Source organism: Sus scrofa, chromosome 4 (assembly GCF_054392235.1).
Source record: "Sus scrofa isolate SSC_HxYL_T2T_F1_AM1 chromosome 4, Sscrofa_HxYL_maternal_Yorkshire_Landrace_v2.0, whole genome shotgun sequence".
Classification (NCBI taxonomy): Eukaryota; Metazoa; Chordata; class Mammalia; order Artiodactyla; family Suidae; genus Sus; species Sus scrofa.
In genome coordinates, this window is record NC_139386.1 from 21,054,104 (window position 1) to 22,006,892 (window position 952,789).

A 952,789-nucleotide genomic window follows, 5' to 3' on the forward strand; every position below is an offset into this window, starting at 1 on the left:
AGGAAGATAATGATTCTCAGCCAAACAATCAGGATGTTTCCTGGAGGACTAGGCTCAAAGAAAGTAGCCTCCAGTGCCAAGGCATCTGTAGGAGAGAGCTAGAGCTTCCCCAGCATGGCCCCCAGCACTTCCCCAGGAATGCTCTACAGCCCAGAACACAGGGTTGCCAATCATGCTAGTTTCCTCCTGAGAACACTGGCAATAGTCCCAATTGCATTTCATGCACAGAATGATGGGACAAGGGAGGAGATGGTTTCTATATACAAGGATCTTGCTTGATGTTAATGATTTATTCTTGAAAATTCCAGGAAAATTAGAACTTTCTATACCGTAGCATCTTTTAATTATTAGTGTGACCATTCTTGTGTAAAAAAAAGTTGTTGAACAATGGGACTAACCATTTTCTCATTTACTTGGCAGTGAGTTTAAAAATTTGTTTTCAGATAAGAAATAGCATGGTAGAGAGGGAAGAGTACGGCCATTGGTATGAAACAGGCATTGTTCATGCTCCAGTTGGGCCACCATGGTAGACATTGTTGATGCATATCTCACATACTTCTGCCTTCCTCCTTATGAGAGCAGAGCTTTTCTGGTACAGGAACACGCACGATTGGCTTAAGATCATCCTATCCTTCTTTGCCAATGACCGGTTGATCGATGGGAGCTGAACCCAACCTGGGCCATGGAGAAATAAGGGAAAGTCTGCTGGGGATTCTAAAAAAGTGTTTTTTCACTCATTCCTTCATTCCTTCATTCATTCATTTGCTTTTTAGAGCTGCACCCACATCATATGGAGGGTCCCAGGCTAGGGGTTGAATCAGAGCTACAGCTGCTGGCCTATATACCACAGCCACAGCAACTCAGGATACAAGCCTTGTCTGAGACCTACACCACAGCTTATGGCAACGCCAGATCCTTAACCCACAGAGGGAGGCCAGGGATCAAGCCTCATGGTTACAAGTCAGATTTGTTTCCACTGTACCACAATGGGAACCCCTAAAAAAGTTTTTTGTTCACTCTCCAAGGGACACTTTCTTTAAGTGATTTTTTTGACCCCTAAATGTGAAATAAGGAGCCCACCATCCCACAAATGTAAAAGGAGCTGTCTTTAGGATGACCCTGAAAACATGCATGTCTGAGAGAAGGAATCGGAATCTTTGAGCATGCTCTGGGGCTTCTAGATAGAGTAACCCGAAATTATATACCACTCTTGATCCTGCAGCTCTTTGAGCAAGTAAATTTCCTAATTGTTTACAGCTGCTTGAATCATTACTGCTGTTACTTGCCTGTGAAAGCAGCTTAATTGATACAGCCACTAACTAATTTAGGACCTGGGCAGATTGCTTAACCATTATAGTCTCAGTATTCACATACATGAAAGAAAAAAGAAGAACAAGAAAAGGAATGGAGAGTTGTAGAAAAGATGGCAACCAATGAGTTGAGTCTGGTGCTTGGAAGTCAACAAAGTTGATGCTCTCATGTTCCATTTCCACTGATGACCATAAATAGGTTCTTCCAAAGAGGTTGACAAATTTCTAGTTGGACAAGACTCAGTGACATAACAATACAATTGGCAACCTTTGTTTCAGAGATGAGAAGCAGCTGCTTCTTTTTATGTTCTCGATCCTAAATTTCCCTAATCCTGACTCCAGTGGATGCTAGACAAATTCTCCTGCCAGAGACCTTTTGTGTAAAGCATCTTTTGAGCTTCAAGAAGGATAGAGCTGGAAGCCCAGCTGGAAGCCCACTAAACTTCCAGACCTGCTTGTATGGCTATTTTATGCTGGCTGTCAATAAAAGTCTAATTTGGCTGGATGTGGGCTGAGATTAGCTTTCTTTAAAACCTGGGTGTTGGCTGCCAACTGCTCCATTTATCCTTGTATTCATTCAACAAATAATTGTTGAATACCTACTGAGTGCCAGACACTTTTCTAGGCCTTAGGGATTGTACTAGTTTGTTATGTCTACCATGACAAAATACCACAGGCTAGCTGGTTTAAACAAGAGTGGTTTCTTTTCTTACAGTCCTGGAGGCTGGAAGTTCAAGATCAAAGGCCTGGTTAGCAGGGCCGATTTCTTCTGAGGCCTCATGCCCATCTTCTGCTTTTATTTTTATGTGGTCTTTCCTCTGTGTGTGCACAAGTCTGTTTTCAAATTTACCCTTCATATAAGGACAATAATTACAGTGTTCCTTATATATAGTGTCCTTATGTTGTCCTGGATTAGACACACCCTAAAGATCTTCTTGACAATTTAATTTCCTCTTTAAAGACCTTCTCTCAAAACATGTTTACATTTTAAAATCCTGGGGCTTAGGGATTCAACATATGAATTTGGGAGTTCTCATTGTGGCTCAGCAGGTTAAGAACACGATATAGGGTCTGTGAGGATTCGAGTTCAATTTTTGGCCTCGCTCCGTGGATTAAGTACCTGGTGTTGCTGTAGGTCACAGATGCAGCTCAGATCTGGTGTGGCTGTAGCCGTGACATAGGCCTCAGCTGCAGCTCCAATGCAAACCCTAGCCTGGGAACGTCCATGTGCCACAGGACAAAAACAAACAAAAACAAACAAAAACTCCCATGAATTTTGGGGCAGGGGAACTCCACTGAGTCCATAGCAGAAATACAGCCAGGCACAAGGAACAAATCCTGAGAGGCAGCTCCTTTTGAATGTGAGCTGTTGCCCATGATGCTCTCTTGGTTTGTTTCCTGAGCCACCTCTTAGTGTAGTGATGGAGTGATGGGAGCAAACAGATCAATTTTAAGCAGCAAAGGAGTTCTGGAGGGGGTTCTGAATCCTTCCATTTCTTTGCAAGAAGCTCTGATCCTTTACAAATATATGCCATTACTCACTGACAGTACATCCTATTACTGTTTTTGCTGATTCTATGCAAAGTGATAAATTTAGCCTAACTCTTTCCGAGTTGTAGGTAAAATGCATTTAGAATTACAGAAGAAGAAATAGCAAGCTGTCTGCAAAAATGTACTCAGTGGCAGGAGGACTGTAATCCACGGAGATTGTGTTCAGCTCTAGCCATACTGCAGTTGTGAATAGCCTTCATTAAACATTTGTTCTATTACAGGCTCTGTGCTAAATGTGTTGTGTATGCTGCCTCCTTGTCCACAAAACAATGCTTTGATACCATCATTCTCACCATTCAGATGAGAAAATGGACAGTCAGAGAAGTGAAGTCACTTTGCCAAGGTTTAGGGCTCTGTACGGACTTAGAGCCTGTGCTATTAATTACCAAGCAGCACCGATAGGGAAAAGTGGCATCGATTTTGGTTTAGGGAGACATATAACGGGAAGTGATAGCTAGTGATGCTTTGGTGAACTTTCAATTATGTGACTCTAGAGCTGGAAGGGACTGACAGGACCATCGAGAACTTGCTCAAGGACATGACCTTGAATGAGTTGAAAAGTTGGAACAAGAATGCTGGGCTTCTGATTCTAGGAGGTCCCAATAATTCCTCACTTTCTGTATAATAAAAATAATAATGATGACAAAACTATAATGCTTTAATTTTAATTTTATTTATTTTTAGCAGGCAGATAACATTTTTAGAGCTTTTTTTAGTTCTCCAAATGTTTCCACTTATTTAAATCTGCAACTTAACAATGGGCTATAATTGGCCAAAGAGGCAAGGGCCTGGGCTCCTCCAGGTGAAGAGGAGTTTCACCTTGACGAACAGGAACTGTCTCAGCAGCCATGTTTCTTACCACAGTGGGTTGTTTTTAGCCTGGATCCCACTCATTAAGATTGACTAGAAGGAGCAGACTATAACTCTCTTGGTCAGCACCCTGAGGCAGAGAACACAGCTTTCAGAATCAGGACACAAAGGACTGGAGGTAAAGAGCAGAACTTCTGCATGCAGGAAATACAAAGGAGCCATTTCCAAGGTAAGGCAAGAAATCAATGTATCACTGTTTTTGTAGCAAGCAACAGACTGGCTAAAATCGGGAGGGGGTGGGGGAAGAAATGTCTTGTCTTGCTATAAATTACTTCATAGGATGTAAAAAAAGGGCTGGAGAAATCAGACTTAGCACAAAGAGGAACCAGGAAACTCTAGGTGGTCTCGAAAACTAAAATGAATGTTTTCTGTCGTGGCTTCATTTCATATGAGAATTAAAACTCCAGAAGAGACAGCTTAGATTATGTGCCTGCCCTTGACTGTGTGGGGTGGTTAATGACAGCACCTGAAGGGGGTGCCTCCAAGGACAGCTTCCCCTACCAAGGTGGAAGGGCAGGCCCCTGGGTTTCCCACTCTTCCCGCCAAGAACACAAAATGATCTCATGATCTCTTTTTACTCTTTAAAATTCTTGAGGACCTCAAAGAGCTTCAGTTTATATAGATACCTTAGTGGAGACTACAATGGATAAAAATTTTTAAATTTATTTATTCATTTAAATAGCACAACAATAAACCTGTTTTGCTTTAACGCAAATGGTGTATTTTTAAAATGAAAATAATTGTATTCTCTAAAACCAGAAACCTTAGTGGAAAGAGGAGTGTTGTTTTATATTATTGCAAATTTCTTTATAAATCTGTCTCAATAGAGGATAGCTAGATTCTCATACCCGCTTTTGCATTCACTTTGTTGTGATATGTTATTTTGGTTAAAGTGTATGAGGAAAAGGTAACCTCATACAGATAAAAAGTAGAGGAGTTTTAAAAAGCCACTCAGTTAATTATGGAAATTATTTGTTATTATTCCAAAACTCAACAAGTAGTAGTTTCTTAAAATCTGAAACTGTTAATAAACTTGCCATATCCAGAAACTTTAAAATCCATTAGTGTCTCTTGTACTTTGAATGGGTCTCTTAACCTCGCAAGATTTTTCTACTATCATATATTGGTCATTGGAAAATATTGATTTACTGAGTTAGTTATGCAGATTTTCCAAATGTTTATCATTGATGATGTACAAAATCATAGTGATCAATATCACCACCCATCTCATCACAAAAATATTTAAGCCCTGGGTCACTGTCTAGCTCATTGTGGCAGACACTAAGTTTTCTATTATTTTCTACTTTTCACATGAAACCTTAGGTTTAATTAGTAGCAAAAGATACTGTCAGTTAGTTGTCCTTGAAGTAATGGTCTCCTTTCATTCATTTTTGAGAAAGTGTCTGATATTCAGGTCTGAATAACCAGTTTGTCTGTCAGTCATTCTTTCAAGTCAAAATGAAATTGGGGTTGCGGGTGGGGTTGTGGTTAAAAAAAAAATGCTTAATCCAGTTCACTCAGAAGTCATTGCATAAGAACCATCATGCTTCTGCACGCAGCAGAAATGCTTTCTGAGGACTTTCATCTCATCACAAAAAATATTAAAATGACATGTGCCCAGGGGCCAAGGCTTAATAAATTAATAATTTGGGTTGCTTCATCAATGACATTTTAAAATGAAACTGGCTTTTCAAAGAATTGTATGTGGTGGTAAAGATAGTAATACAATGGCAATTAGACTCATTTGGTGGCACTGTCTGCATTTGTATAAAATAACAGTGTTTTGACTTAGTATTGCTTTTTGGGATCACTTTTTATTTGGAAATCATTTTAAACTTCAAAAAATACCAAAAAATAAAAATAATGCAAAGAACACCTACATATGTTTAATTTTGATGCACCATTTAAAATATGCTCCATTTGCTGTCTCCCCACACTCTTTTTTCCCCCCTCAAATCATTTGAGGATACAATTACATATATTGTCATCTTTTATTCATAAATATTTCTGTCTGCCTTTCTTAAGAAGAAGGATATACTCTTCAATAACCACAGTACTTTCATTAACTTTATAAACTGATATTGTTACAATATTTTTATTGCCCGTATTCTGGTTTTGTTGGTTGACCTATGAGGTCATAGTTACAGATAAGATCCAGTGTGAAGTCAGGTATTGCATTTAGTTCTCTCATCTCTTTAGCCTCTTTTTCTTTATTTATTATTTTTTTCTTTAGTCTTTTCTTACTTGCTTTTTGGTTGTACCTGTGGCACGCAGAAATTCCCTGGCTAGGGATTGAACCTGCATCATAGCAGTGTCAATGCTGAATCCTTAACTGATAGGCCACCAAGGGAACTCCTAGCCTCTTTTAATTTGGAATCTATTTCCATAAACTTTTTCTTTTTTAAGACACTGACAGTTTTGAGAGTAAAGCTCACACCCCCCTGTGCCTCCATGGGGGTGGGGGGAGGAAGGAACCATCTTTATTTTGTGTTTGTCCATGTTTCATTGTGATTAGACTCCGGTTATGCATTCGAGGCCAGAATTCTGCATAGGTGTCCTCAGGAGCCAGGTCTTGGGGCCCACCGTATCCATATGTCTCTCATTGACACTGCTAATTGTGATCACCAGTCAGGGCATGCTCTGTGTTCTCCACTGTATAATTACATGCTTTCATTTTCCCCTTTACCGCAATAAGTAATCTGTGGGGAGACACTTTAACACCATGCAAATATCCTACTTCTTGTCCATGGATGAGATTTAGCATCCATGGATGATTCTTGCTCATTCTAACCTTTCTTATGGTGGTTATTAATGGTGATGTTCCAGTTCCAGCACTGCCTTCACGTTTTCCATTGACCTTGGCCTTCTACTCTAAGTGAGAGCCTGCTCTTCTCTCACATATATGTATGTACATATATGTGTCCATCCTATCTACCCATTCATCTGTATTGAGCTACCTTTTATTGGTATAAACCCATGAATTCTTATTTCTTCAGTTATTTACAACACATGCCTATACTTAACTGTTTAGGTGCTAAAGTGATCCCAGCTGTGGCCAGTGGGAGCCCTTTAAGTTTCCTCTCATCTCTTTGTGACATGTCCCCACCCCTTTTTCTTTCCTGAGCCTTTTCTTAATTTCTGGCACAAGTTCTCAGCTCACCTTGTACCTACCTTGTCCCCAGTCTGTGGCTCAGGTTTCTCCAAGGAGACCTGATTCCTTTTAAATCCCATTGCTTTTGGCACCATCAGTGCCAGTGGTGAGTAAAGTCTTCATGTTATTACAAAAATAGATTTGACCTCTTGGACTTCCTGACAGTGTCTCAGGGACTCCCAGAAGTCTGTGGAGACTTTGAGAACTATTACTGAAGATAAATTATGCTTAAATATATGGTAAGGTGTTCATAATGTATCTTGTATAATATGGGTTAAATTGGCTTCATTGGGGAACTAAAGATACTTAGCAGCCATGAAATCTTAGTTACTTGGCCTCCCTGGGCTTCATTTTCATCATCTGGAATTAGGGATAATATTACTTCCCAGGACTGCTGGGGATTAAATGCAATAACTCACCTAAATGCCGGATGCAGGGCCTAATATAGAGTGAATGTTTAATAAATGATGTCTTTAGGGGGCAGATAACTTGTCTCTTTAGTTCACACATGATCAGACTGAGGAATGGTACTCAGAGAGGCATGCAAGGAACTTATACTCAGAGCCAAACCTGTTTTAGTTGATGAGCCCCTTGACTGTGAGCAGATGCTATAATGGGGAGAGATTTGGTGATCTTGGGAGTAAGAGATACGTATGTTTTGGATGTGAGATAGAGGCCAGATGTGGCCAGAGGAATGTAGCTTTCCAGGATGGTAGACTGTAGTTTCCAGGATGGTCACAACAAGATTTCCCATCCCACATGCCCTTGTTAAGTGAAGTGCTCCTCTTTCATTGAGAAGTGAGGTCTGTACTCCCTCCCCTTGAAACGGGGCAGACCTATGGCTGTGGCAGAAGTGATGCTCTGAGACATAAAAATATCATAAAAAAAAAAAATCAGTGCAGCTTCCACTAGGGTTTCTTGGACTGCTGTCTCTTGGAACTAGCTCCATTCTGTGAGGACGCCCCAGCCACAGGGAGAGGCCATGTGTAGACCTGGCGGACAGTCTCAGGTGAGGTCTCCAAGGACAGCCCCAACCACCAGATGTGCAAGTGAGGAAGCCTTGCTGAGACCTTCAGTACCAGCCACTATGTGATGGCAGCCACATGGGAGACCCTGAGTGAGGACTGCCCAGCTCAGCCCAGTTAGACCTCAGAAGCAGGAGAGAGAAGAGAAAATGTTTTGTGGCTGTTGTTGTTGCAAGCTATTACAGTTGGGGGTGCTTGCTTACACAGTGAAAATAGCAGTGCTTCTACATAGGTGGCATACTAGGAACTGAGAATGGGTCATCTCTACGCCAAACGTGAGCAGTGAAGTAGGTCATCGGTGAGGCGTAGACACTGGTCCACACTGGGTGAATGCCCCAAGGAGAGGCCTGATGAAGAAAGACTCTTTACAGACTTATGCCTAATAACTGCTGCTGTTATGGAACCAAACTGTCAAGTATGGAGTATGTGGTTTCTGGCATTGACGGCACCCTGGTGAGGCAGCCATGGAAGTTCTCCCGTTCGTTCCTTCCTTCCTTTTCCTTTCTTCCTCCACCTCTTTACCTGGATCTCCTTCTCCTCTCCTAACTTGTCCTCACATTCTTCCTTTCTTCACCACCCAGAGCAGTTTAAAGAAAAAAGGAGCAAACCATGGATCTGAAGGTTAAGCTGGCCTAGGTTTAAACCTACTTGTTAATAACTGGACTTTGGGGCAAGTTCTGTTTTCTCTCCCAGCCCCACTTCCTTCATCTGTCACTTAAAATTAAGCATGACATGGAGGCATTGAGGTGGCTAGATGGCATTATTAAAACCTTTAGCACATTGCTGGCGTCATAGAAGAGCACAAGTCACACTCCATGCTGATCAGCTTCCCTTCCTTTAATCGCAACCAGAGTTTTCTCTTTTGCTTACTCCCAAGCTCCTTGGCCTCTTTCCCTAGATAATCCCATTTCACAGATGCTGTTTTGTTTCCACTCATGGTGTGTTCTGCCAATGCCCCCAGCAGACCTACACGTTCCAGATGCTGAGAGAAAAGCCCTTGATTTAGGCTGAATGCTGGGATGATATTCACAAAAATGCAGATGGCACATTAGGTACCTGTGGGAAGCTTGCGTCCTGGCTTGGAAACAGGCAAAAAACAAAATCTCTTGGCAACAATGGTAGAGGGTAAGCGGGAAGAAGCAGAGGCAAGTGGAGGTGGATGAATGCCGCCGTGTTGCTCTTCCGGAGCCGAAATTTGTAACCACAGCCCAGGTATAAGAGAAATTAGATGCCCCCAAGGAAGAGGGGGTGATTTATCTGAAGGATATGAGAAGGGGAGCTGGGATTCAGGGAGAGAATATATTGGAGAATAGAGCTGTACCCACAGGGTGTTTAATAACCCATCATTGTGTCAAATGGTTGCGCAGGTTAAATGGGCCTGATCCGGCGATGGAATGCACAAAGTCAATGGGAAGTTTGAGGGCAGATCAAATGCACCACTAGGAAAACTGTGAACTTTCCAGCCAAACACGGGCAAAGGCTGAGCCAAATGATGTGATAAGCCATAGTGTATATGTAGACATTTCTGAAGAACAAAAAATGGTGAAAAGGGAAATTGCATTTATAGAGACCATTGCAATAACCACACAGTAGGAAATAGGACTCCAGGTTAGAAAGCCAGAGCTGTTTTTCTTCAAGGATCCTCTCTAACAGATACTTGTATTTCCACACAAATCTTTTCCTTTCGGTACTGGTTTGAAACGCTGACCCAAGCTTTCACAGATTGATAGCACTAAAGAGATTTCTAGAGATCACCTGATCTCACCCTGTCATTTCTTGGTTAAGATTACTAAAGCTCAGAGAAGTCTAGTAAATTCCCCAAGAACACACAGCTAGTTTGGAGTCAGGCCAAGCCCTGACTCCCAGTCCAGAGCTCTTTTCCAGTCTTTCTTTTCTCCATATCTTCTCAAAAATTGCAGATTCTGCACTTTCTTTGGTCAACCATTACTTGTGAAAAATATTTATTAGACACCACCAGCCAATTCTACATCCATATTTTTGTTCTAAGTGAAGCCACTTCCCCCTTTAGGGAGATTCCTGAAGAGGAATACTCTTTAAGTACAGGATATCATTCCTGAAATGAGGAATACTATTTAAGTACAGGATATCATTCAGCGGAAACCAGTTCAAAGTTGTTCATGCATTGATTTGATAGATATTTATTAATCATCTACTGTGTACCAGTTACTGTGTTTATCATCACTGTTTCTGAAAGAGGAATACTCTTTAAGCACAGGATGTCATTCAGCGGAAACCAGTTCAAAGTTGTTCATGCATTGATTTGATAGATATTTATTAATCATCTACTGTGTACCAGTTACTGTGTTTATCATCACCGTTTCAGTTATGAGCAAAACAGACAATTACAGAGAACAGAAAGATTCAACCTATGCATATCCATTAGAAAAAGATCCAACATTCAGAGTCGACCACACATTTAATACCTTGTGGGAGAATAAAAGGAATATGAGTGCTGGGAGGTGGTTATTTTTGCTGTGAATTAGTCAGATCTTATAATGTCATATTTGGCTCATAAAAACTGTTGACGAATCAGAAAAACAGATTATTATAGCGATTTTTAAAAATGACTCTCATATTCTTATAAGGACAAAAATAAATGGGAGTGAGGTATTGAGATTAGAATTTAGAAACCTAAAGATGAGTTGAAACTAACTTGAATATGGGGAAATGTTAACTGGCCATGCTCTATCTTCACAGAGGACTTTGCCAAAGACAATGAGCTTAAGGAAGAGTGGGAGAGATTGTGGTTGGACATAAACATGTCTTAACATTCTAGGTGATACACCTAGATTTGGGGATCAAGGAAGAATCTGTCGAAGAGGGAAGGCTCCTTTTCTTCTTGGTCAGTTCTCTCCTTCTATGTTCTTGGTCAGAAATCTGTGCCGGTATTGTTTTCGTTCCTTTCCCCAAGGTTTAGGTAGATTCGTGAAATACTTGAGGCCCTCGTGCCCCCCAAGTTCCTGCTCTGCCCCCTTCCTGGGCCTGTCCATATGCCCCTAGTCCCATCAGACTTTCTGTAGTGACGGCTGGCCCTCCAGGTCACAGTGCCCTCGAGTCTGTGTGGCAGCCACCCCCCAACCGTGTTCCCCTGACACAGACATTCAAGATCTTTCTCCAGTTCTCATTATGGGCTTAGCAGAATCAGTCCGACCCCAGATCAATTGAATCGGAATCAGTTTCATACACTCCCTAGTGATTTCTATGCATATTAAAATTTGAGAAGCCTTGTTCTAGACCATTGAGTCAGATAGACTTGACTTCCAAGAATGGCTCTGCTATCATCTGACTCTATGATGTTGGCTAAGTCACCTGCTCTGAGATTCTTTTTTCTCATCTGTAAAATGGGTACAAGAGTTCTTGCTTCTTAGACTCTCAGAAAGGACCTTCCTGGCTACTTGACTTCACATGGATCCTTCCTATTATATTTACCTTAGTGTGTTAGATTTTTCCGTGACAGCAATGATTACGCCTTGAAATTACTAGTGAGTATACTGTTTAGAATGTAAGTTCCATGAAGGTAGGAACCATGACTACCTTTTGGTATTTGATATTCTTGGGATTTTGCACAGTACCTGGCACCTAAAGGGTGGCTCAATATTTAGTTGAGTATCTGAATATTATAATGGTCAAATTACATAATGCAAGAGAAACATTAGCTCAACATCTGACTTGGAGAAAAATAGTCACTAAAAGTAGCTATTAATAAAATTGACTGCCTAATTGGGGGGTCCAGCGTGAAGATAAATATGCAAGGCCGTTTTTTTAAAAATTAGTAAAAATGTCAAGATGGTGACAACAGAGCATTAAACCAAGGGACCTTTGTGATTATGCAAGTTGCATGCCCAGAAGCCAGCTCTGGGTATTGATAGTATTGCTATTATTGTGATTACTCCATGGGAGATGGTGTCACCCCCCAGGAATGATTGTCTCTCCTCCTTGTGGTGTGACATCAGGCCAAGAGCCCCACAGGCCTTATTGCATGTTGGGACTCAGGTCTTCCTCCTCTGTTTGTTCAGCTGAAGGGACCAAGAGCAAACTCGAAACTTGAGAACATACAAAATGGACCCTGTCAGATCAGCCAGGCCTAAAGTATTCCCCACGGCAAAAGGCTGACTTACACCTGGTTAGTAAATGTGGCATTCATGGAATCAGCAAAAGTTCTGCAAATGTGTGCTGAACAGAATTTTAAGCAGTTTTCCATAATGCACGTACACATAATGTATGGCTTTTAATTTACTTGATAATGTAAAAATACAGTCTGAGATGAGGAACGAGGCAGACAGAGTCACTCAATTCTAATGTAACAACTTTTCTTTATGAGAAACTGAAAATAAGGGCAGGGCTCAGAATATAAAACAGTCATGAGAAATTGAAGCTAGAAGCAGGGAGAGATGAATTCACTTGGAAACAACCAGCTTGGTTATTCCAGGATCACCAGAAAGCACAAGCCAGGGGTTTCCAGGGGTCCCAGGACTGCTGGGTTCAGAATGACATCCTTACTGGGTTTATCCTATCAGAGCCTTGGTCCCTTTTGCTGTTAAGCAGGAAAAATCACCCACTTCCTGCCTACAACAGATGTTGTAGGAAGAGAAGAATGTTGCTCTTGTGAAAATGCTTGGTTCAGCCTTATGGCTCACAAAAGCAAGGTGGTCTGCTCTGTAGAAAGAGCACTAGTCTGGAAGTCCCAAACTCCAGGTTCCAACACAAATTTTCCTATGTGTTAATTGCCCATCTTCAGGACTTTGGTGCCAAGAATCTAGACCTGGGTGAAAATTCCAAAGCTGTTACTATCTGGCTGTGTGAACTTGGTGGTGGTGGTGGTGGGGGTCCTGTGACCCTTTTTAAGCCTCAGTTTTCTCATCTGTAAAATGGAGTTGAACTAAATCCAAGGGTGTATTGAGCACACCTGAGACATGGAAAATCCTCAACTATTTCTTAGCCCCATTTGCTCCTCTGTTGACTGGGATATTAGAAAATGCCAAAGCTCTGTCCTGCCATATGACATGCACATGGGCTACAGTCAAGCTGGGGACACCTTATTGCCCCTCCAGCTCCTTGTCCTCTCTTCTACTGGCCCCATTTTCCCAGTAGATTCTGGTGCTGGTGCTGCAGAGTCTTTTTGTTCAGAGTTACTTGTCAACTATTCCTTCCACTGGTGTTAACTTGTAACTGTGGTGGGAGCCCTCTCCTAAGGCCTTGTGGTTGAATTGAAAGATTTCAAGGGAGTTCCTGCTGTGACTCAGCAGGTTGCAAACCTGACTAGTATCCATGGGAATGAGAGTTTGATCCCTGACCTTGCTCAGTGGGTTAAGGATCCAGTGTTGCCATGATCCATGGTGTAGGTCGCAGATGCAGCTCAGATCTGGTGTTGCTGTGGTTGTGGCATAGGCTGTCAGCTATAGTTCCAATTGAACCCCTGGCCTGGGAACATTCATATGCTGTGAATGTGGCCCTAACAAAAAAAAAGAAGAAGAATATTTTGAAATCAAAAGAGCTTTTCCAGAGGCAAAAGAGCAACAGGTGGGTAGAATTAAGATTCGGAGACATGAGCCCTCTTAGATGTACTTTCCAAACCTACAGCTCAGGCACCACACACTTCCAAGGTCCATTTGCTCCAAGGTCTTAACTATGTATTTGGTTAGAAGTGCAAGTATATCTTAATATTTCTGCTCACCCTTAATGACTGTGTGATTTTGATAATGACTTTAATTCTGCCATCTATTATTTTATTCTGCACCATTCTCAGCATTACACATAAGTCTGCTTAGTAGACACAAATCACAGTGGCTGCAGTTTGTGGTTTTTTCCAGCAGCTGTGTATGTGGTTCCCCAGCTTCCTCTAGTATAGACACTATCTCACTCTAGCCAGCCTTTTCGACCCTGGACCTAGGCTGACCCAATTGCCATAGCTTTCCTTTTCCTTAAGGTGAATGGCTCAAAAGGTGACTATGGGACTCAAGGCAGGCCAATTTTGTTCTGGCTCTAGATTTTTTCCAACAAGCTGTTATACTCAATGACAAATATGAGGCCAGAGTGGTCTGTAGCCCAGTTTCCCTGTTGGCACATAGCTATGAAACAAGACAGATGGATAGTCGTATAGAGCACTGATGATATTCCAGTGCATTCCTGGCCTTTCCAAGGTCATGTCACTTACAAACAGTAGCCCTCACTGTGCAATCTGATACAAATATCCATATGGATGAGCAAGGAGATGTCATTTTTCTCAAAAGTTACAGTAACAGGGGTGATGTTGCAGTGGGTAATAGAGTGCAGGGTGGTGATGAAAGTAGAGGCTGGTCGGTACAAATTACTTGTTCACGAATGTCGGTGGGGAGAGGAAAGAAAGAGGTGATAGATGTGATATTGTGATATGATAAGAAATGCATATTTGGTTTTTCTCCCCAGTTCCTGGTATGGAGCTTCTAAAACCTTTGGGATTTCTGAATGACAGAAGTGAGAAGAATGTCTTTTGTTATTCTCAATAAGTTTTAAAAAATATACCTGAGTTTATGCTAATGAGGTCACTCTTGGTAATGTCCTCAGTAGCTTCAGGTTGGGGGCTGGTTACCAGAGGAACCAACCATGTGATTAAAGGGTGGGAATGTTCAGTCCTAGCCTTTGACCTTTGGAGAAGAAAAAGGGGCTGGAGATTGAACTAATCACCAATAGTCAGTAGTTTAATATTTATGAAATGGAAATGCCATAAAAAATCTAAATAAAGGCATTCTCAGAGCTTCTGGGTTATCAAATGTATCCACATGCCAGGAGGGGTGTACACCCCAAACCCCATGGAAACAGAAATCCCTGGTCTTGAGATCCTTCTGGCCCATGTACCCCTTCATCTAGCTGTTTATTCATATATTTTATATTATCTTCTTTTTTTTTTTTTTTTAAGAAAAACAAATCATACTAGTAAGTAACGTGTCTCCATGAGATCTATGAGCTGTTCTAGCAAATAACTGAACTCAAGGTGGGCGTCATGGGAACCTCTGATTTATAGCCAGTCAGTCAGAAGTACAGGAGGCCTGGCCCTGTAATTGGCATCTGCAGTGAGGGCAGTCTTGTGGGACTGAGGCCCTTAACGTGTGGAGTCTAAGTCCAGGTACTCTCAGAATTGAATTGAATCATTGGACACCCAATTGGTGATCTGAGAATTTGTTGTTGTTGTGGAAAACAAATATATACATTTGCTATCAGATGTGTCCCGGTGTTGTAAAAATAGCAAATCTTAGTAGGAAAGCCAGCTTGAGAGAAGGCATGTTTTTCAGGCTAAAGGAGAATTTTAACTTCCTGAGTTATCTCCTTAAGACAGGGAGAGGATAGCCAGTGGAGCAAGGTCTCAGGAGAAATGCATGAGACAGCCCCAGAAGGGGCAGGAACATTGGTCAGTAAGGGAGACACTTCTCTTTTTGAGAGTTCAGTAGAAGAAGAGAAGGTGATAATAGAGACAAATTGAAAAATGGAGGGAAAATGTAGGAACTCATGCTAGAGCGGCCATGATTTTTAAAATATTTATTTAGTTAGTTATTTTGCTTTTTAGGGTCATATCTGCAGCATAAGGAAGTTCCCAGGCTAGGATGTGAATCAGAGCTACAGCTGCCGGCCTACACTACAGCCACTGCAATGCCAGGTCTGAGCCATGTCTGTGGCCTACAGCACAGCTCATGGCAATGATAGATTCTTAACCTACTGAGCAAGGCCAGGGATCGAACCTGCATCCTCTTGGATACTAGCTGGGTTCGTTACCACTGAGCCACAACAGGAACTCCAAGGTTTTCCTGCTGCAAGAGAAGATTTGGGAGATTAAATTGCTGTTTGGACAGAGATGGGTCCCTCTGGGGATGGGGCTATGCTTTCCATACCCTCTGTAACTACTGCCCACTGTTCAAGTGGCCAACTATAGTACTAGCCAAAGAAAAGAGAGGGTGGGGGCGGGAACAGACCTCAGGAAGGACAAGGCCCTTGGGGTTGATGTCTACATTATAACTGATGTGTTGGCATTGACTGTCATATCTCAACCTCCCTCTGTGTCAAGGGCATCTGTTGAGGCAGTGGGAGCTTGCTGTGCACATGGCCATGGAGAAAAGACAGGTTCTGTTAAGTATACGAACTTGACAGAGCAGAGGGAATCAATGGGCTGTTGTCCCATGTAATCTTTCTTTCATCTCCTAGTCAACTGCTGCTAAGACATTTCCCAAAGGGAAGTTTTCTGATGCCCTGAAAACCTCCACTGAGATTGTGGAGAGAGATTATCCTGCATTGTCTTGATGCTTTTTTTATTCTCTGGGCCCCAAGACTTGAGACTCACGTAAAGCCTTAAGGGAGTGTCACTTGGCTTAAGAATATTCTAGAGTATACTCAATTGTTTGCCAACAGCTTTCTGTTTTTACTTTGGCTTCATATATCTAGTTGAGAAAGTGGAAAATGTAGAGGGAAAGGCCCCTGGCCATAAAGTTAGGTGGACCCCGATTTGAATCTCATTGCTACCTCTCATTACCTTGTGTGACCTTTACAAAGTGATTTATTTTTCTTTTTTCTTTTTAGGATCACACCAGCAGCATATGGAAGTTCCCACGGTAGGGGTCGAATCAGAGTGGCAGCTGACGGCTAATGCCACAGCAACAGCCACAGCAGTGCTGGATCCAAGCCACATCTTGGACTACAAAATTCTTTAACCTCGTTCATATTTCATTCTTCATCTGTATAAAAGCATAATAAGAGTACCTGCCTAACCTGCTATGAATATTAAATGAGAAAACATATGCAAATTCTTAGATTACAGCCAGCACCCTGTAGGAATTCACATAGCTGAATTCAAAGATGGCTAGAGAGAGAATACAGAGCTCCATGTTCCTTCTTATATCATGATTTTTTGGTTTGTTTTTATTTTATTTTTAACCTACCACAAGATTGCAATGTACTTTGGGCATTTCTTTATACAATTAACTATGGAGGTCAATTTAAACTGCTCTCATTAGCTTCATTTGAATTGACTTGTTGAGAAGTAGGTCTCTCTGGTCAGTAAGTTTTATCATATGCTAAATCTAATCCATTGTTATTGACCACCTGGAGCAAGGTAATGAGGATTTTCAAGGTCAAATTGAAAGGAGTGTTGTGATTGATAAGTGATGTCTGACCAGGACATGGTTAGGAGTGTGACTTAACCTGTTCCTCATACTGCTGACTCTGTAGAGCCCCTGAGGTCATGGATCACAGAATCAAATCAGGGACCGAGGAATGTTACATAATGTACAGAATTGGCAATGCTCATGGAGAAGGTAGCTGCTAATTTCAAGAGGTTAGAGAAGTGGCTGTCATTAAACCCAAGGTCGCAGAACAGGGGATAACTATAATTCTGTTTTGTAGCCTTGTGCTTGGAGAATGATGGTGCACTGTGCATGTGTAAATCTGGAGCCTCTTGAATTGATAGGTTTAAGATTGTATCTGCACAATCTCAGGAAAACTTTATAAAGGTGAAAAAAAAACAATTATGACATCAATGAATTGACACCAATCTTTGATGATGTCAGGACTTGCCTGATTTCCTGCTTTCACCTCTGGTCCTCCCCACAGCTGGAACTACTTGAGTCCTACCTGCTGCTCACATGGTGTTACCCTAAGCCTAATACATCCTGATGTCATCAGAGGATTTTAAGAACTCTAGTGGGCTTCTGAATAACCTAGCACTGCCCACCCTGGCATCTAAGCCAGCTCTGGTCTGAGTCTGGTGTTGTTGCCTTGAGCCCGTGAGGGTTGGCATCCACCTTTCTGATCCTCTAAATGCAGCCCTATTATCACTGTTTGCCCCGATTTTTGAAATGTTTTTTTTTTTTTTTTTTTCTGAGGAATTCTACATATATCTATCAGGATGTCCTGTTACCTCTTTCTTTCACATGTCAAAATCTTTCTTTTTTTTTTTTTTTTTCTTTTTTTACTATGCCTGTGACAAGTGGAAGTTCCTGGGCCAGGGATTGAACCTGTGCCACAGCAGTAACCCAAGCCACTGAAGTGACAACACTGGATCCTTAACCCACTGCACCACAAGGGAACTCTTAAAATCTTTCTTATTGTACAGTCTGCATCTTACTAATGAGGCTTTTCACTTCTGCAGTGATGGTTAGGCAACGGAGACAATGTAGGCTTTGAAGTCGGGCAGACCTAGGTTCCAGATTCAACTCAGACTTTTCTGAAATATGGGGCATATGACAGGGGTGATATAACATGGCAGGGTATTACATCCTGGAGGAAATATACAAATATGTTGGCAGATCTAGCACATAGGAGTTGCTAACACATAAACAAGAAAATAATACAAAAGCTGTTATTTATTGAGCATGTACCTTGTGTGAGGCATTGAGCCAAGTACTCCCCAGAATAAAATTAATACTGTGGTTCACATTTCACAAAGAATCTGAGGATTGTAAGGTAGGTATGCTACCCAACATTACGCAGAGAATCAAGGGCAGAGCCTGGATTTAAGCCAGGATCTGCTTATCCAATCTAAAACCTGACCTCCTTTAATCACACCAAACTGTCAGTAAAGAGTATAAGGATCTTCCACCCATTTGGGTGAATGTTCTCCTGTTCTCTGAAGCTAGGTTTGTCCCAGGCATTTACTTTATGCCCCTCCGGACATAAATGATTACAATTTTCCTCTTCCCACTCCCCACAACCACCCACCCGCCCCTCCACCCAGCATGCCTCATTCCGTTCCCATGGAACATTTTATGGCTGACCATGTCATAAGATATGACATCCTCAAGTCTATTATGCCAAACACATTTAAGTTTTCAAATAGTGAACTGGTTTTAGATATAGCCCTGGGAGTCATTTTCAAATCTGGGCTTTCAACCAACAAAGTAATTTCCCTTTATTAATGGAAAAATAAACATCTCCTGTAAATAGTTTCTTCCTTCCATGGCCCTTATCCTCATATGTACAGGGCTGGGTGGGCATCCTTCATGCCTGAGGACACCATGTAAGACTAGGTGAGCAGATGGTGAACCAGAGCAACCTCATGGGTATATCTACTTGGCCCTGCCCTGTTGGCTTTTCTTCTTGCTCCCTCCATTCCTATTGAATGCTGTCTCTTCTCTTTAAAACTTAGGCTGGTGTCATGAGGGCATCTTCCTTTTGTAGGGTGGCTGTAGCAAGCAGAGAGAGGAATTATCAGCATGCTATTAAGATTTGGCCACTGCAGTAACAAATGACCAGGAGGGTGATCTGGCAGCAGAGAATAGAAAAAACTCATAATTTATTGATCCAAATATTATCCTAAGTACATTGTGTACATTATCTTATTTAATTACCCAATTATCCTGGAAAGGAGTCATTATTATTTCCATTTTTACAGCACTGTGACTCAGAAAATTAAATAACCTGTTTCAGACTAAACAGCTACTAAATAATGGTACAACCCAACACATTTTATTATAAAGACATACCTTTTGAACCCAAGGTTCAAATAGTGAACAATAAATGTAAACTCTCAAAACTGGTGTCAGAATTTCTCATTGATTCAATACCTATTATACCAGATGTATAATTAGAATCTACCCAAACTGATGTGAGTTTACAGCCAGAGCCTGAAATGGAGAGATGCTGTTCAGCTATTTGCATACAAATAGACTACAATTATTATGAAGGATTGTCCATTATGGAATTCAGTTTAGCTTGCATTTTAGCTAAAACCATCAAGTCAGCTAGGAAAGAGTTAGCTTCATCAATTACATTTTTAAAAATCCGGTTTTGTTTTTTAAGTTTTCTGAATTGATGCGCTCAAGGGGAAAAAAATACCTATGGGCTAAAATTGTGTAATCAACGTTATGGGAAATGAGACTGAAGTTTTTGAAAGTTTGGGTCTCTTTCTAAGGAATGTGCCAGAAATCTCAATGATCATTTGGATTTTGGCTATGATCCCAGTGTTGAATCAGTGGTTGACTATCAACCCGTGGACAAGCTTTCAGTGGTATGATCCCCATGGAGCATCAGAAGATTCCTAGATTTCAGACCCACCGCTCTGGCTCTTTCTCTTTTTCTTTCTGGTGGCCATGTAGTCATAGTGGCCGTTCTACCAGGAGCCACCATAAGAGATAACATCTGAGATTTAGAGTTAGAAAAAACCATGGATCTGAAACCCAGCTATGTCCTTACTTACCCATATAGCTGTAAACAATTTCTTTTATCTCTCTGCATTTTATAGCCTCATCTGAAAAATGAGAATTATTATGGCATATATCTCAAATGGGTGCTGTAAGAATTAAGTGTGATAAGAAGACAAAGTCCTCAGTATAGCTCATGGTGCATGGTAAATCATCCTGAGTAAAAATCTTTAGAATTGTTATTGGATTAACTTGTAATGCACGTAACCTAATAAATTCAGTGACGCCTGTGGTCTAGTCACAGAGCTGCATGTCACATCCAAGGAAAGATAGTCCTACACTAAAGGCGGTTAAAAGCAATTGAAATCTTCTATTTGCATTTCTTGGAGAAGATCAAAGAGAATCCCATTAGTAAGCCACTTTGACACTTTGTAACATCTCTTCGCCCCCCCCACCCCCGCAAGTCGCTTACATCCTATAGCTGCTCCAAAATCTCTTTCTTTAGAATTCCAACACCAAAAAGACTCTTCCTGGATAACTAGGCTCCAAAGATTTTTGATCTCTCATCTCCTTACCCCTCTTTCTATCACTTTATTATGTAGGTCAACTTTGCTTCTCTCTCAGTAAGCAAAAATCCTTTCTTAGTAGAATTGGGAAGAAGTGCAAACTGAGCAGGCAATATGGGATTATTTTTAAGGGCCTGGAGGTGGAGTGGGGGTGGCTGTGAGCATTCATGGTAATAGTTTTAGTTACATCACACAGACATAATCTCCAGAGCAAGGAACCTTCTGGCTTCTAAACTGGTTATCCTGTACCTGAAGCCCTACCTTGTGAGGAATGTTACATTTAACCATGTGGAGTGGGAGAGGGCTTTAAGAAAACCCTCCGTGTCAGCAAAAGATTGTTCCACATGAACTGGCAGAAGGAAAGTTCAGGGATACCATGGTAGCTGCCTTGAGATACTCAAAAGTGGCAAAATCAGAACTGATAGGATTGAGAAGAGTGGACTTAAAGCTCGGTTTAATGAGAATGTTCTTAGAGTCACAGGCTTTAGCAGACAGAACGAGCTTCCTAGGGAGGTGAGGAGTTATCCAGCACTGGGGATATTTAAGATAAAGCTGATGACTTGTAGGCCGACATATTTTAAATGGTGTAAAGCATCTGAGGAGGGTTGGATGAACCAGAGATGTCTCTTTCCATGCTGAGATTCCATAATTCTATTAATCAAAACAGAGTTCAGTATATATTTCCAACACTGACAACTTGTCCTCCTCATCCAAGGTTCATTCACTCACAGCATCTGAGAAGTAAATTCTTGGTGGTGGATTCTGTGCTCTAGCGCCTTCTCTGGTCTGATATATTCTTTACTTGGCTTTAGTAATGTAGTTCTCATTCTCACCCCAGTCCCTGTCTAACTCCTGTGAAATTGTTGGTGTAATTTCAAACATCATTGGTCTGTTCTAGCCAATCTGGAAGGTCCAAGGAAGCATGGGTCCAGTAGAGCAGTTTTATGGGAAGGGCCGTATAATGACCATATGTCTAGAACTTAAGAGCTCTGGGCTCTTGTCCAGGCTCTGACATTAATTCTGCAAGCCTCATTATATCTCCAAGTCTCCATTTCCTTACCTTTAAGGTGAAAAATAACTTCTTTCCAAAGTTCCCATTGTTCTTTCAACTCATGGTACTAAGGGGTTAAGTGCCCCTCTGGTAGGAAGTGAAATGACTTGAGAAACTTGTCAATGAACTGAAGCATGATTTGGAATCTTAGCCTTATACTCTTCAATATTTTTTATGCACCTACTCTATATCACATGATCTTATAAGGCACAGAGGCTATAGCAACTGACAAGGTAGGCAAAGTGCTGGCCCTCACAGAGCTTACGTTCTGGGAGCTATAGAATCTATAGACAGGTAAATAAGTAGGAAAGTTCATTGTGTAATATGAAGAAGATAAAGTGGGATATTATGTTTGAAACAGTCCAAATTTGTAATTCAAGAACAAAATTGACTGTAACTCAACAGTCCAAAATTGTAATTCAAGAACAGCCTGTTTGAGGAAGTCCATTTGAGCTGACTTTTGAATTTTGATAAGGGACAGCTCTATGAAGACATAGGAGAAAGTTAAAAATAAGAGCAAAAGCCTTTGGATTGTTTAAAGAGCAGAAGGAAGCTTGCTATGTCCAGATAATGATGATATGGAGGGGCAGAGATGCTAGAAAAAGTAGGGGCAGAGATGCTAGAAAAAGTAGGGGCAGAGATGCTAGAAAAAGATCACCAAGAAATATAAGAAAGGTTTATTTCATGTGGACTGGGCTAGTGCATTTCTTAGAGAACATCACAAAGAATCCCATTACTGACCACTTCGACACTTTGTAACTGGCTAAGATGGTCATAAATTCAGATGAAAGGCTAGGATTGGTCTGATCGTGAGCTGGGCTAGGCAGTAGCAGAAGTAAAGAGAAGAGGATGCATTCTGAAAACATCACAGTGAAGCCAGCATGACTTATGTTGGAGTAGATATGAGGTTGGTGGGTGAGGGCATGGGGTTAACTAGAAATCCAGAATTATGTTTTATTTTTCTCTCTGGGCACTTGAGAATGGATGTGTCATGGGAGAGGAACAGGTGTTAGTAAAAATAACAATGGCTATTATTTATTAGACATTTATTACATGATATCTGGAGGTAGTTTTGTCTGCTTTATGCCTCCAGCTCAATAAATCTGTTGAAAGACAATGTATGTTTGATACTATTTTAAGAATGTTGCCTAAATTATTTTATTTAATTCTTGGTAGGTACTGTTTCACACAGTGACTCAGGAAGATGAAGTATCTTGCCCAACGTAATATAGCGAATAAACTGTAAAACCAGGATTTAAACCCAAGTCAGTCTAATTCTGAAATATTGTGTTTTAATATCTACACATGTATTTCCTAGCATACTAGACACTATAAAGGGAGCTACTAGGTGGTTCTTAGGAGCTGAGTGGCCTCCTGCGAGGCCTCCTTGGATAACACCATTGCAGAAGCATGACTACAAAGAATGACTAATAAAAACTGAAGAAAGCTGGAAGTTAACTTGAAGATCTGAACTAAACAAAGCTACCATGCTGTGGATCCTCCTAACCACAACCATAGGAAGACTTTAGTGCTATTTCCAAAATCTGGTTGGGAATTCCCCAGTGTTAGAGGCATAGAATGAAGCCCAAACCACCAATAAAATTAATAATGAGAAATCTAGTCAAGGGTATCTGGCTTTTTTAACAGACAGAAATCACTTTTTTTCTTTATAGAAAGTTAGCTAAAAGTGTAGTTTCAACCGTCTAATGATATCAAAGAATGAAAACTTTTTCTTTCATGCACATAATTACCAAGATCTATGCACCCTGGATAATGTGTTCTGATTTTCTAATATTCTGCTACCAGTCACATCTTCAGAGATCAAAAGTGGTCTTTAAGAGGGAAACTTCCAGGCTGATTCCAGGAATAGAAATCAAGGTGAAGGAACATGTTTAACTCCTTAACCTTAATTCTAGGAAGATGTATTCCTTTTCCTCTTTTAAGAAGTCTGGAATAATGAAAAAATTGAAGACAAGAGAATGAAACCAAGTTCTATAGTGATAGGTTGGGTGTATTGCCAATTTTTCACTCTTTTATCATCATTCATTGACTGTCTTTCAAGGACTAATTAAAGTTGCTGAAGCTACCTCTCTTACGTCTTTGCCAATGCCTCCTTCTTCTGATGTATTTTTATTTCTGGAACATTCTTTGGCTGTACTCAGCTAATAAATTCCAACACTGTACAATCTCATGTTTGTCAGTGCTAGGCTGTGAGCTCTTTGAGAGTTGTTCATATCTCATTTATCTTCATATGTTCTATAAGATAGAATATGTAAGACCACAAGCAACAGGAAAAAAAACCTTCAACCTTAAAGAAATGGACTAGATTATGATTAACTGGAAATCCAGAGATAGAGAATAAAACTGAGTTAAAATACTGGTCCTGACACTTCTCCCCTATAGTTATTTTGGCCTTTGATTCTCTAGTTTCAAGCTGATGGCAAAATGTGAGCAGCAGTTACAAACTTCACATAAATCCATGGCCATAAGCAGAGGAAAAGGGAGATGTCTTCTTGTGATGGTTTCTTCAGACCAAGGAAGGGCTTTTCCAGAAGACCCCAGACAGCTTCTTAGTCTCAGGGGCCCTTTAGGAATAAATCACTGGCAGGATGAGTGAGTTTACCATGATTGGCTTAGATGAATCGACTCCCCTAACCATATGGATGTTATCTCATGGAGGACAGTAGGGAAGACCAGAGGAAGGTAAAGAAGAAGTTCACAGTGTCTGCTACCCGTGTCTGAAACCTAGTGTGGGACTTGGCACTAGAATAATGCTCAATGAGTCTTTTTCAAGTAAATAAGTACATTACTTGATCCATGATGATTAGCCCTTTTCAGAACTTCTGTATTTATAATCAGCACCATTTACTTGGCTTGGCACTTAATTTTATATATATATATATATATATATATATATATATATATATATATAATTATTTTTTTTCCCTGCTGGAGCAAGGAATAGTAACTTTATTCAAAAATCCAGCAGACCAAAAATGTGGTGGACTAGTATCCCAAAGAACTATCTTATCTAGTTAGAAGTTAAAGAAGCTAGTTAGAGTTAGAATTTAGGGCTGCTGCTTTTTTAAATTATAGTTGATTTATAGTGTTATGCCAATTTCTGCTATAGATGCAAAATATTACATTTAGAACAGATAAGCAATGAAGTCCTGTACAGGAAAATATATCTAATCTTTTGAGATGGAACATGATGGGAGATAGTATGAGAAAAGGAATGTGTGTGTGTGTGTATGTGTGTGTGTGTGTGTATGTATGTATGACTGGGTTGCTATGCTATACAGCAAAAATTGGCACAACACTGTAAATTAACTATACTTTCTATTGTTCTTTGATAGTGTCATATGTGTTAGTCTTATCTTAACAATCAGATATCAACTATCTAAAGGTAATGTCCATGGCAAATGAATGTTAGCTGATGAAATAAATTGTACTTTCTCAGTGTCCTCTCAAGTGTGGAGACCAGGAATGGATACATAAGACACATAGTGGTTTATTTGTATTTTGCTCTGTAGTGAGGAGCAAGGCACATGTTTCTTTAATAGGAAACCAGTTAGAAAGGAGAAAAACACCTTTTGTGTTTAACTTAACTAAAGCTCTATGGAGCTCAGTTTCAATAAGCTGGCGCCAACAAGAAGTTAATCAATGGATAAGGACATCCTAACCCTTCCTATAATGCCTTGATCTGCACTGGCCACAGTGGGTCTGCACAATGGAAGTGCACGCTCCCTTCTCTGTCTACCGGAGTGAACCTGGCATGGGTCATCAGATGTCAAGTACCTGGAAAGGAAGAGCACTGAGGGATGAGCTGCACCAGGTTGACCAAAGTGTCCACATGGTCATAGAAGTGACAGAAAAATGACTCACAATTGCTACCATTTATTAAGCAGTTATATGGTGTTGGCATTATTCTAATTGTTTTCATATAAACTATTTTATCTTCTCAACAATCCCAGGAGGTAGGTGCCATTATGAGCACAATTTACAGTTGAGAACATTAAGGTTTAGAGAATTAAAATAGCTTGCCCAGGGTCGTACTGTTAGTAAATGAGGATGGTGGGATTTGAATTCAGAAAGGCTGGCTTCAGAATCTGTGCTCTTACCCAGTACTGAAGGTCTCCAGTTCAAGGCTAAATAGAAGAATCAAAGAGATGCCTCTGGAGTACTGCTATGGCCCAGCAGGTTAAGAACTTGCCTAGGGTCCATGAGGATGTGTGTTCAATCCCTGGTCTCACTCAGCAGGTTAAGGATCTGGCATTGCCACAAGTCACAGCATAGGTTGCAAACACAGCTCAGATCCCATGTTGTGGTGACTGTGGTGTATGCCAACAGCTGAAGCTCTGTTTCTACCCCTAGCCTGGGAACTTCCATATGCTGCAGGGGCAGCCCTAAAAAGAAAAATCAACAAACAAGAAGCAAGGAGATGTCATTTGCAAGGAGAAAGTCTAGAAGTTTTAAAAACAAGGAAAAATAGCTCAGGAAATAGGAAATGAGATGAGTGAGAGCAAATGGATCAGGACTCAGTAGCAAATAATGCAAAACATTTAATGAAGGTCGTCTTCTATTGGAAGCCAAGTGTATATGATGTTGGGGGAAGCTGTCCTCATGGCTTAACATTGTTATCTATAGCTGGATGGTCTTTTCCCTCAAACAACTTATGATCTAGCTGAGAAGATAAAGATTACATATATAGGAAAAATATTAGTAAATTATATACCAATGTGCATATTCTAGGGCAACTGAATGTACATGCGGATTATACAGAGATGGCAGAAAAGGTGTTTTTCTCTGTTGTCATCATTCTGTATATTATATGGATTGGATTCACAGGCCAAAGCCTGGGCATTGTCTTCTCTGGAGTCAGAAGTTCCAGGCGCCAGGGGGACATATTTCTCTCTAGTCTAGGCTCTTACCTTTATGAGCAGTGATTTGAGAAGTCAGGAGCCCAGCAGTTTGGGCTTGCCTGGCTGAAGCATGTCTATCCGTGTCACCTCCTGGAAGGCTTCTCAGCCTGTTCGCTGTGTTACCTGACCCTGGCTGTTGCCTTTCTGTGAGAAGGCTTATTTCCTTTACTGTATTTGGCTAAGACAGCAGTACCGTGGGTGGCTTCAGTATTAAGCTTGGAACAGAGGAAGGACTGCAACACATGCCAAGAATTGGATTTTATTTTTAAAAGCTGCTTTTTACAGAATTGAATCGCTTGACCCTCCCTGGTTACAGCAGACCCACACATGGGAATTGGTGTGGGGTGACGTGGGTAGCCTTTAGTGACAGGTTTATAGTCCTTATAGGACTAATCTCAAGGTGTTAACACTTTCTTTGGGGAGCCCCCACAGTCTCTCCAACTCTTTCTTATGGCTCTTCTCCCTGTCCTCATTTCTAGCACTGTGTTTTAGCATCATGACAAGCTTTGTGACTGAGGTAGACTGCACTGCTTTGGGAAAGAGATGGTGTATTTTGTGGTTCCACCCTCCAGTGTCCTGCTCCTCTGTGGGACCACTGGGATAAAACAGGTCAAACATAAATCTGGGAAGTGGGGCTGATGGAGCAAATCAAGACCATCACAGCTTCCCCTGTGGAAAAGCATTCACTAATCCTCCCCTTTGGGTGGCTCTTGATCATCCAGCATGAGAGCATTTTTGGAGGATGTAGTGAGGGAAATGGGGCAGCATAGAAAACACCAGGGATGTCAGCATGGAAGTGGCCTCGAAGAATCGATGGCACCATTACCCTCCTAGCCCACTGATCCTCGGTCTTCATTTCTCAGCAGCAACGATGCCCTGATTTTCAGGAGAGGAGTACATTGGTGATTTCAAGGCTGATGGGTGGGAATTCCAGACCTCAAGAATGTAAAGGCAAAGATGACACATTGATTGGGAGAGGAAAGGCATATATGTTTTTTTCAACTGTAGTAGGGTGGTGGTGGGGGGTGGCAGTGGTTCTTGATGCAGCTCTGTGAAGACTACAGGCAAGATTAACATGCTAACGTAGGTGCAGTACCAGAGAAATGTGACACAGTGTTTTTGCTTGTGGGGTGGTCTATTTTCCCCTTCCTCAGCCTTGGCTCCTGGACCTGAAGTCGCCTCTTTCCAACAAGACTGGGGACCATCAAGCTACCTGCTTAGAAGGACTTTGGAAGCATTACAAAGCAATGTCTTTATCAGATACCCGCCAGGGCAAGCTTTGCTTGGGACTGCTGTCGAGTTTGCCGTGTCTTCCTTTGAAATGTGCTTTAAGAATTGATGTATTTGCCCGTAGTTCAGATGGTCCGTTGGGTTCTTGATCGGCTTTTCCGCACTCCAACTTACTACTACCCTCTTCTCTGCATCTGGAGATTTCTCCGGTTTGTTTGATCTTTCCCCCGGTAGGTGACTTTCCAGGGTGCGGGATCCCTTTCTCCTCTGCAGTTCCCTTTTGGGAGTGCCCATCCCGCTCGGATTCACCTTCTCTCACTCTCCTCTTTTCTCCCGTTCTGCCCGGTAATGTCACGAACTTCTTGCCGTTATTGGAGTTTAGGTTCCTCTGCCAGCGATTGGTTGCTGTTCTGTGCGAGTCATTTATTCTGTAGATGTGCTTTTTTTGTTGTGTTTGTGGGAGAGGGCAAGCGTGTCTCCCTATTTCTCCGCCATCTTGTCCTCTGCCATATGATATCACTTATAACTGGAATCTAATATCCAGCACAAATGAACATCTCCTCAGAAAAGAAAATCATGGACTTGGAGAAGAGACTTGTGGCTGCCTGATGGGAGGGGGAGGGAGTGGGAGGGATCGGGAGCTTGGGCTTATCAGACACAACTTAGAATAGATTTACAAGGAGATCCTGCTGAATAGCATTGAGAACTATGTCTAGATACTCATGTTGCAACAGAAGAAACGGTGGGGGAAATAATGTAATTGTAATGTATACATGTAAGGATAACCTGACCCCCTTGCTGTACAGTGGGAAAATAAAAAAAAAAAAAAAGAATTGATGTATTTGATTTTTGACTTTGCTTAACATTGGATATTAACTCAGTGCTCCATCTCATTAGCTATTAGTCTGTGCTCTGGAGACAGGGCTGGCGCTGCTTTCGAGAGAGGGTCTCATAGCAAGAACTGCATCCCAATGGTTTAAACATCAGTTTCGGACACCTGTCCTTACTCAGATGCCTGAAATGGAGAGAGGTATGAGGTGCAAGGACAGGCACCTTTGCTTCTTCCCTTGAAGGCTTAAATGTTTCAAAACTTTCAAGTGATTTCAAGAATTCTTTGAATCATTATAAAAAAGATCACAAAAAAGATAGAACCCAAGAGAATAACGAGCTCTGGGTCCAAAAATTGTAATTATCAATGAAAGGCAAAAGGGCACATGTATAGATTTGATTATTATTTACATATGTATATATTTATTGGTACCCACCCTCCAGCATGGAAAACATGAAAAGAAAGGAAGGTGAACCTATAAAATCCCAGAATTCACTGGAAGAAAAGCCCTGCTCTTTTTTCCTAAGACTGGACCCACAAGGGACACAGTGTGAGAGATGAGGCACACACTAAGCAGCAAGGTCAGACAAATGGGACCAAACATGTAGTAGGAAAACAGAAATCGTAGGCCTAAGTGCCGTAGATCAAAACAAGGTAAGAGGTCTCAGGATAAATGTAGCTTCAGAGTTGTCTGGCCTCCAGGAGATGCTCTTAGCACCTCTACTACCCCAAGCCTCAAATTTTACCCTCAAGACCTAAAGGACTAAGGTCAAAGTCACTTACTGTGCCTCGATGCTATGGGTTAGGACATCTTTTCTAACAAATGAAGGGGGATGATTCCCCAGGTCCCATATGGCAAAGAGTTTCTCTGGAGTCTTCTAGCAGCTCCTAGAATTTTCTTCCCTCTCTTTGTTTCTCAAGACACATGCAGCAAGAAGGCCTGAAACTGTTCAGTACCTGTTCAGTAATTTCCCTGCTCCAGGAATGCCCTGGAGTTGACCGCTAAACCAGCTGACAAGGACAAATGCTAACTCTCTGGCTTGTCTTACCTTTGATGTGACTTTCCATCGGTTTGCTTTACCTTTTCGTGGCTGTGCGTCCAGGGGGAGAAGAAGAGAGGATTGCCATTATCCTAGGCAGCCCTTCGCATATCTGGCTTTACTCACTGGGAGCTGGAGAAGGAGACTGATGTTGGAGCTAAGTTCTCATGTGATAAAATGTAAGTGTTGTACTGCTCTGTGCAAAACTTCTTGGGTTCTCTGTGGAGAGTGTTTGTAGGAGGGCAGGATTCAAGGATTTGGAATTCTGTATCTTGGCCAAACATAATTTTCTCAATGTCTTCCTGTCATGTCATGATTTATGGCCCACAGGAACTGAAGAGGCAGAACAAAGAATTTGGACACAAGGGCAGGATGCCAGCGACTAGGAGCAGCATAGAAATTAGGAACAATTGTTCGTTCATTCTCAATCATTCAAAAAATATATATGTTGGCACTGTATAAAATGGAGTTGCAAATTTACCTAAGATGGGATCACTTTTGTCAAAGAGCTCACTATTTAGCAGGATAAATATACTTGCAAGTGAATAATTATTATCAGTGGGAGAAGAGCTATATTGAAGAGGAGTATTAGTAGCAAGTTGCAACCATTAGGCAGAACTTCAAACTCTCTCCCTCCTAAAACCCCACCTCCATTCTCTACTCCTTCCTGTCTTTCCCTCTTTGTCTCTGTGTAGTTACATTTTTTAATATAATAAGTATATAACACATTTCAATGGATGTAGAAATTCTGCTGCTCAAAGATTTCCCAAAGCCACTGTAGGGGTGGTGGATAGTTAAGACCAGTCCTATCTTGGGCTGCATTTTCCTTTCGTCTCTTCTTCTTGGACTTTTTTTGTTCCTTCAGAGGCACTGGTAAGACATACAACCAAGTGGTAGGTGTGGTTCTAAGGGGTAAAGAAGAAAGGACTCTAAGGTACTTTAATGCCAACAAGGGCTCATGCTTGACATGTCCCATGATTTAGCCTAGCTCACCAAGAGCGAGTACTGGCATCTTGGGCCCAGGCCTCATCCAGTAATAACACTGCTTTTTCCTGGCCCTATTGCCTGTGAACATCAAGGAAGATGGCTATGACAGGCTAGGGGTGGGTGTTGCCCACCTACCAATCACCCATTGGTTATTCCAGCTCTCAAATGGAGCTGAGGTGGATGAGGTGTGACTGGAGATGAAGCAGGGATGAGGATCTCTGTGAAATACAGTGTGTTGAGGAGAATGAGTTTCTTTTCTTTTCTCTCTCTCTTTTTTTTGGGGGGGGGGGTTCTGTCTTTTCTAAGGCTGCTCCCATGGCATATGGAGGTTCCCAGGCTAGGGGTCAAATTGGAGCTGTAGCCGCCAGCCTATGCCGCAGCAATGTGGGATCTGAGCCGAGTCTGCCACCTACACCACAGCTCATGGCAATGACAGATCCTTAACCCACTGAGCAAGGCCGGGGACTGAACCCGCAACCTCATGGTTCCTAGTCGGGTTTGTTAACCACTGCACCATGACGGGAACTCCCAGAATGAGTTTCTTTTCTATTCTCTCCCAGAGGAGAGACATTACCTGGTGCTTAGTCTCTATGTACATCTCATAAAAGGTGGGTGCATTGCAATGTATACATGTAAGGATAACCTGACCCCCTTGCTGTACAGTGGGAAAATAAAAAAAAAAAAAAAAAAAGGTGGGTGGGATAGATGCTTGGGATGTTGGGGAGACTCTGGAAAGATTAGCAGAATCCCCTATCCCTGCTGGTTAAAAAAAAAAATGCAAGGCCCAATCCATGAGCATAAAGTCTCTGTTAAGCAATGAATAAACTCTAGAAATCTGCTGTACAACATTCTACCTGTAGTCAATAATATGTTTGTACACTTACACTTTGGTTAAGAGAAGAGGGCTTAAGATAAGTGCTCTTACCACAATAAAATAAAATTTGAAATAAATAAATGCAAAAGGGGTAAAAAAAGAAAAAGAAATGCAAGGCCCAGGCTATGAAGGTGGTCAGCAATGCCTTTCTAGTATAGAGGTAGCATGTCCTGGGCAGAAGAGATTGTGGTGGTAGAGGACTGCTTGGAAGCCTAATTTTACCACTTATCTTAGGCAAGTGACTTAACTTCTTCAAGATTCGGTTTCCTTATCTATTCTGTAGAGTTATTTCTTTTCTCTCAGAGCTGTTACATAGACAAAATGATATTCTGTTAATCTATACATATATACCCTTGTACAGTCCCTGGCACTTCGAAAGAGTTGAATAAATGGTGCTTTTGCTGTTATAATGAAAAGATAACCCTGTTGGGAACAGCGGAGCATGGGCCAGACTTCTCAAACTCTTAGCATCAAGCAAGAGGTGGGCTCTCTTCCTCTTGATGGTTCAGAAGGTGGATAGTGGAATGGAAAAGCAGAGTTCACATCTTTGCTGGGTGCTCTGCTCAAACTACTGTTTGGGTTATCTACATATGCATAACAACCTACCCCCAAACCATGACTTAATGTGTTGATTTATTCATTATTCTGCAATTGGGACAGGATTTAGGAAGATCAGCTCATCTCTGCTCCAGGCCGCATTGGCTAGGATGGCTCATCTGGAGAGGCTCAACCAGGGCTGGAAGAGCTTCTTCCAAGATGGTTAACTCAGCTAAGATGGCTAGTGAATTAATGCTGCTGTTGGTGGAGAGCCTGGCTGGCACTCCCAGGGAGGGCCTCCATTCTTTCCATGCGATTAGTTTGAGCTTGGTGGCCATGTTTTAAGAATGTACATCCCCAAAGTAAGCATTCCAAGAGGACAAGCTTCTCTTTACTCCAAGCTTGCTAATGTCCCTTTGGCCAAACCAATGGCATGGCCAAGCCCAGATCTGCGAAGGGGCCAAGAAAGCAGGAAGTGACACAAGTCATGGGTGCCACCATACATGGTTCATTAGTGGCCACCAAAGTGAGGTTTGCTAAAAAACCAAAAAGGTGAAATGTAAGAATTTACAACCAAAATTATGCGAGCTCAGAGCAGATTCTCTATCCACTATATTTTATTCTTCTTTATAATAGATTCTTATGAATTATTCTTTGGATCAATGCACACATGATTTTTTTCTAATTAAAAAATTTTTTTTTCACTGCACCTGTGGCATGTGGAAGTTCCCAGACAAGGGATCAAACCTTCACCACAGTAGTGACAATGCAGGATCCTTAACCCAATAAGCCACCAGGGGACTTTCCACATGATCCTCAAATAGCCCTGGAAAGTGCCAAGCACTTTTTGCTAATGTGCTGCCTCTCTCACCCTTCATTTTCCAACATATAAACATTTTAGATTAATGTACAAGCAGTCCAGGACTGGGTGGATCAGTGATTTAGGTCTAATATGTGCAGTTTTCATGCATCTGGGCTGGGCCATCTAAAAATGTCCTCAGATCTGCTCACCTCCCCCTGTTCATTCTGCATGAACAACTTTTTAAAAAATTTATATTGACAAGGAATGAATTCTCTGCAACCAGCAGCAGAACCATTGTATTTTACTGATAGGTGCACATTACCTGACTAAACGAATAAAGGGCTTTATTGGCAAGAGAAAAAATCCATTTAGTGATTGAGACAACTTGCTCTTTTATAGCTTGTAATATTAATTAGCTTCCCCCTTTCTCTCCCCTTTTAAAAAGAGCATGTTTTAATTGTTGTCTTTTCCATAGCCCTTGTTTTATGTCTGCAGTTTCCAAATTGATACAGGGCCTGCTAGCAAGATCTGAAACATAAGATTGCCTTCCTTTTGAGAAAGACAAATTTCAATTAATTATAAATGATTTCATTTCAAAACTTAGAAACCTACTGTGACTCCTGAACCTAATACTTATCTTCTCTAATTGCATGAAGGGGAATGCAGCAATAAATTTGGTTGAATGTGTAATTGGTACGCTTGTATTAAGGTTACTGTTTTAGCCTCTTTTGGCTTCCCAGGGATGCTCTGAAGTCTCTACTTCCGCCAAAAGCGTTTGAGTTCTTTGGCACCAAATGCCTGAGGAGTGGAAATGTGCAGACAGCAAGTGGGGTGCCCATAGATGGGCTGAAGGAAGGGAAGGATGGAGTAGATCTCCTTCAGGGGTTCTTCCAGATGTCTGTGTGTAGATGAAGTCGTGCTTGCAAATGTTCCATGTTGCTGATCTCTCCTGGAGCTAGAGGCAGGAAAAAACTGCAGCATTCCAGACCATCAGAATTGTGTTGTTTTTTTTTTCTCCTTTTTCCCTCCAGCCAAACCTACATCTTTGTCCTTAGATCTGCCTTAACACATGTTACTCCAAAGAATGGTATTCTTGATTAAGCCCTTACTATGTGCCTGAGACTAGTGTTGCTACTTGTTTCCATTATCTCCCAACTCTAGGAATTAGTCAATGTCATTATTTTTCTTTTACAGATGTGGTAATCAAGATGTAGAAAGGTTAAGTGATTTGTCTAGAGTCACACAGCTTGGTCCTGAGCTTAATTCTAAAGATCATTTTTTTTTCAATCATTACTTTTTTGCCTTTCATGAAAGTAAGAAGAAAGTTACCAGGACACATAATAACCTATAGGGGGGAAAAATCTAAAAAAGAATGGATAAACATATAACTGAATCACTTTGCTGTACATCTGAAATGAACACCACATTGTAAATCAACTATACTCCAATATAAAATAAAAATTACATTTAAAAAAGTTACCAGTACACATAAGGCTAATTTCCCATGTGTAGATAACTTCTCCAGGGCAAGACATGATTTGGAGGTAGTATAGCAAGATTTTGAGAGCATGGTTTTGGGATCAGCAGATGCCAGATTTGTCTTTGACTGTCTACCTGGCCTTGGGCAGGTTATTTCATTTCTCCAAGCCTCAGTTTTCTTGTGTACAAAATAACAATAATAATACCAGCCTCAGAGAGGAACATAGTGTAATGGTTAGGACTGTGATTTATTTGAAAAATAAAATGAAGTGAATTAATAATATATGCTTGGAGTTTCCACTGTGGTTTATCAGATTAAGGACCCAACATTGTACCTGTGAGGATGCAGGTTCAATCCCTAGCATTGATCAGTGGGTTAAGGATTAGGTGTTGTCACAAGCTGTGGCATAAGTCACAGAGGCAGCTCCAATCCAGTGTTGTTGTGACTGTGGCATAGGTTGCAGCTGCAGCTCCAATTTAACCCCTAGCCTGGCCGCATTCTACTACAAGGGTGAACTTTAAAAAGAAGTCAGTCATAACAGACCATCTATCATATGATCCACTTATACAAATGTCCAGAGGGGCAAATCTATAGAGACAGAAAGCAGATTAGTGGTTGCCTAGAGCTGAGAGGAATGGAAAAAATTGAGAAATTACAGCTCAAGGGTATGGGGTTTCTTTTAGGATGGTGAAAATACTCTAAAATTGATTGTGGTATTGGTTATACAACTTGGCGAATACACTAGTAACCATTGAACTGTACACTTTCTATGGGTGAATTGGATGGTATAGGAATTACATCTCAGTAAATATGTTATATATAAAAAAGAGTGGTCTGGGGGACAGAAGTCTTGTTGCTTCCTATCATACCTCACCAGTCAATACCCATGTGACAGTGGCCCCATCAAATAACTCTATCCCTCAGCATCCTCACTAGTAAGATTGGGTTAGAAGTATCTTCTCCATGGGGTTGTTGAGAGGATTTGATGCATAAAAGGACATAAAGAACATGGAACAGCTCCTGGCACCCATACACTCTTAATAAATGTCATAATTTCTATTATCATTATCTTATGCTTATTATTAATTGTGTCCAACATTTGAGCTATGAGAAATGTTTCGTAAGTGGCGGCCACTGTTAACAGCAACTTGGGTCTTCACCATTTAAGGGAATTATTTGAATTTTAGAAATTCTATGATGAGACTGCTTTTGGAAATCAAGCATAATGGAGCTAAAGAGTGCACTGCTCATCTGTAGAGAGGCCCTGAGTTTGGGCTCCTAGTCCTATTCTCTTGCCCCTGTGCCTTGATCACGTAACTTGGACAGAAACCCAGAGGTATTTGGAATCATCATCAGGAAGGTCCTGGGCGTAACTTCCTCCTGTCACCCTCTGAAGCTCTGTGCAGGGGGCACTGCCCACTCCCAGGCTGGGCAGGGGAGTCCTCTCCCTGCCCGTGAACCTCTCTCAGGAAAGAGGCTGAAGCCTGCCTCCCACCTTCTCAATATTTGAATTCCTCATCGCTGACTTGCACACACTTGCAATCTGTTCCTTTCTTCTGGCTTAGCTTCAGGAAAACGTGAAGCCAACATTTTGCCCAAGAATGATAATCGACTCCATTCAGGCTACGAATAGACATATCCCTTCTGTTTCCTTCAGATGAACTGTGCTCTGTTTTTTTCTTAAACGGTTAGTATTGTTTCTCAGATCCTATCAAGAGCAGACGGTGATAAAAACCCTAACTTAATGAAAACATAAACACTTAGAAATCCCAACTATTTAATACATGGAAGTCAAAATAAAATAAGGGGAGTGTCTTTAAATTCCGTAACATGAAGGTCATCCAGAACCTAGAGAGGTGACTCAGAGACAAAGAAGTTTGAGGAGGAGGAAGAAAGATGAGGACTGAATTTCTCTGCTGTGTTCATGCAACTTTTGGGAGACTTGAACATCTGAGCCAAGAGAGGAAATGTACATCCATAGCTACTTGAGAGCAGAAAGATGGAGAACCGCAGGAAGGCTATGCCTTTGGTGAGGCTCATCACTTATTTTGCTATTTGCCAGGGAGAGAAGTTGAGTGCTGCATGCATGATTGACAGAGCTGGGCCTTTTACTGGGCTGCATTTTTTTTTTTTTTTTTAAACGGGGCAAGTTCCTGTGAAAACCTTCGTTCCTCACATGGCAGCTATGAATCATCACGGGAGCCAGATCTGTCATGGAACGCCAAGAGCCTGATACAGGCTGATATGTTGCCTTGGCCAAGAAATCTGGGAAAGCGGCATTGTGATAAAGTTGCTTCTTATTTGACTGCCTTTCTTTTAAAATAGAAACTTCTGTTACTCACAGGAAGGTGCCAGAGGCTGTTTGCATCTCCTTTTTCTGTGCAAAAGTGCTTGATTTTTAAGCAGCCTATTTTTATCATCCTTTCCCACCATTACCAGCACTTTATAATGTTGTTTTGAAGACCTTGGAGTAATGTCTCCTGAACTTGAATGTTGTTGGTGGGCTATGAAGCTGAGGTTAAATGGATGGACCACGTGGTTTACTTGGCCTCTACTCTATTTGGAAACTTGAAAATAAGTCACAGACATAGGAAAATTAAAGTATGTTTTACTGAATGTAAAACAGTGGCTGGAACCATTTATACTGAAATTACCTTCATTTCAGACATGTATATTGAGTACCTACTAAGGACCAAGTGCTGCACTAAAGACTTGGGAAATTAAAAATTTGATGTGGTCTCTGTGTTCCACTGAGGAGCTAATGGGGTGGTTGTAAAGGAGACAGACAAGGAAGTAATGTGTATGAGTTACATTTGGGGTGCAAAGGAAAGGGGGTCAGTTCTTCCTATAGGGTGTCAGGAAAGTCTTCATGTTGGAGGTGATACTTTGATGCTTTAAAGAGAAATAAATGTTCATCTCATGCATAGGATTCTGGGGCATTTTTGCTCCAAAGACTAATCCCAAGAAAATTTAAAAATACAACAAGGATTCCCTAAAATAAACAAGGACAGTGCCTGACGTATCATTGGATTCCCTGACATAATAGATGGGAATCCAAGATAGACACTAGAGTTTGCACATGGCAACAAGGTGAGACCATGGCACTACTGACATTTTGGGCAGGATCATTTCTTTGTTACAGAGGGGCTCTCTGGTGTATTGTAGAATATTTAGCAGCAACCTTGGTCTCTACCCACAATATTATCAGTGGTACCCCACCTCCTCCACTTATGACAAGTCAAAATGTCTCCAGACATTGCTAAGTGTCCCCAGAGGAGCAAAATTACCCTCAACTGAGAAACACAGCTAGAAAGACAAGTGGAACAATTCTGGAGTTGAAGAATGATAAGAGTGGTTAGTAGAATTTTAGAAATACTAGACATTCGCAAGCGTACATGGGGCTGGTTGGGAGAGTTATTGATTATTATTATTATTATATGAGCAACTCCTCAGATTTACTCACCTGGAAATCTGCTAATCACCTGGAGAGCTATAGAGTATAAGAAGCAGCTTGATGACACCTTAACACCTGCAATTCAGAACATCCATCCAAATGACTTCCCATTTGGAGCTCTTAAATGAAATCCCCCTTGGTTTCCTCAGTCGATGGAGTCTTAATACATAGGGTAGGTCCCTCCCAACTGGCCACCAAACCAGCCTTGCATCGCCTTTCACATCAACTTCTCTGAAAGCCACCAGCCTTTCTTTGGAAGGTGACCCCAGAGTCTCATGAAATGGATTTCACTTTTTTCCTTTTTTTTTTTTTTTGTCTTTTCTAGGGCAGCACCCATAGCATATGGAGGTTCCCAGGCTAGGGGTCGAATCAGAGCCGTAGCCGCCAGCCTATGCCAGAGCCACAGTAATGCAGGATCCGAGCCACATCTGTGACCTATACCACAGCTCTGGCAATGCTGGATCCTTAACCCACTGAGCAAGGCCAGGGATTGAACCTGCAACCTCATAGTTCCTAGTCGGATTCGTTAACCACTGAGCCACGATGGGAACTCTGGAGTTCACTTTTAAGTCAGACCATGAGAAAACGTATTCACCAAAGGTGTCCAAATTCATCTGGCCATTTCTGCATCACTTGGTAAGATACAGAGAACAGTTCCATTTTATTAAAATGTTAAGGTCTATTCAAAGCATCAAGATGGAGGTCCTTTTTTAGTGTGAACTCGTTGTGGGTCATACAAATATGAGGGGCCTACCGTCCCTGTTATACAAAAGCTCCAGAGCAAAGATTATAATTCATGGCCATCTGAAACAAGTTAATTAACCTCTCTGTGTATGGTTTTTTCCCCTTTGTAAAATGAGGTAATATATATACTTGTGTTCTTAGAGTGTTGGTGAGAACTGAAAAGAAGTTATCCAAGTCAGACCCCTGCAGAGTTCCTGGCGTACAGTAAGCACTTTATATACGTTAACTGCAATTTATTGTCACTGATATTTAAATGCTACCATAATATGCCTGGAAGCGCTGTGACCACTGAGATGGCATTCATAATTGAGGATGGGCAGTGGGAGTCAGAGGAGGTTCTTGGTAACGGAGGGAGACGCAAGAGTTGTCCTGAAGGAGAAGGATTAGGAACATGGGCAGAGGGAGCCAGACAAGGAGGGGTTTTCAGCCTTGCTGTTCCCTCTGCTGTAACAACATCCCCAGATATTTAAAAGACTCACTGCCTTCCTCCAGTGGAATTTTGCTTCCTTCTCATTGAGTCTTTCCACTCATATCCTATGTAAGATTCAACTTCTCATTCTTTCATACCCTTTCTACTTTCTTACTTTATTTTTCTCCTTGCCACATGATACTATCTAAGACTTTGCTTATTGATTTTGTTTATTGTGTGTTAGAAAGTAGGCTCCTGGAGGACAGATTTTTTCTTAAGTTTGTTCACAGCTATTTAAGTACCATCTAGATTCTACAACCATGCCTGGCAAAGGGCTGGAGCTTAATAAATATTTGTTAAACAAATGAATTCCAGGCATGTGGGCAGAAGCATAAGGGTGAAAGAGAACATCTGTTTAGGGAAATGAAAGTAGTTGGATATGGCTTAAGCATAGGGTGTATGCTTTGAAGAAAGAAGACCTTAGTCAGGAGAAGTAGCCAAGGACTTGATCAGAGAAAGCCTTCTTTGATCTTGGCTTTAATCCAAGGAAGTATTAGAAGGTTTTAAGGGAGGGGTCACAGTTTCATTCTTTAAAGCTCACTCTAGTATCAGTATGAAGGACGCAAAGAAGTGGAAGCAGACTGGGACAAGAGGAGCAGTCATTTGACTCTTGTCTGTTAAGATGAAAATGGATGAGGGTCTGATCTGGACATATATGATACAGGTGAGGAGACATTCTTGAAATGAGGTTGGAGTGGGAAGGTGTGACAGTTAATTGGATGAGGAAGGTAAATGAAGAGTGAGGAATTCAAGATGATTTCAAAATTTTAGACTTGGGCATTGCCCAAGCAGGCATGTGCTCAAGGCTGAGTCCATCCGACACGCTCTTCTGAGATTTAAATCTGGAGTGAGGGATTCAAAGGCAGTGCACCTCTAGAATGTTTCAGGACCCCCTGTTGCTGAGCAGTACCCCGCAGAAGAGCAGAGGTAGCCGTCCTGATGTGATGTTCCTGATAATCTTTCTTTTGGCTTCTTTTTCCTCTGACTCTACCTGCGTCTTGGCTTAAATTAATCCCAGAAGCAGATGCTGAGCCTGGGATTTGAGTGCAAAGAATTTGTTAGGGAGATGATGCCTGAAAACACTGGTAGAGGAATGGGAAAATCCAACAGGGAAGGGAAAGAAGTCAAGAAAGAGAACATTAGCGGGCAGGTTACATTATGAACGTCTGGGGCTCAATTCTGCTAGGTCCCTTTGAGAGACTGAATAGAAACTGATTCTCAAAATATGGTTGTAGGACAAACAGCGTAGGCATCACCTGTGAACATGTTAGAAATGCAGGTTCTCAGGGTCCCCTTTTTCCCCCCACAGGCTCCACTTTGACCTTCCATATTAGCATCTCTGGGGATGGAGCCTGTTAAACTATTTTATTTATTTATTTTTTGTCTTTTTGCTATTTTTGGGGCTGCTCCCATGGCATATGGAGGTTCCCAGGCTAGGGGTCTAATCGGAGCTGTAGCTGCCAGCCTATGCCAGAGCCACAGCAACGCGGGACCCGATCCGCGTCTGCAAACTACACCACAGCTCACGGCAATGCCGGATCCTTAACCCACTGAGCAAGGGCAGGGACCGAACCCACAACCTCATGGTTCCTAGTCGGATTCGTTAACCACTGTGCCACGACGGGAATCCCACTGTTAAACTATTTTAGCAGATGCTATAGGTGACTCTTAATATATTAAACTTTAGAACTGCTGATAGAGAATATACCTTAAAGTTAGCTCCCATGGACAGCAAAAAGCTGGATGTATTTTTTCTACCAACTCCTGTTCCTTTGGGCCTTTAAAAATAAAAGGAAAGAATAAAGGGGAAATGGGTGGTTATACTGTAACCTTGAGCGAAGTGATTTTTTAATTCTGTGCCATGAAGTGCTTTCCACGATTATACCCAAATTTGGCTTCCGAGGCAACGTTTTCAAAGCACTGTGGGAAAATTTGAAATTGCTCTTATTCTGTTTTTTTTTTCCCCCTCACTGGAGCCCTACTTCACCAGCTGTCACATATTTCTTCTCACACTGAGACCTCTTTTTCCTTGTGCTTGACCTCTGGTGAGTTGGGCATCATTTATAAGAGTCATAGAAGAAAAGGAAGAGAAAAAAAGAGAATAGGAATAGGTACATATTAAAGCTGGCATACTTGAGACAAGGTGGATAACAAAGACCCTTGGCTCTTGACATGAAGTTTTAAATAACCTTGGTTAGATTTCTGAAAAGTTTCAGGAAACTTCATATCGACTCCGAGGTCTTTGAGATAAAGACACTGGTTGTTGCCTAAATACCAACCTCTAGACTGGTATGCCTTTTGGCATTTGTCTCTTCCTTTTGGGATGAACTTACTGAATTTCCATCAAGCTTTTGGGGAGTAGGATTTGGTAGCTATGTTCTAGCTCCTCACAGGAAGATTTCACTTGGTTAACAGGACTAGTGAGAATATTACACTACAGATTGCAGATGGCACTTGTGGGGGAGATAAACCTAATACCCAGGAGTAAATAACACATATCCAAGGGAGTATTTCTGTCTCTCTTTTTAAAAAAAATTTATTATAGTTGATCTATAATGTTCTCTGTGTGCATGTGTGTGTGTGTATATATATATATTCTTTTTCTCATATTATCTTCTATCATGTTCTATCACAAGTGATTGGATATTGTTCACTGTGCTTTAGAGCAGGACCTCATTGCTCATCCATTCTAAATGTAATCATTTGTATCTACTAACCCCAAGCTCCCAGTCCATCCCATTCCCTCCCCCTCCCCCTTGGCAACCACCAGTCTGTTCTCCATGTCTGTGAGTCTGTTTCTGTTCTGTAGATAGGTTCATCTGTGCCTATTTTAGATTCCACAAGTAAGTGATATCACATGGTATTTGTCTTTCTCTTTCTGACTTAGTATGAGAATCACTTAGTATGAGAATCTCTAGTTCCATCCATGTTGCTGCAAATAGCATTATTTTGTTCTTTTTATGACTGGATAGTGTTCCAGGTGTATATGTACCATATCTTCTTAATAACATGAACACAGGGGTGATGTATCTTTCTGAATGAAAGTTTTGTCTGGATACATACCCAGGAGTGGGATGGCTGGATCATATGGTAGTTCTATATTTAATTTTCTGAGGAACCTCCCTACTGTTTTCCATAATGGCTATACCAATTTATATTCCAAGGGAGTATATCTCTACTCTCACTTAACAAGGCTTCTTACATCCCAGATGAATTTTTTTTTTTTGGCCATGCCCCCAGCATGCAGAAGTTCCTAGGCCAGGGATTGAACCTGCGACATAGCAGTGACAATGCTGGGTCCTTAACCCACTAGGCCACCAGGGAACTCCTGCAGATGAATTGTGGATTCTGGAGTGAGGAGGGGATGGCAAGTGCTGATGTGGCCTGGAAAAGTCATGGGCCTCTGACTTTTCCCCACATCCTAATCCCATCATTCTAATGGAAGGAAAATCTGTCCATTATTCTTTGAGGACTCAAATCCAAGCTCTCCCCTGTGACAGTTAACAGTAGTTAACTCTGGTTATAACTAGATCTCACTCCTTCAATCTCTCCTCATCTTGATTTTCATTCTCCCTAGGGGATCTCCTCACTCACAGGTCATTAAACACCACCTATTTGCTGATAAATTGCAAATTTATACTTTCATCTCAGTCATTGTTTCCTTGGCTACGGATTAGGTTAGCCACCTGATGAGGGACAGCTCCCCGGGCTGGTTCCTAAAGCTCAGGGTACCTAGGAGGAGCCTCTGACCCTCCTCTAGAGTCCCATATACACTCCTTCTGCAGGGTTTCCCAGAGGACACTTTCCCTCTTCCTACTGGATAGGCTGAAATCGTTCTGTTCATGATGTTCTGCTCACTCAACTTTTCTTTCACAGACAGTATCAAAAGTGATAAATTACCCATATGATTATTTTGTATTAAAGTACAGTTGATGCGCAATGTTGTGCCGATTTCTGCCATACAGCAAGGTGACCCAGGTGTACATATATATACATATAATGACCATATATATGTATGCCATACATATAACTACCATATTTGTGTGTGTATACATATATGTGTGTGTATATATATCACATACACACATATATATGCATATATACATACATATATATATATACACACACACATTCTTTTTGTCATGTTATCTTCTCTCATGTTCTATGACAAGACACTGGCTATAGTTCCATGTGCTCTACAGTAGGGTCTCATTGCTAATTTATTTACTGTCTGTTGCTCAGACTAGGCTATGAGTTTACAAGGACAGAGAATATTTTGTTTACTGCCGAACTGCTAAAATGTTTTACAGAGCTAGACACTAAGCGAATACTTGAGTATCTGTTGAACGAATGGATGAATAATGTTGTCCATAGTTGAATTCAAGGGTGATTACAGGTGGCAAGATAATTAAGGTGTCCAGGAAGACTCAGGAAGGAGGACTGGCTTGGTGAGCCAATGTGAGAGGTTAGAGATGGAGAGGCTGAAAGCCTTCCTTCCTCTATTCTGTGTACTAAACTGTAGAGAAGAGATGCGAGGGTGACCAGACAAACAGGAGCAGAGTGTCTTCTTACTGAAGCTAAGCAGCAGTCAGTCATCTCCTGCAATTCAGGGCTCCTGGTAACCTTGTTAGAGAAGCTTACCTACCTAGAGTCTTGGGCCTGATTCACACACACGGCAACTGTTCCAAGATGGAGGTGGAGATGGAGAAGGAGAGGGGAGGAGAGAAGGAGAGAAGGAGAGAGGGAGAGAGAGACCCTATATGGTGGGGAGGTCCTTCCCACACTGAGACAAGAAGCAGAGAAGAAAGACTCTTTCGCCTGAGAGCCCAAATGTCCAAGGGAGCAAGAGGCACTTTGAGGAGCTTAATGAATGGCAACTAACTAGCCTGGCTACTCCCTCTTTTGGGCGAAGAGAGTGAAGTAGTAGTTGGTGAAATAAAGGGGCTAAGTGCTTGTTCACATATACCCACCTTATAGGAAGAAAACAGATGCTCTTCTTCTAGGGAGGAGTAGAAATAAGGTTTTTCCCCTTGAGGCCAGAAGGTTGACACACATTATCACACGCCTTGTTTGCCCCTGTGGATAGGATCCTAAGAAGATCCTCCTTTGAACCATGAATGAATGTGGTAATTTGCCATTGTACCTTGTATCTACATTATTTATATCCCTTATATTATTAGACAGTTATTATCTCTTTATGTGTCAATATCTCCCAATAGTCTTTGAGAATTTTGGAGGAAAGACCACACATTTTCACTTTTGTAACTTCTGGGTCTGGGTAGATTTGGGAGCATATTTTTAACCCAATAATGTTGGTGAAACAAATATGCACATGAAAGAAAAAGTGGACAGTATCTAAAGATGATGAGATACTTTTCATGATATTTCAGCCTTTAGGAGACTCCCTGTCTTTTCCGGTACTTGGGTAGCTCCCATATTGTTGTGGATCATGAAAGTTAGTCAATGATCATAGCAGTTCTGTACTTCTCCAGTTAATTCATGAAAATGTATCTTCATACTTTTTTCTCCCTAAATAATCCAGGGAGAGACTGTAGGAAGGCATGATTCTAGATATGTAGAGTCCCCATAGGTTTGTAGGACCATTCTAAGTTTACAGAAAAAAAAAAAAATGCTGGGGATTGTTTTATTTACAAATAATGAACCAAAGTGACTCACCTCATCCTGTGTGTCTGAATGACATTATTCTTTTTATTTTTTAACCCAAATTATGTGTGTGTGTGGGGGGGGGGGAGACACTTGGAAATTAGAATAACTAGTACCCTGCTTTTAATGAGGACCTAGAAATGATGAGATCATAGAACCAGCATGAACTTGATGCCACACAGCTCATTTAGTCCAAGAATTGCTATGCTACATAACAAGACAAGGGGCTTAGGCGCTCTCGCTCTCTCATTCTCTTTTGCTCGCTCTCTCTCTCTAATGGATTTCCATAAACACAAGGATGCATGGCACAACTGCTCATGTTTAAACTTGAACTATGCTTTTTTTTTTCTCTTTACTGAAGGATCAGTGAAATGTGTCGGTCCCCAAGATATGACCAAATAGTGTCAAAACCGGGATGAAAACGCAGATGTCTGCATAATACTTCTTAAAGCCACCAGAAGGCTATTAAGAGATTTGAGACCAAACACTGTAGTAATAAAGATTCTTCATAGGGGAAGCTTAGTTGTTATGAGAGTCACATCTATGTGTTTGGAAAATGGAGAATTTTTTCATGGAGAGCGAGGAGAGAAAAAAAGCATATTAAGGTGCTCAAAGAGGGAGTTCTCAGGAATTTTTTGGAAAAATTGTTTAAATTTTAGATTTTAAAAAGATATTTGATACTTTATAATTTTATTTATTAGATATTAGATATTTTCAGAAGGATTGGGAAGTCACAAGGACACTGAGTTCTATGAGCCAGATATCCGTACTTCTGGGTGTAGGGTGAGGGACAGAGATCTCTGGTGAGCCTAAAAGAAATCAAGGCTAGCTGGGCCTCTCTATGCAGTGGTGGCGACAATAGCCTTCAGCCCTCTTTTTATCCAAGGTGATTTATGTGAGATTGAGACGGTTTCATTGAAAAAGAGATTGATGCCTCCCTCCATGGAAAGGAAATGGATTGGGGGAAATGAAAAGAATGTCAGTGTCTGAACCAGACCCATAGATTCATATTGGTGCCCGGAGGTGGGGTGTAGAAAGGCTGCTCTGCCACAAGTTAGAGGACCCATTTCTGCCAGTAAGACTTGAGAAGGAAGTAGTCCTGTTTGGGGGGAATATGGGTTAATGATGTGATAGAGACTGTGGAAAAGAGATAGCTCCCCACTTCTTAAGGACACTGCTTTGGCACTATAGAGAATGCTTATGGATCACAAGGAGTTAATGCTTGGTGTGGACATCAGTGTGGACATGCCCCCAGACCACTTATGTATGTTAGAGAAAGAAGGAACGCCGTGGAGACCTGATATTCTTGGAACACTGTGACGAATGAATGCCCTACAGTGGAAACTCCATCACTTGAACAAGACTCTATGGACCAGGGTCCATAGTCAGCATGAACTCACACTTTCCTTCATGGAAACTCTTAGTGTGTCTCAGAACACTCCAGTGCTCTCAGGTTGAAAACCTCCCAATCAATACAATTGAAGATGGCCATTGCTGGGGACACCGAAGAGAAAACATTAGTCACCTAAGTTCAAGTGTCCTACACAGGTTAAGAGCACATCACAATATCAAGACCTCAGCTCTCTTCAATCCTGTTCCTCCTTCACCATCCTCTCCAAACGGGAGGATGTTGATGTGAGTATTAAAGTGGAGGGATTTTTAGTGGCCATGGTGTTGGACACACAATTTCTTTCTTCCTTGGGATTCTTTTCTTCCAATGTGCAATACTTCTGAGAGGGGTAAACTGTTTTGTTTTGTTTTGTCTTGTTTGCTCTTTTAGGGACACACTGCGGCATATGGAGTTTCCCAGGCTAGCGGTCAATTCAGAGCTACAGCTGCTGGCCTATGCCACAGCCACAGCAACTCGGGATCCGAGATGTGTCTATGACCTACACCGCAGCTCATGGCAAGCCAGATCCTTAAACCACTGAGCAAGGCTAGGGATCGAACCCACATCCTCATGGATCCTGGTCAGGTTCATTAATGGCTGAGCCATGAAGGGAACTCCAGGGTAAACTATTTAATCATTGATATGAGGACATAGGATGATATAAAAAATGAATTTAGGGGAATGGGGCAACTGATGAGGAAGAAAGAATGCAGGAAGAGAAAAGATAGATCACAAGTTTGGTTGACATTATGTGTTGGTGTAGGACAAGCTTTGCTCAAAATCATCCTCTGTTTTTAGTGTGTTACCCCCATCTTTGGTGTTCCCACCTAAAAATGCAATTTTGCCATTTCTCTCCTTGTATATTCAGAGTAAATGTATTCCTGTGAAACTTGAAACCAGTACACTGCAACGCAACGCAGATTTCTCAACATGATTAATTCTAGGTTTGCGCTGGCCACAATGCAGGATCTTTCACCCAAGCATGACAAGATGCTGTATACCCACTCTATAGTTTTCTCCTCTCTTTGTAACTAATGGAGAGAAACGGAGAGGGATGGCTGGTTGGCTACAAAACAGAGGCAGAGCCAGAAACAGAACCTCAAGTCCAACTTCTCTTTTTCATACTCTTTCTAAAATTATGGGACCGTTTCCTTCCTCCTCCTTCTTGTCCCATTGCCCTTCCCGCCTGTGACTGTTGTCCACACCAGTACTTTGACAGAAATGACTTTCCTGGAAGTCAACGGATAAAATTGTGAAAGCGAAGTCCTAAATGTTCAACAGTCCATGCTTTTGGAGTGTCAGACTAGGATATTTCTCATCATTTAGAGAGCTGTTTAGAACTCATTTCTGAAAGTGTTACTAAGAGGTTTTATACTCCTATCTAAGTCAGAGGCTATTGGACTATGTTTCCTTATGTTAAAACTTGATGTTATGCAAAAACCCACAACTCCAAGCCCACAGATGCTAAGAACAGACTGAAGCGGTGTTGCAGGGGTGGGGGTGGGGGGATGGAGTGGGCTAAATGGATGAAGGGGGTCAAATATACAAACTTCAGTTATAAAATAGAAGTCTTGTGAATAAAATGTATAGCACGTTAACTATAGCTAATAATACTGTATTGCATATTTGAAAGTTGCTAAACCAATAGACCTTAAAAATCAGAAAAAAAAATTGGTAACTATGTATGGTGGCAGAGATTAACTAGACTTATTGTGGTGATCATTTCACAATGTATATCAAATCATGTACATATAATGTTACATGCCAACTATACCTCAATAAAAATATGTTATTTATTAAAAAAAGTTATGACCTGTAAAAATGGGGGTAAAATTACATCCTTAGGATTTTTGGAGGACTAAATGGGATACTTTATATTAAATGCTCAGCTACTTTTTATTTTATGGCTGCAGACTAAAGGAAAAAATGTACCTTCAGTTTTAACACAATTCAAATAATTTCAGTTTCATAAATATTTCCTGTGTACTTATTTTGCCTTCTATTACCAGGAAGATGAGGTAATAATTGAACTCTATCAGCTTTTTGGCTCTAGCTATAACCAAATTTTGTGTCAGTGTGGGTGGTTATGTAACCCCTGTGGAGGAAAACAATATGCCAACAGTGGTATTGGCATCTTCTTTGTTGAACATTTCTTTTTTTATTTCTTTTTTTTTTGTTTTTGTTTTTGTCTTTTTGCCATTTCTTTGGCCACTCCTGCGGCATGTGGAGGTTCCCAGGCTAGGGGTCTAATCGGAGCTATAGCTGCCAGCCTACGCCAGAGCCACAGCAACGCAGGATCCGAGCCGCATCTGCAACCTACACCACAGCTCATGGCAATGCCGGATCGTTAACCCACTGAGCAAGGGCAGGGATCGAACCCGCAACCTCATGGTTCCTATTCGGATTCATTAACCACTTTGCCACGACGGGAACACCTGTTGAACATTTCTTTAACATAAAGCCTCGGAGCATGGATTCTAGAACTAAAACTGCCTTAGATTAAATCCTGCCTCTGAACCTTTCTGGTTGTGTGACCTTGGCAATTTTCTTAGTCTCTCAGTGTTGGAGTTTCTTCATAATAGTGCCCATTTCTTAGAGTTGTAGGGATTTACATGTTCAACTCATATAAGATATTTGAGTCATGCCTGGCTTGGTGTTAAGTGCTCATTTACTGTTAAGTCATCCTTATTTGCTGCAGTTTGACCAGTCAGGGTGTACTGTCATCTAGACTTGGCTGGCTCTTCATCACTGGAGGAAGCATCTTGGTGGGTCTCTGTGTTCTAGAGTCTAGTCCTCCATTTATACATACCGAACTCCCAGTTTTGTAATTGCACTGAAGCTTATAATTCTGAAGATTGATTTACTAATTTGCCACAAAAATATAACCACTGTGTACTATATCAGTTAAAAGTATGAACTATAGAGATGTGTTCTAGCTTAGCTTCGGCTCAGATATAGTTGCCTATTCTTGGGCAACTTATTCCATCCAATCTTCAGTTTCCTCTCCTGTAAGATCAGGATAAATATGCGTGCCACCTTCTGAGGAATGTGATGAGGATTCCATTTATGGAAAGCACTCAGTACCAGGGGTAGAATCCATGAAGACCTGTCAGTTCCTAGGTTCTCCTTTCTGAGTAAGAGGAAGACATTTCTCAGCTTTCCTTGCAGCTAGATGTGACCATGTGACTGAGTTCTGGCCATTGGGATGTGCACGAGTGATGTGCATCAGTTGCAGCCTGGCTCAGCAGACCTCAATGCTGAGCAAGCTCAGCAATCTTTGTTCCCTTTCTCTATCCATCAGTTGAATTCATAAGTCTCTGAAGACTCAGGGGACAACAGTGCCAATGATGGAAGAGGCTTCAGTTCCTGATTAAAAGTGTGGATTAGAGACTTCCTGTTCTTTCCAACCAAAACCCACACTAGACCACAAGTGAGGGAGAAATTTTTGAAAATGTATTGAGTTAAGCTGCTGCTATGTAGGGTTTTTGAAACAGCACTTCTAACCTCACCTGTGTAGCACAGTAGCTGACTGGTCAACATGATCAACGCATGTCAGCTAATAACAATCATCAGCAATCAGACCATGATGTTCATGGTCACAAATCTCCTATTTGTGGTTCCACAGGAGAAATTAAATAAGACTTTTGTACATTTCTCAAAATACTTATGAACAAAGGAATCAGAATAAAGGCATACAGTTGTTAGACCCCAAAGCAATTTCAAAACAACAGTGATATCGACACAGAGAACAAACAGTAATGCAAATCCCACTTGTTCCTCAATAGTGAACTTGCGTTAATTATCATGCTTCTACTTTCTGATCCAGTCAAGACAAGGCTCAGAGAACATTGATACATTTGTTCCCCTTGGACTAGCCTTTTAGAGATGGCATGCCCATTATCTACATGATTGCACATTGTTTCTTTAAACAGGATCCAACGCAGTTGATGTCTTGAAAGCTATGACCAAATTTTACCAAAAATGAATTTTTTCTTTGTTTACCTGATTCACCCTGATGAACCAAATCGATGCTATGTGTATGCAATCGGGAATATATTAGTACAACTTACGCTTCCTTGAGGTTATTCCATAGTCACTGTGATTGGAATTTTGAGCATTTCCCCAAACTTTTAAAGAACTGATCGGTTGACATTGACAGACAGCTTGGGTTATATTTGAGGGTTAGCTTTTAGTAGTTAATTTTCAGAGAATAACCTCGTTTTCTAAGTTCCTAAAGTCACCTGACTTTTGCCCATACTATTTTCTCACCGTTTTGATTTATACTTCCATTTCGTGCCCTTCAAATCTTTACTGAGGCCACTTGACATCATTGGACATTCTTTTATATCTCAGCATCCCCAGGTATTTGCCAGCTCCTGGGCTTATTTGGGGTTGGTGCTTTCAGAAGCTTGACTAACTCCATGTGGTAGCTGGCATGATGTTTTGGCCCAACACGGTGGAAACAATGGATTCCTAGAGAGTTACCATCTGGACTGCACCATCAAAGGAGTTAGAGCACTCTAAAAGGGAAAACATGATAAACTTATGCCCTCAAATTACTGTATTTCTGTGCCACTCAACAATTACATATTAAACACATACTAGATGCCAAGAAGTAAGAGTATAATTATGGGTATGTTGCAGTTTTGTGCTGGGAGAGCCCATAAGCTTGTAAGGGAGAAATAGTCGTATTCTTAGTACACAACTATTGTTTTCAATAGTTAACTGCTTTTGTTTGCTTAAGGAATGCCTGAGTAATGCACAACTTTTAATTTGTACCTTTTAACCAACCTTTTAACCAAGACATGATCCATATATAGTGAAGCACACAAATCTTAGGTATACAGCTCAATAATTTTTTATATACACACTCAGTTCAAGATGTAGAACCAGAAGTTTAGTTATGCCTTTTATTAGCTAATATACACCATCCAAAAGGATGCCTCTGACACTATAGATTAGGTTTGTGGTTTTGAATTTCAGAGAAATGGACTTATATGAACCTGTTTGTGTCTAGCTTTTATTGCCAATATTGTCTGTGACTGATGTTATTATTTTTTTTAATTTTTTTTTTTTTTTGTCTTTTTGCCTTTTTCTAAGGCTGCTCCCACGGCATATGGAGATTCCCAGGCTAGGGGTCTAATTGGAGCCCTAGTCACCAGCCTACACTAGAGCCACAGCAACGCAGGATCCGAGCCGTGTCTGCAACCTACACCACAGCTCATGGCAATGCTGGATCGTTAAAAGGGCAGGGACTGAACCCGCAACCTCATGGTTCCTAGTCGGATTCGTTAACCACTGCGGCAACGGGAACTCCAAGACTGATGTTATTGGGTGTGGCCATAGATTCATCCATCCTGCTCTTGGATGTTCTGAGTACTTCTAATTTGGGGACTTTATGATAGAACTACAGTGAATGTTCTCATATAGGCATTTGTTGCCTATACAACAAATAGCAATGAGTCATGTTGCCTCATAGGCTATCTAAGCACTCATTTTTGAAGGCTCTATACACAGGATGGGAATTTTGGTGTCATAAGGACACACATGTTTACTTTAGTAGATGGATACTGGTAAGTAGTTACCCATAGTGTCTCACTTTATGTCCCCTTTAGCAGTGTTTGAGAATTCCAAATGTTCTCTATCCTGACCAAAACTTGGTTTTGTTAGTACAAACAACAACTAGATGTAGATGTGATGGTTTCTTATGGTGTTCATTTTCATTCCCTCGATAAATAATACATTTGTTTATTGATACTGATATATTTTCTTGTGTGAACTGCTTTTTGAGGATTTTTCCTTTTAAAAAGTTGGATTATTTGTTTCTTTTATTATTTGTAAAATTTCTTTATACCTCTATGAGTATTTTGTAGGATATATGTATATGTATATATTTGTCCTTATAATTTCTGTAGGAACTGTAGTGATAGCTCTCTCTCTTTTCCCCTAATACTGTATTTTCTCTTTTTTTTCTCCTCAATCGGTATTTTTTTGGAGCATATCAATTTTGTTAATCTTTTAGAAAACAATTTTTTGCCTTTGTTGGTTTTCCTCCGTTGCCTGTTTTTTTATTTAATGAATGTCTATTTCTATTTAATTGATGTCTGCTTTTATTGTTATTACTTTTTTCTGCTTACATTGGATTTAAATTTTCTAATTTTTTTTAGCTTCTTGAAAATGAAATCTTAGTGCATTGGTTTTAAACTTTTATCTTTTTCTAATATATGCATTATTTTAGCTTTATACCACACATTTTGACATGTGGTATTCTCATTGCTGTTCAGTCCTAAGAATTTTTTTTTTTTTTTGTCTTTTTGTCTTTTGTTGTTGTTGTTGCTATTTCTTGCGCCGCTCCCGCGGCATATGGAGGTTCCCAGGCCAGGGGTTGAATTGGAGCTGTAGCCACCGGCCTACGCCAGAGCCACAGCAACGCGGGATCCGATCCGTGTCTGCAACCTACACCACAGCTCACGGCAACACCGGATCGTTAACCCACTGAGCAAGGGCAGGGACCGAACCCACAACCTCATGGTTCCTAGTCGGATTCGTTAACCACTGCGCCACGACGGGATCTCCCCAGTTCCTAAGAATTTTTAATTTTTCTTATGAGTTTTCTTTTACACTTGGATATGCTTACAAATTTGTTTATGTCTCCTTTTAGTTATGTCAACTTGGCTTTATGCATTTGGAGGTTGTGTTAATTGCATATAAATTTTAGAAAGCTAAGTCTTTCTGTTGAGTTGTCCCTTTTGCTATTATGAAATGCTCTTCTTTAACTCTTGCCTTTCAGTCTACTTGTTATTTATGTAACAACCTTAGCTTTCTTTTTATTAGTTTTGTATTGTATAGATTTAAATATTTTTTTACATTTTTGTAGACATATTTAAGTTCTGTCTCATATATAGCATGAGATTTTTGTTTAATCTAGTCTGAAAATATATGCCTTTTAATTTGATTTTAAAACCTATTTACATTTAATGTAATTGCTGATATAGGTTTTATGCTTATCATCTTATTTTTTATTATATCTGGTTTTTTTTTTCCTTGTTTCTTTTCTCATTTTCTTTTGGATTAATAAAGTATGCATTTTTACAGACTCCACAAGACATTACTATTGTTACTACTTTATTTTATTTATTTATTTTTTTTTAATTAGACTAGTAACTCCTTAAGCTTAATTTTTTTTTTTTTTTTTTTTTTTTTTTTTGTCTTTTGTCTTTTGTTGTTGTTGTTGCTATTTCTTGCGCCGCTCCCGCGGCATGTGGAGGTTCCCAGGCTAGGGGTCCAACCGGAGCTGTAGCCACCGGCCTACGCCAGAGCCACAGCAACGCGGGATCCGAGCCGCGTCTGCAACCTACACCACAGCTCACGGCAACGCCGGATCATTAACCCACTGAGCAAGGGCAGGGACCGAACCCGCAACCTCATGGTTCCTAGTCGGATTCGTTAACCACTGCGCCACGACGGGAACTCCCAATTGTTACTACTTTAAATAGCTGATATTTATTTTTATATTAATAGTTGTCACCAGAATTTTTCTGATAAAAGCTTGGGGTCTGAGTGGAGCCAAAATTGCTTTATTACTGTTTAAGGAAGGACTTTGCTTAATGCTGGATGAAGCGGGACATGAAGAAGAAAGAGAAGGAGAATGGAAGTGGAACAGGAGTAGGGTCAGCGGCAAATGTGTGGGCATTTACTGATTAGGTTCTATGATTCAGAAGGAAGGTCAGTCATGTGAGTAGAGTGTGGGTGAGGCAGGGACAGGTTGAGCAGGGGATGTACAGAGAGCAAGAGAAGAGTCATTTTGAGTGGCCTCACCATACACTTAGGAATTAGCAGCAATATTGAGGGGGCACTTATGAGGCCATGGAAATGGGAAGTTCAACACAATTTTGTCTAGCTCACGTGTGGTAGGGAGATAATAATTAAAATCTTTGATACATAGGAGTTTCCCTCATGGCTCAACAGAAATGATTCTGACTAGCAGCCATGAGGACGAAGGTTCGATCCCTGTCCTCCATCAGTCGGTTAAGGATCTGGCATTGCTGTGAGCTGTGGTGTAGGTTGCAGACACAGCTCGGATCCTGCGTTGCTATGGCTGTGGCAAAGGCTGGCAGCTGTAGCTCTGATTTGACCCCTAGTTTGGGAACCTCCATATACCTCGGGAGTGGCCCTAAAAAGACTAAAAAATAAAATAAAATAAATCTTTGATACATAAAGAATTGTGCCCCAAAGGAAGTTCCCTTGTCATGCAGTGGGTTAAGGATTCAGTGTTGCCACAGCTACAGCACAGGTCACAACTGCAGCACAGATTCAGTCCCTGGCCTGGGAACTTCGACATGCCAAGGGTGCAGACAAAAAAAAAAAAAAAAAATTTGGGCCATAAAAAGATATTCTAAAATGTGGAGGAAATAATTTAAAAATGATATGATGAAGACTATCCACTGGATGTGGGAAGGGAGCTGTTCTATAAACTATTTTCGTACTGTATAGAATGACTAAAATAAGTCTTAAAGAATCAGTAGATATTTTCCAGGTAGACAAAGTAGTGGTGAGTGAAGAATGTTTCAAGGAGAGAAAGCAGTATGTATTAAAGCATAGTGGTGTGAATCAGTATTCTTTAAAAATAAATTCATTGAATCAATCTTTACTGAGTTCCCACTAATCGTCAGACTCTAGACTAATCAAGGAACTGCAGGGGTTTAGGTTGGCTGGTATGCAGGCAGCAGAAAGGGGTAGAAGTTCAGAGCATAGGTTCTGGTGTCAGACAGACTTGAGTTCAAATCTCGGCTCCATTACTTCTGAGTTGTGCCAACCTGGGCTTGTTATTTAATCTCTTTGTCCCTTTGTTTCCCCATCTATCGATATTTGCTGTGAGTATTCATGAGAAACTATATGTAGAGCACTTTGCCCACTGCCTATATGTGACCAAATAGCCACCAGTACTTCTTCCATATTGTTAATTTAGTATAAATGAGCACAAAATATTTTATGGGTATACAAGATCCACTTTCTATAACCACTGACAGATCCTTTTACACATCATTATGGGGAAAGCAAGAAGCTTTTCCAAACTCCTTTCCTAGGACCAGGAGTAGGAATTCTTGATCTCGTTCCATTGGTTATGAAGAGTTTTCACAGAGCCAAAGTTTTACTTCTCTCCTGGGGGGTGGGGAGAGCGGCTGGGTGGATACATCTGCATCACAGCTTTTCTGGGTAAACTGGTCACTCCCTACTGATTTGTTATCATGCTAAAAGTGTCTCCTCCCTTCCTTTCTGGAGCTTTTGCAGCTGTTCCTGGAAGGAGACCCAGTTGAAAGGGGTTGTTATGGACCCGGAACAGCTGGGATCTTTAACGATCTGTCAGCAGCTCACAGCAAAGTTCCAAAACCCTGAGGTAATGATGAGGGTGGTGGAAGATGGAGGAGGAGCTGATTCTGCAAGAAGCTGAAAGCTTCTTTGAAATCCAGTGACACAGCTCTTGAGAGGCTCGCAGGCTGGAGAAGGACATAGAAGACTGATGAGAGGAGAGACTCTTCTCTAGGGATGACTTGAGGGCAAACAAGTGAGAACCTGTGGGAGAATTCCACTGTGGGCAATGGGGGGGAAATCCTGGGGCCAGGAAATTATAGGCTGGTAATTAGCTGGTCAGAGCAATCAATAGTCATGTTGATTGTCATTTGCTTGCAAATTGCACACCTGGTGTCCCTCAGAAAATCTTGGCCACAAGACTTAGATTGCTGATACTGAAGGTTATAAACTGTAATTACTCTCTGTCCCATCATCCATCACAGTATGATTCCCAGGACCCTTGGTCTCTGGATTCCAAAACAGGGTACAAGGGACTCAGCAAGTTAGTAGGGAGAAGCTGGAGGCTGAGTGGTGGGCTGCTGGCCCCATTTGTTCAGTTTTCAGCAAGGCTGAATAAGAAGAGATTCAGTTCCATGGAGTCTAGGCTCTGAGGGCTGTTGCTATTTTTAAATTGCTTCCATAACCAGGGATAACCACCCTGTGTTTTTCAGGCTTGTTTGTTTGTTTTCTTTGTTGCAGGGGACAAAAACCCAACTTGAATGAATACATGAGAAATTGTGTCAGTGGAAATTTGAGTCAAAAGGGGTTTTGTTTATTGGTAAATTCAGAGGATGACAAGCTCTGGACATGGCTCAATCCAGAGGCTCATGAAGTCTTCAGACTCAGTATTTCCTTATTGTCATCTCTCAGTGTTAACACTTTTCTGCATTACTCTTCATGTGAGAAGTTTCCCCCAGAAGGGGGCAGAGAAAGCCACTAGTGGCTCTAAGCCTTTATTCTACCAGCTTCCACAAACCCAGCATAAGGAGGGAACCCCTTTCCCAAAGGTTTCAGTGTAAAGGACTCTCATCTGCTAAGTTGTAATGTGTATATCTTGGAACCATTCTTGGTGCCTCTTATTAGCCACACCTGAGTCCCAGGTGTGTGAATGAATATGTGCTGGGGAGGTTAAAAGTATTGGATGTTCTCTAAGACCTAAACTAGGTTTCAAATCTGTACTACTCTTCCAATCATGAGACCCCATAACAGAGAATGGAAAGTCTGGTTCAATTCAATTCCTCAGACATTTACCAGGCACTTTCTATGTGCCAGGATCTGTGGGAGGCCCTGGGAAAACGAACATGAATGTAACATCAACTCTGCTGTCAGAGATCTCACAGTTTGGTGACTAAGACTACAAGAGTACGGATGAGTTCTGTAGTGGTGGGATGGACAGAATCCCATAAAAATACAAAGAAGGGAATATGTAACATGGATCCATGGCTGACTAGGTGCTGAGAAGACCCCTCTCAGAGAGTCTTCAAGATTTCAAGACTCAAAGTAAGGAGGATTTTGCTGGAAGTGTTAGAAGCAGGGGAAGCCTTCCAAGCAGAGGGACTGGTGTGTGCAAAGGTATAGAAGTGTGTCGTATGGTTAAACATGGACGAGACAGAACAGGGAAGGAAGGCTTGTTAGGTTGTGGCAAAAGCTTAGATGAAGTTATAAATTCCCAAATTTGGGAGGGGGGTGGGGTAGGCAGATTCTAGGATAACATCCAATGATCATTTCCCTTGTATAGTCTCCTCCTGAAGTGCAGGTAAAACCTGTGAATATGATGACCTACTATGCCATGACAAGGTTATATTACATGGCATGGTTTACCATAAGAGAGAGTCCTGGGGGCTAGGTCTAATAACATGAGCCTTTTAAGAGTAGAAATTTTCAGGAGTTCCTGATGTGGCATCGTGGCAGAGAGGAAACGAATCTGACTAGAACCATGAGGTTGCAGGTTCAATCCCCAACCTCACTCAGTGGGTTAAGGATCCGGTGTTGCTGTGAGCTGTGGTATAGGTCGCAGATGTGTCTCGGATCTGGCATTTCTGTGGCTGTGGTGTAGGCTGGCAGCTGTACTTCTGATTAGATTCCTAGCCTGGGACCCTCCATATGCTGCAGGTGCAGCCCTAAAAAGAAAACAAAAATGTAGAGTAGAAAGTTTTCTCCAGCTGGAAGCAAAAGAGGGAGCCAGAGACTTGAAGATGGATGTGGTCACATGGAAAAAACCCAAGGGTGGCCCCTAGCAGCAGAGCACAACCCCTATCTGAGAGTCAGCAAGAAAACAAGGACCGCAATCCTATAACCCCAGGGAATTAGAGTCTACTTAACAACCAGAAAAGAGCTCAAATGTGGAATCTTCCCCAAAGTTGTCAGAGAATAGCTCAGTCTGGCCAGCACCTTGATTTTGGCCTTTCAAGACCTTCTGCAGAAAGCTCACTTGAATCTGCTCAGTTTTCTGAAGTACAGAACTGTGAGTTAAAAAGTGGGTGGTGTTTTAAGCTGCTAAGTTTGTGGCAAGTTTTTCTGAATCAATAGAAAACTAATATAGATGAGAAAAATGAAGAGTTCCCCATGAGATTATACCTACTTGATTCTAAGACTACACAGAAGTGTAGGCTCCTTGGGGCTGGGATTGTGTCCTGTATTTACCAATGTGGAGTCAGCACCCATTACTCTACTTGGTACGCAAAGACAGAAAACAAGAATCAGTTGAATGAATGGATATGTTAAGAATCTATTCCAGCCACAATTAGGTGAAACCTTCATTTTGTGTGTCCTCCAGATGTTAGTGAGAAAGAGCCTCTGTGTGTGTGCAGTACTCCACCTACAAGCCTGAATTCCCAAGATGACCCAGCAGCAGCCAAATGCTCCTTTCCTCAGCCAGCTAATTATTTTGTAATACCAACTGTACATGCAGTGTTATGTACTAGCCTTTCTGCAGGTACAACCCAGAAGCTGAAAAATCAGCCTTCTATCTTCAGCAAGATCGCTAACTTCTTGAGTACAGATCATCAAATGGAATATAATGAGAGTGTGTTATGGGAAGAAAAGCAAGGGATTCATAATGAGAGGACCTGGGTTTAAGACCTGGCTCTGCCCCTTATTTGCCATGTGACCTTAAGCGGTCACATAATATTGTTTGAGCCTCAGTTTCCTCACCTTTTGGGGCACAGTGGTAACATTATCTCTCATTGCTGTTGTGACACTCATACAAAATGTTTGAGAAACGCAATTTGCAAACTATTTAGTTATAAGCCAATATTAGTAACAAAAAGAGATACTAGGAATATTAAAGATAAAACTAGAAGCTGCCCAAAAGAAAAGCAGAGGATGATAGTGACCCCAGGGAGAACTCAGGCAAGCCAAAGGACATCAGGAATTCTTGCACAGTCTTGGGTTGAGATTTCAAATAAGTCATAGGTGTCATTTGGTAGAAGGATACAAGGGCATGGAAAGGGGTGGGGTGGCTGTGGGGCAGAAGTATATCCAGAATTAATTTTTTGAACCATTCAATGTACAGCCTTAAAAGTCTTTTATCTTCCTGGGAACCAACCATGTTCAACAAGTGCTGGAAATCTGGCAAACAAAGAACACAGAGATCTTAATATTCTTGTATTAGTCAAGGATTCCATCTCCTCACCTTGCTTCTGAAGACTTTAGAGAATAACTCTAATCTCAATTTAAAAATAAAGTGCTTGATTAGCGTAATTACCAAGTGCTTTCTTCACAGGCTAATAGGGTCAGTCAATAAGTTTAAACAAAATTTCTTTCCTGCCAGAAAGGAATGCTTAGAAGCAGAGTCCTTTTGTATAGAATTTCCAGAGACTTACTCAATTGCCATAGACCCTAGGTTTGAGGTACTCAAGAGGCAAAGCAGCTTCCCAAGTCTTGGAATGCCTCCTCCCTTTCTGTTTGGTAAACTCCTAATCACACTTTGACAGTGCAGGGAGGGCCTGGGGCAAGGGGAGATACTGAAGCAATGTTTTAAGGTGACCGCAGGGTAATAACAGTGGCAAGCAGATGATCAGAGGAAATACAGAATTGTGTGCAAATCAGCTAAAAGCTTTGAGTAGACTAAATTGAGGGAGAGGTACCAGCTAAGGAAGGTGATGGACATCTGTTTTTATATCCTTTCCCTCTTCTTCTGATAATAGAACTCTTCTCTGGAGCCTGAGTGGGGCTAGCCCAGCTGGCTCTCTCCTCTAGCTACAGTGGTGGGCATGTGGGCCTAGATATGCCCAGTAAAGTATCCAAACCTTTTGGCCTAGTGACTCAAGAATGGACACATATCCCAGGCTGGACCAGTCAAAGCACCCCCTGATCCCGTTTTGACATAGATATCAGGGAACATGTCTTTTGTTAAGCCACAAGGGTTGCTAGGTTAGATCTTGGGCTACTGAGAAGCATCATGGAAGAGATACCACCCTCCTAAAATATGGAGGGTGGTGGGAGGGGGAAGGGGGGAGAGAGAGACTGCGTCCTGATGACTTACTTGAACCTCTGGGTCCAGTAGCATCTGAAGTCACTCATTTGACTTTTCTGTTAGAGACATTAAAATTCCTTTTTTGCATAAGTTAATCTGCCAAGCCTCTATTGCTTACAATTGAAAATGTTTTAACTTATATAAGTACTAAATCCAAAGATCAAAAATCTTCCTACTCGTCAATACCCATGTTAACCTTCATTAGTTTAGAGCCATCTAGGCATTAAGTACAAGGCATTATTCTAGATGTTAGCAGCTACGAAGTTTCATTTAACTATCCATCAATAAACATTACTGGGGTACATGCAAGTATCAGATGCTGTGGATGCAGAGGTTATTAGGACACATTCTTTTTTGGCTTTGAGGACATCACAATTTAGGAAGACATAAATAAATCACTAAAGTCCACAAGAGTTTTGAAAGTTCAGAGCACAGTGCTTCATGGTTAAAGATTGCTTTGAAAATCAGATAAGCATAATAAAAATATGATTAAAATGTCTTAACATGGTTCCTCCTGTTACTGAATTTGCTACTAAGGAGGAAAGACAGTCAACAAAGAAAAATGAAAACTCACATGCTAGAAAACAGTGTGGGATTGGAACCCAGTGGTGGGTGTTAATAGAGCCATAGCTATGGAGCTCAGAAAAGAGATCCTGGAGAATTACAACTCAAGGAGGACTTCATGGATAAGATTAGCCTTGCCAGGGGCTTTCAAGACTAGGTTGAATTCTGATTGGCTGCTCATGATGTAGCTGAGGACTTTTAAATCTATGGGTAGGTAAGTCAGTAAAAGGGTGTACAGGTGGCTTCAGTCAAGCAGATCAGCCTGTTTTGGTGGCAGCAATCCCTTTGGAAGAGAATGGAAATCCTAGGTGAGGATTTATCATTAACAAAGCCTAGCTGTTCAGAGATCTCCTAACACTTCTCTATTAGATCATCTGCAATGATGAAAACAAACAAACAAACAAACAAACAAACAAAAACAAACAAAAACACAAAAAAACCAAACCAAAGACCTAAAATATCTATGGTTAAAGCAAGAGAGATGTTTATTTCTCACTCAGATGACTAAACAGAGGCATCTGGGGACTGACATGGTTTCTCCAGGTTTCAAAGACTTAATTTGCTAACATCCTGCTGTCTGCTTTCTAGAGGGTAGTACCCCTGTCCACATGGTTCCAGATGCCTCACTACTACATTTGAATCTCATTCAGGAAGTGAGAAAGAAGAGAGAACATACTTCCTTGTCCTATAAAGGCAAGACCTAGAAGTACCTACATTCATCATTACTGCTCATATTCCATTGGCTAGGGCTTAGTCATGTGAGCACAACTAGTTGTAAGAGGGACTGGGAAAAATAGTTTTATTCTGAGCATCCATGTATTAAAATCTAGGAATTCTAGACTTGAGGGAAAGAGAAGCATAAATATTAGGACACAACCAGTTTCTGTTACATCCTCTTCTTCCAAGAGGTGGTTGGGGGTTAATGACTAAGAAACATAGGCCCTGTGCCTCTTAACAAGGACTGATCCATTTTTTTCCTTTTTCCCGCCCTACTCATTAGCTTCCTAATGAAACTGGGAAAATGAAAGAAGAGGGAGACTATTTGGTGAACATTGTTCCAGGAACTTTCTGCAGCAGTTTAATCTTTACATGAAATAGGCATAATTATCCCCACTTCAAAAATAATAATTTGAGATATGGAAACAAGATATAAAGATAGGGAACTCATCTTTAAAAAGACTTGTTAAAAAGAATTAGGCAGAATTTCTGCTGTGGAGCAGTGGGTCAATGATCTAATTTGTCTACGTGGAGGTGCAGTGAGTTAAGGATCTGGCATTGCTGTATCTGTGGCGTAGGGTGCAGCTCAGGCTCAGATTCAGTCCCTGGCCTGAGAACTTCCATATGCTGTGGGTGTGGCTGAAAAAGAGAGAGAGAAAAAAAGAACCAGACACTTTATATTCGTTAAATACACCAAGAATTTTATGTTTGTTAACTCATTAAATCCTCACAATTCGGTCAGATATATATTATTTTTTCCTTATGCATATGAGGAAACCAAAACTGGGCAGATAAGCTTGGAATTTCAATTTAGTTCTAACTCCTAAAGCCAAAATTTTTCCATTGTATAAACATGTAACTTCCCACCATTGTCAGCTACAACTTTTTCCATAGAATTCCTTTACTCACTTATGAATTAATCAATCCATCGCTGAACAAAAGTTTTTTTAAGGACCCAGGGTGTTACAGGCTCAGGTTTCTGACTTCTTATGGCTTATTCTAGGTGGGAAAATTGAATCCATTGAAACAAATACATATTGTATGCTTATTATGACTAAGACTGGTGTTATAAAGACAAATACAATGCTTGACATATAATAGTACTCCATAAGTATTGAATTAATTACAGACATAACCCTCAGGGACATCATGGTCTATTAGTTCAGATTCAGAACAACATAAATTTGGGAAAGGATGTGACTTGGCCCCAGCTGTGGACTGAAAGGCTGTCTCTGGATGTGCTGGGTATGAAGAGCTGTTGGAGTCAGGACGTCTTCTTACTGTCTCACATCCACACTCTCCTTCTCTGAGCTCTCTGTGAGTAGGATCTGCTCTGAAAACCAAGCATATGCAGAACCCAGGCAGGAAACAGACCCTGGACTTGGAGCCAGGGGCCAGAAGATGAGTTCATTCACTGGCCCATAACGGTTGCCCTTTTGTACTAAACAACCTGGTCATGATTTCAGGGTGGTTAAGGGCAAGTGGAGAAAGAGAGGGAAAAAAAGACAAGAACCCCTTAAGTACATCTGTATCAAATCATCCCTAGGTTTGGTAGTGAACGCAAGGCATTCTTGAGTCAGATGGGCCCAAGATGGGGGAAATGTTGCTGAATACATTCTGTTTATTACCCTTTGCATTTACCCCCACCTTCTATCTCCCTCCAAGTTACTTCTGAACCACATATATCAGACTTATCTATGCAAGAGCCAAGGGTAATGATGGCTTCCTCATGGAGATTTCTTAAAAGAGATATGAATTTTAATGTTTGGACAGATGCCCAGATTGGGGGGAAAAAAAAAGTATGGAAAGGAGACAACATTGAAATAGAATGTTTCTAGAATGGAAAATGAAGTGGGAGGGTGCAGGAATTCTCTTTATTCTAATCGCCTCTACGGGGCTGCAAAGTTTTTAGTGCAGTGATCACTCTTTCTATTCCTCTTTGATGGTTGGGCTGTTGACAGCTGGCAAGAGATCTCGGATTCTGAAAGAGGGAATATGGAGGGTCAGAACAATTCTTGTTGAACTTTGGGCTATCTGTTAACCCATCTCATAATACAATTGTGTTTTGAGTTGGGGAAACAGCTAAACATGATTTCTTTGGGGTATAAACTTTTAGTCACAATGTGGGTACACACATCCAGAATGGTATCAAGCTTGGAACATCTAAAGGGGGAGAGGAAAAAAAATAAAGTCGAGCAAGCCATGCAATAAATCCAAATATTACAATTCAAAATCAATTGTACCATTAACTGAGTCATCTCAAAAAATTAAACACTGATTTCTATGAAGCTACCACTAAGCATTTTTGGAATCTTTCTCATTTCTTTTTCTTCAAGAAAATACCTTTACAATTATGATCTATGCCTCTCAGTAAAGTAATTCTCATTGCTTTCTATCTCTTTGCATTAAAAATATATTCGCTTTTATTTTATTATTATTTTTTTTTAGGCTGCACCTATGGCATATGGAGGGTCCCAGGCTAGGTTCAAATCAGAGCCACAGCAATGCACAATCTGAGCTGCATCTGCGACCTATACCACAGCTCACGGCAACGCTGTATCCCAGCCCACTGAGCAAGGCCAGGGATTGAGCCTGTGTGCTCATGGATGCTAGTCAGATTCATTAACCACTGAGCCATGACAGGAACTCCCTATATTTGCTTTTTTTCAAAAAAAAAATTTGTTGTAGTTGATTTATAATGTTCTATCAATTTCTGCTGTACAGCAAAGTGACCCAGTCACACACATATATACATACATTATGTGTCACATTCTTTCTCTCACATTATCCTCCATCATGTTCCATCACAAGTGACTAGACATAGTTCCCTGTGCTGTACAGTAGGATCTCATTGCTTATCCACTCCAAATGCAATTGCACATTAGGAAAGAGGAGAAGGGAAATAGAAAAAAAGAAATGTAGTCGATGTCTTAGCATGAAAAAACTAGATTGCATTCTTTTAAATGACGGAGCAACCTATTTTTTTTTTTTTTGTAGGAAATATAGAAAACTAGGATAAATACAAAGAAGAATTTTCCTGTCATCTCAGCAACAATGTAAAACACTTGTAACACCTTTGATGATTTTTAATGCATACACATGGGGCAAGTTTGCTGACTCATTCTCACACCTGAGGTGGTGAGAATAAAAAGATAATTAATTTCCTCATTTCTCCCATTCTACCCCTTCCATTTCCATCCTCTTCTCTCACTCATATTTTTCCAAGGAGAAGGAAAATCACTCTTGACTTTGTCTCCCAAGGTTTAAGCTCATCTGTGTTTGGGTTTACGTGTGTCATGGGTGAGAGTGTGCATGTGTACGTGAATTGGGTCTGAGGGATGAAGATTGAGAGTTCATTTGGGTCTTGAGGGTCTTTGAAGAAATAATCAACCGAGGCTTTAGTTTGGAAGATTTGGCTTATCATGGACTTTTTTCTCTCTCTTTTTGCGGCTACAAGTGTGGCATATGGAAGTTCCCAGGCTAGTGATCAAATCAGAGCTACAGCTGCTGGCCTACCCCACAGCCACAGCAACACGGGATCTGAGCCACATCTGCAACCTACACCACAGCTCACGGCAATGTTGGATCCTTAACCCACTGAGCAGGTCCAGGCATCAAACCTGCGTCCTCATGGATACTAGTTGGGTTCCTCACTGCTGAGTCACAATAAGAACTCCTTGTCATGGAATTAAGGAAGAATTGTGCACCATGGGGAGAAGAGAGAAAAACTGGAGCTTAAATGCAAAGGGTGGAGTGGCCCTAGGAGAGAGCTGACATCTCCAGGGGAGATTGAAAGAGAATGGGGGTTGGAAGGTTCGTAGATATGTACTCCTCCTGCCCAGAACCAAGAGTGACAAAATCTCTGGTGATGTGTCCTTGAGGAGAGAACCCTGAACATCCCTGTTTTGAGATCAGTGGCAGAAGCTTCCTGTCTTCAAGCCTATGACAAGGCCAGGGCTATGAAGAGCACCTGTCTTGCCACCTCCAGAACAGTAGCCCTTGTCAGTATCAAGACGTCCTTTGAGGAATTATGGGAACAAAGGCACTGACTGTGGTCTAGAGATAGACATCTCCTCCATTTCTTGGTATTACATGACCCCTGGGTTAGTAGGAAGATGCAAAAGAAAGTCTGTAAATGTGTATGTCGGGGCAGGGGGAGGGGTTTGAACCAACAATCCCTGGCTTGGTTCTTCCTTTCAGCCAGGCACGGTGGGACGCTAAACCAGATTTCATCCAATTTAGAAATGTAAAGAAAAGTGGTAATTCTTGCACCTGTGTGGAAGGAGCAAATTCATACCTGTTATAGATGTGTTTTTCAAACACAGTAAGAATGTAATCACACTGTATAATGTATCAGGATTATTCCATGCTTTTAAATATTCCTTTGCAACATAATTTAAAATAGTTGCATAATAACTCACTGAGCCAAAGTATCATTGTCTACTTCCCTATAATTAGATTTTTAGGTGGTTTCTACTAGTCTTATAAAAATTTCTGAGATAAACAATACTACTGCTATTTATCTTTACTTACTTCCCTTTCATTAAGATAATTTCCCAAAGAATCCCCGAGTCAAAGATTTTACAGAATTCTAAATTTCTTGACCACTTGATACCTACTAATAAATTTTCCCACAGAGGGAGTATTTTATTTTTCAACTGTAGAATAGGAAATTGCACATTTCCTGGCACTCTGCTCAAGGCTGGGAGGTAACATTTTTAGAATGTTGGCAGTTGGGTTGGCGAAGAATGGTATTGCCATCTTTTTACACTCTTTTTTAGAATGAAAAGGCAATCTTTTCTGTTCATCACTCACCTTAGTTTCAGATTTTCGAGTAATTTATAGACCTGATCTTTCTCAGTAGATCAGCATTTGCCCTGCTGAGGACAGATCACAGGATGTGTTGTGTGCCTTCTGGTAAGATGGCTCCACATAGAAGCAAAGGAATTGGGGGTTGGAGGCCAGACAGGAGTGTCCCTGGCTTAGCTGCTACTTCCCCGCCACGATTCTCGATTACAGAAGTAGAAGTACATGTCTTAGGAGGCAGGTAGCCACTTTGTGACAACTACTTGCAAACTCTGTGCACCTGGATGGATTACTTCACCTCTCTGTCTCCATGTTCTCATCTGCTAGATGAAGAGATAATCATTTAGAGAAGAAAGACATATCTGCCTCACTGGGTTGCTGGAGAATGAAATGGGACAGTTCTTATGATGCTCTGAGCACAGTGATGGCACATAGTAAGATCTCAGGAAGTGTCAGCTGCTCTTCTAAATAGCCAAGTCTTTATTTTGGGATCCTATGTTGGTATTCACCTATCTGTGCTTCATTTATCTGTATTATGTATGAATAACTTGTTTTCCTTAATTAAAATTTAGTTTTTCAAGAGATGTACACTACAAAAATTAAGGAGTTTTTAAATTTACTTTTGCTTTTTATGGCTGTACCTGTGGCATGTGGAAGTTCCAAGGCTAGGGGTCAAATTGGAGGTGTAGCTGCCAGCCTATGCCATAGCCACAGCAATGCAGGATCTGAGCCTCAGCTATGCCCTGTGCCACAGCTCACGGCAATGCCTGATCCTTAATCTACTGAGCAGGGCCTGGGATCGAACCCGGATCCTCATGCATACTAGTTGGGTTTGTTGCCACTGCACCACAATGGGAAGTCAAGAAGTTTAAATTAGAGAAAAAGGAAGAGAAACGAAATCCAAAACTGTGATTCTCTTCCTTTTTTTTTTTTTCCTAGTCAATCTTTATTTGCAGGTGTTCATATAGCTATAATCATCATGTATGTGTAATTGTATACCCTAGTTTAGGTGTTTATGCTAATTTTATATTGACATTTGGTATTTATATTTGCTCTTTTTGGTATTTCTACATTGTTCCCTTCAGTGAATGTCCTGTGGATTTTGTGATGATTCCTTTATATAGAACATTTAGGAGTGTTTCTAATTTTTTGCTATCAGATATAGCATGATTGTAAACATTGTCTTTCATGTGGTATTTATATATTTTGACTTATTCCTTAGGGTTTGGGACCAGAAATTAATTGCAGAATTGTATTTACCAACTGATAATGCCATCAACAAGCTGAAAATACATTTTGCTGCACTCCAGGAAGCAAGGCTTTCTAGCTTTAGGTTATAAATATTATGCAAACTTGCAAAACGTAACCTCAGTGCCTTTCAATTTGCATTTCTCTCATGACTTAATGATAAATGGTTTTCTCTTTTACTTTCTAGAGCTAGTTGCTCTTTCTCTTTTGTGATTTTTTTTTAAGAACCATTATGATAGCTTCTTGAATTATCTTAAAACTAGTTCTCTCCCCACTTCAGAATGCTCTTACATTGTCACCAAAGTTTATTTAGTAGCAACTTTGTGTGCAGAACTGTCTGGGCATTTGGTGTGGGTATAATAATGGAGGAGAGCTGGATCAGACAATAATGTGCAGAGGAGTGACCGGGAGACAGGACTTGGCCAGGACAGGAGCTGTAATTCCAGAGGAGGACATAATGGGGCTGAACATCTACTTAGCTACTTATTGGCATTTGATTTATTCTTTTGTGAACTGCCCATTTCAGTCATTGGTCTATTTCTCTATTTTTTTTCTTAAATCTTTATGGATACTCATTGAGTATTTTGATTATGTTTTGAAATGTTTTGTTGTATGAAACAGACAAATCTATATACAGATTGGATTAGTTTTATGGGGCTGCCATAACAAAATACCACAGACTTAGTGCCTCAAATGACAGACATTTATTTTCTTACAGTTCTGAAGTCTCAAAGTCCAAGAATAGGGTATCTGCCTCATCAGGTTGCATTCTCTTTAGGCCTCTCCCCTTGGCTTGCAGATGGCTGCTATGATGTAATAGAAAATACATATATTGATCTCTGCTCCCAGTTGCTAGCATAGAGCTCCTAAAACCCTTGTAATTTCCTAAGTGGTAAGAGCAATATAGACATCTTTTATTCTAACATTTGGTCTTTGACCCTGGTTCCCGACATAGAGCTGCCAGGTCCCTTGGAATTTCCTGGTGCTGGGAGTGTCTTTGGTTCTAATGAGGTAACTCTTGGTGGTCTCCTGGATGGCTTAAAGTTGGGGGCTGGTGACCAGATACACCAAACCATGATTAGAAGCTTGGAAATATTAGCTCCATCCCCCTTCCTTCAGGAATGGGAAAGGGACTAGAGGTTGAGTTAATGATTGATTACGCCAATGTGATGAAGTCTCCATAGAAAATTCCCAAGGCAGGGGTTTGGAGATCTTCCAGATTGGTGAACACATCTGTATACAGGGAGGGAGATGCAGCCCAACTCCATGGGGGCGGAAGTCCCTGCACTCAGCACTCTTCCCAACATTGCCCTATATATCTCTTCATCTGGTTCTTCATCTTTAACCTTTATCATATTTTTTATTATACAATAAGCTGGTAACTCTGGGTGTTTCCCAGAGTTCTGTGCACTGTTTTAGCAAATAATTGAATCCACACAGGGGTCATGAGAACCTCCAGTTTGGAGCCAAGTCAGACCGAAGTTGGGGGTAGCCTGGAGACCTACTACTTGGGACATGAAGTGGGCCACAGTCTTGTGAGACTGAGCCCTTAACTTGTAGGGTCTGCTGTAGCTCAACTTAGTGTCAGAATTGAATGGAATTGTAGGACACCCGGCCAGTGCCAGAGAATTGGTTGGTGTGGGAAAAACCCCACACACATTTTGTGTCAGAAATATTGTGTGTGAGAAAAACGAGAGGCACAGGGAGTTTTCCCTAGACAGCTGCCCCCTCCCTGGGTTTTCATAACGTCATGAAATTTGCCCCTGGTGTCTGTGTGTCCAATTTCCTCTTCTTTTTTTCTGCTTGGGGCCACACCTGCAGTGTATGGATGTTCCCAGGCTAGGGGTCAAATTGGAGCTGTAGCTGCCAGCCTACACCACAGCCACAGCAATGCAGGATCTGAGCTGCATCTGTGACCTATATCACAGCTTACAGCAATGCTGGATCCTCAACCCACTAAGAGAGGTCAGGGATCAAACCCACATCCTCATGGACACTATGTTGGGTTCTTAGCCTGCTGAGCAACTGTGGGAACTCCCAGTTTCTTCTTCTTATAAGGACACCAGTCAGATTGGATTCGGGACCACCCTAACAACCTCATTTCAACTTAATTACCTCTTTTAAGTCCTTATCTCCAATTACAGTTACATTTTTAGATACTGGGGGATAGTACTTTAAAACATGAATTTTGGGGATGGAATGACACAATTCCGCCCATAACATACACACACACACACATATATATACACACATACACACATACATAAACATATATATGCATATGTACATAAATAAAAACATCTTTTAAAATTTATTCATGATGTCTTTCCACCTAATACTTATTTACGTTTATCTAGTTAAACCAGGTATCACAGTTGAGTTTCCTAGAGACAGAGGCTGAAAAGGCAATTTGTGGACAGGTGATTTATTAGAGAAATATTCTCAGGAGAAAACTGTAAGTGCAATGAGGGAATTAGGATGGGGAAGGGGGAAGCAGCAAGGATGGGCTTTGGGGCTAGGTCTCCCCTCAGCTTTAAGAGGATGAGAGAAGGAGCTCACAGCAACCTTGGCTTAAATTAACAATGACTTGTTCTCCAGGGAAGCTTTTGTAGCAATCCTGCAGAAGCTGGGCTCCCGCACTCACATGAGAGAAAAGGTCCCGGGGAACCTGGACCAGGTACCAACAGCATCTACAGGGTTAACCTTTTGCTTCATTCTGCCTGATGCTTGGCCCATAGGTGGGAAAGTGGTCTCCCACATTTGCTCCTATTTTCTCCTAATATCTTTTTTTGAAACATTTTTTTGGGGCTTTTTTTTTTTCCCCTCCTTTTCTAGGGCTGCTACCACAGCATGTGGAGGTTCCCAGGCTAGGGGTCGAATCGGAGCTGTAGCTGCCAGCCTACACCAGAGCCACAGCAACGCAGGATCCGAGCCGCGTCTGCGACCTACACCACAGCTCATGGCAACGCTGGATCCTTAACCCACCGAGCAAGGCCAGGGATTGAACCTGCAACCTCATGGTTCCTAGTTGGATTCGTTAACCACTGCGCCACGACGGGAACTCCTTTTCTTCTAATATTTTATGACTTAAAATTTTTACTTGAAATTTATTTTCCTATCTGATATGAGGCAAAAATATAATATGATCTTTTCCTCATGGCTAGCGCGTTTTCTCAACACCAGTCACTGGAATAGACCATGGGGGCATAGCGTTAGCCATTAGTAAATGGAAAATTGCTGCTTGGTGCCAATCTGGGCAGAGAAGTTGAGACCACAGGCTTTTTTGCTTCTTTATGATAATGCAGTATTTTATTTATTTTTATTTATTCTGCCTGATAATACCTACTATTTGAGAACATTTATAATATTTATAACTATTAAGAAGCTTACTCTAAGAGGAGTTCAACTTTTTTTACTTTTTATCAATCAGATAATCAAAATAACCATGGTCAAAATTACTATATCTGAAACTTATAATAAATGATGTTGGTTTACATACGATTCAAATTTCGGTATAAAGTTCTTTGGCCGCAAGAAAGAACATTTATGGAGTTCCCGTTGTGGCTCGGCAGGATAAGAACCTGACTTGTATCCATGAGGATGCTAGTTCAATCCCTGGCCTTTCTTGGTGGGTTAAGAATCTAGCATTGCCGCAAGCTGAGGTGTAGGTCAGACAAGGCTCAGATCTGGTGTTACTGCAGCTGTGGCATAGGCTGGCAGCTGCAACTCCGATTCCACCCCTGGCCCAGGAACTTCCATATGCCATGGGTGCGGCCCTAAAAAAAAATAATAAAAAGGAAGAAAGAATATTTATTTTACTCCATTAATAGGAATATCTCAGTGTTGGAAAGGTCTCTTTGTATTTCTTCTGCTATTGAGCACAGTTATCTGTGATTGAATGGAGTTCAGTGGAGAGGTACTCACTGTGTTTTTTCCAAGTAAGAGAATATAACCAATTAGTGTAATAATGAGGAGGTAGGCCAGAAGTACAACCACTCAATATTTTTGAGGCCAATGGGTTAAGTCTTAGGAACTCTAACTAGTTGTTCTACTAGTTATTGGTCTAAGACCAAGTGTCCATCCCAGTTCTGCTTCTAGAATGAGCAGGTAATAGAGAAGTGATAAAACTCAGCAGTCAGGAAGGGGGTTTACATCCGGCCTTGACATTCAGCTTTCCTACCATCATGCCAGAGAAGGTTTGTTGTTAGGGGGAGCGTCTGGTCCCTGACCTCCTGGAATTGAGACTCTGAGAAGATGGGAATTAAGCCTTTTTCTGTGGCCCCTGTGCCTATTACTGCTTCTCTACCTCATCAGGAGAACTGGGGGCTCCTTGTTTGAGTATTTCCACATGGACTTCCAGACTCTCTTCTTTCTGAAGATGTTCTTGCCCCAGTGGTGGTCCCTATGCATTTTCCTGCTTAAGGAAAGTGCTTCTGCCTTGGCTCATGTTGTATTTTCCTCCCCGGAGAATGCGGAAAAGACACATTCATCCTTCTTTCCTACAATGTCCAACACTTCTGGCAAGTGACCTTCCTTCCAATCTCAGCAAAACCCTGCTGTGTCCTTCGTTGACCTCTTCTTCCTTTTATGGTAGAAAAAGAGTTGTTCTATTATTTATCTTAACTTCTCATAAAATCTTCATTTCATTCTCTGCTTTACTTTTCTTATCATTTTGATGCATTCCCTTCACCTCCAGTAAACTTCCCCTTTCTCCCCAGGAAGGATACCTGATGTGTATATTTTTATAATTCCTGTGGCTTTTTCTTATCTCTGATAACTTCTTGTTAAATTAGCTCAGTCTGGCTGGGGGCACTCACACACATGATTTGCTTTAGCGCTACAATGACCTTGCTGCGAAGATCTCCGAGTATTGCTGATGGACTCTCTGGAAAATGCTGACTTCAGCTTAGTGTGTGACCTGCCAGGGTTGGGAGTGGGACACATCCCTGACTTCAGACCTGTAATTTGCTTGCTCATTTGAGCCTCTCAGCAGCTGATGTTACAGGGAATAAAGTCTCCTAGCTAAAGAAGGAAGTAGGATTAGTTTCCACAGTAAATTATAGCATGTAGGCATGATGTAGGAAAATGGTCAGAGAGGTTGGTGAGTTTCCAAATTGAGGCTTGGTTCCTTTGAATCAGCCTACAGATGACTTTGTCAAGGTCATAATCCATGGGCAGCACAGGGTCAATGATCTTTGAGTTTAGCCATCGGTGCTGAATACCAGCCAAGCATACACTGGGCAGTGGGCAACTTCCTGAAGCTGCTTTTGTGCAGGTCCACTAGTCTAGAAATGTTTGGAAGATGAGGTCAATACAACCTACTTGATCCAGTCTCTAACAATTTAGATCTGTTTTACTCATTCATTCATTCATTTAATTGTTATTCATTTATTCACCTCTCTGTAATAGGTCCAGGTTAACCCTGGACTGAAATTGTGAAGTGGGTAGTTAATTTTTCTTGTGTCTATCACCTCCTCTTTAGTTGAAGTGCTCCGCTTCTCCCCTCCATTCTCAGGTGCTAAGACCATCCTTCTATCATCGCATTGTTTCTCTTGACTCTTGATACGTCTCCCGAACACACCCCTCCATTGTTTTGTTCCCACAGAACCTTTATGAGTGACTCAATGGATGATCTGGTTAACCATTCACCTAAGGTGCTATAATATTCAGACTTAGCAGTGAGTTACCAATATGAGAATTTCTGACATCAGGGGAGCCGTTTGGAGAAGTTGTTTTAAAGGGTGCTGGTGTTGGATGCAGGTTGAGGGGTCAGTGGAGATAGGTGAGTGGCTGCCTACACTCAAAGAATAATTCTTTTTTTTTTTTTTAAAAAAAAAAACTTACTGAGGAGTTCCTGTCCTGATGCAGTGGAAATGAATCCGACTAGGAACCATGAGCTTGTGGGTTCCATCCCTGGCCTTGCTCAGTGGGTTGAGGATCCAGCGTTGCTGTGAGCTGTGGTGTAGATTGCAGACTCGGCTTGGATCCTGTGTTGATGTGGCTCTGGTGTAGGCTGGCAGCTACAGCTCCGACTGGACCCCTAGCCTGGGAACCTCCACATGCTGCGGATGCGGCCCTAAAAAATGATAAAAAGACAAAAAAAAAACTTACTGAAATACAGTTGATATACAATGTTGTGTTAATTTCTGCAGTACAGCAAAGTGATTCAGTTATACATAAACACATACCCACTTACATATAGGTTATTATAGGATACTGGGTCGATTTCCCTGTGCTATACAGAAGGTGCCCATTGACCATTCATTCCATATACAATAATGTGCATATGCCAATCTCAAACTCCCAGTTCATCCATCCCCCAACCCTTTTCATTTGGAAATTACTAAGTTTGTTTTTGAAGTCTGTGAGTCTGTTTTGTAAATAAATTCATTCGTATCATTTTTTCAGATTCCACATAAAAGTGATATTATATGCTATTGGTCTTTCTCTGCCTGACTGACTTCACTTAGTATGATAATCTCTAGGTCCATTCATGCTGCTGCAAATGGCATTATTTCATTCTTTTTTTTATGGCCAGATAATATTCCATTGTATATGTGTACCACATTTTCTTTATCAGTTCCTCTCTCAATGGACATTTAGGTCTTTTCCATGTCTCAACTATTGTAAATACTGCTGCAGTGAACATAGGGTGCATGTATCTTGAATTATGAATTTTCTCTGGATATATGCCCAGGAGTGGGGTTGCTGGATCATACGGTAGTTCTAGTTTTAGTTTTTTGAGGAACCTCCAAACCGTTTTCCATAGTGATTGCACCAGCTTACATTCGCACCAACAGTGTAGGAGGGTTCCCTTTTCTCCACACCCTTTCCAGCATTTATTGTTTGACTCTTTGGTGATGGCCATTCTGACCAGTGTGAGATGATAACGCACTGTAGTTTTGATGTGCATTTATCTAATAATTATCAATGTTGAGCATACTTTTTTTTTTTTGTCTTTTGTCTTTTTTGTTGTTGTTGTTGTTGTTATTGTTGCTATTTCTTGGGCCACTCCCGCGGCATATGGAGGTTCCCAGGCTAGGGGTCCAATCGGAGCTGTAGCCACCGGCCTACGCCAGAGCCACAGCAACGCGGGATCCGAGCCGCATCTGCAACCTACACCACAGCTCACGGCAACGCCGGATCGTTAACCCACTGAGCAAGGGCAGGGATCGAACCCACAACCTCATGGTTCCTAGTCGGATTCGTTAACCACTGTGCCACGACGGGAACTCCAGTTGAGCATATTTTCATAATGCTTTTTGGCCATCTGTATGTGTTCTTTGGAGAAGTGTCAATTTAGATCTGACCATTTTTTGATTGGGATGTTTGTTTATGGCTACACCCATAGCATGTGGAAGTTCCCTGGCCAGGGGCTGAACCTACACCACACTTGCAATCTGAGCAACTGCAGTGACAACACCCAATTCTTAATACCCTGTGCCAAGAGGGAACTCTGTTTTTTTTTTTTTTTTTAATATTGTGCTTTATGTGTTGTTTGTGTATTTTGGAGATGAATCCCAAATATCTATATATATATTAATTCCCCAAAACATATGTATATATATTCTATCCAACCCTATCTAACTTCTCTTTAAATTGAGGTATAATTGACTTACACTATTACCTTAGTTTCAGGTGTACAACATAGTAATTTGTTTGTTTGTTTGTTTTGCTTTTTAGGGCCACATGTGTGGTATATGAAGATTCCCAGGCTAGAGGTGGTCCAATTGGAACTACAGCTGCCGGCCTACGCCATAGCCCCAGCAACTCAGGATCGGAGCCAAGTCTTGCAACTTATACCACAGCTCCGGCAATGCCAGATCCTTAACCCACTGAGTAAGGCCAGGGATTGAACCTGCAACCTCACGGTTCCTATAGTTGGATTCATTTCCACTGTGCCAAGACAGGAACTCCATAATTTGCTGTTTTAATTAGTTACAAAAATAATCACCGCCATAACACTGGCAACCATCTGTCACTATACAAAGTTATTACAATATTATTGACTGTATTTTCTATGCTGTATGTTATATCTTGTGACTTATTCATTTTATAACAAGAAGTTTGTACCTAAATCTCTTTCATCTATCACTGCCATCTCCCCTGCCCCCTCCCTCTGGCAACTACTAGTTTATTCTTTGCATCTATGAGTCTGTTTCTGTTTTGCTGTATTTGTTCATTTCTTTTGTCTTTTAGATTCCACATATAAATGAAATCATATTGTATTTGTCTTTGTCTTATTTTATTTAGTATAATACTCTCTAGTTTCATACATATTGTTGCAAATGGCAAGATTGCACTCTTTCTTATGGCTAATATCCTATATATACATATATCATATCTTTATACATTTACCTATCAGTAGACACTTAGGTTGCTTCCATGTCTTGGCTATTTTAAATAAAGCTGTAATGAATACTGGAGTGCATATAACTTTTCAAACTAATGTTTTCATTTTATTCTGATAAATGTCCAGAATTGGAATTGCTAGATTGTATGGTAGTTCTATTTTTAATTTTTTGAGGAATCTTACATGATTTTTCATTATGACTGCACCAACTTACACTCCCACCAATAGTGTATGAAGGTTCCCTTCTCTCCACATTTTTACCAATGTTTATTATCTGTTTTGTTTTGGATAATAGTCATTCTGACAGGTATGAGATGATATTTCATTGTGGTTTTGAGTTGTATTTCCCTGATGATTAATGATGTTAAGTGTTTTTTCATGTACTTGTTGGCCATCTGTATGTCTTCTTTGGAAAATTGTCTATTCAGATCTCCTGCCCATTTTAAATCACATTGTTTTTTGATATTGAGTTGTATGAGTTGCTTGTATATTTTGGATATTAACTCTTTATGGAACATTATCTTTTGCAAATATCTCCTCCTATTCAGTAGAATAACCTTTTGTTTTATTGATGGTTTCCTTCACTGTGCAAAAGTTTTTTGTTTGATGTATTTCCATTTATTTTTGCTTTTGTTTCCCTTGCCTGAGGAGACAGATTCCTGAAAATACTGTTAAGACTGATGTCAAAAAGCATATTGCCTATGTTTTAATTTAGGATTTTCATGGTTCCAGGTCTTACATTTAAGTCTTTAACCCATCTTGAGTTTGAAAGTGGTCTAGTTTCATTCTTTTGTCTGTGAGTATCCAATTTTCCCAGAACTCATTACTGAAGAGAATGTCTTCTCCCCATATTTACTCTTGCCTCTTTGTCATAAAAGCGTGGGTTTATGTCTCTTCCATTTGATCTATGTGTCTCTTTTTGTGTCAGTACCACAATTTTTTTTTTTTTGTCTTTTTGTCTTTTTAGGGCCGCTCCCGCAGCATTTGGAGATTCCCAGGCTAGGGGTCGAATTGGAGCTGTAGCCACTGGCCTTTGCCACAGCCACAGCAAAGCCAGATCTGAGCTGCATCTGCAATATACACCATTGCTCATGGCAACACCAGATCCTCAACCCACTAAGCAAGGCCAGGGATTGAACCTGCGTCCTCATGTATTCCAGTTGGGTTCTTTAACCAATGAGCCACGATGGGAACTCCAGTACCATATGTTTTGATTACTATAATTTGTAGTGTGGTTTGAAATCAAGGAGTGTGATACCTCTAGCTTTGTTCTTCTTTCCCAAGACTGCTTTGGCTCTCTGGGGGCCTTTTGTGGTTCTACACATTTGAAATTATTTGTTCTAGTTCTGTGAAAAATATCACTGGTATTTTGATATGGATTGCACTGAATTTGTGGATTGCTTTGGATGATACAGACATTTCAGCAATACTAATTCTTCCAATCTAAGAGCACAATGTAGCTTTTCATTTATTTGTGTCATGTTTAATTTCTTTAATTAAGGTGTTATAGTTGTCAGAGTATAGGATTTTCATCTCCTTGGTTAAATTTATTCCTAGGTGTTTTATTCTTTTGGAGGCATTTGTAGATGGATTACTTTCTTAATTTTCTTTAGGATAGTTCATTATTTATGTATTGAAATGTAACAGATTTCTAAAAATTTTGTATCTTACAATTTTACTGATTTATTTGTTCGCATGGTTTTTTTTTGGTGGAGTCTTTGGAGTTTTCTACACGTAGTATCATGCTATCTGCAAGTAGTGATGATTTTACTTCTTCCTTTCAAATTTGGATAACTTATTTATTTTTTTTCAGTCTGATTGATGTGTTTAGCACTATGTTGATGAAAGTAGTAATAATGGGCATCTTTGTCTTGTTCCTTTTCTTAGAGGAAAATCTTTCAACTTAAAATCACTGAGTATGATGTTAGCTGTGGGTTTGTCCTGTATAGTTTCTATTATGTTTGAGCACATTCCCTCTACACCCCACTTACTGAGAGGTTTTTTTTTTTATCATAAATGGGTGTTGAATTTTGTCAAATGCTTTTTCTGTATCTGTTGAGATGATCATCTGATTTTTATCCTTCATTTTGTTAATGTGGTGTATCACACTTATTGATTTGCAGATACTGAACCATCCTTGCATTGCTGGAATACATCCCATTTGATAAAGGTGTACGATCTTTTTGGTGTATTGTTAAGTTCAGTTTGTAAATATTTTGTTGAATATTTTTGCATCTATGTTCACCAGGGATATTGGTCTGTAACTTCTCTTTTCTTTTCTTTTTTGCTTGCTTGCTTTCTTGCTTGCTTTCCTTCCTTCCTTCCTTCCAGTACCCTTGTCTGGTTTTGATAGCAGGGTAATGCTGGCTTCATAGAATTAGTTTGGAAGTGTTCCTTCCTCTTCAGCTGTTTTGGAATAACTTGAGAAGAATAGGTGTTAACTCTTCTTTAAAGTTTTGGTAGAATTCCTCTGTGAAGCTGCCTGTTCAAATTTTCTGTTTCTTCCTGATTCACTTTTGGAAGGTTGTATGTTTCTAGTAATTTATCCATTTCTTCTAGGTTGTCCAATTTGTTGGGGTATAAATATCAGAACTCCAAAGCAGTGTAGATTTAGTATTTCCTGTGAGGAATCTGGTAACCTATAAGGATGGGTTAGCCAGTTTGAAAAGTGTATGTAGAGGCACGAGTCTCCTTAGCCAGGAGTAAGATCTTGCAAATGCACTGGTGACAGAAAAAACAGCCTACTGATCACCAGGCATGCTTCTTTGTACAGATGGTTCCACTGTTGGTCATGTTTGTGTCCTTTATGAAGAGTTGCTGCTTGCTTTCTTTTTTTTGGAAACATTTAAACTCTTAAGGCTGCCTTGATCCATTTATTTGGTAATTTCTCAGCTGAGGATTTTGTTTTCACCTCCCTACCACTTTCATCTTTTCATCCTGTTCTTCAACCCTGTATTAAATGGCAGGCCCAGTTTTCTTCAAGGTCTTTTATCCTCTGACCTGGCTTCTAATGCTCTTGTGACTTTTCCTTTTGACCCACCCCATGGAGGTGGAATGAGAGGAGTATGTCAAAGAAGATGATACACTATAGTAAGCATTGGAAGTGCAATCCAAGCAGGAGACTGTTAGGCATTGGATTATGTTCCTCATAATTCATATGCTGAGGGACATAGTTCACATGTCCTAATTCTCAGTACTTCAGATTTGGATTATATTTGGATCATATTTACATTGTAGATGTAATTAGTTGAGGTCATTATGTGAATCCTAATCCAATATAACTGATGTCCTTATGCAAAAGGGAAATGTGGACACAGAGATAGCCGTTCCTCCCACCCCAACACACAGCTCCATGTAAAAATGAAGGCCGAGTTTGGGGTGATGCTTCTACAAGCCAAAGAACACCAAAGGTTGCCAGTAAACCACTGGAAATCTATGAGAGAGGCACAGAACAGATTCTCCCAAGTTAACTCTCACAAGGAACTGACACTTGATCTTATACGTCTAGCTTCCAGAACTTGGAGACTATAAATTTGTATTGTTTAAGCTATTCTTTTTTTTTTTTTTTTTTAACCACAGTTCTAGGGAACTAATTCTGGGACCCTGAATTAGTTGTCTTCTTACTTGTCTGTTTGTCCCTCATGCACTAGAGCAGCTTTCTCCAGAGTGTGTTGCTCGGAGATGGGAGCTTCCCTGGAGCTGCTTCAGGAGCCAGAGGAGGCCAAGCCAATGGGCCTACAGGCTCCCCTTTCAAAGAAACAGCCCTTCATTTTGTGTTTTTCTACTTAGGCCTCCATGTAAAGTTTCACTTGCAAAAATAATTCATCTGCCAAAAAATTAGAAACTCCTGTAGCTATTCCAACAGTGGGATCTCCTTTTCTCAACATTTTGGTGAAACTTTCAAAGTTTTTTGTGCTATGTGTTTTCTTAGTCTGTGCTGGACTGTGATAAATTCCCTCTCATGATCACTGTTTTCAAGGCTGAACAATGGACCTGCTTCTGGAAATGTGAAGTCAGGAAAGAGGAAGTCTCCAGGCACTGAAATAACAAGGTAATTTTTTCCTGATCCAAAGGCTGGGTTCTCACCCAGCCCTTCCCAGAGAGCAGTGCCTGTGAACAGCAAGGCTATGTAGGGGTGATTCCAGGTAGGAAGAGGAGAATGAGAATGGCATGATTTGTCTTGATGCCATGATGGTTTTCAAAAAGCAGTCTAAGCTGGCTTGGTTCCTGCCTAACCCCTCTGGTCCAGGGGCATGCTCACTACCTTTGCTATCACCTGTTGACACTGCACTCCTCTCTTCAAAAGAAAGGGCTCACTTGCTCCATCATGTGATAGATGCTTTAGGTCACCTCTGCTCTGGGCTGCTACAGACTTTGAAGTGTATGCTAACCTTCCTGCTGGCCTCGAAGAAATCCTGATTCTTCTCATTGTCCCATGGTCCAGCTATATCGCCATCACCCACTTGTGGAGTAGCTTATGAGGTCTTGATGTTCAAGGGTACTTTGGTAACTATACCTGTGAACACAGGCCATAAACAGCTGAGAAGTAGAGTAGTCTCAGTAATGAGATCAAAATTAGCTCTGTGCCATGCATAGTTATGAGTGCTCTTGCAGCAATTCTATTAGGTAGATATTATTATCCTTATCTAACAGGTGATAAAATTGAGGCTCAGAGATTAAATAAGTTGCCTAACGTTTCATGGTCAATAAATGGCAGATCAGGAATCCAACCCAGGTGGTCTGACCCCAGAGCCCTGCTCTGAGGCACAATGTTACCCCACCCTTAATGAATATTCACAGTAGAAGGTCTGAATTAGAGGCCCAGGATAATATATGTTTGGGTATGTTTCTAAGGTGTAAGAGAAAGCATTGAAAATAGTGGGGAAGATGCAGTTTAATAGTAATTCACAAATTAACAAGGATGTCGCCTGTTCTACAAAGAGCATAATAAGGACTACAGTTAAGTACTGAGCTGAATTACCTTTGTGAATTTTTTTTTTAACCAAACACAAATAGTGACAAATTATCATAGCTTCCCCTTGGGCCTTAGGCCAACTTAGAGGAAATATTAAAGTATTGAATGGGACCCTTTGTCTCAGTCACGGTAAGGTTGCTCTAAGTCACTCAAGGAGATAAATATCCAATGTGTTTTATTGTCATTTCCACATCTAATTTTCCCTAGGAAGGTAGGAGTCTTTGCAAAGAATTTCCTAGAAATGAATTCAAGCAAAGTATTCTTTCCTATACTTAGTGCATATAGATGTATGTATTTAAAACCACACTGATTGTATAGCCCTTTCTCTCCAGGTGGTAGGATTGAACTACTTAGCTGGAATGGTAGCCTTTGCTACTTGTGGCGTTAACTGTCCCAATCCTCCTTGGGGGGCAGGGGTTTCAGTGTGATTTCCACAGCATGGTCCAGGCTTGACCTATAGCTAAGAACCCAGGTCGCACTTGATGGATGGCCTCAGCTGCCTGGCTAATTGGCGTGCGGGTCCTTCCTGCCTCTCAGGCTCTAGCTTCATGGAATGCCATTCTTTGCCTGTCCTTGCATTGGTGGAAAGTACAATTTCTAGTTCCAGCAAGTGGGGCTCCAGGTCAACCCGGCAATGTGACCATGAAGTAATTGAAGCCTGAGTCCCTGTTGGGCTCTCACTGCCAGGCTGACTGGGAGGTTAAAAGATACAACTGCTAATAGGCACTGAAAGCAGTGAGGCCTCCCTGGAGGCATGAGGGGCTCACACAGGAGATCGATATGGCAGAAATAATCCTGCTTCTATCATTGTCCCTTTTTGCCAAGGCTAAATAATGGGAGGGATGTCCCCAGAGTACTCTATTAATATTACAGGGTGAATCGGAGGTGAGACCAGAGGAGGCAATGGCCCCTCTTCCCAAGTGCCTTCTGCTGTGGACTTTGGATTATAGGGTGATTGGCCAGTCTGTTCTTCTAGACAGCGCTTCTCTTTAAAAAAAATCCTACATGGAAATTCAATTTATGAGACAGAGAAGAGCAAATGTAGCAGACAACATTGATGCCTTGTTCTTTATTTCCTCTGCCCAGCTTGAGTTCACCAGCTGAACTGGGTAGTTTGTGTACATCCTTCTCTGCCCATGGGTTTTCTTCTGCAGCATCTATAGAGGTTCTTTTAGCTGGCCGACAGGGTGGAATTGAGGGGTTTGACACCCGAGGGACCACCCTCAACCAATGAGTTTGCAGACATGGTAGAACACTACTCTGGTTTTCTGTCACTCTGGGAAAAATATTTGAGGTGAGTTTAGAGGGTTTCCAACAAACTGTGCCCCTGGTGTCCTCAGAGATAAGCTACTTATGAATGTGGCTTTTTCTCCCTTCCCAGGCTCTCTATCCCCACCTTTGCCTCCTGGTGTCATCTTTCAATATACTTCTTGTGCCTTAATCCTTTTCTTAGTCTGCATCTGGTGGCACGAAATCAGGAGAGCACAGCTGCTCTGGTATAGAAAGGGTGAGGGGCCCAGAGCTATAATACTAGCTTTCTTCTTCCTCAAGCACTTAGACCCAGAAACTCCTAAGTTGCTCCAGGCATACTATCCAAGGGCTATCTGTTCCCTCTGCAAATGGAATATCCTCATGGCCGAAATGATACTCCCAAGTCCTGCTCTTCTCCTTGCTTTCCTTGCCTTTGGAAATAGTCCCACCATTCCTTTATTTCCCCAGAATCAGAAACCTTAGTCTGGTCTTACACTTCTTATGGTCCATCAATTAAACTGTCCTTGCAATTAGTGTATGTCCTCCCAATTCTACCATCTAAATAGTCCCTGAATACATCTCCTCCTAACTACCTCCACTACTATACTTCCTTCGTACCCCAAATGTTCTCGGTAGGGTAAATACCTGTTGTTCTCTCTAGTGTATGCTGTTGGTGCCATAGCCAGAGCTCCTTTACAGCTGTTCTGGGTGAGTGTAATGAATGCCACAGCAACCAGCTTATACCTGTGGACCTCTGCAAAGACATACCCTTGGCTTATACTCCACTTAATGCAGGGGTGCTAGGAGGTTAAGACCCTCTTACTCCCTAGGACCATCTGAAGACCAATGCAGAGTTCAATGATGCCTAGCACCTTGTGTCAAGGTGGGACCATTTTGTGGTCCAACTTGGATTCTAGCACGTTCTGTGGATCAGGTCAAGGATAGACTATCTTGGATCATATCTTTGCTATGTTTCTGTCCTTTCCTTATCCTTTTCTCATCAGTCTCTTATCTGTTTTTCCTGGAGAGTGGTCCCTTTGTAATGCACGTGACCAGAATACCTGTCTTAGGCTCTGCCTATAGGTAGCCCAACATAAAAAATCTTCCTGAACCAGCCCACAATGGCCATTTATAAAACACTCTCCATGGCAATTGAATGTTTGAGAAATGCTTTTAGGCAGTGTTATGCATTGTTTTCTTCAGACCTTCTTTGGAGTGAGTTTCTCACATTTCCTTTTTGCTGCCTTTGTCTTGAATTTTCTTCTTCTCTCCATCCACTTTGAATTGATAGGCCTGTGGAACCATAACATTTTGTTGCTAAACTGTGTTAAGAATTTTTGTATCTGTTTTCAGGATATTGATATTGGTCTGTAGTTTTCTTGAAATGCCCAGACAATAAAGCTGGTCTCATGAACTAAGTTGATAATCAATGTAAAAATTAGTTTAAATGCTTCCTTAAATATTTGGTAGAATTCACCAAAAAAGCTGTTTGGGCCTGGAGTTTTCCTTTCTTTTCTTTTTTGCGTCTTTCCTTTTTTTCCTCCCTCATAATCCATGGACAAGTTCTGCCTGCTCTCCATTCTATTCAACTCAGGTCTTTGGGTGTAGGATTTTCTTAGCCTCTGGACTCCAGGGTTAATTCTTCTCTCTCTCCCAAAGGGACCTTCTCTTTCCATTCTCACAGTGCTCCATACATGAGTTCCACTCAAATAACTGTGTTTGCCAGTGTTCTGTAAAGCAAATTATGCAAAGCATGTAGAATTTTCTGCTCTGGATTCCCAAGCCCCTCTCATGCTTCCTGTTCTGAACTTCCACATCTAGGCATGTAGATGACAAGGGTGTACTAATGCCACCTGTGCCTGCATTGTCCCCCCTCCCCAGCTCTAGGCACTATACCTGCAGCCACAGCTGACATGGATTGGAGATCCAGGCTAGGAAACCCAGGACTCCTATAGGCCATGCCTGGTGGAGAAACTCAGTAGAGAACAAACCATCCCTTCCCTCTTCAGTATCAGGAGATACTAAAATCAAATTCCTGGTTTGTGTTTCCTTCTTGGGTTTGGTGGACAAGGCATTGAGGTGGTGATGACTCTGCTCTGGCTGTTTGAAGACAATCTAGTATTTTCAGGAGAGGCAAGATACATTTGGGTACCTCTCCAGGTGCCAAGATGTGCCTGTATTTTGCTCTAGAATCTGACACAGCAGCACTGATATCTCCTGCCCAGAGTGAACCCATTCCTAGGATGTCTACACTGTTCATATCCATTCCCTTCTGAAGAAATAGCGTCTTCTCCCATAGCAGGATGGTTGAGGCCAAGGGTCATGCAATCGTCCAACCTTGGTCCAGTTCTCAAAGTCTTTATTGTTCAGTCTTGTGTGCCTATATAAATAAAAAGTACTTAGTTTAGGGCCAACCAAGATCATCATTGGTAAATTCTAGTCATTATTACTAGAGTTCTAGTCATTTTTTGTTGAGATGATGATGATTTTTAAACAGCATTCTGGTTTGAACCACTATACACCTGGCTTTGCTTTTCCTATCCTTTTTCCTTTCCAGCCTCATTCTGAATCCCAAAACACTGCAGGGCCTTCTTGAGCCATGTTATAATACTCTGGGACTTATGTTCCACATTTATAAACCGAGCATGTTAAAAATATATACATTTCAAAGTACCTTGCTGTGCTAGCATTCTATACTTCAAGATGGATTTGCATGTCCCTTATGTTTTTACCTATTTAAAAAGGAGGATTTTCCATTCATCCCTGGTGATGGAGAGTCCTCTTATTTCCTTGATTGATATAATAGAGTCTGCAGACACACTGCAAGTACATAAACATCAAACAAATATACATTTCTAATGAATTATTTACATTATATATAAGCATTAGTGCAAGTGGTTTTGTTGAAATGGAATTACAAGTCAAATTCAGTGCTAGATGAAGGGAGGGGAATTTTTCTTCATTTCCAGTTAGTTGGAGGAAAAGATTTCTGGGAAAAGCAGAAGTTTTTAAGGACTTTATTGCCAGGGCAGGGAGAAAGCCTGAAGGCATTTTGGCAAAGAAAAAAATCTTCCAGTCACAGGGTGCTGAACAAGAGAAAAATTAAGGGGGAGAAAGAAATGGTGAATTTGGTGAGCTCTGCATAGGCTCTGAGCAAAGCAAAAACCAGGCAACTCCCCTGCTGTAGGTCATGTTGTTCTTGCACTGAGGCCCAGGAGAATTATGTGCTTCATAAAGAAAGGGAATAGGAAATATTGTTCAAATAATAATAATAGTCATAAACATAAGTATAGCCAGTATTTACTGGGTGCTTACCATATGCTAGATTTTGGGCCAAGTGCATTATATGTAGAACCTTGTTTAATTATCCCAACATGCAGATGCAAAAGGTAATATGATTTCCCCTCCATCCACAAAGAGACAAGTTTTTTGCAAGCAATTTTCTGAAAGCCAGGCGACTATTTCAAATATTGGAGCTGGAATTCAAATTAAGATTTGTCTAACTCCAAAATACTATCCTGATTCTGATGTACTAACTTAAAGACTAAAATAAGTAAATAATGCACATATCTAGAACAAACTTACCCCTGAAGATATTAACTGAGTTCTCTGGTTGGGATGACTTCAGTTTATAACCTTGATATTTTCCCTCTCCTGGACATGAACTATTTAAGTGCTCAGGACATTCTAGGGCTTCAAGCCATTTTATCAGAAATGGACTATTTCCTTTCCTTGCTGAGAATTATAATTGGGGTAACTTCATCACTGGTGTTAGTCAAACCTTTTGAATTACATGAGCATAAAGAAATGTCAATGCGGCTTTCAGAAGAGGAAAGATAATCTTTTTTTAAAAAATGTATTCCCTCTCTTTTTCCCCTTCCCCTCTTCCTTCCTTCTTTTCTACTATGCCAATCTGAATAAAGTCTATCATTTGTCTTTCACATTCCAATATGTCTTATCTTATAGAAGAAATAACACCTGCAAATTCAAATTTTTACACTGAAATGCTATTAGAAGGGCAATTTTAAACAACTGAATCTGATATCATTTCTTGTGAAATCCTTATCAAGAATTGAGCCTTTTTTTAGGTGTCAGACATTGTGTTTAACATGTACATTTTTTCACTACGTCTTTTGGAAGTAAATACTAATATTTGCACCAGGCTAAGTGAAAGTATCCTTTCCAGTTTTAAAAAGAATAACCTGAGGTTGAGAGAGGATAAGTCACTTCCTCAAGGTCACACAGCTAGGAAATGGCGGAGGCAGGGTTGAACCCAAGCTGCCTGATTCCAAGGACTGTGTGCTTAATCATATCATATTGTATCTCACCAGAGGAAGAGCCAGGCCTGCCAGATCTACAGGAGACATGAATAATGGTCGCTGATGAGACATCTATCCATCTCTTTGTCCATTCTTTCATCCATGCATCCATCCATCCAGCCATGCATCCATCCATTACATTTCTATTATGTACAGACAAGGCACTGGCTTTCAAAAACAAGCAGGTAAACCAACAGCTTGGAATTTTATATCCCTTAATATTTGTTGATGCTTCTGAAAAAGAACTAGAGGAAGGATATGCTGGAAGAGAACAGTCAAGCACCTTGTTTCTCCAAATAATTAAAATAACATGTGGCTTAAATATCCACAAGATCAGGAGGCTGGGCAGGAGATTAAAGGTGGGATCAGAATGAGGTATCTCTTACACTCTTGGCATTTTCCTTTAATGGGGACAGAAAACCTGGTGTGAGTCACTCGTTCTGTTCCATTTTCTTCTTGCTGTAGCAGGTTCAGCAGATTTTTCCTTGCAAACCTTTGCTGTATGGATTCCTTCGACCTGGAGTGTACTCAACAACATTCCATACCTGCTCTGTGCCCAGCACTGAATAATACAGAGTCTCTTGTCTTTGGTAGAGCTCAATAAATGGTTGGTTTCTCCTGTTTCACCTTGTCCTGCTTTCCAAATGCTGGTCTGACAACTGGATTCATCAGAATCACCCAGGGAGATTTGTAGCTCTGTTTTTCTGTTTTCGAGAATCAATAGACCATAGTGGTCAAAAGCAAACTCTCAAAACTGACTGCCTGCATTCAAATCCCAGAAGGACCTGGGCTTAGTCAAGTTACTTAGCCTCTCTGGGTTTTGTTTTCTTTATCATGAAGGATGATAATAATAATTCCTAATTCATAGATAAGGATGTAGAGAGCTAATATTACACATATAACACTTAGAAGGAGTGTCTGCCAAGTAGTGTTATAGATTATTAGCCAGTATTATTATTATTAAAGTATAAATCATGAAACTCTGCTCAGATAGATTGAATGAGAATTTTTGGAGGTGGGGCCCAGGATACCTTTTTTTTTTTTTTTTTTTGGTTTTCTAGGTGATTCTATTTCTGGGTCTTATTTTAGACCCACCCATTGATGTAGCATGAAATATTCTTAAATGTGTGTCCAGTTCCTACTTCTCTTTATCTCTCTTTGTAATCAATGCCTTTACTCTATTACATCATATCAGAATCTTGTTTTTTTCTCCTGAACATCTTTTTCTTGTCTGGATTCTACTGAGTCTCTCTAAGATATGAGTTTATTAGGAACTACTACTCAGAAACTAGAAGCTGATTAAGTCTTTCCCCTGCATATGATCCATCTTCCCTGGTTATTATTGGCACAGTTTGGTTGCCCCTGTGAGATTATAAATCTTTTGGAATAGACCTACACCTGTGGGGCTGCACACAGTCAGAGCTCAATAACTATCAAGTTCAGTAATGATCCAGATATATAGTTCAAGCAGGTATTCTGATTATACATGCCACACTCATTTACAGGGTCTCCCTTCAACTGATAGGAGCACTTTTCTTGATATAAGCCATGATAAATAACTATTCTATTTTTATAAATCTTAAGAATATAAAACCAATGTGAAAAATTCACATAGTGAATAAAATATCACATAGTTTTGTTTACCTGTTTATTCATACATTTAGGACTTACTGTCTATGCAATGTTGACCATACAGTCTAAGTAAGACAAAAAAATCAGGAGAGTTCTGTGAAAAGCAAGTACATTGATTAAACATGCTTGCAGACTATGTCCCCAGTGACTCCAGGGTGAAAAACCATAACTTTAGAAGATACAAATTGGCTTCCAGATCAACTGCAATTGCCTCACCCCACTAGGGCCATGGAGCAGTAGTTCCTCTCCTATACCAACCACTGATTTTTAGAAGGGGTTGCCATGCTAATTTGTCCAAAGTATGGACACTAGACCCATGTTGGGTGTCTTAGTATGGGATGCTATAGTGAGGTAGCATGGATTGGCTGGCTTATAAACAGCAGACATTTACTTCTCACAGTTCTGGAGGGTAGAAGTCCAAGATCAGAGTGCCACTGTGACTAGGTTCCAGTGAAAGCCCTCGGTCAAGTTGCAGATGGCTGACTTCTTATACTATTATGTGGCAGAAAAAAAGGATGAGAGAGCATCTGGGGTACTTCCATAAGAGCGCTAATCCTGATCATGAGGGCTTCACCCTCATGACTTAATTTTCCCCCCAAAGCCCCACCTCCTAATACCATCGTCTAGGGGTTAGAATTTCAACACATGAATTTTGGGACACATGAACATTCAGCCTATTGCACTGGTCAAGTAGAGGATTTGCCTGGGAGTTCCTGAATTGAAACTGCAGATGAAGATCACATAAATCTGCTATGGCCACAAAGCAGAATAAATCCAGCAAGCAGAAAGATGCATTGATAAGAGATACTAAAAGGGGGGAATGGGATCATAGTGGCATTTCAAACCCTGATTTGAGTTCTTTCAGCCTTACTCCAACCCCACCCTCTCTGCAGCATAGTATGTAAGGTCACTGCTTTCTCTTTTTCATTTAATATACTATGAATTGGTTTCATTTGAATGTCATGAGCTTCTGACTTGGTAGAGTAGAATTAAATTTAGAGTTGAGGCTCTATAAAACTTATTCTTCTATTAATAGAGCTGTATCAGTATACATTTTTATAGTCTAAACAGTGTCATACCATTGGCTCACAGCAAAGTAAAGTTTAGCTAACATCCCCAGATATTTTTCAGATAAACTGCTGTCTAGTTCTGTCTCTGCCTCTCTGAAATGGGCATTTAATTCATTTGACTAAATGCAAGATTTTATGTTTATCTTTCTTAAATTCCATCTTGGTGATTATAATAGCCTGGTATTTTAACCTATGTTTGAACATCGATTTTTTTCACCTAAAATATCATCTCTCCCTTCTGAGTTTGTCATCTGAAAATTTGATAAATGTGTGTTTTACATCTTCAACATGTATAGAAGTTATACAAGTATCAAATGTTGAAAAAGTTGAGTGTTTTTGACCTTGCAGTTTACCTTCTGTAATACCTTCTCACAGAGGCATAAGTAAACATATTGAAAGCTGTCCCATGTAGAGTTGTTATAAAAAATAAAAGTGGAAATAACCACAATATCAGTAATTGATAAATAAATGTGGTATATATAATGAGCTACGTTACTACAACTAGAACGCTAAGTGTAAACACTGATTTTTCTTAAAACACATTGATGACAGAGACAATGTGCAAGGTAGTACGTGCAATACAATGTGATATTAAAACAAAATGTTATATGACAAAATGCTAAAAATGGTGAATTTTTGGCAGTGGGAACACGGGTGATTATTATTGCTATAGACTGAATATTTGTGTTCCCCCAAAGTTCATACATTAAATCCTAACCCCAGTGGGATGGTATTTTGAGATGGGGCCTTTGGGATGTGTTAGGTCATGAAGGCAGAGCCCTAAAGAATGGGACTGGTGCCCTTATAAGAGACCCCATCGTACTCTCGTGCTTCTTTCAGCCATGAGAAGTTCTAGCAAGAAATAGCCCTCAGGAAGTGGGCTCTCATGGGACACAGCATCTTTTCACACCTTGATCTAGGACTTTCCAATCTCCAGCATTATAAGAAATAAATTGTTGTTTAAGCCACCTAGTCTGTGGTATTTAGTTACAGGAGACCAGATGGACAAAGAAAATTATATTATACTTGTGATTTTATATATTTAAAAAAATTATAAAATATAGTCTTTGGTGCTCCAGTAGCAGCATTTGTCAACATGATTTACCTACTTAATAAATTTATTAAGGAGTTACGATAGTAGCGCAGTGGGTTAAAGATCCAGGGTTGCCATGCCGCTGTGGCATAGGTTGCAGTTACAGCTTGGATTTGATCCTTGGCCCAGGGAGATTCCATGTGCTGTAGGTGGGGCCAAAAAAAAAAGAAAAAAAAAAAAAAAGCAAATGAACTTGGTTTGACATGCCAAGTTCAGCAGAGACTGGCTAGTCTGTTCCCAATTTTCTTCTTGGGCATAGAGAAAAATTACATTTATCAATATCCTGTGCATTTGGGTCTGATCAATGCATGATTGCATTCTGGTTAGTGGTATGTAGAGCTGACCATCAAATTCTCTGCATAGTCCTGTAGGCTCTCACCTCTCTTCCATAGAGATAGTGAGGTTAAGGGACATTTGGAAGACAACCATCCAGAGCAGCTGCCCCACCTGCATCAAACTGATAATCCTCAGTTGTGTTAAGATGCTGAGAACCAGGGGGTTATATTTCAGTGGCTAGTGTTACTTATTCCTTAGATTCTACAAATCATTTATTCCTAGTGATTCTATCAGATTTATATATTGAGAGAGTAATATTAAAACATTAAAGGAAAATAAAAGAGATAACATTCTGTTATCCTAAATCAGCTTTTAACATTTCCCCCTTTTCTCTATCCATTATGATCTATAGACACAGTTAAAGAGAGTTGTAACTAACTTGTTACAAAATAACTTGGGATAATTATTCCCTAGGGACAAAATTTTTGAAGAAGTCTTTTTTCCTTCTTTTGAGAGTTATTTTAACATACATTCTTATACAGAAATGTTTAGTTTTTTCCAAAATAATTATTTCAATTTGCAATACCATCAGCAGTTTTCCTGTAGTATTACAAGTATTAGCTTTTAGCAATTTTGTTTTTTAAATGAAAATCCTTGTACCTTTCTGTATATTAAAAAGTAATACAATCTCCTTTGGGAACTGCAGACAATACAGAAAGTTTGAAGAAGAAAACAAAAATCATCCCTATTGCTGCTAACCAGTACCCTTGGATTATATTTTAGTGTGGAATCCACATTTATATGTGTGTGAACACACACACTCATGCACCACACCCACACACAAAAATAGTTATAAATCTTTTTATAACCTGCCTTAGCAATATCTTATGGACATTTTTTTATGCCAACAAATACAGATCCATGTTATCATTTTAAATATGAACTGTCCTTTTCAGAAGCCACTAGCCAATGTGACTATTAAATTAAATGAAGATTTATTAAAATTAAATTAAATAACATTAAAAATTCAGTTTCCTGTCACACTGCCACTTGTCAAACGTTCAACAACCACACATGGTTCATTGTACAACACAAATGCTGCACAAACTGTACAGCACTATTTTAAATTTATGAACGTTTGCATAGGTTTATTGAATAAATTTACTATTTTTAATATTAACTTACCCTCGTGTATTCTTTTTTAATGTAACTATTTCACAGCAAATCTTATATTTTAAGAGCATTTTTTGTTTCTTATAATTTGGTGATATTTATTTTTTTGATTTTTTTTCAGTTTCATTGACATATAAACTAAAACATTGTGTAAGTTTAAGGTAGACAGCAAAATGAGGACTTACATACATCATAAATGATTATCACAGTAAGTTTAGTGAACATCCATCATCTCATATAGATACAAAATTAAAGGCATAGAAAAAAATTTTTGTTTGTAATGGGAACTCTTAGGATTTACTCTCATAACAACTTTCATATTTAACATAATGCAGCATTTATCTTTCTCATGTTTTATATTATATCCCTAGTACTTGTTTATAACTGGAAGTTTGTACTTTTGACTACTTTGATCCAGTTTCCTTTCCCCCAACCCTCTTGCTTCTGGTAACCACAAATCTGATCTCTTTTTCTATGAATTTTTATTTTTTTTAATTAAAGTGTAGTTAATTTACAATGTTCCTTCAGTTTCTGTGTACAGCAAAGTGACCCATTCATATATATATGTACATTCTTTTTTGTACTATCTTCCATCATGTTCTAACCCTAGAGATTAGACGATAGTTCCCTGTGAGGTACAGTAGGATCCCATTGCTTATCCACTCCAAATGTAGTGTTTGCATCCTCTAACCTCAAACTCACCATTCATCCCACTCCTTCCCCCTTCCCCTTGGCAACTACAAGTCTGGTCTCCAAGTCTGTGATCTGTTTCTGTTTTGTAGATAGGATCATTTGTGCCATAGTTTAGATTCCACATATAAGTGATATCATATGGAATTTGTCTTTCTCTTTCTGACTTACTTCATTTAGTATAAGTATCTCTAGTTGCAGAATATATAAGCAACTTATACAACTCAACAGCAAAAAAGCCAATCAATCAATGGAAAAATGGGCAGAAGACCTGAATAGACTGTTCTCCAAGGAAGATATACAGATGGCCAGCAAACACATGAAAAAATGCTCAACATCACTGATCATAAGAGAAATGCAACTCAAAACAACTATGAGATACCACCTCACACCAGTCAAAATGGCCATCATTAATAAGTCCACAAAGAACAAATGTTGGAGGGGTTGTGGAGAAAAGGGAGCCCTCCTGCACTGTTGGTGGGAATGTAAACTGCTACAGCCACTATGGAGAACAGTTTGGAGATACCTTAGAAATCTATACATAGAACTTCCATATGACCCCGCAATCCCACTCTTGGGCACATATCCAGACAAAACTCTACTTAAAAGAGACACATGCACCCGCATGTTCATTGCAGCACTATTCACAATAGCCAGGACATGGAAACAACCCAAATGTCCATCGACAGATGATTGGATTCGGAAGATGTGGTATATACACAGTGGAATACTACTCAGCCATAAAAAAGAATGACATCATGCCATTTGCAGCAACATGGATGGAACTAGAGAATCTCATACTGAGTGAAATGAGCCAGAAAGACAAAGACAAATACCATATGATATCACTTATAACTGGAATCTAATATCCAGCACAAATGAACATCTCCTCAGAAAAGAAAATCATGGACTTGGAAAATAGACCTGTGGCTGCCTGATGGGAGAGTGAGGGAGTGGGAGGGATCAGGAGCTTGGGGTTATCAGACACAACTTAGAATAGATTTACAAGGAGATCCTGCTGAATAGCATTGAGAACTATGTCTAGATACTCATGTTGCAACAGAACAAAGGGTGGGGAAAAATGTATACATGTAAGGATAACTTGACCCCCTTGCTGTACAGTGGGAAAATAAAAAAAAAATGCACTGGAGAAAGAAAAAATATTTTAAAAAAAGAATCTCTAGTTGCATCCATGTTGCTGTAAATGACATTATTATGTCCTTTTTATGGCTGAGTAATATTCAACTGTATACATGTACTACATCTTCTTAATCCATCCATCTGTCAATGGACATTTAGATCATTTCCATGTCTTAGATATTGTGAATAGTCCTGCAGTGAACACAGGGATGCATGTATCTTTTTGAATGATAGTTTTGTCTGGATATATGCCCAGGAGTAGGATTGCTGGATCATATGGTAATCATATATTTAGTTTTCTGAGGTACCTCTGTACTGTTTTTCATAGTGGTTGTACCAGTTAACACCCCTACCAACAGTGAAGGAGGAGTCCATTTTCTCCACACCTTTTCCAGCATTTGTTATTTGTTGATGTGTTAATGATGGCCATTCTGACCAGTGCGAGGTGGTACCTCATTATAGTTTTGATTTGTATTTCTCTAATAATTAGTGACGTTAAGCATTTTTTCTTGTGCCTACTGGCTAACCACACGTCTTCATTGGAGAAATGTCTCCTTAGTTCTTCTGCCCATTTTTTGATTGGGTTGTTTGTTTTTTTGTTGTTGAGTTGTATGAGTTGTTTGTATACTTTGGAGATTAGGCCCTTTATGTTGCATCATTTGCAAAGATTTGCTCCCATTCTATGGATTTTTTCATTTTTCTTTTTGATGGTTTCCTTTTCTGTATGAAAGCTTTGAGTTTAATTAAGTCCCATTGGTTTATTTTTTTATTTTTATTGATCTTATTCTAGGAAATAAAACAAGGTATGTTGCTATGATTTGTTTAAAAAAAAAAGCATTCTGCCTATGTTTTCCTCTAGGAGTTTTATAGTACCTGGTCTTATATTTAGGTCTTTAATCCATTTTGTGCTTATTTTTGTGTATGGTATTAGAGAGTCTTCTAATTTCTTTACATGTAGCTGTCTGGTTTTCTGAAACACTGAAAATATTGTCTTTTTTCAACTGTATGTTTTTGCCTCCTTTGTGATAGATTAGTTGAACATAGGTGCTTGGGTTTATTTCTGGGCTTACTACCCTGTTTCATTGGTCTATATTTCTGTTTTTGTGCCAGTACCATACTGTTTTGATAACTGCAGCTTTGTGGTATAGCCTGAAATCAGGGCACCTGATTCCTTCATTTCTGTTTTTCTCTTTCAATATTGCTTTGGCTATTCGGGGTCCTTTGTGTTTCCATACAAATTTTAAAATATTTTAAATATTTAAATATTCTTTTAGTTCTGTGAAGAATGTCCTTGTTAATTTGATAGGGATTGCATTGAATCTGTAGATTGCCTTGGGTAGTATAATCATTTTGACAGTATTGATTCGTCCAATCCAGGGGCATATTATATCTCTCCATCTGTGCCATCTTTGATTTTTTTCATCAGTGTCATATAGTTTTGAGGGTATAGATCTTTTGTCTCTTTAGGCAGATTTACTCCTAGGCATTTTTTTTTTCTTTTTGATGTGATAATAATTTTCCCTAATTTTTCTTTCTAATCTTTCATTGTTAGTATATAGAAATGCAATTTTTCTGTGTATCAATTTTGTATCCTGCAACTTTGCAAAATTTATTAATAAGTTATAATAATTTTCTTGTAGTGTCTTTAGGATTTTCTAGGTGTAGTATCATGTCATCTGCACACAGTGATAGTTTTAGTTCTTCTTTTCCATTTTGGATCCCTTTTGTTTCTTTTTCTTCTCTGATTGCTGTGGCTAAGACTTCCAAAACTATGTTGAATAGTAGTGGCAAAAGTGAGCATCCTTGTCTTCTTCCTGATCTTAGTGGAAATGCTTTCAGTTTTTCACCATTGAGAATGATGTTAGCTGTGGGTTTGTTGTATATGGCTTTTATTATGTTGAGGTAGGTCTATGAGTTTGATTTTGAAGTACAATTGACCTACAATACTAGGTTAGTTCCTGTTAAACAACATAGCGATCTGGTATTTCTATACATTTCAAAATGACATTACAATAGGTCTAGTTATGATGTGTCACCATACATAGATATTATATATTTATTGACTGTATTTACCACACCATACATTTCATACCTGAGACTCATATTTTTTTGCAACTGGAAGTTTGTGCCTCTTAATCTCCCTCACCTATTTCTTTCTTCCCCAAACCCCTTCCCCTCAGGAAACCACCTATGCTCTGTATCTGAGAGTCTGTTTCTGTTATGTTTATTTATTTGTTTTGTTTTTTAGAGTCCACATGTAAGTGAAATCATACAGAGTTTCTTTTTCTCTGTCTGACTTATTTCACTTAGAGTAATACTCTCTAGGTCTATTCATGTTGTTGCAAATGGCAAGAGTTCATTCTTTTCTATGGCTGAGTAATATTCCATTGCATAATCTACCATATCTTTTTTATCCATTCTTCTGTCAATGGGCAATTGAGTAGCTTCTATATCTTGGCTATTGTGAATAATACTGTAGTGAATAAGGGTTTCATTTATCTTTTCAAATTAGTGTTTTTGTTTTCTTCAGATAAATACTCCAACAAAAGTCAAATTGTTGGATCATATGATAGTCCTGTTTTTAATTTTTTGAGGAATCTCAATACTGTTTTCCATAGTGGCTGCACCAATTTACATTCCCACCAATATTGCACAAGGATTCGTGTTTACCCACATCCTCCCCAACACTTGTGATTTGTTCTCTTTTGGGTAATAGCCATTATGACAGGTGGGATGTGATATCTTACTATGGTTCTGATTTGCATTTCTCCGATGATTTGCAATGTTGAGCATCTTTTCATGCACCTGTTGGCCATCTGTATGTCTTCATTGGGAAAACATTTATCTCTGTACGTTTATTGAACAAATCCTTTACTTCTGATATTAAGTTATCCCTAGTGTATTCTTTTCTCTATTCTAAACAATATTGCCAGGAACATTTTGGTAGCAATCTTTGGGCAAATCTGTGATTACTTTATGAATGTTGAGGTGAGGCCTAATGCCAGCAGTACTGGCACATGCCAGTTTCATCTCTGACCCAGCCCAGTCTACATTTATTTCCTTATTTTCTATCTTTGACTTTACTACCTCACTGTTAATCACATCTGGATTCTGTCTTAGTCCTTTCAAACTGCTATAACAAAATACCATAGACTGGGTGGTTTAAAAAAATGAGCATTTATGTCTCACAGTTTTGAAGATTGGGAAATCTAAAATCAAAGTACTAGCAGATTCTGTGCCTGGTCATGGTCTAACTTCCTGGATCATAAATGCGTATCTTCTTGCTGGAAACTGACATGGTAATATGGGGATAAAGGAGCTTTCTGGGGTCTTTTTTATGAGAACTAATCCCATTCATGAGGGCTGCACTCTCATGACCTAGTCACCTCCCAAAGACCCCACTTCCAAATACCATCACATTGGGGGTTAGGATTTAACATATCAAAATTGGGGATACATAGATAATCAGTCCATAGCAGATGCTTTATCTTATGTTCTAATTGTTGTTTATAGACCCATTTGACATTTAATGTCTCTAGTTATATAAAAAAAAAACAATTACTGTCTACTTTCTATTTTTTTTTCCAGAGGTAAATTTTCAAAAACATTTCCCTTATATACTTTTACTTCTTTTAAGTTGTAGGGGCTGAGTCATGCTACAGTAACAAAAACCTCAACTTCTTAGTGGCTTAGTACAGCAAGGCTTTATTCTTCACTCATGCTATATCACATGGGGCTCCAAGTTTATTTTATTTCCAGGGCACAAGGTGATGGAGTAGCCACCATGTGGAATGTTCCTGTGATAGAGGGAGAAAGAGCTTGGCTAATTCCCACATTAAATATTAAAGCTGCCTCTCTATATTTTTTAGGGCCACACCCAAGTTCCCAGGGGTTGAATTGGAGCTGCAGCCACCAGCCTACGCCATAGCCACAGCAATGTGGGATCTGAGCCCCATCTGTGATCTACATAGCAGCTCACAGCTATGCCAAAGCCTTAACCCAGTGAGCAAGGCCAGGGATTGAACCCACACCCTCATGGATACTAGTTGGATGCGTTTCCACTGCGCCATAATGGGAACTCCAGAAGTGGCACGTATTACTTCCACTTTATTTCAACAATCAATTCAAATCACATCTTCCCATCTAATTCTAAAGGAGATGGGAAGTATGTGTGCCTGGGAGAATAACCAGAAATACTTGGTGAAAAGCATTAATAATGCATTCAATATTTATTTCTCATTATTTGCATTTTTTTTTTGCAAAGACATAGTAAAATAGGGATGATGATGATAAAACCTAGGATATACCATGTAGCAAACATTTTGGTAAATATTTTACATACTTGTCTCAGCCATTAAAATCTTCATTTTCTTCATGATTATTATCCTCATTTTAGAAATGAAGCATAGAAAAAGCACATATCTTGTCCAAGATTGCATGGCTAGAAAATGGTAGAGATAGGAATCTGATTCTAGAACCTGTATGTTTAAATGCTTCCTGCCTCACTTTCTGTTGCTTTTGAGGTTCGTGGTGGTGGTTTTCTCCTTACTCATCTTTGAAAGGGGGAAGTTCTATCCAGACTTGCTGTCCCTCAGTAATTCACAGGTAAGCTTCTTTCTGTGGTTATTTGGGTGCTGCCTGGTTTCTCCCCATAGAAAGTAAGTAGAAGGCTGGATGGAACAATATCAGATGAGCAGGTAAGTCTTTATAATCCTAATAAAAGGGAGAAAGTCTTTAAGAGCCAAGGACGTTGAAAACCTGGGTATTTTGCCTAATTTGTTTCTGTTGAAACTACAGAAAAGTGGTGGCTATACCACTTTTTGCTACAGATAAGTGACAGAAGTGGTGGCTTCACTGTGCTGGGGAAGTATCTCATTCCTTGGGGAGAAATTTTCCAGTTACATATTGAGCCTCTGGTTTAGGGCAAAGGAACGCTGTTAGAAATAGTTCAGTTAAGAGAAAAACATTTAGGAGTTCCTGGTATGGCTCAGTGGTTAAGGAATCCGACTAGGAACCATGAGGTTGTGGGTTCAATCCCTGGCCTCACTCAGCAGGTTGAGGATCTGGTGTTGCCCAGAGCTGTGGTGTGGGTCACAGATTGCTCAGATCCCATATTGCTGTGGCTCTGGCGTAGGCCAGCAGCTACAGCTCCGATTGGACCCCTAGCCTGGGAACCTCCATAGGCCGTGGGTGCGGCCCTGGGAAAGACAGAAAGACAAGAAAAAATAAAATAAAATAAAAGAGAAAAACATTTGGCTTATGGTTCTTTTGCTTGATGTGGCTACAAATACATTCTCCCAAATGGCTGCCTTTCCTTGTTATTTATATTTGATTAATCCCCATCTATCTCACAGGATGCCTGTGCTTCTAGGCCTTACTCCATCACTCAGGAGAATGGTCCCCCCTCAAGCCTATATTTACCTGACTGGGGTCACTCTGAAGTTGCAAAATATGAGAAAAATGGCACATGTGAGGGGTGGCACAATGACCTCTCTTTCCTTTTCTGCCAGCAGAACGGTGACATGACCCCAGCTATAGAGAAATTGACTCCAGGTGTGGCTGTCTTCCATCCGCTTGTGACCTGCTCATGAGCTTTGTCACCATTCCCCTCCTTTCCTTCCGGCAACCGCCTTGGAGGAAAGGTGGTTATTGCTTTTCACAGTTGGTACTGAAGCTGGCAGGCCTTCCTCACTTTGTGGTTCAGACTTGGTTGGCACCATTCCCTGGTTCTCAGCAGGTGACTCTCTCTTCCTATCTGTGCCCCACACACCTCCCTCCTCCATGGTCATTTCGGTGATTTTCCTTGGGGGAGGGTGGAGACTGTTTATGTTGTCATCCTTCTTGTAAGTCTGTTTTCTATTTTTTTTCAAACTTAAAAAAAAAAAAACAACTTAGCAGATGTTACAAAGTTGCTTAAATTTGCATTTCTTGATTACGAGTTAGTTGGAACATTTTCCCAGAAATTTGTTTTCTATTTGTATGTTCTCTTGTGTAAATTTTGTTTATTTGAGACTTGATCATTTAGTTTTTGGAGTCCTGTGGGTAGTTTCTAAAAATATATGGTATGCATTCTGAGATCATTAAGGAATTGTTCCTTTCTATCATTTTTGATGGAAATATTTTCTTTTCAGTTGTGTTTCCTTTGCATTTTTTGTACATTTTATAATGTTTTATGATCTCCAGCATTGTTTTCTTTCCTAATCTGTTTACCTGTTTAGTGCTTGGCCCTTCTCCCTCAACTGTAGGCTCCTTAAGGGTTTGGACACTGTGTGGCCTACTAACCCCTGACTCCTTAGTGCTAGAATAGTGGTACCTGGCACAAAGTACTTGCCTAATAAATATCTATTGTATAAAAATATATTTGACTGCTTCAAAACTTTCAGAGTCACCATCTCTTCTTAATGGCGTAAACGTTTAATCTGTTTTTCTCAGATTATTTGGTTAAATGAAAATACTTAGTTTTTTTTTTTTTAGTTTTTCAGAACATATCTGTTTTTTTCCTACATACTATTTTCTAAACCCCATAGATTATGTTTTTTCTTCCCTTTTTTGGGGTAGTATTTTTAAATCATATATTAAATTATTGTGTTCCATGAATTAACTTTTTAAATTTTAAAATATTACCTTATGGGTTTCATTATTATTGCTTAAAATAAGTTTTAAAACAAATCGCATTCATTTCATCTTTTGTCATAGTTCATTTAAGAATATTCTTCAGTAATGATACTCATATTCTTTTGATTTAATTTTAGAATCTTTGGGGGATTATTACTGATGGCTCCTCATAATTGCTACCATCTTTTCTCAATGCTGAGAAGCTAGATATCTGTTAATTTAGTTGTGGATTGGCATCAATTTTATCTGTTTGTCATTTCTAGCATCTACTTTTTCCCACTTCTAAAACCCTACATATTTTCCTATCTCTGGCATACATAGGAGTTGCTAAAGGAAGTTGGAAGGAGGTTTAAGCTATATAAAAATGGCACCATCTAAGGGAGAGGCCAGTTGAACTGGATTCACTTAAAGGCCAAAGAGAGCTTTATTCCCTAGGTTTGCCCTAGGGATTACCAAGCCTAAGAAAATTCATACCAACAGAGTCACTCTGGAATCAGAGGCAGATCCACCACCAGAACAATTAGCATTGGTCCAATCAGTACATCTCCTTGCTATGATCCAAGTGCATTCATCAATCCAACACTTTTTCATTCAGCAGCTATAATGTGCCAGACACTGTGCCAGACACTGAGGCTATAGGAGACAAAAGAAACAGCTGTTCCCTCATATAGAAATCTTACAGGGATATTTATCTACTGAGGAGCATTGATAATATCCTGGATAAGAAGGGCTCTCTTAAAGGAAGTGCAGGATGTAATTCAAAACTATACAGGAGGTGTCAAGTCTAGATTAGGTGTGTTGGAGAAGTCTTTCCGGAAGGAAATGATTTCCAATCTAAAACCTGAAGGTGAAACAGTCCTTAGCTGGTTAAAAGTGAGATGGCATTGGGTTTGAATGGTGGTCCTGGATGAGGGAGCCAGAGAATATAAATGTCATAAACCATTCAGCTATACTGAATTGGGTCCTCTGTTCCATCATAAATAAGTTAAAACTGGGGTCTACTTAAAATCTATTGTTTCTATCCAGCTACATATTAGAATTATATTACCCTATAGACTAGATTACTCAAGAGTCCAGTAGCCAGGGCTGTTTTCTCTGGTTAGTGCTTGGCTAGGCACTGCCAATATTGGCCTTAATGATTTCCTTTTTTTGTTCTTTTTTGTAATTAATCGACTTTCCTCCTTTCTCCATCCCCGACACCAAGATTGACATAATCTCAAAGTTATGATAGTACATTCAAATAGGTCACCTCAAAGTTCTGTTAGCTTAGAAGCTATCCTGCCTCAATCAAGTGTCTCTACATAACTCTTTCTGACCAACAGTTATTTTGCAATCTAACTCTCAGAAGAAAATCTATTTTTCCATTGCTGGGAGTCATCTTACTGTGGCTTTCCACCTTCTTGTATTCCTAACTTAATGTTTGCTTTCTTTTCAGTAAACAGAAAATGCACAAATTTAATTTTGAATAAAAAAATCTTCTCTTAAAGGACCACTGTCCAGTGAGGGATGCTCCCACCACTGAAAAGATCCATTCATAATCAAATATTGTGATTATCTGTAAGAAAGCACATGAATATGATTCTAGCAGTTGAGAGGAAATTGATTCTGTTTTCTGAAGACCATTTAAACCACAGATTCTTACTTAAAACTAGAAAAGTCGTCAGAAGATAAATATAAGAGTTGATATAGTTCAATAGTACACAGCCTCTGAAATGAAGATACAAATGTCAAGAACAAAAGATTTTAAAGGCTATTGTTTCGAAGGAGGAAAATATACCTTTATGAGACTCCTGGTTCACTGATACTGCAGAAAAACCAGGTCATGCTGCACTTTAAAAACTCTTTGATGACCTTTCTGGCCTGTCAGAATTAGTAGAGAAAATTTTAATGATACTCAGATCTATTGACGTTTTATGTGCTGAACTTTCTGGAAGAAATGAGGGGACAACATGCTATTATAAGTTTCGGTTCTTCTCTCTTACTGTCATAACTTTTGATCACACCTATTTTTCTCTTTGCCCTTTTTTTGGTTTGAATGAAATGTTTTAGAAAATGAGAGATTTGGTTGATATTTTGAGAGCTTGTCATTTTTTTTTTAAGTCATCCTTTGGCTCTGTGTCATTTATGTCAATACGTGAGAGTAAATGACCAAGAAATTTCACTGGGTAATAATGTGGATTGTTCATACACAGGTATCTAGACCTCTTGCCATAACTTTTTTTAGAAGAAATCTTCCCTAAATGCCCCATTTTCAACCTTTGGGAAATGACTTGCTCCTTAAGAGTTATATGACTTTTGACCTCTCTGCTTGAGGGAGATGAAGAGTGACTTGTCAGTGGGAAACCACAAAATGATCCTTTGGTTATGAACGCACCCAGAGTTGACTGGCCAATGTTTGTGTAATAGATACACAGGGCCTTGAACAGTGTGGGTGTATTGAGAGGTATCTGGGAAATGTAATGTGCTTTAAATTACCAAGAAGTAATTTGATCTGAATAAGGCAACTCCAAAGAGAGCTCATTATGTTTCACCAAATGCAATTGCAAACTGTAATTGGATTTTTTTTTAAAGATGAACAGCAAACCCAGGGAAGTGGTGCATTTATCATTTTTGTCAATCCCTTTCTAGAACTTGAGCACTAGGGGCAATGGCACACAGTGTCAACCGCCCTCCGGAACAGAGAGTATTCTGTAACTCAGATAGGGTAGGCAGACTTTGCTCTTCTTCTGAACACAATAGCTGTTGGTGTGTTTTGAGCAGAGGAGGCATTGTTCAGTGGACATTTTTAGAAGGTTAATCTGAGAGTGGTATTTGGAGAAGTTTGAGGGTCTGAAAGGAAATTTGAGCAAGGTAGAATATGAGACTGTTGTATTAGCCCAAACTTGTAAGGTTGGAGGTCTGGACCTGGGAAGAGGTGGTGGGTTTGGCATGGAGGATGTGAGTATGAGGATGGATTCAATGCAACTGCACTAGAGCATTTAATAACTAGTGGCATATTGGAGATAGTGTGTCATGGAAATAACCCTGGTCTAAGCATCAGGAAGATCAAAGAGGTTTTCAGAGCAAGGCTGAAGCTTAGTTTTCTATTTTATGAAAAAGAATTGAACTACAGTGATCTCCAATTCCTTTCCAGGCCTAACATTTTAAAATAGGAAAATTTAAAGACATTACAACTTTGCCCTTCATCCCTGTCAGGAGGCTTAACATCAGGAAAGAGTAAGAGGTACAGTTGATGTTTGGTGTATCTCTGACTTCTCACTGGTACCCTGGCACCCCCATATAGATCCCTGGCCAACTGAAGCCCCCAGTTTTACAACCATATCAACGTTTCTGATCCCCTTCCAGAGTCACAACTCATCTGTCTTAGATGTACATGTGTTGGTGGGTGATTGTGTCCATAACCACGTGATCAGTCCAAGCTTGGTGTGGTTTCTGTGGTTACTGCAGCACTCTCATAAACTAATTTGTAGAAAGGGATAAATAGCCTATAATGGCTAAATCATTTTTTTCTTAGAGATGATAATATTTCATCTTTGCATGGTTGGGCCAATTTTCAGAACTATTCACATTTCACTTACACTTCTTAGATGCACCATGGGGCACATCAACATCGGAGGTGTCAATACATCTCCTTTACAGATGAGGAAACTGAGATGCAGGACAATTAAGTAGGCACAAATCTGCTCAGCTAATAAGTGGCAAAGACACTCTGAAATGCAGGCTTTCTCACTCCAAGTCCATTGCACTCTCCATTCTATTAGCATATTCATGGGAATTTAAAGTCCCTGGGCAAGAATATAGAAGAAGCATTTTGGGGCCAGAGGCATTTGAAACCATCCAATGATCACCATTTGGTCTGTTTTTCTACTTGCGACTATTGTCCCTGCAACCATCTCCTGTGGAATCATCCTGACAGCATTCTACCTAGTAATCCATAGCAATAATGATTCTAATCACACTTTCTCCCTGACCAGTCCAAGGAACGCTTAGTGTATTAATGTTCTTAATTAATCTTCATGACATCTTAGCAAATGAAGCAGATTGCAAGTAGGATGTCCCACTTGGCTGACTGGGAAGCTGAGGTAGGAAGCAAGGTTACAGGGCTGCCTCAAGGTGAGAATAAATCAGCAGAGTCTGTGAGCCAAGAATAGCCTTTTCACAGCGGAAGCTTAAAAGTCTATTGGGAAGGGGCTTGTGCTATTCTCCTTGGAAGATTACTGTTCAGGCACCAGAAAAAGAAAAAAAAGCCACTTTAAAGTCAAGCTTTTCTCTGCTTAGTTATTTTTCAGTGCCTCGGAATTCACTACTTCTCTTCCTTTGGGGTCCCCACCTTTTATGCAGCTCAGGTGGCATCTTCTTTCTGTCTTCTGGGAGCACATGCCTAATTGTCCTGCAGTTGGCCATCTCCTTTACCCCTGCAGTGTCACTTCCCTGATATCTCCTCTGAGACTGGTGTACTCCTGTTTCTAATGGTGCCTCAGGAATTTGCCCCATGGGCTCCCCTTTCCTTTATTCGGGAACCCGGAATGGGGTCTTGTTTCCACAGTTTACACTTCTCCATTGGGAGAACGTGTGTTTGTTTCCAATATTGCATTTCAATGTTTTATTTTCATCAGAGAGAAGATGGAGTGACTTCATCTTTCTGTGTTAAAAATGATGATTGTGTCCATAACCACGTGATCAGTCCAAGCTTGGTGTGGTTTCTGTGGTTACTGCAGCACTGGGGATGGGCCCAGGGTAGCAATGACTGATTGCCTTGTGGCAAAGCAAAGGAGGAGAGTGTTGTTTGTCTGTGGCAGGGAGTCCGGTTACACTGGGGGAAAGGGAATGGAATTCCTGTAGGCTGACAGGAAGACCATAGTTATCTGTGGGAAAAAGAGTGATTATGTTGCTCTGTTGGTGGAAAATGTGGTTGCCTTTAACCTTGAGCCCAACCAAAGAATCCTATTACGATTTACTTTGACACTGTATTCAAACCACGCCCCCCACAACAATTAACCATCTTTCAAATATCATCAGGATGTGAGTTATCAAAAATAATATTACTCTGATGGTAAAAGTCTCCTTAAAAGCCTAAGCCACTTAGCTCAGCAAAGATAAAAAGGCCAAAGCCCATGCCAAAAAATCACCAAAATATTTACTGTGTCTCTTTTCAAAATCATTGTCCATGACATTTTCTTAAAAGCATCATAAGATCCAGACATGTAATACAGGCATGGGAAACAGCCTAAGTAATCTTTTTTACAGTTTTTTTTTTTTTTTTTTTTTTTACAAAATATTTGCTCAATACTTACCTTCGGTGACTGGAGATAAATGAAATGGTAAAGGAGAAGATTAAAATGCTGGCAAAGTTCTAGCAGCTTCAAGGGCAGTGCTGGGAAAGAAATGCTATATGTGTTGCCACCTGCCATTCTCAAGTCCATGGCAGACATCACTAATGGATCACCTCACTCTTCCCTGCGGAGCCTGTTCTCAGTGCACAGTCTTCCTCACCATGTTGCTAAACATAGCCACAGTCAAATTTTAGGACTTGGTTCTCCTGTTGAAAACCTTTTACTTTCCCTGTTGTAGAGCAAACTGACTTACCCTGCTTTCCTCCAGCATGAAACCAAAGGTACAGAGAAACTTGTCATTGCATGATGGGTGGGGGGGATTGGTATTAATATAATTAGGGTATTTTCCAGGAGAGCTAGGTTGATCTGAAGTCTACAGCTATGATAGAATCATCTCCAAATTTAGGGCACACTTAAAAATGCTGCATCATTAATGAAAGAAATGCAATTTAAAGCATCAATGTTTTGCCTTTTGAGTTACAAGTTTGATCATACAGAGAGTTTGCGGGAGGATTGTGGAAATATGTAGTCTCATTCACCTTGGGAAGTGGAAGTGTAGATTGATACTCTAATTTGGAGGGCAATTTAGAAGTAATCTCAAAAATTAAACTCACATACCATTTGTCCCAGTAATTCCACATCTACTGATGTGTTGCAACAAATGGTTAAGAATATGTATTTAAAGGATATGTGTGATTTTGTAATACATTGATGGCAAAATAATGAAAAAATAAAATTAGAGTTTACAATCTCTATATCTTGGTAGAATTCTATGCAGGCTTTCTGAAGAATGGGGTAGGTACCAAATGGTACATGGCATTGTTTCTTTATTCAATTCCTTCTCTCCTTAGCTATGTTTCTTTTCCCCATTGTTTTCACGCTTGGTCATTTAACATGCCTTGCCTAAGGGATGTGCGTGACCATGATACTTGACACATTCTAAACCATGACTGCCTAGCTTGACTGGGACACTTTAGCCCCAGGGCTGAAATTACATGAGCATAATGCCTCATAGTGGCTACTTTATCAGTTTGTGTTCCAGAGTGAGAAACTGATTGGAGCAGAGCCAGATGAACCCAGCTAAGGCAATCCAAGCCCCCTAACCACGCCCAATCCACTACTCTTATATCATATAAGCAATAAATAAATATTTGTTCTAAGCCACAGGGCTTTTGAGGTTGTTATATAGCATTACTGCAGCAAAACCTGACTGATATATCTAACATAGACAAAATGTCAGGAAAACACTAAATGAAAAATGCTAATTATATAACAACATTATTAATATGATGGGCATTTAAAATATCTATCCACCCATCCATTTTTGCTTATGTATGTGTAGAAAATATCTGAAAAGATATATGGAGAAACTATCAGCTGTAGGCACCTCTAGAGTGTTTGGGGCAGCAGGGAAGAGAGATGTGGTATTTAATTCATATTTTTACTATATGAAAATTTCCCAAAATGTGTTTCTTTAATAATAAAAATATTAAGAAAAGTTTTCATTCTTAGTATTTGCTATTTCAGTTTTTTTTTTCTAATTTTCAGCATTGATTTCTTTATGATGCCACTATACTTTTAAAATACTAGGAGTTCGGTGGGGGGCGGAATCCACAAGAAGAAATGCTCTGATAAACGAAACACAAATGGTCAAATGTATTCACTCAACAGAGACTTAACTCATGATCTGACCTCAGAGATCAGTTCCCATACTGAGGAGGTCGGTGGAGATGACCGTGGGGGTAGGTGGCAATGATGAGTTGCTGCCTGGGTTTGTGTTGCTTTGTCACCGAAACAAAGGCAAATACCGAGAAGTTGGAAGGAGAATGGCACATGCTCTCTCTTGGTCTTTCTTTCGAGGGCAGAATTGGTGTTTTAAAAAGAAAAGCAAGAAATCATATTCATAGTGCATTTAACATTTTTTTTTTCTAATTTAAAAAATTATGAAAAAGGCTGATCCCAGACTAAACTGAGAAGAAATATTTCCCTGAATTCTATCCCAGGCCAAGAAAACCAGTCTTTGCTTTGGTCGTATTCCTTTGTGATTCATTTATGGGAAAAACAAAGATCTCTTTTTCCCAGGAGGCATTGTCCCACACTGTTTCCTCTCAGAATATCCCTCTCTCACCTTTACCTTTTGCCTCATTAATTCAGTTCAGTTTCACAGCTCAGCTGTCACCTCATTTAGACCCCTGCTGTTTCCCCCAGGACAGGAGTTGCCCTCCTGTGCATCCCACTATTACTGTGTCTATAAGGGTAGTGTGGAACTAGCACGTTTTGCTGTCAGCACCCATTTATTTGTCCTTCTCACCCATTAAGCACTTTAAGGTTAGGCACAGTGGCTTATTTATCATCATATCTCTAGTAACCCATCCTGTGCTTGGAGGGTATTAGGTGCTCAATAAACAGCTGTTGACTTGCTAAAAAGAAGAGTGCAGATTTGATAAGGTAATCTGTACCCTGATGCTAATGTCTAGCCCTTTAGGAATTTTTGCCTTTTAATAGAAAAGGGCTGGCAGGGCAGGGCACTGATTTTTTTTTTTCCAGAGGAGTCTTCTGATTCATAGGGTGAACGAGTGTCTGGATTTGGCCAGAACTGAGGAATCTCCCAGGATGTAGGACTTTCCTTGCTAACAGGGGGAAAGTCTTGGACAAATTGAGATGACTAGTCACTCTGCTTTTAGATCAGTCCCATAAAAATTACCACATCTTCTTATACACAGATCAAGGCAACCTGTGCCATCCTCTCCCTAGAATTTAGAAAGAATATCTTTAATATCTTATTGCTGATATTTCCATTTCTCCTATATCCTTCAGGGATCATTGCATCTTCATTTATAATTCAGGTGGTTTCTCAATAGACACAAAAAGATATTGATTAAAACCTTCTGCCCCATGGAGTTCCCATTGTGGCTCAGTGGTAATGAACCTGACTAGTATCCATGAGGATGCAGGCTTGATCCCTGAACTTACTCAGTGGGTTAAGGATCCAGCATTGCCATGAGTGGTGGTGTAGGTCGCAGATGCAGCTTGGGTCCTGTGTTGTTGTGGCTGTGGTATAGGCCAGCAGCTGCAGCTCCAATTCGACCCCTAGCCTGGGAACTTCCATATGCCACAGGTGTGGCCCTAAAAAATAAAATAAAATAAAACAAAAAACAAAAAAAATTTCCACCCCTTCTTGCTATGTCCATCAAAGATTGTCAGTCAACTCAAGGAATTTAATATGAGATTAAGTACTTAGAGGGTAGGGACCATGGCTGTTTTTATAGTGACAGGGATAGTAGTAAACCAGTGCTCCTTTCTTATCAGAGCCTTCTCCTGCCAATAGTGATGATGAGAGAGAAAAGAGTTGCAAGATTATTAGGCATACTTTGAGTTAGCACAAGTTATTCAGTCTGGCTAAGAGTCAAGACCCTTCTGCAAACATGTCTCAAATAATCCCCCAGGGAATGTTTGTATGCTGGAGCTAAACAGACAAGATCTTGTCTTTGTTGAGTCTGCAGGTTTCGACCAGAAGTCCAGTTGTTTTTGCCCCAAAAGAAAAAGGTTGGCTAAGGCAGCTGATGGGCACAGCTGTGAAATACAGGGATTTCCAAATCCAGACTCTGTCAAGAAATTAGCTCTCTGGCCAGCATCTGTGCTCCAGCTGTGATAAAGCACAAAGGGCTCCCCCAGAAGACCGCTGAGGCCAAACAAGATCCCTGCTCCTCATGGCACCTCTTTCTCCGGAACACTGAGGTTTCCTCTGGAAGCATCAGATTACACCAAGTCTGGTCTCCAAACTGTAGCTTGGCCAGCCTTTGACGTCTCCACAGTCCTTCTCTCTTAACTGTGCTTTACTGTGAAACTTGTGGTCTGGACCAGTTAGAGGCGTGGGTGACACGAAAGACAACACATTAATTCAAAAAGATCAGTGTCTTAAGCATCTACTTCGTCAGCATATATGAGTGAGCACCCACTCCCACTTGTTCTCTGTGGCATGGAACTGCACAGAATAAGCAGTTAGATCTATCACTTTCCTTACTTTCCACTGAGTGAGGATCTTAAGCATCTTTGGGACAAGCACCAAGAGGGTGTATTTCCAGGAAGAAGAACATTATGCAAAAGGGATGGACTCAGAACACTTTTTAAAAGAGAACACGTTTTCAGGATGATTATTAAAACTGGGATAATAAGATGTTAGAAGAAGCAGTATAAATATAAGGCAGTGAAATGAAGAGAGTAGCAGACAGAGGGAAGGCCATTAAGGGCTGACTGTGTAGCCCATCCCTTCCTTCTTTCCCTGCCCTCGTCTTAGGCTTGAGATCCTGACCTTAGAACGTTGATAAGCCTCTTATTCCCGGAATGTTTACAATGCCTTTACTTGCTTCTCACGTGGCTCTTAGGTGGAGGTGACCCCTTAGACCCCTTAGAGTGATAACTAACCATGAATGTTGCCATGTGAGGCAACATCTGTCCTCACAGCAAGAGAAAAAATATCTCCTGCTCTAGCTACTACTACTGAGTAACAAACCACCCCAGAACTTAGGGCATAAGACAACCTTTCTTTTTTCTCACAGACTCTGGGGCAGGAATTAGGACACGGCAAAGCAGGGGTGATTTGTCTCTGCTCCGTTATATCTGGTACCTCAGTTGGGAAGACCTGAAGACTGAGAGTAATGTGATAGATGGAAGCTGGAATCATCTGACGGCATCTTAACATATCTTTGGGGGTTGATGCTGGCTGTTGACAAAGACCTCAGCTGGGCTGTTGGCTGGAGCATTTACCCATAATCTCCTCTCCATGTGGTCTCTTGGCATGGACTAGTTTGGGTCTCCTTACTACATGGTGGCTGGTTTCCAAGATGAGAGTTCCAAGACAGCAGCAGTGCATGATATTTTTGATCTATCCTTGGAGATCACTCTGTCCTGCCACATTGATTGAGGCAATAACTAAGCTCTACTCAGGCTTATAGTGGAGGAGACATAGATGTCATCACTTGATGAAGGGGATTTTAAGGTCATATCTTAAAGTGAGCAGGTAGGATGGTAGGTATTGCAGTCATCATTAGAAAATATTACCTGCCACATCCTCCTAAGTTAAAAGTTTGAGAAAAGTGGTTAGAATTTAGGCAAGGTTGGGGGACTGGAAGTCATGATTTTTTTCTTTGAAAATTCTTGTGACTTCTGAATACACTCTGCTGATTAATCCTCCACATCTTCACCCTTGCAGTTCTTCCCGCCATGAATGCACTTTCCTGTCTTCTTTGTCAGATACACTTTAGTTTAATGTTCCAGGCATGATTCTATTGGTAACTCATTGGTAAAATCTTCTCTGGTGAACATAGATAGAATTAATCACTCATTTCTCTGTGCTCCAAACAATAACTAATGTGTAATGAGCACCTTTCTACATACCAGGCATAATTCCAAGTCATTTACATGGTTTAAATAATTTATTATTCCCAGCAAGCCTATACGGTAAAGAACATTATTGTTAACTTTAAAGATGAAGAAACCCGAGGCACAAAGGATTAAATAATGTGGCTAAGGGCATATAACTTAATAGTGGTGGAACTGAGTTCAGGCAGCATCTGGCAGTATGCCACACTTAGTGGGGCTATTGAGAAAAGACTTAAGAAAAATGTTTACAGGAGTTCCTGATGTGGCTCAGTGGGTTAAGAACCCAACTAGTATCCATGAGAATGCGAGTTTGATCCCTGGCCTTACTCAGTGGGTTAAGGGTCCAGGGTTGCTGTGAGCTGTGGTGTAGGCTAGCACAGGTGTAGCTCCTATTTGATTCCCTAGCCTTGGAACTTCCATATGCCATGGGTATGGCCAAAAAAAAAAAAGAAAGAAAAAAAAAAACAGAATAACATTTACAGAAAATATTTTCTAAGTAATTTTCACAAAGAGTGTAGATAGGAGATGGAACAAAAGTACTGAAACTTTGGTCAACTCAGTCCTTCCAGTGGACTTAGACACCACTTCCCCCTCATAGTGCCCCCTGAATCAAAAACCCAATTAAGAGCAGACATTGACCTACTTGCAGGAAAACATTTTCCAGTCATGTAAACCTACTTTTGAAAGAGGAGAATACAAGTAGCCTGAAAATGTAGCATTTTAAAATTGTTATTTTGTAACTATTTCTGTGAAGTCTGGGAAGGGTTAAGGATGAGGTTGTCTCTTTTCTCCTCATGGAAGAAAAGCAGAATCTTAAATAGCTCTGCTTCCCCAGCTTGGCAGTGTTCTGACTTCGAAGGATGCCTCTAATTGCTCAGAAGCACAACCTTCTCTCCTTGAGAATCCTGGCAAGTGATGTAGGCACTTTCTTTTTGCCTTGCCTCCTTCCCAGTCCTCCCCATTGTCCTTCCATCCCACACACCTCTGTGCGTTCACTAAGCATGAACGCAGGGTTGCCTGACCTCAGACTCCAGGCGCCCATTTTGGAAGAGTTTCTAAGTGAAAGAGCAAGCAGTATTCCAATGGCATCGGGCCATTCTTAATTTTTCTTGAGAGAAAATGACGTTAACTGTAGTATGATTGCAGAGATAATTAGCACCACGTATGCAAATACTTGATTTGTTTGGAGAGAGTTAGCACTCAAGATGCCAGGGAGGGAAAAGTCCCATCTTCTCAGATGCAGAGACTCCACCCACAAGTAATCCTGTACTTTTATTTCTTGGAGAGGATTTCCAAAGCCTGTGTTGTGCCATTTTTCTGCTGCCCATCCTGGAATCCCGCTTCTAGGTCTAAATGAGGTTATAGGAAGCCATGCATTGTTTCATTCTTTGGAAATCCAACACTCATTCTCTGTCAGGGTTTATGGTCCAATACCCAGGAGGCAGGCTAAAATGACTACCTGCATCCATGTTGGAAGAAGGCATCAAGGGGACATGCCAACTAGTTGACGCTGGAATTGGATGTGGGCAATCTGAGGTCCATCACCAGCTCCTCCAATCTTGGAATGTATGTTCTGCCCACAATTCCCACAGTGGGAGCTGTTCCAAGGATGTAGCCTTAAGAGAGTAAGGTGTCGTCACAACCATATGGATGGTATAGGTGACTGAACCCAGTTAAGATCTCTATATGAACTTCTAAGATTCTGGTGGGCAGGTGCAAGTGTAGACATTTATTCATTTGTGGTGCCCAGGACAAGCCTTGTCTATGAGTTCTCTCGCTTATTAAAACTGCCTCCTACCAATTTGGAGTGGCCTGCTTCTTTCTTCAGTTTCTCCTTGCTTCTTTCTTCAGTTTCTCCTTGCTTTTCATATTTAGGGGCCAATTTATGAACCAGCACTTCGTGGAACCAATTCACTCTCCTTCCCCTCAAGCCCAAGTTTCCCAATATGGTGCCTGCCTGAATCTTATGCTATTACCCTACAATTCATCTTTTTATAGCCCCAGTTTCTGTTATGTGCCTGTAATTAAACAGTGGAAGTTTGTAGAAATAATGCTTCTATGCACCTGTGAGGTTTTGAGAAAGGTTATGTAAGACTTCACAATTTACAGAATTTTCCTTAAGTATTCCCTGAGGGAACCGTTAGCCTTCAGAAGTGATCTTTAGAGACCAGCATTTCCTTCTTGTTGAGTTTTGGTCCAACAGGGATGTCTCCTTTATTTTTGTATGCTCTTTTTCTAGGGTCTTTGTGAATTTATTGATTGGAAATTTGATTTTGGTCTAAATATCATCAACTTCCTTATATTTTCTGTCTTAATTTTTTTCCCTATTTTTTGAACCTCAAGAAGAATTTCAGACATGCCATACTGGCTCTGCCCATGGCTACTTCATGCTCAACTCAATCTAAATATCTGGTTTTGGAGATGGGACACATGGCAAGAAATGTGAATTGCTGTACTCTGCCCCTCAGCCATCAAACATCCTTTGTTAACATTCTCATTTTACACTAAGTGAGCTATTGTTGCTACAAGTCAGTGGTTCCACTACAGAATTTGCAGCACAATAAACAAAGTATAAAATATAGGTAATGAGGACTGCCTCTAATTTCCCTTAATTGCACATTGAATTACAGCTAGCACGACCCTGACAACAATATTACTTCCTCAATACATAGCCTTGATGTACAGCAAATTTTTCTTGTATGACAGGTTTATTTCTCTGTGGAAGAACTGCTTAAGAGGTATTTCATTGTATGTTGCAAAGATGTAATTGGACTCTGGCTGGTTTAGTCACTTAATAGGTATGGTCATAATTATATGTCACTTTTTAGTATATGGGCTCCTCATTCCTTTCCAGGTTGATTGCTTTATCTAGGAGGCATCAAATGGCATCTCTCCAAAATAGTATCTGTGGGACCATGAGCTGCAGATTTATTTCTCTCTTTAAGTTCAGGGCTTGGTATGTCCAGAGAAGAATGGCAGCTTCATATCAAATAAGGCTCAAAAAAGAGAGGTAGTGAACTCTATGAATAAAATTAGTTTCTCTTAATATTTGAAGCATATTTTTCTTACATGGCAAAGAAAATCTGTAGAGGTATTGAGTACTTAGCAACTGACTTCTGGACACAAAAGGAATGATGTGCTTTGGGATTAAGTTCTCAGAAGAACACTTGTGGTGCCGGGCGATACTACTTACAGCATATCATTTCATCCAAAATTATTTTTTATTTAACTTTTGCATCTTCAATCTTAGTCCTAATGGCTAGTCCATTTTGAGTACTATTTTTCTTATCCTATTTTATGTGTCTCCATTCGCTTTGTTAACTGTATGTTGAACCAAAGCTGTCTGCAACATAACATTCAGAAATAACAACATAAGTACTAGGGTACTTAAGATGAATAGACTTGAGAGAAGGATGTCTCTATTTTAAAGATTTTTGGAGTATAGTTGGTTTACAAGGCTGTGATAATTTCTGCTTACAACAAAGTGATTCAGTTATACATATACACACATCCATTCTCTTCCAGATTCTTTTCCCACATAGATTATCACAGAATATTGGGCAGAGTTCTCTACGTTGTACTGTGTGTTGAGCCCAAGCTGATGATAACAATCAGAAATATCAACATAAGCACTGATGATGGGTAGATTAGAGAGAAGGAAAGATGTGGAAGTTTGGAAGGGATAGGTGATTCTGGGCATAGTGCAGTAGGACTCAATGAATAAATCTGCAGCGGTGATTCAATCTGAAGGGATGTTGAGTTGGGTGTTGGCAAAGTGGCATTATTTGAATAATGTGTAGTTATAGTAGCTTTGGTGGTGACAGTGACACGGCTGGCTGTGGTCATTAGTGGTGGCTGCTTCAGTGACCTTGTTGCTCCATATATATCCTCAGTGGCAGCAGCATTAGCAGCAGTGCCAGATAAAGGTAGCTTCCATGATGTCTTCAGTGGGTACCAATAGCATGATTGACAGTTTTAGCCTCAGGAGTGACTGATGACATCACCATAGCAGTTAAAGAAAGTGGGGAGGAAAAGAGCTGAAACACTATGGTCTCCAATTAAACTAGTGTTCCAAAGAGGATCCCCTCTGTGGATTATCAGTGGCTGAGAGTCAAGTATGGGGTGAAGAGGCTATTTTTCCAGGAGAATTGACAGGAATAAAGACATAGAGCACTAGGATATATCTTGTAAGACTGTTGTACTAAATACAGCAGCGAGGTGTAAAGTAGGTAAAACAATGCCTGGTGCATGTTATAAATTAGCTCATTAATATAATATGCTGATAATATTATTATTGCAGTTCCCTCTTGTTAAACACTTATTAAGTCCAGGGGTGAGACTAAGGTCTTTATTTGTATAATGTAAACAACATTTTTATGCCACAACTTTAGTTTTATGCTGTTAGAGACTTACACTTACACTTTTACCCCCAGCCCCCATTCCCATGATGAAGCTCTAACTTCCAATAAAACTCTATTGGAGACAGAACTTTTAAGGAGGTACTTGGATAAATGGGGTCATAAGGGCAGAGCCTTAATCTGATAGGGATGGTGTCTGTCCCTATAAGAATAGACACCAGTGTTCACTCTCTGCTCACATGGAGAAAAGCCTCTTTGAGGACACAGTGAGACAACACTGTCTGCAGTCCAGGAAGATGGGTCTCACCAGAAACTAACCCTGCTGGTACTTTGACCTTCAAGCCTCCGGAATTGTAAGAAAACCAATTTCTGTTGTTTAAGCCACTCAGCTGATGGTATTCTGCTATGGCAGCCCAAGCAGACTAACACATACACTAACGACAAACATAAAAACCAGCCGTTCTGCCAAATCCTTTATCTCCCATAATTCAATTTATTTTCTACGACTACCTCTTGCTCTCCTACCCTACTGATGGGAAGAACACTTTGTCTTGCCAATTATTGGTTCTTGACTTTGTGGTTTAAAGCAAACTGTTTGGTTAGTTACCTTTTTCTCTCTGCTTTTCCAAGATGGCACTTGGGAGCAGAGGGACACTTCTTTTCGAGGAGGCATGAGGTCCTTCTGGTTTTCTCCGGGGAAGGAACTTGTGCTGTGTCCATTGCTGAAGTGTCTGCAATGGAGTAACTTGTTTGCACATCACAGTTAGGGCCTCGTGGGTCCCCCCCATGGTGGGCATGGCCTCACCTTAGCAGTTCCTGGGGCTGTGGGCCCTTGGGGGCTTGGCTGTAACTCCTGTCCTATCCCTAGGACTCCTAGGAACTTCAGATCCTGCCCCCCCAGACCTTGGGAAGGGGAGGGGGATTGTGGATAGAGGGGGGCAGAATAGTCTCTCAAGCACTTCCAACTGGTGTTTTCCCAGGTCATTTCTACTGCAACATCTAGACACTATGTTAGTCTAGCTGCCTTACAGAGACAGGTCACCTGCAAAAGGGTGAGCCCTGGGAAGTGAAGGAATAAGCATGTTACTTTGTATCCTCTGACTACTATAAGCTTTTAGATCCCTTGCCCTGACATTGACCTCAGAGGAACAGGGGAATGAGTTCCCTTATTATCTGTCCTCCAAATTTTCTTCACTCATTTTCAGGTTCTATCTGCTCATTTTTCATTTCAACTCCAGTGAGAGAAATTGCCCTTCAGTCCAATCCTCTCCCCTCCATCCTTAAGTTTATGCTCAAACCCTGGGCTCCCGGCTTTCTAACTTTGGCTCTTGATTGATAAATCTCCACTTTTGGAGTTTAAAGAAAACACCTCATCAAAATCATAGAATCTACACATTAAAGGCACTTGTCTATAGCCTATTGTCCTATAGCAAACAACAACAAATCTATATTTTAAAACTCAAAGCCAAGCAGTGATTTATTTGATCTAGGATACTCTACCTTCCTCTTGAAATATTGAATGTCTCAAGGGTGACAGGAAAACAAGGAATAATTAAGGGTTTAAGGGAAAAGAGGATACATTAGGTAAATATGTTCAAAATACTCCCTGCTAAACTCTCTTGTTAGTAAATCCACACTCAACCGCCCTTCACAAAGTATCTTTACCTTTATCTTGGGTTGCCCCTCCCTTCAAAGAAAGTAGGAACTAAGGTCTGTCTGACTCTCTTTTGATCCCTCTTTCTTTTCCACAGAGTTTAATCAGTGATAGCTGACAAAGCTTTTAGAGGGAACAGATAAGCCTTGAAATGACCTTGAATCACTAGAGGGTACTAAGCAGATTTTTTTGCTTAAAATCTAGAAAAAGTGAAGGGTGCCACTCTAACTCCAGTCCTCATTACCACCCAGCCTGGTCTCAGGAAGCCGAAAGGCAGCACTGGCTAAACAGAGGTCACCAGAGAGTGAGAGCAGACACCATGTCATAACCTTCGGCTCACTTCTTTGTAACCAAGTTATGGGTTGTCTTTCCAGCCTGACTTTGGAATCTAGTTTCTTTCTCCTAAATAGTCTACCCCAAATCACTGAACTAATGATGTAGCTTGCAGCTGATAGCATTGCCCTTCCTTTGCTAAGAAAGATTTTGGTTCTCTCAAGGATTTCGATGTCAGATTTCTCCAAAGACGGTCAAACATCACATGAAAAGATGCTCAACACCACTGATTTTTAGAGATATGCGAATCAAAACCACAATGAATTATCACACCAGCCAGAATGGCCATCATCAAGAAGTTTTCAAACAGTAAATGCTGGAGAGGGTGTGGAGAAAAGGGAAACCTCCTACACTGTTTCTGGGAATGTGAATTGGCACAGTCACTATGGAGAACAGTATGGAGATTCTGTAAAAAACTAAATGTAGAACTACGATATGATCTAGCAGTCCCACTCCTGGGCATATATCTGGAGAAAATCACAATTCAAAGAGATACATGCACCCCAAAATTCACTGCAGCACTATTTATAATAACCAAGACATGGAAGCAAACTAAATGTTCATTAACAGAGGAATGGATAAAGATGTGACATATATACAATGGAATACTACTCGGGCATAAAAAAGGACAAAAGAATGCCATTTTTAGCAACATGTGTGGACCTATACTAAATAAGTCAAACAGAGAAAAGCAAATGTCATAAGGGATCACCAATGTATGGAATCTAATAAAAATGATACAAAAGAACTCATTCACAAAACAGACATAGACTCGAAGATTTCAAAACCAAACTTATGGTTACCAAAGAGAAAACACTGGGGGAAGGGATAAATTGGGAGGTTGAGATTGACATAAACATACTACTATGTATGAAATGGATGAGTAACAAGGACCTACTGTACAATACAGGAAAATCTACTCAATACTCTATAGTGACCTAAATAGGAAGATAATCCAAAAAGGAATGGATATACGTGTATGTATAACTGATTCATTTTACTATACACCTGAAACTAACACAACATTTTAAGTCAACTATACTCCAATAAAATTTAATTAAAAATATATGTGATTTAGATGAACTTTAACGTTGCTTCCCCTTTTCATCCTTTTCTTCTTTCTCTTGGTTATCTCTATACACTCTTCCTCAATTGGTAAAGAGAGCAGTGTAGGCTTTATAATTAGTCCGGAATCCCTCCTTCACTGACTGTGGAGAGATTGGGGAGATTGACATTCTCTCAGAGAAATCCCATTATTGGCAACATCCAGTGCTTAATATGGTAGAATAAGTGTGGAGTAGCAATGATCAAGGGATGGGCATGGGTGGGGAGCTACAGGTGGCCTCCCAGGCTCTTATGCATTCTACTATGGTGTGATTGTAGTTGAGAGTTCCTTAGACTCTCAGGGTGGCAACAAAACGGAAGAAAGGACTGGTGTGCAAGAAAATGTCTAGCACCAAGAAAAGGAAGCCGAAGAATGCAAGGGCATTTTGACAGAGGCACTTGCCGAGAGTGCCAGCAAGATACCACAAAGATCAGGCAGGACCAGCCCTATTTGAATGGATACCAAATCAGGATGCCCAGGGCTTGGTGGACCCAACTTTGCCAGAACAGAGGAGCAAGGAAAGAAGCCAGCTTGCCAATGGCCAAGCATAAGGGATACCTCAACTGCAAACCAGCAAGGGTTAGAAATTAGGACCTGGAGTTCCCGTCGTGGCGCAGTGGTTAACGAATCCAACTAGAAACCATGAGGTTGCAGGTTCGACCCCTGCCCTTGCTCAGTGGGTTAACGATCCGGCGTTGCCGTGAGTGTGGTGTAGGTTGCAGACGCGGCTCAGATCCCGCGTTGCTGTGGCTCTGGCATAGGCCGGCGGCTACAGCTCCGATTCGACCCCTAGCCTGGGAACCTTCATATGCCGCAGGAGCGGCCCAAAGAAATAGCAAAAAGACAAAAAAAAAAAAAAAAAAAAAAAAAAAAAGGAATAGCTTTAAAAAAAAAAAAGAAATTAGGACCTGATATAATACTCCTCTGCACAAACTTGTCCATCCTCAGAGAGGAGGTGAGGTGCATTAGGGGAAACCTTAGAAAAAATGAATTCCTATCCAAACAGTCTAAGATTTGAATGGGATAAAGACTGAAAGCTATACTTTAAATTGGCCCTGTAAAAACAGCTGAATAAGAATGGAGTGTGCTAAATTGTGACAAAATACGTATTTTGCTATAGGCAGACTAGCAGCTTACACATCAAGTTGGATTCACTTAAAGTTATTTTTTTCAAATCTGAGTTTTTATACTCACTCACTGTACTCATTTAATATTTTAATCAATCCTGTAAGGAATTTACTCTCAGAGAGATCAAATAACTTGCTCGGGGACATAGTTAGCAATTAGTAGAGCCAAGACTTTAACGTGTCTGGTATCAGAGTTTGTGTTTCTAACTATAGTACCTAAACCTTAGAGTTGTATGGTTATTTTTAGTCTCTGTATCTTTTTTAACTCATAGGAGAGTATGATCTGAAAAATAAGTTATAACTGTATACTGTTATAAATATCCTTAATTTGCCTTTGTCCTTTGTTCTTGTCCCCCCTGGCACTTCTTTAATTTCTCTGATTTTGTCCCTTTTATCAGTCCTCTATTTTTTTCCCCCTTTTATACCCCATGGGGTCCCCACGGTGGAGAAGGGGTTCCTCTCAGAGCCTTCTTTGCCTACAGCAAGCTGCGTGGCTCCCAGGATATAGGCCATATCACATGGAGCCTCCTGGCCTGGCATCTCCCCAGACCTCAGGCAGCAGGATATGAAGACAGCCCTGTCTTTGAATTTGGAAGCCTACAAATGAAGAGTTCATTGTGTTCATTGTCCGGGAGGATTGAGTTTCAGATGAATGGAATAATCATCTTCCAGAGAAGTAAATTTACTTGGCAGGTTTCCACTAAAATGGATTTTAAAAAATGTCATATGGAACTAAAACATTTAAGACATATGGTGCATTAACTAAATGTTTAAACATTTGCCTTTAGCTGCGTGAACATATCATTGATGAGATGATCTCAGTGAGCTATGTTGAACATCTTTGACTGAGTCACTGTCCAGTAGAGAGCTCTATTTCTTGAATCTATTTAATATAAACCATCCCCAGATGCTTACAACAGATACCAAATACGTGTTATAATTTCACTGCTGAATGCAAATGCACATAAAAATGAAAGATCCAAATGAGAAAGTCTGTCTGTAATCTCGGTCATTACCTTTCATTTGAAATAGGTTCTCTATGAGAAGGGTGCAAAGAAGAGTATCATTAGGCACAAAGCAATGAAAGTCACTGGAAAGCCATCATCCCTTTCTACGCTCTTCCAGAAAATCTCTTAATACTTTTCTGCAAGGTCAGCAAATATGCGGAAAATATGGGACTGCTCCCCCTCACCCCATGTCCAGAGCAGACATTGTTAATCAATTACAACACTTAGTTTTCCTGCTGAGCCTGCATTTGGCTTGAGACTTTTTCTCCAGCCAGCACTCCAGGCAACCACTGCCAATCGATCCAGGTTGGCACTGAAAAGGAAAACTATTTGCAATCTCCAGACACAGAACAATGATAGGGCAGTGGGGAGTTTCTGTATCTAATGTATCCTAGACCAATGGATACTGTTAGGATTTATTCCTTAAATTGAAAGAATGGCTTTGGGGGAGTTCCCATCATGGCTCAGTGGTAATGAAACCAACTAGTATCCATGAAGAGGTGGGTTTGATCCCTGACCTTGCTCAGTGGGTTAAGAATCTGGCATTGCCGTGAGCTGTGGTGTAGGTCACAGATGAGGCTCAGATCCTGTGCTGCTGCAGCTGCGGCTGTGGCTGGCTGTGGCTCTGATTCGACCCCTGGCCTGGAACTTCCACATACCATGGGTGCAGCCCTAAAGAGACCAAAAAAAAAAAAAAAAAAAAAAAAATGGCTTTGGGGCTCCTTGAGTTCTGGAATAATCCACTAGGACTTGGATTATCCTCTACTGAGTTGTGTGAGGGACCAGTTTTCTGTCTTCTAGGCAGGCTGATTCCACACATACCGCATACCACACATAACCTCAAGCCTTTCTTCCTTGATACTCTGAGTTTCAGATGCTCAAATGGAGAATTCTAAACCTATTTGAAATGGAATGAGTCAGAAACTACCAGGGACTTGAAAATAAGGTAATCACTTACATTCTGGATCCTGCAAAGAACTTACTAGAGGAAAGGTGTGCGTATGTCGATGGGGAGGTGGAACTTGTGTTTAAGATCTGACTTCATATGCACTCATATTTCCTTTGTAAGCCGTAAATAATAACAACTAAAGTTTATATACCAGACAAGATGTTAAGCATCAAAGGGCATGTATTTTCTTTTAGTTTTTATATCTTCTGAATAAATATCCCTGTTTTAAGGATGGTGAAACCAGAGCTTATGATTCTAGGGAATATCTAAGAACACACAGAAAGTATGTGCCTATGATGGACAGTCTTGATGGAAGTTGATGGCAAATTCTAAAAGATAATCAAAGACAGTTTAATGAAAGAACTATTTACAGAGGTTTAGGGTAGGATTAAGGGAACCAATAAAAAATAATTCCAAAGCCTCCAAAGATGGGGAATTCCAAAGTGATTGGAATCCTTTTACCACTCTAGACACAGGGTTACTGAAACAGCAAAAACTTGTCTGAGATTCCTGAATGTGAGCTCTTACCTTAAGGAGAGGAAGTCTTTTACTGCTCAAACCAATGATGTCTTGTCTGGCTGCAAGGGATGGGGGAGAGGAGAGAGCCTATGCCTCCCAATTGCCAGATCTAGCTGGAAACCAGAGGTGAAGGAAAGCAGAGCTCAGCACAAAGAAGAGGATGCATCTGAGGAGCAATGAGGATAATGAGCTAAATGGTAGACTGGTAGTTAAACCCAGTATTGCTCTGAGGCCATTCTCATAACTGCTACTTTACATTTTACCCCTTGCCTGGGGTTTAGGAGGCCTAGGTCTAGAAGTAGCAGCCGATGCTTGCTTTCACTTTGGAGAAGATAGGAAGAAAATTTAAATATCCTGATTTCTCCATGGTGGCATTGTTCTACACGGCTTCTGCGAGGCTATTTGTTATTATTTCTTCCTCTTCCTTTTTCCACTTTTGTCCACTTCTCCCTTTTTGTGCTTTAGTTTCTTGACCAGAGTGATGATACACGGTGCAAAGGAAGTTGATTTGTAATTTCTTTTTTTTTATGATTAAAATTTTTTTATTATAGTTGATTTTGTTCTGTCAGTTTTTAAATTATAGTTTGAATTCTCCTGTCAATTTCTGCTGTACAGAAAATTGACCCAGTTATACATATATGTACATTCTTTTTCTCACTTTATCCTCTATCATGTTCCATCACAAGTGATTGGATATAGTTCCATGTGCTATGCAGCAGGATCTCATTGCTTATCTATTCCAAATGCAATAGTTTGCATCTACCAACCCCAAACTCCCAGTTCATCCCACTCCCTCCTTTTCCACCTTGGCAACCACATGTCTGTTCTCCACACCCATGAGTTTGCTTCTTTACTATAGATAGGTTTATTTGTGCCATATATTATATTCCAGATATGTGATATTATATGGTATTTATCTTTCTCTTTCTGATTTACTTCACCTAGTATGAGAATCTCTAGTTCCATTCATGTTGCTGCAGATGACATTATTTTGTTCTTTTTCATGACTGAGTAGTATTCCATTGCGTATATGTACCACATCTTCTTAATCCACTCATCTGTCAGTGGACCTTTGGGTTGTTTCCATTTCTTGGCTATAGTGCTGCAATGAATATAGGGTTGCATGTAACTTTCTTTCCTTCTTCTTCTTTTTTTTTTTTTTTTTTTGCTTTTTTAGGGCCATACCTATGGCATATGGAAGTTTCTAGGCTCTAGGGGTCGAATTGGAGCTGTAGCTGCCAGCCTATGCCACAGCCACAGGAACGCAGGATCTGAGCCACGTCTGTGACTGATACCACAGCTCATGGCAATGCTGTATCCTGAACCCACTGAGCAAGGCCAGGTATTGAACCCTCATCCTCAAGGATACTAGTCAGATTCATTTCCACCATGCCAAAATGGGAACTCCACATGTATCTTTTTGAATGAAAGTTTTGTCCAGGTATATGCCCAGGAGTGGGATTGCTGGATCATATGGTAGTTCTATATTTAATTTTCTGAGGTACCTTCATACTGTTTTCCATAGTGGTTTTACCAATTTACATTCCTACCAGCAGTGTAAGAGGATTCCCTTTTCTCTACACCCTCTCCAGCATTTGTTATTTGTAGACATATTAACAATAGCCATTCTGAAACACATGACAAAATGCTCTGTATCACTATTAGAGAAATGCAAATCAAAACTACATAGAGATACCACCTCACACCAGTCAGAATGATTTGTAATTTCCAAAGCTTTACATAAAATATTTTAATTACAATGAGATGTGAGGTGGGTTATTTTTTTTTTTGAAATTTCCAGAAGAGGAAATTGAATTTTACTGATTTGAAAGCCAGTATTCTTGTTCTATTTGAAGTTTCCTGTAGCACATCAGCAGTAGCTGACACTCACAGTATGAAAAACAAAAGATGACCATTGAAAAAAGGATGTTAGCAATTTTAATAATTGTTAAATTTACCCAGGATTTGTCAAGGCATAGATAACCTAAACCATGAACTATAGAATTTCTGGGACCATCACTCATCCTACATCTGTCTCTGTCTCTCTCTTCCTCAGTCTTTCTCCTGCATTTCCCCCTTTATCCTGCTTCACTCCTCTTCCTACTTTTATTCCCCTCTTTCCCATGGCCTTTCCTCATGTTTCTTTTCCCTTTCTTTTTCTTTTACTTCTACGCCTATCCTTCCACTACAGTTGAGATACAGCTTAGTGGTTACTACTGAAAGCTCTGAATGCAAATTGTCTAGATCTGAATTCTACTTCCATCATTATTAGGCAGGTGACTTGTGTAAGTTATTTAATCTCTTTGACTCTCAGTTTCCTTAAATGTAACCTAGGATAATAAAAATCCTCATAGTGTTAATGGAAAGATAAGGACTTACTACCACAGTTATTATTTTTCTCTCTTCCTTTGTCCAACTTTCCCTTCTACCTTTCTCCTAAAGCTATGGTCTTCAGTGTCAAAATATTTGTTGACTTGTAAATGAATGACAAGGTGGAAGACTGGTGAATTCTATAACTCGGGTTCTAGAAGAAAAGTGCAATGAAGCAATAGGCAGCATTGGAAACATGGTAAGAATGCTTACAAATGAGAAGTTAGTTGTTCATGTGTATTTTGAAAATGTTTATTTTTATGGTTTAAGAGACGTCTTGAAGGCAGAGTCCCTGTTGCCTTTAGTTGAGAGATGGCAGCAGCCGCCTCCAGGAATAGCACGTATAACTGCAGAGACATCCTTTTGGATGGGAGCGGCGAAGACCCATGGTTGACAGAAGAGTTGCGTAATGGTTCGGTATTTAACTCTCCCTGGAATGGCTTCAAGAGGGAGCTATGTGCGGAGTGAACTTGTGGATAAATAACTCTGGCACACAGCTCTGCACCATCTGCAGACATTGCAGAAATGAGCAGGGGAAGCCAACGAACTGTGAGTGACAGAGATTAATCTTCAAAGTCACAAAGGCATGTAGTTCTCTTTGGAATTCAGGCAACACTGGAGAGCCTCACAGCCCCGGAACATTTCTTTGAGGCAATGAAGACATTTATCAGCCATAACTCTCAGGTGACTGCGTGTCCTAGAATCCTTGATACCGCCAAATCAAATGATTCCAGAAGAAAGACACTTCCTTTTAAACGTTGGAGAGGTAGGAAGATGATTATGCTCAATTCTTCACTTTAAATGACTCACCATGATGCCTTAGATGAAGCTGACCTACCACATCCAGAGAGCAGGGAAGAAATCAGAAGAGGTTGCCGTACCCCACAGGCTGCACTTCTTTCAGATGGCATACAGAGTCCCTGTTTGGGAATTATGCTTTTTGGAATATTTACTTATTGATCAATACACATGTTTTTATAAAACACATATTTATTTACAAAATAGTTCTGTTACAAAACATTTTCAAAAATAAAATTCTGTCTAAAAATAAAAGCACATATCCATTTACATCTAAACAAAATTTTAAAATCTTCCAAGTTCCTGTCGTGGCTCAGTGGTTAATGAATCTGACTAGGAACCATGAGGTTGAGGGTTCGAGCCCTGGCCTCACTCAGTGGGTTAAGGATCTGGTGTTGCCGTGAGCTGTGGTGTAGGTTGCAGATGCGGCTTGAATCTGGCATTGCTGTGGCTCTGACGTAGGCCGGTGGCTACAGCTCCAATTAGACTCCTAGTCTGGGAACCTCCATACGCCGTGGGTGTAGCACTAAAAAAACACAAAAAAAAAAACCGAAAAAAAATTAAAAATCTTCTACATTGATTATTATGCTGATTATATGAAACATTAAAAATGACAAACAGAATAACTAGGCTTTATATACTTCACACTCATTCATCAATTTCTTGGTATTCATTGTTTCTAATACCATTTTTCTGGTGTTCTCTAAGATGCATTTTTTCAACATGGCCTCATTTAAGATTTTTTTTTTTTTCATGAAATTGCCTGTGGTCTTATAAGTGTAGTTTATGGCTAATAAATTATTGGCATATTTAATCAACTCATCTGTGGACCATAATATTCTTAGTTGAGAAAATACTCTCTTTTCAGATACAGAAGTGCATGGTAAGCTAAGAGAAAATACTGCTAATGGAGTATATTCTGAATCCTGTTTTTAAAATAAAAATGTGTAAATATGTCAGCTAAAATATGTTCACATGTACTTTTTTGGCCTCCATTCAGAATATCTGTCTTTGAAAAATATTTCAATCAAAATTCTTCAATTAAATGGTCTTTATGTTTCTTTTGAACATTTCTCCAAACCCAGATGATGGAAAAATCATAGGCACTGTTACTTTCACTCCTTTACAGTACAGAATGTAAATTTATCCAATAAAAGTAAGAGTTCAATCAAGAGTCTTGCCACAAGTTGAAATGTTACAAACTGCATTGTAGAACTTCAAATTTAAATGTTATACGCAGCAAGAGGATTCATCCTTTTATTGTTCACTTCTTTGATATTTTAATGGTAAATTAAGTGATGTTTCATTAAACTATTACTTTCAGGAAAACCTGCACAAAGTAACTGTGAGCTTTGGAAATCGATGTTGATGATGCTTTTTCAGTAGATTAGCCCTTGACATTTTCACATGGTCACAAATATCATTACGGCTCCCAAGTCAGACGTCAAAAAGCAGCAAAACATTTTGGCCAAGTTGTGAGTTCATCAATTTTCTTAAGAAATTCAGTACTTAAATTTTTATTACACATGTGTTTCCTTACCCCTAGAATTCACAGCTATTAAAGAGTTATTTTAAAGTTCTTTAAAAGTTACCAAAAAATAACAGAAATTAAAAAGTGTACATTTAGAACACATAATAAATGATAAAACCACTGCAGTAGGAATTATTCTCTGCCCACTCTATAGAAGGAATCTCAGTCTCTATTTCTCCACATATTTATATAACCTAACCTACAGTTTCCCAAGTTTCCTCTTCCCTGTGCCCTGGTACTCAAGTGGCTTCATGTATCATGCAGATTGTAGCACCCGCCATGACACTATTTGCCCATGGCTCCATTGACTTGGAAGGGGCAGTGCTGTTGATCATTTCTGCCACCAACACCACCTAAAGCTGAAGAAGTTTGCTTCCTTGAAGCAACATTTGCTTCCCTAAATGTTCAAGATTACTCTATTTCCTCCCAAGGGAGGTATTATTACAATGCATCTAGAAAGGGTTAAGAGAAGAACGAAAGGTCACCTCTGGTTGTTTTTCAAATACAACCAAGTATTAAATTGAGAACTCTCTTTATGGCATGTGCATTTCACATATAAACTATATGAAGCCATGGCAGAAGCTAGAGGGAAAAGTGGAAGCCTAGAAAATTCAACCTGTTTGAATACAACTCTTAATAGTAATACTTCTATAAAAATGAAAAACTCTTGAGACCCATGTTAAAGCAGATGGAGGGCCAGGCTACTAGACAGAAAAAGAGAAGATATGAGGCAAACTTGGATATTTTCTTCCCCTACTTGGCAATTAAGGGCCCAATCTTCAGATCATTCTGGACCGACTTCTGGCTGAATCAATGAGTAGTTGCATGACTCTAGGCAGATAGCTATCCTCAATCCTCTCATCTGCAAAATGAGAGCAAAAATGCCTGCCTCACTGGGCTGTGATCAGGAGAAAAATGTATGGAAATTTCCCAGAGCAAGGGCCAGATCCATAAAACACCTGCTCACTACATGAGACAGAGCTCCAATTATTCTCACCATGCTCCTCTTACCAGTGAACCAATGACGTAGGGTGTACAAATGCCATGGGATGATTGCTACTCAGGCTGATTTTTTTCCCATGAAAAATGAAGCAGGATCAAAAAGAACTAGAGCAGAGAGAGAAGAAGGTTGTCAAGTGGTAGAACAGCACGGCAGTATTGGTAAGATGATTCAGATTTGTGTGGTTATCCCTTCAAAACAAGAGGACAACCACTATATATTAAGCACTTTGTCTAAGTTCAGCCCTGAACTTATAAAAAGGAGCAAATATTTACCCCTTTTTATAGTGGGGCTCTATCATTCTTACTGATGCTTTTACTAAAACTGCCATATGGTACAATTATTATTATCTCCTTCTTACAGCTGAGGATACTGAGGCTTCAAAGAGTTTGGAGAACAAGAGCTAACAGGGAATAATTAAATATCAAACTTTTGCTCCTCAGTCCATGCTTTTCATCTACATTACTTCTCAGAAGTTAAAAGTATCCATAGTTTACCCACATTTTGAGTGTCCAACAACACAATTCTGTTCAGCAACGCTAAGTAGGATTTTATGAAAAGATAGAGTTATCTTATCAAAAACTTGAAAAAGTGAGAAATCCTTAAGAGATGGCTCATCTCTAAATTTATCTAAATAGTTTTTAAAGCCTATTTGTAATTTTTATCTATTGGCAATAGCAAGTTCTATAATGTCTTCTCCAATAAGTATAAAACTAGCCTATGCTGTGGTAACAAGGAATCCCCAAATGTCAGACATTTAAGTTAGCAAAACATTATTTCTTGGTGATGTTACCTGTCTATTGCAAATCCTCAAGGCAGAACTTGGAAATCAGATTAAGATAGTCACTGTCGGTTATGAGCTAGAGGGAAGAGAGCTCTTGAGGATTTCACATGGTGTGTTCCAGCTCAGAACACAGCACATCCCCAGAAAATTCACTGGGCAGAACTAGCTACATGGCCCCAGCCAAGCACAAGGAAGCTAAGAAGTCCAATTCTGCCATGTGTTTGGGAAAGGATAAATGAAAATATTTGGCAAACAGCAATAATGATTGACATAAACTTACTACAAACATTGTAAATTCTTATTCTCTCCTAATTTTAGAAAATGTCCTATTTCAATCTTCAGGTAGTTCACGCTTCTCAATATATTCTATTGTTAGGTGAAGAAGTCCTTGTTCACATAGTTTAACAAAATTTCCACCTTGTTTCCAATGGAAGAACATCAGGTTGAAGAGTTACTTCTGTCCTTTTTAAAAAGTTCTTTTAAAAAAATGACATCAACTCCTAGCTAAGGGGGATTCCTTAAGGAAATGTGTCATTTTCTTGTCTAGAAGTCAATGAGCTCAAAGAAAAATAAGGGTAGGGTTGAATGGATGTGGAATAAAAGACCCAGTTAATGCCTAAAAGATGCCAAATTGGAAAGTGTTACTGTTCCTTGTCTCATCCATCACTGCAAATGGCTCAGCAGGAAAAAGACTATCTCAAGCTGGCAGTCTTGCCATAGAAATAGATCATTTCAATAAGGGTGGCAGAATTGCGGAGCTCAACATGGCCAGTGACATTCCATTCACTAGTTAAGAACCGAAAAAGGTAAGAACTGAGAGAATGAAAATTCAATCAAGTCCTAATCAAAGTAAAGTTCAATAAATCTGGGAAATATTCTTGTGTTGGATTTCTTCTGTGGTCCCTAAATATTAATCAGCTGTAAATTACTTTCAAGTAATTCAGCTTTTAAAAAAATGGATTGGCCTTTTCATAGAAATCTCTATTCAAAAGTAAAGATGGAATTTAATGTCCTTGGCTTAGTTGTACTTCATAGAAGTGAGCAATCTTTCTTGGCTGCATTCTTAGCACATAAAGAATGAGAGTGCAGGAGACATTTCAAGTGCATGAGGCTGGAGTCATGCAATGTAGAGATTAGGAACAAATTCAGCTTTCAGTTCAGTCAATGCCACACAGAAAATTCTTCGTTATATCTTTATTAAATTCCTATTTGGTAATCAAGAGGAAGTAGGATAATTTGATTCTAAAAACAGTTATTGAGCACCTACTAATATAACTAAAATTGCTTTGTATACTTCAATGAACTATACGAAAGGAGAAGTATTATTGTTGCTATGGCACCATACTTGAAATTGCACACAGGTTGTAGCTCAATGATGGTAGGCAACGAAGAGAAAGTGATAGATAGAGTCAAGTTTTATATTTTGCAGATTAAATGTAAGTCCAAAGTAAGTACTGGTTAAACATTAATGACTTAATTTGATGTCTACATCAAAGCACATTTTAAATTTTACAAAGAAAACATTTAACCCTAGTTTTATATCCATGTAATTCTAATTTCTAAAATACTTTGTCATATCAGCTAATTAGTTAAGAAGGTTCTTTATGTGATGTTAATTAAATCAGCATTCATTTGCAGCAACATGGATGAACCTAGAGATTATCATACCAAGGGAAGTCAGACAGAGAAAGATAAATATCAAATGGTATCACTTATACATGGAATCTAAAATATGATACAAATGAATTTATTCACAAAACAGAAATAGAATCACAGACATAAAAAACCAAACTACAGCTACCAAAGGTGAAAGAGGGTTGGGGAGGGATAAATTAGGAGTTTGAGATTAGTAGAAACAAAATCCTATATATAAAATAGAAAACAAGTTCCTACTGTGTAGCACAGGGAACTATATTCAATATCTTGTAATAACCTATAATGATAAAGAATATGAAAGAGACTATATATGTATATATATATATATACACACACATATATATAACTGAATCACTTTGCTAAACACCAGAAACTAACACAGCATTGTAAATCAACTACACTTCAATTAAAAAAAATATTGTTGGCATACTTAGATAGCATTCAAGACATAGACATATTTGTGTGTTGGTTAGCACTTCATAATTATTAGATGTTTTTAGAGCCTTATAGCAACATCGGATGCTCTTAAGAAGAATATTTTAATGAAAATTAAAAATTTTTACCTTATAAAATTTGATTTCCCCAACCATTATAATAACAATAGTACAACAGGGGTAAAAGAATATTAACAAAATTACAGTATTGGCTGAAAATATATATGATTTCAACTGGCTGATATATTAATATCTGACAAAATGTATTTTAAGAAAAAAGTATTACTGGAGATAAAGATGACCAACAACAAAAAATTGTTCAGTTTACCAAGATGTGATAATTCTAAACTTGTATACATCTAATATCCTCAAATATATGCAAAAAATTAATAGGACTACAAGAAGAAAGTGACAATTTCACTATCAAAGTCTGAAATTTTAACATTTTTCTCTCAGTTGACAAATAAAGCCCATAAAAAATCAGTAAGAATGTTGCAGACAATGAAATCTGATACAGATTTATAGAACATTGTATTCAGCAACTGCAGTGTATATAATATTTCAAATTAAACATAAAAGATTGATGAATTTTTCCATAGCCAAGCCACAAAATTAGTCTCAACAGATTTCAAAGGATGGACATTTGTGGAAAAGATTAGCTAGATCTTCACTATGCTTCCTCTTTCTGGGTCCACAGCTAAACTTCGTTTTACAGTATCCTTGCATCCAGATGGGAATATGGGATGTGTACTGGTCCAAGGAAAGTAGATGAAAATGATTACACTTTTTTCAGGCCTGATCCCTGAACTCATCTTGTGTGATGTCTACCCCCTCTCTCTCTTCACTCATCAGCCAGCTCAGTGCAGCAGGGGTCTAGTGAGGCTGGGGGAACAAAGATACTAGATGTTGCCTGGTTCCCTGAGTTGTTACTTGGAGGAGAGACACTCAGGAAATCCACTGACCACTAGCTAACTATATGTGAGAAACATGTGTGTGTGTGTGTGAAGCCACTGAGTTTTAATTTTTTTAATTTTAACGCTGCACCTGCAGCATATGGAAGTTCCCAAGCTAGGGGTCAAGTCATAGTTGCAGCTGCTGGCCTACACCACAGCCACAGACATACAGGATTGAGCCACATCGGTGATCTATGCCACAGCTTATCGCAATGCCAGATGCTTAACCCACTGAGTGAGGCCAGGGATTGAACACTCATCCTCACGGACACTATGTTGGGTTCTTAACCCACTGAGCAACAACAGGAACTCTCAAGCCATTCAGATTTTAAAGCTTCTCATCTATCAAGTAGCTGACTAAAACAGTCTTGTACAAACTGCCTTCTCTGTCAAAATTGCAATTAGGTTAAACATTTAGCATAAATAATAATGAGAAAAGAGTTATAAGCTCCGAAGTTGAAAAACACATTTTAAACAACCCAGATACAAGAATAAACAATGATGAAAATTAGCATGTACTCAAAACTATAAAATAATTAAAATACTGATTATCAAGATGTGTAGTAATAGCTTAAACAGTATTTATAGGAAGAATATCACCTTAAATATTAACATCAAAAATAATGAGAGCTCCAGAAATAAACCCATACAGCTATGGTCTATGACAAAGTTGGCAAGAATATACAATGGAGAAAAAAGAATCTCTTCAACAAGTGGTGCTAGAAAAAGCTGGACAGCAACATGTGAATCACTGAAATTAGAACACACCCTCACATCATACACAAAAATAAACTCAAAATGGTTTAAAGATCTAAATATAAAATATGACACCATAAAACTCCTAGAAGGGAACATAGACAAAATATTCACTGACATAAATTGTGCCAATGAGTTCTTAGATCAGTCTTCCAAGGCAAAAGGAATAAAAGCAAAAATATACAAATGTGACCTCATCAAATTTAAAAGCTTTTTGCACAGCAAAAGAAACCATCAACAACAAGAGGTTAACCTATGGAATGGGACAAAATATTTGCAAAAGATGTGGTCAATGAGGGTTAATATCCAAAATATACAAACAGCTCATACAACTCAATATCAAAACACAGCCCAATCAAAAAATGAGCAGAAGACCTAAATGGACATTGCTCCAGAGAAGACATACAGATGGTAGCGTTGCTAATTATTAGAGAAATGCAAATTAAAACTACAATGAAGTATCATCTCACATTGGTCAGAATGGCTATCATCAAAAAGTCTGCAAATAATAAATGCTGGAGACGGTATGAAGAAAAGGGAACCCTTCTTCACTAGTTGATGGGAATGTAAATTGATGTAGCCACTATGGGAAACAGCATGGAGGTTCCTTAAAATACTAAAAATAGAGCTACCATATGATCCAGCAGTCCCATTCCTGACATATGTTTGGAAAAGAGGAAAACTCTAATTCAAAATATACATGCACCTCAATGTTCATGGCAGCACTATTGACAATAGCCAAATCGTGGAAATAACCCAAGTGCCCATTCACAGATGATTGGCTTAAGAAGATGGGGTGTACATATACAATAGAATATTACCTAGCCATAAGAAGAAAGACATACTCCCACTTGCAGCAACATAGATGGATTTTGAGATTATTTTACTGAGTGAGGCAAGTCAGAAAAAGACAAACATACACTCATACATGGAATCTAAAACAATGGTACAAACAAACTTAGAGACAAAACAAAAACAGACTCATAAATTTCTAAAACAAATTTACCATTACCAAAGGGGAAACATTAGGCAGAGGGATAAATTAACAGATACAAATTACTATACTTAAAATACATAAGCAATAAGGATTTACTGTATGACACAGGGAACTATATTCAATATCTTGTAATAACCTGTAATGTAAAAGAATCTGAAAATATATCTGTAACTCTATCACCTTATTGTACACTTGACACTAACACAATATTCCAATAATTTTTCAATAATGTTCCTATGTTCCAATAAAATGTAAATTTAAATCAAATTGTTAAAATGCTCTGGAAAGGAAGAAAAATGAGAGCTCAAATATAATTAACTAGGTTTCTAACTTAAGAAATTAGAAAAATAATTGCAGAATAAAGATTGGAACAGAAATTAATAGAAAACAAACACATAACAGGATCAGAAAGGCAAAGGTTGATTTTTAAAGTAATTCATACACCACAAAGTTCACCATTTTAAAGTGTACAGTTCACTAAAGTTTTCTTTAATATAGTCATGAATATGTGCAAACATTATCACTAATTCCAGAACATTTTGAATAGCCCAGAAAGAAACCTTGTGCTATTGGCAATCACACCCCGCTTCCCCCTCCCCTCAAACCCTGGTAACCACTAATCTACTTTCTGTCTCTAGGAGTTTACCTGTTCTGAGCACTTCACATAAATGGAATCAACCTTTTGAGACTGTTTCTTTCACTTTGCATAATGTCTTCAAGCGTCATCTAGGTTGTAACAAGTATCAGTCCTTAATCATTTTTACCATCAAATAATATTCCATGTGTAGCTACATTACATTTTGTTTACTCATTTATCAGTTGATGGATATTTGGGTTGTTTCCACTTTTTGGCTGCTATGAATAATGGTTTTATGAGTATTCATAAACAAGTTTTCCTACAGACACGCTTATGCCTGTATTTATCCAAGGGTATATGGGAGTATAAAGGGTGTATATGTTTATACTTACATGTATACAATTATTTTGGTTATATACCTATGAGTAGACTTGCTGGGTTTTATGGTAATTCCACGTTTAACACTTTGAGGAACTGCTAAACTGTTTTTCAAAGCAGCTGTACTATTTTACACCCACCAGCAATGCCTGGGGGTGGGTTCCAATTTCTCTATATTCTCTGCAACACCTGTTACTTCTTGTCTCTTTGCTTATAGCCAGAGTGATTGTGAACTGCCATCCCGTGGTTTTGCATTTATCCAGTGAGTTGCTATGTTGAACATCCTTTCCTGTGCTTATTGGCCCATTTGTATATCTTTTTTGTATATCTTTTTATGAAAATACTGACTCAAATCTTTTGCTCATCTTTAAATGGAGTTGTTAATTTGTCTTTTTATTATTTAGTTGCAAGAGTGCTTTGTAAGATTCTGGAGAGAGACCTATAAGAGATATATGACTTAAAAATAATACCTACTATTCTGTCGGTTTCCTCTTTGCTTTATTGATAGTATCATTTGCAACATAAAATTAAAAAAAAATTTTTTTTTGTCTTTTTGCTATTTCTTTGGGCCGCTCCCGCGGCATATGGAGGTTCCCAGGCTAGGGGTTGAATCGGAGCTATAGCTGCCAGCCTACGCCAGAGCCACAGCAACTTGGGATCCGAGCCGCGTCTGCAACCTACACCACAGCTCACGGCAATGCCGGATCGTTAACCCACTGAGCAAGGGCAGGGACCAAACCCGCAACCCCATGGTTCCTAGTCAGATGCGTCAACCACTGCACCACGACGGGAACTCCAAAATTTTTAATTTTGATGAAGTCAAACTTACCTTTCCTTTTTTTGGGGGGGGTGGTGGATATGCACACTATTCAGTATGAGCCTGTATACCCAGCACTGCCTGGCAGGGCTCTGTCCCTCCTCGCAAAGCTGTAATTCTTGACCCCAACATGCTTAACCAAGATGTGGCATACAGACACAGGCCTGAGGCCATTTATGCAGCTACAGAAACCAGAAGAGGGAGTTCCTCTTGTAGCTCAGGGGGTTACCAATTCCACTAGTATTTGATCACTGGCCTCAGAGGGTTAAGGAACAAGCTTTCTGTGAACAGCAGTGTAGGTTGCAGATGCAGGTCAGATCTCAAGTTAGTGGACTGCACAGCTGCACCTCTGATTTGACCTCTAGCCTGGGGAACTTCCATATGCTGTGGGTACATCCCTAAGAAGGAGGAAAAAAAAAAAAAAAAAAAGAAGAGAGAAGCCAGAAGAAACTACCAGTCCCTTCCCCAGCAAAAGTGTGCTTTCAAATGGAAAGATACTGAGGGGGCGGGGGGGGGGGGGGGGAAAGAAGCCTGAAAGGAAAAATATCACAAAAGGGGAAACGAGTATCCCTAAAAACAAAATGTTGTATATATTTAAAATAAAGCATTGAGTTAAAATAATACATTTTGAAAACCTTAAGTAAAGGGGTACAAATTATAGGATGCTTTCATGTCATGGGCCATGGGGTCTCCCTGCTTGGCTTTGGGGGCCGCGTGGGGGAGTGGGCACACTGTTGGGCCTCTCTTGACTGAGCTCTTCAAACACGCTGTTAGGTGGCTGCCTGCCCACTCTAGCCTGGAGAGGGGTCGGGCCATCCCTCAGTCTGTCCTGGGTGTGCTCTGGGGGCGCTGGCCCAGGCTTTGCGTATCGCCTACAATGTCACCAGCCCCCTCCCCTGTGGTCTCCCCTAAAACTTGGCCAATGTGAGCGCTGGGGAGTGTGAGGAGGCCTGGTCCTGGCGGCTCCTCCCTGTAGGCCTGGTTGGAGGAGGGGGGTGGGGTTGGACGGGCTGCTCCTCCCCAAGCCTTAGGCCACGTAGCTGCCGCTGTATCGTGTCCTCATTGAAGCCCAGCCTTAGGAGGCCCTAAGTGGCCTGCTTGGCCATTCTGTGGTTGGGTGCACCGAGGCTTGGGAGCCAGCCAGTTAGGTCCTTGTGGCGGGCTGGTCCTCAGCAGCTGGTCTGGCTCTGGCGCCAGGGCAGGCTGATTTCGGTGGTAGTCTGGATCTCCATCACTGCCTCCTACACAGTCGTGTCCTGGACCAGCGGACTGACAAGCCAGAGACACGCTCATGGTGCATGGCTATCAGTAGGGAGAGCTTCAGGCCTACACACACACATGAAGGTCACGTCCTCCTGAAGGCATGGTACAGGGAAGGCGAGAAGGGCGAGGGCAGCTCTCTGTAGGTTAAGGTGAGCAAGTCCAGCTTGCTGCGCCCTCCTCCAATGTGGTCCGGAGACCGAAGGGCAGCTGAGTGACCCAAGAGTGCCGGAGGGACTTCCAGCGCTGCACCTGGCCAGGTGAGCAGCATCTTTGCAGCAGTTCCTCAGGGCCCTGCAGCGAGAGTTGAAAACAGTGTCTCTGGTCAGGTCGCCCAGGAGTGCCAGATTCCCGGAATTCAGGGACAGAGTTGGGCCCCTTTGTTCATATAGACACAGGATCCAGGTGATGGTTGAGGTTCTGCTTGAAGCGCTGCAAGGCAGACAGGAGCTCTGTGTAGTGTGGTTGCTGTCCCTTATTGCATCTGGGTGGGCGCTAGCCCTCTCAGTCAAGGCTACAGCCACCCCAGCCAAGGAATATTAAGGAAACCAGGAGGGGCCCTGATGCAGGAGTAAAAGGGATGGCTGGGACCTTTGACCCCTGAGGAACCACCCAGAGCGATGCCCAGGCCCTCTGATTCCTGTTGAAACCATCAAGATGAGGTGTGGGCAGCTCCTAAGCTTGAAGATACACCCAACCCTCATCCTCTCCAAGGTCTAATTTATTTAATTTTTATTTTGTTGCTTGTGCTTTTGGTGTTATATCTATCTAAGAACTGTTAGCTAATCCAAATCTCACAGATTTATACCTGTTTTTTTCCTAAGAGTTTTAGAGTTTATATGTAGGTATTTAATTCATTTTAGATTAATTTTTGTATATGGTGTGACATATTGGGCCAGTGTCATTCTTTTGTATGTGGAAATCCAGTTGTCTTAGGACCATTTGCTGAAGAGCTATTTTCCCTCATTGAATTCTCTTGGTACCTTTGTTGAAAATAAATTGACCATAAATGACTCTATTTGTCCATTCTATTCCATTGGTCAATTTGTCTATCCTTTTGCCAGTGCCCAGCAGTCTTGATTACTGCATCTTTGTATTAGTTTGTTTCGAGATTAGAAAGTGAGAGTCCTTTTAACTTTGTTCTTTTCAAGACTGTTTGGCTTTTTCTTTTCTTTTCTTTTCTTTTTCTTTTTTTTTTTTTTTTTTTTTTTGTCTTTTTGCCATTTCTTGGACCACTCCTGCAGCATATGGAGGTTCCCAGGCTAGGGGTCAAATGGAAGCTGCAGCTGCCAGCCTACGCCAGAGCCACAGCAACGCAGGATCTGAGCCGCGTCTGCAACCTACACCACAGCTCATGGCAACACCGGATCGTTAACCCACAGAGCAAGGGCAGGGATCGACCCTCATTGTTCCTAGTTGGATTTGTTAATCACTGCGCCACGACGGGAACTCCTGTTTTGCTTTTTCTGAGTCATTTTCATCTCTATGTGACTATTAGGGTAAATTTGTTAATTTCTGTAAATAAAGGTAGCTGGAATTTTGATAGAGACTCCACTGGATTGGTGGTAATTTGGGAAAAGTTGCCATCTTAAAATATTAAGTCTTTCGTGAACATAGATGTATTTCCACTTATTTAAGTTTTCCTTAAATTATTTCAATGATGTTTTGTAGTTTTTAGTGTAAAAGTCTTGTACTTATTTTGCTAAATTTATTTCTAAGAATATAATTATTTTGATGCTATTGTAAATGAACTTGTGTTTTTAATTTCATTTTGACTTGTTTATTGCTAGTGTAGAGAAATACAGTTGATTTTTGTATATTGGTCGTGTATCCTTCAATTGTGCTGAACTAATTCTATTGATTCTAATAGTTTTTTAGTGAATTCCATAGGATTTTCTGCATACAAGTTTTAGTTTTTTCTTTTTAAATGCAAGCCTTGAATTTTTTTTCTTGCCCAACTCTGTGGCGAGAACCTCTAGTATTGTATTAAATAGCCGTCCTAATTTTGTTCCTGTACTCAGAGTGAAAGCATTCAGTCTTTCACCTTCATTCTCTCATAAATATGGTATTAGCTGTGGGTGTTTCATAGATGCCCTTTATCATGTTGAGGAAGTTCCCTTCTATTGCCATTGAGTGTCATTATCCTAGATAATAATAATATTGGATTTTGTCAATTGCTTTTTCTACATGTATGGAGATGATTTTTTGGGGGGGAGGGTTTTATATTCTATTAATTTGGTGTATATATTAACTGATTTTTATATATTGAGCAAACTTTGCATTCCTGGGATAAATCCCACTTGGTTGTAATGTATAATCCTTTTTGTATGTTGCTGGATTGAATTTGCCACTATTTTGTTGATAATTTTTGTATCTATATTCATAAGGTGTATTGATCTATAGTTTTAAAATTGATTTTTTTTTTTGGTCTGGTTTTGGCATCAGGGTAATACTAGCCTCAGATAATGCACTATGAAATGTTGCTTCCTCCTATTTTTGGAAAAATTTGTGTGGGATTTTTATGAAGTCTTCTGTAACCATTTGGTAGCATTCACTAGGAAAATCATCTAGATCCTGGGTTTTTCTTTGTGGGGAATTTTTTGATTACTAATTCAATCTTTTACTTCTTTTAACTTTATTAAGCTTTCTTTTTCTTTTGAGTCAGTTTTGCTAGTTTGTGACTTTGTGTTGTCTAATTTGTTGGCACACAATTATTCACAGAAGTTACTTATAGTCCTTTAATTTTGTAAGATTTGTAGTAAGGTCCTGTCTTTCTGGATTTTAGTAGTTTTAGTCTTCTCTTTTTCCTTTGGTCAGTCTAGCAAAAATTTTGTCAGCTTTGTTGATCTTTTCAAAGATCTAACTTCTGTTTTATTGATTTTTCTCTATCTTTTCATTCTTTTTTTTTGGTCTTTTTGCTATTTCTTGGGCCGCTTCCGCGGCATATGGAGGTTCCCAGGCTAGGGGTCGAATCGGAGCTGTAGCCACCGGCCTACGCCAGAGCCACAGCAACGTGGGATCAGAGCCGTGTCTGCAACCTACACCACAGCTCACGGCAACGCCAGATCGTTAACCCACTGAGCAGGGGCAAGGACCGAACCTGCAACCTCATGGTTCCTAGTCGGATGCGTTAACCACTGCGCCACGATGGGAACTCCTCTATCTTTTCTTTCTTGATTTGATTTATTTCCACTCCATTCTATATTATTATTATTATCATCATTATTTTCCTTCTTTCTACTAACTTTGGGTTAGTTGGCTTTATTGTTTTATATTTTTAAGGTGGAAGGTTAGATTATTAATTTGAAGTATTTTTTTATATATAGGTATTTAGAGCTATAAATTCCACTTTAATCACTGCTTGATCTGCATCTCACAAATTTTAATGTTTTATTCTTTTATTAATCTCTAAATATTTGCTAATTTCCTTTGAGAATTTTTTTATTTCACCCATGAATTATTTAGTATTGTGTTGTTTATTTTCCACATATATGTGAATTTCCCAAGCTTGCTTCTATTATTTATTTTAAATTTTATTCCATTGTGGTCTAAGAACATGATATGTATGATTTTAGTCTTTTTAAATTTACTGAGACTTGTTTTATGGCCTATCCTGGAAGATGTTCCATGTGCAGTTGATAAGAATGCATTTTGCTGTTGCCTGGAGTGTTCTACAGATGTCTCTATGGCCACCCAGAATAGTGGTCACCTATGGAGGGGAGGAAGGAAAATATGATTGGGATGGGTTCACAGAGTACCAAGTGGGTTATAATTCTCGATATCTCAAATCTTTGGTGAGTAAATGAGCATCTTAAAATTTCTTTCTAATATATATATGTGTGTGTGTGTGTATATATATATTTATATCTCTCTTCAATACATGTATTTTATTGTAAAATATATTCAGCCAATCATGAGACTGTTTTGTGTCAGTCCTATGTTCTGCTTATAGAGAGTATGACTTGAGGCTCAGGATAGGGTGCAATCATTCTGGATTTTCAAGAGTATCAGCAAGAAAGATGAATATTTGCAATGAGCACAGAGTGGCTTTTGCAACTACTTTCTCACAGCTAAATGAGACGGTGTTTTAAAAAGTTAGAGACAAGAAGGGCATGTTAAAGGAGATACCCATTAGTGGATTCTAGTAGGATTAGAATCTGAGCAGACCTTCCTGTCCCCAGGAGGATTTGGTGTCAGAGAGCATATATAAAGCTATGTCACTGTAGAAGTCTCTCTGCAGGTGAAAAATAATAACCATTGCTTGGTGTTAGCACATTGTATTTAGATCAGCGACCCCACTTTCTAAGTGTCTACAGACAAGTGGCATGGACACATTATAGGATTAGAGAATGTTTTGAGGAGCAACCAAACATTACAATAGAGCCAAGAAATATTTGCAGTGTGGCCAAGAAAGTATAGACTTTATGTCTTGGGCAAGTCAAGAACCTGATGCTGAGATTATTGGTGTCATAAGGAAAGATTATTTTCTGAAATGACTTTTGCAGGGTCAAAATAATGGGGATAACATAGGACATTACATGAAAAGTTCAGAATAAATATCTAAATGGTCCAGAAACAGATTAATATCAGATGACTTTGCATTTCATTTCGAGGAGCAGTCTCCACTCAAATTCTTTTGACTGCAATGATCAAAGGAAAGATCCTTTGATAGGCCAAAAATAGTTTGACATAGTCACCGCTTAAGAAACACTAATGACTTTCACACTGGACATGCAAGTGTGAAAATAAAGGGTACATTTGGGCTTTAGCACAGAGCTGGACATTTTGCTTATAAATTGCATAGTCAGAAAAAAATTCTCTCTGAAAAAAATTGTGAATCAGGGAAAGAGTAGCTAAGACAGAGGCTGGTTCCTAATTACAGTGCCACAAATTAAACAAGAATCTTTATATTTATTGACTTGCCGAGGGCAAGTCTGTCAACTCTGTTGGAGGGCACATTTGGCAAAATTAATGCTAAATGACAGGAATTTTAAGTATGATATTGTATGAACATTTAAATGTGTATTTTTCCAGGTTTCTGGGGGAAAGCACAGAAAAATCACATGAGAACTTTTTATGTACTCAGAAGGACAGTAAGTTAATAAATAGTATGGCAAATCAGAGGAACAATGAAATATGTTTCCTGCCCTTAGGGATTTTATAATCTAGTTATGGAGACACCATCAAGGTGAAGTAATGAGATAAAACTACGTGTAGAGTCAGGGTACAATCCTCAGCAACCTCAGGCTCTGGGTCCTAATAAAGAAGCAGGCCTCTACTTGGCCACCCACGGAACTTCACTCATTCTTACTTGAATGGTTCTCCCTTTAGCTTATATGTAAAAATTGAAATGACTCCTAGCAGGGCTTTGTTATTGAACTTCCTAGAAATTATTTTTTATTTTATTTATTTATTTTTTATTTCTATTTTATTTCCCCAATACTTTTTTTTTTTTTTTTTTTTTTTTTTACTGTACAGCATGGATTCATCCCAGGTTCACAAGGATGGGTCAACATACACAGATCAATCAATGTCATACACCACATTAACAAAAGTCAAAAACCACATGATCATCTCAATAGACACAGAAAAAGCATTTGACAAAGTCCAACATCCATTCATGATAAAAACTCTTAGCAAAGTGGGTATAGAGGGAACATTCCTTAACATAATCAAAGCCATTTATGACACACCCACAGCAAATATAATACTCAATGGAGAAAAGCTGAAAGCCTTCCCACTACAATCTGGAATAAGACAAGGATGCCCACTGTCACCACTGTTATTCAACATAGTACTGGGAGTACTGGAAGTCCTAGCCACTGCAACCATACAAACAAAGGAAATAAAAAGTATCCAAATAGAAAGAGAAGAGGTAAAACTGTCACTGTATGATACTATACATAGAAAACCCTAAGGACTCAACCCAAAAACGACTTGAACTGATCAACAAATTCAGCAAAATAGCAGGATATAAGATTAACATTCAGAAATCAGTCGCATTTCTGTATACTAACAATGAAATATTAGCGCTTTCTACAAATTAAAACCAGGAATTTCAAGGAATGAAAATTGCTTGGAGCAAGAACGTTGAAAGTGATAAAAGGTCAACTAATAGTGAGAAAGGAAATAAATATAAAACCTTTCCTGTACATGACTTTGAAAGCAGAACCAGCTGAGAACATTTAGCCCAAGAGCAAGCAAAACTCTCCCTCTCAGGCTTCCCTCTGTCCATGATGCTGTCCAGTGCCATGGCTGATAGCCATGTGCTGACTTCATCATTAACAACATGTTAATAGCTTCTGTATGTATTTGATTAAGCTGGAAATCGTGTAATACGTTTGGGAACTCTTTCCAACAAAATTAGTTCAAACCCAACCTTTTGGCATGCAAAGGGAATAAGCCTCAGTTCTCAGGGCAGATCACAGTGGACCACCTCATTACCCAACTAACCTCAATAAATGAGGCATTACACTATATCATTGCATCTGCCACTGTATGGTGCAGAACATATTTCCTATATTATTATAAAATAAAAGTATAATATGTTTTTGCAATCTGACAACTTTCATAGTGGTTTCTTAGGTAGCAAATTAGCCAAATTTCAGGCACAATGATGGAAGGATCCTCTAGATCAAATGGCTTATTAAACAGAAAAACTCAAATGAAAATAAATGTATATTTCATATAGGTCTTCTGTTTTAATATGTGAATGTAGAGTTTTCCAGTGTTCTGGGATCGCACACAGCACAATAAAGTGTTGTGTCAATGAATACCTCTCCCCACACATAGTTGGTTTATAAAAGGAGAGCTGTGCATCTAGATTTTTGATCAGAAGGGAGTCTGAGGGGTATTTATCATGATGACAATGCTGATTTGGAGGGAAAAAAAGAAGATAGAGGGAACAGTAACCTAGGCTTCAACAACAGCAGATTTTTCTTTTATTGATTAACTCTTTATTTTGTGGGATTTCAACAGTGAAAGAGACCTGAGAAGCCATAAAATCAATCCCTCAAATTGAAGTTGAAAAAAGCAAATCATCCCTTGCACCCACTGTCTGGTGGTGATTAACATGGGGGCATCTCAGCTACTCTTCTACTGAGCAGTTCTCCCAGGGAATTGAATTTATTTTCATTTACTTATTGGATTCATCCTAAGCACTCAAGGTGCTTTTGAAGGATATGATGCAAATTGTTAGCATCATTTCACGTTTATTGAATTTTAGCATCCTGTGACTTAAAGCAGACTCTAGACTTAATGAGAAAAACATGACATTCCCACTTTATAGAGAGGGTAACCAAGGCAGTTGAGTAGGGAGAAGGACTTGCCCAGAGACAGAAAATACTGAGAGGACCTCAGTACCCAGATAAGTGTCCTTGGTAGATTGCTGTTTTCACTTGAATATAAACTGAATTTTCTGGGAAAATACATATAGGGAAGAAATTAAACTTACTGAGAAAAAAGATTTCATTTTTGAACTCTGGAATGGTAGTTGGTATGTTTAAGCTTAAACACTTGGAGGGGTGGCTGTTAAACCCCCTCAGCCATCATCCTGTTTGCATTTGTCAATAGGTCTCTGCCGATTGGTATCCACCATTCGCCAACAAGAGAAGAGAGGTTCAGGAAAGGGAAAGAGTAAATAGTAAAGGTTATCTTCTATACATGTATAAACTGATGGATATGGTAGATTTTTTTTTCAATATAGAAACTCAAAATCTGTGCCTAATTCTATTTCAGAAAATATTTTGGTTGTGTCAGAAGACCCAGAGCCAGTGGGTTTATTTACAATCTTCTTTTCTGTTGGAATGAATAAAAGGGAATCCTAGACCACAAGAGGATTTTAGCCTCCCAGTTGGAATGCTCCACACCCCTACCATAAACAGAGCTGACTCTGAGCTCTTTCTTTTCTCTTTCCATGGTCATGCCTGTCCACTGTTCTGTTCCAACCCAGACTCTGCTGTGATTTTGACATTGTGTCTCTGGTTGAAGCAGGCTACTTAGAGTCCTGAGCTGAGGTTTGTGTGTGTGGAGGGGTATGTGTCATTCTTTCTTTAGGCTTGGCCTTGCCAATAAGTCTATAAATAGATCACTAATCCTCTATGTGCTTTTCCCTGGGAAATTCCAACTTTGGCTGGAATTTTGTATTTTAGAATTTTCTGTCCATGGAATTAAGTCTATTTCACCTCCTGTTCTCTACCTCCAGTATCTTGTTTTATGCTTTTCCTTTATTTCACATACAGACATTTCTACTGAAGGAGAAAGGAAATGGGAGCAGGGAATGATGAATACTGGAGGTCTATTAATGTATTCAAACCAAAAATGATTATTTTGGATTCATGACTTCTGAAAATATATGTGATGTGCTGGTTCTTCAACATCAGGAACAAGATGAACAATGAGAAAGAGAAAATCTTTGTTGTTTTATTGATCTTCCTTAATTGTATTCTTCCATCACAGAAATAAGCTTGCACGATAGCGTCTGCTTGTACTTGTTGGGGAGATGGATGCTTCTGAATCCATATCTTTCCTGTTGCTTGTACCATTCCTCAGCTCTTGTCAAAGGCAGCCTCTTCTAATACAAAATCATGCAAAACATCTAAAGGTCTTTGGGATTCTAAGTGGATAAGGATTTGTTTCAGAACTGAAAGGACTTTTTTTTTTTTTTTTTTTCCTGACACCATCTGATCTTTTCAGGATAAAAATATGACAGGTCAATACTGTATTGCTCTCCTAGTGACAGCCCTGAAGGGAGTGACCCAGCTGAAAGATCCAGTGCCAAATTAAAGACAGGAGTAATAACAGTTACTTTGCTCCAGCTCAGGAGAATTGATAAACACACCACTCGTGATGATATATATTCCAAGAACGATTAATATCCTAACAGATTGACAAATATTTGCCCTGAAGCCATTTGGAGAAGAAAGTGGTGAATGTTTGGAGAATCAAGGAGACTTCTTGGAAGAGAAGATGTTAGAGACGGGTGTAAAAATTGTCTGTGAAGGAAATAGAGGTTGGGAGTTCCAAGTACAGAGATGGTCAAGGCAAGTCTGTCTGGGGAAAACAAGTGGTCTGACTGTGGGTACATGAGAGAGTGAGAGATGGGGCGAGGAAAGAAGAGCCTAATTGTGGAGGTCCGAAACATTTGTACTTGGACTGGTAAGCAATGCTTTTTAAGCATGAATGTTAATAGGTTTGAAATTTAATAAAATTGGAGTATAGACCAGAAAGACTGGAAGGGAAGGGAAGTAGAAGTAGCAATCAGGACAATTTTTAGTAGCCTACGTGAGAAATCTCAAGGATCTAAGCTAAAGGAAATGCCCAAATGTCATTGGCTGTGTCTTCGCAAAGCCGACACAGCTAGTGATTGAATAAACCATAAATCTCTTCAGAAATTTAATAAAAAAATCTCTGGAAACTCTCTAGAAAAGTACCACATTTGCACATACTTGTACAATGTTGGTTACAGTTTCAGGGTGCTTATAAATCCCTGGGAACCAGTGACCGTTTAGGAACTGATGGACTACCAGTTAGGCATCTTTGAGCCTGGCATTTGATTGGCATTTGAACAATGAATCAGTTGCCCAACAAAAATCGTTTACCACTTTGACATAATGTAGATTGGCATTTCACGCTTTTTTTATGACCTAGTACAGAGCCTGTGGTCAAACAATTTTGGCAACTACTGCATAGCCTATTATCCTCTGGGAGATGAATATTACATAGCGTCATGTTAAATGTCCTGCTGTAAAGAACACTGCCCTAACTCTGTTTACTCCAGCACTTCCAGCCATTAATCTGGTGGTTGTCAGAACCCATCCCTGCAATTTTCATCCAGAAACACCTGCTATATGGTTTCACAGTTTTTAGATATAAATGGAACTTGCTGCCAGGATGTAAAGTCCCTTTACATCTGCCTTCACCTCTCCCAACCCTCCTTCCTGTGAACCAGGAGATAGACATTCTGGTCTTTGCTAACTAGCTGTGTGATCTTGGAAAAATTACTTGTCTCAGAATTCATTTCTGGAAAAGAAGAGCATGAATATCTATGCCCTGTATCGGCGGTTCTCAAACCCAAGCATTCATCAGGGTCAACGTGAAGCCTTCTTAAAGCCCCACACATCTGTTTCTGAGTGTGAAGGCTGGGCTGAGGTCTGAGACTTTACATTACTGTGGAGTTCCCAGGTGGTGCCGATGCTAATGGTCCAGGGACCAAACTTGGAGAGCATCTACTCTAGCATGCTTGAGAGCCTATGAACTCTTAGACTCTTTCCCATGTAAGTCATCTCCTCTCCGGAGCTGGTGACTCACTGCCTCCCTGCTCCCATTTGGGGTCTGTGGTGCTGCAAAGTCCCCATGTGCTATTTTGTGTGATGGTTGTCATCGGTGTTTTTTGAGGAAGACTGTGTCATCATTCCTGTGGTTCTGGCCATTCTCCAGGCCCTGTCAAAGGCAGCCTGTCTAATACAAACAGAATCATACACAACATATAAATGCTTTTAAAAAATTAACCTGTGCATAGAGGGCGCTAATGAAATGCATCACTGTGTGGCTGACATTGTATAAAGCAGACTTTTTTGGATACCACACATTTGATGCATCAAGCCAACATGAGGTTAGCCTTGGTTGTGCAGAGGACCTATTTACATCACATTTCTGTTAGGGGAACACTGCTCTCTTTAAAGCATATGTTAATATAGGTGCTCCTTGAATGTGGAAAGGAAACCTTCTATTCAAAATGCATAGGAGCAGCTTCTGCAAAGCCACTGCTGGGACAAAATGATGACATTGATAAAATTTGACTTTGGGGTGCCTTCACTCACTGTTCAGTCATTTAATAAATATTTACCGATCGTTGGCATATAAGGTATTAAGCTAGATGCTTTGGGGGATACAAAAATAAATCAGATCAAATCCTTGCCAGCAATGGAATTTATAACCATACGGTGTAAGACATCAGATGTGTACTTTCATGAAGACAGTGAGCAGGGCTGCTGCTTTATCGACTGGGCTCAAATGACAGCAAATCTAATTACTAGTTATGTGACCTTGGACAGTTTATGTAACTCTTTAAGCCCCAGTTTCATTAAGGTGGATAGGTAAAATAATGCCCCAGAGGATCAGTTATGGCTCCATGGTAGAAACCCAAATAAAATGCTTTCTACCCTGCTCAGAATATATTATGTGCTCAATAAATATAGTAGTTTTTAGAACTATCATCATAAAAGTGGAATGATGAATATAACAGATAATTTTTGAATGCTTCCTATGTGCCGGATATTGAATTAAGAGTTTTCATGTTTTACTTCATTAGTCCTATACCAACTCTTAAGATACTGATACTATAGTTTTCTTCATTTAGTAGATGAGAAACAGAAGGCCAGGACCTTAAGGAATTCTCCTAAGTACTTCACCTTATGAGTACCTGAGCTGGTATTTAAACAACAGCATTCTGGTTCCAGAACTTGTGCACTTAACCACTTAACCACAGTGCTACTTAAGAAATGCTCCAAGAGGAATAAACAAGATATTTGAGGAAGTCAGAGGTAGGGGTGAAAACTCCTGTCTAGCAGGAACTGCTAAGATGATAAAGGCTTAAAATTTGAGCTGGGACTTGAAAGATAGGGGAGTTTTGGCTCTGCACATTCTCAGCTGCCCTTTTCTTATTCAACATATTTATTTATGCCATAAATATTTGTTCAGTGCTTACCTTGTGCCAGGCATCTTGGTAGGTGCTGAAGATGCAGTAGTAAGAAGGACACAGCATCACTGTCTCAGTGTTCGTGCCCTCATGGAACTTCTGGTCCAGAGGTGGAGGTGGCAATCCAAAAGCACTTAATGAGTAATTACAAAAAAGAAATTTAGAATGCTGTTTAATTCAGGAACTGTGAGGTGAGGGCTTCCTCCATCTCAGGCTAGGCTACATGCTATATAGGGGACCCAAAGTGAAGAAGATATGGATCTGTTCTACTCAATAGTTAGACTTCCCTGGGAAGTATCTTATGTTTTCTTTCTTTTTCTTTTTTCTTTTTTATCTTTTTAGGGCTGCACCCGTGGCAGATGGAGGTTGCCAGGCTAGGGGTCCAATTGGAGGTGTAGCCGCCAGCCTACACCACAGCCACAGCAACACCAGAACTGAGCCACGTCTGCAACCTACACCACAGCTCATGGCAATGCTGGATCCTTAACCCACTGAGCAAGGGCAGGGATGGAACCTGCGTTCTCATGGATGCTAGTCAGATTCGTTTCCACTGAGCCACAGTGGGAACTCCTATTTTATGTTTTCTTATTCATGTTTCTTATAGCTCCCTTCCTGCAGTTGAAATGTCTCTCATCTGAAATCCATTCATTCATAGTCATTTGCGACTCTTAATTTTTAAAAAACCGATGTGATTGGATAACACTTTAAAACTATTGACCCATTTCGCCTTTCCCTCCCCCCTTTTTAAATTTTTTTAAAATTTAATTTAATTTAATTTTTTTTTGTCTTTTTGCTATTTCTTTGGGCCGCTCCCTGCAGCATATGGAGGTTCCCAGGCTAGGGGTCCAATCGGAGCTGTAGCCACCAGCCTACGCCAGAGCCACAGCAACACGGGATCCGAGCCGCGTCTGCAACCTACACCACAGCTCACGGCAACGCCGGATCGTTAACCTACTGAGCAAGGGCAGGGACCGAACCCGCAACCTCATGGTTCCTAGTCTGATTTGTTAACCACTGCGCTACGACGGGAACTCCCCTTTTTTTATTTTTTAACACTCTCTTCTATCATATGCCTCCATTCATGAAGCTAAAGTTTTTGTTCCCCCGTGGCCTAAGGAAATGGATATCACAGGGCAGAAAATTGAAGGACAGGTTGGTCTTTCTGGTTCTAGTTTCTACAAGCCTATGCCATGAAAGGAAGGAATAAGACTCTTGGCATAACCCACTCCAGTTGGAAAAGGCTTCCTGGGCAGGGAATGCCTTTAGCAATGTTGGGAAATGACTGGGATTAAATATCTGCCACCTCAGCTGTGAATGAGGAATTGAAAAGAGATTCGGTTAAAATATAGAACAATAAAGGTGAATACTTCTTGCCTGATTGCATCGGTGAACGATATTGGAATCCATTTCACTGATTCATACTAAGAAGATTTACAATGCTTTCCAGATGATTTTGAATTTCAGCAGGGATTTTTAATATCAGATTCACCCATTCCACAAATATTTACTGAACATCTATCCACCATGTGCCAGGGAAGTTAGAGGCTAGAGGGTGAAGCAAGAATAGACACCGTTCTTCCTGAAAATCTTTACCTTCAAGGCAGAAAGTCATTAATCAACTAATTACACAAATGGATGTGAAATTACAAGGGTGGAAACTGCCACTGAGGAAAAATATACATGGACTGTAAAGCAGAGGGATCTGACCTCTTCTGGGGGGATTTGAGAAGTCTCTCTGAGAAGTGACATTTGAATTGAGACCTGAAAATGAACAGGAGCTAATTAGGTAAGGAGGAGAAGAGAGTGTCAGCATCCTTGGCTGACAGGATTCCAAACTCTTCATGTGGTGGCAGAGCCACTAGAAAAAAAAAACCTTAGTTGCAAGGAGGGGAGAGGGAGACTTCTGATTAGAAATGAGGGCAGCTACTGACATAAAGGGCTTCCCTGCATTTGCAGGCATATGTGCATGGGTGCTGCTTTTGTGCCGTTCCCATTATCTTTGTGAGCGTCACCTTGAGGCCTCAAAGCTCAAGATGTCAAAGGCTTAACTCCTCATCTTCCCCCAAATCTGCCCTGAGCATCAAGCATCCCATCTTGACAAACATTGGCTCTGTCTTTGTGTTTTGTATATGCCAGGACCCTCAGCATCATCCTTTCCTCATCCTTCTTCCTCATCACCTGATGTCCAATCAATCTCCAAGTTCCATCAATTCTGTCTCATTAATTTCTCCTGCAACTAAATCACTCCACTCCACTCCCACTGCCTTAGCTGGGGGTCAACACCCTTCCACTGCATCTCTGTGCAGACTGAACTCCTTTGCATTCTTTTAAGAAACAGCATCTTTCCTCAGTCCTGAATCCTCCTCCCCTCCTGTCTGTCCTCAACTAAGAAGCTTCTGTTCATTCCCCAGGATGCCTTTCTTTTGAGAATCCCTCCAGGGCCATTAGCCACAACAACTATGGAAATAAAGTTGACTTTTTCTCCTTTGTGTTCACTTTGAGTACCTTGTCATGCTCATCCCTGTTAATTACTTATTTATTCATCTGTCTAGACCTGGCTGCCTAATATGGTGGTTTTTAATGACCTGTGATATGAAACCCTTGAAATGTAGCTAGGATGAACTGAGATATACTGTATGTGTAAAATACCGTATTTCAAAGACATAGTACAAAAAAGGCAAACTAATAATTTTTTCACTCGTTAGTAAATATTCATATGAATTAAAATTTTTTTCTTGTGACTTCATTTTTAAATTGTGAAACAAAGCATATATTAAAAAATTTATGAAAACTTACATATTTGGTTTAATACACAAAACTGAAACAAACTGTGACCCCTACATCCCAAGCCAGGAAATAGGGTATTGTCAGTACTTCAGCTGCCTCCATATCCTTCCCTAGTTGCATCTTTCTTTGATCCACCCACTCTATTGTGGAAATCATTCTTTTGCTTTCTTTATAGTTTTATCACATGATAACCCTGTTAATGATGTATCAGTTGGCTTCTAATTGATTTTGAATTTTATATAAGTAGAATTGTGATATGTGTACATTCTTTTGCTCAGCATTGTTTTTGAGATTCATTCAGGTTGATGCTCAGAGTTGCTTATAATTTTTAATGCTGGTTGATAATATTTTGGATATATCAAGTCAAATAAATATATTATTAAGATGACAGTCATCTGATGCTTTTTACTTTTTAAAACATGCCTACTAGAAAATGTAAAAGTATATGTATGGGGTGTTCCTGTTGTGCCTCAGCGGAAATGAATCTGACTAGTATCCATTAGGATGCAGGTTTGATCCCTGGCCTTGCTCAGTGGGTTAAGGATCTGGTGTTGCCATGAGGTCACAGATGCAGCTTGGATCTGGCATTGCTGTGGCTGTGGTGTAGGCTGGCAACTCCAGGTCTGATTTGACCACTAGCCTGAAAACCTCCATGTGCTATGGGTGCGGCCATAAAAAGACAAAAAAAAAAAAAAAAGTATATATATGGCTCACATTTGTGCCTCACATCTTATTCCTATTGGATGGTACTGTTCTAGACTCAGCTAGAGCAGGGCTCAGCAAACTGTGGTCCATGGGCCAAATCTGGCCTGCCACCTCTTTTCGTAAATGAAGTTTCATTGGAACACAGCCAAGCTCATTATGTATTGTCAGTGGCTCTTTCCCACCACAACAGCAGAATTAAGCAGTCATGATAGAAACTATATGGCCCACAAGTCTAAAATATTTACTCTTGGCCCTTCTCAGGCCAAGAGTTTGCTGACTTCTGTCCTAGAAGGATGGTACTATTTTTTACTCATCATTGTATCTCAAATCATTGCCAATACCTGGCACTCAGTAAATGTCTGCTTAGTGAATAACTGTCTATCCAGTAGATGCTTGATTGTTGTTTGCTTTTTAGAGTATAGTTGATTTATACTGTTGTGTCAGTTTCTGCTATGCAGCATAGTGATCTAGTCATACATGCACATATACATTCTTTTTCTCATACTATCTTCCATCATGTTCTATCCCAAGTGACTGGCTATAGTTCCCTGTGATGTACAGTAGGATCTCATTGCTTATCCATTCTAAATGTAATGGTTTGCATCTACCAACCCAAACTCCCCGTCTGGTAGATGTTTGTTGAATGAACAAGCTTGAGAATTAACATTGGCAGGGTCATCCCTAAAATTAGTTTATGATGCACATCTGTGGTGATCATATGACTCAAACTAAAAGTTGAAATAAGACTTGATAAATAGTTATATAATTGTTATGTCATATATAATACTTAAAATCAAAACACCCTGTAAAAACCCAGAATATGTGGTCTGCACTTCCATCGTCATCAAATATCTTGATTTTGGAGTAGGCAGAGTTATTTTAATTATACCTGAAATGGGATGGAGTGTTGTGTAAGACAGAAAGAATTTTCTCATAGGTTGGATATTGGATTAAGGGTTTAGGCCATTACATCCTTTATTGTCCCATGTGACTAGTCACCCTGATAGAGAGCTGTGTGCTCTGTTGGTAGTGTAGAAGAAAATCTGAAAACCAAAGGGCAGAGTGATGATGGAGGCTAAAGACCAGCAGAGAAGAAACACCCAGGATGGCAATATTTTATTTTATTTTTTATTTTTTTGTCTCTTTGTCTCTTTAGGGCCATACCCACGGCATTTGGGGGTTCCCAGGCTAGGGGTCCAATCGGAGCTGTAGCTGCTGGCCTACGCCAGAGCCACAGCAATGTAGGATCTGAGCCTCGTCTGCAACCTACACCACAGCTCACAGCAGCACTGGATCCTTAACCCACTGATCGAGGCCAGAGATGGAGCCTACCTCTTCACGGATGCTAGTTGGGTTCATTAACCGCTGAGCCATGAGAGGAATGCTGTCCGGAAGGCAATATTTTAATTTTTTTGCAAGAGATCCTATCTTCCAGAAGGAATTCCTAGATGCAGCTTTCCTGTAGGTTCATCCTATACAAGCTCTCTACAGGCAGTTTTTGCCTGGAAGTGTAAAGCAGCAAATCACATGGAAATCCAAATCGGTTTGTGTACATAGGAATTAATTCTTACATCTTAAAAATGGGGCTGAGAATGAGTGTTGGAAGAGAATTAAGTACATCTTCACACTTTGATCCAAATATACTCCTGTCATTTATTCTCTGCTCACAAATCTGCAGCTGTTAGAAGATACAAAATCATTTTTCTTTCCTCTGTCAAATTGTTGATGAAAATGATTTTTACAAAATTGAAACATCCAGAGTTACCATAGATGAGAATCAAATTTCAGGTCTTGGTTATGCAACATTATCTCATCTCACACGAACCAGTCATTTTTTAAAAAATCATAACATTTCTCAGTGTTAAATTGAATCTTTTATTTTTTAGTAATTAAAGTTGTAAAAGCAACTTGATGTATTCATTGGAGTGGGTAGACAAGCCTCAGAGCTTTTCTGAAGGGAGGCAGAGGGTTTTCTTTCATTAGAGCGTATTTGGGAAGCAAACAAAAGAATGAGAGTGATATTCATTAGTAACATATGTGGTCAGTATAGAAAGAGAATATTCAATATTTGATCATTTTTACTTTAGCTGTTTCAGAGAAAGAGATTAAAAAGTTGATAAAATCAGAGTTAAATCTGTCCACCCACCCACTCATCCATCAATACACAACAGCTGCTTATTAAATTTATTAAGTTGCATTTATTTTTTGTTTATTTTATTTTTTGCTTTTGAGGGCCATACCTGTGGCGTGTGCAAATTCCCAGGGTAGGGGTCGAGTTGGAGCCACAGCTGTCAGCCTACACCACAGCCACAGCAACACAGGATCCAAGTCGTGTCTGCAAACTGTCCCACAGCTCACGGCAACACCAGATCCCTGATCCACTGAGCGAGGTAGGGATCCAACCTGCATCCTCATGGATACTAGTTGGATTCGTTTCTGCTGTGCCACAATGGGAATTCCCTTAAGTTGCACTTATTAAAGTACTATTTGTCCAGCTCTGTAGTAGGTATTATGGGAGACACAAGTGAAAGACAATTTTATGAGTCTAAGTAGATTCTTAGAATGCTACTTGTGAAGATGATGCTATAGTAATTCAACACAGTATTTTTGCCATAAAGAAATGATTATAAGGTGATTTGTGTAATGGAATTTTAGAGGAATATGAATGTGGGCCACAAAACCCTAGTTCTGAGTCCAGTAATTTTTCTCCTGATGCCAGTTGGTTAAGTCAGATGTATCTATAAAAAGTTAGAGAATAAATAATTGCAGGCCATCATGTAAGCAAATGTGGGGATCACTGGATGTGCCTGATCTATGGGGCTTTAAGATGATCCATCAGTGAGCAAGGTAAAATGAAGATTGAAAGATAGAGGTGGGTGTGGGGCTAGCCTAAAAGAAAATACAGAGCTAGAGATCATACTTGCTAGAAAGAAGATGTTCTAGGTGTGACAAACAAAAGAAACAAATGCAGGGGGAGAGGAACTCAGAAGAGGAGAAGGGAGTGAGAGACAGTTAGATTAGACAAGAATGAACAGAAATGATGGAGGTGACCTTGAGCAGAGCAGAGGCTGCTGTGGAGAAGCTGGTGGGATGAGGTTGGGTCAGTGCGGTGAAAGCTTTGATGTAAGAAGGTTGAGTGCCTGCTGGAAAAGTTTTTTCTATTAGTAAGAAGCTAAAGTGTAAGCCAGGTTTGGAGAAGATTTATTCACTGTATTCCCACTCTAGAGAAAGACATAGTATTCCTCAAGGACCCAATCAGAAACCTAAAAGGAAAGAGAAATCATTCTGGCAAATTAAATAAATATGGCAGTAAGTGTATCATGTTTTCTTTTCATATCTTTATATTGCACACCACTTCCTGATGTTTGATCAAAACTTACTAGTTTGGTGGGAAACTCTAAATGAGAAGATTTGAAAAACCCAGGGAAAACTAACAACATTAAGGATTTGCACGCATTCATTGTCAGAAATAGTCAATTTCTACTCCATTGGGTTTTGGAATTTTTAAAGGTTTTGATATACTGCTCAAATTATGGTTTATGTGGGATGAAATGCATCTTTAAACATTACACTGTCGCAATAATATCTACAAATCACTCAGAACACCATTACTGGCAGATAGTAAATATTTTATATCTTATTGAAAAATAATATTTTTCTTATGAAGTATTGGAATCATATTCCTTTTAGGCTCTTCCCAAGAGTCTCCCATGAGAGGCTTCAAAAAATAATCAGGCCTAAAGCTTCATCATACAAATTTGCCAGTGAATTTTCAGGTCAGGCATTTTGGGTTTGGATTTTCACTTCCATGGATTTGGCATACCAGATTCCGCTCTACATCATCACTGAATGTAGCCACTGCCTAGATGTGTGGAACTGGTCTGGAAAAGCAACCTATAGCTCTTCTTTTCCCCCTCATTTCCTATAATGTAAGTAGAACATTTATATCTACAAAAATAATGCTAACTTTCAGCTATTTATCCAACTCCTTTTGAGTCTGCAGAAGACGACCAGTCATTGTGATGAGGCTCTTTGAACTGCACTGCTGTTGCTGTCATTAGCTCCATAAATGACTTACCTTTCAGTGATGTGGGATGGTGGGGACAGAGGGAAAACATGGACATTCATTGCTGGTTGTTACTGAAAAGGTGAAGTTGGAGAAAATAAGCAGAGATGTAATTTACCCTTTATCTCCTGAAGACTTGGCTTGAGTAATTGGCTGCCTCAATATGTCCTTAAACATCGTTCCTTGTCCTTTTTCAAGGGCTGGATAATGTAATGAGGGAAACAGACATGAATAGACAGCTTGTGCAATGGAAGGCAAACTATAAAGTGGACTAAACAAAGCACCATACGTCTGTCAGATGTGCCCTCTTTTCCAAGTTGATAGAGAGGATTGACTACTCATTTTCATTTCACATGCACACTTTTCTAAAGATAAGCATATTTTTAGACCGTGACATGGGGTTACGATCATTCTCCTCATCTTCACGTATGGGCAGGACATCTGAATAGATGGCAAGAAGATGTTTCTGTGCTCATTCTTAGTGTAGCTAAGGGTGTGGGAAGGGGCATTCAAACTTTGTTGGTAGTAGGGTGTGTCAGAGGGTATTGGTCAACTCTCTGGAAGCAGTTTGGTAATATGCTCCATGAAGGTCTGAATTAGTACTCAACCCCATTGCCTAAAATCCAACTTGCATAAATGCCAAAATCTTTAAAATTCTGCATATGGTTTGATGCACAAATATAAGAATATATGTGAATCTATTACATGTGAATTCTATTATAAGAATATATGTGAATCATGTGAATCTACTATAAAGATTTAGTTGTAAGAATATACATTTATTTATATTGTTGTTTATCATATTAAGAGTTCAAAACAGCTCAGTTAAGTTTAACAGTATGAGGTTTAGTAAAAATTATATAACATCCCTACTATGGACAGTTATGTAATTTTTACTAAACACAGTCACAAATGATGATGTTGCCAAAAATATTTATATAGATGATACAGAAAAATGCATGAGACTGTTTTATAAGTAGGTCATAAAACAGTGCATAGGAGATTAATCCATTGTTCTAAGATGATAAAATAAAAAGTTTTTTAAAGATGTCAAAGAAAGGAGTTTACTACAGGCTGAGGTATTGCCTCAAATAACAACAAAAAACTTCAAAATTTTATTGGCTTAAAATAGCAACTATTTAGCCAATTGGCTTTGTGAATTAGCAGAGAAACTCTGCTTATCATAGCTGCTCAGGTTCCCAGAATGAAGCAAGCATCAGAATCAGTGCTGATCATGAGGCCATGTGGAAAAGAGCTCTGGAAGGTTTCCCACTAGGAAATAAAAGCTGTAACATGGAAGAAAAAGATGACACTTCTGCCCACAACCCATCGGCCAGATCGAGTCACAGGTCGCACACACCTGAAAAGGAGCAAGGAATTATAAACCTCTCATGTAATTGGGGATGAGAGAATTAGAAATACTTGGCAAGTAGCACTAAAGATACCACTTCTGGTATCAATTGTTCATCTCACTTGGTCTGTTCCTGAGGAGACAATCCAAAGGTCCTGTCTAGTCAAGATATCCAACTCCAGGCCTTTGATGTCTGGGTGGTGCCTGATGACCTAGATGTGGCTCCTTTTGATTTTCCAACCAACCGAAAGAACAGATTATCTCTTCCTCCCAACGCACAGTACAGAGTGGTAGACTAGGGACAGGGTGTCTGTAGCACTCCCATTTGGAAAGAGGAAATCACTGGTTGACATCAGTCCTAAGATCTAACTGCAGGTACCAGTGCCCTGGGGAAAAGGCAAGCTTCTTGATTAGGTTCTGACTAACTCTTGAGAAAGGGTTCTCCAATCCATATTCCATAGAGACCTAACACCTCCCCTTTAGGAGTCTTTTCTTTTTTCTCTCATTGGCCTTTGCTCCATCTGAAAAGTGCACTGTAGAATTTGTCCTCCTTCAGAGATGAGACGCTTAGACTGAAAATGCTTATGGAAATTCACGAGCTCAAGTGTTGTTAAGGTTGCTGTCTTTAGATTGCACAAAACTATTATACACTCCTAGTTTTTTTGGCTGGAAAACATTCCAAAAAAATTAATCAACTTCTTTTTATGGTTGATTCTGGTCAGTTCCCTGTGCCAATAGTCGTACACACAGTGCTTTATTGAGACATCCCTTTCTATGTTTCATCTTTACTATGTTGATTTATTCTTCCACAGAAGGCCATGTTTTAATCTTTCAGTCTTTCACCAACTGCTGATGAGAAACAGTTGCCTCTTCTAATCCTGCAAGTCTCCAAATTCTTTGGACCATCTCTGTTACGTTCTGTACTTGCTTACAAATCAAGTAATTGTAAGCACATTGTTTTTAATGCAGTACCTTTGCAAATGCAGCCAACAGTAGTAAACACCTAATATAAAAGTTCTGTTTCCCAGTTATTTCCTGTAAAGCTACAAGTTCTCAAAGAGTATTACCTGCCTTTGAAATTACCACAGGTGACAGTTTTGCAAAACAGATAAACTGTGAATAACTTGTTATCTGTCTAGCTGCAACCAAAGATTCTTTGCTACCTGCCACCTGACGGCTGACCCAGTGCCACAGACCTTAGGTTTCTGACATATTCCAATTCTAAGTACTTATTTAGTATTGACCAGAGTAAGAGAGATCTGGCCTTCCATTTTGTAGGTCCCTGAAATTTTATTGTCATCAAGTGATTTTGTCCAGTTTGAAGGAAATACACACTTAAACTCATAAGAGATTATGGATAAAAGTGCTGATTTGTTAATTTAAAATTGAAAGTCTGTTAAGTAGCTAAAATATCTGTGTTCTCTAACCAGAACATATTATTCCAAGTCAAGAGATTGCAGAAACCATTACTTTAATCTGAATGTATCCTGATTACTAAGTGTTAATGGGTTGCTTGATCATGAGTGGATGTCGTTGTGGAATATTCATCCAGTCTCTGTAGAGGCTTGACCTTGGTTATGTTACAGCAGAGCTCAGCTCTTAGTTGAGTGGAATGCTTTCGGACAGGACCCTCTTCTTGTAGCTTGCATTCTGGGAGGTAGAGACAGACAACAAATGGGGAACACAAAATAATACTTACCACATAATCCACGTGCATTTTAAATAATGAAACGGGGTGATGAGATGCTGTAGAACCTTGGGGGAGGGAATAGATGAAGCGATTTTAGCTAGAATCACCACTTGGAAGTCATTCCAAGGCAGTGGCATTAAAGCCAAGATTCAAATGAGGGGAAAAGGGTAAAGATAGAAGATCTGATGAAAGAAACCTCCTTGACGAAGGAAGAGCAGGTTCAAAAGGCCAGTGATTTGAATGAGCTCAATGTGTTGGAAGGATAGAAAGGGGGCCTGGGAATGAAGAGAATGGTGAGGAGAGAGGTGTGTGGTCATGTCTGAGAGACTGGCCAGAGATGTACCATGTACAGCTTCATTGGTCATGTTGAGGGAGTTGGTATTTTACTCTAGGTCCATTGGAACCACTGGAGACTTTTAACCAGTAGATCAATTTGATCTGTTTTTTTGCTTCAAGATCACTCTGGCTGACTGTATGGAAAGTCAACTCTTCCAGGAAAAGAGTGGAATCGCAGCCAAGATCTGAGATATTGGTCACCTGGATCAAGGCTATAGCAAAGGAGATGATGTAAAGTGATGGAATCCTGAAAATATTTTGGAGATAAAGAGTTGGCAAATTTGCAGGTGGCTTGAGAGACATGAGGAAAAGTAAGAAAATGAAGGCAGTTTCAAGTTTTTTGGCTCAAGAAACTTGGTGGTAGTGATGCCATTAACTGTGATAAGGAAGACATCTATGGGTAAATCAGAATTTTATTTTGGACATACTAAATTTAAGATGTCTATTAGACAGCCAAGGGGCGATGTCAAGTAGGATATATAAATCTAGAGCCCAGGGGAGTGTTAAGAGCTGGAGATAGAGATTTATGAGTCATAGTATAAAAAAAAAATCTTATTTTAAGCCATAGAGCAGGATGAGATCACCTAGAAAAGAAATTTGAAGAGTAAAGAATGTGGACAATGGAGTTAAGGGTTGGCAGAGGAAGAGGAATCAGAACTAGAAATTAAGAAGGAGCAAAGTTGGGGTTGGAAGAAAATCAGGAGTGGGCAGTGTTCTGAAACCTAAGCCGAGATAGATAGTCAAGTGCTGAAACTTGGTGAATGCCCTAAATCCAGCTTTCTGATTTGCATTTCCCCCAAACAGCTGCAATACCATGCCCCTCTCTCTAGCATTTGGTCCTACTGGAAAGGAGGCTAATTAAAGAATAGAACTTGTTTGTACTATCCCCTTTGGGCCAGTTAGATTAAGAGGTGGATGTAGTGGCATCTTGGTGAATCAGGAGGATCTTGGATCTCTGACTCATCTTTGACATTACTGGTGGTTACTGCTCACTAGCTGTGGGAATGTGGGAAGGTTACATAACCCCTCAGAACCTTGGCTTCCTCATTTGCTATCTGGGGATGGCAATACTCATATTAGTCTCGTTGTGGGAATTGATTAATATAATGTATACAAAGCACTAAACTCAGGGCCTGGGAAAAAGTAATTAGATCACAAATGCTACCTTCTGGAAACTTCTCTGGTGATAGAGTTCCTAGGACTTGATGCTTCCACTGCTATGCCCTGGGTTCGATCCCTGGTATGGGAACTGAGATTCCCATATCAAGCTGCTGCACATGGCAGCAAACAAAAACAAATACAAACACAAACACAAACAAAAAAACCCAAATGGTAGCTTTTTATTAATTTTTTCTGATAATGATTGGCTAATTATGGAAATGGGTCACTATCAGGTAATCCTGGGAAGGTGAGTTGGTTAATTTTTAGGACCATATTAGAGAGATAATGCCTGTATACTGTTGTTATAGGAATGGTGCCAATCACTCAATGTATAATTAATTATTTCCTCCCACTCCATCCCCCACTACTATGTACTCACCCTTTTGAGTCAGGATGTGTAAAACTCAGATAAATGATGTTTTAAGAGATGGCTCATTGCTGATAGAAATATACCCATGTGCTTCTCCATGAAGAATTATCCAGGCCTTGCAGTGTATCAGGATGCCAGTGAGCATAAAAATAGGAAGAGTGGCCTCTGAAGAGTCAAGAGAGGATCATGAACTTTGTTAAAATAAGCAGGTAAGTCCCCATCTTCAGGCAGCTCACAAGTCTGTCTTATCCTCTGAAGCACAAGAGAGTAGGTCAGAGATATAATTGAGCAAGTATCTCAGATTCATTTTCCAGAAAATGAGGCCATTAGCTCTAGCTGTTCTCTGAGAGGTTTTTGTTAAGCATAACAATTCTTCTGAAACTGTTACCATTCCCCTTATGGTCCCTCTGTGCCAGCCACTTTTGTCTGTGGAAGCATTTGGGTGGCAGTGGCTTCCCTGGAGTGGGATGGAGATACAGCAACTCCCTTCCTCCAAACTAACACTCCCAGTCTTTCAGGCCATCTCATCTCAAGTTTTTAAATAATCCATTCTATCTATCTGTCTATCTATCTATCTATCTATCTGACTGGATCACTATGCTGTGAAATTGATATAACACTATAAATCAAGTATATGCTAATAAATAATAATAAAATGAAAAAGAAATACCAACCTCCCAATCCCTCCCACTCCCTCCCCCTGGACAACCACAAGTCTCTTCTTCAAGTCCATGATTTTCTTTTCTGTGGAAAGTTTCATTTGTGCTGTATATTAGATACCAGATATGAGTATAACAATAAAAAAATTTAAAAAATAAAATATTTTCTAAAGATGAGTAAAATAAGATAATATAATGATAACAGTAGAAAGGAAACTTAATTATACAAGTCTGTGAGATATATCTAAGCTAATATTTGGAAATAGTCCATGGATATGAGGCATTTTGAAAATTTTACCTTTGTGGATCAATCTCAGACTGACCAACCTGGAATCTTCGTAGGTGTGGCCTAGGAAGCTGATTAAAAAAATTAAAAAAACAAATAGAATAATAATGTAAAAAAAAATAATACCTTTACCACACCCCTCTCTCAACACACATACCTATTTTTCAATTCAAAATAACCTGTTAAATTAATATTCCCTTTCTATATACTAACAATGAAATATCAGAAAAAGAAATCAGAGAAACCATACCATTTACTGTCACATCACAAAGAATAAAATATCTAGGAATAAACCTACCTAAAGAGACAAAAGATCTATACTCTCAAAACTATAAGATGCTGATGAAGGAATCGAAGATGACACAAACAGATGGAAAAATATACCATGCTCTTGGATTGGAAGACTCAATGTTGTCAAAATGGCTATACTACCCAAGGCAATCTACAGAGTCAATGCAGTCCCTATCAAATTACCAAGGACATTCTTCACAGGACTACACAGAATATTTTAAAGTTTATATGGAAGCACAAGAGACCCCAAATAGCCAAAGCAATATTGAAAAAGAAAATGAAAATGGAGGAATCAAGCTTCCTGACTTCAGAAAATACTGCAAAGCTACAGTTAGAAAAACAATATGGTACTGGCACAAAAACAGAAATATAGATCAATGGAACCAGGATAGAAAGCCTAGAAATAAACCCAAGCACCTATGGTCAACTAATCTATGACAAAGGAGGCAAGAACATACAGTGGAAGAAAGTCTCTTCAATAAATGGTGCTGGGGAAAATGGAAAGCTACATATGAAAGAATGAAAATAGAACACTCTATAGAAAAAATAAAAATCTTTAAAAAAACTCAAAAAGAAAAACAAAACAAATGACAGGGCATTGTAAATCAACTATAATAAAAAAATAAAATCTTAAAAAAAGAAATGAAAAACAAGCAAAAGAATACTCTTCAACACCATACACAAAAATAAACTCAGAATGAGTTAAAGACCTAAGTATAAGGCCAGATACTATAAAAATGCTAAAGGAAAACATAGGCAGAATGCTCTTTGACATAAATCACAGCAACATTTTGTTTGATCCACCTCCTAGAATAAAGACAATAAAGTCATGAATAAACCAATGGAAACTAATTAAACTCAAAAACTTGTATGATCATTATACAACTACAGGTGTGATAAATTCATTTGAGTAATAAAAAATAAATAAATTATAAAAAAAGCTTTTGCACGGCAAAGGAAACCATTAAAAAAATGAAAAGACAACCCACAGAGTGGGAGAAAATCTTTTCAAATAATTCAACAGGCAAACACCTAATATCCCAAATATACAGACAACTCATACAGCTCAACAATAGAAAAACAAAAAACCCAATTGAAAAATGGGCAGAAGACCTAAATAGACAATTCTCCAAAGAATGCATGCAAAATCATGGACTTGGAGAAGAGACTTGTGGCTGCCTGATGGGAGAGGGAGGGAGTGGGAGGGATTGGGAGCTTGGGCTTATCAGACACAACTTAGAATAGATTTACAAGGAGATCCTGCTGAATAGCATTGAGAACTATGTCTAGATACTCATGTTGCAACAGAAGAAAGGGTGGGGGAAAAAATGTAGTTGTAATGTATACATGTAAGGATAACCTGACCCCCTTGCTGTACAGTGGGAAAATAAAAAAAAAAAAAAGAAAGAAAAAAAAAAGAGAGAAAGAGAAATGAAAACAAAATAAAAAATAAAAAAAATTAAAAAAACAAAGAAGACATGCAGATGGCCAACAGGCGCATGAAAAAAATGCTCAACCTCACTAATTATTAGAGAATTGGAAATCAAAACTATAATAAGGTACCACCTCACACTGCTCAGAATGGCCATCATTAGCAAGTCAACAATTAAATGCTGGAGAGGGTGTGGAGAAAGGGTACCCTTCTTCACTGTTGGTGGGAATGTTACTTGGTACAACCACTATGGGAAACAGTATGGAGGTACCTCAGAAAACTAAATATAGAACTACCATATGACCCAGCAATCCCACTCCTGGGCATGTATACAGACAAAACTTTCATTGAAAAAGATATATGCACCCTTACATTCATTGCTGTGCTATGCACAATAGCCAAGATATGGAAAAAAACCTACATGTCCCTCGAGATAAATGGATTAAGATGTAATATAGAAATTAGAACATGTCCTAACACTATGCCCAAAAATAAACTCAAAATGGATTAAAGACCTAAATATAAGACCAGATACTATAAAACTCTCAAAGGAAAACATAGGCTGAACATTCTGACATAAAGCACAGCAAAATCTTCTCAGATCCACCTCCTAGAATAATGACAATAAAAAATAAATAAATTGACTTAGTTAAACTCAAAAATTTCTGCACAGCAAAGGAAACCCTAAACAAAAAGACAACACACAGAATAGGAGAAAATATTTGTAAAAGAAGCAACTGACAAGGAATTAATCTCTTAAATTTGTAAACATCTCCTGCAGCTCAATACAAAAAGCAAACAACCCCATTAAAAAATGGGCAGAAGATCAGAGTTCTCATTGTGGCACAGCGGAAACAAATCTGACTAGGAACCATGAGGTTGCAGGTTCAGTCCCTGGCCTCGCTCAGTGGGTTAAGGATCTGGCGTTGCCATGAGCTGTGGTGTAGGTTGCAGTTGTGGCTTAGATCTGGCATTGATGTGGCTCTGGCGTGGGCTGGCGGCAACAGCTCCGATTAGAACTCTAGCCTGGGAACTTCCATATGCTGTGGGTATGGCCCTAAAAGGACACAAGACAAAAAAAAAAAAAAAAAAATTTAGGCAGAAGATCTCAACAGACGATTCTCCAAAGAAGACATACAGATGGCCAAAAAAACACATGAAAAGATGTTCAACATCCCTCATTATTAGAGAAATGCAAATCAAAACCACTATGAGGTACCACCTTACACTAGCCAGAATGCCCGTCATCAAAAAGTCTACAAACCATAAACACTGGAGAGGATGTGGGGAAAAGGGAGCCCTACTACACTGTTGGTGGGATGTAAATTGGTGCAACCACTGTGGATAATAGTATGGATATTCCTCAGAAAACTAAAAATAGAATTACCAGTTGACCCAGAAATCCCACTCCTGGGCTTCTATCCATAGAAAACCATGACTTGAAAAGATATATGTATTCCAATGTTCATTGCAGCACTATAAACAATAGCTAAGACATGGAAACAACCTAAATGCCCACGAAGAGAGGAGTGGTTAAAGAGCATTGGTACATATACACAATGGAATATTATTCAGCCATTAAAAGGAAAGAAATAACAGCATTTGCAGCAACATGGATAGAACTTGAAATTATCATGCTAAGTGATGTTAGGCAGATAGTGAGACACTGACTCATATGTTATCACTTACAAGTGGAATCTAAAAAAAGGACACAATGAAATTCTTTGCAGAATAGATATTGACTCACAGACTTTGAAAAACTTATGGTTTCCAAATGAGATGGATTGGAAGGTGGGGGATGCACTGGGGTTTTGCAATGGAAATGCTATAAAATATGGTTGTCATGATCATTATAAAACTATGCAATAAAATTCATTGAGTAATAAAAAAAGAAAAAGATGTGGTACATATATGCAATGGAATACTACTCATCCATAAAAAAAGATGAATTAAGGTCATTTGCAGCAACATGGGTGGAAGTAGAGATTCTCATACTAAGTGAAGTAAGCCAGAAAATAAACACTATATGATATCACTTATTTGTGTAATCTAAAATATGGCACAGATTATCCTATTTACACAGAAGAAACAGTTCACAGCAAAGGAGAGCAAACTTGTGGTTCCCAGTGGGGAGGGGGTGAAGTGGGATGGAAGGGCATTTCGGGGTTTTTGGATGCAAACTCCTGTATTTGGAATGTATGGGCAATGGGGCCCTACTGTACAGCACAGGGAACTAGGTGTGATTGGGTCACTTTGCTGTAAAACAGAAATTGAGGAAACATTGTAATTCAACTATACTTTAATTAAAAAAAATAGAAGTAGAAAAAAATTAATGTTCCCTTGATGGGAGTAACACTTTGGCCTATTTTCAAAACTGTAGTAAACCAGCTCTAGAGCTGGACTATCTGGGTTTGAATCTTGATCCCATCATTTAAGATCTCTGTGATCTTGATGCAATTGATTAATTTCTCTAATCCTGTATCCTTGTCTACAAAATGAGACTGAGAATTGTTGCACAGCCTATTGTGTAGATGCGTAAATTAATCCATGTAAAGGACTTAAGCATTATTAATTTACTGAGTACTATTAAGTCTTTCATAAACGTTGATGGGCTATTTCATCTATGTTATGCAAGAACACCAGAGAAACTCCTCTGTTTCAAGAGGCTTCTTCCTGTTGTTATTTTCACTAGGGCTGTTTTACATATTGTTGGTGGTTTAAACATTTTATTCCACTCTTCTTTTATGCGCCAAAGAAAGAGATACCATGTTGAAAGCATCCAGGAAACTAGCTTTATGATAGAGTAGTGGGTAATGACACCTCCTCTAGCTCTATATTTATGAGAACGGCTAACCCATCAAACAAAATGTCAACGCAGAGCTGGAGTCATTTAACCGAGTATGTTTATCTTTAGGGTATTTTCAGTTGCATGTAATAGAAAACCATGACAGAAACTGGCTTAAATGATAAAAAAGTGTATCTCACCCCATAGCTCAGGGTCCAGAGGTCAGATAAACTCAGCTACATTCTGAATTTATCTGAGTGGAAACTCATCCACTGTTTCTACACCTATGCCATACCATCCTCAACGGCTTGTCCTTGCTTCTGCACTTGTCTCTCTCTGGTCACAAAATGCATAGTCGGGTCTCAGGCATCACCTGTAGATATGGCTCTGTCTAGAGGAATAAGGGCATTTTCCCACCTGTCTCTTTCTTATAGGATCCTACTGATGACTGTGAGAAATTGCTGGCATTTGCAACCCTTCTGAACCAGTCCTATGATTTCCACTCATACAATAGTTCCCTTGGATGGTCTCAAGAATTCAGCATAAATAGTTCAACAGCTTGCCAGTCTAGCGTCCTGGGGTCCTCTCTCCCCTTGGCTTTTACCTTTTCCACCTGGGCAGGTGCACATTTGAGAGTCTGTTACTTGCAGAACCTCATTCCTGGTTCCAGTTGTTTTTATTGCAAAACAACTCTGGCTGATTTAGGCAGGAGATAAATTTATTTAACATGTACTAAATGGCTCCAGAATGTTCTTGAATTTTATTTTGCTATAAAGGACATTATGGAGACACTGGGCAAATTTTGAATAAAGTCTGCAAATTATATAATAGTATCGTATCCTTATTCATCTGATGATTTTGAAAACTGGGCTATGTTTATCATATAAGAGAATTTCTTTTTATGAGATACACAGTGACATTTTAGGGAAAAGATATCACATCTCCAATTTACTATTAAACAGTTTGGAAAAAATTACAGGGAAGGATAAAGCAGTGTAGAATAATATTAACAAAAGGAAATTGGCTGAAAGGTATTCAGGAATTTTTTGAATTACTCTTGTGACTTTTGTGTATGTTTTCTTCTATCCAATTAAGAAATTATTTTTTAATGATGCAGAGAAGTACAAAGTGAGGTTGCACTACTGCATCAAGTCCAACAAATTGCTTTTATAAATTTCTAAAGAGAAGGAAGATATTTACTGAACAGCTCAAGAGTGGACTAGATTGCAAGAGATTTGGGCTGAAAGGCTTCAGAGCCAGAAACAGTGGCGCTCCATGGAGCTCAGCCTACGTGGACAGAACAGCCACCTCCATGACATGCTGCTGGATGTTTCAGTTTGCGTTGCTGCTATGGCTGGTGCTTGACAGTCTGCACCACCATCAGTACAGTTGCTTCTGCTGCTCCCAGATCATCTTTTTACCATGGTCAACACTGCCAGGGACTTGTCTCTAGGACCTCTGCATTTTTGGCTCACCACCAGAAGTTCAAAGACCAGGATGCAGAAATCAGATTGAGAGAGCCAAAGTCATGGGATTTCACCCAGACACAAGTCAGGCTTGTGAAAATGAGTATCAGGAATTTTCAGACTCTGGAGTGACACACAAGTCCTGTTTTGCCACAGAGGGAGGGATTCTCCAAGGAGGAATAGGTCTCAGACACTGCACAACCCACAAGAATGACACATGTCCATTGCAAGCTAGCATTTGGATCTCTCTTAGCTTGTCAAAATGCGTTCTCTTAGGGTATTGCTGTGTTGAATGCAGGAGCAAAATAAAACATATTTCTCTCAATATGGAAGGAAAAAAATATTTATAGGTGTGGGTCCTGATGCTCACATACACTCATAGTAGGTGTGAGTATGTTAATATGGAAGAAATTATCCTTGTGGAGATTTAACCAACTTCTGACATTATATGGAAAAGTTGAACCCTTTGTTTTCAGTTGGATTGATTTTATTCTCAATATTCTTTATTCTGGACATTGATTTTTTTTTTCATTCTCTCTCACATGTTTTAAAGATTTCCCCTCTTTGGTCTCCTTTTGCAAAAACAATTGGGTTAGTTTACATGAGGCTGCCATTTTTGCTTCAGAAGGTGTTCAATTCCTTTTTATCAACAAGAAAACCCAGTGCTCAGCTCTGGTCCAGTATCTAGTGCAAAACAGGGCCTCAATATACTTTTCTTAAACCTTGTTTTATTATGTAATATAAATGTAATTATATAATATATAATATTGAGGTCCTCACTTATGCCTAGTAGTGTGTTAAGTGCTATTTGTGTTAAGAGCATTAAGGAATTTTTTTACCGAAATAATGCCATTTGTAGCAACATGTATGCAACTAGAAATTGTCATACTAAGTGAAGTCAGAAAGAAAAGGACTTACTTTCAGTACCATATGATATCACTTATATGTGGAATCTAAAATATGGCACAAATGAACCTATCCATAAAAGAGAAACATAGTCACAGACATAGAAATCAGACTTGTGATTGCTAAGGGGGTGTGGGGAGGGAGTGGGATGGACTGGGAGTTTGGGGTTAGTAGGTGCAGACTGTTACATTTAGAAAGGATAAACAACAAGGCCCCTCTGTAGCACAGAGAACTGTATCCTGTCTCTTGGAATAGATCATGATGGAAGATAATATAAGAAAAGAATGTATATATATGTATGACTGGGTCAGTTTGCTATATAGCAGAAATTGGCACAATATTGTAAATCAACTATACTTTAACAAATCAAGTTAATGTAAAAAATATAATAAAAAGAATAATTTTTTGCTTCTCACATCTGATTGGTAAAGAAAAACTCATGCTTCAGTTAAGGTAAAAAAAAAAAACAGCAGTGTCATGTAATTCTTAAGAACGGCATATTTTATTTTTTGTAAACTTCTCCATAAAAATGATTAGAGGAAATCAGAAAGATATGAGAAATTGTACTCTGAGAGTATTTAGTGTCTGGTTGGAATTGTTATATTATTTGAGTGTCCGAAGTTTCTTCGAAGGAGTTGAGGGGATTTTTAGGTTTTATTCGGCAGTCAGATCTGGAGATGAATTTAATTGGCCTTCAGTAGTGCTGGCCTGTTTCTGAGAGAGAGAGATGACTGAGAGGGAGGGGCAGGGAGGAAGAAGAAGGCTTTACTTATACTCCTTGAGGGATGATTCAGGTGGACAGTCTGAATTACGGGACTCACTGGCAGCAAGTAAGTATTGCCTGAGTGGATTGCTGCAAAAATGCTTTAGCGGGGGAAAGCCACTCATCGATTACAGATAGTACCTGGCATAGCAGCATGAGAACCCTTGAGGGCTTTTGTCCAGGAAATTTGAAGAAACCTGTTCTCTCTGACCTCCTCTAACTACCTCTTCCTTCATAGGTGACCCTTCTTACTTCAAGACCTCAGCTGTTTATCACAGACCTGATGCTCCAAGCTGTATATCAATTATTAAACAATGCCCAGAGCAGGACGGTGACTTTAAATAGTCTCAGGGATGATAACATCCAACATTTGTCTTTGTTACCCACTGAGTGATTCTGTGGTCTCCAGTCACAAGTGAAAAGATCATACTTGAGATTTCTAGATACCAGAGTCACATTAGGGTTTAGCAGAAGTCCAGATTTTCCCAGAGTTTATTTGGCTGTGGTTGTTGCTTATTTGAGCAGAAGAAAGATGAAATGTCCCAACATGGTTAAACTTGATAGGCAGATGAACTCATCCAAGGGCACCAGGTTATAACTGTCCCTATGTGGGTTCATGTCATGACCCATGAAAACCTGGGTCCACGGATGGATAACTGGAAGGTGCAGGGAAAGACTTCAGGATATTCACGAGTCTACTCAAAAGTATAAGCAAAACTTTACTTGTATTTTCCTATTGCATATATTTGTCTGAGGATTGGGCATACTTTCTATTGGATTCACAAAGGGATCCAGGACCTGGAAACTTTTGGATGTATTGCTCCCCAGTGAATGGCAGAAATCTCTCTAAATCCATCATATCTCCAGCCGTAGGCAAAGCTCGGTGAAAGGGCAGAGCTCAGTCAGCTTCCTGGAGTGCCCTCTACAAGAAACACTAAGACATTACTGAATTAATTTGAAAAAATGTGGATTCATCTCACTGCCAGACATTGCCCTGGAGTGAAATTAAAAACTAAAACTTTAAAAAATGATCTTTTGAGCATTTTTGCAATGCATCCATGCAGCCATAGACACAGTTCTAGAGTTAAGTGATATTCATAATGCTAAGTATCCTGGAGACCTAAGTGGCTTTTTCGAGGAGTCATAGTTAAGAACTACAGCTGAGTAACCACAAATAATAAGAAATAATTTACTCATATATCTCATAAAAATGAAAGACTCTCCTTATCATATCTTATTTCTCATAGCTTCTGATTCCTTCATCCCACAGCTGTTCCTTCACAGGGCAACTCTCTAAATTCTCTATCCCAGTCCAGGCTACTAATTTTCTTCTCTGTGGCCTTCCCCCTTTAACCTTGCTCTTTATTGTGCAGATCAATTAAGTTGCTTTGGCTTAATGGTTCCTCCAGTCTTCTCTTTCTGGGCCTGCCCCTCTCCACCCAAATCGCAGATTTCACATCACGAATGTTCTAGTACCTGGGCTAGAAAGGACTCCCTTCGTGAGCAGGAGAGGTGGGGAAGGGGGGGAAACAGGAAACACGCACTCCTAAATCTTGTTCTGGTTCCACACGGCAGAGTGTTGATTACAACAAATGAAGTTCCCGTCGTGGCGCAGTGGTTAACGAATCCGACTAGGAACCATGAGGTTGTGTGTTCGATCCCTGCCCTTGCTCAGTGGGTTAAGGATCTGGCGTTGCCGTGAGCTGTGGTGTAGGTTGCAGACACGGCTCGGATCCCACGTTGCTGTGGCTCTGGTGTAGGCCGGCGGCTACAGCTCAGATTCGACCCCTAGCCTGGGAACCTCCATATGCTGTGGGAGCGGCCCAAGAAATAGCAAAAAAAAAAAAAAAAAAAAAAAAAAAGACAAAAAAAAAAAAAAGAAATGAGTGATGTTTCTCATTTCTTAACCTTAAAATCACTTAATATGCCTCCCAGGTAGTTTTCTGATTGGGAAAACCACAAAAGAAAAAATGTTGAATGTCTTCCAGAATTCTTTCTTTAGAAGTCTGCTTCAAATTGTGGAAGTGAATTTGTCAGTGAATCTGATTCTGGGTGTAGTTTTCATTAGCATAAAATTTGTTTCTTCTCTCTTTATTCAAAGTTGGTGGGCTCTTATGAATCTTTCCACCTGTGCCAGAGAGACACTGGTGAAATGGAGATGAAAAGGCTCATTCCAACTTTAAGGACTGGCTGCCTGATGGGACACACAGATAAAGGGATGATTGCAGTATGTGAAGATAAATGCACCAGTGGCGTTGTGTGTGTTGCTCAGTGGGAACCTATGGTGGGAAGCATCTACATTTATCTATAGGAGGTAACCCTTAAACTAACTCTTTCTTTTCTTTTCTTTCCTTTTTTTGTATTGAGCACATTACTGATTTTATTTAAAATTTTTTTTGTTAAAGTATAGTTGATTTACAATGTTCTTTCAATCTTTGCTATAGAGCAGAGTGAAACAGTCATATATATATATATATATATATATATATACATGCATTCTTTTTTTCATACTATCTTGCATCATGTTCTAACCCAAGAGATTGGGTATAGTTCTCTGTGCTGTACAGTTGGACCCCATTGCTTATCCATTCTAAATGTAATAGTTTGCAGGGATAGATGGGTAGTTTGGGGTTGGTAAACTAACTCTTGAAAAATCAATAAGCTTTAGGTGAAGGTGAGAGTATAATTGCAGAGGGTGTACAATGAACACCAAATGAAAGCATGAAAGAACAAAAAGGCCTGAAGAGATGGAGCTGGTAGAGAAAAATGAAACCAAGTTATGAATGAACAGATTCCTTTAGTCTACATAGTAAGGGATCTTGGTTTTGCTCATGGGGAATTCAGAACTGAGTCACATCTATAGCCCCCATGGCAGTGGTTCTCACTAGCATGGCGGCTGCCTGGGTAGGCTCAGTGATCAGGCTGACTGGCTTCTCTTCCTGCTGGTACTGTGCTTTGGACAGTGTACCTGGCTTCCCTGTTCCTCAGTTTTCTCATCTGTAAAATGAGGATGTCTCTTTCCCAAGGTTGCAGTGAAGATTTAATTCATCCATGTAAGACATTTAGAATTATACCTAGCATAGGTATCAGAGGGCAGAAAAACCCCATAAACTGTTTTATGCATTCCCTTTCAAACATCAATAAATTGACTGTTCTGCAGCATTCCACAGGTTGATCTAACAAGGTTGGCCTTGAGTAGATAGGTGAGTAAGATGCTTCTCTATATGTTGCGTATAGACAATAAGGTTAGCTGTTCTCTATTTCCCCTTGGGGAAATTCATGATGCCCCATGATTAAACATTACTAGGAGAGAGTATGACGAAAGTTGATAATTAAACCACTGTTAAGCACTAGTATCTGGATGTAATAAGTTATCAGAAATGGGAGCATAGCCTAGAGGGGCTGGGTCACAAATCTGGTAAGTTGAAGGCACAGAATGAAAAATAAAGGAATAGAAATTAATTTTTATCTGTATCAAATATGTGATTTAAACTTGGTTTGTAATATGAATACTGGAGTTCCCGTCATGGCTCAGTGGTTAACAAATCCGACTAGGAGCCATGAGGTTGTGGGTTCGATCCCTGGTCTTTCTCAATGGGTTAAGGATCTGGTGTTGCCGTGAGCTGTGGTGTAGGTCTCAGACGTGCCTTGGATCCCATGTTGCTGTGGCTCTGGCGTAGACCGCCAGTAACAGCTCTGATTAGACCCCTAGCCTGGGAACCTCCATATGCTGTGGGAGCGGCCCCAGAAAAGACAAAAAGACAAAAAAAATATATATGTATATAAATACTGTTTTTTGTTTGTAAAATACTTTAACATGTTATCTTATTGGGTAGTGAAAATTATCCCAAGAGATATGAGTAGAGCATCTTTTACTGTTAAGTATGCATCCAAAATAAGGAAACCAAGGCACAGATGAAGACAAGTGTGGCACCTTTAGTTCTCCTGCCCCTTCTCTATACATAGATCTGCAGTGTTTTTACTGAGAAGGGAAAAAAAAAGTCTAAAATCCACTTTGGAGAGTTGTATGACTTCTGGTGGGGCACTTGCTGTATTTATCAGGAAGTTGTAATCCCTGGTAGTATTCTTCTGCTTAAGGTGGGGAACTTGCTTAAGATGTAGGTATTATTCATGGTTATAGGATAGCCTGTTATAACAAGACCTTAGAGTTGCTATCTCATGTTTATAGACACATAGCAACAACAAGGGACAAAGAAATGGACTGGCAATTTATTCCATGAATATTTTTATATCCTATATTGTGTAGAGTCACCATGGAGTGACACAGGACCTTACAGACAAGTTGAAAAAGTATGAAACATACATATAAAATGTTAAATAAAAAGAAAATGAAGATGAAATAAAACAAGTGAAAATGTCTTTAGGTATCATGTTTTCTCTAGTTACTATCAAATAAATGGTAATGAGTGCCTGACAGAATATCTCATAAACTCCAGTCCTACTGAAAAATATACACTCTAAACTCATGAGCCTATGAATCTCTTATGACTCAGCAAGACCCTTATGGAATAGTCATGTGGAGAGAGAAGAGAAAATAGAGACCTCGATGGAGACACCAGAGCATAAGATCCATGAGTTTAGGGACAAAGCTTGAATTATTTGTCGACTCTCCAAGGCTTAGTATATCACATTAGTAGAAGCTCAAAAAATATTTGCTCATTTAATGAATGAAGGGATGCATGGATAAGTGCCAGAGACAATCATAGGACTGAAAGAGTATATTGCAGAGTATTCCAAGGTGGGTGCATTGTCTTTTAATATTTTTACACTTGGTATGTATCACATAATAAGTGTTCAATAAATGCAGAAAAAAGGGAGGAATGGAGTTAATATCATGGACTTGTAAGTCTAGAAGGAAATTTGTAAAGTCACTTGTCCTTCTCTTATGCCTCAAAAAAAAAAAAAAAAAAAAAAAAAAAGTCTCAGTATGGAGCAGAACCACCCAAACAAAAGAGCTTGATGACATTTAGAATTGTTAATAAGTCTAGTAGAAAGAAGCAAAGGTCCAGAGTTTTAGGAGTTCTGAATCAAAGTCCATTTGAATCCTGGCTTTGCCAGTTTCTCCTTCTGTGATCTTGTGCAAATTGTGGTACAAACTGGGCCTCAGTTTTATCATCTCTTCAAGGGGAATTATAGTGCTCCAGAATTTTTATAAAGATGAAATAAGATAGTGTATTGAAGTGTGTTCGGTAGCACAGTAAATGTTTATGTAAAGAAAAATTTCTCAAGTAGGCTGAACTGTTAAATGTTAATACATAGGCTAAGGAAAGATTTTTCTCTGGAATCTTTCAGAAGGAGAAATGCTAACTAAAATTACAAGTATCTTTCCTTACAATTTTATTTATGGGAAATCCTAGTTTTTTGGTTGGTGGCATATCTGAGGGTTTGCATACTAGGGAAGGTGCATAAAAAGTAATGTAAATGACAGTGTAAATGATCGGAGCAGAACCAACCAAATAAACAAAAGGCCTTGGTGACACATTGTGCCACAAAAATTCATCGATATTTAATTAAAAACTCCAGCAAATTAAAATTCAAGAGTGTCCAGAACATTAATTGAGGGTGTAAACTACTGGTTGGAGAACTTTGGCTGTCAACCCTAATGCCAAACTTTCTCTCCTGCTTTAGATTACTGGGAAGACTGAAAGAATGGATCCAACTGCTATAATAGATGCTTATGGTTCCAGCAGGAAGTGCAGATATTAGTGTCTATTTTGATGTGCTGTCCCTGTCTGACTTCCAGGATAGGGTATTTTGAGAGTCAGCAATGGAAGGAAATGAGAAGTCTGTCACAGTGAATGGCCCAGGAGTCTCTAGGGGTTGTGTCAAGGGTAACCTTCAATCCTGCAGGGGTTGCAGCTGTGCCAGGAGATATGTAAGTTTTACAAATATTGTATAAATGAAACCGGTCTTTTTAGTTTCTTATACTGTGCACAGTGCCAGCTCTGGGCTCAGAGACAAATCCACTGACAAGTGATTAATATCAGGCAGAACCACCCAAATCCAGAGACATGCATAATTTTGCCTCTGTCTCTTCTTGGTTGACAGTCACTTGGATAAGACATAGTCACTTGAATAGGACATGCCAGTGAGGTCAAGTGTGGCCATGGCAGAGGTTGAGTTCTGGTTTATCCTTGCCACAGTGCTGTCATATAAGTGATTCTGGAGGGATGGGGGAGGGTGTTTGTTTTATCAGACACTGTCTTTGTGTGCTTGGGGTGACAATTTTTCTCTTGAGCCTTTAATGCAATTTGGTCAAGTCATGCAAGGAAATATCCAGCCACCTTATCCCCAGGTCTCATTCAACCTTCTCTGACCTTAAGTAACTCCAGCACTTAATTAAATCAGAAACATGGGAACAGAAAAAATAGTACAACTAGTAAGGTCCATTATGATGAGTCAGTCACCTACCCACACCTTATTTTACAGATGAAAAAAATGAGGATTTAGGAAGGGATGTAATCATGTAACTGGCTTATGATCAGAACCCAAACTACAGCCTCAAACTCTTGACAACGAGGCCAAGGTGTTTCCTTGCATTCATAGCTTGAGAAACAGGATGCTCTGACAATGTGGAACTGGGTAGCAGAAAAGAAGGAAACTAGGAAAAAACCTATAAAGAGAAAGACCAAGCAAGAAATATTTGCAGACTGAATATAATTTAAAGAAATCAAAAGAATTTGATATGCATGTGAATAAAGTGAAAAATAAAGGAGTCTGTTAATATGTAAATGATATTAAAAGGAATGAGCACTGATGTTCCTCCAAGGAGATGAATGAATAAATGGACCAAAGATTTCTTTGTCTTGATATTTTTGGAAAATCTGGTACCTAACTAGGTCAGGTATGTAAAACAGAGGGACAATAGTGAAAATCTGTGCGATCTTCATGGGCTTGAATCCATGAGGGATCAGACACATGTGCTGTTATGGCGAGCACCTGAGCTGAATCCCAAGATTCAAGTCTGTCTGCTTAGGGCTTCTTTAATGTGAAGGGAAAAGACAATGGATCTGAAAAGATAATGGGAATTTCACTTTATGCTTATCAAGAATTGCTGAAGATTTGAGTTATGTGAGAATAGCTTTTTTTTAAAAAAAAAAAAAAAAAAAAAAGACCAAACTCATGGAGTTCCCGTCGTGGCCCAGTGGTTACTGAACCCAACTAGCATCCATGAAAACGTGGGTTCGATCCCTGGGCCTCGCTTGGTGGGTCAAGCATCTGGTGTTACCATGAGCTGTGGTGTAGGTCACAGACATGGCTCGGATCCAGCATTGCTGTGGCTTTGGGTAGGCCAGCAGCTATAGCTCCAATTGGACCCCTGGCCTGGGAACCTCCATATGCCACGGGTGTGGCCCTAAAAAGAAAGGGGGAAAAAAAAAAAGAGAGAGAGAGAGAGAATAGCTCTGAATTCCCTGGGACAGGCTGACTATTTGAAACATCTCAAGCCCTCTGGTTTTTCATGAAGCCTATTCAGTTAGCCAGCCAACTGGTCAACCATTCTGTTAATGGTCAATTCAGTCCAAATGGTTAACTTATGGGATAGAATGAATCTAGCCATCAGGTCTCCACATCTATAGATTCTGGGCAATGCCAACTTCCCTTGCTAGTACTCTGAGGTTATGATACTGTGATGTACTGACTCATGTGGTGCATCTGCAGAGTGACTTTTTTTAGATGAAATGGTAAAATTTGGCAGTAATCCGGTATTGAATAAAGAGGATTACTGAACTAGGCAGGCTTCAGACCAAACAAATCATGAAAAAATGTATTTTAGAATAGTGCCTAAGGTTGCAGGCCTAACACACAGGCTGACTGGTTTAAATCATGGCACCACCCTTTACTGGGTCTTTGAACAAGTTAATTAACCTTTTGCTGTGCCAAAAAAAAATAGGACTAATAATTCCCCTTTTCTAAGAATACCATAAAGATAAAATTAGGGAATACTTATGAAGCACCTAAAAGATGGTGTAGCACAAAATAAGTGCTCTATAAGTATTAATATTACAAATCAATTAATGCTGATGATTAATACTAGCTAATATTATTTAAATAGAGAAAGCCCTGTTGACGTAAGGACATGGTGGATGAATATGCTGTATACATTAAGCACATATGCAACAGTATAAAAAATAATATGAGATTATTAATTGTAATAGTAATTTTACTAGAGGCAGCATTTAGAGAAATGGTTGCAACACATCTTTTTCATTCTTTAATCTCCCTAGAACACCAGGTAACACTTAGCTGGAAACTTGATATCATCTAGCTTTTACCTTGAGGTTTGGGCAGAAAGCAGCTGACTCATTGGTTCAGTAGGCACAGCAATACAGCTACAAATATCGTTGGACCTCTACTGTAAACTCAGAGATGAAAGAAATATAGATAAAATATGGTTTCTGTCATCAGGGTCTGTATAGAATAATGAGGGAAAGAACACATACAGTGTTGGCTGTAATCCAAAGAATAAGAGCCATGCCGTTTTCTTAGGGAAACCTTACCTTTGGCTCTTTCGGTATACCGTCCTTTCTCTTTCTCCACATAGATTAGGAGCCCTTCCTGTACATCCTCAGACTCCATGGTCTTATCCTTGAGAGCCCTTATCATCATTGTAATTAAAAATATACAGTTTTGCAATTTTTAGTTTAATGCCTTGCCCATCCCACTTGACAATCGCTTCCTAAAACTCAAGACCGTGTCTTTCCTTCTTACTGCTAATTCTGTGATGCTTAGCACAATGTCAAGCGCAAAAGTACTTTATAACCATTTGTTTAGAGGATGAAAGAAGAGGGCCCTGCCTAGTAGGACTGGGGAAAAGTCCACAAAGGTCCTCAAACTGGGTCTGAGGGTCCAGAGAAGTTTAATGGAGGAAACGCAGATTTGAACCTTTAAAACCCACTACATGCTCCCAAATAGCTAAACTCCATGACTTGCTCCGACTGCATGGATCCTCGTTTACCAGAAATGCATAACTGCTTTGATGTTTTGGAGAAACAGTGACTAGGCAAGTTAAGCGGATGGCTCCAACAGGATCAGGCATCTGAGTTCAAGATCTGCTGCTGCCAGTTAGCAGCTCTGCACGTGTAACTGCATCATTTGAACCTCAGCTTCCACATCTATATATGAAGTAGCAGATTCATGCCCCCTGAGCTGTTGGAGCCAGTGAATGAGGGTGAAACCTTTTGTAAACTGCAAGCATATATGAGACCGGCTTATCAGTATACTTGGCCATAACTGTATTTGCAAAAGTAATAACAGCAATGACACAGCAGCTCATAACAACTACGTTTTGTCAAAGAAGGTCCCGTAGGAGCTCCGAACAAGTGGCAAGTTGATGTGTTTTACAAAGCCAGGTTCTCTGTTAAGCAGAACCGGCACATCAGCAGGACAAGAGCTTCTCTGCTTTCCCTCCCTCTGAATCTGGGCCAGGTCCTTTGCCTGAATTTCATGTACGGTAACAAAGGCATTGACATTAAACGTGTTGCCAGGAATCAACTACCTATTCAGAATAAGATATTACGGCACAGCAGTCCCCAAACAATATGTGTTTTTAAAAATATACTTAAAACTGTAAGTGCTTTGTGTGGCCGCTTTGTAAAACCACTAGAGCTGAAGTATTTGTATTTTAATGTTTATCCTCAAACTGGCCTGCTGTTTTCAAATTGCCCAGGAAACGAAATGTTGAAAATGGAAGGAAACCAGCACAAGCTACATTTAGAAATGCAGTGTTAGTGAAGCAAGCTGTGGGGTTCTGATACCTTAACAGCACCACAAAATGCTCGTAATTAAATAACTGTTTTTCTTAGCACAGCTATTCCTATTTTTCCCCCAGCCACTTATGTTAAAGCATTTAATGTTCATTCTTTCATTACCAACCAGAGACTCTTGCAAAGAGGTAGCTGGTCCCAGAAATTATTAAAAATGTTTTAATAATGGTGTCCTTTACAAAGGGGAAAAATGTATCAGAAAACAAAATCAGGCTCTGGATACTTCCTGTGGTTATTTTTATTGGCATTTGGCCCACAACAGTGATTTATATGGAGGAAAGTCATGCTATGGAGATACTACATGAACAACAGTCATAAAAGCAGTGACAAAATACACTCTGGTTATCAGTGTCCTGGATCCAGGGGCAGAACAGGAGGCTGCCAGTAGCTGAAAACAAGTTTGCTGGCAAATGGTAAGATGGAGCGATTAGGCTTCCAAATACAGATGGTCCCTAACTTAGGATTTTTCCACCTTATGATGGTGCAAAAGGGATACACATTCAGTACAAACCATGCTTCAAGTTTTGAATTTTGATATTTTCCTGGGCTAGAGGTTACAGCTTGATCCCTTTCTTGTGATGCTGGGCAGCATCACGGTCACAAGGATAACCAACCAATACACTGACCACCATTCAGTGTATTCAGTGTATTTTCACTTTGAGCACAGCATTTAATAAAGTGCATGAGATATACAACACTTTATTTCTAAGGAGGGGATTTTGCCCAACCGTAGGCTCATGTAAGTGTTCTGAGCACAGCTAAGGTCGGCGAGGCTCAGCAATGATGTTTGGTTGGTGAGGTGTATAAAATGCACTTTTGACTTAGGGTACTTTCACTTTGCCCTGGCTTACTCTGGATGTCACTCTCTCGTAAGTTGAGGGAGATCTGTAATTAAACAAGAGGAAGGAAGGGCATGGGACCAAAAGAACGCTAGGATTTGTAGTGTTCCTACCATGTACCAGCATAATTTATACAGTGTTTTGAAAGCCTCACACCACCTGTGAGATGAACGTGCAGCTGAGGCCGAGGTAGTATACGCAACCATCTCCTGGAGGCCAAGGTAGGAGGTGGCAGAGCTAGGTTTCTGTCTTATGTCCGTGTTACTCAAAGCCCCCTTTGTTCTCTAATATTCAGTGAACAATATTGAGAGAGCAAGTTAAACTATGAGGACTAGAATACAATGGGGAGCAGTTGTGGGGCTGGCAAAATCCAAGGGAGGGGAAGGTGCTGTACAATGGTTCTTCTCCAAGTTTGGTCCTGGGTCACCTGCCTCAGAATCACCTCAGAAATTTATTGAAAAGGAAAAAAAAAAATCCCAGGTCTTCCTACTTTAAACTATGGAATTAGAATCCTTAAGTGGGGAGCTCAAAGATATAAAGGTATTCATTTTCTCCCAAGAACCTAAAGTGATCTTCTGCACATTAGGAACTAACCATAACCAGCAGTGTGTCTTCACTGGTTCTCAGTGCTTACCTTAATGAGTGAATTCTCCAAGGAATGGCACAGTTGTTTAGTGAAACCCATTTTGAGAAATGCTGGTTTATACTTATACTATTACAAACTTCTCTCAGTTACCCACTGAGTGAATAGTAGAGTCCTGGAAATATGAGTTTGAGGTTGTTGTAAATTTCTATTCTGTGTATGACAGACATTTATAAGAGCTGTTTAGTATGTGTTCATGTTCCCATACCCAAATGGGAAATTTGTTTTCAGCTCATACTGTAATCAGGAAGTAATTTTTCCCATAAGAGTGATGTATTAGTTATCTATTGCTGTGTGAATAATTACAGAATTTTTTTTTCTGCTTTTTAGGGCCACCCATGTGGCATATGGAAGTTCCTTGGCTAAGGGTGGAATCAGAGCTACAGCTGCCAGCCTACACTACAGCCACAGCAATGCAAGATCCAAGCCGCATCTGTGACCAGTGCCATAGCCAGATCCTTAACCCACTGAGCGAGGCCAGGGATCGAATCTACATCCTCACGGATGCTAGTCAGGTTCATTACTGCTGAGCCACAACAGGAACTCCCAAATTATGGAACTTAATGGCTTAAAACAAAAAAAAACCAGATGGATATGAAAGACACTACACATAATGAAAGAATCCAACCAGAAAAGATCATGTATTATATGATTTAAATCATATAACATCTTTGAAAAAACAAAATTAAAGTGATGGAGAACATATTGGTGGTTGCCAGGAGTCAGGGATGGTATATGAGATGGGTATGACCATAAAGGGGGAGCATGCAGTATATCTTTGTGGTGATAGAGCAATTATGCATTGATTTCTGTGGTGGTTACACCACATGCACCATGTGTAAGATGGCATAGAATGGTACAGAGTATGGTACCTGGTTTTGTTTTTGGTTTTGATATTGTTCCATAGCCATGTAAGATGTAACCACTGAGGGAAACTGGGTGAAGTGTACGTGGATCCCCTCTGTACTTTTCCCGCAATTTCCTATGAATCTCTAATTACTTCAAAAAATAAAAAGTAAAAAAAAATTTTTTTAAATCCATAGGCATTCCCTGGTGGTGCAGCAGGTTAAGGATCTGGCATTGTCACTGCTGTGGCTTGGGCCACTGCTGTGGCACTGGTTCAATCCCTGGTCTGAGAACCTCTGTGTGCGAAGGGTGTGGCCAAAAAGAAAAGAAAAAGAAAGAAAAATAAACTCACAAACAATTATTATCTCCTAGCGTCTGCTGATCAGAAATAGTATGGTAGGTCTGGCTCAAGGTCTATTGTGAGTTTTCAGGGAAGCTGTGGGCTAGAGCTGAGGAGTCATCTGAAGTCTGGATTGAGGATCATCTGCTTCTAAGCTTACTCAGGTGGCTCCTGGCAGGTTTCAGTCCCTCATGGGTGTTGGACTGAGGACCCCAGCTTCTCATTGGCAGTGGGCTGGAATTCCCTGTCAGTTCCTCGGGCCTCTCGATGAATCAGCTCTCAACACGGCAGCTGGCTTTTCTTAAAGCCAGTGAGAGAGAGTGGGCAAGCACCCAGATGGTAGCCACAGTCTTTGTAGAATCTAAACTTTCTAGAATCTTAATGTGTATGCTCTTCATTAGAAGTGAGTCCAAAAGTCCAGCTGACACTCAGGGGAATGACCATGTTTCATAGGGACATGAACTTCTGGAAGTGGGGAATCATTGGGACCTAACTTAGAGCTTTTCTATCACAAGGACATTTTAAAATATCCTTTCGACAAGTATGAGGAAATGGTATATAGAAGACACACAGTGATCACGTTAGAGGAAGACTAGTACTGAGAAGCTACCCTGAGGTTAAGAGCGGAGGCGGTCAACCAGTTATTTTCAGTCTCTTTAAAGAAGCAAGCCTCCACAGTGATGGCAACGTCAGAGACTCTACTGGGAGGAACAGCAGTAAACTCATGCCCAAATTCATAAGCAAATGTCAAAGATTTCCTGCAAATAGTAGTACAGGCCCTGATATGAAGAGTAAATATTATGGATGTTTATTTCAAGATATGCCTGATTATGCCTTTGCAGGTTGGGGAGGCTAGAAGCAGGGTGAGGATGGCCAAAAAAGAAGGTATCCCCATGCTTAGTTTGCTGACACTGTGCTCATGGGGGCCGGTCCTGCAATAGAGGGCAGGCCAGCTGTGTTTTAATCAGGTAAGAAATATATAAAGCTTTACCGTCTCACAGGCAAGATCTTCTACTCCAGGGCCTACTGAGACATAAACCACTATTTGCTGTGGCCAGAGTTGAACTTGGGCAGAGAATTGGAGTAGGGCTGTCCTGCTACTGGTTGCCTAGATGGGCCCCCGGTAGTTATGTGCCGTACCCATGGGCTGCTGATAGAATATCTGGGCTGTCCCCCAAACTTGACCCTAGACTTTCACTTTCTCTACTCCATGGGGAAGGCTTGGTCTAACTCTTTATGTCCAAGATGCTATATTAACAATGTGACAGCCTCACTTAAATGTTAGCTAAACTAACTCATGAATATGGAGCATTGTGGAAGAGCCAGTGAATTTTCTCCAGAATTTTCTCTTGGGTTCCCAGAAGTATTAGATATACTATAGTGATCTTAGTGGAGCTCTGAAGTGTCTTCCCTTCAGTCTGTAGTTGCCGAACGCAGTGGTGGAAGAGACTTGCTGGCCAAGGGAGCAAGAATCACAGTGGTAATAAAGATAAATGTACGTTTGTGTGTGTGTCTGTGTGTGTGTGCACGTGACATGCATGCCCCATATCATCCATTGTCCACCATCCCAGGTGGTAAGAGTTGGGATATAACCAGACACTTAGTGGTGATAAACTCCCAGTTATGCCTGGAAACCCTGTAAGCACTGGCTTATCCCTCCACTCACATGAAACTCCCCTCCCCCTCATTCTTACACGTTACCCTCCAACCACACTACTCTGGTCTTAGTTCCTCAGACATGTCAAGCTTTTATAGCCTATAGACTTTTCCAAATGATGTTCTATTGTGTTTCCCTCACAGTCGTTATCACAACTTACGATGCTGTCAATTGAGTGCTTACTTTTTTCAGTGGCGGGGGGAGGGCGGGCACAGCGGTGTTTTTCTTTTGTCATAGGCTGTGGATTCTGTGATGGTAGGACCATGACCTCTTATTTATCGTTCTATTTTGGCACACATGTGAGATAGTCAATCAGTTGAATACACTCTTGAGAGTTTCACACACAATTTCCATTCTTTTAACATACAAAGGCTGAAGAGTCAGGACCAGATAGATACTTGACAACTGAGTTGTCTGTCCTAGTGTGTAGGCAGTGAGATGGACAGAAGGCATAAAAGTAAATTAGAGGGAGACAGAGGGGAAGCAGTGAAGGAGGAGGCTGGGTGTACCTTTTCAGGGTATTTCCTGAGCGCAATGCAAGGCATCAGCCTTAACGTCCCCTGAAGGCAGACGTGATTATGATGGGTGTATGTAAAGGCAGAAAAGAAGAAACGATGATTTAGCTCACTCTGACTGTTCTCAAGCAATAGAAACTTATGTTGCCTCAAACTGTGTTGAGCCAGAGGTGTTGAGAATAGCAGAGAGGTTTTCGGTGTGACAGCTTTGAGTTGTGTTTATCTCTCTGTTAACAACCTCGAAGATATTGCAGGTCCAGTTCCAGACCCCTGTAATAAAGCGGACATCACAATAAAGTGAGTCACATGAATGTTTTGATTTCCCAGTGCATATAAAAGTTGTTTGCACTCCACTGTAGTCTATGAACTTGCAATAGCAGTGTGTCTGAAAACAATGTACATTCCTTAATTTAAAAAGATACCTTCTTGCTAAAAAAGTACTAACCATCATTTGACCATGTAGGGTTGCCACAAATCTTCAATTTGTAAAAATCTCAATCTGTGTGGAGTACAATAAAGTGAAGTGTATTAAAATGAGGTATACCTGTAGTATGATCAGAGCATGTCCCCCCCCCCCCAAGTAATGTAATGCAGAAGCTTGAGAGTTTAAATAGCTAACCTGTGCTGTTTTGTTTCCAGAATGGTGAGTGTTAGAAATGCCTATTGCTGAGATCTGTTTGTTCCAGGAGGTGGTAGTGGATGCGGCTCAGCACTGCCATGGATAAAGACAGTTGTGTATTTTGGAGAAGGAAGGAAGAGTCAGCTTCCTCAGAGGCCCTTCCTGCAAGGGTCTGTTGGAATGTCTCTGGAGGCGAGCACGACACTTAAGTGGCAATTTCACACTGGCAAAGGCAGCTGGCACTCACCAGTGTCTGTCTTTGTTTCTCCCTTTCTTTCTGGCCACAGTATTAAATGACATTTCCCAGACCTTTCTTATTGACATGGGGCCACATGCCATGGTATGGGCAGAAGGAAGGGATGCTCTTTCCAGTACTGGCCCATAAACTCTTCTGTTCTCGGTCCTCTGCTTATGATGTGAATGAGAAACAAACTGTTACCGGGCTAAGCCATGGAGATTTGGGGATATTTGTGACAGCAGTTAGCCTTCCCTGACTAATACAGCCATTGTTCCACAAGACAGAATCTAAAATCAAATATTTTCCCCAAATAGCCGATGGTTCCAAGGTCATGCTTCATTGCCCTGAATACAGGAACACACTGCAGGAAGGCCCCTAGCTTGTATTTGCAAATAGAAAATGGTTTAAGGTGAGTGAAAAGAGTCAGTTCACAGTTGGCCAGGGGCATGTAAGCTGTGGTTTCATCCGTGTGTGTGTGTGTGTGTGTGTGTGTGTTTGTGTATGTGTATTTGTACTCGTGTGATGCCAGAGTATTAGTTTGATTAAAATGTAGGCATTTCATGGTATTTGATTACAGGCTGGCAGTTATAATATTTAGTATGAAAGACATTGTTCTCTTCAAACTGTCTTTCATTATTTCATACCCTTGTTTATATGAAAAATGCAAAGTTGTCTTAAATTGAAGATTGAGGGGTAGTGGGAATAGTGGTAATAGGCTCGCTTCTCATTTCAACGTAAAAGGACCAGTGCTAAGGTGGAGGGAAAGACAGGCATTAAGATAGCACTGGAGCGAAGACAGGTATGAAAAAAGCCCTGGAGGAAAGACTTAGCTCATCTTGCACAGGATGGAAGGGCAACTATGCAAAAAGTCTTAGCAGAGGATATTCATGGTGAGTGGTAATAAGAACTAGAGAAGTTCCCATTGTGGCTTAGCGGTAATGGACCCAACTGGTATCCTTGAGGCTGCAGGTTCAATCCCTGGCCTCACTTAGTGGGTCAGGGATCTGGCATTGCCATGAGCTGTGGTGTAAGTTGCAGATGAGGCTTGGATGTGGGATTGCTATGGCTGTGGCATAGGCCAGTGGCTACAGCTCCGATTTGACCCCTAGCCTGGGGACTTCCATATGCCATTGGTGTGGACCTAAAAAGAAAAAAAAGAAAAAAGAAAAAGGAACTAGAGGACTTTAGAGGTGAGTATCCTTGGGAGCCAAGTCTGAGATGAGGATTCTTGTGTGAGTTAATGAGGCTGTTCTCTTAAAGAAACCTGTAAGGAAGTGAGAGAAGCAAGATAAAGCAGAGGGAGAAGCTTAGCCAAGATATGGTTTCAGGAGAAGTCTAGTCCCACGGAGCGCTCTGGAGCATAAATGATACCACAGAGTTCTTTCACCTTGGGCCACCAATCAGTTTTTTACTGGGGACCATCACTCACGGTGAGGTGTGTAATGTCCCAGGCATTCCTGTGTGAGGTGGCACCCATTAACCAGCAACAGTTCTCCCGAGAAGGATGTAGTGAGAATTATCAATAGCCATCATTCACAGTTGCTGGGAGATGAGTGCACTACCCCCTGTGAAGGGGGTGTAAATGGGCCCCCATCATCTTTGCAGTCCACTGCTTGCTTTGTTCAGATCCATTTGATTCTCATGTTATGTTTACTCCACTCATGCAAAGCTCCTCCAGAGTCCTGACTGATCATAACTTACCGGACTGAGCATTAGTGAAGGTAGTATCCCAAGATCATAATGGGTACACATCATCGCTCCTCCACTGCCCTTTCTAGGTCCCCTCCGTCTCACCTAGCATCTTGCTGGTCAAGATGGTGCCTGGTAGGGTAAGCCCTTGGGTGTCCTAAGCCTCCGGTTCCCAGGCCTTTATGTAGCTATGGTTGCTGTCCTTGCCTATTTACAACTAAATCTGATCATAGTAGTACCAAGAGGCACACCCAGTTTGTCCTCTGAGTTATAAACATATTCTTACCTGCTCTCCTAATGTAGTTGCAACTCTGTCTCTTCAGGATAATCATGGTCTTCTCCCACTGTCCACAGAGCGAATGCTTTCTGTTTCTGTTGGTCTACTGTACAAGGTGTCCAAAGTGGGCAGGAGAAATAGTTTTAGGTTTATTGAGAATCTTAATGTTTCCCTGATGGAAAACATGCCCTGTCTGGGAACCAGGACCTCTATAATCACACAAACTAAAGTTATAGGGATGAGAAGCACAAGTTCCTAACTAGGTCCTTGAGAGTGATGGAGAATAGGACCGTCCATGCTGTCTTCCTTGGTTCCTGGACCCATGTGTGTCTACTGGTAGGACAAAGAGCATCATAGCTTTCTTCCCTTGCCCTGGGATTTAATACACACACACACACACACACACATATATATTTTTGTCTTTTTGCCTTTTCTAGGGCTGCTCCCGTGGCATATGGAGGTTCCCAGGCTAGGGGTCTAATTGGAGCTGTAGCCGCCAGCCTATGCCAGAGCCACAGCAACGTGGGATCTGAACCAGATCTGCGAGCTATATCACAGCTCACGGCAGCGCCGGGTTCTTAACCCACTGAGCAAGGGCAGGGATTGAACCCGCAACCTCATGGTTCCTAGTCGGATTCGTTAACCACTGCGCCACGACGGGAACTCCTGATATTGTTTTTGAACTACTATCTTGGCTAAGAGGTTTCTGCCAGCTGCTAAAAGTGTCCATTCTGATTATTCATTTGAGAACCAGGTAAATAGCACTACATGGTCCCATGTTTTCAGTGGACACACTGTGACGTTACCCTTTACCAAAAGTTCACTTTTTCTTTCAGTTCTCTGTGAAACCCTACATGATTTCGTGGGCCATGACAGTGCTTTGGGTCAGCAGGCATCAGGATCAACTTGAACCCAGCATTTAAGAACTCTCAAAAGATCTGGATATTTTCCTTTCCACAGTATATTGTTTGTTACTCAAGATCACGTTGGGGAAGGATTGCGTACACTTGCTGTGGTTCTAGAGAGTCCTTCTCCTTAATTGTTGGGGTCTAGCTTTGAGAACCAGCTCCACTCTGGAAACTGGGCAAAAGATCATGATTTTTCTTTGGGACAGCTGACCTAAGCTGTGTGCTGATCTGTCCCTGATTTATTTTGATTATTTTCATTAATCCATATTCTGGCTCATTGTTCATCTCTTTTGCTCTTAATAACACCTGTTCCTTTAGCCACATATGTAGATCCTGTGTTCCATGGCCTCCTGGCAGCAATTCCAGACTGCCTGACAATTAAAGCAATTATAATGCCCACCTTCCTTCTGCTGATTAAGTGCTGCCACCTGGCCTCTGTCATTCTGGCCTCTTATTGCTTGCTGTTGCTACCAGGGAGCCCAGTTCTCTAATGGCATGTCCCACTGTCAATCCTGATCTACAGAGGACAGTCACAAATGAGCTGTTCAGCAATGCTGATGTCCCCATCACTGGAGCCTTGGGAAATACAAGTTATTCTCTGGATCCTCTAGAGGAACACAGTCAGCTGATGGGTTCCTGTCAAATACGGCAGGTACTTTCTTGCCCGCTCACTTCTCAGAGCTTTTCGAACCTTTATACTTTGCTAGTGAACTTCTGACATCTTTTTGGAATTGAATATGCCATTACTTTTCCCAAGCTTCACAGAGCCAACTCTACACTGTGTCGGGAGCAGTGCTCAGGCTCTTCCCAAGATCTTAAGTCCTGGGTCATGAGAGGTGTTTCTCAACTGATGTTATCCCCACCCAACTATGTATTTCACCTCCTAGGACCACACCCTCAGGGCTCTCCCAGTCTTACTTTCAGTGTCAAGGTCTACCTTTTCCCCTATCAGCATCCTGACTCTGGTTTAGGACAGCTTGTCAAGGCTGTTATTCAGTCCTCTCTGCAGTTTTCCAATTCTTACCATCAGATTCTAGGCTCAATTTTCAGCACAGTGAGACCTCCAGCTATAGGAGTGGGGGGTCTTTTTAAAGACCATTGAAGAAGAGGCTTTCTGCTGTTTACATCTTGCTTTAAACAGATGATTCATCTACCTCAATCTGCATTTTCTCTCTTCATGATGCAGCTACTCAGTCCTACAGTCCTTAGGATGACTACTTCCTCAGTACCTCTACAATGCCAGGGATGTTTCACTGAGACCTGTGCATGCCCTTGTACCCACATCACAGTTCATTCCAGGTGAAAAAGGCTACTACACAGCTTCTCATGCCAGGAGATCTCAACAGTCCATCTACTTCTGAGAATGGGGATTTCATGACCATTCTGGGCTGAAAATGAGATTCTCATGCAATTTATTTATTAAGGAAGTGCTCTCAGAAGAAACCTACAAAAAAGCAAGGACCAAGACATAATAAGGGACAAAGCCAAGCAAAGATAGGGTTCAACCATAACCTCGTCTAACCCTGTTCCCACAGGGAGCTGCGGTGACAAATGACAATACAGCATCATACCACCTTGAGGCAAGAGGACCAGACTTCTGTATCCTTGAATCACTCTATCATTGGCTGCCTGCCACTCCCAGGGAGGCCTTATGTAACCTCTGAGATGTCTACAGATGAGGCAGCTCTTGTCAGCCGAGGACTATTTTCTAGAGAACAGTGCTGTCATATGCCCTTAGGGGCCAACACTTGCAAAAGCTGAAGGATAGGTGCACCAGCCTTGTAAAAGGATCCGGGCGAGGTGCCCATGAATCTATTGGAGTGAGAGAGGTCTCCTCAGGCTCAATGGTCAAGGAAGCTGCCATAAATATGGAGAGCCTCAAACTCTGTGTCTGAGAAGAGTATTATGATCATGATCCTTGTTGTGCTAGTTAGCTTGGTGATGCATTAATTCATTCATGCACTCACGCATTTATTCAGCAAGACCATAATGCATGCCTGTCATGTGGCAGACATTGCCCCTCTAGGCACTGAAGATACAGCAGTGAAATAGGAAGATTAGAAAGATGTGGTCCCTGACTTTAAGGGGCTTACCATCTACAGAGGGAAATAATTGCCCCACAATCTCAGTGGAGTTGTACTGTGTGTGCAGTAACCAATACCAGTCAAACTATATGCAAAAATGTTTTAACAATTTAGATGCGGTGGGCTCTGTCACCCAGCATCAACTCAGTGAATACATTCACTGAACTTATTAGGGGATTGGAGATGTGACATAGCTGTTTCTCAGTCACAACTTAGCCTAAACAACCTAACTGCTACATTGAATATTGTTCTATTGAAATTAATTTAAAAATTCTTTTCAGTTTAGTTTTTAAGGTTAGCACATTCCAACTACTGTTTCTAAAAAATGAGAACACAGACTGAATGGAGGGATCTCCATATTTCGAAGCTTTTGAGTACATCTCTCATCCATGTAGCTGGATGTAACATTTAAGCTGAATCTAGGTGTCTATAATCTAGTCTGCCAACATTTTCACAGGTGCTAGCCAGTCCCAGAACAATATTGCAATGATCTGCATTTCTCTTTCTCTCTATTTTTTTCTTTTCTTTTTACAGCTGCACCTGCAGCACATGGAAGTTCCCATGCTAAGGGTTGAATTGGAGCTACAGCTGCCAGCCTGCACCACAGCCACAGCATTGCGGGGTCCGAGCCATGTCTGTGACCCACGCCACAGCTCATGGCAACGCCAGATCCTTAACCCACTGAGTGGGGCCAGGGATCAAACCCACATTCTTATGGGTTTGGGTTTGTTACCACTGAGCCACAATAGGAACTCCCCATTTTTCTAAGTGCAGCCTATGTGAGCAATTTGAACCCTGAAGTGGGCAGACTTTGGGTCAGGGGGATGCCAGTTTTTTTAAAAGCCCACATACAAATAAGCCCTTTCAGTTTTGGTCAAGCCCAGACTGATTTGCTGATTCTGGGTCCTTGGACTCTGTTTGCACTGGAAGGAGAGAGCTCAGTCTTTATATTGATTGGGTAAAGGCGAGTTTGAGTCAGCTGATGGGCAGCGATGGCAGTATTGAGTTGTTGAGTTGTATTTGTGGCTTGCCTAGAAATGAATGCTTTTTATTGGATTATTGTGAGGATGTTAATAAAAGCAAGTCGTCATCGAAGTTATTGATGGCTTTGTGTTTGGAATCAGTAACTGGAGTACACAGGGCTAGTTGATTTGCTAGATTTAGCGATAATGTTGAACAAGAATTAATTGGAGAGATGCTTGTTAATAGATCATCATAATGCATTCTTTCCTTGTCTATTGGAGAAAATTTGAGCCCTTGAAAGGGAATTTAGAAAGATCAATATTCCATTTGAAGCATATTTTTACAAAAATATCTTTCAGGGTCAGAGAAACTATGGAGTTACATGACATCTACTGACGGTGGGGAGTATCACAATTCAGTTTGTGCTGAGAGGTGATCTCCCCCACCTATAAATATTTGTAACAAATATCTGCATGTGGAAATACTGTGGCTCTGACCTCCGAAGCTAGAAACTTTGTGCCAAAGTTCCCTACTCAGCTCTTACTCTTGCCAGGGATTGGATGGGAGGTTGTCGGGCCCAGGAGCTAGTTTTCGATTTAACTTCTTTCAGGTTGAAGGATGATGCCAGCAGCCTGCTTCAAGCCCTGCCAGAGAGCAGCCTGCAAGAGATTTGTGGGCTGGATTGTACACTGGAGCAAAACCCATCACTGTCTCTCTACCAGAAGGGTGCTGCTCACTTGCACAAGACAGAAATCTAGCATAATTCAGATAAAGCTCTGGACTCTATATCTAGGCAGAGAAAATTAGACTCCTAACCTATGAAAGGAATGAGGGTTCTTGCTGTATTCACTATCTTTTGTCACAGTAATGCTGCATAAACACAACTACAAACCTCAGTGGCATGTATTAATAAACATTTTGTTTTGCTCATGCATCTATGGGCTAGTGAGGTGGCATTGCTAATCTGGGTCAAGCTTGGCTGACTTCAGCTGGGCTCACTCTTGTGTATGTGGTCAGCTGGCAGGGTATCCAGAGCTAGGTGTCTGGGATAGCCTTGGCTTTGCTCCATGTGGCCTTTCATCATCCGGCAGACTAATCCTGGATTGTTTGCCAGGAGAGGCAAGGTCTAAGTGAGCAAAGGGAAGTACTCATAGCCTGTTGAGGCATAGGCTTGGAACTAGCAGGTCTTTGTCTTTTGTGTGTTCTCTTGGCTGAAGCATATCAAAAGGGCAACCCAGATTCAAGGGGATAGGAAGGACCTCAAACCACCTCAAAGGGCATGGAATCACAGAGGGATGGAGAATTAGAGCCATTTTTGCAATAAGCTTATACATAATTGTGCATAAAAGTTCCAAATGAAAGGATAATCGATTACTCAGTGGTCCATGATAAGCCAGACTTTTAAAAAAAATCAGAGCAGACTTTTATAAGAGGAATTAGTACTTCTGGGTCAGTCCTTCCTGAACTGAATTTCTGCAGTGGTCACCCTATGACACTAAGGCAGAGTTTGTCTTTTGTAACCTGTATACCTGTCTTTGGTCCATCCTTGAGTTATTTTCCACTTTTTGAATCTGCTCTTCAGCAGTGTTTAGGAAAGACACTTATAAATTATTTCCCACTGGGGTAAAAATGACTGCTCAAGGCAAAATGCATTGAATCTCACTGTGCCTTTACATGGAGTGAACCACAAGGAATGGAATGCCAGGTGTAGAGTGTCAGGCATGGACAGTAAGTTGCTGCTGGACAAAAATGACCTTTTCTTGGAATTAACCTGTGGATGATCAGGGCTCTGCTGCCTGAGATGGGTTCTGATGAAACCACACTGCTGAGTAGATGTATAGATTTTGACAATTTACTTGATCTCTCTGAACCACCTGTATCTTCATCAATAAAATAGGAATAATAATGTATACTTCAAGACAATGTAGAATTTGAGGAGGTAATGTCATGGACACTTTGCTGTTCCCGGCGAAACCCAGATTTATAGCAGAGTTCCTTCCTGCATCACCCCATTCCATGTGACCCTCTACCTTTGGCTCAGTGTGGAAGGTTGACTCTACAATTCTGGCTGCAGAATCACTGCCAGGATAAGAGAGCAGCTGATCTATTTTGGATATCTCCTTGTTGGCATATATTGTGTTTTTCAGTCATGGAGGATACGAATGTGTCTATGGTATGGTCCCTGCCAGAGAGAAATTTAGAATTTGGTGGGGCTGAGGAGTGAGGCTGAGAACTTGGGCCTCTGGCTAAAGAGTTCATTGTCCCACCTCTCTTCACTGACTTTTCTACAACCTTCACTAACCATCTGATTGTGGAGAACAAAATGTCTCACACTGCAAACTGGCTGAGTCCATTCACCAGTTCAGGAGCAGGCAAGGGCACAGCAATGGAAGAGATTTGTTAGGTAAACATGAGTTAATAGGGTAAAGCTCCTAAAAAGATGCCTTGTATACAATAGTCCATCAAACTGCCCATCCTCTCTTTCCTGTAGTGGCCTCTGCTAAGACTCAGGCACATCAACTTTAGTCTTGATTTAAACTAATTAAAAGTTTAAAAATGCCTATTCAAACAACTAAATAGTGGCAAATTCTTTGAAGGCAAAGACTTTTATTTTTCTTCTTTGTGTCTTTGGGGTCAGTTTCACACCCTTTTTTTAAAAGATGAATCATTCTAAAGGATAGCGTGAGAAAGCTCTTTTGTAGTGATGGAACAATTCCGTGTCTTGATGGTGGTGGTTGTTATACAATGTAAATGTGTGATAAAATTGCACAAAACTAGGAGTTCTCTTGTGGCTCAGCAGGTTAAGGATCTGACATAACAGCTGTGGCTTGGGTTGCTGCTGTGGCATGGCTTCAGTCCCTGGCCTGGGAACTTCCTCAGGTATGGCCCCCCAAAAAATTGCACAAAACTATACATACACACATATATACAAATGAAACCATGCAAAAGTTGTTGCAATTTGAATAAATTCCATAGATCATAGAATGTCAATGTCCTGGCTTTGATATTGTACCATATTTATGCAAAATACTATCCATGGAGGGAACTGGGTGAAGGGTTCAGCAGACTTCTTTGTACTATTTTTGAAACTTCCTGTGAGTCTATAATTAATTCAGAATAGAAAGTATATTTAAAAATGTATTAGGACTATCTGTCTGCTCTTATAGGAACTGCCATTACTTCTTCAGTAAGACTTAACCTACTGTTTGTGTATCTTTCCCTGTTGAAGTACAGAACTGTCTTGCTTACCATTGTGTCTCCAGGTCGAACCTGGCATTCAGCAAATAGCTTTCAAATTATTGAATGTGAACTTTAATGAATGAGTGAGTGAGTGAGTGAGTCTCCCTTTTTGCGGACTCTAAGGCTTGGCTGAGTTAATTTAGGCCAGTTAACTAAAATGTGTTAAGGCCCCTTGCCTAAGTTCCCACAGTTAGTGGTGGCTTGAGGGTTTCCTGACAGTCTTGCTCTGTACTGTCCAGGAAATGACTATAATAGGAAGGCAGGTCTGTTACATTATGTCTAATGACTGTGTATTAAACTGGAATGAGTGCCCATCCTGACTGTTCTCCATGGGACAACATTTATCTGAAATTAAAGTGAAGCAAATAAACCCTTACTCATGCTGCTGTTCTCTTCCTTCAGAATGGTCTGTGTTTATCCGTAGGAGCAGCAGGACTAAATGACCTGATACAGGGAAAACACTGCAGAAGCAAAGCTTGCCCTGAGGCTCCATCACCTGCCACTGCTCATGCAGGGTCATTTTAATAATATTTTCCACTTTGCTTTCCATCCACAAAACACTTTGTAGCCATTAACTAATTACTCTTCTCTGATCAGAGTCAATAGCTGTCCAGTACATTGCCTTTAAATATTTAACTGTGTTCAGAAAAGAACAACAGAATCCCCCGCCACTGGCAATCACATAACATCATCAAATGCCAGATAACACTTTGCAGTTCCCTCTTACTGGGGTTATGATGCTTTGGAAAGCAAAGCCCTGATAGCATAGGGGATGCTGTAGCAAGCAGAGAAAGATGACCCTATGATTATCCTACTCCCAGCTTAAAACTCTCAGTGGCTTCCATGTCTTTGCTATTGGAAATAGTGCTGCAATGAACAGTGGGGTACATGTGTCCATCAACAGAGAAATGGATAAAGTTGTGGTACTTTTATGCAATGGAATATTGCTCAGCCATAAAGAAACAAATTAATGCCATTTGCAGCAACATGGATGGACCTAGAGGTTATCATACTAAGTAAAATTAAACAGTGAAAGACAAATATCATATGATATCACCTATATGTGGAATTTTAAAAAAGGATACAAATGAACTTATTTGCAGAAAGGAAACAGATTCACAGACTTTGAAAAACTTATGGTTACCAAAGGGGACCAGTGGTGGTGGGAGAGATAGACTTGAGGTCTATGGATTAATTGCCCAGCGGGGACCTGCTATGTAACACAGAGACCTCTACCCAATAGTCTGTGATAATCTATGTGGGAAAAGAATCTGAAGAATGGCTATGTGTACATGTATAACTGAATCACTCTGTCATACAGCAGAAATTATCACAACATTGTAAATTGACTGTACTTCTATAAAACTTTAAAAAAATGAAAAAAACCACAAAACCCCTCTGAGTGGATTCCCCTGTTCTTAGAGTATAAATTTCTTGCCATGCTCTCAAGGTCCTAAGTTGTCTGGTCTTTGCCTCCAGCACCAGGTTTTTCCTGTGTCAGGAGCCCAGCTGGTTTCTACATTCTGATCCCATTGGTCTTTTCTGCCTTCCCACTCTCACCTGTCCCTTCCCATATCTGAGTCCTTTCCTTAGATGCTCTTGCGTCTTTTCCTTCTCTTCCTACCGCCTTCTCAGACCTCACATTCCCAACTGCAACGGTATATTTTTAGGAAAGACATTTCTGATCCATCCTGTGCTGGGCAAGCTTATCCTATTTTATACTTAAGAATACTTGAGGAGTTCCCGTCATGGCGCAGTGGTTAATGAATCCGACTAGGAACCATGAGGTTGCGGGTTCGATCCCTGCCCTTGCTCAGTGGGTTAAGGATCCTGCGTTGCCGTGAGCTGTGGTGTAGGTCGCAGACGCGGCTTGGATCCCGCGTTGCTGTGGCTCTGGCGTAGGCCGTTGGCTACAGCTCCTCCAATGCGACCCCTAGCCTGGGAACCTCCATATGCCGCGGGGAGCAGCCCAAGAAATGGCAAAAAGACAAAAAAAAAAAAAATGAATAGGACTCAATGGAAAAAAAATTAAAAAAAGAATACTTGATATGTCTTTTGTTGCCACTATCATAATAATATTTACACAAAATTAATTATATAGTTAGTTGTCAGTCATCTTCCTTCTCCTGTATACTGTCAGCTCCTTATAATTCTGTGAAACTAGTATGAACAATAAGTGTTTATTGGAAAATGGATTCATGAATGAACCCAGGAATTAATGGCATGGATTAAGAAAGAGGGTAGGAGAAGGTGGGTAATGACCTCCAAAGTAACATTTCCCTTACCTCTTAAGCTACTGAGTCAGCTACCTGCAGAGAAGTTAAAATTCTTTTCCATAAATAAACATGGTACATCCAGACAATGGAATATTACTCAACATTAAAAAGAAATGAGCTGTCAAAGGTGGGAGAAACTTAAATCTGTATTACCAGGTGAAAGAAGCCAATGTGAAAAGGCTCCATACTCTGTGATTCCAACTATGTGATGTGCTGGGGAAGACATAGCTGTGGAAACAGGAAAAAGAACAGTGGTGGCTAGGGGCTGGAGGAGGGGTGGGGTGAGTAGGCAGAGCACGGAGGATTTTCAGGGCAGTGAAAACACTCTGTATGACACCATCATGGTGGATCCATGTCATTATACATTTGCCCAAATCCATAGAGTGTATGACACCAAGAGTGAACTGTACACCATGGACTGTGGGTGATTATGATGCATGCATGCAGGTTCATTAGATGTCACGAATGTCCTACTCCCTGGGGGATGACAGTGGGGGAAGCTAAGCATCTATGAGAGCAGGGGATGGGAACTTGTCTTTTCTTTGTTTGTTTTTGTTTTTTAGGACCATACCCATGGCATGTGGAGGCTCCCAAGCTAGGTGTCTAATCAGAGCTACAGCTGCCAGCCTATACCACAGCCACAGCAACACAGGATCTGAGCCGCATCTGCAACCTACACCACAGCTCACGGCATCACCGGATCCTTAACCCACTGAGCAAGGCCAGTGATCAAACCCTCAACCTCACGGTTCCTAGTCAGATTCATTTCTGCTGCACCACGAAAGGAACTCCAGGAAATTGTCTCAAAAAATTGTCTTAATTAAAAAAAAAAAAAAAAGCTGACTGGTGTTTGCCCCTGAGGCTGGAGGCAGGGGAGGAGAACTAGGGACCCCCTGACTACATGTCGATGGGGAATGGGGTCTCCTTTGAGGATGTTGAAAACGTTCTGGAAATAGAGGTGATGGTTACACAACATTATGAATATACTAAATACCAGTAAATCATACAGTTTAAGTGGTTAATTTTACGTTTATGTTACATGAATTTTACCTCGATAAATAATAATAATAGTAATAATAATAATAATGACTCCCCAGAATCTTTCCCAACCAAAATGGCCCGTGCAAACAGTCATTGCCTTTCTATGCATTTTACCTGCCAATAATGGTATTGTATATATGGAGATGCAGTTAGCCTGAAATTTTAAAGGAGAGTTAAGAAAAGAAAAATGCAGACTATCATTATAAACAAATTCTCTGTGATTTCAGAGCTCCCGGCCTGCTTCTTAAAGAATGAGTTAAAAAGGCTGACCAGTGTTCTCACTCATTATTTTCTACTCAGTAAAATGGATAATCTTAGGTGTAGGAATATAGTTTTTTAACCTGAGTCTCAGAAGAGTTATTTTTATTTCAAATGGGAAAAATAGAAAACATATTAATTTTGATTTTTCTTGAATTGACACTCACGTAAAAAATATTGTTCACTAAGCTCTGTAGCCTTACACACGAGATTCTTCCTGGGGGCATTTGCTTTCTTTCCAACCTCACTTTGTGTCTTTGAAGTCTCACACTGAATTCCATCCCAGGGTCACTGTGTCCCTGGAGAACTTTTCTTTAAAAAATTTTTTTTTCTATGCATTTTACCTGCCTTCTCAAAACTCAAACATCCAGTTTTGCTCCCACCAAGGAGTTTTATGACAAGAGTAGTTTCCTTCTCACATTTTTGCCAGCTTTCATTTTTTTTTTTTTTTTTTTTTTTTTTGTCTTTTTTCCATTTCTTGGGCCGCTCCCTCGGCACATGGAGGTTCCGAGGCTAGGGGTCTAATCGGAGCTGTAGCCACCCGCCTACACCAGAGCCACAGCAATGCAGGATCCGAGCCGCGTCTGTAACCTACACCACAGCTCACGGCAACGCTGAATCGTTAACCCACTGAGTGAGGGCAGGGATCGAACCCACAACCTCATGATTCCTAGTCGGATTCGTTAACCACTGCGCCACGACGGGAACTCCAGCTTTCATTTCTCAATGCCCTATCCAAACTGGAAAAAATATAAATAGACGTGTGGACAGTAATATTAACATATATAGATATCTGTCAGCTCAGGCTGACATAAGAAAATACCGTAGATTGGGTGGCTTAAACAACAGACATTTATTTTCTCATGGTTCTGGGGGTGGGAAGTCCAAGTTCAGGGTACCAACGAGGTTGGGTTGTGGCGAGGGCTCTCATCCTGGCTTACTTCTTGCTGTGCCCTCACATGACTTTTCCTCAGTGCATGTATGGGTTTCTCTTCTTGTTTTTGCTTTTTAGGGCGGTACCCATAGCACATGGGAGTTCCTCGGTGAGGAATCAAATTTGAGCTGTAGCTGCCAGCCTACAGCACAACCATAGCAACTCAGGATCCGAGCCACATCTGCGACCTACACCACAGCTCACAGCAATGCCAGATCCTTAACCCACTGAGCAAGGCCAGGGATAGAACCCTCATCCTCAGGGATCCTAGTCTGGATTGTTAACCACTCAGCCATGAAGGGAATGCCCAGATTTGTCTTCTTGTAAGAAGACGGAGAGAAAGAGATTTCTCTCCCTTTTCTTATAAGGCCCCCAATTCCATTGGATTAGGACTCTTCCTTTATGCCAGTTCCTAACCTTTTTTACCTCCTAAAAGCCCCACCTCCAAAGCATGACCTTGGAGCTTGGGGCTTCAACATATGAATTTGAGCAGGGGACTCAATTCAACCCATACAATGGATAGGTATTTAAAGTTTCCCACCACATGCTCATTACATTCTTCATGTGCTTTTACTTCATTAGACATTTCCAAGCATTCACATACATGATCTCATCTGATTCATGATTGATGTTTCTGCATTTCAGATTTCAAAACACTGAGAACTAAGAGAGAAAGGTGACTTTTCAGAGCCCTATGGCTAAAAGATCAGGGAGACCCCAGTTGGCCTCTAGTCTGAGGCAGTTGGCCTCGTGGTAGACACGCTCATTACCCTGTTTCAGTGTCTTGAAATGGAAATTTCCAAAAGCGACTGAAAACCTACTCTCCACTAAAATTTTTTTCTTTGTGAATAATGGATTATATCCTGCAACTTAAATACTACTGAAGTTACAGAGTTCCCGACGTGGCTCCGGAGTTAACGAACTGGTTAACATCCATGAGGACGCGGGTTACCATCCAGAGGATGTTGGTTCAATCCTCGGCCTCACTCACTGAGTTAAGGATCCAGCGTTGCCATGAGCTGTGGTGTAGGTCACAGATGTGGCTTGGATCCCGTGTTGCTGTGGCTGTGGTATAGCCCAGTGGCTACAGCTCTGATTGGACCCCCTATCCTGGGAATCTCCATATGCTATGGGTGCAGCCCTAAAAAGACAAAAAGACAAATGTATATATTATATATATATATAAAATTCAAGTTACTAAATAGTTACATTAAGCATTATGATTGGCTGCAAGCTTAGGACCTCAGTGGAATCCCGGTTTGGGCGGCCAGTCCTTCCTTTCTCTGTCAGGGTCTCAGCCCAAGTTCTGTGACCTCTTGACCTTGAGTTGCATTTCTTCTCTTTTCTCTCCACATTGTATTACACAGTGCTCCCCTCCCCCCTGCCCCAGATCTACCCAGTACAGGATTTGCGCTCCTAATCTGTCCTGAAGACATTTCCTCTCCTTTGGTCTGTGCTGTTCCTTTCCTCTTCTGCATGGTCTTACCAGAGCTTTCCACCTCTCCAGCTGCTGCGTGCCCCAGGCATTATCTTACAGGACTGAGCTTGGTCTCCCTGCTTTGGATTCTACATTTGGCCTCCTCATTTTCTTCTGGTCCTCTTCGTGATGCTGGCTTTGATCCCTATGGCACAGCATTTATATTCCAACTTTCTCTGAGGTCCTCCTCGGCACAAAGGCCAGTCCCTTCAGTGTCCTGTTGTCCCCCAGGGATAAGGCTTTGCTGCCAGAATCCACCATGGATGACCAGATCCCTCTGGCGATGGAAGATTTCTGTTTGCTGTATCATTTTATCTTAGTGGGCTGGGCTTAGTCTTAGGGATGGAATGAAGTAACTTTCTGGAAAAGGCCCCTCAAGAAAACCTTACCAAAGCAAAGCAAAGACTATATCTGAGATGCTTATGAAAGTCCTTACATTAATTCCTTGTAAAAGATTCACAGGAATCGAAGGGCTAGGCAGGCCAGATGCATGAAACCTTCCATAATATGTAATTTTTCTTAGCCATTTCATATGGTTTATAAATGCATTTGGGACACAAAAAGTAATATACTAGTTTAATTGTTTGGTCGTTAGAGAATCATTTTTGTTTGAGAGATGAGTCAAATTTTATTTAATTTCTTTTTTTTTTTTTGGTCTTTTTAGGGCTGCACTCCCAGAATATGGAATTTCCTAGGGTAGGGGCCAAATTGGAGCTGTAGCTGCAGATCTAGGCCACAGCCATAGCAACGTGGAATCTAAGCCACATCTGCCCAGCTCACAGCAACACCAGATTCTTAACCCACTGAGTGAGATCAAGGATTAAACTTGCGTCCTCATGGATATTAGTTAGATTCATTACTGCTGAGCCGTGACAGGAACTCCCATTTCATTTGTTTCTTTTTTTACTCATTTAAATTTTTTTTATTTCTTTATATACATATATTTTTTCTACTGCACAGCATGGTGACCCAGTTACACATACATGTATATATTCTTTTTTCTCACATTACGTGTTCCATCATAAGTGACTAGACAGAGTTCTGGTGCTACACAGCAGGCTCTCATTGCTAATCCATCCTGAAGGCAACATTCTGCATCTGTTTACCCCAAGCTCCCAGTTCCTCCCACACCCTCCCCTTTCCCCCTTGGCAAACACAAATCTATTCTCTAAGTCCATGATTTTATTTTCTGTGGAAAGTTTCATTTGTGCCATATACTATATTCCAGATATAAGTGATATCATATGGTATTTGTCTTTCTATTTCTGACTTACTTCACTCAGTATGACAGTCTGTAGTTCCATCCATGTTACTACAAATGGCATTATTTTGTTCTTTTTTGTGGCTGAGTAGTATTCCATTGTGTATATATACCACATCTTCCTGATCCAATCATCTATCAGTGGACATTTGGGTTGATTCCATGTCTTGGCTATTGTGAATAGTGCTGCAATGAACATGCGGGTGCATGCGTCTTTTTTAAGGAAAGTTTTGTCCACATATATGCCCAAGAGTGGCATTGCTGGGTCATATGGTAGTTCTATGTATAGTTTTCTAAGGTACCTCCATACTGTTCTCCATAGTGGCTGTACCAGCTTACATTCCCACCAACACTGCAAGAAGGTTCCCTTTTCACCACATCCCCTCTAGCATTTGTTCTTTGTGGACTTATTAATGATGGCCATTCTGACTGGTGTGAGGTGGTATCTCATGGTAGTTTTGATTTGCATTTCTCTAATAATCAGTGATGTTGAGCATTGTTTCAAGTGCTTGTTTACCATCTGTATATCTTCCTTGTAGAAATATTACAAAAGGAATGCAGAAATACAATACCTTTTAAAATTGCACCTCAAAAAACCAAATACCTGGCAATACACCTGACCAAGGAGGTAAAGGACTACTTATATGCTGAGAACTATAAAACATTAATCAAGGAAATTAAAGAAGATGTAAAGAAATGGAAAGATATTCCATGCTCATGGGTTGGAAAGATTAATATTGTAAAAACGGCTGCACTACCCAAAGTGATCTACATTTTCAGTGCAAGCCCTACCAAATTCCCCATGACATTTTTTCACAGAACTAGAACAAACAATCCAAAAATGTATATGGAACCACAAAAGACCCAGAATTGCCAAAGCAATTCTGAAGAACAAAAACCAAGCAGGAGGCATCTCTCTTCCAGACTTCAGGCAATATTACAAAGCCACCATCATCAAAACAGTATGTTACTGGTACCAAAACAAACAGACAGACCAATGGAACAGAATAGAGAACCCAGAAATAAACCCAGACATCTTTGGTCAATTAATCTTTCACAAAGGATGCAAGAATATAAAATGGGAAAAAGACAGTCTTTTCAGCAAGTATTGCTGGGAAACCTGGACAGTTGCATGCAAATCAATGAAACTAGAACACACCCTCACACCATGCACCCAAATAGACTCAAAATGGCTGAAAGACTTAAATATAAGACAAGACACCATCAAGCTCCTGGAAGAGAACATAGGCAAAACATTCTCTGATATCAACCTTGCAAATGTTTTCTCAGGTCAGTCTTCCAAAGCAACGGAAATAAAAGCAAAAATAAACCAATGGGACTTAATCAAACTGACAAGTTTTGCACAGCAAGGGAGACCAAAAAGAAAACAAAAAGACAGCTTACAGAATGGGAGAAAATAGTTTCAAATGATGCAACTGACAGGGCCTAATCTCTAAAATATACAAACAACTTGTACAGTTCAACAGCAAAAAAAAACCCAACAATCCAATTGAAAGATGGGAAAAGGACCTGAATAACTATTTCATTTTTTTTACTGAAATATAAAAACCTTCACATATTTAGTATGTATTTTGATGAGTTTGGCCATATTCATATCCATGAGAATCACATATATTTTTGAAGATTGTACTTAGGGTAAGAGGGAGAAGCAGAGATGTAGGGAAAATAGTTGAAAAGAAAACCCCTCCTTTTGCCTCTTGGCTTAGAATTAGAGTTTCTCAGTTTTGAAGGAAGTATCCGATATCTTGACTTCACAGTATTTCAAATAGGAAAACGTATACTTTCTCCACTGAATTGTAATAAGGGCTAACAAAGTGTTGCATGTTATCATGTACCTGACTGTGTCTGCTGGGCTTAGCTTCTTAGGGATGTTTAAATTTTAGTTGGAAGACTGCTGTCACTCTAGCCCTAAGTTCAGATCCTCTTAAACAGCCTTGGGTAGTCAGCACGGCTTACCAGGACTAACTGCAGAAGCCTGGTGGGGTGCCGGCAGGCAGGGCCTGTCTGTGCAGCTTTGTGTTCTCACAGTTGGGGGAGGGGCTGGCTGGGCTGGCTCGATATGCTATTCTCATTTTGTCTTGTCATCTTCCTTGGGTGCAGCATCCTGCTGTATGATGCTGTGGTATGGGAAGCAGAACCCGAGGCTCAAGTTTCCAGTGTCATGACTGCCAAATGCATTATCCGTAAGATGTTAAATCAAGAGAAAGTGACTACGTGATTGGGAGAGGCTTCTCTTCGTCGGTCCTGAGACTGACACTAATCCAAAGGCAGATGTAGGCACCTATTTTAGATTTAATGCAAATGTGAATCACAGTCTGTCAGGCACTCTCTGATTGTGATTGACATATTTACTGTTGACAATACAAGGTGAACCCTGCAGTCCTCTTAGATATGTGGCCCTTTGCCTCAAGACAATGTTCAGGGTTAGAATAGAATGTGAGATTTTGTTCCAGATGCGCATCTGTCTGGGTATTTTTTTTAAACCCTCTTGAGAATTCTCCAGGCTTCTCTTGACTGACAGCTAGCACAGAAGTCTTGTCATCTAAACATGTAAATCTTCTGGCAAGTGGCACATGTGCTGTTTATAGATGGCGTTTAAGTTCTCAAGTGTGATGGCTCTTCATAGCTGTTGGTTCCTTGTACCATTACAATTTGTTGTAAGTTTGGGTTCTTCATTGGCCAATGGATACTCTCCAACCAGGGCTGATGAAAGGGCACCAATTAGAAGTCACTCCTGACTTCCTGAAAATCATAGTAACAAAGGATGTTTGGAGAAGTTTTTGCCTACTTTGGTGAGATCCAGTATTCTGGTTAATCTAGAAGTTTCTAACATTGCACGTTTCAAGACATGCAGTTTGTAGAGTGTTACATGGGCACAAAAAAAGAACTCGGTGGTCAAGTAAGTCTGGAACACATGAGGCTCATGATGCTTCATGCTTGGAGTTTTCCTGGTGGGTATTAAAAGTTCTTTTGTCCATATGCAGAATTTCTGGGTAAAGGGATAGGAATTTTGTGAAGATTTTTGATACCTATTACCAAGATTACCTTTCAGAAATTTTTTACCAGTTTACATTTCCATTGGCTGTGTATGGAAGTGACTTTCTTGGTGAACAGGATGTACCTTCATCTATTATCAAATGTTATTATTAACTCATTATGTGATTGTTAGTTCCTTAGAATAGGGAAGAACAAAGAGGCTCCCAGCATATACTAGAGGCTTCCTCCAGCGAACCGCCAGGTAACTGGGGGGTTCTCAGGTATCGATGGCTGTTTGGTGATGGCTTCTTGGTGATGGTAAACTGGATGGAGTAACCCAGTGTAGCATCGAAGATCTTCTGGAACTTCCAGGAAAGTGTTTTCCTGGTCAATTCCCACATACACACTTTAAATGGGTCTGCACATGACAGCTCAGCAGTAGCCTGATATTTACACGTGTGATCACCTAATCCTGCAAATCCAAGGAAGGTGCGCCCACCAGCTAGATATGTCTGATCCCATTATTAAGGTGAGCAGCCCATTTGTCAGTCATGACAGCCCTTCTCATAAAATAGAACTGAGGAAAGGATTTGTCCTATAGATTCTGGTATTACCTAGACTCTGTAATACCAAAACTAAGAAAAATAATAAGAATCAAGCGAACATTTATTGAGGTCATACCCTCTTCCAAGACCTGTCTTGCCACTTGAATGCATTATCCATCAGCTGAAGGGTCATTTTAAATCATAAAATCATGTCTGTAAGTTTCATGTCATCAAGAAACTTCTCAAAAGCTTTCTATATCACTCAGACTAATAGCTAGAGTCCTTATGAACTTCAAAGGCCCTGCCTGGTTCTCCCATGTAGCCTGCTACCTACCCTACTGTAACCTACATGAACTTATCCCTTACTCTGCTCCGGACACACACTGGACCTCCTCACCTTTCACCCAATACCTCAGGCGCAATTTTGCCTCAGGACCTTTGCATGTGCCCTCTCCCCTCAGCCTCGAATGTTTTGACAACCAATATCTCTAGCTAATGTACCCACTTTCTTCTCGTCTTTACTCAAAAATCACTTTCTCAATAAAGTCTTCTCTGGACAATTTACCAGATTGTTACTCACATCTTCCTTTCTTAACTGATTTTTTTTTTTTGGTAGAATTTAACATGACCTATATGCTTCATTTATTTGGTGCACTGTCTGTTTCCCCCATTAGAATGTAAGCCCCTGAAGGAAGGAATTGGTCTCTTATTGCCATGATGGTGACAGCACTTAGAAGAGTGTTTGTATATAGTAGGTGCTCAATAAATACTTGTGCATAATGAATAAACGCACCTAACTCACATCAGGCCTGCTGTGTGTGTGTGTGGGGGGGGGGAGCTATTGTTTCCTTCAGTTTTTTAGATGCAACAACTCAAGACTTTGAGAGGTTGTGCAGTCAACCCCGCAAGCAGTGGCATTGGGGTTTAAGCCCCTCTCCTCCATCTCCCACAGAGAGCTATGGGGAATTGAAATCTTCCATGGGTACTTAGTGAGGTTCAGCCTCCAGAGCCAAGAAGACCCCTCAAACCAACCCCAACCTAACTTTCAAAACATAGCATTATTTTCTGCCGACCCATTCTGACCTTTAGCCTACGGACCAGAAGGGACTCTGGTGATGCTGCTTCTCTGATTTTCTTACACTGTTCCCTCCCTCTCAGCTGATCCAGCCCTTTCCTTCTAAGATCTCGTCAATGCTACATCTCCATGATGCCCCCTGATGGCCATTCTCTTGTTCGTGACAGTGGCATGTCAGGCTTATCTTCCTGCAGTTCTTACGGCAGAAGCGGTGACTGGTTGACCCTGTCTTGTCCATAATGTTGTGTGGAGACTCTCAACCCCCAGGATCTGTTTACCAAATCCCCAGACACCTCTTGCCATGATGGAGTAACCAGTTCTGAGTGGGGAGTATTTCCAAACATGGACATCTTTATAATCCAGGAGAATAGAGTTTGATGCTGAACATGAAGCTACATGTAGGAAAGAGAAGGACTAAGTGGCTTGTTGGTTACATAAAAACTGCCAATCCGCTTAATGAGCACAGTTTAGAAAATCAATCAAACCAGGTACTTGGTCGTTTGACATTTGTAGACAAAACAACAAGTAGTAGATTGAATTTCCTCTGCTTTATATGGTGGTTTTTGCTGTAATATAAAACACCCTTAGACACTGAAGGTGCTCTACAGGCACAAATCTGTTGTTTCTTTATGAAATACATCATCACTTAACAGTTTAGGGAGAAGAATGAGAAACAGAGGAAAGGAGAACATTCTGAAGACAGATACACACCTAATGATATTTCACATACTAGTGAATAAGAATGCACCCTAAAGCCACGTGTCAAGCTTATTTTGCAGGTAGCAACAGACTTTGGTGTGTTAGATAAGAAGGAGGAACTGGGAGACTCCCCTTTTCTGGTGGCTCCCTTTGTAACCTTGGGCTTTTGACTCACAGAGGAAGCTTTGTGATCAAAACACCCAGATGAGGGCCCTAATAGCCACACCCACATGGGATAGGCATCTTCTAAAAATAAAAGATATCTAAACATTAAATAAATAATGAGATCATTTATGAAACAACCTTAACTTTTTAGCAACAAAAATACCGTAGGAAGCCAAATGTAGTTTTCCCCCCACCTCTTATGAGGTATTGCTTGGCATCACCAATTAATGTACTGATTAATTGACTGATTCAATAACCTGTCACTTTGTTCTCATCTACCTACTCCTGTATTATCCTCACCTCTCCTTTACACCTTTTTCTTGCCCTCCCACCTTTGGCCACCTGCATACTTTCTTACCCCTCAAAGCCCAAACCACAGACTGGTGGGAACAGAGGATAGAGACGGGGATGGTGGTTAAGCTGAAAGGTGGGGAGCAGAGTTAGGCCTCCCGAGAAGCCCACATAGAACCTGCCTAGAAGGAAGATGAAGTCAATGATAAGAATTTTTAAGAATTGCATTATTATCTGTGTTGCCAGTGCTAATTTTTAAAACTATATTTTCTAGTAAATCAAAATATGCATTTACAAAAATGTCTTAGCGAAGGTCTATAGACCGGGAAACCATGCCAGCCAGTCATTTTCAATCCTGACACACCTCTGAATAAAATCGAAGGTCTTAATTAAACCAATGTAGTCTTGCCTGAAGTACAAATACTGACGTACTGTTAGTACACTTTTAAATTGTTTTTCCTTAGCTCTGGGCATAAAGAAAACTTTAGCGTCTGTTTTTGAAAGCTGGATCCAAACCTGCATCTCCAGACCATTATCTTTGTGGACTCTTAATAAAGGTCCATGAAGAAAGATATCTATTGACAAAATTGATTTTTGAAATACCAGGTGAGACTCAGTTAAATAGGTCTTTTTTTTTTTCTACGAAACTTCTCTAAGCCCTAGCATACTCTGCCAGGCATTGTGAATCTTGGAGGCTCATGGAGGAAGAATATATAGCATGCAGTGTTTCTTCAAGTTATTGGCCCATGGAATCCCCACTCCTTTTGTTTATTTGTTTATTTTTCAAGGACATGTGTAAAATCAGTTCCTATGAAACACATTTTGGAGAATACTGGTGAGAAGTATAAATTAATGTGAATGATTTGTGTGTGAGAATTAAGAACCTTAAACACAGCTCTCATTTGGGGGAGGGAGCTATCCATGCATGAAAATCCCTGGTACCCAAAGTCTTTAGGAGGCAGATTTGAAATGTGAGTCCAGGGAAAGCCAGGTGAATGAAGGTCAGGAAATCCACCTGACCTTCCTCACAAGGCAAGAAAGGAGATGGGACATTGGGTTCAGTTTGTTAACTGAATCATAATTACCGTGATGTTCACTATTCCAAGTGTGGCGTCAAAAAGATTCGATGGTGAGGAAGAGAAGACTAATCTGTTTTTGCATTGTCGGGATAGAGTTAAAGCTTCTAATTCTCATCATTCTTGCAGAGATTAGCTACCACTCACTTTCTGTTGAAATTCCGTGTGATGACAGCTCTAGGACACACAGCTTCAGTGCCTACTTGAATACATTGCTATTGAGACAGATGCCATATGGGCATCATTTTTTTTGTCTCCAGTTGTCACTGGGCAGAGCTACTGGTCGGGGTGGCTGTTCCAAGAGGTTGTAGTGACAGTCCAGTAGGAATGGAAGATGAGCTCTGATCTGGAGCTCCCTGTGATTTCACACCTTTCCATTCCCTATAAGTAATTGAACTAATGACTTAAATGATCCTTTTGAAAATAGGTTCATTTATTGGCTTAATGGCTTAGGGTGCATTCTTTGCAAATTCAGCCCTGAGGGCCCAATCAGAAGATGAAATATGTCTGGCTTGGCCAATCGTAGGAATTGATTAAAGGAGGCCCTTGTTCGCTTCTCAGCACTCTGCAGAACAGGAATTAAAATGCAATAAGATGCTGTCTTTAGCTTTAGCCTTTCTACTGAGAAGTTTTCCTACCACTAGAGTAGAAGTGACTGAGGCCAGTCCTGGAGAACCTTGGTTTAAAAAATGAAACAAAAAATAATAAAGGTTTTCAAAAAGGTGTTCTTTTGAAACAGGCCTGTGTGTTTTAAAATTTGTCAATTTTGCAGGTATTGGAATGAAAATTGTGTGGTGCAAAGACTGGCCAGGTAAATTTGGGCAAGGCTACCTGAAGTCTTTCTATTGCTGTAAAAATCAATAGGAAGATGGGGTTACCTGGCAAGTATCATGGCCACAAGGACTCTGTGATGGAAGCTAAAGGGAGTGAGCTTCCCTCTTTTTGTGGCTCCTGCTTAGACCACAGAAAGCTGGAGCTTCACAACTCCAGCTAAAGCAGGGCCCTAAAGGCCTACCTGTCTCCTCTGCATCGTATCCCATTTCCCCTGGGATTGTGAACTCTGCTTAGCTTTTCAGTACAGTCTAATCCACCCTATTTGAGTGGACCCAAGCAGAAGACAGTACAAGTCAGGACTCTGGTTTTCAAGTTTAGGAACCCCTCTCAAACTGATTTTAAAAGAACTATACCAATAGAGAAAGCAATTGATTTCATTGTCACTTGCTACTAAAAATTACAAGAGTATGTTTCCTTCGGGCACAGCTGGATCTAGGTGCTACAATGGCTTCAACATTTTTTGGTGTCTCTTTTGTCCTCTGGTTTGGCTTTATTCCCAAAGAGGCTTTCCCTTCATGGGAGCAAAATGACCACCAGTAGCTCAAGACTTATATTCCAGTTTAGCAACCCCAATGGAAAGGAAATCTTTCTTCTTAAATCCCAAGATTTATTTAATTTAATTCACTTAATTTAACATCCCCAAACAGGTGGGCACACAGCCATGGGCAAGACAGGCGAAGCCTCTACTCTTGCTGGTTGACTTCTTGATGGTGTCACTTTGGTGGTGTGTGTATCTCTGAATCCGTTGCTTTGTTTGGGGGACTGGGATAGATTATCCAGCCAGGCTAAACCCAGATGACTCCTGCTGCCATCCAGCAAAGATGATATTGTGGAGAAGAGCTCTTGCTTGTTCTCAATATCTCGCTATCTAAATGACACTTTCTATTTCTCTTGTCATCAGAAGGCTGGAACTGCATAGGGCAACCTCCTTATCTATTCCGGCTTAGGAAATTATGGTAATGATAGTTGATGTCTGTTGAATGGCTTTGCATATATTAACACATGTAATCCTCACCACAATGCAGAGGTTACATACTCTTTAGGGTGTCCATTTAAGGATGGATAAAGGGCACAGAGAGGTAGGGAACATTGCCATAATGCTCAGGCTATAGGGAACTGTGAGGCTGGTGCTTATTGAAAATAACTGGCAGTTATGACTTCTTTCCTCCTATCTGATTCCCTTCCCATAGAAAGGGGAGAAGGTGACCTAGAGAGAGTTCAAGGGAAAAAGAGGGTCGTCCCTTTTAAGCAGCAACCCCATGAGGTGTATTTCACCTCATGTAATAGGTGTGTTTCCGAAATGTGTTTGAAAATCTCCCTTCTGCAAATCAATTCCTCTTTTTCCTTTACAACCTTTGATGAAACACCTGATGAGTAACCTCAATGCTTTCCCTTTAATGGAATTTTCTTCTATGGATGATGACTTGAAATAATTGGACACTGTTTGGAGCTTGGGAGTCTTTTTATGAGAGGGTGGGTTTTGTAACAATGGGTGCTTGTTAAAAATGGGTTCTCTCCTAATGAGCTATCTAGCTCACCCTGATTGATAAGTTGACTCCATCTTTTATGACTACTGTGCTTGTGTTCTTGCAGAATTTGCCACCCTCTAATTTACTCAAAAGGAATAGTATTGCTTGGTACCAGTTTTGTGGATTTTTAATATCTTTTTCCTCAGCCAGGAAACATACCAGTTTCTTCCTAGCCTATCTGTAAAGGTCACTTGTATTCTTGTGATGCTTTTACTAGAATGACCTTGAACCAAAGATTAATCAATGTAATGCTCTTCCCGACTAGGTTTCGTGAACCCAGGTGATAGCATTGTCTTGAAGTAGCCAATTACTGAGCCGCTCAACTAGTTAACAATAGAAAAATGAGGGGAAGTAGATTGTTACATGTCCACTGGCTCTGACTTACTCTTTGAAATATTGATTCTAACAACTGACTTTCAGATGTTATTGATACAGCAGACTATTTGGATGTTCAGTAAGCCCGTTGCCAAATGGAAAGTACTAACCCACATGAGTAATCACCATGTAAAAGACACATTAAAATAGTTTTTTCTTTCCTAAGACCTTAAGAAAAGGCAGGCAAAAGGTTTTCAAGAAGAAATTATGTTTGTCAACTGCTTAAGAAAATGAATGGCATATCAAAGAATTGATGTTTCTTGGGCTTTGGAAACAGAAGACAAAATGCCTTTGACCATCAGGTCATCAATAGCAGGGGCTGTTGTTTTCTGGGTAGTTAGAGTTCAAGATTTGTTATGTTTGACAGTCGTTTGTAGCTTCCTTCTGAGTCGAATAGATTTTCAAATTACAAACCACCAGGCAAGCATCAAACTGAATGTGAAAATCAATGACCCATCACAGTTACAAGCATGTAGATGGCCATGAGATGGTGAGTAGACCATTGCAAAGAAGGACATGCTTAAAGAAGAACAGGCAAGAACGGCTTTATTTTCCCACTTCTAACTCTATCTTCTGCTCCCACCACCCTGACCTGCCATTGAAATGTGTCAGTGAATTTCAGTCAGGTAATAATCTGTGACTAATCTATATGCAGCTTCTAAGCCACTTCCTCCACCTCAGTTTAGCAGAGGCTTCTGCCTTCAACAACTTCCCTGCCTTCCCAGAGATCCCTTCTGCCCTCCTCATTCACATAAAGGCTTCCCTTGTAGCCTCTCCTTACCAAGGAAGCTTCTTGTAGCCCTAAAGCTCTATTGCCAAGAAAACTGAATACTATTTTAAGATCTTCAACTAGGAGCCTCAGGCTGCACAATAAGAAAAGCCAAACTTTGTTACTATTTTTAACAAGGGCTATTGTTTCTGTTGTGGAACTAAACTAGGGTCTGCTAGCTGGTGTGGTCAAGCCAACCTCCTGACAGGGGGCTGTGGTGAACGAAAAAGCAACCTCAAGAGCAGCCTGGTACCATACAAATAGTATGGGACAGCTCAAACTCTGAGAGTTGCAGCAAAGCATTTTTAAAGGCCAGGTGAGGGAGCAGGGTTGCAGGGTGTGTGATCAGCTCATGCACAATTCTCCGATTGGTTCACGGGGCAGGTGGTGTCACGGGAGTTAAGGTTATCAATCCTTAGGCCCCAGGAGGCCTGGGGGCTACATGCCCATGATCATCAAATAGTTCATTTCTTCCATTTGGTAGTGGTTTTAGCATTTGTAAAACAACTCAGGAAATATGCATCAGATCCTACGATCTAGGTCCTTCAGAGAAGAGCTAAAGCAGAAGATATGGGGAAGGGGTATGTTCCGGGGAGGCTCCATAGGGTTCTGCTCTGTTACATTTCTGTGTACACTTTCTATTTGCAGGCACTGTGGTAGCATTGTAGAATCTTGTCTTACAGATTCTCTGGAAGTATCTGTGAAGCAGATGTCATTCCTCCCATTCTACAGATAAGGAGGCAGAGCTGCAGAGAGATTAAGTAACTTGTCCAAAGTGATTAAAGACCAGGTCTGTGCTCTCAACAACAGCACAAAAAGTAAATTAGAGTTGCACGATTTTCACATACAATCAGATGTCCCTTGATAGGAATTGGGAAATCCCTCTTTATGGGATCTCTTTTTAAAAGTTGTTTTTAAAGTAAGTTTTTATTTTTTTAATATTAGAATAGTTTTAAAGTTGCAAGGATAGGACATAGTTCCTATATACCCTGAGGCCAGTTTCCCTTGCTGTTAATATCTTATAGTAGCCTGAACCTTTCCACAGAATGATACACTTTTCATAACTACTGGACCAATACTGCTGCATTATGATTCACTAAATTTCCTTAATTTATTTGCAGTTCCTTAGTTTTTACCTAATATCCATTTGCTGTCTTGGGAACCCACTCGGGCTAACACAATTCCTTTAGTTATCATGTCTTTTTAGGACCTTCTAGACTTCGACTGTTTCTCAGACTTTTCTTATTTCCGATGACCTTAACGGTTTTGAGGAGATTTTTTGTAGACTATCTTTTAATATACGTTTATCTGATGATCTTCTCTGGGATCTCAAGCCTGTTACACAAATGCATGATAAGCTTAACCAGCAGAATTTTTTGGATTAGCTCTATATTATCAGAGTCTAGGCATGCGAATGAGGACAGGAATTCTCTGCTACTCCAGGGTCAGCTTTAAATGAGCCATTTAGGCAGAGGGTACATATGAACAGCAAGGACAACTATATTCTTTTGGGAAAGGATAGAAAGCCACATTTTGTAAGAAATACTTCACACCAGAAATTTCACATACACACCACACATACATAGACACCAGATATTTTTAAGAAAGTTAGAAATGTACAGAGTAGTAAGGAGAGGAAGCCATGGTTTCAGTTAATCATGAAATTGTCATTGCAAATTGCATGTTTGTGGCCAACCAAAACAGATGTCTGTATAACAGTTTGGAGCCATCCAATGCAAAAAGCAATTTATAGATAATCTGCTAAGCAGATAAAGTATCAAAATGTATTCATTGTCCATTAGACATACCATCCAGGCTGTATGTCTAATCGACCACTTAATTTCCAGGCCATCTCAGGAGCTGCTGAGCACGGTTTAAAATGGAGCCCTTGGTGCTGCACCTCAGAATGACCTGCTGTTTATAAACAAAGGAACAGATTCCTCTGCTTGTTTAAAGTACAGAGAGTTCAGTGTGCTACATTTTGTATGCAAAGTCAGGTGCCTCATCAAGCTGTTGTTGACTCTGTCTGGATTGGTAATGCAGTGGTGTAATAATGTATCATACTGTTTGAGTGGCTGGCAACTAAAACTATTATTAAAAAAAAAAAAAAGACATCTTTCACCAAGATTGAAGACATGGATGTAAGAGCAAACATCCAGTAATATCAGAGAAAAAACCTTATCGGTGAAGCTTCTTGATGGTTGTTCTATAAAACACACCTGATTTGGACCACTTGCGTGGATGACAAGGTCCCTCTCTATCTTTCTTCCCCAGCTCCTGGCTTCCAGGAGAGTCTCTCTCAAATCTTGGTGTCCAGTTAAAAGTTCTTCTCAATTTCAACACTGGACCACATCCATGGTCTCTCACTTTGATAACTGCAAATAAAAATAACTATCCCAATTTCTTTTTGAAAGATAAAGGAATATTCATTAGAATAAACAAATTAGGAGTTCCTCTCATGCCTTAGTCCATTAAGGAACTGACATAGTTTCTGTGAGGATGTGGATTCCATCCCTGGCCTCACTCAGTGGCTTGGGGATCTGGTGTTGCCATGAGCTGTAGTGTAGGTCTCAGATGCTGCTTGGATCTGGCATTGCTGTGGCTGTGGCGTAGGCCAGCAGCTGCAGCTCTGATTTGACCCCTAGCCTGGGAACTTCCATATGCCACAGATGCAGCCATAAAAAGAAAAAAAGAGAATAAACAAACCAGATTCATTGCAATAGAAATATGATACTTGTAAGAAGTGGTCAAGGTTATTTTTCTAAACATCCCATGGACAGCCACGGACTCTTGTTTGCAGTTCTCTGCCGCTGCTCCTAGCTGCCCTTAGCTCCAGGTGTATCCATGATCCTGGACTGCAGCCAGAGAGAGTTAGAAGGGATGGGAGGTCTCTGATGGTTGAGCAACATGTGGCTTTATCCTCAAGTAAGGGCTCTAAATATTCTTCACGGCACTTGGTTTTTGAAGCCCCTCATCGTCTGGAAGCCTGCACTGCATCAGAAGTTGGAAGCAGTCTGTTATTGATTGCAGCTGCGTCCTTGTTTGGCAGAGGAAGAAGGGTGTAGAAAGCAAATGTAGTCCCATTTGGCAAGGACACATTCCCGGTGAACAACAATCAGGAAAGATGTCTAGAGGCAGGGTTACAAGCGGCAGAGACAGAACGGATGGGCTCAGGGTGGACAGTGAGGACCTTGTCTTTTATTTATTTATTTATTTACTTACTTTGTCTTTTTGCCTTTTCTAGGGCCGCTCCCGCAGCATATGGAAGTTGTCAGGCTAGGGGTCTAATCGGAGCTGTAGCCACCGGCCTATGCCACAGCCACAGCAACGTGGGATCCGAGCCAAGTCTGCGACCTACACCACAGCTCATGGCAATGCTGGATCGTTAACCCACTGAGGGATTGAACCCTCAACCTCATGGTTCCTAGTCGGATTCGTTAACCACTGCGCCATGACGGGAACTCCAAGGGCCTTGTTTTTTAAAGAGAACTTCCCTCTCAAAAGTATTGGGAACCAAAACCAGCTTCCTGTGTACCCTTCACTTATTAGAACCTAGGACAAACATGTGTGTGTGTGTGTGTGTGTGTGTATTATAAGCCCTTAACAAGCTTGCCTCATCTCCACACACACTTGTGTTTCAGAGGCTCAATGTATTTCACACATACTATCAAATGCTATTTTACTGGATGCAGAGAAATGTATTACACTCTTTCAGTTCCTCCACCTACCTCCACACCTGAACCGGGCCTAGAGCACGGTATCTGGGCATTAACCTTGGAGGTCTTAACCACTCCCAAAACCCCTAAAATTTCCTCATATGATGATCTGCCCTTTTGCTGAGGCCCAAATTTGATTTTTTTTTTTCCTGCAAGGTTTGAGTTGTTTATCTACTGAGTGAACTTAACTGCCAACTCAGCAAACACATCACAGTGGAGTTTTGCTGTAGAAGAACAGCAACTCTTAAGATAGACTAATGACTTGATTTCTTTGTCGAAAATAAGTCCTGAAGTGTACACCATTGGCTGGACTGACAGTGGCAACATAGAGAAAGTGAAGAGGACTTCAGGTTAAATGTGGAAGATTACACGTAAGAGTGTATCATCTCTCCTGCTTGAAATGTCACTAAAACCAAGGAAGGGAATTTATAAAGAAACTAATAAGGACCAGGAGAATAAAAGATGGGGCAATAGGAGGCAAAAGAAAGTGACATATTTTTGAAAAATGGGAGTGGATTAAGGAGTAGTGACTTAACAAAGCAGAGGTAGTTCCATGCTGAATACCCATAGATGCTGGTACTGTGTGAATGAGACACTCAGTATCTTGGGAAGCAGGAGAGAGGTGCAGGATTGATAGAAAACATTGTTCTGTGAATCTGAGTTCCCAGGTCTTTTTCCCAGTCCTCACAACCAGGTGTTTTCTCTCTGCCTGCGTCTAACACACACACACACACACACACACGAGGGTTTATTCTTTGGAAAAACTCAACCAGAGGAACAGAACCAAGCAAAATAGAATTGAACCACAAAGTGGAACCAAGCATAGCAGAAAAAGTGGATGAAAGTGAGGCTGAGAATGGGGCAGGTGAGTTAAGTGAAAGCTGGCAGAACTAGGGGACCCCTCAGCTCCCTTCCCCTTCCCAGTCCTAAGATCTCCACAGACAAGCATATAACCAAGGAAGAAATGCAAGCATTCGTCAGTAAGAAAACTAAAACAGCTCCAGAGAAAAGATTTACAGATATTGGTACATAAAGACCCTGAAATGTTTTCATTCACTGGTAAAGACTGCCAGTCAACAAGCCCAAAGCACTCATATGAAATTGAGATTTTGGTACCTTATCCAAATTTTGCATGACATTTGAGACACATCTTCAACATGAAAGTCTGAGGACAAAAATAGCAAAAGAAAGGAACTGAGATGAGAGCAACATGAATGGAAAAAGAAATGCTGAAGAGCACACCCCCCCACACACCCCCTCTCCACATACACCCCCACACACACACTCCCACACACCCCCACACACTGACACACACATTTACCTCAGGAAGATATAAGGATATATTGCTTCTCTGCTTTGGGGACAGGAACAATCAATTTAAAAAACCATGATTGGTGAAATTAAAAATTCAAAGTTTTGAAAATCAAGTTGAGGAAATATGCTAGAAGACAGAATAAAAAGGCAATGGGAAGAAAATTTCTCAAATTAGTAATCCAATATAACATTAAAAACTCAAATGTAGAAATTCCAGAAGAAAATGAAGAATACAAAAAAATTGCCCAGGACTGAGTAATGTCAATTTCAAGATTGAAATGGTTCATACAATCCCCAACAGAGTGAATAAAGAAAACCCACACCAAATACAATATGATAAAATTTGAGATACCAGTTATACAGAGAAGATCCTAAAATCAGAATGAAATTGAACCTTTCAGGAAGAAGACCAGGAGCCAGCCCAGAAGACAACAAAAGGACATCACAAACATCCTGAGGAAACATGTCTTCAGCTTCAAATTCCAAATCCTCCCAGATCTTGATCAAGTGGGAGAGTAGCATTAAAGATCTTTTCAGATATCAGGGGCTCAAAAACTTTGAGTCCTGGGTGCTATTACCTAGGAGAGTACCAGAAGATGCACTCTTATGAAACAAGGTAGTAAACCAAGAAAGTTCAAGACATGCAACCAAGAAACTTCAAGACATGCAACCAAGAAACAGGTCATTGAGTATAAAGATGAGATGAAAATAAGTTCCAGAACAGCTAGAAAGCTGGCCTAGAAGGCAGCTGCTCTGATTTGGGCAGGAAGCTGAAAGGCTCAAGAAAGGGTTTGAGCTGATAGATTACTGGATGCATCTGACCATATGGAGAATTTGTGTGTATGTGTACGTGTGTGTGTGTCTGTCTGGCTCTGTGTGTATTGGGGGGAAGGTGATAGAGTAGATCTGACAGAGTTGTAGCAAGGAGTTACTAATTGGCACATAAGAAAATTAAATGAAAAAAACAAACAAACAAACAAAAAAACAAGGCAGTTATAAACTCCAGGAAAAATGGAAAGCTGTATAAGAAAGGAAACTTTGCTTGGCAGACAACAATGTACGTGTAGTCATAAAATATGAAAACACAATCTGACTTAACCAAAATGTGTGGACAGAAATATTTTTTTTTTTTGTCTTTTTGCTATTTCTTGGGCTGCACCCATGGCATATGGAGGTTCCCAGGCTAGGGGTCGAATCAGAGCTATAGCCACCGGCCTATGCCAGAGCCACAGCAACGTGGGATCCGAGCCGCATCTGCAACCTACACCACAGCTCACGGCAATGCCGGATCATTAACCCACTGAGCAAGGGCAGGGATTGAACCCTCAACCTCATGGTTCCTAGTCAGATTCGTTAACCACTGTGCCACAACGGGAACTCCTGGACAGAAATATTTTTAAAGGACAGGCATATAAATGAGACTTTGTTAGTGTCTGTGAGGAGGGAAGCTAACCTTTCTGTACCAAAATAGAAGTAGTCAGTGTCTCAAATTGATGCATTAAAAAAAAAATCAGTACATTATGAAATTTAAGAATTATGTTTTAGAAGAAATAGCTAAGAGAGTCAAAAGTGGTTTCTTCTATAAACTCTCTTCTACTCTTTGGCTTTTCAGCCATGTTTATGTGTTGCTTTGATAAAAATCAAAATTAATTGAAAAATAAAGAGCATTGGAGTTCCCCTTGTGGCTCAGCAGGTTAAGTACCTGACTAAGTATCCATGAGCATGTGGGTTTGATCCCTGACCTCAGTCAATGGGTTAATGCTCCTGCTTTGCTGTGAGCTGCAGTACAGTTTGCATTGGCTTGGCTCTGGCATTGCTATGGCTTGGCTCTGGCATTGCTGTGGCTGTGGCATAGGCTGGCAGCTACAGCTCCAATTTGACCCCTAGCCTGGGAATTTCCATATGCTGCAGGTGTGGCCTTAAAAGGAAGAAAAAAAAAGCACGGATAAAAAATTTTAAAAAGATATTGAATAGGTAGGTGCAATTGATGCCTGGTTCTTATCCACAACATAGAAGTCTTGGGTGAATTAAAAAGTGTAATATGTTATATTTTTTTAAAAAAGTGTGTGAAGGTGCCACTTAAAGTATTCAATTATACTTTGCTGAATATTATTGGGGTAGGAAGCAAAGAATATGTGTTAATGACTCTTTCACATTGTGGAAATTCTTAAATATCTCTGATTATATCCCTATGAATGTCGAAGATTTATTGAACTAAATCCAAACTAACAAAACAAATTATGAAGAGATTTTTGGCATCAGGAAGAATTCCTTAGTTTTTTGAAGTGTTTGTGAGGATTCCTTTGAATAGCAGCTTCCTCTGGTACATTGAAGTGTTGGTAGATATCAACTTCTAGGGAAGATCAAAAGAAGAGATACTTAAATCTAAAGAGCTAGGAGTTGTCGCTGTTTCTAAGGAGATAAGATAAAGCAGCTCTGGCCCTGTGATGTGAGTTAACAGGAAAAGACTTCCTTCCCCAAACTTTGACACCTGTCCTTCTTTTGAGGAGCAGACCCACTGCTTTGTTAAGCAGGGTGCATATTTACCATGTTGAACGCAATAGCCAAACCCGTGAACTCTTCTCAGCTTGACTTGGAAACCACTGAGATGAAGAAACTTCCAATCCACTGAAAACATTTTTTTTTTTTTAAAGAAAGAAAAATCAATCCCCTTGCACAGAGCTAAAGTTGAATTTATGTCGCTTTTGAAAAATTTCTGACCCTTCTTGTTGCAAAAATAATGTAACTCTGAGAGGTGCCTTTATTGGCAGGAAAGCAGCAACCTGTCCTGCCTTTTGCAGGGAGTAAACATGAAGGGGAGGTCACCTTGCAGCCGCATTAGGCAAAGCTCGCTAAGACCAAGTCCCCAGGGCTCTTTGGATGGTGATACCCCGTCCCTTTCTATCACCTGAGCCTGAAAATTCATCCCTGAGTGCTAAAATGACAGAGCTGGTTAAAGAGAAAGGCTGAGAACAGCTCTCTCTTGGTGCATTTTCTCATCTTTGTTGATGTCTAGAAAACCACTGCCACTAGTAACTCATGTCCTAATGTCTACTCAAGGCATCCCCTCTGAAGTGGGGGCCAAGGCATTCGGCTCCCCCAGAGTGTTTGGGGAAAAGACAAGAAAATCGAAGCAGCAGCCTCCTTTGCAACATTTCAGAACAGAAGGACATTGCAGACTCTAAGGCATCTCACCAGAGAGAGAAGAGTCAGTGTAACAGGAGGAGGCCAGCAGTGTTCTGCAGCGGATTTAGATTTATGTAGGGTCTGTGAGAAACAGCTGCTGCCTCTGTCACTGCTGAAAGGACATGTGAGCCCAGGCCAGAAGCTGGGCAGCCTCTTCTTGCAGGGAACCTAAGAAGAGGCCTTCCTGCATTTTTTTCCCTGTGAACCTGGGCAGCCCCACTACTTCCCTCGCTAATTTCAAAGGCTCTTGCAGATGCCAAGGCCAGCAGCAAAAAGGTTGCTAGGAAACTTTAGCCAGAAGGGAGCTCAAATGATTTGAGAAAACGATGTCTCCTCCTTTGACTAATGAGTATTAATAATAGTAACCACTTCATGGGGATGTTGTGAGGATTAAAGGAGACTTTAATTAAATGGAAGGCGATTAGAAGAATGTGTGACTCAATGGGTGTTAGCCATCTTTAGTAGCAGTAGTTGTGGTAGTACTTGAAAGATCAATGAGAGCAGGAGAGATGAAGTTATACTTTATCTAAGGAGGCAGCTGGGTGACTAGATGACTGGATATTAGGACTGAAGTGAGGTGTCACATCTCTGAATGAGGACTTCTGTGCTAGAGGAAATAGGTCAACTGAGCCCTGCAGACAAAGCTTAGAGAGGTTATGGAAACTGAACCCATCAGAAGTTGGGTATTGATTACAGACAACCAACAAGAAATATATGATAAAACTCCAGGCCATGGTATGAAGGAAAAATAAGCAGGGTGAGAAATAGGAAGTCGGGAGTTCCCGTTGTGGTTCCGCGCCAACAAACCTGACTAGTCTCCATGAAGATGTGGGTTCAAAATCTGGTCCCACTCAGTGGGCTGAAGGTCCGGCCTTGCCATGAGCTGTGGTGTGTGTTGCAGGCTCGGCTCAGATGTAGCATTGCTGGGGCTGTGGTGTAGACTGGCAGCTGCAGCTTCAATTGGACCCCTGGCCTGGGAACCTCCATGTGCCATGGGTACAGCCCTAAAAAAAAAGAATAGGAAGTGTTTGGAAATAGCTTCTGTAAACTGGGCTGGTAGGGAAGAGCTTTCTAATGGATCGGAAACAATGATGGGAAGGAGCAAGCAGGTCTCTGGGGAAGGAGAATTCCAGGCAGAGGCAAAGGCAAATGCAAAAGCCCTGAGGCAGACACATGAGAGATGTGGGCAGAGGGCTGGGGTACCCAGAGCCAAGAGAACTGGAAGGAAAGTGCAGGAGATGAGATCAGACAGATGTAGGAAGCAGAGCATGTAGGACTTTGATGGCAGAAAAGCTTGGCTTATATTCTCAGATGGGAAGTCTCACTTCTCATTCATGTTTTATAATAATGTCATTTCATCCAAGAGGAAGGCCAGAATGTTTGGTTCCTAAACTTTCCCAAAGGAGCAGTTCATTAGTGCCGAGAAGGAGACAATAAAGAGAGTGCCTTGCAGGAGAGGTGTGTTTATGTTCCTTCAAAATTTAAGTGAACATAATTCCTGCACAATAGAGGTCTGCTTTCAAGCTCAATAGAATAGCTGTCTGTCAACCACTCTCTGCTGTGGAGATGGAAAAGCAGGAGGAATTGTCCATAGAAAATTCATAATAAGTAGGTGTTTGTTTGACTCATGACTGAAAAAAGTCATGTAGAAGCAGTGAAGATAAAATTTGTGTCCATGGCTGGGTAATAGATAAAGGAGATGGGAGCCCAATGGTTGGCCTGGGAAAGTCACATTAGTATTTGAAAACTTCTCAGAAATGGTCCACAGAGCAAATAAGCCACATAGGAGTATCTGGTGACTGAAACACAGGAGTAAGACAGCAATTGAAATGAAGCAATTATGAATAATTAAAAAAAAATCTTTTTAGTGCTGCACCTAGGGCATATGGAACTTCCCAGGGCTGGTGGTCGAATCAGAGCTGCATCTGCCACAGCCAGAGCAACACTGAATCCAAGGCACATATGCGACCTGTGCTGCAGCTTATGGCAATGTCAGATCCTGAACCCAGTGAGCGAGTCCAGGGATCAAACCCACATCCTCACGGAAGCTATGTTTTCTTAACCCACTGAGCCACAACGGGAACTCCTTATGAAGTAATTTTAAAAAGAGAACAAATTAGCTTGACCTCCTAGTATAGGCAGGCATCTGGCCAACTATGCATGCCATCATCCTGGGAGGTTAACGCAGTGTTGCTCTGGCCTTTTCCTCCTCATCCGTCTGCTTGTTGTAAAAATGTGGTCTCTGGATTGCTGATGCGAAACAGCCGTGCTTTTAACAGCTCAGAATCCTCCCCATACTGTGGCCTTGAGGTGGACAAAGCCCTGATAGGAGGACACTTTGGACCTCTGAACCTCCGAGCCACCAGTGCGTGAGGTGCTCAGACCTGGGCTCTTCCACTGACATCATTCTCAGTCTGGAAACACAGGCACTGGGTCTCCAGAGCCCAGGCTCTGCAATCAGAGTGCTCGTATCCAGACCTTGGCACCAAAGCCTGGCTCTCTGTCTGCTGGTTGGGCTTGGATGTACCTTGATTTCCTCATGCATGAAATAATAGGGTATTTGTAAGTGCTCAGTGTAAATACACACACACACTCAAACACACAGAGTAGTGCGTGATAAAGAGTTCTAGTTATTTATATTATTAGTGATATCTGCTAGTAGTTTTGCTATTTTTCTTTAATTCCTTCCTTCCCTTTTTTCTTTTCTTCTTCTTCCTCCTCCTAAGATTTCTCTCGTTTGTTTCTTCTTTTTCCTTGTTATCCTCATCAATCATCATCCCGCCATCATTTTTATTATTGTGTCCCGAGAATAGGCTGTAGACCCACTTGATGTGGGCAAATGTGAGTGCATGGTGGTGAGTGAAATACAGGCAGGGTCCGTGTTAGCACTTTTGAGATGATGCAAAGGCTAATAGACAAATCTTCAAACAACCCCTGGCCCAGAAGGAAGATGGGTGGAGACAGGGACAAGGGAGAGGAGGTGCTGGGAGAGAGCAGGAAGGAGGGGGAAGATGGAAAGAGAATATGGTGAAGGAGAGCCACAGAAAACCCTGGAGGACCTACCCCCAGTGTACAGAACTTGAGCATGAATTATTTTCCAAAGTGCTTTACCATCTTATCATAGGGAGAATTCATCCTTGATTATAAGCACCACTCTAACTAACACCTCAGTGTAAACATGTGCATCAGGAAAACCTGCTTTTGTACAGTCCACTAGAAGGGCTAGGAAGATATAACCAGGGATGGGATGGGAAGGGGAGAGCAAGAGCACAGCAGAATCGTTAAGGAAATGGGATGAGCAGGTTGATACAATATCAGCTAATGGGGTACGTCTGAGGCAGATAAAAAGCACGCTCACTCACAGGAGGAAAGGCAGAAAACGATCCAGCTTCAGGGAGCAGCCGTGTCACCTTCCCCTTGACAAGCTACTGTGTGTCTTGCTGGCAGTATGTTTTACAGAGCTGGAGGGCATCCATGAGAGTGAAAAATCCTTCCTTTGGCTTTCAGGTGACACCAGGGACTGCCAAGAGAGACATTTTCTTCGGGAACCGGGGAGATGGATCTGAAACCCAGAAAACACTGAGCCATTACGGAGAGATAAAGGATCGGGCTTTCTGGCTGGGAGAGGAGGAGGGCCATGGACCACCAGGCCAGCGGGGACTGACTCTTGTTATCCTGCTGAGCTCCGACAGGCTTCACCTCTTAGGGCACGACTGTGCACTTTCCCCTCAGTTGCTTGCAGCCTGTTTCCTGTGACCTGACCCATGGCACAAGGAGAGTCTGGGTTCTGCCTGTCTTACCATGTGAACTTGGACAAAGTCCTTATCCCGTCAATGACTTGGCTTCCTAATCTGCAGACGGATGATGGAAGAATGACTTCGGCTCAGGTTAGTGTTATTTAATAGAAGCCCTTCAAGGACAAAGGTATAAGGGATGGGGGTGGGGAGAGGTCGTGTTCTAGCTTTTCTCTCGTCCACCTCCGTCCCATCCAGAGCAGTGCTCTTGCTCACATGAACTGTGGGTTTGCACTGCGGGGCAACATTAGGTCTGCAAAAGGCTTTCAAGGCTGAGGTTGAAAACCCACTGGCTTTGTCCAGCTCTAGGACTCTTATTTTCTGCTTCTGTTTCTCCTGAGGTGATGCGAGAGAATGTTGTGCTGAAAAGACATGGTGGGAGAAGGGCTCAGAGAGAAGTAAACTGGAAAAATAAATGTGTGGAGGGTACGAGGACTTTGGCTGAGGGGACCCTTCCAGGGCTTGCATGGGAGAAGTCGGAGGAAAGTTCTGCATCTCACCGGAAGGGGCCAGTCCCTCCTGCCTCCTTCACAGTGGTCTCTCAAATAGAGATAGTCCCTCCTCCTTCAGATTATGGGCAGAATCCAGTCTAGAGCATCTATTTCTTATTAAGAGTGTGCTATGCGTCTGTCATTTAACTTAAGGTATACTGCCAGACACTATGGTAGAAATTGTGGTGCTGCTAAATGCCCTAGTTGGGGTACCCATTGCAGGGTTGGTTCACTGCAAGGATGGTTTCTGTCAACACTCGGGCTGTCTTTATCTCCAGTTGACACCAAAGGTTCAGATATTAGCACACTGTTATTATGGGTTTTCATTGAGATTAGCACATTGTTATAATGGGTTTTTATTGATATTAGCGCACTGTTATAATGAGTTTTCATTGAGATTACTGGTGTTCAAAATGCGTGGATTCTAGACATCTCTTAAATGTCAAAGAAACCCCTCCTGCGCTTGCTCAGAGCACAGCATCCAGGAACCCCAAGTCTATACTCTTCACAGTGCTGTCCCCTGCTGGCTTCTGAAACTGCCCTTCGTCTAGATATTGATTTGGTGATTACCTGATTCATGCTCCAAGATTGACAGAATCTCTGCTTCCAGAACGCTGTCACTTTGGTTTATGCAAAGGCATGGTCAGAACAATTAAGAGGGCAAAGTTCTGGGAGTTCATTCAGTTTATGGAGCAAGTTGTATGCCTCTTTTGTTCTTTTGCAGAGTTTGGTTAGAGGCCGATTTCAACAGAACCTGGGAGCGAAGTTTGGGGGGCAGAAACAAACCTTTGCTGCTCAAAATGTGGTGGATGTAACCAGCAGCATAGTTATCACCTGGGAGTTTATTAGAAGTACAGAATCAGGCCCACCCCAGACCTACTGAATTAAAATCAGCCTTTTAATGGGATCCCAGACGATTCATGCATATGTTGAAGCTTGAAGGGTTGTTACAAACTTTGCCTACCTCTGACTTTAGGCAGTTATTGATACCGAAAAGAATCCAATAATTGTGAAGCATGAGATTGGCTTAAGCCAGTTTGCAAGAAGGAGAATTACCAAGGATTTTATACTGGGGTCCTTCTTCCCTTTTTTTTTTTTGCATTTTACTGGAGTATAATTGACTTACAATATTGTATTACTTTCGGGTGTATAGCAAAGTGATTCAGTTATAGATACACGTATCGATTCTTTTTTTCCCGTTTAGGTTATTACAGACTATTGAGTAGATTTCCCTGTGCTATACAGAAAGTTTTGTTAATTATTTTGTATACAGTAGTGTGTATAAATTATTCCCATTGATCTAATTTATCCTTCTCCTGACAGTTTCACCTATGGTAACCATAAATTTGATTTTGAAATCTGTGAGTTTGTTTCTGTCTTATAAATAAGTTCTTTGTATCCTTTTTATTAGATTCCACATATAAGTGCTATTATATGGTGTTTGTCTTTTTTCTGACTTAGTATGATAATCTCCAGTTGCAGTTGTGCTGCAAATAGCATTATTTCATTCTTTTTTATGGCTGAATAGTATTCCACTGTGTGTGTGTGTGTGTGTGTGTGTGTGTGTGTGTGTGTGTGTATACACCACATCTTTATTCCTCTGTATATGGCCATTTAGGTTGCTTCCATGTCTTGGTTGTTGTAAATAGTGCTGCAGTGAACACTGGGATGCATGTATCTTTTCAAATTTTGGTTTTCTTTAGATATATGCCCAGGAGTGGGATTACTGGAACATATGGCAATTCTCTCTCTCTCTCTCTCTATATATATATATATATATATATTTAAAGGAATCTCCCATACTGTGCTCCATAGTGGCTGCACCAATTTACATGCCCACCAACAGTGTAGGAGGGTTCCCTTTTCTTCACACCCTCTCCAGCATTTATTGTTTTAGACTCTTTAATGATGGCCATTCTGACTGATGTGAGGTGGTACTACATTGTAGTTTTGATTTGCAGTTCTCTAATAATTAGTGGTGTTGAACATCTTTTCATGTGTGAGGTATGTCTGTGAGGAGCTGGGAAGGAAATAAAGCTTAGTAAACTCATATGCTTCTACAGACAAGGCCAGTAAAGGAAACAAGACAAGTGAGAGTGATGGAAATGACCATCAGCTGGAGAACTTGTGCCTCTTTCAAACAGTTACCGTTGCTTGGCTCTGGACTGTTGACACAGAGAAATGCGGGCCCAGTGTTGTTGTCATAACTTCCGGCTCTTTTAAGAGCCCAGAATATACATTTTAATGGGCAATTTCCTAATTTTTTTTTTATTCAGTGAGGTTCAGTTGACTAAATATTCTATCAGCTAATAAGAGCTGAGCGTAGTCACCAACTCCTTCAAAGGGCCATGGCCAGTCACTTCTCTCTGTATTTCATTTGTGCATTCCTCTCATGGGTTATTATTAAAGAACATACAATTTCCCAAATACATTAAAATAATAATGATGTGCATGGGATCCCTGAGCCAAAGGTTCTGAGGATACATTGCTGTTTTCCGTCCGAGATGAGACCCCTTGGAAAGCTGGCAACCTTTAGTTTTCTAATGGGGTCTCGATTTTCTGATGGTGAACCCAAGAGTTTGGAGAACACTAACCATCCATTGCTATGTGAACAGGTGTCTACTATAAGCTTTGCAATTTGGTGGTTCACAACTGAGTTCAGAGTGAGGTTTTTGATTGTTTTATTTCTCTGGGGAGGTACCAGGCATTTGGGGGGGTGAGAGGTGGTAGAGATGGGAGAGCTCAGAACCCCCAGGTGAATGCAGTAAGCAGCTTCCCTGGGGATGTGTCTCAGAATTGAATTGTTTTCCAGGTCTTGACTAATAATCCCCTGCATTAAAATTACTTGCAGTGCATTTTTGAAATACAGAATCCCAGGTGCGATTACAGATCTGCTAAATACAAATCCAGGAATTGAAGCCACGAAAAAATCTTAACAGCTACTCCAGAACATTTTTATTTATATTAAAAGTAGAATAATAGCATTTCAGTGAAACAGTGCTAGGTGGTAACTGCCATTCTCCATTTCTACTGAGGATAGGGTGAAAAGAAATGCACTTAATCTGCTGGCAAAAGAATTCGAGTGTGTAGGAAAGGCCAATAAGACTGGGATGCTTGAATGGTAGTATGATGCCAGTGAGAGAGCAAGCCTGACTTAGACCAGGTATATGTGATGCTCTGTAATCCAGTCCTCTGGGGTTGGGGATGCTCTCATTTGTAGTGTCTCCCTATTTCTGTGGTGCAAATACTCCCACCATGGCCAATTTCTGGCCACCAGTGTGTCATCACTGAATGGGAAGTTGGGAAAGAATGTGAAGAATTGGCTTTCATGAGCCTGTGCCAGCTGGCTCCAGGGAACCACAGATAGCACCCCCAAGAAGCACAGTCTCAGAGGGAAATGTAAGTGCAGAGAACAATGGTAATCCTATATAAAGGAATGATGTATATTTATATTTACATATATGTACACAGTTTAACCATGTAGGATTTTGTTTGTTTGTTTGTTTGTTTTTTTAGGGCTGCACCCATGTCACATGGAGGTTCCCAGGCTAGGGGTGGGATTGGAGCTGTAGCCACTGGCCTATGCCACAGCTACAGCCACACCAGATCCCAGCCACATCTGTGACCTATACCACAGCTCGTGACAACACCGGATCCTTAACTCATTGAGCAAGGCCAGAGGTTGAACCTGAGTCTTCATTGATACTAGTCAGATTTTGTTTCCACGGAGCCACGACAGGGACTCCTAATCATGTAGGAATTTGTACTAGATCCCAGTGTAGTGCTCCAGAGAGCTAGGCTGGACTAGGCGGAAGGCTTCTTTACCTCAATGAAGTCAGTTTACACACCTGGGCTGGGCGTCTAACATATCTATAGGAATCACCTGTGGATCTTGTTAAGGAGCAGATTCTGGTTCAGGAAGCTCTGGGGCATGGCCAGAGATTCTGTGTTTCTAACAAGCTCCCAGGCGAGGCACCCGATGCTGGTCCATGGACCACGTTGAGACCATCAACTTAGAGTCAAAGCAAGTTGACTCATTTTGCCCCTTTCCCCTGAACACTAGTCAAAGCCTCAAAACTTGTATTCCAGGGGTTTGAAAAGTCACACCCTAAGTAGCACCAGAGGAAATAAAGATGGAAAGCTCCAAACATGAAAAGTTGTCCTAGTATTTGGCCAACCAGTTACACAGAATTCTTCCTCAGGAAGGGAATAATTGGAATGGGAAGAAAGACTTCTTTTGCCTAGAGACCAAACTCAGAGGGCAATTCCCTGCCTGTGTGGGTGACTGAAAATTGGGGTCATGAACAAAAATTGACTTTGGTATCTGCCTCAATAGAGGTGATTATAGACATAAATCGATTACTCATAGATGCCTCATTGGACTTGGAAGGACCAGGGACATCCACTGTAATTAGGAGTTCTGCCCAATATTCCTATTTTATATGACCACTTTAGGTCCTAAAACATCTTTGAAGGATTAGGACTGGCTCTTGGGGCCTAGAAAACCAACCTTGTTAGTGAAACAATAAATCCCTCTTCTGATTGTCTGAACAGCAATAGAGTGTTTTTGCCTCTTTAGAGGTGATAAGCATTGTACTTCACATGCTTTTTCTTCAATTCCCCCACCAGTTACTCAAGGAGGGTATTACTGTACTAATTTTCGAGTGAGAAATTGAGCCACAGTGAGGTTCATGTGGCAGAACCAGAATTTAAACTCAAGTCTGTTTCTGCATTTTTTTAATGTATATTTGTACTTTTTTCTTATCTGTAAACTTTTGAGAATAAGGATTATGCCTTCCCTCTTTATTTCATCATTGAATACCCAGGTAGGATTGTATCTGTATGTCTGTTATTAACATATACAAGGAGTCTATACACAATGCTTTCTTTCTTGGAGCCTTTGGGGACTTATAACTGTGCAAATGAAAATGTAAAGTTCACATTTTTTACATATTTATATATTTGTTAAAGTCAATGTGTTGCAAATAATTCCAAAACTATTTTGTACTTATCGCATGTAACCTTCAATATGCAACTGGTAGAATCCACTAATATTGTACTAGAAAATATGTATGTGGTATATGGTATGAGAACACATCTGGATCACTCAGGGAAACGCCAACAAAGCTAACAGCAGAATGAAGCTCTGTACATTGCAGTAGGCACAGAACTGAAGGACGTTCAAAAGCCTGGCAGGGTCAGATCAAGATTATGGATAGGAGAATCCTGAGCTCGCCTCCTCCTGCAGACACACAAAAACTATAACTATATATAGAATAACTATCCCTAAGAACAACTTAAAGACTCACAAAACAGATTTTCTATAACTAAGGATATAAAAAGAAAAGGCCTCATTGTGATGGATAGGAGACCAGAGATGTGGTCTAGTCAGAACGCACATCCCCCTGGCTTGGCAACTCAAAAGCAGAGAATATCACAGCCACAGAGGGCCCCACTGAGGGCCAAGGGATCTGAGCCCCACATCAGGCTCCCCAGCTTGGAGGACCTGCACCAAGAAGATGAATCTTCACAATAGTTGGCTTTGAAAACTAGTGGGGCTTACATCTTGGAGAGCTGGAGGGGTAGGAGAAACTGAGACTCTGATCTTAAAAGGGTTATGCACAAACTCACTCTCCCTGAGTCCTAGTGCAGAGGAATTCACTTGAAAAGCACCTGGCTCATACAAGGAGAATCACCAACTAACTTTAGGGCAAGTGCTGGAAGGACCAGGATCTGTTGGAATTTTCTCTGGGTGTGGAGGCGCTGGCGGGTCACATTAGTTTTTTCTCACCTTCTACCTAGCTGGCCCAGTGCTGGTGGGTACCATTTCTGGCTCTCCCCATCTACCTTACTGGCACTGCTTGCTCTGCTCTGGCACTCACCCAAGGACTTGCCCCAGCTGGTAATCCTCCAAAATGTCCCCCCCACTACACCACACCTGGTGGGCATCCTCAGCTGGCCCTGGTACCCCTCCAAAGCAGCTCCCACTCTGGGGAATCGGTGCTGCTCACTAGTGTACCCACAGCAGTCACAACCAGGCCTTGTAGACAACTGGGCCAGGGGCAGCCGCACCCATCAGAGTGTCTGCAGCAGTTGTAGCCCAACCACAATGAAAGTATGCCTGCAGTCCACATATGGTATCCCCTTGCAGCACCTGGCTCTGGTGACCAGGGGAAATTGCACCACTGAGCCTCACAGGACATCTTCTACATGAGGCCATTCTTTCAGGACTGGGAGACTTAGATGATATAACTACTGCTTAGAAACAAACACAGCAAGTTAGGCAAAATGTGATAGGAATACCTTCTAAAGGAAAGAACAAACCAAGGCTTCAGAAAAAGAATGAAACTGAATGGAGATAAGTAATACCAGATAAAACATTCAAAGTAGCAGTCATAAACATGTTCACCAAACTTGGGAGAAGAATGAATGAAATCAGCGAAAACTTCGGCAAAGAGATAGAAAATATTTTTTTAAAAACCTGAAGAATATAATAAACACAGAAAGAAAATACAGTGGTGGCAATAAACATCAAATTAGGGAATGCAGAGGAATAGATCAGTGATCTGGAAGCCAAGGTAGTAGAAATTACTCAGTTGGGATAGCAAAAAAATAAAAAGGGTAATTTAAGGGACGTCTAAGACAACATTAAGCATATTGATATTCACATTATAGGTGTTGCAGAATGAGAAGGAGAAAAGGACAGAAAGCCTATTTGAAGAAATAATGGCAGAAAACTCCCAAACCTTGGCACAGAAAACAAATATCCAAGTCTAGGAAGCATAGAATCCTAACCAAGTGAATCTAAAGAGACCTGCAACAAGGCATATTATGATTAAAATGGACAAAATTAAAGAGAGAATCTTAAAAGCACCAGGTGAAAAACAAATGGTTACATAAAAGGAAACTGCCATGAGACTGTCAGGCTAAAGGGTGGTGGTATGTTATGTTCCAGGTAATGAATGGGGAGAACCTAACCACTTGCCCAGGATCTCTTATGGCTACAGGTGGCTTTACAATTAATTCCTGACAAATTAGATTTAAGGAGAAGTGTGTTAGGGAGTTCAGAGTGGAATCTTCCCTGATGAATAAAGGTGCTACAGCCAGAGAAGCCCCAGCTCCCCTCTCTCTTGCCTGTGCTCTTATGGTGTAAACACATGGTGTCTAGAACTCCAGCAGCCATCACACGACCATGAGACAAGAAGCCTGAAGACTGAACCAGCATGTGTTAAGGAGGTGAGGAAGGATGGCTAGAACCAGGGTCCTCGATGGCATCATTAATCTAATGATGCACCGCCAGGATCCAGACGTCCAGACTCCTCGTTCTGGAGAATAACTTGGAATGTTTTTGTCTAAGCCATTGTTAGGTATTCTGTGGCTTGTAGTTTAAAGCATCCTAAGTGATACACCAGTTATTTAATCTCTCTGAACCTAGACTTTCTCATCTAAAAAGTGAGGCCAGCACCACCAAGGAGAACTGGAGGCAACTAAATTGATCTACATGGGTCACCTGACAAAACGCCACCTCAAAATAATTGGTCCATTTTAGTTAGACATGAAGAAAAATTAGGCGTGTGATGCAGTGCTTTTGGCTGAATATGAATATTGCTACAGCTATTTGATGAACCTTCTGATATATAGAATGAACAGTGCAACAACTTTTGCATTTATATTGCTTCATGATATTATTTTGTAAATAGTGTGTGTGTAAATATGCATATCCATACTTATGTGTTTTTTGTTTTTCTTTCTTTTTTTTTTTTTTTTTTAAGAGCCACACTCACAGCATACGGAGGTTCCCAGGCTAGGGGTCGAATTGGAGCTGTAGCTGCTGGCCTACACCACAGCCACAGCAATGCCACATCCGAGCTGTATCTGTGACCTACCCCACAGCTCACAGCAACACCAGATTCTTAACTGAGCGAGGCCAGGAATTGAACCTGTGTCCTCATGGATGCTCGTCAGATTTGTTTCTGCTGAGTGATGACAGGAACTCCTTATGTGTTTTTTTTCTGCTAACATCTTTTTCACTGCTTAGTCAGGGAGCAGACTATTCCCCCTTCTCTGGGAAGGGAGGGAGGTGATCACAGTAGAGTTTGAAAGCTGGGAAAACAGTCTGGGTACTTACATAGCTCTCCATTTAAGAACTCTCTCTATGGCTGTCTAGGCTAGTTTAAGCCTCATCATATCATATTTTCCTGGTAACATTTTCTAGGTTTGTATAAGCTTTGGCAGGCCTCAGACTTTATCAGAGCCTTGGACAGGATGCTCATTGATCTACCATGAAAACACTGTGAAGCATATCTTCCTCCCAGATGGAGGAAATGTGCCGGCTCCTCGGTAAAGCTTCCTCTCTTTTGTTTCCCTGTCTCTTTGTCCTTTCGGAAGTGGCTGCTCTCACAGATTCTTGGATGGTTGCTGAAATTGGCTTTATTTTTCTGCTTCTTAGAAAGCAATCAACTTGTCTATGAAAATCATCTTCCATTGTCAGCCCAACAATGGCTCTTGCAGCCTCCTCTGTGTCTTCAAGTGGAATTCAAAAGGCATTGGTCTCTTCCAATTCCAAAGGGCCAGAAAGCAGCCGGGAGGCTTGGCTCCTGAAGTACCTGACTGAAGTGCTGCTGCGTCCTCCTTCCTTCTCAAGGAAGTGTACAAAATGGCCCTTCTCCACTGGAAATTTTCAAGAGCGGTGGAATAGGCAACTTCTTAAATGTTCCTCTTACCCACTTTTTTGCACCATACTATACTTCAAGATGCAGAAACCCATGCTGTTGGTAAAAGTAGCTGTGGGCTGGTCTGGCATAGACTGGTACTGAATTGGACCAGCTGCCAAGGAAGGCAGCCTCAGTCCCCATACCCACATTTGCCATGCACATTGAGGCTATGTACTTGTGACATCCCACCAAAACCAGAACCAAAATCTTACTCAAAATGCAGCTTTCGGGAGTTCCCATTGTGGTGCAGTGGAAGCAAATCTGGATAGGAACCATAAGGTTGTAGGTCCGATCCCTGGCCTCCTTGCTCAATGGGTTAAGGATCTGGTGTTGCCGTGAGCTGCGGTGTAGGTTGCAGTTGTGGCTTGGATCTGGCGTTGCTGTTGCTGTGGTGTAGGTTGGCAGCTGTAGCTCTGATTGGACCCCTAGCCTGGGAACCTCCATATGCTGCAGGTGTGGCCCTAAAAAAAAAAAAAAGAAAGAAAAAAAATGCAGCTTTCATAAGTAGTGTCAACACCTGGAGACAGATGCTCAGTACAAATGGTCCCTGACTTTATGAGGTGAGTAACAAGCATTCAGTAGAAACTGTACTGTGACTTTTGATGTGTGGTATGGTATTCTTGTGTACCAGCTCCTCATCAGCCACCTAATCACAGGGCAAACAACTTATAAAGTTAAAAGAATTTCATACCCACATAACCATTCTGTTTGTTAATTTTGGTACAATATTCAGTCAATCACGTGAGATAGTCAACACTTTATTATAAAATAGTCTTTGCATTAGATGGCTTTGCCCAACTTTAGGCTAATGGAAGTATTCTGAACATGTTTAAGTTAGGCTAAGCTAAGCTATGATGTTCAGAAGGTTAGATGTATTAAATAACTACTTGATTTATGGCATTTTAAATTTGAGATGGGCTTGTCCAGGACATAACTCCATCAGAAGTCAAGGAAGTTCTGTACTTATATTCTAGAACATTCTGGAACATGGTCAAGTAAAGCTTCTCCTTCAAGAATGACATATCAGCATGGTTCTTATGAGCATATGTTTCAGTCTAATAATATTAGCCAAATGTCCCCCAGGCAAGTGATTTCAGCTTGGTTTCCTCATTTGTAAAATGAGGATTTGTTTTGTTTTTTTTAAATAATTTTTTTGGAGTATAGTTGGCTTTCGAAGCTGTGTTAGTTTCAGATGTACTGCAAAGTAAATCAGTTATACATATACATATATCCATGCCTTTTCAGATTCTTTTCACACGTAGGTTATTACACAGTATTGAGTAGATTATCCTGTGTTATACAGTAGGTCCTTGTTACCTATCTATTTCATATATACTACTGTATATATGTCCATTCTAATAAAACTTACCTCATACTAGTGTGTAAGGATTAGGTGAGGCAGTGAATATAAACCACGTGGCACAGAAGCTAATAACTTGTGTATTCTTTTCATAAATTCTTTATAATCTTATGAGTCACTCATTCAAGAAATATTTATTGAATATTTATGTGCCAGGAAAATTCCCTTCTTGTTGATGTTCAAAATGATACATTCTCTTGATGACACGTGGCCAGCAAGCCTCATCACAGTCAGCTGTCCATCTCCTCTGAGTTGCTGCTGTTTCTTCAACAGTTTCCTCCAGAAGGCACTGCCCTGGCTGAAGAAGGCAATCCACTCCCTAGCAGGAAGTAAAATCCCTTCTCCCTCAGCTTTCATGCTCTGTAACCAACCGTGGCTCATAAGAGCATTTCAAACCCTGCCAAGAGCCCTTCCTGAATTTTAGCTAACAGGCCTCACAGAGTGGAGCGCTATGCTCAGCCAGCATCTTGCTCTGATTTGCCAGGTGCATTCAGACGCTCCTTATGGTGAATCGCCTTGAGTTTGCCTTGTGGCTTCTGAGCAAGTCTATAACTAGTGACTAGGGAAATATACGAAAGAAAGTGCAAAGGCTATCTAGGAGTAGGAAATAGGAAGGACGATGGTCTTCAGTCTGTTTTTTTCAGATAATATGTTCTTTTTCTTTTCCACGATCTGCCTGTTCAGATAGTCCCTTACAACAGCTGCAGAAGGAGAAAACAAGATAAAAGGCTCTACATTGCCTCCTGTAAAAGCAAGCAAGATTCCTCTCTAATGTTCTAGGGAGACATAGTTCTTTCTTTCTTTTTTTTTTTTTTTAAGGGCTGCACCTGCAGCATATGGAAATTCCCAGGCTAGGGGTTGAATTGGAGCTGCAGCTGCCAGCCTGTGCCTCTGCCACAGCAATGCCAGATCCAAGCCATGTCTGTGACCTATACCACAGCTCACAGCAATGCCGGATCCTTGACATACTGATCGAGGCCAGGGGTCAAACCTGAGTCCTTGTGAATACCAGTCAAGTTTGTTACCGCTGAGCCACAAGGGGAATTCCTAGGGAGCCATGGTTCCTAAGTGATGCTGGTTATTCCACTATACCAGCAGGGAAAACGGTGATGGCCATGGCAGGAGTGCTTGACATTTACTGAGACCTTGTATGAACCAGGCCTGTGCTAAGTGCTGTACAAATGTTATCACATTGTGTGTGTGTGTGTGTGTGTGTAAAGGTTCGGCTATTTGCTGAAAGGAGTTCAATGTCTAGATCTTCCAAAGGCACTCACGTTTTAATATCACACACCTCTGTCTATTTTATACCTGTGTTTTTCACTCTTCTAGCTCATGTACTGGTTAAGAATGAGGACTTTGGAGCCAGACTGAGATTGGAATCCAATTCAGCTACTTTCTACCTCTGTGGATGGGGCAAAGAGTTCCACTTCTCTGGGCTTCCACTTCTTGGTCTGCAAAGTAGGAGAATGAATAGTTCCTATTTCATGCAGTTGTGCAGATTAAACCAGTTATTACATGTAGAACAGGGCCTGGCACCTAGCATCTGTAATTCTTGTTGATTTTTTTCTTTTTGTCTTTTCTAGGGCTGCACCTGCAGCATATAGAGGTTCCCAGGCTAAGGGTCTAATCAGAGCTGTAGCCACTGGCCTACGCCAGAGCCACAGCAACATGGGATCCGAGCCGTGTCTGCAACTTACACCACAGCTCATGGCAACACTGGATCCTTAACCCACTAAGCAAGGCCAGTGATCGAACTCGCAACTTCATGGTTCCTAGTCGGATTCGTTAACCACTGAGCCACTACAGGAACTCCCCTTGTGGATTCTTTATGATTCTCCAAGGAAAATATATTCTTTGCTTTCAGTCCTCACCTCCTTTCTAGCATGAGTTTAAGTTTCTTTATCTGTAGAAAGGAAAGGATAGTATCTTTCTCATATGATTGTGTTAATGACTTGGTGACCTAAAGTATATGAAGTATTATTACCCTCTATATTGTCTATTGATAGAAGGTCTTCAATAAATGAGTGTGAACTTCTCTTGATATCATAGTATAGAAGCTTATTCTAAGATTTCTGGTTTACCTTTTAGTTTTATGGGTACCAATCATTAATAATAATGCATTCATTACTGTATAATTTTTTCTTTAATATGTGAATTATTTTGACCTCAAAAATATTGTTTCTTGCAGCCAGTGTAATGAAAAAAAGAAATAACTGCATAAGACAGTGTAAAAAGATAAAAGATCATTAGAAAGTTATGAACTAATCATTAGAAAGTTATGGACTAAAATAAATTTTGATTCAAACAAGCTTGACCACTATTAGGTGATTATCTGTGATGGTCCTAGCATTGTGCTGGGTGCAGGAAGAGGGGAAATTAACCTGAATCCCAGGGAGCTTTCCATCTATCTGGGCAGACAAAACATACATGAAGCTAAAACAGAAGAGCAGAAGGTGGGGTATGATTAACCCACGAGTCTGCAGAGTTCGGAGATGGTGGAAATCAGTGTGGAAAGATGTTAGGGCCAGCAGTGGGTTTCAGATGAGGCTTGAAGGATGATTGAGGATTTAACCAGACAGAAGGGAGAGAGGACAGGGCATCCCAATTGAGGAAGAGGCTAAGCCAATGCTGGATTTGCCAACATGTGGCCTTGACAGACTAGAAGTAGTGCCTTCTGAAGGGCAGCCATCCTAGCAACCTGGGACTGTCCCAGGGAGGTTCGTGTTACAGTAAAACATAGCCAGAAATTGGAGACTGATGGGATGGAAGCGATAGAAGGAAATAGATGGATCAAAACAGGGTACAGAAAACAATGATGACAACAAAAGCAGGGGTTGAGGAGGAGTTAGGGCTTTGCTGACAGAGACTGAAATGGCAAGGGCAGTGAATTTCACTGGGTTTTAAAATATCCACTCTAAGTGTGAGGAAACTTTCATCCCGCTTTGCTGGAAGCAGTTGGAGGAAGAACTGGCTGTAGAGAGGGGGAGTAAATGATGGTGAATTTATTCTTCAGTCTTCATATTGGACTTACGTCCAAGTAGAGGTGATGATATCTGACATCTGTGATATCCGTTCCTGCCTCTGTGGGGGCACAGGACTGAACCTTTTTCCATCCTTGTAAACGACTAAGTAGATCGTTAGGTAAGGCAATGGCAGATTTTAACTGTCTAACTCTTGTAAACATAAACTTTTTAGTTTTCAGAGCTCTTTTCCAAAATCCAGGAGTTCTCTTGTGGCTCAGCGGGTTAAGGAACCGGTGTTGTCACCGCAGTGGTATGAGCTTGATCCCAGGCCTGGGGATTTCTGCATGCTTTGGGTGCAGCCAAAAAAAGGAAAAAAATAAAATAAATTAATATCCATGTAACATGTTACATGTCCCTTTTACAGAGGGAAAAACCAAGTCATAGCAAACTGAGACATTTGCCCACGGGCAGCTGGTAAGTAAGCAACAGCACTGGCAGGTAGGGAGTTTGTCTATAGAGTCCACACTGCGGCCCCACTCTTCAGGACTCAGTCTTATAGGGTGAGACTTCCCTAAGAGCTGAGATATTTCTCTCTCACCTTCTAGAAGCAGAAGACCCTTCCTTATCTACTCTTCATCCTCCTCCCCCACAAATGCAGAGTCTTGTAGACAAGTAAAATAACGTAATACTTGTTATAAAAAAAAAATCCTTCAAAGGTTCAGGGAAAAAAAAAAAAATAAAGGCCAGCAGCTCCAGGAAATGTCCCAAACTCTCTCACCTCACTAGGCCAACAGACTGTGTTGCTACAACCTCGCATGGATTGGCAAGAACAAGCAGCGTGTAAGAATCCATCAAGAGGAGCAAGGAAATAAACCCGCTACAACTGTTTTATGCTTTAGTTATTTCTCACCTGGACTATTGTTGGTACCTTGGCAAGCCCTTTTTGTTCATCCATCTTGCTTTTACTGTCTATTCAAAACACAGAAACATATTTATTTTTTTTCCCCACCAGCTGTAATTCTCAAACCACTCTTTCTCAGGCAATTATACCAGTTTTCTGTTTCATCAGAGAATTCAATTTAAAATTTTAGTACCAGTGGTTAAAATACTTACTTCATCCATAACTTCAAGTTTGCATGGTTTTAATTCACATTTATGTTTCTGCTCACACTTTGCATTCTTTAATTGATTTATTTGTTAGTGATGCCATCTGTAGTTTTTAGTACTGAGCTTTCACAAATGACTTTTCTTCCCCCTCCCAAAGCTGTTTTGAAAACTATCTCCCTCACCTTATTGCAATGAAAGCTGTGCTACTTTCTCATTTCCGGAGTTGAACATTTTTATAGCATTGCCTTCTTGTATCTTTTAGATTGTTCCAGGTCTGGGCATACCTAGCCATAACTTTTTAGGCACAGAGAGATATTTTTTGTGTGGAATGCCTGAGAAGGAGACCTCTAACTTGAGCTCTGCAATCCATTCCATAGGCACCAAGAAAATCCAAGTCCCTGTGGAATAAAAGCAGGATGTTGGTTCTTTGGGTTGGTTGGTGAGCATCCAATTTGTGACCGTTAAGTCCCCTGACAAGTTAGGGTTTGTGTGTGTGAATAGCTCTCTTCTGGCTTGTATTCCATAACCTTTGAGCAAAGGGTCCTTTCCAACTTGGTATGTCCAGCTCCGAACCCAGTGCCTAGAGTCTAAGTGATTAACAAGTGGCTATTAAATGAGAAAATTATAAATCCAGGTTATTTTATCAGCCTAAAACAAGACATAGCCACATTCAGCATGAAACAGGGATCGTGGAGAAATGTCATCTTCCTTTTGTTTTCACTCAACCTCTTCAGTATCTCGAGATTATTATGACCTCTCAGGATGGAAGATCCCACATCAGTTCCCTTTTCCTTTGCCTCTAAAAGCTGTCCACTGTATGGCATTATGTCTTCCGTTTTCCCCCCAGTGGTATGATTGTGGATGATGAGGATGAGAGTGAGGACTCTGCCTCTGATATCCCGGAGTGTAGAGTTAGTTGAGTATCTTTCAGAAATAAATGTCTGTATAGGTGAGTCTTAGGATTTTGTCCTCTTGAAGTTTTTTGCTCCCCAAATTTAACTATTCCTGGAAAAAATCAGTCCCTCGAGATGCTTTCCATGCTTATAAACCTACAGAGAGCCGTGGTTCTCACCTTGGCCGAACATTGGAATCACCAGGGGAATTTTAAAACACAGTGATGGCTGGATCCCACCCCAGAATTCTGATTTAATTGGCCTGGGGCATGGCTTCAGCAGAGAATTTGAACATTTTCCCAGTTAATTCTAATGTTTAGCCAAGGTTGGGAACTGCTCATATAGGGTATTACTTTTAAATACTCAAAAGGCTAGAACTCTAAATATGGCATAAAACATTTCATATCAATACTGCTATTTTTGAATAGTTTTTCATGTTAAAATACTCACAATGACTTACTAAACTGCATAGAAAATAGATGTTTTTTTCAGTGTCAGTGACAGATCACCTGGAAACCTTGCTATTATGTATGCAGACCCTACCTTAGAGATTCTGATTCAGTAAATTTGCATTAAATCCAAAATCTGCATTATTTTAAAAGTGCACCCAAGTTGATTCTGTATACACTAAACTTGAAGAGGTACTACACCTCAAAAAGACAGCTGAATAATTTCAAACAGGTTAAGGTGGTTCTAGTCAGGAGAATGCCACTTAGTAATCTTGCGATCCTTTGTCAAAGAATAAGACCTCGAAACACAGAGAAAATATAGGTTTACTTTTCTTTATAAGTTTTGAGCTGTTTTTGGAATGCAAATTACATTTTGACAATGGTAAAAATTTTCCGAAAAAATGTATGCATTATTAGTGCATTCATACATTTACTAATATAAATGTATTAGTGTACAATTAATTCAACCCTGTGTAAAAATAGAAATTTAAAAATATTGAATATATTAACTCGATTTCTTAGGGAAAAAAAAGGATGTGAAAGAATTCAAGATGGCTATCATGTTAAAAAATACATTAACATACCCATTGGAATACATTTCAATTTAGGCTTAAAAAAATCAGTCCTTGGTCCACAAATGTTTTGAAGGATTAAATAAAATTTAAGTCATCCAGTTACGCTGGACAAATTTAAGAACACTCAGGATAAAAAGTCTTTGAGCTTTAGGACAAAGCACACATTTTAGTTTAAGGCTGAAAGACTCCTCTACCCAGCTTAAACTTCCTTGGGAATTTAAGGAAAGAAAATGAATCAAACTGGAACTTCATCAAACTGTCAAGTTAACAAATTTTGGCTTATAATGGTGCCAAGGGATCTAATGTCTGAAGAATGAGGGCCTTAGGTTTCCAAATCATTTTAGAGATAATTTCATTACCAGGATGCTGGAGCTTTCATATCACTTTTTCCTATGCTCTTTCCTATCTCTGCTTTAACCCAAATGAGGCTCACCAAGACCTGATAAGATCATGTCGCAATTAACACAAGAAGATGCAAAAAAGGGGGGGCAGTTAGAGGGTCTAAAGATGTTTCCATGGCTTGTCTTGTGCTTCTGCTACTTGTTAGAGGTGAGACCCTGCATAACTTAAAATTTTACTTATTTTTTGAACAGGCAATGTGCATTCATACATTTACTGATATTCAATTCTATACAACTCTGAAGGTACTAAAGGGTACCTTACATGAAAAGTAAGCCTCTTCTTAGATTTTTTTTTTTTGCTTTTTAGGGCCACACCCATGGCATATGGAGATTCCCAGGCTAGGGGTCAAACTGGAGCTGTGGCCACTGGCCTATGCCACAGCCACAGCAACACAGGATCAGAGCCACATCTGCGACCTATACCACAGCTCACGGCAATGCCAGATCCTTAACCCACCGAGCAAGGCCAGGGATCAAACCTGTGTCCTCATGGATGCTAGTCAGATTCATTAACCGCTGAGCCATGATGGGGAACTCCAAGTAGGCCTCTTCTTTACCTTCATCCTCAACCACTCAGGCCCCTCCCCAGAGGAAGCTGGTACCCTCCAGAGAATCTCTATACTATGAAGTCAAAGAGTAGTATTTATTGTTTCAGAACCAAGGCCAGAATGTAGGGGCTTCTGGATCAGGCTGAGAAAAATCCTTCCTGCAAAGAAGCCAATTCTCTCATTTGTGGATACATTATTTATAATCTGAGAAACAATCTCCTGTAGGCAGACCTATAAAGGACAGTAGATTGACTACCAGTCGACAAAAGCGCTTGTCACATAGAGCTTTCTCATTTAAAGTCTTAAAATGTACTTGAGATTACTTTAGCATATATCTGAAAAATCAGGGAGGGGATTGCTGCTTGGCCTACCTAAAGCAGGTAGCAAATAAGCACATGGTTGTGATTTGAGCAAATTATTTTTCTCCTTTTAGAGAGAGATCATTCCAATTAAGACCAGACACTTAACATCATGATAAAAGTGACTTAAATTTCATCAACTTAGAGCAAAAGACAAGTTAACTATTTTCTTTTTCTAACCTGTTTAAGACTTGAACTAAATTGTAAAAATTGAGCTGCAATGGTGACTTAACATGTTTAATTTGTACCACATATTGACTGAATTTGATATTTTCATTTGCAAAAATGTTTAAACCAATTTTCTCCTAAAAGAGTAATGAAATGAACAAAACAACCATTGATCAAATTTAGAAATTTATTTACAAATTTATTTATTTACAAAACTTAATTATTTTGCTTTTAAAAAACAATTATTCAATCCATGAAGATTAACCAAAAACAAACTCCATCAAAGCTTATTACAATAATCTTTCATAGAACAGCTTTAAAAAAAATCCACCACAGTGTAAAAATAGGAACTTTAATTCTAGTGACTAGAATAAAGGCAGATAAATAATCTTCTTCAAAAGGAAAAAATACTTGAGAGGGGGAAAAAAAAAACAGTATAATGCATGTAAAGCTGGAAATTTAAATATCAGTTTAGTTCCTCATTGCTAACATGGCATTTATATCCCAGATGAGATTTCGTAATTGATCCATAATTTGCTTCAGCTGTTGATTCTTCTGTTTGAGTTTCTGTAGAAACAAAAGAATTTATCAAAAATGTTTCATGAAATATGGGTCTCCCGAAGTTAGGAGATGAAAATGTCGTAAGTTAGAACTCTAATGATTCAGACAGTAATTCAGCTAAATATTTCCTTAAGGCAGAAGGCCTCAATCCTTTTCTGGCCACAAATATTCACTGAAAGGCATAATGAATTCTAATTGAGCCCGCAAAGGCCTGTGGCTCCAGGCCCCACCTCCCTTTGCTCCTCCACTTCTACTACACCAAAGAGAATAAGCTACATATTTAATTGTTATAAAACCTAAGTACATAGGTTTTCCCAGAGGCAGAATAACAACAGTTAAGATCACAACCTCTAGAACCAGATTCTCTCTGGGTTTATACTCCACTCCTTTACTAACTAAATATATGATATTCGAAAAATTACTTGTCTCAGTTTCCACATCAGAAATAATGAGGATAATAATTGAGCCCACCTCATAAGAGTTGTTATGAGGATTAAAAGATCCGATTCGTGAAAGGTGTAAGAACTGTGCCTGGAATATAAGTAAGCATTCAACAGATGTTACTGGTAGGCACAGAACATAAACCGTCAATATAGAATATAAAGTATGATAAAAAGGCAATGCCTGATAGAACTGATCTTTCAAACATGGGGCAGAATTCACTGTTGCCCTCAGCATGAAGTGTGATCTACTTCTAGTTCTGAAAACCAAGGACTAGATGGCACAGCCCTGCGAGAATCTTCTTCACAACTAAGACTTGCCAATGCCCCGAATGCACATGGCACATGACTCTATCTCTCCATCTCTGTTTCTACTAGACCGCGGTTTATAAACGTCTCGTTAAGCATTCTTTCTTCAAATCCTATGTGGCAAATGTCTGCTTAGATAAAATAAGATAAAAATAGAGAAGTTCTGCCCAAAGTGTTTACTATTAATTATAATACTAAAACAATTAGGAAATATTACATTTGGAAATTAATTTGTTAATTTAAAGATATTAAAATACCTTCATATAAAGTAGTACATAAACATTATAAAGAGGCCTAAAAAATCTTAATTTTGATTTCATTAAAGCGCAAACTCAGATTAAATAAGTTGCTCATATTCTGTCTAGAGTTAGAGAGAGAAGAGGTTAGAAGCTAAAAGGGAAGATGAAGAAATTCTTATTGGAATATAGAAAAGCAATTTAAAGATACTTTAATGTTTAATATTAAATGTAATTCATATTTGAAAAGAGACCACAACACAGTTCAATAAAACATCTGACCATCCAATACACAGGGCACGTATGCAGTATTCAGTATCATAAAGCCCATGTTCAAGACATCTTGGGGAAAAGATGCTATTAGGTATCTTTGGTACTTTAGGTACTCAGTGTCCTTGTTCAATTTCCACATGGCCCATCTTCTGTTCTGTTGTCATAAGCATGTGGAAGTTTTTTTAAGCAACTGTATTATCTACCCAAATGGATTCAGAGGGAGTTCCCGTTGTGTGCTCAGTGGTAACAAACCCAACTAGTATCCATGAGGATGGAGGTTTGATCCCTGGACTTACTCAGTGGGTTAAGGATCCGCTGCCGTGAGCTGTGGCGTAGGTCGCAGATGTGGCTAGGATCTGGTGTTGCTGTGGCTCTGGTGTAGGTCATTGGCTACATCTCCTAGATTCGACCCCTAGCCTGGGAACTTCCATATGTAGAGGGTGTAGCCCTAAAAAAAAAAAAAAAAAAAAAAAAAGGCGAAATGGACCCAGGTAACAAATGACTGGATGATCAGTACTAAGCCTATAAAGTCTTTGTCATCCTAGGAACCAGGAAACTTGACACTTCCACCGGCAATCAAGGTGGCAGCAAAACAGGAATATACAAGTAAAAGTTGACATTGGGATGTCAGAGGGCTCAGTCTTAGGTCTAGCTTTGTTTCAACTTGCTATCTGATCTTCAACAAATTCCTTATTCTCAGTTTTCTTGTCTAGGAAATGGGATTATATAATCTGTTAGGCCCTTGCCAGTTCTACTTTCTTTACAGCCATGCATTAGACGACAATTAGTTACACAGACACAAGTCATGAAAACCAGGAAGTTTAGTTTACTGAACTAATTCATAGCTTCAAAATGGTTCAGGCAGCTGCCCTTTTCCATTGAGCCATCACTCCCCTAAGCTGTGACTTCAGTTACCATGATTCCCTGCTCAATTCTCATTTTTCAGTAGGGAAGTGGAGAGGAGCAACTGAATAAGAATAAATAGAAGAGAAAAAAGTATGAGTTGATTTTTTTTAATTATTTGAATTAGTACCTTCTGACATATGTTGAATATGGTCACTTAAAAAAAATTTAGAACTTCTCTTTGAAATGGAATTCTGAGCCTATAACACATTTCTGTCCCATAAATATTTACTGAGGGGGTATTATGTGCCTAGCTCTGGGTTTGGCAGTAAGGGAGGAAAAATGAGTTAGGAAATGGTCCCTTGCCTTGAAGAAATTCAACAGCAAGGAGGAGGAAGATAATGCCCAAAGGATTAGACCCTAACCTGGTTAAGGCAGATGGCAGAGGAAAAATATCTGATGCTGTGGAATCTCAAATGGTAGGGCCAGCAAACAAGGAAAATATTTTTGTTTGGGGTCTAGAAAAGTTGGTGCTGAAAAAAGAGTAGAAGGAGGAAAAATTGAGGCTTGTTAGCTGGTAATGAGGAACCGTTAAAATCCTTGAAGGAGAAGAAATATGATTTAAACTCAAACAAAAAAAGTTCACTGGGCAAATGTGTGCAATGCATTTCTCCTACATAATTTCAATGGTGACGAATCTATGTCCGTGGAAAAGTGGGAAGAAATTTCTGAAACAGCTGAAAACCATTCAAAGGCCAAGTCTGCTGAAATAAGCTTAGTGATCACATTTTCAGTATAAAATAAGAAGTAAATGGAAGTTGGAAGTAAAAAAATTAAAAAAAGACTTGGAAATATAAATTCTGATATGCGCATTTAAAAAATTAGCCTCATTGACTCTTAAAAAATAAGAGAACTAGAAAAATGTGGGATATTTTCAAGGTAATATTCAACTCTAAGGAAGAGTAATATTTTTGTAAAGTATGATATAAGGCATTTGGCTAGTTTGTCTCAAGGAGGCCCCAAAGTTTTAAATTAAAAAAATGAGCATACAAGTAAAATATCTAGAGTCAAAAGACATCATGAGAATATCAACAGCAAAGCTGACAGTTATGCTTATTAGTGATTAAACTGTAAATACATTTTCATGACACGATATAGAATTTAATATATACAGTCTTGCCACTGATTGATGTTAACAGGGGTTGACAGCTGCTATTATCAAAATCCATCAGCTGTGCCTAATTTGTTACATTAACAGGTGAATGTGAAAGTAGAGGAGATGCTTAAAAAATATGTTGATGCTAAGTCAGACCATGTAATTTAATATTCATACAAAGGCTGTGGCAATTGGTCAAAAATGCTTTAATTTCTAAAGGCATGGACTCAACAAAATGACAGTTCTGCAAAAATTACCCACCTATCTCTTTCGATTTCATTTTATCGTCAACAGAATAGTTTTAAGCAAAACAGAACTCTTCTGACAACCTTAAGATATACCATCCCAAACAAGTGTCCATCCTTTGCTTGCGTATTAGGGCTTATGGATTCCAAGGTATATGAAAAGAAAATGAAGTATTTTAAAAAGACAAAAATCTAACTATTAAAACTAGGCCATTCTGTCATCTGATGATTTATGTCAAATACTGACTATAAACTTGATGCCTCAGAGCTTCATGCCACTATGGTAGGCATTAGTGGTATGTATGTTGTGAGAACCAAGGAGACCATAGGTTAAATAAGAAAATCATGGCTATTTTGTTCTGTACAATTTCAACTACACAATGATATACCACTGACCCCTGAGCAACTCGGGGTATTGGTTCTAGGATCTGCCACAGCATCAAAATTCAAGGATGCACAAGCTTCACAGCCTGCCCTCTGTGTCCGTGGCTCTGCATCTATAGATTCAGTCAACTGTGGACCATGTGTACCGTAGTAGCTTATTGAAAAAAAAAAAAAAAGCCTGCATATAAGTAGAACCTGCATAGTTCAAACCTGTGTTGTTTAGGGGTCAACTGCAGTGAAAAAATTAAATCAATTTAGATCAATTTAACAGCATCTGTGTGATTATGTAATTAGATCAGGTCAACATTTTATCACCTAAAGGTGGCTGTTTAAAATAGAAGTTCCCCTGGGAGTTCGGGGGTTAACAGATGCAAATTGTTACATTGAGAATGGAGAGATAATAAGGTCCTACTGTATAGCACAACGAACTATGTCCAATCACTTGTGATAGAATGTGAAGAAAGATAATATGAGAAAGGGTGTGTATAGATGTATGACTGGGTCACTTTGCTGTACAGCAGAAATTGAGAGAAGAATGTAAATCAACTATAATAATTTAAAAAAAAAAAAAAGATAAAATAGGAGCTTCTTGTGGTGCAGCAGTTTAAAGATATGGGGTTGCTGCTATGATGCCAGTTCCATCCCTGGCTAAGGTGCTTCCACATGCCAAACAGCCAAAAAAACAAAACAAAAACAAAAGCATATTTTTTTACAGAAATACTCAATTTTGCGTGCCATTAAGACAAAAATGTATCAGTTGATCATGAGCTTACTCAGTGCTTTAAAATCTTTCAATTATATTTTAATCTTCTTGAAAGGAGATACAAAGAAGAAGTTGGCAAAGAAAACATTTATTAGTAGCACTAATTATATATAATTTGGTTAACAGTAGGAATATATGTTACATTCAGTTCAAATTTATGATGTCTTAAGGAAAAGGTTAAAAACCTCTTTGGGTCAAAAAAAAAATCCACTTTGCTTGGTTTTTAACTATTAACTTTATTCTTTCCTACCTTTTAGGGGTGATTTCAATTTGAATTAACCAAATCTTAGTCCTCTCCCATTATTTTTTTTGGGGGGGAAGTCTGTTTATTACTAAATTCTCCAGTCCTGTCTCAAGTTATAGTAACAATTCCCAGGAAGAGAGAGCCATGAGGCAATCAAATGAGTACTTCCCCTACCCCTCAAGAGATGACACTTTCTAAATTCTCTTCAAAAAAATAATTCTTGGAGTTCCCCTTGCGGCTCAGCAGGTTAAGCCCTGACACAGTGTCAGTGAGGATGAGGGTTTTATCCCTGGCCTTGTGTGTTAAGGATCCGGTGTTGCTGCAAGCTGTGAGGTCGGTCACAGACGCAGGCTGGATCTGGTATTATGTGGCTGTAGGCCTGCAGCTGCAGCTCCAATTTGACCCTTGGCCTGGGAACTTCCCATATGCTGCAGGTGCAGCTTTAAAATAAATAAATGAATGAATCCTGTAGAAATATAGGGCTAAGCTTTAAATGTTTAATTTGAAACATTTAATGGAGTCTTTGCTCTCTGTAATAATCTTCAATCAGCTCAATACCATGTTAACTAAAAACAAACTTTACCCCAAAGCAAGAAGCATGTACAGTGGCAAATTCAACAGATTCAAATGATTTAATCAAAATCAAAAAGAGTTCTTAAATGCCTGAAGTATAAATGAGAACACAGAATTTAAAATATGGGCTTTTATTCCATAAGCAGATGAACCATCAGAAATACTGTCTATTTTGTATACTGAAATAAACCTGCTGCAGATAAACACATGTGTTTAGTCCACAGGGCTTATCTTTTCTTTTTTCTCAAACCGTAATAAAATGGCGGGAGAGGAATGCAAAAGCTCTAAGTCCATGTGGAGAAAAAGGATCCGAAAGGAGATAATCGCAGATGCCGGGTGGCACATTTTAAGATGACAAGTAGAAGGGGAGTAGTAAATGACATGGGTGGAAACTATGGTATAGCCCGGAAGGATGGCCACGGGAACAGGCTGATCCTCCGTGAGCAGGGGAGACAGGTGCCATCGCAGGCAGCATGTGAAGCCTGGGGACAGACACTGGAGGGAGACAGCTGTGGGGACCAGCGAGCCCCCAGAGTTCACTCCCCCTCCTCCCCAGAAGGTTACTGAGTACCCTCTCCTGTATGCCACCCCATCTTTCAGGGAACAAGAGGTTTGCTTCCTATGAAACTGAACAGCTGGGGATTCAGGTCCACCAGCACAGCAGAAGGCCAGGAAGCAAGAGACTGTCATTCTGTGTGGACACTGGAGGATTCTTCTCTGGAAAAACTGAATAGCTCTTAAAAACAAAACAAAAACAAAAAAAACCTCCACAAATGATGGTTGGAGGTCCCCCAAAGAAAAGAGCCAATTGCTTCTGAATCTCGCTATGATGAAGCCAACTCACAAAGCCTGTGATTAGCTTTCTAGTGCTTCACTTCCCAACACAAATGGCTTGTGTTTAAGCATCAGATGCTCACCAGATCTTTTACAGCCTCCATCTGCAAAGACAACAAAACAAGACACGGACTGGCAAACCACAGCATGCGACCTGTTTTGTAAGGCCCATGAGATAAGGATGGTTTTTTATAGCAGCAAAGACCATATGCATCTCACAAAGCCTAAAATATTTACTATCCGGTCTTTTAAGGTTTGCCAAACACTATATGAGAAGATTATGGAAGAATACCATTTAATTTCTGAGGAAAATTAATTTACAATATATAATTTTATATCTAGCTAAATGATCAACTGGACAGATATGTGAAGGCTAAAAAAAACTTGTCCCTGCATTCCTTCTGAAGACATCACTGATGTATGTACTTGACCAACGAGGGAGTAAATAAACCACGGAAGAGGAAGACAGGAGATAATGAAACCAACAAAAGAGGTGAAGGAAAGCCCAGGACAGGGGCTGAACAGCAGGCTTAGAGCATTCAATGCAGACCTGGCAAGACGGAGAACTCGGGGTGGGGTGGGAGAGCGAATAAATAACTTTTAAATGGTCTGATAATTTTGACTCTGGAAAGTTGGAAATCAGTACTTAGGTGGTGCCACAGATGAACAAAGAACTAACCATGGTGTAGGCCAGTGGCTACAGCTCTGATTCAACCCCTAACCTGGGAACCTCCATATGCAGCCCTAAAAAGACACACACACACACAAATATATAAGTATGCTTTCAAGAAAAAAATTCCAATTTGGATTTTACTTGGATTTGTTTTTTGATTAGTATTTCATTAAAACATTATTACTTTTGTGTAATGTCAAGAGAATTTATATTTGAATCTGGATTCTTACTACATTAAAACTATGAAATAATCGACTAGCATTTTTAGAATATTTATTGCCCACCTAAGAACTTAACGTGTTCTTTCAATTTTTCAAAACTTCTTTTATATAATATCTTAAGTTTAGTCACATATATCACAGAGATAATTCCTAAACACTTAATATTTATTGTTGTGGTTGTGAATAGGATCTTATAATTAATTGGATTATAGAGTTATGGAAAAATGTTATCAATCTTGTATTAATTCTTCTATTGAATACTTATTGACTCAACTTGTTAATCAAGGAACTTCTTTTTAAGTTTTTTTTTTTCTGCTTTGTAGGGCCACACTCAAGCGGCACATGTAGGTTCCCAGGCTAGGGGTCATATCTCTAATCAGAGATACAGCTGCTGGCCTATGCCACAGCCACAGCAATGCCAGATCCGAGTCGTGTCTGTGACCTACACCACAGCTCGTGGCAACACTGGATCCTTAACCCACTGAATGAGGCCAGGGATCAAACCCGCAACATCATGGTTCCTAGTTGGATTTGTTTGCTGCGCCATGACAGAAACTCAGTGAACATCTTTGAGCTTAACAAGGTTGAATTATGTTATGTACAAGCTTAACAAATTTGTACATAATATTATAATCCTGTTTCCTACATTTATTTGTTTCACTGGCTATATTCTAAAAGAATATTAAACATAGTGGTGTAAAGCATTTTATGTCTCTTTTAATAGGACCAGTTAATAAAATATGTTGGCTATTTATCTGAAGTGAAAAGATTTTTTAAAAAAAAGATGATCTGGGGAGTTCCCGTCGTGGCGCAGAGGTTAACGAATCCGACTAGGAACCATGAGGTTGCGGGTTTGGTCCCTGCCCTTGCTCAGTGGGTTAACGATCCGGCGTTGCCGTGAGCTGTGGTGTAGGTTGCAGACGCAGCTCGGATCCCGTGTTGCTGTGGCTCTGGCGTAGGCCAATGGCTACAGCTCCGACTCAACCCCTAGCCTGGGAACCTCCATATGCCGCGGGAGCGGCCCAAAGAAATGGCAAAAAGACAAAAAAAAAAAAAAAAAAGATGATCTTGTGAATAGTTGTAAGCATTCTCTGAATTCTATCTAATGTCCTTTAGATTTGCTTAAAAATTGTTTTTCCAGTTTAATCTACTGACATTACATATATATGTAAACTGACTCATCCTCCTATACCTCAGAAATCCCTCTTTGGCTGTGGTGGATTCATTTATACCCTGATGAATTCTATTAACTAGCATTTTTTAAGAATTTCAGGAGTGAGGCAGGAGATGGGTGGCATGTATTTGTAAGTGAAAGACAGAGACTGGTAGTTTTAGTTTGTGTGCTATTTGTTAGGTTTTAGTAAGCCATGTTTCCAACAGAGAATGAACTGACAACATTGCTTATTTCCCTATGTTTCAAAAGAACTATCTGAACATCAGCTTCTGAAATGCGGAAAGTACTCAACGGTAAATTCAAGTTAGGAACTTTTGCAGGGGTGGAGAGTGGGATAGGGCAATGCTTTGATAACCCGCTCAATTCTTATTCGGCTGTTGAGACATTTACATTTCCCATTTTGTAAATTTTTATCATTTGCTGCTTCAAATACGCTGTCAGCTAGAGGGCTACAGTTCTGTCCAGAAAAGAAAAAAGTAAATGGGTTGTGACTGCGTGCTGATGAGGCTTTTCTAAGAGCTTTTTAGCCTGAATTCTGCAGTCTCTCTTCTGCCTATTCAGATGGCATTCCTGCTTACCTACGAGTTCTGGGTTGTACTCTTAAATAGGTTCAATCTGCCACAGAAACAACCTCCGGTAAAGTCTATCATTCAAATTATGTTTTTGAGTTACACAGACTCCCTGGTAATTCTTATCAATAATTTGAAAATATAAAACATATAGACTCACTTTATTTACTTCAGCAATTTCTCGCCTCTCTTCACTAGCAAAACGAGGTGGGCCCGCCCGATCATCGTTCTTTGAGCCATCTTCTTCCACATATGGAATAAGTTGCTGGGAGTGACAAACAAAAGTTAAGTCAAAAATATGACACGCAGTTTCCAGCTATACTGGTATAGCTAATGCATCTGATTAAAGTCAGTTTTTACACTTTTCTTTTAATAATATAAAAATGCATTTTACTCCAAGTGATGGCCTAAAAATAAAGCATTAGAAGTCAATCATTTCAGTGCAGCCAAATATTAGGCTTTTATGCTTCTTTTGCAAAGCAATCATTATAACAACATTAATTGTCACATGTAATGTAATAATATCCTACTCAATTAGTAGATATTTAATCTCCCAACACCAGGTGAGGAGACACTGCAAAAATGACAAATAAGCTATGATTCCTATTCCTAAGAAATTTATAGTCCATTGAGATACATCTATACTGGAAAGAAAGGAACTTCATGGACATTTATTGCATAAATAATAATAATGTAAAGTAAATGTCATTTATCTGCTATCTAAAAACCTCAGTGTCTACATAGGTTTCTAGCTGTCTTCTTTTAGTTGGGGGAACGGTTTTTTGGTGGAAGAAAAAAATTTATACAGCAGTGAAACGTTTAGCAGAATTATAATTAAAGAGGTATGGTTTGTGATGAAGTTTCGCTTCATGAAATAAACTTCAGAGATGTGACAGAGACTCCGGGAATTATCTCGTTTCTTCCACTGTTTATTACCAGTGCAAGAACAGGACAGCGAGAAGTAACTGGCACAACCAGGAGTCAGGCTGGCCAAACTTCTTTGAATTCTTGGGACAAATATAAACTTGCCCACATCCACAACCACTTTCTTCTAATGCAGGCGGAGTGGTCCTGCCTCCTAAAGACAATCAGTCTCGTTCCTGTGCTCTGCCTCCTCTGTCCTCCTGGTCTTCGTTATTTATTCCCCTCGACCTCTCTCTGCTCTTTTCTTCCTTTGTCATCTAAACATGCTCTAGTCTCTCCCATTTGGAGGGAGAAAACCCCAAACCCTTGACTCCATCTCTCCTTCCGTTTACTGCCTTCCTCTCTTGCTTTTAATCTAAGCTTCTTGAAAGCTGGATATCCACTTGCTGGATCCAGTACCTGATTTCCTGTTTAATCTTCAACCCACCGGGTTCTGACTTCTTGCTACTACCTTTTCACTGAGCTCTGCTCCAGCATACCAAAAATTTTCCTCTAGCAAAATCTGCTGGACAGCTTTCATTCCTTATTTTCCATGACTTCTCTGCAGCATCTGTCAATGTCAACTACACTTCTGATCTCCAACATCTCTGATCAGTTCTTTTCAGGTTGTATTACAGTTTACTCTTTTTTTTCTGTTTACTCCATACATTCTGATCACTCAAAAAAGAAAGCAATGATGATGTGAAATTGGTCTTTATGTGTAGTGAGAGAATAGCCAAACCTTCCCAGCTACCTCTGGTGGCACAGATACAACCTGTCAAGAGGAAAGGGCCACCTATAAAAATATCATATACATAATTAACTAAAATCTGTCTATGATCTGAGATTAAATTTAAAAATTTAAGTTTTGAAGCCAGAGTGATTCCATAAGTTAAATTATTAATGATACAAATATAACCTTTTATCCATGAAGAATTTACATGAAAACCATTTTAAAAGTATTTTACAACACTATTAAAACTCCCACTAAAACATCATGCACTGACTTAATTAAAAGGAGACAACACTGAGAGCAATAATAAAAATTGCCGCAGCAACCCCTCTCCTCCCAACAATAAAAATTCGCTATCCGCCATGGTCTACAAGAAAGTATGAACATGAGAAGAAAGTACTAATTTTATATATATTTTTCATCTTCTCTAGTCAAAATTAAAGCCAGTATAATTCAAAAATCTGGCAATAGTGTGAAAACAAAAGAAAAAAAAAATCACAAATGTCCTGAGACTATCTTACATCTTCCATTCATCCTCCTCTACCTCTAAAACTTGCCTCTACTGGAATGGGATCCATCCCTCCACAGTTTTCATTGCATTTGTCATAGACCAGTCTCAGCTTCCTGAAGAGAATAGAAAGTTGACGAAGATGATCTTGCAGCTTTGCTAACCGGTCTTGATATGTCCCAGTGTGGTAAGTGACACCATTGGGCAGCTTCTCAGACAAAACAAAAACATAGAGTAATGAAAATCAAGATTTTATTTCAGTCAAGTTAGCAAACAGAAACAATTGTTTAAGTAATGCTTAAAAATCAAACTGCTCCTCACAATCAAGTGCAATTTTAAGAATTTAATATATAGCTTATTGATTGACTGATTGATTGATTGCTTTTAGGGCCACACCTTCGGGATCTAGAAGTTCCCAGCCTAGGGGTCAAATCAGCTACAGCTGCCGGCCTACAGCACAGCCACAGCAATTCGGGATCCAAGGATCCAAGCTGTGTCTTTGACGTACACCAGAGCTCACGGCAATGCCAGATCCCCAATCCACTAAACAAGGCCAGGGATCGAACCCACATTCTCAGGGATACTAGTCGGATTCGTTTCTGCTGCACCACAACGGCAACTCCCATGCTCCTTTATTAATCAGCTCCTAGGATTACTGTTCTCAGCACTGTGAAGTACTTGCAGAAAAGAAGGATAAGTCTCTCTGATCAGCTGAAATACATTCCTCCTCTTAACTTTCGATTATATTTATATTACAACTTTGTATTATAACTTAAAAAATACATAATGTTAATATTAATTACTATTATATTAAGGCAGCAAGCTGCTGAACTCAACCAGGAAGTTAAAAACAAAATATGATTTAAAGAAGAAGCAAAGAAAAAAGTGAAGATGAAGACTTTTCCGCAGAGAAAAAGAGTATACTGCCACTGCTGCAAAAATAATCTCTAAGTACCTTAACTATGTTAATTAAGATACTTAAGGCATGCATTAAAACAGAAATCTGTCACCAAAAGTTTTACTTTAAGAAGAAATTAATAGCAAGAGACATAAGTGCAGGTCAATCTGTACTTGAACATAGTTAATACTTTATTAGTAACTGCTCTGATAATTCTTTCTTGAATGCTTATTCTTGAATGCTTATTTAATTCAGGAATTTTATAAAAGGAAGCCAAAAATAGGGAGGTTCCATTGTGGTGAAGTGGGTTAAGAATCCGACTGCAGCAGCTTGGGTCGCTGCAGAGGTGCTGGTTTGATCCCTGGGCCAGCACAGTGGGTTAATGGATCCAGCGTTGCCACAGCTGCAGCATAGATTCAATCCCTTGCCTAGGAAAATCCACATGCTGCAGGTGCGGCCATTAAAACAAAAACAACAACAAAAAACTGAAATGACAAAAATCACAGATAAATGGAAATTGACTACTACTTACTGAGAACCAAATATGCCTTTTGTGCAGTACTGAAACTTTCTCTGTACATCTTTACAATATTTTATTCCCACATTTTGAACTCTGAAAGCACCCTAATATTAGAATTAACAATATTTGTAACCATGTTTTCCAGTATATGAGGCAATTTCAACATAAGTGCCCACTGATACACTTATCTTGGGGATTAAAGTGACCTAAAATCAAGACCCTAACTACTGTAAAATAGCTAGAAGATCAGTCCAGTCTTTCTAAACCTCAATTCCCCTTTTTTTTTCTTATCTAAACAGAGGAGGTAGAAATGTTTGGAAAAAAAATGCAAAGTTTGGAGAAGAAAGAAAACAAGACAGACTATTGTTACAAGTTCCCATTGTAGCTCAGCAGGTTAAGAACCTGATACAATGTCCATGAGAATGCAGGTTGAAACCCTGGCCTCACTCAGCAGGTTAAGGATCTCGCATTGCTGCAAGCTGCAGTGTAGGTCACAGATGTGGCTTGGATTTGGTGTTGCTGTGGCTGTGGCGTAGGCTGACAGCTGCAACTCCAATTCGAACCCTAGCCTGGGAACGTCCATATGCTGCAGGTGCAGCCTTTAAAACAAGCAAAAAAAAAAAAAAAAAAAAAAAAACCAAAAACACAAGTAGGTAAAACCATAAACATGGGGGAAAAAATCCTGGAAAAGCCTATATATAAAAAGGTGTAATGGTTGATAAAAGATGTAACAGGAACATAGGCTTAATAATTCATTTTCTTTTCTCATATTTCCAAACTTGCCGTAATAATAATGTGGTTTATAAATTAAGGAAAAGGAGCTTCTGAAATTATTTGAAATAAGCTTTTATTTGGATTTTTGGAAATTCTTAAGCATTAAAATACTGAGGATAATATCTCAAAGAAACATGATAAAGTACCAAAGACTGAATTAGTCATAACAGTTTAAGGGAGAAAAGCATTAAGAGTTCATCCCCCAATACGATGTAGGATTTCTCATGACCTTTCAATTTATGAACTTTGACAAACATTAACAAATCAGATAAAAGTTTCAAAGGATCCATGCTTTCTTGTTTGGGTGATAATAATGAGTATAATGATTACATCAGGCATACAGAAGCACTCTCTATCTTTATTATGGCACTGACTAGGTTTAATACTTTGCCCATATTTTCTTCTTAATAAGGACTCGTAGTTCCTTATATTTATATGTCTGTATTTCGTATAGTGCACACACACAGAGGTTTTAAAGTATAATCTGGATTATTTTACTTCTGTAAATCAATTTATCCATAAACCTTTACTTAAAAGTCACTTAGAAATGTGCTATGTAAAAGAACTCTTAATCCTTTCATAAAGGAAAACAAAATCCTTTGAAATGTAAAGAACCGCTTTCCTCAAATTCACTAGAAAGTTTGGGTATTAATTTTCATACAGAGCATCAGCCTCTCAAAGAAGGCAACAATCAATTTCTTCAAAAAGTTACTGTACACTTTTCATGTGTCAGGCAATGCTCTAGAAGCTGGGACAGAGCGGTGAACATGAGAGAACAAATGTTCTATACAGAGTATAAGTTATTATAATAGTGCCTAAGATTTCTTGGTATACACTATAATGTAGATGTTTAGCTAAACAAGCTCGTCAATCACCATCTCACTCATAAATGTTCTTATATTAAAAGTGTTCTTCTAACAGTGTACCTGACCAAGAAAAGTACTTGATAAAGGTCAGCTATTAGCTCTACTAGTCCAATACAGCAGGTTAAAAGTAAATATTTGCTGAATTCCAAGAGATCATTTAATCCATACTTAATCATTTTAGATATTAATCTATTAATTTTTAAAACAATTGCCAAAGATTTCATATCTTCTCTTGGATTCCTTTTGTATTTTATTTCATACTGGCTGACTGACGTGGTCTTAAAAGATTTCTATACAATCATATTACTTCTAGAATCAGGAGAAAAAAAAACATTTAAAAAAAGGCAATAAAACATTCTTTAATGTACCCATTGAAATAAGAGTTCCAAAGTTCTAAGAGTTTGAAGACCTGGTTTACCCTGCGCTCACTAGCTTTGGACAAGTCACTTCACCTCTCAGAAGCATAAAATCCCCATCCATAAAACAAGAATGAGGAGTTCCAGCTGTGGTGCAGTGGGTTAAAGGATCCAGCATTGCTGCAGCAGCAGTGTAGGCTGCAGCTGTAGCTCAGATTCAATCCCTGGCCCAGAAACTTCCATATGCCTCGGGAGCAGTCATGAAACAAACAAACAAAACAACGAGTATGATATCCACATCATATAACATTGGGATAAGCAAGCATATAAAGAGGGTTAGGAGTTACCGTCATGGCTCAGCGGAAATGAATCTGACTAGTATCCATGAGGATGCAGGTTCAATCCCTGGCCTTGCTCAGTGGGTTAAGGATCCACTGTTGCCATGGGCTGTGGTGTAGGTTATAGGTGTGGCTCAGATCCAGAGTTGCTGTGGCTGTGGCACAGGCCAGCAGCTACAGCTCCGTTTCAACCCCCAGCCTGGGAACCTCCATATGCCGTAGGTGTGGCCATAAAAAAAACAAAAAATGAAATAAAGTGGGTTAGCAAAATGGTGCTGGATGGAATAAGCGGATATCCAAATGCAAAAACAATGCACTTGGATCCATATCTATCATAATATAAAAAATTAACTCCATGTGGATCATATATCTAAATTTAAAACCTAAAACTATACAACTTCCAGAAGAAAACATAGAAAATCTCTGTCACTTTGGGCTTAGACAAAGATTTCTTTGTTATGACCAAAAGCAAAATCTCTAAAAGAGCAAATCAGTAAACTGGATTCCATCGAAATTTCAAATGCATGTTCTTCAAAAGGCAACGTGAAGAGAATGAAAAGACAAGCCATATATTGGGAGAAAGTATTTGCAAAATAAAGACATACAATACAAAAAAAAAAAAAAAAAAAAGACATAAAATAAGTGCTGGCAAAGATGAGGGGTGACCAGATGGCTCAAACACTGCTGATGGAACTGTGAAACAGTGCTGCCACTTCGGAAAACTTTCTTAAAATATTAGACATTTCCCTTAGGCATCTATCTTCTTAACAGAAATGAAACACGTTTGCACAAATATTTGCAGGTGGACATTCATAGCAGTATTATTTATAATGGTTCCAAAGTGGATACAACCCAAATGTCCATCAACGGATGAACAGGTACACAAATTGTGATATATTTCTACAATGGAATACTATTTAGCAATAAAATGAATGAACTATTAATATATGCTGAGTGAAAGCCACAACAAAAAAAAAAAAAAGAAAAAACTACATAGTATAATTCTATTTATATGAAACCTTAGAAAATGCAAACAAATTTATGGTGCCTGAAAGCAAATGGGAGATTGCCTGTAAATGGAAGGCCAGAAATAAAGATTTCAAAAGGGCATGAGGAAACTGGGGAGGGGGGGTGATGTATGATGGTTTCACAAGTACCTATATGCCAAAACTCTAAATAAATGCATTTTATTGTATGTCAGTTCTGCCAAAATAAAGACGTTTAACAAAAATGGCTAGCAGAATCTGAATTCAACTCCTTGGACCCTCAAAAAGCATTCTGTGGTTAAAGTAATCGAAAGAGTGTAGTGGAAACCCACCTTTACCTTGAAAGATTCAAGAATTTGCCTAGAACCCGGTCGAATCTAGAAAATGTGCCTTCAATTTCCCAGATATCCGGTATGGAAAACATCACTTTTCCATCGCAGACTCTCGGGGACAGACACCTCCTGGGGAACGCTTCTGAATGTAGACTGGGGCGACCCCATGCTCCAGGTTTGCCCAGGGCAGCTGCGTGGAGGCCCAAGGGCCCACCAAATGATTAAGACGGCAGCGCACTCTCCCTTGCAGAAGCATCCCGCTTTCTCCACGCACGCCCAGGAGCGCAGCCCGCCCTCCTTCCCACCTGCATGTTCCTCAGGAGCTGGAAGATCTCCATGGTGCGGTACACAATGTCCTGGACAGTCTCCTGCCCGATCCGGCAGAGCGATGCCGTGTTGACCTCCCGGGCGGCCTGCTGAGCCTGGGGCCCAGCGAAGGGTCCGGGCGCCATCCCCGATGCCGCCAACGGAGGGGTGGACATGGCGGGGCTGCGGCGTCAGGTCAGCCTGGCTGGAGAGTAGGCGTCGGGGGGTACGCCGAACGGTGGGCGGACGCTGGCCTCGGTCTGACCAAGAGCTTGTAGGACTCAGGCGGTCTGATTTCAAAACAGCGGCAGCGACTTCCGCCACCGTGACGTCACGCGTCATTAAACGTCACAGGGACCGCCCACTCGGCGGGCCTCTGGGAACCTGTCTAGGAGCAAAGCTGGCCTGGATTGGACTGGGCGCCCAGGTGGGCTGGGCGAACGGGTTGAGTAGCCAATCACCGGCTGCACTCCAGCTAGAGGGGGCAGTGCGCGCAGTGGAAGGCTGGTGGGTCTTTGCCACAGTTCGTTTCCCATTCTCAGCCAATCCTTAGGGTTCCTGATAGAACGCGTTGTGTTAATTTCCTTGCTAATTTCTTATAACAAGACCGTGAAGTTTGTAATATCATTGTGTTTTCATATCTAGGAGAGAAGCTCAGAGGGGCTAGTTTGGTTTATTTAGTCCGTTACAGCTTGCGACTGATAACCTGCGATTTGAATTTAGAAAACGAAATTCCTAATCTTGAGTGCTTCATTGTGACCTGATACCAACTCCCCATTTGTTGGTCACTGCTCAAAATTCAGTTTACTCTAGAAGCTTTCTCGATCACCAGAAGTATAAAATTAACACTTCTATCTCTTGCACACACTCTCCCCACCTTCCTCTTTCTGACTTTGGTACTTATTACTGTCTGTGTGCTCTATAATTTTCAGTTTGTTTACTTTCTGATTTCTCCTCACCTTATACACACACACTGGAATGCAAGTTCTCTAAAAACAGCGACTATGTCTACTTTATTTGCTTACTGTATTTTCAACTCTTAGTGATTGGCACATGAGATGCTGAAAAACATATGTTGTGACATTATAAATGTAAGAAAAATTAAAGCCATTCTCTTACCTACCTCTTACTACTTATTTGCAAAAGGGTGGAAAGTCAAGAATGTGAAAAATGGTGATAGGTACTAAGTTATTGCAGTTTAAATAGTGTCCGACTGGAGTTCCCATTGTGGCTCACCAGCAACAAACCTGACTAGTATCCGTGAGGACAAGGATGAGGGTTTGATCCCTGGCCCCACTCAGTGGGTTAAGGATCTGGCATTGCAGTGGGCTGTAGTATAGGTCTCAAATGCTACTTAGATTTGATGCTGCTATGGCTGTGGTGTAGGCTGGCAGTTGCAGCTCCGATTGGACCCCTAGCTTGGGAACTTCCATATGCTGCAGGTACAGCCCTAAAAAGACTAAATAAATACATACATAAATAAAGAGGGGAGCCCTCAGCATAGCACAACAGTCAGCAAAATGTAGAGACAAGCCACAGAATGGGAGAAAATCTTTTTTGAACCATATATTCAGATAAATATATATATATACACGTATATATTTACACACACACACACACACACATATATATATATATCCAAAATATATAAGGAACTCTTACAACTCAATAGAAAAAGACAACCCATTAAAAATTGGGCAGGGCATCCAGACAGATATTTGTCTAAAGAAGACATAAAAATGGCCAACAAGACACTTGGAAAACTGCTCAATATCACTAATCATCAGGGAAATGGAAATCAAAACCACAAGGAGATACCACCTCACCCATGTTACAATGGCTATTATCAAAGACAAGAGATAATTATTGGCAACAATGTAAAGAAAAGGGAGCCCTGTTCACTGTTAGTGGGAACACGAATTGGTACAGCTGTTATAGAAGAAAATGGAGGTTCCTCAAGAAATTGAAAATAGAAATATCATCTAGTAATCCCACTTTTGAGTGTACACCCAAAATAATCGAAATCAGGATTTCAAAGAGCTGTCTGCACCCCCATGTTAATTTCAGCATTATTCACAATAGCCAAAGTGAGGAAACAACCTAGATATTAATCAACAGATGAGTGGATAAGGAAAAGGCGGCATGCATATATGTATGTGTGTGTGTGTGTGTGTGTGTGTACCTTTAAAAAGAAGCAAATTCTACCATTTGGGACAAGGATAGACCTAAGGGACTTTATGTTAAGTGAAGCAAGTCAGTCATAGAAGATTAAATAAATGCAGCATGATTTATCTTACATGAGGCATCTAAAATAGCCAAATATATAGAAGTAGACAGTAGAACATTGCTTACAGGGGTGTGGGAGTAGGGGCTTTGGGGAGTTGTTGTTCAATGGGTAAAGGTTACAATTATATGATGAGTAAGTTCCAGAGATATGCCGTACAATATAATTACTATAATTAGCAATGAGATATCCTATACTTAAAAATTTGTTATGAGAGAGGGAATGATCTTATGTTGTGTCCTTTACACACATACACAAACCCCAAAGGGACACAAGGAAACTTTTGGAGGTGATGGATCTATTTATTGTCATGATTGTGATGATGGTAAAATGAGTATATACATCTGTCCAAACTCACGAAATTGTGTACATTGATTATGTATAGTTCTTTGTTTACCAATTATGCTTCAATAAAGTGCAGGTAAGAAAGAAGAAGGCTTCCAATTTCTCTTTCCAGCTGGCTGGGATGCAGCTATCATGGCTGTAGCTCCAATGAGCTCTTATCTAGGGTTTTTTTTTTCCCCCACATGCACCAGAATCTAATACTAACTGCTGAGGTGGCAACTTTGAGATTTGCCCTAAGCTCTATTTGATTCTTCCTGATACCAGAGAAGGTTCTCCTAACACAGTGATTCACTGATTCTGCTTCAAATGACCCCAAAGGCAAACTGAATTCCCTCTTGACCTGGTCCACTGTCCCCATCAGGGCCTCAGGCTCTTGTGGAATTGCAGGAGTGGAGCTAGCTTTGCTTACATTGTCATGGACAGTGCTGGCCTTTGCATTTTCTATGGAGACATGTGAACAATTCTGGGATAGTTTTGTGGAGTTGGGACACTGTGCTGGTTGAATCAAGGGCTAGAGCCCACAGTTGTTAGTCTGAACCTAATAGTCAATATCTGAGAATACACTGGATGGAAAAAGTGGACTCTTGGGGGAGGAAAGAGAGAAATATAGGTTACAGAAAGATATAGTGGTGTGTAATGAAAGGAAAACTCCTCCCATGTCAGTACAGTGGGAACCAGTCGTACTTTGTCCTTAAATTGTGTGGTGGTCCTGGACCGGTTTAAAAACCACATTTTCACTCCAAGACCCTTGCACTTTTCATTATATTACACATGCCATGGAAAAGCTTCAAAGTAATCTAGGTATATTTGGAAATTTCATTGCATAGGACCTAGAAAAGGAAAGGATTGCATATAAACCATCACTGCAGTGACCTTGGTCTTCCAGTGGGGTATTGAAATACCCCGGTTTGCCTACAATTTATTCATTACTAATAGCCTATATTTTTCAATTCAGCCACTCATGTCAGGAATATTCCCTCTGGACTCAGAATTATTGAATTTAAACAAACACTTATTGGGCACCTATAATTGGTCAAACTAACAAGCATTTAGGTTGATTTAGACTATTGCCTCCATGTAATTAGTATTCCAATTTAACAAACTGTGCTAACTGGTCCCTGAAGGTTCATTAGTAAAGGTTTTCCTTGTTTCACAGATTCTCAGTTAGAATTCCATACTTGAGAAGTGCATGAATTAAATCCCCACTTCATACTTCAGAATAGTTCCTCCCTCAAGTTTAGGGAATTTGCATGCCCTGGTCAACTCTTTTGGACTATTTAAGGAATTAATGTCATTTCTCCTTAAGTGTCTCAGTTATTACCAACCAGAGTCTAACCATGATCAAGAGATATTTGTAACACTGTTAATGAGAGCATGAGGCCTTAAATAAACAAACATGGTTTGGGATGAAAAGACCTATATATGAATTTGCCTATTGTTGGTAGTTAATCGTCTCATTACTACACGTTTCAGGGATGGTTGTTCCTTTGTTGTACTAGAAGTAAGTATTCTGCTCCACCCGTTTAAGTTTTATAGTCAAACCAACTAGTAAAACTAGTAAAAAATAAGGGCTCTGTGATTATTGATACGTCAAGGTGAGTAGTAAGTGAGGCAGAATAAAGAGAATAATTCACCTGCCAGCAATTCTAGTACCCACTCTACTATGATTTCTCTTGGAGATTTTTTTTTCAAACTTTCTCATAGAATATTGCATGGAAATGCCTTCTGCATTACAGTTAATTGTCTAAATTGTAGTCTTCAGATTTCTTAATACATTAGAATAATTAGATATTTATTTAAAAGGATGAATATTGACTATATTCACCCTGCCCCAAACTGCACAAAATCTACTGCTTCAGTATCTAAGAGGATGCCTGGAAAACTATTTCAAATTATACATTTTTTTCCTCCCTTTCTTTCCTCTTCTTCCCTTAGCTTCTCAATTACATTTGTATTTTGATATAATTCCTTCTTCTACCTCCCACCTTACCATATTGAGAACTTCTGATTTAAAAGACTAGAGCTCTTTGTCAGAAATATAAGTTGATTGCTTTAGAGAGAATCATCTTACAACCAATTTTTTTTTTAATTCAAGTGATGCTATAAAGTGAAAAATATCTACATTTTAAATGGAAACAACCTAAATGTCCATCGACAGATTATTGGATTAGGAAGATGTGGTATATATACACACAATAGAATACTATTCAGCCATAAAAAAGAACCAAATAATGCCATTTGCAGCAACATGGATGGCACTAGAGACTCTCATACTAAATAAGGCAGAAATAGAAAGACAAATACCATATGATATCACTTATATCTGGAATCTAAAATATGGCACAAATGAACATTTCCACAGAAAAGAAAATCATGGACTTGGAGAATAGACTCATGGTTGCCAAGGGGGAGGGGAAGGGAGCAGGGAACTTGAGGTAAGTAAATGCAAATATTGCCTTTGGGATGGGTAAGCAATGGGATCCTGCTGTATAGCACTGGGAACTATATCTAGTCACTTATGATGAAGCATAGTAATGTGAGAAAAAAAAGAATCTATACATGTATGTGTAACTGGGTCACCATGCTGTACAGTAGCAAATTGACAGAACACTATAAACCAGCTATAATTAAAAAAATCATTATATAAAAAAATAAAGAAAAATATCTACATTGTAAAATATTTATGCACATTCTGAGAGGTGAAAATATAAAGCTATGATAAATCAAGGCATTTCTCTTAGAGGGGCATCATGTACAGATTGAATTTGGAGCAGGTTTTTGAGAGAGGAGTAAGATAATGGTGAGGCGGAAGAGGCGGGAGGCATCTTGTATATTGGCTGAGGATGAAACAGACAAGTCCGGGGTGAGGAGTCACACATGTTCACAATAGAAATAATGTTGGGTGAAAATACTTGTCACTTGCCAAGTTTTCAGAAAGGACCATCATGACAAACAGCTCCTACTTTCACACACTCTTTCCCAAGGTCGTAGAAGTGATTGCGTGATGAGACTGGATCTAGGATCGATCTCTCTCTCCCTCTCTCTCTCTCCCTCCCTCACCCTCTCCTAGGCTAGCCCACAGAGCAATGTCCTTCCTTGCTCACTTCCTCTCCCTCAGGTGCTGCCTCTCCCCTGCCTGGGACTAGCAGTCAATTCAAGAGAAAAGGCAGAGCTAAACCATATTCTATTTTATCTTCTTCTCTTTGATTTTTCTATATCTGTTTCTCATCATGTTTGATCTGATAGATTAAAAGAAAGCCAATATTATGGCCTTTAAATCTCAACACATGTTCTGATTGCAAAAGAAGTAGAGAATTAAGGTAAACTTACTTGTCTTCCTGAAACACCTTGTCTATCATGTCAGTCTCTGTTTATCTCCTTCATAGGATTCCATAAAAGTCTTGGTTTCTCTGACTTCTCAAGGCCTCCCATGTTTTACTTCTACCCTCCTTGAGCCAGCTTCATGGTCCCTGCCATCCTCAGGACTCTTGCTAAGGGAAACTGCTCTTCCTACTTCAGTGGTGGTCTTAGGTAGTCACTTCTATCCAGCTAATGATTAGGGATAGGCATGAGACTCAAGGGTGACCAGTTTATAAGCTGGCCAGCAATGTATTGCATGGCTTTGTACACAAAGCTCTGCCCAAACAAGGATGAAGTTAATAAATAAAGAATGAATCGAGCAATAGTCCAAGGGAACAGGATGGTGGGAGCTACAAGGGAAGTGAGCCCAAAGAGAAGCAGAGACTGAGAGAGGCTGGTGCTGTTGGGAGGGATGATGGAAGGAAGCTTGCTTTTCGGGAACATGTAACTTAGGGTACCATCTTTCTATTGTAATTTATTTGACCTCAACATGCTTTTTTTGCACAGGTTACTCACAAATTTGCACAGAAAATCTGGGCTCCTGCACACGACTGGTACCCACTAGTCCTGAATATCCTGTTCACGTTCAACCTTTTCTCAATCTTGCCTCTCTTGCACCCATGCATTGTCACATTGTCCTTGAAGCTTTTCAAAGGTAACAAGTTCTTTCTGTCCTCTGAGTTTTCATAGGGTTCTCCTCTCTCTGTGGATTGATCTACTCCATTGTTCACTGCTATCCCTTTTATTTACCTGCTTGCTTCCCTTTATTTAAATCTTAAATGAAATGTCACTTCCTGGGACCCTCCCATTTGAAATATGATCCCTGTTTCATTCCTAGCACTTCCTGTTCCATTCTTTCATACCACTAACCATATTTTGCAATTGTCTTTTTACTTGTACTTTTTTAAAAAAACTGATGACTTCTCTTTTTATTAGTCTAGAAGCAACATATAAGGTGAGGAGATTATGCATTTTTGTTCACCACTGTGTTCTTAGCATTTAGATCATTGCCTAAGACATTGTAGATTCCTAATAGCCATTGAATGAATGAATGAAGTATATTAAATGGTCCTCACCCCCGCTCATTCTTCTCTACCTTTCTCAAGTCCAGACATAAGATCCTTCCCTCCTTTCTGTATCTCAGTGCTTCTTCTTTCTCCTGTCTTTTCATCACATTTATAGTTTAATCACTACAAGCACATTTGACATTTATTATTGTATCATCTATTATTCCTTATTTGTTCTACACATGCTTGGTTTATTTAGTCACTAATGAAAACAGGAACAGTGACTCATGCCACGTGTCCTCTCCTTCCCAAAGTGCCTAGCACCGTACCTTTCATACAAGTTGTGAAAATTTAATAAATACCTGACAACCTAAAACAAGTCCCTTTTCAGTGACTGCACCAAAAATTGGGATGTGGGCTGCTTTGAAGTTCTAGAGATTTACTTTTAAGTCTTACACTTTAGGGAAAAAGCTCTTCAGGAGAAGGAACTGTGTTTTCCATCATTATTGTCCTAATGGTCGAGAAATAAAAGCCCACAGATGCAGAGCTCTGGGGTGAACACTGGAGAAGCTTTGTTTGTTTAGCTGCACCAGTGGCATGTGGAAGTTCCTGGGCCAGGGACTGAATCCACATCACAGCAGCGAACCACGCCACTGCGGCGACAATGCCAGATCCTTAACCAGCTGTGCCACAGGAGAACTCCAGCACTGGGGAAATTTTAAAGTCTATTCCAAACATAGTTCTAATATGTTTTTCAATTTAAATTTAGACAAACTAAGACCTGCTTTATGCCTTGAATACTAATAATCAGATTCATTGTTTCCCTTTGCATGAACAAAGTCACCAATGGTGAGAAACCCCTGCTTATTCATTCAAAAATTAGACTGTAATATTTACTGCACAAAATTCAAAGGTATTACTTTTAGTTCTACTTCTTAGACCTATTCTACCTTATTTTAATTTTTTCCTGTTTTTCTATCTCTACCTAGATTATAAAAGCTTTGAGAGGAAGCACCATGTCTTCTTTTTTTTCAAGCAAATAGTGTTTATTTTAATTTTATGTGTTGTTAAAATATAATGTATGTGCAGGAAAGCTGCTCATGCTTCATGTATATGATCTGATGAGTTTTGACCTATGTTTGCACCCCAAAGCTACTGGACATGTCTAACACCTCCAAAATGTCTGTGTCCTTGTACTTCAGGCCTCACTTTGTTCCTTATGTTATGCAATCGGTGATCTATTTCTATCATGATAGGTAAATTTACCGTGTATAGATTTTATAAAAATGTAAATATAGTACCTGCTTTTTTTATTGCCTGGATGGATTCTTTCATTTAGTATAATCATTGTGAAATTCATTCCATGTCGATGCATATTTTAGTAGGCGGCACCTTTCGGCTGTTGAATACGCTTCCATTATACTGTCACACCATATTTTGTTTATCTGTTCACCGGAGGCGGCCATTTGGGTTATTTCCACTTCTAGAATTTTACAAATGAAGCTGCTATGAACATTTGTAAATATGTTTTCCTTTGAAATCAGGTTTATAGACAGTAGAATCACTGGATTATACATGGTGTATGTTTAATTTTTTTAAAACCTTCTAACCTGTTTTCCAAAGCATTTGTACAATTTTACATTCCTACCAGCAGTTTATGAGGACACATCACCCCCAACACTTGGTATTACCATTGCTTCTAACCATAGCTCCTTTGAAAAATGTTTCAGAGTATATCATTGTTTAATTCTTTCTCTTGAGGACAAAGGATGATAACATTTTTTCTTGTGCTTACTATACATTTGTGTATCTACTCTTCTGAAATTTCTGTCAAATCTTTTGCCCATTTTTATTTTATTTTATTTTATTTATTTTATTTTTGTCTTTTTTCCATTTCTTGGGCTGCTCCCATGGCATATGGAGGTTCCCAGGCTAGGGGTCAAATCGGAGCCATAGCCGCTGGCCTACACCAGAGCCACAGCAACGCAGGATCCGAGCCGCATCTGCAACCTACACCACAGCTCACAGCAATGCCGGATCCTTAACCCACTGAGCAAGGCCAGGGATTGAACCCACAACCTCATGGTTCCTAGTCGGATTCGTTAACCACTGAGCCATGACAGGAACTCCTTGTCCATTTTTAAACTGGCAAGTTGTTAGAGTTCTTCATATATCCTGGATTCAAGTCATGTGCCTGATAACATTTTTCAAATTTTAGCTTCTTTTTTTTTTTTAATTTATTTTTTTTTTGTCTTTTTTTTTTTTTTGTTGTTGTTGTTGTTGTTGCTACTTCTTGGGCCGCTCCCGCGGCATATGGAGGTTCCTAGGCTAGGGGCTGAATCGGAGTTGTAGCCACCGGCCTACGCCAGAGCCACAGCAACGCAGGATCCGAGCCGCGTCTGCAACCTACACCACAGCTCACGGCAACGCCGGATCGTTAACCCACTGAGCAAGGGCAGGGATCGAACCCGCAACCTCATGGTTCCTAGTCGGATTCGTTAACCACTGCGCCACAACGGGAACTCCAAATTTCAGCTTCTTATGATAGAATTTTAAGTCATTGAGGATGTGTTGTATTTTTCCAGTTTTTTGTATTTTGAGATATTTTGTATTCTCTCATGGGTATTCTGAAAGTTTCATTGTGTAGACTCTAGACTTTATTCTATTCCTCTGAGAAATTTTGTTGATGTTTCCTTTTGTACCATCAATTAACCTGCTATGACATAAGCTTCAACTCCTTTATTACTTTCTGTGAGCAGTGATCTAAATTTTAGTTCAGTTTTTAGGCCTTTGCTGTACTGCTTTAAATCTGTCCCACATATGCGTGGGTCAGCCTGAACCTTTAAGAGTAGTTTTCATGCATAGAATTAGGGGCTTTACTCCTCTGGCTTTCTCCCTCTATGATTTTTTTCCCCCACTGTACAGAGTGGCTCTTTTCCAGGGTCTTTCCTTGGTTTTTCCAGCAAGAAAGATGGCAGGGCTCCTCTTGTAGTATTAGCTTCTTCCTGTGTTGCAACGAAATATGTAACTGCAGCCCAACACTGGGGCAAAGCTAGAGGAAAACCCAAAACTCACCCCTATGCTTGTTGCTGCTCCAGCTCTCTGCTTCCCTCCATAATCTGTCTGCAATTTTTACTCTTCAAAATCCTCAGGTCAATATTCTTCTCCGGAGTCTATAATTGTTATAAGGAGGTTGGTCCGTAAAGGAGTTACACTGCCATCCTAGAGGGGGGCACTTCACCATATGTTCTGCAATCTCTTTTATTCCTTGCTCCAGTCGCTTTAGACCAGAGCAGGGGCTTAGAGATCAGATCACCATTTTTCTTCATGACTCCATATCATGAAGACACATAGTCGAGACAAGTGAAAGGACATACAGGAGACAAACAGAAATTGGAAGATGTGGGGATGCGGTTGAGGGAGAGATCAGAAGTGTCAAAGTTTTCCTAGTCATCACAGAATAGACATGCAGGGTCTTCAGTGGGTTGTGAATTAATGGACTACATCCAATTTCTTTCTTTCTTTCTTTCTTTCTTTCTTTCTTTCTTTCTTTCTTTCTTTCTTTCTTTCTTTCTTTCTCTCTCTCTCTCTTTCTTTCTTTCTTTCTTTCTTTCTTTTTCTTTTTTATAATGAAATCCAATTTTTTATTTTTATGTTTGTTGCTTGTACTTTTGATGTCATATGTAAGAAGGCTTTGCCTAACACTACTGTGAATATTTTCTCCTATACTTTTTTTTTTTTTTGTCTTTTTGGCATTTCTTGGGCCACTCCTGTGGCATATGGAGGTTCCCAGGCTAGGGGTCGAATCGGAGCTGTAGCTGCCAGCCTACACCAGAGCCACAGCAACACAGGATCCGAGCTGCGTCTGTGACCTACACCACAGCTCACGGCAACGCTGGATCCTTAATCCACTGAGCAAGGGCAGAGATCGAACCCACAACCTCATGGTTCCTAGTCGGATTCGTTAACCACTGCGCCACGACGGGAACTCCCAATTTCTTTCTTACTTATTTACCGCGCCTTTATTGAACATCTGCTATGCATCAGGCATTGTGCTTTATGTGTATTATCTTTAATCCATATGTCTACAACAACTAAAGTTTTTTTTTCAACTCTATCTCCCCATAGTAGGGACTGGGTCTCAGGAAGATTAAACCCATTGTGCAATGTCACCTACTTTAGAAGTAGTGGGGGTGGGGGCACAGATCCCTTTCTTTCTGTTGATAAATCCTGTCCCTCCCCGTCTCCCCATTACCCTCCCTTCAAGCTTGTGTCCCTGTCTCTCCACATTATTTTGACAAGAGCATCATTTTCTTTTGTTGACTTAGAGGACTGTTGATCTGTCCCAAGGGGTTACCATCTATGTACCGTATGTCCAGATCTAAGTAAAAACCGGGAACCAAAATACAATTCTTTCTTTGCATTACAAAAGGAAGGCCAGTGTCCTTTCTCTTTTTATCAAAAAAATGCACTCCAGGTATTTGCTCACAGGGGCTTTCAATAAATGCTTATTGAAATGAATTGAGCCCTTGAGAAAGTGTTTAGGAAGATCAAGTGAGTCATTGAAATAAGCACGACAGCTCAAAATCATACACAACTTAAGATCTATTAGCGCCTTCCTTGTACCTTAACACATACATTGTAACAACTTGAAACTCATTAGCAGCTTGTTCTCTGTCTTGTGTGATCAATGGTTTGCTTTTCACTTACAAGATTTTTTTTTCTTGCTCTGCTTCACAAAAGAAGAAATGAGGACTAATGGATAAACATACCAAAATCAGGGAAGTTTTATGCATTCTTAAGAAGTTTCTTAACATTTCTTAACATCTTTCAGAGGTAAGAACATAGAAGTTTATGTCCATGAATTCTTTTCTTTCCCTAACATTATCATTCTGTTTGTCGGTGAGCCTGGTTATGTCTGAAAAGGCTAGGGAGTTTTCTTTCTATGACTCATTCATTGTTCATTTCACAAATATTTTTTCAGCACCTAATATGTGCCAGACACTGTTCTGAGCCCTGGAGCTAAAGCAGTGAAGAAAATAAAGAAGCATCATTGCACCTGTGAGCTTAACTTCTAGTGGGGGAGACAGAGAGTAAACTAATACATTAATAAGGAACAAAAAAGTGACATCAATGGTGATAAGGGCTATGGAGAAAAGCAAATCAGAGAAAGTGTTGCCAAAATATCGGCTGCCTCTGTACACCAGTGCCAAAGAGAAACACTGAGACAGAATTGGAGGAAACAGAAAAAGTAGCTTTAATTGCCAGGTAAAGAGGGAACACAGTGCCCTAAGGACTGTGCCCCCCCCGCAGAGGGGGCAGTGAGGAGCCTTTAGTGTTCAAGGAGCAAGGGGTGATCAGCTTATGGACTCTTTCCTGACTGGTTGGGAGCCAGCATCATCAGCCTTCTGCTTCAGCTGGTCTGGGGTCTGCATGCTTGTGCACAGCCTGCAGTTGACTTCTTCCACCCAGTGGTGGCTTCAGCACCTGCAGAAAAGCTCCAACAACATAGCTCAGAAGATTATCTATGGTCCTTGAGGAAGAACTAAAAGTCCTTGAGTTTGTCAATTGGCTAGACTATTATTATTTTGCCTTGCTCAACTGTTTTCCTTTTTCTATATATTTTCTCACTTCCCTGATGAAACTGATTCTGTGACTAAAGTTTTTCTTTTTTTTTATAATTTTTTTTATTTTCCCACTGTACAGCAAGGGGGTCAGGTTATCCTTACATGTATACATTACAATTACAGTTTTCCCCCCACCCTTTCTTCTGTTGCAACATGAGTATCTAGACATAGTTCTCAATGCTATTCAGCAGGATCTCCTTGTAAATCTATTCTAGGTTGTGTCTGATAAGCCCAAGCTCCCGATCCCTCCCACTCCCTCCCCCTCCCATCAGGCAGCCACAAGTCTCTTCTCCAAGTCCATGATTTTCTTTTCTGAGGAGATGTTCATTTGTGCTGGATATTAGATTCCAGTTATAAGTGATATCATATGGTATTTGTCTTTGTCTTTCTGGCTCATTTCACTCAGGATGAGATTCTCTAGTTCCATCCATGTTGCTGCAAATGGCATGATGTCATTCTTTTTGATGGCTGAGTAGTATTCCATTGTGTATATATACCACATCTTCCGAATCCAATCATCTGTCAGTGGACATTTGGGTTGTTTCCATGGCCTGGCTATTGTGAATAGTGCTGCAATGAACATGCGGGTGCACGTGTCTCTTTTAGGTAGAATTTTGTCCAGATAGATGCCCAAGAGTGGGATTGCAGGGTCATATGGAAGTTCTATGTATAGATTTCTAAGGGATCTCCAAACTGTTCTCCATAGTGGCTGTACCAGTTGACATTCCCACCAACAGTGCAGGAGGGTTCCCTTTTCTCCACAGCCCCTCCAGCACTTGTTATTTGTGGATTTATTAATGATGGCCATTCTGACTGGTGTGAGGTGATATCTCATGGTAGTTTTGATTTGCATTTCTCTTATAATCAGCGATGTTGAGCATTTTTTCATGTGTTTGTTGGCCATCTGTATATCTTCTTTGGAGAAATGTCTATTCAGGTCTTTTGCCCATTTTTCCATTGATTGATTGGTTTTTTTGCTGTTGGGTTGTATAAGTTGTTTATATATTCTAGAGATTAAGCCCTTGTCAGTTGCATCATTTGAAACTGTTTTCTCCCATTCTGTAAGTTGTCTTTTTGTTTTCTTTTGGGTTTCCTTTGCTGTGCAAAAGCTTTTCAGTTTGATGAGGTCCCATGGGTTTATTTTTGCTCTAATTTCTATTGCTTTGGGAGACTGACCTGAGAAAACATTCATGATGTTGATGTCAGAGAGTGTTTTGCCTATGTTTTCTTCTAGGAGTTTGATGGTGTCCTGTTGTATATTTAAGTCTTTCAGCCATTTGGAGTTTATTTTTGTGCATGGTGTGAGGGTGTGTTCTAGTTTCATTGCTTTGCATGCAGCTGTCCAGGTTCCCCAGCAATGCTTGCTGAATAGACTTTCTTTTTCCCATTTTATGTTCTTGCCTCCCTTGTCAAAGATTAATTGACCATAGGTGTCAGGGTTTATTTCCGGGTTCTCTATTCTGTTCCATTGGTCTGTCTGACTGTTTTGATAACAGTACCACACTGTTTTGATACCAGTACCACACTGTTTTGATGACTGTGGCTTTGTAGTATTTCTTGAAGTCTGGGAGAGTTATGCCTCCTGCTTGGTTTTTGTTTCTCAGGATTGCTTTGGCGATTCTGGGTCTTTTGTGGTTCCATATAAATGTTTGGATTGTTTGTTCTAGTTCTGTGAAACATGTCATGGGTAATTTGATAGGGATTGCATTGAATCTGTAGATTGCTTTGGGTAGTATGGCCATTTTTACAATATTGATTTTCCCAATCCAGGAACATGGAATATCTTTCCATTTCTTTACATCTTCTTTGATTTCTTTGCTTAAAGTTTTATAGTTCTCGGCATATAGGTCCTTTACCTCCTTGGTCAGGTGTATTCCAAGGTATTCGATTTTGTGAGGTGCAATTTTAAAAGGTATCGTATTTTTGTATTCCTTTTCTAATATTTCATTGCTGGTATACAGAAATGCAACTGACTTCTGAATGTTAATCTTATATCCTGCCACTTTGCTGAATTTATTAATCAGTTCAAGGAGTTTTGGGGTTGAGTCCTTAGGGTTTTCTATGTATAGTATCATGTCATCTGCATACAGTGACAGTTTGATCTCTTCTCTTCCTATATGGATGCCTTTTATTTCTTTTGTTTGTCTAATTGCTGTGGCTAGGACTTCCAAAACTATGTTGAAGAGCAGTGGTGAGAGTGGGCATCCCTGTCTTTTTCCAGATTGGAGTGAGAAGGCTTTCAGTTTTTCCCCATTGAGTATTATATTTGCTGTGGGTTTATCATAAATGGCTTTGATTATTTCAGGAATGTTCCCTCTATACCCACTTTGGCGAGGGTCTTGATCATGAATGGATGTTGGACCTTGTCAAATGCTTTTTCTGCGTCTATTGAGATGATCATATGATTTTTGACTTTTTTTTTGTTAATGTGGTGTATGATGCTGATTGATTTGCATATGTTGAACCATCCTTGTGAACCTGGGATGAACCCAACCTGGTCATGGTGTATAATTTTTTTGATATGTTGTTGGATTCGGTTGGCTAAGATTTTGTTGAGAATTTTTGCATCTATATTCATCAATGATATTGGGCGATAGTTTTCTTTTTTGGTGGTATCTCTGTCTGGTTTTGGAATGAGGGTGATGGTGGCCTCATAGAATGTCTTTGGGAGTATTCCATCTTCAACCTTTTGAAAGAGTTTAAGGAGGATGGGCACCAATTCCTCTTTATGTGTTTGATAGAATTCACCTGTGAAGCCATCTGGTCCTGGACTTTTATTTGTAGGGAGTGATTTTATGACCTCTTCAATTTCATTTCTAGTGATTGGTCTGTTCAGTTGGTCTGTTTCTACTTGATTCAGTTTTGGCAGGCTGTAAGATTCTAGAAAATTGTTCATTTCTTCCAGATTGTCAAACTTGTTGCCATATAGTTGTTCATAGTATTCTCTTATGGTTTTTTGTATTTCTGCTGTATCCGTTGTGATTTCTCCTTTTTCATTTATAATTTTGGTGATTTGGGTTCTTTCTCTCCTCTTTTTAGTGAGTCTGGCCAGGGGTTTGTCAATTTTGTTCACCTTTTCAAAGAACCAGCTCTTGGTTTTATTAATTTTCTCTATTGTTTTTTGAGTCTCTATTTTATTGATTTCTTCTTTGATCTTTATCATTTCCTTCCTTCTGCTGACTTTAGGACTTTTTGTTCTTCTTTTTCTAATTCATTTAGGTGGAGGGTTAAGTTGTCAATTTGGGATCTTTCTTCTTTTTTGAGAAAGGCCTGGATTGCTATAAATTTCCCTCTGAGCACTGCTTTCGCAGCATCCCATAGATTTTGAGAGGTTGTGTCTTCATTATCATTTGTTTCAAGGTAGTTTTTAATTTCCTTCTTGATTTCGTCATTGACCCATTGGTTTTTTAGTAGCATGTTGATTTAGTCTCCATGTAGTAGGTTTTTTCTCTTTGCTTTTCCCATGGTTGATTTCTAATTTCATGGCATTGTGGTCAGAGAAGATACTTGAAATAATTTCTGTGTTCCTAAATTTATTGAGATTCGCTTTGTGTCCCAATATGTGGTCGATTCTTGAGAATGTTCCATGAGCATTTGAGAAGAATGTGTATTCTGCTTTTTTTGGATGTAGTGTCCTGAAGATATCAATGAAGTCTAACTTTTCTATTGTTTCTTTTAGAATCTCTGTTGCTTTATTGGTTTTCTGTCTAGAGGATCTGTCCATTGATGTGAGGGGGTATTAAGGTCTCCTACTATGATTGTATTCTCATCAATATCTCCCTTTATGTCTGTTAATATTTGTTGTATGTATCTGGGTGCTCCTATATTTGGGGCATATATGTTGACGATAGTAACATCCTCTCCTCGGATGGATCCCTTAATCATTAAGTAGTGTCCTTCTTTGTCTTTCTTTATGTCTTTTGTTTTAAAGTCTATTTTGTCTGATACGAGCGTTGCAACTCCTGCTTTTCTGTCATGTCTATTGACATGAAATATTTTTCCCCACCCTTTCACTTTCAACCTATATGTATCTTTTGTCCTAAGGTGAGTTTCTTGTAGGCAGCATATTGAAGGTTTTTGCCTTTTTATCCACTCAGCCACTCTGTGTCTTTTGATTGGGGCATTCAGTCCATTGACATTTAAGGTGATAATTGATAGATGATTATTTATTGCCATTTGAACCTCGTGTTCCAGTTGATTCTATGGTTCTCCATTCTTCCTTTCTTTTTTTTTTTTTTTTTTTTTTTTTTTTTTTTTTTTTGGTTGGATGGTCTCCTGTTATTATCTGCTTGAGTGTATTTTTTTTTCATTTTTTGCAAATGCAATATTTGGTTTTGGCTTGTGGTTGCCCTGTTTTTTAAGTATGCTAACCCCTTCCCATAATTGTGTGTTTTAGCCTGATGGTCCTGTAAGTTCAAACACTTCATTACTATATTAAAATTAAGAAGAGAAACATACAAACAAACAAACAAAAAGGGTTATTTACTTCCTAACGTCCCTTGCCCACATTTTATGGTTTTGATGACTCTTTATTTTTTTCTTTTTAATTTTATTTTGTTTGAAGCTTGTTCATGATTAAATCTGTATGCTGGCTTATTTGAGTGACTGCTCTCTGATTGTGGTTTCCTCAGTCCTAGTTCTTCCTCTTCTTCTTCTTTTTTTCTTTTCTTTTTTCTTCCCTTTCCTTCCTTTCTTTTTGGTTTAGAGAAGCCCTTTCAATATTTCCTTTAACCTGGGTTTTGTGTTGCTGTGTTCTTTAAGTTTTTGTTTGTTGGAAGAAATTTTTATTTCCCCTTCTATTTTAAATGATATTCTTGCTGGATAGAGTATTCTAGGTTGCATATTTTTTCCTTTTAGCACTTTACATATCTCTTGCCATTCCCTCCTGGCCTGTAGTGTTTCTGTAGAGAAATCAGCTGATATTCTTATGGGGGTTCCCTTGTAGGTAACATTCTGTTTTTCTCTTGCTGCCTTTAGGATCCTCTCTTTATCACTAACTTTTGCCGTTTTTATTATGATGTGTCTTGGTGTGGGTCTGTTTGGGTTCAGTTTGTTTGGGGCCCTCTGTGCTTCTTGTATCTTGAACCCAGTATCCTTTAGATTTGGGAAGTTTCCATCGATAATTTCTTCAAATATATTTTCCATCCCCTTATCTTTTTCTACTCCTTCTGGAATTCCTATTATGCGTAGATTGGCCCGCTTTATATTATCCCATAGGTCTCTTATATTGCTTTCCAGTTTTTTGATTTGGTTTTCTGTCTGTTGACTGGATTGAGTGATTTCCATTATTCTATCTTCCATATCACTGATTCGTTCTTCTGCATTATTCATTCTGGTTTTTACTGCCCCTAGTTCAGTTTGCATCTCTGCAAATGAATGTTCTAGTTTTTCTTGGCTCCTCCTTATATTTTCTAGTTCCTTTCTGAGGGTATCTGCATTACTGTTCATATCTTCTCTTAATTCCTTCAGTATTTTCACTATTTCTCTTTTGAACTCCAGGTCTGTCTGACTGCCGAGATCTGTTTCATTGTTGACTGTTTTAGGTGAGTTCTCCTGTTGGTTTGACTGGGGGTGGTTTCTCAGCTTCTTCATCTTGCTTGCTGTTTTCTTTCTCCTGAGGGAGTTGTACTCTCCGTGATCGGGCAGTATTTGCCTTGTCACTGCTGTGGAATATTTCCTGAGGTCTGGCGTTGTTGGTCAATCTTTTTTGAGGCAGTGTGGCTTTTCTGGAGTGTTGATGGGGCTAACAGTGTTTCTTTGAAGCAAAGGAGGACTTCCTGAGGGCAGACAGGACTGGGAGGTCCACCCCACGATGGTAGCAGATTTCACTTGGTCATGCAGAGCTTGCTCTGGTGTTTTTAGGCTGTGGGGTTCTTGCAGGGGGTTGGCGGTGTTGGGCAGCTGCTCTTCAGGGGTGCAGCACCCCCTGGGGGCTGGAGCAGCTATCTGGGTCACTGAGAACCCAAGAGCCTCTTCCCTAGGGCAGCCCAACTCAGAAGGATGGCCTGAGAATGTAGGCGGATCTTTTCACAGTCTGGCCAAGCTTGTTGCAGCTTTTCTGGACTGCAGGGGGTCCTCCAGGGGGCTGGTGGTGCTGAGCAGCTATTCCGCAGGAGTGGGGCACCCCCTGGGGGCTTGGGCGGGTAGCAGGGCCTCTGGAAACCCAAGAGGCTCCTCCCCGGGGCAGCCGGACTCAGAAAAACCATCCGAGGATTAGGCCGATCTATTCACAGCCTGGCTAGGCTTGTTCTAGCTTTTCTGGGCTGCAGGCCTTTTCTCGGGGGCTGGTGGTGTTTGGTGCTGCTCTGCGGAAGTGTAGCCCCTCCAAAGGGCAAGCAGGCCTGTGCAGGGACAGCCCCTGCAGTGGTAGACTTCAGGCAATTGTTGAGGCCAGCCCTCCTGGATGGCAGGCAGCCCCAGGTTCGGCAAGAGCGTAGGGGGTAGCGGGGGTGGGGGGAGGGGATGTACTGGGAAGCACAGGTTTCAGCTAGCTAGCGGGCCTGTAAGCTTGCTGTGGCGTGGGGGGTATTCTATGGGGACCCACCCCTTCTTCTCTCCCCTCCCCAGCACGGGCGCAGACCAGGTTCCCTCTGATGCGGCTTTCCACTTCCCCGCCCCTAGAGTATTGCTCCCTTCCTCTGCAACAGCTTTGTTTTCTAGTCTCCCAGGCAGTCTCTGCCCCGTCAAATGGTTTCTAGACCTCCCAAGCAGTTTCCGCTCTGCCCCGCCCCCCCAGCCCGTTTTCAGGGACTAACCTCTGGAACCGAGGTCTCGGTGCCAAGCCCCCACCCAGGCGTCTCAATTTTTGGTGACTGTGCCCGTAGTTCAGATGGTCCGTTCGGTTCTTTATCGGCTTTTCCATACTCCAACTTACTGCTACACTCTTCTCTGCATCTGGAGATTGCTCCGGTTCGTTTGATCTTTCCCCCATGTAGGTGACTTTCCAGGGTGCGGGATCCCTTTCTCCTCCGCAGTTCCCTTTCGGGAGCACCTGTCCCACTCGGATTCACCTTCTCTCACTCTCCTCCTCTCTCCCGTTCTGCCCAGTAATGTCACGAACTTCTTGCCGTTATTGGAATTTAGGTTCCTCTGCCAGCGATTGGTTGCTGTTCTGTGTGAGTCATTTATTCTGTAGATGTGCCTTTTTGTTGTGTTTGTGGGAGAGGGTGAGCGTGTCCCCCTACTCCTCCGCCATCTTGTCCTCTCTAAAGTTTTTCTGTAGACAAAATGCAGGCAGAGGACACAGGGTTGGGGGGTCCACTCTGGGAAAGCCCCATAGAGAGGTTACAAAACCTGCTCAGTTACAAAGGAGAGAAACAATGTCGTTTAATTAAGATAGTCAGAGAAGACATCACCCCGTGGATGCTCTTTGAGTCAAGACCTGAAGGAGATGCGGGATCAGGCTCTGGGGTGTCTGAGTAGAAACATCCCAGATGGCATGAGAGTCACAGCTTGTCATCTCTCTTTCATGACCAATGGTCTGAAAGCCCTGAGCAGGGAGGCACTGAGGAGGGAGCTGCCTGGCATGTTCAAGGCCAACAGGTAGGCTAGTGGGGCCGGCACATTGTGAGCAGGGGGCTGGGGGACAGGGGAAGGAGTTTGCTGGATAATGCAGAGCCCTTATTTTGGTTAGACACAGGGGTGGAGAGCTGTTGAATAGAGGAGGGAAGTGGTTGGACTTTTTTTTTTTTTTTTTTTGCTTTTCAGGGCTGCACTGCGGCAGGAGTTAGGGGTCAAATGTGGGCTATAGCTGCAGGCCACAGCCACAGCCACAGCAACTCGGGTTCCAAGTAGCATCTGTGACCTACACCATGCTCCGTAGCAATGCCAGATCCCCAACCCAGTTAGCGAGGCCAGGGATCAAACCCACATCCTCATAGATACTAGTTGGATTCGTTTCTGCTGAGTCACAACCTTTATTTTAGCAAGATTTCTCTGGATATAAGAGCCTGTAGGAAACCCAGTTCAGAGGAGGAAACAAACAAGCAGTGGAGGTGATTAAAGTTATTCAGAGGCAGGAACCTGCAAAATTGGACCAAGGTAGTGACAGGGGAAGAAGGGAGACATGGTCACACTCTGGATCCCCTTTGAAGGGAGAGCAGAAAGGAATTGCCGAGAGAAAATGAGAAGTCAGAGATGCATCCAAAATTGTGGCCAGAGCATCAGGACCGATGTGATTGTCATTAACTGAGATAGAGGGGCTTTGAGAAGAGTAGATCATGGAAAAATAAGAGTATAGATATTACATGTAAAATGTGCAGTGTCCATCAGATACCCAAGTAGTTGATGTTGGACGTAAGAATCCAGAGTTTAGGGGATAGGTTGGGCTAGAGATATAATTGTGAGAGTGTTCAGAACATCAGTGCTGTTTAATATCATGAGGGTGGGTAGGATTGCCGTTGATTTCTGGAGTAGTGTAAAATTGAGATCCAGGAGATGAGGAAGGGTAAGAGCAACCGTCTGAGAAGGTATGGCCGGTAGGAAGCACACGAGGAGAGGAGAGTATCCTGGAACCCAAAGAGGGTATTTCAAGGAAGGGAGAAATCAGTGTATCAGAATGAGGAACAGCAACTTGGAAGTTGCTGGAGGTCATGATCACGTTAAAACAGTTTAATTGGAGAACACGAGCCAAAAGATTGGTTGCAGAATATTTTAGAGATAATCAGGACAGGGGAACTGCTACTGGTGAGTGCAGAGAATGCTTTCTAGGAATTTTCCTCTGAAAGAAAAAGGGGATACCTGGAGGCAGGGATAGGGACAAGAGGTTTTTTTTTTTTTTTGTTTGCTTTTTTTTAAGAGCCTCACCCATGGCATAAGGAAGTTCCCAGGCTGGGGTTCTAATTGGAGCTGCAGCTGCCACTGTACACTACAGCCACAGCCATGTGGAATCCAGACTACATCTACGACTGATACCACTGCTCAGGGCAACACTAGATCCTTAACCCAGTGAGCAAGGCCAGGGATTGAACCCACATCCTCCTGGATACTAGTCAGATTCTTTTCCGCTGAGCCACAATGGGAACTCTGATTCTTTTTTTTTAATTTAATAAAATAGGAGAAATTACAACATGTTTGTGTGTTCCTGGAAATAATCCAATAAAGAGGGAGAGATGATGTGCAAGGGTGAGTGGGGAAAGTTATTGCCAAAGGGAGGGAGAAGGGCCGGAGTCTAGTGCACTAGTTGAGGAAGTGGCCTTGGATAGGAGGGCCGACAGGTCATCCAGAATAAAAAGGAGAGAAAACTGAGCATCCTGGAAGAGAATCAGGTGCCTGTGGACATTTCCTTCTGATTGCCAAAACATTTAGTTGATAAAAGAAAGATTAAACAATTTAAAACCATGTCGGCACATACCATGAAAGCCTAGTAAATATTATTGATTTTATTGGGAAAAAAAATCACAGCCCGGAGTGGTCAGCTTGCCTGGTCTTTCATTTTTCTGGATGAAGAAACCAAGGCCAAGGAGTTAACAGCGAGTTGCCGCTAGAATTGATTCCATCTCATAATCCTGTGTTTCGGTCATGACATTGTGTTCCTTGATTATGTAAAAAGTCACTATCCCCATTAGCCAACATAATTCTTCAAAATGCAATGTCTCTCTGCGAAAAAGAATCTATGTCAATAAACAGTATATGCATCAAGTAAGCATATAGTAGTAGGAAATCATAAATTACAATCTACTCATATAATTTCATCACAACAACGAGGTATGCATTATTGCTACCAATTTTGCAGATAAGAAAATTGGGATCTCTAAGTAGTTAAGTCACTTGTCTAAGGTTATATAGCCATAGCTGGTAGAACCAGATCTGAAATCTGGGGTTTTGGGGGGTTTTGTTTTTGTTTTTGTTTGTGACTCAAATACAGTATATTCTCTACATATTTTGTTATTTCTGATAATGAAACCTCAAATCATGCTCCTGAGTTATCCAGAAGTTTAGATTATTTTCAATATGTTCTATTAAGGTAGGAAAATGTAAGTCAAATGCAATTAAAATAAATGTTTTCCAAGTCCATGATTTTCTTTTCTGTGGAAAGGTTCATTTGTGCTGTATATTAGATTCCAGATATGTCACCACGCTGTACAGTAGAAAATTAACAGAACACTGTAAAGCAGCTATAATGGAAAAAATAAAAATTGTTATATATAAAAAATAAAAATAAAATATAAATGTTTTAACACTAGGGAGTAAGTTTCAGGTGTCTGAGGATATTGCTCATCCGGAACTCCCTTTTCCCCAGTGATAAATGAAACCTTGAAATATAAAAGAGATCTGATGATTAGACGGCAAACAAAGTAAAACTTTTGTGGGTGAATTCAACTTAAAACACAAACAAGCTAGTTTAAACCTCAGGGATCCTTTGAAGTATGAGAACATTTTTAATACCTTTTAGACCTCGAGGTCATTGGCTGAAAGAAAAGCTGGTATCTGAGAGACATGACTCAAGAGATGATGCTGAGTCATGTAACTTGCAACCCAATGAGCTGAAAAAAATCCAAATATTTTAGAATTAAAATTTCTGCATTAGTTTTGTATCTGATACCCATTAACTAACAGATATGAGCAAAAGCTGTTCTGAAGCTGGTTTCCTCAGGATTGCGGGAGTAGGAAGTTGATTGAATAACATTGCCCTGCTTCCTCTCAGTTAACCTTGGGACACATGCTATTCTCCTGGGCCAATTTATCTCAGTCTGGTTGTGAGACCATTCCTACAGATCCCTTCATAGAATTTTTTTGTCTTCTGGGTCAGTCATCTCTTGGATTGAAGCTGAGGTTTTGCCATGTCATTGGTGGAAATTCATCTCATCTTCTTTCTCATTGGGCTTCTAGCAGCTTCTCACTGTAGTAAAACGTTTTCTTTCTTTCTTTTTTTTCTTCAGAAAGTAATAACAATGATGACAATTTATGGAGTATTTGCCAGATGGTAGTTCTTGTGCAAAACACTTTAAAAAAAATGTACTCATTGATGGCTTCATATTTATAGATCTCAAAACTTGTCAAATTGTCCACCTTAAATGTGTTCAGTTTGTTGAATGTGAGTTTTGCCTCCATCAAGCTGTTGGAAAAGACTTCCTCATGTGCCTGGTGAGACACATACGTCCTATGGCTGTTGAGTGCCATGCTCTCTTGATACCTCTGTCACTCAAATCTTTTTGAGCCCCCCCACCACCACCCCCAGGCTGGAACCATTATTTACTGAGGGACATGTATAAAATAATCCCACAGTGATTGTGGGTTTGTGGGAAAAAATGTACTCTTTTTATTCTTTGAGTGACCTTAAATACTATTTTCATCCTATTTATTATACCCATGAGTAATCTGATGTTTAAGGGAAGTTAAGTAACTTTCCCAGGACCCTAACAGCTACTAAACATTTCTTTTGTAACTCTGGGCATTCTTTAATGTTAGGAGGACTTAGAGAAAGACTTGGGGGAGTTCCCACTGTGGTTCAGTGGTAACTAACCCGAGTAGTATCCATAAGGATACGGGTTCGATCCCTGGCCTCGCTCAGTGGGTTAAGGATCCAGCATTGCTGTGAGCTGTGGTGTAGGTTGCAAATTCGGCTTGGATCCCGTGTTGCTCTGGCTCTGGCGTAGGCTGGAGGCTACAGCTCCAATTAGACCCCTAGCCTGGGAACCTCATATGCCTCAGGTGTGACCCTAGAAAAGGCAAAAAAAAAAAAAAAAAAAAAAAAAGAAAAGAAAAGAAAGGCTTAGAACTGTCTCGTTTTTATGAGAGGTCTCAGGGAGAGGGGTAGAAAGTGAGAGGTAACAAGTTGACTGTATAGTTTTTCTAGTAGTTGGAATCTGTATAGTCAGTCCTCAGAAAGAGCATAGTTATGGGGCCACCAGCTGGGAGATGCCCTGAGAAAGCTTTGACCTTTACTGGCATGGCCCCGCCTACAAACTGGGAGTCAGGTTTAATTGAGTGGATACTTCAAATTCATGTTTGCATTGCAGCAGTGCTTTAACGAAGTGAAGACTTAGACGTGAAAAGCCAAGTGATTGGGTTTTATTAACATCTTCCATTGTTTGCTTTCCTATCTCCTGAGAGTATCTAGTTAATTCACAGTGACATGGAGAGTGGTATCCTGTTTTTATCCTTTTTTTCCTGCTTCATATGGAAAACATGGGGTTGGTTTCTCTAATCCTCTATGTTCCTGCTCACTCAGAGTGGGATCCACTGGGCCTGACCCTTGGATCCCACTAGTCAGTCCAATTTCTGGCCTCCTTTGTCCTTTATTATTCCTTAGCACTGCAAACCTGTCTTACATTTGTTTGTCACATCTTGGAGTTTCTTCCAAGGGATCCTGATCTTACTTGGATTTGTGAGTGGGTTTCCCTACCCTGTACATCTCAATACTTACTCACTTCTCTTTAACCTCCAATCTCTCCAGGGCCACTGTGTGTTGGTCTAATTTTAGCGTCTATCTTTTCTCCCTTTCTTGACTCTCTTGTTTTAAGTACAGAATCATCTTTCATTTATACAGCCTGATTATTCATTCATTCACTCTTCATTTTTTTAAATCAACAATTTTTTTGGAGTGCTTTTGAGGTGCAAGGCCTTTTAATGTGTTTTAGGCATGCATTAGTGAATAAAATAGGCAAGATTATTTTCAATGTTGAGGAATTCCTTTATTGGTGTTTACTCCTGAAACTCTCTGATAGAGTATCAGTCAGGTTACATCTAAATAAAATTTCTTGGTACATTTCAGGCATGAATAGAAAATCCTAAGGAATCAGAATTTGGTACATTTCAGGCATGAATAGAAAATCTTAAGGAATCAAAACATTTTCTAGAAAAAGTTAACAAAATGAAAAAGTGAGCTAGATAGGAATTAAAGGGAAAGATAAGGCTAGTTAAATAAATGTACTTTTAAAGTCTATTTTATTATTTTTCAGTTATTTCCAGGGTCTAAATAGAAGGAAAATGCACATTTTCGTGATTGCTTTGGGCAGTGTGTGAAATCAAAGGGACTGCTTGAATTCAACTTCCATCATCACCGTCCAGTTGTTATCTCATATCACATGACTTAAAGTGTTTTCTTGTTGGAGGGGGAGTTATTTTTAATATGGTTGAAAACATACCTGTGCTCACCTTTTCATTTTCTGGGAAGAGAAATTATGCATATGCTGAGGACAACATAAAAAATTCACCCTTCCCCTTTCCCTCATTTACTATCATTGTTGGAATCGTTGTAGGTTTGTGACAATGTCTTCGTGGCATAACAATTAGGAGAGAGCATTAATGTGTCAGGCACTTTTTGGAAATTAAACATCCTTGGTTCAAACTATGAAGTTAGAGTGGACTGACTACATTGAAATTGATGGCATAGGCATAATATTTTGTAAAATGTGGGATTTTAGGATTCAGAGAAGATAAGCAAAAGCCCTGTAGTTGTGCTTCTGAAGAGTGAGAAAAAGGAAATAGGAGAGAGTTTAGGGACAGAACACACAAACCTGCCACTAAAACAAAGCAGCCGTGCCACGTATTTTTTTCAAGAACAGATTAATGAAGGAAAAAAGTCTTAAATATTGTGTTGTTAAAACATGCATACACACACACACACACTAAAAACTCAGAGTCACTTGGGTAAATAACAATTTGATTTTTAAAAGACCCCCAGTCATGGCACTGTGCAATTACAATTTTAATAAGTAATCACAAACTTTAATTAACAAGCTGCGAAATACAAACTGTCCTCAGCTACATAAGCATTCTGTGTCAAACACAACTTCGGAATGAAACTAGCCACCTCGATTCTAGTAATCAGGTCAATACATAAGAGATTCATTGAGCATTGTCTTTTCCCATGTTGTATCAATGGTTTGTGTAAAACTCAGCCACATAAAGTGTAGAATTGCCTCCAAATTACAGGTTAAACTCCTAATTGAATCCAGAGAAAATAAACATCCATGAAAAGCAAACTCTGGGAAACAATATACACCATTCAAATGTAAATGGTTAGAGAGTGTTTTGGTCATGCGCTTTCTTCTTCACGTTCACTTTGTTTCTATGTTTATTTTGGAAGTCCACAATTTATACTTTGGGGATAGGGAACATACAATAGTGAATCTGAATTTGATGACATCATACTTCAGAAAATCTTCTTTTTTCTTTAGAATGTAATCTATGCATTAACATATTGGCATAACTTGTGTCAATACCACATTTAGTATGGAGCCAAGAGTATAGTAGGTGTTCAATAAATATTTGTGAAATTGAACTTGATCTTGCTCGTGTCCATACAAATGATGATTGTTCAATATTTCTTCCCCCTCTCCCTGTCTGTGGACTAGAGCCTATCCATATTGTATCTATGATGCCCTATAGGATACTCAAAATTCAACATATCCAAAGAGAAATTCATCCCCTTTCATCCGTCCATGTTTCCTGTCATCGGCATCTGCCTAATCATGCAAACCAGAGGCATCGAAGTTATCCTTTCTTTGCTTTCCTTCAACAACCTCTGTCCACCTCTGTCAAGTTTGTCACTACTTCTCCCTACCTACGGTCACTGCCTTAGTTTAGTGCACCATCTCTTTATCTAGACTGCCACAGCATGCTCCTAAATGGTCTCCTTGACTTCCCAGTCATTCTACACCTTGTTACTAGAGTTATTTTTCTTTGAATTTACATCCCTTCCCTGTTGGAAATTTTCTCAAGTATAAGAGGGAGTCTAAACTCTTCAGTGTAACAGTTGAGAAACTCCTGATCTTCAGGATGCTACTCTTTCACCCCCATCTATGGTCACTTTCTCCAAGACTTCTTTCCAGCTAGCTGAAATTCTTGAAGTCCCAGACACATGCTACAAACATCTCTGCATCTATTTTTTTTTTTTTTTGGTCTTTTTTGCCTTTTTAGGCCACACCCACCGCTTATGGAGTTTCCTAGGCTGGGGATCAAATTGGAACTGTAGCTGCCGGCCTACACCACAGCCATAGCAACGTGGGATCTGAGCCACATCTGCGACCTACACCACAGCTCACGCAATGCCAGATCCCTAACCCAGTGACCATCGAGGCCAGGGATCGAACCCGTGTCCTCATGTATACCAGTCGGGTTCGTTAACAACTGAACCATGAGGGGAACTCCTCTGCATCTGTCCTTTTGCTCACGTTGTTTTCTCTGCCTGGTAAATTTCTGTACTTTTTTTTTTTTTTTTTTCCAGCCTTTGCTTAAGCATTACCTTCTCTGAAGATTTTCCTTTTTGCTTTAGAAAGGAATAAATATTCTAGGTTACCTGCTTTTTAAATTCTCACTCAACGTTCTGTTATTTGTCAAATGTCTGAATCATCTACTAGATGGTAAATGCGGCTCTAAGACAGCTTTCAGTGATCCCCACTTCTAGGTATTTGTGCCCCTGTGTCACTCCTCTCCTTGAGTGTGACTCACTTCTAATGAGTAGTGTGGTGCAAGTAATGGGATGGCTCTTCTGAGACTTGGTGACACAGAACTTTGGTTTCTGTCCTGGGTGCTCAGCCTCTTGCTCTCTCGCTTGCTCTGAGGGAGGCCAGCTGCCAGGTTGTGAGTTGTCCTAGGGAGAGGCCGTAGTGATAGGGAACCGAGAATGGTCTCCCCCAAACAGTCAGTGAGGAAGTGAAACCTTTGGTCTAATAGCCTGAGGAACCAAACCCCGTCAACAAGCATGTGAGGGAGCTTAGAAAAAGATATTTTCCAGGCAGTAAAAAATTAGCACACCCTCTTTGATATCAAGGTACCAACTGCATCATACTGTCCTTCAAAAAAGATTTATTTGAGGTCTCCTATCCTTTGCTACCCTGGAACTAAGTGAGGCCTAAATCAAAAATCAGAATGACAGGTCCTTTCTTCTTCTTCTGGTTGTTTTTCTCTCTGGAGCTACTTCTTGTCTGCCTGCAAGTATGTTAAGGTCTTCCCTATCCCATGTGAGTAAAAATGGAAACCCTCAAAGCCCTTCTCTCAACACTGATACTTTCTTAAACTGCTCTCCTCTCTTTTCAGTGCATGATGTGTCCTTAGAACAAAAAGATTGCCAATACAACGTGGACACAGTAATAAAGAGAATAGTACATGAGGTTTTACACGTAGTAAAATTCACATAGGGCATTATAGGTCATGATATAAAACTTTTGTTTTATACTATGTACAATGGGCAGACAGCATCATTAGTGGTAAGGGAACAGCAGGTTTATCCATTAGGCACTATAGCCTTCGTGTCTAGACTTGTATATGAGCTTGTCAATAGCTTTTTTAAGATCTGGGGAAAAAATCGTAAAAAAATTAAAAAACCTTTCAAAAATTTCAGAGAAGCTATATTTAAACATGTGACATGGTATATTTTTATATGTTTGAAATGATATGGGGTGTGAGCCTCTAAAATTTAGAAACTGAGAAGGTCTCATGGTAGCCATGGATCTGCTTGCAAATGTCTTAAAAGAGCAAAGGGCCTCAGGGGACGAGAATGAATCAAAAGCTCAATAATATCCATACGTTTAACTATCTGTAAATGATATCCTGTAGCTCTCTGAGATAGTAAAAATGCAGGCATGTACAATATATTAAATATCAAACATTAAATACATATTTCAGGCAGCTGTGATTTTTTTATTTCTCTACAAGCTGTATGGAATCAAGACTTCAGCTACGATACATACATCGCTAGTATATAATCCTACCCCTTGAGTAAGGATCAAGTTTATTTTCAATGTCATAATAGGATGTATCTGGCAGTTCTTAAAACTAGACCCAATAAATATTTACTTGATATTTTTCTTGACAAGCGCCTGAGAATTTATTTTCTAGCTGATTAGCAGACTGGGCCACTTTTACTCTTTGTTAGTTTTTATATCATGTTGATTAGATACACACAGAAACACACACTCATATGCACAAACATATACAAACATACATATAAACACACAGTTATAAAGATCAGGCATCTCACATCTCCAAGGAAGAGTGAAGGGAGATTTTTGCTTTTTCTTTATGTTCCAATATAACCTGGAACTCTGCCAGCCACAGCAGAATTGGATACCATCTGTGAAATTAATTTGAAATTCACCAAGTTTAATTTGCTTGCCTTTAAATCAGCCATGGCGTCCTTCCAAATTTATTTTTCCAAGTTTAGACTTTAATTTTATTCTGAGATCCTTCTCTTGAGTATATTTTGGTCCCTTTCACTAGAGAACTGTCCATTTAACCATTAACCATTTATATTTCCTATATTCCCAGTATTTGAATTAGTAGTTTGTATCTCAGACTAAACCTTAATAATAGTTCAGAAGGAATAATGTTTATTAGTTTAGTAGAGACTCAAGGAAATAATTCTCAAGTCATTAAAAAAACTTTAGTTGCTTTTTTTTTCTTACAAATATTCATCCTAATTTAGAAATTTTACATGGCAGGGAAGATGATGAAGGATGAGGAAAAACCCCAAACAGGCCTTTTTAGTCTTTTTATCACAGAAGAACCTTTGAAATAATTTTCAGGTTTCAGGGAATTTCTGCATAAAATTATTATAACTGCAGCTCTCAATACATTAGTGGGATCAGTAAGTTGTAGATCTAGTAATCCAGTAATAATCCTCAACACTCTTTTGAGTATAGAATGATATTTTCCTGTGGATCAGTTAATTTGGCCAACTTCTTCTGAGATATTCTTTTTTTTTTTAATGTTTTCCCTTCTGACAGTCTAATACTAGACAGTAGTGAAGGTAAAATAAACATCAGTTCTTTTGGGTCTGAATTCTTGCTTGATTTTTTTTTCCCCTTTTTATGGCTGCACCTGCAGCATATGGAAGTTCCCAGGCCAGAGGTTGAATTGAGGCTGCAGCTGCCAGCCTACGTCACAGCCACTGCAACAACAACTTGGGATCTCAGCTGCATCTGCGACCTACACCACAGCTTGTGGCAACACCAGGTCTTTAACCCACTGAGCAAGGCCAGGAATTGAATCCAAATCCTCATGGATTCTAGCCGGGTTCATTACCATTAGCTACAACCAGAACTCTCTAGGAACATTTTAAAAAATGAATTGCAAAATTACAAATCATGTTAATAGTGAGAACACTCAAGGTCAAAAGGTGGGAGAAGAAAGACTAAATCATAGAAAGAAAAAAAACTTTTTAAAATATTTGCACTACAAACCCCAAAGTGTGCATGGCAACAAATCCACCCAATCCCACTTTAAAAACTATTATAACCTAAAATGTAATTATAATTGTTATTCTTTCTTCTTCTTCTTCTTATTTTTTTTTTTTTTTGTCTTTTTAGTGCCACACCTGTGGCGTATGGAAGTTCCCAGGCTGGGGAGTCAAATCTGAGCTGTAGCTGCTAGCCTATACCACAGCCAGAACAATGCACAATCCAAGTTGAGTCTGTAATCTACACTACAGCTCACGGCAACGCCGGATCCTTAACCCACTGAGCGAGGCCAGGAATCGAACCCGCATCCTCATGGGTACTAGACTGGTTTGTTACTACTGAGTCACAATGGGAACTCCCTGTTCTTCCTTCTTTTAAAAAAATATTTTCCCCAATGCCCTCACTCAGTCATGTAGCCTTGAATGTGTGCTGGAGGGTGAGGGTGCTTGAACAAGGAAGTCTAAACATAAGATTGGTTATTGGAGAGTTTATTGACCTGAGTATATGTGTTTGGGGTACAGGATTTAACACACTGACAAAGGCTCCAGAGGATGGTGCAAACTTGTGGATGGTGCCTACAGCCTAGATAAGGCAATGGCCCACACTGAGTGAGGTTTAAATACTTAACATTGCCTAGTAAAATACACTAGCAAAAGCAATTAAAAGGCTGAATGAAGTGGACAAGCTGGATGGAGTAGTATATTATATGAGGCACAAAGAATCACCAGGGAGTTATGTTCCATAGGAGGGTCACAAATCCTCCTTTCACCTACACAGTCAAGATTCACTAGTATAAGGAGTTCCCTGGTGGCTTAGTAGTCAAGGATCTGGCATTGTCACTGCTGAGGCTCAGGTTACTGCTGTGGCATGGATTCAATCCCTGGCCTGGGAACGTCTTCATACTGTGGGCATCCCCCCCCCAAAAAAAAATATTTCACTGGTGAGGGAGACATGAGCATCACTCTGGAGTTCCATGCTGGCTGTCTTCTGTGGACCAGAGCTGAAGGTGGAAGAGACTGTCACTGAAATTGGCTCAGTAATAGTGATGGGAATAATTGAGATCCAATGTAAGGGAGACCAGGAAATAGCTTTAGCAGTGAAGCAGGAGATCATTATTCCCCTGAGCACAGATAAGATCAGAGAGGATTTCAAAGGAGTTTAATCACAAAGAATGGTGAAGATGGTTAATAAAACTATATTTTCCCATGGGAAAAGAGGTGGATTATTAATACAATCAAAAGAATACAAGATTTAGTGAGCAGAAGTCTCAGGTCTGTTGCCTAAGTAAAGTCACAGTCCCGTGCCCAGTTTCCAGACCTGAGCCAGTTTGCATGGTAGGAGCCACTGATTCAAGAGGTATCTGACCTGGGGATACGTGTTTGGGGTACAGGATTTAACACACTGACAGAGGCCCAGAGGATGGTGCAAACTCATGGGGAAGGATTCTGCTACATACTGTAATGGTTTCCTTGCCCTTCTCCTAAAGAGGCAACAGACTATTTGGGGGAATACATATTGGTAAAGGGGTAATAACTAAACATATAGGGGCCCATTGAATATAGGATGTGTTTTGACGCTGATATCTAGTGACCTGATGCTTCACCATGCCTCTTCCATTAGAATGGGACATATAGGAGGCAGGCAGTAAAGAGGGTCTTGTGGAATTCCTGTTGTGGCTTAGTGGAAGCAAATCTGGTTAGTATCTGTGAGGATGCAGGTTCAATCCCTGGCCTTGCTCATTTGGGTTAAGGATCTGGCATTGCTGTGAGCTGTGGTGCAGGTTGCAGACGTGGTTCAGATCTAGCATTGCTGTGGCTGTGGCATAGGCTGGCTGCTATAGCTCCTATTCGACCCCTAGCATCAGGACCTCCACATGCTGCAGGTGTAGCCCTAAAAAAAGCAAATAAATAAATAAAGTAAAAAAGGTCTTTGTCCTCTGAATAGCTAAAATAGTCTTGAGAAAGAACAGAACTGGAGGAATCTTCCTTCCTAGCTCAAGACTATACTACAAAGCTACAGAAATCAAAACAGGGTGGTACTAACAAATATAGGCACAGATCAATGGAATAAAATTGAGAGGCCAGAAATAAACTCATGTACCTATGGTCAATTAAGCTATGACAAAGGAGGCAAGAATATATAATGGTGAAAAGAACATCTCTTCAATAAGTGGTGTTGGGAAAACTGGACATCTACATGTAAAAGAATGAAAATAGAACATTCCCTATTACCACATACAAAAAATAATCTCAAAATTGGTTAAAGAATCACATGTAAGACCAGAAACCATAAAACTCCCAGAAGAAAACATAGAACACACTTTGACATAAATCATAGCAATATTTTTTTGGATCTGTCTCCAAAAGCAAAGGAAATAAAAGCGAAAATGAACAAATGGGACCTAATTAAATTTAAAAACTTTTTCACAGCAAAGGAAAACACTGACAAAACAAAAAGATATTCTACTAAATGGAAGAAAATATTTGCAAATGATGACTTATAAGGGGTTAATATTCAACATATATAAACAGCTCATACAACTCAGCATCAACAAAAACAAACAAGCAGTTAAAAAAAATGGAAGAACTGAATAGATGTTTTTCCAAAGAAGAAATGCAGATGGCTAACTGGCACACAAAAAGATGCTCAACATTGCTAACCATCAGGGAATTGCAAGTCAAGACCACAATGAGATGTCATCTCATGTCTGTCAGGATGGCTGTCATCAAAAAGAACACAAATAAAAATGTCAGTAAGGATGTGGAGAAAAAGGACCCCTTGTACATTATTGCTGCAAATGTGAGTTGGTGCAGCCACTGTGGAAAATAGTATGGAGGTTTCTCAAAAAACTAAAAATAGAACTACCATATGATGTAGTAGCAATTCTTCTCCTGGATATATATCTTAAAAACACAAAAGCACTAATTCAAAAAGATACATATGCCCCAGTGTTCATAATGGCATTACTTACAATTGCCAGTATATGGAAGCAGCCTAGGTGTCCATCAGCAGATGAATGGATGAAGATGTGATACAAACACATTCATACACACTGGAGTCCTACTCAGCCATAAAAAAGGATGAAATTTTGCCACTTGCAAAAATATGGATAAACTTGGAGGGCATTATGCTAAGTGAAATAAGTCAGATGGAGAAAGACAAACACTGTATGATGTCATTATATATGGAATCTAAAAAAAAAAAAACAAATAGTGAAGATAACACTAAAGAGAACATAATGAAAGGAAACAGACCCACAGATGTAGAGAACAAACTTGTGGTTAACAGGGGGGAGAGGGACAATATAGGGGTAAGGGATTAAGAGCTGCCACTATTATGCATGAAATAAGCTACAGGGTCATATTGCACAACATGGGGAATATAGCCGATATTTTATAACAATTGGAGTATAACCTTTAAAAATTGTGAATCAGTATGGTATACACCCATAACATGTAATATTGTACATCAACTAACATTCAATAAGAAAAGAAATTGCAACAGCAACAACAACAAAAAAGCGTCACAGCCAAATTCCAGCTCTGGTTGGTCTTCTAGGTCTGAAGACACACCCAGAGATCATTTCTCCATTCCCTGAATGTGTATTTGGAATTGACACACTTGGCTTGTGGAGTAACTTTCACATTGCATCCTGGTCCTGTGAGATAAACGCTATGACAATGAGGAAGGTCAAATGGAAGCTCTTAAAACTGCCCCACTCTACCTTGCCTTGGTCAGGATGGTCAGATCCTGGAAGCAGACATTGGAGATTATATATGCTCTGCTTAAAAATCTAAAGGATTCAGTGCTGGTGGTTTCTATCAGACCTACATTTAATCTCATTTGCCCTATGTAAAAGCCGGATGAGTCTTGGAAAATGATTATAGACAACCACAAAATAAACAAGTTGTAGCTTTGATCATAGCTTCTATACATTATGTGGTTTTATTGCTACAACAAATTAATGAGGACTCAGATATATAATATAGAGCCATTGATTTGGCAAATGTATTTTCTTTTCTATTTAAATCAGGAAAGAGGACCAGAGAAGTTTGCCTTCACATGGAAACAAAAGCACTATTTCATTTACTGTTTTGCCTCAAGACAGAGCTCTCTCATTCTCGTCACATTATAATTAGAAGCTCTATGAATCCTACGAACATCCTGCAGAGCATCTGATGGATCCATCGCATGGATGACATCATGTTGATCAGACAGAACCAGCAAGAAGGGTTAGCATGCTGGAGGCTCCAAAAGGATGCGTGAACTCCAGAGGGTGGGAGAGAAGTACTTCAGACACTGAGGGACCAGCCATTCACTGAACATTTTCGGGGTCCAGGGTTGAAGGGTGTCCTAGGTCACCTTCTTCCAAGTAAATTGCTGTCATTTGCATCCACCCTCTACTGCAAAGGAAGCACAGTGCCTATTCAACTACCTTAGGACCTGGAGGCAGCTTTAAATGCACCTAGGACTATTGCTCTAGCCCTTATAGTCAGGGGCAAGAAAGGCTGCCTATTTTGAATGAGGCCAAGGGCAAGAAAGGACTCAGGCAGGTCCAGGTGGCAGCCAACTGGGTTGCAGCCCTTTGGCCGGGGACAGAGAGCACATGGAGTGAGGAAGGGAGACAAGGCAGAGAGGCAAGCGAATGGGCCAGAGTCAGGGCTTAGGGCCTTCAGTGCTCTTCCAAGGAATATATTTGTTCTATTGTAGGTAATATGGAGCCGTTAATTTTCAGTTTTGTTTTTGTAAAATAGTACCTTAGCCACAGAAGTTTACATAGAAAATTTCATAAAAGTCCCATGTGCACAATGGACCAAAGCATGGTTGGGTGTTCTAAGGAAGATAATTTAGCCTTTTACATTTCCTTGTTCCTCTTCCATCTCATCTTTTACTCTCCCATCTCACCTCCTATATGCTCATCTAAACCATCTCTCGAGTCTAGGGCTTGGGAGAAGGGTGGGGAGGGTGAGATGTTGTGCGTGACCCTTTCTATTTTGTCCCTGCTTGATTCATGGCTAATTTGTTCTCACTTGCTAGTTTGCCCTGGAGTGGCTGTTTCATCCCCTGCTTCCGAAGACAAGGAGAGTCATTTCGGTCAAGGCCTTGGTTACTACACAGATCCTCTACAACCAAATTGGTCTTGGGGAAGTCATTACAGTGAGCTTTTACTTGTATATTATAAGTACTACATTTCCTCTAAAGGACTCTTGAGTTCCTTGGAGAATAATGTTAGTATTTATTTATTTATTTATTTTTGCAGCTCTTTTCGAACCTCTTAAAAGTGTTTGACTTCCATCAGACTGGAAATATTCTCTAACAGGAAAAGTCGTGAAATTGTTTCTAGACACGCAACAGTTGAATGTATGTAGTAATCAAGATAATCAAAGCAAATGAGGACTTTTTAAATACAAAATTTCGCTTCCATGATCAAGATAATGGAGTCAATCCATTAGTTCACTCGCAATAATAAACGTTTGTGGAACTAATGTATTAGTCATATAATTCATGTTAGAAAACAGTAACATAGTTTTCCATACGCCTTCATTGAGGCCACAAAAGAAATTACACATTGCTCTCCAAATTCTCCTTTGTCTTGTACTGAAATCTTGTATAAACAATGTATAAGCCTAGAGGTGACTTCATGAGTTGGAAGGCAGCTCTGCTAACCACTGTACCACCAATACCTTGACTTCATGGGTTGGTGCTTTTGCATTTTTCTTAAATGTAGTGATTAGAGTCAGGAATTACCTCAGAGATTTCAGTGTGTTTCTCCTGAGAGTAAAGCCAAGTTAGTACTTGCATAAGAGCTCCCCCCACTGGAGTCTGAACTTTAAAACTCTTTTTACCTGCTATTTACCTTCCTTCAAGACTCTCGCCTTCCTAAGGGAAAAAAGAAAAAAAAAAGACTCTCCCCTTCCTTCACCCCATCCAGTGCTGGCAGATTCAACCAATACAACCTTGAATAATGTTGCTCAGGAAAGCTGCATGTAAGCCCATTTATCACCCCAAGGAGGCTGAACTGGAGAGAAAAAGGAAGACTCATACAGCTTCTCCTGTCATTCTTGAGTCACATTGGTGGCACAGAATATGTTCTTGGAAGCCTAGAGCATAAACTGACTGTAATCACATGCCTTCAAGGTCTCAGCCTGGTTTTTCATCAAATGCACCTTTTCATGAATTATTACTTTCAAGGAAAATTTGGAGATTTACATTCCCAAAGCTCTACCCCAGGGTCACTCTGCTTTCTTTTAAAGAAAGTTGACAAATTTGGGCTGTGTTTCTAAAAAATGAAAGCTTAGTGTATTTAATATTATTTTAGGGCATGTGGGTTAATCAAATATTCTGGTTAATCCTGAGTGATCCCTTATGTCGTACTTGGATTGCATATTTTCAGTAGATTGGAATAAAATAAGACCAGGTAATTAACACAAACTATATAGGTCATGTTCAACCATTCTTGTGAGGTCCAGGGTTCACCCTTATGAATATTCATTACTAGCTATGTAATCTTTATTAAGTTACATAAGCATTTTGCAAATGTTTCTTCCTCTAAAAATAGAGCAGTTAACACTTTACCTACCTCAAAGGTTTGTACCAAACAATAAATGAAATATTGAATGTGACAGCATTTTGTAAACCATGAAACCTATTATAGGAGATATGGCTATGACATGTCTTCCAAGTGACTGGCTGAACTTTGTAATAAAAATCTGTGAATGAGTGTCATATGTGGAGTTAATATCCTTTCTATAGAAACACATTATACATTATAAAATGTAATTAACACAAGTACTTGTTAATAGAGAGAGCTGGCTGATAAAGTAACATTTGGCCCAATAGAGAGCATTATCTTTTCACGCAAAGAAACACACTGATATTTTTTTAGCTGATGGCATTTTTCTAAACTCAGCCCTTCTCCATTTGAAAAGAAAGGGAAAAAGTGAAATTTCATCCTGGAGGATTTATTGTGGATTCCTTTTGTGAGTGAACAAAGGTTTCTAACTTATAATTTTATAGGGTAAGTGAAATATAAATATTTTTGCATAAATTATAGTCAAAGTCAACATAAACCAACTGATGCATACAGTCCTCCAAAAATAAATTAGATATGTGTGATCCCAGTGCTGCATGGCTGTGTGTAAATTACCCACTGCCCATGATGTTTCTCCTTTCTCCATATCACCAATCCAATCACATCAGTAGGAGCTCGGTAAATCTTAGTTGAAGGTAGTCATTATGCTTACATATGATAGAAATATCAAACTCTCTGGAAGATGGTTGAAATTGAATGCTAGAATTTTTCAAGCAGTGAAAAAAAAAATCAGGCACCTAGCATGTGGGCTACTAAAGTATACCTAAGATTTTTTTTTTTAATAGAGGGAATGCTGCTTATCAACTGGAAATCATTATATAATTTTCTCAGTAAATGTTTGCTAATGACTCCAATATTGAATTATTTCAGAATTTATTTTGTTTTCTCTGACCAAGGAAGATGAGAACCAAACAGTCTATCCTTAGAGGTTCAAATTTCATTATATTTATGTGCTTATGACAGCTGCATCTCATTACCTCCATCTTTTTCTTCTTACCTTGTCCTTCCTGGTAGAGTTATGGGCTTCCATCCCAGTGTTCAAATAATTCTTCGTACATTCCAATAAACATTGGATCTTTTTTTAAACTTCCTTTTCAAGGAGACTCTGAACTCTTTGAAGGTATTTTTTTTATATTTTTAGTATCCAGCACAGTGCCTGCCATCACCACCATAAAGAATCTCTATATACTGTTGTTGTAGAGTGAAAGAGTAACAAAAGAAAGTACTTTGAGTCTCTCGCTGGCTTCTTAATATCCTTGGGAGATGACAAGGCAGTATCCTCAAGAAGATATTCTTAAACATAGGGGCAACTGCTTGCTTGATTTAACAATGTGCCTATAAAGTGTACTTTAAAAAATCTGAACTTCCCAGGGGATAACAGTAAATGATAATTTGTTGTTTTTGTTGTTGTTTAGGGCTAGAACATTTGAAGTGAGCAGCTGGGATGAAAGCCTCCTTGCGCTTTGTTCGTACATAAGGAAAAATGAAAATTCTGAAAAGACATCTGTATTGTAAATCAAAATACATTGCTGAAATCAATGTTGAGTTGACATTCTGCTTGCAAATATTCTTTTGAGATTGGTTCTTGTAAATCTCTTTCCCATCTGGTTTTTATGTCTGCTCAGGGACTTGTATGCACAGAGTTGTCTAGGATCTGCTCAGAATGTTGAAATAAAGTACGTGGTTTTTAATAAAGGGTTAGCCAGGAGGGAAAGGTACTGTCTTGGTCATATCTAAACTGCTTATATATTTTGTGATTCGGCTTAACTTTTAGAAACTTTGGGACATGTTTCCTTAGAATAAGAAAATTTATTGAAGTCATGAAATAATCCTGCCCTGCAACTTATATCTTAATAAAAAAGAACATTGGCTGGAAGGATAATTTTTATTTTTAAACACAGGAAGAGTGAGCAGCAGAAGAGTTGGTGATTGCAATTTCCTCTCTTACCATAATTGCACAATTTCCATTCAATTAATGATGGAGAGGAACAATTGTTTATATAAAAGTTTCTTTCCTTATTGAAAGTTAGTTAATTTGGGAATGGTTACTGCTTAAAAGACAAATTCAATGATGGCAAAGAAAAACAAATCAATCTGAGATGTGTCATGATTCAAAAAAGAACCCATGATTATAATTTAACATCTGGAATAGATACCACCCCCTTGAGTTTTATGAAGGAATGGCTTGTAAATGGACTCTTCCAAGTGACTGCATAATCACCATTGTCATCACATAAACTTTACTCAACTCCAATCTCCAGTTGCAGGTCAATGGTTAATCTTTACCTAGCAACCCATCTTGGATTCATATAAGGAAAAAGAGGCATCTTCTTACTCCCTAGAAGTATGAAGTTGTGTGTGTGTCAGGGCATCCCAGATGTGGGTGGGAAGAAGAGAAAGCACTAAAGAAGCTCTACATGACCCTGGATATCCTCTCCAGCTAGGAATTGGCTAAACAATGCCACTAGTGCTAGGAGCTTACTCTGAGAATAAGGATAAGGCTACTAACATCAATTTGGTCATTTTGGAGATGGGGTGGTGGTTCTTTCTGACTCAAGCAATACAGGGTAAGAAATCCTAGAAGGAACAAAATAATCAAAGTGTTTCCTCTTACCAACCTTTGGGGACCATTACTGTGTCCATTGGAGATAAAAGGGAAGGGTATTAAAGTCAAATTCAGCATTTTCTTCTTTCCAGTGAAGTCCCCTCATACTTGCCTTTAATACCCAACCTTTCTCTACCCAAATCTCATAGCAACAACAGATCCTGTCATGTATTAAGGCTTTAGACTTAATTTTAAAACAAGATGAGATAAACCCTTAGCAAAATGGAGTATTTTTAAATTCTCTACTGTTCTCTCACTTAACATTAGGGATTTCACAATTATCTTAAAAACAGAATGGCTTTCATGTCTTGACATCTGAATTTAGAGTTCTCTTTTCTTTCTTTAGTGTAGGTCAATCATTTTCAAACTTTAATGTCAATAAAAAAGAGACTTTCCAATGGCAATTTCGACTCCATAGACTTTTTACCTTACCTGTTGACTTAAGATTCTCACTTCTGCTTAAACTGTAACTCCCCATATTATGCTTTCCCAGGCTTCTATATTCTAGAAGGAGTTTAACAGGATACCTGCTCCCACATTGGTCTTTGGGAGGGATTTTATTTTATATCCCCTGCGAGACCACGTTCCCGTATAACCTTAAAGTCCACTCTCATTTACTTACTCCTTGTGCATGAAAAATGTTTGTCTCTCCTCAGTGCAAGAGTAAGCCCAGAGTGCAGTGGGCACTGGGCACTCCCTTCCTAAGCCTAAAGACAACAATATCATCACATACATCATATTCTTTTCAATCAAGTTACAAAAATGTCGGTTATATTTAGATTCTACAAAGCATACCTGTTAGATTATAAATGCTTCCAATTAGGACTCTTCACCATTACAGAATATCAAACTGAATAGGCAGTGTGGGGCTCTCATTACAAATTTTTATACACTTTGTCCAGATACCTTTTGAAGTAAACATATTTCCTTGTGGTTACTGCTACTTCTATCTCCCCCCTATTGTTTTATTGGTCTGCCTTTAACTTTGAATTTTGTTCACCTTGCTTTTCTCCTGCGATTCTATCCACTGGAACTTTCCTTAACTTTCTCCTGTCATCATTAGAGTTGACTTGCTTATTGCCCCATAATCTCTACTATGATGAAACCTGCTATGAAACAGAACAGTTTCTTGTTCTTAGCCATATCACCATTATCACATATAGTGAGAGTGCTGTGATGGGTGAATGACTGAATGTTTGCAGTATGTGTGTATGTGTGGTATGAGGGCACCATATGCAGTAGTGTGCCTCTGTTGGCTTAATTAGTGATGTTCTAGAATAGACTCTGCCTGTTTGCCTCAGGAGTTGTTTGGGATGGAGTTTGCCCAAACAAGTCATTTTAATACCAGCCATTTTCTCTTTCTATTACATTGTGGCATAGCCCTATTATGATGGCTATAAAGACAATAAAGCCTTACTTAATACAGACCATGTCACCTCTGAAGTGGTCCCTATCCAAGATAATTGAAACCTCCCTGGTCTACTGGGCAAAACAGTCCTGTAGGATAAATAGGGTCAGTGGTTTACTACTCTTTGGAAACTGATTTATTTAAGTGCATTTGGTAGAATAGAAACAATCCTCAAGTAAGTTGAGGTGAAGCCCTGTTTGTAAAATGGATCTATTTTTGTTCCTAAACAATTGAATAAATAGGTGACTATTCTGCCCTGCCCAGCCTCAAACATCTAGGCCAACATGCAGATTAGTGAGAGGCACTGAAAGGTAAGCAATACGGTGATTCTTCTGTTCAACGGTCAGCTTCAAAGGACAGAGCTTGGCATCCAGTGATTGATCCAGCTATCACAATATTTATTTTGAGACAAACAGAATTAGGGTGTGGAAAGGAGCAAAAGGGAGAATTTATGGGTGTCCCATCAAGATGTATAGACAAACACCAAGCAAAACCACATAAACTCAGGGCAGCTTCTTACACAAGCTTATTTTAGCAGATATCACTGCTTCTATCAAGATTCTCTTGGTGAAGATGCAAAGGACATTTTTTCCCTCCTAGATTGATCTGTATATCAAAAAGAGTAGAACCCAGACAATCTCTGTAATAACTTCTCGAGAGGGTCATTTGTCTCATGTCACAGAGCATAGTTCCTGTGAGAGGAAGAGAGCTGAGGAAAGGAGAGGAGAGGGAGGAGGAGAAATCCCATGATGTTTTCCAGCATCATGGCCTATCGAGGTGCTTAGGACTTTCTTTACATGTGAAGGCCTTTAAGCCCTTAGTGAAATCCACATTAAAAGCTAAGAGCAGACACTAAATATATTTTAAAAGTATGACTTCTAAGAGGTCTCCATCCAAGGTGCGATGTTTTTGCACACATGTGTGCATATGCATGACAGTGCCTGTACATGTGTTTATTGCCCTCTGGATTTTAAAGTTCTTAAGATTCAACAGAAATGATTTTTATTTACCCATTTCATATACAAGGATAAATATCCTGGGTAGGTTTAGTAAATTCAGCATTTAGGTTTTTTAGGGCTTACAGAATCATATTAAGAATTGTGAAAGACAAATACCATGTGATATCACTTATAACTGGAATCTAATATCCAGCACAAATGAACATCTCCTCAGAAAAGAAAATCATGGACTTGGAGAAGAGACTTGTGGCTGCCTGATGGGAGGGGGAGGGAGTGGGAGGGATCGGGAGCTTGGGGTTATCAGACACAACTTAGGATAGATTTACAAGGAGATCCCGCTGAATAGCATTGAGAACTTTGTCTAGATACTCATGTTGCAACAGAAGAAAGGGTGGGGGAAAATGTAATTGTAATGTACACATGTAAGGATAACTTGACCCCCTTGCTGTACAGTGGGAAAATAAAAAAACAAAAAGAATTGTGGCCTTCATAAGAGACATTGTAGTATTTTTAAAGTGTTAGCTAGGGATGTAAAATAATCCAATAGTAGCTTTAATGCCATCCCCTGGCTGCTGAGTAGAAAATAGACTGGAAAAGGACAAAAGTAAGTGAAATAGAAGTATTAAGATGTCCTTTCAAGATGGTGGTTGCCTTGAGCTTGGGTGATAGGATTGGAAATTCTGAAAAGTGAAAAATTGGGAGATGTAGTTAGAAAGTGGAATGGACCAGACTCAGTGATGGGTTAGATATGGGGCTAAGGGGCAGGAAGGTGCCAAGCACAGTTCCAACATTTCTGGCATAAGCAACTGGGTGAATGGTGTTGAATGATGGAGGAAGAGCATATTTGAAAGGCAGGTGAGTGTGTAGGAAGAAAAGTTCTGATTGGGACACATTCATTTTGTGATACTGGTCAAACAGTCAAGTGGAGATCTAGAATGAGATTTTGCTTGGATGTATCTAGAGCCCGAAGAAGGTGTTGGAAGGAAATACAAAGTAAATTAAGTGGCAATTGAAGTCAGAAGCATGGAGGAGATGATAAGTTAAAGTGAAGTAAGGCACAAGAAGTGATCATGAATGAGAGTGAAGACAGAAAGAGGGCCAAGACTCAACCTTAAGGAATGTCAGCATTTAAGGATGGAGTGAGTGTAAGAAATTTCCAAAGGAGACTAAAATGGAGTGGTTGGAAAGGTAGGGAAATATCAAAAGGGCCTATCATTGTGGAATCCAAGGGAAGGGAATATTCCTAGCAGGAAGAAGCTGGTGATAAATGGCCTGAGACAAGGATTGGAAAATGTATACTAGGTTTAGGAACACGGAGCGAGGTCATTTGTGACCTGAGCAAGTGCAGGTGTAGTTGAGTGGTGGGAACGGAGGCCAGAATGGAATCACTTGATAGGAAGGATGACACGTGGGTGGGAAGGCTGCTTGCAAAGACATTCTTTGGATAAAAGTTGTTCCTAGAAGGAAAGAGAGGGTTCAGGATTTTGAGAGGTGTGGATGATTCAAGGAGGTACTGGTATTAAGCTGTTTCTTGTTTGTTGTTTTTTTTTTAACGCATGAGACTATAACACATCTGAGTGCTTATGGCAATTTTCCAGGAGGTAGCAAGAGTTTGAAGATGTTACCAAAGTGTAGTAAAAGCACAGAGGCAGCTGGGCAGGGACATAGATGCCAGAGTCATAACAAAAAGCTTCAAGGCAAATCACACACACACACACACACACACACACACACAATTTCTAAGAAAAAAGTATCTGGTAAGAGGCGTTCTTCAGGACAACACATTGTCAGTTGTAGTAGATACCGAATGTGCCAGGACAATGCTAATTTATTTACTTACATCAGCTCAATCCTCACGGCACATTAGAGGGGAAGCTCCATGACGACTAGGATTTTTCTGTTTTGCTCCTTGTTATGTTTCCTGGTGCCAAGACCCATGCTTAGCACATAGCATGCCCTCCATAAATATTTTTTGAATAACTGAATGAATTAGGTGCGTTTGGTTGTTCAGCTTTGATGGGAGGAGACTGAGCATTAGAGAGGTTGACCTTGCCCAATCACAAAGGCAACAAGTAAGGACATCTGGATTTGTCCCCAGTCATGTGTCTTGATTAACATGCTAAGTTGAGTCCCCTTTTAAATCCCATAAGATGAAGCAAATAATTTTTTTTAATTCTTGTGTTTGCTATCTCTAGTGTGCCAAGAGATTTTCAAATATAAAATCAAGCTTATTGAAGTTTTAAGAAAGTATTGACAGTAATGTCTGTCCAACATTAATTTGATTACCTGTGAAGAGAAGGCATTACCAAGCTATTCAGGCTCTTATTTCAAAAGCAATCAGCAAGTAAGAGCCCCTGCCTTTTTTCCTTTCAAACCATGAACCATGCTACATTCAGGCATCTCTTCAATGGTGCTCAACTATGGATGTACTTTCTTCTTTCTCCTATCTCAGTCCAGGCCTTCAAGATACATCTGTCTACCTCTGTTAACTGGTACCTTTAATAATCATTGTCTTTCTTTTTTCTTTTCTCTTTCCATCTCAGCCCCAACTACTAAGTCCCAACTTTCATCCAGCTTTTCAAAGAAGCTAACATCTCATAAAATTATAAGGTCCTGAGAGCTCCAGAGAACCAGAGATTCTGTCACATTGAACAATATCCTGATGATCATTTTATATCTAAAATATAAATTTTGAGAGGTAGAAGCGAAGCAGTTCTTGGTAAATGCAAATATCCATTTCAGCTGAGGACAAAAGAAGAGAAAAAGAGTTCAAAATATAAAGAGGGAGGTCAATGAAAAGTGAGACATCCTGATAAAACAACAAGAAAAATATTTCCTTTAGACATGCTGGGCTTGTTTCTAATGAGAGAGATTTGGAATTACGAGTATTATTTATAGTTTATATGATTATGTTGAGATTAATTCTGTAGCAAACTATATTAGTTCTTTTTTTATATAATTTTTTAATTTTCCCACTGTACAGCAAGGGGGTTAGGTTATCCTTACATGTGTACATTACAATTACATTTTTCCCCCACCCTTTCTTTTGTTGCAACATGAGTATCTAGACAAAGTTCTCAATGCTATTCAGCAGGATCTCCTTGTAAATCTATTCTAGGTTGTGTCTAATAAGCCCAAGCTCCCAATCCCTCCCATTCCCTCCCCCTCCCACCAGGCAGCCACAAGTCTCTTCTCCAAGTCCATGATTTTCTTTTCTGAGGAGATGTTCATTTGTGCTGGATATTAGATTCCAGTTATAAGTGATATCATATGGTATTTGTCTTTGTCTTTCTGGCTCATTTCACTCAGAATGAGATTCTCTAGTTCCATCCATGTTGCTGCAAATGGCATGATGTCATTCTTTTTGATGGCTGAGTAGTATTCCATTGTGTATATATACCACCTCTTACGAATCCAATCATCTGTCAATGGACATTTGGGTTGTTTCCATGGCCTGGCTATTGTGAATAGTGCTGCAATGAACATGCGGGTGCATGTGTCTCTTTTAAGTAGAGCTTTGTCCGGATAGATGCCCAAGAGTGGGATTGCGGGGTCATATGAAAGTTCTATGTATAGATTTCTAAGGTATCTCCAAACTGTTCTCCATAGTGGCTGTAGCAGTTTACATTCCCACCAACAGTGCAGGAGGGTTCCCTTTTCTCCACAGCCCCTCCAGCACTAGGTTATTTGTGGATTTATTAATGATGGCCATTCTGACTGGTGTGAGGTGGTATCTCATGGTAGTTTTGATTTGCATTTCTCTTATAATCAGCGATGTTGAGCATTTTTTCATGTGTTTGTTGACCATCTGTATATCTTTGGAGAAATGTCTATTCAGGTCTTTTGCCCATTTTTCCATTGATTGATTGGCATTTTTGCTTTTGGGTTGTATAAGTTGTTTATATATTCTAGAGATTAAGCCCTTGTCAGTTGCATCATTTGAAACTGTTTTCTCCCATTCTGTAAGTTGTCTTTTTGTTTTCTTTTGGGTTTCCTTTGCTGTGCAAAAGCTTTTCAGTTTGATGAGGTCTCATGGGTTTATTTTTGCTCTAATTTCTATTGCTTTGGGAGACTGACCTGAGAAAATATTCATGATGTTGATGTCAGAGAGTGTTTTGCCTATGTTTTCTTCTAGGAGTTTGATGGTGTCCTGTCGTATATTTAAGTCTTTCAGCCATTTGGAGTTTATTTTTGTGCATGGTGTGAGGGTGTGTTCTAGTTTCTTTGCTTTGCATGCAGCTGTCCAGGTTTCTATATTAGTTCTTATTCTCAAAGGTGACTTCAGGAATGGGTCACCAAGCTGTACAGTAGAAAAAAAATTGCATTGGGGAAATAACTATTAAAAAATAATAATAATAAAAAACTAACACAGGAAAAGGTGAGTTCAATTCTCAGGCAGTCCTTTTTCATTTTGACAAAGGTGCGTCAGAGATTCTCTGGGCATATTGTTCACCGAGACCTTTAACAGGCTTCTCTCCAACTGACTCCTAAAGTCAAGACACATGATTAGTCCAGTGGACCATGTAACTAGTAATCTTACAAAATTCTGCATGGCAAAATTTTATTTCTACCTGGATGTACAATGGGCCTCATTAGACTTTCTTATCCCTCTATCTCTGAGGTAGTAAAAATGGACTCTGCTTATGTCTCCCTCTTGGCTTAACTCTGTTTTTAGAACCTCTTACAATGGCCCTGCCTCCCACTCCCAGGTGTTACTATTAGGATGTTCATCTAATAAAGTTTTATAATGAAAAGTCTCAAATCTTCTAGAGAGGAGAAACAACTTGTTTCCTTCCTCCCACCTTACCTTTTTTGAAATACAGCTGACAAATAAAAATTGTATATATTTAAGGCAAACAGCATGGTGATTTGATATACATACACATTGTGATCAAGTTAATTAATACACTGATCACCTCACATAGTAACTTTTTTCTCCTTAGTGATGAAAATAATTGAGAGACTCTTTTTAGCAAATTTTAAGTATACAACACAGTTTTATTAATTGTAGTCACCATACTGTGCATTAGATCCTCAGAAATTATTCAACTTATAACTGAAAAGTTGTACCCTTTGACCAAAAAAAAAATGCTTACTTTGAAAAGGTTTATCAATTCTTCATCATTGCCAGACTAGAATTTACAAATGGTTTTTGTGCTCCTATGCTTCAAACTTAGATTACCAAATTATCTGAGAGAAGATTAAATTGCATTTTAAATTTATATTAAGAGATGTTAAATGCCTAGAACTGTATTAAATTCTCTTATAGGACTTTTTCTCACTGGTTTCTGATATGATCCAGTGGCTCTGTGTGTGTGTGTGTGTGTGTGTGTGTGTGTGTGTGTGTGTGTGTGTGTGGTGATTGTGAAGTAGATCATCTTCTCTAAGAGGAAACCCAAGGCTATTGGTTTTTAGGATATATTTGCATGAGCCAGTGTAAATCCACCCTGGATAATTTTGCTCATGAGAGAAAAAGATAACACACTTCTTTGAGGTGAATAGATGTCTATGCACAGATATCTCTTTGAGGCAAGGTCATGGTGAGGCATGATATGCATACCTCTGGAGGAGATATATCTATTGAATCATGAAAATTTTGTATACAAAATCACTAGGACATAGAACATTAAAGAGAAATAGACAGGAGATTTGATGTCCAGGGCCTTGGGGTTATTAAGATTATACTTTCAAAATAGAGAATGAATTATACAATTATCAGGAAAAGATTTGTATTTGACAAATACAAATACAAATACAAATTTGACAGACCCAATATGAAATGTGGGACATGGGTAATACTGACCCCTAGGCGATGTGTGGATGTGGTTGGGGAATATATTTTGCCTACTCGAGAAACATTGTGTCTTCGTTTAAAGCCAGAACAATCCTAAATTCCCACCTGACTAGACTCCAGAGAGGTCATTTCAAAAACTGAAACAACACATGTTTTCCTTGCTTTCAAATTTTTCCAACATAATCGGTAGCCAGACAAAATATTAGTTCTCTTTTAGCCAAAAACTGTGGCATAAAAAAGAGATATGGGTGTTTCTGTTATAATTCCAGTGTTTGTGCTATTGGAAAACCTTCCATTCTGCAAAATTGAACACTAAAAATAAGGGCCCATGGGGAAAATAAAACAAGGGGAGACCACTCAAAACTGTGGAATTTTAAGAGCAGAGCACTGAAAATAAAAAACAGTTACTATCAAAATATATTATATATACGTATACCTACTGGCATCATTAACCCACTAAAGGCGGTTGCACCCGACTTCAAAGCAAGTTGGTTATTTATCAACCCTAAGTCCTGGAGCTCCTTGTTCCTTTGAGATATAAGTTTTCCAAAATGAACAGTTTTTCTCAAAACTAAAAGTCTGATCTAATGGGTAATCTTTTTCACTAATACATTGTTTTAATACAGGGATTAATGTCTTTACAGCTTCTTAATCTTGAGTTGGCAGCCTCACCAGTGAGTTTAACATAGTTGCACATGTAGAGATGTTCTTGAAGCACTAAAGGAAAGGGCTTTAGTAGATTAAGCTTCTTTTCCCCCCTAAAGATCTTCATGTATTGCTATGATTTTTCTTCAGTTGTGACAAATCTTGCTGTGGATAATGTACATTAAGCTACCAGAAAACTATATAAGAACCAACATTACTTCTGTGTTTGAAGAACAGCTTTCTCTATTTACTAGTCATACATGGGGTAATTTACATCAAAGAATTGGCTGTTTTACAAAAAGAAATCCTCCTAGTTCATGTGATGTATAGGGTTCCAACATCACGTAAGGAAGGCCAGATTTGTCTATATAAAACTATGTCTCGTTGGCTATATTCAGAACCTGTTTCATCATAATCCATGCCAGAGTTTTACAGTAATAATACAGTAAATAAGATTTTGCTTGTTGACTAGCAATGTAGAGTTGCCATGGGTGGTGGAGGTGGGCTTTAAGGAAGGGTAAAGTGATACCTTGGAAAAGAAAAAAGAAAGAAAAATGACCTCGATAAGCCTAACAAGTAGTTTTAACTGTGTAGTCTGAACTATGATGATAGATTTGTCTGACATCAAATGATCATTGACCGCAGTGTCTTCTTTTCCAGTTAGATGTTTATTCTTTTTCTCTTTCTTTCCTTGCTTGCTCTCCTTCACCTTCTTATTCTTTCAATAATGTTTTCTTTCATCCATGTCTTTTTTTTTTCTTTATGTACTTCACATTAGATATCTACCACGTAGCAAGAACATTGCTGGGTTCTAGAGATGAAACAGTTTCAAAAACAGAGTTACTGTGTTGTGGGAAGGTACATATTAAATGCATACTTGCACAAGTAGGTGTAAACTAATAAGTGATAAATATCACAAAGCAGAGGCGCTATCAATGAGCGTCAGAGGGGAAATATGTCTTTGTCAGAGATGTCACCTAGGCTTCCTTGAGCAAATGAACTCAGAAAAAAATGAGTGGGGTTAACAAGGCTAAAACAGGAGAGAAGAATATACCTGTCAGAGGGAATTGCTTGGGTAATGACCTTGCATCCCTAGTGAAGACAGTGCTTATGAGAAACTGAAGAAGGACTGGTGTGGTTGCTGACAGCTAAGAGGGAGTTTGGGATAGAGCCAGATCATGTAGCACCTGGTTGGACTGGGTGGCTTCATCTTTAAGCCCAGAGAAATAGGAATCATTGAAATGTATCAAACATTTCAAACATGAGATATATGATCAGATTTGCATTTTGAAAATGTGGATCTGACTATAATATCATAAGACCAATATATCAATTTTGTGCTTGCTGCAATTTTGCATCTTCAGAATATCCCTGGAAGGAAAGAGCAAGCCTGATGTTGGCATCCTGAATTCCGTTTTGCAGATAGAGAGACTGAGACACAAAGAAGGAAGCATATTTTGCTTAATTAGTCCTATTTTTTTCCTCACATTTTTTTCTCAGGGATATCAGTGTGCCAAGGGGTCACGTGGTAGCCGTGGAAGAAAGCGTATAGGTGTAATCACTTGACATTTCTTTGAACAGAGGTCCCCAGGCTCTCATTTTTCCCACTTTCAATCCAGAAAACAGCTTCTACTCCTGCCTGAGCTCTCATTTGCAAGAGATTTGTTTCTGGGTTTGTTTGGTTTTTTTTGTTTTGTTTTGTTTTTTTTCTTTTTTTGTATTCTGTAATGGCCACACCTGTGGCATATGGACATTCATGGGCCAGGGGTTGAATCAGAGCCATGGCTTTGACCTATGCCACAGTTGCAGCAGTGCTGAATCCTTTAACCCACTGAGCTGGGATGGGGATTGAACCCACACCTCTGCAGAGACCTGAGCAGCTGCAGATTCTTAACCCGCTGTGCCATGGCAATTATTTCTGTTTCCATTTTATTTGAGGTGTTTGTAGGTTTTTCTGCCACATTAAACATACATATCTTTAGGGATCTATCACCAAAAAGGGAAGTTTGAAAAGATCACTCAAATTAGCAAAAGAATAAAAGAAAAAGTTGGAGTTTTGGCAGTAACTTGTCTGCCTAAGGCTACATTGCCTCATTCCCTTGGCAACCACACTTACTATTAACAATTTTCATAAATAATTCAAGCCTCCCATCTACCTCCTCCATAATCCCTCTTAGCAAGGAAACAGCACAGTATGCTTCTTTATCAAGGGGTTTCTGGTCAGGCAAATCACACTCCCACCCTTCCACCTTCACACAAACTATTAAGGCTGAGCATTAAAGAGCTCCAGGAATAAGCTGTGTGCTGTGCAGAATCTAAAGGAAACACTGGATGCTTCCCCGTAAATTTTACACCCAGTTTGCCAACCTAAGTTTCTGCTCCAAACCTCCTTTAATGACACATATTTTCTGTTAGAAAGCAGAGTTGCTCTGATAGGGTACCATCTTCACAACTGAACAGTAGTAACAATCTACCTGGCAAGTTCCGTTTGTGTGGCAGCAAAACTGCTTGAAGTAAAAGTGTGAGAAGTGGGTCCTGAACCAGAAGCAAGAAATGGAGGGAGAGGGCACCAGCTGTAAATTTTTCACTTGTCTACTTGACTGTTTTTAGGGTCAAGAATCAGAGTAGCTAGCGAGGAGAGGTTGCATTTTCACAAAAGCATTTGAAGAAAGAGTTCTCCTTAGTGTTTGGTCATGATCAAATTTTCAAAACTCCCAGTTAAGAAATGGGCATCATGTCAACTTACCTACAGTTCAGACACTTTGAAGTGTGATTAAAGATAGTCTGATAATGTAAAAACAAAAAGAAAAGGCAGAGCCTCCTTTCCTGCTCTCTTGATTCTCTCACAAGCATCTTATCTAAATAAATCTATCTCTTGCCTTAAAAAAAAAAAAAGAGAAGAGTTTATCAGGTCAGGGCTCAGATAGCTTTACATTGCACGCAAACACACTTTCTTGGCAACATCTGGATTGTCTCAGAATTCACTGAAAGTTTTGAAAAGTAAATCATATTTGGACCAACCCTGGACTTCCTGATGTATCTCTGCTATTGAGTTCCAGACATGGTCATTTACAGAAAGCTCTAAGGATGATTTCCATGCATATCAAAAGTTGACATCTTCCCCAATTAAATCCCAGATCAGTAAAGACTGTTTATGGAACTCAAATTGTGTCTCCAGACATTGAAATGCTCACTAGGCAGCAAGTAATCAGCTCGCTTGGGTGGAGAATAAGCAGATTTGGGAATATTTCACAACTTTTGAAAAGTTATTCCTCCTCCACTAAGACACTCAATGACTTGGAAATAAGCACAGAGACAAGAAGAGGAAAGATAGAATTGAGGAAAAGGAATTGAATGAAGGGAGAATGGGAAGAGAAAGTCCAAAAATTGAGAAGCAATGAGAGTAAAAGGAAATATATCAAAGGGATGCTTCTTAAAGCAGGTAAGAATATGCGGGACTGAGTCCATAGAAGACTCCAGAATGATTTTGATCAGGACCAACCAAGAGTGTTTATTAGTCTGAACCTGCTGTTTGTATTTATGATGTATTGTTTGCTATCTATTTCTAAGCATGAACTCTTTAAACCCTCCTGGATGAGGTACACTAAAAGAAAATTAAAAACATGACTAAAATGTTATAATGTTAAAATACACCCCAAAATAGGGCAAGTAAAACAAAAGATTCAAGAAATAAAGTGGAGTAGAGGCATGAATGACCTTACTATTACATAACTGTATATTAGCTTTGGATCCTGTATTATAAGACAAAGGGAGAAGTGATTTAGTACCACTGAATTAGAACAGCAAAAGCAACCACCACAACAGGAGTAAACAGCCTAAAATTTTATCAGAACATTAACACTTCTGGTACTGAAAAATAATTATTTATACACCACATAAAATAAAGGGCATTGTTTTCACTGTGGTTTTTTAAAAAGAAAGAGAAAGAAAATAAAGAAAATCATATAAAAATAAAAAGTATTTTTAGTTTATATAATAGCTTGTAATTTATCACATAATTTAATTATTTCACTTGATCTTCACAAATGACCTTATGACTCATATAGGGCACATACAATGATCATTTTAGGTAAAATTTAAAAGACTACAAGTTGAATACTCTAGCTAAAACTGATGAACAATGTGCTAAAAATCAGGTTCTCTGACTCATAATCCAATTCTCTTTGCTTCTTTGAAAGAGCTCTGGTTTGAAGGTAAACCATTAAATTGGTGATTCTACTTGTCGGATTTCCTCAGAATTAACTGAAAATTTTTGAAAAGTAGAGCATGTTTGGACCCACCCTAGATTTCCTGATGTATCTCAGCTGTTGAGCTCCAGGCATGTTTATTTTATAGAAAGCTATAGGGATGTATAGGGATGATTTTCATCACATCAAAGGTTGAGATCTTTATGAATTAAATCTTAGATCAGTAAAGACTTTGCTCATGGAACTCATATCATTGAGATGAGCTCTTTGTGATTGGTCTTAATACAGATGTAGAACTTGAAAATCTAATATAAATGCTCCTAAATCTCTTTCTCCCAAGTGTCAGATGTGTCCAGATAGCCTTTGGCAAGGATGAAAATTAAGGGTCAATTCACAGTTGTGTGCCTGAAATGCTAATAGTGCCATATTGAGTATTACAAATGAATACACCTGCAGTAGTTCATTTGCTCTGGCCAAGCAAACTTCTAATAGAATGATCTTTCTGCAGGTAACAATGAATTCTGGATAAAATGCCAAAAATACCTGAAGACTAAAGAATGAATGCATGCAGGCAGATTCTGAAGGGAAGTTGATGTTGGCAAGAAGGGATCATCATAATGCTTTTTCCATTCTAATGTGTTCTTTTGTTTTGTTTTATAGCTGCACCTGTGGCATATGGAAGTTCCTGGTCCAGGGATTGAATACGTGCCTCAGCTGCAACCTATGCCACAACTGCAGCAATGCCAGTTCCTTTAACCCTCTGTGCCAGAACAGGGATCAAACCCACACCTCCACAGCATCTGGAGCCACTGCACTCAAATTTTTAACCCATTGTGCCACCCTTAGAATTCCCGTTTTGTTTTATTTGGTTTTTAGCCTTTGGGCAGCCTGAGTAGGGAGGTTAAAATTTAAATTGAAGGCATTCCCCTCATGGCTCAGTGGTTAACGAATCTGACTAGGAACCATGAGGTTGCGGGTTTCATCTCTGGCCTCACTCAGTGGGTTAAGGATCCGGCATTGCCATGAGCTGTGGTGTAGGTTGCAGACATGGCTGGGATCCCTTATGGCTGTGGCTCTGGCATAGGCCGGTGGCTACAGCTCTGATTAGACCCCTAGCCTGGGAACCGCCATATGCCTCAGGAGTGGCCCTAGAAAAGGCAAAAAGACAAAAAAAATTTAATTTGAAAATTTACAATGTTCCTATTTTGAAGAACCAAAGGATAGAGTTTAAAGCAATCAAGACTATTGCAAAGTAAGAGAGGAATCTCAAAAAGAGATAACTGGGGCAGGGGTTTGGGGGAGTGGCAGCTCCAGTTCTCTATATAAACTATTTCAAAATCTGGCTACCCATGAACTATGTGTATAAAGAAGCTGACCTCAATCAGCTCAGCTCAGAATAAAAGAGCAAAACTGAGATTTGAATTGCTCTCCAAAAGGCAGAGTTGGCAGTTTGAGTCTAATCGAGTTAGTTGCCTGCTAAAATTAAAATATCTACACTATTTGGAGGGAAATGATAGAATCCAGAGATTCCTCAACATAATATTCATAATATCCACAATACAGCTAAACATTTTGGGGTATAAAATGAACACAGACTATATGGGCTGCTCTTAATCGAAAAGATGATCAGTGGATGACCTAGATATTGGAGTTAGCAGATAAGTACTCTAAAGCAGCTGTTATAACTATGCTCATACTGAATGGAAGGATTGCAAATCTCAGGAGAAATATTAAAGCTATAAAAACAAACCAAATTTGAATTATGAAAATAAAAAAATATCTCATCTCACATAAAGCATTCACTGAATGGCCTAGCTGCAGAATTAAGATGACCAAGGAAAGAGTCAGCAAATGAAGAGTTCTAGATAAAAAGCCAATAAATAAGTTAAAACAAAATTCTGAAAAGTATTCAAATAAGCCAAAATGGGAAAGTAGAGAAGAACAAAGGAAAAATGAGAAGGGGCAAACAGAAAACAAACAATACAAAGATAGACCAAAGTCCAACAGCATCAGTAATTAAATATAATAAGCTAACAGCAATTTAAAAAGCAGAGATAATTAGGACAGATTTAAAAATCAAGACCCAATGATATACTTTCTGAAAGAGACACTTTAAATACAAAGACACAAATAATTTCAAGTAAAAGTAGATCAGAGTACTTTACCAACATTAGATAAATTATGCTTTAAGGCCAATGATATTATCAGAGATAAAAATGGAAATATAATTATGAATCAATTCATTAGGAAGATGTAACATTCATAGACACAACCTCAAAATACATGAAGCAAAATTAACAGAATTAAAGGAAGAAATAGACAATTCCCGAAATCAGACTAGGAGATTTCCTACTCTTCTCCGAACAACTGGTAGAAATAAACAACAAAGTAAAGACATAGATGACCTGAACAACACTAGTACCTGCACTGACCCAACTGATATTTATAGAACACAACCTCAAAACGGAACATACATTCTTTTCAAGTGTACATGCTATATTTAAAGAGATCTATTTAGGAGTCTTAAAATATATTTCAAAATTTTTTACTACCGAAATCATATAGACCGTGCTGTCTGAATAAAATGAATTTAAACAAGAAATTAGTACTAATAAGATATATATAAAAATCAATTATATTGGGAATTAACATGCTCCTAAGAAATTTATGGAAAATATTTTGAACTGATTAACAATGAAAATATGACATTTGAATATTTGTGGGATGTTTAGACGTTTAAGTAGTATTTCGAGTAAAGTTTATAATTTTTTCATTTATATATATATAAGATATATACTTTTTTCTTTTCAGATTATATTAGGTTATTGAAGTATATTGAATATTGTTCCCTGTGCTATACAGTAAATCCCTGTTGCTTTTCTATTTTATATATTGTGTTTTGTATCTGTTAATCCCATACTCCTAATTTATTCTTCCTGCCTCTCTTTCCCCTTTGATAACTGTAAGTTTGTTTTCTGTCTCTGTGAGTCTATTTCTGTTTTTTATATAGATTCATTTGTATTATTTTTTTAGATTCCACATGTAAGTGATCATACGTAATATTTGTCTTTCTCTTTCTGATTCCACTTAGTATGATATTCTCTAGTCCATCCATGTTCCTGCAGATGGTAATATTTCATCCTTTTTTATGACTAAATAATATTCCATTGAATGTATACATGAGATATAGATATAGGTCATATCTTCTTAAAACCATTGTCTGTGGATAGGCATTTGGATTATTTCCATGATTTGGTTATTGTAAATAGTACTGCTTTGAACGTGGGGGTACATGTAGCCTTTCAAATTAGTGTTTTCATTTTTTCCAGATATATACCCAGGAGTGGAATTCCTGGATCATAAGGTAGTTCTGTTTTTATTTTTGTAAGGAAACTCCATACTATCATCCATAATAGCTGTACCAGTTTACATTCTCACCAATGGTATATGTGGGTTCTCTTTTCTCCACATCTTCACCAGCATTTATTATTTGTAGACTCCTTGGTGATAGCCATAGAATTTATAGTTTTTAATTCTTATATCTAAAATCAGTAATCAAAATTTTGACTGTAAGAAGCTAGATAAAAAAGAGCAAATTTAACCAAAGTAAGAATTTGGGGGCAGAGTAACCACAAAGCTACAGTAATCAGAGACTGTAGCACAGGCATTAATATCTACAAATGGTCGGTAGATCAGAATAGATAGCTCAGGACCACTTAAATGGTCATATGATTTTTATGCGTTTTTTTTTTCATTATTGTGGTAATAACACTTAACAGGAGATTACCCTCTTAAGGAATTTTTAAGTATTCAGAACAGTATTGCACAATGTTATTTGAATTTTGAGAAAGTTGCCAAAACTATCCAGTGAAAAAAGATAAGTAATTTTAACAAATGGTGCTAGAATAATTAGAAATATTGGAAAAAATAACTGTACTCCTTATTACACATCGTATATAAAAATAAATTAGAAATATCCTAAATGTAAAAGCTAAGACCATAAAACTCCTAGAGGAAAAAAAAAAGAAGAATATCTTAATGATTTAGGCATAGGTAAAGGCTTCTTATTCAGTCACAGAAAGAACAACCGTAAAAGAAATATCAGTAAATTAAATTTATTGAAATTAAAAAGTTCTACCTATCAAAAAGCATTATTAATAATGTGAGTAGGTAAAAGACAGAGAAGAAAGTGACAAAATATCTGTTTGATCATATAACTCAACATCAAAAAAACACAACCGGATTAAAAAATGGACAGAAGACATGAATAGACATTTTCCCAAAGAAGCCATACAGATGGGCAACAGGCACATGAAAAGATGCTCAACACAGTTAATCATCAGATAAATGAAAATTAAAACCATGATGGGATATCACCTTACATCTGTCAGAGTGGCTGTCATCAAAAAAGTACAAAAAACAAATATTGGAGAGGAGATAGAAAAAAGGGAGCCCTGGTACAATATTGGTGGGAATGTAAATTGATGCAGCCACTGTAGAAAACAGTATGGTGGTTTCTTGAAAAACTGAAAATAGAATTACATTATGGCCCAGCAGTTCTACTCCTGGGCATATATCCAGAAAAAAACAGAAACACTAACTCAAAAAGATACATGCACCCTAATGTACACACACACACACACACACACACACACACACACACACACACACACACACACAATACAAATACTACTCAACCATAAAAAAGAATGAAATTTTTTCCAATTGTAACAACATAGATGGACTTGGGGGGTATTATACCAGGTGAAACAAGTCATACAGAAAAAGACAAATATTGTATGATATCACTTATATACAGAATCTAAACAATAAAACAAACTGTGAATATAAAAAAAAAGAAAATGACATAAATATAGAGAACAAATTGGTGATTACAGTGGGGGGGCACACAGTAGGTACATGGGATTAAGATATACAAACTATATGTATAAAATAAGCTACAAGGATATATTGCACAACACAGGGAATATAATTATTTTGTAATAATTATAAAAGAATATAACCCTTAAAAATTGTGAATCGCCATGTTCTACACCTGTAACTTATATAATATTGTACCTTAACTATACTTCAATGAAAATATCTATATATTTGTTTGTCAAAGTGTATGTACAACTCATACAACACAATAATAAAATAGACAACTAACCTAATGTAAAATGGAGAAAATATTTGAAAAGACATTTTATAAAAGAATATGTATGAATGGCCTATAATTGTATGAAAGTATGTTCAACATCATTCACCATATAATGCAAATTCAAATTATAAAGAAAAAAACACCATTGCACACCCACCAGAATGGCTAAAATTAAAAAGACTATAAACACCAAATGTTGGTTAGGATGTAAAACAAATGGAACTCTTATACATTGTTGATGGGATTCTGAAATTTTACCATCACTTTGGAAAATGGTCTGGTAATTTCTTCTGAAACTAATCCTATACATATTCTATGACTCAGAGACTCTACTTCTAGCTATTTATCCAACAGACATAAAAATATGTTAACAACAACAATAAAACTTGTATGAGAATGTTCACAGCAGCTTTATTCATATTAGCCCCAAATGGTCCCAAGTGTCCACCTGTGTGAGAATGGATAAACAACCTGAGAATGGATATATACAGTATCACTCAGTGTCAAAAGGAATAAATTATTGGTCCATAAAAAACATGAATATATATAAAAAATTATGCTGAGTGAAAGGAGCCTTGCACTTTATAAAACAGACTGCATAATGTGTGCATACTGCATAACATCATATTTATTAACGCTGAGAAAAATCTAATTTATGGTAGGATGCATGTGATATGCATACCATTCAGATGATAGAATGTTTGAAATGAAATGAAAGAAATCAACTCACCTGCTTTGCTTTTTGATGTGCAAAATGGAGCATTGATGCATCTTTGCCCAAGTGGTAGGCACTTCCATGGCAGTATGTGGTTGGGCTCGAGAAGTGGTTTGAAACTCCACAAATGCTTGGGTCAGGATGCAGCCTGGACCTCATAGCTCCTCACCAACAGTTGAGAGCAAGTGTTACCAGTTGTTCATCCCAATCATAGCACTTAAGCCTCTACTTTCAATTGTGATTTTGAAGAGCACATTTGGATTGAACTCTTAGCAGGATGAGTTTGCCATGAACTATGTTCAAGCATTTGAATATTTCAAGCTAGTAGATGGGATATATCAGTTTTGTTCACTTAGATGTAGGTGTTTATCTGCTGAAGACAACAATTTTAATTTTAAGTAATCTTTGTTTACCAATGTCTTACCTATGTTCTTAGTAAATGCTTTTCTTCCTCGAGGTCTAGATCCAAACATAGTCATAGGTTTGTGTAAAATTTACACCAATGTGAAAATATTAGCTAACTTAACTCTTCTATAAATTTTAATATTTACTTACATAGGAGTTTTTGCCTCTTTCAGTAAACTGGTCTGTGAACCAAGCCCTATGATCTTCACCAGATATTTATAGTCCTATGAACTGGGACCTCTTTTAGCTTGCACATTACTATTTCTTTAGTACCTAAAACAGTTCATGGCATATAGTAAATTGTCAGTAAATAACTTGTTGAATAAGTTAATAATAAAAGATCTATTTAAAAATATTCATTGGACGTTTCCTTGTGGCTGAGTGGATTAAGGATCTGGTGTTATTACTGCTATGGCTGTGATGGCTGCAGTGACACAGTTTCGACCCCTGCCCTGAGAACTTCCACGTGCTGCAGGTGTGGCCCCAAAAAATTAATTAGATGTTGTCAGTATTCTATATCCTCTCCTTCTAGAGAAGGGTATTTAAATACTGTGCAACATTTTTAGATTATAAGTTTGGAGAAGGCTTCTGGATATCATATATGTATTAGCATTGCTAAAAGGCTAAAAGGATATCGTTAGTTCATAAACAATATCCTTCCACTTGCGGCCACAGATGGCCATAGATGGCATTTATTCTGTGTAATAGGATAAACGTTACCAGTTAATAGCTCAGAAAAATAGAGGCTCTCTTTAAAAAGTCAATTATAACATTCAGAGACATAAAGAGTTAATACCTGACTAAGCCAGGAATCAGATTTCCAGTGATCTCAAAGCTGTCATAAATCCCTAAAGGAAATGAAGTACCTATGAAAGGAGAGAAAAGAGAAGACAGAAATCAAGTGCCCTTTATTCTAAGGAAGAAGCGTATAGCACCAAATTGCCTTAGAAAGATGAAAAATTGGGGTTACTTATATAGCAAGTCTGTAGATCTATTTTCTTACAGGAATTTTTGGTTCTAGGCTAAAACGCAAGTGTGGGGAAACTGAAAGAACCACCACAACAGCTGTACTTGAGAGTGAAGCAGAAAGTAGAGAATCTCTGTAAAACCCAGAACTTGAGGGCATTTAGTAGAAGAAAAACGCCCCTAGGTGAAGATGGCCTCAGAGAGCATCAGGGCACAGTAATGACTGCAGTTGATAATGAAAACCTCGGGCTATTGAGGAGTGACTGAGACTGGAGACTCATCTTCATATGTGTTTCCTTTTTCTTCCAGCCTTCTTATGCACATAACACTGAGTTCTTCTGAGTCAATAAGATGTTAATAGATGGGATGGATGTGTGTTTCCTAGAGTTCTGACCCATCAAATCTTTTACAAGTGACCCTCCATGCTCTTCCCCAATCTGCTGTCTGGATATTGTGCTTTGCAAAGCCACGTTTCGAAGATGGCAAAGATTCCGTCAGCCTGGATTTTGAATGACTGTGATAATCAAACATCCAGTACCTCTTATCTGGACCTCCTGTTTTGGCTTTTATTTGAGTGAAAGACAGACTTAGATTTTGTTAAGCCACTCAGTGTGCTATTAAGCCCCTGAGCCACTAGTTACATATATCTTGTAATATTTCAGATTTGGCTGGTGTAGCCACAGAGGTGAATTTTTAATTTTATTACTGTTAAATTGAAATAGCTGTATGTGGTTTATGATGACCATATTAGTGCAGTTCTAGTAGGGCTTGGCTGTATTTATTTTCCATTTGAAGAAAGCTTGGACTAAGTAATGACAGTTTTTGCCAGTAAAACAAGAGCCTGTATCTTATACATGGCACAGAACATCCTCAGTTATGGACCTCTGTGAATTTCCCCAGCATCCTTTTAACCCTGCTTAACCTCACACAGTGCCACATCTACTCCCAAATTATTCATACTGTTTTTCTAACCCATGCTCTTCCTCTGCCTCTTCTGCCTGACATGCTTTTCTCTTTCATGGCATTGGCAAATGACCTCTCATCTTTCAAAATTTAGAGCTCATGTCACCTCCCCTATGGGCACTTTTTTGGACACATTCCAGGATGAGTTTCTCATTTTCTCCTTTATGTCACATTGAAACCTATATCACCTACAACACTTCATTGCGTTTATTATTGTATGTCTCTCTTTATCTGTTAGACTATAAACTTTTGAGAACGGACTATGTTTATTTAACAATTGTTTCTGTAGCACTTAAGACAACATCAATTACAATGTAAATCATCAGTGAAAGATAACATAAATAGGAAGTTTGGGAAAGAGAATTCTATAATAATTCTTTACTATTCTTTGATTTGCATTATCTCCCAAGAAGGTGAGAACTGATTAAGGCTGGACCAATGTTTTCTGCCTTGTATTTATATTCAGAAGGATCTACTACCAATACTTTGCCCTCCGTAAGCACACAATCAGTGCCTATGGTTTATAGAATGAAACTACAATTGTACATTGCATTTATTTCTCTGTCAATCTTAGACTACATGTCACAAAAATCTCTGAGTCTCTGATGTAACTAATGACTACTGGAAATTAGCAGACCAGATTCTGACATATATGCCATATGATCAATATAGTGTATCGGTCAATTTCATTGATATATTTCATCTTACTAAAAGAAAAGTTCAGAATGAAAACACATTTTATCTTGTAGCCACTGGCCTATACCACAGCCATAGCAATGCAGGATCTGAGTGGGGTCTGTGACCTACACCACAGCTCATGGCAATGCTGGATCCTTAACCCACTGATCGAGGCCAGGGATTGAACCTGTGTCCTCATGGTGCTAGTCAGATTCATTTCCGCTGAGCCACAATGGGAACTCCTGAAGACAACACATTTTAAAATTCACAGAAAAACTTGAATTAAAATTTCTGGATCTCTTTCAATATTTCCCACATTTTGGCACAATGGCAAATCTTTGAAAAAATGGAACTTTTCATTGAATACCTCTGTTTTATAAACTTGAAGAATAGCTCAAATCTTCACCCTTTTCTATTATTTCCATTTATTCCTGTGAGTCTGTGCCTCTATCTGAGATAATTTCTTATATGCCAGTCTGCTGGCAATAAATTCTTTCAGGCTTTGTCATTTGTCTTTATTTCAGTTTTTGTTCATTTTTTACTTTTTTTTAATTTGCCTTAATTTATAAAGGGTATTTAATGGTATAGACTTCTAGGTTGGCAGTTCTTTTTCTTTCAGCTCCTTAAAGAAATTTCCATAGTTTCTATTCAAAAGTCTGCTATCATTTTTATTTTTGTTCCTTTAAAGGTAGTGTGCCTTTTTTTTTCCTGCTGATTTTATTTGTTCTTTTGTTGGTGAACTAAAGTAATTTGACTCTATTGTGCTTATTTATTTATTTCTTAAATGGGGTTTACTGAATATCTTGAATTTGTGTATTGTCTTTGAACAGATTTTGAAATTTTTCAGCCAACTTTTATTTGAAGGGGTGACATTTTCTTCTCTCCTTCTGGAACTCTAATTACACTTATATGCGACCTTTCTAATTTTGGAGAAACAGCAGTGAGTGATGATTTGGAGCGAGGTCTTACATTCTCTGCTCAGGAATTGAACCTGGGCAGCCTGGATTAAAAACTAGGAATCCTAGCCACTACTAGAGTAGCTAGAGGCTGAAAGCAGAACTGCCCTGATTCCTGCCCCCTGTTGAAAGCAGAATATTTCAAGGAAGCAAAGACTGTGAAAATAGGTATAAAATTTACTGTTAGAAGCACAGTACAACATGTGGGGGAGCACACAAAGGAGGAGTCTATTTATCTAAGGCAGAAGCAAGCAGTAATACACACCCAATGTGGAGTGTGCCAGAGAGCTGACTTAAACCACTTATATGGGGCAGTTCTTCTGGGTCTTTGTCTTCCTTTGGCCAGTTACCTTGTTTTATCTTTTACACCTGACCAGACCCAGGACTCCTCCCCCAGTCTGTGTGTGCATCATTGGCCAAGATGGGTTCCAACGCGAAGCATGGAGGGAAGGTTATCCAGACTTATTACGGCCTGGCACCCCTCCCTTCTGACCCAGAGGATGCATGTGTAGTTGAGATCTCCCTGACCCTGAGGATGAAGAGAACATGACCTCTTTGTCCTTCTGTCCAAGCAGGGCTCAGCCCCTCTTTTGATCCTTTAATTGCAATTGTTTTAATAAGTTCACAGAAGAAAAGTACCAGTTATTTGCCTTGTGCCTGTTATTATTTCTGTCTTAAAGTATAGATAGGTGGCTGGTTGTACGTGTTTGTCCTAGAGCCCACTTATCTCCAGCCTCATTTTGAATATGTCTCACACATGTCTTGTGCATTCTTCTGGTTCAGTTATTCAGTTTGGATATTTTTCTATTGAATGGTTTTCGAATTTACCAATTCTGTTTTCCACTATGTTTAGTCTTCATTTTAATTATCCAATGAGTTTTTAATTTCAGATATTATACTTTTCAGATTTTATTTTATTTTATTTTATTTTTGGTCTTTTTCGGGCCACGCCAGTAGCATATGGAGGTTCCCAGGCTAGGGGTCAAATCGGAGCTATAGCCTCCGGCCTACACCAGAGCCACAGCAACACCAGATCGGAGACACATCTGCAACCTACACCACAGCTCACGGCAACGCCGAATCCTCAACTCACTGAGCGAGGCCAGGGATCAAATCCGCAACCTCATGGTTCCTAGTCGGATTCATTTCCACTGCGCCATGACGGGAACTCCCACTTTTCAGATTTTAAATGTCAATGTGAATCATTTTTTCTAGTACACCATTGAAATACTTGCACTTTCATCTGTTTTGTCCAAAATCTTTTCTTTTATATATATCCTTTAATTCACTAATCATAGTTATTTGGAAAACCTGGTCTGCTTAGCCTACTGTCTGTCATATCCCTGAGGTCTTCATTGTTTTCTCTCTTGATTAATAGTTGCTGTTTTTTTCTACCTTACTTATTTGGTACATTTTTATTTTACATTCTGGACATTGTGGGATGATAAGTTGTAGATCCTCTAGATTATGTCATTAACTTCTAAAGAGAGTTATATTTTTTTTGATAACAATTTAAATTATTGGAAGTTTATCTCAATTCTGTTGAGACTTGCTTTCATGCTTCAGTAGGGTGGAGCTATTCCACTTTTGTTCTTACTCTTAGAAAGAAGACCTTAGTCTTTTCAAAAATTTTATTGAGATATAATTGACATATAACACTGTGTAAGTTTAAGGCATTCAGCCTGTTGATTAGATGCTCTTATACGTTGCAAAATGATTATCACCCTAGCATTAGTTGACACCTACATCACATCACATAATAACTATTTCTTTTTTGTGGTGAGAACATTTAAGATTTACTCTCAGCAACTTTCAAGTTTATGATCCAGTGTTGTTAATTATCATCACGATTTTGTACATTAGATCCCAGACTTTATTCATCTTATATCTGGAAGTTTATACCTTTGGTCAGAGTTTCCCCATTTCCCCATCCTATCCCACGCTCACACTCCCTCTCTGTAACCACCATTCTGCTCTCTGTTTCTATGAGTTTTCCATTTTTAGATTCCATCTATAAGTTACACAATGTTTGTCTTTCTGAGTCCTATTTCCCTTAGCATAACGTCCTCAAGGTCCATCCTTGCAGTTGCAAATGGCAGGATGTTCTTCTATCTCATCATTACACAATAACATTCCACTGTATAAAATATATGCCACATTTTCTTTATCAATTCATCAGTTGGTGTACACTTAGATTGTTTCCATATCTCAGCCATTGTGAATAATGCTGAAGTGACTATGGTAAAGAAGATATCTCTGAGAACTTGTTTTTGAATATATACCCAGAAGTGGAATTGCTAGATCATATGGTATTTCATATATACAACATTAGTTGAGTGTACATACATGCATTTATTGTATTGGTTGGTTTTGCTATTATGTATTTTGGATATTTACCCCTTATCAGATATATCATTTGCAAATATTTCCTCTTCTTCCATAGGTTGCCTTTTCATTTTGTTGATTTTTTATTTTGCCATGTAGCAGCTTTTGAATTTGATGTAGTCCCACTTACTAATGTTTGCTTTAGTTACTTGTGCTTCCGGTGTCATGTCCAAAAAAATCATTGCCAAGACCAATATCAAGGAGCTTTTTCTCTAGGTCTTCTTCTAGGAGTGTTACAGTTTCAAGCCTTACGTTTTAAGTATTTAATCCATTTTGAGGTAATTTTTGTGAGTGGCATAAGAGAAGGGTCCAGGTTCATTCTTCTGCATGTGGTTAACTGGCTAACCAGTTTCCCCAATGCCATTTACTAAAGAGACTATCTTTTCTCATTGAATATTTTGGGTTTATTTCTGTGCTCACAACTGTGTTCCATTGGTCTTGGTGTCTATTTTTATGGTAGTACTGTGTTATTTTGATTACTATAGTTCATAGTATAGTTTTAAATCAGGAAGTGTAATGCCTCCAGCTTTTTTCTTTTTTGGGATTGCTTTGCCTATTCAGAGCCTTTTGTGTTTCCAGACACATTATAGGTTTTTGGGTTTTTGTGTGTGTGTGTGTGAAGAATACCATTGGAATATCAGAAAAATAAATAAAGAAAATAATCCCATTTACAATAGTATCAAAACCAATAAAAATTTTGGAGTAAATTTATCCAAAGAGGTGAAAGATTTATACACTGAAAACAATAAGAATGTGATGAAAGAAGTGAAAGAACAAATAAATGGAAAGATATATCCGTGTTCATGGGTTTGAAGAATTAATATTGCTAAACTGTCCTACTGCCCAAAGTTATCTGTAGATATAATGCAAACCCTATCAAAATTCCAATGGTAATTTTTAACATTGGAGTAGACTGCACTAACAGTGTACAGTCATTACTCCTGCTGTATGATCTCAACTGGAAGCCTGAGATGGTCACAAAAATCTCTTTGCTTTGGTTGAGCCTACAATCCCACAATTTCTCAGCACTCTGCAGCCTCAGAAATTTCTGCAGAGCTCTTCAGCCTCCCAGTGGATTTTCTCTGCTAGGCTTTTTGGAATCTTACCTTGTCAATATACAGTTTAGGAAATAGCCAAGAGTCCTAGGGGGCATGTTTTGGTAGATTCTGCTGATCCTTACCTTTGGATCCTTCCTCTGTAATAACCTGTCTTCAAACCCCATGTCTCAGAAGCGTCAAACTTTAATCTCTGTTTATACAATCCAGCAAAATACCACTCTTCTTGGGCTTTATTTCCCTGTGCCATAGTTTTGGAAATTTTCTCAGGGAGGAAAGCCTCGGTTGATGTGGTTACTCTCACCTTCATGCTTCCTTTTTTTCAATGGCCAGAGCCTGGTATTGATTGTTAAACACTGCCTGCAAATAGTTATTTTATGTCCTTTGTTCAGTTGCTTATGAACAAAGGGAGGTAGGTTTGATACCAGATACTTTGCCATAACCCAAACTGAAAGACCCTACCAGTATTTATTTCCATGGTCATTCCTTCTCTATGCAAAGATCTCATACTTTCTTTCCTCATTTTTTTTTTAATTTTTAAGGATTTTTCCTCATCCTTCATAAGATTTACTTGCTTTCTCTCAAGAGCAAAAGTATTCTATCCACTTTTTTTAGGCATAGGTGAGTAACCTTAGGTAAGTTACTTAACCGTCCTGATTCTTATTTTATTCATCTAAAACAATCAGCATAATAGGCAATGTTTCTCACATTGTGTTCCATGTACTACCTACCTCAGAATTATCTGGGAGTTATATCAGAGTTAAAAATATAGATCCTTGAGGGGAATTCCCCTCGTGGATCTGTGGAAACGAATCCGACTAGTAACCATGGTGTTTCGGGTTCAATCCCTGGCTTTGCTCAGTGGGTTAAGGATCCGGCATTGCCATGAGCTGTGGTATAGGTCGAAGATGTGGCTCAGATCCTGCGTTGCTGTGGCTGTGGCGTAGGCCGGCGGTACTGCTCCAATTTGATCCCTAGCCTGGGGACCTCCATATGCCGAGGGTGCAGCCCCAATAAGTAGATAGATAGATAGAAAGATAGATAGATAGATAGATAGATAGATAGATAGATAGATAGATAGATAGATAGATATCCCTGAGATCCTTCAAGATTTTCTGAAATAAAATCATGGCTAAGGAGTTCCCTTCATGGCTCTTTGGTTAACGAATCCGACTAGGAACCATGAGATTGCGGGTTCAATCCCTGGCCTTGCTCAGTGGGTTAAAGATCTGGCGTTGCCCTGAGCTGTGGTGTAGGTTACAGACTCAGCTGGGATCCCACATTGCTTTGACTCTGGTGTAGGCCAGTGGCTACAGCTCTGATTGGATCCCTAGCCTGGGAACCTCCATATGCAGCAGGAATGGCCCTACAAAAGGCAAAAAGACCGAAAAAAAAAAAAAAAAAAAAAAAAAAAAAAAAAAAAAAAAAAAAGGCTAAATGGATCCTGGGGATTTTCCTTTTTACCAAACTGTATGGATGATCTTTCTGTAGACTAAAGTTAGAGCACACTGTGATTAGGCTATTGTAAAGATTAAATAAGTGATATTTTATGAAACTCCTGAAACATAAGTGCTAATAAATGCTAGATTTCATCTCACTGTCTTCCACCCTGTCCATTTTAGAAAAATGTTTTAAATAGATCTGCCAATATATTAGATATTTGGAAGCTAGAGGATAGAATTGAATGTACATTCAAATTATTGTTGCTATTAACTAAAATACTTCACAATCCAACTTTTTTGGTTCTCTTTTGGGCCATACAATAAAAGAGAAATTCAGCCTTAAATTTGATATAAGATATAGAACTGAAAAGTCAGTGGTCAGAATCCATCAGAATATTTCAGCCTTGTGAAATATGTTGAAAGGGTGACTATTTCTTCTCTTCCCCAGGAAATCTGAAAGGGAAACTAAGATTCAACAGGAATATACACAATGCATGAAAAAGGGAGCCAAATACACTGCTGTTCTGACTTGTTTATCAGAGTAAATTCTAGTAAAGAAAGAAAATATCAGAAACTGAGAGTGGAGTGAGGGCCAGCTTCACAGTTCCGCACAAAGCTAATTGTCTTAATTGTTGTAAGTGATTTAGAGGTTCTTAGCATTCATTAAAGTAAAATAAAAATGAATAACCCCCTAAGTAATATCCTTCTTGGCTTAATGACATAGAGAATCAATTGTGTGCAACATTTAACATGCATTTTTAGAAAATTGGCTTCCTTTTCAGAAATGGCATCCAAGACATAGCTGCAGGGTAATCACCATCAATTACCTGATTATTTCTCCTTTAGTTATAGCAAAATTCTCACTGGAAATAGATTACACCATTGGGGTTTTAAGATGATAATTAATCATGCATATCCTGCCCCCAGTACAAGTTTGGAATCAGTTAAGAATATTTGCCAAGGGTAAGTGGACAGGGACCAACATTCTAGCCTTATTTTTAGTAAACATAGATCAGGAAAAGTTTCTCGGATCTAGAGCCACAACTGGGCTTTCTACTATTTTTGCCACAACTGGAACAACATAGCTGAAGGAGAATTTGGATGTGCCAAGCAGGTTCACTTACCCAGGCTTATTGCCTACATCTGTTGAGCCCTATTAGTGGTGACAGAGAGGCAGGCCTATAGACTTGCATCTAGCAGAAATATCTTGGTCCTGACTTGTGTATGCTTATCTCAAGATGCAGGCACAGAGCACAATTTTCCCCTCATGGGCAGGGATATAAATAAATAGAATGAGGCAGCACTTGACTCAAATATATTTGTTTCCTTTACCAAATATTATGCCGCACATTTTTACTTTAGAGTCAAAGTAGGAAGTTGAGGTGTAAGGATGATAATGTATTAGGATTAAAGATGAAGTTTTTTTAGGACAGAGTACTGTACTTCCCTGTCCACCTCCACCTCCCTACTTGTCCACCTTCCTACTTGTGCTCACTCTACTATTTTGAAGTCTTAGTAGACTTCAAAACAAAGAGAATTTAGAATAAATGATAAAGAGCCAAGTAGTGTCATCAAAATACCCAAATGGTCATGTCTTTGAGCATGAGCACACACATTTGGAAAGATTTAAATATAGATATGTGTGTCTACTATGTTTCTTTCTTTTTTTTGAATTTATTTTTTGTTTTTTTATCTTTTGTCTTTTTAGGGCCGTACCCACTGCATATGGAGGTTCCCAGTCTAGGGGTCGAATCGGAGCTATTGCGGTTGGCCCCTGCCACAGCAATGCTGGATCCGCGCTGTGTCTGCAACCTACACCACAGCTCAGGGCAACGCTGGATCCTTAACCCACTGAGCAAGGCCAGGGATCAAACTCAAGTCCTCATGGATACTAGATGTGTTCTTTAACCACTGAGCCACGATGGGAACTCTGTGTCTATTATGTTTCTGGGAACACTGTGTCTACTATGTTTTAAAATCTCTCTTACATGTACTACATATTATATGTGTAACCCACATGTGACCTTATCCTTGAGCTTCAAATGAAGTTGGCTCAAACCCCATCCAATGAACAGTGGCAGAGATCCTGTGTGTTTGTATAAATGTGATTGGGCAGTGATATTGGGGGAGTGATGTCTGCATCATCTTTATCATCTTTGGGGCTGAGATCTTGCTTCTGATCAGCCAGTCTAGTGTCTGGGTTACCTTATTCTACCAAGTGTGCTGTCCCATTCCATGATACGTACATTGAATGCCACCTCTTTATTCCCTCTCCACCAAAACTATGAAAATGAAAACATTCCCATGAGGTATTTTAGTGGCTCCAGTCTCAGATGCTTTACTGAAAGTTTATGAAGATGGAGATGGTTTATATAGTCATAAAATTAAACTGAAAGTGAATATTTGCTCTCTTTTTTAAACAAAACTTTTTACTCTTAACACTATCTTATTTTCCATTCTCCTCCCCTCTTCTTTTTCTCTCTTCCCAGCGTCCTTCCCCTGAGGAATAAACTCTTCTCCTCCTCAGATTATTTTCATTTTTTTCTTGCCATTTTCTCCAGCTCCCATTCTGAAACTCATGCCCAGGCCGTCAAGGTCAAAGCTATAGGCCACTTCCTTATAGTCTCATTTCTCTGAGCTTTTACAAGGATATGGGGGCCATGTGAAGATTCAGTTCCCCAGTGATATGAACTATACCAGGAGTAGGTAGAAGTAGATTCCACCTGTTTTGGTTTAAATATTAATCCTTTCCAACTTTTTTATATATAAATTGGATACCTATAGTTTTATCTATCTATTATTAAAAGGCTGTTGATGTTCCCTAGATAAAATTAGCAATAGCTCTATAATTTGATAAATGCAATCACAAGCCCCTAAAGTCTCCAAACGAATATGATTGCTTACCTAGTTTTAATTACATTTCTGGTGTAAATTGCATGATTTCAGTGTATCTGGGTGCCTCATTGTTATGGGACAAAACAACAGCTTTTCCTGGGAGTTCCTTTCACGGCTCAACGGTAGCAAACCCGACTAGTATCCATGAGGACGTGAGTTTGAGGACCTGAGTTTGATCCCTGGCCTTGCTTAGGGGGTTAAGGATCTGGTGTTGTCGTGATCTGTGGTGTAGGTCATAAACATGGCTCAGAATTTGTGTGGCTGTGGCTGTGGACAGCAGCTGAAGCTCCAATTCGACCCTTAGCCTGGGAAGTTCTATATGCCATGGTGTGACTCTTAAAAAAAAAAAAAAAAGACAATCAATCAATCAACAAACTGAATTTTTCTGATTTATGATTCTACTACAACTAGAATTATTTCATTTATATGGAAGTGGTTTTCAGACAGATATCTCCAAGGTAAATAAATTATATGGTCTTTTTCTAAGAGCAGATTTTAACCAGGAAGTAGATGAGTAGACTCTAAGAACTCTGAGTTCTTGAAAGGATAAGATGTCACTGAATAAGAAGTGAGTTATAAGGAAGCAATTAGGGAGATAGGCCAAGTTTCTCCTCCCATACCATTTGGCTTGGTAGCCTTTCGGGTAACTCTAGTCCCTTTAGTTCTGATAATAGAAAGTTTTCAAACATAAGTCTGACTTATACTTTCACTCAGCAACTTTTGATAAACATTTTCTTTCATCTTTGCATTTTATGGTGTGATCCAAAGTCATTAATTTGGTTGCAGACATAGCAAACCACCTAACCAAGAGGGTTTCTAAGGAGATTGGTAGAATAATCTCCGAAAGTACTTAGCAACTGCCTGGAAAACACTTTCTGTGTCTGAGAATGCTGATGAGAGGGTTATTTTATAATCCTATCCTAAACAGAATGGGAAAAAAATGTTTCCTCTTGACTGGAGAAAAAGGTCAGTAATTTATAACATTCTTGGGCAAGTTTTAGCTTCCCAGTTGGTTAGTTACATCACTTGTTTTTAATATATGTAGAGATTAGATTGAAAAAAAAAAAAAGCAAACTGCAAACAGCTCTGGTAACTTTTAATTATCAATGAGATTCTAAAAATAAAACTAGTATTTTTCTGTCAAATGTTGAGAAGTAGTTAAAAAGCCCCAAGCTAGCAGCTAAGAAATAAATAGCACAAATGCTTAAAATGCAAGACTAGTTTTAAAAGTCTTTCTAGGAGTTCCTGTCATGGCGCAGTGGTTAACGAATCCAACTAGGAACCATGAGGTTGCGGGTTCGGTCCCTGCCCTTGCTCAGTGGGTTAACGATCCAGCATTGCCGTGAGCTGTGGTGTAGGTTGCAGATGCGGCTCGGATCCCGCGATGCTGTGGCTCTGGCATGGGCCAGTGGCTACAGCTCCAATTCGACCCCTAGCCTGGGAACCTCCATATGCCATGGGAGCGGCCCAAAGAAATAGCAAAAAGAAAACAACAACAAAAAAAGTTTTTCTAGGAGTTCCCATCATGGCTCAGTGGTTAACGAACCTAACTAGCATCCATGAGGACATGAGTTCAATCCCTGGCCTCGCTCAGTGGGTTAAGGATCCAGCATTGCTGTGAACTGTGGTGTACACTGGCGGCTACAGCCTGCGAACCTCCTTATGCTGTGGATGCAGCCCTAAAGAGGCAAAAAAGAAACAAAACAAAACAAAAAAACAAAAGTTTTTCTAGAGCTCTATTCACCCAAATTGGCTTGATTCTAAGAATCACCTGGATGTTTATTAAATATACAGATTTATGGGTTCAACCCCAGACCTGAATGTACCCTCCAGTGAAAGGGCCGAGGAACCTGTGTGTTCAGTAAGCATTCCAGATGCTTCTTATGATTAAGGTTTTAATACACTTTAAAGGGAAGGATGCATAAGAATCTTTTGTGGGTGTCTCCCCCCAAATAGATTAGTTCTCAAACCAAGACACTGAAACATATACCCCTATACGTAAGCAAAACACTATCACTAACTGGGTATGTCATATCCCTCAGGTGTTTTGCTGGGTAAATCTAGAATATCAGCCACTATTGAATAAGATTCATATCAGAAAGAGCTTAAGAAAAACCCCTAGAGGCTAGGAAGAAAAATTATCTTCCATATTTTTAATTTTCATGCTATTTATTCTGAATTATCACTACTAAATTTAACATTCTTTGCTTCACCCACTGCTTTCTTTTTAAAATTTTTTTATTATAGTTTGCTTTACAATGTTCTGTCAATTTCTGCTGTACAGCAAAGTGACCTAGTTATATATGCATTCTTTTTCTCATATTATCTTCCATCATGTTCCATCACAAGTGATTGAATATAGTTCTCTGTGCTATATAGCAGGACCTCATTGCGTATCCACTCCAAATGCAATAGTTTATATCTACTGACCCCAAACTCCCAGTCCATCCCTGTTACTTTCTAAAGTGTTTAAGGGTCAAGATAATTCCCTAGTCATCTTTGCATCTCCAGCCCTAATGCAAGGTGTGGATGATTTGGTAAATACTAAAATTGCTATGTTAAACAATTTTAATAAAAAAAAAAAACTTTGGTGCATAAGGACGGGATGTTCTTGGCATATATTCTTTAATAGCAAGTACATGCCAAGGGATGGCATTACCAAAGTGAGGCTCAAACTGTGAAAAGCAAAGCCACAAGGTGACAGTTTTGTGACAGTGGCTGTACACACTTGATTCCACTGCTTAGACAAGTGAAAATTTCCTCAGCTGGGTCTTCAAATTAACCTCAGTCTCCAGCAGCAGGAGCAATTATTTGAACCTGCATTTAGAGACAGGAAAAGGAAAGAGATTCTTCTTTTATGCCTCATTAGGGTACAGAATAAGTAACACAATACAAATGTCCCTGAAAGGATTAGTGATACAGCTCAAGATAGCTACTACTTGTTCTAATTGGAAATACGATCATTTCCTCTGATCTTGGGATCTGGGGATGAACAAGGATCACAGCTGAGCAGTAAGTAAAGAGGCAGCTGGAGAGAGATGAAATCATCCTGAAGTCAGCTACCACCAGTTCATCCAGCACTGCTTCCCAGTTTTACACTTTCCTGGAAGCGGTGGCCACAGGACTGCATGGTACAGTTCCAGGATCAAGTGTAAACTGCTGCCCTAAAGACTACGTATGACTACCTGGGGTATGTTAATAGAATCTTGCAAAGGGTCATTTGGAGACTTTGAGAATCTAAGCAGTTGTGTAGATTTGGGATGAAATTGCTTTTGGCCGATGTGCTCCGATTCCTACTAAATTTTCCCTTGTTACGAAAGAATCAAAGGAAGGAGCTTCTTATTTGAGACAATCCAGTATTTTCCTGATATGTGTAGGAAGACCCTGAACATGATACTATTACTAATAAAGAATGTAATGCTGATGGAGTTCCCACTGTGGCACAGTGGGTTAAGGATCCGGCATTGCTGAAGCTGTGACTTGAATTCTATCCCTGGCCTGGGAACTTCCATATGCCACAGGTGTGGCCAAAAAAAAAAAAAAAGAATTCTCAACATTATGAGAAGACATTCTAGTTGTTTCGATTAGCTATCTGATTACTTTCTATCACATCAATCTGTTGTAGAATAGCCCTTAAGAGTGCGTCTGAGGGCAAGATTGCCTAGCCTTGAAGCTCAGCTCCTCTACTACTGGCTGTATAACTCAGGGCAAGTAATTTAACATCTCTATGACTCAGTGTTCTCATCTGAAAAATGAAGATAATGGTATTCCCTATCTCGTAGAGTTTTATAATAGTTAAATGAGTCATCTGGCCCATAGAAAAGACTTTCTATATGTTATTAACTCTCTACATCACTTGTAACACAGTAAGACACTTGTTCTATTTGCAAATTATTTGCTTAATTGTTGTCTACGTGACGTACTCTGCTAGAACATAACCTGTGCAAGAGCAAGGGCGTTGCTTGCATTGATCATCATTATATCCCCAGAATTAGGCTAATCTCTGATGGGAGAAGATGATCAATAAATTCTTTCTTTTTTTTTTTTCTTTTTAGGCAGCTTATGGAAGTTCCAAGGCTAGGGGTCAAATCAGAGCTGCAGCTGCTGGCCTAAACTAACGCTGGATCCTTAACCCACTGTTCAAGGCCAGGGATCAAACCTGCATCCTCATGGATACTAGTTGGGTTTGTTTCCACTACACCACAATGGGAACTCCCAATAAATTCTTTATGAATGAATGTGTTAGGAAGAACCATATGAAATGCATATCCAACCAATAATTCAACCATTATTAAACTATAAAATAGTAACTTTGTGTGGTTCAAATGTGCTTTGGACTTGGGGACATCCTATTTAGGCTTTCTGTATAACTATGCCACCTAATAGCTATGTGATTTTGAACAAGTTTATTCATTTTTCTAATTTATAGTTTGAAGATGGTATATACTTACCTCCAAGAGTCATTATGGGAATAACATAAATAATGTATTTGCAAGTCACTTGCACACAGTAAACAGAATCTTTCTTTCTTTCTTTTTTTCTTTGGAAGCAAATTCTAACATTGAAATAGCACTTGAGAATTCCCAAAATTCATTTGCAAGTTTTATCTCATTTGTTCCCTATAACAATACGAAGTGGTGCAGATGAAAGAGAGCTTTATTATGCAAAGATAATTATTCACTACAAGAGGATCCACCTAAAGCTGCAACAAAAAGTTCATAATCTGTGAGGGGAAAAGGTTTCATTTGAGACTTTGGAAAAAAAAATGGAGTTAAAGTAGTGAAAATGATGGTTTTTTTCTCATAAATAAAATAATTTTGCTTCTAATGACAACTAGGGCTAATATTGAAAATAGTGAAGTTTTTCTTTTCTAAAAACCATGATTCTAGCAAAACTGTATAAGACAATGAAGTTTCCTTTCATGTTTAATTAACTTTCAATGTGTGATCAAAAAGAAGGTCACTTTTGAGAACTATTCATGGATTTATCAGTTTTTCAAGGACTTTTATTATTATGTGGATGTTTGAATCTTTCTCCTTCAAAATGCCTGCCTTGTCATCAACCTCGCCTTTGCTCTCGTCTTCAGTTTCAAGCTGCTTAATGAGGTCAGATCCTTATACGTCAGTGGCTTTGTGGGTGTCTTATGCTATTCTGCAGCCCTGCTCTTATTCATCACTTGAAATTCTGAAACTTTTCTGAGATGTATAGTTTTGCTTGACAAAGGATTTGCTTTATATTTATGGACTAATGATCAAAGACATTTGTTTAATGGTTAGAGATAGATTCGAGTCTTCAGAGAGAAGAGATGTGGAGAACAGACTAATTTTATAAATGATCAACTGATTAGACCATTAGAGAAAATTTTCTTGTTATGATGGCTTTTGCTTTCTTGTGTAGCCTTATTATTGTGTAGACTCAGATAATAACATTGAGATGATGAGAAACTTCTGTATTATCACTATCTTTGCTCTACAGATGATTAAAATGCAGCTCAGAAGCAGTTTAGTGACTAAGGCAACACAGCAACTAAGTACTCACCCCTAAACCTCTTGTGAAGGAGCCAGTAAAATGCTGGTATTTCCCTGGGTTGGTAGCAGTTTGGATTCTGGCTTTACTGTAATGAGAAAGAGTCCTCTGCATAGGACTCATTACTCTGTACAGATATTAGGATTTCTGAGTGGCCCAAGGTTCCAGATGCATGTCTTCTGCGGTTTGATTTGTCCTCCATAGAAAGTGAATGCAGATCCCCATGTCTGAGAATTCCTTTTCCAGAATATTGAATGGACTAGTGGAAAGAGCTTTGAATTGGGAATCAAAATTCATAGAGTCTGAGTTTAGCTGACAAATTGTCAAAAATCAAGAATGACATTGGGCAAGGAGCTTTCTCATTCTGGGCCTTGGTTTCCTAAACTCAGAGATAAAGATCCTGGATCCTTTTATCACTGAAACTCTTTCTGTGGCAGGACTCCACCTGTCTGCCTATTGCCTGCAATCTACCACAGGCCAGGCAGGCCATCTATGTTGCTACGAATTTGAACTAGAAGGTCTGACATGAATGGGGTGTAACTGCAGCTCTCTGCCTTCCTCTTCCCTATAATTCTCCTTATTGCTTCCTTTCAACTTCAAGTTTTCTAGCAGCCCGTGTATTGCTAAGAACATGGCCTCAAGAGACAGATATGCCTCAGTTCAAATCCCAGCCTTGTGATATTAAGAAAACTCTTTAAACACTTCTTATCTTAAAATTGGAATGTTAGACAAATACTGGCTACTTGTAAGTATTAATTTTTTAGCTTTGTTTTATAATTTTTTTCCTAACTCAATTTTATTACATTTATAGTTGTACAATGATCATCACAACCCGATTTTATAGGCTTTCCATCCCAAACCCCCAGCCCATCACCCCTACCCCCCAACCTGTCTCCTTTGGCAACCATAAGTTTTTCAAAGTCTGTGAGTCAGTATCTGTTCTGCAAAGAAATTCCTTGTATCCTTTTTTTAAATTCCACATATAAGTGATAGCATATGACATTGGCATCTCACTGTCTAACTTTAGTTAGCATGATAATTTCTAAGTCCATCCATGTTGTTGCAAATGTCATTCTTTCCTTTTTATGGCTGAGTAATATTTCATTGTGTATGTGTACACATCTTCTTTACCCACTCCACTGTCGATGGACACTGAAGTTACTTCCATGTCTTGGCTACTGTATATATTGCTACAATGAACATTGGAGTACATGTATCTTTTCAAGGATAGATGTTTTCTATGGTTAGATGCCCAGGATTGGGGTTGCTGGATTAAATGGCAATTCTATTTTTAGTTTTTTGAGGATTCTAAATTTGTTAATATATGCAAAACAGGTGGTACATAGGAGAAATTTAGTAACCACTAGTTCCTTCTGTCCATCTCCTCCTTCTCCACACACAAAAGATGTAAAACACAGTTGTTCTAGGCCACCACACTCCTTTCACTGGAAGAACTCAGAGATGCAAATAAATAAACTAATTATTAAATGAAATGGGCTTAGAGGCCTACTTTTAAGCAATGCCTATTTAGAAGGGCAAATCTTGAGACTGTCATCAGTTGTATATGCATCCACCTGGATGTCCCTGAACAGAACACTAATGTGATTGTGTCTAACTCAGCATCTTTTTAGTGACCTTGGACTTCAGGCCATTGCTTGACTGTCTTGCTGTTCTCCAAAAGTTTGGCATTTCTATTGCCAAAGACAATGTAGGGTAACATCTGCCTTTTAAAAGATCTTCTTAGTGTTCCAGTCTCACTTCTTTCACACAGGCCAAGCTGAGGATTTCTTCGTGAGGAGTGGGTATTGGTCCTCTTGACAATGTTCATGGTTTCTTCCAGACTTTCTTTAGCAACTTAGTTCCTATTATTTTTATCTATCTGTCTATCTATCTATCTATCCATCCATCCATCTATCATCTATGAGCTATCCATCATCTATCTAGACAACTATCATCTATCTATCCATCTGCCTGTCATTTATTTACCTATGTACCTACCTACCTACCTACTACTTATTGTTATATATTCCTATACCTAACACTGATACCAAATATTATTTTCTTGATTTCGACCTGGGTAGAAAGCTCACAAATAGGTTTTCAGAGTGAAAAGTAAGCCAATTTACTTTAGCCATTTTGTTCAGTTATCTTCCAGAGTATCTTAATTAAATTCGATTTAATGAAATGAGTTCCTAACATGTGCACTTGGGTATGATTTCTTTGGAAGATATACAAACAAATTGGTTCCTATTCTCAGAGCTCAAATTGCAGTTACTCAGAAAATGTAAAGCTGTCCAGAGAGGGAATCCAAAGCCAGGTCAACCTCCACGTGTGCCCCATTCCACTTCACGCTCTCTGTTACTGGGGTTCTGTGATTCTGGCAGCTGCATAGCAGGTGCTTTAGGCAGGATTTAGCTTGAAAGGCAGGAATTATGCTTCTGGTCTGGCAAGTGAGTGGTTTAGGAATCTGCTTATCTTCCAGATTGGGATATCCACTTAGTGACCAGTTATAAGTAACCAGAAACCTGAAAGTGGTCAAGAGTAGAAGGGCACACTAAGGGTTGGAGAAGCAGATCTCAGAAGAGGTCAAACAGGGGTAGCAGGAGAGTTTTAGATACATTAAGATCCAAGTGCCCATGAAACTGACAGCACCAACGGCCTGAGCCTAGCCAGAACGCGGACTGGGATTTGAACCCATATGCCAGGACTCGAGCCCAGCTTAAACCCAGACTAGGACTTAAACCCAAGTGCCAGGACTGGAACCCAACCTAAACCCAGATTGGGACTTAAGCCCACAGTTTTAAATTAGAATCACTCACCTGGCGTCTGGACTTACGGAGTTTCAGGTTCTTCATGTCTCCGCACAGAAGGGATTCAGCAAGAGACAAAGTGATAAGAAATATCAAGAAATAGATTTATTAAGATAGGACACTTGTGAGAGATGCAAGCAGGCAGGCACAGAAGCTCTTCCCCAAGGATCCAGTGCTTCAGTTTTATCATTGGGGGCGGGAGGCGGGGGGTGAAGGTCGGAATAGACCTCTTCTTCCTCTTTCTTCCAGCAGTAGCTCCTCCTTAGTATCTGGTTAGGTATGTATTCGAATCAGCTGAAGGGCGGTCCTCAAACTCCTGCCCTTGGTCTGAATCTGAATGCAGGTCTCATCCCATCCCCAACCAATGACCTGAGGCAATTCTCACACCTCCACTAGTGGAGGAAGCCTGCCTTATTCTGATGGTGGCTTTCTTGAGCAATTATTAACTTACAGTGATCTCTCAACATCACCTAGGTTTCCCTCTTTATCTACGGTCCCTTATTGGGACTTCTACAGCTGTCTGTGCCTACTCCATCCTCATCAGCCAGAGTACAGAGTTTGAAACTAGGATACATGGGAAGGTCTTTTAATCTAAGTGCATCTATAACCATCCTTGCCATTATTGCCTCTGTTACTCACATGATCAGGGAATTGAAATCTACTCTGCAATCATGGTGCAAAAGAATAGATAGTAGCTCCTAATGGCAGCTTGTTTTGTTTTATACAGCAAATGTCAAATACCACCTGGGATATTTTAAATGGTCATCCAGACACAGAAACATTTTCCTGTTTCAAATAAACACATCTTTGACATATCCGCAGACTTTAGCATAAATCATTATTTCACTACAATGAGTTAGAGTCCAGAGGACAAAGATCATTCTTTGAATGCTGTGTTCCTTGACACAGACCCATCAGTCCTGGCTCATGGCAGATTCTTCATACAAATGTTTTTGAATGGAGATGATTAGGTTCAGATTGTTAAGAGCAAATCAGATCAAGCCATTTCTGCTCTCAAACAACATTACTTGCCGTAAGCCATCACTTTCCCTGAGTTGGAAACTTTACTTGATCAGTAATGATTTTTCTGAAAGGTTCTGAATCCAGAACCCTGTAGAGCAACTTTTGGGGCTGCTGGGCACTGCACATCTGTCACTCCTCTTTGACAATCTGCAAGGTGCAACCGCAGCATCTGTAGAGAGTGGATGAATAACTCTGTCCTGCTTTGTGGGAGAATTCCCAAGGTGGAACAGGAGGCTCAACACAGAGTCTGTGCTTGCTTAGCATGCCGGCTGGAATTAAACACCTCATTTGAAAACCAAGACACACGAGGCAGGAAATGGAACAAATCCCTTGCTTTCAATTGCATTGCAAATAGGACTCTGTGAGGCTTAAGTGTAGAATTCTGCCTGGATTGCTCTGAATCTAAATGGTTCATCTCTTGCAGGAAAGTGGTTGAGTTATTTTGATGTTTGAGACTAAGCAGAAATACCAAGTAGATTAGCTACTTTATTCTTACATTCAGCTGCTCATTTATCAAATACCTACTTGACTCCACTTATGTGCTACAGATGAAGCAGAAAGACAAACATGTCCCCTGTCCTCATGGAGCTTATATTCCGATAGAAATGAACAAATCAATATACCGCATAGTGTCAGCAATGAATAATAATAACTCAGAGTAAGGCTGATATGGTAGTAATGTAATGTCTGGTAACAGATATTAGGATGACAGTGACAAATATAGTTAGATATGGCTTTTCTGAGGAAGTGACTGTTGGGCAGAGACCTGAATGAGATGAGGGAGGGGCCCATGCTAAAACATCAGGAAGAGGCTCCTTCCAGAGAAGAAGAGAATATTCAGAGGCTTTGACGGGGCAGGCCTAGAATTCTGGGAGCAGCAAGAAGATTGGCTGAGGCTGTAAAATTTAGCAGGAGAGGGTGATGGGGGATAGAATAAGAGAGTAGAAGTGCGCAGTTCACACAAAGCATGCGTGCTGGGGTAAGCCTTCTGGTTTCTACCTGTGAATGAGAGGCAACGGAGGACTTACAAACGGGAAATGAAATCTGATTTATATGTTTAAAGGTCACACTTTGTGGTAGGCAGAATAATTGGTCTTCCAAAGGTCTCCATGTACTAATCCATGGAACCTGTGAATATGCTACCTTACATGACAAAAGGAAATTAAAGTCGCTAATCAGAAGATCTTAAAATAGGAAGATTATCTTGCTTTTCCTCTGACCAGGGCCCAGTGTAATCACAGGTGGAAGAAGAAGGTAGATACGGTCAGAGCCCTATGATGTAAGAAGGACTCAATCCAGTCTTTCTGGCTTTGAAGATGGAAGCCTGAGGTCACAGCCTGCAGAAACTGGGAAGGGGAGGAAGACGGATTCTCCACTAGTGCCTCCTAAAGGGAATGCACCTGAACAACACCTTGATTTTAGCCCAGGGAGACTCAGGTTGGGCTTCTGACTTATAGAAGAGTAACATGATAAGTTTGTGTTTATTAAATCTCTAAGTTTGTGATTATTTGTTATAGCAACAATAGACTATTAATATACTCTGTCTTCTGGATGGAGGGATGAACTTACAATCTTAGACATGGAAGTAGGAGGTCTAATTAGGTATTAGGTTGCTATTGTGATTTTATAATCTGGAGAAAACAATGTCATAGACTAGAGTGATGATGGTGGAGCTGGTGGGGAGGGATCAGATTTGGAATATTACTTCCATAGGGACAGAAATTATCTTGAACTGTTCCTGGGGTTTTGGTCTGAGTTATTAAGGATGAACAATTGGCTGAGTAATGGTGTCATTTACTGACACGGGGAAGACTGGGGGCGATATGGTGAAGGAGAGAAAAGCAAGAGTTCTGTTTTAGGAGTTCCTGTTGTGGCTCAGTGGGTTAAGAACTTGACATAGTGTTAATGAGGTTGTGGGTTCGATCTCTGACCTTGCTCAGTGGGTTAAGGATCCGGCATTGCTGTGAGCTGTGGTGTAGGTCACAGACACAGCTTGGAGCCCACGGTTGCTGTGGCTGTGGCTTAGGCTGGCAGCGGCAGCTCTGATGTGACCCCTAGTCTGGGAACTTCCATATGCTGCAGGTGTAGCCGTAAAGAGTTCTGTTTAGAAATTTAAGTTTGAGATCTCTTTCAGATATCCAAGTGGACCTATTGATCAGGCAACTCTTGATTAGGTAGTAAATCAGTCTGGAGCTCAGGAGATAGGTCAGGGAGAGAAATACAAATTTGGGATGGCAAAGCTGCAAAATAGAAAAGACTTTTGTCTTAGGTGTTGTAATGCCACCATATCACCCCCAAAGGCTTGTACTTGAAATGCCATGTGAGAAGAAAGGACGGTTCTATTTTATAGGTTCTTTGGAGTCTTATAGTAAATGAACTGATAGCCTAACTAATCTCCCAAACTGTTTTATCATTTCATATCCTTTGGCCTCTCAAATTGCCCAAATTAAGTCTAGAGAACAGCAAAATCTAGCTTATTTTGTCACAAGTTTGGAGTTACAGCCATACATTTTCCTGATCACATGTTCTTGTCTGTATTTTCCTGGGTGAACTGGATGACCAAGACCACCGTCCTCTCAGTGGAGTGGTAGGGTAGCCTTTATCTGCAAGGATGAGCCACTTCTTTTTAATTTTTTAGTATTTATTTATTTATTTATTATTTATGGCTGCCCTCAAGGCACATGGAAATTCCTGGGCCAGGAATCCAACCCATGCCGCAGTTGCAACCTGGGCCACAGCTGCAGCACCGCTTAACCTGCTGTGTGACAAGGAAACTCCCACCACTTCCTTTTTAGGACATGCACACATCTCTTCCACTCATATCCCATTGCTCCGACCTAAGTACATGGTCCTATTTATTGAGAAGGAGATTTCCAGTCGGAATGGTTATGTGTGCAGCTGAGATTTAGGGGTTCTATTAGTAAAGGGTGACAGAGAACATGCATGTTGGGAGACAATAGGGATTCCAATCCCACTCTGTCTCTGGAGCCACCCTAATATTTTTAGGCATCCTTCTTCCTGCTCCTAAAACACACATCCCCCTCTCCCTGAGAGTTGCATCAGCTCAAAGCTCAGTATCTACAAGTGATGCATAGTCTTTTCCACCATGACTCGGTGTGGCTGCATGTGCTCTAGAGAACTACAACCTGAAAAACAAGTTATTTGACCCCTCACCAATGTAAAACAACAAATTAGGGGCTGTATAGCTGCAATTAAAATAAATAAACCCTCGCCCAGAATCTCCCATTTAGAAAAAGGTGTAATATAGTAATCACTTTATAACAATTGTCGAATACTTGGAGTTCCCGTTGTGGCTCAGCGGTTAACGAATCTGACTAGGAACCATGAGGTTGCAGGTTTGATCCCTGGCCTCGTTCAGTGGGTTAGGGATCTGGCGTTGCCATGGGCTGTGGTGTATGTTGCAGACGCAGCTTGGATCCTTCGTTGCTGTGACTCTGGCGTAGGCCAGTGGCTACAGCTCCAATTTGACCCCTAGCCTGGGACTCTCCATATGCCATGGGAGTGGCCTAAGAAATTGCAAAAAGACAAAAAGACAAAAAAAAAAAAATCCAGAAAAAAACCACCTTATAACCATTGGAACATTAAAAAAATAATAAAATAAAAAATAAATTGTCGAATACTGCTGTGAAGGAATAACAGCAGTACTTTGCCAGAGCTGCCATAGCAAAATACAACAAAAATTTGTTTTCTCACTGTGCTAGAGGCTAGAAGTCAGGATCAAGGTGTCAGTAGGTTTGGGAGTTCCCATTGTGGCTCAGTGGTAGCAAACCCGACTAGTGTCCATGAGGATGTGGGTTCGATCCCTGGGTTAAAGTTCCGGCATTGCCATGAGCTGTGGTGTAGGTCAGGGACCTGGCTCAGATCCCGCATTGCTGTGGCTGTGGTGTAGGCCAGCAGCTGCAGCTCTGATTCGACCCCTAGCCTGGGAACATCCACATGCCTCAGGTGATGCCCTAAAAAAACAAACAAAAAAAGATGTCAGCAGGTTTGCTTTTTTCTGAGGCCTCTCTCCTTGGCTTGTATAGGACCACTTTCTCTCTGTGTCCTTTCCTCTGTGCCAGGGAATTCCTGGTGTCATTTGTGTGTTTCCAAATTTCCTCTTATTTTTTTAATTTTCTTTGGTTTTAAGCCTGCACCCTTGGCTTGCGGAAGTTCCCAGGCTAGGGGTTGAATCAGAGCAGCAGCTGTCAGCCTACACCACAGCCACAGCAATGCTGGATCCAAACCACATCTGCAACCCACACTGCAGCTTGTGGCAAGACTGGATCCTTAACCCACTGAGTGAGGCCAGGGATTGAACCTGCGTCCTCACAGACACTATGTGGGGTTCTTAACCCACTGAATCACCACAGGAATTCCAAATTTCCTCTTCTTATAAGGAGGCTGGTCAGATTCAATTAGAGCCCACCCTACAGGTCTCATTTTCAGTGAGATTTCTAATCACCTCATTAATAGCCACGTCTCCAAACAGAGTCCATTCTGAGATACTCCAAAAAGAGTCCATTCTGAGGTAATGTGTGAATTTTGTGAGGACACAATTCAGCCTATAATTCCTTTTCCTGTCAGTGAAATAAATTCCTTCTTTAGTTCATCTGGCATACCTGGTTCTGTAATCGAGATAAAAATGTTTTAGGAGTTCCATCGTAGCTCAGAGGTTCACGAACCCAACTAGCATCCATGAGATCACGGGTTCGATCCCCGGCCTCACTCAGTGGGTTAAGGATCTGGTGTTGCCCTGAGCTGTGGTGTAAGTTGCAGACCCAGCTCAGATCTGGTGTTGCTGTGGCTGCGGTGTAGGCCGGCAGCTGCAGCTCCAATTGAACCCCTAGCCTGGGAACTTCTATATGCTGTGGGTTTGGCCCTAAAAAAAGACAAAAAAAAAAAAAAGATTAAAAATATTTTAATAAAATTTTAAACAAATAAGGTAAATGTAGAAGACTCATGATGAACAAAAATCAATTTTTAATAAAGATTAGATCAATATTTCAGATGTTTCTATTTGCCTCAGGCTCCAGTATGGCTTCCTGCACACTGTTACTGACCTGTAATCATTAAGAACTCAGATATTTTATTCATTAGGGATTTTTTTGCACTAATTTTTATTGTCTAAAACATTGCATTAAAAGATTATTTATCCTGATGACTGACTTTTTTTTTGCAGCCCCTTAAGTTTTTTGTATGTGAGGCTAGTGCTTTACATCCTGCTCCCTCCTCCAACCTCTGACTTTTTCTTCTGGAAACTTTGCCTTATCCATTGTCCTCCTTCATACATTCAAAGTGAACACTGGAGAATTATCTTTCTTGGTGGCCAAACCACCTTCTACTGGTGCAGGTTCAAAGATCTGTAGGGGTTGAGGTGTGTAACAGCCTCAAGCCTTGGCCAGGCAGGTTTAAATTCATTTGGTAACATAATTCCCTCAAAACCCCAGTCGCATTTCTCTATTTGCTTCCAGAGAATTGCATAAGATAGTAGCACAAGTCTCATGTCACAGACTTTTTTTTTTTTTTTTTTTTTTTTTGCTCCTTAGGGCAGCATTTGGAGGTTCCCAGGCTAGAGGTCGAATCAGAGCTGTGGAATCTGAGCTGGTTCTGCAACCTACACCACAACACCAGATCCTTAACCCACTAAGCGAGGCCAGGGATGGAAGCTGAATCCTCATGGATTCTAGTCGCATTGCCGCTGAGCCACAATGGGAACTCCTCATGTTACAGACTTGTCAGCATGAAAATTTTACTATTTTATTTTCTGTTCTCCATGCTCTGTCCACTGCTATACTAGTCTTTTTCTCCAAAGTACCCAATGTCATTAAAAAACAGACTTGGGTAGGCAGGAAATAGCTTTAGCCCAGTTTGTGCCACTGTGTCCCCTCCCATCATGCAGGGAGCATTTAGTGGGAAGTGTTTGAGAAAAGCTTGGGCAGCAGCCTTATCTCCTGCTAAGGCTGCTTCTTCAGAATCACCAGAGGAAAGAAGCTGTTACCTTTTCAAGCCTGTGAGGCTCCAAATATCTGGACCCTGCCCCGAGCAAATAAAAAAGAAAAAAGAAATTTAAAAAGCATCTTTCTTGCCAGAGCTGAATTTCCTTATATCTCAACTTTCAAGTAAACTGACTCTTCCTGCAGCTCTGCTTACTCTTCTTGTAGAGCCTTGTTGAAAATCGCAGGAAGTAGTCAACATGTACTCATAGTCTGAAAATTGGCCCCACGTTTCTTATAGCAGACTCAGTATGGGTTTTGATCTTCAGATTATCAAAGGAAACATTGTAGAAGGCAGAATGAAGGCACCTCAGGGATATCCATATCTTAATCCCTAGCATCTATGGATAGGTTACCTTCCATGGTAAAGAGGAATTAAGGGAATAGATGGAATTAGGTTAATAATTAGCTGACTTAACAGAGGAAATTTATTCTGGGTCATCCACATAGGCCCAAAGTAATCACAACAGGTCTTCAAGGTAGATAAGGGGGGCAAAAGGGTGGGTTCAAAGTGATTTAATGTTAAAACGACTTCACCTGCTGTTCCTGGCTTTGGAAACTGAGGAAGGAACCATTGCCAAAGAATGCAGGTAGCCTCTAGAAACTAGAAAATACAAGGAAACAGAGTCTCTCCTAGAGCCTTTAGAACAGAACACAACCGTGCTCACTCCTTGATGTTAGCCAGTAAATTCCATTTCAGGTTTTTGACCTCCAGAACTATATGATAATAAATTTGTGTTGGCTTAAATTTGAATATATAGTAATGTGTTAGAGCAGCCATAGGAAACAATGAGGCATTTTTTTCCTTTTTAAAAAAATTATAGTTGATTTACAGTGTCACGACAATTTCTGTTACAGCGTAGTGACCCAGTCACATATATATACTTTTTTTCATACTACCCTCCATCATATTCTATCCTAAGAGATTGGATATAGTTCCCTGTGCTATACAGTAAGACCTCATTGCTTATCCATTCTAAATAAAATAGTTTGCATCTACTAACCCCAAGCTCCCTGTCCATCTCACTTCCTTCCTCCTTTCCCTTGGCAACCACTAGTCTGTTATCTACGTCTGGGAGTCTGTTTCTGCTTTATAAGTAGGTTCATTTGTGCCCTATTTTAGAGTCTACATATAAGTGGTATCATATGGTATTTGCCTTTCTCTTTCTAACTTACTTCACTTAGTATGAGAATCTCTAGTTGCATCCATGTTGCTGCAGATGCCATTATGTCATTCTTTTTTATGCCTGAGTAGGATTCTATTGTATATACGTACCACCTCTTCTTAATCCATTCCTCTGTCAATGGACATTTAGGTTGTCTGCATGTCTTGGCTATTGTGAATAGTGCTGCTGTGAACATAGGGATGCATTACTTTTTTGAATTATAGTTTTGTCTGGATATATGCCCAGGCATGGGATTGTTGGATCATATGGTGGGTCTATATTTAGTTTTCTGAGGAACCTCCATACTGTTTGTTGTACCTTTACATTTCCACCAACAATGGGCCATTTTTACCAGATATTTTACTGTTAGGTTTTTAGCCTTAAATTTTTATATCCTTGCTACTCACGGCCTAAGCATTAAGCCAGTGTCATATGTGTTCAGTTGTGTTACATCATTACCCTACTCTGAGGTACCAGATTCTGTATTCATTAGTACATTGCTTCATAGCGCTGTCTCGTATAAGCGCTGTAGCTTATACGAGACAGAACTTGATTTCTGTTTTACGTAAGTCTGATAAGAAGCCTACCAGGACTGTTATGACTATGCCGTGGATTAGTCATGCAGATCCTCCTCTTGTTCCTGTGCCATTGCTCCCATTCACATGAATGAAGGAGATGAATCATTTTATTTTAGTTATTGGGGTGAAGACACAGGAAGTAAAGGGCACACATCTTCTTTTTAGGACTACAACTTGGAAGTTGCTCTTTTCACTGACATTCACATGCTCTTGGTCTGAAATTAGTCCCAGACTACATATAACAGCACAGGGGACAACAAAAGCCATCTTTATTTTGGTGGTCATGTGCCAAGCTAACATTTGAGGATTTCATTTGTAAAGGAAGAAGGGGAAAATGAAACTTATTTCCTGCTGCACACAGGAAGTGGCATCACATTGTGCAAAGGGGAGATTGATTTCCGTTTGAATTATAAATAGGAAAAAAGTAGAAACACTGGCTTAAAAACATTTCCACTTGGACCTGGAACAACATGGATTTGTCACAGAATCAGCATGATTGCCAAGATAGTTAAATACAGCATGTTCACCTAAGACACTGAGAGCTTCAAAGGTGCATGGGCAGATGTGTTCAAATCAAGCAAAACTCTGGTGTAACATAAGCCTTGGTGAAAAGCTTCTATACTAAGAAGTGGGTATCCCAGAGCAGACTTTGTAAAAGGAGAATGAAGTAGAACTCAGAAAGGAGGCTCCAGATAAGACCATGGTGAAGAGTTATTATCAATCCTTCCAGTAAGAAGAAACCGAGACAGATGCCACATCCTACTGTGTATCATTCATAGATTCAACTGTGGATGATTTTTATTTCAGAGTGTAGATCCGGTCCTTTTCAATACATCCTTTTTGCGAAAATTCTAGGGATGTTATCATACATAGCTACTTTGAGGAGTTAGAATGTACAGAGGAGAGACCAGGTTCAGCTGTCCTGAGAAGAAAAACCGAGGTAGGCAGCTCTGCTCTAGCATTGTGACCAAATGTGTTACCCAGGGAGCTTAACCTTTCCATATCTCCAAACAGAAGAGAAGTGATCTTGCAGTTTAGGTCACTGTGCTTTTTAACCCACAGAAATTCTGACATTTGTGTTAAATATCATTGGTTATTTGCTCACCATTCTATGAAATATCAACAATTCAAAGACATCTCAATGTCTTAGAACTTGGTACTCTCATGATCTTTGTGACTGATGCCTTTGTGTTTAAGGGAGGAAGGGAGGAAACTGGGTACCCCGAGAGAGTAAGTGAGTTTTCCATGCCAAATGGTTAGCTATGGATAGTCACGCTTATTTTAGTCTTCTGATTCTTATTCCATTGTTATATTCTTCATGTTATACTTCCATTTCTAGATGATTCTTCCTGCTCCTTTCTAAATTTTTTAACCTACTCAGGTAATGCATGTATTTACTATACTTTTAAACATTATATTATAGATGAAGTTCATACACGATTAATTTAAAATCTTTACCCTGGCCCTCAGAACTAATCACTCTTATGAGTTGTGTATCCACGGCTTTTAATATGCACACATGAATGTTTGTGTATACTTTTCATAAAGCACATAGAGTATTTCTCTAATCCAGAACATGGCAAGAAAAATGGCCCACAAAACAGAGATGAAGAGAGAGCACACACAACCAGCTGTCATCATGTAATTTGGGGGGAAAATCACTAAATTCTTCACATTAGTTGTTGCTCTTACAATAGAAAGAGGGCAAACTTGAGGATTTCTGATGTTTCTTCTAAATTTAATGACCTATTACTCTAAGACTCCTAAAATGTTTAATATAAAATCAAGTAACTAAAATCCAAATCTTCTTCTCTGTGTCGCGATTCCGAGTGGCAGCTTATCTCTGTCTGGGTCTGTTCAGGCTGCTGTAATAAAATACCCATTTGTTTAGTCTGCTGTAGCAATGGACCTTAGCTTATAAAAAACAGGAAAAAAATATTTTTCACAGTCTAGAGGCTGGGAAGTTCAAGATCGAGGTGTCAGAATGATCGTATTCCTGGTTTATAACCAGCAATTTCTCCCCATTTCCTCACTTGTGGAAGGGGTAGGGAACTGTCTGAGCCTCTTCTTTAGAGTCACTTAATCCCATTCATGAGGCTTAGTCTCCCAAAGCAACAGAAATAAAAGCAAAAATAAACCAATGGTACCTAATCAAACTGACAAGCTTTTGCACAGCAAAGGAAACCATTAAAAAAAAAAAAGAAAAAAAGACAACTTACAGAATGGGAGAAAATAGTTTCAAATGAGGCAACTGACAAGGGCTTAATCTCTAAAATATACAAACAATGTATACAACTCAACAGCAAAAAAGCCAACAACCCAATTGTAAAATGGGCAAAAGACCTGAATAGACATTTCTCCAAAGAAGATGTACAGATGGCCAACAAGCACATGACAAAATGCTCAACATCACTGATTATTAGAGAAATGCAAATCAAAACTACTATGAGGTATCACCTCACACCAGTTAGGATGGCCATCATGAATAAGTCCACAAATAAAAAATGCTGGAAAGGGTGTGGAGAAAAGGGAACCCTCCTGCACTGTTGGTGGGAATGTAAATTAGTACAAAGCTTTTACCTTTGCTTCATTTTTATTACCCTTATCTGGAATATCCTCCCCCATGCACTGGAGCAATTCAAACCCTACCCATCCCCAGATCCAGTTCACTTCCCTCCACTCCCTGAAGCTTGCTTCAACTATTCCTGCTCTCAGGCCCTCTTTTCTCTTCATTCCTATATTCCTTACCTCATTCTGGTGTATAAATAACTCATGCATCTCACTCTTCTCCGAGATGCTCTAAATATAAATGCATGACCTTCATTTTCTCCTGTCTTCCACACAACATCCACTACAGTACTGAGAACCTAATAGAATCCAATGACTTATTGCATGAGCAAATGACAATTGGGTTGAGAAGGTATTAAGTGTGATGGCTTCCATATGGAAATGTGCACAAAGGACAGATGATAATTTGTCAAAAATTAGTACCGTATCCTGGCAAATGACTTTGGCATTTTGGAAAATACACTAACTATTTTAAATAATTTCCTTTCTTCATAGTAAAAGTAAATTATGTTCCTTGTTGAGTTTTTGGAAAGTACGCAGGGAAAAATAAAACGAATTTCTAATTCCATCACCTGGAGAATACGCCTGAGAGTATTTAGGTCTGTTTTTTTCTCCAAGGTTATGCATTTATATATTTACTGTTTCACTTTAAGACAATCCAGAACATTCAGCAAATATAATTTCGTATCTTTTTGCAGTTAGTACTACACTTGACCCTTGTACAACATACATTTGAACTGTATTGCTCTACATAAACCCAGATTTTTTCAATATATATGTACTACAGTACTACATCAGTCATGGTTGGTTGAATCCCTGGATGTGGAGCTATGGATATAGAGGGCCAACTGTGAAATTATAGCAGATTTTATATTGCACAGAGGGTTGGTGTCCCTAACGCTGATATTGTTCAAGGGTCAACTATATATCATTTTCATTTTCTCCATTTAATAGTTAATAAAAATGGTTTTATTGCTATATAGTATTCCATTACCTGAGATGTTTTATAATCTCTTTAATCACCTATTATGGAACATTTAGCTATTTCTAGTTTTTCATTGCTATACTTTGGTGGGCTAAGAATTATTAAACACTCACAATGGGCCAGGTACTCTGTTGAGTCTTTTATATTCAGTGACCCTTTAAAGATCCATAACAGCCTTTCATGGGAGGTACTTTTATGATACCCATTTTTTGGGGGTGAGCAAATTGATGACTATAGAGATTAGGTTCCTCATCTAAGATCATGCTGCTGGTAAGTGATAAAGCCAGGATTCTAGCTCAGGTTAGCCTAGCTCAGGAACCTGTGCTAACTTATGAATAAAATCATGATAAATTCAAAAACACAGAGTTCTTTGTCCATGTCTTCAATAATTCCAAATGAAAAAATGACAGCAGTGGAATTACTGAATAAAAGGATATGAAGAAACTTCTTGTCTAATTGCTTTTCAAAAAAATTATACTGATTTGTACCAAATGTATGCAGTATATGAGCCGGCCTCCTTCCCCTGAAAGAGATATGGAATTCTTAGTCCCACATGTCCTAAGTATACTACAGTATCTATCACATTATGTGTCTTTATTTATATTTCAGTCTGTCTGTTTGTACTGTGAAATCTTTGAGAGCAAGACTGTCTCATTTGCCTTTTAAAGGCCACACTAGCAGCTTATGGAGGTTCCCAGGCTAAGGGTCAAATCAGAGCTGCAGACAACAGCCTATGCTCGGGATCTGAGCCGTGTCTGTGACCTACACTACAGCTCATGGCAAGGCCAGATCCCTGACCCACTGAGTGAGGCCAGGAGTCAAACCTGCATCCTCATGGTTACTAGTCGAATTAGTTCCCACTGCACTGCAACAGGAACTCCTCATTTGTCTTTTAATTCACATTACCTACCTTTGTGCCATAACCATAGTAGATTCTCAGTATGGCTTTTGTCAAAAAAAAAAAAAAAAGTATACCATGACTTGCAGTTTCTGGTGCCAATATCCTGGGCACAGGTAAATGTCACTTCACTTTCCTTTCCAGTTCCCAGGCTTCCTTAATATGGAACTTAAGCTCTAGAAATTCTGGTCCTCTCACTGATCCTGTGTGCTCTCCTACCTCTTTGTTTCCCTCAACTCAATTCCCAACTCTCCAGATCCATCTCAAACATCACCTCCTCCATAAAGCCTTTGCTCTGACATCCTCCTCTCCAATGCTGAACTTCTCCCTTCTAGATTCCCATAAAGGATAGACTGTTTATAATATATACTGAGGCAGTAGGTTTGATTGAAGTTAGCCATTCATCAGGTAATTCCTTTAATGAATCTTAATAATCTTAATGTCATCTATTCCTTATACTTCTTTCTTACTCCCTGCACACCTTAAGCACATTTTAAGACACTGGGCGCTTGCAGCCATTCTCCAGGCTTTATGGAGGTGGGCAACTGGAAGCACTCAGAACTCCCCCCGCAAGCATCAGGGATGGGCCAAGAGGCTGTCCTATTCCCAGCCTTCTCTCTAGATGGGTTTGTGTGTCTTCTGCCATCATGATACTTTGGAAAAAAGTTCAAGACTCACTAATTTTTCCCATATCTTCCCATGGAAATATTTCATCACAACTCCAGCTAGAGGCTCCTAGAATCCTATAGATATGTTCAGAACATTCTGCAATAAGCATGATTTAGGGCGATTTTAATTAACTGGTTTCCTTGGGAATCTACTGGAATCTTACTAGTGTCTTTGATCAACATAAAATTAAAGTTTCCTGTGGCTGAAAAAATACTGTCAGATAATGAAAGCTTACTCCAGTTTCATGCTCCTGTCCCGGTAATAGGCTAACGTATTTCATTCCTCATCAGTTTCCATTGCATTTCATATGAATGTTATTTTTAGCATAGTCTGCATTTCACAGATTACCATATGCTTTTTTTCCTCTTGGTATCAACACAGCTTTTAAAGTTAAAAATTCCTTGGCATATTAATATGCCCTAATAAATCAAGTACATATGTCTTTAAACCACAAACACAAATATTCCATTTGCCATTAAGTTTGTTGATACATTTTATCTGATAATATTTTTCTATTTTACTGTCACTAGAACTTGCCAACTTGCCTTTGGAAGTCTGCACTTCTGGAAAGTTAATATTTAATGTAGAAATTATAGAGCCTGAAAGTTGGTGGAATAAAGAGAGGCAGAAGGGGGCTAGAGAATTTTAAAGAAAAAGGAGAAAGAAAGGAAGATCTTAAGCTAGGGCACCTTTGGGTTTGGGGCAGTCTTAGCATGGTGGAAATGAAAGAGGTAAAAACACCACAGGAAGCAAGGGGCTGAGGATAAGAGGAATCCAAAATGGAAAAGAAGCAATAGAAGTGATGGAAAAGTTTAGAAGAGTTGATGGAAAAAAAGGGATGATGGTGAAAAAGTTGGCAAAGATGAAGGTCACTCAGAATGCAAAATCATTAACAGAGAGGAATAAAAATTCAGAATTTAACAAAGGGGCTGCGTACTTCTCCAGCCTCTAAATTCCATCTCTGCTTTCAATAGCTCTTAGGAATTTAACAATAGCTTTCTCTGCCAGAAAACTTTACTAGATGGAGGGGAAGTGGGTCAGGAATGAAATTGTTTACTGATGATTTCAGTCAAATGCATTTCAGATAAATGCTATGATTCCAATACTACTGTGGCTCCATTAATGAAAAGATTGATTCCAGATTTTGGCAGCAAAGAGTCTGGCAACAGCAATAACTGTTCTTTGGGTTTGGTGTGAAACTCCACCACTTTCACAGCTCCCTCTGTCTATTATATTTTGCCAGGCCAATTCCATACTTACAAAGAGAGGCGAGAAACTACTGCTTACATGGAGGGAATGTTTGTGTTGGAAACCAAGAGGGGGAAATCTGAGAGTCATGATTTAAACACTTATTTTATTTAATTCCCTCATGCAATGAATACTTATTTAACACCTTATAAGTGTTAAGCAATGTAACTAGAGTCTAGAATGAAGAGCTCATTGATATTTAAAGGAAACACAGTGATTTAATTCAAGCGTCAGCAAACTGTGGACTCTGGACCAAATCTACCTACTGCCTATTTTTGTAAAGCGTATTGGCCCATGCATTTATGTATTGTCCGTGTCACCTTTTGTGTTACAATGGCAGTATTGAGCACTCAGGACAAGGAATGTTGAAAGAGTAAAACATGTTTGTTATCTTGTCTTTACAGAAGAAGTTTGCTGACTGCTGGATAAATACACTTGTTATAATGGAGTTATATTGGAGTTCAGTAAGTTATAGAAGGAGCCAAGGATGTTAGTGAAAGCTTCAAAGAAGGGTTGATGTGTGACATTCACTTTCAGTTTTGAAAGACATAAAAGAGTTTCTGAGCATGAAGAAATGAGAGTGGTGCTTTGGGAACAGCAATGACAAAATAGTACTGTGAAATCATTTGTAAATGTTAGGACTCTCCCCACTGTTTGTTTTCTAGCTGAAGCAATAGATTGGGGTGGGCTACTAATAATGAGGCTTTGAAGGCAAGAGGAGCCAATAGAATCTAGATCAAATATGGAAGGGCCTCAAATTGAGAACTTTATATGCAAATTCTCAGCATGGTAAGATACCAAATATATACATATTTTTAAGTTAGTTAAACTTGTTTTATTTTTTTCCTTACCCATTTTTAAAAATTAAAATATAGTTGATTTACAATGTTATGCCAATTTCTGCTGTACAGCAAAGTGACTCAATATATACACAAACATTCCTTTTCTTGTCTTATCTTCATCATGGTCTATCCCAAGAGATTGGATATAGTTCCCTGTGCTATACAGTAGGACCTCATTGCTTATCCATTCTAAATGAAATAGTTTACATCTACTAACCCCAAACTCCCCATCCATCCCATTACCTCCTCCCAACTACAAGTATGTTCTCTAGGTCTGGGAGTCTGTTTCTATTTTGTAGTTAGGTTCATTTATGCCCTATTTTAGATTCCATACGTAAGTGGTATTATATGGTATTTCTCTCTCTCTTTTTGACTTACTTCACTTAGTATGAGAATCTCTAGTTACATCCATGTTGCTGCAAATGCCACTATTTCATTCTTTTTTATGGCTGAGTAGTATTCCATTCAATATATGAACCATATCTTCCTAATCCATTCATCTGTCGATTGACATTTAAATTGTTTGCATGTCTTGGCTATTGTGAACAGTGCTGCAATGAACATAGGAGTGCATGTATCTTTCTGAATTATAGTTTTGTTTGTCTATATGCCCAGGAGTGGAATTGCTTGATCATATGGTAGTACTATATTTAATTTTCTGAGGAGCCTCCATACTTTTTTCCATAGTGGTTGTACCAGTTTACATTCCCACCAACCGTGTAGGAGGGCTCCCTTTTCCCCATACCCTCTCCAGCATTTGTTATTTGAAGATACCCAATATTAATAGCACATATCATGTGCCCTCATGAAATTCAATCTCCAATAGATGTATAAGACTTACTAAATAAACCACATGACAGAATGAGATACATACTATAGAAAAGTCCAAACAAAATACAATAGAGGCTTTTTTTTTCAATAAGGAGCAATGATATTAGATTGGAGAGATCAAAAATTAATTTATATTAATGTTAAAACTGTGCCTCAAAGCATGGCCATAATTTTTCTGGGGTGTTGGAGGTGGTGGGGCACATGGACATGGGCAGAGAAAATATCATAAAGAGACACAAGCAAAAGGAATATTAAGAAGTTTGAGGTGTGCCTTCATACAGGTTCCCTAGAAAACAGACTCTAAGGCCAAAGCTTTGTGCTAATACTTTATTTCCAGGGAAGGATCAGGCAGGGATAAAGAGAATGAGGTGGAGATGGAGAGCAGATGTGAGAGGAGCATCTCCCACGTTGGCCACAGCTGCATAACAATCACAGCTGTTTGCTGGAACTTATAAGGCAGCCTCTTAGAGGCTGGCTGAATTTCCATGTCTCTCAATAGTCCACATACTAGGGTAGAGGGAAGAATGAGGGAAGCATTTATCCATTGTCTCCTTCTCGTATACCATTGACTAATTCACTCTTTTGGGCATTAAATTCTCTGCACTACTGGGTTTTACAAGCAGCCCTCCTAGGAAGCCACTGGGAAAGCAAGAGTCTCCTGTGTTCAGTCTGGCCAGGATGCCTATGTACCTGTCTCTCCTTGGCAGTTAGGCAACAGTGGCAACAGCACTCCTGACCTTGGCAACAGTGCAGAACATTCCTAGGGCTGTTCCAGCCATAGAGCAACTGGTGGTTTCTAAATTGAGTTTGATACAGAGAATGTTCAATGACTTGTCTAGTATATAGTATAGGGAAATACTGGGAGCGAAGGCCCGAAAAATTGGAGTGCTTTATGGAAGATATTGCTTGTTGGATAGAAATCATGTAATTAATTTATTAGCAAATAGGAAGCAATGCAAGGTTTTCCAGAAAGAGATTCTATGATCAAAGCTGTGTTTAGCACAGGAAAATCTACTCAACAGTTTGTAATAACCTATATGAGAAAAAAGAATGGATATATTTATTTAGGACTGATTCACTTGGCTGTATATCTGAAACTAATACAACACTGTAAATAACTATACTCCAATAATGTGAAATTAAAAGAAATTTTTAAAATGTGTATTTTGGGGAAATTTAATCCAGAAGTGGTATGGGAAATGGATTTATAAGGTATAGAAATTGGAAGCAAGATTATTTCGTAAGTGAGAAAATGTCTGGGCAGATTCAGCTGCTCAGTTCTATGCTCCAGATGTTTAAAATGGGCCAGTGGATTCCCTAAAGAGGCCCTTCGCTAGCTATACTGTGAATCATCTCTGTTCTTAAGGGTGCTTGAATAGGTACATGTGTCTTGTTCCAGGAGATAAAAGGACCCTCAATAGTATCTGTTTATAAGCAGCATATGGATTTTACATGCTTATACACCAAAGTGCTTTCATTTTTAAAAGCACAATAATGAGGCACTTGTTATTCAGACTACACCTGTGTAGATAAATATATCTAGCTCTCATTTTGTGATATAGAGCCTGAGGAGGCAAAGGCTCAAACTCCACATCCTCCATCCATGGGAAACAATTGAACTACACAGTTAGGTGGGAGAGAAGGAGGCATTCTGGCCATTGACTCTACCTTTTCCTGCTACCTTCATGGCCTTGCCTCTGACTTGAAGGCCTCAAAGAAGGTATTGGTCAGTCTATCAACAAGGAAATAGTGGGGCACCAGTCTAAAAGCCCCCAGTTTCCAAATTCTGAAACAAGGTTGCCCAAGAATTTCCAATAAGGGAATGCAAAATGACAATATAAGGCTTAACACTAAATCCTCCTATTCATGTGTTAATAAAAACACATTAACATTCATTGAGAAACCTTGAATTGCTTTCAAAACACAGCCTAATATGTGAACTTTTGAACAATATATTTCTATACTTTTTTAACTAAAGGAGAAACATTTTTATCATCTCCCCATAATTTTACTTATTCCATCGTGGTAACAACCGATGGTAACACTTTGGCATGTAACTTTACATATCTTAAAATATGTATGAGGATATCCTCAAGATAAACTACTTTTAGAACATGGTTTAGACTCAAACATAGAAGACTAGTAATTTAAACTTTGAAAAAACAGGATTGCATTTGAGAAAACTTCATTAAGAATTCACTCATAGAAATTGTTTGATTTCCATTCTAATGGGATACTTTAGTATAAACTTCTACATATATAGTGCTAAAGGCTTTCTTTACAAAAGACTATTGACACCTATACCATTTTGGTTACATAACTTCTGTTTCTTCTTGAGAAAGAACCACTCAAAATGTTGCTGAGTAAAATCATGTCTCTCAAAACCTAGTGGCCAACTTTTGGATCCCTGTACTACAGCTAAGCCTTAATATCTGCGGGGGATTAGTTTCAGGACATCCTATAAATAGAAAAATCTACAGGTATTCAAGTACCACCATCAGTCCTTGTATCCTGGGATTCTGCATCCTTGGATTCAACCAACTATGACTGTGTAGTACTATACCTACTTATTGAAAAAAAATCCACGTGTAAGTAGACCCCTGCAGTTCAAACCCATGTCATTCAATGATCAAGGGTATTGGTTTCTTTATCTACTTCAAAGCTGGATTAAAGCCTCCTGATGTTTCTTTTTGTCTGTCTAAACTGTAGTTTGTATATTGGATGCCAAATATGTGCATTTTGCAGCCTTATCAAATTAGATATGGGATGATTTTTCACTCCAGAATGCTTTCTTATATTTCAGCCTCCCTCCCTACCCCTGCCCTAAGCCTTCTAGTTTCTGGAATAAATACATAATTGACCCTTAGAGTTTTACTTTTCATTTCATGAATTATCATAGCTTTAAAAATCTGAATTTTATCTTGTAAAGAAGTGAAACACTATTTGATCATTTTCCATAAATTTTCATTTGGCCAAATTTGCCAATTATCTTAGATTTTCTCCTTGATCATCCATCAGTCAGGTCTCAAACATGACTAATAATACTTCCAGAGAAGAGATGCCTTATAACTAATGAAAGTAAGGGGACATTATGAAGGGAGAGACCGTAATAGGACTAAATCATTAGAAATCATAGGTGCCCCCCGTTTATCCAAAGCTTGCTTTACATCACTTTACTTTTATGAAAGACCTGTTTTCTCAAACCTAAAGAAATCCAAAGAGTATTTTCATTCTTATGAAAAAAAAAGTGAAAATTTAAAGTAGCAGTCAGTGTGAACCACTATAGAGGCAGTGCACACACCCAGAGCGGTGAGAGAGGCAGCACCAAGCTCCTTCTCAGGGAATTACACTCATCATCTCAGCATCCAACCTCCATAGCTTTGAATTGTGTCTCTCAGCCTTTGTGCTTTATCTCTATTTATTTCGTGCATTCATTAGCAAGATGTGTCCTAAGGGAACTGCTTCTTTGCTTTATGCCATTTCAGCTTATGTAAGGTTTCATAGGATGCTATACTTTTGGATGGGGGGGAAATCTGTATCACCCTTTAAAGCAGTATTTATGGTGCTGTTTGGGGGCTCACGTGGCAAATCTATACAATGTAAAAATTATTGATGGTGTCTGTTGGGGTTTGAGGCAGCCTGAAAGAGTATGTTATATTGTTTCTTGCCTGAGTTCTGTGCTGAGAAAGATCAGGAATCAGTCAATCGAGGTTAAAGTGCCTGGTTCATTACTGATGGAGATATTGGAAAATGAGACATAGGCATCAGGCTACAGTAGACTAGTTAATACAGGCTTAGTCACTCAATGTTAGGTCGTACTGGTCAACCACAGGCCTTCTACATGAATGTCATGGCTGCTAGTGTGAAACTCACTGAATGACCAAGAACAGAGTAACGCGTGTGCTCCTGAAATCAGGTAGATCCAAAGAAGAGAAGGAGAAGGGAGGGGACTCAGTCATACCTGCCCAGTCAAGAAAGTTGCACTGACTGATTTCCCCTTCATGGAAACATCAAGAGGAAAGACAGTATCATTCAAAAGTACATGGTCCTAATAAAATAATAGGAAGGATAAGATCAACACTTACATCAGCATTCCTGCCTCTGCCCTTCCCATCCGAGGACACGTGTAGATGGCCTAGAAACAAGCATTTGTCTTCTAGGGCAAAAATTTGAGGAATATGCTCTGAAAATTTCACTAATTACTAAAGAATACCAAGTATAGGTTGTGGAGAGTAAATCTCCCCTCCCTAAGAGAATTAGCAATGTAGATCAGTTGAGGCATATTTTAGGGTGTTTAGACTTCACATTTCAGTAGCAGAATCCTAGTTTACCATCTATACACCACATCTATTCCTTTGTCAGAGTACCAGGGTAGACTCAGAGAACCTCAGGCAACATTTGTCTCAGGGGGTGAGAGTGGAAGCTTACACCAGGGCCCATCAAAAAGATACATGGACTGAGTGGCAGAGGAACACACCACAGTCAAAACTACCAGATTACATCTCATTCTCCCAGCCTGACCACAGCTGTAATGAAAAATGGTACCAAGGAGTCCAGCTTCTGCTCTTTCCCAGGAAACATTCTTTTCTACTTTGACATCAAAACCACAGCAATAAAATCCCAAAGCAGCACATCAAACCCAATGGAAGATGGACACCCTTATATTTTTGAGGTAATACCAGCATTCTTATTTGGTTGAACCATCTCTGGCCCAATCCACAGCATAAATACGAGGCTATTGCTAGGGAAAGTGATTCACTCTGTGGTACGGTGGAGATGTGCCTCCAAGGATTGCATGCCCCACTCTTTTTCCTGAAAATAGTTTTGTGTTGTATCATAGAGGGTAAAGAGATGGAGGACACACAGAAAAGGGGACATGAAAAACGTTTAGCAGATTTAAAGTACTAGCAAAACCAATGTGTCAAGTTTAACTGCAAATCACAAGTAGCATATCTGAGAGCAAAACAAAGTCCCAGGGAAATAACATCATCAGAGAAGAAGTTATTCTTCTCCAGGATGGTTTTATTTCTCACCCAGATAGAAGAGACACATGAACTAACACACAATTACACTCCACAGGTCTGTCATCATAAGGGCATTGCTATACATCTTGATCTCATTTTTCTCTATTCTGTTTGATTCAGAAAATATGTGCTCGATACAGTAACTTCTTCTTTGGTTACACAAACAAAATTTCTCTTTTTTTAATTAGGTGAACATTATCCTATTGTAGTAGTGCTTTAGGCATATTATAGCTTCTTTTGTTTTTCTTTTAAACATTTTATTTATTTATTTATTTAATTTCCTCAATACATTATTTTTTTTCTACTGTACAGCATGGTGACCCAGTTACAGGTGCATGTATACATTCTTTTTTCTCACATTATCATGCTCCATCATAAGTGACTAGACATAGTTCCCAGTGCTATACAGCAGGATCTCATTGCTAATTCATTCCAAAGGCAATAGCCTGCATCTATTAACCCCATGCTCACACCAGTTAGAATGGCCGTCATTAATAAGTCCACAAATAACAAATGCTGGAGGGGTGTGGAGAAAAGGGGAGCCTCCTGCACTGTTGGTGGGAATGTAAGCTGGTACAACCACTATGGAGAACGGTATTGAGGTACCTTAGAAAACTATGCATAGGACTACCATATGACCCAGCAATCCCACTCTTGGGCACATATCTGGACAAAACTTTCCTTAAAAAACACATGCATCTGCATGTTCATTGCAGCACTATTCACAATAGCCAAGACATGGAAACAACCCAAATGTCATCAACAGATTATTGTATTAAGAAGATATGGTATATATATATACACAATGGAATACTACTCAACCATAAAAAAGAACAAAATAATGCCATTTGCAGCAACATGGACAGAACTAGAGACTCTCATACTGAGTGAAATCAGAAAGAGAAAGACAAATACTATATGATATCACTTATAGCTGGAAACAAATGAACCTAGCCACAGAAAAGAAAATCAAGGACTTGGAGAATAGATTTGTGGTTGCCAAGGGGGAGGGAGTGGGATGGATTGGGAGCTTGGGGTTAATAGACTCAGACTCTTGCCTTTGGAATGGAGTAGCAATATTACAGCTTCTTAGCAGTTAACTTTCCAAATCTTGACTACCAGAAATGCTGTGGTCTTCTACAGCTTTCTATTTATATTTCCTGAAAAAAAAAAAGAATAGATATATTTAGTTCAGTACTTGACAAATAGTATATCCTCAAAAAACAAGAGCCTCTAAGCCCCATGTATGAAACCCAGGCTCATCTAAGTCTCTGAGATAATCCTGATGTGGGTAAGAGGTAGGTGGATGGGCTTGCAGTCTCTCCCCACACAATGGCCCTTGGACCCAAGTCTTATTTCTCAGACTCCAAATCCAGTGTCTGAGCAGTGACTAGATGTCACAAGCCCTCAGAGTCACCTTAATGCCAACCTGACACAGGACCCTGTGTGCCAGGAATAAGCTCTGAGCATCTGAGCACTCTACTCTTCTCCATTTTATGGGTCCTAGTCATGGATTCTTGGTTATCTTTCATAGCTTCTTCTTAGTTTTCCTGTGTGGAACCTGGGTTCAGCTTATGTTTCTCTGAATTCCAGCCAACATTTTGCTTAGCTCTTGGAAGCCTTCTTTCCCAAAGCTGATCCCTTCTTGTTTCTACCTAATAATGATGCATCTACATGTACAAATATAGAGCCAGCTTCTGCTCACCTCTCCTAGGTATCTTTCACTGCTGGGTATTTTCCAGGTATCTTCCACCACTGGAATCTTCATGCTTGCACACGACTAGCCCGATAGGCACTGAAAATTGCTTGAGTCATCTCAGTTCTCAGTGTCCCTTAGAGTTTCTGTGTCTCGAATGCTCTCACTAACACCATCCTATATCGGGTGATGCTGATGCTACTGAACCTGGTTTCTCACCTCCCCACAAAAGATTTGTCAGTGGCTGAACTTGCATCTCACCTCACCTTGACAGTAACAACATTAATTTCCCAGACCAGGCTGTGAAGTAACTGATGTCCAAGGACAGGGGACAGGGGCTAGCATCAAGAGAAGGTCATAAGGCCTATCACTCCAAGATATTTATGAGTTGAAGCCTGGCCCCTCAAACCTAAAGGCTCCAAGGAAGTGATTTTTCCCTCTTTCCCTATCTTTCTAGAATCGCTTCAATATTCCTTCAATATTTTATTCATTAGGTTTCTTTTCCTTCTATTTCTGAGCTCAGAACTTCTGTGCAAGATGGGATGAGAAAACTGCAAACCCCTTCAGGCCACAGATCAGGAGCTGTTTCAATTACTCCTTTTCTTGATGAAGCCCAGGATGTAGGTCCTGATGACGCTCTATCAGCACTTTTTCTGTTTTCCTTACAGAACAAATTGCCAGCAGGGTTCCTGTTTATGAGGGTAGGAATTGCTTGTACAAATTTCCCATAAGAATTCTGACAGAAGCTTCTCTCTGCTGAGGCAAAGAGCTTCTGTATCACTGATGTGCGGCATGACACGGAATAAGCCTGAGATCTCTTATGTCTACTGAGATACCCTTCCCCAAAACTATACAATCAGATCTGTCTGAGAAATGTGGTTTGTTTCTGTAATGATCTCAGAAGGGAGAAATCTGAGTCTGTGTAATTACAGCATTCATGCATATTGAGGATTTTCTCAAGGTTGGGTGTCAGCAGGGTGCCCAGGCAAGGTCTAAATGGTGAATGGAAGTGATGAGGCCACAGCAGGCTGGGGCGGAGGAGACCCCATAATGAGGTGCAAAAGCCCAATTCCGTACAGATCAGTGCTGGTGGGAGGCTTGGAAAAGCAGCAGTAGCAGTAATGGCAAGGCCAGCTCACTGGCCTGGGCTAATTCACTGTGAACAAAAGTATGGGCGAGGAGGCTTCTGAGGTGACAGTCTGACTAAGGACGTCTTCCCATGTGGCACCCAATGTGCATGAACAACATTAATAATGATAACCTTTTATAGAGCATTGCCTATATTAAATGTACCATGTCCATTGCATTTGCAATAGTTTTTCAAATAATTCTTCTAATTGCCAGATGCTCTTCTAGGCACTAAGGATTGAGCTGTGAACAGATAAAATAAACAGAAAACAGATAAAGTCACTGCCCCTTGTGGATTATTACATATCCACAAAATGCTTCATCAAAGTCTGGGTTCTTTCTGCTAAGCCATGGCACCTCTTGATGGTTACAAGAATTTGGCTACACATGGCAAGCAGTGTTAATCATGGTTGTGTTTTCCCTTATGAAGAGCAGGGACATACCAGCCATCAGGACCTAGCAGTGCTCCAGGAGGTGCTTTTCCAATGGTAAGGAGTTCTCTGCTGTGGAAGGAGGCTGTATTCTGTCTCTCCTATTGATGATTGACAGAGGTTCCAAACAGCATCCTTATTAGCACAGATAGTTCTAGGAACATTGGTTCTGCCAGGTTATCCAGCTCAAATAGCAGGGTAGCCAACACCACAATCTAGACCTGCTACAGAGCTTTCTCTCCCTCTGACTCCCTGTAAAACTGTCAGTCTTTCAAGTCACCAGATGAACATGTTGGAGAATTATTCCTAAATGCAGTTAGGAATTCAAAATCCAAAGAGGCACATTAAATGCTGTGCCTCTTTCTTAGTAGAAGGTATAAAATACAAAAATTATCCTCATCCTTAGAAGAGCTGTCCCAGCCTGTCTTAGACCATTGAACCCCTAAAAATGTCATTGATATGGTAGGCAGCCAATTCTTCATGAGGTTCATCTCCAACCCTCTGACACGTAATGTATCTTGCTAGGGGTGCAGATTACTCCACTACTTATTTACCAGGTATTATTTGCATGAAATCAGAAATATTGTGAGCCAATATGATTCTTGAGGAATGCTAATATGATCAAGGTTCCTGCTGACCATGTTGTGACAGAGAAGCAAGGGTTGTTTTTTTTGTTTGTTTGTTTTGTTTTGTTTTTGTCTTTTTAGGGCCACACCCACAGCATATAGAGGTTTCCTTCCACACTAGGGGTTGAATTGGAGTTGCAGCTGCCAGCCTATACCAGGGCCACAGCAGTGCCAGATCTGAGCCACATCTGCCACCTACACCACAGCTCATGGCAACACAGTATCCTTAATCCACAGAGCAGGGCCAGGGACCGAACCTGCCTTCTCATGGATACCGGTTGGGTTCGTTACTGTTGAGCCATGATGGGAACTCCGAGAGCTAGATATTTAATAGAGCCCTGGGAAAATAAAGTGAATGTATAATGTCATCCTTCCCACATAAAAGGGAACTGCCTTTGATCGTCCTCCCTGATAGAATTAGAGAAGAACACGTTTACAAGGTCAGTAACCTCATCCCCATTACCAAAGTATGTGTTGTCTGTTTCATAAAGATTTTACATCCAGCACAGCAGGTGAGTTGAGATGACCATAACACTTGGTTAAATTTATGAGTCCACTGTCTTTGAACACAAGTCATAGACTGTATTTTTTCAGAGTCTATACAGGTGAATTTAATATGGATGTGTAGGGACTACCATCCTTGCATCCTTTAAGTCTCATGATAGGACTAATTTGCAAACTTTCTCCTGGAATGTAGTAAAACTTATGCTTAAGTTTCTTGGCAAGGGGGTGTAGGTGATCTCAGGCATCTCCTACAGTTTTGACCCATATTCCATAGGTCAAGGAATAATTAGTGTTCTGCCAGCTCATAACTATATATACCCCAGTTTTACACTTGGGAATTAGGAAATGGATCTAGGGACTCAAGCAATCAAGGCACCTTGATTGCTATCTTGGCACTTCCCATTGTGATAATCATATGAACCCTCTGTGGGATGGGCCACCTTGCCCCATCAGCAGCCATCTAGAGTTCCTGGATGGCATTTTGGATTCTTGTGTCAGTTCTGATCCTGTATTCAACTATCCTTGAAGGGCCTAGGTATTCCATTTTCCTTCTGCACAGTTACTCTGGTAAATCAGTTTTGGAGAATATTTATTGTAAATACATATCATGGTATTATAGCATCCTTCCTTTAGAGAAACAAGCCTCCTCTTCAGTTAATAACCTCTGTGTCTATGAACTAATTTAGATCTGTAATGTGAGTGAAGGACTACATTTTTTCAGTGTATTGGCTGTTGATTTGTTTTTTGGACTTTTTGAGTTTTTTTTTTTAACTGAAGTATGGTTGATTTACAATGTTGTGCACTCTTGTACACATCTATCTTGTCCCCTAGAACTTTCTATTTATGATCTATTATCATAGAACCCTGCGGGTCAATTCACCTTGATTGCTATCTTGGCCCTTCTCATTATGATAATCATAATCTACTTTGCCCCTGAAAGTTAAGTGCTACCCCTTTGTCTTTGTTCTGCAGAGATTATTTCTGCTGATACAAAGCAATCCAGGACCAAGATGGCACATTCTGCTATGAAACCAATGATGGAAGTCTCCACTGATCTAAAATCCACCCTTCACTAGATCCTTCATTACGGCCTTAGTAAAGGAGTATTTATGGATCATTCCAGTGAAGAGTCAGTTAGTGGGTTTTCTGGACTCACATAATAAATCTACATTAACATGCTCACCTTCCTGAGCCTTTGGCTCCTTCTTCAGTTTCTGTCTAGGCACTTCTGGCATCTCCACTTCATTAACTGTGTACTGTCATGACTATGTATAACCTTTGAGCAATCCAACAGTGGGTCAGAAATAATCCTAGGTCTCTTTTCCAGAATGCTATATCCTGAATCTTTTTCAGGCTGTTCTGAGACAAGACTCAGGTTATTGGTCTCAGAAAAAAAAAAGAAAAGACTAAGTTGTAGTGGATATTGAGGAGCAAAAGCAACATCTTCCTTAGTAAGCCTTTTTGAGGCATAGTCCAGCAGCTGCAACTCCAATTCGACCCCTAGCCTGGGAACGTCTATATGCTATGGGTGCAGCCCTAAAAAGCAAAGAAAAACAAAACAAAAACAAAAATTAAAAAAAGAATAGCAGCCTTGCAGAAATTTGGTGCCAACTCTTCATTTATTTAATCATTCCTCTGGAAATGTGTTGAGGTGGTGTTGTCCACTAACAGGCGACATCATTGTTTTTGGCCATAGGGATGAATTATAAGACTGAGTTGAATACTAAGAGAGTCAGAATGTTCTTCTCTGCCTTACTTTTCCAAACCACTTATACCACCATTGACATTTCTTGCTTGAAATTATTGGTCTTTATTGACATCCTTTATTGGTTTTCTCTTCAGTTCTTGCTTTGACTTGACTTAGAGCCTGGCTCCAGACCATGTGCTTCATGGTTGCCTTTGAAACCCCAGAGAAGTCTTCAATGAGGAGTTACCCTAAACCTCATAGTCTAGTTGAAATCCTAGTGCAGCCTCTGGCTCCATTTCATAAAGTAGAAATGCAGTTCTAATAAATAGAGATCTAGTTTAAATTTGTTATACCCATATAGTGACTGGAATACTGAGATTCACATACAGAGGCAAACTTGTCATACTGATGATAAATTTCAGAAGTTAAATGATCCTGGGATTGTTGAGTAAACATCAAATCAGAAAAGGGAATATTCCTTGGTGTGGGGGTGTGTGTGAGATATTTCATTCAGGACCAAAAGGGCCAGAATTCCAATCCAAACTGCCACACATTAACTGTGTGCACTTGAATATAGGCCATCTTGGATTTTCAACTTCATATGTATTAAAATAGCAGGATAAACAGAATAGTATCTGCCTCATGAGGTTATGAGGATGACTTGAATAAGTGCACATAAAGCCCTTAACACAGCATGTGGCCATAGAAAGCACTCAGTAAAGTTAGCTGTGAATGATAATGATAAAAATGTACTTGGAATACCTTTCCGTATTTTTCCACCAGGAAACCTTCCTTTTATTCGCCGATGTTGTTTCACTCTGCTTTCCCCACGGATGGCCTTAGTCACCCCCCTTGCTGTGACACTATTGTTCATATTTCTATACTACTGATAATATTGTCATCCATGTCTATATTACAGGGACCAACCCGTGATAGTTATTCAATAAATCCTGATTGAATAAATGCATATCCTCTCTGCATTACCCTTGATTTCACCTGAATCTAATAGCAGCTTACTACAAAGTGAGATTTCTGAAGCTCTAAATTGTTAGAGAAATTGCTGTTTTACAGAAGCCAGAAGCACACAGAAAAGCCTTCACCTTCAATACCTATTTGTTCTCCTGGCTTTGTATGGGTGGGACGAGATTCAACCCCCAAATCAAAGTTTTAACATTGCTAACATAGTTTGAAAAATACAGGCCCAGGAGGTAAAGACAGAATCTTGGATCTTCTCTTAGTAAATGTTTCTGCGTGGAATTTGAAAAATAGTTGCAAGGAATGTGCTGGCAACTCTAGGAGATAACTTAAGCATTTTCTAATATACCTGCTGCTGCTGCTGCTGCTGCTGAAGTCATCCAGTAGCTCACTGATGACAATACTCTTGATATTTAATTTACTCAGTTAACCACCTAACTAGTTCATGCCTCTGTCGTTCTACAATTTATTCTCCCGGGCTATCATAAGAAGCTCAGATTCAGGCTCAGAAATACATATCCTTCACTCCCCATGATGCTCAGTGCAAAACGAGGACTGCTTGACCTTTAGGATACTTTAAATTCTGAAATTCCATGATCCAGATAAAATATTACTAGTTTTCATGATTCTCACCAGGATAAGAAAGGGCCTCCCTACCCATTCAGGAGTAAATTGTGAGGCTGTTTTAAAAAATCTATTAGGTGGTTCAAAAGGAGATGTCACAGAACTTTTCAAACTGTGCAGCTATAGCAATTTGCCAAGAGGAGGATTCTTGAAGGCCCCTAACCCCAAACCTCAAGGCTTATTGAAGTCAAACATACTTCTCCTACATCATCTTGAACAAACTATGCTCAGCTAACCAACTTTGTGAACTTTGCATTTCAACATCACTTTACCTCTCTTTATATAACTTTACCTCTCATATATTACCTAGAAATAGCATCAAATGAATGATCAACAGCAAATAAATCTGATGAATTACTTTGATCTCTATCTCTCTGTTGGTCTCTCTTTTTTTTTTTTTTTTCATGAGATTTTATTCTGACAGTCTCCCTAGGAATCGTCTTATGAATTATCTTCGTTCCTTTGAGAATATCTGCTCTCAAGGCTGTGAAACCTCCAGGGAAACTTGTTTCTGGCTGAGGTGTAGGCTGTGCAAATCATGAAAATGATTTAGCTTTAGCTGAGAAAACACAACTCAACCTGCAACACCACCTCTTTCTTGTCTCTATGTTCAGCCATTGCAGCTTTGCATCCATTCATTTATTCATCCCTTCATTCATTCTTTCATTCATCTTTTGCTCTTTCAATCAGAGTTCCACATGAAACAGCTCCAGGATATCTCACTTCCTACATTACTCAAATATGACATGATTTACCATTTTGCTTAAAACTGGGTATGCAAACTAAATGATGCTTTTCTGTTTCTTATATCTTTTTCATACATTATACAAGTAAATGTGTTTTGTTAATATAAAATATATGTGCTTTTGGGGGGTCGTTATTGGGATCCCAACCACAAGCATCTTTTGTGCCAGGTACTCTGCTCAGCTTTCCTTATAGGATCTTCTTAATTCACAGTAATCTTATTGAGAAGTCATTATTACTCTTTGTTTCCCTATTAGAAGCACTGGCAAAGTTCAGATCATGTGTTGTTCCCCATTCTAACCTACATGGATTCACCCAGTGCCTGGCAAATAGTAGGTGCTTATTTATTTATACATTCATTAAAAAAAAAAATCCTAGCCTACCATAAACCAGGCACTATGTTGGCCCCTAAGAAGGAATTTAAGAGCAAGGCAGATGTGGTCCCTGCCTTTATAAAGTTTATACTCCAGTAGAAGATGTAATAAACATTTGATGAGTGAATAAGTAAATACAGAGACCATCAGGTCAAAAGATAACCTAATTAGGTTTCTTGCTGAAATAGTATTCATAATGGAATTCTAATTTAATTAGAGGGTCCTGAGGGACTATTCCATTTACCATAATACACCCCCCACCCCCCATCCCCCCACCACCAAACTCTCTTCAGCAGTGCTTTTCAAACTTAAATGTATATAAGAATCACCTGGGGATCTTGTTCCAGTGAAGATTCTGATTTAGTGGGTTAGCCAAGAAATGAGGTAAGGAATATCATGGAAGGTGGTATATACTGTTCAGAGAAGAGATTCCTATATCATGGAGAGGTCACTCTCTTCTGTAGGTATGTTTTCCCTAATTTTGTTATTTTCTCTCTCTCTGTGTGTGTGTGTGTGTGTGTGTGTGTGTGTGTGTGTGTGTAGGGGTCTGTTTCTGATTCGTTTTCTCTCTTTTTCTCAAACAAGGGTAGAGGGGAGGTACTGACCTCAATGGGAGGAACAGACTACTTATTTAGTCTCAGAGGAGTCAGAGGAATTTGGGTTTTCAAGATTTTCAGGTCCATTAACTCAGATTTCCCCATCTCATGTGTCATGGTTGAGAGTTTAATCGTTTTTGGAACTCAGCTACTCATTATCAGGTTCTAGATTTGATTCTCAGCTTCCACTACCCTTTAAAAGCAGACAGTAAGAGATGGTCTTTGTTTTATTACCAAGGAGGCTCTCTGGCATTCACATTTAGATTTTATTTGATGATTAATGATGATAATTTGATGCTTTTCTTACTTTTTTCTGGGGTATCTGTCAAGGTTAGCAATAGGTTAGCAAAAGCTACCACAATTCCACTGTCCTTTAATTTCTATTTCCTTTGTATTTAACAAATGCCTGGTACCTTACAGCTATAAATTCATTCTTGTCAACCAATATTCCACCCAAGCTCACCACCAGTAAAAGTTTTCCATTGTTAACCTTGTGCTCCACTAACTACCAGTAACGGGGTCCTCATTGTAAGCCAACTGGCTGGCAGGTAATCCAGCTCCAAAATTCCATTTGAGTTTCTATAAGACTCCTTCTTGTCAACCACCACAGGTTATATTCTTCAAGAAGTAGGCTCTGATATAGAGGTTAGCGTGCTAGTTATGTATTGGGGATACTCTTTTATCCACACCTGTGGAGGGGAGGGGATAGAAAGAGGATTGGTCAGAGAAAGAAATTGTGCTGTGATGCAGACCCTGTTAGGCTCTAGAATCATCCTGAGTTGGGGTAAAGGGGCTGGGATTTAATCCTCTCTCATGTCAGTGAAGGGGGTATGAGTAGCAATTTACATCTATCAGACTGTGTTTACTCATTTCTTGGCTTTACCTTTTATTATATCTTTGAGTCCTTAGGAAGGCTTTCATTTATATTCCAGCAGTTACCTATATATTAATATGTTTGAAATGTTTTTCATTCATGCTTTTCAAATTTGACTTTCAACTTTTTGATTTCTGAGCTATAACTGATATACACTGACCCCCAACTATTTTTTCACTTCTATGCCTTTATAAGATTTTCCTCAATTATTTCTCAGCAGGATGAATTTGTTCTCCAGAAGATTCTTTATAAAGAGCATACGTCCAGTATCCCCCACTTCTTACATGTCTAACAGTATGTTTCTAAAACCTTGACAGTTGAAGCACTGATTGACTGGCTATGAAATCATTAAGTCACACTTTCTTTCCTCAAGTTTTTTTTTTTTTCAATTCTATTAGAGTGTAGTTGACTTAGAATGTTTTATTAGTTTCAGGTGTACTGCAAAGTGAATCAGATACACATATACATATGTCCATTCTTTTTCAGATTTTTTCCCATCTAGGTTATTACATAATATTAAGTAGATTTCTCTGTGCTATATGGTAGATCCTTGTTACGTACCTGTTTTATATATATTAGTGTACATGTTAATCCCAATGTCCTAATTCATCCCTCCCCCCACATTTCCTTTGGTAACCATTAGTTTGGTTTCTAAATCTTTGAGTCTGTTTGTGTTTTATAAGTTCTTTGTATCATTTTTTTATTATTAGAATCCACAAATTCATGATCTCATGATATTTGCCTTTCTCTGACTTACTTCATTTAGTATGATAATTTCTAGGTCTGTCCATGGTGCTGCATATGGCATTATTTTGTCCTTTTTGTGGCTGAGTAATATTCCACTGTATATATATACCACATCTTCCTAAACAATTCATCTGTCAATGGACATTTAGGTTGTTTCTGTGTCTTGGCTACTGGGAACAGAGCTGCAATGAACATAGGAGTGTGCATATCTTTTTGAATTGTGTTTCTCTCTGGATAGATGTCCAGGAGTGGGATTTCTGGATCATATGGTAGTTCTATATTTAGTTTTGTAAATATAGTAACTTCCATACTGTTCTCCATAGTGGTTTCCCACCAACAGATTTCCTCCTTCATACATTCTCACCAACATTTTTGAAAATGTTTCTCCACTATTATCTGTCTTTGTTGCTATAGGTAAATTTTATGCCAATTTGATTGTTTTCCATTGTAAATGACATGCTTCTGTTTATTTATTAGTTTGTGTTGGTGATTTTGATTTAGTTTTTGTGTTTTTTTTTTTTTTTTTTTGCTGTAGGCTATGAAGTCTTTGTGAAGTCTTTGTAAATTCTAACAGTTTTATTAAGATATGATTAATCTAGATCAGATCAATTTTCACTACACAATCCATTCATTATATGAAAATAGTCTTTCTTGGGAGTTCCCATCATGGTGCAGTGGTTAATGAATCTGACTAGGAACCATAAGGTTGTGGGTTTGGTCCCTGGTCTTGTTCAGTGGGTTGGGGATCTGGCATTGCCATCAGCTGTGGTGTAGGTCACAGATGCTGCTCGGATCCCACATTGCTGTGGCTGTGGCGTAGGCCAGTGACTGTGGCTCCGATTGGATCCCTAGACTGGGAACCTCCATGTGCAAGCGGCCCTAGAAAAGGCAAAAAGACCCAAAAAAAAAAAAAAGAAAGAAAGAAAACAGTATTTCTTGAATAAGTTCTTGGATTATATTCTAACACGTTATTCAGTTACATTGTTTTATTTTTCTTCTTCAGAGACTCCAATTATATATATATTAGATCTTCTTTGCCTCCACCAGTGCTTTCTCTTGATCTTTTTTTTAACTATTTTCATTGTGCTATTTTTATTTTATTAACTATCTACTTGTCCTCATTAAAGTTCAATTCATGTTTTGTTGCTCTGGTAATTTGTCATGTTTTCACTTCTAAGATGAATTTGACTTTTTCTATTCTTTCTTTCCTGAACTCAGTCATTTTACATCTTTCTGGGGCTTTTGTTGTTGTTGTTGTTGTTGTTAGGAGTTCTAAATTTCTCAGTTGAGGTATTTATTTCATATCTGCAAATTTTCGTTTTCGTGTATTCAGGCGAGAGTATTATGTTTCACTTTTCTTCTACTTCATGGTTGACATTTTGAGGATCTTTTTCAATAGTAATATATTTTGAATCTCACTTTTCTTTTACTCTAATTTTGTATGTATATCATCTACTGTTCCTGTTTATTTTGAAGGTCTAATTTCTCAGACCAGCAATGGCAGGTGTACATAGACAAAAGTGAACATTTTTAGAGGCTTAATGTTTAAGTTGCTTAGTTCAAGACTACCCTCTTTGGTTGGCATGTTAAAGTGCACTTCTTGAATTGGTTTTGCTATTTTTGGATGGAAAGGATTTGTGTTTTCTGATATGTGATCCTCTCCCCACCCCACCCCTCTCTCTCTCTCCCTCCTTCCCTCCATCTTACTCACTCTATTCTCACTCTCTCTTTCACACACACACAGAAGTGTGTTCCCTTTTCCTTGCATCACCAAATACCCAGGGAGCATGGCCTTTTGCAGATTGCTCCATTTTCCTTGTAGAAGTCTTGCTTTCCAAGACTGCTCCTTTAGGTTCTTCTTACATTCAAATCCACTCCATTTTTATTTTCTCATAGTCAGCACTCTGATCTACCAGATTTTAAATTTGTTCTCACTGTTTTCCAACTTTTGGCAAGGCTTTAATGGTGGGGATTATTTTAGGGCAATTTTATTTGGATTCTTTCTCTCCTGCTCCTCTTTCCTTTGATCTCTTTAACACCTGTGCCTGACTCTTCCCCAAAATAGGGTTTTTTTTTTTTTAAAAAAATTCTACTTACCGATGTCTTAAGCTCACAGTGTTATATTTTCCTTTCCTTAGATGTGCAGAAAGCATGGATTAAGGTTGGTTTAATTTGCTGCCCTTATCTATCCAGATGAGTTTTGGGAAAATGTCTGAAGAGAAATAGATTTCAGAGGCCACCATTATTCTATGTCAAAGCAGAAGGACCAGATGATTAGAATTTAAGTAAAAGAGTGTCAGAAGTAGGATTCGAAAAGATAAAGCTTTTGACAGGGCTTCAGAAACGTGTTTTGCTATCCATTTGCACCTCCCAGATAAAGAAAAAAAAAAAAGAGAGATGCTTTCTTCTTTGCTTAAGTGCAAGCAATCCTCCAGGGCACCCACTCTTACTCATCACATCCATCTTAACCTCACCCAGGCTCAGAGGGTGAGACAGAGAATTAATCACTGGTAGGGCTTTCATGAGTAACAGTACCTCTGTTGTCCTCATGCCTGGCTACAGTTTCTCACCTGTATACTTTCTCTTCCCAGGATAATATTGCCCCCAATTTCTCAGGCCCTTTCAATGAGCAAATTTTATGCCCTTTAAGATTCTAAATATTAGCTCTTTCAGAAAGCCCTCTTTGACTTCCTACAAGCTGGATTATGGGCCTTTCCTCTGTGCAACTAGAGCAGATCATACACTTGAACTTGACATATTATTCTGTTTGTAAGTATGCTTCCAACTACAAGGTATGGATGTGTCATGATCTCATAGAGAAATTACATTTAGTAATGCTCAATAAGCATTGGTAGAATTGGAGTTCCCATTGTGGCTCAGTAGTAAAGAAGCTGACTAGTATCCATAAGGATGAGGGTTCGATCCCTGGCCTTGCTCAGTGGGTTAAGGATCTGTGGCTATGGCGTAGGCTGGCAGCTACAGCTCCAATTCTATCCCTAGCCTGGGAACTTTCATATGCCGCATGTGCAGCCCTAAACAGCAAAAAAAAATAAAATAAAATAAACATTTGTGGAATGAATCGATGGATAAAGTGATTGTAACTGCTTTACAAGTGCCTACAGTTGGCATGGTCCTAGTCAATGGGAAAGGGTCTCTTTTTTGGTTATAGTTGAGGGTCATTGGTCCCTAAAGAACAGTTTTCTACACTTACATCCCTGGCTTGAGGGCCATTTGGACATAAATATTGACTAGACCTCTCTCAGTGCCTGGGAGCATGGAGCATTTTGCCAGAGGAATGCTCAGGTGATCTTTCTGTTTTTTTCTCCAGCCATGTCCTATCTGAGACTCACAAATGCTGGTCTCTTCTCTACATAAAGCTAAATGGGAAGAGCAAATCTATTCCTATAGTCTGAAGAAATTTTCTGTTCAGGTAGAGGCAGAATAAAATTCATGTTACCTAGTTTTCTACCTTCACTCATTTTTTTTTGATAAAATTTTAATTTTTTTCTATTATAGTTTATTTGTAATGTTCTGTCAATTTCTGATCTTTAATTGTATTTCAGAAGAATATTTGATAGTGAAGGTGATCTTATCCAAGATCACTGTAATTCTTGGAATTCAAAAGTCTTTTCCTTCCTTCTTCTCCTATTCCTGAGACTCTAAGAGTCACCAAAGCATAGATTTAGGAATCAAAAGGATGTTGTGACCAGTTAGCCCTCTCATTTGACAGACAGACACTGACTTGGCTGTAATTATAGAGCTGGTTAATGACAGAATGAGTAGAAAAAATAAAAGTTTCTCAATTCAATGTTTTATGTTCTTTCTGTTTATGTTATTTATGGCTTTCTGGTTCAAATCTTGATGGTACCCTCTCCCTTAAAGCCCCTAACATAATATGCTTAGGGGCACTAAGGGGAAATTTTAAGAGCATTTTACTACACTATGCAGCCTTAAGATTATAGACATGTACTTCTCCTTGTCATGCCCACCAAAAAATTTTAAAATTTGGAGAACTTCCTTCTTCCATTCCTTTATTTTTGTCATGAAAGAGAGAATAAAATATTTTTTGAAGTGAGGTGTAAGCAGGAATTTACCTGAGTTCTTCCAGGCCTTTACATTCTCTTCGTCAGCTCTAATTTTCTCTTCCAAATGTTCCACTTAGGCAGGCAGAGTTAATGATGAATTTCAGGGGTTTTTGGAGATTTTGCCATCTCAAAATACTACCAACTCGTTTCTGTCTGGACCATCTCATAAAGGGGTGACTCCATTTTCTTTGAACATAGAGAATAATTTACAATCCTGGTTTTACCACACTCCAGGATGTCTTCAGCTATAAAGCAGTGTCAAGAGATTGTCAAAACAAAATTAATTGAAATTGAAACAATAAATTCCTGCTGTATAATGTCTTCAGAAGGTGAAAGGCCAGGTGTGTCTCAGAATAAAGCAAAAAGAGAATGCCCTAAAGGGTGGAAATTGTGGATCCAAAGGGAAGATGAAACATCTTTTACTCCAACATCATCCATGTTTTTAAAAGCCTACAGGTTTTAGAGGGAGGAAAAACCAGAATTGTCAAAACAAGAAACCACATCTTCTTACAAGCCAGGGCCCTCCACAGAATTTCTGACAGTTTGAACACCAACTAAAGTTTTTTTTAACACCAAATTTAACATGCACAGGCATTTCAGATCTGTCACTAGAAGCAGGATGATGTCAGTGAGAAAATCTGGTGTTGTTTCATTTTCACAAGTTTTTCAGGATCTGCGATGGAACTGTTTGTTGAACATGTCACCACAGAGAGGGGGTAATAATTAGTGATCTGAGAAACAAGGCTTGTGGCGAGGTTAAGAATCAAAAAATGCTTATTAACAAGGAGAAGAGCTGTCAAAGGGAGGAAGGCAGTGGGATAAACATAGTGCTTGTCACTCCTAGAAGTTCCAGTTTATTTAGAAGCTTTGGAATTGTGTTCTCCGGGCCACATGGGGGGTATGACTCAGAAACTCACCCTGCATGGGGGTGCTGTTCCAGTCATGCTTGAGAAACATGCCCTGACATGGGCATCTTTCCATTCTGAACCATTTGCACCTTGCCTTTCAGACTTGAAAGATGCATGAGAGTGCTATACCAATGAAGACACTTTTAAAATACATAAAGATGATAATGAGGTTTTAAAGAATCTTTCATTATTCTCTGCTTCCTGTTAAGAGGCAGTGTCCTCCCTATTAAATTTCCTTTGCTCTAAGTTAGCATTTAATTATTGAAAAATGGCTTGATGTATGTTATTCTGGTATCTTTATGAAGAATTGAGAGTTTCACATAGTATATCTAGTATCTTTCTATATAAGAGAGGAATTGGTGGCCCCTTGATATTCATTTGCTTCTTTTCCTTAGTAATGGAATCCAAGTTTTATTTCAGTATCAATGATTCTGGCTAGAAGAAAACATTTCTCAGCCTATGATATTTTTCAGCTAAGTGTGACCATAAAATTAAGTTCTTGCCAATGACATGCAAACAAAAGCATTGCATGAAGGCAGAGTAAAGTTTTGAAAAGCTGTTAACTCATTTGCAAATGTGTCCATGTAATTCACCTTTCTCCTGACTGCAATCTGGTATTGGATTCTGATTGCTGGAGCTCTAGCAGCCAACTTGATCCATGAGGTGGCTTTGAGAGTGGAGAGCATGCTCTGGGATGATAAAGCAGAAAGACAGAAGAATATCTTGGCTTCTAACAATTTTATAGCATGACCATACTCCTGGATTGCTAAATTCTGGGGCCTCAAATTATATCAGAGAATAAATACCTAATTTGTTTAAACACTGTTATTTCTGCTCTTTGCTACTTGCAGCTAAATGCAATTCAGTTCTTACTTAATAAATACCCTTGCTGCAAGTAAGCTCAGTGAAAGCAGCATGACCTATAGTTAAACCTGTCCTCAAAAAATCGGGCCTTAAATATCAAAAAATTGGCAAACAAATGTATGTTTTTACATTTATAAAATGTATCATTTTACAATTCTTCCTTTAGAACTATTTAAAAATATTCCAGTTTCATTTACCTCTGACGTGAACCTTTCCCACTCAAAATTTGTGGCATTGACATTAAGATATTTGTAATTGAGTGTTGGATTCAGATATTTACATTCATAGTGATGAAATGGACTCATAAGAGTAAGTATTTACATTTGAACCCTTTTTATTGGAGATATAAATAACCCATCTTAGACATATTTAAGCTGAAAGGTAATTTATTAGCTCATGGGGCTGGCTGGGAAGTCCAGGGGTCAGATGACCTTCAACGTGGGGAGATCCAGGTCTTCAAACTGTGTCATCAGATATAGTGTCACTCTCTTCTGGCTCTGTCTGTTAATTTTTTCCCCCTTTAAGCCTATTGGATTCATTCTCCTTGCTATGAGGAGACTCTGTGAGATGGAAAAGTTTTTCTTTAGTCAGTTCCCCAAGCAGACATCACTGTTGCTCTTGTTATTAAGGAAAGAGAGGGAGTCTGTCCCACATTTAATTGGTCCTGAATAGGTCTTGTGCTCTTGAACTATGCCTCATGAACAGATTTGGGTCACCACATCTATACACTGTGATTACCATCATACCAGAACCACTTGGTGATGGTAGACCAGTCCCAACCTCCCCACTGTTTCAGGGGTTTCTATTCTGGGCCTTGGAAACATTGCTCTTGTTCCCCTGTGATCCTGTTTCCGCTAAGATACTGGGACTCTGTGAGGGTTTATTAGCCCATTCTAGGGCCAGCTGAAAGCTATGCAGCTGCACAGCAGAGGACCTATGAGAGAATCCTATGCTCATGAACGGGCTTTGTATCCTTAAAAGTGACTTTCTCCTTCTGGATTTTAACTGTCTGGACCAGAAAATGAAGACTTTGGACTTGGTACTCTTTAATATCATTTCAAATCCTTAAAGTTTCCAACTATGATTCCATGCTTGCTTAAGCCATATATTCTGCTCTAGGAATATTGCTGCCTTTGTGCCTTGACATATGTAAACTCTGTCTTTGATAAATACCCTGGTGCCCTGCATTAATCTACAAAGACTCTGGGGACAGTTTTTAGTTTTTTTCTTTGGCTATTTTACTACATTAATCTGAGAAAAATGGTGTTCCCCTCTATTAAAAAAAAACCCATGTTTTCTAAGAGAATCCAATTAAACATAAAAAAATAGTAATTAAAGAATGAACCATTACAGGGGATGAAAACAGGAGTATTAGCAGGTTGGGGAAGGCGCTTACATGTGCTGAAGGTGTGAAGAGACTTGAACAGTCATCAGTTCTTCCACTTGAGAGAGAGAGATTTATTTATCCAAAGACACTCTATGGACTTTGGGCTTTTGAAATAAGAGAAGAAAAATTAATAATTATTTTTTATTTTATGCCAGGCACTGTACTAAGTTTTATGATGTGGTTTTTCTCATTTATTTTTTGTTAATAATGCCTCATTAGGGTAGATGTAATTTTTTTAATTAGGACCACTCAGATGAAGAAGGAGGCTATTGGTAAGTTAGTGGTGAAATATCAAGTAAGCAATAGATGGTAAAGGTGGATTAATACTCAGGGAGCCTAACTCCAGAGGCTGACCTCAACTCAGAATGATTTCATGGTTTGGAGCCTTTCCATCATATTTCCTCCTTGTTCTCCTCTGCTTCCTGGCTTCCTCCTCTGGAAAACAGTCAACTCTATTCCATTGAAAAAAGACCTTGAGGCACACACATAATTAGAAAGCTGGACTTGAAGAAATGTAGCTGCTAAAGAAAATGAACCACTTAAGAGTTTTTCAGCCAAGGGCAAAAGAAAGGGGATCTTGTTGATGGCTAAATGTTCTTTTTAGAATTTATTAATCTCTATTTAGAAGCTACTTTTTGGAAAGAGAAAGGAAAGAATGTTTCCATGAGGCTTGCTCTCTCCTGTAAGGTCCATCTGGTATTGCAGGTATGCATGCCAAATCACGCTATTAAAATAACACATACAAAGGGCTGTTCCTTTTATAAGTTGAAAATCTGTCTGATTTTTCACACTTTCACCAAATCAATGTCTAGAGAAACATTTTATAAGTTACAATATGTCCTCTGTTGCTGCTGCTTCAAGTTATGATTAAGTTAGTCATAAATCTCTTTTGGAGGCTTAAAATTTTTCCCAGATATGATCCTACAGACATTAAGAGCTAAGTCTTCCCTAAAGGTGGACATTTAAGCTTTTTCTTCTGGAGATCAGCAAGTCCCTTTCTCTGCTATTAAGCCCATAAGCTTTATTCTTTTAAGATTTTTCAGTCTCTGGGAGTTCCTGTCGTGGTGCAGTGGAAACAAATCCAACTAGGAACCATGAGGTTGCAGGTTTGATCCCTGGCCTGGCTCAGTGGGTTCAGGATCTGGCGTTGCCATGAGCTGAGGTGTAGGTCACAGATGCAAATCAGTGTAGGCGTTGCTGTGGCTCTGGCGTAGGCCAGCAGCAACAGCTCTGATTAGGCCCCTAGCCTGAGAATCTCCATATGCCGTGGATGTGGCCCTAAAAAAAAAAAAAAAAAAAAAAAGAAAAGAAAAGAAAAGATTTCTCAGTCTCGAGACCATCTCTCAAGAAGCCAACTGTTCTCCTTTTTCTGGACCACTTTCTCCCATTGTATAAATCACTGGGTACCACAGTGATTTGTCTTTCTACTCAGGGACTGAGCTCCTTGAGAAGAGTGTTCTGCTTCTTGTTCATCACTATCCTGAGGGTATAGCGCAGTACCTGGCATGTAGAAGGCTCTCCACTGGTATGTGTTGCACTAAAATGATTCTAAGACAAAGTTTGCCTCCATGACCACAAGGAATAGAGGAACACCTGAACAATGCTTGTGACTGTGGGTCAAAATTCAAAACTCGACTTCCCTTTGAGGATAAAACTGTAGCCCACCGGATCCTGGGGCAGAGCTTCCATAAGCAACCTATCTTAATAAATCTATTTCTTGCCTATCAAAAAAACCCTCAAAAATTATCTTAAAAACCACATAAAAGAGAATGACTGCACTAAAGTCCATGAACTAGCAACTTGGTATACTGAGGATCATTTATAAAATCATGTCCCCTAATAGGAAAACTCAGGAAGACACTTCCTCCATTCTGAAATTTAGGCATTTGGGAATGCGGTGGCAGGAACAGAAGAAATTAAATTTCATCTAAACATGGAGAATGGATTTTTTTCAATTTTTGTTTGAAGTGATATGTTCTGGCTAGTGAGTACAGAATTGAAAAGATTCAAGAAAGATAGTGGCCCAAACCATGGTGATTTTGAAATTTCAATTTAAACAACTCTTTAAGCATTATTGGGAATAATCTTAAAAACAGTGTCACCCCCTGCCCCCCCCATGTTATTTCAGAGCTTGGGAGTCTTGGTCCACATGTGCAGCTTTATATGATGAAATACTATTTTAAAAATATTTTCCAGACCTCATGTTGCCTTGTGATGTATTTGTGGCTAATTTTAATGTCATGATACAAGAAGTTTTCTGTTCAGTTTTGTTTGGTTTTGTAAATGTCAAATACTATTACATAAACAAGGAGCAAGCAGTGTTTTGAAGCAATGTTGCTTTTTAATCAAATGCATTTTCTCTGGAGTTCCTGCTGTGGTGTAATGGGATCAGCAGCATCTTTGGAGTGCTAAGATGCAGGTTCAATCCCTGGGCCTGGCACAGTGAATTAAGGATCCAGCATTGCCACAGCTGCAGCTTAGGTCATAACTATGGGTCAGATCTGACCCCTGGCCCAGGAACTCCATATGTCACAGGGCAGCCAAAAAAAAAATTTTTTTTTCTCTAATAATAACCTGTTTAATCAACTGAGTTCTGTATCTACCATCTCCTAAGTGACTCATTCAGGAAAGTGACTTAACTTCTCCAAACATCGGTTCCTTCTTTTGGTAAATATCATTCTTACAATGATAACATGAAAGAATATATGTAAATCTCATGGCATGGTATATAAAATATATTAGAAACTCAATAAAGGTTACCATTTTTCTCTCATATAAAGAAAAAAAATACTTGGAATGATTACCATGTTACCCCTCAGCCTTCTCCCCTTTAACATATAATTCCTTTTAGAAATTCTTCTAAGTCTCCCAAATTCTTATTATTCTATTCTATCCTGAACAACTTTGTTCCCTTGTAACTGCGTAAGTTCATCAACCAAAAAAAAAAAAAATTCCAAGAAAGAATTTTCAACCTTTAGACAACTCAGCTATTTGGAGCCAACACTGAAATTAAATAAATTGCACAGGGGCTACCTTTCAAGTCAGTTAGTGTTGGCTAAAGTTGCAGCATTTAGGAGAACTGAAAAACTATCTTTTTGGTAAATAACAACAATAAAATGTATTGTCTGAATATACATTCAAATAGGTTAAGTACCTTTTCATGCCTTCTCCTAAACTGGAGTCACAGAGAGGGTCTGGAAAAGCATTATGACACAAATCCAGAAAAAATGGTATTCCTGGCTCGTAATGGAAAGAGGCATGAGAGAAAGTGTGTTTGTGTGTGGGTGCATGCACACGCGCATGCACATGCCGGCACACGTGTTTGTGCACGCTCATACACGTGCACACGCAGGTGTGTTCTACAGCAGAGACAAATTCTACAGTCAGCTCTTTCAGGCAATCAAAACACCTGTGGCAATAATAATGATTTAATGCCTTATTCTACCTCCAAGATGCTCCAGGCCGTCACCAGCTCTGTAGAAGCAGTTTATCATTATGTATGTTAGGATGTTGTGAACAAAGAGTAAAATCACTCAGAGACACAACACTTTGGTGAATAACATTCTGTTTCAAATCCTCATATTGATTTCTTGCAGACCATCTTTGCTCATTTCTAGCCTTTAGATGATTTCTGTGTCTTTGGCAGAGTCGAGACAGCATGATAATTTAGGGAATTGTTAGTGAACTTAACGTTTATACCAGGTGCCAACTCTTCCTGCAGAGAAATTAATATTGTGTCAGCTCCTGCCATCTTCCTAACGTAGAAGAAGATAGTATGAGTCATGAAGTAAAACTGGTTAATAATAATTAGCTTAATGACCAGTTACATTATTCTAGATATTGTTTCAAGCTTTTTGCATGTCTTATGTAACTGACTCCTCAACAACCCTTCATTAATATCATCCCCATTTTAAGATGAGAAAATAAAGGGCAGAGAATTTAAATAATTTTCTCACATTGATATAGTGATGAATTGGTATGGTTATCATTCGAACAAAGGTAATCTGACTTCACAGCCTGACTTTGGCACTTTCTTTGGCAACATAAAATATTCTGAATATTTTTCACTATGGGAATGGAGGGCTTAACATACTAACTCAAGAGGTCAGTTAGATTCTCAAAGGAAAAACTTTTCAGAGACCTCTATAACCCAGCATAGCTTTCCACACTAATTTTATTGTTAATCTTTTATGAAAAGGATGGTACCAAAGTGGGTTCCTGACTTTTTCTCAAATCTGTCCTCAGGCTTTCCTATCCATTCATTTACTAATGCCTTTTGCTCTTTTTATATGCTTTTGCTTTATAATCTCTGTTTCTATAAGGGAAAGAACTCCTACCCTTATCTACAAACCCACTTTAAGTACAAATGCTTCTGTGAACACTTCCTGGTCTTTTTTTCACTGATGAAATCAATTTCTCCTCTTTCATTTTGCTAAGACTTCACCTGAATCTGTGGTCTATCCTTATTTGTGTTCCTGTCTTATCTGCTTTACTAGATTATAAAGTCTTTAAAGCCAGTGCTTACCCTCAGACAGAGTTGGTACTTAATGACTGTTGAATTGATGCTGGAGATCCTGGCTCATGTTTCAGCAACTGAGTCACACAGGTTGCAGGTGGCAGCAGAGAACCTTGCCCTCCCATGTCAATACTGAGAAAACAAAGCCAAGTCCTAATGGGTGATGGGCCAGAGCAGCAGGTCCTTGTTCTTGTTCAGGGGATTTTCTCAGTCCAGGAATGGCTGTTTCTCTCTCCTGAAGCACAACAAGGAACAAGGTCTACTTTCCCCTCTCCTTTAGAGTTCCTGTCACCCATTCTGCTCCTGGGGGCTCTTACTTCATAAGAAAGAGTGTCATCTTCCCATACACTGTCCTCTTTGTTGCATCCAAAGACAAGGTCACACTATCTTTACCCTCTAAAGGCCATTATTTTGGAAAATGTGGGGATATAAGAGAAAATGTAAAGAAAATAAAAAACTTTAGTTTGTTGCATACTTTTTTGTGTGCAATCTCCTGGGGGTTGTTATTCTCCCTTGCTAACATTAGAGACTCAAATTTACCTAAGACTTTCCTCAACCTTTATTCTTGAGGTGATGTTTCCTGAGAGAAAGAATCATGGCAGAAAGTAGATGCCCATCCATATCCAAGGAAGTAGGATGATGTAGGATTATAAGCATGTCTTTGAGGACCTCTGAATCTTAGCTCTTCCACTTTTGTAGGTATGCGATACTGGGAAATTTGTTGAAAAGACTAAGACTCAAGTTCCTTATTTGTAAAAAAGAAGGTAATATGGTGCTTACATCACAGAGTTGAGGGGAGTTTGAATGAGAAACATATGTAAAAGGCTCTGGTAGGCATGGCTTCTCTTCACCATTATCTATTTTTCTATTTCTCAGCATAGGGGAGTTTTGTACTTGCTCAGACCCATGAAATGAGGAGCAGTTGTGTGACACAGTCAATGACATACGAGTATAAATGATGTGTCACTTCAAGGTAGAACATTTAATTACTGGTGCCAGTCTTTCCTGTCTGCCTTTTCCTGGGCAGAAGCACACATTGGTATGACAGTGCCATGAGGGTAAAGAAGCCTGGAAAACTAAGAAGCCCAGAGGAGACTTTGTCCAAGCAAGAAATAAAGCTTTGTTGTCTTTAGCCTCTGGAATGGTGGGTTTATCTGTTATGACAGCATAGCCTAATCTATCCTAATACTGTGCTTAATAGAGTCTAAGACAGAGTAAATAATTTTACTAGTTTTTACCTAGTTTTTAACATAGGTAATTTGCATTCTCTAGGACCTCTAGATTAGGAAGTACCTTTATTAATGAGCCCCTAACCCAGTCCCACATGGGAATATATTTCCTCATACTTAGCATTAGCATGCCTTCATGAAAACCTCACCAACACAGTCTCTCAGCATGATATAGCATGTTCCCCTGTAACATTTACCTGCCTGGAATTTCTTTACTTCAGTAAAATAATTAGAAACACCATTCCATGCATGCCCAAATTTAATCTTTTAAAAATAAATCTTATTGGAGCATAATTGACTTAGAAAGTTGTTAGTTTCAGGTGTACAGAAAAGTAAATCAGCTATACATATACATATATACATTCCTTTTCAGATTCTTTTCTTTTTTGGTGCCTTGCAGTTTACAGTCAGGATGTACCCCCTAGCCAAAGTCAGCCAGAGCTTTCCTTCATCAAGATGACATTTCTAAGCAATGCTATTAATAGTATTATTACTATGGAGTTCCCATCATCGCTCAGTGGAAAAGAATCTGAATAGCATCCATCAGGAATCAGGTTTGATCCCCAGCCTTGCTCAGTGGGTTAAGGATCCAGCATTGCTGTGGTGTAGATTGCAGATGTGGCTTGGATCCTGTGTTGCTGTTGCTGTGGCTGTGGCATGGGCCGGCTGCTGTAGCTCCGATTCGATACCTAGCCTGGGAACCTCCAAAGGCCACAGGTGTGGCCCTTTAAAAAAAGTATTATCACTAATAAAAATAGCTGATATTTATTGAGCATAATACTATGTGCCATATACTATTCTAAGTACATCAAATAAAATTTATTTGCATATATGATCTATGACATAATTATATATAGAATGCTTAGAGATTTAGAGTATATAAAGTTAGAGCATATGTATTTTATACACACACACAATTCTATGAAACAGGCATTGCTATTATCCCCATTATCTCAGTCCAGGTCCTATCAGGAGAATTATATATTTTGTTGGGGAAACTTCAATAAAGGTATCAGATATAAAAAAGTAGCAATGAGTTATCACGGTAACTACCTCTAAGACTGTGGAGAAGAGGGAATGGAAGACATTGGAATTATTAAAACTAAAGAGTTTGAAGGAAAGGCGTTGTGGATTTAAGACTTGGACCTCTGTGGAAGAGGTACTGTTTCAGGTACTGAGGCTGATTCTAGGAGTTTGGAGAACTGCAAACTGGAGGCAGTGCTGCTGGTACCAACTGTGATTGAGGAACCCTTGCTGCAGTGACAAGACAGGGACAGGAGACACAGCAGGAGGGAATACATGCTTCTTCCAGTCTTCCCTCCAGCCTCCCTAAGTATAGAGCCTGTTGGGGATCCAGCCCACAAAGGAGACAGGTGGCTTTCAGAGTCCCTGCTCTAGCATCAGAAAACAGAGTAGAGCAGCTGAGAGACAACTCTCCATAATTAACACAGTCCACCCCTTTAACCATTCAGTCTATTTATACACCCTTCAACATATAGTTTGATTTCAATACAACAATTAAACAGCTTTGTGCTTCCGCTTAAGAAGTTGCAGCTCTCTCTTTATACAGAGATGTTCTCACCCTCTTAATAAAGTAAGAAGATGCAAAGTTCTAAAAGCTACCCTGTGCTGCTGGAGGAGACAGTCATAGTATTCATCTCTAAAGTTCTGAAAAGCAATCAAGGTCATTTCCATTGGATTTTGCTGAGGCACCTGCATGTGGTTTTAAGAAAAGGATCCAGTGAATTGCAAAGGGAAGGAAAACTCTGCTTCACAATGATTTTCTGTGTCCATTGACTTGTAATAAGTTTCAACGCTTGGTGAAGCTGTTCAAGTCATTCATTTTCAGACCTATTTCCAGCTCCATGTTATTCCTAATACTGTCACTGCCATCTTCTCCTTTTCCTTCTCCTCCTCTCCTTCCCCCATCTTCTTCTTCTTCTTCCTTTTCCTCCTCTTTCTTCAGGGTCCTCTTTTATTTTTTGCTTTTTTTAGGGCTGCTCCTGTGGCATATGGAAGTTTCCAGGCTAGCAGTTGAGTCAGAGAATACAGCTGCCAGCCTACACCACAGTCACAGCAACATGGGATCTGAGCCATGTCTGCAATCTACACCACAGCTCATGGCAACTCTGGATCCCTAATTCACTGAGTGAAGCCAGGGATCAAACCCATGTCCTCATGGATACTAGTCAGGCTTGTTACCTCTGAGCCATGACAGGAACTTCCCATGGTCTTCTTTTTATTTGAATATCCTTCTAATCAACTTGAAATTTTTTTCTGAGGAACAAATTAATGTATAAAATACAGAAAAAAACCTTTGCCATTAAATGTTCTATGTTTACATGCACACCTAATATGATAAATAAAAAGTTCATCTCACTCTAATACTGCCAATAATACTTTTTCACATCTTTACTAATATGAGTATCTTATCTCTTGATTTCTATCATGTAGATTCTGTTTCTATTAGAATTTTTATCTTCATAGCCTTTAAATACTTCTGAGATCCTTGGAGGATTGTTCTTACTAATTTTTACAAGTTCCTTATATATCAGAAACACCTATCCATCATACCATAATTTCAATTCTAAACCCAAATTTTATTTCTCTTAAAATTGTGTTTCCACAGTTTCTGCTCTTAGATTTGGGTCTTAGATCAATCAAAGCAGTTAATATTTGTAAGAAGCTATTGCTGATATCAGTAGAAGGATATAGGATGCATTAGAGATAGATCACCAACCAGAGGGTCCACTTGTCCTGAAGACTGTCACCATGATGCCAAAAGACATGTTAACCTTTCAGACACAATTTTCTAAGCTCTTGGTCTATCAGTGGATGACATTTTACCATACAAAGGGAAGCTTCCATATGACCATGTGGCTTCATCTTTTAGAGTGATAACATAGCAACAGCTTTTGTTCATCTGCAGGAACCAGAAAACAGATTGAATTCTTGGCAAGATAAAAGAAACGAGCTTTCACGAACTCAGCTGGTTATGATGCTCCCTACGTTGTAATGCTACTGAAGACAGACCCTGTGAGTGAGGCTTCCCACACTGTGAACAACACATCACTCAGCAACAACCCTCTTCTCATGGGTACGACAGGGAGAGAAAAACATGCCAAGGTGAAGATACTAGGAAAGAGGGCAGAAACACTGGCAAATTGCTTTCTTTTCGAAATGGAACACTTAGGAGTGAGCAATAAAAACTAAACAAACATTCACATCACCACTTCATTCTTACTATTGAAGGTGATCAAATTCACAAGGCTATCCATAAAACTGAGTGTCTCTTTCATTGCTTGCTAGATGTTGACAGAGGTGAAAAAGGTGATTCGATCCTAGCTCAGGATTAGGTCAGCTCTGAACAGTATTGAAAGGTGGACATGAGTTGGTTTTATTTCCCTGTCAGTGACCCATTTGATAACCTTGGGCACCTGTGTCATGCTCACTCACTGGCTACCCCTTTTTGGGAATAGTATATATTGAGCTATCATCACCCATATGCATTGTCATCTGAGCACTTGTTATCTACCTGAAGTAGTTACCTCTATTCTACCAGGTATGGAGCATTCAGTGTTACAGATATCATATCAGAAACCCAGCTCAAACCCTTTTCTCATAAATATTCATGACTCATAAATTAGAAGCCAAAGCAATTAAGTTTGCTGTGAGCAAATAAAATTCCAGGGTTAAATTAAGCCGTCAGGATTCTCTGCCCCCATCACTCTCGCTCTCACTCTCGCTCTTTCTCCTTCCTCTCAGGAAGTCTCTATAATGACAGCAAAACAACTATGTGTAATGATGTAGAGAAGAATAAAACATTTCCTAGGTGGGCTTAACAACAGAATGGAGATGACAAAGAAAATAGTCTGCCGACGAAGAGAGGGCCTTGAGGCCTTAGGGATAATGCCAAAAATCTCCTGTATGCATAGTCGGAATTGCAGAGGATAGGAAAGATACAATAAATCAGAAAAAAATTGAAGACACAAAAGCACAAAGAACAAGCAAAAAGATCAAATAGACTACATCGAAATTAAACCTTTTGGAAATCAAAGGACATTTTCAACAAAGAAAAAAGATAATCTATAGAATGGGAGAAAATATTTGCCAATCATATAGCTGATATTTATATGCAGAATATATAAATAACTCCTACAGCTCAATAACAAAAAGACAAATAACTTAGTTTTTAAATGAGCAAAAGACTTGAGTAGACATTGCTCCAAGAAGATGACAAATGGCCAAAAAGCATATGAAAATATGCTCAATCTTTAGTTATTAGAGAAATGCAAATAAAGATGACAATAAAATAACATTTCTGGAGTTCCGTCGTGGCGCAGTGGTTAACGAATCCGACTAGGAACCATGAGGTTGCGGGTTTGTTCCCTGCCGTTGCTCAGTGGGTTGACGATCTGGCGTTGCCGTGAGCTGTGGTGTAGGTTGCAGACACGGCTCGGATCCCGAGTTGCTGTGGCTCTGGCGTAGGCCAGTGGCTACAGCTCCGATTCGACCCCTAGCCTGGGAACCTCCATATGCCGCAGGAGCGGCCCAAGAAATAGCAAAAAGAAAAAAAAATAACATTTCTCACCCACTAAGATGACTATAAAAAATAGAAAATAATAAATGTCAAGATGTGGAGAAACTGGAACCCATGTACATTGCTGGTGGGAATGTCAAACGGTGCAGCTGCTGTGGAAACATATTGAAAAGAAGTATTCCAACAAACACTTGTACATGAATGCTCATAGAAGCTCTAGTCACAATAGCCAAAAGGTGGACATAAAGCAAATGTCCACCAATGGATGGTTGGATAAATAAAGTGTTGATTAGCTATGTAATAGATTATTATTCAGCCATAAACATGAATGAAGCACTGATGCATTCTGCAATGTGAATGAACCTTAGAAACATTTTGCTAAGTGAAAGAATCTAGGCACAAAAGGTCAGATGTTGTACAATTTCATTTACATGACATGTCCAGAATCAATAATCCATAAACAGAAGTCAGATTAATGGTTGTCAGGAACAGGTAGAGGGAAGGCTGGGAAGCAGTTTGCTTAAGGGGCACAGGATCTCCTTGGGACTGATGAAAATATTTTGGAATCAAACGGAGGTGACGGCTGCAAAACACTGAGAATATACTACATGCCATCAAAGGATACCCTTTAAAATAGTTAATTGAGGAGTTCCCGTGGTGGCGCAGTGGTTAACGAATCGACTAGGAACCATGAGGTTGTGGGTTCGGTCCCTGCCCTTGCTCAGTGGGTTAACGATCCGGCGTTGCCGTGAGCTGTGATGTAGGTTGCAGACACGGCTCGGATCCCGCGTTGCTGTGGCTCTGGCATAGGCCAGTGGCTACAGCTCCGATTCGACCCCTAGCCTGGGAACCTCCATATGCCGTGGGAGCGGCCCAAGAAATAGCAAAAAAAGACAAAAAAATAAATAAATAAATAAATAATTTTTAAAAATAAAATAGTTAATTGTATGTTATGTGAATTTTGCCTTGATATAAATTTGAAGATTGGAGGGAGTTCCCATTGTGGTGCAGCAGAAATGAATCCAACTTGTGCCCATGAGGATGCGGGTTTGATCCCTGGCCTCTCTCAGTAGGTTCAGAGATCCAGCATTGCTGTGAACTGTGGGGTAGGTCACAGAGGCAGTTCGGATCCCATGTTGCTGTGGCTGTGATGTAGGCTGGCAGCTGTAGCTCTGATTTGACACCTACCCTGGGAAATTCCATGTGCCATGAGTGTGGCCCTAAAAAGAAAAAAAAATAATTGAAGATTGGATGGTGGAGGTTTCCTCAAATTTTGTCAAAACATAAATATTAGTAATTCAAGAAGTTCAGTGAACCCATAGGAAAATAATTAAGAAGTAAACCATGGCTAAGAATTATACTTAAACTTTGGAAAACAAAAGGTGGAAAGAAATCTAAAAAGCAGTTAGAGAAAAACAATACACAACGTTCAGGGAAGCAACATGTCAAAAGATTCCTGAATTGTCATCAGAAACTAAGACCTTAAGACAGTAGGTAAACATCTTTAAAGCTTGAAGGAAAAACAAAATCATCAATCCAGAAATCTACATCAAAATCTACATCAAAAATATAGGCAAAATAAAGACATTTTCAGAAGGGATAAAAGTTGAGAGTATTCATTGCCAGCAGATGTAGACTACAGGGAGTGTTAAAGGATGTTCTCCAGGCTGTGGGAAAATGATACCTGGAGGAAACTCAGATCTTTTGTACAAACAAAAAGCATTAGAATGATAAATCTATATTTTTTCTTATTAATTTTTTAAAATTATATTTGTTGAAAGCAAAATTACAGCATTTTATTAACAGTTATATTACAGAAATATATATAATGCATATGATAACTATAACAAGAAAAGGTGGAGCAGTAGATGGATCAATATGGTTTTAAGATTTGCATATTTTACATGAATGGAACAGTATTAACTTAATTAGACTGTGAAAAGTTAAGAATATATATTGTAATTCACAGAGCACCAACTTAAAAAAATTACAAAAAGCCAATAGATAAATTGAAATGAAATTATAATAAAATATTCAAATGGCCCAAAAGAAGTCAAGAAATGCAGAACAGAAAAATATAGGGGGAAAAAGAAAATAACAACAAAAAGGCAGAAATTAAGGGAAAAAAGCAATAAGATCCTCTCCTTGACTATATGCCTTTATAATAAGTGCAATTTATATATAAAAGCATGGATTGAAAATAAATGAGTAGAAAAAATTAACATACAAACAGCAAATATAATGAAGGTTAGTAGTTATATTAATATCAAGTAAAAGAAAGACATTAAGACAAAGGGATAAAGGAGGCGCATTTCCAAATAATAAAAGAGTCAATTTATCATGAAAATATGGCAGCTCTAAATGTGTGTTCACTTAATAACAGCTTTAAAATAGATGAAGCAAAAATTAATAAAATTGGAGGGAGAAAGATAATATTTGGTAATGTTAACAACTGTGTCTTAGCAATTGATAAGTAAGCAACAAAAACAACAAATCAGATAAGTAATCTGACAAATGCTATCAACTATCTTAACCAAGTTGATATTTATAGTACAGTACACTGAAGATGTACAGCATTCAGATTCTCTTCAAAAGCATATGACTCATTCAACAAGACAGACCATGTTTTGGGCCATAAGATGAATTTCAACAAATTCAAAATTATTGAAATTATATCAAATATGTTCTCTGATTATGGAATTAAAGCAAAAAACAATCTAGGAAAACTCAATCTAGGAAAAAGCAATCTAGGAATATTTGAAAATAGAACTACACTTATCTAAGTACTTTACAGATCAATAAAGTACAAAAGGGAGCTCCTGATGTGGCTCATTGGGTTAAGAACTCGACATAATGCCCCTGAGGATGCAGCTTCGCTCCTTGGACTTACTCAGTGATTTAAGGATCCAGCGTTGCTGCAAGCTGCGTAGGTCACAGATGAGGCTCAGGTCTGGTGTTGCCATTGCTATGGAGTAGACCATGGCTGTGGTATAGATCACAGCTACAGCTCCAATTTGACCCCTAGCCTAGCTGAGAACTTCCATATGCTGAAGGTACAGCCTTAGAGAGGAAAAAAAGAAAAAAGAGAGCGAAAGAGACAGAGACAGAAACAGAGAGAGACAGAGAGAGAGAGAGAAAGGAAGAAAGAAAGAGAGAGAGAAAGAGAGAGAGAGAGAGAAAGGGGAAAAGGAAATTAAGAATTATTTTGAACTGGATGATTAAAAACACAACAAATTAAAAATTTTGAGATGCTTCAGAGTAAATGTATAGTTTTAAATGCTTATGTTAGAAATTAAAGGTCTAAAATTACTTAAATTTTACTTTAAACTTTAAAAGACAAGAAAAAGAGAAGCAAAGTAAACACACAAAAATGAAGATTTTCTAATAACAGAGTAAATGTCCAAGAAATGGGAAGCAGACAAACGAGGGAAAATTAAATGAAATGATAGTTTTTTGAAAAGATGAATGAATTAGTAAATCCCTAACTAGATTGATAGAGAACAAAATATCAGGAATATAACATGATAATGTGCTTTCAGAAATGATAGTAGGATTATCACTACTGATTCTACAGACATTGAGAACAAATAAGAGAATATTATAAACCATCCTTGGTCACAAATAAGTTGAAACAAACACGTTCCTCAAGAAGTAAAATTTACCCAAACTAACACAAGATGAAACAAAAAATACCAGTGGTCCTGCATTTATTAAAGAAGCTGAATTTGTTGTTAACAATGCTTTGTCATGACTTTGTAAGTTGTCTTTTCCAACCTCTTCTAACCTTTCACACTCATCTAAATTAGACTGCAGTTTTCCAGAAATTCTCTGCACTTTCCCACCTCTGCTCACCATCTCTTTTACCTAAAATATCTCTCCTTTTCTTCCTGTGGCAACCCTAGACCTGACACGCATCCTACTTCAACTGAACCTTCATTGCAATGTAATTTAATAGAAAGAATGAGGTCCTTAAAGTTCAGGACTCCAACGCGGGGCTCTAGGAGTTCCCGTTGTGGCACAGCAGAAACTAATCCAGCTAGGAACCATGAGGTTGGCAGTTTGATCCCTGGCCTTGCCCAGTGAGTCGGGGATCTGGCGTGGCAGTGAGCTGTGGTGTAGGTCACAGTTGAGGCTCAGATCTGTCGCGGCTGTGGCGTAGGACAGCAACTGTAGCTCTGATTTGACCCCTAGCAGGGGACCTCCACATGCTGCAGGTGTGGCCCTAAAAAGCAAAAAAAAAAAAAAAAAAGAAAAAAAAGTGAGGCTCTAGCTCTTATTCTTTTCATTGTATAGATGAATATGGACTGTTTACTTAACATCTCTTTGCTTCAATTTCCTCATCTGTAAAGTAGGAAAAGCACTGCCTACTTCAAAGGACTGCTCTGAAGATTGGATGAGATAACAATTTAAAAGGCCAGCAAAAAGTTCACTCTACATCCATGCTGCCTCTCCTCTCTTATATTTTGCCTCCTCCATTTCCTTCTGCACAATAGAATTTATTCCGTCTTTCAATAGCATCTTCTTAATAGTATTTTTAGGGCATTTCTCCTGTTTACTCTGAGCAATATGTCTTGGTAGGAATTTAAATTCTATATCCTTGAGAAGTCACTTTCTTGCCCAGAAAGGTGCTTCAGCAGAGAGAACAGTATTAGTTCTTAAACTAAGGCTTTGGGGGTAAAATCTCAGAATTTGAGTCCCAGATTTGCCACTCATTAATTCTGTGATTGTGAGAAAATTTCATAACCTCTCTGGGCCTCAAGTTGCTTATGTCTAGAACAGGAATAATTTTAGTTGCAACAATTGAGTACAATAGTATATCTAAACTATGTAGCAGTGGCTGCTACAAGAGCTCAATAATGATAATGATTATAAAGGGAGGAGAAATGAATGGTATTCAAACAACGGTGAGAATTATTACCTCCCATTTCCAGCATCCCTACTCACCCGGGCCCAAATGATTTCTCAGTCGCCGATAATCTTCAGTGTTTTTCAACACTCTGAGATATTACATGTTTTTGGATTTTCTTCTAAATCCCTAAATCTCCTTGGTCGACTGGCAGAATCCAATTTCTGTTGAGCAGATTTTTTTTTTTTTTTTTTTTTTTTGTCTCGGTAGCCTAAGTTCTTTCACTGCTTGAAGACTTCTCTTTATTTTCTTATGCCAGTTGATTTTTTTTTTCTCTTTTCCCACCACAAAAAGCTAGTAATAAGCACATCAGGGCTGGCATTGGGCCAGAGTTCCCAGGTGGGGCCTGGCCTATTGGCTTGGATTCAAAGATAATCTTTAATTTTTCCACACCCTCTTCCTTAACTACTGACCCTGCAGCTCCATAATTGCTAAGGTATTTTTATTTCAGCTCTTAAGGCGACCTTTCAGTATGGCCCAAATGGGCTTCAAACATTAAAATGCTCATACAGAGCCATTAGCCTACATTGTCTGGCCTTGCAGCTCAATTGTGTGTCCTGTTTCTTACTGGGGGAGCTGAAGTCAAATTGATAAACACCAATTTAAATCCTGAAGGTCACTACCTAGTGATTCTAAGTGAATCAAAATGTATCCCTTCCTCTCCAACTTCATGCCAAACTCATCCTATGGCCCTTGCCCCATCCCTATTCTCCAAATAACATAAAAGGATGGTAATAATTCAGCTTCCAAAGGAACCTCTTCTGCGGCATCTGGATTCAGGTTGGTAATGTTTTGTACCTGACTTGGCTTCCTTGTTCTTCCTCTCTGTCCTTTGCTGACTGTTAGATACAAGTCACCACACAGGCAGAATGAGATAAATTAGGAAGCCTTTATTGGCAATTTATCAGGAAGCTGCTGCAAGGCAGACCCATGAATTTCCCTACTAAGCCTCTACTTTCCACTCTCCACTCACGATACAGTAATAATGCTTTGTAACTACATAATGGCGCTCATCCTTCAATCTCCAGTGACATTGCCTACGACTAATTGGCTCTTACAGCATCTCTGTAGGGTAAGCAAGTGTTGTTACCGCTGTCCCCGATTTGCCAATAATGGAGACACAGAGCGGTCAAGTGTCTCTTGTAAGGCCGTAAAGAATGTCACTCGGAGAATTTCTTGACCGTTATTTGTTTGCCCCAATCACTAGGTTTCCTTGTAGCTCATAACTTCTGGTGAAAGCCTGCTAATCAGAGAGTCTCAGGGCAAACCCAGGGGATGAGAATTTGAAGAATAGATGCTCCTCGAAGCCCCTTATCCACTTTCTCTTTACAGGAAAAAGAGGTTGTTTTGCTTTCTAAAGCCTACAGTCTCCTGTACCTGGAAGCTTTAAAAAGGACCTTTTCTTTCATGCTTCTCAACTGCTGCTTTGTTGTAAAAGGAGCTGCAGAGTACTCACAGGAAGGACAGATGTTTAGGACAGCTGGGAGAGGAAGATGTTTTCCCAGAACCCAGAATGAAGCCTTGCCCCGCTCCTGGCCCTGTAGCTGTCTCCGGCCACTGGATTCCCTCTCCCATCAAACCCAGACCACCTGGGTCACCAGGAGCATATCTATTTCTGCCAGTTCAAGCCTCTAGGATTCAACCTCAGGTTTTTCTGGTTATAGTCTCTTTGCTTGTGGACCTGACCAAAATTTCAATGATTAAGGGAGGCCAAGTTTGATTGCTTCAGGACGCCAAGATACAAAGACCAGTTCATAAGTTACCTATTCATTCTTAGAGTAAAATTTGGGGTTACCAAAGGGGACAGGTTGGGGTAGGGAGGGATGGATTGGCATATGCACTGGGGGGTTGGGATTGGCATATGCACACTGAGGTATATGGAATGATTGGCCAACAGGGAACTGCTGTATAGCACAGAGAACTCTACCCAATATTCTGTGATCTGTATGGGCAAAGAATCTGGAGAAAAAAAAACAAAACAAAACAGATTTGTATATGTAGAACTGAACCACTTTGTTGTACAGCAAAAATGATCACAACTTTGTAAATCAACTAGACCTCAATAAAACTTTATTTTTAAGAAGAAAGGGATATAAACACACACAAATAAAAACATCTATAGGCCAGGCACTATAGAGCAAGAGTGAATAACACCACAGGATCTGCTGTCATGAATCTTAAACTCAGTTATGCTCCTGTTTCCTTTCTCCCCTCAATCTGGCAATGCTAAGTAAGGTTCAGTGATCCCAGAATTACCTTTCTGTCCTCGTTGAATATGGGAATTATCTCAAAATTCCAAGCACTGTAGGAAGATGCCATGTATAATGGGTCAAATGGTGGCTCCCAAAAAGATATGTCCAGCTCCAAAACTTGGAACCTGTGAATGCTACCTTATTTGGAGAAAGGCTCTTTGCAGATATATTTAAATTCAGGATCTTGAGATGAGGTCATCCTGGATTACCTAGGTTAACCCAAATCCAATGGCAAATGTCCTTCTGAGATATAAAAGAGAAGACAGAGAAGGAGGCAAGGTAAAAATGGATGCAGAGATTGGAGTGACACAGCCCTAAGTCTGAGAGTCCCAAGGATTACCAGAAGCCACCAGAAGCTGGGAGAGGAACCTGAAATGGATTCTCTTCCCAAATCCTCTAGAACAGGAGTGGCCTGGTTCACACCTTCATTTAGGATTTCTGGTTTCCAAAACTGTAAGAGAATAAATTGGTAGTCTTTTAGGCTACCCAGTTTGTATAATTTCTATGTGGTAGCTGTAAGAAATTAACATAGCATGGCAGATTGGTCTTAGAAGATGGATGCTGAAACATTTACCTTAACAGCGTCTTTTTTTTTTAATTTTAATTTTTGGCCTTTTTAGCACTACATGTGTGGAATGTGGAAGTTCCCCGGCTATGGGTCAAATCGGAGCTATAGCTGCTGGCCTGCACCACAGCCACAGCAATGTAGGATCTGAGCTGCATCTGTGACCTATACCACAGCTCACAGCAATGTCAGATCCTTAACCCACTGAGTGAGGCCAGGGATCAAACCCACCTTCTCATGGAAACTAGTCCTTACCACTGAGCCATGCCAGGAACTCCCAGGAACTTCCTAACTCCTTGTCTTTTAAAGAGAAGGTTTTAATTTTGATGAAGCTCAAATCTGTCAATTTCTTTCTCCTAAAATGAGTGATTTTTGTAATCAGAAAAGTCTTGCCTACCCAAAAGTCACAAAAATTTTCTCCTACATTTTCTTCTAGAAGTTATATTGTTTTAGCTTTTTTTTTTTAATTTCAATGTAGTCAATTTTAAGTTATTGTTGGTTTAATGTTTGAAATAAGGATTGTTCTTTTTTTCCTACATTGTTATTCAGTTGTTCCAGTACAGCTCATTGAAAAGAGAATTCTTTTCCATTGAATTAACTCATAACCTTTTTCCAAAATCAGTCTTCTTTCCTATTGACCTATATTGCTAGGCTTACTTCCATACCACAGTCTTTTAACTACTAGAGCTTTATAATGAATCTTGAACTTAGAAAGTGGAAGTTTTCCAACTTTGTCTCATTTTTTTCAAAATTGTTTTAATTTTTCTATGTTTTTTTTAACATGTAATCAAATTTTGTAATTAGCTTCTCAACTTCTAAAAAAAGACCTTTTAGGATTTTGATTGAAGTTATATTGAATTTAGACATCTGTTTGGGTAGAATTGACATTTTAACATATTGTATTATCTGATTCAGGAATGTGATCTATTTCTTCATTTCTTTAAGTCTTTATTGATTTCTTTTAGGAGGGTTCTATTGTATTCAGTTTATGGGTCTTGCATAACACTTGTCAAATTTGTCCCTAAGAACTTCATAGGGATCCAAGTGCCCACTGTGAGTACATGGAAATATAATCAATTTCTGTACATATAGTCACATTTATTCAATAACTCACCAAGTGGTTCCAGGAGCATTTTGTAGATTACTGGGATTTTCTGTTGTCTGTGAATAAAGATAGTTTTACTTCTTTCTTTACAATCCAAATGCTATTTATTTATTTATTTTTAATGCCTTATTAGACTGACCAGGAGACCACTAGAACAAGACTGAATAGTGGATTCAAATTATACTTGTGTTGGATCACTCAATGTTGTTCCATGGCCAATGAGGCTGTATTAATTTTGTTCTGCCCTTTGTATCTCTCTGCTTCAACAGTTTCTGCCACTCTGACTTCAAGTTTGCTGATCTTTTCCACTGAAGGATCTAATCTTTTAAGCACACTCAGAGAATCTTCCGATTCAGTGCTGTATTTCTCAACTCTATAAATTTCATTTCCTTCTTTTTTTAATATAGTCTTTGCTTTTCTCTTTATTCTGTACATGACAGAACATATTTAAAATAGGAGTTTTTAAATCCCTAATAATTCCATAATCTCAGTTATTTCTTAAGCTCCTTTTATTGACTTTTATCCTGTTTATGGATCCTGATTTCCTGCTTCTTTACATGCCTTGCAATCTTTAGATTGGGTACTGAGTATTATGATCATTACCTGGTCGAATACCTGCCTTTTGCTTTTGTCCTAAAAAGAGTGTCATATTTTGTTCTGGAAGCCAGTTAATTTGCTTCAGGGTCAAACTGATCCTCTCAAGTCTTGTGTTTAAGCTTTCTGAGGGCTTGTTTAGTGATGTGTTAACTTTGACTACTGTTAACACTGTTCTTAATGTGTGATCATTTTGGCATCTCTCTGTTAAATGCCCTCAGTATTCAATGAAGTCTCCCAACTCTTGGTCAAAACTCAAAATTTCCTCAGCCTTGTGCAAACCAAATTAGTTGCTTGGTTTACAAGTAGGGTTTACTTCATTGGTTTACCTTTATTTGGGAATTATAGGGCGGTTCTTTGTCTAGTGTCTAAATATTGTTTTTTCATAAAATCAGTCCATTTTCTGGTTATTGATAGTGGAATGGGTAGTCCAGTTTTTTTTTTGTTTTTTTTGTTTTTTTTTTTTTTAAGAACAGAATTTATTTATTTATTTTGCTTGTTAGGGCCAGACCCATGACATATGGAAGTTCCCAGGCTAGGGGTCCAGTCGGAACTTCAGCTGCCAGCCTACACCACAGCCACAGCAACTTGGGATCTAAGCCGTGTCTGTGACCTACACCACAGCTCATGGCAAAGCCGGATCCTTAACCCACTGAGTGAGGCCAGGGATTGAACCCATGTCCTCATGAATCTAGTCAGGTTTATTACTGCTGAGCCACGATGGGAACTCCCAGGTTTGTTTGTTTGTATTTTCATCACAGTCAGAAGCAAAAAATACTCAGTATAACTGTTGAATGAAGAAACTTAAGTTCTCATTCCATGATCTAGAGTAAGCTCTACACTTTACCCCCACATTCCCAAAGTTTCTGGGGAGTCTGCTTCTTTTCTTGGTTCCTTATCTACTTACCTTCACTGCTAAGGAATGTTTTGATCTCCTTAATAACATTAAGTCAATTCTCTTGTCCATTTCAGAGAAGATCACCAAGACATACACTGTGTATAACAGCGTATTACTGAGTTACGGTTAAGAGAGCAACATTACACTCTACCAGATGACAAGCAGATTCTTAAAATAGAGTATGCGACATCAAGAGTTTTGAAGATACTCGGCCATCCGTGGCAAGGAGTTTCTTCCTATACAGTTGCGCCACAGAGGCCTCTGAGCCATTTTTGAAATCCACGCATTTTTCTTTTCTAATCCCTTTGGTTATATTCTTTCTTTATCCAATTCCATAATCCCTAGCCCCTCTCTCTCCCATGCTATCAATGCCAACTAAGAATTCTCACAACTTCCTTGAACAGAGCGATTTCAATTTTTCTTCTTAAATTTCTCCTTCTAGAACAGTGGGTTTCAATGCTGGCTGCCCTTTACTATCACCAAAAAATATATATATAAATCCTGCTTCCTAGGCCTTATCCAAATCCAAGAAGGTCAGAATTACCTGGTGAATAATGGGACTCTCTATCGCTACTTTTAAAATTCCCTAGTGATTCTCAGTTGAGACCTACTGCTGGATATTCTACCCAGAGAGCTGTCCTTCTCAGCTGGAAAGACTGTTTAGTTATTTACATCAACAAAATTACTGTGCACCTTACCTCTCCATCCTGAAGAGCACCGTGAATCAGGAGAAAGCTTGAAATTTTTTTTTAACCTTACCTTGTCCCAGAACAAATATTTAAGCTGAGTATCTTCTTTTAATGTCCTGAAAATGAGAGAAAAGGAGTGGAAAGATTTATTTCTACCTACATGGAGCAAAACCCATAAGTCATATTTGTTCTTATCTTTATAATCTTCCTGTCTTTTCATGTTTGATGCATTCTAAAATATAAACAGATTCAGTTTTAACACCTCAAATTCTGCCAGTTTTAGTCACTCATAGTCTATAAAAGAAGTTGATGTAATTACCTCATGGTGAGCTTTTCTAACGCTGACTAATCCTTGGTTTTCTCCAAAATCAGAGAGGGAGTATCCAGGTGTCTGTTTTAATCACTTCCTTTGGGGCCACTTTCTTAATGTGAGTATATTTTAGAGGGTGGGGTGTGAAATCCTTGGGCTGTAGATTCTAAACCTTGACCCTTAACTTTATCTAGGCTTTTTCATTTATTTCTGAAAGAAGAAAGTGTGAGTCTCCAGATAACTGTCTTGTCAAATTTTTACACTTTTTCAAAGGCTCCTTGGAGAAGTGTCAATGCTGGCAACAACAGATAGAACATTCTTAAGGCTTTATACCAAGCAATGCACCTTTCCTTCCTTGTATTTCATTTACAAAGAGAGCCCGTTTGGACTCTGGAATTAACCCCTACATTAACTAGCTCTTCATTGGATATGAAGGGAAAATGATTCATTACTGTCAAAATCCTTCTTAAATTTGGGGCTCTTACTCCAGAGTATTACCTGATGGTAATACTTAAAAATTCTTAAAATTCTTAAGAAAACTGAGCTTCAAAAAAAATTTAATGACTGTTTTTGTCTCTCATGTGGGTATTGGAAAAGTCACTACATCTCATGGCTCCTAGATAATATTCTTTCCAATATAAAATTGTGGTCTTCATTTAACACATATTTTTTTAAAAGCTTAAAAATGGCATAGTAGTTCTTCTACCATATATGATCCAGCAATCCCACTCCTGGGTATGTATCCTGACAAAGCTATAATTCAAAAAGATAATGTACCATGTTCATAGCAGCACTAATCACAATAACCAAGACAGAAGCAAACCAATAGATGAACGGATTAGGATGATGTGGTTACATACACACAATGGAATACTACTCATCCATAAACAAGAACGAAATAATGCCATTTGTAGCAGCATGTATACACCTAGAGATTCTCATACTAAATGAAATAGTCAGAAAAAGACAAAGACAAATACCATATGATACTACTTATATGTGGAATCTAAAGTATGGCACAAATGAACCTATCTACAAAACAGAAACAGACTCACAGCCATAGAGAGTGGACTTACAGTTGCCAAGTGGAAGAGGGGAAGGAGTGGGACAGACTAGAAGTTTGTGGTTAGTGGATGCAACTATTCCATTTAGAATGGTTAAGCAATAAGGTCCTACTGTATAGCACAAGGAACTATATCCAATCTCTTGGGATAGAACGTGATGGAAGATAATACACACACACACACACACACACACACTCACACACACACACACGCATATATATATATATGACTGGGTCACTTTGCAGTACAGCAGAAATTGGAACAACATTGTAAATCAATGATATTTTAATTTTTTAAAAAGGTAATAAACAAAAAACAAAATGAAATAGCACACTAGTTCTTAAATGTTGGCATCTGACCACACAATGGCCCTCCTTCAGCAAATGCCCACACATGCACACAACATATGTTTGCCTTCTTAAAATAATTTGCACATACTTTCAGGGAGTTCTGGGGTCCTAAAATCCATTCATGGATTCCTCATTAACAACTTCTCCTCTAGATGTAGGTTCAGAGCAAGAGCACAATATCAGATATTTTAGCATTGACTTTCTGAGAATTGTGATGGAAAGGGTTACTTTTCCAACATTGTCACCGTAAGAGCCAAGCACATTTCTTACCAAGCATCAAAAGTATTTTTGTTTGCCGTTTTAACCTCAGCTAATTCTTTAAATATTACCCAGCCTAGGAACATCAGCCAGCCATATGCTGTAAAGATAATTCCCGGCTTAGATTGTGTACATCTTGCAGAATTTCCTTTTCACACCTTTTTTGGCCCTTCTGTGCTTGCACATTTTTTTCATTCTTTTTCACATTTAAAAGGAAAAAAGCCATCCTACTCTGTATTCTTTTTTTTTCACTCAGTAAATTTTATATTTATAGTTGTACAACTATCATCACAACCCAGTTTCACAGCATTTCCCATCCCAAACCCCCAGCCCATCCCTCCCCCCTCCAAACTGTCTCCTTTGGTAACCATAAGTTTTTCAAAGTCTGTGAGTCAGTATCTACTCTGCAAAGAAGTTCATTGTATCCCTTTTTTAGATCCCATATATAAGCGATAGCATATGATGTTGGTGTCTCACTGTCTGACTAACTTCATTTAGCATGATTATTTCTAGGTCCATCTATGTTGCTGCAAATGCCATTATTTCATTCCTTTTTATGGCTGAGTCATAGTCCATTGTGTATATGTACCACATCTTCTCTATCCACTCCTCTGACAATGGACACTGAGGTTACTTCCATGTCTTGGCTATTGTATATAATGCTTCAATGAACACTGGAATATATATATCTTTTCGAGTCATGGTTTTCTCTGGATAGATGCCCAGGAGTGGGATTGCTGGATTAAATGGTAATTCTATTTTTAGTTTTTTGAGGTATGTCCATACTGTTTTTCATAGGGATTGTATCAATTTACATTCCCACCAACAGTGTAAGAGGGTTCCCTTTTCCCCACACCCTCTCCAGAATTTATTGTTTCTAGACTTTTTGATGATGGCCATTCTGGCTAGTGTAAGGTGGTACCTTACAGTAGTTTTGATTTGCATTTCCCTAATAATCACTGATGTTGAACATCTTTTCATGTGTGTTTTGGCCATCTGTATGTCTTCTTTGAAGAATAGTATGTTTAGATCTTCCGCCCATTTTTTCGATGCAGTTGTTTGTTTGTTTGTTTTGATATTGAGCTACAGGAGGTATTTATATATTTTGGAGATAATCCCTTGTTAGTTGCTTCATTTGCAAATATTTTCTCCCATTCCGTGGGTTGTCTTTTCGTTTTGTTTAGGGTTTCCTTTGCTGTGCAGAAACTTTTAAGTTTAATTATGTCCAATTTGTTTATTTTTGTTTTTATTGTCATTACTCTAGGAGGTGGATCTGAGAAGATGTTGCTGTGGTTTATGTCAGAGAGTGTTCAGCCTATGTTTTCTTCTAAGAGTTTTATAGGATCTGGTCTTATATTTAAGTCTTTAATCCATTTGAGTTTATTTTTGTGTATGGTATTAAGAAGTGTTCTAATTTCATTCTTTCACATGTGGCTGTCCAGTTTTCCCAGCACCACTTATTGAAGGGACTGTCTTTTCTCCATTGTATATTCTTGCCTCCTTTATCATAGATAAGTTGACCATAGGTGCATGGGTTTAATCCTGTGCTATCTATTCTGTTCCACCGATCTATATTTCTGTTTTTTATGCCAGTACCATACTTCTTTGATGACTGTAGTTTTATAGTATAGTCTGAAGTCAGGGAGCCTGATTCCTCCAGCTCCATTTTTCTTTCTGAGGATGGCTTTGTCTATTCTGGGTCTTTTGTGCTTCCAAACAAACTCTTAAATATTTTGTTCTATTTCTGTGAAAAATGTCCTTGGTAATTTGATAGAGATTGCACTGAATCTGTAGATTACCTTGGGTCTACTATGTATTCTTAAATACATTCTATCTTCACTGGAAAAACTTCCTCCAAGAATATTAGCCAATGAAAAATCCAAAAGACAAGATTAAAAGGCTATTTCCATCCACCATAGGCAAGAATAATCATCTTCCTCTAGTAGATGTGTTTTGAAGTGAATTTGAGCATTTATACACAAAAATATTAAACCCTATCAAAATGTGCCAAGAAAGGAGGCAGATTCTCACTGTTAAAGGTGAGTAAGATACAGGTTGCACTTTGGGGGACACAAAGGACAGAACAGCTAGCAGGATCACCCTCAGTAGCACTTCTATATGTGTAGCACTTCTATATGTACACACACACACACACACATATATAGTAGAATATGACTCAGCCAGAAAAAGGAACAATTTTTTTTTGCCATTTGAAGCAACATGGGTAGACTCAGAGTGGATTGTGCTAAGTGAAATAAGTCAGAGGAAGACAAATATTGTATGATATCATGTATATGAGGAATCTAAAAAATACAACACACTAGTGAATATAACAAGAAAGAAGCAGACTCACAGATATGGAGAATAAACTAGTGGTTACCAGTTGGTGGAGGGGAGGGGGCAACATTGGGGAAGGGGAGTAAAAGGTACAAATGATTAGATATAAAATAAGCCACAAAGATGTATTGTACAACACAGGGAATATAGCCACTATTTATAATAACTGTAAGTGGAGTATAACCTTTAAAACTTGTGACTAACCTGCAACTTACAAAATATTGTACAACAGTTTATATGTGTGTGTGTGTATGTGTGTGTGTGCGTGTGTGTATGACTGGGTCACATAACTATAAGTGGAGTATAACCTTTAAAACTTGTGACTAACCTGCAACTTACAAAGTATTGCACAACAATTTATATATATATGTATATATATATATTTATGTATGTATGACTGGGTCACTTTGCTATATTGTAGAAATTGGCATGACATTGTAAATCAAGTATACTTTTAATAAATTTTTTTAAATAATAAAAAGGAAAATATAGGTGAAAAATCTGAAGAAAAAAAAAAAAAGAAAGGGGAACAGTTGCTCTGACACTAATAGTTCTGGGATTCTGCAAGTCTGTAGTGACAGGTAGCCAGTGCAGGAAGGGGAGCTAGCAACTCAGCCGGTGTTCTATGGATCTGAATCTTACATATAATGCACATCTTTTCAGGGGAAGGTGGTTCCCTAGCCCCCCTTTTTCTTTATCCCTATCCTCAGGCTGATTGTTGGCCCTTGGCATTTCATTCCTTATTTCAGGCAACCTTTGCTGTTCTTTATCAAGCTTCACCTGCAAACATGACCTTGAGAATGAGAGGAGTGCATTCTTCAACTTTGGCCAGGAGTGAGCGCCTCCTTCAGTTTTGGCCCTAGGTACCAGTTGTCTCACTTGGTCCCAGCCCTGCCTAGAACAGAAGAGCTGGAAAGGAACATGGCCTTTTGTCCACACTTGTAGCTATGGTTGACAGACGACAAATGTATGTTCACGGATGAAACAACTGCTCCCTTTTTTCTTCCTATAAAGCCCTCTCACTCTGCTCAAGTTTAAGTTCTCTTTGAGCGCTCCTGCCACAAAGAGCCTAAGAAGAGACTGACGTGGAATATGCCAAAATTTGCCAGGACAGTTGTTGCTGGCCTCCCAGTTGGCCTTGGCTATCTTTGGTTTGAAGCAGCATCTCAAAGACTCTTCTTTACCATTTGATATGAAGACTGAGGCTGCATCAGGTGCTATAAGACTTTTTCTTTCCACTCACTTCTTTAAAACTTCTTCTTCCATAAACTTAAACCAGGTGTGGGAAGGCCCTGGGATGTGAAGCCTTTGGTGCCCAGGCCCCCTGTGCAGGATCAAGGCCATTGAACTCCCAGAAGAAACGTGCTCACTGGATTCATACCGAGGTGATGGTGGCATTGCATGGTACCATTTCCCAAGGTGATTTACAGTTTGGAGAAAGCAGTATTGAGCCCACAGGTGGGACAGCAGGTCCCCCTTCATCTCTACAGCTCTTTATCCCATTTTTAATTTTGCAAAGCTCTTACTTGCAGTCTCTCACTTTATCCTCAATAGAGCTTGATATAAAATACACTTATCCCTGCTTTACAGATAAAAAACTAAGGCAGGGAGACTTTAAGCCTTGTGTCCGAGGACACACATTAAGCAATAGTGTGGGAAGACTTTGGACCAGGTGTTGCAAGCCAAACACTGGTTCTCTTCCTGTCACTGAGCTCTGCCTCCTGGGCTTAGAAATGGCATTTGTGGCAGGAAATTTTCCTTGGTATTTTTTATCCCCCACAATTGGGAGCAGTACTTGACACCAGCCACATTTATGGGATTCTTACTGTGCACGTGGTGTTATACAGAGGTCTGAAGATGAACTGAAGGGAGAGATTATTTTCCTTATCTTCAAGGAATTTATAGAGGAATAAATGACCACCTTTGGCGGGGAAGCTCTAATTAAGTTCCATGAATTTACGGACGTATATAGCATTTCATCATACATATGTAGGACTTTGCTATTGATGGTAGACTCATCTTTACACTCTACTTCATGCATTTTGAGTCCAGGGACCATCTCCTGAAACCTTATTATGCCCAGCACAGTAATGAAACAAAGCAGGTGTCCATAAATATGTATGAGTAGATTGATCGACTAAACGACATCGGTACCAATAACAACAACTGACATGTGTTTTTGCATGTGTAATCATAGGGGAAGTCCCACTTTGGGACTTTTTAACATTCTAACCAATTTCCCTAACTCCATGTCCTAGCTTCCCACTGTCAGCAAAGGCATCCTTCTTGATTCTCCTGGGAATCAATGAGGCACTTTCAACCCAGTGATGGGCACCCTGATATGCATTCCACTTCTGCTGCTCTGAGGCAGAGGAGGGTCCAGATACCTCCCTCCTGGTTTAGGACATCTTTGTGCTGCTCTCTCTCTCTCTCTCTCTCTCTCTCTCTCTCTCTCACACACACACACACACACACACACACACACACACACACACACTGCTGCCCCAGCTCTTCCTCTGCCATACATCCCAGTTTCTGTCTTACCTGCCAGCTTCTATTTCTGTCTTTCATATCCATTTCTGGCACTGACACCACATCCAGCACCTCTGGGAACCTGAACTAATGGAGGCCCGCCCCAGGAGTACCATGCCACATCTTCAAAGAGTTCTTGGCGAGGAAGAATGTGAAGCGTAGGGCAGCAGGTCCTTGCAACTATTCTTCTCTCTGATCCTCTAAAGTAGATTGTAAGTGTGACTGCTTGGCGTCTTTCCCCTGGCCACCCCTCCCCCTCTTTTTTTTAGTGTCCTGCTGGTTACTTCACCCCCTAGATGTTTCTGTGTTTGCAGCTGAGGTGGGGAAGCTGGGAGAGGGGAGCCTGGGGGTTGGGAAGAGGCAGGTGTTGAGAAAAAGGCCAGACCTGGGCAGAGGCCATCAGGATTCTTCAGTCCTTTCCTCAGCATCCCCTCTCCCTTAACTTCCCAGAGTGTGAAAACATCAAGGAAAATTCCTCCACTGCCAAAGAACTGCCTTCTGACAATTCTAGAACCTCTGACCTTGGGTTCAGGTATTATGGGCACATTCTTTAATCTGTCCCCTGCGACGTGGGTGATTAAAGGGCATGAGATTTGTGCAGTTATCTGGTGCCTTCCTTCCCCACAAGGACAGCACACATAAAACACCAGCCCTCTGGGCCCCTCCGCCGCCAGCGCCTTGTTCCCTCTCGTAGGAACCATCACATCCTAGGATCCCGCACTTAACTGGGAATAAAAAGCCCTCTCATGCTCTCCTTCACCTCTCTCTGATTTTTTTTAACCTCCCTTTTTGTTTCCTGGGGGAGGCGTGTGAGTGGATTCCGTCTTAGCCGTGTCAGCCTTCTCCTTTCCCTCGGCGCTGGCTGGCGCTACTCCATCCCCTTGCCACAGAATTATCTTGCATTCGAGGGACTGTGTGTGGCTGCAGGCCTTTTGCTTTTGTTTTAAGAAAGCTCCTCCAGTGCTCCGCTGTAGGATTTTACTCCCAGAGCGTGGAGGCGGCTCACATTTTAATCCGATGTTACGTGTCCTGCTCCTGGTCTGCCGTGAGGCGTGCTCCCCCCAACCCCTCCTGCCCTTTGCCAGGTAATTACCAGGAGACTCCTAAGCTTTGCTTTAAAGGGTGGAGTGATGCCTTCTCTTGCACCCTGTGACCCGCCACCCACCCCTCCCCAATTCCAGCGGGCTCCCTCTGGCCCATCAACAGATGAATGAAAGATGTGGGCGGTAATTAACTGAGTCATTACCCTTTGTTAGTAGTTAGTGTTGATTAAGCCAATGTTGACGTTGGCGGGGCCCTTGCCTCTCTCTCCTGGCCTCCGCTATTCTGCCAGGGGGTTATTTTGCCTCCATTTTACAGATGAGGAACCAGAAATAGAGAGAGAGAATAACTTTCAAAGGATCGCCTGGTAGGTGGTGGAGCTGAGACCCAAATGCGGTTTCCTCTGTCAACCATCTGATGACAAATAGAGATAGGAGTAGCTGATGTTCCAATAAGAACCCCAAAGATATAGTTCTCCTTATAAAGCATCGTGGGGCAGAAATTTACTCCTCTATCTGACATGTACAGAAATGGTAACTTTTTCTTTTAAATAACAGGTCTCTTCTTGCTATGAAATTCCCATTTCTGATGACGATTGTGTGTGTGAGTGTGTGTGTATTTGGAGAATGAGCTAAGAAGAGCGAATGCTTAAGAAAGGTAACAGTCTCTCCTGGTTTAGACACACTGTCGTGGCTCAGGGGTTAGCGAACCTGACTAGCATCCATGAGAACCTCATGAGGACGCAGGTTTGATCCCTGGTCTCTCTCAGTGGGTTAAGGATCCTGCGTTGCCATGAGCTGTGGTATAGGTCACAGACAAGGCTGGAATCCAGTGTTGCTGTAGCGTAGGTGGCAGCTGCAGCTCTGATTTGACCCCTAGCCTGGGAACTTACATATGCCAGCAGGTGTGGCCCTAAAAAGAAAGAAAAAAAATCAGCTTTTACAGGGTGAATTCCTGATTTGTAATGTTTGCCAATTTCAGTGGTGTAAATACCTCCACTGTGGCTGCTTTCAAGCTATCAATGTGATGCTGTTAATGCGTAGCTGGGAGTTGTTTTCAACTGGCTTTCACTCACCAGTGAGAACTGGCTCCATAACCACAACAAATAAACAAACGCACATGTATATGTATGTACCTGTATGCATATAACTGTAATATATATATATATAATGTAATAAATGTAATATATAATGTAAATAATGTAATATATACATTATATGTATATTCACACAGATATGTGTTCCAGTGGCCCTCCATAGTTGGTTGAACCAACTGCAGGTTGAAAATATCCAGGGGAAAAAAATTCCAGAAAGTTCCAAAAAGGAAAACTTGAATTTGCCGTGGACCAGCAACTATTTACATAGTATTTACATTGTATTTACAACTATTTACATAGCATTTACATTGTATTAGGTATTATAAGTAATCTAGAGACAATTTCAAGTATCCAGGAGGATGTGTGTAGGTTATATGCAAATACTATGCCATTTTATATCTGGGACTTGAGCATCCTCAGATTGTGGCATCTGCCCCCCTCAGATGCCAAAGGATGACTGTATATATGGAGATATATATATATATATTTCAGTCTCAAGTTGAAACTCCCTAACGGAACTGTTCCTCCCTCTCAGGATTTCCTCTTCCACTTGTACCCAGGTGATACCTTCATCATCTGGGTACCAACCAGGTTTAAATACGTTCAGATGCACAGGAAGACACTGTGGCCTCCCATGCAGGGGTATTCCTCTAGGAAGTCCTCCATCAAGAGGTTTCAGGTCCTTCTTGGTCACTGGTGTCCTGTGTCAGTGTCCCCACAGTGCCACTGGTGCACCCATTTGCTGGAATTATTTTTCTTTTTCCCTTTTGCTTTTTAAGGCCACACCTGTGGCATATAGAAGTTCCCAGGCTAGGGGTAGAATCAGAGCTGCAGTTGCCAGCTTATGCCACAGCCACAGCAACATGGGATCCAAGCTGCGTCTAGGACCTACACCACAGCACAAGGCAACACCAGATCCTTAACCCACTGAGTGAGGCCAGGGATCTAACCCTCATCCTCGTGGATACTAGTCAGGTTTGTTTCCACTGAGCCATAGCGGGAACTCTCATTTGTTGGCTTTTTGTGCTGGTAGTCAAGCATTCTGCCATGGCCTCCAGTAGAAAAGTCCTTGCTTTCTGCAACTTTCTTTTCCTGCCCTCTTGGTCCCCCAGCCCTCTTAGGAGTTTTCTCTACCCAGCACCGACTCTGGTGCCATAATCCATGAGGCACCCTCAGGTCTCCCCTGAGTTGCTGCCACTCTGAGTCAAGTCACTGTGGCACCTTTCTGAGCTTAAGTTTGTTTGGAAAGACTGCTACAATCTCCCAAGTTCAGAGAGGTCAAACACCCACAAGCCAAAATCCACCGAGCGTTTCTATCCCATCTTTTGATTACTAGCCCCAAAGACGGAGACAAAGAGAAACGTTTGTTCTTAGTACCACGTCCAAGCCCCTCCCCATCCCACATCCAAAGGGTTAGATGTCTCTTCTGTGTTTTCCTCAGAATTCTCACCTACTCTGTGATCTGTCTAGGGTCAGTTCTTCAATGTCTGGCTTGTCGCAGTTCTAAAATCCTCTTATCACTCAGCCAAACTTTGCTTTTCTTTTGCAACGTAAAAGCACTGCTTTCTGACTACTTGGTTGGCTGTAGGCTTGGATGACATCACTTTGAAACCCAAAGCTTAGGAAATGGCTTCTTTATTCTTGGAGTTATCTTCCCCCTGAGTGGATAAACACCATGTCTGCAGCGGGTGTGAAATGGCAGAATTAACAGATTTCACAGGGTTTGAAAAAGCCATCACTTTAATATCACTAAGGATATTATGGCCTCTAAATTAATCATAATGAAGGCAAGATCATTACTCGTTTTTGAGCAAGCAGGGGGAAGGCTAAGGGCAGAAAAATTCCCTAGGTAGGTTCAGTTGTGCATGATGCAGTGGGACCCAGGAGCTGACTATAGGGAAAGTGCTTCTGATACCACCAAAGCGGATGGGTGGCAGCTACAGGCTGGTTGGATTCCCCTCAGAAAAGAGTGTTGTCCAAAGCCCTGGAAGCTTTGCGCATATAACTTCGCATCTATTAAATGACTAACTCATCCGGTGCCCTACTTCTCCATCCAGCAAACCGCTCCTCTTAGCTCCCCTACATTCTGTTCCACCTGTTAGCTCTGCGCAGCTGTGAGAGCCTCAAAGGTGGCCTGCGTAGCTTCATCTTTATAACTGAGCCTCCAAGAGCAGTGTTGGACCCATAAGCGTTGGTCAAATGAATGCCGCACACAACCGGAGAGTGCTGGGATCTTTTTGAATGATGCTTCACAAACTGTGAGAATTGAGAACAGAACCTTCAGTCTATAATAATGCAAGACAGGAGAGTAACAGTTCCAGGGTCAGGTCAATATAGATCAGGGGACCAAATCAAAATTTTGACCTGCTCTACTGTGTGGTTCCTTCCAGGTGCCCACCTGTCACTCGCAAGCTGCCTCGAGACTCCTGAGGGTCTGTTGGAGATACATTCTTTAATTTTCTAGCAGCCAGTACTGTGGAAATAAGACAAAGCAAGTGCTTACTGTCTTGTCATGGAATGGATCAGGAAGTTTCACACAGTTGATCAGAGCCAACAGAGATCTCTGGGTCTCAGGATCGTCCTTCAATACCCCTAAAAACACATGCACAAGATGGAATCGAAAGCTGATTTTATCATGTCATATATTTGCATAATCAATCCATCGGTAAAAATATTTTTGCAGAAGGTTAAACCAAATGGTCCTTCCAAATACATGAAACTTCAAGTATAATTTTATGCATATATGTATGTGTGTGTGTGTGTTTAAGCAACTTTTTACAACTTGGATGAAATTCAGGAAGAAAATCCTCTTTTTAATTTGAAGTCTCCAGCTGGTTTGAGAGAGCCTGTTCTCTCCCCAGCAGCCAGTAGGCGGAGCTCGTGCTTCATGCGCAGCTGGGGACCTTCCTACCCTCCTGCTGTCCTGCTGCGGCCTGGGGGCCGGGACAAGGGGGGAAGTGCATTGGAAGAGAGATGAGATGCAGATTTGCTGTGTGTGTGTGTGTGTGCGCGCGCGCGCGCGCGCGCGCGCGCTATTTCTCTCAAATGTAACCACCTTTGACCAGTAGAAAGTGTGTGCGATCTATAGAATGAGCCTGGTCCCATCCATCTCCTTTCTGTTCTTTCTCTTCCATGCAGGAAAATACTTCTTCCTATAAAGTATGTTTTTTTGCTGAAAGTACACGTTTCTCTGAACTGTGTTGGAAGTGTCTTTGTGACACTTACCAGTGAGGTTCTAAGTGCTGCCCTGGTGACTTTCACCAAATGTGCTTAAAGACAACAGGCTGGCATGCAAGTGGCATCAGAGCTGGCTTGGATGAAGGTGGGGCCTTTGCCTGCAAGGTTTCGGAAGACAGGAGTCAATCAGGAGCCTCCCTGCTCCCACAGGGGGTGGGGAGCCCAACACCTTCTAATTCAAGTATCAGAAGAGCGGGCCTGTGTGCAAGTGTGAATGTGTGGAGTGAGTGTATGTTTTCTGAGTCAACCAGCAAGGGCCGTTAAAAATCTGTAGTAGAAACTCTGCAAACCAGTCCAACTCCCCAGTCCCCAAAGAGAAAGAAAGAAAATTCATCACAAATCTGGAGACATTTTTCAATAGAAAAAGCATCATTGCTTGCTTTTTCGTTTACTCAGGGGGACCATGTCTCTGACACAGAGAATAAAATCTTCCTTAAAAGTGGTTTGAAGTATTATTCTTTTCAATAGAGGAAGTTTCTGTTGCCATGTATTTAAAGGATCTATGATTAAAAATTTACTAAAATCCAGGATGAAGTAGCTCATACTTCAAGCATTTTATTTTCCCCATGTCTGAAGCTTCCTTTAAGAGCAGAGGTTGGTGATTTACTGAATTATTCAGCGGAGAAAAAAAAAATTAGGGAACCCTCGGTGTGTCTTTACCAAATCTTTTTCCTGAAGGGCATCTCTGCACCCTGGGGCCCTGCCCTGTGCACCGTTAACAGTTGGAGAGTAGCGCCATCTTGTGGCCACACTAAAAATGAACAGGTGGCGGATAGAACGGTCAATATCTGAAACGCCTGGGATTTGTCCTGTATTTAGGCAGAATCAGTGGAGTTAGGCTCCTTCCCCACTAGCCTTGCTGTGAGTCCCTCTTACAAGGAGGCTTGGGCGCCTCTCAGCCAACTCTGGGGACTAGCCTTTCACTGGTGTGGATTAGTTTGTTTTCTCCTTTATTAAACTTATGCTATGAAGATGGCTCATTAGACTTTAAAAGCCACTTTTCATTTAGTGTGAGTTAAAAATCTAGTCCTGACAGTAGTTTTTGATAAAAAAAAAAGGGGGGGAGCTTCTTGAGAATTGGGAGGACAATCAACATATTTGAATTGGGATGGAGACCTGTAAGCGGACCAAGAAAAGGAAAAACCCTCTCAGATGCTGTAGGAGGCGCTGTTGCTTCACGGTTCACTACTTGGCTCCCCTTTTTTCCCTCTTTTCTTTCCTTTTTAAAAAATCTGAAAACAGAACCGCAGGATATTTCTTTGCTAAGCATCTTGAAACCAGAATTTTTTTAAATCTATATTATAGAGTCATTCTTACTAGGTTGCGTTTTTCAGATCTGTTTATCTCATCTAATTGTATTTATCATCAATACCCACAGTAGCTCTCTGAGACAGGCTTTTTTCCCTTGCAACCAAGGAATATTCAGAAATCTGGAGAACACAGCCTTTCTTTACAGAAAATGTTGCTAACAAATTTTCTGGTCCTACTGCATAACAAGTGTCTGCTCTTGAAGCCATGAGACTTATTCTGGATCAGCAAACCATTTTTCTTGATAATTGCAAATCTAAGAAAATTTGTAACTAGGTACGGTGATGGCTGTTAACTAGACTTATTATGGTGATCATTTTCAACATAATCCAATATCGAATCGTTATGTTGTACACATGAAACTAATATAATGTTATAGGTCAGTTACATCTCAATTTTATTTATTTATTTATTTTTTTCCCACTGTACAGCAAGGGGGTCAGGTTATCCTTACATGTATACATTACAATTACAGTTTTTCCCCCACCCTTTCTTCTGTTGCAACATGAGTATCTAGACATCTCAATTTTAAAATTGGCAAATAAAGGGAGATAAATGAGCGCCGTTGTCTTCATGTAAAATAGCTTCCTGTATTGACTATAGATGCACCTAGAGCATCTTGGAGAGGTGAAAGACTGGAGACACAGCCTTGGGATCCCTTGAGATCCGAGGAAACCCATTCAAAGCCCAGCTCCACTTCCTGATGAGTTACACAAATCTGGACAAATTGTGAAACCATCCAGAACCTCACTTTGTAAAACTGGAGCAATATTGCCAATCACAGAGGGCTTTTGTGACGATTAAAGGAGGTGATGGGAGTCAGACACCTAGCCCCTCTTTATTATATGATGGAAACAAAGTCTCAACAGTCCCTGATGTAGATCATTTTGGTTCCTCAGGCTATTTCAATAGCCTCTGGCTGTAGAGGAGCCTCAGATGTTCCTTATTCCATGGAAGAGCCATTGCAGAAGATAAATGGCCTTTGCAGTTGGCTGAGTTATAGTGAATACTTTTGCTTCAACTCCAGAAGGCAGGAATTTGGGCCAATGAATTATCTCTTCTACAAGGACACAGCTGTCCTCAAAAAGAATTCTAGCATCCTCGTAAGGGTCAGCACTTCTCAGACTTTTACACCTCAACCCGCAGTCACCACAGACAGCCCCTTTCTTTCCCCTTTTGTTTTGTATATGTCAGAATTGCTGAAGGTGTCCCCCAGGCTCTGAGAAATATCTCTTCATTTGTTTATCTTTCTTCTCCCCAGGCTTTTTTGCTCCTCTTTCTTCTGCCTATTTGAAAGTGCTAGAACCCCCTTAATGAATTTTTCTTTTTGTCTCTCTTACTTTTTTTATCCCCAAATTCCTATTTTGTTCTCTTTCATAATTTCTATCTCTTCATGGATATTCTGTTTAATGAGGCATTAATCTCATACCTATTTTTTTTTTGTCTTTTTTCCATTTCTTGGGCCGCTCCCGCGGCATATGGAGGTTCCCAGGCTAGGGGTCGAATCGGAGCTGCAGCCACCGGCCTACGCCAGGGCCACAGCATCACGGGATCCGAGCCGCATCTGCAACCTACACCACAGCTCACGGCAACGCCAGATCCTTAACCCACTGAGCAAGGGCAGGGACCGAACCCACAACCTCATGGTTCCTAGTCGGATTCATTAACCACTGCGCCACGACGGGAACTCCCTTTTTTTTTTTTTTTTTTTTAACCTCTTTAGACATAGTTTCCTTTAGTTATTTGAACATATTTAAGATAGTTGATTAAAACTTTGTGTCTTAGGTTAAATAATGGCACTTAAGACATTAGGTCCTAATACCCAAAACCCAGACATGTTACCTTATCAAGGAAAAAATAAAAGGACTTTGTAGACATCAGTGAGTTAAGGATCTTGAGATGGGAAGGGACTATCCAGGTGGGTGCTAAATGCAGTCACGGGTGACCTGATAAGAGAAGCAGAGGGAAATCTGACACCACATGGAGGAGAAGGCAATGTGAAGACAAAGGCAGGAACTGCTAAAGGCCCAGTGGGAGACTCTCTTTCTTCCAAGTGATCATGAGCGAACATTTTACCAATTTTTTTTTATCAAATGAGCATAACAGAGCTCCCCTGATATATAATCCGTTGTATCTTCTTCCTCGCCACCTATCACCTGACTGCTAAGCCAATGCCGTATAGTCTAGCTTCTGTTGCTTTTATTTTTTATTTTTTTGTCACTGCAACATCCAAAATCAAGGAAGGAGTTTCTCTGGTAGTTAACATAATGTCAGCTGCTATAACAGAAAAAGCTTCCAACTCTTAATTCCGTTACAAACAAACATGTGGTTTTCCTTCCTGAAACAGTCCGAAGAGGGCAGATCTAGTCACACGTTCTGCTTCAAACAGTGATCCAGGGTTTCAGGCTTAGTGTGTTTGGTGGCTCTGCCCTGCTCTGAATGCCCCGCTTAGTCAGAATGTGCTTTAAAAGACAGAGTAGGAGTTCCCTGGCAGCTCAGTGTGTTAAGGACCTGGCATTATCACTGCTGTGACTCAGATCACTGCTATGGCAAGGGTTTGATGACTAGCCTGCAAATTTCTGCATGCTGAGGGTATGGCCAGAAAAAAAAAAAGAATAAATAATTATTTAGAAGATTATTTTAGTTTATTTTATTTTTGCTTAGCCTGGAAATGATACCCTTCTCCTCAGCCATATTTGTTGATTTCATTGGCAGAACTCAGTAGTTTGGAGACAGAGGGCTGCAAGGCTGGAGGTGCTGCAATGCAGTCCCATTATCCAGGTGGAACACAGACTGAGTTTTGGTGGTCATAGGAGTCTGGACCAAGCAAATGATTTCCTTTTCATGAAATACTCTTTTCTTAATCAACGTTATTGATGTATATGTGGCATAAAATAAGCTGCATATATTGAAATCCTACAATTTTATGAGTCTGAGATTCCTGTGAAACCATCCACATAGTCAAGAAATCCAGCGTATCTATCACCTCAGTGTGTTCCTTGGGCCCCCATGTAATCAATCCATTTCTTCCCCATTCCCCATAACCAGGCAACCACAGATCTGCTTTCTGTCAGCATGGAATAGTTTGCATTTTCTAGCATTTTATATGAATGGATAAAATATTCATATAAATATTCAGTGATCTGAGTCACAGCAGTGATAATGCCAGGTCCTTAACCCACTGCACCACCAGGGAACTCCTACTCTGTCTTTTAAAGCACATTGTGACTAAGCGGGGCATTCAGAGCAGGGCAGAGTCCTTTTATCTGCCATTTTTCATGCACCATAATTATTTTGAGTCATCCATACTGTTGTATAGTTTGTTTTCTTTTATTGCTGTGTAATATTCCATTTCATGCATATATCCCAATTTTATTACCCATTTTCATTTGTTCGTGACTGTTTGGGATGTGTCCAGTCGTTGCTGTTACAAAGCCCCTATGAACATTGGCATACAGCTTTTTGTGTGGACATGTGCTCTAATTCTTTAGAGTAAATACCCAGGAATAGAGTAGCTGGGTCATAAAGAAGGAGTGTGTTTACCTTTTAAAGAAACCAATACGCATTTCCTGATCATTTTATGTTCACCTCAGCGGTGTGTGGAGAATTCCATTGCTCTGTATCCTCCTGAGCATTTGGCAGCATGAGTCCTTTTAATTCGAGCCATTCTAAGTAGATGTGTAGTGGTGTGTCATTGTGGTTTTAATTTACATTTATCTAATGAGTAATGATGCTGAGCATATTTTCCTGGTCTGTTTTACCATAATGTTGGTAAAACGTCTGCTCAATTCATTTACCTATTTTTTAAATTAGGCTGTTTCCCTCTTCTTATTGAGGTATTAGAATCTTTGTATATTCTAGCTGCAAGTCCTTTGGCAGATACGTGTGGTAAATTATCTTCTCACAAGCTTGTCATTTCATTTTTGTTACATGAACTCCTGAAGAGCAAATGTATTTAATTTCGACGAAGTCTAATTTATTGATGCTTTATTTTTATAGTTTGTGCTTTTGATGTTCTATTTATTAAAGCTTTGCCAAATTCAAAGTTGCTAAGATTTCCTCCTATGGTTTCTTTTGAAAGTTTTATAATTTTAATTCTTTTATTTAGGCCAATGATGCATTTTGAGGAAATTTTAATATAGAATGTGAGGTAAAGGGTAAGGTTTATTTATTTGCATATAGCTCCCTAATTTTCCCAACATTGTATTGTTGAAATGGTTATTCTTTCCCCATTAATTAATTTAGCATGTTTGTCCATAGTCAATTAACCATATATAATTGGATCTATTTCTGGACTCTATTCTTTCATTTTGAGTAATCTAGGTCCATTTTCATTTCCATGTAAGTTTTAGAAACAGCGTGCTAGTTTCTACACATACACAAAAAGCCTGCTACAATTTTGATTGAGATTGCATTGACTCTATAAGTTAATTTGGGGGAAATTGACATTTTAATAACATCAAGTGTTCTAATCCCTGACGATGACATAACTCCTCATTTAGTTAGGGCTTCATTAATTTCCCCTTCCAGTGCTTTGTAGTGTTCAGTAAATGTGTTATACACATCTTTGGTCAGTATTTATTCCAAGTATTTCATATTTTCTGTTGACATTGTGTTTAACTTCACTTTATGATAATTTCCAGTGTACAGAAATGCAATTGATTTTGTGTATCAACCTCCCATTCTAAAATCTCACTAAGTTCATTTATTAGTTCTAGCAGTTTTTTTGTGTGGAATCCTTAGCATCTTCCACACGGAGGATCATGTCATCTAGGAGTAAAGATGGTTGTGCTTCTTCATTTCAGATCTTTGACTTGTCTTATTGAATTGTCTATAACCCGCAGTACAGTGGTAAACAGAAATAATGAGAACAGATAGCCTACCTCGTTCTTGATCTCTAGTCTAGCCTATATCCGTTCACCATATCATATGATGTTACTGCAGGTTATTCTTAGACATTCTTTTTCAGAATAAGGAAGTTGTCCCAATTCCTATTTTGAGATTTCGTATCTTAAATAGATGTTAGATTTTGTCAAATGATTGTTGATTGAAATTATTCCATCGGTTTTCTTTTCTGGCTTAATATCAAGAATTACTTGATTATTTTTTCAAATGTTGAACCAAATGTACAATTAGTGTGTCTTTTTCCACCTATTTGTGTCATTGTATTTAAAGAATATTACTTACAAGTAGCATGTTGTTGGGTCTTGAGTTTTCATCCAATCTGATCATCTCTGGCTTTTAATTGGAAGGTTTAGATGATTTACATTTAATGGGATTGTTAATACAATGAGTTCATATATAACATTTTGCTATTTTCTTACCTCTTTTTGGGTCCTCTTTTCCTCTTTTTATCTTCTTTTGGAATAATTCAGTATTTTTTATGATTTTCTTTTATCTTCTTTGCTGACTTGCTAGGTAAGATTTTGTTTTATGATGATTGCTTTAGGGCTCACTAGATACAACTTTACCTTACCACAGTCTATGTTCAAGGAATAGGATACCAGTCCCTGTATAGTATAAGAAGCTTACAGCTGGTTTATTTCTATTTCCTCTCTCAAGACCTTTTGTGCTATCGTCGATATGCATTTTACTTCTATGTATATTACGTATCTCACAATGCATTGAACAGGATTGAACTGTGCAGGTCCACTCATGCACAGATTCCTTTTTCAATAGTAAATACTTCAATTCCCCACTATCCACCCTTGGTTGAAAACATGGATATGAAACAGTGAATAAGAGGAATTGAGGATACTGAGGAACCATGGTTATGGAGGGCTGATTATAAGTTCTACTTGGATTTTTGGCTCCAAGGAGGGTTTACACCCCTGACCCACCAAGTAGCAACTGTATTATTTTGTACTCTAATGACCAATTGTCTTTTGGAAAGCTTTATGAAATTTAAAAGAATGTTTTACATGTACACAATGTATTTATGTGGTAATATGGTTTCCCTCATCTTTCTGTAGATTCGCATTTCCATCTGGTATCATTTTATTCTCTCCTTTAATAGTTCTTATATTTGAGGTCTACTAATAATGAATTCTTTCAGCTTTTGCACTGTCTCACAAAATTTTTATTTCGTCTTCAGTTTTGAAAGATGTTTTCACTGGGAATAGAGCTCTAAGTGGAAACTTTTTCAGATCTTTGAAGATGTTTCCCACTATTATCAGGCTTGCATTTTTTACAGTATGAAGTGTGCACTCATTTTTTTTCTTCATTTTTGCTTTTGATTTTTCAGGTTTTTTTTTTCTGTTTTGAATATGTCTAGTCTCTCTGTTTTTAAGATTTTCTCTTAATCACCAATTTTATTTTCTTTTGATGTGCCTTGCAGCAGTGTTACTATTGTTTGGGTTCCTAGGGATTCGTATATTTAGAGTTATCAGATTTGTAAAAATTTTGGCCATTATTTCTTCAAGTATTTTTCTAGTACCCTCATTTCAGGGATTCCTGTTGCATATATATTCATCGTATTCAAGTTGCCCCATAGCTCACATTGGTTTATTATTTTTTCAGTTTTCTCCCCTTTCATTTTAGGTAGTTTCAATTGCTATGAAGTCTCTCTTTTCCTGCTATCGGCTGTTGGTCCTCTTCTTCATTATAGATGCTTTACTTTTCATCTTAAAAATTTTACAATGCTTTTCTTTTAATACCTTCCATGTCCCTGTTTAACATTCTCATGCTTTATTTTGCCTCTATGAATGTCTGCAATATCATTATAATAGCTGCTTTAATGTTGTCTATTATTTTCAACATCTGTTTTCTGAGTCCATCTTTATTGATGGGCTTTTTGTCTCATGGTGGGTCATATTTTCCTGCTAATTTTTTTGGTATGTAAATTATGCATTTTTTTAAAAATTGAAGTATCATCAATTTACACTGTTTTCCCAATTTCTGCTATACAGTGTAGTGACCCAGTCATACATATATATACATTTCCTTTCTTATATTATCTTCCATCATGTTCTATCCCAAGACATTGAATATAGTTCCCTGTGCTATACAGTAGGACCTCATTGCTTATCCATTCTAAATGCAATAGTTAGCATCTACTAACCCCAAACTCCTAGTCCATCCTGTCCCTCCCACCCCCTTCTGCCTGGTAATTTTTTGTTGGATTCCAAACATTGTAAATTTACCTTGTTGGTAGTTATGTATTCTAGATTGTAGTTGCTGTTGTTGTTCTTGGGCACAATTAAGTTACTTGGGAACAGATCGTTACTGTCAAGATTTGCATTTAAGGTAGGATAAGATCAGCTTTTAGTCAAAGGCTAATTGTTCCCCCATTTGGGGGTAATTCTCTTTGGAGGGCTCGACCTGAGGTTGGTGTCCCTGTAAAGGTGAGCCACCTCGAGCCGCCCAAATTTTCAAATCTGTCCTGTCACCTCAAGGAGACCTCTGGACACTCTTTGGGTTCCCAACCTGAAAACTTTCTCCAGAAACTAAAACGGGAAACCATAAGAATCATCTCTTTTCTTTCTCTTCTCATCAGTCAGTCCCTCTCCCACACTGTCTGTCTTCCAGTGTTTGAAAACCATTATTTCAAATATTTTGTCTGTTTATTTTTTTTTTAAGGTAGTAGAGTAAATCCTCCCCTTTGTACTAAGTCATGGACAAATAGAAAATTCCTTACAGACTTCATGGATATTAATATTTTGAGGAACATAATAGCCTAGAAGTAGCTCTCTAGAGAATGTCCCATAGGGTGGTGCTGCATGTGACAATCTGATCTTGTCCCTAATACCCATTTTGCAAATCGAGGTAAATAGTCAGAAGCCAGCACGTTCACTGTAACATCTGCTCTCTCTGGGAGGTGCTATTCTATTTGAACTCTCAATACGTGCTATAATGGCTTACATTTTTGTTCACACTTTGCAGCATAAAATCACTCTTGCTCAGCTTGAATTGGGCTGAATGCCAACCCATTGCTTGGATCATTGCCTGGCTCGATGTGGCTGTAAATATGACTAAAATACCAGTTACACACCTGGTTACTTTGGCCATTATAATATAAGCAGATATGATCTGCTCCTGACTAAGTACTCTGATGGCCACTATTCACTGAAAAATGTCAGCATGGTCATGCTTTATAGAGATGACCTTAGTATGCATAATTGAATTTTTCTGGCATTGTGGAATTGGAATGCACCTGCAAATCACAGCTGGCAACATCTCTGGTTAATCTAGGCAAGTACAGTGGGGCCAGAGAATGAACGTATAAAAAAAATCCAAAAACCAACCGAAAGACCCCAAACATTACTAGAACCAAAAGTCAATATACAAATCCCAGTTTATTAACTCACTTATTTATCCAATTCTTAAGTTAATATACATAGAATGGTAGAATAGGGTAGGATATATGAAAAATCCATGACGATGCATAGACAAAGTAATATTTAGCAATGTCCTGTCCTGCATTGCACAAAATGAGTACATACAGTTGTAAAGGATAATAGTTTTGAAATACCACCTGATGTAGGTTTGTGGTTGTTATTCTGGGAATTGCCTGTTGCCCCTTGATTCTTTGACCAACTTAGACCACAGTTAGGACATTGCATCTATTGTGTGTCAAGGTAGTGACTATCCAGACAAAAGAGAGGAAAGGAAAGTTCGTCTCAGCTTTTGAGTTTCAAAAGTCTCGGTTCTCTAGATGACAGAAAGGAAAATAGAAAAGCTCCTCAGTCTAATAGAAAGAGCACCTCAGAGGAGAAGCAATGAGAAGAATTAGAAAGAAAACATTTTGAGTAGCTATTTGAGCTCCTGAGAAAGGGGCCGTTGTATTCTCCATCCTCCAGGTTTAGTCCAGACAGAGGCTTCAGAAAAAAATCTACATGCAAAGAGACCCGTTCTCTCTTATCTGTGAGAACCTAGAAAGACAATAAGAGCCTGGAGTGGAAATATCCACCTGATACTTTCAGACAGGCATGTCCAAAACCAATACATTGTATTCCCCTTCAACCCAAGGAGGTGCCAGTGCTTTAGAACAATCCTTGCATGTCTGTGAGAAGCCTCAAATTTCCTTATCTGAGGATAACCAAAAGCTCCCAAAAGCGGGTTAGCCAAGAGTGAATCAGTCCCTGGACCTTTGCTGATATTGACCAAGACATTTCAGCAGAGACCAGCTGGGAACAATGAAGTCCAGGTTGTCCTCCAAACCCCTTATTCCTCCTCCAGTGAAAAACCTCCAAAACTTAAAGACAACCCTGGAGGGAGAAGAAACCTGTTCCCCAACAGAATAGGGGATTTGTAATAAAAATGATAGGAAATAGGTCTCATCAGAACAAAGCTTCTTTTCTTGCACACCTGAGTTTGGAAATTAAGATTTAAAAAACAATTATATGGCAAAGGTTTCTGTGATGCATTTATGATGACTATTTTCTGAGCTTAGTCTGTAATATCAGCCTGGCCAAAGATAATCATTCAGTAAGTCCTGGGCAGAGATGCAATTCAAACTCAGAGAATGTGAGATATCTGTGAGATGTTGCAGCTTAAACTAATCCACCTCAAAACTCAGTGGCTTCAAGCAATATTATTCTCCTCACTCAGATGTCTTCATGTTAGATGGAGTTTGAATGCTCTGAGCTGAGTTCTGCTTGGTGGCTCTGCAGATAGCCTGGGACTGTCCACTCTTTGTGTCTTTCCTTTTTGGACTGGTGGGGAAGCCAGAGCATTTTTCCTATGGGGAAGGTGGTGGTGCAGAGGGCAGGTAGAAAGATGTAAGGCCTCTTAAGGCTTAGTCTCAAAATAGGCACAATGTCAATTCTACCCATATTTATTGGTCAAAGCAAAGTCATTTGGCCAAGTCCAAAGCAAAGGCTGGGAAAGTGCACTGTGCCCAAGATGCAGTCTGTGCAATGGTGTGGATTCAGGCAGGGATGAAGAATTGGGGCCAATTAGACCACAGATGAGAATGGACATTTTTTGAGTGCCTAGTGGTAGCTAGCCACTTTGCTGGGTGTTTAACATCTGTGCACCTAAGTCTGTAAAACAGTATTATGTATACAGTTGGCACTATTTCACCTTTTTTTTTTTTTCAGTGTGTAAGGAAACTGAGGCTCAGAGAGGTCAAGTGACTTGCCTACAATGTACAGTTAATTTGAGACTGAACTGAGATTCCAATATATGTATGTAAAAATCCATAGCTTAGGATTTCGAAGAACCATGATCATGGCCACATCTCAGGTTTCTTGACATTCAGCCAGACCCCCTTTTATCTTAATGACCTTGACTCTTGATGACTGGATAGCTCTGAGGTTCCTTCTTTTTCTTCTTTCCCGTTAAGTCCTGCTTCCTTTCCTTTTTGACTTGCTAATTAATTCAATTACTTTTCCTTGATTCCTATTAGTAGGTAACACCATGACTGATACCATCTGGAAAACATTTATCCAAATCTTGGGTGGAAAGTTTTACAGAACAGGAGACGTAAAAGGAGACCCTCCAGAGAAGCTATGTCTGTGTAAGTGATAAATTACCAGCCCTTGGATTATCTGCCAGGAGCCCTCCCTCCAGGTTTGGGGGCAGCACCTCTCCTGCGGCAGTGCCAGCTGTATTATTTACCACATGTTCAGTAAAGCATGTGGCCTCGGAATAAAGCGGGGAGGGCAGAACCACTAAGCTTGCTTAAACGAGTGCTCAACAGAATCTGTTTTCTTCCAACTGTCTCAAGTGCCTTCTCCCTGGACAATCATGCTTCATACTTTTAGAGGCCCAGATCCCAACAGCTGGAGGTAAAGCTCCCAGTGTAATAGAAGAAAACATGTTGATGCTTTTAATTGGTCCCTGAAGTGAAACCCAAGGAACAATTTATTGGTTGATGGATTTGAGTCTTCCAACTTAGCAGAGCTGGGAAGCATATGGTAAAGATAAACACATTAGAAATTTGTGACTAATTATTAGAAAGTTAATTTTATTTTACTCAGGATATGATAACCAAGTGAAAAATCACCTTAATTTATTGCTCCTGAAGTTAATAATGTAGCCACTTATAGGTAAGCATGGCTGCCTGCATCTTGGACCACACTTTTGCTTTCCACTGGTCTTAAATGCCCTGAGGATCCTGAGCTCATGGATCAAAATAAGCAAAGCTTCTATTCCCAGCCATACAACTCCAATGCTCAAGTGGGAAAGATGTGGTTGTTGAGGAGCCCTGAGAGTCTGGCCATCAAAGACACATGAGAACTTCAAATGCTACACACCTGTAGTGTTAGCCAGCATTTGTTGCAGTAACACTGCATATAATGAAATCCCCAAATTTCAATGGCGCATAACAGCAGACATAGTCAAGTACTCATAAATATTTTCTTACTCATGAATATGTAAATCAGTTTTTTGTTCACAGGACTGCAGGTCGGCTGGGTCCAGCTCTGCTTCAAATTAAAGGTCAGACTCCTGTCAGTTCCTTGTACCTTTCCTTCAAGGATCAAGGAGCAACAGCTACCTAGGTAGGCTTTGCTCATGGCAAAATACAGGAATATACCAGGGCTGGAAGAAATTTGCTATTCTTTTTAAACCTCAGTTTGAAATAGGCATGTCATTGCTTTTGCTCATATTCCTTTGGACGAAGCAAGGAGCATGACCTAGTATCAGTGGATCAGGAATTACACTCTACTCAAGGGAGGGGAGAGTGACTGTTTGCTGAAAATAATTCAGTAGTATATACCTGCATTCCTCTTTATAGACTATAACCTTTGTTTTTCTCTTCTACACAATTTAGGGCAATTGAGTGTATGCTAGTAGGGGTATATGCATTTGAAATAATTTAGGAAGAGATAGAGTAAGGAATGTATTAAACTGTGAAATGTCATTCAATATTACAAGTAGAAAACCATCTATCAGGTACCCATTATGGGTATGAGCCGTGGATGTGACGTACTGAGAATAAATGTTTCATGCAAGTCATTCTGAGTCCAAAACCTTCTAGAATACATTGTATAATGAATTAAAAAGTATAGTTTTCAATAACAAAAATCCTAGTGGTAAGGGCCTTATGGTTATCTCCTTAGACAAAGGTTTGTTCACCTATTAACAAGTATTTATTGAGATTTACTCTGTGCAGATTACTGTGCCAGACATTTTTTGGTACTGTGAGGGTGGGTTGTTGGATTGGTTAAAGGGGGGGGATGTAAAGATGAATAAAGTGTGAATTCTGCTCTCTGGAAGCATGAACCTAGTAGTAGAAATAAAATGTCTTCTTGAGGAGCGGTAACTCTTTCCTTCTTCCCCTTCTTCCTTTCAGCCTTCTTCTCTTCCATCCTTCCTTTCTATGCTATGATGTAGCATAGGATCATGGCTAAGAGAACATACTGCTGCAGCTCATTAAAATTCTCACTCTCTTCAGCTTTTCTTTCCCCCAATTCGGTCAGCCTTCTTATTTCGGATGCTTTGAACTCTTTATCTGGTAAATCATTTCTGTTTCATTGGTTGTTATTTCAGGGGTTTTCTCTACTTTAAACTCTAATGAATTCCCCTGTCTTCTGATTTTGCTTAACAGTCTCTATCTCTGTGAAATTAGGTGAAGGAGTTACTTATTCCTGTCTTGGAGGGGTATCCTTGTGTTGGAACATCCATGTACAGTCTGCGCATGCCTCATGGCTTTGGTGGGATAGTTCAGTCTCATGAGTGTGACTCATGTATTGCTCCAGGGTGTGCTGGCAACTCTCACCTTGGTGGTAAGTGAGGCTGAGGATAGAGGGGCTTGAGCCAGAGCCAAGTGTGAGCTGAAACTTCCCCTCTCAGTGGCCAATAACCGCCCTGTTGAGGCTGGGGGTGAGTCTCTATTTGTCGGAGCAGAAGCCATGAGGGTCATGTGTGAGCTGGTTCCATTGCCTCTAAGCTTGTACACTCCTTCTCCCTGCACTGGCACCTTTACCCCGGAGGGAAGCAGTGCTGGAGCAAGTGGGGCATGAATGGGCACTTGGTGTAGATCAGGATGCAGGCTGTGGCAACCCCACTGCAGTCAGAATTCCAAACTGCTCTTGCTCTGCTGCCTCACTAAGTGTCTGCAGTGGCTCCCCCTACTCTGTTCAGATATTCTGGTCCACACTGGATCTGTCCCTCACAACCATGGAGTGCCACAGCCCTGGCCCTAGTGTAGAGCTGTGCCATGGAACAAGAGGGGCTTCAGTAGTTGCTCCGTGTGGATCTGGATGTGAACTGTGGTGTTTCTAGCTCCAGTCTGAGTCCCAGACCCCACCCAATATGCTGCCTCTATGAAGCACCTGCAGTGGCTGCCCTCACCTCAGTCAGATGCTATTTTGGTCTGCGCCCACTCCATCCATCACAACTGTACACTCTCCTCAAGCCTCAGCAGCCTTTGCCCCAGTGTGGAGCTTTGCCATAGAGTAAGTGGAATCAGAGCTGGTATTTGACTCCAGCTTGGTCATATGCATGGGGGCAGTTGTGAAACTGGCCAGAACCCAGAGCATTTTCAATCTGCTTCCTCTACCTTGTTTTAGGAATAAGCAAGTGCGTGCACACTACTTGCTAGTAGAGTCTGTGTTTCTTACCGCGCTCCTGTTAGTTCCACTGGTTTCCAAGCCAGTGAAGACTTGTCTTCCTGGTGTTGGTCCCAGGGCCAGAGCATCTAACATGCGTCCGGAACTGCTGCCTCCTCAGGGAGGATCCTTGAGTCTATGTCATCTCCTTTCTCTTCTGTGTCCCCTGATCTGACCTGATCACTTCTCTTCCCTTCCTACCTGATTCTGTGTGGATGTTTCATATACAAACAGCCTTGGTTGTACAAGAGTCTTTCTGCCAGTCTCCAGTTAGTTGTTGATGAGAATTGTTCCACATGTAGATGTATTTTTGATTTTGTATTTTTGAGCTCAGTGTCCCCCTACTCTACCATCTTCATCTCTACTCCAACTTACTTTTTTAACTCAGATTTTCTTTTTTATTTTTGGATTGAAAAAGGCCCTTCACGATTGAGAAGTTTTATTTATGAGTTGCAAAAATTCTCTCCCCTTGTTTTTCCCTGTGTTATCATGTTTTCCCTATTCAGTCTTGGTTGCCGCAGTCAGACAGACAGAAGGCACAGGATGTTTTATTTTTATTATTTTTTATTTTTATTTTTTGCATCTTAGTGGAAACCTTAGGAGAAGATAATAACTGCTCCAGGTTTGTCAGACAGATACACTTTTTATTGATTTTTGAATTTTCAGCGTCTTTAACAGTGCCTGATCCATTGCGAACACTTATAAATATTTAATAATGAATTTAACTAAACACTTGAATGCCTACCTGGCTTTGGGATATGAAAAAAAAAAAGAATATATACATGTCTTGGAGTATCTTGAAATCTAGTCAGGAATAGTTATAGAAGCAGAAAAAATTATAATAAAACATGAAAATGTCCATGTTAAGCTTGTGCCAACAGGTAAATAAAAATATATACTATAAGGATAAATAAAAGGGGATTAAGTGGACAGGAATCACAAGAATCAAGGAAGATTTCCTGAAGGAACATTTGCCCTGTACCCTGAATAATGGGTAGGATTTTGCATAAAGAAATATAAGCTTTTTTTTTTTTTTTTTTTTTTTTTGTCTTTTTGCTATTTCTAGGGCTGCTCCCACAGCATATGGAGGATCCCAGGCTAGGGGTCGAATCGGAGCTGTAGCTGCCAGCCTACACCAGAGCCACAGCAACGCGGGATCCGAGCCGCGTCTGCGACCTATACCACAGCTCATGGCAACGCCGGATCGTTAACCCACTGAGCAAGGGCAGGGACTGAACCCGCAACCTCATGGTTCCTAGTCGGATTCGTTAACCACTGCACCACGGCAGGAACTCCAATATAAGCTCTTTTAATGTGTGGAGTTTTTTCTCTGTCCTATGTACATCATTTGACTTGCCTCGGAAAATTCTATGAAATGGGATCTAGTTGCAACATTTCCTATTTGTCAAGAAATAAATTAATTTTCAATTCAAAAGATCAGTGCCTTAAGGGACCAGTAACTCCACTGCATTAATGACAAAAAGAAAGAGAATCATGGAAAGATCCTTTATGCCTTGAAACAGAAACTGTCAGTGTATTCCCAAAGATGGTAACTGCATAGTGAGTAAAAACCTAAGTAAATGAATCTGAAAACAACTAGCAGAAAAATTAGAGCAGTCTTCAGAGGGTTCCTTTTTGCATGGATAAGTGCAAAGTAACTGTGGGAAACCATTATAGGAACCACAGGAAATTCAAACAGTGCTATAGCAGCCCATGCCTCAAGAGTCCCAGAAACATTCTATCAGTAGGACACAGACTATGTTTAAAAAACCTCCTTGGAACCAAATTCGTATTGCTTAAGGTGGGAACATTGTTGATTTCAGTGATAATGCAGATTCAAATACTTGTGAGACAAAGAGGGACCCAGAGGGCACAGATTAAAACAAACAAACAAAACAAAACAAAACAAAAAACCAAAACTGTAAAACCAGGGACAGGTAAGAATAACGCTTTAGAAAGCAAAGCGCATAGAGCTTTGGAAAAGAAAATGATAGAAGCAAGAAACTTTGCTGAATCACCCTTAGCCCAGAGAGGCATAGAGTAGATAAACAAAAATGCCATTTTTAAAATACTCCCCTATAACCACAGAAGAGGGATCCCTTGAGCTGTGAATTTGAGAATGCAGCCCTGGCTTCCTTCAACTTGTACAAAAGAATTTCCTTCTAATAGTCTTATTTAGACTATTAGAAAAAGAAAGAATTATGAAAAGATAATGTAAGATAAAAGATGAAAATGAACCAAAAACCTCCATGGAAATAAAAACATTGGGAAAAAGCACACATTTTTGTCCACAGGGAAGATTAAAATTGAAACCAGATATTACAAATTCAATTAAAAGAAATTTAAAATATAACCAGAACAGTGAAAGAATAACAGAAACAAGACTTAAAGCATTTCAGAAATGAGGTAGTTGGACAGCAGAAGGAGACTTAAAAAAGAGAGAGAGATGAAAGAAATTGTGTGAACTAGAAAAACTCCTTAAAAAAAAAGATTGAATTAGAAGGAATACAAAAGTAGGTAGACATTCTAGAAAGCATAATATGCAAAATGTATGTTCGGGGAAAACAAGTGAAACTAGTGAACTGGAAATGGAGACAAGAAACAATTCAAGAAAATGAGAAAGATAGGCAGAATAGAACCAACCTATGTAACTGGAGATCCCCAATGAGCAAAAAAACCAATGGCACAGGACACACATTTACAATACTTTCCTGAAATTAAATAAATCACGAATCTACTACTAAAAGAACACTTTATGGGGGATACAAACTTTATAGTTTGAATACAGGCAAATTAATTATTTATTGAACAAAACACCAAACTCCTCAGATGCTCATACCAGAATTTTCAGAGTTGCTTCAAGATATTCCTTGAAAGGTGGTCTCTCAACTAAAATTAGTAAGCATATAGAAATAGAGAAATATGACCCATACCTAGAAAAAAGGTAGTCTGCAGAAATAGACTGTGATAGGACCCAGTTTGGTTATAGTGAAGATTAAAGTACCTGTTTTAAATATGTTTGAATAATTAAAACAGGTTCAAAGAATTGAAGGAAAATATAGCTTTGATGATTGAACACGCAGGAAATTTCAACAGAGAAATAGAAACTGTACTAAGAACCAAATGTAAATCCAAGTTCTGAAAAGAAATAATGTGAAAAATTCACTAAGTGGTCTCAGAAGTGGTTTGGAGATTGCAAAAAAAAAAAAAAAAGAAGAAAAGAAAAAGTCAGTGACTTTGAAGATAAATCAGTGGAAATTATCTGATTTGAAAAACCTAGAAGGAAAAAAATGAAGAAAAATAGTGAGCTTCAGAAACCTGTGGGACAATACCAAGTGTTCCAACATACATGTAATCAGATTCCAACAAGAATGTAGAAAAAGAGGCAGAGAAATATTGGTAGAATTAATGACTTTAAACTTTCCCCAATTTTTCTAAACTTTTATATCCAATAAGATCACCACAACATAAGCAATTAAAATACAAAGATAATCATATTTAAGAGTTTCCATCATGGCTCATCAGAAACAAATCTGACTAGTATCCACAAGGATGCAGGTTCAGTCCCTGACCTCGCTTAGTGAGTTAAGGATCCAGCGTTGCCATGAGCTGTGGTGTAGTTTGCAGATCTGATGTGGCTGTGGCTGTGGCGTAGGCCAGCAGCTACAGCTCTGCTTCAACCCCTAGCCTGGGTCTCTCCATATGCCTCAGGTACAGCCCTAAAGTGACCAAAAAAAAAAAAAAAAAGAAAAGAAAATCATATTAATTACTTCATAGTCAAACTGCTGAAAGTAAAGATAAAAAGAATAGCTTGATAGTAATAAGGGAAAATTACAATTACCTACAGAGGAATAAAAATGTGATTAATAGATGATTTCTCATTAGAAACAAAGGAGGCCAGAAAACCTCAGAATAATATATTCAGTGTTGATAGCCAAAAACTGTCAACCAGAATACCATATAGCAAATCATCCTTCAAAAATGAAAGAAAAAGAGATGTTTTCATGTAAAAAAAAATCTAAGATTATTCACTGACATAAGATCTTCCCTAAAAGGAGTGCTAGAGAAATTCTTCAGAGTGAAAAGAAATGACACAAAATGGTAATACAGAGTTATATGAAGGGGAAAAAAAGCAACCTAAATTGTAAAGAGTGGTGTTTTATATATAAATAAATATGTAAATATATATAATATATATTCATAATTATGCAAAAAGATAAAAGATTAAAGCAAAAATTATGGGGAATAAATAACTTTTTTGCAAGGTTCTTATATTTTATTGACGTATTTCCTTAGGGGTTGAAGGGGAAAGGAAAAATAAATGAAGAATTTCTAGAAAATACAATGAATAGAAACCAGCTTATCAGTGCCTATGAGATACATCCACAATAAGCAGTAAGAGAAAAATTCATAGCATCAACTACCAAAATCAATGAAAATGAAAATGCATTAAATGTACAACTAAAAAGACAGAAAAAGGACAATTAAAGTAGATGGAAGAAATTCAAAATGATACAAGCAGAAATTTCTAACAAAACAAAATATATATTTTAGATCTAATAATAAAACACAAAGCTAATTTTTTACCTGTGGTCAAGAAAATAGGCAATCCACTTGCATTTGCTAATCTAAATGGAAAGGAGGTTAGAGGGGGAAAAAAGAAAGAGGTGATGAGGGAGGAAACTCTTGTTTCCTGGTAGAGGGACTGAGGGGATCCACTGGTGTAACACTTCTTGCCTCTCCGCCCCTGGAGAGGAATGACTTGCCTGATTGGTGACTCTAGGGAGGATAAGGACTCATTTATATGACACCCTTGCAGATGGCTAAGTGCTCATAATTTACTCTGAAATGTAAGAATCAAAAGAAGAGACTTAAACCATTACCTTGCCTTTCTGGTTTGAGCTGTATTTCAGAAGTTAACCCAAAGCTTTCAGGGATAAGGGAAAGTTCTGTACAGAATAATTTCCACAAATAAATACACACCAAAGGATAAAATTAGAAAGTCATCGTTGTACAAACCCAATGCAATGACCGACGCAGACAGTGGGAATCAAGCATTTCACAAGTGGCTTTCAAAGTGTGCTCGCCAGTGTTCCTGTCGTGGCTCAGCAGAAACAAATTTGACTACTATCCATGAAGACACAGGTTCCATCCCTGGCTTCACTCAGTGGGTTAAGGATCCGGCATTGTGGTGCAGGTTGCAGATGCGGCTTGGATCCTGAGTTGCTGTGGCTGCAGTGTAGGTCAGCAGTTGTAGCTCTGAGTCGACCCCTAGCCTGGGAAGCTGTGGATACGGCCCTAAAAAGACAAAAAAAAAAAAAAAAAAAAAAATCGAAGTGTGCTCCTCTGTGAATGCCTTGCTAATAAAGTCCACCTGGGAATTTATTAGAAAGGGGAAATGTTGGTTCTTAACCCAAACCTACCAAATCAGAAACTCTGGGGATGGAGCCCAGAAATCCTATTCTAACAAGATTTTCAAGTGGTGTCCGTGGACTGGAAGTTTGGGAACTGCTTTACGCCTCACTGGCTCACATTATTTCATTCTTTGGAGAAATCCAGGAGGATCAGAGCCAATCCAAAGGCATTCAAGTTTCCTTTCCAAACCCTTGATTTTATGGCTTTCTTATTTTGGCCAGGATGGAGGTTCAGAGGCAATTTAAAAAAACCAAAAAACCAAAAAAAAAAAACTTCTTTGTGTTTTGGAGGCTCAATCATACTATTTTGTCTCTTCTTCCATGAGTTCTGATCCTTCAGATAAGCTGGCGTCTCAAACACAAGTGCAGGAATGTCAGAGAGGTCTTTTCAATTCAAATTTACTACTTGGACTATTAAATAGTAATTTTGACTTCTGAAGCTTCCCTAAGGAACTGGGGCAAATTGAGTTAATCAAATTTTCTAGACTGCTTTGATTCCCCTCCAGCTGTACAGACCTGGCTCCTGTCATTTTGAATTTCTGAGCTTTTATTTTTGTCAAGAAAATTGGATAATGTATTCATGTGCTTAAAAGCAGCTTGCAATCCTCTTAGCAAAATGACCTATATGTGACAGAAATGTTGCACCAACAATCCATGCATTGCTCTGAGGGTTTTATTTGGCTGTTATAGTGTGTCCAGGTATTCTGAATTTGTACCCACTCCTGGAGGGCTGAGTCTGAATTGGTGGTGTTCTCTTTGTCAAAAGTGAAATGCTGTTTGCCATCAGGTATTCATTAGTGCATTTGGATGATCAAGCTACTATGAGGAAAATGCTATTCCTCTTTTGAAATATATAGTTTTTGAGATGTGTGTTTCACTGGCAGTCGTCTCGATTCAATGTCCTTGAGGTAGTTACAACCTTCAAAATACCTGCAACCGGAATTTCTCCATTCATACAAGATAAATCACAATTATATAGTAGCCTTACTTTTCAACCATCCCCGCAGAGCTTGGCAGGAATGCCTGCACCCTACTCTGGTGTTTCTCCCAGGTAGTTCTGTGAGTCCCCAGCTGGTGTTTTACTTGTGAATGATAGGCCTTGTTCTCTTCTGCGCCCTATGGGGTCTGCCTCCCAAGTCCTACTCCAGCTTCCTGCAGTGAGGTCTTCAAATGGAGTCAGACCCAAAGCAACAGCTAGGTGAATGGTGCCTGTTTAGGAAAATGATGGAAAGTATCACATAGCTGCTGATGATCTTGGCTCTCCATACCCATGCTGTCAAGGAGTCTTGCTGAGCACGTTGATAAGGGGGGTGTTTCCCATTGCGCTCTGAGCTTGCTGTACGGAATACTTGCACCATATCATAATTACTCTACTGAAGTAGCTTTTGTACTTTTCACTGGAACCTCCATTGTAACCCACTTGCCCTGAGCAATTGGCATGGGACTGGACTGGCAAATTACCAGGGTGACAAATTCGATACTCATGATCTTACCTCCCTTTCATTCTGACTTGTTCCTTTAGATCCAAAGCCAGGTACTCAGCTCTCATGCCTTGGGATGCAATTCTCAGACCCACTCCACCAGTGACAAGATGTGCCTGGATGCTAGGATAAACACAGCTTGGGCCACATATTTATCCCTGCTTTAGATAAAATTGGAGGGTAATATGATGCATCTAAATTAAAGAAGAATATTGGATCTTGCCACATCCAGCACTGCAGGGAAACGGGGAATCCTGGAAGAGGCACGGTGTGGTATAACAAAACACAGAAGACTCTTATGTTTAGAAAGCGGGGGACCAGGAGGCACTCTGTTCCATCCAACAAAGGTGCCCACATGACTTTTATTAAGGAAGGTGATGAGATTATTATTAGTGGGATTAAGGACGGTGACAAAATTAGTGGGTAGGAACAGCCATAGGCAATACGGAGGTTATCTTCTTAGTGATATTGAAGGGGTATCCTTAGGACTAGTGCATAAGTCCTTTATCTTGTCTTTGAAGGAGACTCTGTACTTTAGAACTCTGCGTCCGTAGATATTTGCCTTCTGCAGCGTTCAGCTGTTCCATCGTCTCCAACCAGGATCTGACTTCTTGGAACCCACATGAAAAAAAACATTAACAAATAAAAAGAAGACTGAATGCAAGGGGAGAAGCAGTGAAGTCCCATAATCTCTAGAAACCTGAATTCATTTATTTGCACATTGCACAAATATTTATTAATTGTTTACAATGTTCCAAACCAGGGATTGCAAATAGATTCCATTTTGTGTGCTTACCCTGATCCATCGGTGGTTACTGTCTGGAGCAGCCTGCATGTACATGTGTGCTCAGCAGGAACGTGTCATGAGTGATTAGCAATGTCAGCTGGGAAGGAAGGAATCAGGTAGCAGTGACAGAAGACACACTAGGTATTTGCAGTCCCTTTTCCAGGCTCTGGAGAAAACAGCAATACATAAATGATCCATGCATATTTTTAAGTAGCCCAAATGCCCTGGACACTGGAATTCATGAGACTTTAATTTTTTGTTGTCACTTACATTCCTTTTCCAAGAGATGTCCTCGGTCTCTCAAGCCAGCTCTGCCCATCTTGCCATGCACCTGTGCTTGTCTCCTCCTGGTTCCGCATTTACATCTAGATCTACAGTTTATGCAGCCTGTCATATAGCCTCAGTCTTAGTGCTTAATGCACAAGACTAGTTCATCTCCTGCCCAAAGGAATTGGAAATGACATTACAAAGAAAAATCCACCCCCCAACACCAAATCGAGAAAAGTCTGTCTTGGAACAATCTCAAAAAGTTCAGCTCCCTACAGTATGCTGCAATTTGACATCCTAATTAAAGTAAGCATGGAAGAGAGTCAGAGAGGGAATGAGAGGAAGAGATTCATATTTCAAGCAGCAAGAAAATCTTTTCGTTGACTTACACACAGATGAAAGAGACCTTGGCCTCCAAAGCTAATTACCTGCAGCATTAACCCAGGATGTGAAAGACAAAGGACACACCTCTGTAAAAATTGAAGCTGATTAGCAAAAGCAAAGCTGGGGCGTGGGGAGGACTGGGGTGTATGGAGCAGGCAGTTGTGATTTACAATGTCTTGTCTTAGTTTCTCCCCCCAAAAAATCGTCAGCATGTGAGTTCTATAAAAATTGATTAATCTTTTGAAGCCAGATGCATCCTTTATTGAACCTGGCTCTTCCTTATTAAATACAATGATTAGAACCAGAAATAAGGAAATAATACTCAGAACGATCCGTCATTATCTCGATATACTTTACTGCTAATGAGGCAAAACTACTTTTTTATTCAATAGGTATTGAGATAATCACATATAAAACCAAATGTCTCTTCAATTTCCTGATAGAAGTACTGGATAAATACCATGTTCATTTAAAAGCAAGGCTCTCCTTCACCTCCACAATCAATGCAATTAAAGCATCTGGGTTGCTTTCCTTTTTAATGAGGGGGGAAAATCATCCTGGTTTTGCAGATGGCATAGGTCCATATCATGCTTCATCTGCTTCTCTTTCCCTTTTCCTGGGACAGCACCACCACCATCCATTTTTCTGGAAGCTTCTGGAAGCTGTCCCTTCTTCCTCCCATTTCCAACTGTGTGATTTTCAGTCAGAATGCTTGTATTTAGCCATGATCCTGCCCTCTCAGCCCCACTCTAGCTCCAGGGGTGGCACCAAACCCAGGATGGGTCAGAGTTCCTTCCCTGATATTGTAAATCTTGGAAACAGAGAGAAAGAGGCAGGCTATCTTTACTTAGTTGGTGAAGTTCTCAGCAGGCATGTTTCCTGCCGGGTGACCTGGCAGAGCAGGAGTAGCCAATGTACAGAAAAAGAACAGAAACGCTTGAAATGAAAGGCAGACAGTCCTGAGTGAATTCCACTTTCAGCAGAAGCCTAGCAGTATCCATTCCTGTGGCTCAAACACTCAGTGCTTGTATAAGGTGCTACAAAATGATGCTGTTAATTCATCATTTTGAGTTAAGTGAATTCAGTTTGAATTTTGGTAGCAAAGGGCCCAAACTTTTGCCTTACCTACTAAGCACACTAATAATTCAGCTGGTATCAATAACGCTCAGAGGCTGGCACTATTTCATGTAAACAGTGGGTCGACTGTGGTCCTTAGGAAGCCTCTAAGAAGTGGTGAGGATTTGGGAACGTTCCCAGGGATAGTTGGGAATGGGTAGGGAAGCTAGGGGAAACTTTGCTCCAAGCACAGTGTGATAGTTGGCATTCAAATGACCAAAGCTCAGGCACTGTCCATTTCAGGATTAGTAGGGAGCAGTTAGCCTGCGATTTACACAGGCAAGAAGTCAGGTTATTCATCTCTTGCCTCCCGTCCTTCCCCAGTCATTTGCTGTCTGTGCCTTCCTCTAAATTTGGCATCAGTTACCATCTTTGACATCTAGATTCTTCTTCGGCGTTTCCTTTGATCAAACTTCACCTTTCCCTGACTTTCAGTTTCCTGGGTAAGTTCCCTTCAGTTTTCAGGCTCATGGTATTCCCCTCCAGCCTACTGACCTTTGCTCTCGAACTGCACTCTTCAGTATGGTGGCCACTAGCTCTGTGGGTCTATTTAAGTTGATGTCTTTTTGGTTTTTATTTGTTTGTTACCCAAACTCTATATTTTGAATAATAAAAGGAAACAGAGCCATGTACACCTAAATTTAAGGAAATATCTGTTTGCTTGTTTTAGGTAAACAAGATTAAGGTATTGCAAGCAGTGTTGTTTTATATCTGTAAGTGTGTTCCAAAAAATACAATTTCTAGGTAAATTATGCATCTAAAAAGTTTAACTCATTTAACATAAAAGAACTCTAGGTAATTATTATTCAAGATCCAAGAACTGACTTACCATTTTACTTTCCATTGAAAACTTAAAACAACAAAACAAAAAACTATATGAAGAGATGCGTTACCATATTTAAAAACACCAAGTATATACAATATACATTGGTTTCTTATTATTTAAACTTATCAAAAATAAAAACAGTTGGAGAAAGTAGAGATTAAGTTGATGTTTTTTATTCATTAAATTTTTTAAAAATTAAAAATAGATCTCCTCAGCCAGATTTTAAGTTCTCCATAGCTTCATGTGCCTAGCAGCCATTGTATCAGATATTTTCATCCCGGCAGAGAATTCGGAGAGACAGCCCTGTCCCTATCAGGTAGCCTTTGTTTGACCAGACCAGCCTTGGTTGCTCTCTCAGCAGCTGCTGAGAGGAGATGCGCGGCAGTATAATGAAACAGGACAGCCAACAGTTCCTGGATCCCTCCTAGGGAGAGCTAATACGTTACAGGTGCTGCCATGCCTCGCTTGGCACCCTTGGCAGACATTGCTAGATAGTCACAGACTTATTTCCCACTGAACCAAGACTTGGCTTTTGCAATCTTTCTGAGCAGTGTGTTTTTGGAAGTTTCTAACAAAAATGGCCAGGGTGTATTTGAGATAAACCATTTGGAACCTGATTCAAGTCACTAGCTAAAGCTAAAGAGAAAACCAAGGTCCCAGCATTACAAGTGAGAAATAGAACCTAGACTAGCATTTGAGCCTTCTGATTAAAAACAGTGAAGCACCAGGTAGGCAAGTAAGTGCTAGAATTAAATGGCTCGGGTTCATGTCTCAGTTCTAGCTTTTAATTTCTGTGTGGTTTGAACTGACTGTTTTGAGCCACCCCTTCCTCATTTATGAACTGGGAATTTTAGCCACAATACTTTCCTCATAGGGTTGTTTGGGGAATTTGTGTGATAATTGTGTAAGGTATTCAGTACTGACATATTGTAAGTACTGAATAAAATGAGAGTTATTATCATTACCTGTGTGGCACTTAGAACTCCAGTTATTATTGCCATCATCTAGATGAGGAAGCAGAAGATCAGAGAGGTAAGACCATGTGCCAAGGTCACACAGCTATTTTGCTGCAGAGTAGGGGTTCTTACCTATTTTTATTCTGAGTCTGGTGCTCTATTTACTAGAACATGTTCTCCAAGTAATTCCTGCTTCCTTAGATACTCTAAATTTTTTTTCAACCTTCCAGGGCAGGGTACTAAAGAATTCATGTATTTGTGTACTTACATAGCCTTTGACACAGCTGACAAAGACCTGACAGATAAATTGGCTGTAAACCTGTCTTGTTGAGATCTTCTTGACGGGGTAAGCTTTTTCCACAGTGTTTTCCATCCGCTAGTTAGAAATGGACATTAATGTCTAGGTCACGGTCAGCTTTCTCCATTGCTTCCCAGGCCCATGAAAGTTGCACCTTACTAGGTGGAACTAATAAACTGCTGACATTTGGTAGTCCTGGGCTTATAAAAATTGCATTTTTCTAACCTAATTATTATTTTACAAATAAGGGAAATATGCTCAGAATACATCAGTAATTTGCCCAAAGACAAACAGCCAATAGGCAGTGGACTTGGGCTTCAAATCTAAATCAGCCTGACTAGGTTAACCACATTTAGCCTCCATGTGTGAGTCGGAGTCTGGGCATCCTATGAGAAGCCTTAAGTATGTGATCGGGGAGGGATGGAGTGACTGGTCTCAGCAGAAGAATATCATTGATTCTTTGATGACCACCCTCATCCCTGCACCAGCAATTCAGACAACATGCCTGACAGCCTATTAATTGAAAATGTCATGTTAGTAAAACCGTATGTTAAGCCCCTTGTTCATTACCTGCCACTGCAGAATTAACAGAGAAACCTAAAGCATTCCCAGTTTGGAGCCTGTTCCTTTGGCAGCATTTTTGTTCCTTTTGCCTTTCCCTGAAAACCTTAACCTGATCGTTCTATTCTTACTGGAATTTTGTTCTGACTTTCCTACTTAGTGACAAGTAGGACCGCTCTTTAGGAGTAAGGCTGTTTGTCCTCTGAGATGAATGGTTGATTTATCTTTTTAAAAAATGAAGGTGCTTTGTGAATATGAGTGCTTTTTAAACCTAAACATAAGCCCTCATTGGTTTTTTTTTTTGTCCAGAATGACAAAGTAGATAATTTGTCCTGCAATCGTGTATGCTTACCTAGCTAAATAACGAGAAATGGAGCATTCAGCTCACTCCGGAAAATTGGTTTTTATACTAAACAGAAGTGTCATCCCTCAGGCTGTTGCCAAGCTAAAGGTAGTTCTTCTTCTTTTTTTTTTTTTTTTTTTTTTTCCAGGCCGCATCTGTGGATGCAGAGCTTCCCAGGCTAGGGGTCTAATCAGAGCTGAAACTGCTGGCCTACATCACAACACAGCAACTCAGGATTCCAAGCTGCACCTGCAACCTACACCACAGCTCATGGCAATGCCAGGTCCTTAACCCACTGAGCAAGGCCAGGTATCGAACCGACATCCTCATGGATCCTAGTCTGGTTCGTTAACCACTGAGCCCAAAGGGAACTCCTAAAGGTAGTTCTTTATGACACAGGCTGTGTCAACATGGTAGCACAGCTTGTTTTACTATTTTTTTAATGCGCAAATGAATTGTTTCTTTTGTATAAGGTCAAACATCTGGATTGGCTGACTTTGTCTCAGAAACATGTCTCTTTTTTAAACTCGTTTTGCATCTGTCAGGCAAGGCCCACCCTCTTTCTATGTTTACCTAAACAAACAGCAAACTTGTCTCAACTCAGACTGTAGAGGAGACAGGAGTCCCATGAAATGGCCAAGGGGGGTTAGTAAGTGTGAGTCGGCTCTCAGCCAGGGTCGGTGGTAGGTCATGTGACTACGGGAAGCTGTGATCTACATAAAATCAGGGCATTTGGAAAAGAAGGAAATAATTTTTGAACGAGTTGCAGGATCGCTCGCTAGTTCATTTGTCTTTGGCCCCATCACTTGCTCGAGGTGTTGGGTTTTTTGTTGAGGCAGGATGTAAGTTTTACGTAGATGTAAAAATCCATTTTCTGCCTGAGAAATTCTGATTTTTTTCCAGCTGGTGGTGAAGACTCTTTCTTGTCCCTTCTGTGAGGCTCTAGGCTGATTGCTGTTCTGTTTTCTTCAAAATTATTTCAGGGCCAATTTTCTCTGGCACAGAGTGTGTACAGATGAGACCTGTATCTTCCACATGTTGATGTGCTTCTGCACGCCTAGATCTGTCCCCATGTACCACCCCAGAGCAAACAGAGACCATTAATATTTTAATGAATTGCCTTTGGGGCACCTTGAAAAAAAAAAAAAAAGAGTGCCTGCTTCCCTCAGGGACAGAAACCAGGAGCATTTCATCCTCTGCCAGTCTCGCTTCCTGAAATGTTTTCCTTGTTAAATCTCAGCACTGTCATCTCTGGCTGCTTTGGCATTTTTGTGCTGAGAGGAGCAGAGACATTCTTAGCTTTTTTTTCTTTCAGTTTTGAAATTCTCTAGCTCACTGTTGGGTAAAAATGATGTCTAGGTAACGTTTGCAACACATTCAGAATTATTTGCGATAAGGGGAAAAAAGAATATTCTACCCATAATAATCTAAACTCATTTCTCACTTTCCAGGGAAATAAAAGCTAGTTCCAAATGTGATATCAGTTTGACTTTGGTTGTGACACAGCCTTCAGCTTTGCATTCCCTTGAATACCAGTCAAGACGATTTCTTCTCAAAAGATCACAAAAGGACAAAGGGACAGAGATAACATTGCGGTTTTCTATTTAGATGTTGACTGACGGTACTTGGGCACCATTTTAAGCCTAGCTTCCTGGTTTGGGTCTGCCTTTGCTGGGTTTTCCTCACAGGAAATCCATTTCTGCCAAAGGCATTTTTGGAAAGTGTCAGGGACCACTAGATGGCAGAAGTGCACTGCCTAAAATCAGAAGGGCACTTTTAAGCAATGCTCAGCATCCCTCTGGATGCAGGCTGCCAGGGGGTGGGGAAGAAGATGCACTGATTATTGACTGATCCTCTGACCCCTGTCTCCTGCCTGTCTCCTCCAACTCTAATTGCAGTCCTGGGTGCTGTTCTCCTGTAGCTTCTCAAGCACACAGTCAGGATGGATGGTTTCGAGACTTGCCTCTGGACTCCAGCAAGCAGATCTGCAAAATGACAGTGCAGCTTCAGTTTTAGGGGGTCTGACAGTCTTTTTAACTTTCTCCAGTATTCCCAGCAGTGTGGCCCTGGCAGCTGTTTTAAAGAAGGTCCTAAAGATGCCTGGGATTCGAATTTTTAGCTTCTCCTGGGAATAAGGCAATAATAGGTCGATAAGTTTACTTTTGACAAATACAAATATTCTCTGCCACACATGTGGTTGTTCATTCATTTTCCTCTTTCCTTAAAGGTGTGTTTAATTCCTACCATGAGCTAGGCACTAAGGATACAACCATAAACAAGACATATTCATGCAAGTCACTGGTTCAATTATGAGAGACACCTGTGCAGTTAATAGGCAATTATGACAGGTGATAGTTGTTTCAAGAACGGAGAATACAAGACACATCTCAGATGTGCTTTCTACTGGGAGTAGAGACTAAAGGGAGATCTTAAGGACAATTAGGAGTGAGCCAGGCAGAGTCATGGGAGTAACATTCCAGGCTGGAGTCTAAACTAGAGATGAGAAGACCCTAACCCAGCTAAGATGGGAGAGAGGGCTGTCACCAGGACTTAAGTTGTCTGGCTGCAACTGAAAGTGGGATGATGACAAGTAGAAGAGCAAGGTAAGCAGGTGCCAGGTTAAGAAGGGTCTTGTCTGTCAGACCAAGGAGTTTACTTTAGCCTCAGTGAGAAGCCATGGAAGGTAATATAAAAGGCAGTGTCACAGTGGTATCTGCTCTTAGACCGGCCATTCTGGTGGTGTTTAGAGGATGGATTGGAGGGAGAGAGGAGGGCAGCAGGTTAAGGTGAGCATTTCTGACAGTCACAACAATGTGGTGGCAGGTGATAAAGAGAAGTGAGTGAATGGTTAGAGTTATTAGGAGGGTAGAAAAGATGTTTGTAGATTTACTATCCGTGGGGGCAAAAGCAGTGGACTCAAGAATAATCTGTTAGCTTTTCTTTGGGGTAACTCCAGGACTCTGTTACCACTAACCAGTTGTAGTAATTGACCTAAAGTTCATACTAAACCCCAACAGTGTGCAAAGAACTAAATAGCTTGAAACTATAATTATTTATTGTTCATTGACTAATTCCTTTATTCAGACAAAACTCGTGGGTCATCTGGTTTATACAAGGCAATATGCCAGGTCCTGTGTATAATATCAGCATGAACAAGAGTGATGTTTTCCAATCTTCAAGAAGTTTAGAGAACACTTTTTTTTCCTTCTTAGCATGTTTTGGATTTTGGCTACAGACTGTGTTATTTTTTTAATTGTTATTGTATATCTCATCACTTAGACTAAAAGCTGCTTGGAGGCCAGTCAGCAACCAAAACATTGATGGTTTCACCAAAATAATTTTGAAAATTATTATTGAATGGAATGAAATGGAACGTTTGACACATAATTTGGAACCCTGCTACCATTAACATTATCATGAGAGATGTATCATGAAACTATTCGCTGAGCTATGTGTTAGCACTGGTGATAGAAGGAAGGGTTAACAGAATAGGCACAGCTTAAGATCTCCTGGGGACAATAGACCTTGGATGAGAAAACACAAGAGTAGTGTATTCCCATAATGATATGAACCTGTGTTAAACCCACCCCCACCCCCATCCCCTGAGATTTATCTCCCTTGTGACAACCTATTTATGGAGGAAATGTGTCATTACACTGATCAGACAGGGAAAAAAACTTCCTGGGTCCTGAGGACCTGAATCCATTGTTATAGAGCTAGATTCCAGCTGAATTCATGGTCAAATGAAATAAGCACCTAATGATAAGAGACAGGGAGTGTCCTAGGTCCTTAGAAAGAGCATGGGAGGTGGCAAACACCCCAGGCTTCCTCTCAGTATCAATTCAGATTGATTGGAAGTGGCTGCCTGGAGTGCCATGCTGAGCACGAGGGATTGTTTTCAAATGAGCAATTGTTTAGGAAGAGAGGGGGTTGGTGCATGGTTCATAGTGGTGCATCCTTCAGGATGCTGTGGCTTCATCAATAACATCAACATATGTAAAGAGAGAAGGCATGGAGAACTTGATATGTACCATCTCAGAAATATGGGGATTAGAGAAGGAGCCTGGGGTAGGAACTGCTCATTTCTGAATCTGGAGACCCTGTGATTCAGGTCTATGCACAGGTGAAAGCTGTCAAGGTTCCGTCATATTTTATTAGTCCTCATTATGGCATGGAAACCCTTGGGAATCTCCTTTTCTTTGTTCAAATCCTGTGCTCATGAGGGCCTTTGGATTCAGCTGCCAAGCTTGGCGATGTCAGGAAGGAAGATAGTCGATAAGAAGTTTAGGATCATTAGAAACCACTAAAATCTGGTTTCCGGAATTGTAAGCTGGAAGATTAGGCTCCTGATTATAGTAATTTCATTCTAAGGCTATGTTTTCCTGAGGTTTGTTGGCCAGCATAGCCACATGCATTACCTAGAGAGTGCCTTTCTTTTGAGTTTGATGAAACCCACATAGAGTTTCTTCAGTTAGCCAAACCAGCTAATTTGCAAAACTTATACAACCTGTGCCGAAAACTGATAACAACAATACATTATTCAAGAAACTCACAGTTCTATTTTGGACCTGTATACTCTTTAAAAAATAAACAAATGTGACAATTAAAACATATATGAATTCAATTTGGATGATTTTTTTGGCAAGAAAGTACTATTTACTTTTTCTCACTGGCACTTTCCCCTAATCTACTTGCAAGTTCTGCAGAAATTTTTTTTTTGAATGTGTTTAAATGCAAATTTAAAGTTTACCCACACATTCTGTTAATGATGTGGGAGTTCTAATGTATTTTATTTCTCACTTAAAAGAGGAAGCAAAATGCAAATTTGAAGAACATTGAAGGCGGTTTCTTTCTGCCTTTTTAAATGCCTCCAACAAGTGCCATCCTTCAGGCTGAAATACACAGAAAAAAAAAATCTAATAACAATTACTGCTTGGCCTTGACAGTTGGCATTGTATTTCTTGCAAATGAATCTCTCAGGATTGAGTCACAGGATATTTTTCACATAAAAGTACATGTATACTAACTTTCTCCAAGGGAAAGAAACACTTAGAAACAATGTAGACTCAGTAAAATGTTGATGTTCCAGTAGCTCAGCATTCTGAGTTCTCTTGGAAGTAGTGCTAGAATGGAAAAGAATAGGAAGAGGAAAACAGTTGGGAGGAGAAGGCAAAAGGCAGACTGAGACAGAAAAGAAAAAGAGTCTTAATCTGAACTTTCACTGTAAGAGGGTGGGGATTGAGGTCGGCATTATGGAAGATTTGACAGATGAAAATCTAAATTGTAAGCAGCAGGATGAGAGATTCAATCAAAGGGTTAAGATTTTCAAAGCAGAAGCCAAGCTGCTCACATAAAACATATTGTACCGCCTGTGACAGATTTGTTTGATAGCCTCAATTTCTCCCATCCCAATATGCAGGCAATAAGAGCATTTCCCATCAAGAGGTGGAGTTATTGTCCCTCTCATATTAATTCTAGGCTTGGCCATGAGTAACCTGCTTTGGCAAATGGGGCTTCACACAGGAGAAGCTTGGAAAGTGTTTGTGCAATGTCACAGGCTCTCTGGAAACACTGCTTAAGACCCAGGATAACCTACAGAGGATTAGTTCCCTTTTGCTGCTGTAACAGAGTACCACAAACTCAGTGGTCTAAAAAACCCACAAAGCTATTGTCTTATAATTCTCAAGGTTAGAAATCTAAAATGGGTCAACAGTGTTGAATTCCTCCCGGGGGCTCTAGGGAAGCATTCATCATCTCCTTGCCTTTTCCAGCTTCCAGAAGCTACCTGCATTCCTTGGCCAATTGCCCCTTCTTTGCATCACAGTGACTCCTGCATCTGTTATTGCATCTCCTTCTCTGACTTCCCTGCCCTCTTCTTAAAGTAGCCCTTGCAATTAGATTAGATCCAGGTGCATAATCCAGGATACTCCTCTCATCTCAAGAATGGATACTCCTCCATTCACTTAATCATTTCTGAAAAATTCCTTTTGTCCTGAAAGGTAACATATTCATATTCACAGGTTTTGAGAATTAGAGTGTAGATATCTTTGGGGGGGGACTGTTATTCTATCTCTCACAAATCTCTCATTCATTTCGTAGAGGAGAATGAAAGAGCCTCATCCCGCAGCCAGCACCAAGGTACCAGTTCTGTGAGTGATGCCATTTTCGCTTTTATAGCTCAGTCCAGAACACAGTCATGTCAGTGAGCCTGGCTGAGACTAGCAAAAGAATGACAAGAAAGGACATGCCATTAATTTTTAAGTCAAGTGTTTGGATAGCGGGCCATGCAACCCTAGAACCTAAGTTAAATAATTTATTTTTACATAATTTAGATCAACTTTTTGGAATCTAGAAACTACATTTTCATTGGCAAGGGTGAGGTTTTGAAGAGGGTCCGTTGTTTCCTGTCTTCCATCAATAGTTCATCTCTTCATAGTATGAGAACTTGTACCCTTCTCCTATTGGATCACACCCAATATTTTCCAGCCTACCTCTTAACATCATCGGATATCAGAAATGGAGAGGATTTTTAAAGTCAGCACCCTAATTGATTCCCTAATGAGTATCAGATTATTTCCTTCAGTCTTTATGTCTCTTAATATAGTTTAAAATGCCAAAAGGTGTCTGGCCCTTATCAAGACCATTGGAAATCGTTCCAGTTTTCCATTTTCTGAAATCACAAATGCTTGAAAATATTCCCTTATTCAACTCAACTCTTGGAATCACAGAAGTCCTACTACTGTTTCCTTGGTGTTTTTATAGACTGAGACATTTATGGACTACTCTTTTTCAATTAAATCATCTATTAGAAATTTGTTAGGCACTAACCTCTACCTTGGGCTCTGTGCAGCGCCATACAAATCAGGTTAAAAAGACAGCACCATCACTCTGCTAGAAGTTCCATAAAATTTAATTCAACAGGCTCATTGGGGGAATGATAAAAGGTCTCTTTGGTCTTTCATTAACTCAAATGTGAAACACTTGATTTGCAATTCAAGTTCCTGACTTTGAATATTATTATTTTGCCTTCTAGGTCATCTCCTTTTGAGAACTTTTCTTGAATGTCAATCCGGTTGTCTGGGAAACTAGGCAAAGCAGAATTGATTACTCTTAATTGCATTTTCTCTTGTAGGGTGTTAGGATGATAAACAAACAGAGGAGTATGTATTCTATTTTCCGAAGTTTCTTTGATGGGTATAGATGACTAATCAGTTCTTCTATCTTTTTTATCTTATCTTTTAGCTTACCTGAGATTTCTCTCTCTATGACCATGTAGCAATTTTAAAACATGTGTACACATTATTTAAAACTATTCACACTGAGAGGAGGGTTTCCTCTCTTTCTTTGTGTCTAAGTGAGCCTAAGTAGCTTGCTTGTAATAGAAGCAGTAGGAGTGAGGGTATATGGTTTTAAAAAGGCCTGCACCTCCTGTCTCGTTGACTCTGTATACTTGCTCTGGGGGAAGCCAGCCACCATGCAAGCACATTTGAGTTGAGCATGCTGGGAAAGCCATTGTGTAGCTACTCTAGCCAGCAACTCCAGCCCTGCACCAGCTGTCACTGTGTTAGTGAGCCCTCTTGGAGGGTCTGCCCAGCAGACTTCCAGCTGGCTGCAGCTCCAGCCTTTATTTGACTACAACTGTCTGAGGGACCCAAGTGCCATCTACTCAGATAAGCCCTTCCCAAATTTTTGGCTGCAACACCATGAGCAAAATAAAATGCCACTCCATTACAATTTGTTGAGCAGCAATGGTAATTAAAATAGTCTTAAGAAGAAAAGCTTGAGTAGGTGTCCAGCTGTATTTAAATCAATTTCCCAATCAAAGGTGGCCTTGTGAAAAAACACTTACGTTTCAGATTCAGGAACCTGTTCTCTGTGGGAGGCAAGCTATTGAGAAGAGGCACTGAAACTGGTTTTTAGGAATCTCAGGTTTTAGACCTATTTGATGTGTGAGTCTGCTCAGATCACACTCTCTCTAGGACCTACTTTCCGCATCTGTTAAAAAAAAGAGACTAAATAATGTATAGAGTTTCCTCTACACTTTAAAATTTTATATCCTAATGACTTTTGAGAACATTGAGGTAGACAAATCAATAAAATGAAATGACTAGTAATATCTCCTAAAAGAATGCAGCCAATTTCCCAGTGGAATGGCTCACCTATAAACCTGTAGGAAGCTCTGTCCAAAAGTATTGAAAACCTTGATTCCAGGTTTAGAAAATAGTGATGTTATCTTCAAGATTTTTATTGAACTGAAAGCAGTGAACTTTTCAAAGAGGGCGGTAATTAGAAAAAGCTTTCCTAGTTCCACTGTTGTTAATTCAAGAAAGGTGTTATGTGTTATTGAAATCACTTCAATGTAACATTTGCTTAAATTATTTGTCATAAGTAACATAGTCATTCCTTTTCTTAGAAAAGAGCCGAGCCTGCCTTTCCCCAGATTATTTCCGTTTTCTCTGGAACATTTTCTTCTCGTTAGGGATTGAGATAACTTGAAGGTGTGCATAGTGACTTACCCCTGCAATCTAGAAAGAGGAAGGGGCCTTTTAATTTGTTTATTAAATGTTTTTATAATATTTAGAACTTATGCTACAAGTAGGCATTATTTTGTAATAATAATAAAGATTTAAGTACATATTCTTCAGATAAATAGATAAAAGAGACATTTTTCATGGTTTGTATTCATTCTTAGTACTGTTTGCCACTTCACATTTAATAAAGGTTTTGTTTTTTTACCTTAGTGTATTATCACCTAACATTATCTTACTGACTGCATAGATTAGTCAAAGTTTGGTGTCAAATGGCTGTTTGATTTAAGGATATGACAAGGGAAATACTATATTGAGATGTCCACAAAATGCTAAAGGGATACAGAAGAAGAGAGAATTAATTTTGAGTAGAGGAATTAGGTGAGGCCTCTGAGGGGAGGTGACATAGGAGTTGGCCTAGTAAATGGCAGAGCTAAGTTTCTAACCTAGTTCTGTCAACTAACTCTTCACCAAAACTCAAGGTCTTAGCCTTGCACTCTACTGCCTCCACAGCCACCCCCTCCCCAGATCCACTGTCTAAGTCTATCTGCAGATCAGAAAACCAGTTTGGTTCCTGTTGCATTTATGACTGTGGCAGGTATTATACTAATACTAACACTAATGCTAATACTAGTACTTTAACACTAACAGTAAAACTAACACCCAACACTAATTTAGTACTCCCTAGATGCTGGGTCCTTTAATAATAGGGAGATATAATAATTTATCACCATCCAGAGACATCTTTTTACTTATCCATTTATTTTAAGGTTTTGTGGCCACATCTGCAGCATATGGAAGTTCCCAGGCCATGGGTTGAATCCATGCCCCTGCAGCGACCCGAGCCACTGCAGTCTGATTCTTAACCCACTGTGCCACAGTGGGAACTCCAAAGACATCTTTTTTAAAAACAATTCCATTGAGATATTATTGACATGTAAATAAACTATTCATGTTTGAAGTATAGGATTTAATACATTGTGGCATATGCCTCCACTCTTGAAACAATACTCACCATCAAAATAGTGAACATTCTATTACCCTTGAAACTTTCTTCATGCTTCTTTGTAATCCCTACCTACCACCTGACTGTGTTGCCAGTCAACCCCTAAATTTGCTTTCTGTCATTATGGGTTAGTTTTCCTTTTCCAGAATTTTGTATAGATGGAATCATGAGGTGTTTACTCTTCTTTGCCAGGCTTTATTTATTACTCACTCCAAGCTGTGTATACCAATAGTTCATTCCTTCGTGTGAGTATACCACAGTTAATTCATCCATTCAGCCTATAGATGGGCATTTGAGTTGTCAATTCTTAAATATTAGCATTAGGCTACTACGAATATTCACATTAAAAAAGACTTGGGTTTTTATAGGCAGAAAATCTTTCTAGTTCCCTTCATCCATCATTTCCATCTTTCTCTGGGTCTTTGCAGACCTCCCACACCTAGAACCCTCTTCTGTCAGTGCTTCCCCACCCCCATTGTCATGTGACAATCACCACTTCAGTTTTCATGTCTCTGCATAAACCTCACTTCTTTTTAGAATCACTTCCCTGACTGTCATTAGTGAGTTGGATACCTCTGCCTATGTCCTCACATAGATATATTTTATATCTTCCCATATTATAGGATTTATCACTGGGTGTTGTAACTGCTTCTTTTTTCTTTTTTTTTCTTTTTGGTGATGCTCACAGCATGTGATAATGACTGATCCAGAGTCATTGACAATGCCAGGCCATTAGCCCACTGAGCCGCAAGAAAACTCCCTAACTGCTTCTTTACATATCAAAGTTTCTCTAGAATATTCTGGCTAAATACATATTAAATGATTATATAAGAATAAATGGAAGAGTAAAGAGTAGAATCAAAGATAAGCACAGAAGGGAATTAAGAACCTTCTTAATTTGATTATGGTGATATTTGCATAACTGTCAATATACTAAAAATCATTGAATTGTACACATCAAATGAGTGAATTATGGTATGTGAACTACATCTCAGTAAAGCTATTTGTAAAAAAGGAAATTGATGAATAATAAGTCATCCTGATTGAAACTATAATACATTAAGGAGTGGCCAAAATGAGGCTGGAAGAATTCTTAATATTTCATCATTGACTCTAAATATTCTGGAAAATTGAATGATCAAAACTCAACTTACCATCAGGTTTTAACGCATTATTCTTTTTTCACTTGATTCATTTACTTATTTATTCATTTTTCCTAGCAATCTTCAAAGTATGTTAAGATTCATTTTCTAACAGCTTTTGCGTAACTTTCCCGCTGTGAGTAGCAATCTCATCTAGGATGGATGGCATAATAAACTAGGAGCAAAGAGGAATTCATTCCATACTTGGAACCATCCCTCTCCAGGAAACCCGATGCAAATCAGAACCCCTGTTCCCTCTGTCATGAAGGATAAGTAAGGATTTACCATGATGATAAAATTGAGAATTGCATTTGAAGCAGAGGATTAATATAGAGAAAAAAAGAGAGAGAAAGAAAGGCATTAGTCATCAAGGTAATTGCTGAAGGATTCATCCTGTGGTGTGAATTGGGTGGGTAGGGGCAGGAATATCAGACTAGAGAGGTGGGTTGGTGTAAAATCTCTTTGCCTTGGAAAGAGTTTTGGATTTCATCCCACAGTCAATTGAAAACCAACATTTTTGCAAATTAAGTTTGTAAGAAGGAATAAAGGACCAAAGGGTCACTGTAATATAAATACAGTAATAGCTATGAAATCATTTTGAGCTCCTAGAAAAGTTCTTTTACTCATCTAACTTGATCACAGCATTAACTACCTTCTCATTTTCATTCAGACTTTCTTTCACTCTTCTCTGTTCCCTCTCCCACCTTTCCTGAAAGTTTCTGGTTACATAGTTTTTTTTTTTTTTAAGATTTAAAATTTTTTTATTATAGCTGGTTTACAGCATTCTGTCAATTTTCTACTGTACAGGTGACCCAGTAACACATACATGTATACATTCTTTTTTCTCACATTATCATGCTCCATCGTAAGTGACTAGATGCAGTCCCCAGTGCTACACAGCAGGATCTCCTTGCTAAGATAAGCTATTGTTTTGTTTTGTTTTGTTTTTTACTCAAATGAATTTATCACATCTGTAGTTGTATAATGATCATAACAATCCAATTTCACAGGATTTCCATCCCATAACCCAAGCACATCCCCCCACCCCCCAAACTGTCTCCTCCGGAGACCATAAGTTTTTCAATGTCTGTCAGTCAGCATCTGTTCTGCAAGAAGTTCACTCTGTCCTTTTTTCAGATTCCGCATGTCAGTGAAAGCGTTTGATATTGGTGTCTCATTGTATGGCTGACTTCACTTAGCATGATAATTTCTAGGTCCATCCATGTTGAATTGAATGGATGAATTAACTGGCATACTCACACAAAAGGATGAATCGTTTGTACGCACAGCTTGGAATGAGTAATAAATAAAGCCTGACAAAGAAGCTGGTTCTTTGAAAAGATCAACAAAATTGATAAACCTTTAGCCAGACTTATCAAGAAAAAAAGAGAGAGGACTCAAATCAATAAAATTAGAAATGAAAAAGGAGAAGTAACAATGAACATCACAGAAATACAAAGGATCATAAGAGACTGCTATATGCAACTATACGCCAATAAAATGGAAAACCTAGAAGAAATGGACAAATTCTTAGGAAAGCACAATCTTCCAAGACTAAACAAAGATGGAATAGAAAAGACGAATGGACAAATCACAAGAACTGAAACTGTGATTAAAAAACTTCCAACAAACAAAAGTCCAGGACCAGATGGCTTCACAGGTGAATTCTATCAAACATTTATTTTTTTAAATAATGTATTTTTGCTATTTCTTGGGCTGCTCCTGCGGCATATATGGAAATTCCCAGGCTAGGGGTCTAATTGGAGCCATAGCCACCAGCCTACACCAGAGCCACAGCAACACGGGATCCGAGCCGTGTCTGCAACCTGCACCACAGCTCATAACAACGCTGGATCGTCAACCCACTGAGCAAGGGCAGGGACCGAACCCACAACCTCATGGTTCCTAGTCGGATTCGTTAACCACTGAGCCACGACAGGAACTCCTCTCTCAAACATTTAGAGAAGAGCTAACACCTATACTTCTGAAACTATTCCAAAAAATCACAGAGGAAAGGATACTCCCAAACTTATTCTATGAGGCCACCATCACCCTGGTACCAAAACCAGACAAAGACTCCACAAAAAAAGAAAACTACAGGCCAATTTCACTGATGAACATCGTTGCAAAAATCCTCAACAAAATACTAGCAAACCGCATCCAACAATACATTAAAAGGATTGTACATCATGATCAAGTGGGATTTATCTCAGGGATGCAAGTGTTCTTCAATATCCGCAAATCCATCAGTGCGATACACCACATTAACAAACTGAAGAATAAAAACCATATGATCCTCTCAATAGACGCAGAAAAAGCCTTTGATGAAATCCAACACCCATTTCTGATAAAAACCCTTCAGAAAGTGGGCATAGAGGGAACCTACCTCAACATAATAAAGGCCATATATGACAAACCCACAGCAAACATCATTCTCAATGATGAAAAGCTGAAAGAATTCCCACTAAGATCAGGAACAAGCCAAGGATGTCTGCTCTTGCCACTACTCTTCAACATAGTTTTGGAAGTCCTAGCCACGGCAATCAGAGAAGTAAAAGAAATAAAAGGAATCAAAATTGGAAAGATGACATGATACTATACCTAGAGAATCCTAAAGACTCTACCAGAAAGCTGTTAGAGCTCATCCATGAATTTGGCAAAGACACGGGATAAAAAATTAATACACAGAAATCAATGGCATTTCTATCTACTAACAATGAAAGACAGGAAGAGAAATTAGGGAAGCAACCCCGTTTACCATCACATCCAAAAGAATAGAATACCTAGGAGTAAACCTACCTAAAGAGACAAAAGACCTGTACTCTGAAAACTATGACACTGATGAAAGAAATCAAAATGACACAAATAGATGGAAAGACATACCATGCTCGTGGATTGGAAGAGTCAATATTTTCAAAATGACTGTACTACCCAAGGCAATCTACAGAGTCAATGCAATCCCTATCAAATTACCAAGGACATTTTCACAGAACTCGAACAAAATATTTTAAAGTTTATTTGGAAGCACAAAAGACCCAGAATAGCCAGAGACATTCTGAAAAAGAAAAATAGAGCTGGAGGAATTAGGCTCCCGGACTTCAGACTATACTACAAAGCAACAATCATCAAAACCATATGGTACTAGCACAAAGACAGAAATATAGATCAGTGGAACAGGATAGAAAGCCCAGAATTCAACCCACACACCTACAGCCAACTAATCTACAACAAAGGAGGCAAGAATATACAATGGAGAAAGGACAGTTTGTTCAATAAGTGGCACTGGGAAAACTGGACAGCCACATGGAAAAGAATGAAATTAGAACACTCCCTAACATCATACACAAAAATAAACTTAAAATGGATTAAAGACCTAGATATAAGACCAGACACTATAAAACTCTTAGAGGTTACATAGCTTTTTGAATACATGCTCTGCTTCAATGGTCTCGGGGGGTATTATTTGTGTGTTCAGGATCAAGAAGGGATGTGTACTCTAGGTTGTTCTTTTGAGGACTCTCTTTTATCATTTCACAGATTCTACCTTGAATTGAAGATTATCCAAAACAATCTGTCTTGAAGGGAGCAATGTTTTAAGTACCTTGATGGTTATCTATTTAGGACAGTATGCATATATATTCTTTTTCATATTCTTTTCCATTATGGTTTGTCAGAGGATATTGAATACAATTCTCAGTGCTATACAGTAGGGTCTTATTGTTTATCCATCCTATATATAATAGTTTGCCTTTGTTAATCCCAAACTCCCAGTTCTTTCCTCCCCTGACCTTCCTTCCCCTTGGCAACTATAAATCTGTTCTCTAGTTCTGTGAGTCTGTCTTTGTTTTGTAGATATGTTGATTTGTGTCATATTTTAGATTCCACATATAAGTGATATCATATGGTGTTTGTCTTTCTCTTTCTGACCTACTTTGTTTGTTATGATAATTTCTGGGTCCATCCATGTTGCTGCAAATGGTATTATTTCATTCTTTTTGATGGCTGGGTAGTATTCCATTGCATCTTATTTATCCATTCATCTATTGATGAACATTTAGCTTGTTTCCATGCATGGACACTGACATAAAGACTAGTTGTTTTTATAGAATGTTGGATTTTTATAAAATTTGGATTTTTCTGATGTTTTTTTCTTTATAGAATTCAGGTTAAGTATTTTTAGCAGAAATAGCAGACATGCCAGTGCATCATATCAGAAGGCTTACGATGTCAGTTGGTCCCAATGTTGGTGATGTTTGCTTTTATCATTTGGCAACAGTGGTGTCTGCCATGTTTTTCCACTGCAAACTGTCTATGTTCCCCTTTGTAAGTAATTTGTGGAGAATTATTTTGATCTATTTAAATAGTTGTTCCTTGTGAAATTTTAGCATCCAATGATGATTTTTTTCAACTCCTTCGTTTGTTTGGTACTTATTAGTTAGCATTCTACTGTAAGAAAAACTGATATATTATTCATATCAATATGAACTCATAGATTCTTACTTTGCTCAATATATATAAACCATTTATAGCTTCATTTATATTGCAGCTCAATTTGACCCAGATTTGACCAGTGGAGTCCTTTCAATGTTACTCTTGTAACCTGTTGATACATCCTCATCATCTTTGATTAAATCCTCATTTTTTGGTATAGGAAAATATTCCAGGCTTGCCTTGGGTTTGAGCCCTGAAATCAACCTTTTCTCCAAGGATATATGTTCCTTTTTAGATCAGAATGTAATTTAGGAACCAGTCACTTAGGTATGCTTATTGTTTCTGGATCATTATTACATTTTTTACTTCTCAGCAGAGAGAAAGCAAGGATACAATACACAAATACACATGTGTGTTTCTTTGTTTCAACCAATATGAATATTACTTAGCAGCTTTGTTTAATTATAGAAAATGGGTGAGAGGAATAATTAGAAGGATTGTAATCCACTACTTTTTTTCATATTGTAGGAGCTTTATTCAGCAACCAGCACTAAATCTATTTTTTAATAGACCCTATTTTTTAGGACAGTTCTAAATTCACAAAAAAAAAACTGAAAAGATAATACAGACACTTCCCTTGTGTACCATGCCCATTTTCCCCTTTGTTAGCATTTTACATTACTACAGGTCATGTTAAAAATGAATTAGCCAATGTGGCTATATCACTGTTCATTAAAATTCATAATTCAGTCAAGTTTCCTTCACTTAACTTAATGTCCTTTTTGTGTTTTAGGGTCCCATCAAATGTAATGTATCCAATCATACCATCAATTGTCATGTCTTTTTAGGCTCTCCTTGACTGTGATGATTTCTCAAACTTCCCTTATTTTTTATGGTCTTGATATTTGAGGACCACTAGTCAGGTATTTCACAGGATGCTCCTCTATTGTTATATGCCTGTTTATCTTACAAATAGACTGGGATTGTGCGTGTCTTTAGAATACAACCTCAGAGGTCTATCTTCATCACATCGTATCAAGTGTACATACTAGCAGTATTAGTTTTCAGTATAATTTTCACTTTATCACTTTGCAGAAAAAGTGTTCATTGGGTTTATCCACAGAAAAAAGTGTTCATTGGGTTTCTCCATATCCCCTCTATACTGTACTCTTTGAAAGAAACTCACCACCCAAAGCCCACACTTCCCCTTCTTAGTGGTGGAGTATCTCCATAAATAATTTGGAATTGTTTCATGAGTGATTTGTCTCTCCCCCTTCATTTACTTACTTACTTAGTTACATATTATTATAAGTGTGGCCTCATGGATATTTATGTTTTACTTGGGATTTTAATCCAGTACTACCTCATTTTGTTGCTCAGATCATTCCAGCTTTGTTCACTGTAAGCTCCAGGCATTGGCTCCTCTGTCCCATTGACATATGGGTTTTTGTTTGTCTTTGAGTCCATCTTATTTTCTGGCACTGACATTGGCCCCAAGCTCCTTTTGTGTATTTCCTGCCCCAGCAGGCTTGCTTTTCATAATGGTATTTGTTAGTCATTTTGAAACTATCTGCTGTGTAGGTTAAGCAAATGAGTAATATTTGGTGGGATATGGGAGCCAGGTTTCTCACTCTTGGGGAAGGGAGCGAGAAATAGGGAAAGGAGGAAGAAAGGCAAGTACCTTGAAGTTTGGGATTGAAATTTAACATTTCAGTATAAACTCATGGTTTTAAACTTAGGGATATCATTGGCAATATGCCTTGTCTCAAAGTCTGTTTTGTCTGCTTTAAAATGGCCACTCCAGGTTTCCAACACTTACTGTTTACCCAATTTCTCTTCTTCTATCCTTTCATCTTTATACCTTTTTTGTCTTTATATCCAAAGCGGATTTCTTACAGATGGAAATCATTAGGTCTTATCTTTTTAGGGGAAATGTCTCTGCTTTCTAACTGAATGAAGTATTTGGTCCATTTATATTTTATATAATTGCTGGAGTTCCCTTTGTGGCTCAGTGGGTTAAGAACCTGACTAGTATCCATGAAGATGTGGGTTTGATCCCTGGCCTCGCTCAGAGGGTTAAATACCAGCATTGCTGCAAGCTGCAGTCACAGATGCCACTTGGACCTGGCATGGCTGTGGCTGTGGCATAGGCCAGCAGCTGCAGCTCCAATTCAATCCCTAGCCCAGGAAATTCCAATGCCGCAGGTGCAGCCCCCAAAAGAAAAAAATTTTTAATTTAAAAATATTTTATATAATTACTAAATCCCTGTACAGTCTCTTTTCCACCCCTCAACCCCATTTCCTCACTTTTTCTTATCAGGATCCTGCCCTACAAATTCCAGCCACTTCAATTGATATTCAATTCAATTTCAGCCAGAAACTGATAATTCCAATCTCTGCCTCCTTAGCTCAGTGACATTCCTACCCCACATGGGCTTCTTCTCTCTGTTCTGCAATAGGGAGAAAGTCTGAGTGATTGTGGTATAATCATGACACTTATCTTGTGTATTTCCCTTCTACACTGAAATACTATACTACTTGTTGTTCAAGTCCTTAAAAAAAGTTGTATCTTGTATTTTATCATTGATTTTAATTTACTTATTTACCCCTTTTTTTTGTTGCAAGAGCCAGTCTAGTACAGCTACTCTATCATGCCTAAAAGGAAAGATACCCAAAGAATTCACTAAAGCACATCAATAAAAATATACCATAGACCATAATAGTCAGTTACTCTGTAGCTTGTGTTTTATTTTTAAAATTTTTTCCAGATTTATTGGGGTATAATTGACAAATATTGCATATGCTTAAGCTATACAACATGATGTTTTGACATACATATGCATTGGGAAAAGATTTCCCCAATCAAGCTAATTATATATGTTGTGATTTATAAACAAATCTCAAAGACATTTCCACTGCTGAATTACCTGAATACCCTCAAATCTGAATTTTAGTTATCTGAAAGCGTTTCTAACCCTTTCAGATAATTAAAATTCTGGCCAAAGACAAAAATAGAAAGATAAATGGTGAGACAAGAAATGGAAATTATACAAGAATATTGTATTTACATGAGCATGGCAGTTTGCTCTTTCCAAGTTTTTTTCACATACTTCTCTGTAAAGACTCTGTTGGTTACAAGTGACAGAAACTTAACTCAAAGTGAATTAAGCATAAAGGAGAATTTATTGGCTTATATAACCAATATCCCAGGGTATCTGGCTTTGGTTGTACTATTGGGAACCTGTCCTTCTCCATTTCACAGTTCCCATTTCTCCTGTTGGCTTTTTGGCTGACAGTTTGACACTAGCAACTCCTGGCTTATATCCTGGCAGCATAGCAAGCCCGGCCAAAGACGGCTCCTCCTCCAGAGAACAAATAGTTACAGAGAGCCCAATACATATGGAACAGGAGATATGTGCAGTGGTGAACTAGATAATTAATAGTCTTATCCTCAAAGAGCTTACATTCTGGTCATATGAGAGAGAGAATAAAGAAGTGAACACATGCAATCTTTGGGAGGACTCATTAATATGAAAAGATAATGCAGAGTAATGAAGTAGAAAATAAATATGATTACTATTTTTGTTTCATTCTCCAGGAATTCCTGTAAGTTTAAGGGGCATTTGACTTCAAACATGAATTATTATGAAAAAGAGGCAACCAAGGGATCTAGGGAAAGACTATTGCATGGAGAAAGAAGATCAAGTGCATAGTTTCTAAGATGAAAATCAGCATAGCCTGAGCCTGGTAGAGTGAAGTGACTATAAAGATATATATATGTGTGTGTGTGTGTGTGTGTGTGTGTGTGTGTGTGTGTGTGTGTGTGTGTGTGTATGTATATATATAAAATGTGGGGATGTGTTGAGAATTAAATAAAATAGTGTATACTCAATAGGAAAAATAGAAATAGCAGATGATAAGATAAATGAGACCAGTAGGCATTAGATCACCATGGCTTTATGAGCCATGGTAAGAGTTTAGATTTAATCCTGGTTACAATGAAATGAAGACAGCCAAGAAATAGGATGTGACCTTTTATAACCATCATTCTGGAGGCTATATAGAGGATTTCCCAACAGTGAACCAGGATTGAGAGTGTCGGTCTTGCTTGGATGACTCTATGCCCATCCCTAAATCAATCACGGTGGCCAGGATAATGCAATGCTGGGATTGACCCATCTCACGATGTCCTAACTCCTTAGGCCAGGTGCTGAGGTCCACTCTATCTGAACTGCATAAACTTAAAATAGCAATGGAGGTGGCCCTCTCACATTGAGGGGTTATTTCCAGAAGATGGGAACATGGGTGCTGGGTAGACATAAACAACAAAAACACCTGCCCACTCCACTATCCAACCAAAGCAAAGTATGTAATTGCCATTATTGGAAAAGTCTGGAGCCCTGATGGATTCCAGGAGCGAATGCTCCCAAAGTCAAAAGAGTTTTCCTCACCAGTTTCAGGGGTAGCATCTGAACACTGGACAGGAGCTTGGACTCTAAACAAGGACTTTTGGGTCCTAAAATAATATGTGTATGTACAATATACCACTCAATGAAGTGAAAATATGCTTTCTCATATTTTATTTTCATAAAGTATGGCCAAAGATCACAAGAGAGACCATATTTGGGGAAAAAAAATATATGTCTGGCCCTATGTTCTAACACGGTGAGTAGAGGCTGAAATCTTTACATTTCCAGAACACAAGTGTTCTCTAAGGGAAACCCAAGCATGTCATAGTCTCTAAGGATGCAGTTCTTGAGTAACTTTGAGGAACTCAAATACAGTAAATCACCTGGTATTCATCTGAGAATTCTGAAGGAAAGAAACTGGGAAATCGTGGCACTGCCAGTCAGGACGCAATTTGTCCTCTACAAACAGCAGTTCTCCAAGATGAGAGAAAAAATTGCTAATACTTCACCCATCAGGGAAAAAGGAAGGAAATGAAAGGAGATTCCAGAAATTTCAGATCATCGAATCTCATCTCATCGTTTCAGTTCCCCGGAAAATGATTGAGGGTTTAATTAACTTTGGATAGTTGAATAAGTATAACCAGAAAGAGTTTCACTCACAGAATTTCCATATAGCATTTGGATTTGTATAATAGAACCTGTCTTAAGGGAAAACCTGCTTCCTGGCTGGGAACTTTTATAAAATTAATCATAAAAATGTATGTAAGAATATCTGGTTTCTTTTATGTGGTCTCTGCCCCTGCAGCTAAATCAGAGCATGGATATTTCTCAGCCCTCTTTTTTTTTTCTTTTCTTTTTTTTTTATAATAAACGAAAGTGTTTAGGATGCCAGTGATTTAGGTCACTGCATTTGCTAAAGCTCCATGTCTATTACAAGCTTGCATTATCTAATGGTCAAAACAGGTAGTCATCACTTTTATCCACACACATTTATTGAGTACAGATCCATGCGAAGCATTGTGTTAGATACAAAGGCACAAAGAAATATCTTCTTTATCTTTAAGAAATCTGGTGACAAATCAGTGTGGGTACAGCAAGCATCCTGAGAGGAGAGTAACCATGGGTGTTAGCAGTTATGTCGGTGTCATTGAGAAATTAGGTCTTAAAGAAATGAATAACCCTCTGAGCTAAAAATAGAAGAGAGTTAGGTGACTGCTGCTGTGTCATCCTTGCTTTCTCTTCAGTTTCTACATGCTCCTCCAGGATTATCTCTTTCAGTGCTACAATTTCAAATACTCTTCATATGTGCTCATGATGCCCTACTTTATATTGCTAGCCCAGGCCTCTCTATGATGCAGATTCACATTCTGCTTCCTATTGTACATTTCTACTATAAAAATTTTCATGGTACAGCTATTATGGAAAACAGTGTGGAGGTTCTTCAAAAAATTAAAACTGGAACCACTACATGATCTAACGATTGCTCTTCTGGTTTATATATCCAAAGGAAATTAAATCAGTACCTCACAGAGACATCTGTGCTCACATATTCATTGCAGCGTTATTCACAATACTCAAAATATGGAAACAACCTAAGTGTCTATTGATGGATAAATGGATAAATTGTGGTAAATATTAAAAAAAGAGATTTGCAACAGTGTCAATGAAACTGGGAGACATTATGCTAAGTGAAATAAGCCAGAAACAGAAAAAAAAAAAAAAAACCCTCTGTATGGTCTCATTTATATGTAAAATCATAGAAGAAAGGAGTAGAATTATGGTTACCAGGGTGAGGAAGTGGAAATGAAGAAATGTTGGTCAGAGGGAACAAAGTTGCCCTAGAGGTGTAATGTTCAGCATGGTGACTCATTGATAATAACGTACTGAAAACTTGCTAAGGAAGTAGATCCTAGGTGCTCTCACCACCCCTCCAAAACACATAATTTTATGTTAATTAGTTTGTAGTAATCTTTCACTATGAATTTGTATGTCGAAACATTGTGTTGTATACCTGAAATATATGCATTTTTTAAATCAATGAATTTTATTATATTTATAGTTGTACAACCATCATGACATTTATAGTTGTACAACCATCATGACAACCCAATTCTACAACATTTCCATCCCAACCACTCAATCTTTCTTTCCCCCTACCCAAACTGTCCTCTTTGGTAACAATAAGTTTTTCATAGTCTGTGAGTCAGTTTCTGTCAGAATCTGCAAAGAAGTTCATTGTATCATTTTTTTAGATGCCATATATAAGTGATAGCATATGATGTTGGTGTCTCACTAACTTCACTTAGCCTAATAATTTCTAGGTCCATCCACGTTGCTGCAAATGCCATTATTTTATTCCTTTTTATGGCTGAGTAATATTTCACTGTGTGTATGTACCACATCTTATTCATTCACTTCTCTGTCAATGAACACTGAGGTTGTTTTCCATGTCTTGGCTATTGTATATGGTGCTGCAATGAGTACTGGGGTACATGTATCTTTTCAAGTCATGGTTTTCTCTGGATAGATGCCCAGGAGTGGGATTGCTGGATTAAATGGTAATTCTATATTTAGTTTTTTGAGGAAGCTCCATACTGTCCATACTGTTTTTTAAAGTGATTGCACCAATTTACATTCCCACCAACAGCATAAGAGGGTTCCCTTTTCTTCACACCCTCTCCAGCATTTATTGTTTAGACTTTTTGATGCTGACCTTTCTGGCCTGTATAAGGTGGTACGTCATAGTAGTTTTGTTTTGCATTTCTCTAATAATTAGTGATGTTGAACATCTTTTCATGTGTGTTTTGGCCATCTGTATGTCTTCTTTGGAAACTTGTCTGTTTAGATCTTCTGCCCATTTTTTGATTGGGTTTTTTGTTTTTTTCGTATTGAGCCACAGGAGGTATTTATATATTTTGGAGATTAACCTCCTGTCAGTTGCTTCATTTGCAAATATTTTCTCCCATTCTGTGGGTAGTCTTTTCTTTTGGTTTAGGGTTTCTTTTGCTGTGCAAAAACTTTTGAGTTTAATTATGTCCCATTTGTTTATTTTTGTTTTTATTGTCATTACTCTAAGAGGTCAGTCTGAGAAGATATTGCTGTGTTTTATGCCAGAAAGTCTTCAGCCTATATTTTCCTCTAAGAGTTTTGTAGTATCTGGTCTTCTATCTAGGTCTTTAATCCATTTTGAGTTTATTTTTGTGTGTGGTGATAGGGAGTATTCTAATTTCATTCTTTTGCATGTAGCTGTCAGTTTTCCTAGCATCACTTATTAAAGGGATTGTCTTTTTTCCTTTGTATATTCTTGCCTCCTTTGTCATGGGTTAGTTGACCATAGGTGCATGGGTTTAATTCTGTGCTTTCTATCCTATTCCACTGATCTATGTACCAGTATCATACTGTTTTGATGATTGTAGCTTTGTAGTATAGTCCAAACTAAGGGAGCCTGATTCTTCCAGCTCCATATTTCTTCTGAGGATGGCTTTGGCTATTCTGGGTCTTTTGTGCTTACAAGAAAACTTTAAAATATTTTGTTCTAGTTCTATAAAAATGCCATTGGTAACTTGATAGGGATTGCTTTGAATCTGTACTTCGCCATGGGTAGTATAGTCATTTTGACAATATTGATTCTTCTAATCCAAGAGCATGGTATATCTTTCCATCTGTTTGTGTCATCTTTGCTTTCTCTCATTAGTATCTTAGTTTTCAGAGTACAGGTCTTTTGTCTTTTTAAGTAGGTTTATTCCTATGTATTTTATTATTTCTAATGTGATGGTAAGTGGGATTGTTTCCCTAATTTCTCTTTCTGATTTTTCATTGTTAGTATATAGAAATGCACTCAATTTCTGTGTATTAATTTTGTATCCTGCAACTTTACCAAATTCACTGATGAGCTCTAATAGTTTTCTGGTGGCATCTTTAGGATTTTCTAGATGTGGTATCACATCATCTGCAAATAGTGATAGTTTTACTTCTTCCTTTCCACTTTGGATTCCTTTTATTTCTTTTACTTCTCTGATTGCCATGGCTAGGACTTACAAAAATATGCTGAAGAGTAGTGGCGAGAGCAGACATCCCTGTCTTTTTCCTGATCTTAGTGGAAATTCTTTCAGCTTTTCACCATTGAGAATGATGTTAGCTATGGGTTTGTCATAGATGGTCTTTATTACGTTGAGGTAGGTCCCTTCTATGCCCTCTTTCTGGAGGTTTTTTATCAGAAATGGGTGTTGAAATATATACAATTTTTATTTTAAAAATAGAAAAGAAAAAATAATTCATTATATACAATTTTTATTTTAAAAATAGAAAAGAAAAAATAATTCAATGTCTTTTCTCCTAAACTTGCCTTTCCTTCCCTGTTGCATATTTTGGTTGATGGCACCACCAGTCATTACCAGTTTAAGCTACCAACCTCAGAATCATTCTAGGTTCTTTTATTCTTCCTCTACTTCCTTAACTCATCACCTTCCAAATTTAACAATTTGACTTCCATTTGTTTCTTATTCCATTCTTCCTTTGCATTTGGTATTTATTTGTACTGAAACACTAATCGTATAGTGTGTAATGTTGTATTTATGTGTGTGTGATCTCTGAGTGGCATGTGGCTTCTTAGTCTTTGATTTCATTCCCAGTGACTAACTCCAAAGTAGCATCACACCCAGTGACATAATACACATGGAAGTATGCAAGAAATGTTTGTTGACTGAATTGTGTGTTAGACTTCTATTATCTATTCAGTTATTTTATAATTCACCCAACACACATTTATGAAAGACTTTCTATGTGACTGGAACTATTCTTAACTTTACCCACAGGAGACAGACATGAAAGAGACATTGTTCCTGCTCTCTGGTAGCTCATGGAGGGCTAAGAAGAACAAACAAATAAATAATATTGAAAAATTAAAGTTAAGATAGACCCAGCAATATTAACTATCTACCATTTTCAGTCTTAACATATATGTATGTGTAGGTGCTGTCATCCTGTCATTTGATAATGATGTTGCAGATTTTGTAGTGATATTCTCTTTCTCTAGCATATTATTTCAGTGGATAATTAGTCAAAATTTGGCAAAATCTCAAGCTGCATTGTCGCTAACAAAATATTTGGGAGAATAAAAAACATTTCCTCTTAAAGGGGTGTGTTCTTAAGAATATGATTCCTCCTATAAAAATCAAAACATCATGACATCCTATAATCAAAGCCAGTCCTAATAGAAATAAAAATTCACCTCACAGCTACCCATATTTGAGCATCAATCAAGATGCAGTGAACTTTGGGACTGGAGCCAAGAAGCCAGTGATAAAAATCTGAGAACATTGATTATTCCACGTAGACTGAAAAATTGACTTAAGAAAATTAATCAAGCACCTCAGAAAGTGGGGGTGGGGTGTGGGGAGTGGGGGTGGGGAAAGAAATCTTAGTTTTCCTCTGAAATCATCTTATCTCAACCACTTTCTTTTAAGTTGATGGAGAAGAGGCTTTTTCGGGAAAGTGCTAATATTTACCCCAAAAGTTTCACTTGTTGTCTGGTTGCCTCCAGATCCACTTTGAAGATTTTTTTGAGGTCAAGTAGGGTTCTACTAGCTCTTTTGAAGTATAAAAAAGGAAGAATGTTCTTCATGTTGGACCAGCTTGCAGGTTATTATTATTACCACTGAAAAATTAAAAAGGTTCACGATGAGCTTTCAAAATGGAATTAGTCTGCACAGCTACAAAAACCAAATGTTCTTTATGTTCAGAAAGGGAGAAATGCTATCCAATTTTTTTCAAAGACAGGTTATAGCACAAAATAGGGAAGGTACATTAGATCAGCAGTTAATATAGTATTTCATTTTAGCACACCATTAAAGTGATTAAAAGTCTCCCTTCTCCAAGCCCCACCAAACTCCATCTCAGCAGCCATTGCCTCTTACTTCATCCTAAAAGTCGAAGCCATCAAGTTTAAGCTCCCTTAATTTTCCTACTTCCCTTCCCAAAACTTATCTCTATCCAATTCTGTCTGCTAATCCCTTTCTTTCATTTTGGAGTCTGTAGGAAGGGAGCGCCACATCAGCACTTCATTGGCTCTTTATATAGAGCCCAGGAAAGCCCTGGGTTAAATGAATTAGGGCATTTTTTTCTCCTCATATCACTAAAATTAGGAAGAAGCATTCTGGGGCTGGTCCAGAAGATTTGGCAACAATGGCCCAAGCCTCTTTAATCTTTCTCTTATTTCATGCTTAGAATTTGACTCCCTTCCAAAGAACTGCCTCTTGATCAAAAAATGGCCACTATAGCTCCAGCCATCATGTCCACATGCCTGGAAGTAGGGAAAAAGAGCAAGAGGAAAAAAATCAAAAGGACATCTTATAGCTTAGATAGCCATATTTTTATGGAGATTTCCTAGACCCAACAATTTCTTCTTCTATCAGATTGGTTGTCATTCTGTCATGTGGACAGTACTCTCTCCAAAGAAAGATAAGAGATAATTCTTCTAAAGCTTGGCAGATTGCTACCTCTAAAAACAAACAAACAAAACCAAAAAAGAATAACAACAAAAAAAAACAGGATTCTGTTAGAAAGGGAAAAAATGACAGTGGATTTGAATAAGCAACACAGTCACTGCCATGACATCTTGAATCATTTTTTCTGTCTTTGAGTTTTCCCCTTGTTGAAATGCTACAAAAAGTGTAGTGAGGAAAAGGAGCTGAAGCTTGGGAATCAGACAGATGTTTAAATCCTGGGTTCATCACTAACAAGCTCTTGAATCTTGTTCAAGTTATTTAATATTCCCAAGCCTTCATCTCTCTATCTATAAAGGGGAGATAAAAATACCTCTTGTGAACACCTGTTTGAGAAACTAAATGGTAGTTCCTGGAACACAGTAAGTGCTCAGTCATTTGTAGGTATGGAGATACCATGAAACAATGCTTTGATTTTCTCTGAAACAACTATGCCTTCTTATTTCCCCTACAGGTCCCTTTTTTTTTTTTTTTTGTTCTATCAAGTAAGTATTGTTATGCCCAGATTTTTAATTGGATTCCTGACCCTCTCCCCTGATTCTATCTTTCTCAATGATTATCTTGGTTGCAGTTGCATATAAATGCATTAATTCTCAGCTTACTCAGATCCTATCTTCAGCTTGTGATTCACCCTCTGGCTATTCTCAAAGTATCTGAAATGGGTTGAATAGTGGTCCCCCCAAAGATATGCCCACCCGGAAACTAAGACTAGGGCCTTTGTAGATGCAGTTAAGGTAAGGATCTGGAGATGAGATTATCCTGGATTAGGGGAGCTCCTAAATTCAATGACAGGTATCCTTACAATAAACAGAAAAGATGACACATGAAGACATAGGAGAGAAAGCCCTGTGAAGATGGAAGCACAGATAGGAGTTCTATATCTACAAGCCAAGAAACACCAAGAATTATTGGCACTCACCAGAAGCCAGGACAGAGACATAGAACAACCTCTTCCTGAGAGCCTCCCAAGGGAATTAATGCTGCCAACACCTGATTTTGGATTTCTGTACACCCAAACTCTAAGAAAATTGATTTGTCTTGCTTTAAGACCCTCAGTTTTTAGTAATTTATTGTGGTGGCCCTAAGAAACTATTCCCATGTCCCGAACTGAACTCACTGACCTCTCTGAATGTTTCTCTGCCCATATTTTCTAACTTACAGCACCACTGTTCACATAGACAACCCAGCTTAGCATCCTCAACTTCACCCCCACCATCTCCCTCCTCATCCAGCCAGTTACCAAACTCACATCCAAACAATTCCAGGATCTGGCCTGCACTCTCCAAACTCATTTTCCACTTTTTGGGGTTTGAGCTACCTTTACCTCTTAACTGGAATTATTCAAGGGCCTCCCAATGTTTTCCTGCTCCTTAGGTTATCCTACTGAGAGAGGTCTGGCCAAAGTGCAGAACTAATCATGAGCCCGACCTGCTCAGAACTCTGTGATAGTGCCTGATTCACTGCAGGTTAAGCCCGTGAGCCAGGCTGGTATGACTCTACTCGTTCCATCTTGCCTGTGTGCCTTTGTCCATGCTGTTGCCACTGGTGGTCTGTCCCTCTGCTCACCACCCTGCATCTACCTGGCCCACTAATGCTCTTCACTACCATTCATTGTGTGCACCACTCTAAGAAGCCTTCCTGATCCCTGTGCCAAGTAGGCCCCTTCCTATGAGCTCCTTTAATACCCTGGATGTTTAGCATGAGCTACGTGTTTTGAACAGTGTATAAAATGTGAGTAAATTCATTATGGTGAGAATTAAAATAAGGACTCTAACTCCCCTACTAGTTTGAAAGCAAGGGCTGCTTTCCTTCAACTCTCTAGAAACCTGCACAGTGCTTGGTCAACATATTTATCCTTAATAAATGGGTGTTGAAGGATGGAAGCATTTCTCCTGTGAAACTCTTTACAGTGTTTTACTATCATTGGTGATCATGTTCTAGGAGTAACCCTGAAGCGACCTTAAATTCTTTTTCCTATTGGCCACTACAGTCAATTCACCCTGGTCCCTCATTTCTTCTTTAATCCCACAGAGTCTCTGTAAAGACCTAAAGGGCCTGTAATTAAAAGTACAGATTCCAGAGACAGTGGGTTCAGGGTTACATCCTGACTTCGCCACTTTTTAAGTATGGGATCCTGGCCATGTTGTTTAATCTTCCTGAGCTTCAGCCATGCATCTGTAGAATGGAAATGATTGGAGCACCTACGTCATAGGATCACTACCCTATATTGGTCCCCAAGAAAAAAGCATCAGATAAAGGTAGAGACAGTATCAGATGGCCTGAGAACCACTCTGCTCTCCTGGCTTGTTTTCTATGTAACCACAACAGGCCTATCACATAGACACAGGCTTTGAGATAAATGTTAGACTTTATCGGTCACTGTTTTCCTATGGCGCACTGGTGACCACTATATGTGACATCTCTCCTCCCGTATGATCTGCAAACCTTTTTCCCCCCAAATGATTTCACTAAACTCCTGGGTGCACTACTTCCCTCACTGTATCCCCTTCTCATCTTTGACAAGGTTCCTGTTCCAAAGAGTCATTTCAATCAGAATACCACTCTTCGTGGATGCAAACAAAAGCTTCTGGTTCTCCATTGAAGGAAACTCAAACACTGCCTCATAGGCTTCAGAGTCGTGACCAAAGCGTTTCTCCTCCCACACTTTCCCCATGTGCTTGTCCCTCTTGGTTTCTAGTCAAGCAAACTTCCCTGTGGTCCTCTTCCAACAGCGTGCCTGACAGTTGTCTCAAGTCCAGTATACAATTTTAGTCAGGATAATGTTTTGAGAAAATATTAATGTGCTTTTCTCCTTTGCATTTTTAGGTTCACGGGCCTCTCCCTAGGTAGGCGGAGGCATTCATACACCAAAGGGAAATCAGATTGTCACCACGGGAAGGAACTGAGAAGGAACAAGGTAATGCTGAACTTCTGATATTCACAGTAGTAATTATCAGGAGAGAGATAGCTTGCAACCAGGTTCTCTTAGAAAGAAGGAATTTTCGAAATTCCTCTAGTTTCTGTCTGTTCATAAGAAGCACAAAGCCCAAAGGCTTTGTGAAGCATCCTCTGTGATGGCCAGGCCATGAAATTTGCTGCTCTGGCTAGAAAGGATAACATATATAACATAATATACGTTATATGTTATATAACAATGAAAGCAGGAAAAGCCCATCTGTTCTAGCTCTTGAGGCTCATGGGAAATGAATGGCAGATGGAGCCAAAGCAATCCATTGAGGCTGGACGGTTTAGATATGGGTTGGAAAGAAGGTATTTGATAAATTGGGGGATGTACTGCCCCGGTTCCTGGCGTCAGCTCTCTGAATAACTTTAGTAACTCTGTCCCATAGAGCTTTGGAGTTTTGCCTTTTCAATTTCATTCTCTTCCTTCTTGTAAAGCTGTGAAATCCTCCAGGGCAAAGAAAAAACTTCTCACATCCTATAGTTTGGTTTCTGATTTATTGGTGCCAAAGAAGGGGGAGTTCTTTCCAATAACCACGCAAATTACCATTGTACTACTAGTAGAGGCTGTGAGATGAAAATACATCAGTAAAACTTGGGAGAAAAAGAGGCAAGGTTCTATTTACACCTTCAGGCTAACAAATATTCATTGCTTTCCAAAGAATTGTAGCCATGATGGGGCGTGTGAGGAAAGACCGTAGATAGGTTTAAATCTCACTGCAAAGCTCTTTCACATGTTGCCTCTAAGACAGACTGAGAATCAAAACAACTATTTATGCTAAGAGTTGCTGAAATGATTATGGGGACTGTGACCAGACAGATTCCATAATAAATAATTTATGAAAAAGCGAACTGGGGAAAACATATTTTGAGTGAATTGATTAACTTTTTATTTGCTGAGTGGGATCTATATGCCATGAATTGTGCTCAGGGTACAATCATAGAGAAAAATGATGCTCAGTGCCTTCACATAGCTATTTATTTATGGAAAACTCTTCTAAATACGTCACGTGAATGAATTTATTAATACTAACAACAACCTCGTATGAACTGTTATTACCACTTTTGCCAGCTGTTCAAGGTCATAGATTTGGTAATAAATGAAGCAAGAATGCGAACCAAAGCAACTGGCTTTGGAGTTTGTGCTCTTCACCAGTAAGAGTTATAGTCTGTAATATGGTTATATGCCTAAATGCATGGGGCTGGCATCTGAGACCTGGGAAAGCATCAGAAGAAAACTTAGGAGAATTTTTTTTTATATCTTGGAATGGGGAAAGACTTCATAAGCATGAAAAAAACCCAGAAGCCATGAAAGAAAAGACTAGCATTTTTGGCTACATGTCTCTTTAAAAATCTTTGTATCATCAAAGAAGCCACATGTAAACTTAATATGTAAATACCTGCCTGGGGAGAAATATTTGCCACGTAGTTAACATATTAGAGATTAATGGTTTTTATAGGAATCCTATGAATCAGTGAGAAAAAAACCCATCAATGAAAGAGGTAAGAAACAAAGAAAAGGGAAATCACAGAAGACAAAATGCATTGGCCATCAAGCCATATTAAAATATGCTTAATATCACTAGTAATCAAAGCAATGCAAATTAAAACTCTGAGATACTTCCAACTGTTTAATTGGCAAATATCCACAGGTTTGATGGGAAGTAGAATGTACAGCCTTGTTTGAATCAGATAACGAAGGCCTGGGTTAAAATCTCAGGAATTAAGCAGATTGCAGTGGTTTTGAAATTCTAGAGATACTTACTGAGAGAGCCATGTTAATTTTTCTCTTTCATTCCACTTAATTGATATTTCTTCATTGATAAAACTCATAATAAATTACATCAGAAAGCTGAAACAAAAATGCAAAAATTAAAATACGCTCAGAATGTTTATCCCAGAATCTCCTGGGAACCCACTGCTTTCTGTCAATCATGACTCACTTCCTCTACATGGTATGCCTTTATGGAGAGAACATTTGTAAGTAACCATGGTTTTCGGGGTTTTTTTAAATTTTATTTTGTGCTATGTTTTATTTCCATACACAAGATATTTGCTATCCTGAAGACCTAAATTAATCAGAAGTTCCTGAAAATCTGATGAAGTATGAAGAATATGTGAGACGGGCTCTTGTTCATGTTGTTCTGAATAAGAAACTCTCTTGAGTTTTTGGAAGGAAGAGAAGAATAAGTTTAGGTAGGGGTCTTAAAACCATTTGTTCTGGGAAGCAGGGAAAACCAGGGACGAGAAAAAGTTGGGCACTGCAGAAAACTTTTCAAACTGCTCCAAACAGATACGGAATCACTATGTAATAAACACCATGCATTTCACAGAGCAGCCCTTTAACAAGATTCACTTCCTGCTGACTCATTCAGCTATACCTAGTGGTAGAACTTCAGAAATAAAAGATGAAGAGAATTAAGGCATGATCCCATTATCCTCCCAGGAGAACTGCTGACTTCACTGGCATCAGTCCTCTAAAGACTTATGTAAATTTTCAATCGGGTAGCTAGAATTCTTTTTTTTTTTTTTTTTTTTTTTCCGTCTACATATTTTACTGAGATTCTTTCTGGATAATTTCCATCTTCTAACATTTTCTGGATGAACATTCCCAAGAAGATTAAATGGTTTTTATTCAGCTTGGCTTGCTTCAGAACTTAAAAAAAAAAAGAAAGAAAAAAACCTTTTGCAAGATACATTAACTCTTTCACAGCACACAGGTATCACTGGGCAGTGGTAATAATGGGAAAAGCTTCTTGAGGGTAGAGTTAAAAGATGCTGGGCTGAGGGATGACAGATGGGGTGTTAAGTTCAGTTCTGCCCTTGAGTTGGTGAGACACCATGGGAAACTCAGCCAACTACTGTGCATCTCATGTTATTTCATTCATAAGATAAAAGAGGTCATATTTGAGGACTTTTGGGAATCTCTATACCTGAAGTTCTGAAGGCTGTGAGAAAATGAGCACTGATAAAATATTCTAATATGCTAAAATACGAATCTCATAGCTTAAATTAGATGTACTTTTAATTGTATTTTCATATGGCAACAATGATTTGTTCTATAAAACTGTTGACATTACCAAATTTTATCCAAAACATGTTCTCTCTTCAAGTGTGTTTTTTTGTTTTTTGTTTTTTTGTTTCCTATCCTGAACATTATTTCTAGTTAGTTTGAGCCTGGTTATAAAGGCAATTATTTAGTGTGCCAGAAAGATGATTTTCTGGCCAAAATTTTTGTTTTACAAGAGGGAGGGTAAGCCTGGTTATGCTGCAGAAACAAACTGACTCAATAAAGTCATAGCTCATTCAAAGTCTGGTGGGAGCTCTGTAACTCCAGGGCAAGTTTCTTCTCTACAGTGACTCAGTCATCCTGGCTGCTCCCATCCTGAGGCTCTCTTGTTTCAACTTAAGTCCTCTACAGTTATTGCCACAGGGCAAGAGAGAGCTAGAAAGTCTCTCACTGACTCTGGCTCTTAAGTGCTTTGGGCCAAAAGTCATGCACATCACTTCTGCTCATAGCTCGTTGGGCCAAGATAGTTGTACAACACTGTGTAATGCAAAAGCCCTGAGAATTGTGGGTCTTGATGCAGGGAGAGAGAGTGAGCATTATTTTTTACATTTGTTCCCTACCTTCTTTTTTATCTAGCATAACCTCCAGCTTGTCATCCGTTATCCATCAATCCATTCATTGTCTCCCATTTTCTTAAACAGTAATTATCTGCAAGGGACTTACTGGATAACGTAAGTGCATAAAGAGAAATAGGATCCATTCCCTTCACCTAGAGGAAGAAGAAATCTACTGTGAGCTACATGGATACTATCACATTTAATTTTTCCATTAGCCCTATATTCTGAATTTGCTTTACCTCCACTTTGAGCCATTAATAATACTTGCTCTAGAATATTCTTCCCACCCATTTGGCATGCATAAGTCCTAATTATCCTTCAAGGCCCAATTCAAATATTGCCTCTTTCAGAAAACCTTCCTTGTCTTCCCAAATGGAAGTAGCATATTCCTTTTTGAACTCCTGTACCATTAATACGTGCATGATGATACCACATTCTATGTTATACAATGGCCATATATGCATCATGTTTCTTATCTCCCCTACTGGCTCCTCAAAGGTGGGACTGAGCTCCAATTCAATTTTATATCTCTTACGGTACCTAAAACAGTCTTTTGTCCTCAATAGATACCCCTGAAAACTTGTCAGAGGAACCTAAAATTTAAGTCACTGATATTCCTAGGAAAAAAATGTTATATGATGGTCAGTTTTCATTCACTTATTCCATAAATATTTATTACATGCCCGCTCAATTCCAAACACTGTCCAAGATACTGGGAATACACAGATAAATGAAATTGTTTATATTCTAGTGAGCAAATAAATAAATAAGAACAATGAGTTATAAATAGTATATTACAAATTAAAATAATGCAATAGTGAATGGGCTGGATGAAGGGCACTACTTAAACTGAAATCCAAATGTATTTGTCATTTGCAGCCAGTTATGTCAAGATCAGGGGCAAAAACAAAATAAAACCAACCCAAACAAAAACAAAAAACCATTCCCGGAGGAAGGTGAGATGGAGTGAAGGTGTAAGGCATAAAAATTGACATATATATGATAGTCAGGATTTGGAGAGGAGAGCAAAAATTGTTTCAGGTATTTCAAGCTGAAAGGGATTTAATACAGGGAATTAGGGGCTTCAGAAACCTCTGAAAGGCTTTGGTATCAAAAGTCGGAGTCAGCCCCAGGTAGCATTTGGAAAATCCACACATGGAGGAATCAAAGGAAACTGCCAACCAAATGTGTAATTCTCAGGAGGACATCCAAAAGCAAATATGAGCGATATTACAACAGGTTTGTATGCTGATGTAAATGATTCAGGAGACAGGAACAAATTGAGAATGCAGAGGAAAAATGGAAAACTTCAGATATATCATCCTTGCAAAGTCTAGAGAAAAATGGGAGCCGCTATACAAGGGGAGGGTTTGGCCTTTGATGGGAGTGAAGGCATTTATCCAGAGTTGAGAAAAGAGACAATAGGTTGTAGGAATAGATGCAAGTGGCACTATAGCATTTGGGGTAGGGAAAAGAAAGTATTCCTCTATGGCAGGTCCTATATTTTTCAATGATATATGAAATAAGGTCAGTTGCTGAGAATGTGATGGTAGAAAGAAGAGGTGCAAGGATTTGAGGTGAGAAAAGAAGCTACAAAACAGGCATTTTTGAAAAGCAGAAAAGCTCGGGAAGTGATGTAAAACTGAACAGCAATGTTGAGTAGCCATATGTGATTTGAAATCGTGATTTTTAGATGAAAGCAGCCATCAGTGAGTTTGTTTTTTCTCTGAAAATGTTGCATAGTATGGGCAAAAATAGGTAGATAGTTTGATTTAATTAGACTTGAAACTCTGCCAAGTGAGCACAATGTAGGAAGAGAGGAAAAAACTGCCAAGAAGTTAAAAGTATTTGCAAGGATGCAATGGTAATATGAACAATGGAAGCTAGAAAGGAGAGGTATGAAAACATGAGAGGGTTATAACGTGGTGGAGTCCCTGATTAGAGGTTTCAGTAAGATCTGAAATTGGCAGTTAGAGTCTTGGTACCAGTGTGTTGTAAGCACAGCAGGAAGTGGCCAGAAAGTGGGTCAGAGATTGGGCAGTGGGTGAGGACAAGGTCAAAGGATGTCCCTGAAAGAGTTTCAACTTGCTCCAAGTCTTTGTGAAGCTATTGGGATAAAAAGACCCCAACCCTCTCTTGCTTGCGAGTTAAGGTTTCCACTTGTCTTCTTATACTAGTGTTTCTTGTTTACCTATTTAAAAAGATGAAGACTGAAGAATGAACTAGATATTAATAAAACCTAAATAAAAGCCAGTAGGAGGCATCAGTAAGATAGTAGAAAACAAATTCTTTTTTTAGTCTTTAAAGACCAATAGGTACCCTCTAGTTGAACTTAAAAACCTGAAATGAATGAACAAAGCTCTGTGCAAAAACAAGCTTGGCTCCACGAAAAATCCCCATAAGAAACTGGATCACAACCAAGGTTTATGGATCACAAGTGGAGGATCCTTTGCCCTGCACCTTAGGCAAGAGTTTGAATTACAGTGATGGCGATAATTAAAGATGTGGTGATAATAACAACGCTGGAGACGATGCTAATGGAGCACCCAGTGTGTGTCTAGCATTATCATGTGGGATTATTTCTCCACTTCATTATCTGAATAATTTCTTTTGCAGAGGAAGACAATAAAACTTAGAGAAGTTAAGTAAGTTACTCAAGTACACAACGCTAGCAAGTTGAAAACTCTGGGCCTTTTGACTGCAGAGGTCACTCTCTTCATGATGTCGGTGCCCTGCCTCCCACTCAAACGCATCCCAATGTGAGAGAAACACAGGACACTCTATTCGTCCAACCCCCAGGTCAAGCCAGCCTTTCCTGCTAGTTAACGAAAGAATGACAAGTCAGGGATCATGATGGAAAAAGCAAAAAGTCATAGGATTCACGTGGACCAGAGTAGGGATTATAGACTAGCTGTATATCCACCATGTAATCTGGGGCAAACTGCTTAATGTCTTCGGTTCCAGGTTTTTAATCTGGAAAGCTGGAGAAAATAGCAATGACTTAACGGGAATTGGAGATTGTTTCTCTTGGCCGGAAATTAGGGTGTGAAAATTGAAGCAGTATGAGATGATGACCTATACTCAGAAAACAAAACTTCTCACGTAAATCCCCAGATACAGGATCCACTGATTTTCACTCAAAAGTGATTTACTCATATCCACATGCAGATTTTAAATTTATTTAAGGTGGATATTAAATTTGCAGTCAGAGAATAGCTCGTTTATGCTAAAAGCCTGGAGGATCTAAAAATTCAGTTTATTACTGTGTTTTACATTCTAAATGCTCTGTTTCAGATTCCATGTTGTGAATCTCTGATCACTTTCTGAAGGTGAAGTAGGCTGCATGCAAATGCATTTGTTCCTAATGAGTTTTTAGCATCTCTCCCCATCTCCGAGGCCGAAATCAGTGTGTACTGCTCCTCCTTAAGTCACGTCAGTAATCTTCCTGGAGAGAGCAGAAGATGATTAAACTTACTCTAAATCATCATAAGCCTGTTGAAAGACATTCTCCTCTTGAACTTCTGCTTTACTTTAAAACAACCCAGCAATTGAACTGGAAACTGTCTCAGGGTGAAGGTAAAAGAAGATATAAATCTTCCTCGATGCTCTTTAACATCTAATAATAAAGTGATTGTTGCTGTATTGTGGCTTTATTAGTTTCTTAAACACTCTCTTACTCACCACCAATAACCATCCTTCAAATGCGCCTTCTCCTGCCTGTCTTGCAAAACGGACTGCCTTCAGCAGTTATATCACAGTGCTGCTCAATTAGAACAGTGCTTCCAAGTTGGCTATTTGTTTAGAGGTACAGAGTTAGAAGAGAGCAATGTATTTTGTTTCCTGTAGGCCATTATGTCACTCGATATGAGTAATTATATGTGTATCTAGACAAAATTCACAGCAAATAGTCACAGGTTTTAAATTAATCACCAAAAAGCAAGTACTCTCTTCAAACAAACAACACTGAAAATATAATATCACTGGGAGTGATAATACCAGCGAAAGAACATAGGTTCTGTCCTTTCTCTAGTGTAGGAAATAGGGCCATCAATTATATATTCAACCACGTGTACATTTTCTCGTGTAACGATGCCTATAGTCTTACCACCCAGTGCATGGGGAGGAGGGCAAGGGAGGGTCAAGACAAGGTGGCTGTTTGCATAGGTAATGCTGTTTCCCAAGTCCAGGGAAGAATTCTGAGGCGTCATCAATAGCACAGAATTGTAGTATCCTCCTTGAAAGCAATGAAACATGATTCTTGATCTTAAATACCCTTTAAGAGATATTCCATTCATCACCCTCCCTCTTAGGCTCTGGTATAGATAGGCTATATCTTTGATGATCTCCTCTGCTCAGAAATTCTAAGAATTTTTGATTCCTACAAAACATTGGTAACAATAGATACACTGAGGTCTGGAATCTATTAAAGTCATTTATTAACTGTTTATAAAGCCTGTTTCTGATGAATCTTAGAAGGGGAAACTAAAAGGGTCATTGAAAGAGGAGGTCGCTGTTTGGGAACCACTTTTCTTAAAAAATTTCATTAAATTTCCAATAATTAATATCATACCTAACCACCCCCCTTGCTTCATTAGTGTTTGGTCTGTGTAGCTCTTTTAGGTTTTAATCCCTATATTAATGCTAATTTTGTTGTTGAGGAACTAAATTCTCAGTGAATTCATGTGTTTTGTTCCAAGTCGCACATCTGATTGATGACTAAACAAAGAGTTTTTTGAGATGGGAAAATTTCAATATGTTTTATTCCATCATATTAATCCCCAAATTCACACTTCTCTACCGTTTGATTTATGTTACTGTGAGTTTGAATGTCTGTAAACCAGCAATAGGCTGGAGTTAGCGACAGTTGACTGCTTTTCCAATAATTGTCATTTGACATTTTCTTTTCCTAAGGGAAAACAGAAAGCCAACGATCCTTTTCTAATTTCTCACAGGTCACAGTTTTAAAATATTTATTAGAGAAACATAATGGGAGATGTATGAAATGCCTAAATCATGGGGATAAGTCAGCATAGCAAAGAGATAAACACAGATAACATGGAATAATTACTTCTTAATCCAATCTCAGTTACTTCGGCATCTAGGAAAATTGGGACACAACTTGGCTAACAAATGGAAAGTAACATCTTAAAAATTTCCACCAGCTGCTAGGCACTGTGAATATATTATCTTATTCGCACACGAGTCTTTCAAGGGAGACATTTTGTCTTCATTCCTACAGAAGAGGAATCTGAGGTTTCAGAGAGGTTAAGGCACATCCCCAACTCCACACAACCAGCAAGGGGCAAAGTCAGAATTGGAACCAGGTGGGATTCCAAAGTGTGTGTTATTTGCAGGACACAATTTCCTTCTTCCCATACTATTTCCTTAGACAGGAATTTTGTGGAGTTGGAAAGTGCAAATAAGTTTGTAGACGGAGTATTTTTAAACAATAATGAAACAAAGCATAAGTCACATTGTTGAAGTGCCCCCGAGAAAATGTTCTACATTATTTTGAAGTTAATCTAATATTTTTTTTTAAATCCTTTTTTTTTTTTTTGCCCCCAAAAGCAAAGTCCCTTGGGATTTTCACAAGGTACAATTTTCTTAATCTGAATTAGTTTCTTGCTGGAAAGTAACAAAAGGACATTTCTTTGGTGCTGAATAGTCCCTGGTCCAAGCTCTTCCAGAACATTTAGGGAGCCTTCTTCAAAGTGATACAACGTTATGATTCTTCTTGAAATATTGAAGTGATGATAACACACACATTTGTTTCTAGACACACATACTATTTGTTTCTAAACACACGCACATGCATAAATATATGTTTCTGAATTTCCTGAAACATTTCCAAGTCACTCATAAAAACAAGTAAACGTGACCCATTTCTTTATAGATAACAATACGTCTCCCTTCCAGGACTACTGAAAATTTTTTCTCTGAAAACTCCTTTGACTAAGAACTAAATCTCTCCAGACAGGCTGAGGAGATTAGAGTGTATTCCTTTGGGTAGCAGCCTAGCAGGGTCAAAGAAAGATAAAGGGATTTTCAAACAAGGTTCTGATGAGGAAGGCAGCCAGAATGAGTGGTTGAGAGACATCTAACAGCTAACCTAGGAGACTTGCAACCCCAGTGCAGGCCCAGAGGGCTGCTTCTGCAGAGAGCTCCCTCCTTCCTCCGAGTCTGCTGAAATAAATCCTGAGCCCCTTTCAGAATAGATTTGAATGCTGAATAACCCTGCTCAAAGCTGGAAAAGGAGTAGAGAAGCTTTTCTTTTCCCAAGAGGCAGCATCCCTATTTATCAACAGTAATGAAATTGACACCAGTAAACTGATTATGCTAAGTCTACGGGGTACACAAGACCTCTGAATACTGTTTCCTTTGCTTGCTCTTTGGGGTTGATATAGAAACTTGTGATTCTGGGGCTCAGAAGCTCAAGTTTCCATCAGCGAATAATTTATTAACCTTTAGTAAGTTGGTGGTCTCTTTGCACCTTGATCTGAATTGTAAGGTAATAGCTTTTTTAGTCCATTGTTTTGAGATTTCTAAAGAAGAAATATGTAGTAATTATGAAGCCTTTTTTAAGCAACATCCTGACAAGAGATGCCAACCTAAACCCCAGCTGACAGGAACTGTTTGTTTTTATCAGGCTGGAAATAAACTACTTTGAGATAATGAGGGACAAAGCATAGTTGGAGTGATGTTTTCTAGTACAAAATTTTATGGAATCGTTGGAAGCAGAATGTACAAGAAAAATAATGTTCGTTGTCGGGTATTGACTATGGGCTAAATACTGCATGGATGAGGTGGCTAAGACACCATCCCCGACTTCAGGGAGCTCTCAGTCTAGAAGGGCTGACAGGCAAACAAGTAAATAAATACAACCACAGGGCGATGGACGCAGACACCATTACCATAGAGGACACAGTCACCAATTGGTAGAGCCTGTTGGCCATGTTTTCATGCCCCAATTCTAGAATTTTAAAGCTGACATGGATCCTGGAAATATTTTGTCCAACCCTTTCATCATCTGAAGGAGGAGCATGAGACCCTGAAAAGTTAAGGGACTTGAAAAATAGAGAAACTCACATCTTCACACTCCTGGTCTCATTCTTTTTTTGTTATACAAATTGAAACCCAGTTGATTAGTCGAATCTGTGAAAAAAAATACACACTATATACAGTATAGAAATTGAAATATAATGCTATTTATATATTGTACATATATATATGACTGTTATGAATGTATCTATTTTAGAGATCTATGTAAAGTTGTACATTTACATCAAATTATTTATAGCATATCTTATAATACTCTACCTTATATAATATGTGATATATAATGGATATTAGTTTTATTTGCAATATATATGCATTATACTACATATTATATATGATATTATCAATAAAATTAATAAATATGCAATAAAAATGTTACTTGGCAACTCAGAGAAAAGTCATTAGGTGATGGTGTGGATTCCTTATCTTTTTTTCATTATCTTGGCCTGAAAAGACACCTCCTTGTTCTGTTTAAATCATATCCTTCTTTCCAATTCCCAGCATAAATGACAGCTCTTCCGCATAACCTCTCTTGATGACCTTACACCACTTCTGGCTGTTAACAGTCTGTGCTCATCCCTCAATAGTAGATGGTGAATGCCTGATGAGCCCCTTAATTGAGAAGCAGTCACATGATCACTGAGAACATGACCTTCAGAACAGGCAGGTGCAGGTCTGGGCCTACTCTGCCATATTCTAGATACAAGAGCTATGAGCGGTTTCCCCCGTGTCTCTAAAGCTATTCAATTCCTCATCTATAAGGTCATAAGAACTGCATCTACTGCACTGTGTCTTTGCAGGATTCAAGTGTACAAAGGCACCTAGCCCTCAGTAAATATATAGGCCTTTAGTCCTGTTTTGTTTTCTTGCACACTGTGACTGCTCAATAAATATTCGTTAGGCCAAATCTCATTTTATATTTTCCTTCAAATATTTTTCATATTTCTTCATCTTCAATCTTAGCTTTATTCCTTTAATTTTGTCACCCAGAAACAAACAGATAGATCATAAAAGCTATTTTAAATTATTTATATGCACCTTTGGGTCCTCCAAGAAAACAAACAGCCAGCTGCATCAGATTTCACCAAGAGCATTCCTTTTCTTGTCAACACAGAGCAACAAAGGCAACTCTGGAAGTTTGCAAAAGCAGTTTTGGGGGGATTTATTTTTGGTGACTCATCAGCAGAGATGAGAGAGAAGCAAACATCAAACGGTAACTTGAACAGTCTAAATAAGTGAGAAACAAACTGTGGAGTTGCTGAGTCTTTCTCAGTGTTGAAACAGGTGGAGTAAAGGGTGGATTAACTGTAAGAATGCCAAAATGAAAATTTTCCTTTGAAATTTCCAGGCAGAAATTGGAAAAAAACAAAAACAAAAAGAAAAAGCATTGTAGGCTGTTTTAGCCTGAATTCTCTAATGGCCCTCCTTCCCTTCTTAGAGACTGTCTTCCCTCTCAGCTCAGTTTTTCACCTTTCTGAATTATTCTAATGGTAATTTCTTTTCTTTTTTTTTTTTTTTTGTCTTTCTAGGGTTGCACCTGGGGCACATGGACGTCCCCAGGCTAGGGGTTGACTTGGAGCCATAGCCACCAGCCGACACCACAGTCACAGCAACGTGGGATCCTAGCCACGTCTGTGACCTACACCACAGCTCTCGTCAATGCTGGATCCTTAACGCACTGAGTGAGACCAGGGGTCGAACCTGTGCCCTTATGGATACTAGTCAGATTCGTTTTCTCTGAGCCACAATGGGAACTCCATCTAAGGGTAATTCCCACTACATCCACTGTTAACAGTGTTACAGCTGCACCCTACCATCTCAGCTTCTTCCCCTTAAATAAGCAAGTAGGTGTGAGCAAACAGGTGTGTCCTGCTCCTATGCCTCTACATCCATCGCAAAGTCACGTACTCGTCTCACATGAGAACAAACTGCTGTCATCTCTGACCATCTGCAGGAGCCTCCCATCTATCCCTTTCTAGTCTTGCCTATTACTGTCTGTTCTGCACTCAGAGCCAATGACCTGATATTTCAAATATCCACCTGAGGCTCCCCATTTTCTTTAAAATAAGATGCAAACTTGTTACCATGTAACAAGGCCCTGTGTGATCTGGTCCCTTGCTTGGTGATCTTATTGCGTCACTTTTTTTCCCTTATTGTTTCCAGAAGTGTCTCACAAGCACCAAGCTGGGAGCTAACTAAGGGCTTTTGCCTTCCTTGGCCTCTCTATTCAGAAGATTCTCTCCTTGGCTTTTTGCATGACTTACATCTTTGATAATTCAATTAAGGTATAAGAAGGGGCTTCAATTTGAGTGTTTCCCTGAAAACCCTAACTAAATGCCCTTTCCTATACCTCCATTCCCTGTACTTGAGTCTATTTCCTCATTATCATTGGTTTTCTGGAATGAATTAATGAGTTACTTATTGAAATTGTTTTTCTGCATAGCCCTTAAACTCTGAAATTTTAGCATGAGAGCCTAGAACTATACGGTACATAGAAGGTGCTCAAAAAACATTTTGTTTATTTTTTATTGAACTATAGTTGTTTTGCAATGTTGTGTTAATTTCTACTATACAGCAAAGTGATTCAAAGTGATAAATAGAATATTTATATTCTATTTGCATTTTTTTCCATAATGGTTTATCATAGGCTGTTGAATACAGTTTCCTGTGTTGTACAGTAGGACCTTATTTTTATCCATTCTATACAGAATAGTTTGCATCTGCTAACCCAAAACTCCCACTCCATCCCTCCCCACCCCACTCTCCCTTGGCAGCCACAAGTCTATTCTTTATGTCTGTGAATCTGTTTCTGTTCCATAGATAAGTTAATTTGCATAATATTTTAGATTCCATGTACAAGTGATATCATATGGTATTTGTCTTTCTCTTTCTGACTTCAGTTAGTATGAGACTCTTTAATGGCATTATTTCATTCTTTTTTAAGGCTGAGTAGTATTCCATTGTACATATGTAGCATATCTTCTTCATTCATCTGTTGATTGACATTTAGGTAGTTTCTATGTCTTGGCTATTGTGAATAGCACTGCAATGAACATTGGGTGTACGTGTCTTTTGGAATCATATTTTTGCCCCAATATATGCCCAGGAGTGGGATTGCTGCATCATATGCAACTCTATTTTTAGTTTTTGAGGAACTTTCAGCTACACAAACTTGAATTTGCACCAACAGTGTAGGAGACTTCCCTTTTCTGCACACCCTCTTAAACATTTGTTATTTGTAGACTTTTAACGATAGCCACTCCGACTGGCATGAGGCAGTACCTCATTATGGTTTTGATTTGCATTTCTTTAATAACTAGAAATCTGGGAGTTCCCATCATGGCTCAGTGGTTAATGAATCCTACTAGGAACCATAAGGTTTCGGGTTCGATCCCTGGCCTTGCTCAGTAGGTTAAGGATCTGGCATTGCCATGAGCTGTGGTGTAGGTTGAAGACATGGCTCAGATTCCTTGTTGCTGTGGTTGCAGCATAGGCCAGCGGCTATGACTCCGATTAGACCCTTAGTCTGGGAACCTCCATGTGCTGCGGGTGTGGCCCTAGAAAAGACAAAAAGACAAAAAAAAAAAAAGGAAAGAAATCTGCTTGTTAGCCATCTGTATATCTTCTTTGAAGAAATATCTATTCAGATCTTCTCTCCATTTTTTGATTGTGTTTTTTGTTTTTTTGTTGTTGCGTTACGGAACTATTTGTATATTTTGGTAAGTAAGCCCTTGTCAGTCACATCACTTTCAGATATTTCCCCCATTCTGTAGTTTGTCTTTCTATTTTATGATTTCCTTCACTGTATAAAAGCTTATAAGTCTAATTAGTTTCAATTTGTTTATTTTTGCTTTTATCAAAAAAATTTTTTGAATGAATTAAGAGCATGAAAGAGCTATAATTTTTGTAAAGTTGTAATATTTGTAAAGCTACAAGTATTGAAATATTTGTACAGTGCTTAGTGGAGTATTGGGCATATACGGAGAAATACTTATTTTAAAATTAGGCAATTTGAAATATAAGATCAGGGAAAATTCTACCAGGGTAGGATGACCTTGACTATCAGGCTAGAAAAAAATCTCCAGATGTCAGTAAGTAGAAAAGAGACCACTGATAATTTCTCTGTTTTTATTCATTCCTGTGTGAACTAGATTCCACAGAGGCTGTACTAAGTTCCACCAGACAAATGCCTTTGTATCTTAGATGTTGACTGGGGGTTAAATCTGATAACAGAGTTTGCCCAACTGCATTTGGCATATAGCCAACTATGAGCAAAACTCTAGTGTTAGAACTGACTGATGCTCCTGGTAGGAAGCTCAGATCATCTTCAAGGCCAAAGAAAGTTCAATCCTGGCACCCAGGTCTTCTCATTTTATGTAGACACTTCAGAGATTTAACATCGAAGGCATTTGGGGACAATGTGCAAAGGCTCAGAAAATCAATTTCTAACGCCGGAGATGAAAATGTGCATTCTTAGCAATTGTGAGCCTGCAAACTGCATTTCCTCTCCTGCCACCATGTTTTAAAGCTTGTTCAATCGCTTCTCGGCCTTATGGCTAACAAGTATAAATCTTGTTCACCCTGACACGCAGGCAGAGGCCATTATTTCAATTTGCATTTTGGGAAGAAGATACTGACCTAGATTTCCTTCTAGGATGAGGTCCACATGAGGATGCCATTTTGCCAGCTGTGCCCTGAAGCCCCTACAGATAATTAGTTATTTCTCAGCCTGAGACAGAGAAAAAGAACAGGTAGGGGGAAAAGAAAGAAACTTGGCCTTGCCTCATGCTACCTCTGGAAATGAAATATATTTGTTTCTTTGAAATAAAAAGGTCTCCCAAGTCCTTGGCAGAGTGAGCCACGTAGACTTTATGTAAGTGCTGGAAGTTGTCTTTAATCCAAGACCCAAGAACTTCAGTTCAACGTGTGCAAGATCAAACACAGGTGCAGGCGCGATGCTGTGCGGTACAGCCAGTCACCCTGGGAAGGAGAGCCAGGCGGAAGATTGTAGGGGAACAGCTTTTCATATTTTAAAGAATATCGAAGTACCACTGCCTGGAGATTTGAAGTATTTAAGGGACCTCTTGGAAAATGCCTTTGTATTACATTAAAAGGTGGGGACAAGATGCAGAATAGGAATAATTCCTTCGGAGAAGTTCTGTCTTTACCTCCACTGCAACCCTTGAGAGCTCAGAGGTAAAAATACCCAGCTAAAATGTGAGATCCCACAGCTTTGTAAGGAGAGCTGGAAACTTCATTCCAGCAACATAATTGCTTTGGTTTCATGTACTTTTGTTCATTAAGTATTTATGCACTGCCTGCTATGTGCCCGTATGTGGTGGGAAGAAAAAATTGAATTTCACTCATGGAGTCTATAGTCTAGTTTCAAAACAGTGAAGGTGCCTTTGCCTTTTTGTGCCAGCTGTGGAGAATGACTTGGTGAAATGTAATAAGAATCCTCTCCTGGCATGTTAGTGTCTGGTTGAATGTAAAGAAATGGAATCTTTTTCTGTTTCTCTCTACTTCTATTATCATTTCTCTGCACCAATTTCTTCTCTGGCACTTGCAGATGTTCAATACAATTGCTTCCTTCAGGAACCTTCCCTCCTTGCTCCAGTGTACACAAATAGCTCCTGCACATGCCTCTAGACATGGTGGGAAGAACATGGGCCTTGGTGTTACACAGAGCCAGGTCCAGACCTCTGAAAGTCTTCAGAGGCTTCCACTTTTGTTCTATGGGGCTTGAATAATTTAGACATGAATTAATGCCTTCCAGTGCATAAATTCTGGCTGCATTTGAATCTTATTTCCAGGTACAGTGGAGCTATTTAAAAAAAAAAACAAAAAAACAAAAAAAAAACACTTGCATTGAGTCCTCACTCTATGAAGGCACTAGAAATACAAAGCTGGGTGAGATGCAACTGGCCTTGAGAAAGTTCATTATAATCCACTGTGGTTAGTGAAATCAACACTAACATGAATTCGTAATTTGCAGTGTGGCATGTAGGGGAGAATACCTGATTCTGCCTGTATGAGGGGACAGTAAGAAGGCCAGAGTTGGGGGGAAGTGAGATCAGGGTAGGCTGTGCAAAGGTTTATCTTATGGGCAAAGTGGAGAAGGAAGGTCAAGGCAGAATAAGGTGGACTCGGACATTGGAGGTTGAACTGCCTTACGTATTTGGAAAAGCAAATATTTGAGATTGTATACAATGTCTACTTTCATTTCCTATTTCACAAGATTTCCCCCCAACCATTGTATTTATAATCCTGTACCTATAGGTCTGCAGTGGTTACCTTGTGTATTTATTTATTCAGCAAATATATTTGAGTATCTGCTATGTGTTAGGCAATGGGGCAAGTTTGGTCCCATTGGTATAGTCAAATGTCATCATTATAGCCCAATTGTTTAATAATAACAAAACTAATTTTTCAAAGTTTTCTGTAATGTTTCTGCTGGTGTGATTCTCTTCTAGAGGTCAAAATCATCCTAGCACTTTTCAGGGCACACTCATTCTAGCACAAAAAATTGATTTTGAAAGAGCCCTGGACCAGGTATGCACTGACCACAGTAAACTTAATAGGGACCTTGTCCAGGGTGTTTCAAAGGAGAGCAAGAAAAGAAGTAGCAAATATTTTAAAAGGGGTAGAATGCTCAGTAATAGCAAAAATCTCATCCTCATCCAAGTAACAAAGCCCCTTCCAAAGTGAGTATTTCTAATCTGATTGGGATATCTTTTCAAACAAGCACAACAAGTCCATAAACCGAGTATGTTTGCTTTCCAGTCTCCCAACATGGTGGATAATTCCCGCAAACAAGGACCCAGGATATTGTTCCTAGTTCTCACTTAGAAATAAACAGCCAAGGTACCACCCTCCCATGCCTACAGTTTTGAGATATTAATAACTCCTCAGGTTGTGTCAGCCTGACATCATGGAGATGATGACTAATGATGAATTATGTTCATGCTAGAGAGACATAAATGGCTTGTTGCCATGGCAATGGTTATAGTGACCTGACTTTGACATTCACAATGGTGAGTTTCTGCCATTCCCCCTCCCTTCCTTACTGCCTACCCAACCCCATATACAAGATAAACACCCATCCTGCTGTGAGCATCTCAGTAGAACCAGATCATTAGCTGGCTCTTTACACTTCATGAGAATTTATATGGAAGGCTCTTTTGTTGATGGATGTTTCTTTATAGTTATCCAGGAGTACAGAACAGAGGATCCCTGCCTTCAGGATCTTGGGTATTAAGAGATAAGTGAGTTGACCCAAGGGTTATTTCACAAGCACTGAGTAGAAGTAGAAGGTAGCCATGAGCCTTAGCTGCAGTCCAGTTTCCAGAAATGAATTTTGTCTTTGTAAGTTAAACATCCTCTCTCTCTTTCTTGCATGCAACCCTTCATGAGATTAGTTGTAAAGAAGAAAGGGTCAAAGACATGCCTCGTGTAGCCACCATAGTACTAGCTAAGTCTCTTTAGCAAATAAAATCTTGATAGAATCATCAAGGATGCTCCATATATCCCTATTTTCCCTTGACTTATTCACTCAATTATCATCCTCAATACAAACTTATTTACCACTTACTGTATGTTAAGTGCCATGCTAGTCTCTGAATATACAGTGATGGACTCTCCACATTTAAAGAGATCAAACTTTAATATGAAAAGAAGTTATATAAACACACATCTACGATACAAAAGGATCAATGCCGCAGTTTGTTTCAGCAAAGTTCAATTTGAGCATCTACTATGTGCTAAATGTATATTAGACAATGTAGATAAACTCAAAGAGCTTAGGAGAAAATATCTTAGGAAAGAAAGTTATATTATAATACAGTGGTATAGGAAAACTAGTGAAAGTACATGGAATATTAAAATGGACCCAGTGAGTAGTTGTTTAGAAATGACTAGAGAAGACTTACTAAGAGAGGCAACACTTGCTTTTTTAAGGAGATGCATAGGGATTCACTCCTGGACCATTGGGAATAGCGCAGAATTAGGAAATGGTTGCATCTTTCATGTCCTGGTCCGTGCATGCAGGTTGGAAAAAGAATTTTCCAGCATAGTGAGGTGAAGGGAAAGATAAGTTTATTGAGATAATTGATGCTGCTGGTACGGCAGGATGACATCATGATTATCAGGGAGAGCCAACCCAAGGCTCGTGGTCACATATGTTTTTATAGCACAGGGAGAGGAGCAGTCTTACAATACACCTGCTGATTGGTTGGGGAGAGGGGGCTCTTACAATACACTTACTGGCTGGTTGGGGGTGTATAAGGCCCCAATGGTGGTGGGGTGAGGAGTGGGCCATATGCCTTTCCTAGTAGGGGGCAGGAAGGAATAGGACAGGTTGCCAAGGTAGGGGAGGGGGCATTACAATGAGATGAGTGAGGTGATAATAAGGGTCTGGTAATTCTTGTCTTAGCCAGAGACTTTGAGTTCTGTGTCCTTGAAGGGACCTTGAAGTCTGACACTTCACTCCAGTAGTGAAAGTGGAAGGGAACACCAAAGCTTGCTCATGAAGGACAAAACATCTTGAGTTCTTTTCCTGCAGATAAAGAGGAAAACGAGTTCTTAAAGATAAGGAGAGAAGAATTCCCACTGTGGCTCAGCAGTTAACGAACCTGAATAGTATCCATAAGGACACAGGTTCGATCCCTGGCTTCACTCAGTGAGTTAAGGATCTGGAGTTGCCATGAGCTTTGGTGTTGATGCAGATGTGGCCCAGATATAGCATTGCTTTGGCTGTAGTGTAGGCCAATGGACCCCCTAGCCTGTGAACTTCCATATGCCGTGGGTGTGGCCCTAAAAAAATGAGAAATTCATAATTATATTTTAGAATAATTTCTCCTGTGGAAGGATGGAAGTCAGATTACAGAGACTCTCCCTGTCTCTGGCCATAGTAATTGGTCCAAAGGTCAAAGTGGGCACATGATCCAATTAAGAACATATATGAATCCTTTCCAAGATAATTTTATTCTGAAGTCAAGGTAACTTTATCCTCTTGCCTTGTTAAGTTGGGTCAACAGAGCTGGATTCCACAGTGTCTTCTGCTCTATAGAACAAGCCTGTTTGCAGCAAAAGAGAGTAAGACCAAGAGAATGGTGGGATGGAGATAAAGAGGGGTGCAGAGAGAGAGAAAGAGAGAAAGCTAGCAGAAATCATTCTAGTCTGTGGATCCTACTAAGTCTTGTCAACTTAAAACATATGCACAGCCTAAACGTTGAGAGTTAAATTTTATTTGGGGAAAAATGAGGGCTATAGCCTGGGAGGCAACATTTCAGATAGCTCTGAAAAGCCTCTTCAAAGAGGTAGGGGGGAATGTCAGTGTATAAGTGATTTTGGTGAAGGGGGAGGTACATGCAATTAAGCACACATTTTGCAGAAAAACACTGCTGCCTTGTGAAGGTTACTATTATTAGTCACAAGGAGCAGACATCACCATGAAAGGTTTTAGTGTGTTTCTGGATATGAAGAGATGCAAGAATTGGGCTCATAAAATCTTCTCCTGAAAATATCTCACTATCTGAAGACCTGGTCTGCCAGTTTTCCCAGTGCACAGAGTGCCTCACTCCTGATCTCCAGCTGCAGTGGCTCCTGATTCAATCCTTGTAGAGGCAGATGGCAGGTGACAATTTCCAGTTCAGAGTCTCAAGACAGCTCCATTTCTGTCTATAAATTCCTTTCTGTTTAAATGATTCAAGTTATGTCACTTGCAACTAAGGATCCTGACTCATCTAGAAAGGCTGGACTTGATTGATGAGAAGAAATTTAGCAGCCAACTGAGAATATAAAAGGCATTCCAAGCAGAAGCGCCAGCATTTGTAAAAGGACAGTGCATGTGATTTTCTATGGCTAGACCACAGTGCTATGAAAGGGGAGGAAGTGGCAGGTGGTGAAGCCAAAGAGTTTCGGCAGAGATCAGGATACACATGGCCTTGTTGATCATACAGAAAGCTGGCACTTTATCCTAACAATCAGCACCTTTCAAACTTTTTTGGCCAAAGACTTGTTTTTATTTTTTAATTTTTACTCCATCACAGGCCAATCAAAATATTGGTGAAACACAGTAAAATGAATAATTAGAAAAAAGATGCAATATACCAGACAAACCTTTAAATATGAGATTATTTACTATTTTATTATGACATAAAATCACTCTTCTCTTTTTTTGAATTTTTATTTTTTTTTACAGAATAAAATACATATATTTAAACACAATTACATTCACACAGATTATTATATCATGGATCTTAAGAAAGAGATTGACTCCCTCTGGAGAAGTGGAATGGAAAATATGCTGAGACAAATAGGAAATTTATTCTATACTTTATCCCATTTTGTATGACTTTCATCTTTACTATTTAGTATTATCTATTACATTTCAACTTTTCTTTAAAAATTAGCATTATGTTAAAATTGTGTATATCATGCAACCAAAATTTATAAAGAAGAAAGCCTTATATACCATTAAATATTTTATATAGCATAATAAAAAGAATAACTTAACTGGTAAGAACAACAAAAATAATACACCCTCTGAAAATAAGTAAAATATAAAATGCATAAATTGGTTAAAAAACAGTGTAACTATATAAATGTCCTCACAATTTGTTACATCTAATTGATTCTTCAATATAGGCATTACACCATTCTAGATGATGTGATAAACAAGACATTAGAGACCTTACATTGTACCATGGAGAGAAATGGTCATTAATAATACAATTGTAGAACTGTATTATTTAATGGTACAGTGGCATTATTTAATTATAATTATCATAAATTCTTTGATGGAGGGGAAATCAGAATCAGATCTAAGAAGACTTCAGCATTCCAAGAATGATATCAAATGACCCCCTTCTTGGTGGATTATGCACTTATTTATTATGAGATATATTTCTTCTCCAGAGATTCCTTGTTTGTGTATCAATTGTAGATTTTTGGTTTGCAGTTATTCTGAAGTTTTGATATGAGTCTTTATGTATATGAGATTGTTTTAGGTTGCTGGCCTCTTAATTGCAAGTTCATCTCCAGTGTCCTGCATTTGTACCCACCTCTTCTCATGATTTCTGATTTTGGTGGCATAATTGTGCATGGATGATTTCATATCTTTACTGTATATATACCTTTACTGGTGAGCCTTGTCATTTGTGGAATTTTTGTTTCTGATTGTGGCCTTTTCTTTTCTGCCTAGAGAAGTTTCTTTAGTATTTGTTGTAAGGCTGGTTAAGTGTTGCTGAATTCTCTCAGCTTTTGCTTATCTGTGAAGGTTTTGACTTCTCCTTCAAATCTGAATGAGAGCCTTGCTGGGTAGAGTAATCTTGGTTGGAGATTTTTTCCTTTCACCACATTAAGTATATCATGCCACTCCCTTCTGGCCTGCAGTGTTTCTGCTGAAAAATCTGCCGATAACCTTATTGGAGATCCCTTGTATGTTACTGGTTTCTTTTCCCTAGCTGCTTTCAAGATTTTCTCTTTGTCTTTAATTTTGGTAGTTTGATTAATATGTGTCTTGGTGTATTCCTCCTTGGGTTTATTTTATATGGTACTCATTGTGCTTCCTGGATTTGAGTGAGTGGTTCCTTTCCTATGCTAGGGAAGTTTTCGGCTATTATCTCTTGGAATATTTTCCTCTGTCCCCTTCTGTCTCTCTCTTCTCCTTCTGGCACCCCTATAATATGGATGTTGGAGCGTTTAACGTTGTCGCAGAGTTCTCTGAGGCTCTCTTCATTTCTTTTCAATCTTTTTTCCCTTTTCTGTTCTGCATCCGTAATTTCCACTAATCTGTCCTCCACCTCACTTATTCATTCTTCTGCCTCCTGTATTCTGCTGTTAGCTGCTTCTAGTGAATTTTTTATTTCAGTTATTGTATTTTGTATCTCTTCTTAAGTTTTTATATCTTGTATCTCTTTGCTCAGTGTTTCCTGTAAATTGTCCGTCTTTGCCTCCAGTTTATTTCCAATGTCTTGCATCATCTTCAGCATCAACAATCTAAAGTCTTTTTCCTGGAGGCTGAGAATCTCCTCATCACTTAGCTGATTTTCTGGGATTTTTCCTTTCTCCCTCATCTGAGTTATAGTTCTCTGTCTTTTCATTTTTATAGGTTTTTGGTGTGGTGATCATTTTACAGATAATAGAGTTGTAGCCTCTCTTACTTCTGGTGTCTGCCCCCCTTGTTGCTGAAGTCAGTATGGGGGCTTGCTGTAGGCTTCCTGATGGGAGGGGCTGATGCCTGCCCACTGGTAGGTGGAGCTGATTCTAATCCCTCTGGTGGGTGGGGCTTCGTCTCAGGATGGGATTAGAGGCAGCTGTGTGCCTAAAGGGTCTTTAGGTAGCCTGTTTACTGAGGGGTGGGGCTGTGATCCCACCTGGATTGTTGTTTGCCCTGGGGCTTCTCAGCTGACTGATGGGTGGGGCCATATTTTCCCAAAACTGCCCCCTCCAGAGAAAGGCTGAATATTCCCAAGAGCTTTGCTTTCAATGTCCATCTCTCACAACAAGCCACATTCACCCCTGTTTTCCCAGGATGTCCTCCAAGAACTGCAGCCAGGTTTGACCCAGATTCCTATGGAGACCTTGCTCTGCCCTGGGACCCAGTGAAAGTCTGTGCATGCCTGTTAAGAATGGAGTCTCTGTTTGCCCCAGTCCTGTGAAGCTCCTGTGCACAAACGCCACTGGCCTTCAATGCCAGATGCTCCAGGGGCTCTTTCTCCCAGTGCCAGATCCATGCATGTGAGGGTTTGATGTGGGGCTCAGAACTCTCACTCCTGTAGGTGAGTCTCTGTGAACCAGTTAGTTTTCAGTCTGTGGAGCTTCCCACCCAGGAGGAATGGGGTTGTTTATATAGTGAAATCGTCCCTCCTACCTCTCGATGTGACCTCCTCTTTTTCTTCTGGAGTTGAGTATCTTTTTGAAGGCTTCCGGTCCATTTGGGTGGAGATTGCTCAGCCTTTAGTTGTCAATTTTGTTATTTTTAGGAGAGAAGTTGAGCTCCAGTCCTTCTATTCCGAATCTTAATCCTCTCTCCGAATCACTCTTTCTATTCATTAGACTTATTCTCAATTTCTGTACTTACCTTACTGCAGGCTGAAAATAAGCAGTTTGCAATCCAACTGTAGTTCGTAGACCACCCCTTGGTTACATGACTGGGGATAATGGGGTGCCTTTGAAATAGTTCAAGCAGAAGTGTTGAAATGTAAGTTGAGTTTTTTAAAATGACTATACCCAGTGTATTGATTAATAAAGATATCTTTAGAGGTGAATTGCCAGCCCTGCTCTGAAACATATCCCATTCAAGATTTTTCTCAGGGTCTTGTATGAACACACAGAAGGCTTCCTGATAAAAGACTGACTACATTAGCTGCTAAAATTTTGAATGACAGAATTAGGATTTTATCTTTTTAGCAGAACTACCCCAGCTGTAACAGAATGAGCTGACTTATGAAACTGGCAGTACAAAGAAAAGAAAGGGGCTGAAAAGAGCAGTGTGTGTGTGTGTGTGTGTGTGTGTGTGTGTGCATGCGCACGCACATGCACTTGTGCACGTGTGTGTGCAGGCACAGGTTTGCTAGAGTTAGAGAATGGAGTCCTAGTGGAAATAGACATGCTCTCTTCTTATTACTGCTTTGAGTCAGCCTGAAATAGGAAGCCATTTAATGAAGAGTGAGAGGGAGAAAGAAGAACGTTTCTCCGTATAAGTCTTCCACACCTGACTTGAGTGTGTGTGTCCTTCTCTTAGGACTGGGAAAGGAGCAGTTGGTCTGTGTCCCTAATACCTGATTATCTGAAATAGAAACTTCCTTATGCTGGAACCGGTGCCTCAAAATGGCCGCTCCAGGGTACGTTTTTATACAAGTTAGTGTTCATTCTGTGGTATGGAGTCTACGTTCAAAAATGTGTCTGAAGGGCAAAGAAATACCGCTGCCCTCTGAGATTGAAACACAGATCTTCTTGCAGTGAATTTTGAAGAAATATTTTCAAAATTGAGCAGGAAACGGAAGAATTCTCCACATGGGGTTATCACATAACATCCTTCTTGTACAGGACCCGTGATTCAGAGGAAACGATCCCTCCACCTGACTCCTGCTCCCAAATGCTGACGGACTTCCTCAGCCACAAGCTGCCAGGTATATTTTCAGAGTCATCTTTGAGCATGAACTTGACTGAGTTAATCACTCAGTTTCCCACAGTGCTGCTATTCCAACTTCCCACTAAAGGCTTTAGCAGGAAGGCACATAATTAAACTCCCCGCACATCAGTTAACCATCAGTTAACGGCATTATTGCACTAGAATACACAATCTGCTTCTCAAAATTTTTTAGTTAGTGGAGGGTCTAAAAAGATATTTTTGATCATTTATAGCAAATATGTAAAATATAATAACAGTCTACTTTTTATGGGGTGTTTACTATGAGCAACAGAATATGCTAAATATCTGAAAGTGTTAGATACATTATCTGCTTGAATTCTAACAGCAACTCTATTTAGGGATATTTTACAATCAACTCCCTTCTATAGATAGGGAAACTCATACATACGGAAAGATTGGGCAACTTGCCCAAGGTGAAAACACTAAAATCTAAGTAGAAATGCATTATAAATTATGAAAATTCCAAGCCATTCAAGGAGGGAAATAAGTGAATAAAGAAAATGAAATATTCTAATGGAAGGCAGAAAAAGAGGAAAAAAGTAAAGAAAAAGCCCAAACTATGATGCAAGAAATAAACTCGTATTGATCAGTAGCAATTATGAATGTATATAAAAAGCTATATATTCCTTTAAAGAGACAAAATTACATGCAATGACTCTTAAATATTGTAATTAACTATTTAAAATGTATTTATAAAATACTAACATAAATATAGCTGATGCGACTCTATTAATATCAGAATGTTACTTTAAGGCAAAAAACAGTGTTAGGGATAAAGGGAATTATTATATAATAGGAAAAGAATAGGTCAATATAAATATATATTGGTGTTAGACTTGTGAATATCTAACAACATAGATTAAAAATATATAAAGCAGATATTTAAGAATTAAAATTTTATCCATAAATCTGTAACTATAAGAGATTTTTAACACTCCTCTTTTTGTGATATACAGATCAAGCAATTAAAAAAACTAGTAAGGAGTTCCCGTCGTGGCACAGTGGAAACAAATCCAACTGGGAACCATGAGGTTGCAGGTTCGATCCCTGGCATTGCTCAGTGGGTTCAGGATCTGGCATTGCTGTGAGCTGTGGTGTAGGTTGCAGAGGCAGCTTGGATCTGGGGTTGCTGCAGCTGTGGCATAGGGTGGCTACAGCTCCAATCAGTGTGGCCTTAAAAAAATAAATAAATAAACTAGTGAAAGTATAGAACTGAAAAATAAATAAGATATAGATATGACTCAGAACAAAAAATAAACAAAAAAATGAGTTAGATTCACATCCAATAGTTAGGCAATACATATTATAAATGATTCTATAGGGATCATTTTTAAAAATTGGGGTTCCTGTCATGGCTTAGCAGGTCAAGAACCTGACTGTATCCAAGAGGATGTGAATTCCATCCCTGACCTCACTCAGTGGGTTAAAGGATCTGTCATTGCCACATGCTTCAGCATAAGTCACGGATGAGGCTCAGATTTGGTGTTGCTATGGCTGTGGCGTAGGTTAGTGGCTACAGCTTTGATTTGTCCCCTAGCCTGGGAACTTCCATATGCCATGGGTGCAGCCCTAAAAATACAAAAAAAAAAAAAAATTGACCAAAAATTAGTCATTGTAATTCTTAACAAGTGTCAAAATAAGTCATATCACGTATATTACATTCTCTAGCAACAGTGCAATAAAATTAGAAATTAGTTACAAAAATACATTTGGAAAACTTTAAATGTACTTGTAAATAACTCATGGGTTATAGAAACTATTGTAATACTTATAATGAAAAATAATCCAACTACTATATATTAAAACTTCCCAAATGCAGCTAAATTGGTATTTAGAGGGAAATTTATAACCTTAAATGCTTATATTAGAAAAGAGTGAAAATTAATGAAATAAGAGTAACTCAAGATGTTAGAAATGAGCAATCCAAATATTTCAAGAAAGTGGAAGGAAAAATAATAGTGATGAGAGTAAAAATGTACAAAATTGCATACAAAAACAAAATAGAGTATTAACAAAAGCAAACATTTTATTTTCTGGAATAATAAAATGGACACATCTTAGACAAGATTTATCTAAAAATTACAGGAAACTTTCATAAATAGCATTTGACATGAAAAGAACGTAACTGGAGATGCAGTATCTATGAAAAAATCCTTAACTAAGTATCGTAAGTACCATTATACAAATACATTTCAAAACTTAGAGAAGCTGAGCTGTCTCATAGGGGGAAAAAAAATTGGATAAAACTGATCAGAGAAAGAAAACTTGGTTAGAAATATAAAAGTTAAAGGAATTGAATCACTGACTTAAAACAATTTGTTACAACTAGTTATTTGATTAGTTCAAAATCTGTGGAGGACTTTACTGGAATTTTTATGGGATAAATAATCTATTTTATAAAATTTATCCCAGAATGTAAAACAAGTCATAAATCTTCTCTTAAGAGTTGCATAGTAGGCACCAAAGGATATGTGCATGTCTAAACCCAGGAATGTGTGAATATTATCTAATATAACAAAGAGTGGCAAATTGTGGCAAATTTGTACCTTATTTGCATGGCAAAGGATATGCTTAGTTTACGGGTTTTGAGAGAAGGAGTTTGATTCTGGATTATCTGGATATACTTTAAGAGAGGCAGACGGAGTTTTCAGGCAGAAGAGAAGGTGGCAATATAACCAGAGATACAGAGATTGGAGTGACATGACCACAAATCAAGGAGATTTGTATCTTAAAGGAGCTCACTGCCATGAAACAAGCAGTGTACCATGGTGACCCGAATTAAAATAGTCCTCTCGGAAATGGGCAGAAATGGAGAAACGTGAAAGCGGCTCAGGAAACAGTCGACAGCAGTAGTTCTCAATGTGTGGTCTCCAAACGGACAGCATCACCTGGGAATGTGTTACAGACGCACATTCTCAGAAGCGCCGAGGCCAGGTGATTAAAATTTGAGCCACGGAGTTCCCGTTGTGGTGCAGCGGAAGCGAATCTGACTAGGGACCATGAGATCTCGGATTCCATCCCTGGCCTCGCTCAATGGGTTAAGGATCCAGCGTTGCTGTGGCTGTGGCGTAGGCTGGCAGCCATAGCTCCGATTGGACCCCTAGCCTGGGAACCTCGCTATGCCGTGGGTGTGGCCCTAAAAAGACAAAAGAAAAAAGTTTGAGCCACTGAGCCATGAGAATTAGTGGTTGATGGGATGTTCGGGTTGAAGAAGAGGAAGGGAAATGAGGATCACGTCTAACTTGTGGCTTGAGCAACTGGGCAATAAAGAGGAAAACTGAAATTCAAGGTAAACAGTGTTCAAGGGCTTTATAAGTGGAGTTATACTCACAGAGCCCTGACACTTGGGCAGGGAGGGACCAGATTCATCTCCAGCCCTCTCTAAACAATAGTTTACCTTCAAAGCCCATGGACTTGTGGGAGGTTTTATACGTTCTTCCGCATTTGACTTCCCCCATGCTAACTTCTGTTGAAAGTCAACTTTTGTTTTATCACAACTCGCTCTGAAGTCAGAATCCTTTACAAGGCCTCTTGAGACGGGGGTTCGAACCTGCTCTAAGATGTCGCCTGGGAAGGAGATTAAAGAGGAGGAAGCAAAATCTCCATGAGACTGATCTGCCTTCTTTCAATAGTCTGTCTTGGGCCTTTAAATGTGTCACATAAATCTTTTCCGGCCTAGTAACTTTAGGGCACTAAGGAATGAAAAATAAATGAGTACTTTATTCATCTGAGTGAGTAACCCAGCTTTGAGATAACAGATCACTAAGATAATTATCATTTTTAAAGCCCAGTGTGATAAGTAACTCTGAGCAAGTCACCTCATTCCCAGATTCCTGCAAAAGCCCCCCCGCCCCAAGACCTGGCTTCTCACCACTTCATCCGTCTCGGGCACCAATGCCAGATTAATCTTCTGAAAGCCCCTGGAACACAAGTAACTCAGTAACAGTTATTGCAGCTCTTCCCTTTTTTCTGAACACATTAAAATGAGGGAGAAATATCTTAATAGGTGGGGTGTATCTCTTGAGGAAGACCCAGCGAACAAATAAAAAGAGGGTATTTAATTCTTAGCACTTTTCTCTCTTACTTATTTGAAAAATCTGTTGGAAAAATATAAGGAAAGATGGTTAGAAAAGTGCTTGAGCGTTGCGACATCATGCATAAGCGCAAGATGGGACACAGGTGCCTGAAAGACGTTTCTGCCTTGGGCGAATTGGTCAAGCACCTTGCAAAAGTATGGGGTAGACAAGGCTTGGGGCTGGGGGCTCTGGAGTGAAGGGGAGGAGGTGTCTATGGGGAGGAGGTGTCTATGGGGAGGAGGTGGGCAGGGGCCAGGCAGACTTTCCGGACAGAGAGTAGAGTCATTCCCTTGGATTCTTTTTGGGGTGATCAAGGAGCAGCACGCTAGTAATTATCAACAGACAGGAAATGGAGCTTTGAGGCAGCACCCTTTGTGGAGTGACCATCCCAGTGAACTCCTGGTGCTGCCTCAGCTTCCCAAAGGCTTCTGTCCACTGATGCTGGGCAGTGCCCTCTTCGGAGGAGCCGAAGATCTTCTCAATCCAGCCTTCTTGCTCAGATCGTTGAAACTTATACACATGGAGTTGGCTCTAATCCCTTTAGTTTCCCTCCTCACCAAAGGGGTGGAGAGGTTTGTTGTTTTCCCCCAAACTTCCTCTTCCTTAGATTGATGTCTTTTCCTTGATGGTTCAGGTTTTTGAGACCCACAAGGTGTAAGATACTCTTTTTCTTCTGATTTCTGTTATCACCTTTTACTTTAGGGGCAGAAGCAAGCAGTTAGCTCAGACCAGCATCATTTCTTGAAGGAAAAAAAGAGAAAACTGAGAAAAAACAATCTCTACAAAATGACGGTTAAGACTGAACTGACCTATGTTAAATTGCTGATTTTCAGCTCTTTTTATTTATAGAATATCGATTTCAAACTGTTTAATATTTTAAAAACCATTTCCTACTATACAAAGTTGTGTCCAGCACTATAGCTAAAATCACTATTTAAAAAAAAAAATTCAACCCAACATGTACAAACTAAGAACTACTGCAAACTAAGAAATTAAGAACCTCTTTGTTTAAAAGTCAAGTTAAAGTAGAATTAATCAAGGAGAACTTTCTAGAAAAGGTGAGATTTACTGGTTTTAAAGTAGGGATATGGACTCATGAGGAAGATCAGGGCACAGGAGGGGCAGGAGTGGACTTGATGGTGATGAGTTGCTTGAAAGGTAAATTGACTGAGTGAGAGAAGGGACTTCATATTTGTTATTATCCTCAAAGGACGTGGTTTGGCAACTGACATGAGGATTCTCACTCTGAGTTTATGGTTCTGTGTTGACCTGACTCCCTTGAGCAAATGCCATGTTGTACTGGAGGGAGCAGATAGAGAATCAAAGACCTGGTTTTCAACCTCAAGTCTCACACATCAGGCTAGGAAATCTTGGGAAATTCATTAGGCTTTGTAAATCTATATTACTATACTTTTTGAAAAAAAAAAAGTGAAGATAATAACACCTCCTCTGCCCCTCTCACAGAGTGGTTGTTCGGATCAAATAAAATCATGTAAAGAGCTATAAAAAATGCAGGCAATTTCTTTATTTATAGCAGAAGCTTTTGAAGCCTCATTTGGGCACCATGTGGCTTCGTGCATGTTATTGATATCAAATTTCAAAAAAGATGAAAATAAATTAAGCTCATCTTCAGATGCCCAAGAAATGTCAATAGTATTTCAATTATGAATGATAAAAGAGAGACATGAGCAAACCCTCAAATTATTATCCCAGGCTCTGGCTTAATAAACATTCTTTCGGTGGGAAAAAACTATAGTGTGATGGCTTTGCTTACAGATTTCTTCTTCCTCCTTCTCCTTCTTCCCTCTTCATTCTCCTCCCACTTCTCCTCCTCCATCTCAATTCACTGAGCATCATGAGAAGCCAGGATCCAGCTTAGGTACCTTATATAATTCTTCACATTTAATGACATGTGATTCTCTTTCCTGTGCACATTCTATTTCATGAGCCAGCCTGTGGTGCCAGATATTTACTTCAAAATGTAAATTTGTGTAATACAACCTTGGGGAGATAATGTACTTGATGGGAAGAAAACGGAGTGTTTTAAGACAATGCATCCATCTCTTCCTCCCACTCCCACCCCCTTCCCGTCCCCTACCAAACCACTCCCTCCCCTGCACATACCCGTTGGGTTTCTCCAGTCAGTGGAAATTTCAGAGCCCATAACTGCCTCAGTCCTGTTCTGCAAGCCTGACTTTCTGCCCCCTCAGGGCAGCGTGGCCTGAGCTCCGAGGCACAGGCCTGGCCAGCTTGGTCTGGGTCCCGGCCTCCACAGCTGTTCCCTCCTCCCTTTGGGCACGCCTGCTGCTAGGAGGTTATCTCACAGAGCTCTGTGTTATTTCTCTCCCTACCTTACTTAACCTTTCACGTTAGTGACAGTCACCATCTCCAGGATGGGGAAGGCCATCTGTGAGGGGCTAATTGATTTCCCTCCGTCATTCCATATTTATTTTCTTTCTCCTCGCCTCCAGAAGCATGCTCTGAACCAAAGGCCATGGCAGCAGTTCATGCTGGCAAAATCCTGCTTTTATTATTTCTTCCCTGGCAACAATTATTTATCCAGCTTGTCAAGTGACTGAGGACATTGGCGCGACCATCTGTTTCCCTCTGTCTGAATCCTTTCATGCAGTTAGACTCTATTTTCAAGACTGTCTCATGAAGGCTGCTTGCATTTCCCTCATTTGTGCGTGTGCCATCTTTGGCAAGGTTTCCTTGCTGGGGTTGGCATTTTCAGTTCACGCTGGCTCATCTGGCTGCCCTCGCTGGCTTGTGCATTAACTCTTTGGCTTCCAGCAAGTGGTCTCCGGGTTAACTTCCCCTTAATGGAAGTTAACTTCCATTTCCTCTCTGCTGATACCAATTTTCTGCAGAACCCAGTGCTGTGGGTTTAACTTTCTAAGTAGCTCTCATCTCTCCTCCTGCTCTCCTGCCCTGGCCTCGGTTCAGTCTTCCCTCTTGTCTGGTGTCAAGGACTGAGACGGCCTGTTCTTGCAGATAAGACTGACTCCCCAGCAAATCATTACTGCCAAGTGCTTTTTCCCAAACACAAGGCTGTGTGCACAGCACTGCCCTGTTTCAGTCCCTCAGGGGTTTTCCTCTGGGCTCAGGCTAAACCCACCCACTTCTGAACCATACCCCCCCCCACCGCTTTTCTTTCTAGCAGCATCTTGTGTTATGTCCTCCTATTTATTTTTTCTTCTTTTCACTTGAAAAGCCCTGACAGTGCTTCTGCATTGGTAGGGGGAGAACATTTGGCAGCTTCTGGAGGAATCTTTGGTGCTCACAGCTGGGGGAACTGTGCACCAGACAGCTGCACACGGCAAAGAATTACCATCCTAAATGTCAATAGTGCTGGGACCGAGAAGCCCTGTTCTAGGCAGACAAACCCCCTTGAGTACACCGTATTCTCTCGTGCCTCCAGTGCCTCCATATCTTTGTCCAATAGTCTTTCCATTGCATCTCTCTCTCCCACTGTTTGTCTGTTCATGTCTAATCATCCTCCAAGGCTCAGCTCAGGAATCCCCTTGTTTTGATTTCCTGACCATGTACAATGTCTGGTGCCCCTCTTCTGAGCTTTTAGTCATCCAATCTTTTAGGCAGTATACCTACTAAGGACTAGGACTCTGGACTTAAAATAGTGAGCAAAATTAGCGTGGTCATTGGACTCATGGAATTAACAATCTGATGGAGGAGGCATAAAGTTATCAAATAGAGGCACAGATAAGGTGGTGCTTACCTCCCTGTGCTCATTTTCTTTCCACATCAAAGGATCCTAGCTTTTATTTTATGCTTGAGTTTTGTTCAGGGGTCTCCCTTAGGCCCAATGTGGGCAGAGCTTTCGTGTATTTGCTTTTGGATCTTGTGTTCTCTCTTCTTAAAACCTCTCTTGAACACGTGACCAGGATCCAGATTCCTTAGCATCATGTCCCAGGCCATTCCCAAAGGACCTTCCCATCTCCATCACCCCTGCCCACCCTCCACACCCACAATCCTCTCGTGTCATGGCCACACCTGCCTGGTTTCGAATACTATCCCCATCCCTTCATTCTTTAGCTACATTTTCCTTCTTCCATCAAGACCCAGCTTCCATGTCACTTCCTACGCACAGGTTCTGAAAACACAATTAATTCCTCTGTCTGTGGGCTCCACTGGCACATGGTCCATACATGTACCTCAGCACTCAGGAAAGAAAAATGGGGAAAAGTATAGTTTCTGGAGTCTGACAGATCTGAAATGACTTAACCTTTCTCAGCCTTAATTTCTTTATATGAACAATAAATAAAAGAATAGTGTCTCCCATATAAGTTTCTGAAACTATTAAATAAAGCAATCCGTGTAAAATGCCCAGCATAGTATTAAGGACTCAATAAACATTAATGGTTATTACTATCTCTAACCATATTGTAGGCTATATAACTGATTCTTTAGCTCTCCCCTGGACTAACTACTTTCTCTCAGAGGATAGGAACTGTATTGCATTCATCACTGCAGCCCAGAGAGGAAAAGCCTGGATGATTGATGCTTGTTGCATATTTGAGTCAAGGATGGAGACCCAATTACAGTGGTCTCTCCTGCAGCAGTGAAGTACTTAATGTTAATTGAGCACTTACTAGGTATAGCAGTGGGTGGGTAAACACTTAACACAGATTGCCTCATTGAATCCTCACAATCGCCCTGTGAGCCTGGTACCCTTATTATCAGTTCCATTTTATAGAAACTGGGGCACGGGGAGATAAAGAGCCTGCCCAGGGTGACACAATTAGCCAGTGGCAGAGTCCAACTTTAAACACAGGGAGTTTAAAATCATTAGATCTTTACTGAAGATTTAGATAAAGATCAGTTTATTTTAGGAAGTTATGGACGATGTTGTGCAACTGACACAAAGAAGCTTTCTATCTTGATGTAGATGATACTAAAACACTGACTTCTTTCCCAGAGCCACCAAGGTTATTTCACGCTTTCAGAGTTATGCCCAGTGAGACTCAGGAGGGTGTGGGGGTGGGGTGCGGGGGAGTGGGGTAGGGGGTGGGAGGTGTTTCTCTTCTAATCCAAAGCAGACACTCTCACACAAGGTAGCTAATCATGTTTGCAGTCCCCATTTTCCAAGATCGTCTATAAGAAGCGTTGTGGGGAATGTGTAAATGAGAGCAGGTGAGACCCAGAGGGACAAGCGTGTTTACATCAGGAAAACTGAGAGAAAAACGGTTTATTTGCAGATGAGTGCAGAAACATCCTGGTAGAGTCCCTAAACAGGGGTGACACTGTCCCTTAAGTATATAGGCCACCTAATTGCTGAGGCCTTCCTGGGAGGTGCGAAGAAAAGGATTAATAAAGCGTGTTAAAAATGCAGTCTTCACAGCATTTCGGCCACCAGTAGTTCCTCCACCGGGAGCTTGTAGAGCATAACTCAGCGGTAAAGAGAGCCTGGGGAGTTCTTAAGCAACTTGGGCTCCTAAGGCACCTATTTGAATTCTTAATTTTAGCCAAATTAGAATTATCCCTGCAGCCAAGGAAGGTGAGCTACTGAGTTTCACAATTTGCTCTTAGAGAAAACTGTAATTAATCCTCCAAAAAGGCACTGGGATGTAAAATGCACAGTGCAGAGAGCAAATGTTATTCAAGCTTCAAGCTCTTCCCATGGATTAATGATGCTGCCACCTCCTCCTAAGACACAGTTCTGGGGTCCAGGTGGGGGCTTGGGTTACAGGTGACTCTGGTAGAGTGAGTTCCTCCAGGGTAGCCTGGTGCTGGACCTCCCAGCTCAAGGAGAACAGGGAGCTCAGATATATCTCCAAACCTGTCGAAACACTGCCTCAGTGATGTGCCTGTTTAACAGGCTGCAGTGTCTCATGCCATTATTAACTTCCTTTGTTCTTTCCCTTTCCGACGGAGCAAAGTAAAAGTCACAGAGACCCCAGTAAGCCAAAGACAGTGGAAATAATGAGCTCTCTGGAAAGGAGGGGTGAGGCGGGCAGAGATGAAAAGAAACCACTTAGATTATGAACTTCAGAAAAGCATTGCCCCAGTGGCCTCAATTTAATTGATTTGTGGGGAAGAAGGCGGGTATTGGAGAGGAGATAAAGGAGAACTACCTGACCCACAAACAACCCCAGAGGAAAAATAAGTAAATTATTTTTGGAGGCTATTTGATTAAATACATACCCTTTAAGTATAATTTCTCTACTGGCAATGGGGAAAGGTAGTTCCCCAAGGATAAACTGGGGCACAAATCACGTGAGGAGGAACACATGCTGGGCAGACAAGAGCAGCAGAGGTACCTTGTACAGATGATAACATATCAAAGCATACACAACATTCAATATGCAGCATACCAGAAACAAGAAGGAAAAAGCAAATCTGATCCTGTATGTTCATATCAATCTTTAAATAATTAAAGTATGATAAAATATTCTTAACATGAGAACTAACAACACAATTTGGTATTCCAGGTCCTACTGTGCTTACAGAAGTTTCTTAAGTATTTGGTGAATAATGAATACGTTTCTTAAATTATTAAAGAAGTGCTTTCTCGTTTAAGTGAACCAAAAGTTCTTTACCATAACCATATGTATTACATGTGATTTATTACATGTTCAACTTTACTAGCAAAGCACCAACAGTTATATATTATACTTGCAATAGATGTAGTATATGATATGATTATGAAATAGCACATCCACACTATGATTATATATCATATAATTGCATGTATATATATATATGTATGTATATATGCAAAGCACCAATAATAGAGATTTCTGGCTAATAGAATTCTCTAGTTGACAGAGTTTTGGTGAGAAAAGGTTATATTTTTATCATTGGCCAATGAAATACATGGACAAACTAAGCATTTTGAATGACCAGGGAGTCTGGGAAGGTACATTTTACCCCAAGACTTATTTATTGATCCCAGTTATAACTGAGAGTGCAACTCCTTCAGTATCCATAGACTCACTTTTCCCTGGAAGCAGCACGTTTCAGCACTGGACCCAATTATCTTCAGTAGTTCAGCCTTCGCTTTGGTTTCAGAACTCATCCAGGCAAGAGCTTTCTCTGGAATACATTTGCTCCCTCCTAAGTATGAACAAAATGAGTCAGCAATCAGAAAGACAGCCAGGGTATGATTAGTCAGAGTGCACTGGATAAACAGTGTTTTTAGTTCCCCACATGTTGACAAAATTTACAACACTGCAAATTACAAAATTCACTCTGGGTTATTCAGGGGAAATTAAAATTAAATACTGAGCACCAAGACTTTCCTGCCCTCCTGGCCAGATGTGAGCATCCAGATGGCACTGATGCTCTGGTAGTACATCATTGTGGGTCTCCTGGAGCCCTTTCCTGAGGATTCTGGCCCTCGTACCAGCACCATCAGTAGCACCTGGCTCTGATTTTTATTCCAACCAGGGCTCCTCTTGTGACCATAAGGCCCTGCCCTGATGTGAGATGGTGATAGTGCCACAAGCATTAGGATGATATTTCAGTCCCTGTGCAAAACCTTCAGACCAGGCAAAGACGGAGAGGGAACTTGCTGGTTACAGTAGAACAGAAGAGAACTAAGCATGTGATCAAGGAGGCTCGTCTGTCAGTGAGGAGGCAGGAGAGGGAGAGAGAAAAGAAAAAGGAGAGGAGAGAGTAGGCTTGTAAGGCAAGCAAGGGAAGGAAGAGGCAGGAAGAGATTCTAAGGAGAAGGGAGAGGGGGCTCAGAAAAACCTGTTCTGTGCAGTAGACAAGAAAAGGCCAAGACTGAGACTGAGAGACCGAGAGATGCCCCTGGCAAGGGAGGCCAGGTGAACCAGCCACTTCGACCCAGGCTACCCTGTGCTCATCTACACATGCGCCTGTATGTGCACGTACCCAGGTACCAGCAGGCTGCCGGAATAGGCCTTCAGGCTGGGTCTGCTGCCTGGGCCTGGGGTTGGGGGTGACTTAACTGGAAATTGGTAGATGAGATCATGGTGAAATAACAACCCTAAAGAAAGAGCAAAGCTGAGGCAGAATGTATACATTTCAGTGTAGAGAAACGTAAGAGCCTGGAAGAGGAGCAAGAAGGCCTTTGGTCTTAATTCTGCCATTAATAATCAAGACATTAATGGCAACGTTTATTGGGTTGCTATGTTCTAGGCGTGGCTTTCACGTACACCCTCTTGTTTGATCCTTGTCCAGCTCCATGCAGCCAGTCCTCAGCACAGAAGGACACTGAGGGACATTCAGCTCCTTGCCAAAGGTTACACAGGCCATGTGGTAAGGGGAAGAGGGGGGAAGGGGAAAGCTGGGACCTGGGTCTGAACCATCCACAATTTCAATCCACTTCGCTTGTTAGAATCTGGGTTAAGGTTTTTGATGAAATGCCTAGCAGTTACACACATCTTGAAATCACTAACCAGACACCTGCTGAGATTCCATCCTGCTCTTTAAGTCAATGCAACACATAAAGTCCTTACTTCCAACTGAGGAATGAATAACACTGAGATGGCAGGTGGCCCAGGGATCTTTTTCTAAAACATTTCTCCTTCCAAACAACTTTCTATATCATGGGGACAGGGCAACATACGCACAGGCTAACACCAGAACATATAATTGTAACTCATCTTCCTATTTATTTTATTCAGGAAGGCTGATGAGGAGAAAGCTTTGTTCTAGAAATCGAAGTGGCCAAGTTGATACACATGCTGTGATGAGCAGTCCATAAGGTTTATGGGCCTTTTGCCAGAGGAGAGAAAGAGAATTCCTGAGAGTGAATGAGGCTGTCAGTATGGGTGTAGAAGGAAGTTTCACACTCACGCCTGGCAGGTTCAGTCCTGACCACTCTTTCTCAAGTCTTACAAACAACTTGCTTATCATAGCAACCAAATCCTACCTGCTGCCAGAAGTCTAAGCCAACCCAACAGTGGTGCCCATAGCAGGCACTGAACCATAAGTATTATGTTTCTAAAATTGACCCTCAATGAAAACATAACCCAAGGCAATTCCTGTCTACTGTGGGATCTTTTCTTATTGGTGTGGGTGGGGCTGTTGAGTTGGCAGACATTGGATCGGGGCTGTGAAGGGAGATACAAGGGTGAGAAATCTGCCCCCATCACCCGCCGATGTTTCTAAGCTACCTCCAAGCTGATGACTGCTGTTCCTGCATTCTCCTCCCAAACACACTCACACCCCTCAGTTACAGGAACACTTTGAAAGTAAATTATCTCTTTACTGTAGATTTTATTGGAGAAAGGACAGAGCAGATTGCAGGAAAGCACCCTGAGGTGTGTGCCCATCTTCCTGATGTCTTCATGGGTTTCTCACCAATCTCTTCTCCCAGATTCTCTGGTCTGGGTCTGCATCGTGCCCACAGCATCCCTGGGTGTCCCTCCACTGTTCTCTCTCACTCCCTGCTCCCTTCCAAAGCCCTGGCATTAGCAGCCTCGTTGCAGACCTGCAGATGTTTCCAGCACTCAGGAAGTCTGGTCAGGTCTGATTGCTCATCTCTGTTTAGGTGGCAGCCCCCTGGAACGTGGGTGAATATAATTTTACACCTCATTATAGAAAGAAAGGGAGAGGCTAAAAATAGAAATTGATAAGAACAAGACTTGGAATCCTGGGAGAATTAAGAAGTGAAAGGGACCAGAAGGCTTAGGGTCAAGAATGTGATGCAGATGAACAGGTAGTTTAATGAGCGGTTCATTAGGCAATTAGGACCAGGCAACGAAGAGACAGGAAGAAAGACCAGTTAGGATATAGTAAACCTAAAATGAAGCAAAAAGAGCTAGAAAAACTAATGTGTCTTTATTTATCTTGAAACAGATTAAATAAAATCTTCCTAATATAAAATATCAGCTGTAACTATTATTCATAATATATAATGGAGAAATTATATTTTAGCCAAAATACCTTTAGTGGAATTGAGAAAGATGAGCCCACAATTTGATACCCTTGGAGAGAGATTTATAAGAAACCAATAGAAGAATCTAAATGACAGAGCCTACACTTTGCACTGGCGGAGGGGAGGGGACCACATCTTCACTTAAGTACTTCCTCCCTCCTCCTTCCCTCCCATCCCTGCCAGATGGAGATCAGACCCATGTGTCGAGGAGACTTGGCCACTTTGTCTGCATATTAACTGTTATATTAAGATTTGCTACAAAAAGGCAGTCCATTAAAATTTTGCCCCTGAAGAGGGAGAGGAGTGGAAATAAATTATCAGCTGAAGGACATTTTGGAAGAGATCTTTTGAGCATTCGCTCTTCCTATTTAAGATTAATTGAAATCAATTGTTCCAGTGCTTCAACTCTACCCAGTTCAGTTTTGCCCTTGGGAAGGCTTGATTTCTTCCCACATCTGGGTCAACACATAGGCTTCTGATGTGTCACCTCTGTGAAAAGATCCAAGAGGCTTCAATGAGGTAATTCAGCTTTGAAAACAGACTATTTCCACAGGAAAGCAGAATTGGCAGGGTCTTTCCTTCTCATGAGAAGCGGGGGCAGGCCAGAATGATACTTTGGGCTGGGGTAGAAGCAAGACACCCACTGAAAGATAGAATTGGCCAGACGAATGGTGCGTGAAGCTGAGGGCAGCTTCCTGAAGCCATCTGTAGATGCTACAAACAGGCCATTTGCAAAGGAGAAGTTGTTCATCCTCTGTCTTGCATAACTCCACCAGAAAAGCACAGCCCAGCATCATCAGGTCTTTCTGTTTTCACACAGACTGTAGCCTAGAATTCATTTTCCTAATCAGATGTACAGTTGGATTATGAGATTTGAGAGCCCTGGGAAAAGGCTTACACTTAAATGTAACCCACATGACCCTGCCTGTGTACCTGAATTGTTTGTTGTTAATTGGAGCTGAATTACATTATAATATTAATTATAAGAGAGACTAGGATGAAAAAGAGGAGGACACAGGATAGATCAATTTTGATGAGAAATTAAATGGTATATGCTTCCAGAAGGGCAGGTGAGTAGAAAGAGCATTGAACCAGGAATCAGGTCTAGGGTTTGAGTTTTCTCTTTGTTCCTTATTAATTACATGGCTTTGGATAATCCATGTGGAACTTTAGAATCTCAATTTTCTCATTATAAAATTGGGATAATAACATCTCCCCTAATAACCTCACAGGACTATTGTGATTATAATGTAAGGTAATCAAGGGAGGATCCAGGTTCTATGGAGTCTGAAGCTTATAGGATTTGGGGTACCATGGTTAAAAAAAAGAATTAGAAAACCATAAAAACAAAATTATGCATAATGTGGAAATCCAGAATAAGAAATCACAATATTTTATGAAGACTGTATTCCCAGCTCAAGTTTAATTTTAGCCAAATGTCAAAAATATTTCAGAGAATATAACTAGGAAGGACACGAGAGAAAAGTCAGAGTCAGGAGAGAGAGAGTGGTTGAAACGAATTGCAGTTCAAATACCTACTTTTGCAAATTTTGCAATAACACAGAGCATATGAACATATTGCCAGGATTCCAAAAGGGACTTGTACCTGTGAGGAACCCAGCAGCCAAAGCTTTTTTAACTTCATGGTAAATCAGTTCCTAAGATGACATTTGTTAAAGATCTTTGTAAACTGTAAAGCCCAATATAGATGAAAGGCAGTTGTTTCCATTTTTCCATTTCCAGCATTGTTACCTGTTGGGAAGTCTATCTAACAGGTAAGTATTATAATTCCATTTTAGGAAACTTGATGCAAATTGGGGGTTAGATGATCTGTATCACAGCCACAACCTAGATTATTTGGTTCAAAGAGCATATTTATTTAAATTATCTTTCTCAGAATATACACACCCAGTTCCATTTATAAAGCAGGCTTTGGACCTATAAATGACTCATATACAGCTTATGAAACACTTTTATTTGAGCCTTGTCTTATCTATTGCTTGGTAACAAATCATCCTCCGACTTGATAACTTCAAACAATAGCAATCATGTATTATTTCTCATGCTTTCTGTGGGTCAGATATTTGAGAGCAGTTTGAATAAGTGATTCTGGTTCAGGGTCTCCTGTGTTGTTACAGTAGGATTTGGGTTAGAGCTGCAGTCCTCTGTAGGCTTGACTAAGGCCGGAGGATATATTCCAAGGTACTCATGTAACTGGCAAGTTGGTGCTGGCTGTTGGCCACGAGCCTGTTTTTCTCCACTGGGATACTTCCCCAGGCTACTCAAGTGTCCTCACAGCATAGTGGCTGGCTTTCCCAAGAGCAAGCCATCCAAGAGAGAGTCAATAGAAGCCATCTTTCCGTTTGTGACCTAGCCTAGGAAGTCATCAGTGTCACTTCTCTTGCCATCTATTGGCCCAGGAAATTAGAATTCAATCCAGATTCAAGGGAAGGGAACAAAGACCTCATCTCTCAATGAAGGATTACAACATCATGTGGCATGAGGAGCATGTGGAATGGAATATATATCAGTGTAAATATATTTGGAAAAGATGTGTGTGCAAATTCATGCAGACTTGGGAGATAGGGAGAGCAAACATCATCTTTCCTCATCAAGAGGGAACACTTCAAAACTTTTGGTCAGGAAGAAACCTAATAAGCCTGGGCTCAAATCCACCCTCTAAGACTTATTTTCTGAGTCATTCTGGAAAAAAGTTATTTAAGCTCTCCAGATTCCTGTTGCCATGTCTATTAACTCTAATACAACATGGTTCTCATAAGACTTAAATGAGATAAGGTTTACAAGGGGATCAACCCAGTGCTTGGCATGTAGTAAATGCTCAATAAATGGTAGCTATATTTTAGAGATGAGAAAACACCAACTGAAACATTAAATAATTACTCATTAAATAATCTCTCAGGATTGCAAACTGTACAAAAACCAAAGTATCAAAGCAAAATCTTTTTAACTTAAAGTGCAGGAATAGGAAGTTCCTGTTGTGGCTCAGCCAGTTAAGAACCTGACATAGTACCCATGAGGATGCAGGTTCGATCCCTGGCCTCGCTCAATGGGTTAAGGATACAGCATTGCCACAAGCTGCAGTGTAGGTTGCAGATGCAGCTCACATCCAGCATTTCTGTGGCTGTAGTGTAGATCGGCAGCTGCAGCTCTGAACTGACCCCTAGTCTGATAACGTCCATATGCTGCAGTCACGATCCTTTAAAAAAAAAAAAAAAAAAAAAAAAAAAGGAGGAAAAAAGTGCAATAATTTCTTCCTTATAATAGGGTACTGAAAAATACACTCACAAAGCAAATAAATGACCGGTCCTTTGTGTTTGTATGTAATTCATATATGATTTGTTCATACAGATGGATTATAAATAGGATCCCTTCTTTTAGTCTAACTTCAAATACCAACTGAAAAGTTGAAACTCTTTCAGTTCTGGGTGCCTGTTGTTTGTTTTTAGATGATAAATGTGATCCACATTATTGATGATGGACGCACTGAACTTATGAATTACTTTTTAATTATTCAATTTGATAGGATACACAATATGTAAAATTAATAGGAGCCTCAGTCAGGAGCAAATTTTAGTTAAGAGACTTGGTATAAACAATAACATAGCTGAGGAGTTCCCGTCATGGCTGAGTGGTTAATGAATCTGACTAGGAACCATGAGGTTGCGGGTTCAATCCCTGGCCTTGTTCAGTGGGTTAAGGATCTGGCGTTGCCATGAGCTGTGGTGTAGGTTGCAGACGCGACTCGGATCCCATGTTGCTGTGGCTGTGGCATAGGCCGGTGGCTACACTCCGATTAGACCCCTAGCCTGGGAACCTCCATGTGCTGCGGGAGCGGCCCAAGAAATGGCAAAAAGACAAAAAAAAAAAAAAAAAAAAAAATAGCTGAGTTGAGCACACAGGAAAATGTGACCATATTTTTAAATTGTTATGCATATTAACTATTTTCTCTTTTCTTGAAGAGTAAAGGTGGTTAAGGGGCTTTGTTTACCTAGAATTATTTGAGCCGTAGTTGTTGGGAGGTTGAGGGGAAGGGTTAGCAGAAAGTGTTTAATGCACTAAGCATAAGGTTTCCATAATTCATTAGCTTCACTTTTGCACACCTTCCTATGCATTCATAGAGACTGCATACATTACACAGTGATGGATGGGATGCTGATTAAGTAAAATTTGTTGCTCTTGCCCAGAATACATTTTTTCGCATTAATTTAAAAATTCTAAATGGTGCCCCTAAAAATGACTGAATGTTTACACGAGAATTGAACACCAGAGTTAACCAGGGTTACTGGGAATTTGACAAATAAAAGTGTGCTTTCCCTTGACTTCTACTCACTCTTTCCTGTGTGAACTAAAAAACAAAGCAGATGAAGAGATGAATCCCTGTCTCAAGCTTTCAACAACCCTTGATTTCTTCACAGTGTTTAAAATACTTTGCAAGAGTGTTTTCCACCCCTGGGCAAGTTAGTGATCCTTGGACACCTTACCTACTCCATCTCCCTCTGGGAGAACCACAGGGTACCCTCACCTATTAAAATTCTCAGAAATCAAGTAACAGTATCCATCTGGGGAGTTTCCTTCATGGCTAGGAGTTCCCTTTGTGGCTCAGCGGTTAATGAATCCAGCTAGAAACCATGAGGTTGTGGATTCAATCCCTGGCCTCACTCAGTGGGTTAAGGGTCCAGCATTGCCGTGAGCTGTGGTGTAGGTCTCAGACTTGGCTTGGATCTGGCATTGCTATGGCTGTGATGTAGGCCGGCAGATGTAGCTCCGATTTGACCCCTAGCCTGGGAAGCTCCATATGCCATGGATGTGGCCCTAAAAAGCAAAAAGAAAAATCCACTTGGCTTGGTTTAATTCAGTGTTTCTGAAGTGTGTTTGACCAGGGAGTTCTTTTTGTTCTTTTTTTTTTCAAAGAACTTCAATTGACATCTCATAGAGTCTCATTCTCTTCTCGGGGCTGCACATTCAGCCTTCCAGTGTATGTAAGTAATCCCATCTCACCTGCAAAGCTCCTACTGTATGTTTTAGTTGTTATCAAGTTTTGACTGTTTTCAACCCCTCATTTGCAAGTGGTAGCAGCTATCCATAATTATTGTTTTTAGATAGATTTCTAAAAATGGGCTGAATGGTTTTGACCTGGTCTTGACATATAGGCCACAGATCAACCTCCTGAATATGACCACAATTGCTCCATGGAAAGCCGAGTGCAGCCATCTTCCCTCTGCAGTGGAAATCTCACTAGACAACTAGAGCAAGAGGCCCTGTTGTTCAGGGACAGACAGAGTGCCACCTGCTGCATTTCTTAGGAAGCCATTCCTTTGGTCCACCCTACTTTGGTTCTGGATCTACACATGTTTTCATCAACTGTAAGTTCTGCCATAGAGGGAGCAGGTAAGCCCCATCCCTTCCTGCCTGACAAAATCTTGGGGTAATGTGTGTGGTGACCCTGAATTGCCCTCAAGCAACCCATGGATGGATGAGTCAACCACACACATCATCAAGTGTGCCTTCTTCTTCTGTACTGCCCTCTGTCCAGTACTTCCTTATTCATTTGCTGCAGTTGGCTGGTTACAAAAAGAGCAGGGCCTGGAGCTCAGAGAACAACTCTCCAAAGATCATCTGGGACCCAAGTGAGACCATCCCAGGGCCCAAGTGAGACTCATCTCTAGTTTTTAGCTCCTGTTTCCATTGGTGAATATAAGTTCTCAGTAAACATTTGGTCAATCAAGAATCAGATATATTCTTGCGTCTAAACAGGATCACTGTTCCTGTCTTTTGGGAAATCTGAGTGCATCAAATTCGCATTATGTCCATGACTTTGCATAAACCCTGACCTAAGCATATTACTGATTACTTTCCAGATGCTTTCTGTAACAAACTCCCTTTGTGCTGCTGTGCCCCAAATCACTAGCTAGTGCTGTATTTGCTCTGGTATCTGAATATCACTAGCTGACACTATTTCTCTTTCCAGGAATAATTTCCATTCTTCATCCCTTTTCCTCACCCCATAGGCTTTCTCTCCAATTTTTATTAATTTTGTCTGTTCTTCAGCACTTAGATCGTGTCTAAAAGAGACCAGAATCCTCCCCTGCTCCTCCTAGCCTAATAGAATCTCTGTTTCCTCATTTTCTTAGGCATTTATCATATTTAGCCCTGTATCCTCGTGTATCTTTTTTAAAAAGTTCTGCATGCTTTATTTTCAACTGGATTGTAGCATTTTGAAGCCAGTGACTATATTCTCATCCTTTCAGATTTAAGAAATGTACATCTTCTCTCATTTTCTAGAGACTTGAGGACAAAGGCACAGTGATGTGTGCTCATCTCGTAAGTAGGCATAGAACCTACTGAGTAACTCTCATCAGCTTCTGTGTCTCGCCTCATCAGTATTTGGCTATTTTAAAATAACAAACGGCATATTCCCACTAAGCCACGGTACTTTGAGTTTTCTTACATTTTGCCTAAGGTGGCAAATACATATCTGTCCTTAAAAACTATGTTTATACATTCAGAAAATTGGAATGTCTCATTGCAAGTATTTCTCATAGTTTTAGGCAGAGAGAGTGCCAGGGGTACCAGTCTCAGGTAGTGACCAATAGTGAATAGTTAGAGAAGAAAGATTTCCAAACATTTATTGATATCCTGCTACATGTCAGTACCCATCCTAGGTTCTGGAACCCGGCATTGAATAAAACAGATGCAGTCCCTGCTCTCATAAAACAAATGCATTGAAGAACTTCTGCTCTTTTCTTTTCTTTTTTGCTTTTTAGGGCTGCATTCACGGCATATGGAATTTCCCAGGCTAGGGGGTGAATTGGAGCTACAGCTGCTGGCCTGTGCCACAGTCACAGCAATGCCAGATCTAGCCAAGTCTGTGACCTATGCCACAGCTCACGGCAACCCCGGGACTCCTGACCCACTGAGCGAGGCCAGGTATTGAACCTGCATTCTCATGGATACTAGTCAGGTTTGTTTCCGCTGCACCACAAAGGGAACTCCGAAGAACTTCTGCTCTTGAAAAACTATGAACCCAGCCTTGAAAGCTGAGAGAGAAAAGAAATATGAGTGGCCATTTGGAATTCTGGACATAAAATATATGCATCACCTATTTTATGCAGACACACTAGTACGTGGTTGCATAAAATGGGGACTTTTTTATTATTCTTTTATGGATTGGCCATAGACTATGCAATACAAGTGGGACATAAAAGAATAATGGAAAAGATGAGACCTGACTAAATAAATCCCTTGAAAGCTTTTTTTTCAGAACACTCTGTCAAGAGAATAAATTCCCCTTGCACTGTCTTTTTTTTTTTTGCTTCTATTCTTTTCTAGGTCACCAGAAATGAAAATATATGAGGAGAATGGCATGTGCATTAAAAATACTTGCCATATCTCCAAGTCAACACTTAGACCTTTAAAAATCAGAAGGAAATACTCAAAATGAATATATGGAGGGAAGGGTGCTGAATAGTGTTTGGAAAACCTGAAAATATCTCCACTTTTGTCTAGACTGGTGGTTATTACTGTAATAAGCAACTGAAGCCAAACAAATGAGACCATTTTTGTGACAGTTTTCTGATTGTAATCATGCACATGGAGAACATATAATAAACACAAGATAATCCTCATGATAAAGGGTTAGGGGAACATTCTGCAGAATAAATAAAACAAGGGGGTTAGAGTAAGGCAACATTTACTGTAAATGTGGGCTTATGTATATGAAACAATAGGCTACAGATGTTTCACTGCCATAATATGCTATAAAATAATTCCTCATTTTAGAAATTTCCAAGCCATGGTGAACGATAGATGAACAATCAGGAGGTAGAAATCAGAAAGCACTATGATAAAAATGAGGTATTGATTCTGTGAGATTTTAATTTAGATTAGTTCACTTAGAAAAAGTAATAAATTGATAGGTACTCGACACAGTTCGTATTTGAAATGACTTATCAGGATTCCAAAATGAAACCTTAAGCAAGCAATAATTTTAACTGTAGTTCTCCCCCAAGTCACCCACGGTAAATTACAGTTTCTTTGCAAATAATTTGGACAAGAACAAGACAGGTAGTATATCTCTGGATGACGGATGGGAGTTTGAGTTTTGATGCCAAAAGAAAAGATGGGAAAAGAACTGGAAGTAAGTGTCTGGCCATAATAAATTAGGAAGAGAAACATCTGAACTATTAGAATAGCAATTCAACATAAGCGGTACCATACATATGCTCCATGCTTAGTTCAGTTTGGTGATTTCAGATGGTCAGATGAAAGGCATTATTTGTAGGCAAATACAGAATTGAATCTTTTTGATGCATGCCTCGATTTCTCGAAATTTTAATTTATTGAGCTTCGACTTCATTTTTAAAGAATTTTTCATTCAGCCTTTTTGGCCTGCTTTGCATGTGATTAAATTAAATAGCATGTAAATCTGCTAACACAAAGCTTGGTCTGTAGGAGGATAATAATCATGATAGCTAACAAGGCTTGAGCTCTTATTATAAGCTGGGAACTGAGCTAAACATTCTTATTGTTGCATTCAGTATGGAGTTCAGAAAGGATGATGTCCCTTTATTTGCAATTGTGTCTCATTTTTGCATTTAGTTTTATATTTTCTGTACTGAAACCATTACCATAGAACCAGAAATTCTTTAATGTTTCATTTGCATTCTACCAATTGAAGACTCTAGTATCACTTGCTATGCACTTATTGTGCTCCATTGCTTTGTTTTCTGTCAATTCATGCCATTTTCAGGATGAATGTTTTGCTTAGACAGCACATGTGCACACTTGTACATGCACGCTTGCACACACACACTCACACACACTCACTCACACACACACAACACAGATGTTCTTACAAAGCTTCCCAATTCAGGTGGTTTTTCCTCCTGACCCTTTCTGGGGATCTGGAATTTTAAGATTCTTTTTTTTCCCAGGAGACCATGATTAAGTGATTTTCCCAGAATACACAATTTGTAGTATCCATCTCTGGAATCGTTAACTGCCCTTTGTTTTAGAATGACTTAAGCTTCTGTTCTGGCTCTTTCATAATAGCTCTGCTTTCTAATCTCCACTTTAAAGAATTTCTCTTTTGTAGGTTCAATACTTACCTCTTAGAAGTGAAGCTCTTTGTTAAAGGTTTAGCTTCTATAGCATCCTGGGATGCTTTGGGGGCCGTTAAGCTTAATGAGTTAACAATTTTTTTTCCCCCAAAGTGTAGATGAGGTGCCTACTGAAGATAACTTTAACAGGTCCTCCTGATTTACTACAAAGACAGTCTCTTTCAACAAAAGCTTTCAGGCTGAACTTTCATTCTAGTCTAAGAGAAGCAAACTTTTGGTCTCAAGTGCTGCGTGATACATCACATGCCATGTCTATATTCTTGGGCTATTATATAACCAAGCTATCAGTTACATCAAAGCTGGTCTCCCCACATAAGGATGCATTGACAATAGATAAATTCCCTTTCTCTCTAGTTAGTTTTTTTTTTAATTCCATAGAATTCCATTGAATGAGGATCACTTTTTCCTCTTTGAAAGGAGATTTTAAATTTCACACATATTTATCAAGAAACACTCTAAGAAGAAGAGGTAATTTTTATTATAAAGTTTTTTTTTTTCCACAGAGCCTCTAAAAGGCAAACCCCATGGAACATCAGAGGACTCTTTCAGAAACAAGTCTTCAAAGCATTCCTTTAGCCCCGTGGTGCCCATCTCATAGCAGAGACCCCTGAAGTCCCTCACATCCTACCCACCCTATTTGAGGCTTCAAAGGGAACTCCTGACCCAGAGGAAGGCAGAGGCAAAATCACTGCATGGAAAAGGTAGGAAGAGTCCCTGTAGCCCATGTGAGGCAGCTCTGTGGGGTCCCTGTCCGACCACCTATCATGACAAAGGAAGTCCATGCTTCCAGGGCCCTAAAGGGCCCCAGTGATCTTTGTCAGCCCTTCACTCTGTTTATTTTTTTTTTCTCTCTAAAATATAACTGTTCATTTAAAGCACGAATAGTAATATGGATTTGGTAATTATAGCATATAGATAAATCAATGAGGGGCAACCGTGTCACAAAGGGAAGAGAGAACTTAACCGAGGATAGTCTGTTATGAGGTAACTGTAGCAATGTGAACAGGCGCGAATATTTCTAAAAAGATGCCACCCAGCATAAAGCTTTGAGTACCGTAAACATTGTCTATGAGCCAGCCAAGATCGGCATGGCACACCAGATTCTGTAGGACCTTGGGGAATTTTCCTATTCCCTTTGTGACCCTCATTTGTAAAATGGGGACATTTTATTCACTTTTGGAGTGTACACTAATAATACATCAGTGACACCCCTCCCAAAAGACAAAAATCTCTATCCTAAATTAGCTTACTTTCAGAGGCTGTACTGCTACAGTTCTGTTCTGGATGAGACACTGGGAGATGATTAGACCTAAAACACTGACCCGACTATTGTTGCATAAAAACAGCATAATCCTCAATGTATATTTATACATTTGTATTTTTTTTTATAACCTTGGGAGATTTCATGGAGGAAAAAGGTAGTAAACAGAGCCAGGTTAAGAATGGGATTTATGAGCTCTTAATAAAAGGTCCTGGAGTTCCCTCTGTGGCTCAGCAGTAATGAACTTGATTAGTATCCATGAAGATGTGGGTTTGATCCCTGGCCTCACTCAGTGGATTAAGGATCCAGCATTGCTGTGGCTGTGCTATAGGCCAGTGGCTGCAGCTCTGATTCAACCCCTAGCCTGAGAACTTTCATTTGCCACAAGTGCAGCCCTAAAAAGCAAAAAAAAAAAAAAAAAAAAAAAAAAAAGAGTCGTAGTCATAATAAAATCTTTGTAAGTGACACAGGAAAAAAATATTCCTCTTAGACAATTTAAAAAATTACATGAATAAAGTATTATGGTCAAGAGTAAAGCAGGGAAAAAGGCCAGACAGGTAATTGAGATTTGCAGTTTTAAAGAGGGGAGTCTGGGAGCCTGTCTTTCTGAGACTGTGACATTTGAGCAAAGACAGAAGGAGGTGAGGGGCTGAATCATGGAAATCTCTGGGGGAATGGCAAGGAAGGAAAAGAGCCTGATATGGGAAGATGCCTGAGTTCTAGGAAAAGCAAGGAGCCTATGGTGGTGTGAGAAAGCAGGACATTGGGAGAGGAATAAGAGGTGAACCTAAAGAGCTGATGTGGGGACAGATTTTTTTTTTTTCTTTTTAGGGCCGTACCTGGGGCATATGGAAGTTCCCAGGCTAGGGTTCAAATCAGAGCTGCACTGCTGACCTACACCACAGCCACAGCCATGCAGGATCCAAGCCGTATCTGCGATCTATGCACCTTGCAGCAGTGCAGGATCCTTAACCCACTGAGCAAAGCCAGGGATCAAACCCGTGTCCTCGTGGACACTATATCTGGTTCCTAACCCCCTGAGTCACAAGGGGAACTCCTGATGTGGGGACAGATTTTATAGGTTCAGCATCCTTTTACTATTGGACTTTGAGTGAAATGGAAAGCTATTTCAAAATTTTGAGCAAAATGATATGATCTTAAGAGTCTAAGAGGGTATCTCTCACAATTGGTTTGGGAGCAGAAGGGGACAAGGATGAGCCAGGACAGGAAAAGGGAGATAGGCCTAACAGGCATCAGTAGTTGTCTAGACAAGAGGTGATGGTGGCTGGGGCCGAAGGTCATGAGAAATGCTGAAGCCTGGGCATGGTTTCAATGTAAAATCAGCAAGATTAACTGACAGTTAAGATACATGATGTGAGGAAAACAGAGGAGTCGAGAATGGCTGTAGCCTAAGCAGCTGAACATATGAAGATGCTGTTTACTGATCACAGAAATTTGCAGAAGCAACAGATGGGTAGGGGGAGGACAGGAGTTTGGTTTTGTGTACATTGTTTGAAAGGCCAAGTAGACTTTCAAATGGAAATATTAAGTTGACCCTTAGACAATAGTAGTGCCTATTATCCGGGATGGTTTTGATGATTAAATGGGCTCTAACAAACCTGGCCCTGCCCGCTTCTCCAGTCACATCTGCCACCACAATCTAACCACCCACCCCGTCCTCAGTCATGTCAAACTATTTTGTGCTTTTCCCTATCTCCTTGCACAGGAGGTTTCCATCCCAGAATAACCTTTTCTCCTGCTCACACATTCCCTTCCTCCTACCCATTGCTTATTAGCCAATATTTAGATGAGTTCTTTCCAGTTTCTTCCTTTCTTCCACCATTCTGAAAGGAATATAGGGTTGGTACCCTTTACAACAAAGCAAATACCTCCTCCTGTGGGAAACCCTCCATGACCTCTCTGGGTAGAGGTAAGCTATGTCCTCTTTTGAGCACTCACAGGGCTTTTCTAGAGCTTTAATGACAACTTTCACTGTACTTCTTATTAATTAATAACTTACTACTTAGTACCATATTTTGATTTACATGAGTCTCCCCTCATAGACGATAAGCTTCATGGAAGCTACAATTATCCTATTTCATAGAAACCATTTAATAAACATTTGTCAGAGTTCCTGTTGTGGCTCAGTGGGTTGAGAACCTGATGCTGTCTCTGAGGATGTAGGTACAATCCCCGGCCTTGTTCAGTGGGTTGAGGATCTAGCATTGCCATGGCATAGCTCTCAGCTGCATCTCTGATTCAATACCTATCTCAGAAACTTCCATATGCCACAGGTGTGGCTAAAAAAGAAAAAATAATAATAAATATTTGGTGAATGAATGCATAGATGAATGAATGTTTTATGCGGCGGAAATAAAATGGAGAAATTGTCACTTGAAAAGAATTTTTGTAATTAGAACATTTGTCATGAAATTGATGTAAGCAGTGGCAAATCTTGACTGGTCATCTCTGCTCAAGCTTTCCCTACCCCAACCTGTCTGGTGCTGGCATCTGGCACAGTACCTGGCGCTGAGGAGACACTTAGAAGAATTTGCTGAAAGAGGGATCGAATGGACTCTAGAAATGAATCACAAAGGAAGATCCTACCATCCCGATCTGCAGAAGTGTGGAAGATCAGTCACCAGAATGAAATTCCAAACCTAAGGTCCATCCACTCTGATAAACTGTACCCTTCAGAATTATTTCCCCATAGTAATGTTTCCTCCTGAAAAGAACTTATTCTTAGACGTGTCTTTAAAGTGCAATGCATCAGAGCCACCTGTCAACATAGGTTTGCCAATATCAGGTGGTTAAGAAGCACATGCCTCTGTAAATAGCAGCTGCCAAACATGTTTGAAAGAGGGGCCCAGGTGTTCTAATGAACAGTGAGCAGGCACAGCTCTCCTCCCCTGAATATGCCATGCTTTTCCCCTCGGGCCACGCCCCTACCTGGAATGCCCTTCTCCTTCTCACCTGGCTAGCTTCTACTCCTCCAGGCTTTAGCCTGATGTCACTTCCCCTAGGAGTTCTTTCTTGATCTTCCAAGACACACGTGGGGTCCTTCCTCAGTCTTCCCACAGCACCCCTCACATCTTCCTATCAAAGCAGTGGTCCCTAATCATTATCTATTCTTGGTCAGTTGCCTGCATCTTCCCTTTTTTATCATTTTAGCATACCTAGCCCAAATCCTGGAATATTGGAAGCACATAATCAAGGTTCCTGAAATAAACCAGAGAGTTTTGATGGATGAGGATATAGGAAAAATGTTGGTGGATAGGGTTCTTCGAAAGGATAGACTTACCTGGAGGATCTTAGAAATAAAATGTTTCAGGTGTCAGAAATCATACTTCAGCCATCCTGCAATTCGGCCTGGGCCAATCCCGCTAATAATGACACAGTAAAGTCACAGTGGCTGAGTTATGCTAATATGGAATGCCTTATGTCTTTTTTTTTTCCTTTTTGTTTCACTGCCACACCTGCAGCATATGGAAGTTCCTGGGCTAGGGGTCGAATCGGAGCTGCAACTGCCGGGCTACACCACAGCTGCAGCAACACCGGATTTGACCTCCATGCAGATTGCAACAACAGTGGATCCTTAACCTACTGAGTGAGGCCAGGGATCAAACCCACATTATCCCAGACCCTATGTCAGTTTCTTAACCTGCTGATCCACAATAGGAACTCCCCTTATATCTCTTAGAAGGGTATACTTTTCTTTCATTAAAGAATGTAAAAGCCTAAGCTATATAGTGTCTCCTTTACTCAGGGTTTTCAAGAAAATCTTAAGTTCAAAATTGACAAACCCATTGTCTCTCCTGAAAGAAAATTTTATAATCCCTCCCACAAAGCTTCAAGCATTTCTACGACTTTCAAACTACATCTGTTCTAAGATTGGAGTGTTTCCCTGCTTTTTTTGGTTCCCTTTCCTTACACGGAGGGTCATTTCGAAGTGTAATTTGGGGTGACATAGGGGAATCATGGTGGATTTAGTCAGATTCTTTTCCCTGAATATCCATATAGCTTCCAGAAATACACCTGAGCAAAACTTACCTTTGTGTTCCTTTGTTTCTCTGCCAAGATCCTTTGTGTCCGCAGAAAATATTGTATGAAGTCCTTGAAACTACCAAACTCACATTAGTTGTCGAACAGTAGACAGAAGACTAAATACAAATTACAATTAGAGCACCACTGGAAAAAGACATCAGTTATAAAACAAGCCTAAATCCATTTAACATGCAGCTAATAGTCAATGTTTAATATCAAATAGGCAAGATCATTGCCATGTTGCACCAATCATCTCATGATTCATGCAGAAGCTAAATGGGCTCAAATAATACCTTAGAAAATTGGCTTTCACAGGAAAATTCCTATCAGACAAGCTAAACTTCCCACAATTTAACTACTGAATAAAATTAAAATCAGATAATAAAAATGTATTTGCCAAATTTTATTTGGTTTTCAGAAATCTGTTCTTTCAATAAGCATCATTAAACACATAATACAACACAAACACACAGACACACACACACAACAGGAGCTAAAAATCACTAAGGGAATATGGAATAAATGGAATAAGACAAAATTAAATTCTAATTCCTGAATTACATAGATTTATACTGACCTCTAAATATATAAAATTGTATTGTCAAGTTAGAGATGATATTCATGTTTACCTCAAGAACAAGAGAAATAAAAGATTTCAAGCTTTCTAGGAATGATATCATAAAATAGAGAATTGAAAATGAAATTGTTGAGTCAGATCCCAAGTTTGAAATATTTGATTGCAAAATTCACACATTTTTGTAAATTAAAAACTTTATTTTATAGCAGCAGAAATTTTTATGAAGGTGAAGGCTATCATTCAAAGGAAATAAATAACAGTTCATTTAAATTAACTGCTAACTATGATTTTTTTTCTCAGTTTAAATAGTCCATTTTACTTATTTTGTCTGACTACTGGTATTCTTCTGAACTTTCTAATTTTTTATTGTGAGCACATCTTTAGGAAACTTATCTGTAAAAATCCTAGGAGGTCTAAATTTAGGATTTTTAATCTATTTTTCCCAAGAAATAGATTTGATGTTTACTTCCACCAGGCATCTCTGTATTACCAACCTAAAACGTCTGCTAATTTTTAGTTGAGTGTTTTCTTGAAAACACAAGTAGGGTAAAGCCAAACCTCAAATGGATATGGTTCCCAATTTTAAGAGAGACCCTCTCCTCCAAATTCCAGGTAAAAATTTACAAGTTTCTTTATCCTCTCATGATGATGGATGTATTATTTCTACTGTACCATTTCAATCAGGATGCAACATTTTGAGGCCCTATACCACCTTATTGTTTTGCAAATGCCTGAATGCCTTATCCCAACTATTGCATGGTTACTGAGTCTTGTCTACTTGAAAACTACAGATCTGGAGTTCCTATCATGGCTCAGTGGTTAACGAACCAGACTAGTATTTGTGAAGACATGGGTTCGATCCCTGGCCTTGCTCAGTGAGTTAAGGATCCTGCATTGCTGTGGCTGTGGTATAGGTTGGTAGCTATAGCTCTGATTCAGCCCCTAGCCTGGGAACCTCCATATGTCTCTGGTGTGGCCCTAAAAGGACAAAAGACAAGGAGTTCCTGTCGTGGCTCAGTGGTTGACGAATCCAACTAGGAACCATGAGGTTGTGGGTTCGATCCCTGGCCTCACTCAGTGGGTTAAGGATCTGGCATTGCTGTGAGCTGTGGTGTGGGTCGCAGACATGGCTCAGATCCTGCGTTTCTGTGGCTCTAGTGTAGGCCAGCAGCTACAGCTCCGATTAGACCCCTAGCCTGGACATCTCCATTTGCCACGGATGTGGCCCTAGGAAAGACAAAAAGACAAAAAAAAAAAAAAAAAAAAAAAAAAAAGGGAAAGAAAACCACAGATCTGTTCCAATGCTAATCCCACCTTAAGTACAATTGTGGAATTTTCATCTTCTTCCTTGGAGTTCTTGGAGACTTCCCTTATTATTATTTGTCCATGTGTGTGAGCTCAATTGTACATTTATAAATTCTTAATTTTCTAGCATTTCTAGGCGTCTTGCTACAAGAGGATTTTTTGGTTATGTACTCCACTGCACAGCCAGAAATAGAAATTTAAACAAGGTCTTAACTGAAATAGTAACATGCACATACGATAAAAGAAAAGAAAAAACACATATACCAAAAAAAAAGAACCAACCAAGTTTTTATTTCTCTTCATTGAGTAATTCTCTAAATATGTTACTTGATATAAGAACGTGATATAAAAAGAAACCTTTAGATACCAAATACTCTTGGGATGATTTGCTAAATATTTCAAGAAAATATATATATATTTTTAATCTACCAGTTCTGTCAATAACAAGAATAAAGTGGTGAAATATCCAACTATATTTTAGGGCTTGTCTCTTTCCCCTTTTAGTTTTGTCAGTTTTTTCTTCATGTTTTTGGAAGCATTGTTGTTAGGTACAAAATTGTTTAATATTGTTAAGTCCTATGGGTGAACTGAGCCTTTTATCATTATATAACATACCTTTTACTGCTCATAATGTTTTAACACCAAAGCTACTTGGTGTCACACTATTTATAGCTTGTAAATCTTTTTAAAAATTGTGTCTGCACGTTATCCTTTTGCCATCTTTTCTTTTTACTTCCAATATACTTATATCATAGGTCATCAAAATCTTTTCCTAGAAGGTCAGACTGAAAATATTTTATTTTTATATGAAAATTTGTGTAAGCATATATTTATTTATATGCTATTTATTATACATATAGACAAAGAAAAACTAAATTCTGAAATGATGGATTTTTTTCATATATGTTCTATTTAGAATATATACATATGATTACATATCAATATGTATTTTTACTAAAATGTTTAATTTTATTTTTTAAATTTTTAAAAAATTTGCAATTTATTATACTAAAGTATAGCTGAGTTACAATATTATGCCACTTTCTGCTGTAGAGCTAAGTGACTCAGTCATATATTGTATATATGTTGACTCAGTCAATATATGTACACAAATATATATTCCTATTTATATTATTTTCCATCATGGTCTCTCCCTAGAGATTGGATATAGTTCCCTGCTGCAAATAGGACCTCATTGCTATCCTTTCTAAATGTAATAGTTTACTACCCCCAAACTCCCAGTCCATCCCGCTCCCTCCCCTTTGGCAACCACAAATCTGTTCTCTATGCTATGCATCTGTTCCTGTTTTGTAGATAGATTCGTGCCATTGTAGGTTCCACATATAAGTGATATCATATAGTATTTGTCTTTCTCTTTCTGACTTACTTCACTTAGTATAAGAATCTCTAAGTCCATCTATGTGGCTGCAAATGGCAATATTTTGTTCTTTTTTATGCCTGAGTAGTATTCCATTTTATATATGTACCATTTCTTCTTGATCCATTCATCCGTTAATGGAAATTTAGGTTGGTTCCATGTCTTGCCTATTGTAAATAGTGCTGCTGTGAAATAGAGGTGCATGTATCTTTTTGAATTATAGTTTTGTTCAGCTATATGCCCAGGACTGAGATTGCTAGATCATACATTTCTGTTTTTAGTTGTGTGAGGAACCTCTATACTATTTTCCTTAGTGGTATTACCATTTTATATTCCCACCAACATAGGAGGGTTCCCTTTTCTCCACACCCTCTCCAGCACTTGTTATTTGTAACTTTTTAATGATAGCCGTCTGTCCCATTTGAGGTGGTACCTCATTGTAATTTTTATTTGTTTATCTCTAATAATTAGTGATGTTGAGCATCTTTTCATGTGCCTACTGGCTATCCATATGTCTTCTTTGGAGAAATGTCTATTTGGGAATTCCACTAATTTTTCAGTTGGGTTGTTTGGTTTTTTGTTGTTAAGTTGTGTGAGTTGTTTGTATAATTTGGAAGTAAAATCTTGTTGGTTCCATCATTTGCAAATATTTTCTCCTATCCTGTAGGTTGTCTTTTTGTTTTGTTTATGGATATCTTTGCTGTGCAAAAGCATGTAAGTTTGATTAGGTCTCCTTTGTTTATTTTTGTTTTTATTTCTATTGCTTTGGGAAACTGACCTAATAAAATATTTGTATGGTTTATGTTAGAGAATATTTCAGATGGCACATATTTTAAACTTGTTGTCAATGTGATCTCTAACTGTTCAGTTCTGCCATGGTAGCATAAAAGCAATCATAAACACTGTGAAAATGAATGTATAAATAGCTGGGTTAAAGTAACATTTTATTCACAAAAATTGGTGGATGGTTCATGGGCTAGAGGGGTCATAGCTCTTGACCTCTAGTTTGTATCATTTTTTATTTTGAAGGGGTTGAAACTGGGACTTTTTTTTTTTTTTTTTTTTTTGTCTTTTTGCTATTTCTTGGGCCGCTCCCGTGGCATATGGAGGTTCCCAGGCTAGGCGTCGAATCGGAGCTGTAGCCACCAGCCTACGCCAGAGCCACAGCAACGTGGGATCCGAGCCGTGTCTGCAACCTATACCACAGCTCACGGCAACGCCAGATCCTTAACCCACTGAGCAAGGGCAGGGACCGAACCCGCAACCTCATGGTTCCTAGTCGGATTCGTTAACCACTGCGCCACGACGGGAACTCCAGATTGTTATGTTTTTATTGTCATACATTTTACTCTTGATGTTATCAACCTAATGCTACATTATTACCCTTTTTGGTTTAAACTATCATCTATAAATAATTAGGAAAAATCTGTATCTTCCCAATGTCTTTACCATTGTCTTTGGTCTTCCTTCCTCTATGTAGATCCATATTTCTGTCTGTAGATCATTTCCCTTCTATGTTCTTTAACATTTCTATAGTACAGGCCTGCTGGCAATAAATTTTTTTCAGTTTTTGTGTGTCTGAAGAGTCTTTAACTTCTTTTTTGAAAGATATTATCATGAGGTATAAAATTCTAGTTTAAGAGTTTTGTGCTTTCAGTACTTGTATATTTGCAAAGAATAAGTGTCCTCTAATTATTGGGTCCTAAAATCCATATATGTTCATTAGATCTAATTGTTAGTTGAGTCTTTCAGATATTTCATTGTGTTTTTAAAATATTTTATCCTGAATAATTTTTGCCTACTTAATCTTAATTACCTTAAAGCCTGTGTGAAAATCATATGATCATAGATTTGACAATTTTTTTTTTGAATGTGCTTGGTGTTACTTTATATGAGGGCAAGTCGTTAGGTGGCATACAAGTTTAGATTTTTTAAAAATTGTGATAGAGTTTTCTAGTGGTCTTCCTGCCTTCTGGGTACACTGGTATTCTATACTTCCCTGTCTCTCTGCAGTAAATAAAGGCTAGTGCCCAGTTTACATTAAGGGGCTGTAAGATGAAGTGAATGCCACTGCTAGGATGAAGCATTTAGTTCATAGAATGGATGCTCTCTTCTCCTTCCATAGAAAAAATGGTGATGTCTTTCTGAGGCATTTACTATGAGATGATAAAGATGCTACCAGCCTGGCTCCTAAGTGATTATGTAGAATAGAATACCACACTGACCTATTATGGATGCAAAATGTGAGCAAAACATGTTAAACAACTGGGATTGGCTTAATTTTTACTGTAGCAAAACCTATTCTGCCTGACTTATACATGTAATGATACTCTATCCCTAATGATGCTCTCACTTCTAAAAAAATTTTTTTGGCCACAGCTGAGGCATGTGGAAGTTTCCAGGCTAGGGACTGAACCCATGCCCCAGTTGCAACCTGTGCCACAGCTGCTGCAACACCAGATCCTTAACCCACTGCACACATGGAAACTTCCTTTTCTAAAGTTTTTTAAACCTATGTTTTGTGTTATTCGTATATCTACATCAACTTTTTTTCATTAGTTTAGAGAATATTTTACTTGTCTTGTTTTATCCTTTTTTGTATTTTTGTTTCGTTTTAACTATGTCTCCTGTAAACAGGCTATAATAGGATTCTAATCTAATTTTTAATTATTTCAATAAGCACTAAAATATTCATTTAGCTCCTTCTAAATACAGGGCTCTAGTTCTGGATGCTAGAGATGAAGCAATGAACAAAGCAGTTTTTTTTTTCTTTAATTAAGCTCAGAATGCCTTTTATAATTAGCTTGATCCACTAACATTTATTCCTAGAAATGTAGTTTTATTATCTAATTTTTTTTAAACTTTCAATTTAGTGGGGATTTTTTTTTTTTTTTTGCTTCTTTATTCTCCTTTCTGCTTACTAATGTACTGATCCATTTTTTTCTCCTTTATTCACTTAGGTGTTATACATTTGATTTCTATTCTTATATGATTACCATTAAATTTTTAAAACTCCCTCATGTTTGAAAAAAAATATAAAGGAAACCAAGACCTTTATTCTGCTTCTGAACTATGTATGGTTCTTAGAACATTTGTAATTAAATTTTCTTTCTTTGAATTTCTTTTAATTGTTGTTTTGTATTTTAGTTATCTTTTGGTTTTATAGAGTCCAATTAGTCATTGTTTTTGATTGTTTTATGAAGCCAGTGGTAATTAAGATGTCAACCCACCCATGTTAATTTATTTCTTTGTTTAACAGCGTTCTGTTTTCCTCTCTGTCCTCTGACTTCAGTTTCCTTTTACCCAAACTATAATCTTTCTACAAGGATTTTGGCTGAAAAATACTCAGTCTTCTGAAAAGGTCATAATTTTACCTTCACAATTGAATAAGATCTGTCTGAATAATATCTGTTATTTGGTTAAACTGTATGCTATTGCCGTTTCATAGGTGTAAGGCTCTGACAGCTGAGATTTTATATGGTACAAGCTAACTATATTGTCAGTTTTTTTCCCTCAGCATCTAAGATATTTCGACCTCTGTTACTGGTGTTCAGAAGTTTCATTTCAGTGTAATTATTTTTGTCTAATAGAAGTAATTCATTTTTCTCTGTTTTTTTTAAATACTCATTATTCGTCAGTTTTGCTCTGCTTTTGAATTTGTGAATTTTTTCATTAATTTAGGAAAATTAGCAGAAATTATCTCGATGACTAATACCATTCTCCTATTCTCTCTAGTGTTTCCATTTGGAATTCCTGTTACATGTATTTTGGACCTTCTCATTCCATCCCCTTTGTTTCTAAACATTGCTTTCCTATTTTCCATCTAATCACTCGTGATGCATTATTGATTTTTTTCTCAGACCTATGTTTCTATTCATTAATTCCATGTATTTGTCTAAGGTTAAACAAATCTACTGAATTATTACTTTCCATAATTGACTTCTTCAACTTTTAAAGTTTTATTTATTTTTCCAAATCCTCTTATTCTTTTCATGCAATGTCTTGTACATGTTTGCTGATTTTGATTCCTTCATTTAACTCGTTCATCTTAAATATAATGATTTTATTTTCAGATTGACATTCTAATACCTCAAGTTTGTATGACACCAAGTCTGTTATTTTGTGTGTTGACTCCAATGCACTAGAACTGTGTCCTCACATGCTTTCTTAAACAAACTCATGTACCTGGGCTCTTTTGTTATTGTTTTAACTGAGTATATTGTGTGACCTAGTTTCTAAGAACATCTTTTAAGACTTCGTTTGCATTTGTGTTTGGCAGGCACTTCCTGGAGCCAATTTTTCTGTGAAATGTTTGGGTTGGGGTTCCTAGACCACATAGGGAGTGTCAATTCAAAACCCAAACCTGAAGGGAACATAAATCTGGAGTTTTAGATTATATTTTCCTACTACAGACCAGGCCTAAACAGATAAAAAAATCTTTGTTTTCTCCCTGTCCCAATGAATAAGTGTTTCCTAAATCTAATCCTTCACATGAGTGTAGTTCTTCAAGTTTCTTGGAATAATGCAACTATCATAACTTCAGCTCACAGCCCTACCTATATATCTGAGGCCTCATTTCCTCCAACCACCAGAGCACTAAAACCACAATATGAGGTTACTGATACTAATATATCCTTCTCTCTAATCACAACTGTATCACACTAGCTTTTCATTCTTTGTTTCTGGCACCTGGAGATTTCTTACACGTGTGTCTGTGTGTGCATGTGTGTACACTCACTCTGTATTTAAAGAATGTTGTATTTTGTTTAACTTTTCCCAATGTTTGCAGTATCTGTTTTCAAGTCTAGACTTAAAACTTAGAAATATTATGAGAGAGAAAGGAAACGAAGTAGGGCAGATAGAAAAGAGGAAAAAAGGGAGGAAAACTGATAATCTTATGGCAAGAAAATGGAGAGGTGAATAGGCAATTAAATTTGGAAAAAAGACATGGGAAGATGAAATGCCACCAATTCCTTATAGCACAAGGATTAAAACAAAAGGAATGGTATAGGCAAAGTTTTCTTGGATAGAACACAAAAAGCACAAAAAACAAAAGAAAAAATAATTAACTAGACTTTATTAAAATTAGAAATTTCTGGGGTTCCCATTGTGGCTCAGTGGTTAATGAACTTGACTAGTACCCATGAGGATGTGGGTTTGATCCCTGGCCACACTCAGTGGGTTAAGGATCCAGCATGGCTATGACCTGTGGTGTAGGTCACAGACACGGCTTGGATCCTGTGTTGCTGTTGCTGTGGATAGGCTGGCAGCTGTAGCTCTGATTGGACCCCTATATGCCATGAGTGCAGCCCTAGAAAAAAAATTAGAAACTTATGCTCTTTTAAAGACAGCATTAAGAAAATAAAAATACAAACTACTGACTAGAAGAATATATTTGCAATGCATATAGTTGATAAAGAACTTATGTCCAGAATCTATAAAGAACCTCTACATCTTGGAGTTTCTGTTGTGGTCCAGTGGTTAACCAATTCCCTCAGGAACCATGAAGTTTCGGGTTCGATCCCTGGCCTCACTCAGTGGGTGAAGGATCCAGTGTTGCCATGAGCTGTGGTGTAGGTCGCAGATGAGCCTCGGATCCCACATTGCTGTGGCTTTGGTGTAGGCTGGTGGCTACAGCTCTGATTGGACCCCTAGCCTGGGAACCTCTGTATCCCACAGGTGCAGTCCTAGAAAAGACAAAAAGCCAAAATAAATAAATAAATAAAAATAAAAAATAAGAACTTCTACCACTCAAAAATAAGACAAAAAATGGGCAAGATTTGAATGATTTCACAAAAGAAGATAAACAATAAGCTAATAAAAAGATGCTCAATATCATTAGTCATTAATGAAATGCTAACTGAAAGCAAATTAAGATAACACTATGTACTGATTAAATGAATACTATAAAAATGGTTTAAAATACCATGATTTGGCTATGATGTATAGCAACTCCAATTCCCAAATATTGTTGATAGGAATGTAAAATGGTATACTCACTTTGTAAAAGAATTATCAATGTCTTACATAGTTAGACATGCATATAACTTAATAATTCTATCCCTAGGTTTTTCCTACATAGAAATGAACATGTATCCACACAAAAACTTGTATTCAAGTGTTCATGGCAGCTTTTTTCAACATAGTCAGATGATAGAAACCTCTTAGATACCTGTCAACAGGATAATGGAGAAAGAAAGTGGTGTAGGTTGGCCAGTGCGAACCTGTTGTATAGCACAGGGAACTCTACCCAATATTCTGTGATGATCTCTATGGGAAAAGAATCTGAGAAAGAATGGATGTGTGTCTACGTATAACTGAATCAATCTGCTGTATAGCAGAAATTATCACAGCATTGTCAATCAACTATACGTCAGTAAAACTTTTTTAAAGTTCAAAAAAAAGAAAAAAAAGAAATGTGGCAAAAGTATTCAGTGGCATCCTGCTCAGCAATGAGATGCCCAAACCACAGATCCATGCGATAACATGGATGGATCAGAAGAAACATAATGCTGAGCAAAAGAACACAGGCTACATTCTTTCCATTTATACTAAATTCTAGAACAGGCAAAACTGATGCCTAGTAGCCGAGACCAAATCAATGCCTGCCTAGGGTCAGAAGGACTGAGTGTAGATTTCCTGCCGCTCTGTGCCAGGGGAATCTGTGTAGTGATGGAAATTTCTGTGTCTTCAGTATGGAGTATTTTCATGGTGTTCACATTTCCTCAAGTCCATTGAATTGCGTAAACCATTTGGGACACAGAACGGCCAAGATGGAAAAAAAAATGCTCCTCAATAACCACAGATGTTGGCCAATCCATCGTGGCTCTTTGGGTGCTCAGGTCCAGATTTAATCTGATTTTGGAAAACAAAGCAATGGGTTGTTTCAAGTGCCTGAATATTGTGAAACAAGTGTCTGCCGCCTACAATTGATTGATATCATCTTCCTTAAACTAGGAGCGGGCTAATCCAAAAGCAAGAGAAGGAGTTCCCCTCGTGGCTCAGTGGTTAACAAATCCGACTAAGAACCATGAGGTTGCAGGTTCGATCCGTGGCCTTGCACAGCGGGTTAAGGATCTGGCGTTGCCGTGAGCTGTGGTGTAGGTTGCAGATGTGGCTCAGATCTGCGTTGCTGTGGCTCTGGTGTAGGCCGGCAACTACAGATCCAATTAGACCCCTAGCCTGGGAACCTCCATATGCTGGGGGAGGGGCCCTAGAAAAGGCAAAAAGACAAAAAAAATAAATAAATAAACAGAAGTAGGATAAATACCCCACACAATCCTGTTACATTCTCCAGACCACATGCTGTCTTCTAGCCAGGGCAACTAGCACCAAGTGAGCAAAACTCAGTTGTTTTCCCTACTCTCTGCTTCCTTCAGAATGAAAAGGGCTTTATAAATTTTAAATGGCATTATCCCTATCACGGTATAAAAGTGCCATCCAGCTTCTCGTGATATTACAGAAAAGCAGCTTCAACCCTTTTCTTGTCAAAGACATCTGTCAGCCTATACTCTGGTGGACGCTGCTCTTCAGGGGCCTTATTATTTTTCTCGCCATTGTTGGAAATCTGCACTGAGACATCACCGCCTTCTCTGGTGTTTAGTAGCTTCTGCCATGGAGACCACACGGGCAGCTTGAAGCCTGATATGTGAAGTAACATGTCAGTGTCTAACCTTGCTTGGCAATGAGAACTGGCATTTCTAGGAGCTCAAATTCTCCAGAGCCAGAGCCTTTTGCTGAGAGTGGATAAATATATAGATGAAAAGAGCCTTGATCACTCCTATTCCTTATCTATTTGATTGCATATTGTATTGTTTTGATTTACAACCTACTCAAATTCCTGGTTTGATAGTATCTATTATCTGTGGTTGTCACTTGCAAGAATTGAATTTTATTTTCTTTCGCTCTTAGGTACTGAGGTGGATGAGAAACGGTCTTCTCCGTGCTTTCATTTTCACAGACTATTCATACAAAGGTTGACAGGGAAGTCCCTCAAATGCACATATGGAGTATGTATAACTAAGGGGTGGGAATGCCTGGAAGGAAAAATAATGAATAGACCTTGAGCCCTGAAATAAAGGGAAAGAAAGAAAATATGCTGCAGTCGAGTTTTTATAGTTAGAAGCAAAGAGAGGTTAGATAAAGGGCTCAGAACAGGGTGTCAGGCTACCTGGGCTCCCTGCCACTTTCTAAGTTAATGAATAATTTTCATGTTTAAAGCAGTGACTATAATTCCTATACCACAATTTTGTTTTTTTTTTTGTTTTTTTTTTTTTGTCTTTTTGCTATTTCTTTGGGCCGCTCCCGCGGCATATGGAGGTTCCCAGGCTAGGGGTCGAATCAGAGCTGTAGCCACCGGCCTACGCCAGAGCCACAGCAACTCGGGATCCGAGCCGCGTCTGCAACCTACACCACAGCTCACGGCAACGCCCGCCGGATCGTTAACCTACTGAGCAAGGGCAGGGACCGAACCCGCAACCTCATGGTTCCTAATCGGATTCGTTAACCACTGCGCCATGACGGGAACTCCCACAATTTTGTTTTAAAGATTAAGTCAGAAAATGTATACTTTGAAACTACCAATTTCAGCTTTACCTTGGTAGTAAATAGCACCTCAAACAGAGTCACCAGGAGCATCTAATCTCCAGACTCGTTACAAAGGTGAAGGTGAAGTGTAGGGAGTTATGAAGGAGGGTATAGAACCCCAAGACCAGCAAGGGGGAGCCATTACCAGTCCCAGCCCCCAGCAGGTGAGGGGTGGTTACCAGTGCTGAGTAAAATAGAAGCTCCCCTAACCAGAGCTGGGGTGTAGTAGAAAGATCCAGTCAACACATGGCCACTTGATAAACCAGCCCGCCATCTTCTACCCTTTCTCATCTTAACTTTTCTGAAAAGGGATCTCATATTTTATTTACCTTTAAAGCCAAAGAAATTTCTCCTAATCCTAGGGAAAAAAGTGAGGTTCTCCCCTATCATTTGGTTCTTATTTGATTTACACACCTGACTATACTTCCCCCTGCACTGCTCTAGGACTGTGTAGTTCTAATCTTTGGGATTTTACAGGATAAGGACTGTGTCTTTCTCTTCTGTATATTCTCTTCAGTGCCTAACAAAATAGGTGCTCCATAAGTTGGAAAGAAAAATGTGATTGCCCACTGGTCTTTAAATGATTTTGTTGAGGGTTACCTCAGGACTGATGAAAGGATAAAGGCTACAGACAAAATAACAGGGGATAAAGTGGGAAAAAAAGAAGATTGATTCACAAGAAATGATGCAAAACAAACAAGCAATTACCTACTCATTAAATACTTACTGAGTACTATTTTTATGTCAAGAACTCTTTTTTCCAGTTCTCTATGGGGCAAGACAAGTCTATTGGCAATCCATTTGTTTATTATTTTCACTAATTATTCGCATGATCAAGATCAGGAGAAAGAGTAGCGTCTAATTTGGATCAAGTGTGATACAGGTTTCACTTAACCTGACAAAGACCAGAGGTGAAGGAGTGGGGTGAACCCACATAAGAAGGGCATCTGACCAGACTAGAAGAGCATGGCAATTAATTTTTGTTTAAAAAAATTAACACTTCTTGTGGAGCACAATCAACAGCTGAGGAAGAAAACCAGCAGTATTTATCATGGAGAAAACCCACCACAACCCCTATCAACTTAACACAGAAAAAGGGCAGAGGGAGAAAACTCCTAGTGCTAATTCAGGCAGAAGCAGAGAGAGAGGCATGGCTGACAGACACACAAGCAGAATAGCAACAGCAAAACCTTGCAGATGTGGAGTGAAGTTTCCTGAGTAGGACAGGGAACCTATTCAGAGCTCTCAAGTGACAATGTTCTAGCATGCAGGAGGCAGGTATTTTGAATTGCTAAGGGGATGAGTTAGGCAGCTAATCTGTTTCTACTATCTGTGTTATTCTTAAGTACTGAAAACCCTGGTCAAGAGTTTCTTTGGTAAAAGTTGTATTATTACATTTAGAATGGATAAATAATGAGATCCTACTATTTAGCACAGGGGACCATATCTAATCTCTTGGGATGGAATATGATGGAACATAGTATGAGAAAAATAATGTACATATATGTGTGATTGGGTCATTTTTCTGTACAGCAGAAATTGGCACAAAATTGTAAATCAACTATACTTTTTTTTAAAAAAAAGTTGTATACGGAGAGGACCTCATAAACAAGATTTGTATACAAATCAGATTTTGACCGCAATTTAGAAATCATGTTAGAAACAACTAACCTGAATCCAGAGGGGGTCCTAGCTCTGAGGAAAGTAATGCCCTTATCTCTGAAGTGGAAACACTGTTAATAAGTATTTTGGGAGTTCCCATCATGGCTCAGTGGTAATGAACCTGACTAGTATTCATGAGGACGTAAGTTCAAATCCTTGGCCTTGCTCAGTGAGTTAAGGATCTGGTGTTGCCATAAGCTGCAGCCTAGGTCGCAGATATGGCTTGGATCCTGCATTGCTGTGGCTGAGGTGTAGGCCACAGCTGCAGCCCCGATTCAACCCCTACCCTGGGAACTTACGTGTGCCACAGGTGAGGCCGCCAAAAATAAATAAATAAAAAAGGTATTTTAAGGATTGGCATTTCCCATGTACTGGTCAGCAGAATGGAGTCAATTTCCCGTGATTGAAGATGAATTCACTCAAGGGGAATTACAAATGTTCTGGTTTCTGGCCTTCTTGCGAGAATCAAGTGGAAAAGCTAGTTTTGGGGGAGGAGTGCTAATGTCACTTGCCCCCAGCTGCTGTGGAAACGACAAACAGATCAATTGGCTTGCTGTGGAGCATGACCTCTGTGCCCTGAAATAGAGACTGCTGAGAACAGCTGTCTGAGCCTCCTGAGAAGCAGTATTCCTGGAAAGAGAAATAGTGGTAAAGCCAGGCAGACATAGGTTTGAATTCTCACTCTGACACATTCAGTAATTCCATAGCCTCTGGAAACGGTTGTCTCTTCTCTAGAGCTGCTGGGAATATCAAGCAAAGTAAAATATTCGTTTAGTCTACTTCTCTTTATTTAGGGCCTCTATGCATGTGGTATATTTGGTGCTGGGGACACAGTGAGGAACAACAGAAAATAATGTAAAACCCCTTATGGACATCAGTTTCAATTTTAATCAGATATCATCCAAGAAAGCAAATAATTATGATGGTGGCTAAAGCCACGAACAAGAAAACGCTCTTAGTAGTAACTTCTTAGGGGTGGTGGGGACACCATTAACATAGTATGGGCTTTGCTGTGAAGAAGAAAATCATAGGAAAGAGTGAGAGAAAGCATATTCTAAGCAAAAAACAAAAACAAAAAACACAGTAATTCCAAAGATTCCCTGAGGAAAAAACTGCTTATTTCACTGAAGGGACCCAAGGAAAACCAGTGTGGTTAGAACACGGAAAGCAAGGCAGAGAGTAGTTGTAAGATGAGGTTATTGAGGCAGATACTAATTATCTCCCAAACCTGAAATTCCCATTGTGGTTCAGTAGAAACAAACCTGACTAGCATCCATGAGGACTCAGGTGGATCCCTGGCTTCACTCAATGGGTTAAGGATCTGGCATTGTCATGAGCTGTGGTGTAGGTCACAGATGCAGCTCAGATCTGGCATTGTTGTGGCTGTGCTGTAGGCTAGCAGCTACAGCTCCAATTTGACCCCTAGCCTGGGAACCTCCATATGTCGCAAATGTGGCCCTAAAAAGACCAAAAAAAAAGAAAAGAAAAAAAACGAATTATCTCCAAAGCTGGAAGCATTACATTTCCTGGTTTCAAACTATATTGTAAAGTCACAGTAATCAAAACGTATGGTACGGGTATAAAAACAGACATATAAAACAATGGAACAGAATAGAGAACACAGAGAGTCACCATACATATATGGGCAACTAATCTTTGACAAAGTTGCCGAGAGCACACAATGGAAAAATGATAATTTCTTCAACAAATGATGTTAGGTAAAAGGACCTCTATCTTTCACCATACATAAAAACCAACTCAAAATGGAATAAAGACCTAAACATAAGACCTGAATACAAAAAACTTCTACAAGAAAACATAGGGGAAAACCTTCATGACATTGGTCTTGGCAATGATTATTTCATGGATACGACATCAAAAACACAGATAACACAAATCAAGCATAGTCAAGTAGGACTAAAAAAACTACAACTCAAAAAAACGAATCCAATGGAGAACTAGGCAAGAGACTCACAGAGACATTCTTCAAAAGAAGACATACAAATGGCCAAGGTATATGAAAAGCTGCTCAATATCATTAATCATCAGGGACATGCAAATCAAAACCACAGTGAGATATCACCTCTCACTGTTAGGATGGCAGTTACTGAAATAACAAAAGACAAGTGTTAGTGAGGGTGTAGAGAAAAGGAAACCCTTATATGCTATTGGTAGGAATGTAAGCCACTTTGGAAAAAAGTATAGAGGTCCTCACAAAGTTAAAAATAGAACTACCAATTGAGCTCAAAATGCCATTCCTGGGTATACATCCAAAAGAAATGAAATCAAGATCTTGAAGAGATACTGTGTCCTCCTGTTCATTGCAGCACTATTCACAATAGCCAAGGCACAGAAACAAAGTGTCCATCAGCTAATGAATGGATAAAGAAAATGTAGTGTATACATACAAGGAATATTATTTAGCCTTAAAAAAAGAAGGAAACCTTATCATTTGTGACAACATGGATGAACCTGAAAGACATTATATTAAGTGAAATGAGCCAGACACTGAAAGACAACTACCACATGATCCCACTTAGTATGAGTTATCTCTAATAGTCAAACTCACAAAAGCAGAGAATAGAATGAGGGCGAGAGGAAGTTGGAAGTGGGAAGTTGTTTACAATTATACAAAATGGAAAATTCTAGAGATCTACTGTACTAAAACATAGTGCACATAGTTAATTATACGGTGTGGTGCACTTAAAAACCTGTTCAAGGTAAATCTCATGTTAAGTGCTCTTGTCTCACACACACACACAAGCAAGAGGTCAAAAGAAATCTTTTGGAGGCGATGGATATCGTTACTACCTTGATTTTGGTAATGTTATCATGGGTGTATGCTTATGCCTAAACTCGTGAAATTGTATACTTTAAGTATATGCAATTTTTGGTGTTCCCATTATGGCTCAGTGGTTAACAAATCCAACTAGGAATCATGAGGTTGAGGGTTCGATCCCTGGCCTTGCTCAGTGGGTTAACGATCCAGCGTTGCCGTGAGCTGTGGTGTAGGTTGCAAATGCGGCTCAGATCCCAAGTTGCTGTGGCTCTGGTGTAGGCCAGCGACTACAGCTCTGATTTGACCCCTAGCCCAGGAACCTCATATGCCGCGGGAACAGCCCAAGAAATGGCAAAAACGACAAAATAAATAAATAAATAAATATATGCAATTTTTTGTACATTAAGTATATGCTCACAGAGCTGAGAAAAAAAAGAATTTTTAAAAAAATTAAAAATAAATAACCAAATAACCAATTACATTTAATAATACCACATTTCAGGTTTTTCATAAAAATTAATACTATTATTAAATTTATAATATGTATATACTTTATTCCAGTTTAGAGAAAAAGGAAATAAAAAGTAAAAAAAAAAAATTATCAGAACAGATTTTCATGCTACTACAAATATTTTTTTTCTCCAAACCATTGTGCATTCTCCTTCCCAAAGCAAAATCTGAGAAAATTACCCATAATATACACTGGGTCAGCACTAGTGTATCATGCTACATTAGGTGCCAATGTGTAAACTGACACCATCTGGACAGAAACACATTGTCTTCGCCTGATGTCAAAAGAGCAAAGGCAGCAGTAGTCATATTTAGTGTGCTGGAAAGTTCAAGTATCAATCCACAGAAGGTTGCTGAGGTTGAAAAAGCAGAATCATGATATTCACAAATAGCAGAGAGTCTTGGAGTTGGCCAGTAAGCTTAATGGAAGACATGGACAGAGGATACAAGGTGAGAAGTGGAAAAGCTGCATTTGTCCTCCACACATGGCACAGATGGCCCCCAAATGGGATTTGTGAAACATGGGGCTAAGTGGAGACGTGAATCTCCATGGTTATGATGTGAGGCCTCTAAAACTTGCTTTGGGATTATTGTCAGGTTATGGCGACTCCAGAGTCCAGGCCTTAGTCCAGCATGCAGCAACTTCTGTTTCCCCATCTTGGTTTGAAATGTTTTAAACATGGTTTTGTTTTTGTTTGTTTGTCTTTTTATCTTTTCTAGGGCCACATCCACGGCATATGGAGGTTCCCAGGCTAGGGGTCTAATCAGAGCCATAGCATCCTGGGATCTGAGCCGCATCTGCGACTTATACCACAGCTCATGGCAACGCTGTCCTCAACCCACTGAGCGAAGCCAAGGATTGAACCTACAGCCTCGTGGTTCCTAGTCAGATTTGTTTCCACTGAGCCACAACGGAAACTCCATAATAGGTTTTATTAAACTTGTAATAAATAAGATCTTGTGGTGTTTATTTCATGAGTGCAGTGTTCCACTGTATGAGAAATCTCTGACTTCTGAGAAAGTAACTTCTAAATCATCAGAATTATGTATCACTCTGAGTCATTGGTCAAACAATGTTAACTGGCTCATGAGACTTGCATGGCCAGTGCTCTAGCATGAATGTTTTTGAGAGTGTCTGAGTTTTGTAGACAATTCTTAGAATCTCAGGGTGGAGTACACATTAGATATTGCTTCTCCAAGTATTCCATTTTTATTTATTTATTTTTAGCAATTAGTAAAAATTTACTAATTTTCTGATTACATTACATATGTTTACATAATTAGGAGCACATTGTGCAACTTCATGTCATATTTCCATTTTCTTCAGTATTACATACTTCCTATGCAATTTTGTAATTGAAGTATAATTTACAATATCATTTTAGTTTTAGGCGTACAACATAGTGATTCAATATTTTTATACATTATACTTCATTTAAAGTTATTATAGGAGTCCCCATCATGGCTCAGCGGAAATGAATCTGACTCGCATCCATGAGGACTCAGGTTCAATCCCTGGCTCAGTGAGTTAAGGATCCGCTGTTGCCATGAGCTGTGGTGTAGCTTGGAGATGTGGCTTGGATTCCACATTGCTGTGGCTGTGGTGTAGGCCAGCGGCTACAGCTCTAATTTGACACCTAGCCTGGAAACCTCCATATGTCATGGGTGCAGCTCTAAAAAGACAAATAAATAATAAGTAAATAAAGTTATTATAAAATATTGGCTCTATTCCCTGGGTTGTATAATCTATCCTTGTTATTTATTATTTGTTTATTTGTTTATTTAACTGAAGTAAACCTAATGTACAATATGTTATAGGTGTACAATGCAGTGATTCACAATTTTTAAAGGTTATACTTCATTTATAGTTATTGTGAAATAGTGGCTATATTTCCTGTCGTGTACAATAAATCCCTGTAACTTATTTTAAACATAGGAGTTTGTTCCTCTTAATCCCTGGCCCCTGGATGGTTCCTTCCCCTTCCTCTCTCCCCACTGATAACCACTAGTTTGTTCTCTTTATTTGTGAATTGGTTTCTGTTTTGTTATATTCATTTCATTTTTTTAGAATCTACATATAAATAATCATATAAATGTCTTTCTCTTTCTCACTTATTTCATTAGGCATAATACTCTCCTGGTCCAACCTTGTTGTTGCAAATAGCAAAATTCTATTCTTTTCTGTGACTGAGTAGTATTCCATTGTGTGTGTGTATCTAATCTATATATATACATATATCACATCTTCTTTACCCATTTATCTGTTAATGGACACTCAGGTTCCTTCCATACCTTGGCTATTGTAAATAGTGCTGCCATGAACATTGGGGTGCATGTATCTTTTCAAATTAGGGTTTTCATTTCCCTTGGATATATACCCAGGGATGGAGTTATTGGATCATATTCCCAGTATAGCCCATTTTTGAAAGTGCTAGGACTAAAAAGTAATTTTAGCTATTGGTACCCACATTCTTCTCTTGTTTTACATTCAGCATAGTAGAAAATTATAGGATTTTGATGATCAGCTACCCCACTGACACTTTTATTTTCTGTCTTGTTTATAGCTCCTTCTTCCAATCTCTATACACTCGTGTATATCAATATTACCATAATAATGCTATGTAAAAAACATTCCAAAATTGTTCCTCAAAACAAGCATTACTATTTCTCACAAGTTTATGGATCATCTGGGAATTTCTCTCTGGCTTGACTGATAGTATCTTGCTTCACCCTGAGTCTGCAGTTAGCTGATGAGTTGTCTGGGTTCCTCTGATCTAGATAGAATGGCCTCTTTAACATGACTAGTGCTTCTCTGGGATAACTAGGTTGGCTTTTCTGCTCCAGAAATTCTGTATGTGCCCCTCTATCTCAGAATTTCACAAGAAACACCCTTATTAGTGGCTCTTCTGGTGACAGGAAGTTCCTCTATTGAAAGCTGCAAGTCAGGAGTTGACAGGAGGGCAGAGAAAACAACCACCACTAAAGAAGGCCACCATACTTCTGTCTCTGTTCTCTGCTGGCCCCTATATTCCTGGGGTAAAGTTTGCTAATGCTAACAAATGGTAATTTTAAAAAATCACCCCCCCCAAATGAGCCTATATATTTGTACAGAGGATTTATCATATGTGTATTTATATACTTTGTGAAATGGATTATTATGAAAATGCAGCCCTCACCAAAACCTTGCTTCCTGCTGACTTGCTAGTTGGCAAAGCTAAGCTTTTTGGAAATTTTAAAAAGCAAACTAATTTGCAAAATAGATAGCAAGGGTTTCCGTGTGATTCTCAAGTATAACTTTCAATTTACAAGTCTTTCATCTGTCCTCACTTTTCTTCTGCCCTTCTTCCCTTCAACATTATTTGAACACAGCATTTCTATCAGCGGGGAGATTCTGAAGAATTGCCTGAAGGCTTCCCTAAGGAGTACAGAACCATTCCATTTCAAATATTTTAGGGTACTTTTAATTGTAGGATAATGGTCTCTGGATACCTGCCATATGTCATATCAATTGGTGAAATCCAGTCAGCTCAGGATGAACCTGAAATAATAATAATCATAATATGTAGTAATAGTAGTAGTGGTGGTGGTAGTAATAGTAATAGTAGTAATAATACCAGCCACTTTTTTTTTTTTTTTTTTTTTTTTGGCTTCTTAGGACTGCAGCTGTAGCATATGGAAGTTCCCAGGCTAGGGGTCGAATCGGAGCTACAGCCACTGATCTATACCACAGTCACAGCAAGGTGAGATCCAAGCTGCGTCTGTGACCTACACCACAGCTCACAGCAACACCAGATCCTTAACCCACTGAGCAAGGCCAGGGATCAAACCCACAACTTCATGGATCCTAGTCAGGTTTATTAACCGCTGAGCCACAAAGGGAACTCCCTCAGCCACCATTTCAGTCACTTCATACACAATGTCACATTGTCTCACTAAATGCTTTCGATGAGCTGTATAGATAGCTCTTTTAAAAGATGAAGAAACTGGCTTTGGTTTTTCAAAACCATACAGCTAACGCATGGCAGAGGTAGACGTGAACCCAGATTTATCTCATGCTCCTAACTACTTCTCCGTGTTGTTCCTAGAGAGACTAAAATCATGCTAATTTGCATGTTTCACAAGCGCTGGGCTAAAACAACCAGACCTAGATTATTGAAAGATTTACCTAAAGATGCTCAAGCCACAGCTTATAGGGAAGCAACAGTACCCAGGGAAGCCTGAACATGGATAAAGGAGAACCACATACCTGGTTCAAAGCGGCATAATAGAGCTTAGATCATGCTTTGACAGAAGGACACGTTGGAGTGTGTCTTGAGATAGGATGACTCTGAGCAGAAAGCATTTTGACAGCTACTAGTGCAAAGGAGCAGAACAAAGTGACAGGTGACAGGCAGCAGTTGGCATGGCTGCTTATCAGGGATGTGGTGCAGGGAGGTCAGGTGCTGTACTCTTAGCCTTGGGCGCTATCAGCACTCAGAAAAGTAACAGCACCCTAAAATGTCAACTTCTAATTGAGTTCATACATGCTATACATGCATTTGGAGCAGTGATTGTTGTTCACTAGGACAGGTGGCTGTATAGAACACAGAATAACCAAATTTTATTATTTTTCATAAAATAATTTCTGCATGCTTACGTTAGATTCAATGTAATTCAACCACTGGCTTCTGTCTCTAAAGACTAAATCTTGAGTTCCCACTGTGGTACAGTGGGTTAAGGATCTGATAGCAGCAGCTTGGGTTAAACAGAAGTAGGGGTGTGCGTTCTATCCCCAGCCTGGCACAGTGGGTTAAGGATCCGGTGTTGCTGGAGCTGTGGTGTAGGTCGCAGCTGTGGCTCATGTTTGATCCCTGGCCTGGGAACTTCCATGTGCCACAAGTGCAGGAAAAAAAAAAAAAGACTATAGAATCTAGCGGGGAGTTAGGCGCATAATCAGCTACTGGGGTTAGAGTATTGTAGTTGAATTTTTTTAGAATCACTTTCTTAAGTTGTGGTTGACATTGAAATAGCTGTACATATTTATTGGATACAACCTGGAGATTTTAGATTTAGGTGTACACCCACGAAACCATCATCACAATTTATGCAGTAAAGCTATCTCTCTATCTCACAAATGTTCTCCAAAGACTTGGAATAACAAGTCTGTATTGATAACCTGGGGTGAGGATTTATTATTGTGTGACACAAGGTACCAACCATAGCCCAGTTGCATTTTTTCAGCCAGTATGTATTTCTCAACCCTCTATTAAATGTCAGATACTATGTTTGTCACTGGCATAGCCCTACAGTCAACATAGAGTGGCAGGGAACAGACATTTCAAAAGTCTCTGTTTAATTATAGACATGATTAGTGCTGCAAAGGAGACGTTCAGGTTGCTATGGGAGTGCAGTGTAGACATTCTACAGCAGGCTGAATTGTGTGTCATGTAAATCAAGACTTGGATGACAATGTAGCATTTATTCTGTAAGAAAGAAGGTGAGAATAGTCCAGGCAGAGGAATAGAATATGCCAAGTCCCTGAAGGAGAAAGTTGAGACTTCTGATGAGTGGCAATAGGGCTGGAGTAAGAACAGAGGGAAAGAAAACGGGTGCCAAATGAAGCTGGACAGATGGGTCATGGAAGACCTTGTCAACCATAGAATAAGCTAAGGGCTTTATTCTAAGGGCACTGAAAAGTCACAGGAAGGATTTTAAGCTGAGGTGTGACAAGCCAGGAATGTTTCTAAGCACTGTACATATATTAACCTACAACCACACTAGGCAGAAATTTGATCATCCTTCTTGACAGGTGGGGAAACTCAGCCTTAGAAAATGTCAATCACTGGAGTTACCCTTGTGGTGCAGCAGAAACGAACCTGACTAGGAACCAACCGTAAGGTTGCGGGTCGGATCCCTGGCCTTGCTCAGTGGGTTGAGGATCCAGCGTTACCATGAGCTGTGGTGTAGGTTGCAGCCATGACTTGGTCCTGCATTGCTGTGGCTGTGGTGTAGGCCGGCAGCTATAGCTCTGATTAGACCCCTAGCCTGGGAAACTCCATATGCTGCAGATGCAGCCCTAAAAAGACAAAAGACAAAAAGAAAAGAAAAGAAAGAAAATGTCAATCATTGGTGTCAGGCAGCCAACACAAACTTGAACTTGGATTCACACCTGGGCAGTCTGGCTCCAGAATCCAGCTGAGTGGTTATCTGATACTGCCTCTGATGATTAGCTTTGTGTTTCAGAAGAGAATCCATTCATTGGTAAGCATGTTTCATACATCAGTCATATCCATTGGATACATGAGTAAATAGGAGTAGACTAGGATCTCAAAAAGGAATCACTGGTCATATATCTGCCATGGGAGTTTCACCTGGAGGAGGCCTTTTGACAAATGTGACCATCACTGGTAGAAGTAATTTCTGCACCTATAGGACATTTTGCACTTAAGAGGCTCTGCAAAAAATGGGAGGTAGTTTACATTATAACAACTTCCATTAAGCTGTCATATACCTTCCTTGCATTTCCTGCCCTATAGCAAAAAAAAAGAGGGATTAATAAGACCTTTTTTTATTCTATAAAGACACATAATTTTATTATATGTAAAAAAGAAAAACGAAGTCAAATATTAGGTGGAAGTTAATGGCATGTATGTGGGAGGTGGATGGGGAGAGTTAGGGATTTCCATTATTAGACAGACTATAGACTGTTAAACAAGTAAATGCCTAACTAGAGATTGTGTTGGGTTACAAACAAAATAAGAGATTATAGATGCAGACTTCACACAAATTTAAGTCCGGGGATGTTGTGTCTAAGAGTGAGATTTAAGCTAAAGATTGAAAAACATGGAGAGTTGGGGACATACCATGCCCGAGGCTCTGAGGCTGGAAATGGCTCAAATTTTTCAAGAAAATGAACAGACGATTTGGTTGGAACATGTCATCTGTTGGAAAATGATAACACGTTGAAACTAGAAATGCAAACAGGAGACACATTGTGTGGTGCGTGTTGAAGATTCTGGATTTTATTCAAAATATATTTGAAAGCTATTAAAAGTTTTAGATCACTTTATCCACAATCAGCATTAGTAGTGAAATAGGAAGCAAGCTGAAAAGCATAATTATTTTATAAACTCCAACTACTGCTCTTTCCAGGGACTTTTTTAGGAGGGGGGAATCTTCCCTTGCTTCTTCCAAGATTCTGGTGGTTGCTGGCAATTATTGACATTCTTTGGCTTTGAGACATATCCCTACAACCTCTGCTTCCTCCCCACATGATGTTTTCTTTGGATAAGACCTTCTTTACTTAGAATTCTCCCCTCTCACCTACCCAACCATCCTGCATCCTGCCATCACCATCTAACCATTTTAAAGTGAGATGCACAAGGTCAAACCCATTTCTTGGGTCCTTGGGTGATTGTGAACCATTTAGCAACTACAGCCGATCTTTAATGATGACTAGAAAGTATTGCAAGTTTTAAGCTTTTCTCTTCCCCAAATGACCTGGGCAATAAAGCAGTAATAATCACTCTCATAAGCAAATATGCCTTTTCTGAAATTTCAGATAAAACTCAGCCCTACCCAGTGTCTGAGTGCAAGAGACAAGGTGAATACTGTAGAAAAGCCTCATCATTTAATTTTGGTTTTGTATGTTTGTGTATGGAAAATTCAGAGACTCTCTAGATGTAAGCATATTTTAACTAAGCACTTCAAGCTATTGAGAGCGACTAGTTTTCAAAGTTAATTTTTTTTTCCTTTGGCAACTTTTATTCAAAATTTTAAACATTTCAAAGTCATATGAAAAATATTAAAATGTTCATGTGATTGAAGTTGAAATGTTTATTTGCATTTTATATTGCATTACATGAATTACATTCATGTAATTGAAGTTGAAAAATATAAAGCATTCATGTAATTGAAGTTGAAATGTTAATTTGCTTTTTAAAAAATTTTTATTTTGCTTTTGCTCACAGTATCTGGAAGTTCCTGGCCAGGACTGAACCCATGCCACAGCAGTGAGAATGCAAGATCCTTAACCTGCTATGCCACCAGGGAACTCCTGTTGGCTTTTTTTTTTCTTTCTTTCTTTTTTTTATTACTCAAATGAATTTATCACATCTGTAGTTGTATAATGATCATAACAATCTGATTTCACAGAATTTCCAACCCACAACCCAAGCACATCCCCCACCCCCCAAACTGTCTCCTCAAGTTTTTCAATGTCTGTGAGTCAGCATCTGTTCTGCAAAGAAGTTCAGTCTGTCCTTTTCAAAGTTAATTTTTTTTTTTTGTCTTTTTGCTATTTCTTGGGCCACTCCCATGGCATATGGAGGTTCCCAGGCTAGGGGTCCAGTCGGAGCTGTAGCCACCAGCCTACACCAGAGCCACAGCAACTCGGGATCCGAGACGTGTCTGCAATCTACACCATAGCTCACGGCAACACTGGATCGTTAACCCACTGAGCAAGGGCAGGGACCGAACCCTCAACCTCATGGTTCGTAGTCGGATTCATTAACCACTGCGCCATGACGGGAACTCTTCAAAGTTAATTTTTTAAAATAAGTAATATAGTCACATAAACACAATTTTCCACCCATTTCACTTTACATGTATATAAATATATATATGTAAATACAAATGTACATAAACAAAATTCTAGCTCTTCATTCTTTAAGTAGAAAAAATAAGGCATGTTCAGGACCAATAAGTTTCTTTGGCTGTCATTGTTGTTAGGACATTGTATTTGTAATTCCATAGCTAATGAACCTTGATAATATTTTGAGCATTTTTCAACAGCTGAGAAAATTTTCTCTCAAGCTTTGCAAGTCATGATCATCATTGTAATGATGAGTATAATTGCCTTTCTCAGATGAAGCAAAATTCACTACTCCTCAGGGTGATGGTTTCAGGAGACAGAAAGAAAAAAAACAACAACAACAACAACAAAAAACAAATAGCATTACTTCACTTTCTTCACTTCTGGTCTGCTCATTCCAGCCCCCATCACATCACCTCGCCAAGAAATTTTACTCCTTTGGTGCCTAATAAAGGAATTGAAGACCCCCTCTTGACCCTTAAGCCATTTTTTCATAAGGTATAGCCATAAAGAGCTGGGGAAGGAGTATAGAGCAACGTTAGAGACCATGTGCTTTGGAATGTCACAGACTTGGGTCTGAATCTTAGTTCTATTATGTGTTTGCTTTGGGAAAGTCAAGCCCTCTGAGCTGTTTCTCACCCGTAACATGGAAGTTTGAGGGTCAAATAAGAAAATATATTCAATTTCTCAACCCAGGACCTGACACCTTGCCAGGCACTATTAATGATATCATCAGTATTGTATCAACAGTATATCACTATCGTGATTGTCCTTTTTTAATGAGCAGAAGGTTGGACCTTCTTTTCTCCCTCCAGCACTCAATCCAGTATCTCCTGTCCCCTATCCAAGACTTTTGAAGGGATATGCTAACTTTGGGCTGTTGTTGCTATTTTGATTATTTAATATTCACTGAGCCCTGAGATGGTGCAGCATCTGTGGGGCACAGAAGGAGGTGGGGGGCAGCCTCTTGTGCTCTAACTTGGGCTGGGAGCATAAAGCTGGCTGGAGTGTGGCTTAGAGTAGCACAGCCAAAAAAGACCATCTGGACCAGTGCAGTCAGGGGTCCCAGGAAACATGGGGGGAGCTTCTGACTAAACCAAGTTATTTGGCTTCTAATCAACCTGACATTAAAATCCTCCAAGTCTTCCTGTCTAAGATGCTAATTCCTCCTAAAGAGGTGTGTGATATATAGAAGTCTATGTCAATCAGGCTGCTTATTTTTCTTCTGCCTCATCTCACTCCTGTCAGCTGGATTGATTCGCTGCAATACAAAAAACTTTTCCTTTGTAATAAAGCAAAACCCTCATTTGCATAAACAGCACTGCCAAACCCTCACTTTAAGAGGCCTGAACACATTTGGGGGTTTATGGCTTTGTCACTCCAATAATACTTCTTCTGGAATAGAGGCCAGCTTCCCTTTCTTGTTAGGAAGGTGAGCAAGCTTTATGAACCAACTGAGGTTCTAGAACCAGGCAGCCTTTAATTTCCAACCCTTCTAAAAACTGCCTGAAGGCCAAGGGTGTCCTGAATTCCATCATGAGACTAGAACAGAAGCTGTGTCCCCCAACATGTTAATTAGTGACAGGATTCTATTCTAAGTCACAAAATGCATCCTGTAATTGCTTTCTTTACTTCATTACCTGCTTCAGCCAGGTAAATGGCATTCAGAAAAGTCTAACTGTGTCAACATTTCCACAACAAGTTAAGCAAGACCTTCCTATTAAAACTCTGTATTATAAAGTTGTTGTGGGCATGGGGGGGGACTTGAGATCAGACACTGCCTCATTTTCCATTGAATTACCTTGAGTTCCCCAGATACAGTGCCAGATATATAAAGGTGCTCAGTCTGTGTTTGCTGAAATGAGAACAAGAGTTACTACCAGAAGAATTATTTCTCAGTCTCCATGGATTTGTGTTTGCAACCTCATGGTCAAGTAGTCTTACAAAAAATCCTCCATAAGCAATTCTCCACCATTTAGACAAGCAAACAGTCAGTGTGTATGTGAGGGTGTGTGTTTAAGGTATGCTGAAGGTTGGGGAGGGGAGGTAGCTATACTCTCGTGATAAGAGGCAAATCTGTTACATAATTCTACAATATAGTGTCAACGCAGCATCCACTGGAGTTAACAGCAGTAGTAGTCCTGTCTGCTGATTATATGATGATTCCAGTTCACCAAGTGCTCCACAAGGTATCCCATCTGGTCTCCATAACAACTGAAGGGAGTAAGAAGGGTCAAGATTCTAAATCCTATTTTATTTGTGTCAAGACAAGAGCTCTAGAGTCAGCTGTGAATAATTTACAACGACAGAATTGACACTATTGACGTCTTTCCAGTGACACTTCCTATCACTTATTTCCATCTGCTCCCTACACTCCATTTTCTTAAGAGCTTGATCAGAGATCCTGAGCTATAAGTTGTTTACAAGTTGATACAGTCCATAATTATTCATTCCACACACTATCCCAGGATGACCTGGGATAGGTCATACAATGATGGTTTCTAGGGCAGGACAATAAGCAACAGGGTCCTACTGTATAGCACAGGAACTCTGTCCAATCTCTTGGATTGGAACACGACGGAAGATAGTGTGAAAAAGAATGTACATATATATGTGTGACTGGGTCACTTTGCTGTACAACAGAAATTGAAGAAACATTGTAACTCAACTACAATTTTTTCAAAAGCTAAGTAAAATAAGGGACTCTGAATCTAATTGGGAAGGTCAAGGTTATAAATAAATTTTTTGTGTGTGGAATGTGATAAGTGCCTACCAAGTGTCAAATGAGCAAGGAAGATGGAGGAACTAACTCTTGTGAGAGAGGAAAGCAGAGAAATTTCAGAGTCTATCTTTGGCAAGACTGAAGGGTGAATAGGAGTTTTTGCTACTTTGATTTTCTTCCATTTTTATTGAGATATACTGACATCCAATATGTTATAACTTTAAGGTGTATACCGTAATGATTTGATATATGTTCAGATTTTTAAATTATTACCACAATAAGTCTAGTTAACGTCAATCACCTCACACAGTCACTTTTTTTTCTGGCAATGAGAACTCTTATGATCTACTCCCTGAGCAGCTTTCAAGTGTACACAGCAGTATTGTTAACTAGTCACTCTGCTGTGCATTATATCCCCTGAACTTATCTGTCTTATAACTGGAAATCTGTAGAATATGAGTTGTTGTTTTTGTTGTTTTGGAGGAGAAAGGAAGAGAGGGTATCTCAGAAAAGGAAATGAGCCAAAGCACAGACCCAGGAACCTGATGACCTGCTTGTGAGCAGGTGAGACACTCAGGGTGTCCCAAGTGGAGGACACTTGCAAAAAGTTGACAGTAGAGGAAACCGGAAGTTGAAATCAAGCCAGATGACCTCAGTTTTAACACTGTGTATAACACATATGTTCAGAATATAAGTGTTCAAAAGGCAACAGTTTGTAAATAATAAACTTCAAAATTCCTTCTCTGGGAGTTCCCGTTGTGGCTCAGTGGTTAACGAATCCGACTAGGAACCATGAGGTTGTGGGTTCGATCCCTGGCCTCACTCAGTGGGTTAAGGATCCAGCGTTGCTGTGAGCTGTGGTGTAGGTTGCAGATGCGGCTCAGATCCTGCATTGCTGTGGCTCTGGCGTAGGCTAGTGGCTACAGCTCTGATTCGACCCCTAGCCTGGGAACCTCCATATGCCGCGGAAGCGGCCCAAGAAATAGCAAAAAAAAATAAAATAATAAAATAAAATTCCTTCTCTGGAGAAAGGGCAAGATCATCCCAGATCAGATATTGATAGGATATGGGCCTTGATGTCAATGGTACAGATTGGGTACCATGGCTTTTCCTTGGTGGCTGCATGGAGAAGACCAGCCCCTACAGGCCCAGAGGAAGAATTCTTGCCTTTCAAAGCCCAAATAAAATGAAACAAAGAAAAAAGAAAACCAAGTCTGCATTTATTTTATTATGATCTTGTTTAAATGTTGATCGTGGAAGACAGGAGAAAAGCTCCAAAAGAGAGATGCACCTCAGGAGCATGAAGTTGACGGTCACCTGGTCATCCTTTCTCCCACCCCCACCTGATGGTTCTCCTGACACAGATCGTGGGGTGTATTTCCCTGAGCGTAGTGTTTTGCTTTCTCTGTTTCTCTCTTTCTCACTCTCTCTCTCTGTATGAGCATTTTTGTATATGTGTTTGTTTGTTTGTTTGTTTTTAAATGAAGCATTTCTTTACAAATGTATAGTCAATTTACAATGCTGTGTTAATTTCTGCTGTATGGCAAAGTGAGTCATACACACACACACACACACATTCTTTTTTTGTATTCTTTTCCGTTGTGGTTTATCTCAGGATATTGATATAGTTCCCCATGCTATACAGTAGGACCTTTTTGTTTATCCTTTCCACATATAATAGTTTGCATCTGCTAACCCCAAACTTTCATTCCCTCCTTCCCCCATCCACACGCCCGCTTGGTAACTACAAGTCTGTTCTCTATGTCTGTAAGTCTGTTTCTATTTTGTAGATAGGGTCATATGTGGTATATTTTAGATTCCATACATAAATGATGCATGGTTTTGTCTTTTTCTGATTTACTTCACTTACTATGATAATTTTTAGGTCTATTCAAGTTGCTGCAAATGGCATTATTTCATTCCTTTTTATGGCTGAGTAGTATTCCATTGCATATATGGAATCTTACATGAAATCTTTTATGTATCTTCTTTATCCATTCATCTCTTGATGGACATTTAGGGTGTATCCATATCTTGGCTATTGTGAATAGTACCGCAATGAACATAGGGGCACATTTATCTTTTTGAGTTATAGTTTTATGTGGATATATGCCCAAAGTGGGATTGTTAGATCATATGATAATTCTATTTTTAGTTTTTTCAGTAACTTTCATACAGTTCTCCATACTGGCTGCACAAACTTACATTCCCAACAAAAGTGTAGGAGGGGTCTACAAGAGATTTTTTGATACTTGGTAAATCTTTGATGAATTTATTTGAAAATCTATTTTGCCCAAACAATGCAAAGCTACAGAATTGTAACAGACCAAATTTCTACTGTCTTTCCCCCTTCCATCCAGTAGCACTCTTTGCATTTACTAAAATCCCAACTTTTTACCCAGCCAAACCCAGCCTGTCGCTCTTCCCATGGCCTTGCCTACAGAACATGCCAAGTTCTTCCTGCCTTGGGCCTTTGCACATGCTGCCCTCCCTTCCCCTCCACCCCGTTGCAAGGCTGGTTCCTTCCTAACACCTAGGCTCAGCCCAAATGTCATCAGAAAGGCCCTATGGGATCACCTTGTATAGATAGCTGTCCGCTTCTATCCCACACCAGTCATTACCATAGCATTTGCTTTCATTTTCTTCTTACCACTTCCCACTGTCTGCAAGTACCTTATTTAGGTTTATACTTATTTCTTCAGTGTCCGTATCCCCCACTAGAATGTAAGTGTCATCACCACTCCTGGACCCCCAGGCCCACCACAGAGCCTGGCACATATTAATCATGAAAGTCTCATTAAATAAACCAGTGGCTGAAAAAGCAACGGCAACTTTACAGTAACTTAACTTCTGCCGCCATTGGCATTAGTATTGAAAATACCCCAGTTTGTATCTGACTTTGCCAAATTTGGAGGGAAACGGCCATCTATTATTACCCTTGTATCACATTCTTTAATATCCTCTATCCAAGATAAGCATATTAAAGAACGGATATGCATATTAAAGAAGGATATTAAAGAATGTGATACAAGGATGATAATGGATGGCTGTTTCCCCTCCAAATTTGGCAATGTCAGATACAAATTGGGTTGTTTTCAATACTAATGCCAATAGTGGTAGAAGTTAACTTATGAATCAGTTGTCCTCTATTTTCCTCAACCTCCTACCCCTCTCTCTACTGCATCCCATTCTGCACCTCATGGCACCACCTTCCCCGTTTATTCTATTTCTGTGCACAATAGAAAAGGAATTTCCATTTATCTTATTATCTGGGCTAGTGCCCTTGCAAACCAGGCACTATGCTAAGCATTTTATATGCATTATCTCAATGCAATTTACCATAAACACCTTTCAAATATGATCAGTTCCCATACATTTGCATTATAACTTCTTTGGGGATTATATTCAAAAAAAAAAAAAAAAACTGTTGCTCAAACCAATATCAAGCTTGTCCCTATGTTTTCTTCAAGTAGCTTTAGAGTTTCTGGTCTTACCTCTAAGTCTTTAATCCATTTTGAGTTGATTTTTGTACGTAGTGTGAGACAAAGTCCAATTTCATTTTTCTGCTTGTGGATCTCCAGTTTTCCCCTTTATTTAAGAGACTATCCTTTCAAACTGTGTGTTCTTGCTACCTTACCAAAGATCAGTTGACTATAAATGCATGGATTTATTTTGGGGATCTCTATTCTATTACATTGGCCTATATGTTTATTTTTATGCAGTACTATACTGTTAATTACTGCAGCTTTGTGATAATATTTTGAAATCAGGAGATACAATGCCTATAGCTTAATTTGGATTTTCGGGGTCTTTTGTGGTTCCATATGAATTTTAGGATTGTTTTTTCAACGTCTTTGATAAGTGTCCAATCAAATTTTGATAGGAATTACATTGAATCTGTAGATAACTTTGGGTAGCATAGGTATTTTAATAGTATTAATTCTTCCAATCTATGAACGCATACTATCTTTCCATTTATTTGTCTTCATCAAAGTCTGTTGGTTTTCAACGTACAAATGTGTTCAGCTCCTTGGTTCAGTTTATTCCTAAGTATTTCATTCTTATCTCTTCCAGCACTAACATTCCAAGCCTATCTTACCCTCAAGTCATTGGCCAATAATCTCTATTGTACAATGAGTGGTACTGATAGCTCAGTAATTTGGGAAAGAAGTGAAGTGAAATACATCACCCATTTCTAGAATCATCAGTAAAATTTCATTAGAAAAATGTGACTAATTTCATGATTTGACTGCACCTGAGCAATACCTTTATAAGATACATTTTTCAAGGGAGAAGCAACACAGGTGTGTTTACTTCTCAGAGTTGATGTCTAGCATGTGAGTATTAGGATTTTTTTTCAGGACCTCTGGGGTTTAGTTATTCAGTCATTTCTTAATCCTTGGTATACACAGAAGACTTCTAGACTAATATAAATGTATCTAAAGCAATATTGGACTCCCTTACCATGTGCCTGACATGTAGTTGATTAATAAATGGTAGTAAAATCAGTTGAAAAGGAATCATGTGAGCTAATGAATTAACAAAAAATTTCAGGGTAGGGAATTAAAAGTTTTTTTTTTTTAATCTATAAACTGAAATATATATTGTGCAAATGTTTATACCAAGGTAAAACATCTTCCATAGTAGGGGTGTAGGTGGTAAACTCTAGGGTGTTTAAAAGCTGTCAAGGAGTTCCCTTGACACGCTGTGGCTTGGTGGGTTAAGAACCCGACATAGTGTCCATGTAGATGCAGGTTTGATCCCTGGCCTTCCTCAGCGGGTTAAGGATACAGCACTGTCACAAGCTGTAGCAGAGGCTGCAGATGTGGCTTAGATCCAGTGTTGCTGTGGCTGTGCCATAGGCCAGCAGCTGCAGATGCTGCCTGGGAACTTCCATATGCTGCAGGTATGGCTGTAAAAACAAAGCCATCAAAATAATTACAATAATCATCATCAGAAGAAGAATAGTTGCATGGCCTCATCAACTATGCTTGATCACAGTGCCTTCCTCTAAATTTTCCCTTTAGTCAACATTAAAGATGATCTTGCCTAAGATCCTGAAAAATCTTCTCCATGGTTTTCTGTCTATAAAGGATTGGAGACTGAAGGGAAAGAGAATCTACTTCTTGTTTATGAATTCAGGGCTTACTGAGCCAGGGAAATCAAAACTGTCCTTTCCCTATCCAAATTCAAACAAAGTGCTAAACTCTATGAGAAAGTGGAAACCAGCAAAGGAGGCTTCATCTTTCTGGGCTATTAATTATTCATAGAATGTATTGCTCTAATGAAATGTCAACACAGGGTACTCATATTTTCTGGTTGTGGATTCCGTCATGTCGGAGACACATTTGGAGTAGAGAAGGGGACAATAACAGAAGTTTTTGTTGATAAATCTCAGGTACATGCCAAATAAAACCCCCATTCATCTCTGTAAAAAATGGGAGGAGGGAGGTGGAAAAGAAACAGGGCATTAGTTTGTGAAGTTCCTACTGAATCCCATGTGAAGAATGCAGTTCAACTTCAAAAAGACCCCAAAGTCACATCTGATGCTGGCTCTATTGTACAGGTTAACTCACCGTGGTTTACAATATCTTCAGCACAGCTGGTGCCCTTTCTTGTTTTGTAGCACCCCCAAACACCCCTAAACTCTACAGACCTAGGGAAATCATATTTGACAGTACCTTGGATTGTGTACAACAACCATATGGTTTTAATGGTGGCCAATAGGACAGTTACATTTTCAGCAAACAGGTACCCCTTGGAAGAAAGGAAATATAGGGCAATTATATTGATACATTGTCTCCCGGGGCTTCTCGACCCACCTGAAAGGGGTGCAATTCAGCTTGACATCTCTCATTACTTCCTGGCCTTTATGGTCGAAGAAGCACAAGTCTGTTTGATATTTTACAACTGTCAAGGGCTCCCACAGCCCCTGACTACCACTCTCTTCCTTACTGGGGTTTCCTAGTAATGACCAGGATGATTTCAAAAGTGCCTCTGATTCTTAGATCACCTTTGATCTCTGACCAATCTCCTCCGCAAATGGGTTCTTCCCTCTAATAAAAGACTGAGGGTGGACATGTGTCTTCTCATTACAGTCGTGATTGGTGGCATGAGAAACATTTTCTGCCATGAATCTAGTGATCTAAAGATAATGACTGAACCCAAACTCTTTTTCCTGACTTTGTGTTAAACATATATTAACATTTTAAAATAGACTCTAAACAGGTGCTCGGGAACAGAATGGCAAACGTTAAGTGTGAAATCTGTGAGTTAGGAAACTGAACCACATATGGTCACCTTGTTTTTTTCCCCTTAACATCCGCCTGCGCTGGACTGTTAAGTGGTTTCATCACTGTCACGCCAAGCCGGACTTGTAAAAGTGGGGATGTGGATATTCAAAGACGACATTTGCTAGGTGCCTTTAATAATTTCTGTAAGTAGTCGTTTAAGCAGACTGCCCTGTAATCCAAAATGGGGGATCAGGGAGATGAGCTGAGAAAACCATTTCCTGAAGGTACTTGAAAGCTAATTGCAGAAAACGAGGGAAAACCATTTCCTGAAGGTACTTGAAAGCTAATTGCAGAAAATGAGGTCTGTCTCTTTGCGGGGTTCTCTGGCTCCTGTTTCCTTGGGAGAGGATGGCGCTGGAAAGCAACATTTTCCAAGAATCTATAAAATGTATACGCCCAGAAGCACTTTTTTTTTTTTTTGACACCAAAGTGCTAAAGGCCTTTGTTGGCTTGCAAAATTTAGCAAGTCACTAAATGATCCAAATATGGCAATGGCAGTTTAGAGACCAGCAGAAGACAATGCACCTGGTCAGAGCAAGTTCCCTCTATAGCAGAGAAAGAGACACCAAGAAATCAAGAAGGTGATACTTCACAGGAACAGGGTAGAAGTGGGGGAAGGTCCATGATGCTGCCTTTGTCAAACTGGGCATACACATTTTGCTAATGAACGTGCTTGGAGTGACTCATTCAGCTTTTACCATGAAGATAAAAGCAGAAATTTTCAGAGCATGTCAGAAAGGGACTTGACTATTTTAATGAATCTAGGACTCCCTTACTTGGTAACTCTCAGATAAACGCCTTTATCTCAGTAAGCCTACGTTGTTGCGTGTGAGAGAAAGGGCTGTTAAGTCTCACCAATAATTTGCCACTCTCTTGTAGGAGTGTGTTGATGACTCAAAACCTTTTATAAGTGGGCATGGGGTAAATCTTTTTGGGCACATATACATACACGCTCTCTTTGGACATAACGATAAATAACAGTTAATATTCACTGAGTGCTAATTACCTCCAATGCACAAGTCCAACCCCTCTAAGTGTCCTTATTTATTAAATTCTCATGCATCTGAATAGGGAGGTTTTACTGATCAGGAAAGAGGGACAGAGCATTTAAGTAACTAGCTCGAGGTCATAGAGCCAATAAAGTGAAGAACTAAGATTCAAATTCAGGCAATCAACTGATGTGCAAAGTATAAACAGTCTTCCCTTCATGTCCTTCAGCATTCCCATTTCCCATCTGTAACCAAACATATGGAACACATAAATTTCTTTTATGGGCCCTAACCTCACCACAGAGCCCTAGATCAATCTCGACTGGGTGCTGGATGACAGAAAAGCATATTAAAGATTGAGGGTGGTGGCAAAGTTGACCTGATTTCAGTATTCTGTGAAGAATAAAGCATGTTGCTTTGAAAGACAGAAGGATCATTAATGTGTCAATAGCCAGAAAGAATACAATGCCACAAAGTAAAGAATTCTGCTACACTATTCCAGTAACTTCAGTGGCCCAGAGTTCTGACCATGCCAAGGAGGCAGGAATGGGAAAGGCTTCAACACTGATACCTGGCACACGAGGTCTTTGATGGTAGCTGCTCTTTCATCTCAAATCCTTAAACTCCCCGTTGTAGGCTGTCTTGACTTGTACCCCAAAATATCTGCCACTCAGAGTTTTCACTCTAGTCGACTAAAGAAGTATAATCTCAAGGAAATAGCAGAAATGGCTTAGAGCCATGGGGCCATTCCTTTGGTTAACCTACAAGCCTGCCTCCCCTGTGATGACTTGGCATTCAATGGGTTTTGGACATAAAATCGAAAATTAACATGATTTCCCAAAGAAAACAGAGCAGTTGGTGACCCCAGACCTTGTATGTCTGCTGGGTCATCTGGCCTTCAGAACTCTGTCCTGCACAAAATGTAGAAATGCAGAACCACATAGCAGCCCTTGAGATGGGGAAATGAGTTGGCATGAACCGTCCCTTCTGTTCTGAGAGCCAGCAGAGGCCAGAGCTGCTGGGAAGCTGAGTGGCTCTCATTCCGGTTGCCTAAACATGCCTTCTAAGACGGGGGACACGTCTGTTTGTCTCCACTGAGCAGGGTGAGCTGTCCGCAGAATGCTAAGTAGCTCTTTCAGTGGCGCTGACTGATTTGCCAAGATGGCACAGATGTGACCTCCTCCTTCAAAGTCAATGTTTCCTTGGCCCTCGCAATTTCAGAAAAATACAAATGTAAATGAAAAATAATGACAAGGCCCACCTAGAGCCCCAGAGTCATTGCTTCAGCAATTATTAATGCCGGCACAGTTTCCAGCGCCCTATTAGATGCTGACAAGGACATCAACAGCATCAAAGACGGAGCGCCTGGTCTCCTCCGTATTCATAATGATAAAATAGCCAGAGCTACATCATCTTAAACTTTACAGAGTTGAATGTTTTCTCTGCCTCATAGCTCTGCTTTTCAAATTAGAAGCCAGCAGATAAACACAAGCACGACCTACACAGTCTTCCCTTTGTGTAGAAAGCTCTTCTATTCATCTGCCTGGGGAAGCGCCACATGTCATGCAAAGTCCAGCATGGCTCTCTGCTCAATGACATGAAGCCTCGATGGCCATGCCCACCCTGCAGTCCTTTTCTCTCCCTCCCTTCATATCCCATTCGCATGCCTGCAACTTAAGATATTATTGTAGGTATCTGTGTTATGTGTCTGAATTCCCCGGTTGAAGTTCTTCTAGATTCTGGCTGGTCTTTAGAATCATTTCTGGGTATGTTAAAAATATGTACATAGAAGACCAAAGCAGACCCATTGAGGCTTGCACACCTTGATATGCTTTTACCCTCCACAGGTGAGAGCCGTACAAAGAATAATTGCTCAAGACAAATCAAAATGCCATATCTTTAATATCTAAGTCAGGATCCAATAACCCAGCAAAATGACAGTTTAGAACACACTGCTTCAGCTGGAGGCTGAAGTGAGCCTCTCATTTCCTTTCCACTCTTTAAATCTAAATCTTGAGACCAGCACATTCCATTCTCCCTGTATGAAGAGGGAGGGAGTGGGCGAGATCGATGGTCTGATCTGCAGAGAAGGCCTTGGTCTAATTTATCCACTCAGCTCTCTGTTCAGAGGAGTTAGAAAAGCAAAGGAGAGAATCATGCCCAGCCTGGATCAAGGAGACACGCTCTGCCTGGGTTTATTTACCAAGGAGGCAAGGAGAGAAAACATGAGATCATCTGTCCCTGGCTGGAAAGACACAGTAACCATTCTAGGAGTGAACCACAGCCAAAGAATATCCTAGTCTCAGACAAATCATATTAAATATTCTTGCTCCCTTGCTGGAGGATCTGGAAAGTGAGCAGACGTGGGGCTGGCATGTGAGGAGCAGCTTCAGATGATTTCCTCTTATCCCACTGGCCTCTTGTCAAAAGTCAGCCCTCCTAGTGCCAAGAGCTCCATGCCCCCAATCAACTGCCATTTAACCTGTGGGCATGTGGTTGTTACAACTGGGAGTGGTGACTGGTACTGGTAGCTGGGGGGTAGAGCACAGGAATGCTGCTAAGCATCCTCCGATACACAGGAACAACTTTCTGTTGTTGTGTTGGAACAATTCCTCAACAACAAAGAGTGACCCAGCCCCAAATATCAATAATGCCAAGACTGAGAAACCCTGGATTAGAACAAATACGTCTTGAGCACTCACTTTTTATCACACAGAGAACCTTGTTCTTGACACTTGCTCTCCCGTGTAATTCTAACAGAAACCTGTCGATGAAAACACAATCCCCATTTTCAGATGAATCTAAAGCTCAGAGAAAGTGAGGGCCAGTTGAAGGTCACAGAAGGGAGCAGAAAGGGCCTGGCGCCATGGTTTCTAATTCCCTCTCATGTTCATTCCTCTGCCACAGGGTCCCCTATTGCCACCATGTCTCTGCCATCTCCCTTTCACGTCCCCATGGTTATTGGCACAACTCAGGGTCAATGTCTTTAGGTAGCTCAGCCCACAACCACTTCCATGAGTTTTGATTTCCTCTTTCTTTAGCCAGACTTTTGTGTAGAGACAGTACAAATTTAGGGCTGCCTAGGATAGGACTCACAACAGAAGCACTGTCAGACCTTTATTTATTTATTTATTTATTTATTTATTTATTTATTTATTTTAGGGCCACACCTGCAGCATATGGAGGTTCCCAGGCTAGGGGTCTAATCAGAGCTACAGCTGCCGGCCTATGCCAGAGCCACAGAAATGCCAGATCCGAGCTGTGTCTGCGACCTAAACCACAGCTCACAGCAACACCGGATCCTTAACCCACTGACTGAGACCGGGGATCGAACCCGCAACCTCATGGTTCCTAGTCGGATTCGTTTCCACTGCACCACGACGGGAACTCAAGGCCTTTACTTTTAAACTCAGCAATTTATTCATCCTATTCTTTTGAGAAACATAGGTCCTGTCTTTTGCATGCACTTTGGAAATAATGGCTGACTGTCAATGCAGATTACTTGGTCGAAAAGAAACATCTAAAAAAATAAAAGGTGTTCAAAGAGAAAGGGTAGATGCGATTTTGGACAAAACAGATCTGGTTCAGCTGCTTTCTCACTTAGACTTGCTTGTTTTTCCGGCTTTGTGTTCTTCACATTCTTTAACTCACCCTTCACTTAGTTGTTCCAGCCACAAGAACCTTTCTCAATTCCTCAGATGCACCCAGTTCTTTCATCAGGATGTCCACACATCCTCTTGCTTCTTCTAAAATGTGCCTCCTTCTACAGTGCTTTGTCTATTACCTACCTTTTTGTTTAAGTCCCACCTTGGGTGCCATTTCGTCTTAGAAGCCCTCCATTGACCCTGCTGGTCTAAGTCAGCCTCTCTTCTCTCATATCACTTGCTGCTATTCATAGTGCATTGTTGGTGGTGTTTATTAGTAAAATGCCTTTGTCTTCCCTCAAAGGCAAAAGAGTCCTATGAGGGCAAAAGCCACATCAGCTTAGTTTACCAATGCTCAGCCTATTGCCTGCCTCAAAAAATATTTTTAAATGAATGAATAAATGACACTGGGTAAGTTACTTGACTGTGAGCCTTATGCTCTCAACTATATGATGAGGGTATTAGTTCCAACTTCTGTAGTTATCGTTACAATGAAATAAGGGGACATATCTTAAGAACCCAGTATAAGATAAGAGCCAACTTAAACCATGGTTGGTGATCTATAAATATTATTCAAGACCTGAGAGCTCTTATCTTAGTTCTTTGACTAAATTATTTTCCATGTGACTCTGGATACTCTGCCTTTTGGTGCCAGCTTGTTTTATTTTATTATTAGGCCACACCATCTGAAAACACTCAAAAAGCAACAGTGTCATCATTTTTCATTTGTACAGGCCCTTTATACTGAGAAGTAAAATATGATTCAATCATTTCAGATATATCACAACATAATGTGCAAGCAAGATGAAGAGAGGGAGGAGTTCGCATCATGGCTCAGCAGGTTAAGATCCCGACGTAGTGTCGGTGAGGATGCGAGTTCCATTTCTGGCCTTGATCAGTGGGTTAAGGACCCCGTGTCGCCACAAGCTGTGGTGTAGGTTGCAGATGCGGCTCAGGTCTGGTGTTACTGTGGTATAGGCCAGAAACTGCAGCTCCGATTTGACCCCTAGCCTGGGAAACTCCATATTTGCCAGGTGCATCCTTAAAAAGGAAAAAAAGATGAAAAGAGGGATTTCTGTCCTATTTAATGAATGGTGATGTTGATAGGGAGTCAAAAGGTGACTCCCCAAATCATGTCCCAGCTTAGGGGGAAAGTCAAGTTCTAATGGAGTATTAGGCTTCTTAGTTGTCTTCGACCCCTGACTTGGTTATTCTTATTTTTGCTTTTCATGTTTTCAAAAAATGTTGTGACTCCTTATCCCTGATAAGACTTTCCTGAGTTCAGTTTTGCCCTCTCAGCCTTGGGATGTATTATTGAAGGCAGACAAACTTTTTATTACCTGTGGTTACAGACAGCTGCTGTTTCAGCCCCAGTCAGGAATAATCTATACACACATTCCTGGAACCAAACACAGCTAGTGATGGGTTGATAATCCAATTGGTCGATGAATTTAAATGCCTTTTCATTCATGGTGGATGGAGCTCCATAAAGAAGAATAAGATGTGCATTGTACTGCATCATGAATTTCTCAAACTTCTTCCTTTGGTTTCCTAGAAACTGCAGAGCAGCATGTAGTGGCCTGTCAAACTTGAGGAGCGGACAGTGTGACTGAGCTAGTCCCGGGGGTCTTCACAGAAAAGGCAGTCAGAGTCCTGGTCGGCTGGAGGCTCCATCTGAATGGTGAGTGAGTGCACAGGAAAGCTACTGCTGAGGGCTTTCGCAATTTCTCTGCGGACAACCTGGCTGTCCCAGCTGGCTGCTGGTGGTAAAGAACCACAGTGAGATTGGCACTGATTGCACACACGGCAGGGGGGGATGGCTCATCTCCAAGCTTCAAGCACTTTGTCTTTGACCTGGTGGGGTGCCATGTTGAAAGGGGCCCTGTTGTCTGATAATCAGCTGCATTCACACAGACAAGGAGGGGAGCACTCTAGTGCAGCAAAGCACCCATCACTATGGGAACTCTTTCTGCCCACAGTCCTCTCTGGGGTCTGAGACTCCTAGGAGCTGAGTTTGCAAGGTAAGATAAGCCATGGAAAAAGCTGAGACAGAACAATTTCTTCCTAGGATTCTCTGGCTTGTCACCCTGGTATCTAATCAGACTTTATAACAAGGATGATGATGAGAACCAGGAAGCATTCAGAGCTCCCCACAGACCTTTCTGAGAGCAGCAATCCTCACTGCCAAATTTTCTCTTGTCCCAAAGGATATCGAAGGCTGTAAAGTTCCCTCCATAGTAACCTGATTGTTTACTAGACTCTTCCATTTGCAGTGAAATATGGGTGCAGTGGAGACTGTAAATTCTCTGAAGCCAGATCCAAGCCACTCAGCAAAGATGAGGCTGTCTGAAAAAGCACAGTCCTAAATGGCTCTTCCTCAACCCTGCCTCTAAGTAACTTCTTGAGTTATTTCTCGGCAGCCTAATGTATCGTCTGTCTCCTGAGGCAGTGCCTGTTTTCTCAGCCCTTGAGCATATCATGAACAAAATCACCTTCTACTTGAAAACATAGTTTTTTAAGAATAAACATCGCATCCAAAGAGTTATCTTACATGGTTTACAGAATTTAATGATACAGTAAAGGAACCACCATTAATTCTGATGGGTACATCTTTTAACTTTTTGGAACCTTAAGGAGGGGACCTGTGTCTCTTTCATCTTTTTCTTTGGTGACACGCAAAGCACCTTACACACCAGATACTCAGTGGAGATTTCTGGTTAAATTCATTCCTATTATTTAAATGATAGGACCCCAAGTCAAACAGACTTTAAGGCCTTGGAGTTTGGGTGGCATTTTAGCCTTTTATTCTACTCTCTAACCCTCTGCAGCTGGCCTCAGGGATTGTCTGACATCTCACTGTTGCCATGGCGACATTGACAAAGGGGATGGTTTCCAAAGGCCCTTGGTCACACAAAACACTTTACAACTGTTTTTGACGGGTGGCAGGCGCCAAGGGCTGCTCTCCAAAAAGAAGGGAAACTACTGAGTTTACCGGACAAGGACTCAATTTTTGTCCAGGGTGTTTACGAAACTCACTGACCTGCAGCAACATGAGCTGAGAGAATCACTTGGTTCATTGTTAGCGACCAGATGTGCAAGCTGTGCACAGACACCACTCCATCCACCGCTAAGATGAGCTCTTTCACGCCATCGTAACTCAGGTTCTTTGGCACACCTGCCACGAGGAAAGAAGAGCGGGAGGCTGTTATTCCATTAAATACAACTCACGGCAATGGCTAATGGGAGCTGCAAAGTCCTTCCTAAAATATTAGCTTGCCCTCTCCATTTGTGGTTTCTTATTTCAAATGTTTACAAAGCATGTTCAGTCTGACTCTTTTGAAGGTTTTACCATCAATCAAAGGCTCACAAAGAATATTTGCAGATTATACAATACCATCATCAACAACAGTAATCCTTCTTCATTTTTGGTATTATTTCCCACAGTTATCTTTGCAATTATCTGGAATGCAAAATGAAATCACATGGGTTTTGATATCAAATTATCCTGGGTTGGCATTCTGACTACAACAGTTGTGAATTTACCCAGTGCTTGGAAGTTCTCTAATCCTCAGTGCATGTGTAGTAAAACAGAGATAAGAACAATATATAGTTAACAGAGTCCTTTGGGGAGCAAATCAGAAAATAGCCGTCCTTTGCAATCTCTGGTGCTATACAAACGTTAGCTATCCAGCAGGTCACTTAGTAAACTGTGTTAACAGGGGACACAGTTAACGGGGGGACATTATAATGTCCTAACATTGTAATACCATCTCATTCAGTCCTTAGAATTTCTATTATTTTAGGTACCTTCGTGAGGGTTTAATATCCAGGTCATGGAATGTCATAGTTTGACTGTCATTCTTGTTTCTGAAGGAAGTATGGGGGCACAGAGGAAGGTGGGGAGTCTGGAGGCCAATCAGCTATTCTTTGGGGCTGAAGGAACTGGGATGTCTCTAGCCTGGAGAAAGGAAGGCTGAGAGAAGGAGGATCACTTTTTTCAAACATTGCAAGGAATGTCATATAGACAATGAAATGAAAGTATAAGGGAGCTTGCTTTGGCTGACTACACAGAGAGAAACCAAGTCAGTGGTTGGTTAAGAATCTTAAAAGATATCAGTTTGATACAAGATTTAAAAAAAAAAAAATCAACTCCACTAGCACAACCGTGGTAAAGCCTTTTGATGCAGTCGGTGAATCTCTGTTAATTAAAGATGACCCAGCGAAGATGCTATAGAAGAGATTTCTAAGGATGAACATTTTTTAGTTTCTACTTCCATTATGTACATACAACACAAACACCTGGTGTAATTTGTTAAGAAATAAATATGCCTTGGCTCCATTAAGATTCTCATGAAGAAAATTTCTCTGGAAGAGGTTCTGAAATCTATGTGCTTTCAGAGTGGCTCTCAAGCTTGAACGCACATTAACGTCACCAGGGATTTTAGAAACCCTGATGAATAGGTTATGCCCAAAACCTATTAAATGGAATTATCTGGGGATAAGACCTAGCATCAGCATTTTCGTAGCTCATTTGTTGATTCTAACATAGCCAAGGTAGAGAACTGTTGCACTAATATTTACCAGCCACTGGGCAGCTCTACCTTGCAGTGGTTCTCAAGCTTGGCTGCATGTTTAAAAAAACATCAAAGCCAACCCTTCTTAGATAAGAATCTCTAGGTCTAGGGCCTGGGCATAAGATTTTTTAAAAGCTTCCCAGGTGATTGTAATAAGCAGCTAGTCAGGAACCACTTAAAGGGAATAGGAGACACTTAACCCTCCTTTTTTCAGGATTTACAATCCTTGCTCCTGGGGACTTTCCTCAAACTCAAATAGTTTGAGTTTGGTTTAGTCCAGTTTCATATTGTTTCAAAGACCAAGGAGCTGGTCAACATGATATTTTGCTCTATGAGATGCACAAAGCTCAGGGTACTAGAAACAAATTGAGGAAGTTCTTATCTCAGATTAGCTATAGAATGTGCATGGAGTCAAGGGTAAAAATGTTATACAATAATAACAATAACACACCTTTATTGAGAACTTACTGTATGACAAGGTTTGTGCCAAGCCCTTTATTTACAGTGATTATCTTGTTTAATAGTTATAAGAACTTTAAGAGCTTGTTAATGAGAGTTACAACTCCAGTTTGACTGAAGAAGAAATTGGGAGTCACAGAGGTTAAGAATTGCTAAGACAGAGTTCCCATTGTGGCACAGTGGAAACAAATCCGACTAGGAATGTGAAGTTGCAGGTTCAATCCCTGGCCTCGCTCAGTGGGTTAAGGATCTGGTGTTGCTGTGAGCTGTGGTATAGGTCGCAGACTCGGCTTGGATCTGGTGTTGCTGTGCCTGTGGCATAGGCCAGCAGCTGACTCCTAGCTTGGGAGCCTCCATATACTGCGGGGTGGCCCTAAAAAGACAAAAGAAAAAAAAAAAAGAACTGCTAAGGCCATTGTGTAAGTGGGATGTCCGATTCTAAGGTACATGCTCTGGTTGTGGATGTACTCTGCTAGACCCCACAGATTGTAGCCCAAAGTGGACTATTATGCCTAATGTGTCATTTCCAAAGATGAAACCTGCTATCATTCATCTAGGACCCTTGAGATGAAGTCACAATCCCACTACCTCTTTTTCTCTTGCCTCCTTTATCATTTTACTTTTATGGAGAACGTAAGACCACTCTTACTTATTTTACTCTATGAAATAAGATTGGCAAGCAAGAGGATATGTTCTTATTGGCCTTGAAGTTCTATCACACCCTAGAAACCTTTTTCTTTCTGAAGGAGAGCCTGCAAAAATATTAATGTGTCCAGAAAAAGTCCCAAATTAGTGTTCAAAAAATAATTGCCTAGGCTAATAAGTACTGTTAAAAAAAACTCAATATTCTTCAAAATTAAAGACTTGCATATGGAATCAATAAGCTATAATATTCACCCCTCAGACTAGAGAAGAATAATATCCATTGGTGATGAGGATGTGAGGAAGTGAGCACTCTCATACTCCATTGGTGGGAAAGAAATTGATATGGTATCTTTGGTAGGCATGACAATAGGCACCAAGTTTTAAAATGTATTCTGAAACAGCAATACACTGTAAGAATTATTCCACAGATACACAAGTGCTAAAAATATAATTGCAGCATTATCTGTAATGTCCATCAATGAGTAGGTACATGCTTAGAGTCGAATACTCTGTGTCTATGAAAAAGAATGAGGTGTATCTGTGTATGTACTAAAATAGAAAGATCTTAGTAAAAAAGCAGGTTGGAAAAAGCAAGATGCAGAACAAAATATGTATGTAATCACATTTGTATGAAAAAAGGCATACATATACATATATATACATATATATACACACTTACATATGTATATTACATGTATATATATGTGTAAATGCTTAGGTATTTTTGGAAAGTTAGATGTCAGCTTATTAGTAAATGTTACCCCTGGAGAATGGAACTGAAAATTCAAAGGTAGAAGAATGGGTAGGCTTTTTCTTATCACTTTATACCTTTCCATATATATTTTTTAAATTTTACCAACTACAAGTATTATTTTATGCTAACCTAATTTGAAAACCTGGTTTAAAAATTAAGCATCTTCCAGATAGATGCTACCTGCCAGTTTCAATAATTACCTACACTTTTCCTTAAACAAGAAACGATAATCACTAGAGAAGAACTGAACTGAGAGAGAGAAAAAAAGTGGAATATAATCATCTCGAATTGTACTCCTGTTTGTCTTTCCTCTGCCCTGAAGTCAATAAGTTCTATAAAGGCAGAAACAGTTGCAGCTTAGCACTCAGGAAAGGAAAGAGATGCATCTGTGACTCGACAAATCAAATAGGGTCACCTTCTGAGCAAGGATGTTCACTTGTTACTTGGTGACATTTGAGTCCCTTTTCTCTTTCACTGTGGTCAATACGAACATCCACCAACAGTTATAGTTCCCACTGAGAACAAAACCCTTATGTGTATATGCAGCAGTGGATGCTAAGCTAGGGAAGGGTGAGCTGTTGTGAAGGCAACTACATGCTGATACTTTATCTGCCTTCTATCAAAATATGCTGGACAAAAAGGAGAAGTTCAGCCAATGTCTGGATATTTTTGGTTCATCTGAATGTTTGATGTGATGCAAACCTCTAGTTGTGACTAAATTCTCTTTATTGGAGTATAGTTGTCTTAATATTGTGTTAGCTTCAGGTGTACAAAAAAGTAAATCAGTTATACATATCCTTATATCCATTCTTTTTCAGATTCTTTTCCCATATAGGCCACCAGAAAGTACTGAATAGAGTTCCCTGTGCTACACAGTAGGTCCTTGTTACTAATCGATTTTGTCTATAGCAGTGTGTACATATGCCAATCTCAAACTCCCAATCTATCCCTACCCTCAACGTTTCCCCTTTGGTAACTGTAAGTTTCATTTTGAAATCTTCGAGTCTGTTTCTGTTTTGTGAATAAGTTATTTTGTATCATTTTCATTATTTTCTACCTAATAGTAATCTCATATGATATTTGTCTTTGACTTACTTCACTTAGTATGATAATGTCTAGGTCCATCTATGTTGTTGCAAAAGGTATTATTTTTGTCCTTTTTTATGGATGAGTAATATTCCATTGCATATATGTACCACTTCTTTAATCCTCTGTTGATGGACATTTAGGTTACTTCCATGTCTAGGCTACTGTGAATAGCGCTGCAAGGAACATTGGGGGTGCATGCATCTTTTCAAATTACGGTTTTCCCTGGATGTATACCCAGGAGTGGGATTGCTGGATCATAGGGTAGTTCTGTTTTTAGTTTTTTAAGGAACCTCCATACCATTCTCCTTGGTGGTTGAATTTTCCAAGGGACGTTCGCAGCACCCTCATGAAAGAATCCTTTCAGTGGGATGAAAAAACTAGTCCAGTGGTTCTCAAAACATGGTCACTGGTCCTTCAGCATCAACATCTTGTTAAAAATTCAAAATTGGGGGCCCCATCCCAGGTCTACCGTCTCAGGGACTGTCAGGTGGGCTCAGCAATCTGTGTTTTAATAGGCCCTCCCAGTGAATCTGATGCCATGAATGTCTGAGAACTGCCGGCCTAGTCTAACAAGCATTTTAGGCAAGTCTTTCATAATAGTTACAATGCTGCCTGAGGGGTAGATTTATGCAATTCTTCTTAGGTCTTTTCCATTTCTTTAAAGATAAATGTGTATTTTTGCTCTATCTCCCTCACTTTCTCTAGTGTTTGAATGTATCTTTTTAATATTATGCCATACCATTTAACAGTTGCTGGAGAAAAAAAGAAAACACTGGGGCCAATTCTTTTTGTTAATTCCCACATGAATAAAAATCACAATATTCATTTTCACAAAAACTCCTTAGAAGTTTATACTTTCCCTACGATGCAAACTCACAGTGAGCATGCCTTGAGGCCCTTTTGTGATTAGAGGGAAGAGAAAGCAATGATGCTGGAAGTAATAATAAAAGCACTCCTACCTTCCATGAGTAAGATGGAGAAGTCCTTTAAGAGGGTGATGGTGCTGGCCAAAACCAGGACAGAAAAGACAAATGTGCAGATTGGGTCGGCCATTTTATAGTCTGGCTAGAAAACATAAGGATTTCAGTTCTTTGAATTCAGGTCTCCTGTGCAGAAAGTCTGATCGATAAAATAAGTCAACCTCCGTGCTTCCTTCCCTCCCTATCCATTCACTTTGCTGACACTTCACACCCAACTCAGAGGCAAGACTTCCTGAATACTTCATCCTTCTTCTAAGCTTTAAACTCTCCGTGACTGCAGGAAAAGAGACCATAGGACGTGCTCTCCCCATAATTTAAGAAGTAAAGGGAAAGATATCCTTGAGTGTTCTCTCACAGAGTCTGATTTACCCTCTCTCAAACTAATAGAAGCATAGAGTATGTGATGATACTATGCACATAGCTGCACAACATTCAATGACATTTCAGTCTTAATTATGATGCAAAGAAAGGGCATCATCTGCTCAGAGGTTTCATGTGACCCAAGTACAGCTGGAGCTTGGTCTCAGCAAACTGGCTTAGTTTATTTCTTTCACTCTTAAGTATGACATATACTGGAGGCAGGCATCTTTGATGTAATCCAAAGAGTATGCACTGAGCCTTCATTCCTGCACTGTCTCACCACTGGAGCCCTTAGCCCCAGGGTGAAACACCTGCTATTCTGCCTTTGATGAAGTTTTGTGCCACAGAAAACCCCATGCCTTATTACTTCTAAGAAACTTGGCAAGAATAACAACCTTGGTAAGAGTACTCTCAAACACCACTAACCTGTACAATTTTAAACTATTTTGCCTTAAGCTTTAAGCCTTTGGTGAGGATTTGTGCAGACATGTCTTTATCATTATTACTTACATGTTTTCATTTTTAGTAAAAAAAAAAAATAGTAGTGATAATAGAGTTCCTGCTAACTGGACAATCAGGATGTGAACAGTCAGAGCTAAATGCCCTTCTCCTCCATCACTACCCTACCTCCACCCTCACCTACCTCTGGTTCTTGAATTCTCACCTCAAGTAGAGGTCTGTAGTAAATATCTCTTTAGGGTCAGAGGCGCCCCAGGATCTGTTCTAAGTTTCCATGAACACCCTGACTTTTGGGAAAGAAGTCACCTCTCTTCCATTGTGGGACAGTCAATCAGGTGCTCTACCCTCCCCAGCCGAGCAGCAGACACAAGACCCAACCTCAGTCAGCAAGGCTCCCTTTCTCAGAAATATGAATCTTTAGCAGAGTGACAAGAATAGGAAAAAAAATTTGAGTCACGTTCTTTTCAGCATGTTCCCTGGGACAGAATTTGGATAGTTTCTAAAATCTCAATGTAAAAATTGCCCTTTTTCTACCTTGATTTCTGCAGAGGAGCTCAGCCAATAAATCTATGGTTGCTTAAGTAAGCTAGATGGAAATCTTAGCCTAAGTTATCCACAGTTCCATTGCTGCCCTTCTTAACCCCATGACAAAAAGAACTACTTTCTTGAAAGACTGGGTAGCTCTACAGTTAAATATACAGCATTTAGGAACTTGGGAAGTCTAAGATTTCAGCCTTTGAAAATTTGTTTAAATGTTATAAAGTAGTTCATGAGGCAAACAGGCTGTCTGCCTTCATTTAAGTCATTATTGGAGGGTCAGCTTCTGTACTTCCTAATCTACAAAATCACTAGGACAGTAAGTAAACACAAATATCTCACCTTAAAGTAGATAATAAGTGCACTGGTTAACACACTGATGCTCTGAAATAGATCTCCAAGGGCATGTACAAAAGCAGCTCTGACACTGGCATTAGCTTGCACTTCCTTGTGATTGTGTCCAGGACATCTCTGGTGCAAAATCACACTTAATCTGGAAGAGAAAACAATGCTCTGGGCACACATGAGATTAAACTTTAAAAACTATGCAGCATAATGGAGTTGACGACAGCACGCATCATCCAAAATAGTAGAGTTGAAACATTAATGCTCTATAATGGACTACTTTGGACTAATTTTGAGCACAATGGTATAATAGAATTTAAAATTTTTCACACAAGGAATGGAGATTCACACATTTTCCATGTAATTAATACTACTCTATTTCACATTAAACCACATCACCTCTTCGGTAAATAGCAAGTATTTGACAATGAGGAGGGAAATACCATTTATTGAGGATCTGCTGAATGAGTGGCACTAAGCTAGGCTTAAAGCTGAGCTCTGGTGGGTGCTTAATTAAATATACTCGTTTCCAATGCAAAAAGCAGCAGAAATCAATAAAACAAAATAAGTAGTGAATATCAAGGTTGCATTTTTTAATCTTTTATTTTAATTTTGTACATTTCCATGAGAATTTGAAATCTGAATAATTTCCTAATGGCCAATGATGAGAGTACTGTACTTATGTATATGTAGCTATTTATCAAGAGGTTGAAAAATGTGACTGTGTTATCATGTATATAAATGTTAAATGTGTATATAACATATTGCAAAATTTAACATCTCCAATCCAAGTCAAAGAGATGAATAGTAGGCCCTACGTATTATACATCTGATTCTATTTATCTACAACTTTAGGAGCTTATGTTTTGACTAGAAACGCTTTTTGTACATTTCAGAACAAAGATTTTAAAGAATCATTTTTTAGCACCCTGTATCCTAGTCGTTTGCAGGTAATGTGTCTGATAAATCTCAGGTCAGGACCACAAGGTAGAGTGACTGCTCTCCATTAAGTTTTGATCATTACATAATTGACAGTTTTTAGATGGTCAGTGTTTGGGCAGAAATTCACCCTCAATTGGGAATTACCATTTAAAGTCCTTCAGACCTCATAATACGCCTGGCTTAAAAGACTTTTTTCCTAGGTCTGCCATGTATGCTCATCACATTGTCATTCCTTCTTTTACTCACTTTCTATAAAAACAAACAAACAAACAAACAAAAAACACCTTACTTAGGCATTCCTATATGCCAGGCACTGTTAAATGCTTAGGGCATAAAGGTGAAAACAGATGTAGTCCCTCTCCATTGTAGCTTTAAGTATGATGGAGATGGCAGAGGTTTTAAAAGGACACACATAAGCGGAAAAATTCTAATTATGCTAAGTCTATTAAGAACTGGTGCTGCGGACTGTACAACAGGGAAGTCTGATTTCATTAGACAGGCAGAGCAATTGAGTTGGATTTGAAAGGTAATGATAGAATTCAATGGGCAAGGAGAGGAGGGAATGTTTCAGGCAGAGAAAACTTAGCCTTAGGGCTTTGTCAATAATCTGCATCCCAGAATCCCTTATTCACTTCTACTAGAACTCTTTGCTCTGATCTTAGGTTCCCAAGGAACAGATTTATTCCCAAATTATGGTCCTGATATCTCTGTAGTCAGACAATATAGCATCCAGCAGCCCATGAAACCCAAAATCCCAGTTCTGGGAGAAAACATTTTAGTCACTCAGGATCCGTATCCATAAATAACTACCTCCTCGAATGGGAAAGTCAGCACATTTCCACTCCCTGGTCTTCATATTCCCTCGTAAATATGAAAAGCACCTGCAATATTTGGGTTGAAGTTTGAAAGCAGTTGCCATAAAAAAGAACATTTGGATGGTATCTATTTAGAAAGTCACAATCATCAGTGTTTATGGGGTAGTTAACTGGGTGCATCCTTCAGCTTCATGCAGCAGTGACACAACCTGTGAGACATATGACTTTTGAGAAATTCTTAATATTTTTATTGTTCCTGCTGTCCTGGGGACATACTGTTCTTCTTATGCAAAGACGATGTTATTGATCCCCCGTCAGCAGGACATGTGCTCTGGCTGATTTTTCTTCTGGTGGGGATAGATGTGCACTGATCTTCCCATGTTTTTTCTCCCAATGCCGACGTGAAACACATTTTCAGGGTAACTGGGTAGAAATAGGGATCTAGCCTGTGACAGCAGAACAAATACCACTTCTGTCATTGTTTAGCTCAGAGATGTGGAGCAGGGGGTCACAAACTAAGAGGGAAGGAACTGGGGCAGGTACAAGGTAAGGACATGAGAGGGACTGGAGGACCTTATTCAAAGTGCACGTGCTTGTAGGAAACAGACAAGTGATGTAGAGCAAAATGCTTGCCATGCTGGGCTTCCGAGTGATTTTATTACCCTCCTTTATACTTTTTGTACTTCTCAAATTTTCTATAATAAGCATGTGGTATTTTCTAATCAGAAAAAAACAATGTTATAAAATATGATAAAAGTATGGCTTCTACTTTGGACATGATCTTTTTGTTGTTGCTTGGACATGGTCTAAACTATTAGACTGACACCCTAAAACTGTCTATCCTTCCTGGGTAATCAAATAGCCACAGGTTTCATAACACCTTCCTTCCTTCCCTACTTCCTTCTTTCCTTCTTCCTTCTTTCTTTCACAAAAAAATTGCACATGCTCAGACTGTCCTCAAATTCCAGAAATTCCTTTGTGCACTTTCTTAAAAAAAAAAAAAATACGACTGTTTAAAATGCCATTTGTCTGTCAGTCTTCTTCACTTGCATATGTAAAACCTACCTTCACTGCAAGCATCACATTGCATTTACAAGACAGACAGATGGCATAAGGATGGTGTTTGTCCCCTATTGGTGCTGTAAAAAATGATCGCAAAGCCTTTGTAGCTTAGCACAACATAAAATTATGATCTTATAGTCCTGGAGGACAGACGTCTAAGGTGAGTGTGCAGGACTGCATTCCTTCTGGTGGGTCTAGGGGAGAAATCATTTTCTTACCTTTTCCAGCTTCTAGAGGTCACCTACATTCTTTGGTGCCAGGCCTATTCCGCCACCTTCAAAGCCAGAAATGCAGCATCTTCTCTCCCCTCTGACCTCACACGTCCCTCTTAAGGGAAGCACTTTCATGGTTACATCGGGCTTATCTGGATAATCCAAGATAATCTCCCTTTCTCAAGATTCATCCTTAATTTAGTCACATTTGCAAAGATCCTCTTACCATGTAATCTGACATCTTCAGAAGTTCTAAGGATTAGAATGTAGAAATCTTTGAGGGGCCATTTTTCTGTATATGATAGATAGATAGATGATAGGTAGGTAGGTAGATAGATAGATAGATAGATAGATAGATAGATAGATAGATAGATAGATAGATAGAGTTTTAAGTAAGGTTGCCCAAAATCACAATATCAAATGGGAAAGGGCAAATCAACCAAAAAGGATCAAAGTCCTGGCCTCAAATCCCCATTGTCATAAGCAATCAAGTAATTCATTTGAAAAGACCAGACCGATGGGCAGTGATCACACATCCAGCAGCACATGATCCCATGTCCTGTGAGAGTGATTCACAACTGCCTGAGTAAGAAAATGAACCAACAGATGGAAACTAAAGAGAGAGTTTAGCTAACACGCTCAAGAGAGAATTTTCATGCAGTCATAATAATGTAAAGATAAGACAGACGGCTTTAAAGAGAAATAAATTCCCTGTTATTCTATTAAAATATGTGAGACTGATGACCATTTTATGGGAGCATTGCAAAAGATAATAAAAAGTAGGAAGGGAACTGAAGTAAATAAAATTTAAGATCCCTTCCAATCCAGGTCTCTGAGAATCCATAATGTATTCATGCAACAAAACCAGAATAGAACTAAGGCACATCCCGCATGGAACTGTCAGTTTGCATGAGAGAGTAGAATGGCCAGAAGCTCAATTCTGGGTCTGGAGGGTCTGGATTCAAATCCTGCTCTGTAGTATCTCATTGGCAATTTATTTAACCTCACTGAGCTTCGGTTTCCTAATCTGTAAATATGGGTGTTGTGAACACTGAGCTTGATAATGTAGATCAAAAGATTTTGGCATAGTCTCTGGCACATAGGAAGCACTCACAATGGTAGCTCTCAGAAACTAATACACACACACACACACATATATATATATGTATATTTTGCTTTTTAGGGCCCCACCCATGGCATATGGAGGTTCCTAGGCTAGGGGTCAAATCAGAGCTGTAGCTGCTGGCCTATGCTAAAGCCACAGCAACGTCAGACCCAAGCCACATCTGCAGCCGACCACAGCTCATGGCAATGCCAGATCCTTAAACCACTGAGTAAGGCCAGAGATCAAACCTGTGTCCTCATGGGTCCTAGTCAGACTCATTTCCACTGAGCCATGATGGGAACTACAGAAACTGATATTAAAACACACTAGGGAGTTTCCGCTGTGGCTCAGCAGGTTAAGAACTCGACACAGTATCCATGAGGATGCAGGTTTGAGCCTTCGCCTCTCTCAGTGGATTAAGGATCTGGCATTGCCGCAAGCTGTGGAGTAGGTCACAGATGTGGCTTGGATCTGGCACTGCTATGACTGTGGTGTAGGCTGGCAACTGCAGCTCTGATTTGACCCTTATCCTGGGAGCTTCCATTTGTCATAGGTGTGGTCATAAAAAGAAGAAGAAAAAAAAAAAAAAAAAAAAAGACACACTTAAACTGGCACAGTCAGCCTTATTTTCCTTCTTTGAGCCATTCGAACACTCTGTCGGGTCTCTACCATCCTCACAAGTGGAAGAACAAAAAACAAACAACAGCAATAACAAAGCCCCTCCACAAATCTGTGTCTGGATGAGCTTCCTGGGCAGCGTGCAGGGTGACTTACATCACGTTGGCTGCCACTGCGCAGCTTGAAACGATAATCATCACGGTGGCTTGGATCTGGTAATCTGGGTACAGCAGGCGTTCACAAGCCAGGTATACCAACACACCAGTCACCACCCAGATGCAAAGGATGGACAGTAAAGCACCAAGGATCTCTAGGGATTCAAGCACACAGACACCCATAAACAGAGAATTTGTGAATCACCTTAACCTCCCCAAGAGTCATAAGACATTAACACTCTCCCTAAAAGAAGCTTCACATTAGTTCCCTCCGTGACTCACAAAGCAAAAGTGTGGATGGATTTTAGCACTAAGATGAGACACTTTAATGTTACATTCATAAAACGCTGGTGTCTGAGTTCATTATGCTCCATATTACTAAGTAATTTTCAGCAAATTTTTAAAGCATATTAATTGCTGCCTGCCCTTGCTGTTTTCCTGCGGGATTTTAATTTAAACAGGTGCTAAAATGATGGAAACTTATTAGGAGATGAAATAATGAGACACAAAGAGTAAAATGTGTTTAGAAACTCTTAATTTGGCCATAAAACATTTACAACTTGCCAGCACTAGTACCTCCTGTGGAGTAAAAATAGTAAAATGGGAAGGCTTCAGAGGCTTAATGAAAATGAGTTTCAATTGCCAACCCAACATATTATAAACACAGAGCAAAGGGTATACCAATACTCTAACTGCACTTTATGAGCAAGAGTAAGGAAACGAAATATCGGAATGGAGACATTTAAATGAATATTTAAGGATAAGGTAGTGTTCCGTTTCCACTGAGTTAAGTATGTTTGCTCACCTAGAAATTCCTTATATCTCGCTTGATCTTTCACTCAACCTTGTAGATAAGTTCTAAAAGCCTACAAGGGTCCAAAAACATTCTATGAGTCAGTGGCCAGGCACATTCCATAACTTCAATCGTCCCCTTTTAAAGCAGAGTCATGGAACATATTATCACTCCATGAAAGAACCAGGCCTAAGAAAAGAGAAGTAAGCTTTCATTTCCTCCTCCTCCTCTTCCTTCTTTTCTTGTTGTTGATGGTTGATGGAGCAAGATATCCAGCTGAGCCATTCACTGAATGGCTAGGTGTTGTGTGAGCAGGAGAGTCCATATTCCATTCCTAACCCTTCATGAGAAGTTCTTCAATCGCTCCAACTCTCCTGGGCTCTCTGTGCTTTGCTTTGCAAAATGGAAGAAGCTTTACCCACCCTCTCTCCCGGACACAGAGCAATTTAATGAATAATATGATGGCTGTTTCCACACTGAGATTCTTGGGCTGGGGTGATAGCTAAAGTGATATATGTGTTCCTTGTGGCCCATTGGAGTAGAGGTAACACCATTAATCTGGCTGTTAGCTGAATTAGCATTGAGAACATACATTCCCACAAACACATCTATTTTACTCTGTGCACCAGAGATGTCCCTCTAAGGGGTTTTCATCAAGGTTGTGCTGTGTCCCTTGCGTTTTTGCCCCTGGGTTGATTCTGCAGCCCTACTCTGTGTCAAAGTTCAATTGATGCTGCTCTGTACCTGCTCGGTGCCATCCAAATGTCAGCCTCTTGGAGGGGGGTTTTGATGACAACCACAAGGAGAAGAGACTGAGCAGGAAACTGGTCAGGTCAATGAAGAGGTGGGCAGCATCTGTGATGACAGCAAGACTCCCAGCAATATGCCCACCTAGGGGATGCAAAAGAGTACATGGGGTTAGTGCCCTGGAGTGATGCATCCTGACGAGAGGTGGTGAAGGTGCTGCAGACTCACAGAACTGAAGAAGACAAAGGGTCTTAAGGTTGATTTAATTCCACCTTTTCTTTTTTCCCCAGTTTGACAAATCAAGAAACTTGAGATCCAGAGAGTGGGTAGGATTTGAACATGTAGAAATGAATTGCACAAGAGAGGCCATTCCTGGGAGAGCTAAGGTACAGGAAGTTAGAATGTGTGGGGAAACATCTGAAGAACATCCCAGTTCGGCCAGGGCATCAAGATTCCAAAAGGGAAATACAAAAAAGCTGAGGCCGGAGAGGAGCAGGCCAGACTGAAAGACTCTCCAGACTGAGGACCTGCATTTTTGTCTGGTCCACTGAGGTGGGGTTGTTCACTTGGAATTTAACCATCTGCTTGACCACTTCCTTCTGCTCCACTAACTTGTATTTTTCACCTGGGTTGGGAGATGGCTGTTATGAATAGCAGGGAGGAGTAAGAAGAAAGGGCAGGCACCTTGCAGTGAGCTTCTTGAATATGGCAACAGTCCAGTAAAGCTGAGGAAGAGACCCCAAGCCATAGGACACCTGCCTTGTTCTTCTCTCCCTTTAGTGTGCCCCTGTGCTTACATCTAGTTCTCCTTTGAGAAAAGACCTCCAACCTCCAAAATAGAAGTCAAAGGACAAGGTTGTCTTTTCCTTCCCTATCAGGGCTTGTTGTCTGAGTGCAATAACCTTTATTGCTCTTCTTACACCTTCCCAGCAAAGAGCTCTTGCTGACTGATTAGCCCTCCCAGAAGCTGTTTCTTGCCCTGTGTACTACAAAGCAACAGAGACTGTCAGTCACCAGGCCCTCCATCATCAGACTCACCTTGTCTCAACTAATGATTTTTAAAAATTACATATAAGGTTCATAATTGCAATAATACCCACAGATCGCTGGCTCTCGCTGTAGTTAATGACTGGTTTGTCAAAGTGTAATGGGCTGGAGCGAAGTCGTCTTCAAGCTTGTTACTGAGCTGTCAGAGCAAACACCGGAATGATTCATTAACCAAAAAGCAACATTTTGCTAACAAATCAGCTGTCCTTCCAATTATCCTCTAATGTTGCTCTGTCTGCCAAACTTGGGCCTGATAATAAAGCTGTGTTAATAATGTATTATTTCTTGCCCGGGGAATGACTCCACACAGATAAGCAGCGTGCTGCAACCTTAGCAATGAGTGATGCTGATGATGATTCTGGATGCGGGGCTGAAATTGTAGCTTAAGTCAAGGGAATGAAATCTTATAGAGGTTCTTCCACAGGCCCAGCTGAGTCAGGAGGTAACTGGGAAAGAAAAAGGGCTTGCTTTGGAAGAAGCATATTTCTACGGAAACCCAGGAGCCAAGAACCGTTTTGCAGCCATCCAAGCTACTTAGAAGAATAATGCAGAACACTGGGCAATCATGTGGAATCTCATAGAGCAAATTGTTTATAAGCGGTAGTTTGTGACTGAACTTGCATTTGCTTCAGAAAGCGTGGGGTATTATTGACAATTAATTCAATCATCCAGCCAGGATGTATTGAGCCCTTCCTGGGCCTGGGCCAGGGATAGGGTTTACAAAGATAAACAAAGGTGAACAAAATGCAATCTCTCTCTTCAAGGACCTCATTGTCTAACACTCATTGTACTGAAAACACATGAGATGGGAGAAGGGATCAGAAAGCCACTCTCACTGGGAACCCTGCAGAACTTTCCACAGGATGCAAGGAGAAGAATTAGTCAGAAAAGAAGGGTTTTTCAGGAAGAGATAAGAGCAGGAAAAAAACGCAGAAATGAGAGACCATGGCAGCTGTGTGGAAAAGCAGGAAGAGTGGCATATTGGAGGAATAATGGGAAATGGGACTGGAAGGGTGGCCTGGGCACCCTTGTGTCGGGTATCATGTGTTGTGCGAAAGGATTTTGATGTTATCCTGTAGGATAAAGGGATCTTTTTATGATTTTGAGACAAGGTTGTGACATGCTCAGATCTGTATTTAAGAGCGAGATCTTTGCCAGCCCTAGGGAGGATAAAGGGGGGAGAAACTGGAGGTCAAGAAACAGCAGGAATAGCCAACCGAAACTGCCATAAAGGCGTGGGGTAGGGAGGCAGTAACAGCCGTATTCCTGGGTTATGTGGCAAAGTGGAGGAAGCAGTGCCCTGAGAACAAGCAAGGAGAGGCACTAAGGACTGAGTCCCAGATACAGACTCTTCTCAGGGGCCATGGGGGAAAATGACAGTAGGAAAGCAGGGCAACCACTGGGCCTGGGTCTCATTCAACCCAGCTTTAAAGGGTTGGTGTTAAGTACACGTGACATTTTCTGTGGAAAACAGAGATATGCTGACGGGATTGAGAGGAGTAAATGTTCATCTGACAGCAATGGTCCCCTATGTCTCATTCCCGGATAACACCAGTGTCTGCTATGAATTCATATTGTAAAGATTCTCTACTTGTCTTATGAATAGCATTATTATACTCTATACCATGTTATGTCAAAAACTTGTACGGTCGGAGTTCCCATTGTGGCTCAGCAGTAATGAACCCGTCTATTATCCACGAGGAAGTTGGTTTGATCCCCGGCCTTGCTCAGTGGGTTAAGGATCCAGTGATGCCATGAGCTGTGGTATAGGTCGCAGATGCAGCTCAGATCTGACATTGCTAGTGGCTGAGGTGGAGGCCGGCAGCTGCAGCTCTAGTTTGACTCTTAGCCTGGGAATTTCCATATGCCACAGGTGTGGCCCTAAAAAGGAAAAAACAAAACTTGTGGAGTCACTGTTTAACAAGTGTTTAAGGAGTTCCCGTCATGGCACAGCAGATACGAATCTGACTAGGAACCACGAGGTTGAGGGTTCAATCCCTGGCCTCGCTCAGTGGGTTAAGGATCCAGCGTTGCCATGAGCTGTGGTGTAGATCACAGATGTGGCTTGGATCTGGCATTGCTGTGGCTGTGGCGTAGGCCGGCAGCTGTAGCTCCAATTAGACCCCTAGCCTGGGAACTTCCATTTGCTGCAAGTGCAGCCTTAAAAAAGCAAGAAAAAAAAAAAAATCAAGTATTTAAAACACGTCAGTTTGCACAGACTTGTTTTGACATCTCTTAAATGTTCAATGCCTGGAACCTCAAAAATTGTAAGTGGCTTAAGCCCCTGAGATATCCTGGCTCTAGTCTGAAATAAGTGCCCTTATCAGTATGGCTTGTGGTTGTCATCTCCCCGCTATAGCTTCTTCTAAGAGAGAATCTTTTTTTTTTTTTTTTTTTTTTTTTTTTTGCTTCGAGATACTTACCATCTTGCCCAGCCTGCTCCCTGCTCTGTATTCCTATCCAGCAAACTCGTGCTCCCTCCATCCTTGCTTAACTCTAAATAGTCTTGCTTCCAGATGTCTTTCCCTGACCACTCTCATTTTCTTCCAGAAATGGCCACATTTGAGCTTATTTTTGTGAGTTCTTGGTGTCCATGTGTCTGTCTTCTTAAATAGGGGTGCCCATTTACATATGCAATGTAACACCTCTTTATGGCCTTTCTACAACTAGAAATTTTCACAAGCAACCAGAAAGTGTCCCACTTGCAGTAGGTTAAAAGCCCCATTAACTGTGGACCCAGTGATGCTTAGAGCCTTCCTGAATGCCGAATGCCTTCTTCCTACCTGCTCTACGCCCTGTGGCCAGTTTTTGCTCTACACAGAGTTCTATGACCAGGTTCTCCCCTGTTCAAAATGTCAGTTGCTCCCCAAGACCTGCAGAATAAGTCCAGATTCCCCAGCTAGGCCTCGCAGCCTTCTAGAACCCTCATCCACCATTCTAGTTTTATCCTCCACGAACTGTGTTTTTCCCTATACCACTGCCTTAAGTTCTTTCAGGGCTAAGTCATAAATGCCCAACTCAAACTTGCTTAGCAACAAAATGATAATTCAGGAGTTCCCACTGTGGTGCAGCAGTAATGAACACAACTAGTTTCCATGAGAATGAGGGTTCAATTCCTGGCCTTGCTCAGTGCATTAAGGTTCTGGTGTTGCTGTTGAGCTGTGGTATATGTTGTAGACATGGCTTGGATCCCAAGTTGCTGTGGCTGTGATGTAGGTTGGCAGCTGCAGCTCTGATCTGACCCCTAGCCTGGAAACTTCCATTTGCTGCACCTGTGGCCCTAAAAAAAGCAAAGAAAAACAAACAAAAAAGAATTCACTGCTCAAATAACTGAGAGCAAATCTGGGTGGGATTGGGTCAGATACAGCACAATCATAAGGTTCAAAAAATGTTGGGGAATCTCTCTCCAACTATTGCTGTTTACTGTCCTGCTGAAAGTAGACTTCCTCGCTCTCAGCAAAAAAGATGGGCCTCTGGAAGCTCCAGGTTTATAGGGTTTCTGCGTGGTATTTTAGAGGAGAGAGAGAGCTTTTTCTCCAGCTTCCCTTTATAAAGACCTGGAGACTTTGATTAACCCAGCTGTGTCTATGAACTTAGGTCCTTGGGCCAGAAGGACCAGAGCTTCAAGGGCACAGTGAATATGAGAAAACTTGGAGCTCCTGTCCTGGTGCAGCGGAAATGAATCTGACTAGGAACCAAGAGGTTGCAGGTTCAATCCCTGGCCTCTCTCAGTGAGTTAAGGATCCAGCATTGCCTTGAGCTGTGGTGTCATTCACAGACGTGGCTCGGATCTGGCATTGCTGTGACTGTGGCATAGGCCGGCAGCTACAGCTCCAGTTAGACACCCCCTTAGCCTGGGAACCTCCATATGCTGTGGGTTCGGCCCTAAAAAGACAAAAGACAAAAAAGGAAGGAAGGAAGGAAGGAAGGAAGGAAGGAAGGAAGAAAGAAAGAAAGAAAGAAAGAAAGAAAGAAAGAAAGAAAGAAAGAAAGAAAGAAAGAAAGAAAGAAAGAAAGAAAAACTTGCTAAACAGGCAGTGCCAGTCCCTACTGCAAACAATAGCACCCAAATATGGCTGTATATCTCCTGAATTGCTTTCCAAGAATCCAGACTTCCTGTCTTGTTACAGACCTACCCACTCAACATCGTTTCAGGAAAGACTGACATTTATGACCTCCTGGACCACATTCAAGCCCTTCCATCTAAAAGGCCCTTCTCACCTCCTTCTTAGTGACCTCTCCATTCCTACTCTTCCTTCAAGGCTTTGCTCAAATCCCATATCCTGCAGGACGGCCTCCCAGATTCCCCAAAGTGATCTGAGAATAATAAGTGATCTGACTATGTCTGCTTTCTCTGACATGGTCAGAAACACCTTTAAGAAGGAGATGAGCTGAGGGGTTGGGGTCTTGAATGATGTTCAGAGTTTTGAGGAGCATGGGAGTGAGAGGGCTTTTCGTTATAAATCTAAAGCATGAGCAAAAGCTACAGAGACTTTAAGGTGCAATGGTTATTTTGCATAGAATGAATAAATAGCTGAAACAGAAGAAGAATCAAGTAGGGAAGTAGTAAAAGAAGAAGCCTGATAGTTTGGCAGCCAGATGATGGAATAACTTATGGCAGCTGAGCAGGGCCTAGCCCAGAGAGAGCCCCTGAACCAGCCTCTTTCTGCTACCAGTATAGTTTACCCCTGTGCTCAGTGAAATTTCCTGTTTGCCATGATGAGAAAAAGGTTGAAAAGCACTGAACTAGGCAAAGGTGAACTAGTGAAGAATTTTGAAAACAGAACTAACAAGATGAGAGCATTGTTTTAGGAAAATTAGCTCAATATCAATACAACTCAAATTCCCAGTGATTTTCTGTCAGATTCCATTTAATTCCTTTACTGACAACATCACTGTCTTCTGACTCTACAGTCAGAGTCAAACTCCTAGACTAATTATTAGGAATGAGATGGAATGGAGGAGATTTGGTTTGCTCACTCTGAATGAACAGCTTCCCATTTCCCCTGTAAAAATATGAAACAAAATGAAAGGGCAGAAGGAAAGGTACAAGGAGAAAACTGAGTTTTGTGAATGGGAGACCATCTCCTTTGAGAATATTAATTAGACATCACCTGGGGAGAAGATGCATCTATTCTCAGCATCCACTTGGATTCAGGGAAAAGTAAAAAAAAAGAAAGTTTGGAGGAAACAAGTTTATACATCCTCCTGATCTGTGTTTGCATGGAAGTGGTGCCAGAAAATTTACTCATGAGGCTATGAATTTCCAGAACATCACCTTTTCAAATCATGTGTCAAATGCATTCTGTTTTTTAGATTTTCCACTTTGTTGATCTCTTACATGAGCAAGTGACTATTGTCCCTAATCTTGTGGATTTCAATAATAAAAAGAAAATGCCCCTCTGACATAGATGTCAATGGATTTTCAGAGGCAGTGTTTCCAGATTGGAGCTATGAAAAGTAAATTCTTTGCAACTCTATCAAGCTGTAAGTCATTCATTCAAAAGACTTAACCTGGCTCTATAAATTGTATAGTATCAATTTTTTTTTTAATTTTGACTGGAAAGTTATTTACCAACTCTGGATCCATCTTGGATGAGATTGGGTCTAGCTGTTTTCTAGTTTTCAAAAGCTGTAAAAATCTAAGTATACAGATCAGAAGACCCCATAGCTTGAAGAAACCAATTAATTCTAATTGCTTGCTATTATAGTGCAAAAAAATGGCTTAGCAAATTTGCCTCCAGTCTCAGACTATTAATGTGTCACTCTTTTAGGGAAATAAAAAGAAAATGAAGCAAATATTGTTAAAGGAGTATAACAAGTGACAGTAGTAAGAGTGACTACCTTATGGTACTAAATGCCAAGTAGCTTATACTGCTCTTTTTTATTTTTTGGTAAAAAATTATAAATAAGATAACACTACATACCAAAATCTTAAGAGACTGTTCAGAGCTGTATATAGCTTTATTATTCATACAAAGAGAGGATAGAAATATATTAAATAAGGCTATAACAAGGTATTTCAATATGTGATAAGACAATAACTCTGACAAAAGAAAGATGAAGTAAAAATATTTTAAAGCCAAAATGATGATTAGAAAAACAGAAGGAAAAGTTAAATAATGATATATTCAAGAAAATATATACATATATCAATAAAATAAATAGATATCTATAAGTTAAATCAACAAAAAGATTCAAAAACATAAGCAATACTAAAATGAGAAAGAAGTTGAATAAAAGAATATCAATATTAGACTATCTTGTTCCATTATACGATAATAAATTTGACAATTTCTGTGAGATAAATGACTTTGGAAATGTATAAATAACCAAAATTTTCTCAAGAAGTCAAAATTTTGCATATGTTCATGAATGAGGAAGTTAAAATATATCAAAAAATTATCTCCAAGAATGTCTCTGAAGCCAGACAATTTATCAGGGAGTTCTTTAAAAGAAAGAGTAATTACAATGATGTATAAAACCGCTTGAGTTTTTTTTTAACAAAAAGGAAATTAATAAAACTAAAGTTTTCATTTTAATATGCAACACTCATATTCAAAAGCCTACAAAAATAGCTCTAAAGCAGAAAACTATAGTTAAATTTCAATGATCAAAAAAGGTGTAAAAGTACTAACAGAAATGTTAATGACTCAGATTGAGCAATGCATTGAAAGAATGGTCCACCCTGTCAAGTTGAGAGGCACCATAGTGAGAGCCTAAGAACATGAGCTCTGGAATGCAGACTGTCCACTTACAGGTATGTTACTAAGGTAGGATATTTCACTCTTTGTGATGTGGTTTCTCGTCTATAAAGTGTGATTTGTAATAGGACCTACTTCTCAGGAATTTCATCAGCATTAAGTTAGGTAATGTATGGAAAGCACTCATCCCAGTTCCTGTCTCATAGTAGGCATTAAATAAATATTAGCTGTTGTCATCATTAGGTCAGAGAGGTGCCATAATCTCTTAATATAATATACATCAACAATGGGTCAAAAAGTTTTAAATTAATGAATTTAAAAGGAAAAGTTTTGGATAAAAGTCAACACTCATCCTTGGTTATTTGCTAACTATTAAAAAACTAGGACAAGGAGAACACTTCATTAACATGGTTAAAAACATCTAACTCCCTCAGGAAACATTTCACTTAACAGCTAAATAGCTGAACATATGATTTGATTTGGCATATCATTTAACATGGTAAAAATATGAAACATACAAACACCACATAATTATTGAAAGCAAGGAGAAATATATTTTTTTTGCACAAGGCAGGGTTATCTCCTGGGATGGGGGAAGGGATGAGAGAAGAACTAGGAAAATTAACTGAGATACATTTAGAATGACAGTAGTTCAAACACACTATTAAATACAAAATGAATATACAAAATGAAGACTTTTCAAAATACAAAGAGCAACCATCTAGAAAATAGAGCATAAGAAAAGGAAGACCACACTCACCTCTGGAAAGAACAAACTAAACTCGTAAAATACCTATAAATAACTCTACCAAGAAATAGGTTGTTCCTGTGTTAAAACACACTAAAAACACAAAACCTTGATGAGAGATGTAGAGTATTTGGATAAATGGAGAAACATACCTTATTCCTGGAGGGGAAGACTGAGTATTTTAATATTTGTGTTCCCAAATGAATGTATATACCAATAAAATCATAATTAGATTTTAGAGGAAACTGAACAAGATGATTTTCATGTTTAATTAGAATAGTAAACAGGAATGAACAGCCATTACCTTTTCTGTTAAACAAAGGGTAATGAGAAAAGAACCACAGATACTATAACACGTAAATCTACATGAATTAAATGTTACTATTGACAGAAATTGGCAACACAGATCAATAAAACACCTTAGAACCTAATCCTATTACTTACAAAAATTTGATAAATGCTGAAAGTAATATGGAGAAAAATCAAGGGAGGATCTGATTAATTATTCCATAAATGATGCTGAAATCTTTGTTACCTATTTAGAAAGAGAATTTTCAATTCTTAGAGCATATATAATTTCACATTGATTTAAAATCAAATGCAAAAAATTAAGCAATAGCAAAGTGATATTTATCTTCTTAGTAGATAGGAAAAGCTTACTAATCACTAAAACAGTGAAGGAGTAGCAAAAGAAATCAGCTCAAAATGAAACATTTGCTATAATTACCTGTATAAAAGTTAAAACTTCTTTAAGTCAAATAAAAAATTAAATAAAAACTAAAAAGTAAACAACAACCTAGAATAGTACTTGTAACAAATATAACAAAAGTTTAATATCCTAACTATATAAAGAGCTCCCAGAGATCAACATAGAGAATTACAAATGATCTTTAAAAAAAAAAGTGAGGAACAGATATTGAGACAAGCAGGAAATGCATTAATAGGGGGAAATACAGATCACTAATAAACATGGAAATAATATTAGCAGCAACAATTAAAGGGATGCATAATAAAGCATATTCATCTATACATTAACAAAGACCTCTAAAAGATTAATATAAGCTCTGGTAAATATTTGGAGAGAATCATTCTCATGTAAAGCTGGCTGATATAGGAATTGTTTCAAGCTCCCTGAACAGCAGTTTGGCAATGTGCATAAAAAAGTAACAAAAAATATTCATGTCTTTTCAACCAAATATTTCCTCTTTTAGGAATCTCTTTGAAGGGATTAACCAGAAAACAGGCAGAGTTTTATTCAAGATCTTTCATTGCAGATATCATCCATAAGTAGGAAAAACTCTTTACATTTCTAACAATAAATGGTTATGTAAATCAAAGTGGAGCATATTATAAAATATTTTTGAGGCATAAAAATGCTTTTGAAGAGTATTTGAAGGCATGGCCAAAAGCATTCAGTGTGCTGTTAGTTATAATTGTGCTCACAAAAATTTGTGAGCTATGAATAGAAAATAAATTGTACAAAAATACTCCATAATGTTATTGGAGATTATCAAGCAACAGAGGGATTGTAAAGAATTTTATTTGCTTTCCTTTCTATTTTCCACCTTATCTACAATGAGCATATTGTTACTTTACGCAGTAAAGTCTTCAGTCTTTTTTAACAAGAACTTAGGCAACCCTCCCCATAATGATATGGTTTTGTTTGTTTGCTTGTTGAACCTGAGAATTCTTGAGAAGTACTTACCCACGACCTCTGCAATCATGAAAACGAAGCATATTCCTGAAGCAGCACAGAGTTTCCACTTGGCATAGACTTGCTCCTTTGCCCTGTTCTCTGTGGCCTTGGAGTGGCTGTGGCAGTGATTGATGGCTCCCGACTCGAGTTCCTCTGGCTTCTCTCCAGGACATAGATCTTTATTCAAGGGTTTCTGCTGGAGTTCCACGCTATGGATGAGTTTGACAGAAGTAAGAAGTGAGCGTGGTTGCAAACAAACTTCTCACTGACAGCCCTACCCATTCTCAGCACTGCTGCGAGGACATTTGCTGACTAGCTAGCAACTTATAATTCACCACTCTTTCTACAAGACATTTCCAGTATTAGGTACAAGCAGACATTTCCTTCTGAATTCTCAACTACCAACAAGTTTTGCTTTTATTTAGTCAAGCTCTTATTGAGTCTGTACTACCAGTGATGAAGAGATGACAAAGGAAAGGGAGAAAGGAAGCAGATGTACTGTGGTGCATTTTCTTCCCAGTTCCTTCATTTTGAAGAGACTTTGGACACTGTGCTATCAATTTAAAAAGAGGCAATAACGAAGTTATTATTATTAATGAGCAATGTGTGTATGAGCCAGCCTGGTGGTTCAGATATCCCCTATTGCATGCTGTCACTCTTCTTTTCTTCTCCACAGCAGCATTGTTAATAGATCATAGCACTTTTTCTGGCTGAGCCCGTATGGACCCTTAGAATCCTTCTTAACCCAGCTTTGCAGCAATCTCTACCAACCTAGCAAAGTTGTAATGAGAGTGAAACCTACTTATACTTCTAAAAGCAGGCCAGGCCGTGCACATCAGTTCTGTTCAAATATAAAGCCTTATTAGAGCCATTTATAGAAATACAGAATTTCACAGATGCAAAGATTGTAGATAATATTTAATCTCATCCAACACTTTCTTACCTGAAGTAATTAAGGTTCAGAAAGGTTAAGTAATTGCCTGAGGCCAAATAGCCAGGAAATGGCAGAGCTGGGATTCCAAGGCTAGTATTTTTTTTCCACCATGTCCACACTGCCTCTCTCCCTGAACATCAGTGCACCTAAATCCAGTTTTTGCTGATGAAATGATCGTGAACTAAATAAATTCGATTTTTAATAAACCTCTTATAAAACATTACTAAGATTCTTAGAATTAAGAACTTTACATTGGGAGTTCCCATTGTGGCTCAGCGGGTTAAGAATCCAACTAATATCCATGAGGATGTGGGTTTAACCCCTGGTCTCGGCATAGGTAACAGATGTGGCTTGGATCCTGTGTTGCTGTGGCTGTGGTGTAGGCCAGCAGTTGCAGCTCTGATTGGACCCGCTAGCCTAGAAACTTCCATATGCCACAGGTACAGCCCTAAAAAGAGAAAGAAAAAAAAAAAAACTTTGCATTCATGGTTTTCAATGGTATAAGAGCAGAAATAAATTCTTTTCCTCCACTTGAGAAATTATTTCATGTTATCACCATCCAGAAAAAGATCTGATAGTTTTGGCTTAAATTATCACCATATTGGCTTAAATTGGGTTAAATTATCAATATATTGGGGTTTTCTGAAAAAATAATATACATATTCATTATAGAAAGACTAGAATTACAGAAAAACACAGAGGAAAGACTCTCTAATAAACTTAGCTCCAAAAGATAATTGTTATTGATTATTGATTGTTTTGTTTAGCTTTGCAATCTATAAATACATTTTTTACTTGGAGTCCATAATAACTGAGATGATTTTGATTTTTTTTGTGTGTGTGTGTGTATTTTTAGGACCACACCTGCGGCACATGGAAATTCCCAGGCTAGGGATTGAATCAGAGCTGCAGCTGCCAGCCTATGCCACAGCCACAGCAATGCCAGATCGGAGCCTCATTTGTGACCTACGCCACAGCTCATGGCAACATTGGATCCTTAACCCACGGAGTGACGCCCGGCATCAAACCCACATCGTCATGGATACTAGTCGGGTTAATTACTGCCGAGCCATGATGAGAACTCCCAAGGTGTTTTTGATTTCAAGTACAAAAAAAAAAAAAAAAAAAAGCCCATGCTAGATTATTAATAAATGGAAATTATTGGTGCTGCAATTGAAAACATCTGGAGATATCAGGCTTCAGCCTGACTTAATAAAAAAAAAAGCCTGACTTTTTTTTTTTTTTTTTTTTTTAATAATAAAAAAACCTGACTCTAGATCCACTGCTCTCCAGTTCTCAACTACTCTTCAGCCTCAGGCTGGTTTTGTTCATGCAGTGGAATGGTTATCCAAGATAATCAGCACTATGTACTTGCTTTTACTTTTTTTAATTTATTTTTATTTTATTGCAGTATAGTTGACTTACAATGCAAGAGTTTCAGGTATACAACAAAGTAAATTAGTTGTATATAAACTGTATATACACACATATACATATATGTACTTTTTTCCCATACAGGTTATTAAACCTATTGTGCTATACAATAGGTTCTTGTTAATTATCTATTTTATACAGTAGTGATTCCCATCCTCTTAATCCCTCCCTCCCTCCGTGGTAACCATAAGATTGGTTTGGAAATCAGTGATTTTGTTTCTATTCTATAATTCAGCTCTTTTGTATCATTCTTATTAGATTCCACATATAAGTGATATCATATGGTATTTGTCTTTCTCTGTTTGACTTACTTCACTCAGTGTGATAATCTCAAGGTCCATCCATGTTGACGCAATTTTTTCTTACCCAGGGAGAGTGTTCATTCTCCCGACTGCTGAACAAGAGAGTCCTGAGTTGCATGCTGATTTGGTCAACCTCTAGAGCCAGTGGAACATGGATGGGCTAATTGGCTTAGACTTTGTTACAGCCAGAAGATTGGTTAAACCCAATGATGGTGACTCCTGGAGCTGAGAATGGGGTAAATGCTACCCAAGTCACATGACTATAACTCAGTGGGGATAGGCTGGAATAGACAGTGCATAAAATGACAGTGTCATAATAGGATTCCACCAAAGATACAGCTTTGGAACCTAATTTTTAGCTGTTTATATTGTTAATGTTTTATCATTTTATTAAATATTCTACATCATTATTTCAGCATATAAGAGAGCATTATATTTAATATATCTCTGTTACAATATAATTATTTTCCGTTATTGAACAATTGACTATTTTCCAATTATTTGTTCCTAAAGCACCACTATAATTCATATCATTATAGTTCATCTTTGCTCAATATATTATCACCTTAAAATGTAATCCTGGCATGATGAAGGATAATGTGAGGAAAAGAATGTATATGTGTATACTGGGTCACTTTGCAGTACAGTAGAAAATTGACAGAACACTGTAAACCAGTTATAATGGAAAAAATAAAAATCTTAAAAAAAAAATGTAATCCTGGAGTTCCCATCATGGCTCAGCAGAAACGAATATGGCTAGTATCCATGAGGACTCAGGTTCAATCCTTGACCTCGCTCAGTGGGTTAAGGATCTGGCATTGCTGCAAGCTGTGGCGTAGGTTACAGACACAGCTCGGATCCTTCATTGCTGTGGCTGTGGTGTAGACTGGCGGCAACAGCTCCAGTTCAGCCCCTAGCCTGGGAACCTCCATGTGCTATGGGTACAGCCCTAAAAAAGATAGGGAAAAAAGATGTAATCCTGAAAAGGGAATTACTTGGTTAAAAGGTATCTACCTCTTTAGGGATCTTGAATACATTGACAAATTGGCTTCAGAATGTTTTTACCGATGATGTTAATAGCACTCAGGATTTTGAGCAGTTGCAAATAATATTCATATTGGAATAAAAACAATTTGGCGAGAAGCACCTATAATACTTATATGTATCAATTTTCACCTTTGTAACGGAATTATCACACACTCATAATAAACAACCACATAAGGAATTAGTGTTGGTCATCAATGGTCGTTGGCTCAGAGGAGCCAGAGAATTCATAGGAAAACACGGTGGAGAGTTCCCTTTTCCTTGTGCTGAGAAGGCAGCATGAGCAGTTCAGGGCCCCCAAACATTCTGGCATTTTTTCATATGACCACTGGTTTACTGTGGTCAGATGAAGCTTTACTTTATTTTCTATTTTTCGTGAATCATGTGGGCAGAGAAAAGCAGGTTTTAAGTGAGCAGGAGAAAGAACTTATCCTGGAGCAGTTCAGAAGGCAGATCAAGGCAGGAATCCTACCAGGGGCACAGCCTGTGGGCAATGCCACCAGAGGAAAGTGCGAGAAACCTGGACAGTTTTTCCTTTTAAATACTGCTACCTTATCCTAGACCTAAGAGCAACCAATACAGATACACTTTGAGCTGAGATTTTTTTCTTGAAGAACTAAGCCACAAATCCAAAAGCCCGCTGAAGTTGGATGCAGTGTGTTCATATGTGTGTATGTGTGTGTTTTATGGGGCAGAGTCAGGAGCCTACCATTGTTACTGGGCCCCCAAAAGGGTCTATGATTCCAAAAGAAATTAAAAACTGAAATTCAAACATATTCCTCATCATCTCATGAGAGCGAAGTGGTCTAAGTATCTCTAGGGGCAGTACAGGCTCTTAATCTGAAAAGTGATGCAAATTCGAAGAAGAATTTTAAAACAGAGTTTCCAAAAAGCAAATCTAGAATGCATCAAAAAATGAAATGCGAAGTTACTGTCAAAACATAAATCCCCAGTAATTCCCACGTGTTCAAATATGGACGAGGTTTTGTGACCAGGAACAATAGGCCATCGCAAAGAAACTTACTGAAGCATCAAAAAGGAGAAAAAAAGAGAGAGAGAAACAGAGAAGAAAAACAGGGAAATACTAGGAAATTTGATGCCAATAGCTGGAACTTTGAGTTCATCTCTTAAAATAGGAATTAGAAAATGGAGCTTAATTTGTGATCTTGGGGAGGATTTGTTTTATCTTTATATTGTATCTGATTTTTGTTTGGTGGTAGAAGTCAAGCCCCTTTATTTCTCTAGCTCTAAAGCGGAGCATTTCACCCTCGCATGTTGACTACGTAAAATCATTTTGTTTTTGAACTTTCACATTGCTTCTCCCAAGAACCTTAAGTCACTATTCCTGTTGGGAGAGGAGATAAAGGCTTATAGAATTTCAAGACTCCATGTATTCATTTGCTCAACAAATGTAACACACGCCTATCTAGTGCTTGCACATCAAAGGTGCTCGTGATCCCATGCCTTTGAGACTACCAGATTTCCACCTAAGAAGCTTACATCCTAACACAGCAAACCAGCAGGCAGTAACAGAGGCTGTGTAGTATCATGGGCAGTGCCTGGGAGAGGAAAGGTGAGGCTACCTTTAATAGAGGGTAAGGAAGGTACCTCTGTAGAGATGCTATCTTAGCAGTGATGTAAAGGATAACCAGGAGCAGACCTACATGATGGCAAAACATTCCAACAACTGGAACTGATAGTGAAAAGTCCAAAGGCAAGAAAGACCTTGCCTTGTTTAAGAGCCTCTCTTAAAGAGAAAGGGAGCTTCATGGTGGTGGCTGTGGCAGGAAGCCCAAGTGAAATTGGATGAAGTCAAAGAAGTAGGCAGAAGTCAGACCACACAGAATTCTGCAGGCCAGTGTAAAGTGTTTCATTTTTTTTCAAGTGTAGGAGGAGCAAGTTGGAAAGTTTTGAACAGGGAAGTAACATTAAGTGGTTCACTTTTCTGAAATGATCATTTTGGGTGCTGCTTGGAAGCCTAGAATATGGTGGGGTGAAACATAGAGGCCGTTTATTTGATTAAATGCTTATGAAATAAATGAGTGATATGGAAGACGTGTTTTGAGGGGAGGAAGCTGGAGGGAGTGGAAAATAGAAATGTTCACCTAACCAGATGTAATTTCTTGTCCCAGACTAGGTATCCAATGTCCCCATCCTTTTTTAAACAGCTTTATTAAGATATAATTTATATTCCACAAAAATGACCCATTTAATGTAAACAGTTGAGTTTTAGCATATTTACAAAGTTATAAACCCATCACCACAGCCTAATTTAGTACATTGTCATCAGCCCAAAAAGAAATTCCATACCCTGTAAATCCCCAGCCTCCCTACACACAATCCTACCTCAGGAAACCACTAATCCATTTTCTGTCTTTATAAATTTGCCTCTTCTGGATATTCTCTATAAATGGAATCATACATTATGCAGTTTTTGTCACCAGCTTCTTTCACTTAGCATAATGTTTTCAAGTTCATCTGTGTTATAGCAAATATCAATATATCAGTACTTTACTGCTTTTTAATTCCAAATAATGCTCCATTGTGTGGGTATACAATATCCAATGGCCATTTAGGTTGTTTACATTTTTTCAGCTGTTATGAATTCTCCTGCTTTGAAAATTTGTATATAAGGTTTTATTGAAGTATAGTTTCACTTCTGCTGCATGTTTTCATTGCTATTGTTTTTCTGTCTGTGGAATAGTGAGCTCATAAAATAAGTTGGAAGAATTTTTTTTTGGAAAAATTGATATTACTTCTATTTTTATGTTTAATAGAAATCATCTTCTGGACTTGAGACATCTGGGCTTGAGATTTTCTTTGTGTGAAGTTTTTTGGTTGCTAATTCTATCTCCTGTTATACGTCTACTCAGAGTTTCTGTTTCCTCTTGAATTTGGTAGTTGATATCTTCCTATGAATTTTTTTCCATTTCGTCTAAGCTCACATGCATTTGAATTTATGCAATCTTTCAGTCAGTTAACAGGAGAAAGGAGAGTAAATATTATTTTATAATTATCTATATAATTACCTTTACTAATGCTATTTTTGTATCCTTGTGTTGATTCCAGTTAATGTCTGGTGTCGTTTTTTTTTAAGACTGAAGAATTTCCTTTGCTATTATTCGTAAGGTGAGTCAGCTAGCAAAAAGTTCTCTCAGTTTTTGTTCATTAAAGAAATTTTTATTTTTTTCTTTTTTGGCCACACCCGCAGCATATGGAAGTTCCCGGGCCAGGGGTCAAACCTGAGCTGGAGCATCAACTTTTGCCACAGCTGCAGCAATGCTTATCCTTAACCCACTGTGCCAGGCCAGGGATCAAACCCAAGACTCCACAGAGAGAATCTGGATCATTAACCACAGCAGTAATTCCAAGAATTTCTTCATTTAACTTTCATTCTAGAAAGATATTTTTTACTGGAGAAAAGTTGATTGGTTGGCCAGGCTGGTTTGTTTTTTCTTTTAGCACTGAATATGTCATCCTTCTGCCTTCCAGCCTCCTTTGTTGCTGATAGAAGTCAGCTGTCTATCTTACTGAAAACCTCTTGCTCTTGATGAATCTTTTTTTCTCTCTTACTGCTTTCAAGATTTTCTCTGTGTGTTGGGTTTGCTTTCAGTATTTTGGATATGTGTTAGGATATAGATCCTTTGCCTTGATTCTTCTTAGAGTTTGTTGACTATTGCAAATGTGTAAATTAATATTTTCACCAAATTTTGGAAATTTTCAGCCATTATTCCTTTGAATATTTTTCTGCTCCTTTTCTCCTTCCTCTATTTCTGGTACTCCCATTATGTATGTGTTAGTACATTTAACTATATACCATGTTTCTCTGAGGCTCTGTTCATTTTTATTCATTTCTTTTTATCTCTGTTCTTTAAGCTATATGATAACTATTGATTTGTCTTCGCATCCACTGATTCTTTCTCCTACCAGCTCATATCTACTGCTGAGTCCCTTTGTTCCACTTATTGTACTTTTCAACTTCAGAATTTGGTTTTGTTTTTATAATTTCTGTCTATTTTTACTGATATGCTCTACTCGATGAGGTATGGTTATGATGCCCATCTTTAATTCTTTACCATGATTTTTTAAAAATTCTTTAAACACATTTATAATAGCTGCTTTAAAAATCTTTGAATGCTAAATTCACATCAGGGCCCACTCAAAGGCTGTTCTTATTACCTGCTCTTTTTACTGTTTTTAGATTATTCTTTCCTATTTCTTTGCAGGTCTGGTCATATTTTACTGGAAAGAGGATGTTTTAGATAATGTGACAGTTCTGAACACTGATACCCAATGGGCTTGTTATTGTTGCTGCTTGCTTGTTTGCTTTTTTGATTAGTGCATTGGCCTGTCCAGTTCAGTGGAATATTTTCCTTGACTTTCCATGTTTGTGCAGCCTCTATTGCTAATCCTCAGAGAATGCAGCCTTGGGCAGTTGCACAGTCATCCTTACCCCACCCCAACTCCCTTGCCCAAGGACGGTGGCCATTTTTATCATGTTTGCTTTGACTGTCTCTTTCCTTGGTATCACTGTTAAGCTTTTGGCTGCTCTGCCTGTATTGATATCACACCCAACTCTTCTCTTCCTAAATCACTTGCTGATCCCTCTAATGTTTTCAACAGTACCCTGAGGCATAAATGACTCTAAAATCTTACACAATTTAAGTTGGTCCCTGTGTTGGTCTGCTCAAGCTTCTATAATAAAATACTACAGACTGGGTAGCTCAAACAACAGAAATTTATTTTTTCATAGTTCTGTAGGCTAGAAATCCATGATTAAGCTGCTGGAAATTTTGGTCTCTGGTAAGCTTTCTCTTCCTGCTTGTAGATGACTGTCTTCTTGCTATGTCCTCACACAGTAGAGAGAGAGAGCTCCAGGATCTCTTCCTCTTTTATGCAAATATCAGTTCTATCATACCAGGGCTTCACCCTAATGACAGCTTTTAACCTTAATCACCTCCTTTAAGGCCTATCTCCAATATAATAACATGGAAGTTACGGCTTTACAAATGAATTATGGCCCTCCTTACAGGGGTAGTATTTGAGGCCAGTCTTTGTGGCTTGTGCCAACTCCAGGAGGGCTCTTTTTACCTCTGTCTTCCCCTAGCTGTTTCTATTAAAATTGTAACTGATCTGTACCATTCAACTTGTTTCTCTGATGAAGCAACCAGCCTAATCTTAATTGATCAGCAGCAAAATCTTCATTGTCTTTAACAGTGACCTTATGCTTCAAATATCCCATGCTCTATTCCAAATTCTTAGCTGGTGTATCTTCAAGCCTGTAAGGGAAAGACGTAGAGCTCTCTGTTCTTTTAGATGGCTTCTCCCATGAGTAGAACATCGGTATCACTGCACCAAAACTGAGAGCAGGCATAGTGACCCACTTATCCTGCAGTGACACCTCTGCTTCCTCAATGGTGCTAAAGAACCTCACCCTATGTGAGCCAGAGCAGGGATGTTCAGGACCTTGCTGCTCCTGGACTATGAGTAGGGATTGAGTGAAAGAAGGGGGCCGCAGTCCTCTTGGTCATGTCTGCCTTGAATAAAGGTTCTACAATATGGAGCTGGGGCAATGAGACAATCTAGCAGTCTTTTGCTCTGCAGGTGAATTGTAACCCCCAGTTGGAGGCTGGGAGGAAAGGGAGCCCTGTCTTTTGGCCACACCCAACCAGAATAGAACTTCCATCACAAGAAGAGTGGAGGGGAAGGAGGCTAGTGGAGCAGACCATGCCTCAAATGCCACAGACTCTTGTTTCTTACTGAGATTTAGTGGATTTACTTGAATAAATAGTTCTCAATTTGCTGCATGCCCTTTAGATGCTCTCCAAGGACTTTTTTTTTTTCTCTCAATGATTTTTAAAATTTTTTATTTTTTATTTTATTGTATTTTTTAAATGATTTTTATTTGTTCCATTACAATTGGTTTACCATGTTCTGTCAATTTCTACTCCAGGGATTTTAAATCGTTGAGGTTCTTTTAAAAAATATCTTGGTAGAAAGCTGATGAAAAGCAGGGAAAAAGAGAAGGAAGGAAAAAAAAGGAGCTTCAGGGGACAAAGTTATCTATAAAACAGAGATAGAACAAAATGAGATAGAGATAGAACACAATGAGAAAGAAAGAAAGATAAGATAGAACAAAATGAGAAAGAAAATTGGGGGAGGTGAGGAAAAGAAGTAAATTAGTGAAAGAATCAAGGTTCCTATGAGCTCTGGAGGAAATAGATTAAGGACCTAGGAGGTCACGTGGTAAAAGTGTGTCTGTTGGGGGCAGGGGCGGGGGACAAAATTCACAAACTGGAGGCATCCCAGCTCCGCCATAATTAGACATCCAACCTCAAGAACGACATTTACTCTCTGGAATTCAGTTTCCTAATGGGTAAAAGGAGGGATCAAGATACATAATCTCACCTAGTTTCAATTATTTTTATTCAAAAAGAAAATTAAAATGAGTTTGACAGTTTTTATCATCCCTACATCCTAAAAACCATACCCATTTATGAGGTGAATGAGATCCTATAACCATAAATCATTGGCTTTATTTGCATAACAGAGTGCTAACAGTCTGTTTTAATGAGAAGGGAAATACTGTTATTTCAGTGTCCATCGGGTTTACAGTTTGTTGTCCAAAATTTCCACCTGACCTACCATGGGGCTTTGTTGTTCATGATGTCAATAAATCCCATCTCATATTATTTTCTAGGAAAAATAATTTTGTTTTTGTTTTGTCTTTTTTTTAGGGCTGCACCTGCAGCATATGGAGGTTCCTAGGCTAGGGGTCCATTCAGAGCCTCCGGCCCAGCCACAGCCACAGCAAGGTGGGATCTGAGCCTCAACTGCGACCTACACCACAGCTCACGGCAACGTCAAATCCTTAACCCACTGAGCAAGGCCAGTGATCAAACCTGCATCCTCATGGATGCTAGTCAGGTTCGTTAACAGCTGAGCCACTATGGAACTCCAAGAAAAACAATTCTTAGCATGTGAGATAATAGATGTGCTAGAGTCTTTGTCATGTATTTTTTAAGCAAAGTTATAAATATCCTAATAAAAATCCTCTTTGCAGTTGCTCAAACATTTGATGCTATCAAATGCAATGCCACTAGTTTTGGAATTAATTTGGTTTCATGAAACAAAATCATTACACATGTTATTAATGGATCTGTATTTTCTTACATTCTGTCCCCAACATGAATTTACTTCAGATTCTCATTCATTTATCTATGTATTCTGAGTGTGTTTCTCTTTGCTCCCTATTTGGACTGAATTCTCCTAATGCACCAAAATCTCATTCTCATTTGTCTGTGTCTTTACCAGGAAATTATCTTGATCAAGAAAACTTTCCCTCACTCTATTTCCCATGTAGGATTTTCCTAACCTTACCCTAACTCCTTCCCATTTTTCATTTCTCAGCCTATCATTTCTGGAAAGTTTTCTCTGACTCCCAAAGTCTAACTAAAACCTAGGTTCCCTTGAGTTATAGGATTTTTATGGACTCCTCCAGAATAATATACAAGCTATTTTATAATTGCCTATTTCCTTTTTTTTTTCTTTTTTCTTTTTTTTTTTTTTAGGGCCATACCCACAGCATATGGAAGTTCCCAGGCTAGGGGTCAAATCTGAACTGCAGCTGCCAGCCTACACCACAGCCACAGCAACACCAGATCCAAGCTGTAACTGCAACCTATACCACAGCTCATGGCAACACCTGATCCCCAACCCACTGAGCGAGGCCAGGGATCGAACCCATATCCTCATGGATACTAATCGGATTTCCACTGCACCACAATGCAAACTCCTATAATTGCCTATTTCTTATTTGCATTTCACATTAGAATCAGGATTTCAAGAGGACAGAGATTTGGGACTAGGAATGTTTTTATCTCCATTATATATCCAAGTGTGTCCAATCAATAATTGCTAAAGAAGGAAGAAATAAATTAATATATTGCACATAGCACTATGAGAAATAGTTAAAAAAAACAGAGCTATGTGGAGCATTAAACTTGACTATATTATTATAGGTGTGTGTATTTGATAATATATGATTAATAAGATAGCAATTAACTTAAGATCAACATAACCACAATTTGCCACATAGTTGAAAAGCCTTATTTCTCTTAAAATATAATTTAATTTAGTAAAATTTACTATCCATCTTAGAAGTGAGAATAATTGAGGAAAAGAAAAGGAAACACATTAGATGAATGTCTATTTTTTAGAAGAAAATCTACAGATGAAAAATATATTAATAAAAGAGGCCCATCACATACTCGGGATATTTAAGGAATCAAATCAACTCTACAGAGTATTGCATTTTTCAGGATTTGAATTATATAAATTGGTCAAGAGTTTATAAAAATTTACAAAATTCCCCCAGGTTACAACAATGAAAATTTCCAATTCTGAAGCAGCAGGATCGAGGGACTTACTGAATATTCAAGACAGAAAATCATGAGGCACAATCAGATGTCTGTTACCTGTCTAGTGTGAAGGCATACATCTTGGTGGCTTTGTCATTCACAAGATAAGTTCTTTCCAGAAATTCCATGGTAGCCAGGATCAAAGCTTGTGCGGTCGCTGTTGCTGTCCTGGTGGTGGTGGTGGTGGCAACGGCAGCTGCTGCTCTTTAGCTCACTGTCCAGTTCTGGAAACAACACAGCATTGCAATGATTCACACACTCTCCAAAGAAAAAAAATGAAAAGTCTTCTGGAATTACAATAACAAGCCTCCTACATCAATGTTCTTGATAGATCTGCTGAAATTACAGTCTGTTTGGAATATCACCTGGCCTCGTTTTCTCACCCACAGAAACTCCTTTTTTGTAGGTAGGATCATATGAAGTGTGTGTGTGTGCACGCACACATGCGTGTGTGCGTGCACACATGCTGATGCCGTTGTGCTTTCTACGAGGTGCAGGAGCTCAAAGGTTACCTACTAATTGCTGAGGTAGGGGTTTGGTCTTCAGAGCACACCTGGGTGAGCTGCAAACAGCTACCTTTCTGAAGACTACTATTTTTTCTTCTTCTTTTCCTTTTTGTTGTTGTTGTTGTTGTTGTGGACAGCGGGAAGTTCTCTCTCAACCCAAAAGCGGTTCTCCTGGGGTTTAGTTCTGAAATGACCCCCTAAGCAGCTGTCAAAATTTCCTTCTCTTCCCCTAGGACCATTTGGGGATTTCACTGCTGAAGAGAGGACAGGGGTCATTAGTTACTGAAACCTGTAATCTGAAACAGCTCCTGGTGCGGCAGCTTCGAAACCCTTCTGACAGACTGGAGAAGGGTAGTCTCAGCTTCTAAACAAATAACCGCCCTCGGTCACACAAGAACCAGAATGATCTGTGTTCTCCCTGACCAGGGTACTCTCTCTGAGGATAAAAGGCCAACCCAAGGACTCCCCACCAAGCCAGCCCATCACAGCTCCTAGAAATGGAGGCTTCTGAGTTGACCCGAGAGACCTTCAAGCCCGCACTCCCATGGATGGACATTTTATTCCGTATGAGGAACATTCCTTTCCAAATAAGAGAAAGGATTATGGCCCAAGGATAACAGCCTGGTCACACGGCAGACATTTCTGTGTGGGCCACAGAGCATCTATACGCATGCTTGCAGGGAGGGGCGACTGGAGAATGGGGAAGAGAGCATATACCCTCCACCACTGAGCCCTCATTTCCTTCTCTCTCGGTCAACACTAACTTCCAAGTGAGAGAAAACAGCATAGTATAGTCCTGGAACAGCCAAGCGCCCCAGCACCTTGGGAATTTGCCCATGCTGCTGAGCTGAGATTTCCCACGATGACCCAATACAATAAATATCGTCTCCTGAAAGGGGAGTGGGATGCAATGGCAAATGCTGCAAGCAGTGAGGGAAGAAGCTGCCTTTGGCTGAGAGTGAGAATGCCAGGGGTCCTATCACATCTGTCTTCTTTACTTTAAAATTCCAAACGCTCTTATTGCTCACCTAAATTCTCAGGTCTTTTCCTATGGCCCCATGGCCTACCTGATCATTAACTTTGCTCTGACAGGTGGAAGCTGGAGCAATGGCTCTGGGAGGCCATTTTTCTTTGCAGGAGAAATTCTGCATTGGCTGTTAAAATATTTCCTTCTCTCACATCCTTACTCTTAACTTTGCAAAACAATAATAGGTGGTTCTGTGGAGGCAAAAGTAAGAAACCAGAAGCGAATCATTAATCCATCGTGTGACGTGTTGCCATACTTTACAGTTTGACTCATTGGTGAGTAGTTTCTAGTACATGTGAGAGAAATAGAATTCAAGTGAATGAGTGTCAAAGGTGGAGAAACAACTTAAAATCATTTTAAGTTGTTAAAGATAAGTCCAAAGAAGAGGAGACAAGTAATATTCAAAGGCAGGAAGGAGAATATTTGGCTATAGATTTCAACTGGGAAAAAGCGATAGGGAAGGTTGAGGTTCCAAATTGTGAGTTTTGCAACTAGCACGTATATAGATACACAGACGTATTTGTACCTATTTATTATGGTCCTGTGAGTATGGAGATATGTGCTAGTTGCTCATGTGAATTGCCTGCGAGGTGAGTGTAGAGTGAGAATGTATAAGAAGGGTGGGGTAGGCTGATATATACAGGGTAAGATGGAGATGAGTCCAAAAATATGTGTTTGGAAAGCAATGCAGATCAAAAAAGAAAATCCCCTATCTTGTTGACAGTTGGTTTTGGTGGGCATTTTGCTGCTCATCCCAGTTTCCTAGGCAACCGGCTTCCAAACCATCCTGAATTACAGGTTGTCCTCTCCGCCCACTCTCCATCACAAGCTTGTAGCAACTGAAGGGGAAACATGCAATTTATAATAGTTACCTCTGGGAATAAATATTCTGTCAGCCACTAGAACATAACTGACAAACAACCAAAGATCTGGTTCCGCTTCCCAGTGCTATATGTTGTCAGCAGTAGCTAGTACCTGTGCAAAAAAGAAAAAAAAAAAATTGTACAACTATCTTACACATGGTTTGCTATTTCACTTGCAGAGAGGATGTGTGTATTTATGCAAAACCATTGTTATAATGCTAAAAGTACTAGGTCCTCATGATTTGCATTCCCCAAATTTAAGCTCTTATTTCAGGAATATTTCATGTTGTCATTTTTTGCATGTAACTATTCTTTAAAAGAACATAAGAAAATGTGCTCTTTTTAAAATAATAAATGTGCATTTTTTTTTTTTATCTTTTTGCCTTTTCTAGGGCCGCTTCCCATGGCATATGGAGGTTCCCAGGCTAGGGGTCTAATCAGAGCTATGCCACTGGCCTACACCACAGCCACAGCAACGCAGGATCCGAGCCACATCTGCAACCTACACCACAGCTCACGGCAACGCCAGATCCTTAACCCACTGAGCAAGGCCAGGGATTGAACCCGCAACCTCATGGTTCCTAGTCAGATTCGTTAACCCACTGCACCACGACAGGAACTCTCTTAAAATAATGTGCTTTTTGATCCTGTTTGTATCTTTCTTGTTTGTGTGTAGAGGCAGTGGAGTGGAGTGGTTTAATGTATGGACTTTCAAATGCATAGACAGACTTAGTTTCAGTTTCTGGTTTGACCATTTTCTTAGATGTGTGACCTTGAACAAGTACCTGACCTCTGTGATTTTCAATTTCTCATCTGTAGAGTGGGGACATTAATAGAATCCATCTTACAGAATTCTTGTGAAGAGTCAAAGAGACAATGTGTATAAAAATTTTCAGCATGGCATCTGCCGCAGAACCACTTTTTTGTAGGTGTAAGTTGCTGTGCATTTGACTGTCCAAGTAAAATACTTTGACTGTCCCTGAGACATTGACCCCAGTCTTCGTAGAGGCTAAGAATTACTCAAGAAATGGAAGCAGAGTTTTTTTGGAAAGAAGACCCGAGAACTTAACCTGCCATCCACTCTATGACTTTGAGTAGGTGCCTCAAATTCTCTGGGCTCAGCTTTCTTGAATAATAGATTTGTGCCTGCCTTCTCCTACCCACTTAGAGCAGAGTGCCATTCAGAATATGTCCTCAATAAAGAGGACACAACAGGAGAGTAAATGCACGCTCAATCAGTATAATCACCTACTAAAGATGCTGGACTTACATATTCCCACACAGACTATAAAGATATTATTTCTAAGTTGGGTAGCATTTTCTTAGCAAGGTGGTTTTATGGTTATTACTGCAGCATGAGTTTTTCAAAAGTTCCATCCAGGAACTTGTAAACAAAGACATTGGAAATTTAATTGGATTGTATTTTAAAGAACATTATGAAAATTTCATTTTAATCTAAAGTGAATGTGTATGAAACACAAACCATCTCCTGATACTTCATACTTCACTTGAAAACAAACTGAAAGTCATTTGAATTTTCTTTTCTTCTTGATAAAATGGAACTATATAACTCTTTTTTTTGGGGGGGGAGCATTTTTATTTTTAAAGAGATCATTGGAACTTGCATTTGTTGACAAAAGAAAGGCTTGATAAAATATTGATACTAAAACAATAAAAGAAATATTTTATTAAGCCTGATAGATGCAAATAAATAATACATGTATAATCGAGCAATGTTCTGGTGAGGAGAAATATTGGGGCTAGGTAGTTAAAATGTTTACAAAGTATATCTTTTCTTGATTAGCCTCTACCTCTCATGCTTCCTTTTCCAAGCATTTTGCAAATTAAACTAACCCTTAAAATGCATCTTCCCAGGTAGATATATATGGTTGACTGTGTCTCGCAAACTCCAAAGCAGTTTTCTGCTAGCTTTATATTTTCATCAGAGTATACGTCTCTATTCTTTATTTTATTTACATTGGCAAGCAAGAGGAAGTTCAAGGACCTAACCCATGATTTTAATACATTACAAAAAGAGAGGCAGACAAAAACACCCTTCCTAATATTTCAACTCCTTGATCTATAAATGTTCAGAATCATTGAAAACCAAAGCACTGAATCCCTGAATTTAAAAAGAGAGAGAGAAGAGACCCCTCTTGTCATTATCTAGAATGCCACCATTTAATTTTCTTGAGTACAGTTTACTTCCTTTAGTAAAAGTCTTGAGGGGCTGATAATTTGTCTTAGGAGAAGGATTTTCACAGCAAGTCCCTTGATAAATGCCAGAAGAGCAAAGGCATAGCTCATCTCCTCCTCCGAATCTCAAAGCCTGGATTTATTTGACTCAAGGCTGACAAGCCTGACTCTCAGGAGATAGTCCAGGAGACAAGACAAAAGCTGCCTCGAAGCTTTTCCCTGAAAGACAGAGCCATCGCTTTTTACGTCAAACCCAAGGTGCATCCGGGGACGGCAGCTGGGTTTTCTGCTTGGAAGCACAACCACAAGGCATTGCAACTAATCCATCGCTTCTTTTGGTATTAGTGAATTTGCATCCATCTAGTCCACATTTTAAAATGCTGCTAATCCAATTGTAGCAAATCTCACCACCACCACCAGAGGATGAGTTCTTTGAACTTGCATCCAGCAAACAAGTCAGGCATATTACCTTTTGCACCCCAAGACCCTCTACTTAAGCACCCAGATATTGGTATAATGACAAGATGGTAGGAATTTCCATTTCCTTCACAATCAGCTAACTCTGAAGGAGAAGGAAAATATTTATTTAATTATAACAAGTGAACACATAACACATCATTGAAAATAGCATATTTGACAACAGATTTCTTTACCTGCCTAAGATAATATTCCCCTTTACTCTTTGAAATCAAAATCTAAGATTTGTGTGAGTATTCACTAGAATTATCATGCTTCATCATTCACTGAATAAACATTTCACTTTAAACATTCTAAGTGTTCAGATTAAACTTCTGCAAAAATGATATCCAACACACAGAGATGATCAACGTCCTGTATATTTTCAGTATTATTGCTGCAGCAAAAATCAATATGGCGAAACAGTCTGAATGGTTTTTGATAGAAGTTAGTTAGAATGAAATTTGTCATAACCTGCATTTCCTAGTCACAAGTTAGTTTCTAAGAAAGCTGGTAAAATAATAAACTCAGATGCCCCTTGGCCATTTTCTACTGAAGGAAACAGAAGGAGAAATCAATTCTATGATTAACAAATGCCCCAATGAGTACTAATTCTCCGTCACTTCTTAGAATCACCACTATTATGGATGTTGCCATTAGCAAATGGGGAATAGTTCTTTTTTTAAACATGTTTTTAATTGAAGTAACATTCGTTTATGACATATGTCTCATGTGTACAATGTTATGTTATTATTTCTATATACCCTACAGCATGCTCACCATTAAAAATTTAGTTTTTATGTGTCACCATATAGTCAATTCTCCTTTACCTATTCCCCCCTCTTCCCCTCTGGTAACCACTACACTGTTCTCTGTATTTACATGTTTGTTTCTGTTTGGTTTGGTTTGTTCATTTATTTTGTTTGTTTGCTTGTTTTTTATATTCCACATATGAATAAAATCATATAATATTTGTCTTTCTCTTAGTTTGTTATTTCCATCCATGTTGCCACAAATGGCAAGATTTCATCTTTTTGTGGCTGAGTAGTATTCCATTGTGTATATCTACAACCTCTTCTTCATCTATTCATCAACCGACGACAAGCACGTAGGTGGTTTCCATATCCTGGCTATTGCAACAATGCTACAATAAGACCTGAAATCATAAAACTCCTAGGAGAAAGCATAGGCAGTATACTCTTTGATATTAGTCTTAGCAATATCTTTCTAGCTATGCCTCCTCAGGCAGGGGAAACAAAAGCAAAAGAATAAACAAATGAGACTACATCAAATTAAAAAACTTTTGCATGGCAAAGTGAACCATCCACAAAATGAAAAGACAACCTCCGAATGGGAGAAGATATTTGCAAATGATATATCCAATACAGGACTACTATCCAAAATATATGATGAGGAGTTCCTGTGGTGGCACAGTGGAAACAAATCTGACTAGTTGATTTCAAAGAGTAAAGGGGAATATTATCTGACTAGTATCCATGAGGTTCAGTCCCTGGCCTCACTCAGTGGGTCAGGGATCTGGCGTTGCCTTGAGCTGTGGCGTAGGTTGAAGATTCGGCTCAGATCCCATGTTTCTGTGGCTGTGGTGAAGGCCAGCAGCTGTAGCTCTGATTTGACCCCTAGCCAGGGAACTTCCATATGCCACGGGTGCAGCCCTAAAATACATATGAGGCATAGTTCTTTGTCATCTGCTTTCTACTACATAGTCATTTCTCCTTTTTAATAAAGACCAGGCCCTCAACTAAAGTGAGGTATACAAGTTAGTCCTAAGATGTGAATACAAGGATTCATGGGCTGCTCAAATACAACCTTCCACTGTTGGCTGACCAGATTCCAGGCCTCACGCATTCCACTTACTCCACATGGTCATTTGCCTCTAATGCAAATGCTTTGCTAGGAAGATGCAATTATTTAATTTCTATCTAGTGGCTTGGCTTAGACAGTATGATATACTTCCCTGCATTAAACTTCTCCGAGGCTATTGCTCCTCAGGGCTAACTTGTTTAATACCTGAATCCAGCCCAGCCACTCATTTTAACTGATTCTGCTGCTGTGCTGACCATGCTTTCATGCTAAATGCACACAGATTATAAATGTGGGGGCTGCAAATTCTAGTTCTGTCCTTTTTACAAATGTTCAGTGTGTCAGTGAATATGTTTGCTTCTTTCTGCTTCAATTCCCTAACCAGAAAATGTTGAATGACTGTAGTGAGCCACTTCTGAAGATTCTTGTGAGTAAAAATAATCCCCTTGCTCCTTCAGAGATAAAAAAAACATTCCCCAAGTATTGAGTGTTGTTGAATATATTAAATATTGAGAAATCATTTATGAATACAATCAATACAACATACCAGAAAGTAAATACCACCTACATAAAAATTTTTCAACGTATTTTGCATTTAAAAAGTAACATAAACACAGAAAAAATATCTTTAAAATTCAAGAAAGAAGACAATGGACAGGAAGTCTTCCTACTAAGACACTAGGCTAAAATACAGGGAATAAGTCAATTTTAAGAGTATCCAGGGGAGTTCCCATCATGGCTCAGCAGGAAACAAATCTGACCAGCATCCATGAGGATGCAGGTTCGACCCCTGGCTTTACGCTTCACTCAGTGGGTTAAGGATCTGGAGTCGCCATGAGCTGTGGTGAAGGTCACAGACACAACTCAGAACTGGCATTGCTGTGGCTGTGGTTTAGGCCAGCAGCTGTAGCTCCAATTGGACCCCTAGTCTGGGATCCTCCGTATGATGTGGGTGTGGCCTTGAAACGACCAAAAAAGAAAAGAAAAGAAAAGGAAAGAATATCCTGAACATCTTCAGGGAACTCTTTGTGCATTTATGGGCACACATACACAAACTTTTTTTGCAGTCCAACTTAATGTGTATTTTAAGAATGACGTATAAGCCTGTCAACAGTTAATCATTTCCATGTAATTTCTTACTTGTTAATAGACTTTCCTTTATGCCACAATTTCAGTTTCACAAAGAAATTAAGTGGACTGTACAGATTTCTTTAAACCTCCTGCACCCCACACATGTAGCCTCCCCATTATCAACATTCCCCACAAGAGTGATGCATTTGTTACAGTTAATGAACTTACACAGGCACAACTTTACACACAAAGCCCACAGTTTACATTAGGGTTCACTCCTGGTGTTTTACATTCTATTAAGTTTGGACAAAATGTATCCAGCATTATAGTAACACACAGTTTCACTGACCTAAAAATTCTTTGACAGACACCTTTTTAAACCAAATTTGTCTGATTTTTATGAGGCTGCTATCAATGAATCCTAAGGTAGCATCAATAATAAAGCTGTTTTCTTTCCTTTTGCTCTTGCTGGGAGAATCCCAGGCCTGTCCTCTACCTACTGGACCAAGATGATTTGATGGTTGTGGCTGTTGTCCCATAACCCCCACAGGCCAGCACATACAGTCCCATGTCCCACCTCACGTCTTGTTTACCAGCAAATTGAACAGGCTAAAGTTCACAGAAGTTGCTTTTCATTGGAAGAAAAGTAAAAGAAGAAAGCAAGAAGCCCTCAGAGACAACCTCAGCTCTTTGTTCAACCCAACAGTTGGCACATCCACCTCTTCCCCACCTCCTCCCAAGCTTTGATGAAATTCCTACTGATAATGGCTGAGATCTATGCTCATGCCAAGCTCTAGTAAATTAAACAGACACAATTCCTGCTCTCTGAGAATTTATAATCTTGGGGAGATCTGCCTTTGAAAAGCAATCCATTGGTCCTAGGTGACATACCATAGTCATCCCAAACTAGCAAATGTGTTCCATTATGGCCAAGATATTTATAGTTGAAGTACATGACACTCATTCACAAGACCTGAACAGAGAGAATATTAAAGTAATTATCATCAGCCCCAGTCACCTTCCATGCCAACACTAAAAAAAATACAATCTCCTCTCTTAGCCCCTTGGATGACTAGATCTGGCTCTGTCAATCAAAAACAGTATCACACATCATGCATCATCTTATAGTTGCTCACAGTTTTAAAAAGAAAATCTCACTCTCTAGAGCCTGAAATTATAGACACTGAGGCTTATGACATTGTTCTGAAGAGCTAGACAACTTGAAATGTTTACTTTGTCATATGAATCCAAATATTTTCCCGTCTTTCAGGGAAATGTCACAAGAAGGTGACTTTCTTTTAGGTTTCAAAAATAAATGTGGTACACATAATAAGTAGACTTGAGAGTTATCTAAAATGAACACCTGAATATGTCGTGTTGGCCTTAATGTAACCAACAGAAACCAGAGGATATGTCCAGTTTTCTAGAAGTTTCTCTTCTAGAAAGCATCATGGTATAGAATTGATTGTGGATAATTTCCACTAAGGTAGTCCCCTTATATTTTTTAAACTGGCACTCAAAAGAGTAAGCTTCTGTTACCTGGAATTGGCCCTCTTAGACACCTGCCCAATACTGCCTCCTCTTCTTGGAACACTCCTCCTTCCAGCTGAGCACATGGATGCCACTTTCTCATCTTGAAGGTCTCGGCTCATATAGCCCTTCTCAGATCCCCCTGTGAAAACAAGTGGGATTTCAGCCCTCTCCAGTTTCTCTCCTCCACAGCACCCTCTCCATTCCTTTCAGAGCCCTTATTTCTATCTGTGTTAATCCTCCTTATCTTTTGTTCTGGTCTCATCTGCTCTTGCAAGAATGGAAGCTCTTGAGGGGCAGGGGTTTTGCTGTTTTACACTCTTGTATCCCCAATTTCTGGTACACAATATCTGGTATATCATGGGTGAATAGTACAGTTTTTGTAAATCAGTGAAGGAAGCAATGAATGATGGATGGATGCACGCATGCATGCATGCAAGGATGAAAGGATGGATGGATGAAAGATACTAGGAAGAAAGTATTGCACTGCTAACTGGTATGTCTAAGTTATATCTATGCTTCCTTTGGGGGTAGGGGGAGACAGCAGAGAGAAGATCATGCAAGAACATGTGAAAGTAAAAAAAGATAACTCCATCATTTACTAGTTAAATTATTACATAGCTAGATCTATTTTAATTAATTTTCATCTTAAAATTCAGAAAATCATTGCTTATTTCTTTTAATAAAATTTGCAGAGTATACTTTATTCCAGTGCTATGTAAATGTCTTTTTTTTTTTTTTTTTTTTTTTGCCTTTTCTTGAGCCGCTCCTGTGGCATATGGAGGTTCCCAGGCTAGGGGTTGAATTGGAGCTGTAGCCGCAGGCCTACACCACTGCTCAAGGCAACGCTGGATCCTTAACCCACTGAGCAAGGCCAGGGATCGAACCCCCAACCTCATGGTTCCTAGTCAGATTCGTTAACCACTGCACCACGACGGGAACTCCTCAATTTCTAAGTACATTTGGACAATATAGATGCATTTTTAAAATACACATGGAGGGAGCCAATTTTATTATGAGATGTGGGGAGTTCTGCATTATTTCTCATTGATGCGAAACTAATTGGCTTTACCCATTTGTTGCACAAATATTTGTTCTTCCACTGTATCATCCTTATAATTGCAGCTGAAATTAAAAGAGGGCACAACCACCTGGCAAAATCTGGAGCAGGAAGCTTCACATTTCCAAGTGTGCTGGCCACATTGGCTTTCCAAGCCTCAAGAGCCATTGCTGATAGACATTTCTCCCAATAATGCTACCCCACTGATGGCATCAGTTTTCCATGTGCATCTCCAATTACACCAGTATTTGGTGAATTTTTTTTTTGAGCTGAAAAGAAATACCTAAAATATACAAGTTATCTAAGTTTCCAGAAGCAGAAATGAAAATCAGCAGCATTAACTCCTCATTCTTCATATTGACCACATTAGAGTGATAGAAATAGTGGCTGGTGTCTCTTCATGTGAAATGGAGAAGGAATGATGAAAAGTATAAGAGAATGGAAAAATTCAAACATAAAGAACCAAAGCCCATAAGACAAAGCTACATTTCCAAATTTAGGTGCTAGATTAAAAAATTCAATAAATGCAACAAAGAACTTTCTGAAATACCCAAATTTCTTATCCTGATAAAATTCTCCATGTATGCCGCTGATATAACCAACTAGGGATCTCCTGGCTCCTCAAAAGATGTGGCTTTAACCTTAAATACCATGCATTATGGAAATCCAAAGTCTTCCTTGTATTTTGGCAACTTTCTTAGGGTGCAGAAAGGACGTAGAGAGTAGGAGAGTATCTGTCTTCAGGTTCTGCTTCTATGTATTAATAATGTATTAAGCCAGAAAAGAAACTATCCTTCATTTTCACAGAAGAAATCTATGCACACAATGCACTGAGCTATGTAGCAGACTGACTGAAGATTAAGGGCAAAGATGAAGGAAGAAACTAAACTGCAGCCATATAGAAAAATCTGAACTAGAACTGCAGTCATCCCTGTACTGAAAAGATACCTCAGTCGTCTTACTAAAGGGCTTAAAGTTTTCCATAATCTTTTATCCACCTTGTCTCAATGTTCCCATCTTGCTGACATATATCTCTTTATTCTTTTTTCTATTCTTCCTTCCTCTTGGAATCATAGCACTGTCTTAAATTTATGACAGAGTAATTTGGGGATAATCTTCCATTGCCTGGTTAGTCAGCTCTCAATCCTCATGCTAGGATGCTGGTCAAGATATTTTCTCAAATGAGAAGAGTCTTCACACTGAATATAATTCTGATGCTAGAATTTTAATATCACAATATTTTCACCCTCATTTCATTGGATAGTGCTATATGGGTGGTCATCTTTGCTGCCATTCACTGATTTTTGGTTCTTTTCTCTTTCTGGACACAGCCCTCTTGAGATTGGATTGGACAAGTCATGTTGCTAATTCCGTCCAATGTGCTGAAGGTGGAAGCCACATGAATTACTTGCTCTTTTTGGCATTGAAATGCCACTGTGAGCTCCCCCAATATTGATTTTGTCCTACTGTGACAACCACAAAACTTGAACTTGAGTGTGTAGAACTTGAGTCCATCTCAGCTTGGGTGCCTGAGTGACAATGATGAATTAGCAGAGCCTCCCTATTGACCTACACTGGACTTGTAACATGAAGCAAAACAAATCTTTGCTGCTGTGAGCCTCTGGGAACTGTGGCTTATTTGTTCTTGCAGCATAATCTAGCCTCTTATGACTTATACAATATTCTTTTTTTCTTTTTCTAGTTTTTTAGAGCCACACCTATGGCAAATGGAAGTTCCCACGCTAGGGGTTGAATCAGAGCTACAGCTGCCAGTCTATGACACAGCCACAGCAATGCCAGATGTGAGCCATGCCTGTGACCTATACCACAGCTCATGGCAACAACAGATCCTTAACCCACTGAACGAGGCCAGGGATCAAATCCGCAACCTCATGGTTCCTAGTAGGATTCATTTCCACTGTGCCACAATGGGAACTCCCTATAAGGTATTCTTATCACAAAGGCTTGACACAAATCTTGCTCATCTCTCCCTATGGTAAAAGAGTACATCCCCTTAAACTAGATTTTATTCTTAGGGAAATGAGCACTTAAAACAGGTTCTGCATTTTGGCAGTGTTATCTCTGAGCCTCAAGGCCTTAAAGGCACACAATTTTTGGAGAATTTGCTCATGGGAACGAGTTGATCTTTCTGCCCAACACTCTCCTCCCCAGCTTTGCCTTTGCTTCAGACATCGCCTATCAATCGCCTATCAAGTTACAACAACCAGGCACTTGCTACTCAACTGTAAAGAGAAGGGAGGTTTCCCCACCATAAGTCAATATACAGTTTTTCTGGCCAATACCCAATGCAGGTTCTTTCATTGCCTTCATCAATAGCTCCCAATGTCTTTAGTGTCCTTTCTGAGGTCTAGTATCATCGCACCTGAAAGTGAATTGAGAAATTAAAGCAACTGTGTGAGGTATATTAAGAATGACATGTTGTGTTCTAAATTAGAAAGAAGTAGTGTTGCATATAGGTATAAATGTACTAAAAAGCCTTGAAGTATATACATAAAACAAATGGTAAATCATACCTCAAAAAAATCTGTTAAGGAATTCCCGTCGTGGCGCAGTGATTAATGAATCCGACTAGGAACCATGAGATTGCGGGTTCAATCCCTGCCCTTGCTCAGTGGGTTAATGATCCAGCGTTGCCGTGAGCTGTGGTGTAGGTTGCGGCTCGGATCCCACGTTGCTGTGGCTCTGGCATAGGCCAGTGGCTACAGCTCTGATTGGACCCCTAGCCTGGGAACCTCCGTATACTGTGAGAGCGGCCCAAAGAAATAGCAAAAAGACAAAAAAAAAAAATCTGTTAAAAACAAAGTGAAATATATGATTGTTTTAAATAAGGTATAATTTTAAAAACCAAGTGTTGCCTTGTGTTATGAAATGTTCATATTACTCTATACACAAAAGATATCATAAACTTTCATTTCAGTATTTCAAGAAGTGTGCCTGTGTCCCCAAGGTATTAATGGCTAATAATGAAATTAGTTCAGGTTTCTAATTAATTTACATTTAAAGATGCCATCGTGTTATTTTAATATTGATGGCCTGTTTATGCAAATGTCATCATTAGTCTCATTCTGATGTCTGTTTATTCATGGAATAAAATTAAGTAGGTCACATTTTTAAAACATGAAGGCTCTGGTCAGGGGAACGGACCTTTAGTCTCTGTGTCATCTGAGTAAATGGGAAAGCTTAAATTCTGTCTATTGTCATGTATTAAAACTTAGGCCCAGGATAGGGGGGTTACTTTCTCAGTGGCAGGAGAAAATAGTGAAGGTGGAAGAGGTAGAGCCTGGCCTGAGGCCTGCCCTCTAAGGTGAGATGGAAGATGCAGAAGCTTCCCTTGCAGTCATTCAGCAATATCTGCTGCATGGCTACTTGATGCCAAGCTATGTGCTCACTGCTCATGCTATAATGTTGCCCATGGCCGGCAGGTCCCTCTCCTATGGAGCGTGTTTTCTAATGGTGGAGAAGGATGCCTGGGACAGTATAAAAATCCATGGAAGGCTCAGTCAGGACTTAAGGAGCCATTGATTCAAGGATTTCCATAGAGAGCAGAGGAGCAGAGCCCCATGGAGGGGAATGGAGACTGAGGTCCTCTGAGAAGTGAAGGCAGATTGTGAGCATCGACAAGGAGGCAAGGACACTGGCAGGCTCTGTGGCCCTCACCTGTCAGAAGGGACGCTAGGCTTCAGTGAGGGGTCAGGCAGTGCAGAGGTCTTCAAGGAACACACAGAGATTGAGTGTGGTGTGGAACTTAATCCCCAGGCCTACTAAATGAGAGGTGAGACTCTTTAGAGGGCCGCAACTATGAGTTCATCTGGGGCCCTCTGTTTGAATGTGAGACCTCAGATGAGGAATCCTTAGAGGTGGTCAACCAGGCAGTGGATGCTGTGACGATATGGATGAGGAGGCGGTGGTTAATAGCGTGAGCCCTGGGAGTAGAAAACCTGGGTTTGAATCGCAGTTCTGCCGTTCATGAGCTAGGTAACTTTGAGCACGTGGTATAATCAGTTTATTTATCTGTAAAAATCAGTGACCATCATAGCACCTAATTTATTGGATTGTTATGATTATTAGATGAGATAATATAGGAACAGTGCTTAAAATATTGCCTAGCCCTTCACAACTCAAGAAATGTTACTTATTATTTTTTTAATTTATTTTATTGAAATATAGCTGATTTACAGTGTTGTATTAATTTCTGCTATACAGCAAGTGATTTAGATATAGATATCGATATATAGATATATATTGTTTTTCATTTTCTTTTCCATTACGGTTTATCAGAGGATATTGAATATAGTTCCCTGTGCTATACAGTAGGACCTTGTTGTTTATCCATTCTATATGAAATAGTTTGCATCTGCTACTCCTACTCAACCCATCCCCTCAACCCTCCTCCCCTTTGGTAATTGCAAATCTGTTCCCTGTGTCTGTGAGTCTGTTTCATAGATAAGTTCATTTGTGTCATATTGTCAAGTACAAGGGATATAATATGGTATTTTTCTCTCTTTCTAACTTGACTTCACTTTGTATGATAATCTCTAGTTCCATGTACATTGCTGCAAATGGCATTATTTCATTCTTTTTTGTGGCTGAATAGTATTCCATTGTATATATGTCCACAACTTCTTTATCCACTCCTCTGTTGATGGACATTTAGGTTGTTTCCATGTCTTAGCTATTGTGAATAGAGCTTCTATGAACATAGTGGTGCATGTATCTTTTTGAATTATATTTTTGGCTGTATATATATCCAGGAGTGAGGTTGCCAGATCATATGGCAACTCTATTTTTAGTTTTCTTAAGTAACCTCCATACTATTTTCCAATGTGGCTGCACCAATTTACATTCCCACCAACAATGTAGGAGGGTTCCCTTTCTCCACACCCTCTCCAGCACTTGCTATTTATAGACTTTTTAATTATGGCCATTCTGATTGGTGTGAGGTAGTACCTCATTGTAGTTTTGATTTGCATTTCTCTAATAATTTGTGATATTGAGCATCTTTTCATGTTCCCATTGGCATCTGTATGTCTTCTTGGGTGAGATGTCTAATTTAAGTCTTCTGCCCATTTTCCAATTGGGTTTTTTTTTAAAATTGAGTTGAATGAGCTGTTTGTACATTTTGGAAATTAAACCCTTTTCAGTCACATTACCTGCAAGTATTTTCTCTCAGTCTATAGGTTGTATTTTTATTTTGTTTATTGTTTCCTTTGCTATACAAAAGCTTGTAATTTTTATTAGATCCTATTTGTTCATTTTTGTTTTTATTTTTATTGCCTTGGGAGATTGGCCTAAGAACACATTGGTACAATTTATGTCAGAGAATATTTTGCCTATAATCTCTTTCTAAGAGTTTTATGGTGTCATGTCTTATGTTTACGTCTTTAATCCATTTTTAGTTTTTTGGGTTTTTTTTTTTTTTGAGTATGGCATGAGGGTGTGTTCTAACTTTATTGGTTTTATGTGTGGCTGTCCAACTTTCCCAACACCACTTGCTGAAGAGACTGTCTTTTCTTCATTGTATATTCTTGCCTCCTTTGTCTATTAAGTGACCGTAGGTGTATAGGTTTTTTTTTCCCTGACCTCTCTATTTGGTTCCATTGATCTATTCGTCTGCTTTTATGCCAATACCACACTGTCTTGTACCTTTGTAGTATTATTTGAAGTCTGGGAGGGTTATAGCACCTACTTTGTTCTTTTTCTTCAGGATTGCTTTGGCAATTCTAGGTCTTTTATGGTTCCATATAAATTTTAGAATATTTGTTCTAGTTCTGTGAAAAATGTCATGGGTAATTTGAAAGGGATTGCATGAAATCTGTACATTGATTTGGGTAGTACAGCATTTTAATACATTACCTATTATTAAAGATGCCAGGGCTTAACCTTTGCAGCTGCAAATAGGTCTCTTGATCTCATTTCCCCACATTAAGATCCTACTATAAACCAATTAGAGCGAGTCTACAGCCATACAGAAGCCAGTCCTATCACTGCTTCTAAGTCTTAGTTACTAATGAATAAGTAGTCAGCTTGGGTATAAACACTCAGTAAAGCAGTGTCAAATATAAATGACAACTCTGACACCATTTCCATTTCAGTAAAAGTCCACATACCATAGAAGATACAGCATTAGGCCTTCCCTGCACTACAGCTGCTACCTCCTCTTAAGATGCTAGGTTTCCTATGAGCATCTTAAGAATGGGGTGTTACATGGTATTAGCCATGCAGAGTAAAACTTGCTTAATGACCATGCTTATGACCAGATGATGCGATGTGAGTCAGGGCAGGGATTGCAGCACAAAGGAAGAATGGCTGATTGAGTGGTCAGTCTGAGATGGTAAGATAATTCTTAAGAGAGTAATGTTTTCTCATATTTTCCTTTAGGTTCCTCTCTGACTAAAGTAAATGTTGCAAATGAAAAGGTTTCTTACTTCAGCAGCCAGAGCCCCGGCATTGGCCAGAAGTCTCCTTTTCTTTCTTGTTTGCAAAATCAGTCTAAATCAGAAGATGGAAAAGAGGTAGCATGGACTGTCTCCCACAGAATTCTAGCTCAGAGGTGACCTCAAAAGTTTCCTTAACACAAAGTGTGTTAACTAAGGGGGCTAGAATCAATAGCTAACGCTGTGAATTGCTTTGTGAATGCAGTGGAACTCCGAGATTATTGTTTAGAAAAATCTTAGCTGCTAATCTCACAGTTTATTAGCATCACATTCAAATTTCTCTTAGATTGTAAGTGGAGTCTGCCTGGAACCTTTTCTAGAACACTCTTAACTGATAAAGCCGATCAAAACTTGGATGGCTTTTCTAAATTAAGACTTCAATATTACTTGCCATGGAAGCCAAACAAGAGGGCACGGCTGTACTTGGCGTCTCCCAACTCTGACTCCCCAGAGACACTGGGCCTGGCTCAGAGGCTCAGAGGTATTGGCCCGATTTCCAAACTTTGAGTGAGTTTCAACTTTAACAGAATTATTTCCACTATTTTCTCTTTATAAATTCACCAAAATTTTACCATTAATTAATGGCAATGAAAAGATGAATGACTCAAATTGTTATTCAGATCACAAAAGACCAGGCTACTGAGCAATTTCACTCATCAAAACAAAATAACGATGTCTTTCAAGCAAGGAGGTACACTTAGAAGATGAACAGGAATGTTTAGAGACAGTTACACTTTGGGTGGCTGATCTCTTTTAACATGTTTATGCAAAAAAAAAAAAGAGAGAGAAAGAGCCGGCGTGGGGTGGGGGTGGGGACCTGCTATAAAATATTACTCCAAATCCACATTAGTTTGGGGTTGTTATAGATTTTCAAATTCTGAAAATATAACTTATTCAATCTGGTGATACATTGAGAATGTTTTGTGTATTTTTTTAAATGAGCTATTGATCTTAGAAGATTTTAATTTAGATTAGTTCACTTAGAAGTGTAATAAACGGCAGGGCTCACGTGTGGCATCATGAAGCTAGAAATTATTTTAAGAGTATCAGTCATCTGTGCCTCGAATTTAATCAAATCCCTTTATAGAGTTTAAGATGGTATTTGAAATAACCACATAACCTGTCTATGAAAAGATGTTTTGAGTTGTATGTCAAAGTTGAAGAGAAATTAGAAAGACAACTTACAGTTTTAAAAGACCAGTAATGACAGATGGGCAGTTGCTTTTATTTTATTTGTGAGCAACTGTTGTTTTGAAAGGGTTTTTTTTTTTTTTTTTTTTGAGAGAGAGAGAGAGAGAAAGGGAGAGGAGAGGAGGTACAGTATCTGGACCCAGAATGTTTTCTGAGTTAAACTTGGAAGAGCTAAAAATCTTTATGAAATGAGGAGAAAAGCAATGATATAATTTTGGTAACCTCTAGGAAATGAATTCCTGGCCCTTTCCATTTGGAAAGGGCAAATATATTAAAAAGAAAAAATGAGGCATATCTTGCTGTTAGGCTTAACTTGCAATATTTTGCAATATTCAGCCACATATTTACTCTGAAAGGCCTTTGACCTCTGACCATTTTGAGTTTCAGTGAAGATTTCATCACCTTGGTTCTTAAGGGCTAGTGGCTCCCTGCTGAGATGAAGCCAGAGGGCCTTTAGCTTTAGAAGCCAAAGAGGGCACGGCTGTACTTGATGTCTCCCAGCTCTGACTCCCCAGAGACACTGGGCCTGGCTTAGAGGCTCAGAGGTATTGGCCTGATTTCCAAACTTTCCAAGCTAAAGCTGCAGCCTCTAGCTCTCCCTCCATCCTATAACATTCATTTAGAGCCACCTTTCCTGACATCTGTACATGAAGCAACATAAAACCTTACAATATAAATTACAGCTGAGGGATTCATCTGAAATTCTATTTCACTCTTTAATAATTAAAAGTTGAAAACCTCCCTGTAGCTTGATAGCACTCTGTATCGAGAATAAATTTTCTCCTTAAGGCATCCTCCTCCCAAACACAGGAAGCCATCAGCATGTTCTACAGAAATGAGTTCAGTGATTAATAAATCCTCTCCTTTGGGATGTAACTCCATGGCTGAAGCTCTTACTGAGGTGATGTTACATATTCAGAGTTCCCAAATTATACACTCATTTGCACATGTTTGAATTTGGTAGGAGTGCCTCCATTTTTTTTTTTTCATTCATAAAATGGGAAATGGGCAGTAGTGCCCCATTACATAGGCTTGTGCAAGGATTGAATAAGTCCGTGTGAATGAAGTGATTAGAGTAGAGCCTGGCAAACAGGAAACACTATGTGTGTTGGCTGTTGTTATCATTGTTATTGTCTTTGTGTTATTCAGAAGAATCTTTTCACTTCACATGAGTAAGAAATTCTCCAAAGGAGAAGCCCTTCTAGGAGGACAAAAATGATGATAGCTAAAAAAAATCCTTTTTCATTACTTTATGAATCTTAAGTATTCCTAGAATGACACAACATTAATCTTCAAGAGCCTAAAAACCACGCAGTAATAGGGAGAGGGAGCAGTGTTCTGAAAACTTAGGATCATGCCTAAAACATTAAGCAACACTGTATGGGTAGAAAGAGCTACAGGAGGTAGTTTCAGGAGTTCTAGTAAGACTCATGCCTGAATATTAGTCTTTTATAATCATCACTTAATGCTTGAACTCACCCACGTCTAAAGACTTCCTACAAGTAAGACCATTGTCCTTCAAATACACATACGTGGAGAATCAACATCGTCACTATTTCCCAGGACACTTGAATATAAACTAAACTATCAGAACCTTTCCAATTTTACACCATAGCTACCTGAGAAGAGATTTTGATGGTGGCAAGAAAAAAAGAGAGTGATCTAGAGAACAGCCTGACTACCTACTAGTTCGTGAGGTCTGCTGGGAATAAGGTATAATTAATCATTCTAATTCTAATTTCTTTATGTAAAAATCAAGGCAGACTTGAAAGAAGTACCCATAATTAGGCCACTTACGCATTGTGGGTTGTTGTTTTGTTTTGTTTTGTTTGAGCAGATCAGAAAAGGGTGGACTCAAAGCTTGGACTCTTGGAATGGCCTTCATTTTACCCTGTAGTCTATCTAAGTCATAACCCTTTTAAGCAGAAGTCACACATGTGTCATTGGCAAGGGAGCTCTTCCCTGTCCATAAAAATCTCTATAAATCGTTTCCAAGCCATTCACCATAAAAGCACACCATCAACACAATATAAGCAAAAAGAATGTGCTTGCCCTGCAAATGCAGCTTCCAGATAAGCCCCAAACCCCCACTTCTTATCAGCCTACTCCCAAGCACTTCCTATATTAAAAATTTGGAATCACCAATGGCTTTGCACCTGCAATTCTTCCTAGACTGATTTTCTCCAGATCCCAGGATGACTGGCTCCTTCCCATCATTTACATCTCAGCTCATCTTCCACTGCCTCAAGGAGTATTTACCCAACACTCTAGAGAATAACCCCCAAGCCTTACCCCATCTTCAGTCATGGGACCACAGGACTGTCTTTCTTCCACTTCTTATGAAGTGAAAGGTACCAATTTCACCTGTTCATTTGTTTAGCATCTCCCTCCTTTGCCTTAAAGGAGTCTGAAGGAGAGAAAGGACTTTGTCTTCTGCCTCACACATAGTAGGTGCTCAGGACCTAGTTGTGGAGTGAAAGAAAATTACAGTCACAGAAGAATGATCGTAACATGAATACATACTGCTTTTAAGAAGCAGCACAAATTTCTTGAAGAGCTTGGGGGTATGACCAGGAGGATCCAGGGTGAAGAATGCACAAGGAAGAAGTAGGTATCCCCCAAGGAACCAAGAGAACTGAAGACTGATGGGAGGAGGACAGGCTGGCAGATAGGGATACTTGGCAAAGGTCACCTCTAGGTATTTACAAGTGTGCCTCCATCACATGCTAACTACAGCAGTTCCTTTTGCTGGCTTTCCATTGAGAGAAATAAAGAAGGTAGTTGTCTCATATAGCCTAGAATATAATTAAGATCTCCTCATTCTTATTCCTGAGGCTTCTCTGGCAGTCATTCTGGAGGGCTGACTTGGCCATTTTTCACACAGCTCTGGGATAGTCTATGGCCAGGAAAGCATAACCTATGCTTTCTGTCATCTCTCTCCCCATGTGTTTTCTCAGTAGCCTCCAGTCTCTGGGTCTCGCATGGCTGAGAATCTGCTGAAGCAAATATTGTGAGCCTCTGGCTCACTAAACAGCCAATTAATTCACTTTTTAAGATGAAATACTGTGTAATGGGAAGGCTAGGGATTTAAAGCTGACCGGGGTCAACTTAACCTTTGATGAGAGAATTCGCCCTAGTGATTACCCCACAGCTTAAGTGTTCAGTTATAAAACATAATTCCTCCAGATTGATTTTCCAGCCTCTATCATCATCAGATCATTGCTCCTCTGCCATGTATACTCCCTTGGTGTTCCAACGCCCTGTTGTGGAATCTGATTAGCAATTCAGAGGGGCAAGGTAAGAGGAGGATATGAAATAGGAACATGGGGTTCAGCAAAAAAATAGCCTTGTCCATTGAACACTGACCTTGTTTTACTGATCCAAATCCTAATCTCCCTGACAATTCTTTCTAGCCGTAGACAGGCAGTATGGCAGCACTTTCCTGGAGAAACTTTGTAAACCATAGGAAAGAAAGAGTCCCTGTTTTTATGGGTTATGTGTCTGAATTCTCTAATTTGGTGGCTGATAAGACAGTGTCCATTCCCATTTGGAGTTGAGTCATCTATTAATGGTTTTCTACAACACTTGTGCATGTCCTCTGACCCAACTGCCCTGAGACCTTGCAAAAGAAGCAAGTGAGAAAAGTGAAGTCTTTAAGTAATTTGTCATGTTCTGGTTTTCCAAATCTCTTTTCTTTATTAATGGTTCCACTGGTATCCTCACCTATTGTCTGAATCTCTCTCAGAACAACTTCATTATTGTACCAAGAATCGTAATTATTTTATACATTACATCACCATCTTAAAATCGATAGTTCATGATGGGTTGGGGTTGGGGGCAGGGACCAAGCCTGACATACCCAACACTTTTTCCCAGTAGTCAAGCCCTCAGTAAGTTTTACTGAAATGAGTTGAATACATAAAATGTCTACCATGACAATCTCTGTTTATGTATAACTAAAAAGCACTAAACCCTTACAGCATGCTGGCACCTTAACAAACCTGTTATTCACATCTCTGAATCCCAGAGATAAGAATGCGTTAACATAGAATCATAAGGCAGGAAATCATTAAATCAGAATTGAATCCCAGTTGCTGGCAATGCAGCCAAGCACGATACACTGAAACTTCTCCAAACCTTAAATGTTATATACAATAGCAGTGCCTTGCTTTTGGATGGTGCTAATACTTTTGCAACTATTTTCTCATCTGATCTTCACAATAGCACCTGAGAGAGGTAGGGCAGATATTATTATGTCCATTTTGGAGATAATACATTGAGTCATAATATTGATAAGAGACTTGCTTCAGTTCCATAGCAAATGTCAGAGCAGAAAGTTAGCCACTGGTACAATTCCTGCTTCTGGACCCCTAGTTCATTCTTTTCCCACTAAACTGCATTAGGATATATGTCCTCCTAATGCTGCAGTTTTCATAGTTCCATGTGCGTACACACTGCCTGGGGATTTTGTTAATACACAAATTCAGATTCAGTATGTCTGAGGTATCACCAGAAATTCTATGTGTTTAACACACTCCTAGGCAATGTGGATGCTGCTGGTCTTCACATATTTATAACCCCATGGCTTGGCACATAGTAGATGCTCAATAAATATTTGTGGACTTAATGATGTAATGAATGACCAATCCACCTTGACCCAACTTTGGTTCTGTAGTGCTACATAAATAATCAGACCCTCAGGAAAGAAGTAGTGAGTCAATGAATTTGTGGAGCCATCAATATAGCAAAGTGCTGATGTGTAGAATTCCATGTGATCATTCTCATGGACAAATAAAAGATTTCCAGAGCAGGAACGTCCTTGGGACACACCCCAGTGTTCACATTGTGCTAGCTTTTGAGGGCATAATAATGTATTTTGCTTCTGTGATTGCATTCATCAGACTATATTCTTGACCCCCAAAGGTCATATGAAGTTTTATTTTTTTCCCCAAGTACTTTTGGTGCTTTGAAGACATTGCCTCACTAATACATCCTGCCAAGCCTCAATGAAATAAACCAATTTCAGCTTTCTCATTTTTGCCCTGGAAAAGCAGTCTGAGTTGTCCCAGCCTCTCAGGCAGTGCTAGAATTACTGCCTGAGCTTTCTGCCCCTCAGGCTAGATCATGACACCCAGCTGAGTCTCCAGGAGTTTTTCATATCTCTACTTCCTTTATCTGCACAATACACCACTGTGGTGAACAGGGCGTTGCATTTCACATGGACTATTTAACTCTTTAGAACTGAGTTATGAAATGAAGGGCTTTATTCAGAGTCAAGGATGCATACAAGAGAGCTAAATTAAAATGCTATTAACTGTTGGTGAGATAGAACAATACAGCTCACATTAAACCATTTTCTAGGAAGCCTGTCTCTCAAGTCTGGGGCACAAAAAACTCTGGCACTTTGAATCTGTCTCAGGAAATCATGAAAGTTCTGGTCATTTGTAAATTAACTCAGGAACAGTGTTGTCTTCACAAACTCTTAGGAGTAGATATACTTTCCAGGAAGTAGGGTCAGCAGGTGGGGGTGGGAGGGTAATAACTAAAATAGCGGGGGCAGAATGTCATGCCCTTCTTCACAGAGGGACCCAGCCCAGATGCTGCTGCTGGTTGCCTAATCTCTGCAGCCTTCCTCTCACCTGCCTGGGGCTGCTTGGTTCCTACCTGAAGCACAAATTAGCCTCATTATCTAGGACATTTCCAGATGTTAAACAAGAAAGATACTGTGGAATTGAGAATCAAAAACTCTCTAATTCCAACCCTCCTACACTGTTGGTGGGAATGTAGATTGGTATAACCATTATGGAAAATAGTATGGAGGTCCTGGAGGAAACTAAATATAGAACTACTGCGCGATCCAGCAATCCCACTCCTGGGCATCTATGTGGACAAAACTATAATTTGAAAAGATACATGCACCCCTATGTTCATTGCAGCACTTTCCACACTAGCCAAGACATGGAAACAACCTAAATGTCTATCAACAGATGAATGTGGTACATATACACAGTGGAATACTACTAAACCATAAAAAAGAATGAAATAATGCCATTTGTAGCAACATGGCTGCCACTAGGCATTCTCATACTAAGAGAAGTAAATCAGAGAGAGAAAGACAAATATCATATATCTCTTCTATGTGGGGTCTAAAATATGGCACAAATAAACTTTTCTACAAAACAGAAACAGATTCCCAGACATAGAGAACAGGCTCATGGTTGCCAAGGGGGAGCAGGGAGAGAGTGGGATGGACAGGGAGTCTGGTGTTAGTAGATGTAAAATGTTACATTTAGAATGGATAAGCAAAGAGGTCCGACTTTATAGTGTAGGGAACTACATCCAGTTTCTTAGGATGGACCATGGTGGAAAATAATATGAGAAAAAGAATGTATGACTAGGTCATTATGCTGTATAGTATAAACCGACATAACATTGTAGATTAGCCATACTTTACTTCAAAAAAGGAGAGAGAAGAGAGCTCCCCTGTGGCTCAGCAGAAATGAACACGACTAGTTGGCATTTACACCTGTAGGACTGAAAAGAAGTCCTCAGCTCTGCCATCCAGAATGAGCAAGGGACATAGCACATGGTTAGAGTACAATTTACACCTGTTTGATGGCTTTTCTTTAAGTGAATGCTGCTGAATTACTATCAAATTCAGAGGAGTGGAGAGAATTTGGTTAAGTCTCTACATCTCTCTCTGGGGCAGAGCCAACCTCCAACATCAATAGCAGCCACGTCTTGTCTCATCTTCTCAAGGAGGGCTTTCAACGAACATATTTTTATTCTAATAATCTTACCAGGTATAACTATCTTACAAGCTAGAATGGGATAAAGACATTTCAGAAATTCTTTAAGTGAACAAAATGCTTTGCACTTCAGTTTAGTTTTTCAAAACAGAGAGGGCTTGGAAAAGTCAATAAAGAAAGGATAATTCTAAGCATCATAATCACTCTAAGTACTGAGCTGGCTTTTCTGTGAGGCCATTTCCTGAGTGGTATCCAGGCGGGTAATTCTTCTTAGATCATCCCCTAAAAAAAATGTCTTCTTTGTATTCTCAGTCTTTGTCCTTAACTGCACTAAGGCTTTTTGTTAAAGACTTTTTACCATGGTATACAAAGTTGAAAGCATATGAGACTGTTGAGACAGCAATTTTTCAATCTAATAAGAGCATGTCTTCAGCAAACATAAATACAGATGTTGTAGTTTAAATGAGTATTTCAGCATTGTCAAATAAGAGGCCCTTCATTAAACACAAGTGAACAAACAACTTTTCAGCCAAAATAAACTTGGGACTCTTGGGTATTTGTAAAATCTGGTTAGTTACTCCTCTTGTTTTTTTCCTATTTGTAGTTGATGGCTTTAAAAAGTGAGTGGAACAATTCTTCCTGACCTCAGTGGTCAGCGATATGATGGATATTCTGGAAAGATTTTCTCAGGAGCTTGAGTCTCCTTGTCTCTACTGCTCATCACTATCTTTTTCTTAGTTAAACTCCTTGACTTCTCTGAGCCTTGAATTTTCTCATTTATAAAACGAAGATTGGGAGTTCCCTTGTGGCTCATTGTGTTAAGGATCCCTCTTTGTCACTGCTGTGGTTCTGGTTACTGCAGTGGGTTGGGCTCAGTCTCCAGCCAGGGAACTTCTGCATGCTGCTAGTGCAGCCAAAAAGGAAACGAAAGGAAAGGAAAGGAAAGGAAAGGAAAGGAAAGGAAAGGAAAGGAAAGGAAAGGAAAGGAAAGGAAAGGAAAGGAAAGGAAAGGAAAGAAAAGAAAAGAAAAGAAAAGAAAAGAAAAGAAAAGAAAAGAAAAGAAAAGAAAAGAGAAAAGAAAACATTGTTTTAACTTACCTCTAGAGGACAGTCGTTGCCTGGCCATTGTTATTTCCTCCTCTTTCTGATAACACCCTCATTTTCTTTGGAAAATCATTTCTTTCCCAGTCAAATGAAATTTACATGGGACTGTTCCCATACACCCTTCCCTTAAAGATGACACAGGCCTGGGAAATCAGTGTTGAGTCCCTCTGGCCACTGTGATGGCTTCAGGAATGAGCACAGGATACAGATCAATCTGGTAACACTCAATCCAGAACCATTCCTGGTTCTGTAGGGACCTTCAGTCAAGACATTCTCTTTCTATGGGGTATCCAGTTTAGGAGAAGGAAGATTAGAACCATGGGATGCCACCTCATGGAGAGGGCCTGCCAGAGAGTGACCCTGACACAGACTAAGGAAAGTGATCAAATGAAATGGTGACGCTGAAACCAGGAGTGTAGGTTTCAAATAGCCAACACCCCCTAGATAAGCTTGTTCACAATAGGTGCTCAATAACAATTTGTGGGGTTCCTGTTGTGGTTCAGCAGGTTAAGAACCCAATATAGTTTCCCTGAGGATGTGGGTTTGATCCCTAGCCTCAGTAAATGGGTTAAGGATATGGCCTTGCCACGAGCTGCAGTGTAGGTTGAAGACACACCTTGGCTCCAGAGTTGTTGTGGCTGTGGCATAAGCTGGCAGCTGCAGCTCCGATTTGACCCCTAGCCTGAGAACATCCATGTGCCACAGGTGCAGCCGTAAAAAGGCAAAAAATAATAATAATAATAATTATAATGATGATGATGACTTGTTAGTGGGGTGGATAAGGACATTTTAAATCTTGTGTTGTTCTGCTCTTAGAAATGCTGCTCAGCATCTTGAAAATTGGTTCATCGTCTTGTACAGTGGAGCCAGCTAGACTAAAAGTCAGAGGTCCATGCTTAGCCACCCAGCTTTAAGGTTTCTCAGCAACTTTGGAATCCAGTGTCAGGAAGAGGCAGTGTGAGTGAGGTGGACTACATACCTGATCCTCACTTTGGCTTTATCATCTTCGAAGGAGGGGTATTAGTGGCATTCTAAACTTTTTTTAGGGTGGTTTTGAGAATCTAATGAGACCCAGTGAGGGGAGAGATCATTCTCTGTTCTTCAGCTTGGGCCCTGAAGGTACCTCCTCTGAGCGTTGTCCACACCCTTGCTAAAGCATCGCTGGCAATTCACTCCTAGGAGCTATTTCTGGAGAGTCTGTACAAATAAAATTGGAAGACCTGCTTATAACATATTAGACCTGCTGTGACCATCATTGCCCATCACTCTATACATGGTTCTGTTTATTCTTGTCACCTGGGAGTATTTGCTTTTAATTTATCTGTTTAAATATTGGCCTCCTCCATAGATTTCCCATCCAGCAGTCCTTATGCAGGCAAAACCCCCATTAACTTTCATCAAGGCTTTAAACGTGAAATATGGTTAGGAGGTGGCTGATATTTAATTCATACTGCTGATGAGTATTTTAAATGTTTTAGTGGTTCCACCAGTACTCCAAATCTAGTTTAAGGAGAAAGACAGTTTTCCTCATCAAAATAAAACATTATACAGATATAAAATGATGCTGGTAGACTCCCCTAAAATTTTTTGCCTAAAAAGTCAGGGACCCTACATATCATTAATTATTTATTTCATAGCAAGCTGGTTTGTAAGGAAATGGTTAAGGTGATGAGTGTGAAGGGCAGGTCACCGGAATTGACTTTCTTTTGTGACACTTAGTGTAATAATGCTTGAGACTTTTCCGCAGTAAAAATAAAAATAGTTATCACAACACCAAACTGCTATCTTTAAATTGTAGTAGAATGTTCAGATTTTTTGACATGAGCCACTCATTCTCTTGCTTGGCCCATCAGTAAACCTTTCTCTTCTCAAAATTTAAAAAAAAAAATTGTGGTTGATTTTGTAATGACATGTTATTCCAGAGATTTTTTTTTTTTTACAGTGAGAGTTACTGCTGTGTTTTTTTTGTTGTTGTTGTTTTTTTTTTTTTTTTGGCTGGGCAGATTTGGAGGAGTTGAGCTTATGGCTCAAATATCCAATCTAAATCTGGTTCTCTGATAGTAATGGATGGATAACTCGCTTCTCAGAGGGATGATGGAACTAGGATCGTTGTGTCAATCACAGATAGTGGATTGGAAGCCTGGCCCCAAATGATAAAACTCTGCACCAAGAGATAGTATCATCTCCTCACCTTAAATAACGATCTTTGTTTCTAGCTGGTATAAGAATTTCATCTTTGATAATCGATCACTGTGACAGAAAATCTGTCGTTGGCAAAGCATGTTTAAAATTATGTTATTCAGTTGTTCTCATCCCAGAAACTCTTTACATCTGGCCTCCAAGACCCGGGTCCATTCATGCAACAACTGATTGCCATTATTTTTTTGAATTTTCTTTATCTAAAAAAGAGCAAAGACAAACTTTCCTCTGAGAGCTTCATGGCCTGTATGATAGACTTTGATAATAAATTAAACGCAGTGTCAGTGTGACATCCTGCTTTGGTACAGTGCAAAATGGTTTCAAGCTTATTTTAACAAGGACAATGTCTTGGCAAAGATAAACTGTCCATATAAATCTGTTCATTTTGCACAGTGGAAATGAATGAAAAAAGATTTGAAGTATAGGAAGGTCAATCAGTGGCCAGGTGAGAAAATCTTTGAAGGTTCCACTCACTCTGTTTCTGTCACTTAGAGATTTATCAAAGAAAGTACCATGTCAAAACTTGTATCATGTAAGCCAAGTAGTATTTTCCTCCAAAACAAACAAAACAAAACAAAACTGAAGAGTACAAGAGTTATTCAGATATAATGGTTTTCTTTCTTCCATAAAGCATATGGGGGGTTATGCATGACTGGAAAACACCCCGCTGGCAACACTGCAGAGGTGATAGATGTATATCATAAGTCAACTGGCTTCTGAAAGAGAAAAATGCCAGATCATTCTGCCATGGTGCAGGCAAGATGTAATCCATTCTGCAACCATGTGCATAGGTGAGTTCCATTTTTAGAGGCATTTGTTAATCATAGTCAAAATGGATTGGAGATTCCACGTGGAAAATCAAATGTCTAATTAGATGGGGAAATAGCACAGACTAAGGGAATAAATACTGGACTGAGACTTAGCCAATCCAAGCTTTAGGTCCTGCACTGCTGCTAATGAGCTCTGATCTTCAGCAATTCATTTGCCCTCTGTATCCTCATCTATAAAAGAAGGTTGGGCAAATGATGCTGAGGTCCCATCTAACTCTGATATTCTCTGAAACAATAATTAGAATCCAGTTTACCCCTAGATCTTCATAAAAGAATCTCAGTAATTTAGAAGTAAATTGCCTAATAGAGTAATCTCATTTGGGTGTTTAAATATAAATCTGAATTAACTAAAATTAAATGACAATGAAAATCCAGTTTCTTGGCCATACTAGCCACAGTCCAGAGTTCAATAGCCGCCTGTGGCTAGTGGACACTATATTGGATAGTGTGGATTATAACACATTTCCATCATTGTTGAAAGCACTGATACATAAAGACTATTTTCCATCCCCTAGAGCCTGGTGGCGTTTTATAAATATTTGTAGAATGAATAAATGAGATAATGAGAGATGAAAAAGGCAGTACTAATACCAGCTCAACCAAGAGCTACCACTGAAAAAATATCCAAAAAATGACTATGTGCATCAAAAATGGAAAGAAACCCCTACTCTGTTCTTAGATTCTTGGTGAAGTCACTCTTGAATTGTTATGTATAATTTTTCTCTTTACAATTTAAGAGAAGTAAGCAGGAAATAGAGAACATACAGAGACACATACCTCTGATGGTTACTTTAATGTGTCAACTTGGGTGGGCTCTGGTATCCAGTTATTTAATCACACACTAGCAAAGACAATTGCAGATGTGTTTAACATCTACAGTTGATATTGAGTAAATGAGATGACTCTCAATAATGGGAATGGGCCTTATCCAATCAATTTAAAGGCCCTAGGAACAAAACGGAGATCTTCCAAAGAAGAAATTCTGCCTCGAAATTGAAACATAGAAATCCTGCTTGAGTTTCCAGCCTGACAGATTTCAGACTTGCCAGCCAGCTGCCAAATTCTATGAACTAATTCCTTTAAGTAAAATGGATGGATAGCTATTATATCATATATAAAATATACATGTAGCATCATATACAGCATATACATAGCATCATACATGTATGCATATATATATGATGTGATTATATATGTGGTTATTTCATATTTAACCTACTTCCTGGTATTAAAATTTATGTCAGAGACTAATGATTACCTTTCAGGGATCCTATTCATAATTATTTTGGAAAAATTTATAGAAAGTCATCCATTTGGCATTCTATAAATCCAGTGGCTCTCATAGGGCACTGTCCACTTTTGTCATAAAGCTTTCTACAAGATACTCCAAATTATGACTTACAATCACTAGGTTCTCTTTCTTTTTGGTTGACCTTCCCCAGACTTATAATGGGAGGCTCTTACATCCCTGCTGTCCTATGAAATCAGTAAAAAAAATTTTTTTCTTTTATTGAAATATACATTTCTTATAGAGGAAAGCAGTATTGAGACTGGAAAGCTTGGGTTCTGGAGTGAGACACTATATGATAATCGTCAAATTACTCAACCACTCAAAACCTCATTTTAAAAGAAGGGAAGGTGACAGTTTAGCTGAGACATGAGACCTGAATAGTAAGCAGGAGCCCATCCCTCAAACATTCAAGGAGGAGGGAGAGAAGGTAGGCAAGGACTAATCTACACAAAAGAAACAACAGGTGCAAAGACCCTCAGGAGAGAACAAAAACTGTTCAAGAAAAACAGAAAAAAAAAAGAGAGAAATTGGTTTGGCTGGAGGCACTCCATAGCTGAGAGTTTATGAGGAAAGGTACATATCTTATACTTTATATGAAGCAGCTCTTACTTCTAGCATGGAGACTCAATTTTTTGATAAATTGATTCTCTCTACTAAAACTTTAGCCCACGTATAACCTATTTTCTGATATTTCTAACCATATGCAATCATTTCCCACCACATCTAGGTGCATCCAAGTAATTTCGCTGCCCACTAGGTGTCCCTGATTTCTAGCTTTGTAACGGGGAACTATTATGACAGTCCCTCCAAAGCATTATGTATTTTCACCTTTTTCCCCAGAAGCCAATTATTCATCCCATTCATTGCTCTGCTCAGAACTTCCTCCAATTTATCTCTATCCTTCTGCTGCTGAACTAACAAATGGAACAGAATTTTTTTTTTTAAAGAGGATCGCCAAAGACCAGACGGACAGTCTCCCCGGTGTGCTGTGACTTGGTGTTTTATTGTGCCCCGTCCCACACGCTCTGTTTATTTTCTGTGACTGGATCCCATTACAAATACAAACGTGTGCTTCTGCCCACGACTCTCCCGCCATTCTTGCAGCCAGCTTTGCAGGATTTTTCTGGCCCACTTAGAGTCTGTTTCAGACATTCTTTCCGCAGGTGGGGATACACTTTTTCCAATTGAATTTCAACTTCAGTTCTGCCCGTTCTTTCTGCCATTTTATATCTGGAGGCATCTCTCAATTATTTCTGTATTTGGTAGTATCTTAGGGAGTCCAGGCAACTGTGAGCATCTGATCCTTACTGAATAGAACCAGAAATTCTTAATGGTGATATCCCTCAGGCAAAAATCCACCAGAAAAGCTGCTTTTCCTGAGATGAGGTCAAGACCAGAGGCAGAGCATTCTGAGAACAGAAGTCTAAGAGTCCGGAGGCCTGGGTTTGGGTTACATTTCACTCTGCATTCTAAGTGGCCTTGAGCCAGCTGATTCTCCATATCTGGGGCTGTTTCATCTCCTATAAAATAGGGCTGGAACTTTTAGGGATTTCCAAGCATTCTTGTAGCATTGGAAAAATTTTAATAACATATTCATGTGTAATTCCAGCTGAATTCAGTGGACAGAAATGGCACTGCTGGAATTTGGAGTTGGGATTGCTCAACCCATCTATCCATTCTTCCTCTGGACAGTTCTCCATGGGTTCCCAAGAACCCTGCAAATATAATTTATAAAGCCCTGGACTAGATGATCCTATAGGCCCCTTTCCACTGTGAGGGTCTATAAGTAATAGATGATACCTGAGGGGGGAAAAATGCAGAAATGAATACCAGTGGGAACTAAAAGACAAGGGGTAGAAGAGGAGAACTAGCATTATTTGAGGGTTTATTATATCCAGGCATTGGTAAGCTTGAGCGGTAGACACACAGCTGATAAAGGAGATTCACGTGGATTGACTCCCAACAGAAGTTTATACTATTACCATGTCTATTAACAGATAATCCAAACATCTCTGATGTGAAACCCATATTATATCTTTGTTTTCATGATTACATTACACCACCCACTCTTTCCCCCAAGAGCATTACTGAGCATTCACTTCTGTGTGGTATAGTCAATAGCAGTTTATCCCTGACAAGGGTTTGGGACAAGAGGAAGCCATGTTCTTTCCCCAGACTCTGGTTCCCTATGAGGACAAAGGTTTAAGTAGGACAGATGCAAAACAGAGTTTAAGCTTTCAAGCAGCTCAGCTCAGAGTCCACCAGGAGGTACATAACATTTTCAACTAATCATAAATTTGAATAATTGCAAACTGTGCCTAATTCTATGAAGTAAATGTGTGTGTGTGTGTGCGCGCGTCTGTGTCTGTGTGTGTAGTTCTGTGCAGGTTTATATACATATCAACCTGTGGTATCATGGAACAGGAGGTCAGACCTTGTTGAGGGAAGAATGTTCAGGGAAAATTTTTCCTAAGAGTGTGATGACCTGAAATACTGAGCTGTTACAACAACTCCTACCTCTTCTTTCACACATCTTTGGGATCTTTTCATTCCCTCTTCGTCTTACACCAGCTCTGTGGCCATATTTGTGGCCAGAGATTCTGGAAAGAAAGAAAGGAAGTCCTATTGTTAGTCTTTCTTCTGCAAGGATAGGATTTCAACTTGGCCCTTTTCCAGCAGCATGGCTGGGAGGGAGAACTCATCTCTGCAGAAGTGCTGCGTTTGGTGAATGTGTCAAGAGGCCACAGCCCTCCTCGTCCATATGTGTGGGAGACATTGTTAATCAGTACCGGCTCTTATTCTTGCTGAGCCAAGATGAGTGCTTCTTTCAAAATGCCCGGGTTATTGCTCCCAAATGATTAGAGTTGCCATGAGGAATAAAGCCTAGGTATCATCCCATTTCCCGCATTTCTGCCTTGCATGGAAGGTGGAACACCATGAATTCCATCTCGCCTTGGGACAGCCGGATGCCTCTAATGTCATGGGTCTGCTCCTTACTTAAGATTTACCTAATCTTCAGGTCAAGGAAATCTCTTCTTTCAGATTTCTGCAAATCACTCTGACATAGTTTGGGGCTCCAGGGAACACATGCGTAGTTATTAAAATAGCAGTGTGTATTGCTTAGAATTGTATTTGGCGCTGAGTATTTGGTAAATTGACATAAATAAATTGACATTAATAACCAATAAATAGATATCATTTAAACTTTCATCATTCTTAGGAAAATTATTGTAAGAGAAAGGGTATTACCCTTAGGGAGCAGTGAGAAGGCAGAACTGAAGGAATGGCACACTGTCATGTGAACACGGACAGGGTTTTCTTGACACGACTTTATTTTATTGGAGTATAATTGACCACAATATTGCGTTAGTTTCAGGGGTACAGCAAAGTGATTTGGTTATACGTGTGTGTGTCAGATTATTTTCTATTATAGTTTATTACAATATATTGAATATAGTTCCTGTGCTGTACAGAAAATTCTTGTTTTCTATTTTATATAGACTGTGTATCTGTTAATATCAAACTTCTAACATATTCCTCCCCCCACATCCCCTTAGTAATCATAAATTTGTTTTCTTTGTTAGGCTGTTTCTATTTTGTAAATAAGTTCATTTTTGTTATTTTTATAGATTCCGCATATAAGTGATGTTATATAATATTTGCCTTTTCCTGACTTACTTCACTTAGTATGACCATTTCTAGGTCCATTCATGTTGCTGCAAATAGCAGTATTTCATTCCTTTTATGGCTGAGTAATGTTTTCTTATGTATATGTATCATATTTTCTGTATCCATTCCTCTGTTGATGGACATTGAGGTTATTTCCAGGTTTTGGCTACTGTAAATAGCATTGCAATAAACATGGGGGTGCATGTTCTTTTTGAGTTAGAGTTTTCATCTTTTCCAGGTATATTCCCAGGAGTGGGATTGCAGGATCATATGGTAACTCCATTTTTACTATTTTAAGGAACCTCCATACTGTTCTCCATAGTGGCTGCACCAACTTACATTCCCACCAACAGTGTAGGAAGGCTCCTTTTTTCCCACACCCTCTCCAGCACTTATTATTTGCAGACTTTTTGATGATGGACATTCTGACTGATGTGAGGTAACACCTCATTGTAGTTTTGATTTGCGTTTCTCTAATAATTAGCAAAATTTACATTATTAGAGAAACACTAATTATTCTCAGCAATATTTTAATGTTACATTCTATTTGTCCTTGAAGCCTACAACTCTCCCCACATCCCTTGCACATATAAAACCACAAGGTCCAGGATCTTCTGGCTTCTTTGCTTTTTCAGGGCCACCAGGAGCTGGGGATAGTGAGAAAAATTACAATAGCCCCTGTCTTTAAGGAACTCATTCTAGTGGAGAGAAGGAATTAGGGGAATAAGGTAGATCCCATTCTTTCTTTCATGGAACTTGCAGTCTTGAAAAGGAAGAGGTATTGAATAAATAAATACATAATTTCAAATGTATATAAGTTCTATGAAGCTCAGTAATAGGGTGCAAAAGGGAGAAAGACAGGGAGGCCTTGTCTAAACTTGGAGCATCTGATTAATGAAGATTTCTCGGAAAAAGTATCATTGAGCTGATGGTAGTCCCATTTTTCTATGAATACATGCTTTTGTGGATGAAGTTTCCTCCATATATTTCAGTATTTTTATCACACATGAGGTCATAAACATGCATTCTGATCAACCAGGACAAGTCAGCAGACCCAGCTCTCTTTGTCCTGCCCCTTGTGTTAAGAATGGGAATGTTATAAACACTCGCCTCAAAAGCTCTGACAGAGGATGTAATGCTTTCCACCTCACTGCCCAGCAAGCCCTCAGTAAATATTGAATATGTGACTCAAGGAATGAAGGAAGCAATAGAATTTTAGAAATGCTTATTGAGAGGTTTTGACCATCTCACCATCCCTTGGGACATCATTTGTACAGTGTTGTTGTTGTTTTTGAATTCACTTTGTGATTAACTCAGTTTGGGAAGTGAGGAAAGCAGAATGAATGCCCAGTTTGTTTATGTCAAGCAAGTACCCTTCTAAGAAAAAAAAAGAGGGCATTTTTCTAACAATAAATCCTGTCCTCAAGAGAGTCTTAGTTTTAATGTTACTGGAAATTATTGTATTAGGACAAAATAGTCGAGCCGATATGAAAAACAGTCACCACTGGCAATGACCAAACCTTAAAGGTATATAAGCCAATATGATATAAGGTCCTGCACTGATCCAATGCCTGGAAGATATGGGCCCTTGAGGAGAGAAATACTCTAGAAGAACCATGACCAGATAGGAGTTAATAAGAATGGTGACACAGGAGTTCCTGTCGTGGCTCAGTGGTTAACGAATCCAACTAGGAACCATGAGGTTGCGGGTTCGATCCCTGGCCTTGCTCAGTGGGTTTAGGATCTGGCGTTGCCATGAGCTGTGGTGTAGGTTGCAGACGCGGCTCGGATCCCGCATTGCTGTGACTGTGGCATAGGCTGGCGGCTATAGCTCCGATTAGAACCCTAGCCTGGGAACCTCCATATACTGTGAGAGTGGTCCAAGAAATGGCAAAAAGACCAAAAAAAAAAAAAAAAAAAAAGAATGGTGACACAGTCAGCTTATGGGATTGAGCATTCAAACCCCATCTCACCTCCTTGAATTTTCTAAGTAGGCTGTGACACTGAGGGTCCCAAAGCTGTAAGCCACAGTCTAAGAGGAGTCATGTAGTTGTCACCAGTGACTTACCTTCCAAGAGAAGGAGGATACCTGGGCTAAGATGGTGTCTTTCTTCATGACCAAGGAGATTAGGAAAGAGAGGAGGCAGACTACCAGGTTCAAGGAAGCAGGGTCCTCCCTTTATTAAGAGCCTGGTATTAACAGTTTGATTCTATCAGCTCCTGATAAGGATGAGTTCGGAAAGACTGAGATGGGCTAATAGCCCACTCCATGATACCTTTAGCTAACCTAGGAGACATCGGAAACATGTCTCCCAGGGCATGCAAGCCTTACTAGGAGCAGAGTAGAGCCCAGAATAATCAGTGAAATGATACTGATCATTCAAGTAAGTTGTCTGTCATTCCAGTCCCAAACAAGAAGACTCAGCACAGATTCCAATGGGAAATGGAGCTCCCACCCCAGGCAGCGTCCATGACACTCTTCCCTCATTATCTCTCAAGGGCAACAGAAGCAGCCCCCCAACTTGTGCCAGAGTCTCGGCCTTAAGGGCCCTTGTCTGTGCCTCCCAGGCTCACCTTCTCACTTTCTGATTTATAGACTCAGTTCTCCTTCTCTATCTCCTCTATCTCTTTAGGTCCAGGCACTGCTGGGTAATCATTCAGTAACTGTTGAATGAATGAACATTCTCATCATCAACCTAGTAACCTGGGCCGGCAACATAATGTGCAAGACCCAGTGCAAAGTGAAAACGTAGGGTCTCTTGCTTAGAAACCAGAGGGAAAAGTGTTGTTGAAAGTACTAAGACACAATGCATCCCCTTTTTTCCATGTCTTCTCTCTCACTCTGTGGTGAAGTTTATTTTCTACTTAATTTGTTCTCAGCGAAGGAAAATTCAAAGTTGAAATTATTAGCACAAATTTTACTGTTTGTCATTTACGGTGCACTGACACTTTTAAATGCAAATATGAGAACATTTTGCTCACACACAGAATCACTGATATTACAGTTTCTATTTCCATTGCTCCTACAAGCATTTGTATTTTATTCTTCCCAGAACAGTGGAAATACTGCACAAAACAAACTCAACTTCTTCTTATAATTCTACCTATATTCTCTCCCATAGGCTTATAGATGATGACAGATGAGCAGGGAAACCAAAAGGAAAAGGAAAAATAATGGGTCATCCTATCTTTCCCAGTCCTTCTGTGTTAACATTTGCAGCATAGGTGATTGGCTAATACAGGGAGGTCCATGAGCAAAAAAAAGACGTAATAGGATTCCTCGGCCCTTTCCATTTCTTTGAACACCATCTCCTGTCCCCAAGAATCATAGTGAGGACCTCATGAGCCTTCACTCTGATGCTCTGTAAGATACACAATATATTTGCCGTTGAATCAGCCCCCAAACTACCATCAAAGTCTAATCAACTGCATTGTTTCCACATAGCCCGTAGAAATACCTTCACTGTTTTATAAGATTTGTCTATGCGGCTAGAGGTTAAAAAGAGAAAGCCAGTAAGGGAAATCCATAACAAGGGATTGCTGTGGCCAGTATATATTCATCACATTTCTAGTCCCAAGGGCTCTAAACTGATTAAATGCAAACATCGCTCCTGACCAATGTGGCTTTTGGAGCTCCACAGAGTTCCTTTCCCCTACCACCAAGAGAACTCAGTTCAACAAATATTTATTGAGCTTTACCATATGCTTGCTGTGACAATGCCAAGACCAGCTAAGGGCAGATACTGAAAGCTGGCAGTAAACCAAGCTTTTCTCTCTGGGAACCACACGAATATTTAGCAAAGTGGAATAAAAAGCTTCTAAGAAGTAAAGGGAGAGGCTCTGCAGGAAACCACGTCCCTGTCTTCCTTGTGTGCACAATTGCACACTTCCTCACCCTAAAATCAGCTTTGCTAATGGTCTTTCAAGATAAATTACAGTAAGAAAGGGAACCGAGGGATATGTTAAGAGAGCTTTGTCTTTCTGTCTTTGGACTCACTGAAGCTAGAGAGGGTACATCTAGAAGATGTAGCTAGAGATTCTGGAAGGACTGCTGTGGCTTTACCTTGAGGGCTGGTGGGCAGGTCTCTGCTGAATTGCAGTAAAAAAAAGGGAACAAAGACATTTTCAGATTAATTGTGGACATGCTCTGACCATTTTATGTTCTAGAAGTAAAGAAAAGATTTGAGAAGTAATAGTTCAGTGATTGATTCATTCATTCTAGAATTGATTTTTGAATAGCTATCCTATATGTCCCGCATTAAGCTGGGTGTTGTAACAAAACTACAAATAAGATCTTGTGTTTTCCCAGATGGTATTCTCAGCCTAGTGGGAGAAATGTTTACAAATGCAAGCAAATGCAAGACAATGTGATAAGTCTATAGAGCTAAGTATGGATGATATGGGATATCTTAGGGGCTGACACAAAACCCTTGGCCAGGCATTAGTAGCTCCTAGCATAGAGTGGGTGCTTAACAAATATTTGGTGAGTGAATGAAAGAATAAGTAAAGAAAAAGCTTATCTGAGGAGTTAGTAGATACAGTTAGTCTGCACAAAATGTCTTAGGAGTTGTCAAGATTGTTCTATGCAGAAAGAACAAGTGCAAAATCCCAGGTACAAAAGATAGCAAGGTATGTCCAGGAAAGTCCAAAGAGATCACTATGGCCAGATGGAAGGGTGTGAGAAGGTGAGAGGCAAGAGGTGAGAGGCAAGAAACAGCTGCAGAAATGAGCTTTATATGTCGGGGTGGGGGGTGGACTTTACACAAAGGGCAAGGCAGAGCTTCTGAAAAATTAGAAGCAGGAAAGGAATGTGATCATATTTGTTATTTAGGAAATCCACTCTGGCTGCAGCATTGAGTGTGGATGTTTAAAGCAGGAGCCCATTACTGGAGTGCAGTGGCCAAAATGTTACAAGTGGTACAGCCCTCCCATTTCCTTCTCCTAATCTTCTCCCCAGACAGGAGAGCACTCTTTTCTACCATGGAGTCCTAGCGGGAACCCTCATTGTCTCCCAGCAGAAGGAAGCTTCCTGACCTTTGCTGAGCATCAGTTATTAGTTCCCAGGAAGACATAAAAAAGCTTCAGAGGAGTGATGCTGGGGGTTTCTGGGGTAGTCAGACGATCAGAACCAAGCATAACAAACCCACCCTTCCAACAAAATTTGGTTTGGGAATAGGAGTGTCTGATTTGAGTTTGTCCTTTTTTTTTTTTGACATCAAATATGAAGAACATTCTCAAAAGCACCATAATTTGACTCTGTCTGTATGCAAGGAAGAGAGAGAAGTTCAGACTGTTCATTTACCCATCATCCTTATTGAAAATCCTCAGACATGGAATTTCTATTGTGGCTCAGCGGCATTAAGAACCCAACTGGCATCTATGAGGATGCAAATTTGATCCCTGACCTCGCTCAGTGGGTTTGAAGGTCCGGCATTGCCACAAGCTGTGGTGTAAGTCACAGATGAAGCTCAGATCCTGCATTGCTGTGGCTGTGGCATAAATAGCACAGATTCAGCCCCTAACTTGGGAACTTCCATATGCCGCAGGTGCAGCCCTCAAAAGAAAAAGATAGAAAATCCTCAGACTCTCTTAGAGCTACTTTTTTCTTCATGCTTGCCCAACAAGTATCTTAATCTTTGTTATGTATCCTCAAGAACTTTTAAATTGTTTTTGACATCCTTGTACAGTTATCTGTACAGAAGCTCCTTGTAACTAAGGGCACACATTTGGAATTAGACTGCCCAAGTTCAGTTCCTGGGTCTACCTCTTATTAGCTCTATAAGACCCATGTAATTCAACCCTATGTGTCTCAGTTCCCCCTTCAATAAAATGGAGACAGTAATTGTTCTTATGTTCTGGGGTTGTCCTAATAATTAAATTAGACAATTCATAGGAGCCCTTTCATACAGCATCAGCCACATTAAAAAAAGCTTCGAGGAGTTCCCGTCATGGCACAGTGGTTAACAAATCTGACTAGGAACCATGAGTTTGCGGGTTCAGTCCCTGCCCTTGCTCAGTGGGTTAAGGATCCAGCGTTGCCGTGAGCTGTGGTATAGGTTGCAGACGCGGCTCAGATCTTGTGTTGCTGAGGCTCTGGTGTAGGCCGGTGGCTACAGCTCCAATTCAACCCCTAGCCTGGGGAACCTCCATATGCCATGGGAGTGGCCCTAGAAAAGGTAAAAAGACAAAAAAAAAAAAAAAAAAAAGCTTCATAAGTGAAGGGTATGATGCTGATGGTATTTGTCCAGATAGGCCTCTCAGATTTTTCTCCATAGTCTTCCTGTACCTATTCTTCTTCCCTATGCTCTTCTTTTTTTTTTAATAGACAATACTATATATTTTTCCTTTTAATCTATAAATATGAAAAAGTGTATTAATCCTATGCCCTTCTAAAGATAGTTTTAAAATACGTTGCTTCAGGTTTGAGTAACTCTAGTTGTACTTCTCACATTCAGTAATTATTTGCAATCCCATTTAATGTAGACATCAATGAGGAAATCTCTAGAGGATGAGTGATTCCTACAAATTTTGGACTCCCTACAGAGAGATGTGTGGGTATAGTGGTGAGAAGGATTGATTAGTGGATGAGAGAGACATGGGTTTAAATCCTCACTATGCTGAGTACTATGAATAATAGAGTGATCTTAAGAAATTTAACTAACCTCTGGTGTTTCCCATCTGTAAAAACGAGTTGTTGTACTTAATAATAACATGTGTAAACTTTCTGGCACATAGCAACAGCAACTACATGATAAATAGAAGTTATAATTGGTTTTTTTACCTACTGAAGAGCCAAGAAGAAACCAAAGATTTTATAGCCTAAGCTATTTCTCTTTCTTTGTTACTTACATATTTGTTCCTGAAACCTCATCAAAAGAAATATATGAACCTAAAAAAAATAATAATAGGTCTCTTTGGAGTTGACGTCACTTGTTTCACATAGCTCAGAGCCATTTTGCCTAAACTGGACCTAGTGTCACCAAGAAGGAATCAGATACCCTTAATCCAATAATTCCTTGGCTATCATTTCACAAGGAGTGGAGTCAAAGTCAGATTCACATGAGGACTCTTTCTTTTTCATTTACTCCAGGTAGTAAGATATGCTTGATTTTAAGTAGCTCATGTAGAAGCCAGTTGTAAGTCTTCGGTGAAGAGACTGCATTGGGATCAGAGAAACTCCCTGTGGGTTTTAACTTTCCCACCTACCTACTTTGGAGCAACCATTCACACTGAGAAAAAGGCTAAAATGCAGGGGTTTACAAAACCAAGAAGAATCAAAGAACCAGACTTCTACCTGGAATAGATAGTCCTTCTTAAAGGGACAAGAATGGAATTTCTAGAGAAGCCCTGTGACTTGATGAAGCCTGTGCAAGGAAGACTTTGAGGGGTACCTACCAAGGCAAAGCAAGGGAGAAATGGCACTTTTTCTTCAATCACCTTGACAAAACTCCAGGTTCTTCTTTGTTTCTTCCTTTATGTGATGCAAGGGTCAGATGAGATAAGTAAAGTCATAATGCTTCACCTGTACTGCTCAGGGGATCAGGAATTATCAGAACTACAAAAGTTGGAGATGACTCACTTGGGCCACCCCCGTGTGAATGGGCCACCAGAGTTCTCCCTGTAGGTAAATCAGGAAGAGATTCTGATGGCCAGACTCCATAAGCAGGAAGCATTAGGAAGCCAACTGCTCTATTCCTGTCCTCTTCTCCATTTACCCCCTACTCCCAGAGACTTGAGAGAATCACACAATATAGAACAGAAGAGAGCTCTGCTTTGCTTCATTGGCCTGAAGTGGTCACATCTACTAAATAGACCTCAGAGAAAATTACCACCAAAAATATTTGAAGTCTCAGGGGAGAATTGAGTTCATGAAGGCTCTTTTACTTAATCTCCGTCTTCTTGTCCTGGGGCTGGCAAAGGCCAGTGGGACCATTCTGAAACTGGCCTGAAGACAGGGACTCAGATGCTTCTGGCAGAAGCCCATCGGGAGGACCAAGGACATGGATGACACTGTATTTATTAGTCAAGACAGGCGAGGTTAGGCTGTGGTGATGAATTAACCCCAAATCTCAGTGATCTAATACATTAAAGATTTATTTGTCACTTATGCCACATGTCCGTTGCACGTCTACATGGCTCTGTTCCATTCACAGACCAGATTAACTGAGGTTTTGCCATGTTGTAGCTGTATCATCTAAAACACTTACCTCTCTAATCAGCAAGAGCAGTGTCTCAGGTCAGGCTCCCTGAGAATTACCTCAGGATGATTTCTGCGCAGAAAGATTAAACTTGGGGAGGAAACTCAGAAACGATATTTATGAGAGCAAGGGAAACTGGGTGGGTAAAGGGAACTATTGAACTACAATACAGTAACAACAGAGGTCTTGGCAACCCCACAGAGTTCTAGAGCTGAATGGTGGTTCAGGGTTGTCTCGTCTTTATTACCCCACGTCAATCCTCTCCATTAATTCAGAGTCCTGGACCCTCCATTATTCCTATAACACGGCATTTAATTCTCTACAAGTTGCCTCCTCTCCTATTTCACGTCATCATGATGAACACCTTTGCCGGGCCACCTACCAATTGCTTCCTGTTGGATCATTCAGAACAGTCTCCCTAACCATGTACCTAGTTGAATTTCTGGTCTTCTGGGATGCTGAAACCCGGGATTCAGCCAAAACCACTAAACTGGGACAGAAAGAAAGAACTTCTCACCCTTAAAATTCTTTGAAAGAGCATTTCTGTGATCAGCTGGTATTTTTCTCCTTTAATCACTTGATTCTTTCTCACTATCCCTGTACATACACATTACTTTTCATCATTAGGGAATCATTGTATACTTCATCTAGACAGTGCCCAGTGTTTTAAGGACCTGGACCAATTATAATTAAAATAGGGCATGGATCACTGCATATACAGCATTAGTCCTTGCACATTCAGAAGCTATTAACCTACTTTAATAATTGACTGAGGTTATTTATTCTTTAAATATAGCTATATGTTTCTATCTTAGTGGAACCAATTGTAGTTTTTAAGTCTGTTTGAAGAATAGCTGACTTCTCAAAGTTAAACTCACTCAGTCTCAGGGACTTGGGAGATAATGAATGACAATTAAAGGACTTCTGACCCATGGATACCTGGGGTTGGGCTCCTGCTTGAGTCCCACTCACATGTTCCATGAGTGTTTCCACTGAAATGATGCCCAGGGATGGAGAGAGAGCAATCTAATGGAACCAGCCATCATGGTACATCTGGGATTATTTCCCACTTAAACCAGACTTCACAAAAAAGCATCCAGCCACAGACACAGTTTTGAATGAGTGCCAGTCTTCAAAATTGGAAGATTTCTCTTAATTTGTACTCCAAGCGTGATTTGAAAAGTCAGTCCTGAGAATGCTGATCCTTCCTTGTGCCAACAGTTGATGGGGGCCAAGGAGTGGCAGCTCTCCTTTAAAGGACAGGGCAGTTGACCCTCCAGATCACAGGATGCCACTACTCCCTATTGTTATAGACTGGATTATGTCCCTCAAATTCATATATGGAAGCCCTAACCACCAAAATGACTGTATTTAGAGATAAGATGCTTAAGAGATAATTATGGTTGCATAAGGTCTTAAGGGGAGAGCCCTAATCCATTAGGACCAATGTTCTTCGAAGATGAGGAAGAGATACCAGGAAGGCACACACACAGAGGAAAGGCCATGTGAGACGCAAACAAGAGGACAGCCATCTGCAGGTCGAGGAGCAAAGCCTCAGGAGAATACAAATTTACTGACACCTTGATGTTGAACTTTCTGCCTCCAGAACTGTGAGAAATCCATTTCTGTCATTGAAGCTACCCAGCCTGTGGTATTTTGTAATGGTAGCCTGAACTCTAAGATACCCATTGTGCCACCAACACATTCCTTCAATGTGCCTGTGCTTTAGAGTTTTCCCCCACTCCCCAATCATTTCACTTATTCCGGCTCTGAGTCTGGAAGGAATTTCAGTCTGTCACCTATGATACACTCAGTTGACCAACAATAAAATGTAGTAGCTCTGCAGTTTAAAAAAAAAAATAGTGACTTTGAGGGAGTTCCTGTCATGGCTCAGCACTTTAAAAACCCAGCCAGCATCTATGAGGACGCAGGTTCAATCCCAGGCCACACATAGTGGGTTAAGTTTCTGGCACTGCCATGAGCTGTGGTGTAGGTCACAGACTAGGCTTGGATCCCATGTTGCTGTGGCTGTGGCATAAGCTGGCAGCTACAGCTCTGATTGGACCCCTAGCCTGGGAACCTCCATATGCCTCCAGTGCAGCCCTAAAAAGAAAAAACAAAAAACAAAAAACAGTTACTTTTGTGAGAAGATATTGAAGTAGGTAAAATGAAAAGCAGTTTAAATATTTAGGTAAAAACAGTTTCTGCAAAGGCAAATGTTCCTCATGCAAAACAGACCAACACATACAAAATTTTAACAGCTTGTGAGATTATGTCAGGTATAAATTTCATGAGAATCGGGCCATTAAGATCACTGAATGTATGTACAGGTAATGCCAAGCACTTCACAACTGCTGCCTTCCTGAGAGAGATTATAAAATGCCACCAACTGAAAAAATAAAGCCCAGTTTCAGTTTCTAAAATATGAAAAATATGTCTTGCAAGTTGATGAAACAAAGTAGTCCTATTCTTACTACTAGTTTTATCCTTATTTTTAGCTGTTTTTCTCCAAAGAACATAGGCTTTATGTAAAACTAAAATCAGATGCAACAAAGCGGTAATCAAGTAGACAAAAACTGAACACGAATTGAGTTACAATTCACTCTTACTGAGAAAGTTAAAAAGTTAGAGGACAGAGACCTCAGAAAAAGTTCAACCAGAAATCATTTTATTGGTTAGAGATAAAAAGCACAGAGGTTGACTCTGGCAAGCCTTCCTAAGACACTTTTTTACTTTCTCTTTTTGGAATGGTGAAAAGAATCAGAAACTTGAAGTGCAGAAGCATTGAAATGTTCATCTAAGCCCATTGCTTTGTCATCATAAGCTCTTGCTTATGATGTATTTTTAACAAGCTCCTCAAAAGGTTACTGAGGTTCAACTTGTATAGGGTGAATGGACCACTAGGGGCCAATACTCAGCTAAGCAACTTAGGTGAACCGAAACATGGGCCACTTGAAAGGACAACTCAGTGAGAGGCTTCTGCCTCAATGATAAGGTTCATGGAGAGTTGATGGAGAAGGAAAGACATTCCTTTTCACATTGCTTTTAAAACTTGCTCTGCAAAAAAAAAAAAAAAAAAAAAAAAAAAAAAAAAAAAAAAAAAAGCCTTTCTGACTTACTCTTAGTTATTTTAATGAAAAGATTTAAGATTGCTTCTTTGGATAAAAAAGTAGGATAGCCTGAGCTGTTAAGTTCACAGGGTGGGATGGTGCCAGTGTCTGACAGATAGAACCACCAATATCCCAAGAAGCATGAGGGTAGACACATCTTTTAAATGGCACATCTGTTAATAATTTTGCAGGGTTAAAAAACACCCCAGTAGCTCTTATATATACATCTAAAATATGGCATAAATAAAGCTATATACAAAACATAAAAAGACTAACAGACATAGAGTACAGAATTGTGGTTGCCAAGGTTGGTTGGGGGAGGAAGTGGGATGAATGGGGAGTTTGGGGTTAGTAGATACAAACTATTACATTTAGTGGAAAAGCAATGAGGGCCTCCTATATAGCACAGGGAACCATATCCAATCTCTTGAAATATACCATGATGGAAGATAATATAAATAAGGGACTGTATATATATGACTGGGTCACTTTGCTATGCAGCAGAAAGTGGCACATTAGAAATCAACTACACTTTAATTTTAAAAAGTCTTATAATTAGCCACGTCAGTCAAGAAGATTTAGAGAAGTAGAACATATCCTACCAAGAACTGCTGCAAGAGTAGAACATCTCTTCGTTTAATGCCAAGATATCCCTTCAAAAGACATTTCAGGAGTTTCCTTGTGGTGCAGCAAGTTAAGGATCCAGTGTTGTCACTTCAGTGGCTTGGGTTGCTGCTTTGGTATGTGTTCAATCCCTGACTTGGGAACTTTCACATGCTGTGAGTATAGCCAAAAAAAAAAAAAGGTATTTCACAAACCTCAAGGTCATGTATATTAATTTGTGCCGCACTTTATCAATTTAGTCCATCAGTCAGTCAGTCAGTCAGTCAACAAACATCTTTAAATGCCTACTTTTTGCCAGGCACTGTAATAGATGCTGCCAGAATAGAAAAATGTCAAAGACTTGACACTTCTTCCTTAAGAAATCAGAGGCTAGTGGAGACCGATGAATAAGATAATGATTTTAAAAGAGGAGTGATGTGTAGTTTGCTAGAAACAGGCAGAAGAAGCAAAGTAACAGACCCCAAACTTAAGAACTAGAATAGGTCTGTCTTGAAGAAAAGAATACTCCCACTGGTTAATTATAGCCTCGTTCTCCCTTAAAGTTCACAGTCTACACTTCCCGTTGTAACAAGGGGAAGTTGTATGATGACTGTGGCAGACAGCTTTGCCATTTTCTTCACTCCTCTTGGTGGGTAACTCTATTTCTCAGAATTCACTGTAGTTTAAATTTTTGAAGCACCAGGAAAAGGCAAAGGGATCCAATTTCATATCTGATTACCTTTGGGTTTTTTGCCTTCCCAAAGGGAAGAAAAAACAGTAGCTCTTCCATTTCAGTAAATACAGAAAATTGGATTTATTCCTCCTCTTGAGACACTTATTTAACCAGAAATGTTTATAACTTTTTGTTACCTGGATGTTTTGATAGCAAATCCCTGGGATGAACGTTATTAGCATACCTGGCATGATATTAATTGAATAGCACTTAGAGGCCAAGGGACTCCAGCTACAAAGGATACAGAAATTATTTGTATGATTCTATTTGGTAGTTATTTATAGTCTGAAGTTATTTCCCACCAAAAATTTTTAAAAGATACAAACAAAAATAAAAAAGAAAAAAAATAGAGTAGGATTTCACCAGGATCAGAAAGACAAGAAAAGGTAGTAAGAGAGGGAATTCAAGGCAGAGGTACAGAGACATGAACTGATGTCCAGGTAACTGCCAGGAGTTGAAAAGCCTGAATGTGAGACAGGCAAGGTGGAGGGGATAGGGAAGAACATGGACAGGTGCAAGAGATGCAAGATCATAGAAGAAATTCCTCTACTCTGCTAAGACCACTTGTTCTTTGTAGGATTCCCAACCCACTGAAGGCTTTGGCGTAGAGAAGTGACTTGATCACATTTACATTTTGAAAAGAACCTTGGTGTCATGGAGAATAACCTAGAGGAAGGTGATGCTAAAGAAGAGGAAACCAATAAGAATTTAAATAGTCCGTAAACGATTATGTGAAAATGGAAAATCATAAGACTACCCACATTTGGATTCAAATGTGATTAAAATTGAAAGTGGAAACCACAGAGCACCTCTCACAATGGCATTTTATGATACGTCTCAAGGGGAAGGAAATTTGGCACAAGAGCTCTTGAGACAGCAAAGCAAGGGACTAGACATCATATCTGTTATAAAAATATATAAAAAAGTTGAAAAATATTTGCAAACCCATTACCATAAAAGCATGAAAAATAAAGAGAATTAGTCAGGTGTAGTGAACAAAATTAAACCTATATTACTCTGTGTATTATTATTATAAAAATTGAGATTCTGCCCAGACATGGAGAACAGACTTGGGGTTGACAAGGAGGAAGGGGAAGGGAGTGGGATGGATGGAAAGTTTGGGGTTGTTAGATGCAAATTAAGACATTTAGAATGGATAAGCAATGAGCTCCTACTGTACAGCGCAGGGAACTATATCCAATCTCTTGGGACAGACCATTATGGAAGATAACGTAAGAAAAGGGGGGAAAAAAAAATATATATATATATATGACTGGGTCCCTTTGCTGTACAGCAGAAATTGGCACAACATTGTAAATCAACTATAATTAAATTAATGAATAAAAATAAATAATTTAATAATTAATTAAATTGAGATTCTGGCCAGTGTTTCTAAAAGGAGGATAAGAATTTCCTGTAATACTTTGCTTTCTAACTGCTATGATTTATAGCTTTTTTCCCCTATGTAATTTAGCCCTTAATCTCCAAATTACTGCAAGCTTGTGTTGCATGTTTGTGGTTAAATGTATTCTAATTACTATATACCTGCTATAGGAATTTGCACTTGCTAGATTATGTTAGTGGTGGCAAATTGAGTCTACTCACTGAAACTGTAATATGCACTGTCTTCTTTCTGGAACTCGTCCACTTACATAAGATGCATGAATTTGAAGGTGTTAATCCTTGTTGTTGCCTTTCTCCCTATAGACGTATTTGTGAGGGAAAAAAAAAAAAATACATAACTCCAAGAGATGCGTTCTAAACTAAGAAGTCTATTTCTTCCGCAACGCCAGGGATCTGAACCTAGAACACAGATGTGCATAAAGAGGAACATATGGACTTAAGCGATGTTATAGAAGCAGAGAAGTGGTTCTGCTCATTTGTAGGCTCTGAGTGAGGAGAGAGAGTGGAGGATACTCCCCAGATATCTATCCTAAGGATGAGGACGACAGTGAGGTCATTAACCACAATACAGGAGAAAGAGAAGCTTCAAAAGATAACAAGTACTCTTCGAGGCATGTCATAATGGAATGCGCCTTTACCTGCTACCATTCGTGGGGATGTTGAACAGGTAGTTGAAACTGTGGACCTGGGCTCAGCAGGGAGACTGCGATTGGCAAGAAAGATTTGAAAATCACCAATGTATTAGTGAGAGCAATAGCTATGACATTGATAGCCACTCACATAATACTCCTTTGCCTTTGTAGAGCATGTGGCGATTTTCTAAGCACACTTACTGTATGATATCTTGTCTGAGGTAGCTAGTTCAAAAGCAGTTATCCCTTTTTATAAATGAGTATACTAAGGACCAGACTGGTTAAAACTGGCTCAGATTCACAAATTCTCACCGGGGCGCAGACACTCTGACTCTAATCTCAACGTTCTTTCTATTGTTCCATGTTGACTCATTAGGAAACCATTAGGTGCAAATCCATGGGAAAGGACCTGGGGCTAAATACTGAGCTTTCAAGGAGTTCCCTTGTGGCGCAGCAGGTTAGGGATCCAGCATTGTCACAACAGCGGCTCAGAACTTCCATCCACAGGGTGCGACCAAAAATAAATAAATAAACAAACAAACAAATAAATACTGTGCTCACCAACTTAGATAAACCTAATCTCTCAGAAACAAATTCCAAATTCCCCATTGTACTAAAAACACAACCACTTAAACACACGCAAACTGAAGCCTGCTCCACTCTGAAAGTTGTGTAGGTAATTATTACCTTCCATCCACCATTGACATGTGCCTCCTTTGTGTTGCACTTTTAGAAGTCTTTCACCTCCCGTCGCTGGGAAAAGTCTCCCCATTAACCAGGTGTTCTGTTTTCCTCTGCTTGCTCTCCTGTGGCAAGAAAAGAATTCTATTGTTCTATGCCATTTACTTCAATTCATAAACACTCAGAGAAGACAGAGCAAGTAGACAGGTGGATCCCAGAACCATCCTTATGGACCATTCATGGGGGTTGACAGGGAACTAAGGCAGGTGCAGAATCGCCGAAGAGCAATGCATCTGACTATACCATTGGGGTTTATAATCCAAGTGACTCATATCAGAATATTCTCTAAGCTAAAATATCTCTTACAAGAAACTGGTTACAACTCTTAAATAAGAGGTTATTTATTTTTCGGAGGGAAAAGACTTTTGAATATTTGAGGGGAAGTGATATTGAATGGGATGAATAGGATTTCAGAAGAAATTTTTATTTATTTTTTATTTTTTATTTTTGCTTTTTAGGGCTGCACCTGCAGCATATGGAAGTTCCCAGTCTAGGGGTCGAATTGGAGCTATAACTGCTGGCCATACCACAGCCACAGCAATGCAGGATTCAAGCCGCATCTGCAACCTACACCACAGCTCACAGCAACACCGGATCCTTAACCCACTGATCGAGGCCAGGGATCAAACCTGCATCCTCATAGATCCTAGTCAGAGTCATTAACAGCTGAGCCATGAAGGGAACTCCAAGAAGAAATTTCTAAAAGAATATGGCCTCTGTAAAGAGAAAAAGGAAGACCTATTTGCAGAGTAGGAAGACGTAGTGATGGAGCTTAAAGAAGGAAACAAAAATACTGCTACCACCAAAACCCACTAGTCTTGGAAGTTGTGTGCATTCAACCATGGAGAATTGCATCTACTTTCAGAAGTGCAAAATGAACATTTTTCAAGTAGAGCCACAGTGGTGGCTATTGAAATGCATCAAACTGATCAAGAAATCAAAAGATACAAAGCAGTCTCAGCAACTGAAATCAAGTTCCAGACATGACACTACTCTCACATAACATGTAAATATCAGGCACCATATATTTATACCCAAAGATGCCATTAAATTTAATGGGAATTTTACATGTACAAAGACTCTGGAGTTTGGATACGTGAAACAATGGTTTGAATTAATAATACCAAAAATGGGTCAGAAGGGCCCCTATAGCCTTGGAAAAGTAGTATTTGGGATTTAAGCCATTTTTTCTTGATAGGATGGGGTGCTATCGGTTTATTAGGACAGTCTCAATTGGACTTCCTTTCTTATGCCCCTTTAATGTAGATGCCAACAAAACAGCTCATATAAATGGGTCCCAAAACCATTTGGGAATGAATGAAGAAAATAAAATCAAAGACAGGCCGTGACAAAAATAAAATAAAATAAAATACTGTGTAGGAGATAAAGTACTGTGAAGTACATTGTGAAGGAGGGTCAGAAAAAGGACTTAAGTAAGAAACATACAGAACTGGACATTCTTTTTCCAATGATCTGATAAATTTTATCCTTGATTAGACATATGATGGTATTAAAGAAGAAAAATCCTCTCTTTCAAAATACAGAAAGAAATAAGCATAAGTATATTCTAATAGTCAGTATCATTAGGAATAGACTGTTTTTTAATGCTTTCACTATAGCTGCATTTTCCAAATGAGGATGTTTATTTCTGTGATGGGAAAATGACAATTTAAATATACATGATTACTTTCTAAGAAAACCTTAACGCTTGAGCATCATCAGCTTTTATAATAATGGTATATCCCACAAGTTCCGTCAACACAACAGTCACACTGCAGGTAAGAACTAAAATATGAGTTAGAAGATCTAGCTTCCCATTCCTGTCAGTAGGTAAGGAATTTGAGCAAATCACTTTCCATCTTTAAGTTTCTGTTTCCTGATAGGTGAAATCAGGACAGTGATGGCTACCTGCTCACTTCACAGAGTTAGGAAGAGCAGATGATAAACTGTATTTCCAACGACAGTGATCTCTACAAAGTGTTGCTAATGTGCTAACATGCATATTAGCTCAATTTTATCTAAAAGAATCACTTTCTAAGAATCTTTATCGTGTTTTCTTTTTATAATGCACTATAATGAATGTATTCTTATTTAAAATAAAAAGTAAGAATACAAAAAAAGTATATAGAAGAAAATAAGTATCAACACGAAATATTACCATCCAGAAAAAAAATTAAAAACTACTGTTAACGTATTCAATACCTACACATATTTTGTGGTTATGTAGGAACATTGAGTCAGTCAGGGACTTGGTCAAAAGGATGGCGAGGGATCCTTTCGCAAGGAACGGTGACGCACACAGAAAATAGCAAAAGTGTGATGCTGTCACAACCTCTTAGCCAAAGGCCAAGGGAAGAAATGACAGCTACTCAACAGGAGATGCAGTCATAGAGAGTCACAGATTTGGTGCCAAAGGGGGAAGAACTCAAAACCGGACCACTTCCTTCTCCAACCCTTCAATCTTTTTTTATTAAAATGCATTTGGAGTTCCCATTGTGGCTCAGTGGTTAACGAATCCGACTAGGAACCATGAGGTTGCGGGTTTGATCCCTGGCCTTGCTCAGTGGGTTAAGGATCCAGCGTTGCCATGAGCTGTGGTGTAGGTTGCAGACGCGGCTGGGATCCCGTGTTGCTGTGGCTCTAGTGTAGACCGACGGCTACAGCTCCAATTAGACGCCTAGCCTGGGAACCTCCATATGCCGTGGGAGCGGCCCAAGAAATGGCAAAAAGACAAAAAAAATTTAAAAATAAATAAATAAAATGCATTTGATTAGTATTATTAAATTTGCAAGGATGAGAACATTTTTTTTTAAAGTGTGAGGACTTGATTCCTTTTAGTTTCTTTTTTTATGTGTAAACCGCACAACAACTAAAGACCAAATCCACTTCCAGTGTGTGTATAAACTTCTTGGGGTTCATACCCGCATGGACAGACCATACTGCCAATGCACTCAACCCTGGGCAACCCAGGAGCGTCAGAGCACAGGACACAGCCACTGTGGGGAGACTGAGCTGGTGATTCATGGACTTGCCCACCACCATTATATTCCGGAGCAGCAGTCTAAAGAATTTAAGAATTCAAATCAGGCCTTTCAAGTTATGATAAAGGAGTATTTACCAAGATAAGAAAATAATTGAAGTGTATTAATTTGAGGTAAAACTAAAATGTTTAAAATTATGTTTCCTAGGTCTCCACTGTGCTCTTCTCCAGAACCTCACAAATGTTAGAAGTAATCCCTTACCTTCTAAGTTGGGGTCCACTGACCCCTGAAGACCCATCAATATATTATTTCCCATTACATATTCATGTGATCATTTTTCCATCATTTGAGTTTCAGGTGAATAAGTATTGTCCTAGCACTTGCTGTGTGCTGATAACTCTGAAAGGTGGTACTCGATAATTACTCTTTGGTTGAAAATAAATATCCCCAATATCTTATATTTTAGAAAGTCACAAGGTGGTTTTGCAAAAGTGGATATAACTTTAAGCAATCGGGTTTATTTTTTACAACCTCATTTCTATTTTTTTTTAAATAGGAATCTGAAATGTAGATGGGGTTATAGCTGTTCTTTATAGTTTTCTTGTGTTTTTCTTTTATACTGTGTTTGCATTGCTCTGTAATAAAATTTTTAAAAGTAAAAAAGAACATTCAAACAGTATACAAAGCTCTGAAAATATTCTATGGCTAATTCCCTGAGCCAAGAAAATAGCAGAATGGATGGCACAGAAGGGAGGATTCAAGACATATTTGGGAAGAAAGGGAGACAAATCTTGTAGGTGGAGTAGAAGGGAAGAGTTGAAGAGAAGAGAGAGGAAAAGAGGGACCAAGGGCAGTTGATAGAAAGGTAGTGTTGCTCACCCAGATGGAGAGACCATGAGTAGGGGAGCAATTGAGAAGATAACGATGATAATTAAATGCCCTAATGCTGCATGTGGAGAACGGATGAGGTGGGAGAGAATCACAGTATGACTCTTCTTCCAATTAATTAAAGCCATTATCATCCTTGTTTTAAAATAATGGCCCCATTTGCTCACTGTTAGCAAGTCTACCTGGATCTGAAGCCTTTTCTTTTTCTTCTGCCTGACATTACACTTCGCTAGTGAAACCCTCCTCCTACAACACTGCAGGCAGGCTTGGAGGAGCTGACTCCTAGAACCCCTGATGGAAACACTACAGGGAATGAAAACTGGGCTCAAGTCTGGATGGCTGCCATGCTGCCTGTTAATGGGCAGAAATGTAATATTCATTAAAAAGAATTCAGACTTCAATCATTCTAATGATCATGGAACTTCTTTCATCAATGCATAATAGAACAAAAAGATTGATTTTCATTAGGAATGACTTTCAACATTTTTTTTTTACTTCTTATATAAAAAATAAATCTGTTCAAAGTCTTATAAGGTCCAAGCTATTTCTCATCAGCTTGGAAACACTAGGTAAGTTTTGAAAGAGTTGTTCTTCTGCTCACCAATGGTGTCAATTTGAAATACCCCATTATTTGGTAAAATTAGTAGCCTAAACTGCTTTCAGTTAAGAAGCCCCTCACTTCTCTCCCTCCAATCAATAAAATATTATTTTTTAAAAGGACATTTGGACACTTAGTATGACAAGGACATTGCATAGTTACTTTTTTTTCCTTTATGGGAGAAATGAGGAATAGAAGATAGTCATCAATAAAATTACCATACTGCTCCTATATAGTTACAATGTTAGAAAATGATTTCTAAGTATTTTCCAAGTGTCAACAAAAGACTAAATCATTTCATTAAAATAAGACCTTGGCCATTGGCATCTGCATTTTCAGGGTGTCAAAGAAATGTGAGTCCCCCCAGAGTACCTGACCACTTTCCATTTCATAGACTTCACTTTTGCTGTTAAAATGGACTCTTGTAAAACTTGAAAGCCAATCTATTTACAAACTTAAAAGAGTAGAATAGAAGGACCCATTCAAATCACATATTCTGACTTGGTCAATCAGAACATCACACTTGCCTGGCCATTGTGAGTGACGCAAGGATAGGCACATGACCTAGTCAGAGGCACATGCAGACTGAAGCTGGAACTACTGGGAGGGAAGCATACATACTGCAGTCTTCAGTTTACAAATATTCTGAGCATAGAGCAAGAGTGAGGTTTATTGGTATGTACTAAAGTTTCATATATTGAATGAATGAAAAAAATGAGCCCTATAAAGATTGCATACGTTTTCCAAAGTCACAGAGGTATAGTAAACTAATAGGAAACTTTTTTTGCATATCTGTCACTAATTACTTTTTATTTTAATGGAGTATAGTTGATTTACCATGTACAGCAAAGTGATTCAATTATACACATATCCATTCTTTTTCAGATTCTTTTCCCATATAAGTTATTATAGAATATTGAGTAGAGCTCCCTGTGCTATACAGTAGGCCCTTGTTGGTTATCTATTTTATATATAGTAGCGTGTATATGTTAACTGCAGACTCCTAATTTATCCCTCTGCCTCATGTTTCCCCTTTGGTAACCATAAGCTTGTTTTCTATGTCTGTGAGTCTGTTTCTAGTTTGTAAATAAGTTCATTTGTATCAGTTTTATTATATTCCACACATAAGTGATAGCATAAGGTATTTGTCCTTCTTTGTCTGACTTACTTCATTTACTATGGTAATTTCTAAGTCCATCCATGTTGCTATAAATAGCATCATTTCATTCTTTCTTATGGCTGAGTAATATTCCATTGTATATATGTCCACATCTTCTTTATCCACTCCCCTGTTGATGGACCTTTAGGTTGCTTCCATGTCTTAGCTATTGTAAATAGTGCTGCAATGAACTTGAAGTGCCTGTACTTTTTGAATTATGGTTTTCTCCAGATATATGCTCAGGAGTGGGATTGATAGATCATATGATAGTTCTACATTTAGTTTTATAAAGAACCTCCATACTGTCCTCCACAGTGGTTGTACCAATTTACCTTCCCACCAACAGTGTAGGAGAGTTCCCTTTTCTCCATACCCTCTCCAGCATTTATTGTTTGTAGACCTTTTGACGGTGGCCTTTCTGACCAGGGTAATGCCTCATTATAGTTTTGACTTGCATTTCTCTAATAATTAGTGATGTTGAGCATCTTTTCATGTGCTTTTTCATCATCTGTCATCTTTTAGAAAATGTATATTTATATTTCCTGCATATTTTTTGATTGGGTTTGGGTTTTTTGATAGGGAGCTATGAGTTGTTTGTATATTTTGGAGATTAATCCCTTGTTGGCCACTTTATTTGCAAATATTTTTCTCCCATTCTGTGAGTTGTCTTGTTTTTTATGGTTTCCTTTGCTGTGCAAAAGCATTTAAGTTTATTATGTCCCATTTGTTTATTTTTGTCCTTATTTTTATTACTCAAGGCAGTCTATAGATTCAATGCAATCCCTATCAAACTACCAATAGTATTTTTCATAAAGCTAGAACAAAAAATTACAAAGCTTGTTTGGAAACACAAAAGACCCCAAATAGCCAAAGAAATCCTGAGAAAGAAAAATGGAGCTGGAAAAATCAGACTCCCTGACATCAGACTATACTACAAAGCTAGAGTCATCAAAACATCATGGCACTGGCACAAAAACAGGTGTATAGATCAATGGAACAGGATAGAAAGCCAAGCGATAAACCCACATGCATACAGTCATTTAATTTATGACAAAGGAGGCTAGACTATACAGTGGAGAAAAGACAGTCTCTTCAATAAGTGGTTCTAGAAAAACTGATCAGCGACATGTAAAAGAATGAAAATAAAACATTCTCTACCACCATATACAAAAATGAACTCAAAATGGATTAGTGTGAGGCCAGATACTATGAAACTCTTAGAGGAAAACATAAGCAGAACACCTTTTGACATAAATCACAGCAATCTCTTTTTAAGACTCTTTTAAAAAGTTTTTTTTAAGGTAAAACAGCCCTCAGGCATGAAAATAAATTTATTGATTTGTATGACAAAAATTCAATAGAGGAGGTTTTAGGCAAAACTGGATACAAGAGTTCAAAAAACGTCATCAAGCATTGGCTTCTCTTTTTCTTTCAGCTTTGCTATGCATCTTTTCCACAAGTCCTAGAAAAAGCCTCACTGGTTCTTACTGATGCTGATGGATCACATGACCAGTTTTCAATCAGTCACTCTGGCCAGATCAGATGTTCTTATTGGCCCAATCTGGGTCACATGCTCATCCTGATCTAGTGGGAATTAACTCTTTCTGAAATACATGGAGTGAGAGTGGGATCAGAGTGGTTCTTCAGGGGAAATCATCATTCTGTTACCAGGCAATGCTGAGTAGTAAAAACCACAGATGCCCACAACAGCAGCCAAGCAGCATCTGGATCACATGGTCCCTGACCTCAAGAAAGGAGCTATTTCATCCACTTCTCCTTGCCTTACAATTTAAAATCTCTGAACAGGATTTCCCATCGTGGCACAGTGGAAACGAATCCAATTAGGAACCATGAGGTTGCAGGTTTGACCCCTGGCCTCGCTCAGTGGGTTAAGGATCCAGCGTTGCTGTGAGCCATGGTAAACATTGCAGACGTGGCTTGGATCCTGTGTTGCTGTGGCTGTGGCATAGGCCAGCGGTTACAGCTCCGATTAGACCCCTAGCCTGGGAACCTCCATATGCTGCGGGTGCAGCCCTGAAAAGACAAAAAAAAAAAAAAGCCTAAAATAAAATAAAATCTATGAACAAACTTTGAGAAAGAGAAGACAGCAAATCAACAAGCAATGGATAGAGTAGGGAGACTCAGCAGATTAAATACAAAACCCACAGAGCTTTCTAAGCAGGGCTTGCTTATTCCTCAGGACCATTGAGCAATGGGACAGGGGAGGAAGGGGCTTGGCTTCTTGCAGTCATTGCCCAGTCTTGGTTTGACTGGAGTCTCTCCCCAGATTGCTGCTCCACTCAATGTGAGGCTGGGAGTTTGACATCCTATAAGTCTATGAGAGGTAGAAAGAATATGCCCCCTCCGTTATCCCCAAGGTAAACCTTCTAGTGTTCTGCATTATATATTTCACTGATACATAAATTAACAGCTAAAAGAAGAGACTAAGAAAGTCAATTGAGAGCAAATGGGGGGCCTGAAGGAAGTGTTGAGGAAAGCAGTAGTACCAGAATGGGGCGATGGAACCCATCAATGGCAAGGTTCCCAGTTTTTTCAGTTTTACTGAGGACCAGCCTCTGCTATTTATAACTCAGAGTTCTGTACTCCAAAGAATTTTCTGCAACCTCCGCATCTGATCCCATGTGCAGATATAGAATAATCTGCTAACTCACATCTTAAGGCTTGTATTGGCCATACTGATAAGACTGTCCAATATGGACCATTCAACTGTAGCCAGAGAGTGAGGATATAGGGAACCAATTAGCTGTTTTCATGGTGACAGTGTAAATCAAGGAGAGAGGGTTCCAAAAAACTGGAATGAGAGAAGAGCAGACAATCCAAGTCCAGATCAGGGCACTTCCACTGCCTCTGGCTGATGCTCCTATTGCTGCTACCAGCAGAAGACTCTAGATCTTAGGTCTGGACAAAGCATGCAGGGGCACCAGCAGACTAATAATTTTGTATCCATCCATTTCTTAAATATAAAATCAAATAAATATTTTGTATTAATATAAATCATATTCTTCCTTTTTATGTTCCAAACATGGGATTTATTACATGATTTATAACTCATTTCACCAATTTTTCTATCACCAAAACTGACAAATGTTTGACATATATTCTCGCCATGCATGGTTGTGTATATATATGATTTTTAAACTGTGTTTCCAGGTTTAATGTTGGAACATCTTCCTCACTTTCAGAAGACATCTTTCTCACTTTTCTATAGCTCAGTCTCCAGTTTACTTTTGCAAATTTTGACCCAGATAACTTCTTAGAAGACATATTAAAGTTCTTAGAATTTACATGATAAAATAAAGTAGAAAAATAAATAGAAGATATAATTAACACGGTGAGGTCAAGATTAAACACACATTCAGATGTATAAAGACACTGAGCTTCTTCATTTCCCAGAGTTAATTTCATCTTCCTTGTAAGCCCTTACCTTATTGGATACTAGAGGAGAAACAAAATCAGTTTTGTCTATTAAATTTCATCCAACCAGATTAACAGTCTCTTTACAAGACCCAGACTTGTTCAGATAAAGTTCCTTCATCTTGCAGATTTCTGTTCCCTCCCTTTGCTTCTCTCCAAAATGGCATTTGGTTGCTGAGGGGATAGGGAGTGGCCTCCTAGTGGCAGGGAGAGGAAGTACCAGTTTCCTGTACATAAACCCTTCTGTTTTCTGACAGCCTTGATGACTGGGATGGTGTTTCTTGGCAGCCTGGTGATAAATCATCCTGCTGGCATCAAATGGTAAAATCTATGTCGTGTTCTCTTACTTTGATTAGTACTCCTGCTGACCTGGCCTCTCCTTGGTAATTGCTGGTGCTGTGTACACCCCTGAGAGCTCACTACAGCTCCCAGCAGAATGGTTTGCTCACCCGTAGTCAACTATTAGGGTCACTTCACACCCCTTTGACATCCCTCACCAATAAGCATCATCAGCTACTTCCCACATCGCTGCAAAACATGAGAACATCTTGATATTCCACGTGGCAGAGGTAGAATATTTTCTCTGCTTAAACACTATACATTAAGGAATTTTTTTTTTTTTTTTTCGCGGTGACCACCACAAGTTGTCATGAGAGGAACTACTGTTCATGAAAGTTGGTCTCTTCTCAGATCCTGTAATGGAAAAGTAAGCCAAAAGTACCTCTATTTTTAGACCTCTCCTCGACTCACCTAATACATCTCTGTTTGTTAGATATTTAACATAGAGTGGAAAAGTCAGGACTAATATGCCTCAACTCCTATTTTGTCTTACTTCCATTTTCTTTTCCTTTTGATGATAAACTGAGATTTGGAAGAATTAAAGTTTCTATACTCTCCTCTTGTCAAATCAGAACTTTCTCTACATTACCTCCTTCTCCTTCCCAAGTATAATGGCAGGTGGCTACCAGGGAATAAGACAGATGAGAATGAGGGATAAAAAATATGTTTAATATGTTCAAGCTATTATCTCACTTATACTTGTGAATTTGCATCAGAGAAGAAGGGTCAACGCTCTCAAGGCTGACTTTTTCTTTTCATTTGAAGTTGTGACCTCCTTTGGAAGGTGCTGTCCTGATTTATATTTTGCCAATTCTGAAGGAGTCACATGTGGAATTGTGGATAAAAGAAGCCATTTCTGATTTATTCCTGTGGGGGTTTCACTTTGTTTTATAAAAGGACACCAAAGAAAATTCCTCTGACTGATCTTCCCTTACTCCAGCTCTGCCCGGCTCCTAACTTCTCCGATAAAAGAGAGATTTATCAACTGCTAAAGAAAAAATGAGATACCCACCCTGCTCTAATTAAATGCACTGAGAAAAGGAAGTATTTTGGAAAGCAGGTAAGCAGCCATCCAAGGCACTTCTGCCAAGAATAATTTTTTCCAGATTTATCTATTAATGGGAAACTCTAACCCCTGATTATAATATGGCTTGTGTTGGTCTCCAGATACTTGCCACGAGCTCACATTGTTGGGCATGAAGGAATTGAGCACTATGTCCAGAGCAGCTATTGCCTGGAGACCTCTTGTGTGCTACACAGGAAAGTTCTCGCCCTGTGACAATGGAGGGGATCCGTTTTAAGTGAGGACTTCAATCAGGAAAAGATTATTTCTGCCAAAGGGGCTTTAAACTCCCTCTAACACCACCACTGTGGACCAAAACCATAGGTTAAGCCCAGGAAGAGATCACAGGCATCCACGAGACTCAGTCCTGAAGTAGGAGTGAGGAGGGCAGCATCACTCAGCCACCCCCAGGGTCCAGCCAGACTCTGAAGGCCACATGCCTGCTGCCTCACCTCCCTGCAGTTTCCTAGTTCTGACCTCAAGTTCATGGCCACACCTGTGTGCCACTCTGCACAAACTGCTCCTCTCCCAGTTCATTCTTGCTTCCACTGCTAATTCCCTGCCCTGCATCCAACCAAACTCACTTTCACCCCTAAGCCCAGCTGTCAGGGTCCAGTGGTGCATCTTAATATCTACCCACCTGATCCTACTTAGGTCTCTTTATGGGAAACCCAGCTCTTTCCAAGGCTATACCTCTGCTTTAATAATACCTATTTCTTGGACACATCTGAATGGCTTTAAGCCCTTGCAGGAAAGTTTGAAGGTAGAAGGGGACTCAGGCCAAGAGAGAGGTTAGTCCTATTCTCAACAACATAGCACCCAGCCACAGTTTTCACACCGCCTCGTAAAGGTGTTGGTGAATGCTCTGGTATTCTGTGCCATTTTAGTATTCTGTACCGAGCACTTAAGTCTTGGCTTGGTGGGATAAATAAGAAGTGTGTATTTCAGCTAACAGTGCATCCATCCAGGCCATGAAATATCTGCAGATTCCAACTGTTTGGAGAAAAGTTAGTCATGCTGCTGGATATTTAGTCTTCCATAAACATAACTCCCTATAAAAGAATTGCAAGTCTTATTTTATCGTGCTGCATAACAATTAGGTTCCACAGTGGGGTGAGACATCTGCCTTCATGACTGGGCTAGTGAATTCACCTGAAAAATAACAAACCATTCAGCAGACTCCTCCATCCAGCCGTGTCCGACCTTCCCTTCGTGCTCACTGATACCCAGTGTGTGTGTGGGGGGGTTGTTTATTTGTTTTTCTTCTTCTTTTTTTTTTTTTTCTTTTCGGGCCCCCACCTGCAGCATATGGAAGTCCCCAGGCTAGGGATCAAATTGGAGCTGCAGCTGCTGGCCTACACCACAGCCACTGAAACATGGGATCTGAGCCACATCTGCGACCTATACTGCAGCTTGCAGCAACACCGGATCCTTAACCCACTGAGGGAGGCCAGGGATCAAACCCACATCCTCATGGATACGACTCAGATTCTTCATCCACTGAGCCATAACAGGAACTCCCCCGGTGGGCTTTTTTTTCATTCACCCACTGACTTTGTCACTCATTAGAGTCTGTTCTTGTCTCTCTTGGTTGGCTGTCTCAAATGATTCCAAGCTTAGCCCTGCCTGGATGACTCTCAGGACAAATGGAAACTGCCTTTTACATTTCAGACAGAGCTGGTGGCTGAACACACACCCAGGTCTCTGCCAAGCGCCTTCATGCCCCAGCTCAGGCAGCCCAGATCTTGGCTTACAACTTGGGAAGAATTGTGCTGGTTATTACAGCTTAGAGGAAGGTCATTGTCCAAGAGGCTTTTTAATATTTTGAAATTATTTTAAAACAGAAATAATCCTGTTTTCATCTTTATAACAGAAGATGCCTAGGAGGATATATTTTATGAAATGCCGAAGGACTTCTGAGATGATCTTCATTTTAAACATATTCATATTTATAGGACTTATTTGCAGGATAAAGATAAAGAGATGACAACTCAACCTGAATTTTCTGTAATGTGCCACTTATTAGTTATAAGAAAGCTGTGAGAAAGCTTATCTAGCTAGGTTTGCACACATATTGCCACTAACATCACACACACACGTACGCTCACACATACTTGTGTGTGTGTGTGCACATACATCCTAATCCACTGAATATGTGCAAATGGATGATGGATAATATTCTTGTTATGCTGTTTGGACTTTTATCACTGAAAAACCAACCTACAGTCATAGTGAGAACCACTGGAAAAAGACTTTAATCATGAAAACCACAATCAGATGTAATTGACCAGAAAGCTCATCAATTTCTCCTGCTCCATCTATTGATTAATAACAAAACACTAGCGATCTTTCTGAGCCAAAGAGCAGGCTTGCTGAGTAAAGCATGGTAAACAGCAGTCCCAGAGAAGTCTTATTCTTTACAGACCCAGAAACTCTCGATTGTCACTCAAAAACAGGGAAGGGGGGAAAAGGTAAGCATAGAGAAAGAAATATGAACGTGAAATTCATTTGAAATATTTTTGTTCCCAAAATGTACCCCAAACGAAAGAACAAAAATAAAGTGAAGAGAGGCAGAGTTACCTGGGGAAAACAAAACCTGCTGTGAACTACCTGGTGGTTCGATAGAGGTAAAGGAATATTTGCCTTTAGAAAATGTGCTTCCCCAGCTTTTGGCAGCTGAGAAACGCATGTGATAAAACAAAGACATAACTTAGTCGACAGGGGATTTAAGTCTAATCAGATTTAAGAAAAGCCAAATCGTCCCCAGAGCAGAAAAATGGAAGGCAGTAATTTTATAGAGCACGTTGGGAAGACATTATTTACTTGTCTCTGGAACACTGATGAGCTACCAGGTAATGAAATTTTTATTGCAATGTTTACTACAAACTGGTTTTGTTTCCTGCATCTATATTGTGGTTTGTCGAGTCCTTCTGCTGACCTATTTTTGTTTGCCTGTATGGTCTTTAGAACCTCTCCCACGCCATCCTCTCCTGCAGTATTTCTCTTTCTGATCAGCACTCACACTACTCGCTTGTCCTTCCCTTTCTTGCTTAGGTTTTTAAGATGAAACTCTGACATTATCTGGTTTCTATATCGTTCCAACACTCTTTCTTCCTGCCTTGCTGTCGACATCTGAGCTCAGGGTCAGAGTAGACCTACGCCTCCTTTTCCATCTCTTACCCTGTCTCCTGGGCTCCAGAACAGCATCTCCATCCTCTCGTTTGACCATAGGACCACTGGGTGCTCCTGCTGACACTTTTCAACTCAACATATCAAAACTATGGAGTTCCCCTCGTGGCGCAGTGGTTAACCAATCTGACTAGGAACGATGAGGTTGCAGGTTCAATCCCTGGCCTTGCTCAGTGGGTTAAGGATCGGGCGTTGCCGTGAGCTGTGGTGTAGGTTGCACACACTGCTCAGATCCCACATTGCTATGGCTCTGGTGTAGGCCGGTGGCTACAGCTCCGATTATACCCCTAGCCTGGGGAACCTCCACATGCCATGGGAGCGGCCCTAGAAAAAAGACAAAAAAAAAAAAAAAAAAAGCTAAACTTATTATCTCCACCAGCTCCACCTCCTAATTTTGCTACTTCCATTAATGGTCTCTAGGGCTCAAAGCTCTTCTTCTTTAACTCTCACATTCAATCAGGTGCTTCTTTCATGATTGTTACGCAGTTCCCCCTTCTTATCCCCTCAGCCCCCACACTAGTTCATAGCCTCCTTAGTCTCTGCCTGGTCTACTAGGAAGACTACTCCATTGATCTTTCTGCCTTCACCCACTCCAATCCATCCTACACACACGGCTACCAGATTAATCAACCTGATACACAGCCCTGATTTCCTTGTCCGCCCCCAGTTATAAAACTTTAAAATACCTCACTGTCTTTGGAATTAAGCACAAACACTTCACCCTGCCACTCAGGTAACTTGACAATTGAAATTCATCTATTGAGAACTTTAACCCATATATTGAGATTTATGAACCACTGCTATCTATCGTCCAACTGTGATAGGAAAGAAATCCAGAAAGGTCCAGAATTGGGCTCTTGCCTAGAAGTTCAGGCATGCATATTATTCATGGGTAGTGGTGTGGAAATGTCAAGCGGTGGCCCAAAGGCAAAGAGGGTTGTCCAAGACAAGACCTGTCAGTTGTGTAGTTCTTTCTACAGCTCATTACTCCGAAAATAGTAGATGGTCCATGAATTCTTGCTAAGCTGCTTGCTTTGACTGCATTTTAAGCCAGGATGTTACATTTGGACAAATCTCAATCAAAGAGCAGATGTTTTCTTATGCTTTTATAAATCAATGTGGCTTATTATGCTCAGCTTTCTGTTAATATACACTCTGTTACAAATACATTCCCCAGGCTAGGACTCAGCTATATTTGTGCTGGAGAGGAACAACTTTCACTGCAGCCAGATGAATAACAGCAATCCTTTTTCCTTTCATCTCTCAACTAACAATTCATGCATACGTCCATGAAAAGGCTGAGGAGTTAAGTTGGTTTAGTGATCAGTTAGTTATACTGTTGGATATTTAGACTCCCGTAAAGGTGATTCCAATATAAAACAAAAATAACAACAATAATAATAATTTCCCAGGATTGTAAGTGTTCTGCACTATGAAAAATTCTTTCACAGCCTTTCAGACTTTTCTCCCAAAAAACTAGTTTTTGACTTAGGCAAAGAAGGTACGGTGGAGGGATTGGCAAACTTCTTCTATAAAGGGCTAAATAATAAATATTTTAGGCTTGTGGATCATACAGTCTCTGCCTCAACTGCTTACCTCTACCTTTGGAGCACAAAAGCAACTGTAGATAATATGTAAAGATACGGAGTTCCCATCGTGGCGCAGTGGAAATAAATCCGACTAGGAACCATGAGGACACAGATTCGATCCCTGGCCTCACTCAGTGGGTTGAGGCTCCGGTGCTGCTGTGAGCTGTGGTGTAGGTCGCAGACACTGCTCAGACACTGCGTTGCTATGGCTCTGGTGTAGGCCGGCAGTAACAGCTCCAATTAGACCCCTAGCCTAGGAACCTCCATATGCCATGGGTGTGGCTCTAAAAGGACAAAAAAAAAAGATGGATAGATGATTGATAGATAGATGATAGATAGATAGATAGATGATAGATAGATAGATAGATAGATAGATAGATAAAGTGTGTCTGTGTTCCCAAAAAATGTTGTTTGTGGATGCTGAAATTTGAATTTCGTATGTCACAAAATATCATCCTTCTTTTGACTTTCTATTCTACCACCTAAGACTGCAAAAAAAAACATATTCCTAATGTATGGGCCATATCAAAAGAGGTGGACTGGATGTTGCCCATGGACCACAGTTTGTCAACACTTGGTTGTAGTGCTTTCCCCAGTCCACAAATGAGCTTCTGTAGCTCAAACGTTGAAATGGCTTGTGTCTGAAATCACTCGAAATGGCACCACAACTGCTAGTGAAGGTGTAGGCCATGTCAGCTGACCCGAGGCGAGAAGCCTTACCACAGAGCAGTGCGTCCCATTCGTGCAAGCAAGGAACATGGAGAAGCGTGTCTGAAATAATACCAAAGAATCACAAAATTTTGTCCTCCTCAAAGGGTTCATAGGTGCTCTGTGACATCCTCCCCAAAACCAAATGCAAAGATGATGTGTAAGTTTTTATTGAAAAAGGCTCTCTCCTTGATCAAACTTTAGTAGAGCTGCTCTAAATGCTCTGCTCAACTAAACTTCTTTCTTGGCCTGCAGCCCTTGGCCTGCCATGCCCGGTTTTAGCAAAAAAAAAAAAAAAAAAAAAAACTGAAGGTTGTGCTTATTCTGTTCCTAGGACCCAGCCTGTCTTCTTGTCAGGACGATGCTCCTGGGGAGGGCAAACTCACAGACCCATGCCCTACAAAGCGACTAGGAGTGGTCAAGCCACAAATGGCCCATATCCCTGACTTTGGCCAGAAGCCCTTCCCCTTATGGTGACCACCCTGGTGATGGAAAGTGAGCACTTATGAGGACAGCAGCAGAAGTGACAGGTGAACATCAGGTGGGATGACAGAGATGGTGGCCAGCAGAGGAGACTAGGAGAAGTAGGATTCAAGCATCACTGTGAACCTGAAGGGGTCCCCAAGACAGGTTCATAATCAGATGCTACACTATATTTTGAAAATACGGCTTGGTAATATGGAGAATGCACCAATATTTTTTAATGGTGGGTTTAAATCAACAAAAACAGGACTGTTTTTCCATTTGCAGCAACATAGGTAGACCTAGAAATTATTATACTAAGTGAAGTTAGACAGTGAAAGGCAAACATCATATGACACACTTATATATGGAATCTTAAAAAAAAAAAAGGGAGTACGAGATGAACTTATTAGCAGAACATAAACAGACTCACAGACTTTGAAAACAAACTTAGGGTTACCAAAGGGAAAAGGTGGGGCAGGGGAGAAATAGGGGGTTGGGGATTGGCATATGCACAATGAGGTATATGGAATGATGGACCAATGAGGACCTGCTTTATAGCACAGGGAACTCTACCCTGTATTCTGTGATAATCTATGTGGGAAAATAATCTGAAAGAGAATGGATGTGTGTATATGCATAACTGAAGCACTTTGTTGTAGATCAGAAATTATCACACCATTGTAAATCAACTATACTTCCATAAGTCTTCAAAAAATTTAAAAAATAGGAGTTCCCGTGGTGGCGCAGTGGTTAACGAATCCGACTAGGAACCATGAGGTTGCGGGTTCGATCCCTGGCCTTGCTCAGTGGGTTAAGGATCCAGCATTGCAGTGAGCTGTGGTGTAGGTAGCAGACGCGACTCAGATCCCGCGCTGCTGCAGCTACAGCTCCGACTGGATCCCTAGCCTGGGAACCTCCATGTGCCACAGGAGCGGCAAAAAATAAATAAATAAATAAATAGAGACACTGCTCAGTTATTTGGAGGGTGAAGGGGCTGCATAGACTGTGGATACACTGCAAAGAATACAAAGAATTAGTTCTTTGAGACATTTGTTGTTTGGTCCCCAGTTTACTACCATTTATGGGCACGGAATTATTGTCAGAGTTGCAAGTAGTCAGATCACCAAGAAGACCGTCTAGATTATCCAAGTCTCCAGAACCTTCCTCATTTATTTCTGCCTTAATTTTGGAGCCTTTTTCTGGACTCAAGCTAAGAATGGGGCAGCTGCTGCCCTGACTCATTTTGTGATCAATTCCTTCCACTTTGGTGTTTTCCACAAGCAGCCTTCCCTAGACTGTGCTGTCTGTCAGCTTTTTGTGTTTGAAGTAATCCACTCACCTGGTCATGGCAAGTTTATGCCAAGCAGCCTGGGTATACGTGTTTAAAGGTCAGGAAATGAGTTCTAGCCAGTAAAGAGCTGAGTGATACCCAGTGGCCTGCATGAGGACAATCCTCAGGACATTACTCCATAGAGTCTGATAATATTATTTTAATAAGGAAAAATGCTTGAACATGTTGAGAGCTTCAATGAGTGAATTTGGGTGTCAGGGCAGTGTGCATTTGCATGTGCGTGTGCGTGTGTGTCTGTGTTTACACGTGTCTAGGAGTAGGGAAGATTGGAAGTGGTACCGAAGTCTTTCTCTTGGCCATGTCCACAATGTCCTCTAAATTAACCTTGGGCTTGTTTTAATGTATGTCCCTCTGAACCTGACTGCTATGAAACCTTGAGAAAACTGAGGCAGTTGCTAGAATCTCCCAGCCTTCTATTTCTAGCTTAGATCTCACAGGAGATTGCTTTTCCCTTGTGTTGACCCTTAGTCCCTTCTCTTGGTCAGAGTTTTGTCCTTGACCTTTGTCTGCCTCCAGTAGGATTTGGATCCAAAGCCCATTCTCCTCCAGACCCACCTCTCACCCTAGGTTGCAGAAAGGGCTAGATGGAGTTCCCTTCCCTCCACTGCATACAGTTCCCTCCTCAGCTAAGATGTAGCCACCTTCTCCTTTTAGGTAACTTGCATTTGAACTTTCTTGTCCACAACTTATACTATATTAGTCTCTAAGGGCAGACACCAGTTTTGGGGGGTTTTTTCAGGTACACGCTACTATTATTATAAACATTCAGTGAGTAAATATACAAATATGCTTTCAATTGCATTGGACTTATGTTCCCCAATCAGTTTGATAAGTTTCCAGTGATGCTTACAGAATAAAGGAAAATCTGATAATCTACCTGCCTGAAGGAAAATTTAAGGTGTAGCTAGGAGGTCAACAGAGAGGCCTTTAGAGTGTATGTATGTGGATTCAATCACAGGGTAACTAATCTGCATTTTAATAACCACAGTATAAATAGAATTACTCTCCTTCCTAATAATTTTATCCCCCAGACCCTACTGTGTGTCCTTACTAAAGGACTTATGTATATACATTCTCTATCCATTCATTCATATTAGTGGTCATTTAAATTTTTTCACTATTCCAGCACTTCTTATGGGATGCTCAAATAACTTCAACAAACTCTATTGAACTGAAATGATAATAATGATCACACTAGGGTAAGAATGTACACAATATAGAAAAGAAATGCTTCCTAATTGAAGAAGTAGCAAATAAGGAATGCAGATTTTAAGTGACATGTAGACTCTAAATCAAAGTGACATCCTAAAAGGAGCAGGAGAGGGGACCCTGCCGGTCCTGGGATGACTGTGGCTGATATGAGAAGCCATGCTATGCAGCCCAGCAACTGCTGCTGTCTTTGGGGGAACCAATTTCGGATTTGCTTCAGTAGCTGTAATTTAAGAGTAAGGCATTGGGATTTGCAGCAGAGCACTCCATGCACCTATAACCAAGGAAATTTCTCTCCACAATGCAGAAACTTTGGGCTCCGGCCATAGTTATTATATTCTCCATCATCTTTTTGCAATTAGAGGAAGAAAGCCAAGTAGGAGAAAATGATCACCAACCAGCCCTACCTGAAAATGAGCAGCTCCAAGCCCCCATGTGAGCTTTCTGAGTGCAACTCCCTGGAGAGGGACCCATAACTGGGCATTTGCAAGCGCTGATTGAAGCTCATTATCGCCAAAGAGGTTCTGTAGTTCAATTTTATCCGCCCCATTTCACAGATGGCCACATTAAGGACCAGTGAGGTTACAGAGTTGGCATGGTCTCCCAGAGACTGAATTTCAAGGTCCTTGAACTGTAGATCAAGGTCTGTCCTTTTCACACCAGAAGCTATTTTCTCTCTCTCATCAAAACATTTTGAGAGCATCAGAGCCAGGTAAAAAAGTTGTAGTATGAGTCTTAGGGCTCTGAATAAAAGCTCTGCAGAATCCACATGAGATTTGGTAGTGAGCACTTCCTGTCGAACTCTTGAAAATAGATTTGTGCCTCTGACTAGCTCTGGATAGGACTCTGCCTTCCTTCTCCTCTGCAATCCTTTACATTTCCCTGGTGTACCTCATATCTAATTAACATTTTCTGTGGCTCTGACCATTTTAACCCTCCTCTCCATTATTCTAGTCTCCCCATGATGAAAGAGGGGAGAATTTCTTGGCAGTCCTACCTAGAAATGTGTTGAGTGTTGTTCAGAGCAACAAGGCAGGGATTTGGGCATTGTTCTGTCTGTTTGCACAATGATGATGACAAACAGAATTCTATTAAGAATGTCACATCATTGGCTCTTCTGAGTTACCTACAAAATGAGGTTCCAACCCCACCAGGTCGTTTGAAGGACAAATGGTATCATAAAGGATTTAGCAGCACATCTGATGCACACTAGGCATCTGTCAAGGTTACCTATTATTATTTACTGCATCTTTAGTGCCGTATGGTTGAAAAGAGCATAACGTTAGAGTTAATCCAGACACTGAGTTCCAGTTGTGTGCCTACCATTGGGTGCTCCTTCGTGTAATTCCAAAAGACCGCCTTCCTCTCCCTAACATGGGTACCTATGCTTGTTCTGTCTTCTCAAATTTAGAGGAAGGCTCAAATATGCTGGTCATTTTCAAGTACATTTTAAACATTAAAAACCTACACATGCAAGTACGAGTAATGATTTTAGTCATTCTTGCCATTAAGTCACTGCTATGTGATAACAGTGAGTTCATCCCCTTCATATTGTGTGAGTCATGGTTGAATAATGTGGCAAACTCTGGAGTCAGACGGAATGGATTTCCATCTCAGTCCTACCGCTGATTGGCTCTGAGGCCTTGGGAAAGTCATAAACCTCTCAGAACCTTGATTTCTACCTATGTTCAGTGGGGCTAATAAAGCCTATTGTGATAGAGGTTCCTAGAACGGCTGGCTTAGGCTGAAGCTGAGACATTCCAGACTGTATCTCTGTTTTCTCTCTACATCCTCTATTTGCCTGAGACACAGAGAAATCTTGAATGCAGTCTGTAACTGGGGTTTAACTCTTCACAGCTACGATTCTCTGATTGGATTGGTATGGATGGAAGTCAGATTATAGAGAAAGAATATTGTACCCCTTAGAGGCACTCTCTCTGATTGGATTGGTATGGATGGAAGTCAGATTATAGAGAAAGAATATTGTACCCCTTAGAGACAAAAATCTTAGTAGGTGAGGAAGAACCACTAAAAAAAAAAAAAGACTTAAGATATCCTTTATTATCCTGAAATGAAATTCAGAGATAGTAGGGCTGATCTACATAATGTTTTTTAAAATCAATACAGTGGCTTAACTATAATACGAAGGAGAAATAAAAAGAAAAATCATGTATAGTAAAATCATTTGCACTTCATAAAGTAACAGCTGGGAGGTGATAACACTAGGATGTTACATGAAAGAATCAAAAGCTCATACCTTTATTTAGAAGCTATATTGCTACAATACAGCTGACCCACAAGTCTGTAATATCGGCAATGCACACACCACACGTGGGGTTACCACTGGTGATGTCATTTTCTCAAGTAAACAAATCATGATGATGTTCTGAACAAGACAAAATGTGATGTTCTCTCAACTCATGCAGTTGAATTATAACTCATGCTGAAGTCTTAGAAAATTCAGTGTATGTTAAAAGTGTGCAAAGAAGGTATTATGCTGGCCAAAAAAAAAAAAATTAGTTGCTAGGCTTAGATAATGATAAATAAGCTTTCTACATCTAATAAATGTCTAGATGGGCTTTCAAAAGTTAGATAGACATGGGACAATTCGTTTGGTGCAGGACTGTAATTCATATCACAAGGTTTCCAGTATTTTTTGCCCCAATCCACTAAGAGCTTCCCTAATCATTGTAATAACCAAAACAGTCCCATAAATTTCAAAAACACTCTTTATTAGGGGGTGGGACCATACCTGTTGAGAATGATTACTCTCACAAGTCAGTACACTCTTGACAAAATCATAAAACTGCTGTAATCAAGGAGCTTGATAACCTGTCCTTCCTCTGTGTTCCTGTTTCATCTTAAAACCCTAGACCACTCTCCTTCTGTCTGTCTTTACCTTTTTTTTTTCTTTTTTGTCTTTTTAGGGCCACACCTGTGGCATATGGATGTTCCCAGGCTAGGGGTCTAATCAGAGCTGCAGCTGCCAGCCTACACCACAGCCACAGCAATGCCAGATCCAAACTGTGTCTGCGATCTACACCACAGCTCTCGGCAACGCCAGATCCTTAACCCACTGAACAAGGCCAGGGATCGAACCCGTGTCCTCATGGATACTAGTCAGACTCATTACCCACTGAGCCACGATGGGAACTCCTTGGTCTCTACTTTTAAAATTATCTTTTTAGATTATTCTCTGACCACAATGAGGTCATATTGAGCAAAAATACTATGCCTTTCTGAGTTGTGCATTCACCATGATCTGTGGGTATCAGAACCCAATTCATAAGTAATTTTAGTCCCATTTCACAGAGAAGAAGACTGAGCAAACCAATGCAGGTAACTCACCCAAGGTCATGCCACAACCTGTCTGCAGGGATTGACTACCGTTTGTATCTCTCACAAACCCCTTTCCCTCCCACTTCCCTCATATACATATGACTTCATTAGCCTTTCAAGAAGGAGTGAGTGGAACAGCAGGTAAAACCCCAATCACTCTGTTTGGCTCTTAGTCAGTGTGTCTGGTAAGAAATCACTGGTGGAGGAGGAGACTCCGCAAATGGCTTTCCATTCCTCCACGCTGTTGCCCTCCATCATCTGCGTGGTTAATTGCAACCTTGCTCTTAGAGAACTGCTGGCCACCACTAAGGCTGCTGCTCCACTGAGTGCATATCCATCATCAAAGCTGCTTAAGAGTTGGCGTGGGTAGGGAGCACACCCAGATGTGATAAAGCAGGGTCGAGCCACAGACTCATTCAGCCAGGGGACAAGCCGTGCGCCATGCTTCCTGTCTCCCTCCTTTGCAGAGATGTGGCAGGGAGTGTAATAAAAAGTAATGATGTGGAAGAAAGCATGCTGTTGCCTTCCAAGGGTCAAGTCAGTACAATTTGTGCAAGGTCCTGACATTTTCACTCTTTTTCAGGACAGAAATACTGAACTAAAAGAATACCATGTCAAAGGGGGGAAAGAAAGACAGAGACCAGGGTCACTTCAAACACTTTAAAATAGATCTCGGACAAAGCATCCCAATATATCATGAGGATTGCCTTACAGAGCAGGAAAGGAAGTTTGTAGGCACTGCCGCAGAGCTCTACCTCTCTGAGTGACCATGGACTTGCTCTTCTTCATGACTGTGGGCCATTCTCGTGAGCAGCTATACATCACCTCTCACTTTTACAAAAGCCATTTTCTAATGGGGCAGGTGGGTTCTTGCTAATTCTGATAAAGAGACCTATTACTTCATGAAGTGATCCAAAGGACCGAATCTGTGTTTTCAGAAGGAGAAAAGGCATAGGCCCACGTGGGAACACAGACTATAGGTAAAGATGGCAATTTGTAAAAACATGTTCAGAGTTTCCAAATGTCTGATGTTTCCCTGAGATAGAGTGGAACTTTGCATCCTCCAAGTTGCAATAATTATTGCTGGGACCTCCTTGGATAGAAAAAGGGTCTTTTAAAGTCTTGACTGCAGGGTTTATTTAGATATTATCACACAGCTGGTGACCTAAGAGCCAATAGAACATGCTATTTGCAACCTTAGAAAATAATCTCTTCATTTGTTTCCATAACTACACAGACACCTACTTTATAAGGTTATTGGCAGGATTTCATAGGTCACAAGTGTCTAACATGTGGATAGAATTATGTAGTGACCACAAGAAGAGCTAAGACACCATCAAAGGCTGACATAAGGAGAGACAGAATCGAAATACAGTTGGAAGGGGGGTGCCCTTCGTGGCTCAGTGGTTAACAAACCTGACTAGTATCCATGAGGACGCAGGTTCAATCCCTGGCCTCATTCAGTGGGTAAAGGAGCCATCGTTGTTGTGAGCTGTGGTTTATGTCACAGACACAGCTCAGATCCAGCATTGCTGTGACTGTGGGCATGGGCTGGGGACTGCAGCACCGATTCGTCCCCTAGCCTGGGAACTTCCAAATGTCTCAGGTGCTGCCCTAAAAAGAAAAAAAAAAAAAAAGTTACAGCTTTAGGCATTTTCATTTGAGGAGTACAAAGCACCCTTACCCACACCAAAAACCTCCCTAATTGGAATTGTCATTATCAGTGATTATGTTAATACTCTACATTTGCTTAGTGACTTCAGGTTTATAAAGCCCTCATTGTATTTACCGAAGTATAGTTGATTTACAATGGTGTGTGAATTCCTGCTGTACACCAAGGTTATACAAGTATGTACATTCATTTTTATATTCTTTTCCATTACGGTTTATCAGAGGATATTGAATTTAGTTCCCTGTGCTATACAGTAGGACCTTGCTGTTTATCCATTCTATACATCATCGTTTGCATCTGCTAACCCCAAACTCCCAATCCATCCCTTCCCTACCTCTCTCCCCCTGGGCAACCGCAAGTCTGTTCTCTACATCTGTGAGTCTGTTTCATAAATAAGTTTCATTTGGGTGATATTTTAGATTCTACATATAACTGATATCACATGATATTACAAAGCCTTCGTTTTAATCATATTTAACCCACTCTAAAATTCTGTGAAGCTACCTAATATGATACTACTAGGTAAAAGTCTCCAGTCTTTTAAATTAAGATATACGTTTCTAAAAGCCTCCTTTTAAAATTTTCAGTAAGGTCAACACCGGTGGGAATTTACTACGACTATAAAGGCAGCACATTATGATCAAGATTTTTTTTCTTACTTTTTACCACTTTTTTATGATCAAGATTTATTTCTCTTTTTGCCATGCTTCTGTTCATCCTATAAAAGAAACGAAACTGAGATTGTTTTTTAATCCCATAGGGAACATTGCAAGGGTAATGATCTTGGAATAGCACAGTCTTATTTTTAGCAATGAACATTATGTTTTTAGGTGAAGATGTATTGCATTCACTCATTCAGCAAATAACTTGTTGAGCACCCATGCCAGGCACTTTGCCAGGCAGTAGAGACACACTGGTCAGCATTTTTGTCCAAATATCTACAATATAGTGAGTCATCCTACTAAACCAAACAGAAAAAGAAAGTTAGGACAAAGAAGGTTGGACTGTTTTAAAGACATTCAAAATAATCCCAATCAGCAGCATCTAGTGATAAATGAGGCAGTTCAGCAGAAGGAGAGGAAGCACAAAGTGTTACCACAATAGGTATATAAAGATGCATTTTGGACAGTTATGGCAATTAAAGCATTTGAAATAAAATGCTAGGGATGTAGGAGGAGAACATGAGGAAAGAAAATGTCTTGATGTTTTCTAGTCTTCACCCACCCCCAAAGGGCCCACCCCCCTCCCCCGGCCCAACCCCTCAACCCAGCCATCTGATCCTTGTCCCAATAATCATCATTCACTGGCCTTCTGACTTCGCATCAGATGAACACGTTCAATCAGTTCTCTCCATCCTGGTCAATCGCACGGAACATAGGCAGTATGAGCACCCTTGGGAGAGAACGATCTGCCAAGGTCACAGGAGCCCTAAAGGTCTGTGGCCAGCACATCCATCCTCAGATCCTGATCCTTTTGACTTCTCACTTAGCCAGAAAGCTAGGGAGTGACCATATCCTGTACCTTCCAAGGTCATTCTACCTGTTGGACTTGGGAATTAATGCCAGTCACCCAGAAACTGCCAATTCACCTTCCTCAGAAGGGCTCTCAGTTCTGAACTTCCTGAACTACCTTAGGCCCAGAAGCATTTTTATAAATATTATTTATATCTCATTCCCTTTATTTAGGGGGGAACTGGGGAAGGGAGCTTGAGCTTTGGATCAAATCCAGGACAGGCCACTTATTAGCCTTCTAAGCTTATTCACCCAGCTGAGCCTTGATCTGCTCATTTATAAGGCAGAGAAAACGCTGCTGACCACCTGCTATGTCCCAGGTACATCCTCCCTGCCATATTTGTACTGAGGGATTGACCTGTGTCCTTCGCAAGTGATGTTTTTGCATTTATCTGGGGAAAGACGGAAGCACACAGGAGTGACTGTCATGGTGAGAGGATAGGGAACTTGTGAACAGTCATCAAATTGCTCCTGGAGGGGGCCGCCTGTTCTAATTCTGAGCCGCTAAGCCCAGCTAGCTCCAGCATCAGCCCCAAAGCCCAGAGGAAATAGCCAGGATCAAGTCTAAAATTGCTCTTTCTTTCACGTCTCTCCCAACATGCCCAGCCTCGGAGAGGGAACTTCACCACGTCTCCCTCTGATCCTGCCCTTCCATGGCTCATGAGACATGTTTCTTTTCTCCTCTCCATTCCTAAGACTTTCTCATACGCCATCATCTGTCACAGGAATGTTAACAGCTCAGAGTAAACCAGCTTTAATTCTAAGGATTATTTTCCTCTATCGGCTTGAAAAAAAAAAAAAAAGGAAAAAGGCAGGGAAAATTCTGCTGTCTCTCCTTCAAGAAGGGTAAATACTAGGGGCACGAAGAGACAGTGTGGGAGACCTTGGGACAATTGGCTGCAAAGATCTGCAAGCTCAGGTTCACATTAGTGTCCAAATGTTAAATAAACAAACAGATGGCTTGTCTCGTGGATGTTGATTCATTTCTCAGCTCTGCATTGGCCGTGTTTGAAAAGAACTGCCACTGACAGCTGAGTATATGCCATGCTCCTTCCCACAGAGGCCTGCAGTCCGCTCACCTCGGTCAGGCACTCCAACCCAGTTCTTCAAAGATGCAGTGGGAGTGGGTGGCCTCTTCTCAAAATTTCCGCGGTCTAACAGATACTGCCTGTTTATCCACAGTAAGACTGCACTAGCTGCCAGCACATCAAACCTCTTCACTTTGGCCTGAAATGCATATTAACCCAGGCTGGCTGTGTTTGTCATTTCCAAGTAGCTAGAAACCTAACTTAGCAACAGGGGTCTCTGATTAATACCAAACAGGCAAGGCTTTATTTGATTAAATAAAGCTAATTTGTTGGATAGGTGGAAATCTCTCAAATATAGGCTGGAGACAGGAGGTGAGCTTGGCGGAGAGACAAATGGAAATAGTCTTTCGTGACTTTACGATAGAGCATTTCAGCTCTCCTACATTCAGGCAGTAAAACGTACCTTCAGAAAACCCTAGAGGGAAAGCACTAGTGCCTTCCTAAGGGGGAAGAGTGAAGTTAATGGTCCAAACTACCACCCTCCTGCATGCCTGAAAAGGTCAAATTGTGGCTTCATCTAAGGCTGGGCAGGCTTCCAATCAGGCTGCTGAAAGGATGAAATTCTGCTTTTTCTAGAAGAAAGAGGACGAAGAAAGGAATAGCGTCAGTGGGGAATTTCATTCCTGGCAGGCCACGAAGTGTTAAATCCCCTCTTGGTTCCTCCGCCTCATATTTGTTTCCTGCATCTTGTTGATGGAGCCAGAAGGAGCAGAAGCAGAAACAGCAGGCAGTTACCAGCTGGTGCTGAGGTGGCGTGAGCCCTTCCCAACACAAGGTGGCAGCACGAGGCCGCGTTTGAAGCAAAGGCCCGCCCTGAGGGCGGCCCTCCCCCACCCCCACCCCAAGAGGTTTAGATTCCCCTTGAATTTTAACCAATGGTACTACATCCTTTGTCTTCAGAAGGACAGAAATAGATTTCTTCCTCCCCTCTAATTGATTTTAAGTTTCCTTTTGTTCAAGCTCTGCTAAAAAGAAGAGAGAGTCCTATTTCAAGGGTTGACCTGCTTGAAACTCCTATTAAGTGGGCCAAATAATTATACCCCAAAGACAAGCCTGTGCTCTGAAAACCACTCAGCATTCTCAGGAGCGATGTCTGTGTTCCGTTCACCCGCTGACGGGCCGCCAGGGAACAAGCATCTCCCTTGGGGAGGTTTTAGCTTCCTAGTCCAAACCAAATTGTTTGTTGAACAAGAATCACCTGCTTCTACCTTCCTCGCAGAACTTGGTGTATTTTAAAAGGTGATAAATTTGCCCTTTAGCTTCAAGGTCCTAGAACTATATACTCAATTACCTTTTTTTAAGTAACATCCTTTAATGAAGATACACAGCCTCAAATGTGTATTTGGTTATTTATTCAATAAATAAACAGTATTATTTACTGTTTTCATGGCCTTCCTTTCATACTAACTCCCTGTGGCTTATGACAGCAGCCTCCAGAACAATGAAGAACCCCTGAGCATGGCTCTCTCTGGCTTCCAGAACTTTGTGTGTGCAGTTACCCTCTGCCTAAAGCACTCCTGACCCATCTCTTCACTGCCTTCTCCAGTTCCCAGTTGAAGTGTCACCTCCTTTGGTAGGTATGTTAGTTGTCAAGGCCAAGTCCAAATGAGATGGCCCTCACATGGCTTCCATAACACCCTAAGCTTTCATCATTACAGTCCTTCTAACATTATGCAATAACTACAGGTTCATGAATTGGTATTCTACCCGCCTCCCCCACCAAAGAATATAAGCTCCTCAAAAGCAGTGTCTCCATCTGGCTTAGCTTACCCAACAGCCTACAGCATGAAGATGCTTAATCGATGCTTATGGAATTAAATAACTATAGGATTAAAAGCATACTAAAATTTGTGAACTTCCTTTCATTTTAAGAAAGATTTTATGTTGGTTAATCTCTGACTTAAATTTTTTATTCTTTTGTGTAATTTTAATTACATAAGCAATGTGATGCCTCTAATTACAAGCTCTAGAAAACTCTGTGGTGACCCTTGGCCATCTGTGGTGAATTAAGATCACGTGTGTTCTGGTGCTTTTTTTGAAAGATCCAATCTCCTTTCCTCTTGACATCTGCCTAGCCGTGACGTCAGCTAACTTTGCTAGTTGAAAACCACAGGCAGAGTTGCCAGACCATTTAAAATGCAATAAACTTTAAAAATTCGTAGTAATCAGGGACCAAGTCCCAATTTTGAGAGTTAAAAATTCTTAGCATCTGTATTTTGTACCCTGTTTTGCCAACATGAAGGACTCTTCCGTTCGCCTTCCTGAAGCAACTTTCCTTAAGAAGAAATGCCAGGCATGCTTGGATCTAGATAAATAAAGCCCACAGCATTGGGTTTGTGGGCCCTACAGATGGAGACGTGATGGGTAACGTCACCTGGATCCTGAGAACATGGACGTTGTATTGGCCACTCACCAAAGGCTTTGGTGCTTCTGGAGGATACACAGGCGACAACAAGGTAAATGGCTATGAGAACGAAAGGCTACAGGTACTGGCTCTGAGATTTGGTAACTCACCCGTAGCAGAGAGAGTGGTGACATGGAATGGGGGAATCTGACTCTGTGTGTGTGTGTGTGTGTGTGTGTGTGTGTGTGTGTTTTCGGCTTATAGCATCAGTGGGCTTGACAATTCAGCTGCCTGGTGAGTGATTGATGAAGGTTGGTTCGGTTCATTGTTTGTTGCTTTCCTATTGGAGCATCATTCTAAATCACATTCTGGTCTGAGATACAAAATATCCTCCCATTAAAAGGCTACAGAGAGGGGCCACCTGTTTACCACAGCCTTCTATTGGGTTTGAGTTGTGCTCACAAGTTCAAAAGTAGTGGGGTTGTCATGGCAGCCGTGGGAGTAGGGGGCCAGTCTCATTGCCATTGGATGCAAATACATCTGGAGTGAGCAGAGAGATAGGAAGAAAAAAGATCATTTTGCTATTTCCGGTATATTGTATTTTTCAATTTAAAAATCATGGTGAACTCTGAGGCAATTAAGAATCAAAGTTGCCTGGTGGAAGTGGTCGAACCATGAGACAGGACTAGGTGTGAGTATTTCTGTGCTAGCTTTGGGAGTCCTTGGGCAAAGCATTTATACTTTCAATTTCCTTATCAGTAAAACAGATAAATATGCATAGTTTATAAGATTTTAGTAGGGTTTTAAAAATAATGTATGTCCATGCTACAAATGGTTGAACCTTGAAAGCACCATGTTAAGTTTAAGAAGTCAGTCAACAAAAGGGCACAGTCTGCATGCTTTTCTTTATCTGCTCTATCCAGAATCAACAAATCACAGAGACAATGTAAATTAGTGTTTACTGGGGGCCAAAATGTTGGGGGAAGTGGAAAATGACTACTCGTGGGTATGAGGTTTCTTTTGAAGATAACAAAAATAATCTAAAATTAGATAGCGAAGAAAGTTACACAGCTCATGAATATACTAAAAAAAAAATCACTGAATAGTACCCTTGTAAAAAGTGAATACAATGGTATGCGAATTATATTTCAATAAAACTGTTGTTTAAAAACTCTTTGCAACATTAGGAAAAATATGGTGTAAGTCATATTTGGATGTGGCACATAGTAGGTATTCACAAATATTTTTAATTCCTCTTTTTTCATTTTCTATTATTTTGATCGAGGCATAGATGACATATAACATATTAGTTTCAGGCATATGACATAATGATTCATTGTTTGTATACATGGTGAAATGATCACAAGTCTAGTGAACATCCATCACCTTATCTATTACTTTTTTTCTTATGATTTGAGAGCTACTCTTCTAGCAAGTTTCAAGTATGCAATTCAGCACTATTTACTATAGTCACTACACTGTATATTACATCCCCTGACTTATTTATTTTATAACTGAAAGTTTGTACCTTTTAACTCCCTTCACCCATTTTGTCCACTCCCTATCCTGGCATCTGACAAGCACCAATCAATTTTCTGAATCTACAGGCTTGTTTTTCTGTGTGTTTGTTTAGGGAGCGTGTTTGTTGAGATTACCCACATAAGTGAGATAATATGTTAATTATCTCTCTAGGTCTGATTTATTTCACTAAGCATAATGTCCTCCCTCACCCAGGTTCATCCATGTTCTCAAAAAATGGCAAGATTCCATCCTTTTCATGACTGTATAATATTTCATTGTATATGTAGATATATAAAACACATTTTCTTTATCCATTCGTCCATCACTGGACACTTAGGTTATTTCCGTATCTTGGCTATTGTAAATAATTCTGTAATGAACGTGGAAGTGCATATCTGTTTTTAAATGAGTATTTGGTGGGGTTTTTTTTTGTTTGTTTGTTTGTTTGTTTTGGATAAATGCCCAGAAGTGGAATTACTGGATCATATGGTAATTCTATTTTTTTTTTTTTTGGTCTTTTTGTCTTTTTAGGGCCACACCCATGGCATATGGAGGTTCCCAGGCTAGGGATCTAATTGGAGCTACAGCTACTGGCCTACACCACAGCTCACAGCAACACCAGATCCTTAGCCCACTGTGCTGCGCCAAGCCAGGGATCGAACCTGCAACCTCATGGTTCCTAGTCAGATTCATTTCTGCTGCACCACGACGGGAACTCCTCTATTTTTTTTATTTTTTAAGAACCTATGTACTCTTTTCCGTATTGGCAGTACCAATTTACATTCCCATCAACAGTGCATCTTGAGAGTTCCCTTTGTTCTACATCTTCCCTAACACTTGTTATTTCTTATCTTTTTGATAATAGGCATTCTAGCAAGTGTAAGGTGATACTTCATTATGGTTTTGATTTGCATTTCCTAATAATCAGGGATGTTGAGCATCTATCTTTTCATGTGTCTGTTGCCCATTTATATGTTTTCTTTGTAAAAATGTCTACTTGATCTTTTTTTCCTATTGAGTTATAAAGGTTCTTAATATATTTTGGATAATAACCTCTTATCAGATATATGATTTGCAATATTTTCTCCTATTCAATGGATTGTCTTTTCATTTGGTTGATGGTTTTCCTTACTGTACAGAAACTTTTAGTTTGATATAGTCCCATTTGTTTTTGCTGCTTTTGCTTTTGGTGTCAGCTTCAAAAAAAAAAAAAAAGAAAAAGTCACCAAGACCTATGTAAAAGAGATTATTAACTATGTTTTCTTCTGGGAGTTTTATGGTTTCAGGTTTTATGTTCATGTCTTAATCCATTTTGAGTTAATTTTAATATATGGTGTAAGATAGTGTTTCACTTTCATTAATTTGCATGTGGCTGACCAGTTTTCCCACCACTATTTATTAAAGAGATTGTCCTTTCCCCATTGTATATGCTTATTAGCGCCTTTGTTATAAATTATTTGACCATCTATGTGTGGGTTTATTTCTAGGCTCTCTGTTCTAGTCCATGTATTTGCTTTTATACCAATACCATATTGTTTATATTATGACAGCTTTGTAATATAGTTTGAAATCAGGGGGCATAATGTCTCCAGCTTTTGTTCTTCTTTCTCAAGATCATTTTGGCTTCTTAGAGTCTTCCATTAGTTCAAATTTTAGGATTTTTTTTGTTGTATTTTTGTAAAAATACTATTGGAATTTTCATAGTTTGCATTGAATCAGTAGATTGCTTTGAGTAGTATGGACATTTTAATAATAGTAATTGTTTTAATCCACTTTTCCAGACATATGCCAGTCTCCTCTCATTTCATGACTTATTCTGACCACCTGATCTAGGATGACTTCCTGGTGTTTCTCTATTCTTGCAATTCCCACTTACTCTCACAAATGCAATTAGGTCCTCTCTCTGCTAAGAAGTATCTCCCCACTTTTGAAGCCCACAGTGATTCCCCATTTTTGAAAGCCTACCCCCGAGGATCTGTATCCAAAGACCATGACTTCTGAAATCAAAATCACAACTAAATTAACATGAATTATGCTAAGGTCTCCAAAAAAGGCTGCCTACTAACTGGAAGTATAAACTATACATTGTTATTCTCCAATTATTTCCTGTGTGTAGGCATATTCTTCCCAACCAAAAATAAGTAAATAAGCTACTCCAAGGAAGCTTCATGCTATATGATGATTTGATGCCCTAAAGGTTCCTTATACAATCATGGGCAGAAAAGAAACACTCTGTATGTTAATTGTATAGAGTAGGCCACTCTGTAAATGGACTAATACCCCCCAAAATCTATCATGTAACCTATTCCTAGTTTCAGCAGCCTTATCATAAGAACAGAGTTGGACCTAAGAATCTGAGAGGTTCTAGGCTTCTGCCTCTTCCTGTACCAGGAGGACTTTGGGGCTAGCACTTTAATAGGGATCCAGTGTTACCCAGAGGGAATACTCTAAGGGCTTTAAAAGCAAGGAATGAAACAGCACTGGATTCCATGGATCCAGACCAGAGGGCACCTGAAAATAACTTTCCCCATCACTGCCCCACCTCATATATCCATGTGTGTGAGAGGCTGCAGAATCCTTTCTGATTTAGGCATTGGCCAAAGAACCCTGCCTGTTAGTGGGTTAGTCACTTTATTCAGCTACAGTTTCTGAGCACTCAGTCAAAGGAAGATGCAAAGTGTTCTGACCAGGGTCCTAGATAGCTCACAAATTAAAAATCTTAAGGCTTTCTGCAGTTCCCCAAGCAAAACCAGAAAAGCTGAAAGATAACTGGGACGATTAATACATTTATCGGCACTAGGACATTGTTATTTTATTGCTGGTATCAGAGTGACATCGTTTTTCACTGAGACACCATAATTGTCTTTGAATGTCATAAAAGGTGAAATTCATTCTCATGGAAATTGAAGAGAACACTGGGAAGCTTCAGTCAAAAGGGGACTAAATGATACAGATGATAAAATGTACTGGCTTTAAATTTCTGTCCATAAACCAGGAGTGAAACTACCGAGAATTAGGCTTGAGATGAAGACTGTAATAACCTGAAATTAGTTTAGGCATCACTCTAATCTCATCTTTTCATGGTGTAGAACTATTCATTGGGAAATCTGTTTTCCTTCATTGGCCAATATTTCAGCTGTCTACTTCCCAAATGAAAATACTAAACATGGCAGGAGATGAAGATACTCACTGAGCTCTATCTTATTGGAGATGGCAGAAGCAACTCACTTCTCACTAAAGCACACAAGACCGAAGATTTAAAGCAACCAATATGTAAAAGTCCTTTGCTCAAAATATTTAGGCTCTGCCCTGCAGAGCTGTCAGAAATTCATAAGGACGAATCCTAGAATCCGTCACATGTAGGCTGAGATGATGAAGCCTGGACAAGTGTTTAGGAATTCCTCACTGTTATGTTATATGTCAAAGTTCCTTCCTCCTCCAACCCCACCTCAACATGAGCCCCATTGGAAACCCCTTCTGCTGCCAAGAGCCTTAGAAAACCTTTACATTATTAATTTTTCCGTGGATTCATTGTGTTTTGGAAGCCTCACAAGAAGCTGAGTGCAGAGTCTGAGGGCAATAAAACAGTCAGAACAAATGGCAGACCTTTCAGCTTGGCACTGCGGAATGGAGTGTGCATCTGTGCATTCCTCTCCATGCGGCTGAAAGGCTGGAATCTTCTCAGATCGGGTCCTCGGTTTATGTTACTCAAGCAAATGGTCTTGCAGTTACTCTATGGGAGAAATCCCTTTAAAAGAAAAGCAATGTTATGGGGCAGTGGTTCTCAGTTTCCATGGACCTAGATATCACTTGGGAGTCTTACTAAATGCATAGTAAGTATTCATGTTGATTCATGAGGTTTGTGTGCAGAGTCTAAGACTCTGCAGTCTTAACAATCTCCCAGGTGATGCCAATGATGCAGGTCCATGGATCACACTCTGTGTTGAGGCATTAACTCAGCACTGGGTTAGCTCACTCTATACCAGACCAGGCTTTCTGCGATATTTGCCCTTGACCTAAACAATACAAATTTGAAATTAATCCAACTCACAATGTTTTTGAAAACCATATCTGTTTAATTTCCATTGGGGGCCAATATTTGCTAGGGAATAAAATAGGTTATCAATTAACCCAGGGAAAGAGGTGGGTGTATAAGGAATAATTCTTTGATCTTCTATGTAAGGATTTTTCATTCTCACTTTGAAATTATATATTTTGCTTCCTTGTTAAAAGCAGCTAATGCCAATTTTATTTTGTAGTTTTCTTAAAAAGCTCATCTTAGCTACATACAAATCAGCCCCAGAAATGGCACTAGAGCCATGTGCATTGTGCACAAGGATTAAACAGAATAAAGCTCTGCATGGCCTGTTTTATTTTGCTCACCCCAAAGAAATCTCATGTTCCATTCAAATGCATATGTCATTTGGGGTGATATTATATAGATATTCCAGTAATTAAACTCACTAAACTATGACCAGCTGGTATTAACCCTCTTGTTAGGTCACAAATTGCTTCCTTCTCTTGTATGAAAAGATATCTAAGAGCTCCTCTGTGTTCTGAATCACTTACAAGCTCTCAGGAAAATGACTTCAGAAGGCATGAGCTTGGCATGCAGCAGTGATCACAAAAGTGTGTGTGTGTGTACTGTCCATGGGAGAATGAACATACCAGGCTACCTGTGATAGGAAAAAACACAGTAAAATCTGAATTTCAAATGTTGGTGCAGAACTATTACTATCCCAACCTAAAGGGAACATCTTCCCCTGGGGCAGATTAAAAAGCAGTTTATATAAAAGACCTAGTCAGGTCCATAGAAGGTCAGGAGAAATCCAAAATCCATTAAAGATTGGTGTTGGAGATTGTTTTGCCTTGTACCCCAGACAGCACTTATGTGCATACTAGTCGATCAAGTATAGAAGAGCCAAAGGCAGAGTAAAATCGATGTATTCATTCAGCTAATAAGTACTGATGCTTGCCTTCTACTAAGAATACAGCCATTGCCACCAAGGGACCTCTTGGTTAGAGAATGTTGTTTAAGGCCTCAACAATGTCTTCTCCTGTCCTCAGCAGTTAAAGCTCAGTGGAGGCATGTGCTCAAGACAGTTGTGCCACGTGTCTGTATAGGGTTCATGGCACACCTTAATGTGGCCACACATGTCAAAAAAGATTCGTGAGCAAAGTAGCACTTGAGCTCCATACAATGTGTGGAGTAGAAGTAAAGCAGCAAAGCTGATAAGAAATACTTGCCCACTGGGATCGTTTTATCTATTAAGAAAGACAAAAATAAAAATGCATAATATAAAATGTATATGCATAAGTAAATAACATAATATATAACTATAAATAAAACACACACACAATAACATCTATGCAGATATACCAGCATTTTGGTATATCTTTCTTGCGAACAAGAAAACAAGTGTGCTGTCTCCTAAGGGAAACTGAAAGAATGAGTAAGTAAAGTGAAGGCAAGAACTCTATCTTATTCAGTCTTCTAGCCCCAAACCCATCACAGGGTCTGGTATACGATAGGTGATAGTTAACGTATAAATTTTCATTTACGCATTGAGTCCCAGGTCAGAAGTGAGAAGCTCCATGAGCATTTCTGGAATCAGTCCCCCCAACCTCCTCCCCCTCGCCCCCCCCCCCGTGCACCTCTAACTTGTCCATCTGCCTTTTCAGCTGCCACTGTCTGCCCTTTATCAGTGGCAGTTTCACGTTCTCTACAACCACACTCAAAGGTCCTGAGAGCTAAGAAAGATTTCTAATGCTTCCTCGGAGATCCCTTCAAACCGCAAGAGTCAGGTGCTGGCAGAGTAGTCACCATGACCAAATAACTTGCCACCTGTCATCTGAGAGCATTCAATTTGTTGTTTGTGGAAATTGTGCTGAAAAGTACAGAAAATGCAAAAAGAAAACAATTCTGGTCAACTGGGACAAAGAAGCTTAAGGTTAGAAAGGGTGTAGACCATCGACCATTCTCAAACATGACTGACAGGATAGCTTCATCTTTCTGCAGGGCAGTTTTACTACACCTATTACAAATCTAAATTCATGTACTTTTTAATATTTCCACTTCTAGGAATTTATTCTACAGCTATGACCATGTATGCAGTGATCTATGGACAAAGATATTCATTGCACCATTGTTCAGGGTAGCAAAATACTGAAAGTAGACTAACTGTGCCTTAGTGTAGGAAGGATTCCAAGAGCTCTGGAATGTGCATCTGGTAAAAGATGATGCAATCAAAAAAGGAAGGAAATGCATTCCAAGACACAGTGTTAAATTGAAGAGAAATCAGAGTACAAAACAGTAGATATCGATGGTTTTAAAGGAATGTATACAATACATAACTAATTATAGATGCAGAATCTTTTTTAAAAGATGTGCAATAGACTGGAAACAATAATTCCCTCCTGTAAGGGAAGCTTGGAGTGAAAAGAGAGTCTTAAATTATCATGAAGACTTTTCTGTATCATTTGCATAATTTTTACCGTGTATCCATATTGGCTTTTAAGATAAATTTTATGAAATTACCGTTTAGGAAAATAGAACACCTTAAGGGTATGTTGATAACACAGTAGGTACCAAATCCGGCTAAAAGCACCCCAGCAACACTCTACTCACTGTTTGCTAGCATTCTGCCTCAGGATGGCAGTCTGGTTCTTCCATATTTTCTTTCCCCAGCAAAAATGTAGTGTGGGTTTCCTCCAAGTGTTCTCTGGCTTCACCTCCAACTCTGGAATCCACAGTGAATTCAGTTATTAAGGAACTATTTCCCCAGAAAGAAGACTTTGGTTTTATTATATTTAATTCACCTGATCTTTTCCTTTCTTTCTCTCTCCTTTAAATTCTCACAACATAACCTTGCCTCTTCCACCACAAGATGCATGGTGGAGTTTCCTCCTTACCAGTTTGATGAGTAGTCAGCTTCTAGAGTCTTACCACAGCTAAGGAGTACCATTTAGATACCTACTTTAAATGCGTGTGCCTTGTTTTCTCATTATTCTAAGTGGTGTTTTTATTTTATTCCCTTCTTAACACCAATTCCTCTGGTTTTATATATTCTTTACCTATTATGGTATTTTTTTCTCAATAGAATGTTTTTTTTCCAACAAAATATTAGAGGACTATTCATAGAGTCCAGGCAGGCTTCTCTGGGTTAAGTGGGAAGTGGGGATGCTGGCCCACCTGCTTTCCTTTTCTTCCCACTGCCCACTTGCCCCTGACTCTCCCCCCTCTTCACCCCAACCCTACAGACTGAGGAAATATCACCAAAGCTGCCTAAGATTGCAGAGCAGAGTTTGAAAACCTCTATCTAGAGCGAGAAAGGTCAGCAATAGGGAAACTTAAGCTCAACTCAATATTGTCAGAACGAAGGCAAAGTTATGGTTCGACAGGGGAAGATACAGCTCTTGGATGTAGGTGTTCCAGTCTGAGCTACAATGAACACCTAAAAAACACTCTGTGCACCAGCCTCCCAGGACAACCACAGCACAAAGGGCAGCTGAACATATTTCTGCTTTCCAAAGACCTATCTTTTTTAAGAAAAAATAAAAAGGATTTTAACTTTTTATAACTCTAAGAGAATGTTACCAAAAAAAAAAATTAGACCTATGAAAACTGTTCTTCTTTATATTTAAAAAAAAAATTCGAATGGTGTGCTAGAAAGCTCCGTTTTTTGTTTTTTTCTAGAAAGCTTTGTTACTTTCAACCAGCTCTCCCTCTCTCATCCCAGGCAGAGACAGCCATGAGTTAAGACAACCATGGGTTCTATTCCTTCAATGCACCACCCTCTTCTAAGGCAAAAGATTTCACAGAAAGCACCAGGGCCTTGGAATCCAGACAGGCTCTGCTCCCAGCTTGGCCATGAACATGGACGTGCTGCTTGGCCATACTGTGCCTCATAAAACCAAGCTGATGTTTGTAAGCTGTATGGTGTCGCAGTTAACAGCATAGAGTCTGGAGCCAGGCAGTCCTAAATCCCATCCCCAGCACCTTCTAGGTGTGTTATTTTGGTCAAGTCTTAACCACCCATGCTCAGACTCCCCACCTATAAAGTAGGACAAATACTACTACCTACCTCATAGTGCTGTTATGAGGATTCCATGAGTTATTTTTGTAAAGCACTTAAGAAGTGCTGTGTAAGTATTTATTAAATATTGATGCATAGTAACATTATATAGTAACATGTAACTTATACTGAAAGCCAAAGAGGAACTGTAAGCTCAGAGGCTCAGGACTGGATGTAAGGTGTTTTAGAAATGGATGGCTTTCATAAGTTCTTCTCTCTTCTATGATGTGATATTATTTATTATTGTTCATGTACCTTCATTTTTAATTTTTTAAATACTTAAAAAATAAAACTTTCAGTATTAGATATGAAGTATTGGTCAAGTTCCTTAATCTTAGTGACTCTGTTTCTTGTCATAAAATTAGGGCAATAACCCCATTCATTGTTTGTTCCCTTCCTATCTCTTTATTTTTGGAAGGAAACGCTGTTTTTGAAGTAAATAGGACAACTAGCTATATGACCCTGGGAGGCCTGCAGTCTTTCTCACCCTATTTTCATCAGGATTGCACGAGAAGATCTCCGAAGTTCTTTTCAGCTGTGCAGCCAAGGCATGATATCTTGTTACCTTTTTTTAGCTTAGAAAAGCATAAATGTATTATTTTCTAGTTCTGTAGATTTGAAGTCCAACCCTGGTCTCACTGGGCTAAAATCAAGGTGATGACAGATCTGTGTTCCTTCTGAGAGGCTCTAGGGGAAAATGTGTTACTTACTTTTTCCAGCTTCTGGAGGCTGCTCGTGTTTCTTGCTTCTGATCTTAACATCTTCAAAATCAGTACTAGCTGTTCAAGCCCTTCTCACAGCATCTCACTCTGACCTCCTTTTATACTGTTTTTTTTTTAATCCCCTCTCATTTTATTTCTTTTAATAAAATGAGAGGTCAAATTCATATAATGTAAAATTAATCATTTTTAAATGAACAATCCAGTGATATTTCATGCGTTCGCAATATTATGCAATCACCATTTCTATCTCATTCCAAAACTTTTTGTCCCCCTCAAAGGAAATCCTGAGCAACTTATTGAGCAATTCCTCCCAAGTTTCTGCATGCCCTACTCTCTGCAACCATAAATCTGGTTTCTATCTCTTTGCATTTATCTATTCTGGATACGTCATGTAAATAGAATGGTGTAATATTTGATCCTTTTGTGCCTAACTTCTTTCAGTTAATATTTTTGAGGTTAATCCATGTATTACCATGGACAGTACTAATTCCTTTTTCTGGTTGAATAATATATCGTCACATGGCTATTCCACAATTCACTTACCCATTCTTGCATTGATGAACAGTGGGACTGGTTTTCCCTTTCAGCTATTGTGAATAATGCTGTTACAAAAATGCATGTGCATGATTTGAGTGTGTTCTTAATTCTTTTGGATACACACCAATGAATAGAATTGTAAGGTCACATGATAATTCTATGTTTTAACATTTAAGGAACCACCTAAATGTTTTCCACAGCAGCTGAGCCAAGTTACCCTTAATTTTAAAACATCTCCAGAGAGCTACACTCCCTCCCTTTCATGTAATCCCCCCCACTTCTGCTATTACCTCCCAGGATTGCAGGGGTTCCTCTGACAACTACCAAAGCAGGAAGCCCACCTAAAGAATGCTCTCCATGTGCAAAACTGCCAGAAATGCCTAGGAGACTGGCAAGGCTTTCTAAAGAGCTGCAGGCCTTTGGAAACTGATGAAGCTGCCCTATGCTGTCACAGACACCTGCTCAAAATATGGTAGGTGTTTTGTAAATGCGAGAAGTAGTGTAAGGTCAAGGGAGCCAGCTGGCTTTTAGAAGTTGAAAAGAAAAACAATTACGATTTCACAGTCTTTCTAAAGTATTTCTTCACATCAAACCTTTTATTCTTTTGGCAGCAGAATATTAACTGCCTGCTATGCACCTAGCATTATGCCCTGATTAAATATCATGATCGTTGTGAGCAGAGGACTCAGATCTAGCTAGGAAAGCAGATGGTAAGCAAATAACCGTGTTAGAATGTGACAAGAGCTAAGAATAGAGTTGGACAGAGTGTTGTAAGGGTGCACTAGATGGAGGAGATTATTGTGCCTAAGAAATTGTTTTAAAAGGCTGGATAGGATAAGAGATTTTCAGCTCCATCATGAAACATGAATAGGAATGTACTCATCAGAGATGGGCCAATGCCTGGAGTACTGTGATCAAAGGCCTGGGACTACACACTCGCAGGACACAGCTAAGGGAAACTTTTCTTTTTTTCTATTGTATTTTTAAAATTGTTTATTAAAGTATGGTTGATTTACAATATTCCTTCAATTTCTGCTGTACAGTGAAATGACCCAACTACTATACCTATATATAGATATATTGCTTTTTTAATGCTGTCTTCCATCATGTTCTAACACTAGAGACTGTACACCGTTCCCTGTGCTTTACAGTAGGACCCCATTACCCCATCTGTTCTAAATGTAATAGTTTGCATCCACCAACTCCAAACTCCCCATCCATCCCCTTCTTTCCTCCCCTCCCCCTGGCAAACACGAGTCTGTTCTCCATGTCTATCTGTTCCTTTTGTAGATAGGACCATCTGTGCCATATTCTAGATTCCAAAAATAAGTGATATCATATGGTATTTGTCTTTCTCTTTCTGACTTAGTGTGAGAATCTCTAGTTCCATCCACATTGCTGCAAATGGCATTATTTTGTCCTTTTCATGGCTGAGTAGTATTCCCTTGTATATATTACCACATCTTCTTAATCCATTCATGTATTTTTAATTGTATTTTATTTATTTGAATATAGTCAATTTACAATCTTGTGCCAGTTTCCACTGTAAGGGATCTTTAAATAATCAAGGAAATCTAAAAACAATAGACTGTGTGAAGTTGGGTATAAGAGGGTGAAACTGGAGAATAAATATTTTGCCTTATTACCAGGTGGAAATGAAGTACCGGGCCTTGCCAGGCTGAGACTGACCCCTTGGAAAGCAGCCCCCTCCTGACAATGGGAGTCCTCTGGGGTATCACTCACCCACCCTGGCTAAGCATTTACATCAAGAACATGCAACAATGTGTGACTCACTTCTGGGGGCACCATTTGGAGGATTTTAAGACCTCAGAATAGCATTTCTCCGTATTTCTAAATGCATTTGTCAAAACCCTAGAAAGTTCTATTGTATAGTATATAAGCACATAAGCCTTGCAAGAAAACAGCCCTGAGTGACTGCTTTTTCTCTCTAAGCATCAGTTTTCTTAGCTGTAAATGGGTCTTATGAAAATATGTGCCTTGTAAAGTGTTGAGAGGATTAATCAACCAAAATATGTATAAAGTTCTTAATACAGTACTGAGCTCACAGCAAGCATTTATACATATGACTTAAAAATATTCTTAATGAGACACTCTAGGGATCCAAACTGATTTGGTATCTAGGGAAAACTTCAGCTTTCTCTTATGAAACATTTGGATCAAGGGGTCAGTTAGAGCAACAAAATCTTTATCACTAAAATTCTGAAAAGATCTTGAGTTTTTGTCAGTTGGCTTGGAAAGAAAAAAAAAAAGAAATCTGTAATTTCTGGTTCTTTATAGCACTCTAAACAGATTTCTCCTCTAGGGAATTTCCTAAAAAGTGACCTTAGCAAGGCAGCACACATCCCACTGATTCCCCTGTACTTTTTGAACATGTCCCCAGGAAAGAAGGTCAAGAGTGACTAAAGGAAAGAATTCAGGGTTTTAGTAACAGGAGTCTCCTATTGGTTAACAGATTTTCGAGTATGTTAATTAGTGTTTGCTATTCAGTCCTTGCAATTTCCCCGCTTTACATTCCGAACTATCTAAATAATTCAGCAAAAGCTAAACCTACCTTGACAAAACTCTATCCTGAGGTAAAATTACATTTAGGAAAATGGAGGTCATTCTGATACAGTTTAAACACTTTTCTTTGAAATCTGTCACATTTGACAACTGTGTCCAGGCAGATGTTTTCACCTTTCATCATGACAGAGAAGACGACAGACCAAAGAGCTCAAGTTCAGACCTTGAGCATGCCTTGGCTTCACTCAAAAAAGAACTGGGCAGTACATTGGAAATATTATTAAATTTACATAAACAGAAAAGTGGGAGGCAACATAAACAGATTAAAGGAACCATACCTGGGAAGTAGGAAACATGCCTGGTCAATAATCAACAATAATTTTAAGAGAGAAGAAAACACTGTATTTTTACATGGAGAGCATCTCTTCCTAAGTGGTTTGTTGTCTTTCCCTTTTGTTTTGTTTTGTTTTTAAGAAAATGCCCAGCATACTGGCAATGTATGACTGATTTGCCTAAAATCCAACAATTTATATAGTCATTAACAATTTATTGACATTGAACTACCTTTCCTCTGATAAACCAATGAATGACTCAGAATCATGTGCTCTACTGCTATTTCTAAGCTATTCTTAGGTCTGTAATCTGCAGGGAACTTCCTATGCTCTGAAAATGTATAAGATCTGCCCTTATTTAATGTTGTATTTTCATCAAACTTAAAAAAAAAATGAGGCACATGGACCAGTTTAAAAATCAAACAAACATTGCAACTTTCTAGAACTTCCATACTTTAAATCTTGCCATTGTATTTCGAAAATTGTCCTCTTTGTCTTGTTTAATAATTGGTTTCCAAGTGACTGCTCAAAGAGTGATTTTTTTTTTTCTGCAATGTCAAGTGCTCTGACATTAACCTGGGTCATTTTGAATCTGTTCACAGTGTTAGATGATTCCAAACAAACAAAAAAACTTTGTACGGAAGAAAAACTGTGTCCTAAAATTGGTTTTCCATTCAATTCCAATAATTTACGTCTTTATAATTATCTTTCCATTACATTGGCTGTTTGTCTTTATGTGAGGGACTTTGAACTTCATTAGCTATCACAGTGAGCAAAGAAAATATAGAACTATTGATCCACCAGCAGAGCATCTGGGTGATGTGGGAGTGTTATGATTATGGGCTGATGAACTGTTCAACTTTCGCGTTAGTTTTCAAAGCCAGTCAAAATTATTCAAACAAAATAGTTTCTGTAGTTGCCTTTTTTTTTTTTTTTTTTTTTTTTTGAGATTTGTGCTGGTGTCCTAACCTTGAAGATTTTCTCTGCAACTAAATTTCTGATTATACTGTAATTCTCTTTTTTAAAAAATTTAAAATAAATAGTGCACTAGAAGCACTAAAATCTCACAACTGGAAGATGAACAGATTACCAGACTAGAGTATTCAATTTACTATGACAATTAACGGGGTCTGAGTATCAAAAATCAGTAATATGTCTACCCTTTGGCTAATAGAAAAGTTTGTGTCTTATCTATAATTCTTATCTGTCTTATAAAGGTTCACATCTTATCTTGTAATTAAGATAATTAAATCATTGGAATGGCACTATCTGTGAATAAATGCAATTTACCTTAGAAAAAATGAATCAGCTCAACACCTTAGGCAAAGGACACCAACCCCATTTTAAAATGTCGGAAAAAACAATTTTGCCCTTACTCTTGGCCTTGCTATGTGGTATTTCTTTAAACGAGTGCAGTTTTTCCATCAACATGGATTTCTTTTCCTGTAGGTCATATGGGATAAAAATAAAACAACACTGACATTACTTGCTCAAGAGGAAGCAATATGGCCCTAGAACAAATGGAAACTCATCCTAATTATCTTTTGAAGCTGAAACCTATCTCAACTTGTCCCGAATGTCCTTTGCTATTACCTTAGACAAAGTGATCAGTAATTTGATAACTTTTTGATATAACATATTTGTTCATTATTGTTTATATGTCTATATAAAGATATGGCTATCATATATATTTCTTTTACTTGCTGATTTAAGCTAAGAGGAAAGACTAGAGGTGTCTATAAGTTTGGTGTTGGAAAAATTATGTTTTCTCTGCTTCAACAAAAAAAGCATCCCTCTTTTGAACAGTCTTCCTAATTATTTATTTATTTATTTATTTATTTATTTATTTATTTATTGTCTTTTTAGGGCCACACCTGCGGCACATGGAGGTTCCCAGGCTAGGGGTCCAATCGGAGTTGTAGCCGCCAGCCCACACCACAGCCACAGCAACACAGGATCCAAGCCACGTCTGTGACCTACACCACAGCTCACAGCAATGCCGGATCCTTAACCCACTGAGCGAGGCCAGGGATCAAACCCACAACCTCATGGTTCCTAATTGGATTCATTAACCACTGAGCCATGATGGGAACTCCGAGTCTTCCTAATTTAGTACTGCTTACTAGCTAAAGAAACGGGATGTACTAGGAAGATGCAGAGATGCAGAGATCCATAAGTGTCAGAAAACTTTAGGAAAATATTAAAGTTAGTTCAAGTATTTCATTTGTTTTCTTTTAGTTTTATTGAGGTATAATTGATATACAAAAAATTGGACACATGTAATATGTACATCTGGATGAATTTGGACATATGCATACACCCATGATAACTTAACTTCCAAGCTTTCCATCACTATCTAGCAATGCTTTGGAATCTAAAAGTCTCCAGAGTCTGAGAACAGTATTGCTATGTTTCTACTTCTTAAGTTTTTTGGGGAAAGCATTTCATTAAATTTTTGATGTATTCAAATTTCAGGACAGTGGTCCCTTAGAAGATTTGAAATTTTCAAGGTTTTTTCTTTTTAATCACTATCTAAACTTCTCATTATGTATGTTTCAGGCCTACTAATAGCTTAACAAGTATCGGTGATGTTGATATGAGATCAGACAAACACTCTTGCCCTCCACGGGATCATGATCTCATCCGAAATCATCCTTCCTCTCTCTTCCTCCACTTTTTGTTTCATCTAACATCAACATATCAAACAATAGCCAGATAAGAGGCAGAATCCCTCAAGATAAAAATTTATTTTCAAAAATGTTAAATTTCTTGTGGAAAAGAAAAAAAATGCCAGACACTGCTATGAATTCTTCACAAACATCTTATTTAAACATAAAGAATTCTATGAAGTATTTTATACTCAGGCTCAAAGAACTTAAGTGACAGCCCCAAGGTCACACTGTCAATGACACAGTTAGGCTTTAACTCCAGTTCTATGTTCTTCAAAGATTCTACTATTTCCTACAACTTAACACCTTCTCCAAGAACAGTGGCAGGAGGCAGGGTGGCAGATGAGTGTTAGAGAGGAAGAAAAATCTACTTAGAAGTGAAAAAATGAGAATTTTATTATCTTGTTCTTTAGATAGAAATGATTGGTAGGAATCACAGTTAGCATGACTGGAACCCAGGTTTAGCTGCTCTCCTCTAAAGCACTGTCATTGACTTCTTTACTTAACACTAATTTATAAGGCACCTAATAAGAGCCGAGCACTGTCCAAGTCATCAGTATAGCACAATGAACAAGAGTCTCTGCTCAGAAGGCCCAAACAATTCACAGGTAAACAAAACAAAACATAAACAAAAGGGTGGGGTGGTTTGGGTTTCTCTGAGAAGTGGATATTTGGTTTGAGATCTGAAGACTGGGAAGGAAACAGCGTCAGAAGAATTACCTAGGCAGCAAGAATAGCAAATGCAGAGGTCCTGGGGCAGGAAAGAGTTTGACTTGGAAGAAACTGAAAAGCAGGCTACTGATGCAGCCTTGAGACCACCAGGGTGGGTCATGGTGCTAGGGTGGTAGATGGGTGCTGACCAAGCAGGCTCTCTGGGCTGAGATGAGGGTGTCATTACTCTCCTTTTCTTCCTTTTGTCAACATCCAAGCACAAAGCTTTTTACTGTAGGTAATGCCCCCAGTCAGGAAACACACTGTACTGTCATTTTCAGCACCTCCTGCAGGACCAAGCCTGCAGTAACCACCATGAGTGCTACTCAGTGATAATGCCTCACTTTTTTATTGGATTTATAAATTACAGTAGACTTCTGGGCATCCTTTTTTTCTTCCTCATGACAACCCCAATATTGGTGTAGTCTAATAGCTATATTCCTGTGAAGTTAATCACACCCAGGCACAAATCAAAATTCTGCTACTTCATAACTGTGTGACTTCAGACAAGACACCTAATCTTTCTAGAGCCCAGGTTCCTCATGTCAAAAAGCAAACACCTATCTTACTGCATTCATCCTGTGAGAAATAAGCAAAAGAAAGAATCCAGATTACATAGCATGAGGTACCACCTCACACCGGTCAGAATGGCCATCATTAATAAGACTATAAATAACAAATGCTGGAGAGGGTGTGGAGAAAAGGGAACCCTCTTATCGCTGTTGGTGGGAATGTAAATTGGTACAACCACTATGGAAAACAGTATGGAGGTACCTCAGAAAACCAAATCTAGAACTACCATATGGTCCAGCAATCCCACTCCTGAGCATATATCCAGACAAAACTTTCATTCAAAAAGATACATGCACCCCTGTGTTCACTGCAGCACTATTCACAATAGGCAAGACATGGAAACAACCTAAGTGTACATTGACAGATGAATTTATTAAGAAGATATGGTACATATACACAATGAAATACTACTCATCCATTAAAAAAAAACAAATTAATGCCATTTGAAGAAATATGGATGCAACTAGAGATTCTCAGTAAGTCAGAAAGAGAAAGACAAATACCATGTGATATCGCATATATCTGGAATCTAATATAAGGCACAAATGAACCTTTCCACAGAAAAGAAACTCATGGACATGGAAAACAGACTTGTGGTTGCCAAAGGGGGCGGGGAGTAGATGGCTAGGAGTTTGGGTTTAGTAGATACAAACTCTTGCATTTGGAGTAGATAAGCAATGAGATTCTGCTGTATGGCACAGGGAACTATACCCAATCGCTTGTGATGGAACATGATAGAGGGTAAAGTGAGAAAAAGAATGTCTACATGCGTATATGTATAACCGGGTCCCTTTGCTGTACAGCAGAAATTGACAGAACATTGTAAATCAACTATAACAAAATTTTTTAACAAAAAGATTACATAGCACAGGGCCTGGCAGGTAGTAAGAGCACAATACCTGTACATATTTCAACCTCACCCCCACTCCGATAGTGGAATTGAGAACCAGAGAGATAAAGTGGCTTATCTAATATTGCACATTTAGGAGATGCCAGAACCAAAACTTTGGATACTTCATGTAAGTGCTTTCTTTCCCTCTACTGCAATGAATCACTGCAAAGTGAAAGGAGGTTAATAAACCTGTTTCCACCCTATGGGAGAAGGTATCATGTACAGCGAGAGGAAGGTCAATCTCTGGGAGTGTGGGATTAGTTTGAGCATTGATCTAAAAACTCTTACACAAGAATTTCTTAAGGGCATACTTGCTTCTATTAAGCATTTCTCTTTGCTGTTTCTGCTGAGCAAAAGAAGAAGGGGGGGAAAACCTTTCTGGAAAAACAAAAACAAATGGAAGTTTGATGAAATCATGTGGGTTCTCAACTTATCTTTATCCATCACGCTCAAACGTACCCATAAGGAAGATAAATAGTGTTATTACATCCAGTGCTTAGTACTAAGTTCCAGAAATGCTGACAAGACACTAATCCCAACAAAATGTATGGGAGTTAATTACAACTGAAGCACACAGAAGTCAGCCAGAAGATTGCAATCAACAAGATTCACAGGATAAACACTTTGTTCTTTTCCATGAAGGAGCCACATCCTCTTCCCCCTTCTGCATCTCCCCTCTGCTTTGCCCACTCAGCTCCTAGAGCACGACTCCATGCTAGGAAGAAACAGGTGGTAAGCCTGAGAAGGAAGGACACATTCTCACTGGCTCATACCCATGGACTGCAGAGAGCTTGGTGCTACCTCTATAACCTTAAGCCTGAGGCCATTTACTGCCATTTTTCTTCTCCCAAGAAAGGCATCCAGCAAGCATTCAGCACAGTAGCACCTTTCTCCGGCGTATAATTAGCTGCAAGACCACCCAAAGTTCAGGTTTGCTATTACAGCTTTATTAGGAAGGCTAGTCAGATTTCAAAGGCTGTGGTTCTTGTGAAAAGCCAACTCAATTTTCTACCATAGAGAGATTGGATCAATCAGCCCTGAATCAAAGAAAAATCTGAGCCAGGAGAATGTGGATAGAACCTGAAGAAGGTATTTAGATTTCTGCTGCTTAATCCCTTTGGCTCTCAGGAGGGACACTCATGATGCCCTGGTCCCCAACTATCAATTCAGTCATTCATTCATTCATTCACCCAAAATGCATTTAGTACACACCTAACTGTGCAAGGGACATAATCATCCCAATATGTATCACAAAGAACATCAATCATTCCAGAAATTCATAGCCTCCTCCAGAAGATTCACAATGCATAAAAGCTCTAAGTTCTGCACTCAAATAAAAACCAGTTTTGTTTAGCCCAGCATTTCTCATACTTACTGATTTACACCTCTCCCCCTTTTCAGCTAAATCTATTAATAACTCACAGAACTAATGTCTCAGGAAACACACTTTAGTAAAGACTACAACTCTATCTAATTAGCCCCAAATTTCTTTTTTTAACTCACTAAAATGTCATAGGTACTAAGATGCCTTTGAGATTTCTGACAAATTGCTTTCTTGCTTGAGCTAAGTATCAAAAAAATGAATACATAATTTCTTTGGGCTTCAGGAGAAAAATTAAAATTCTGTGTTCCCATGACGGAGGTTAATGATGGGCAAGGACTTATAAGGGGAAGGGACCATACAGACTACAGTTTTTATCCATACCCCTTAGCAACACAAGCCATTCTAGGCAAAAGGAGTCAGTCTCATTTGGTCATTGGCCTCTCAACAAAATGCTCAGTTCTATCCACACCTGCTTATTGCGTATATTCAGGGTCATGAGATTAAAAACTAAATGCCCATGGATCCTCCCCTCATAGAGGTTATAGTCCAGCACAGGGATAACACATGCACAATAAAAAACATGGCAAAAGAGGGCAAATCTAATTGCCATAGGGAAGATGCAGAGTAAGTGCAATGAATGATCTGGGGAGGAAAAGACTATATCCAGCTTGTATAGAAAGAAGTTAATGGAACTTTGTGGAAAAAATGGCATTTGAGATAGGACCTTGAAGGGTAGGTAAGCATATTTCAAAACCAGAAAGCTTTTGATTTATGATAAAGAATCAGCTGAAAATTCCAGAGATAAATCAAATATAATAGAATGGAAAATATGCAAAAATATTATTTCTGAAAGGTTTTTTTTCTTTTTTTACCAGTTAAAACACATCTTTCATTTTTGCAGCCTATTGGGGGAAATGGCATCATGTAAAGGTCTTTCTCTTCAACATATCTAAGCAGTTTTATTGTCTGAATAACATCTCCCCAATAGAGCAATCTTTTTTTTTAAATATTAATACTGGACATCTGGCCATGAGTAAAGATTTTTATGATTGCATTGTTAGATAATTGCAAGTTTTACTCATGGTCATTCTTTTTACATGATGCCGTGAATAGATGGAAAATGAAAGACAAATATTATTATACACACCAACGGGCGGACCAAACTGGTGGTCTCTATCAAAAGAAAAAAATCTCAAAGCTATCTGGAAGCACTTTGGGAAATTTTCAAGTTAGCCAGAATGATAATCTTTCTGTTTTTAGTGATAGTTTATAAAAACCAGCTCTTTCTGGTTTATCATAGAACCCAATGGCCTCCCTGGTTTATAAGAAGAACCTTAAAATTATTTGCTCCTACCCTCTTCTTCCTGTGCTTTTCCCCTGTTTGAATCTTGTGTATAATATTCCTTACACTGAGGCTGATTAGCAATTGCCTTCTTTGGTCTTGTGCCTGACTCATGAATCTTCTCATCTGCCTGTAAGAACTCTGTAAGACCTTGAGCTCTTAGCCTTCGCAAAAAAAGTCTACAAGTGTGGTTGTGTCCATAAGGCCTTTGAAGATGTGTGCTAGACCTACCTCTGGGCCTCCCTCCTTTATTCTCCACTGTTCTGTCCTCAACATTCTAGCCATATTCCACTATTTTGCAATTTCCAAAACCAGTCTTGATTTCTTATGACTCTGTTCCTCAGAGCCTTTGCTTATGCCCTTTCCTCCATCTAGAATATTCTTCCAACACACAGTCCCCAGAGGTGTGTGTGTTCATAGACTTCCGCATTTTTTCAAACTATTCAACATAGAACATTTTTATATCAATTGATTCTTTTGTTGTTGTTGTTGTTGTTGTTGTTTTGTCTTTTTAGGGCCGCACCCACAGCATATGGATGTTCCCAGGCTAGGGATCTAATCAGAACTATGGCTGTTGGCCACAGCCACAGCCACAGCCACAGCCACGCCAGATCCAAGCCATGTCTGCGACCTACACCACTGCTCACGGCAATGCCGGATCCTTAACCCTATGAGCAAGGCCAGGGATGGAACCCGCAACCTCATGGTTCCTAGTTAGATTCATTTCCACTGTGCCACAACGGGAACTCCCGAGTCAATTTTTTTTTAATGTAGTGTTGAGATTCAATGATTTCTGATTACTGGGGATAGAAAATGAAGTAAGATGGATTCTGTTTTGGGAAGCGTCACAGTTTTTGTCGTAATTGTTGTAATTATTTAGACCAGAGTTCCCACTGTGGCGCAGTGGAAACGAATCCGACTGGGAACCATGAGGTTGTGGGTTTGATCCCTGACCTTGCTCAGTGGGTTAAGCATTCCGCATTGACATGAGCTGTGGTGTAAGTCGCAGACACGGCTCGGATCTGGCATTGCTGTGGCTACAGTGTAGGCTGCAGCTACAGCTCCAATTAGACCCCTATCCTGGGAACCTCTATATGCCCCAGGTGCAGCCCTAAAAAAGCAGTAATAGTAATAATAATAATAATTATCTAGACCAAGGGTCTGAAGTTTTTTTTCTTAAGGGATCAGAGAGTAAATAACTTTTAAGGTGAAACCAAGGCTGATAGGTAGATGCTCAGATGGTCATTTAAAACTTAACCATGTTGGAGTTCTCGTCGTGGCTCAGTGGTTAACAAATCCGACTAAGAACCATGAGGTTGTGGGTTCGATCCCTGGCCTTGCCCAGTGGGTTAAGGATCCGGCGTTGCCGTGAGCTGTGGTGTAGGTCACAGATGCAGCTCAGATGCAGTATTGCTGTGGCTCTGGCATAGGCCAGTGGCTACAGCTCCGATTCGACCCCTAGCCTGGGAACCTCCATATGCCATGGGAGTGGCCCAAGAAAATGGCAAAAAGAAAAAAAAATAAATAAATAAATAATAAAACTTAACCGTGTTAAATATAAAATAATCATGCTTAGCTAGTAAGCTTTTAAATAAATTAATTTAAAAAAAGAATGTTTTCCCAGATTTGACCCACGCACCATATTTTGTCAGCCTGTGGTCTAGACCTGTGCTGTCCAGCACAGTGGCCACTAGCCACCTGGTATGGTGAACACTAAAGAAGGGGTGAGTCCATGCTGAGAGGTGCTCTGTGTGTCCATACACACTGGATTTTATTTTATTTTTTTATTTATTTATCTTTTTTTTGTCTTTTGAGGGCCACGCCAGCAGCATATGGAGGTTCCCAGGCTAGGGGTCTAATCAGAGCTGTAGCCACCGGCCTGTGTCAGAGCCACAGCAATGCAGGACCGAAGCCACATCTGCGACCTACACCACAGCTCACGGCAACGCTGGATCCTTAACCCACTGAGCGAGGCCAGGGATCGAACCCACAACCTCATGCTTCCTGAATCTCATGGTTCAGGTATACAGATTCGTTTCTGCTGTGCCATGATGGGAACTCCCACACTGGATTTTAAAGACATCATAGAAAAAACCAAGAATGGAAAAACCTCAATATTTTTATTATAGTTATGTATTAAAATAATGATATTTGATATACTATTTTTAAATATATTATTAAAGTTAATTTCACCTCTTTCTTTTTTACTTTTTAAAATATGGCCACAAGAAACCTTAAAATCATATTGAGTGACTTACATTAAATATCTATTGGACAGCACTAGCTCACTAGTCTTGATAACTTCTCTGTTGGACAGGAAGCCATAGTTTAAAATGAGCTCAATAAAAACATAAAGCAAAACCCCAAACCCTCTTTTTTTTTCTTTTCTCTTTTAGATTTTATTTTAGTTTATTGGAGTATAGTTGACTTACAATGTTGTATTAGTTTCAGGTGTACAGCAAAGTGAATCAGTCATATATATAACTATATCTATTATTTTTCATATATATATATAGGTTATTACAAACTATTAAGTAGATTTTCCTGTGCTATACAGTAGGTTCTCTTTAATCATCTCTTTGATACAGTAGTATGTATATGTTATTCACACCCTCCCAATTCTTCTCTCTCCTCAATGGTTCACCTGTGGTAACCTTAAGATTAGTTTTGAAATCTGTGAGTTTGTTTCTGTTTTATAAATAAGTTCTTTTGAATCGTTTTTATATTAGATTCACATGTAAGTGGATATCATATGATATTTGTCTTTCTCTGACTTCACTCAGTATAATAATCTCTAGGTCTATCCATGTTACTGAAAATGTCATTATTTCATTCTTTTTAGGACTGAATAATATTCCACTGTATATATGTACCACTTCTTTATCCATTCCTACGTCAATGGATTTTTTCCATGTCTTGGCTATTGTAAATAGGGCTGCAATGAACACTGGGATGCATGTATCTATTAGAATGATGGTTTTTGCAGATAGATGCTCAGGAGTGGGATTGCTGGATCATATGGTAGTTCTACATTTAGTTTTTTGAGGAACCTCCATACTGTCCTCCAGAGTGGTTGCACGAATTTATATTCCTACCAACAGAGGGTTCCCTTTTCTTCACACCCTCTCCAGCATTTATTGTTTGTAGACTTTTTGATGATGGCTATTCTGAGGAGTGTGAAGTAACAACTTCATTGTACTTTTGACTTGCATTTCTCTAATAATTTGTGATGCTGAGATTTTTTCATGTGTGTTTTGGCCATCAGTCTGCCTTTTTGAAGAAATGTCTATAGACCTGCCTGTTTTTTTATTTTTTTGTTTTTTGATATAAAACTCCATGAGGTGTTTATAAATTGTGGAGATTGATCCCTTGTCAGTTGCTGTGTTTGCAAAGATTTTTTTCCCCTATTATGTGGGCTTTGTCATTTTTTAATGGTTTCCTTTGCTCTGAAAAGAGCCTTTAAGTTTAATTAGGTCCCATTTGTGTATTTTTGTTTTTATTTTCATTATTCCAGGAGGTGGATCAAGTGAAATATTGTTTGGACTTATGTTTTCATCTAGGAGTTTTATACTATCTGGTCTTATGAAAAACCACATCTTTTCTGCATTCCTTCTCCCAGTCAAGACTCTTCCAATCAAATTTAGACTTCTCTCTGCGTTCAATAACTGTCATATCAGGTTTCTTTATTGTCTTTACAGATATTTCAGCACTTTTCATATTTGTTGGTTTCCTTGCTTATTCTCTGACTCCCTGAACTAGAATGTCAATTGCACAAGACCAGACCCCTTTCCAATCTTCTTCACTATTGTCAAGATCAGGCTACCCATCAGGCACTGCCTTTTGTCTCGCTTCCATTGGGTCTAAAACTATGCCAGGCATGGGTAAGTGTGTCCCACATATTTTGAGTGAAAAAAACCTATAAACATGGAAAATACAGAAATGAGATCCTATTGAGGAGGCTGAAATAAAAATTCAGTGGAGGCATGAGGGAACTGCCTTCTGATATTATCTGGCAGCTTCACAAACTGAAGCAAATACCTTACAAGCAGCTCGAGGTTAGAACTCAAAGGTAATCCAAGCTACTAACCCTTATGACTATGTTCTTTAATAATAGTAACAACAACAACATTAGTAGTCTGTTGCATTAGTTTTGTGCCAGGCACAGTTCTAAGTGCTTTTCATATATTAACTAATTTAATCCCTAAACAATCCTATAGGAGATAGACACTATTATTACCTTCTTTTTACAGATGAAGTAACTGAGGCATAGAAAGTAAAATGATACTGTAAAGCACAGGGAAATATAGCCATTAATTTGTAATAATGTTAAATGGAGTATAATCTATAAAAATATAGGAGTACTATGTTGTACACCTGAAACTAATATAATACTATAAACCAACTCTCCTTAATAAGAAAATAAAATAAATAATAAATTTAAAAATAGTTTTAGGAGTTCCCATCATGGCTCAGTGGAAACGAATCTGACTGGCATCCCTGAGGAGGCAGGTTCAATCCCTGGCCTCCCTCAATGGGTTAAGGATCCCACATCGCCATGAGCTGTGGTGTAGGTCACAGATGCGGCTTGGATCTGGTGTTGCTGTGGCTGTGGTGTAGGCCAGTGGTTACAGCTCTGATTCAACCCCTAGCCTGGGAATCTCCACATGCCATGGGTGTGACCCTAAAAAGACAAGAAATAAATAAATATAATTTTAAAAGGAGAGAAAGGGGAAGTGAATTTCCCAAAGTCCCACAGTTTGTATGTGTCAGAGGCAGGATATAAACTAGGCATTCTGACTCTCTTAACCATCTGACTACGCATTAAACCTCACTGTGTTTCCCTGATTTTATTAGCTTGATCCTGTAGTGACCACACTGGATGAATATTACATAGCATGGATTAGAAACATAGGTCTTTTATAAATTATTTAAAAAGTAGATGGGGGAGTTCCCGTCGTGGTGCAGTGGTTAGCGAATCTGACTAGGAACCAAGAGGTTGCGGGTTCAATCCCTGCCCTTGCTCAGTAGGTTAAGGACCCGGCATTGCTGTGAGCTGTGGTGTAGGTTGCAGATGCAGCTCAGATCCTGCGTTGCTGTGGCTCTGGTGTAGGCCATCGGCTATAGCTCCAATTCGACCCCTAGCCTGGGAACCTCCATATGCCGTGGGAGTGGCCCTAGAAAAGGCAAAAAGACTTAAAAAAAAAAAAAAAAAAAGATGGGAGTATCATTGTAACAATAAACAATAAAACTTCAAAATAAGTGGAGAAAGAAGAGTAATTCACTTTCATCTCTTAAGCAACCACCCTCTAGACAGGAATGAGGCAAATATCTTCTGTTTAGCCTTGAGTGTATTTATACACTTTAATTTCTTGCTTTGCATACTCATCAGTGCGATGTTCTGTGGTTTGTAAGCTTTCTGCATAAATATATGTGAAACGTATGCTATCTACAGATATTCTCTATTAAAGTGATGAATGTGTCTGTTTTCAGTGACAAAAGAGGCAACCCAAAGTAGAAATTAAACTAGAGCCACTGGGGCACATTTCAGCAGGAGAGATGAGAGACTTGAGAGCTTTATGTATTTGCAGGCACTTGGCCTGGACACTCAGTTGACAGCTGCCTCACTCCATGCCCCTTTCTTCCCCCGCTCAGTTGAGATAACCTAATTTTCCTCTTCCTGTAGAGGCCAGCTTTCTGTAGAACATCGACTGATATCATATCAGATCCTCAGCAGAAACAATGTACCAAACCCCCTAACTCAAAAAGCCTCAGTTAAATCTTAACTTCCATTAGCTGTTGGTGTCTATTCATTCAATGAATATTTATTTAGCATCTGCTGTGCACAGGACTAGCCTGGTTGCCTAGATTCCTAATTCCAAAACTATTTTTCCTTGGCACCTATTCCTTTCTATCTTCAGTATCCCAGCTTGTGTTTCTGGTTTCTTCTTCCTGGCTTGGACAGACAAGCTAGGGAGCCTTGTCCAGGACTTTACCTGCTTTAAGATGGTCTATATTCCCAGTATTACCGCCCTTCTCTTTCTAAAGTCTGCTTATGGTGCTTCTTATCCAAGTGCACCCATTGCTACTCCTTCTTCCTCTTCTCCCAAATCATTAGACACCCATCACTTAGGCCCAAAGTTGACCTTCTATAAATATTTCTGTGTATTGTTCTGAATATTCTATAAATAACTCCATAACTATTCAAATGTACGTGTTTATAGAACACCAGTGAAATGAAACATGATACCAATTAGGACAATTTAAAGAGAAGAATATGGCTTAGAATCATCTGTGGTATTTAATATTTCCTGCTTAATGCAAATTATTCTACTTTAGGCATGTTTCCCAACATGCATCCCAAGAAACAGTATCCTAAAGAGAGGTACCACAAAGGAAAAAAAAAAAAAAAAAAAGTTCTATGCAGAAACTCTGTGTTCTATGCTCACTTCTTGTTTCACAAACTGGTTTGACACAAGACACTCATTTTTTAAAATAACATCCATAATGTACCCATTGAACCCACTTTAGGAAATGCAGCTCCAGATGGACCAGATGTATTTTCCACCTTCGAAGCTTACTTTGGAGAAGCACATAGAGGTGCACAACACAAAACAGGAGTAAACAACACGCAAATGTGTGTGTCTGTGTTTGTGAACAGAAAGTAAAAAATAAATATGAGCTGATTGCACAATTTCATTGTAAGATGATTGGCCTTTCATTGGAATGATGATGTAACATGTCCTGAATTGCCATCCAGTCTAGGACATATAAAGAAAGTCAGGTGGAAGGCAAATTTTAAGAAGTTCTAAGGTTGGAGTTCCCATCAAGTGGCACAGCAGAAACGAATCCGACTAGGAACCATGAGGTTGCAGGTTTGATCCCTGGCCTCGCTCAGTGGGTTAAGGATCTGGCGTTGCTGTGAGCTATGGTATAGGTTGCAGACACAGCTCAGATCTGGCATTGCTGTGGCTGTGGCATAGGCTGGCAGCTACAGCTCTGATTTGCCTCTTAGCCTGGGAACCTCCATATGCTACAGGTGCAGCCCTTAAAAAAAAAGAAAGAAAGAAATTCTGTGGTTGATGAAGAGTCCTTACTTCTCCTGTTTATGCTGCTCACAGCTCCCCTAAACTCCCCCTTACTAACTTCTGATCCCTTCAATTGCCCCCAAGAAGAATCTCCAGCTGAATCTCAAAGTCTGGCTCTACCTCAGTATCTATATGGTTGTGATACTAAATGTTTATTCTGCAGCCCATCCCCTCATAGGCACATGTTTCACTTTAAGTCAAAAAGGGGCCTGAAAGACCAGGCTATACTCATATTTTATAGGCTCATTATATTTATGTGATTTGGTTGTGTTTAAACAGCTAAATCAAGGCAGGTGAAGGAGGAGGATGAAGGCACAGGATCTCCCAGCCCCAGCCGTTGACCTCATCATCCATTGTCCTCCCTTTGCCAACCTAGAGAGGATGTTCTCAAAGCCGATAGGTTAATTCTATTTAAAGATTCCATTTGAGGAGTTCCCGTTGGGGCTCAGTGGTTAACAAACCCAACTAGTATCCATGAGGACACAGGTTTGATCCTTGGCCTTGCTCGGTGGGTTAAGGACCCAGCGTTGCCATGAGCTGTGGTGTAGATCAAAGACATGGCTCAGATCCCACATTGCTGGAACTGTGGTATAGGCTGACTGCTATAGCTCCATTTCGACCCCTAGCCTGGGAACTTCCATATGCCATGGATGTGGCCCTAAATAGACAAAAGACAAAAAAAAAAAAAAATCCATCTGTCATGTATGCCTTCATCACTTTCACCCACACTCTGGAAGTTAATAAAGACTGTCCAGGAGCAAAAGTTTAAAATGATCACATACACTCACTTCAGAAAAGAACCCTACTGAGTTATCAATGTAGATATGAATTTTGTTCCACCTCTTCAGAATCATTCCTGGCCCTGCATGTGCAGCTCCCACAAGCTCAGGTGAAATAGCAGTGCTCAAGCTCACCAGGAGGCAAATGAAAATATATTGATAGTCTTTGCCATCCTTTTTTTCCAAAAATATTCTAAGCTAAAGATTCTGCAGCTATTAAAGCCCAAGGGATTCATTAATTTAATTGCTAACAGTGTATGCTTTCAATCTACTGTCATTGAAAAATGGCTGATAATGATGAGCTAATTCTCACATGACCTACAGTGAGAATTTCTTTTCACATGTCTCTATGAAACTAAAATCTTTTTAAAATTGGGAATAGATTAGGAAAGAAAAATACAAAAGAGATTCAGGTCAGCTTGAAAGAAAACACTCCTTGTCTCCTCACCTCTGCCCCCCCTAAGATAATTCTTAGGACATTTTAATCTCCCCAAAGAAGGAGTTCCAGCTTTATTCCAAAGTCTGGCTCCAGCTCTAGGTATATTTATGGTTATAATTTTTAAGCTGTAAAGTGCTATGTAATAGGCCTGATGCATTGTGGGCAACAAATAAATTCTCATTTAAGGAGAAAAATGGGCAAATAGTATTATTATTATTTGCCATCTTGTATTTTCTTCTTTTATCTACCTAAAGCAAGGCTAAGGACTGTTCAAAAAGGGATACCTAAATAATTTGACAATGTTTCCTACTTAATGCTTCTGCTGCTCAGTCCTTGTGTCCCAGTTTTTGTCACTAAGTACCTTCTGTTTTGCAAAAACTATTTCAAGTGTGGAAATGAGAAGGAATCATGGAGTGAAGAGACACCTGAGCGATAGAAAGCAGAATTCTAACAGAAATGAATACTACAAGGGCAAAAACATGCTTATATTTTCCCTCATTACTCATTGTCCATCCTCTACTCCTCTTCCATATTTCTAGATGTTTCTACCCATAAACTGAAGGAACATAAATCCATTTTGATAATCTTTTTCATACAATTACGTTCCCAAAGCTATACCTCTCCTGGCTATCATTTTAAAACAATATCAGAAAATATAGAACAAAGAGTTCCCATTGTGGCTCACTGGGTTAAGAATCCAGCTAGTATCCATGAGGATGCCAGTTTGATCCCTGGCCTCGCTCAGTGGGTTAAGCATCTGGCACTGCCACAAGCTGCGGCATAGGTCGCAGACTAGGCTTGGATCTGGCATTGCTGGCTGTGGTGTAGGCCAGCAGCTGCAGCTCTGATTTCACCCCTAGCCTGGGATTTCCGTAAGCCACAGATGCAGCCATAAAAAGACCAAAAAAAAAAAAAAAAAAAAGGAAGAATATAGAACAAAACCATCTGTATCAATTAAAAATATGAAATAAAGGAATTTGTAGCAAAGGAACTATTTTTTGTCTGATTTTAATTTCATATACATTTTTCTTTGGTATATACCTTCAAATTTTAAAAAATAAGCTAAAATGTGAGAAGAATATGCTAATATAAAATAAGTAATAGGTGGGCAAGTAACTGGTACAAAAGTTCAGAAGAGAAAGCAGCCTGGAGATGATTCTGGATCTTCTCCAGAGTAAGCTAAGTCCATACAATTTCTGTAAGTTTTACAAAGAGTGAAACTCTTTGCTACATACTTAGCCACTATGGACCCAGAGGGTGGAACAGTAAAACTTTTTGTTTTGGTATTTTTTAATTGGAGTATAGGTGATTTACAATGTTACATTAGCTTCAGGTTTACAGAGATGTGAAACTGCTTTATACATATACATATATCTGTTCTTTTTTCCCACATAGGTCATTACAGAACATTGAGTATACTTCCCTGTGCTATACAGTAGGTCCTTATTAGTTATTTATTACATATATATGTGTGTGTATATATATTAGTGTGTATGTGTTAATCCCATCCTCCCGGTTTATCCCTCCCCCCACAGTTTCCCTTTTGATAACCCTAAGTTTAATTTTGAAATCTTTGAGTTTGTTTCTGTTTTATAAATAAGTTATTTTTTATCCTTCTTATTAGATTCCATATATAAGTGATAACATATGATATTTATCTTTCTCTGGCTCACTTCACTTAATATGATAATCTCTAGGTTCATCCATGTTGCTGCAAATGGCATTATTTTTGTTCTTTTTATGGATGAGTAGTATTCCATTATATATATGTACCACATCTTCTTTATCCATGCCTCTGTTGATGGATATTTAAGTTATTTCCATGTCTCGGCTATTGTAAGTAGTGTTGCAGTGAACATTCGGGTGCATGTATCTTTTTGAATTATGCTTTTTGCCAAAGAAAACCTTTTGATTTAAATGAAATCTGCATTGTACATGGTCTTTTGAAATTATTTGATCTTGGAATTCCCACCATGGCTCAGCAGGTTAAGGACTTGATGTAATCTCTGTAAGGATGCAGGTTTGATCCCTGGCCTCACTCGGTGCGTTAAGGATCAGTGGGTTAAGGATCTGGTGATGCTGAAAGCTGTGGTGTAGGTCACAGGTGGAGCTTTGATCCAGTGTTGCTGTGGCTGTGGCATAGGGCCCAGCTGTGGCTCCAATTCAACTTCTGGCCCAAATACTTCCATATGCCATGGGTGTGGCCATAAAAAGAAAAAAAAAGAAATTACTCAACCTTTCATAAATATATATAAGCTAGAAGCAGTAAAAATATTTATCAAGTAGTATCCTGTTTGTTTTCTTGAATAATTTAAAATCATTTGCCATTAGATAATTTTTTTTTTGTCTTTTTGCCTTTTCTAGGGCCGCTCATGTAGCATGTGGAGGTTCCCAGTCTAGGGGTCTAATCGGAGCTGTAGCCACCAGCCTACACCAGAGCCACAGCAATGCAGGATCCGAACCACATCTGCAACCCACACCACAGCTCACGGCAACACTGGACCCTTAACCCACTGAGCAAGGCCAGGGACTGAACCCGAAACCTCATGGTTCCTAGTCAGATTCATTAACCATTGCACCATGATGGGAACTCCCATAATTATTAATATGCAACAAAATGCCATTTAAAAAAGCTTTGAGAAGCTTTAGAGGATTGAGTATTTTCTTTTTCCCAAAGAAGTCCAACATCAACATCATTCCTAGCTTTTTTTCCCCTCAATAAAATTGCCTACTATTTTTTGGCAAGTGCCCAAGGACAGCACAAAGTTATCCTTAATTTACCCCAAAGCTACATGGTGTCCACCCTGGACTCTAAAACAATGAGTCTAAGCCTTGAGGCTGGAAAGGAGTGACTTCTGCTGTCAGCACTCTGGGCTTCTCTCTGTCCCAGCCTTGGATCGTAGGACAGAGTGGAAGTGCTTAATTCAGAAGCTACCTACTCCTTTGGAAGTTTACCTCAGGGGTCTTGCAAACACTGAGCTACTTGGCACCACAAGGAACTTCCCAATAAGAGGGCGGGCTAAGAAGAATAGTTTCATTCAGACAAGGAAAACAAAACTGAAACAGGAAACACCGGTCAATACTTTTGATCTCCAGGGACAGAAATCCAATTAAAACTAACTTAATCAGAAAGAGAATTGGTTCATGTTACTGGAAAGTCTAGGAGAGAATTTGGCTTCAGGGTTTCCAGAGGATCAAAAATTTTGACCCTCACTCTCTCTAGCTCTCTTTATTGCTCCTGCTCTCATAGCTATTTCTCAAGAAAAAATTGCCCTCATCCTCTCAGACTGTAGCCTGAGGATGGAATGGACAAAATGGACAAAGTGTTGAGTATAGGAGAGTGAAGTTTGAAGAAAATCTGGCACATCTTGATGTAAGAAGTCAGCGATTGGATATATGAGCATAGAACTCAGGACAATGGGTTCAATTAATAATTTTCATAGGGCACCATGAAATAATGACAGCAACATTTACTGAGCATCACCTGTATGCTTGGCACTTTTAAGCAGGAAACTTCATTGAACACTCAAAATTATGTGAGTCTCAGAGATTTAAATGACTTGCCCAAATTCGCATAACTACAAAACCATGGAACTGCCATATTCCAAAACCCTAGTCAGTCCGTATGACTTTTGTACTGGACACTCTTAGACATCAGCCACAGTGTTGGCCGCTGAGCCCTCATAACTGTCCTCTCCCTAAATTACCCTCCAGAAAGTGAGCTTCTTCAAGAAAGGTATTTCACCCCAAGGTATGCCCCCTTGCTAAAAGGCACCAAGATCCAATCATCTTGCCTCAAATTGGGAGACTGCAAAGAACTTCCCATGGGCTCTTCAGAGGCCTCTGTTACAAGTGCATCACAAACTTCAGTTTCTGCCCAATTGTACTTCCCCCACTTCCTTACATGTGTTGTTCCCAAGCCTACCCATGGTCAAACTCATATACACAAAACTCCATTTCAGATTGTTTCCAGGGAACCAACCTAAATCAAGTTCAAACCGGTGCTGTTGACCTTTGTCATAAACTACCTCTTCAGCTCAAGCGCGTTGACTTTGTCAGCTTAGCGCTAAAGAGATACTGTGAAATGAATCATGAAGTTTTGAAAATGAGCAATTTCCAAACAGGGGACAAAAAATGTTCTCATGACATACTCAGAAAGGTAGCATAATTTTATGTGAACTGTGGACCTAGTCAACAATTTTTCAAGGTAAATATTTTATGTTCTCTATTACAAAGCCAAGCAGAAGGCCTTCATCATATTGGTTTACTCTTTCCTGTCTCCCTGGCAAATTAAACTGTTTGATGAACAGCCTGCATTTAGCAGTTTCTCCTTTATGGAGTTTTGCAACATGGAGCTTGCCTGCTCTTCAGAAACTGTTTAGATACAAATTATTTTCTTAAGGAGTAACCATGGTGTCCTGCACTTCTAGGTCTGGGAGAATTTGTTAATATTCATTGAGTCCTGTGGTGAACCACGTAGACACAGTGTTGCCAGGCCTCAACTTCAATCTGAGTTGCAACAGAAACCACACAAGAAAGACAAGAAACAAAGAGCACTTGTCCATCTAGTCCTTGAAGGATGCTTCAAGTTCATCTAGTATTTCTAGAATTTTCAGAAAGTGATCATTTTTTTTCATAGATTCTCTCTCATAATTTTCAGTAGAAAAGACTAGCCCCCAAGGTATGACTTCTGGAATTCCATAAAGGCCCCCATGTTCTCCCAAATATCTCCTATCATTGATTTGAGGATATTTGCAATGCCACCATTAGACATTCCTTCTCTAATATCTGTCAAAGGTGGCCAAGGCAATAGCATGCCTTTAAACCTTATTCTATGGCAGTTCATTGTAAATAGGACTGAGTTTACCGCCAACTTTTCAGAAAGGGGGTATTGGTGACTAAGTTGTTGGATAGAGGAATGGGGTAGGAAATCCACAGTGGTAGAAAAATTATCTCTTCAAAATACTTTACAGGCATGACCTTGTTTGGTTCTCAGCTAACCCTATATTATCCTTATATTGTCCTCCTTCATTGGTAAGGAAACTGAGTTTTAGAGTAGTAGATAAATTGTCCAATGTCACATACCCAGAAAGCATCAGACATGGGCTGCTTGTGTGGGCCTGCCCAACTTATAGTACCATCCTCTAAACACTTTGGACTCAGAAGACCGGGTCATCAGGGTAGAAATGTGAAGGATGAAGAGGAAACAGGAACTAAAACACAAAGAAATACCTAGCCTCATAGGCGCCATTGCATGATGCTCTGGGACCACACAAAGTAAGACATGAAGTTGATGGGGCCCCGGGATAAATGGCTCCTTCCCAGAAGATGGACAGTCCCCATAAGGTAGAAAGGCTACCTCCTCTGCAAACAAAGCCAGAAACATCTGTAAACTCACTGAAACCTCTAGTGGAACATACACTCTGGATTGTAGATTCTTAGCTGTTTAGTACATCATTCTGGCCAACAGTTTCCACACTAACCAGCATTAGGCTGCTCTGAACAGGACTTGGGAAACAAGTAGAGAAGGGAGTCACCTAAACCTATCCAGTATGGGTGTTCCTGTCAGTTCTCTATATGAGGCTACAGATTCATTCCCAAGTAAAATAGCATTTTCTTTGGGATTATCTACTGCTACATTATCCACAGTGCCCCTGCCTGCAACACCAGCAATGCTTAAGAGTTTAACATATAAAAGGTACTCCCAGTTGCAATAGTCTTAATTCTCCAAGTATAATAAAGCCTTATTTGTATCACTGGGTTTAGACAAAGTTGATCCAATTATCCCCAAATTTATACTGTTATCTATTCATTAACCACAACTCTAGTACTAACCTTTTCTCATCCTGGAATGTTAGATGTGGAGCTCAGAAGTTTTATGTACTGTGATGCAGTGGGAATATAGCATGTGATTAAAAACATGAGTTTTGTCATGGACTTGGAGGATAGATTTGTGGTTACCAAGGGGGAGGGGAAGGGAGTGGGATGGACTGGGAATCTGAGGTTAATAGAGGCAAACTATGGCACTTGGAATGAATAAGCAATGAGATTCTACTGTATAGCAATGGGAACTATATCTAGTCACTTGTGATGGAGCATGGTGGAGGATACTGTGAGAAAAATATATATATATATATACATACATACATATATGTGACTGAGTCACTTTGCTGTACAGTAGAAAATTGATAGAACACTGTAAAACAACTATAAAGGAAAAAATAAAAATCATTAAAACATTTTTTAAAAGAAAGCTGATAGTAACCATAAAAATAAAATAAAAACATGGGTTTTGGAATCAGAGAACATTTTCTAGCACATGGGCTTGAACACATTCTTTAATCTTTCGGCACCTCAGTTTTAATAAGGGTAAACTGGAGATCAGTAGGTATCCACTAAGGCTGCTGTGAGAGTCAAAGAGATAAGGTATATAAAACCCTTAGAGTTATCTCTTTAATACTCACAGTATCACTGTATTTGAAGGAAGGAATTGAAAATGATTTACCGTGAGATTCTGGACATCTACATGGCAGTTTAGAAGGAAAATACATTAGTTTGGCTGGAAAAAAAAAACACTAGAATCAACAACTTATTGTAATCAAATGTTCAGGGAAAGATGGCATTTGGTGCTATTATATAGTTTACCCAGAAAAAAATTACAGCAAAGAGAAAATGAAAATCAGTCAACACTTAGCACATTCTTGTTCTAATTAGTAGAGAGATTCTTAACCTTTACTGTATTAAATGTAAGAGAAAACACCCTTATTCACATAATTTTTAGTAATTTTTTAAAGATAACATTCCAGTCAAACCTTTTGATGATTGAATGATTAATTATTCCCACCAAATATTGGTAACTTGTGAAGTGGTTTTGCTTTTAGAGCTCCTTTACCAATTTTCCTTGGAAAAGAAAGGGTTTTTGTCTACCGGGAAGGGAACATGTTTGTGGATCCTGTCCAAACCTCTTTTATATTTGATGACTCATGTCAGAGTAATAAAAAATCCCAAGAGAAATGACTTTCTACTGAGCATCACATGTGCTCAGCTTAGTATATATTTACCAGGACTTTTTTCAAAGACCAGACATTATGACAGAACCACTTTGAAGAGTTCAAAATCTATCTCCCTGCTCCCTGACTAGTTAAGTTTATTCTACAATACTTTTGTGACATTTTAAATAGCTCATCCTTTAGCTGAGATGGGAATTCTATGAGGAAATCTCTGGAAGAATAAAAACAAGAATATGTGCAGATTGAAAAGGCAATTTAAAGTGCTATTGTGACCATGAATACCCCACTGGACTAAATACAGCTGTGTAAACCCAGGATGGGAGGTATGTAAACATGGATTTGACATTGAGATGCTGCAGAGTTTGGCTAGAGCTCAGATCATACTCTTGGGTTTTAATTATCAATATCACCCACCATGTATTTGACCTAAACAAAATATATAGTTGTCCCTTCAGATACATCTGTGTAAAGTCACATGGGATAAAGGAGGTCTTTTGGCATGCAACATCTGAAATTTTGGCTTTAATGGAGACATTCTTCTAAGGATCAAAGAGTAAGAAAATGGGGGAAAAACTTGTAGAGAAGAGTAAGAAAAGGCAGAGATGCCAAAAATTTTCCTTCTGGTCCATTAATAGATACTAGCACTCTGCCAATGAATTATTGTAAATAAATTAAGGGAACCTATTTGTCATCACTCTGTAGGCTTCTGAAATTCTAAAAAGCCTGAAAAATAAAATGCTGATTATTTTCACTTGTCAAAATCCTGCTCATCCTTGGAGTTCCCACTGTAGCTCAACAGATTACAAACCCAACTAATATCCACGAGGATGCAGGTTTGATCCCTAGCCTCACTGAGTGGGTTAAGGATTCAGCATTGCCACAAGCTTCAGCAGAGGTTGAAGATGCAGCTTGGATCTGGCATTGCCATGGCTGTGGCATAGGCTGGCAGCTGCGGCCACAATTGGACTCCTAGCCTAGGAACTTCCATATGCTGCAGGTATGGCCCTAAAAGAAAAAAAAAATCCTACTCATCCTTTAAGACACAGATCAAACATCATTCCTTCCATGAAGTCCTGAACACCCATGCCTAGGAATGGGTTTACCCTACCTGAAATCTTACCATGCCAATTTTCTCTAACATACATAAGAAAATAAGCTGAATACCAAGGATATCTTGGTAGACTTTACATCATCGTTGGAGTCTGGCTCTTCCACTCCTAGCTAAGTATTCTTGAGCAAATAGGTTCACCTTTCAAATCTAATAATGACAATAATGATAACATGTATTGAAACCTTATCATAGACAAAGCTTCATTTGTAGTACTATATTTCTAAGCCTCATCACAACCTACAATGTCGTGTTTTGTTTTGATTTGTTTTTAACTTTTTAGAACCGTATCTGTGGCATATGGAAATTCCCAGGCTAGGGGTCCAATCAGAGATGCAGCTGCCAACTTATGCCACAGCAATACAGGATCTGAGCCCCATCTGGGACTTATGCCACAGCTCATGGCAATGCCAGATCCTTAATGCACTGAGCGAAGCCATGGATCGAACCTGCATCCTCAAGAATACCAGTCGGGTTCATTCCACTGAACTACAATGGAAACATCTATAATGCAGTTATGATTGTTCTCAACTGCAAAGCCAAGGAAACCAAGTAGTTAAATAATGTAAGGCAGCACATTTAATAAGCTGGTCGTCAATTTTCAACAACTGTGCATATTCCATTTCATTATCCTGCCTTTCTCACTTCACCTGCCACTTAGGGTGTCCTCAGCAAATAGTAGTTCTTATCACATACAAGCTGAAAATACCAATTTGTTTAATGACTCACAATATAGGCCCTAATGGGGAGTTTTAAAGACCATATTCACCACTCAGAGATCCTGGATTTTTCATTTACTGTAGGCAACCTGAGCCTCTAATTTCACACTCAGGAGCAAAAGAGCTTCAGAATAATATATCAGAGGCTATAAATTTTCAACAAGATTTGATACATGACATTTCTCTTTTATTTTTTTCTTAATGAAAATAAGGCCATCTCCATAGACAACACTTTTTTTATTACTCAATGAATTTATTACATTTATAGTTGTACAATGATCATCACAATCCAATTTTATAGGATTTCAAACCCCAGCACATCCCCCCACCCCCAGAACTGTCTCCTCTGGAAACCATAAGTTTTTCAATGTCTGTGAGTCAGTATCTGTTCTGCAAAGAATTTCATTGTGTCCTTTTTTCAGATTCCACATGCCAGTGAAAGCATTGGATGTTGGTGTCTCATTGTATGGCTGAGTTCACTTAGCATGATAATTTCTAGGTCCATCCATGTCGCTAAAAATGCTGGTATTTCGTTCCTTTTAATGGCTGAGTAATATTCCATTGCATATATGTACCACTTCTTCTTGATCCACTCCTCTGTCGATGGACATTTAGGTTGTTTCCATGTCTTGGCTATTGAAAAGAGTGCTGCAATGAACATCGGAGTACATGTGTCTTTGCGAGTCATGGTTTTCTCTGGACAGATGCCCAGGAGTGGGATTGCTGGATCAAAGGGTAGTTCTATGTTTTCCACAGTGGTTGCACCAATTTACAATCCCACCAACAGTGTAATAGGGTTCCTTTTTCTCCTCACCCTCTCCAGCAATGATTGTTTGTAGACTTTTTGATGATGGCCATTCTGGCTGGTATAAAAGGTAGTACTTCATAGTGGTTTTGATTTGCATTTCTCTAATAATGAGGGATGTTGAACATCTTTTCATGTGTTTTTTGGCTATCCATATGTCTTCTTTGGAGAATCGTCTGTTTAGAACTTCTGCCAATTTTTCAATGGGTGTTTTTTTTTTTTTTTTGGTATTGAGTGGTAGGAGGTGTTTATAAATTTTGGAGATTAATCCCTTGTCAGTCGATTCATTTGCAGATATTTTCTCCCATTCTGTGGGTTGTCTTTTCATTTTGTTTAGGGTTTCCTTTGCTGTACAGAAACTTTTAAGTTCAGCCTGAGCATGGCACAGAGCACGCACTTGCGCATAACTGGGGCCGTCTGTCCCTGCAGCATCGGCCCTTTTAACCGTGAGCAACATAGCAGCACAAAAAAAAAAAAAAAAAAAAAAAAAAAAAAAAAAAAAAAACCACAGAGAGAGAAACTATTAAGTTTTATTAAGTCCCATTTCTTTATTTTTGTGTTTACTGTTATTATTCTAAGAGGTGGATCTGAGATGATGTTGCTGTCATTTATGTCAGAGAGTGGCCTATGTTTCCCTCTAAGAGTTTTATAGTATCTGGTCTTATATCTAGGTCTTTAATCCATTTGGAGTTTATTTTCATGCATGGTGTTAGGAAGTGTTTTACTTTCATTCTTTCCATGTGGCTGTCCAGTTTTCCCAGCACCACTTATTGAAAAGGCTGTCTTTTCTCCATTGTATAATCTTGCCTCCTCTGTCATAGATGAGTTGGCTGTAGGTGTGTGGGTTGAATTCTGGGCTTTCTATCCTGTTCCAGGGATCTATATTTCTGTCTTTGTGCCAGTACCATATAGTTTTGATGACTGTTGCTTTGTAGCATAGTCTGAAGTCCGAGAGCCTGATTCTTCCAGCTCTATTTTTCTTTTTCAGAATGTCTTTGGCTATTCTGGGTCTTTTGTGCTTCCAAACAAACTTTAAAATATTTTGTTCAAGTTCTGTGAAAAATGTCCTTGGTAATTTGATAGGGATTGCATTGACTCTGTAGATTGCCTTGGGTGTATAGTCATTTTGAAAATATTGACTCTTCCAATCCACGTGCATGGTATGTCTTTCCATCTATTTGTGTCATCTTTGATTTCTTTCATCAGTGGCTTGTAGTTTTCGGAGTACAGGTCTTTTGTCTCTTTAGGTAGGTTTACTCCTAGGTATTTTATTCTTTTGGATGCGATGGTAAATGGGATTGCTTCCCTAATTTCTCTTTCTGATCTTTCATTGTTAGTAGATAGAAATGCCATTGATTTCTGTGTATTAATTTTTTATCCTGTGTCTTTGCCAAATTCATGGATGAGCTCTAAATTCTGGTAGAGTCTTTAGGATTCTCTAGGTATAGTATCATGTCATCTGCAGATAGTGATTGTTTTACTTCTTCCTTTCTGATTTTGATTCCTTTTATTTCTTTTTTTTTTTTACTTTTTTTTTCTCATGTTATTTTAGTGATACTGTAATTCTCATTTTTGAGAGATGGTTCCTCCCTTCTTTTATTTTTTATTTTATTTTATTTTATTTTTTGTCTTTTTGCTTTTTCTAGGGCCACTCCCATGGCATATGGAGGTTCCCAGGTCAGGGGTCTAATCAGAGCTGTAGCTGCCAGCCTACACCAGAGCCACAGCAATGCTGGATCCGAGCCGCATCTGCGACCTGCACCACAGCTCATGGCAATGCCGGATGGTTAACCCACTGAGCAAGGGCAGGGATTGAACCTGCAACCTCATGGTTCCTAGTCGGATTCATTAACCACTGCGCCACGACGGGAACTCCCCTTTTATTTCTTTTACTTCTCTGATTGCTGTGTCTAGGACTTCCAAAACTATGTTGAAGAGTAGTGGCGAGAGCAGACATCCTTGTCTTTCTTGTAACTGATCTCAGCAGGAATTCTTTCAGCTTTTCACCATTGAGAATGATTTCGCTGTGGGTTTGTCATTTATGGCCTTTATCATGTTGAGGTAGGTTCCCGTTATGCCCACTTTCTGAAGGGTTTTTATCAGGAAATGGGTGTTGGATTTTGTCAAAGGCTTTTTCTGCGTCTATTGAGAGGATCATATGGTTTTTATTCTTCAGTTTGTTAATGTGGTGTATCACACTGATTGATTTGCAGGTATTGAAGAACCGTTGCATCCCTGGGATAAATCCCACTTGATCGTAATGTACAATCCTTTTAATGTATTGTTGGATGCAGTTTGCTAGTATTTTGTTGAGGAATTTTGCATTTATATTCATCAGTGAAATTGGCCTGTAGTTTTCTTTTTTTCTGGTATCTTTGTCTGATTTTGGTATCAGGGTGATGATGGCCTCATAAAATGAATTTGGGAGTGTCCCTTCCTCTGCAATTTTTTGGAATAGTTTCAGAAGGATAGGTATTAGCTCTTCTCTAAATGTTTGATAGAATTCACCTGTGAAGCCATCTGGTCCTGGACTTTTGCTTCTTGGAAGTTTTTAATCAGTTTCAATTTCAGTTCTTGTAATGGGTCCATTCATCTTTTCTATTTCATCTTGGTTTAGTCATGGAAGATTGTACTTTTCTAAGAATTTGCCCATTTCTTCTAGGTTTTCCATTTTATTGGTGTATAGTTGCATATAGTGGTGTATTATGATCTTTTGTATTTCTGTGATGTCTGTTGTTACTTCTCCTTTTTCATTTCTAATTTTATTGATTTGAGTCCTCCCTCTTTTTTGCTTGATAATTCTGGCTAAGGGTTTATCAATTTTGTTGATCTTTTCAAAGAACAAGCTTTTTGTTTCATTGATCTTTCTATAGATTTCTTCATTTCTATTTCATTAATTTCTGCTCTGATCTTTATGATTTATTTCCTTCCACTAACTTAAGTCTTGTATGGTCTCTCTTTAGCTGCTTTAGATGTAAAGTTACCTTGTTTATTTGAGCTTTTTCTTGTTTCCTGAGGTGGGCTTGTATTGCTATAAACTTTCATCTTAGAACGGCTTTTACTGCATCCCATAGGTTTTGGAGTGTCATATCTTTGTTGTCATTTGCTTCTAGGTATTTTTTAATTTCCTCTTTGATTTCTTCAGTGATCCATCGGTTGTTTAGTAGCATGTTGTTTAGTCTCCATGTGCTTGTGTTTTTTGCAGTTTTTTTCTTGTTGTTGATTTGACAAAGAACACTTCTGACAATCCTTTGCTATATAAGTTCCAAGTGGATTCATCTGAGCATGATAAAAATGTCAAAAAATTGCAATCTCACATTTAATGACCACAATTAATATCATACATAAATATTGGGAGTTCCCATTGTGACGCAGCTGAAATGAATCTGACTAGGACCCATGAGGATGCACGTTCAGTCCCTGTCCTTGCTTAGTGGGTTGGGGATCTGGTGTTGCCATGACTCAGCTAGCATCTGCCATTGCTGTGGCTGTGGTGTAGGCCAGCCGCTGTAGCTCCGATCTGACCCCGAGCCTGGGAACCTCCTTATGGTGCAGCCCTAAAAAAAAAAAAAAAAAAAAAAAAAAAAAAGACAGCATATATAAATGCCAGCATTGGCTGAAACCTCACTATAAGTTGCACTTTTTTTTTTCTTTTTTGGCCACTCCCCACAATATATGGAATTCTCAGGCCAGGGATCAAATCTGAGCCATAGTTGCAACCTAAGCCATAGCTGCGGAAACACTGGATTCTTAACCCACTGTGTCTGGTCAGAGATTAAACCTGTGTCCCAAAGCTCCTAAGACACCAGTGACCCCATTGCATCACAGCAGGAACTCCTAAGTTGCACATTTTTATTCTGGATATTTTTTTAAGAAAAATTGAAAAGATGATTATATTTTAAGTCATGTCAAAGCTGAATAAGAATACCAAAACTGTATTTGGAGTAACCACTCTTTGGTCTAGAATACAAGTTTTCAGCTCTTTTTAAAGTCCTTGGGGCAAAGTTTGAATGTCAATTTAAGGCATGTACTTTGTAGCAGAAAGAATTCCTTTGAGGGCAACAAACTACTTGAGTTTAGCAACCTGGAGATTATATCTTATCTTGCTCTCAGCAATGATTTAAGAAAAGATGGTAAATTGTTCACATTAGGAGTTGACCCTGATGAAGCTAAACTTTCTCCATTGACAGCCGCTTGCCTTTGATACCAATCCAGTAAATTAGACCAGCAGACACACTTTTACTAATAACAGGATGGAACTATTGATACATAGAAGCAATGTGATATAACAACAGGAGCAAAGACTTCCAAGGAAAGAAGACAGAGGTCTGCACCCTGGCTTTGTATATACTTGAGCAGTTAATTAACATGCAACAGTGATTTATTCAGAGCTCAGCTTCTGCTGTGTATTATTTTAGGTACTAAACCCTGAACCTATTCTCTAAGTTTCTGTTTCTTCATGTTAAATCTAAAAAATAATGAAAGAAAATACAAACAAAGCACTTAGCAGAGTTCCTGGAATACAGCAGGTGACTGATAAAAAGTGGCTGATACGATAGTATTGTTTCTATGGCAATCAAAGTGGTCTAGATGAATTTTATTTTCTTTCTTATCAGATCTCAATCAATGTGGCTAAAGCTTAATTTTATTATTTTAGAAATACAAGCTTAGTCCAATTTTTAAACTTAAATTCTCGCATGAAAAAGGAAAAATTAGTCACCTGGATATTTTTCCAATAATATTAATCTGAAGTAATACTTTGGAAATCATTATCATCATTTTAGACTGAGTCAGTTATTTGGCATGATGCAATAATACTTGGATCAGGATACTTTCAATTGCAATTAAGAGAAAAACTCTACTCAAATAGCATAAATAATAAAGGAAATTTATTAGCTCATATTATTGAAAAGTAGAAACTAAAACACTATATATTATCACAATTTATCCTTATGATATGTCCATTAGCATCCCTATTTTGTGTGAAATAAATGAAGCTTAGGTTAAATAACTTATTCAGAATTCACAGACATTGTGTGGGAGTCAATATTTGAACCCAGACCATCTGATCCCAAGTCCATTCTACTTTTTTGTTTGTTTGTTTGTTTGTTTTTTAGGGCCACACTCTCAGTATATGGAGGTTCCCAGGCCAGGGGTCTAATCGGAGCTGTAGCTGCCGGCCTATACCATAGCTACAATAATTCAGGATCAAGGCCACGTCTGTGACCTACACCACAGCTTATGGCAATGCCAGATCCTTGACCCACTGAGCGAGGTCAGGGATTGAACCAGTGTCCTTATGGATGCTAGTTGGGTTCATTAACCCCTGAGCCACGAAGGGAACTGCGTCTACTTTTTAAACCGCTTAGACCAGTTCCTGGCATAGAGCACTCAACCAACATCCACTTTTCATAATGATCACTATGCTGTTTTCCTTTCCAAAAAAAACCAAAAATGGTGATTTTTTATCCCATTTTTTATTTTCTATTTTAACATTAGAGTGTCATATAGATATAGCCAAAGAATTTGGATTAATATACCGTATCACAATCAGTTTTATTTTTTGGGTCAACACATGCCTAGATCCAGACACAAAGCCAAATGTATTGGAGGTAATAAAATACCTGCTTCTCATTTTAAGTTTACAATGTATATATTTCTGTAGTTCTTCAGAGTTGACAAAGACATAGGACCTGTATTAGCTTATTCAGTCATTATAACAAACCTGGTAAGAATTTCTTGACTCCTGACTCAGACTGTCAGGGGTCAGTGCCCACAGTAAGAGTGGGCTGGCTAGAAATCTTCACACAAAATTTGAATATGTTCTGTAGCCCAGGGCCAGACCCTGGATTGTGGTAATTTGAGTCAGTTTCCCTCATTGATTCCCCACCGCTATTTTTTATGCCCCACTACTGGCTCTAAGGTTAATGCTAATTTTAAGAAATGCCAACTGCCATCTATAACACAAGAGTTAGACTAATAACACTTCCTGGGTCTGGATCAGACACTTAAAATAAAGCAACATGGAGTTCCTGTTGTGAGTTAGTCAGTTAAGAACCTGACACAGTGTCCAAAAGGATGCAGGTTCAATCCCTGGCCTTGCTTCAGTGGGTTAAGGATCCGGTATTGCTGCAAGCTGTGGTGTAGGTCATAGATGTGGGTCAGATATGGTGTTGTTGTGGATATGTCATAGGCTAGAAGCTGCAGCTCTGATTCAACCCCTAGCCAGGGAACACCACATGCTGGAGGCATGGCCATAAAAAGAAAAAAATTGAAAGTAAAAATAGACCAACATGTTCAAGCAGCTTGAAATGGAAGCTTGCTTCATAATTTCCTTTGTGTGGATATGAATAATATAAAAATACATAATACATTTTTTAGGGCCACACCTGCGGCATATGGAAGTCCCCAGGCTAGGAGCCAAATCAAAGCTGCAGCTGCTGGCCTGTGCCACAGCCACAGCAGTGCAGGATCCAAGCCTCATCTGAAACCTACACCACAGCTCACAGCATCACCAGATTTTTAACCAACTGAGCAAGGCCAGGGATCAAACCCACATCCTCATGGATACTAGTTGGGTATTAATCTGGTGAGCTACAACGGGAAGTCTGAAAGCCTTATCTGATAAATAAGTAAAGTCTTTGTCAGACACAGCTATGGAATTAATTGCATCTGGAATACACTCATGTCTCAATAGTTGATTTTATTGCTGCTTTTCCTAAAGGTAGTTTCCTTCACCTGTTTATGAATTTGGGCTTCTTTTGAAGGGAAGCTTTATGTTTAGGGTTTGGGTTATGGGCTTTGGTTCTCTGACATCTGCCTGGGAGCACACCCTCACTCACCCTCGATATTCCCCCTGCTATTGCTTCCTGTACTCATCTTTCTACATGCCCCCACCTGCCTTCCTCTGCAGTTGCCTCAATATGTCCCCCATGCCCAGCCACCAGTCCTAAACCAGGTCTTTTAAGGTTTGGAGGTTTGGGATATGTATCAGTTTCCTAAGGCTGCCATATCAAATTACCATGATCTTGGTACCTTCAAACAACAAAAATTTATTCCGTCCTGATTCTGGAGGCCAAAAGCCTGAAATAAAGGTGTTAGCAAGTCCATGCTCCTTCTGAAGGCTTTGGGAAAGAATCCTTCCTTGCCTCTTCCCAGTCTTGAATGGTTTCTGGCATTCTTTGGCTTGCAACAGCTGCATCAGTCCCATATCTGCCTCTGTCTCCATATGGCCTGCTCTGCTATGTGTCTGTGTGTCCTACTCACCTTATAAGGACATCTCAGTCACTGGGTGTAGGGACCACTTAATCCAGGATGATTTTATGTCCAGCTACTTAACTAGTTATATCTTCAAAGACCTTATTTCCAAATAAGACCACATTCCGAGGTTCTGGGTGACCATGGATTTTTACAGGGAAAGGGTTGAATAGATAAAACCCACTTTATCTATTCAACCCACTGCAGGTCACAGGACCTATAACAATACTAAGGAGAACAAAGACACAGTGACCAAGCCAATAGATGGTTTCATTCAGCTCCCAACTACAAGTCTGTTTCTAAGTACTTTGACCCAGCCAGTAATCTTCAGTATTTTCTCAGCTTTTTTTTAATGGTGTTAGAAGGATGTCTGTCATATAAAGGACAATCAGTCCCTTGAATAAACCAAATTCCTGGCCATCCCTGCTCATCAAGGGCATAGCACATCTTTATTCTGATCCTACCACCTGTTCATGTTTCTGTTCCATCTCTAGTTCTTGAAGATGTTTGCCTTGTTTTTGAACCCAGCTGTATCTGATAAGCTTTCTCCTTTTCCTTTTTATCTCTTATTGCAATATGTTTGGGTTCATCAAAGCACCAGTTGACTAATTATCTTGATGGGTTTCCCCTTCCATTTTTTAATCCATACTGTGTAAATCAAACAAAATAAGCATCTGTCACTTTGCAACCTCGGCTTAGGTCAAGCATCCCCAACTCCAACAAGTCTTCTCAGACTCCACAGACAGAGAAGCTGACTCTGCTTTGTACTCACCTCCTTTGCAGCACTTGCTGAATAATAGCACCATTTTCATGTGTTTGTTCCACCTTTGGACTGTGAACCACTTGAGAGCAGAGACCCTGTTTTTTCATCTTTATGTACCTCTGATAGCACAATAGATGGTTCCCAGCAGCCTCTTATGTGCTCACTGAATGAATGACTGAGCAGAGCAACTTCCATAACTTCACCAGTCCTGAGTCTCATTTAATCACATTTCCGCCTTTGTCTGCATCCCCAATAAAATTCCTCCAATAAATATTCTTCATTTTCAAAACACTGTCTGCAGTGTTTTGCTCTGTACCTTGACTAACATAAAATTTCAAAGCCCTACTTTTAGATCATTTTCACTTGGCAATTAGGTTTTAGTAAATAAATTTAATTCCCCTGTTACGATTTTTATTCAATGAGAAAACATCTCAGAAACAAGTTACCTTTTCTTAAACGGCTTTAATTTTCTAATGGCTAAATCATTATAACTGTTCATTAACCCCCCTGTAAATAATATAGCAGCTGTGAATATTCTATACATGCAACAAAGAAATATTTTTAATAGAGGACAGGGGAAGTGTCGTAAATAATGAGAGTTGTTGTAAAAATTAATGCTTCTGCATTTTACAGTTCATCTGCAATGAATTATAGATTACATTTTAAAGCATGCTCTGGACTCCCTTCTCATAAAAATTATCAGCAGAATGACAGCCAAACTCATTCTGTAACCCACTGCCCTCTGGGAAGTCATGCTTCTAGAGGTGGCTGGGAAGAGTGGGATGGGGTATTATAAAGCCTATTTACACCTTTGTCTTCTGCTTCTGGCAGCACAGATGTGCAAACAGATTCTCAGAAACTCTGCCCCAAATATCAGCCTGGTCAGCAGCTCCTTTTGAAGCAAAAACACAGCCCATCTTTTCTTTGCTAAATTGAGCTTTGAAGGGTAAACTCTGCTTAATGACATCTCCACCTGAAACAGTCCAGGTTTCTATGTTAAATTACGTTCTACTTAGGAAACAGCACAAACAATGGAGTTTGAGAGTTGGAAATGTTTTCAATTGTTTGTGTGCTTTCCTTGTGATGAGTAGGTTCCATACACCTTTCCAAATGCCTGGATACCAGTGAAGAAGAGTCATAAGTACATCATAGTACAGCTCTCAAGGTTTCATAATTAATGTACAGCCACCAATGGGTCTTCCAGCCTGTGTGTTTTCACGGAACAGCATAATGGGTTTGCCTGTGCACCAGTGTGTTGTGGTGGCCTATGACCTGCACAGGATAAAAGTAAGATTGCCCACTGTGACTGGGGAGAGAGAAAGAGAGTTAGCAGTGGGGAGAAGGAGCATAGGAAAGTTGTGGGAACCTAGGTAAAAATCAATTTAAAATAATTTGATTTTTTCCCAAATGTCTGGACTGAAAGCCTGAAGCACGGAGTCCTTATCCCAGCTCAGTCTCTGAGCCTCAGTTTCCTCACATAAAATGAGAGCTTTGGATGAGATAGCTTCTAAGATCCCTTTCAGAACCAAAATTTTTTGAGTCAAAATGTTTTTTAAATTAAAATCCATTTGGGAGTTTCTGCTGTGGCACAGTGGGTTCATGATCTGGCTTGTCTTGGTGGAGACACCAACTAACAGTGGGTTAAAGGATCCAGAGCTGTCCCAGCTGTGGAATAGGTCACGGCTCTGACTCGGTTGGTTCCCTGGCCTGGGAACTTCCATATGCCACAGGGGCAGCCGAAAAAGAAAAAAAAAAATTACAATCCATTTTACTTCTTAGAAACTTTTGTATTTGGAGGATATGAAAATTTAGACATACTGGCATCTTAAATACCATCCCTTTGTCCCTACTCCCACCCAGTGCTTCTGGTATAACCAGCTCCACCCCATCAGCCTCCCCTTCAAGCTCCAGTTACATAGTAGGCCTGAGCCAGGGTGGCACATCTCAGTCACCAGAAGAGCTTTCTTAAAAAGACACATGCCATGGCCTGCACCTCCAGATTCAAACCCCATAGCCAGGGAAGGGGCCAGGACTACCATATTATATGTCATACAATACATATTTTTTTATGTCAATGAAGAATCATGTGGGAAATGAAGTCTTTGCACCTTTAAAGGTGTTATTGTGAATTGAAAATGACATTTAGGCGGTTTATTTGGCTGAAGAATCTTTTAGGTCCAAAGCCCGTGGCTCTTTCAGATGAATTCATGGCATTTCAAGAGCTCCCCTTACCCAAACATCCCTCAGTATTTACAGATATGTACTGAACCTCATTCTAAGGCAGAAAAATGTCTTCATAGTGGCCGTGGGCTAGGGCAAAATCAGTTTAGAGGTTGAGAGAGAGCTCTCTGCTAGGGCAGCTCTGTGTCAGGTATACTCCTGGGTGCTTTGCCATTAGCATCTGAAGAGGCATTAGTGTGGCCTTCCATGAACTAACTAATCACAGTTGGGAACATACCCACGCACTTGCGTGCGTACACACACACACACACACACACACACACACACACACACACACAGCTAAAAAGAGAGAGAGAGAGGAAAAATAAGTCACTTAACATTCGTCGTACTACGTTTTAGCAATCATCCTCCATTATCAGGTAAGTAATTCATTTAAGGAGATCCCTTCTTACCTCAGCTAGGACTCATACAGGTCACCTTCCATGGTCTCAAATAGTAGGGCTTATGCATGTTAAAACTTTGAGACTCTACTTTGTTTTTTGGAAGAGAGAGAAGGGAAGTTTAATACACGTACAACAAGATTTGTAAACCATTAGGTTAGAACTCCATGAGTTTTTACTAAGTGATTCAGGTGTATAACCATCTCCTGGGGTATAGCTTATTACCAGAGCCTAAAATCCTCTCTCTCCAAGCTTCCTGGAATTACCCTTCCAAGTAGCATTTGTTTTTCACCTGTGTATTATCATGAATAAATGGAATCCTACCCAATTTTAGGCTCTTTTTGCCTCTGCCTTGTTTCAGTTGACAGTATTTCTCAGAAAGTACCATCATTTTTTTTCTTATTATTATGTGTAGTATGCTATTGTGTGACTGCATCACAGTTGGTTTATCCATTTTACTCTACCTAAACATCTGGGTTGTTCCTCTCATGCATCACGATGTCATGAGTATTTGTATGTATTTCTTTTGACACACATATTTTAATTATATCTGTTGAGTCTGTATCTAAAATTCGTATAAAATGGTCATGGCGACCACATAGTTCTGATGTGACAGGGAGCCAAAGAGTTTGCCAAAGCAGCTGCGTCAATTTACACTCCAAGTCATGTATGAGAGGTCCAGCTGTTCTCTGTTCTCTCTATTTTACGTTCTTTTGAATCATTTCTGTGAGATTAGTTTTATTTCTTCTTTAAAAGTATTGAAAAATTCACCAGGGAAGCCCAGAGGATGTTTGTTTGTTTGAGGAAGATTTTAAATTACAGATTCAATTTCTTTAACAGATGTAGGAATGTTAAGATTTTCTATTTCTTCTATCAAAATTTTGGCAAATTGTGTTTCTCAAGAGACTTTTCCATTAACTCTAAAATTTCACATTTATTGGTGTTATATTATCTTGAAATTACCTATAGGTTCTCTACTAATTATTATCTTGAAATTACCTATAGGCTCTTTACTAATGTATCTTCTTATTTCTGCTATTCTAATTAGTTCTCTTTCTTATCAGTCTCGATTATTAATTTAATAAGATTTTCTGACTAAATAGTTACTTTATTGATTTTTCTCAGTTATGTACCTGTTTTCCATTTCATTGATTTCTGGTCTTATTTTTATTATATTCTATACTTATTTGCATTTAATCTATTTTTGTTTTCTAATTTCTCAAGTTGGATAATAGATGACTGGTTTTAATTGCCCCTTCTATAATATATATATTTGAAGCTGTTCATTTCTCTCCATCACTGCTTTAGCTACATACTGCTAGGTTTTATATATTGTTTTTGCATCATTATTTAGTTAAAACTACTTTATAATTTCTATTCTGTTGACTCATGAATGGTTTAAAAGTATGTTAATTAATTTCTAAATATTTGGATATTTTATACTTTCTGATTTTGAAATATAACTTAATATAGCGATTCTAAAATGGACGGAGAAAATATGTTGCTGGTTTAAACCATTTGAAATATTGTGAGAAATATTTAGAAATTCTTTATGTCCCAGAATATAATATTCTCCTGAATACCCCATGTATACTTGAAAAGAACATGTATACTGCTACTTTAGTTATAGCATAGATATGGCATTATTTATGTTTTAAGTTTATTAATTGTATTACTCATATCCTATATCTTTACAAATTTTCTATATGTTTATTATATCACTGAGAGAGATGTATTCAAATCTGTAACTGTGGTTATAGACTTGCCTCTCTATCTGTTCTATTTGGTTAATTTTTTATTTTATGTATTTAAAGCTATGTTATTAGGTGCATTCATACTTAACATTATTACGTCTTCCTGTTGTGTCTACCCTTTATTATTATGAAATATCTTTTATTATATCTTCTGTTGCTCTGCCTTAAAATCTACTTTGAGTGTGTAAATAGAGACTTAACAGCTTGCTTCTGCTTAGTGTAGTACATGTTTTTCCATACTTTTAAACACAATCTTTGTCTTGATTTCATAAGTGGTTCTTGTAAACTGCATATAGTTTGGTTTTTTCTTTCTTTTTGTTACTTAAATATGACAATTTCTGTCTTTTAGTTGATGTCCAAGTCCATACACATTTAAAGGAGTTACTGATATAGTTGGATGTATGTCTATCATTTTGCTATTTTTTATCTGTTCCTTCTGTTCTTTGTCCCTTTTGTTCTCCTTTCTGCAATTTGTGTATATTAATCAAGGCTTTTACATATTCTATTGTATCTCACCTATAAGCTATTTTATTAATTCCTTCTAGTATCATTCTTATAGTTGTAACACTAAAATTACAACATACTTTCTTATTCTATTGTAATATAAATTGTTACCTTTACCACTGTCCAAACAACATGAGAAATGTAAAGAGCCTATCTTCATTTTTCTCTCCTTGTGTCCTTTGTGCTATTATTGTCACATATTTTACTTTTATTGATATGAGTTTCAAAAGGCTTTATTGTTTGAGACAGTCAATAGTCATCTATACTTACATTTTACCTTTTTTATTTTTTATTTTTTATTTTTTTGCCATGTTCTTGGGCCGCTCCCACAGCATATGGAGGTTCCCAGGCTAGGGGTCGAATCGGAGCTGTAGCTGCTGGCCTACACCACAGCCACAGCAAGGTGGGATCCAAGCCACGTCTGCAACCTACATCACAGCTCACAGCAACGCTGGATCCTTAACCCACTGAGCAAGGCCAGGGATCGAACCCGCAACCTCATGGTTCCTAGTCAGATACGTTAACCACTGAGTCACGACGGGAACTCCAATACTTACATTTTACCTTTTATGATATACTTCATTCCTTCCTATACATTTGGGCTTTCATCTGAAAATGAAGGGATCATTTTCCTTCAGCAGGAAGAACTCTAATAATGTTTCTTGCAGTATGAGTTTGCTGCTGACAAAGTTATCAGTTTCATTTTGTGTGAAAATATGTTTATTTTGCTTTCATTTTCAGAAATACTGTCCTAGTTATGGCATTCTAGGTGATTTTCCCAGTACTTTACAAATATTATTTGATTATTTTCTCTCTTCTGTTATCCCATTAGGAATTTAGCTATTATAATCTGTTTTTTCTCTCTGGCTGTTTTTAAGACTTTTTTCTTTGTCTTTGGATTTCAGTATCTTGACTATAGTTTGCCACATCCAGTTTTCTTCTTATTTGTTTGCTTGGCATTCACTCAGCTTTTTTTAAATTGTGGGATAGTCTTTTTATCAGATTTGAGAAATTCTTGGTAATTATTTCTTCAAGTATTGTTTCTGTTCCATTTTCTCTCTCTCCTCTTTTAGGGACTGTCAGTACAGCTGTGTAAACTTGTTTATTATATTCTCATTAATTTTATGTTTATTCTTTTTATTGTATTCTTTTTTATATACTGTCTTTTAAGTTGGACCTCTTGTGTTAACATGTCTTTGAGTCCTCTAGGCTTATGATGTATCCATTCTGCTTTTAAATTCATTCAGCAAGTTATCAATTTCAGATATCATATTTTGTAGTTCTATAATGCTGCTTCGATTCCTTTTTATAGGTTCTGATTATTTCTTTGTATTATCCATTTTGTCATGCATTTCCATATTTTCTTCAATTTTTAGCATATTTACAGTCATTTGATATGTTTAATTGCTAACTATAATATCTGGATCTAGATCTGGCTTTTTCCTGATTATTGACCACTTTTCATGCTTTTTTGCAAGTCAGTAATTTTTTAGGCATTGGAGATGCTTTGAATTATGTTCTCCTCCTCTCTAGAGTGTTTTCTGGAGGTAGGTAGTTAAACTATAAGTAAATCATCTAGATCTTGTCAAGGACTAGTTTTAGGCTTCATCAGCGTGGGTCTTAAGTTTTAGTTTTGCCCATACTCTTAGAGCATTCCTTCCTGCTGTCTAAACTGAAATTCCAGGATGTCCCTAAGGCCTCTCCACTCTGTCTGGATTTTGACTCCAAACTCTGTCTCAATAATACTGTACAGCCTCTAAAAGTATTTGCTTGGCTTTTATCCTCACAACAAATATTCTAAGCTAAGTATCTTAGAGTCGTACCCTGTGCCTGTCGTTTAGAATCAAGCCAAATGTTGAGGGGCCTATTTACTCAGAATGGAAGGCTTTCCCCATATTAACTTGTCTTGTCTATAGAACCAGGTTCCCAAATCACAGTCACCTGGGCAGTCTAAAATTTCAGTCTCTTTTTCACTCAGCAAGACCACAATTCTCTGGTTAGGCTCCATGTTCCTGCTTTGCAAACAAAACTACCATCAGGGAGAAAGCATCACATCTTATGCTTTCCTTCTCTCAAGGATTAAAGCCCCATGTTGGTTGCTATCCAATGGCTGTAAATAGTTATTTTACATATTTTGTTCTGCTTTCATATAAAAGTTTATAATGATAGGGTGAGTCCAATACCAGGTAAGAGATGCCTCCTCTGCTTAGCTTTCTTTCTTAGTTTCTGAGCTTCTTGCCTCATGCATGCAGCCTTTTGTAACTAGTGGATGCCTCATGGGGAGATTGCAGTCATACTTTGGGGCTTACTTTTTTTGACTGCCTTCCTCTCCAGTTTTCGTCCTCCTTACCCGTGAGACTGCCACAAGTTCTAAGACATCACTTTTTGTTCATTTCTGAACCTCATATTACGTTCAAGCAAATGCTTTTAGGGGATAAGATCATGATAAATTTATGATGTGTGTTCTTTCCCTGTTGAATCATGGCCCCATATTTCTTCTGATTTCCAATACTTTCAAACATCTCTTTTGTGCTTTAACGCAATTTATATAGTTATTCTTAGCAGAAGAGTTAATCTGATAGCAAGTTACTGTTGGAGTTCCTGTGTTGCTCAGCAGGTTAAGGATCTAGTGTTATCATTGCTATGCTCAGGTTGCTGCTGTGGCATGGATTCAATCCCTGGTCCATGAATATGCCTCAGGCACAGCCACAAAAAAAAAAGTTACTGTTAATGCAGAAATCCCTCGTTTGCATTTTCAGTTTGACTGTCTACCAGAACTATTTTCTAATTCTGGCCTGGAAGTTAGAGTAAGCTAAAATCAAATCAGGGGAAGAGATGGCGTGACTGGTTTTTCTAAGCTTTGTCATCTTGTTATTTTTGAATCCCCTCCTACATAATTTATACTGAGTTTTACCTATACTATAGTTCATTGATGCAAGTAATTTCGATGCATTTTAGTCAAATAAATCTCCCCAGTGAAATAGTCTTAGTTAATAACTAACACATAAAAAGGCAGAAGTATTTGCCAGAACCATAAATTTTAAGTTAATTTTATAGCTGTTGAAGAGCTAGGATGTTATTCTAGGCTATAGACCCTGCACTGCCAGTCTTCAGGGCTACAAGGCATTTGCTGTGGAATTAAATGGACTTTGATAAGCATCATCAAATGTGGCTCTTGTGTTCTTCTTTTTCCACATTAGCAGTGGACCCTTGCATAATTTCTCAGGCTGCAAGTCAGAGGAAATATATTTTTCTAGTTAGGGAAAGTAATTCAAACTCCAGTATAATGAATACATGCTAACTGATATCAGCAGGAAAATAAAAGATAAAAGGACTGAATTTACATGTCGTTTGTCATGCCCCATCTTTTATTTTGCTTAGATTAAGATTCACAACTGATGCCATGAGTGATAAAAGTATGTCTGTCTGAGTTTTCCAAGTAAATTGGAAAAAAATAATAGAAAGTAAAGCAGTTCAGAATATATTTTTATTCCTCTCCATACACTGTTCTTTGGAAGCCATACTCAAGGGGAATGATAGAGATTAGGCTCTAGCTCATTACAGGAGCAACAAATGTTTGCAAAACCTGATTTTAGGAACAAACATGAAAGGGGAGACAAATATAAATCCTACTCTTTTTTAATTTTTTTCTTTTTCTGGGTTTTTTGGGGGTTTTTTGTTTGTTTGTTTGTTTTTTAGGGCTGCACCTGCAGCATATGGAAGTGCCTGCGCTTGCAGCTGCAGACCTACAGCACAGCCACAGCAATGCCAAATCAGAACCACATCTGCAATCTACACCACCAGCTCACAGCTCACAGAAATGCCAGATCCTCAACCCACTGAGCAAGGCCAGGGATCAAACCCACATCCTCATGGATCCTAGTCGGGTTCATTTCTACTGAGCCATAACGGGAACCCCCTGTCTTCTCATCCTGCTTAACTTTCTCTGTCTCTATGAAATTAAGTGAAACCATTTCCTTTCCCAGACTTGAAGGGGTGTCCTTGTATGGGGAGCTGGATGTGAAGTGAGCATGAGTCAGGTTTTCCCCTGAGGGATGCTGGCAGCTATCACCTTAGTGGGAGGTGGGGCTGGAGATGGAGGGGCTAGACTCAGAGGATAAACATGAGCCAAAGCTTCTCCTTTGCTCAGTGGCTGACACTGCCCAAGTGGGGATGGGGGTAAGTCACAAGGTGCTGGAGAAGAAGCCCTGAGGGTTGAGTCCAAGCTGGTTCCATTCCCTCTGAGTGTGTACTCTCCCCCCTCCTAGCATCAGCAGCTTTGCCCCAGAGGGAAGCAGCTTTGGAGCAAACTATATTCTTGCTTAGCCACCCACCCCCTTTCCTGCTTCCTCCAATCTTCTTCTCCTGAAGGCATTTCCCCGTTATATTGTTTAAACAAGAATCCCCTTCTCAGACTCAGCTCCTATACAATTTCAGACTTCTGCAGAACCCATTGTAAGATAAATATGCGTTATTTTTATAACCCAAACATAATAACAACAAACCGGAAGCAATAAAAATGTGTTGGATCAATTTACATGGAGAGGTTTAAAATAAGATTAAGGCAACAAGCACTTATTGGAAATTTCAGCGGTCAAATCATAAAATCTCTAAGTTTATATGACATTTCCCATGCCTCAGAAAGAGCAGTGATCAAGAAATCACATCCACAGTGGCTTTCCTTATTTTTATATCATTTTGAGTATTGGTCTTCAGATTTTCATAAAAATACATCCTGATGTTACACTTTCTTCTTCTCCTTCCTCTAAGTATTCTGTCCCCTTGGAAATACCCTGTCTTCACCTCAGGAAAGTTTTTCTTCATTTTTAATCTAGAGGTAGTATTTTTTGTTTTTTTGTTTTTTTATTATCATAGAGTTGCTTTACAATGTTGTGTTTCATGAAAGTTTTTAATTTTACTTCTCATCTTACCTCTGCTAGTGTAGAACTGCTTTTTGTTGGCATAGTTCAAACAATCAAATCTCTGGGCATCACATCAGGGTGTCTGATAACAGACTGCTTTCACAGGTAGGAGCATCTTGAAAAGGTGATGATTGTGGTGGTCCTGGAAGGGAATGCTCACTACTCCTGGGGCAATGAACACATGAAGAATTCACTCGGATTGCCCTGTGCCTCTGTTCTACACCTCAGTCGTCTCCTTCATAGGTTGCGCCATTTTTTTTCTCAACCAGCTGATTGAGCACAACACAAAGAATCTCAATCACAAAGCTTTCAAAAGTTTGATAAATGTCTCCCAAGAATGGGCCTGAGGCCACTCTTTCCCAAAGATGCATTAAAGAATCATCACAGGGCAACTAATCTCCTGTCCTGTCTGACCTCGGCAGAATGGAAGCCAGTGACAAGGGAAGTGAAAGCCATCCCACTCCATTTCCCAATTCCCCAAGACATTCAGTCACTCACCCGTCTCTGCTTCACGCTTTATATTTCCTTTGGGGACGTGCGATGTTAGAATGAATTGTAACCGAATCACGCTAGAGTTAGTACTTAAGATAAACCGCTCTTCCTTGATGATGACTTTAGAAAACAAAGTAAAAAGAAGATGTAACCCTTCTCAGGTAGGATGATGATGAGACACAAGTGTTTCTAAAATAGAAGAAAATATATGCTGAAGCATTCATAAGACCAGCTCTCAAAAATTCCCAGAAAATCAGAATTTCTCCAAGGGACAGTAAATTGTGCCTGAATGCTTGGCTATATTTCTCCTAAATAGATAGCATGAGGTTTCTTTCATAAAAATTTTTGCATGATATTTTATTTAAGCTTCTACACTTTTAGTAAGAGAGAGGGAAGATGGAGGGGAAAAGGAACAAGCAAGTCACCCCCTCTCAGACTTACCTGCCTTTTTATCCTTCATTTGCAATAGGACTGATCATCTCATTTAAATTAACAGGTGGTCATAATTCTTATTACATTTTATAAAGCACCAAACTTAGTGCATGCTCAAAATATACCTTGTTACTGCTTCATGACTGATGCGCTTCTATTCATTTCTTCTACTTTCTATAAATGATGCAAATATTCAAAAATTCCCCCACCTCCAAAAGTCTTTTAATGATAATACATATTTTACATACTTATTCCTCATTCATTCAGTCAATAGGCATGTTTATTATCAATAACAGTGGTCAGAATGGCTATCATGAATAAATCTACAAATAACAAATGCTGCAGAGGGTGTGGAGAAAAGGGAACCCTCCTATACTCTTGGTGGGAAAGTAAATTGATACAACCACTATGGAAAACAGTATGGAAATTCCTCAGAAAACTAAATAAGAACTACCACATGATCCAGCAATCCCACTCCTGGGCATATATCCAGACAAAACTACAATTCAGCAAGATACATGCACCCATATGTTCATAACAGCACTATTCACAATAGCCAAGACATGGAAACAACCTAAATGCCCATTGACAGATAAATGGATTAAGGTGTGATACACATACACAATTGAATACTACTCAGCCATAAAAAAGAACAAAATAATGCCATTTGCAGCAACATGGATGTAAGTAGAGATCCTCGAAGTAATTGAAGTAAGTCAGAAATAGAAAGACAAATACCATATGATATAACTTATATGTGGAATCTAAAATATGGCACAAATGAACCTATCTATAGAACAGAAAGAGACTCACAGAGATGGAGAACAGACTTGTGGTTGCCCGGGGGGAGCTGAGAGGGAGCGGGATACATGGGGAGTTTGGGGTTGGTAGATGTAAACCATTACACTTAGAATGGATAAGCAATGAGATCCTGCTGTATAGCCCAGGGAACTATATCTAATCTCTTGGGATAGAACATGATGGAAGATAGTATGAGAAAAAGAATGTGTGTATGTGTGTGTGTGTATAACTGCGTCACTTTGTTGTACAGCAGAAACTAATACAACATTGTAAGTCAACTACACTCGGATTTTATACATATATATATATATTAAAAAATAGTAATAGCAAACATTGACTGAGAACATAAAATATGAGAATATGCAATAAATTCTTAGACCAGTGCCAGCTGTATCCCCTTCTTTATTAGCTTCTAACTCAGCTCTCCCTACTTCAACAACAGCTACCTTACACCTGATTCTGGAGACTATCATTACCTCCCACTAGCTGAACAGTCTTGTGGGAGACCCTTGAGAAAAGCAATGATCGAGTCTACTTCCTGCTATTTCAGGTACAGATAAAGTGGACTTTCCAACTTGCAAGCCCCAAATTTCTACACCTTAGATTTAGACTGAAGACCAAAGGCTGAAAAGCCCGCATTAATGCAGTTACGCTCTCTTCCATTTTCATTTACAAACTGGCTAATAACTGCCCAAGCTCATTTCTTTCTTCTGAAATCTATGTAAAACAAGAAGCTCTTAGCATGTATGACAGTCTGCTTTTTCTAACTACTTCTCTGAAGTTAAGTGGTCTCTTTTTCAAGTCATTGCATGTAACAGTTTTACCAAACACATCCCCAAGGCATTATAGAAGAAGGGTCATAGCCTTCTAGCCTTAGTAAGTTTCTTGTTTGTCTTTCTCCTGACCATAAGACAGGTCATGTGTTTTAGGTTTCTGTTGCAGGAGCAACAAAAGACTTCAAAGACTAATTTTTACGGTAAGTAAGGTACAGCTTAAGCTTTATAGCAAAGATACCAAAAGTATACAGTATTTTAAATAAATATAGTTTATTTTTCTTTCATGTACTATCCCAGAGCTAAGTAGTCTAACGCTGGTGGTATAGCTCTGATGTCCAGATTGTTCCCTTAGTTGCCATTTCCCGTCTATAAGAAAAAGGTCTAGATTAAGCAACTTTAAACAAAAATAATAAAGGGTGTTCCCATTGTGCCTCAGGAGTAACGAACCCGGCTAGTATTCATGAGGACTCAGGTTTGATCCCTGGCCTCGCTCAGTGGGTTAAGGATCCAGTGTTGCTGTGGTCTGTGGTGTAGGTTGCAGATGTGGCTCAGATCACATGTTGCTGTGGCTGTGGTGTAGGCTGGCAGCTGCAGCTCTGATTCCACTCCTAGCCTGGGAAGTTCCATATGCCATGGGTGCAGCCCTAAAAAGACTAATAATAATAAGACCTAGAAGATACATATAGCACTTCCACCCACATCCCAATGGTCCAGACTTAGCCACATAGTCACACTTAACTGCTGTGAAAGCTTTGGAATGTAGTCACTAGTGGCCCTCCATATGACCAGCTAAAAATTAGGGGGCTTATTACTAGTAAGGAAAATAAGTGGAATGGAAACCTGTGAACTTTTAGTGGTCCTGAACAGACGTAAATAGAAAACAAGACATTGATTTTCATGTAGCACCATCTGTGTATCAGCTCTAGGAGGCAGTTTTCCTCTGACAACCTGGATGAAATCTCAAGTTGGCACTGTAATTTTCTGGTCACCCTCAAATACTAAAACATCCACTGGTCATTTAGTCCCCCCAAATATTCTCATTCAGTTCACTAATTCATATGTCTAGTCCAGTGTAATAATTAAAACTCAGACACCTATTAAAAGTTAAAGCTTTTCCTCCCATGAGCTCAGGTCTGCTGAAGATGGGAAACCTACACTGAGAAAAGAGTGAATGCGTAGTTGTCTTCTTTTCTATTGCTGTTCCTGGTAAGAAGAAGACCAGTCGTAGCAGAAGGAAGGAAGGAAGGGGAGTTGCGAGAGGGAGGGAGGGCAGGAGGGAGGAAGGAAGAAAGAGACAGAGAAACAGAGAGAGACAGAGAAAGAGAATATTGGAGGAACTGCCTCTTAACCAGCTCAAAAGCAGCCACATATCCCGCCGTTTTTGAAGTCACTCACCCATTGACTCACTTCCCGGCCTCAATTCAATAAGCGTTCACGGATTCCATTTCATGTATGGGGTGGGGAGACAGAGAAATCAGATCCCAGACCTCTGATTCAACCCCAGTGCCCGGACAACCTTTTCAACAAGTTTGTATGTTGTTCCCTAGACACCTGGAACACATGCCAGGAGTAGGAAGAATGTTGTATAATGGTCATAATGACTAGAAGATGAGGTATAAATGCATAATTAGATATGATCCCTTGGAAGAAGAAGAAAAAATCCATACTTTTGAACAAAAGTAGTTGTATAACTGGTTCTTTTCTCAGTCATCAGTGCTTTTGCAGTATCTAAAATGAGCAGTGATGGGATTTTCCGAGGTTGCTTGTTTCATAATAGGAAAAATCATCATTGCTTTAGTTGAAACATTTTATTTGCACGTGTATGTCAGTTCATAGATACCTCTCCTTACCTGGTGAATTTCACAGGTACTAGTCAAAGGAAATTAAAGTTAAATTTTCAAGCTGAATTTGTAATACAGGTAGAGGTAATTCACCATACCCAATCTGCCCTGCAGAACTTCCATCATTATGGCAGTGAGAACATGTGCTTTACTACTGTTGCAGTGTTATTTGGGAAACTGCCTGTTTGATTTTTCTTTGAAGGGAGCACTGAAATAGTGGAAGGATACAATGTTCATTGTCCAAGGAAACAAGCCTGTCCTAGAGAGAAGGGCTCAGGTTCATTACCAGAAACCAACATCTCTCTGAATTTGATTCTCTGAAAACATGAAGAAAAAGATTCTCTCCCACTCTTCCCCCAAAATTGCTTTCCCTAAAAGCTAGCGAAAATGGAAATATCGTCAAAAGGTTTCAAAAAGAGGAAGCAAAGTTAGTAGCTTATGTAATGTTAGCCATCGGTTCTTCCACCTTACAGTTTCTGCCAGGCCATCTCCAAAGACTGGTAACCATAACACAAAAGAAAAGAAAGTGGTAGAGGCAGTGGCATGGACCTGTTGAATTGTGTAGAGAAAGTCACTTCAAATTGAAGATAGGGGAAGTTTATATACCATTCTCCTACCACAGCTGCTTCAATTGATTTGTTTATTCTACAAAAACATGCCTCTATAAATTTACTATCCCCTCAGTATTACCAGCGGTAATGGCTAACAAATGTTACCACACACACGCACACGCACACGCACACACACACACACACTTATTTCAGTCTCTTAATAATCCTAAGGGAGAAGGGAAATGTTTTTAATATTCTGATTTTCCAACTGAGAAAACAAGCATATAAAGGTAATTTGCTCAAGTTCCTATAACAAGGAGCACTGGGGGTAAGATAAAAACCCAAGTTCAGAATCTATACTCTTATCTACCATCCAGTGTAGTCTCTCTAGTAATAGCAACAGTTATTGTGGTAGATTGTATTATTATCCCCAACAACTCATTCCCACTTCCTGTAAGTGACGTAAATACACTCGTGCATTGCCATGGGACTTGCAGTGCTTTGGGGGAGAAGTGTTACTTTTCTTCCCCATTAATGGCAAGCATGGTCATGTGACTTACTTTGGTTAATAGGATGTGTCTGCCAAGTTCCCACAAGAACTGATGGAGGCATTATGTATTTCCTCCAATTTTCTCTCTCTCTTTCTGATATGAATAAAACAGATCCCACGTACCTCAGCTGATTAATACACTTACCTCCTCTGAGTGCCCATATGCATTGAAATGAATTCTCAGATCTTGCAAGCATGGTAGATTGTTCTTCAGAATTCACAAGGGTAATTAGTGTATATTTGGATAAACCAAGATGCTTCACATGTTTTACCAGGAAAGTATCATTACCCTCACTTTATAAAGGAGAAAAGAGATTTCATGTTAAGTGATTTGGCCAAAATGACAGAATTAGTATTAGAAAGTTATTCTCTACCCTTTTCTGTGTCCCTTCTCATGATAGTAATTGCATCTTCTTCCAGGAGAGGGAAGACTCCAGATAATCCATATTACCTATAGAAAATTTATGACATTAAAGGTGGAGAATCTCCAGACTTCAGCCAGCCTGAGCTGGTGGTACCCCAAATTCCTGAGAGCATCACAACATTTGCTCCCTTTACTAATCTAAAAAACTATAATTAGGGAGTTCCCATTGTGGCTTGGTGGGTTACAAACCTGACTAGTATCCAGGAGGATGTGGGCTTGATTTCTGGCCTCGCTCAGTGGATTAAGGATCCCTCAATCCTATGGCTGTGGTGTAGACCAGCAGCTGCAGCTCTGATTCAGCCCCTAGCCTGGGAATATCCATATACCACAGGTGCAGCCCTAAAAAGCAAAAATGAATGAATAAATAAAGAAATACTACAAATGTAAGTTACATTGTTTAGAAAGAAGTCTCACTTCTAACTGTACCTGGTTATACATTATAAATCTCTGTGCCACCATGAGAAAGCTACTATATATTTTATCAATATTAATCATCTTCATTTATGGACTCGGTTAATTCAGGCACTCACTAATTACCCCTGTGGGTTCTAAAAGACAAAGTATTATACTTTGAAGATTGGAAAATCTGATTGAATTTGATGGTTTGAAAGATATAGAGGTGAAATATAGAGCTTGATCAACATAGAAATCAGAACATATCACCCTCTTGTAAACTATCAATGTCCTGAATGGACAGTCTCCATGGCAACATGGAAACATGTATGACTGGAAAACTTGCTTCAAGGAGTAGATATAGACTAGTACAAATTAAAATAATTCCCCAGGCAATTCAAAAATCATATGGAAAACTATGTGTTTCTTCAATGTTCTATGCTAACTTTTCATTATCTCCTCTCTTCTATTTTATCTCCTTTTTAATATATGCTAAATTGGAATCACCAGGATTTTATGATTTTTGTTTGTGTTCTTAAATTTAGACTACTACTTAAGACAGAGGAATCTTTAAAATGCATTCACTCTGTGTTTCTAAAAGATTCCTTGACCCTGAGGGATTTTTATTTGAGTCACAATACTGTTTTCATCCTTTATAAAATGCACATCCTCACTTTTCTCTTGTGACTGTGACAAAATATAGTTGTTTATTACTTTTTCAAGGTTTAAAAGAAGCAGCCGAATAGACAGAAACAGTCAGGGAATGAGAATAGATTACTGCAAATTGTCCTGAACCTCCCTTTGGTGAATGAGTCATAACTTTGTATTATTCAAGTCTTTGGTCCTTGTATTTAGAGACATGTTTAAAAGATGGAAAGTTAGCAATAAAGTATTTTCTGGGGCTTAGCATCACTGCCTTCATGGCTCTGATGGGCGTCTGTTGTCATTGTTTTGTACCTGAGTAACAACACTGTCTCCTTTCTTATTTCCCTGGTAATTTTCTTCTACAATTGCACGAGTATTTTGCAAGAATCTAATGTCACCCTGGTAATACCAACATTCTCATTCATATTTTCTAAAATAGGTTATCTGTGGACAAACTCAGTGGAATCTAAATATCCTTATAATTCACTGGTCCTGGAGGGCCTAAATGTTACAGTTTGAGAGGCTGCTTGTGACTATATAAGTTGTAGAAGAGGAGTAAAATGGTCCATCAAGTGACTCAAAGACATTGCAGACTTTTAGGACTCCTTTTAAGGCAAAACATTTTTCCAGGATTATGACCTTATTCCCTGCTCCTGTCTCATAGGGCTGGATGAACTTGGGAGTGCTAGAAGCTCCAACTTTTATCAGGAAGGAGCCTGAGGAAGGCAGAGACTGTCACCAAAGGGAGTAGAGAGGCCTCTACTGTAACCCCCAATCTCTGGTGTGGTGGGAGTCCCACATTGTCCCAGGATTTTGTGGGGCTTACCTTTTGTCTATTTTGCTAGGGCCTGACCCTGAGCTCTGGCTCCTTCTGAATTAGTTTCGTTTGTGGAGCATTCACTTTTCTTTCCCCTAGTAATCACTGCTAGTGAAATAAAGAAAACAATGACTGGCCCAAGTCCATTTTGGCTTAAATAACACTTTATTTTTCCTTTATGTGATCCTTGAGCAGAAAAATCCCTGAATGTTTCTTGCCACTAACCCTCTTTTTACAATGATGAAATCTCCTTATTAGAGGTTCTTAACTTAAGAATGTTTTTATTTCTTAGTGAGGTAAAGTAAATTAAGAGTGCTTGATACAAAAGGCTTGATGCAAATCACTAGAAGTTCTGTAGAGAGAATGAGTGCAAAAACGGGAGAGGCTTGAGAGGTGTGTGACTTTAATATCTTTATTTTATGGTTGAGAACGCAGTGGATCAAAGTGGACTTTGGCTTGCTCACATTTAAAGATGAGTTAGTGATTACATTTTATATATATATACAACCATGTAGCCAATTGTTTAAGAAACTTACCCTGCCCTCCAGTGGCCCTGTACCACATAAAACATGTCCTTACAGCCAAATGGGCCAAGGGCCAGCCTTGTCTATGAGCTGCCCCACAGTAGCAGGCCCCCCAACAGAACAGCCCACATAGCTCATGTAGAATGCACCCCTAGCACATATAGCTCTGGTGCCCAAGGAGAGTGTGATACTGAGTTCCATAGGAATACAAGTCAAGGCAGAGTGCAAGGACCACAGAGAAAGTTGCAAGATTCAAGGAACTCAGCATCTGGTGGGGAAGGGAAATATGCCAGCAAATACTTATGCTATAATAGGGTGGTATTAATGCAGGTATTGTGTAATACATAGGTATACATAGGTATTCTATAAGTATTTAAATTGGACTGGGAGTGGGGGAGATCAGGGAAGCCTTTGCTTAAAAATTTAGGAGACCCTCAGGCTAAAGGAGAAAGCTTATTTCATGGAATTGAGGAAATTACTTAAAATGGGCTTCCTTTATTTCTCTGGGACACCAGGCCTGAAGGGAACTGTCAGACTGTCCAACGTTTCCCTCTTAGATTTCAGGCAGGATTATAGTTATACCCTTTCAGAAACATGAGAATCAAACTTAAATAATTCCTTTTAAAAACAATTTAAAAACACACATAAGATTCACCACTATTGACATTTAGTACATTCACAATGTCGTGCAACCATCACCACTATCTAGTTCCAAAACATTTTCATCACTTCAAAATGAAGCCCAATACCCATTAAGCAGTCACACCCCCATCTTCCCCTCCACCAGTAAAATGGATAATCCAGAAGAAATGGATAAATTCCTAGAAGTACACAATCACCCAAGACTGCATCAGGAAGAAATAAAGGGAATAGGAACAGATCAATTACCAGTAATGAAAGTGAATTGGTAAAATGAAAACAAAAAATCCCAACAGACTAAAGTCCAGGAATGGATATCCTCACAGCTGAATTCTACAAAACATTTAACGAAGACTTAACAACTGTCTTTCTCAAACTATTTTTTAAAATGGCAGAGGAAGGAACACTTTCAAACTCAGTCTGCAAGGCCAGCATCACCCTGATACCAACATCAAAGACACCACACAAAAAAGGAAATTACAGGCCACTATCACTGATGAACACAGATGCAAAAATCCTGAACGAAATATTACCAAACTGAGTTCAACAATACTTTAAAAGGATCATACACCATGATCAAGTGGTGCAAGGATGGTTAATATCCACAAGTTAATCACCGTGACACACCGCATTAATTGAAGAATAAAAATCATATTATCATCTCAATAGATGCAGAAAAAGCTTTTGACCACATTCAATATCCATTTATGATTTTAAAAAAAAACTCTCAATAAACTGAGTATAGAAGGAGCATACCTCAACATAATACAGGCCTTATAGGATAAACCCACGGCCAACATCCTACCCAACATAAATGTTGAAGGCATTTCCTCAGGAACAAGACAAGGATGCCTACTCTCCTCACTTTTATACAACATAATATTGGAAGCAATCAGACAAGAAAAAGAAAAAAAAAAGGAAGTCCAGATAGGAAAGGAAGAAGTAAAACTGTCACTGCAGATGAGATAACATTATATACGGAAAATCCTAAAGACACTATCAAAAAAACTGTTAGAAATAATAAGTGAATTTAGTACAGCTGCAGGTTACAATATTAATATTCAGAAATATATATACATTTCTATACACTAACACAAATTTTAAGAAACATATTAAGAAAACAACCTCATTTACAAATGTCTCAGAAAGAATAAACTACCTGGGATACATCTAACCAAAGAGGTATAAGATTTTTCCTATGAAAACTGTGACATTGGTGAAAGCTATTGAAGATGACACAAATGTATACTGTGCTCATGGATTAGAAGAATTAATGTTGTTTAAATGACCAAACTCCCCAAGGCAATCTACAGTTTCAATACAATCCCAGTCAAAATACCAGAGGCATTTTTCACAGCACTGAAACAAATAATTCTAAATTTGTATGGAAACATTAAATATTCTGAACAGTGAAAGCAATCTCGAGACAAAAGAACAAAACCAGCAGTGTGACACTTTGATATCAAACTACTAGAAAGTTATAGTAATTAAAACAGTATGATACTGGCACAAAAACAGATACATAGATCAATGTAACAGAACAGACAGCCTAGAAATAAACCCAGGCTTACATGGTCAATTAATCTATGACAAAGGATGCAAGACTATATGGATAAAGAAAGAGTCTCCTTAATAGGTAATGCTGGGAAAACTGCACAGCTACATGTAAAAGAATCAAACTGGACTACTCATACACAAAAATAAACTCAAAATGGATTAGAAACTTGAATGTTAGACGTGAAACCATAAAACTCCTAGATGAAAACACAGATAGTACTCTCTTTGACATCAGTCTTAGAGCAAAATAGGTGAAGGGGATTAAGACATACGGACCTCTAGTTATAAAGTAAATAAGCCACAGGAGCATATAAGGAATACAGACAATAATACTGTAGTAACTGCTATGGGGACAAATGGTTACCAAACTCAGCGTGGTGATCATTTCATAACATATATAAATTTCAAATCTCTGTGTAGTACAACTGAAATTAATATAATATTGTACATCATCTATATCTCAATAAAAATAAGCCAAAAAATGTTATTTTTACTTTTTTATTGTATTAGAAGGTAGCTAACACATTAGCAATGTCTCGGGCTTTAGCATGAGCTACCCTTTGTTTTGCATTTCAGCCATGCTAATTACTTATACTATCTACATTGCATGGTTGGTATGAGAATCTAGAATAAGAAATGTACAAAAATGCATAACACACAGTTGGGACTGAAAGACAATACTTTTACAACTTGTTCACAAGTACTTACTAGGTTAAGGTATGTGAAGGTACCACTTTCCCAAGAAAAGTGCTTGAGTAGGTTATGGAGAGATTTTGTGTAGCCTCAGGCATTTCTTAAATGATAAAATCATAGATAGGGCTCCTGATATCTCATTTTGGCTTCTAAGCCTATTGTGTGAACTTCGGCTACCACCTCCATCCAGCATAGCCAATGTTGGATAGATTCAAGCCTAGGAAACAGGTTTTTCTCAAAAAGTCTGGCAGCCAGGAATGCAGATGCTATGGGGAGAGAAGCTAAGAAAACACTTTGCTAAGTTGATGAATTTCCCTGAAGCACCACATGAGTGGTGTACCAGGAACTCAGACAAATATGTGAACGCCTGTTCTCAACGAGTTCTTAAAACAGACTAGAGCCATAAAAACAGTTCAGATTTGTTTTTCCCATGGTTATCTCTCAGAGACCATTACGAAAGTCTGCTAAAACAGCACAAAAATCATCTGTTCAGCCATGCTTGTGCTTCTACTCTGAATTAACAGCAATCTTGGATTTCACTTCATTAGAATGTTCTGAATAGAGATAAATTAATTAATGGATTTAACAACCAGAATCAGCATGCCCATACTTCAAAAGGATTGCACTTTTTTTATGCTTCCAATATCTCATTAGGAAAAACAGGTCAGATGGAGGCAAACTAATTCAACTCAATTTGTCTCCTTTCAGCTTCGGGCCTTTTAAGATTGTAAAAGCTCACACCTATACAGATCAAATTTCATGTAAATTTATTGAACTATCAAACTCCGTGCACACTACACTGTAATGAATGTCTGGGTACATAATACCTCTACTTTATGTAAAGGCTGCTTTCAGAAGGCCTTTATCAGTTTCAGAGAGATTATTAATCCCCCCCTCCAATGATCTTTTGAAGTCAAGAGAGAATAAATTACCACAGCACAGGGTAGCCTTGAAAGAAATACTTTCTCATTAAAACTAAGTTCAGGAGTTCCCTGGTGGCCTAGCAGTTAAGGATCTAGCATGGTCACTGCTGTGGTATTCATTCCATCCCTGGCCTGGGAATTTCTTCATGCCGCAGGTTCAGTCAAACAAAAAAGTAATATGGGTAAAACACTGCAGATGCTGTGGCAAGCAGTTTATGGCTTCATAAAAAGCTAAAGGTAAAATTACCATGTGACCCAGCAATTCCCAATTTTGGGTTCTAAGCCCCAAAGAACTGAAAAAATGTGTTCACAGGAAAATTTGTACATAGGTATTCACAGCAGCATTGTTCACAACAGCTAAAAAGTTGATCTAAGTGTCCATCAACTGATGAACGGGTAAATAACATGTGGTATATCCACAAATTAGAATATTACTCAGCCGTAAAAGGAATGAGTACAGCCTATGCTAAGTGATACATGATGAATGAACCTGACGTCATCATGCGAAGTGAAAGACGCTACACACAAAAGGCCACATACCGTATGATTCCATTTATATGAAATATACAGAATTGGCAAGTCCATAGATACAGAAAGCATATTAATGGTTGCCAAGGTCTGGAGGAAGGGGAAAATGGGGTATTACTATTTAGTGGGTATTGGGTTTCATGTCGAGGTGATGAAAATGCTTTGGAACTAGGTAGTGGTGGTGGTTGCATGACATTGCGAATGTACTAAATGTCAATACTGGTGAATCTTATGTGTGTTCTACTACATTTTTAAAGAAATTATTTGTGTAAGTTTGAGTCTCATGTTTCTGAAAGGATATAAATACAATCCTGCCTGAAATCTAACAGGGAAACGTTAGACAGTCTGAAAGTTCCCTTCAGGCCTAGTGTCCCAGAGAAATAAAGGAAGCCCATTTTAAGTAATTTCCTCAGTTCCAAGAAATGAGCTTTCTCCTTTAGCCTGAGGGTCTCTGGAGTATTTAAGCAAAGGCTTCCCTGACCTCCCCCACTCCCAGTCCAATTTAAACACTTACAGAATACCTATGTATACCTATGTATTACATAATACCTTCATTAATACCACTACACCATTACATCATAACTGTTTGCTGGCTTATCTCCCTTCCCTACCAGACTCTGAGTTCCTTGAGTCTCGCACCTGTCTCTGTGGTTCTTGCACTCTACCTTGGCATGTAGTAGGGTTTCAGAAATTATCCTCCCTCGTGTATAAAATGACGATCGCACAATATTCCCAAATTATGAACCTGTTAAAGCACTAAGTGGTCCTTCATAGAGCAGAATGTCAGTTTCCATAAACTGAAGTCAGATCCTTTCAGGGCAACGTCATAAAAGCAGTGCCTTTAGACATGGCTGTGGTTGTCCTTTTTACTATCTGGTAAATGAATGTGTGGAAGCAACATGAGATTTTTGTGACTTTTATTCAACTTTAATTTTGAATTCTGTGAAAACGAATCAACTATTGGCTAAACTGAACAAACTTAAACTGCTACCAGGGTATTGATGCTTATAAAATGCTATAACTTTAATGTCATGGCTAGAGCGAGCATTAAAAAGAACAGTTTTGTGATGGATGGGGGGAAATAAAAGCTATCATGGGATAAACTCTATGTCAACATCTTCACATCAGTGTAGAATGAGAAGGTTAAAATGGAGATGGGAAAAAGGAAGATTACTTAATCAAGATAATCACTTTTTAATATGAAGGTGGCATGGCTTTTATTGGCATAACCAAATGTAGGCCTACATACATACACACACACACATACACACAAATGGTTCTTATTTTCAGTTGCAGCTCTGTAAGTCTTAATGTTCAACCATCCTAAAGTCAAAAGTCATAATTTTGGGAGGGCTTCATTGGACTAATTGCCTTACAGTTAATGAATCAATACAATGAATTAACTTACTCAGTCCCTTGACATGTACATTTAAAATAATTTGTCTTTGATTATATACCAGAAATGGATTAAATTATATTTTTGTTGTTCTTAGTTATTGGAAAGCTTAGGCTCAATATTCAATCCATTGCTTAAAAATATTCAAGACAATATTTCAAGTACTGACCTTACTCTGACATCAACTTTTCACCCTGTTTTATTTCTCTTTCTCCCACATTTTCATTTATATATTTTTACCATCTTTATTTTATTTTATTTTTGTCTTTTTGCCTTTTCTAGGGCCACTCCCGCAGCATATGGAAGTTCCCAGGCTAGGGGTCCAATCAGAGCTGTAGCCGCCGGCCTATGCCAGAGCCACAGCAACACGGGATCCAAGCCGAGTCTGCAACCTACACCATAGCTCACGGCAACGCTGGATCCTTAACCCATTGGGCAAGGGCAGGGATCGAACCCACAACCTCATGGTTCCTAGTCAGACTCGTTAACCACTGAGCCATGATGGGAACTCCTATTTTTACCATCTTTACATTGCATATATTTTTGTAGGTTTCCTAAATTCCTTTAAAACAGAGTTTTGTATTATACATAAATAGAAGAGACTTAACATCTATATCTTTAATGAATGTGTATACTAACCAACAGCTATACCAAGTTTTCCTTTCCTCTTTCCTTCTTTTTTCCTTCCTTTGTTTTGTGCTAAGGATACTGAGGAAATCTTAAAAAGATATTTATTATTTAAGCTATAAGAGTTGACAAGTGGCAGCATAAACCAAATCACAAAGTATGCAAGCATTAATATCCTCCACCTTCTTTAAGACAAAAATCAAGAGATTTTCCTAACATTAAATTTTCATCAAAGATATAGAAACCTCCATTTCCCTCAATTCATATGTGATTGCTTCCATTTTTGTAGAATTCCTCAGGATCCTATCCATTATGAGTTTTTTTTTTAATTAGAATACAGTTGATTTACAGTGTTGTGTCAATTTCTACTGTACAGCATAAGGACCCAGTTCTACATATACATACATTCTTTTTCCCATACTGTCTTCCATCATGTTCTACCCCAAGAGACTGGACATAGTTCCCTGTGCTGTATGATAGGACCCCACTGCTTACACATTCCAAATGTGATCTTTTGCATCTACCAACCCCAAACTCCCTGTCCATTCCACTCCCTCCCTCTTGGCAACCACAAATCTGCTCTCCATGTCCATGATCTGTTTCTGTTTTGTAGATAGGATCATTTGTGCCATATTTTAGATTCCACATGTAAGTGATATTATATGGTATTTGTCTTTTTCTGGCTTACTTCACTTAGTATGAGAATCTCTAGTTGCATCCATGGTATTTGTCTCTTTCTGACTTACTTCACTTAGTATAGGAATCTCTAGTGGCGTCCATGTTACTGCAAATGGCATTGTTTTTCCTTTATATGGCTGAGTAGTATTCCATTGTGTATATGTACCACATCCTCTTAATTCATTCATCTGTGGGTGGACATTTAGGTTGTTTCCATGTCTTGGCTATTGCCAATAGTGCTGCTATGAACATAGGGGTGCATGTATCTTTTTGAATTTTTGAAATATTTTTGAAACATTATGAGTTTTTTAACTAAGTAGACAGAAATATTGGGTACACATGTATTATCCCAAAATACTTCGCCAATTGCCTTAATGAATTCATAAAGTTGTTTTTAAAATAACTGAGATATGGTATGATTAAATTCAAACATTCCCTGTCCTTTACTACTATGCCATATGTGGAGACCTACCTGCAGACATCTACAAAAGAGCATCCCCACCCCCATTCTAATAATGGCAAAAGTAAAGGGATTAGAAGGAGGGAATATAGAAGTGTGAGATAAAATCAACAAAAGAAACAAACATACATTATTTGGAAAGTAAAAGAATGGAAAGTGGTTTCCTTTTGGATGGTATGGGGGCAGGGATACCATTAGGGCACTGACAGTTTTTGAGTAAGGCTTTTAGACTTGATTGATTTTATGTATTCTTTGAAGGTATTCCTATAATAAAAATTAAATTTAAAAATATTCTTTAATGGCTACCCTTACTCTTAAGAGTCAAGTCTGAAATTCAATGCATAGTTTTCAAGATCTGCCATCATATATCCACCTCTTTGCTTACTGCTCCAGCTGTACTCCTCACATCTTACCCCTTCTGTCTGAGCTCCAACTGTATTGAGTCCCTTCACCTCCTTCTAGTAGATGATAACTTTTCTCACCTCTGGGACTTTCCATGAGCAGTTACTTCTGCCTAAGACTGTCTATTCCTCCTCTTTCCTCCCCAACCTTCTCTTGGCTAGACTTCCAGAAGCCTCCCCTCTTCCATCACATCCAGACTAAGTGTACTTCCTGTTTACTCCCTTAGCACTCTAAATTTTTTCCCATCATGGCATTGATTACACTATACTGTAATATCTTATTAAATTATCTGCCCCCTCATCCAGAGTATAAATGCCATGAGAGCTAGAACTCCTTCTTTCATGTTCATTGTCCTATATTTAGCACCCAGCAAGATTTTTCATTTCAAAATTAATGCACCATGCATGCCTAGAATAATACTTGATGCCCAGTGGGCACAACAATAAAGTTGAATTAAAAAGGAAGAAAGGGAGTTCCTGTCTTTGTGCAGAGGAAGTGAATCCGACTAGGAACCATGAGGTTGCAGGTTCAATCCCTGGCCTCACTCAGTGGGTTAAGGATCTGGCATTGCTGTGGCTGTGGTATAGGCCAGCGGCTACAGATCCAATTAGACCCCTGGCCTGGGAACCTCCATATGCCACAAGTGCAGCCCTAAAAAGCAAAAAGAAAAAAAGGAAGAAAGGGATGGAAAGAGGAAAGGGGGAGAGAAGGCAGAAAGAGAGAAAGAATGTTCAGAATATTACATTCACTCTGTTATTTGAGCTCAACAGAAGGCAAAATTATAAAGTACATTTAGGGAGTTCCCTTTGTGGCACAGCAGAAACGAATACGACTAGGAACCATGAGGTTGCAGGTTCGATCCCTGGCCTCGTTCAGTGGGTCAAGGATTCAGCATTGCTGTGAGCTGTGGTGTAAGTCACAGATGCGGCTCAGATCCTGCGTTGCTGTGGCTCTGGTGTAGGCCAGCAGCTGTAGCTCGGATTAGACCCCTAGCCTGGGAACCTCCACATGCCACGAGTGTGGCTCTAAAAAGCAAAAAAAAAATAAATTAAAAAAAAAAAAAGGTACATTTAAATTCAATGTTTGTCCTTTTCTTTTTTTCTATTCTCTTCCCTTCTTTCAATATGGACACTCTAAAGGTCAATTATTTCATATCACCACTTAAAATAATTCATGCTGGAGTTCCCGTCGTGGCGCAGTGGTTAACGAATCCGACTAGGAACCATGAGGTTGCGGGTTCGGTCCCTGCCCTTGCTCAGTGGGTTAACCATCCGGCGCTGCCGTGAGCTGTGGTGTAGGCTGCAGACGCGGCTCGGATCCCGTGTTGCTGTGGCTCTGGCGTAGGCCGGTGGCTACAGCTCCAATTAGACCCCTAGCCTGGGAACCTCCATATGCCGCGGGAGCGGCCCAAGAAATAGCAACAACAACAACAAAAGACAAAAGACAAAAAGACAAAAAAAAAAAAAAAAATTCATGCTAAAGAACTGGGGGCAGTGTTGTTTCAATGGGGTGATTCTAAAAGCATTAGCTGGAGACAATGATGCTTAACCCAAGGGATCTTAAAGGTCATTTTGAGTTCAACTCCTCACTTTGTATGAGAAACTGAAGCCCAGAGACATCAACTATTCACCAGATATTACACAGCAAGTTCACCTTGGAGCTGATACCTATAACTGGGCCTCCTGACTCCCCAAACCATACTTCCTATTAAAGTGTAAAACCAGCCACTTAGGGAGTATTATGTCTTAGAAAGCAGGATGAGGGCCATGTTCCCGAAGTCAGATAGACAAGATTTCTTGCTGCCCCTCAAATTTCAACAGCCTTAAGCAATACCTACCCCAGAGGGTTATTGCAGATTTAATGAGCCACTGGCTATGGCAGCGTCTGGTAAACTGTAAGCTATAAAGCGCTTGGTAAAATGCAGAGTTCAGGGTAAAGAGTAAACCAACAAGTCAGTACAGACTGATATTCTCAGAGGATCCTGGACCTACTCTCAGCAACCTGACGATCCCACCTCGAAATGTTGAGAAATTTCTTTGCATGGCCATTCCTACCCGAATCCTGTAGACAGTTAGAAATACGAGCACCCTTAATGCCAGTTCAAAAGCAATTTTTGTAGAGGCTTGACTTTAGGCTGTTTTTTGACAGTTTGCTGAACTTCCCTGATAAAAAAAATTTAAGAGCTGATGAACAGTTTACTGTATTTTGCTGCCAGTTCACTCCTGAAACACTTTAGGAAATTATTTCATCTCAATTTCTCTGAGTTGCTGAAAAATAAAACAGCTTCTCTACAGAATCAGATAGTAGTCAGTTCCGCAGGCATTTGGATAGCCTTAATGGAGTGTGTTAAAAGATAAACCGAGGCATATTAAAAATTTTAAGACTTTATTTGAGCAAAAATCGATTTGAATCAGGCAGCATCCAATCTTGCAGATAGAAATGAGCTCTAAGGAGCTATACAAAATGAAAGACTTTTATATAACCAGAAGCAAGTGGAAACAAGCAGTCATACTAGGCCAAAAAAGTGGGCTGGTTATTGCAAAGTCACTTTGTTTTAGGAGATGGCAGGGGTCAATCAGGCACATTACCTGACTAGTCAGTGCTGATCATGTGACTCCTGGTTGACTGGTTTAAGATTCCATTTCTACGAAAGCCAAAAATGTAATTAAGTCTCAGTTTGTTGATGTGGGGCTTAGCCTAAGTAACTCCATTTTGGACAAAAGTGAGCATGTGGAAATTTACTGTGGAATTCTAGAGTCTCCACAGGATTTGGCAGGGGTTCCTCTTGAACAAATTTCCCTCCATATGCTTTGATTTGTCTCCTCTTGCATGTGGCGGGTCCTCCCTACAGGCATTTCAGCAACCAAATGATGTTTCTAGAGTCCTTTCCCTGTAGTTTCTGATATTCACAGCTGCAATCAGACAATGCATCATCCCAAACCTTCCTCTCAGGAAGTTTTTGGGGTTCACGTGTGTCGGTTCGTGATGCTTTGTGGGGTGCGTGGAACGACTTAAATAGAAGTGGCTTAAACAATTGAGTTGTATTATTGTTCCTTACAGATCAAGACTAGCCATAGGTGGACAGTCTCAGGGTTGGCTCAGGAGCTCAAAGATGCCATCAAAGACATTGCTTCCCTTTGTCTTTCTTTATCCCCATCCTCAAAGTGTCCACGTGTCTCCCACCATGGTCACAGGGTGACTGCAACAGGTGCAAGCCACACAGCCTTGTGTGACAATGTTCCTAAGCAAGAAAGGAAGATGTAAGGAGGAAGAGAGCTTACCTCCTATTTCTCCTTTTGCAGAAAAAGAAAATGTTCCTCAGAAAACCCCCCACAGGGACTTTCCGGCCTGGCTTAGGGGTAATGAACCTGACTAGTATCCATGAGGATGCAGGTTTGATCCCTGGCCTTGCTCAGTGGGTTAAGGATCCACCTTGGCAGTGAGCTGTGGCGTAGGCTGGCAGCTACAGCTCTTATCCCACCCCTAGCCTGGAAATTTCCATATGCTGGCATGTAGGCCTAAAAAGACAATAAAAAGAAAAACAAAACAAAACAAACAAACAAAAACCCCAGCAAACTTCTCCTATATCTTATTGGACAAAACTGGATTCCTTAGCCATCTTGATCTCTCAGAAGAGCTGGGAAAAGTGAAACTGCCATTCTCGGTCTTTGTTTTGGAATCAGACACTTCTAATAGACAGGAAGCATGAGAAAAGTGCTTGTTAGTTAGGCTGTTATAATAATAAACATTACTAAGAGTGTTCTAAACATTTCACATACGTTAATCCATTACATCTTCACAATAAGTCTATGGAGTGGGTAGTGTGGTTATTATTACTTTACAGAAAAGCAAACGGGACCTCAGAGGTGATAACATAGTGAGACAGTGAAGGAGCCAAGATTCTAGCTCCATCACCTGACTCCAGATTACACTGCTCTCAGCCTGCAGTGTCCTGCTCACCAGGCACTCTGCCAGGCTGCTTCCCAAATCTAACACATAAAAGGTCTGAGCAACGCTTGCCTCCTTCTGAAGTGCAAATGTGACATTTTTCCCCTGGCTGCAGTCATGATGTGGGTGAGAAGAGCAGGGAGGCATCCAAGAGTGATAGGAATTGCTTCCTGTCATTATCAAGGCTGTAACAGCCAGGGCCCTGATGGCGCAAGGGTTGGGACTGAGAGAGCACAATTCACGGCCAAGGGCCAGTGACAAATAGCTGGCAGCCCACCGCGCCACCACAGGTATCAGAAAGTCTGCATGAGTCAGAGGGGAGTGATTGGACAGTCCAAGTGCAAACATGCAGGATTCGACTAGTACAGGGTTTCCAAGGTAGAGGAACGTTTTAGAGGCCACTCCACTCTTCTCATTTTCTTTTTCTCTTTTTCTTTTCCTTTTTTTTTCTTTCTTTTTTTGGCCACCCCACGGCATATGGAGTTCCCAGGCCAGGAATCAGATCTAAGCTGTAGTTGCCACCTACACCACAGCTGTGGCAACCCTGGATCCTTTAACCCACTGTGCCAGGCCAGGAATCAAGCCTGGGTTCCAGTGCTCCAGAGATGCCGACAATCCCACTGCACCACAGTGGGAACTCCTCTTCCTCTCGCTTTCAAATGAGTAAAATGAGGTCCAAATAGAGTGGAGTAATTCGTCCCAGATCACCCAACTAGCTTATGCAGAATGTGAGAATGTAAGGGCTTTCTTCCAGGTGAACATAAGTAACTCAGGGGCAAGTCTTGGAGAAAGCACACCTAGCACTTTGCACAGCTTTCTGTTATACTTTCCATCACAGTGTCAAATGTATTCACCTTACCTGGGTCTCCCTTGCTAGCTTGAGAGGGTCTCAAAAGCCAGACTACACTCAGTCCTGGAGAAGAATCTCGACAGCTCCACTTGCATGGCTTCTTTGATACTCCTTCTGCTCTGCTATAAAAGGGAAAAAGCAATAGTCCCAACCTCACAGTATTATTGGGATGATCAAGTTTTAGACACACTGCACTGTGTGCCAGACAAATTCAGGGGCTGGTAAGTAGCAGTCACTGGCTGTTTCCTATTTCCCTGGTGCCTCCTCTCAATTTTGGTGAATCCACTTACCAACCAGCAGAGGAGACCCAGAGTCAACATCACAACTGAAAGCTGGTGGCAGAGCATTAGAGAGTCATAAAGATGCAATGAAGAAAGAGGCGTAGGAAAAGTCTGACTCCAAAAGGGTAATAAGATTACATAGAACTGAAGATGTGGAGTTCCCGTCGTGGCGCAGTGGTTAACGAATCTGACTAGGAACCATGAGGTTTCGGGTTCGATCCCTGCCCTTGCTCAGTGGGTTAGGGACCCTGCGTTGCCGTGAGCTGTGGTGTAGGTCACAGACACGGCTCAGATCCTGCGTTGCTGTGGCTCTGGCGTAGGCCAGCAGCTACAGCTCCAATTAGACCCCTGGCCTGGGAACCTCCATATGCCGCGGGAGCGGCCCTAGAAAAGGCAAAAGGACAAAAAAAAAAAAAAAAAGAACTGAAGATGTGAGAGAACGAACCACACAGGAAGTAAAATACCATCACCACCCACTCACGCATTCTCCCAAACCTCCTTTGAGGTTCTCCAATTTGGGCTCCGTGATATTTAAATAAGATAGGTACCATTGTGACCAGCTTCTTTAGACAGATTAAGCCATTTGCTTTAGATAATAAAGCTGGCAGGTAGCAGAGCCAGGCCTAAATACCAAGGCCAAATGACTCCAAAGCCATGTTCCACATGCATACAAATCATCATGAGGATTAAATAAGCTAATACATGTGGAGTTCTTGGAACAACAGTGGGCACAGGAGAGGTGGCTCACATCATTGCTGGTTTTATTATCATTACTTTCCAAGGGTCCTTCCTGCACTGGTCCCAGCAGAGAAGGATGGTGGCACTATGGTTCCTAAGTGTTGGAGCCCCTTAAGCCCCAGCATTCTTCAGAGGCGGGACCCGGAGGGTACATGCCCCCTGAGAAGCAGTACCAGGCTCTGGCTGTTATGAGAGCTGTAAGCCCATCTCCTAGTTATTTTGGGCAGCACCTGGTCCGGGTGAAACAAGAGGCTGCCAGACCCAGAGGCAGGCAGAGTGGTAGAGGCTCAAGCCTAAGCCCACCCATATTTCCCATCCCCCCATCACCCTTATTAATAATACAGTCAAGGAGGCAGGAGAGGCAATGACAGTGGTGGCAGCAGCAGCAACAATGAAAGAAAGGAAGCAGCTGGCCCCAGAGGGCCTGGTGCAAGGCTCGAGACTGGGAGGGACTCCAGCAGTGATAACCATGATGAATAAACAGAACTGATGGCCATGCAGGGACCCTGTACTCTGCCAGGGAATGGACTATGGGAGATGGGATTCTTGTAATTACATTGGTACAGGCTCAGCCATCACAGGTTTACCCATATCAGATTCCTTGTGTTTTGTTTTGCTTAGTTTTTTTTTTTTTTTTTTTTTTTTTTTTTTTTTTTTTTTTGTGGGAGGGAACAGTGACTGGACCTGCGGCATAAGGAAGTTCCCAGGTTAGGAGTTAAATCAGAGCTGCAGCTGCTGGTCCATGCCACAGCCACAGCAACTCGGGATCCAAGCTGCAGTCTGCGACCTACGCCATAGCTCATGGCAATGCCAGATCCTTAACTCATTGAGAGAGGCCAGGGCTCAAACCCGCATTCACATGAATACTAGATGGGTTCATAACCTGCTGAGCCACAATGGGAATTCCCTACCCGCATCAGATTCTGATCTGTCTCCAAGCTGGGTACCACAGAAGCACCTGTTTCAGCAGAAGTCGTTTGGCAAGCCAAACAAAACGTGGATCCATCCAGGCCACCTGTACAGGGGATGTAATGCCTAACAACCTGTGCAGTGCTTCTAATTGTCATAATTAATCTGGCACCTCTTCACTGGTCAGCGCTAACTAAGTGCCATGGAGTGAAAAGCCATTCCCCTGCTAACATGGTTTTTCCCTCCAGAATTAAAGCTGTGAGAAATGGTCATTTGAAAAACCTAAATGCTGTATTTTCCTTGCTGAACTGTTTTTTTCAGTCTCTCCTCTTTGGCCCTCTCTAACCAGTGTTGGGAGGAACATCTTACTTTCTTTGACTTATCCAGTTACTGCTTCCCTGTGCACAATTTAGGTTATAATTATTTTCTCATTTTCCCTTCCAGCTGGCAGTAGTTTGGTCCCTTCTACCTCGTATTTCTTTAAAATGCCACACTGCTGCTCCAGCTTACTGAAACACTTTGGAAAGTGGAGAAATGTAGTGATTGGATATCCCCACATCCCTTAGAAAAGAGTCTCCATTGTCTTTCCATGTGCAGCAGACAGGGACTAGAGTTCCACAAACTGACATGCAGCTGAGTGCAGTTGCAAAAAATATTTATATACTCATATATAAATACAGTCTGGCTTCTGGTTCTCAAATAAATGGATAGGGGAGCAGTTCCTGTTGTGGCTCAGTGTGTTAAGAACCCAACTAGTATCCATGAGGATGTGGGTTCAATCCCTGACGTCACTCAGGGGGTTAAGGAACTGGCGTTGCCGCAAGCTGCAGCATAGGTCATAGACGCTGCTCAGATCCCGAGTTGCTGTGCTTGCTGTGGCTGTGGCATAGGCTGGCAGCTGCAGCTCAGATTCAACCCCTAGCCTGGGAAATCCATATGCCTCAGGTGCAGCCATAAAAAGAAAAAGGATGATGGATGTCATCTGAGAGAAGAATTTACTTTATGAAGGGAAACAAAGCAAAAATATTGAATAGCAATAGTGTCAAGTTTTCATCTCTCCATTAACAGCTAATATCATAGGCCACCTCTACTGATTAGGGCTTCCAAAAATGAGACTTTTGAAACAAAGACTTTCTTATTCTATTTCTCCATCACTCCTAACAGATACAATGATCCAAAGCTTATCACTGAAAGATAAGACAAAAAGCTGATGACCAAAAATTTTACAATAAATGGACTTTTTGTTTAAAAAAGTGGAAAAATGCATCTATGTATAGAAGGTCTCGCTTTTTTTTTTTTTTTTTTTTGGTCTTTCTGTGTTTTCTAGTGCTGCACCCACGGCATGTGGAGGTTCCCAGGCTAGGGGTCTAATTAGCACTGTAGCCACCAGCCTACGCCAGAGCCACAGCAATGCCAGATCTGAGCCATGTCTGCAACCTACACCACAGCTTATGGCAATGCCGGATCCTTAACCCATTGAGCAAGGCCAGGGATTGAACCCGCAACCTCATGGTTCCTAGTCAGAGTTGTTGACCACTGAACCATGATAGGAACTCCTAGAAATTCTCCTTTTGAGTTGTCCTTTTGAGTTTCTTTTTTTTTTATTCCCAAAAGAGCACATTTAGTATAATCAAATTATTCCAATGAATGCCAACCAATGTCAGCCTCTCTGTATTCTGTAAGGAATTGAGCTTATAAAATGAATCATCTTGAGTTTTTGCTAAACACAAAATCACAAGAATTTATAAACATTAAATTGCAAAATGTACTTTAAATGACTGCTCCAACATTTGAATTTTGCAATATTAAATTGCAAAATGTACTTTTAGAATGACTGCTCCAACATTTGAATCTTTTTTGAAGAACAGATTATAAAGAATTACACCACCTCTTTCTTCAGAATTTCTTTAACTTTAAGGTAGAGACTTAGAGGAAATCCATTCTACAAATATAACCTAAGAACTCAGTCTGTATATTTATAAGCCAAGAGCTCATAGGCAGAATTTCTCAAGAAATCCAGCAGTTAGATATCAGGATATTGTATAGCCCATTGAGAGTGTCCTGTAAATTGAGCATAGTAATACCTTAATTTTACAGGAAGAAAATAAGTACCAAAGAGCACAAATAATTCACATGTAATGACCCAAAAAAGTTAAGAACAAATTAAACTTGATTCAGATAATCCTCAAACCCTCACACACATTAAAAAAAACAAACAAACTTGTATTTATTTTAAGAGAAAGACCATGTCCATTCTGTTCTCCATTGTCTTCCAGAACTAATTTTTATTGTTGATTAAATATTAAAAGGACCTACATTGTTTCAACTAATTTTGGTTTTGAGAGACTATGACTATCATGAATTGCAGAGATGTGCACCTGTTTTTTAATAACTTTATTTTTTGCATTAAGAAGGCAGGACTTTTAAGGTGGAGGTAGATATTCTAATTCTACCTGAACCATTTTAACTCCTTAAAGCTTAACAGAGGGATTGTGTTAATTAGAAATCTTTGGGGTACGAGTCATAAAAGACCAACTCAGTGAGTTAGGCAAAAGGAGATTTTCTCAGGAGGAGATTTGAGAATTTTTTATGTATCCAGATGACAGCAAGAGCTGCAGTTTTCAACAGCTGGACCCCAAGACAAGGAAGAGCAGCTCTCTCCCTCCCCTTCTGTGGTCTCAGTGGTTCTGTTTCAACGCCCTTAATGAGAACTAGTCTTTTCTCACGTGGTGGCCACCAGCAGCTTCCAAGTTCCCATCCCTCAGCTTCCACTGTCCGTTTCCAACACTCATCTACTCCCTTAGTTCTAGTTCAAAAACTCCTGAGGACAAGTTGATCAAACTGCCTTGACAACATCCAAGGAGGTGGGGCACCCTTAATAGCAGACTCTACCTAGAGAGTATGGTTGGAATCTAAGCAGAAAGTAATTCTCATAATGGGGGTGTGAAGATAAGGCCTCTAAACAGCTAACTGGGCAGACAAACTAAGAATAATAATCAAGTAGAACAAAAACAAGCACAGATTCTGAAAGTTCAGGTAATGATAGAAAGTTAGGATGGCACAAGACCAAATACTGGAAATTGGCATAAAGGCATTCTTCAGTACATTCTTTTTACTTCTCTTTCCTAGCCAAAACAATGAATAAGTAACTTTAAAACCTGATAACACACTATTTTCTCTCTCCCCTTTCTTTAGATGTTTTCTGTCACTTCCCCATGGCATCAAAGTTTTTGGTCCCACAAACTGCCCCTAAAAGTCTGATACAAAGCGGTCATAATGTTACTGTCAGAACTGTTTCAGCGTTGTCTATGTTATGTTTAGGGTTCAGATCTGCATCTCTGCGTTTCCTCATTCCAGATTCACATCATTATCTTCCGAGCTTTGTGATTCTGATGCCATTTCCAGTTCGTACTCCTTTTTCAATTGCTGCATTTTCATATCTAAATCCAGCAAAGTTCTGGCCAGCTGGCGATTTTGGAAACGCATTTCCAGCTGAAAGTTAGAAAAAGAATAAGGATTTTTATTAGCCTGAGATATGGATCAAATGAAACTGCTCTCTGCACAAGGAAAAAATAAGGACTTTGTAGGAAAGGAAAATAAGATATCAAGAAAGATGTATTTCTCATCTTATTCTCCAGTTCTGACTGTTTGGCCTGACTATAAAACTGACTTTCTATACGACAAGGTAAAATCCAGATATACAAATAGCTTTTGAAATGGCCTTGCAATGAAAACAAAAATAGCTGATGCCCAGAGCTGTCCATATGAAAAATTCCTGTACACGGAAGGCTGTTTTTGAGCAATGGCATGTGATCTGCAAGGAAATCATTTATCTTTATGGGCTTTCTGAGCTCCAGGATAACTGCCTAGGGCCACCTGAGCTTTCAGGACTTGGACCCATTTACTTGATTAGTTGTCATTTCAAGTTTTTAGGATTTTAAATGTTCTCCCTGTTGAGCAAAAGCATTTAATGACCCCTTAGAGGCACATGTACAATTATGTGTACTTATAAGATCTAACCATTTTCACTCTAGAGTGAAATCTGTTATAGAGCAAGGCTGATTTATACCCTCTCTCCAATGGGAATTTGTGAAACTCCTCATATATTAAAAAATAGATCTCTTGGGCAGTGTACCAAGAGGCAGTCCACCAGAGCTTAGTCCAACATAATCTCTGTATCCTAGATGAAAACTAGTAATCAATTATTTGCATACTTTTTCAACTGGGGTCGTGTTTCATGCAGTTCATGAGAACTCTATTCCCTCCGCTTAAAATTCCTCATCAACTCACCAACAGAAACACCCTCCCCAGATGAACCAGGACAGTCCATTGGTAGGAAGCAAATATTGATGGTCCCCTCCTAATTTGCAAAATAAAGTCATTGCATAAAATTTTCTTTCAGTTTTCCTCTGAAACTATTTTTTTTTTCATCTTTAGCACCTGGAATCATGTCTGACAGTGAGACTTTGCAAAGAATAAATAAATGGACAGCCAGCAAACAAACGTGAACAGTGACAACACAATGCCCAGCACAAGGAGCCCCTACACCTTGCCCAAGGGAGGCTTCAGGTCTCCAGTGTGACCCAGATGTGCTATCATCCTGCCTTGCTCTTCCAGCTTCATTCCCTGGCCCTCTCCCCACACCAGATCCCTTGGGCAGAAACCTTGCCCATCCCAGAATAAACACATGGTACCGAGCCACCTCTTCTGCCCCCTCTGGTTACCATGACTCTTGCTGCCCATTATCTAGCCAAATGCCCACTCTTCTTAGAAGCCTTCCTTGTCTTGTCTTATATCGTGCTTCCACAGCATTCTGGACATTTGCCTTTCAGAGCACACAACCTACACCAGACTGATGATTTTGAGCACAGAGTTTATTTTCATAATTATATCCCTAACTATGGGTGCACTGCCTATGCACACAACAGGGTGGGTTCTCAGTCATTTGTTAAAAGAACTGGATGAATAAGTGGATGAACTGATGAATACCCATCCTGTACTTTCATGCCGAGAATCAGGAGTTAAATTATTGATAATGGGTCACCATATAAGTAAAGCAAGCATGTGTAATTCACCGTTAGTTAGGAAAGTCAAGCACCAATGGTTCCTCAACTTTTTTTCCTCATGGATCCCGTTGAGAATCTGATGAAAGCTATGAAACCACTCTGAGGAAAGAGGTGTGCTTTATGCACATACAAAATGTGGCATACAATTTTAGGTATACAGAACCCTGAGGTTCACTTACAGACCCTATAAATCAATGCATCCCACTAAGAAAACCAAAACAACACATAGTAACATAAATGACATTTCACAAATAGTAACCTGTCTCTAAATTAACTGAACCTGTTCATTGTTACCTACACAAACGTCATCCTAAGGATGATGCATGGACATCATGTGGGTGGAGGGTGCCAGTTCCTACAGAAATCTGGCTAATGGCCCATTTTCAGAATCTGCTTCTTCTAGTGAAGGTGGTATCAAACATCATGCCCTTTTGCTGCTTCCTCATGAATGGTTGGTCACACAAAACAATGGTGAAATGATTGTCCAAGATGTTGACCATGGTCTGTATCCCAGGAACACAGATGGCTAAGGTCTCAGCTTTCCAGTTTGCATCCTGCATCCAGACCCACAGCACACACAGCCCCCAGGCCATCTCTATTAATGAGGGGTCTCACCCAGCCACTGTTCTGGTGTCAGAAGAAAAACCACCTGTTTCTTATGGTTGAGTTATAATTAATACATCCTTTGTCAAATTCAAATTGTCAGCACAAGTAAAATTCAATTTACCAACTTCTTGCCTGTTTTCTTGTTTTGGGGGGATTTTGGTGGTTTTGGGGGGGGGGGTTGTTTGTTTTGTTGTTTTGTTTTTTTCCTATTTTAGAGCCACATATTTTAGGGCTGGTGGCATATGGAGGTTCCCAGGCTAGAGGTCAAATCAGAGCTACAGCTGCTGATCTACACCTCAGCCACAGCAACGCAGGATAGGAGGAGCAGGGTCTGCAAACTATACCACAGCTCAGGGCAATGCCAGCCCCTTAACCCACTGAATGAGGCCAGGGATCAAACCTGCATCCTCATGGACCCTAGTTAGGTTTGGGTTCCTTAAATACTGAGTCACGAAGGGGACTCCAACTTCATGCCCGTCTTAAACTCAAAAACAAATAGACTGTCAAGGTTCTTAAATCAGGCAATTGGCTGATAGTTGAATCAGTTCTAAACTAGTGAATAGTATTTTATTAGTATTCAATGCAAATGGGTAGAACTTTCCAGATCACCACTACACATATTCACAGCCATAGCCATTCTAAAGCTTGAATTGCTCTTATTTATTGTGTCCCTTTCAAATGTTGCCTAACTTGGAAACTGTTTAAACTATGAAACAGTAACTAAAATATTTGCCTGAATTTCCTCCTGCTTAATGTTAAAAAAAAAAATCTACAATTTTACAAAATATCTAATCATCATTTCCTGTTTTCTGAATTCTTACCAAAGAGAAAGATAAAGAGTAAAACTTGCAGAATAAATGAAACAGTTGTTGATGGACTCGCTCCATCTATCCCAAGAGTTTATCTCATTGAAACTACCGCCTCCAAGCCCCATACTTGTATATACTACAAGTTGCCTAGAGGGAACCTTCTACATGGTAGAAAAATACTGAACAAGTTTGGGAGGGGTGGTTTCTGGGGTCTTGGGTGTGTCACTAGTATACTCGGCCCTCAATAACCAATCAGCACCCCGGGTCCTGCAGGACCCCTTTCCTCCCGGAGGCTGCTGGGGCGGCAAGAGCACCAGGACCATCGGGGAAGATCCGTAGCCAATGCCCAACTCGCCCAGGGTGCCCGCCTCACCCTCTCCCTGGGAAAAGCTCCCCTGGGCCTCCCAAGTCCTCGGATGAGCCCCGGGGAAGGACCGAGAGGCGGCCGGAGAGCCGACCGCCAGCGCGCTCACCAGCTCTGCGCGCAACCCGGCCAGGGCGCTCTCCACTCGCGCCCGGCTCCGCTCCTCCCGCGCCGCCGCCGCCTCCCGCGAGCGCCGCGAGCGGCCGCGTGGCACCGCCCGCTGGAAGGCGCGCACCAGCCGCCGCCTGAGGTCTTCCAGCAGTGGGCTGGCGGCCGGGGTCTCCTCCTGGGCCGCCACGCTCTTGCGGCCTCCGCGGAAGACGCGCGCGGGACGCAGGGTTGGGGGCCAGAACTCGGCTCCGACTAGAAAGCCGTGGGACCCCCGAGAAGTTCCCTCTCTGCGGCGGCAGGAATCCCCCGAGTCCATCTTGGAGATGTCGGGCCCCCGGGCTTCCAGGCGTGTGTTGCTAGCGGCTTGTTTCCAAGTGAGAGGATTAGGGCGGGTGAGGGCGGGGACCGGTAACTAATGGAACCCGCGGGACCCTTGCCAAGTGGGACGCCGCTGTTGCCCCGCCACTCAGGCGCTCCATTTCCCCATCTTATCAATGTCCTTCTTCCCCTTTAGCAACAAAGAGGGAAGTGGTTCCCATAACTCGGAGAAGAGGTTTCAATTGGATCATTTTTTCTTGATTCCGGAAATGTCTTTCCAAGAGAAGACCTGGGGCCATCCAGGTAGGTGAAAGTTGAGGTGCGAATGGAAGGCTCGAGGCCCTGGTTGCTTTCATTATTTAGTATTTCACCCCTTTAAAATATTTTTCTCTGGCTTTCTACTATCCGCCAGGCACCGTGGCAGGTGTTGAGGATATAAGGTCTAATAAGGCCCCTTACCTCTCCCTAGCATTGCCTACAGTCAAATGGAAGGAGCACGGCCCTGTTAGTTAGAAAGAATGATCATTTCAACAGCCTAACAATACAGAAGACACTTGGATTCTGAAATGCCATGTTTTTTATATTCTTGACACCTTTCTGCCACTTTCACATTATGAAGAGGTTAAAATGAAAAACAAAAATTCCTCTTGCTTTAAAGTGTGTTAGCTTATAATTCCCAATTCAGTGTAATCATGTGCCAGTATTACTGGTATATCCTTTATCAATGAACATAATCAGCTGCCTTGTTTTTGATCTAATGGAGAATTTCTAAAAAGGAACGAACAGTCAAAACTTTTAGGTGATCATAGAACACAATTACAACCCCCCCAAAAAGGGGGGAGCAGAGATGTTCATACCGTACTCTCATCTTAGAATTAGTCATTCATTTAATAATGATTTACAAATCACCGGCAATGTTCCAGGTCCATGATAGGCATGGATGGCAATAAGAGCTAATTTTTATTAGTATTTGCTCTGTGTCACACACTTTTCATGAATTAACCCATTTCATCTTCGCAGTAGCCCTATGAGGTAGGTATTATTAGTCTCTGCATTTTACAATTGAAATTAAGGCAGACACTGAGTTGGCTTGTGCTCTGAACCACTGAGACACACCTTGGATATGCATACCTCCCAAAGAGGAAAAGAAGATGCTCAGTTTACATGTTGCATGACAGTGTTCAAGTTTCCTATGCTCATAAAATTCACCTCTTCCAAAATGGCCCAAGGCTCAGTTGAATAAAGAGGAAAACAGGTTACTGCCTCTGCAGATAATCTGCCAAATTCAACACATGACAATAGTTTACAACCTCAACAGTCATATACCTATCATTGTGTATTGTTTCATAAAGATTTTCCGGAAACATTTGAAGATATGTTCTACTGGTAGAAATTATGAAAATCTACATGGTCTACCAGGAACCAACTGAATGTGAATTTAGATTTGAGGGGTTTTTATTTGTGTGTGGTTTTTATGCATGTGTATGATAGGTGATGGGGCTTGAAAATCTGCACCAGTCAATGTGCAGTATAAATATTTAAAATTATTTTCCTTCATGCTTTTTCACTAATGTTTCCAGGTCATTTTCTTCAAGAATTTCACTTAAATTTGATTTAATTCAACAGACTGTGAATGGTGCATGTTCAGTTAAACATTGTACCATGTGAGGGAGATAAAAGGTGCGTAAGGCACAGTTCTTGTACTCCAGAAACTTAAAGCCTAAAAGAACAAATTCATTCATTCAGCATTAGTTATTTAATATCTTATTACATATCAAATATTATACAGAGAGTACCCAGGCTGCAAAGTTAAACTAGAAAGACAAAATAATGCTTTAGAATAGACTAGTTTTATCACAAATTGATAATTTTCTGCCATTGATTGATCTTCCCAGCTTGAATTTTATAGTACTTTTTATACAAGTAAAGTGGACTGAAGCCTTGGTGAATCAGAGTGAATATAACATGCAGAGATACTTGACTTAGGAAATGTATTAGCTATCCATTGCTGCATAACAAATTATCCCAAAATTTAGTGGCTTAAAACAACAATAAACATCATCTCTCACAGTTTCTGTGGGCAAGAATTCAGTAACAGCTTAGGTTAGCATCTGGGACTTTTATGACATTGTAGTCAAGTGTCAACTGAACTATAATCATCTGAAGCTGGTTGTGATTGGAGCTGGAGGGTCTGCTTGCAAGGTGAATCATTCACATGGTTGGCAATGGGTGCTGGTATTGGTGGGAAGCCTCAGTTCCTCTCCATGTGGACTTTTCACCAGGACTGTTTGAGTATCCTCATGATAGAGTGGCCAGCCTACCTCAGAACAAGACAGAGAAAAAGCCAGATAGAAACCCTTTGTATGTTCTGAACAGTATTTTTATGATCTAATCTTAAAAGTCACACAGCATCACCACATTCTATTTATTAAAATCAAGTACCTAAGTCTGGACCACATTTAAATGGAGAGGAATTAGGCTCCACCTTTTGAAGTAAGGAGTATCCAAAAATTTACAGACATTTTCAATCTGCCATAGGAAAAATATGATACAGATATGTAAACAGTGATTCAAATGACTGCTGAATTCCTGTCAGAAAAAAAAGAAAAATGAAGGCCAGAAGCTATTAGAACAATATATTTTTAGATTCAGGAAGAAAAAAATTTAACACAGTTTTCTATACCTAGCAAAAATATCCTTCAAAGGCAGAATAAACATATTTTGACATAAGAGAAAATTAGAATTTGTTACTTCAGGCTGAAGTAAGATGATAGTAAAGGGAAACTCAAATATTTAGGAAGGGATGAGGAGTCAAAGCAATCGTAAATACCTAAATATATACATATAAATGATTTTCATTCGTCTTAATTTAAAAAAATATGACTGCTTAATGAAAATTCATAACATTCTTCTCTGTGGTTTATAATGAATTTAGATGTAATATATTTGATAGTATATATGATAATTGTAGCATAAATAGGATGAATGGAGCTATACATTTTATATAAAGTGGTACAGTATTAACTCTAAGTAACTGGAAAAGATTAAGCATATACATTTTATCTTTTGTCTTTTTTTAGGCCTGCACCTGCAGCATATGGAAATTCCCAGGCTAGGGGTCTAATCGGAGCCATAGCTGCCAGCCTACACCACAGCCATAGCAACCTCAGATCCGAGCCACGTCTGTGACCTATACCACAGCTCACAGCAATGCTGGATCCTTAACCAACTGAGTGAGGCCAGGAATCGAACCCACAACCTCATTGTTCCTAGTCAGATTCATCTCTGCTGCACCATGACGGGAACTCCAAAGCATATATATTTTAAAGTCTAGAGCAATCACTAAAAAAAAAGGTGCAAAGAGGTACAACTAAAAAGCCATGAGTATCTATGTAGAAAATCTGAAACAACCAAAAAACTCTCTTGGTAGTAGTAAACAATATCAAAGTTTCAGTGTTCAAACTGAATATACAAAAGTTCATCACTTTCCTGTATGTCAGCAATACTAGTGGAATTTGATATTTAAATTGGGTGCATTTACATTAGCACCCCCCAAAAAAACACTTAAGTATAAATAGAGTATCTCTATGGAGAAAATTACAAAACTCTGCTGAAAGAAGTTAAAACTTAACTAAATAAATGGAGAGATATTCTGTGTTCATTGAAAGGAAGACTCAATATTGTCAAGATGGCGGTTCTTCCCAAATTGATCTCTAGGTTCAGCGCAATCCCAATCAAAACCCCAGCAAGTTATTCTGTAGATATGAACAAACTGATTGTAAAGTTTATGTAGAGGGACATAGTACCCAAAAGAACCAAAGTAACGTTAAAGGGGAAGAGCATTGAGGACTGATACTACGTGACTACAAGACTGGCTATAAAGCTCCAATAATCAAGACAGTGTGATAATGGTAAAAGAAGGGACATATAGATGGGCCAGAATAGCCCAGAGATATACCCACGTAATTGATCTTTGTCAGGCAAAGTCAACACAGTGGAGAACATGGTGTTTCAACAAATGGTGTTGGAATGACTGGACATCTGTATGCAAAAAAAAAAAAAAGAATCTAGACACCCTTCACAAAAATTAATTCAAAATGGATCATAGACCAAAATGCATAACTATAATACTCCAGGAAGATAACATAAAAGTTAGATGACTTTTGGCATGATGATGACGTTTTAGATACAACACCAAAGGCATGACCAGTGGAAAAAATAGTAACTTGAACTTAATTAAAATTGGAAACTTCTGCTCTGTGAAAGACACTATCAAGTAAATGAGAAGACAAGCTACAGACTGGGGTAAAATATTTGCAAAAGACATGTAACAAAGGACTGTTATCCAGGGTATACAGACTATTAAAACTCAAGAAAATAACCCAGAGTTCCGCATCGTGGCACAGCAGAAACGAATCCGACTAGGAACATGAGGTTGCGGGTTCAATCCCTGGCCTCACTCAGTTGGTTAAGGATCCAGCATTGCCATGAGCTGTGGTGTAGGTTGAAGATGCGGCTCGGATCTGGTGTGGCTGTGGCTCTGGTGTAGACCAGCAGCTGTAGCTCCAATTAGACCCCTAGCCTGGGAATTTCCATGTGCGCAGGTACGGCCCTAAAAGGACAAAAGACAAAAAAAAAAAAAAAGAAAAGAAAAGAAAAGAACCCAATTAAAATATAATCAAGTGACCTAGACACATCATCAAAGATAAACAGAAAGAAAACAAGCATTAGAGAATTGCACATTAAAATAATAATGAGGTACCATTACACACCTATTAGAATGGCCAAAATTTAAAACACAACACCAAACTCTAACAGGGGTGTGGAGCAGTAGGAACTCTCATTCATTGCTGGTAGGCATGCAAAAGGGTACAGCTAATTTGGAAGAGAGTTTGGCAGTTTTTACAAAACTAAACATACTCTTACCATATGATACAGAAATCATGCCCCTTGGTATTTTTCTAAAGGAGCTGAAAACTTATGTCCACATGAAAACCTGGACACAAATGTTTCTGGCGCTTTCTTCATAATTGCCAAAACTTGGAAACAGCCAAGATGTCTTTTAGGTGGATGCATAAACAAACTGTGGTACATCCAGACAATGAATAATATTCAACTATGAAACCATAAAAAGATATAAACTTAAATGCATATTACTAAGAGAAGCCAATCTGAAAATGGTTCATGCTATAAAATTCCAACTCTATGACATTTTGGAAAAGGCAAAATTATGGAGACTGGTTACCAGGATTGGGGAATGGGAAGGAATGAATAAGCAGAGCACAGAATTTTCAGGGTAGTGAATTATTCTGTATGATACTAAAATGATAAATACATGTCATTATACATATGTCAAAATTCATGGAGTATGTAACACCAAGAATGAACACTAATGCAAACTATGGACTTTCTGTGATAATGATATGCTAATATAAGTTCATTGATTGTAACAAATGTTACAAACTGGTGCAAATGTTTTTTGTTTTTTTTGTTTGTTTTTGTTTTTTGTCTTTTGTCTTTTTTGTTGTTGTTGTTGTTGTTGTTGTTGCTATTTCTTGGGCTGCTCCCGCGGCATATGGAGGTTCCCGGGCTAGGGGTCGAATCGGAGCTATAGCCACTGGCCTACGCCAGAGCCACAGCAACGCGGGATCCGAGCCGAGCCGCGTCTGCAACCTACACCACAGCTCACGGCAACGCCGGATTGTTAACCCACTGAGCAAGGGCAGGGACCGAACCCGCAACCTCATGGTTCCTAGTCGGATTCGTTAACCACTGTGCCACGACGGGAACTCCTTTTTTTTTCTTTTTTTTTTTTTTTTTTTTTTTTTGTCTTGGTGCAAATGTTGATAGTGGGAGAGGTTGCCTGGTTGGGGGGAGACAGAGGGTAATAAAGTGACCTTGGACCACTTATCTCCTTTATCTCCCTTCACTGCAAAGTGATTTTATCCTGTTCCATGGATTTTTTTTTTTTGCTACAAAATTGTTTGAGTTATTTATATATAATTTTTGGTATTACCCCTGTATCAGGTTTATGATTTGCAATATTTTCTTTCTTTTTTTCAATTGAGCTATAGTTGATTTACAATATTGTGTTAGTTACAGGTATACAGCAAAGTGATTCAGTTATGTATATGCACCATCTGTATGATATGCTGACATCTCAAACTTTTATCTTTAGGTCAGACCTCTCTTCTAACTCTATCTCTACATGGATGTTCAACTTAATATATCCCATCCTTAAATAATTCCTTGCATTCCCTAATACATTCTTTTTTCAGTACCCCCCCCCAATTCAATAAATGGAAATTCCATTCTGTCAGTAACTAAAACCATAAACCTTGGAATCACCCACAATTTGCTTCTCTCTCTTTCACCCTACATGCAGTTCATTAGCATATTCTGTAGGCTCTACCTTGCAATATATCCAGAATCAAGAACATCCTAATCTTCCCTGTCACCTAGACTATTGCCATAGCCTCTAACATATCTCCTGACCCAGTATTGCCCTATTTTTCCTCCCTACCTTATCCTCCTTGCGGTAGATTACGTCACTTCTTCATTCAAAACCCTCCAGTATGTTCCCGCCTTCCTTAAAATAAAATCCAATTCTACCATAGTCTACAAAGCCCTTATAATTCATCCCAAATGGCATTCCCTCCATTTCTTTAATCTCATCTCCTTCCTCTCCCTCCTTTGCTTATTCCACCCCACCACCCTGGTCTCTTTACTATTCTCATTTCAGGGCCTTTGCCTTTGTTATTCTTTGTTTCTAGGATTCTCATCTGCCAGGTGCATAAATGACTAGTTGTCTTACTGTGTTCAGGTCTCTGCCTAAACATCACTTCATCTGAGAGAACTTCCTTAATGTAAACTAGCATACACACATCCCTCTACTCCTGTCATTCTCTGTGTCTTTGCCCTGCTTTTTATTTCTTAATACTTACACCAACTGTCATATAACATATATATATATATATGTTTGTCATCTATTTTCTATTGTCTGCTTATCTATCTTCTATTGTCTGCTAATAGGATGTAATTCCCATGAGAAGAGGTACTTTTCTTTTGTTCACTGTTGTATCCCCAATACCTAAAATGGTGTCTGGTAATCAGTAGGCACTATATAAAACTTTGCTAACTTAATGGAAAGAAGAGAGGGAAAGAAAGGCATCAGGACAAAGGGAAGGATGAAGGGGAGACAGATAAGGAGCAAGGAGCTGAGTAGACCAGCCAGGCAGCTGAAACAAACATGGAATATCATTTCAGTTAAGTTCTCCAGAGTGACTCCAAAATGATAAATCAGCCCTGCTTTAGGGGATAGCTAAGGTTCCCAAAGTACAGCTAAAGAACATGTAAAAGAATTGGGATCCAGGTTTCCCATGAAACAGTGAACAAGCAGGGAAAAAAAGTAGAAATGAGTTATAACAAAGGTAGGTATTAACTGATGAATTTGTGTAATTCATAAATGACATGCACCCCTCTAATGAAAAGAAAAAATAGCTCCTCTCCTTGTAGTGTATTTCTTCAGTGCATTCATGCAAAGTGGATCACACGATTCAATGACTACCTGAACCTAGCGGTCTCAGCTAACTTTCTGAAACCGCGCCATGTCTGGAATCACGTGGTGTGATCTGTATGTCCCTTTCTCCCTTTGTATCTGGGTCTTCTTCACCTTTTCATCATCTCCAGAGACTAGCACAATGCTGGCATGAAACAAACACTTAACACGTGCTGGTTAAATTCATTAATAACTTGATTAATGCAGCAAGGCAGAAGGCAATTAACATTCATAGAGCATCTCTTAAGATTCATAGGTAAGTGGACATGGACACGAGTACAGATGCAGATATAGACATATTTATACACCATAGATACAGATATAAATAGTATACAATTTATTTAATCCTCACAAAAGTCCTGCATTAGGTTTGTTTTGTTTCGTTTTGTTTTTATGGGAACCTGAAGTTCAGAGAAAGTAGGAGAGTTGTTTAAGGTCATATAGTAGACAAAGAGATGACTGAGGTAGGATTTGATTCCAGATCTGTATGTCTCCAAGTGTTCTGCTTTTTCCTTTATACCATATGAAGCAATATACAGTTATAGAATCGCTAAAAATCTGCTAAAGGAGGTTAAAATTTCGAATTTCTTTTATTCAGGGTACCTGGACCAGTTTTTCCCCAGCCAAAGTACCATCCTGCTTTCACCCTTACATGTAACGAGGCCACCTTCTCCTTGGTCCTTTTGAAAACCCGTAGGAGGTTGAATGCACAGATCATATTCCTAATTCATGCAGAACTGCAGCAAAAGTCTGAAATTCCTATGCAAACTCCTAATTACCTCTCTAAATCCTTTTACATAAATTCATCAGTTAATATCTACCTTTGTTATAACTCATTTCTAGTTGTTTTTTTTTTTCTGCTTGTTCACTGTTCCCTGGGAAACTGGATCCCAATTATTTTGTGTTCTTTAGTTATACCTTGGAAAGCTTAGCTCTAATTCCACTTCTTCACCTCCTCTTCAACCATCCACTCTGAACAATTATTCTTTTAAGCAATGGGTTCTTTGTGTTCCCACTGCAAACAGAATGTTCGTGAATGCTCTGTGCAAAAGAGAAACAAATACTTCTCTGGGCTTCACATAAAGGAGATTTTACTTATAAGCCTTAAATATTTGTGGATTTTTTCTTCTGTGCGCAGCTTAGTGATTTGAATTATTTGAACATATTCATTTTGTTTTCTAGCTAACTCATAGTTGGTAAAAAAAAAAAAAAAAGTCCTTTTTGGTTGTGGAATGTCCAAAATGTAGTCATTATCTTTCTAGCTTAATTTACCAGAGCTATGGGGTCAAAATACTGGTTTCAAATCTCAGCTTCACCCTTAGCTGGCCATTTGACCTTGAGGAAGCTCTCTGGGTCAGTTTGTTCACACGTAAAATGAGAATCATTTCTTCCTCACTTAGTTGCCGAGTAGATTAATAAAGCATGTAGGAATGTGCTGAACCAAGTAGGATCTTCATAAATGTTATTCCTGCTTCTCATGTAAGGGGTGTAATTGGGCTTCTTGCCATAGAGACATGTTTCCTAGCATTGTCAGTGAACATCGCAGTGCTGTGTATTTACAGGGTAAGGATAGTTGGTATTAGGATTGCAAGGGAAACTGAGTCATGTCTGAACTACCATGGTGGAACCAGATGGGACAGTGCTTATTTCAATGGGTTGAATGACTGTTCTAAATTGTCAGTGATCACCTGGAACCAGTATCATCATCTCTATTGAGTTGTCTATGTGTATATGCTGGGTCGTAGCATCATTCACAATATGCTCTTCTTCTGGCAGTGGGAAGATTTTATTTTTCCACTATGTGTTGACCTCAGGCTTGGCCAAAGGATGTGCTTAAGCCCATGAACTGTGAGCAGAGGGCTCATGTGTGATTTCGCACCAACATCTTTAGCTGTCCTCATGCAGTTCACCCTCTCCTGTTTTCCAGAAGTGTCCCAGAGCAGGCAACTCCCTCACCCTGGGTCCTAGAATCAAGACATCATGAAGCAGAGGGGAAGCTGGCCCCCCGTGGGTGTGTAGTTTGCGTGAAAAATAAATAAAGGTAGAAATCCAAAAAGATTAGGGTGTTTGCTTCTTTGAAAGCCTTGATATCTGATTTTCCTTTTGATTTATTTCCTTTTCCTAAAAGCCTCAAGGGGACTGAGAATTCTGTTAATTGAAGTTTTGCTGGGTCATTTCTGAGAAGAGATGTACAGAAGCATATTTGTGTAAAATAAGAAAAATCTAGTTGTTGGAAGGTATAAAACATGTCTAGTAACTGTCCAAATACATTTGCTCTTTTATTAAATGGATTTAAATGAATTATGAGTTCTGTATGAAATATAGATAAGAGTAACCAATTTTTATTGACAGGATATATAAAAGCAAATTTTTCAGGAGACTGCATAATTTTATACTGTCAGTTTATAGTCTGAGAAGAACATCACAGCTTCATTTCCCCATGAAATATAAAAGGAGATATGTTTATTTTACTATAGTTTTGACTGTGTATCTTGTCTTCCTGCTTTGTATCTTGAAGACATTTCAGTTACAACCTTCTTTTAAGATTTAACTAAACATGACACCAGAAAAGTGCAGAAACTTGAAAATGCATGGCACTTTTTCTGCAGGGCCTTTTGTGTACTGTGATATTCAGGAGTTTTGAGAAACAGAATAAATGTTGAATTTATCCAAACACCAACTTTGACACCCACTCCAATAGATACAACTTAAGATATACAAGTTTACTATTTATTTTCTTTGGCAATTTCAATTCTAAGAATAGTTATAAGTACCCAGGAAGTACTCAATAAACAATATGTAGTGGAAAACATTATTACTTCTTTTAAGATGGAACTTTCTAGTAAAATTGAAATATTATCCAGTCAATTGGCATATTTGTTGAACTGTACTTAGCACGATGCACTCTTCAGAGCACACCCAAGAAGAGAAATATGTTAACAAATGCATTCTTTTTGTGATTGATTACACAGATCAAAATGCTGGTAATTGCCAGAAACATTTTTAGTATTTAGGGGTAGGTCACCTCTAAATTAATCCCCTGAAATGGGATGTCACTTCTGAGACTGGTTTGCAGAAAGACTTTTTCATCTTGTTCACCCTTGCTTTCATGCTTGCTTGTTCTGAAGGAAACCAGCTGCTATGCCATGAGCTGATTTATGGTCATAGACCATTTAGCAAAGAATAGAGGGGGGCCCTGGATAGCAGGGAGTCCTCTGTCCAGGAGCTCGAGAGGAACTGAACTTTGGCGCAACCACGTGAGCGAGCTTGAATGGGAATCCTCCCTTAGTCAAGCCTTCAGATGACACTGCAACCCTGTTCAACACTCTTGTTGCATCCTCCTGAGAGACCTTGAGGCAGAAGACCCAGCTAAGCTATACAAGATTCCTGAACACAGAAATTCTGAAATAATAAGTATTTGTTATTTTAGGCTCAGGTTTCTTTTTTTTTTTTTTTTTTTTTTTTTTTGCTTTTTAGGGCCACACCTTGGGTATAAGGAAGTTCCCAGGCTAGGGGTTGAATCAGAGCTGCAGCTGCTGGCCTATACCACAGCCACATCTGTGGCATATACCACAATACCAGGGCAATACCAGATGCTTAACCCACTGAGCATGGCAAGGGATTGAACCCACATCCTCATGTATACTAGCTGGGTTTTTTTACCACTGAGCCACATCAGTAATTCCTAGGCTCGTAACCTTTTTTTTTAAGTCTTTCTTTTATTTAAAAAAATTTATTGAGGTGTGATGCACATTGAAAAAGCTGTATACAACTTGATGAGTTTAGAGATAAGCATATACTCTTGAGGTCATCACCACAATCTAAGCCATAAACATATCCATCACCTCCAAAAGCATCCTCCTTCCCTATCTGTGGCTAGCAGACATTTGGCCCTGTCCAAAATGTCCATAAGACATTTGGTCCATGCCAAAAAGTCCTTGAAATTTGGTTCTGTCCAAACATCAATGAGCATATTTTGTCCATGCCAAAATATGTTTTGGACAGGACAAAATAGCAAAAACTTTTGGCATCGATCAAAGGTCTCCATGGACATTTCAGAGAGGACAAAATACAACAAAATATCAAGGACCTTTTGGCATGGACCAAATGTCTTATGGACATTTTGGACAGCTTCACTTGGTCCTGAAATCATCAAAGGACCGCTGTCTACTGGACCAAAGTTCTTAGGTAGCAAGTGTCTTATTGACCAAATGTCTTATGGATGTTTTGGACAAGACTAAATGTCCTGCAAGTCTCTTTATTTATGATTATTATTTGTGATGAGAACACAGCATAACATCTACCTTCTTAGCAAATTTTCAAGCATGCAATACAGGATTGTTAACTACAGGCTCTGTGCTAGACAGGAGATCTCTAGAACTTATTCATCGTAGATAACTGAAACTATACTCTTTAATCAATACCTCCTGTTTCCCCCTCCCTCCAGCCCCTGGAAACTACCATTAAACTCTCTGCTTTTATGACGTCAAGCATTTTAAACCCCTCATATAAGTGGTATCATGTAGAATTTGTCCTTCTGTGTCTGGCTTATCTCACATAGCAGATGTCCTCCTGGTTCATCAATGTTGTTACAAGTGGTTGGATTTCCTTCTTTCTCCTGGCTGAATAATATTGCAGTTGTGTGTGTGTGTGTGTGTGTGTGTGTGTGTGTGTGTGTGTGACACTTTGTTCATTTATCTCTTGCTGGACGAAAAGGCTACTCCCTTGCCTTGGCTATTGTGAATAATGATGCAATGAACATGGAAGTATAGATATCTCTTCAAGATTCTGGTTTCAGTGCCTTTGGATATATACCCAGAAGTGATACTGCTGGATCATATGGTAGTTATATTTTTATTTTTTACTTGTAGGAAACTCTGTACAATTTTCTCAAATGACTATTCTAATTTACCACCTACCAACAGTGTACAAGCTTTCCTTTTTCTCTCAATTGCTACCAATACTTGCTACTTCTTATTTTACTGATAATAGTCATTCTGACAGGTGTGAGGTACTATCTCATTACGGTTATGATTTGCATTTCCCCGATGATTAGTGGTGTTGAGCACATTTTCATGTTCTTTTTGGTCATTTGAATGTCTTTTTGAAGAAATGTCTGTTGAGTTCCCTTGTCTGTTTTTCGAAATCAGTTATTTGGGGGTTTTGCTATTGAGTTATAGGAGTTTATTGTATACTTTGAACATTAACGCTTTATCAGATGTATAGATGGCAAATATTTTCTCCCATCCCATAGATTGTCTTTACGTTTTATTGATTATTTCCTTTGCTGTACAGAAGATTTGCAGTTTGACGTAATCCCACTTGTCTATTTCTGCTTTTTTTGCTGATGCTTCTGCTGTCATATCCAAGAAATCATTGCCAAGGAGTTTTAAATTTTATCAAATGCTTTCTCTGTATCTATTGAAATGATCATGTGATTTTTATCTTTCATTCTGTTAATGTGGTGTATCACATTGATTGATTTGCATATGTTGAACCATCCTTGCATCCCAGGAATAATTCAACTTGGTCATGGCATATGATCCTTTTTTTAATGTGCTGTTCAATTCAGTTTGCTAATATTTTGTTGAGGATTTTTAAAATCCTTGTTTAACAGAGATACATTGCTTTATAATTTTCTTTTCTTGTGGTGTCTTTTTCTGACTTTGATATCAAGCGGTGAAGTTGACCTCATAAAATGGATTTGGAAGTGTTCCCTTTTCTTCTGTATTTTGTAAGAGTTTAAGAAGGATTGGTATTAATTCTTTAAACTCTAAGTAAAGTCATCTGGTCCTGAATTTTCTTTGTTGGGAGGTTTTTGATTACTGATTCAGTGTCCATATTTGTTATTGGTCTGTTCAGGCTTTCTATTTCTTTTGGATTCAGTTTTGGTAGATTGTATATTTCTAGGAATTTATCCATTTCTCCTAAGAAATTATTCAGATTTGTTGGCATATATGTGTTCAAATAGTCACAATATTTTTATTTCTATGCTATTTGCTGTAATGTTTCCTCTTCCATTTCTGATTTATTTATTTGTATCTTCTCTCATTTTTCTTAGGCTAGCTAAGGTTTGTTAAATTTATTTATCTTTTTTTAAAATGCTGTTTTGATTTTTTTCTATTGTTTTTCTGTTCTTTCTCTTTTTTTCCTTAATCTTTATTATTTCCTTTCTTCTGCTAAATTTGGGCCTAATCTGCTCTTTTTCTAGTTCCTTGAGGTATAATTTTAGGTTGCTTGTGATCTTTCTTCATTTTTAATGTAGGGATTTGTTGCTGTCAAATTCCTTCTTGGTACTGCTCTTGCCACATCACATGTTTTGATGTATTATGTTTTCTTTTTCATGGGTGTCAAAATCATTTTTGACATTTCATTGATTTTCATTTCTCTTTGGAGCTCTTTTAAGTATTATATATAAGCAGACATAGAAATAATTAAACTATTCATTAGCCTGTTTTTTTTTTTTTTGGTTCTTCTTTCCACAATAGGTCCCAAATTTACATATTTTAAATTGGTATGGGGATCCGAAACTTGGCAGCTATATTCTACAAGACTGCTTTTCCACTGAATCACTCTTCTTTGGCATGGGACACCAATGTAAACAATAGGAGAGATTTACCTAACTTGAAAAACTCAGCCAAAATGCTTTGGGCTTGGTAGAAAATATATGTAAATGCATCCCCAGTGAATTTGGGGTAAATTCAGGAAGCCATTAGAAATGTTCAGTTCCATTAGTGCCAAGCATATGTCTCCATTTTTTTAATTCAAACACAGAAAACACAAAATTTATATGAGTTGATTTTTTTTTTAAGGGAATAGCAAATATACCTGTATGTCTATCTCCACAAAAACATTTTCAGAATTCCTATACCATTTATCAGAAGGAGTAAGGGAACCTCAAGATCTGAAATTATCTTTTTGAAGCACTTAATAGAGACAGAAACAGCCTTCTTTCTTTTTTATTGTACTCTTTATAGAATCCATCCTGACCAAGAAATAAAACCAAATTATAAACATCCTAAACATAAGACTTTAACAAAAATACATATTTACCACCAATATAATATTAAACATTAAACATTAAAATTAAATACAGGCATGGCTCATTTTATTGTGTTTTATTGTGCTTTGTAGATACTGCATTTTTTACAAATTGAAGGCTTTTGCAACCCTGTGTTGAGCAAGTCTCTCAGCACTATTTTTACATCAGCATTTGCTCTCTTCCTATCTGTGTGTCACATTTGGTAATTCTTGCAATTGGATTTTTTATTATTACGTTGAACTTTTTATTATTACTGTGTTTTTTATGGGGATCTGTGATCAGTGATCTGTGATCAGTGGTGTTACTCTTTTAATTGTTTTAGGGTGCCACGCACCACACCCATGTAAGACAGCAGTTAGTAAATGTTGTGTGTATTCTGACTGCTCAACCAACTGGCCAGTCATCCACCTCCCCACCTCTGCTCAGGTCTCCCTATTCCCTGAGACACACTAATAGTGAAATTAGGCCAATTATTAACCCTACAATAGTTTCTGACTGTTCAAGTGAAAAGAAGAGTCACATGTCTCTCACTTTAAATCTAAAGCTAGAAATGATGAAGCTTAGAGAGGAAGGCATGTCAAAAGTCAAAAGCTGGGCCTCTTGCACTAAATGGTGAGCCCAGCTGTGAATGCAAAGGAAAAATTCTTGAAGGAAATGAGAAGTTCTACTCCATTGAACACGCAAATGATAAGAAAGCAAAACAGCTTTATTGCTGAAAGTTTCAGTGTTCTGGATAGAAGATCAAACCAGCCACAACATTCCCTTAAGCCAAAGCCTAATCCACAGCAAGGCCCTAACTCTCTTCAAGTCTGTGAAGAAGAAGTAAGGCAGCTGCAAAACAAAAGTTTGAAGCTAGCAGAGGTTCTCGAGGAAAGAAGTTGTCTCCATAACAGTAAAAAAAGTATAAGGTGAGGCAGCAGGTGCAGATGTAGAGACTGCAGCAAGTTGCCCAGAATATCTAGTAAAGATCGTGAGCCAAGGTGACTACACTAGAAAGATTTTCAATGTAGATTAAACAGACTTATATTGGAAGAAAATGTCATCTAAGACTTTCATAACTAGAGAGGAGAAGTTAATGTTTGGTTTCAAAGATTCAGGGATGGGCTGACTCTCTTGTTAGTGGCTAATGCAGCTGATGACTTTAGGCTGAAGCCAATGCTTACACATCAGTCCAAAACTCCTAGGCCCTTTAAGAATTATGCTGCTTTTCTCTCTGAGTTTTATTTACATGGAACAACTAAACGTGGATGACAGCACATCTGTTTATGACATGGTTTACTGAATATTTTCAGCTCACTGTTGAGACCTACTGCTCGGGGGGAAAAAAAAGATTGCTTTCAAAATATTTCTGATCATCGACAATGTACCTGGTCATGCAAAGGCTTTGATAGAGATGGATCCCGGCTGCTGGATCCCAGGTTAATGTGGCTGTGGTGTAGGCCAGCAGCTGCAGCCCTGATTCCACCCCTAGCCTGGGAACTTCCATATGCCACAGGTAAGGCCCTAAAAAAGCAAAAAAAAATCAACAACAAAAAATTATCACAGCCATCCTAACCTTCAGCATTCATCACCCTGATCAGTCAACAGCCATCAACATCAAGGCAAGACCCCCTAGCAACAAAAAGATTATAGTTTGCATTTTTTAACAATAAAGCTTTTTTTAATTGAGGTATCTTCATTTTTTTTTTTTCAGACATAATGCTATTCCACACTTAATAGACTACAGGGTAATGGAAACATAACTTTTATTTGCACTGGGAAACCAAAAAACTCTTGTGATTCACTTTGTTGGGATATTTGCTTCATTACAGTGGTCTGAAACTGAACTCTCAATATTACCGAGGTGTGCCTGTAACATTAAATGTGTCTAGTAAGGAAAAACAAGTTGGTATTTAACTGCTCTTGTAAAGCAGTACTCATAGATCAGCAGAACCAAGTGAGACTTATTGGGAGCACATGGGCTTTTTCCACTGGACAGAAAAGCCATTTTTTCTGCCAGGAGATTGCTTCTACCTGACCTGTATCAAGTGGATCAGAAAGAGGGGAGTTCCCATCATGCGCAGAGGAAACGAATCCAACTAGGAACTATGAGGTTGCAGGTTCGAGCTCTGGCCTCACTCAGTGGGTTAAGGATCCTGAGTTGCCTGAGCTGTGGTATAGGTCGCAGATGCTGCTCAGATCTGGCATTGCTGTGGCTGTTGTAAAGCTCTGATGGGCCCCTAGCCTGGGAACCTCCAGAGGTCCTGGGTGCAGCCCTGAAAAGACCAAAAAAAAAAAAAAAAAAAAAAAAAAAGTTCTGAAAGAATTATATTACACATTCTTCTACCTCCTTTCCATTAAATGGAGAAGTGATAGGCATTGCTTCTTACATCTCATTTACACATCAGTGTTAACTTTTTTAACATTAACAGGAGTTAAGAGGATTTTAACAACATTGATAGCCTCTGGCAGACACAGAATAGAAAAACTCTTGAAAAATGACGATGCATATAATGGAGAAAAAGAGCCAGAGCTTTTAGATGGACATGAAGATAAGAAGAAACAAACTGTCTTTCAACCTATGGTTTGTTCTAAAAAAATAAACCACCAGGACTGTCAAGTACAGAGTTAGTTTCTATGTAATATTAAAATAGCCTCACACCTAAAATCATGTGCAGCAGCTTTACTGTGTGTGGAAGTGAGGAGCAGAAACACCAACATTCATTCATTCAGCATTGACTCATTCCAGAAGTATTTGGCGGAGTTCCCATTGTGGCACAACCGAAACAAATCTGACTAGTATCTATGAGGTTGTGGGTTCGATTCCTGGCCTTGTTCATTGAGTGGGTCAGGGACCCAGCATTGCCATGAGCTGTGGTATAGGTTACAGAAACAGCTCAGATCCCACCTTGCTGTGACTGTGGTGGAGGCTGGCAGCTGTAGATCCAATTCGACCCCTAGCCTTGGAACTTCTGTATACTGAGGTTGTGACCCTAAAAAGAAAAAAAAAAAAAAAAAAAAAAGCATTTTGGAATATTTATCTGCCAAGAACAGTGCTAGATGCTAGCGTGGACATTTTTCTTGTTACTCTTACATTTTTTGCATTAAATTCTCCTTACTGTTTATTCCCTTCCATCCTTTCAAATCCACATTTAATGAAAAAGAAAATAATTTTTCTCCTAAAATACTAATCCTGGAAATTAGTATGCCTGCCTAAAACTACTCCATTAATAAAACATAATCACATTTCTCTTGCTTTAAATTAATCTAATGATTAGAGTCAAGTTTTCCTAGATCCCTGGCTTTTTGGTTGAATGAGTTTCTTTGCCTGCAGCTACACTCATATGGTAAGTGCTAGGTGTGAACTGTGAACTGAGATAATAAGAAGTGAGTAATACCTGGAGTAGATGCCACTTGTTTGCTATTTTAGGATAAAGTATCTACAGATACCTTCTTTTCAAGGACCTCTTTTTTAAATCACAGAAAAATATTTTTTTAAAAAAAACAAGAAATCAGAATTAGAGGAAGGAAAGTGACTTCTGAGGTATGATTCTTTGAAAGAGAAAGAAAAGATTTAGTAACTAAAACATGCTGGTAGAACTATCACATCTGGAATTGGCACAATCAGTAATTTAATGACCCATAGCTCTGTAACCCTATAGCAGGAAGCACAACAGCGAAGTGAAGGGAGAAGCAGCGCATTAGAAATCTGCAGACATGCTCTTTTCTTACTTGGATTTGACTTCTCATTTTCTTGTTACCTCCAAACTACATTTGCCGATCCTGGAACATTTCTCAGACATTTTCACTGCACCATGCCTTTGTGCATGTGCTGTTCCTGTGCATGCAATATCCTCTCACCCTCCCAGCAAATCTTATGAGTCATCCCCAAATTCCCTAGGCAAGAATGGAACCTCCCTCCATTGGATGTTCCCATTGCTGTATCCATAACTCCAACTCTTACTCCCTTTTATGATAGATTCCTATGTTATCACCTTTAGTCTGTGAGTTTCTGAAGCAAACACCTTGTCTTATTCGTGGGGTCTTGCCCACTGTTCAGTAAATGCTGTGGGAAGGATGGATGGGTGTAAATCTGAAAACCGACATGTGGGGAGTTCCTGTCGTGGCTCAGCCTAATGAACCCAACTAGATAGAATCCATGAGGATGTAGGTTCGATCCCTGGCCTTGCTCAGTGGTTAAGGATCCAGCGTTGCTGTGAGCTGTGGTGTAGGTCACAGATCCAGCTTGGATCTGGCATTGCTGTAGCTGTGGTATAGGCTGACAGCTGTAGCTCTGATTCGACCCCTAGCCTGGGAATTTCCATAAGCCGCAGGTTCAGCCCAAAGAAAGAAAGAAAGAAAAAACTGACATGCACTCCATCTCTCTGGGGTTCAATGGATTTCCAATGGAAAAACCTGTACATTTATGTCTCTGGGAATATACAACCTTTTAAATGCAATATATGGAAGTTCCCAAGCTAGCAGCTGAATCAGAGCTGCAGCTGCTGGCCTATATATCACAGCCACAGTAACTCAGGATCCAAGCCAAGTCTATGACCTACACTCCAGCTCACAGCAATGCCAGATCCTTAACCCATTGATCGAGGCCAGGGATTGAACCCACATCCTCATGGATACTAGTCAGATTCGTTTCCACTGAGCCACAATGGGCACTCCCTTAAATACACAACTTTTTAACGGTGGCATCAGATGGGGCTATCTGGCTTTTGCCAGCAATGAAAAAGTTAACTGAGCAAAGTACAGAGAACCGTGGGAGCCTTGCTTGTTGCTTCCCTGTACCTGGGGGCCCCCTGCTGTCTGCAAAAAGACACTGCAACCTCTCCCCAGGGTAATAGGGCAGTGGGAGATATTTAACAGGCAACCTTAAAAACTGACTTTGTACCATTTCATGGGCCAGGTCATCATTATCATCTGCTTTTATCATCCTCATTCTGGATTAACCAAATCCTCTTTCTGGGTTTTCAGTTTTTCTTAATGGTATCACCATGATCCAAAACATCCTCCATCACCTTCTCCTCTTTATCAGCAGTATCACTATCATGTATTTAACTGGTGCTGTGTGTCAGGCACTGTGTTAAACTCTTTCCATGTATTACATATCATTTAATTTCTCAATAACCTTGTTAAGGTAGGCAATTATATTCCTTTTAGTGAAAGGAAAACTAAGTCTTGGAATGGTTAAGTAACTTGCCTTATGTTATAGCTATCATAGGGTTCAAAGCTGAGACTTGAACCAGGAATTCTGGCTGCAAATCCCTTAACTAGTTGTTTCCTTCCAAGCCACTGCTTTTGCATCCAGCCTGAGTCCTCCTTTGAAAGCCAGCTCTACTATTCAGCTTCTTTTAATGTGACCCTCAGACTTTGTGATCAGAGTCACAGCTGTATTCCTGACCTACCTCTCATTCTACTAACATTCGATCTTTCGCCATTAGGATTTTATTAATTCAGTTAACTGGTTCCCTAACATTAGAGAGCTACCTATTCTTTTCCACACTCCTGGAGTTTTGACATTTAAAACCCTGGGCCATGTTTCAAATCCAGGAGGATTCACAGATCTCTCTCTTCGTGGTTGTGAGTCTGCTGTACTTTCCTTCTAACACTGATAGCACTATCGAGCCCTTGTGTTGGTCCACCAACCTGGATTAGTACTCGCATATGGGTTAAAGAGTTGATTTTTGGAGACGAGTAGGTTTGAGTCCCTGATTAGCCACCTCCTGGTTGTATTGAAGCCTTTTTATCTAGCCTAATTTAATAATAGAACTGAATATTTGTGTTTTCCTTCTGAATCCAAGTCATTGTACAGATAGTGAACAATGACTTTGAAAGGTCCCATAGCCCCACACTCATAATACTCTCTCAAAAACTTTGAAATAATAATATCTATAATTTGTTGACGACCTAACTCGCACCATTGACAGCATTCACCAGGTGTTTTGTGAAGGGTGATATGTAAGCATGCAGAATAATCATTAGGTAAACTAACACTATAAAAGCAAGCACAATGACATTAATAATAATTTGTTTTTAAGTTATTAAATTATTTGACTAGCAAAATACATTAGTAAATGCATGCTGGTTGAATATCAACTGAACAGTTGTTCATTTTGCTAATTGTTAACCTAACATCTTTTAGTAGGTAATTTCCAACAAATGACTAGCACCCACACTTGAGGAGCATCTTGATTTGATTTTTCTAAAAATTTCTATAGAATATAACACTTCAATACATTTGGGTATGCTGAGTTAATTCTCCTTCCTCAATCCCCAAATTAAATTGCCTTCCCATTTCCATTATGTACACCAAGATGGCTGCAGATTTCTCATGTCTCTCCAGAAAGGGATGGAAGATGGAAAAGAAGGGAACAGGTGATGGGCAAAGGTGGCCTGAGGCTCTCATATTACAGACCCCACATAACTTTCCTGACTGCTAATAAAGATGTGTTTTACAAAACGAAACAAACAAACAAAAAAAGATGTGTTTTAGAAGCAGAAAGCAACCTGAGAATACCTCACCAATTCTAAGTTTGATGAAACGTATTGTAATGGAATAGCCAGTACTGAGTCTACCCCTTCCACCTATGGTTGTCTGTTTTGAAGCACCTTTGGTTAAAACTGTATACCTAACTTTTGTTTTCTTATAGACTTACTCCAAAGAAAGAAGCATTGGACAAGGACCTGATATGCATGTGAAGACTGTGCATATTTGTTTGATGTTTATATTGAGAAATACCTTCTTTGTGAGTGTGGTGTTGAAGTGGGGGCTGGAAAGTAGACCTGAATGTTCCATAATTTGGAACTGGACTTTGATGCTTAGAGTCAAATATGGTAATTGTTTGTCCAAAAAAAAATGTATAAAACACAGTGTGAGCTTTGAGTAATGTTTACTACTCAAGATTGATACCTATTCATCCCTAAAATGCCATCAACTTCCAGAAAGAGGCAGTTTAATGAGTTTCCATCGATGGCCCTGTGATAAATCTCTGATGGTGGTTCTCTGGGTTCCAGGAAAACATAAGAAGGAAGGGAAACTATTGCAGACCCAGTGAGGGTCAGGAACTTGGAAGAACTGCCAAAGAAAGTAATGGCTGGAAGAGTAAGCAGAGGCCAATCATGAAGGCTCCTTTCTGCCAGAGCAAGAGAGTAATATAAAGAAGCACCATACAGAAAATGTTTTAATTAATGATCAGAAACCACCTATGCTTGCCACTTTGAATAATCCTCAAACAAGTAAGTAGCAACATAAAAGTCGTTCCCAGGGGTTGGCCATGTCTTACTTTCCTCAGTGTCAGTTGTGTGTCCTGATGATGGACATTCAGAAACCTAAGCTTCCACTGCCTCAAGGAATCTCCATCCTTAGAGAATGCTAATGCTGTTTTTACCTACTCTGCCTGTAGATATACTTTACCACAGAGAGGGAAATTGGCTGATATGTTTTCAAAAGACCTTCAACAAGGATTTTTTTTCCTAGTTAATTTTAAGTTAAAAACATATTTCAAGGTATCTGGTACCTTATTTTTCTAGAAGGAGTTCAAGGTTTTATTTCAGTGTCAAGACTAAATTGAATCACTAAATATACATCTGAGCTAGAATAATGGGGAATATTCTTCATTACAGGTTTCAGTGATCAAATAATTAGGAAGAAAATGTCACTTGAAAAGAAACCAAGGTACAGCATGGTGACAGTTAATAATACTGTATTGCATATTTGAAAGTTGATAAGAGAGTAGATTTTTTTAATGGAATTATAGTTCGTTGGGTTTTTTCTTTTTAATCACCACACCTGCAGCATATGGAAGTTCCCAGGCTAGGAGTCAAATCAGAGCTGCAGCTGCTGACCTATGCCACAGCCTCAACAAGGCCAGATACTTAACTCACTGAGCAGGACCAGGGATCGAACCTGCATCCTCATGGACACTATGTTGGGTTCTTAACCCACTGAACCACAGCAGGAACTACTAATTGAAGTATAGTTGGTTTACAATATGATATTAGTTTCAGATGTACATCATGAATCAACATTTTTATAAATTATACTCCATTTAAAGTTGTTATAAAATAGGGGCTGTATTTTCCTGTGTGGTATAATATATCCTTTCTGCTTGTTTATTTTATACATAGCAGTTTGTATCTCTAATACTCTACCCCTATCTTGTCCCTTCCCCTTCCCTCTCCATACTTATGGCCACTAGTTTGTCCTCTATATCTGTTGAGTCTATTTCTATCTTGTTACATTCATTCATCTGTTTTATTTTTAAATTTCATGTATAAGTGCTAATATAGAGTATTTGTCTTTCTCTGCCTGACTTATTTCACTAAGCCTAAGACCTTTTAGGTCCATCCATGTTGTTACAAATGGCAGAATTTCATTCTTTCTTATGATTGAGTAATATTACATTTTGTATGTGTGTATATACATTATATATACACACATATATATATACACCTATATATGTGTGTATATATATATACACACACAGAAGTTCTCATCACAAGAAAAAAATTGTAACAACACTGGTGATCATTTTGCAATATATACAAATATCAATTGATTGTGTTGTACATTTGAAACTAATATAATGCTATATGTCAATTAAATCTCAATAAAAAAAGAATTTTTGTAAAAGTCAAGGCGTAGGAAAAAGACTAAAAGATAGATATTGTATGAAAACAATCAGAGAGCCCGCATTAAATACATTTTGGTTTTTCTTTCTGTTTTCTGGAGGCATGTTTACTTCAAATAAAATAATCAAGATGTAACATTCAGATTTTTTTTTGTATTTCCAAATAATAGTAATTTTTAAATTAAAGTATAGTTGATTTACAATGTAGTACCAATTTCTGCTATACAGCAAAGTGATCCAGTCTTGTATATCTATATATTCTTTCTCTGATGTTATCTTCCATCATGTTCTATTCCAGGAGATTGGATATAGTTCCCTGTGCTATTCAGTAGAACCTCATTGCTTATCCATTCTAAATGTAATAGTTTGCTTCTACTAAACCCAAATTCCAAGTCTGTCCCACTCCATCCCACTTCCCCCTTGGCAACTACAAGTCTGTTCTCCATGTCTATGAGTCTGTTTCTGTTCTACAGATGGGTTCATTTGTGCCATATTTTAGATTCCACATATAAGTGATATTATGTGGTATTTGGCTTTCTCTTTCTGACTTACTTCACTTAGAATGAGAATCTCTAGTTGCACGTTTTGGTCTTTAAAAGAAAACTTTGCAATTCTATAATGCCTTTGTTAAAGTTTTCTGATAAAAGGTAATAAATGTTTGTTGAAGTCAGCTTGGAAAAAATAAAGAGATAAATACCCTTCAAATTTTACTACTCAGACACAATTGATGTTAATCTTTTTGTGTTATCTTTCAAAGTTTCTTAACCCCTCTGAGCTTCAGTTTCCTTATTTGTTGAATGAGGTTAATGGTACCAACCTTAGAAGATTATTCTGAGAAGTAAATAGATAAAACGTGAAAAATTAATGTTTGGTACAGAGCAAGCGCATGAAAAAGAGATTAGCTATAATTATCTTTTAATGCATATATCCATTTTTATATTTTATAAACCAGGGTCAGAGTTACCTTTTTAATCTTGATTTTTTTTCTTTAAAAATATTGTGAACATTTTCCTAGGTCATTAAAGTTGTTTACAACTTATTTTAATAGCTTTTTAATATAGTGTTCCATCCTGTAAATCAGTAGCTCTCAACCAAGTGTAATTCCCCACCCTCCCCATGGACATTTCGCAATGTCACTTTTGATTGGCATAACTGGGAGAAATGAAATCCCGCTGGCATCTAGTGAGTAAGAGGCTGGGATGCTGCTAAACCAAAGCACAAGACAATCTCCCACAACAGAGAATTTTACAGCCCAAAATGTCAAAGTGCTGCCATTGAAAAACCCATGAGTGGATCAGGATTTTTTTTTTTTTTTTTAAATCAAGTCATTCTTTGTAAACATTTAAATAATTTTGTTATTATTAGAAGTAACACTGGAATGAAAATCCTGGTAGTTCCTACTTGCTGAGGCTGTTCTGTGGCCTGCATGATAATTGACTTTAAATTCTATCAGTATAAGCATTTTGGGGGGTGTATGCGTATGTGGATCTGTGTGAAGTCTTGAACTTGGGAACAGAATGCAAATTATCCCTAATCCACATCCTGGGGACAATTAAATAGCACCTGAAAGGTCCTAAAAAGGATCAACATTTTCAGAATAGATTATTTGGTTCTTAAAGTATTCCTAGTGATATCTACAGCCAGGGTGTGTGAATTAGCATATGTGACATTCAAAGTAATATTCATTGGTATAATGAGTGATGCTTCCTATAAGTGATTGATAAAGGGGTAAGTTATAAGACACACTGATCTTGGATGCCAGAGGCGTAGGAGTCAGACAAGCCCAGCAACCTAATGCTGTCAATAAAGCATTTGAGGTCAAGAGTCTCTTTGGTCACTAGGCCCTTCATCCATGACAGACCCTGAAGTCTGTTGGACTCTACACTCCCAGTGCTCCCTTCAGGCCATTGTTGTTTAGCCTTTTGAGCAAGGTACTGGTGACCATACATAAAACAGAGAGCTGGCCTTTCCAAGAAGATTGCAGATGGATGTGTTCAGACTGGTTTGGGGGAAATATAGCTAACATCCAAACCATGATTTCCCTGATATTGTTGTTTAACCAAACTACTCTGAATCGTACACAAAGATATATAGACACATAGACACACAGACACACACACACACAAAGAGGGGACCCAAAATACTGCTCTTTGGAAAAAACTGGGCAAAGCTAAGGTCATCAGATAGACTTGGGGTTGATCTAGACTCTTCCTTCAAAGATCCATGACTTGAGGCAATTTCCTACTCTGGGCCTCAGTTTCCCTCATAAAATGAGGATTACCCCACCCACCTCATTAATTACACAGCAGAATAGCTGGTGCATTGTGAGCCAGCATTATTTGCATGCCTTTACACCCTATTCTTCATTCCTTAGGATACATTTCTAGAAGTGCAATTTCTGGTCAATATATCTTCTTTGAAAATAACCTGACCACCCATGTTTTCTCAATAAAGTACTAATTGCTTCAGATTTTATGATTTTTTCTTTTTCATTTTGTTCTTTGGGGGGAAAAATTATTCTTCTCTTTCAGAGGGATTCACCACTTCTAGTTGGTTTCAAGAACTTACTTTGAGAGCCTGATATTCCCATTTCTCTCGTGCCTGCCCAGTGTTCAGGTACAACCATTTGTATTTCAGGTTCCCTTGCACCTGCCTCCTGGGGTAATTCTAGAAAGTCTGACATCAAACCTTGTCCCTAGCAGGATTAGAGTTCCTGGAACCAGGAGAAATAAATTCTGGATTTTTGCCCTCAGAAAAGAAAGATTATTTACATTTATATTTACATTTTTACCTAGAAAGAAAAGACACATTATACAGTGCTTCAGAGTCACAAAGCTAGTCATGAAAATGTTAATGTATGCATATGTATAGCATTGTGTCAATGTGTCCTTGTAGGTTCATCAAGTGTAACAAATGTCTACTCTGTTGCAGGACAGAGACAGTGCTGGAAGCTGTGCTTGTGAGAGGGGTTCAGGGGGAAGGTAGAGGGTATGTGAGAACTCTCTGTACTTCTTATTTGCTGAGAACCTAAAACTGTTCTATGGACTAAAGTCTGTGTTTCAATAAGTCAGTAGTAATACCTCCATCATAGGCTTTGGGAAGAACTGAATGCAATAAACGTGAGCAAAGCTCTTAGCATAATGCCAGGCATGTAGCTGCTCAAGCAATGCTTTTCATTGTTGTAGGAGAAAACATAAACAATGGCAGCAGTTGCTTTAATATGCATGTCTATTTCCCCATCATGATAAAATAATCTAAATAATTGTTAAAAAAAAAAAAGAAGAAAAACAAGGGGAAAGAGAGGGTACTTCGTAGAGTACTAGGTGCTAAAACTCAAATGCCCTGCCTTGAAATATCTCTATCATTTCACTAGTTCTTAATTCAATGTCTATTGATTTTTTTGTTCATTACCTGACATGTGTAAGGATGAAAAATATGCCTCTCCCATCCCCTCTCCCTCTACCTCTTCCCTCCCTTCCTTCCCTCCTCCCCTTCCCCACCTCCTTCTAATGTAGAAGTATTATTTTGAACTTGGATATGTTACTCAGAAGATCAGTTTGAGGATCTGGAATCTGACCATCAATACATATACCTCAATTTGAAAGATCATGAATTTAGATGAAAGAGAAGCTGATGTGCCAAGCAAAGGGGTTTTCACTTTGTCCCATATATGAAGGCTTCTCAACATCCACCCCACCCACCCCACCCCACCCCACCACCACCAACTATTGACATTTTGGAAAAGCAGAGGAAATTCCTTGTTGTTTCTGGAAGTCATCATCAGCAGTGCAGTGAAGAACATTCAGCAGCATCCCTGGCCTTAACCACTAGATGCCAGTAGCACCACCCCACTCCCTCCAGTTGCAACAACCAAACTACCTCCAAGTATTGCCACATTTCCTGTAGACAAGATCGCCCTTAATTGAGCACCACTGCTGTCGGGCAAAAGGTAAGTCATTGAAGATTTGCAAGCAATAAGACACGATCAACATTGCAAGATTATTTTTATTGCTTTTAGAAGTATTGCAAAGTTAATATTTGGGGGAAGGCCTAAAAACTTTATAGAACTGGTGAAAAAGGAGGAAACTTTGGGGCCAATTGCCTGTTGAATATCAAAACACACTCTCAAGCTTTGTGATTTAAAATGCGGTACTTGGTGGGAATTGATAAAGATATCTAAGAAATGGGTCAGACAGTCCAGAAATAGCTTAATGTTAGAAGAGTGTAAAAAGCACTCTCATATAATACGATAGTGTCGTAATGGTATCAATTGATACAATCCTTGGAAAGCTGTTTGTATGTATCGAGTTAATAAAATTTGTGTACCTTTTAGTATTGTATATACTGCGAAGTTTTAAGAGTTATCTTTATCAAGAGGGTGTTATATTAGAGTTCCTGTTGTGGCTCATCAGGTTAACACCCTGACATAATGTCCATGAGGATGTGGTTTCAATCCCTGGCCTCACTCAGTGGGTCAAGGTTCCAGCACTGCTGCAAGCTGTGGTGTAGGTTGCAGATGAGGCTTGGATCCAATGTTGCTGTGGCTGCTGTGGTGCAGTCTCCACTTGCAGCTCTGATTCAACTCCTAGCCTGGGAACTTCTGTATGCCACAGGTTTGGCCATAAAAAGAAAAAAATCTCTTGTAACATGCAAGCATGCATAAGCATGCTTATGTTACACTAGATAAATAAAAACATGGAAGACAATATACATATATACACACATATTAAATACAGAATTCAATGTACATTTTGAATGTATATTCAATATAGGTCTGATTCAATTAAATAAATAAAAATTTAGGAGGGTGTCGAATGACAGAGTGCTTTTCTTTCAGTAGTAAACATTTCACAGGCTACTTTTCTGTTTTTGGCTTCTCTTTCTTCTTTTTTTTTTTTTTTTAGGGCCACACCCACGTCATATGGAGCTTCCCAGGCTAAGGGTCGAATTGGAGCAGTAGCCACTGGCCTACGCCACAGCCACAGAACTCCAAATCCTAGCCGTGTCTGCCACCTACGCCACAGTTCACGGCAATGCCAGATCCTTAACCCACTGATTGAGGCCAGGGATCGAACCTGCGTCCTCATGGATGCTAGTCAGATTTGTTTCCACTGAGCCACAATGGAACTCCCTCTTTACTTAAAATGTTTTCTGTATTAAGCATATAATTTCCCCTTATTAATTAAATTATAATTTAAAATTGAAAAAAAATTTAAATAGCTCAGTGTACTTTTTTTTCATTGAATGTATCTTTTGACAATTTACCATCACTACCATAGCCTTCTTGGAAAGACATTTTTTTTTTTTGGTTGGAAGAAAACTCTGCTTACTGATAATTGAAAATTAAAGAATAGGAGTTCCCATCGTGGCGCAATGGTTAACAAATCCAACTAGGAACCATGAGGTTGCGGGTTCGATCCCTCGCCTTGCTCAGTGGGTTAGGGATCTGGCGTTGCCACGAGCTGTGGTGTAGGTCAGAGACACGGCTCAGATCCTGAGTTGCTGTGGCTGTGGCAGTGGCACAGGCCGGTGGTTACAGCTCCCATTGGACCCCTAGCCTGGGAACCTCCATGTGCTGCAGGAGTGGCCCTAGAAAAGGCAAAAAGACAAAAAAAGAAAAGGAAAATTAAAGAATGTATAACAAAGGGTTCTCTTCGGCCTGACTATGAATCAGTGTTTGAGGATGCTAGTGATATGCATTAATTTTAAACTTAATTTGTCTTTTACCTACATGGATAGCATTCCTTCCTAGAAGGATGGTCCTGATGGTTTAATTCATCTTCCGTTGTCACTCATAACAGCATCCATCATGAACTGGAGACACATTGCTGCAGTTCAGGGTAAGAAAAAGTCTAAATTGAAATTTGTTGGTTTGAAGTTTAGTAATAGTTATGAGTTTAAATCTTTCTTTATCTGGAACTCTACCCATCCACCTTGCTAGATTTAGTACACAATTCCTCTTTTTTATTTGACATTTACATTTTTCTGCAACCCATGTAATTTATTTTTATAATTGGCATCTTGACTAGATTAATTTTTTTCATTTACTCTCAGATATGTTAACACTTACACATAACTTTATTATTTCCTGCCACAGTACAATTTATACTTAACTAATGAAATATGCTACCTAGGCTAAATGATATTCATAGAGATTTGTAATAAAAGTATCATAGAAATGAAATACATTTGAGTTATTTTTAGAAAGTGAATCAAGATAAATTTTAGTCCTGAAAAGCCTTATTTTATATATCCACCCCATCCTTAATAATGCTGTCTGATTCCTATTACTATTAAACATGTCACTATAGTATCTCTTAATTAATATAATAAATTATTTCTACTGGATTTCATAATCTCAAGTAGTTATTAGAAAGACAAAATTTGATTCCATAGCCCAAGAATCATAAATATCTACTGAGAGGTGCTTAATAATTAAATCCTGGAAGAAAATCTTTCGCCCTTAGCTTTTCTATTTAAGTAGAAATACTCCTATTCTGGGGAAATTTTTAAAATATATGATAGATCCTATTTATACTGCTGGCCTTGGAAGAAAGGCTCACACTTTATAAGTCTATGTGTCATGTTTAGTGAGAGATGTTGTATGAAAGGAAATTTATTTAATCCTCAAACTAATTCTTTAAAATATGAGCCACATTCTTGCTTTCTGATTTGATAAACTAAAAGGGCCACCTGGAGTTCCTGTTGTGGCACAGCGGAAACGAATCCAACTAGGAACCATAAGGTTACAGGTTCAATCCTTGGCCTCACTCAGTGGGTTAAGGATCCAGCATTGCCATGAGTTGTAGTATATGTCACAGTCGTGACTCAGATCTGGTGTTGCTGTGGCTGTGGTGTAGGCTGGCAGCTGTAGCTCTGATTAGTCCCCTAGCCTGGGATCCTCCACATGCTGTGGGTGCGGGCCCAAAAAGCAAAAATAAATAAATAAATATGAGAGTGCCACCTATTAATTTGCAATAAGAAATAGAATTATCAAGTTAATCAGAATGTTCTTATCAGTTAATATGTCATCTTCCAAGAAGAAAAATGTCTAACTAGGAAACCAAACTGTTAGACCTTTTCTGTCCCACCTAGCAGCCCTTTGTGTGATTTTAGGGTCTGGTAAATAACAATAATTCTTTCTATTTTTGAGTGTGGCACCCACTAGGAAATGGGATTACTGACAAAAGCTTTGTTGGAGAATGAGGCTTGGAAGCACAGCCATGGTGATCTTCCTTACTGGGCACTTTTTAATGCTCTCTTGCACCCTATAAACAAGTTTCTCTTAGGATCCTCATTTTACACATGAGGAAACTGAAGCAGAGAGAAGTCAGGTAATCTGCTCATGTTCAAAGATGTACTAGGTGGTGGATAGAAACGTGAAGCCAGGCATTCTGACTCTAGAACCTACATTGAAAAGCACTCACTTCACAATCTTATCTTGGTGTCTAGAGGATTCTAATAGCTAGAAAAAAAGAGGTGCAAGCATTAAACTGCTCCATTGCACTTCTGAGTTTCAGACATTTTGACAGTTGACATTTCCTCTGAGACAGTCACTTGTTCAGTGGTAACACCTCAAGCCAGAAACTGTGAGAGCCACCAAGTCTAAATTGACCCCCTTACTACCGTAGCCATCTGTGACTCTGGCTGCAGGTTTGCATAGGTTCCTTTCCCTTTGCCTGGATGGAACCCTCTTCCTTCACGTACCCCACGTAACTCTCAACCCTTCAAGTCTCAATTTAAGAGCCAGTTGCCTATTGAAAAAATGCTCTGATCCTCCTGGGAGATGAAATGAGTGGCACTGTTCACTTGCCTCCATAGCACCCCCAGGAATTTCACTTATTCAGCAATACACTGCATGTATTTTAGACAATTATGTATTTGCCTACATACAAGCTCCATGGAGACAGACTGGCATTTTATTCATTTTGCCATTCCTAGGAATTAGCCAGTTATGCAGGCTGCATAATAAATGTTGTAGAATCATAAAATCTAGTCCAATCATATCCTGACTGATACAATTCTACAATTCTAGTATATCTATTGCAGGTCGTGTGAGTGTGGGCGTAGGGTGCAGAGGTTACGTATTTACCTTTGGGTAAGAGAAAATTTAGGAATTGAAAAAACTAAACTTCAGGAGTGAGATATTTTTACAAGTTTTTATATAAAAAGTAACATAGACTAGCTGTAGAAAAATATAAAAATCATAAAACACAACTCTAATCACATCACCTTGCTTTTAACATCAGTATATTCCTTCTAATCTTTTTAGTAGCTGTTGTTAAGCCATTATAAAAATAGAAAAGGGAGTGATAAAGTAAATTATTGTGGTTAAAATGATATGTTAAAAAGAGAAAAGTGGAGTTCCCATTGTGGCTCAGCAGGGTGGGAACCTGACATAGTGTCCATGACACGGGTTTGATCCCTGGCTTCGCTAAGTGGGTTAAGGATTTGGCATTGACACAAGCTGCGACACGGCAGATGTAGCTCCGATCCAGTGTTGCTGCCACTATGGCGTAGGCCCACAGCTGCAGCTCCAATTTGGTGCCTAGCCTGGGAATTACCATTTGCAAGACCTGCAGAACACAGTTTTCTCCTTATCCAATAGGTTTACCCAACAAAAAATTTTCAAATGCCCACTGAACAGAAACAAATTAAATTGAGCATGATCCCTGCCCTACATAGTTATTTCTTGTCAACCTTGAGGTCTACCTTCCTGAAAAGTCTTACTTAGTCAAACTGTATGTTGGCACAAATTAAGGTTTCATAAAAAATAGGGGGTTAGGAGTTCCTGTTGCGGCTCATCAGCTTAAGGACTGGACATTGTCTCCATGAGGATTCGGGGTCTATCCCTGGCCTCACTCAGTTGATTAAGGATCCAGCCCTGGGGTAAGCTGTGGCATAGGTCACAGTTTTGGCTCAGATCTGGTGTTGCCATAGGCCCTAGGTGTGGATTCACTTAGATCCCTGGCCTGGGAACTTCTGTATGCTGTGGGTACGACCATAAAAAGAAAAAGTAAAATAATAAATAGGGAGTTAAAAATGATTTAAATGGCATTAAATGTATTTTTAAAGAATAAATAAATACTCCAAAAAGGATCTTTCAAAACACTCAGATTCACAGATTATTAAAACCCAGTCATATTGGATAACCCTTCTTATTAATTGCCTTCTTCTGTCGCTTTTGTGTCATTTTCCTAAGGCAAAATTGATTTCCCCACAATTTCAATATCTTGCAGGTCCTCAGATCCTCATATTTTAAAACTAGTCCTTACTGGCTTGAAAGGTAATGTTGTTAATGCTCGCATTCTTCCTGTTTTGTTTCAACCTGTTCTGGAACACCTGCTTTGTCATAAATGATCACAGTGCTTGAGGGCCCGGTTTTCATGATCTTGATTCCACAGATAGAGGGGGTGGAACATCCACACGCCCACAAATTCTCTATAATATCTTCATAAGTACACACCTGTGATCGCTAAGAGCAGGGAGCTAAATTTGGGTTCATTAACAAGACTGAACCAAACCACATTTAAAAAAAAAAAAAAGTAAAGGTTGTTTATATATACAAGACCCCATATGTCTGTAAAAAAAATTGTCCAAAGTCTGTTACAGGATACAGAACCCTATTTTGTTATATTCTTGCAACCCTTCCTCTGGGAAGAAATTAGCTCTCCAGAGAAAATGCATAAGCAATTTTAGGGCTTAAAGGGTTTAAGACTTGTCCTGAGAAACCAGCCATCTGCCCTCCAGCTAACTCTCACTTAGTGATTGTTACAACACATTATTTTCTATACTTCAACAAAGATTAGAAACCACTTTCTTTTCCTGTAAGTGTTCTTATCAAGTGCATCTTTGAACTGGCCTTCTAGAGGCCTTTCTGCTCATAGTTAAATCCTCCAAAAACCTTTTTCTCTTCTTAAGATCTCAAAACCTCCATTAGCAAGTCAGAGTTTATAAAAGATTCCACTAGTAAAGAAGACAGCAAAAGTAAGCTTATAATTACAGTGCAGTGTAATAAATGCCGCTTTACAGTTATACTCAGTATGCCAGGAGGATGGAGGAAACGTGTTGGAAGCAGACTGGGACCAGCTTAATACAAGAGAAATTGAAGGTAGGAGAATTTTTGTGAATATTTTCTGAACCACTTTACATTCAATATGTTTGTTTTGTTTAATTATTAGTTTTAAGACAGCTACCATTTCCTATCTATTTTTGCCAAAAGTACATTGTTTTATCCACATTGTTTAGGCTTGCAAATTTTTAGTGAAATAAATTTTTCCACAGAAAATATTTAACAAAGTATTTGTTATATGATGTTTTTAATAGAGAATTTCACATTTACCATTGGTTTTGCATTCTAAAAGGTGAAATTGTAATATAAAGAGAACTCATGTAGAACATTGTTCAATTTTTACCATCTGAAGAGTGCTCTTAAAAAGTATCTAAGGAATTTCCATGGTGGCTCAGAGGGTTGGGAACCTGATTTGTATCCATGAGGATGTGGGTTCAATCCCTGGCCTCACTCAGTGGGTTAAGGATCCTGAGTTGCTGCAGGCTGCAGTGTAGGTCATAGATACGGCTCTGATCCAGTGTTGCTATGGGTGTGGTGTAGCCTGCAGCTACAGCTCTGATTCCACCCTTAGCCTGGGAACTTCCATGTGCCGCAGGTGCAGCCCTAAAAAGAAAATAAATAAATAAAATAAAAAGTATCTCTTAATCTTGGGTCACCTGAGCCTGGCAGTCTAATGACTGAGTAAACAATCTCTGATATTAACTAATAACTAATTCTTGTCTGCATCATATCTCTGTTAAAAAACATTCACTTCATTCCATAGAGACATCATCTTAAAGTAAAACAGAATGAGAATACCTAATTAAATCAATATGCAAAATGCAATCTTGGGCAAAACCAGTCTCAGCACAGCAGTGAAAGATTTTTCCATCAGGGAAAAGAACTTTCATTCTACCCTGAATTTAGAACAAACTCTACAGTTCATGGAATTACATGAACTATTAATTTAACAGATAAGAACCAACTCCCAGATGTTTCATGCTATTTAAAGTGAAAGATTCATTTGCCTCTGAGCTACACTAGCAAACTTCAGACAGTAAAAGTCTCCTCAACTTAAATGAACCAAGAAAATTACAAGATAGTCAATTTGCTTTCCTACTTGGAAACTTTTGATTTCTGAGATGAAGAAAATGAGTATAATTTTCTATAAATTCATGGATTCAACTACATGAATGCAAGCACCAGTAATATATCTTAATGGAAACATGGGAAGTTATTGCTGGCATCCTCTATTTTCCTATTAGAAAACCAAAAGTCTCCTCCTGCTATCCTCTGTTTCATGAAGGACTGCTTGGTCTCTGTGGCCTGTATTTAGAACAAGAATAATAAACATAATCTGAAATGAGCTGTAAAACCACACTAGGTGTGCTGGAATCCTACAGTTTAGGGAAGACATTGAGGTTTTGAACCTATCTTTGGACTTCAAAAAAATCATTTTATTTCCCTACATAGGAAAGACTTGCAGGATGCAGAAGAGACCACTGGCAAAACTAACTTTCCCAGGGAGTTCCCGTCATGGTACAGTGGAAATGAATCGGACTAGGAACCACAAGGTTGTGGGTTGGATCCCTGGCCTTGGTCAGTGGGTTAAGGATCCAGTGTTGCCGTGTAGGTCAAAGATACTGCTCAGATCTCACATTGTTGTGGCTGTGGTGTAGGCTGGCAGCTGTAGCTCTGATTGGACCCCTATCCTGGGAAGCTCCATATGCCACATGTGGCCCTTAAAAAAAAAAAAAATTCCCCAAAGTTAAGTATTAGCTGACAGTTGAGCCCATGGATTAATGGGCTCTATAGCTGTACTCAGTTCAGGGGAGTAAGTCTCCACTTACTAGCAGATGCTAAATCTCCCTAAGTCTTAAATTCACTCTCTATAAAATGGGATAAAAAATTACCTATATAATAATAAATAATATATATGCATATATTTTATGACATTTTATTTCTTTCTAGAAACTAAATGGCACCATGTCTAGTTTCATTCACCACCTGTCAAAATGCCTTCAATATAGCAAATGCTCAAGAAATGGCAGTGATTATCAATATCATTATTATAGTTATTGGCAAGAATTACCAACATTAGCCAAAGTACCCTATAAAAACTAGACTTTCAAGATTTAAATATATCTTCCACCCTTTGCTAGTTATCTGGGTTACTACTAAGCCTCTCTGTGGTCAGTTTCTTTTTTTATAAAATGGGGATGATAATGGCACTTAAATCATAAGGTTTTCATAAAGATTAAATAAATTCACACCTAAACTAATGTGCTTAGATTTTCAGCAAATGGTGCTGGATATCCACATGTTAAAAGAAAAAAAAAAAGGAAGTTAGACATAGACATTTCATTCTTCACAAAAATTAACTCAAAATGGACCATAGACTTAAATGCAAAACACAAAATTATGATACTCCTGAAAGATAACATACAAGAATATCTAAATGACTTTGGGTTTGGTGGTGACTTTTTAGATAAAGCAATATAGTCACAGTCCATAAAAGAAACAGTTGATAAGCTGGATTTCATTAAAATTAGAATTTTCTGCTCAGCAAAAGTTATTACCAAGAAAATAAAAAGACAAACCATCGACTAGGAGAAAATACTTGCAAAATACATATCTGATAAAGGGCTGTTATCCAAAATATACAAAGAACTTTAAACTCAGTGATAAGAAAATTACTCAATTAAATATGAGCCAAAGACCTTGATACCTCACCAAAGAATATATATAGATGGCAAATAAGCATATGAAAAAATGCTTTATATCATATGTCATCAGGGAAATGCTAATTAAAACAAGATACCACTATATACCAATTAGAATGGCCCAAATCCACAACATTAACCATACCAAATGCTGGTGAAGATGCAGAACAACAGGAACTTTCTTCGTTTGTAGGAATGCAAAGTGGTAGACTTCCCTCAAATCTTCACATACACAACTTAGAATAGATTTACAAAGAGATCCTGCTGAATAGCATTGAGAACTATGTCTAGATACTCATGTTGCAACAGAAGAAAGGGTGGGGGAAAAACTGTAATTGTAATGTATACATATAAGGATAACCTGACCCCCTTGCTGTACAGTGGGGAAAAAAAAAAAAAGAAAAATAGAATAGAATTTCAAAAAAAAAAAACTTCACATAAATATCATTTTCTCAGGGAGCCTTTCTTCACCCACTCAATACTCTCTTATTCCCAATTCCTAACACTGTTTTTCTCCATGGCACTTATCACCTTCTAATGTACCATATATATTACTCATTCCTGGTAATAAGTACTCAATAAATGTGTTGGGTTCATTTAGTAAATAAAAGAAAGGAAAGGTGGAGATGTCAGTAACATGGTTTTTCTGGAGTGGATTTTGCAGGCATCATCTATCTCTGGAGCTCTAATGCTGATGGAAGCTTCTAACTCCAATACATAGCTAAGGTAATGGGATTCTGGAATGACCTGTGCCAGCAATGCCTTCCTGACACCCCAGCTTCCTGACAGTTGCAAACGCAGCCCTTTCTTTTGAGGGTCACTCTCATTCGATATTCTAGGGAGTCATTCCTGGAGACACAGAATCAGCTCCTCTTCAAAACATATCACATCATCTCAGATTATCCAAATGTTTTCAGCTGAGAGCTGACTAATATTATTATTATTACTGATATTATTACTCTCATTTTACATGGAGAAAACTGATCATCAGGAACACTAAATTTCAGCAATAAGTCAAACCCAAGTTTATACGATTGCACAAACTAAATGAACAATTCTAAATTCCTCTTCCAATGACTCGGAAAACCTACTCAGTTACAGAAGTTTTTCCTCTTAATTCCTCAGAAACATAGATTTCTGGAACTGATGAGTAAATATATTCTTTCCAGCCCAGCCCTCTGCCTGGAATAGTTTGCACCTGCTACTGATGACTGTTAAGACTGCTTCCAAGAGGCAAGAGAGTCTTGCATCTCAGTATTTGAGCACTTTACATAATGTATTCTGAATGACAATTTTGTGAAATTTTCAAAATATGTTGTACTGGGAAATTCAAGTCACTAAAATGGCTGTTTGGTTATAAATCATCCATGGTGGGTTTAGGGTGCATATTAGGGATTCAGATATTCTTTCAACTCAGAATGTCTTGTTTTCCTTTCCTGATTACTCAGTCGATGACTTGGGTGATTTGGAACAATCACAGGCTGAAAATCTAGCTGTTGCTTCCTGCCCCTTTTGCACATTCTGTTGAAGCAGCTAAACTCTTTTTTTTGTCTAGTTGTTTTTTGTATATCTGTAATGTTTGCTTTTGCAACTGAAAACATCTTTCAAAGAGAAAACCATCTCAGAAAAACATCGTAGAGGAAAATCCTCTCCATTATTTATATAATATTATACAGGCAAGCCAAGGACAGGCTATTCCTCTGAAATTGGTAGGAGGAAATTCTGTGATACAGGAAGCAAATAAAGTAGAGCGGATCCAAGGATGAATAGAGCCAATACATTTTCTCAGGGGTATGAAAGTTAGTAATACAAGGGTACTTAATAACCTGTGGGTTAATTATATTGCCCTTTTAAAACATTGTGGGTTTTTTCTACTTACTTAAAGAGTTATTCCTGAGTTTTTAACAACTGGTTCCAAAAAAGCACAGAAGGAACTGTTGTTCCTTCTCAAGTTGTAAGTTAGAGCATGAGAAATTGTCATTACTATTGAAAGTTGTTTTTTCAAAAGGTAGTTTCTCTTTTGGTTGTCAAAGTCAATAAACTTTCCACTACTCAGTTGGAAATCAGACCCAAACAACAAAGATAATGCCCCCTAAAATGGCAGTCTCATATCCTCTAACATAATAGTTTGGTAGGTTTAAAAGAGAGAAGAGGTGAGAGAGGGAGAGAGAGAGAATAAAATCTGGGCAACCATACATTGAAATTTTATATTTTTAAAAGGATTTTATATTAGAGAATTATATCACAAAACACCATAACAAAATATTATCCTAAACATATGATGCAGTAAGTGAAAATAAATAGGATAATTCCCAGAATATACCAGGAAGTCTCAGGGCAGAAGAACAGCAGGGGTGTGAGTGTGCAGGGGTTGGAGAAAGTCCTGCTTTGCGCAGTCGGGCATGAGCAGGATGGAAAAGGAAACCCTAGGAAGGAGGTCTCAAATTTGAGTCTGTAGGATTTGCTAAAGGACTCCGAATAGACATTTTTTGATTAATCATTAAATCACGCTCTGACACATTGCCACACACGTAATGGTTCAATAACTATTTGCCCATCAGTTTGATACCAATGATGTACATGGCAACTCCTTTCTTCTTGTCTTAAATGGTGAAATGATACCTAGAGCAACAGACATCGTGTTCCAACCATGAAGCAACAAGCCAGTATTCTAAGGATGATAGAGCAGAAAGATGTGAAAGATATGGGTCTTTCAGGCTCTCACAGAGCGATAACCTTCAGATCTTTTGTTGTTCGTATTTAAATTTTTTTTGCTTTTTTTTAAATGATTTTTTCCATTATAGCTGGTTTACAGTGTTCTGTCAATTTTCTACAGTACAGCAAAGTGACCCAATGACACATACATATATATTCTTTTTTTTTTTGCTTTCAAGTGCAAATTTATATTTCTCTCTCTTTTTTATTAAACTATAGGTGCTGTACAATATTACATAAGTTATGGGTATACAAAATGGTGATTCACAATGTTAACGGCTATACTTCATTTATATTATTATAAAATATTGGCTATATTCCCTGTGCTGTACAATATATCCTTATAGTTTATTTTATACCTGATAGTTTGCATCTCTTAATCCCATACCCTCATATTGCCTTTTCCCCTTTTCTCTCCCCACTGGTAACCACTAGTTTGTTGTCTATATCTGTGAGTCTTCTTTGTTATATTCACTAGTTTATTGTATTTTTTAGATTATACATATAAATGATACCATACAGTATTTGTCTTTCACTATATTATTTATTTCACTTATAAAATAAAGACTATCCATGTTACTGCAAATGGCAAAATTGCATTCCTTGTTATGTCCGAGTAGTATTCCATTTCATTCCCTTTTAAAGAACTAGAACAAATAATTATAAAATTTGTATGGAAACACAAAAGATCCCAAATAGCCAAAACAATCTTGAAAAAAAAGAACAGAGCTGAAGAAATCATACTCCCTGGCTTCAGATTATACTACAAAGCTACAGTAATCAAAACAGCATGATACTGGCACAAAAACAGACACATAAATCAATGGAACAGGATGGAGAGCCCAGAAATAAACCCACAGACTTATGGGCAAATAATCTATGATGATGAAGGGAAAAAAATATACAATGGAGAAAAGACAGTTTCTTCAATAATGGTGGTGGGAAAACCAGACAGCTACAAGTAAAAGAATGAAATTAGAGCATTCCCTAACACCATACACAAACTCAGAATGGATTAAAGACATAAATATAAACCAAATATTATAAAAATCCTAGAGGAAAACATAGGCAGAACAATCCTTTTTTTTTTTTTTTTTGCTTTTTAGGACTGCGTGTGCAGCATGTGGAGGTTCCCAGGCTAGGGGTCAAATTGAAGCTACTGCTGCCAGCCTACACCACAGCCCCAGCAATGCAGGATCTGAGCCGCATCTGCAACTTACACCATAACTCATGGCAACACCAGCTCCTTAACCCACTGAGCAAGGCCAGGGATCCAACCTGCAACTTCATGGTTCCTAGTCGGATTTGTTTCTGCTATGCCACGAAGGGAACTTCATAACACTCTTTAACATAAATTGCTGCAATATTTTTTGGCTCCTACTCCTAAAGCAAAGGAAATAAAAACAAAAATAAATAAATCCGACCTAATTAAACTTAGAAGCTTTCAGACAGCAAGGAAATCATCAACAAAATGAAAAAACCTGCTGAATGGGGAGAAAATATTTGTAAATGATATGACCCATAAGGGATTAATTATACAACATAAATGTTTTATTCTTTATTCCTGAAACCACTGTTATTTATTACTTGCAAGGAAAAAAAAAAAAAAAGGATTCTTCATTGATACACCCTTAAAAGGAAAAATTTAAACTTTTCCCAGATCCTGAAAATAGGCCTAGTCTTATTTCAAGGATCCTTCACCACAGAACTCTCAAACAATTAAATAAAATCACCTATTTGCTGCTATTTGCAATTCTTCTTGCAACAGAACACTTCATCTAGAACATATGACATTGACTGATAATTGTATAGCACCTGCTTTTGGCATTATCTTTGGGTCTGCTCCAAGAGAGAATTTCCTGTTTGGGGAACTTCTTCACTTGCGAATTCAGATAATGCTCAACATATCTATTTTTTAATTATTGCAAGTTTCCTGGTTCAGCCGTTGCTAAGCTATTGTTCTCAAACTAATCACACTGCTATTTTGTATTACGTAAATAACCATCTCTAAAACTGTTTCTAATAAACCATACTTTTCCTGAATTCCCTCTCTAAAATAATCGTAAATCGCCGTCTGTGCCAGTGATCAGTTTATTGTCAATGAGCTCCAAATTCACCTTTGTTTTGCTTTGTGACACAGGAGCTGGACTTTGCAAACATTTGCCCTTGTCAGCTAGTGCAAAGTAAGGTTTTGTCAGCAGGGGGCGAGAAAGGGACATTGCAGGAGGAAGGGACTGCCCTTTTGGGTTCTTTATGCGCATTTTTGCACATGCAGCACATGATAGCAAGCAGAACATGGAACACCCAGTGGCAGTCATGCACCAACAACTTTTGCCACCACCATGCAAAGGCTCACTAGCATTTCAGAAAGTGACTTTCCAGTAAGTTCCACCAGCATGCCAGAGGGCTAATTCCCAGCTAGTTTCACTAGGGCTGCAACAGGTGGTTTCCAGCTAACCTTGGCTGGAGGCACTTCAGCAAATTCTCTTTCATTAAGTAGGCCACAGCCACACCATCTCCAACAGGGTCTGGATGTCAGTGTTGGCTTCCTTCCAAGTCTTTTTCTTCCATGGGTACTGGTCTCAGCTGTAGATGTAGTAGTTACTCCCTATGTCCGCTATTCTTGTATTCTGCAGAGTTCTCTTTATTGCTAAGTTATAAACCTCTGTTATTAGGTAACTATTAACTATGTATCCCTTAATAATTAATCCTTGTTATTATTTTATTATTAGATTATAATTTTATATTGAAATATTCCACTCAATTTGCTGGGTGATTTCTGTCTCCTGGCTAGACTCTGACTGACACTTCTTTTCTAGGTGAGTCATAGGAATTCTACATGGGGTGTCTTTATTTTGCAAAAATATCAGGAGTCTACAGACTTCCAAAATAAACCAACCCACCAGTTGTAATGTCAGGCATATAAGACCAAACTTCCAAGCATGGTAATTCAGTACATTAAATTTAAATAATATGGGGTTCCCATTGTGGCGCAGTGGCTAACAAATCTGACTAGGAACCATGAGGTTGCGGGTTCCATCCCTGGCTTCGCTGAGTGGGTTAAAGATCCAGCATTACCATGAGTTGTGGTGTAGGTTGCAGACGCGGTTTGGATCCTGTGTTGCTGTGGCTGTGGCATAGGCAGGCGGCTGTAGCTCCAATTAGACCCCTAGTCTGGGAACCTCCATATGCCTCAGGTGCAGCCATAGAAAAAGACCAAAAAAAAAAAAAAAAAAGATTTTGCAAAGGTGCAGGAAAGCTTCAAAAGACGTTGAATTACTATTGTGGCAGCCTTCCTTAAACTCATTAACATTTATTTTAATTGTGGCTCCAAGATAAAATTTCATAGTCTGAGAACAAAATTGCACATGTAAACACTTCAATGTTTAAGGAAGGTTTTGAGTATTAGCAATGGACTCTAGTATTGCCTACAACTCAAGGATTTGAAGTTCTTATCTCTACTAATAATGAGCATTTAGGCAAACTAAATTTTTTTTCAGGGCCACACCCATGGCATATGGAGGTTCCCATGCTAGGGGTCACATTGGATCTGTAGCCACTGGCCTCCACCACAGCCACAGCAATGCCAGATCCGAGCCACGTCTGTGACCTACACCACAGCTTATGGCAACACCAGATCCTTAACGCACTGAGCAAGGCCAGGGATCAAACCCACATCCTCATGGACACTAGTCAGATTCGTTTCCACTGCGCCACAATGGGAACTCCTAGGCAAATTAAATTTTTAAAAAGCTATACTTTCAATCCACACAACTGAACATCAGAACATTTGAGATGTTTTAAGTTCTGTGCTATCCTTTGTCAAGAATGACTCATAGTAGAGAAAATATTTTAAAATAACATACCTGATAAGGATCTAGTATCCATAATACATTAAGAATTTATACAATTCAACAACAAAAGACATCCAAATTTAAAATGGACAAAGGATTTGAATAGATATTCTTGAAAGAGGCATAAATGTACAAAGAGCACATGAAAAAATGTTCAATGTCATTTTTAAAATGCAAATTAAAGCCACAGTGAAATAGTGATAGTTGCACAATATTGTAAATGTAATAAATGCCACTGGATGTTACACTTTAAAATGGTAATTCTGTATTATACATATATATTTATATATAGAATATATATTTTACTACAGTGAAAAGATTATGGAACGGAATGAATTGGAGGTATAAAACATGAACAGCTGTTTAAAGACATTTCGCTGTAAAGAGGAGTTGAGAAATGTTTCAACAGCTGGAACGGGATATAGAGTGAAAATTTTTTAAACATTGAAGACTATGTTATCATATAATAATTATCAAATGGTTACTTGCTGAATGGTGATTAGATATACAGCTACCAGAGAGACATAGAGGGTGGCAGGGTTCACCTGTGGATGAATAGATAAGACTGCCATTGAACCCTTTGATCTTAAATGGAAGATATCATGATGCACCCTTGCCTCTGATACTCATGGTCTCACTGTGCTAAAGAAATGATGACATTACGGAAGCAAGATAAAATATGGAAAGCCACTGGGACTAACTAATATGTTGCTGAAAATATCAGTTCATCTTCCCAAAGTGAAATAGTGGATAAAGCTCACTGATATTGTGCCAAGAACAAGATGTGGGGATAAGAAATCCAATTTCCAATTGATTAATTGTTGGCAAATAGAAGAACATATGAATAACTTGGAGCATTGGATGGTTACCTATAAGTATACTTCATAAATTCCAAATATTCTAAAGTAAAGACTGGTCAAAAGACATTCTGTGAATCTTTGGAATTTGGCTTATCTATGATTAAAATTATTCTCCATGTCTTGATGACATTTAAAAAATTTTTTAAACATTTTATTTTGGAGAACAGTCAAACATACACAGGGGTAGAGAGAGAATTCAAGTGATTTCCTCAGTACACTTCATCAAACTTCAACAATTATAGGCTCATAACCAATCCTATTTTTATACCCCCACCCACTCCTCCTCCCACTTCTTGAGGATTATTTTGTAATAATCCCAAATATTTTATGATTTAACTTGTGAATATTTTAGTATGAATCTCTGATAATGATGCTCTTTTAAACTATAACCACAATACCATTTCACACCTAAAATAAATATTTCTTTAGTATCGTCTTTTTGAACCCCATCTTCTATTAGCTAGTGGACAAAGAGTTTGCCCAGTTCCTAAAGTTTTATTCCACAACCTACATTCTTGTCAGTGGTTGAAGTAACCCTTTAATATAAATTAAATCCAGTTAATTCCAGACAAGAGTACACAATACTTAAGAAAAGTTTTATATTAGATTCACCTTTGCCAATGAAGGGTGATGGATTCTGGACCGTACAGAGAAGCAGCTATGGTTTTAACTATACTCCATATATGCTAAGGAGGAAAAGGTGCTGGCTAGAAAACTTTATGCAGGAATAGTTCATGACCTTTGCGCCTTGATAATTCTGCCAAGGTGAGCAGAGACATTTTGATATAGACTTGATATGGCCAAAGAGAAAGGCCATTTGGTTTTAGAGGCAGCATCTTGAAGAGAGATATAATAGAAAGCTTTCCAGGACTCAATTCACCAACCGCTACCAATTTCAGAAAGCATGGAAATGTTGCCTTCAAAGGAAAAAGTATTGTCAGTGAGCCTAAAATTTAGAATAGGATTAAACATGTAAATTCAATTCTTCACCATGAAGGCAGTGACTGTAGAAGCACAAGATACTAGAGAAGCTGATTATAACTACTGATTTACAGATCTTGGTTCCCCCGGCCACACACACACTCCTACTCATAGTTTAAAATACTGTGTTAAAAAAGGGGAAGGGGGAGTTCCCGTCGTGGCGCAGTGATTAACGAATCTGACTAGGAACCATGAGGTTGCGGGTTCGGTCCCTGCCCTTGCTCAGTGGGTTAACGATCCGGCGTTGCCGTGAGCTGTGGGGTAGGTTGCAGACGCGGCTCGGATCCTGCGTTGCTGTGGCTCTGGTGTAGGCCAGTGGCTACAGCTCCGATTCGACCCCTAGCCTGGGAACCTCCATATGCCGAGGGAGCGGCCAAAGAAATATCAAAAAGACAAAAAAAAAGGGGGGGGTTTATATGACAAAGATTTGGAAGAACGTATCTGGTGGGAGACTTACCAGCATGATCAAGAAAGTGAGAAGGCAAGGAGTTCCCACTGTGCTGCAGCAGGTTATGGACCTGGCATTGCCACAGTTAAGGCATAGGTCATAGCTGCAGCTCAGAGTCAGTCTCTGGCCCAGGAACTTCCATAGGCTGCAGGTGTGGCCAAAAAAGAAAATGAGAAGTCAGGGGTACTTGAAAGTGAAACTTATAGAGGATAAAATTCTTCCAGTGAAATTATAAAACAGTACTCTGTGAAGAACAGCTAACTGGTAGACCATAGAAGACTGATCTGAGACCAGACTTGTTTTTATGCTCCCTGTATCGAAAAGCACTTGAACCAGGTAAATGTTCACATCAGTGGACTACGGCTGCAAATAACAGAAAAAGTGAAAACATCAAGGTCTGACTTTTCTTTTTTACATAAAAAAATGTCTGGATGTAGGCAGCTGAGGGGTTACATGACATCTCCACAAAGTTATCATGAACCCAAGCTTCTTCACCTCACTGCTCCACTATCCCTAGCATAACTATTATGGTAATAGTCCAAAATGGCTGCAAGAGCACTAGCTATCACATCCATGTGCCAAATAATAAGATGGGGGAAGAGAGGAAGGGTGAGCTGCTCCTTTTTAAGAAACCTAGGAATGACCCCACAACACTGAGCAGAATCTGTTAACCTGGTCATACATAGATGGAAAGGCTGGCAAATGGAATCTTTTTAGCTCGGTGCCGTATGCCAAACTAAAGAAAAAGGAAAAGGTATTGGAAAATAATGCTCAGTTTTTGTTATGGAACTCAACATAGAATAAAGATAGAATAAAGAAGAAAACCAAATCTCAGGAAAAACAAATAGTAAATGTGTTTGGGAAATAAGTATGTAATTAGATGCCCAAATGCCAATAATAGTAACTACAATAATATTAAAAGAATACTATTCACCAAGCTCCAACAATGTGCCAGGAACTATGGTAAATAATTTAGACATGTAATGAAGACCAATGCCATGAAGGTGTACCTATAAGGAGCCTGATTTTACAGATCAAAAAAAAAAAAAAAACTGAGCCTCAGAGAAGTTAAGCAACTTGCTCAACATCACACAGCTACTAAATGGAAAGAGCCATGACGGAAGCTCAGGTCCACCTGGTTCCAAATATATATATTTAGGGCCGCACCCATAGAATATGGAAGTTCCCGGGCTAGGGGTCAAATTGGATCTGGCCTATGGCACAGCCATAACAACACCAGATCCAAGCTGTATCTGTGACCTACACCACTGCTCATGTAATGCTGGCTCCTTAACCCATTGAGGGAGGCCAGGGATCCAACTCGCATCCTCATGGATACTCGTCGGGTTTGTTACCAATGAGCCACTATGGGAACTCCCCCAAAGTCTATTCTTTAAAAAATCCTTTCCTCTTGATGTGGTTCACATACAAGGAACCTCTGAATTGTCTGGAAGCTTGCTTAAAAAAAAAAGAAAAAAGAAAAGAAAAATCTTGGGCCCATCCCAAACAGCTATATACAAATCTGCCCTTTAACAGGATCCCGAGATGAGCTATAAACCCATTAAAATTGGAAAATCAGGAGTTCCTTTTGCGGTTTAGCAGGTTAAGAACCCGACTAGTATCCATGAGGATGTGGCTTTGATCCCTAATCTTGATCGGTGGGTTAAGGATCTTGCCATGAACAAGATCAGCTGTAGGTCGAAGATGCAGCTTGGATCCTACCCCTAGCCTGGGGTCACAGGTGCAGCCCTAAAAAATAATAATAATAATAATAAATTAAAATAAAATTGGAGGAGTTCCTATCGTGGCTCAGTGGTTAATGAATCTGACCAGGAACCATGAGGTTTCGGGTTCGAACCCTGGTCTTGCTCAGTGGGTTAAGGATCCGGCACTGCCGTGAACAGTGATGTAGGTTGCAGACACGGCTCGGATCCTACGTTGTTGTGGCTCTGGCGTAGGCCGGTGGCTACAGCTCCGACTAGACCCCTAGCCTGGGAACCTCCATTTGCCCCAGGAGCGGCCCTAGAAAAAGGCAAAAAGACAAAAATAAATAAATAAATAAAAATAAAAAATAAAATAAAATAAAATAAAATTGGAAAATCACTCTCTGCCACCCTACTATGGATATATACCAGGCCTCGCTGATAATAAAACCTCGATTTCGCTCTAAGGGAAAGAATTTCGGTCTATTTTGGTACAATGTCAGTTTCCATAATAATATTAATTCCTCACATACCATTAGCAGTGAGGGGAATGATTTCCAAATAACATGGAGGTTACATTAGTTCAGGTGTGATTTTTTTTTTCCTTCCCCTAACACATTAATTCTTTTAACCCCTCAAGTTGCAGCAAAGCACATTAAAACAGGCCTGTACATTGTGTCCATTCCCTTCCAGTCTCTAGGCTCCATAGAGCCCCTTGCTGTATCTTTGAAATGCTTACTGCAGGAGTTTCTTTTATAACACAGCAGCTTCTACCTTTCTTTACACCTCTTCCATCCGGCCATCTTCACCTTCTTTTTAAGCACTGTATTTGCTCTACTATTTCCTGGACTGGTGGTCATTTAACATCTTTTTAATTTTGCAAAGATTTTTTTTTTATTACGATGTTACCATTTTTGTTAGTTGCATTGGTTTTAAGAGATCTATCCCAACCCTATTTTCCTCCTGCGTGCCCTACTATTTTTAGTAAGCAATTTGCAGAATGAAAAGGACAATGTGTATCACATTATCACAAAGTATCTGCATTCTGGAATGGCTAGAGGGGTTCAGAGGAAATACTATCTGTCTGCTTTTGGATAAGCACCCAGTATTTTCAAAATGCTACATTATTACAGAAGAGTTGGTGGGCTTCCAAGTAGAGGATATGCCTCAAAATAGTCAAAGACAAAAACATCCAGGTGAAGAGTTAAAAGTGCTCCTGGCATTGAATGTTGTTAGCATAATGAAATTTTCTGAGAAAAATCAAAGTGACTAACATAGACCCTGACCCAACTTCTACCTTTGAAGCTTCCCCTGGTCTCTGCCTCAGTCATTGTCAAACTCACACTCCCATTTGGCCCAGAGACCCACAGCATCCTTGGGCCCACTCCTGGACTCCCGGGACTTTTCTCTGCTGACACCTAACTACTTAAACAGACCCTTAGTGCAGCCTTGACAGGCTGCTTGCAGCCACTCTCCAGAGTAGAATCCTGATTCAAACACGCATGCCTGAAGCTGAGCACATGACTATGAATGAAATCTACCATTTCTATGGCTTTCAAAACCCTCTCCCATACATGTTACCACCACTCACTTAGTATCTATGGTATTAAGATTGATATTTCAACAGCGATGTTTTGTCCTTAATCACTCTGCTTCTTAAATATAATGTGTCTGATTATAACATTTTTGACTATGACGGTGTCTTTAAAATGTGTTTCCTCCTTGATCAATTGTTACCATCCTTTTTAAGGGATTAAAAAAATTGTTGACATTATAAGTCAGAATTTACTACATTTTTGGTCATTTTCTGTCAGTTTTTCTCTATTTAGTCTAAAATCTTAAAAGAGACTATTCACTCTTTCTGGGCTGCCCTTTAATGAACTTAAGAAAGCTCAAGCAACAAATATTTTATACTTTTGATCTTTCTTTAAGTAATGTTCAGTTCTGGTGCAACATACTTAATACTCATCCACGATTATTATTGAAATACTCCTGAAAAATCTATCCATTTGCCTAATTCCTTTTTTTTTTTTTTTTTTTTTTTTGTCTTTTTAGGGCTGCACCCACAGTGTGTGGCAGTTCCCAGGTTAGGGGTCAAATCAGAGCTGTAGCTGCCAACCTACACCACAGCTCATGAGAAGGTTGGATCCTTAACCCACTGAAGGAGGCTGAGGATTGAAAAGAACCTGCATCCTCATGGATCCTACTCAGGTTGCTTACCATCGAGCCGCGAAGGGAACTCAAGCCCTATTCCTCTCTTAAACCCCTTCTACTTATGATATATTTTTCATATCATAGAGAATTATGTTTTCAAAGTTTGGCAATTCAGAGGAACAAGTCTATAAATGTGTATAAATCTTAACTCTGTTACTATGTGTTGATCATCTATTTCTGTAACAGTTTTTTTTTTTTTTTACAAAATGTCTCAGTTATGTGTGTGTGTGTTCCTGAAATAATGACATAGAAAGCATACAGCTGTTTTATACACATGCTCAAGACAGTGGCGGCATGCAGCTCTTCAGACAGTGATTATCCCAAATCATATGTCATCAACTGAGTAAGCAGAAAAGAAAAATACATTATTTCAATTGAGGGAAGATTAGATCTGTAATTTAGATCTGTCCTGCCATGGTTTTAGTCAAACAAATTCACAATTATTAAAATTGCATGTTTTTCATGGCAAAATTGCACATTCATCAAATAAGTATTTCCAGGTAAAGGAGATATCGACCGTAGGTAACTTCTGTAGCAAGAAAGGCTAACTCAATGTTTTATTATAAGGAAATAAGTGAATATGTTGACAGGAATGGACTTCAAGCCAGAACATACACCTTGTTCAAAAGAATCAAATCCAGGAGTTCCCCTGTGTGCAACAGGTTAAGGATCGGTGGCAGTGTTTCTGCAGTGGCTGAGGTCACTGCTCTGGCACAGGTCAGTCCCTGGGCTGGGAACTTCCACATGCCTGCAGTTACTACCATAAAAAAAAAAAAAAGTCAAATCCAGCAGATTTAGGGAATTAGGGTTGTCTGTAAAGAAACTCTATAAAGAGCCATGGAGAGCTATTGGGTAAGAAATGTTTCAAAAAATAGTAGTAGTACCTTGGGAGTTCTGTACTGGAGAGAGAGAGAGAAATATTTGCCATACTTTGCTGGCTATTTCATTACTCAAAAGGTAGAAAGAGCAAAATTAATAGTCATAATTAATTGAATAATTACTCAATTTCAACCACTACACTAAGTACTCTGTATATATGATCTTATTTAAATCTCTCAACAATCATGAAGAGTATTGTTTCCATTTTTATAAATTAAGAAATCAAAACCAAGAGAAGTTAAGCAGATTGCATATGGGAAAACTGCTGAGAGGTAGAAAAGATGGGTTTGAACCCAAAACCCATATTATAACTTTCCTTCAAAGATAGAGAGGAAAAAGCCTTAGATAGAACAGTAAACCTATTCATTTCAATGTTAGACTTGTTACTAGAAATTAGGAAAACAGATTTTTTTTTCATTCAAATTAAGAGGAAACGTGATCCCACTGACAAAAACTCTAAAAGCTAATGTAATCTATGAGAGACACCAAGCAGCAATGCGTGATCATCTGACCATATTTTGAAATGGACAGAGATTTAAACTGAAAATTAACATCAGCAATGGAGAAGGATTCACCATGCAATGTAGTCTCATGCATGCCATCCTTAACCTGCCTGGAAACTTTCCCCAGATGATCGGTTTTATGTCATTTTGTAGCTGATACACTTAAATTATTTTGGAGTGTTAAATTATAAGGTTCACCAAGAGAAACTGAACTGTTCTATCGTAAACAGGTTGTTAATGAGAGAATGTACTTTTTGTTTGTTTGTTTAGCTGGTTTTTTGGAGATGACAAAACAATTGCCAGAGTTGAGTTTATGAAAGGCACACCAGGAGGAAGGATTTACATGTTTTAAACACTCAGTCTGTATTGGCTGAGGGAAATCACATTGAAAATAATAAAAGGGCTTGTACCCCTTCCCTACTCAGCTTGGGATTTCAACAACTATCCTTAAGGCCAGCCTCTTAACCTCCCCACTAAAAAACAAAAGAACGAATTTCAAAAATTGTCCAATTAAGATAGGATAGTTACTCCGGGAAACTTGGAGTTCCAGCTGCCATGGCCACTTGGCTAATGGATTCCAGCTTGTGAGCTGAACCCTGTCCCACGCCACTGTCACATGACCCAGAAGGAGTGGAGCACAAGACTGCCCACTGTCTCATCCATCTGAGTTGTGTTGTATATTGTTAAAACCCTGGAACGGTGCAGGACTTAAAGGCAGTTGCTGAATGTATATGCTTAACTGTTTTTCCTGCATATTTCTTTATTCTAAAATATGTCTATACTCAGAAATTATGATGGAGCAGTAAATTATTTCTTTATCTTGTAAGACTTCCCAAACAAGCCATTAAAGATCTAGCACACAACTGGGCTGGATTAAAAGTGGTAGGTGTCCACATCAAAAGATCATTATCTTATTATCCTCTGCTCTGGCTAGGAGCATTTTGTCTTGCTTTAGGTGCCATTCTTTAGAAAAAAAAAATTTTAATAGAGGAGAATAATGGTGATATCAACTATAAAGATAGTAATAAAAATAATTACTTGCAAGATGCCCTGCATCATTCTAACTGCGTGAACACGTTATTAATTCATGAATCCTCCGAACAATTCTTGGGTGAGAAACCGGAAGCACAGAGAGGCTGTTATTTCTGGTCCTACAAGTAGAAATTGACAGGGCCATTTTGTAAAGCCCTAAAGTTCCGTGTGAGATGGGACCTTTTTTTTTTTTTTATAGTAATGGTGTTATCTTAAATAAGAGGATTAGGGAACTGGCTTTTAAACTGAGATGCGGAAAAAGAATTAATTAGGCAAAAGTGGAGGAGATGGAAATGTAAAATTGTTCTAAGAATAGGGAGCAGCGAGTGCAAAAATCTTGAGGTAGGTGTATGCTTGATGCGTTTGATTATTTAAAAGGCAGAGTAACTGGAGCAGAGTGAGGAAGAAAGGAACGACAAAGAGGAGTCTGGAGCTGAAGGCAGAGGCTAGATCTTGTATCATCTTCAGCATTTTGGTTAACAGTAAATGGGTAGATACTTCTCCTTACAGGGGCATTACATCCCAAACCTTAGCTATCATAGTATGTGGTTCAGAGAAGACCAGCTATTAAGACAGGTTGACTGAATGAATGAACCCCTGCATTTTAAATAACTTATTTCAGAGTCTTGTGTGATATTCTTTGCTACAGAACCTTGAAAATGAATTTTTGTGTCAAGGACACACAAAACTGCGTAGAGTTTTTCTTTTAAAACCAGCGCAAGTATAACGCTAACCCCAATTACTCGCTTGGGGGAAAGCACTGCGCGTGCGCCGCTCGCCAGTTTCGCAACGCTCTAAGACCCTCTAGCAAAGGAATCACCTTTGCGCTTGCTCGGTTCTGAGCTGCTTGCCCAGAGGGCGGGTTCCATTGAAAAGGAAATGGTCACCGCGCCTGCGTCGCTGCTTCTGGGGCTTAGGCTGGCTGGGCAGGCGCACAGGTACCATTTTGACCGTAAACATCCTGCCGATTTGAACCGAGGATTTGGGCGGCAGGAAGAGCCGCGGCGTAACGGCAGCCATCTTGTTTGTTTGAGTGAATCGGAAAGGAGGCGGCGGCTGTGGCGGCGGCGGGAGCTGCTCCGAAGCTACACCGCACAAGGGCTCCCCCCCTTTCCCCGCCCCCTCCCCCGACCCTTTTCCCCTCCCCAGGCCACCCAGCCCGCCCAACTCCCGGCGGAGAACAAGGTAAGAGAGTCGGCCGACCCCTTCTTATCCTCCGGCTCCCTCCCCCCACCCCTTCTCCGCCGTGTAGCCGTCGGGGAGCCGGGCTCCGGGGGATGGCGGGGAGCAGGAGGGCGAGGGAGACGGCTGCACAGTCCTCGCCCTGGGACAGGGCCGCGCCGCCACCCTCCGAGCTCCCAAACGGCAGCGCCGCGCGCGGAGGCCCCTTGCTCTGGGCCCGCCCTCGGCCGGGACCCGCGCAGCTTGGGCCCGCATCATCGCTTGTTGGCTCACAAATGGTGCTGGTCTCTTCCGAGGCCAAAAAAGCCGTTACCCGGCCGGCCCCTCGGGGAGCCGCATTTCCCCGAGGAAACAGGAAATCTTGGGAGGTGGAGGGCGAGGACGAGGTTTGAACGAGCCCGCTCTGGGGACCGGGCCGCCTACTGCTCGGGTGAAAATGGCTGTCTAGGAAGACGCGGGATTCCGGGCGGGAGGCGGCGGCGGCGGGCCGGGCGCCGGCGATGCCAGCCCGGAGAGCCCCTAAAGTCTGGCGGGCGAGGGTGCAGGGGGTCGGGGACACGCGGGCCCTGCCTTCTCCGTGGGGCCGGAGGGCGGCGGCGGGGCCCTCGCCAGGGACTGCCGCTGCTCCCCCTTCCATTTTTTTTTTTTTAAAGGAAAACTTTTACGTTGAGGATATTAAATATTGGATAGACCAATAGAAAACGCGACCTGGGGAAGTGGTTTCTGATTGTTAGGAAATTAGCATAATTAGTTTTTCTCCCCGAATTTCCTAATGTTTAAGGAAATTAGGTGTGGTGGAGACGTTTCGGGGAGGTGTGCGTTTCTGACAAACGCTTGGTGCCTTTTTCCTTGCTGAGAAGGTTTTCAGAATGATGTGCTGTGACAGTGGGGTGACACTGTCGAATTGTGCTGCCAGACCTAGCGGCCTTCTTCATAGTGGAGAGAAGGAAACGCTGAAGGGTTTATCTGGCCAGCTTATGATAGGTTAGAGTTTCAAGGTTCAAAAATGTGCCTGTGTTTTCAAGGGTTTCTGATTAAAGCTTTTGTGGTTTTATCGACTTTTCTTTGCAAGCCAAAGTTAGTATCTGCTCTCCTTCTATTGTTTGGAATGATCGCTGAATTGCAGGAGGGGAAAAATTCTGTTTTCCGAAAATGAATGTAAATGCCAGTGAGCTCTGTGATTGTGCAGAATTTTGGAGACAGGGTGGAGGTTTCTAAAGTTGTGGAGTCGTTGAATTTCTTTAATGTTGGAGGCGACTAATCAGTTACTTTCAGAAAGCTACTGATGAGGACATATGCCATATCCAGTAATTAAATTACTTAGTTTGTAGAGGAGGTGACAGCAGTGCATAACCAATGGACATTTTTTATTTATAAGTCAGAATTACATTGGTAGAGCTTAACTTTTACCTTTGTGTTTGCAGACTAAACACTTCAGTACACTCTAGTATTAGTTTTTCTTGAGGAAGAGAATTTCTTTCCTGATGAATTCCTATTTACTGGGACAAAGATTCTGATACATTTTATTCCTTAGAGTTTGGTACTGTAGGGAAATTTATTTATTGGAAATGAGGATTTTGTGGGTTTTGTTTAAATGTTGTGATGTCAGAATTGTTGGGTATGATCATGCTAAGTGGTATGTGCTCTGCTGTGAGGTTTTTTTTTCCCCAAAAAAGTAACTTTTTGCATGTATTGGTTATGATCTTCTATTTAATTCTCATCCAGTCTGGCAAACATTCCCATTTTTTAGATGAAAAGGCTAAGATTCAGATATTTGAATCACTACAAATGAATGAAGGAACTGAATTTGAACCCAGGACTGTCTGATTGTAAAACTCTTGTTCAAAGAAATTTAGTACCAAAAAGGAGGGGAGTTCTAGTGTGTAGGGTTGGAAATACCTTCTGTCCCTGAACCACTCCCCCACCAACCCCAAAGATAGTTCCATTCTTATCTGAGTTAGATGTTGATGGTTTCCAAGGTTAGTAATCACTTAATTTCCACCTTCCAGGCTTTTATAGTTAGGGAAAATTAACTAACAGATTAAGCAGCTTAACTTGCTAGTTAATGGCAGAGCACTCCCAATATAATTTTTACCTTGAGTAGGTGATGTATGTGTGTGCCTCAAGTTTAAACAAAGGTGGGGGGAATAAAGCCCAGCAATACAAAAGGGTAGGCCTCACTTTCTCACTGGACCCACTTTCCACAGGTGACCAGTATCATCGTTTTATTTGCACTTTAAAGATAACGTTATTTTCATGCAAGTGCATGTTATATACATGTATAGGAAGAGAACTCTTAACACTTTTAAATCTTATGTTTAACACTTAAACATATCATTGTTTAAGAGTACGTGGAGTTCTATTGTAAAGTCGCTTTAGGGCCTAGGTAGGTTATTTCTAATACTTTGCTATTGAAAGCCATGCTGGCAAGCAAGGCAACATAGTGTTGTAGTAGGACATGTGGGCTCTGAAGTTCAGGTTCCACTTGTATTAAATACTGATGATCTTTGCCACATTCCTTATCCTCTCCTGTTTTGTTTCCTGGTCTGTGAAATGGGCCAGTATGTATCTTATAAGACTGTCATGAAGAGGATGGACACAAAATACTTAGCGCTTAGTAAGGTTTTTTTAAAAGTTTATTATTATAATACATCCTCAAGTATACCTTTGGTTTACTACTGAAAGTGCAGTTTATGGTTAGAAACATCTTAAATTTACATTTTCGCATTCCTAAATACGTTCTAAAATATCAGTATGCCATTTCACATCAGACTTAAATACTTTTAGGATCAATTTTTAAAAGTTGGTTGCTTCAGAAAAAATTGGGAAATCATGAAATTGCTAAGCCATGCTTTGGGACCAGATGCAGGCTTTCTGCTAAGATCTTTTGTAAAGGATTAGCAACTTTTAGAACCTTAAAAACTTAGAGATTAATCATTTTTTTTAAACATTTGTTAAAGGTTTGGCATTGCTAAGGGAAAAAAACATTTTCAAAGGCAACAATGATTATACTTTATTCTTTTTTAGATATAAGTCAATAGTTGATCCACCACTGTGTACGAAGCTTCCTTTAGTTATTAGGGTGATTTCCTCTTGGTAATTATTTCCCAGATTAATTTTAGCACCACTGTGCTTTAGTTACTCCCCATCTCATGCCAAGAAAGCATTTATTTAGGAATCTCTGCCTCGGCATAGCTGGTATATTTTAGGCTTGGTACTCTGACTAGCAACTGAAGTGCTTGCTGACCATGAGCTGCTGACACCTGTTGAGAAGTGCCAGTAGTTTCAATTTCTAAAATATCCAGAATTTTTTACATATATCTATTATGAGATCACTTGGTGTATTTCATTTTCTTATTCATTAAGCACATATTTAGCAGTTGACATGCAGAGGGAGTATTCAGGGGACGAAATATTAAGAGTTTCTTATTTGGAACACAGCTTGGGGCTTGTTGTGTATGACAGTGACTATATTTCTAAGAACACACTGCGGTATTGGAGTTCTACAAAATCTTACAGATTGTATTTATAATACTGTAGAAACAACTTAGTTTTTACACTATCAAACCTTTTAAGAATTGAAGTAGAAGCACTGCAACCTAGGACGATCTCTTTGATTATGGGAAGCATATTTTTATCTACTGAGTGGGATGTAATGTACACTTTAGGTGTTATTTAATGGTTCTACTTTTACCTTAGAGTGTTTGATCTGAAGTTTTCCTACTTTATATTCCTTAGTTCTTTTCTTAATCTCACATTTAAGAAAAAGAGTTCACAACATCAGGCAGTTGATGAACCCTGTTTTATTTTTTCTTCTGAGAAAATTTTCCTTGTGTGAATTAATGATCCCCCTGGAAGCATCTAGTTCAGAGAATGAAAATTCCATTTAGTGATGGAAAATGGAGATGAGGCAAACATAATTATTCTTGCACCACCACACTCCCAGACATTTTTAACAGGCATGAAATCTCTTGCCTGGGGAATGTTTAATATATATGTATTTTCTGTACCTCCTTGGAAAGAATGGGCACAGTTTTTAATTGAAAGTACAATAAGCAGAGTTCGTTTTAATTTTTCTTTTTCAGGGCCACACCTGCAGCACATGGAAGTTCCCAGGCTAGGAGTCAGATCAGAGCTGCATCTGTAACCTACACAAGCAGCTTGAGGCAACACCAGATCCTAACCTACTGAGCAAGGCTGGGGATTGAATTCGCATCCTCAGGGATACTAGCCAAGGGTTCATTTCTGCTGTGCCACAAATGGGAACTCCCTTGTTTAAAATTTCCAGTCCCTTTATAAAAACATAAAAATTCAAGTAAAGTAACTTATTCTGGGTCTTTTTTCTTAGGCTAATTCAAGGAAATTTTGTATTCCCAATAGCCATGTGTAAGAGATGCAGTTTCTCTGTATCATCACCAGCATTTGGTGTTGCCATTTTTTATTTTTGCTCTTGTAAGAGGTGTGCAGTGATATCTTACTGGGTCTTAATTTGCATTTTCCTAATGACTAGTGGTGCTGAGCATCTTTTTTGTTTTTAATTTGCCATCGGTATATTCTCTTTGAAATTCTTTATTTCTTTTGCCCATTTCTTGTGTGTGTGCATGTGTGTTAACTCTGGTTTTGAGAGTTCTTTACTCTAAATCTAGAGCTTTTTTAGGTATGTGGTTTGCAAGTTTTTTTTTTTTTTTTTTCCATTTTCTATCTTGTCTTTGCATCCTTGGTGGGTTCTTTCATAGAGCAAAAGTTCTTAATATGATGAAGGCCAATTTATTAGGTTCTTTACCTTATATGGGATGTGGTTTTGGTGTAATATCTAAAAATTCTTACCAAGCTTTAGGTACCAAGGTGTCCCCTTATGGTTTTGTGGGGTCTTTTTAAAAATAGTTTTACATTTATGTCTGTGATTTATTTTGAATTAATTTTTATATATAATATGTGAGGTTTAGGGTTTTTTTGTTTTTTTTGTTTTGTTTTGTTTTTGCCTGAGGGTGATGTGCAATTGCTCAAGCACCATTTGTCAAAAAGACTAAATTCAGACCTCCTTTGATTTACTTTTGTAACTTTGTGAAGAAAGTCCATTGGATTTAATTGTGTGGATCTGTCTATTTCTGGGTTCTCTTTCCATTGATCTGTGTGTCTTTCTCTTCACACAGCGTTAATTATTAAACTATATAAATCTTGAAATTGGCTAGATTGATTTTTCCCACTTTTTTCTTTTGTCTTTTTTAGGGCCACACTTGTGGCATATGGAGGTTCCCAGGCTAGGGGTCAAATCGAGGCTATAGCTGCCGGCCTGCACTCTAGCCATAGCAATGCCAGATCCAAGCCACATCTGCAACCTACACCACAGTTCAAGGCAACGCCTGATCCTTAACCCACAGATCGACGCCAGGGATCAAACCTGTAATCCTCATGGATTCTAGTCCGATTTTGTTTTGTTGAGCCATGATGGGAACTCCCCACTTTATTTTTCTTTTTCAAAATAGTTTTAGCTATTTTAGTTCCTTTGCCTTTCCTTGTAAATTTAGAAAAACCTTGTCAGTAGCTATTAAAAAACCTTAGTAGAGTTTTGATAGGAGCAGTGTTAAGGTTTCTTTGAAAACTAAAGATACACTTTTGATGCTGTCCAGTCAACACCTCAGGACATTTGTCCCAGAAAAATGAAAGCTTACATTGACCAAAAGTCTGTTTATACAAATATTCATAGCAGAATATTTGAAATAGCCAAAAACTGGAAAAAACCAAACATCCTTAAGTAGGTGGGTGATGGCTAAGCATATTGCAGTATAGTCATCCCATGGAATGCTACTCAGCAATAAAAAGGAACATGTTTTACATGGAACACCTGGGTGGATTTTTTTAGCATGATGCTGAATCCAAGAAGCTATTCCAAAAAGTCACATACTATATGGTTCCATTTACATAACATTCTCAAAATGATAACATTTGAGTAAAGAACAGAGTGGTGGTTGGCTAGATCTTAAGAATGATAGGGAGCAAGGGATAGGAGTAACAAATTTTGAAAAGTTTTGAAATCTTAAGTACTTTTTGTATGTTATGGATGTGCTTGAGTTTATTTTTGTAAAAGCATGACATCTTTTTCTAGTCATGGACATTATAGAAAAAGATAAATTCATTTGGCAACATAGAATTTTTGAAGAGGGAAAATACATGATATTTGGGAAATAATCTGTTTATACAATTCATGTTCTCTCCAAGCTGGAGTTTCTCAGGCTTTTTTTTTTTTCCGCCTCTTAGGAATTAATACATTAGCTTACTGAAAGAAAAATAAAGAATGATATATTTGTTTTTCTACTAGGACTATTTCAGTCGTGAAATAAATTGCTATGTTATTATCCTGAATTTATTTAAATTATAAGTAGTCAAGTGCATGGTGCTTCACCTTTTTAAACCTCAGCTTTTCTAAACTATTTACCTGTAATATGGGGCCAACACACTTACCTTTGCTTGATGAGGTATGAAATGCTTGTCGTGAGGTAGCAATTACTGTATAATGTATGTAGCTGAGAACCTCAGTATTTGATGGGGTTTTGAAAGTGGGTATTTCCTCATTGGTTAATATCCGTGCCTGAGTGTTTTTCTTCTTCGACATTCTTTTGGCCAAAAGCAGACTTGTTTTAACAGTTAATAATCGGTATAGAAACGGAATTAACACTTGTTGGAACTTCAAAACGAGTTTTTTGATGGCAATTTTTAATTAAAGGAAAAATAACTGCACTTTTAAGATGACAATAGGACATGACAGTGATTTGACTTTTGTCCCCTTACCTTTCAATTTAGTATTTTGGGTCTTTTTCTTACTCTCTCAAAATTAAAACAATGGGTTGGTTTTTAAATGCATACTAAAACCTTTCATCCATAGTTCTTGTATTTAAAAGAATAGGTTACTTTTATTTTCAGGTTTCTTATGTGTCTTAATAAATAATTCAGTTCTCATATGGTGTTTATATTGGCTTTTTTTCCCTTTCAGGTTTCCTCCTGTTTCATAGTCAACAAGAACAATGTTCTACGCACATTTTGTCCTCAGTAAAAGAGGGCCTCTGGCCAAAATTTGGCTAGCGGCCCATTGGGATAAGAAGCTAACCAAAGCCCATGTATTTGAGTGTAATTTAGAGAGCAGTGTGGAGAGTATCATCTCACCAAAGGTATGTTTGATTTTTTTTTTTTTTTTTCTCTTTTTTGAGTGTTCATTGATGTGTGAGGTAGAATTCTATAAAAACAGCTTCTTGCATATTGGAGGCAAAGAAAATCCATAGATTAGTCAAGGTTTCAATTTGAAATTTTAAAAATTCTGTTAAGTACACAGATATTTTCATTTACCTGTTTTAATGGCAGATAAGTATGGGCAGTACCCAAATATTTTATATTTGGCTTTTCTAGATGTTTTTTATATTGAATATATGTGTTAGGTGTTCCCAATTTAGGAATTTACAAAATATTCAAAATAAGGACCCATTAATTATAAAATTCTGCAAGGGCCAGATGTAACCATCTTATCCACCTTAATCTCCAGAACACATGCTTCACCTCAGCTTCAGTTTCTTGAACATACCAACCTTTTTCCCATTGTAGAACTTTTGTGCTTGGCTCTGCACTTTCTCTAAATATTTAATTACTGTGTCCCCCTAAATGGAAGCCTAGCCACTTTGTTTACTGCTCTGTTCCTAGAGGAGACTTTAATTGATATCCAGTGAAACTTTTGTAGCAATGGTTTCTACCCTTTGATTTCACAAATTATGAGTTAAATTAATACATATTTTTTGTATTGCCAAGGAAGGGCCATTAAAACACAGAATGAATTAGGGTTACGAACATCATTACCATTTCATTGAGGAATAGACAGGTTGACTTCAAAAATGTGCAAAGGCTAATCTTTCTTTTTGTCTTTTTAGGGCTGCACCTGCAACATATGGGGGTTCCCAGGCTAGGGGTTGAATCGGAGCTGTAGCCACTGGCCTACACCACAGCCACGCCAGATCCGAGCCACGTCTGCCACCTGCACCATAGTTCACGGCAATGCCGGATCCTTAACCCACTATGCAAGGCCAGGGATCAGATCGGCATCCTCATGGATACTAGTCAAATTCGTTTCCACTGAACCACAATGGGAGCTCCACAAAAGCTAATCTTAAAATAAAGGTATTGTCTTTGAATATAATTTGTCAGTACATATTACATTCGTATTTTAAAGGTCCTTTCCTGGACTTCATATTTATATATATGCACACACACATATATGTTCCAGTTTCCTGTTGTGAAAAGTTCCAGATTGCAGCTCTCAGATAAGCATTGTGAGCTATCCTTAGAACTGGGTGTGTGGCAGAGACTTGTTCAGAAGAGTTATGTGGGAAAATGTTTTAGGTGGGAGAAGTTAAAGTTCGTATTTAGAATTAGAGTAAATTATCAAGTTTCTCTCTATATATGGAACTTTGGCTGGTTTTAGAGTTATAGTGGAGAATTTTTTGATGTCAAAGACATTTATATTATTTCTAAGACAATACTAATTTGAAAAATTTACAAAGGGGAAAATGAAATGTCTACCACCTGGACAATACCTTTAGTATTTTGATAAGTCTTCTAGACCTTTATGTGCCTGTGTCATACACATAATTTTTCTACTTTTTTATGCATGTATACAAAAGCTATTATGTATTGTAACAAAACAACATTCAGGAAAAGCTCTGTTCATGACTGCTGTCATTTTTTAATGGTTGCATTGTACAGTCTCATAGTCTCTTACCACAGAACTTATATACAAAAAAAAAAAACCAAAACCACTAGAAACAACACTTGACTGAAACCGAAGTGAGGTCACTTGTGTATTCATAAATTCACTATGGAAATACTAATGTGTTTGATTATTGGTGGGGATGCTTTTGCAAACACTCCTGGGAATGTTTTAATATACTCTTGTGTGTACTGCATTACCTTTATACTATTAAAACGGCTCTGAATTCCAAAATACATTTGGTCCTTAGGACTTCAGATAAAGGATGATGGCCCTGTAATTTATTGTTTTTATTGTTCATGCTGCTTTTGACTAGGGGTGGGAGGTGGATAATCTGTGTTTTTTTTTCCCCCAATTTTTGGAATTTTAATCCCTCAGGTCCTATACAGTGCAACCATTAACATTTATGATAATGCTATGCATAGATCTTTTCCTTATGCAGGCTCATTACAAAACAATATGATGCAGTTTTTATGTGTACACACAAAGAAAAATTGGGTATATGTACATACAAAAGCCTAGGAGTCATGTTAAAACATTAAAGATTCCTCTAGAGGGTAGGATTATAGGTTTTCATTTTACTCTTTAAAAAAGAACTATTTAGTAAATGTTGCTTATAAAATTTTTTGTTCACATCTGTATGTCTTTCTGTTATATTGATGTTCAGGAATATAATTGTTAGAAATAAGTATTAAGAATTTGCTTTGTGGGGAAATTGTACCATTTGTACTGCTGGTCAAATTGTTTGAGAAGGTGATGTTTTCTTTCTATAGGTATGCTTACCTGAGTTAAGTGAGTGGAGAAAGAAGAAATCGAATTTTCTTAAAATTGATGTGTGTGGCTAATCTTTAGCATCCATAAGCAAATACTGAGGGTGATTTGGCTTTAAAAGATAACACATTTTTTCATAGTATGAGCACGGGAGTTTGGGGATGCTACAGCTTATTTTAAAAACCATTTCTAAGTGTCTTTTTCCAATTGATTGATTTTATTGTAGTGGAATATAAAGATATTTCCGCAGGGTGAGCTGACCAAGAAATTTCTGAAGTTTGTTCTTGTCCTGGAGCAGTTCTGGTGTAGTAGTTTAGAACAGGTGTCAGACTACGATTCACTTGCATCTTCATGCTTTATCTCACCTCCCCCTTTCCCTTCCCACCTCTGGTTGGAACAGCCTCTTGAAACCCCTGCAGAGCTTTCTGTGGATGTATAGCTTGTGTTCTTAAGTTTTATATTTCTACCTCTGTATACTCTGCATGCTCACCACCAGAAATTTAGTGTCCTTCCGTTATCATACAGTTGATCTCTTTTACCCATTCCCCTCCCCCTCTGGTAACCACTACTCTGTTTTTGTTTAAACACCACCTTTTAAAAGTTGCTAAATCTGGACAAGTTAATAGCCTGCCAAGATTGGGTCTTTTCCATTCCTTTTTTTTTAGGTGAAGGTGCCGTCAACATTACTTTTAAATTTCCTAAGACTATCATAAAAGTAGATTCTCATTTTCCATTAGGAGCAAAATTTTAATTGGACATTATTTTCATATCAGGGATTTATTATCTGATAAGTTCTAGATTGATCACAAATTTACTGTAATTTTAGATACTTAAGAATTTACCACATTAAACTTCATCATTTATGCTGTAAGTTATGTGATATGGCCATAAATACAGAGCCCGAGAGTTGTAGATAGAATCTTACACCGCTATTGAGAGCACACATATTACTTAAAATACAATGTTTTGCCAAATAAGTAATCAAAACTTAAGCTTTAAGCAAATATGTAACAATTTTTTTTTTTTTTGCTGCCTTAGAATTTGATGTATTTTATGTGTGATCTGGAAAACAATCTGGTTGAGTTCATATTTCTTTGTCTTTAAAAAAAAACTATAACCAGAGGAATTTCAAATCATTCCATTTAGATTGGATGTTTGCTTCTCTCATTCTTTTCCCAACTATTGTGTCTCATCCCACACACTAGCTCCCATATAAGTACTGATCAAGATCTACCTTGATTAAAAGCAGGTTGAAGAGTGTATTTTCTCATGAAAAAGATGGGTACGATTATCTTTATCAGTATGCTTTCTGGTCACATAATAAAGCCTTAGTGAAAAGTGGCTTAATAAGGAAATTAACAGTCTTATTCTAACTAGAATAACCTCTAACTAGAAGTTTAGAAATAGAAAGGTCTGGGATTGGTTCAGCAGTTCAAAAGACGGCATCCAAGGACTCACCTGGACTCACCTTTCTTTGTTGGTTTCTTGTTCTCACACTCATGGCTTTGTAGTTACAGTGCTGTTGCAAGCAGCTACAAGCGCCTCTACTCACAATGCAGGAAAGGGGGATGGAAGAGAAGATATTTTGCTTTGAGGGGGTGGTTTTTTGGAAAATCTTGCTCAGAAATTCTCTGACCTATTTTACACTTGTCATTGGCTGAACTGAGGCACATGCCCCCTCAAAAACAAGCACCAGCAGAGAAGAATGAGGCGGTCAGTCATCCTTCATGGTTGAGGATATTCACTTAAATGAATTCAGATAGCCGTCAAGGAGCAATGGCTCTAGATTGGCAACCCAGAGTGTCACATACTTCCCAATGTGCTAATGACAATCATCCATGGATTGTCTTAATACCTGCTTCAGAGCTACCTTCAGATCTTTGTTAATTCATGAATTTCTGCTAGTCTGTTCTTTGGGTGTACTAAGGAAATTCAGGTAATGGCAGTGAGAAATAAAATGCACATGATTATGAGGTAACTTCAAATAAATGGTTAAAAGTATGGAGAGTTATAAATTGCATAATGTACAAGCTTTGAAGTGTTCTCTATGTTAATGTTAATTCACAGGTGAAGATGGCACTCCGAACATCAGGACATCTCTTACTGGGAGTAGTTCGAATCTATCACAGAAAAGCCAAATACCTCCTGGCAGATTGTAATGAAGCATTCATTAAGATAAAGATGGCTTTTCGGCCAGGTATTATTTTTTTAACTTGGGAGTTTCTCATTTTTGGTGTGAAAAACTGCTAATAAATATTTTTCTGGATAAGCATAGTTTGTTTTAATTGTAGTACAAAGAATCCTTCAGAAATGGAAAAGCTTGGAGAGACAGTGGTTCTAGGGAAAAAACTCATTTCATTTTTGTTCTTTGTATGAAATTATGACAGTTAACCTTTTTTTGTCTTTTGAAGCTGCATTTTCCTTTTAACTCCCTTTACAGCATTTATCAGAGACTGAAGGGTTGAAAATTTATTGTTTACGATTTTTAAAATTATAACTCAAAAAATCTTAAATTTGTTTCCTGAATAATTTTAGTGTGTTCTTAAAATCAGATTCACTTTTAGCTTAAGTTGTTGAGATTTTATTAAATATTTTCTTTAGTTTTCTCTTGTTCTGGACCTGAATTCTCACAACCAAAACTTTTATCTGCCTGGTATTAATTACTGTAGTATAATTTTTTAAAGCATTGGTGAAATTTTATTCTGATTTAAATAGTCTCAGTGTGTGGAAGAGAGGCCTTATACAGTAATATCTACTGATGTTTTCTTCTTAATGCTTCAGTGTATTTTAATATGTAAACAAGTGAAATCTTTGCACTCTAAGATTTGATTAAAAGTAAACTATATAGGAGTTCTCTTGTGCATCGGGTAAAGGAATCCGGTGTTGTTACTGCATCGGCTCAGGTTGCTCCTGTGGCTGGGGTACTGCATCGGCTCAGGTTGCTCCTGTGGCTAGGGTTCAGTCCCTGGCCTGGGGACTTTCACAAGCCCCACAGATGGAGCCAAAAAAAAAAAAAAAAAAAAGGCAAGATGTTGAGGTGGAGGCGGTGATATTTGAATGATTTCCAGTATGTGGCTGCTAAGTGTATTTTGCTTAAATATTGTTTCTTTTCATCTTTTAAAGCAATGTATTTTTATTACCTCTTGAAAGATACAGGGGAAAATGTAAAGAAAATTAAAATCATTTAATCCCACTTTCCTAAAATAACCTGTGCCTCTTAATACATGGGGTACTCCTTTGCAGTCATTTCCTTTTCATCATAAATTTCATTGTTACTTAGAAAATTGTTAGTAATATTTGCTATGTCCTTTTAAAGACTTTGCAGTTTAGTGTGCTTTATGATTATAGCAAAACAAAAATAATTGTGCTTCAATAGTACTTTGCATATATTATCACACTTCCTACAGTGTAACCTTAGGAAATCATACTTTTTGCCTTTTTTGATCCCTTGATAATCTTTGGTGTAGCCAGCCCTTCAAGCTTACCATTTCTTTTCCAGGTGTTGTAGACCTGCCTGAGGAAAATCGCGAAGCTGCTTACAATGCTATTACTTTACCTGAAGAATTTCATGATTTCGATCAGCCACTGCCTGACTTAGAGTATGTCTGTCTTTTTCTCCTTTTTTTCTTTTAAACTGTTGAATTGGTGTACAAAAAACATTGGCCTACAAATATATAGTTTTCTTGGGATGTTTTGACATTGAGTGTTTAAACATGTAGCTAAAGTGCATGTGCTTTCATGTAGGATAGTATATATATATGAATCACATAACCTAGAAATGTTTCTTCTATAAGAAAATCCTATAGAAGATGTCACCTTTAACACAGCTAAGAGAATTCTGATTTGCTTAGGCCATTGTGTAAATTGAACAGCTGTTCAGCTGTTGGCTTTCCATAATGATATCAGTTGACTGTTGCTTCACGATTTTGCTTCAGAGGTATATTCTGAAATCTTCTACCAGTTGATCATCTTAGCCAAGCTATAACTTTGTATAAAAAGCAATGAAGGGTCATTGTTAGAACACACATTTAAAAAGAGAAAGTTGCATTGAGATGGCCATTATAGCAAAATACTGTGGTGTATTTCCTTTGTCTTAAGTCTTCAAAATCCACCTATCATTATCGTAACAGGAAATGTTTTGTCACTTTCCAAGTGATTGAGTAGCACAGTTAACAACAAAGAAACCCTTTGCACCAGCCTTGTTTTTTGACAGATTTCTCTTTTTAAAAAAAATGATCTGTGATGTTTAATTACTAGAGTAAATTTATGGTTTATTTTAATTTTATCGTGTGTTAATTAGTGCTAGCCACTATTTGGCTGCTTTACTGTTTTTCCTTTCTTCATACTTTTGTCCAAAAACACTTTTTATAGTGGAATTTTTTTAACATTGCTGAAAAATAGATTAGTATTATGAGCTTCATGTAGTGATCATCCAGCTTCTTAATCAATAGTGCCAGTTTTATTTTATGTGTACAGTTGACCCTTAACACAAGTTTGACCTGCAAGGGTCTAGTTATATGCAGGATTTTTTTTCACTAAGTAGATGCTGCATTACCTACACCATCCAAGGTTGGTTGAATTGGTGGATGCAATCGCAGATACAAAGGGCGGACTGTAAAGTTATGTGTTGTTTTTTTACTTCATAGGGAGGAGTTGGTAGGTGCCCCTAATTCACGTGTTGCTCAAGGTTTCACCTATATTTCCCCAATTCACTTTCTGACCATTCCCCTCAACCCAGTTATTTTAAAGCAAATAACAAAATAGTCTCGCCCCTCCCCCACCCATTTTGTTAGGGTCTGTACAAAGTTTTAGGCTGCATTTGGTTGATATGTCTCAAAAATTGCTCTTGAGAACATGTAACAGTGCTGTAGTCTTCTTATATGTTTTTCCTTGTCATTTATTTGCTCAACAAACCTGACGATTTGAAGTATTTACATTCTGATTTTGGTTGATGATGTTCCACATTTGTATTAAATGCTACATTTTTTTTTAGTATTTTTAAACAATATGAGAGGTTATTTTATTAGAGGAAGAAACAGCATCTCAGGAAAGCCAGTTAACTTCAGAGTTCACATAGCCTGTAAGTTGTAGGGTCCTGATGAAAGCCCATGCATCTCAAGTTTTTCCTCTGTTTACTTACCATGTTGCCTTATGTAGTGATTTCAGCATATTATATTTTGCTTACAGGTCATTAACAGTTTTAAAATTTAATTTCCACATGATTTAAATTTTTGAATTGTATTTATTTAATGTTAAATGTTTAGGCTTTGTTCATTATATGTATTTTATTTTTTCTTATAGAGAGGTTTGAGGGCTTTTTTCCTTATAAATACACTGTGGTAATACCCAAGACTAAAATGTGTTTGAAATTCTTTTAAAGTGACATCGATGTGGCCCAGCAGTTCAGCCTGAACCAGAGTAGAGTGGAAGAGATAACCATGAGAGAAGAAGTTGGAAACATCAGTATCCTACAAGAAAATGATTTTGGTAATAGAGAAACAAATCATTAACCACTAGCTATAATGTTAAAATTATATTGTGGCACTACTAGCAATTTGAAAAAGAAAGCCAGACATGTAAAATTCACATCTCACGCATCTTCATTGAAAAAGAATTGGCCTTCTTACCGGAGTATTGAACATAATTTCCATTTAAGCCTTAAAGTCGGATTACATTTTTTGCCGGTGCCTTCCCATAAGCAGTTATAGAACCTGTATATTGATTTGTATGTAAAGTCCCAGCACTGAGGTAATGCTCGCTTTTAAACTAATTATCTTAGAATCACTTGCATTATATACCTTCTATTTTTTTTAATAGCATTCAAAACTGGTAGCAAACCAAATTCTTTTCTTGAGGAAAACACATAACAGGAAAGTTGAAGTCTGACTGAATATTAATGTGACCTAACATAACATACATATTTACCTTTCCTTAGCATACTTAGGATAACCTGAATTTGGATTTTATATTTGAATTTGTTAGTCATGCCCCCACATCAGTTTTATGAAATATAGGTGCTAAAGATTTAGTGTTTAAACTAGATGTTTTACTATTCAAAAATAAATGACACTTAGGTAAGCAGATGTGATGTTGTAATTAAATCATTAGCCAGTTTCTTTGTATCCATGATCTTTCTTTTTTCAACTAATGGCTAAAATTCGTTTAGGTGACTTTGGAATGGATGATCGTGAAATAATGAGAGAAGGCAGTGCCTTCGAGGATGATGACATGTTGGTGAGCACTAGTGCTTCTAACCTCTTGTTGGAGCCTGAACAGAGCACCAGCAATCTGAATGAAAAGATTAACCATTTAGAATATGAGGACCAATATAAGGATGACAATTTTGGAGAAGGAAATGATGGTGGTATACTAGGTAAGTCACAAGGTTGACTCTAACGTAATTTATTAGTTCCACTGTTTAGAGCTACTGCTGATTCTCAACCTTGGGCCGTTCTAGGTATATATGTGTGAATTGTGACCAGTTGGTTCAGTAAACTTGTAGCCTAAAAATGTTAAAACAATACTTAATTTTGTTTAAAATTGCTTGTCTTGGAGTTTTAAGTTTTACTAATTCTTAACACTGCTGCTCTATTTGTGTTCAATACATATTTTAAAATTAATAAGAAATTTTTTCATATGCTGGGTTTTATACTTTTGTATACTACCTTGAAGAGAACAGATGCATATTGAATACAGATTTAAATTTTTTAATGTAATCCATTTTTAACATAACTTTATTTTTCCAATGACTTGTTATTCTTTTAGCATTTTTTAAAAAAAAGTATAACTAAATTGCATTCCCTATTTCAGATGACAAACTTATTAGTAATAACGATGGAGGTATCTTCGACGATCCCCCGGCCCTGTCTGAGGCGGGGGTGATGTTGCCAGAACAGCCTGCACATGATGATATGGATGAGGATGATAACGTATCAAGTAAGCATTTCATGTTCAGTGATCTGGGCATGACCATATGCATCCACAAAGGCACATAATGTAGAAGACCAAAAATCAAGTGTCAGCTTTTAATGATGCCCTTAAAAACAGTGCTTATGATTGTTTCTCTTACGTCCTTAACGCTGGCCCCCTCCTCCCTTTTTGGCCAGTAGAGTCAACTCTGGAGGGACTTCTTCATAACTAACAGAGTGCTTTTTCTTTGGTGACCAGCGGGTTTCTTTCAGTTACTCGGGGTTTCCCACACACACACACACCCTTTGTTGGATATATGCTATACCCAAGCCCTTTGTGACCAAATTTCTGTTTTTATAGTGGGTGGGCCTGATAGTCCCGATTCGGTGGATCCTGTCGAACCAATGCCAACTATGACTGATCAGACAACACTTGTCCCAAATGAGGAAGAAGCCTTTGCTTTGGAACCTATTGATATCACTGGTGAGTGAACAAACTTTTTGACTTAAAAGACTTAGAAGTTCTGGCTCATGTCCACTAAATTTTTCCTTTGTCAGTTGTTTATCATAGAATCTTTCAGTTTTAAATAGAATATCTTTACAAATTGCTGTGAGGTAAAAGTATGGAACAAGCTTCCTGCTAATATGAATTTAGTCTTCTGGGGTTCCAAAAATGCTAGGAGGTCACATGTGTAACAATTAGAAAACATTACAAGGAATTTTTCAGTAAAGTATAAGATTTACTAAACAATTATGTTTAAAAGTTCTAGATTCTGTGTATAGTTTGGGCTACAATCTAGAAAAATCTAAAAATAATTTTTTAAATTGAAATGGCAAAAATCAGTATTTCTTGGAGTGCTTATTAATATAGTGAAACATTTAATTGAGGAGTGAAAAAGTGCTTCATCTGAATAGAAGCAATATGTAATTTGGATGTGAAACTTTAAAATTTCTAGATGGTTTATAGACACAATGGTGTATGTAGAATGCTTGGTCAGTTACAGTATAAATTCAACATACTGTTATTAAGTAAAACAAGATTAACTTTTTGGGTTTCCTACTTAGAATCAGATCACTAAAAAATGTGACTTGGGCTTCTGGTTTAAAGGGAATACTTGCTCTAACTATTTAGGAACTAAAAATATAAAAATGAACAAGTCTTTATCCTCATAGAACTTAAATAATAATAGGTGACATGAATAAATTATGTACTATATTAGTGACAGATGATTATAGAAAGATCTGTATACCTTGTAAACAAGGTGAGAGAGATACACTGCAGTGTTTAAAATAGGATAGTTGGCCTTAGCCAGCTGTTATAAGAACTTGAACTTTTTAGAAAAGGGAGCTCATTAGTTGGAGGACAGAGGCTGTCACTGTATAACATCTTTTTGACTCACATGAATATTTTATCTATATAAACGTAGGGGAAGTTCTCTTACACCGTGGGTTAAGGATCCGGCGTTGTCACTGTACTGGCATGGGTTCTAGCCCTGGCCAGGGAATTTCCACACCCTGAGGAGCGGCCAACCAGCCAAAAATCTATGCAGTATATGTCTGGCAGGATGAAATCTTGAGGAATTTATACAATACCATGAGCTTTTCTGTATCTTAAGAGATTGAGAATAATGCTACCTACTTGGAAGAGTTTAGTAAAGATTAGAAGTTAGTATACAAAAAGTCTCTAGGCTGGAGTTCCAGGTTCATCTGCCAGGGTTTGGGCTTCACTTCGTGCTGCTTGTGCAACTGGCGTATATGAATTAGAATTTTTCCAATAAACATCATAGTAATTGCAACTATTTATGGAGTCCTCCTCAATCTATGCCAGACACTGTACTAAGTATTTTATAAATCCCTGTAAGTGGTTGACCATGTTTCAGGTGAGAAAATGAAGAGGTTAGCAAAATGAAGTTAACTTTTCTTAGTGGTTATTCACCTAGGACTTGAGCCCAGCTCAGAAGCAGGTGTGGTATGTTTATAAAATAAAGCTACATGGGTGAAAATGTATTGGCTCTTGACATTTTTCTCCTGATATTGTTCTAAAAGTCTGTATATTTTTTCTTCCATTCAGCAGTTTTATGGAATACCTTTTGTATGCCAGCCTCTGTGTGCTACTTGGGGAAACACCAGTTAAAAGTTTCTGCTACTTCTAGGCATTTAGAAAAGCAGGAATATAATGAGACCAAATCTGGTAGTTGTATGTTTCATGCTGGCCTCTCAGAAAAATTATTTTCTTTTTTCATTCCAGTTAAAGAAACAAAAGCCAAGAGAAAGAGGAAGCTAATTGTTGACAGTGTCAAAGAGTTGGATAGCAAGACGATTAGAGCCCAACTCAGTGATTACTCTGATATTGTTACTACTTTGGATCTGGCACCACCCACCAAGAAATTGATGATGTGGAAAGAGACGGGGGGAGTGGAAAAACTCTTCTCTTTGCCTGCTCAGCCTTTGTGGAATAACAGACTACTGAAGGTAATGTAGTTTCAGGATTTTTAATTTCATATAGATGTTAACCATTTTTTAAAGTAAATTTTTTAATCATTTTTGATCAGGTATTTTTCAGCTATATGTCATCTTTTTTTCTCCTTTAAACCCCACAGTATATGCTGAATATAGTCTGATTGGAAAGATAATAAGTAATACTTGAATATCTAAAAGATGTAGAATGAATTTTTCAGTATACTAAGAAGCCACTGATGTTTTTAATAATACTTTCTCAACCCCTTAAAATTCTGTTGCCTTAGTGTGTACTGTGGTTTAAATCTTCAATCTTTAGGTGTTACTTTCTTGCTAAAAAGTGGGGTGGTTTTACTTTTCCGGCAATAAGAATTCAAGCTTTATGAGAACTGTCTTTCACTTAAGGCCCTTTTCTGCTTGCTTTAGGTTCCAGACTATTCCAAACAAGGATCTGAGGCGTCAGGAAAGGTGTCAGGGTCTTAGTTGAAATATTCATAAACCCAGTTGCTTTTACTATGTATTTTCCTATAACTTAGTGTTTAAAAGCAGTAAGGCCTTCGTGAAACTGCCATTTATTGGAAACAGATCCTTATATTTTTCTTAACTCTGGTCTCATTAAGTATATGAATATGAAAACTGCAGGTAAATTTAAAATTTTGAGACAATGGATAAAGAATTTCATTCTCAACTTTTCTAAATGTGCTGTGGTGAAAGTTTTTAAATACAGCATTAAATGTGTAAGTATGAATTATGCAAAGTTATATACACTGATTATTTTCCATAAATATGTTTTAATGTCAGTGGTAGGTTTTCAGTTTTATAATTGATATTTTCTTATTTTAATAGCTCTTTACACGCTGTCTTACACCACTAGTACCAGAAGATCTTAGAAAAAGGCGGAAAGGAGGAGAAGCTGATAATTTGGATGAATTCCTCAAAGAATTTGAAAATCCAGAGGTTCCCAGAGAGGACCAGCAGCAACAGCATCAGCAGCGTGATGTTATCGGTATGTTCTGTGCATCATTACCTGATAAAATTTACCTATATAATGCCAAAGTAAGAACTCAGAAACAAAGGATATTCAAATTTTTGTACAGAAAGTAAAAGCTTTTTATTTGATTGCTTTGTTAGATGTTAAGTTTTCTGTTTTCAGAAAGATTTAAGGTTTAGGACTGGCTGCATGATAATCTCTGCTAAAGGATTGTCCTGCATTGCACTGGAGGTGGGACTAGTCTTTTTAGGGCCACATCTCACCTTTAAGTGTACTGCTATAAATTGAGTAACCTTTGTGGAAGTAAACTTTTATTCAGTCGTCTTCATTAGAGAAAGTACTTATGTCTTAGTGTATTAGTATTAAAAGTAAGTGGTTCTAGAATATTGTTGAGTTACTGTATGACCTGACCTCTTCATACGACCAATTACAGATGAGCCCATTTTGGAAGAGCCAAGCCGCCTCCAGGACTCTGCGATGGAGGCCAGCAGAACAAACTTGGATGAGTCAGCCATGCCCCCCCCACCACCTCAGGGAGTTAAGCGGAAGGCAGGACAAATTGATCCAGAGCCTGTGATCCCTGTAAGCACATCTCTCCATCAAGATGTTTTGGGGTTTTCAGATAATATCTTAGATCCCTAGTAGTAGCAGGTCTATTTGAGGAGACCTTGGAGTATTTGGTTTTAAGAGAAAATAGTCAGGAATGGATCCAAAGAGAAAGAATGGCAGCCGAAAGAATGTAAACACCATGTGCCCAAAGTGGGAAGTGCTTTTGAGGAGTTTTTGATTTTTCTGACTCTTGGATAGAATAGAGTCTTGCTTCAGAGTGGCCTAAAGTGAGCATGCTTGGCTAATGTGGAGTCCTTGACTCTGAACTTGGTTCTGGTTTTATTTTTCAAACATAAGCCCATGGTGAATCTGACAGTTAAATTCTAAAACTACCAAAATATGTTGAGTAAAATGAAACTTTCTGCTGAGTAGAATTTTTGTACTTAAAAAGAAGCTAGTGGATTCTAGTACATTCCAGACAAAAGTGGGCATAGATTTATCACTTGGGTAATTGTCATCCAGTTTTAGGTGTATGACAGTTTGACTCATGTATATATCATGAAATGATTACCACATAAGTTTAGGTAATGTCCATCACCTCACATAGAGACCTACTCTTAGCAACTTTCAGGAATCTAGTAGAATTAAACCTCCTTATCCATGGATGCACTGAGGGCTCTCTGCAGTACATCGTCTTGTTTAAGGGATTTGAGCATCCACAAATTTTGCTATTTAGAGGATATCCTGAAAGCAGTCCCCTTTTGACAGACAACTATTGTTAATTGTAATCATCATTACTGTGTATTATTTCCCCAAAACTTATAACTGGGAGTTTTATACTCTTTGACCAACCAATATCTACTCATTTCTCCTCGCCCCACCTCTAGTAACCATTCTACTCTCTGCTTCTATGAGTGACTGCTTTTTTAGATTCTGCACATAAATTATAGGTTTACCATATAGTGTTCATTTTTCTCCGAGGGCATTATCTGAGTGCAGTTAGTCAATATCCAGAGCAGAATTCCTTTCTTTTCTTAGGGTAAATAATATGTCATTGTGTGTGTATATCATACTTACCCATTTATGGACACTTAGGCTATTCCACAGCTTAGCTATTGTGAATAATGCTGCAGTGAACATGGAGGTGCAGACATCTTTTCCAGATAGTGATTTTATTTCCTTTGGATAAATAATTCAGAAGTGAAATTGCTGGATCATACAGTAGTTATAGTTTTAAGTTTTAATTTTTTGAGGTGGCTGTACCAGTTTACAGCCTCACCAGTAGCACATGAGGGTTCCCTTTCCTCATCCTTGCCACCACTTGTCTTTATTTACATTTCCCGAATTAGAGATGTTTGAGCCACCTTTTCAGGAACTCGTTGACCATATTTTCTTTGGAAAAATGTCTATTCAGATCCTCTGCCCATTTTTAGTTTTGTTTTGTTCTCTTGGGTCAGTTCTTTATATATTTTGGATATTAACACTTAGCAGATGATTGGCAGGTACTTTCTCCAGTTTTTCATTTATGGTATCTTTGTAGAATATTTTAGTTTGATATAGTCCCACTTGTATTTTGCTTTTATTGTCTTTGCTTTTGTCAGATCCAAAAATCATCAAGATCAATGTCAAAGAGTACATCACCAAGTTTTCTTCTAAGATTTCTGTGGTTTCAGGTCTTGAATCAAGTCTTTAATCTGTTTTATTATTATTTTTTGCCTCTTAGGGCCACACCCATGGCATATGGAGATTCCCAGGCTAGAGATCCAATCGGAGCATCAGCTGCTGGCCTGCACCACAGCCACGGCAACGCTGGATCCTTAACCCACTGAGCAAGGCCAGGGACCCAACCTGCAACCTTCTGGTTCCTATTCAGATTTGTTTCTGCTGCGCCATGAGAGAAACTTCTTTCATCTGTTTTCCTTCTTTTGTGTGTGGCTGTCCAATTTTCCTAACATCATTTATTGAAGCACTTGTCCTTCATTGTATATTTTTGGTTCCTTTATGCTAGATTAATTGATCACTTATGTGTAGGTTTATTCCTAGGCTCCCATGTTCTGGTTGATTCTTTAGCAAACATTTCCTGTGTATCTCCAATACTGGGAAGTTTTAGGCTATCTTATTACATTATCAGGCTCCCCAGATTCGGACTTTATTGCAAGCCAGTCATCAAAATAATGTGGTACTGGCACAAAAACAGTGGAATAGGACAGGATAGGCTCAGAGATAAACCCACACACATATGGTCAATCTGTGACAGTGGAGGCAAGAATGTACAGTGGAGAAAAGACTTCAGTAAATAGTGCTGGGAAAACTGGACAGCTACATGTGAAAGAATGACATTAGAACCTAACACCATACACAAAAAAAATGAACTCAGAATGGAAAAAAATGAACTCAGAATGGATTAAAGACCTAAATGTGAGGTCAGATAGTATTTTTTTAAAAAAAACAAAACTTAGAGGAAAATATAGGCAGAATACTCACATACATCACAGCACTTTTTTCTGGATCCACCTGCTAGAGAAAGAATAAAAACAAAAAGGAATAAATGCAACCAAATTACACTTTACAAGCTTTTGCACAGCAAAGGAAACCATTGAAAAGAAGAAGAAAAAAAAAGACAACCCACAGAATGGGAGATTTGCAAAGAGACCAACAAGGGGTTACTCTCCAAAATAGACAAAAATCTCATACAGTTTTATATAAAAAACCAATAGGCAATTAAAAAATGATCAGAAGATCTAGATAGACAGTTCTCCAAAGAAGACAGATGACCAGGAGGCACATTGAAGAAATGCATATCAGAGCTACAGTGAGGTGTTACCTCACATCAGTCAAAATGCCCATCATTAAAAAGTCTACAAACAATAAATGCTAGAGAGAGTGGAGAAAAGAGAACCCTCCTACACTGTTGGTGGTAATATAAATTGGTGCATCCACTATGGAGAACAGCATGGAGGCTCCTTAAAAAACTAATACGAGAACTACCATATGACCCATCAGTCCCACTCTGGGCATCTATCCAGAGAATACCATAATTCAAAAAAATAGATGCACCCCAATGTTCATTGCAGCACTATTTACAATAGCCAATACATGGAAGCAACCTAAATATCCATTGACAAAGGAAAGGATAAAGACGTGGGGAGTGTGTGTGTGTGTGTGATGGAATATGACTTGGCCATAAAAAAAGAACAAAATCATGCCATTTGCAGCAATGTGGATGGACCTAGAAATTATCATACTAAGTGAAGTTAGAGAAAGACAAATATCATATGAGATCACTAACATGTGGAATCTAATAAAGAATGATACAAAAAAATTTTTTACAAAACAGACTCAAAGACTTCGAAATCAAACTTAAGGTTGCCAAAGGGGAGACGTTAGGGGAAGGGATAAATTGGGAGGTTGGGAGTGGCATAGACATGGTACTGTATGCACAGAATCAATAAGGATCCACTGTATAACACAAGGAACTCTACTTGTGATTGCCTCTATGGGGAAAGAATCTGAAAACAGGAGAATATATTTATTTGTCCAATTGCTGAATAAAAGTAAAGCAACATCTTGCTGCTACTGCTGGTAGAAGTAAGATGGTCTCATTTAAGACTTCCCAACCTTAAATCTATAGAAAAAGCTGGGCAAAGGGAGGCTTTTTGGTACTTTAGGCTCTTGGTACAGCCTCCATCAAGACTTGGCAAAAGAATACTTGTCAGTTTTAAAAAATCTCTGTGCCCTCTGGTGGTAAGGAGTTGTCAAAAAGCATTTTTTAATGTGAGCTTGGGAATGGTGGCAGGTTGTCTAGCACAGCTCTGCAGGTGATTGTTTCCTTGTCAGTTTTCAATTTTCTCATCTCTTGTATTAAGCCAGAGAAGAAGGAAATTCAAGAAAATGAACTCAGAAGAATAGTCTCTTCATTCCTATTACTTGCTGCCAAAGAGCACTAAGGCTGTCTCTTAGAGTTCAAGCTGAGTAGCAATAGCCTCAAGGCAGTCGTATGCCCTAACAGTTGACAGTACCCACCTAATTAATGGTAGGGTCATTTTGCATTGTTCTAGAGTCAGTGGGTTCTGTTTATTCCTAAAGTGCTGGGTATTGGGGGCGCTTTTGTTTTCTACTTAAAAGTTTTCCTTGTTATTTGCAAATTCCTCATATACACTTTAAGTATTTGGAAGTATAAGAGCAAAACACTTTTGTTCTAGAATATCAAGATAATGGATTAATTTCTTTTGTAAGTTAATGTTTTATAAGTTTACAGTAAAAAAGAAAAACAGCAAGATATGTATGGTAAAATGTATGGTAGTCAGTTTTTTATTACAACAGTGTGTGACCCCATTGTTTCTTTTCATTTTGAAAACTGCAGCTACATATTTGCATATTTAAAAGAAGCTACCCTTAAAATATACATCTTAAATTGCCTTATTTTTATTTCTTTAAGCCGCAGCAGGTAGAGCATATGGAAATACCTCCTGTAGAGCTGCCCCCAGAAGAACCACCAAATATCTGTCAGTTAATCCCAGAGTTAGAACTCCTACCAGAGAAGGAGAAAGAGAAAGAAAAGGAGAAAGAAGACGACGAAGAGGAGGAGGTAAGGAAATATTGCAGTAAAGATCTGATGAATCTGATGAATGAATTCTTGTTCCAGATATATCGATAATCTTCAACCAGCTCTTTTATTACTTTTAGTATTGGAGCTAATTGTGGTTGAGCATCAGGGTGATGAAAATTGTTTGAACATAATCAAAACAGCCAAATTTTTCATGATCTAGATCATTATTAAGAACATGAAATTTTATGCTGTGCGGTAACTCATTGGGTCCCTTCTGGGTTTTTGAAGGACATAGGGCTGCCCTTTCACTGATTTTCTTGGCTTAAATTGTTTGTATTCTGCTTTGTTATCTTGTGGTCAGTGGTTTATTCTTGCTGTTAGCATCTGCCTCTAGTATAACCTCTCTATCTCTGGCCTGTTTGTGTGAGCTTTGTTTTTTCATCAGACTGGAGTGGGATGTGACTTGGCTAAAAGAGATTGAGTGATTTTTTTAATTTCTTAAAAAATAGGGATATTTAGAGGAATGGATTTCCTTTTCCTGAGGTATGCTTTGGCTGTTCAAGGTCTCTTTTTTACTCCCTCTGGATCTTTAAGGTTGTTGTATAAGACCTAGAATATATTCTTTAAAGATTTAAATAAAGGGTTTTTTTCCAAGATTAATTTTCATTACCATCTGTTTGTATTTTTGTAATTTATGCTGGCATAGATTAACTATTTAGTGCTTAATATGAGCCCTATACTGTTTTAAAGTCAGAATTTAGCCCCTGAGCTCTTCCAGCCTGTGTACTAGAGTATCTCAGAGTGAGAAAGTTACAATTTTAAATACTAGTGGAACACTATATAGGTCAAGCTATTAACTCCTGGCTCTTGGTATATGGTGCATGTTTCTAGCATAGCCTTTGGTTCTTTCTTTTTTTTTTTTTTTTTTTTTTGGTCCTTTTAGGGCCGCACCTGCGTCATGTGGAGGTTTCCAGGCTAGGGGTCCAATTGGAGCTGTAGCTGCCAGCCTATGCCAGACCACAGCAATGCCAGATCCAAGCTGCATCTGCAACCTACACCACATCCCACTGGCAACGCCGAATCCTCAACCCACTGAGCGAGGCCATGGATTGAACCTGCAACCTCATGGTTCCTAGTCGGATTCGTTTCCGCTGCGCCATGACAGGAACTCCAGCCTTTGCACCTTAGCTCTTGCCACATGCCAACTTGAGATGGTCTTGTAGGTGGCAGGTGTAGGAATTAGGCCACTCCAGTTAAATACATATTTTTTAAATTATAGCCCATTTCTTTTAAAATCCTATAGAACATATTACTTATTTTTGCTAGTCTGCAAGTTCTTTGGTACTGGTCCACACTGAGATTAGGAGTTTGCCAGACTATAAAATCATCTAGAAAAACATGTACCAAAAATACATACATATAAATTCAGTTGAAATAAACAGTGTTCTTAGTGACATTGTGTAGGGTTGGTTTGCATCCCTAATTAAGTTTCTTATCTTAGCAGAGGCCAGTAACCCAGAGCTCACCAACCATCAATAGTCCATGGACCATACTGTGTAGACCACATCCTTATAGACCATTACACAATTATATGTTCAGCTAAATGTTTGCATTAGTCAAAATACACAATTTAGAGCTTTCAGGAGATAGAGAAATGCTTCATTTTATAGCTGTTTTGTCAGTTTGTTTTGTTTTTGTCTGGGCATTATTTTCATTTAGGATGAAGATGCTTCAGGGGGTGATCAGGATCAAGAAGAAAGAAGGTGGAACAAAAGGACTCAGCAGATGCTTCATGGTCTTCAGGTATGCCAGTGAAATCTTTGAGAAAAAGATGTTATCAAAGGCTTCTGGCATTGTTCCCTCAAAAAAAGTTACATGCTACTACCTTGTGTGAAACCTTTTCCAAAACTGCATCTTATACTATTTTAAAAAGATACTAGGCCAAGAATAAGCATAGAAAGCATCCAGGTGAACACTTGATTATGGTTGCCCTGCAAAGCAGAACTCCTTTGTGTGTCTATATTTTCTTAGTTTCGGTTGAGCGTATTTAATGTGTTGAATCAAAGTTTGTCAAATCATTGTACATTGTCAGATGTCACTTATCCTTGGGCCTTAATGTACCAGATACAGAGAAGATACCTTGAGTGTCTATGAAAATACCAGGCAAGGTACTTAAGGTTTCCTAAACTGTATTCAAAGGGTAGTTAAGAATTTTCAGAACTCTAAGTGATAGATTTTACTGTTTTGTCAAATAGATGTCCAGAGAAATGAATCATGTAAACATTTGATAGAATGACCTAATATACTTTGTCCTTTTGCTTTTTTTTTTTTTTTTTTTTTTCTCCTCCTCGCTTTTTAGGGCCACTCTCACAGCATATGGAGACCAAGCTAGGGGTCCAATCAGAGCAGTAGCTGCCAGCCTACACCACAGACACAGCAACACCAGATCCTTAACCCACTGAGCAAGGCCAAGGATCAAACCTGTAAACCTCATGGTTCCTAGTCAGATTCGTTTCCACTGCGCCACAACAGGAACTCCTCCCTCTGCCTTTTTGATAAATATGAGAAATAAATCTACTTCTGGTCCCCAAGAGAATATACAGTATCCGAATTTAGTATCCTTTTAAAATTACTACTGCATTTACTGTACAGATTACATTCATTTAATTCTTCCTTTCTGTTTTATTCCAGCGAGCTCTCGCTAAAACTGGAGCTGAATCTATCAGTTTGCTTGAGTTGTGTCGAAACACGAACAGAAAGCAAGCTGCAGCAAAGTTCTACAGCTTCTTGGTTCTTAAGAAGCAGCAAGCAATTGAGCTGACCCAGGAAGAACCGTACAGTGACATCGTTGCAACACCTGGACCAAGGTTCCACATTATTTGAGCAGCTAGAAGCATTATAGCTAGTGTTCATTTCACTAGTGTGTACAAATTGCCCCCATGTGTAGGGCACACAAAACCCTTCAAGAAAATCTAGATTTTTGTCTGTACAAAGTCTCTGCCTTTTTCATTTTTTTCCCCAGTATTTTAAATGTATCAATTTCATCTTTAAGGGAAACTGCCTGTGTACGGTGTTTGTGTTCAAGCACCCCCAAGGACCCCAAGGTTGTTTCAACAGTCCAGAACAGATGTGTACTTGTAATAATGTTGAGTAGCAGTGGAAAGTCAGGGGTAATTATTCTTAGTTCTCAGTTTCTACATTGGAAAGGGGAACTTTTTGGGGAAAAATGCCTGACAGTTAAGAACTATGGTATGAATCTTTGAAATTGTCTTTTCCCATCAGTAACACCTAGCATTAGTACCATTGTGCTTTAGGGGTGGTGCCCAAGATAGACATTGTCTTCTTGAAATATGTTTTAAAAGTGTAATTCCACAGTGACCAAGGGGGTGTGTGAAATTGTACAGTAACTAATCCCCTTCAACTACAAACAAGATAGGACTTGGTTTAAAGTGCCCTCTTTTATAAATCATTCCATTTGAAACTTTTTAATGAACCTTATTATCCTGAAATCTGTTGTTTTTAGTGAGGCTCTAAAATGAGCAAAAATAGACTTTTTAGATTAGAATGGATATAAGAGGCATTTATAACTTTCCAGGAGCTATAAATCAAAGTTTTAAAAAGATGTTTGGCTATATTTGAATATTCAAGATCATGAAAACAGAAATTGCTATGCCAGCTGAAAGGACAGGCTGATGGGAAATCGTACAACTGGTTGACTTAACCTTTAAGCAGACAGTGCTGTAAAAACTAATGGCTTCTCTGATATTTATTATAAATTTTAAGTACTGATATTTTTTCCAATGCTTGCACACTCCTGTGTTTGGAACTTTAATAGCTTTGCAACAGAAATCCAGTATCCGGTTTCCTATAATTTAAGTAAAAAACATATCCAAATAAAGGCTTTATTATTAACAGACCAGATAGCACCAGAAATTATGTGACTGTTATGATTATCAAAACATGTCTTAACTTTTTAGGGCAAAATTACACACTGAAAGTTCTAGCTTAAGTGTTGGCACTTTTGTGGGGAAAAAAAAAAATCACTCAGACTTCAGTGTATACCCAGTAATTTAAAATTATGTGAGATGTTTTAAATTTGTGAAGTCGTAATTACTGTTTTGATGATTCAGTTTCTTGAGAATGGTAATTGTATAAAATTGCTATTGCCGCTTTATTTTCAATATGATGTGCCTGTAAACCATGGATTTTTCTCCCTTTGTAAAAAGACATTGTAGATAATTGAATGTTTGATTATAGAAAGGTCATTAGTTACTTGTTACACATTTTGTTAGTCTGGTTTTTGTTGCTTATCGGGTTTAATATTGTTCTTGAAAATAGTTGATGCTATGTTATGTATAACTTTTCTAATAAAAGTTGTGTTATAAGCTATACACTTTGGAGTACTGGTAAGTCAATTTGCCCAGGAAAACAATGACGGAAGAAGTTAATTATGCTTCATCTTTTGTTTGCCTTATCTAGAATAATTGTCCATACAAATAGAAGGGAAATTTTCAAAAGGTCTTACAGTAAAAAATAAAAGACCAGAAGTTTGTCTTGATTAACGAAAAGAGCCATGTGATCTGAAACTTTAAAATGAAACCAATAAGTGGCTGGTGCTGAGGAATCTTTGGGCAAAGATAATGCCCTGTAACTGCTGAGTATATATAAATTATGACATGCCTGTGGATGTGTGTCCTTAGGGCCCCTGACAAACTCAGCCAATGAGCAATGTCCTGGAGACTTAACTACACCCATCTGAGAAGCCTAATTTAGCCAGGGCATTCTGTAACTTAGAATGTACCCACTTTTGCATTTAAGTATGACTTGCCCTGCTGCCAGTTGAGAGCTTTAAGACTTTATGTTGTCCTGCTGTATCTTAAGTGTAAATATAATGCTGTTTGTAATAGGAAAAACAGTGTTTACTTAGTGCCACCAGTCCTCAAACCCAAAGATGCTTTTATTTGGGGCTCTCCACCTATAGTAAAAACAGACGAGTAAAGAATTACAATCTAATGTAAAAGTAACAGGAGCCTAGAATCAACATGCCAGAGAACCTGGGGTTAATCCACAAATGATTATCCAACAAATGTTTTTGCTAGGATTGGAAGATAAGTCAGCAGGGTGAACTAAAGTGAAATGGTTTTGTTTTAGGTATAGCAGAACCCTGAGTATTCCACTTGATACTTAAAAGCCTAGGTGGAAATGTGAGAAAAGAATCCTGTTCCCTGATTATCTTCCTCAGACATAGAGCTAACAGGAGTTTCCTGGGGGCTTAATGGGTTAAAGATCTGAATTTGTCACTGGTGTGATGCAGGTTCAATCAATCCCTGACCTCAGAACTTATGCATGCTGTGGGGCATGCCCTTCCCCCCCACCAAAAAAAAAAAAAAAACCCGAAAAGCAAAAAAAATCGTAGAGCTAACAAAAGGGTGCATTAAAGCAATAGGCTGGGTGTGTAGGAACTTAGCTTTTAATATTAATTTGATTGTGGAGCCTAAAGTTCAGAAGCTTTATTCTCTATCTGGGCCAGGTCATGTACAGCAGAGGTCTCAATTTTGCTGCCCTTTGCAGTCACCCAGGGAACTTTTAAAAAATATTGGCTGTTTAGATCACTTCGTGCAGAATGTTCCTCTGGATTCTTATTGCCCACTGAATACAAAATATTGTCTGATGCATGGATGGAAGGAATTTATAAAGTAATGAACCTCCCACAACAATCTGAGTAACAGTGCTCCTGGAAGGCCTATCTGGTTTGGAGCAATACCTGACGTGCTGCCACCACCAGCCCGAGTCTGAGAAAAAGGTCAAGTGAAAAGTAAACTGGTATTTACAGTTAAACAGACCAGGGTTGCCTCGAGACCCCACTGACTCAACTCTAAATATGGGTGATTGGTCTTGAGAAAATTACGTAGAGTTAAAAGAGTACCTACAACTGGGCACTCAGTAGGTGGTAGCTACTGTAAAACTACCTGAGGTATTTATTTATATTTAAAAATGGGGTTTTCAGGATATGAATTTGACAAAGTGGGATGCAGAGTAAGAGTATGAAGATACTAAAAGTCTTTGTAAACACTAGGGAATCTGAGTAGGCCAGAAGGAACCTAGAAGATGGTCTCCTTCTGAATATTCCCTATCTTTCAGCATGTTACCTTCCTTCTGCCTTTAGTGCCCTAGGAGGTGAGCAATCTTTGCTGCAAAATTGTTGACATGAAACTCTTTTAACTCCTCTCCTCCCACGGACATACCAAATACACAGCTACAAACACATGGAACAATTTCCTTTGGAAGAAATTGACTCCCACACATCAGGCAAAACAAAATACCCACCTCAAAATGGGTAGAAAGGCTGAAACACACTTCCCATAGACCTCACCCAGCACAATAATATATAATCCAGAGGCAACTCCTCCTTCTCCCTGAAGTTCAGGGCTTGCACCCTACACCCACCAACTACAACACCATCTGAGTCTTCAAAGACTAATTTTAAAAGCCTGTGAGGCTTGCATCCAGGAGCCCCACAAGACTAGAGCAAAAAAGAATTCTTAATGAGTGTGAGCACTCACCACAGTTCTCCTCCCAAGGTTCAGTGCAAAGGGAGCAGACAACATCATCCATCTCCCAGTCTTTCCCCAAAAGGGTTCTGTTTGCCTACTTTGAAAGCTGATGCCTAAGGATCAGGCTTCTAATATAGCACACCTATAGGGTATAGATTGCAAGCCTCAGAAACAAGGGAAAACAATAGACACCTCCTCTGCTCTCTCCTACCTTACTTCAAGTTAATAATATACACCTGAAAGGAACTTTAAGCTATGTAGGCACCCTGGCTTGTATGGCTGCTGCCTGAGAGAAAGACCACCACCATCACCACCCACCCCTGGCTCACCTGACTGACAGCCAACAGAGTTTGCATTCACAAGTCCCACAGGACTGCAGCAAACAACAAAGGAGTTCTTAACAAGCTCAGGTGTGTGTGCACATCCACACTCCCTGCCCCACCCTACAAGAGATTTAGGCCCAAATCAGAGGGAGTAGGCAAAATGCCCACCTAGAAGGAGCCTAAATACAAACTTTACCAGCTGCTGCCCCAAGTTCCAGCTTCCAACCAGGATGTATCTATTTCTATGTGCTGACTGCAGTCCTACCCTTTGGGACACTGACAGATCTGGCCACACCCTCAACTACTGACAGCCAATAAGAAAAAAGAAAGCAATCTGGAAAATCACAAAGGCTTGAGAGAGCATGAGCCAGGCTCATTGATGATGTTCATAGCTAATGCATCGAAACCAATACAGAGAATCAAAGTGAAGAAACAGAGAAATATGTTACAAAAGAACAAGAAAAATAAACATTTTAATGAAACAGATATAAGTGACTAACCAATAGCTATTCAAAATAATATATATATATATTCATCAAGGTCAGGGAAAGCAATGCATGAAAAAAGTGAAGTGCCAGATACAAGTTTCAGAATAAAAGAATACAGTAACTACTGAAAAATTCAGTAGAGGGGTTCAACAGCAGGCTAGGTCAAACAGAAGAAAGGATCAGAAAACTTAAAGCCAGGGCAGTGGATGGAATTCATCCAACCAAAGAGGGAAAAAAATAAAGTGTAAAGATAGTGTGGTTTATGGGATATTATTAAAATGACCGATATACATATTATAGGGATTCTCCCCCAGAAAGAAACTTGAGATAAGAGGAAGAAAGATTATCCAAAAAAAAAAAAAAAGCTGAAAACTTTCCTAATCTGATCCCACATGACTGTATATATTTGAATACTTTAAAAGTTGCTGCCTGAGATTCTGGCTTCCAGTCAGCCTAAATTGAGATATTCACAGAGATTCTCCCCATTGGGACACTTACAGATCTTGGCACACTCTTTACTACTAGGAGGCTCTAGAAAATATTTCTCTTAGATAATCACAAAAATTTGAAAAATAACCAAGAACTAGACAGAGTTTAATGATAACGTTCATATCCTACACCTTTAAGACCAAGAGAGGTGGCACTTTTACCTAATGCGTAGAAGATAACACAAAGTCAAGGAAAAAATGAAGAAAAAGAAGACTGTTCCAAGTAAAAGGACGAGATAAAATCTCATAAAAATATTCTTAACTAAATGAAAATAAGTTATTTAACCTGATTAAGAGTTTAAAGTAATAGTCATAAAGGTGCTCATTGACCTCTTGAGAAGAATGGATGAACAGTGAAAACTTCAACAAAAAGAAAATATAAGGAAGTACCAGACAGAGTCATGTGGCTGAAGAATTCAATAACTGAACTGGGAAAAAATGCACTAAAGGGGTTCAAGAGCAGAAGAATTCAGTCAATCAGAGCAGCAGGAAAAAAAAAAATGAAGATAGCTTAAGGGACTGATGGGACAAATCAAGCAGACCAATATATACTTGTATTATAGTGGTCTTAGAAGGAGAAGAGAAAGAAAAAGTGCCAGAAAATGTATTTGAAGAAATAATGGCTGAAAACTTTCCAAACCTAGTAATCAAGTTTAAAAGACAAAAGTAATAAAAACAACTATAAATACAATAATCAGTTAAGGGACACAAAATATTTAAAATGTCACATCAAAAATACAAAAAGTGGAGGTGGAGCAGAGAATAAAAATGCAGAGCTTTAGAATGCATGCAAAATTAGGTTGTTAGCAAATTAGACTGTTGGAGATGTAAGTTGTTATATGTAAGGATCATGATAACCACAGAGCAAAAATCTATGATACATACACAAACGATAAAGAAATTGAAGCATACTACTAAAGAATAAAGTCATCAAACCACAAAGGAAATGAGCAAGAAGAAAGGAACAGAAAAACTATAAACTAGAAAACATTAACAAATGGCAATACATACAAATCAATAATTTCTTTAAATACAAGTGGACTAAATTATCTAGTAAGAAGAGTGCCTTAGTGGAAAAAGAAAAAAATCTATCCCTATACTACGTGTGACTCATTTCAGATATAAGGACACCCACAGACTAAAAAGGAAAGAATGGAAAAAGATATTCTATGCAAATGGAACCTAAAAGAAAACTGAAGCATTAAGAGACAAAGAAGGACATTACATACGATAGAGCTCAATCCAACAAGATGACAAAACATTTGTAAATATGTACCCAAGACAGGAGTACCTAAACATATAAGGCAAGTGTTAACAGACAGGAGGAGAAATAAACAGCAAAGGGAACCTTAATACCTTACTTGCATACCTAAGTGGAAAAATATTTCATGCTCATGGATTGCAAGAAATACTGTTAAAAGTCTATACTACCCAAAGCAATCCCCAGATTCAGTGCAATTCCTATCAAAACTCCATTTTTTAACATAGAGCAAACCATTCTAAACTTTTCATGCAAGTACAAAAACTCCTAATAGCCAAAACAATCTTGATTAAAAAATAATAATAATAAAGCTGGAGGCATCACACTCTGTGATTTCAAACTATGTTATAAAGCTATAGTAAAGCAGTATGGTATCGTCATAAAAACAGATACTTAAATCAATGGAACAAGACAGAGTCCCCAGATAAACCCATGTATATATGGCCAATTAACTTATGACAAAGGAGCCAAGAATATACAATTCGGAAGAGGTAGTATCTTCAAAAATGGCATTGGGAAAACTAGGCAGCCACATAGAAAAGAATGAAGCTGGAATGTGATCATACACTATACCCAAAAATTAATTCAAAATGGATTAAAGACTTGAATGCAAGACCTGAAAACATAAAACTCCAAGAAGAAAACATAGGTGATAAGCTCCTTGACATCAGTCTTGGCAATGATTTATTGGATCTGACTTTAAATGCAAAAGCAACAAGCAATACTAACAAGCAAAACTACATCAAACTAAAAAGCTTCTGCACAGCAAATGAAACCATCAACAAAATGAAAACACAAAGAATGGTAAAAAATATATTTGCAAATCATATATCTGATAATATCTAGAAAGTATATGAAGAACTCATACAACTCAATAGCAAAACCAAAAATCTAATTTAAAAATGGACAGAGGGTCTGAATAGACACTTTTCCAAAAGAGAAATACATACAGATGGCCAATAGATACATGAAAAGATGCTCATCATCACTGATAATAAGGGAAATGCAAATCAAACCCACAATGAGAGAAATGACCTCATACCTGTCAGAATGGCTGTTATCAAAAAGACAAGAAATAACAAGGATGGAAAAGATGTGGAGAAAAAGAAATACTTTGTACACTGTTAGTGAGAATGTCAATTCATGTATCCACCATGGAAACAGGATGGAGGTGCCTTAGAAAATTAAAAATTGAATTTCCATATGATCCCCAAAATCTGCTTCTGGGTATTTATATGAAGAAATCAAAAACACTAACTCAAGAAGAGACACACCCCCCCAAATTTATTGCAGTATTATTTACAAGAGCCAGCATATAGAAACAACCTGTGTCTATTGATGGATGAATGGATAAAGAAAATGTGGTGTGTTTATGTATATTTTATACACACACACAGGGATATAAATCAGCCTTTAAAAAAGAAATGACATGAAATCTTACCATTTGCAAAAATATGAATGGAACTTGATATGCTAAATGAAATACATCAGAGAAAATCAAATAGCAAGTGATCTCATTTATATGTGGAATCTGAACAACAAAAACTCCCAAATTCACAGATACAGGGAACTGATTAGTGGCTGCCAGAGGTGGGGGTTGGTGAAATGGGTGAAGGAGGTCAAAATCTACAAAATTCCAGTTATAAAATGTCATAGGCATGTAATATACAGCATGAGACTATAGTTAATAAGACTCTATTGCATAGTTGAAAGTTGCTAAGAGTATATCTTAAAAGTTTTCATGATAAGAAAAAATTATAATTACATATGGTGAAGGATACTGACTAGATTTATTGTGGTGATCATTTTGCAATATATACAAATATTATGTTGTACCCCTGCAACTAACATAATGATATATGTCAATTATACTTCAATGTAAAACAAAGAAATAACAGCTGAGAACTTCCCAAACCTGGAGAGAGAAGTATATATGCAAGATGACAAACTAATATAACTCTGTTATCCCAGTACAAATAAAACTTCATCCAAGACACTTCATAATAATGGACCTATCAAAAATCAAAAATGAAGAGATAATCCTAAAAGTAGCCAAGAAAAAAGAGATGGTAACCTACAAAGGAATCCCTATTAGCCTACCAGTAGATTACTCAGTTGAAACTCTAGGTCAGGAGAAATGCAATGATACATTCAAAGTGTTGAAAGAAAAAAGTTGCCAGCCCCAAATATTCCATCCAGCAAAGTTACTCTTCCTATACAAAGGAGAGATAAAGATTTTCCCAGAAAAAAAAAAAAAAAGTGCTGAGGGAGGTCATCACCACTAGACCAGCTTTACAAGAAATGCTAAAAGGAGTTCTTCAAGCTGAAATGAAATAAATGCTAATCAGTAACATAAAAAACATACAAAATATACAGCATATGGGCAAAAGTAAATATTCAGCCAAACTTAGAAAACTAATTCTGTAATAGGATGGTGTGTGAACTAGTTAACCATGTTATAAATGTCAAAAGAAAAGAACATTAAAAGTAATTTTAGCTACTATAATTTGTTAATACATAATATAAAAAGAGGTTTAAAATGCCATCAAAAATTTTAAAAGGGGGGAAAGTAAAAGGGTAAAGCTCTAGCAGCCAATTGGAGTTAAGTTGCTATCAGCTCAAAATAAATTACTTTATCTATTGATGTCTTATATAAGCATCATGGTAACCACAAGGCAAAAACCTAGATTAAAAGCACAAAAGATAAAGGGGAAACAGAAAATGCTACTACAGAAAATCACTAATTTACGGAAGTAGCCAGAAAGAGAGTAAAAATATACAATGAATTATAAAACAGAAAATTATTAAGATTGCATTAATTAATTCCTTACATATCAATAATAACTATGTATGGGTTGAATTCACCAATAAAAAGACACAGAATGGGAGTTCCCATTGTGGATCAGTGGTAATGAACCCAAGTAGTTTGGATGAGGACATGGGTTCAGTCCCTCACCCCGCTCAGTGGGTTAAGGATACGGTGTTGCTATGAGCTGTGGTATAGGTCATTGATGTGGCTCAGATACTGCACTGCTGCTGCTGTGGTGTAGATCAGCAGCTGCAGCTCCAATTAGCCTAGGAACTTCCATATGCTGTAGGTATGGCCCTAAAAAGACAAAAAACAAAAAACCAGACACAGAATAGCTGGATTAAAATCAAGCCCAACCTAATGCTGCCTACAGGAGACTCACTTCATGTTTAAGGACACATTTAGGCTCAGAGTGAAGGGATGGAAAAAGATATTCCTTGCAACTGGAAACACAAAATATGTAGAGATAATTATACTTATATCAAACACAATAGACTTTATGCCAAAAACAGTAATAAGAGAAGAAGGTCAATATACAGGGATAAAGGGGCTGAACTCATTAAAAAGATAGTAGTCATATGTGTGTGTGTGTGTGTGTGTGTGTGTATACCAAACATCAGAGCACCCACATATAAACATTGCTTTATAGTAAACATGAACATCTCTGAAGGGAGAAAGAGACAATACAATAATAGTAGGGAGCTTTATTACCTCACATTCAATATTGGATAGATCGTCTAGACCCAAATTGAAAAAGGAAACACTGGACTTAAACTATACATTAGACCAGATGGCTTTTGACGTTTACAGAATATTCCATTCAGAAGTGGCAGAATACACATTTTTCTCAAACACACATGGAACATTCTTCAAAGATAGATAGATGTTAGGCCATTAAACAAGTCAGTAAATTTAAGAAGGTTGAAATCATATCAAGCATTTTTTTCTGACCACAATGGTATGAAACTAGAAATCCATCACAAGAAGAAAACTAGAATATTCACAAATACGTAGAGATAAAACAACATGCTCCTGAGCAACCAATGGGTCAAAGAAATTGAAAGAGAAATCAAAAACAGTTTGAGGCAAATGCAAATGGAAACACGACATACCAAAACTTATGGGATGAAGCAGTTAGAGCAGGGAAGTTTATAGCTGTAAACACCTACATTAAGGAAAAAGAATGATCTCAAACAACATAACATAAAGGAATTATTTTAAAAATGAAAAAAAGAAAAGACTAAGTCCAAGGTTAGTAGAAGGAAGGAAATAACATATTCAAGTGGAAATCAATGAGATGGAGACTAAAAAGACATTAGAAAAAAGAATCAGTGAAATGAAGCTTTTTTCTTTTAAGAGAAATAAAAAAGACAAAATTTTAGGTAGACTAAGAAGGAAAGAGGATGCAAATAATATCAGAAAAGAAAGGAACGCCTATCCTGGCTCAGTGGGGTTAAGGACCCAAAGTTGTCCCTGTGAGGATGCAGGGACAGTGGGTTAAGGATCCAGCATTGGTGCAAGCTATGGCATAGTCCACAGCTACATCTCTGATTCAGCCCTTGGCCTGGGAACTTCCGCATGCCCAGGAGTGGCTGTGAAAAGAAAGATAACAGAGATACAAAGTATCATAAGAAACTACTATGGGAGTTCCCGTCGTGGCGCAGTGGTTAACGAATCCGATTAGGAACCATGAGGTTGCGGGTTCGATCCCTGCCCTTGCTCAGTGGGTTAACGATCCAGCGTTGCCGTGAGCTGTGGTGTAGGTTGCAGATGCGGCTCGGATCCTGCGTTGCTGTGGCTCTGGCGTAGGCCGGTGGCTACAGCTCCGATTCAACCCCTAGCCTGGGAACCTCCATATGCCGTGGGAGCGGCCCAAGAAATAGCAACAACAACAACAAAAAAGACAAAAGACAAAAAAAAAAAAAAAAAAAAAAGAAACTACTATGAATAATTACATGCCAACTTAGAATAAGTGGCTGAATTCCTACAACCTACCAAGGCTGAATTGTGAATAAACAAAAAATCTGAACATAACACCAGTAGTAATGAGAGTAAATCAGTAATCAAAAACCATCCAACAGCAGCAAGAGTCCAGGACCAGGTGGATTCACTGGTGAATTCTACCAAACGTTTTGTTTTGTATTTTTAGGGCCACAGTTGAGGTATATGGAGGTTCCCAGACTAGGGTTGAATTGGAGCTACAGCTGCTGGCCTACACCATTGTCACAGCAACACAGGATCCAAGCTGCATCTTCGACCTACACCACAGCTCATGGCAACACCAGATCCTCAACCCACTGAGCAAGGCCAGGAATCAAACCTGTGTCCTATTGGATACTAGTCAGATTTGTTTACACTGAGCCACAATGGGACTCAAACATTTGAAGAAGAATTAATACTAACATTAATTAATACTAACCTTTTTTAACCTTCCTTCCAAAAAATACAAGGGGAGGGAACACTTACAAACTAATTTTACCAGGCCAGTATGACCCTAATACCAAAAAAACAGACAAGGACACTAGAAGACAACTATAGGCCAATGACTCTGAAGAGCATAAGTGCGAAAATCCTCAAAATATCAGCAAACCAATTATAACAGCATAACACACACCATGAACAAGTGAGATTTATTCCAGGAATGTAAGGATGGATCAACATCTGCAAATAAATTTATGTGATATACTTCATTAACAAAAGGATAAAAATCATATGATCCTCTCAATAGATGGAGAGAAAGCATCTGACAAAATTCAACATCTTCCATTGTAAAAAGTCTCAATAAAATGGGCATAGAGGGAATGTACCTCAATATAATAAAGGCCATATAGGACAGGACCACAGCTAACATCATATTCAATGGTGAAAGGCTGAAAGGTTTTTCTCCAAGATCAGGAACAAGACAAGGATACCTATTCTTTCCATTTTTACTAAAAACAGTACTGGAAGTCCTAGCCAGGACAATTAGGCAGAAAAAAGAAAAGGCATCCAAATCAGAAAATGAGATATGTAATGTTTATCTACTTAGAGATCATATTACATATAGAAAACTCTAAGACTCTTCCTCCACAAAAAAATATTAGAATAAACAAATTTAGTAAAGTTGAAGGATATAAAATCAGTGTGCAAAATTCAGTTGTGTTTCAACAAACTGATTATGAACTACTGGAATGAGAAATTAACAACCTGATTTATAGTTGCATCAAAACAGAATAAAATACCTAGGATTAAATCTACAGATTCAGTGTCATCCTTATCAAAATTACAACAGAAATAAAACAATCATAAATCTTATACGGAATGACAAAAGACCCTGAATAGCCAAAGAAATCTTAGAGCAAAGCTGAAGACATCACATTTCCTAATTTCAAACTGTATTACAGATTTACAGTAATTAAAACAGTACAGTATTGGCATTGATACAGAGTAGGGACCTCAGAGATAAACCCACTCATATATAGTCATTTAATTTACAACAAAGGAGCCAAAAATATACAACGGGGAAAGGATTGTCTTTTCAATAAAATGGTAGCCACCTGCCAAAGAACAATAATGGACCCCTATCTTAAACAATACACAAAAATTAACTCCAAAGATAACTCATGCAGCTCAATGTAAAAAAAAAAAAAAAAGAACCTAATCAAAAAAATGTGCAAAAGACGTAAATAGACATTTCTCCAAAGACATGCAGATGATGAAAAAACACATGAAATGATGCTCAACATCACTAATTATTAGAGAAATGCAGATCAAAAGTACAATGAGGTACCATCTCATACCAGCCAGAATGCCCATCACCAAAATGTCTACAACAATAAATGCTGGGGAGGGTGAAGAGAAAAGGAAACCCTCTTACCCTATAGGTACAACCTAATGTAAATTGGTACAACCACTGTGGAGAACAGCATGGAGTTTCCTCAAAAAACTAAAAATAGGAGTTCCCACTGACACAACAAGATTGGCAGTGTCTCTGGCACGCAAGACACAGATTCAACCCCCAGCCCGGCACAGTGGGTTAAGGATCCACCGTTGCAGCAGCCATGGCATAGGCTGCAACTGCAGCTTGAATCTGATCTCTGGCCTGGGAACTCCATATGCCATAGGGTGGCAAAAAAGAAAAAAAAGAAGAAACTAAAGATAGAACTAACCTATGATCCAGAATTCCCACTCCTGTGCATCTATCCAGAGGAAAGCATAATTCAAAAAGATACATGCACCCCAATGTTCATTGCAGCACTATTTACAATAGCCAAGACATGGAAGCAACTTAAATGTCCATCAACAGATGAAGAAGATGTGGTACATATGCAAAGGAATACTACTCAGCTATAAAAAAGAATGAAATAAGGCCATTTGCAGCAACATGGATGGACTCTCATACTAAGAAAGAGAAAGACAAATACCATATAACATTACTTTTGTGTGGAATCTAAAATATGGCACAAATGAACCTATCTACAAAACAGAAATGGACTCACAGATGTGGTAAACAGACTTGTGGTTGCTCAAGTAGCACGAGTGGGATGGGAGTTTGGGGTTAGTAGATGCAAACTATTACACTTAGAATGGCTAAACAATGAGGTTGTGCTGTATAGCACAGGGAATTAATCCCCTCACTTGTGATAGAATATGGTGGAAGATAACATGAGAAAAAGAATGTGTATAAATATATGTATATGTATAACTGGGTTACTTTGCTGTACAGAAATTGATACAACACTGTAAATCAAGTATAATTTTAAAATTAAAGAAAAAGAAGTGGTACATACATATAATGGAATATTATTCAGCCATAAAAAATGAAATAATGCTATTTGCAGCAACATGGATGGACCTTGAGATTATCATACTAAGTCAGACATAGAAAGACAAACATATGATATCACTTACATGTAGAATTAAAAAAAATCATACAAATGAATTTTTTGCAGAACAGAAACAGACTCACAGACTTTGAAAACAAATTTAGGGTTACATAGGGGACAGGTGTTGTGGGGTAGGGGAGGAATGGACTGGGTGTTTCGGAATGGCATATGCACTGTGGTATATGGAATGTTTAGCTGTACAGCACAGGGAACTCTATCCAATATTCTGTGATGGGTGATGGTCATGTGGGAAAAGAATCTGAAAAAGAATGGATGTGTGTATGTATAACTGATTCACTTTGCTGTACAGCAGAAATTATCACAACACTGTAAATCAACTATACTTCAATAAAAGTGAAAAAAAATCCAAAAATAAATGGATTAAAGACTTGAATGAGGAGTTTCTGCTGTGGTGCAGTGGGTTAAGGATCTGACCGCAGTGGCTTGAATTAGTGCAGAGGTGCAGGTTCAATGTTTGGCCCAGCACAGTGGGCTGGATTCACTGTTGCCGCAGATGTGGCATAAAATCAATCCCTGGTCCAGAACTTCCATATGCCATGGGTGCATCTGTTAAAAAAAACAAAAACAGGAGTTCCCATTGTGGCTCAGTGGTAACAAACCTGATTGGTATCCGTGAGGATGAGGTTTCGATCCCTGGCCTCACCCAATGGGTTAAGGATCCAGCGTTGCCATGAGCTGTGGTGTAGGTCACAGACGCGGCTTGGATCTGGCATTGCTGTTGCTGTGGCACAGGCTGGCAGCTATAGCTCCAATTGGACCTCTAGCCTGGGAACTTCCATATGCCACACATGCGGCACCCAGAAGAAGAAAACAAACAAAACAAAACAAAACAACAAAAACAAAAACACTTGAATGGGAGACCTCAAACTCTAAAGCTCCTAGAAGACACCATAGGGACTAAATTCCTTGACGCTGGTCTTGGCAATGATTTTTGGATTTGACACTAAAAACAAAGGCATCAAAAGCAAAAATAATTGAGACTACAGCATGGTAAAAAGCTTCCACACAGGAAAGGAAACCATCAAAGAAAAGAAAAGGCAACCTACAGAATGGGAGAAAACATTTGTTAATTATCTATTTGAACAGAGGTTAATTTTCAAATTACACAAAGAACTCATATAACTCAAGAGAAAAAAAAATCTAAAAAATGGACAGAAGAACTGAATAGATATTTTTTTCAAAAAAGACAGACAAATGGCCAAAGTTACATTAAAAAGGTGTTCAGCATCTTTAATCATGAGGGAAATGCAAATCAAAACCACAATAACATATCACTTCACACTTGCTAGGACGGCTCATCAAAGAATAAGAGGTAAGTGTTGGTTAGACTATGGGAAAAAAGGGAGCTCTTGTGTGGGTACTCTAGGTGGGAAAATAAACTGATAAAAGCACTACAAAAAATAGTCTGAGGGTTCCTCACATTAAAAAGAGAATTACCATTTGATCCAGCCATCCCACTTCTGGGTATATATCCAAAGGAAATAAAAACAGGATCTGAAGGAGGTATCTGTGCTCCCATGTAAACTGCAGCATTACTCACAGTAACCAAGACATGGAAACTTTAGTGTTCACCAACCAACAAGCAGATGACTAAAATGTGATACATACACAACCTGCATACACTCAGTGGAATATTATTTAGTCATGAGAAGAAGGAAATCCTGCTGTTTGCCACCACATGGATGGACCTTGAGGGCATCAGACTAAGTGAAATAAGTTAGACAAAGACAAATACCATATATATCAGTTACATGTGGAATCTAAAAAAGCTAAACTCCTAGTGAGAAGAGAGTAGATGGCAGTTACCAGGGCCTTGGAAGTGCAGGGAAAGAAGAGATGTTGGTCAGAGTATAAACTTTCAGTTACAGGATGAATCTGGGGATCTAATGTCTACTGTGGTGATTATAGGTAATAATATTTTACTATTATACTTGAAAGTGGCTGAGAGTAGATATTAAATGTTCTCACCACAAAAAACAAAATGGCAATTATGTGACAGGATGGAGGTGTTTGCTAATACTGTGACGGTAATCATTTTGCAATAGGTAAGATATGTCAATATCATCTCAGTAAAGTTGGGGGGAAATTAAAAGAAAAATGAATGAAGTGGATGAACAGTTGTTACTTAATTGGCAACACTTTCCCTCTATCTTCAACAGAAATGAAAGGCTTTGGTACATCTTTTTTTTTTTTTTTTTTTGTCTTTTTGCTATTTCTTTGGGCCGCTCCCGCGGCATATGGAGGTTCCCAGGCTAGGGGTTGAATCGGAGCTGTAGCCACTGGCCTACGCCGGAGCCACAGCAACGCGGGATCCGAGCCGCGTCTGCAACCTGCACCACAGCTCACAGCAATGCCAGATCCTTAACCCACTGAGCAAGGGCAGGGACCGAACCCGCAACCTCATGGTTTCTAATCGGATTCGTTAACCACTGCGCCACGACGGGAACTCTTAATACATCTTCTTTTAAGGACCTTTTCCCAAATAATTTTAACTATATAGTGCTAAATAATTGAAAAATAGGGAGTTCTCTTTGTGGTTCAATGGAAACGAATTTGACTAGTATCCACGAGGATGCCTATCGGATCCCTGGCCTTGCTCAGTGGGTTAAGGATTCGACATTGCCGTGAACTATGGTGCAGGTGGCAGACGTGGTTCGGATCTGGCGTGGCTATAGCTCTGATTCAACCCCTAGCCTGGGAACTTCCACATGCCATGGGTGCAGCCCTCAGAAGGAGGGAAGGTAGGAAGGTAGGAAGGAAATCACAAATTCTTAGGGATCACCTGTAATAGTTCTGGCCCAAAGGCAGACAAATATCCACACCTTCTAGAAACACCTTGAGGGTTAAATTTCTAAGGTGGTGTGACCTACTTGTTAATGTGCTACAATTCATTAAGTACCAGTATATAGGTCTCTTGTCATAACCTATATTTTGAAACCATGTGAAAAAATGAGAAGGTATCAAATTTGATACACAGCCTGCTGACTTTGCAATCAGGCAGAGTTAGATTTAAAGCCCAACTCTGTCACTCACACTAACGTGCCTTGGGCCAACCTCTTCCCTTCTCTGAACCTCTGCTTCCTCAGCCATGAGGCTGGGCAGCCTAAGATCTACCTCATAGAGTCTGTGAGGCTCAAATGACATACTCTACAAATGCAACAGGCCTCAAGCCAGGACAACAGCTGGTACCTAGACATTATCAGCAAGTATGCAGCCAGCTATACCCTCTAAGCATTTCTTTATTTCACCATATACACTTTATCACAAAAAGCAATTGATTTCTGTAAGTCTCTCTGTCTCACCTATGAAAGTAACTTATTTTTAACAATATACGGCTTATGAAATCTGGAGGCCTAGGGGTACACATGGACAAACAGTCCTGCTCATACACATGGGAGGAAATCTCTCGACATGACTTCCCAAGTGGTGTTCTGGGGTACTAGTAAGTGACGAGGGCCACTTATTTTGACTACCTTCTTTTCCTGCCTTACTGGCTTGCTTTCTTGTCATTCCCCCTAAACATTCTCTTTAAAATTTTTTTTTAGGGCCGCACCTGTGGCATATGGAAGTTCCCAGCTAGGGGTTGAACAGGAGCTGCAGTTGCCGGCCTACGCCACAGCCACAGCAACACCAGATTTGAGCTGCATCTGTGACCTAAGCTGCAGCTTATGGCAATGTCAGGTCCTTAACCCACTGAATGAGGCCAGGGATCAAACCTGCGTCCTCATGGCTATTAGTCAGGTTCTTAACCCTCTGAGATACAACAGGAACTCCTAAAAAATTTTTTTTATTAAAGTGTAGTTGATTTGCATTGTTGTGTCCATCTCCCTCTAAACATTCTCATGTTATTGTCAACTAGCAAGTCAATAGAGGAATTTTAAACGGTGGGAAGAGACAGGAAGGCTCTTATTTGGAGACTATGCCTCCAAGAGTATCTGCTTCCTGTTCTGGATTCCTCCTGCCTCTCTCCCAGCTGTGCTTCGGTCATGAGGGCAAATGCTTAGGCAGGCGAGCAGGTAATGGAAATGAAGTTTCCAGGTGTGTAGCAACAGAAGGTGGAGGAAGGACAGAGGTGGAATGAATAAATGGAGGGGGGACTGTGTCTGCTGAAACACCTCACCAACAGCTGGTTTGGGAAAGAGGACCCAGCATTGCTACATTTGGGGGTTTATCCAGACAGGACAAGAATTCCCACTGTGGGAACAAGATGGGCAGTGTCTCTGGAGTTCTGGGAAGCAGGTCAGAGTCCTAGCCCAGTACAATGAGCTTAACTCATTGCTGTGGAGGTTGCAACTGCAGCTCTGATGTTGAGTCCCTGGCCTGGGAACTCCATATGCCATGGGACAGCCAAATAAAAGAAAAAAGAAACAAAAACAGAACCAACAAAAAAGACAGGTCAGGAATTCAGATTTTTATGTGAACAGTCCTGATTTTTAAATGTGACATATAATTCAAAATTGTTTTCATTATGCAGATCTAGCCCATTACCTTAGGTGTGTGGGTGGCTTCTGTTGAGCGGAGTGTGAAGGCTGGAAGGAAGGCGATTTGGGGCCACTAAAGCAAGGATCCCAGGCCTCTTTGTTACCGCTTCTAAAACCACAGGATGGCTGCTTCCTCTTTAAAGAACAACCCTCTCTTTATTATGCTATATAAAATATTTAATGGTATATAAGGCTTTCTTCTTTATAAATTTTAGTTGCATAATACACACAATTTTAATATAATGCTAATTTTGAAAGAAAAATTGAAATGTAATAGATAATACTAAATAGTAAAGATGAAAGCCACACAAAATGGGATAAAGTATAGAATAAATTTCCTATTTGTCTCAGCATATTTTCCATTCCACTTCTCCAAAGGGAGTCGCTTAATATGTTTCTTAAGATCCATGATATAATAATCTGTGTGAATGTAATTGTGTTTAAATATATGCATTTTATTTTGTAAAAAAAAAAAAAAAAATTTAAAGAACAGGCATTCTTCCTAAACCATGCAAACCAATCATTAGATATTATTGAACATGAAAAGAAAATTGTATACAGTGATGAATATATTTGCTTTGGAATTAGTTAACTAGCTAGTTACCTACAATTATAAAAGAGCTATGAAGATACAGCTGAAGGGTAAGATTTAAAATGTTCTTTAATTACTGTATGATAGTTTCTTAACACTATGCACTCAGAATTGTCAATTCAAACTGTTTCCATTTTGAATTCTACCAAGTTTTCTGAATTAGTTTCTTTTTTTTTTTTTTTTTTTTTTTGTCTTTTTGCTATTTCTTTGGGCCGCTCCCGCGGCATATGGAGGTTCCCAGGCTAGGGGTCGAATCGGAACTGTAGCCACTGGCCTCCGCCAGAGCCACAGCAATTTGGGATCCGAGCCGCGTCTGCAACCTACATCACAGCTCACGGCAACGCCTGATCCTTATCCCACTGAGCAAGGGCAGGGACCGAACCCGCAACCTCATGGTTCCTAGTCGGATTCATTAACCACTGTGCCAGGACGGGAACTCCCTCTTAATTAGTTTCTAACAAGATTTGCTTCGTTAATGGAGTTTTTATTATTGTTGTAATTAAAAATAATTATGGAATTTAAAAACAAAAACAAAAAAAACCCTTTCTTCATTTTCCTCAAGGCCTTTATTGGATTCTCCAGGCCCAGAGGGAGAATTCTTACTCAACTTTAGGCTTCAGTTTATGGTCTGCTACGACAAAGCATTGTGTGACAACTGCTGCATAAGCATATAATGGAAACCTCTTCTTAGAAGCAGGGCTAGAATGAGGGCAGGAGTCAAGGAGATTGCAAATCTGTAGGCTCGAAATTTGGCCCAGGAATCTGCATTTTTAAACAAGAGTTCCTGTGGTTTGGAGTCAGGCATTTCCCAGATGACATTTTCAGAAACTGCAATTTAGCCTCATCCTCAGAGTTGCCATTTCAAATGCTTAGCCAGCATCTGGAGCCCCTTCTGGTGGAAGGAAGAGCCCTCTGTGATCAGCTGTTATTTATGCTCTAGGACTAACTCCTTCTCAACTGGCCAACAGCTGTTTGGTGGGAAATTCCCATACAAGGCAAAGATGGGGGGAAGTTCTCCAAGTTGAGCAAACTGATACACTGTTATTTCCAGGGGGCATCTGGCCAAAGGGGTTCTCATGTCCCATTCTAATTATCCTAGTTGCTGGCAGCCTCCTGCACTTTCAGAAAATGAGTAAGAGAGCCAACAGATGGATAATAATCATATCACCGACAATAACCAAAACAGCAATAGGTTCTCTTTATTAAGCAAGTGTGGCCTAGTTGATGGCATAGGATTGGAATCGGAGAGAGGTGGGTTGAGCAGCAGCTCTATAACCTGAAACCACAGGGAATGCCTTAACTTCTCTATGCCTTGGTCCTCTACTGCAAACACTCGTAAGGCTTCTGTGAAGATTAAATAATATAATGCAGGCAAAGCCATGATCACCGTGCCTGGCCCACAGTCACTGCCCTTTATCTATTAACTGTTACTTGGGCTACAAATGTTTGCTCTCTACCCTGAGCAAGGTATAATTCCAGCTGCCAGATGTGCTGACATGAATAAAACACACAGTTCCTGCCCTCCTAGAACTACGTGTCTGGGAAGTTCAAGGGAATCAGGACAACTTCTCCAAAGAAGTAAACCCTTCTTTGAATGTCCCCAAAGAAATTATTTTCCCTGTCTTCTCTGATCCCACAATAGTTTATTTATACCTCTTCTATGAAACTTATCACAATATACTGTAACGTACCTGCTTACTTGTTCTTCTTTTGACTACTTGACCATGAACTTTTGGAGGACTTGTCTGTAATCCCAGAACTCCTTAGCCCAGTGAGTGACTCTGAGCTGGGGTTTGATAAATTTTCATTATATTTAACATCACCAGTGGTAAAGGATGAAAATAGAGTAATTCATCAAGCCAATGTCTATAGATATTGGTCTTAAGAGTAGAACATGAATTATTTTTTTAAGGCTCATAATCTTGCCTTAGAAAGTAAAGAAGAAAAACGAACAAGGAAAGGAGAATAATTTATCTGCCAGCTTCCACCTCCTAGTGGGTAAAGGTTTGTTCCATGGGACATTAACTACCCATCCCTTTCGGGAGAAGCCCCAAGAGGCTGGTGGCTCTGGTAGGGTTTGCACCTAAAGTTGGTTCAGAACCCTCCCAGAAAAGTTAGTTGGATTAAAACAACTAACCAAAGGCTCAAGATTCAGCTAATACACTGACCGCTTTAGAAGAGAGCCCTTTAGGAGTTCCCATAGTGGCTCTTTGCTATTTGAAAGGCAATAGCAGCTCATAAATCATGAGTGTCTTTCCCAAGCCATCCCAAATACGGTAGGATTGACGCTACTGAAATAAGAGAGATGGCTATTATTTGCTTAACTATAGAAGCTGCATATGAAACGTCATCTCCTATTTACCTGAGCCCCCTGACCATGAGCACTAAATGAAGTTATGTGTGTGCCCAGACTTTGCAATCTGGAAAGCTCCATAAATGTAGTTAAAATAATAACATGGAAGAGAGACCATATTAGATAAAGAAAATGTTAGGTAGGCCTTAACCTACACGTCAATTTCATGGAAGCTATATATATATATATAACTATTTATATATATATTTATATATATATATAGTTATTATATATATATAGTTAGGTAAGGTTGATTTCTTGGGTAACTACTGCAAGTTTTATAAACTTAAAAGTTTGAAGGAATTTTAGCATTTAATGCTTTTCTTGATGAGACTCTGAGGGAGCAAACAACTTTCCACAAACATTTTGAAACTTTGCCACAGTCAACGTCTTTCCAAAACATACCCTGAAGAATAAAATTCATGAGGAGGGAGATTTTCAATTTGACATTTATGGAACCCTAGACACTGCTAGGTGCTAACAGCATATACAAACATGATCCTTGCAATCACATCTTCAAAGATTTCAAAGAAGAAGTGTGTGGCATTTGAACTAGACCTTGAAGAGTGAGTGTGATTTCATTCAGCAAGTGGAATACAGAGGCAAGAAGGGCAGGACAGGCAAAGGCCTGAAGGCAAAAGGAGCAGGGGTTGATGAGAGAGCCAAACAAAGAAATAAGCCAAGGTAGCAGGCAGAAGACAGGATCAACTCTCAGGCTAAGCAATCCTGCTGGACCTTCTGGCTCAAGGACCACCTAGCATTTCTCCTTCCTTCAGTACAGTCTTCTCTACCTTCCCATATTTACCCACCAAATAGAACTTCTCAACAGACTTTTTGGCTTTCTGCTTTCCATCGGATCATGTGGGATCTTCCTACCTCAACATACCAGACAGACAATAGAAAGAATAGAAAAATATTTCCAGACAAGAACAAGTCTGCCTATTGAGTGCAACCATTTTTCTAAGTCCTTCTGGTTCTGCTGTTTAGAGGAGAGCCTTCCTCTCAGGAAAACGGAACCCCTCCCAGCCACCTCCTGTGTCACACACTCTGAGATGGGGAGGAAGTACTCCAGGCCCTGGAAAATCGTTTAGGAGGAAAAAGAGCTGAAGGCATCTCATGTCTTCAGACCTCTTCCTGGGTTGTTGACAGGCATTCGTGGCCGGGGGTATTGGCAAAAGGGGTAGGTCAAGGGTAGAGAATAAAGAGAAGTCACCTCAACAATTAATTTTCCTGAATTTTTTTTTTTGTTTGTTTTTTTGGTCAATAGCCCTTGTCTTGATCCTGAACCAAAGTTCAGGGCAGAATGATTTTCTAATGGCCCAAAGGTGATAAATGATTAAAAGCTTAGGCAAAATCACTTTTGCTCTTAAGAGAATCACAAGGTGATGAAAACAACAATAGTACAATTTGTTGCCCACTTAATACATTTGTCATGGCTAGCATTTGCCCCACGTTTGCTAGGAATCAGGCTCTACCTTAAGCATGCCACCTGCCTTATCTCATTTAATCCTAACAGCTCTAGGAGATGCATTCTGTTATTATTAATCCCCTTAACAGATATAGAAACTGAGTATGAGCTAGACTATAATGGTCAGTGAAGATTTCATTTGTTTCTCTACATTTCACGGCTCCTCTGTAGCCAGGTGAAATTCTGACCAATGGGCTCAGAGCAGAAATAAAGCATAGATCTTCAGAACTGAGGCAGTGAAAAACCCATTTGCATCACGCTGCCCCATTTCTCTCTTCCTGGAGCTGGAGGGATTAGGGAGGGTTGGGAGTACCACAGAAGCTACTAGCTGGTAGAACCTGAGTCAGGCTAGTCCCTGAGTAACCTTGGGGGTGTTGCGGTAGGTTGCAGATGCGGCTTGGATCCCGCATTGCTGTGTCTCTGGTGTAGGCCGCTGGCTACAGCTCCGATAAGACCCCTAGCCTGGGAACCTCCATGTGCTGCGGGAGCGGTCCTAGAAAAGGCAAAAAAAAAAAAAAAAAAAAGATTAAAAAAATAAAAACAAAATTCCCCGAGTCAAAATTCTTGAGAGGACTGCCCCTTTGTGAAGCAGAGAGTGTTTGTGGTGGAGTCTTACACTTAGGCTCCACTCAGCTGGAGTAAGCCCTTCCTTATCACATCATCTGGCAAAGAGGGTGATGAGTGTTTAAGTAGATGAGCTGATACCCTTGTGCAGCATCATGTTACCTTTGGAGTCAATTTCAACCAGTGGGGCATCCTAGAGTCTGATCCTCTGCTTGGACCCATTTGCTGTCCTGAGGTGGGGGATACAACCTTATGATCAGTGATGATGGGAAAACAAACCCATCATCCTCCCCATATACATAGAATTATGCAGATTGGTTTCTACCTTTAATCAATACAATAGTCAGTCCCTTGACTAAAGCTTGTACTTTTAATTCTAATCTCAAGATTTTCTTCAAATCCTCCTTTGGAGGCTAACACCCTCTGCTTCCTTGCACTTAGTGAATAACTTGCTACACACTTAGAAAATTTTAGACCTCAGCCTCAATATATCTGTTTACTGCCACTTTCCTATAAACTTTCTTCCCCCACACCCATCCTAATTCTTTTCCTTTAGCCTCAGAAGTCTTCCGAAGAAGTTTAATCTTGTTCTATACCATTCTGCTCCCTCAGATCTTTGTTCCTCAATTACCCTGCTTTTTTCCTGCATCCACCCCCTCTCCCCTTGCTTTCCCTCTCTTCCCTCCATCCCTCCTTCTCTCTCCCTCTCATATCTACCTATCTATCTAATGGCAGGAAGAAGGAAGAAGTAGTATGTATATATGATTTTTTTTCCCCTTCTTGCCATCATGTAAATATACTCGGATCTCAATCCTGCTTGCCAGTGACATTGTCTGTCCCATACCTGCCATCCCCTCTCTCTTAGGCACCTCTGGAATGAGACATCCATACGCGTTGTCTATACTTTCACACCTTCCTTTCTGTCCACAAGTCACTGCAGTCTAACTTTCTCTCTTCCCACACTGCAGACATTACCCATCACTCTTGCCAAGGTCGCCAACTTCATAACTGCCAAATCCAGTAGTAATTTTTAGTTTGTCACTGGAATGATTTTCTGGATGATACTATTTTTTTGTTTTGTTTTGGGCCACGCTTGTGGCACGTCTAAATTCCTGGGCCAGGGGTGGAGCCCGCACCACAGCAGTGACCAGAGCCACAGTAGTGACAATGCTGGATCCTTAACCCACTGAGACACCAGGGAACTCCTGGATGGTACTATTTTGAAGTCATCCTTCTCAAAGTCCTGAATTCTCTTAGCTATGCTGACCCCTCACCCTCCACACTCTCCTCTTTCCTCCTATCCTCTCTTCTGTTTCCGTCTACTAAATGGTGTGACCCCATCCTCAGATCAACACCTTGCCTTACTCTTAATCAAAAGGAAAACCAAACAAAATCTGAAAACAAAATTAAAACACTTTCAGACATCATCAAGCCGCTAGTTCATAAATACAAACTTTGGCTGCATACATTTTTACTGACCAAAAACCAATTCTAAATATCTGTCCCACTCAGGTCAATGGTGTCTTAAAGAACCAAAACAGTGGCTAGAAATTCTCAGCTTCCCATTTTAGGCTTCCTCCTAGGATAAAAATACCATAAATAGGTCATTTTTTTCTGCATTTAAGAGGAGAAATTGGATAACTTAAGGCCATATCAAAGAGATTATCAGGAATAATATAGAAAATCCCGGAGTTCCCATCATGGCACAGCAGAAACAAATCTAAGAACCATAAGGTTGAGGGTTTGATTCCTAGCCTCGCTCAGTGGGTTAAGGATCTGGCATTCCTGTGAGCTGTGGTGTAGGTCACAGAGGCAGCTCACATACTGTGTTGCTGTGGCTGTGGTGCAGGCTAGCAGCTGTAGCTCCGATTGGACCCCTAGTCTGGGAATCCTCATATGCCATTCTCCACGAATGTGGCCCTAAACACCACCCCCAGCCCCCCACCAAAAAAAAAAAAAAAAAAAAAAAAAAACACAAAAAAAACTCCCTTGCTACAGCAGCTAAGACACTCAATGAAGAAATCAGAGTAACTACTATTGAAGAGCCGAAAGAGCCTCCCAAGTCAGTACAGATCCTCAAACACAGCCCATAGTGTTTCTATCAGTAAGTTTTTGCTGTATAACAAATATTTGAAAAATCTGTCAGCAACTATTCATTTATTCATAATTCTGTGGATCAGAAATTTGGCCTTGATCCAGCTGGGGATGGCTCACCTCTGATCTCCATGGGGAGTCATCCTCGCTCATTTATGTTTCTGTGGTCAGCTAGTGGTCAATGGCCTCACTGACATGTCTAGTATTTAGTTGGCTGTTGGTAGGCAGAATGAGTGTAACTAGGCCATGTGCTAGTCATAATCTAACAGGCTACCCAGGCTTAATGGGGTGCTCAAGAGCAGCAGCTGAGGCAAAGTCCTGATATCCACACATTTCAACTTCTCTTTTGTATCATATTTATTACTGTCCCATCAGCCAAAACAAGTTGAACTGCCAAGCCCAGAGTCAATATGGATGGGGACTACTCAACCCATGTAGATTCAGAGATTACACTAGACATTTTTAAAACAATCTAACATCATGATGTTTTAGAAAAAAAAAAAAAAACTAGTTGGGAGCCCTCATGCTATAATTCTTCAAGAAAGTTTCTTTTTAAATTTTATGGCCACACCTGTGTTATATGAAAGTTCCCAGGCCAGGGGCTGAATCTGAGCATCAGCTGCAACCTATGCCACAACTTTGGCAACACAAGATCCTTTAACCCACGGCACTCAGGTGGAAATTGAACCCGCACCTCCACAGCAACCCAAGCCCCTGCAGTTGGATTCTTAACCCACTGCACCAGTGGGGAACTCCCAAGACAATTATAAAGGTAACTCCAGAGGAAATGACTTCTTCCTTGTGTAATTTTGCAGTGCTTATACATTGTTTTTATCATCCTGACACCCTTCCCTTTCATGGACCACCTTTCTCCCTTTGGATAGTTCTGGTGGGGTTATTATAGTACCATATCCTAGTCCTTCCACTCTACCCTCATGACACATGACCAGTTAGAACCAATCATATGCCTTCCCTGGGAATGATACACAGATCTGGGGTTGGACAGGAAGCTCTCTGTCTGATGGAGGATATGAATTTGGAGCTGAAAGTCAGTAGCCATATTTCCCAGCACACAGGGGGAAACTGCCTGCAGAATTAACACCAAAAAAAAAGTTGAGAAAAGGGAGTCAGCAACCTAGTGGCACCGAATTCTTGTTCTCCATTGTCAGGTCTAGGTTCCTACGGTAATTCCTCCCATACAGCCTTACCCCAATATCTTTTTCAGATAAGTGAACCAATCAATTCCCTTTTTCTTAAACAAACTTGAGTTAATATTCCATCATTTGCTACCAAGAACTCTGATGTGAAACCCTGGGATAGCTATTCAATAGACTCATCTTCTCATTCTAGCCCCATCACTGTCTTCAGCTGTTAACTCTTGAAATGATTGAAAACTTCACTAGAGAAAGGGCTGTCAGGAAGGAGCCGTGGAGGAGGAAGGAAAGGGAGCCTGAAGAAAAGGAATGGACCACTGGGATAAGGAAACAGACAGGATGAAAAATTACCACTCAGAACAGTCTGACAGAAGAAAAAGGAGACAGATAAATGAGAGACCTTTGGCAGCCAAGAAAATAAATGGAAGGATAAGAAAGATGACATCGAATATCAGGAGTGCCTGAAACACTCAAAGGGGTAAGAACTCAGAACAATGGCTTTGGGGTTGTCAGTGGTTGTCTTTTGGAAAAATATACTTAGGATCATCACGAGGAAGAAAAAAGAAGGGCAAGAGTGATGAGCAGGCCACCGCACGGTCCATTAAAATGAAAAATGGGTTATGAGCAGAATTACTTCTTGATAGAAGCACAGCCCTTTTACTTTTAAATTTTGGTATTTTATCAAAAATCCATTAAGACGATCCAGCTTATCCTCACACAGAAGCTCTATTATATGCAGCTTTTCTGGAGGATCATATCGTGAAGTATAATCTAGGGCGATTATGTTCCAACTTTCTATTCCCTTTGGCATATAACTAAATTCCTTTTCAAGCTGCCGACTTTGTCTTCTAACACCATCCTGAATTTTTTTCTCCCCAACTTTTACATTTGTTTGATGTTTCCCATCATCTCAGTAGCTTCACACTCATCAGCCAACCAGGTCTGGACCAAATTTCTACTTTTAGCACAACAGCCTTGGTCACACCCTGAGCCATTTCCACTCTGATGCCCACATAGTGTCAGTACTCTGCCAACCTTGTTTTGAGTATGTGTACTATGAAATGTGATTTTTTACAGTGTTTTAGTAAAGAAGAAAGGCTTCTAGAGAGGCTAAGGGGAACAAAACATAGAGGAGCTACTATTAACCGCTGGCCCACTGTAAGTATAGAATCTCTGCTTATACTACCTGCAGTATACATACTGAGCATGAAATAAAACCATCCATACAACATTGCTTTGGAAAGTAATTCCAAAATGAAATGAGTTGTAATTATTCATTATAAGATATTTTTCTACATTTGTTCACATTTTGTTTCCAAGGTTTTGTGACCAGTGATCCACTAGGTGATGGTACAGTGGTCACACCTGATCTAAACGCTAGCATCATGGAGAAATGTACAGAACACCAACCCCAGCCCAGCAGCCTCCCAGCAGGTGCCCCCAGCATCCAGAGCTAGGTTCCTCAGTCCTACCCTCCTCACACTAACCCAACCCCCTACGCTGGCTCCCGTCTCAGGAGACCTGATCTGGACAAGGTATTTATTCAATAAGAGAGGTATTAATATGAAGAAAAAAATATTATGGGAACAAATGTTGGAGAGAGGTATTAATATGAAGAAAAAAAATGTTATAGGAACCAATGTTGGAATGAATATAAACTTGGGGCCCAAGAGAGAAACAGAAGAAAGCCCTGGAAAAACTGAAAAGTTTCATGGAGCTGATGACAAGCATTGGGTTTGAGAATTAGAAAATAAAATTCAAATCCTAATTCTGCTGATTACCTAGTCATTGACCTAGCATGTGATCGCTGCTCAATAAACAGTGGGTAAATGAATAAACAAAGTTAATTTAAATTGCAGAGCTCCAATTCCTCATTTGTAAAGCCCAGAAGGAGACATCTGCTGCTGAGGGTTGCTGTAAAAATTAAATAAGGGAATGTACTGAAAATGAATAGGAGACTACCTGACACAGAGTTATTGCTCACAAAGACTATCTAGAATTTCCCATCTGGAGCAGTGGGTTAAGGATCCAGTATTGCCCTGAGGGTGAGCGTTTCAATCCCTGGTCCAGGAACTTCCACATGCCACAACTGTGGCCAAAACAAACAAAAAAAAGAGAATATCTACTATTACCACCGTTATTATCCAAAAAGGGATGAACGAAAACATATCTCTGATCCCCTTAAACAGTTGGACCAGACAACAGGGTATCTAACATTACAACTGATGCATTTTTGATATAAAACAGTAGTGGCAAATAAATTACAAGAAAATCCAATTGTTCCACTGTTTGCCTTGGGGCTAAAAAAGAAGTATTAATCCAACCTAGGCTTTCATGATCTAGTTTTTAAAAAATTCTCAGGAAATTAATGTTTGAGCCCTGTTTTTGTCTGTAACTATCTCTTTCCTATGTTGCTGGGTTTTGGTTGGTTTGTTTGTGGTGGGATGGGGGTTTGGCTGTGCCTGCAGCACATGGAAGTTCTGGGGCCAGGGATCAAACCTGCGCTACAGCAGTGACAATGCAGAATGCTTAACACACTCACTGAACACCACGGAATTCCTTTCCGTCCATTTGGGTTTTTCAGATGGAGAAGCTAGAAGTAGGGAAAGTGACTTCTCAAAAATTCTAAATGATGTCTAGGTCCCCTTCAGTGTGAATTAGGATATTGTTCTGTGAATTAGCCACAGGTGGTGGTGGGGGGCGGGTGTCAGCAGTGATATAGTCTCCTGATACCCAATAGGGCCAAACCAGTGAATCAGCTGAGATCCACTTATTGCAAACTCCAAATAGTCCATTTCCACCTGACTCCTATGCACTGTCAGTTTCCAATTTATCTGGGTTTCGAAGCACTGGGGTGTTGAAGGAGCCTCAGGAGAAAGTAGAGTCTGCTTTCGTGAAGCAGAATTAGCGGCCATGAGAGTTAAAACTGTGGTTTCCTGATCAAAATAATCTAGGGAATTTTTTAAATTATAGAATTCTGGGGTCCACAGCTGAAAATTCTGACTCAACAGATCTGTGGTATAGCCCAGAGTCACATTTTTTTTTTAAATCTTACAAAATGTTCACAATGAGCGTCCAGATTTAAGAACAACTATCTCCATAAAGAATCACAAATTCCAACAGGACCCAGGCAAATCAGGATAAAAATGAACAAAGTTCTCTAGATCCAGATTTCAGTTTCCCACTTTTGAGATATAAGCAAGTTTAAGAATTGTTGTCCTAGAGTTCCTGTCGTGGCGCAGTGGTTAACGAATCCGACTAGGAACCATGAGGTTGCGGGTTCGGTCCCTGCCCTTGCTCGGTGGGTTAACGATCCGGCGTTGTCGTGAGCTGTGGTGTAAGTTGCAGACGTGGCTCGGATCCCAAATTGCTGTGGCTCTGGCGGAGGCTGGCGGCTGCAGCTCCGATTGGACCCATAGCCTGGGAACCTCCATATGCCTCGGGAGCGGCCCAAAGAAATAGCAAAAAGACAAAAAAAAAAAAAAAAAAAAAAAGAATTGTTGTCCTTTCCTCTTTTAATTCCACTATAAGCACAATAGAACAAAGAGAATAATAAATGACAACTGACAGTCAGCCTTAATGCTGGGGTACACTAGGGAATGGTGGGGACTGCAGCAATCTAAAGAACTCACACACCATCTAAAAGAAGCCCATCACTCAGCTCTAGCTAAATGGTGTCCTGAAGTAATGTGTGCCCTACATAGTCAGACGTTTTAATTCATTCAGTGGCCGTGGGGGTAGGGAGTAAGTCAGGAATCTGGATTTTGATGTGAAATTGACAAATTTCTCAGTGTTCAAACTCAGGTGAATTCTTTCAAAACATTGTTTGAAAGTAACAAAACCAGGGTTCTCGTCATGTCTCAGTGGTTAATGAATCCAACTAGAAACCAGGAGGTTGCAGGTTCAATCCCTGGCCTTGCTCAGTGGATTAAGGATCCAGCGTTGCTGTGAGCTGTGATGTAGGTTGCAGACGCAGCTCAGAACCCGCGTTGCTGTGACTCTGGCATAGGCTGGTGGCTATAGCTCCAATTAGAACCCTAACCTTGGAATCTCCATGTGCCGCAAGAGCGGCCCTAGAAAAAGGAAAAAAAAAAAGACAAAAAAAAAAGTAACAAAACCTCAGTGCGGAACACAGAGCTCCAACAAGTCACAAGTTTGAGATGTCTCTTCTGTGTCTGAGCATTTACTTCTCCCCATAGCAGACAGTACAGGGCAGTGGGACATGCATCGTCTCTGGAGGCAGAAGTGCCAGGTTAGCTTCCTATCCAGTGCTTTTATACAAATAATCTTAAACCTTTCAGGACTCAGACATTGCATTTGTCAAATGGGAATAAGAAAATGACATGCATACTTTCTCTGAGGATAAATGAATCATAATGAAGACAGCGCTTCACGCACTGTAAAATGTTCGTTCTCATTACTACAGTTAAAACAGAAGACAGAGTTGCATGCAGCAAAATGTTCTCAGGTAACAGAGACTGAAAAGTTTTGCCTTTGGTTTGATCTTTAAAAAAAAAAGAGAGAATTCTTGGGCCAAAAGTTTTGTGTTCAAAAAATGACAAGATCAGAGACTTCAACTCAGTAAGGCCTTTACTTTTGGCCTGATTTTGTTTCCATTTTTTTTTTTTTGTCAAGTGGTGAAAGCTGATAGCTAGTCTCAGCAGGGCCCTGCGAGTCTTGGATGTTGGAATCCTTCAGCCTCCTGGCACCATCACCTGCCACAGTTGGAGGTGATATGGACAGAGAAGGAAGAGTACTGGGAGGGCAGAGGCAGATGCAGAGGCAAGTGAGATGATATAGGCCCTGTGCCCTGAATGTAATGGACTTAAAGACAGGATGGAATTGGTGCTGATGAAATGAAAGGAGGCCCCCGGCCCAGCATGTCGGATTTAAAGCTATTTCACTGATGTGGAAAGTCATCTTGGCACCAGCTTATAAGTTAAGAAGCAAAGCAAATCTGTCATCAGCCAAGCCTCGCAGAAAAGTTTCAGGCCCTCAAACCTAGTAAGCACTGCTCCTGGTGGAAGCTGTCAGGTCAGAGAGATAAACTGCTGAGCTCCCGCAGTTTATTGAGCCTGAAATGACTGCAAAAGGTCAGCTCCTCTCAGAGTTAAGTTACATCTTCCAATCTTCCAGCTGAGGAGAAGCCGGAAAGGAAAACTGCCTTACTGCTATCTTGTCTTTCTTGAGGTGATTCCAGCCAGGAATTTAACTAGCTAGGGGCTCTAAACTTGTTTTATGTCAAGAACCCATTTAGCCATTTACTGAATAGTTAGAATGATATTTGTCAGAATAGTGTTTGTTAATATTCAAAATAAAATATATGTCTACAAAAAACCCTAATTATTCTGAAATATAAATTACCAAAATATTAAATATTTGTTGTATGCTAATAATAGTGCTTCCTTACCATTTAAATAAGAAAATCTATTTAATAAGATTACAACTAATACATTTTAAATAAGTTTAAGAACTAATTAATCTGGGAAATTAAAAAGATTCAAAGAAATTAAAGAAGATTCAAAGATTCATGCTCCTGGATTGGAAGAATTAATATCATTAAAATTAATCATTACTACACAAAGCAATCTACAGATTTACATACACACACACATACATATATACAATGGAATACTACACAGCCATAAAAAAGAATGAAATTTTGCCATTTACAACATGGATGGACCAGGGAGGTATTACGCTTAGTGAAATAAGTCAGTCAGACAAAGACAAATACTTTATCACTTATATGTGAAATGTAAAAAGTGAAACAAATGAGTGAATATAACAGAAACAGACTCAAAGCTATAGAGAACAAACTAGTAGTTACCAATGGGGAGAGGGAAGGGGGGAGGGTAAGGTTGGGAGATGTGGGTAAGAGGTACAAATCACTACGTATAAAATAAATAAGCTTTAGCACAGGGAATATAGTGAATATATTATAATAACTTTAAATGGAGTGTAATCTATAAAAATATTGAATAAAAAAGTCAAAAAAATCTCCAAAATTGCATGAAAACCATAATGAAGCTCAAATAGCCATTATAAAAGAAACATAAAGAAGCCTACAACAGGAGTTCCTATTGTGGCTCAGCAGTAATGAACCTGGCTAGTACCCATGAGGATGTGGGTTTGATCCATGGCCTCACTCAGTGGGTTAAGGATTCAGCATTGCTGGGAGCTGTGGTATAGGTCACAGACATGGCTCAGATCTGGCATCACTGGGGCTGTGGCATGGGCCAACAGCTGCAGCTCCAATGAGACCCCTAGCTGGGAACTTTCGTATGCTGCCTTTGGCCCTAAAAAGCAAAAAAAAAAAAAAAAAAAAAAAAAAAAAAAAAATAGAATCCTACACAAAGGCACATATTAGTCCACAGTTTAAAATCACTGACAAAGAGAAAAATCTTTAAAAGATATTCAAAGAAATGAAAGCCAAAGAAAATGTTTTATATGTTTAGCCAAAGAATAAATATATACTACATAGAAAGGAATCAAGATAAAAATAATAGCAGAATTTTCATCAGAGACATAACTAGACAGATTTTTTGCTGCCTACAAGAAACCTACATTCACTATAAAGACATAAATAGATTTAAAGTAGTAGGATAGAAAGATCTATTTTTAGTTTTTTAAGGAGCCTCCATACTGTTTTCCATAGTGGCTGTACCAACTTATATTCCCACCAACAGTGTCCAGCAATCCCATTCCTGGACATCAATCTGAATAAAACCATAATTCAAAAAGATACACACACCCCAGTGTTCATTGCAGCACTATGTACAATAGCTAAGACATGGAAGCAACATAAATGTCCACTGACAGATGAATGGATAGAGAAGATATGGTACATATATGCAATGAAATGTAACTCAGCCAAAAAAAGAATGAAATAATGTCATTTGTTGCAACATTGATGGACCTAGAGATTACTAAAGTGAAGTTAGAGAAAGACAAACACCATGATATCACTTCCATGTGGAATCTTAAAAAATAATACAAATGAATGTATTTATAAACAGAAACAGACTCACAGATTTTTGAAAACAAACTTATGGTTACCAAAGGGGACTGGTTGGGGGAGGGATGAACTAGGGGTTTGAACTGGCATACACACATTTCAGTATATGGAATGACTGGTCAACAGGGACCTGCTGTATAGCACAGAAAACTACCCAATAATCTGTGATAACCTATATGAGAAAAGGGTCTGAAGAAGAATGGATGTATGCATGTATAACTGAATCACTTTGTTATACAGGAGAAATCATCACAACACTGTAAATCAACTATACTTCAATAAAAATTTAAAAAAGAAAAAAATTAGATTTCAGAGGAAATACTACCAGAATCTTTTTGCAATGTTAGAGATTTATTCATCAAAAGGATATAGAATCCTAAATAAGTATGCACCTAATAAGAGAGTTTCAGAATACAAAAAGTAAATCTAACAGAACTCAGAGAGAAATGGGCACACTTAAAATTTTAGTTGGAGATTTCATCATCACCTTCAAAAAAAATTTTGAGAACAAAGTAGACCAAAATTAGGTAAAGGGAATTCTCTTGTGGCTCAGCAGGTTAAGGACCTGGCATTGTCACTGCAGCAGCTTTGGTTGCTGCTGTGGTAGGTGTTCAGTCCCTAGCCTGGGAACTTCCACATGCCACAGGTGTGGCCAAAAATAAAAAATAAAAAATATAAAGATATGAAAGATTTAACAAGACTATCAATCAGCTTGACCTAAATAATATTTATAGAACTCGTCAACCAACAATACAATACACATGTTTTTTCCAAATGTACATGAAATATTTGTCAAGATAGACCATATTCTGGGTCACAAAATAGGATTCAACAAATTTTAAAGGATTAAATCAAACATAGTATATTCTCTGGTCACAATGGAAATAATAAATTAGAAATTAACAGAAAATGTGATGAAAACCCTCACATAATCCACGGGTCAAAGAAGAAACCAAAGGGGAAGTTAGAAATTATTCTGAACTGGTAAGAATGAAAACACAAATTATTAAAGTCTATGGGATTAAGCTAAATACATTAAAAAATTTTATAGCACTGGAGAATAAGGATCTGAAATTAATGACCTAAAGTTTCACCTTAAGAAACTGGGAAGGAAGGGTCAATTAAACTCAAGGTAAAAATAGGAAAGAAAATAATAAAAAGAGTAGAAAATAAAGAAACAAACAAGAGAAAATAATAGAGAAAAGATTTTACAAAAAAACAAAACTATAGACCAATCTCTTTCATGACCAATTCTCAGCAAGTTTAGCAAATTAAATCTAGCAACATATAAAAAGTATAGTACACAATTATCAAGTGGGGTTTTATTCCAGAAATTCAAAAAGTTGTTTTAATATATGAAAATCAGGAGTTCCCACTGTGGCTCAGCAGGTTAAGAAGCCAACTAGTATACACGAGGATGCAGGTTCAATCCTGAGCTTCACTCAATGGGTTAAAGATCCAGCGTGCTGCAAGCAGCTGTGGTGTAGGTCATATATGTGGCTTGGATCTGGTGTTGCTGTGGCTGTGGTGTAGGCCAGCAGCTGCAGCTCAGATTTTACTCCTAGCCTGGGAACTTCCATATATCATGGGTGAAGCCTTGAAAAGACCAAAAGAAAAAAAAAAAAAAAAAAGAAAGAAAGAAAGAAAGGAAAAAAGAAAATCAATGTCATTCACCATTTTAACAGACTGAAATCAAAATGTCATATGATCTTTTCAACAGCTGTGGAAAAGGCACTTATTTGAAAAAAACTCAAAATCTTTTCCCAATAAAAATTCTCAGCAAGCTAAAAACAGAAAGGCACTTCCTCAATACAATAAAGGGAATGTATTAAAAACCCACAGCTATATTCTCAGGCGACAGGACTCTCAATGTAAAAAAATTTTAAGAAATATATCTTAAAATATTTTGATAAAGTTGCAGGATACAAGATCTATATGCAAAAATTATTTGTATTTTTATATGCTAGCAACATGTAATCAGAAAATAAAATTTTTAAAATATCCTTGACAATAGCACTTAAAAATACAAAAATTAGTGATGTACTTGGCAAAATATGTGTAATACTCGTGTGCTGAAAACTATAAAATATTGCTAAGAGAATTTAAAGACATAAAAAAATAAAGAAATATACTGTGTTCTTAGCTGAGAGGAGTTCTCATTGTTAACATGTCAATTCTTCCCCAACCGATCTCTAAATTCCATGTAATCCCAATCAAAAGACCAACAGGATATAGAAATGCATAGAACGGAGAATAGCTGAAACAACTTTGCAAATGAATTACAATATTAAAGAATTTACACTTTCTGATTTCAAGGCTTATTGTAAAGGTACAATAATCAAATACAATGTTGCATTGGAGCAGGATAGACACATGAATCAGGAGAATGGGACAGAGTCCAGAAGTAGACCAATGCATTGATTTGGGACAAAGGTACAAGAGCAATTCAATGGGGAAAGGATAATCTTGTCAATCAATGATGCCGGAGTAACTGGCTAGCCATGTGCAAAAAAAATGGACCTCAACCCTACCTCACACCATACACAAAGTAAGTTGAAATGAATTATAGACCACGGTAAAACTAAAACTTCAAAAAGAAAATAAAGGAGAAAATTTTAACAATATTGGGTTTTGCAAAGCTATCTTAAATACAAAAAGCTGAAACCATAAAAGAAAAAAAAAATAAAAAAAATAAAAAAAATAAATCAACTGTATATCCAAGTCATTCTAATCCTGGGTATTTACCACCCTCTCCAAAAAATGAAGCATATGTCAATCTATAGACTTATGCCCACACAAATGCCCACAAGAAGTTAATTAACAATGAGGAAAAAAAAAACCCTAATGTCCATCAACAAGTGACTGGATCAACGAATTGTGTTAGAGCTATGCAGTGGAATACAACTCAACAAAAAAAAAGGTTTAACTATTTATAAACATGACAGTATGGATGCATCTCAAAATCATTAGGTGAAGTGAAGGAAGACAGAACAGGTGTGCACATGTCATAAATCATCAAAATGTATACTTTAAGTTCAATTTACTTTATGTAAATTAACCTTAAGTCTGTAACAGACTGTATTAATAAAGTAAAATTGAAAGGCAAAAGTTGAATAGCATCCTGTGTTGTTTTTATCAAAATATAAAACTGCTGAGGACAATTGGCAAAAACGCCTACACATAATTTTTTTTTGTTTTTTAGGGTTGCATGTGTGGCACCTGGACGTTCCCAGGCCGGGGGTCAAATCGGAGCTGCAGCCTCTGGCCTACACCACAGCCATTACAATGCAGGATCCGAGCCATGTCTGTGACCTACACCACAGCTCACGGCAACACTGGTTTCTTAACCTGAGTGAGGCCAGGGATTGAACCCGCATGCCCACTGTTACCAGTTGGGTTTGTTACCACTGAGTTGAAAGAGGAACTCCCACAATGCCAATATGTTTTAGATAAAGAAATAATGACGTTATGATTTGGGGGAGGAAAAATTCCCCAAGGTAGTTATTTTGAGGACAAAAATTTTCAGAAGTTTTTGGAACTATGTGGATACATTTATTTATGTCTACTCACTTTTTTTAGGCATGTGCTTCCCTGTGTGGGTGAGTACACACACAAAACAATTGATCATAAGACCCACCACAGGATCAGACTTTAGAATCTTAACACCCAATCCTATCCACTGCATTTCAAGTTCAAGTGTAATAAAGAATCTGACTCCATTTTTGAAATTTGACTGCAGACAGCTTTCAAGCCCTACCACACTTCCTTTTCCCCTTCTGCCATACATCTGGGAAAACTGATAAGAAAGCCCACACATGGCCCCCTTTTCTGCCAGCAGGCAATTCGAACCACACAAACCTTGACCCACACACAGGGACCCTCATTCCAGACTCACTCCCCAACCGACATAGAACCCCAAGCCAGTCTCTTTCCCTTGCTCTCTCAAAGCCTTTCTCAGACCAGCTTGGAAGCGAGCTCTGGTCTCTCCCAAAAGCCTCATTATGTGAGTGATAAATCATTTCCTATCCTCTTGGTGCATGTGCAGTGCCATCAGTTTCAACATCTGAACCAAACTGGAGGGTAAGGGTTGGGAGAGTACATCCTGTCTATGCAGTGTGACTACAACAATCAGCTATTGCTGATTTACTAGAGGGGGTGGGAAAGAGACCAGTGTGAGTATGGTAGGCAGCTCCTTGGTTGGCCCCCAGTGATCCTCATCTCTTGAGTTTCAAACTTCTCCCTCTTCTTGAATGTGCGCTGGACCTAGTGACTTGCTTCTAATGAACAAAAGATGACAAAGTGATGGGAAGTCACCTTTAAGATTAGGTTACAAAGACACTGGCTTCCATCTTCCTTACCCTCCTCTCTTGCTAACTCTGAAGGAAGCCAGAAACCAGGCTGTGAGTGGCCCTCTGGAGGGGCCCAACTTGGAAGCTGATGCTCCATCAAAGCCCCAGGCAAAACTCTTATTGCTGCTTGAGCGGCCCTAAGTCAAAGGCATTAACTAATCTGCTCCCAAACTCCTGACACAGTACTGGTGAGATAATAAATGTTTGTTGTTTCAAGCCTCTAAATTTCGGGGGTAATTTCATTACTCAGAAAGCGATAACTAGTACAAGGAGGGAATTCCCGAGTAGAAGAATTCCTGGAGAACAGAAATAATTACCAATAAGAAAAGAATGAAAAAAACATTAGTGTCTTAGAGAATATTGTGAGATAAAGAAAGGAGGCATGTGCAAATTTCGAGTAATAACATGGAAGCAGATCTCATTTCAGTCAAATGAATAAGGTAGTTGGTGATCTTGGTAAATGCAGCATCTGATTGCCACAAGTAACCAGGAATTACAAGTGTCCTCCTGCTTCGAGAAAGACAGTGACTGTATCACTTTGGGAGCGAAGATGTCCTTTTGTTCTACTGGCTTGAATCTTTGATTGATCCCATAGGAACATCAACTGCTTTGTTCCAAAAAAAAGTAGTCAATGAAAACAGCCCAAGTTAGTGCTCTTTTGTCACACAAGATCTTATTTTTCTAAGTTTCACAGAGAGCGATTTTACACTAATTACAGCCCAGTCTTGCTTTCCTGTCATTGTTACCGACCACCTACATGAAACGAATGTCTTAAGTGAGGTGAAGTTCAGTCCCCTGTTCCAGGAGCGGCAAACCATCATTTTATCTGACATCATTTTTTTAAACCAGAATTTTCTTCAGTATCATCTGAAGAGATCTTTATTGCTATTATCCTGGGAAGATCAAGGACATGCAATTGGATCTCTCTCAATTTCTCTGTACTTCAAATCTCTCTGCCTAATTACCAGTCATTGCCTCCAAATCTTTCCACCCACAGACATGTTCTTCTACCTCTGACGCCCCTTTAGGCTGCCATCCTCTATCTTTCCTTCCCTCAGCTGAATTACTTCAACTACTTATTCATTTTTTCAGCCTAGAGAAATTTATTTTATATACCTAGAATTCTACATTGTATTCAAAAGCACCACTGCAAGCAGAATTATAGCTGATCCTGAACGGTGGCCAGTTCTGATGAACTTACAGATATGCCCATAATTCAATCATTCTCATTCAGTGAAGGTCTATTCACTACCTACTACATGCCAGGCACTCATCTATGTTTATCAGTAATTCATAGATGTACTAGGAATAAATATGCCAGTGATGCAGCAGCAAAGAAAGATGACAGAAATCTCTGCCCTCTCAGAGGTTACATTTCTTGTGTAGGTAGATAAACCAAAAAGGGAAACAAAATAACATAATTAAAAGTGCACTGGGAACTCTGTCTAGTCACCTATGATGGAGCATGATAATGTGAGAAAAAAAGAATGTATACATGTATGTGTAACTGGGTCACCATGCTGTACAGTAGAAAAAAAACAATGTATTGGGGAAATAAAGTGTAAAGTATGTCAACTATGAGGAATAGCAGAAATAAAGTAGAGAGGGGGCTATGCAGCGCAGTGGAAGTGGGAGAAGAAATGGTGAGCTATGATTTTAGAGAGATACTTTAGGGCACAATTGTTGGGGGAGAAGATTCTGAAGACAGAGAATTGAGATTCTTATCCCTCGCCTGTCCTGTTTTCTAATTGTGTGTTCTTAGGCAAGTCATTTAACCTCTTGGTACCTTAGTTTCCTCATCTGTGAAATGGGAAGGATGTTCGAACTCACCACACAGGGCTGCTAAAAGGACTAATTAGTTTTACTCTACGTAAAATATTTGGAACATTGCCTGAGTTCACAGTAAGGACTCAAAAAATGTTAACACTTAACCCTATTATTCATTCATTCAGTACGTATTTACTTAGCACTCATTAACCTGCTGGATGCTATGAAGTATGTTAAAATAATGAGATGCATTCCTGACTTCTCAAGAAATAAAGTATGAGTACATACACAAAAGCACAATATAAGGTGGTATAAACCCTCTAATCTTTTAGAGAGAAACATTACATCATATTGTCACTCTTGACGTAATATCAAAGTATCTCCTCATCCAGGATCATGACAGATACTACGGCCCTCATTCTGCCAGTTGGAGTCATTATACCAGGAACACATAGAGATCAGCTGAATCCCTACCCAATAACTTAGTGATTCAGCCTGGAGGTGCAGATGAGGTCAAGTGGCAAGTGCATTGGCTCAGAGCGTGAGCTTTTACACTAAAAAAGCCTGTATCTGAATTAAGAACTACAAATTAGGTGTGTGACCTTGGACAAATGATTTCACCTCCCAGAGCCTCCATTTTCTCATGGGCAAAAGAGGACAATTAATTCAAGCTGCATCAGTCTCATGCAAGAATAAAATGAAATTGTGTATATGAAGCACTTTGCAAGCACTCAATAAAATGGTAGCTTTAAAAGAAAACAAAGCAAAACAAGTCATTTTTCTCTTGGTTCTGTCAACTTGTACTTCCATGAAGCCTCCAAGTCACCTTCAGATTCACAGGATGACACTATGAATAGGTCAACATGCACACAAATGAAATACAGGAACTATATCTGAGTCCATGAGAATTCAATCTCTCTCAAACCAAAAATTTTGTAAACTTACTTGCTTGTGACATAGAGTCAAAAGACTATATTTTTCAGTATGGATGTTGGGAGTTTTTTTTCTCTTTTTTTGAGATTGGCGTTCAAGCTATGCTAACCAATGATTTTAAAACACTAATTGTGCTGTACTCAAAACATGAGCTCTTGAAAAGTTTTGTGTAAACTGTAGTTTGTAAATCATCTCAAAGTTTCAAGCAAAACTTTTAATATGCAGAATATCTGTAGTGAATCCTTTCAGAAAAGCCATTGATTATTGCTAGATTGACCCAGGTTCTGATTTTTTTCTTTTTTGTAATGTGTAGATATTGAAATATCCAGCTGAGGTAATGCAGCGCACATGACTTGGGTGGAAGCCAGAAGTCTTTATCTAGGAAAGAATGACCTGAGAGACTGCCGGTGGTGGTGGGGGCTGTCTTCATGAGAAAATGTGGGGGTTTGATGCAAAGCTTAGAAAATTCAACTTCTGCAATCTTGGGAAGCTGCCCGAAGCAGACTCTGGGGCTGAAACAGGTCTTTAGAAATATGAGTCTGCTCTGAGATTATAAACAATGATTTGGGATGGTACAAAGTTCTCAGACCTCAGTGCCCTGGAAATAACCTAAATCTATAACTTACTCCTAAATTCCTTCAAGTGTCTGAGCTTGCAATTGAAAAAGATGTGACTAGTAAGATTTCACATTTATATCAAACAACCTGTTGTCTTGGTGCATCAGAGAAAGCTTCATGAAAGATGGCAACATATAAGTCTGAACCATTAGCAGCATGGGCAGGAAACTAACTGAAAGGTACCAGGAAAGATAAGAACTTTTATTTACTAAGATCTGGCAAGACAAAATGGTGATCATATGTAAATGGTAACCTGAGCACACAAGTGTATTCAAAATATATTCTCCTCTAAGTGGCTTGTGTGGTTCACTCGAATGCTGTTGAGGCACCTGCAATTTGAAATCTTGTCTAGATCACAGTCTTACAATGTTTGGCAACCTGCTAAATTGGTCCTTTTGTTTTTAAGTTCCTATAAGCAGATCTAAATCCCTGAAAGAGAAGGAGGAGAGACTTGGTGGTGGACTAGATGGCTCAGAGAAGAGAAAAAGGAAAATGTATAATTGTTCTCCCACATACCCAGGGAAGGTCACCTGCTGGGTTGCACTACATCATCCTGCATGGCCCTTAGAGAACTGAGGTGGCTCGTTGTTGGAATAATGAGACCCCTCCAGCTGGTGTCCTACTAGAAAGGACTCACAGCTCTGGTCACTGGCTGCCCTTGTAACAGCCTGGATTGTGTCCATGTGCATTAAAAAACAGTATGGAGGTTCCTCAGAAAACTAAATATAGAACTACCATATGATCCAGCAATCTCACTCCTGGGCATATATCTGGACAAAGCTTTCACTAAAAAAGTTACAGGCATCCCTATGTTCATTGCAGCACTATTCACAATAGCCAAGACCTGGAAACAACCTAAATGTGCATCAACAGATGAATGGATTAAGAAGATGTGGTACATATATACAATAGAATACTACTCAGCCATAAAAAAGAACAAAATACTGCCATTTGCAGCAGCATGGATGCAACTAGACACTCTCACACTAAGTCAGAAAGAGAAAGACACATATGGTATCACTTAAATGTGGAATCTAAAATATCGCACAAATGAACCTATGTACAGAACAGATACAAACTCACGGACATAGAGAACAGACTAGCAGTTGCCAAGGGGGAGGGAGTGGGATGGACTGCGAATTTGGGCTTAGTAGATGCAAACTATTACATTTGGAGTGGATAAGTAATGAGGTCCTGCTGCATGGCACTGGGAACTACCAATCACTTGTGATGGAACATGATGGTAGATAATGAGAAAAAGAATGTATATATGTATAACTGGGTCACTTTGCTGTACAGCAGAAATCGACAGAACATTATAAATCAACTATAATTTAAAAAAAAATTTTTTTTTTGTCTTTTGTCTTCTTGTCTTTTGTTGTTGTTGTTGTTGCTATTTCTTGGGCCGCTCCCATGGCATATGGAGGTTCCCAGGCTAGGGGTTGAATCGGAGCTGTAGCCACCGGCCTACGCCAGAGCCACAGCAACGCAGGATCCAAGCCGCATCTGCAACCTACACCACAGCTCACGGCAATGCCGGATGGTTAACCCACTGAGCAAGGGCAGGGACCGAACCCGCAACCTCATGGTTCCCAGTCGGATTCGTTAACCACTGCGCCACGACGGGAACTCCTAAAAATTTTTAATAAAAAAAACTAAAAATAAAAGTTTGAAACCAAAGCTTTAAGTACAATATTGTTTCTATACATATATGCAAACACAGACATGAACAGAAACATAATGAAAGGACTGGAAAAGTGCACACCACAATATTATCAATGCTTTCTCTACAGAGTGAGATTATTAACGTCTAGTGTCTTCTGTAGACTTTTGTACAACATAGGGTTTTGGTTTTTGTTTCTTTGTTTTTTTGTTTTTTGGGGTTTTTTTGCTTTTTAGGCTCACACCTGAGCCATATGGAATTTCCCAGGCTGGGGGTCGAATCGGAGCTACAGCTGCCAGATCAAGGGATCTCAGCCATGTCTGTGACCTACACCACTGCTCACAACACTGAATCCCCAACCCACTGAGCAAGGCCAAGGATTGAACCCATACCTTCATGGGTACTAGTTGGATTCATTTCCGCTGCACCACAACAGGAACTCCCCAAAATAGTGCTTTTGTGATCAGATTATAAGGGTTCTTTTAAATTTTAAAAATAAAACTGTTTTGCTTTAAAAATTGTTCCTGGAGTTCCTGTCATGGCTCATTGGTTAATGAATCCGACTAGGAACCACAAGGTTGCAGGTTCGATCCCTGGCCTTACTCAGTGGGTTAAGGATCCGGCATTGCCGTGAGCTGTGGTGTAGGTCGCAGACATGGCTCGGATCCTGCATTGCTGTGTCTCTGGCGTAGGCCGGCAGCTATAGCTCCGATTGGACCCCTAGCCTGGGAACCTCCATATGTTGTAGGAGCAGCCCTAGAAAGACAAAAAAAAAAAATGTTCTTGAGAAAAGGGAGGAAGGTAAACATATCTACTTCATATTTTTAACATTATGTTCTCCTTTGCTTTTCTGCTAGGACCAGGATCAACCAGATTCATCCCCCAAGATGTGAGATTTGAACTGGAGGAGCAGTAAGTCACATTTCTTAGTTGTTTTCTGAATTGATACGTCGTGAGTCTTGTGACTAGATTGTAATCATCACCAGTGGGCAGTGCCTGAACTGGCTCCAGCCTGGGAGTGGAGAACACACTTGAAAGTTTTAGGTTCTCGGGGGATATTGGGTTTTTCTACCATGTCACCAGCTTCTAAAATAGGCAGCTGACAGTGCTTCTGTGGCTCAGAAATCAGAGATCCACTATGGAGCTTGAGGAAGCTTAAGGCAGAGGGTTTTATACTTCATGGTTTCTTAGTGGTGATCAAGAGGCACCAGATCTCAACTTATTTGAAGTCATGACTTTTTTTTTTTTTTTTTTTAAAGAGCTGAGAGGTAGCACGGAACAGGAGACATGGTAGGGCCACCCTCTGTCCCACCTTCTCATAGAGCCACAGCTCTGCTCTGAGGTCCAAGGCAAACACTTAACCATTCAACAAAATTTGCCAAGTCTCTGCCCCAGGTCAGGCCCCGGGCATGGTTTGGGAAACACTAAGGTATCTAAAATATGGTGTGTGCAATTTCCTACTTTACTCAAATTGTACAACATTAGGCACAATATATCTTCTTCCAAGGTTTAATTTCTTTGAGACCAAAACCTCCAGTCTTTTAATGCTCAAAAACATGTAATGGGCTAGGCATAGTTTGCTGCTCTATGGTACTATTTATATTGAAAATCCAGTATGAAATATACCAGTTACCCACAGAGCATGTCTACTTTGCTTATATTTTACAGCTCCTACCTTTTCAGTCTATAAACTCTTCCTAATCATGGACTTGGAGAATAGACTTGTGGTTGCTGAGGGGGAGGGAGTGGGGTGGTTGGGGAGCTTGGGGTTAATAGATACAAACTATTGCCTTTGGAACGGATTAGCAATGAGATCCTGCTGTGTAGTACTGGGAAGTATGTCTAGTCACTTATGATGGAGCATGATAATGTGCAAAAATAGAATGTGGACATGTATGTGTAACTGGGTCACCATGCTGTACAGTAGGAAAAATGTATTGGGGAAATAACTATTAAAAAAATAATAAAAAATGGTGTGTGATCTAAAGGCCTCACAGTCTATGAGTGAAGCAGGCTTAGGAAAAATGATGAACAATATAATCTGTGGGCTATGAGAGCAGAAAGGCAAATCCAAAGTGAGAGAAACAAAACCGAGGCGGTGATTTATATAAGCTGCTAAGATCAGCGGCCTTGAGACAACATGACGGTCCCTATCCGCCTGAGGTTTACCCATGAAGGCAGGATGGAAGCAGTTAGACCTCACAGTTGGAGCTAACTCAGAAAATAAGCCAGTTGGAATTAACTAGAAGTTGGCCTTCAGGATATTTTCTAGGAAATTGTGTTTTATAACAGGCGAATACATGCCATGATTTAAACGAAGTGCCAGAACTCTTCCAGCAGAGATTCTCAAAGTTACAATGTTTGAAGGGAGTTGTGGTTTGGGGGAGTGGTGAAAATTGCTTGCTACATTATAATATTTAGTTCAATGTCTCCTGTCAGCATCCTAATCGCAGCACTGTGTTACCTGGTGCCTCTCAGCCCTGACTGTACAAAAGACTAACCTGAGACCGTCAGGGGAAAATACTGATGTGGAGGCTCTATCCAGGCCATTTGGATTAGAATCTCTGCCCCACAAACCTTTCCCATGTTTTTAAGGCTCCTTGAGTTATTCTAATCTGCAGCCGGGTCAAGAACACAAGTGTAATCCTCTGCACCCCAGATTTATCACATCTGACAAGAGAGTGAGAGTTAGTTTCTGTGACAGCAGCATCTAAGAGTTACTATGAAGGGACCAATGGAATAGCATAAATGAAGCACATGGAAAGCCGTAATGTTTTATCTAAACCTAAAGCCATATACCCGTGTCATGCATCAACGTGTAGCCATCCTTTAAAAATGTTTGCTTCTTGGATTGTTGGTAGATTAAATATGACCCAAGATGATATAAATTCCTGGGTGAGTAAGCCAAGTAGGCTTGTCATCAGCCCAGACCAAATCAGCAATGATATTGAGAAACCCAGAGTAATAAGTGATTAGTGCGCTGAATTATGAAACCTATGTAAGCATTTACACATATAGATGTAGAGATGCAAAGTACAGATTGTAGTTAGTTAAGTTTGGCCATTCAGGGAGAAAGAAGGAAGGGAGCTCACGTTATTTGACTAGCTTTCATGAGTTAGGCTGCTTATGTATATTACATCTTTTCATGGTCTGATGAACCCACTATGGCCTATTTGAAACACTGAATTACGGTATCAGTTTAGTGCGGCACACAACCAGTATTTCTTACATAAAATACAATGGAAAAAATTAAAAATGAAATACAGCAAAGGTATGAAAGGTCTGTCTCAGTTACACATGTATGGATCTGTGTGTATACGTGGCATATTGCACTGCGATAAAAGACTATTTCTTACATCGGGCTGCCAAAATATTTGAAAAAATCACCTAAAAGAGATAGTTATTATGAAATTCAATTTACAGAGGCTCAGAGATCTTAAATAATCCGCCCAAGGCCACACGGCTCGCAAACGGCAGAACCCAGTTTACCAATATACCACCACATGCCTTAACCTCCTGGAGAGGCCAGGGCTCGCTGATGTATAAATAAAAGATAGGCAAAAATAAGGCACATTTTAATAATTACTATTTTTTAATAATACTAGTTGAATGACAGTATTGCTTTCTAATTTTATTGTTGAGACTTAACATTCTCCAGACTCACTGATTTATTAACTGTCATAACCCTAGCCACAGTTTGAACTCCAGCTAAAAATTTCTTTTCATTTTCATCACTTCCAAGCTTGGTTGGAACTGCTATGCTGTGGGTTCACTTTGTTTTGATTTCTTTCCCTTGTTATTCCAGGCACATCATTTCACCACCAGGAGCCGCAGACTCCCTTCCTGGCTCCCCCCACCCCCAGCTTCCTGCGAGGTGCAACCGCCCTCAGGCTAAGCCCACCAGCCCAGGGCACACCTGGGTGTCTTGGCAGATCCCAGTGGCAGAGTGGCTGAGTGGACAGATTTGCACATGAATGCTGCACCTGGACAAATAGGAATCAAACCCTTCGGGTCCAAGGGTAATATTGCTCCACTGGATCATTTTACTGGCTACAGCCTCGGTATTCTGAGAAATTCCTTCCCAGCTCAGTGTCTGTAAAACTCTAAGAATGCTTCTCCCTTTAGCAGACAGACTTCAGAGCGGTTTTAACAATCTGGAAGTCCCACTGAAATGATAGTTTAATGATTTTATGTGTTTTTCTTCTTGAGCCTCCTCTGTTTCTTCAAGACCCACAGATTTTTATTTTATTTTTTAATACTGTGAGAAGAAGAGCCCTGATCTTGTCCACAAAGTCCTTCTGCCTAATAAAAAAATGATCAAGCACAAGTACCTAAACCCACAAAGTTGGAGGAAAACCCTCTACAGACCACCCCAAACGTACGCACAAAGCCAAGGAGGTTTCCACTTAAGGGTAGGTGTTATTTTGCGGGAATGAGGGTAACATCTTTGAATGAGGAGGTGTCACAAGCAGATAAGGTTAACAGTCAAACAGGTCTGGGAGCAGAACTCCCTCTGGTCAAGCCTATTTCTCAGGCTGCTGGGCTACTGGGGCGGGGGGGGGGGGGCGGGGGGAAGAAGTTTCCATCTCTTCTATGCTAGGGAGACGGCAATGGCTAGCCACTCTTTGATTAAGGGAGGACAGGACTGGCTACATACGTTTTAAGGCCATTGCAAAAAAAAAAAAAAAACAAAACACCAGTTCTTGGATTTCAAGATGGTGACCATGGAACATTAAACCAAGCATGGGACCCTGTGAGACTATACAGGTCACATGCCCATGAAGGCCCCCCTGGTGGGGAGGGTTACATTTTTCACCACCGGTGTCACCTGGAAACAGAGGCATTAAGTAAAATGAACCTTCCTTCTAACCCTATCCCCTGCTACACTGTGTACACATTTTTACATGGACGCTCTGGTTACTGTATTCCAGTGTGTAACTGACATTTAAGTATAATTCACTAATACCGGGCCCAGGACTAATTATTTCATATGTATTATCTTGTGTTAATGCTGACAAGAACACTAGGAGGTAAGAATCACAATCATTCCCATTTCTCAGATGAGGAAACTAAGGCTTAGGGAGGCTCATTTATTGGCCTAAGGTTATATACCAGAAAGCAGCATTCAGCCTGTGTGGGATGGGACTGGGGGAGGCCAGAGAGGCACTTGTTATGGGCAAAAACTTCAAGGGGATGTGAAAAAATTCAAGTCATCAAGACAAGTATTACTTTAATGTAGTCTTTTAAACTTTTTACTTTGAGATCATTGCAGACTGGTATGTAGTTGTAAGAAATAATATTCTTAGTGCTTTTTACCCAGTTTCTTCCAAAGGTAACATCTCACAAAACTATGGAAAATATCACAGTTAGGTTATTGATATTGCAACAGTGAAAGTACAGAACATTTTCATCTGCACAAGGATCCCCAGGTTGCTCCAAATTTCCTCCTCCCACCCCAGCCCCCGCCCCATCCCATGTACAGTCGAAAAAAGTCCAATGCTTCATCTCCCCATCTGGAGAATAAGAAGGAAAATGTGGTGAGATTTTTTTTTTTTTTAAATACCTTGTTGTATTACTGATGTTATTTTTCCCTCTGGTAATAAGATTTTACTTGTTTCCCAAGAAAAGCTGCTGGAAAACCTCATAGTTAATATGAGGAATTTTGTCAGGATGATTATTCCTTTTCTTCAAACCTTTCCTGAGAGCCGCAGAATACTGTTACTGCACAAATTCTGTGGCTGTAGATGCTGATCTGGACACCCTATAACAGACACCATTGCTTGCCTACCCAACACACACCAAGTGCCTTCCATTACCTCTTTCCTAACAGAATCCCATTTTTGTTTCATTTATCCTATATTTCTTCCAAGTCCAGAGGGGATATCTTTTTTTTGTCTAAGCCAGTCATAAGGATCTGTTTCCTTTGGTGCTGGTGTAAGACATGGACATGGGCTGAAATTAGGGCCAGTGAAATATAAATTCTGATGTCTGACCATCTTGTCATTCTGAAGACTAAGCCAACACAGATGAAGACAGAATGGAAAGAATGGAAGAAAAAAGATGAAGCCCAGACATCCAATGCCTACAGTAGCCCTTCCTCTGAACAGGTGTTAGGTAAGAGAATCAGTGTCCTTATTACTTAACCTGGTTGGATTGTGAGCTTCCTTTACCTTATCTGATAGATCCTAATATCCTGTGTAAGCTCTGGACCCAGGAACAGAAGATCCCGTATCCCTTTTTTACTCTGTGCAATACAGGGATCTCACAATACTGGCCCATGCTCACCCATTCCCCTTACAGCTACAAAGTCCATACTGCCCCTTTATGGGTCCATATACATGTTATCAATGATTTATTATACTTGGGGCCATTTAAAAATCACGCTGCAAGTTTCTTCAGTTTTCCTTCTAGGTATTGCTCAAAGTTGGACATTTTCCGGCTAGCAATAGTTTGTAAACTACACGCTCCTTAATGAGAAGAGCAGAGCAGCAGTCTCTGATGCAAATCCCCATAGGTGATTTGTGTAGAATGGGAAAAAGCCTCACAGGTAATCCACAAAATGATCCTGCATCACACTAGCTTTGCCCACAAGTACCCATTGTGTTGCTTTAATAACAAACATAATGGGAGAACAAATTAGCTCATTCTCTGGGGTAAGCCAGGCAGACTGAGTCCACACCAGAGAGCTCCCAGACTTAGTTGACAAGGCTGCATTTTCCTGGGGTGCTTCAGACAACTTGTGGATGACACAGCTGCAGATCCTGGCTACTCTAGTTTAGTTCCCTATGGTGCCAGAAACTGTCATGTGGACATAACGATCAGTTGTTATGAGTATGATTCTCGATGCCTGTGGAGCTGCTTGTTTTCACTCTGCCTTACTGGCCCATGCTCACCCATTCCCCTTACAGCTACAAATCTTGACTGCTGGTCAGTGCACACAGGCTTTGTCAACATCCACAAGAACAGAAGGGTAGAAACAAAACAATTACTAGAATAGTGCTTCTCAAACATCTGTGGGCACGCAAACCACCTGGAACACTGTTACAAGGCAGATTATAATTCATTATGTCCTGGGTGGGGCCTGAGTTCTGAATTTCTAATAAGCACCCACGTGATGCTGATGCTATTGGCCCTTGAACTACTCTGAGTAGCAAGAACCTGTAGCACTAGGATCTGCAATTGAATTCCCTGAGATTGAATTCAGGCTACAATAAGACTGGGGATTTGCTTTATGTTAGGGGACTTGCATTAACCAGGTAAGACAGAGCTTGTGGTTCTCTAGTGCCTCTCTAGCGGATGGAATCATGACATGGGGGGAGGAGGGAGTAAGCAGGCTTTAATAAAGAGGGAATATCAAAAGGACATGAAGATGGGGGATTTCCTTCCATGACGCAGCAGGTTAAGAAGCTGGCATTGTCTCTAAGGTGGCACCGGTTCGATCCCCTGCCTGATGCAGTGCGTTTAGGATTCAGTGTTGCTGTAGCTGTGGCATAGGTCATAGCTACGGCTCAGATTGAATCCCTATCCCAGGAACTTCCATATGCATGGGTGTGGCAAAAAAAAAAAAAAAAAGAGAGAGAGAGAGAGTTCCCGTAGTGGCTCAGTGGAAACGAATCCAACTAGAAACCATGAGGTTGTGGGTTCGATCCCTGGCCTCACTCAGTGGGTTAAGGATCCGGTGTTGCTGTGAGCTGTGGTGTAGGTTGCAAAACACACTCAAATCTGGCACTGCTGTGGCTCTGGTATAGGCCGGCAGCAACAGCTCTGATTAGACCCCTAGCCTGGGAACCTCCAGGCCACAGGTGTGGCCCTAAAATAGACAAAAGCCAAAAAGGATATGAAGATGAAGGGTGTGTTGGCATCACTGGAGTTCCTGGTCTCAGTGGCTCCTAAAGCCTTGCTAAATTTCATGGAGCCTCGTTGTTCAACTCTTCATTCTTCAGATTGCCAGAGCCAATAACTTCCTTTCTTAGCTCAGCCAAGTAGAGTTGGCTTTCGATTACTTAACAACCAAGATTCCTAACAAAAATTATAATGTGATGGCTAAATAAATTATGACATATTCCCATGGAAGAATCATGTGGGTATCAAAAAGCATCATTTCAGAAAAAGATATTGAAGTGGACAAATACAAGATTAAATGAAAAAAAGCATAATACCAATGAATATATACAGAATCTGAATTACATAAATGTTTGAATAATATTAAAAATCAATACTGAAAAGCATAAACAGTAGCTATGGCGGCTGGATATTGGGCCCCCAAATCTGTGCATGTCCTAATCCCCAGAAACTGTGAATGTTACCTTATTTGGCAAAAGGAATCTGCTGATGTGATTAAAGATCTTGAAGTGGAAAGACTATCTTGGAATATCGGAGTCAGCTTAATATAACCACAATGGCCCTTGTAAGAGGGAGGCAGGAGGGTCAGAGGAGGTGAGATGCAAAATTAGAGTGATATACTTTGAAGAAGGAGGGAGGGAATCACAAGCCAAGGAAACTGGCCATAGACACTGGGAAAAAAAGCAAGGGAACAGATTTTGCCCTCAGCAACTCCAAGAAGGAGCCAGCCCTGCCTACATCTTAAACTTTAGCCCAATGACATTGATTGCAGATTGCTGACCCCCAGAACTGAAGATAATAAATTTATGTTACTTAAAGCCATTATACTTGTGATAATTTGTTACAGCAGCAGTAGAAAACAATATAGTCATTGTCTCTGTATGTTTCTTGGATCAATATCTTCCTTTAAAAAGCAACACAAATCAGAGTTCCCGTCACGGCGAAGCAGAAACAAATCCGACTAGGAACCATGAGGTTGCAGGTTCAATCCCTGGCCTCCTCAGTGGGTTAAGCATCCAGCATTGCCATGAGCTGTAGTGTAGGTTGCAGATGCAGCTCGGATCTGGAGTTACCATGGCCCTGGTGTAGGCCAGTGGCAATAGCTCCGATTAGACCCCCTAGCCTGGGAACTTCCATATGCCACAGGTGAGGCCCTAAAAGGACTAAAGACAAAAAAAAAAAAAAAAGCAACATACATCAATGTAAAAGAAAGATTAAGTATAGCTTGCTATAAGAGGTGGTATTGATAATACTTTTTTACATGTTAACATAGCTTGGTTACTGTTGTTTTCTAGAGCTATAGGATATAATTACAATGCAGTCTTATTTCAATACATATTTCAAGAGAATTGCACTCTGCTCTAACAGATTCTGATTCCATCAAACTCCTAGAAAGAATTCCCTGCTATTAGTGTCCAATAGGGGATTTAAAATCCATTCACAAGATTGATAAATGGTAAAAAACCAAAATCCCCACTGACACATTCAAATCACCAAGCAAGGATTCCCGTCGTGGCTCAGCAGTAACAAACCTGACTGGGATCCATAAGGATGCAGATTCATATCCTGGCCTTGCTCTGTGGGTTAAGGATCTGTCATTGCCTTGAGCTGAGGTGTAGGTTGCAGATTCAGCTTGGATCTGGCATTGCTGTGGCTGTGGTGTAGGTCAGCAGCTGCAACTCTGATTGGACCCCTAGCTTGGGAAAATCCAAATGCCACAGGTACGGCCCTAATAAAGCAAAAACTAAACAAATCACAAAGCACATCAAAGGCAGAGCAAACTCAGAACACCACTTGGAATTCTCCATTCTCCTCTCAGTGTATTCCCAGCACTGTGACTCTGGAATCACATATGGAATCACCAAGGACAACAACAAAAAATTGGCATGATGGCTACAAGCCTGGGGGTATCTAATGTAACATTAAAGGTCTTGAAACTCTGAACACCACACATGAAATGGGCTAGGAGTTCCCATTGTGGCTCAATGGTAACAAACCCAACTAGTATACATGAGGGTGCAGGTTCGATCCCTGGCTTCACTCAGTGGGTTAAGGATCTGGCTTGCCGTGATCTGTGGTGTAGGTCGCAGATGCAGCTCGGATCCCTTGTTGCTGTTGCTGTGCCATAGGCCAGCAGCTGCAGCTCCAATTCAACCCCTAGCCTGAACTTTCATATGCCATGGGTGCAGCCCTAAAAAAACCAAAGGAAAGAAAAAGAAAAAAGAAAATAAATGGGCTGAAGAGTCCTGGTCTGACATTCCCATCCCCAGGCTAGAATCATTGGCTCTCTCCTGAGCCCTCATAGTCCTCTGTGTATTTTTGTTCTGTTGTATTTAATCCACCCTATCATAATTATTTGTTTATACATCCATCTCCCAAACTAGACTTTGATTTCCTCTAAAGTATGGTCTATGTCTCACCCTCTTTAATTTCCCAGCCTAAGACAGTGCCTAGCATTTATAAATATTTATAGATATTTATAAATGTCTGTTCAATTAAATTGAATCCTAGCCTTAATAATAGAACCTTTGAACTCTTACTTACCCAAGATAGTATCAATTCAGTTTTCTGGATTCTATCTTCAATAAACTTGCTGAAGTGGAACTACCTGACATCATGACCCACTATCCCTAAGCCTTTGGAAAAGCATGAGATGTCTTTTAGGGGAAACCAGACAACCTCTGCTAAACCTGAGTTTAGATTTCAAAGGGCAAAATTCAGAAAGTGCCCTCAACCTCCAAATGAATTCATGATGAATGAGAGCTTCATCAAGTTCCCTAGTTTCTCTTCTCCAGAATTGATTCAAGCCAGGCCAGAACCCAGTTGAAGGAAGCTCTATCCCTTCCTCCTCAAGATGCTTTGCTGAATGTGGGTACCAAAAACCATCTCAAATTCTTGGTCCCTTATCATCTTCTCCAGAGGTAACTAAACTAGCTCGCTGGAGTTCCTTCAGCATTCCATAGTATATAAGCATTTTGGCTTTGGGATAATATTGATCTGGGTTTAAATCCCAGCTACAACTTTCAGTAGCTAAGAGACATTGGGCATTTTATTCATCTGAACTTCAGTTCCCTCATTTAGAAAGAGAGGATAAAATATCTATCCACAGAGATTGCTGTGTATCCACATAAATTGTGTTAACATAGAAGAATTCGTGTATATAGCAAGTACTCAAGAAGTACTAGTTGCTCTTATCATGAATAATAATTATTATCTCACACAAGTGGCTCTGGAGAGAGTGAGAGTTGGTGCTGCATATACTCAAATTTGCAAGACACATCCCCCAGGTACTTTTTCTCCCACAGAGCCCCAGCTAGTGGTGAGCCCAAAAGTAAAAATGATTTCATTTTGGCCCACAGAATTTCTACCATCAAAAAGTGAAGATTCATTCCTAATAGCCAAATAACCCTAATATTCACATTTGGACTCTCCTTTTGCATATATATGCAATTATTTCCCTTCTTTGGAAATTAAACCATGATTGACCTCTTTCCTCTAGCTATTCCTTTCCAAACATTACTAATATTTTAGGATTAAAGTCTCAAAAGCACTCCAATAAAAAAAACTTCTATTTATAACCAGGATAGAAAAAGAGGAACTGGACTTACTCTTTTACCTGAAATAACTGCCCGTATATATAAAACAAGAGTATATATAAAACAATGGATTTGAAGTTATTGTACATCAACAATGAAGGACTATGTTCCTTGAGAAATGGAAACAAGTAAGATGTTTCTTACGATTGCCATGGCTTTCTGTCTAGAGACACTTTCCAGGCTGCAGAGCATGGGAAAGGAACCCAGAGAGAGCCCATCAAACTTTCTGGAAAGAAAAGATGAACTTGGCAGTCCAGAGAAGATAAGGTGGCTAGTGTTCAGAGGACACAATACCAGAGGTGAAAGAGTTTCAGAGAGCAAGCTTGGGAAATCTGCAGTGGATGTTCCTTGAGTCTTCAGCTGAGCATCAATTAGCACACATATGTAGATAAACTACCCAGGCCAGAAAAGTCTAAAAACACTCCAAGGAACACCACTTGAAATTCAAACAGGGCTGAAATACAGTTTCTGTTCCAGCCAACCAGAACAGAGGACATCATAATTTACAGGATACTGTGTTAATACTCAAAACAAGATTGTCTCAATAGTGGGACAGAATTAGCTTTAGACTAAACACTACTCTGGTCTTACCTAATGATGGGATAATCTTCAATATCACACAAATCAGTGTGATACACATCAACAAACTGAAGAATTAAAAACCATATCATCCTCTCAATAAATGCAGAAAAAGATTTTGATAAAATCTAACACCTATTTCCAATAAAAAGTCTTTAGAGAGTGGACATAGAGGGAAAATGCCTCAACATAATAAAAACCATATATAACAAACCCAGAGCTAACATCATTATCGACAGGGAAAACTGAAAGCATTCCCACTAAGATCAGGAACAAGACAAGGATTAAACATAACAGTGGAAGTCCTAGCCAAGGCAATCAGAGAAGAAAAGAAAAACAATCCAAATTGGAAAGGAAGAAGTAAAACTATCACTGTTTGCAGATGATATGATACTATACCTAGAAAATCCTAAAGACACTGCCAGAAAACTGTTACAGCTCATCAATGACTCTGGTAAAGTTGCAGGATACAAAATTAATACACAGGAATCTATTGTATTTCTGTGTACTAACAATGAAAGATCAGAGAGAGAAATTAGGGAAACAATGCCATTTACCATCACACCAAAAAGAATAAAATGCCTAGGAATAAGGCTAGCTAGAGAAAAAAAAAGACTTAAATTCTGAAAATTATGAAATGCTAATGAAAGGAAACAAAGATGACATAAACAGATGGAAAGATATACTATGCTTTTGGATTGGAAGAATCTATACTGTCAAAATGACTAAATTACCCAAAGTAATCTACAGAGTCAGTGCAATCCCTATCAAATTACTAATGACATTCTTCACAGAACTAGAACAATATTTTTTAAAATTTTTATGGAAACATATAAGACCCTGAATAGCCAAAGCAATATTGAAAAACAGAACTGGAAGAATCAGGCTTCCTGACTTCAGGCTATATTATGAAGCTACAGTAATCAAAACAGTATGATACTGGCACAAAAACAGAAATATAGATTAGTCAAACAGATTAGAAAGCCCAGAAATAAACCCAAACTACAACCACTATGGAGAACAGTATGGAGGTACCTTAGAAATCTATACACAGAACTACCATATGACCCAGCAATCCCATTCTTGGGCATATATCCAGACAAAACTTTCCTTAAAAAGACACATGCACCTGTGTGTTCATTGCAGCACTATTCACAATAGCCAAGAAATGGAAACAACCCAAATGTCCATTGACAGATGATTGGATTAAGAAAATGTGGTGTATAGACACAATGGAATGCTACTCAGCCATAAAAAAAGAACAAAATAATGCCATTTGCAGCAACATGGATGGAGCTAGAGACTCTCATCCCAAGTGAAGCAAGTCAGAAAGAGAAAGACAAATACCATATGATATCGCTTATATCTGGAATCTAATATACAGCACAAAGGAAATTTTCCACAGAAAAGAAAATCATGGACTTGGAGAATAGACTTGTAGTTGCCAAGGGGGATGGGGAGGGAGAGGGGTGGATTGGGAGCTAGGAGCTAATAGATACAAACTATTGCCTTTGGAATGGATTAGCAATGAGATCCTGCTGTGTAGCACTGGGAACTATGTGCAGTCATTTATGATGGAGCATGATAATGTGAGAAAATAGAATGAGTACATGTATGTGTAGCTGTGTCACCATGCTGTACAGTAGAAAAAAAATTGTATTGGGGAAATAACTATTAAAAATAAATTAAAAAAAGAAATAAACCCAAGCACCTATGGCCAATTAATATATGACAAAGTAGACAAGAATATACAGTGGAGGAAAGACAGTCGCTTCAATATGTAGTACTGGAAAAACCGAACAGCTACGTATTAAAGAAATTAGAACACTCAACCACCAAATGCAAAAATAAGCTCAAAGTGGATTAAAGACATAAATATAAGGCCAGATACTATAAAACTCCTAGAGGAAAACATAGGCAGAACAATCTTTGACATAAATCACAATGTCTTGTTTGATTCACCTCCTAGAATAATGACAATAAAAACAAAAATATGCCGAGACCTAATCAGACTTACAAGTTTTTGCACAGCAAAGGAAACCACAAAAAACAGAAAAGCCAGTCCACAGAATGGGAGAAAAATTTTGCAAAAGATGCAACTGACAAGGGCTTAATCTTCAAAATATAAAAACGACTAATTCAACTCGACAAAAAAAAACCCAAACAACCCAATCAAAAATGGGCAGAAGACCTAAACAGACCTTTCTCCAAAGAAGACATATGGATGGCAAGTAGGCATATGAAAAATGCTCAACATCACTAAATATCAGAGAAATGCAAATCAAAACTATATGTGAGGTACCACCTCACACCAGCAGAATGGCCATCATTAATAAGTTTAAAAATAACAAATGCTGGAGAGGGTTTAGAGAAAAGGGAACCCTCCTTCACTGTTGATGGGGACATAAATTGGTACAATCACTGTGGAAAACACTATGGAGATTCCTCAGAAAATATAGAGCTACCGTATGGTCCAGTAATCCCACTCCTGAGCATAGATCCAGACAAAACTTTCATTCAAAAAGATACACACACCCCTATGTTAATTGCAGCACTATTCACAATATCCAAGACATGGAAACACTCATACAGTGCTGGTAGGAATGCAGAACAGCACAGCCCCTGTGGAAGAGAGTTTGAGGGTTTCTTCTAAATGTATTTCTACCATATAATCCATAATCTGTGCTCCTTGGTATTTACCTAAAAGAGTTGAAAACATGTCCACACAAACATTTCCACAAGGATGTTTACAGAACCTTTATTCATTATTGCCAAAACTTGGAAGAAAACAACTTGTCCTTCAGAGGTGAATGAATAAGCAAACTATAGTACATTAAGACAATGAAGCATTATTCAGTGCTAAAAATAAATGACCTATCAAGCCATGAAAAGACATGGAAGAACCTCATATGCCTAAAGAAGCCAATCTGGAAAAGCTACATACTGGTGATTCCAATCACATTACAACCTGGAAAAGGCAAAACTATGGAGACAATAACAAGATCAGTGGTTGCAGGGAGTGGGGGATCTGAATAGGTAGAGCACAGAGGACTTTTAGGGCAGTGAATATACTCTGTATGAGTATGTATGAATGAAAATACCTGCATGTCTCATTTTACTGCACTTCACTTTATTGCACTTGACAGATGACGCATTACAAATGAAAGGTTTGTGGCAACCCTGTTTCCAGCAAGTCTGTCAGCTCCATTTTTCAAACAGAATTGTCTTGCTTCATTTTTATTACATTTTGATAATTCTGATAATGTTTCAAACTTTTCATTATTATTTATTTGTTACGGTTATCTGTGATCAGGGAATTTTGATGTTACTATTGCAAAAAATTATGACTTATATCACTTTTATAACTGAAGGCTCAGATGACAGCATCTTTTAGTGATAAAAATATTTTTAAATTAAAGTATGTACTTAATTTTCTTTAGACACAATGTTATTGCACATTTAACAGACTACAGTATAGTGTAAATACAATTTTTATATGCACTGGGAAAAGAAACATACATGTGGCTCAATTTATTGAGATATGATCTGGAACTGAATCCACAATAGCTCTGAGGTATACCTGTGTATTTCTCCTAACCCATAGAATGTACAGCACCAAGAGTGAACTCTAAGGTAAACTATGAAATTTGGGTGATTATGATGAGTCAATGTAGGTTCATACATGGTAAATAAAAAAATAAGTAAATAAAGTAACATTCTGGTGACTGATATTGATAATGAGGGAGACTGCACGTGTGAGGGGGAAGAGGGCATATAGGATATCTTGTACCTCCTTCTCAGTGTTTTAAAGATTCTTCAAAAAAAAAAAAAAAGCTATTACCCTAGGATTCTATTTCTAACAAAAATGCATTTCAAAAATGAAGATATAGCGTAGAAGATGGAAGAGTAGAAGGACTGGAACTCACCTTCTCTCATAAAAACAAAATTACAACTAACTGCTAAACAACCATCAACAAAATAGACCACCAACTACCTAAAAAGATATCATACATCAAAAGACAAAGAAGAAGCCACACCCAGATGGTAGGAGGGGCACTTATGCAGTATAAGCAACCCCATACCCACCAGGTGGGCAACCCATGTAATGGAAAATAACTATATTGCATAGACCCACCCACAGGAGTGATAGTTCAGACACCCACATCAGGTTCCCGCACCTGAGGGTCTCTCATTGGGAGGAAGAGGCCCCAGAGCATTTGGTGTTGAAGGCACAGTAGGGCTTGTGTGCAGGAGCTCCACAGGACTTGGGGAAACAGAGACTCTGCTCTTGGCTTTCACTGCACTAGGTCCCAAGGAAAAGCAGAAACTCCACAAGAATCTGGGTCAGACCTACCTGAGGATCTCCTCAGAAAGCAGGGGGCAACTGTGGCTGCACACAGCTGCCTCTAATCACACCCAAAGACAAAGCCCCACCCATCGGAGTGATAAGAATCAGCTACACCCACCAGTTGGCAGGCACTTGTCCCTTCCATCAGGAAGCTTGCAACCAGCCCCTGTACCAACTTCAGCCACAAAGGGGCAGACATCAGAAGAAGCTACAACCCTATTACCTGCAAAAATGATACCACAGAAAAAAATCTATAATGAAAAGGCAGAAAATTATGACCCAGATAAAGGAAAAGAAAAAAAAAACCCAGCTAAATGATAAGGAGATTACTGACCTCCATGAAAAAGACTAATGATAATAAAGATGATTCAAGATCTTGGAAATAAACCAGAGACAAAGATTGATAGATTACAAGAAACACTGAACAAAGAAAGAGAAGATTTAAAGATTAAGCAAGCAGAGATGCAAAATATAGTAACAAAAAATTCAGTAGAAGGAACCAAGAACAGAATACAGGAGAAGAACGAGTAAGTGAGGTGTAAGACAGACTGCTGGCAATTCCTGATGCGGAATGGAAAAAAGACTGAAAAGAAATGAAGACAGTCTAATAGAACTCTGGGACAAATTTAAACTCACTAATATCTGCATTATAGGGGTACCACAAGAAGAAAGGGCCATAGAAAATATTTGAGAAGAATATAGCCAAAAATTTCCCTAACATGGGAAAGGAACCACTCACTCAAATCCAGGAAGCACAATGAATACCATATAAAATAAACTCAAGGAGGAATACCCTGAGACACGTATTAATCAAAAATGACCAAAATTAAAGATAAAGAAAATACTGAAAGTAGCTAGGGAAAAGAAAACAAATAACATACAAGGGAACTCCAATAAGGTTATCAGCTGATTTTTCAGCAGAAAATCTACAGGCCAGAAGGGAGTGCTACAATATACTTAAAGGGATGAAAGAAAAATATCTACAACCAAGATTACTCTACCCAGCTAGGCTCTCATTCAGATGTAAAGGAGAAATCAAAAGCTTTACAGATGACAAAAGCTATGAGAATTCAGCACCACTAAACCAGCTTTACAACAAATACTAAAGGAATTTCTCTAGGTGGAAAAGAAAAGGCCACAACTAGAAACAAACAAACAAAAATTACAAATGACAAGGTTTACCAGTAAAGGCATATATGTAGTAAATGTAGGAAATCATCCACACACAAATATGCTACCAAAACCAGAAACCATGAGAAGAGGAGGGTACAAATGCAGAATCCTGGAGATTTGTTTGCAATTAAGAGGCCAACAACTTAAAAAATTGCATATAGACTCCTATATCAAAACTTCATGGTAACTGCAAACTAAAAAAACTGCAATGAATACACACACAAATAAAATTAAAAAAAAAAATCCAAACACAGCACTAAAGCTAGTTATCAAACCACAAGAGAACAAGAGAAGGAAAAAGCGCAACAAAAACAAATCCAAACAATGAACAAAATGGCAATAAGAACATACATATCAATAATTATCTTAAACGTAAATGGTCTAAATGCCCCAACCAAAAGACGTAGACTGAATGAATAGACACAAAAACAAGACCCATACATATACTGTCTTCAAGAGACCCACTTCAGGTAAGGAACACATATACACTGAAAGTGAGAGAGGATGGAAGAAAATATTCCATGCAAACAGAAACAAAAAGAAAGCTGGAGTAGCAATACTCACATCAGAAAAAAATAGACCTTAAAATAAAGAATGTTATAAGAGACAAAGAAGGACGTTACACAATGATTGAGGATCCAAGGAGAAGATATGACAATTGTAAATATATATATGCACCCAACACAGGACCACCTCAATATATAAGACAACTGCTAAGAGCCTTAAAAGGAGAAATCAACAATAACACAATAATAGCGGGGAAATTTAACACCCCACAGCAGTGGGAAAATCATCCAGATGGAAAATTAACAAGGAAACACAGGCCTTAAAGGATGCATTAGACCAGATGGACTTCACAGATAGTCATAGAATATTACATCCAAAAGCAGCAGAATACACATTCTTCTCAAGTGCACATGGAAAATTCTCTAAGATAGATCACATTCTGGGCCACAAATCAAGCCTCAATAAATTTAAGAAAATTGAAATCCTATCAACATCTTTTCTGATCACAACACTTTATGACTGGAAATCAACAACAAGGAAAAAACTTCAAAAAACACAAACACGTGGAGACTAAACAACATGCTACTAAACAACCAATGGATCACTGAAAAACATCAAAGAGGAAAAGCAAAATAAATGTCTAGAAGCAAATGACAACAAAGACACAAAAATCCAAAACCTATGGGATGCAGCAAAAACAGTTCTAAGAGGGACGTTTAGAGCAAGACAAGCCTACCTCAGGAGTTCCCGTCGTGGCACAGTGGTTAACGAATCCGACTAGGAACCATGAGGTTGCGGGTTCGGTCCCTGCCCTTGCTCAGTGGGTTAAGGATCCGGTGTTGCCGTGAGCTGTGGTGTAGGTTGCAGACGCGGCTCGGATCCTGCGTTGCTGTGGCTCTGGCATAGGCTGGCGGCCACAGCTCTGATTCGACCCCTAGCCTGGGAACCTCCATATGCCACGGGAGCGGCCCAAGAAATAGCAAAAAGACAAAAAAAAAAAAAAAAAAAAAGATAAGCCTACCTCAGGAAATAAGAAAAAGCTCAAATAAACAACCTAACTTAACCTAAAGCAACTACAGAAAGAAGAACAGACAAAATCCAAAGTTAGCAGTGAGAAAGAAATCATAAAGATCAGAGCAGAAATAAATGAAATAGAAATGAAGAAAACCAAAGAAAAGATCAATGAAACTAAAAGCTGGTTTTTTAAAGATCAACAAAATTGATAAACCCTTAGACAGACCCATCAAGACCCAAATCAATAAAATTAGAAAGAGGAGAAGTTGCAATAGACATCACAGAAATACAAAGAATAATAAACTACAACAAGGAACTATATGCCAATAAAATGGACCATCTAGAAGAAACAGACAAATTCTTAGAAAAGTACAATTTTCCAAGACCAAACCAAGAGGAAATTGAAAATATGAACAGACCACTCACAAGTTCTGAAATTGAAACTGTGATTTAAGAACTTCCAATGAAAGTCCAGGACCAGATGGCTTCACAGGTGAATTCTATCAAACATTTAGAGAAGAGCTAACACCTATCCTTCTGAAAATATTTCAACAAATCACAGAGGAAGGAACAGTCCCAAACTCATTCTATGAGGCCACCATCACCCTGATACCAAAACCAAACAAAGATACCACAAAAAAGGAAAACTTCAGGCCAATATCACTGATTAACATAGAGGCAAAAATCCTCAACAAAATACTAGCAAACCAAACCCAGCAATACATTAAAAGGAGTGTACACCATGATTAAGGGGGATTTATCAAAGAGATACAAGGATTTTTCAATTTCTGCAGATCAATGAGTGTGATACACCACATCAACAAACCAAAGAATAAGACCATATGATTCTCTCAATATATGCAGAAAAAGCTTTTGACAAAATTGAACATCAATTTCTGGTTAAAAAAAAAAAAACCCCTCCATAAAGTGGGCATAGAGGGAACCTACCTCAACATAATAAAGGCCATATATGACAAATCCATAGCTAACATCATTCTCAATGATGAAAATCTTAAAGAATTCCTCTAAGATCAGGCACAAGACAAGGATGTCTGCTCTAGCCACTTCTATTTAACATAATTTTGGAAGTCCTAGCCACAGCAATCAGAGAAGTAAAAGAAATAAAAGGAATCCAAACTGGAAAGAAAGAAGTAAAACTATCACTATTTGAAGATGACATGATACTATACCTAGAAAATCCAAAAGACTATACCAGAAAATTGCTAGAGCTCACCAGTGATTTTGGTAAAGGTACAGAATACAAAATTAATACAATTGCATTTCTATATACTGACATGAAATGTCAGCAAGAGAAATTAGGGAAACCATCTCATTTACCATCACATCAAAAAGATAAAACACTTAGGAATAAGCTTACCTAAATAGACAAAAGACCTGTATTCTGAAAATATAAGGTACTGATGAAAGAAAGCAAAGATGACACAAACAGATGGAAAGATATTCCATGCTCTTGGATTGGAAGAATCAATCCTGTTTTCAAGATGACTACTCAAAACAATCTACAGATTCAATGCAACCCCTATCAAATTACCAATGGCATTTTTCACAGAACTAGAAAAAGAGGTATTTTAAAGTTTGTTTGCAAGCACAAAAGGCCCAGGTAGCCAAAGCAATTTTGAGAAAGAAAAATGGAGCTGGAGGAATCAGGCCCCCTGACTTCAGACTATACTATAAAGTTGTAGTCATCAAAAAAGTATGGTTCTGGCACAAAAGTGGAAATAGAGATCAGTAACAGGATAGAAAGCCCAGAAATAAACCTAAGTACCTAAGGGCAACTAATCTCTGACAAAGAAAGAAAATACAATGGAGAAGAAAATACAAGTCCCTTCAGTAAGAGGTCCTGGGAAAACTGACAGCTACATGTGGAAGAATGAAATTAGAACACTCTCAAACAGCATACAGGAAAATAAGCTCAAAGTGGATTAAATACCTATATATAAGACTAGATAGTTTAAAACTCTTAGAGGAAAACATAGGCAAAACACCCTTGAACATAAACCACAGAAATATCTTCTCAGATCCATCTCCTAAAGCAATTAATGACAATAAAAACAAAAATAAACCAATGGAACATAATTAAACTTAAAAGTTTTTGCACAGCAAAGGAAACCCTAAACCAAACAAAAAGATAACCCACAGAATGGGAGAAAATATTTGCAAATGAAGTGACTGACAAGAGATTAATCTCCAAAATATATAAACACCTTCTGCAGCTACATACCAAAAAAAAAAAAAAAAAAAAAACCTATCCAAAAATCGGCAGAAGATCTAAACAGGCAATTCTCCAAAGACATACAGATGGCCAAAAAACACATGAAAATATGTTCAGCATCACTCATTATTAGAGAAATGCAAATCAAAACCTCTATGAAGAATGGCCATCATCACAAAGTCTAGTCTACAAACAATAAATGCTCAAGAGGGTGTGCAGAAAAGGGAACCCTCCTACACTGTTGGTGGGAATGTAAACTGCAGCAACCACTATGGAAAACAGTGTGAAGATTTCTCAAAAAACTAAAAATAGAACTACCATTTGATCCAGCAATCCCACTCCTGGGCATCTATCCAGAGAAAACCCATGACTCGAAAAGACACATGTACTCCAATGTTCACTGTAGCACTATATACAATAGCCAAGACATGGAAGCAACCTAAAAGTCCATCAACAGAGGAATGAATAAAGAAGATGTGGTGCATATACACAATGGAATATTATTCAGCCATAAAAAGAATGAAATGCTGTTATTTGCAGCAAATATGGATGGACCTAGAAATTCTCATGCTAAGTGAAGTTAGACAGTGAGACACCAACACCATATGCTATCACTTATATGTGGAATCTAAAAAAATGATACAATGAGCTTATTTGCATAACAGAAACTGACTCACAGACTTTGAAAAACTTATGGTTACCAAAGAAAAAAGGCTAGTTGGGGAAGAGTGGGGATGGGGGTTTTAGATGGAAATGTTTTAAAATCAGGTTGTGATGATGGTTGTACAACTATAAATACAGTAAAATTCATTGAATTTTTAAAAATGTAAATGGTCTAAACATCCCAGCAAAAATGCAGATATTGTCAGATTAAATTATTATTTTTGTTTTGGCTTGGTTTTTTTTTTTGTTTGTTGTCTTTTCTAGGGCCGCTTCCAAAGCATATGGAGGTTCCCAGGCTAGGAGTCTAATCTGAGCTGTTGCCACCAGCCTACACCACAGTCACAGCAATGCAGGATCCGACCGCATCTGTGACCTACACCACCGCTCATGGCAATGCCCGATCCTTAACCCACTGAGCAAGGCCAGAGATCAAACCCACAACCTCTTGGTTCCTAGTCCGATTCGTTAACCACTGAGCCACAATGAGAACTCTACTGTCAGATTAAATTAAAAAGGAAAATCTAAAAAAAAAAAAAATCACTTTAGCCCAGAAATAAACCCACATACCTATGTCAATTCATCTATAATAAAAGAAGCAAGAATATACAAGGCGAAAAGACAGCTGCTTCAATAAATGGTGTTGGGAAAATTGCACAGCAACATGTAAAAGAATGAAATAAAAACACTCTTTAACACCATGTAAAAACAAAACAAAACAAAACAAATCTCAAAAGGATTAAAGACATAAACTTAAAACAGGATGCTATAAAACTCTAAGAGGTGGAGTTCTCGTCCTGGCTCAGCAATAATGAACCTGACTAGTATCCATGAGGACGTGTGTTCAATCCCCAGTCTTGCTCAGTGGGTTAAGGATTTGGTGCTGTCACAAGCTGCAGTTTATGTCATAGACACAGCTGTGGCTGTGCTGTAGGCCAGTGGCTAAGGTTGAATCAGAGCTAAGCTAGAGTGGGAACTTCCATAGGCTTCAGGTGTGGCCCTAAGAAAAAACAAAAACAAAAAAAACCTGTAAGAGTAAAACACAGGCAGAACACTTTTTGACATAAATCACAGCAAAGTCTTGGTTATTCCACCTCCTACAGTAATAAAAATAAAACAAATTGGACCTAATTAGCCTTAAATGCTTTTGCACAGCAAAGGAAACCATAAATAAAAAGACAACTGACAGAAAGGAGAAAATATTTACAAATGAAGCGACTGACAAGGGATTAATCTTCAAAATATATTGACAACTCATGCAGCTCAGTATCAAAAAACCCAACAGCTCAATCAAAAAATGGACAGATCTAGACATTTCTCCAAAGAAGACATATAGCTGGCCAAAAATTACATGAAAAAATGTTCAACACCACTAAGTAGTAGACAAATGTAAATCAAAACTACAGTGAGGTACCACCTTATACTAGCAGAATGGCCATCATTAACAAGTCTAAAAATAACAAATGCTGGAGAGGGTATGGAGAAAAAGGAACCCTCCTTCACTCTTGGTAGGGGTGTAAATTGGTACAATCACTACGGAAAACAGTATGGAGGTTCCTCAGAAAACTAAATATGGAACTACCATATGGTCCAGCAATCCCACTCCTGAGCATATATCTAGACAAAACTTTCATTCAGAAAGATACATGCACCCCTAAGTTCACTGAAGCACTATTTACAATAGCCAAGACATGGAAGCAACTTAAATGTCTATCAACAGAGGTTTAGATAAAAAAAAGATGCAGTGCATATATAATGGAGTATTACTCAGCCACAAAAAAGAATGAAATAATTCCATTTGAAACAACATGGATGGACCTAGAAATTATCATACTAAGTGAAGTCATATAATGACAAATATGTGACATCACTAAAATGTGGTATCTAACAAAAATGATACAGAACTTACAAATAGAAAGAGATTCAAAGATTTTGAAACCAAATTCATGGTTACCAAAAGGGGAAATGTGAGGTGGGAGCAATAAATTAGGGGACTGCAACTGACATGTGCATACTACTAGGTTTAAAATAGATATGTAGCGAGGGACCTACTGTATAGCACAGGATAATTTACTCAATACTGTGTAATAACCTATATTGGAAAAGAATCTGAAAATTTTAGTACCTAACTCAGAGGACTGATATAAGAAGTAAAAATGCTTAGAAAAAAACTCACTTTAAATAAAAATACTTGTAGAGGATTTATATATGTATATTAATATGTATACGCACATACAACATACACTAAGAGAGCTGAAATTTGTGTGTTAATATTAGACAAATATATCCAGAGCAAATGCATTATCATGTATAAATAAGGTCATTTTATAATGGCAAAATATCAATTGATCAAGAATACAGACATTCTAAGAGGGAGGAGGGAAGGTGTAGGAGGGACTGGGAGTTTGGGGTTAGTATATGAAAACCATTACATTTAGAATGGATGGGCAATGAAGTCCTGCACAGGGGAACTGTGTCCAATCTCTTAGGATACAACATGATGGAGGATGATATGAGGAAAAGAATATATGTGTGACTGGGTCACTTTGTTGTACAGCAGAAATTGGCACAACACTGTAAATTGACTATAATTTAAAATATTTAAAAATAAAAAATACAGAAATTCTCAAAGTTTATGAAATAACAGAGCTTCAAATATGTGAAGCAATTACTAATAGAACTACAAGGAAAATTAGACAAATTTACAATTATAGTTGAAGATTTTAATGCCTCTTCTCTAACTGATAGAACAAGCAGACAGGGAGTTCCCATAGTGGCTCAGTGGTTAATTAATCCAACTAGGAACAATGAGGTTGTGGGTTCGATCCCTGGCCTTGCTCAGTGGGTTAAGGATGCATTGCTGTGAGCTATGGTATAGGTCGCAGGCTCAGCTAGGAACCCACGTTGCTGTGGCTCTGGTGTAGGCCGGCAGCTACAGTTCCAATTAGACCCCTAGCCTGGGAACCTCCATATGCTGAAGGAGATGCCCAAGAAATGGCAAAAAAAAAAAAAGACAAAAAAAAAAACACAAAAAACAAGCAGACAGAAAATCAGTAGGTGGGGTGGCTAATTTTACATGCCAACTTGACTGCAGTAAGGGATGCCCAAAGAGCCAGAAAAACACTATTTATGGATGGGTCTGTGAGAATGTTTTTAAAAAAGATTAGCCTTTGAACCAGTAGACTGGATAAAGATTTCACCAATGATATGGGCCTCATCTAATTCCCTCAGGGCCCAAATAGAACAAAAATGTGGAGGAAGGGTAAAGTCCCTCTCACTTCTTGAGCTGGGACATCCATCTTCTCTTGTCCTCTTGACACTGGAGTTCTCACGCTTGTAGACTCTTAAGAATTACACTAGCAGGAATTCCCTTCCTGGTTCAGTGGTTAATGAATCCAACCAGAAACCATGAGGTTGTGGGTTTGATCCCTGGCCTCACTCATTAAGTTAAGGATCCAGCATTGCCATGAGCTGTGGTGTAGGTTGCAGGCATGACTTGGATCTGGCATTACTGTGGCTGTGGTGTAGGCCAGCAGCAATAGCTCCAATTAGACCCCTAGCCTGAGAACCTCCATATGCCATGGGTGCAGCCATAGAAAAGACACACACACACAAAAAAAAGACTCACACCAGCAGACACCTGGTTCTCAGGTCTTGGACTTGAATGAATTATAACAACAGGTCTCCTGGTTCTCCAACTCACAGAGGCAGATTGTAGAACTTTTCACACTCCATAACTGTGGAAGCCAATTCCTTTAATAAATCCCCTCTTATGTGTATCTCATTGGTTCTGTTTCTCTACAGAACCCTGATTAATATATTATGGATACAAAAAACTTGAACAAGATTGATTATGGATCAAACAACTTGAACCAACTGATATTTACAGAGCACAAGACCTAACAACTGCTGAAAACATCTTTTCAAATGTACATGGAACAGGAGTTCCCATCGTGGCTCAGTGGTTATTGAACCCGACTAGCATCCATCCAGGGTTAAATTCCTGGCCTCAATCAGAGGGTTAAGGACCCAGTGTTGCCATGAGCTATGGTGTAGTTCGCAGACACAGCTCAGATCTGGCATTGCTGTGGCTGTGGCATAGGCCAGCAGCTATAACTCGGATTCGACCCCTAGCCTGGGAACCTCCATATGACTCAGGTGTGGCCCTAAAAAGACCAAAAAAAAAAGACAAAAAAAAAACACACCCTGTACATGGAATAGTTATAGAAATAGACCACATTGGCTCATATAGCAAGTCTCAATAAATTTAAAATTTTTCAAAATATACCAAGTATGAAAAAAGGGATAAAGATGGTGGAAGGAGGACTGGAGCTCAACTTCTCTCCTAAAAACAACAAAATTCGCAACTAAAGGCTGAGCAATCTTCAACCAAATGGACCAGAAGCCTTCAAAAAGATAACCTACTCCAGAAGACAAAGAGGAGGCCACATCAAGAGGTAGGAGGGGCAATTACATGATATAAGCAACCCCATACGTCACAGGTAGGAAGTCCCACACACTGGAAACTAACTGGTTCACAGAGACTCACCTACAGGAGTAAGAGTTCTGAGCCCCACATTAAACTCCCATGTGTGGGGATATGGCAATGGGAGAAAGGGCCCCTGGAGCATCTGGCATTGAAGGCCATTGGGGCTTGTGTGCAGGAGCTCCACAGGACTGGGGGAAACGGAGACCTCATTCTTAAAAGGCACACATGGATTTTCACATGCACTGGGTTCCAGGGCAGAGCAAGATTTCCATAGGAATCTGGGTCAAAGCTGACTGCAGTTCTTGGAGGACATCCTGGGAAAACAGGGGTGAATGTGGCTTGTTGTGAGGGATGGACATTGGAAGCAAAGCTCTCAGGAATATGCAGCAGCATGCCTTTCTCTGGAGGTGGCCATTTTGGGAAAATCTGGCCCCACCCATCAGCACTGACAAGCCCCAGGGCAAATAACAATCCAGGTGGGATCACAGCCCTGCCCCTCAGTAAACAGGCTACCTAAAGACCCCTCAGGCACACAGCCCGCCTCTAATCCCATCCAGAGACTAAGCCCCACCCAAAAGAGGGATAGGAATCAGCTCCACTTACCAGTGGGCAGGCATCAGCTCCTCCCATCAGGAAACCTACAGCAAGCCCCCATACCAACTTCAGCCACAAGTGGGGCAGACACAAGAAGTAAGAGAGGATACAACTCTATTATCTGTAAAAAGATCACCACACCAAAAACCTATAAAAATGAAAAGATAGATAACTCTAACTCAGATGAGAGAGAAAGAAAAAAAACCCAGAAAATCAGCTAAGTGATCAGGAGATTCTCAGCCTCCAGGAAAAAGACTTTAGACTGTTGATGCTGAAGATGATGCAAGACATTGGAAATAAACTGGATGCAAAGACGGATAACTTACAGGAAACACTGAGCAAAGAGATACAAGAAGAGATGCAAAATACAATAACAAATAAAAAATTCACTAGAAGCAACCAATAGCAGAATACAGGAGGCAGAAGATCAAATAAGTGAGGTGGAGAACAGATTAGTAGAAATTATGGATGCAGAACAGAAAAGAGAAAAAAGATTGAAAACAAATGAAGAGAGTCTCAGAGAACTCTAGCACAACATTAAATGCACCAACATCTGTATTATGGGGGTGCCAGAAAGAGAAGGAGGGGGACAGGAAAAATATTCCAAGAGATAATAGCCGAAAACTTCCCTAACATGGGAAAGGAGCCACTCACTCAAATCCAGGAAGCACAATGAATACCATACAAAATAAACCTAAGGAGGAATACACCGAGACACATTAATCAAACTGACCGAAATTAAAGACAAAGAGAAAATCTTGAAAGCAGCTAGGGAAAAAAAACAAATAACATACAAGGGAACCCCAATAAGGTTATCGGCAGATTTCTCAGCAGAAACTCTGCAGGCCAGAAGGGAGTGGCATGATATACTTAACGTGATGAAAGGAAAAAACCTCCAACCAAGATTACTTTACCCAGCAAGGCTGTCATTGAGATTTGAAGGAGAAATCAAAACCTTCACAGATAAGCAAAAGCTAAGAGAATTAAGCAACACTAAACCAGCTTTACAACAAATACTAAAGGCACTTCTCTAGGCAGAAAAGAAAAGGCAGCAACAGGAAACAAAAATACCTCAAAGGACAAGTTTCACCAGTAAAGGCATATATACAGTAAAGATATGAAATCATCCATGCACAATTATACCACCAAAATCAGAAATCATGAGAAGAGGTGGGTACAAATGCAGGACACTGGAGATGAACTTGCAATTAAGAGGCCAACAACTTAAAACAATCTCATATACATAAAGACTCATATCAAAACTTCAGAATAACTGCAAAACAAAAATCTACAATTGATACACAAAGAAAAATCAACTCAAATACAACACTAAAGATAGTCATCAAACCAGAAGAGAGAACAAGAGAAGAAGGGAAGAAAAAAGAGCAACAAAAACAAATTCAAAGCAATTAATAAAATGGCAATAAGAACATACATATCAATAATTACCTTAAATGTTAATGGGCTAAATGCCCCAACCAAAAGACATAGACTGGCAGAATGGATACAAGAACAAGACCCATACACGTGCTGTCTTCAAGAGACCCACTTCACTTCTAGGAACACATACACATTGAAAGTCAGAGGATGGAAGAAAATATTTCATGCAAACGGGGATCAAAAGAAAGCTGGAGTAGCAATACTCATATCAGAAAAAATAGACTTTAAAATGAAGAATATTTTCAGGGACAAAGAAGGACATTACATAATGATCAAAGGATCAATCCAAGACGATAACAATTTTAAACACCTACGCACCCAACATAGGTTTACCACAATATTTAAGGCAACTGCTAACAACCTTAAAAGGACAAATCAACAACAACACAATCATAGTGGGGGACTTTAACACCCCCCTTACAGCAATGGGCATATCATCCAGACAGAAAATCAATAAGGAAACAGAGGCCCTGAATGAAGCATTACACCAGATGGACTTAATAGGTATTTATAGGACATTCCATCCAAAAGCAACAGAATACACATTCTTCTCATGTGCACATGGAACATTCTCTAAGATTGATCGCATCCTGGGCTACAAATCCAACCTCAGTAACTTTAAGAAAATTGAAATCATATCAAGTATCTTTTCTGACCACAACGCTATACGACTAGAAGTCAACAAGAAAAAAACAGCAAAAACACAAACACGTTGGAGACTAAACAACATGCTACTAAATGGATCACTGAAGAAATCAAAGGGAAAATTTTAAAATTCCTAGAAGCAAATGACAACAAAGATATGACACTCCAAAACCTATGGTATGTAGCAAAAGCCATTCTAAGAGGAAAGTTTATAGCAATACAAGCCCACCTCAGGAAACAAGAAAAAGCTCAAATAAACAACCTAACTTTACATTAAAGCAGCTGGAGAGAGAACAGATAAGACCTAAAGTTAGTAGAAAGAAAGAAATCACAATACTCAGAGCAGAAATCAATGAAATAGAAATGAAGAAAACCATAGAAAAGATCAATGAAACAAAAAGCTGGTTCTTTGAAAAGATCAACAAAATTGATAAAACCTTAGCCAGACTTATCAAGAAAAAAAGAGAGGAGTTCCCATGCTAGCATAGTGGTTAATGAATCCAACTAAGAACCATGAGGTTGCAGGTTCAATACCTGGCCTTGCTCAGTGGGTTAAGGACCTGGCGTTGCCATGAGCTATGGCGTAGGTTACAGACACGACTCAGATCCTGCGTTGCTGTGGCTCTGGTGTAGACTGGTGGCTACAGCTCCGATTAGACCCCTAGCCTGGTAACCTCCATATGCCAAGGGTGCAGCCCTAGAAAAGGCAAAAATACAAAAAAAAAAAAAAAAAAAAAAAAGGAAAAAAGAGAGAGGACTCAAATCAATAAAATTAGAAATGAAAAAGACGAACTAACAATGGAATCACAGAAATACAAAGGATCATAAGAGACTATTATATGCAACTATACACCAATAAAATGGAAAAACTTGAAGAAATGGACAAATTCTTAAAAAAGTACAATCTTCCAAGAATAAAACAAGATGAAATAGAAAAGATGAACGGACCAATCACAAGAACTGAAATGGAAACTGTGATTTAAAAACTTCCAACCAACAAAGTCTGGGCCCAGATGGCTTCACACGCAAATTCTGTCAAACATTTAGAGAAGAGCTAACACCTCTCCTTCTGAAACTATTCCAAAAAATCACAGAGGAAGGGATACTCCAAACTCATTTTATAAGGCCACCCTGATACCAAAACCAGACAAAGATTCCACAAAAAAAGAAAACTACAGGCCAATTTCACTGATGAATATGATGCAAAAATCCTCAACAAAATACTAGAAAATTGCATCCAACAATACATTAAAAGGACTGTACATCATGATCAAGTAGGATTTATCTCAGGGATGCAAGGGTTCTTCAATATCCGCAAATCCATCAGTGCGATACACCACATTAACAAACTGAAGAATAAAAACCATATGATCCTCTCAATAGACGCAGAAAAAGCCTTTGACAAAATCCAACACCCATTTCTGATAAAAACCCTTCAGATAGTGGGCATAGAAGGAACCTACCTCAACATAATAAAGGCCATATATGACAAACCCACAGCAAACATCATTCTCAATGGTGAAAAGCTGAAAGAATTCCCGCTGAAATCAGGAACAAGGATGTCTGCTCTCACCACTATTCTTCAACATAGTTTTGGAAGTCCTAGCCACAGCAACCAAAGAAGTAAAAGAAATAAAAGGAATCCAAGTTGTAAAGGAAGAAGTAAAACTATCCCTATTTGCAAATGACAAGATACTATACCTAGAGAATCCTAAAGACTCTGCCAGAAAACTGTTAGAGCTCATCCACGAATTTGGCAAAGTCGCAGGATACAAAATTAATACACAGAAATCAATGGCATTTCTATCTACTAACAATGAAAGATCAGGAAGAGAAATTAGGGAAGCAATCCCATTTACCATCACATCCAAAAGAATAGAATACATAGGAGTAACCTACCTAAAGAGACAAAAGACCTGTACTCTGAAAACTATCAGACACTGATGAAAGAAATCAAAGATGATAAAAATAGATGGAAGGACATACCATGCTCGTGGATTGGAAGAGTCAACATTTTCAAAATGACTATACTACCCAAGGCAGTCTACAGAGTCAATGCAATCCCTATCAAATTACCAAGGACATTTCTCACAGAACTCGAACAAAATATTTCAAAGTTTGTTTGGAAGCACAAAAGACCCAGAATAGCCAAAGACATGCTGAAAAAGAGAAGTGGAGCTGGAGGAATCAAGCTCCCAGATTTCAGACTATACTACAAAGCAACAGTCATCAAAACCATATGGTACTGGCACAAAGACAGACATATAGATCACTGGAACAGGATAGAAAGCCCAGAGTTCAACCCACACACCTACAGCCAACTCATCTATGACAAAGGAGGCAAGAACATACAATGGAGAAAAGACAGCTTGTGCAATAAGTAGTGCTGGGAAAACTGGACAGCCACATGGAAAAGAATGAAATTAGAACCCTCCCTAACACCATACACAAAAATAAACTCCAAATGGATTAAAGACCTAAGTATAAGACCAGATACTATAAATCTCTTAGAGGAAAACATAGGCCAAACACTCTCTGACATAAATGACAGCAACATCTCAGATCCACCTCTTAGAGTTTGACGGTAAAAACAAAAATAAACAAATGGGACCTAATCAAACTTAAAAGTTTCTGCACAGCAGAGGAAACCCTAAACAAAATGAAAAGACAACCCACAGAATGGGAGAAAATCTTTGCAAGTGAATCAACTGACAAGGGATTTATCTCCAAAATTTATAAACACCATCTGCAGCTCCATACCCAAAAAACAAACAACCCCATCAAAAAAAGGCCAGAAGATCCAATTTTACAGGATTTCTATCCCACAACCCCAGTTCATCCCCCCACCCCCAAACTGTCTCCTTTGGAGACCATAAGTTTTTCAAAGTCTGTGAGTCAGCATCTGTTCTGCAAAGAAGTTCAGTCTGCTTTCTCCAAAGAAGGTCTAAACAGATGATTCTCCAAAGAAGACATATGGATAGCCAAAAAGCACATGAAAAGATGTTCAACATCACTCGTTGTTAGAGAAATGCAAATCAAAACCACTCTGAGGTACCACCTTATGCCAGCCAGAACCACCATCATCAAAAAGGCTACAAACAGTAAGTGCTAGAGAGGGTGTGAAGAAAAAGGAACACCAGTACACTCTTGGTGGGATTGTAAATTGGTGCAACCACTGTGGAAAACAGTATGGAGATGCCTCAGAAAACTAAACATAGAACTACCATTTGATCCAGCAATCTCACTCCTGCGCATCTCTCCAGAGAAAACCAAGACTTGCATAGACACATGTACTCCGATGTTCATTGCAGCACTATTTTCAATAGCCAAGACATGGAAACATCCTAAATGTCCATCAACAGAGGAGTGGCTCAAGAAGAGGTGGTACATATACACAATGGAATAGTACTCAGCCATTAAAAGGAACGAAATACCAGCATTTTTAGCAACATGGATGGACCTAGAAACTATCATGCTAAGTGAAGTCAGCCATACAATGAGACGCCAACATCAAATGCTTTCACTGACATGTGGAATCTCAAAAGGACAGACTGAACTTCTTTGCAGAACAGATGCTGACTCACAGACTTTGAAAAACTTATGGTCTCCAAAGGAGACAGTTTGGGGGTGGGGGGATGAATTGGGGTTGTGGGATAGAAATCCTACAAAATTGGATTGTGATGATCATTGTACAACTATAAATGTAATAAATTCATTGAGTAATAAAAAAAATACACCAAGTATGTTCTCTAAACACAATAGAATTAAATTAGAGATCTATATCTCCAAATATTTAGAAACTAATGAATTCGGAAACTAAACACATTCCTAACCTAATCAAGCGGGAAATTAGAAAGTGTTTTTAAATAAATGAAAATGAAAAGCAACACATCAAAATCTATGGCATACAACTAAAACAGAACTTAGAGGGAAATTTATAGCATCAAACATTTATATAGGAAGACCATGTTTTATTGTGCTTTGCTATTGTGTTTCACAAATGTATTTTTTACAAACTGAAGGTCTGTGGTAACCTTGTGCTGAGGAAGTCTGCTGCCACCATTTCCCCATAGCATTTAGTCACGTTGTATCTTTATGTCACATTTTGTAATTCTTGAAATATTTTCAAAATTTCATTGTAATTCTATTTGTTATGGTGGTTAGTGATCTTTGGTATTACTCTTATAATTGCTTTAGGGTGCCACAAACCACACCCATATGAGGCCACAAACTTAATGGATAAATGTGTGTTCTGATTGCTTCATCTACTGGCCAATCCTGTCTCTCCGCCTCTCCTCAAGCTTCCCTATTTCCTGAGACACAATATTGAAATTAGGTCAATTAGTAACCCTGTAATAGTATCTAAGTGTTCACTGAAAGGAGGAGTCACATGTCTCTTACTTTAAATCAAAACATTGAAATGATTAAGCTTAGAGAGGAAGGCATGTCAAAAGCCAGGAGAGGCCAAAAGCTAGGCTTCTTGCACTTAACAGTGAGCCAAGCTGTGAATGCAAAGGAAAAAGTCTTGAAGCAAATGAAAAGTTCTACTCCAGTGAACGCACAAATGATAAGAAAGCAAAACAGCCCTATTGCTGATATGGAGAAAGTTTCAGTTGTCTGGATAAATCAATCCAGCCACAACATTCCCTTAAGCCAAAGCCTAATACACAGCAAGGCCTTAACTCTTCTCAAGTCTGTGAAGGCTGAAAGAGGTGAGGAAGCTGCAAAAGCAAAGTGTGAAGCTAGCTAGTTCATGAAGAAAGCAGCTGTCCCCATAACATAAAATTTTAAGGTGAGACAGCAGGTGCTAATGCAATGGCTGCAAGTTATCCAAAATATCTAGCAAAGATCATTAGTGAAGGTGGCTACACTAGACAGCAGATTTTCAGTGTAGATTGAATAGCCTTATATTGGAAGAAAATGTCATCCAGGACTTTCATAGCTAGAGAGGAAAAGTTAATGCTTGGCTTCAAAGATTCAGGAACAGCCTAATTCTCTTGTTAGTGGCTAACACAGCTAATGACTTAAAGTTGAAGTCAATGCTCATATACCAGTCCAGAAATCCTTGAGCCTTTAATAATTATGTTTCTTCTCTCCTTATGTTTTGGAAATGGAACAACTAAGCCTAGATGACAGCCTATCTGTTTACAACATGGTTTACTGACTATTTTAAGCCCACTGTTGAGACCTATTACTTGGAAAAGAAAAAAAAAAAAAGGCTGCTTTCAAAATATTTATGCTCATTGGCAATGCAACTGGTCACCCAAGGGCTCTGATGGAGATGTACAACGAGATTAGTGTTTTTATCATGCCTGTTAACATAGCTTTCATTCTGCAGCCAATGGATCAAGGAAACTTTCAAGTCTTATTATCTAAAAAATACATTTTGTAAGTCTATAGCTGCCTAGATTGATCTAAAAAAAAAAAAAGAAATTTTAAAGCTTCTGGAAAGGATTCACATTCTAGAAGCCATTAAGAGCATCCATGATCCATGATTCATAAGAAGTGGTCAAAATATCAATATTAACAGAAATTTGGAAGAAGTTGATTCCAACCATCCTGGACAACTTTTGAGAGTTTTCAAGACTTTGAGGGTTTCAAGAGTTCCTGCTGTGGCTCAGTGGTAATGAACCCAACTAGTATCCCCAAGGACTTGGGTTCGATCCCTGGCCTCACTTAGTGGGTTAAAGGATCTGGTATCACTGTGAGCTGTGGTGTAGGTCACAGATGAAGCTTGGGTCTGGCATTGCTGTGGCTGTGGTGTAGGCCAGCAGCTACAGTTCTAATTCGCCCCTAGCCTGGGAACTTCCATTTGTCAAGGGTGTGGCCCTAAAAAGACAAAAAAAAAAAAAAAAAAAAGACTTCCATGGAGAGAGTACCTATAAATGAGATAGGAAAAGCAACACAACTAGAATTAGAAGTGGAGCCTAAAGATGTGATTGCTGCAATCTCAGGATAAAAATTTAACAGATGAGGAGCTGCTTCTTGTGATGGGATCTGCTCCTGTAAAGATACTATGAAGACTGCTGAAATGGCAATAAAGTACTTAGAATATTACATAAACTTAGTTGATAAAGCAGTGGTAGGGTTTGAGAGGATTGATTCCAATTTTGATAGAAGTTCTACTGTGGGTAAATGCTATCAAACAGCACTGCATGTTACAGAGAAATTGTGCCTTAGAATTCTTAGGTTCCGCAAAGCTGGAGACGTCATACTTTCTGATTTCAAAGTATACTCCAAAGTTGTAATAGTCAAAACAATATGTTACTAGTATAAACACACAGACCAGTAGAACAGAATTGAGAGCCTATAAATAAACCCCTGCATAAATGATCAACTACTATTAGACAAGGCAGCAAAGAATACTCAACAGGAGAAGAGCAGTCTTTTCAATAAATGGTGCTGGGGAAACTGGATAACCCCAGAAAAATGAAATTCAAGCCTTTTCTTATACCACTCTCACAAAAACAAACTTGAAATAGATTAAAGACTTAAGTATAAGACTTTAAATCATAAAATCTATAAAAAGAAAACATAGGAAAGAGGTTTCTTCACATTGGTCTTGTCAATAAATTTTTGGATTATGACACCAAGAGCACAAGAAACAGAAGAATAAATAAGCGGTACTGTATCGAACTAAAAATTTTCTGCACCAAAGAAACGCCCCCCAAAAAAGAAAGAAAAGGCAACCTGCAGAATGGCAAACCATATATAAGATATTAATATTCAAAATATATAAAAGACCATATAACGCAATAGCAAAAAAAAAAAAAATGAACAATTGGATTGATTAAAAAATGGAAGAAAAACCAAAAAGGCATTTTCCAAAGAAGACATACAAATGGCCAAGAGGCATAGGGAAAGGTGCTCAACATCGCTAATCACCAAGGAAATGCAAATCAAAACCACAAGGAGGTATCACCTCACGACTCTTAGAACAGCTTTCATCAAAAAGACAAGTGTTGGCAAGGGAGAGGAGAAAAGGGAACCCTAGTACATGTTTGTGAGAATGTCAATTGGTATAGCTGCTATGGAAAACAGCACAAAAGTTCCTCCAAAAACTAAAAATAGATGATACATCTGTATATAGGTGTATATTTATTTACACCCATAGATCTATATCCGTATCTATCTATACGTATAAAACCCAGCAATTCCATTTCTCGGTATATATTAAAAAACAAAAACAAACAGGCTATCCAAGAGGTACCTGCACTCCCACATTCATTGCAGCATTATTCAAAATAGCCAAGACAGGGAAACAACCTAAGTATCCTTCAACAGATGAATGGATAAGGGAGATGGGATACATACATGTGTGTGTCTATAACAGAATGTTACTCAGCCATGAGAAGGAAATCCTGCCATTTGCAATGACATGGATGGACCTTGAGGGCATTATGCTAAGAGAAGTAAGTCAGACACAGAAAGATAATTACTGTATAGTATTACGTGTATATGGAATTTACAACAGCCTAATGCCTACAGAGTAGAATATTGTTTAATGAGAGGCTGGGGAAAACGGTGATGTTGGTCAAAGGGCAAAAACTTCCGTTTAGAAGATTAGATTATAGGGATCTAATGTGTAGCATTGTGATTATAGTTAACTACAATGTATAACTTCTTAAAATTTACAAAAAAAAAAAAAAAAAATAGGAGTTCCCATCATGGCTCAGTAGTAAGTGAACTGGACTAGCATTCATGAGGATTTGGGTTCAATACCTGGCCTTGCTCAGTGGATTAAAGATCCTGCGTTGCTGTGGCTGTGGTGTATGTAGGCTGGCGGCTATAGCTCCAATTTGACTCCTAGCCTGGGAACTTCCATATGCCATGGGTGCGGCCCTAAAAAAGACAAAAAGACCAAAAATAAAAATAGAAAAAATAAATTCTTGAAATTTGTTAAAAGAGTAAATCTTAAAGGATTCTCACCACAAAAAAAAAGTAATGGTAATTATGTGACGTGATGGAGATGCGAGCTAATATTCAGGTGGTAATCGTTTTGCAATAGATAAACATGTCAAGTCAACATGCTATATCCCTTAAATTTACACGTTTCGGAGGAGTTCCCATCATGGCACAGCGGGAATGAATCCAACTAGGAACAATGAGGTTGCAGGTTCGATCCCTGGTCTCGCTCAGTGGGTCAAGGATCCAGCGTTGCCATGAGCAGTGGTGTAGGTCGCAGACTCCACTTGGATTCCGAGTTGCTGCGGCTACAGCTCTGATCAGACCCCTAGCCTGGGAACCTCCATGTGCCGCGGGTGTGGGCCTAAAAAGAAAAAAAAAAATTTACATGTCTCAATTATATCTCAGTAAAGATGGTGGGAGCTACAAATGAATATTTTAATATAAAATTCTACTATGTTTAAACACCGACAACAAAATCAATGTTTATTTTAAATCAGTATGTTTTAAATGCTGCTCAGGACTAAAGGACAAACTAAATACGTCCTTAGCCACCAGCCCTGGTGTTCTGTATTTGGGGACAGGTTGAGATTGAGAGGCAACATGCCAAATGGTTTCTCTCTTTCCTGCCTCCTCACTTAGAAACATGTAGATGTCAAACAGACTTTCCCTGGCCCCTGGGGAAGCCCAGGCGGAGTATTCCTCAGCAGTTGAGGGCGACTGGTACAGCAAGCTTGCCCGCAGCTCTGAGCCATTACCCACACTAAACCGGAACTCCGCTTCTCATCCTTACTTCCTAGGTCTTCCACATCCCTCAGGCTCAGGAGACGTCACTGCTTCCAGGAGCAAACATGACTTGATTCTCTCAATCCAAATCCCTACCTGTTGTGCATTTCAATTCTGACATCTGTTAATTTGTGTTTTAATTCATCTTTCTCCCCCAAGATCCCATAAGAGGGACAAGGTCTTGGATACCACTGATCACTGATTGACAGGGCTTAAGCCAGGGTCTGACAAATACATATTCATGGGATGAATGAACATGCATATCCTAAGGTCTTCATTTTCTTCCCAGTTAGGTTCCTTTCCTATACTCTTCCACAAAGGCAGAAAATTAGCCCTTAAGATGTTCTCCCATAGGGACTTTCATCCAAGAATTAACTACAGGATTTTTTTTATTATACAATTTGTTTTTGTTATTTTTTGCCTTTTTTTAGGGCTACACTCATGGCATATGGAAGTTCCCAGGCTAGTGGTCAAATCGGAGCCACAGCTGGCAGCCTACACCACAGCCACAGCAATGCAGGATCCGAGCTGCGTCTACAACCTACACCACAATTCAAGGCAACTCTGGATCCTTAATCTACCAAGCGAGGCCAGGGAGCAAACCCACCTCCTCATGTACACTAGTCAGATTCATTTCCGCTGCGCCACAATGGGAACTCCTACAATTTGTTTTAAAGACATTCCCAAAGAAAAATAATTTTTAAGAAGTAAATACAGAGGATTTTTAGGCAAGTGAAACTACTCTGTGTGATACTAACACGGTGGATTCATGTCATGACCCATCCCAAAGCCACAGAATATACAACATCAAAAGTAAATCCTAGTATAAACTCTGGATTCGGATAAGGATGTGGTAAGTTCACCAGTTTTAATAAATATGCTGTGCTGGTGAGGGCTATAATAATGGAGAAGACTATGCATGTGTGGGGACAGGAAATTAAGTGGGAAATCTCTGTACCTTCCACTTAATTTTGCTCTGAACCTAAAACTTCTTAGAAAATGAAATTTTGGAGTTCCCATCATGGCTCAGTGGTTACCGAACCCAACTAGCATCCATGAGGATGCAAGTTCAATCCCTGGCCTCACTCAGTGGGTTAAGGATCTGGTGTTGAGGAAAAGAAAAAAAGACCACCCAGGGTTGCCGAGCTGTGGTGTTGGTTGCAGATGCGGCTCAGATCCCACATTGCTGTGGCTCTGGCATAGGCTGGCAGCTACAGCTCCAATTGGACCCCTAACCTGGGAACCTCCATATTTAATGGGTTCGGCCCTAAAAAAAAAAAAAAAAGAAAGAAAAAGAAAAAAAGAAAATTTATATTAAAAAAAAGCAAACCCAACAAACATGAAAATCTCATGTTATGCCTCTCATCTCTACTCCATTGTCCTTAAGCAAAATCTCTCTCCCTGTTTCTATGCATTTATATTCCATATATACACACGCATCTCTATTTTTTAAGCAGACATGGAATCATACTAATGTCCTGATACTTGCTCTTTTTTTAACCTTACATCCCTTAAAGCTCTTCCTGCATTCATACCCACATCTTTACCTCACTATTCTTCCATAAAATTCTATAGAAACGCACTCCATTTTATTTAAACTCTTCTCTACTGGCAACATTTAAACTGTTCACTTTCATTTTTCAACACATTTCTATCATGTTTTATTGTTTCTATAAATGTGTAATGCTTTTTACATTTCAAAAAAAAGTAGAGGTTTTAAAAAAAAAATTTCTCAAGAGCTGGTGGTCTGGTCTTCCTTAAACACTGGCAATGCCACTGCCCAGCACCCCGGGGATTTTAGTCATGGCCACCTATATGCCCTTCCCCTGAAGGCAAGTCACTTAGATCACTTAACATCCTCAAATCAGACCCTCTGGTTCTAAACACCTTGAGCTACATGTGAATTTTAAGAGCACTCCTTCTGTTGTAACCAAGCTTTTTCTTTATAAAGCAAATTATATTACACAAGATTGTTATACAAGGAGAGGACTGAGGACTGAGCTGAAGGACGGCCCAAGACAACCAGAAACTTCGGAAAGAAAGTGTAAAAAGCGTGTGTGTGTGTGTGTGTTATGCCACACCTGTGGCATAGGGATTCAGTCGGAGCTGCAGCTGCCAGCCTACACCAGAGCCATAGCAACACAGAATCTGAGCCATGTCTGTGACCTACACCACAGCTCACGGCAATGCCAGATCTTTAACCCACTGAGCAAGGCCAGGGATCGAACCCACAAGCTCATGGTTCCTAGTAGGATTTGTTTCTGCTGCGCCACAACAGGAACTCCCCTTTTATCTTTCTTAGTGGATCTGAGATATGACATACATAATCACTGTCTCCTAGGGTGCTTGTTAAAATTGTACATTCTAGGCCTCACCTGTAAAGGTTTTTAGGCAGCTGGTTTGAGTGGGGCCTAGAATCTGCCTGTTACGCAGGCACTACTCCAGGTGATGCCGATGCAGCTGGTCCATGGACCCCCTTGGAGACACGCTGTTTGGTCCCACTGGAGCTAAGTCAGAACAGAAGCTACTCTGCTGCTATGGTAAAGCCCAAACTTAATGAGGTGAGAATGAAGAAAATAGTGGCTCAGCTCTTGTTTTGGTCCTGTCCTGTGGCTTCATGAGAAAGGCCTGAAAGGACTTAAAAGTAGCTCTAAAGGGCAGTTGATCTTGAGCAAATACTGCGTATGTAATCTAAGAAAGTGTTAAGTCCCTTACTTCTTGGCTCAATTCTAGAAAGTCCCTAGAGATGGTTTAATGAAACCAAGGCTATTGGGCCTTGACTATAAGTGTCAAGGCTTTAAGGCAAGCAACATAAATCCATTTGGCCTACTCAGTAGTTCATGCTACATTCATTTATTCACTTAGCCAACTGTGCCTACTTTATTTTTATTTTTTTGTCTTTTTTTTTTTGACATTTCTTGGGCTGCTCACGTGGTATATGGCCATTCCCAGGCTAGGGGTCGAATCAGAGCTGTAGCCACTGGCCTATGCCACAGTCACAGCAATGCTGGATCCGAGCCGCATCTGCAACCTACACCACAGCTCACGGCAACGCTGGATCCTTAACCCACTGAGCAAGGCCAGGGATCAAACCCGCAACTTCATGGTTCCTAGTCGGATTCGCTAACCACTGAGCCACAGGAACTCCCAACTGTACCTACTTTAGAATGAAGCTTCGAATGGCTTTTTCTACCACAGTAGATGCAGTTTGAATAGGAACGCTTTTATAAAGGCTCAATACTATACTAACTCCATGAGATACCTCCTTATCTCTGGCATCCATCTTTAATAGGCCTTTGAGTCTTCCAATGTCACTTCCCCTGCCTGTAAGGCTTTTCTGAAAGCCCTCAAGTGGAACACATCTTTTAAAATTACATATCAATAAATTTATAGTTAATTTTGATTTGTACCCCTCCCAAAAAATTCAGATTGATATTATACAAAGAATTTTATAGCAGGAGGAAATGATTTATTATAACACTAGTCTCAATGTAGTGAAATTACCTATTTGCACTTCTATTGCCCAGGATAATCACAAACTTCATAAAAGGAGACTGCATCTCATTCACCTATCACTGAATCCCAGCGGAGAAGGTGTTCAGGAAATAAACACACATACACATGTAGAGCACCTGTGTGTGACAGCTGGCCTTCAAAGTAGTAACCTTGGGAACGAGTACATTTTTCCAATAAGGACAACATGGCCTGGAATCCCTCCCACATTTGAGATAATCTTCAGAGTAAGTTTCAAAAGCACGTAAGAGAATAAGAAATATTTTAATTTTCCTTTTAATGATTCCTCAAAACATCGTTTCTGCAAAGTTGATTAGAAATTATTTTAGGTCCTTTCCAGAAGTCAAATTTCTCCTCAAAGTATTTGGAATTTCCACCTTTGAGGGCATAAATCTTGTTGTAGATATCCCCAAACTTATTAATCCTGGCCTGCCTCAGTCACTCTACCCGGTGTCTTACTCTGCCTGTGCCCAGGGAGCTATTTTGAGGCTCTTGAGTTCAAATCCCAGCTCTGTCATCTATAATCTGTTCATACATGGGCAGATGATCTCAGCTCCCTGAATTTCAGTGTGATGTTTAGTTTAAATTTTGTATCAACTCAGCTGGGCCCTGCGGTACCCTGACATTTGGTTAAACATTATTCTGGGTGTGTCTCAGGGTGTTTCTGGATGAGATTAACACTTGAACTGTTAGTTAAGTAAAGCAGATTGCCCTCCCTGATGTGGAATAAGAGAAAATCCACTATCCACCTGTTTCCTAGCTGAAACAGGGTCACACCTCCAGCCACTGGACTAAAAGTACACTGCTAGCTCTCCTGGGCCTCCAGCTTACAGATGGCAGATCATGGGCCTTCTCAGCCTCCATAATTGTGTGAACCAATTCCTTATAATAATTCTCTCTACACATATACATAATTTCTTACCAATTCTATTTCTAAGAAGAATACACTCATTTTCCTTATCTGTGAAACAGAATATAGGAGCCATATATTTTAGCACTGTGCTAAACATTATGTAGTACTATCTCGCTTAACCCTTTAACCTTCATAAGGTAAGATACTACTGATATGATCACCCCCTGCAAACTTCATGTTCTTACTCCCTTGTGGCATTTGACATCCCTTGAGGTAATACCTACCCACCACCGAGGGACCAATTCTCTGCATTTTGGTCAAATTCCAAGGGGACAGAATCTGATAGGTCCACGTTAATGACTGGCCCTTACTTATTAGGCAAAATTATCAGAAGAGCTTATTCTACCATCTGACCTACAGAGGGAATTGTTTGATCGGATTCCCACACCTGGGCCATTCAGACTTGTTCAGGGAAATTGGTGGTTGGGGGAAGATGGTCTTACATTAACACAATAGCAATTTATGTTTAAGAAACCACATTTGGCATGGCAGAAGCCAGGACTCCCTGGGACTACAAGGCAGCTATGGACCTGGCAAGCTTGCTGAAGCTAGACCTATACTTAGTTTCTAAGGAATAAGGCAGAAAAGGTACAAGGTACCATGGTGTGCTCTTTAGGAAACAGTCATCTCCTATCACTGGTTTATTGCTGAATTCCAAGCCTTAGAATTGGGGCTAGCACTGGCAAGCATTCAAATAAAACATAATTAAATAGATAATTGGTAGGGATGGACTGGGGTTTGGGATTGTCATATGTGCACTGCGGTACATGGAATGTTTGGCCAACAGGGACCTGCTGTCTAGCACAGGCCACTCTACCCCATATTCTGTAATAATCTACATGGAACTAGAACCTGAAATAATCTATACGGGACTAGAATCTGAAAAAGGATGGATGTGTATATGCCTAACTGAATCACTCTGTTGTACAGCTGAAATAATAACATTGCAAATCAACTATACTTCAATAAAACTTTAGAAAATGAAAATAAAAATAGATAACTAAATTCTAACAACTCAAGGCTTTCCTGAGAGGCACCCCCCAGAGATCAACAGCCCTGAATTAGTCTTTCCATGGCTGTCCGTTCAAGAGAGAAATCCACATCTCTAGAAACATGTCCAGTAAATGCTTTTGCCATTAACACATTTTCAGTTCTTTGCTTTCAGTGTGGAATAACAAAATCCTGGAGGAGAGTACTGATGAGACCTCTAGAGGAGGCTGGAGCTCCCTCTAGGGGCCAAAAAAAGTATTCTCAAAAATGCAGCACTGACACTGTAGGCAATTCCTTTTTAATCCTTCTCCTTTAATTTTTACAATTTTTTTATGTTAAAAAAATTATTTTTGGCCACACTTATGGCATAGGGAAGTTCCCAGGCCGGGGATGCAACCCAAGCCTCAGCTGCAACCTATTCCACAGCTGCCACAACGCCATACCTTTAAACCACTACACCAGGCCAGGGATCAAACACGTGCCACCAGAGACAATGCAGGATACATAACCCACCGCACCACATCAAGACCTTCTGTAGGCAAATTTCTCTAAGAAAAAATTTTAGTATTTTAAAATATAGCTACCTCACCAGAACCAAGAAATTGACAGATTTAACAATGCTCCTTTGAATCCACAGCCATCCAGCAAATATCTTATATTTGTAGGTTCTGTGTGAAGCATAGAGTAGTTGGATGAAGTTGAGAATGAGGAAATGTGCAGAAAAATGAACGCTTATACACAGTTGGTGGGAATGGAAATGAGTAAAGCATTATGGAAAATTCTATGGAAAGTCGTGAAGAATTAAAAATAGAATTGGGGAGTTCCCGTCGTGGCGCAGTGGTTAACGAATCCGACTAAGAACCATGAGGTTGTGGGTTCGATCCCTGCCCTTGCTCAGTGGGTTAAGGATCCAGCGTTGCCGTGAGCTGTGGTGTAGGTTGCAGATGCGGCTCGGATCCAGCATTGCTGTGGCTCTGGCGTAGGCCGGTGGCTACAGCTCCGATTCAACCCCTAGCCTGGGAACCTCCATATGTCACGGGAGCGGCCCAAGAAATAGCAACAGTAACAACAACAACAACAACAAAAAAGACAAAAGACAAGAAAAAAAAAATAGAATTGCACTATGATAGAGAAATTCCATTTCTGTGTATATATTCAGGGAAAATGAAACCAGTACCACAAAGAGATACCTACATTACCTTGTTCGTTGCAGTATTCACAATAGCCAAGATATAGAAACAACCTTAGTGGTCATTGACGAATGGAAAAAGAAAATGAGGTGCATATGTACAATGAGATGTTTATCATTCAGCCTCAAAAAAAAAAAAAAGACAATTCTGCCATTTGTCACAACCATGGATGAACCTGGAGGACATTAAACTCAGTGAAATAAGCCAGACGTTTAAAGACAAGTATTGTGTGATATCATTAATATGGAGAATCTAAAATAGTCAAACCACGGAGGCAGAGAATAGAATGATGGTGACCAGGGGCTGGGGCAAAGGGGAACATGTGGTGGTGGTGGTGGTGGGAATAGTCCAAAGGTACAAAATTTTAGTGATGCAGGCTAAACGCTGGCGATTTAATGTTCAGCATGGGAATGTAGTTAATACTGTTCTGTATATTTGAAATTTGCACTGAGTAGATCTCAATTGTTCTCAGAAAATCTTAACTATGTATGGATATGTTAGTAAACTTGACTGTGGTAATTACCTCAAGTGCATATAATCTAGAAACATCATATTGAAGATAGGGTGACATCAATATCATGGCAGCATAAGACATTCCTCCTTTAGTCCCTCTTTTTCAACAAAGAATGAGACATCCATCCCTAAGCCAAAATACTTGGTGGAAGCTGTGGGATCCAGCAACATATGCCAAGGGATGCAGGAGAAGTTTCACTCACCTGCATAACTGGTGATAAGCAGACAGACCTCAGCTGGGGGCAGGGGGAAGAAGCAGAGCAACAAACCTAATCCAACCCCTGTCACAGGGTCAGGGAAAAGCCTGGAGAGTACTGAACCGGCAGATGCCCACAGTTAAGAGGAATTTTAGAAATCCATCCTGCCTGAGCAAAGATTCCAGTACCTCATTTAAGTGGGGAGGAAATGAAGCCAAGACAGTAAGAACTTACCAGCATCAGTCTCCCCAATCAAGGCTACACTGCATGGGCTGACCTACCAGGCAGAGCTGAATTCTTTTGCAGGAAAAAGGGAGAGTGGTGAGCAAGTATCCAGCTACCCCAGTGGTGCAGGACTCAGGTGAAGAAAAGTGCTTCTCTCCAACAGCAGCAAAAGGACTCAGGAAGGGCTTCCATGGTTGAGAGGAGATGGGAAAGAGAGAGAGAAGACTGTCAAAGGGGATTAAAGGGAATATAGTCAGCAGGAAGTCCACCCACACCTAGGGATCTCTGGAAGTCCCACACCTAGGAATCTCCCTACCAAGTCCAGGCAACCCCAGCACCTTGAGTGCTAAACCCACACATTCCTCCACACTGTGGCTGGCTCCTTGTACACTCCCAAGGGTGGCAGCAAGAAAAAACAAACACCCATAGATGGTGAATATGCTCAGAAAGCAGGTAAGCGTTTGTGGACAAGGGGAAATTTAAAGCTTGAGCTATAGGAGCACTTTTAGACAACAAATGAGAGGTTTCCAGTAGCTCGCCCTGTGAGTTGTAAGAAAGCTTAAGAATTCTGTCACAAGAGGGAGGAAGATAAGTGGAACAGGTATACACACAAAGGCCAAGAAAACTGCAGAAAATATCAGCACCAGTGAACTGAATACCCTATCTGAAGGCAACTACCAAAGACTTAATAAGATGTCTGCTTCTTCAAATGCAAAAGCAGCAAGGCAAAACCATAATGAACAGAAAGGATTAAATAAACATGTTATCACTGAAAGATAATGGTAATTCTCTAATGACCAAGCTCAAACATGAAAATGTTCAATATAGTTGGTGAAGAATTCAAAATAGCTTTTCTGAGGAAACCCAAATGAGCCACAAAAAATAAAAACCGAGAAAGACAGTTCAATGAAATCTCACACACAGACACACACGTGATAAAAAAAGATAAAACAAAGGTTCAAAATGAGATATTTAACAGAGATAGAAGTCATAAAAAAAGAACAAAGTAGAAATTCTAGAGCTAAAGAACTCAATGGATGAAATGAAAAAGCACTAGAGAGCAGGTGTAGTAGAGAACAGCAATTGGAAGACAGAATGAGTGAACTAAAGGATAGGAATTTTGAAATAATCCAGTTAGAGGGACAAAGGAAAAGAATTTATTAAAAAAAATTCGTGATCTATGGGACAACAATCAAGAACATATACTAGAATAATCAGAGTCCAGAAGGAAAAAAAGAGGATGAAGGGGATAGATTTAAAATAATAGCAGTTATAACTAAATAAAGTAATAGCAACTAAGAATGTCCCAAACCTGGGGAGAGAACCAGAAATCCAGGAAAGGATGGAATGACCTATCCTTAGTGTTCCAAGAAAACAAACTGCCAAATAAGAATACTTTATCCAGCAAAGTTATGAAGGAGAAACAGACTTTCCTAGACAAACAAAACTGAGGGAGATCACCAGATCTGCAAGAAATGTTGAAAGGAGTTCAAGCTGAAATTATATGATATAAAGACATACAAAAGTATATAATACACTGGTAAAGGTAAGTACACAAATGTAGAAAAATTTAATTCTGTAATTGCATGGTGTGTTAACCACTTAACTATAGCAAAAAGGTCAAAAGAATATTAAAAATTATACCTACTATAATTACAAGTAATACCAATATTAAAAGAGAATGACATCAAAAGAGAAAATTGGGGAGTCAACGTTTGAAGTTTTTGTAAATAATCAAAGTTAAATTGTTATCTTAAAATAGATTATTTTATTTGTGGGATGTCTTGTGTAAGCCTCACAGTAACCACAAAGCACAATTCCAGAGTCAATGCACAAAAGATAAAGGGGAAACAGAACACACCACCACGGAAATCCACCAATTTACAAAAGTATGCAGAAACAGACAGAGGGGAAATGGAAATACAAAACAACATAGAAAACAATTAACCAGAGGCCTTAATAAGTCCTTACATATCAATAACAACTGAATGTAAATAGGTTGAATTTACCAGTCAAAGAGCACAGAATGGCACAGACTCAACTAGATGCTTCATACAAGAGTTTCACTGCAGCTCACAAAAGCTTGGAGTAAAGTGACAGAAAAAGATTCCAAGCAAGTGGAAACCAAGAGAAAGCAGGGGTAGCTCTATTAGACAAAATAGAGCATAAGCCGGAGTTCCCTTGGTGGCACAGTAGTTAACGAATCCAACTAGGAACCATGAGGTTGCAGGTTCAATCCCTGCCTTTGCTCAGTGGGTTAAGGATCTGGTGTTGCCGCGAGCTGTGGTGTAGGTTGCAGACGCGGCTTGGATCCTGAGTTGCTGTGGCTGTGGCTGGTGGCTACAGCTCTTTCGACCCCTAGCCTGGGAACCTCCATTTGCCTCAGGAGCGGTCCTAGAAGAGGCAAAAAGACCAAGAAAAAGTAAAATAGAGTATAAGCCAAAAATGGTTAAAGAGAGAAAAAGGTCAATATATAATGATGGAGTCAATTCATCAAGAATATATAGCAATTGTAAATACATGCACACCCTTAGGAGTTCCCATCATGGCACAGTGGTTAATGAATCTGACTAGGAACCATGAGGTTGTGGGTTCGGTCCCTGGCCTTGCTCAGTGGGTTAAGGATCCGGCATTGCCATGAGCTGTGGTGTGGGTTACAGACGTGGCTCGGATCCTGCATTGCTGTGGCTGTGGTGTAGACCGGCGGTTACAGCTCTGATTAGACCCCTAGCCTGGGAATCTCCATGTGCCGCGGGAGCGGCCTTAGAAAAGGCAAAAAGACAAAATAAATAAATACATGCACACCCAACATTAGCGAACCAAAATATGTTCAGCAAATACTAACAGGTCTGAAGGAAAAACAGACAATACAATATAAATATGAACAGAATATCCTGACAGAAAATCGATAAGGAAATGTTTAATTTGAACCATACATTAGACCAAATGGACCTAACAGACATAGAACATTTCAACAGAAGCAGAATATACATTCTTTAGTGCACATGCAACAAGTCTGAGGACATAACACGAAGGGCCACAAAACAAGACTTAGCGGATTTAAGAAAATTGAAATTATACCGAGTATCTTTTCTGTACAATAGGATAAAACTAGAAATCAATAGGATAAAACTAGAAGTCAATAACAAGATGAAAGCTGGAAAATCTATAAAAATGTGGAAATTAAACACCATGCTGTTGAACAAAGAAGAAATTAAAGGGAAATCAAAAAAATGTTTAAAACAAGTTAAAATGGAAACTTTATACCAAAACATATAGGATGCTGCAAAAGCAGTTCTGAGGGAAGTTTATAGCAATAAATGCATATATTAAGACAGAAATTTCAAATAACCTAACTTTACGTCACAAGAAACGTGGAAAAAAAACTAAGTCCAAAGTTAGTAGAATAAAAAAAGTAACTAAGATCTGAGCAGAAATAAAATAATAGATACCAGAAAAACAATTTTTAAAAAATACTTTTTTCAAAAAGAAAAAAAAAAAAAAGGACAAACCTTTACTTACTCTACCTAAAAAGAAGAAAATCAGAAATGAAAGAGGAAACATTATAACTGATAATACACAAATAGAAAGGATCATAGGAGACCACTGTGGAGAGTACCCACTGCAGTGCAGCAGGTTAAAGGTTGTCTCTATGATGGCTCAGAGTTTGAGCCGTGGCCCAGTACAGTGGGTTAAAGATGCCATGTTCCCACAACATAGGTCACAGCTGCAGCTCAGATTCAATCCCTGGCTTGGGAACATCCATATACTGTGGGTTTAGCCAAAAAAGAGAGAGACTACTGTGAGTAATTAAATGCCAACAAATCAGAGTAATTAAATGCCAAAAAATCATATAGCCTAATGAAATGGATAAATTTCTAGAAATCTGCAACTTATGAAAACTTTATCAGGAAGAAATAGAAAATCTGAATAGACAGTAACCAACAAGGAGATTAAATCTATAATCAAAACCTCCCAACACAGGAAACTCTAGGACTAGATGGTCTCCTTGGTCAATTTTACTTAGTATTTAAAGGAGAATTAATGGCAATCATTCACTACCTCTTCCAAAAAATAGAAGATAAGGGTACACTCCAAACTCATTTTAGGAGGCCAACACTACCCATGTGAGATAAGGACAGACAATACAAGGGCAGAAAAAAGCTATAGGCTAGCATCTCTGGATGAGTATAATATCTGTGAAAAATTAATCATTTACAAAAGACAATTTATTTAAGCCAAATGGAGGATCATAACCAGGAAATGGATTCTCAGAAAGCTCTGAGAATTGTTCCACCCATTAGAAATCAAAGTTACATAAAGTTTTTTGAGACAAGAGGGCTATACATTAAATGATGTATTACTGAGAGTTTACACAATCCAGATCTGCAACTATAAAGTGTGGATCATGTGACCCCTCACAAGGTCAAGAAGAAATGTTATCTTCTAAGGAGTTGTCTTCTTGATACTAGGAGAATTGTGCTCTTTATGGCTGAAAAATTATTTTTACCAATGGAGAGGTCTGGTGGATGTGTAATGCAGATATACAATGCACAGTAGAGGGATGAGAGGAAGCCAAACAGCAGAAAATATTCATTTTAAATATTTCTTGGAGTTCCAGTCATGGCACAGTGGTTAATGAATCCGACTAGGAACCATGAGGTTGAGAGTTCAACCCCTTGCTCAGTGGTTTAAGGATCCGGTGTTGCTGTGGCGTAGGCTGGTGGCTACAGCTCCAATTAGACCCCTAGCCTGAGAACTCCATATGCCATGGGAGCGGCCCTAGAAAAGGCAAAAAGACAAAAAAAAGAATTACTGCTTTGCTCTAAAATATATATTTCACAATAGATACAAAAATTCTCAAGACAATTTAGCAAATTCATCAATACATTAGAGGGATTAAAATCATGACCAAGTGGGATTTATCCATGGGATGAAAATTCAACGTACACAAATCAATAAATGCGATACACAGTAACAGAATTAAAGGTGAAAATCATATGAGCATGTCAAAATACGCAGAAAAAAACATTTGACAAAATACTCTTTTACGATAAAAACACTCCACAAAGTGGGCATAGAGGGCACATACCTCAATGTAATAAAGTTGATATATGATAAGCCCACAGCTGACATCTTATTCAACAGTCAAAGTTTGAAAACCTTTCCTGTAAGATCAGGAAGACAAATATGCCCATTCTCACCACTCTTAAAAAATTCAACACAGGAGCTCCCATCATGGCTCAGTGGTTAACAAACCCGACTATCATCTAGGAGGTTGCAGGTTCCATCCCTGGCCTCGCTCAGTGGGTTAAGGATCCCGCATTGCTGTTACTGTGGTATAGGCCAGCGGCTATAGCTCTGATTAGACCCCTAGCCTGGGAACCTCCATATGCCATGGGTGTGGCCCTAAAAACACACACACACACACAAAAAGAATTGAAAGGGCAATGTACAAAATGGGAGAAAATAACTGCAAACAATATCAGAGAAAGAATTCATACAAATACATTGTGATTTTCAAACTGGCAGAAGAAATAGACATCCTTCCAAAGACAGTATCCAGATGGTCACTAGGCACACAAAAAGATGCTCAACATCACTAATCAAACAAATGCAAATCTAAGCCACAATGAGCTATCACCTCACATCTGTTAGAATGGCTATCATTGGAGTTCCTGTTGTAGCTCAGCATGTTAAAAACCTGACATAGTCTCCATAATATCCATAAGGATGTGGGTTCAATCCCTGGCCTCCTTCAGTGGATTAAGGATCCAATATTGCTGTGAGCTGTGGCATAGGTCATAGATATGGCTCAGATCTAGTGTTGCTGTGGCATTGGCCAGCAGCTACAGCTCCAATTCGATCTCTAGCCTGGGAACTTCCACATGCCACAGATGTGCCCCTAAAAAGAAAACAAACAAGAATGGCTATCATCAAGAAGACATAAGATAACAAATGTTGGGCAAGGGTGCGGAGAAAAGGGAAATGCAAACTGGTTTAGCCATGGTGCAAAACATTATGCAGGTTCTTCAAAAAAAATTAAAAACAGTACTACCATATGATCCAGCAATTCTACTTTTGGGTATATATCCAAAGGAAATGGAAACAAGATATCAAAGAGAGCGGGGTGGGGGGAAGTGCTTGGGTTATGGGATGGAAATCCTGTGAAATTGGATTGTTACCATTATGCAACTACAGATGTGATAAATTCATTTGAGTAATAAAAAAAAGATATCAAAGAGGTATTTGCACTCTCATGTTTATTGCAGCATTACTCACAATAGCCAAGATATGCAAACACTCTAAGCATCTGTCAATGTCAACGGATTAATGGATAACAGAGATGTGAAATACATTATACATACATACACACACATGCACACAGTTGATCCTTAAAAAGTGCAAGGGTTTAGGGGTGCTGACACTCCCCCCTCAGTTGAAAAGATGTATAACTGGGAGTTCCCATCGTGGCGCAGTGGTTAACGAATCCGACTAGGAACCATGAGGTTGCGGGTTCCGTCCCTGCCCTTGCTCAGTGGGTTAACGATCCGGCGTTGCCATGAGCTGTGGTGTAGGTTGCAGACGCGGCTCGGATCCTGCGTTGCTGTGGCTCTGGCGTAGGCCGGTGGCTACAGCTCTGATTAGACCCCTAGCCTGGGAACCTCCATATGCCGCAGGAGCGGCCCAAGAAATAGCAAAAAGACCAAGAAAAAAAAAAAAAAAAAGATGTATAACTGTACAGCCATCCCTCCACAGCCTCCATATATATGACTTCAACCACAGATTTCTAGTACTGTAGTGTATTTATCGAAAAAATTCTTGTATAGAAAGACCCACGGAGTTCAAACCCATGCTGTTCAAGGGTCAACTATAAATGGAATATTATTCAGCCATGAGAATGAGGGAAATCCTATGATTTGGACAAAATGGATGGCCTCTGAAGGCATAGTGCTCAGGGAAATAAATCAGAGAAAGACAAATACTGTATGATATCATTTATATGTGGAATCTAAAAAAGCCAAACTCATAGAAGTGGAGAGTAGAAAATTATTTCACATCTCTGTTACCAGGGGCTAAGGATATGGAAGCTGAGGCAATGGGTACAAACTTCCAGTTAGAAGACAACTAAGTCCTAGAGATCTAATGAGCAGCATTGTGATTATAATACAATATATACCTAAAAATTCCCCATGTAATTTTCTCTAATGATTCCTTGTTTGGGGGTTTTTACAAAATTTAATACCTTCATGTTTAAAATTCTTCCACAATAGACTTTCTTAAAGCACTGAGAACAAAGTGAGTTTAAGATTTTTTTCTAGAATGCAACCTTAAAGAAAAGCAAATGCATTTGCTATTGTACTCTCCCAAATTATACCCATTTCCTGTAATTTTAGCAAGGGACTGAAGCCAGATGAAGAAAATGAGAAGAAGGAGCAGTAGCAAGTGAAGAGAAGTTGCCAAGTTCTTAATTTCAAGGGTGAGTATGGTCTTCACATGATGATGATAATATAAGACCACTTGATCATATTGAGGGTTTATATTAAGTTATATTTTTATACACACTCTCATAAGCATTAAAAATTTAAATAAGCCTAATGAAAATTTACTCAAACTCTAATGCACAGATATGAGTAGTGGCCATTTGTTGCTTACCTGCCACACTCAGTCACCCTTCTTCCGATAGCCATGTTGTAGTTTTCCTCAGGGAAACAACTCTTAGGCATTCTCTGTCGTCCATGGGGTTCAGATGGAGTTCACTCCACTCCCAGAGCCACAGTTGGACATGTGACCAAAAGGTACCCATCAATCGAAATGGGGGTCCACCACTGGTTCAGGGATATGCACGTTCCTGGAACTTTTGCTGGAGCAAGTAAGAGAGAGGTGATTTCTCTTCTGCTCCATCTTGAAACTGCAGATTCTGGGAGGTCACCAGGTAGAGAACACCTACCTGAGAGTAAAACCAAAACAAAGAAAAGCAAAAGTGAAAGATGGAGGAGAATGGTCTAAATGAAATCAAGCACCTGGCCCCGCTGAGACAGCCTAAATGTCTCCTTAGAACTCTGCCTTTTATTTATTTATTTATTTATTCATTTTCTGTCTTTTTGCCTTTTCTAGGGCCCCTCCCACAGCATATGGAGGTTCCCAGACTATGGGTCTAATTGAAGCTGTAGCTGCTGGCCTATGCCACAGCCACAGCAATGCCAGATCCAAGCCACATCTACGAACTACACCACAGCTCACAGCAATGCCGGATCCTTAACCCACTGAGTGAGGCCAGGAACTGAACCCGCAACCTCATGGTTTCTAGTTGGATTCGTTTCCACTGCACCATGATGGGAACACCTAAACTCTGCCTTTTAAAAGTCAGTTTTCTGTAGTTCCCATTGTGGTGCCACAGAAACAAATCTGACTAGGAACTATGAAGTTGTGGGCTTGATCCCTGGCCTAGCTCAGTGGGTTAAGAAACTTGGGTTGCTATAAGCTGTAGTGTCGTGTAGGTCACAGAAATGGTTCCAATCCTGTGCTGCTGTAGCTGTGGGGTAAGGCCAGAAGCTGTAGCTTCGATTTGACCCATAGCCTGGGAACCTCCACATGCCTGGGGTGCAGCCCTAAAAAGCACAATAAAATAAGAGTTTTCTCTTATTTGCAACCATAAGTACCCTGATTTCCATTTTTAATCAGCTCTAAGTCTGTGGATTGCTCCTCTTCGAGGACCCATCACCCTAAACCTAGTTCATTCCTTTTCAACCCAAACTACAACTACAACTAAGAAAATGGTATGCTCCTAAAGCACACAGCTTCATTTGTAATAAGATTAGGACATTTAAAGTAAATTACATTAGTAAATTTATAATTGGCTGAATAAACTTTGCTTCCACTAACTAAATGTTTTATGGGCAAACCAAAGGGCAGACTATCCTGAACTGAAATTCAATTTGACCTGTGAATAGATGTAGATAGAACATGGTAAGATGCATAAACTTGAAACTGATAGTAATTATAGAAGCTAAAGAAAGAAAATTTGCAGCGTGAACAAAAATACCCAACAATAATTGGATTTGGACTCAATACAGGGTCGTAAAATAATACCATTAACACATCAAAATCCAATACCCATTTCTGATTAATACCCTTCAGAAAGTGGGCATAGAGGGAACCTACCTCAACATAATAAAGGCCATATATGACAAACCCACAGCAAACATCATTCTCAATGGTGAAAAGCTGAAAGAATTCCTGCTGAAATCAGGAACAAGACAAGGATGTCTACTCTCGCCACTATTCTTCAACATAGTTTTGGAAGTCCTAGCCACAGCAACCAGAGAAGTAAAAGAAATAAAAGGAATCCAAGTTGTAAAGGAAGAAGTAAAACTATCCCTATTTGCAAATGACATGATACTATACCTAGAGAATCCTAAAGACTCTGCCAGAAAACTGTTAGAGCTCATCCACGAATTTGGCAAAGTCGCAGGATACAAAATTAATACACAGAAATCAGTGGCATTTCTATCTACTAACAATGAAAGATCAGGAAGAGAAATTAGGGGAGCAATCCCGTTTACCATTGCATCCAAAAGAATAGAATACATAGGAGTAACCTACCTAAAGAGACAAAAGACCTGTACTCTGAAAACTATCAGACACTGATGAAAGAAATCAAAGATGATAAAAATAGATGGAAGGACAAACCATGCTCGTGGATTGGAAGAGTCAGTATTTTCAAAATGACTATACTACCCAAGGCAATCTACAGAGTCAATGCAATCCCTATCAAATTACCAAGGACATTTCTCACAGAACTCAAACAAAATATTTCAAAGTTTGTTTGGAAGCACAAAAGACCCAGAATAGCCAAAGACATGCTGAAAAAGAGAAGTGGAGCTGGAGGAATCAAGCTCCCGGACTTCAGACTGTACTACAAAGCAACAGTCATCAAAACCATATGGTACTGGCACAAAGACAGACATATAGATCCCTGGAACAGGATAGAAAGCCCAGAGTTCAACCCATGCACCTACAGCCAACTCATCTATGACAAAGGAGGCAAGAACATACAATGGAGAAAAGACAGCTTGTGCAATAAGTGGTGCTGGGAAAACTGGACAGCCACATGGAAAAGAATGAAATTAGAACCCTCCCTAACACCATACACAAAAATAAACTCCAAATGGATTAAAGACCTAAGTATAAGACCAGATACTATAAATCTCTTAGAGGAAAACATAGGCCAAACATTCTCTGACATAAACGACAGCAACATCTCAGATCCACCTCTTAGAGTTTGACGGTAAAAACAAAAATAAACAAATGGGACCTAATCAAACCTAAACATTTCTGCACAGCAGAGGAAACCCTAAACAAAATGAAAAGACAACCCACAGAATGGGAGAAAATCTTTGCAAGTGAATCAACTGACAAGGGATTCATCTCCAAAATTTATAAACACCATCTGCAGCTCCATACCAAAAAAACAAACAACCCCATCAAAAAATGGCCAGAAGATCTAAACAGACAGTTCTCCAAAGAAGACATACAGATGGCCAAAAAGCACATGAAAAGATGTTCAACATCACTCGTTGTTAGAGAAATACAAATCAAAACCACTCTGAGGTACCACCTTAGGCCAGCCAGAACCACCATCATCAAAAAGGCTACAAACAATAAGTGCTAGAGAGGGTGTGGAGAAAAAGGAACACCAGTACACTCTTGGTGGGATTGTAAATTGGTGCAACCACTGTGGAAAACAGTATGGAGATGCCTCAGAAAACTACACATAGAACTACCATTTGATCCAGCAATCTCACTCCTGCACATCTCTCCAGAGAAAACCATGACTCACAAAGACACATGTACTCCGATGTTCATTGCAGCACTCTTTTCAATAGCCAAGACATGAAAAAAACCTAAATGTCCATCGACAGAGGAGTGGCTCAAAAAGAGGTGGTACATATACACAATGGAATAGTACTCAGCCATTAAAAGGAACGAAATACCAGCATTTTTAGCAACATGGATGGACCTAGAAATTATCATGCTAAGTGAAGTCAGCCATACAATGAGACACCAACATCCAATGCTTTCACTGACATGTGGAATCTCAAAAGGACAGACTGAACTTCTTTGCAGAACAGATGCTGACTCACAGACACTGAAAAACTTATGGTCTCTGGAGGAGACAGTTTGGGGGTGGATGGATGTGCTTGGGTTATGGGATAGAAATCCTGTGAAATCAGATTGTTATGATCATTATGCAACTACATATGTGATAAATTCATTTGAGTAATAAAAGTTTAAAAAGTAAACAAACAAAAAACGTCAAAGATCCTTGGACATGTTGGAAAGTTTTGGTTCTGGGGACCTATGAATGGAAAAAGTTTCCAAAATAGTCACAGAAGATGATTCTCAGTAAAGCACTGCTATGTCTGTTCTTTCTTCTTTAACATTTATTGTGTGTCTGTCTTCTAAATACAATAGGGACAAGTGCTCAGGCAGTAGGGATTCAGCAGTGAACAGAACAGAGAAAATCCCTGACTTTAAATAGAGTTCACAGACCATAAATTTTTTAAAAACGAGTATTATAGTGATATAACTGCATAATTTATTGGAAATGTATCTAGGGGACACTGTGGGCATAGGAAGGAATGATCAAATCTGTTTAAGGGGATGGATGCTCATAAAAGTCTTCATAAGGGTTGGACTTGAAAGATTTTAGCAGAGACTCTTAGTAAAAATCTATTGTAATGGATCTGGGATTCCCCCTTATCACCTCCAACCCCCACCTCAATATAATAAACATTTTTCTTCTACTGGAAATCAGGTATGATTGACAGACCAAAACTGCTGTGTGGAATTCCCTATCATCACCATAACGACAAATACCTTCAAGGCAATGTAATTTAGTGGTTAAGACCATAGGCTCTAGGTTCAGATCCTGGTTTTACCACTTACTAGCTCAAAGAACTTGGGGGAAACACTGAAGCAAGGTGTCTAACTTAAAGCTGATGCACCCTTTTCAAAAGGAAAAGTTGTGTATCTGGAGGGAAAAGAACTTACAACTCCCACAAATCTTCCACTTGAGGTCTTCTGGTTGAAAACCTTGCTTATTCATTTGAAATATATATTTCTGTAAATCAAAATGCCTGTCACCTTGCATCCAAATAGGTTGTTGAAAGTGGATACTGGGAATCTCTAAGAGGATTTATCATTTCTGTACCAGCAAAGGCACTAAAAGTAGTTCAAAACCCCAACCATCACTATCACCAGCAGTGCCTTAAAGAACTAGTCATTTAGTGATTGTTCCATAAGATCTAGGTTCAAACATTGGCTCACCACTTGCCAGCTGAGACACCTTGAGCAAGGCATTCAACCTTGCTAAGTTTTCTCACCTAGCTTCTCTATGAACTTGTAAGGATTAAATGAAAGAAAAGACAAAGGGTTTAAACCACTGCAAAGCAACATCGTAAACCATGAAAAAATTAGCTGTTACTGTTTTGATTATTTGATGGAACAACCACCTGGTTGGCTGAACAGGTTTTAACTCTAGGATGGAATACACCTTGCTTTATACCTATTCCCATCACAAGGAACTCTTACCAGGAGTTCCTGTTGTGGCTCAGCAGTTAACGAACCCGACTAGCATCCATGAGGACGCAGGTTCAATCCCTGGCCTTGCTCAGTGGGTTAAGGATCCAGCATTGCCTGAGCTGGGGTGTAGGTCACAGAAGCGGCTTGGATCCTGAGTTGCTGTGGCTGTGGCAGAGGCTGTCGGCTACAGGTCTGATTGGACGCCTAGCCTGGGAACCTCCATATGCTGTGGGCACAGCCATAAAAAGACAAAAAGACCAAAACAAAAACAAACAAACAAACTTATCAGTTGGGACAGGACTGGATAAATGATTTTAAAGTCTCACCTTCTAGCAAAGAGATGAAAGCAGTATATTCCTCGGCTTTTGACGGAGAATAAAGTGAATCCCTTTACTTGCAATTGCAATAAAAAAAAAAAATCAAAATCTGGAGTTTCCATCATGGCTCGTTGGTAACAAACCCAACTAGCAAGAGCCTACAATATGCTGCCTACGAAAGACTCATGGAGTTCCCATTGTGGCTCAGCAGAAATGAATCTAACACCATCCATGAGGACACAGGTTCAATCCCTGGCCTCACTTAGTGGGTTAAGGATCCAGCATTGCCATGAACTGTGGTTTAGGTTGCAGATGCAGCTTGGATGTGGCATCGCTGTGGTTGTGGTGTAGGCCTGTAGCTCTGACTCAACTCCTAGCCTGGGAACTTCCATATGACATGGGTGCGGCCCTAAAAAGACGCACAGACAGACACACAGACACACATACATCAAAATTTGACCTAGTCCAGAGAGATGTGACATCTCCACTTTTGGCATTTCCCCCAACAGGATATTCCTTCTAGGACGCCTGTCCCCCTTTCTCTGACACCAGTGTATTCTGTATACATCTACAAAGGGTGGAATGCAAGCACTTTTTCACAGCACCAGTGGATTTTAAGCTCCATTGATATTGGAGACTTTTGGTCCCTAAAGCATCCAAATAACTGTAAGAGCAAGTAGCACAGGGTAGGCTTTTAATCAGCATTTGCTTAATGAGTGAATATGAATATTCCCCTCCTACACAGATGCTTAGATCAAGAGTGAACGATTTCAGACCCTGGGGCCAATCAGATTCCCTTTTGTAAAAACTGCCTTCAGGTTCTGGAGAATATTGATTTATCAACATTCAGCCCTGGCTTTATAAGGTGATTTAAACACTGAGGCCAAGGATACTGCTGAATGAAGGAGGAGCTAGGCAAGCAGGGAAAAGGCAACTGGCCATCTGAGAAGGGAAAAAAGCAAAGCAAATGCACAGGGAAAAAAATCCAGAAACAAGAGACCTCGCAACCCTGGAGAGAAAAAACAGGAGAGGGTTGCTCCCCTGAATTTGTATTTCTGATTCCACTCCCTGATTCTGGGTCTTCAAGAAGCTCAGCTTCACCCCCTTCCCTAGGTTTGGGGACATAGTCCTCTGTCCTTGTATTGAATCTGTTCTAGCTTTCATCAGGTTGAGTTGGTTTCAGTCTGTACAATCAAATTATCCCTCAAACAATAGTCATTTGCCAAGACATGCAAAGAAAGATGAAAATACTTGAAATGGACTCAAAGCCAAGAACATTTGGTAACTTTCAACTGAAGTATTATAATGGCTCGGGTGCTTACACCTAGTTTACATAATGAGGTAAATGTTTACCCAGATTCATCCCCGCCTTTGCAAAGAGTTCACAAGGCTTCTGTAGATTTTCAAAGAGCTTTTTCTCTCCAATGTCTAAACTACCTGTGTACTAAAGGTGAATTTGTAAAAAGGATGCTTCCGACAAAAGAGAAATAGAACACTTAGGACTTCCAGTAACTTAAATAATTTAAAAGTTATTATTCAAGGAGGCTGAGTAACTGTCTTCAGAATAGAGTGTGATTTACTTATGAGAGCAGTTAGAGTCAGGGTTATTTTGCTGTCATCTATATACATTTATGAGAAGTCAGTTCTCCCCCTTTTCAGTTGGGGACAATAAGCTGAGTTGACTATCTGGATAAGATGTGGAAATACTTTGGAAATATTCATCTTCTCCCCCAAACACGCTCCTTCTGCAGCCTTCTCCATTTTGCCCGATGGCAACTGGATCCCTTGAGTTGCTCAGGCCAAAAACTCTACAGGCAGCTTCAACTGGACTCTTTCTTCCACTCTGTTATGGGATTTGTTGAAATCCTAATCCCTAATCCCTCAGAATGTAACGTTATTTGGAAATAGATGGAGGGAGTGAATTGAGATGAGATCATACCAGAGTAGGGTGGGCCTAATCCAATGAGACTGGTGTCCTTATAAGAAGAGGCAAAGAGAACAGGCACACAAAGGGAGAGCACTGTGAGACCATGGAGGGCTGCAGCAGCAAGCCAAGGATCCCAGGGACGACTGGTAAACCACCAGAGGCTAGGAAGGGGCAAGGAGGAATTATCACCTGCAGGTGTCAGAGGAAGCACGGCCCTGCCGACACCTTGACTTCAGACCTCTGGCCTCCGGAGCTGAGATTATACATCTCTGTGCTTTAAACCATCCAGTTTGTAGTAACTTTTATGGCCACTCCAGCAGACTAGGCAACCTGATGTCCATCTGGTGAGCAAATTTTCTCTGCTCTTCCTGCAGCATACATCCAGAATAAGACACCTCTCACCACAACCTGAACTGGTCTCCCAGCCAATCCATTCTCAACATGGAAGCCAGGATGGTAACATTTAACACCTAAATCAAATGATGTCGCTTTCTGCTCTGCCTGCAGGCTCTCCCATTCCTCTAAGTCCAGAGTCCTCACAATATTCCGAGGTCTGTTCTCCCTTGTTGCACCAACCCTCCTTCCTGTGACCTCTCCTCCTTCCTAGCATCAAGCAGTCTCTCTCTCGCTCTCTCCTCTTCCCCCTCCATTTTCCTCCTTTCTCCCTCACCTCCCTCCCTTTCCTAGGCTCTCCATCCCTCTCTCCTGTTTAGACATACTAACCTCCCTGCAGCTCCTTGAACTTGCCATGCAGGCTTGCACCTCAAAGGCTTTGTACTAGCTGCCCCCTCTGTTTGGAACACTCCCATCCTAGACATCCAGAAACCTTGCTCCCCTCTCCCCCTTCCAATCTCTGCTCAAATGTCACCTTCTCGGAGTTATCCTCTCTGACCATCCCATTCAAAATTACATCTTCTCAGGGAGTTCCCATCGTGGTGCAGTGGTTGACGGGTCTGACTAGGAACCGTGAAGTTGCGGGTTCAATCCCTGGCCTTGCTCAGTGGGCTAAGGATCCGGCATTGCCGTGAGATGTGGTGTAGGTCGCAGATGTGGCTCGGTTTCCGTGTTGCTGTGGCTCTGGCATAGGCCAGTGGCTACAGCTCCGATTAGACTGCTAGCCTGGCAACCTCCATTATACCGAGGGAGCAGCCCTAGAAAAGGCAAAAAGACAAAAAAAAAAAAAAAAAAATGCAAATTCTCGCGCTTTTTTTTTTTTTTTTTTTTTTGGTATTTCTTTTGGCCGCTTCTGCGGCATATGGAGGTTCCCAGGCTAGGGGTCTAATCAGAGCTGTAGCCACTGGCCTACGCCAGAGCCACAGCAACTCGGGATCCGAGCCACGTCTGCAACTACACCACAGCTCATGGCAATGCAGGATCCTTAACCCACTGAGCAAGGATTGGGACTGAACCCACAACCTCATGGTTCCTAGTCAGATTCATTAACCACTGCGCCACGATGGGAACTCCTCTCCTGCATTCTTGATCGCACTTATCCTTGTATATTTCTGTTTTATAGCACTCATCAACTTCTAATACAACTCATTTGTTAAATATGTTTATCATTCATCTTCTGTCTCCACTTCCCCAAAGAATTTAAGTCCCACAAGTATAGGAGTCTTGTCTTTTTTCTCCCCCAATGTATCCCAAGCACTAATATAGTAAGTGCTCAATAAACACCTATCTGTTGGATGAGTGAATACGAGAAGAAGACATCAGCTACAGGCCCCGGAAAAGTTCTTCACTGACCTACTCAGTGGTATACTAGAGCCTGCTCACACAAGCTTCCCAGATTCTCGTTTGGTGACAGCAGATTGGTAGTTTGGAATCAGCCATGGTGGGAGTATTTACACCACAGAAATTGGCAAGGTCTACAAATCGGGGCTTTTGCAATTTTATCAGGAGAGCTAGATGCTAAACATTTACCAGCATACCACCTCTGCCTAACATTGTGAAAAATGTTACACGAGTAAGTTTTTGCTGTCAAATCAATGAATAAACCAGAATTTAGCTCATTTGACCTGCTTTGCTCCTCAGAAGCTAAATACCACTGAACATAAACGCCACACTATTGCCAGGGTTGATGTGATGGCATTTAAATGCTATGATCACTACCAAGAGGGGCAGTAGATTAAGCACAGTCACATCTAATAATGCACGTGGTCTATTACTGAATCTATATTGAGGATACAAATAAATGTGGGTATGTTCTCCACTGAAATAATTTCTCAGTTTACTACTGCTAAATTTAATAACACGATCATTAACTTGGCATTAGACTTCAGTTTAATTAAAGAAATGCTTGACAGAGCCCAAGCACTGTGATAAGAAATGATGACATGAAGGTTAATAAGACATGTCCTGGAGTTCCCGTCGTGGTGCAGTGGTTAACGAATCCGACTAGGAACCATGAGGTTGTGGGTTCGATCCCTGCCCTTGCTCAGTGGGTTAATGATCCGGCGTTGCTGTGAGCTGTGGTGTAGGTTGCAGACGCGGCTCGGATCCCGCATTGCTGTGGCTCTGGCATAGGCGGTGGCTATGGCTCCAATTCAGCCCCTAGCCTGGGAACCTCCATATGCTGCGGGAGCAGCCCAAGAAATAGCAACACACACACACACACACACACACACACACACACACACAAAAAGACATGTCCTTTGTCCTCAAGGTACCCACAGTCTAGTGGAAGAGAATGACACAGATAAGGCCAGGATGCCTCAAGATATGTAGACAGGAGTTGCTGTTGTGGTTCACTGCAAATGAATTTGACTAGCATCTGTGATAATGCGGGTTTGATCCCTGGTCCCACTCAGTGGGTTAAGGATCTGGCATTGCTGTGAGCTGTGTGTAGGTCACAGATATGGCTCAGATCCAGCATTGCTGTGGCTGTGGTGTAGGCCAGTGGCTATATCTCCAATTCGATCCCTAGCCTGGGAACCTCCATGTTCCATGGGTACAGCCCTAAAAAAAAAAAAAAAAAAAAAAAAAAAAAAAAAAAAGATATGGAGACATGCAAATAATCAAAATGATTTGTCACCATCTGCACATTTTTTGCTTTAAAAAAAAAAAACATATTAGAGTAAAATACAAGTCCAATGACAATTTGTAGACAATAAAAATGGGCACAGGATTCAGTCATTTGCGCATCCCCTGAAAAAGGTCAGGTGAGTAAACACATCTTGAGGTGGTGATGGAGGAATGGAGGGGAAGAAAAAAGTAGGGAAGGACTAGGACATGGACCCCAAACCCATCCCTGCTCAGGTGGCGAGGAGTCAGAGAATGGATCCTCATGAGCCTGGCTCCATGTCTCAGAAACAGACCAAAGGAAGCATTAAGGAGATTCCTGGAAGTTGAACCAAATGCAGGACCCAGGATTGGAGTGACCATGTGCTCCAGCTTTTTGCTACCATCCTGGTTTTCATCTGTCACCTTGTTTTGATCTAGTTTAGCATCTGTCCTAGATACAAGTCAATCCATTTGATGATAAATTATCATCCTGACAATATTAACACAGAGCAGACATAGACCATCAGGTGGCAGCAGCTGAAACAGCACACTGGGATGCCAAACCAGCTAGCCTAGTCATTTAACTTTGTACCAACATGATGCTATATTTTATACCATTTTATGCCAACCCAAAACTCTACCCATTGTGGAAATTTGGAACATGCAGTGAATGCCTCTTTTGGTAATTTGTTTATATTTTCCTGCCATGTCTCATTCATCCTTCTGATAATAACAACTCTCTTCTCTGTGGTACATACAGTCACACATGCCCACTATGAACCCAGCCTCAGAACTGGCACCCAGGGCGCTGACCAGCATCCTTAACTCTAGGTCTTTCCTCCATAAACCTAAAAACGCTGGATTTTTTTTTTTTTTTTTGGCTTTGTCTAGAAACCCTGCCTGGGAATGAAGCCAATAACAAGATATGAGGCAGGATGCAAGGCCATGAAACAAAGAGATGGTGGTGATGGATGAACTACAAAAGCAAGCTGGAGCCAGCTGATAATACGGTTTTTTAAAAAAATGAACTTTATCCAAGGTTCTCTATCTTCCTCAGAACTTTATCCTGAGGAAGGTACTACATAGCTGTCAAAACTACCCCTGTCATCCTGAAGGCTACTGGCTCTCATTTAAGGCCACCATCATCTTTCAACTGGACTTTTGCCACTGTCCACCCCCTACTTCTTACCCTACACATCCCACACACTCCAGAGTAACCAATGTGATTTATCCAAAATTCAGACACAGACCTTCCTTGACGTATGATGTACTTTCATTCCAATAAACACATGCTAAGTTGAAAATGTAAGTCAAAACTGCATTTAATACACCTGACCTTCCAAACAGCCTATCTTAAATGTGCTCAGAACACTTTCATTAGCCTACAGTTGGACAACATCCTCCAACACAAAGCCTATTTTAGAAAAATGCTTATTATCTCATGTAATTTTTGAATACTGTACTGAAATTGAAAAACAGGATGGTTATATGGGTACCGAATGGTTGCAAGTATATGGGCTGTCTACGCTTGTGATCATGTGGATGACCCGGAGCTTCTGCTCAATGCCACCGCCCAGCATCAGGAAGGAATATCGTAATGCATACTGCTTGCTAGGGGAAAAAAAGATCAAAATCTCAAGTATGATTTCAAGGAATGTACGACAGTTCTGCACCATTGTAGAACTGAAAAATCATTAGGTCTGACCATCATAATTGAGGACCATCTGTACGTATTACCTGCCACAATGGCTCTCCGTTGCCTGTATCATGTAGAGGTGAGGAGCTACAGGAACATATGGTGTTGCCTCCTGTCCACCTCCCCAAATGTACCAGCCTCTTTTATAGCCACACCCCATTCACTTCCCAAAGCCCAACCCTACACAGTTGTCCACTCTGGAGCTTCCATACTTCCATGCCTTGCTCAGCCACTCCAGCTACATAAACACTCACTCCTGTCTCTCCCTCTTCCCTCCCTCTCCCCCACCACCAGCTTTTATTTTTTATTTTTTTTGCTTTTTACGGCCACACCCACAGCCTATGCAAGTTCCCAGGCTAGGGGTCGAATTGGAGCTACAGCTGCCGGCCTACACCACAGCCACAGCAATGGGGATCCTTCACCCACTGAGTGGGGCCGGGGATCAAACCCACATCCTCGTGGATCCTAGTTGTGTTCATTAACCACTGAGCCACAAAGGGAACTTATCTCGGTTTTTTTTTTTTGTTTTTTTTGTTGTTGTTGTTTTGTTTTTTGTTTTTTTTTTGTCTTTTTGCCATTTCTTGGGCCGCTCCCGCGGCATATGGAGGTTCCCAGGCTAGGGGTCTAATTGGAGCTGTAGCTGCCAGCCTATGCCAGAGCCACAGCAACTCGGGATCCGAGCCGCATCTGCAACCTACCACCACAGCTCATGGCAACACCGGATTGTTAATCTGCTGAGCAAGGGCAGGGATCAAACCCGCAACCTCATGGTTCCTAGTCGGATTCATTAACCACTGTGCCATGATGGGAACTCCTCATCTCAGTTTTAGAATTACTTCTTCATAAGCCATGTGACTTCCAAGGCCCCTAAAAGTGAAACATGTCTGTCTCTTGTCACACGTTATTGCTTTCTCAGTGTGTGTTCTTCTCTAAAGTTAGACTTAAGCGTTTTGAGGTTAAGTCCCTCCCTGAGATGAGCTTTCTTCCCATACCCTCTTCATCCCCTTAGCCCTCCCTTACACCCTTTTATCTCCACCCAAGTGGAGATTTATCTTCACACCATTGCCCTCAGCTCTCCCTCAGAAAAGTCCCTGGTTCTTGTTTTTAAGAAGTCCAAAGTGAGGAGTTCCCGTCATGGCTCAGTGGTTAACAAATCCGACTAGGAACCATGAGGCTGCTGGTCCATCCCTGGCCTCACTCAGTGGTTAAGGATCCGGTGTTGCCTTGAGCTGTGGTGTAGGCCGCAGACACGGCTCAGATTGGGCGTTGCTGTGGCTGTGGTGTAGGCTGGCAGC

The 952,789-nt window shown here is 39.4% G+C and overlaps 5 protein-coding genes, 1 long non-coding RNA gene and 1 other non-coding gene across 17 annotated transcripts; 3 read left to right on the forward strand and 4 right to left on the reverse strand.

Annotated features, from left to right (window-relative positions):
- Positions 1-38,686: 38,686 nt before the first annotated feature.
- LOC110260233 (uncharacterized) lies at positions 38,687-787,335 on the forward strand. Of its 9 annotated transcripts, XM_085021827.1 has the most exons (8): positions 214,024-214,075; positions 222,617-222,996; positions 466,545-466,635; positions 560,482-560,607; positions 675,357-675,502; positions 676,172-676,385; positions 784,651-784,746; positions 785,015-787,335. In XM_085021827.1, the coding sequence occupies exons 6-8, from the start codon at positions 676,290-676,292 to the stop codon at positions 785,156-785,158; spliced, it is 336 nt and encodes a 111-aa protein (XP_084877953.1). In that variant the 5' UTR covers positions 214,024-214,075; positions 222,617-222,996; positions 466,545-466,635; positions 560,482-560,607; positions 675,357-675,502; positions 676,172-676,289; the 3' UTR covers positions 785,159-787,335. The 9 variants fall into 9 exon arrangements, 3 of the variants coding, with proteins under 3 accessions (XP_084877954.1, XP_084877953.1, XP_084877952.1); XM_085021828.1 differs by lacking the exons at positions 214,024-214,075; positions 675,357-675,502 and adding an exon at positions 38,687-38,749 and having other exon boundaries at positions 785,015-786,618; XM_085021826.1 differs by lacking the exons at positions 214,024-214,075; positions 675,357-675,502 and having other exon boundaries at positions 222,466-222,996.
- MED30 (mediator complex subunit 30) lies at positions 241,105-258,268 on the reverse strand. 2 transcript variants are annotated; one of them, XM_003135161.5, is made up of 4 exons: positions 257,949-258,268; positions 252,623-252,781; positions 250,590-250,694; positions 241,105-241,498 (listed from the first exon to the last, which is right to left on the reverse strand). In XM_003135161.5, exons 1-4 carry the CDS (start codon positions 258,123-258,125, stop codon positions 241,403-241,405), a joined length of 537 nt encoding a protein of 178 aa, XP_003135209.1. In that variant the 5' UTR covers positions 258,126-258,268; the 3' UTR covers positions 241,105-241,402. The 2 variants fall into 2 exon arrangements, with proteins under 2 accessions (XP_003135209.1, XP_013851986.1); XM_013996532.3 differs by lacking the exon at positions 241,105-241,498 and adding an exon at positions 246,214-247,896.
- Positions 493,522-498,098, reverse strand: LOC146403722 (uncharacterized). The gene is made up of 3 exons (XR_014842975.1): positions 497,721-498,098; positions 495,392-497,614; positions 493,522-495,087 (listed from the first exon to the last, which is right to left on the reverse strand). It is a non-coding gene; the product is annotated as an uncharacterized LOC146403722 (long non-coding RNA).
- Positions 560,389-598,034, reverse strand: SLC30A8 (solute carrier family 30 member 8). Its single transcript, NM_001367266.1, has 8 exons — positions 597,964-598,034; positions 585,782-585,981; positions 575,575-575,721; positions 574,039-574,192; positions 569,126-569,276; positions 567,407-567,512; positions 561,967-562,101; positions 560,389-560,686 (listed from the first exon to the last, which is right to left on the reverse strand). The coding sequence occupies exons 1-8, from the start codon at positions 598,032-598,034 to the stop codon at positions 560,541-560,543; spliced, it is 1,110 nt and encodes a 369-aa protein (NP_001354195.1). The 3' UTR covers positions 560,389-560,540.
- LOC146403723 (small nucleolar RNA SNORA76) lies at positions 715,820-715,898 on the forward strand. The gene has a single exon (XR_014845025.1). It is a non-coding gene; the product is annotated as a small nucleolar RNA SNORA76 (small nucleolar RNA).
- AARD (alanine and arginine rich domain containing protein) lies at positions 758,397-763,476 on the reverse strand. The gene is made up of 2 exons (XM_003125512.4): positions 763,090-763,476; positions 758,397-759,627 (listed from the first exon to the last, which is right to left on the reverse strand). The coding sequence occupies exons 1-2, from the start codon at positions 763,405-763,407 to the stop codon at positions 759,484-759,486; spliced, it is 462 nt and encodes a 153-aa protein (XP_003125560.1). The 5' UTR covers positions 763,408-763,476; the 3' UTR covers positions 758,397-759,483.
- A 28,276-nt stretch (positions 787,336-815,611) lies between the features above and the next one.
- Positions 815,612-845,140, forward strand: RAD21 (RAD21 cohesin complex component). 2 transcript variants are annotated; one of them, XM_005662889.4, is made up of 14 exons: positions 815,612-815,778; positions 822,767-822,941; positions 827,363-827,492; positions 828,795-828,894; positions 830,676-830,782; positions 831,462-831,668; positions 832,106-832,231; positions 832,565-832,687; positions 834,452-834,675; positions 835,507-835,666; positions 836,085-836,233; positions 840,639-840,788; positions 842,469-842,552; positions 843,441-845,140. In XM_005662889.4, the coding sequence occupies exons 2-14, from the start codon at positions 822,798-822,800 to the stop codon at positions 843,630-843,632; spliced, it is 1,896 nt and encodes a 631-aa protein (XP_005662946.1). In that variant the 5' UTR covers positions 815,612-815,778; positions 822,767-822,797; the 3' UTR covers positions 843,633-845,140. The 2 variants fall into 2 exon arrangements, with proteins under 2 accessions (XP_005662946.1, XP_084877955.1); XM_085021829.1 differs by having other exon boundaries at positions 815,755-816,161.
- The last annotated feature ends 107,649 nt before the right edge of the window (positions 845,141-952,789 follow it).

Bases quoted from the DNA above. Each gene is read 5' to 3' on its own strand.
- RAD21 (XM_005662889.4), top strand. From the start codon at position 822,798: ATGTTCTACGCACATTTTGTCCTCAGTAAAAGAGGGCCTCTGGCCAAA. The intron at 831,669-832,105 runs GTAAGTCACAAG...TCCCTATTTCAG, and splicing joins AAATGATGGTGGTATACTAG to ATGACAAACTTATTAGTAAT. The intron at 835,667-836,084 runs GTATGTTCTGTG...GACCAATTACAG, and splicing joins TCAGCAGCGTGATGTTATCG to ATGAGCCCATTTTGGAAGAG.
- SLC30A8 (NM_001367266.1), bottom strand. From the start codon at position 598,034: ATGGAATTTCTGGAAAGAACTTATCTTGTGAATGACAAAGCCACCAAG. The intron at 575,722-585,781 runs GTAAGTACTTCT...TGCATCCCCTAG, and splicing joins CATGATTGCAGAGGTCGTGG to GTGGGCATATTGCTGGGAGT. The intron at 567,513-569,125 runs GTGAGATATTTG...TATGTTTTCTAG, and splicing joins CACTTATTATCTACTTTAAG to CCAGACTATAAAATGGCCGA.
- AARD (XM_003125512.4), bottom strand. From the start codon at position 763,407: ATGGACTCGGGGGATTCCTGCCGCCGCAGAGAGGGAACTTCTCGGGGG. The intron at 759,628-763,089 runs GTGAGCGCGCTG...TCTAACTTTCAG, and splicing joins CCGGGTTGCGCGCAGAGCTG to CTGGAAATGCGTTTCCAAAA.
- MED30 (XM_003135161.5), bottom strand. From the start codon at position 258,125: ATGTCCACCCCTCCGTTGGCGGCATCGGGGATGGCGCCCGGACCCTTC. The intron at 252,782-257,948 runs GTGGGAAGGAGG...TTGTCTGAGAAG, and splicing joins AGCTCCTGAGGAACATGCAG to CTGCCCAATGGTGTCACTTA. The intron at 250,695-252,622 runs GCAAGTTTTAGA...TGTCACTCCCAG, and splicing joins TGGATCCCATTCCAGTAGAG to CAACTTATTCCATATGTGGA.
- LOC110260233 (XM_085021828.1), top strand. From the start codon at position 676,290: ATGGGTAACGTCACCTGGATCCTGAGAACATGGACGTTGTATTGGCCA. The intron at 676,386-784,650 runs GTAAATGGCTAT...GTTTTCTTATAG, and splicing joins GATACACAGGCGACAACAAG to ACTTACTCCAAAGAAAGAAG. The intron at 784,747-785,014 runs GTGAGTGTGGTG...TCTGGGTTCCAG, and splicing joins TATTGAGAAATACCTTCTTT to GAAAACATAAGAAGGAAGGG.